The 1153433-nt window shown below is 40.0% G+C and overlaps 9 protein-coding genes and 2 non-coding genes across 27 annotated transcripts in view; 5 read left to right on the top strand and 6 right to left on the bottom strand.

The window, feature by feature from the left end:
• Positions 1–47562: 47562 nt before the first annotated feature.
• SCHIP1 (schwannomin interacting protein 1) lies at positions 47563–716582 on the bottom strand. 9 transcript variants are annotated; one of them, XM_033133854.1, is made up of 11 exons: positions 716391–716582; positions 565312–565376; positions 560064–560144; positions 547645–547780; positions 158544–159239; positions 75197–75315; positions 57238–57355; positions 56093–56290; positions 55053–55176; positions 52644–52737; positions 47563–48204 (listed from the first exon to the last, which is right to left on the bottom strand). In XM_033133854.1, the coding sequence occupies exons 1-11, from the start codon at positions 716454–716456 to the stop codon at positions 48153–48155; spliced, it is 1749 nt and encodes a 582-aa protein (XP_032989745.1). In that variant the 5' UTR covers positions 716457–716582; the 3' UTR covers positions 47563–48152. The 9 variants fall into 9 exon arrangements, with proteins under 9 accessions (XP_032989745.1, XP_032989761.1, XP_032989752.1 ...); XM_033133870.1 differs by lacking the exons at positions 547645–547780; positions 560064–560144; positions 565312–565376; positions 716391–716582 and adding an exon at positions 537815–538455 and having other exon boundaries at positions 158583–159239; XM_033133861.1 differs by lacking the exons at positions 547645–547780; positions 560064–560144; positions 565312–565376; positions 716391–716582 and adding an exon at positions 537815–538397.
• A 98703-nt stretch (positions 716583–815285) lies between these two features.
• LOC117014734 (U2 spliceosomal RNA) lies at positions 815286–815469 on the top strand. The gene has a single exon (XR_004421602.1). It is a non-coding gene; the product is annotated as a U2 spliceosomal RNA (small nuclear RNA).
• A 3679-nt stretch (positions 815470–819148) lies between these two features.
• LOC117032896 (N-alpha-acetyltransferase 50-like) lies at positions 819149–824224 on the bottom strand. Its single transcript, XM_033124598.1, is given in 4 exon segments — positions 819149–819240; positions 823314–823562; positions 823916–824116; positions 824119–824224. Coding segments are annotated over 4 exon segments (648 nt in total).
• An 87030-nt stretch (positions 824225–911254) lies between these two features.
• On the top strand, positions 911255–912386 carry LOC117032900 (P2Y purinoceptor 3-like). Its single transcript, XM_033124614.1, is given in 4 exon segments — positions 911255–911926; positions 911929–912236; positions 912238–912304; positions 912306–912386. Coding segments are annotated over 4 exon segments (1128 nt in total).
• An 8598-nt stretch (positions 912387–920984) lies between these two features.
• Positions 920985–944360, bottom strand: MFSD1 (major facilitator superfamily domain containing 1). 6 transcript variants are annotated; one of them, XM_033135312.1, is made up of 17 exons: positions 944088–944360; positions 942229–942281; positions 940521–940633; positions 939063–939105; positions 938610–938677; positions 936892–937000; positions 933136–933235; positions 931266–931364; positions 930691–930802; positions 929475–929531; positions 928980–929136; positions 927605–927702; positions 926908–927020; positions 925444–925491; positions 924511–924568; positions 923196–923244; positions 920985–923080 (listed from the first exon to the last, which is right to left on the bottom strand). In XM_033135312.1, exons 1-16 carry the CDS (start codon positions 944257–944259, stop codon positions 923241–923243), a joined length of 1404 nt encoding a protein of 467 aa, XP_032991203.1. In that variant the 5' UTR covers positions 944260–944360; the 3' UTR covers positions 920985–923080; positions 923196–923240. The 6 variants fall into 6 exon arrangements, with proteins under 6 accessions (XP_032991203.1, XP_032991195.1, XP_032991221.1 ...); XM_033135304.1 differs by having other exon boundaries at positions 920985–923244; XM_033135330.1 differs by lacking the exon at positions 940521–940633 and having other exon boundaries at positions 920985–923244; positions 944088–944357.
• A 45954-nt stretch (positions 944361–990314) lies between these two features.
• RARRES1 (retinoic acid receptor responder 1) lies at positions 990315–1021514 on the top strand. The gene is made up of 6 exons (XM_033129296.1): positions 990315–990727; positions 1007306–1007368; positions 1009694–1009877; positions 1012656–1012792; positions 1019268–1019330; positions 1019413–1021514. The coding sequence occupies exons 1-6, from the start codon at positions 990440–990442 to the stop codon at positions 1019560–1019562; spliced, it is 885 nt and encodes a 294-aa protein (XP_032985187.1). The 5' UTR covers positions 990315–990439; the 3' UTR covers positions 1019563–1021514.
• A 6377-nt stretch (positions 1021515–1027891) lies between these two features.
• GFM1 (G elongation factor mitochondrial 1) lies at positions 1027892–1067159 on the bottom strand. Its single transcript, XM_033133449.1, has 18 exons — positions 1066956–1067159; positions 1065611–1065763; positions 1064182–1064314; positions 1063534–1063738; positions 1061477–1061593; positions 1058924–1059074; positions 1057853–1058010; positions 1057183–1057267; positions 1054511–1054648; positions 1052731–1052832; positions 1050545–1050601; positions 1047930–1048067; positions 1046967–1047049; positions 1036618–1036780; positions 1034864–1035008; positions 1029412–1029572; positions 1028448–1028501; positions 1027892–1028242 (listed from the first exon to the last, which is right to left on the bottom strand). The coding sequence occupies exons 1-18, from the start codon at positions 1067043–1067045 to the stop codon at positions 1028111–1028113; spliced, it is 2265 nt and encodes a 754-aa protein (XP_032989340.1). The 5' UTR covers positions 1067046–1067159; the 3' UTR covers positions 1027892–1028110.
• LXN (latexin) lies at positions 1040843–1046930 on the top strand. The gene is made up of 6 exons (XM_033133462.1): positions 1040843–1041172; positions 1042423–1042485; positions 1043577–1043754; positions 1044043–1044179; positions 1046313–1046375; positions 1046643–1046930. The coding sequence occupies exons 1-6, from the start codon at positions 1041044–1041046 to the stop codon at positions 1046739–1046741; spliced, it is 669 nt and encodes a 222-aa protein (XP_032989353.1). The 5' UTR covers positions 1040843–1041043; the 3' UTR covers positions 1046742–1046930.
• A 2487-nt stretch (positions 1067160–1069646) lies between the features above and the next one.
• Positions 1069647–1114416, bottom strand: MLF1 (myeloid leukemia factor 1). 2 transcript variants are annotated; one of them, XM_033090356.1, is made up of 8 exons: positions 1114255–1114416; positions 1088259–1088406; positions 1083999–1084040; positions 1080312–1080395; positions 1079138–1079266; positions 1077166–1077325; positions 1075030–1075168; positions 1069647–1073483 (listed from the first exon to the last, which is right to left on the bottom strand). In XM_033090356.1, exons 1-8 carry the CDS (start codon positions 1114299–1114301, stop codon positions 1073378–1073380), a joined length of 855 nt encoding a protein of 284 aa, XP_032946247.1. In that variant the 5' UTR covers positions 1114302–1114416; the 3' UTR covers positions 1069647–1073377. The 2 variants fall into 2 exon arrangements, with proteins under 2 accessions (XP_032946247.1, XP_032946256.1); XM_033090365.1 differs by lacking the exon at positions 1083999–1084040 and having other exon boundaries at positions 1073188–1073483.
• An 18939-nt stretch (positions 1114417–1133355) lies between these two features.
• The window catches only part of RSRC1 (arginine and serine rich coiled-coil 1), a 378160-nt gene continuing 358082 nt past the window's right edge, over positions 1133356–1153433 (bottom strand). For all 3 annotated transcript variants that reach the window (XM_033090506.1, XM_033090486.1, XM_033090496.1), the window contains exons 8-10: positions 1141978–1142084; positions 1134599–1134748; positions 1133356–1133947 (exon numbers count right to left, since the gene is read on the bottom strand). In XM_033090506.1, the coding sequence (XP_032946397.1) occupies positions 1133855–1133947; positions 1134599–1134748; positions 1141978–1142084 (350 nt within the window). In that variant the 3' untranslated portion in view covers positions 1133356–1133854. The remainder of the gene's footprint in view (positions 1133948–1134598; positions 1134749–1141977; positions 1142085–1153433) is intronic.
• LOC117014822 (U6 spliceosomal RNA) lies at positions 1140057–1140163 on the top strand. The gene has a single exon (XR_004421618.1). It is a non-coding gene; the product is annotated as a U6 spliceosomal RNA (small nuclear RNA).

A 1153433-nucleotide genomic window follows, 5' to 3' on the forward strand; every position in this document is an offset into this window, starting at 1 on the left:
TGCTCTTTGGGGTGAATTTGCAGGTAGGTTCCTAACTCTTTGAATGCAGGGTGCGGGTTTGTGTCCCTTTATTTCTACTGGGCTCCTGTCTTGGACTTTTTAGCATAGCGTTTGTCCTGTGGCTAGTGTGTTGAACTGCAGACCCAACTCCAGAGGCTTTTTCTCTAATTTTGTTTATTTTTAAATGATTGTCTGCTTCTAGCAGGGATGGGGCCCCAGGACAGGCTAGCCCTAATTTTGCCCACAGTCAGTGGCAATGGGCAGGGCAGCGTTCAAAGGGGTCTCTTTCCAGGATGCCCAAAATGTGCAGGGTGCTTCCCCCTTTTCCTTGTAGTTGAGACCATCCAGGGAAGTCATTCTGAGCCAGGAATGGGTTGTAAAAAGGCAAGAACTAGATTCCTTTACATCCCATAATAGCTTTCCACAAAAGGAGGAGATCCTCCCAACTGAGATAAAGCCTGGCGTTAGCTGATGCTACTGTGTCACCCATGACAGTCCCCCTCCATGCCAGCAACCCATTGGCATCTCTTTACCAGATAAATGATGATACATGAGCAAGACTCCGGACATCTCCTGAAAAGGAGTTTGACTTTTGGGAGAAATCATGTCTTTAGTGGAAAGATGATAAAAAAAAAAATCTTACTTTTCTTAAGAGCCGATAAACATTCCCTTCTCCAAAGAGAAACCTGTTACTATAAGGTGATTCTTTTGATGAGACATTTAGCATGAGGGTGGGACAGTCTTGGGGCGTGGCACTGTTTTCTAAGGAGTCAGGTGATTGAAAAGTGCAAGGACTTTCCTGCCCCCAAATCTCTCTCACTGGTAAGAAGATTTAATTCCTTTTTTTTCTTGAAAGTCTTTCTGGCTTTCAGAAATGTTATTAAAACATAACTCTCCCCAATAGGGATAAACTTCTGGCCATTCATCAGGTGGTACGTTACAGTATCGACCCTCATGTACACTCCATGGATTCCTATAATAATATGACAATCCTGGCAATAGTATAGAATTAACCACATTGCTTTTTTTCCCATGGTTGTCACCCCACCAGGTGGACAGGGACCCTAGAGAGCAAATTTATCTTATCCAACTTTTCTCTCCCAGGGCCTAGTAAATCCTTGATAAATATTTCCAAATAGTAGATGGAAATATTAGATTTATTATTTAATATTTAATATTATTATTTGTTAATATTATTCCAAATAGTAGATCCTTAATAAATATTTCCAAATGAATGACCAACATTGCTAGATGCTTCCAAGTATGCAAGCCAACTGAGCTGAGGAGTAGAACACAGATGCTGGCATAAGAATAGTTGTGGGGAGAGGGTCTCCATAAAGAAAGGGAAGAAGATCCCCAGACTTTTGAATCTTTTACTCTTGGCCACACAGAACACAGACAGTGACAAGGAGAGTTACTTCAGTGGGGACAAAGTGAATGTTCTTGGAGGAGGCCATGAACGTTTTTTAAGCACTTAATTCCTCTGTCCTCTGTGACTGTGACAACTGAGCGAAGCCATTTCATCTCCTCACTAGTCAGTAAAATTCTCTCCTTGCTAAAGCATTTGGACTGTGAATTCTGAAGATAACCCTGGAAACCACTCCTTCAATAAACTCAGAGAATGAGTGCAGGCTTCAGGGTCGGCTGTGCCCGAGATCATGGCAATTTGATTTTCTCAGATCACGTCTCTCCCTGAAAGAAGAAAGCAGTGTTTTCTTGCAGACCCCATGTAGGAAACTAAGGCTTGCAGTGGCTGCATGGCTGTGAGATGATCCCCACAGTGCATGCTGTGATAGAACACGGGCTCCAATCCTGGACGGTCCCCCATGGCTTCCCAATAGATTGTGGGGCACGATTGCAGCTGGCAGGATCCTGGAGCCATGGCCAGAATGTACCATCCCCTAAAACACAGGACAATCAGCTCAGCAGAGTGCATTCCGAGAGACTTGCTAGCGTGCTGTTAAGCTGCATATTTGTCACCAAGTGGTATGTGGGTTCTTCTGGCAACTTTCTTTTTAGGAGCTGTTGCTGCCTTCTGTCCAGGATTAGAAACCACAGCAACAACAACGAATCCTTATTAAGCACTTACTTTGTGCTGAGCATGGTTCTAAGTGATTATACACATATGAATTCACCTAATTCTCATAACAACCTATGAGGCAAATACTACTGTCACACCCATTTTGTAAGAACTATGTAAAGAGAGGCACAGTTTAAGGGCTGCCCCTTAGCAGTCCTCTTCCCATTTGACAGTGATGCTTTATGAAAAGATCTCAGGTTTTGGCTTTCCCACATCAGAGAGTCTCTATCTTGCCAGTTCTGTCTCCTGATTTGCCTCTCTTTTCGTGGCCCTTCAACTTGACCCTTCATTTCCACTCTATGTCTGGCAGTTGATTCCGACCTCTGTCTGTCTGGGTTCCCTGGGTTCTGTACTCACAGCACACAAACCTGCCCTGCCTCACTGCAGCACCCAGCTGGCCTCTGGTACCCCTACCTGAGGTCAGATGGTGGTTCCACAGGCTGCCCTGGTCTGGGAGTAGAGCATGTGGTTGGTGGAAACTCCACTTCCTCCTGTGAAAGCAAATTCTTATCACCAGGCGGGTCTCCATAGGAAGAATATTAATGTTCCATTTTCATCATTGAGAGACGTTTCCATTTCCTGAGTCTTTAGGGAGTAAAATCAAATCTACAGATAGTAGAATTATTTCTTTGAAAATCCACGTTCCATACCCTTCCAAAACAGCTCTCAGAATTCAGTCTCTAAGATAACTTCATTTGAATCCCCACCAAGATAGTCACTCCGCCCACCAATTCTGCACCTTTCATCTTTTATTTTCTGCACCTTGCATCATTAAACCACCACTTCAGCCACTTCTCATACTCCTTGCTTACTAGTCAGTCCACACCCAACCTCGCTGCCACACATTTTAGCGATCCATATCCTTATCATCCTGGTTTGTATTCGTTGCTGTTGCTTATTCTCCTTTTTGTGTTTCATGTTGTTTCCTTAAGTAGATTGTAGATCTGGGAAGTCATCTATAACTTGTGTACTCTCGGTATCTAGCCTAAGACTGGGCAGAAAACAAACAGCTCAGAAGCAGACCTTGCTGTTGACGAGGTGCCATTTTGACTCCTCATTGCGTGGGCAGTGTATCCTGGTTGGACCGAGGCCCTCCTTCAAATTGTGGACCCCCGCCACTGCTCTCGGCTTCTCTTCCATAAACCTATGAGTGTAGACTAACCTCCTACATTTTTTTTTAAGACTTTATATTTTAGGTTTTAATAGACTTTTTTGAAAGAGTAGTTTTAGATCAACAGCAAAACTGAGTATGGAGTACTCCCATATACTCCTGTCCCTACCTACACATGCCCTGTTTGTTCCACTGTCAACATCCCGTACCAGACAGGTACTTTTGTTGCAGTGGATGAACCTACATCGACACGTCATTATCACTCAGAGTCCACAGTTTACATTAGGGGCCACTCTTGGTGGTGTACATTCTGTGGGTTTGGACAAATTCATAACAACATGTATCCATCATTACAGTATCATACAGAATAGTTTCACTGCCCTAAAAATCTTCTGTGCTCTGCCTAGTCATCCCTCCCTTGCTCCTAACCACTGATCTTTTTATTGTTCTGTAGTTCTGTGGTTTTGCCTTTTTCAGAATGTCATAAAGTTGGAACCATACCATATTTTTCAGATTCAACCTCCTACCTTTTGTCGTTCCATTACTTCCTTTGTTGGATCCTTTTCAAATCCAGAGTTTGGGTCCCTGGGAATCTTAGGTGTTCAGGGAATACTATGAGTGCAGTTCTAGGGATCTCCAAGGTCCAGAAATTCCCCTCCCACTTGACATTGAGATTGCCCTTTAGGTTAAGATGTTGAAGTTCCCCATTAAAATGCAAACATAGTATCTAGAAGGGATGACACACGTCATTAAACGTTAACATGCTGACACAAGTTAGATGAGCAGATAGGGCTTCTAGGAGCCGAGGGACAGAACGAAGGATTCTCAGGGTTGTATGTACTTGCACAGTCCAGCCTCCTGAAAAAGAGGAGAAAGATAGAAAAATGTGTGGTGTAGTGGAAAGAATACACAGGATGAAGGGTCCCCTAGTATATTAGTTATCTGTTTCTGTGTGTCAAATTACCTCCCACATTTAGTGTTTTGAAACAATAAATATTTGTAATCTCACAGTTCCTCTGTGTCAGAAATCTGAGAGTGACTTAGCTGGGTGGTTTCTGGCTCAGAGCCTCTGATGAAAGTCGCAGTCAAGATGTTAGCAGAGGCTGTAGTCGGCTGGACACCGGACTCGGGCTACATCTCCTTCCAAGACGGCTCAGTCACAAGGCTGTTGACAGGAGCCCTCAGTTCTTTCCTGGCTGTTGGGGGGCCTTAGTTCTCTCCAAGGGGCTGCTTGAATGCGTTCACAGCATGGCCGCTGGCTTCCCCAGAGGGAATGTTCCGAGAGAGAGCAGGGAGAAGTCCACAGGTTTATGACTTGGTTGCTACATGGTCATTTCTATCATATTCTAAGTCCAGTCATGCTGAAAGGAAGAGGAGTTAGTAGGCTGTATTTTTTTTTTAAAGAAGGAGTTTTGAAGAATTTATGGGCATATTTTAATACCACTGGGCCTTTGCTGTATGTACTTACACAGTCTGGACTCCAAGAAGAGTGTAAAGAGAGAAAAAGATGGTGCAGAGGAAAGAATAATCTATTTGACATCAAAGACCTGGCTTGAGTGCCAGCTCTTCCACTCACCAGCTTGCGGCTCCTAGAAAATCACAAGTGCTCTGAACCTTAGTTCCCATTGCCAGAAATATGTGGATACTGCAGAGAGCCTTACAGAGGGTTACGGGTGCCGTTTGTGAACAACTATTTGTTTATCATAAAACGCTACGCAGACTTATGCTGCATTTATATTTGGTCTGGCTTTATGTGTGGTTGAGGGAAACATCCACGGCAAAATTTCTCTTCACACAAACATTCCCTCTTCCCCTGTGGGCAGAATCCAAACCGCTGCCCCTTTCTCCTCCTAAAGTGCAGGCCATAGAGTTCCTACCCAGTCCTATTTCAGGATCAGGATCAGGGAGGAATTCACAGCATGAGTTAGGGCTTCTCGTTACTTGCCCTTTCCCGAGCTCCTGTAGAGGTCTGCGTGAAACATTTCACACAGGCTGTGTCCCGTTTCTTGTAGAAACAAGTTGAAGACTTCTATAATTAAGGTCAGATAGACTCCGATTCAGAAAGCAGATTTGCATTTTGTGCCCTTTCTCTCTATTGCTAAGACATACTTGATTTTCTGTTTTATTTACTTACACGGCAGCAAATTTTCATCAAAATGATGTAAAGACAGGTTTGTGTATTGGGGATGCTATGTTTTTCCTTCTTTTCAACTCCCTTCCATTAGTTATTGCATTTCAGGTCCCTTTAAAGAATTCTTTGTGATTGAGTCATCAAGTGCTGAAAAATATATATCTTAGAGGCTTATCATGAGAAATTCAAGTCATGTGCTTGTTCCAAGGGACTCCATGATTTCCACCTCTACCCACCTAAATATTTTCCATGTTGGGAAGGATCTTGGAAATGTAAAAGAGAGTAGACATTCAAGTTTCAGGAAGCAGTCCGTGAGATCAGCCACCTGAGCAGGCATCATGTGAAATATTCTATAGATGTACACTTAAGAGGGAAGAAAATATAGCTTGCAAACTGGAAATGGGCTCCTGCAAAATTCAATGTACTCTTTTTCTCAAACAGGCCAGAAACACCAGTGGATTCTATGTGACTCTCTGTGGTGTAATGCCTGAACTTGACAATATTTTTTTAGGTTCTTGGTCTACCCAGCATTCCCGCCCTTCTGCAGTAGGATGGGTTATAGTAGATTGAGCTCGGATTATCTTCAGGGCAAATGTCCCCTTGCAACACAGCCAGGGGACACTTCTGTTTTCTTAGGGTATTCAAAACTCTTACAGTAAAGTTAGTTTAAATCTTCTAGAAAATATTTAATAATAGATGATAAATTATTTAAAAACAAAAACATAAGGTTGAGGAAAGTAGAGGTAGTGAGGGATTAGCATGGCTCTAAATTGGAAATCACTTATTTCCTACCCATTCCCCTTTCTTTTCTGTGGCAGAGATTGCCAGTTGTTCTGATATCAGATCTTCTCTTCTTTTACACTCCAGAATCTATAGAAATATGCCTCTAGTTTTTAGATGGCAACAAAGTCACCCAACATCTCTTGCAGCTAGTTATACCATCTGGCTACATTCTGGCTGGTGGTATGTTAAACAGAAGTAATGTCTGCATTTTCTAGAAAGTTTTCTTGACAGGAGGGGTACATGCTCTTTTCTTCTTCCCAATGACTAGAATGCAGATGTGATGGCTAGAATTGGAGCGGCCTTCTTGGATCAGGAGATGACGTTAAGACATGGAAACCATACGCAGCAGACACAGGATAAAAGGAGCCTGGGTTAACACTAGGGAGAATGATGCCAGCCCTGGCCCATCCATCAACTGCATACATGCAACTGAACGGTAGTCCAGCTGGCATCCTCCCCTGCCACGTTGCCTTTTGGTGGTGTAGCCACAAGAGCAGTGTCACTTGGAGTTAAGAATGCTACCTTTGTCAGACAGACAAATACCATATGGTTTCACTTATATGTGGAACCTAAACAACAAAATAAATGAATAAACAAAACAGAAACAAACTCATAGATTCAGAGAACATTTTGATGGTTGCCAGATGGGGATTTGGGGGGAGTGGGTGCAAAAGGGGAAGGGATTAAGAAGTACAACTTGGTAGTTACAAAATAGTCATTGGGATGTAAAGTACAGCATAGGAAATGTAGCCAGTAATATTGTAATAAATATGTATGGTGTCAGATAGGTACTAGATTTATTGAGGTGATCACTTCATAAGTTTTAGAGATGTCTAATCACTGCATTGTACACCTGAAACTAATATAATATTGTATGTCAACTGTAATTGAAAAATAAAAAAATATTTAAAAAAATGAATGCTAGCTTTCAAACTCATGTGATTTGGGGTTGAAATCCTGGCTTCACCACTTACGAGCTGTATGACCTTGGGCAAACTGTTTACCTGTCTCTTATGATCATGTATTTGCCATGTAACACATTTCCCCCCATTTTGCATACTCATAAATTTTAGGGTCAGAAATTTAGATGCAGCATAGCAGTTTTCTCTCTGTTCCCTGATGTCTGGGGCCTTACCTGGAAGACTCAAAGGCTGAGGGGTAACAGCTGGGGGCTGAAGTCATCTGAATGGCTCATTCACTCACATGTCTGGCTATCAGCTGGGACCTCAGCTGGGACTTCCGGCCAGAGTAACTATACATGGCCTCTTTGTGTGGCTGGCGTTTCCTCTACATGGGGGTTGTATTCCAACAGTGAGGGTGCCAAGAGATAGCCAAATGGAAACTGGATCGCCTTTGCTGACGTACACGCAGCAGTCACACAGCGTTGCTTCTGCCATTTTCTGTTGATCAAAACAGGCACACAGCCCCACCCAGTTTCTCAGGGAGGTGAGATAGACATCAAGTTTTGATGGAGAAGCAACAAAGTTCTTGAAGAGTACGCATGGCTGGAAATATTGTTGTGGCCAGTTTTGGAAAAGAGAGTCTGCCATGCTCTCTAAAAGCTTTTGATTCTTCACCTGCAATTGAGGATAGCCATGTCTACCTCATAAGCGAAAGGGTGACATTAGAAATATTTACCCGAGTCGCTCCTGGACAACGACTAATCACAACAGTCACAGGGAGTAATGCTTTGGTCCTGGATCGTGGAACAGTTGTGGAAGTCCCCAGAAGAGAGGAAAGGGTACAGGGGGAGGGAGGGGCTGTCACTCAGTGGTCTCAGGGCAGTGAATACAGACCACCAGGAAAGAAGCCTTTCCATAGCTTAGTCTACTGTTGCATATTGGCTGGATGTCAGCTCTGCCCATATTGTTTTGAGGACAAAGTAAACAACAATGGTTGTTATAGCTCTTTCTGGTCCTTTTCCATTTTAACATGCAGCATAGAAATCAAAATCTGTAAAACACGAGACCCCTACTGTTTTCTGTCTCCTTTAACATGAGGACACACTGTCTCCAGGTCCCCAAGAGCTTATAGACCATTTGAGTATTGAAGGTCATTAACAAAACAAGTGGATGACCTTTCAATGGATAGATTATTCTTAAGAAATAAGGAGTCTGGTGTTTTTCCCCCCTCTTATTGGAAACCATGAGTCAATGGCAGTATTGCTCTGTATACACCTCTTTAGCCGTTTTACAAAACTTGAAAATTTCCTAGATGTTTTGGTACACACTGTCAGTGAATTGAAGTGATAATGGAATAGAAACAAAAGAGTATTACCCGGCTGTAATTTCAGAAGGGATTTCTGTGGCTTCATAGAGAAGTGTGCTTTGCACCATGGAGCGCCATATCCTAAAATTAGAATAGACCTAAAGGAACAGAGGCCAGAGCTATACTTCCTCATAGAGTAGGAACCTTCTTTAATAATGAAATTATGCTCACAGGGCCTGACTCACCCGCACATTTCCTGGACATGAATAAGCCCCCCAGGGTTGGGCTGGCAGATATCTGAATTCTCTAGAAAAAGACTGATTGATGCTGAAGAATTTTCCACAATGCTGAGTAGCCCTATTTTCTGCCAAGCCACATCAGCTGGGAAAGGTCAAATGACGGGTTGGCTAATAATGGTGCCAGGAATGAAAGCTAACTTTAGCTTTGAGCCGCTCTCCGACAATCTGGGCCAGAACACCCCTCAGGAGTCTCCTTTCCTCTGTCTCTGAGTAACTCCATAGTTCTCCAAGGTGCCTTTTAGTGTGTAGGCTACACACGCTACTCATGTCAGGGGCCCTGAACAGGAGCTGCTGCAGCCATGGCTTCCTTCACGTTGGGGATTAACTTCAGGCTTTCTCTGTGATGCCATTACCATCAAAAGGTCCACCCAGACTGGACAGTCACTCCCCTTAGGGTTACATCTCCTGACTTAGCACCTAGAGGGTGTTGCATGGTGTGGCCCTAGACTTTTCCTTGGGGAAAAGTGAGGGAATGGCTGAGAAGTGTCATCTGGGTGGCACCCAGAAATATGTCTTGTCACCAGCCTTCACTTGGTTTTCAGTGTGGCACCCCAGCATCTTCTTTGGCTTCTGGGTGAGTTCTTGATCCCCGCCACCCAGGGGTTCTCTCAGAGAGGCCAAGCCTCCCTTCCTTCTTGTTGAGCAGTCTCCATCCCAAACACAGAATTCTTTACCCTCTCCCAGGTATTCTTCGCCTTTTCAGGCAAATACCTGGCCTCCTGACCACAGTCTCCGGGAGACACCTTTTATGAGACGGGAATGCACATATCCTAGATCCTTGACTGTAATTTGGAGACCTTCACTTAACTTTGGTAATCAGAGGAAGATGAATTTTAATTGGGTTCAAGGCCAGACATTTGCTATGCAAGCAAATCTCATGAACCCCTTGGTTAATGAAAGGCCTTAACAAAGTCAATTGTGGTACTTCCCCTAGCTGATCTTAACTGACAGTAGATAATTCACTCACTTTTTATGTGCCAAACATTTACCAAGTGTCTACTGCATACAAGGCATTGAGTTGTGGGGACACAGCAATAGTAAATAGTTCCAAGTGCAAGATGCTCACAATTTGGTGAGAGAGAAGTGAAGAGGTTGTGAGAACTCCTGCGGTCAGGTTGCAAGGGGAGCAGTGTGGGCTCACCAAGAAAGAGTCTGCGTCCCAAACACGGTGCCCCACCCAAGAAATGATCAGAAATTTAAGACAGTTTGAAGCTTTCTTAGGTGGTGAGGAAAAAGTGTTCAGGAAATGGTCTCTCATGTGTTTTCTGTGCCTCTGAGGGTGGAGGATAAGGAGGGAATTTTGGAGACACAGTAAGCAAACCTGAAAGGTTCTTGAACTTCTCCAGTGAGCTAAGCTAGGCTAGTAGGAAGCCAAACTTTGGAAGTGTCTCCATTTAGCCCAGTAAATGTGGAAATCCAATTGTCTATATTTTGAAGATACATTTTACTTCAAGAATCAAGGCCAGTATTTCTCAAGTGTTTTTTAGACTGTGATTTTTACATCATATTCCAGTAAACATATATATTAAAAATGATTTACAACTAAAAATGTTTCACAAAACAATACTCAGTCATACATGGTGGAATGCACTCTATTTTCTCTTTTTCTTTTCCTTTCCCCCTCTCTCCTTCCCTGCTGTCTTCCCTCCCTCCCTCCGTCCCTCCCTCCTTTCCTTCCTTCCTTCCTTTCTTCCTTCCTTCCTCCCTTGCTGGTTACCACTCACTGAATTGATTTAACAGATCATTAATGCATTTGAGAAGCACAGCTCTAGAACACTGAACCGAAAGCCTTAAAATGACAATCATCCCCTCACAGCAGCTGAGTGACTCATAATCAGATGTTATCTTCATATCTCAAGCCCTGCCCATTGTGTCTACAATAAAGGCAATTACAGCCCAGAGGTCAAGGTGGGATCACTGGCTGGGTCAGGCTGGCTCTCCTGGAGCGCCATGTTGTTCTGCACAACTGGGTGAAGTAATTTTTCTGCCTGTGGTTGGTGAAGTTTTCAAGATTGGCCAGAGCAGGAAGTTGGTCTTGCTGCATCATATAACAACTTTATTCTATAAACCTTGGAGCTTTTTTAATACAATAAAACTGAATACTTGGAAATTACTTCAAATTGTATTTGGAGCCATTTTAGAAAAATGAACTTCAAAATCAGTTCACACTCATAAGGAATACTCAGCTCACGTGTAACACATTTTTCTTTCTTGGACTTGAGCCTCAGTAGCTGTTAGAGAAATCCATTTAGTGTGGTGTAGTGGTTGGGTGTATGCTTGGACGTCAGTCATGCCATTCAACAGCCTGAGTCTCAGTTTGCTCATCTGTTAAATGGGGGTAATATCATTCCTGCTTTCATGAGAGTGTTCCGAGGATTAAATGATAATGTGATTGTAATGTACTTTGCAGCATGCCTGGCTTATGGCAGATACACAATGGCAGTGGACATTCATTGGTGTTACCATCCTGCCCTGCTCCACATTCATTGCCTTGCTCACCTTGCTCAGGTCATCAGTCCCTTCCCGTGGCTCTGGGAGACAGTTCTGCTGACTGTAGATACTCGATATAGTGAGACTTCCTTGTTTGGATTCTACTTGGTTCCTCCCCAGACGACCTCCTTCATTTGTTGAAAGACAGGAGAGAACTTTACAATAACATGGAAGTGAAAATCCACTGCTCTTCAGGAGGATGCATACATAAGAGTGTCAGGTTCAAACTTCCCATAAATATCTTTATTTGAATTTTTGTGGTGATATCCTCCACGCAGGACACTTGCCCCTAAGTGAGAGGTAATGAGAGAAGACTCTTAAATCTGCCTGAATTTGGACTAAAGAGTGACGGTAATGACCTGTGATTTGGGGAGGGGGAGAATGGGGAGAGGTAAGGTCCCAGGAATAACTGAAGTCTGGAGTGCATGTAATACAAAACATTTGTTGTGTAGCTCTTATACACATTACACTGTACTAAAAAACACAGACTCAGACCTCCAAGAAGTTGCCTTCTAATTGAGGGATGAGTCAGAAAGTTGCAGGTTATATGTGGTACCTAATGGAAGAAGATGAAGATACTTACAAGAAACAATTCTCTCAATACAAAAAGAACAGCGTGACTCCAGGCATAATGGGGGAGATGTATAGTATAAGAAAGCTCATGCTGCTATACAAGAGTCTATGAGAAGAAGCCTAAGAAAGCAGTTTAAAAGAAGAGGTGGAATTGTCCCCAAATGTCTCTTGCCCAAAAGAAAGATCAGGTAGCTCAGAAGAAGGCAAGCCAAGCTTCCTCAGAGCTCAGGCACGGGTTACTGAGAGCTACTGTGTTTCCCGGAAAATAAGACCTAACCGGAAAATAAGCCCTAGAATGATTTTTTTTCAGGATGACATCCCCTGAACATCCATCCTAATACGTCTTTTGGAGCAAACCTTAATATAAGACCCGGTCTTATTTTCGGGGAAACACAGTAATAAAGTAAACCACAATTGTCTATGAAGATTTTTCAGACAAAGACAATAATAAACTTATTGACCAAGCATAAAAATAACCAAAGAGAACTCATGGGCCACTGGATAATGGCACTCCATGGCTATTACTTGGCACAATGTGTTGAAAGTTCTAGACATTTTGCAAACAGGCTCTGTGGAGGAGACCAGACAGAAGCTGAGTTTTCCCAGGGGTAAACTCTAAATAAGTGAGTAGGATGGTGAGGAAGTCTATACTGTGGAGGGGAGTGCTTTGGGGAGAAAGTGAGGGTCACAGTGGAAGTGGAATGGAGCAGAGGGATGGGTGCATGTAAGGAAAAAGACTGAGCCCAACAGACCAGGGCCAAATCATACTTGATAACCAAGAGGCTTCTTTTTATCCAGATGTTTCATGTTCCTGCAACAAATCTTTCACCAGAGTTACTAACAAGTAATGAAAGGACCAGAGCTCAATTAAGGCCAACTGCTGCCCTACACATAGTCCAACAATGGTCCCCCGCTACCCTCCCGTCCCCCACCACCACCCGGCCAGGCCCCGAAATGAAGTGGCTGTGAAGTGAAACTCTCACCCCATGAGTTGGAAACAAATGAGATATCTGATGACACCTTCGAATCAAACTTAAATTTCGTCACTTACCATGCTGAAGAAACTGTTTTTTAAAGATGCTGATTAAAGTCGATCATAAGCAGGTAAAGACAATTACAAAATAATTCCACACTAGAGTGGCAGTGAAAGAGTTAAAGGCATGAGCGCTGGGGGAAAACTCCAACGTGCCCTGTTCCCTTGGGCAATTGAACTGATTCTGCTTAAAGTTTAATCCAGGGCTGGAAAGAAAAATGAAAAGAAGGGCTTGAATACTTCCCAGGTGTACTGTGTTTTCCTGAAAATAAGACCTAACTGGACCATCATCTCTAGTGAGTCTTTTGGATCAAAAATTAATATAAGACATGGTATTGTATTATATTATGTTATATTTATTATATTATATTATATTATATTATATTATATTATATTATATTATATTATTTTAAAGATCCAGTATTATATTGTATTGTATTGTATTGTGTTGTATTGTATTGTATTATACCCGGTCTTATATTATGTTATATAAGACTGGGTATTATATTATATTGTGTTATAAACACCCGGTCTTATATTATATTAAAATAAGACCGGGTCTTATATTAATTTTTGCTCCAAAAGATGCATTAGAGTTGATGGTCCAGCTAGGTCTTATTTTTGGGGAAACACGGTATGTAGTGATAACTGGCAGGGGATAGCTGTGAGCTCCTTGAAGCAAGGCCCTTGTCTTACTCATCTTTTTATTCCTGTATCTGACCCAGGATCTGTCACACAGAATTCAAATTAATAAGCATTTGATGACTGTCTACTATACACTGGTATTTGGAAATAGAACTAAAAAAAAAAAAGATCAAGACTGGATCCTGCCTTGAAGGTACTCATAGCCTAATAAGGGGGGCAGGCATGTGAATAGGTAAAACACAGTGTGATAAGTGCAACGAGCAATTATTCACAGGTAAGGGAGCCCCCATGGAGGTGATACGTGTGCTGGCTCTGGAGGACAGGACGGGGCAAAGGGTTTTTGTTATTAGAAAAAAAAGCATTTTAGGCAAATCTGACTCATTGAAGGAGATCAATGCATATTTGGTGAATGAATAAAGGAGTGATTAAAGATCACATGTACACAGGTATTGAAGACTGTACTAACAACTCAGGGAGAACAGACATACAGTCTAGGGAGTGTTAGTTTATCTCTTGCAGTAAGTTTTCTGTACAGGGAAACACTGAGAAAGCTAGTCTTGACGTAAGCTGCATTGTTGCTACATGTAGACTATTTCCATGTACATTGGTCTGGTAGAGAACTAGTTGGATAGATACTATGATTGGCCCATCAACAGAGACATCAAAGTTGCTATGGAAGTACAAGGTGACCATGATTCCAGTGAAAGGACTCACGTGACACCAATACAAAATGCCTGATTTTATAGATCTGTATCTATGTATCTATATCTTCTATCTGTATTTTATATCTATATCTATATCTATCTATGTATCTATCATCTATCCGTCTACATATATAAACACAGAGGGTGTCAAAAAATGTATACACATTTTAAGGTAACACTCTTTAATGTATACACTCTTAAAATGTGTACACATTTTTTTGCACCCCTAGTATATATCTATCTATATCTATATCTATATCTATATATCTATATCTGTATCTATATCTATATCTATATATCTCTATGTCTATATCTATCTATATCTCTGTCTCCATCTCTATCTCTGTCTCTATTTCTATCTCATCTCTATATACCTTATGTATAAGTACTTTTTTTAGGAGCAATATATGGAGCAACATAAAAGCTCCTTGTCCTGCCCATCCTTCCCAAGTTGGATTGTTTCCAGAGCTGAGAGAGATCATCCAGACTGATAGGTAGAAAGTGGATGTCCCGGGAAAGGATCGGTGTTAACATGGCCAGGCTCGTAAGAATGAGCACACATGGCATCCTTCCATTGCCATTTAGTTACTTTACTTTCTCTCCTCAGGAGGTGGTTGGTGGGCACAGAGTTCTAGGACCACAGGAAGCAGAAAAGGACAGGTTGAGTCTCTCTCCCATCCTGCCAGGGTCAGGGGGCCTTTCTGCCTTTGTAGACGAGGCAGGCCTGACCTTCAGTGGCTTCCTAGGGGTCTTTCCCCCTGATCTCCTGACCACATTTGCTGTAGCACTTAGCTGGAATCCCCACCCCGTGGGTAATAACAGAACTCTTATTTGTATAGCCCCTCTCAAAACCCTAGCACGCATATTCTGTCATTTGAAACTGACAGTAGCCCTCGTTTTGTGCAAACGCAGCCCAGATCTCCAGACTCTAAAGGCCTCTGTGCTGAACCAGCCTGTTTGACTTGGCCAGGAACCCACTGGTCCTCTCCCCACAGGGAGACATATATGCCTACACACACAGAAATGGGCTACTTTTTCCTTTCATAAAGAAAACATGTTTCGTTTTTTTCCCTAGTGCCATAGAAACTAAATGCTTGAGCATGTTTTTATATGCAAAAATATCCCCATAGCAGAGAGAAATAGTTAATTCAAGAAGCAAATATGTCTACCTGTAAGTATATAGAACAAAGGTGGCCATATAACCCAGATTTTAAAGGAAAATTCTAATTTATAGTGTTTAAAAATTGTATAGCTGAATATATATATATGTGTGTGTGTATATATATGTATATATATGTATATATATACACACACACACATATATATGTATATATCTTTTTTTTAATATATTTTCTCCTATTCTGTGGGTTGCCTTTCCACTATGTTGACTGTATCCTTTGATGCACAGAAGTTTTTTTTTTTTTTTAATTGGGGAAGGGGAACAGGACTTTAGTGGGGAACAGTGTGTACTTTCAGAGCTTCCTTCCAAGTCAAGTTGTTGTCCTTTCAGTCTTAGTTGTGGAGGGTGCAGCTCAGCTCCAGGTCCAGTTGCCGTTGTTAGTTGCAGGGGGCACAGCCCACCATACCTTGGCGGGATTCGAACCAGCAACCTTGTGGTTGAGAGGATGAGCTCCAACCAACTGAGCCATCTGGGAGGCAGCTCAGCTCAAGGTGCCGTGTTCAATTTTAGTTGCAGGAGGCGCTGCCCGCCATCCCTTGCGGGACTCAAGGAGTTGAACCGGCAACCTTGTGGTTGAGAGCCCACTGGTCCATGTGGGAATCGAACCGGCAGCCTTCGGAGTTAGGAGCATGGAGCTCTAACCACCTGAGCCACCAGGCTGGCCCATATATACATATCTTCAATAAATATAATTTATTAAATGTGCCACTAAATATAATACAGAAATCAGAAAATTATTTATCATTAGACTTTGTCCTAATTTTTGTGTTTTAAAAAGAGTCATTATACTTAAAAGAAAAAAATATCAGCTTTCAAATTAGAGTGTCTTAAGGTACGCTGGCCCCAAACTGACTTTACAGGAGACCAGACTGGGTGTGAGGCAGGGCTATATCTCCAGAACATTGTGAAACTCATATGATGGATAACTGGGGCACTACTGTCAGAGCAGGACTCTAAAACCAGCATGATGCTGACCCACCAAGGTACTGGCCTGAGCTCCTTCCCTTGCCGATCATCGCTGCCCACGGAGGACTGCTGTCAGAGTTAAGACATCGACTGGACTTACGGGAGTAAAGAGAGAAAGCGCACAGCTATCGAAACAAAACAGAGGCCAGGACAAGGAGTTAAGTGGATCGTTTCAGTAGGCCCATGCACCCATCATAATCGAAGCACAGCTATGTTAAATGCTGTTCTGGCATTCAAACTTCTAGGAAAAATGGCCCTTAATGTAAAGCTGCTGCATGAAAACCATAGTGATATTAAAAACTGTGGGCACCTTATTTTATTTGAATCAAGTATTTTTGACCAAAATCTAACAACAAATCACCAAATAGCTTCTATCGTTTGAGATCCAACTAAGCAGCAAAGATCTTTAATGCATATGACTCCTCTAAAGGACCAATAATTCTTTCCTGAGATGCTCTTTTGGGGGGACCACATGAAGAACTGATTACACAGGGAGGAAACTGTCTTTCACAGTTTAAAGAAAAATATGCATTATAAGACATAGTTATTTATTTTTAAGTAGCTTTGACTCAAAAAATATGACTGGCTAAAACATAGTGGATAAATCACATTGGAGGGAAACAAAAGGAACTAGGTCGGTATTTTCCAGACCGAGCTCCCTAGTATAAGAGTGTTTCATGAGATGTTAACTGGGGATCATTGAAAAATAAGAGAGGGATTTCTTGAGGAAGTGTTGAGCAAATTGTCACTCTCTTAGAGACTTATAACGCACACTAGCACTTTAAATGTAGTGAGAAGTGCTGCAGATATGTATTTAATTTGTGTGTTCAATCAACAAGACTTGTACATTCATTGTGTGTCAGGCACTGTTCGAGGCACTGGGATAGAGTGATAAACTTAAACCCAGCATTTCCCCCTCTTCTCTGACCATGGAATCCTCATGTTAGTGTAATCTACTAAGATGACGTGTTCCAAAGAGTGCCATTTGTGACATGTTGGCAGGGGTGTCCTGATTTTATGTTAGCGTTCCGGCCATGGTCCTTGTAAGCTTTTCTTCCTAGAAAATAGGAGCCTTCTTCTGGAAGCTGAATTGTAGTATTGGAGTTGATTGCTAATGTTGGATGGCATTTGCCCGTAAGCTGTAAAATATGAAACCGAAGATAAGACAGTAAATGAACTAGGGCTGAAACAAGAAACAAAACCCAAGTTTCAGGGCAACTGAGTCATTTATCCAGAGGCTCTGTGGAGACTCCTGGTTTGGGGCAACAGAATGGCGTTTTAGGAAACCAGACTAGAGCGAGAGGGCTTGAATCTAAATGTGATGTGAGGGAAGCACAGAGAGTTCTTGAAATCTTTGAATATAATTCAAAGATTTATAATTTTTTGTAAGGCACCAGTGACCTTGGCCATGAGTAGTGAGGGGACTTTTAAGGACAGATAGCTGAGATAATGAGTTTACTCCTGTGAAATCGTGTATTTTACTAATGATCTCATATTCTGTTAAACAGTGGTCAATAGCTGATTGGCAGCCATTTTGAAAAAGGATAGCTACAGAGATAAAGCCAGTATATGTGGTCTTGAAACAAAAACAAACTTCAAGTTTCTCTAAATAGCTTTTGGAGCAGAGGATAGTAGTTGTGGGGAGGGCGTGTGCAAAATGGTTTGGAGGACTGAGTGGCTAGTTAAGTGCATTTTCTCATTTTTCCCTGAGGATTTAAAAAGACCTTGCTTACCATCTTTCACATAACTTTTTGTGTATCCGATGAACGTTGTCAAGTGCTCTCCTCCCCAAAGTCTCGTCAGCTTCTCCAGGCTTTTCTTCTTCAACCTATTTCTCCAGAACAACAACAAACGATAACTCAATTTCTGTAGCCTTCCCACATAAAGATCAATTTCCCAGCTCAGTTATCATTTTCATCGATCACCAAAAGAGTCCCTTGGTTTATGAACTTATTTTAGAAGCCAGACTTAGTCAAGGCTGGTCTATGCTGACTCATGTGAATCTTACCTGCATCAAGAAATACTCTCTTCTCAGAACCCAGAGCCTGGGTGGACCACTAACCTGGGCACTTGTGTTGAGGAGTTAGAGATGGGAAGCTATGCTTCCGTGGACGATTTTTATTTTACCGACATCTGTAAATAACTGCTAGTTTCTTGCTTGAGAAGGGCTCATTATTCAACCCATGGTTAATGTTTACATTTGTCAAGGTTTCATCAGTCTTTTCAAAATGGTCTTTCAGGGTGAAAGACTAAGGGGGACTTTTGAGCCTTTGGGCCTCATTTCTTCCTTCAGGGCCTCTGGGGATGGAGCCAAGCACAGTACTATGAGGATGAATCATTGCTTTCTGTCTTGTCTGGAGACCTGCCTCATGAAACTCTCATTCCTGAACAGCAAGAGGAAATTCCACTCACCCTGGCTCTACTCACAGAGCCACAATTCGTATTTGTGGGATTCGCAGTTTCCCTCTTTGTGAGGTGACCAGCTTTCTTCTTTCTGTGTTGATACTGCTTCTTTATTTTGGTTTCTAAAATGAGTGCCAATCCCTGCTCTTCCAGAAGGCCGTGATGGACTTCCTGCAGCACCATCCCTACTCGGGGTGAGCTCACAGGTCTTCCTTTCACTTCTCTCATGGTTCTGTTAAGCCCGGTGGGGTTTTTAAACCATTTGCTTGAGTAATGAGACTCTATCAGGGCGGTTTGTGAAAATAACCCTGCTTCTGGTGAAAAGGCTCAGTGTGTTGGTGTTGCTGTTCATACTTGCCCCAAGGCCAAGAGAAAATGAAAGTACATGCTATCCTTTTATGCGAAATGCCCACACTCTCCTCAGACTTCTTCCTCAAAGGCCTGGCTTTGGTTCCCTCTGCTGTTCGCTACTGCATGGGGCCCACACCGTCTCTGACCTTGTGGAACTGGTTTGAGTGAAGAGCTTCAACCCACTGATTATAAGTTGGAAGGCTTCAGTTTTCCAAAAGCTGTGACTAACTGAGACCTGTTGAATCCCTCTTTAGCACCGAGGAAAGGAAAGGACTCTTTCTTAAATGTACAGAAATTCAGTTTTCTTTTTGTGGACAGGATTCAGCCCAGGCAGATTCCATAATTGATCAATTATGGTCTAGGCCAATCAAAATTTCCAATCTTCACTGACATCAGAGCTCTGTCTCTCCTCCCCCTGTAAGCTAAGGTGGTCAGAGGGGGTGACATATTAGCTGAAGGACCAGGTCACTCACAGACCTGAATCATGGCCTGTGATATGGTGAGGGGAAGCCAAACACACTCTTGCTTCCATAAAACCCAATGATGGCTTCTATTGTCTTCATAAATCCAAACTTGTCCCTTGGTCTACAAGCCCTTTGTAATCTCTCCAGCCTTTCTCCACATTCCATTGCCATCCTGCCCCTCATGCTTTTCACAAACACTCATTCTTTGAAAGGCAAGCATTTCTTCTCATAATGGCCTCTGCGTGTGCCCCTGTCTCTACCTCAAATACTTTACTCAATTCTTCTTCCTTTAATTTCTGCTTGGTTACACCCCATTAATCCTTCAGACTGTAGATTAGATAAATCTTCCTTCAGGAAGCCTTCCCTGACCACACAGATGAGGCTAGGTTCCCTATCCCTGTAATTGTTTGCCTTATTGTGATTGCCCATGTAATCGTACTGGATCGTAAGTTCCTTGCAGGGACCGTATTCATCTTATTTGCCTCTTGATTGTTGGCATTGAGCACAATGCCTGGCACACAGTAGATGCTCAATAAATAGAGGGCAAATGGTAGCATGAAAGCAACTGTGAGGTCCCAAAAGCAGCAGCAGAGTCAGGGGTCTTTTCAGACCAGGGCCCTTGCATTGCAGGGGTATGAAAGGGGCTGATGCTGACACAGCTGGGACCTGGAAACATCAGCGCAGAGGAAACTGGAGTTCGTTCTTCTCTGGCAGCAGGAAAGAGCTGCAGAAATGTACTGATCGGGAGAAGAGAGTGTCTCTGTAGCAAAGGCTCAGGGCTGGCAGGTAGGAGGCCTCTGTCCAGATTATACGGGCCTGCCTTGCTCAGGGCCCGCTGCAGTGCTTTGCCTGAGAGCCCCCTGGAGGGGGCTTTTGACACCGTATTTCATGAGCCCCCCAGATCCAATCAGCAGATCTGCCTGAACCCATCTGTTAAAGTTCCTCCACTCAAATGTCAGCCTAATTGGAGCCTGATGATTTGTTCCCTCAAAGTCAGATCAAGGGCAAAGGTGACTACAGGATTTGAGAGAGAAGAGTGGAGAGGACTCGGCTGGGAGGATGGGGAAGGGGCTGTTTGCTTGGTCCCCGTTGTGTCTCAGGGGCTTTTCTGTGTAGTTTGGGAGATGCTGGGAAACCACACTCTCAGGCTGACTAAAGGCCAGAAAAAACAGCAGAGAACAAACTCCTCTCATTTGTTCCCTGGGTCATCCCTGAGAGCATCTCTGCTCTCTGGCTCAAGACTGGGCCTTGTCTGGCCTGCTGGGTGATGGGTGGGATGCGGGGCATCCTGACAGGTGTGTGGGAGAAAGGCTGCAACCTGGCAGAGGGACCAGAGGCCTGCAGCTCCCAGTGGGCCTACATCCTACTCCTCATTCTGTAAGAGAGGTTGAGGGCGTGAGTGCTGAAGCAGGAAAGCCTGGGTTTTAATCCCAGCTCTGCCACGTATGCCTGGCTGTGTGGTATTAGGCAAGTTCCTTAAAAGTACTTTGCCTCCATTTTTTCCTTTGTACCTATCTCACATTTTTAAAGTCCTTAGAATACTGCCTGGCACCTAGCAAACACTGAAGCAGCATTTTCATCTGTAAAATGGGAGGATTGGGCCCAGTGAACTCTGAGAATCCTTTCAATATAAAATTCATGATCTGTCTGGTTTCAACTCCTAACTCCATCACTGACCAGCTGGAAGTTCCCAAGGTCAGGGTCGGACTGTACCTGGGTCAACTCTGTACCCCCAAAGGGCCTGACACAGTGTAGTAGGTACTCAGGAAATTTTCCAGATATGCATGGATTGCGTGGTGAGGATCCTGTGGAGAGGCATAAAGAATTACGAAGCAATGAGTGCTGGTTTCCCTCTGCCGCTAACAGCTGGCCTCAGCCCAGGGGCCAGGGCCTTCAGGAAGAAGGAGAGGCCCCCTCTGTCTTAACAGATGGATTTGTAGTCTCGAGGAAGATGTGAGAAAACCCACCATACACTATAGCCTGGTCCCTGAGCAGGGAGTCTGCTCCCTGCTGACCTGGAACCCAGCTGCCCAGCAGAATGGAAAAATTGGGGACTCGGAACCCAGAGCCCTGAGTTTGAATCCAGCCCTGCTTTGCTCTATTATGTGCCTTGGAAAATCAATTTTAATAAAGTAGGCAATGAATTTTAAATACCTCTCACAATATTGGGAGAATGAATGACTAGAAGCATCACTAAATTCAGTCTTTTCCTTTCTCAGGATGCCAAATTATATGACTTTTTCATGGAAAATTTTAAGTTTCAGGGTGTTTTTAAACAGACCTTCCCCCACACAGAACGCAGGAACTTTTGTTATGTCCATTTTGGAGATTTGATTCAGAGTGGCTGCTAAGCTCACATAACTAGTTGAACCCAGATTTGCAGATGGCAGATCTTGCTCTTTTTTTGCCCCTCTGCTTCCCAGTAGCCTGTGCAAATCTCCAGACTGACATGAACTCTGATTATGCTTGGATGGTTAAATAAGGAAGAACTCTGGAGAACATATATGTGGGGCCCATGTGATTATGGTTCAAACTCTCAGGCTGGTGACAATTATTCTTAGTTAAGTCTTTGTCCTAGACCTTGAGGAACTCCCAGCTCTGGATGCTGTAGTCAGGCTTGGAATTCTGGCAGTCTGACTCCATGTTAGAAAATATACCCAACTCGGCCTGCAATCAAGGAAGTCTTCTGAGCAGTGGTATCACTTCTGAGCTGAGTTGAGTTCAGCAAGTGAATGAAGAGGAAAGGATGTTCTAAGGGAAGGAAACATATTCAAATGCTAAAAAGTATGAGGAGAGAAAAGCATATTCAAGGAACTACATATCATGTGGAATGACAAAAGTAACAATAATAACGATGAAAGAAGGTCGAATGTGTACAGGAAGTGGATGGAGATAAGGCTGGAGAATAAAGTGGGGCCCAAGCCGTAGAGCACTTTAGACTCCACGCTGAGCTGTATTTGTCTCAGTAGTGCTGAGAAGTGATTGATGTGTTTCAGGCAGGGTAGTGGCACTACCAGCAGTGACGTGGGACATTGTATTCAGGGGGTTCAGTGTTTTCCAAGCCCAATCATTGATTTACTAATGCAACAATTTTTGAACCCACTCCTTCTCCAGCCTTCCCCACTGAGGTAAATGGTACCCACAAATGTCTGTGTCTCAGGTCCAATATCTTGAGGTCATCGTTGATACCTCCCTTTCCTGCACCTCCCACAGCATGCTCTCCGTCTTCTACCCCTGAGTCCATTCACGGCCCTCCATGTCCATCATCTCTGGCCTGGATGATTGTGTTCACCTCCTAATTAGGTTCCTCTTGCCTCCCTGCCATCTAATCTCCGTGCCACAGCCAGAGAGATCTTTGAAAAAAATCAAATCATGTCACCCTCCCCCGCCAGTACTTAAATTCTCTTAAAAACTGTTCCCCATGAAATAAAATCTAAATTCCTTGGGATGGCCCTCTCCAGCTATCTCCAACTCCATTTACTTCTCCCTTTGTAAACAGGCTCTGGCCACCTGGCCCTCTGAGTTTCTAGGACTTGCCAAACTCTTTCTGACTTAACACTTTGGACTTGCTGCTTCCTTTTCCTAAAACACCCTTTCCCGAGCAGTTCCTATGACCTGCTTCTCCTCCACCTTCCAGCTTTCATATCATTTTCAGGGAGGCATCTGCACATCTCCTGAAGTTATTCTTTTCACAGCACATGATGCCCTTCTTTCACAGCTCATTAAATATATATATATATATATATGTATATATACACACACACACACACACACACACACACACACACACACACACACACACACACACACATATATATATGGAATCTTTCTAGTATAAATTTAGTTGATTAGGCTTTCTTATTTGATGTGTGTTCTGTCCTGGGAGAACATGAGTGTCTCGAGGGCAGAAGCGCACCTCTCCCTCACTGTGCTGCCCCCACACCTTGCACAGGAGCTGGAGCCCGCGGACACGCGATAAAAATTTGAGTGAATGGTCGAATGAATAAATATACGCCATTTACCCCTCTAGAGCAAGACTTTTTTCTCTCTCATTTTAATAAGGGAAGGGATGCTGGAAAAACGGAAAACAAGAAAATCCAAACAGATATTTATTCCCTTTAGTCTTGCCATTCTTCTTTGCCGCACTTCGCTTATAGGTTATGAAGATGAATTTCTGCCACTGTTGTTGTTATTGTTTCCCAAGGTGCTCACTGTGAGTGCAGACAGCTTCAGGCCTGCGGCCACAGCTTTTCATCAAGTCACAGAGGTGTTCCTCGCTCCTGCTGGTCAGAAAACAACACTGTGTCACAGCACGAGAGAAAAATTAATTCAGACCACCACACAGTGCAAACCGCACAGTGGAAGGGGCTGGAGTGAGGTCTCAGGCTCAGCCCCTTTGTTGTGAAATGAGGAAGCTGAAGACTTGAGAGGTCAAGGAAACAGAATCCAGTCCTGTTTCTCCTAAGTCTCTACCCACCTGACCTTGCTCCGAATGAGAGCCTGGATCTGAGTTGATAAGTGACATCATCATCACCCTATGGTCCATTCCTCACTAAGGTTTGTTCTGATGGAGACACGAAGGGCTGTGTTGTCAGCAGTCTGCTTGTCCTTCTCCAGCACATAGGAAGGTGACTGACATCCTTGAGTGTGCCTTCTGCACAAAAGCAGACCTCTAATTTTGGTTGTTTTCCACGAATTTAATGAGACTTTAGGGAAAGCTTATTTTTATTGTCAACCTAAATCATGCCCTAGGGGTTAATGAGTTTCCCGTCTTTATGACTTGGTATGTAGTAGTAAAATATTTCTTCATTTGTCTTAATTTGCTTCTTGCAAGATTGAAGGCAGGGACCACCACAGGTACCTTGAGCGTCTCGTGTGGCTGGAGCGTCTCAGGGCCCTGCAGCTGTGCTTTGTTGAACCTGCACAACAAATTTTGAATGAGTTGCCAACGTTAAAAATGGGCGCATTTTAAACCTAATAATCTGAGATTATGACTTCTTTTGGTGTGGAGACAGAGTCCCAGAGGGCAGTTTCCAGGCTCTTGGCCTCATGTGGAAAGGTGTTGGCTCGGTTATTAGATGGCCATCCACTGTAATCCAATGGCCATCCGCTGTGGCTAGTTGGCCATCAACTGTAACCAGTTAGCCATTAGCCACTAATATAACTGCCCTGACTACGCTAGGGGTTTGGTTGGTTGGCAGAGAAGTGGACGGCGGATTACCGCTAGCAAGTGTGGTTAGCAAATGGATTGTGGATTGCGGATCGTGTTGATCCTACTTCCTATGTCTCACCTGTTTGCCAGCGAGACTGGGGTGCAGGAGGACCCCTTGTTGGGGTACTGGTGGATGTTTCCTTTTGTGTCTTGACCAGCTGCCATCGAGAATATAGTGGTATGACTCCCCTATCTATGGCTCCCTGGGTGTTCCTTTTTGGCCTCACCATATCCTGCGTTCTTGTGCAAGGAGTGGGAACTGAGACCCTGCATTACAGAGCATAAACAAATAATAATTCTGTCTTTACCTGCATTGAAAAGACTTTTATTCTTCTTCCTTTTCATTCTCTCTCCCTCTTCCTGTGCACCTCTTTCTTTGCATCCTTTTTTTGCTTCTCTTCTTCCTTCATGATCCTGATTTTAAAGGGAAAATTTTTAGACCTTCACCTTTTTGTGGTGCTGCTACCGTGTTTCCCCGAAAATAAGACCTAGCCCGACCATCAGCTCTAATACGTCTTTTGGAGCAAAAATTAATATAAGACCTGATATTATATTATATTATATCATTTTATAGCTGGTCTTATATTAAATAAGACTGGGTCTTATATTAATTTTTGCTCCAAAAGACTCATTAGCACTGATGGTCTGGCTAGGTCTTATTTTTGGGGAAACACGGTATTAGTTTCTGATTAGATAGCCTTTCTTAATAAAAGGGCATTTCTTTGTATTCCTAGTTTGTTAAGAGGTTTTTGTAATTTGTGAATGAAATTCAAATGCTTTCTCTGCATCTATGGCAATGATAATATTTTGGTTTTAGTCTTTAATCTGTTAGTGTGTTAAGTCATTCTGATGGATGTTACTAATGATGAATTCTTTCATTCCTCATTTAAACCCTTCTTGGACTTGCTTACGCTTTATTTAGGATTTCTGTATCTATGTATATAAGTGAGACTGGCCCATAGATTCCTTTCCTTATATGGTTTTGGTGGCAAAAACCGAAATCTGCTTTGGGGTTTTGTATTGGACATTTCTTGAGTCTGATTTAAGACTCTCTCCAGCCTCACCTCCTACTCCCTTCAGAGGCTGGCTTTGTCTCTGGCTTTGGACAAGTACAGCCTAACCGTACCTGTTTCTCTCACATTCTTCCTAGGGTTTCCCCAGCGCACAGGCATGAGCTGCCCCTGCATCTTGCTCTGCACTCACACACATGCACCTGCGGGTGCTGGGGAGCGAGGCGTGAACACTGGTGGGACTGGCCCTGACCAGTGGGGGCCTTGACCACGGCACTCAGGATGGCTGTGTACCCTCCTTTCTTTCCCCAGGCCGACAGTCCTGAGAAGCAATTAAGAAGGTCCCAGTCTTTCCCCTTGGGGGCCAGCCGAAGGATGCATCCCTATATTACTTTTCCTCTTTCCCTCTTTCAACCATCTGTCCCTCACTTCTGCTTCTGGGGATCACAGTCCAAATAAACTACTTACATACAAGCCTGCGTCTCAGGCTCTATTTTCAGGGAAACCCAGGCTAAGACAGTTTTGTCTCAGAAAATAGCTTGGTTGCTTTCTTTCTTTAAAAAAAAAAAATCTTTCAGGGCGGCCGGTTGGCTCAGTTGGGCAGAGCGCAGTGCTCATAACACCCAAGTCGCCGCTTCGATTCCCACATGGGCCAGTGAGCTGTGCCCTCCTCAACTAGATTGAAAACAACAACTTGGCTTGGAGCTGATGGGGCCTGGAAAAACACACTGTTCGCCAATTAAAAAATTATAAAAAAAATTTTTTTCTTAGAAAAAAATAATAAATAAAAAGTTAAAAAGAGTCTTTTTTCTGTGATGGATGTATTTGATAAAAATAATTTATTGAAATTTGTTAAAACCTGCCTATGAAATCATACTGTGCCATTTGTGAGAGGAGATGGGGGAACATTTTCCCACGGCCACTTATTCAAGTTTTTAAATAGTTGTCGGTTTATTCAAGTCTTCTATTTCTCTTTAAATTTATTTCTGTAATTTATATTTTTCAAGTTTATAATGTTGTTCTCTTATAGTTTTAAATTGTTCTACTGCATCTGTAGTTATGTCTTCATCTCCATTCCTAAAGCTGTGACTAATTTGTGGCTTCTGTCTTTTTTCTTAGTCAGAATTTATTTATTGGTCAAAGTTTATTTATTGTCTTTTCAAAAAACTGGCTTTTAGTTTTATTGATGATCATTAATTTCTGCTTTTGCATTTAGTTATTTTTTCCTTCTTTCTTTGAGTTTACTTTGACTAAATGCTTCCTAAATTAACTTATTTATTTTTCTTAAAAAGTTTCAATAACTTTGTAGTGCATACAAATTTCAAAATATAACGGTATACACCTGAAACTTATATGTGTATACACACACACGATATATATAGATATATATATACATATATACTATACATATATACATATATACATATATATGTATACACTATATATATACACACATATACACATATATATGTATATATATGTGCACACATACATATATATACACATATATGTATGTGTATATATATATGTATGTGTGTGTGTATACATAAAATTTTAGTATATGGGATATCCCAAACACCCAGGAAAGTAGAAACAAAAACATATATATGTAATAAACACCCATGTAGCTATCACCCAGATTTTAAAAATCAGATTAATTATTTTCAATGTTTTTTATGTACTAAAGATTTCTTATTTACTAATAAACACATTTAAGACTACAAATTTCCATATAAATAAGACATTCATTTCATCATACATTTCTTGATTTGTAGAGCTTTGGTATCTTTTACTTCCCAACATTTTTGAAATTTTCATTTTGATTTCTTTTTGACCTCATGCATTATTAGAATAATGTCTCTAAAATTCCACAAGTAGTTTTCCCTACCTTCTCCCATTGATTTCTAATTATTACTCTGTGAACAGAGAATATTAAATCTGTTCTTTTAGATCAGTTGATATTTCTTTTATTGATTAGGAGAGATGCTCATGACATATTGAGACAAAATATTATGTTCAAAATTATTGCATTGGGGAGGAAAAAACACATGCGCATGTTTACAGGGAGAAAAGAAGAAGGGGATACAAGCTGAAATGCTTATCTGCCAAATAGTTATCTCCCAAGTGAAAGGAGATTATGGAAGGGTTTTTTGTTTTTTTTAAATTCTTTTTGCTTCTTGGGTTTTCAATAATTTCCTCAATGACCATATTCTCTTAAAAAATCAAAAATGAAGGAGCAGGCACAGCAAGGCTAATTTGCTGGTCTGCACTCACACTGTTACTGGGGGAAGAGCAAGCCTTTGAACCAGGCAGTCTGTGCTCACTGGCTGCACTCCAAACCACACGCGCACTGCCTTTTTAATGCTCTGTTTTGTTTTATTTTGTTTGGTTTGGTTGTCTTAATCTTGATTTTGTCCCTTAAACCTATATAGTATAAATCTGTTTATGTTTTATAGCATAAAAATGGGAATTCAACAGGATAAGGACTCTTAGGGTGTTTAATACTGAGTTCTCCAAATGAGATTGGCTTATATTTCTAAGAGACATAAAGAATAATTTTAAAACACTCTGTTGTGGCTCATGAACTGAAGTCAAATTTTGGAACAATTGTACTTTTGACCTGTAGCAAGAATATGGTATATATATATTTTTTTCACTGAGTTTTTCTTTATCAAGCTGGTGGTGGCTGGTTGTTTCAGATTGGCAAGGTTATGGGGCTCCCACGTGTCACCTTAGGGAATGTTGGCCATTGCTTAGAGCCAGGTTGAGCTGGCAGGCTGATCTGGACAGGGTCCTGGCTACAAAAGCTGAAGGGAGGAGGTAGGAGGATCCAGGTGAAGCGACCTCTCACTGTTGGACACCCATGTGGGGGACAGTGGGGCTCAGTCAGTGGACAGGTGGTCCAGGCACAGTGAGGACATGATGGCTGAGGTGGGGGGAAGTGGGATGGCCCCAAGGAGCTCCCAAACACACCTCCCAGGCTCATGGTGGTCAATGGGTCGTTCTGAGTGGATTTGGTACCATTTTGTTGGGCATAATTCTGCATCTGAAAGAGCACTATTCCTAGGCTGCTACTCTCACCCCCTGCTCTACTCCAGAGCTGGTAAGGAGATCTCACAGCCAGTAGCTTCTCATGAGGGATACGCTGGGGAGCCCTAGAAACAATGATGTTTAAAATATAAGAACTAACATCTATTGAGCTCAAATGATGAGTCAGGCATGATTCTAAGAACTTCCACATGTACCAACCCTCTGAAGCAGGTATTGCTTATATCATTTTCTTTCCCATTTTGCAGATGTGGCAGCTGAGGCAAAGGGAGATTATGAAAATTGCCTGAGGTCACACAGCATGTAAAAGGGGTAGGTGGGAAGGTGGGGTGCGTGGGTTTCAAGCGGAGGGAGTTTGGCTCCAGACCCTGCTCATCAAGCTGTTATGCTGTACTTACTTATTGGTATGTTAGTAACAGGATTCCACTTATTGGATGTAAGAAGAGCACAAATTTGTGGCATTGCTTAGAATAAAATATGTCAGTCTTAACCAATAATTTTTCTCAGCCCCACAGTTCTGTCTCAGAATTCTAATTGTGCACAGTTTGATTCCAGTTTGTCATGTGTTGGAAGGCCTTCACCCCCGGATTTTCCTGGGGTGGGGAAGTGTTCAGTTCTCAGCTTTTAAGCCACAAGAGGAAGTTTTATTTACTCTGTGAATATTTAATGCATATATTTTTACTGTTGCTTCTCTTGTCCTATTGGGCTCATTTTGTCCATCAAGTTGCCCTAGAAGAACCAAGACAAACTATATATGCTGAGTGATGTTTGGCCACCTCCTGATTGATAGGTCTAGCATGGTGACACGGCTCTGATTCTTCCTCCAAGGGCATCTTCACTTATAGGAGAATGTCCAGCAAAGGCCAAGGATCAAAGCTGCTGGAACACTGAGGAGCTGAACAAAAGAGAGCTGCTCATTTTAAAACCCAAGTTCTAGATTTCTAATGGGGTGGAATGAGCAAGTCAGCAAATCTACCCCCACAAATAACGATAAAACTAGACGACATTGTCACCAACCGCCATTTCAGGTTTCTGGAAATTGACCAAAGGCAAATGGCAAACTGAGAAACAATGTTCTTCATGAAGAACTGCTCTATTTCGTAAGAATAGTGAGAGTCTATAGCATTCTTGCCCGAGACTGCTCTCAGTCCTGTCCCTGCTAAGTCAGCGCAAAGGTTCTAGCAGGATGGGGCAGGCTGGAAAAACCCGCAGCTTCACTGCTGGAGGGAGCACAACTGAGTTTTAGCAGAAGATGGAAAACCCACTCCCAGTTGTGTTGTCAGTTAGAGGAACGATCTCGGTGGCAAGTGAATAGGGAAGGCCAGTGCTTTATTAAGCTGAGGTGTGTCCAGGTGGGTGGAAGTAACAGAATGATGGATGAGCCAGAAAGGTAATAGGGAGATCCAAGGAATGAGACAACTACACAGGGGCCTAAAGAATCCCTCACACACGCCTGGCTGCCTTCTGAGCACAGCAGGGAGGGACCAGAGACCATCCAAGCTATGCTCACCTCCCTGGCAGGCGGAGGCTGTGGCCTTGTGCAGGCGACGCCGACCATGCGGGAATCTTCCCGGACTGATGGAATTGTTCTAAACTGGATTGTGGTGAGGTTTGCACAACTCTGTAACTTTACCCCAAATCACTGATTTCTTACTCAAAACAGGTGAATTTTCGAGTATGTGATTTTATACATCATTACAAATGTTAAAAACATTCAAGTTCTGATAAATGGCTCTAAGAAATGTTGTTATGAAAAATGTCCTTTCGTATGTTGTGACACGCCAAAGCCCATTTCAGTCAGAACAATAATGAACTATTTTTGGTCATAGGTAGTGCTCCTCTACAATGACTGGTTTTTTCAGTCCTTTATGCCTTAGAGCTTAGAAGCCTTTACATTTCTAAGTCCTTCAATAAGCAAGACTAACTTGAAAACTGTATGATATATTTAAAGGAAAAGATGTGTGCTCTGGGGCATCGTGTGCCAACATTTATTGAGCAAAGCGTTTGCCCCAGAGGCTAGGAGGTGTCCTATTTAAATTTGATTGCCTTCAAGAGGCTTACACTATTACAATTGTAAATTAACTTACAATCATTAAAGTTAAATATCATATTAATATTACTGGGATGGGACTTGTGAAAAATGAAATGCAGCCAACCACACATAATAAATTATAAAATACTGCATTCGTTACTGCCTTTAATCCTCCTAACAATGTTGGGGGTCTTGCCAAAAGACAAGGAAGCTGAGGCTGACAGTAGTGCTGCAACTTGTTCAAGGTTACGTACCGTGTTTCCCCAAAAATAAGACCTAGCCAGACCATCAGCTCTAACGCGTGGTTTGGAGCAAAAATTAATATAATATAATATAATAATATAATATAATATAATATAATATAATATAATATAATATAATAATATACCGAGTCTTATATTAAGTTTTGCTCTAAAACACGCATTAGAGCTGATGGTCCGGCTAGGTCTTATTTTCGGGGAAACACGGTACCTCCTGCCAAAGCTGAGATTTGAATCCCTGTGGCTGATTCTCAAGCAAATGTCCGAAACTGATACATGGTGAATAGGTGTGTCAATTGGTAAAATTTCCATGCAGGATAGCTTGGCAATATGTATCAAATAAAAACTGTGTGTATTCTTTGTCTTTGGAATTTCATTTCTAGGATGTTTACAGTAAAGTAGAAATGGTCTTCAGTAAGGCATTAGTTAAATACAGCTCTGTTTGTAAAATGGAATACTATGCAGCCACAAAGAAGGGGTATATCTGAATATGCTGACATAGAATGATCTACAAGATATATAAGTAGAAAGAAGCTGTTACCAACACTTTTTTGTGCATTGTTTTAAAAGTGACTGGCTGCCTAAAGAAACGGGGACTTGTGGATACTATCATGAAGCCAATCACATAATTTTTAACTGGTATTTGTGGTCCATATTTGCAAGTAGCAAAGTAGTGAGCTGTTGACTAGGATATAGGACTGCCTTATGATATAGAAGCGTTTTTATGGTCTTAGTTAAAAGGCATTCTTTCCAGCTTCTTTTGCTATATTCTGGGAGCTCTTCTTTTTTCTGTCTTGGCCTGTCTAAATCTTCAGAGTTAGAAGGATACTTAAAAATCATGGAGTTCAGTATTTATCAACACCAGTGAGTCCTGAAATCAGTTTTGCATTTTATTCATTAAAAAATTTTAAATAATACAGACTAAAACAGAAAGTATCAGAGTCCATTATACATAGAAAGGCTGTCTATTATATTGGGAAACTTTGTGTTTTATAATATGATTAGTGTATATGTATGTGTGTAGTATGTGTTTGTGTGTGCCTGTACACGTGTGTGGTTTGTATATGCATGTGCTTTTTGTGTGTGCATTTTTTAAAGTGTTGTGTGCTTATACACGTGTGTGTGTGTGTGTGTGTGTTGTGGTTTAAATGTATTTCTTACTGTTGGCCCTGGACTAAAAAGTTTTAAATGCTTGTCCTAGTTCAAAATACCTTACTTTATGGATAAGGAAATGGAGGCTCAGAAGGCAAAGTGACTTGCCCAAGATGAGTAGCAGAGCCAGAATTCCCACTCAGATGTCTGGACTCACAGATTCATCCTATTTCATAGATGCCTCTGTTGCCAGAGACACTGAAGGACTTTAAGGAATGGAAAGGTAGATAATTGGGTTTTCTTTTTTGAAAGAGCATGAGGAACAATGTGGAGGATGGACTAAAGGGTCCCTGAGTGGAGGCTGAGACTCGGGTCGGAGATCTTTGCATTGGTCTTGGTGAGAATTGATGTCACCCCAAAGGCATTGGCCCTAGGCCTGCTGAGAAGGAGAAAGGTGTGAAATTTATTTGAAGGCAGCAATGACCGCACCTGGTGATGAATGAAGTGGCATAGTAGAAGGAATCAAGAATAAGTTCCAAGTTTCAGCCTCGGTACCTGGTTAAATGGTAGGGCTGTTTGCCGAGCAAGAGAACACAGGAGAAGAAGCCATTTCAAGGACAAAGATAATGAGCACAGATTTGAGATGTTCCAATCATATTGGAACTTTCCAATAGAGATTTTCAGAAGGGAGTGAGAAATCCATCTGAGAATGCAGACGAGAGCTCAGAGATAGAACTGATTATCTGAGTCACCAGAGGAGGTTAAAAGACAGCTCTGAAATGATGGCTTTTTTCTGGGATCCTTTGGTCCCCAACCCTGAGTGTGGTTTCCAGCATTTCTTATTCAAAGGCCGTGAGCAGAAGCTTCTCATGGCACGTCACCCCAACCAAACGCCACAGAAATGCAAAGAGAAAGCATTGGGAACTGATTCAGAAACCAAACCAACAAATTCTCCTCTCAGAAGCTCTTTAATTACTTGTTTGGTTTCCAATTGTGCCAGTGTAATTAAACAATGTTTTCTTTTACTTGGAACCTCATTATTTGGCCACCAGGGACTTCCCTCTGGTAGGGGCAGCAGGCACTCCAAGGACTTACCCCAGAGACCTCAGAACAGAAACAGCTGCATTTCCACTTGAACTGTTACTTCTCTGCCTAAGGAATCTTCCTGACCAATAATCCTGCTAACGCTTTATGGGAAATTTGGCCTCTGGGCTTTACAGATATTAAATTCACAGTGAAACTGTGGAAGACTCCCATTCATTTAAAAATTCCATTCATACTTGCCAAGCTGAAGATAAGAAACCACATTTTGGGTTGTGGGGGTAGCCGCTCTAAATGACCAAACTAACCAAACTGTTTCCTGTATGATATGTTTCCTGTGAATTTCAAGGGAATTCATGAAATGGAGAAATATTTTTCTTATTTCACTTTTAATATAGATGGCTGAGTCTTTGTTGGAAGGTTACATGGGTATGAGGCAGGGACATTTCATAGTGGCAGCTAACAAACCGAGGCTATGTTAAAGGACTCTAGAGGCAGCATTTGCCTGGATTGAAGGTATCTAGAAATTTTCCACTGGCCACAAATACAGGATTAGTCACCGACTAGATTCGTGATTTTGACAAGTTATTTCACCTTTCCAGGCTTCACTTCTTTTTCTTCAAGGAAAGGGGAAATGGGATCAGGTGGTCACTAAGTTTCCTTCTGGATCTAAAAATGCTATGATTTTCTGAATGACTTTACAGTAGTCCTCATTTAAAGAACAGTTACATCAGATACTTTAGAAACATAAATACAATGTTCTTTGACTTCTAACTTCATTCAGTTAATTGGGCAAACGTGTATGGAGAACCTATTACGTGCCTGGAATTCTGCTTGGTGCAGGGAAACTGAGGACAGAGGCCATGATACCCTGTCCTTGCAGCTACAGGGTTGACAAGACAGCATGTTCCAGGGTCAGCAATGGCCTGAGCTTTCTATTTCTGACTCTGTCATGTCCTAGTGCTCAGTGTAAAATGGAGTCAAATTCTGATAATTTATTGTCTCTCTCTCTCCTCCACTAGTGTGAAAGGCAGGAATTTAGTCTTTTTTATTAATTGTTGTATATCCAATACTTAAAAGAATGCCCAACACATTGTTGGTGATTGATATACGATGTAATGAAGGGCCACAAGTTTGAAGGATATATTTAAAGGTGGTGAAAAATGAGCTAATACAATCATCTTGAAACTGAAGTACGCTTACCTCAAAAGAATTTACAAAGATTTTCCAAGGGGAGGATGGGCATGGATAGCTTTAGGGAATTAATTTTCAGATCCTCAACTTCCGTATGAACTATTTCACAAAGTTGATCTGCCTGAGAGCCACTGAGAGAAAGTTGTCCTGCTGGCTTCTTTCCCATCTTCCCTTTTACATTGTTCTTCTCTACTTAGCAACGAATGGCTTTTCTCTCCAGTCTCACTGAGCTGCATCCCAGCAGGTGGTTATAAGCACCTGAGACGAAGCCCTTGAAGGTATACGAACAGGTTTGAGGCAAAAAAAAAGAAAAGAAAAGAAAAAGAAAGAAAGAAAAAAAATGGCTCTAATGGCTGGCTAATAAATATTTGCAAGTCAAGTGGTTTCCAATTCTTTGCTGCCAAGAAAATTCAAGTAGAACCTAATGGAGTTGTCATCTGTCATCTGACCAATCGATCCTAGAAATAATTTTTGGTCATAGATCACAATGTGACTTTTCAAAGGGAACCCAAAGAATTAATTGACGTTACTGTAACAAGAGTCCTTCCATTTTCACCTACTTATTTATGAACAAATTTTCTCAAGGTTTACGTCTATAAATACAAATAATAGGACTAGAATGATGGAGAACGCTGTCTCATTCTGTCAATAGTGGTACTCATTGACAGATACATGAATGAATTTGAAAAGAGAACAACCTGCCCTCAATAAAAGATACATTTTTAATACAATTTCCGTTTTATTTTATAGCTGTTCATCAAAGTTTATAATATATTTATGTTGTTTTAATCAACTGATTAATAATAGTATTTGTAATAGGAACTCAGTATAGAATTTTATTTTATTACTTAGAACTTTATGGTTACAGGAAACTTAAAAAAATTTAAATTGATATTTATATACATATTTTTGTGTAAAGACGTTTGATAGAGTGATCAATAAAATATTTCTAAAAATGAAATATGATTATATAAGGACTAAATTCTGAGGGGGAAGTGGAATGATGTATAAGTTCATAAATAAATAAATGATATGAAATTTCTAACAATTAAAATGCTTGCTCATTAATTTTTTAAAAAATGGATATGATAGTCAAATTGCTTTGGTATTTAAATTCCACTGGATACATGGAAAAGATACATTTAATTGAATATATCAGCGACATTTTAAAATGCTTATATTTAGAAAGTTCTGGAAATAACATTTTTTTTGCAATTCTTTAAAAGTATAATGGACAAATTTTGAAGTTAACTTAGAAATCTATGAGGACTACACACTTTTAAACATTTTTCTGGGTGCTACATAGGCAGCAAAGGTTGAAGACCACTTGGCTAATAACACAAGTGTGGCCTTCTAGTCCTGGCTGCATGATTACTAACAATCCTTGGGAAATGCCCTTCTTAATCCCTCTGTCTCCATTTCTCTTTCTGCAACATAAAAAGCACACCTGCTTGCTTTCCCTTATACTCAGGAAAATTCTGAATTCATATGAGAAATGAAAAGTTCTAGATTATTTCCGGGGGGTAAGTTGGACACCTCTGGGGAGTTTCAATAACTTTTTCAGGCTAACAGGATACTGATTAGTTCCCCAGAAAGTATAAATGAAAGGTATTCTTATTACTACCTCTACTTTACTGTGCCCTCCCATTTCCCCCAGCTTTGATTCCGCTGTTGGAACATCATGAAAGCGATCTAACATTGTAGGGTTAGTTTTCGCATCTCTGCATCATAGGGTTAGCGGGAAAGACCTAACTCTGTTTCAGGGCTCTGTCCAAAGTTCTCCTCTGATAGTAAGAGAAACCACAGATTATACAACAGGAAAGCCAACAAGCCTACACTCCCTTCCCAAATGGCTTTGGGAGCACATGTGTCTTAGCTCAGAGAAGATTGACTGAGGTTCTGAGTGTTGTCATGTTAACACCTATTCAGGTAACTGAGAACGGTCATTGTACCCCACGTGGGCCTCTTCAGTTTGGTAGATCGTCTGACATAGCTTTATTCAATTCCTTTCCTTGTCAAGATGCTTATAATTTTGTAAACAATTAATGGAAAGTTAGACCTTGAGCCTCTCCTCCCAGTTCATAAAGCACATTAGGTTGTGATGTCTAGCAGACTACCTCTACTTCACTGTGCCCTCCCATTTCCCCCAGCTTTGATTCCGCTGTTGGAACATCATGAATTGACTTCTGCCTCACAGGCCTTATTCGTACATTGAATCTCAAATTGGGACTTTTAAGACACCTGCAGTCCTGAAAAAGACAGGGAGTTTTAAGTTGTTGCATAAGCCTAAGAACTTGTGGGGAAACGGGGTGGTGAGGAACTGCATATAAAAAGGGAAATTAGGAGTAGGATTTTTCTACGAGATGGTGTTGAACATTCATTTATTCATTCACTCATTCCACATATATTTACTTAGCTCCTCTTGAGTGCCATTTGCTAAGCTGGACATGAAGAAACTCAGAGAAATGCCCTTCCCTGTTCCCAAGGAGCTATACTCTGGTTTTAGAAAGGCTAAAACAATGACAATACTGGACAATTACCCAAATGAGAACAGTGTGGGAGCAGACGAGAGCAGTAAATTCTATCTAAGGAAGCAAAAGAAGACTTTCTAGAGGAGATGACATTTGAGCTCAAAGCATGGGGAGGGCACTTCAGGAATAAAGAATGTCATGTACAAAGGCTTGGAAGTCAGGGAGAACTTGGGGTCAACAAGGAGCTCACACGTCACCTGCTCAAAGTCTGAGAGGGGGAGTGGCTAGAGTTAGGCAGGATGGGAAGACAAGAAACAGATCATTACGGGCCTTCAATGTGAAGCAGAGAGTTTCTGTTTTATCCTGCGGATGACAGGCTTTTAAGACACTGAGTAGGGACATGTCAAGATCAGAGGTTTGTTAGAAACATTACAAGATCACTTAGCTATGTGGAAAGTGGATTGAGGTGATAGAGAGAGGGCCACAGGATTCGAGATAAGAGTATAGCTAAGACTCTTTCAGTCCTGACAGAAATCCCACTGAAACTGGAATAAGCAAAATGGGGTGTCATTGTCTTCTGTAACAAAATGTTAGAAGGAGGACCTGACTCCACAGTAAGTCCAGGAACTTGTAAGATGTCATCAGGGCTTTCTCCTTCCCTCTCACTCAGCTCTGCTGCTCTCATTAGCTTCTGATGCAAACTTTCTCTCTGCATAGTCTAGCAATTCTAGTATTTATATACCAATTTCAGGGCAGCATCTGATTAACTCTGCTGGGGCCACATGCACATTAATGAACCAATTATTGATGGAGGGTGAGAGGTGGGTATTTCATTGTGGGTGACTGCCTAGGTCACTCCTGTGGCACCAAATCTGACAGCCTCAACAAAACCACATGGAGAAAGAGATCCCCAAAGAAACCAGAAGAATGGGAATATGCAGTGGGAATATAAAGACTATAGCTGTCACTGACCACAAGAGCAGAATACGTATGAGAGTGAAAATATGGAAAAGAGGACAGACAAAAGTGTTTTTTTTTTGGGGGGGAGGGGGTTATAATTGATATCAGAAGTTTTATTCACTCGATATTCTACAACAAAATAGGTTTCTGTCTTTGGCGGGTACCTGGATGCTGCCACTGGGAGAAGATTCCAGCTGTTGGTAGCCAGAGAGTGTTAAGTAAATACATAAAGATAAATATACACATAAAAATAGATAGATAAATATATAGATAAATAAATACAGAGAGATATTTATTTGCTTATGATACTTCTTTTGGTGCCCCAAAAGAATTTGAGGCAACTTAAAGGAATAATACAGTAAACTAGGAATCACGTTACCCTAAGCTCTTATCCAATTTGTCACAGGTGGGCTGCAAATTTAGTTCTTTGCTTCCTGGAAGCCAATGAAAGAAGCAACATTATGCATTATGTATCAAAAAAGTTACAATGATCCTCAAAGAAACCTGGCTATTATTGGTACTGACACTCGAAAGGAATATCTTCCCAGGCACTCATAAAGTTGTCACTGTGTAATGCCGTAAACATAATTTGTGGGGCTCTTCCTTAGAATGACGTTCGTGGTGGCTAATGTCATATAACTAAAACATTAGTGAATAGAAGTAATGAACTCTGTAACAAATGCAGACTATTTTGAAATCTTAGAAAGGTCTTGCGGAACCCAGCTCTGCCCAGCAGTTAGATGAGTAGTTCTCATTTACTTAGCTGTGAATCTTTTTAGTCAGGGCATGTGCTCCTCATTGTCTTACACCCAACTTGTTTGTGTTACTTGTTGTGTCGGTAAACGCATTTGCATATGTGACCTCTGGAAGAGATGTACATCGCCAGTGGTCCAACTCCTTCCTCCTCTACACATCTTAATCTACCTACTGGCATCCTTCGGTGTCTTCTTTTCCCCTCCGCAGCTGCCTCTAAAAATACTAGCTTTATCAATAGCTCTTCCCTTCTCTTCGAGTCTCCTTTGGACAAGTCCTCTCATCCACCCCTCTCCTGCTTTGGACTTCAGAACCTGGAAGGTAAAGCTACCACCTTCCTGAAGACCCAGCGCCCCCACCTGCAGAGTGGTGGGACTGGTCCATGCTTTTGGATGGTTTCTGTGACTGGTCTGGAAACTGAAGACAAAGAAATTCCGATGAAAATGCTTTCATCTTGAGCCAAGAAGCTTGGGTAACTTTGAGATGAGAATGACCATAAGTACTAGTCTCAGAAATCTGAAGTAGCCCTACAATTTGGCTTTCATTTTCTGGTGTGATGTGAAAGCAGTGGTGCTGGCCCAATTAATTGGTGGTAGAGGAAAATCCATGCAAACCCCTGAAATGAGTGTCATTTGTATGCGAACTTCCTGCTTTCTTTAAAATTCAAAATTCTGAGGATTAGTGAGTGTATTTGGCCTTCCCTAGTAAGTACAGAGTCTCCTAAGGTACGAAATCAAGGCAACTGTGATGTTTTAAAGGATCAGTTAACTGCCTCAGATAAAACCAACTCTTGGATGATTTTATAGCCCAAAATTCTTGACAATGAGTGTAATTTAGGAAGTGATACACATATGTGTACTTTTAAAAAGAGGAAGTGGGCATTTGACTTTTTATTTTAGTAGATTGGGAGGGCATTGTTAGCGCGACATTGGCACACCAAATATGCAAATCAGGGGGTTGGGCTGATTATAAAAGAAAGGGGAGAGAGAGAGAGAGAGACTTGAAATACAATTTAGATTTCAAAAACATGATGATTTATCTAGGACTCTTTCTTGTAAGAAGCAAATGGACAATACATTTCAAGTGTGGCCAAAAGGGAATCATTCAGGGCTTTTATGTTTTATTTTTTTATTTTTGGATTTGCCCCTTCCCTCTAAATCTCATTAATTTATATTTCTTGAGTGAGTCTTGCCTAAGTGTGTGGGGGAGGTATTCCCAAGAACAGCTTGAGAAGTAGAGGAAACTCAAAAGCAGTTTTTAATTGCTCGCAGATTGCCTGCAAAATTAATAACACCTGTTATTCAGCCCCTTCAAGGCTGCTTTTGAACAGCACTTCCATTCTCCTCAGTCCTCACGTTTTCCTCGCCTGCTCTTGGCCTCAAGTACAGGAAATGAAAGCTGCTGTCTCCCTAAAGACCTGGCACCCCCACTCACTCCCACTCACAGAGTGGTGAGACTGGCTTGGGAACTCCGAAAAGGCCGCATTTTGTTTTACGCCCACTCTTGATTTAGCAGAACTGCAGGGAGATGGATTTCTTATTCCCATAGAAAACATCCCCACACCTAATTATTCTTCCCGAGGCATTTATGACTTCCTTTAAAAAATTACTTAGCCCCACAGAGTTGCCTGGTACTTGATTCTCAATCTGATTTGCCTCTGAACAATGACACATATTTGTTTTGTTTGTTTGAGATCACCAAACTTATGTATTTATTTATTAAATTTATTGGGGTGACGCATCTTAAAACCAGCCTTCTTACGCAGCAAGGACAGAGTACTTCACATCCCTGGGAAGAGGAAAGGGATGCTTTGTGACCAATTAGTCAAGTCCTTTCTCCCCTTTGCCTAGAAAAGTCAAAGCCTTTTGCCCTTTTAACCCTCACATCTGAATTGCTCCTGGGGTGAAGTATGGACTCCCGCTATTTTTCAAATGCCATTTCTAATACATGGGGATGCTCTGTGACCTAAAAAGCCCCTCACAAGGTGAGATGACCATCATTATAGACTGTAATTTCTACTGAGAACTAACAGACATCTGGAAGGAAGTAACTTTATGAGGCAGAAAATTAAAGAACTCACTTCCAGCCTTGTTTATGCTTTATCAGAGTCAGGATCCATGCCACTATTTTCTGCAAAGCCAAAAGCAAATAAGGTATTGATTGAATATAAGGGAAAAGGGACTCTGGTAGTAAATAATCACCAAGAAAGTTTGAATGCTTAGTCTGGACGGTGACAATAAAATTGCTTTTCCCATAAGTATTGCTTTTCTACCTTGTGCTTTTGTTTAGTGGTGCAGGGAAGTGCATTCAATAGTTTTTAAAACAAGGGTAGTGTTACAACCATACACAGAAGAGTGTTCTAGAACGGAGAAATGTATGAAGAGATGTATGTTATAGGAAAGAATTTCTTGCAACCAATTAATTTGTCCTGGTGAATTGTTTCCTGCCAAAGCTACTAAATGAAAGACCTTTTGGATTCTCAGAAATTAAAAAGACACATTTTACATAGCCAGAGCATTAATCCATAAATTATTTAATAAAATATTAATTTATGCAGACATCAGACTATAAGCCTCAATTAAAATATCCTGAAAAACTCATTACCCATCAACCTATCTCATAATGAATGTGTCATATCTTATTTAGAAAAAATAAATGAACATCAGTACAAAAGGTAATTGCTTTTTGTAAGCACCAGAATTCAGCTGGTGTAGTAATAATCAAAGAGTGGGCTTGAGGATTGTAGAAACCCAAGGCTGTTTGGGGTGGACACCAAAGAAGTCTCCTTAGTTACTTGATAAATATTTGTGTTTCTGGCATTATAATAAAATCCATACTCTTGTTTCTGTCATGAATTAATTGTTTGTTCTTGACAAATCTCATTTTGAGCCCCTCTGGTTTCTGATTCACTCGTTAAAGGAAAAGATAGTATGGGGGACAGGATTTAATAAACTGAAGCGGTCTATGAACTGAAAAAGGGTAAGTCATTGACCTAGAAAAGATGATTTAGAGGCAAGTGATTGGACCTCTAGAAGCAGTGTGGCATGGTGGTTCAGAACACAAGATTTGTTTTCAGAGAACTGGGTTCGTGTTTTAGCTCTTCCTTAAAGGACTATGGCTTTCTCTGTTAAGGACTTGCATTAGTTATGGTAATGCTAGCTGTTGTAACAAAGAGATTCAATATAGTATAATGGCTCAAACATAATCATAGTTCATTTCTCCTGTAACTGTCTGAGGCAAATCCTGCTGGATAGCAGGCAGCTCTCCTCCTGACGTGAACTCAGGGGTCCAGACTCCTTCTACATTGTGGCTCTGTCATCCTCTGGGTTCTTGTGATTGCAGCTGATGTAAGAAAAAAAAAGCATGGAGAAGGCAAACCCCTTCTTCAAAGCCTTGGCTGGAATTAAGGCATATCCCATTCATTCACATTCTGTTGAAAATCGGTCATGGGTCACATCTAAATGCAAGGGGGTGGTGGGTAACAGTTCCTGGTGAGCCAGTTCTCAGGGACAGCTCTATCACGACGATCATGGTGGGGGGCATGAGTTTTAGCAGATGGCTAGCTATAGCTGCCATAGGGCTCTTTAGTCATTGACAGCAGAAATGATAATGATCTGTGGAAGGAAAGTCTCCAGATGGTAGATCAAAACTTTGGAGAGGTGAGGAAGCGTTAACTAGTCATGAGGAATGGTGCTTGAGAACAGTGAGATTAAACCTGAGTGAAAGTCAAGCTGAGAGGCTCATTCCTCAGCTGAAAGGAGGCGCAAAGTCCCACCAGTCGATGGAAGTGTCAAAAGGGCAGGACCCAATGATCCTAGTTTCTCTTCAGGAGAAGACTCTGCTTGGTTCTGTGCTGAGGGCTCTAGTTACAAACCTGGCTGAGGTTTGCCTCTCCCTTCAAACAGGAAATAGAGAAAAATCTATATTCAGGAGGCAGATGACAGTCCTAGGAGTCTTCTCCTTCTCCTTCTCCTTCTTCTTCTCTCACGTCTCTCTCTCACACACACACACACAGAAAAGCAGCTGTGTCAAGGAAGTGACACTCATACTTTTTTTTTAGTTTCAGGTGTACAAAACAATGTAATAGTTAAACATTCATCATTTGTATCCCTCACACAGTGATAACCCCCTCCCCCACCTACTACCCCTCTGACATCGCACACAGCCATTGCATTTCCACTGTCTCTATTCCTAATGCTGTGCTCCGCTTCTTGTAAATATATATATATACAACTTTATATATATATACAACTTTATATATATATATATATACATATATATATATATATATATGTATATATATATATATATATATATAAAGTTGTAGTTGATACTCATTATTGTTCAGCTTCAGCTTCAGGTGTACAGTGCAGTGATCAGGCATCTACATCATCCCTGAGGTGGTCTCCCTAATGGGACAAATGTCCATCGGATACCCTACAAAATCTTTACATTATTGATCACATTCCCCAAATTGACTTTCGTATCCCCATGGCAATCTTGTGGTTACCAATTGTGCTTTCTAATCACCTCGCCCCTAATACCCACCCACCCTCCTATCTAGCAACCCTGTTTTTCCTCTATGTCTCTGAGACTGTTTCTGATTAGGTCATTCATTTATTCTTTTCTTTAGATTCCACATATAAGTGAGATCATATGGTATTTGTCTTTCTCTGTCTGACTTATTTCACTTAGCATAATTTTCTCTAGGTCCATCCATATTGTTGCAAATGGTAAGATTTCTTTCTTCCTTATGGCTGCGTAATACTCTATTGTATAAATGTACCACAGTTTCTTAATCCAGTCATCTACCGATGGGCATTTCGGTTGTTTCCGTGTCTTGGCTATTGTGCATAGTGCTGCAATAAACATAGGGATGTATAAATTTTTTTGAATTAGAGTTTTGGATTTCTCCGGGTAGATACCCAGGAGTGGAATTGCTGGATCATAAAATAGTTCCACTTTCAGTTTTTTGAGATACCTCCATACTGTTTTCCATAGTGGCTGCACCAATCTGCAATCCCACCAATAGTGCACGAGGGTTCCCTTTTCTCCACATCCTCGCCAGCACTTGTTGTTTGTTGATTTATTGATGATAGCCATTTTGACTGGGGTGAGGTGGTATCTCATTGTGAGTTTTATTTGCATTTCTCTAATGATTAGTGAGGTTGAGCATTTTTTCATATGTCTGTTTGCTATCTGTATGTCTTCTTTAGAAAGTGTCTCTTCATGTCCTCTGCCCATTTTTTAATTGGGTTTTTGTTTTTTTGGAGTTAAGTGAGTTTTTTAATAAATTTTGGATATTAACCCCTTATTGAATATATCACTGGCAAATATGTTCTCCCATTCAGTAGGATCCCTTTTTGTTTTATTGATGGTTTCCTTTGCTGTGAAAAAACTTCTTACTCTGATGTAATCCCACGTTTATTTTTTCTCTGACTTCCCTTGTCCGAGGGAATATATCAGTAAAAGTCTAACTCTAACACCCATATTCTTTAAGATGAAAATGAATTTGTGTTTGTCAGACAAGGGGGATTGGTCCAATTTTGTTGCAAGGAATAGAACTTCTCTGCAACGGCTTCATCTGGTCTTCCATACCTTAATTACTCTCAAGTATCTAAACCTAACAACAAGTAATGGTTAAAGAAAAAATGAGGTTATCACACAATAAAAGTACAAGTAGATGTAAGTACAAACATATTTATTACATTACTCCTTTTAGTGGCAGAAATCTGGAAAGAGTCTAATGTCCATCATTAAAGGGAATGACTGAATAACGTATGGGGATGATACTGGGGATGACTAAACAGCTGTTAAAAAGAATGACTTAGATCTGTATGTACTGACCTGCAAGGATGTCCATGGATAAATCAGGTTGCAAAGCACTGTGTTTTATGTGATCCCACCTTTGTATAAACACATCGAAACACAAAACCTGTATGTATGTGTATCTGTATTAGCATGGAGAAAGGTGTGTAAGAATACACTCCTAATTTTAACATCGATATTTAAAGGAGGGAAGGGACTTGAAGATTGAAGTTATTAACTTTCCCTTAAGCATGCTTTGTAAATTAATGATTAATAAACAAGAAAAGGCTTACAAGGATGGGTTAAATATCAGAAACTGGTAAAATACGGAATTCTTCTTCCACCTAAATCCTGATCATTTAACTTCTTTTTTCAACAATTATCAATTGAGGATCTAATTGGTGCCAGGAGCTTTCATGGACATTATTTTATTCAATCTTTAAAATAAGCCCAAGAGGACTTATTTACAGGTGATAAAATAAGACAATAGACCTTTAGTAACTTGCTCAAGGTCAAATCATTAGGAAGATGGTAGAGTCAGCCTTTGTGTCCAGCCCCTTTCGGCCCGAGCCCATGTGCTCTTGCTTACTCCTCACTCTCTTAAAATCCAGAAGAGAGGTGGCCCTATTTTTCAGTTCAGGTAGTTTAGCATTCTAACTCAGCCTGGTTAAGTGTCCCAGTTTAAGTATGGAAGGGTGATCTAGTGCAGATGAGAATCCTATTATGAATAATCCCACTCATTGACGAACAACATAAGCAATAGGAGTTGAAAGAATCCCCTTGGAGGTGAGTCAGTGGTGACATCTCTACCAGGGGCAGAGAGTGTGAAAGGGACATCAGATGCCGAGTGTAATCTCCTTTGAGAATCTCTAGATGGTGAGTAGACCTACTCTGCTTTTATTTGGCTTTCACCCTGGAGGTGTTTCAAGAGGCCCTTGTCATGTAATCTCAGTTTCTTCAGTTTCTTCTTGATTATGGGCTTCAAACAACTGAAGAATTTAGAGGCCATGGATTTCTTCAGAACGTATTTCTAGCCAGAGAGACTGCATTGCTTAAGACAAAGAGAAAAACTCACTTCTAAATTTATATTGAAATTGGTAATTCTGGCAAGGATTTAACAAATAAGATAGTCTTTCTTGGTCGGCTGAGTTTTACCCTCAGGACTCCAGGGTCTAGATGTCACTGATGGAGGTTTAGGTCATACTAACGCTCTTACTTGGGCACAGGCATTTTTTTTGTAGCACTCTTCCTAAGTCGGCTCTCCCCAAAAGTTCTAAATCAATAGGAATATATTTCAATTAGAAAAAAACTAGATACTAAAGAAATGGTTAAAGAAAAGCTAAAAAGGAAGAAAGTTTAAGGCAGTGGTTCCCAACATTACCGTGTTTCCCCGAAAATAAGACCTAGTTGGACCATCAGCTGTAATGCGCCTTTTGGAGCAAAAATTTATGTTAAGACCCGATCTTATTTTACTATAACATAAGACCGGGTCTTATAACATGTAAGACCCGATCTTATATTAATTTTTGCTCCAAAAGACGCATTAGAGTTCATGGCCCGACTAGGCCTTATTTTCGGGGAAACAGGGTAGTATTACCTAGGGACCTTTAAAAAATTGTAATGCTCAGGCCACACCCTGGACCAATTAAATCAATATCTATGGGGATGGGACCCAGGACCCAGTGGTTGTCAGTTCCCTAGGTGAGTCCATTGTGCGGCTAAAGATGAGACCCACAGCTTACTGACCAGTCCTCTTACCCAGCTCAAGTAGCACAGGGCCAGCAGCTGTGCCTGGATTCTTAGGACTGGGATCAATCCCGAGGTGACTGACAGCTGGTGCAGGGCTTCAGGGCTCAGTCAGAGACCTCAGGGCAGAGAATACTTTGGGTCCCACCTGTTAGCTCAGCGGTGAGCAACATGTCCTGCTCAATTGCCACGTCACAAACGTGGAAATACATTTACGAGCTGCTTTATTTTGCTATCCTAAATGAAAATAACTTGATTGAGGCATAAAAAATTAGTGTTACAATGTAAGATTATAGAAAGCTATGAAAAATGGCAACTGTTAATTACTTAAAATATCTAGTTGGGTATTTTTTAAGAAAGGAAAATGTAGACGGTTGTCTAAACTCCTATCTTCAGATTACATCATGGACCTTGCCTTGAAACCAGGTGGTCTATGGGTGGTTCTGGAATGTTGAATGCTCATCTGTGTTTTAGCTTATGGTTCTCTAATACCTGCATAGGCATTAGCTACTTAATTTTCTGAAGCTCTCTACTTATTGGGAAATAACCTGTAATCTACTCCTTTAGACGTGGCATTTTTCTTCATGGAGTGGTTAATGGAGTGGTTAAAATTAGAAAAAGGCAACAACTGGCCTTCAGAAAAGCGTAAATGCAAGGATGATGTGTTCATGTGGCAAATTTGGTTAATGGAGTTTGATGCAGTAATAAGCTCTAACAAGACCAGCAGCTATGAAGTGGCACAGTGCTAAAATTCCAGGCTGATAACTCTGAACAACAACAGAAGTGCTAGTTCTGATGTTGTGGGTGTTGTCTTCTTTGGATTACTTACACACCACACACACACACACACACACCCTCATTGACATACACATTCACTCACATACCCTCACTCATTCACACACTCATACACGTACACACACACGCTCTGGGGACAGAGTCCCAGAGAGCAGTTTCCAGGCTCTCGGCCTCACGTGGAAAGGTGCTGGCTCAGGTAGTAGATGGCCGTCAGCTGTGACTAGTTGGCCGTCAGCTGTGACTAGTTGGCCATCAGCTGTAACCAGTTAGCCATTAGCCACTGATATAACTGCGGTGGCTGAGCTAGCAAGCGCAGACTGCAGTTAGCAAGGCGGATTGCAGTTAGCAAGTCAGGTTGGTTGGCAGAGAAGTGGACAGCGGATTGTGGATAGTGTGGCTCCTATTTCCTGTGTCTCCAACCCAGCCCCAGCGAGAATATAGTGGTATGACTCCCCTACCTATGGCTCCGTGGGTGTTCCTTTTTGGCCTCACCATGTCCTGCATTCCTATGCGGGGAGTGGGAGCTGAGATCCAGCATGACACGCTGCGTGACACACACACACACACACACACTTCCTGGCAATTTGCTGCATTGTTTATCCTCAGGAGCACTTGGTTTTTTCACTGATAAAAGCTTCCTGGTGGGGAATTTAATTGAGGAAGAGTGAAAAAGGAAGAAATATAGCCAGTGTAGGGCTTGCTAGTGAGCAAAAAGACAGATCATATGAAACAAAGTTTTAATTTTTATTTTACATATTTATACATAAAACTTTCAAGGAACCCTCTGAATCCAACAGAATGTTAATAGCACATCTAAAAATGAACTTCAGGTAGTCAACATTCACAAAATGTTGAAAACTGATTCAAATATACATATTACGGAGATCTACAATTTCACTACGAGGCAGGCATGTATTTTCTGACTTGAATAGCACCGTCATTTACAATTCTTCTTTAAAACTACAGTGAAGAATGAAAGGAGTCAATGGTAAAATACTGCTCCAACTTAACATCTCTAAATGAATAAAAACAAAGTCAAAACTACCCTCTTTTATTAACCATGATTTGTGATGGTGTAAGTACTGTACATTTTTTGTAACAATATTTTATTAAAATGCCTGATATTTAGTGGCACAGTACAAAAATTAAAATAAATTAAGAAGCAAAGGCCAATCACTGGACGTTAAGCTTCAGACATTACCAATGACTAACACTGATGTTTGTTTGTGCGCCACCTTTAGCAACAGCATTTTTACAACCACAGAAGCAAAAAAAAGTCTAGGTTGTCCTCTGGTTGGATGGCTTCTTTTCACTTTGCAGGCATTTTCTCTGCCATGTGCTTCTGTTGACTTTCGGCATGTCTGTCAAATTAATAATACAATTGTTTAGTGCTAAGCAGAAAGATCCAAGCTTCTTTCCAATCAACAGCTAAAACATCCTCCAAATGGAAGTTCCGAATTACTCATAGCGAAATCCAGAGAACCAAGAAAACAGTTCTTCATTCAAATGGATTTGTCCTCTTCAATTTTAATATTTTATGCATGATTCCTTTTATTTAAGAAATCACTGGATTAACCTAAGACTGGTAGATGTCACCACCTTTGAGAAAAGTGCTGTGTTTAAAAATGAAAAGAGGTAAGTCTCTGGGATCATTTATTCCACAAATGTGCCTTCTAAGTGTGCCTTTACTATGTACCTTCTAAGTGGCAGGCACTGCTCCTGGCTTGAGGGGTTTGGTGGTGAGCAGACAATGAGGTCTTTGTTCTCATGGAGCATATATTTCAAAGGAGAGAGATGAGAAAGGAACAAATAGCAAACAAGGAGAGAGAGCCAATAGAAAGGAAGTGCTAAGCAAGACCAGGTGGTATGACAGAAAGTAACGTTGTGACTGCTTTATCTAAACACGCGCGCACACACGCAGATGCAAATTTAAGTGTTAGCAATACTCCTGACAAATCTGAATCCAGTTCCATTCTCACAAAAGCTAATGTGGGAGGTAGAAAGGCTAAAGGGTGTCAAATATGTGATGGAAGGAGATTTAACTTTGGGTGGTGAACACACAAAGCAATAGACAGATGATGTATTACAGACTTGTATACTTGAAACCTATATAATTTTATTAACCAATGTCACCCCAATAAATTTAATAATAATAATAAAAGCTAATGTCTTCCTGGCAAATGGTAGCCCTTTGTGGATGTAAAGATTTTCCATGCTTGCATACTTTTTCCCCTTCAATTAGTCCAAAGGGCGTGATCACGGCAGTGAGGTAGGGGGTCGGGTGGGATGAGTCTTATTCATCGAGCCCTACTGTGGCCTGTGAGCCCCAAGTGGCCAACCCAGCACCTGGCTGGTGGGAGAAATGGCCAAGCTGCTTACGTCACTTGAATAGGCACTAATTAAATGTCTTCTCAGGGAATGGTAGGATCTGAAGGTTGCAAAAGACAAACGTTTTGGAGGATTTTAGGAAATTATAAATTTGGGAGGAGAAAAGTATCTAAGGGTGTGGTTACCAGCTGTACTCAAAGGATCGGGGCAGTTTTTGGTGCTGCCCTGATCTTGGTCATCAACGACGTCAAGTTTAATTCATTGGTTGTGTGCAGAATGTCTCCTATCTTTGGAACAGGGAAGGCAAATCACAAATATTTTCAGAAATAGGGAAGTAACAGCAGTGTCATTGCCACAGTCAGCGGCCCACAATTAATTGATGATATTCGTTTAACAATAAAGGAACTCAAGAAAAAGGTATCAGCCCTCTATTCCTACAAAACAAAACAAAACAAAAACAAACCAAAACATGCCCTTTAGCAGACCCCCTTATGTCTGTTTATGTGTATAAAAGAACCTTGGTCATATTCATAAAGTAACTCATAGGACTCACTAACAGATTCAGCTCAAGAAATATTTTGATCTCCAGTGAAGGTTCCACTGTAGCTAATTAAGTTACAAATCTTACGGCAGCTTTAAAATATGTATCTGTGTGTGCATGTGTGTGTACACATGCACGGGTCTGCACACATCCAGCATGGGTTTTTTTCTGAGAGAGAAGGAAAGAACAGACAGGAAATAGGTTTGGAAAACATTGAAAATTGGGTATTATTTTCAGACGTACATACCGTATTTCTCCCAAAATAAGACCTACCCGGACAATCAGCTCTAATGTGTCTTTTGGAGCAAAAATTAATATAAGACCTGGTCTTATGTTTAGTATAGTATAGTATAGTATAGTATAGTATAGTATAGTATACTATAGTATAGTATAAAGACCCGGTCTTATAGTAAAATAAACCAAATATAAGACCAATAGTAAGACTTATAGTAAAATAAGACCGGGTCTTATAGTAATTTTTGCTCCAAAAGATGCATTAGAGCTGATTATCCAGTTAGGTCTTATTTTCGGAGAAACAAGGTACAAGAATTTTCAGTAAAATTTTGAAAGGAGAGAAAAGAGTTTAAGTCCATAAAAAGTAAAAGGTTCTCACATCAACTATTTATATGAAAGTCCTGATCAGGATTTGTTTCACTCAAGGCCCACTAAGCAACAATCATTATTGAGGACCTACTACGTACCTGGAAGGCCCTGTCTTAGGCTCTGGGGACATAGCAATAAATGAAAATGGCGTTGTCTCTGCTCTCGGGGGTTTACTGTAAGGAAGGGACAGAGAGCAGACCAACAAATATAACACAATATGACTGGACTCCATATGGGAGGGATGCCATGTTGCCAGGAACAAAAGAAAAGGGTCCTTCCTACCTGAGTCTTGGGGTCGGGGGAGGCAGGGAGCACTTCTCCAAAGAGGTGTCACCCAAACCAGTGGTCCTCCCTTGGCTACACATTGAAATCATCTGGGGGGCTTTAAAACCTCCTAATACCCACGACACTCCACAGAATAATTAAATAGAATCTTTGGGGGTGAGACCCAGGTATCAACAGTTTATAAAGCTCCCCGGGTGGTTCCACTGTGCAGCCAAATCTGAGAACCACTGATCTGAATTGCCCTCTGGAATGGTAGGAGCTAGACAGGGAAAGGAAAGAGGTGAACAGGATTCCAGCAGTTTCTCCAGTCATGCTCTCAGCCCTCTAACAGCTGGCTGGAAAACTGTGGGACCGCTACCTTGAGGAACTTTACGTATCCTCAGTTTCCCCCAGGAGCAAAGTAGTATTTCTGCAGCCAGGAATGGACATAGCAACTTCTCTCCACCTGCTCCAATTTAAAGGGTTCTTCCAACACTTCTAAATTAGTGACTCCTCTATTAACCCGTGGATCTGCCTGCCCTGCATCTCATGATCACACCACCTGAAAGGTATAAAAAAAAATACACTACAAATCTAAGTATGTAATAGCTTAATCCTTTGAGAGAAGGGAGGAGCCTCCCAAAATCCTCCCTTCTGAGGAAGGCCAGTGCTGCTTTGAGGGGCCGAGAAAAGGTCTCTGCTGTCACAGGAAAGTCACAGAATTTACCCAAGTTTAAATACGTTTCAGAAGACATAGGTCCTGGTTGTATAGTCCACTACTGATTCCCCATAATCTTAATACCTGGACGCACATTTTTTAAATTGACAAAAAGGGATATGTCTTATAGCGGTTGGTGCAGTGCATGAATGCATCTGTAGATGGCAATAATATTATTTGAGTGTTACTGTGATATTTCAGATGCAGGCAAATATGCTAAGAAGGTATGAGAAGGCCCTCTGGTGTTTTTTTTTTTTTTTTTTTTGTTAGGGGTGAGGCAATATAATATTCAAAGCATACAAAACAGAGTGCTGCTCTTAGGCCTTTAAAAAAAAAAAGCCTGAACACAGTTTCTGTGGCATTTATTCTGCTACTAAAACTAATCTTTATAACATTGCATTTAGTAAAGTATTTTACACTGACAAGAGGTCCTGGGAGCATTTTCACTACATGTTTTTAAGCTTCTCTTGGATAGTTCTGGGTCATGTGGTTAATTCCTTATGTTATTGTAACATGCAGGGTTCTTTCTTTCCTTGGGGAGCCTTCTACCCTCTGAATACCATTTCTAGGATTAATAATAATTGTTGCCTCCTGGTTTAAAGGCTTTGCATGAATTGTCTCAGAAAAGGCGTCAGAGTAAATATGAGATACAGGAATGCTTACAGTACTGCATGTCTTTATAGGCTTACGGTGACAGGCTTTGCAACAAGGAGAACTACTAAGAAATGCAACGTTCTGACCAGCATTAGCCTAGTTTTCTTATCCCCTCGGGAAGGAAACATTCTTTACCTCTTTACAGAGAGGCACTTGGAGCCAGGCCCAGCTAGGAACTCAAGTCCTGGAGTGTCCCTCTGGTGAGAACAATCTGGTGGCACTGATGCTGTGGAAAGATGCCAGTGTCCTGCCTTCTGGGCCTGGCAGATGCGATCAGAGTCAGGTCACATAACAGTAAGTGCCATTTCGTGGCAGTTACCATGGGACTGCTCCTGTGCAGCAAACATGTCAGCGTGGAATGGCTGAGGGCCAACGCCCTGGGGGCCCGTCCTTCAGGATCACGGCCTTGTAAGTGGCCAGAACTACTGACCTGACCTGTGTGGGCCGTAAGACATGCTAATGCCCTGACGCTCCATCGCAAGGAGAGGAAAAGCTCCTTGTGGAAAAGCAATGCATTTAGAAGGCAGTTTGGGCCACTTCCCCTCCACTTAAACAGCTGACACCAGCAGAGATTAGGTGAATTACTCATGGAAGTTCTCTAGAGCTTGCTCAATTCTTAAATGCCCGAATTCTTAAACTTCAGACCATCCCAAGCTTCTTTCTTTCTTTGGAAAAGGCAAAGCATCACTGACCTGGTCAAGTCTTCGATGTCCACTAGCATGGCGTCCTGTTCCGTGTGCAGCTCATCTCGGATGAGGAGCAGCTGGACCAGCTCTTCATTCAAGCCTGGGGTGAAGAGAGCGTTTAAAAATAGTTAAGACTAAATCCAAGTCAGAAGGAGTAACTATGGACCATTATACATGTACCACAGACACCTACCTACATATATATATATATATAGTTAAACATAATCGGAAAGCTATTTTTGTTGAAATTTAGAATTCTTATACTAGCTTCTCAGAAGCTCAGGAGAAGCCGTCAATTTGAGAACATGACTCGTTTGTGCCATTATAGGAGTGTTGGAAGAAAAGGAGTACAAAGCATTTCTAAATACATTCACATCTAAGTGGGGAAAGACATTGTTAACTATTAGGAAAATAGCCTGTTAGAAAACGCGGGGTTTTGTTTCAAAGAAACGTGAGCAAAAAGTCTGGGGATCGTTAGGTGTCCCACGGCTCGTCTTCAGGCTGCTCCGGCCACGCTGACAGACAGCTACGCCAGGTGCCCCGCTGGAAAGCATGGTGCCTCAGGGATGCAGCCTAGGCTAGGGAAGGAGCGGTGTCACGCGCAGGTTTTTCTAGGAAAAAGTATTCGCTAAACATATTGGAAAGCCAGGTGTGTAAGATCTGACACAACCCCTGCAATCTCTGGACAATGGTTGCCAAGGCAAACATCCTTAAGATTTATACTGGGAATAAAATAGGTGGAAACATTTTTAATCCTCCTGAAAACTATGAACAAGCAAGCGGCTCCCTCTTGCTTTTTACCCCTCAGTTTAGCTAAGAATGAAAGCTTCTAGGTCTGGACCCATGGACCCGTGGAAGAGAGCATTCATTTAGCAAGAGCTCTGGGCCTGGAAACCAAAGGAAGGAAGTGGGTATTCTGCAAGGTCCTCCTTGGAAATGCTTTTAGAGAGCCTGACTTCAAATGATAAATCTGCCTGCCTTTAGTTCAGACTAGTTTCCAATTTAAGAAAGAGAGAAGAAAAAAAAAAATCACACAAAGAGGTCTAAAAAACTTCATCTACTCCTGAAAAGGACGAGATACCAGTTTTATTTTTTAAAAGTCAAGAAAGGTGTTTCAGTGGTAAAATATCACTTGAAAGAATAACACTCCTAGGAATTTATTCTCAACTAAAATTACAACGTAGGAGAATTAAGACAAAAATCCTGTGACTCTATGGTTTCTTAATTAAAATGTTAAACTCTGTCTCTTTGTTTTAAAACAATGCTGACTGTATTAACTTGACACTGAATATGTCCAATTTTATTTTTTCCAATGTGTTCTTTGGCTAGCTTTTTATACTAGTATCCAATAGAATGCCTGCCTAGTGCATGACGTTTTTAACTTTTTATTATGGAAAATTTCAAACTGATACAAAACCAAAGAGAACAGTTTGAGAACTGCCATGCCCCGTGCATCCAACTACCTTCAACAATTATCAACTCGTGGCCAAACTTGATTCATCCATCTCCCCTTCCCCTACTGGATTATTTTAAAGCAAACTCTAGACATCATAGTATTTCATCTGTCAGTGCTTTAGTACGTATCTCTAAAGACAGGGCTCTTAAAAAAAAATAACGCCACAACGACTTTATCGTACCGAAATAAATAAATAAATACTTAATAAAACGTTTAGTTGGTGTTCAAATTTCTCCACTTGGCTCTTAAATGCTTTTGGTAGTTGGTTTGTTTGAATGCATTTGGTTTGCATGAGTCTGAGGTGGTTTCACCTGTAAGTCCATAAGATTTTATCAAATCATACATGGCAGAGGGCTTGAGGGTCCATCTGGCCTAACCACACTGCCCACGCGAGTATGTTCTCTCTTTCATTCAGCCAATCAGCTCACATGATTGCCACTAACTCACCACCGCTCTGCACACTTCAGTTATTCTGGGGGAAGAGGCCCGTATTTTGTCATTCTGTAATTTTCATGTATTGATCACATATATTTTCACTACCTGGTGTACCACAAGATAAGTCGACTTTGATTTGATGACCTAAAATTGAATGTATATACAAGTAAAGTTGAGGGTATAATTGTAGAACAAATGACTTGTAACTACTAAATTGTACTAGAAACAGATGTCGCAGGGCAAATACATGCTAGGCACTCGCTAGGAGCTGGCGATTTAAGATGAATAAAAAGGACCTATAACCTCTGTACACCTTGAACACCTCTTAAAGTTCTGAATATTTCAAAGTAATAAAAAAATATAAATAAAGAGAGACAGGGGACCTTGAGATTCTCTTCCTTTCCTTGCAAGCACACAGGAGGAACCCAATAAAATGTGTACAAAGAAACTGAATCACAGGAAGTGGTACTATCCCGTTCTGTTTTACATTTAACATCCCATGTTCAAGCACCACCCACACTTACTCTCTATCTGGGAATGGAGGTCGTTGACTATCACTTGTAGCTGCCCAATAGTCATGTCTCTCAGGTCTGTGGGCTTTAAACTTCTTTTCATCAAGCATTCGCTTATATGAGGCATGTGTGGCAGCTGCAGGTCCAGAGGAGGAGAAATGGAGGTAAGAAGCGCGCAGCACGTACACTGAACATAAGACCCAGTTTTTCATTCCTAAAAGACCCACCTTCACTCACCCACTTCCATTCAAGTCTGGGCTTAAAAGCTTTCCCAGTCTGACTTTCCCAATGCGAGGCATTCCACACCACATTGTCTAAAACACCGCTGGCCTCAGAAGCTACACTTCTCAAATCAAAAGCTTTTGGACTGGTTCTTAACACATGCTGTGACAACCGGGAGTCAATTATTATTTCCACAAATGAATTACTGGGGAACTCAAATAATATTAATGACCTGGATAAAATTAATAGCAGCTATTTATTAATTTATACCATGCTACAAGCATTGTGCTATGTGCGTTGAATACTCTGTTCACTGAATTCTCACTATTGTGCTCTGACATAGGTATCCTTATTATTCCCATTTCATAGATGAGAAAACTGAGACTTATGTAACTTGCTCAGAGCCCCACAGCAGGTCAGTGGCAGAGCTGTGCAAATCCAAAGTGCAAGGTTCTTATCCACTATGCTATACTGTCTTTGTTGAAACAGGGCTATAGTAATAGTGAGTTTGACACAACCAATAGGTTCTTAAACTGAGGTTGCTTTAAAGGACTTTAAATATTCCCATGACAGCTAATATTGCCCCTAAGAAATATAGTAGACATGAATCAAGAGCAAAGGTTACTTTTGTGAAATCTGTTGCTTATGTATCTTTCAGTGATACAATGGAAAGGAAAAAGAAACAAACTTAAATATTTCTCAATGACAGTACTTTTTATAAACTGCCTTGGAGAAACCCAAGTTTGCATAATTCTGGTAAAGGACTTAGGACAGCGTCAACCTTTTGCAGCCACCAAACACTCGCTTGCATTTCAGCATTTGCTGCTTACGAGATCAGCGACGGGAGACTTTTTCCTGTTCTGTTTTTCCACTTCTACTTGCATTTTGGCCATTGGTTTGGCCATGGCGAGGGCCATTTTGGCTTCGGCTTGTAATTTCTTTTGCCTTGTGAGGAAATCCATATCATCGATGGATTCAGATTCCTCTTCAGTAGTGTCTCTGTCAGAATAGGAAGAACTCTGTTTGCTCTGCGAAGGGAAAAAGAGGAGCCTTGAGCTTTCCATGTCAGGTACCCTCTGGGGAGACGGGCTATCGCATTCCCCGAGCCCTCTTTGAGAGTTCCCTCCATCGACTCAGCTTGTCTCTGTACCAACCTCAAGTCACATTAATACAGGGAGCCTATTTCCTCAGTGTCAATAATAGACTCTGATTGTAGCATAAAGAATAGCACAATAAATAACAGGGAGAATATATTTATGACAAACTGGAGACTTTTTTTTTTTCTTTTCATTTTTAGTCTCAAAACTTTGCTGAAGTGACCAGACACAGCAGAATATTTAACTCAGAGTTAAGGTGTTGTGTTGCTTTCTAGAGTGGACAGGATCTCTGGTATCCAATGACCAACACAGTTTCCTTGGTAAGAAAACATGAATGGTTAGGGAGAAAGCTGATAGACAGACCACACAGAGCGGAAAGAATTTTGGAAACAAGCACCCATGATCAGTAAGCCACCTTTTCGAATGTGTGTGTAAGGAATGAGTAAGGAATGCAACACACTGTCTTGCTGGTTTCTCTGAGCAACAGCTCTAGGCACTAGCCTTCCCACCTGCCCTGCCCCCCACCCCCGGCCTTTTATAATGTGTCCTACTGCTATTCTGTGTTCATATTTCTATACCCAGTGGGGAAGAATTGGTATTTAGCATATTTTCCTTCAGAATTCTTTAGGGCACAGGTGATTTCTCTTGTGGTTTAATATAAAAGTAGTTGCTAACTTGAACAGAGCTTATGTACCCTTGTTGTATCATGGTTTTGATGTTTCAGTCACTGCCAAATTTTAGGAGCATGCCATGTTAAAAAATGCAGAGACATTTCTCTTTTCAAATCGCTGCAATGTTTGCTCACCAAACAACAGAGAAGAAGCTCCATGAGCAGGAAAGCACGCACACGGGGCTTCAGTGGCAGCTTTGGGACTCACCATGGGCGACAAGGGGGTGTCCAGGCTGGTTTCGGTCTTACTGTCATCGGCGTCGCTGTCTTTGTCACTGCCGCTGTCATTGACAAAGCATATCTGCAGGTTCATCCCACTCTGCAGGCTGGGCAGAAGCAAACAGGTCACCGATTCCACTCAGCTATTGGTTATGTGGCTGCACCCAATACTGCTACTAAAACGTAGGTGTATGGGTTCTTTACATGGAGAAGTGCATGACCAACGCTACTCTTAACTCCTAAATGATAACTTCCGCCAGAGAAAAATAATGGTAACTTGGTAAATGATAAAATAATAACTTTTACTAATACTGCATTAGTTTTTTTCCGCACTGATTTCACGTTAAGTGAAAAATAATTTAAGGCCACATATTACAGCACCCAGCACAATACCAAATACACAGTTGGTACCCAATAAAAATGTGTCGAGTCATTGGGTTTACATTCCTGTCGATGATGATGAATGGGGTCCTCAGCCAAATAACGCTGCATGGTGTCATCTAGTGTCCTTTCCCATGGGGACAACACTAGAGCCAGCATCCCGGGGTCACAGCTCTCTGAAGACTCTTTCTCCCCGTCCCCCCACCCCCGCCGCCAATAGACAGAATAGGGTCATCTGAAGGAAAATTTTATTTAAGGCAGTTGCCAAAAGCCAACCGAGGGAGCTCATTTATGTCATTAAGGAAAAAACATACACCACAGGTCCACCCTAGAGAAACTTAGGGAAACCCCAAAGCCCGTCAGAAAGGCACACCCTTCGAATACAGCGAGGTTCTACAGGCTGCCTCATGCACACAGAGCCTCAGAGGTGGAGATTTCTTGGGAGCTCATCATGTTTGTGGCAAATCCTAAGGCTTCAGGAGTCACGTTGCTGGAAGTGTGGTCGCAAAGGGTCACCCGGCTGTGTACTTGTTACACCCCTAGGCCAGACGGCGGATCCAATTCTTTGTCCTAACCTTCTTTTGAGGTTGAACACATTTCATGAATGTTTGGTGACGGAGAGTTTTTAAACAAGTAATTTTCTTAAGCACCCCTAGTAGCGCCAGTAAGATTAGAGAAAGAAAAGGCAAAAGGAGGCTTCTCAGCAGTAAGGGATCATGAGGAAGCTTATGCTCCTAAGTCAGGTTTAGGACAGCAGATGCTGACTTGCTCACGCCTTAGTACTGTCACAGGGAGAATGCAAAGAGCTCCTCTGATAGTTGACATTTATATTTGAGTTTTTTTTTATTTGAATAGCTAGGGATGCTCTGTACAAATTGCTCAGATGACACATACAAAATGCTTCTTTGAAAATGATACAGAACCCAGAAAATCTATTGATTCAACACAGGCACCATCTTTGTTACGTGTATGTACTGCCACCTGTTGCTCACTTCTAGAATTACTTCAAGTCCCAGCTTATTTGCCCAGTAAGGAAACGCAGCCTTTCCCTCAGTAGGCCCATTTCTGTTCCTTTCCAGTCATCCTGTGCAGGCAGGAGAGCAGGGCCCAGGGCTGGGCGCATAAGGCAACAGGTTCTGCTGCAATCAGCTCAGGGTGCTTGGAGTCTGTCGGACTCATTTCTTTGCCTAGGCATATTACTCTATAACCCTCAGTTTCCTCATCTGTAAAATGGGGTGAATAATTCAGTATTTTGTACAAGGATAAAAAGGGTTAGTTCAGAGCTGGGCATAGAGCAGGTGCTCTGTACAGGTTCATTACCCTCCTTTCTCTACTTCCTGAAAGCCTAGACAAAGGGACACAGGATTTGTAAAAGGGACCTCTAAAGTCACCTACTTGAATAGCTCACCTGGTCACAGCAATTCCCTGAGGCACGCTCAGGTTTCTGAGAAAGCGTCCTGGAGCTGTCTTTAACTGTTAGACAGCTTGGACTTTTATTGAGCTGGAATTTGTCTCCTTTTAACTTTCTTTCACTGGAATTGTTCTCCTGGAAAAATCTAGTAAGTTCAGGTTGCCCTTTGATCCCACACAAATTAAGTTTTAAAATTTATTATCTGTAGTTGTTAAAAAACAACAACAACAAAAAAACACCCAACATGAACCCAATATTAATAAAACTCAAGATCTATGGGTTGGAAGACAATGGGAAATAAAACTACAAATTAAAAAACAGACATATCTTAAAGGCATATTTTAAAATAAAAAGACATTTTAAACTAAACCTAATTTGAATCTAAGATTATGTAGCATTTTCTATTTATTGAAAAGAAGTATCTGGCCAATGGATACGCAGATGTAAAAATATAAAATAACCCATGATACCAATACAAAATAAGGTTTAAAACGTCCAAAGATAATATATTCTGAACAAAGTTTAGTCATACGTTTTGTTGGTCTGCCCCAAAGCCGACTTTGTGCCCAGACTCAGCTCAGACCTAAATCAACCATCCCGCAGAGCGTTTCTAATTCAGGAAAGGCAAAGGGAAAAAGGGTGTGTGGGAGGATTTAGTAGTCAGAGTGAGATGAAAAAAACACCTCAGGTAGAAATTCAGAAAATCGCCTTAGTACCACATTATCACCGTGGGAAACGGAACAGAGCTTCGTACAGGGTGAGACTTACAATTCCTTATAGCGGTAATCACCAAGAATGTTACTCTTAGGAAAAGGACATTATATGACATAACAGCTAATGGTTCAGAGGGGATTTTTGTAAAGATATCTTAAAACAGACTCAGGTTTCAAAAAGGATTTGTTCGCCTTGAGCCTTTAAGCGGGTTTTAAGATGAAGGCAGCTTTGGGGAGACACAACCACAGCTCTCAAACAGCGGCCTGGCTGTGGGGTGAACAGGGCCACCGGGTGCTGCCTGAGGCCTCTGTGACACAGGGTCAAGTTAGAGAAGGCCTGTTCCGGCCCCTCCCTGCCCTGCAGCGGCCTTGCTATCCTGAGGCTTACTCCTGCAAACTGGAAGTCCCTGGCCTCTGACGCTCACACCGCTGTGCACACACAGTCTGGAAATCCAGGCTGCCGGGGTCTAATGTGTCTGGATCTCTCAAGCGTAGTCTGAGGTGAAAACACAACATGATTCCTCATCATGTTAATTAGCAATATAATTTAAAGTCTCCAAGTCAAGGTTACTTGGTGTTTCAAATGGCATTTAGTAGAGAGTTGCCTCCAAAAGGCTGCTTAACATTAATCTGTCATGCCCGTGGATTTTAGTTCTGGTTCTCCCAGAAACCTCTTCTCCTTAGGCAGCAATGAAAAACCACACTGCTGGACTGAAACAACTACTTGACTTGGAGCTGATGGGTCCTGGAAAAACACACTTAAAATAAATAAAAGTTAAAAAAAAAAAAAAGAAGAAGAAGAAAAGAAACCCCATACCTTAAAAAAAAAAAAAAAAGAAAAAGAAAAACCACACTGCTGCCCAGAGATACTGACAGGAAATCCCGAGGGTCTAGAAAAAGAGTGTTCTGGATGGAGACTGCTCAGAAAAATGAAGAGACAAAGACTGCCTTCCGGACATCCCAGTGTGAACGGAAGTGGCTTTCTGAGTGACAATGCCTGTTGGCCAGAAGTGGGAAGGCAAGAGTCGGGTGTTTGTTCAGCACCCACATCTGCTTGGCATTTATGCTGCGGAAGATTGTTAGAAACGCTTTGTGTTGACCTCCAACTACTGTTAACCAGGGGTATGACTAAAACATGCACAGAACTGAGAGGATGGCAGGGATGAAAAGTTCTTAACTATTAAGAGGATATCTCAAAAACTTAGCCAAGAGGTAATGTGATGTGGTAGAAAGATAAGACTTTTTACAAAATACAAGGACAGGACCAGTTGATTTCCTGAGACAAACAATGTGATGGTCCCAAGGGTCGCTGTGACTTCTGGGGGTGCAGGAGCCACCGTGACTCGGCCTCTGCCCTTGGCCTTGGTGTGGTCACTGTGATTGCAATAATGTGAGGCCAGATCTGAACTCCAGAACTCTTTGGTGTTTTCTGATTTTAGAAATGGAAATCTCCCAGTACCAGCGTGGACCGGACCACCAGCATCTTCATATAAATGTTTCAAATGGTTTGGTTTTACCCCCTGCATTACCCCTTAGTTAACGTCACTTGAAGTAGTGCACTGAATTTGAGTTTAAAAGTATGTTCACTTACATTCTCTCCTTGGGCTGAACAACCACCTGTGGATCACAGGCAAGGTAATAGTTACCCAGAGAAGTCAAATGAATTGGACCAGAGCGGTGACAGCCTGATTCTAAAAATAGGCCCCATTCTTCCCCTCCGGGTATCTGCCCCCTCGGTAATAGGACTTTGCAGCTTCTTCCATCAAGATGTGGAGTCTATTTCCTTACCCCTGGGCGGGACCCCTCACTTGTCTTGCCAACAGAATGCAGAAGTGTCTTTGTTCCAGTTCCAAGTCTCCTGTCAGGCAATCCTGCCACTCCGTAGGCTAGCCTGCTGGCAGATGAGTGACTTCATAGCACAGAGCTCAATCAGCAGTTGTCCCAACTGAAGCTGGGGACACATGACAGAGCTTAGCCAAGAGCGATACCGGGACCTCACCAACCTGCAGCTGACCTCAGACACACGAGCAAGCCCATGTGAGCCAAGCTCTGATCAGCAGAACGGCTCATCTGCCCTATAAGGGCTTCTAAGCAGAACTCAGAGCTTACCGTTGTCTGCCATTGATGTGGGTGGGTTTTGATTACACATCAGCGCTGTGGCAACAGATAATTGGTACAGAGTCCCAAAGCAAGAGACGACAGGCTGGACCTCTGGGTTTGGAATCCAGGGGCTTTCCCCCATATTACACTGAACCTTAAGGTTGGATTTATTAGATCCTGCCTATGATGGCAATATAATTTTAAAGGGCAGATACCTCCTGTAGTTACTGATAATTTCAAGACAATTGTGTGGTTTCCTTAAGAAACACAGTGAGAAGGAGCGTCCCATAGGCGTCGGCGTTTCAGACATGCCTTACGCATTGTCTACAACCAGCGTGACTGTGAGAACCACGGGCCCTGCTGTGCCATTTGTTACTCAATATCCCCAACTAGTTTCTGAAAGGGCTGTTAAAATATATTCTTCCCATTTATTTTAATGGATCTTTGATGCATTATTCAAAGCCTTTCTTTATAATGAATAATCAACCATATTTTTATACCATATCTTTTTCTGTTCCGTGAGAATTTCAAAGGGGAAGGAACATAAAATGTGGGTTGTATTTACCCAAGGGTAGCTGTAAACACATTTCATTTTTCTAAGGATTTGTCGTGAAGAAAGAATGGGAGAACAACTGAGGTTTGGATAAGTTCGGGTAAGTTCTAGTATGTGATCACATGTGTGTCGGTGTCTCTATGGAATGTGCTGAGGTAGGTTGAAAGATTGTAAAATAGTTTTTTTCCATCCCCTAAACACGGCCCCTTCCTCTTTTTATCCCTGCTGACTGTTTCATATTGACATTTACCATGAGAGTTATAGAAATACCTATTACTATTACAAAAAAAAAAAAAAAAGGGAAAGGCAAAGTAGTTGCTTCTCAATATTTGTTAAGAAAATACACTATTTCTTATTTTACTTTAGTGGGACTGTGTTAACTTTCTTTGCTATGGGCTGTGTGATACATGGGATAATAATCTGACATTTTAAAAGGAGTGGTATTCATAGAACAGGTCAGAATATCACTGTTCCAACATTTATCATCACACACACAGAAGACCTATCAAGGATACTCGAGAGAAAAGGGACGTTTAACTGTCCATCCACTCATTCATTTGATGACCAGGCAATAACATCTCTGCAAACTCCAGGCAGGAACACGCTGGTACTGCGCAGCTGTCCCCTCTGGCCAGGGCACAGATTTTCTAGTTTGCTACAGCCCTACTTTACTCACCTATGTTTCTTGCTGGTCCCTATTTTATTTATAGTTCATGACCCTTTTATTAAGTGGATGCATAGTAGTAGTTGAACCAAGAATAACAGAAATCAGGTCTTCTAACAGGTACCAATGCTTGGATCATCAAATCACAATGTATAAACAGCAACGTATAGGAGTATGTAGGGCAAATGGGACTAGATAGGGCATTGGAAGAAAACAAAAACAAAAACAAACACAAAAACCACCACTTAGCAGATACTCCCTATCTTACAGGTGAGAAAAGAAACACTTTTACTACCTGGACATGAATTAGTAAGTAAGGTGTACTCCACGAAGAGTGAATGAGCAGGGAAGGGAAGAAGAAAGAAGGTCCTGGTGAATTTGGGGCAATGGAAATAAATGCAGGGGAGGGATGGGAAGCCAGACCTCCGGCAGTTATGTGCCCCGAGAAGTTAAGGGTAGTTCTAAACTATGTGCCACAGAGAGGAGGTGGGGAAAGGGGCGTGTTATGTCTCTTTATGGCCTGTCCTGACCCCACATCTTACAGGACTCAGGCATTTGGCTTCCTCAGTTGAAGTTGAGGACGGCAGCTCCCAAGGTGCCTTCGCTAGGTTTTCTCCTCTCACCCTTGCACATACTCTCTTTTCCTGCTCCCTTTCCTGAGGCTAGTTCTGGACCCTGCCATCTATACATGTTCACATGATGATGACTGGTAGGCATCCCACACCACATGGCCAAAGAATCTTCTTACTACATAAAAAACGGATGGAAAAGGGGAATTCGGATTCACCAGCTTTTCTCTGGTGAAGCATCAGCCCCTGTATCCTAATCTGATTCTCCAGAGAACTATAAATACTTGCATTCCTCAGACAGCTGCTGGATCTGATTCCGCCATCAGTGTCCAGTTCCTTCACTAATGACCACTTACATGTAATTAAATTTGTAATTATAGGATCTTAACATTGGAAAAAACGCATTTTCACCAGAACTATTTTCTAGCATGAACTGAAGACCAGAATGAGGCTTCTTCTGATACTGGAATAATGACGGAATAGAACAGCCATCTCTCCTAGGCGACAAATGTGGTTTACTTTGATCTTAATTAAAGCCTAATGATTTGTAAGCAATCTACATTCTGAAATAAAAAGTGACCATTTTTGAGCATCTGCGATGTGCTAGGCACTTTATATATTTACCTATCCTCAGATGTACATAAAGTATTATGACCTCCATTTTACATATGAGAAAACTAAGGCTAAGGAGGTTAAATTATACAAGGTCACAAAACTGGTATTTTCCTCTAGGACTAGAGAGTCTTTCTGGAGAGGCCAGGGCACTTTCAGAGATTCATTAAGTATATTTTGGTGACATATATGATGGGCCATTATGCAGTTAGTACAAATATATATGACAGAAGAATAATTATAAATATGGGAAAATGTTCCTGATATATTAAGTGGAAAAAAAGGCTATAAAACAGTAGGTATAGTAATGATTTCAACTTTGTAAACAAAAATGTGGAGAGAGATACACAGAAAAAGTGGCAGGAAATAATACCAAAATATTTTTTGGTGGAAGAAATTGACTTTGAATTTTTCTCTTTTGAGTGCCTCTGAGTTGCCATGTGTGGGCATTTAGCAGGAATTAAAAAAGGCAAAGGAGAGAAAATAGGAGAGCTGATCAGCACTTATGTGTTGGAGAAAAGGTGAGTAGGATTAAATGTGTGACAGGTGGGACAGGATGGTTGTGTGTCTGACTCAGATGGTGTGTATGCAGGAACCATGACTCACGTATGAGTCAGGCTGGGCTTCTGTTTTTGGCAGGGTTCTGGGGGTGGGGTGGGGGGGGCCCTTGGAGGGCAGCAAGAAGTGAACATTTCTGTGGATGGACTTTTTGATTCAACTGTTGACATCTCAGTTTCAACCCCATTTTCCTCCTGGGACCTGCAATAGATTATAGATTCTAAAGTAGCTGATACACATTTAATTGCATTTTTCAAGCCAGCCTATTTATTCTGCTCAGCCCAGAAGGAGTTTAAATTTGTATCTGCCTGAACTGCTCATGAGTTTCAGCTGTTGGAGCTGAAGGAACACTCGTCCCCTTCCAGACCTGTGACAATGTTCACAGGGCTGGGGTAAAATTATAGCAGTTGGAGAGTCAGTGTCCGTATGTATTTTTGAGGGGTATGGCTGGATTGTGTGAAAATGGCAAATTCTTTGAATCTCTTGATCACTGAATTACTACTGCTTTCCATCACTTTTTGCGTTCATGTTTAAAAAAAAGTGTTGGGGTTGTCATTTAAGCTTGGTTCCATTGTAAGCTTTATCTCAAAGACATTCTCTTTCATGGTTTAATTTGTGGTCATCGGTAGTCTATGCAATCATTAAAAAGAACACAGTAGATGTACTGAATTGCACTGATTCTATGAAGCGTGGTTATGCATACTTTGCCGTCTTTAAAATCGGGATGTGTGCCACGAACTCCGCCACCCAGGCAGCTAGTGGAAGGACTGCTCCACTGAACTGTAACCCTGCTGGCCAACAAGCCAGTTAAGGACCACTGAGGAAGGGGCTGGCTCTGGTAGTTGACTGTTCATGCCATCTGGTAAGATGGCTCCAGCACCAAAACTTGCAGACGGGGACAGTGGCTTAGAAGGTGATACAAGGAAGCATCTTCTGAAGACACACAGGGTGACACTGTGTGGAAAAGCAAAGACTGACAACTCTGAGGGCAAGTGGTTAAAACGGAGAATTGGACTCCAATGCTGAAAAGGGTTTCGGACTACCTTAACCAACAAATTTCACTTTTTCTTTTTTTGAATGCACAAAATACACACGTGATAAAAGTGCATATCCAAATAAGCCTAAAAGGACTCTTTCAATAACTAAAATAACAATTCTAAGTGTTAAGAGGCATGTGTCACCATTTAATTGGCAGTGGATTTTTTTTGGGAAATATCTTCCATGGGTTTTTAATGCATGGGATCATGTAAATGAGAATAATCTGAGGGGCATAGAACATTTTATAAAGTTGAACAAAAGGGTTGTGTTAAACCTCCAGATGACACAGCTCACCTGAAGTCAGGGAGGGCGTTTTCTAGCAGCAGTGAATGCTTTTGTAAACTCTCAAGGAACTCAGTTTTCATATGAGCTGTGTATGTCCAGACACGTGTGTGGGCGCACTGTTCAAAGGGAGTGCAAATTGCAGTAATAAAGTCACGATAACTTCTCAAAGATGCTGCACCAATGAAAAATCATTCCTAGAAGCTCTTTTAATTAAACATTCAGCTGTCCACTGGAGCCATTTTTAAACATAATATGCAGCCCCCTGGCCGTTTGCTTCCCACCCTTTTGCAATAGCTCTGACAATGAATTCTCATTGGTGATTAAAAAAAAAAAATTCGTAAGACAGGGTACAGCTGGTTATGCCTCTAGCAAGATGTCAAATTTCGCTTGCACAAAATTAATTGCACCTAATTAAACTGGGGTCATTGGCATTATTGTAAAGCGAGGCTATTTATTAGACAAAGAAAATTTCTCAAATACCAATTTGCTTTTCTTTCAGGTTTGTGAAAGAGAAGAATTGCTTACATAATTAAATTTGTTTTGCTATTTTAATCTTATCGCTCCTCAAAAGAGCCACTTCAAATCTTGCTTCAGTTTTAAAATTGTGTAATATTGTAGAATATTAGTGGTAACCCTTGGAGGACATAAAAGAAATGATAGGTTTTCTGTAGGACTTTTCAAATAGTTTTTTGAAAAAAATGTGTAAACCATCATTTGCAATGACATGTACTTTGGAATTACTAATATGAAGGATTTCTAAGTAAATTATTAGTATATATATATATGAGACTAATATGAAATATAAAAGATACATCGCATGTTACAAATAGGTTGCGACAGTATGCACCTATTACTTCAAAACAATGCCGCAGAAAGCAAGTTTCATTGTGATGAAGCAGAACCACCTCCTTCCTCACCCGTGCTGGGTATAAATGACTATTCTGCTTACTTCTGCCAGGAAATTATATAAAAATTATTACCAACATGATGCTGGTTCGACCTGTAATTTTATGGCAGATTATACATACAGATTCTCGGTTCCTCATATTCAAAGCTCCTATGAATCCAATTTCTTTAAAGACTCTCTAGGTCAATATTATCTGTCCAGTTGATGTGACTCCCTGGGCTATGGTGCGCCCCTCTGCCCCAACCCACACACAACAGGAGGTGGTGGGCATCTATTATTGGTCTTGTCTCCGCCATTCACCAAGAATCAACCTATAAGAAAGAAATGAATGTTGATTTGGGGATGTTGGAATGGTTGAGATAAATAAACAGTAATTGTTATGCAAACCAGCTGCTCAAAAGCTCTCTGGGGAATTTCTGTTTTTTCTAATATTCACAATATTTGGAGAGAAGAGTATAGCCTATTTTAGGTTACACCATCCCATTGCATGCTTTATGAAAAAGACTATTAGATTGCATTTATATGTATGTAAATAAAATCTACCTTGGGTAAAGAAGAGAGGTGAAAGTCAGGTTTATTTTGTCATTACTCTGAGAAAAGAAGAACGGAGAAGCCAGAGAAAGTTTTCTCTACAATATCAGATCAGGTTGGAATGTTGGAAAAAGGAAAGATTTCCTGGATGTCTGATCACTCTGTCTCGTGTTCTCATAGTGGCCAAACCAGTTTCCATCACTTTAACAAAACTAAGTTATATCAACTCAGAATCCAAAATATAATCAATGCTGATTCAAGATTAATTTGGTCAATAAAAGTATTTTATAAAAAAGTATTATAATACTAAGTAGTAAGAGAAATGGATTTTCCCCCCAAGAATATGAGTATACCTAATATTTCTTAGAAACCTATATCAAAAGTCAGTAATTCATTTTTCTCCTTTCCTTTTAAGCTTTTACAAACTTTGTGCTGAAACGTCTTTAAACAGAAAAAACATGACAAAGGTCACACAGTCTCAGTTCGAAAAGGCTGATTATGTGTAGATTAGCAAACTTTGAAGGAAAAAATGGCACTTCCTATATTTGTCACATTTCAGGATAAGTCAAATTTAATTAGTTGAATTATGAAGCGGTATTAAAAATATTTTTGCTGCAGTTGTGGGCATGAAATCTCTTTATGGGATTATTGTAAGCCTAGCTTACATTTAACAGCTTGTCACTGTTTCAAAAAGTGCTTTGGGAGATAGCACCAATTAGGAAAATTCAGTGGGGCTGAAACCCAAAGGACGACCGAGAAGGATGTAGCTCACAGGAGCAGCTTCAACCCATCTTCCCAGAAGACCCTCCTGATACTTCAGAGTGTCTCATATAATGTGTATGAAGTTCATTTTTACAGGTAAATGCACATCCTCTAAAATACATACACAGAACTCCATTAGTTTGCCGAAGATCCCACTTACCTGCGTAGGCCCTGCCTTAAAAGTAAGCTCAGCACTTCAGAATCCATTGCTGGGCCAAGTAAGTCCCCAGCCTCCTTTAAAATTAAGTACCGAGCTTGTCAGAGTAGTACATTCATGTAAGATTAACCTGGTTCTGATGATTTAACTAATTCAACACATGTGCGCTGGTACACTTTGGAGCACGATATTGCTGACCTCAAAGTTCTAGCACCTCTCAAGTACTTTTTTAAGTAAGAGGTAATCGAAGAACGTCAGGATTATAGTACATTAGAAAAAAATTAATTCTAATAGGGATGGGGAATATGGGTTACACAACTATAACTGAATAGCTCCTAGGGCTTTTCTCCTACATTATTACTCACGAGGGGGAATGGCAGTCTTTGCAGCCTTTCAATTTACAGGGACAAAGTGGTATTTCTTAGAAACATTAAGTGTCATTATTAATCATCATCCTAAGGGGTATCCAAAAAGCCATCGTGTTCTCACAGAGGGTGATCGCACCCCAGCCTGTGCAGATAAAAACATCTGAAAGAACAGGGTATAAATAATCTTCCTTATGGTGAGTCAACAAGTGTAGCTTGTTTTGAACTACTGTGAAATACATATGTGTTTAGAGATTTGTGTCTCCAAAGGGGAAAAACGACTCAGTGATTTTCCAAGTTTTGCTCTGCCAGAAGAATTTCAGGGGGGCCCCGGGGGTCTGTAGGGGAAGGATGGAGAGGGGCACCAAAGTGGCGGCATGGTGGTGAGGGGCACTTAAGGTGGAGCGTGTGGAGTGGCATTAAAGGGAAATGATGGGGAAGCATTTCTGGGCAGGGGTACCCCTGTTCTTCTCCTTCCACCCTCCCGAACCAGAGGGTCAGAGAGTTTCTGCACAGGATTTTATTTGAGAAGATATTTCTATTATTAAAAATAGTAAAAAACTTCCTGAGACTTCTATTTAAACACAACATATTGAACATAGGTATTTATCTACTCTTTCTTCTGAAATCCTATTAAAATAATATTAAAGTTAGAAAGAAGGCATAAACCAACATGGACAAACAAAATGGAAAAGAAGACAATAATAGCACAGAAGAGCATTTGGAAAGAATTTGGAAGATAAAATGCAGATGGATGAGAGGTATTTGACCAAACTACCTCAATTTGCTAGATGCCTGCAGAGCTGGCTGGTGGAGGAAGCACATGCATTTATACTGCAGAATCCTGGACACGCTCAGGTACATCTGAAGGCAGGAATGGAGTAGGATTGCCAAAGATAGATTGTCTGAACACCTGATAGAACTATCTAGACCTTCTATTGGCCCTGTCCACCTGTGGCCAGAAGAATGAGGAAGTTTGAATCAGAGAAGCTCTGGACTGGGGCACGCTCAGGCACAGCTGAGGGGACAACGAAGGGCCTTACCGAAAGGAGAATTAACAGGTGCAATTCTACATGTTGAACCTTCAATCATCCCCTTGCCAGAGTCTTAAAACACTGGAGGCCAGGCTTAAAACTCCTCAGGATTACACTGGGGAGTTCTCTGTGGCAACTTACAGCCCAAGAGAAAAGATCTTTAGATACTCTTAATTGGATACACCCTAACGAAAGAGTTGTGTTTTTATCTGACCATTCTAGAGGAAAGTTCACCATTCGTTAATTCAATAAAAACGTAGTGACTGACTTATGTATTAGGCATTATTTTAGGCAATAGCTGTGGTGGTAAACAAAACAGTCCTGTTCTCTTGGAACTTATCTTTTAGTGCTAGAGAAAGACAAAGAACGGGTTAAATATATTTATATAATATGATGTCAGGTAGTGATAAGACCCCAAAGAATAACAAATCAGGGTAAGAGAAGGAAGGAGCAGGGTTAAAAGAAGAGAAAGTGGTAGGTAGGTTCGGTGTTTATCATTTAATTGGATAGTCAGGGAAGGTCTCTTGAAGAGACAATATATGTCACTAAGCCCAAACCAAAGAGTTTACGAACAGCTTTCCGTGTTTCCCATTTAATTATTAATGGACAGAAATATATATAAAAAAAATAAACTCAGAAAAAATCATGGACAATGTAGAGATCAGAAGAAAACATTTTAAACAACTTAACTAAAACGAATACATTCAAGGAAATGAGAAAGTATTGCACCAAAAATTTTCAAAATGTAAACAAAATGGACAGATTTTCCCCACACCATATTTCAAAGATCTATAAATGTAATTCGTTAATTCATTAGTAGATCAACAGAGTACATCATATAATCATCTCCACAAATGCAGAAGCATGTAATAAAGTTAAATACCTATTCATGATACAAATTATTTGTAAATTATGAGTAGAAGGGAAAATCATAAATCTCAATGTGGGGACAGAGCCAGGAGTGCAGTTTCCAGGCTCTTGGCCTCACATAGAAAGGTGCTGGCTCAGGTAGTAAATGGCCATCAACTGTGATTGGATGGCCATCAGCTGTGGCTAGTTGGTCGTCACCTGTAACCAGTGAGCCATTGGCCACTAATATAACTGCTGTGGCTACGTTAGCAAAAAAATGGGGGCTAGCAAGAAGATGGTGGCCAAGCCTGCAAGCGGCAGAATGAGGGTTGCGGATCGTGTGTCTCCAACCCAGGGTTGCTGCTTCCTGTGTCTCCAACCCAGCCGCCAGCGAGACTATAGTGGTATGACTCCCCTATCTATGGCTCTGTGGGTGTTCCTTTTTGGCCTCACCATATCCTGCATTTTTATGTGGGGAGAGGGAGCTGAGACCACCCCACATGCCACCCTGCATGACACTCAAAAAGAGAAAGATGAAAGAAAACATAAAACTAACATCATCCTAAATGGGGAAACATTAGAAGCCTTCCCATCAATATGAGAAATAAGTCAAGGATTTCAACTACTACCATTTTTAATCCTCTATGTATCAGTGTACCTTACCTACCAGTGCAATAAAACAAAGCAAGAAACCAGAGGTATGAGGCTCGGGAAGAAGTAAATCAAGTTGCTATTTCTGAGTAGATGGTATTATTTAAAAATCCCAAAGAATGTACAACTTTATTAGAAATAACAGGAGAGTGGAGAAATAATAGGAGCGATAATAACAAAGTGACTGGAAATAAGACTAATATACAAAGTTAGCTGCATTTCTGTTCACCAGGAGCACACAAAGAGAAAGCATTATCAGAGAAAATTTAAGCTAAAACCAGAATTTCAAGTATTTAGAAGTAAACGTAAGAAAAGATGCACATTATCTCTAAATGGAAAATTACAAAACCTTAAGAAATATTCAGTAAGAGCTAAATAAAGGAGAGACAGGCCATATTCATGGATAGAAAGATTTAATGTTGTGAAAATGTAATTCTCCCCTAAATCGATCCGTAGATTCAACGCAATTCCAGGCAAAATCCTAAGAAAGTATTTTGCTGAACTTGAATAGATGATTTAAAATGTATATGGAAGAATAAAAAAGCAAGAGCAGGCAGCGTACTTCCAAAGAAAAAGAGTAAGAAGAGTGACTTGCCTATCCAGATATCAGGACTTATTTTGAAGCTATAGTAATTAGACGGTATGGTATTGGTGCAATGATAGAACTAGTAATCAGTGACATAGAATGTATTCCCATTAATGTCTACTGCATACAAAAGTGGTTTGTAAGATTAGTGAGTAAAAAGGAATTGTTTAATAAATATGATGGAAAATGATTATGTATATGGAAAAAGATGAAATTAGATTTCTCTTCATTCCACATCAAGAAACCAACTCCTGATTTATTACAAACTTTTTAAAACAAATCAACACTCTCAACTATTGGTAAGAGATCGAGGTTGATGTCTTTTGGACCTTGGGGCAGAAGATAAGACACAGTAAAGCCCTGACTTTAAAAGTAAAGTTTGATAAAAATTATATTAAAATTAAGAATTTCTGATCATAAAAGACACATTGAAGAGGTGAAAAGACAAGTTACAAGCTGGAAGAAGTTATCTGCAATATATACAACTTACTAAGGATTAGTATCATGACTACAGAACTTTGATAAATTAAAAAAAGAATCCAATAAGACCCAAACAGACATTTCACAGAAGAGGAAACAAGGATGGCTAATGATACCATATTATACCCATTCAATTAACAAAAACGTAAAAGATAATTGGCAATATCAAGTGTTAGAAAGGTTATGGATCCAGAGAATCTCTGATTCATTGCTGGTTGGCATGTAACTTGTTGCAACCATTTTGGAAAACAAGATAGGCATTATCTTTTAAACGTGAGCATTCATATATTTTCCTAACAATTCCACTCCTACATGTCCACCAAAGGGAAACTCTTGCACACGGACAGCAAAAGACATGTACAAGAATGTTTATAAGCAGCACTGTTTACAAGAGCAAAACCTTTGAAACAAACCAATGTCCATCATCAGAAGAGTACCAGAAGAAACTGTGATATATTCACACTGTGGAATATAACATAGCAGTCAAAATCATGGACCGGCAAATCGGAAAATGAAGCAATTTTAATTTCAGGACAAACAAAACAGTTACTCAAGTAACCATACAATTTTATGACATGGTTTAGTCTGAATAGTATATGATCTTAATAATGTGAACATTGAATAGTTATTTGACCACAAACTGGGAAATAACTAAAGGAGAACAGGATTTGGAATATACAGATATATCTGTGGGAGGGCTGTAAAACAGAGTTAAATCCCAGATTTCTATAGTAGGTAGTTAAAGGATGGTTATTTAAAAGTAAACGCTAAGAAGACACACAGTTTAAATCAAATTTTAAATCATACTTAGAGGTACATTATGTAAATACTAGAAGAAACAGTCAAGGAGTTAAAAGTTACCTTTCTGGAAGAGTGGGAGAGGAATAGAGAGGGATGGGACAGGGGACTGCTACTCTTATTTTGTGTCATTATATACCTTGCAGTTATTATTAATTTCACTTTCACAGCCATATATATGTACGTATGAGTGAGTATGTGTGCGTGTATATGTGTATATATCTATGCTTATCTACCCAACTTTGTTTTAAAAGACAAAACTCTCCCATTTGGACTGGATAGATAAGACATTGCTAAGCAAAGAAATGGAGTTTCTAGAAAAAAACTTTTTGGCGCTTTGGAGAATATTAGAGGTAGTAGTCGTAGAAATCTGTAAGACTATAAGGTCCAATCCCCCCCTCATGTTACAAAAATGAAGAAACTGAAGCATGATAAAAGTAAATAACCTGTTAAAGTTTCCAAATTAGAAGCTGACTAAAACTAATCCTCATGTCTCCAGGTCCCCAGGCCAGAGCTCTTCCTGCCACATCCCAGTGGGAGGAGAAACAGGTGCTTCTACAGCAAAGGGGAAAGCTGACTTTCCAGCTCTGGAATGACGCGAAAAGAGCGAGAGAATTCTATGCGACTGGGTGGGCTCCCAGCTGAGGAAGAGATGTCTTAACTCTGCATGGCCAAACTGCAGCTCCTGTCTTGACGGACTAACCCACCTACAGGGATTCCTAAACATGCATATACGTGAGCGTGTGTGTGCACGCGTGCCTTCTGATATTTGCTGATTTAGAAGAATCTCTAATGGTCAGACTGAAGTACAAGGCTTACTGAAAGTCAGATAGAGTTAAATAGATACTAAAGTGTCGAATTCCAGTCCTCACATGAAGGAGAGTGGAAATCTGTTGTCTGAAGGAATGCATGAATACTCTGTGTCTCCCACATCTGTCCTAACATGGTCACTATACCCAGTCCTTACACAGGGAGTATTGGCCTTAGGAAGACACAGCCATTCTGACCAGAAACAAACATTTGGGGAGGCAGTAAGAGAATACTGATGGGTCTTCCGTTACCACCATCTTTATTAAAACAAAGTTCTATGTGCTTTCATCACTTGGAATACCTATATTCATAATAGCTAATTTTTCAGATTGTCCATACCCTTACTAAGCAAAGGGTGACCTATAAACAGGCAGCGTGGACATCAGCTGGGAGCTTGTTAGAAATACAGAATCTCGAGCCCCACCTAGACCCACTGAATCAGAATCAGCATTTTAACAAAATCCCCAAGTGATTCATATGTACATTAAAGTTTGAGACACCCTCGTCTACAGCCCTCTTTTCTAGGTAAGATTATAATTTTAATATATTTTAATTGGGATTGGAAGCTATGCCAATAGCCAATGATATCCTGAAATAAATATCGATAACGAGCAATGATATCTTGAAATAAATTAAGATAAAGAAAAACCACCCGGAGGACAGGTTAAACTCTGTAATAAACATTAAATGATCAAAGTGGGAACTGTATTTCTCAGTTACCAGTATTCATTGCAATCAGATGTATCAGGGGGTGATGCTGGATGCTTTGGGACTGCTTAATGGGGAACCTGGTGGTCTGCCACACTTCTCTAAGCATCAGCCAGCTTGTTTGAGAGTGTGCCCTGACTCCCCCATCACAATGCAAAATCACTACTGTGTCTAGAAAAAAAATAAAATATAGAAATCTGACCTCAAGAGGTTGGGCAAATGGGCCAAAAGAACCCAAAAACTAAAACCCTAAAAACAAACCCAACAAACAAGTCAGAAGAGGTCTGTCCAGAATCCAAATAAACGTGATAGTATTATGAAAAAAATAATACTCAAGGAATTAAAAGATACCTTTTATGAAACATGTAGTCAGATGACAAAATCCATTAGGTACATATCAGAAAATCAATTCAAAAGAACACTCACCGAGAGGAAAGGCTTGGCTTCCCGCTTTTGCTACAGCTGGTATAAATTCCTGGGCCATCATCAAAGAAGCTCCCGAGTGCCAACTTCTGTCGGATTGATTCTCTCTCATTTTTCTGTGCCTAAAATTTCAGGAAAATAAAAAATGCCGATAAGTGGACCGGGACATCACAACCATAGGCAGTCTAACTGCAAAGTTTCTTAGAGCTGTAACATTAGACGACAAATAAATAAGCAAGCCACAGCACAAAAGCATTTGAATTATTAAGAGCTGAAATTCAGCCCGTCTCTCCTGGTTCCACCTCTGCAAGCAATTTCAATTCTGCAGAGCCCTTTACGATCGTCAGTCTAGGAAATCACCACTGTGGTAAAAAATGATCTTCACCGGGATGGGAGCAGATTACTTGGCGCTGTAATCCTTCTTCTTCTTACCTGCTAGATATGACAGAGTAAAGCTGTGGAGGGTAAGCACTTCTAAATCGAAGTGCTTTTATCCCAAACGTGGCCTTTCCTGGATCCTCTTTTCTCTCATCCTTGTATCATCCCTTCAGCCCCCTTTCTCTATAGCAAGAACATGAATTCATTCAACCGACATGCACCGCACCTCTAAGAGATGGCAGGTGCCACACTATGATGCCGGAACAGAGTCCTGGACAGACAGACACAACGCCTGCTGCCACCCAGCATAGAGTCTGGATGGGAACTATTGTTTCTGTTCAAGAGTTACACTGATCTCACCAGGTTTAGAATATGAGAAACCCTAACGTATGGCCTGAAATTGCTGGAGAATTCTAATTGAACCCATCTGTTTCACATCTTGAAGGGAAGTCAGGTCAGGGTGCATCGGAAAAGATTGGGTACACTACACCGCTGAGATAATTTGGATATGTTTACAACACTTGGCTTCCCATAAAAGTCCCATAAAAACTCACCAAGCTGAACTTTTAAACCTTTAAACAACAGGAGAGAAGATTAGAAATGATTTCGTTAGTTAAAAATACAACAACTACGAAAACAAACAGAAGTTAGAAATCCTGGGGTGAGGATGAGATTTTGGCCTTTTGTTTTGTGGGGTGGTAAAAGCTTGTGGAAACACCGTTTTATGTTCTGAGCAGGGCATTAAAGACGATGCTGAGCAAATGATGTTACAAAACCCAGCTCAGGTGACTGGGAGCAACTATGGAAGGCATGATGGCCCCTCGATCTGTCAGTAGTAGGTTCTGGAGCCACGTGTGCTGCCACCAATACCCAGAAGTCATAGTGAAAGCTCTGAGCCATGATCTGAGCATCACTGTGTCAGAGTGACAAAAGGCACAACCTGTCAGAAGGGCGGGCTGAAAAATGGCTTCATTTCATCCCCAAGTGAAGGGCAGTATACTATTGGTGAAGGGTGCTCTAACATGGTAGTTACTAGTTATATGTAGCTATTGACATTCAAATTAAAAATTAATAAAAATAAAATTTCATCATACTAGCTGCATTTCATGAGCGCCACTGCCACAGGTGGCTAGTGGATACCGTATTGGACAGCACAGAATAAAATACATGACAGAGCAGCACACATTTCCATCACTTCGCAGCCTTTGGCTAAGACCAAGTGTAAAATACACATTCCCAGGCTCTAGCACCAGATATTGAATTTTAATAGATTGAGAACTTCTAGTTCAAGGAGAGTTCATCTCTAGTCTCCTTTTCTCTGACATTTTAAAATCTTTGGACACTATAAACATTCTTTCAACTTTCACACTTAGCAATTATATCTATATCTATCTGTATCTATCATTTATGTTCTGTCTATCTATCATCTAGATATCCCCCCATTTTGGCATATACTAATAGAACTGTCATACTAGGAGCTAGTGTATGTGTGTGTGTGTGTGTGTGAGAGAGAGAGAGAGAGAGAGAGAGAGAGAGAGAGAGAGAGAGAGAGAGAAAGAGAGAGAGATTGTGATTTATAAGAAATATATATTTGGTCATTCAGATGACCAAAATGTATTTCTCACATATATGTGGCCTCTGTTCACAGTTCCCAACTCACAGCTCCTAAAACCCTTGGAATTTCCTAAGTTAGGAGAGCAATACAGATGTCTATTGTTGTGTGAATGCAGTGATTGAAAGCACCTAAGGATGGGTGTGGTTGTCAGGAGAACCAATCCTGTGATTAGAGGGTTGGAATTTTCAGTTCTGCCCCCCACCTCCGGGGAAGGGACAGGGGCGGGAGGTTGAATCAACCACCAATGGCCAATGAGTTAATCCATCATGGCTACGTACTGAAGCCTCCATCAAAACCCAAGAGGGCAGGATTGGGAGTTTCCGGGTTTGTGAACATGTGGAAATGTGGGGAGAATGGCACACCTGGAGGGGGCACTGAAGCTCTGTGTCCCATCCCACATACTTTGCCCTATGCCTCCCTTCATCTGGCTGTTCCTGAGTCATATCCTTTCACGACAAACCAGTGATCTAGTAAGTTACACATTTCTCTGAGTTCTGTGCGCCATTTTAGTAAGTTAACTGAACCCAACCCCTCTCTCTCTCTCTCTCTCTCTCTCTCTCTCTCTCTCTCTCACACACACACACACACACACACACATACACACACACACTCTTTGATTTATAGCCTGTCGGTCAACAACCTGGACTTGAGTTGAAGGGTTCACTGGAACCTTCACTCTACAGCCGGCTGGTGAGAGGAGCCTGGGCTTGCCACTGACATCTGAAGTGTACGTGTGGTGGGGTGCAGGGGCAGTCTTGTAGGACAGAACCCTTAACCTGTGGAATCTGATGCTATCTCTGGGCAGACAGCATCAGAATTGAGTTGAATTCTTGGACATGCTGCTGGTGTCTGAGAATTGTTTGTTGGTGTGGGGGGAACTCCCCCACTCATACTGGAATTGGGTCTGGGAACCCTAATTTAGTTTGTGATACAGCCACAAAGTGAAAGACTGCTTTCATACAGTTATAGATGTAATGCTGATTTCCTATTGTTTACTGGACTAGGCCAGCACTGAGCCTTGAGAAAGTAACCATGAAGCAAGAATGCTTTTAACCAAGTGTAACTGTACTGCTGGGATCCTTAATTTCCAAACATTAAGGAAATTAATGTTTCCAAACCCACCTTTCCGACCCACCTTTCCAAACATGCAGGGCTGGTACTTGTGATGGTCGCCAAAACAGAACCACATCACTTGACATATTTGCTTAAAATAAATTCATTTCAAAATCCCCATGCTGGTTGCATGTGGTCAGTGACCCTATTTCTCCATCCATATAAAAGAGGATCTCACTGAATGTCCTCTACTGTCAACAAACTGTGGAGTGGAATTGAATACCAAATATAAAATCAGTAGATAACAACACAAGTGTCGATGACGAATGTCCAACAACACATTGGTGTCCAACATCAGCCTGGTGTCTGGAGGCGGTTTTATTTAAAGAAAACACCTATGCTTGGTGTGTATGTGCGAACACAACCTTGATCCCATGTCTGCCTTTCCTGATTTACTTGTTATGCTAGAGCTATAGATATTGGAGGTCTTAAAACATTCCTGTTTACTGATAATTCTTTATACATGAATACTTCATTAACAGTTTAAAGAGGACTATTTTACAATATACAATCTTTCCCCCCTCTGGATACTATTGACCGAATTGAGAAAAGTATAAAGAATGTAAATATCACCCATAATGCCACCACTGAGACACAGATGATTGCTAACATTTTGGTATATTTCTTTTAGTTTTTTTTTTTAACCTTCTATGTGTTTATCTTTATTTTTTTTTAAATAAAATTAAGATCATAGTATTCATTATTATTTTGATAATTTCCCTCATACCATTTAAACTTCTTTAAAGACAATTTTTAATGGCTGTATATCACACTATCTTATGGAGTTACCTTCTATTGTTAGTCACTGGGCTGTATCCAATTAAGAATAACATAGAAGTTAGCATTTTTACATAAATCCCTGTCCACATGTCTGATTATTTCCTCAGGATAAATTCCTGGAAGTGGAATTACCAGATCAGCTGGGTGTGAACATTTGTTGAGGCTCTTGACACATTCTGTCACACTGCTCTAGAGAAAGCTGTTCCAATTTACATGCCCACCAGCAACGTAAAGTAAAAGGGTGCAACTTTCCCAGTATCCGGCTAACACTGAGGATCTTCACTTTCAAAAAACGCTGTCATTTTTAATTTGATAGGCAAAATGTGGTCTTTTTATTTTAATTTCTGATTAGCAGTGAGAATAAATATTTAAATTTTGTTTTGTTTTGTTTTGTTACTGTACTTGCTTTTCTCTGAATTATTTACTCCTAGCTTTACTTATTTTTCTGTAAAGGTCTGAGAATTTTGAAAATTTTATATTAAGGCTATTGGGTCTGTTGAGTTTTAAGCCTCAGCGTTACGTAGTTAAGTCAATAGCTTGCTTCCTCTGTCCTGTCTTAGATGGCTTGGTGCTTGGACAGCCCCTTCCAGGCCAGAGGGAAAGAAGGTGAGGAAATGGAGGGTGATAGAAGGTTACTCTATTGATAGGGAAGGGCCAGGATTCAAGCCCATCTTTCTGGGGCTAGATCTTTCTGCTCCTCCATGCCACTCTTCCACACTGACCAGTAAGGTGTCCAGACGCTGGACACCACGCTGAGGGGATAATGTGAGACTTAAAGAGTTTGGGATCTATTCATACTTCTACTGAGATGCATGTGCTGCTTTCTCAGAACAGGAGAAAACACTGGACTGCAAAGCATACACCGAGGCCTAATCATAACCACAAATATTTACAATGCAAGTATCTACTCATCAAAGCCGCTTTCCTTGACACCACTGCTCAATCTTCCCTTTGGAACAAATGCGATTCCTAACATTTCAAGTAATTAGGATTCAACTGATTAGTAAAATAGTTTTTCTCGAAGAATTCAACAACTGGAACCTAATTTCCTTTTGGTTGAAATGTGTGTATATGTTTGTGCAGTTTCAAAGCTCTTTTGTTCTCTAAGGAATTATACGTGCAGGGCAATTAGGTCCTCCAATCCCCCAAAGCCCAAAGATGCCCCAGGGTGAGGAAGAGGGAAGTGTACAGGAAAAGGGAGAGGCTGACTCAAAACTACACTGTTTGGCTGCCTTTATGACAAGCGGAGCGCTGTCCACTCCTAAAATGGCCTTGGGAAACACCCTCATAAAACATGTAAAATTGTTCTTGTTAGTAAAAAGCAAAAGGGTCACTGAGGCACAGTGGCTCTTCACTATGAGAGAAAAAAGCTATTCAAGACCAAGATGAGAGCAAAATGTGCGTAGAAACTTACTATTGTCTAGCCACAGGCAGTTTTTGTCCTCGCCTGTCACTGAATTCCCTACTGCCACCCCCTGTGCCCGGGTAGATAAGGCCCACAATGGCTTCTGAGGGCCCCATACAAGCCACGATCTCAGAGCATAGACCGCCGAGCACTTTTAGGCTCCAACCCCGATCTCAGCCTTTCCCAACGTGTCACTCTTCAGCTGCAATTCCCCAAATTTGGCAAGAACAAGAGGGTGTTTGGTAAAGAAATTAAAGGCAAAAGGTTCTGCTTGGGTAGGTATCATCCATCTCCAAATCTAGTATGTCCTCAAGTCCTTTGCATAATTTCTTCAGGATGCAGCGATCGTACCTGTCCCTTACACACTGATACTGCGCCCACGTCCCCTCCCCTAGTCCTGTCCTCGTCCCTCTGGCCAGTTCACCTTCCTTAGCATATCATGGTCTCTTAGGTCTCTGAAGCAGGGGCCACCTAGTCTTTCACATGCGAACCTGCATATACATTTGTAAGTGGAACACTATATGTTCTGGGTTCAGAATGAGTCACCCCAAGATGTGCATCCGTGGTATGTAGATTACTTTGAGCGAAAGGCAATGTTAGCTTCAGGCTCAAGAGAAACTTCTGCCCCTTCCTTTAGCTAGCTAGAAGAACTTGCATAAGGAGCATGGCTCTTAATAAGAGATGCTCAGAGATGACTCAAAACTACACTTCTTTTGACCTGCCTATAGGGCAGGGCAAAGTTCTATTTACTAACTGTCTGCTCTTAATCATCCTGCCATGACCCTTTGAAGCCAACAAGGTGTATCACCATCCCTAGCTCAGGATGTCTTACATACCTCAATCCCCCTTCCTATCCCTGAACCTCCTGTGCATGTAAGGTCTCCGACTCTCTCATGTATGCAGGGTTCCCATACCTACGTATGTATTAAATTTGGTTATTTTCTCTTGTTAATCTGTCTCATGTCTATTTGATTATTAGACAAGCCCGAAGAACCCTGAGCATAGAGGGACATTTGTTCCTCCCCCACATCTGCATTTCTAAAATTTATTTAATTGACAAACTATTTTTGTGGGGACACCTGGGGGGCCCTTAGGGTTCTCAGGAATACACTTCGGGAAATAACATCCTACTACACCTAAACCTAAAGGCAGCTGGTGCTCAGGACACTGCCAACAAGCTGCTTCCTTCTGTCTCCTGCACAGATGATGAAAGCCATGGAGCCGGAAAGGGCCTGTCTGACCAAGAGGAAGGGGTTCCTTAAACTTCCCAAAGGAGGAAGATATTGAAAGAAGCTCAGCCTAGAGAATCAGGGGACGCAATTCATGCAAATGGCCCAGTGGTGCTGCGGGAATAAAGGCAGGAGTAAGTCTGGGGCAGCAGTGATGTGGGCCCGGGCAGGATACGGCTAGGCTGTGAAAAAGGGGAGTAGGAGAAAGGAAACTCTTTCCCCCAATTTCCTGTCTTCCATCTCTTCCCTGGGTTGATCTTCCCTGCCCTCCCAGCTCCACTTGTTGCTTGCTTTTACTGGCTATTGGATGTGCTTGTTTTATAATGTTAACTGTCTCAGTACTCAATTCACTACTAATCTTGGAAGATACCACTTCTAGCATGCTGCTTTCTGCATTGCTGAACTGTTACCTGGTCAGTGCTTCTCACACTTCAGGGTGCATATAAGTCACCTGGGGCAACACTTTCCACCAATGGGAAAAAGAAAAGCAATGCTCCAGGGAGGGAAAACTTCCAAAGGACTGGGGCTGCATTATTCCAGACGCTGATGAATACCCTGGTCCCCCACAGCCCATAAGGGAAGTCAGGAAGCCAGGAAGTTGCTGTGATGCAGGTGTGCCCCGTGGAGAATTGCACAGGTGGGCACACACACAAAACGGCCCTCTTTCTGTCACAAATATTAGGCTGGGGCAAAAGTAAGTGCGGTTTTTGCAATTATTTTTAACCTTTTAAACCGCAATTACTTTTGCACCAACCTAATAGCTTTAAACCAGTAGTTCTCAAACTTGCTTATGCATGAGAATCACCGGCGGGCTTGTAAAACCCCTAGACTTTTTCTGATTCAGAAGATGTAGGGTGGGGCTGAGAGTGCATGCGGAACAAGTTTCCAGATGCTGCTGGTTCAGACACTTTGAGAACCATCGAACAATTGAACAGATCAAGCAGCCAGAGGAAACAGAGTTGGTTCTTCTTTAATTGTGCACAAATCTGTTCCATGTGGAATGTTCAGACTCCGCATCCAGGTGGATTTCATTTGTAGCCATCTGGCTTCTGCCAGGCCCTTGCCAGGAGGCCTGTTTTGAAGCAATGAATGATCCCCTTGCTTCAGTGCAATCTACTGCCTGGTGATAGCTGGCATTACCGTGAGCCGCATCCACCAGGCAATGCAGCTGGGATTCTGGAGCTCCCTGTGGAAAAGTACTCTTCCTTTATGGAAACGATAGTCACTTTTATTTCTCTTCTCCACTTGTAAGAAAGGCAGCTTTACACGAATACTCAGAGGCGGCGGCATTCTGGGGGTGGAGGAGTCTAAGGCTTTTAAACATTAGGAACCAGAAGTACAGAGCTTATTGATATTTTTTCCTTAGGGACATTGTCTTCATTTTTCTCTAAAATAAAAATAAAAATAAAACCCAAACATACGGACAGTACTTTCTAATTTTCTCACTGAAACAACCATGGGCTTGTTACAAGATCAAAATATAAAAACAGCATTTTATAAGAAAATGAATCATACGCTCTTGAATGTCAAATACATAAATACTTGCACTGTGCTGGTTATTTCAAGTTTTTTTTGCATCTTATTTTATATCCTGGGAAGAGCTTTTCCAATTATTCGTGGAACTATTAGTTAAATAACCTAGACTCTCTTCCCGTTGTATCACTAAATGAATATTATGTCTGGACACTTTCTTTTCAGTTTGTATTTCTGACGTTTTCCATTTCAGACACTTACACTAAACAGTCCAGAACGGTTTACTGAAATGCTGTTGAAATCTCTTTGCATCCTTGCACTGATCTGCTCAAACAAGTCCTCTGGATTAGATGTCAGGCCGAAGTGCTGGGCACGGTTGAGACCTGGGTTTGGCTTGCTCAGCTCAGTGTAAGTGCTCATGGGAGGACTGGCGTTGGACCAGTGTCCAGGACAGGCACCCAAGGGGAAGGATTCTAGGACCTGTGTTACTTGAGAATTGGCCGTTATCAAAAGTATTGGGATGCCAGTCCGGAGCACAGACATTTGTTTATAATTACTATTTAATCCTGAGGGTGGTTTTGACGTGACTGCATTCCTTCTCATGCTACGGGGAGGAGATATAAACAGAAGCAGGCAGATAGAAGTGCTACTGTGCAGAGTCCTTCACACTTGAATACTCTTAATTGTTAAAGACCTGAGCAAAGGTATTGAACAAACACCAAAGGTTGAAGTTCAGCAGCCACTTACGGGCTGAATGGCAACTTTGGTGACGATAAAGGAGCCCAAGCCGCTAATCACAAAGATGCCTACTGTTGTGGAAGTGTTTCAACATTAAATCCTAAAGGAATGCAGCTGAAAACTAAAGTTTTCCTCCTTTACGAGCGGCATGTCCAAAACGAACTGCTGGGAGCCTCTTGAGCTCTTTCTGGTTCTCAAATGATTGCCTACAGAGACTACTTTTTAACACAAGACATGGTTATCTGGGGACTCTATTTTTAACAGGTGCCATTTTAGAGGTTGGTAAAACCATCGCCGTCATTCAGTATCACTGTCAGAACACAACAGTCTAAAATACCTACTGCGTGGTTATGAAACAGCCCAATCTCAATCAACTGCCAGGGAGCTAGTGTCCTCAACCTCCCACGTCAGGGTGGACTCGGGATCTGGGAGAGCTGGACACAAGTGTGCAATAAGAAGGAAGAGCAGGAGGCTGGGGCAGGGATATCGGGGTCAAGAAGACCCAAGTCAACATCTTGACTCTGTCACTTACTCTGGTGCAAGTTACAGAAACACTTTAAGCCCCAGTTGCTGTTTTTGTTTTCCCCCTGAAAAAAAGGATAATAATATCTCTTTTAGGCTGTTCTAAGGATTAAATGAAATACTATATAGAAAGTACTTGGCACAGTGCCCAGCCCAGAGAGAGACTTATTAAATAGTAGCTGTTAACATTAAAGGAAGGGGTGTGGGGTAAGCTGGTGAGAAGAGTGCAGAAAGGGACTAAAGAGAGCCACACATGTCCAGAGCAGCAAAATCCATAAAGATAGAAAGTAGATTCACGGTTGGGAGGGGAGGGGAGAATTAGGAATAAGTGTTAATGGACACATGGTTTCTTTTTGGGGGTGATGAAAATGTTCTGGAATTAGTAGTGGTTTGCACAACTTTATAAATGTACTAAAAACCATCTAAGTGTACAATCTGAAATGGTGAATTTTATGGTATGTGAATTATGTATATAGTATCTTATATGATGGTATATGAATTATACGTCAGTTAAAACACACACACACACACACACACACACACACACAGTATGTGTATGGTTTATTTTTATACTGAGATATAATTCACGTACCATATATCCAGAAAATCTATTTACTTCACACAATCCATTCCCTGGCCACGCTGGCTAACTGAGGTGTGCCAACAGGGTGATACGATGGACAGAACCCTGAAGTAGAAGCCTCGAGGCTTCATATTCATCATTTCTAAGACCAACCATGCCAACTGCTCCCTTGAAAGAAAAGGAGACCCTGGCTCAGAAAGGAGGAGGTTGTCCCCAGGTGGCCGAGGTGGGGCTAGGCTCCAGGGTTCAGTAACTTAACAGAGTTCTTCCAGCGCATTCAGCCCTTATAGACAGGAAGACATGAGGGTTAATGGAGGTCGACGGCTGCTTTTCCTCAGTAATTGAGTGGGGAGGGCAGAGCTCTTGTCTGGAATGGCAGCTGGCATTCTGTGTTCCTGTTTATTGCAGTTTATCTCAAGCAGTCATTTCCATTCACCTTTTAAAAAAAACATGAGGCGCAGCTGTGGCTTCACTTTAAATATTGTTCCTTCCAGCCTTTTAATTTTTTCACGGGCTCCTCCCTAATCTTTCACCATAATTGGATGCACACTAGAGACAGCACCTCAGAGGAACAAAGCAAGGCAAGCCATTTCCCATCCCGGACCACACACGGCCTGTCCACAGCTCCCTACTCTGAGAGGAGCAGCCGCGGAACAGACGGCCGGACCGGCTTCCCTGTGTTTGCTCTGCTGTGGGACAAAGTGAGAGCCGGGGTTCTGCTGCTTTCTATGTTCCATTTTCTTAATTTCCTTTCTGTCTCTCCATCAGTGTATTTGGGTCTTTCCAGGCTCTCGGAGGCACAGGCTGCACGTTTCTAGGTCCATACCTTCTGAACATCCTTCCAGACAGCAATAAGTTCACGTTAGCTTACTTGTTTGCGTGCTTCCCCATTAGGGCTGTAAGCTCCTGGACGGGACTCCCCGTCTCCCTTCTGTGATCCTGGCCCTGCACACAATTCCAGGGACACAGGAGGGCTCTTGGTGAGTGATGGCTGAAGGAATCAGGACGCTGTGTGCTCTCGGTCCTGAAGACAATCAGCTGTGTGGGTGTTTACCAGGGAGTTAGAGGTTGCTCAGAGCCAGGCAGAACAATGATGCAATGAACATACACACCTTGGATTCTGCCAAGCTGCAGGCTTTTTTCCTTCCTAAATACCGAGACCTGTTTTCTGTCCTGGCTGTACTAGGACTGCATAAACCGCGGTCCTTAGTGAGACATCCTTCTTACCATCAGGACCTTCCCCAAGGAAAAGGAACAGAAACACACTCCTTTCCTTCCTTTGCCTGCGTGGAATCTAATTCTAGACATTGGAAAGGGACCTTTCCTCTGAAGGATGTTAGCCTGACTTTAAAACAACCTTGTAAAATAAGCCCTATACCCATGTGGTATTTATTAGTGCAACTAGTATAGGAAGTTCTGTTGTACCTAGGCAGGGCTATACCAACTTTCCAATTGTTTTTCACAGTTGACCTCAAAGTGACTGGAGATGAAAGAAGAAATTATTAAAACTTTTCTTATCATTTTAAACATTTAAGAATATCTATTTGTGTATATGTTTTATACATACATATTTTTACAGTACTATATAATTTATGAATAAAATATATGTATGTTAGAGGTATGGGCTCATAAACATTATAGTAATGGGTACAAGGTAAAAAAGCCTGCATACCACTGCTTTATGACATGTAATGTAATTTTCTACTTAGTCAACCAAATAGCAAAAACAAAACATTAGAGGAGAAAACTTAGAAAAGGAAGATTCTAATTGGGAAAAGCGATTTTTCATACTAGGCAATTCTTTTCCTGTTCTTTGTATTTTAAAGAAAGCATATTTGCCCTGTTTCACCAGAAGTTCTTAATGAAACTAGGAGTAGAGTTTTTTCTTTTTTAGCATAATGAAGCCTTTATAGTACCCATGATATGCATGAATTTGAAAGCACTTTGCCTGAGAAAGCTATTTAAAAAGCTGAAATGACAAGAGAACAACTCTCTCACTCATGTTTAGGGTCAGAACAATATATACTGACTTCTGGACATTCTACACGTTTCATCTTGTGGTCTTTTGTACTAACCTAGCAGATACTTTGTCTCCTGAAATCACATATGGTATTCTACTGCCTTAGTTAGATAACGGGTTACACAATGCAACTCAGTGTTGCTGTTGTTGATGTTTGAAAGCTACTCAAGCCTTGCCTTTCCTGTTTCTGGCTTTGGTCAGTGCTGTATCAAGTTGCCACATATCATCGCTCACTCATTCCAGGCATTTGGGCTCTCTCTCAGTTTCTAAGTAGTATAAAACTACAGTGGCCATTACTTTATTGTGATGGCATTACAAATTCTAAGTCCAAACTGACCTACACTTTTCTATCTGAGAAATGGTTTGACAGAGAAAACCGTGACCAGTCTTTCGGCCCCAAACACAGAGGCAGGATGAGAACTCTACACTTGTTCAATTAGGTTAGGTAAGTGGCTGACTGATGGCTGAGTGTCCCAAGCATCATTTTATTTACTCCGTTAGCTTTTCTTTATTAATAATGAGACTGCTAAAATAAGTTATTATAATCACCTACTGCTATTGAATCTAACACTTTCATTATAAAGGTTTTTTTTTATTTTATTTTATTTTTCAATTGCAGTTGACATTCAGTATTATTTTATAGTAGTTTCAGACATACAGCAAAGGAAGATAGTCAATAATATTGTAATAACTATGTATAGTGCCAGATGGGTACTAGATTAATGGGGGGAGCTCACTTTGTAAATTACATCAATGTCTAACCAACTACTGCACACCTACTTTGCATACCTACTGCCTACAGGAGAGGACAGCTGACACGTGTTAGGGTTTCAGGATTCTGTGCACTTATCACCTTGGGCACTCTTTCCCTCCTAGGGGATCACAAGGGACAAAAAACACACAGGGTAACATGGCAGGTCATTTAAATCTCTTCTACATATTTAGTTTCAGCTTCTGGAGAAAGACCATAAATTATTGTGGACTGCTCCAAGAAATAAAGCATATACTTAAAACAGCCCCCATACTACACACAAATATGCATATAAGATATAAACTGCCATATTTTACATTATTATGTGCAAGGATCTATCAAGATAGAAGCTTCTTTCTGTATCTCACTCTGGGAAAAATAAACATTAGTGACGTATTTGATCCAATTAAAAATTTAGCAGCAGGTTTTACTGTATTAACTGATATTTGCCTCTGATGGAAAAGAAGTTTTACTTTCCAGGTCCATGACAGAAGGGACCTTATTTTATTACATCCTGTGCTATGTTGTGAACTACATTTGACTTATGGAAAATAGTAAGAGAGAAGGACATAGTATGTGTTTAGCCTTCTGTGGAGACACGAGCATGTACTTATAGTTTAATTTCATGACCTCACCCATATAACTAAAGCTATTTTTACTTGGGCCTGTTATTACCAGACAATTACCACATAAAACATTCCAAAAATATATTTACCAACTTTCAAAAGGCAAGCAAAGAATTAGCTGATACTTCATCAATGTTTTAAAATCCCACACTTCTCTTAATAAAACTTATTTTTCATGTTAAAAAAGTCAAACTTAGAAAGGTTAAACATTCTAGTGATTTGTTTTTATTGCAGGCGAACTGTCAACATGTCAATAATTTAAAATATTCTTCCTTTACACAAAAAGCTTGACTAGCAACTAATATATAATAGAATTTTTTTCAACTTCATAATAATAATAACATGTGTATTAATGACTACAAGCGGAGAAAATCAGAAAGAACTCTCCCAGATTTTAATGTGTTCAATTCTGTGCATTTAGCTTTCCTGAATATATTATGGCAATGGCCACTGAATATGGAATCTGGCCACTTCTCAAGGGTGATCTTTCTCCCAGTTAGAAAAATGGTCCAATTGTTTACAAACAAAAGAACTCTCCCCCCTTACCTCTTTATAATTCCCCTCCATATCCAATGGGGATTCTTGACTGATGATGTCATCCATTCCATCACTGTCCAAATTCATCCTTCAACTCTTTAGAATTTCACTTAAGAAATAACCTGCCATGGATTCTGTGAGGCTGCTGTGCCAATGGCTCAGTACCCTGGTTACTGCGCATGCTGATGTGGAAAGCCAGCTCAGAGTCTGCCCGACTGTGCGTGTGCTTGTCCTGTCCGTCCCAGAGACACCGCCCTGCCCAGCCTCCCTGGTCTGTCCTGTGCTCTGGCACAGGGGCAGCTGCTGGTTGTTTGAGGCTTACTCTGCACTGACCTCGGCTTGTTGAAAGTCCAGCCTGCCCACCACCTGCTGTCACCTTCCCCTGAATGATCCCGCCTGGATTCTTCTCCACAGCACCTTTCCTATTCACAATCAAGGAAAAGCTGATTTAACGCCCCAGTTCAGGGCTGAGTGTGGATAGGAACTAGGAGTTATGAGAGGAAACCAGCAACCTTGCTCTGAACCCGGGATAGAGTGTATGGGATAAAAATAGATATGCAGAAACCCAGCCTTGTAGACTTCACCAGGGAGTTAAAAGCCGGGTATCCCATGACAAAATGAAAACAGTATAATTTAAAGGCTAACCTGTAAGACAGATGTTTTTACTTTTTCTTTTTCTTTTTTCCTTAACCAATTATTTCTTACAATCAGATGTAAAAGTCTCATCTTCCGGTAGAAGCCCCGGCACAAGGATGAAATTTGTTTATAACACAGAGAAGGACCCTTCTTTGCCCCAGGTTCAGTGCTTTGTTCTATAAATATAGTCAAGAGAAAAAGATCCATCAACTTTTCTTTAAAATTCAGCCAGTGGCGGGCTTTTTCCACAAAAGAGAACGTTCCTTTCGACTGCTCTCTTTACCCGTTTCCCATGGCTTTTGGTTTCGTTTATTGGCTTTATATACAGAAAAGGAAAAGACCCACAGCTGGAGGATGTTTTGGTGCAAGAAGCAGAGTAACAGAAGTACACACACAAACACACTCGTCATTATCGAATTACTATAGCTAAAAAATAGACCCACTGTTTATTTAAAAAAAAATAAAGTTACTGAGTGCAGGAGAGGTGGGCCAAAGAAGAATTCAAAGGGCAAGGCTCCATTTGACACCACCATCTCATACTGACAAGCCTAGACAGAAAGCAGCAGATGGACTAGTCAATACATTTTGCAATATGAATTCTTGACCAAGTTCAACACTGAAGAACAGAGTTTAAAGCAAAAATGCCATTCGAGATAGGCTTTTGCCTACTGACCGACCCTCTGCTGACATTCTCACATGCTCTTGTCTACTATTTCTCTCCACAAATTTTTTTTTTAAATTCAATTTGTTGAAGACTTGGGGCATAATTGTGTCTCACTGTAGTTCATGGTAGCCCCCTACTTTTGTAAAGCAAATACTTTCCTCTACAGCCCTGGAACCCAACTCCAAATCCTCCCTCAACTCCACCCTCAGCTCCCCACCTCAGTTCCCAAGAGAATGACTTGCACATTTTCTAGAGAGTATGATGAGAATGATGAGAAATTGTATTTCCTGAGCCACGCTTGCATTTGGGCATGGCTTCTCCCTAGCAGACATGTGCATTGTCTTACTCTCCTCCAGACTCCAGGACCCTCCAGGGGCGCGCCCACTATCTGCATGCAAGAAGCCAGAACACCTCCCACGGGTGGGAGGCTATGCTGCCCCCGGTGTGGGTGTTTTCAACACTGGAGAATTCTCCAAGGTTAAGGCTTTGGGGTTAAAATGAAGTCTCTCTACTGTGAAGGATCCTGTGTATATTAAATCCTTCCAAAGGAGTTTACTTCAAGTGAAGAAAGCATGCATCTTACTACATGACATATTAGCATAATGACAATAGCTACCCCTTACTGAGGGTTTCCTATGTGCCAGCCACTTTACCTGGGCCACTTACTCAGGTCTTCAATCCTCACAGTAACCCTTTGGAGTAGTTACTATTGTGAATTGCATTTTATAGCTGAGCGAGCGCTCAGTGAGGTTAAGCAACTTGCCGGCAGCGTGGCGGCTTGCCAATGGTCAGGCTAGAATTTGAACCTGGGCCCTCTGCTTCTGGGGCCCACACTCTAAACGGGTGTGAGAGACTGTCTCCCACTGGCTGCCTCAGTAAGAAACAACTGCACACACTAATCAAGCACAGCTTTTAAAGGTTAGGATTTAATACAGATAGAATTCCGGCAGCGCTCATAACAATATCACATACTCAAGATAAATTGCACATCTGGAATACCCAGCATGTATTGCCACCATCCCCTGCCAAGACCTCAAGAAATAAAATAAGAAAAATCTCCTTCACTGACGCTCAGGACCTAACCCGCTGGCCAGTGAATTTTCCTTTCCAGTGCACCATGGTGTTCTCAGCACCACTGAGGGTTCTTTTCAATAGCTGTTATGCTTTCAAGACTTCTTCTAACGGGGCGAGGATGTGTGTTTATTCATCTTGTTTTCCCTTCAGCATCTAGACACTGCTTTGCACACATTAAGTGGACAGTGAAGGGCTGCTGAATAAACACATAAACAAAGGAGAAATGTATGTGTGGCTTAAAGTGTTTCTCTAAATGCTGTCCAAAGTAGGAAATATTAATATTAATGGTTCATATTACTGCTTTTCAACCACAATCTTCTGTGGAAATCACATATGTTCAAAGTTAAAAATGGGTCTGCTCTGGTTGGAAGGAGGGGGTGCTACCATGAATTTTATGACTTTCAGTCTTTTACCGAAGTGATCACAGCAGTCCACTTAACGATCTATAATCAAGCCTACCATGAATGAAACTACAAACATTTAGAGATTATAAGACTTAGTAAAATACATAAAACTGTAAGCCTAATTACTAATATTTTACTTTAATTTTAGTAGGGTGGGCTTAAATATACAGTTAAAATGACTAAACTCTCATTATTAACTATACAAATGTATATACATATTCAAATTTATAGCAATAATATATTGACTGTACATATACATGTATGCATCTACACACATACATTAAGCACTATATAGAGACAAGTGATGGACCATCTCCTGAAACACGGATGTAAGAGCTTGCAGGGCGGTTCCCAGTGGTGGTGAATTTTCTTTGCACCCTCCCTAAAGTGCTCAGCACACAAACAAACTCAGCTCAGACCCTTCCCAGAAGGAGCTATCCCACCGCCATCTGGATGGCTTGTACCAGCTCAGAATAGCTGATACTTTCCTATCATGATCTCTGATGTTTTCTAGAGCTTCGCTACTCAAAGTGACTCAAAATCCTTCTGACAACAGCACCTACATTACCTGGGAGCTTACCGGGAAAGAAAACTCTCTGATCCTACCCCAGACCTACTGAGTCAGAAAATGCCGTTTTAAAAGAGCTCTCGAATTTCTGAATGCACCTTCCGTGTCAGAAGCAGAGCTCTAAACCTTGAAAGAATTCATTATAAGCCATTGTCCTTATATTTTAGATCGTATTTCTAGGCCCGGTGGCAAGATCCTGACTTTAGATGTTTGGGATCAACACTGTGATTAATTTCACTTCCAAAAGGTCCAGATGAGTACCGGAAAGGACAAAACAGAACAAAACGCCACTTTGGAAGATGAGCTCAAGGTAATGAATGCTTGGTGGTTTTGCAGTAGCTATGCAAACGAGGCGGTAACAGTCAGTCATGTGCTTCCTACAGAGAATTTTCTCTGGTTCCTTCCTCTACCACCGCTCTCTCTAAAATGAACTGTGCTAGCCTAATGTGGGCCCAGATACTAATGCTTTCCCTTAGCAAATGTACCCACAGCCACTCACACTCCCCGAGGTTGAAAGGGCCTCTGCTTGCCCCACCCCACCCCTCTGCCCTGAAATTCAAGGACTGGAATGGAGAGCTTCAGCTTCCTGTCAAGCCATGACCTAAACGGCGAGGCGCATGGGCCATGGGAGCTAATGCTTTTAAATGATCATTATCGGGCACTGGTGGAAATTATTGACTCTGAGAACACTGACCACATTACTGGGAAATCACTTACGCAGCGTCAAAAGATTTTCAAAGATAGAAACTCTCGTTCATCCAGATTAACCCTTTGGCGCCCCCCTGCCTTCCCTGCAGCCTTCACATCCAAATTCCACGTGCTGTACAGACCCATCCTTCAGTTATCATCTCTTCTCAAATAAATTATTTTTTTTCTTCTGTGCAAAATTTATCTAAATGTGCCTTACTTTTCAATTAAGGTATTCTGACAGCTAGATATGCCATGAAATTTTGCAGTCAATTTTTCAATTGACTTTTCAGTGTATGCTACGGAAAAAGGAAATAATGGCATTGGGAGTGTGGGGTAGAGGAGGTAGAAGTGTGGGGAGTAGACAGCGTGCCAAACATTTACCCAGATCAAAAAGATTGAGGGCCACAGACATAAATCTCTCCGCCCAACTGAAAACCTGAGTATGAGAAACTCAGCTGTGGTCACTTTGGTGGCTTCCGACCAGCATTAATCACCTCATTACATTTCTCAGTGTGACCATTCTTTCCCCATTAATGGCTCTCCAACCCTGTCAGTCGGCTTTCTGATGGTCTTCTTCTGAATTCACGCACTTCTGTCAAAGAACGTTTTATTTCATAAAGCTTGGTAATTTCTGATGCTTCTAGATAGTGCAGAGGGGAATGCTACGTACACCAAGATTTCAAATTTGCCCTTGGCATGTAGGACAGAAATAAATAATAGGATAGGGCTCTATTACTGAGCTGCTGAATGTGAAAGTGATGAGTTACACAAGGTTTTCTGTGTGGGTGTGTGTGAATGGGGCGTCTCTACTCTCCAAAACTCATGGATGCACTGATATGTACCAAAGAGATGTTCTCATTCTCTTATCCCCATCACCACCCCTTTTCCAAGAGAAAACACTAGATGTTTGGCTTAAAATACGTGTTGCATTTTTATTTCTTAAAATCACTTCATGTCTGAATCATGATGTTTGAGGCCCCCAGTGCTACTTTAAATAGGAATGCTTGTGTTTGTACCAAATTTCTATTTCAGATCAAGCCTATAACAGAGTTCAGTTGAGATGATTTTTTTGTTTGTTTTCATTTGGGGACTTACCGCTCTGCTCCCTTTGTCTTAAAACATATAAATTAGATTTTCGATATCTTTTTTGGCTAAAAACAAGTGCAGATAAATTTACATCCAGAATTATTTTCTTTTTAAGGTGACAGTTATGTTACTGCCTCCTCAGAAAAACATACCATATCTCAACAAGGCAAAACACAAATATAACCAGGCAAAACAATGAAGACAAAGTATTCTTCAACACTACTAATAGGGGGAAAATGTTTCTCATTAAGAAAATCTATACAATAAGACAGAAAACTGTTTCAGTGAACTTATATTTAAAAGCCTAAATCAAACAGTTCACTGAAATGCTTTGAAATTCCCTTTTCCATTAGGTTAATACATTTTTCCCTGCTGTGGACAAAACCAGGCCTTAAATTGGGTGGAATCTTAAATGAACTCAAATTTGATACCTTGTTTTCTCCTTCACAGGAAGAAGGGGCTGGGACATGAGTCCTCATTTGGCCTGGTGTCAACAGGGTAGAATATATTTCCTTTCCTTTGTTAACTATTAAGTCACACACTACAATCTGAGCATGAAGGCTGTTTACTCCTTTCTCCAGCAATTTTCAAAACATCTTGATGCACTACTTAAATCAACATACTCCCTAGTTTTATCATTTGAGGCCAATACAGGGTATCTTTTATTTTATGTCTGATACTTCAATTGGGCTGAAACATTTTGCCTAAGAAAAATCTGGTGTTTCAGGAGGCAGTAAAATGATCCCTCCATAGGGTAAAAAGATTTATTGAAACTTTGCAAAATTCAATGTATTAAGAAAGGTGGATTGGGTATGAGTATTTGCCCCAAAGGACCATAGGTATCTTGGAAAAGCGCATGGGCATAGACCATGAGGTTCATCTTGGGAAAATGCATGGGTGAAGGAGAAGTAGGTACGGAGGTATGTTCTTAATGCATTGTCTTGGGGAAGGCTGGGATGTGTCTCATTCAGTTTGTTCCTTGTACTTTGTCCCCCATTTTGGCACATGGGATGTTGGAAATGCTGGCACCTGGCCAAGAGGCTCACAAGCCAGGTTCACGGAGTGCTGGGGTCAGCTCCATTAAGTCCCTGCTGCAATGCACAGATCTGGGCTTCTCTCTGGTTACTATGATGGGAAATCCTGACCCTGGGAACACAGACCACCACCAACTGCAGAAAATGCAATTCAATCCAACAAACGTTTATCGAACACACACTCTGTGTGTAGGGCAGGAAATGAAAACAAGGCCCTTGTCTTCAAGAAGCCTGTTGTCTAACGGGGGCAGAAGACAGACTTACGCGTCACTAGCTGCAAACAGGTTCTAACAGCGAAAAACAAAGTGCACTGGCAAAGAGCACTTTTGACGGAGGGATGAGAGAGGAAAGTTTCCTGAAGGAGGTCAAGCCTTGAAAACTGCATCAGCCTGCAACAGGTAAGGAGCAGGTGGTAAAAGAGGGAGACATTCCAGACTGAGGCAGCGAAGAAAAAGAAGTGGTGGCGATGTGAGGGCAGGAGTGCAGGATTTAGGGGGAGGAGTGTTTCTGCTCAGCGATGCAGATAGGTCTTGGTTAGGCTTTAAAGGCCATGCAGAGGGGTGTGGAGTTTAGTCTACGGAAATGGGGAAGCATCGCAGATTGCGACCTTGCTTCCTCAAGACCAGGTATGTGTCTGAAGAAGAGTCTCTTTAGGCTCCCGAGGGAGAAAAGAGATGAGAGTCATTCATGTATCATTTTACTTTTTTTCTTTCAAGTCTCCATTTCCACAGTTGGCAAAGAATGTGAGGGTGTGATCTGTATCTGAGGTGGTCGTAAGGGAATGTGAGCGACGGAAAGAAAGAGATGAAAGCATGTCATTGTTTTTATATACACACTAGTCCCCCCCAAAAACAAGCGCTGGGAAAGAGGAGAAAATATTTGGGAACTTTTAAGCAAAATGGACCCTCTGACCTAAACTTGTGCTTTCAAGTTAACAGTATCTCAAAGCTTTCCATCAGAGGCTGTTTAGAAGAATTTGGCCCCTTGTAGGCTGCCAGGCCTGAAGCTGTGGGCAAGATTCTTTCCTGAAGAGGCTGGCTTCCTCCCAAGACTGGAAAATGGCGGTCGATAGCTCTATCTTTTAACAGGGCTACAAATAAAAATGACAACACATGCCTCAGTAACCTCTTCCCTAATGTAAATCCTGGGTGGGAGTCAAGTACACAAAGAGGATGACAACGTGAGAACCTTTAAAAACACACAAAATTCGTCCTGAGGATTTCTCTTGGATCATCCCTCCTTGGATTAAATTGTTCAAAGCACAGTGCATGCAAACATCTCCAACAGAGGTTTTCAGGCTCTTGGTAGCGGTGAAACTCTCTTTTTTCAAAACAGTCATCCATTTGGGAAAGCAGTATACAAGAATCAATTATAGTTCCCTATATTAGCAACAAATAATTGGGATATGAAATGGTACATGGCTTTCCTGGGCTGCCTCACCATTCTCACTGATAACAGCCTTGTTTATGCAGAAAGGTAACCTTGGGCAGGGGATCTGCCAATTTTCAACCCAGGATGTTAACTAGGAAAAAACCCATTTCACAGATGAGAAAAGTAACAAAGAAATAAAAGGATAATCTGACCCACAGACAATGAAACTGGTGCAGGTTAATGGTAGGGGTGGGGAGACAGAGTACAACTGAAAATCACCCCACTGGCTATCAAAACATAAGAAATCATGATGCTGTAGTATGTTTACGATGCCTTTTTTTTAGTCAGTTTTATATACAGTAGGCATAGCCATCTATATTACTTGAGGGATTCTTCTAAGCACAAAGCACTGGGAAAGCAGATGGATACAAATTTGAAAGTCCCCGCCCTCATGTTGTTTACATGGAATGAAGGAGACAGAAAACAGACAAATAAGTAAAATATGTACTCTGATGGATGATAATGAATGCCAAGTATAAAAATAAATGAGAGAAGTGTAACAAATACTGGAGTAGAACCGGGGAGCTGGAAGTTGTCATAGTAAGTCCAGAGAAGGCCTCCCCGAGAAAGTGACATTTGAGCAAAGACCCAAAGAAATTGACAGGAAGCCATGGGGTTACTGACAGAAAAGACAAGGATGCCCAAGTGAATTTGAATTTCAGATAAACGGTGAATAATTTTTTAGTATAAGCCTGTCTCAGACACTGTAGATTATTTGCTAAATCTGGCAACCCTGTGCGGGGGAAGCACATGCCATGTAGAAGGGACAGGATGGCAAAGGCAGAGCCAGGCCAGGTGGTGGGAGGGGAGTTACGGAAAAGGGGATTGTGGGAGAGGACTCCACGAGAAAACAGGGGTCCACTTTTATTCTGAGGAGAATTTTGAGATGGGTGACAAGCTCTGACTTGGGTTTTAAAAGATCATCTAAAGGCAGGAGCACCAAGACCAGTTAAGAGGCCGTTATTGCTATAATGACGATTACGACAATGATAAGAACCGTAATGATAATATACATCGAGACATACGCACCACAATGAGCACGTCATTTTGGGGGAAATGGCCCCTGAAGCCCCATTCCTGGACTGTCCATTAAGAAACGTTGATATACATTTATGGGAGCAATCAGTCCTAAAAATACATTCTATCTACTCATTAAAAATGCTAACCTAGGGAAGTTGCTTTAACCCACTCCATTATCACCCTTAACAATAAATAAAAAAATATGCTCTCATCCAAAAAAGGGAAAGTTTATGAAAAACATCAAACTGTTGGTAAACACTAGTGACCATGATAACATCAAGCCAAACCACCATTTCTGAATCCAGTGTCTGGTGCCAGCTGGGTTCTAAAACGAAGGTTTCTTAGTGGGATTGAGACTTGGCTTCAAGGTTAATGTTTCTGCTTTTTGCTGAGTTATGTATAAAGGAAGAGCTTTTCAAAGAATATACAGAGGAAGGTAGTTCTACTACAAAACCCCATGGAGATGCAGAAGCTATGGACTATTATGTGCCTAATACACTTTTTATTGTGGAAATAAGCCACAAATACTTTAAAACTATTAAACACACAATGACAGTGCTATATGTTGTAGTTCATATAAAATCAATTTGTCTTCCATTGGAAAAAGCAATAGGCTAACAAAAATCCCTCCTCTCAAGATGAAATTGCTGATATTTGACCAATTTTTGACCTATAAAAACAATGATTTCATGTTCAAGCTAATGAAAAGACATAGGGAATAATCTTATAGTAGCTTGCCTTTCACAAATTAAAGTACCTCGTTTCTCTGAAGAGAGAGAAGAAAAATTATTTTAATTATTATAGTCATTTAATGATCTGGAGCCACACCAGAAGTAGGTTAGGCTCTCCGTAGATATTTGACATTCTCCACTTCCAAGTTCTGTACTACATGTTAAGTGAGGTTTTAGTTGTTTCCTCGGCATCTTGACCCCTTTCTCTTGGGAAGAATTTCTGTGAAGCACAAATTTCAATATTTAGGATCTATGGACCTAAAGGTACTATAAAATGAAATATTATAAAACAAGCCCACAATTACAAAATTCCAATTATTAAGCGGAGAAAAGAGCGTATGAATATATTACATAGGCACACTATACTTAGCTGAGAAACCATTGCCTTTAAGTCTTCTGAAATGTACTATTCTGCCTGCACACACTTACCAGGGTGAAACCTGACCTTATGAGAAACACCTGCTGGTCTCGGGTAACCTACCTCACACAAGGAAGAGGCATTGTGAAGTTAGAGAATTGGTCTCTCAGAGCTTCTCAACTCGGTCAGTTGAGTAATACCCCAACGTCAACTATCCAGGACTTGGACCAGCTATGCCTGCTGCTGCAGAGAGCAATTTCTCGGAGAACATTCTCGCTGTCTGTTTACAATAAGGATATTTTCAATGCTGCCTCAACAGTGACAGCTGAAGTCGCAGGAAGGAGTTATTAACATTCTAGAACCGGTCTTTTGAAATCGTCTAAGTGTTTAATTCAAAACTCCAGATAGCAAATTAGCATATAGATGAATATGTATTATTAAAAATTTTCTATTTCAAGTGTTTTTGATGCACTTGGTATCTTAATTCTTATTTACCAACCATTTAAAACAATATACTAGTAAAAATAACTTTGGAAAGATATACAAGTGCAACTTTAAATGTCAAGTGAATGCTGGCTGATTTTTGAAAAATTCTAAGATCATCAATTACTTCCCATTTCCATAATTTCCTTAAAGACAATCCTAAAAACTGGATGTGAAGCAACTCACATCCCATGGGATAAGCACATATCATACTCTTCAATGCTATCTATGTGAAATTTCCACCCGATTTTCCTCCTCAGAAGCCCCCTAAATTCAATTACAGTTCTAAACAGATATACGGAATATGCAAAGCACAGATCACCTCAGTGGATTTCACATATGCTTTAAAGGCCAAGGAAGCAGTGTTTTCTGCCCCATTAGTCCCCAGAAAACCTAATTACAATTCAGATACTGTATGCAATGAAGGCCAGGAGTGGAGGATGGCAAAATCCCCTGAAAATCCGGAAAGAAGCAACCTGCTGCTTTGGAAGAGGAAGGGCCTCCTCTCCCAAAGGATGCCGGCCTCACAATCAGCCTTTAAATCTTACCTGATACGAACAGTTCTCCTGATGTACCATCTCAGTGCATCCTAGGGCGCAGACCCCAAAGCAGGACTGCTCAGCACGGCTGCGGAGGGAAGGCGCGGAGCATCCACTGGCGGAGAGAACGCCCTGGGAAGGCAGGGGCTCCCCGCAGATTAAAATGGATGCTGTTTCGCTGATCAACCTGCGCAGCGGCACTGCTGGTGCCGGGAAGCGCGCCGCGAGCTGCTCTCCTCGGAAACCAGCAGTGAGGCTAACAAACATGGAGCTAGGACCGCGCTGGGGGAGGGGGCGCGCTCATCACTGGCACAATCAGCCAATTATATTATAAGCACAAAGAAAAGGATCAGTCTGGGGCTGGTGTGACCTTCTGGTGCTTTATGAAGGCAGTTAACTGATGTGGAAACATTCTAGTCCTCAGAAACGGGAAAAAGGCCAGCGAGGCAGAGGGAGAGAGACAGGCACAAATCAATGTTGCAGTTGAACATTTCTAACCTCCGGCATCACCCTTCCCGCCCCTAGATGCTGCTTGGATGCTGCTTATAGAAAAAGGCCTTAAGGATCAGTTTAGAACTTTTTAACATGCGAAAGGGAGAACGACCCATTCAGAATATTGACCCTGAAAGGATGTTTTCTGTGCTGAGTTTTTGAAGTGTTTGCCAACTTTATAACTAAAAGGAGGGTCTTCGTTCTTTAAAAAAATATTATTTTATAATACTTTTGATTCCCCGCTGATTTTTGGCTTTAATCTGATTTTTTTAGGTCAAACAGAAATAAGGTGAAATAATTATTCCTATAATTTTTTTTTTTTTAGGGGGAGAGTTCATTAAAGTCAGTATAAATCATTCATTTCATGGAAATGAAACTAAATAAAAAAAACCTGCAAGTTTTTTTGAAAGTAAGGCTGTGTGTGTCTGTGTATTTATGCATCTGTATACCGGTGCTATGACTTGAATATATAGACACCCCCAATACAGCACATATGATCCTAGAAACCAACCATTGTACTTACGAGTAATAGAAAGAATTCTGGACTTGCAGATTGTAATCAAAGGAAATACAAGTTGGACCATATGTGTTTTGGGGGAAAAAAGCCAATTTCTGAAATATCTCAGGGCCTTTCAAGTATTATAGGATATATAAAAAAGAAACAACTAGGCCTGTAAATTTTTAAAGTGAATTTAATGCCGGAAAAATTAAGAAAATAAACAATAAAATAAAATTTCCTTATCTATATCCTTCAATTGCTATAGGTAATTTGTTTTGTTGTTTCTTAATAAAATGGCTCTGAGTACATAATGGTCTTCAATAAAAACATGACTGAATTTAAACCAGCAATTAAAAGAAATTCAATAGGGATATTATTTTTAAGCTATCGTAATATATCTAACTATCTTCTCAAAAACCCTTATTGATAACCACACAATCTTCATTATACTACTGATAGAGAAAAAGAAGTACTTTTTGCCTGAGGAATGAAATCAAAATGTTTGACAAGTTTCCATATGAAACTCTATCTTAAGTAATGGTGCGAGTTTGTGTTAAGAGTATTTTATTTGGTGATATATTTTTAATGTTATAACAATGTCTCTGTTGCTTGGGAAGAGAAAAACCTACTTTTATAAGTATTCTTAATTTTTGCTATTTGAGATTCAAACAGGAGGACAGCTTGCTACCTCAGTTCAAGTCCACGAACACACTCACATGTGTGGCTTCAGCCTTCCCAGTTAGGGGAAGGAAAAGGTGGCAGGGAAGGCCCCACTGATGATCTCTCAGGCTCACATTTCAGCACCAAGTTCGAGGGGTGCAAATGAAAAGTATTCTGGAGATGCACCCTGCAGCTCACAGCCCTGGTCCCTGGAATACAGGAGAGAGAGAGGCCATATAACCTGTGCAGGACTTTGGAGGCCTGCTCATTGGGAGGTAGCCCCATGAAAGCTTGATGAATGAAGCAGAAGCCTGAACTAGATCATGAGTTTCTTAAATACAGGATGAAGAAAAGAGGAAAGAAACTTCAGAGAGAGAAAACAATATGCAGCATATCCCCAACCCAAACTCTACCCTTCCCTATTGAATAATCCACACAGCGCAGAGAGACAGAAGTCTGTGTGGAGTGCCTTGTTACACAACCACCTAGATGAAGGTTCTGGAATCCTAAGTATGTGCAAGGAAACACAGCCCAAAGTAAAAGTTCCTTTTGCAAGGTAGCAAATAAAATGAAATGGAAATCTTATGCCGAATGTAAAAGGCATAATCCCAACTTTCCAAGACAGAACAGCTTTAACTTCAAAGGCTGTTAAAGCTTTACTCAAATTACTACTTTGACAATCTATGACCTTAAGACTCAAGAACATGCTTTCAAAAGCTGTACAAAGCCCAAAAAGCCACTTCCTGGACTGTGTTCTCATCTGAAAACCGAAGGCTCTGGGATACATTACATAAGCTCCTAAAGACATTTATCATGTGTTGTTAAAAAAAAAAAAAAAAAAAGCCTAAACATGATCCCACTCTTCACAGTTGCTGTTCCATAAATAGTGGAAATGACTCAGACGTGGCTCTGGGGAGAACAGATTTCTGACAATTGTATCCCAAATCCTGTTAAAAAACCTTCTCAAGCAGTGTAAACAAGATTAAAAAAAAAAAAAAAAAGGAATCTATCAAGCAAGCTTTCCTTCATTGGAAGGGCTTTGTGTCACCATTTAACTTATGATTTGCTAGTACAAAAAACTTTAAACAGAAACCAGTTCCAAGAACATTTAAGCTAGAATAATTTACAGAACTGCAGTAATATTTGTTATTTTTTAGACTAAGAAATATTGACTTGTTTAAACATGGTCTATGTAGCATTCTTTTTTTTGTCTCAGGTCCTTACAAATTCCCTTCCCATAAAAAGTTTTGGGTTTCAGATTTAGCACGAACCTTAAGAGATACACTATTATTTTCCAAATATGGAAACTGAGGCCTAAGAAAGTGTGACATGTTCAAGAACATCACTCCTCCAACAACAACGAAAAGGCATCAAAGCAAGAAAAAAAAGCCCAGATTTTCTGGTTCAGACCTGGTAAGTGTGTTCATATAAAACAATGCTAAATGAGGACCCACCAGACTTGGCAAAATGAACCCCCTTGGACCTAGTCAGTATAGTCTGGCCTTGAAATCAAAGATCTACCACCAAGTAAGAGTGAGAGTGCGGTGTGGTTCTATCTAAATCCGAATCCAAGGAATGTTTTAAGAGAAGAAAAATTTAAGTACTACCCAATTAAGCTATTGTTCCTATTTCTGCCACCAAGCAAACTACTGTATTTAAATCCAGAAAATTACTTTTTCAATTGTGGCAATTAATAGCAACAGATGATGGGTGTATTTGGACAGTAAACATATTAGTCAAAAGGCACATCTGCAGGTGTGTAGGTGTGACTGAGCCTACAACGTCGAAAGTCAACTACTGGGGTCAAAGGCTGACCTGAAGGAGCATAGGAAACTTTCTGGCACAAGCTGTGTGACTTGATAGGGGTTTGGCTTACACAGGTGTAGACATTTGTCAACACTCACTGAATAGTATATTTATGATTTGTGCATTTCATTGTACGTAAAATTTACCTTGAAAGAATAAAAAAGGACTGGCTAACAAATTTTGAATTCTAGTTAATGATATGTAGGCTGAAGTATTCAGAGGGAGACTTACCGATGTCTGCTACTTGGAAACATCAAATAAATGAGATGAATTAATGGATGGCTAGAGGGATGGGTTGATGGAAAGCTGTGCCAAACTAAGTTTAGTAAAACACTAATTGTTGAATCTGGATAGTACATAAATGGGGATACACCTAAAAAAAGTTTTCAGTTTGAAGACAGCCTCAATGAAATATTGGGAAAACATTAATTTTCTGGTGGTTGGGAAGATCAACACGTAAGTCACTCTCCTTAGCGATACCTTTTAAACTTTCCCTTAGGAATTTGTGGGGAAGCAGACCAACCTTTTACATAGCTTTAAGTTTTGCTTCTTTACAGGGCAAAGGAAGAAAATGGTGAGGATTACATCAGGGAGAACTAGGTCCTTGAATGACCCACCCAAAGAAGATCGTAACTGGCATCACCTGTGACAACACGTCTGAGAAAATGGCTTTGCAGTTTACAGTGTACTTTCCCCAACATTTCCCTTGATTCTTACAACCCTGTAGTTGAAATAAATTCCTAGTATGTGCCATGCAAGAAGTGTTTCTGTCCTCAAGGAGTTTGGTAAAAGAAATAAGGCAATACATAAATACTGTATAAAATGATGAATGAGTTAAGTGCCTCCAAAGAGATTTTGTTGTTGCTCATTAGGAATTCAGAAGAGGAAGAAAACTCTTAGTTAGGGTAAACAAGGAGACTGCAGTAATCTTGTTCCTTTGGTTGTTCACTTCTAGAATGTCTGTCTTTCCTATTTCTAGATTAATATGAGTTTCCTCAGCACTTGGAACTTGGTTGGTTTATTCAGGGCTATTATCCCCAGCATCTAACATGTACCTGGCATATACCTAATAGGCTCTCAATAAGTATTTTAAATGAACGAATAAATGATTAGGACCCTCATAAAATTACCTCATTGCTCTTACCCTCAGTTTCCTCATCTATAAACTAAAGATGTTAATTCTTTGTTTATTGGATTGATGACAGGATGAAATGAGAATATCATGCAACACAGCTCTTAGGTGCTCAGGAAAGCATCAGAAATGGATTTCCCCCCCTCTCCTACGTAATTAAAGGCAATAACAACAATCCAAGAAACAGACAGAGGCCTGCAGGATGGAGGTGATAGTGGGAATGGAAAAGGAAAGACAGAGGGATGCATTCCACGAGAAATGAACTGAAGGCCTTAGGCATTGATCCAACACGGGGGAGCGAACAAGACAAGAAACGTGGAGGTTCTGAGACCACTGCTAGAGGAACCCTGGTGCTGTGAAAAGAAATAAGGAAGTTAGAAGAAGGAACTAATTTTGAGGGATTGGGTTGTAGTAATGAGGTCTTTTATTTTCACTATCGCGTTAAGAGTTGAGTATAGGAGGCGACGGGGGCTCACTAGGGAAGTTAGGCCAACAGATAGAATTGGGGGTCTTTTGCAAGGAGACAGTAGTAGTTCAAGCTGTGCGAGTGGATTAGATCAAGGAAGAGATTGCAGAGAAAGAACTAACGAGGAACAAAGACATTACTGTGGTAAGCAAAATAATGATACCCCAAAATATTCTACATCCTAATCCCCACCTGGCAGAGGGGAATTACGGTTGCTAATCAGCTGACCCTGGCGGGGGGGTGCTATTCCGGGTTATTCTGGTGGGCCCATATAATCAATCACAAGAGTCCTTGAGTGGTGGTAAAAGTGGGGAGGCAGAACCGGAGACACGGCAGTGTGAGAAGGACTCGGCCCAGCAGCACTGGCTGTGAGGACAGAGGGAGGGACCACAAGCCAAGTAATTTGGGAGGCCTCCAGAAGATGGGGGTCAAGGAGACAGAGAGAGGAGGCTGACAGAGCTCAATGGCTTCAAATCCTGCAGGGAAGCTGAAAAGACTAATAGGTTGAAAGGGAAACACAACCAAAAGCCATTACTTTTGACTATTAGGAAGTCTTCGATTTCCTTTCAAAGCATAATTTCAGTAGCAGCATGTGAGGAGTAGAAGCCAGGTTACAAGCGGTTAAGAAGTTGAGGAAAGGAGTGTATTGAGAGCAGTTTGTAAAGAAGTTTGTGGATGAATGACAGCATTAGGGTGGTAGCTTGAGTGTATCCTGGAATTAGAGAGTTTGTGGTTGTGGCTGATTTTTAAGATGGGAGATCCAAACGTGTATGTGGGCAGCAGGGAAGGAGCCAGCAAGAAGGGAGAAGCTGACAGTGGTGAGTGAAAAATAACTGAAAGGGCCAGGTCCTGGGAGAGGAGCACATACGGAGGTTCACTCAGCCTTGGCACTGAAGATAGAGTGAGTAAAGGTACAGAGCCACGTTGAGTAAGGAGCAGGTGGGGGTGCAGATGGGGGAGATGCAGGAGCACAGATGGGTGAGGATCCTTGATTGGGTCCTTGAAGGAGCAGGGGTGGTCTAGGGCTCAAGGGCAGGGAGGCTGGCCAGGCTGGAATCAGAGAGGCTAGGCCAGTGTGGGGCAAGCTTTTCCAAGAGATTTCATAGGGAGTGTTGCTGTATTACTTGAGAATATTCAATTACTGCTATAGAAGAACAAGAGAAATAAATGGGGTGGATGAAACTTGTAGGGTATGTTTAGTTACTGAATATGTTGTCTGACGTTGGTGAAATGCATATGGTGTGTTAGATTTAGACAATGAGTAAGCAAGAAAACAGAGGCACAATTCATGAGCTGTGTTAAGTATTGAAAAGTTAGTAACCTGGATGTGTTAGACTTAGATCAAGCATATGTGCTGCGCATAAGAGCATAGAAAATGATGGAAAGACTAAAGTAGTCCCCTAATCACGGCACGCTAAGTCACGTGAGGCACACGAAGCACTCGGTATGCATTAGATGGTGACACCCATTCTGGCCCTGTGTCCTCTGCCTATGAAATACAATCCATAGCTGCCCCTGAGGGGGCAAGCCACAGAGGAAGCCAGAGGGACTTACCCCTGGATCTCGGAGAAGGCAGACACCTTCTGTCTAATCGGGCCTCCTTTCTCAGACCTCAACTCTGGTTTGTAACCGTATCGCCAGCAGAGGAAGGTGGTTGTAGCAGAAAGGCTGGACATTTAAAGACTGCGTAACCCAAGATTCAGGTAGTGCGGTCCTTCTACATTCCTGTACCATATTCTAAATATGATTCTGGGACCAATGCCTATTCGTGTGGGGGAGGGGTTTCTCTACATCACAAGGCAGTTCTTGAACACCAGGTGGGTGTCCTATAATTCAGCTGCGTTCTGACACTGTCTACCTGGAGAAAGCGTCCGGTCCCACAGCTTAAGGGCACAGTCCACAAGACTGTCCCCCGCCCACTGCAGATGCCAAGTGCAACTCCAGGTTGTCCACCTGTGCTTTTAACCAACAGCCTACAGATGGGAGGTTCCAATAACCCCCTCCCTAGGTTCAATTAATTTGCTAGAGCAGCTCACAGAACTCACAGAAACATTTCACCTACTACATTACCAGTTTATTATAAAAGGATATAACTCAGAAAAAGTCAGATGGAAGAGATGTGTAGGGCAAGGTGTGGGGAAAGGGCACGGAGCTTCCATGCTTTCTCTCCCAGCATGCCACACTCCCCGCATCTCCTTGTGTTCACCAACCCAGAAGCTCTCCAAACCCCAACCTTAGGGTTTTTATGACGACTTCATTTCATAGGAATGACTGATTAAATCTCTGGCCACTGGTGATAGATGCAACCTCCAAGCTCCCCCATGCCCCGAAGTCAGAGGGACTCGTCTGACCATGTGGTTGGTCCCCCTGGCAGCCAGCCCCCAAACTGAGGTGCTTCCAAAAGTCATCTCAGTAACATCAGAGACACCTTTATCCATCTCATTTAGGAAACCCCAAGGATGTTAGGAGCTCTGGGCCAGAAATGGGGACAAAGACCAAATCAGAATATCACACTAAGTATGCCCGCCCATTCCACCTCTTATCCTTGCTTCTTGACATGTATTTTAAGTTGATTTAATAAGCTATGACTTAAGCATCTTAATTTCGTCTGAGACTTCTAGAATACAGTGCCTGGTCATGGATTTGGAGGCTACCATTGCATCAAGGTCATTCCCCACAGAAAAGGATGGTTGGTATCAGGACAGTCCCATAACTTCTTTCCACACATGCTGAGCTCCAGAAATAGGAAGCGAGAGGTGGATAAAAATGAGATTAAGCTGTAACTTTTTTATTCGTATATAAATAAGAAATTTAGCTGAGAATCTTACAAACGATATACCAGTAAACTCATTTACTGGGTTTTTTTTTTTGTTTTTTTTTTCTTAAAGAGGGCACAGCTCAAAGTGGCCCATGCTGGGATCGAACCGGCAACCTTGGTGTTAGGAGCATCGTGCTCCAACCAACTGAGCTAACCAGCCGCCGCTTCTCAGAGTTTTGACTATTCTGACCCTGGCTATACTTGTGTTTATTATTTCAAATATTAAAAAATAGTTTTCTGAGACAATTGTGAGTGTGAATCAATGGTTGTCATTTTTTCTTTTAAGTGTTGGAATCTGCTTTTAAAATGAAAAACAATCAAACAGGTTTTTAATCAAGATAAAATTATTTTTTATCTCAAATTTATATTATTTATCATATCCTTCAATGAGAACATGAGGCTGTTTTGTTTAACACAAACATTTGAAAATAGAACTTATAGAAGTCAGTTATAGCCTTATTCCAACTGTATTTTTATTTATTTCTTTAGTTTGTTTGTGCCATATGAAGAGAATCCTGTTTCACACAGATAAGTAGTTGGAAATGGTAACAGTACTTTTGAACAGCTTATGCTGCAATCTGGCTATTCTTCATTGAACATATCCAGAAGCTTGAAAACAAAGTAATAAGACTTTTATTTCAAAATTGAGTTGCTAACATTATATAGCAATGACTCGCATTTTTTATTATAAACAAGATAAGACAGAGTACCCAAACCTACGATAGGTCACCAATCTAGAACTAGACCTTCTCATTTGATGTGCTGGACATTCACTTGTCATTGCATGACCCACCTATCAGGCTTGATGAGAGAATGTGCCAAACAGATGTGCCCTACCCTCACCTGGCACTGCACCAAGCGGGCTTACTTGGCCCACTCAGATGACTTGTCCTGCTTGCGCATGCACGGCATGACCAGTACTGAGCTACCACCCTCGTGGTCAGTGTGACACATTTACTAGTTCAATTTTGAGGACTAGAAAAGACTACTTACCCTGGTAGGATACATTAATATGCTGATGTCAAAGAGGGGTAGAGAGAAATAGTTTGCCTAGATATGAGGGAATAAATCACTGCAAATTGGACTAAAATGTTATACTCTTCTTACCACAACTTTACAGGACAACATTTCTCCAAAAGTCCAAAGTCTTACAGGCAATCTCATTTGCATCTATGTTCTGAATTATTTTCACATCTCAGAACTCTTTAATTTCCAATTTGAGGGGACAGGGATTGGGGCTGAGGTGTTTAGCAGCTCATATAATAGGTGCAAATGAGCCTCTAAAAATATGTCCTGCAACCCTGGGTTTCTACAGACACAGTTTGAAACCTGAAGCGTCACACAGTGCTATAGCGGGCAACTTCCCTCTCCCTCTAGAATAATGTGATCGTTTGTATTTCAGTAGAATCTGCCAAAGTGCTTGTTTATTGGACACCATCCTAGTCCTCTCCCCATAGTATTTTCTGGTCAATGATGACTGAAATTCGCATCACTGTGGAAAAACAGTAAACTGACTCAAAGATAAATTTGGTTTCCTTCCAAATTTATGTCAATGTTTAAGGACCATTTCTTTTAGTCTCCATTTAGTCTCCGACTTTGGAGTCAGAGAGAGCAGTGACAGAAGAAGTGAAGGTATTATAACCTGCCAGGGTTAACACAAAACTTTCCAAATAAAAATAAGTTGATCCGTCAAGAGGGGCCAGGCCAGAACTAGCACAAAGTGTGTGTGTATGTGCTAGAAGAGGGTGTCAGGCCTCCCCTTGATTTGTCCAGGTGTTTTACTAGCTCAGATAGCCTTACCTACAATATAAGTGCATTTAGCTAAAGCAACACTTGGAATCCCCGACAACAAAAAGGTCTCTTCATTTCTCCGAGGTGGTGGTGGTTCATTTAAAACCAGATTAATAGTTTATCAGGGAAGGGGAGTGACCCTCATCTTGAAGAAAGGTGACCTCTAGTGGATGACTGTGTTTTCAACCAGTTCAAACTATGAATAGGATTAGGAAACAAAAATAATGTTACAAGTATGCTCCCTTGTTTTATTGCCATGGCAATGATTTTTTAAATACTAATTATAAATATAAATATATGTCTTCAGTTACACTGCTAAAAGGTTACACTAATGATAATACATCCAAAGTTACAATCTAGGCCATCTTTGATGGTTCTGGAACTGACAGGGATTTAGACCAGGAGTCACAGACCTGGGTTCTGGGCTCCACTGTACCTCTTACTAGGTATATTCTGTTGGGCAACTTCCTATCTAAGAGCCTCTATTTCCTAATGTATAAAATGGGTTGACTCATAAACTGTCATCTCCCTGTGGTCCCCTCTGCCCTTTTCCAGGCTATTGATATAAAAACATTTTAAATCAAGTTTATTTTATATGATGAGGTTTCCAAATAAGCAACAACAAAGACAAAACAAAAACAAAAATTAATATCACATTATATACTAGCATTGAGTCAGCAAAAATTTCAGTTCAAGGTCTTCCTTAGATAAATGTAATAAATGTAATGGCATTGATTTTTTTTCTTTTTACATTAACTGTGGCAAAAACAATTTCAAAAACTCAATACACTACATCACTAGTTTATTATAAAACTTTAGTTTATTATGAAACTTAGAGCTACTATTTTCAAAAGATTTATTTCACAGAATAAAGTAAAATAATGATGAAAAGAAGGGAAACATAATAATTTATTAGTATATTTCTTCCGAAAACTATCTGCTTACCAACTGACATATTTTCCTAGTTCATCAATGAACACAGGACAGAGGCATAATAATTTATGATTAAACTCAACATAATCTCTGAGGAACTATTCAAATTCTGTAGTGGTCCTTAAATCTCCCACTCTCCCTTATGCAAGAGTAGTGTTGTAATGCTATTAGTTATAATGGGATTTTGTACTTAAGAGCTTTCTCAGGTATGCCCTCTACCCAGCTTTTCCAGAGACAGTTAAGCAGCAATCTGCAATGGTTTTACAATCATTCTCATCCCTCAAAAGACGGGTTCAAATGGTTTTAGTTGCTAAAGGGTAGGAGAGCAAACACTAGTCTAAAATATTTTCTGAAATACAATAAAAATGCCAGAATGTAATTTAATAATTTCAGTAACTTGCTTGATCTTAAAAAGCTATTGAATTAAGCAAGTTTCTCATCTTTTAGAAATAAATTCTTTCAGAATATGAAGGTACTGGTTAGGAAATTATGCTACTCCCAACAGTGGACCAGAGGTGAGCTCATTCTCAGAGAAAAGGGTGAAAATTAGTTATGAATTATTCCTAAGTAGTAAAAGTAATCCGCAGATTAACCCCAACTCTTCTAAAACTCGAACTTAAACCAGTTTTCCTTTGGAAAGAGCAAAGAGAGCCTCTTTCAGACACATAAAAGCTGGGCCGACAAGATGCTCACTTATTACAAGTGCTCAAGCTTTTTCATTATTTCCTAAGAAAGCCAAATTAGAAATTAGCAGTCCTTTCGAGGTCCAGTGCCTTGCGGAACACCTACCTCTCCCCTCCCCTCATTTGAGAGGAGGCTACGAGGCAGTAAAGCTGTCTTTTCACCATTGACATTCAAAGTAAAAGAGAAAACTATGAAAATAAACATGATCCATCGTGCCCAAACACCAGTGCTTTTTCTCTCTTCTTCTCATTGCCTCCGACTCGCAGCGGAACTGTAAGCAATAGTAGCCAGCAGAAAAGGCACACATCTGCTTTGTAGACAGCAGTGCCAACTTACACTGATGGTTTAAACTACTTGTGTTTTGTTTTGTTTGCAGGTTTTAAAAGTCAAATTCACTTTCCAAAGAACAGAAGTGATTTCTCAGAAGAGCTGTCACTACACCTGAGGCAATCAGGCCGCTGGCCCTAATTGTAGATGGCATTAATTTATAAAACATCATTTCAAAGGAAATTCAGCCTCCTTCACTCACCTCACTGCCCCTGATTTGATGTTTTCGATAGTTGCACGCTTCTTGACTTGGTTCCCAAACTGTTCTAAGAAATTAAGTGCTTGCAGCCTTACCCTTTGTGAATGAAAAATACTTCTGAAAACATAAATCAGATGGTCACATCTTGGCTTAAAACTTGACTTAATGTTGTGATGGTTCCCACAATATTTAGGATAAAATCCTAAATCCCTACAGGCTCTGATCTAGCCTCCAGACTTCCTCTGCAACCTCTCACCAAGTCTTGTTACTTGCTCTGGGCATACCGGCTGTCTTTCAGATTCCTATTGCCCTGTTTCCCGGTAAATAAGACCTAGCTGAACAATCAGCTCTAACGTGTCTTTTGGAGCAAAAATTAATAGAAGACCCGGTCTTATATAAGACCCAGTATTTTATATCATGTCATGTCATGTCATGTCATGTCATGTCATGTCATATCATACCCGGTCTTATAGTAAAATAAGACCGGGTCTTCTATTAATTTTTGCTCCAAAAGATGCATTAGAGCTGATGGTCCGGCTAGGTCTTATTTTCGGGGAAACATGTTATTAGTTCAGTTCACCGCTGTGGCTGAGCTGGTCACATGGCGACTTCCTCATCTCAAGACAGTGGGTGAAGCCTCACCTGGACAGCTAAGCGGCTGACTGCCAGCTTCTGAGCTAAGCAGTGAGGCCTTCTGGCTATATGTCCCTCCTCACTGTGAACCGTGGTGTTGGAGGCTCAAAGGGGACCCTCGCCTTGCAGGTTGCCTCAGGGGCAGGACTAATTGTGCCAGCTGGACCTTAGGGCAAATAATCATTTCCAGCTCCCCATGTAAGGTTAACACTTACTAAACTGCATCCACTAGATTTTTGCCCCCAACCTGAATTCAAAATCAATTGAAAAGGGGAAAAAAAAAAAAAAAAGGCAGCGTAGTGTTTTTCCCCCTCTTCTTAATTTGCTACCTTGTGGGATAGATTTTTGGTTCCAAGGGATAGCCTAGCAAAACGGCAAATAATTTGACACTGTCAACTTGTGTAACCCCAAAAAGGATAACGATAAGTGTAAAAAGCCAGAATTCTTATATTTAAGGGATGATAAAGTGTTCTAACTTGTTTTTGCATCAGAAGAATAGGACGCAAAATGACCAGCAGAAGGTAAATTGGGTTTGTGAAACACTGAGGCCTTAAAATTTTTTCCTGCTTACCATGGAGGTTTAGGCTAGAGGAAACAAAAAAAGAAGAAATATTTAGTATGTTTGCTTTTTTAGACAGAGGAAAATAAGCAAACAAAAATGACAACTGAAAACAAGCACTGACCTACACTTTAGGCTGTGGCTTTCCGAAACATATTCTAATGTTTGAAGAAGAATTGCTGGATGTAGCTTGAGTCTCTCTAATCCAAATGCTCTCTCTGTGGGAACTATTTACAATGCCATATTATGGCGTCATCACCAATTGTGACTTCCACAGTAAAGAACTACTGGAGTTTCAGTGTTCCACGTACTCACTGGTTCTGTCTTGGTGATAAACTGATCCTGAATCCGTGTCAAGAGCACAGGGTGTGGGTCTGGCACTGCCGAATCCAGAAGGCCCAGCAGACTCCTCATTTAGCACATAATCCGGGTTTGACGGCTAAATCTGTGCGAGGACTTTGCTTTTCCTAGATGGTGAATGGAATGAGGTAGGTGTGTCCCTTATCCCCAGCTAAATGACATTCAATCTGGTCACATTCCTGCCCTGCCCTGCCCATGTGACCTCTTTTCTGAACCCACAGCTACTGCGCTTGTTACATCCAAAGAAATGGATGCCTGCTTTAAAGACAACAAGAGAGTTCCTACAAGCATGTAGGAAATACTCTCAGGGAAGGATTCAATGCTCTGTTTGGCACAAGTGATAATAATCCAGTCACACTTCACTTGCAGTTAAGAATAACTTTCAGGTTTTCAGTATATTAATACACGGGGGTAATGACAATAAATGAAGAATCCCTCTGAAAGTCATGCTCATTCTTCAGGTTGAAAAAATATGATTAAAAATTGGGGTTTCCTAAAGTTTTAGATGCACTCCATTATTTTCTTATTTACAAGTGATATGCTTACGTGTTTTCATTAGTGTCAAATCACCCTTCTTCACTGAAATGTTGACATGTGGATGCGGTGATAAATCAAATGACCTGATTCCTCCACGGTCATGTTTCACCTGTTACTTGTGTTTTTAGGGATTGGAATAAGCACAGGGCCAGCTACATACTTTGCAGAGCCCTGTGCAAATGAAAATGGGGATCTTGTGTTCAAAACGTATTAAGACTTTCAGGATGGCAACAGCAGAGTATGAAGTCAAGAGTTGGGGGCCCTGTGTGACTGCAGAGATGACACACACTGAAGGCGGCCCTGGATGGCAGATGGGGGCAGTGGAGCCAGACACACAGTCATTCTGTTGGAGAAGTACGTGGCTTCTCAGTTTGGGAACTGGTTCTGCTTTTACTCTGAGAAAATCACTTTAAACTATAGAATTAACCTTAGGGTGACCCTCTTAGAGCCACAGAGGTCTTCTTATAGAATGTCCACCTGGAGTCTGGTCAGCGAGCTGGGAATGGCCAACTGCAGAGTTTTCCAGGTTGTCAGGTGTGTGACCCTGGTACTAGGGTAACCTTCATTCAAACCTGGAAATAACTGACCAATCCCAACTAAGATCAACTGGGCCAGGGAGAGTCGGCTCCCAGGACCTGATTACCTGAGCCATCTGTCCTGAGGTTAGGGGGCCCGGGATGGAGGCTAAGATTCCCCTGAGGCCCAGGCCTTACCTAGGAGACAGGAAGAGAAAAGCGTGTGGGAAGGAACCTGGGGAGTGACCAAGGTTCCATCTCAGCCTCTTGGAAGCCTCTCTTATGCCACTAGCCTACAGGATCAAGAAAGGGAGGCAGAGTCTAAGATGGACTGCCTGGTCCAAAGTTAGGGCTGAATCAAGAGAACAAATTGTATTATCTCTACATTTCCTAGAGATAAATTCCTTGGAACAGTAAATATGTCTCTGTAATGCAAAGCACCATTTCCTTAGGAAGCTGTTCAGGGACAAATGTTTTCTTAACTGGAGCCACTGGGTGGCCAGAATATGCATGTGGCAGTCAGAGAAAGCAATGTACTTTCAGTGATGGTGGGTTTTTTCTGTTTTATTTTCCTCAGAAGATGTATGGATATGGGTTAGAGAGTGGGTGGTTTTAAAATATGTCCACAAATTCTTTGATCTTCTTTCCTTGGAGAACTGAAGCCTAATTTTCTTCCCCCTGTGTGTGGGCTGAACTTAGTGACTTTGTTCTACAGAATAGAGAGAGAAAAAAGCAGAAGCGGCACACCGGCTATTTTGGAGACTTGGTAAAAACGAATGACCAATCTCTCTCTCTCTCTCTCTCTCTCTCTCTCTCTCTCTCTCTCTCTCTCTCTCTCTCTCTCTCTCTCTCTCCACTTGCACCGGAAAGTTGTGAGAACACTCAGGCAGCCTACGGAGAGGGCTGTGCAGTGAGGCACCGAGGCCTCCAAACCACGTGAGCGAGTCATCTCAGAATAGGACTCTCCAGCCCCCTCAAGCCTTTGGATGACCGCAGCCCCCGTGGACATTCTGACTGAACCTCAGGAGGGACCCTGAGCCAGAACCACCCAGCTAAGCAGCTCCCAGGTTCCTGACCATCAGAAACTGTGAGATTAAAAAAAAAAGATTGTTGTTTTAAGTTGTTAAATTTTATAGTAAACTGTTACAAAGCAATAGGTAAGTAAGGCAGATGGTAAGGGCCACACAGTTAAACTCTTTTTCATGTTTAAAGAAAGAACTTGGAATACATAATTTTGCTAGTGTAAAACAGTCCTGAGTTGCCAGAAAATAAAAGGATCTATGATGCTTCCCCAGCCTAGGGCAGCGCCTCAGGCGGGCACACCTACCCTGCTCTGTGATCTGGGGCAGGTCACTTGGCTTCTGAAGCCACAGTGCCTCCTCGCAGTGTGGTGATGAGGGCAGCATCGGGCACAGCTCCTGGCACTGGGGAGGCTGATGGCAGTGGCAATGATTCTCCGACCCCAGGCTGCTGTGTAGACCCACAAAGGGCCTGCAGACTCCCAGCGCTCTCTGCCCGTGGTGCCACACTTCCGGGGGAAGTGGGTATGAAGCTGAGGTGATCAGGAAATGAGAGAAGCTGATGACTTCTGTTCAGGGGGTTTGTAAGTAATCAGACTTGCTACACCTTTTTCATGCTCTTTTCCACTTTGGTTTTGAATCTGAGTGTTATCCTCCCTCCTGTAAAGTATACTCAGCTATTGTTTACAGCTTCTCAACTGCTTCGTATCCCTAGAACTTCAGCATTAGACACAGCACTTTGACTGGGGGCTGCCATGTAAGAGCATTAAAGGCACTGCCTTGGTGTAGGATGCTTTCTTCATGGGAGAATGAATGAAATTTCCACACAACTACAGCTTACTCCTTTGTGCACTCCTGTCCTACTTCAGTGTAATGTGCATGTATTTTATAAACACTCTTTTGTTGGTTACCATTAAGGTGTATGTCTAGGTTTCCTTCAGTTACAGTTGCTGAAGGTCTCACCATCAGAGGAGTGAAAGGGGGCTGCGCATTCATTTTATATTCGGGTTCTTAGACTGTAGCACAATGTGGGTGTGGAAAAGCAATACGATGAGGGCCCTAGAGAGAGGCTGGAAGACTATTTCTGAGACGATTCCTCAAAGCCAAGGCGTAGAGGCTATGACTGGCTGAAGTCCTGCACATAGTAAAAATACAGTGACAAAAGGACAATGGAGAATTTAGCCAGAAAGCAACAGGTTACACTCAGTTCCTTCTCTGTTGTCATTAAAAAAAGCTTCAGTTGAAAAGATGTATTAATCCACTTGGTACTGCACCCTCGGGTCACGTGGGTTAACTTAAATCTGATCTAATCGGTAGTAAGAAGGTGTTCTTTTTATAGTAATCCATGAGGAAAAGAAGCCAAATTATAGGCATTTTTTAGAAGTCAGCCACAGAGGTACACATATGGGCAAACACCCAGAATGGCCACACAAAGGTGGAAAAATTACTTTAAACCCAGCTAAGCGCTTCTTGGAGTGACTTTCTTTCCCTGGAAACCAGACTCAATTCAGTGTCCACGGTGCTTTACGTGACACTTAGGTTATTAGCAGAAGCTGCTCAGAGCTGCTCTCGCTGATGAGAGCGCCCAATGCTTGCTTTTCCCTTTCAGACCTCACCAGCCATGCGTGGCAATCATTCTGAATCCACAAAGAAAATCCTTTAGCTGAGCATGGGTTATATTCTTGATGTTCATGGGCTACTGTTAGCTTAGTTTTTATTCATCATGGATATTTAATTCCTTGAACCACACATATCTGTTGAATGCTTAAGGTAAAGCAGGCATGTTCATAGGTGCAAGGAATAGGGATGGAATCACACACGGCCCCACTCTCGAGGTGAGACAGGCACAGAAACAGACAACTGTTGTCTGTTAACAGACAACACGTTACAGATTTATACTGTTTATACAAACATAATACATATCATGGCTTAGAGCATCTCCCCAAGTCTGGAGGAGGGAGGGGTCAGGAAAGATTTTCTGGAGTAGGGAACGGCTGAGCTGAGCTTCAGAGCTGAGTAGGAATTAACTGAGCGGGGAAAGCACAGAGTGGGCAGGATGGAGAACACATTTTAGGCAAAGGGCACGGCGAAAGCAAAGGCATGGAAGCTAGAAACAGTATGAGGCAGGCAGTTCAACAGCCCGGTTTTGCTAGAAAATAAGGGAATAGCAAGAAACAAGACCAGGGTTAAGTAGGACACAGAAACGGGAGCCTCCGATGCTAATTTAGAAGCTTTACCTGTGGAAGGAGACCCTCCTGAACAGGTAGACAGGTATATCAACTGGGGGAGAGATTTAAAGGGTGCAGGACTGAAAGCGGGAAGACCAGGTGGGAGAAGCTGTAGCAGTTGGGGGAAGAGTTAATAGCATTTGTAGAATTGGGGGTGGGTGAGGGTGGAGGTAGCTGCGATGGGGAGAGAAAAGATTTGAGACACATTTAGAAGGTAAAATGGCAAGACTTGGTGACTGACTGATTACAGGAAATGAAGACCAGCAAGGAATCACAGGTATATCGGTGCAGGCCACTGCCACTACCTGAGACAAAGCTGGTGGCATCTACATACTCGGACTTGTCTGCATTCTGCAGATGTCAATAGAACTTAGTGTTGGGACCGCGGGCTCTATTATACTAACTTCACTTATAGCATATTTCATGGTTTTAATTTCCCTACCTAGATTGCAAAGACCCCTTCCCCTCCCCCAAATAAAGCTTTATATTTCTCTTGTATCCATAACAGGCTTTAAGAAAGTGATCAATGATACATGTAATGAAAAAAAGTAAGGCATTTTGAGCCTGAAATTTTAATTTTCAATCCCAGAATTACCACTTTTAGATGTGTAGATTCTATACATCACTTAATTTCTGTGACTCTTACTTTCATCATTCATAAGGTGGGAATAATAAAAATCCTTATTTTACCCCAGCTCCAGGGTTGCTACGAGAACATGAAGATGGTGAACTCAAAATGATTTGTAAACTAATAAACCAAAACCAATGCTTTCCAATATTGAGTACCAGACATCCATTAAAGGGGAAAAAATATTGGGCCAGTAAATGTAAAACTAGGTATAAATGCTTTATGCTGATAACACCTATGAAATACAAATAAACATAAACAAAAATGATATCCAATCAATGTTGATGAACAAATACTGAGTTATTATGGCAGACGACGTTGCTTTATTGGTTTTAACACATGTGGTACCAACTGTAAGGCAAAGACTCATTTGGGCTGGATATGCCTATCTGCTGTGTGCCATGCGATAATTCTGTTTTCTCCACTGTGAAACCGCTCGTTTACATAATGCACCGTGACGTCATTTGGCCTTCACATAAAAGTATCATTTATGTGTGTTAAGTCAACTCCCATTCCTTTAATTTTCTATTTCAATTGCCAATTAGGATATATATAAGGATTTCAATTTAGCAGAAGAAAATCCATACAACAGACACCTTAAGCATTAAGGAACAAAAGACATATAAGACCAAAACACTGAAAACTATAAAATATTGCTGAGAGAAATTAAAGACCTAAATAAATGGAGAGACATTCTGTGTTCATGGATTGGAAGATTCAATATTATTAAAACGGCATTTCTCCTTAAATTTACCTATAGGTTCAACACAATTCCTATCAAAATTCCAATAGGCTTCTGACAGAAACTGACAAGCTGATCCTAAAATTTATATGTAAATGCAAAGGACCCAGAAAAGCCACAACAATCTGGCAAAAGAACAAGGCTGAAGAACTTACACTTCCCAATTTCAAACCTTCCTACAAAGTACACTAATCAAGATAGTATGGTACCGGCATAAGAATGGACATACATTAATAGATGAATGGAACAGAATCGAGAACCCAGAAATAAACCCTTACACTTATAATCCATTGAGTTTTGACAAAGGTGTCAAGGTAAATTCAATGGGAGAAAGAACACAACAAATGGTGCTGGGACAACTGGATATCTGCATGCAAAATGATGAATTAGTATACTTACCTCATATCATATACAAAAATGGACTTAAATCATAAACTAACATAAGGGCTAAAATGATCAAACTTCTAGAGGAAAATAGAGATCTTTTGTGGCCTTGGGTTAGACAGAGTTCTCAAACACAGCACCAAAAACATGATCCATAACAGAAAACAAAAGAAACCAAAAAAAAACCAAAACCAGACTTCATAAAAATTAAACCTTTTGCGCTTCAAAATTACCAATAATAAAACGAAAAGATAAATCGCAGTCTGGGAGGAAATAGATACACATATTTTTTCTGATAAAGGATTTTATCCAGAATATATAAAGATCTCTTACAAGTCAATAAGAAGACAAACCAATTTAAACATGGGCCAATAAGCACATGACAAGATGTTCAGCATCATTAGCCATTAGGGAAATGCAAATTAAAAGAGCAATGAGATACCGTTTCATGCCCACTTGAATGGGTATACTCAAAATAATTATTGGTGACAATATAAAACAATTGAACCCTCATACATTGCTGGCGGAAATGTAAGATGGTGAAGCCCTTTTGAAAAACAGTTTGGCAGGTTCCTAAAAAAAGAAATTAAACATAAATGTATCACATGACCCTGCTATTCCACTCTAAAGATCTACCCAAGAGAAATCAAAACACATCTAACAAAGATGTGCATGTGTTCATAGCAGCATTATTTATAATATCAAAAGCGTGGAGACGATCCATATGTTCATCAACTGGTGAATAGAGAAACAAAACGTGAGACAGCCATACAATGGGATATTATTCAGCAACAAGAAGGAGTGAACTACTGATACAAGCTACCACGTGGAAGAACCACAAACCATAAGCTAAGTGAAAAAGTCAACTACAAAAAGATCACACAATATGATCCTATTTATATGAAATGTCCAGAAAGGCAAACTCGTAGCGGCAGAAACCAGATCAGAAGTTGCCTCGCGTTGAGAGCGGGACTGGGAATTGACTGTTTATGGACAGGAAGGATCTTTGGAAGATGATAGAAATTTTCTAAATTTGGATTGCGGTGATGTTTGCACAACTCTGAAAATTACTAAAAATCATGAAATCGTACACTCAAAACAGGTGAATTTGATGGGATGTAAATTATATCTCAATAAAGCTATTTTAACAATCAAGGAGCTTATGGTTCCCATAGAAGGTAGATAGACAGCCACAGTCAGGGTTGTCATGCTATTTTTTTGTCATCATTAGAGACCCAGACGCCTTCCATCATCTTCAGCCATCCCTAGCATGTGTTCTCAACCTCATGCTCAGAACTCAACCTCCTTCCAGGCTAGAAAAGGAGAAAGGACAGAGAGTGCAAAAGGCATTAGCTCATTAAGTCTGACACCTTTAAGGACCTTCCTGGGAAGCACCACCCAATAACTCTTATATATCATAGGCTAGAACAGTGTCACATTGTCATTCTTAACTTCAAGGGAGGCTGGGAAATGTAGGAATATTGCCACCTGCAGTCAATTCAGTGTCCTGTTATTGAGGAACAAAGGAAGAGCGGACACTGGGTAGAGCAGCGAGCAATCTGTGGGGTGTGTATACGTACGTCTCGGTGCCAGTGCAAACACCAACAGAACCAGCATTACTTCCGTCATAGAGTATACTCTGTGACAATAATCCAGACGACCCAGACTACGCTTATTAGTAATGGTTTCTTAGCAAGATGAAAACTAAAACGATCCCATTCTCAACAAAAATATAAGGGCTCCAGAGAAACGGTCTGTTACTCTGTTGAGAAACACTAAGCTGAACAAGTGTTCCTTGTTGTTCGTATTTTTACTTCTAAAACAAAACCATGAGAGCTGAGCCATTTAGTGTAGTAGAAAGGGTCGCGGAGCTTAGAAGTGTCTAGATTCAAAACTTGGCCCCACCCTTGAGTAACGATGCCTCAGACAAAATCCATAACTTATGTGAGCCTCAATTTCCTCACCTGTACAAGAAGAATAATACCTATTTCAAAAGGTTATCAGGAGGACTTAATAAGACACCACGTGATGGCACAAGCCCGTGCATTAGCTTCCCTCCTTCACAAATCACCGCAGAGTGCCACAATGGTACCTCACACAGCCGACACAGAAGAGTTAGTCCTATTATTTTTTTCTTGCCAACATTAAACAGCTGTCTCAGAGTTCTTCAGCCATGGTTTTCCCACATTTTCCAGGCTGTGACTTTTTCTCAAGAGAATTCCTAATTCGATATCATCTAACACACACACACACACACACACACACACACACACACAAAGAATGTGGGGTGGGAGTGGGAGGAGGGGAGCAAACAAAACAAAACAAAAGAATACACACTGACGATAAAAGTTAACCTGTGGAGAACAAAATTCTAAAACTACTTCTATTTTTGTACTCAGTGTTGTAACCTTCCTAATAGTTAATTCTTCTTTTACAGAATCAGAGAGAGCACTTAGAAAAATACAGCAACCAAATGTATGTACTTGGCACATTTACAAAATGTGGGGGCTGTATCAAGTGCTTGTGAAGGCAGGTGTGCAGGTGGGTCTGCTGGCACGAACGCCAGGTCATCCATCACTTGTCCATTATTCACAAATCAGATCGACGAAGCCACCATGGGACCGCTTCCATCACTTTCTCCCTGAAGCACAAATAACAGCTTCAGATAGGAGACTCTTCAAACTGGCTGATTGGGATTGGTTTGCAACTTTAGTATCTTTTTAAGTCTCAGTTAAACACTGACTGAATAAAATCTGCATTTCTATAAAAATACTATGTATCTCAAAGGAAAAGAAGGAATCCAAAGCAGAACTGTGATATTTGTCAACTGAAAGTTAGAATACTACATATTTAGTGCCTCTATCTTCATTCTCTATAAAATACCAAAATTGTACTAATGATGACAGTAATCAGCCTTTTACAATAAATGGACAATTTACACAAAATAAACAGCATTTCCTTTACTAAACTAAGAGAGGAGAGCAAGCTGGCAAAACTGATACAATACTTTAGGATAAAAGGCCACAGTTGGTTTTTTTCCAGACACTTTGTATCAGTGATTTATGTCTTTTCCCCATCCCGTGACCCATCCGGCTGCTACATCCTCCCTGTGCAAAGGGGATGAAGAGAAAGATGGTGCGGGACTCCTCTCCTGGAGATCCCGCAGGCGTGTCGGAGAGGGCCCTGGATGGAAGCAGCACAGCTCTTCCGCGAGCAGCAAGCAGCTCTCAGCCTGCCAAACTGAACATCTGTGGGGACTTCTACAGCTGGTGCTGCCGCCCGTTCCCACAACTCTCCCCCACATTGTGGACTGGGAAATCCTACCTTCCCTTCGGTTCCCTCCAGAGCTAACGGCAGTTCATGTCTACTCATGGGTTTGTGCCAAAGTTCTCTTTTTCTGCCAGCGGCCACATTTACACCTAAATTAGAGTTAATTTAAAGCAAAATAAAACAAAAACCTTATTCCCTATTTTCTTGCCTTTTCATCCTAATAATAAGACCTAACCGGAAAATAAACCCTAGCATGATTTTTCCAGGATGACATCCCCTGAACATACGCCCTACTGCGTCTTTTGGAGCAAAAATTAATATAAGACCCGGTCTTATTTTCGGGGAACACGGTATAATTCCCATGTTCTTGCCTTTCCTCCACACTCCTACCCCAAAGCATGGAACATAGAAATGCCCTGTCACCCCCAATGCACAGACCAAAGAAGGGTCCTGTGCAACCACTTCATCTACAGCTCAAAGCAGTGGTCGCAGTACAGTGCTGGCTGATTTGGTCATAATAAAAAGCCCTGCCAATGAGTGCCTCCTCTGCTACCCTACCACGTAGGGGCTATTCCACATCACAGAACATGTGTATTTTGGGTTGTTGGAATAATTTCATATTTACATGCACATATTCCAAGCACAACTGATGAGTTTTTTTATTGTGAGTACAATTACACTGATATATTTGATATTTGTAAGTGACAGGAGTGGCGAGGGAAGGGGACACGAGAGCTGAGCCATGTCTGGGGGCTTCACTTACTCACAGAAGTTTTCACTAAGCATGGAGGAGCTCGGGTGCCAGGGGCTGGGACTTTGCACCAGGCCCCATCCTCAGAGAGCACACCCTCCATCCAGGAAGAAAGACACACTTTGGGTGACTATTTACAGGTGTGAAAAGGGTTACAGAGAATGCTCTGAGGGTGCTGGGCTGCAAGGTGAGGGAAGGCCTGCCTACTGGGTCTGGAAGAACCTTTGGAAGGTTTCTAATCAAACTGATGTTTTCATTAGAGCACTTCTAAAAGACTCATTTTGCTCACACTCTCACTGTGTGAAGGGATGGCACAGCTATTGTGAGTGATTCTCATTTCAAAGCATAACCCATATCTCTGGATTCTCCATCCAACGCTCCACTCCAAACACTAGGGGTCAGAGCAGCCTTCCAAAAGTCTTGAGTCCAACTGGTTAGAGCCCCAGCTCTGGGTGGTGCTAGGAGTGGGCAGGGCTGATTCTCACCAAGGGAGAGTCTAATGGACATGTGATGCTTTTCCAAAGGCTACTCCCAGTCTTGTTGTAACAACCTTACCTTTTATTTGAGTACCCTCAGCTGCTCTTGCAAACTCCAGCTCCTGGGGTTTGTGGCTCAGTCTAAATTAATTTGCATTATCCCATCCCCTGGCTCCACATATCGCTTCAGAGATAAACATATGACACTATTTGGGCCAATGAGATTGAGGAGAAATGTGCTGAGGATCACTGGGAAAGTGGTTTCTTTGCTCTTCTCAGAGAGCTCTTGTAAGTGACAATCTCCCTCCCTCTCCTTCTCCTTCTCCTTCTCTCTCCACCCCCCCTTCCCTCTCTTCCTCTCATCCCTTCCTTCCTCCCCCATGAGGATGAAAAAACCCAAAGTCTTAGAGGTACAGACAGTCATCTGACAACCCCCAGGTGTGGAGAAACAGCTATAAGATGAAGGTGACTATAAAAACAAAAACAAACAAACAAACAAAAAACCAGCAGAGTGGTGAAAGCAGACCTTGGAAAAGCAACAAAGTGGGGAGAGAACAGGGCTCCAGCGCTTTGCTGCTGCTTTGCTACTCACCGCCCTCACCTGCTTAGCCCTGAGCAGGTTACAACCTCTCACAGCTCTAAACCCAGGGCATTTCCTTCAGTTCACGGTGTGAGGTTTCCCCTACAGTCCTTGGCTCAGTGAGGAACCAATGCCAGGGCGGAGGGAGCCCTCACACAACTCCAGGGACAAGAAAAGCTGACTCCACCTCTCTCCTTTCCTTAGGCTATTATACAAAAAGAAACATGGAAGGGGTCCTTGTACCTTCTTGAACTGTTTAAAGATGAGAGGCTATGGTGATAAAGGGTAAAAATTTTAGAGTCCATCAGACCCAAGTTCAAATCTTAGCAACTTCCCTTACTAGTTATGAGACTTTGTCTCTGAGCTTCTATGTCTGTAAAATGAGAATGAAGAAAGCCTGCCTTTCACAGTTGCTCTGAAGTTTAAGTGTAATAACATATGTAATGGATTTGGTATTCAAAAACTCATTGCTAGGATTATTATTTTGATGATAATAATAATAATAATAATAATAATAATAATAATAATAATAATAATAATGATGGCACTATTATTATTCCTTGGGAGAACAGAGTAGTATGACAGAAAAGAAGCCAGCTCCCTAAATGTTCTTCCCAATGCAAACATTTCCTTCCCACCCATGACAAGATTGCCTGGGTCCTGGGTGTACGTGTGCTGAGGAGAGCAGGTGACAAGAACTTCAAAATCCACGTCCCTCGTGCAGAATCTTTATCTTTGTCAGGTTGCTCAGACCTTCAGAGGGAAGTTGCAAGCTTCTGAAAGTAATTGCAGGTTTGGAGCTAGTGATTCATTAGTGATATAATTCCTTAGGTAGATCTTATTTGTAGTGAAGCAAAGGAGCTACTAAAGAAATTAAGGTTTTTGTCATCTTTGCGTTTTTGAAATTTATTTAAAAAATTTTTACAACGTGGGATCCTAAAGATTTCCATCATTCACTCAAAGGCAGGTACTCAGAACACAAGTTTAGGACTCACATCTGCACATCTGCTCCAGGATTCCTGTTCTCGGCAAAGGACATAATAAGTATCCTAGAAGAGAGGCTGGACAGGAGGCAACCTATATCTGTTACACGGTCCTCTCTTTTCCCTCCTTCCTGTGGCAGACTTTACTAGCTCCCTAATATCTGTTCTCCTCCTCTTCCATTCTGATTCTTAGTCCTCATCCCAGAATAAAATACATATTCCAGCCTCCCTTGCAACCAGGTGTGTGCTCTCATAAACACGTGACTAGATTCTGGTTAGCTGGATCTAAGCAAAGGTGTCATGTGTGATTTCTGGAAAGTGTCCGTAAAGGAAGGGAGATGTGTGTGTCCTTCCTCCTTCCTACTGGCTGGATTACAATGTGATAGAAGGTGTTTAAGCAGACAGCCTGGACCACGAGGCAGAGAGCCATATATCCAGGATGATGGAGCTGCAAAACAAAAAAACACTCAGTCATCTTGAAACTGCCGAATACTCCTGGCCTGCACACTTCTTTTATCTGCGGGAGAAATAAAATTCTATCTGGCTTGAGGGACTGGTATTTTGGTGGGGTTTTTTTTGTTTGTTTTGTTGTTGTTTCTGCCACTCACAGCTAAACCTAATCTGAACTGATCCTTTCCTATCTCCATCATTTATGTTTTCATCTGTGATATCAGAACTGCACTGCTTTTAATGTGACAAGCTACGTTTGAATGAGGTACGGATTCATCAGTATTCCCATCATAGTCCCCAAATCCCACTCACATCCTACAGAATGAATTCTACCCACCATGTAACACCGGAAAGGTCACCTCCCAGACACGCAAAGAAATTGAAAGTTTTTTCTTTTTAACCAAGAACAAAACCTTGTTGTTTACCTTACAGAAAGCCTATCTATTCAAGATGACTGCTTTCTCCTACTTTAGCTGGCAATTTTATGAAACAAAGTCTATTTTCTTAGTGACACAAATTCTCAAATGCTTACTATCAGTTAAAAAATAAAACACCTGTTCCTTGCGAGCATCAATAAGGTATAATGTAATAACAGACAACACACTCTGGAAAACGGAGTGGGGTCCTTGGCTTCAGACCTGGGAGCACTTTTTGACTTTGCCACTTACTTGCAATTTGACCTTGGTAGTGATTTAACTCCTTACTAGTTCCAGTTTCTTTAGATATAAAAGGAAACCTCACACAGTACTGGCAAAAAAACAACTGTGCAAGGTCCCCAGTACACAAATTGGTGCTCAAATAACAAAAGGCTCTTTTTGTTTGTTCTTTTGCTGTTGATGGCCTCTAAAATGCACTAGTTTTAAACCATAATGGACTTAAGTTGCTCAAAACTCTATTTCTTCAACTGTCAGTGAGGCTTCTAACAACAGCCGTGACATCAGGAATCGTAGCAATGACAATTATTGTCACGTTGCATGATGATTAAGTGTCAGGCACTGCACCAAGTTCTTCATTTTCATTATTTCATTAAAACCTGTTTTTTTGTTTTTTATTTCCCTGCCGCCTGGAGATGTTTTTAAGCATGTAAAAAGAAATGAGAACGTGATTATAAGGCTACTGTGTGTAAAAACAACTTACAAAACTGTACGGTACAGACAAATACAGCAGTATTACTGATCAAATAGAGTACTTCTTTTAGAAGAAAATACCCTGATTTTTAGAAAGCAAAAGATTTCAATCATAGAAGAAGGTACACAACTTTGTTCCCAAGACGTATGTTCAATGTATAAGTAATCGAAAGCTATATGATGTCAAAGTATAGAGGCGCACCTGCTTACGTTAATTGATTACCATAAAAGTGGTAACAAATGTCCATGCAGAATATAATGATTTTCTTTCTTTTCTTGTTTTAAATACCGTGTTTCCCCGAAAATAAGAGCGAGTCTTATATTCATTTTTGCTCTCAAAGACACATTAGGGTTTATGTTTAGGGGATGTCATCCTGAAAAATCCTTCTAGGGCTTATTTTCCGGTTCGGTCTTGTTTTCGGGGAAATACGGTAGTCCTTATCATTTGATGTAGGTAAAAGTATCTGATAATTTCTAAGAAAAACATGTGCTCATATGTACTGTGTGTAATATACATGTAAAACATCTGCATGTACTTTCTTTCTTTTACTTATAATAACATAAATGTGTGTGTTCTATAACATGCTTGCACGTTGACTGGAATTCAGATATTTCTCCCCTTAGAGAAACAGCATTCACAACCACATCTCACTTACAGTGATACTGCCCCCAACCGAAAAATTTTCCTTATATGAAATCCTTGTCTATATAAACTTACTTTTGCATATCACGTTTCCATAAATGTAGGAATGTTTTGGCCAATTTTGAGGTAGTCCTATTGGACATAATAAGGGACTAAAGAACTCAGCGGGGAGTGAAAAGGAAAGAAAAGTAGATGCCAGACGTAGACGTTTTGCAGGACAGCCTTGGAAAAGATGAGGAACCCAGCCCAACAGATGATTACAACAGCTTGTTTAAAAAAAAAAAGACTCAGTTGCCAACATTGAAAAGTGGGGACTTCCACACAAAAATCCCATGACCTGCATTTCAGTCCAGTCACAATCAGCTAGCCACACACAGTGCCATGTGAGTCCCCTTAGATTAAATCTCTCTCCACTGTGGGAGGCTTCTCTTATTTAGAGATCTGCTGGCCTGTATTGAAGGCATGTACATTTATTTGCACATACAAATTGAAGGTGTCTGAGTTTGCACACACACCTCTGCCCTGTGTAAAAACAAAAGACCATGCAACTGCAGAGCTGGGCCTACAGAAACAAAAGGAAGACCTGGCATGGTTCAATTCTCCTTCTGTCACTGTACCCTCATGGCCCCACCAGTCGTGGAGAAGCACCTCCACACAGCCCCACAGCAGCAATGACGACGGACGCTGGTGTTCCTCAGACCCCGCGGTTTCTTTGCGAAGTTCACCTTTCAGCACCAGAAAACCATCCATGTGATAATAAAGCTGAGAATGATATTCTGCCCCTGCAGGTGTCTGAGTTTGCGTCCCTGGCTTTGAGTAGCTTTGACTTGGTCCCTTTCTTGTGTCTGTCAGTAGGGGAAGGGGCAGGTACGAGAAGGGGTCCTGGAGGAGATTGGGAAACTCTGGCTCAGGCACACCATCACTGCGGTCAGAGATACGCATTGACCACACACATTGGGGAGGTTGGCCTCGGAAACACCTGCTCCACTCTGCTTGACCTGTCCTAAAAGGAGAATCAGCGAGATAAGCATCAACTTGGTCATAAAGTCTGTGTTGTACGTGTTTCATTGCATTCACTTGTGTTATAGGCTGAATGTAGCGCCACGAGGTAGAGCCTTTGCTCACTACTGTACCCTTGGCGTGAGAACACTGCATGGCACACAATAGATCCTCAATTAATATGCATGGAAAAAGTGAATGACATAAAGCACCACTTTTTTCCTCCTGGAAGCCTCCTCTTTCCCAGACCAGGCCTTCGTCATCTCTCACCTGGAAAACTTCAACTGCCTCCCAACAGACTCGGACCCCGGGCCTCCGGGTTACTCCCCCTCAAATCCAATCACCTATCCACTCAAAACCCTGCAACAGGTTTCTCACTACATTTAGGATAAAATCTAAATCTTTTAATGAGGCGCTAACCCATCTCCCTGACTCTGGCCAGCCTTACTGGAATTCTCGGCACACTCCAAGATGCTCCTACACACCCTCCTTCCCGTCGCCCTCCAGACAGGGTGGCACAATCCTAACTCATCCACCTGATCTCAGCTTCGGTGTCCAGTGCGTGCACCACTGCCCTTTATTCCTCAGTGTGCTTACTGGGCAACAACCTGTGTCTCTGCAACAACCTGTATCTGCCGGCCAGTCAATACCATCAGGTTTGTCTGTCTGGTCACCTTGGTGGTGTCTGTCTGGTCACCTCAGGTGGCCCTGGCACCTGACTCAAGGAGGACTTGGCACAAAGGAGGCGATGAGGAATCTTTTCCTGGACAGATATGTTTGATTTTGTGCCGGTTGAGTGCCATGCTCTTTCTCATCTTCCATTTCATGATCTCATAGATGAGAAAGCTGAGACTCAGAGAGGTTAAGTGATCTGCCTGGGGTTACGGTTTAAATTCGAATCAGTGCATTCCAGAGCCTGTTTTCTTTCCACAATGCCATATGGTGGCTCTCGGCCTTCCTTTTCCACAAGAGCAGCCCAGGCAGCATACCTGTGTCTGAGGACTCGTGATGGTACTTGTGTCGATTACCTCAGGAAGAAACAATGCCTGAGGAGATGGGATTTTTGGTGGTTATTCAAGACTGCACACATATGTACAAATAAAGCCTCTTGAACACCAGAGGAAAGGAATGTAGGTCAAATAAATTGCCCGGCCTAGCATCTCCCTCCATTACTCAACTTTTCTTGTTGCACGTGTGAGGCTCCAAGTGGAAGATAACTAAATGGGAAATTCCAGGAGCTTTTTAACTACCACTAAAAACAAAGGCTCAAGAGACCAAGGAAAGGCTTTTAAAATCACTTTCTGTTTTAGCTCATGATCATTCTAATTCAAAAGTTCAGTGTCGTTAATTTGCTAAGAGCCAACCAGGTGTGGAAAACTGCCGTCAGCCTCTTCAAAAATAAGCCTTATTTGGCTGTCATGAAAATGGAGTACATGATGATAACGATGATTAAAAACACATTAATTATGGGTCAGCTATAGACATCACCATTCAATCCTCTAACAAGCCTGTGAAGTTAGGTATTATTTATAGATGTAGAAGTCAAGGCACAGAAGTCAAGTGATTTGTTCAAGGTCACCCAGGTAGAAGAGACAGAAAGGATGAGAACCTAGACCAGTTGGCTCCAAAACCTGCTCTTACCCACCACGTAAACGCCAACATTCTAGTTTGTGTAATACTAATATAAATGATACTTTCCAATAGTTAGATTTACATTTTTAGAAAAACGTAGTGCAGAATTAATCTGACAACATTTTAATAGTAATTCGTATCTTACAAATATGCTGCCTATAAGAAGGAACTTCACAAAGTTGATATAATGCTTAATTCCTTTTAAGGTAATTCAATGGAAGGGAAGAAAGAGAAAATCCCTCTGAGGAAGAATCTGAAGGAAAGACATAGGAAACAGATGATGCACAAATTCCACATTTTAACTCAAGAGAAATTTAAGGACATCTAATAAAATCAAGTTCTGCAGTGACCTGCTGGATAACTTATCAATTCCATCCTGCAGAAAACAGTGGTACCATCGCCTCTCACTAATTTAGAGGAATAAGAAAAACAGTCCCTCAGGTTAATAATTTTGAAGAGCTTGAGATTAAACAAGTACATGTGGGTCTCCTGAGCGACCAAGAGCAGCAGAAAGCCAAAGACCAAACCTAACAGGAAAAGCCAGTTAGTCATGGAAAAATGGGTAACTCCACAGCTGGTCATTTAAGCCCTTGTTCTAACAAAATGACATCATCTGGATAAAAAACACAGCGGTGGTTGTCCAGAGAGCTCCACTCATTTCCCTCCCTGACATACAGAGTGTGTGGTTTGAGTCTTTATCTCCTTTTCATGATTCTATGGTCTTGGTACACTCTCAGAGTAATTATTACTTCATTTCTCATGTAAGGCTTCTGTGTCACCAAAGCATGCTCCTAGAGCAGTACTTTGCTTTAGTACAATGACTCTTACAACGTTAGTCCTGAATCAAAACTGCAAATCTCCTTTTACCATTGTTATTACCCAACAAGTGTCACAGAAGAGGGGGCACCGTAGCTATGCAAATGGCTTTTTCTCTGTTTCTCCTTCAGATGTCATCACCCAGTCACGCCATGTTTACATCTCGGCGTTTCTCTGGGGAACCTGGGAAGGATGGGTGCACGACCACACCACCTTGGCTGGTCTCTGTTGCAAGAAGTAGTACATCAAAGATTTTCTGGATTCCAACAGTCACTTTGTGCCAACCCCACAAATCCAGACTCCTCTCTGATGCCCCCACTCCCTCCCCAGCCCACCCACGCACACAGCAAATCTCCCACTAGGTTCTGATGATTCGACATGCTTTATATGGCTTGTGTTTCTGCCTTTCTCTCTTCCACTGCCACCCCATGTGTCAGTTCAGGAGTGTTTTCACTTAGATGATCTCCTTGTGAGAATGTACTCTGATCTCACCAGACACCACCTTTCCTTCTGTCTTATACACTGTGTCCACAATAATCTTTCTGAAAATCCAAGTCTGACATCAGTGGCTCTGCTCAAGTCCAAACACCTCAGCCGACACAGGCTCTAGCCTCAGTGATTGTGATTCATTATGCATGAAGAGAGCCACAAAATCTGCACATCCACTGCTTCTAATATATACCGTGTTTCCCCGAAAACACGACCTACCCCGAAAATAAGCCCCAGTTAAGATCGTCAGCCAGACGGACATATTTAATACGTTATGACGATGTTCCAGAAGAAGATGACACGACTGTATTTGAATAAATGTAGATTGTTGTACAAGAAAAAGTAAGACATCCCCTGAAAATACTCCCTAACGTGTCTTTTGGAGCAAAAATTAATATAAGACCCGGTCTTATTTTCGGTGAAACACGGTACCTGAAGCAGTGCGGTCCTGGAGAAACACCGCTCCGCAGCCTCCTTCTTACTGCTGGTGTCCCTCCACACACTCGACCCCCTGGCCACACAGTTCCCCAGGGCAGCCTCTCTCCCATGCCTCCACTATTTCCCATGTTCCCTCTGCCTGGGATGCCTTCTTCTACATCCTCCTGGCAAATCCAGGAGGATTAATTAGTTTTTAAGACCGAGCTCAAGATTCTCTTCCTCTGAGCTACTCAAACGAAGGGGATCCTTCCTCTGGACCACGCCAGTGTCTAGTGCATCTTCTCATCACATATCAGTACTGAGACAGTGTGCACGCCAGGCATCCCTGTTTAGGAATCAAAGAGCTGGTTTCCAGTCCCAGCTCTGCCCCCTTCCCAGCTGCCTTAGTCCCTTTGGGCTACTACAACAAACCACCAGAGAATGGGTGCCATTTATTTCTCACAATTTGGAGGCTGGGAAGGCCAAGATCAAGGTGCCAGCAGGTTTAATGAGGACCTTCCTCCTGTTTGCAGACAACCATCTTCTCGCTATATCCTCACATGGTAGAGAGAGGAGCTCTGGTCTCCCTCTTCTCCTAAGGACACTAATCCCATCACGAGGGCTCTATCTTCGTGACCTCATCTAAACCTAACTACCTCCCAAAGGCCCCACTTCCTAACACATTCACACTGGGGGTTAGGGCTTCAACATGGGCATTTTGGGGAGACACAAACATTCAGTCCATAACAATAGCTGTGAAATCTTGCACAAGTTAGTTAATATCTCTAAGTGTCCTCTATAAATGGAGCCCATAAAAGTACCTACTCCATTCAGCTGTTGGTACTATCCTAGTAAGTACTATTATTAGTGAGGAAACTGAATCAACAAGATTAAGTAAACTTCTAAAGATTGATAGCCAGGAAGCAGAGGAGTGGGGATACCCCCCAGGCAGTCTGGCTCATGCCCACATTCGTAACTCCTGGAAATCTGTCTTCCCGACTAGAAAATGAGCTGGCTAAAGAAGGAATAGAAGTTGGTTGAATTGCCAAGTGTCTAAGTTTGGTTCTGTCCTGTTCTAAGGTCACAGGGTCTCAGCAGACAGTGTCTGGCAGAAGAATTGGGGTGGAGGCAGGATGAGCTAATGGATTTCTTGCCCATGCTTGCATCCCAGCTCTATAGAACTATTCATAGCTTCTTTACTGAGCCCTTGGCCTCTGCCATATGCCCCTAGGTCTTCCCATTCTACTTCACCTCTACATGACCGAACTCAGCATCTCTTCTTCTGTGACAGCTGTTAGAAGCCTCCCTGGACATTTCAAATCAGAATCTCTGTTGGTGGGTCCCAGACACTGGTATTTTTCAGGGGTACCAGCCACCTTCTGCTCATCATCCCAAGAAGCATCTAGAGTTGGAAACTATTGTTAGGACTTTTCGCTTCCCTGAGGCACTTTTCTGCATCTCGTGATCATCTTTCTGGTGAGACCTACTATTCTATTAGAATCCTGTTTGTTAGCCCCTTATGGGAGTTAATCATTTTTATGCCATGCAGGCCCCTTTGGCACTCTGGTGAAGCCTGTGGATCCCTTCTCAGAACGATGTTTTCACATGCATATAGTTAAAAACATAGAATTATAAGGAACTCAATTATATTGAAATACATCAACCACAAGGGTTGAGTTCTTTGACCCTGACCTTGAGGTCAGAAATCCAGCCTTCTCGTGGCTAGGGGCCAAACACACACCTGGTGTTCAATAAATGCTTGCTGGAAGAACAAATTCAAGATTAAGTCACACTCAAGAATAAGTGGAGAACCACTGTTTTAGTAGCAGAAAAGTACCCCACCTGAGGGAAACTTTTGCAATGGACCATTTCAGTGCTGATGAGATTCAAATGTTATGCAATCTATTTCTGGAACAAGTTCCTAAGGCAACTGAAAATTGAAAAATTGGTTATTGATTTTGAAAAATCAATAAAATCAAGTTTCTGAACATCGTATCATCACTTCCAGCCTTTACAAAATGTTCCTCTTATCACAAATGGTAAAAAAAGAGGAGCCATGGCTAGTTTAGGGGTACCTGTATTCAAATGAGACAAATGGGGGGATTTGAATTTTTTTCCTGCTGTGGTAGGTAGAAGGATGGCCTCTCCCAAATATCCCCCATGTCCTAATCCCTAGAATCTATGACTATATTTCCTTACACTCCAAAGGGATTTTGTAGATGTGATTAAGGATTTTGGGATGGGGAGATTATCCTGGATTATCCACGTCGGCTCAATGTAACCACAAGGTCCTTATAAGAAGGAAGCAGGTAGAGTCAGAGAAGATGTGATGACAGAAGCAGAGGTAGAAATGTGGGGATGCGTCTCAAGACGTGCAGATGGCCTCTAGAAGCTGGAAAAGGCAAGGAAACAGATTCTCCTCTAAAGCCTTCAGAAGGAATGAGCCCTGCCAGCACTTGACTCTAGCCCTGTAAGATGATTTCAGACTTCTGGCCCTCAGAACTGTAACATAATAAATATGTGTTGTTTTAAGCCACCAAGTTTGTGGTCATTTGTTATAGCAGCAGTAGGAAACTACTATATCTGCCCATACCCAATCAGCAACAAAATGGCCAATAAACACATAAGAGAAAAAGAACCAAGTACACAGGTTGGCTTTATCCTTTATGCCAGTGTTTTTCAACTCTGATTGCATGTTAGAGCCACCTGGGGGGATAGATAGATAGGTAGGTAGGTAGATAGATAGACAGAAAGAAATGTACAGAGACACCACACACACACACACACACACACACACACACACACACACACACCCTGGGGTCCCAACTGAATCTGAATTTTAAGATGGGAGAATGTTGCCTTGGATCTAAGTATGTTAAAAACTCTCAAGGATTATGATACACAGGGAGGGTTAAGAACCCCGTCCATACCAACAAAAGGAGGATGAGATATTGTTTGTAAATAGCCCTTTTCTTCCAAGGTAAATATATGCTATTTATAAATATTCTCATTAATTCTTATAAGACTATTGTGAATCAAGGAGATGATAAACCCAAAGTGAAAATGAGAGAATCAAATAATTTGCCTATAGTTATGGGCAAATGTCTGACACAGTTAAAAATAGAATCCAAGTTCTTTCTAAAATTTCAATTCAGTACTCTAGTCACTAGAACAGAACACGTCTCCCGACCGAATCCCACGTCAAATCTCCTTTCTGATTAACAGTCAACTTGTAAGTATGAAAACCAAAGCCCTGAAAAATGGTTAAAGCACAGGAGTTATTTAACACTCTTATTAAAACCTTATAAATGACAAGCCAGCCACCTCAAATCCTGTCTGGAGGTAAGGAGGGGAGTTGGGTAAATCTTCAACAAACTAATAATTTTAAAGGAAAAATTCCCCTCTAGGCCCACGACGACCAAAATGATGATTAATTGCAGAAATAAAACACAAATATCTAAACAATGAAAACTTTACCGTTAAATTTAATAATGTCTAAAAAACCCACCCAAACTAAGAGTGATTATCAAAATAATCATAATCTCATAATAATAATAATAACTGCATGTTACATGTATGGAACACTAACTATAGCCCAGATACGGTGTCAAGTGCTTTCCCACATATAATCCTGCAACACTCCTGAGACACACTCACATCGCAGATGAAGACACTGAGCTCAGCGAGGTGAGAAACCTCAGTGGTAGAGCTCGAGAGAACGCAAAGCCACGTCCGTGCTAGGCCCAAAGCCATGGCATCGGACAGGCCCTTAAGAAAGGCTTGTTGACTTGAGCTGCCTACTACACGAGGAAGGCACTGTCATTACCACCTGCGTCATCCCTAGAAATGAACAGAGAAAGGAATTGTTGCCAAAAGAGATGCCCGTGGAATTCTAATCGTTGGCAGAAAATGAGTCATTTCTTTTCTAGACACAAGATAGATACACACAGATAAGAATGGTTATTATGAGGATGCACGTTTTCACTCCAGTGTGAACACGACTTCAAATAAAATCTCAACAGTTAAGTGAGAATAGGACACAGCATTCTAGTCTCTGGGAATCTTAAATGTGATATTAAAAATAAGCTGAGATTTTTGTTTCCTTCATTAATATAAAAATATTTCCGAATGACGACTGATGAACAATCTGTAAGATAATCTGAATAGATGACTGGATTCCCTTCCTTGTTCTTTACAAGTAAGAGATCCCTTTAGCACTAAGTTTGTTATAGAAACAAATGAGTAAAACTGATAGTAAAGACCAACACAGGAAGAAAGAGGAGCAAAGAAAGCCACGAGCCTTTGCTGTATGATGCTGAGACGGAGACTCTGCAAACCCTATTTCTCAGGATCCTTTGCCACCTGGCTCCCATGGGTGGCACCAGCGGGAGTCTGGTCAGTGGGAGGAATGGAGGGTTGTGCTTTCTGAGGTCCAGCTCCCACGGGGCATTCCTCCAGCAGGGGCAGAGAGCACCATTCCTAGGCCAACCCATCTGTCATCTGACTGTGGCTGCCAGCTGCCCCCAGCTGAGCTCCCAAGCACAGCTATGTTCCCCACCTCCCTGGCATATGCCTCAGCCACTGTGAGGCACCTCCCAGGAAGATTCTGGTAACACCGTCTCTTCTCTTTTGTTACCTCCAACCCAGGGGTGGTGCTTCTTGCAGTCACTAGTTTCTGTGTTACCTTGGTGTCCATTTTTTGCTCTTTCAGCCTTCCTTCTCTGTGTAACCAATTCCCTGTACCAAGCTGCTCCCTGTAATCTGTAGAATGGTTTGCTGACTGGACACTGAATATGACAATGAAAATGAAAAGTTAAAATGCGAGAATGCACCTGCCTTGTGCCATGTCGCTGACAGGTGTGGATTTCCTTCTTATCTGCACTGAGGTCCCCGTATGACAACCCAGAGGCAGTTCCAGGGCCACCCATCCCCAGATGCAAAGGCTATTTTTTCAGTGATCTTTCACAAGAAGTTCAAGGCAGGCAAGGTGTGAGCGGTTATGTACATTGAGCCCATATTCTGATTTCTCAGAACCAGTTTTAAGGGTGTCCCTTTTTCAAAAGGCCCAACTTTTTATGTCAAGGAAGGCAATTGTAAGATACTGAAAAAAAAAAAGAACACGCCAACAATATAAACATAACATTTTTGCAACACAATTTGGATCAAAGGTCTTTATTAAGAAGGGAATCCCATTCTTAATATAAAATCTAAAAATAGCATGACGGAGGCAGAAAGCCAAAGCTCAGGGAAAAACAGCTTCTAAGTGAACATGGAACAGTCTGAAAAAATAAAATGTATAAATGTTTTTTTTCAGCCAAGTCTCCTTAATGTGCAAAGAAAGATGGAAATAGTCTTTTAAGGGGAAATTGTAACTTCACTCAAATGGCCACCAAGAGAGGAAACGGAACATATTATAAAGGGCACACATTAACAAATGGTAACACTGCCCAAGTTCCTCTTTCAGAAAAACAGTATATGTTACACCTAATGAAAAATTACTATAAAAACTAAATTTTTAATGATTCACTAAAAGTATTTCCAATCTCTGTGGACTTTGAGCCCCACTGCTGAGTAGAGTTTGCAGGGCAGACAGAAGCACTCTCTTAGGTCTGTAAAAACATGAAGCTTTCCACTTAAAGCATCCATTCCCCAAACAGTGGCCCTGTCTTAATACACATACAAACCCCAGGGAGAGAGGGCCCTGGATCCAGAGAACACGACCATCCTATGTGGTGGGTGCAGCCAACACTCATTCCTTGGCTCCGGTTCCCCTTCTTCTTACTGTCCAGTATTCCACACAGCTGCCCAGGAGGGACTGCCCTGCCCCTCACAAGCTGACATGGTTGTTCTGCTCATGATGATGGTTTAGTTCATACTACAAATCAATAAATGAGCATTGTTATTTTACACATCAGCTTGGTAATCTCGGTTTATTTGGATCCAGCCCTGAGAAATAAAATTACCTTTCTGATGATCACAAAATCAGTTTCTGAGCCAGGACGCTACAGGGCAGACCCTGGGTTACACAGACCAGTGGTTCTCAAAGTGGGGTCCCTGGATCAGGGGCAGAAGCATCACCTGGGACTTAGACCTGTAAATTCTTGGCCCCAACCCCAGACCTCCTGAATTAAGGGGATGAAAGCCTATTTTAACATAAGTGTCCTGTTTTAACATGCACTCCAGGGGTTTCTGATGCTTGCTCAATTGTGAAAGCGATTAAATTGAAGTGACAGTTATTTGTGTGGGTGGTGGGTAGGGAATGGGTGGTCAATTTTATGTGTCAATTTGGCTTAGGACGGTGCCCAGGTGTTTGGTCAAATGCCAGTCTAAATATTGATGTGAAGGTATTTTTTTTTAGATGTGATTAACCTTTAAATCCATAGACTTTGTGTAAAGCAGACTACCCTCCACAATATGGGTCAGCCTCATCCAATCAGTTGAAAGCCTTGAGAGAAAATAACAGAGGTTCCAGAGGTTCGCTGAAAAGGAAGGAACTCAGACTCTAGACTGCTTTTGAATTGAAGACTGCAGCATCAACTCTTTCTGGAATTTCCAGCCTGCCAGCCTGTCCTGTAGATTTCAGACTTGCTAGCCCCGGTAAGAGCCTATTCCTTAAAATCTCTCTCTCTCTCTCTGCAGATGGATAGATGGATAGATAGATACACAGATAGCTAGCTAGCTAGCTATAGATACACACACACACACACACACACACACACACACACACACACACACACCCTATTGGTTTTGTTTCTCTGGAGAACCCTAATACAGGGGGTGCCTAGGTCTAATGTATGTGTCCATATTAGGACTAGGAGTCTACCTTTTTTTCCCAATTCTATGCACTCAGTGGCTAGCACATAGTAGCCTCTCTCTATATTTTTAATGATGTATGAAGCTCGCTGAGAAAGGGAAGTGGATAATTTGGCCCTGAGAGGGGCTCCTGGAAAACAGTCAACTCTGAGGACACCTCCACTAAATGCCTGTGAGCGATAAACCTCTCCTCAGGAATCTTCTAAAGTGTCTCGATGAACCAACAGGAAATCATATCTAGGAATTGTGTTCAGTGATTCCGAGTTTAATTTCTTACAAGGGAAAGAACGCTCAGCACTCAGCAGGCCATTCTTAAGATTTTGTTCTATCCACGGGACCCACTGTTTGAAATGCCACGAATGCAGTGATTGCATCTTATCATTTCTGTTATGCTTTGTATCTAGAGCACGCTTTGAGAGTCGATTCTTATCAGTACATTGTTTTTCTGGAAAGCGTGAAACTGAAAACTGTCTCAAATATTGTCTATTTTAGTGTCTGTCCCAATACATTAATCTAAAGAATGCGCTTTCCTGAGTGATGGGAACAGAACTGATAGCCAAGGCCACGCCCCCTCACTTCCACAACAGACACCAGTGGGGGCAGCTGAGGAAGAACAAAGGCAGGGCTTAGTCTCCAGGCTGAGGAGCTTGTCCTCAACACAGGTCACAAGTCATCTTGATTACACAATTTGAAACCTCTAGGATGGTAATTCTATCTGCCACATGAAATCAGAAAAAGTAAACATTCCTCAGCTAACCTTCTCCATTCCCCCTACTGAAGCGCAAGTCAAGTATCATTGAAACCAGGCCAGATTTTCAGCACTGGCTGACGATTCCGGCTGGGCTGAGGGGAGCGAATGCAGCAGGTAGGCAAGGCAAGGGCGGGCAGAAAGTGGGACTTAGGCAGACAGACGTCCCTTTCACACAGTAGTCAGTCCTTAGGTGGAATCTTTGAAAGCCTAGTTAAACCACAGAGGTGTGCTCTTGGAGGAGAATACTAAGAATTAGTATGTTGGATTTGCTCTCCATTCACCTAAAAAAAAAAGAAAAAAAAAAAAAACTAATCCCCCCATCAAAAAAAAAAAAAGAAAGAAAAACAGAAAAAAAAAACCCCGAGGAAAGGGATTCATTTTACTCTGAATCCCTTCTGAAGCACTCAGCAAAGGACAGACTCTGGGGCAGGGCCACTCGGGCTGACAGTCATTTAGCTTCTAGAGTCTGAACATGTAGGCCTGAGTCAAGCGTGTATGAATGTGAGGGAAGTAAATAGGGGAGGAATTGGAAAGTTATGGGAGGGTGCCTCAGCAACTCCTACCATTTACAAAAGAAGCTAAACACAACCCAACCCAAACCAAACCAAAAGGGTTAGAGGCTAGGTAGAGGCTCATATCCATTCAACCCAGAAAGGAGCTACTTTGAAACAAAGTCCAAGTATTCACTGCAGAGTTTCAAAGTCTTAGAACAAAAACAATTAGATCTATAATGAACCTTATTAATAGGAAAAAAATGGAATGAAAACTATTTTCTCTGGGAAGCTAAGCAAACACATCTCTCATTCCCCCCTTCCCCGGCCCCATCTAGAGAGAGAAGCAACTAATTAGGTATTTTAAATAGTCAGACTGTTTAAAACAACAAAAAAGAAAATACACATACAACAAAACTACAGAAGACAGACTGAAATTAACCAATCAAATGAGTATCACAGAAATAAATCTGATGATTTCAACCAGTTTGTTTCATATAAAGCAAGTCATCATTGTCTATGAAAGAATAAGCGGTCCCAGTGACAGACAGCTCTTTTGTTTCTGCAAGCAGCAGCGTTCAGTATCTTGGATGTTTTGTTAAAACTTCTAACATCCTCTTTATTATTCAGATTGATTGGGAAAATATACTTTTCTTTGGACAGACTTGGGTTGCTTTTTAAGGAATTACTTGTTTCAAATTACATCCTTCTATTGTAGAACTCAAATGTGACACCTCATGTACAACTCACAACTTGCCTGCTTCCCACTTCTCATCAAAAAACCGTGGCCCTGTGGGGATGGCTCTGTATTTACTTTCTACCTCACACCTCAGCATTTACCAGGGTAAGGTGGCTGGCTGTCTGCTCCTGGCTCTTAGTCAATATTTAATCTCTGTGCAGTTATGTAGGGAGAAGGAAACATACCATCTCCCAATAACATGGCTTTAATATGAAAAAAAAGCTTTCATTATATTTCTGGAAGCATTGCTATGCTTTTTAGAAAAGCTATCATACTGAGAAGTTACACAACTGTTGTGACACAGCATTTTAAGTAGTATGGCCAGTGTTACAGTGTTAGGTGTATAAAATCCATAATTGTAATATTTTTAAGTATTATGAACCTTTGGATTCACTCTAAAACGTTTTTTTTTTTGGTTGTTTTTTTGTTGTTTGTTTTTTTGTTTTAATGGAGAAGGGTGGTTAGAGAAAAAGCACGTAATACTTGTCTAGTTCATAACCTCTAGCCCTAGTTGTTTCTAGGTTACACAGCAAAGTAGCTATAGTAAGGAGAAAATTCAGAGGTTTTTTTTTTTTTTTTTGGTTCAGTTATGTTTTTGATAGAGATTTGCAAATAATTTTCTCAGAGCTAGCATAATACTACAGCCATTTACTTTTCCGTTTATTCTATTGGATAACTAAAGGGACAGAAACCATTAGTTGAAAGAAAATAGCAATGGAAACTGATGCGAGATACACACGTTACAGGGAGTCCTCAGGCACCAACCTGACAAAAACATTCCGTGCTGCTTGTGTAGCAAATGGCTCTTCTAACGAGCTGATCACCTGAGCTGGAGCCGCTCTCACCATTAAACGTGATCTGCGATGCTCCATAGGGAAGGCTCAGGCATTACTTACAGTGTCAACGTGAAAGGAGCACCGCAGTGCAGCTGAGTGCTGGGAAGTGAATCCAGTAATAAGTACTGAAAATACCTTAGCTCTAAGGCATGTGATTCTTCTCTTTCATTCCTTCTCCCAACCAACTAGATGAACAGGTGTGGACTTGCTCAACTGGATGTTGTGTGGCAGGAAACATTTTTCACTTTAAAGTTGCTAAACATGTCTGACAGACAACAGCTTTTCATGGAGGGTGGGTGGCAGAAAGAATTAAGCTTTACCTCAGCTCGTATAATTCATTGGTCCTGCAATGACAGTAATTACCCTTCAGCTCCTAACCAAGACTCCTGGTCCAATCATAAATGGTATGGGTGGGGGAAGGGATGGATTTCTCTAACCTCCCTGGACCTTTCTGCAAAGTGTGGGGGTTTCTGAAAGCACATCCTCGGACAGGGTGCTCAAGTGGCTGGCCTTAGAATACCCGATTTTCTGCCCCCGATCCTGTCAGCATCTGGCATTTCAACACCTCTGCCCCATCCTGGGCTAGCTTGCCTAAAGCTTCAGGTAAATCGCAAATAGCTCATGAGGATAAAGGTTGGGACCTCTGTTTTAACATATTCCCAGTCCACAGAATCCAGTAGACATGGTGAGAAAAACTCACAAATATGCCAACTCCTTTAAACCAAAATACTCAAGAAGTTCCTGGAGTCTGAGAAATTTTATATTAATTTACTACTAACTTCAAATAGCTTTTTTCCACTAAATTCCCTAAAAGGTGCCATTCCCCACAGCACCCCACTTCTCTGGGTACAAGAAACAGCATTGCAAACATTGTGCCTATTATTAAATTCCTTGCAACATAAGAAAGTATTTTAAATTTACTACAGGAAAATCGCAAGGGTATTGTATTGTGTAAAAGATGGCTTTCAGGAGTACTGGTCTAAGTTCCGTCAGTGAGGTGCAGACTCGGATGCCTGGGGTGTGTTTGCCAGGAGAGTGGCTTTGGTCAGGCTCTTCCTGGCTCGACTTCCACCAGCCTTTCCGAACTCCATCCTGCGCCACGGCCTCCCCCCCCACCCCTTCCGCTTGGGCAGCTAGTGCCATTCCACGTCGCATCAGGGTCCCTCCTCCACAGGTGTCCACACAGCTCTCCTCCTTCAGCTGCCTCTGCAGGTGGCCAGGTCAGAGGCACTACGCCTCACGGAGCTCTCCTTCACAGTCCTTACCTTGGGTATTAAATAACTGAGGAGACGTTGTTCCATGTTCATCTGCCTCACCAAAAGAAAGATGCCATTTGGCCAGAGGTCATAGCTATCTCATCTCCCTAGTGTCAAGCACCTCATTTCTATTGAGTAAATGACTGTTAAGTAAGTATATGAATCGGGAAAAAAAATCACAAGGTAGTGCATTCAGCTATAGCTTGAGCTCCCTCTGCTTCACCCTACCCTTGTTCCTCTCCTGGTCCTTCAGGTGACAGTCTCTTTTGCTAGACATATGGTGCCACAGATGAAGCTACTGTTGATTGTGGTACCAGGACTTCTGGAGGGAAAGCTCTCCAGGTGCACTGAGCACCTGATAGCAAGAAGTGAGGCATGCCCCATCCGTTCAGGGATGCTTGTAACCTCAGGCACTCACAGTCCCATTCTGTATACAGGTGACCTTTGAATAACGTGAGGGTTAGGAGCGCCAACTCTCACGCAGTCGAAGATCCACGTGTAACTTTTTAATCCCCAAAAACTTAACTACTGACAACCTATCGTTGACTAGAAGCCTTACTGAGCATAGAGTCAATTAACACATATTTTATATGTTATATGTATTATACACTGTATTCTTACAATAAAGTAGGTTAGAGAAAATGTTATTAAGAAAATCGTAAGGGAGAGAAAATACATTTACAGTACTGTACTGTATTTATTGACACTGTAAGTTTATGCCGACTGTTTACAAGATGAAAAAAATTTGCATATGTGTGCACCCAAGCAGTTCAAACCCATGTTGTTCAAGGGTCAACTGTATAAAACAATTTATGAGGAGCAGCCAGCTCAGGAAAGGGGGTCAAGTGGGAATGTGCGGTTTTCTCTCTGAGTCTGCATTCAATCAGAGAGGATCATAGGACCCCTTCAAGCCAATAGGTAGGGCAAGTTTGTTTCTTTTCTTCCTTTTTTTTTTTTTGCAGGTTCTCAATAAGTATGTATTGAATAAATGAATGTAGAAATGATAAATATGCATTTTTGATAAAACCAATGGAAATTAACATAACTGATAAAAGTTAGCATCACCATTTTATTGTTTTAATCAAAAAAAAATTTTTTTTTGCAGCGCGAGTTTCTGACTGAGCCTTCATGGACTGGCAGAGTTGATTATCAGAAGTAAACACAGACGTGGTGGTGGGGACCTTCAAAGCCGAGAGAAGAAACAAAGCCTCACATTTATCGAATGAACTTCTAATTAAGTAAAGCTTCCATTTAAGAAAAATCCTCCGACAGATGCACGTGGGCATGAGTGGGTTATTATCTATCAAGAGATTATAGATATTCAGACATGGCCATAGCTTTTGGCAAAGATCAGCGGTTACTGTGAGTCAGAGAGGCTAAATTCCACATATTTGGTATAGTAGTTTCTAACTGCAAGTGGCAAGCGCACAGCCCGTGGATCCAGAGAGACCTGCACCATCTCAGTGATCCCACCACCAGCTTCAGTGTCCTCGGCTGTAAACCGGGAGTAATCGCCTCCAGCATGCCCCACTGTAAGCTCTGGGCACGGGAAGTGCAAAGCAGCAGCTCCCTGCCAGCCCGCAGCAGGCCCTCAGCACGAAATTAGACATGGTTTGGACCTGTCGCTCTAGGGCTCACAGCTTCACGGCCCTGTTTGGTAGCACCTGTCGCGTGGTCTCCTCCACTTCTGTCAGCTCCTCCACTCGACGGCAAGCTCCACGAGGGCAAGAAGCTTTAGGGCATGACAGCGCCACATGAGCCTCTGCTCATACCTCACACGTGACAGGCATTCCAGAGACGGTCACTGACTGAATCGGGTTCTGAAGAAAAATGATGACATATACTGAGGACACTCCTGGCAGACATCACTTTGTGGACTTCCACGACTTTGCTGAAAAGCTTCACACAAGCAATTTTAAAATACAGCTCTGGCTCGAAAGTCAATTCAGGAAGTTTCCCCTTTCAAAAATCAGAGACTACTCAGTACACTTAGACTACATAAAAACACAGTTTCTATAAAATAAGGAATGGTTAGAATTTCAATTTACATTAAAAACACAAGATTTATACCATAATACTAGTTGTTTCTATCCCAATTTAAAAAAAGGAGGTCACTACTACTGATCTGGGCCAGGTCCACCTGATTCCAGAGGCTTCTGATAACCACTTCCTTAGAGCGAGTTTTGGCTGAAACAAAAGAACACGTCTGGACGGGCATCAGAGGGCACTGGGGTAACAGTGCCTGAGACTGCAGCGAACAGCTGACGCTTCTGCTCAGGGTTTGAATCTTGGTATTAACACCAACAACCATAAGTTGAATTCCTATGTGTTCCAATTAGCTTTGATTCTTCCCAAGGCCACTGATGTCACCCTTCATTCTGCCTAGTGACCCCAACGTGGGTACCAGGGGTCACAGGGACAGGGCAGCAGTGAGGGTGTGTGGACAAGATGCCCGGGGCAGCTGGGCCATGAGGTCTCTGTGCAGGATATCAGTGTGGCATGTCCCATTTATGACACCTTGAGAGTCTCTTCCACTTTGTGTGCTTATTTCCTCACCTGTAAAATGAAGGGGATTGGGCCAGATGAGCTCTAAGGTCCATTCCACCTTTAGTATTCAACGATTCTGTCAAAGACTCACAAACCTTTAAAGACTTCTCTGTAGTGATACTGGTCCTACAACAGACATGTTTGAACTTGAGTCTTAAGTCAAAAGACTGCCTGCTATTAACAGTTAGGGTTCCTGATTTGAAAGCAATAAAACCAACATGGTTTTCAACTCACAGAATCCACAGGAGATGGACCCTGCAGCAGCAACTGGAAACATGGGGAGACCCAGGGAGGTGGGGAAGGTCGGGAAGCAGAAGCCCCGAAGGGGTGAGCTGCAGCCCCCACTGCGAGGGCCTCTGAGTGCTCCTGAGGGCCTTGCAGCCACAGCTCTACACAGACTCCAAGTTCTGGGGGAGCTCGTCCACCTGCGGCAGAGCCAGGGGAGGGAGAATCTGGGGCTGAGGTTCTGAGAACACGAGTCAGGGAACCTCACCCACAGCAGGGAAAGGGGTCACATGCCCTGAAAGGAACCTGGAAGCTGTTAGGAAGGATAACTCATGCTGGGTGCAAAACCCATGCACACCCACCATTGGAGGGAGAAGCTAAGAACGCAGAGGTCGGTGGTACCCGTATGTCCTGTCCTCGAACACAGCCTCTAATAAACATCAAGAGACCATACAAATTGAAGCAATCATTCAAAGCATTTCGGTCTAGAAAGCACGTACACGGTTTTCAATGTGATTACGTGGGTTTTGTTGGGGAAAAAAAAGAAGTTTAGTTAGTAGTATCATAATCCACAATACATTAAACATGTAATTAGTAAAAGAATTCTGGGAAATTTTTACAAGCCCTAAGTGGAAATCACTGATCCCGTCAGCCAAACCAGGCCATCCAAAGGCAGAGAACGAGTAACCAGGAAACCCTCTTTATGAGAATTCCCGTGAGTCATGAGCCATCCTTCTGTTGCTGACAAAACTATGCCTGGTGTCTACTAAGAGTTTAGTTTTTTTAAATTCAGATCACTCATTCAGTCAATAAATATCGAACATTCTGATATGCCAGTTTCCTTTCCCTTTCCACTCCTGCAAGAGTCTCAAAGCTATGAAATCTCCCAAACGTGTTCCTCATGACAGCACACATCTTCCATCTCGAGTGGCGTTTGTCCCCCAGGTCACTTACAGCTCTGTGTAGTCAACTGTAACGTACCTCCTTCTGTCGCAATTTTCATACCACACACTCACAGAGCTTTTGCCATCCCACCAACAACCTGACTTGAAAGAAGCAAGCTCCTAAGCTGAAAAGTTGCTCCCTAGGTAAAAAACAAACAACAAAAGATTTTGATGTTGGCGAACCAAACAGCATTCCAAAGGACGATGACAACTTGCGGCTGGCTGTCCACTGCCCCCAGGAAACCCGAGTGTGGGCAAGCATATAGTTTATTTCTACACTTGGCAGCTCACAACACAGCCCTCTCACTCCTGACTTCCTGATTGGAGGAGTTGCACCCTTTACAGGCACGTGTGCCTGTGTTTCTCTCTTCACCTGCCACTCTCTTCTGCCCCTTCTCTACAGACACTTTCCCCACAGAGGTAGCTGCAGTTTCCACACAGGAGGGAGTGAGGCAAGGCAACTGGACTTGGAGAGGGGCTACGAGGCTTGTCTTCAAAATGCATTGACAAAGCAAACTCACTAGCGGAAATTTTGCTTAGATTTTATGTTTGTTTGGATGATTTTGTGGGGATGTAATGGAGAATATGGAGAAAGCTAACTCTTCTCTCTCCTCAAGCCACAGTCTACAAGGATATATAACTTACTATCTTTGTTCAATAGTATTCATACAACCTTTTTAATTTTAAAAGCTAATATAAATCCAAATAAAGCATGCAGTTTGGGTAATAATGTTGTGCCACTGTTCATGTCTTACTTTTGACAAATGTACAACATGAGGGGAAGCTGGTGAAGGATGTTTGGGAAATTTCTGTAACAGCTTTGTAACTTCTCAGTAAATCTAAAGTTATTCCAAAATAAAAAGCTTTTTTTTTTTTAAAAAAAAAAAGTGAAGTGAACAATGTTTCCTATTTTTCTAAAGGAAAATGAATATACACACCGAACTTGGTTGTATAAAATCTATGCTAACTTTGTATTTACAGCCAGAAATTCTAAAGAAGAAAAAAATAACTTCCCAACCTCTATACTTTCAACGGGTCGTCCTCAGTATTATGTAGTAACAGCTACAATTAAATAAAATCTCAATATAAGTCAGCAATCTTAAAGTTTCATTAGATTCTACATAACAAGACATTTTTATCAAAACTCCCCCTACTACCACTCCTTGGAATTAAATGTTCCCAGATGAATTTCTGCAGATAAAAGAACTGAGGCTAGATATCAATGCAATGCGTGTGTGTGCATGTGTTGTAGATAACCTGTTCTTAAAAATACCTTCCTTTTCATTATTCATAAATAATGAAAAATAAATCATGATACATTTACTTGATTCCAAATTACAAACCAATTTTTAAACTGCTTTGAAGATGAAAGAGAAAAGTAAATTCTAAGTAATGGCATATATATAAAAATGAAGTGAAATAGAGTAAGGTGTATAAGGTATCTCGTATTTTTTTCCCTGGATATTATTGTTTCAAATTATTTTAAGCCCTGAAAAGAAGGAAAAGAGTCTTCATCTGGTGTCAACAAGTAAGAACACCCCGGCATGAGTTCTCTTCCCTGAGAACTCTCATTTCTAGAGTCTCACCAGACCTTGCAGCAAGCCACCCCCACCTCGCCCCACCTCGGCCCCACTTCAAGCAAGTCATTTAACCTCTTTGGGTCTCCGTTTTCCTCTCTGTAAAATGAGGAGGTTGGGGTAGGTGTGGGGTGGAAAACTGGCGGCCCAGAGGCCTTATTTTTAACCACAGACCTGTTTGTTTTGCCCCATCAAATTATGTGTTTATTTCAAGTTACTTGCCAACATTTCATATTCAAGATATTCCTCATAAAATACCTGGCCTGGGTCTTGGGCTTCTCCTCACATGGCAACAAGTCCGCCAGTACAGAAGAACAGCTGTGCTTTATCCAGGGACACATCCTCCAGGTCACCCGAGTCCTGCTCCCACCTGACCCACTGCTCTCATTATTTACCTACGTGGCCTCGGGAAGCATTTGGGATTGCCATCCTACCACCTCTTATATTCTGATTCCCAGCGTGATTGTTTACTACTAAAAGAGAGTTTTACTTCGGCTTCCAGGGCACTGGACTCTTTGTAGGGTCTCACTCATGTGTTAGTACAAGCACAACAATCATCCATTTGCTTTGTTGAGCATTTCCGAAAGAAACACAAGAAGAATAAATCTCACATGGAAACCACCATCCTACAGTAGAGTAGGCATTCAAAAAATTTTTAAATTTCTGCTGCCTAACGTTGTCCTTCTAGAATGAGGTCTTACTTTAAGGGCTATGTGTGTCCGACTGTGGGGCCGCTGTAGTCTGGGTAACCACTCTAACTGGAGATCACTGGTTACGTAATGTAAGTATTCAAACATAAAATCCCAGTGGTCTTCTCTCTTACTCCTTACAGAACCAATTTTCTGTAATGAAAAGGACAGAGAACTTAAGAATCAGTGGCTCCTACTAAAACATCAGACCAGGCCAAAATGGACCAAAAATTATGTAACATTGCATAAAGAAAAAAAGTTGTAATGTTCCTAAGTGGCATAATTTTTAGCTACTGGTGCCATGAGGAGAAAAACAGAAGGCTAACTTGGTTTTGAAACTATTTGAAAACATGTTCTTTTTATAGAAGAGTAGAAATTAGCCTTTAAGCTCTTTTCTAAGAAGACACTGTGCTAGGTTCCCAGGGCCAGGTCCTTCTTAGTTGGGAAATAAGTTTAACACTACTCTTTCTTTGGGCAGGGAGCAAGGGATACAAGCTATTATGCTGTTGGACTGGACATTGAACATGCCCCAGCATTTCATAACACGACAGCTTTTTTGGTTTTGTTTTTATTTTTTAACATTCTAACCTCAAATCTAAATTTACAACACTGCTGGAGATCTTAGGAATTATGAGGAAATTACCTCATTCCCTTTAAATTCTTTTAGACAGCGAGTTCTTTCCATATATGGCAAACCAAGAAGGAAGCAGACTCAAGTTATATTAGTTTAGTAGCTGCCACAACTTACCTGTTGTTTTGTCCTGGGCATGTCTACCACCTGTTTGTGAGCAAGTAGACCCTGGTCACTGCTAGCTGGCCAGGAAGAGTACCTGTCCTCATCTCTCCATCACCAGGCGGTCAATCGTGGACCCCGGTCAGGGGCCCTGGCCACTAGAGGTGCCCAGTACCAGATGAGCCACTTTTTTACGGACTTTGAATTGGTCCTCTACACACACAGGTAAACCGGCACAGGAGTGGAAGAGGAAACAGAGGCAGGCTGTGGACCACAGTGAGGGGATGCTAGAGGAAGAAACAACGGTGTGTGCTTCTGAGGGGTAACAGCATGACCCATCAGCTGGCGTGTGGCAACACAAGTGCGGACAGACCATCTGCTGCCTGGAGGCCAGGCTGAGAGGCTGCAGAGATGCTACTGTGTTCTCTGCCCTTCCTCAAGAAGCCTGAAAACAAGCCCCGTCTGCCGGGCAAATGGAGCAACCCGTGGAAAAGCCCAACACACAAACTTTCTTCTTAGAAGCTTTTTGTAGCACTTTGTAAAAAAAGAACTCTATGAATAAGACATTTCTACAAGGAAGAGTTTTGAAGGGTCAATCATCTCTATTAGGATATAGGCAATAAAATCCTCTGGAATTGATGAATTTGAAGAAATCAGTTGCTGACTAATGCATTGCTTCTTGTAATCTATAAAAAAATGAAGTTTCTTTTTTTTTTTTTTTTTTGGCATCCTATGCTAACATCCCGAGGAAGAAAGATTCACCATCACTTTCGTGGACCATAAATACTAAGAAGAGACTGAGAAATGGAAGGGATTAAAAGATGAACATGACATTGCTGACGGTGGATATACCAAAAAAGGTCACTTAACTACAAATAAATATAAAATATTTGGGTGATGTTGGGTAATAGTAAAATATACAGATACAAGTAGCAATTATTAGAAAAATCAGATATACAAACCATACTGAAGAAAACTGATAACTCTTTTCGCTTCCAATAAACTTTGCTTTAATACAGCCTCACATCAGTTAGACGTAACTGAAAAATACTTTACATGTACTTTTGGAAAACCATCAACCCGGTGTTGAACAAACCCTGACTGAGTTCATTTCTATTTCTACCTGGGTATTTTCTAGCCTAAACTACCACCTTTTGAGTTATATACACTTTATGAAGGGGAAAATATCACAAGAGTTGGGGGAAAAAATGGGAATAACCTAAAATGACACAGGTGTTGAAAAACATGTCCAGTGTAGAGAATAAAATTGAGTATATGCATGAATGAAAACAGAGACAGACAAGTAATGAAGATTAGTAGAACATGCTTGAGGTAATTATTTAACAAATATATAAGGAAAAAACAAAATTAGTCACAAAAATGAAACAGTAGCCAAAAAAAGAAAAGAAAGAAAGAAAGAACAAAGCAAACAAACCAAGAGGATTTGAAAAAATGAAGGCTCTTGCCGATTGGATGAGACTTGGTAAATGAAGGGGAGTGATAACTACAACTATCCCGAACCTGACAAGAAACATTAGTGATGAGCCCTATCAACCCAGGGAGAGCACTGTTCTGTTGGTAGAAATACACACAGTGATGAGTTGACGTCTGAATGGAAGAAAGCAATTTATAATTGCCCGAGACAACATGGGTTTTTAAAAAAAGAAAAAAGAACAATAAATTGAAAACTTTTCAATCAAGTGAATCCGCTTCCAGTCTTGAAGATGAGAATGGATCTGTCCTCCAAATTGACTTTTGAAAATACTTTTGTAAAAAGAAGGAGGCATTAGCTGAAGGAGGGCAGAGCTCATTGAAAGTGGGAATTGAGAGTCAGGTGACTTAGGCTGAATCAGGCCTGGGCTGAGGAAGTGGGTAAAGATGTTTCATCTCCATAAGACCGTTTCCTCCTTTGAAAACAGTGAGGGTTTGATGAGATGACCTCTCAGATCCTTTCTATCTTTAAAATCCTATTCCTTTTCTACTCATGCTCAATTTTGTAATTGACACTTGAAGTTTTACACAAGTTGTATGCAAAATAATCTCCCAGTCACTGACAGTATAAAGCTGTCCTAACAGCTCAAGGAGCATAAAGGAGCTAAAGAAAAACATTTGCAAAAGCCCTTTTGGTTAAAATATTTAGGAAGGAATTTTAAACATAAGAAAACAAAACCATTCATGTCTTCAAAGGCAAAGGTCCAGGGGTAAAAACAAATTTCTATTTGAAAATGAAAATGTAACGTTACAAAGTTTAGATAAGCTTTTAAGAAAGGACCTGGAATTACTATTTATAAGTACATATAAGAAAGCTCATATTATAGCAGCTCTGAGTAAATTTAAAACTAAGGGTGACAAAATACATTAACAAACCAAATAAGCATTCATCGAATGTCTAATCCTCAGGAAATTCCTGAGTCTGTATTATGTATGTGTTTGGGGAAGAAGGTAGATAAGAAACATACCCACGAAAAGGTAACCTAGAATATAAGACAACGCCACAGAAAAAGCCTGGAACCAGAGCCAGAAATTGACAGGTCTGATCTGAGTTTTGTCAGGCATGAGACTTTCAGCAAATCCCTGAACCTTGCTGGGCCTCAGTTTTCTCATCTCTAAAATGGGAATAATAACTGCCTTGTCCAATTCATAGGTGTCATGAGGATCAAATGTGGTAATGAACATGAAAACACTCAAAACTAGAAAGACTTTTAAAACCGAGTTATGAGGAAGTGGTACACAAGTGGAACAGAAGTTCAGAAGAGAGGTTGTTCAGAGCTGAGATAGTATAGTTTCCCCAAAGAGGTGGGGGCCCTGAATCAGAGCAGACCTTGGAGAAGCAAGTGCTGGGCGGTTTAGTGGATGACAGCAGCAGCATCTGGAACTGCTACTAAGCAACGGGCTCATGTTAGGCCTTCCCAAGAGTGAAGTAATAAGGAATGCCAGGTTAAAGGGCCTGGAGTTGAAAATGCAGGCAGAGCCAGAAAAAAATGGAGGAAAGTGACATGATGTCGGTTGTGAGACAGTTAAGGAGCTCAACAAATGTGTGATGACAATACCTGCACCTGCTTTTCAGATACGCACCCTGAAATTTTTCCTTAGGATGTTTTAAACAACCACTATGTGCAAACCAACTGGTCGGCCAAGGTTTCCTTTAATCCAACTATACCATTTTCGAAAGGTAAGGGTTCCACAATAGGATGAACCATCAGACGGGAGCTTAAGTACACACACAGCCCCAGAACTTGTAGTTTACCTGTGACCTATTTTGTTTTTAAACCCAACCTTTTTTCTTTAAAATCCTGACTATGTGCTAATGGATGGAGCAGCCTTTGCAGCTCTTGAACAAAAATCAACATAACTTAGAAAAGCAGGCCAAGATGGCTAAACATTTCAAGGTAAAATATCAAAGCACAGAAACAGTTAGTCGTGGTAAGGTCTGCTTATGGTGAAAAAACAAAATGATTTTCTCACGATCATGCAGGGCTCGCTAACAGGAAAAAGAGATAACTACATACCACACAGAACATTTGCACGGCTGTGTCCCAGGCTGCTGAATCACATAACTTATTAAACTTATAAACGTTACTATTTTTTGTAAGAGTAATAAAGACCTTTTAATTCAGTCTATTAAAAAAATGGGAATTCATGTCATTTAAACATAGCCCAAGTAACGAAGGAAACAAACTACTCAGCCATTCAAGCTACTGTAATAGTGTCATTGACGTGGAAGGAATAACTGGGCTGTAATTCTTACAGAATAATACACTGAAAATAACCTGCAATTAGCACCATTCTAGGACGAAATGTAGGTAATTTAAAGTTTGTTACTAGTTAATAGTGCAAACAAATAAAAAGACAAATTATTTTCAAGTACTTTGGAAGTAACTTCATCAAGAGACTGTGCCTTCAATTAACATGTCAATTAAATTTTTTCTTATCTTCTCATTAAAGGGGGGAAAATGCACCTGTCAGAGTCACTAAAAATAATAAAACTGCAATGAAAATGTTTTGGGTCTACAACTAGAACTCTTCTCTAATTAAAACATGAGTCCTTTCATTTCTGAACAATGGGTGTAATGACTTTGATTGAATGTAAAACGTAATCCTGGTGCTTTCTCATTGTTTTAAGAGAAAGGGGAACAGTCATCTCAGTTACCTGAAGAGAGATGACCAACAAGTCCCCCAAAACACAGATGGAATAGAGCAATTGGTGGGAGAGAAAGCCAAGGTTACAGTGACTCCATTAAGAATCATGGCAATAGTAAAACGGTACAATTTCTTTGGAAAACAGGCAACTTCTTAAAAGTTAAATACACACCTACCACATGACCCAGCCATTCCACTCCTAGGTATTTACCCAAGAGAAATGAAAGACTATGCCTCTACAAAGACTTATACGTGAATAGCACTTTTATTTGTAATAGACAAAAACTAGAAACAACCCAAATGTCCATCAACAGGGGAACAGGGTATGTCTATAAAACGGAATGCTAGCAATAGAAAGGAGTGAGCTATTAAGACACATGGCAACACAGATGAATCACAAAATAATTACATGAATGAAAGAAGCCAAACAAAAACTGAGTATGTATTATACGATTCCACTTACATTCGCTTCAGAAAACACAAGCTAACTTATAGTGATAGAAATAAGACCAGCAGCTGCCAAGGGACAGCACTGGGGGAATTACAAAGGGGCACAAGAATACTTTTGGGGATGAGAGATAATGTTCATTATCTTGATTTTGGCGGTGGTTTCACAGGTATACACATATGTCAAAACTCATCGGATTGTACACTTTAAATACGTGCAGTTGCTTATATCTCAATTCTACCTCAATAGAGCTATTAAAAAAAAAAAAGAATCAAAAGGAGGGAGAAGTGAGAGAAAAAATGGGAATGTGTTTCCGAGACAGAATAAGCTAAACATGGAGGATCACAGACACCGAAGGAGAGAAAACCTCATGGATAGACCACTGAGAAAAAGAAGTGAAATTACACTCCATTTAGGAAGAGCTGTGCATTGAGGCAGTGGGCACCCCCACCCCACTTGGTGACGTGTGGGGGAGTCCCTTGAGCAGGCAGAAACAGTGATGCTGTGACAGCAGTCCTGGAGAAGCAGGGGAAAAGAGGGAAACCTGAAAAGAAGGTCCAGGTTTCCCTCAGGATTGTCCAAGCCAGTCCACAGTCAGAGGAGGCAGGGAGAGGAGACTTTGGGATGAATACAAACGCAGGGGAATAGGACTCCCTTAAACTTGCCACCTTGGTTCTAAATCTGACATCAAAAGCACCCAATACCCTGGACTGTCCTTTCCTCTTTAACTGTGTGTGGCCCTTGAGCCTTCACACACCTGAGGTGACGCAGCACATACCAGGGCAGGACAGTGAGAAACACATGGGTACCAGATGAGCAGGGGCTGGCCAACTGGAAGGGGCACTTCTGGGAGTTCCGGTTGTTGGGTCTGCCTCCCCACCTGTGCCAGGCATTGGTGCCAGGTACAGGGGAGCTACCGGGGACTAGGCAGTACAGTAAGTAACCTTGCTGCCCTCAGGCTCTGAGATGAAGATGAGGGGTTGGGACATAGAGGAGGGGTCTGGGCTGCCTGAGATGACGCAGATTTGCCTCGGAGCAATCGGAGCAGCCAGCCGTGAGAAGACAGCAGGAAGTTAGGTCACCAAAGTGTTCCCTTTAGAACTTCTCAGGCAGCTCTGTGCTCTGACACTGACGGTTCCTGGCAGCATCCAAGCTCACCCTGTCTCTGGCGCCTGGCACCAAGGGAGACATTGGCTGCTCACACCCTTCAAGAAAGTTCAGCTCTAGGTTTTACATCCCCCCAAAACATTGTGGGTTTTTGTGTTTTTTAAATTGCCTCTAAATCTTCCCTGGATTAGGGACAACTGATTGTCCATGTATTTTTGAGACCTCACTGCTTCCTTTTGAGCGTATTGCTGCAGCTGAGAGAAGAAAGGAGACCGGGACATGGAATGAGAAGACCTGAATTCTATCATAGTTTTGCTTTGCAGAACTCAATGTTATTCCATTAAAACAAACCAAAACCAAACACTGTCAAAGACAAGAGACTTGGACGTAATGGAATTTTGATTACTTTCTAGTTTACTTCTGACCTTAATACTAAGGACGTGCAAAAAAAGGACTAATGATTGGGAAACCCTTTAAGCTATTTCAGGGAGGTGGGGGCTCTTTCCTTTGATTTCAAATTATTTTGAGCATTAAAATAGGAGAAAGAAAATCTAGTCTGGTGTCAGCAGAAAGAATAAAACCCTTCCTAAGTGTCTCTCTGGGACCTTAGGTCAATCACTGCACTCTGGGCCTCAGTTTCCTCAATTGTAAAATGAGAGGGTTGGCTTAGCTCTGTGGTGTGTGGGTCGTTCATTGATCATTCCTTGGATATTTGAGAACCTACTACATCCCAGGGACTGTTGCTGATACTAGGTTACAGCAATTAAATGACAGGCAAGCCTCCTGCACTCTAATTAGATTCTAGAGAGGCTAAACATGAAGGAGAAGGAAACAAGATAATGTCAGGGAGCGATAGGCACTAAGAAAACACCCGGGGAGTCCTGAGTAGGGGGAGAGTGTCTTCCTGTACTGTAAGGAGTGTGGTGGGGACAGCCTCTCTGTGGAGGTGAGAGCTGAGCAGAGTCTGGGATGATGAGAAGTAGCCAGACACCTGATTTGGAAAGAGAATGGTCAAAAGCCCTGAGGAGGGAATAAGCTTATGTGGTTCTTTTCACAGGTGAAAGAAAAACCTACCCCTCTTTTTCATTTTATACCCCTCCTCCCAACAGTACGTAGTAATCCCATTTAAATGTATTTATACACAATTTTTTTAAAGAGTAGCAAAAATATTATTTGATTTGAACAACTCCAAGAAAGTCTGTTTCTTTTACACAACTCCTTCGTTATTCCCAAATTTCTGTGCTCATGATTAAAATACTCCCACTTATTCCGGGCAGAAGTAAACAGGATTTAAGTCAGTGTTTTCCGAACTTTTATGACAGTGATCCACAGTGAGAAATAAATCTTACATTGTGACCTAAAAATGAAACAATAGTTTTAAAAAGCTAAGCTGACCTGGACTACCTGCAATGTGCTATGTAGTACATTCTACTTTATTAACTACTAAAGTGATTTCATGGGTAACTTATAGTTTGAAAAACACTATTTTAAACTAACATTGGCTAATAATTTTGTTCTAAGACAAACCAAAACATGGAAAAATTCAATATTAAACAACTTCAAAGGCCACTTGTCCCCTCTTCCTTTTTTTTTTACACACACTTGCATTAAAGCAATGGAACCCAAATTTCTCTGTGTGACTTACAGAGGAAATGCCCAGACAGAACATTTTTAGGAGCCTTGTGTGAGTATGGGGGAGGAAAGGAACCCAAATATACAAAATGTTCACTAGGTGAGGAGATACCTTTGGTTTCCAAGATTGCCCAAGAAGGAAAGATTCAGTCTTCACAAAAACAAGAAGAGAAAGGGTGTGTGTGTGTGTGTGTGTGTGTGTGTGTGTGTATTGGGGAAGGGGAAGCTGCTAGTTAGCCATTACATTCTAAGTGTCCAGAGGGGTATTTTGCATTTCTACCTCCCCTCACCACAATTCCAGTTCCACATAGACAGGTGAGTAACTGCAGCACTGAGAATCTTACCTCAAATTTAACACATAACACAGGGATGCTCGATCATATCTTGTTTAATAACTTTTGAATAAGGGGTGTCACCATCAAATCCTAACTTTGCATGTATACCTAATTATCACATTTTCCTGAAATGTATAAATGTTGTGCAAAAGTAAAGGAAACGTTTATTTTCAGGTCACTGTTGAAGTCCAAGGTGCTGAATGAGGTATTTTTTCCACAAACACTAAGTGGGAAAAGGATGTTTTCTGTTGCAAGGAAAAAGATATATATTGGCTGGAATAGAAAGATTCCACGTCTGCTAGGGGCCCTGTAAAGCTAGGATTAAAACGAGTGTGTTAATTTAATAGGTAGTTTCTCAAGGAACACTAGCGGTGGGCTCAGTCAGCCAAGGGCTCTCACAGATGGAAACCTGCCAATTTCTCTGTGAAACGCAGTTACCATCCTCACCCCTGAAGTCAGAAGTGCATGCACCCAATTTCCAGTAGCCCCAGGGCCCTGGAGCCAAAAAATGACACCTGCAAGCCAGCACTTCCCCACACTGCCACACAGCTGCCACACACAGAAAGCAGCACATGGAAACCGTGCCCTTCAGCCCCATTTAGGAAATCATTAATGATTTCAAATTACAACTGTTGCTTTATCTCAAAACAGTGATAAACAGGAGAGCTACATTCATGATGCTTTCTTTTGAGTCATTTATCTGCTCTCCTCTCAGAGGCGAAAAAAAGATATTGAGACAAGTATGAACCTGTCAGGGCTCCTCATTAAAGATGCAGCCCTCTTTCCTTCCCTCTTTCCCGCTCCAGCACTCCTTCCTCTCTGGATTTCCTGCGTGAAGGCAGTGACCTCCGGTGAGGAAGTGCAAGGGGCTCCTTATCACAACAAGGGGGATCCATCGTAGGGGGAGTGAGTCGGGAGACGGAGGCTGGATCCCCTCCCTCATCCTAGCAGGTTAATTCATAATTCACTCCGTTCCCCCAGGTCAACAATAGGCCCGGTTTCCGAAAGGAAGAAAGTCTTAGAGGAAGGCGGTTACCCATTCAAACACAGGAGCATCCCTGCTGCCAAACCAGAGGTGTGGGCAGGCGAGTGTGTGCGTGTGCGCAGGGACAGCCTATATATGGACGAGACAGCAGTGGCAACGAAGGGAGACCCGCCACGGTTGACAAAGCCACAACTATTACGACTTGAAATACCACCCGCAGGCACTGGCTTCGGTGCCAAAATCTCCCCGGATTTATTTTCAGGCAAGTGACTCACAACCTCGTCTCCCTAAGTAATTCCATTAAAATGAGTCGCCGGTTCCACTAACCCGACTTTCCGCTGCCCTCTGGCTGCCCCTCCCTCCACTCCGCCCAACCAGCAAACCCAGACAGCTAGAGCAACCGTACCCCTGGGGAGCAGCAGGCAGGCTCCCCCCCTCGCCCGGCCCCCAGGCTGGGGATGGATGAATGGGGCCGCAGGCGGCAGGGAGCGCCGGGAAGGCGTGTGCGGAGTGTGCGCGGGCTATGTACGCGTGTGTGCGCGCGTGGGCACGCACCCAGGCCAACTTACGGAGGTGGAGTTGGTCCTCGTCTGGCCTTGGTTCCGTACCTCCTGCTCCCGGAACTGCAACCCAGCCAGATGCTTCTCCAGCGCCTCCCAGTCCATTGGGGGCATTGGGGGCTCCTCCGGGACGCACGTCCCGCCGTCCGTGGGCTGAAGGCAGAGGCCCCCAGCCGCCGGGCCCCGGCTGCCGCGCCGAACCCCCGCTGGCTGGGGCTTCTGGGCCGCCCGGCAAGGGCCCCGAGAACTGCTCGGCCATCCGGCCACCACCACGTTGCCATTGTGCCTGAGGTCCTGGGGGTCGTGCGGGTGGATGTTGCCGTTGGGCACTGGGGGCGGCATGGCGGTGGTGGCCCCTCTACCCCCGCCGCCGCCGCTGCGGGTCCTGGCGCTCACGTCCCCCGGCTCCCGGGCCGGACAGCGGTCATCCCGGTACCCTCGCTCGTCGCGCTCGTTCTCCTCTTCCTCCTCCGCGCCGTCCTCCTCCGGCGCCCACTCATCAATCACCTTCTTCTGGTAGACCGGGAAGGGCTCCTCATAGTCCTCCAGGGCAGACACCAAGTCCAGGCTGCCCCCCGGCGACGACGAGGATTTGCACTCGGAGCAAGGGGTCACTTTGGTGGAGTTGGACTGCGAACTGGCGCGGCTGCTGCTGCTGCTGCTGCCGGCGTCACTGCCTAGATCCATCCCATCCTCTCGGTAATCCTGGGGGGAGGAGGCAGAGAGAGTGAGCCGCCGGGCCGAGCCTGCTCCGGCCGCCTGCTGCGAACGCCCGGGCCCAGCGCCCCGCGCCCGCCTCGCGGGAGGTGCGTCCCCCAAGGAGGCCTGCGGGCCGGAGCCGGCACAAGCCTGAGGCATCCCTATCCTAGCCCCCTCCTCTGCCACAACCAGACTTCCTCCGGGCAACGAACCCTCAAATCAGCAAAGGGGGTGCCCAGCCACCGGCGCGCACACTTTCCTTAAAAGGGGGCCTGGGGCGCGCATGGACTTTGTTTTAACCATTTTGCGCCAGGCGCGCCCCTGCGCCCCGCCCCAAGAATTCTCCGAGAACCACTTTCCCAGAGAATTATAATTACCTGGGGGCGGGGACTGAGAAGAAGGTGGGCGGCAACTAAATTTGCACCTCGCTCAATGCTGGAGACCACCCCCGACCCCGGCCGGATCCGCCCCTGCCAGCCGCCGGGAGCCCGGCTGCGCTCGCTCGCTGAGCTTTACTTTCTAAGGAGCGAGCGGTCCGCAGCTCCGAGGTCTCGCTCCCGCCTCCGCGCCTCCCGGGCCGGCCCCTCCTCTGCTCGCCGGAAAGCTCGGGGTGGGGGGCGTTCTGGGCTCCCGCCCGGCAGGGCGGCCCCCACCTCCCCTAAGGTGTGACGGGCCGGGGCGCGGCGACTGTCGCTGCAGGCGCCGCCGCCGCCCTGGGGAGGAAGGACGCGCCCTCTCGGCGGCGGAGCCGGTCCCGCCACGGAGCATGCCCAGAGGCTGCCGGGCGCGGTGCAGTCCGCTCTCCCGGTTTTCGCGGCAGCAGGCTGGGGCGGGAGGCCGGGCAGCGACGGGGCTGGAGGAGCTGGGGAAAAGCCCGAAGGAAGGGAGTGCGGGGTGTTAGGGGCGCAGAACCTTACGATTAGCAGAGGCTGCGCCCTGGGGAGGGTGATGAATTTTAAGCCCCAGACACACTCGTATTTTCTGGGCGCGCCTCAAGCCCTGTCTGGGGGTCTCGTTACCCCGCCTGAGCCTCCCGACATCCCAAAGTGCGGACCCCGCGCCTTCTAACCCACGGGAAAGTCCCCAAGTGATTCCCTGAGGACCTCCCTCTCCCACACGCGCACATACACAAGCCCATGTGGGAGCCCGAATGACGTGTGCTCGGTGGTCATGCCCCATCATTTCCCTCCCACCTTCCTCCTCGCAGCTTCCTCTCCTCCGTCGCCCAACTCCAGTCGTCTGGCTGCCTCCCCTTCCAAGTTCAGGCTGTGGGTGGAACCTGTTGCTCTAGCTCACGTTTCCTTCCCTCCCGGCTGCACGCTGAGGATGACCTCAGAGAGGTGTGTGTATGGAGAATGAAGGGGTGAGTATGAGATGGGAATGATACCTGACATGGTGGGGAAGGTTCTGGCGAGCCTCCAACGTCCCCTTGGACCACCTCCACACACGGAGACATTAAAGGAAAAGATCAGGTGACATGCTCCTGGCACATTCGCTGGCTTCCTTCAATTTTTCAGGAAACTGAGTCAAAGAGCCCTATGCTGGGTTTTTCAACTAGATGGGGTGAGGGGTGTGGAATCTTTTCACAGTGTATACGTGTATTGAATCACCATGGTGTACACTTTAAATACCTTACAATTTCATGTCAGTTATACCTCAAGAAAGCTGTGGATGGGGGGTGTACAAAGAAAAATAGCACTTAATTTTACAATGGATTGAAGAAAACCAGTTTCCCTGAACTCCAGATTTGGGCCTGTTACTAATTATTATCAGGGAATTCTAGCCTGGACTGGGCCACTAGCCTGACTTCGCACTGTCCAGATGCCAGACAGAGGATGGCGGAATGCTTGGGATTCTTTAGGGGGGAGTGGCTGCCACCCTGACATTTCTCCTAGGTCTAATGGGGACTGGGTGCAGAGACCCTTTGTTGAAGTGATTTCAGTAAAGTGAGACTCCTTCCTCTGCTAGGTAGGCCTGAGCCAGAGATAAGCTAGTCTTCTGACTTGTCTGCAAGCAGCAATCTTATGAATAACAGGAAAAGGGACCTTCTGTTCTGGCCCCTTTACAGCTCTTTACAGGACTGATTATAACTTAGAATGTCTTTTAGGGTAACATCTGTCAACAGCCTGCCTTATGCTCCAAATATGGTTTGATTTTGAGGTTGCTGCAGAGCCCGGGGTCAGCTTGGCTGCCCCCTGTGGGAAGGAGGTGGCCCTATGAGTGTGCAGAGATGTGGGTAGGAAGCATTATGTGCTGGGAACCAGATAGCTCCTTTTCAAGTAGTCACCATATGACTTGGCAAGTCTTAGGTCAGAGAAAGCTCCCTGCTCTGTGGTAGGACACAGGTAAATAGATCAACTGGGGTGATAAGGGAGGGTTGTGGTCTCAGTCCAATTTTTAAACATTAGGACCTCCTCAACCACCCACCCACCCAGAATCCTTCCTTGGCTTCGGCTCATTCCCCTGGTGACCAGATGGTCTGTGTTCAGGGAATGCAAAAAAAGGCCTTAGAAAAAACATTTGGAAAGGTACATGCACTGCCAAAAATGCATGGCATTTCAAAGCCAAATAGAAATATCTTTGAATTATCTGTCCTTTTAAATTATTCTCTGACCAGATATTCTGGATCAGATAGGAAACTACCAGGTTTCCTTTTTTTTTTTTTTTCTTTTCTTTTCATGCAAGGTGTCTGGCTAGTCCAGCATCCATTCTGTTTCCAGCTTTCCATCGTCTGCCAAGAACCCTCCCACTTTGGAACAGGAAGCCCTGCCAATTACTAGGCCGGCAACAGTCTACAGCTATGTCCAACAGGATGGAGAGATGATTTGCAAAGTGATTGAAAGATCCTGTTTTCCTGGTTACAGAAAGTCTCCTCAAGTTAGGGGCTTAGGGTTGACAGACTTCGATTTGTCCCCTGCAACCTCTGTAAATTAAACAGCAGAGATGTAAGTCAAGTGGGAGTCATCTCAGATCAGCACCTTCCCCCATCAGTTACCAAGTCCTGTCCCTCTCAAAGACCCACGGCCCCCACCGTGGTCTAGACTCTGTGTCCTGAAATTACTGAACAGTCTCCCAACTATCTCTGCCCATTCTCCTCATTGCCCTAAAGGAACCGCTTCCTGCCCAACCTTCCCCAACTTCTTTTAGCAAATTTCTATTCATCCTTTAAGTCTTAGGTTAAATGTCACCTCCTCCTAGAAGACTTCCCTGATTCTTTATACCTTGTCAATGGCGTCAGGTGACCTTTCCGAGCTTCTATGACACTCACTGAACTTACCACACACAGTGTATTGAGGTTGCTATTTAATTGCTTATCTTCTCTACTACTCAAGAAATCCATTTTATATGAAGACCCAGGCCACATATACATATAAAAACATGTAACTGAAAAAAAGTTTCATAAAACTCATATTTTGTAAAATCCTGTCCTATTCATTTAAAACAAAATGCAGTCACACCTTATTACATTGATTTCACAACCCTTAAATGGGTCAGGGTTCCTAGTACAAAATGTACTCTAAATTCCATGAAGGGTGGGGCCATTTCTATGGTTTTCATGGTAACTGGAATGGAGTAGGAGCTTCATCAATATTTGTTGGGAGTTATTCATTATAATAACATTTAATTCATTAAGTCCTCAAAACCCTACGAAGAAACTATTATCCCTATTTATGAGGATGCTGAAGACAGTGAGGTTAAGTAACTTGCCTAAGGTCAAAAAGCTGGAAAGCTAGGTGGCAAAGCCAGGATTTGAACCTGGGAAGTTTGGCTTCAGAACCCTGGCTCTTAGTCACTCTGCTAAAGTATCCCTTGGTCTGGAGGCATATGGAGGAATTTACCAAGCAAAAATGTCACAAGGGTCTCCTTTCAGCAACCTCAAGCTAGATCCCAGGTTACCTGCTCTGCAGAGGCTCCTTGGGCAGTAGTTATGTCTATGCAGAGAAGAAGGCAGCTGGTAGGAGCAGCTGCTCGCCTCTGCTCACATGTGCTCGCCCTCCTCAACTGTCAACCAGTTCAGCAGTACTCAGCAAGTTGGGAGATTTCATTGTGGAAAGGCACAGTACAGACACCTCAGAAAAGAAAATTTCACATTGTTCTATGAACTACATGCCGGAAGTTACCCCCAACACAAATCCTTTAACACGGAAGCCACCATGAGATTGGGCTATTCATTTTTGTCATGGATAGGGAACTGTCTGGAATAACACTCAAAGGGTAGGGATGATAGCATGTTCCTCAGAGGTCAGTGCTATTTATAGGACTATAATCCGTAAAGGCAACATTTGACAAAAGACGTGATTGAAATATTTAAATCATAAGGCGTCTGAATAGGCGGGGAAAAGATTTACAAAATCCCAGACAAATTCTGAAGTTAGCAGCCCTAACGTTGAACCTTGTGTAAGTTGTAGCATTTAGAGTAACAAAGAAATCACTGGCAGTGGGGTTTGTATTTCATCTTTATTACATGAATTACAAGCAAGTCACATGATGCTCTTCTGTTTCATCACCTGAATGTAACTACCTGGGAATATTTAACAGCACTGTGGGCGAACTGTCCTGGGTGTATAACATCTGAGCTTAGTTTCCAGCCCTGTCTCTAACGAGCTGTGTGACCTCAGTTTCCTTAGGGAAGGGGCTAGACTACATGACTGTGGTAAGCAAACAGTAAGAATTAACTGCATGAATGAAAAAGTAAATGAACTAAAGGCTTCTTCCAGCTAAAAGACCCCTTGGATTTCATCCTAGGCACTATAGGAAACATAGTATAAAAATGTCTCTGAATGGTTTCATCACCTTCCTTGTTGGGAGATACAAAGTTGATTCTGCTACTATTGTAATTCAAAACCAAGGTCTCTCTCTGTTAGTAATTTGAATGCATGGTATTTCTCTTTTATTTCTGTAGAGCCAATGGGTTGATCTTAACTTAGTCTGTATGCATAGATACTTTGTAAATGAAATACAGAAAAAAAAATTATTTTAGGTGTATATAGGATCCCTCTCGACCTATACTTTAAAAAAAAAAAGAAACAAAAAACCTTTTAAATACATTAGCATCTTAAAGGTTTTGATTCTCTAGCACACCAAGAGATTGTATTTATTTCCTATGTTTTCCTCAATAAAAATGAAATGGCAAAATCTAGGCAACCTTAGCCTATACAAGATAGCTCCAATGACCTCTTTTCTAAACCTGAAACCAGGACACTTGGCTTGACAAATACTACAGTGCTTACAGACACCAGGTGAATGTATGTTGGAAACCTGAAGATTACCCTGGAAAATCTGCGGCTCTGGTGAATAAGGGAACTCTAACTGCAGCAAAGGGACAGTGTCTTGATCAGAGAAAAATCACATAGAGAGTGTCAGTCAGGACCTCAGCATATGGCTGCACAGAATGTGCCCTGTATAGTGCCAGGAGGATTGTGAACTGCACCACAGGTCCCTTCCAGGAGGGACAATTTGGCACCATTCTCATAGATGAAATTTAATGTAAAGAGCATTTGCTGGAGTTGTACAGTACACAACAGTCCACAGAGGCCCTATTGGGAATTTCATTGGTAGGAAATTTGTTCCCTGTTGATAAGATATGAAGAGGAAGGCTGCTGATTTTTTTCCTAATAAAGTCATAACTCATTGGATGGCATTGAGAAAAATTCAACTTATCTAAACTCCCCCCGTCTTTCTTTTTCCAGTTTTCTGTCATCCTATACTACTTTCCTTAAGTTCCTAGCGATTCTTGAAAATGCAAGTCTGTAAGCAACTCTGAATGTATTTTTTGAGTTTCACTGAAGGGTACAGAGTACTTAAAAGATACTTAGGATAAGCTGGGAAAGTTTGCAGATGCACTGCACGAGCTCAGGGAAGCATTACAAATGCTAGGCACTGAAGCCCGTGTGCACATAACCCCAGGACAAGACGAACTGCCTCAGGTGCAGGCCTTGTACTTTCATTGTTATGCTTGTCAAAGAGGAACATCCTCTCAGGATGCTCTAGGAAAGTGAAAACTCTCTTCTGGCCACTTGTTGACATAACTTTGGAAGCACTGTAAAATCAAAAAATAGCTCTGGCATTCTCAGTGCAATGCAGGCAGGAGGAATGCATCTGAGAGTGAAGATGGGGGCAGCGTGGTGGAATAGGGGTGAACTCTGCCAAGGCTCTGCTTATCAGAAGCTCTCCATTTATGGGCAAGACAGTCCCTGCAGCTCGTTGGGCCACTGGCCTCATCACGAAAGCAGAATTGTATGAAATTGTCAGATGCCTCCAAGGGTCAGTCAGGTGAGGTAAATGAGGGAGGCAGCCCAGGTGACAGGGAGTCTCAGGGTGAGTCAGTGTATCACTGAACAGCACAGCACATCCATATTAAAATTCAGAACAGCAAGGAGATTTATCCTCAGATTACCCCCAGATCCCCACTTGGACCTCTGCTCTCCCTTCTTGTACGGTCCCCCGAGTTGTACGTCTGCATGAAAATTAGAGACACCATACATCTTGGCGTATGCAGGACAATCCTGCTTTTTACCTGTTGTCCTGGCATAGTTATTCATGGTGCCCTCCCTCCTTCACTCTCAAAAGTGTCCCAGTTTACGTGATGAATTCTATGATCATCCAAGGTCGGGGTGAAGCATCAATGACTAAACATAAATCATGGGGAGCAGTATTTGTCCAATCTGCCCACACCTTCGGATGAAGTTAAGTAGGTTTGGTGGTGGTGTTTTATAGGTAGAAAAATAATTAACGGAAATGAACTTCCACAATATCCCAACAAAAATGTTTAATAAAAGCCGTATGTCATGAATTTAAAAACCACAGAAAATATATGAGAGCCTATCAACTTGTGAAAAATGTTCAGCTTCATAGTAATCAAAGAAATGCAATTTAAATCATGATGAGGTAACATTTTGCCTGTAAAAATACTTAAAAATTATTTAAAACGATATTACTGTGTCCAGAAGGGGGCGATCAAAGGAACATTCATAGACTACTGGTGGGTTTATAAGTTGATTGATACAAACTTTCTGGGATACTGTTTTAAATGTCTTTACAAAGTTTATACCCCATGACCTGTCACTATTTCAACAAATTTATTGAGCGCCTATTACATGCTAGGCACTGGGAGATACTGTGGTGAAAGAGACAAATACTATTTTCCCGAAATGAAATTTTAGTGAAAAAAACAGACATTTCAGGGAAAAAAACACACCACAATTTAGACGACAATTTGTAGTAAGTACTCAAAGAGTAGACTCATAGGATACTGAGAGAGCATGTAGGTAGTGTGTGTGTTGGGGGACGGATCAGGAAAAGGGTTGGTCAGCTGAAAAGGGAGGTTAAGGGTATTTATTATAGGTATAGGGAAGATATTTAATAAAGGCTGGAAGAAGCTTAGCACCGTTGAGTAGCTGAGAGGAAACCCCTAGGTTGGAGCAAGACAGTACGGGGAAAAGTAGCAAGAAGAGGGGTTGACATTAAGAGCTTTCTCCTACCAGGCACTTAAGGGTTGTAAAAGCAGATTGACATTTTTAGAAACTTTCTCCATGGTGGAGAATTGCGAAGGGAATAAAAGGACAGGACAGGACAGGAGTGGGTACAGAAGAGACCAGTTAGGAAGCAAATATAGTATGTCATGCAGGAAAGAGATGTATGTGGCTTAGGAGGGGTTGGGGAGAGGAGAGAAATGGAAATATTAAAGATATACTTAGCTCGTAGAATCAACAGGCCCTGGTGACTGAATAGATGGGGCTGGTGAGAGAGTGAGAGATGGCACAGATGATTTCCTAGGGGTGTATCATAAGCAGAGGTGACGACATCTCTTTACATCTCTTTTTGAAATGGGCAATAAGAAGAGAGTTTTTGGTGGGGGAGTAGCAGGAGGGTAGATACTGAATCCCTTTTTGGGCATTTTCCATTTGAGATGGTATATGACATGCAAGTGGAGATGACAACTAGGTACTCAGATATGTAGTCTGGAGCTTAGCAGACAGACCTGGGGCTGGAGACGTAAATATGGGAGTCATCGCATACAGATGGCATTTGAAATCTTAGATATAAGAGGCTCTTCTGGAGACAAATACAGAGAGTGAGAAGAATAGGCCAAGTTTCTAGTCCCGAGGAACTCCATCATTTATGAGTCTTGAAGAGAATGGGTTTATAAGAAAGATAAGGAACAGAATAGGGGGAGGAGACAATAGTTACTCTTTTAAAAATCTAACCTAAGGAAATGAAGATCTAGATTTATGCATAAAGATGCTCACTGTGGCATTTACAATTGTGAAAAATTAGCTTCAACCTAAATGTCAAAAAATGGGAAGATGTTTAAATAAATTGTGACATATTCATTCTGCAGAATAAATGCAGTCAAATGGGATGTTTTTGAAAATTATAACATTAAATGAATGAGGATATACTATTACACGTACTATGTGATCCACATTTTAAAAATGAAATGAATATGCTGAGAAAAAGATGTAGCCAAATGTGAACAGTGCTTAACTATGGATGGTAAGATTGCAGGTTGTTTTTTTCTTTTTACTTTTGTATCTATTTGTGTTTTTCAATTTATTTACAAGAATCACAAAATAGGTGGTAATATTTTTTTATGAAACGGGACAAATTATGTGTATTTTACTTAAAATGAATGATTCTGATTTGCTGAAGAATTCCATTAAAATAATTGTTCAGAAGAGTTAGAATTTATTTATATAAATTCTGTGATGTAGTCTTTCCAAAAAAAAATAATTTTATGGTTCTATAAATCATTTACTAATTTTAAGTTTTTGAATAGCAGATTTCCTTTCAAAATATAGACTGAGCCAGCACACTTCTGAAAAAGTTCTGGGAGCAGGGGCTGGGAAACTTTTTCTGTAAAGGGCTAAATCATAAATATTTTGAGCTTTGTGGGTCAGTCTCTTGAATATTCTTTTTTTATTTTTATTTTTAAGCAACCCTTTAAAAATGTAAAAATTCTTGGCTCTCAGGCCATACAAATACAGATTGCTGTCTGGATTTGGCCCACAGGCCAATTTGGACTGAAGAATCAGTACAGAAGAACAATGCCTAACTACTTTTTCATTAAAAGCTAACATAATATTGGGATTGTAGCTAGGTGAATCTTGAATTATTAGGGTACTAGAAACAGTTTGGATCTATTTTCAACGGGAAGCAGTTCTAAAAAGCAAACTTTGGAAAGAAAAAGTGTATATATTTTGAAGGGAAAATTGATCCTGTGCAAGTATGTCAAGAAGTTGGTATTTTTCACCCAGAAAGTAAAAGTAAAGGAAAATGTATTTATTTGTAAAATAAAGAATCTTTTCATGTTTCTTCTATGTTAACCTTACATTTTTTGGGATTATGAAGGGAGCGTTGTTGTTGTATACAAGAATCTGTTCACTCGTTCAGGCCACAAACCTGGGAGCCCTCCTGGTCCCCCTCTTCTCACGTCCCCTCCCCCCATCACCAAATGTACTTAGTGCTGTTAGGGCTCCAAGCAGATTCCTGTTGGTGCCACTACACCCACCCCCTGCTGCTCTGAATATTGGCTACAAAGGCTCACAGCTATCCTCTATGTTACAATTTATCCCTTGGCCTTCATCCGGCTAAGGATAGACCATCTGATCCACATCCTACTTGGCATTTCCTCCTTCCTATCCTGTTTCTCTCACTTCCTTACAGGTTTATCCCTCAATAAAACTCCCACACCCAAATCTCTTGTGTCAGGTTCTGCTTCTAGGGAACCTGACCTATGACCCCAAGTCCCAGTGATTCTACTTCCTAAAAATATTTGGCTTTCTGTCCACTACGTCTCCTTGGAGAAAGGGGGCCGAACCAGGTTACGCTTATAATTTTACTCTGTGAGTACATTTCAAACTTTAGTGTATGATGTCAATAACTTTTATGAATACCAGGAAATAGTTCTTATAAAATATGCAACACCCTGTTTCCCCGAAAATAAGACCTAGCCGGACAATCAGATCTAATGTGTCTTTTGGAGCAAAAATTAATATAAGTCTTTATTATATTATAGTAAAATAAGATCGGGTATAATATAATATAATATAATAAAGACTGGGTCTTATATTAATTTTTGCTCCAAAAGACGCATTAGAGCTGATTGTCCAGCTAGGTCTTATTTTTGGGGAAACGGTAGTTATCTGATAAACAAAAACATCCATATGGATAAACAAAAACTTGGAAGAGGTTTAGCTTTCAATTAACATTACTGTATAGAATTATTGCTAATATTATTAGTATTCGTGAGTGGAAACAGCTGCATCTCCAATATTATCAATTTTGCCAATTGTCACTGATAATATTTTTTAAATTATACTAATAACTAATAGCCTATAAATAATCTTCTATTATAAGACCTTTCCTTTTTATTACACTGTAATAGGTTTATTGATGCTTAATATGATATGAATATTTGCTGACTCTGAAGAATACCTTTATTAAGATATGCATATGTGTTCAGTTTATCTTCTCGGTTACACCTACATTAAAACCTTCAAAATTACGTTTCCAAAAACAGGCTGTGTGCAAGTAGTGGAGCCTGTATGACTTGTGACCTCCTGCTCTACTGCATTTTGGTTAATGATTCATAGCAACCTTCAAGAATGAGCACCGAGTAAATCAGAGGGTTCTGGAGGGCTCGCGGGGAAATGCTGCACACGGTGCCTGGCAGCCCAAGACTAGACGTAGCACAGGGTGGGAGTTGAAAGCATGATGAGCACAAATGCACTGCAACATCCAGGGAAATGGTGTACAAAAGCACAGCGTTTTCCCAATGGAAACGCAACACATTTTCCTAGCTCCATCTGAAATAATTCTCTTTTCACTTTTCCTGTCTCGGAAGTCGGATATTAGCTACTTCTGTACTTTCTCAGTGAAATACATTTTGCTTCAGGTTATTCATAATTATTTTGAACTGCTAACTCTGTTATGAAAAACAAAGTCGACCATTCTTTGGTTTGATAATCACTGAAACTGAGTGTTTAGTGTTTAGTTTGCCATTATTAGTAAATTACGCAGCAACAGAGGCTGAAATGCTCTTTTTCTCTCTTGACTTCTTGGAGAAAGGGTTAAAACCAAAACAAAACAGAAACCTCTGAATATGCTGTTATTTTAATAGAGGCAAATCCAGATCATTCCAATCCCCACGAGTCTATTCCCTAGGAATTTCTTTTCACCGTCATCAAATGACTTCAGGGAGTTCAGCCACATTCCTCAACCTGAGCACAGGTGTAACTGCCCAAACTCCTGTCCCTGGCTCGGTGGAGGAGCTGGGGTCTGCCTCAGGTGGGATCTGGGCACTGTGCCGAGGGCGGTGGGATTGACCTGAGCCGGCAGGTGGGGCCGAGGGGTGGTGTCTGGGCCTAAGCAGTGAGGCTAAGTCACAATATTTGGCTACCGCCTCCAGGATCTGCCATACTATATTCCATCTCTACTCCTACTTAATATTGTTCTTTAAATCAACTCATTTTAAAATTCATTCAAAAGAGAAACTTTATATCATTATGATAAATGGAATATAAGTATTATCTGCTAAAATAGAAGTGAAGTGTATGAGTACGTACACTGCATTTCATCAATTTTAAGATACACTTTAAAAAATAATTTTAACACCTCTGAAATTGGGATCTGTTTTAGAATCAATGGCATCTTACAATTATAATTGGCACCATCTCTGTTACTCTTAGCAGCACATAAAATAATGAGGTGTTTTACATACCAATGGTATATTAGGTTTACTAAAATATAGTAAATTCTATAAAAGCAATTTGATAAAATATAGTAAATTCTATAATTATCAAACATTTAAAAAATATAAAGTAAAAATGCCAAACAAAAAAATAGAATAAACAAGTTGACATAAAGTGCATGGCTGAAAATAAATTTCTTATTGTGAAGAATGGAACTTTTTGATCAAAATAGCTGGATTCTAATTGATGGTTTCAGACACAAATCAGGATCCACCTCAGTGAAACAAATCTGTCAGTTTTTAGATAATCCACACTAACTCTGAACTCACATGAGGATGTGGTTAAACAGCTTAAAAGATACTTAATTATTTCATCTGTTACGTTTAAGTGTATACATACATTTAAAGCAACTTCCAGAAGTGACACTTCAACATATCACTGAATAAAACAGAGATGCGTGTGGGATTCAGCATGGGAGCCTTTCCCTTCCTGTGTGTGTGTGTTTCCCGGCTGTCTGCCAGGCTGTTTCCCCGGTGAGGGTTCAGTTATAGAGGGCTTGGAACATTTATGGTTATGCCTGAGCACCTCTCCCCTGATTTATGAGGTCCAGGTAAGGTTGATTACCATGGCACTGCCTAGCGTTGTCTCATCCTACGCAATCTTCTCTGTGAAATCACAGGTTTTGTGTGCTCATTCCCCTCCCCTTGTTGAACAGATAGGAATGTAAATCCAAGACTGTCAAAAGACGTTTGTCTATCACCTAAAAATTATTGTGTACCACACTCTGGGAAACACTTGTCTGGATGAAGAACCAAGGAGGAAGGACTCAGGCGGGACAGGGAAAATGGTTACGACTAGAGCCAGATGGGTCAGGTGGGTTGAGGAGGGCAGTTAGGAGGCAAACACTGGAGGGGCTTCCAGGCCTGACCCAGCCATCTGGAGAACAGCCCAGGTAGGGAGGTGCAACCTTAAGGAGATAGCAGCATTCATTTATCCATTCCTCTGTTCATTCAGTTTCTCATTCATTCAAATACCTACTATGTGCCAGCTACTAGGTTGGGTTCTGGGGAGAAAGAGTTATGGTGTAGAAAGGACCCAAAGAATGTCACTGATTCCAGTTGGCTTCCAAAGGATTAGGATGGACACAAAGAGCTCTATGAGAAAAAGTATCGGAGGGGGCATTTAACTCAATGTGGACGGCTCAGGGAGGCCTTCCAAAAGGAGTGATACTTGTATTGAGTCTTGAGATACAAGCAAAACTTGCTGAAGTCCCCCAGAGGCAGAATGATGGACATTCCAATCTCGGGGAACAGAAGTATGGTCAGAAGTTTGGAGGTGTGAGAAAGCACGGTCTATTACCTACAAATGAAGGAAGCTTCGTATAGCTGAAAAAGAGTGAATATGACAGGATGACAGGGAAAGAGGCTAGAAATAGTAGGAAAGCAAGAGCTGGATGTGAAGGATACTGAACTTGAATTTGAACTTGAAGGATTTTAAGCCAGAAATGTCTGGATTACATATATGTTTTGTGTGTTGAGTGATGCTGAGAAAAAGGAAACTCTGTAACGAAACATAACCTGAAAGTCTTAGCCGCAGTGCTAGACAGTCACCATACAGAGATTGGCATCATTTTAAAAAATGGTTTAAAGGGCCAGTGGGCTGCTGAAAGAGAGTGGAAGTGCAAGACGATTAGCATTGCAGATGGGAGGCGTTGGACAAACCACACATCAGCTCAATAAAATCTCCCAGGTGAGAACAAGAGTTTGGAAATGAAGGAAGAGGAGGAGCAAGTGCCGAACTTTGTAGTGAACCTAGAGGAAGGGCTGAACCACCTGTAAATGACAATGACACGGACAGCTAGAGGACAGTGGAGGAATTCCCCTTCTCTAAGTCCTAAGATAATTCACAGGACCAACCGTATATCTGCGTATATATTGTTTGGTTTCTTAAAAAATAACTTTATGTTATGGAAGTACTCCAAACATTTACTTCATTGAATAGCACAATAACTCCCGTATTTCCATCACCCAGCTCTGGCAATCTTATTTCACCTATAACCCTCCTTTTCCCTCCACGCCTACTAGATTATTTTGAAGCAAACCCCAGACCTCATATCATTTTAAGACAATGGTCTTTATCCTCAACCCAAACCTTTGTCAGGATGTGATGAAACTACGGATACTTAGAAAAACACTGAAAATTAACAACGATCGAAGCAAAGTCTACTCTTAAATAAAGAGAAATTAAAAATAAGACAATATAAACATGATTATCAGTTATTTGGAAAAAAGGGCACCATAGAACAATGTATAAATAGCACCAATCTGGTAAACAAGGTTCCTAGCAAAATCCTATGACATGAATTAAACTAATGAGGTTAAATATATGATCAGAAAACAAGAAAATTTAATTTAAAATTGTGTACACTAAAGCATCAAAGAAGTAAGCTATGAAATAACTATGAGGCTGGAAAGAAAAATCTGAAAGCAGAAAGAGAGCCGGGCTGAGGGTAGGATGGGGAAGCAAATTAAAATGGACGTTAGAATATAGTCCAACCGATTTAAAAGAGGTTCCAATTAACTCCTTCATATGACCATTACTTACTGAGCACTTGCCAAGTGCAGGGCACGGTTCTTGTGTCTGGAATGTCACATGCCTTCGGTCAAACACCTTGGCTGCTTAAAGAAGTGGCAACCAAGACCTGGGGGCAAGCAGCTGCCTCTACCTGGTTCTGCCTGAACTTCATCCAGATTCTTTATTAAACACCTGGCTCCTTGAGAAATGGAGGCAACTGGAAGGGGTTCAAAGAAGTGGAACAGAAAATAATTAGAGGACAAGATTGATTTTAACAGAACGATCAAAGGAACCAAACACATGGAACTTGGCTAAGCCAGGGCTCAGGGAAAACAATGAGCTATTTGAGGCATGTGAAGAGTGAAGTAAAATAGGAAACACTGAGCTGGTGCACAGAGCATAATGGAGAGCCCGGGGCAGAGACCTGCACGGGCTGAGGGCAGGACAAGGTGCTCGCCCGCCCGGCATAGCACAGCACAGCACGGCAGCCCACCTGGACACAGCGGATGTTAAACTGGCTTCTGTTCAATGGCTTCCTTGGGGTAAAACAGTGGCTTCCAGAGAGTAGGCATTACTTTTAACTTTTCAACTTTGGGAAAGAAAGTGTGCTGAACCAGTCCTGCCCAATCCTGCCCTGACAAGCAGGATGGGGTATGTGTGTGTGTGGTGGGGAGAGGGAATCATTCGCTCTCAAATGTAACTCACAGATAAATTCTAACGCACCTCACTCCCACAAAATTTTTTCCAGTCAGCAAAAATTTTACCACTGGAGGCGGAGATAAAGAGAGGGAGGGAGATGGGAAGGAGGGGAGAGACAGAGAAAGAGAGAGAGAGATCTGTACTGGTTGTAAGGTCCATGTTTTAAATTTTCACGGAAAGCATTATTTTGGCACCATTTTTAGTTCTTGATCAGTTTCTTCCAGACCTTGGGTTTTTATTTTTTGGAAGGAGTAACATGGATCTTTTTATTTTGAAATATACATACAAAAGCAGGGTCTGAAAACATGCACAGTTTAAAGAATAATGATAAAATGAACAACCGCATTTCCTACCTCGCCACTGTAAGTCGGATCACTTGGAACCTTGGGAGCCTTCTGGGCATCCCACCCCATCACACTTCTCTCTCTGCCTCTCCTCCCCCCCGCCAACATTATCCTCAAATTGAGCTGAACCCCTTGCCTTTCCTAATAGTTTTACTTACTATAAGATACTGTCCAAAGCTACTCCGGGATATTGCTGCCTCCCTATCCACTTGGTTTTCCAAGAGGCCTGTGGGGACCTTAAACTGCCACTAGCCCCCCTTGCAAGCTCATGCTCTAGAGACCAGTCTGCAAAGTCACAAGCAAATGTAAGCTCCTGATGCACCTCCCCCAGCACCTTTGTGAGCCCCTCCCCCACCTCCAGCACCTTCCCTTGTGTGTCACTTAGATAAGACCCTGTGGAGCTTAACAAAGCCCAGCTCTTTTGGGTTTGAATAAGATTTATTATTGTCATTAAACCTATGGTTTTATGATGGTCTCAGGATTGTCTTTTCCCCTGTCCCCACTGCCAGGACACCATTAATAAGGGCCAAAGGGGCTTCCTTCTTTTCACAGTGGACAGAAAAAGAAAAAATAATTGAGTTCAGGACATTGGCGACTCAAGGGGCAAACAGCGCTTGGACAAATGACATATGATCCATAGGAGTACATAGCTCATCACCACGTGGAAGCTAGAGAAGTTTGTTACTCTTTGCCTTGTGGACAATATTTTGGAAGAAATGCTCCTTCAGTATCCCTCAGGGACAGCAGTGGTGACTGCACACTTTTGCGGGCAGTGTCTGTCTGCCTCAAGCCGGTGGTAGCTCTGGCTGCAATGGCAGCATCCTCTCAGCGGAAGACCTGGTGCCAGGAAGAGGCACAATCAACTGTGTTTCCCTTTTCCTTTTGACCCCTTTCCTGAGACTGGAATCACTCATGCGTGATCTCCATGATTAGGCGAAAGCTCATCAAACATTTGGCCATGGCCCAAAAGCTTTGACGCTGCATCCTATCTCCGTCCCCACAAATCCAAACTCCTGGAACTGGACCAGGATGGCATTTGTCCTACTCCAGGCCACCTCTGCTGTCAGCTCCAGCTCCCTCCCATCTTCCCAGCACCACACCAGCAAGGCTTTATTATTTTTGGTTAGGTCTCTAGACCTCTAGGCTAGGGGTTTCATCCCACGTGGTCATCCCTAGGCTTTTAGCAATTCTAATTTAACTCTGAGGCCCTGGAGGTTACAAATTTTCAGTGAAAGGATCAGGGCTTAGAAGACAAGATGTGGTCACTTTTAAACTTTCTGATTTGAGTTTTTGTGTTTTTTTTCCTCCTGTGAACAGCTTAAAGAGGTATGAAGTCATGGAGTTAGGGATCTGGAAATTTCTACTCAGCAATTTTATACTAACACTTTCCAAATATAAGACATTCCATAAAAGCTAGGTAAAAACTAGTATTTCTAAAATCCTGTGAAACTGGTGTATCTCAGTGGAGACATAGTGTAGTAGAAACTGTGATATCTGAAAATTATTGCTATAATATCTAAAATTCCCTCCTCTCTCTCTCTCTCTCTCTCTCTCTCTCTCTCTCTCTCTCTCTTTTAATTCTAAGAAGTCCAGGAAATTATGGGTAGACTATATGGCTTTTCGCCAAAGCTGGCTCTTGAGCTTTGAATTGCTCGGGCTCATTCTTCTCTGTTTTTATATCATCCCTATACATTCATTCAACCACAAGCATTTATTGAACATCTAATAAGTGAGAGGTATCGCGCTAAGCACTGGAGAGTCAAAGAAAAAAAAACCTGACACTGGTACCTCCTTTCAGAGGACCTTAAGCGCTAGAAGAGGAAGAGAGATGCAAAGAAAGAAAGAAAAGAGTAGTGTTCTAGGGTGCTCATGGGAGCATTTTCAGGAGCCAATGGGGACTGCATGAAGCATGTTATTAATTCAGAGTGAGAGACAGAAATAGGAGTTGGCTGAGGTAGATGGTTTGGTTTACAAGAGGCTTTTGGGGAGCAGTGAGGATCGTGAGCTGAATTATGAATTACAGATTCAGAGCATATCAGAGTCTGAAGGACCGTCTGATCGACTCTGTTTCTGAAGCCCAAGAAGGGGTTCTTGTCCAAATTTTCATGGCTAGTTGGAAGCCAGGACAGGATTTCTTAATACAAAACATTTGCTCTTTCTTTCTAATACACGATCCTGGTTCCCCCCTTTTGCGCTGGGCAGTGAAGTGATCTGCCTCTTCTAGGACCACACCTGTGCCCAGACGTGAAGGCACAGCTTCCTCTTCCTTGGTTTTTACAGCTGAGACCACCTGCTTGTTTAATTCCCAGGAGTTTGGCTTATGTAGATTGGGTGATGGGTTTAAATAATTCAATTTGGTTTTTTTGGGCTGGTCCTGTCCACTTTGTTTCTCTTCTTCAATTTCATCCCGAATGGAAGGCGGGATTAGGTTGGTGAGTACCTGGCTCCATCAGCTCTAGTTGGAAACAGTGGTGTGTTGTTCTGCCCGAGCTGCATACTGCCCCCAGTATTCCTTCGGTGTCTAACCCCCTCTGCTCTCAGGACACAAGATTCTGGTGGGAAGACCCACCTCCTGAGTTCCACCCTCCGTGGAACATTCACCAGTGTGCAGATGGCCTGAAGACGGCTGCCTCCTATCCTTCTTCTGCCTCCCACTTCAACTCAGCCTGGGGTTCCTCATCCCTCCCAGTATGTGAGAAGTGGCTTCTTCTGCAGGTGAACTATGAGGGCGGTCTGGGGTCCACTTGCAGTGGGGTGCAGTAAAAAGAGACGGCTATACAGAGCGAGAAGATAACAGCAGTGAGGGGTATTTTCTATAACTTTGGAAACTGAATTGCCTTTGTCGGGGAAGAGCTGAGACACCTGAAAACTATTTGTAAGGCTCAGGTAAAATTAGTCCTGAAATGCCTGCAATCCCTTCAAGAGACTTTGATGTTCACGTAATGCTCCTCTTTCAGCAGAATAAATGTAGACTTGGTCCCTGTTATTCATGGGAGTAGGCACCAGTTTTGTAAAACGATACATGTAGGCTAATTCCTATTGACCCTTCAGAGAGAGAAATCACATATTATTATTCAGGAAGCACACGTAATTTTATCTCTTTTTACAAGCCCAAATCAAATAGATTACCTTCCTGAGCTATGAACAACTTGAAATGCACACAGATCTGCAAGGTGAAAGAGCAAGAGGATAAGAACTTGCATTTGAAAGAGTAAGGTTTTTCATAATTTGCTGCTGCAAAGATCCTCTTAAATGAATATAGGGTAAACCAGTTGTCATGCGGGGACTCTGGTCCCGCTTCCCACACAAGAACGCAGGATATAGTGAGGCCAAAAAGGAACGACAACGGAGCCACAGATAGGGGAGTCGTACCACTATATTCTCGATGGCGGCTGGTCGAGACACAAAAGCAAACATCCGCCAGTACCCCAACGAGGGGTCTTCCTGCACCTCAGTCTCGCTGGCGGCGGGGCGAGACAGAGGAAGTAGGATCCACAGGATCTGTAACCACCCCGTGCGCTTCTCTGCCAACCAACCTCCTAGTGTAGCCACAGCAGTTATATTAGTGGCTCACGGCTCACTGGTTACAGCTGACGGCCAACTAGTCACAGCTGATGGCCATTTACTACCCGAGCCAGCACCTTTCCACGTGAGACCGAGAGCCTGGAAACTGCTCTCCTGGCTCTGTCCCCACACAGTGGATTCTGAAACTGAAATACATCTTGAGAAAAAAAATAAGATAACATAGAGGTGTCATGGCAAATAGTATTTTATATTTATCTAGCACTTTTCTTGAAGGTAGAAATACTTCTCAAAACCTTCACATTCCTCCCCCTGCCCAGACCACTGTCATCTCTACTCTGGACTACTGAAATAGGTGCCTGTTTGATTTCCCTGTTCTGCCTTTTGTCCCTTTATCATTCGTTCTCCACTCAGTAGCCAAAGTAATATTTTAAAGATCATTCTTTAAAGCCTACAACTTTCCATCAGCTTCCCACTCTACTTAGGATAAAATTCAACTTCTTACCCTGGACTGAGAGGCTCTTAGGATTTCTCAGTAGAGACAGTATCTGCAGGACGGTATGAGTAGGACAAGTCTTGGGTGCAGCCATTCAAAGTAATGCAAGGTTAGCGTCCTGGTCCCTACCCACTCAAAGCCAATAATACTCTCCTCAAATGCAGCATTTTGTATCCAAATCACCTTCTGCATGTCTTCAAACACCCTCTAGGCGGTGGCAGGGGTCTGCATCACACCCCCCCGCTGAAAACTCTCACAGCCCATTTGACCTGGCCCCTTTCTACCTTCAACTTCAGGATCTTTGCACAGGCTGCTTTCTCTGCCTGGACTACTTCAATTCCAGATTATCAATGTTTGGCTGTTTTTCCACATTCAAGTTTTAGCTTAAATGTCCCCTGCTCAGAAAGGCCTTCCCTGACCACCCCATCTAAAACACACACACACACACACACACACACACACACACACGCACACACACACACACACACACAGAGTCACGCTCTGTGCATACTTATCACTATACACAGTTTTCCTCTATTTGTTCACTTGTTTATTGTCTGTCTCCTTAGAGTATAAGTTCCACGAGAGCAGTCCGTTTTGTTTGCTACTATATCCACACTGCCTGAGGATACATTTTAAAAATATTTGTTGATTGAATAATAGATGCCATAAAGATATATGTCATTTACTCAGATACATAAAAAATGTTTGGAAGCAGAAAAGCATGAAAAAACTCATTTTTCAGATAAAGAACAGAGACATTCAAAATAACAAATCCCATACTAAATATTAATGATAGAGGAAGGAAGAAAACTAGAAATGTCATTACCTCCTTATTAAGTCACAATGGATTACTTCAGTATAATGCAAGCCACTAGCTAGGTCACACGGAAAGACCTATAACACACCAAGACTATAATTAATATAATTGTCTCATCCCCACCATTTTCAGGCTAAATGTCCCTGGTGGTTACTACTATTTATATACCAGTTGCATTTTATTTTACTTTATAGGTTGTTGTACTTTCTCAAATCTAAGCTCAAAACTTAGATTCGCGAATTTGAGTACCTATTTCTCACCTTACTCAAGGAGCTAACAAAATCGATCCACAAACAAGGCGTGGTGTGGGGGCAGCAAATGTGGGCCCCCATGCTGAGGGGCTCCACTCCTGCACTCATTCTAGAACTGCCTCCTGCTGAGCGGCTGCTCAACGCCGTGGGACTCCATCCACCTGGGGCTCCTCAACCCCGCGCTCAGGCCGCTGCCACCAAGAACCGGAGGTGACATACAAGTTAAACATCTATTGGCCAAGCCTGGAATCGTGGAACGAGCGAATCCTTCCGGGTAAATCTGAGTTGGAATACCATATCTGCTCTTCGTCACTTGTAAGATCTTAGTTACGTATCCTTTTATTGTTTGTTCCACACCAACATTGCAGGGTTGTTGGGAAAAATGATCAATAATGGACATACAGTCTTTAGCAAATGTGTGTTAGCATTAGAATTCAATAAATACATTGAACATATAACTGTGGTGAGGAGAGGGCTCGGAAGGTGGGGGAAGGTCAAGTTATTAGAAATACTAGAGTGAGGTTGCGTGTTGGACTAGAAGAGTGGTTCCTGAAGTGAGGGTCCCAGACCACTTGTGAACTTGTTACCAATTGCAAATATTCAGGACCCGGCCCAGATCTACACATCAGACACTGCGGGGGTGGGTCCCAGCATTATGGTTCACAAACCTTCCAGGTGATTCTGATGCTAGCTCTCTGTGGTTTGGGAATGACTGCAATGGGGGGCGGGGAAAAGAATGTCTGCTCATCTGGTGATTCATCAGAGGGCAGGCAAGGACCGCTGCCCTTCGCAGAGGCCGTGGCCACACCAGCACGCCCCACCCCAGGGGCCCCTTCCTGTAGGTAGGACAGCAATGTGTCACGACATAAAGGACAGACCCAGAGCATACTAAGAGGAAATGGGCTTGTGTTATGAGGTCGGGGGAGAGGGCACTTCTCCAGTACAGCCCCAGTGCAGGCAGACAACAGACTGAACTGGAAAGGCTCTTTCACTGAGCAGAGGTAGTGGCCGTTGTTCTTGTTGTTTCAAGGATGCTTTGACTGAAGGCAAGAAGCTGGTCTAGACACTTCCTCAAGCTTCCTCGGCTTGGTGATTTCATGAATGAATCACAACTGACAAGCTCAAGGTGAATAGTAGGGGGTAGGGAGGAAGAAGGAGTCAAAACTGTGTCATGAACTGCCACCCCCCAGGATTTCTCTACTCCACCTATTCAGTCTAGACCACTTGCTTTCCCCCACTCCGACTCCTTCTGCCCTTGAACCAGACACAGAGGTACTTCCTGTGGGATCAAAAGTTTAAAAATATTTTCAAAAAATGTAATCATTCTGAAGCCCTGTGTGACCCAGCAGATTTTACACCTGTTTCCAAAGTTAACCCCTGCAGTGAGGTCTCTGATTGCCTTAGCACCTACTTCTCTCTGGTTCCATTTAATTAGAAACTTAAATTTTTATTAAAAATTTAATTTCTACATCCTTAGACACATACTCATACTTGCAGACTGTTCTAAAGGATGTGGACGAGATCTAAGAGCAGGATCTTATTATTCAAGTACAAGGATCGAACAGCATTATTGAGCATGTACGCTGCCCACTTTCCTGCCTTTCCCACACCAGGTGCGTAGCTAGTGTCATCATACCTATAATGCAGGCCATACAACTGAGGCTCAGACACAGAAAGGAGCTGGCCCAGAGCCCACAGCCACGGGAAGTAGCCACGTGTGGATTCTAAACACCGGTCTCCTGACAGAGGTAGTGCTAACCCACCCCTAGGAGACTGGCTATGGGGGTGACTACACTTGCTTTAGTTAAAAATGACAGTTCTCAATCCCCAGCTGATCTATGTGCTGTGATGTGTGCTTCCGATGAAATGTTTCTGCTGCTGAAACTTATTACTCCCTTTCTAAGCTGGTGGAGGGAATGTGTTCAGTTTAAAAGTGTGGCGTGCACAGCCCTGTTGTAAGTGTGGCAAACCCGCCCTTATAACAACCTGAAGTGACCAATGACAACTCTGCAAGTGACACGAATCGTGTGTTAAACACAGCTGTGTGAAGGAATGTGTTTGTTAGGAGATTTTACAGAAAAGGAGCAATTGGTTAATATTGAGACACTTGTAAAAGGTGCCTTGTGATTAACAAAAAAGTTCCTTTGAAAATGCTTTTTAAACTTACTTTTGGATAGACCACATTTATTGAGATTCTAAGATGGTTTACTATTGTTCTTCAAGCATATGGAATATTTTTATACCAAAGGAAAACAACCAACTATTCTTCATGTCTCCGAACACAAAATAAGTGGAAGTGGGTTTGGTTTAAGAACTTCCAAACAATGAGCCTTGTTCATAATTAGGAGTGGGTTCGTTTCCTAGGGAGTTGGGCATCCTTTTTTGGAGGAGGGTGAGGAGAGAGGGCGAACCATCTGTGGTTCTCCAGTTGTGCCACAGAGCTGGTTTTGTTCTCAAAACTCATTTCCTCTCCCAAGGAATGATACCGTTTCCTAGGTCATAGAAAAAGAAAGAAATGAAAAAATAACATGGAGGCTCAACTGAGCTCTAGGTTCCTCTAATTCTAATGACATTGTTAAGTACTTTCTTTACAAAGAAGGAAACCAAGGTTCAACCTGGCGTGTAACTTGCCTAAGGTTATGGAATACACGAAGAGACTGGAAATTGAATCCAGATCTTCTCAATGCCAGGTCCAATTGATCTTTCCACCTCACTGAAAAGTCCCTGCCGACAATGCACAATTCTGATGGTGAGGAAACTGAGGCACAGATATAATAAGTAGCTTGCATCAAGTTGTACAGGCAAATGCGACTGAGGGTCACAGGGAGCCACATCTTTTTTCTTTATAAATGCCTTGATTTAGCTTATAAAAGATCACAGTATGTTCCTTTTTGAGATTTTCCAGCTTCGGGGATGGGACTTTGTTTTTCTTGGCAGCATTCTTTTTTGAAAGCAGTATATTTGACACTGCTTTTCTGGATCTGGCTTGGTACAAAACGAAGCAAAGTTATACCCACGCACTCGACTCTCTTCCAGGTTGTGAACGCGTGAGTTAACTTTTTGCTCAGGACATCTGCGTTTCTGAATGGGTAAGGCTCAAGTAGAAGCCTCTGTGATTTTGAGAGTCAAGAACAGGTCCTTCTATTCAGCAAGCAAACATCAGCACTTTGCCCACCCATCCGAAGTGAGAAGAGAGGGACCCGCGCTAACAAATCCCTGTTGATAAAACAAAACCCTTTTTCATGAACAGTCTGTCTTTACAAAACAAGTGGACAGAGCACTTGTTAGTTAATAATAAAAAGAATTCTTCAGTGACTACTCAGATGAATGAATTTTTTAAAGGCATGGAGTATGTAAGGAATTTTAATCCCGCCTGCGTTCACTCCCCCACACAACTGGAGAGAAACCACTGGCCTCCGAATGATGAATAGCCCCAGACTCAACCAGGAGGAAGACGGCCCCAAGCCGTCTCTCTTTTTAAATTCCCGGGTGGACTTCTGTGTTTTTTTTTTTGGCCGTAGCTGATGAATGGGTTCAGTTAAAGGGCTTCGGATGTATTGTAAAATGACTATCCAGTGTTTCTCCTCCGAGCCCTGCCCATCTCTTTTCATCCTATCAATAAAATCCCAACCCTAACTCTAGACATCTCAGCCTTTCCTAGACACACGTTTCTGCTGCTAGTACACTTTTAACTGTTCAAAAGTTCTATTAGTTAATTTCAAATTAATATCTTAGGACGCTCCAGGCCATGGGAGAAAAGAAATCAGAAAACTGAATTTGTAAATGACAGAGCAATAATCAGCTTAAATGAGATTTCTTCCAGGCCTTTCTTGTGGATGACACAGAATCTCCCTGGAGCTTAGAAGGCTCTCTTCTCTGCAGGTGGTACTGTGGGAATACCAGAGATGCCTTTCCACCATCATAATCTTATTTATTTCGTCTCCTACTGCAATACTCCACATAGGCACCCCACCCCCACCCAAGCTCTGTACAAACCCGACCTGCAAACCAACCAGGCTGCACAAAGGGTTAAGGCTGCAGCATTCCATACCAGCACACATTCGCATACACTTTCCTGGCTGCAGTCAGCCCTGTAGCTCCCGCTCCTGCAAAGCCTTCAGCACTTGCAGAAGCCTTATTTCCTCCCAGCTAGGTTTGGTTTAAACTTGCAACTGATCAGGTTCGATAGCTCAGGAGTCTGAACTAACAACTGCAAGGTCTTACCTGGAATCGGTTCCTCTCCCCTTGCTGAATTTGTTTCCCCTGCCCGGTCCTGGAATGCTTCAGGCCCTTCTGTCACCTTGATGCCTCCTCCCCACGGGAAGTTCGAAGCATCCGTACTGGTTGCATGACTGCACATTTCCCTAGTAACCTTGCTTTTTCGTTCATCTCAAACTTCTCCCAACAACACCGTCTCTCCTGACCCTGACATTCTCTAGTCCTCTCTAACAGCGTTGCTAATCCAGCACGCCACAAGAGGGTTTGCACAAGGCAAACTGGGGAGAGGTTTGTGAACTCACCTGCACAGCTGCAAGGATCAGACACAGGATGGGGCTGCCTGCAAACTAACTTCCCAGGGACCTTCTGGAACCAAGTCTCTTGGCCTTAAAGCGACAGGACACTTTTCACCATATAAGGAAAACAGTTTCACGTGTCTGCTTTGAAACCTGTTTGGGCAAAACAGCTCCTTCTTTTGACAATGGTGGTGTAAGACTTCTGGGGGAATCTGGAGCCTATCTGTTCCAGAGGATCTATAGGTGGTAGGCAGTTTAATAACTGCTGCATAAAGCACAAGAACAGTTGTGCAGGCCATTTGCAAAGGCCAGAGAACCCTTTATATGGGGCTTGTTCCCCTACAGAAAGAGTTTGCGGTGACCAGGAAGTCTTCCTCAGTTACATGAAAGGGCTTCTGCTTCTATTTCAGGTTTGGCTTCCTGGAAACCAAGGATCCTGCTCATCTCATAAAGGAAAGGCAGTTTGACCTCCTTCCTCTCGCCATTGAGACAAAAGAATGGACTGGAGAGTGTAAAGATTGTAGTATGAGATTTGGATTGTTTAAGACACATTAGCAGTACACCGTGAAAGTGACTGAAGTGGAGATGATTTTGTTATTTCAGCTGGCAGATGCCTTTCCTGAAAAAACAAACACAGTTCTAGACCAAGGCCATTTCCACCCCTAAGTGCCCCTTTTGGGTTCCCTTGGCTGAAGCCCAGCCAAGTTGGAGGGCTGCTTTTATCTTCCAACAGGCAGGGATGAGCATGTGTTTTAGTAAGAGCAAACATTTTCTGCTAATGATATTCAACTGCAAGTCTGGTGTTGGTTTGGGGTGGAGTAAAAGCAATTATACAATGTTAGCCTCTAAGAAAAAAGTAGAGCATAATTTAGTTACCACGTGGGCAGTCACACACTTTTTTCTGCACTGCCAACTGGATATTGTCTCTCCATTGCCTAGCTAACGAGGCAGAATACTTAGTATCTACACCGCAGATTTGCCATCCTTTTAAAACTCTAATTTGGCACCTGATTATATGGTCCCATACCACTTTTACATCTTGCCTTCTTACATAGATTTTTGTCTTTAAGGACCAAAACCCCTTCATATTCTCCCACGACCTGCTGAACACCTAGCATGATAAAAGCATATATAGTAGACTGGAAAATACTTGTTGGATTAAATCAGTTGAATCAAACCCAGAGTTTCTGTGTAATGTCTACATAATTTTATGAATAAAATGGGTTTTTACTAAATTATTGTTGTTATCAAATAACAACATGGTTTTTCTGCTTTATCAATCTCTTTATATCAACTGGCATTTATTTTCCATACCATCACATTTCCTTCAAGGGCAGAGGGTAAAGGAAGTTGTTTAAAAGGTGGTTATTGTGATAAGCTCTGTGACCCAGCAATGTGATTCCTAGGAATTTAATCTTAAGAAATAATTAAATAGAAGCAGAGTATGATATACATAGAGACGTTCCTTGCACTGCTATCTGTAATAGCAACAACAAGAAATGACTTAAAGATTCCACAGTCATTTATACATCATTATGAGTAGCTCACATTGATTGAATGCTCACCATGTACCAGGCACTGTTCTACGAACTTCATACAAATTCACTTATTTAATCATGACAAACCTGTGTGGTGGGAATCGTCATCACCCTCATTTCATAGACCAGAAAACTAAGCACAGAGGTTAAGAAACTTGCATTTGAATTGAAATATTTTGGCACCGGCACTGAAAGTCTTTCTGTGCTCATGGTTCTGTGCTCTCTTTGGGACTTACTGAGCATTATAATAAGCACGGAGGATAGACAAATTAAAAAAATTAATAAAATGGCCTTCGTGCAGCCATTAAAAATAACAATTATTAAAGCTATGTACAAACAAGGAATAGCGAGGCAGAAGAGAAGTGGAAGACCAAATAGGAGATGACTGACTCCATGAAAGGAGCCATAGGCAGGAGTCTACAGGAGCTGAGCAGGGCTGCTGAGGACAGGATACTATGGACATCTCTCATTGTTAGGGTCACCAGCAGTCAGAGTTGACTCGGTGGTACGTAATACACACACAGACATGGAAACATGCTTATGGCATAAAGTTAAGGGAGGCTGAATATAAAATATCTATGATTGCAACTAGCTAAATATCTATAGGAAATGGAAGGCAACATGCAAAACTAAAAATAATTGTGCAATAGTGTTGTACTATGACATGATTTCTCTAAAATTATCTTAAACATCATTTCCTGTCTTGTATTTAAAAATTAATCCTTGCAACAGAAACTTCAGCCTTGCTGTTCTCATTGCTCTTAGCTTTTCCATCCTGTTGCAGTCTCCTAAACATTGCTATAGGCCTCAGATAGTGTCCAGAGGTTCTCTTGATGGTACCATTACTTCCGGGAAGCTCTCTGCCAGCGGAGTGACTCGCTGGAATCGGGGGTGGGGATTGCGTTTGCTACACACTGCACACCTGCACCACCATTTATTCGTCCTTGAATTGTCTATACATCAAAGCGAGACCTTCCAGTCTGGCCTTCGGGTCTCTGGTGGCGCTAGTTACTTGCCTCCATCTCCAGCTGCCTCCAGATGTCACGAGAACCTCTACCTTTTGGAGTTTGGACAACACTGACCATCCAGCCAGAAAGAGAAATCATCTCTGAGGTACGTATAAGGCTCACTTCCCGAGTCCTTATTCTCTGCTCAGGATTGATAACTTCTAGAACCATAGTGGAAAGATCCATTCCCTTCTAGAAAGTGTTCATCCGCCCACCCACAGGCGTAGGGTATGTCCCTTAGGCACCAGCAAGACAAGCCCAGCGTTACCTGACGTCACGGAGATTACACATTTCAAACATGCCCTGGGAGCTAACACCAGGTGGAGGCCTCTTTAAATTACTCTTAGATTACAGGTTGCCTTCTTTTTAAAGACTGTATTTTATTTTATTAAATTTGGTGATGCCATGGGTGTGACCTGGACCAAGGCGGCAGAGGTGGGAATTATCTCGGAGGAGGGACTGACGAGCACACGATGCAGGGTACAGGAGATGTGCTGAACAAAAGCTCATTAATTGGTTGACTATCCTGAAGGCTTTGCTAGCAGCTCTCCATTTCATATAACGTTCCAGGCATGGAACCAGTGTTCCTTACGTGTATTCCACAGTTTGCCTGGTCCCCCAGCCCCACACTAACCCAGGCAATTGAAACCCAACCTAGTTACTTCCTCTAGGAAACTCAATTCTGTCTGTAAAATAAGATCCTTCAATTTTTCAAGCCCCTTACTGCTTCGTTTGAGCTCTTTTTCACTGAATAAAGACATGGATATTATTGCTACCTGGGGGTTTCTTTCCTGCCCCTTCTGAGAGTGGGGATTGACTCATTCTTTGACATGGGTTGAACGTCCACCACAGGCTGGGCTCTGTTCCAAAGCCTGGGGATACAGCAGTCGACAAAATGGGCCACGTCTCAACATTCACGGAGCTTACATTCTTGTGGGGAGACAGAGCAGTAAAGAAACATAGGAGAAAATGTCAGGTAGCGGTACATTTCGTGATGCAGGTTAAATAGGCTATGCAATGGGGGTGACTGGGTGTTGGCCAGGAAAGTACTTTCTGACTTCTGGACTTTGAAGCTGATCACACCTTTCTTCCTAGTAGTTCCTGCTGCACTTCAGCTTGCAAAGAGTTGGTGCTCAGTAAGTATTACAGCCTTGCCGATTTAGTTACTTTTTGAAACCTGACAAAAGTTTCTTTTTCATAGCTTTTAACGTCATTGGTTCAGAGAGGAGAACTTGTTTTCTAATCTCCAAATCAGATGGCATGCTCAGTGGCCTTTTCATGTCAGCTCCTTCTCCTATGTTTCTAGCATATTGCCCGTTGTCGCTTATACCAGTTAGAAAAGAGCAAATGCAAAAATAAAAGTGATCTCAAATTCCGGTCAAGACACATCTGCTAAACAGTTGGCGTTACCCTCAGACAATCTTTTCTTTTAGCAATTTTGGTGACCCCCTGGTTGTACTTCTGTAAAGGTTTGCACCTGGGAAATGGCATGGAGGCTTTTATGAGGAGTGCTATTACAGGTCTCTCGCCGGAGCTGAGAGAGAGGCTGTAAGGAGCTCTATTTTACGGTACAGTAATGTTAGCCATTTACTGTTCCCATAAGCTATTTCACTCGCAATAAAGGTCAATGGGCCTTTTTAGGAAGGAGAGCTAGACCCGTGTCTAAAACTGCCATATTCAGCAGTCAAAAAGACAGGCTGCTTTCGATGATTCTGGAAAGTGGTAGGATGTTTATTTAGCCAGGAGAATGGTTCAATATGACCAGCTGATGAGCAAGGCAGTAAGAATTCATCCTCTTCAGGGCAAAAGGCTGAAATTCTAAGGTAGCCTGACCACATAGCTAGGCAGGGTGTGGCCACCGTGGGTCTGGTTGTGACCTTGATGTATGAACTCTGCCAAGAAATACAGTTCTGTACCCGGAAGTCTCTCTTCCTGGGCTTCTTGGGAAGGTGGTGTCATAAGCGACTGGGGTTTGCAGCCCATGGCAGCTGCAAATCCAGTACAGCAGAAGTAGTTTTATTTTTCTTCCTTGTGAGTTTTTTTTTAATAATGAAACCAAATTGGGTGGGTGTTTCCCTAAAGAGATTGTAGGACCCTGGACTTCAACATTTTTGTTCACTATCTCCTAAAGGAATTTTGAAATGCAACCTCCTTTAGTTCCATGTTGTAATGTAAAAAATATTTTGCCCGAAGCTGGAACAGTAGCAAAGGATATAATGTATAGTCTGTTATAAATATTGTCTTTTTGAAGTGATACTGTTACCCACCTCGTTGGAATACATCCGATGGAACGTGCCAAGGCAATCTGATGCCCCCATCATCCACGAGGTAAGAGTTGCAAATTTCACATCTTTTTATTTTCCCATTGAATTCTTATTTCTATTTCTATATAGAATTTTATCCTAATGAAATATCTTTTTGTGCTGAAGAATATTTGATGATCTACCTTATTATACTTCTCTATAAAAATAAAGTGAAATTATTCTTATTTTCTTACCTGTAGCTATAAGACTCTAATGGTTAAAAAAAAAAATCCATCTGCACTGAGTCATCATTACAATTATTATTGGGAATACCTGCGGCAGAGACAATGCTGTGTTCACGTCACCCTTTTCTCTTCCTGCAGGTACATGAAGTTTATATTTCTCAGTTTCCCAGTGGGACTGTGAGCAGAGCTGATGTATTGTTTCCTATCCTGGCCAGTTAAGAGTGGGCTGAGTTCTAGTCCACCCCCCCCAATACCCCCACCTGCCCCACCACCTCTCTCTTCTCTCCCTTGTCTTCCCACTTGGAATCTAGGAAGTCTGAGATGACAGAGATGCAAGACAGAAGCAGTTATCCAGGTCCCCCTTGGCCAGAGTTCCCAAGGAGGGCCTTGTCATCTGCACCGGACTGTGATGTGAAGGAACAATACACTTGTGTTGTGTTGAACCATGGAAGTTTTAGGTTTATCGTTACTGTCAGGTAGCTTCCACGATCCTGATTGAGATATGGCAAACCTAAACAAACTAACGTGGCTATATTACAACTTTCTATAGGTCATTATTAAGAAAAAGAATTTTTACTTCTTGAAAATTCATCTCTTAATAGAAACCCTGAGAATTCTTATCCATGTAGATGGAATGGAGGTAGCGATAGTAACGTCACTCAATTTCCATTGAGCTAGAAACTCCCCCCCCCAGTGCAAATCACCACGGTGAGGTTTTATAAGATGCAAGGAACACTATCAGAAAACGGGAGTAGGAAAGGGTTTCTCTGGCAGTCAATTGTGGGAACACCTTACATGAAATTTGAGGATCTGGAAATGGATTCCCTTAAAAAGATCTATGTCTACATACCCCTTTGACAGTCTCTGTAAATGCCCAGTGACACTGTGACCCCGCATTAAAGGCACGGTTCGGGAAGAGGAAGGAGAATCAGGAGATGGAGTGTCCCTGACTTGTCCCTCTCTTGGCTGCAGACCTTTGCACAACCCTAGGTCCAGCTTTTCCTGCTCTTTGTTCTAACTCCCACTAGCTCACAAAGAAAAAGATTAAAGTCTATAACATATAAAGAATTACTTTAAGTCAATTAGAAAAATATAATTATTTCAACAGAAATAAATGGGCAGGCAATTCACAAAAAAAGAAATATAAATAGGTAATACCCATAGAAAATGTTGAAGCACACTGGGAAATCATAGATATACAACTTAAAACAGTGAGATGTCATTTTGGAAATCAAATTGGAAAAATAAATTAATGGTGGTTTAGTGGTGGTTGGGAAGAGAATAAACTGGTTTAACATTGCTAGAGAGAAATCTGGCAAAAGGTATCAAAAATATTTTAAAAACATCTAAAGTGGAGCTAGCAATCCCATGTCTAAGAATTATTCTTATGAATAATCACAAATATGTAAAAAAAAAAAAATAAGAGGTTCAGCCTCAAATTTTACTGCAGTTTTTTTGGTCAAGGTTCTTTTGGTTGCAAGTGTTAGATTGCAAGGTATCTTTCATTTGAAGTGCCTCCTCTTGCTGCATTTCCTGCATCTCTTAGTTAAAATTCTTGAATGATCTAAACTGATTGCTTGCTGAATGCCAATAGATGGACAGTCCTCATCCAATCAACTATTGTTTGTCTGAGAAGAGAAGTGTCCTGGGATGCATAGGGCTTTCAGGGGCTACATATGGGGTTAGAGTTAGATGCTCCATGCTCCATAAGAGACAGGAAGTGCAATAAGCATAGCATATCTGGATTGGTGAAGAACAGAAATAACTTAAAAGCGCCATCAAGGATATAATGTAAACTCTGACACCATGCAGTACCTTTAAAAATGTTCTCCTGGAAGACTATTTCATGACATGAAAATATATTTGTAATGTTTCTATTTATAGAGGGAAAAAAAACATGTTGCAAAAGGGAATAAACAGTACAGTTTCCTTTACAAAATATTTACATTTATAAAGAAAGAAAGTGCTATGGACTGAATTCAGGTTACAGGGACTGAATCCTTGTGTCCCTTCCCACTCCCTCCAATTTATATGTTGAAGCTCTAACCTCTGATATGATGGTATTTGGAGGTGGGGTATTGGGGAGGTAATTAGGTTTAGATGAGGTCATGAGGGTGGAGCCGCCAGGATGGGATTAGTGCCCTTGCAAGAAGAGGAAGAAACCAGAGCTCTCTCTCCCGCCACCATGTGAGGTTACAGCAAGAAGGGCAGTATTTGCAAACCAGAAATCTACACAATGAATCTACTGGAACCTTAACCTTGGACCTCCCAGCCTCCAGAACTATGAGAAAAAATTTTTTGTTGTTTAAGCCACCTAGTCGATGGTATTATAGTAGCCCAAACTGATTAACACAGAAAAATATCCATCAAAGTTTTAATGATAGAAATATTTGGATAGTGAAATGATTGATTATTTCTAATTTCTAATCTGTATGAAACCACTTTTTTCCCCCAAATTAATTAGTAAACATACAAAAGTATTTTAAAAAGAAAAACAGTCTTAAGTGTCAAGGGTAGTTCTCCAATCTCTAAGAGGACTGAAAAGAAACAAATTAGAACCTAAATTCTGGATGAACTAAGGACAAAGACTCAGACAAGAGGCTGCAAAATATTTACCCAGTTCCTGGAGCACTGGACATACACGGGCTTTGGCCACGAGCAGCACAGGTTCTGATCGCTAGAACGAGCAGAGGAAGAGATGCTATGAAGGGGTTATCTCCTCTACTCTTTCTGCTCCCCACTTTCCTCGAGGAGTATAAACGTGAGCTCGAAGTCTTCAGTTACATTTCTCTATTTCTATAGGAAGGCATGCAAGTTTAGGAAAAAGAGAACTGGACTCAGAAATAGAGGACCCCAAAGTGGTCCGATGGTTCACTAGTTAATGAAGCTATTAAACTTCCTCCAGCCTCTTTGGAGATAATTATAGGTAACCTACTTTCCTCATATGGTTGTTGTGACAATTAAATGAGATAATATGTGAAGGTGCTTGAAAAAATGATATTCATACAAACATGCATGTGCACACATGTGTGCACACACGAATGCTCTCTTTCTCTATACATACGTGCACACGTTATGTATACACACTCACAAAAGTATCTATGTTACAAATATCTCAAATGGATACATCAGACAGTTGTGGAAATAAAAATTAGAAGTTTAAATTCCTGATGTGACCATGGCTAAATGTAAATGAAATTACAGGTCACCGTGGATTTGATGAGCTGCCTTGAGAAGGAAATGTCTTGTTGACCCAACTGCTTTGAAAAGTGCTGATTATTACTCCTTCCCATGGGATCAGAAAGAGAAGGTTAGAGAATATTTACTTTCGGGTGGAAACAGGAGCACAATAAACAAGGAACATTGTTGAAAGACAAACTAGGGGAACAACGGTCTTACTTAAATTTAAATATTTGCCTACACTGTTTTAGAATATAATAAATTACAGCCTTTCTCTTTTAATGTTTACTGGGAAGAGAAAAGACACACACCAAGATGTTCAAATGTGAGCAATAAATATGACCATTCACAATAAAGGTTTGAGATTACCACAAAGCTTGTAAAATGTGTGATATAAGAAATTATACTTGTTCACTTGGCTATAAACTATGTTATAGGAAATTATATTTGTTCCCAGGCTGAATATAAACTCTCTGCTTTGGATGGTTAGCCTACTCCTCAGTCAATAGATTCACTAGCCCAATTAAACCCCTGTGACATATATCGGATAAGTTCTCAAACAAGTCCAAACACTTCAAACACTTGGGCTCTAGCTTTCTCTCCATAGACCAGCTGAAACACAGGGTGCTTCTAGAAGGTTCAACTTCAAACAAAGTGAAGTCTGATTTATTTCACAATGTTATTGGAGGTTATATCTGGCGAATGTCAGTGGGAAGTGAAAGGAGAAAAACTTTGACAATATGAACATGTGTGTTGTTGGAATATGATTTTATCAAGCATTTACTGGCTCTGTAATAGTTAGTACAATTTTAAGTGCATTGGATATATATAGCACAGCACTATACAAATTGTTATCCCTATATAGGGTGCGGGAGGGGGCAGGGCTTGACCTCTCTTCCTCCATGTGCTGAAATGGATAGAAACTACCTCCCCCTCCCCCGTTACTTGCCATGAAGCGGAATCTGTTCACAAATGTATTTTTTTTGACTTGGCCCACATGATTGGCCTCCCATGAAAATTTAAAAAATCGATCTAATTACGAGGATTACAAAGCTCAGATGATTGTTTTGCATAAAAATACACTACAGTGAATAAAATAGATTATTGCTCTGCATCCATTCCACATGCCCCCTTTTCCCCACCCCCTAGAGATTGAGCAGCTTTTGCTTTGATCCATCAGATTCATCAAACGAGATTTCAAAGGCACAGGTCCCACTGCCCTGGTGGCAGGTGTGAGGGATGCCGTGGGGTTTTCTGTAGCAGCTTTCCTGTGGCCAGCTCTGTGGCTGTGGCCAACAGATGAGGTCAGCAGTGTCTTTTAAGCTGTTGTTATTCTTGTTACCAGTGAAGACCTAACAGGTGAGTTATGGCTCCGGAGCCAACAGTAACAGAATGCGTAGCTTCCTAAGCTCTAGATTGTTCCTAGAGCTAAGAGTTCAGGGGAAACTTCCTGGTGGAGGCAGAGCTGACAGCTTCCTTTGGGGCGGGTTCTTCATTGTTCTTCTGGGCTTTTTGTAAGTACCTAAGTCCCTGTTTGAAGCCCTTTGTGATTAAAATAGCTAGAGTGGTTTCTGTCTTCATAACAGAACTCTGACTAATACACAGGAAAAATTAGAGATCTGGTGACAGCTGGCCCCGATTTTGGTTATGGTAACAACAGCTGGTAATGAGCAGTAGGTGCAGGTGGCACAGATCCCCCCCGTCCCTCAGTGTACCCCTCAGCTGGAGGTCTTTTGTCAAACGCCATTTTTCATTGTATTTGTAGTGTGTATTTTCTTAGTTATTTTACCTTCCTGCACCCTGGAGGGGCTTGAACTTGCCATCCCACTAATACTGCTTGGTTGAAAACATTTTTTGATTTCTTGAAAGATGCAATTCTTCCAATTTGAATATACTCCAAAATGCCCCCAAATCAAAACCAGAAAGCTTTATACCCAAACTGCATTATTTAGGTCCCTGATAGAACTGTTTATACTGAACTATGAAACTAGTTGTTTTATTACCCCTAAGGACTCTGTTGAGCAAAACTGTAATGTCACTTCTATCAGGACACAGCAAAGAGGTTTCTTTCAAGTCAAGTTTTAGCTTATAGTCGTGCAATAGATGGCGTTTTGCTTTTTGCATTGCTGTTAGGAAGGCAGGGCCAAAGGCCAGCTGAGGGGCTGACTTTGCGCCGTGTACATGGCTTCATGCGTGTATGTGTGTACTAACCCTACTCCTGGCTGGGTCTCTCTGTTACTAGCCTGGTTTTCTCTTCACCCAGATTTTTTCATATATTAAAAAAATCCTATTGTATATGTTTGAAACCCATTTTTAAATCCTTCTTGTAATATGATGGAGAATGAATAAATACAGAGGGTGTCAAAAATGTATACACATTTTAAGAAAGGAAAACTGTATTAAATTTGTAATATTCAATATATACCAATAACAAAAGATGAATACAAGTCAAGTTTGACTTCTGCAATTACTAGAGGTGCTCAAAATGGTTACCATCAGCGTCCAGACACTTCTGATTAAGGCGAACTACTGCTTGAGCAATGTTGACCAAAGTGTCCACTTGTATACATGTTTTTGGCACCCTTAGTATTTAAATAAACTGCCTTCACTTCCTCTGCTCTATTCCTATCATTAGGTCTAACAGATACCTGTTCCTCAGTCCTCTTTGACTTCACATGCTTGGACATGAATTTCTACAAATGTCTTAACAGATGAAGACTATTCTTGGGTGTGCTTCCGATTTTGCAATCTAACAAACGTTCTAAAGATGTGGTCAAGGTGAACAATGACGAACTTTTAGCAAAAGCTGAGTAATAATCCCTGGAGATACAGATTTCTGTGTAAACCAAATGGAAGACTCAGTCTTTGGGGGAAGGAAATAATTACTTGTCTTTGGATGACATAAGGCCAGGAAATACCAGCATCTGATCATAAGCTAACCTGTTTTTTTAAATTAAACATTTTATTTTGAGATAATTATAATTTACATGCTGTGGTATGAGCAAGCCTGTGTACCTTGTACCTTTTACCCAATGGTAATATCTTGCAAAACTATAGTAACTATCACATCTAGGATACTGACATCAATACAGTCAAGATACAGAACATTTCCATCACTACAAGAATCCCTCCTTTTGCCCTTTTATGGCCACACTCCTTTTCCTCCCAACTCCACCCTCTCCTTAACCCCAGGCAACCACTAATCTTTTCTTCACTCCTACACTTTTTTCATTCCAAGAATAAATGTTCATCACAGGTGATGACACTACATTTACCATCACCCTGCCCCACTTTGATTCATTATCTGCCCTTCTCTCACCTACTCTGTGCTTGAGAAGGCCGACCTTTGAGGAACACATCCCCAGGCTCCCTAGTTCTCTGGCTTCCAACTGGGTCAGCCATTGGAGGTTCTAGCAGAATATGAAGGGAGTGGGAGAAGAGAGATGTTACCGTCTTGTGCATCCTCCCTCCCCTTCATGCCTCACAGGTGTTGGAGGAGGAGAAGAAGAGCTACTACTACCTTCAGAGAGGAAAGAGTGCCACAGATGAGGAAATGGATGGAGACTTTGACCAGTTGAGTTGCCTCCCTTCAAAGGTGAGACTACCTTGGACGATGACTTGATCACTAATGACCATGACAGACTGAAGATTAGGGAGGGCAAGGAACCCAGGAATGATTGAGATTGAATTTCTTGATCTGGCACAATGGTTTGACCTAGCAAACACATTCTTCTGAATGTGTGCTCCTCACGTTCAGTACACAGCATCATGATCTGAACTGTAGATATGTTCTGACTAGATGTTTTAGATTCTAAACTAAGAAATGCTAGCTTAATGTTCACCTCTGCTTTATATAGAGTTTCAAGAAAACCCCAACTTCCATTTAAAATAAGTATAATGGAGATAATTATTTGATCACTATCTAGTGTTTCCCAAGTACCTGTGCTGGGCCTCTCTCTTCCATGCCACTCTGTCCCCCTTGCCTTACTGGCAGCCAAGGATTCTCATTCACCCTGTTTGAGGGAGGAAACTTACGGGCGTCCTGGATAATCAAAAATAGGGGCTCTTTATATAGAGCACTATAGATGAAATTCATTAAAGTCTTGCGATAAAAGTGAAAGTTCTTAGGCTGAACAAACCACAAATGTCAGGAGGATACCTGTTGATTGAAGGGACAGCAAAGGAACTTGTCCACCTATACCTCATGTAGTGCTATTTCAGATGGTGATCAGTGATCTCAGCTTCCCTTGGTACTGAACTCCAATAGTGCTGGGTAGTCTGATTTGACCATCTTCACCCCCACCAATTCTCTTCTGTTTGGTACCCCACAGGTACCCCAGTTCAGGTCCTTCTCTCTTCCATTCCCTGACCTCAAGTGCTCTTCCATCTCTACATCTGCTGGTCCTCTTGGGGAGGGACGGGGGGCTGGTGGCTTGGCTCTTCATCTCATCTCTTTCTATGTCATGATCTCTGGGCTCCCTCAAAATGTCGCTTTGACTCTCAAAAGCCTGTTTCCAAGTTGCAAAGCTGAACATGTACTATTCTATTTTAGTCTCAATCTACTTATCCTACTCTCCTTGAGATGAGGTGGTCATATAAAAAAAGGTGGAAAAAGTAAAGCACAGAATTAATTTTTAAAGATATTATCTTGCTGCTAATCCCTGTCTGTCTTTGTGCCACTTACTCTTTTGGCCTGCAGAATGGGATTCAAATACTCTCGAATGGATGTCTTTTTGGTACTGAAGACATTTCATAATGGCAAAGGGGACTATACAACAAGAAGACATAACAGTCATCAATATTTATGCCCCCAACCAGGGAGCACCGAAATATACTAAGCGATTACTAACAGAACTAAAGGGAGTAATTGACCAAAACACAATTATAGTAGGGAACCTAAATATATCAGTGACAGCTATGGATAGATCATCCAAAAAGAAAATAAATCATGAAATATATGCATTAGATGAAATGGACATAATTGACATTTATAGAGAACTTCATCCCAGAACATCAGACTATACATTCTTTTCTAGCATATATAGAACAGTCTCAAGGATCGATCACATGCTGGCACATATGACTAGCCCCCACAAATTTAAGAAGATTAAAAGCACACGTGGCATATTCTCTGATCACAAGGCTCTGAAATTGGATATCAATTGCAAAAAGAAAGCAGGAAAAACCACAAATATGTGGAGATTAAACAACATACTTTTAAAGAACAACTGGGTCAAAGAAGAAATAAGAAGAGAGATCAAAAGATACACAGAAACAAATGAGAATGAAAATACATCCTACCAAAATTTTTGGGATGCAGTGAAAGCAGTTTTAAGAGGGAAATCGATATCATCACAGGCCTATTTCAAAACAGAAGAAAAATCCCAGATACATCTTAAAGAACTAGAAAAAGTAGAACAAATGAAACCCAAAGTCAGCAGAAGGAAGGAAATAATAAAAATCAGAGCAGAACTAAATGAAATAGAGAACAAAAAGATAATAGAAAAAATTAATGTGACAAAGAGCTGGTTCTTTGAAAAGATTAACAAAATTGACAAACCCATGGCTAGGCTCACTAAGATAAAAAGAGAGAAGACACTAATAAACAAAACCATAAATGAAAGAGGGGAGGTTATCACGGATGCCACAGAAACACAAAGGATCATCCAAGAATACTATGAAGGACTATATGCCATCAAATTCAATAACCTACAAGAAATGGACTAATTCTTAGAAACATATAGCCTTCCTAGGCTGAATCATGAAGAACTGGAAAATCTAAATAGACCGATCACCAGTAAAGAAACTGAATAAGTCATCTGAAACCTTCCCAAAGGCAAAAGTCTGGGACCAGATGGCTTCACTAGTGAATTCTAGCAGACATTCAAAGAGGATCTAATACCTGTCTTACTCAAACTCTTCCAAATAATTGAAGAAGAGACAATACTCCCTGACTCATTTTATGAGGCCAACATTACCCTGATAGCAAAACCCGGTAAGGATAAAACAAAAAAAAGAAAATTACAGACCAATATCTCCGATGAATACAGATGCAAAAATCCTAAACAAAATTCTATCAAATTGAATGCAACAATGCATTAAAAAAATTATATATCATGACCAAGTGGGGTTCATCCCTTGGGAACAAGGATGGTTCAACATATGCAAACTGATCAATGTGAAACATCACATAAACAAAATAAAGGACAAAAAATCAAATGCTTACATCAATAGATGCAGAAAAAGCATTTGACAAGATACAACATCCATATATATGAAAACATTTAACAAAATGGGCACAGAAAGAGAATACCTTAACATTATATAGGAAATACATGACAAACCCTCAGCTAATATAATTAACGGTGAAAAACTGAAGCTCTTTGCTCTATGTTCAGGAACACGACAGGGCTGTCCCCTATTACCTTTGTTTTTCAACATAGTATTGGAAGCCCTAACAAGAGCAATCAGGCAAGAGAAAGAAATAAAAGGCATCCAAATTGGGAATGAAGAAGTTAAACTGTCGCTTTTTGCAGATGACATGATGCTATATATAGAAAACCCTAAAGACTCCACCAAAAAGTTATTAGAAACAATAAATGAATACAGTAAAGTTGCTGGCTACAAAACCAATGTACAAAAGTTGCATTCCTTTATACTAACAATGAAATCTCAGAAAAAGAAAAAAAAAATTCCTTTTGTAATTGCAACGAAAAGAACAAAATACCTAGGAATAAACTTAACCAAGGATGTGAAAAACTTATATACTGAAAACTATAAGACATTTTTAAAAGAAATTGAAAAAGACACAAAGAAACGGAAAGATATTCCATGTTCATAGATTGGAAGAATCAACATAGTTAAAATGGCCATATTGCCCAAAGCAACATATAGATTTAATGCAATCCCCATCAAAATCCCAACGGCATTTTGAAAAGAAATAGAACAAAAAAATCATCAGATTTGTATGGAAATACAAAAGACCCCAAATAGCCAAAGCAATCCTAAGAAAAAAGAACAATGTTGGAGGTATCACACTACCTGACTTCAGTGTGTAGTACAGGGCAACAGTAAACAAAACAGTACGGTACTGGCAGAAAAACGGACACACAGACCAAAGGAATAGAATTGAGAATCCAGAAATAAACCCACATAAATATGGACAGATAATTTTCAAGAAAAAAGCCAAAAACATACAATGGAGAAAAGACAGCCTCTTCAATAAATGGTGCTGGGAGAACTGGAAAGCCATGTGCAAAAGAATGAAACTTGACTGCTATCTGTCACCGTGTACCAAAATTAACTCAAAATGGATCAAAGCCCTAAACATAAAGCCTGAAACAATAAAATGAGAAGAAAACATAGGTACTAAACTTATGGACCTTGGTTTCAAAGAACATTTTATGAATTTGATCTCAAAGGCGAGGGAAGTAAAAGCTAAAACAATAAGTGGAACTATATCAAACTAAATAGCTTCTGCACAGCAAAAGAAACCATTGAAAAAATAAAGAGGCAACCAACAGAATGGGAGAAGATTTTTGCAAACACGCCTCCGATAAGGGGCTAATATTCAAAATATATAAGGAGCTCATACAACTCAACAACAAAAAAACAAACAATCCAATTTAAAAATGGGCAGAGGACCTGAAGAGATATTTCTCCAAAGGAGACATACAAATGGTCAATAGACATAAGAAAAACTGTTCAACATCACTAAACATCAGAGAAATGCAAATAAAAACCACAATGAGATATCACCTCACACCACTTAAAATGGCTATTATCAACAAGACAAACAGTAATAAGTGTTGGAGAGGCTGTGGAGAAAAAGGAACCCTCATACACTGTTGGTAGAAATGCAGATTGGAGCAGCCGCTGTGGAAGGCAGTGTGGAGGTTCCTCAAAACATTAAGAAGAGAGTTACCATATGACTCACCCAGCAATCCCTCTCCTGGGTATCTACCTGAAAAATCTGAAAACATTTATCCATAAAGATATATGTGCTCCAATGTTCATTGCAGCTTTATTTACGGTGGCCAAGACATGGAAGCAACCAAAGTATCCTTCGATAGATGAATAGTTATAGAAGTTGTGGTATGTATACACAATGGAATATTATTCTGCCATAAGAAAAGATGAAATAGTACCACTTGCAACAACATGGATGGATCTTGAGATTATTATGCTGAGCGAAATAAGTCACACAGAAAAAGTCGGGAACCATATGATTTCACTGATATGTGGGACATAAAACTGAAAACAAGAAAAGAACAAGACAAACAGATGAAGAAACAAAAACTCATAGACACAGACAATAGTTTAGTGGTTACCAGAGGGTAAGGGGGGTGGGGGGTGGGAGATGAGGGTAAAGGGGATCCAATATATGGTGATGGAAGGAGAACTGACCCTGGGTGATGAACACACAATGGGATTTATAGATGATGTAATACAGAATTCTACACCTGAAATCTATGTAACTTTACTAACAATTGTCACCCCAATAAACTAAAAAAAAAAGTACATTCATTTAAGAAACATTGATTAAGTTACTGCTTGGTGCCAGGAAGTTTGCTTTTCCTTTTTCCTTATTGAAAGAGAAGGTGCCTGAGAATCATAGGAATTAACATACTGGTTGGTAATAAACAAGACAGTCTGTTCTAACGAGTAAACATTTTAGTGGGATTTTAGTATGGATATATTCATTCATTCGGTGACTCCTTTGATGTTTTCTGAGCCCCAGCTTAACCTTTGGCACTAAACATGGAAAAGACATGGCACACACTAACTAACTGTGACAGAGAGTCAGGTAAAATGATTAATGACTTTTAAGTGTATTTAAGGTTATTCCATACAGACGAAGGGGGCCTTGGTGGGGGGCGTCACGGAGGATTTCCCAGAAGACGTGAGGTTTCGGCTTTCCTTGTGGGGATGAGTGGGAATGTATGAGGTGAGAAAACTTGAAATGGATGCTCTAGAACGTGCCAAACACAGAGGCAAGACCAGCAAGAGCATGTTTGGAGAATGACCCTTTGCGTGAATTTAGACCAAGCAGAAAGGCTTTTGTCCAAACATAGTTCAACACACAAGAAAGAACTCAAATTCGCTGCATTTCCATGTTGCTTCTTAAAAATAAAAGCTGGACTGTGTAAGTAGATGCCATTCAAACGTCTGCTGCTATGGATGAAGTGCATTATGCCGAGAGACAGAGCCCCAGAAATGTTTCAGGGCACTGGAAAGCAGGGAAGTGTCAGGGGGTGGCGCCAGTAGTGAGATTGCTTGGGAATCCAATTTTTAAAAAGTATTGTGGTAGGTCCTGCTCTGGGAACTTTAGTTCAACCCTGCAGTTGTTTGCGACATAATTTACCCCATCTCTGCAGTAGGTCACTACACATCTTTGGTGAAATCCACCCCAGGCTATTGGCAAATATGACTGTCAAGCTTGAACTCAACTTTTTCTCTACTATGTGTTCTTAGGTGAATAAAGGGGAAATGATTTTGGCAAGAGAACTCTTATGAAAGAAATTTTGAAAAATGATTTTCTTCAGTGCAAATGGTTAATGGAATAGTTTTTATTCATTCAATCAGTAAGCACCCTAGAACTCTATCCTGCAATTCAAGTTCTTGATTCATTTGATTCTTTATAAACGGCCCCTCCTTCCCTGCTTCATTCCAAGTAGAAAGGTACTACACTGGATTCTAATCACTGGCTGAATTAAGATCAGAGTTATGAATTCAGCAAAAGATCCCAAACAATAGCCTCCTCCCTCATGCCTCAGTACTCAGAGAATGGCAAACAGATACAGAATAAATGCACATAGTTTGTCAATTATACTGGTAATTGTTTAAGAAAGAATTGCCATTTCTATAAATGGAAATGAAAGAAAAATGATATCATTGACTGTTTTTAACCTATAAAACTACTTGTTTCAAAAGGTTATCACAATCTCTTGCTTTACTTTCGTTTTGAAAATAATCCTTTCATTGAACTGGAAAAACTATTTTTAAAGTTTTGAAATGTATAAACCATGTGCAATAAAGTTTGTGTGGTTGAACCTTGGAAAATTAAGTGCAGGAATGCAATTGCACTTTCAGTGTCAAATGCTGTACTCATTTTCTGAAAATTTCAATCAGAAACTAATATCAGGTTCTCAATTCATCTGCTATGAGAAATCTGGGGAATTTATTTTCAGAGTGCATTTCCTGAATTCAGCTGAGCTTTTTGCTCTTGGTGGCTGACTTTTTCAAATAGAGAGCTCTGCACCACACATTTGAAGTTAGGGTATGATTGCACAGGTAATTACTTTATAGATGTTCTCTGCTTAACAGCAAATGTATATATATATAAACCATGTTCAACACTTACAGGTTATTTGCTAAAAAGATCTCAAAAACATTATAAATGTGTAAGTTGCTGTTGTGAACAAACATCAGTTCAGGAACTGCTCTTTTATAGAGTAATCTGGTCCAACTCACTGTAGATAGCTTTATATATATTAGTACCTTTCCATTTTAATCAAAGAAACCATAAGATCCTTCCTTGCTGCCCTAGGGTCTCCTGCAGCCTTATTCACAATGCTGCAGGGGGTTTTTGTATTTATTAAAATAATTGTACTCAGAATCTTCTCTTTTAGATACAAAGAAGTATCAAGACACAGCTTGTCAGAGCTGTGAAGGTGATCATTTGTTATTCCGAAAACCACCTTGCTTGTGATTATTTGGTACAGGACGATGGTAACAAGCTTCTGTTCCTATAGCAGCCAGCAGATAACCCCGGTATGTGAAGCAGGTTGGGTGCAGACTAAGGCCACCTGAGGAGTACAGGTCCCTTCTAGAGAGAGCAGGGCTTCTTAATTCTGGTTGACTGCAGCCATCACTTTCTGTATTTGCTGACTCATCAAAAGAACCCCCAAACTCATGTTTCTATCTGAATGAAGTCTCTGGATTAAAAATAAAATTGCTATGTGGCCCAAATGTCTACAGGCTGCCTGTTTTCACTCTCTGATATAAGCATGTATTAAAGCATTGCTTTCCTCATTTATTAAACAGACTAGGATTCCCTTCACCGTGGACTATATCTTACCAATTTTCATTTCCCCAAGGCCTGGAACTGTGCCTGGCACATAGTACAGGCACAAATATTTGTTCCTAAACTGAACTGAGCTCTGAATAAATGAGAGCCAGAGAAGGGTGTTTGTTTTAAAGAGCTGGACGAATCTATTAAATTTGGACACTTTGGAAAATTAAACATTCACAACTCTTATAAACTGTGTCCATTACGGGCAAAGCATTCCTTTTAACCACCTGTAGACTTTGAAGCTTACATCTTTTCCTGTATTTTGTGAGGAGAATATTAGGTATTGGCTTTAGGTACTTACATGGAAAAAGAGATGACAGAGGGTCTTAAATAATTTATATAAAATGAAATGAACAGGTATTACGTGAAATCCCATTATTGTTTTGACTCTTATTAATTTCTTGGGATATTAGAAGTATTATGACTGAATTAAAAATTACTTTGGTTTAGAGAGAATTTATTCACAGTGAGAACTGAGAAAAGCTTTCTTTTTGCCTTGGAATATGTAACAAAGTGAAGAACTTGGGGTGGGGGCGAGGGGGGTTCTCTTTCATCCCAAGCTCCCCCAGTGCCTCTCCAAACTGAGATGGTGACCAGATTCAGGAACACTGTAAATGACAATGAAAGTCTATGTAAAATTAAAAAAAGGGAAAATCCATAATTTCCTCTCTAGATAGCCATGACCACCTGAGAAAGTCCAGTATATATTATAGATGGAAACATCAAATGTTTATTCTGCCAGGTCTTGTGCCTAACATTACTATATTTAATTCTCATAACATCTCAAGAGACAGAAATTATAATCATCACTATTGCAAGATGAGAAAACCAACTCTCAGAGAGGTTGCTTCCCCCCACCCCCTTTTAATTTACTTTTCTGTATCAATACTGCATCTGTTTTCAATGGATGCATAGTATTTCCACCATTACAAACAATAGAGCAATGGATACTCACATACACACATTTAAACTCTTGTCCAATTATTTACTTGAAATACCTAGAAGTTGTATTATTACATCAATTAATTAAAAAAATTAATATCTATTAATTGTCATTTTTCCTATAATCCATCTGCCCTAATTTCATGCCATTAATTTATTGGATAATTCGTCTTTTCTGGTTGGACAAACTGGATCACGTGTCTCATAAAATACTTTCTATTCAGGATTTGGCTGTTACCATGTCTTGTGATATTATTTAACTTGTTTCTCTATCCTCTCTATTTACTGAAGCTGGTAATTAATATAGAGTTTGTATTAGATTCAGATTCATTTTTTTAACCAAGAATATTTTATAAGAGCCATCTGTGTCTTTCTGATGAAAGCAATCCACTTACTTCTGATGTTTCACCTTTGTGAAGACTGAAAACTTTCTAAACAGTTTACCCTGTGAAATGAGATGGCCTGGCTTTCTAGAACACTAGCACCCATGGGATGCGTTGTATCTCCTAGTTGTAAGTATCACCCATGAGACCTCTGCCTGGTACATCTTCTCCAGCTCTCCTTTCATTCTTTGCCCAATTCGGAAAGCCTCTCTCAGGTGCCTCTCACGGGCTACTGAAAGAAGCTTTAGCACAAACTGCTTGCACTTGTGCCTTGAGATCCGTTTCCATTGTCTTACAGCTATTTTCACTCTATTTTTTTATACCACCATGAGGTACCATTTGAAGGAGAATTTCCACATAATCCTTTTGCCCCTGGCTTTAGTGATGAAGACTTGGAATTTTAAGATTCTACAGGCTACCAATGTCACCATTCACTTTCCCAGGCCCATCCTTGCCTGTCCCCTTGAACGGGATACCTCATGCAGCCTCATAACCACAATCTGAGAAGCCCTCCAGCACAGTTTTGATTCTCCCTTCCTCGCTTATCTCTCTAGTCTGCATTTTTGTGGATAAACATCCCTGATGGCTCCATTCAAGTCTCTTCCCTGAGTGCTACCTGCTTCTGCTGGGTTCGCTGCAACCCTCAGAGTAGGACCCAGCCAGAAATCCAGATGTAACATAGTAGTTAAGAGCACAGGCTTTGGAAACCAGCAGACCTGGAGTTGAAATCAAGCTATGTGGCTCTTTCTAGCTATCAGTTATCAACACATACAAGTGTAAGTTTAATCTTCTATAAAATGGAGATACTAATATTTACTACATAGGGTTATTGTGGAGGTTAAATGAGACAAAGTGAATGTGTAGGCCAATGCCTGGCCCATGGTGAATGCCCAAAGAACGGAAGCATTGTTTTTGGCGTTATCATATTCCCATACTCAAGCCTTCCCATACTCTAGATCTTCAGTTTCTACTGGTGCAGTGACATATATTTAACAGTGAATAGATATAATACAATAATGAAGCAAAGTGAAGTTTAATAAAGCCTACATCGTTTAAAGTAATAAAATGTTCCTGAGAGTAAGATAATAAAATTATAGACTGGAAGGAGTCTTAGGAGTTACCAAATCCAATCCCACAATTTACAGATGAAACGCCTGAGGCTCAGACAGGTTGGCTGACCGCTAAGCTCTTCCACCTTCCAAGCAGGTACGTTGCAACATGAACCCACGTCTGACTTTGGCCAGGATGTTTTCCTCCACGATGCACTCATTTGATAATGACCCACTGGAGATTTATCTTTTGGCCTTGTACTAATGACTGACATTATGATGCAAAAATTGGGAGAAATAAATCTTTGAGTTGTATCTCCTAGGTTTTCTGATGAGATGGAAGAATCAAGAGGAAAAAAGAGATGTTTAAAAAGTAGTGGGACATATTCTTTGAGTAGTTGAGCCAATATCCATTACCATTGCTGGTAGACACTGTTTGGTTCCAGAGAATCTATTCCTACATTTAAATGTTATGTTCAATAAAAGAACAAAAGGACTCAAAGAGTTCCCTTTGAAAATAATTACAAAATTACCATGATAATACACAAGAGGAGTTTCGTTGTATCCCCACATTGAAGCCCCGTGAGGGGAACAAGTGGAAAATGGAAAGCAAGCCACCATGACAGGCCATCACGGAAAGCAGGCTCCTGGGGTGCCAAATGTGCTGTGTAAAGGTTGCTCATTTTTCATTTCTCTTTAACCATCCCTTTAATCACTTTGTCTCTTGCTAATTATTATGCATAGAAAAATATGATTATCAAATTTTAATTGCACCGTCCCAGATGCTGTACAAATGATGATAATAGAATTTGCAATTTGCTTTGGTAATTTTTGGACTGAAACTGTGCCTTAATTTGTACAAATGAAATGCACTTCATTCGTCTTCTAAGTAGTTGTTATCCTACCCAACACTTTTTTTTTTAGATTATCCATTCCAATACTGCTTTTTAAAAAACTTGGTCGATGCATACCAGTACCATGACAATTTTTATATTTTAATATTTTATGTATACACAGTTTAAAAAATTAGACTTGGTTTTATTTCACACTGTTCATTCATTCAATAATATTACCAAAGCACTTATTCTGTTCTAGGCACAGTATTAGACTCTGGAGGTAAATAATGTAAGCCCCTTGACTTACTAGATCTACAGTGTGTGGAATCTACCCTCTTCACCTTAATTACAGTCTATAAGCTAAACACTTTTCAAGTCTCTGTTTCCACATCTATCTCCCTCTTCTCCTCCGATCCCTAGAGCCATGCATATTCAAATACCTACTGGATAACTACACGTGTTTGTTTTAAAGATGCCTGAAAATTAACATGTCCTAATCTGAGCTTATCATCTTTCTGTTAAAACTGCCTCCCCTTGAAATATTCCCAATCACAAGACTGGCACCCCTAGTCTAAATCCAGAAATTTGAGATTATGCTTGACTCCTTCTCCCTCATGTCTTTTTCCTGTCAGTTCTACTTCCTAAGCAGCTTTAAAATGTGGCCACATTTCTTCACTCCGACTGGTACTGTCTAGTCTAGTGCACTCTCACCTCTCACTTGGAGAGGTAACAGGGTCCTAATTAGTGTCTCTGAATCTAGCCTCTCTCTGCCCCCAAACCCTCAATTCTCATGGTCTGCTACAGTGATCCTTCTAAAGTGCAAGTCTGATCATGTCATTTCCTCCTTATAATCTTTCCATTGCCTTTCCATAGTTTGGGGCATAAAACTCTAAGTTCCCACAGCTCTTCACGAGCTCTTCACTACTACCTCTCCATCTTGGTGTCTTGCCAGCCCCCTGCCTGTCTCCATTAGTGATGAACTTTCCTTACCTGAAGAGAGGCCCCAAGCAGGTGCGCTCTCAGATCTAGTCCTTAATGGACTGCTCTCTTTTCTTGGGAATGCCTCCGCCTCACCTGAGGGCTGCTCCCCAGGGCAGCCTTTCTTGACCCCCCGGGTGGTGTTAAGAGCCCCTTAACTAGCAGGGTGGTGTTAAGAGCCCCTTAACTAGCAGAGCCTCCTACTCCCCTCTCTGATGTTTCCCCACGTTGTTTTTTCTTCATTGTCTTTCTCCCTGCTAGACTGTAAGAACTGAAGAGTAGAAAACTTGTCTAAATTGCCCACTATTGTATGACACAAAAATAAATATTGGTTGAGTTAATAAATGAGACTTACAAAATAAACAGTGGTACCTCGGTTTTTGAATGTCTCCGTTGACGAACATTTCCGTTTACGAACGCCGTAAAATTTTATGGATCTATGGTATCATTAGATAGCAAAATTCATGCTAAATTTGCAGTTTTAGGGGTTGATTTTAAAGATCTGGAATGGATTAATCCATTTTACGTTACTATCTATGGGGAAACCGCACCTTGGTTTTCGAACGTTTCAGAACTTGAAAGGTCTCCCAGAACGGATTACATTAGAAAACCAAGGTACCGCTCGCTGTATGTTATATATGATAGATGTTCTAACAGAGGCATTCACTGAATGCTGTGGAACCCAAATGAGGGACATCTAAATTGGAGTTGGGGTTCAAGGAACACATACTGTTAGTATAGTGCACAACACATAGTAAATTGAGTGTGAAGCACCAATAAATTAATGAGTTAATCTGTCTCTTCATGGTGAATGGTGGCAAAATATGACACCCCAAAATGTGCCTCTTTGGCATAAGAGCTGATTATTCTGAGCTGATGATTTTGAAAAACAACAGATAGAGAAACAGAATAGAGAACAGATTTTGAAAACAGAATAGAAGTTATCTTTTTGTAAGGAAAATTTATATTTATAAAGGAAATCTCCATTTGTGAGGATAGCTCTCTCTTTCTCCCTCTCTTTCTCTCTTTCTCCCCTTTCCCCCCTAAAAAGGATGAGTTGAAATTACCAGAAACACTTACCAATGGTAATTTAAGAGAACTTAATTCTACATAATAAACCCTACTTTTCACTGTCATCTCCCCATAACTGGCCTCCCCCACACATTTATTTTTATTTTATTTTATTTTTATATTTTCTTAAAATGGTATTTGGGCCCGAATTCTCAGCTACCTCTTTGAGAGTTACTCATTTTTTCCTGGGTATTTCCCAAGTATTCATATTAATAAACTTCTGTTTGTTTTTCTCTTGTTAATTTGCCTTTTGTTACAGGGGTCCCATCCAGAGAACTTAGAAGGATGGAGGGAACGTTATTTTTTTCCTTCCCTAGAGTGGTAAGAAAGACAATCCAGGAGCAGAAACAGTCAGCAGTCAGCGCATGTGGAATCATGGAGGTGTGAATCAGTAGAGAAGTTACAGGAGCTACACACTGTTCTACACGGGTGGAGTAAAGAGTGCATGGTTGGCTGCTGGAAAAGGAAACTACAAATGTAGGCAGGACCTGATCATAAACCATAGGTCACAAACCAAGGAGTTTGGATTTTATTCTGAAAGTTCTAAAGCTTGGTGATGGAGGGGATAAAGAAGGGTTAGTAAGCAGGGAGGGCTTGGGATCATCCCTAGGATCCTGGTTCAGGTGAATGAATGTGTGGATGGTGATCTCTTCACGGAGAGTCCAGGTTGGTTTAGGGGAAAGATGAAGAAGGTAATGGGTTGTACCCATCATGGAGACATTTACCAATAGAAGCAATGGGACAAATATTAGCTAGAGCCTCACACAATGCCACAAAGCTTATTTAACCAGATGGAGCCAAAGAGGCTCAACTCTAATTTTCAAACGAATCCCCAAAACCCCATAAAGCCCTGAATTATTCAGAGACAAAGGCCATGGTGCCTTGGGTCTCCCCTGTCTCTTGAACACTTCAGAACCCTTAGTGAGAAGAGGGATGGAGGCAGAAAAACATGAAAGTGGGTGGGAGGTGGAGCAGCTGGGTGGTTCTAGCAATGAGAAGCTGGGATGCAAGGTTGAGGTGAGAGTGGGGATCAAATGGCAATTTATTGGGTAACAGAAATGGACAGAGAACAGGGAGGAAAGAAGATTCTGGAGGAAGGCTCAATAGGGCAGGAACATGGAATGCAAGATGAAAGCCTGTAATGAAAGGAAAACATGGCAGTGGCCATTTTACAACCATTTTAAGTGTGTGGTAACTGAGAAAGGACTCTGAGTGGAAATCTTTTTCTAACACTGTTCATCACGCTATGGGTCCTTATCAGAGCCCATTGAGTTACAGGGTCAGCACAGGGCCTCCAGTGCCCAGCCTGGCCCCTTGCATACGTCAGGCACTCTATAAATATTTGTTGGATATATTGAAAAGTGAACACCAAAGGTATAAACAGTGGTTTTATTTAGGAGGAAATCTTGCCATGGAAAACAGTAGAGCAAACCTTCCCTTAGCTTTGGAGTAGTCCTGATGGAGCTTGTCTTTCATGGGGTGGGGTGAGGAACAAGTCTCCCAAATAACTTTCTGGCCTATTAATGGCACTGCACAGCAATCAGTCAAGGACCGGGACCTGGTGTGACAGATACATTGAGCCCAATCAACCAATCTATCAAGAATCACAAAGCAATTGAGAAACTCAGTTGGAAGGGATGGAAGTGCTGATGTGAGAACCCCAGATACGTAGTTTCAAGGCAAATTGAACTGAAGTATCCCCTTAGTCTATCAGCCTAGTTTCTAGAATTAGCAGTGGGCTCAAGGGATGACATGTCTCTCTTGAATCAAGGAGAGAGAAAGGGCTGTTGCTCAGGTGTAAACAGGGAATTCAGGTTATTCCAACATGTGATCATTTCATTTTTCAAAAAATATGCAGTTGGTCGTAATTTTCATTACAAAAATATTTTAGTATAATGCCTGGGCATTGAAAACCCTGCAAAAGGCTCTGTTGATTCCAAGCTTAAAGGTTATGTATATCACAACATGCTAAAAAGGAAAACCTAGTTCTTACGGGAAATACCCTATGCACACGCAGGTGTGCGTGTGCACCCAGATTAACCTACTTGTACTCACCACGGACCTGAATTTACTAGCACAGGCTGAAGAAAGCACAGTGTGAGGATTCAAGCAAGGCAGAGCTGTCGTTGCTGTGGAAACCGTAGTACTGGTCCATAACTGACTGAATAACGGATGGATTGACTTCTTGGAAACAATTTCTAAAACTTATTTACTGAAATCTTTAAAAATGAGAAGGTTCTATAGTTTTGTTTTGTAACTCTAGGTTTTTGTAGCTCTAGGTTAATTTTTCTGCAGACCCAAATCTCTGCCCATTGAAGGATTTTTGTTGTTGTTTACTTTAAATGCCGATGATTCCATAGGACTGATGTAGGCTCTAACTACAGTGATTGTGAAGAATTTTTAAAAAAATCATGGATATCTCTGTATTCTTCATGCTTTTTCCAGCTGGTCTTTGGGGACATTTCACTTCTAGCTGGAAGAGGCACTGTACTCTCCAGTCTAAAACATTAATAGCCAGCATACCAAAAGTGGCAGCTCAATTTCATATGGATTTGGACCCTATTAATCCTTTCTTATAACTTTATCTACGTGGTCTATACCAAAGACCGCTGGCAGGAAAATCTCTCTGAATTTCTTTCCAAATATAAAGTTGGCAGATAACATCTATTCTCTCTCTCTCTCTCTAGATATATGGCCTCAAAGGAAAGAAAGATCTTAGATTTGCATTTTTTTTTTTAATGTGTGAAACCGGTTTTGCTTCAGTGAAACCCAAACTTTTAAATAATGTTAAATATTGTCATGTGTTTAAGTTCTGAGTAGAGTCATTTTTGAACTGTCAATTTATGGCATCAATTCTCATTAAAAAAAAAAACCTCCCTATTGACATTTAGGGGTAACATAATCATAGTGACAGCAGAGCACTCTTATTTGAGATTAAAAGAAAATTGATTTACCAGAGAGTAAGGGGGTGGGGGATTTTAGAAGAGGGTAAACGGGGTCGAATATATGGTGATGGAAGGAGAACTGACTCTGGGTGGTGAACACATAATGTGATACATAGATGATGTGATACAGAATTGTATGCCTGAAATCTATGTAACTTTACTAACAACTGTCACCCCAATAAACTTTAATGAAAAAAAAAAAGAAAATTGATTCTTTCTTCACAGCTACCAACCAAAGTAAATGTAAATCTTTGTTTCAAATCTACAGTCATTTTATTAACACTATTTTTGATTTCTGTCATGGGTACTATATGGTAAAAATTAATACAATTTGCCAGTGGCCTGCTTTTGAAACCTATGGCCTGACTAAATCCTTGTATAACAAAACCCTAAGGCCTCCACATTTTTGCCACAGGATAATTCTGTCATACCAAGTTCCTTGTTAAATATGTTTTCTTTTTGTAGAGACTAGATAAGAAAGATTGTCAATGCAGCAGAATAATATTTTGAAATATTACTGGATGCATTTTTCCATCTTTATCCTCAGCCTGAGAGAAATGCACATGTTAGAGAAGAGAGAACACAACGCTGCTGAGAAGAGTCATACTCTTGGATTCGAGTTTTCAAAGACAGTCTTCAAACTCTGAGCTTTAAAGTATGAGAACGTTCTTGATAGGAAAACGCTTTTTGTTGTTGCTATTTTTTTTTTTTTTTTAATTCTAAAATCCTAAATATTGAGACAAAATATAGAGATCTCGGAAGCATAGAGTTGATACAATAGACATAGAACAGGAAGTGTTCTTCAGGAAACACAGAGCATTTTCTACAATGCAGAGAGGATACAGAAGCAATCAGGGGAGGGATGAGGAGCTTGGCAGAGAGGGACAGGAGAAATTTTGCTTGAGTCTTGATAGAGAGGGCAGTGGGATCACGAAAGACAAAACACTCAGTTAAGTTTGCGGATCTGATGGTAGAGGGGATTTTTGCCCCATTACTATCTGGTAAAATATAGCTTCCCAGATGAGGTTTTGGGCAGAGAGGACCCGAGGACATTGGACATTGTATGGCCCCAGAGGGTACCCTAGAGCCGAGAGTTTCCTGTTTTCTTGAAGACACAGGCTAGTGCTGGTGCAAGCCCATGGACCTAAAGAAACTTCATAATTGGGAAGAACAAGAGTTAGAAGAAGTGCAGAAGTGAGTTTGGGTGTTTTTATAGTGGGTACAGTGAGGAGAGATACCAACGGATGCCTAAGAAGGGGAGAAAGTAGAGTTAACATCCAGAAGAGGACAGCAGATCTCGTGGACCACACCACTCCGCAAAGGTGTGCAAAGCCCTGGAACTTGCTCGTGTATTAGTTCTGAGTTATGGAGTACTGACTTACGGAGCAGTTCCCCGAAAGCAACTGAGTATAACCTGGAGGTGACTGAATTCCCTTTAATCAATACATTTGAAATTCCCGCCATCAGCAGAAATAAGGGCCCAGGAGCTAAGTTCAATAACAGGAATAAAGATGTGTTATCTTTTTATACTGATTATTGTCTTTTTTAAATTCTAGAGATTCTATCGGACTCTTTTTAAACATTGCTTTGACAATTTTTATAGATCACTCCTTTCCGATATTTTCAAGTTTTGAAAATTTCTTGAGATAGAAGCATGTTCTTTTAATCATGTGAGTGTTAGAGTTCTCTCGTATCTGAAGTCTCTGAGTGGTTCTGCTGTCCTTCCTGCTTCTGGGTCACGGTGCCTCGTTTCTTTATGTGCGTCGTGACCTTGGACTCTGTACCACGCACACCACTTGAGAAAGTGGAGTGAGGCCTCTCAAAGGCCAAAAGCAATGAAAAGACCTGCCTCTGGAGAAGGTCTGCATTTGCGTCTTTTTGGGGGTTGGGTCCATTACCAGCTTGGTGCCACTCTAAGCTAGATTTTCAGCAGTGGTACAAATGTGGGGCTGCACATTTGGACTTCAAATGTTCCTATGGTTACAGTCTCTTGGGGCTGGGTTCCTTTTGCTCTTTCTCGTGCCCTGCTCCGTCCTGGGCAAAGCAAGTCTTTCTGTGGCTCTCTGAGGGGGATTGGAGGGGAGGGGCTGACTTGCAGTGCCGCCCTTTGTGTTCCACTTTAACATGGGGTTCTCCTATTATATGCACCACATTTGGTGGGCCTGGGGATCCGATTTCCATCCCTCTCACCCCAGGAATCCATTGAAGCCACAGCTCAGTTTCATAGTCCAAATAGGCAAATGGCCTTGGAACAAAAACAGCTTCTAATGCTTGGCCTACTTTTCTGTGTTCTCATTTATTCTAGGTTTTGGCCTGGTAATGCCTACTATGGTTTGGTTTATTGATGTTTCTAATAAAGATGAAAGCTTATTTGATTCAGTGTTTTTAGTAATTTTCAGTGGGAGGCTTGGTTTGAATAAATTAGCTTAGCATTGCTGAGCATCATGTCATACCTGAGTTATGTGAGGGCGAATTCCTGCTCACTACCTCTATGCTGAGATAAGAAAAAAAACGTGTTTTCAAATCCAGAAAGGATAAAGAGAACTGATAGAGTAATGTTTTCCCCTTTAAAGTGCCTTGTAGTTTTTGCAGGTGAAGCGAATTGGTTAGGTTGGGGGATTTAAACAAGTTTTTCTCATAAGAATAGTAGAGCTATTTAAGAAGAAAGTGTGAAAAAAGTCAATTGGCATCTGTTGATAACAGAATCAAAGCATTGTAAATAATTGTCCTTTATTTCCCCCTCCCCCAAATTTTTTATCTTTAATTTTAACCAGAATCTGAAACATAGGTAAGAAGCAGACAAAGAAACTATTATTCATAATTATATTTTAAGTAACTGGGAAAATCAAAACCCTTTACTTTAGGTTTTGACATTAAGACATGAAATAGCTTTGCACATGAAATAGCTTTGCACTGAATTTTGTGCTGTTTCCTATAATGCATTTAATTACCTTATTAATTAAAATTTAGTAAATTTTCATCATGCGGAAGGATGCAAAACTACTGAGGCCAAGTTCCTATTGTGAAACTTCACAATCTCTTTGAAGAGCACATGTACATAAAAATGTCAGCTCCACCAGAGGCAGGGACTTTTGTCTGTTTTGCTTAATACTGCATTTCCAGGCCGAGGTCCTGCTACATAGTAGTGGCTCAATACACGTTTGCTGAATGAAAAAAAAATAACTGAGATGGATATAATTTTACAAGTTGGGAAGGAAACTGACCCGCTTACATCCCTGAGGTTGGCAGGTTAAGTAGGACCCAGCCACGTCTTGAGGAAGGTTTTGAAGTTTGATGGATGGACCATAGAATGTTGACAAAGAAGCCTTGAAGAGGGTGAGAGTGGGAGAGGTTTCATGCAAAGGAAATAATGTTTTTACAGGCAGGGAAGAGATAGAGCAGATTTAATCTAGGACAGTGTTTTTTTAAGAAATTTATTCTAGGGCGGCTGGATGGCTTAGTGGATTAGAGCACGAGCTCTTAACAGCAAGAACAATGACTTGACTTGGAGCTGTTCCCCAATATTCCCCAATAAAATCTTTTAAAAAAAGAAATATTAAAAAAAAAAAGAAAATTTATTCTATCCACCAGACTCTTATCTTTAAATGAATTTTATGGGGAAGCACAAGTGGAGGTCTGACTGGAATGGAGATGGACAGCCCTCAAGCAAATCGGCCACCTGCCTCCCCCAGTGGCAGCCCCCATGGGCTTCTACATAACTCTAGGCTTCTGCCAAGCGGAGTTTGAAGGCAGTTTATGTTGGCCCAAGGGACAATTGGGTGGGGGAGGAGTTGGGGAAAAGGCCAGTGAGAAGGCATTGGGGGGCAGAGGAAAGGTCTTTCACCATCAAGGGATAGATCTAAATATAATGAGGGGATCCAAAGGAGCCATGCTAGATTCTCAGAGAATGGATGACTGACAAATTTAGAATCTTGATGGGGAGTATTCAAAAAATGATTAAAGGAAAACACCAGGGCAGGAAACCAGCTAAGAGACAGTTGCAGTGACCCAGGCACGAGCTGTGAGGGTCTGAAGTTTAATGAGGTTTTCAATTATCTAGGTAGCTTGTGTAAAACGCAGATTTCTAAATCCCACTTTGAGAAATTCGGAATCAACAGGTTTAAGATGGAGCTCAGGAATCTGAATTTTAACAAGCATCCCTGATAATTCTGATACAAGATCTAACTTAGAGAAATACAGTTATAACTGAAGATTCCTCACTTCTACTTTCCTCATTTTTGTCATTTCTATAGTTAAAAGTATAACAGGAGTAAGGAGGAAAGAACCACTTAAGTCAACACCGTCTTAAATTGAAGGCTTCAGTGAGATATACAAAAGAAACATTGGTTTGAACGTGAGTTGTGAAATTTGAGCCCAAAGGACATGTTATGAGACATGTGTTGGTAGAAATAACCCTAGTTGCCAAGGGACCCAGAGCAAGTAAGGTCACGTTCAGATGCCATGTTTTGTCTGGTGTTGCTTAGGCCACCAGACGGTCAGTCCATTCCAGTCATTTTTCTATGATAATATCCTTGGGGGATGTCTAGAAGAAGTACATTATTTTCCCTCTAGATTTTCAAAGATTTAGCACATAGTTCAATCATCCCGTTTTGAATTTATCATCCAGACATTCTTTTAAACTCTTCTTGATTTATTATTTTTTTTGTAGTTCATTTCATTGACATCACTATAACACACATGTACTATAAGTGGACGTGAAATAATTAAACAACTGAACTTCGATGAGATGCACCAGCAATTTTCTTATGTTTCTTAGCTGGAGCTGAGGTCTTTCCTAAAGAGTCATTTCATGCTCAACTGGCTTTTCTGAAAGCAATTACTAAACTTTAGCAGCTGTCTTCTTTAGACACTTGGTATTTATGAAACATGAGAAAGGAGAAGAGAAGGAGAGAAAACTAGTATTTACTGAGTACTTACTCTGTACTAGGCCTTTCAAATATGCCATGTTGTGTAGAGGTTGGATTGTTTTTATTTTAAAGATGAGGAAGTTGGGGCTCAGAAAAGATAACTAACTGAGGTTGGGAGAACTGAAGTGCGTTGCTTCAGGACCCTCACAGCAAGACAACAGAGGAAATTAAATAGGAAAGGAGATAGAAAAGAAAAAGTTTTGACCACTTGTGGCCTTGGAGAATGTGCCTGGTTATTGAGAATAATGTGTACATCCTGCTGGAAGGTTTGGGTTTGGGTAGGAGCTTCTCTGCAGTTTCAGCATCCCCTGCTCGGATAGTCCAGGGACTGGGCTCCACGTGACACTCAGTAGAGAGCGCCTCAGGCTACTCCCTGTCTTCCCATTATCTCCCCAGGCACTTGTGCCAGGGTAGGGGCTGGATTCCGCTTCAGCCTTCCAGAAACGATCTAGTCTGGACTCTTTCTAAATGGAGTGAACAGAGGGCAGAGGTGGTGGCGATTTGCCCAAAGTCATATGGAAAGTTAGTATGACTGGGAACAGAAAATGGACCTCTTAGCCGCTGAGTGCCTACCCCGTTATCTACCTTTAGACAAAACCCAGAACCCAAAACCACACAGGCTTTCATTCACCCCCTTGAAAGTCTAGTTATGAAATCAGTGTGGAGTGTAGAGATACTTTTGAGCAAGAAAGGAAGATGAGGAAAGGGTCCCTGGGCCAGCAGGGCTCTGGTTAGATAGAGAGAGTCATTAAAGCCAGGCTTCTCCACCAGGTTCCCGTGAACCCGAATGCTCCCTCAGATGTTCCCAGCATGCTCCAGGAAGAGTTCTGAGATGATCAACGTTTGGGAACGATGAGTTGAAGTTAAGTAAGTACCTCCTCCGAAAGACCTCTCAGAGCCTTCAATCTATTATTGTAATGCTCAGACGTGTATATCAAGTATAGAGCTTCCCAAATACATTAGCAGACAGGCTCCCCCTCTCACAGGGCCTCTCTTCCTGGTCCCCCCCCCACTCACACCCCAACACAGAACACCTACGTGTGTTAGTAACGAGGAAGGTCTGTGAAACCTCGTTTGAATAACATCAAGTATGCCAAGTCAACTAATTAAATTGGAAGATTTTTTTCTAAGTTCAATTGATAACGGGTTCAATGAGAAGAGATGAGGCAAGTAGCCCAGAAAGAAGAGAAACTTGACTTGAACAAGTAAACCTTGAACAAGTGCCTCAGGGACTCAATAGAATATTAATTTTTCAGGCACAAAAATATGATTATTTCGAAATCGCTAAGATAATGAGGGTAATATTTCTAGACTATTACTAAGTAGGAAAAAAAATCCCTAAAAACACAAAATTTTGTCTATGCTGTTATATGATTGCAGGTATATGAACAATTACATGTGCATGTGAGCAGGAACTAGAAGGAAATAGGAAACAATGAAATCAAATCTTTATTAGGGCTGAAGACTCACTAACGTCTTATAAAGATTCAATTATTTGGGATAATGTTAGTTTTACGATATAAAGTAAAATAAAGAAATGCCACTTGAGAGTTTAATTTCCCTTTCCCTTTCTTTTTATTAAAAAAATTTTTTTTTTTTTTTTTTTTTTTTAAATTTTCCTCCTCTGCTCTGGGAACCCAAACTTTCTACAGGATAATAATAAGTTCGGGAAAATGCTACTATGCTTGCTTGCCCCACCAAAAAAAAACAAAAGCAATTTCTGATGGAAGTGTGCAAACTTCACTTGCTGCAGAGAAGAGATTAACAGCCTTGTGTCCAGGCTGCGTGTGGCACATGATTAAAACGTGGTTCCTGCAGCTCGGGAGACACTGAGGGTTCAGTGACTATTTTTTGATGTACACAGCACTTTACTGCTTTCTTTCAGAAAAATTGGACAAGTGTATTACAAGGCCTAAATTCTGAAAGTTGATGTTTGGAACATATGTAGCTATATACTGGCTTTAGGATCTTTGGTCACAATGATATAAAATAAAAATAAAGTTTACCAATGCATATTTGTTGACAGAGCATTCAGAAGAGAACCAGGAACACTATTCTTACCAGGTCATGCTCTTTATATTATTCTGCACACATCCCCACAGACTATTAGTAATTATAAGTAACTTTAATTATATGTGGTGAGACAAAGCATACATGAAGTATTTTAACGTATTTATTCAAAACTATTGGACGCCTAGTATGTGCCAGGTGCTGGGGATACTGTGGTGAAAAATCCCTCTCCTCATGGCGTTTATCCCAACGGGAAGGCACCTTAAAGCAGGTAAATAAGTATGCAGTGTGTTCCAGAGTGGTCACTGCTAAAGAGAAGAATAAAGCAAAGAAGGGAGACGGCTACGAGGGAGGGGAGACCTCACAGGAAGGGGACATTTGAGTGAAATAGTTGAAGGAGGGTGGGGTCGTGGATCGCTGCTGTGGAGCACTCCAGGCAGAGTGCCAGCAAATGCTAAGGCCCTGGAGTCAGCGTGTGCCTGGGGTGCTGGAGACAGAGAGCAGGGCTGGTGAGGTGTGGGGGTGAGAGCAGCGTGGCTCTCAGGGAGCAGGAAGACGAGACAGACAGCAGCGCAGTATAAAAATGCACACTTCCACAAACTGGTGAAGACTGTCGGCTTCCCCGGAGTCCTGGACTCCCGGAAAACACTAACAGTTAAGAAATCCTCCTCCCGCTTTAGTTCGGGGTAGTGGTTCACTGCAAAGAACCTCCGTTCGCTCTCTGACTTGGAGAAGGCATATGGGTGACCTCCTTGTGTCCCTAGGACAGTGACAGAGGCAGACCCTCCAAATTCCCATTCTTTGTCTCATAAATGATTGACACATAATCAACTGTCCCCTCAAAACTGACGAGTCACAGAGGTAAACATGCCCTATTCCTGACTGCCCAAGACTCCCCTGATGATGGAAGCCTCCCAGCTGGAAAATCACTTCCCTATAACTTGACTACTCCTCTCTGTGCAAGTTCAAGGCAAAACCACGTTGCCAAGATGCTCTGATTTTAAGATCTGGGGTACTCTCCTGATTGCAGCTAGGACAATAAAATCAATTTCCTACCTCGTTCCATTTTTGTCTTTGACAGGGCATTAGATATATTATAAACCCATTTGAGGGATGCTCCCCCAGCCCCCCATAACACATGTTTGCCAACAAGCTCTCTCTAAATTTAAAAGTAACTCTCTTGGGTTGAAATCACCTTCATGCAGGCTTGAAGAGCAGAGCCAGTCATGATTCATGATTCAAATTTAATTACTAAATTCTAAAGTTATATTCTGTGAGAATTAAATTGGGAGTTAGAGGAAATAGTTTATCAATAGCGCCCTTTGGGCAATGTTCACTGGTGAGAACACAAGTTTCTCCTCTGCTTTTCCAGCCAATGTCATTGATTTAATAAATGACCAATTACATTGAATTAGTTTATTTTCTTTTATTGGGATATTTATTATATGGGATATTTTACTATATTGGTCTTCATTATAAATAGATAAATTATAAAATTAAAAATATATTTTATCAATGTCAATAAATTTTTGCTGATAAAAAATTTTACCATATAAAAAAGTAAAAATTCTTACCTTGTTCCTAAAATATATCTACAATAGCTGGAAGCTAAAATTACTCCCTTTGTTTAACCAGAGTTTGTGGTGGTTGTTTTTATTTTTATTTTTAACAACTTTATATACATTGCCTCTTTTTTTAAAAAATTTTATTGGGGAACAGTGTGTTTCTCCAGGGCCCATCAGCTCCAAATCCTTCAATCTAGTTGTGGAGGGCGCAGCTCACTGGCCCATATGGGAATAAAACTGGCAACCCCGTTGTTCAGAGCTCGCACTCTAACCAACTGAGCCACCCAGCCGCCCCCTAACCAGACTTTTTTGAAATAGTCAATTGTACTTAAAATGGTAAGAAGGAGACTATCAAGGAGACTATCAGTCATACTATAGTATGAACTAGTACCTGAAGATTGTTTGCCTTTCACTTGGATAAAATCATCTTCAATGAGGAAATGGGACTTTTTAACAAAGTTACAAGAAGAGAGTAGGGCAAGATATGGAAATGCAGGCTTGGGTGAGAATGCTATTGTGTAGCAGAGATGTTGGGAAGCTCCAGAAAGCACAAAAGCTGTGAGTTCGAAAAAGGAGATGAGATGGACACAAAAGATAGGTAAGATTTATTTGGTAATTTTCCTGCTGCATTTCCTAGAGCTTTCCCAGGTTTGTGAAATAACTAGAGTAATAGAAACATATCTGATAAAGGTCGTTTTTTCAAAGATGGACTTTGAGCAATTACAGACGAATACCTTTGAGAATTCTCTGCGATCAGTATAACGGATGGACTGAGGTGTGATCAGGAAGCAGAGCAGCAGGTCCTGCAGACCCAGGGGATGTCCTGGAAAGAGGATCCCCACCGGAAGTGAAGATTTGCCTCGCCACTGCCACTCTCTAACATTGGTGGGCCCCAGGAAACAAGTACAGATGGAAGGCCCACATACCAGATGCCAAAATATGTAGACGTTGTCAGTTAGGTTGGTAAACTGCTAGATAAATATATTCTATTTTCCTATCTTAGTAAATATACCTTCATCACTACCTGGGAGATTAGGTTCAAATTTAGGATTTAGCAGTGCAGGGAGAGCTGGCTCCCTGGTCCCACTCACTTATCTTCCCACCCCCACACCATGGGACCCTGTGTGTATGTGTGTGGACTAGCTCTCCCCTCCCATTACTATGTGTCCAAATTCCATTCACAGCCATGTCACCCCTGTCTCCAACCCTCCATACACCAGTCACTCTGTGGGCCTCTGAGCACGCACACTGGAGCCACAGTCTGCCCTAGGGAGAGGAGTTGTGGGGTACAGGCCTGCACAGGTCGTGGATGCAGTTTTGGGATCATTTGAGCAAGGACTTCCAGGGTCTTGGACACACTTGATCGGTGCCTGGAAGGGAAGGCTTGGGTTCTGGGTGGACAAGACTCGTCAGTGCCTCGAACTTCTTGCTCTGGGAGGTGGGAAATGATGTATCTGGAAACGTGGCTAGACGATGGCCAGAGAGAGATCTTCTAAAGCATGTGGCTCTTCTTGCCAGGGTCGAAGGGCAGAGTTGTTGGTAGGCCTAAGCCACTGCAGTCATGCCTCTATTGTGTATATAGTGTGTTTGCTTCATGTGTAGTAATTGTTTAATAAATGACTTTCATTCCATAGTATGGATTTAGATCTTCTCAAGGAATCCTTATTATCCACTCTTTAAAATGTTGAGCTGAAAGACTTCCTCTGGTTGCAGGGAAGCCAGGTAGCAGAACGACTGCAGAGCCTGCAGCTCACAGCCCAGCTAGCGCTCTTCTGGCCGGTGCTGCCTAGTCCTGTTCTGCTCCGTCTGGCCAGCCACGCTTTTCCACGAGGATCCATGGCTCCACTTCTAACCTCTCGGTCTGTCCACAGCTAGAGATACGGGCAAGGTCTTTCTCTCTTACCCAGGAAACTCCATGTGCTAAAGGAATGTCTACTTGAAGACCTGAAGTTTCGAAAATGATTTGTATTGCTTGCCTTAAGGGATCTGAAACAAAATTCTTTGTCGTGGATTTGGGCCAACTAAATAATATGTAATGAAAAAAGAAAGCTCTTTGCAATAGGGGCTACTGAAAGCGTCCATTCTAATAGCAAAATAGACATTTCTGAAGTACTCAATGAGTTTAATTTGCTAAACAGCAATGAGCTATGACTTAAATAGAAGATTATTTGAAGACTTGAACAGAATAACACTGTTTATCTTCAGCATAATGGGAGTAACTGACTACTTTCGAGCTTTGATGTAGATAGAGGGAGCTACCGTCTGTTCCCTTAGGAAGATTATTTTTGAGTGGAAGAACTATAAAGGGTAAACTCTTCCAGAGCCTGGGACTCCCTCCATATCCACAGCAGCCCTTAGATTCCATATGTAAATATTAACACACACTTCTGAGCCCAGACCGAACTCTAAATTTTCTGCCGTGGGCAAGAGAGGCAGGCATCACTTCTCTCTGCATGGGTTTTAATTTCCAAGTAGGAGGGATTTCTGCTTTCCCTCAGGTGTGCTAGGGAGGATTTTGTGAAAGTAAAACTGGCACTAACTACTAAGTGGAGCTGTTTGGGGCTGCCAGTGTTCCTGAACTGCTCTCAGCAGAACTTCCCAAACACATAGTCCTGTCCCAACGCATGGTGTAGACCAAGTTCCTGCAGGCCCAAGAGCAACTGGCCTTTTGGGGGACAGTCCCCAAAGACTTGATAGCGATGCATATTGTGTCCCTGCTGCTTAGGGTAACTGTTTTTAGAGTGTGAGAAAAAAGACCATGATTCGACGTAAACTCCAGCTGGTATGGATGGCATGGTGTCATCCTTCACTACATTCATATACATGAGTGTTTCAGAGAACCGCTGGATTATATCTGTAGCTGTGCTTTTCCTTAACCTACAGGGACTGTGTAATTGAACATATGCCATTCTCCTCCTCACCATCATCCCCAGCCATGACAAACACGGGATTTTGCAGAGCATAGAAAAGCTGTGCCCTATTGTCTTAACAGTCTTTCAGTCGTGGACAGGACACATACGTACAAACATGTCAAACTAACAAATTCAACATTTCTGTCTCTCCTCATCTAAAGACATACAAACCAGCTGCATCTCCACTGCTTTCTCCACCTCGCCCTCTCCCTTGCTAAGTCCTGAAGCCAGGCCCTCGACTGCACAGATCCCCTAAGGCACGAACCCACGCCCACGGCTGGGGCCCTATTCCGATCCCATCTGGTCTAATACAGGGGGTGCATTCAGTGTCTGCTTCTCATTGCAGTTGGAACAAGCTGCTCCCAAACGTGAGCTATGCAGACCCTGCTACCTCTGTGGGGCTCTTTCTTGTTTCTCCCTGATCCCTGCCCCTACACTATGCGTGATCATTGCCAAAGAGGCCTGGGTGTGCCCCGCTGGTCCAGGCACCCCAAAGTCATATCCTAATGGGAACCTGCCTGGCCTTTGGGGTTGGGTTTTTTTCTACGTTCTTATTTACTGATCAGTGACTTTGCTTAAATATATCATTCCTCCCTCCTTATCCTGTTCTCAATTCAAATCTATTTTTCTAGAGAGAGCTTTTCCCAACCTTTTCTGGAGGTTTGAATCCTTACCCCATATTTAAGGACAGTGCGTCAGGTTCTTGCTCTGCATGGATAAGTCTCCTCCAAAGACACTGCTATGAGTCTGGCCTTCACTTTCAAAAGACAGCCTGGATTCCCATTATTGGATACGTCAAGAATAGACACAGGAAATAAGCCCCCTACCCTTCCCCTCCTCCCCCGCCCAGGGGCACCTCTATAACTGGGCCAGACCTCTCTAGGTCCTTACCAACGAGTGAGTGGCTTAGCTCAGTCCCCATCCCCAGCTCTTCCAGTTCCAGGTTATTAGGGGTCTGTGGTTATGCCTTACACCTAATTCATGACACAAAGAGGCCCAGTTTTACATGAATTTGTAGGTTCAATTTTTGTATATAGAAGAAGGGGATTGCAGGGGGCTGAGCATGGGAGGACAGTCTGTGAAAGCTTGGAGCACACTCATGACCGGGGCAGGCTTTGCAGAGTTAGGCTGGGAACAGACTGAAGGACAAAGGAAGTGTTTTGATCATCAAACTATGTAAAGAGGATATTCAAGTTAGTTTGGATCAGCTCCTTGGAAAGGACTTGAAATTAATTTCACAGTCCCAGGCAACAGGGTAGGAGGGACTTCAGGAGGGCTGAGCAGCATGGCAGGGGCGTGGCTCGTGTATTGCCGTGTCCCTTTGCCCAGCACAGTGTCCTGGCCACGTCTGGCATTGACTGGGTGACACTTCTCCACTGAATAAATGCTAAATGAGGCCTGGGCATGGTGTCTTATATATTAAGCTGCTTCCTGTTGGGAAACAGCATATTAGACAGTAGGTAAATTTCTCCCTCAGGTCTCCTTTCCAATAAAGGGCAAGCTGACTTATGCACTTCTGAAGATAAGCCTTGTTCTCTTCAGGGGTTCTAGAAGGATTTGCAGTAAGGTTCATTTGCCTCCCAGAGGAAAACCTCATCGACATGACCTGTATAGTCGCCCACACGAGAACTTTCTGAAGTTCTTCCCTATAGGAACCCACCAGTTTCTTGATGTCACTAATAAGTGATACAGACAGAATATGGTGAATAATTGCCAAATCAGCCTCACTGATAAATTTCATCAGTAAAATATACAGCAATTAGGATATCTGCATTCTCAAATTAGGGAATGGTCTATAGCAGTGTCAAGAAGTCAGAGGCAGGTCTGTGAGTGCGGAGGGTGGAGGAATACAGTGCGTTCAGTTTTGGAGTCCTGGGCAGGCCTATGCCGAGCTCCCGCAGGGCTCAGCTGTCCGTGGCCTGTGCAGACCCTGAGCCTTATTAATGCCAGAACACACACTCTGCAACAGACCGTTTTCTCTGGGAAGGTATTACTTGAACGAAGGCAGAGAGACAAGGGTGTCCATGAGAAGCGAGTAAACAACAGAAGGGACAAATTGTTTCAAGTTTACATCACTGGACAACTTGGATTTTGTGCGTTTTAAAAGGGACGGAAACGATGAGCAAAGATGAGCTATTGTAGACATCTCTAAACACCTCAGATGAGAAACAAAAGAAGAGCAGATTATTGTTACTTTTTTCTTATTCTGGTAACAAAAAAGCCTAAATGGTTTCCAAGAATCAATCTCTCTCTCTCTCTCTCTCTCTCTCTCTCTCCCCCCCCCCCCCCCAGGGCTTAATGGAGAACGAACTCTCCACAAGTTGTCTAAGAAACAACAGTGCTCACCAAAAACACCTCTTCTGTTACCACCAGTGCCACCGCCAAGATGACTATGTGTCAGGGATTCTACTGTGCACTTTTCATTTCTATTTATTTCTACTACTTGTAACAACGTTGCAAGTATTGTTATTTCTTTTCCTTTCTAGAGATGAGGAAGCTGAGGCCCGGTGAGGTTAAATATCCCACCAAAGTCTCGCATAGAGCAGTCTCTCAGCCTCGGCACTCATGGCATTGGGGACCAGATAACTTTTGGCTGTGAGGTGAGGGGCTGCCCTATGTACCATATGTTGTTTGGCAGAATCCACAGCCTCTCCGAAATGCCAGTGGCACCTCCCTGGGTTGTGATGACTGAAAATGTCTCCAGACATTGCCAAGTGTCCCCTCAGGGGTAAAATTGCTCCTAGTAATGAATCACGGATCATAGAGTAAGTAACTAACCTGGGCTTTGAATCCAAATCTGCCTGTTGTCAAAGCCAACTCTTTCCTTAGATAGACACTGAATTGACGTGTAAACAGCAGCACTTAGGTAAAGAGACTGCCTTGCAGGGCAGCAGAATGATTCAATGTACTTTGGTTGTTACAGCAATTAATGTCATTTTAAAATAAAGGAGCATGTAATAATAATAGCTAACATTTACGGAGTGCTTGCGATGTTCCATGAAGTATGCCAAGTACTTCATACACATTTGCTCATTTGATCATCTCCACAACCCTGTGAGGAATGATACGCCGTAGACTCAGCATAGAATAAAATAGATTCAGAAAACGAAATTTTTTTACCATTGCAGCAACATGGGAGCATTCTGCAATTGCTAATGATTTTCCAAAGTTCAACTCTGGAGTTCCTGTGAGATACTAGAGTTTAATGACATCTGTAGTTCCAATTATCCCCAATTATGGAATGTACCTGGCTAAACTGGAGCTGTCAAAAAAGGATTGTTTTGAACAATTTTCATGGAGTCAACCAATTAGTTGATTGGATCACAGATCCTTTATGGTATCAGGTACTCCCCCGGAGTGCATGGAGCCTGCTGGGAAAATGGAATCAGTGCGGCTCCTTGCATTTCTCAGACTCTTGGTTCCTTCCCCCTGTCTCTCCTAAAAAGCCATGGGTTTTGCAAGTGTTTTCTAAATCAAAATTATAGTCTCAGAAAAAGAAAATGTGATTATGAACTCATTAGTTTGAGTTAAGCCAATGACTTAATAGTTATCATTTCAGGGGGAGAAATTAAAGCTCAGCAGAAGAAAGCTTAGGCATCAGCACCATACTCCAAATAAATGAAAGCTGGCTCGGAAGTTGGCCAAATAACTTGGTAAGATATCGAACTACATTATGGTTCACATAGAGAAGAATTCTGACTTACAGATCAATCACTCACGCTGAAAATTTTTGAGTGTACTGTGGAGAGTTGGTTTATGGAATAAAATGATTTGAACATGGGATGGGGAGAAAGAAGAGCCTGGGAGAGTGGAGCAGGGATGCTAAGTCTAAAGCAGAAAGACACCTGGACACGTGAGAAAGAAAAAGGGGAACGGAAAGAGGGATCAACGAGGAGAAAACTGGCCTGGCTTCAGAGCGGGGGCGATGCTACCCAGATCTGTGCTAGGAGGTCTCCTACAGCTTCACGATGCCCGCGGCCCTCACCACCCTTCCTCAAGACAGAATGAGTTAATTGGGCATGTGCAGAATTAAGAGGCTGTGCAAAAATGTACCTGTGGGGATGAGATTGGGGAAAGCTCGAAGTGCCAGTGAGGGAGGGCTTCTGGGAGCGCGAGGACACTTGTAACGTGACGCTCAGCACAACTGCTCCCTTGGCCAGGTGCGGGCCAGCTGTGCACATGTGGAATCTGGGAAGATGCACCGGGCCACATGCTCAGGAGGGCCCACACTTGGTTTAATGCTCTGCTGTCACTCTGTTGAAATTCTTAATAATGTTTGAACAAAGGTCCCCATTTTTTCATTTTACACCTGGATCCGCAAATTATATAGCTGGTCCTGGGCAGCAGTGACCATGCTGTCTCCATACCCCTTTGGGAGGTTGCTCACTCTGCTCTACGTAACTCGGGGACCTCAGGGAGGATGGGGCTGTTGGGGGAGGGGCCTCAGGAGTAACACAAGGTTTGTGCACAAGGCGCTGTGCTGCCAGTTCTTAGAGGAAAACAGTGACGTATCTTATTTCGTTAATTTTAAGATAACGTCAAGTGTCTTAGGTATTACTCCATTGGTTTAGTGACAGTTTCTCTTTTTCTGAGAAAAATAAATATGTAAGTCATACATATAAAAGATCCAACTTATACTGATTTAAGAAATACCAAATTGTGAAACAAACAAACAAACAAAAAAGGGCATCTTGGGACAGTAGAAATATAGTTCATGACGAGTTTTCATCAATCCTCTGATTGAATTCTGGACCACAAAAGGAAGCCTTCGCCTTGCCCTGGCTGGTCTCTCTTCAGTTCAGAGAATTTTCTGGGCTGTTCAAATCCAAGTAAACATCGGTATGTTTTGTAAAAGAGCAATGAAAGTGCTCTTTTACCTGTGATTAGCTGAAAGACGAAAACAACTGACAGGCTCTGAAATCTAACTTTGATGATGTTGAAAATTAGTGAGAAGAAACCTTGTCATGGGCTTGTGTATTCTGCTTAGCTTAAACAGACCTAATCATTTTAATACCTTGAATGTTCTAAACTGGCTGTAAAAAAGACAGATGCATCTAAGAGGTCTCACACTTAAATTCACAAACTTGTTGCAATGATGTTGCTAATCTTTTTTCATTCATTATAAATTTGTACCAACTGGACAAACAGTTAACCAACTTTACTATTTGGAAGTGCTGAAAAGGCTGCGTGAAAAAGTTAGATGACGTGAAAAAGTTAGACGATCTGAATGTTTCCCCAACAATTCCTGGCTCTTGCATCACGACAATACACCAGCTCACACAGCACTGTCTGTGAGGGAGTTTTTAGCCAGTAAACAAATAACTGTATTGGAACACCCTCCCTACTCACCTGATCTGGCCCCCAATGACTCCTTTCTTTACTCCAAAGATAAAGGAAATATTGAAAGGAAGACAACAATGAAATACTGATAAAGGAAAGGTACTATTGAAAGGGTAATACAACGACAGCTTTGATGGCCATTCCAGAAAGAGTTCCAAAATTGCTTTGAAGGGTGGACTAGGCACTGGCGTCAGTGCATAGCTTCCCAAGGGGAGGAGTATTTCATAGGAGACCATAGAGATATTCAGCGACGAGATATGTAGCACTTTTTCTAGGAGGAGTGTGCGAACTTAATTGTCTGACCTTGTATAATGTGCCAAGATTTTGCTCGCAAATGGGGCATAAAGTCTCTTTTGCAGACAGAAACTGTCCCTACACCACATCATTTTCTTAAGAGTTGTGGGTGACATCCTTTTTCAAAGTGAATGCCTCTTTAGCTGTTCAAAATTTGTGGACTGATAAATCTCTCTTCCCTACAGGGCCCCTAACCAAGGAGCGAGTTGCCCACAATAGATGCTGACTCACAGCTTTACTTACGACAAGCTCAGGCACCACCTCCTCCCATATGCCTCTTACCAAATCTGACTTGAAAAGATTCACCCACTGCTTCTTCCCAGGGGTCGAGGACAGAACACTGAGTTACCACTGAAAAGGGCCTCAGCATTTGCTCTTTATCCTCAGTCACCAAGAATGCACTAAAACATAACCTGGGTTTGATGCAGTGTTGTAGGATTGTTTAATACTTGTGTTTCCCCACCCGAGACTGCTTTGTGCGTGGAGCAGTAAGAATGTTTTGTACCTGGAGCCCCTGCTACGTGCATGGAGCAGTCAGTTGAGCGGGTGGGGAGAGTCTGAAGACAAATGAAACCGAGCCTCTGACCTGGGGTAGAGTGAGAGGATTCTAGTAGAACAGAAAGGATTTTGTGCATAAAATCTATACCAAGGAAGCCAGTTGTCTGGTTCCTACTTCCTGTGATCTACTCACTTCGTATCGGTACACAGAACGCTGTCACTTCCCATGCATGTTATCCATCTTACAGACCTTCCTATTGGATAGACACTGGCTGGGTCTAACACGGTACTCTATAAACGATGTGAGCAGAAGGCTGAGTCATAAATATTTAACAACGGAGGCGATAGTAATGATCCATGTCCTATTTGGCTGCAGTCAAAATGAGTCCAGCTTTCTCAGAGTCCATCTGAGAACAAACTTCCTGTAACTATGACGACGACAACAACACCGCTACTACTACCACCGCTTTTCAGTATCAGCATGTGGCTTGCACGCTCCTTCATTTTACATACATTGTTTCTTACCTTTATAACAACACTGCAAGATATGTATTATTACCCTAGTTTTCCTGAAGGAGACATGAAATGTCAGGAAGTTAATTCTCTTGCCCCAGGGGATGGAGCTGGAGTTCAGGCACAACACCTCCCCCTGCAGCCCTTCCTCCAGTGAGAATGGGGTCTTCTGCAGCCCCTCCCAGTGGGAGCAGCCAGGATGACAGCTCAGGTCCTCTGGGAGCATTAACGAAAAGGGCTGAGGGAAGAACCAAGGCCACATTGCTTGAAAGGCAATCGCAAATGCTGGGGTAGAACCTACTGTCTCATAAACACGTTTTTTTTTTTTCCTCAGGTAAGCATTAGCATTCCGGAGCTGCCAGAGCACCCGCTTGCGTATAAAACAGCACTGTAACATTTTCATTGGAAACGTCTAATGGCGCAAAGGGAGAAAGAGGAAGGGAGAAGTTCTCTACTGCAAAAAAGAGGAAAGAGAGGAGTCGAAGGGAAAGCATTTCTAGGAAATTAATTGAGGAGCCTGAACTATTTTAAATAGCGACTCAGCTCTTTCCCACTGATGGAAACTGCTGGGCTGTGAATGCCCTGAGGAGACTATGTTCAGAGGAGCCCAGCACTCCCGGCCCTAGCAGAGCACGCAAACTTGACATCTCTATCATCAAGGCCCCGGGGCAAGCCCAGTTGAGAAAAGACATGTTTAAGGAAGATAATGGGACATGCCATCCATCCACTCCTCCAAATGTTCCAAGTCCCACAAGCTATCAAGGCAGGTTATTAGAGGGCTGCCTTCATGAGGAAACTAATTTCAGTTTAATTAAGACAGGTCAAGCTCGCTTAATATAACTTTTTTGAATGCCTACTGTGTGCTAGGCAGGAGGAATTCCAATAAGATCCAGTCTAGTGGGGTCTCATTGATGGCACCCCCGAGAGCCCAATCTTTGTGGCCACACTGCAGCGTGACGCCCTTTGCTACTAAGGGTCTGTTCCGATGACCATCCTCTCACTATCTTGGACCCGAGGTCCTCCTAACGGGTCCTTTGCCATCTTTTCCTTAAAGCAGTGTTTTTGAAACTGAAATAAAACAGCATTTTTTAAAGAAGAAACAACAATGAAAATGATATTGGAGTGCAGCATACATTAAGAGTAAGACGTTTCGTGAAACTTCGTTTACTTATATGCATATGTGTGTAGTGGGATGTGAGGTAAATTTCATTTCTCACTATGGGTTCTGATCCAAAAAGCTGGAAAAGCGTTGCCTTACAGGAGCCCTCCTACCCCTACTTTCTAAATCTGCTCTTCTAGGTAGACCCCATTACAGAGCCTTCCTTTTGCAGGTCATTGTGGCTTTGTGCCTACCTCCGAGATGCAGCATTTCATACACTTCTTCCTTCCAGAAGCCAATGACTCATGACTAGGACTTTGGTTCCTGTGCCTCACGCCCACTACCTGTGCCAGTGAGTCCCTCCCCCTGCCACCCATCACACACGGGTCTGTGGCTGGAGGCTGCAGCCAGGCCAGAACACTGGAAGCCCTGATCATACACGTAGGTGCGATTCGAGAACCCACTATATATACGGTCCCTTCTGCATTTGCAGTGAAGCTGTTGTTGACCTAATATATTAATATATTACTTTACAGTGTCTCCACTGGTTGCAGAGAGTGCTGTTCTAAAGACAAGCAAACGCTTGCCTGAGGGAGTTAACCTGGGTCTCGTGAAGGGTCCAGGACACAAAGGTTGGACATCTCTCAGGAGTTCTCCAGAAGGCTCCTCACCCTGGCTTCCCAGACTCGTCTCTTCGTGTATCCTTCTTTGGGCATCTCAGTGGATAACTAGGTGTTTGATCCCGGCCACAAGCTACAGCTTCCTTCCTGGGCTTCAGGAATAATAACTGATTTTTTACTGAGACCTTGCTGTGCGAAGCACACCATGCCATTACTCCACATACTCGCACAGCCAGATAATGGGGCGGGGGGTAACATTTTCACCCCATTATACAGACAAGGAAATGAGCCATGCTAAGTGGCTGGCCCAAAGTCAGGTGATTGGAACTTGGCCCTCTGGCATCCATGCCTGCAAACTTGACCACGACATCATGCAGACTCGGCTGTATGTAGCTAGCTACCATGTTTCCCTGAAAATAACACTGGGTCTTATATTCAGTTTCACTTCAAAAGACGCATTAGGGCTTATGTTCAGGGGATGTCATCCTGAAAAATCATGCTAGGGCTTATTTTCTGGTTCGGTCTTATTTTCGGGGCAACACGGTAAGTTCTGCCCTCCCCCCTCAGGCTCACCATAGCTGCCTGGCCAAGACAGGAAAGCGCAGGAGCTTCATCGCAATACATTTCTTTAAGGACTGAGTTTGGCCAATATGAAAGGGGAACACAGGCTCTTCTGAGAGCTGCTACTATCGGGAAAGGGTGGGAGGGAAGGGACCAAGTTCTGCCTTGATCCTCTAGCACTGGGTTCAACACTCTTCCTGGGATCATAATTAATTGCTAAGAAAAGGTTTGTTGTTACTGAAAATGATATAAAGGTAAAACTCAAGACAAATGATTTTCAGATGCGCTCCGGTTTAGAGAAGCAGTGGCTCTGAGTTCTGCGGTCGCACACTGTCTCCTAATCTGGACTCCAATACACGACACTGGGCAATTTACTTAACTTCTCTAAATCTCAGTTTATCTGTAAAATAGGGATGATAATAATATCTGCATTATGGGATTGTGATGGAGATTATGTATGTAAAACACAAAGCACAGGGGGACCCTCGAAATAAGCATCTAGTCCGTGGGTGACAGGGAGACGTGCCATCCTACTCTATGAGCTCTGGGGAGTGAGAGATTGGGGATGTGATCAGCTGAGCTCATGGCAACTTGTTTCCTACGAGCCTCTTGGATCTCAGCCATTAAGGGATGTTTGAGGGTAATTTTGACTATTTGATTTTCAACTTACATACTGTCTTCAGGGCCTAAACTGCCTCCTCCAAAATGTGATCCCACCTTAAATATTCAATACAGAGTGGTTATCATTATTAAAGATTGCCCAATTAACAACTGTTCAAGGATTTGTGATGAGTGAAGATGATTTATGAAATTTAAGACACAGCTGCCGGTTAGACCAAAGGGGCCGTGGCTACCTTATTTCTTGAATTCACAAGGCAAAGTATGAAAGTTTTATTTTTCTTCATAGATAATTCCTTGTGTCCCTCCCTCCTCAACCACCCCCGTTCTTCCCCTTATTCAACCCAACTTACTTCCCAAATAATTGCTTTGTAAATTCAATTTTAAAAGTCTTGTTACTACAGTATGGGGAATATAATCAACAATGTTGTAAAGATGACGAGAGGTGCCAGATGGACACCGGACTTATCAAGGGGATCACGTGATAGATTTTGTAGATGCCTGACCAATGCACGTACAACTGAAGCTGCAGTACAATAATATTGTAGTTCAACTGTATATATATACTATATATATGTAGATATATGTATAGTCATGGGAGGTGGAGTAGAGCATAAGGAAGATAATCAATGGAATTGTAACAATTATATAAGATGTCAGAGGGGTAGTAGCTTGGGGAAGGGAGGCTATCACCTTGTGAGGGGTGTAAATGTCTAACTAGTATGTTGCTTTGTACACCTGAAACTAATAATTAAAAACAAAATCTTGGTTACTTTGGATCCAGTTCTGTGTTCAGCACTAAAGGGAAGTTTACCTCATGCTATCTATGTAAAAAGGACTTTCTGTTACTAAGAGTCATGGAAACATGGTGCGAAGGGCATAGGCAATTTAGGATTGGCCATTAAAAACATGGGGGATGTTAATTACAGGTCATTGCTACCAAGGCTTAGACCAGAAGAGATTGGTCATCAACGGATTTCCCGAGAGTAAAACTTTCCCTATTATTAGCATGTTACAAAATCTTAGTCTAAACCAGCGCTTCTCAACCCTGGCCCGATGTTAGAACTACCTGGTAAGCTTTCAGAAAATACCAGTGCCAGAGCCTGACCCCGACATTTAATTGGCTTGGGGTAGGGATCAGACATCTGTATTGAAAGCTTCCCAGCTGATGCCAACGTGCAGGCAAAACCTTTCAGCCTGGTCTACACTCCTGGTTCTCCAATCGTTAGAATCAAAGCACTGGAATCACCCACAGAGTTTGTTACACACAGATCGCTGACTCTCACCGCCAGAGGTTTGGATTCAGTATACCTAAAATGGGTCAGAGAATGTGATTTTTAACAAGTTCCCAGGTGATATTGACGATGCTGGTTCCAGGCCACACTTTGAGGACCATTTGTACACACAGTTGCTGAGTCCACATTCAAGGTGCCCTCCACAGCCTTCTATTAGTCAGGGTTCTCCAGGGAAACAGAACCAATAGGAGACATCTCTCTCTCTCTCTCTCTCTCTCTCTCTCTCTCTCTCTCTCTCTCTCTCTCTCTCTCTCCCCTTCTCTCTCACTATCTATCTATCTATCTATCAATCAACCAATCTATCCATCTATCATCTATCTATAAATTGGCTCATGTAGTTATGGAGGTGGAGAAGTCCCACAACCTGCTGTCTGCAAGCTGGAGAACCCGGAAAGCTGGTGGGTGTAATTCAGAATGGGACTGGGGAGTGGGAGTGGGTGGGTGGAGAGGTGGCTGGTGTTAAGTGTCAGATCTGAAGGCTCTAGAAGCAGGATTTCCGTTTCCAAAGGCAGGAGATGAACGTCCTAGCTCAAAAAGAGAGAGAGGGACTTTGTCTATCCTTCCTTTGCCTTTTTGTTCTCTGTGGAGCCTCAATGGACTGGATGATGCCCATCCACATTGGGGAGGGCAATCTTTTTATTCGGTCTTCTGAATCAAGTGCTAGTCTCTTCCAGAAATACCCTTACAGACACACCCAGAAGTCATGTTTTGTCAGCTATCTGGGCATCTCCTAGGCCAGTGAAGTTGACAAGTAATATTAACCATCATAAATAAGCCTTATTCTTGTCTATCACCATTTTTATACTCTCTTCCACCCATGCAGAACTCCTTATGCTCCTCAATAAATATATTGTGCTCCTTCTACCTGAACACACCCTTCCTTTTGCCTGCGATACCTTCCCATGTCACAAAACACACTGCCTTACGAAGAGGCTGTAATTCAGTTTCACTCATTGGCGTTAGGTTTCCTCCAGCAAGCATAAAGGAGGGAACTTATACTAAATTTGCTAATGTTAATATACATACTTTTACAACGTGTGGTTTTTCATGAAATAAAGTTTTTATTTCTTCCATTGAAATGAACACAAAAATAAACTATAGCTGTACTTGGTTTTTTTCACACTTAAGATGTACTACATTTTACATGAAATCATTATAAGCCTTTTTTAAAACCATAATTAGTAAGGAACAAATAAGGACATATAGAACTGCTATACTATTGATAATGGGATCACACATGTGACTCTGGGTGAGTATATGTAAGTATAAAATAGATTCCGGGTCTTTCCGCCCTCCACCCACACCAGCCACTAATTTCTCTTGCGACGATTTTGCCTTTGGGGAAAAGGCACTGAGCTGAGCGGGGAAGAGATGAATAAAATGCCCTTTTCTCCTGAAGTTTTCTGTGTAAGTTTTCCTGGTCACTTAGTGCCTTATGACCTTTTCTGGCTCCCATTTTTTTTTTCATTAAATTCCTTCAGAAGGGCCAAATAAAGAGAAACAAATAAACCTCAAATAATGGACTGGGGGATACTGCCCAATTTAAACTTCGTTTTTTTTCTACATAGCGTTAGTAATTTTAAAAGTAAGGAAATCTCTTATAAGGTCTGTCAAACCTGAGGTCTAAAGCAATTATTTTTGCATCTTATATTCTACCACAGTTTGTTGAAATGAATAATTTTTATCATATCCCTCTCTCTGTCTCTCTCTTTCATCTATCTGTTGCAATGAAACTGGCTTTAATTTTCCTGTCCCAAGGTTTGTCTATCCAGAGAGAAACAATCTGCAGTGGAGAATTAATATTTGAAAGACTTTGTCCAAACAATGAAAACAGCTGCAGCATATGGAAGTAATTAATGTGTCATCATTGTTCTAAGTGATATATAGTATATGCATGTGTACCATCCATATATTACTGGATTTAAGCTTCACAAAACACCGTGACATATCTACTGTTTTGTAGTATTATTAACCCCATTTTACACATGATGAAATTGAGGTACATAAAAGTTAAGCAACACACCCAAGGTCAAGTGGTTAATACATAGTCGAGCTGAGATATGAATCAGACAGTCCATCGTTAGAATCTACGCACCATACTACCATTCTAAACTGCTTCTTTGGTTATCTTCATCTGTTTCACCAAAAGATCATTTAGATGAAAAGAAAAATACATAGTGGAATGACCTAGACAATAGAATTTTCACTTTTCATTGAATTGTGTTGCTTTTATCTAGATTTAGCATCAGCTGGTCTCCATTCCACTTTTAGCTAAAACAACATTGGAGCAATGTTGTGGGGAATGTGTGCCTTGGATAGAATTGTTACACTAACCTCGGGTGAGACCTCTCAGATCTACTGGAAGATGAGGACCGCTAGTGGGATTGTCTTGTCATTTTAATGCTCTTGGTCAGAAAGACCCCATCTGACCTCTAAGAATTCTCGGTCTCTGGGGACATGTGCAGCTCGGGACCTAATCCAGAGAAATGGCCTCTCTTGGTGTGAGTGTATATCAATGCCCTTGAGGTCATTCACTTAAATTTAACCCCATCAGACCTGAGGTAGTATTTTCTTTTTATTAGTTGCAGGTGTACAAAACAATGCACTAGTTAGACATTTCACCCCTCACAAAGCGATAACCCCCCTCCCCCCAATCTATTGCCCTTCTGACATCGTCTATATCTATTGCAATTCCATTGACTCTATTCCCTATACTGTGCTCCATCCACATCCCATCACTATATATATTAAATTACAGTTGACATACACTATTATTCAACTTCAGCTTCAGGTGTCCAGTGCAGCAGTCAAGCATCTACACAGTCCATGAAATGGCCTCCCTAATGAGACATGTACCCATCTGACACCCTACAAAATCTTTACAACATTATTGATTAGATTCCCCAAACTGTCTTTCATATCCCCGTGGCAATATTGTAGTCACCAATTTATGCTGTCTAATCCCTTCTCCTTCTTCCTCATCCCCACCCCCTCCCTTCTAGCAATGAGGTAGCAGTATTTTGAAGGTAGGAAGGGGGGAAAAGCTTGACTTATCCTTGGCCTGTATATGTGAGTGTGCTTATTGGTAGGATGGGTGGGGAGAGAGCTTCAGGGGGAAGTTCTGAGGTGAGCTCTGACAGGAAGTAGAAGACACACAGATGTGAGGACAGCTGAGTGAGATGAGTCCCCACTCTTTGACCTCAGCTTCCCAGGAGTCTGTTTTTCATATAGTTGAGGAAAACACCTCCGACACCTGGATCATGCTTTTCAGTATCAGCAAGTGGTTTGCGGGCTCCTTCATTTTACATACATTGTTTCTTACCTTTACGACAACACTGCAAGATATGTATTATTACGACAACACTGCAAGATATGTATTATTACCCTAGTTTTCCTGAAGGAGACATGAAATGTCAGGAAGTTAATTCTCTTGCCCCAGGGGATGGAGCTGGAGTTCAGGCACAACACCTCCCCCTGCAGCCCTTCCTCCAGTGAGAATGGGGTCTTCTGCAGCCCCTCCCAGTGGGAGCAGCCAGGATGACAGCTCAGGTCCTCTGGGAGCACTAACGAAAAGGGCTGAGGGAAGAACCAAGACCACATTGCTTGAATGGCAATTGCAAATGCTGGGGTAGAACCTACTGTCTCATAAACACTTTTTTCCCTTAGGTAAGCATTAGCATTCTGGAGCTGCCAGAGCACCCGCTTGCTTATAAAACAGCACTGTAACCGTTTTATTGGAAAAGTCTAATGGCGCAAAGGGAGAAAGAGGAAGAGAGAAGTTCTCTACTGCAAAAAAGAGGAAAGAGAGAAGGACTTGAAGGGAAAGCTTTTCTAGAAAATTAATTGAAGAGCCTGCACTATTTTATAAATAGCTACTCAGCTCTTTCCCACTGATGAATACTGCTGGGCTGTGAATGCCCTGAGGATCCATCGAGTATCTAATTCCTGAATAATCTTCAAGTTCCAATTTAGTATCTTCTTCAAAAACCTCCTTCGGACTATCCTCATCTCCACCTTCTCTGGACAACGCTGAGGTTCCAGTCAGGCTCCGCTGAACTCCCATGACAGGCGCTCTGCAAGGCTAGCTTCTCTGTTCCCATCCCCAGATTCTGTAGGCCTGGAGTGGGCTCCATACTTTAAAAACCTCCCCAAATGAGTGTTAGTTATCTTTATATGTAATTGTGTGCTGGTAAACCGGTTTGCTATAAGCAAATAAATAGCCCAGATTTTCATGGCATAAATATTCCCACCACAGCTGATTTCAAGTTATCAGCAGTTCAACAACTGGCTCACAAGATTCTTGAATATTTAACAATGGGCTTCTGTGAGCTGGTTCAGACTGCTTACAGCACACCAACATCAGGCAATTTAGAAATCTCTGCCAAAATTTTTTCTAAAATTCGTATTTCCTTTGACTCAGAAATTCTAAGATATTTTCCTACGGTTCTATTTACATATATAGGCAAAGATATAGTACAGAAGTGTTTGTGATAATAAAATACTGGAAATAACCTGGATGTCTATCAATAGGGGATTGGTTAAATATATAATGAAACTTCCAATCAATGAAGTAATATGCAGCCGTTAGGAGAGTATACCCATATGTACGGCCATAGAACCTTAAAACTATTCATAAGATACAGTTAAGCGAAAGAAGAAAATCATTGGGAGTATTGTTTGTGTTTAAAGAAGTGGTGGAGACCGATACACATATTTACTTCTCTATGTGTGGAAAATTTTCAGAGGGACGCAAAGCAATTATTAACAGCTTTGGCCTAGAGGGCGTAATAGGATTTTAATTATATACCCCTTTGAATGGTTTGATTATTTTAAAACAAGTGTAGATATTGCTGTTTTTCCCAATGAAAAGCAATCAGAGTGTCCTCTTATGATTATTTTTTTCCATCGAAAAACAACTAAGAGCTGCTTAGCTGATTCTGATGGTCCTGGGTGCAGAGCCGCACAGGGCTGCCTGGTCATGCTGTTTGCTTTTGTTCACATAAGTTAGGTTATCTCCACATCTAGATGTCAAAGTCTTCAAGCAAGGGCCATTGAGCCACTGAACGCTGTGACTTTGGGAAGTGAACTAACTTCCTTGGGCATCCTTTACGCCACTCATAAAAGGAAGGGCCTATCGCAGGATTTGGGGGATTAACTCAAAGTCTTCAGGACTGAGCTGTGAGTGGGGGCCCTGGAAAACTGTAGACATGTTGCCTCAATACCCATACGACTCCCTTACCACACACACCTGAGAGAAACATTCAAATTAAAATGAAACGGAACAGAACACTATGCCGGCCAAAAAGACATTTCACTAGCAGGCCACCCTGTATATCAGGCAATCTTTAATGTCTTTCTAGACTAACAATACTTGTCATATGTATTAGTATTAGGTTGGTGCAAAAGTAATTGCAGTTGAAAAGGTTAAAAATTGCAAAAGTGCAATTACTTTTGCACCAACCTAATATGTTGCAAGCTATTAGTGACGAAAACATGTATCTGTAATATATGTTGTATACACGATGATGGGAAGACATAATACGGCAATGACGGTGGTAACAATCACTTGGAATGAGAAGCTCTGAGCTCAGGCCTTCATCTTCTAACTGTGAGGCATTCTGGGTTTTATGTCCGATCCACAGCACCTCACACAGAGCCTGCCATTAGTGTACCCTCAGTGTATGAATGGGTGGATGGGTGGATGGATGGATGCTTGGCTAGATGGCCCTTTCCCCAGCTGCAGGCTGCTGCCTGATCATGTGGGCTGATTTCTTTACTTTTCCCTTTGTTTGAATTCCCGTGGGCCAACTTTTAAAAGACAATCTGCAGCAGATAATTTATGGATTGACTCAAGTACTTATTGATTTATCTTCTCTACTGAACCTCTGAAAGAAAACTTTCAATTCATGGTCTTCCTGAGGTTTAGTCTTGACCTAATCACTTAAATCCTCATTCTTTATTAATTTGAGCCTTGACCATCCTCACAGCTGTTTCCTTTTAAAACATCTTTTTTCCTGCTCTGTGAAAACATATTCATTATATTTGTGTGTATTTATGTTATGCGTATGTATATGTTCTATGTATGTATGTGTGTGTGTATATACATACACACACACACGGAATATATATTATATAGATCTAAAAGAGATTTAATCTTACTTATACATAGTAAATCATGACTATGCACAGCTGAAATAGACTTTGCTCTTCTTCTGCATACTATAGCTATGTTTTCAAAGGTAGTTTAAGGAAAAAAGACAATGGAGAAAAGGTATTAAAGCAAGAAGGAGGCTGCGTTGGCTTTCATTCCTGACTTACAATCACCATCTGTACTGTGAGCTTCCTTTCAGGACATTTCATATCCGATCCCCATCATCGTTTGTGTGGTGGAGATAAGGAGAGAGTGCACTAAACCAACTGCCCCCAGTACTGTTTCCTGCTTTCCCTTCTTCTCGGTGACCATTCCTTTAGGATTTGGAGATTTGAATTCAAAAATAGACTTTAATTCACTGAGCATCAAACATTTAGTCTTAACTCTCCCCAGCAGCTGCCTGAGTCAGAGGGAACTAAATGTGGTGTCAAGAGATTTCAATATAATCCCCTCAAAATGACTAGATGGTGTCCTGTGTTACTTGAACTTGTGTTAACCCTCCACATGCAAGGAGATCACTGCACCACACAATATATGATTCTGTCTTTCCAGAAGGACCCCTCCCCCACTTTTCATGCTTCAACCTTTGCAAGAAGGGAAAAAAAAAAATTGGTGTCTTATTTAAATTATTCATGCCACTTTCTGTTCTGCCAATTCCAGCGCACATTTGAAGTCATTAATATGTCATGACTTGCCTTCATCTAGCCTTCTCAGATTTTTTTAAAATTGTGAAGCACCACAAAAAAAGTATTAAGATTCATTAACAAGGATATTATATTTATATTTTTAGTTCACTATTTTCAGTCTTCTTAGTACAATTTTAGAAGTACTGAATGCTTGATGAGGTAGACACCGAAAATTGTACCCATTTGGGTGGCTGTTGTGAACGGCCCTACTGGCACAGGATGGCACTTTAAGGTGAAGCTGCACGGTCTGACGTGCCCCATGGGTAAGGATCACAGCCCCGCGGGGCAGTCTTGTAACCATCAAAAAAAGGATGCTCCATTCGGACATGCTGAGGGCAGTCTCATCCCAATGACCTTTTCACTCATTCACCAGCAACCTCTCTTCTCTGATGAGCTTGTTATGAGCTTGTTCTGTGCCAGGCCTTGCGCTGGCACACAACAAAGAGCAGGGCCAGCATGGTCTCTGTTCTCATCACCCTCTTTGCTGTGATCCATTGGATCACCACAGAAGAAGGGGTTGTAACTGAGCCCAAAGGCATGAGCTAGCAGGAGGTGCCATCCAGGAACGACAAGGCATCTTGCTCATGCAGCTAAGATGGGATTCTTTTGTGAGACAGAGAAGATTATAGGAAGAACAAGTTTGTAAGGGAGAGATTAGAAATTCGGCACTGGGCTTGCTTAATATGCCAGGTAAACATCCAAGGGGAGGTGCTGAGTAAGCAGCTGGGTATGTGAATGTGGGATTGGATGGGATATCTGGGGGGGAGGGTGGTCCCCGCTAAAGATGCCTGTTTGAAAGTGGTCATCATGCGGATGGGTTTAAGGCCAGGAGACTGGAATAGCTCTCCAAAGGAGTGAGAGTGGACCGCTAAGAACAGGGGCTCAAGGACTTAACTGGGGGCGTCCAACTTATAAAGGTTAGGGAGATGAGAAGAAGCCAGGAGGGCCATTAGGAGTAGGAGGTCCTGGAAGCAGGTAAAGACAGGACATCATTCCTCCCTTTAATCTATCTCAGGCATTCTCAAACTTTCATGTACTTAAGAATATCTGAATACAACATGTATAACTGCGTGCACTGTACGTGATTTGCAATTTAAGGGATTTTCAGACATTATTTGGAATGTCTGCCGTTTTTCACCTTTCTCACTGACTTGAGAATGTCACATTACTCCTCGGCCTCTGATTTGGGAGTGAGTTCATGCTATTGTCACCTGGATACAGTCACAGAAGGGGGATTGTGAAAAAGCCAAATACCATGTTTTCTTCTCTGAATCAGGAAGAATGTCAGTACTACGAGCTGCAGAGTTTTAGGACACAATCCACACACCTTCCAGTAGGATGTCTGGACTCCTGTTTACCTCCTCTCCACACTGATAGGCAATTTGCTGCTCTTTCTAGGCAAGTAACTGTGGGAGGAAACGGGCCAGTCACCACTCTCGGAACATCTGCCAGACTTCGATGGCCTTAGTCCACAAGCCGCTGGTTCTGCCAGGACAATGCTGGAAGCAAAACAGCCTTTAATGAGACCCTGGAAGCTACAGAGCTGTAGGTCAGGGTGAAGGGCTTCGTGCGGACAATGACATCTGATTCCTCGTGTCTGTCCTGGGTTCCACCTCTGTCTCCTGGAGAACAAACCCATCACCATAGTAACTGCATCCACACAACGCAGCTCCCAGGGCCCTCAAATCCTTTCAGTCGCTTCTCTCCCCCACTGACGGCACTTATTAATTTAGAATCAGATCTCACAATTAGCTTATCTTCAGGAGGCTAATATGCCTTTAATCCCCACTGTTACAATCACGACTAGAAGGTTCAAGACCTTCAGCACGGTTTCAGGAAGAGTTAAACGACATTCAGGCAGCAGGAAACTTCTGCCAATAAAATAAAAATCTAAACCGGTTGCCTTTTATTATCACTTAAATTATTCTCTCCACTTGACATGGATTTATTGGTCAGTTTAGACTCTGTGACAGATCTGGTTGTAGTCCCACGGAGCGTGACTAACAGCCTTAACTACAAGCCTGTAAACGAAGCGTGATGTACGTGTACATTATCACCATCTAATAATATCTCTGGGCTAATTATATAAAGGCGAAAGCAAATGAAAAGCACAGCGACGGCCATGCACAAGTGCAGAGAGAGCCCCAAATGTGCTTCAGCAGCTGACCTGGGCTTTCGGGGGGGGGGCTGGGGTAATTGTGCAGGTCACTGGGCAGTGTCTCACCCCGTTTATTAGTGTCTTCTCTGAGGAGGGTCACTTCTTGCATCTCTGTCTTGATGATGCCTAATCGCCCCAAAGTTTATCTTAGCCAAAATAATCGAGGTAAGGTTTCTGGTCCTTTTTAATACGTGCAGGCTTATAATAGCACATGTGGTAATACAAGGAGAACCCATGATGTTTCTAGTTGTATATTTGGTGTACATTCGAGAGTGGCTGGGTGCTCAAGGAAGACCCCGCTCCACTCACACACTGTGAGCACAGCAGGGTAGGCCATGGGGATCAAAGGTCCCCAGATGTCACTGGAAGAAAGGAGGTGCACACTTGGGAACACATTGCCACGTGGGCTGTGTGGAAGGGAGGCAGCTCTGGAAGCAGAAATCCTGGCGTGGAATCCTGCCCTTGACACTCTGAAGCTGTGTAACCGCGCAGCTTACACACTTCTCTGAGCTTCACTCTCTCCATCTGTAAAATGGAGACAATACCTTATGTGCGAGACTTGAACGAGCTAGTGAAAATAAATTTATGCCAGCTGTTTTATATTCAGTTTTCACAAAACCTTTGAAGTAGGGATAAGTCTTTTTCTCCCCTTATAGATGAGGCGGTTGAGGTTCAGAGAATTGAAAGGACCTGCTCAAGGTCACACAGCAAATAAATGGCAGAGGCAGAATTCAAACCCAGAACCCACCCTCTTAACTACTATCTTGCACTGCCCTGAATAGCAACAATAAGCGACTGGCAGGACAGCCTTCCTGTTTTATGAAAGGAGGTAATTAGTGTTCAGCAGGCACTGAGGTGACCTACAGGGCCGGGGGCACGGCGGGGTCCACCATTTCTGGGCAGCACTGCTGTCACTGACTGGCAACGAATCAATGTGTCACTCTGAACGTGTGCAGACTGTCTTGCGTGCTTTATGAGGAATTTTGTTACTTAAAGTCATGGGCCATTTGTAAAGTAGCTTCCTTTTTTAAGGAGGTAGGACTTGAACTTGAAGTGTCTTGTAACTCCATCCACACCCCTACCCCAAGTCCACACCGGCCCTTACTTTCCCCTCTTACCTCCTTGGAACTCACAGACACTCAGCCCCTCCTCTCACTGTTTCCATATCCCGCCTTCGCACATACCCACATCCTCAGAGTACCGGCGCCCAGACACGTACAGGTCTATGTACTCCGAGAGACAGGAGGTGGAGGCACGACTAGCCGGCTCAACAGTTTATTGTAAAACATAAACTGTTAGAATTGAAAGAGACTTTAGAGATCATCTGGGCCAACCGCCTAATTTTATGAGACAACTCAGGCCAAGGTCACCGAGAAAGTTCAGTGGGTCTGCAGAGTCAAATGGAAAATGAGAAGTGGGGGCCGTCTCTAGGAGCAGGAAAAGTGAACTGGCCAAGGTGAGAGGGGGTGAGGGAGGCTGTCACCGGATGAAAGTGTGGCGTCAGGTAGTAAAAGGTGGTTAAGATTCCCTAACTCAGAAGGTATCTTGGCATCTGGAGTGGGGTGTTTCTCTGATATCTTGATGTAGTTTGTATGTGACTATCATCCTAATTATTTGTTAGTTATATATAAAGAACAAAATCCTATAAAATAATAAAATTGAAAGCAGGAAATAGTGACTGACACGAAGTATTAAAAAAACAATTTCCAAAGAACATAAGATGGTATATTTTAGACTTTGTTAGCAAAATCTGAGATTAGACTCTTAGATTGATCACTGTTATAGAGGTAAGAGTTAACGATCGTTAGAAGCTAACCCTAAACAGTTAATTTTAGAGATCACCTTACCCTTGTTTTCACCGTGTCTTTTACAGTGTCTCATTGTTTTATGTGGCTACCTCATTCTTGCCTTCAGTTCTCAGTTCAGAGGTCATTTCCTCTGAAAGGTCTCCTGGCATTGGTCACTGCACACCCCTCCACTCACTCAACCCCCACGGTCACTTTCCTTCATAGCACCCTTAGTGGGTCTTTCGTGACACTGATCACAGGCTGCAATGATCATGCTGACTTATCTGCTTCCTTATTCCCCCCATTAGGAGGTAAGCGCCACTGGGCCAGGACCACCCTGGCTTTCCACCTGGCAGAGCAGACCCCCAATGAAAACACAGTGCAGGTTTACCACTGGCTTAGCTAAAGCTCTTCTTCAAAACCTGAAAATTAGTAGTAATTTTGCTGGTTTTATTTCCTTTTATGTTTATGTACCTCTTAATGCACTATCGCTACATCAAATATATTAGAGACCACCAAGAATTGCCTTAGCAAAAAAATAATAAATACAAATACAATTTTTCCTCCAATAATGCTGAATTGATATCTTGAGGATTCCAAGAGATCCTAATAAAGATGGTAGCCTGAGTAAGGAATTAATTGCTTCTGTTAAGTAAATATGAGCCAACTATATTTATATCTTGTACAAGAGAGAAGCAAAAGCACATTTTACCTAGTCTCTTAAATTGTAACGTGCATTTTTGCTATACTTATGGTAATATTTTGAGTAGTTTAACAATAAAATGCTTTAGGCTTTACTTTATGGTAGACTTTTAGTAAAATAAAAGTTTGCTTATTAAAAAGTAATAGAAAATGATAAGAAAAGTTGGTTCTAATACTTCCATAATTATACAATTTGCCTTTTATGTAGCAACTGCTCTTTACAGAGGTACTAATGGAAATCATTAAGCCTTTAGTGCACTTACAGAAACAAAAATGCATTTTAATGTGCTTGAAGCAATAACCAAACAACTATATTATTAGTAATAATGGTAGTGAAACTGTGTAGGACTTTGTGCTCTTATAAGTGGGATAAGTGATGGCATCTGTTTTAATTATAAAAGAACTTCAGGAGTTTGGCTATCTATATTGTTCACCTATGGGAGGTTCAAATGCTTGCTGACATTTCTAGATTTAACTGACACGCTATACTAAAAAATTCTCCCTATTGTTTCTTTTGAAAAGTTCCACTCCTCTGAACTGCAAAAATAACACATATTTGTTACAACAGTTCAAATAAAAGTAAAGTATCTATATAAAATTCACAGTCTTTGCTTCCCCCTCTAATTCTACTCTTTTCATATAATCCATGCTAGTTTTTTAGGTTACATATTACATATTTTCTCATTTGCTTGTATAAGTGTAAACATTACATATAATAATAAAAATCATAGCGACTAGAACTCTTGTGCTTAGGATAAGTTAGGTATTTTTTTAAGGACTGGGCATGTGTCATGCTGTACATATAACCCTATGAGATAAGTGCAAGTATTAGCCCCATTTTATAGATTAGGAAGCTGAGGCACAGAGAGGTCGAATAATTTGCTAACGGTCATATAGCTAGTATGTGGCAGACATGACATTCAAATACAGATAGACTTAATTACTAAGCTATAGTGTTTCTTACACTTAGCTTTTCTGGTTGGTATGTAAAGGGGGATTGTACCATGTTTCTTTTAACTTTGTGTATCCCTAACAAAATATTATTGACCCCTTCCCACTGAAATGAAGATAGATCTAAGATATTCTTGTGGATGGTGGCACACTTTCCATCATGTGGATGTATCATGTTTTGTTTAACTACTCCCTTGTGATAAGCATGCATATTGTTTCCATTTTCTTGCTATTACAAACAACGAACAATAAACAGCCTTGTACATAAATCTCTATGCACTAGCACTTTTATTTTTCTCAGAATTAGGCTTTTGGGGGTCAAAGACTATGCACATTTTAAATCCTAATAAAAGCTATGTGTTTATCTTCCCCAAAGGTTGTGAAAATTTATAGCTGTACCAAGAGTGAATCAGGGTACTTGTTCTCTAAACCCATCCTACGACTTTTCTCATTACCTAATATTTTGAAAAGTAATTTTGTGAATATGTATCTTTTATAACAAATCTTTTATTTTACAGTTTTTGATATTATATCCTATTCCTGAGAAAACATTTATGGACTAGTCATAAACTGATTATCTAAACACAAGTAAAATAGTTAATTGGTAGAATTATAAATGGCAGTTTGGAATTTTCCCCCTTTTCCTCATTTCAAATGTGCAGTTTTTGTTTTTCCCTGCCAAAAGTGTTTATTTCTTATTATTCATTCTCTTCCATCTCTATCATGCTTCAGGGAGGACCAAAAGGGGATAGACCACCATCTGTCCTGGATAGTTTACACCAGATGATTTCTCAAAGTCCCTTCCAGCTCAATGATTCTCTGAAAATATGAATTAAAAAAAGATCGAGTTATAAACACCAGGATGCTAGCATGTGATTTTATAGGGCTTGTGCGTGGTTCTATAAAAAAAAAAAAATGTAGCCATGCTACTAAAACAAGTGGAGTGTGCCTGCGTCTTGGGAAAATAAAATTTCTGGAAATATGGCAGCAACCAAAACTATCTGGAGGTTGTATATTCACGGTTGTTTTAGGTGACAAAGGATGCTTGGGCCCTTTCCACTTTGTCAAATAACACTTTAAACATAAATATTTTAATCAAAACTATAACAACATTGATGAATTTTCATTGAGGAACCTTCCTAAATGGACTTCACTAAAGCCAATGTAAATCTCTTAATCAATTTTCTACATTGTGTAGTTACCTCATATCTATTTTGTTTAATATTAATTTTGATTTAACTGAAAAAACTGAAATTGTTTGCATTGGTTTCAATCTTTTCCATTTAAATTGAACAGATCTGATTCATCAGTTAGCTTTCTGTCTCTATAAAATTGTACTGATTCTAGCTTCTGTCATTTTTTTGATGGCCATTATTTCTGCAAAGTTCATTTTTCGAGTCAATGTTTACAGGTCTAAATTTTGTAACGAATATTGATTCTTTTGTCATTTTTATTCAATATTAATTTCACAATATACAGTTTTAGCCATTGTTAGCTTTGTATTCATGTTTTTCAACCTTCAACCTTCTTGTTTAATATTAATTTGAATAAAAGATTGGTTTTCATTTATCTCCTAGCTAATCCATGGTAAAACTGTGAACACTTCTGTGATAGAGAGAGAGAGAGAGCAACAGAGAATGGAGACTGAGAGAGAGGGGCAAGACCGTCGTCAGTCCTCAGGAATCATTGCTGAGCTCTTGAATGCACAGAGGGGCCAAAATATCCACAGGTACAAAAGGTGGAGGCAAACGGCCTTGGGCTCAAAATGGCAGAATCAGACCATCCTGTTTTATTGTTGCTGAAGTGAACGCACGTCTCTAAATCTCTAACTTCTCTCTTTGGAATCCTCTTCCCAGAGTTCTTTACCAGGATAATCAACTCCCATGATGTCTGTCTTCCATCTCCAAGAAGTCAGGAAGGTGGTAGACCTGAGGTATGTTAATTAGGATTAGCTTCAGGTCTTAGTGACAGACAATTCAAAGCACCTACTAGGTAGAACTTTTTTTCCCTCTCCTCAAGAAATCCAGAGGAAGGCGGTGAAGAGAGTGTTATGTGGGACCCTGGGAGCTGGTGCTGTGGAAGAGGTGCTGCCTGAAAGAGGGACCCTGCCACATCTAGAACCAGCCTGCCAAGACTGGTTGTCAGGAGAAATACTGATTTTGCTCTCTTCCCATTCCCTGGTCTGCTGGTGTGTTCTATTGGTGGGACTCTTGGTGTAAGTAAGCCAGACAGCAAGGGACCTGGCAGAAACTGTCCACAGGGGTCAGCTTCTAGGGTGCAGAGAAGGGCAGGGAATGGGTTTGGGGGTGTGTGTACAAACAGAGACTATCCAGGAAACAGGGCATAAACTGACTTATTAACAAGACGAGACAATACTCAATGAGTACCATAAGAAAAGTACCCATTTCTGTAATAATATTATGAGCTGCCATTGATCAAACTGTTATTATGTGCCTAGCACTCTGCTAAACATATTCCAGGCAGTATGCCATTCAGTCCTCATGGCCATCGTGTGAGGTAGGCACAATTGTCCTTATTTTAAGAAATGGGAAACCAAAGCAGAGAGAGGTAAAGGACTTGCTGGAGTTTCCACAGCAAGTGGTACTGACAGGCTCGAAACAAGTGGGTCTGGCCCCCCCAGTCACGCCCTCAACCACTCTGCGATTTCCTGCCTGTGTGTTAGCAGGACTACGTGACTTCAGGGTGGAGGTGTGCTGATGCCTCACTCTAACTTCCTGTCAGGGGCCAGGCCAACACGCTCTCCTCCCATTTTCTCAAAGAAGGGAAGTTGGGGGCTGGGAGTGGAAAGCTCTGTGCTTGGATCATGTAACAATTCCAGTTTTCCACCTTCCATTGCTGTTAGCTTCAAGAAGCTCTTACAGCTTCCTCCCTCAGCGCTGCTTAGCTGCTACTTTCTGAGAAACCTGAGCCATGGGCAGGTTCATCTCATTGTTCTGGCTGGAGTTAGGGAAAGAAGTGGTTTGCCTCTTACCTGCCTCATAAGCTTACTTTTGCACAGAGATCCCTGGATAAATCTGTTTCTCCATGACCCTACTGGAGGAAAGAGAGCTTATTTGTTGGGGTTGGTGGTGGCGGCGGGGATCTTCTTGAGGATAGGGAATGTATTATATTTAAAATTGTAAAATCTTTCCTGTTTCCCAAAGAAACCAAATTGGAAGAAATACTGATTTAGCTCTGGTGGCTTTCCATTTTTGTTTCTGTCAGCAACTACATGCAATTGAGCTTCTAGACAAGACAGGAAAACGAACAGTGCTGAACAATTGTATTATCTCAGACCAGTCCAGTGGGTAAAAGTGGTAAAAAGCATCAGAACATTAGCTCTAATGGCTTTCCAGGGCAAAGTGCAATGGCTATGAAGACACACAATTAGCAAACTCATTTGTTCTGACAGACACTGTTGGCCAGCACGTCATACGGAGCTGTCATAGAGTTGCTTTTCCATATGAAGTTTACTGTTATCACTGGAAACTCTCATGAGCACATGTCCCTCTATTCACAAAGAACCTACAGAAGGATCTACTTTCCTTTCCCCCATTGCCCCGTCTCTCGCCTTCTAGTCTACGACAAGCTTTCTGAAACAGCACTGAGCACTTCGGACCTCCACCTTATTTCCCATTCAACTCTCAACTCGTTAGTAGGCCGCCCCCTCCTCTTCCAGTCTTCCCATCTCACCACTGAACTCACTTTATTTGTGACCTTTCTTGACCTTGGGAGCATTTGTTATTGTCCAATACTCCTTTATTTCTGGATTCCATTTTCCTCATGGCTTTCTCTGACAGCACCCTCTTCTGATTTTTCCTCTGCCGTTCTCCCTTTCACTAACTTCTCCTGTGTCTGCCTCTTAAATGCTGGTTTACTTTCTGGTTCTTTCCTTGGCTGTTGTCTCTCCTCCCTTAACACTCTCTTCAGTCTCAGTTACCATATCTTCTAGGCATTACTCAACAACCACACACTGATAGCTTTCAATCTCTAGCCCAGATTTCTCTCCTGTGTTCCAGACCATATAGGTACCCAGCTTCCTTACTGGATGTAGCAGACAATGCTGGCGCGCTGCCCAGACTCCCTTGGGTCCCTTTTAGTATTTCTGTGTGCCACAGCTCCCCAGAGACCTCCCCATGCCTGACCTTGTGGCTCTTTTTCAGAGGGCTGTGCTCAGATTACCAGAGCAGCTATGCCTACCTACATGCATGGAGAGTTGTAACTTCCTGGGGGGTTTATGTGCCTGCCCCTTACCCCCCAACCTCTAGGTTTGTGCCACTGTCAACTCTTAACCCGGGACTGTGGGGCACAGAGGATGAAAGCCCAGCTCCCTTGTATTGAGTGGTGTGTTGAGTCTGCCAGGAAGTGGATGCCAAGATGAAGTTAGAAGTCCAAATAATTATTTGAGGGTAATGCCTGTGAAAGGAAAAGGACAGAGAAACGAAGAGTAGACAAAGTTTAGATCATGACACAGGTCTGACACCTGTGAAAGGAGAGAAAGGAAGACAGATGGGGGTAGAATGAACCTCAGACTGCTGTGCAGTACTGAGAAAGCCTTGGCTAGTCCAGTGGGGTGGCTGCTCCAGTGCAAAGATTGTCAAGGAGTCCTAGAAATGACAAGTCATTATAATTATACATCTGTGTTTAGTTGTTTACTAGAGGCTGCCTTGGAGACACATGGTCTCAGCTGGAAAGCTGAGGCAAGAAGCACCGACAGCCAACTGCTAACAGTAATTGTATTCCTTGTGGGAGGCTCTCTCTTGAAGAGAGATCTGAGCTGCTTGCTTGGTTCCTGGCTACCACAGGTGAGGAAGCTGTGAGATGTATCTTACCCATCAGAGTTCAGGCTAAAGCCTGTGTGTCCTATGGAACATTTGTCAGAGATCACATCCTTATTTAGCTCCTCCCCCTTCCCTGTCCTGTTTCCCCCACTCTCTTACTACTTTCCCCTGGTAGCACTTCCTTTATAAATCACTTGCACATGATTCTTAACTTATAATCTGTTTGGGAAAAGCCAACCTAAAACATAGATACATCTATTTAAATATTCTACAGAACCTGTAAATGCAACTCAAAACGGACTCATCATATTCTCACTTAGACTTTCCCTTCTCCACAGCACGTGGCACTTCACCCCCCCATTCACTCAAGTCTGCAATCTGGGCATCACTTTTTGATCCCTATCCATATTCTGTACACCCAACACACAATCCTATTTCTTTTTACTCATTAGTATTTCTCAGGTCCATAATCTCTTCTCCAATCCCACTGAAATGGACACTATATCATCTTTTTGCTGGATTATGGCAACAGTTTCCTCACTGGTCTTGACTTCCAGGATACCTCCCCCTAATCCATCCTCCACACTGGAGACAGAATGAGCTACCTAAATATACAGGGGGTACCTGATGGAGGTAGAATCTGTAAATTGTTGGAAGAGTAGAACGGTCATTCTGGAGGTTGCAAGCAGTCTCTCCATTCTCCAGTGTGAAATGGAATTTACTTTGAGAATAGCCAATCACTTTGTTCTGGAAAGAACCTTCCGAGTTGTTTCTTCTGTTGATGCAGATATAAGGCAAGCGTCAAACGACCATTTTTGTAGAAGTCTATGTGATGGGCACTTTTTGACTCACCAAGGTCCCAGGGCTTAGATACTGTTGGTACATATAATAAGCAGCATTCCTTGTTTCAGCTAAGTCTAATTAAAGGGCCAAGTTGGGGGGGGGAATATTAAGTGGAAGGAAGGATCTTTCTCAAGTTCATGCTTGAGTCACGGCTCCTCCAACTCTGGCCTATGTGGATTGTCTTGTAATCTTAGCAATTTCTAAAAGTGAAAACTATCTTGGCCTTTTCCCCTCCACAAGAATGGTTGTGGAGTTACCATAAAACAGATGATTAGATAAAACAGAAAATAAGATCAAGGTAATGTTTAGTTAAGGTGGATATTCTCTACCTCAAACTTTTGGGGGCTGTTAGCCTAGCTATGCTTTGGGGACCAGGTAGTCAGAGCGGTATCAAGTTCAATAGTCTCATTAGTCTTGTTGCCAAAGAGAGAATTAGCTCCTTGGGGGCAGGATCTTTGTCTGCTTCAGTTTTTATTCCTCAAAGTTTCTAGTATATAGTAGCTGTTCTTGTATTTTTGTCTGATTGATAATCTTTTTCTACCCCACGTTGCAGAATGCTTATATTTCAACTGTTATGAGATAAGTACCAAACTTGAAAAAGTAAGGAAAACAGGAATAATTTTACAATTTTATAAAATAATGAAGCTAGTTTTTAATTTGTATTTAGTGGGCATTATTCGACCTGCAGAATTGCGTCCTACCTGTTTACTTTTGAAGCAATAAGTACCCTTATGGACCTGTTTAATGAGCAGTGTGAGATGAGTGTTTTAGCTAATTTTGTATCAATCCTTTTGTGGTCATCAGTGCAAAAGAAAACTGGTTCATAAAACTCTCCAAATAGGTAAAGAGAAAAAGATCAAGAAGGAATGTGGTTGATGCATTTATTCACACTAGCAATACAGATAGTCTGAACTAAGTAGAGAAAACAATCACTTGTTGTACAAATTCAGTCTATAATATATGCCCAGGTATTTACATAATTCCTAATCAGTGACAAACTAGTTTTAACCTGTTTGGTAGACTGCAATGATGGGCTAAAGTACGTAAAAGGAAATTCAATGGGGACAGATAAAAAATACCACTCAGGGAGATATAGCTTAACTGAAATAGACAATTTAAGAGATTTGTCTTAAATTTTAAGAGATTTGTCTTAAAGTTCATTTGAAGCTCAAGATAAATCAACAATGCAATTTTGCTGCTGAGAAAACAGATTCTATCTTAGAGTCCATTACTAGAAGTACAGTGTCTCAGAAAATGTGTGGACTGGTTATAGTTTCTGTGAGCACATCAAACCATACCTGGAATGCCGTGTTTAATTACAGGTGTGGCCTTTAAAGATGGACACTGACAACCTAGAAATGTCCCTATGTTGAATGGAGAAAGTGAAGAGTGTGTTCAAATTCACTGTAACTGTTATCAGTGGTGACGTATGCTCTGCCCTGTTCACCCACCTCTAACCCTAGATAAAGCAGAGAAATAAGATAGGTCACTTAGAGTCAAACCATAAAAGTCAACACATATTGGATGAGAAGAGAGAGGTCCTACGGTTGCATTTATATGTATTAACATATCTTAAACAAGTCTAAAAAAGAAAGCATCAATTAGAGAGGTGGAACATGGAAAAAAAACATGAATCTGAGAGACCATGATCAGTCATGCCTAGAGAAGCCCAGTCCAGGGCAGAAGGGTTCCAAAGCTGTGGGGGTTGACAGACAGTCAAGGACATATCCATTATGACTGAAGTATACAACCAATTTTTGTAGTCTGATGCCATTAAACAGATAATCATTTATTTCCTTGTGTTCTGATTCTGTGCTCACCAAGCTACCTTCTGTTTACAAACGGACTTCCCATGTAGGCTTGCCTGTAGCAAGGGAATGTGCTGGTGTGGCATCTGAGTATTCTAGGATGTGTGACAGTAATAGGTGTCATAGGTGCCATTGTAACTGAGCCTGTTGGCACTCTGTCCGTCATGGGCGTGGCTAATGCGATTCTGCCTCCGAGGGTCAGAGATACTGTTGACATGCTTATAGCATTTGGTTTTAGAAACCGCAAAGCTGAACCACGGACTCGGGATCACAGCAAATTTGCCAAGGTAACAAATTCTACTTTTTTGAGTGTTCTTGGGAAATAAGAAGTTCTTCTGGAAATCAGAATGATCACTTTCTTGTGAACCCCTGAAGAGCAGGTGTTGTCATTTGGTTCTTAGGTATTGTTACATTAAGCCTTGACTTCTCTTCCTTGAAGGGGCTGTTTTCCTTTTGTGTCATTCACAATATCCAGCACATAGAAATTTCACCAATCAACTAATAGTCTATCCCTGACACTCTACACCTGACTACCACTATTCTTTAAGGTCAGTGCTTTACCTCCCTCCACCCCATGGAAACAAGCAGGACTAGCCCCTTTCTCGGCACTTTACTCACCCCACCCAAGAATAGTTACCCTACTGAGTGCTCCAGCCATCTCTCCACGCTTCTCATACTCTACGTTGCAGACCTCATACTCCCATTCTGTTCCTGAGTCCCGCACTCATAGTCCCTCTCATCTGCTAAGTACCCTGGGCTTGCTGATTTCCAGAAGATGGTCCACCATACCGTCTCCTCCATTGGTTCCACAATCTACAACCCAGGGGTAAGAGGTGCCCTCTCCCTGTGTCCACCCCAAGGTTATATATCCTCACATATTCCATTTGTTTTTTACTTCCATCCACACCTTAGAGCTTCTGAACCTCTACGTGTCTGGAATAAGTGATTGGGTAATGCATCCCACAGAGCCCTGCACGGGGTAACCCTTCATCTAATATTCATTGACTGAATAAATTAACCATATCATTTGAATAATCTATACATATTTTGGAGGAAATTAAAGAAGTGAGAAGGCTTAGGAAGATGTCATAGAAGCCTTCAGATGCAGTGAGTGAGTGTTATGTTGTGTGAATAAGGAATTATGCTTGTTACACATTGAACCTGAGGGAGGAGTGGATACAAGTGTCATGGAGGCAGAGGTGGGTGTATATGTGGGTGCAGGGATTTTGGACTAGATACCATCGTCCTTCCTTAGAACATAGCAAAGACCTTCGTACCAAAGACCTTCGTAGCAAAGACCTTAATAGTGATTGCTGTTATCACTATTCACAGTAATATTACTACACTGACATTAAAGTTTGTTTAGCACTTTAAAGTATATGAAGGGCTATTTATGTGTGTTATATCATTTAATCCTCCCAATACACCATGAAGTAATTTTTACTGTGCTTTGCAAGTTTACATTCAAGGAAACAGAAGCTCCAAAAAGTTAAAAATCACTGATCACAGAGTCAGTAAATGGCAGAGATGGGATTCAAAACCAGGTCCTCTGGCTCCAAATCTCCTCCCCTCCATTTCCCTTCAGCTGTACTGCTTACACAATGAAACTACAAAATGAACTCTGTTCGGAGGCCCAGTTCAAGCTGAGATCATAAGTGTTAAAAATCATTCAATGTAAACATGTAGCAACATCATTTCCTTCTTCTGCGTTAATGTGGACTTCCTTTGTGCTACAACAAAATGGCCAGAAAGAATTCAGCACCAATATTTTCACTTCTCAGAGACTGCCATTGGGTTCTCTTCCTTGGCAGGCTATCCACTGTGGAGAGGGAGCCCTTGCGTATTTCCCAGTGTGCTGCAAACCGCACACGTACCACCACCCATGCGGGTCAAATACACTCACGTAGGACCTAAGGCAAATGTCAGACACTGGTCCTATAATGGACACTTGCAATGTTTCTGAATTTCTTTTGAAACACTACACTATTTGGGTGTCATTTCTGAGACAGATTATGGGACATGGTTGCTATTTTCAAATGAAGGTTTGAAAATAAAAAGCCTTATTTGAATCCAGCCACAGAAAACCATTTAAACTCATCTCCATGAAATTGATGTTAAAATTTAAGAGTATAACTGTACTAACTCTTGAACAAATGAGAAAACAGACAGGAAAGACTTTTACAGAGCATAGTTCTATGCAAATGTGGGGGGATGTTATAAATGTTAGAATTATTAAAATTCACACAGAGGCGAATCTTCAAAATCTATCTTTGCTGCCGCTAAACTCATTAATGCTGAATAATTAATCATCCGAAAGAATCCAAATCCAAATCAATGATAAATAGTTCTAAAAACAGAGCTTAAAATTTCTGTCAAAGTTCCAATTTGGAAAGATGAGCTAGATATAGGAATATAAACCAAAGCAGGAAATTTCATTTCACAATTTGACGCAGATTCAACACCACCTATTAAATGGCTACTATATGCCAAGCTCTCTCTAGGCATTTTTTACATTTGTTCTCTCAAGTAATTCTCCCAATAAATCTGTGAGGTAGGTTTACTTCCCTCATTTGACATATAAGAAAGCTAGAGCTCATATTTTAGGTATTGTTTTCAAGGTCACATAAATAGTAAATGAAAAACACCAAAATGTCCACTACACATGCCATTTTCCATACAGATTATGAAAATTTAACTATTGTCTTTCTAATGTTGGCAAGAACTGCTTCAGAGCAGATTAACCTGATATGTATTTCTGTTCAGAGGGAGCGATCAGTTGGAGAGGGGTTTCAAAGTATTTCTCAGTCCCCATCAAGGCAAGAAGTATGGGTCTTCCCAGCCATTCAGTGGCGATGAAACCAATAGCCGGGTAGTATCAGTGAGCCTCTCTGCATTTCAGATGGCAAGGCTGTACCTTCTCTCTGACATTTTTGAAGAATCTGCTTCCTTGTGTCCCAACACAAGAAAGATTAAAACTCAGGGGCAGGTTCCTTATAAATTAAGGCAGAGAGTTGCAGAAGAGTCAACTGACTATTCCTGCTTTTCTTTCATGTACACAGACACTGTCACACAGAATCTAATCTGGCCATATATGGATAGAAAACTAATGTTCCCTGCTTCCCTCTCAGGAATTAGATAAGGTTTATCCCCAAAGATGAAGGCCAGAGGATTACCCAAATCACCAAATGGAGAAGATTAGCCTTGACCCCCCAGACACAGAGACTTGCATGGTGGAATTGACCCTGAGGAAGGATTTGTGGATCTATCATACACAGTTGCTGGTAGAATCAGGATTAGAGGACCTCAATCTCTCATTTGTACCTCAGAGCTCAGATAGCTTCAGACCCTGGGAATCGATGTTCCATATGCCGGAAAGTGAACAGGACTGCACAGACAGACTTTTTGTTGTTATTGTTATATAGTTGTCAAACTATTTTGTCTTTAATCTCCAAAATATAAGAAGCATCAGAGCACCATTTACTTCTGTGAAATTAAATAAAACTAAAGTGTAGGCGATTACTAGTATTAGTCAATGGAAAATACTGAACATGAACTCCGGAAAAGGGACTATGCTAGGGACTAAATGGGTAAAAAGGAGATACAAATCATAAACTTCAAGGATTTCAAAGAGTAGCAAAATATTTGCCGTTTAATGGGTATCTGCTATGTTCTGGGCACTGCACTAAGAGCTTTATAGACTTTCCATCTTCACAACAAGGTTAAGAGGTTAATAGCGGCCTATTTTGCAGAATAGGAAACTGAGACTCAAAGGTTAAGCAAGTCAATTGTTTGGGGTCACACAGCCAGTTAATGATGGGGTGGAGACTAGAACTCTGGTTTAAAGTCCTCCAAAGGCTCTGTGCACCACATCACATTGACTTTCAATCTGTGTGGAATGACTAATGCCTACGAGAAAGGTCTATAATGAAATAAAATCAATTTCTAAAATCCATAGACTCATGTGGTTCTCTTTAATATATAAATTGTTTATATACTAATTATAAAGATGCTGTCAATCCCCTTTGGATTTACTGCAAGGATGCTAGGACACATTGCTTTAAATAGTCTCAGGAATGGTAAATCTTTGCTCTTTTATCTTGAGACCAAAATCTCATCTTTTATATGGGTCTGATCTTAGGAAATAGTCAAAAATTATTAATGGTTCAATCCAATGACTGAATTGGCTGATGAAGCTGGGTAATAGAATTAAAAAGGAAAGAAAATAAAGTGTGATCATAAAGTAATGATAATATAATTATATACTTCCTAGAGTGTTTATAGCTGAACCAGCATCACTACGTATCTTATTGTCTTACCTCACATGCATGTAAAACAAGGATTTTTTCCAATAAGAAGGAAAGCATATTCAGGATCCAATGAATGAATGGTAGAGAAAAATGAGTGATGAGGGCAAGATTTTGGAGGGCTATAGTATATCAAGGAGTTTATGGATAACGACTTGATCTGATATTACTTGCCTGGTAAAACTGACCCTCAGTTACCTCTTTTGTTCACTGAAAACGGTGAAACTGACCGCCTGTCACAAAAATATCAAAACTTAAGATTTAAAAATATTCAAATATTTTAAGAGTTTGAATCAGAAATTATTAAGATTTACACAAAATTTTACAGGGATAATTTAAGATGTAAATGTCTGGGTCATTCAGAGGAGTCAGCCTTGAAATCAATGATCTCAAAGTAGGGCACTGAAGATAATCCACAGGGGTTCAGGAGGAATATCTTAACTTCTGTTTCTATCTATTAATTCTTAAAAATCTCTTCTTTTTAAAATTTATATTTTTGTATATATTTGATAATCTGTATAACCTATTAAATCAATATCACATGAACATAATTCATAAATAAATAAGCACACACAATATATAAATGTAAGAATATATTTGTATATTAATTGATGAAGTGGTTTGTGATAAAAAAACTTGGAGGACCACTGCTCTAGACCCAGTCAGGAGAGACTGGGTGGGACAGGCTCAATATACACAATATATTGCTACCAAGTGGCAGACGCAGCACTCCCTAGAAGTGACTGTTGTTTTCTGTAATAGACCAGAAGGGGTTGTTGGGAGAAAGCTTTTTCATACTTGGTTGTTTACCACTTTGGAGTCTTTCACAGACTTTCTGCATTATGACTTGGACTTAGGCTAATGAGCTGCCTTTGCTGGGGGAAAGTCTAGAAAAGAAAGTCTTAGTTTAATGTACTCTACTTGGGGGTGGAGAAACAGTATTATGACCTAAGTGAGATGGACGAGGCAGCCTATGTTTAATAAGATCCTTGATCTCCATGGCTGAGACTTGTGCTGAAGAAGGGGTTTCACTGACTGGTGCTGGGAAAGGCATTAGGATGCCATATTTGGGATACCAAGCTTGAAATAAAAAAGTTGCAGAATGACTGTTAGAGCTGAAAGACCTCAGAGGTCATCTGGTCTACCCTCTCATTTTACAGTTAGGAAACTGAGATATACAGAATTAGGGTTAGAATGTTATATAATGTTATGTTATATAAGACTTTGTCTCATTAATTCAGGAAGCAAGGATAGTCCAATGTCTCTTGGGCCAGCCCAACTCTTAGCTGGGCTCAGAAGGAGGACTTTGGTATTTGAGAACAGGAAAACATTTTACTTAATAAGGAAGGCAAATTCAACATTACTTATGTTAGCATATTTTTTTCCTCCATTTGTATAGGAAAACTATGTTATAAGGAGATAATTTTGAAGAGTGCATATTATGATACACATATAGACTACATGTAACTCTTCAACAAATATTCAAACATGGCAAATCTTGGTCTTATTTTATGGGTATAAGCCATTTAGCATTTTATTTACCCTCTAGGGGATAGAAATATTAAATATCGTAGAAATGTCTTATAATGGCCAACGTTGGAATTTCCCCGAGTATTTTTATGGCTAATTCTTGGGAAGTTTTCCATGTATTTTTTATTGAAAGCAACTGAGAACATAATGCAATGATAACCCTCAAAAGGAAAATGTGAATTATTTTACTCTGTATGACTTTTCTGAAAGGAGTTTTTTAGCCTCTGTGTGTCCCATTAATTTCAATATTGGATTTCCTCTAAGGGTTTCCAGCCTGAGTTTGTGCTTCTGTAATTCCACATGCATTTCCTGCATTTTCTTTCTCCCTGTCTGGAATGTGCTTCCTGGCTGGCTAATGTCTCCATTTCTTTGCAGACTTAGCTCAGAGTTTGCTTAAGTGACCTTTTCCTGGGGGTCACTCCTGCCTCTCCCTTTGGCAAAGAGGAGGAGTCTTTTTCTTTTGGGGTACTTCTATTATGAAACTTTTCAGACTTTGCTAAAATTATCTGAGGAACTGTCTATTCCAGGATGATAGAAAATATCTTCTTTATTTATTTTTACATTTTCAGTGACTAGCAATAGTCTACAACAGGGGATTTCCTAAAACATGTTTTTAGAGAAACACGAATTATTTTCAGAATCTTATTAAAGAATAACTAAAAATATCCCAAAGTCTAAATGTGGACTAGTTATAGTATTTACTATTTACTTCAAATGATCAATAGCTGTTGCATTAAATAAACCATTCACTTGCTTCGAAAGAAACATCCTGCATTTGATTCATTATCAACAGCATGATATCAGTAAGTCAACTCTGCTAAGAGATTCACATTAGCTGAGAGGATTCTAGGTAATTATCTTTTGAGAACACAAGCAGCTAAAACTACAACTAAGAAAATATTAGAGAGGCAAGAGGATAATGTGGCCTCCATTTCTTCTTTGAAAATTGTTTATTTTGGTCTGTTTCTATCGTCTTACATTAATATCTATAGTTCAAAAGGAATTATTACTTTAATATACTAGAATTTTATTTTTGTTCCGGGCAGCCATGCAACGCACACTTTAAAAATGTAGTCCCTTGATAAATTTCTTTCATGCCAGTTTCTCTCTAGATAAAAAATAAATGTTTTAACCTGTGATGCCATGTTTCTGATCTTGCTTGGTTTGCACATTATAGACGGCTAGGACTTCTACATCTAAATTAAGGGAGAAAAACCATTGTAAATTTTATGACCTAGATAAAAATCATATTTCTTTACATATCCCTTATCCTTATAGCTAGATAACTTCTTGGGTTCTGAGAAGTGATCTAAAAAAAAAAAAAAAACCCGATAAAACAATAAAAACTCACTTAATTTCCTCCTTACTACTTACGGATTTCTCTCCTTTTCTATTTCTCAATTAGCTTTGGCAAGGAAAACAAAGACTTGCCAATGTGATGCTTAAGGTTCGATTCTCTCGTATTAATTTAAACTAAACCATTGTAAAATTAAGACATTGCCAATGTAGCATCCATTAAAACAAAAAGAAAAACTTTTAGCATGAAGTAGTTCCCACTGCACTCCACATCCATCTACAAAACTAACAGACTCTAAACAAAGAATAATATACTTTCATCTTTTTCTCAAACATCCATTATGGCCACTATAACTTGTTTCAAGAAAAAGGTTTTATATCTGCATGGTTATTTCAAAGTCCCATCATCCTCCGAAAGGACTAGATTTATGATTATAAAAAGTCCCTCCCTCCCTAAGTTTTCGCATGGTTCATTTCAATAGAGAACACATTTTAAGTCAAGAATAAGGAAGCCAGACCTTGAAAGAAAAAATAATTTATGTATTTCATTTATTCTTCCATCCATTCATCTAGGGAAAGCACTCTTGTCATACACAGAGAAGAATCTGATTCCCAATCTCCTCTTCAGGATCTTATAAGATAGCAGGGAAAGAGAGACATGTATAAAAGTAACTATATTACAGACAGGAAGTGATTTGTGCAGGGTTGATATTTCATTGTGCACAGATACAGCCCAGCAAACATATAAATACTCCCATACCATTTAGTTGTAGCTGCTTCCCAGGTCTCCCAACTGTCTTGTCCCTCAGCTCCTGGACAGACACCTTTCCTGTGATCTCTCCTATGGACCAGCAGCTACAGGCTAAAAGCTTGTGCCAACCAGGAGCTCCAGCTCTTCTCCTGCTCTGATGGGCCAATGCCTGGGCAGTTCCCCTTGTGATGTATTTGGCTTATCACCCTTGCATAAATGATCCATAGAAGGGAACAGATTCATGGGAAACAAAGAGTCTCCGACTGAATCGCAACTACCTGCAAAGTTAGAATTATAAAACATGGAGTAAGAGGAAATAGTTAAGACTCCATTTTGGAGCCTAGGTTGGGAGAATGTCTTCAGAAAATCCTGGCTCTGCTTATGATATAAAAGCCAAGGTTGTATGCTGGGCTTACTACTAGAACATGCCTGCTTTTACAGATCAGGTGGAGCCCATCAAAATAGTCATGGCAGTTTAGTTCCTTTGTTTGCCAGCCATAATGTTTAGCTTGTGTTGTCAAATTTGCATTTGAAGCCGCTATTAAACCACAGCCTCAAAATAACGATGACAGTGGCTGCAAAATATAAGAAACCAAAAGAAAAGAAAAGAAAAAAACCCAACCTTTGAAGAGAAGAATTGTTCCAAATGCGGTAATTATGCAGAGCTATGAAGAGCCTTATTCACATATAATGCATACTTCCCGCGGGAGGAAGTGCTGTATAAACAAATCTGAGCAGAACCTACCAATCCCATCCGCCAAACGCTGAGCAGGGGCCACTTTCCCAGTCCAGACAACAGTGACTCAGAAACATAAGTAATTTGTAGTGGAGCATAGACACTCAGGGACATTTGTCAAAATCAGCGTGGAAATTATAACAAAAGAAAGATAAATTTGGTTTGTCTTTGTTACAGTGACTAAACAGTGGGACTGTTTCTAACTGTTCAGCATTTCCTGTTTGTTTATTCTGGCTGAAAAACTTTGATTCTTACAGATTTTGTTGGAATCTGATATACTAGTTAAAAACATTTTGTAAACCAAAGTAATATACATTTACATAGTTTTTCTTTTCTCTCTTTCTGATTTTTGCTGTACCAAACAGTATGAGAAGGAAACCAATCCTCTTTCCATTCCTCATTTCCACCTCCCAGAGGCAACCCATTTCAACTCTTTTCACTACTTTTTTCTTTGGGAATATACAATCTCTCCACATTTCTTACTAGCATGTTAATAATGCTGTTGCTTGCTTGGCCAATTTTAAACATTATTTCTGTTATGAAGCAATCAAACATACCCCCAAACCTTTGAAAAACAAATCCTCCAACTTTTCCCATATCTGACAGATGTGGTTAAACCAATAGTCAGTGTTTACATTATTTGTGACTAAATATTACTATTGAGCTACGGAGTGTTCTAAGGTTACATATTTATTTTTTTCCGGAGTTACGAGTTGCCTTCCCCTGCCTCTCCCCACTTATGCATAGGTCCATGTATGTATTACTATGCTCCCTACTCCAAAATTTTCAAAAGATTTGTCAATTTAAGATTTGCCATCACTAATATTTTCCAAACAGTTAATCACATCAGCTAATCTAATTGTTCTAATCCTCTCTGTCTCTCTCTCTTTAACGGGAACTTTTCTCCCAGAACCCTCTGTCTTATTTCCAACCTTGAATGTTTCTCTATAAGCCTGTTACAATGTCTAGGCCTCCCTACATCTTTCTTTGGACTTGGATCCCCTATTTCTTGTGGCCCACGTCCCCTTCTTTTTTTGGTTTACTCCCGTGTATCACCAAAAAGGAATTCTCAATACAATATGTTTCCGAATCAGGAATGCATGGGAAGTAGTGTTGTTTTTTTTTTTGCCCATAAATATGGAAAAAAAATACCTTCTTCTCGCCCTCACACTTGAGATTTGGTATGCCTGGCTTGAAATTTCATCTTAAAAGTAATTCCCTCAGGATTCGGAAGGCATTACTCCATTCTCCTTTAGCTTCCAGAATGACATCTTCTTATTTTCGATCCTTCATATCTGATCTATTTTTTCTCTCTGAAAACGATGAGGACTTTCTTTTCACTCCTAGTGTCCTGGAATTTCATGGCTGTGTGCCTTATCGACAGGGCTCTTTTTCTCTCTCTCTCTTCCATTTATTGTGCTGAGCATCAGGGGGCACCTTTCAGTCTGAAGACTGTTCAGGTTTGGGATGAGTTTAGATGTTAGAGCTTTGCTACATTTCCTTCCTGTTTCTCTCTTTTGGGACCTTCTATTTGTCAGATGTAGGGACTCCTGAACTGGTCTTCTAACTTTGTTTTTTTAATCCTTTTCTCCTATTTAAAATTTCTTTTTGTTGATGTTTTTATTCTCTTTTCTGAGAGATTTCTTCAACATTACCTTCCAACTCTCCTAGGTAATGCTCTTAATTTTGGCTTTAAAGTTTTAGGCTCTTTCTTGTTCTCGGATCCTTTTCCATGGCACTTGTGGCAGACATAGCCTAAGGTGACCCAATGACTCACCCTCTAATATAATCTCCTACCCTTGAATTGGAGCAGATCCTGTGACTTGCTTCTAGCCCCCAGAATATGACAAAGTCAGTAAGATAGTTACTCCCTAAATTGCATCATACTGCAAAGGTAAAAGTCAAACTCCTAGAACTACGTTATGTTATATAAGACTGTCTTAGCAGAGTGGAGTGAGAGATTCTCCCAGTGGCTCAAAGAAGGAAGCTGCCATTTGTGGGAAGGCCTATAAGACTGCCTCCTGGCAAGGAGGAGGAGCTGAGAGCGGCTCCCTGCTGACAGCCAGCAATCAAACAGGGACTTACGACTTCTTAAAACCACGAGAAACTGAATCCAGCCAACGACCATGTGAGCTTGTAAGAGAACCTCGAGCTTTATAAAGGATCAGAGCTCAGCTGACACCTTGACTGCAGCCTGTTGAGACCCCAGCAGAACACCCAGCTAAGCCATACCTGGAGTTTTGACCCATGGAAACCGAAATAATAGATGTTGTTTTAAGCTGTGAAATTTGTGGTGATGTATCATGCAGTAAAAGATAACTAATACGGCAACCTACTATTCTATTCTATGGTTGTAAGAGCATCTATTTTTGTGAGTATTTCTTTGTTTTCCTAATTATGTGTTTTCTCTATCTTTTTAAATGTTTTTATTCCTTTCATGTTGGGGGTTTTCCACAAATCTCTAATAAAAGTTGGATGAAAATTCATAATTAAAACAAGGAATTAAAAAGACCTACTTGAAAGTCTTGTGGGACTTACTGATCATGAGTGATATATCAGCTGTTTTGTTTGTTAAGGGACCTCAAATGATAGTAACTATAGGTCTTTATTTCTGGGATCATTTTGCTTTCCAGAGATAAACTAATCGCCTGCCTGGTAGTGAAAGTCTGGTTGCTGTATTCTGGGGCTGGGAAAGGGAACAAGGTTGGTTTGAGGTTTCTACCATCAATAAGCTGATTTAAACTTAATCTTTCTATTTTTAGTTTGAGCTTTACACTTGTTCTCCAAAAAACAAAAACTCACCCAGATTTCTAGTTTTTGCTAATTTCTTTGTGTAAATACCCTCCCTTGGCTGATTTCAAGCTACCAAACGTGATGTGAATGTGTGAACAGAGTTGGGAAGAGACGTGTACACTTGGCTCTTGTTAGCCCTTATCGCTCTCTAGCACACCACTGGGTCTCAGAACCCCAAAAGTTCACATTTCAGATTCGCTAGAGAATAAACTTCTACATACATTGTATATGTATAGGTCACAGCAGTAGGGAGTTGGATATTGCAAAGGAGAAAAACACATGGAAAATTAGAGTTTAGTGTTAACATTTTCTGTGTCCCAACTCGTAGTTCAATTCTGAAATCCCAGAACCTCAGAGGTTGAAAACAAAAGAATGAAATTCCAGGGTGTGGTCATGAGTTTTCTCAGATATAGGAGAAGTTTTTCACCTTGGTGCATGTTCTCTGGGGCCATACTGGATGACTGAACTACATCCAGATTTAACCTTCTGGACACAATCCCAAAAGACATGGCAACTTTTATCCTCAGCACCTTATTTAGAAGACACACATATGTGCCCCTTAACAGTTAAGAGAATTTCAAATTACGGATGCACATCTCTCTGACTTACGGTTTCCACCTGTCTTCCTGAAACATGCGCGCTCCATCAGCATACGTGACAGATTTGATGGGAGCTCATCACACCATCCCCCGCCCCTAGTGGTTCAGTTGGTTCCTCAGTCAAACCAGATTGGGGCAAAACCCTGGGCAAACTCGCAGTGACCCAGGTACTTGCCTGATGATCTAATTCCAAGGCAGGGGCCGTTTCCACAACTTTGGCTCCAAGTTTGAGAGACATGGCTACAATACTGTTTGTGCCTTCTCTCTCACAAACAAAGGGAAGGGCAGCAGAGACTGGTTTACCAAGACAAGCTTCTCTGCTTTCCCTGATTTAACTTACTCTTTCTAAAAGATCAAGGGCAGAAAGTAAAAGGGGAGAAGACTTGCCATGAGGTGTTGGCAGTGCTATGAGAGAGGAAATCCTGGGAAGAAACTCGCTGGTGTTTCCATCCCTCCTGCTCGCTACTAGAGGGTTTCTGTCTGACTCTTCTCATCTCTGCAGAGTCCGCCAGGCCAGCTGGGCAGCTGCATTCCAAGGGAGAAGTGCCTCTTTGAAGCTGGAGGCTGTGGATGTCTTGCCCTGTGTGGGGCTGCAGCACTGATCTAAAGTTCCGCAGAACGATCAGAACCATCGCGCCCCTTCCAGGAGAGGTTTCCTAGGGCAAGATGATACACGGCCACATTTTATAAGCCCTCTAAACAAGACAGTTGAGAGGTTGTTGCCAGGCCTAGTAAAATCCAGACAATGTCCTCTGCATCCCCAAGGTCCTCTGTACAATAGATAAAGCATAGGTTTTTAAAATTTTACTAATCGGAAATAAGACCTAACTGGAAAATAAGCCCTAGCATGATTTTTCAGGATGACATCCCCTGAACATAAGTCCTAATGCGACTTTTGGAGCAAAATTTAATATAAGAAGACACGGTCTTATTTTCGGGGAAACATGGTATATTGGTTTTGTGCCTTCCTTTCTTTTGAAAAGTAAAATTTAGAGTTTTTTTTTTTAAATATGGAATACATATGCAATAAAGAAAATTAGAGAACACCAATAAGTGGGGCTGGAGGAGGGGAGAGAGAGAGAGAGAGAGAGAGAGAGAGAGAGAGAGAGAGAGAGAGAGAGAGAGAGACCACCCAGAGAAGACCCCTATTAAGATTTTGAGATATTTTTAAAATCACTTTTCTTTCTGTTTAATCTTTAAAAAAGGCTCTTTTACTGCAGCAAAATACACACGAAACAAAATTCACTATTTTAACTATGTTTAAGTATAACCATTCAGTGGCATTAAGTATATTCACAATGTTGTGTTACTATTACCATCATCTATTTCCAGAATTTTTTCATCATTCCCCACCTCTGTAATCATTGATCAATAACTCTTTTTATCTCTTCCTCTCTCCAGCCCCTGATAACCTACTTTCTGTCTCAAAGAATTTGCCTATCCTAAGTAGTTCATACAAGTGGAATCATATTAATATTTGTCCTTTTGTTACTTCACTTAGCATCATGTTTTCAAAGTTTATCCATGCTGTGGCATGTACTGGAAATTTATTCCTTTCTTATAGCTGAATAATATTTCATTGACTGTGCCTACCACATTTGGTTTATCCTTTCACCTGTTGATGGATACTGGAGTTGTTTTCACCTTTTTGCTATTGTAAACAACGCTACTGTGAACACTGGTCTACAAGTATCTGTTTGAGTTCCTGGTTTCCAGTCATTTGGGTATACACCTAGGAGTGGAATTTTATCCAGCTCAGGTCCGGTTGTTCTTTCCATGAGTTTTGTTCTGCTACAAGGTCCCCACAATAGCGGGAGCAGACGTCCTGGTTCACATAGATTTTGACTCCCCGCTAAGGCCAGCTTTTTCTCCATTTTAGGCTCTACCTGGCCAGGCCCTCTTACTAGGTGATGAACTCTCACACAGGCAGCATAGCACACCTTCGTGGGAAGAGCATGGGCTCTATGTCAGATGGCCTGAGGTGAAAATCCTGGCTTACCCACTAACCAACCAGTTGTGAGCTCATGGGCAATTATTTCATGTCTCTGAGCCTTGGTTTGTTCATGTGTAAAATGGGGATTGCAATAGTTGTGATACTGTGACTTACAACAAGAAGCACATATTTGGTTTTCGTTCCCAGTTCTGGTACAGAGCTTCCAAAACCTTTTTTTCCCCTATGGTTTCCTCAGGAATTTCCTCAGTGACAAGAGCAATAAAAGTGGAAAGAGCATCTGTCTTTTGTTATTCATAAGAAGCCCCTTTCAAGCACACCAGAGTTTATGTTAATGAGGTGATTTTTGGAAAGCCCTTAAGGAGGGGGCTGGTTCCCAGGGGAGTCAACCAAGTGACAAGAGGGTTGGAACTTTCACCTGCTCCCCAACTGCTGGGGAGCGGACTGGGGCTGGAGGCTGAATTCAATCACTGATGGCCAGCTGTTTAACCAATCACACCTATGTAACGAAACCTCCATAAAAACCCGAAAGGGCAGCTTAGGAGAGCTCCTGGGTTGGGGAACATGCGGAGGTGCTGGGAGAATATTGTGCTAAAGAGAACACAGGAGTAGAAGTTCCGCGTCCCTTTCCCCACACCTTGCTGTAGGCATCTCCTCCATCTGGCTGCTCCTGAGTTGTATCCTTTTATAACAAACAGATAATCTAGTAAATAAGCTGTTTTCCTGAGTTACGTGTGCTACTCTAACAAATTAATTGAACCCAAGGTGGGGATGTTGGGAACCTCCGATTTACAGACAATGCACAGGTAAGAACCTGGACTTACGGCAGGTGTTTAAGCGGAGTAGGGGCAGTCTTGTGGGACTGAGCCCTTCTTCACCTGTGAGATCTGACTGAGGCTAACTCCAGGAAGATAGTATCAGAATTGAATTAAATTGTAGGACACCCAGCTAGAACTGCAAAATCGTCTGATGAGTAGAAAACCCACACGTCAGGTGTCAGAAGTGAAGTAGTGTTGTAGAGTAGTGTGAGAGTAAAGGAGAGACACACAGGAGTGTGTTTTTCTTCTAGAATAGTATTTTCCTTGTCAGTTTTGTCTTGGCGTAGAATTAACCCCTGGTTGTTCGCAGAATGTAAAAAGAATTTGTGAGACTCTACAAGAGTAAGCAAAGATTTATTGAAAGTCAAAGAGAGACAGTTCTAAGAAAGAGAAGTTTTGTCAGGACAGAGCCCAACAGGGACAGCTGCAGAGACAGAGGGGTAAGAGAGAGATACTGGCAAATGGAGTTGTGCCAGGGTAGAGTCTGACGGGGGACAGCTGCACTGATAAGACGGGGTGCTGGGGTTTGATATTTTTCCATGCAGGATGTAGGGTGCTTGTCGGCTTGCAGGGCGCTGTCGTTACAACTGTCTTCTCCTGGGAACTGTCCTGTTCCCATCTATGATGGATGTCAGCTTGCAGGGGGTTACTGTTGTGATTGAGAACTGCTCTGTTCCCACCTGTGATGGGTGTTGTTAGTGTGCAGGGGTTGCCGTTGCGATTGGGAACTGTTCTGTTCTCACCTAGGATGGAGGTCAGGTGCTTGTCAGCTTGTAGGTGCAGTGCTGGCCAGGGGAGTTAGAGCCAAGCGGTTAATGTTTAAGCTCATTCCTGCTAACTCTTTGCCTGTCCCATCCTGCTAGCTCACAGGCCCACTCCCCTTAACTCTTCACTTGTCTCATCACGTTTGCTGTGAGGATGAAATGAGGTACTGTGCCTAAAACAGTGCTTGTCATACAGTGAGTGCCAAGTAACTGCTGCTTTCCTGCCCTTCCTCTGCCTGAGGCCATCCCTGTGGATTAAATATATTTGCCTCACTATATAGTTTGAGGGAAAAAACAAATCTTTTAGAAGGACTTAGGAGATTCTTTGCTCCCACGATGCTCTGAGAAGCTCATGGTCTGGATTTTTACTAATAATTACAAAAATCTCAATGCCAAATGATAGCTGTCAGTGCTATCGTGCTCGGGGACACTTGCCAATTGCAAGGTATATACAAAAGGGAGGACAGAAATAAAATCTAGGAGACCAGCTTTCTCAGGGACTTCCTCAGGAGAGAAACACATGGCAGACACCCCTTGCAATTGGATGGTCTTGTTGGTTTGGCCTGACTGTGAAAAAGCAAACTACTACTGACATCCCCAGGCAAACTATTTGTTAGTTAACCTCTGTTTGGTGTTCCTCCTCCTCGTGGCTTTTAACCTCTTGAGTTTATTATTATATAGTGTAACGGGTCATTCATGCCACAGAGGAGCCCTGCTGGAGCAGTGGTGGGAGTTGGTAAAATCATGTCTGGTTAGGCCTTCCAAGAAACATAGGCAGGAACCACCGAGGCCAGGTACCATCTGAGGCAGTGGCCAAGGAGACACGGCCCCTGAGGTGAATGGAAAGGTGGACTCAACAAGCCTCATTCCCAAAATAAATAAGTTGCTTCCTTGGATTTTTTTTTTTTTTTTTTTTTAAGGCAGAAAACTCTGGGCTGGGCTCCAGAGTGGAGTGCCCTTTAGCCCTAGTTTGGGAAAGTGGGACAAGTTTGTGCAGAGTAACAATGATTAGTGTCCTTGTCAAACTTTTCTGGGGGGATAAGTATATTACCCCGGGAGTTAGTAGCAGTCTGACAGCAAATCTCTCCTATTCCACCAAAGACAGTCCTGCCTCTGTCCTGGTTCTCTTCTGTCCGCTATGTTGGGAGAGAAGCACAATAGGTCTACATGTTCAAATCTGAGGCAGAAGGAGGGGAGTGGAGCAGGAAAGAAGCTGTGGAGCTTGTGAGTAGAGGAGTTTCTTCGCGGGGTAGGTGAGTGGGAGAGCTAAGAGTTAAGGAGAATGGCTTTGGAGTAGCTGTGAGGTTGGGTTGTGGTGTGCTGATAACCCAGCTCTCTGGAAACGAAAAAGAGCCCTGATCTGTAGCGTTTGCCAAGTTCCATGGTGTAAATACTCCCATCATGGGTGAATGCAGCTATCAATGTGACGTCAACTGGCTGGGGAAATTCAGCACACCACTAGGTGGGAGGGAAGTAAAGAGGATAAAAAAAGAACATTTAGTATTTTAATCTCCTTCAATGTTCTCTGAGAAACAGAATTGGAGAATCCTGTTATCTCGGGCTTTTGAACACTATAGTTGAAACGTAATGCTATTCTGACTGGTCCAATGAGTCTCCTGCTTACTACGGGCGACTCTCAGAAGGAAAGAGGGGAAGAGACCTAAATTTGTTGAGTAGTTATATTTTGGGTATTTCGTGTACTTTATGCCGTTCACACCTCACAACAACTCTTGGAGGCAAGTATGGCTGATTTCATTCTACGGATGAGGAAATGCAGGTTCAGAGACTCAGAGTGACTTTGCTGAGGTCACACTACTAGGAAGTGGGAGATTTAGGACCTGAACTCAGTCTCTCGTGGCTCCAGGGCCCATGATTTGTTCACCACACCACCCTGCACAAACCTGGTCCACAGGGACCCAGGGCAAAAGTCCAGCATCCAGGGCGGTCACTGCATCATTTTCATTTTCCCGTTCATTGTTTCCACTCAAAGGACAACCTTCTCTCTCAAAACTGCTGTTCCCATGTTCCTGCTTTCTCTGTCTCTTCCTCTTTTACAGTCCTCCTTTTATTCCAAAGTCCAAAATAACAGTGTTGGCTCAAGTACAGGGCCAGCTCTAACCCTGGTTGTGAAGGTTTTAGAAGTACAAACCTTGCACCTGGCAGAAGCTGCAAGTGTAGACTCAAGCTACTGAGGGAGCTTTGCCAAAGCTTCAAATCCTGACCAAGTCCCTCATGGCTTGTGGCCCACAAACTTTTTGTTGGAAGGCGCTTCTAGCCCTTTCTTAAGGCCCTAAGCCTCCAGATGGTGGTTCTTATTGGTGATTCTTAGCTCAAGGTGGCTCCCTTGGTCCAAATTGAGTTATTATTTGTAGCTGTCTTTTCGATCTCGGGGTAAGTAGGTGCCTATCCATCTTCCACCTCCAATCCCCATGGCCTTGGGCATCACTTTGTATGTGGGTGAGTCCATGGCCTATGTATTTTGGGTGACACACATACCCCTGCATCACGCTATTTTTCTGCTTTCTGCCAGCTTGTTGTTCTCTGCGTGGTTTCTCTCTATTTATCCTGCAGGAGTTGTCTATCCTGGATACAGATCACCACCATGCTGAAAGGATCTGGGTCCCCAGTTCACGGTTCACATTACACATCTGCAAGCTAAAGGAAATCACTGGCTTATTCAGGGAAAGCCTCATGGGCTTTGATGTAAAAAGTGAAAAACTACCTGGATGAGTACTCAGAAAGGAAGAGAGCTTAGGTCTCTTAGAGTGTGGCCTGGGAGCCACAGGCTACTTAATTCTCATTCCATTTAACAGCTGATTCATCTTCAAATCTCACATCCTTAATCTGTAATATGGGGCTATGCATGGAACATGTCTTAGGGGATTGCTGTACGGATTGAATGTGATAATGCATAGCTAATGCTTGTTTCTTAGGGGGCAGCACCATACATATTTCACAAGGTGCCTGTGACATCTCAGATGCTCAGTAACCACTGTCCTTTGATTGCTTAGTTACACATTAACTTGGAAACATCAAATTTACGCCCTCAGAGGAGCATCCTGACTGTCCTACAACCAAGAGGTTCAGACTCAGGGGGGGAAGGCAGTGGGGGTAGGGGAAGACTGCGTATGGGCCTAGCATCCCACAGGGGTCTTGTCATTTTGGGGAAGAAGGTTGGGGTATGGGCAGAATCAATTCTTTTTAAATCGAGGCAGAGCTCAGATGTGTCTCCAGTAGAGTTTACGGGACACATATTCTCTCTGCAGCATCCTTTTACCCAAAACCTTCCACATTTTATACCTTTGAAAAAGTCAGACTGTCACAGCACCCTGGAGTGTGCACCTGACATTTCCCACTAAAGACAATGTACGAAGCAGTTGCCATGAAAAGTGGGAAACTATTCTTTTCAAGTTGCTCTTTTGTTACTCAAACAACATCATAATAACATTAAATAAACACTTAAGAAAAAGAGGTATATATACTTCTCAAGTTTCTCACTCTTGTAAGTAAAGATTTTGCCTCCACTTTTTTGCTATTTCCTTTCAGGTCTTGTCCTTATGCACTTATTATTTTTACACGAGTCTATCCATAGTATAAGTATTTCTAAAATTTTGCATTTTTCTTTTTAAAAACTTACCACATCATGAACATTTTCAAGTCTACTACAGCTTCAAATGTATTATTTGTCATGCCTAAACAGTATTCAATTGAGAGACTTTACTGTGGTTCAGTGAATGTTTTTCTACTAGAGGGCATTCAGGCTGTTTCTAATCTTAAGATGACACTACAAGGAACACCTCTGAATATTTATATATTTCTAAATATAAAATATTTTGTATAAATTTATGTATATGTGTGTGTGTGTGTATATATATATATATACACACACACACACACACACACACAAACACACACACACACATATATACCCAGGCGCCAAAAAAAAAATGTATACACGTTGTAAGATATGTTATCTATCACTTTTCAAAGTTGAATTGAATTACAGTAGCAATTATAGTATGATGTTTGCTCAAAGATGGTGTCAATCAAATCATTGCCAGTGTCACCATGTGACAGGCAGGACAGTCAAAGAAAATGGCAGAAGCGCGGTTGTTGTTCAAGGAGCGCAAGATCATTTTGAAGTGGTATTTGAAATTCGAGATCGTTGTTCAAGTTTGATGACAATGGAGGCCTAAGTCTGCAAGAGAACCTCCAACACGCCTAACAACTGCACGCATTCTTGTAAGTTTGAGACGCATGGTACTGTGTGTGATGTGCACACGGGAAGACCTGGAAGGCCTCGCTCAGCAACAAGTCCTGCTGCTTCTGCTGTGGCGTTAGAACAGTGTACACGCTCACCACAGAAGTCTACCAAGCAATGTTCACTGTAATCAAAAGTGTCTGGACGCTGATGGTAACCACTTTGAGCACCTCTTGTAATTGCAGAAGTCAAACGTGATTTGTATTCATCTTTTGCTGTCAATATATATTGAGGATTACAATTTTAATACAGTTTTTTTCTTTCTTAAAATGTGTACACATTTGTTTGGTACTCTCTGTATATATACATATTTACACACACATTTCCTCCATTTGCATTATTCCCTCACAAAAAATTCTTATATTTGGGATTGTTGAGTCAAAGGGTGAGAACACTTGTACAGAAGTCAATGTCTCAGAGCATTCACTCATGAGGATTAATGAAATTACAAAGGTCTTTAAGATCTTGGAAGAAGGAAAATTCCGGCTATACTCTAAGCCTAATACATCACTCTGTGAAATAAACCTATGTCCAGCTTCCAGGATAATCATCAGAAATAAACAGCATTCTCTTTCAGATCCAGCACCCTTTCTCTGCCTAGAGAAGCTATTGTTTATATAATCATGCGAGTATGGAATTGGCAGAGCCTGTAACCTGGAGTGGGACTCCTGCAGGTGGACAGATGTGTTGCCGGTGCAGGCTTGGACTCGTGCCTCCCGTGGCCCCCCCAGTGCCTGGTCAGCTATGCCCTGCCCGTGTGTTCTCGTGGCTCCCTGCCTGCGTCCGGATCACAATGTCAGCTTGCAAGGCCCAAGCCTGAGGCAAAGAGGGGGTCTGAGGAGGCTAACAGAAAACAGAGCTGCTTTGGGGTCTTTATCCAAATGCCTGGATCTGGTTACTTTTTCACCTCTGTGATGCAATGAGAAGCCGCTGGATGAAGGGAAGGGGCAGAGGCTGGGTTGGGGGCTCTGCAGCCGGGACATGGATGTCCTTAGTAAAAGACACACGCACACTCTTTCTGCTTCAGTGGTCGCTTTAAAAAGAAGCAAATAGAGCTGTTATCTTATTAGAAAATGAAAGGATTTGCAACCTCGCTGGGGAACACAATGGTTGCACTCCAAGCTGACTTGATGCTAGGTTCCAGAGATGCCAGAGAATAACATGAAAGGAAGAAAGAGCTGGAGATATTTGAGTTACACTGAAATGGGGAATTCCAAAGATTAAGAATTCTCAGTGTGTGAATAACTTTTCTGCCCCTCAGGAGCCCAGGATCCTTCCTGCCAAGTACTCAGAAAGGAAGCAGTCTTGCATTTCTGTTGGAAATTCTCGAATTCTCTCTCATTGTAGTATTTGTAGTGCACTTGAGGTTGACCCAGTTGTTGCTTCTTTGGACGAGGCACACCACCTCTTGCTCATTCCTGCCCTCTCATTACCTTTCTATCTGCTGTGGAAAATTCCTCCCATGAACCTCCACGATTTTAGGTGACCATGTGGGAACATCTGCCAGTGATAGGATGCGACCCCATCAACTAGTGTTCCTCGTCACTGTGCATGACGGTGCTTTTTTTCTGATCCTAGCGAGGAACAGAGGACTCAGTGAAGGAAGTCAGCAAAGTGTCAAGTATTTGCTGACTTAAGAAATGTGATCCGCTCTCTATGCCTAACATATGTGCGCAAGTAGCAGAGAATACAATACAGTACAATACAATACAATACAATACAATACAATACAATACACTACACTACAATACAATACCATACAATCGGATTGCCAGGCTAATTCCATGCTTAGGCAGTTTAAAGGATGCCATGATAAGAAGGATTCAAAAAAACAAAACAAAACAAAAACAAGGAAGCCTGAAGCTCCATTCAAGGAAAGAAAAGGCTTTGCTCATGCGCCTCCCTGGTTCTGTTACTTTCTGGCCATGACCGGTGCTCTCTCCACACAGCGAGGACCCCCACAGGCACCACACACCCATGATCACACAGACTGTGCCAGGAGTGACGACGGAGCTCGGCACGAGACCGTCCACAGCATCCTCCTCTGCCTCCACTGGCCCGACCTCCCAACATCCCACAAAGTGTATTATCCCCCAAGAATGACAGGGTCAGGTTATTTGAAAGAGTTTGGGCATGAAAGGAGAGAAGGGACATGGTTGCTATGTTACTTTTATTGTGTATCTTTTGAGCCACCACAAGAGTCCGACACATGCAATTCTCTATTCCCTTCCCCAGTTGAAATAGCACGAACTCATGCCATAGTTTCCAGATGAATTAAATCTTCAAAAGAACATGTTATATGACAGAAATAAGCATGGCCTGTCATTGTAGTTTTAAGTGTCATCTTTTTTTATCCTCTTCCTCTGTTATTCAATTCCTCTTCTGGATGAAAACAAAAGCTCTGGTAAATATGGACCACTCAGTGGTATCAGGGATGCATTTTAATAGTTGTAAAATGAATAGGGCATGGTCACAGATTTTGCCTATAGTGGCTTTCACATGAAGTATTATGCTTCAAAATTAAATTGATCTCCAACAGCCTAGAAGGCAGGGAGAGAGCACCAATGGTGAGGACTCGGGCAGCGATGGATACTGATGTGCCACAGGCTGAGTTTGTGACCCTACAGCGTGTGACCTTAGATGGATGGGTCCTGGACCCAGAAAGTATACCCATCTAGAAAACGGGACAAGCATATCTTCTGTTTACCTAGATATAGTGTTGTTACAAAAATAAATTTGATTGTATTAATGCTTTTGCTACTTGGCAAAGAACTGCTTTATACGTCATGGAATTAATGTTTTAGTATTGCCTCTTTTTAAGATTTTATTTTGAAGATGATAAGGCAAATACCAAACACCAGCAACCTCTAATGTACAATGTTATACTAAGCACTGCCATTTGTTTGCTTTTTCCAGGCCAAATAAAACTAGAAAGCAGAGCATAACAGTTCACTCATGCTACAAATTTTTGGACTGCAGCCTAGATTAGAAACAACAATACCAACAAACAAAAAGGGTACAGTTTCCCAGCCACAGAAATTTATTTTATGGGCTCCAATAAATTCTTGGCAAATAAAAAGTACAAAGCAATCTGCAGTCCTTGTTTGGCAGAGCCCAAAGGTTACCCATTTATGGGGATGGAGAACAGTGTTCCTTGAAAGAGATGGATACCCAGGTTTCGAAAGAAAGAGAAGAAAGCGTTCGAAGTGCCCTGATGCCAGAGGCTCAGTGGGGTTTCTGTCTCAGGCTCTGCTAATCCCTCAGTTCTCATAAATGAGGGGTGGGGAGCACCAATGGCAGTGCTTCCAATTGCACCCGAGAGGTGAAGGCTGTCAGGCATGCATGTTGGCAGCCCAAAGCACGGAAGGGGTCCATCTGAAGCCATGGTTTGCAACACGGAGGATTTCTCTTTATTTCCAGGCTATTGAAATGCTCCAGTCGATTGCTCTTCATGGGCACTGTTTTTCCTTTTGCATTAAAAAAGAGGAGAGGAATACTTTCCATTAAAAAAAAAAAGGAAAACAAAACAAAACAAAAAACAAAACAAAGAAAAATGAAAAAAGCCCAAATGACTTTTTCATCCAAAGATAAATGCTGCTGGAAAGTTGACTTTCTGTATTTTCTTTCTTTTTTAATCGAAGGCCTTTCCATGGTTGACCTGGTATAAATTTATAGCTCAGCCTCCCAGCCCTGAAGTAAATCTGCATACATATTTTATTGGAAGTCACCTTTAAAATTGCTGAAATGGTGCTGTTTACCCTGCTAAGGAATGCTGCAAAGGGAGAGGAGGAGGAGTAGGAGAGAGGATGTGATTTACTTGGCCAATCAGAGGGATGAATGGTCTCAGTGGTGTAGCTTCTGGGATGCTCTCAGGAGGCCACCAGCAGCTGCCCACTGTGTTCTCAACTCAACAGGACTCAGGAAACAAGGGTCAAAGGTTGGAGAGGTCACGGCCAGCACTTGGAGGACTGGAGTCCTGTCAGGGTCACACTTCCCCAACAAAGTTTCTGCTCCAGTGCTAAATAAATATTCAGGAACCCAGGACTGCCATTTTGTCATCTAAAGAGGGGAAGCTGGCACAAGGACAACTTTCAAAAAACAAAAGTAGAATAACAATGTAGCATATTAATAGTCATATCATCATAGGTGAACACTTTGTACAAATTTGCTCTCAGATTTTCAAAGTTTCCAAGGAGCTTAATCACACACAGATCGATTTCATATATATATGTATGTGTATATATATATATATATATATACATACATATATATATGTATATACACACACATATATATATATACACACACATACGTGTATATATATATATGTGTGTGTGTGTGTGTGTGTGTGTAGAGATCTACCTTTTTCAAGCAGTTGAAAATGTGAAATAGAAAGTCATTTTATATCTCTGTGTTCATGCAGTTCACACCCACAAGTGTTTTGAATTGAATAGATTTGTAAGTCAGCCAAACATATCTACCCAGCTTCGTTCAGGCCTTTCTGTAGAATTAGAATTTAGAATTTGAGTGGTATTATAGAACTGAAGGGTAAAAATTAAAAGACCTGAGAAACAGTATATTCCATCTCCATATACAGCATCTCTGGTGCTTTGAGTTCAGGTAGACCTGCTGGTCAAGTTATTAATCTCTCTGAGCTTCAGTTTCTTCAGTTTTAAAGTGGGGGTTATAATATACGCACATAGGATCATTTTGAAGTTAAAATAAGGTGCATCACTTTAGAGGAAGAGCTCTGTGAAATGTCATTGCTATAATTGTTATTCTTTTAATTTAAGACTGAACTCACAACTTACTCATGACATCCTGTTCTGCTTTTCACATCTCTAAGTTGTGAGTGCTTCTTTTCCTGTTCATATCCCAGATGATAAGGGGGAAATGGTGAGCTCTTCTGAAGTGGGTAGTTGTTCCTGTTAATGCTGCTCACCAAATATTTCACGCTGTTTTCTGTACATATGGAGGAATTGTACTTTTTGGACGCTAGTGGTTGGATGGGACCACATAATATTTATTTGTTGATGTAAGATGCCCAAAGCTCCAGTGCTCTAACTCAGCATATACAGTAGAACTTTCCAGGGACATGTAGCACAAGTGAGAAAAAGTCTTTTGGGATTTCTCCATGTTTGTTTCTTCCATTTTTTTTTTAACTTGTGAATGTTCTAAGCCACTGATGTTTTGGGGTCATCTGTTACCACTGCATAACCTAGCCTATACTGATATGCTGTCCAAAGGAAGACACTGTTCCTTTCACTGTTGTCTTATATTAACCAATAATGAATGATTCCTGAGCCACTATAACCCTTTATGGCACTATGTCTAGTCTTAGAGCTCCTGAAAGGAAGCTTTCATGAGCTCAGCCTTCATGTCTCATCATCTCCTTCATAATTTCTGGTGTGGTTATTATGATCAATCAGAAGATGAATAGGCCTCCTGCTCCATTCCAGTTGAATACAAGAGAAAGGGCCAGAAATGCTACCTTGTCCCAAGCCTTAGGAGCCCCAGACTCTGTTCAGAATATTCTAGGTCAGCTCTCAGAAAGGGGGAAAAGTGCAGTTGGCCCTATGAGAAGACTTGTCCTCTGCTTTTCCACATTCTCACCACTTAATGGGTAAGAAAGATCTCCAGGTTTGATGCAGTGGGGGATGGGATGCAGATCTCAGATGAAGACTTTCTGGAGCTGTGGGGGCAGCTACAGGCACTGCTGATCAACAAGAGGCCCCTCTTGATGGACAATTATGTGTGTATCGAAAGCATTCATCTTGACATGGTTTCCTGTTCTTTTACATTTATTTTTATTACTAAATTTTCTTTCTTGGTAGATGCTACCATCACTCACATATTCCCCTAAATTAAAAATCTGGGAGAGTGACGTCATAAAAATGGCGGTGTGAGGTGAGCCTTTTGAACTCTCCCCTGGAATTTACAACTAACTGAACAACTATAACTCCACGAAGGACCCCCTGAGCAGCAGACAGGCAAGACTAAGAGGCACACTACAGAAATCACCTAAAGGTGGGCAAATTGTATGAAGGCAGAGGAGGGAAAGGAGAAGTGCAGAAACAGGGCTGCACCAGCGCAGGACGCAGACCTATCTCAGTGCTCTGAGCTCGCTGCATCCCGGAACTACCGCAGCTGCGGGAGAGGGAAGAACTCGGACTGCTAGGGCTCCGTTTATGGCCCACAGGGGCCATAAAGGGGCAGCATATAACACGGCTGAACCCAACACTCATGGCAGAGACCTCGGAGCAAAGACTGAGGGAAGGAGGCTGAAAACGGTGGTTTAAGCCCTCACTGTGGAGCAGAGAATGGAAGCCTTAGGCACTGAGACGAGCCGCCACCTCCCTACCCTCCCAGAGCTCGCCCCGCCCCCACCTGCCCGGTGCTAGAAGCGGAACAGTAGCAGTGTCAGATCAAAAGAACAGAACATTTGCCATTCTGAGAATTGTGGTCCATAGACACAGATTCGCAGCACAACTAGTTCCGGCAAAGGGGAGGGATCTGTGGAAGCAGGACTGGCTGTGGTGGTGGTCGCCTCCATTGCTCTGGGCCAACTCACAACTCACCCTGCTCCTGGCCCCACCTATGTGGGTGGATCCCTGCAGGAGTAAACAGAGCTGCTGAAACACAGGGGCTCTGAATCTGGTGCAGGAAGAGCTCTGGAACTTCAGAAGCTCTCCACATCCCCCCACAGAGGCAGCGCTGTATGACCAAGGCCAACTTTTCACAGAGGAGAAGCCAGCCTTCCAGGGAGTTCCCCCATTGTGTAAGAAGCCAGAGTAGTGCCGAGAAAACATAACACTACAGTGTGAGAGAGAATAAAAGGCTGCAGTCGGAGAGAAAATCAAACATTCTACCAACACCTACTGGGAAACAAAAGAAAGACCTCTTTCTATCAACCTGTTGCAGAAGCCACTCCTATAGATGTCTAGGAAGAGAAATAATAAATCATTAAATGCCATGAATAAGGCAACAAGACAGCGCAGGAAGAAAATGAAAAGTCTCCAGAAAATGAACTTAAAGATATGGAAATATGCAACTTAAATGACAGAGAATTCAAGATTGCAGTTCTTAAAAAACTCAATGAGATGCAAGAAAACACAGACAGGCAGTTTAATGAACTCAGAAACACAATCAAAGAACAACATGAACATTTTACCAAAGAGATTGAAATTTTAAAAAAAGAACCAAATAGAATTTCTGGAGATTAAGAACTCAATAAAAGAAATGAAGAATGAGATAGCCAGCTTAGCTAGTAGAGTTGAGCAGATGGAGGAAAGAATCAGTGACATCGAAGATAGAAATCTGGAAATGACACGGATGGAAGAAGAGAGAAACTTGAGACTTAAAATAAATGAAAGAACTCTACAAGAACTTTCTGACTCCTTCAGAAAGAGCAATATAAGAATAATGGGCATACCAGAAGGAGAGGAGAGAGAAGGGAACAGAGAGTATATTCAAACAAAGAATCGATGAGAACTTCCCAAACTTGTGGAAAGAACTGGATCCTCCAATCCAAGAAGCAAATAGAACACCTGATTACCTCAACCCCAACAGGCCTTCCCCAAGGCACATTGCATTGAAGCTGTCAAAAATCAACGACAAAGAAAGAATCCTCAAGGCAGCCAGGGAAAAGAAGACGGTAACCTACAAAGGAAAGCCCATTAGATTATCATCAGATTTCTCAGCAGAAACTCTACAAGCCAGGAGGAAGGGGAACCAAATATTCAAACTATTGAAAGAGAGAAATTATGAGCCAAGAATAACATATCCAGCAAAGATATCCTTTAGATATGAAGGAAGAATAAAGACCTTTCCAGACGTACAGAAGCTGAGGGAATTTTCTAACACATGACCTGCACTACCAGAAATACTGAAGGAGGCTATTTGACCAGCATCAATAAGGATAATTTGTGGCAACCAAAACATAAAAGGGGGGAGAACAAAGGCTTGAACCGGAATATAGGAATGGAGAAAGTAAGCATGCTGAAGAAAATGGAATACTCTAAATATAAAACTTGCTTTTACATAAACTTAATGGTAACCCCTCAAAAAAAAAATCCAGAACTGAAATATATAATGTAATAAAAGAAGAAACAGACAGAAAAATCATAGAAAACCACCACACAGAAATAATAGACAACAACAAAATGGCAAAGAAACAATGGAGACACAGACTTACCAGAAAACTAATGGCAGAATGACAGGAAATCCTCACATATCAATAATCACCCTAAATGTAAATGGACTGAACTCATCAATAAAAAGGCACAGAGTAGCAGACTGGATCAAAAAACTAAACCCAACCATATGCTGCCTCCAAGAGACACATCTCAGCTACAAGGAAAAACAGACTGAAAGTGAAAGGGTGGACACTGACACTCCAAGCAAACGGTATCCAGAGAAAATCAAGTGTAGCCATACCGATATCAGATGAAACAGACTTCAGGATAAAAAAAGTAACAAGGGACAAAGATGGACATTTCATAATGGTAAAGGGGACTATACAACAAGAAGACATAACAGTCATCATTATTTATGCCCCCAATCAGGGAGCATCTAAATATACCAAGCAACTACTAACAGAACTAAAGGGAGAAATTGACCGAAACACAATTATAGTAGGGGTCCTAATAACATTATTGACAGCTATGGATAGATCATTCAAACAGAAAATAAATAAATAGCAGCCCTAAATGACACATTAGATGAAATGGACATAACTGACATTTATAGAGCACTTCATCCTAAAATACCAGACTATACATTTTTTTTCTAGTGCACATGGAACATTCTCAAGGATAGACCATATATTGTGACATAAAACTAACCTCAGCAAATTTAAGAAGATTGAAATCATACCAAATCATACCAAACATATTCTCTGATGACAAGGCTTTGAAATTGGATATCAACGGCAAAAAGAAAACAAAAAAAACCACAAACATGTGGAGATTAAACAACATACTTTTAAAGAACGACTGCTTCAAAGAAAAAATTAGAGAGATCAAAAGATACATAGAAACAAATGAGAATGAAAAGACCTCCTACCAAAATTTTTGAGATGCACCGAAAGTAGTTTTAAGAGGGAAATTTATATCATTGCAGGCCTATCTCAAGAAACAAGAAAAATCCCAAATAAATAACCTCACGTTGCACGTTAAAGAACTAGAAAAAGAAGAACAAGTGAAACCCAAGGTCAGCAGAAGAAAGGAAATAATAAAAATCAGAGCAGAACTAAATGAAATAGAGACCAAAAAGATAATAGAAAAATTAATGTGACAAAGAGCTGGTTCTTTGAAAAGATTAATAAAATTGACAAACCCTTGGCTAGGCTAGAGTAAGATAAAAAGAGAAAAGACACTAATTAACAAAATCAGAAATGAAAGAGGGGAAGTTATCACGGATGCCACAGAAATACAAAGGATCATCCAAGAATACTATGAGGACTAGATGCCACCAAATGCAGTAACCTAGAAGAAATGCACGAGTTCTTAGAAATATATAGCCTTCCTAGGCTGAATCATGAAAAACTGGAAAATCTAAATAGATCCATCACCAGTAAGGCAATTGAATCAGTCATCGAAAACATTCCCAAAAGCAAAAGTCCAGGACCAGATGGCTTCACTAGTGAATTCTACCAAACCTTCATAGAGGATTTAATACCTGCCCTACTCAAACTCTTCCAAAAAAATTGAAGAAGAGACAATACTCCCTAACTCATTTTATGAGGCCCACACCCTGATACCAAAACCTGGTAAGGATAACACAAAAAAAGAAAGCTACAGACCAATATCTCTGATAAATACCAATGCAAAAATCCTAAACAAAATTCTAGCAAATTGAATGCAACAATACATTAAAATGATTATTCATCACGATCAAGTGGGGTTCATTCCAGGGGCACAAGGATGGTTCAACATATGCAAATCCGTCAATTGATACATCACATAAACAAAATAAAGGACAAAATCATATGATTATATCAATTGATGTAAAAGCGTTTGACAAGATACAACATCCATTTATGATTAAAACACTTAATAAAATAGGTATAGAAGGAAAATACCTTAACATAATAAAGGCCATATATGACAAGCCCTCAGCTAATCTCATAATTAATGGTGAAAACCTGAAGCCCTTTGCTCTACATTCAGGAACACGACAGGGCTGTCCCCTATCACCTCTGCTTTTCAACATAGTATTATAAATCCTCACTAGAGCCATCAGGCAAGACAAAGAAACAAAAGGCATTCAAATTGAGAATGAAGAAGTTAAACTGTCACTCTTTGCAGATGACATGATGCTATCTATAGAAAACCCTAAAGACTCCACCAAAAAGCTATTAGAAACAATAAATGAATAAGTAAAGTTGCTGGCTACAAAATCAATGTAGAAAAGTCCATTGCATTCCTATATACTAACAATGAAATCTCAGAAAAAGAAATAAAAACAATTTCTTTTGCACTTGCAACAAAAAGAATAAAATACCTAGGAATAAACTTAATCAAGGATGTGAAAGACTTATATGCTGAAAACTATAAGATATTTTTAAAAGAAATTGAAGAAGACACAAAGAAATGGAAAGACATTCTGTGCTCATGGATTGGAAGAATCAACATAGTTAAAATGGCCGTATTACCCAAAGCAATATACAGATTTAATGCAATCCCCATCAAAATCCCAATGGCATTTTTTAATGAAACAGAACAAAGAAATCGTCAAATTTTTATGGAACCACAAAAGACCCTGAATAGCCAAAGTAATCTTAAGTAAAAAGAACAATGCTGGAGGTATCACACTCCCTGACATTAGCTTGTACTACAGGGCAACAATAATCAAAACAGCATAGTATTGGCAGGAAAACAGACACATAGACCAATGGAATAAAACTGAGAACCCAGAAATAAAACCACATAAACATGGACAGATTACTTTTGACAAAGAAGCAAAAAACATACAATGGAGAAAAGACAGCCTCTTCAATAAATGGTCTTGAGAGAATTGGAAAGCCACATGCGAAAGAATGAAACTGGACTGCTATCTATCACCATGTACCAAAATTAATTCAAAATGGATCAAAGACTTAAGCATAAAACCTGAAACAATAAACTGCATAGTAGAAAACATGGGTACTAAACTTATGGACCTTGGGTTCAAAGAACATTTTATGAATTTGACTCCAAAAGCAAGAGAAGTAAAAGCTAAAATAAATGAATGGGACTATATCAAACTTAAAAGCTTCTGCACATCAAGAGAAACCATCGACAAAATAAAGAGACAACCAACTGAATGGGAGAAGATTTTTACCTACTGTGCCTCCGATAAGGGGCTAATATCCAAAATATACAAGGAACTCATACGGCAACAAAAAAACAAACAACCCAATTGAAAAATGGGCAGAAGACCTGAAGAGACATTTCTCCAAAGAGGACATACAAATGGCAAATAGACATATGAAAAAATGCGCAACATCACTAATCATCAGAGAAATGCAAATAAAACCCACAATGAGATATCACCTCACCCCAGTTAGAGTGGCTATCATCAACAAGACAAATAGTAACAAGTGTTGGTGAGGCTGTGGAGATAAAGGAACCCTCATACACTGTTGGTGGGAATGCAGACTGGTGCAGCCGCTATGGAAGGCAGTGTGGAGGTTCCTCAAAAAATTACGAATAGAATTACCATATGACCCAGCAATCCCTCTCCTGGGTATTTATCCAAAAAATCTGAAAACATTTATCCATAAAGACAGGTGTGCGCCAATGTTGATTGCAGCTTTATTTACGGTGGCCAAGACATGGAAACAACCAAAGTATCCTTCGATAGATGAATGGTTATAGAAGTTGTGGTATATATACACAATGGAATACTATTTGGTGGTAAGAAAAGATGAAATAGGACCATTTGTGACAACATGGATGGATCTTGAGATTATAATGCTAAGTGAAATAAGTCAGACAGAAAAAGCAGAGAACCATATGATTTCACTGATATGTGGTATATAAACCAAAAACAACAGAAGAACAAGACAAACAAATGAGAAAAAGAAACTCATAGACACAGACAATGGTTTAGTGGTTACCAGAGGGTAAGGGGGTACGGGGGTGGGAGATGAGGGTAAGGGGGATCAAATATATGGTGATGGAAGGAGAACTGACTCTGGGTGGTGAACACACAATGGGATTTATAGATGATGTAATACAGAATTGTACACCTGAAATCTATGTAACTTTACTAACAATTGTCACCCCAATAAACTTTAATAAAAAATGATGATAATCATAAAAATCTGGCAGTTGTCCCAGACTCATCCTTTCCTCACCTCCCACATTCCATTTAATTCTACCATGTTCACCTCCTTCCTCTTCATCCTACACCATTGTCAAGGCCACCACACTGAACAAAGGGCCTGGCTGAGGGAGGTGAGTCGTCTGCACCCAGCGAGTGGGGCTTCAAGCCCAGAGAGTGCACCTTTTCTCATAGTGTCCAGAGGGGGCACCTTTTTCTAAATTCTATAAAGATGGCAGATTGACAACTGTAGCTGTCTCAATTGCCTTAGTGTAGCCTCAACATCTTTCATTCTGACTAATGATACAGCCTCTAAATCCGCCTTCCTGCCATTAGTCTCGTTCTCTTGTTCATGCTGTAGCCAGAGTGACCATTCACAAATATTAATTTGATATCGGCACTCTCTTGTTTAAAACCCAAATGGCTTTCCACTGCCCTCGGAAAGCACACACTTGTTAATGTGACTGAGAGGGCCTGCTGTGATGTGGGCTTGGTTACCCCTCCAGACTCTCCTCCATCCTTCCCGCACCCTCCTCCCGACTTGCCCAACACTCTCTGAACTCCTTGTGGAACCGGGGACAGGCCCTGTGGTTTTAAGCCTGGACACCTTTGTCCTCTGTACCTACTGCCTAGAACGTGCCGCCATCCACCCTATTCCTGGGCTTTCCTTGGAAACTTTCTTTCGAGACTCAAAGTATCACACCCTTGACGAAACTTTTCCTGACCACCAATAAGGGGAATTGAGCTTCCTCTTTCAAACCCTTATTGAACTATCATGGCACCTGCATGTTTTCAGTTCTCACATTTGTCTGTCCTCAACTGCTTGAGGGCAGAGCCTGTCACGTCACGCCTTATTTCACTTTGTGTCCCTTGCACCCAATGCAACAGACATTAAATAGCAGGCTCTTCTTAATATCTGTTAAGTAAATGAATACATGAATAAAATGCTGTTCCATTTTATTATTAGAGGTTGACTGAATAGTTCTTCAGCAAAACTTAACAGAAATTGAACTGATTTTAATTTTAAGCTTCCACCTCACTTTTTCATTTAAACACAGTGGTTTAAACTACAGAATTGCCTTTCTAAACTCGGTCACTTTCAAAGACTTGCCCAAATTGTAAAAGGTTGAGCTGGGAGGAGCTGGGGAGGCATAATTGAGTATGCTGGTATTATTCCGTCAGTCCTCTCACTTGATCCTCTCAAAATGCAAATCTATATAACAACACTGTGCTTAGGTTTAAAGAGATAAGGCATCCATGACCCATAAATGGAATGAAGAAAAGATAAGGACATTCACCTAGAATTCTTAAGGGAACTGAACTTCAAACAGCAATTAAATTGTAATCAAACAGGAAAAGGAAAGTTTAAGATGAGAAAATAAAACTGCATGTAGGGAAGCACATATTATAATTTGACCCAAGAAATGATGGTCTTCAGATTTATAGTTGCAAAAGAGCTGCCTTCCATGTTAAATAGAAAATTATGCCTAAAGTTCTCAATCAGTTGCTGGAGAAAAAGAATTTAAGTTTCTACATGCAATTATCTTCCCCACCCAAATTCACACTGTGCTGGAAGGTTGTACTGCACAGGCTTTGGAGCTGTACTAATTGTCTTCAAAACCTGGGTCTGACATTTGCTAGCTGTGTGGCCTTGGACAAGTTAGGTGACTTCTCTGAGGCCCAGTTTTCTCATCTGTAAAGTAAAGTGGGTATAATAATGACACCAACCTCATGGGGTTTTAGTAAAGATTAAATACGTGCAAGCTTAGAATAGTGAATACCTCAGTGTCAGCTGAGATTATTGTTATTATTATTTTTATTGCCAGTTGAAGGCAAAAATGATTAAAATAAGCACAGCAATACAGCTCCAGTGGTCTCTGAAGGTTCTTTTTAAATAAATTATTCTGTATGATATTCAAGTTTTTGTTTGACTAGTTTTGTATAATCAAGTATATTCTATATACAGAAAAATGAATAAAAATGGCCACATTTGCTTTTTTATATTTTTAATGGCTGAAAGCTCCATCTAGCCCAGAAATGGCAGGATTGGGCAGTAATTATCTGAACCAGGACTGTAATTCTTCAGTAGTGGATAGTTGTAACTTTAGCTGGGCCGTTTGTTCCTCGGTAGCGACTTTGAATGTGTGCCCCTCATACTCTGTCAAGTTCAACCCGTGGGTCACATCAGTCGCCTTAACAGAAAATGGAATTAATGAAATGGCTTTCAAATAGGACTGCCTTTAAAAATGTGTAATGTTTTAAGCACAATTGGAAATGCATGCCAATACTAGAGGAAAAAAAATTACAGAAAATGAATTCATAAACCTATTGATTATTTAATTAACTCAAGTTTACACTGATGGCCTGAATAGAAATTTTGTTTGTAAATGGCCTGAATGTGCGTTATTATCTTATAATTGCTCTGGATGAAGTGTCTAGTTCAATATTAAGTGTAACTTAAAATACTCTCTTTGGCTGGCAGATAAAATACAGAAAAATCAGATTTTGAGGACTTTACCTCAAATTTGCTATTCTTATACATCCAATAGTGTGTTATAATCTATCTTGCAGAAGTTCAGAAATGAATTGAAAGCTGGAGATTTTTTTTCTCAGTTTAGAAAATAAATCATTTTTTTGTTGTTATTTACAAAAGTGAAAAGGAATTTTGCCTGGGTTAATTTCTGACTTACTTTCATGATCTCTTTATTTATATTCACTTGGAACTTAGTTTTTAAAAATTTAAAGAATTGAATATTTATCTGGCTAATCATAGATAATTATAGAACTTTAGAAACAAGGGGGAAATAATCTATTCTAACATCTTCATCTGAAAGAGAAGATATCATGTCCAAGAGATTTTCCTGGCTAAGGAGATAATTTGTAGGCTTTCAGGTATCTGATGTCACTGGTAGAAGATTTTAGTGGTTGTTGTTTTGATGCAATTGATTGACCCCAAGGACATTTTAAATATAAATATTTCAGTCAGAACTAAACCAATATTGAATAATTTGGTTCAAGAAAGCATTTTTTATTGTAGTGAAAACCATTAGGACAACTTAATCCCTTAATTTTTTATAGAGTGCATTTAATGGTTTTTCATATTTTTCCATTTTCATTTTTATTTTACTGAAATTGTCTGCACTAGGATTAATTCTTTCCATTTAAATTTTATGTCAAGTATTCATTTTTGTCATTGATAGGTTATTTTTTAAAGGATTATAGTTTTGGCCATAATGCGTTTTTTCTTATGGCCATTTTCTACAAAGTGCAATTTTCATACATCAGTTTTTTTCATTACTGAATTTTCTCAGGAATATTTTATTTTTTCACTAACTTCTAGTTAAGAAATTTTATGGAGCACAATTTTAGTTCCTTGTAAAATTTTGATTCTCACAGTAGTATTAATCATTCCTACCAGGAATAACTCCTAATTAATTTTATAAATGACTTATAATTTGTGTTTATTTCTTAGTTAATCCATGACGAGAAACATAGGAAGGACTTTTGTGGGGAGGAGGCAGGGTGGGGGGGAGAGAGAGAGAGAGAGAGAGAGAGAGAGAATAAGAGAAAGGCAGAGAGGAGTGGGCAGAACGACAGAGTGGGACCCAAAGATATAGGCAGAGGTGGAAGCAGAGGCTCCTCTGCTATACCAATGGGCATTCTCTTTAATGAACTCTTGGGGTCAAAATATTCATATGCAAAAAAATGAAGTGTGCTCATCTACGCGACTTTGGTAAATACTGGCAGAGCCTCATGTTTTTCATTTGGATGACTTACAATCCCACATACATTTAATGAGCACCTAGTGTCTCAGGCACTGGAAACCCAAAGAAGAAAAAGTGTCTGGGCTCTGGAGAGACTTCGCTGTGTAGAACTGTGCACCGGATGTGTCGTGCAACTTCTCAGAAGTCTCACCTCTGACATACAGAAGAACTGGGGCTGTTAGCCCAGCTCCCAGAGCTTGACTGTGCTGAAGGAGTTGAAACATTTTTCTAGAAGTTTATGAGATGGTCTATCCAGAGGTTGAAATGAGAAAAGGCACTTTGTTTTTATATTACATTTCTGCCCTGTTTATGTAGACTTTCTACCAACTAGTCCACGGTCAGTCACTGATGCTTTTTTCCCTATAAACCAGCTTCTGGGAAGAGAAACTCCAACCCTGGGAACACATTACAACCTTTGTTATTATCTGAAAGGTGCTTTTAGTTCCCATAAGCGCATTTTTCTTATATTATAGGTGCTTTTATTTCTTTGGGAATAATGGCATTTGTTTGCAAAATGACCTGGGTTGCTTGAAAGAGAGAAAATGTATGAGTGCAGAGTCCATCATGAAATATAAGATTCGATCTTTTTGCTTTCTGACATTACCACATATTGTTCCATAGTTATGGAAGGAAAGATCAGACTGAGGAGATAAGTGACCTTCTTTGGGTTCTAAGAGTACACTAACCAAGAGAGCTTGGGCAAGTCAGCTAACCACTTAAGCATACTTTTTTGGAAATGGACATAGTAATTCTTACCATGCAAACTTATTAGGGTTCTTAAGAGGGTAAAGAATCATAAGAAATATGGAATTGACTTGAAACCTGTGAAGTGCCAGATATATCATATATGGAGGTTAATGTTCAAAAACATAAATACACCGGCCATGAAGGACTAAGCTGGTTTCCAAACTCTTCCTCTGGGCATTTCTCTGTGCTCTTTGCTAAACAATGACCAGCATTTTATACATCAATGTTAGTGCATTATTTAGAATACCAATTTTTAATTAAACCGCTTTCTGTACAAAGAAGAAACGGCAATAGAGATTTTCAAATGCCATTCCAGACCAGACACTGGTCCAAGCGAAGGATGAAATGCCTTGTTAATGATGGCTCAGAGTCAAATAAGCCATAGTCCAGCTTTCCAAACATCTGCTAAAAACTAAAATAGATTTAGTTTCAAGCTGCACATGGTATATGTTTGATGTAGAAAAGAACATAGGAATAACCTAATGGAAACAGAGGGAGGAGAAGCCTTTGGAGACACACATTACAAGTGTCTCTGAACAACAAGTAACCAGCCTCCTAGACAGAGAAAGAAAAATAAACTCAGTGAGCTTTGAAAAGAACAAGGAAAAAACCCACAAACCCTAAATCTAATTTAGAAAAACAAAAACAAAAACAGGCTACAAATCTACAAAATCTTGGATTCATGCCTTGCTAATGAACAAGTGAATGGATAATTCTTGTTTTCTGAGGCTCTAAGTCAGTTATCAATACCTATCAGTTCTATCCATGAAATGTATTCCATATCATCCGCTGCTCTCTGTTTAGCACTGCACTGTACCGTCCCAGTCTGGACATCTCCACTCCATGCCCACCCGTGTTATCTCTTACCTAGGGGACAGGCGGGTGCCGAGGGGCAGAGTACCAGCCTGGACACAGACAAACCTGGATGCGAATGCCAACTTTGTTGCTTACTAGCTGTGAGACTGGGTATGCCTAATCTATCTAAGTTTGGGATTCCTCAACTGTACAATGGAAATAATAACAACATCCCTGAAAGTTATTGTGAGGATTTACTGAGAAACACTCAGTCCAGTACCCGGCACAGAGTAGCCTCTCACAGCATGGGTCGCTCCACCCGTTGTCTCTGTTCAAGTGTCTCTCTCCTATTTTAATTCTCCCTCTACATACACATGCCTGATCAATTCACTCCTCTCCCTGCCTTCTATGTTTTCCTCCACCATGTATTGGATACATTCTAAATTCCAGAATGTGGTTGTATTAGTTAGGGTACGGGGTAAGCTGCTGTGACAAAAAGACTAAAAAGTACAGTGGCTTAAACAGGACAAGGGTTTCTCTCTCATATAATGTTCAGAGGTGAGTCTCCAAGGCTAAGTAGGGCAACTCTGCCGCCTTTAGGTTTGAAATGGCTGCTTCTGTTGTTTCCACTTTCTAGACAGTGGGAAGGGGACTTGGCCAGGGGAACGCATACCTCGGCTTTTTAGTGGAAACTTCTGGAGGTGGCACTTACCACTTCTGACAATCTCATTGGCTAGAACTAAAGTCACGTGGCCACATCAAGCTGTCAGAAAGGCCAAGCTGTCAGAAATGTGGTCTTTAGCTAGTTGGCTACATGCTTAGCTACAACATTGGAGTTCTCTTGTGAAGGAAATGGATATTTATGAACGGTTAATAGCCTTGTCACAATGACGTAAAGGAGTATCCTTCTGTCTACCATCTTTATTTTCACTTTCCTCCCCTTCTACACACGTCACAGTCTGTTAACACCATGCTTCTTACTGTTACCCAGAGCTGCGTGCTTATATCAGGACCTTTTTGCATGTGCATATTCTTGTTCTGCTCACCTACTATTGTGGAAGGACCAGTTTAAAGAGCCCTCGTTTCACAGAACTTTTTCCGATGCCTCCACTCCGTGGGGAAATTTAATCACTACAATTATCTTCCCTTGGGCTTTATATATAACTTTATTATAGAATTTTAATAATTTATGGCCCCATCTTCTCCCTAGGCTGGAAGCTTCTCATGATCAAGACTTTATTTTATTCTTATTTTGAATCCCTGAAATCTAGTATTTGTTTGGCTCAGGTTTAGTCTAGATATGATGAATGGACAAAGTTTAAATAAAAGTAGAGCTGTCAAGCTGGTGTTTCCATAGTAACTGCTACAAAGGTTAAGATGGCGAAACACTGGGTTCTCCCATCATTGCTGGTAAATTGATAGAGCAAGTACATGGAAGAAGAAGTAAAAGAGAAAGAAAATTGGAGTCATGCATGGATTTATTTAGAATGCCAGCGACTGTTTGATCACAGAGCCTTAGATGATCACTATTTAATCTGTTCATTTGTTGATGGGGAACTTGAGGTCTAGAAAAGCAAGGAACTAATCCATGCTCATCCGTCAAAGCAGAGCTAGGCTCTTGTTGAGGTCTCTAGACTTCCTTTGTAGAACTATTTACATCATATCTCATTGGCTCTAAAAAGAATTTCATGTGCTATTGTAAATACTGAACAGGTTGATAGTGAGGTTAGATGGGTTTATTTCAAAGCATTTAAAAAATCTCGAGGAAATTAGTAACATTCTAAAACTAAACCATAATCTGACAGACTACTGCTTGAAAAGGAGATTAAAAGGGAATGAACAGTGTTGTATATAGCAAAACAGTAGCTTAGTCCAAATATTGTAGTAGTGTATTGTAATATAGTATATTACTACAATATAAGACTGGGTCTTATATAATGTAAGACTGGGTATAATATAATATAATAATAATAATATAACATAATATACTGGGTCTTATATTAATTTTTGCTCCAAAAGACGTATCAGAACTGATGGTCCAGCTAGGTCTTACTTTCGGGGAAACACAGTATCTGAGTAAAATCCTTGACCAAAGCATGGTGCTTCTCAAAGGCCTGTGTTCATTGTTTCTTAGCCTACCCTCCTTCTATTTCTCTACCCTTTTAAATCTTGCCTCTGACTATAGAAGTGAAAGTTTTAGCCTCATCTAAATTTGGACTCCACGAGCCTGGGTCTCCCTGCTTGTCATTTTAGATCAGTCCTGTTTGACGCATGCTTTGCTAACCTTGTGTCCCTTGATTGTTTTTCTCTGGTAGAAGACAAAGATGTTTTAAATTAAATCAGTGGCTTTGTCAACAAATGGCATTGGAAATTTCTTGGGTCACATAGTAGCTTGTTCTTATTTGACAATCTGATCATTTTAACAGTTTGATGTTATTGTTCCTCATCTATGGGAAATTAGTTTCCTTGGGTTGTGTCAATACCATGTTCAAATCACCTCATGGAACATTTCAGGATAAAAACTCTCATGACCTGGGACGAGATTCACGTCACGCCAAGCATTCTGATGATGAGCAACATCTGGACTGTCAATTACATGTAGACAAAACATGATGACAAGGTCTGAAATTTTTACCTTTAAATTATGTTTTGGTGCTGAAACAACTTCAAATGTAGATCTGATTCATATGTCTGTTTTTACCCGTCATGGAAAGATCACAGTGGACCTCAATTGCTGGTTCACTTGAACAACATTCTCCTGGGCTATGAGTGAGCTTCTTGGGCAGGGCACTGTCATCTGCCGTCACTTATCTTGGTATCCCCAGCCCCTGGTATAGTGCCCCTGGCATGGAGAAGGCACTGTGCGATGCTGGTTAAATGAGCCACCTCACTGTTGGTGCCTGCGTCCTTCTGTCGCTTACTTACAACTAAGTTCTCTATATGAGGGGATAGCAGGGAGAAGGAGGTGTGATCCCAGCTCATCTAAATGATTTTCTTCAGTCCCCAGACTATACCTACTCAAAAGAAGATGCTACAAATCACCACCAAGGGATGTGCCTCAAATTCTCAGACCCGGTATATTACGTATTGTATTGTATTGTATTACATTACATTATAAGACCCGGTCTTATATTTTAGTAAAATAAGACCGGGTCTTATATTAATTTTTGCTCCAAAAGATGCATTAGAGCTGATTGTCTGGCTAGGTCTTATTTTCGGGGATACACGGTAGTACTTCCTTAGGAATGTGGGGATAGGAAAGGCACAAGGCAGAGGAAAGACAGAAGACAGATGTTAGTTTATTATTACATTTCACTCAGATGTGTCAGGAAAATTGCCAAGAAATGAGTCACAGTTACATTTACATTTCAGGTAAATTTTTCTATTTCAATCCTGTGCTAGATTGTGGAGCTATATGTAGCAGGTGGGGCTGGAAATGGGGCAATAATCATAACATTTCCTAAAATAGGATAGACTTCTCCCAACCCAACTCCTGGTTTTTGTTTGGGGACTGATTTTTATTTTTTTTAATTTAGTTTGTACTTTACATGTTGTATAGTTTACAAATACCCCTATTCCATTTGATTTCCACAATAAATCCCTATGAAAACACTGGTAATGTTTCCCCATTTTATAGAGTAAGAAACAACTGATAGTGGGAGGAAGCTGAGGTAGGTTAGGAAATGACTTACCAAGATTTCAACTCAGATTCTTGAATTCAAGCCAAGGGTTCATTTGCACTTTGCCAGAAGCCAACTGGGTTCCTGGATTCTGTGTTGTCTCGTGTTTCGTTTCTCCCAAGGACAACTGAGTGCCAGCATTTTCACGGCAGATACTGACCTTACTACAAAGATACTCATTAATGTTCCTTTTGAGGTTAGGACCAAAGCAGTTTAGCATTTTACTTCTAACTTCTGGTATTTTTGCTCAAATAGTAGTAATTTTGGGGAATAATATGTAAGCTTAAAAATCATCTTAAGGGACTAATAGGTCCCTTTCATCTTAAGGGACCCATTGGCCATGTGTCTGATGGTGGAACTCTGACCATTGTCTAGTGCCTTGGAGCCAGGTTTGCACGACTCTTGACGAGAAGGGGACCTCTTCAGGGTTGGGCATGCGTACGTAGTCTGCCTTCCTGTGCCCCTGGTCTCCCCTTTTATGTCCTCCCCCACACTCTGTAGCTCCCACTCCCCACATCCTGTCAGTTTTCAGGACCTGCTTATCTTTTCTTTCCCTCCCATCATCAGGCATTTAGAACTTTAGTGTAAATTTATGTCTGTTCTTCATCTCACTCAGAACTCGGGGTACAGAGAGACTGCAGGAGTCTTGCAGTTGTGAGATTGAATCCTAGTTGGTTGACTGTGAACTTCGCCCTCTCTGACCCTCAGATCCTTCCTCTGAGAAATGGGGATAACTACGGCATATACCTCCGTGCAGAGTGTCATCCATGTGCTTTTCCAGACCCACTTCTTACTTTTCCCTTGCCTGCTCAGAGAGATGCATCAATAAGCCTCCATGCCCTCTGGTTTCTGGTTGGGTTTGGCCAGCGGAAAGCACCAGCACGAGTTTGGAGGGTGGGAGGAGAGAGGTGGGGTAGTTAATCTTCTGGCGGTCACTCTGGATCGCTCCTGGTTGGCTGCATCCCTCTGCACCAGGTCATATTTCCTGGCAGGAGCCGTCTCAGCACATCTGCTCTCTGTGGGGTTCTGGTAACCATTCTGAACTCTTGCCTGGCAGGCCGAGGATGGAGGCGACTTCTCACTTTTGTTAGCCGCAGCATATTGTACTTTTCAGTTTTCCTAAACCTTGCTATGTAAATAATGTCTTTATTAGTCTTTCCATTACTAGTTTTAGTGGATCATCTCCTCCTATCAGGAAGTACAACTGTGACAATTCAATGAGAATATAGTTGTAAGATACATAACAGAATGCCGAGTATATATTCAACAGATACCGCTTCCTTTCCTATCCCACCCTCCTTTCACTCTTTCACCCTTTTAAGTCATGTCTCTGATCATGGAACTGAAGGCTTTGGTGGTCTCATGTACATTTCAGGTATTATGGGAGCAAGTTGGCGAATCCCTTTAAACAATCCCCTGAAGTCACTCACGTGGGGCTCTCAGCTTAGCCTATGGTTGGCTTTGCCATCAAGAAGGAATAACACTCACTGAATAATGAAATAACACATCTAGACAGTTAATATGGACTCACTAAATTCCTCGATTTGAGAGCCATGGACACCTGTCACTCCATTTTGAGGACAGTTGGCAGAGCAGGAGGTCAGCTGGCCCGAGAATTGCTCTGTCTGCCAGCAGCGCCAGTCTGGGTAAGCCGCACAGGACCTGCTGTCCATGGCCGGCCTTATACATGCTCCTGTATGCGTGCAGTTCTCACCACCAGCAGACGATGCCCCAGCCAGTGACTAATTGAATCTCATTCGCTTCATTGCTGTCTGGGTGATTGTAGTAGTTTGCCTTGAATTTATGACAAATGCTGGCCAAAGAGCCCTTCAGAAATTGGAATGTTTTTGGCATTTTAAAGCCATTAGGCTCTGAGGCTTCTTAGTACACACGGGGTTGGAGACCTGATAGCCTCCCCATTTTTCATCTCTACAGATCCAATAACACAAGAGCCAATTAAGTGAACAATCAGGCTTCGTGACTTATCAGGCACTGCTTCCATCAGTGAAGGACTGAGCAGACTGAGCAAGTTGTGTATTTGGGGTAAACATATTTCAGACATGAATGCACTCAGCCATCTGAGTTTATATTCAGAAATAAAATTATGGTTAAATATAGAAACAATTGGCTTCCCTCTGTGCTGAAGACATTGGTGATGGATTTTCTAGAGATGAGCACCATAGCTTTCTGTACGCCAATGATACTCAGGATTCATGGTTTATAGATTCCCGTGTCGTTCGTTTGTGATAGACACAAAACTTGGGTGACTGATGGCTGGTTTCTTGGAAGCCAGGCACTTAGAAACATGATGTGTGAGTGTAGGAGTCACGTTGGCTATAATTTTAAGTGTCATATTCTACCAAAATGGACTGAGTCCAATATTTTCATTACTAACTTCCTTCAATTAACTTTGCTTTATCTTTGCAGGCGAACATGTCTTATTGTCAGTCAGTGTCACAAGGCAATTAACCCACTGACATACATGAGAAAAAAAAAATGTTCAAAGACAAAGCAAGCATGCCCAGGGAAAAATTACTTGGTGATTTTCTCTTTCTCATTTATTTTACAGCCATCAAAGCCTGCCTCCAGCTTCTGTTTGGCCACTTTCCTTTTTGACAAAGTTGCCATTTCTTCAGCCCTATAAACACAGGAATCTGATGAATTAATCTAACCCATGCTTTGACAAAGAGATGCAGGCAGACATCCTGGACTTCTATTGCTTTCTGGAAACGTGTCAGGGTTCCTTTCCCCACACAGGGAGCAGCCAGGGGTCATAGAGGGCATTCCTTGAGCAGCTCCAGAGTGAATTTTGAGTAACTTTGGCATTTTCTATGTTCTGCATGTGAGGGATGGGGCCAGAGGGAGAGATGGTCACAGAAACAATCAGGAGAGAATCACACCTGCCAAGTCAAACCAGGAGCTCCGGATGCAGTCCGCTGGTGTTTACCCTTCATTACTTCAGAGAGAAATCTGGACATCCAGGAAAGAAAGAAACATGGCGTCCAGAAATACTATCTCCCATGATACAACCTCCTGCTTTTTCCATTCTGGTTCTTGCTGAGAAGGGCACAGCGTTTCCAAATGTGGTCCCCTCCTTCCCTTTCAGATCTGCATCCAGGTGGGGAGGTAATGTCCATCTGTCTGGGAGAGCCCCCATTTATCTATACTTTGCATTGGGTGACCTGATCTGCTGAGGGAGGCCTCATAGAGACTTATGCTCCACGATCTCACTGAAAGGAGCAGCACAGGTGAGACTCTGGAAGCTCTGAAAGGTTGAACTGCTTTCCCAGGTGCTCAGGAACATTATGTGCAAGTTAGTTGGTCATGGAAGGAGCTTCCTCCAGATTCCCTACTTTTGCCCAGGTTCTGGGATATTCTGGATTGAGGCAGTGGACCTTTAGCAAGTGGGGGCCTAAATCAGAGTAGTCCTCCAGACATGCTGGGCTGGGGGAGGAAAGTAACCCCTAAAGAGGGCAGCCTGCTTGTCCAGGAGAGGTGCTTCCTCGCCAACGCTTCTTTCAAATGTCATCTCCTTTGGCGTGTCCTTCCTCAACGCCAAAGTGAGGCTAAGTGCTTCTCTGTGATTCCACGTAGATATGCACCTTGGGGTATTCAATTTGTCTATGCTTTCCAACTGATCAATATTAATGGGTAATTTTTTTACTAAACATTTACTAGGAGCCAGGAACTCTTCTAAGTGGTCTAAAATACTGTTTCCTTTCATTTTAACAACAACCCTATTAGGAGATTTCTATTATTATCCTCCTTCTAGAGATGAAACTGGGTAAGAATCTTGCTTGAGGGCACACAGCTAAAAAGTGACAGAGTTTCTCATCCCCTCCAGGGCAAGCCTTTCAGCATCATAAATACTCAATGACTGTTAGTTTCCCTTATAAAAAAAGAAGGGTCAGGCAAGATCCTGGAAGAGCAGGGGATCTAGTAGAGACTATTGCTGCTTTATAATTGAGCACATTACCAGCCTTCCATTATTTTTTTTTCTGTTCATTCAGTCCAGTATATATCAAACATCACATAGGGACAACTGCCCATGACTTGTATTATGAGGGAGGGTTTGTACAACGTGTTGAGTAAACAAAGTAAAGGGAGCCACACCCTGCCCAGGGTTCCTGAAGGATGTGTAGGAGTCCTCCAAGTACAGGAAGGCATAGGACACGCACAGAGGAACAGTGTGTGTGAAGACACGGTGTAGGAAAGGGCCTGATGTGGTCACAGAAAGAAAAGGTTTGGTGTTGCTATCAGGTAGGGGATGAATGGTAGGGCGCTTGAGGAAACGGAGGGGAAGAAAGGGACAAATCCAGTCATGAAAGGGCCTTAAACTGTGTTTTAAAAAGTTGGGAAGACTTCTCCAAACTATATTTTATAGAAAGGATAGAATTATTCATTATTTGAGAAGTTTTAAAAAAGCTTCTAACTTGAGGGCATTTGGATCCAGCATAAAACAATTGAAGCCAAGATATTTCAACAATGGTAACTGCATTCCGTACCCTGAGGTCTCCTCGTTGTCTTTTCCTATTACACTCTGGGGTTTCTATTACAATGCATTAGGGTAGGATTAAAGATTTTACTGCTGTCCATCAGAACGTAGCCAAGCACCTGTGTCTCTATTATCTTCTCTGACTTATATCTACCTCCCAAGGCATGGTGTGCTTTTGTTGTTCCTGGCAATGGTCAAATTAAGGCTACCTCATCAGTGAAATCTCTTTATATGAAGTTGGCTACATTAAAATGAAAACGAGCTAAAAATATTCTCGGGTTCTGCTTTCAAATGGAACCAGGTTAGCGTCCTCTGATCTAAAATGCCCACGAAGACAGGAAACTCATCAAAAGATGGAAACTCATGCCATTACCAAAAGCCAGGATTAATTAGACAACAAGAATCAACCACAAGGCCCAGAGAACCTGACTGAGAAATTCACCTGGGGTCTCACTCCTAACTTGCTCAACTGAAAGCGGATGGAAGGCCCTTCAACTCTTTTTATTTGGGGGTCTTCGGGTTTAGAAATGAGAGTTCTAACGCAATCTCTATAACAATAACTGGGGTCTTTCTATACCTGGCTTCCCCGACCTCTTGACTTAGAATCTCCACGGCAGCACACAGGGCAGAGAAAAGGGGGTGAGGAAAAGATTGTGGCAAGAGCATGTTGGGAGATCCCTTCTGCACAGGTAAAGCAGAGGGACGAAGGGTTCTGGCAGCACAGCACACTGGAGATTATAGATTTTCATGGATTGCTTCTGCTCAGCAAGTCAAAGAAACAGGAAATAGGACCTTCTGAATAGTCCCCTTTCAGTCCTGCAGAACCCATCCAAGATGAAAGTTTTGTTATAGTGGGTAAGGGGACAGCAGCTAGGCACATCAATCTGCTTTTGCTGTTGATGTGAAAAGGGAATTTGACCAGTCTGCGAGCAGACTGAAAGCTGGTCTAAGGGTAATCCACATGCAACTCCTATTGGTGACTACTCAGTCAGAATCTAGGAACCAGAAGGAAGTTTTAGAATACCAGTGGAGGTCTTCAGGAGGGTACAAAAAGATAGGGCCTCTGAGAAGACTGAACTATAAAGAGAGGTAAAGAGAAAACGGGATGAGATGAATAGGGGAAGATAAGTCAAGATTGCAAGGATGATAAGAATGCAATGGTAAAATGAAATCCATATTGGAGGAAACAAAATTAGAACTGAAGTTATAAAATCACGTTCTGGGCAAATTTGGGAAGCTTTTCCAGGATGCAAATGAAAGGAAAAAAGAGATAAAAATTGATGAGAGAGACAATGATAAATGTGGAGGACAATAAATAGAGCTCCCACCTAAAATGTATGTTTTCTTAAGAAAGAAACCAAACAAATCAGTATTAACGGAATAATCAACGTCATCATTAAAGGAAACTTTGCTGAAGTGAACAATTATTTAGCGTGAGAAGGTACTCTTTTTAGCCAAACACTAAAAAGAGATGGAATAAGCATCGGTACGGACACTGACTGCATTAGAAGAATGGTGTTGGTGGTTTGGCTCTAAGAACCAGAAGAAAGTTGTTACATGCAGTGAGCTGGGGGCATGAGGTTTGTGGGTGGATTGGGTTGGATGTCTCAATGTGGCAGAGCTGAGCCGGACTCTGAGACATGTCAGAGCTAGTGAACTTCACTATGACCATGTATTTGGACCTGGAGTCTAGCCGTGTATCTGCTCACCTTCTACCTTCACCCTGGGCGAAGTCTGCCCTTATAAAGTTTGGGGCCCCTTCTTCTAGGGTTGTTAGATTTAGCAAATAAAAATACAGGATGCCTAGTTAGACTTGAATTTCCGAAAACAAGTTGGAACATGTTTACACTAAAAAAACATTTATCTGGATTTCAAATTTGAAACCCTATATTTTATCTGGCAACAATACTTCCTTCACCTACCCTACCTTTTCCCTTATACTTGTCTTCTTTTCCCTCTGCCCTAAGACTCCTAAACACGTATTTGAAGGTTTGGGGTTCACTAGCAGATACTTTGGCTAGTACTTATTTGAAAAGTTCTAGCATGGAATAAAGGAGAGTAGCACTCAGTAAATATTTACCATATAACAGTTTTTCACAGTGTACTCCTTTTGTCGGAGGTCCTATGCAGGCTCCTACATTATTTCTAATTCTGCTATTAAAGTTTTCTAAAGGCTGTCGTTAGAATACATACTTTTATTTAATAAAATGATTAGTACACATGTGTAAAGTGTATCTAAGAAGACTGACATTTATTTAAAATTATATATATTTGCATGTCAAGTTGTTTGCAAAAACATGTTCTCCAAAATCTTTACAGTAATTAATCCTGGGTAAAAAAATTTCTTGAGTGACATTTAGTTTCTTATTTATGTTTTTCTAGATTTTTGAAGTGTTAACATGAGAATGTAACATTTCATAATAAAAGTAAAGATACTTTCATTCTAAAAAAGCCAATTCTATTGTTAAGATGACATATGTCTCAAAAGTCTTGCTAGTCGTTCCTAAACTTGGTTTGTGTGTCAGAATCACCAAAAGAGCTCTTAGAAAAATGCAGATGTCTTCCTGGGTTTCACCTCTGACCCAATGAATCCGATCTCCATTGCTGGGCCTAGGAGTCGATATTTTTGAGAAGCTTCCTAAGTGGCTCGGCTGGAGATGAGAAACATTTGCCTCGGACTGGCATTTGGGAGCCAGTGACTTAGATAATGATAATATAACCGGCATGGTCTTCATGTCATGCAGGCTTAGATTCCCAGGTGTGGAGAGCCGCTCCCTCCCTCCGCTGACATGCAGGCCATAACTCTAATGAGGATAAATAACCTCCTTTCTGAAGTTAGCTGCCGCCCAGTAAATTTCCCCAATTTTCCCCAAGCTGATACCTATAGCTGTGCTACTGCTTATTTTGAGAAGTCTTTTAGAAAGGATATTTGGAATCTGTGATGGAAAGGCTCCAAGCCTCCTCATCCCAGCTGAGGGCAGCCCCTGTCATCAGCAGATGAAAGCCCTGGACCAGCCTGAGGCCCAGCGGGGCAATGGGACCAGTCCACGTTCCCGCCAACCCAGGAGCAGAGGCAGAAGATGAGACCAGCAAGCTGGAGTCCTTCCGGATGAGAACAAGGCTGAGTCCTACAGCATCCTCAGGGGCTCTGCTGAGAGTCCATCCATTTGTAAGAACTTAGGTTTAAATGTTAACAAACATCTTCTTGAAACAGCATTTGATAAATTGAGACACAGGCAGGCAGGAAGAATAGGGTTAAAGCACTCACTGGGGTGGTCAGGCAACGATTTGCATTTCTTTTGCTTTCTTTCAATTCTAGGCATATATATATATTTTTTAAATTTACTTTTATCATTGGGTTTTGATTACATATGGAAATTAGGCTCCAATGTTGAGGCTAAGCTGGCTCATCCTTCCAAGCTCACACAGAGTCAAGAGGCACAGCCCAGCAACCTTTTGTTCCCTCTGTTGTTGCTGCTTTTTATCTTCTGGGGAAGGAAGCAGGATGGTTGGGGGAACAGACATTCCTGTGGACAAAAGCACCTGGAGAAAATGTCCCTATCATTTAGTTTCTCTTATCTGATCACCTACACATTTTTTTTCAATTACGAAACCTCAGGCTATTTGACAGATTTAAGCTGAGGAAAAACTAAAGCTAATGAATTCATTTCTGGAGTTTCAAGAAACTGTTTATCTTAGAGCTGAATGGCGCAGCTAGCCTGAAACTTAAATCCTAGTCCATTGGTTGGTCCATCCATCCATCCATCCAATAACATTATACTAAGCACTGGAAAAGTAGAGACGATGAATAAGAAATGGTAACCCTTTTAACATTTTTTTTAGCCTAGCAGGAAAGATAGAACTACAAAAAATTAAAGTAAAACATTTAAAATGCTAACACAAAGGTATAACATTAACTTTGGAAGGTTAAGTTGCTACAGTATAGCTACGAGTCATGCTATTGAGCTAGACTGCTGGGTTCAAATCCCATCTCTTCCACATATCTTTCATGTAAATTTGGGCAAAATATTAACCTTTCTGTGCCCCAATTTCTAATCTATAAAAGGAGAATAAGTGAGGAATCTACCTTCTAAGCTTCTCAGGAGGATTAAATGAGTCAATATATGTTTATTTCAAAAACTCAAATCCTAACCTGAAAGGCAAAAATATAATCAAACAAGGAGTTTGAACAAATATTTCTAACTTCTGTCTAACGTCATTCTTGAACATCTTCTACATCTTTGACTTCCAGCCTCCCGAGTAGAACACACTTAGATTCATGTAGCAGCACAAAGATAGTGGAAAGTACACCGGTTATAACAAAGGATTCCTCTGTCAAAGAAGATTACCAAATTGCCTCTGGAACAGTGTTTTCCCCCTTTTGAGAGTCATGGATTCTTTGAGTGGTCATTCATTGATTTAATAATTACTGGGTGAGTACCTACTATGTGCTAAACTTTCTAGGCACTCAGAGGAGAAAGCAAAGATTGCTGTCCTTGTGGATCTTATACTCTGGGGGAAGAGGGATAGAGAATAAGCCAGAAGCAGATTACACAGTGAATTATGTAATATGCAAGAAGTGAAACTTTTTTCTAGAAAAACAAAAAAGAGCAGGAGAAAGTGAGTTCGGGGTGTTGGTGGGGAGGAACAAGGTATAATTAAAAATGGGGTGACTGGAGTAGCCTGAGTTAATAAAACTTGAGCTATGATGGGAAAAAGGTAATGGAGTTGGTTGCACAGATAGATGAGGGAAGAGTGTTCGAAGCAGAGGGAATGACCGATGCCAAGGTCCCAAGGCATAGCACGACCACGGTGTTACACAGAGCTCAGTGTGGCTGGAGCTGAATGAGGCAGGGAGTGGTGGGATGTGAGTAAGACCACCACCTGAGGAAAACTGTCTACCCTTTCTCTGGAGGAGACGTTCCCAAACTTTAGCATGAATCAGGGCTCGTGAAAACACAGGTCGTGGTGGCCACACCCCCAGGTTTCTACCATTTCTACCAAATTCTCCAGTGATGTTGATGAGGCTGGTCTGGGTCCAAACTCTGAGAACCTCGCATCTAGAACGTCACCTTATTTTACACATTTTACGCGTTCCTGGACTCCTACCGTCTGTCCAGAACTACAGTTTAGGAATCCTGGCCCTAGGGAACTTTGGACTAAATCACTCATCCATAGACAGCCGCAGGGGCCTGCATCAACCTCAGCTTTCTAACCAGGTGAAGCGCACGGTATGTGACCTTTAGGCTAGAACGGCTGATAATGTGTCTGATTTAATTCTCAGTCATAATAGTGTTTCTTTAGGCCTGCTATAATCATATTTTATTCTGTTCACTTAGTAAGAATTTGCAGGGTACTTTGTTACGAACACAGATTTGGACCTCTTAAAAAATAATGTTAGAAAGTCCTAAAAGCTTTTCCATAGGATACAAAATCAGCTCAACTTATTACCTGCTAAAACCAAACGTGGCTCTTTGTATCTCAAGAGGGGAAGAGTAAAGATCTGGCATGCCACAGTGTGGCCTCAATCAGGATGTGGTACTCAGAAGTTAAGGAAAAGGTCGCAACAAATTCTCTAGACTTCTAAGTAATACAACGTTTTTGTGACTGTTTTTAAAGAGAAGCTGAAGTAGCAGTCGGAAAACCAAACTGGCCTGGCAAGTATTTGTTGTGAAGAGATAATGGGGAGAATATTAAGTGGAACACAGGAAAATGTAAAAGCCAGAATCAGATAACTTAATCATTGCAAGATTAGGTCTGAATCATGTGCAACCTCCTTAGTATTTTCTTGGGTTTGCAAATTAGATTGGGGTTTGATCTATAGGCTGGGCCTGGGCAATTATGCATTGCCAGCACATCTTAGAGAAGAGGTACTCAGTGAGAGAATAAAGAAACAATTGACATGTTAAGAATGCAAATAATGAGGACACAGACATGCTCCAGTGGGGGAGAGAGGACAACTGGGAATGATGAAAAACATGCACAAAATTAATGTAATCATTTCCTTATGACAAACACTGTTCTTACCGTGGAGAAGCCTTAGCAGCCCAAAGCATTCATTGACTCAGAGATACTGATTTTTGAGTATGACTGATTAAAGAATACCAGGCCTTAGGGAGATGTAAATTATAAAGCAGTGGCTCATATTTTGGAGCAATTACCAAATTATTTTCAGACACAAGTTTCTCTTCATTTTTCTCTGCGTTGTTATGCTTTGGGTTCAGAGATAGGTCCCCGTTTCCAGCTGAAGTCAAAGTGACAATGTCCTACCCATTTTAGCTAAGCCCATGTCTCAAATAAATGTCCATGATGTTTAGCTGATATTGCACTCATGAGAAGAACTAGTGAAGCCTGCTTTCAAAATACAGTTATTCATCTTTTGTAAAGGTATTGCCATAGGGGTATCAATTCCTAATGAAAGCATTATTCAATCAATTGCATTACTTTGTGTATTTGAAACTATTCGCCTATAGTTAGTCAGTTTGGTGACAGGGAAAAGTTGCTCGACTTGGGGCTACGGCACATGAGTTAAAGTCTTTGGTGGGTTTCAATGCTGTGTAAGCTTGGGAAAGTCACTTACTCTCCCTGGAAAATCTGTACAATGATTCCAAGTAAGGGGTTATTGGAATGTAAATGTTGACTGGCATAAATGTGTTTTTAAATTTTAAAATGCTGCATAAATTTTTGACATTAGTATTTCCCATATAGGAGGATCAAATTTACACAGTTTTGCAGAAATGTTGGTGAAAAATGTACACCTTTTAAATAGACTGTTTAAATATCAATGAAATATTGAAGTAAGAGTAAAAACTGAATTAACCAGTTAGATGGTACGCTTACTGATTAAAGGCCCTGAATATAGGCCCCTGTATCAGAAAAGAACCATTACCAACCATATTAATTAACACTAATTTGCATTTGTTGAGCTATCCTGAAATAAAATTAGTTCCCATTAGTGAAGAATAATGGCTGTCAGTATGGAAAACAATATGAAGATTCCTCAAAAAATTAAAAATAGAACTACCTTATGACCCAGCAATTCCACTCCTGGGTATTTAGCCAAAGAAACCTAAAACACTAATTTGAAAAGATATATGCACTCCTATGTTCACTGAAGCACTATTCACCATAGCCAAGATATGGAAACAACTGAAATGCCCATCAATAGATGATTGGATAAAGAAATTGTGGTACATACATGCAATGGAATATTACCCAGCTATAAAAAAGAATGAAATCCGATCATTTGGGACAACATGGATGGACGTAGAGAGTATTACGCTAAGTGAAATCAGTCAGACTGAAAAAGACAAATGCCATTGTTAGGTCAGCTATGGACATGGTCAAAGCGGCCAAGAGCCAAAAATACCCCTCTGTCAAGTCAGACCCGTCCCCAGGAGCCAAGTCATGCCCCTCTGCCAAGTCAGACCCCTCCCCGCATGACAGAGACTGAGGCCCCTGGTGTTTCCCAGAAAAGGCAGCAGACCACTGGTGCGATAAGCAACGCCGGACAGAGCCGCTGGAGCCCAATCTGCGCTAGGGGGGCCTGCTCATCTGCCACCTCACTCAGCCAACCCCCACCCCAAAAACCGCATATATGCCTCCCTCCCTCTACCCTGGGCTCAACTTCGCCAGCCCCGGTCTGCGGGACCAGTGAACCTCGCCCGGGAGCGCAGAATAAAGCACTCACTTTCCTCAACCTGCCTGACTAGCCTAATTATCTCGCCGCAAGCCTTACAGCCATATGATCTCACTTTTGTGTGGAATCTAAAGAACAGAGTAAATAAACAAACAAAACAGAAACAGACTCATAGATACAGAGAGCACACTGATGATTACTAGATGGGAGGGTGGCTGGGAGGCTGGGTGAGAAAGGTGAAAGGATTAAGAAGTACAAATTGCTAGTTACAATTAATCATGGGGATGTAAAGTACAGTATGGGGAATACAGTCAATAATATTGTAAAAACTATGTATAGTGTCAGATGGGTACTAGGCTTATTGGGGGATCACTTCATAAATTATATACATGTCCAAACATTATGCTGTACACCTGAAACTAATATAAAATAAAACTGAATGTCAGCTCTAACTAAAAATAATTGTCACAGAGATATATACTACAGCATAGGGAATATAGTCAATAATATTGTAATAACCATGTACGATATCAGATGGGTAATAGACTTATTGGGGTTATCACTTTGTGAGGTATATAAATGTCTAATCACTATGTGGTTTTGTACACCTGAAACTAACTTAACAAAACGCAATAATGGCTGTGAATTTTGAGAGTATGCTTTTTTCTTTCAAATAAAAGTATGCCATATATAATATAATATATGTATATTTTACAATGTAGACCTGACCATCTCAATCTTATTATTTGTTGACAGAGGTAATTCAGACTCAGGGTGTCACTTACACTCCCATATGGTTAATTTTCAGAGTACAACTATAAATAGAACCCTCATTTCTGAATATACAAATTGTGCTTATTTGGTCATACTGCAAAGTTATCTAGATAATCTAGTTTAGTTAAAACTATCTAGATAGTTGACTGAAATTTGGCTTTGCATCTGCATTTGGATTTCACAAAGTATACTCGAAATTAAAAATTAAGGCTGTGTTATGTAAATATGACCCACAATTACGTTTTAATTTATATACTAAAATAATAAATCCTCCAATTTGTGAAGATTTTGTATATGGAGCAACCCCCTCAATTCCTCAGAAACATTTTCCATATAAACACAAGTTCACAAAAAGAAAATTACAGATGAGCCCTATATGAATAAGTTGGTTGTAGCACAAATAATTTTTTAAAAGTTAAACCTTTCATGTTGAGGTCATTGTTGATTCACACTCATTGATCTATATGTGCATGTCGACCCCTCTGCTGACATCACCAAGTCGTGATTACTGTAGCTAGATGTTAGGTGTTGAAGTTGTGTCGACTCCCATTTGTTTTCTCTTTCGAAGTTGTCTTAGATAATTGAGTTCCTTTCATTTCCCATATAAGTTTTAGAACCTTCTCCCTGGAGGCAGGAGTGGAAGTCCCGGTTCCTGCCATGATGTCCTCTGCTGTCAGGGGGTAGGGAGGGTGGCGCTACCTACTGTGCAGTGGAGACGAAAGTCCAGTACCTACTTGACCTCCTCTAACAACCTGGGGTGAAGGTATTGAGCTCCTCTTACAGCCTCAAGAAGGTGGAAGTGGGCGGGCAAGGGGTCACAGTGTTTTCAGTAATGTCAGGCGGAGTAGAGTGGTTATCATCTAAAAGTTTCTGTCTTACTAGGTTGCCCCTTGCTGTTCCTTTGGCTAGAGAGAACAGGCCTTTGTTGAGGCCCTTTTTCTTTTCTTTTCTTTTTTTTTTTTTTTTTTTTTACCTGCACCCATTGATGTTCTGAATTACTGGTTTCTTCAGGTCCAAGTCTAGGACATATGAGTCTGAGGTAAAAAGGAAACCCAGGAAACTCAGCACTGTGTTGTTCGATGGGTCCCAAGGTCCTCAACTATTCTTTGTTCGTTTTTCCTCCTCTTAGTGTCTTCTTATGTTTGTTTTATGTTAAATGTCCAGGATTTTTGTTTGTATTTATAGGGAGGAATGGGGATAAGTACATCTTACTCCCAGAAGAAGTCCTCCCCAAATAATTTTTAATAAATCTACAAGAAAATGTCTCAATATTGCTTAGCTTTTAACGTGAATTGTAAAATGAAGGTAGTAAAAGAGGTGTGACATATTCCAAGGCAGGCTTCTCAGGGCAGCAGGTTAAAGTTCTAAAAAGAAACAGGTTTTCAGAATGCCCTGCCACTCTAACCGTGAGATGTGGCATGAATGCTAAATTGGTTCACATTTCTGAGAAGAAGTTCCATGAATCATGGAAAAGTGCCGAGGAAGGAGTTCTGTCTTTTTGATTCTCTTTCTACCACTAATTTTGATTCTGGAAAAAAAAGCCACCTCTTAAGGACACTCAGACTAACCCCGAGCCATTGATAAAGCCACTGGAGATCACTGGGCACTTGCAACTTCCATCTCAGTTCCTGACAAGATGGCCGAATTTTGCTGCTCTCAGAAGAACAGCAAAGGGTACCAGTGGCTAAGGCTCTGTCCTGATCAAATTAAATTTCCACGGAAGTGAGCATCTTTTCTCTGGCCTTATTTTATTTTATTATTTTTGTTGTTGTTGAAAATATTTGATAACTTTTGTGCGCCATTCTATATTTCATCCAATAAATATTTTATGAGACATCTCAATAGTCTTGTAAAGAGACAGTAGTTGTTATTCTATTCTGGAGTGTCTGAAGCAGCTCCATCTCTCTGGGTCAGCCCTCGCCATCACAACTCAGCACAGGTACTGTGCTCATTCGCTCCTTCCTCCACTTGGGACAAATCGCTGTCTAGTCATGTGCACTCCAGTTCAAGCGAAAGAGAGAGGCCCTGTGTCTGTGCAAGTTCTGGAAATGCCTGGCATTGCAGATGGTTAATTTGTAACCATGACAAAATAGGGCTTTGGCTTTTCAGGGTGTTCCCCACAGGTTCCTCAGATTGGAATCCTGGTAGAGCCCCCAGGATAAAGTTGCTACTTAATAGATGGATGGATGAATACATAGATAGGATGACAATGTGGATCTATGTATAATTTATGAATATGGAAATTTGCTGCAAGAGTGGTATATTTAGACCATAGCAGAATTTTCAATGTTTTGAAACGTATAGTAAGTTAGACTATGTGTCTCTAATATCCTGAAAATTGGCCAGTGTCTGTTATTTTGACAAGCTAGGTTATGGTTGTATTCCTCAAATCTAAGCACAGGTTATTTTGTATTATAGACAGAAAAAGTATGTAGGGAAAAATATTGCAATAATTTCCATTTATTTTTTTCCCCCCTTGCCCTCATTTTCTGTGGCCTTCACCTTCTCCATTGATCTAACCTCCAAGGTTAATGTTTAAGAAATGGAAAAAAATAAATAAATGAAAAAGAGGGAAACTCAACGCTATCAATCTCAGTAGTTAAAAATGTGCCTCTTCAACAAAATAGGAGTCATGGAATTGCTTAGAATCACTGCTTAAGGTATCCAGATTCCTTTCTGTTCTTAAAGACCCAGGCTGTAGTCTGCATCTTTCAAGGAATTCTCCCTGATCATTTTGAGTTAAGAAGACCTTACCAGAGTGCAGGTGTTCTTTCCTCTCAAATCCTTATTATCACCACCACATGTGATATTTGTCATTTCCTATTTGGTCTGCCACTGGTGTTCATGTCTTATATCTGTGTTAAATTGTGAGCTTCTAGAGTCCAGACACATTCGTGTCCTCCCATAATGCCTTGCATATAGCCGCCCCCCCCCAAATATTTGTTGAGGGCATTTATGAATAATTTATAAGGCAAATCAGCCCCCAAAGATACTCTAAGTCTTTGAGACATATTATGCTATAACTGGATTATAATTCATCGATCCAGACATTGGTGTTTATAATCACTAATTCTTCATATTCACTACTCCTTATGTGCCAGTTAATGGGGGGAATTAACTGAAGGCCATGAAAATCTCTTGAGTTAAAAAGGGAATCCAGGAATCTGGAATTTTTTTGCCAGTATTTATAACCACAGCACCTATTTACATGACATTGAATCTATGCTGAAATCAGAAATACTCCATTTAAAAATAAATTCAGGTGTTTTAACTCAATGTTTGGCCTAAGGATACTGAAATAATAAATTATTTATTTTATATTCCTGACTCCATTTGTGCAGTGATTAAAGCACACAACTGGTTATCGGTGAATGCAAAACTAATGGTTTATGTACACCAGTGCTGTCCAGTGGAAATGTGGTAGACAAATGATGTCCCATCCACCACGGTATGTTCCATGCCTCCATCCCTGTGAAAATGTTCTTTTATGTGGCAAAAGGGACTTTACAGTTGTGATGAAGGATCTTGAGAGGGGAGATGATCCTGGATCATTAAGGTGGACCCGATGTCATCAGGAAAGTCCTTATAAGAAGGAGGTATGAGAATCAGAACGAGAGCTGTGAAGAGAGAAGCAGAGACGTGTGTGTGTGTGTGTGTGTGTGTGTGTGTGTGTGTGTGTGTTTGTGTGTGTGAGAGAGAGAGAGAGCGAGAGAGCGAGAGCGAGAGCGAGAGCGAGAGCGAGAGAGAGAGAGAGAGAGAGAGAGAGAGAGAGAGAGCTATTTGAAGATACTGTGCTGCTGGCTTTGAAGCAGGGGCATTTAGCCAAGGAATTCAAGTGGCCTCTAGAAGCTGGAAAAGGCAAGAAAACCAAGTCTCCCTTAGATCTCTGCTGACATTTTGATTTTTAGGACTTCTGACCTCCAGAATTGTAAGATGGTAATTTTTTTTGTTCTGTTTTAAGACACTAAGCTTGTGATAATTTGTTGTAGCAGCAATAGGAAATGAATACAGAAACAATGTGAGCCACACATATGAGCCACATACGTAATTTTAAATTTTCTAGTAGTCATATTAAATAAACTAAAAAAATAAAAAGAGAGGTTGATTTTAATAATATATTTCAGTTAGTCCCATATGTCCAAAATATTATTTCAACACACAATCAAAATTTAAGAATGACATTTTATATACTTTTTTCTTACTGAGTCATAAAAATTCAGCGTGTATTTTATCATTACAGCACCATATAGCACCTTTCACTTTGGATTAGGCACATTTCAAACACTCAAACTCCGGATGTGGTTGGTGACTATTGTATTGGATAGCCCAGATCTAGATTATTTAAGTATAACCCATTTTGCCTCAGTCATTTGGGTCCTTGTCTCTCAAAGTGAGGTTCACTGACAATTGTTAGGGAGAATCTCAGCATTCCCCCTTCCTTCCCCAACCCATCTGTGGAAGCAGAACGTTCATTTTAACAAGAACCATGGGCGATTCATATACTCATTAAATTTTGAGGAGCACAGATCTAGGTATTGGACAAAACTTTTGTTGTTGTTTGAATTACCCATGTGAAAAGTTGCTTAAATATTTTGTTTCAATCACCTCTTTCTCAAATGATCAGTACTTCCTGGTGATTTTTTTTCTTTTTTGCAAAAATTTAATTGTTTTTGGTAAAATCCAGGATTTTCTGTGGAGAATTCTGCTGTTCATCTGGTGCTTCCCAGTAAAGGACCACTGTATCACCCAGAAAGGGATGAGATTTGGTCTCCCTTCTAGCTGCCTTCAAGGTAGAATAGTGAATGAGTCTATTCAAAAAGCGGTACCACACACTGAGCCAACCTACAGCTACGAGTGAGGCTGCTTGAGAACAAATCTCCTAACTGTTTTCCATAAGAGTGTGGATAGGTAGTTCATGACACATCTGTGGTAGAATTTCATCATTCCAACCCTGCTGTTCATTCATCCACATAAAAAGGACTTGTCAATAATGTGAAAACTCAAACAGTTGTACTTTCTCTAAGTTCCTTAGGCTAACCAGCATCTTTACTCGGGAACTTTTATGATTTTTCACACTTCGAGATGTGTGATATGTCGGCAAATTGAGCACAGTAAATCTGGGTGCTCAAAAATGTTACTGGAATTATTGGACAAAATGAATGCTGTTTAAAACTTCAGCAACGGGGCAAGAGAAGGAGCAGAGTGTGACCCCACCGGGTTCACACTTCATCCTTTGCATGGTAAATTATCTTTTTTTTCTTGGTTCTTTGGTTGAGGGGAGGACTTGGGAAATAAATCCTTAGCTGACAGTAAGGAAGAACAAGTTCTATAACATTCTGTGAAAATGTGCAATTTTATTATTTAATAAAATAATAAGCACTTTAAAATAATGATAATTTTATTATTTAATATGTGACCACAACAATGGGAAGAACTGAGGAATTAAAAATTTATTTAAAAAACCCCAAAAAACCCAAAAAATACCCCACCACTACCAACAAAAAACTAGAGTTCTGTTTTTGGAGATATCGTAGTGTAGATTTTACATGTATACTGTTCAACTACAAAACACTTAAATATGCTGAATAAAATGCAAGAAATACCTTCTCAAATGTGAACATGAGGTCACAGGAACTTAAGGGAAACCCCAGGAGCAAGCCCAGAAAGTGGTTAGAGGAAGCTACAGCTGCTCTCAGGGTATGTTCCTATGTTAGCCAATGACAGGATGTGTTTCAACAGATGTATGCAGAAGGTCAGGGTAGGTGGGGAAAAAGAGGCAAAACCTTGGGCCTCTTGAAATTAGGAGATGAAACTGAGAACTTTTCATAAAGCCAGGATCACAGAAGGGTCACATTCCAAATGAAAGGGGACATTAAAAAAAAAAATCAGTTTACAGGCAAAAGGAGGTAACAAAGTTTCTAACTGGAGTAACAGATGGAGAAAATAAACATTCAAAAAGATATTGTACTGACAATTTTGCAGAACTGATGAACAAACGGGACCCCCCCACCCCCCCGAATCAGGAACCACAACGAATCACAAGCAGATAAATAATAACGAATCCACTAGACACGTTGAAGTGCAACTGCAGAACATAAAAGACAACAGAAAAGATTTTTGAAAAAGCAGCAGGGGGAAAAGATGGATTATTTCAAAGGAATAGCAATGACATTGAGAGCAGAATTTTTTAGAGGAAACAAGAGCCAGAACACAGTGCTCAAAGTGCTAAGAGAAATATCTGTCCACCTATCATTCAAGAAAAATAGTATAATATGTTATGGTAAAAAAAAAAAAACCAACTGTGAGGCAATCACTAAATGAACTCCCCAAAAATGCATTCCTTGAAAAATTAAATTGACCTTAGAAGAACAAATGGAGGTATAGAAAGCACTAATGAACACAGCAGTATGGAAAACATGAGGGTAACTATAAGCAAATTCTGATAGTACAAAACAATTGATATTACAAAACAAAATGATATTAATGACTAATTCGTGGTAGAGAAAATATGGTGGCAAAATACTGAAAATCAGTAACATGTGAGAGGGAGGATGATGATCAAAGTTGATCATTGTTAGGAAGAGCGTAGAATTATTGATTAGTTTGGACTTTCCAAGTGAACATTCCAAGTAAGGGGAGGAAAGAAGGCAACATAGAATAAAAATAATTCAGTCTAAATAGGGAGGAAAGGAGTAGGGGGAGCACAGAAAATTTTAGGGAAACTAGCACAAAATAACCCAGTAGAACCAATTTTATGAAAAGTACAATGAATCTACATAGTCTAAACTTGCTAGTGAAGAGACAGGTTGTCAGATTAGATTATAAAACACCCACCTGTAGTCTGCTTTTGAGGGTTACATCTAAAACATAGGGACACAGGAAGGTTGAAAGCGAAAAGATACAAAAGAATACACTGCGTAAATTCTAACCCAAAACGTGCTAAATTAACATTAGGTAAAATAGTTTTTTAGGCAAAAAGCTTTATCAGAGCTAAAAAAAATGACAACTTAATGATAAAAGACTTACTTCACTAGAAAGATATAACATTTCTAACTGTATATGCCTAATAACAATATTCAAAGATAAAATTTATGTACTTATAAGGAGAAATTGATAAATCCACAACTGTTGAGAGAGAGCTGAATACATTAGTCTCAGTAATTGATAGATGAAGCAGACAAAAATTTGGCAACGATATAGAAAATAACAACATAATTAACAGCTTTGATCTATCGGACACACACACACACACACACACACACCCCCCACAGACTTGCACCTCCCGATTAAGAAACAATTTCTTCCCTTAAACAACAGGGAGTATTAAAAAGAAAACTGACCACAAAAATATTAACAAATCAATTCCAGCAATCCATTAGAAAGAGCATCATGATAATTAAAAACTTCACCAATAAAATTTACCTTATCAAAGTTAGGAAGTAAAACCATATGATCATCTCAATAAAAGCAGAAGAATCATTTGATAAAATTGAGTATCCAATCATGATAAACATTCTTAGTGAACTAAGACTAGAAAGGAATTTCATTAAGCTTATGAAAGATATCAATAAAAAGCCTCCATAATAAGTACATAATGGTAAAATGTTAGACTCATTTCTTTTAAAATTAGCAATGAAATAAAAATACTCCCATCTCCTCTTCAAGATTGTACTGAGAGACTAGTCACTGAATTAGTATGAGATAGAGAAATAAAATGTATATGAGTCACAAAGGAAGAAATAAAATTGCTCTTATTCTCAGGTGATACAATTTTCTACATAGAAAACCCAAGAGCGTCTATAGTAAAATTATTAGAATTAATAAGAGAGTTCAGCAGGCTTACTGGATATTAGATCAACGTAACAAATTGCATTCCTATTCACCAGGAACAAACAGTGACAAAACACAAAAATATAAAAAGAAGCACCATTTACAATCAACAGCAAAAATGGCTCATAAGAATTAATTTAACAAAAGATGTACACGACGTATATGGTGAAAATTACAAAACTTTAATGAATGAAATTAAAATATACCGAAACAAACAAAATATGCCACATTTGTAATAAGTGGATTTAATACCATAAAGGCATTAATACTCCTAAGTTCAATGCAATTCCTATAAAAATCCCAAGAGATTTTCCTACGGAACTTGATAAAATGACTTTAAAATTTTCATAGGAGAGCAAAGGGTCAAGAATAGCAAGAAAATTTTGAAGAAAAAGGTGGGGGAAATTGCCCACTTGTCCAAAGGTATATTTCAAGGTTTATGTAAAGCTGTAGGAACTAGGATAATGTGATACTATTATAAAGAAAGAAAATTTGACCATTGGGAGAGCTTAAAGAATCCAGAAAGGCACCCACATATATGGAAATTTACTAAGTTATAAAGCTGCCATTTCTCTAAAGAGGAAAGTGGGACTGGGACTTGGTTAGCCATGTGGTAAAAGAAAAAAAAAAAAACATGTACCTCACATTATTCCAGGGAGACACAATTCTTAAATGTAAGAACTAAAATTTTAGATCATTAGGAGAAACTATGGAGGTAGTAAATATCTTGTGTATAGCAAAGAATTTCCTAACGAAGACAACAATCATAAAGGAAAAGATCATCTAATTTGAATACATTAAAATGTAAAACTTCTATGCATCAATAAACACCATAAGAACAAAGTAGAAAAGGCACAGGCATGGAGAATGCAGTAGCAGCATATTTAACTGACAAGAATTAATACTCAGAACATATAAAGAAGTCCATGTCAGCAGGAAAAAAACAAACAACACATTAAAAACTTAAATTATGAACAAAATTTACTAAAGGAGAAATCTGGTATGACCAATAAGCAGGTGAAAAGATCTTCAACTCATTAGGAGTTAAGGAAATATCCATTGAAACTACAATAGATGGCACTTCACATCTATCAAACAACCAAATATTTCAAAGACTGAAAATAACCAAGAATCGGAAGGATATAGAACAACAGGAACTCAAATAAAAGCTCATGAAAGTGTAAAATTGTACACTGAGGAGCAATTTGGCAATATCTAGTAAAATTGCAGATGCTCGTATCTTATGACCCAGCAATAGCACTCCTGTGTTAGATACCCTGAAGAAACTCTCACACATATACTCATGGAGACACGGTCTTCTGTGGTCTGCTCCTGATTACCTGTCTGATGTTATTTCCTACAATTCTTCCTCTCACTCAATCTGCTTCAATTGTTCTGGCCTCCTTATTCCTGGAACACACCAGGCACATTCCTACCTCAGGGCCTTCGCACTTGCTGTTTCCTCTGCCTGGAATGCTTTTCCTCAAGGTATGTCCATGGTTTCTTCTTCGTTTCCTTCAAGTTTTTACTGGAATGTCAATTTCTCATTAAGGTCTTCCTAGCTCCTCTATTCTCCATTCTCTTCCCCAACTTATGTTTTTCACCTGAGCACTTATTAACATAATGTATAAGCATACCTTGTTTTAGTGCACTCCTCTTTATTGCACTTCACAGATATTGTGTTTTTTTTTTTTTTTTTTTTTTTAACAAATTGAAGGTTTGTGACAGTCCTGCATCGAGCAAGTATATTGGCACTATTTCCCCAACAGCATTTGCTTAGTTTGAATCTCTGAGTCACAAATACTGTAATTCTCACAATATTTCAAAATTTTCATTTTTATTATATTTATTATAGCAATCTGTGATTAGTGACCTTTGGTGTTACTATTCTACTTGTTTTGTAGCACGACAAACTGTGCCCATATAAGACAGTGAACTTAATTGATAAATGTTGTGTGTTCTGACTGCTCCCCCAAACAGCCATTCCCGTATCTCTCTCTCCTCAGGCCTCCCTATTCCCTGAGAAACAACCATATTGAAATTAGGCCAATTAATAACCTTACAATGGCCTCTTAGTGTTCAAGTGAAAGAAAGAATTGCACATCTCTCACTTTAAATCAAAAGCTAGAAAAGATATAGCTTGGTGAGGAAGGCATGTTGAAAGCTGAGGTAGGCAGAAAACTATGCCTCTTGTGCAAAACAGTCAACCAAGTTGTGAATGCAAAGGAAAAGCTCTTGATGGAAATTAAAAGTACTACTCCAGTGAACACATAAATGATAAAAAGTGAAACAGCCTTATTGCTGATATGGAGAAAGTTTTTGTAGTTCTGATAGAACAAACCAGCCACAACATCCTCTTAAGCCAAAGCCTAATGCAGAGCAAGTCCTTAAGTTTCTTTTTTTTTTTTTTCCTTAACTTTCTTTAATGCTATGAAGGCTGAGAGATGAGGAAGCTGCAGAAGAACAGTGTGAAGGGAGCAGAGGTTGGTTCCTGAGGTTTAAGGAACCATAATACAAAAACGCAAGGTGAAGCAGCAAGTGCTGATGCGTAAGCTGCAGCAAGTTATCTAAAAGATCTAGTTCAGATAATTAATAAAGGTTGTGATACTAAACAACAGATTTTCAATGTAGACAAAACAGCCTTATATTGGAAGAATATGCCATCCAAGACTTTCATGGCTAGAGAAAAGAAGCCAACGCTTGGCTTTAAAGCTTCAAAGGACAGGCTGACTCTCTCGCTAGGGGCTAACGCAGCTGATGACTTTAAGTGGAAGCCAATTCTCATTCAGCATTCCGCAAATCCTAGGACCGTTAAGAATCATGCTAAATCTACTCTGCCTAGGGCCGTTGTTAAGAATCATGCTAAATCTACTCTGCTTGTGCCCTAGAAATGGAACAACCAAGCCTCTATGACAGAATAGCTGTTTACAACATAGTTTACTGAATATTTTAAGCCCACTGTTGAGAACTAGTGCTCAGAAAAATGATTCCTTTCAAATATTACTGTTCATTGAAAATGCACCTGTGCACACCTGAAATCTATGTAATTTTACTAACAATTGTCACCCCAATAAATTAAAAATAAATTAATAAAAAAAAAAAGAGATATGATAAAAAAAAAAAAAGAAAATGCACCTGGTCACCCAAGAGCTCTGATGGAGATGTACCATGAGATTAATGTTGTTTCCATGCCTGCTAACACAACATCCATTCTGTAGCCTGTGTATCAAGGACTAATTTTGACTGTCAAGTCTTATTATTTAATAAATACACTTTGCAAGGCTATAGGTGCTATAGACAGTGATTCCTCCAATCATCTAGGCAAAGTAAACTGAAAACCTTCTGGAAAGAATTCACCATTCTGATGCCATTAAGAATACTTGTGGTTCATGGGGAGAGGTCAAACTATCAACATTAACAGGAGTATGGAAGATGTTGATTCCAATCCTCATGGATAACTTTGAGGGGTGCAAGACTTCAGTGCAGGAAGTAACTGCAGATGCAGAGGAAAGAGCAAGAGAACTGGTATTAGAAGTGGAGCCTAAAGATGTGACTGAATTGCTATAATCTCAGGATAAATCTTTAACGGATGAGGAATTGCTTCTTATGGATGAGTAAAGAAAGTGGTTTCTTGAGATAGAATCTACTCTTGATGAAGATGCTGTGAAGATTGTTGAAATGACAACACAGGATTTAAAATATTATATAAACTTAGTTGATAAAGCAGTGGCAGGGTTTAAGAGGATTGATTCTAATTTTGAAAGAAGTTCCACTGTGGGTAAAATGCTATCAAACAGCCCTGCATGCTACAGAGAACTCCTTCAGGAAAGGAAGAAACAACTGATGTAGCAACCTTCATTGTTCCCTTATTTTAAGAAATTGCCACAGCCACCCCAACCTTCAGCAACCCACACTGATGAGTCAGTTTCCATCAACATTGAGGCAAGACCCTTCCCCAGTAAAAAGATTATGACTTGCTGAAGTCTCAGACGACGGTTAGCATTTAAAAAAAATAAAGTATTTTTAAATTAAGGTATGTAAATTATTTTAGACATAATGCTATTGTACACTTAATAGACTATAGTATAGTATAAACGTAACTTTTATATACACTGGCAAACCGAAAATTTAAGTCATTTACTTTACTGTGATATGCGCATTTTTGCAGTGTTCTGGAACTAAACGTGTAATGTCGCTAAGATATGCCTGTACATTTTACTTATTTATGTAATGTAAATTCATAAAGGCAGGTTTTCAGTTTGTTTTTGTTCACTGTAATGTCCCTAGCACCTAGAACAATACCTGTTTAATTGGTGCTCAATAAATATTTATTATATGAATAAATGTGCATAAAAATATTTATTACAGCACTGCTTATAATCCTTCCAACACTTTGTGAAATAGAGTAGGATAAATAACACTCCCATTTGTGCAATGAGAGGAAACTGAGCTACAGAGAGGTTAAGGGGCTTGCCCAAAGTCAGAGGACAAGTACTCAGCACAGTCTCAAGTAGATAAGGCCGCCCTAAATCCGACTTAACTAAATTCCACATCCCAATATATTCTAGTAAGAAAAATACTAGAATGACAAATCGGTTTATTCCCTTAAATATTATGTAATCTCTAGAAAATGTATTACTTTGGAGAGAATTTTTCTATTTATTTCATAAATAGGAATTACTTCAAGCAAAATAGAATGCAAAAGCCTCTCAGTCACACTTGTCCTGCTGTATATATGGGAAGTGGTTACCCTACTGTGAATTTTACTGGTGAGAATTCTAATAGCAAGATGCTCATTACATGAGGCGTGTGAAGAATGTTGTGAATATAAATGTTGTACATAACATGTACTTACTGTAACCATATAATATGGTATCATTTCATTAAATGGGGCTTTCTATTCTACTATGTCTAAAGCCTAACATGAAGGAAAGAAAAAGTATATTTTAAGGAGAAAATGACTTAGCTTTTTCTTTTAAAATATAGAAGACTACATATTCCATAAAAACACCTAATGGCTATTAGTGTCAATAGAACTTATGAGCCCATGTAAAGATGAAGAAGCCCTCTTAGTATAAAGACATTTAACTAGTCCAGTTTATCTGTATCCATAATTGTTGTCTCTCCTTGTGCAGAAACAGAGAAAGGAGGAGAGAAACACAGAATTGACGTGTTGTTACGGTGCAGAAAACAGGAAAATGGGCTGCTAGAATGGTAAGGGACATACCAAGGCCTCAGGCAGAAGTTCATAGTCAGGTGTTACTATCATATTATAAATTTCTAAAGCTGTGTTCTTCAACACAAGTGGAAAGTGGGGTGGATGAGTTGAGAAATTCTAAAAACTTAAATAATGTAAAATTCTTGCTCTCAAGGGGTTTATGTTTGATTATGAATACATCACATGGCCAAAACTGACTTGCCTTTTCACTAGCTAGGATTGATGAAATGAAGTAAGCTAGGCTAGCCCTTTAGACATGGGAGTTATATACCCTGAAGAAACTCTCTCACGTGCACTCAGAGAGACATGAGTGGGTGGCTACCTACCCCCAGGCTGAGCACTGGGAGTTGGGTGTGACGTGGGTGTCCACCAGGCTGAGAGCCAATACCGACGGCCCAATCATAGACTGACCAGCTTGGGACTCTAGCTTGAGAGAATTTAAAGAGCAACATAGCATGCTGGGAAAATTATTTGGAATTATACATTAAAGCTAAACATATGCACATATATGATCCAGTAAGTCAACTCCTAGATATACTTAAGAGAAAAAATGTTTTTATGTTCTCCATAAGTCACATATAGGAGTGTTCACGTCAGGACTATCCATAACAGCCCCAAACTAAAAATAAACTAACTGTCCATCAAAATTCAAATGGATAGGAATGAAATGTAATACTACACAGCAATGAAAATGAACAAAGTACTGCCATATGAATAAAACATGGGTTAATCTTAAAATTATAATGTTGGGTGAAAGAAGCCAGGCATAAAAGAGTACCCTGTTTCCCTGAAAATAAGACCTAGCCGGACAATCAGCTCTAATGTATCTTTTGGAGCAAAAATTAATATAAAACCTGGTATTATATTACATTATATATTATATATTACATTACATTATATTATATTATATTACATTACATTATATTATAGACCCAGTCTTATATTATAATAAAATAAGACCGGGTCTTATATTAATTTTTGTTCCAAAAGATGCATTAGAGCTGATTGTCCAGCTAGGTCTTATTTTCGGGGAAACATGGTATACACTGCACAGGTGAAAATGGTGGTTTCTTTTGGTGGAGTGGGAAGAAAGTAACTTACTAGAGCATGACGAGAGATTCTGGATTGCTTATGGTGCTCTGTTTCTCAATCTGGATTTCATTTTGTGAAGATTCAACTAGTTGTACACTTAGGATGTATGTACTTGACTGCTTGTGTATTATACTTTAATAAAAATTTTATACATAAAAGCAACATATGGGTAAATATATGTGAGAGCACAGTACAGAATTTTGGCAAAGTGAATTTTGGGATGGGGCTGATAAAGGAAGATTGGTTGAAGAAGGTGAATTTGGAGATTCAGCAGAGAACGGGGGTAGCTTAAAGGAGATAGAAATAAGTGTGTTATACTTTGTTGCCCCGAAAACAAGACCTAGCTGGACCATCAGCTCTAATGCGTCTTTTGGAGCAAAAATTATAGTAAAATAAGACTGGGTCTTATATAATGTAATGTAATATAATATAATATAATATAATATAATACCGAGTCTTATATTAAGTTTTGCTCCAAAAGACACATTAGAGATGATTGTCCGGCTAGGTCTTATTTTTGGGGAAACATGGTATATGAAGGAGGGGGGAAAATGGGACAGGCAGAGGACATTAAGTGTTTTCTTGAGGCAGAAATCCAATAAGAGGTATATATGATGAGATACAATGAGGAGAAAATTTTGATTTTGATATGTAATAGGGAACTACTGTTTTTCCTTTCACGATTTTTAATTTTTAAAAAATAATTACATAGGTAGCATATGCTACCTCTATTTTTGTATAAATATAAGTATAATAAATATTTATACACAAATATAGGTAAATGTAGGTATAATTATATATGTAAGTATACAGGTAGCATATGCTGCCTACTTGTGGAAAATTTAAAAAATAGAGAAGTATAAAGACAAAAAAAAAATGCTTTTAACTCCATTCTCCTGATACAACATTGAAACTTGGCAACCTCCAAGTTTCTATATTGAAAATTGTGGAGCTATAATTTGAAGATTAATATTAATCATATGGAAGTGTAATATTAAGTATATTTGAGCAATAAACTCAGGTGGGTCAGAAGACCATTTAGTTTTGCATACTCCCCAACTTCAACTTGCTGCCCAGGAGCTGACATTGTCCTTAGCGCCTGCATGACGCAGTCCTTTTTTCCATTTCCCTCTCAACTACTGTATTTTGCCGTGTATAATGAGCGCTGTTTTGCTCATGTTTGTGAGGGAAAAATAAGGATGCACATTATACATAGGTAGTACTAATTCCGTATCTATATAAATGTTTTTAATTCTTTTAGTTACGCTTAATGATTTAAAAGTAGAACTCTAGAAATCAATAACGATATCTGTATGCAAAATAATACCCTGGAATACGATCATCGGTTTTGTTGTACTTACGACAAACTTGCAGTGATGAAGAGTTCTTGGCCTTCTAGGATGCTTAAATATCATAAATTTGTTACCGGTATATAAAATTTCTTGTACCTTGTATCTGTTCTTGTGTTTTGTAATTATTTGTTACATAAAATTTCTTGTACCATAATATGTTAAAAAATAAATGCTAAATTTCCTTTAGAATACAAAAGCAAGTACCCAAATGTAAACAAAGAAAAATTTGAATTAAAAAATTAAAACAAAAGATTTTTTTCCCCTGAAAGTTTGGGCCAACAACATGGGTGCACATTATACATGGGGGCACATTATACATGGCAAAATATGGTAATTGAGTTATAATTTTTCTATTAAAACTATCGTGTCTAAGATCTCTAACCCAGTTACAAACCACATCCCTCCCAAATAAAAGTACCCATAGAAAAAGTGAAAAATGTCTTTTCCTATACATTTTATCAAATCTAGAATTTAGGATTTTAGAGGTGTGGCTTGAGGCGCAAAAGATTTTGGCCATGGTCTATCTACAATACCAAGGGATGGGTTTAAGTCATAGAACACGACAGGATGAAAGATCTCCTAGGAAAAAAGGTAAAAACCGAGTTCATTAAATTTTCTCTCTCTTAGTATTATTTCCATATTGTGTTTGGTGGGGGAGAAATTGGGAGCAAACTTGTAAAGTTACTGCAAGTTGGGAATTTCGAAAATCTTCATGGAAGTCCCTCCTGGGCATGGACTAAGGCAATGACACTTAATTGTTATGGCTTGGGTTACAACTTGATGTTGTCAACAAAATCCCTACAATCTGGACACCCAAGGTCTCTGAGTTGACATATTTTTCCATAGGAACCAGACAGTGTAGTTCCAAAGGATCCTGGTAGCTAAGGCAAATTTATTCCATCCTCAACTGTTTCTGTACACAACTATGTATAATCAGTGGGTTCCTCCCGTCCTCAAGAACAATAGCTCTAAAGTTCTTGAAGATGGCTTCTTGGGAAAGACACTTGCCTACACTGGAGATGGGACAACCCCTATAACACAATTTGGCCATACCTTACACTTTCCCTATCAGTGAGCATTTTAGAAACACTTTTCTCAGTAAGGCTGATGATGGCTTATTATTTAGATAGCAAATCCTTTAATGAAAATGGAATATGGCATAAGTTGATGAAAGCAGAGAGGAAGTAAATAATCCAAGGGCATGGCAGTTGTTTGTCTATGAACTTTAAGTGGTTGCCACAAATTGTCCCTGTTGATGGTGGTCGAATAGTCTCCTTTAGTATTTCTTGTAGTGCAGGTCGTGTATTAGAAAATTCCCTCAGCTTCTGTATGTCTGGAAAGGTCTTTATTCCTCCTTCATATCTAAAGGATATCTTTGCTGGATATATTATTCTTGGCTCATAATTTCTCTCTTTCAATAGTTTGAATATTTGGTTCCACTTCCTCCTGGCTTGTACAGTTTCTGCTGAAAACTCTGATGATCTAATGGGCTTTCCTTTGTAGGTTACCGTCTTCTTTTCCCTGGCTGCCTTGAGGATTCTTTCTTTGTCGTTGATTTTTGACAGCTTCAATACAATGTGCCTTGGAGAAGGCCTGTTGAGGTTGAGGTAATTAGGTGGTCTATTTGCTTCTTGGATTCGAGGATCCAGTTCTTTCCATAAGTTTGGAAAGTTCGCGTCCACTATTTGTTTGAATATACTCTCTGTTCCCTTCTCTCTTTTTTCTCCTTCTGGTATGCCCATTATTCTTATATTGCTCTTTCTGATGGAGTCAGAAAGTTCTTGTAGAGTTCTTTTATTTCTTTTAAGTCTCAAGTCTCTTTTTTCTTCCATCTGTGTAATTTTCAGATTTCTATCTTCAATGTCACTGATTCTTTCCTCCATCTGGTCAACTCTACTTCCTAAGCTGGATATTTCATTCTTAATTTCTTCTATTGAGTTCTTAATCTCCAGAAATTCTATTTGGTTCTTTTTTAAAACTTCAATCTCTTTGGTAAAATGCTCATGTTGTTCTTTGATTGTGTTTCTGAGTTCATTAAACTGACTTTCTGTATTTTCTTGCATCTCATTGAGTTTTATAAGAACTGCAACCTTGAATTCTCTGTCATTTAAGTCACATATTTCCATATTTTTAACTTCATTTTTTGGAGACTTTTCAGTCTTTTTGAGCTGTCTTGTTGCCTTTGTTATTCATGGTAATTAATGATTTATTATTTCTTTTCCAAGATATCTGCAGGAGTGGGTTCTGCAACAGGTTGATAGGAAGAAGTCTTTCTTTTGTTTTCTAGTACATGTTGGTAGAATGTTTTATTTTCTCTCCGACTGCAGCCCTTTTTCCTTTCTCACACTGTAGTGTTATGTTTTCTCTGCACTATTCCAGCTTCTCACACAATGGGTGGATTCCCTGGAAGATGGGCTTCTCCTCTGTTAACAGTTCGCCTGGGTCATAGGGTGCCGCGTCCCTTTAGGTGAATTCAGTGGTGAGACTCTTCGTCTTGCCTGTCTGCTGTGCAGGGAGTCCTTTGTGGAGTTATAGTTGTTCAATTTGTTGTAAATTCCAGGGGATATTTCCAGAGGCTCACCTCACACAACCATTTTGATGACCGGTCTCTTTAAATGGGAATTTAATTCCAAGGTTGTAAATTAGGAAGTACAAAGCCTGTTTAAGGACTATTCAGAGACTAGAGGTAACATTTTGAACCTCATCTCAGAAAATGCAGGGAAAGTACTTGTGTACCCTTGTATACTTAGTTCAAGGGTGTCTGATGCTCATGTGGTGTGTTAGAAAAGAATTCCTTGTGCTTTTCACAAATATAAGCTCAAGTTTACTCCGAGGAAACAATTACTGGGAAAGGGAAAACCACTATGAGAGAGTGGAAAGGACCTCCTATTCTCATGTCAATTCATGTTAAGAATAATGGCAGAGTTCTGTTGTTCCAGAGAGACTAATTTGTCCCTTTGTTTCACTGAACAGTTTCTGGAATCCCTGGGGTGGTTCAGAAAAGTATACCTAAGACCACTATCTACTTAAGTCCATTAAAATTGATGCGTCCTTCATCTCACACAAACTCATGCCTAAAGTCCTAAACTTACAAATAACCTGTGGATTGTTTGCATCATGAAATAATTCTTTAAAAAAGATAAACTTCAGCATTTCTTTAAATAGCAAATTGCCATGGTGTGTTTTACAATGTGATTTCATGTTCAGTAATTTGATCTACATACAATTTTTCTTCTTTAAGGTCAAGAATGGCGTGCCTGTATACTCATGATGGTTGTTATGTGGCTAAATATCCCAGGATATATTGTATTGATTTCTGATTAATTACTGCAGTAGCAACTTCCTGACCACTGCAGGGTGTTTAAGAGATATCAGCTTCATAGAAAGCTTTGTATTCTATGTGCTGATCTGGGGAAGGAAAAGCCAGCAGGGAAGGAGCAGGGGAAATATTGTATTAGCCTTATTTAATGAGATACTCTTCTGGTTAGCTTCTATACTAACTAAGTCGAGTTATTCTGAAGCACTCCCTCACTGGAATTCCTGCAGACATTTTTGACTTAAAGTGAGAATTATGAAAATAATGGCTACGGTTGATGTTAGACTCAAATGGGGCAATGCATGAAGGTGCATTTATAAAGCATAATGCCATACAAATATCAGTCATGGTTATTATTCCACCCTCCCAGTGTTAATCATAACAAAATATTTGATTCTGGTGTGCAAAGTGAATAAACATTGGGTTTGTGTCTGCATCCAAAAGATGGCACTGAAAATAAGTCTCCAACAAAGATACACTTTCCAAAGTATCAAATTTGAACCTAAAAAACAAAAAAAAGGAAACAAAAGTGGGAAGCATATAGGTCATTAACCAAAAAGAAGCTGATGAAACGTTACAAGATTTACATATCATGACAGAGCTGTCCTGCGATGAGCATGACTGGAGTCCTACTTGCATCTGTTCTGGAACACTCGATGAGCAATGAGCTCAATGAACTGTCTTGTAAGTGCTTCAGGCCTCTCAGTATTTTGCGCACAACTTAACAGCAGGAAAAATCATTTAGCAGCAGGAAAGAGAAACAAAAGGCATAATAAGTGAAGGGGGTGGTGAGTGGAGAGCTATGGGAAAAAGGGGAGGGGTGGGAATTTACATGAAGAAGCAGAAAGTTCAATGACAGGAATAAAATATGCAACGATGTGAGGGAAGGGAAACATGGGGTGGGGGTGTGTGCGAAAGGACATAATAAAGAGAAACTAGAAGGAATAGTGATTCACTAGGATAAAAAGGAAGAATTGTATTAGCTATCAGAAAACAAACCTAACAAAAACCGGTGAAAATACCCTGCCGTGGATATAAAGATACCACAGAGGTCAGAAACTTTCCATTTAATTTGCAAAACAATGGGCCAGAAAGCTACTTCCTACAAGTCAGTTGACATTTTAGGAGTATAACTCACTCTCATAAGCAATTAGGGTACCATTACTGAGCACAATGCAACAGTAACTTCCTACCCAGCCTGGAAGAAGAAATGTGCCTTTCATGGTTCTTCCACCCAGGAGTAGTTAATCATTTGCCAAGATGTAGTTCTTGTGTTTACAGTTTTCTCTAAGGCAACATAATATTATTAATAAGTGAGTATGAGTGACTGGGCCAAAAAGAGCTCATGGATACTATCGAAATCTGTTTTCTTTTGTTCTGCATTCTGAGACCCGTGATCCCAGGGGGACCATATTCAGAAGTTAAAGCATTTCTTATTTGACCCTCCATTATGAGACAAATTAAATCACTGATTTATCAACCGGGGACAATGTGTACTTGATTTCTTATCCAGGCTATTAGATATGAATGGGCAGGAGGTGAAGATGATTTATGCAATAGAATGATTCCCCTTTTACTCACTTATCTACAATAATCAATCTTTTAGAAATGTTAAATTTTCTTGTGTTGAAGCCAAATGTCCCTAAAGTTTGACTGGCTGCAAAGTTTCATCACCAGACCATTTTTGCATGACTCTTTGGCGAGCATGAAAAATTTTCTCATCTAAGGAAACAAAAAATCAAAAGACTTGATGACTCAGGGGGAGACTGGAGGGTGGGGATTGGCTGAGAAGGGCATGTGAAAACTCCCTGGAATGATGGTGGGCCGGAGAGAATTTAATATAACACAGAGTATTATATCTTCATAGGGGTTAAGGTCACACAGATACATACAGTGTGAAAATTCAGCAGATCAAAAAAACTCAGTAGACATACATGTAACATTTGCACATTTTTACCATACGTAAATTTAACATTAAAATCTGTAAACGGATATTGAATTTTAGCTAATGATATACATGCTGAAGTATTTAGGGAGACATGTTGTGGAGGCTGCATTTTGAAATGCATGAAGCAGTGGGTTTACTGATGGCTAAGAAGGATGCACAGATGCATAGGTATATGACAAAGAAAGCACAGTGATATATTAATAGTATAATCCAGGTGGTGAGTATATGAATGTTCACTCTAAAATTTTCTGTTTGTGTATTTGAAAATTTTCATAATAAATGTTGGGACCAAGAAAACCCCCTCCCTCCTTGAAAATGACTCTGTACTAAAGAAAAATTTGTACTCCAAGATGAAAAAATTTTGAGCTGAGACCTTGGTCTTGAATGCAAATTAGAGACTCAAGCAGGAGTTTTCCTTCTGAGCAGAGTTAGGTGTCCAACTCTTGGGAAGTTACTTTCAGTTCTGAGAGAGAAATTCCTTTTTAAAAAATGTACCAAGCACTTACTATCCCGATCCATCTTGCCCACATCCCATTCTTTTGTCTCTTGGGGCCATTCTTTTGTTCATTACTTTTGGGAATGGCTTTCAGTTGAAAAGGCAGCATGAAAAATATTGCTACTGTATTTATGAAAAGTGTGTGGGTTCCAGAGTCATAGATGATAGATATAGAGTTGTACAGGAAAGAAATGGGGCCGTTTCTGCTCTTAATGGGATAGTAACAGGGCAGGGGAAGTGGATTAGAAAATAAGATTGAAGGACCAGATAACCAAATTACTAATAGAAAATGTTTTCTCCCACAGGCCATGTTGGCACTGTTGCATTTATGAAGTCAGGAAGCTTGGAAAGTGAGCTCTAAGGGCCTACTGATGAGACCCCTATGTGAGAAAAGTGGCTCCCTTCTGGATGTTTAACTCCTGGGCTCCTTCTCTTTCCCATGTCCTCAGCCTATAAATTTCTTCTGTTCCTCAAACTTCAAGGATTTACTATCTTTTTTCCCTCTCCAATCTTCAGAATTCTTTACCCCTAAGCTGGGATACCAAGTGAGATGCAGTCTCCCCAAATTCTCTTTCCTATTGTCCTACAAACAAGAAGCAGCAGGATTTCCTTGTAAGGGGTTTACTCTTATTTACTACCGGAAAAGCAGATTCCTAAGTAATAGACATGGAGAAGCTACAAAACTTTAAAAAGTCCCACAGCTTCTTAAGGTTCAAGTTCCTGTTTAGCTTTCTAGCTGGTATTAATGAACCAGGGAGAACTGCCTTCAACTTTTATTCCTGAAGTTATTCCTCAAACCTCCTTCTGGTGTTCGATACTGGTCTTTTCCTGATATCTGGTTTCTTACAGGAACATCCCAGATGTAGGTGCAGAGGGAGTTTACAAGGAGCATGCCATTTCGGCTCACACTGTTCTCAAATGGGTGGTAACATCTTGAGGATCCCTGGCCAGCGACTCCCTTCTCAGCAGCCTTCATGGCCTACCCAGGAATTGCCTCCTTAAGCCCTTTCTCACTTGGAAAACTTGTTTGCACAAAAGATGTGGATTGGATTTGCCTTATTTTTACTAGACTAATTTTAATCTGGTTTGGAGAAAGGCTAATTTATATCTCTCCCATAGGGGAAAGACTCTGTACTGTGCTTATTTTTCTTCTTAATTCTTGGGAGCATCTTACAGCAGTTCAGAACAAGAGGAATGTTTTAAGGGATCCAAACGCCAGCTTCAACTGCCTGTGAATTTAGATTCTTAAATGCGTACTATCCCATATTATAAGCAAAGAACTTTGTTTTCTGGATGAACCAGTGACCATTCTATTCTTGGCCTCGTCTTTCCATGTATTAAACAAGGCCAATGAACAGAATCATTCCTTAGAGGAACGAGGAGAGGACATAGCATGAGTCAATGTGTGGGCTTTCTAGAGTAATTAGTACTGACAAAAAAATTGTATTCTCTTTAAAAATTATGAAATGTGCATAAAGCATGATTGAATGTTTATACCCTTATAAGAATGCTTATATAACTAAGAGTTGAAGAACATTTTTAAAGGAAATTCTTTGCCATAGCAAATGTCCTAGATCTTGGTTTGGGAAAGACAGTCACCACAGAGATAGAAACATGTGGCCCAGATTACAACATGTTCTTGGTTTTCTAATTAAAATTAAAATAATTATGCTTACTTCATATCATGATGATGGTTATGAATTTTAGATCATATTCCTTCAGTTGAGAATGAAAGAACTCATTCTTTCATTTCAGAGCAGACCCGACTCTTGCTCCAACACATACATACACATACTAAACACACACGTGTGCGCACACACACACACACACACACACACACACACACAGAGTTTTCTCATCAAGAAAGAGCAATTAGATTGGTTATAAATTACCCCATATAATTTGTGCAAATGATATTTAGCTTTACAGAGAGCCCGGTTCCCACATACTGTGACACGAGAGAGCCACTCAATAGTTTTAAGGAGTAGATGCTTTCAGCTCTGAATCCTGTATAACAAAAGCCAAAGTAAAAAGAAAATGCATCAAGTGTCAAACAGCAGTAAGCCAAATGACCACAAAGACCATTAGGAAATGGGCAAACAAAATTACCGCTCCGTGGGAGTTTGAGGCTCTCCAAGCACACATCCTTGACTTCATTAACCTCCTGCTACAACAAGGGCCAGAGTCAATATCAATATGGGATCTTCCTCGCATCTTTGGTAGCCAGAGAGGGCAATTCACTCTACCCACAGACATAGGGACCTAGACGGAAAAATGATGCTACAGTACTATTCTGAATGCATCTGTCTGAACTTTTGACTGAAAAGAAATCAGAGATCAGGAAGGACCAGTTATGCAGCCTAGATGAAGTGCTTATTTTTTCAACTAATGCTTGTATATGTATGTAGATATATGTGCACGTGTGTGTGTGTGTGTGTGTGTGTGTGTGTAGGGCTGGTAAGTATCAGTTTTACTTTTATTTTCCCTTTTCCTTAAAACTTTCCTTTATCCATATCAATTTATCCTCTCCCTTTCCTAGGACTGCAAACCCCTTTTGATTCAATAAAGAAACCGGAGAAGGGAGCATATACAGGGACGTGGGCCTAATATTTGTAACAGCAACTTTGGAAGTAAGTGGAGCTGCCCCTCATTCTGAAGATGTTAGAAGAACTGAAAGCGCAAACAGGGAAAGGTGAGGCAGTGCTGGGATGAGCAGCTGTAGGATGCCACCGCCTCTCCTAGGGCTGGAGAGAAAAAGGAAAGAAATGGAACTTCAAAGCCTGGAGTCGAGCCAGGTAAAGCTAGAACCACAGTGGATTTGCCCAGAGGAAGCTGGAGGCACGGAACAGGCACCGCTGCTGCTAGCGTAGCCACCAAAGCACGGTGAGAGGAAGACACACCCTGGCTTCTCAGTGTCTTTTGCATCCTATCTCCTTCTAGCATCTTTCATTGGCTAAAGCTACCTGGCATAGGAGCCTCTTTAACATGATTTCCCAGCCAGTATTCCTGCAATACAGGGCAAAGCAGGGGAAGGCGGGAAATGTATTTAAGGACAAAAAAGACGAAGAAGGGCTCAAAAGCTCACCTGAGTTGCCTTTCCCTTTGCACTGACCTCACTTGAAGTCCCTGGTTATGTAAAAGCTCCCCCAGGCGTGTATACAGGTCAGACAATTAATTTCACGAACTTTTGGTCACATAAGCACACAGGGAGGCAGACACGTGAAATGCCACGGCTACCGTGTTTTCACCAGAACAGCACAATTAGGATCCAGGAGACATTATGAATTCTAAGGAAGCAAAGAGCTTTAAAAAGATAACTGCTGTTACGTAAGGTTGAAAGCAAGAGGAGAGTTTAAATGAAACGTTATAAAGTTAAATATTTCATTAATCAAAATAAAGTTCTATTTATCAAAATTTCTATTTTCTTTGCCCAGGAAGAGTAACTTAATAATCACCACACATTCAAAATATCAATGAAAATCATGCACTGAACATGTAGACAATCATTAGTTCTTGTCAAGAACAAACTCAGGAGTTTGTTCAAATCCTTTCCTCTCATCCCTCATAAAATAATAGGGTTAATTTCCTTTTCTTTCCACGTCTTTTTTTTTTTTTGTAACCTCCTCCATTTGAATGAGTACTTATTCATAAACATTAGTTTTCTTTGCTTACATCAACCTGGTTGTGTTTTCAAAATTTGGCTAAACACATATCCAAATAATTTCTATGTGTCTAAAAATATTTGAAATTAGAAATGTTGGTTTATGAGAAAGGAAAATTATTCCCTTGTCCACACATAATAGGTATTGTCAGCCACGCACTCTTTCAGCTTTCTAATTTGTAATGTGATATGATGGCACTTTTTGACAGTAACTAAAATGATCTATGGCCATAAAGATATAGTCTCCTGGTTATAAGAAAGATTTATGATTCTGGTTATGGAAGATATTTTACTCCTCACAACATTACAGGCATGGCTGAAAGCCCAACAAAATCGAAATAAATGTAGAGAATGAGCAAGCTTGTCAGGTAATAAAGGAAGTTCTTCAAATCAATGGTAAGGTTACATGAGGGGCTGGGGTTCGATTACAGAGATAATTTTAGTGTTATTTTACAATTTTATCTCAAATATTTCTAGACCTGCATCTGCTTCTATTCAGGCAAGTAATTTTCCTTTAAAAAATAACTAAAAGGCAAAAAGGAGGGATTGAGCACTTTATAAATGCAGACTTCTGTTTATTGAATGAAGCATATCTCTATTTATCTATCCGGTTCTGAAACATTTCATACATGTCCAAATACTTGGCGGGATTTAAAAAAAAAAATAGTGAATTTCGTGTGAAGTTGCTATTTTATGGAAATGTCTCTAATTTTACATTTTCATTCCATCTGTAGATTTTTCTATCTTTATAAAATATTGGAGTTATTTTTTAAAGAAAAATAGAGACACAGCTTACAGATCACATGTGAAAAAGCAAAAAAGTGATTTGTGTCTATTTCTATTGCTTCCTTCTTTGTAGCCTTTGTACAGGGTGACTGCAAGGGCCCAGCAGGAGAGGTGTAGTCCTTGTATAAAATGGGAGCCAGTGACACTCTTGTATTTACCTGTTCTCTTTTTAGTCAATCACTTCAAAAAAAACAAACACAAAAACTGTACATTTTAACATAAAATAAATCATGATGAGCCATTTTTACCTCTTTGTTGTTATGTTATGACTGATAGAGAATGACCAATTGAATCATGTGGCACATCTCATAACACATACACATTTTGGGAAAATAAATTTTGAGGTTGGCAATAAATAAGAGTAATATCTAATAAAATCTTCACATATACCAAATACCTATTTAATAAATTAGTTTATAATGGATCCTAATGTTGTTCATGAAAGTTTATTTTATGCTAGTGCATATATTCTGTACACCAATCATTGTCTTTAAAGTGATTTTTTAAAAATAAAAACTAAAAATACTAATCACATAATCCTATGCCCTAGCATTTGTTTTCAGAGATATGTTGACTATCTGTAAAAAATGTTTCCAGAAATTGCCTCTGTTCAGCCCTAGCTATTCTGCAGAATGGTCTTTTAAAACTGAATGGACTACAATTAAAAATGGAACTAATGCCACATTTACATTCAGGTTTGAAACTAAAACTACTCCCTTTTGTTGATTCATTCATAACCAGGGAGTGGTGATTACGAAACTCGAGGTCGGCTGAGTTATTCCACAGTCATTGTCCCAAAATGAAGGATTCTAATTAAAATGCAATGTGGTAGCCTAAAGGAATATCTGTACACGTGAAATTACTATACCAGAAGCAAGTGCAAATTATGTTATTTCATGTTTTTCCTTTTGTAAGTATCACAAAATGTTTTGCCAATAGCTAATTCTGTAAATAATTTAATGCCATATTATAGTAACATCAACTGGGGATAACTTGCCTTCAATCTGAATCCTGGCATGGTTTCATGAAACCGAATATAGTTTCACGTACCAACATATGCACATCAATTTGACTTCATGATTAGTTTTTAGTCAATTTTATTCAAACTTGGTAAATATTTTTTTTTAATGGAAAAGAATTAGAAAACTACAAACAACTTTTTAATAGCAGTATAATGATAAAATCTCAATGGTGGTAAAATTTAACAAATGTCATATTTAAAAAATATATGAGCTTTAAATACTTCTATTGAGCAATCTATAGGTTTTAAAATGAAACTATTATATAGTTCATTATTATTTTAAAAATTAGTTTTTTAAAAAATTAATTTTTATGGATATTGATTCTACTGGAAGAAATCTGTTTTTCCTTCATAATAACAGTTTCCCAGTCTTAATTTTTTTTTTTCCAGTAAACTAAAGCTGGTGACGTAAAGCACGAAAAGAACCGAAGTTTATATAAAACCAACCAACCAACCAACTAACCTACCAACCAATCAACCAAACCTGCTACAATAGCAGGCTATTTGGGATGATTGGATTGAAGTAATAGTTCAAATAAGATTTAGTATGATACATACTATCATATTCCATCGCAAAGTTTGCCATACTCTTTTAAAGATAAACCTTGTCAAAGCAGGATTCTGTAAGGGAATTACTCTCCCTGTTTCATTCACTATGGGCATCTGAGTTCAGATACTGACGGAATAGCAGTGGTCCTTAACATTTTGGGGTTATGAACTCTTTCAAGAAACAGATTAAAAGCTTTAAATCCTTTCCCTAGAAAAATGTTTAGTCACATATCCACATAAAATTTCAACTCACCCATTGCGACTAAAAGTGTTCTGTGGACTTAATGTTAACAACCCTTGATGTATTAGATAACTTGTAGTGGTTCTTTAACTTGAGACTTTATGAATATAATAAAAAGAGCTTATTGAGGGTAAAATAATTTATGGAATAAAAGAACATAAAGTTAATTCCCAACACAATAATTATTTATAATAAGTAAGAATATTATATAGTGCAGGGGATATTATTTCTAATGATTTATTGCTCTGGTCCAGATTTCCCTTCTTTAATTACTAAGTTTTGGCTTAACTCTTGATGTGGGTCAGTCTTGTTACAGGTTGATGTCTGTCAGGGTGTCATTTCCTTGTACCATAGTTTTTCTCGTAATAGTTAACTAAGTCTCCCTTTACAGTTGTGATTATATACAGTTCACCCTAAGTACAGAATTGAAATCAACTGATTTTGCTAAAATTTTGCTGCCTATAATATGGTCAACAAAATCCTTCTGTTTCTTGTCTTTTTTTTTTTTTCCTTATCATCATGGCTTTTCACTTGGTATGGGATCTCCCTCCCTGCCTTGGGCCTGTATGTTACCCACCAGGCACCTCCGTGCTTTGCCTGATATGCAAAGAGGAGAGGGTGGTTTCATGGTTAGGTCTATTGGTAGCTGGTCCCAAGCAGAAACTGACTCACACAATGAATAGAAGATGTATTCCATTATAGTTCTCTCCTTGTAACAGCTATTTCACTGCGAAAATCATATGGAATTTTCAGTTTAATACATTTAGAAAATCTGAAGCTGTGTGAGAACAGGAGCCCTTGTGTACTACCATATCCATGATTCCCAGAGAAATGCTTGTCAGGAATTAATGACCAAACCAGTATTCACTAAAATTATAAAAAATAAAGTAAAAATCATTGTTTTAACTTTTTACTGGTTGTATTTAAACAAAACTGGGTCAAAATTCAGGGAAAGATTAATATTTGGTTCTTTATCAGTCATCAAAATATGACTTAGTTTGTGGTTTAGTTAAGCTTGATAAAATCTTAAGGTTTAAAAAACATTGCCTCATTAAAATATATTGGAGACCTCTGGCTATGGTAGACTAATTTTCATTAGTTGACTGATTTTCATTTCATTAAGCCCTACCACTGCGATAAAGCAGAAAATCTGAAAGAAAAATAAAGATGAAAATAATAATTTGAAAAGAAGAATTTGAGGGACTAAAATCCCAGAGAGAAGGAAAGCCTAGAGAGATGAGTCTGATATTGGCAATGTATTTGGCAAATTTAATGTGACAGCTGAGAAGCTGAGAAGGCAATCAGAATTTTGTCAGTCTCATGAGACTGAATGGACAAAAAATTGGACTTCAGGGCTCACCAAGTGCAAAGAGCCTTGCTAACCACTCCAGACATTCAGTTGCACCTCTGAAGGTCTATACCCCATGATTATGGTAAAAACAGAAATTGACCTACCCTCACAAAGGCTAGAGGTCAGCTTTAAATAGGCTTAATACTTGAGTGAAAAGTAAGTGACTTCTCTTCAAATACCTGCCAGATGAGAAAAGTAAATCCTCATGGAAGGATAGTATTATCATCCAGAGCCTTAATTATGAATAAAATTTTTCATATACAACACTCTGCCATTGATCAAAATTAACCAAGCAGATAGAAAAAAAAAGAATTAAAAAACAAAAAGAGAAAGGAAAAACAGACAACAAAAAATACATTTAGAGGATCTGCTTATCTTGCAGTTATCAGAAAAGACTTAGAAATTAAATGCTATTTACAGATGATATGGTTGTACACGTAAAAAATACAAATGACTCAAATTAACCACTAGAATCAAAAAGTGATTTTATTGTGTTCCCCCCAAAATAAGACCAGGTCTTATGTTAATTTTTGCTCCAAAAGACGCATTAGGGCTTATGTTCAGGGGATGTCATCTGGAAATATCATGCTAGAGCTTATTTTCCGTTTAGGTCTTATTTTCAGGGAAATTTTAAAAATGTATGAGACTTCTATTCAAAAAATTACAAAATATTTTTCAAAAAAATTAAAAAGACATAAGGAAATAGTGGGGCATATTCAGTTCATGGATTGGAAGTTTCAATATTGTAAAAGATGTTAATAATTCCCAAACTGATATATACATTTAAAGCAATCCCAGTACCTCAACAGATCTACACATGTATGGACATTTATGACCCAAAAGACCTACACAGCAGTCTATAGAAGAGAGTCCTTTCAATACCGAGAACTGGACCAACTGAATATTCACGTGGGAAAATGCTTCTTGATCATCCACAAATATCAATTGTAGGTAGATTATAGGTTAAATGTGAAAGAACAATAAAGCTTCTAGAATATGACATAGGAGAATATCATTATGATCTCCAGGAGGCAAAAATTTCTTAGAAGGACACAAAAGACACTATATGTGAAAGAAACATTGACACCATTAAAATTAACTCTTTTTCATCAAAGACACATTTCAGTAGAGAACAGAATCTACATAATAGGAGAAGGTGTTGCAATACATATAACTAACACAGGACACATGCAAAATATATAACAAATTCCCACATGTAAGAAAAAAGCAATGTAATTTTTTAAATTGGCAAGTAAGCTAAATAGGGACTAAATAAGAGAATCCTTAAATTTCTATTAAACATATGAAATGATGCTCAACTTCATTGACCACCAGGGAAAATTAATCAATGGGATACACTATATATCTACCAAAATGGCTAAAACTTAAGCAAACTGACCATACAATGATGTTGAATAACAGGAATTTATATAAGTTGGTACAACCCACGTTGAAAAACTGTTTGTCATTATCTACTGAAGTTGAACATATGTATATCCTATTACTCAGCAATTCGACTCCTAGGTATGTGTAAGAATGTTCTTGAAGCATTGTGCATAATACACTAACACTGGTAAGAGCTCAAATATCTTTCAACATTAGAATAAATAAATTGTAGTATATTCAATCAATGGAACCTATAAGTCAGTGAAAACAAAAAAACATTGCATGGAAGAATCTCATGAACGTAATGCAAAATGAAAGAGTTCAGATACACACACACAAACTACAATGCATGATGGTAGTTATATAAAGCCCCAAACAAAATTACTCTATTGTGATGGAAATCAGACTAGTAGTTACCTTTAGGGATGAGGGTGGGGTAGTGATTGAGAGGTGACCCTGTAGTGTTTCTTGAACGCTGCTAGTGTTCTGTTTCTAGATCTAATTGGTGGTTGTGTTCATTTTATTTATATTATTTTATATATAAAAACATACAGAAATCATAAATCAGAAGTGAACAACTTTATACACACACACACAGAGGGTACCAAAAAATGTATACACATTTTAAGAAAGGAAAAAACTGTATTAAAATTACGCTGATGGCAACCACTTTGAGCACAGCTTGTAATTGCAGAAGTCAAACGTGACTTGTATTCGTCTTTTGTTATCAGTATATATTATTACAATTTTAATACAGTTTTCCTTTCTTAAAATGTGTATACATCTTTTTGGCACCCTGTGTATATCACTCAGAACTCATTTTTGTTTAATGCCATTCTTTTAGTATCCTAGTTCCTAGTGCTCAAAAAATAACCCTTTAAATACATCCAAACCAACAGAATGTGGAAATGGATTAAAAATGCCTGGGTCCCTTGCTTTTATTAATTTTGTTGCAGGAACAACTATTACACTTGTAATCTGCACCATTTATGTTAATTTATTTTCATCTCAGTACTGAAAGACCCAACAGATCACTCATGGAAGGCAAAGCTTCATTTTCTTAATTACAGGAGTCATAGCTCAATGGTGTAGACCTCAAATGGCAGGTTCGGAAATTCTTTTGTGGGAGGATACAACTTATTCTTAAGTATCCCATCATGCCTCATGCTCAATGGACCTGTGGGTGGCACAATTTCTGCTATCACCAACCTGGTTCCTGGATTTCTTTCAATAGAGGGCCCAACGTAACCTGGAACAAATTAAATAGCACTTTGAAAGGCTGGATAAAGGATCTTTGGATATTGTCCAACAGAGGATTTCTGCATTTCATTGCTGAGCTTACAGCTTCAATTTACTATTATAACACTATCTTCATGGGGCATTGATACACTTTGTTTTCACTTATAAGGGAAAATAGGAGGAAAGAAAAATTAAAGAAGAGAAATGAAACCCCAAATATCCCACCGTCCGTACCAAAGGTTCCTGGAGGCCACTTTCATGCTGTAGCATCATAAAACTCTGAACTTAATCCATAAATTGTACTGGGCAAAGCTTCAGCCTTGAAAATGTGTGCTCTATATACTTCAAAGCAATTTTGTAGTTTCTTTTAACTTTATTATTTCTGATTGTTTTTCCTCTCTGAATAAACTCCTAGTTTATCAGATTTGGTAAAAGAGAATGTTTTCCCTCATAGAAGTCAAGCTGCGTGGAACATTTTAACATTTGAAGAGGTTTCGATTCTACTTTACTTCGAAGACATTTGCGATCCAAAATTCATTAAAACTGCCTGCAAAACAGGAAGCTGACTTGTCTCAATTAATTTGGTTCAATTAAAGAATAGCACAAGTTTCACTTGTACATTTATTCCAACCCACTTCCCCTATTCACCTCCCCCTAAAACCACTTTTCCAGGCTGAAATTTGATCTGGAGAAATATCCATAAATCTATCAGCCGCAGGGGAAATGTGTCATCTTTTCATAGGATTTGCTACAGTGGATCTATGAAAGCCCATTTAAGTAACTTCTCTCAGGGAGGTAATCAGACAAGAAAAGTGAAGAATGAGTTATAACTCCCCCACTTTTAATGCATTCCAAGATCCAACTGCACATCTTCCATAAAAAGCTCCTTTAAAAAAAAAAAACACAAAACAACAACAACAAAAAAACCTTTCAGATTGTTTATGTCCCTGTAGCCATCTGCTCCAACTTTCTTTGTATCACTTGGGTTTATGATCTCCAAAACACATATTACCCGTTTTCTGAATGGGCTTGCTGATACTCCCAAGTCCTCTGTATTTGTGATTCACAAGGGCAGCCAATGTGCCCATCATTTGGAACTGCATCAGCAGTTCAATCCTTAGGCTTAACGTTTTGCTGAGTGTCTTTATTACTCAGCTTCTCAAGAATATGGCTGAGGAGTGGTGACGCTGGCTCATCCGCAGCCTGTTACACTAATGAGTTTCCAGGCAGTATTTTATCAAAGCAATGTGTCAGAGCCTTTCTGTTATTGCTTCTTGTTTTGATGGGTTAGTGTTCATTATTAAAGGAGAACACACATTTTTTCTGTCTCCTTGACAGGCCAAGTTGAGGGCTCTTTGATACAAGGTACAAGAAAAGAAACATCTGGTATACGTTTAACGATGCATTGTTGCATTGTTAACTTAAAGCTGTTGCATGCCTTGATAAACACATAATGGGCCTCAAGAAATTAAGAAAAAATTAAAATGTAAATGTTTACCCAGACCATATTTCTCTTTTCTTTCCATCATCTACACCTGCATTTTTTATGTAAATAAAAGAAAAGATTAGTGCAAAAATTCTCTTCTAAAGCTCTATGGCTCATGTTGCTAGAAAGTATAAGAAAAATTTCCCCCTTTTCAGACAGAGAATATAGCTGAGGCCAAAATGACAACATGGTGATCTTGCTAAATTAAGTGCTGTCTGTGTTTTCTGAAAATAAGGCCATTTAGAAACTCTGCTTCCCCTTAGAACAAAAGATCCATATTGGGTTAAGTATACTGTAAATATGTTCAAAATATTTTTATCAGATCATTAAATTTTTGGCTCCAAATTTTGCTCATTTATATAGGTGATGGTTAAAATGCATTGGCCTCCTTTTAGTGACTGTACTGGAAAAGTGCACCTTGTAACAGCTGTTCCTACAGTGAAAAGTCACAGACCCGAGGAAAGCCCAATCATTACATCACCGATGACTGAGCTTTTTCCCCTTAAAACATCATGCCTGCTCACTGTGTAAGGTGGACCTCTTCCCTTCTTTAAAGAAGGATCAGATGAAACCTGCAAATGTATTGGGACAGTCAGAGAGGTAAAGGGAGGGAAGGTTGGAGGGATGTAGGGAAAGAGGGAGGAAGGGAGATGTAAAGAAGGAGAGGAAGAAAAGGAAAAGCAAGGACAAAAAGAATCTTTAAAAAGCTATGATTCATTAACAGTTTTTACAAAATGAAAACCTATTATAGTTGTCTTAAAACTTATAACAAGAAGGTTTCAGCAGTTTTTGAATGAAAACTGTATCCTCTCTGAAAGGATTACAATTTGACGTATGGACCGAGCTTTGATTCACAGCTATTTAATTTGATGTAAACTGCCTTATATGGTTATTTGCATATTTCCTTTTTTTTTTTTTTTAGATATTTCAGGTCTACAGAAATAGACAGGGTGAGTTCTGCCCCCACACACACATTCTAATTCCCTGCTTAAAGTTATTTATTCATTTTTTTAAAAATCTAAGAATACATTATGAGGAATCCAGTAGTTGAAGGTATGAGTGTCTCCTCAGAAAAATGTAGAAAGGATTTTAAGAGTTTTTTGTTTTATTTGGTTTTGTTTTTTAAGTCACCAGACTGTCTGAGATAAAACAGTAAAACCAGTCTGCACATGTAGACACAGCTGGAGTCACTTGCAGGACTGTGGAAAGCTTTTTTTAGGAACTAAGAGCAAATAAAATGGTTTTTCTAGTTTGAGCTTAGAGAATCTATTGCACTGACACCAGAAAATGGCTAAGATGGCTTAATGAGTTTCTTCATTCTGCTTCCATCAATTCTAAAAGATGCTCATGCATCTTCTGGCCACTTTCTATATTTAAAACAAACAAAACTGAATGTTCAAGCTATTTACATTCAGGTAATGCAGCAAAGACGATTTTATATTCCTGGTCTCCCTTTCCCATTATTTCATTGAAAAAGCAACTCTTTCACTTACAGTTAAAGCTTTCCTTGGTAAATATAATGCAGACGTTTCTCCTGTAAAAGTTTCTGAACATGGGATGCTGGCCACTTCCCCTAGATGTAATTTTGAGAGTGTCTCAGGATTTCGGGGAGTTCATTGAAATGAACTGAAGATAGCCTCCTTGTGGGGGCGAAACTGAAGAGGAACTAAATTTGGTAACTGAGTGTGAAATCAATTTTGGGGGAGTTTAAAAATTCTTCAGTGTGCCTCCTAGGAGAGTCTAACCCTTAATTACCTTATTTCAGGTAGCAGGTAGGGAAATCCCTGTGGGTAGGAAGACTTCTCATGCATTCCTAAGATGATGCGAAGGGAAAATGGCCAAGGCATTGGCGAGTCTTGGAGAAAAATGTATTATTCTGTGCTTTTTTTTTTTGAAAACTACCTGTTTTATAACATAGACACCATTAAAATTCAAGAAATGTAAAAGCTAGAGGTGACATTGCGAAAGGCAGTGAATATGCTGCTATTAAGAATTCCTTTATTGAAATAGTATTTGATTTCTATACTTCAGAAATCCTGATGGGGAAAAGAGAGAAGAGAAAGGAGAAAAAAAAATGTGTGTATGTGCTTTTGAACTTAATGGAGAGTGAGTAGAGATCTACATGTCTTTCTTAATTTTAAAGAAACACTCATCTCTTTAGAGTAACATGAAATGGCAGTGTCTCCTGGAAGGTACTAGTTCTTCAGTTTCTATAGTTCTCACTGGACGATTTACAGAAAAAATATTTTATTGTTTCCTATCTGGTGTAGTGTATGTGCTTTGATAGTAGTAGACGTTTTTTCCCTTTTATTATCTAGTACACATAGTAACGATTAAGTAAAACTTGGGGGAAAATATCCAGAGGAGAAAAGAATGTGCAAAAGAAGACAGAAACAGCCAGAATGGAAAGGAATTTTGTTGTATCATTACTAAGTCATTCTTACCTGGTCCCAGGACATCATATAGACATTCCATAGATACTCAAGGATTATTTATCTAGCTTTAAGGATCTTTCATCATAGAGAAGATTAATGAAGGAGGCAGGGCCAGAAAAATGTGCACCCAAATCGCCCACCACACGTTGCACAAACATCCAGAAACTCATTACCCTTCCTTTTCCTTACTCCTCCTTCCTTAACTCCATCTCCAGTCCATTCCAGGTTATTAAACGCTGATGTATTACACTAAATTAATTACATTTGTTTTCTCTTACTTTTGTTTTTTCTTATTTGTTAACTTACTTTACTTTTGTTCTATTTTGTTCTAATATTATTATTGCCTTGTTTGCATTTTAAATCCCATCTGAAACAAGGAATGTTATCATTAAAAAATAACTTTAATTGTTGATCTTTGAAAATTGATTAGTGTTATTGACTACCAAGAAAAGGTAGAAAAAAAGTTTCCTTTAGAGTGTAAGTATACTCATAAATTTTCATTTCCAATAGGCATTGCATTTTCTTATATACCATTTTTATGGATCAATACTGCATTATAGGGCAGTGATTTTTATCCTGAAGCTTAAACTCAAGGCTATTCTTAGTATCAGGTATTTCCAGGGACATAAACTGTTTAGAGGGAGTGTACATGCACTTGTACAATGACCCATGGAAAAGGGGGAAAGCTGCTACTGAACATACCGGATTGATGGCAGATGGAGACCTTGTCCATGAGCTTACCTTGTTTGGATAAAGTACATTCTGATAGAGGCATGGACAGCATACACCGTGTTTCCTCGAAAATAAAACCTAGCCGGACCATCAGCTCTTATGCGTCTTTTGGAGCAAAATTAATATAAGACCCTGCCTTATTTTAATATAAGACTTGGTATAATATAATATAGTATGATTAATATAATATAACACCCGGTCTTATTTTAATACAAGACCTGGTCTTATATTAATTTTTGCTTCAAAAAACGCATTAGAGCTGATGGTCCAGCTAGGTCTTATTTTCGGGGAAACAGTATTCGAGTGGGATTGTTTTAAAATAAGGACAAATATAGTATGAAGCATCAAATATCTATTCATAGAAAGCCATTCCAAGTTAGGTAAAGGGAGCCCAATGAAAATAAAAATAATATTGACTTTTCAGTTAATAATCTGACCAATGAATAAAATTGCAGATGGTTATACATAATAGTTGCTTTCAATGTTATGGCCAAAACCAATATTTAAAGACAGCAGCCTTGCCTGGTAGGTACAGACATACAAAACCAACACTTTCTAAAACTTAAATACCTCAGGCTACTGCAATGCTCCTTTTATCTTCTTATGGATGTGCTTTCACCATGTCAAGGTTGAAGCTATGAAATATTTCTTTAGCTTCTTGGCTAATGCAAGGTATTATGTACAGTAAATTATTGCTACTGTCACACAAGAGAAAGTGTTAGGTGTTTAGAAACAAAAAAAATGTGCCTTGAAAGTTCTCAAGTCCCAGTTCTAGACAAAGAATTTTAAAGAGGGCACAAAAACATCTTTTTATTTAGCTAATTATTATTTTATAAACAATTTATAAGTAAGGAAAATAACAAGGTGGATAAAAGTCAATTATTTAAATCACCAGTGGGAAAAAATAATAAAACTTTTAGTCCAATATTACCTTTTCATCAACAAACTGCTATCGCAGTTGTTTTTGAATTATTTGTGGTACTTGAGTTATTTATGGCTATATCCTAAAATTTCCCTCCCTTTTACCAACAATCTTGGCTAATGCTTGGATTACAGTGTTTAAACTAGGGACTTTTATATTACATCGTTTTTCTGTTGTAAGTCCAAGGGTGTCTCATTGTCATCATTATAGTTACAGTACGTGATGTGCTCTGCTTTCATGCTTTCCTTCAGAATGAGAACATCTACTTCCTCACTTCAGCAACATGGCTAATCTCCTTTGATCCACGACAGTGTACAGATCAGATCACACAAAAAGAAGGATGTTTAATAATTTGTGTCAAGAGTTAAACGAGTTTATGCCTGTTCGCTTCTGTATTATGTATCACTTTAATTTAATCTTCTGTGAATTGCCTTTAATACAATACATATATTCATTTCCGCTGTTTATATGGATACTGAGACTAGGTTGTTTAAAGTGTGTAACTGTTAATTTCTTCTAAGCCCCTTGAAAAAGCCATTCTATTTTTATAAATACACTTTTTTGCAAACTTCAATTTAGCCATAAAAGTGAATCTTGTGCTAAGATGCCATTCAGGATTTTACAGTGAGGCCAGCCTTCGCTTGCCTTCCCTATCAGCCATGTTTATCTATTCCCATTGATGGACAGGACCTCAGCAGCACTGTCCAGACTGGGGGAGGTTAGGGTCAGATGACCAGGCTGTCAGGTTGGGCAAAGGCCAGTGTGAGCAGCATGGTAAGGGGTCCCTTAGTCTAGAAATAGCAAGAATTTATGATAAAAAAGAAATCGGAAAGGATGAGATTAATCTAGAGGAGAAAAGACTGGAGGGACAGAAATATCATTAGCTGTGACTAGAACCGGCTCCATAACCTGTGATGTCTAAGTCACGATGGGGCAGGGAATCAAGCTAAGTCAAAATCAAGCAAGTAATTAGCAAAGGCCCTGAAAGGCAGGTGTTAGGCGTGAAGGAGACCTGGTGACAGGTATCCTGGTTGAAGAGCACTGAGGAAAGCTGGTTGACGATGTAGGGGAAGTTCTAGTTGGGGGGACACTTATTCAGAATTGAGTGAATGCTGATCAACACTCAGTGTCAGGATGAGAGGTCTAAAGAGGTATAGAAACTGCATACCTCTTTAGGGGTATTTCCTTTCCCCTGCCCTTTCTCAGTCGTGCCTTACAGTTCCCTAATATCCTGCATTATCTTCAACTATTTTTTGGCTTGCATAGAAGCCTGGTTTTCTTTGAAATGTTTAACAACTGGCTCTCTGGGTTAAAACCCTGATTTCAGTATTTGCCTTTTTCTATGGTATAAATACTCTCACCATGGCCAATTGCAACATGATATCATTGGACATGGAGTTGGGCAAAGATGTGCAGCAATAAACTATTATATAGCATTTCTATCACATATATACAACAGGCATAAATAACTTCAGGAGCGTAGGCGATAGTAAAATAATGAGGAAGAGATCAGTTTATGCAATTACTACTTTTGTTTTAAATACAATTTACTTAATTGTAAGTTAGTATAATTTATTTTTAACTAATGGCTGCGTTTAACAACAGGCTTCCAGAATTCCTGAATATTTAACAATTGGCTCTCCGAGCCAGTAGGAGCTGCCTTCAGCTCCCCTCAAACTGCCCTATCTAGTTTGCCTGCTTTCCCCTCCCCCTTTGTACCCTAGGTGTAGCCTCTGGAAGGCACGCTGTCTTCTCTAATACTCTGCTTTCCCTTCTCCCTAGAACGTTCACATTCTCTTATGTGCTTGGGGTGCAGGTAGATAGTTGGAGTTGTGATTCCTCAGTTTCCCTCTATTTGCTGTGGGAGATACAAGGCATCTTGGTGTTTGTTTCCCTTATTGATTCCTACTAGAAGTTGGGAACAGCACAGACAGCGCCAAGAAGTCTGAAGCTCTGATCTGGAGAGGAAGTTTCACAGGCTGGTTGTCAAGAACCCAAATCATTATAAAACAAATAACTTGAGGTAAAAGACAAGTTTGCAAGCTTGCCGTTTCAGTTCTAATTACAGCCGCCCTACTTATTAGGGAATCATGGAGATTGTTATGGTGATGGGGGGTGAATTAGCTGGGAGGAGAATGGAATAGATGTGCAGAGGGGATGAGTCTAACAAAACCTTGTGAAAAGCTTACCAGTTTGAGTCGGGCTCCCGACCAGTACCGTCCAGTTGAATTTTTTGTGATGATGGAAGTGTTGTGTATCTTGGTGGTCCCACGTGGTAGCCAATGTGGACTTTGAGAACTTGAAATATGACTACTGGGCTAGTACGTCTAGAATTTTACACAATTTAATATCATTTCATTTTAAATTGAAACAGTCACATATGGCTAGAGGCCAACATATTGGACACTGCAGCTCTAGACCAGAGGTCAGCAAACTGGCCCACAGGCCAAATCCAGCCTGCAACCTGTTTTTGTATGGCTCATGAGCCAAGAATGGTTTTTACATTTTTCAATGGTTGAAGAAATATAAACAAACACACAAAGAATAGGAGATAAGGCCTGTATGTGACCTGTACAACCTAAGATGCTCACTATGGGGCCCTTTATAGGAAATGTTTGCGGACCCTTCTAGATGTTGCCATTAACTACTTTTGTAACGACAGTGCGTGTGAGAAGGTCAGCAAATTCTCCTAAGAGTCGACAGCCCAGAGTAGCCTATTTCTTGAGGTCTTGCAGGGGAGTAATAGTGCTGATAAGGCAAGTCAGGAACCACGCAGGAGGAAGCCAAGTACAAGACAGGAGCCGAGGGACTGGGGACCAGAGACCCAGGTTTGTGCAGAAGGAAGAGCAAGAGGGGCTGAGGACAAGCCTTCATGACGACCTGCTCAGGGTCAGTTTGGGCCACAATTGCAGCAATGCTGGGCCCCAGTTAGGAGTTCAGCTGGCCCAGCTTCCAGGGTTAGAATAGTGGCCTCCGAGGTGTTTCTAAAAGTAACAGACCCTCCTCCACAGCGATATATATATACACATGTACATGCCATTCAGGATTTTACATATATACATGTATATATGCCTTTGGAAGAATGATGAGCTGGTGAATAAGTTGAGACCATGAGAGACACAAGTGGGGAAATTACCAAGAATTATTGGATGTCTTAAGGTGTGCTAAGTACCATCATGTGTGTTTACAGATATATCGTGCAAGTTTGTTTGCCTCTATCATAACACTGTTGTTGTCTTCCTCACAGATGGTGCCTGCTTTAGCTGTGAATCGTAGTCCATAAAAGGTGCTCAATAAATGTTAAATTAAATGTTATATTCATGTTATAGTGGAGGAAACTGGGAACAAAAGACTGGAGAACAGTTGTGTTTCCTTCTGTCCATATCCGAGAGGGTGTGTTGTTAAGCTTCTTGCTGGAAAAGGGAGACTTGGGAGAAATGCGGAATGTTTGTCAGGTTTGGGAGATGGGTAAATAGAGAAGAATTCACAGATATATAAAACTGATTTTAATGTCAAGGTAGATTATGTTTTCTTCTTATACCAGATTATCAGACTGAATGTAATTGTAGAAAAGAAATTCTCCTAAATCCTTCTGTGACGGAGACTGACTCCTTGTTTCCCTTTCCTTGATGACACACAGAGAGACCACCATCCCAGTCTCCCTCGCACACTTAGCTGTGTGTGTGTGACCGAGTTCTGGTCCACGGAATGTGGCAGCGTGGCGTGTCCAGCACTCCCAGGCCTGGCCCCCAGACCTTCCCACCCAGTCCCCCACTCGCTCGCTCTCTCCTCATCTGCTAGTCGGACATTGACACCCAGCACAACCTGGGCAAGCTCGCACTGAGATGGCAGAACCTCCACGGGCCCGAGTCTCTGAGGGATGCACATCACACAGCCCATCCCCTGCCACTGTTGGGATTCTGAGAGCAAGAAATTAACTTCTATTGAGTCAAACCCTGAGATTTCAGATTCTATCTGTCACAGCAGTCAATACATTTTAGCAAATCCATTTCTCCATCATGGCTTCCCTCTACTTTGCTTCAGCAGCAACACCACAAACATATCAACATACTAAGTTCATCTATCGGCATGACTAAATGTGGGTCTTTCGTTTTGAAAACAGTTTAGAAGTTGGAGCAGATCATTTTGCCTTGGAAAGAAACTGATCTTTGACTAAATCCTGTGAGAATCCAGAGGCCTTTGCAAAGGTAAACTATTAAAAGGACAGTGCTTTTGAATGAAATAAGCAGAAGGGGCATTATTTTGAAAACAAATTATTTTAGATTGTTGTCCGGTTTTCTTTTACCATATGAACCTTGAAATTGGCTGTGGTCTCCAAAGAATGAAGATGACCAAAGCATTTGCAGTCAATAGAGAGGATCAGGGTTGACTTCTGTACGTGAAGTTAAATTTGAACTTTCCAAATATAGGTTTAACACTATTGATAACTGCAGGGTTTTGTTACAAATTGTTCCAATCTATTTTCTCTGGCCAATTCTTTTCCCCTCCCAGCTTTACTGAGGTATAACTGACAAATTATAAGATATTTAAAGTATACATTGTGGTGATTTGATGTACGTATCTTTGGCCAATTCTTGACTTACATGAGATACTAAACACTAAAAGTTGCCTCCTTTCTTCTCTGCTTAGCTGAAAAACTCCAGAATAAGGGGTACATTTTATTGGCCTCAAGTATGCCCACTGAAAACGATTACAGATTAAAACTACAGTGTGAACTGCCCATTGCTGATCTGAAGGGATACTCTTTGTTTCCTTGGAATTGTGACCAAATAGTTCTGCGTGCTATTTGAGTATTCAGGGCAGAGAACAAATGCGGGCAGACAGGTCAATACAAAGGCTCTGGAATCAGGCCAGCTAAGGTGTGAATTATTCCTCTGCCACATATTACTGGGAACCTCAGGGCAGGTTACGAAGGCTGTTTCCTCAATACCCAGATTGTAAAAATGCCTGCCTTGTAGGGTGCTGTGAAAACAAAATCACGTATTAAAGTACCTAATGTAGTGTCCAGTCTTTGATGATTCAATATTTAATCGTTTAAATATTAATTCATTAAATGTTTAAGTCATCATCCTGTATTTCATTATTTACATATTAGTAACCTTTAATTCTTAAAAAAAATAAAGGTAATAAAATATGGTAAATATGGAATGACACACCTGAATCCTACAAAATCAATGTTATTGCTTTTAATGGCAATTGTTCCCATTAACGCTCAGGAGTGAAACCTCCTTGGGACACTGTCAACCTTACAAGGCTCGGAGTCTGCGCCCGTCTCCCCCGACATCTCCCCTTCTCCTCTGCTCTCCAGTGCCCCAGCCTTCCTCTGTCTCCTTCAACGCACTGCTCTCCCTCACCAGGGAGCCTTTCCACCTGCTGTCCCTGTTCTCTTCTTCAATCCCCTGCCCTGGCTCACATCCCTCACGTTTCAGTCTCAACTTAAGCATCGTCCGACCCTCCATCCCCAGTCAGCTTCCTTGGCTGTGCTCTCACCGAACCCTGCTCTTTTCCTTTGCATCACTTCTCAGTGTGTAGTTGATACATTCATATGTGCCATTATTTGGATATGTCCACCTTGTTCACCAGATTTAGAGCCCATGAAAAGGGCATGAAAGTTATTACTAATTAGCTACTAAACTAACTAGTAATCTGTGGCTTGTTTTTTTACACGATATAGCACTTAGCATTTTTTTCCCAAATGACTTCATAATTGTGGGTCATGAAATAAATAATTAAAAGTACATTGTATGACACGGAGTTTGTTTTGAGACTCAGAACTCACTCACTACGCAGCCCTTCTTCATCTTCTCTTGAAATGTAACCACATGGCAGCTACTTAGCAGACCACATACCCAATAGTTCGAATGATGTGATAAAGAGTCCAGGGACCAGCTCAGAACACAGGAGGCATTTTTTGTAGGCAGTATGGACTGAAGTAATTCCCTAGCTGGAATTTGGTCATGACATTGGAACAATACATCTCACCCTAAGAAAGCCTAGAGTATTATTTTTCTATTGCATCCATTGGCTTGAGTTTTAGATATCTTTCCTTTATGAAACCCCATTACATTTACTTTGTTTCTGTATTTCTTCCTATGATTGATTAAAGAACAATTAAGGGCAGCAATAAAAATAAATTTTCAAATATTCAATATGTCTATAGCATAGAAAATCACGAGAAAGCTCAGATAATTCACTGTTTTGCATTTGCAATGTGCACATGAGCGAGCCAAATGATGTTCAGATTTTTCTTGGTTCTTTCTCAATAATGGGTCAGATAAATCACTGTCTGATTGTCTATTAAGTTCTTGAGATTGCACTGAGAATGACTGGCAGTAAAAGTCCCCAATTCAGACTCACTTGTGTGCAAACAATAAACATTGTTTACCATTTTTATATTTATGCCAATGATTATAGAATAGTCAACAGCTAAAAGATACTTAGGGGAAAAAAAGCAGCATCTTGCTTACAGAAAAAAATCTTTGACAAAATATTTTCTCCACTTCTACTTGATTATGCTGCTCTACAGCAAGGCAATAATGTGAAATATGGAACAATTCCCAAAGCCATTTATAGCTGTGCGATCAGTTACAAAATAATAAGCTAGAGAATACAAACATGCTGAATATTAAGGAAAAACAATAGTTTTGTTTGGTTCAAATATTGTATTTCTAAGTGCAAATGTAATACTTGATTCAAATATTACATTTCAGAATCTCTGGACTGACCCAGCTTACTGCACAGATATTTCCTGTGCCTAATTTCCTCCTCCTTCATTTAAATAATACTGGTGATTACTAACATTTACATTACTTATGAGGGCTTTGCTCATTCATTCTCTCATTTGATTTAGTATTGTGCTTTCAAAAAAGGATAAGGAAAACGATTTCTAAGACATGTAAAATAACTTGTCTCATATTTGGTTAAATGTCCAAACACAGCTTAAACTCCTATCTCATCACGCCAAACCTAAATCTCTACTTTTAGGCAAGGATAATACGGCTTGGCAAAGTGAAGCGTCAGTGTATGACTTTCTTGATCAGGCTTCCAAATTCATCTATTTATGCACTGTTCGATTAATTGATGAATTATTTCTTTGGTCATTTACCCATGAGCCCATCAGTTTTTGTAAGTATGATATCCTGTATTCTGTGAGGCATTTGGTCTTTTGTACGCATGTTGTTTTATTAAGCTCCACAAAGAAAACAAAGAAGAAAAGAGATAGTGTTAACCCAAAAAGAACTTACACAATTACAAAGTAACCTCTATGCAGGTGTGTGCTAGTGGGGTTGAAAGAGAAGACTTCTTGTAAAAGGTGACACTTAAGTTGTGTCTTGAAAGAAATGATGGACTTTCATTATCAGGAAGAAAGCAGAAGACCACCCCAGGTGGTGAAGACTGCATGAAGCATCTCTAGGAAACATTTTAATGGCTGCAGTGAGTAACTAATGTGGTTATTCCCTAGTATGTCTGCACACTTTGCCTTTTAAATGATAACTTATCATTATAAGTGGTGTCTGATTCTCATGAGGGTCAGTTAAAAATTATTCCATAAAGGTTTTGTTAATTAAAAATTATCCAACGTTCATTATAATATAATCTTGAAATCTTTTAGCGTCTCTTGCGAGGGTGGGTGGTAAATCCAAGTATTATGTACCACAAATCAGTAGATAGGTTCAATTTCAGTAAGGATGAGGACAGTGAATTGTCAGAAGAGGATTTTATTTCTGGGGATTTTTATAGGCAGAAATGTGGTTGTTGTTACCCTGTTAAAAATCGCTGCAGTCTGGGTGACACAGAAGAGTACTCACGGCCCTTTGCATGTGGATTCCAAGCTCCTGGTTTCTGGTGAGCAGAATCGAATCCTATCCTGGGCAGCGTGGAGCCCATATGGAACAGGGACAGAGGCAGTAAGGGCTCCCCTTTCAGGGTGCACACGTGGAGGGGCAGTGTCAGGTTCTGTCCCCTGTGTGGGCTGGTTGTGTCTGAGAAAGCAGCAAATGGGTTTCTTTTAATCCCTCACTAACTCCTCCTCTCATTTCCATGGTGGGCCTCTATGCAGCACTCCAAGGACACATGGTAGAGAAGTTCAAAGTGAAATGCAAGGGTAAGTCTGCTCAGTGCACTCCATGCGGAAGTGGCAGCCTGAACGGGGAGAGGAGGTGACTATTTCCAGGAAGCAGTAAGGCTGGTGGTGCGAGAGACTGTAGGAGCAGGGAAAGGGAAGCCATCTGCAGGGGATGGGGAAGGGAGAAGAGGGCCTGACACTCAAAACTTGCATGAGGGTGGGGTGCCAGGCCGAAGATGGCGGTCAAGCCAGCATGAGCTCCTTCAGCAGCTCCTTCTCAGGCCTGGGCGTGAGGCTACTGGTCCAAGTGCTGTAGACAGAGAATGGAGAGGGTGGCAAGGCTGCTGTAACCTAAATGACTTGGGAGTGCTGTCAGCCTGGAAAACCAAGAGAGAAGGTGGCAGCCAGCAAAAGTGGGTGATGTTTTTCAACCCCTCAGATATCACATCCTTACTTCCAGTGTAGTTTTTAATTTGCACCTAGAGCTCTACCCTGATGAGTGATTTGATCTTCCTCCAACCTACTACTTAGTCAGTATTTGTTCAAAATGTATTTAGTTAAGGAGAGGAGGAAAAATGATTTTCTGTTAATAAAAGCTGTATATATGTAATGAAGGATTGCTGTGCCCTGAAGTAACCACCATTTTTACTCATTTGGATTTCCCTTTGCTTCCATAGGTTTTCCATTATACACACCTGAGTAGTGTTTGCCATTCACAGTCTGTAACAATGGCTGAAATGTACATGGACGTGGGTATTAAGACTTATTACTGGTAAACATAATATTCCATTTCTGAATTTTAATTGACTCTGATTATCAGGGGCTCTTGGGCAGTTAGTCTCAAGCTGGTGATGTACTTCAAATATAGAAATTACTGTATACATATTAAAAAATTGTTTAACAGAGGTTGGAGTGTTCTGGTGAAGACTTTTATTTTGGTTCCCACCTTTCATTTGAGGATTCTCTCTTCTGTCCTAGGAGCAGGGCCAAATCCCATTCTTTTCCTGGTTAAGGAGTCCCATGAGGAAACGTCAGATTTATTCCCATGGTGGTCCATCACATTCCCACAGTGGGCTGGTGGTGTTTTAGGCAGCTGACCAGTTCCCCTGCCCTTGATTCCGCGCAGGGTATGGGGCATTCTGAGGCAGGTGTGGTCCCTGAGACCACCTGTCCCAAGAAATGTGGGAGGAGCCCTTTGGGAGGAGATTTCAACAGAAATAAGCTTGTGTGTGTGTGTGTGTGTGTTACACATAGGCAAACATGCGTGCTAGAGGGAGGGGTGCAGGAAGGGACACATTTAATCCAGGAGTGGGTAAAAGGAAGGTGACAGAGTAGAAGTAGAGTCCCCGCTGCCAGCAGGTCTTCTGTCTCTGCCGTCACTAACCGGGAGATCAGCATCTGGCCCATTTTCTTTCCACGAAGGAGATGAGATCACTACTGGCATCTTGATGATCTTACTGCTCTCCCTTCTCCCCGCTCCTTGAAGGCCACTGGGAGTTAGAGCACCACTGATGTACATTTCTATTTCTTCAGCAAGGCTATTTCACCACTGCTGATCTGCCTAAGAATGCAAATGAGTACCTTTAAATATCACGTTCTGAACAATTTTATGTTTTGTTCTAAGCTCAAAATAAAGACACCCAGGTGTTCTTTTATAAATAGGACCGCATGAATATAAACAAATATTTGCATTATTCATTGCAACAAAGGAATCGGAGTTCCTTCTCTAGATACAACTAATTTTAACACTTTTATATAAAAGTAATAAACTACTGAAGGCAATTAGCACATCACTAAGCATTTTCTTTAACAGATGTATCAAATTTGACTGGGAAAAAATTTGTTGGATGAATGATTATTTTGAAAAGTTATCTGTCATGGCGTTTTGGCCAAGATGATTTTATATTACCATAAATTGTTTCTAACTCAAGCCTTTGGCAAACAATTTAAATGAGGTTTGCAACAGAACAGTGCTAATCTCATGGTTGAAATATTAAAACTTCATGCATGAAAGATTTATCCTTTTAATAAGATCGATCACACTGGACATCACTCATCCTCCCCAATTAAGACCCACTTAATTCACAAACAATTTATGAAAAAAAAATCTGCCTATTCCAAATGCACATTATTATAATAGATTTTCTGCCCCAGTTAAGACGGGCAACAACTGGCGATACCTAAACTCAAGCTCTTCTTGCCCTGTCAGAAATTCTTGATTGATAGATTGTTGACACCTTTGTCAAAAACAAAGCTCCTAATAGTTTTAAATAATAGTTATATCAAAGAACATGCAGTAATAAACAGTTTAATTCAGTGGGTATGTTAAATCCATAAGAGAGTTTGTTTGGTCATTCATTTGTTTATTAACCTCACTTTGGGGCAGAGATCTCCCTTTAATACTGGCCCTTCTAGTTCTGGTCATGGAAGGCAAATGATGGAAGGCAAGTGATACTGTTTTGGGGAGAGTGTAAGTAGACATTTGTGGGCCTGGCAGAGGCTCTGCTTTCCCATACTCCTTGGTTGTGAAAATCCAACACTGGTGAGGAGTGGGCAGGGGAAATTCGCATGGGGTCAAGGGATCTCCTTGGAGGAGAGGAATTAAGATTTTGATCCCTTCTGTTCTGAGGTTCCCTGTTTCTTTTGCAAGGAAGTGGCACTGATGGAGATCAATTTTCAAGAGAAGATCAAGAAAGTTGTGAAAGGAAATTCACCCCAAGGATAAGGGTATCTGAACAAAAGAGTTGGTTTTAGGCACATTTTCTAGGTAAAACTGGAAATGTAGCCATGGGAAAACATAGCTGTGTGTGTGTGTGTGTGTGTGTGTGTGTGTGTGTGTGTGTGTGTGTGTGCAAGCGTGCGCACGGTGGGTGGGGGCAGGGGTGTGTATTAATTGAGGAGCTATAATACTGGGACTCAGGAACATGGTGACATAGGCAACCAAGGCAGAGCTTAAGACTGGTCAAGAGACCTCCTTTTGCTCCTCCTTCTATTCTGAAAAACTACAGACAGGGACAGCATCAGACTGCCCCAGACCGCCAGTCTACACTGCATGGTAGTGTACACAGCAGTGGCAGTGGGGACAGAGCCTGCGACTGTTCAGGACCTCCAGGAGGTGACTGCACAGAGCCAGCGAACTCAGGTTTCCACATGCCATCCATACCTTATAAAACTGGCAAGATGTGCACTGATCCAATACCAGTTGGAAAACTGTCCTCTTCCAAAACAGAATAAAACACTTCGTGTCCATACAACCTAGGCCTGCTGTGGATGTTGGAATCGCAGACCTACATCTACTATTGTATAACCTACCAGTTGACAGTCCCCTACTCAGAAGCTGCAGTCACCTGAAACAGAAACTGAACAAAGCTCACATTGGTCATGTTCCCTACGAACAAATTATTTCATTCTCTCAACTTTAAATCTTTTAATACATCTCTCAAGAAGTTGTCTCATTTAAAAAAATACATATTAAAGTCAGAGACAAAAGTGGGAACTATTTTGCCAACATGAAGTCCAGAAATAAAGAAAATTTAAGTATATTTTGAGCATTCCCCTGAAAGTGAAGTTTATTTTCAGGGAGTTTGATGACTAACACTCTCTAGTTATGAGTGGTGGGAAAACTGTGATGTGAAGCAATTCTAAATATGCTAAAATATGGTCGTATGTCAAGGAATGAAATAAATACCTCACACTGAATTTGAACAAAATGGTTTGCAATTTTTATTAATAGAAACTATTTTTTCCACATGCTCATTAAATGAGTGTTAAACAAATATGGAAAAAATAACTATTTAAGGGGTGTCAACTCATCGGTCCACCCAGGCTGCCCACATGTCCTGGTTCAAACTGGGTCTGCCCATAAGGAGATCCGGGCTGTCCTCCAAGTGATGCCACCCTGAGGTCCTGGCACTGTTTTCGTCTAGAGAAAGTACCATGTTTATTTTAAACCAAAGAAAACTGCAAATGCCATACGACCACGCCTCCTTCCTCTCCAGTATCTTCTACTCATGAACTCATGTTTGAACGTCCTGAGAAGACTAAGAAGTTTAGCTGCTTCTTCAATTCACCAAAGACCTTCCCACACACCTACTCTTCCCAACCAGTTCATAACTGGATTAGACATATCTTTGCTATCACCATTAAAGTATCATTGTGTGTTTTCCGCATCTAAAAGGCAAGCGTTAGGCCTAACTTGGTGTCACACAGAGGGCTCCCTAATTCTTTGAAAGAGGAAGTCATCCATCCATCCATCCATCCATCCATCCATCCATCCATCCATCCATCCAATGTTTACCAAGCTCCTACTATGTGCCAGATACTGTTTTACACATTAGGAAACAACAGTGAACACAAAGAAAATCCTCATCCTTGCAGAGCTTATCTTCTATTGAGGAGACGGCAGACAGACAGTAAATAAACAAATGAAAATACAGTGTATTAGAAAGTGAAGAAAAATTACCTAGAAAAATTGCATAGGGAGAATTGGACGTGAATGTACCCGTGTTACAATTTTCAGTGAGTTGATGACTAACTCCTGGCAGGGAGTGGAAGGCTTCACTAACAAAGTGACATTTGAACAAGCACCTGAAGGAGGTGGAGAGTGTGCATCACCTACACCCAAGGGAAGAACTTCCAGGCAGAGGGAACCATATATGCAGAGATCTGGAGGTCAGAATGTGCCTGGTGTGGAAGCAGGGAGAGCAGTCAGGAGGCCACAGCGCTGATACAGGTGAGAGACGGTGGTGGCCGGAGTGAGGTGTACTGTGGGGTGAGAGGAGTGGTCAGATTCTGGAAGTCCTCTGAAGGAGGAGTCCAGAGGATTTGTACTTAATCGGATGTGGAGTGTGAGAGAAAGACTGGCTTTGTGCAGGACACTAACTCACTAGCGCCCTGTGCTTTCCTGGTCTCTGACTGCTGCCTCTGCCTGAGACTCAGGCCTTCTCTTGGGCTTAGCCTTCTCTTATTTATATAATTCTCCAAATCACATATTTCAAAGAGGCCTACTCCAGACTCCCACCATCTCTTATAAAGAATAGCTTGGATAGCAATGGAGTAGGATGCTTAAGGAAGGACTCCTGAGGAGTATGCTGCAGGTCCTTGAGTGCACTGAGCAGGTTTGGGTGTCTAAGTGGAAGCTGACTGCAGACTCCCTACAGAGCAGCAACACAGAAATCTGGGCAAAATAAAGTCTTACCAAGTTTGAGAAGGGGAACTGGCTGCAATGCTTTACTGACCTGACAAGGATGCATCAAAATTTGGGGTAGGCTGTTGAAAAGGAATACACGAAGCTCTTAGACAGAGCAAGGAAGGGGAGGAGGCTGTTCCCTTTTTAGTGAAGTCAACACTGTGAAACCAGCCTTTGGTTCTAAGAGTGTGGAGGGATATCTGCTGTGGAGGGGCACGGAGAGGTACTGTCCACATGTATACCAGCCCACGCCCACCTGGTGCAACAGTTGAACATTTCTACATGGCGCATAGTCACCCGGATCTCAAGGGACAAACACTGAGTTAATGGATGAGAGACATAACATAAGCAGGTGCGTGCTAGAGCCTGGAATTAGAGCATTTTAAGAAATAGAAGTTGTGTAATAAGAAAATGCTGATGTTCCTGCATCAGGAAATGCTGAGCAGGAAATAATCCCCAAGGCACAGAATGCCCATGTTGACCCACATTATTGGGGGATTCAGAAATCAAGAATAGATTCAGAAATTGAGCATAAGGAGGCAGGTTATTTTTTTTCTTCCTTGTGTAATCGGGCTATAGGAACAAAGTTGGTGCATCTATCACACTGTATTTGTTTATAGTTCTGACTCTGAAGTGAGCAAGCAACCTGAGGGCAGGGAACACTGTCTTATTTTACTTGGTAGGACACACTGGCTAGAGGAATGCTGGTTTGTAGAGTGCTCAGACGGTGCTGTTGGATGGATGGATGGATGGATGGATGGATGGGTAGATGGGTGGATGGATGGCTTGGTGGATGGCTGGCTGGAAGGATGGTTGGCTGGATGGAACAGTAAATAAATAAATACATGCAAGAGTAAATGAGTGATCACAGTGTTGCTAAATGTTCCTAAAAAGGATAGAGAATAAACACACACACACATTTATACACATATACTACCATATATTGATTCTCTTTTTCCCCATTTTAATTAGATACTAATTTCTTGAAAGATAAAAACAAAGTTTGAATTTTATTTCCCATAGTTTTTTTTTTAATTTTAAAAACAAATTTACTTTTTGAAATAAATTTCAGAAAAAAAGAGATGGAGGAGGAACCTACCGATAAAAAGCAACAACTACAATATAAGTACCTTATTTGAAACCTGATTTAAAAAAATAAGCTATAAAAATTATGACATTTGTGAGACAATTGGAAATTTGAACACTAATAGGACATTTGACAATATTGAGGATATATTTATTTTTTCAGCTGTCATAATGGTAGTGTGGTTATATTTAAGAAATAAGAATCCTAATCTGTTAGAGATACATACTAAAATATTTATAGATGAAATGGTATGCTATCTGGGATTTGCTACAAATGAATACAGAAGTGGCGAGGTGGTTGGGGAAGGGGATATGGCAGGATTGGCCATTTGATGATCATTGAGGCTGGGTGATGGGTACCTAGAGATTCCTATGCTACTCTATTTTTGTATATGTTTGAAATTCTCCTTGATAGATAACTAAGAAATAAAAAACTAAAGTGATATTAAGATCTGGAAAAAGGTATAGCAGGCACTATGGTATTTTCAGTTAACCACATTCGACACACTTCTAAATTCCTCACTCATCTAATCTATTGCCACTGTATGTGCATATTCACAGGGCAATAGATGCCTTGTGAAGAAGGCATTTATTTTTATCTTGAAAGTCACTGACATAAAACAAACCCTTAAAACATTCTCTTTTTCACTTGTATAAGTCACTTTACATAGAACATCTCAAGACTCATGCCTTGTGTTTTAAAACAATTCTATGTTACTAGCAAACCTTAGCATAAGTCCTCTTACTATGTTTAACTAAGATTTACTAAAATAAAAACTCAGGCCCATTTCTTCTGACAAAAGTATGTGCTTACATTCCTATCATTTGTTCAGCTTTCTCCTGAGGGTTTTGCCATCTTTACTCTGATTGTATTTATGTTGCCATTGAAAAGACTTCAGAACATCTATTTCACAGGCTTTAATTCCCACGTGGTCTTGCATAACTAACTGCCTACAGAATTCTGACACCATGCATAGATATATGTCTAATTACACTTTTGAACTTAATGAAATGAATATAATTCTGTCCTCAGATCACGGGCTAGATATTTAAAATTTTTAATTGGCTATTATTTTTCCAAGTAAGCTTACTGCAGTTTGAGTTTGAATTAAATTGCAAAGCATGTGTGAACAAAATTCTTGTATTTCTTGTTTGAAGACTATTGTTGTGGATATTTCTAATACTAGATTAGCAGTTATATTTGTAGCCATGAGCAGTTATATTTGTTTCATACATGAATTATGTACATATTTACATAAACATATTATGGGAAAATCTATAATGTAGAACTGGGTAGGATACACTAATTCAGAAGCCAACCCTATGCTGCTGCTGATGTATTTCAGAGGTCATGGTTTGATCTTCAGTTAGGGTTTCCGGGTGGGAATTCCCGCCCGTTCTTGGGAATTTTTTTGCTTCCCTGTTCCTGAATCCTGAGACAAGTTGGTCGGGAAATTGGGAAAATCGGCTCCTTGAACCCAGGTGGTTGGTAGTATTGGCTGTCACTTTGTGGAAACGATTCATTGTGGAGAAAACAGTTTTTGTCTCGGGATTCGGGAATGGGAAAGTGAAAAAAATTCCTGAGAACAGGCAGGAATTCCCACCCAGAAACACTATCTTCAATATATCCAAATCTGTATTAGAATTCTGTTCCAACAGAATTTTAGTGTTATTCCGGTGAAGAAGCAGTACTTGGGGTGGGGCTTCAAATTCAAATGGTGACAGGGGCCAGGCAGATAACATAAGTGAGTGAGTGAAGCCAGGTAAGTGGACTATGTGTGTGGTCCCCTGCAGGTAACTGCCCTGTCTGTGGGGGGCAGTACTTCTAGCACCTTCTAGTACAACCTAGCTGGTTGTACCTTGTGGGCACAGTGTTTCCAGATCTTTCCCCTTTTTTTTTCTTCTAGAGAAGCAATAAATCTAGGTTTTTGTGTTAAATCTCCTGATTTTAAAAATGCGCATCAAAGAAGTCACGCCTGCTGTTTGCATAGAGCAACACTGATCCAGAATAAACAGCACTGGAAGGAGCTTGCCTCTGATTGCTATTCTAGAATTTCCACAATTTGCTTAACGTCTCAATATGTGTGTATATTTCTTCTAATCAGGATACGACTATCTGTCCTCGGATTATCTCACAGGGTCGTCTGTATGCTGACTGTACATGCCCAAGGAACCCATGGGGCCACTTTGTGAATTCAGCCTAGCAGTCTTGATTCAAAATAACTAGGAAGGGGGAGAAATACACACTTTCCTCACATGGGAGTGGGAGGGTAAATTGGAACAACTTTTATGGAGAGCAATTTGACAATATGTTAAAAAAAATTGTTAGCGTACAATTTTTCACTCAATAATTGTATTTCTATAAATATATTCTCAGGAAAAAAAATCACCGATGTTAAATGACATAGGTTTAAAACACAGAGGTGCATATAATGTTCATCTCATGTTATTTGTGGTAGTAAATACTGAAAAAACAAAATGTCTAACAATATCAAATTGGTTAAGTAAATGAATACATACTCCATCACCTCTGTAATTAGCTAAACACAATTATATATTATTACAACTGAAAGGAAATGAGTTGTATGCTGACGATATGTTTTAAAACATCATATGGAAGTTCTAGGTCTCACTCATTGGGATGGAGAGTTAGTTGAAAACTGTCAATGGTACATGATGGTAGAAAGTACTAGTAAACCAAGAAACAGAAGGAAGAGTAGGATTAGTAAGTCTAATTAATGCGAGGCACACTGGAAGACAAAAATGGTCCTCAGCAGAACATCAAGCTTTAGGTAAATCTAATCTAATCTAGGCTAGACACGGCACATATGGAAGACAGGACTTTTTTGATGTGGGCTTTTCCAAAGCTGTGGTCACATCTCCGACTGTAATCTAGGCCACGTCACACAAGTCAGATGGGGCTTTTGGAGCAGTGAGATCTTTACTGCCCAATGCCTCACCCTGCAGAGTCCTGTAACACCAAACCGCTTGCAGCTCCATGGAGGTAGAAGATCCATGTCTCTCTACCCCCTTTCCTGTGGGCCTGGAAACGCCTGTCCGACCTTCTCTCCACTAACGGCTACTCCTGCTTTCAGGCTCAGGTCAGGCACAGTGTCACCAGGAGCCTGCAGCTGGGTGATTCCCTCTTCTTCTGTGCTTATCTCTTCCGTGGCGCTCCCACCTTCTTTCGTAAGGATCTGTTTATATGTCTGTTGTACTGTCTTCCCCACTGAGCTGGGAGTGTTTTTGAAGGGACAGATGTGTTGTCCTCATATTTGTATCCGGCAATAGCACGGTATCCAATATCCAATACAAGCCAATAGTTCCCTACTTCTCCCGTCATGGTCTGTGTGAGACTATATAGCACCCGGGGCTGTGCTGTGCCCCAACCACACAACTGTATGTGGTACCCTGGACACCAGTGTGTTTTAATTTCATGTATATATTTGTCTTTCTTATATGACTGACAATGCTTCAAGAGCCTGTTCTCTGCCTTCACAGAGAGTAACCCTTACAGAGAGTAAAACTCAGTGCCCAAGATACTGCTTTTCCAACCTCAAGATTGTAGCTTTTTCTTGATGACCATAAATTTTTATCAGATAAACTCATTTTTTCAAAAAGCTGAGGGCACAAGACCTTCATAATTTTACTTTAAAAACAGAAAGAAAAAAGGAGCCACTAACGGAAATGTACCTGTTGTTTCCCAACAAAAACCATTAATTTTTTTTTTTAGGATTTATTTATAGAAAATAAGTCTTTTGTAATATTTTTTTCTAAATAATTTGGAGAGGAGCATAGCAATTCAAAAGATGACAATGAATTCCTGTTGGGAATCTCTTAAACTTTTTATGTTGGGATCTTTTGGAGAGTTAGGGAAAACTGGCATTTTAAAAAGTCAAGTACTGGCAGATAATAATGAAGCCACCTTTTTTTTTTTTTTACTTGATACTCAAAATAATCCTACCTTTGTCATTTTACAAGTGAGGAGGTGAAGCTAAGCAAAGTTATAACGACTTGTCCAAGTCATGTATTTAATTGGACACTTCTGACCACAAATCCTCTCCTCTTTACACCATACCTGAAAGCTTTCTTTAATTGTTTCTCCTCTTTTATTTAAAAGGGGTTCCCATGGCTCTTTCAATGGACTTTGAATCCACCGTTTCTTCATTTTTTTCACCTAATCTTTAGGTTGGATAGTCAATCACAAGCCTTTAAACTTGGCCTACCTCTGTTCAACTGGTAATGTTTTGTTTTACTAAATATTGCTTTTTGAATTCTAAGAGATAGGTGAACGATGTTAATATTATACAGTTTAGTTTCTTAAGTGGAATTCATCTATTAAGTAAATTGAAAAGAAATGTTTTCCAAAGTTAAATAAATAGAAAGCTTTCATAATCTTGGCTTAGATATGTAGATTTTTCTACCAAAGTTTTACTTGGGTCTCTTGGAAAATCTAATCTGAAATCGACCTTGATACAATTTAATGGGAATGGATTGTTTTGTCATTACTAATGCATTTTTGTTTGATTTTTCTTATGGATATGGAAGACACTGTGGTACTAGAAATTGTTGGAGGAATACAGAAAGATGCTTCAAGTTCAAAGTACAAAATACAGAGCTGCTCCCACCCCCACTGCCACCCCCTACATTTCTATCTGTTTTTAGATCCTGAGAGATTATATCCCTCTAGGTTATTAGCTATGTGGTATTTCATATTTCACACTCGGAGGGAGTTTCTTCAATGGTTAGAAAAACCTGCTAACCCACACTTTCAGAAATCCAGAGCAGTTTCATGCCGGCTTTCTGAAATTAATAGAACATCTCAGAATGTTTTTGTCATGGATGTAAGTCTACAAATTTGTCATTGTTGTAATTTCCTCAGAGGGATTTTAAAAAGAAAACCATCTTTAATAGCAAAAACCATTTTTCATTATGAAATATTTCAGGTGTACATAAAAGTACAGAAAATAATAAAAGGAAAACCTTTGTATTCACCACCCTGCATGAGTAATCAAACATGAAAATAACCACGGAAGCTCTTTCAGTAACCCCCCGCCCCCAACCCAGGTCCCCTTCATCCTCCAGAAGCAACTATTATCTGAATTTGGTGTATCTCACTTCCATGCATGTGTTTTTACTTTTATTACACATGGATGTATCTAAAACAATAAACTCGACATTCGCTATTATTTTATATGTTCTTAACATAAAAATGGTCTCAGCATTTATATATACTTCTGCAACTTGCTTTGCGTTTTTGCTCAAAAAATGTTTTTGAAAATGATCCAATTATTGCATACAGCTCTATTTTCCTCATTTTTGTAGTTATATAGAATTACATTGTACAAATAGAGCACAATTTATTTGTCCATTTCCATAGTGATGTACATTTAGGTTAATTCATCTTTTTCGCAATGACTAACAATGCCCCACTGAACATTTATGTTTCAAGATGTGTAGATGGGAAAGCGCACTGATAGCTGCACTTACTAAGTCTTTTTTCAATTCCTCTTCCAGTTAGGCTAAAGTTTTCTTTTTTTTTTTTTAAATTGTCTACCTTCACTGAGTATGTACCTTCACTGAATGTTAATCAGTTGTTTTGGCAAACTGAAGGTTTTGGTGTGAGATGCGCGTGCGAGTGCACACACACACACACACACACACACATATATATACAAATGGATTAAAAAAATCTATTGAAACTCTAGAAAAATTTAGAGCAGTTAGATAACTAAATTACATGTTTTTAAAGTGTCAGATGAGGCATTTTAATAGGTTACACACATTACATCAGCAATAACACCTTATAACAATGAAAACATTTCTAAACTTCCACTCTTAAATGCTATCTCCATAGCAAAATTCATATGAACAAATAATTTTTTTTACTCACGATCCAAGTACCACCTTTGCTGAAGGTGTGTATTTACTTTTATTTATTTTAAAGTATCTGAAGGGGAACAGGGTCCTGACAGCTATTTTTCCTCACAGAAAAGGCCAGAGATTTAAGGAAAAAAACACGTATCTCTTTTGAAAGAAAAAAATGCCATCTCAGCTCTGAATTTGCCAACTCTTTTTACCAAACTTCTGTGTGACAAAAAGACTTTGTGATCATTGCTCATCTCAGTATCAAGTACAATACAATTCTCCTTTTTCTGATACTATGCTCCATAAAACCACTCCGTTGGGCACACATTTAGACTAAAATTTCCCACAGTATGCTGAAACTGTGAAAGAGTGAGAGCACCCCAACACTCCTTGTTTCGGGGAACATCCTCTTACCCTCAGAATACCTCCTCTCTAATATATACCTACGTGAGGCCATCAGCGTCAGTTTGCACGTTTCATATCAGTAAAGCTCAGTATAAAAAAACAGAAATGGGATTTTCTATCGAAACTCTGCCCCAAACGGATTAGCTTGTGCAACCCCAGCAGTGCCCCCGGTCACTGAGGACCACTGGCTAACAGGATGAGCAGGGTTTTGATTGAATGGAGGGAGAGGGAAGGCTTTTCTGATTGTGGCCATTGTGAGTGGAGACTTAGGCTGGAGTGAGTGGTACATTGGGAGAGTTGTGGGAGAGAAAGAAAAACACCAAACCAACAGAGGTCTGAGCAGTGGGGAGGATGTGGGCTGCAGAGATGCAGATGGAAAGGAAGCCTGGGTTCAGATTGGGGAGGATGTTTATTGCCAGGATTAAGGATGACATGAAAAGCAAAAGGAGAACGAACATCTTGGAACAAATGAGGGAAACGATCAAAACTCCATTTTTAAGACACTCATCTGGCAGCAGAGTGAACAAGGAGTTGAGAGGAGGAGACAGAAACAAGTTTTTAGAAGGCGATTTCACCTGAGAGGCAATGTTGAGTTAGTGGACATGAAGACGATGAACAGGAGGAGGAGGAGAGCTGAGAGACTTTCTGGGAGTAGGTCGGACAGGCTGCAGGTCTGATTCGCTAAAGTGGGTGAAGCAGAGGGAGGAGTTGAGGTCCCCTGGTGTCAAGCTTCGGAGGCAGTGTCAGAAGGAGGCCTGGGCAAAGGCAATGAATGGGGGCGTGAGTTCACTGCAGACGCATGGACTTTGGTTGTGTGTCCACATGGAGATGCCCAGGAGTAAAGGCAGAGGGAGTCTGCCCTGAGCAGTGAACCTTTGGAAAGCAGTCACTGGGAGGAAATAAAAGACACTGTCAAAGTGTGTCCTGAAATTACCCACTGAGAGTTCAGGGAGCTGGAGAAGGGGCTGCAGGCAGAGCCTCCAGGGCAGCTAATGTTTAAGATTCTGGAAGACGGAGACGCTCAGGGTGGGTGGGGATCCAGGAATGGCCTGAGTGTTAGAAGATGTAGCCATCCTTCACTCTCCTATCCAAGATTTCACCCCAACTCTTCATATCTTCCCTGCCTGCTCTATGGTTTTCACTTGGCATTTACCTCCAAATACTATATATACGTATTTTTCTCATTTATCTTAATTATTTTCTGTTGGTTTGCACTAACAGCCTTGAGCTTTGTGAGCAGGAATTTTGTCTGTTTTGTTCACTACCATATCTCCTGGCACAAAGTAGGTGTTCAATAAATGCTTGCTGAATAAATGAACTAGCAAAGTGTACTATATCACAGATACCAAGAGGCTTTGTGAGAGGTGACATGTTCAACAGTGTTCACGGCTGCTATTTAAAGTTTTTCAAATAGGGGTTTTTTCTACATAAACCATAAAACTATACTATGATAAACAAGTATCTCCATTAAAGACAAGGAAATTATGCTAAAAGCTGCTCCCATGTAATGATCACAAAATATATGGCAGGTGGTTTATATAATGTATTTTATTTCATAATCACTGCATGTGTTATCTCTATTTTACAGATGAGAAAATCAAGAAATTAATTAATTTGGCTAAGTAAACTATTAAGTGATAGGGCTGGATTTTAAACCTGGACCTGTGCCTTTTCCACAGGACTATGCTAACCTTCAGACCTAAAAACATAATATATTTTTCATTTTTTCATGGATTTATTCAAGAAGGCTAGTGAGGGGGAGAACAGAAATAGATGAGGTGGGTTTGGTATGGGGGACCCCAATCTGGCTTGCGTACTGAGATGAAAAATTAGTAAAGGCTTTTGAGCAGAGTTCTATGATCCGCCTTAGCTGTTAAAAGAAACACTAACTGCTGTGTTGAGAATAAACTAAAGGGGGATACAAGGCAGAAGGAAGGACAGGAGTTTTGAGAATACTGAAATAATCCAGGCAAGAGACGATGGTGGGTTAAAACAGGGTCACAGTGTAGGGGGTGCTGGGATGTATTCAAATTCTTGACATGTTTTGAAGATAGATAATAAGAGGATTTCCTGAAATATTGGATATAGGGATATGCAGATGTGATGTGAGGGAAAGAAAGGAGTCCAGGAGGATAAGCGATGACGTTTTTGGCCTGAGCGATGAGAAGGACAGAGTTGCTATTAACCAGCTGGAGAAGACTACTAAAGAAGTGGTCTGGAGTGAGAGTGAGAAGATCTCTTTTGGGCATGGTAAGACTGAGGGAGGCATCACTTACACATCCTAATGGAGATACCGAGTAGGCCGTTGGGTACCCAAGCCTGGCGTTCAGCGGAAAGGTACAACAAATGAGTTGTATGTGAAGCCAGGAAGCAGGTTGAAATTCTAGTTGTATTTAGAAGCAATGAACAAATAGTCTTCAATTAGAATAGTGTTTAGTGCTAAATATTCTAGCTACCCTTATGCTTTTCATAACAGAAGGTCAGCAACTATAGAAGCTCAGAGAAATCAATAAGAAAAGCGAGCCACAGCTTCACTAGATTTCTTCCTCAGCAATGAAGCCGTGGCTAATCCGTTCATTCAAAATAGCGGAACTGTGCGGGGTAGCCGCGCTAACTCTGCTCAGTGCAGGACGGCCTCAAGTTGCTCATAACGTGTGCATGCACTGAACTGAAGTCTTGTTAATAATTCGCTATACATTACTTTATGAACAAATATGTCATTCCTTTCAGGAGTTCATCTGAACTAGCTGAATGCATCATAGTGACTAATTCCACAAGCCTAATAGCTATGAAAATGTGTCAGCAAACAAGAATTTCAGTGCATCATCAATTGATGTATTTTTGCATTCCTCTTTGCTAAACAAAAATGGAGAAGCCTTTCTGAGGCACATTTGTAGTTTTCCATGGTGGTGGTGGTTTTCTGATCCTTTATGATCAGGGCCTGCCTGCAGGGGAAGCCTGTTTGCCTGTGAAAGGTGCTTGAGCTATTAAGAAGGGCTGCTTCCCAGATGTCCATAAGTTAATTTCACTTTGAGACCATTATGGTGTCTTTCTGCCTAATGCCGGGTTCATTTTACATCTTGCACCTGAATTACTACTGAGCTCACCTAATTTGTTTTTATAGGATGCTGTTGTCAAACAGACACAATATTTTATACCTAAAGACACCAATCTTTAATCATGCTCAGAGTGGGGATAGGGAACATTGCAAAGCTGGTGACAAGAATTGTTAGAATTAGTGCCTTGAAATATGAGGAGAGGGAGGGCACAGGCTCCCCGATCTGGTCGATGCATTTCTGCAGTCGCCCCGAGTGGGCGGCACACAGTCTCACCCCACTGACCATCAGCGTCTGCAATGGAAACATGCGATCTGTTCTGTTCTGTCTGGAGAGCACTACTTAGAGCGATGTGAAGCCCCCTTCTCCCTTCAATCAAGCCATTTCAGACTGTCTCCATGGCACCGGTTCTTTCCCTGACACTGAGTGGCAGCTGGGCTGCTGGAAGCCATGGTGAGGGTGAAACAGCTGGTTGCAGTCCTGGTTCTGTCATTCAATTAGTTGGCCCAGGAAAGTCACTTAATCTGTCTCTCTTTGTCCTCCAACTGGAATAACGCTGCTAGGAAGGTAAAATGGAATCAGAAATGTGAAAATCCTTCTTGTGTGAAACGTTAACAAACATGTTTACGAACCCTGGGATTCAAACAAAAATATCTGAAGAGAGCTTATTAGGCTTAACAAAAATAATGACATAGTTCAGGCACTTAAAAAGGCATTAAGGATGATATAGCAAACATCTGTGTACCACTCATCCCCCAGCTTGAAAATAAACAATATGCTGTCCGCGCACTCCTCCCAGATCAAATCCCCCTCTTGCTCTCTGCCTAAGAGTAACTACAATTGAAAATTTGCAGTTTACCCATTAAACATATTTTTAAAAAATATAATTACACATATAAGTGCCTCTAAATAATATGTAGCATTATTGCATATTTTAAATTTAAAGAAATCATATTTTATTGTATGATTCTACACCTTACTTTTTTGGGCAATATTATATTTCTTGAGAATTATCTACTTTGACACATGCAAATGTTTCGTCCATTTATGACCGAATCCACTGTAGGACGCAGTCACAATTGATATATTCCATTTTTTTTCCATCACAAACAACACGTCAATAACCGTCACGTACACAAGGCTCTGTGGGCAACTGTGAGAGGCGCTCTCAGGCGCTTAGGTAGTGGCCTAATTGCCATGGGCTGGGCTGTGGGATATGACATTTAAACTTCCCTTTTTATGGCCAAAATGTTCTCCAAAGTAGTTACAATACCACTTTGCTAGTACCTGTAGCAATGTTTAGATGCCCCCACGTTTTCATTAACACTTAGTATTGTCAGAATTTTGAATTGTTGTCAGTTTAGTGCAGGGGTGTCCAAACTTTTTTCAACGGTTTTCACCAAGGGCCACCGGCGGTAAAATACACAAACAGCCGGGCCACTCACTCGAGGTGAAGTACGTATTGCCTCACCTGGTTTATTTAAGTAAACTAAATATAGTTTTGGAATTTGCTGCGGGCCAATTAACAATGGATTGCGGACCGCAGTTGGCCCGCGGGCCGCAGTTTGGGCACCCCTGCTCTAGTGGGTATAAAGTGCTATCTCACCATGGTTTTCATTGGCATTTCCCTGATTAGTGAGGTTCACACCATCTTTTCCTGTTCAGAGCTCCTTTTCCGGTCATTTCTTTTCTCTTCCACCCTCCTCCCCTCCCTCTTTGCTTCCTCCCTTCTCCCTCTGTCTCTAATAATTTTTACACATAACATTAGTTTCAGATGTACAACATAGTGACTAGACATTTATATACCTCATGAAGTGATCACCCTGGTAAGTCTAAATGGTGCCTTTTGATGCATAGAAGTAAAAAAATTAGCATACTCAAATTTATCTATTTTCCTTTGTAGTCTGAATTTTTTGTGTGTATTGTGTTTGGGAAATTCTTCTCTAGCTCTAGTTCATAAATATATTCGACAACATTTTCTTGATAAAAGATTTAAATGTTTTTTGCTCCTCATGCTTTGCTTTTTAATTCTTCTGTAACTGATTTTATGTGTATAATAAGAGATAAGGATCCATTTTCTGTTCCTTATAGAAAATCAATAGCCTCAGTACCAGTCATTAAAGAGTCCTCCCTTTGTCGTGATTTGCAACGCAGACTTTATCAAAGGCCCTGTCCACATACATATATCTCTGCTTTTGTTTAGTGGCTCTATTATCTGTCTTTGTATCAAAACCATACTGTTTAAGTGGCTTAATAATAAGTTTTGATTTCAGATATGGCATGTTCTCCAACATGGTTCTTCATAATTGTCTTGACTGATGTGTTTTCTTTTCTGTATAAATTTTCAAGCCATCTGGCCAAATTGTTTGGAAAATCATATTGAGATTTCAATTGGATTGCAATGAATCCATAGATTGATTTGGGTAGACAGAATGTTAAAGCAAGCGGACTTTCAGTGATTCACTTGTTCAATCAGTTCGAGTGCTTACTTTGTGCTGAAGTTATACAGGGAACTACATGATCTGGGCCTGGCTTATCCTGCCCTCACCCTCTACACCCCCGTCTGGTTCTCTGCACCCAAACCCTCAGGAACCTCTTTCCTGGAGGCAAATGCACGACACTCTCCTCTGTCCTCCTCGTTTTGCAGATGTGCTTCCCTCCGTGGGCTTTACTTCCTTGCCCCCTAAAGTGTAGTTTAGATGCTGTTCTCTGGACGAGCTTAGCTTCGCCCATACCTCCCCTGACATAAGCTTCCTCACATGGTATGGACATTTCCTATGCCTCCAATGGACTGTCAGCTCAGGAAGGACAGGGATTATTATATGTTGTTATGGAAGTCTCTCCAGCACTGATGGATTACCAGTATATGGAACCTGGTTGGTACTCAATAAAAAATATGGCCAAGTGTATTAATATTGAATCTCTACCACCAGTAAGTCCCTATGGCAGGCAGTTGTGGGGGCAGAGGGGGACAAAAAATTGAACAAGTCCTCAGGGAGGGATCTTACAACCTTGTGGGCTGATCAGACTTGTAAACATAAATTATAATATGAATGTACATTACAAAATGTAAGCATTGTTGGATTAAAGTAAACAGATAAAGTGCTAGTGTGTTAAACTGGTTTCGCAGACGTAGAATCAGTTTTCTATTGAGTGTATGTAGTCTTCTTACAATTCCTGGTATTTTAAGTTATTTTAAATATAAATATTTAAAATTCCATGATATTTTTAGCAACCACCAGGATTATTTCTTCATAACACTTCTAATCTTTAGTTCCAGAACTTCATGTTTTCTAAACATGATTTAAAAACAATGAAAGGGCCATCTCATCTTTTCCTTGCCTGAATCTGGGCTCCTATCACTTTTCCCCCAGATCACCGCTGTGCTTCTCCTCTCTCTCCTCTATCCATGGTTCTCCATAACTCTAAATGTAAGAGTCCTGAAACACACACCTGAACAGCTGCTCCTTTTCTTAGCAGCCTGTGATGAACGGCTAGTGGCTAAAGTCCAAACTTCTAGCTTAGTGCTGAAGGCTCTTCACTTCTTGCACCAACTTATCTCTCCTTCCCCATATTTCACTTTGTACCGTAATTATTCGCTTTTACAATTCTCTCCCTATCTAGATTGCAAGTTTCTTAAAGATGGGAACCCTGTGTTATTCCTTCTTTATCTATGGTGCTTGGCACCTAGGGTTTCCTCAGTCAATATTAGGTGGATTACTTTAGTGGGACTCCGGGAGTGTTCTCTGAATTCTGAATGACAGCTGGTGGCAGAAAATTGAGAATGTTGTATTTCTTAATTGAATGTTGAAAAGGTATAATTGATGTTATTTGGTCAAAAGGAAGTTCATTTAGTAAAATTCTCAATTATCATTTTGACTCGAGAGCCATGCTATTAGCAGCCCCTCAGGTGACTAACCACTCTGAATATCACAGGCGAGGGTTGAGCTGGGACTGAGCCAGAAGGACTGAGTCCAGGAAGCCAGGGAGAGCTCCTCGTGGCTTCCAGTCAGGTTCTTGATGTGACAACAGTGGTGCCTGAAATTTTATGGTATTGCCAGAGGAATATGTACATGCATTGGAAAAATGGCATCTGTAAATGTCAAAGCAGAATGTCCTTCTGCTTTGAAATCTACATAATTATGTCACCAAGTCCTTCACCACACCAAATAATTCACCACACACAGTAAGACTGATGAAAGGAAGACAAAAACAATTCCATAGATGCAAACTGGGGAGAAGTGAGAGTTTCACAGCACCTCACCTACCTGGGACTTGGCCAAGCAAATAAAAAGTGTATGAGCTGTCGAAAACGACATGTCACCATGCCTCGCTAAGGAAAGGAGGCACCCCCAACAGCACTGAGCCTAGGAGAGCTGCCTGTCTGTAAGGGATACTAGTCACTTGCTCCCAAATCTTAATTAATGGCAGGGGGAAACCCTTTACCTCCAACACTTCTCCATGTTTCCACGGAGCAAGGAATAGTGCATTCCTCAGCAAGGAAGAGTATGGGGGGAACACTTCCAGTGTCTTCCCAGGGGAGAGGGCAGAGCTTATCTGACTGGGGAGTCTAGAGAAGGAACTGACCATGCTCTAATTAGCCCCTTCCAGAATTTCTTTTCTTTTTTTCTTTTATGTGAAATAAGCCAGGAGGAAAAGGACAAGAACCATATGATTTCACTCATATGTGGGATGTGAAACAAAAAGCAACAAATGAACAAAAAATAGAGTTTCTTTCCTTACGGTCAGTTTATCTTCTTGTGTTTTCTGCCCTTCCATGCGCATGCCTGTGGGGTGCTGGTCTGCCTGTGTGGGAAGCTTGTGGTTGTCCAAATACACCTGTACCCTGGGCAAGTCAACCTGTCTAATTAAGAGGTAAACGTGAGAAAGGCCATCGTGGCCACATATTTGATGCAAGTGCACTTACCCACATCTTGTCAGTAAGAAAGCTGATTTTGATCACTGTATGTCTGATCTCTATAACTCGGTTAGAAATTTGGGGGGAGAATAAGAAATATCCTCTATGGTCCTTCACCCCGCGCTCATTTCCCACACGATAATCACCCATTCGGCCCACCTCTACGCAAACACCATGACAGCCATTTAGTAGTCTCCCCTCCACGTCGGCCGCCTTCGCGCGATGTATTACAGACAAACCTAAATTCTGCATTTCACCCGGTTCCCCTCTCCCCAGAAGCCACCAGTATCACGAGGTTGGTACATCTTCATCCCGTGCAAATTTGAGACCAGATTAGTGGTTGGCTAGAAGATTTTTTTCCCCTTTTGTAATTTCATGTGAACTCCATTATTAAGTCTGTTTTTCTCAAATTCGCATTTATTGGCTTTCCACAAACTGAAACTTTTCTTTATGCGATTTGTTAGTGGAAATAATCAGTGGAAGGGACAGTGACTTGACGGACGGCTAAAGTTTGAAAAGGATGATTATCAGGAGACCTGAGCCAAAACTTGCTCTGTGACTATGAATAGGTCAGACTCTCCTTCGGTTTCCTCATCTGTACAGTGAGCAGCCCTGCATCCACGACACTAGCTCATCGCGTCCGTGTCAGAACCAAATAATCACGTATGTGAAATGCGTTAGGAAACATGAAGTGCCACTGATGTGACTAGTTTTTCAAATGAATTGATATAATAATTAGGAAAAGCAGAAAGCAGGCAGTATACTACTCTTATAACATGTGGTCACTAAATTTTAGAATTGCTTTTCTAAATAGCACAATTCAAAAAGAACAATGTCTCTGTTATAGCACATGGTTTACTGGTAGAAACTTCTAAGAAGCATATGGTATTTGTATATACTGTGAGAATATACAGAAGTAATCAATACATCAATGGCAGCCCATAGTCTTGTGCCATACTTTAAATGCCGGCACCATTTATTTGATTATCCTGGTAATTAGATGTCTCCACTGTGTTCTTTATCAGCAGCAAAAAGTGAATGTGCTTTTTGGGAAAATGATAAAGTTTGGGATGGGAGGAGTTTATAAAGTAAGTGCATCTGCCCTAAATTAATGAAGCTACGGAATTCTTTTCATTTCCAAACTTTAAAATCGGGCAATTATTTACCATCGTTTTTAATAGATGAAGAAATAAGTGTCCCCAACTGGGGGCCAATAAGCTGTGAGAAGTCACAGCAATAGGTGGGAACGAGTCAGAACTCGATGTCACAGTCCATGAGTTTCTGGTTTGAAAACTGATCAAACAGCACAGCTTCCTTCTCAAAGTGCAAAACATCACTTTGTCCCGGCCCCAGGTCGCTGAGGTTTTCCAGGAAAACACCAAATGTACAGACTCTGTTTTTCTGTAAAATCCTAAACTATATAATCACATAAATGCTTGTGTATCTCTCTATCAAGAGCAGCACTAATAATTTACTGATTAAAACACTTATTGGAAAAATTAAAGATCTAATTATGACTGGGACCGGGGATAGCCTACACAAGTAGCCCGTCCTTTAATTTGTAAATAAAAAATTCAATACATTGAATATATGATAAAATTATGAAAAATGGGATTGGGGGGATCCCCAAATCATATTTTGCTTTTTAGGTGAATAGTCTACCACTAAAAAGCTGTTAACACTTTGTAACTTATTAGCAGATTCTGGGGTCAATAACATCAAAAGACCAAAGTGTTTTTCTCTTTAGGGCATGAAATAATGATACCTGGTTTCAAGGAGGCAAGGATGTCAGATGTAGTCAGTAAGCTAAATAGGTAAGGAAGGTCAACAATATAAATCCTAACACAAGTGAGTCCTGGAGAGAACAGTCTGAAATGTCCTGGCATGTATCTGAGGTCCTGAGTATTCTAGGGGAAAAGAAAATGCTTTCCCCTGGAACAAAACACATATTCTGCGAGTGACACTTCATGTATATCCATTTGTTACTTTGCAATCAGAACGTCCAAACTGAATACAGGGGCAGTGTGGTGTGATGGCAAGCATGGACGAGACGCTTCAGGATTTCAGTTCTACTTCAGGTCCTTCCATGAACTATTTGACTCTTGGCAAATCACTTTCCTTCTCTGGGAATCACTTTTTCAAATCTCTAAAATGAGGCGAGAAACAAAACAAGACTGATAAGCATGGGATTGACAAAATGATTGAATGTGTGTCTTATTATGCCGATGTCTCAACACGAGAAACCTGCGTACAGAACAAGTGTAAGCTCCTTAGCTTCCCTGAGACTCAGTTTCCTCATGTATAAAATGAATGCAGCGATACTCACCGGATTACTGTGATAGTTAAGTAACATGAGGCATGTGAAACACCTAACACTTGTCACATGCTACATATTTAGAAACTGGTAGCTATGATCATTACCCTGTGCTAGATGATTTGAATACTGTACCCCAGTGGTTCACAAACTTTAGCATGCATCAAAGTCACTTGGAGGTGGGGCTAGAGAATTTGCACTTCTAACAAATTCCCAGGGGATGCTGACGCTGCTGGTCCAGGGACCACCACACTTTGAGAACCTCTGCTTCGTTTCATCTAATCTTCATCAGAGCCCTCTGTTATATATATTATTATTTCCACAGAGAGGTTAAGTAACAAATCCCAGGTCCAACAGCTGGTGAGCACTTTCAGTTGTGATAGAAAATTCTTTAAATATAACTTTTTAACATGAATGATACCCTGTTAGTGATATATATATATTTTTATTTGCTAAGAATCTTTCCTTAAATATTTGAATGCTTTTGAAATTAGCATAAGCAAAATGATCAATGTCAAAGGAGCACACAGGTGGCCAGGCAGAGGAGTAGACTGTAAAACAGTTGTCATTCCCTGAGACTGTATGATCTTACCTACGAGTAGAAAGTATCTGTCTATTTCAGTATCATCTCAGTTGACTTGGCAACACCAAGCATATTTGCATTTTAACTTAAATGAGGATTCCTAAGGAGTTCCTAATGACTTAAAAAATATCACAATCTGATGGGCCTTTGAAAGGAAAAGTTATCGTTTATGCAGAAGGAAGCCTGCCATACCCTAAGTAACGGAATTAAAGGCAGTAGAAATTGCCAAATTCTTTAGAAGAGAGCATAGTATTTTCAAAGCTGGGCCTGATTTATGCTCTGTGATGGTCTATCACTCAGGCACCGAGCATCTCTGTCAAAAACGTCCAGACTGCTTTGAAGAAAAGCTATTTAATACATGGTGTGAGTAAATCAGGAGAAGAAGAACTACACATTTAACCAAAGAGGAAATGCAGACAGTATTTCGACACTTTCTCGGATGCCTAGAAATTAAATGGCCAATCACAAGGATATTAAAAGTGGGCCTGAGATTAGGGCCTGAGTTTGCTAAGCCATGCGTGAACCACACAAGGTACCCAGAGCACAGGACTCAGACGTACCTTGATTATGGAACAGCAGACTAAGAAGACGACAATCTCAATTATGAGGGTGTGAAATGGTACACGTAAATTGTAATGTGGCTTATTTGGTGACTACGTTAATACACTCTGTCTTTTTCCCCCAAAGAAGCCTGTAAAATAAGGTTGCGCCTTGCAACCGATGGCATTAAAGAAATATGGCATATATGTGCACCATAACTTATTGAGTCATTCTCCTGTTATAATTTAGTAATTTGGAATTATTGCTACCCTGTCTCCCTGAAAATAAGACCTACCCGGACCATCAGTTCTAATGTGTCTTTTGGAGCAAAAATTAATATAAGACCCGGTATTATATTATATAAGACCCGGTCTTATTTTACAATAATATAAGATCGGGTCTTATATTATTGTAATATAGACCGGGTCTTATATAATATAATACCGGGTCTTATATTATTGTAATATAGACCGGGTCTTATATTAATTTTTGCTCCAAAAGATGCATTAGAGCTGATGGTCCAGCTAGGTCTTATTTTCAGGGAAACACGGTATTACAAATAGGCCTAGATGTGAGCATACTGGTGCCTAAATATTTTTCTGTAACTGATTATTTCTTTAGGCAAAATGTGACTTAGACTTGAGGAAAGGGGGTTTTGAAGACATGTAGGTGGGAACACAACATCGTTCCTTTTCCCCAATGTTAAATGATGGACATTCTTGAATTTACACATAAAGAATCTATCACACTGCTGACTCTTCCTCCACCCAGCTCTGTGGGTTATTGCTTTAGGAAGGAGAAACCAGAGGCCAATTCTATTTCCTTTTCCTCTGACATTTATCTGAGTAAAATGATTAGATTATTTTTAGTTAATCTTCCTAACCTTTTCTTTCTTTTGCAACCTGAAGCAATTTTCTCTCATAGTACAAGGAATTAATGGTTATTCTTCTTTTGCATCTTTTTCATATTCATGGATAGAATTGCTGCCCTTTGAACAAGACAATTATTCCCTAAAAGACAGAAATGAGTTTACTTCCCCTATGATGTTGAAGTAATTGTATAAACAAAATTTTAGAATGCAAGTGAGAACAGCAAAACACAAAGAGTTGTTGGCAGAGTTAATTGGCTGATCTTATGTAGATCTAATTTGGGATGTCAATTGAATTTTTGAAAATCATTGCTTATTTCCTTTGAGAACTATTTATTGCTCTGTGTAATTTGAATATATAATACATAGTTTGTTCACTTTTGCACTATAGCTTGATTGAGAAAAACTATTTCTATTAGAGAGAGATAAAAAAATTATTTTGCATCAGTTTTCTATCCATCCAGTATTGGTTTAGAGAAAATAAACAGATGTAAAATGAGTACATAATGAATTGTCAGGTTTATCATGGTTTCATTATTTCCTGACATGAGAGAGCCAGCAGTGGCGATGTGGGAAGAGTACTTTTAGGAAGTGAGCTTTGTTCTGGGTTTTACCACTTGCTAGTTGAGACCTTTGCAAACTCAACTAACTTCTCCAGGCCTCAATTTTAAATGTGTAAAGCAATGTAATCGATAATAGTTTCTCCTCTACTTTACCCTCCCCTCTCCTCCCCTCCTCTTCTCTCTCTCTCTCCCCCTCCCTCGCTCCCTCCCTTCCCATCTTCTTGGTCTTCATCTTGCTTTTCTTTATCTTCTTTTAGAAGATAGTACGCTGGCTTCAAAAAGAGACAAACATTGTTTAGCATCTTAATTCTGCTATATGATGTCACTGGCAGTTTGTCTAACCCCTCTGGGCTCATTTCCTCCATTGTAACATGGTAATTATACATATTTGTAGGACGATTTTGAAGATAAGTGAGATAGTCTATGTACGCAGCTGGTATGGCATAGGCACATGGTAGGTCCTCAATATAAGCTAGCTGTTCATTCATAATGTGGTGTGAAAAGCATTTACTAGAACATTTCTATAAGCCCTTTCTCCATATAAAGAGTGGTATAAACTTGAAATGTGGTAGGAGTTAAGCCCCAGCTCATCTTGGTACGTCTGACTCTCTTGAACGTGTAGTGCCTGGGGCTCAGCCCTGACACTGCTTTCCTCCTGCCTGCCAGAACTTGCAAAATGTCTACTGCCAAATTACTACTAATTTTAGTAAGTTTATAAACTTATAAGTTAAATGGGACTTACTATGGAATAACTCCCTTGAAATTGAAATTCAAGCCAGAATCCTACTTGGTAAAGTTGAGAAGTAACTTAAAAATCAGATTCTACACTTCTTCTTGGTGTAGGGTCACACCAACCTACTGAATCAACTCTCCTTCCCTTCTTGGCATCTCTCTGTATAACTGGTCATTCTGCAGTTATCTTACAGATTAAAACCTAAAGGCTGAGTTCTTTCACTCCCCCTGCAACACCCAAACCTTCCTCCTTTGGAGACTGCAGTATAAATCTTAGACAGAATTCATTTCCTCCCTATACATGAAGACTCCCCTCGTATACCCACAACTTTGGTAGATTTTAGTAGAACATCAATTCAATCTTAGGTTCATTATTTCCCCAGTGTTTATATTTTTGTGTGTATACACTTGGCATATTTACTTTAGCACTGACAAGTTGTAAGCACATCATAAATGTCAGTTGGGTAAATGACTGAATGAAGTTGAACAAAGTGCGTAAGTGTGTGTGTGTGTGTGTGTGTGTGCGCGCGCGTGCGCGTGTGTGTGCGCGCATGCATGCACGCGTGCTGTCTGGTAACACATCTAGCTATAACAACTCATTTAATTACCATTACTTCTGTTTTATCTTCTTGATATTTCTTCTTTGTATATCAACTCATGGTACTCACAGATGTTGGTTATTATTTGAAAGTAAAAATTGTTTTATTTTTAAACCTGAAGAAGGTAAGATCCAAGATGTTTTTAAAAATTACCCTGAAATACATGAAAGCATTCTCATTGGAAGAGATTCAAATAATAAAGATTATCTTAGCAAAATGCTGAAGGTCCTCTTCATACTCAACCGTTCTAGTTCCCAGAAGTAACCAGAGTTGACATCTGGTATGCATCCTTCCAATCTCCTTTCTACAAAATTACAAATGTACATAAACATATAGAAATATATAGATTTTTCATATAAAGGAGACCACACCACGTGCATTCTTCTACTACCACTTTGTTCATCAACATGTCTTGGCAGTCTTTCTACTACCCTTGTACACACCGATCACGTTTTTCAGGGGGTATAGAATAATCTACAGTGTGGCTGTCTTGTAGTTTACTTGCTCACTTCACTCATGATAAACTTTTATTTTTTTCCACTAACTTTTGGCTGCTATAAGCCATACGGCAGTGCTGAGCATTCATTGTACATGTGTGCACGTAGGACAGATTCCTGGGCACGGATGCCGGTCATTGAGCATATACACTTAAAATGCCAAGATGTGCCGCCACATTGTTTTCCCCCAAAGCTTAGCCAATTATTTGTGCTCTTGTCAATAATTTTTTCAGAGAGCCCAGAACAGGCATTTCCATGCTAAAGAGGAAGATGGTTAATTATCTTCTCATCACAAGTTCTGACTGGATAAATTCAGTAATTGTATATATATACACATATATATATGTACATATATATATATGTGTATATATATATATGAGTGTGTGTGTGTGTGCACGTGCAATGAAATGAATTAGCACAAGGTGTTGGCCCTTTATATCAAATTTATATTAAAAATCTCCTTAAATAAATGTCTCTGATTCAGAGGTCTAGTTTCATAGGAATACTAGTTCATAGAGATAGAGGGAGTGGACATGGGAAGAAGGAAATGGTAAGGCAAACATTTTATTATTCCTGAGTATCAACACTTCATTATTAGACAAAATTTAAAAAGAAACTACTCTAAAAGTATTGCATGATTAAAATAAAAGATGGAAAAGACTTTGTATCATTTATACAACATGTAAAATTAATCAGTGTTATGGCTTGCATTTTATCACTGCATACAGAGGAGCAAGAGCAATTAAAACATTACATTAACTCAACACTTATGAATTTGGGCAAGAAGCATGTACTAAAAAAGGGCCCTAGAGAAACATGGAGGCTTAGAATTATCTTTTTATTCAACATGTGCTCTATTACCTTGGGAACTCCAGAATCTGTGACAAAACTCTCATAGCTAGGCTAATTACCTTAATAAGACCTACTTTATTTAAAAATAAATCCAAAGCAGATGCCAGGACTGGACCTGGTGACAAACATTTATCCTCCTCATGGTGTTTTTATTTTCCTGTGGCATTGCACAGTCGGTTCCTGTTCTCCACTTTGATGGTATCAAAGGGTAGCTTAACGCTTGCCAAAATGCATGCGGTAGGATGCCTATTTTCTATGGGGCTGCTCCAGGCTTCTTTCTGTTCCCTTTCTCCCCAGATAGCTCATTTCCTCAGAGCTGCCAGTGCTTGCCCCTAGAGAGCCATCTGCCGTGTCATCTCTGCCCTGCTCAGGCCCTCCCCTCCTTCATTCCCACATCCAATCCTCTCCATTCACTTGAGCCAACATTCATTGACGCCTGCTCTGTGCTCAGCTTCCCACATCACGCCACGTCCTCGGATACAGGACAAAAGCCCAACTCCCACTGCCAGGAAAATTTCAACTTAGTGGAATTTGCTAAAGTTAATTTGATAAATTTATTTAAGGTCAAGTATTATGGAAGATAAAGTCTAACCGATAGGTCACTGACTCTATATAACACCCATAATATAGCAGGGACCTTAAAAGACTAAGTAATGTAAAAACTTAAGCCACTGGGTCAAGGCCAGTAGAGCACACTTTTTATTTTCCCTCGTGTTGAGGGCCACTTTCGTATCGAAGGTGACTCCATCTCCATTTTGAGATTCCCTCAAGCAAACAACAATAGACACTTTTCTTACATGGGCTTATATCACTCAGACCTGTTATGGATGGTAACATTTATTTTCTGTATTTACGGCGCCAGTCTTGGTTTTATGTATTTGATTTATCTTTCCTTCTCAGGCTGAGAATTCATAGCAACACCTATGGCCTGTGTCAAGTTAGGCCAAACTTATTTGAATAGAATTTGTACTTTAGTCAAACGCTCCCCTCTTCACATTGAAGAAAGCAGCTCCAACCCCGAAATGCAGGGCGGCTGCTTGTTGCACTGCCTGCTGTACTCTGCCCAGCAGGATGTCCATAAACTGTGATATAGAGCCCTAGAACAGGTCCAGGCTGGTATGGGGAATGTCTCTGGGGAGACCTCTGGCCATGGACCCGAGGAAAGAGCTGCTGAGAGAAGCGTGTCAGCCTGGACACCTGAGGCAGCCGCACACCTCAGAAAAACAAAACTGATTATACCAAACCAACCAAACCACACCAGTAACCATAGTTATGAACTGTTTCTCTCAACTATAGGCTCACATTCCCCTTTCCTGTAAGGAAAGCAAGGAAAGCAAACAGTACCTTACTCCACATGTAACAATACTGTACTGTACACTTAAAAATTTAAGAGGGTAGATCTCATGTTTTCAGTTCTTACTGTACACACACACACACAAATAAATAAATAAAAAGGAAGATAGTCTGCATCTCAGAATTACTTGAATTTTCAATGCAAAGTCATCTTCTGAAGCAACCTGCACAGACCTCTGCTTTGCTCGAGATACCACCAGCTCATTCTCCCGGGCACACCATTCAGGAGTCCAGACCACCATGGCAGACAGTGTCAGCTCCCCTTCTTCCTTACTACTAGAATCCCAATTTCATTTGGAACAATAATATGTTCAATTAAATAGTCCCTTCAGACTCCCTTGCAGCTAGGGGTGGCTAAGTGACCGATCTCTGGCCTCTGAGACACAAGTGGAAATTGCTGTCCCACCACCCTCCTCTTCTTTCCTGGACTGTGTCTGCACAGGAGCCATGAATAAAGCTACACACTGAGGAAGAAGTACTAGGTAGACAGAAGGAGCCCATGTCTCTGATGGTGCTTTTGAGTGGCTGAGCCAGCTCTGGACTGCCTCCCCTGAGTCTTCTCCTGTGTGAGTTCATTCCTCATATGTTCAGTGGATTGCTGATACTCACTGCAGAAAGCAGATCCCTGATGCGGCCATTTTCCTTAAAGCAATGCCTTCTTTTGACATTGTGTGTCTGAGACTTTAAAATAATGAGAACTTGAAGTTCCAAACTTCATGGTACACACCCCTGTCATTCCTGGGAAGTAGTAACTGTTAAAGGTTTCTGCAGGCTGCAGATGGGGCTTGTAGCAAGAGCTTACTGGCCCATCTTCCAGAAAATAGTAATGCCGAGGTTGGCAGCTCATAGTGCTACATAGATTACAGAATATTTCACAAAACAATTCATCTGCCATTTGTCAAGTCCCTGCTAGGCATTGGAAACTTAATAGATGTTAACTCTAAATCCACATGGTAAGTCTGTACTGGTGGTGTTACGGTACCTGTTTAGCAAATAAAGAGACAGAAAGAGAGTAACTTTCTCAAGATCACAGAGCTAGTAAGTGGAAGAGCTGAGATTCAAATCCTCTATTGGATGCCAAAATCCATGCTCTCTCAGCAATGCAGCCCATAGTACATTACTTTATTTTCTCCTCATAACAAGTCCATAAGGTAATTATATTTCCCATTTTACCTAGAAGAAAGTGAGTGCCCAGAGAGATGTTTAGTTATAGGCCCAAAATGTCACAATCAATCACTTTATGTTCCAAAAGCACCCCTCTTTCTACTCCACCAAAATGTAGCTCCTCAGAGATTTTTGGAATGTTCCCTTCCACACACACTAATATTTATTAAGTGCTTACGAGGTGCCTGGTACTATGTCTGTTATTCTTACTTTACAGATGAGGAACCTGACCCTCAGTGATGAAGTCATTACTCAAAGTCACGCAGAGGAGTAAGTGGGTGACTGGGGGTCTGCACCCAGATGGCTGGCTCCTCAGACTTTCTCATCACCTCCACGCCTCTCAGACTCTACAATGCCATTCTGAGATAATGGGGAGAAAGGTGAGTTACCCATAAAGTGTGAGGGAGTAGGGGAGAAAGGATTTCTTAAAATTTCCTGGGAACCAAAGGTTGATTTTGAGAACTTGTCTCTGTTTGCCTGAGAGGGAATGCCGGAGCTTGTACTTCAAGGTCAAATATATAAAGTACTGAAGACAGACAGAGCTGTGAAATTACAAGCCACGACCTAGATGTAAAACGTACACTTACTCTTTAGAAACCAAAAGGGAGAGGAGAACCCAACACACTGAAAAACTAAATGTTATCATCCTTAATAACCCAGCTTGGAAATTAATGAGCTGTAGGAATCAAAAGAGTCATTTTGCTTTGGCTCAGGCAGAAAACACTGATGCAATTCTGTTCCAATACATTGTAAAGCTTTGTAATTGTTTCCCTAAATGGTCAATAGTTTTAATTTGTTTATAATATGTGATTTTAATCACCCTAGCAACTGTTTATGTAGGGTATTTTTTTCCCCCACAGAACTTGCAACATGAGCAATATTTAAGTAGAGCGTCTCATCTGATTTTTCAAAGAAGATAAATGCCTGTATTTAAAACAGAACTATTGTTTGGGTATATCAACAAAAAACAGAGAGTCTATCAAACAAAAAAACTTCATACCATACATGTATGATGACGTCCCCACTCAGTTCTGATTCTGAGTTAGAAAAACTTCCTGGCATCACTTGGTCGTTGCCATTTATGCTACTGGGGTTTTTGTCTGCATTTGGAAGACTCCAGCTAGCATGAGAAACTTAACCCTGGCCGTCACCGTCTATGCCACAGTAGCTCTAACACCACCAACTGCCTCTTTCACTGAATTTTCACTTTGCATCCAGTTTTAATGAGGCCATGTTGATATAGCCTGAGGGTAAAAATTAGAATATACTTTTAATAAAATCATAATAAATCTTTCATTTGTATTAAATGTTTAAGAAATGAGGCAGCCAGTTATTTGAATGCTCTGGTTTACCAGCTGGCATATAATATGCATGAATCATAATCTTCAGCTTATCAGAGTACAATATAAAATAAACCCCTATGATTAAGCCTGCTAACATTTAATGTGGTTAGCGATTGGCTCTGGGGCCTCCACCACCCCATTTTTTAAATGCAGGAGGAAGCGATGCTGTTTTGGAACTATCTTACTTTACAGGATGCTCTGTAGGTACAATAGAAGTTAAATTCTTTTTATTTAATTGTGTGGGCTTTTGGGGAACATTATAGACCAGCTGAAAAACCTGTTTGTTTTTTTAAACTCACTGCATAACAAAGTGACCCCGCATTTGTATTTTTTGACTCCACTTACCAAATAATGACGGGGTTTTGCTGTACCCAGTAACCATAATGTTTACTGTTTATTGAGCAACTAACTACAATGTGCAAGAACATTACAAACATATATGTATGTATGTATGTGCTTACATGCATATATAACATATAAACATTTAGGGTTGTGTATATATTTACTGGAATTTACTTACATATATAAATCCATATACAGCCATGCACACACAGTACATCAAGACTGTCATTGATATGGAAGAGAAGTATATGTATTTTAAAAATATTATCAACTTTATCATATATTTTACCTCTAATTAACTCTAAAGACCAATGTATCTATTTAGTAAAAGTAGCATTCAACAAGTTAAAAAATAGTTTATATTTTATAAGCTTCTTGGAAACTTTCGATTGTTCTTACTTCTCCCTGTTTTTTCCAGATTAAATTGAATTCTATCTAGACCCAGTTAAAATCATTATGTTAAGCAATCTTTTGTCTTTCAGTTAGAAATAATGATAATAATAATAATAATAGTAATAAATGAAGCATCTTTGATAGGGAAGGGGAAATAACAAGAACAATCTGAGTGCCCACAAAAGTGATTACTACATTTGAATCACTTTAGGAAAAAGAAAATCCCCCTACACAGCTGGTTGGTTAATGGCTAGTGAAAAACTGTGGGAGCTGTGTCAGCGATCACCAAATTGCAGCTAAACTAATTGCTTGGGAGGCTGCTTTGAAGACAGATAACAATATATTGGTTAAATTTTATGGAAAGTTACAAATGGTGGAAGAGTCCTGACCTGCGCTTCCTTAAATCAACAAAGCAGTCCTGACCAGCGAGGTCCCCTGTCCCTCTCTCCCCTTTCTGTTCAGCCACTGCCCCTGAGACCACCACATGGCCATTTGTTCACTTGTCATTCCATAAAAATGTATTACTCACTGTTGGGCACTGCCAGAAATCTGACTGCAAGCCCGTTCCCATGTTGCTAACTCCTGCCCTGAGATGGGGGCTGGAGGGTGGAAGAGGCCATTTGGTCTTGGTGTTGACCCATAAATGAATCACTCTCACGTCGTAAATTCCCGTGCATTTCAGAGGTAGGGGATGGGATTGGCACTTGGCTGTTTATGTCTTTCTCCTTAATCCTCAACATCCCTTCAAAATATAAACTATTTCTATGACTGACAAAGAAACACATATTTATGTAAACTAGTTAATAAGAAATACGGTGGCCATTATTTCCCGGGGACTTAAAATTAGTGTCTGTAGGTCAGGGTACTCAACAGGATGATTAAATTCACGAGCCACATTCAGCTGAGTCTCTCTTGACTCCTATTGCATTTCACAGACTCCTTCAAGGCTTCGGTAGCTGGTTGTTAGAAGATTCTGGCTCAGGGCAACCTCAGAATTTAATTCTAAACTCTTTACAGTTGAGGACGGATTTTCTCTTTTTAAAAGCTATTCATGTTGTCTTTTGAAGGAAGGGCATGGGCAATAAATACAGGCAGGTGCATTATTTTATCTAAGTGGGCAAGACAGACACAACGGCTTCATGAAGAAGCACCAGGAGCACGGCGAGAGGGAACACTGACATCCAGCTGACTCTCTTGTCGCCAACATGCCTTTCTCAAAGAATGTTTCTGCAATAACATCAAGATGAAATGTAATTGATGTAAAGGCTCATGCACAATGCCTGACACCAGCGGGAACTTAGTAAGTATTAGTGTTCTACTCTTTCATGGATCACCCCAAGCATGCACCAATGTGCACACGCACGCGTGTGCGCGCGCACACACACACACACACACACACACACACACACACACTACTGGAGCCAAAACTTAGCCCTCTGTCATTCAAGACATGCTGGCTGCCATTCTGCTCTTTTACAAATCATCCTTCCCAACCTCCATCTTATTTTGTCTCACTTTGCCCAATTTTCCAGAATTCCCTGGAGGGACTAATGGGGAGGACACCTCCTGCTTTCCTAATAGGCTATTAGGTTAAAAGGGGGGAAAAGGCATTATCTTTTTCTGTGATACAAAATAAACAAGTGATGTTAAGTGTAGTAATTACTGTTTTCTCAAATCACAGCATGCAGCCAAGTGCTTATAAAAGCCAGAGGCATGAATTACATAGTGCTTTCTTCCCAGCTTCGCCTGCTACAGAATCAAAATAAGAGGCTACCCGGTCCCACCAAACTGACAGCTACTCCTACCTCTCAGAGTCCACCTGTAGAAGAACAGGCTGCTGATAGTGTTGCTATATTTAGCAAATAAAAGTACAGGACTCCCAGTTAAATTGGAATTTCAGATAAATAACATATATATGTATACGTATATGTACATATGTATATACACACACACGAGTATATATACACATATAATGTCCCAAGTATTATATGGAATATACTTATAGTAAAAGAAAATCGTTCTTTAACTGAAGTTCCAGTTAAACTGGACATTTTGTATTTTATAGAACTAGACTACTAGGTTCACTCTGTCTTAATGATCTTTTAAGAGCTCTGGCCTATGTCACCGAAAAACATTTCTTAAAGGAAATAATTAATACGGAGGGAGCTCTCACACTTAGGGTACATAAGAATCAGCCGCAGGGCTTCTTCCAAGACACTGTGCTGGACCCGCATCTCTAGAATTGCCAATGCAGTAGGTCTGGGTGGGACCTGGGGGTTTGCTTTTCTAATAAGATCCCAGGTCATTACGCTGCTCGTCATGGACATCAAGGTGAACTTTGTTTGCCCAGGTCATCGTGAACCAATATTACACAATAAAAGACCTTGGACCACAAAACCCAATCTACCGGGGGCAGTTTGAGTCTGAATCATGGATGCTGGGGATGATTTTTATCTCCTACACAAAAGCTGAGTCTTTTACTCCCCAGCTTTTCCTCTGAGCAGAAATACATGCCTTGTTTTGTAGACATTTGTTTTAATTACCAGAAAATGGTGAGTTATTTCAAGCTGTCTTTATTGAATAGACAAATGAACTTTTAAATTATGTTAATCACTTTTTTATCTGTCATCTTTTGCTCTATAGATCCTGTCAGCTGACAAATCAGGATTGCTGGAGTCTAGTCCTTCTTCTTTTACTAATTAGATTTCCATCCTAGAGACAAATGACGAACTTTCTTGGGCCTCAATTTTCTCATCTGTAAAATGCAGGTGGGGAGTTCAAGTGACATTCAGGGAAATCCTACTTTTAAGTTATGGCTTATGTGTCTAAATATCCAGCGTAAAATGTAATCGAATCAAATAAAAACAAACTAGCCAATAGTTGCCTACTCATGAAAAATAAATTACTTGATTATTTAAGAGCTAAGCAACTTGTTTAACCATATACATACATGTTCAATCTGACCATATGTGAGGGGAAAAAAGTGAGAGTCTTCTTGCAATACTGCAACATTTATGACATATACAATACCATAAAGGCTGTTCTAAATCCTGAACAGAGAACCTGCTGTCTTTAGCTTTTTTGGAGATGCTCTACAACTCTGCCTATGGAATCTGAGAAATTCAGCATTCCCTGACCCAGACTTTAGATTTTTTTTGAACTTTAGTTTATCAAATGTTTTGGGTTTTTTTTTCTGAGTTAACAAAGTAATACATGAGAAAACTTGGAAAATTTAGAAAAATATAAAAGGGAACATACTATTTATTAGTCATCCCACTCTCTAGAGTTAATCACTGTTAAAACTTTAACATTAAATTCTAGTCTTTATTTTCAAGTTTTTCTTATGTAAGTTTAGCACCGCACATAAAATTTGGCATTCTATTTTTCTGGCTGAATAGAATAATAATATGTGTAGATTTCCTTATGCTTTTAAAGCCTTTGTAAACATCACTTGAAAACTTACTGCATAATAACCCATTATACACATTTATCATAATTCATGACAATTACGCTACTACTTTATGTTGGAACTTTAGGAAAGGTCAATTGTTTCATAAATACGTCTAGTTTTTGTTCTGTTTTTGGTGGCACAGTCTATGCATCATAGTGCATATGTGTAGCTTAAATAAAAATTAAAACCACTGAACCTACTCTTGTAAAACCTTGTTGTACCCAGCTATTCAGAACCTCTGTCAACTAAAGGCAGATCCCTCCCCAACCAAACATGAAAAGCCCTCCATAAGAAAATCTTCAGTTGAGGAATTTTAGACCTTGCAGAAAAAATAGGAATGGGGGATGGAGATTAAAGGCGTTATAAATATTGAAGACAATAAATTTAAGCGTTATGATTTCAAGATCATATCAATGGCATGCTACAGATTGTAAATTAATGCTAGTGAGTACAATATAACCAAGTTTGATTTATCAACTCTTGACTGCTTTGACACATCTTGGATTCTTCCTTGAAGTCTCATTAAAATGCCTGTAAAGTTATTTTGAGTTGTCACAAGTGGGCTTCCCACTGAGACGCATAGTTGGTCTCTGACTGTCCCTTCAACCCAAGATGCTTTTGAGTTTTTCTACCTCTGAGCCATTAACTTGCAGAGGTTCTTACATCCTACCCAGGCCCCAGGTGGCAGCTTCAAGGCACAGTCTCTGGCTTACACAGCTCAGCACCTGCCTTCCTACAGATGCAGAAGTGTGGATCCTGCCTAGGTTTACTTGCCCACAGCGGCCTTTATTTTTTCCAAGACGTTACTATATAAAAGTTTCAACTCCTGCCATAACTTTTGTCTTACTTCTTATTTCTATTCCCAGCTCTCAAATTCTTCTTTTCCTAATCACCTCCAACTGGAGTGACTCCCAGATAATGGAACAGCATTTTGAAGTTGCCAAAAAGAGATGCACAAGGGGCCACATATATGAAAAGTTTAAGAACAAGACACTCAGAGAGGAGTACTAGGTATTAGGAGAGAGATTCTATATTTGTCAGCATGAAGCTTTTAAGAGAAAATAAAACCAGTAATAAGCTCATATCAAGGCTTATTTTTATTGAAATGTAATTTAAATACCATAAAATTCACTCTTTTAAAGTATACAATTCCTCAGTGTTTAGTATAGTCATAGAGTTGTGCAACCGTCGCCACTAATTCTGGAATATTTTCTTACCTCCCCCCAAAAGCCTGTACTCATTAGCAATAATTTCCCACTCCTCCCTTTCCCCAGCCCCTGACAACCACTAATCTACTTTGTATCTCTACGGATTTGCCTATCGTGGACATTTCATACAAATGGAATCATACAATGCATGGCTTATCTGTATTAGTACAATGTTTTCCAGGTTTATCCATGTTGTAACATGTACCTGCACTTCATTCCTCTTTTGTGACTGAATAATGTTTCATTGTCTGAAATATCACATTTTGTTTATCCATTCATCATTTGGTGGACATTTGGGTGGTTCTTACATTTTATCTACAAATCATGCTGCCATGAACATTAGTGTACAAGACTTTGTATGGCTATACGAGTAAGTTTTCTAATCTGTTGGTTATAAACTTAGGAGTGAAATTGCTGGGTTGTATGTTTAACTTCTTGAGGAACTGCCAAACTCCAAACTGTTTTCCAAAGCAGCTGCATCGTTTTACATTCCTACGAGCAATGTATGAAGGTTCCAATTTTTCTACCGTCCCATGATTTTTTTTTATTATAGCCAGCCTAGTGGTATGAAATGGTATCTCACGGCGTTCAAGGTTTCATTTGAAAAGTAATGGTCCAAAGACATCTCACAATGGGCACAGGACACATTCAATTGGATTAGCTCCACTGGAGGTACCTCAGGAGCCATATTTAGTCAGTGGACGGGTTTCTTTGGGCCATTAGGTGGGACATGAATTCTCCAGTGCTTCACAGGCATTAGAGCCTCCTTCCCCGACTCATCTAACATCTGGCTGGATTCACTCCTTTGTATTACCTGCCTGGCTACTGTGGGCCTGAGTTTGGGACCTATCTATACTTTTAATTTCTGTATCTTGACATCTTTATTCTATTATCATTATACCACTGAAACTGGATATAGTTTAGAAAGATTTTGAAATGAGTTATGGAGATTAAGCTTTCTGAAATTCAAAACTTAACCAATATTCTTCATTCATAGGATAATCTATTGAATCAGAGCCTTAAAACACCTCCTCAAATTATAGTGTGTTGGCACATCACTTTGGGGATTTCCAAGGCATACTGACCAAAGACCACCAGGAACACACTTACAGAAACAATCTATTTTATTTTTCAGGAATCTTGAGGTTTTCTATGAAATGGTCAGAAAAAAATGCAAAGCTGAAATCTCATTTATAAAATCAAATTACTGAGGCATTAGAGGTTCTTTATGAACTTGGACATTTTGGTTTTGTATCTATGATAACAGGACTCTAGGATATCAAACAGATAGTGCAGACTAATGATTACCGAAAAAATGCTTCAAAGGAGATCAATACACTTAATAAGAGAAAAGAAATAGCCCATTTTCAGAGTGAATCAGTGTGCATCAGAAACCAGACACTTTTTATTTAGAGACAATTTTAGCCTGCGTTTTGGAATAAGAGGCTAAACTCTAAAGACAATTGGGGTGGGACAGAAGGAGGGAATTATTCACAAAGAAAATAATCTTTTCAATGTAGGTTATATAAACTACTTAGCATTCGAAATATCTAGCCATACCAGTTTCTTCTTGATTTCAGCAAGTCTCTATTTGAAATTCAGTAAGTGGCTATTTCCAAAGTGAAATGTCTGCAAACCCAAATGCTTTATCCACTCAATGTTTATGAATTTTCAGATTTTTGATGTTTTGGTGGGGTTTGTTTTAGTTTTGTCTAAATGTTTAGAATCTTGTAGTCATATTTCCTGTAGGGCAGATTTCAGGGCATTAGCAACTTCTGTTCCCAAATTCAATAAAAATAGATTTTCAGCACCAGACACACTGCAAAAATTGTACAGGGAAATTGTATAGCAAAATTTACTTTTAAGAATTAATAGGATTTCCCAAAGGATATATTTTTCCTGTCAAACCTAATCTTCATGATCAAAAACTATCACTCCAAGTAATTCTTTATGATTTCTTCTATTCACGTTTTTCTAAACTTATTCTTACATATCCTCCAGGGTATCTTTTATTACAGGAATCGCTGGCTTTCCTGACAAAAAAAAAACCAACAACAACAACAAAAAAAAACGTGCTTTACATTTAGATGACAAGAGTCACTGTTTTTTTCTTTTTCTAGTGGTACTTTAAAATATATATGTAATTTTTATAATTTTGATTTCCCTCCCGATTGCAGCCTAAAGCACTGATAGCAAATTGCCTCATCTTTTTCAATAACTGGCAATAAATCACACAATTTTAGTCAATATTGTTTTTTCTTTCTTCAAATTCCTGGTTTAACAAAGCCATGTTTATTTTGAGAACAAAGGTCCCAAACATCAGGCTGTTCACAAAAACCACCCACAAAAATAACTTTAGAAAACAAACCTTAAAACTATTATACTAATTATTTTCCTAGAGGATGCATGTGACATGCCAACTACCATTCACAAAAATACACTGTGACATACACCCCACATTCTGTGTGGGGTATAACACACATACCTCTAACTCAAAGCTGCTCTCAGGTGCTACTCAACTAATGGATTACCTTTGCAGTTAGGGAAGCAACTAACTATTGAGCTCATGTATGAATGGAAAGAACTGCACTCCCTGCACAGCAACAGATTATTCTGGAGACAGTTGATTAAAAATGGTACATCCTTTTTATTGGTAAGTCATAAAGTGGTATCAAAATTGAAAGCAAAAATTACGGGGTAAGACTTGACATAACTACTAGGAGTGTCAAAGGAAGTGAAAATGGAACTACCGTGTTTCCCCGAAAATAAGACCTAGCTGGACAATCAGTTCTAATGCATCTTTTGGAGCAAAAATTAATATACAACCTGGTATTATATTATATTACATTATATTATATTATAGACCCGGTCTTATAGTAAAATAAGACCGGGTTTTATATTGATTTTTCCTCCAAAAGATGCATTACAGCTGATTGTCCGGCTAGGTCCTATTTTTGGGGAAACACAGGAGGTGCAGGGCCATATGAATGAATGAACACGGGAAGGACAGGATGGGGAGAGCAGTGAGCATGTGCTGAAGATACTACGGGAGAGGATCTGGTGAAAAGTTTGATCTTAGACTAGCACCCAGGTAAAGAAATAATGAGACAAGATTTCGAAACCCCACTACGTGCTTAAGGGTCACCCTCGCCACTGGCTCTGTTTCTGTCATCCTCTCCTTCCTCAGCCTCTTTTTCATCGTCGTTGGTCACCTCCAGCTGGTTGTCCCCTCATCTTCATTATCATCATCACCAGTAGGTCCCCCTCCTCAGCGGAGTCAGCTGCACCCCAGTCAGATTCCACCTTCACACCAGTTTCATCTTTCTTCAGGGAGCTGCTGCTCTGCTCCTCTTCTGAGTTATTCTTCATCTTTACTTGTTTGCTCTGTTCCTTTCCAATTTTTTTCCAGGCTTCTGAGTAGAGAATCTACTTTGCATGTTATCTGGGCCAATTCCTTCTTGAGGGTCTGAAGGTCCTCTCCTTTCAACTTTCCAGACTTGGAAGAACATCCTCGCTGTCCACTCTTAGAATTGAAGCCACTTTGGCGCCTTCCTCAGGTGTTTCCCGAAATGCGCTGGGTTTGGAGGGCACGACAGCCCGAGCAGTCGGGGGAGGAGGACACGTGCAGGGTACCTGCACTGTCAGAACAATCCCGTTGCTAGTCATAGTCCAAGTCAAAAGAGGATGGGTACAACTCCACTGCAGATCAGTTCACACCTGCTTTTCCTCCGTTCACTTTTGGCTCTGCAGCCAGATTAATACCTGAAACCTGGCCAGCAATCCTTCTGCCATCCTCGCCTGCCACAGCAGCTCGGGAATTCTCTCCTTCACATACTAAATGAAGGCAAAGCCATTATGGACAGAGCAACCCACAATTTTGCCATAGTTTGAGAAGACTGCCTCCACATCAGAGATCTCTTGACTACAAGAGTATTGAGATTCCCACTGAATACGCAGGAGTTCATGGAGCGAGGGTCTGTCTTGTTGGCCATTGTCTTTGATGATAAGGTTCCTCACAAAACCAAAAAACCGCAGGGGGAAGGGAAATGAGATTTGATTCTGAACCTCCTACTCGTCCTGGTTTGATGTGGAGAAGCGACTACTCCTGGAGGTTGGGAACATGGCAGCAACTGTTCTGCTTTCGTCTCTTCACAAAACGGCCTAGGCAATACTGTTCCGATGGACTTGAATATGTAATTCAGCCTATAGCTACACATAAAACTGGTATATCTGTTGCAAATGGACCTCGGGCAATATGTGTTTTATTGAGCTCATTGAAAAAAAAAGAACCACTTCAGATAGTCTTTCTATTTTTCTACTTGATACAAAATAATGACCATGCACTGGGACATGTAAATCAGGGTTCTTGCAACCTGTTGTGTCACGATGTAGGTGAATCAGAGAGGACCAAACATTTAACTCAGCTGCATCACAACTCACAGGATATACGTGGCATTGAGTCTAACCGATTTCAGAGGGAGACCTAATCAAAAACCAGGATAGCCCTTCCTGTCCCCCGCCGCCCCCTGCCCCCTCCCAGCCCCCAAAAACTCAGGCAGAGCACACAGTGGCTTTCCTGCAGGTTAGGCTAGAAGCACTGGTGGATCCTTCAGCCTTGTGGCCTGTGGGCAGTTCCTTCATTCTCCTTCACACTGTCCATTCCTTCCCCTGAAGACTTTAAGTACCTCCAATGAAAACATTTATAAAGTGCATGTTTAATTAAGAATCTTACAGAAAGATTGCAAATAAAAGTCACTGGTACTATTAATACAATTACAACCTAACACAACTATATCCACTTGTGTCTTTCAGGGAGTACAGCACACTGAGGCAATAGAGGATAACAGTTAAAAGACTGCCTGTGTTCAAACACTGGCAATTGCACTTAATGGCTGTGTGTCTTTGGGCAAATTACTTAACCTCTCTGTAGCACAGATTCCTAATTGACAAAGTGGAAGTCATGGAGTTGTGAGTATTCAATGAGCTAATACACATAAAGATTTTATAATACTGCCCACCACAGTGTGAGCTGTATAAGCACTTGCTGTTATCCTTAAGCAGTGTTTTCTGTCTTTTTTCTCGACTACATAACTCTTTGAAAATGTAGTTGAGTAGATAATATGCATACAATGCCGTATTATGCTTGTTTCACTTAAGATCATAACAATTACTTCCCATGCTGTTTTATAGTTTGCATAATTAAAATTGCAATGACTGCATACTATTCTATCTAGTACAAGAGTTAACATTCAAATTGATTTCATTTCTCATCGTTATAAATAATGCTATAATAAAGAGCTTTATGTTTTCCTTTATTTGAAATATTAATAAGGTAAAAACAATGACCAGAAGAGGGAACACTTATATTTCAGAAGTGTCTTTCTGAATGAGATGTACAATTTTCTACTACCAGCAGCAAGAAGAGTTCGTAGATGTTACTGTTACTGTACACATAACAGAATAGCATGCTATGATCAAAATAATGTGCATTTTAATATTGACCATATTAAAATACTTCCATAAAATTGTTTTGATAGTTATATTTATATTTTTATGGATGATATAATTAAGCATTTTGCACAATTATATCTTGTAGGATAGCACACATATAACTTTTGGCTGAATTTCCTGGGAATAACTTCGATATACACATTGTTTTTCTTTTTAAAATTTTATTCATATGGGGATATATGTCCTAGATAGTGGATCTATTTTTGTCATTTATTTATAATAATTCTAAATTTTTAAAATCTTGGCAAATGATTTTATTTTTTTTTTTTAGATTTGATGCTGATTATGTAAAAATCTGTATGAAACTTATCCGATTGTCTGTGAGGTATAAATCTAAATTTCAAAAATATTCACCAGTTAGTATTCTACAACAATTTACTGAAGACTCTTTCTTATTTTGGAGAAAGCTCTTCTTACCATATATTTAATTATCACGTACAATGGGGTTGACGTTGTGGTTCTATCTTCTCTACTAGTGGTCTGTCTATCCTATAAACAAGCCACTGCTTTAATTTTTTTGCTTTCAAATACATTTTAATATCTTGTAGCACTAGAGGCAAACAATTCCTTTCCAGGAGAGACTTTCAATGGTTCACTATTTTTAAAAAGTATGTGTATGTGTTTTGTTGTTTATTTAGGTATAACTCACATACAGTAAAATTCACCCTTTCTAGGTATACAAGTACTATAAATTTGGATAAACTTACATAGTCAAATAACCAGCACCACGCCAAAAAGTTCTTTTGTGCCTTTGTAGGCAATTTCCTCCCTCCACCCCTAGCTCCAGGCAACCATTGGGTTGAAATCTTCCACTATAGTGTTGCCTTTTCCAGAATATCATATAAATGAAATAATATATCATGTAAGGCTTTTTAACTTGAGCATAATATTATTGAGCTTCATCCATTTTGTTGTACGAATCAGTACTTTGTCCCTTTTTAATTGATGAGTAGTATTTGTATTATACAGATGTACCACAATTTATTTATCCATTCAGCAGCTGGTGGACATTTGGGTTGTTTATAGCCTTTGGCAATTGGGAATAATGTTGTTACAAACATTTGCATCTTAGGTTTTGTGTAGACAACCGTTCCTTCTCCAGCTGAATTTTCAAAATACATTGTAGAGGTCTAACAAGAATCTTATCAGGAATTTGATTGGTAGTAAATTCTTTCTCTTTCTTCCCCCTACATATCCTCCATGTATATGTAGATATAGATATAGATATATAGATATAGATATATCTTTACATATATATCATAGATATATATCTCTATATGTAGAGATATATCTATATCTCTCTCTATATAGGTATAGATATATAGAGATATCTATATATAGAGAGAGACAAGAGAAAGAAAGGATACACACACACACACACACACACACACACACACACACACACACAGAGGGTACCAAAAATGTATACACATTTTAAGAAAGGGAAAAACTGTGTTAAAATTGTAATACTCGATATATACTGACAACAAAAGATGAATACAAGTCATGTGTATACATTTTTTTGGCACCCCTGGTGTGTGTGTGTGTGTGTGTGTGTGTGTGTGTGTGTGTATAATTCTTTTGGCATTTAGTCTTCTCAACCAGGAAAATAATTCATGGGTCTTCTATTTCTCAAATTCTTATTTTACTGTGTGTGTGTACACGTGCACACGTGCAGTTTTCTTCACATCAAATATACATTTTAAACCTAAGATTGTTATTAGTTACATTATAATTTTGTTGCTAATGTGAACAAGATATGACACTTGCAAATAGTGATTGACAGAAAATACAAATATCATTGATTTTTGTATGTTTATCTTGTATTCAGCTACTTGTCTGAATTATTTATCATGTCAGACGGTTATTTGCTTACATATTTGAGTTATCTATGTATATAGATAGTCGTGCCACCTTTCTCTTCTTTTCTAGAATATAACACTGCTATTTCTGTTACATGTTTTTGATTTGATAGCATTTTGGAAATCTTGTTCAATGTAATAATAGCAACCATAATCATTTTTGTTTTGTTTCTGATTTTGATGAAAATAATGCTGGTAGTTAGTTCATGATTCAATATAATGTTAACTAAGTTTATAATTTTGAGTATCTTTTTTTTACTATTTTTCAATGTCTTCAGGAAGGACGGTGTTAAATTTTATCAATTCATTTGTTGTATCTATTGATGATCATGTGGGTTTTCATATTTAACAAGTGGATGTAGTATTATATATAAGTATTTCATTATATTGAACTATCCTTTCATTACTAGAATAAAACCTACTTGGTCATGTTACATTACTATTTGACTGTGTGTTGAACTCTTTTGACTAGTATTTAATTTAACAATTTAACATTTATGTTAATAAGATGAATTGGCTTGAATTTTTTGTGATACATTTTTGAGTTATCCAACTATATTTGCTTCATGGTTTGTACTGGGTAGTTTTTTTTTTTCATGCTATTTGTTCTGGAACAGTTTATGATAATACAGCAATCACCTATTTCTTGAATAAATGAAAGAATGAATGAGGGACTCCGTCAGAAGTGTTTTCGGGATTGCTTTGAGGGTGAGATATTTGCTTGCTAAAACCCTAAGCCGCTACACTTGGAACAACTGAGATCATGTTGAAGGGAAGCTTCTTATGTAAATATGACCACTGATCACTAAATTCTTTTTACTAAAAGAATAAGTTATTTAATACAGTCTTAGGAGAACTGAGAGGAGGGAACTGCATAGAGTGGATTAAACTATTACTAGCTCACAGGTTCTCTATACAAGAGATTTAAAATGATTAGTCTGTTGAACATTCCACAATAACTCATCAAAATATCAGGTAACTGTGCTAGAAAGTCCATTAATTTCATTATATAGTCAGGCATTTAAATGAAAAAGTTTGGTTAGCTTAATTGGCAAGACTTCCTAAGTCAAAACACTTTTCTCCTCTCCACAATTTTTTCTATTGTTAAGACATTGCTTTATACAGAATTACACATAACTATTTCTAATTATGAATTCCTATTTTTAAATTTTTGTTTCAAACAAATTTAAAAGGGTGTTGTTTTATTTATTCAGGAAAATTAAGATCAGCAACAGTTATTTTTTAAAAAAAAGTCTTCTAAGACAAAAATGTGGTGACTTTGTGTCATTTCTGGTTCTAAATATCAAAACTGCCAATGTGCGTGTATTGCTTGATCTCTCTATTTGACTTCCATGAATTTTACTTAAAAGGATAATCATATAAGTAGGCCAACATGGAAGTACAAGTGTCATCACTGCAGCACTGTAGCACTTTTTCCTGTTTGTTTAAAACTGGAAACAACTAAAATTTCCATTAAAGAGTTTATTAAATTGTATTAACATTTACACAATCAAATGTGATAAACCAATTTAAATATAAAGAAGTTGTTCTTTGACATGTGAAGATATGTATGGTGTACTGTGTATTTTTCCATAAAAAAATGAGATTACAAAAAGCACGTAAGATTATGATCTTGTTTAGATCATATTAGATAAATGTGTGTATGGATGTATGTGTGTGTGTGTGTGTGTGTGTGTGTGTGTGTGTGTAGAGAAAAAGAGACAAAAAGACAGCTATAGAAAGGTTTAGAAGGACTTTCGCCAAAATATTAACAGAAGGCTATATATTAACTGGAAGGTGATTTTTTTAGTGTGTTTTAGTTTTCTTATTTTATTTTGTTTATTAATTTTTATTTGAAGGAAATAAAAGAAAAGAGGCAGAAGAGATGCCAACAAAGGACCCAGAAGAAATGGTTGAAAAAAATATTTTAGAAACCTGGAGGAAATGTTAATATGGTAATTAATTAAGGAGAAAAAATGAAGGAGGGTTTGCTAGAACCATGTTGGAGTAGATGGCTGCTATGTTACTGGCAGTTGTAATCCTCATTACCTCTAGTTTTATCTACCAACTAATAAAACCTTACTCCTCCAGTTCAAATCCTATCTCCTTTGAATAGTCGACTGATCATGCAACTCACCTGTAAAAGCATTCTTCTCTGAAATTAAGGCAAAAATAATCTGTTTCATTCCAATTCCAGTAATGGGTACCTCCTTGAATTGCCTCCATAGAGTGTTTTCATCTGTCACTTAAGCGATATGTCATTAAATAGCTACCACTTCTGGAAGGTTCTCCCTTTGCCAGGCACCTTTTCAGTGTTTTACAGACTTTTAATTCTTACAATGATCCTATGAGGTCAATTTTATTATCCCATTTTTATAGATTAGGAAACTAAGGCTCCGAAAGTCTTGTTGGAGGTCATAGTGTCAGAGCTGGAATCCAAACTCATTAATATTCTAAATCTCATGTTTTTAACAACTGCAAAACATTGTCTTTGTATGTCTCTTCTGTTCTCCCTAGTTAGATTGTGACTTTCTTGAGGATATATCTTTATATTGTTCTTAGTCCCTAATCAAGTGACAGTCAACTATTTTTTACTTATTATGATGTAGTTACTTTTTAAATGAAAATACTTTTTCTAAAAAATTATTTTATAAATAATCTCTCAAAAGTTGTATAACACTGCACATGATATGGAAATGCATGAGGGAAAATAATTAGCTCAATTATTAATTACTGTCATATTTAAACTTTGGTTAAAGTTAATTGTTCATTTTATTTTAATCAATAATGCCTGCTCATTGATATATTTAAGAAACTTGAGCTATTCATAATGAATTTCATTCATCTTCTTTTTCACAATGAGCATTCAGGCTTAGCCAATCTTTACACTAACATCGACCATGAGATCTTACTAAACCAATAGCTATTATCCTTTGTAGCATTAAGCAATACAAATTATTAAATACTTTCTATCTCAAACATCCTATGGGTCAAAATGAACAGTCAGGGTCTCTCTCTCTCTCTCTCTCTCTCTCTCTCTCTCTCTCTCTCTCTCTCTCTCACACACACACACACACACACACACACACACAAATACATCAATCCAGGAGTGTGGAAAAAAAGACATTAAATGTACATTTAAAGTATGTTTCTCTATTACACACGTCCTTTGTCCAGATTTCCTTTTGATCTTTCGCCAAAGAAACATGAGTGTTTCCTTGCAGAGCAGCAGAATACTCAGTCAGCTTACTAAGTGAGCAAAACTTTACACTTCGAAGAATCACTGTCTTGACAATATTCCTTTCCTTGTTTTGGGGGTAGGAGGGCAGGACCCCTGGACTGAGTTCTCTAGGAGCTGGGAGGGTGGAGGGTGACTTCCTTCATGCAGGGAGAGGGGCTGTAGGATCTTGCTTCAGGCAACGTTCTTTCTGACGTGAGAGAGATCCAGGCTTTTACCATATTTCCCCGAAAATAAGACTGGGTCTTAATATTAAGGTTTGCTCCAAAAGATGTATTAGGGCTTATGTTCAGGGGATGTCATCCAGAAACATCATGCTAGGGCTTATTTTCCGGTTAGGTCTTATTTTCGGGGAAACATGGTATGTCACCCATAGAAAACTGTATTTCCAGTGAAGTTTCTGCAATTCTTATACCAGCGTTTGTCATATGTATATTCTAGTATTAAATAAATACCTAAGGGGGATAAAGCAACACCATCAGGAAATTTAGCTGTGCCCTGTTCTCATGTATGAGCATGCAGCAAAGCAAACAGATAAGTTTGGATAAATGAAAATCAATATACTCGAAAAGGCCTCTTCCATTCAATTGATTCAAGCTCAGTGGGTAATAGCACAGCAGAATGTGAAATGGTGTTAATGTGGCCCTGGCATAAATCCCATTTAAAGAAAATACAGTAACTAAAGTGGATAAAAGCATGAAGGGATTTAATGAACCATAATGAACTCCTTACCATGGACCTTTATAAATGCTTTTAATATGATCTTATCACCATATCATTAGAACTTTTAATGGGGCAAAATAACCCTTTATGGTATGTATATTATTTTTCAAAATCTAGGAAGTCAGAATAACAAAACATTATTCTCTTCTTTAGAGTTAAGAAACACTGAATGTGAGAGCTGGAAGAATTTCATTTATAGACAAAGAAATGCAAGTCAGAAGCATCATTTATTGCTCAGGGTTGCAGAGCAACTTGGTGGCCAAGAATTCACCAGAACTCAGGCAATTCGAAACCCAGTGTGCTTCTCTACGAGTGAATTTGGAGTTGTAGAATGACAAATGTGCAAACAGGTACCAATGCCTGGGGAAGTTGTAAGTGGGAAACAAGGCTGCAAAAGAGCCCATTAGCTGCTTCCTAGAAGAGATTCTTCTACTACAGCTAAAATGTTTTGAAATTCTGAAACCAGAAAAGGAAAAGACCCATATTTTTTTTGAATTAGCAAGTCCATTCCTGGGAATCCATTTGCAAAAACAGTCTCACGCGTGTACAGACATAGATTTAGATGAGGATGTTCATTCTAGTATTGTTTACAATAGCAAAATTTATAAACAACATACTTGACCATTCATGGGGGGGCAGTTAAATGATCACAGCACATCCATACAATGGATTACTATGAAACTGTTAACAAATAAGTTGAGGATGATTGTACAGACATGGAAAGATGTCTAGGACGCACTTTTAGGTTTTTAAACAACCAGATATATTCAGAAAATAATATAACATATAGAATGATGCAATTTATATAAAAATAGAAATATTTATATGTGTTTCTGATCTCTCTCTCTCTATTCTCATCTTCCTATCATGTCATACTTCTGAATATGAGAACAGGAGAAATTTTTGAGGAGTAGAGCAACTGTGACCTTGTAAGACTGGGAGAACATATTTTAATAGCTTTATTCTTTTCTGTAAAATTAATATGTCATTACTATTAATGTAATGCCTATGAGAAAGACAGAAGTTGGCATCCCATCTTCGCATCTCATTAGTGATGTGACTCTGGGAGCACCTCTTTACCCCCTGACTCTCAGGTTACTCTTCTGTAATATGAGGGTGATGGTAACCATCCTCAAAGTTTTGATGTAAAACCTAAATGAACTATTATATGTAAAACAACAGCACAGTACTTGGCAAATAGCCCTCAATAAATGGCTAACTTCCATAATTGTGGTTGTGTTTATAAAAATTCAAATTAAATAGAAAGTACCAAGAAAAAAGTAAAAAAATCAACTAAATTTAACCACCTAGAGTTTACCTGTTATTATTTGATGATTTCTTTCCAAAAAGCTTTACAAATATCTGCATTTTCTAAAATCATGATATAAACTTTAGCAACCTATTCTTTTAATTGGCAATATTCTGTAGAATTTTCCTTAGGTCTATAATAAGCTGTCAGTTTAACAGCTGAACTATACTCTGTATTCTTGACATCTGCATGGACCGTAATTTACTTAGTCCCTTACTGGTGTACATTAGAGTTGGCTTTAATTTTTCCCTTATAGACTTGACTACAATGACCATCCTTGTGCAAACATTTTCTCACACTTGTGCAAGTATCTAGAGGAGGGGAATGCCTGGATGAGATGGTATTCCCATTAGAAAAAACAATATGAACTAGAGCTAAGGGGAAGAAAAGTTCCTAAGGGAATGAGGAAGAATTTAGTTTCAATCCAGATCACAAAATTTGGCATTTCTTTTACAGGTGATGGGGAGTCACTGAAGATTTTTGAACAAGGCCTGTAACGTGATCAGAGCTAGGGTTTAGGATGATTAATCTGGAACTGTGGGAAGACTGGACACAAGGAAGGAGAGAAGAATGACGTGAGAGCAATTTAGGAGGCTATTCCTGCATGCAGAGCAGGGGTGAGTTATGAGAGCCTCAACAAGGGTGAAGGCCGCGGAAATGGAGACTGATAGGTTCCAGGGATCCTGAATATGCAGAAGTGATAGGAAAGCTTTGCAACTTACTGTGTTTTGGGCATGGGGAGGGTAGTGAGGGAGGCTGGGATGAGCCCCTAGTGCGGTCTCTATATCTGCATCAGCACAAGGGCTCAGGGGGAGGTCTGGTAGGCTGTTTCCCAGACTGCTAACTGTGGTGTCTCTGGTAGTGATATTTCAGATGGTTTTCATATTGCTCTTTATCATCAATTGACATTTCCTACAATGAACATGTATTATCTTTAGTTGGAAAATAGCTAAATGCTTACTCTATAAACATTTCGACAATAGAGATGTATATAAAGTAAAAAGTAAAAGGATCCCCTCTGTTATTTCCAGTTAGACAACGTTAAGACAATAACATTTAAGAGTTTGGTATACATATTTCTAAACACTTTACATACATATTTTTATGTATGTGGAAATACATATAGCATTTTTATAAATATGGGATTATTCTAAATAGTTACTACTTGCAACTTTGTCTCAGTCCCCCCCTTTTTTTTCAATGGCCACAATGTATTCCACAACATGGGTTTGGGTGACTGGGAGAAAGGTAGCATTCTCAACAAGATGTAAGGCGGTAGGCAAAAGAGGTAATATTGGAGGAAAGGAGAGCAGTTAGTGGTAGTTACAGTGAGTTTGAAGCCCAGGTGGGCTGTTGAAACTGAAGACATGAAGAAGTTAAAATAAGAGATAGTTTTAAGAGACAGGTACCTAGAGAGAAAGAAGCAGAAAGAGAAGAGGGAATTCCAGTTGCTAAGGGAACCGGTTAACCAAGAATCACGTAATATTTATGGAGCCTCATGATGTGCCAATCCGAGTGCTGACCTTTGACCCCAGGCATCAATGCCTCTGAGTCAGAAGTGTTGGCCTGGAACTTTCTGCTGCTCCCGAATGCTATATAGCCCTCAAATTTCATGAACTTCCTGAAATGGGTCAAATTGCAAAATGTCCACGGAATTCATGGTATTAACACAGAGTCCCTTTACCCTCCAGGGAATACTGTGTTACAACTTACTTTTCCAACATGGCGGAGGAACACGACAGAGTTTCTCTCTAGTCCAAACTAGGGTGCAGGGAAAACCTGGTTAGTCTCAACCAACCTTTCCAATCTTACCTCTAGCCATTTGGCCCCATAAACTTTGCTCATAAATCCCCAAACATAGAGTGATGATCCCAATTTGTCCAGGACTGAGGGGTTCCTGGAATGTGACCACTTCCTGTATTTGTTTGCCCGGGACTAAGGGGGTTCCTAGAATGTGAGACTTTCAGGGTTAAAAGTTGAAAGTCTAGGGCCAACTCAGACAAGCTGAGCACCTGCCAAAGACAACAGGCCCTTTTGTGCCTTTTGTGCTCTCACGTGTTGTTTCTTTTGTCTGGACTGTCCTTTGAGTCCTTCTCTACCAGCTGAACAGCTATTCATTCTCCAAGACACACCCCAATCCCCCTCGGGTTACTTTTGCTCAGCTTTCCAAGGTGGACTTACTTGTTCCTTTTCTTTGGATCTCTCTGGTTTTCTCCATAGCTACATCTCACCAACATACCTTGACTCTCCTTGGGGACTTCACCTCATGTGGTTTGGCGAGAATTGATCCCACCCACCAATGGTATAAGCCAATCCATGGATCTCAGTCCCCAAGCACAGCAACTGTTTGGGCAAAGGCGTAGGAGCGAGGGAGAATCCTAAAGCATTTGGAGATCTACCAGAAGCTTGCTCTTATGGCACTTGGATGATAATAGTGAGAATCTGTGAAGTCTGAAGCTGCTGATAATTTGTAGCCCCAAAGGTGGTGCTGAGAGTTGACGGGGAGCAACCATGGAGCCTGAGATGGTACCTGGTGTTAGTTTGCTAAGGTTGCCATAACAAAGTACCACAGACAGGGTGGCACAGGCAACAGAAATTGACTTTCTCACAATGTGGAGGTCAGAAGTCTGAGATCAAGGTGTCGGCGGGGTTGGTTTCGCCTGACGCTTCTCTCCTTGGCCCACAGACGGCCACCTGCGCCCTGTGTCTTCACAAGGCCCTCTTTCTGTGTGTCTGTGTCCTCATCTCCTCTTATAAGGACACCACTGAGACTGTGTTACATCATAGACCTCATTTTAACTTAATCACCTCTTTAAAGTCGCTATCTCTGAATACATTTGCATTTTAGGTTTTGGGGGTTCGGACTTCATACGAATTACTTTTTGGAGGGGGTTTGACACAATTAAGCCCATAACATACACATATTGTGGAAGGCAGAGAAGAAAGGTAAAGAGAAATTAGGACATTTGTCATACTTTGGGTTGTTGGATCCATTCTCACCTTGGATCAGAAAAATCTGTTTGAGTTACATAAGCTGATAAATTAGCTTTGCTGTTCGGGCCACCTGAGTTTTAGTTTTACTTTGTGTCATTTGCATTGGAATATTCCTATTTCATGCAGCTCTTCACATTTTTTTGTTACATAGCACTTTTCACATAGGACTGTAATAACTTATTCAGATGTCGACCTATTGTACTTGGTTGTGTTAGACTTCTTCGAGCAAGGACTATGTTATTCATATCTCTGTATCTCCAGCCCTTTAAACAGACTCTGCATGTAGTAGGTACTTGATGATGTTTTTCAAGTGAATAAATGGTGAATAGCATTTTGATCAAGAAGGATGAAAGCGCAGGAATAAGAAGTGCTCCTCTCAACCTTCATTTTATCCATTTTACTAACTTTTTTGATTAGTATTTTCTGGGCCATATCCCTACAATGGCTGCAATGAAATTATTGAGCTTTGAGCCCAGCATTTTAAAGCCACCATTGGGCCCTGGAGACAAAGTACCTGGGAAGTGGCAACCAGAAGCACGGGACTTTTAACGTAGTAAAATGTGCAGGAACAGCAAACATGATGGACATGTTTGCAAAAACAGTAAATCTGTCTTCACTACATTTTGATTAATAAAAAAGGAGAGGAGGAAACTTACAATTATCCTCCTTGAATTGTCAAATATATGTGTAATTTTTGGTGCTAAAGTTTAGAACCATGACAAATAATATGCTTATAGAAATAGCCTAAGGGTATTCAGTAGAAATGCAGAAGTACACATGAAGATACATGTTAAAGTGCATTTTCAAAAAAGCTCTTTTTTCATCAGAGCACAATCTTGGGGAAGCGCCTGTACTTTCCAGGGAACCTAGAGCTGCGCCAGGATTTTGTTTTTTCATCTCAAAGCCAGATAAAGGAATAGTTTTACTTCTCTCTCAACTTTCTAGCTCAGATGGATTAAAGATTAATTCCCGAATGGCATTTCACCATCATTTATTGTGTTAAAATGTCGTGAACTCGTTTTCAGTGTAAAAATTCTCCGAGCAATTACCATCATGTGCTTTTCCACTGAAGGTTAAGTTTGGCTTCAATCCCCAAAACTCTTTTACTACCTATTACAAGGAGCTATTACAATCATCCCAAACCATTAAGTTTTTTTTTTTTTTTTTTTTTTAAGTCAGTTCATCTGTTAGGAGGCTGAACTAAATGTATAACTTTTGACAATCACTCATGCTGAGTTCAGTCACTCCTTTATTGTTTCCAGGAGCCAGAGAAGAAAAGGAGCCCAGAGACCACTCTTGTGCCTTGAATATCTTCTGATATGGTCATGCCTCATGGGATTGCACTCCTGGGCCACAGTTTGCTTTCGGTTTTGGGAGGATATAACTAAACACGTCCTCGTGGGAGTGCACTTGGGTCCAGAAAGAGGCCTGGGAAAACGGTGGATCTTTCCAGCAGAGGAATGTATGTGGCAGGCAGGGTCATCTGTTCCTGAGAAGGGACAACGATTGGAAAGGACAGGAGGGGTGTCCCTGGATCAGTGCCACAGCCACAGAGACACATTAGCATGACATAACTCGTGATAATTTTATATTCTTTTTTCTTTTAAGTTTCTTCTGGATTATTTCTTCAGAACTCTCCTCCATCACTTTGCAAATATATACATGATAAAGTGTTTTAAATTCCCTATATAGGAGACATCTTTAAGAATTTTATTAATTGCTAAGCCAATTTTGAGGTTTAATATATTTTTATTAGCATTCTTTAAAAATATTTACATTTGACATTTTATCTTTTTTGGTAGTGATATAATTGTGCTAAAGCAACACCTGATTCATTACATTTTAAATCAGATATTAATAAAACTAAACATTCTCTTTATAGTCTCTCCCCTTCCCTTCATCAAAGGATCTTCCATCAAGATCTTCCTTTGCTTATCCAATCAACTCATATTTGCTTACTAGATTAATTTTCCTGAAGCACAGCACCAGTTTTACAACTTTCCTATTCCCCAAATTACATATACACATAAAAAAATGGAAATAACATATATATAAAAGAAAAGAACAATTACTAAGAATGTGAAAGACATTCACCATATTTCTACATCAGGATATCACTTCATATATTTAACATGCATCATTAGCACAACTCACAAATACATTCTAATTTGTTTATAATGATCTTCAATTAGATAAGCTATTATTCTTGGTAATCTTCTACTTTCTAAAAGCAGCATTCCCTAACGAGAATGTTGAGCTAATTACAGATATGGTTGTTAGCGTTCATGTTCAGAATTTCTCGTCTCTTATTCTAAAAATATCATGTACCACTGAATGTATGTATGTATGTGTGTGTGTGTGTGTATATATATATATAAATTTTAATACTAGAGCCCAAGGAAATAGTGTCTACAAGCTTATTTAATATTTGGCAGAAATTCTTATTTTGAAAACAGCCCAAATCATAATTATATTGAGGGTTTTATTTTGCCATTTTAATTGTATAAATCCAGGTCAGTAAATACATATTATGTGAAGACAATGTTATTTTGTTTTTAACAACCCTTCCTGGTATTGTTGTGTGCTTCTATAAAACCTTTCATTAAAAATTATGATCTTTAAAGTTTTATACTTATTTCTATCAGTAGATATACTTACACAAAATGACTACATGTGACTTTTTCACTGTTTGATATTTCCAAGGCCGGGTCAAGATGACTGACATGTTTGGAGTAGAAAATGTCCATTAAGTTCTTAATGAATTATTGTATGAAACCTGTACCCTGTTAAACGCTAATCTTATTCTAAATACCTATTAATAACCTCACTAAAATTCCATGTGTTTTTCTGTTCTCTCGGCCCCTCCCTCCCAGTGATTTAGACTTTTACGCAAACATACGCATGTTATTTCAGGTACCTATTATAAGTGAAAAATATAACACTTTCTTTTGTAACAGGACCTTCTCAATGTGAATTCCTGGACAGGGAAATTATGTATGCTGCTCATTTGAAAGATTATGTTAGTAACCAGATATGGAATGGCTGGATAAGCAAGGAACTGGAAAAATGGAGACTAAACAGAAATGAAAGAGAAGAAACCACTAAAATAATACAGGATAAGAGAATTCTATGTAACCATAGTAATAAAGATAGCTTTTGTTGAGTATTTACCATATCCTAGGGCCTCTAACACTTGACATAATAAATTAATATTTTCAATGACCCTATGAGGATATTCTCATTTTATAGATGAGGAAGCTGAGGCAAAGGAAGGTCAAGTAACTTACTTGCCCACAGACACAGAGATGGTAAGTGGTACAGTTGAATTTGAACCCAGACAGTTGGGCACCAGAGTCTGCACTAAATAACTGTCCTGTTTTCACAAACACAGGGTTTAGTTTTCTATGTTTTCTATGTAGTTTTCTTTGTACTAACTGGTGTGTAAACATACCTGTATCACTTTAAATGTGAGGAAAGATCACAATATTCACAGGATGGGGAGAGTGGGGTTCAGATTTCTTATAAGATCACCTTTCCACAGAGGACAATTCTCTGGGACATAAGGCATTCAGTTGGTTATGAGTTTTGCTCATCTTTCCAAAGTATGAAAGCTCCCAGTATCCATATAAATGAAAAGATCCATTTATCTGATTTTCTCTAAAATGAAGTCCATTATTCTAACTTACCATTCACTCAACACAGAGAAAAGGTACAGAAATACTTTCATTCTTTATGTTAAACAATTTATGCAAGTCCTGCACTATTCATACGAGTTAAACACAGATGTACACCGAATGGCAGCGTCATTCACACACTGCCAGTAGCCAATCCAACAAGCTCTAGGGAAGGGAGGAGGGGGACCAGCGGGGCAGTGTGCTTAGTCCTCCTAAACAGGGCCGGAAACCATGTGATCAGAGTGAAAAATTCCAGTCAGTTATTTTATTAGGTCGAGGCTATATCTGAGTGGTCATTTCATGCACAGACTCAGCTCAGCTGGCTGAGCTGCTCCGCTGACTAGATGCCCCTCAGTGCAGGTACAGCCTGGGCACACAGACAGCCAGAAACACTCATTAATAAGGGCAACTGCCTTCATCAGGGCCAAGGGCGGCCCCTGGCATCTACCCTACCACCACTCACCCAGGACCCCTGGATGTCTCAGACCTAGCCCTGCAGCAGGGGTTTACCAAACCATCTTCTCAGTGCTGTTATCGCCAACTCTGGCATCCTGGACTCTCAGCCCTGCTCCCCTTTCTTTGCTTGAGGCATCTGTGGTATGATAGCAAAATAGACTCTAGACATGAGATGAGAATCTCGGTCATTATCGTTATCATTGCTCTTGTGTCACCCTGACAAATCACATGATCTTGCTGAACTTAGTTTTGACACCTAAAAAATGGGTATCTCCAAAATCACAGGGCGTTCATAAAGTGTCTTTTTCCCCCTCTTAAAATAGCTTGAGTTGTTTCTACCTATTTTGTGATTCTTGTTTGACTTATATACTTTTCTAAGATGTGGCTATACCAATGCCTTAAACTGTTTTATAAACCATAAAGGGCAATGCTATGTATTGTTGTGATTGCTTTGTCTGTCTTCCTGTTTAGCCAAAGTCCTCCAGAGAGAAGGGTCTTCTGGTGGCTCAGCTCTGGTCTGACAATCACCTACATGGAAATATTTTACATCGGTTGCTCAGCATCAAACTACAGTGTGAATCCTTAGATCAATACCCTGGCTCTAGGTGAAAAATGCATCCCAGCCTGCTAACTGCACTCCCCCAGAAACCACAGAGGAAAGATATTAGAAACTATGAATTCCTCTCCAGCTAAATGGGGGGAAAAAAAATCCAAGGAAAAACTCAGGTTCATTTTTTCTTTTTTTCCCTTTAAAATAAATGGCAAGCATCTGGCTTTCCCCTGCTGGACCCCCACTCTTAATAAAATATCTTGCTCCACAGTCTCAAAATGGAGGAAGAGTTTAAAATATATCTGCATCAGTCAGAAATTTTGTGAACTACATAATCTATTTTAAGAGAATTTTTTACATAGTTCTTAACTTCACAGTTTAAATACGTGATACTCAAGGCAGTCCTGTACCCACTGCTGGATGGTGAGAGGAGATCTGCGCTCTACGCTTAACTCTGCGTCCAACTTGCTGTCTGACCTGGGACACACCATTGTCCTCTATGAGCGCCAGTTTTCTCGCGTGTAAAATGAAAATGTTGGCCTTTGAGGCTCTTACCACTTTCATGCCTGATTCTTTATCAAAGACTTTGAATATAGAAAGATCAAGACTTCTTGGGCCCAAAGTGGGTCCAGACTTACAGTGTGCACATATAAGAATAAGCTAAAAGCTGACTTTTGGGTCCATAAAAATTCTATTCTTGTCTACTCTACGGAATATCAAGTCTGTTATCTTTAGCTATGAGGACCTTGCCCTTTTCCTCAACCCATGATGGAATATAAACAATGTTAACTGGAGGCCCAGATTTCGTCTTGCCACTGCATTCCTCTTTCCTAAGCTACCCCAGACCTGGTGATCCAGGTGGACTAGGCTGCCATTTTGAATCAGTCTCCCTAGGGTTTGGATTCAGGACTAGTATTGTGAGTGTTGAACATGTGGCTTCTTAGGACTCACCTTTGTTGTAGATTTTGGCCTCTACACCCAATGCAGGTGAAAGGTGGATTGTCAACGGCTTTCACTCCGATCCCAGGTTATAACTTTGCTGGGAACAACCCCCTAACTCAGTGGTTCTTAAATTTAGCTACATATTAGAATCACACGGGTAGCTGTGAAAAACCCGAACACTCAAGCTACACTCCAGACCCATTACATCAGAATCTTTGCAGGTAGGGCGCATGCAGTGTTATTTTTCCAAATTGCCCACACGGTTCCAATGTACAGCCACTGTTGAGAATCACTGCCCTCTGTGAACATTCCAAGCATGAAGCCAAATGAAAACAGCCAGGAAAGTTTGAAAGTTTAAGCAACAGAGAGATACAGGCCTAGGGCAAAGAGGCCCGGAATTGTCAAGACCTGACAGTATTGTGACCCGAGCTCAGGGTCAGAGCGAAGTCTCAATAGCTTGATTCTGAAGCAGGATTCCTGAAACGATTTGCAGGGTAGAGCGGGGCACTGCAGAGTAGGGGCATGTGCTATACAGCCCTCAGTGGGCTAGAACGAGCGGCAAGAAAGGCTTGAAGAGTGAGCAGAAGCTTGAAGGTCAAAGCAGGGGACAAACTAGGTGGCCTGAGGAGCAAGGACCAGGAACTCAATCAGGAATCTGGACCAGGAATGTAGGCTTGGAGCCTCTGTACGGGCATAACAATGAATATTTATGAGATGATTTACGTGTGCAATTCGCTTTCATATCCCTTTACCTTAGTTAATTGTTATAGTGAACCTGTAAGACAGGCAGGGCAGGCCTCAGTACAATGCCCACTTTGTAGGTGAGAAAAATGAGGTTCTGTAATAAAAGGTCTAATGGCTTCTCTGAGGTCACCCAGCTAAGAAGCAGCAGCAAGAGAATAACCTTGGGGACAAAATAAAAGAGCTTTGCCTCAGTAAGGGCAGTTTCCTGTTTAGGGCAAAAACCAACTGAGAATGGTGATGGTGCTGACACTGATATTTAGGTAGAACTTTACAGTTTACAGAGTACTATCACATGGCTTACCTCAGAAACTCACAACTACCCTGTGATATAGGCATAACATCGTGCAGGTGAGAAAACCGAGGCTCAGAGATGAGATGCTGCTTGTCCAGAGTCACAGCTGCTTGACAAGCAGAGCCCTGACTCCAGGTCCAGGTGAGTGATCCCTTCTTGGTCCCATGCTATCTCCACTTATGGTTGCCCTGGGTTCTGCAAGCCGAATTGGCTGGGAGTTCCTAACTGCAATGCACAGCAAAAGATGAAGAAAAAGCAGCTACCTGCCGAGATTGCACTCCCAGATCTTAGCTGCCCTTAGCCTGCAGAACCCTGCCCTACGGGAAGCATTTGTGTAGGACCAGTGTAATTTTTGTTACTAATTTGAGTCAGAAGCAAGCTCCATGTGGCAAGGTTTACGAAGCTAAACAGAGGAAAGTTTGGTTTTCTAAGAACCCCAAGCCAAATTCTAGCAAATTAACATGTCATCTAATATTTCACTAACTTCATGTTTTTGTTTTTTGTTTTTTTTTGCATTTTTGTATTCTCTCTTGCACTGGCAGTGGAGCAAATCTGTTTATAAGACATGTTTCAATATTGATTTTTTGGGCTTTATTGTCATGGCTAAATGAAGTTAGGGCATTTGGGTGAAATAACTGCACACAACATACACCACTTGGGCCATGTGATTCACTTTCTTGAGCATTTTTTGTGTAATCATCTTCACAGGGGGAAGCTGGGATTCCCTTTCTGGAAAGAGAAAAAAGTAAATTTATTTGATTTAACTTTGCAATTGGTCAAAATTGCAGGGTTGGAGGTCAGAATCCAACCCTCTTTCAGTATCCACCCTAATCCTACCTGTTCGTCAAGCCTTCTCTGATTTCCAGCTCCAATCCAACCCTCTTCTCAGCTCTCACAGCACTTTGCTTTTGTCGCCGTTATACACCATAGGTCTCTATATGCATCTTATTTTCCCTTCTAGAATATAAACTCCCGAAGGGTAGACAGTCTTTTTTTTAATTTTTGCATCTCCCAGCGTACCAGACACATTATTCAGTCCATAAACATGTTGGCTAAGTGCTTGAACAGTTGTGAATGGATTCAGAGATCAACTCAAAATTCTGGGATGTGAATTTTAAAGGATGAATCTTTTAGATGAACATGACAGAAGTGATAGAATCTAATTTCTACTTACGGTCAGTTAACGCGTAGTTCATGCCTTTGCAACTGACTGCTTGTTTAGTTAAACCTAAAAGGATAACGTGAGTATCGTTATCATAGGTTCACAGTGGAATGTGTGCTCTGAAAGAGGACGTGGATGAATGGCTGTGGTTTTCCTGTGGTCCATCCATCTGCTCTCCCTGTGATTCTGACCACACTGGCTTTGCCTAACGCTCTCTTGCCCTTTAATGTAATCAGACCAGTGTCATCCAGGTTAAGAGGGGTGTGGACGCATTAACTTACGAACGACCACCCTGGGCACTGTAACATTTGCCCTCCAGATAGAGAATCGTGTTCCTATTTGTGTGTTTACATCAAAATCTCAGCTTATTACAATGAATTAATGGAAGTAGTTCAAAAATCTCACAGACATTAGAAATATACTAATTGTGCAAAATTAGGAATTGTGCACATTTTCAAATGTAATTATTTTGTTCCAGTAAAGGCTCCAAAATTTTGATACAGGATGGGCTTAGGAAAGGTCATTGGATTGAAGGGATGAAAAGCACTTGGCTTGAAGCTACATTTGTATAGCAAGCACCATGCTTCTGCTTTGATTTTATGTCTACTTGAGGAGGCTTTGGGGACAGAGGCTGAAGGAGAGGGCATTTTACTACCATAGAAACACAACACTCCTGCTTTGGAACAGATGTGGTAACAAAACATGCTCCTTTTCCCAAACTCGACTTGACTTCCAAAAGCCCTAGTTACTATGAGTAACTTAAAACTACTAGTTACGAGTGGTGCATTTACAAGTATGTAACTCAAGTTTCCTATCGACATAAGCGATTCTGAAGGCATTCTGGAGTTAGAAGCACTTTGTTGATCATGCTTAGATGCGGGCAATAGAATTCACTAATGAAATGCTGTTCATTTCATACGCCTCATAGAGTTATTTAATGGTGAATTTATGGTATGAATCCCTTACTGTGAGTTTACTGTCAATCAAAAGCATGGTCAAGTAGAACATTACCAAATGTGGGACAATATTTTTGCATAAGGACGGTGGAAGCACTTTTAAATTAAGTAGACCAATTCATTCAACTTGAAACCTTGAAATCTGTTAATTGAAAATGAGTCTGATCTTGTCAATAAGAAAGATGTAAAAGCTTAATTCAAGAGACTTGGATTCCTTTAGGTCACTAGAGGTATCTCTACTCTTCCCTCTTCACTTTCCCCCTCTCCTGCCTTCTTCCCTTCTCTTCTCTTCCCTTCCCTTCCCTTCTGTTCTCTTTTTTTTCCCTTCCCTCTTTCATCCTTTCATTCTTCCTTCATGCTTCAAAGCTCACCTACTTCACCATCTCCATTCCACAGACAACAATTTATTTCCCAGTCCAGGAAACTGAAGTCCAAGTTTCAGAAAGAATGGGCTGAGAATTCCATGTCGAGTTTGAAATTAACCATCTAGATGGCATTGGAAAAATCATTTGAATCACTCTGAAAGGCACTCATCGATTTCAGGTTCTACATAATAAATAAAATATTTGGGTTTAAGTTTTATTTAATTTCCATGTGTTTATTTCTTGTTTTATGATATGGAAAAAGGACATACCTTGGGCCTTTTCTCCTCCAAATAATGAAAATATTGTGTGAAGTATTATGATGTATGACTGAAAAGAATTCCTACTCATGCTGTTACGGTATTTTTCTTCATTATGGTGAATGTCTTTGGGCCTGTTGGAATCCTGAGCTTCATTTGCAACAGGGCACAGTTAAATCACTATTGACTCCCTTTTCCATATCTCTGACAAAAAGGGGGGGGCGGTAAGGAAATACACTGGTCCTTGCCCAGGAAACCTCTCCTTTTCTGTATATATCCCTATGTTTCCTTTTTGAGTTTATTGTCTCACTAATGACTTAGATTCAGCTCACAGGCTGTGTTCTTAACCAAGATCCACACACCATTTTACAAATGAAGCCGGGAGAGGTACATTAGGTGAAACACTGATTTAAGTGTAAATCCATCCTTTCTAGCATTTGGGCAGACCAGAAGGGCATCGGGCCAGCTGTAGGTAAGGCCACCTCTACACAAATCACAAATGCTTACTGCAGGGCAGGCTCTGAGAGGCTAAGGGTAGCTAAGATCTGGGAGTGCAATCTCAGACCCTCAGCTGAAGACACAGGGAGGAATGGCCATGTTCTGATTTCTTTTTCTTTCCCATCATCCTTTTGGAACCTGGACGAACAGTGTTTTTAGACAGGGATAGACAGGGAAATTGACAAGGTTATACAGGGAGTCAGAAAACCCAGATTTAATTCCTGGGTCTATTACTGACCAAGTATGAGTAACTTCCCTTCTCTGAATCTCGGTTTCCTCAGCTCTCAATGTGGGTACTCATACCTCCTCGGCAATCTCACAATGCTACCGTGAGGACCACACGAGTTCGTGAAAGGATTTGTTAGGATGGTTGAGGCTGGAAGGGAGAAAGTTTCACTGTCTGTTGCACAGGATGACACACTCAATCTGCAAAGTGGTCTTATTTCTTTGTTTTACATCTGTTCTTTGTGCTTATCATCACCAAACATGGTTCCCTGTGAAGAAATCTTTCCTAGTTTCCCGGACAGCCTTTCAAACAGCATGTTCTGTGATAAATCTTAAAATATACAACTTCATCAGCACACAGCAGTCTCATCAGACATGTGTGCCCACCTTGCCCAGCCACCCCCGCACTCCCATGCGATCGAAGTGTAAAAGGAAAAGACAGAAAAATAATGTTAAAGGCTTAGTTGGCCGGACGCTTACACCGCTCATGAACTCATCTGAGCCTCATAATAACGTTGTCAGGTGGTCAAGGAAGAGATGGCTACCTTCACTGGGTCTGAGGAAACTGAAACTCAGAGGTTAAGTTACTCACGCCACAGTCACCGATGGAGCCAGGACCGGTTTCTCAATTCCCTGGATAACCCTATTTCCCTGTCTACCCCTGCCTGGATGCCTGCACAGCCTGACCCACAGGATACCGTGAAACACTGATTTCTTTAACGGAAGCAGATGAGTAGGTAACCCTATAGCACCAAGGCCCTCGTACTGCAGAATTAATGTGTCTATGCGAATAAATGCAAGAGAAGAAAGTCTAAACATGTGCAGTTGTGGGTGAGAGGAAGGGGAAACCAAGAAACTGTAAATTGATACAATAAATATAGACCCCTCACTCAGAAGTTAATGGATTTTTGCAAATATGTTTAATGCAAACTTGTGGTAATGGTCATGTTGAGACAAGAGAGAGAGGGGAGAAGAATCAACACAGAACTCACGCTCATGACTTAATCATATTAAGAAGGATTCTGAGGGCTCATCTAGGCTTAGCAAGAAATAGTGATTTGTTTGCTTGGTAACGTTTGCCAATCATACGTCACGGCAATGGGTAGCCCAGATAATGGTACAGTGGGTGAAAACCAGGGTCTGGTTAACAGAATTTGGCCTGTAGACATGTTTTGTTTGGAGAAAACAATGTTTTAAATATTTTTAAATTTGAAGGCCTATATACTTTCCAGATCTCCCCCAGTCTCCACCACCCCCTATTTCTTACTCTTTACCACCAACTTTTACTGGCTCCTGAAGGCATTTTGGTTTATGATCTTCATCTGTAGGCCAGACTACTTGGTCTGGCACTGAAATCCTTCTGCAGCCTTAATCCTGCGACTTTAGAGTCTTATTTTCCATTATCCCTAACAATCTTCCCTATTTTGACTTCCTCACTGTCCTGTTTCATACTGGTAGCCAGGCTCCTGTTCCTCCCTGAATGATGATATCTCAGCCATTCTTCAAGGTCAAGTTAAGCCCTAGGTCCTCCATGAAACGCTCTTAACCATTTCAACCCAGACTGATCATTTCCACTTCTAAACAAGTACAATATTTCTCGTCACACAGTTCACTTTTGTTCCTAATCCATACTGTCTGTAGCATTACTTAACCGTTTGGCATAATTTACATGTGTATTTTATCAGTAATGTTATGTATGAGTAATATTTTGTATGTACATCCATGCGCACGTATATAGTTTGTCTTTACATGTAGACTGTAAGTCACTTAAAGAAATTTTACACTTCTATGTGTCTCTGTCATCTCTCCCCTGGCAGGACAATTCTGAAGTGTGACCCATGTAGTCTCGCTGAGGGCTCTTGGGACAGAGCTCCCCTGTCCACAGCTGGACGGAACATGAATGCACCCTTCCTTCATTGTCTTTCCTTTCTCCCTACTCTCATTTCACCACCCTCTCTCAGTGCTTCCTAAATAAACGGTTCCCAAATTCTTGTCGTTAGGGCCTGCAGTTGGGGGACCCAAACGAAGACAATTTCTACCCTCTTCCTACAGTCTTCTGGTAATCAGCTCTGGAATTAGAATATGGAACACAGTGAACCTGACTGACTGACACAGAAACTCGCCTCCTTACCTCCAGCAGATCCTACAAGGTAAGACTTATCCAGAGGCTACAAGAGACGCAGCAGGGCTGGTAGAATAAGTGCACTGGAACCATCAGAGCCAGCTGGGCCTGGGGCCAGAGAGATTTCACCTTGAAATTACTGCTGTTTTCAGTGTTGGGAAAAGTAATTGGCTGCACTGAATAACTTGAAAAAAATATACCTATTACTGTTTGGGTAATAAAATAAAACCAGTTATCATATATTTAGGAGTTCTCAAACATACCTGCTTATAACGCTGAGTATTACAGAACCAGAATCTCAAAATCTAATACCTGATAAGAAAGATTAATGTTCTTCCCAGTAATGACATTTTTACCATTACAAAAAGAGCAATTTACTTTTCCAACTTCCCCTTCTTACTATCCTAGCCTGTCAGAGAAAATCACAGTCTCACACATGAAATATTTTCAAACTGGAGGTGGCAGGTTTACAGAAAATTACTCTGAATGTATTTGGGTTCAGACCAACTCTCCCAGCTCTGCATTATATTCATGATAAGCATGATTTCCAAGCCTTGGCTTTGTCAGATTTTCCTATTAATTGTTAACGTAACAGCTAAGTCTCCCTGGAGTGTGTGTTATTTTCTCATTTATAAAATCACAAGCCTTGGGATACTACCTCATTAGATCAATACTATTCTCATCAGAAGAATGTAACGCTGCCCCAGTGAGGGATGTAACAGGAAACAATGGCAGTGGAGCGCTGCTCCTATTAGCCTGAGTTTGTCTTCTCACCTCCACCCCCACATTCACTCGGAAGGCTTACCAGGGCTCCCTGGACTAATGCAGCGGCCACTTAGTCAGACCACTGGCCCTTCCCCAGACTTCTCTAAAACACCCTCCATGTTGTCACGCGGCACCCAGCTCACAGGTCTGACCATGTGATTACCCTGCTCAGAAACCACTGAGGGTTTCTCTAGAGGATTCTTTTCTTTTCCTTTTCTAAAATCTACCCCACATCTACTTTCCCCTCCGAGCAGAGCCCTCTTTTTCCTTTTTGGGCAATTCTTCTTCTCTTCCCTTTTGTGTGAAAATCTGAAAGGGCTTCTGGATGCTCTTCCCACAGCCCTTTCCATTCAGGCCCGGGAAGGACAGGGGAGCTCAGCTGGCCAGTTGGGTTTATCCTTCTAGACTCTGGATCATTGACATGCGATGGGAGTATAGAAACATGGCTGAAAGTCTCGTATCCTGACCAGACTCTTCCTGCTGGGACACCACTGCTGATAATTCTTTCTTGGCCCACTGGAGCTGTTGGTCTCCAAGGAACCCTGTCAGTCTCCAAGGCTGGGTCTCCAGCCTCCCTGTAAACTTTGTAAGCCTCCAGTCTATTTCCCGCGAGTGTACTTTAGCTTAACATAGAGTCTGTTTCCGTAGCTTATAAGCAGGGAACCCTGGCTGCTCACCACTGCCTTCAGGATAAAGACCCATAATCTCAGCTCTTGCCAAGTTTCCCATTTTCACACTGCTCTGTGGCCACACCAGCTCAATCACTACTCTCTGGTCGTAGCACAGCCGCGCAGTTGTTCATGCTATTTCTTGGTGGACCATCCTTCTCTCCCTTGAGAATCCTTGCCTGCAGTTCAAGGCCAGCATCAACGGCTCTCCCCGATCTCTGCCTCTGCTCCTTTCCCTCCAGGCAGACTCCATTCTTCCACAGCCAGAGGCCCTATAGTTCATTGCTCCACATGGCACCCAACACTCTTCACCAGATACATGTATTGGTGTGTGTGAGGTTCCTGAAGGCGTGGTCTGTCACTTAGTGTGTTTAATCTTCATCACCCTGGTTCAGTCCTGTCGGGGTAGGCATGCCATGTGGTGGTGTAGCACGCAGGCTTGGCGTCTCACACACCTGGACTCAAATACCAGTTCTGGCCGTGACTAGGTGCTGGGCTTTGTGCAAGTGACTTGAGCTTTCCAAGTTGATTCACACACGAAATGGGGATAACAGTGCGGACTTTAGAGGATGGTTGTGAAGGTAGAATACAGCCTGAAGACAGAAGTCATCACCACTAGGTACTCAATAAATGTGTATTGAAAGAACAACTGAACAGATTTAAGTTTGCTCTAGGACCTGGATAAAAGCACACAATCCACAAAGGAAACATGTAGAGTCATTTAAAGGAATGAGAAGCACATATTGCAAGGAATGTGTGTGTGTGTGTGTGTGTGAGAGAGAGAGAGAGAGAGAGAGAGAGAGAGAGAGAGAGAGAGAGAGAGAGAGAGAACTGTTTCAAGGCCTCTCTTTTAGTCAGAGTCTAGCAAAACAAACTAATGGGAAAGACTGGTTTTCTGTGACCACGCCACGTGATCTCGAACGTAACAAGAAAGCTGGGCGTGCCTACCCTACAACCAGAGCGATCATGGTTCTCTAGTCCCAGCCATACAAAGATAATTAGTTGTCTTGTCTCTTGAGAAAATAGCCTATGTAGGTCCACAATGTGCTGTCCAATCAGAGGGCTCGAGGAAGCGAAGACAGATTGTTTTCTCCATCACAGTGGCCTGTAGTGAGGGGCGGTTAAGTTGGGTGAGGAGGCTGACCTGCCCCGGAATCTGTGCTGAGTCAACCACGTGAGCAACCATGACTATAGGGAAGGCGGGGTTGGTTTGCACATGTGCCTATTTATATAAGACAAAATTTCTGATTTAATTACACGGTATAGCTGTGTACAGTAAGACCATAGCCTGTCTGTTTGGGGACAACATAGTGCTGAAATGATAGCAAATTAGGAGTGAAAAAATATGCTTGGTGATGAGTTAAGAGAAATTCTTAAGATATTGGTGGTGGGGGGGGAGAGACAGACTGAATTCCAGTTCTAATTTTACCAAGAAGTGCAGGGCAAATTGCAAAGTAAAATCATATCTTCATTTGTTGCCCTCCTTTCTTCAGACTCCACTCTTTCACTGGGCAGATGACAAAGCAGGGCAATACTATCATTGAACAAAATTTTGAGGGGCCACTCGGAAATGACTGCAGGATGGGAAGTGGAGCCCAGCTCCTGCTGCCCTATTCTGAGCCCTCTGTGGGCACCGAGATGGAGGGACAGTCCCTCTGAGTTGAGAACCCAGTGACCTGGGTGCCAAGAGGCTCCCTGTTGCGTAGCAGAGTGAGTGCTGCTGGCAGGCCGTGGGCATTTCAGGCCAAGGCGAGGTTTCAATCCTTCCTCTTGACAATGAGGAGTTTGGGGATGTAATGCGAGTTTCTCAACTAGGCTCCTATGGCCCTAGAGTTCCAAAGAACCCCTCCAGGAGTAGGCAGGGAGGAGCTTCACCTCAAACCCCATGCCCATCTCTATAAACAGTTGCACATTTGTGTTTTGTATATGGTTTTCCATGTAAGATTGTGTGAAACAAAGGACTGCAGCTAAATGTTTAGGAAGATTATAGTCTAGACAATTGTGAATGAGAACACTTACATAGTACTCACCAAATGCCAGGCTCTTTTCTAACCACTTTACACATATCAAACCATTTGATCGTCACAATTCCTATGAAGTACTAGTATCATCCCCATTTTAGAGCTGGAGAAACAAAGCTATGAAGCAACTTTCCCAAGTTCCTAAATCTTGCAAGTGGCAGAGCTGGGATCTGAACCAAGCCAGTCTGGCTCTATGATTGGTGTTCTTAACGCTTGTGCTATATGACTTCTCACTTGTACTTTTCTTTCTCAAAGATTCCATGATTCCAACATCAGATACTTGGTCTGATCTTTAAACATAAACCTTGTCTCATAAAACCAACTTTGATATCCAAAATGTTCTCTACTAGAGGGCTTTTCTTGAGCACGAATTCAGGCTCATTGCCCTTGAGCTAAAGGTGGGCCAGAAAATGACTTTGGATCCCCTTAGCAGAATGTAGACTTTTCCCAGACAAATGAGGATTGATGTTCCTTCTCTACTCTTTCCTTTCACATTTACTGACAATCTGCCATAGGCCAGGAACCAAACTAAGCAGTGGAGACAGGGAACTGAAGTCACAGTCCCTACAATAAAGACCTCAGCGTCTAGAGTGAAATGAAAATCTATAATTCACAGAGCAAGTCCTGAGGCAGTCACAGGCCAGGGTGACAGGTCAATAAAGAAGACAGGAAAGAATCCTAGAGCCGAACCTTTACATATTTGAGGATAACCACAGAAAGATTTAGCCAAGTAAACAAAGCAGGAAAGGCCAACCAGGGCTAGAGTAAGGTAGAACATACTCAAAAGCATGCAGGTGAGAGGTAATGCAGCATCCTTGGGGCCCTTCAAATAGTCGCTATCTGGGGTATCAATGAAGGTGGTTTCATGAGAAGAGCAAAGACCTGGTAAGGGAAGACCTCATACACGAGGGAGCCTGAATTTTGTTCATAAGGCAATAGGAGGTCTCATAAATTATAGTATGAATTTAGCAAAGGGCTGCTAGAGATAGGAACAGAAAGGATAAACTGTAAAAGTATTTCTATTACCAATCAATCAACAGTAATTGGGCATCTATAACTCAAGGTTAAGAACTAACAGGATGTTGGTCATGCTCACCATGGCTCATTTTACATGATAGCTCCTTGGAATGGACTGGAAGACAGATAAAGCACCCTGAAATGGATGGTCCAATGAAAGACCAACTCCAGCCACATGTCATATGCACTGACCAGGAGGCAAACTGACATCCAGGCTGAGAAAACCTCATTCCACTGTACCTGGCACATAAGCCCTTAGTGCTTACATAATGAATGTGTCACTTGCCGTCTCAGCATTTAATTTCCTTTGCAAATAGCTTCCAGGTAACCTTCGGTCCCAACCATTCTTTATCTTCCATAATGTTGGTTGAAACAGACTCTATCCTCCAAGTGTAAGGCCCAATAAAATAACTGGAGTGTTCATTAGCTTTTCCCGAAATTAATTCTTTTCACCATTAATATTTGGGAAAAGCAAAGTGAGCACAGCCAAGGAAAGGTACAAAGCTCCTCCACTCCGGGTGAAAGGAAGGGAACAATTACGGATCACTTATTACAAAGGCAGAGTCTCTGCTAGGCTCACGCAAGGGATTCTTTCCCTTAATCCTCAAGGTACACTGGGGAGGCAGGTATTCTTCTTATCCTACAGACGAGAAAACTGCAGCACAAGGAAGTAAATATCTAAAGGGATCCAAGCCCAGGTCTGCTTGACTGCAAAGCCTAGGCTGGCAATCTCTGTGCACAGCTTATCTTAAAAGTTTGAAAAGGTTAAAGGAATTATGTACGAGAATGTGCATGCATGTGTGGAAAATTCCAGCACTACTATTTGGATACCAGTGCTGATTAAATCACTTAGAATACTGAGGGGTTACTTTAGGTGAGCACACCTGTAGAGCATTTTTAGCAGCTTCTGGTTCACTATCATTTTCCAGCTGAAGCTTTCGGGCTGGGCTGTCCGACCCCATCAGTTAAGACACACACTTGGGAGGTTCTTATCATGCAAACAGAACTGATCTGCTCTTCGTCCCTTTGGCCTGTCTGGCTGTATCTCCTGCTGGGTGATAAGATTCAATAAGCGTGGCTCTCAGGAAATTGAGTTAGGTGATTTTAGGAAACTATTACACCCCCTCTTCTACTCCAATATCTCCAAGGATTTCAGCCTTGTGTGAGAGAAATTCACCTGTTTTAGTGTGAGGTGCATTCTGGGGAGATGACATCATGCAAAGTGTGGCATTTCCATGAGCATAACTGAACACGAACATGGCCTTCTTATTAGCATGTTTTAAATATTTAGCAAGATCAAGACTACATTTACATGCATAATTTCTGAAATAATGTACCTTCCGTGATGAATGAAACTTGCAATTGTGAGGTGCCTAAGGCACCGTTCTTCACCTGCCTTTCTCAGGTCGACTTTAATCATCTTGAAGATCCCGGAAGTACAAGGGGACAGCAAAACAAGAGCTCACGTGCTACTATCGCACCTACAGTCAGAAAATGGACAACTACAATGGCAACGATCTCTAGAGGGCTAGCATTTGTCACTGTAGGTGCAGGGGGAAGTATTTGGGGCTTGTTTTGAATCTTCTGTTCCTTTGATATGATTGCTTTGACAGCAGAGTTGTGTAAAGAGGTAATAATATCCACTCATAGATAGACACTGGGTTATTTCCATATCTTGGCTATTGTGAATAGTGCTGCAATGAACATGGGAGTACAGATATTTCTTCAAGATTCTGATTTCAATTCTTTTGGGTATATACTTAGAAGTGGGATTGCTGGGTCATCTGGTAATTGTTTTTAATTTTTTGAGGAATCTTCATATTGTTTTCCATGGTGGCTGAACCAATCTGCAGTCTCACCAACAGTGCACACGGGTTCCCTTTTCTCCACAACCTTGCCAATACTTACGTTTTGTTTTTTTAATAGTAGCCATCCTGATAGGTATGAGGTGATATCATGTAGTTTTGATTTCCATTTCCTGATGAGCACCTTTTCATAGAGCTATTGACCATTTGTATGCCTTCTTTAGAGAAATGCAGGTTCAGATTCTTTGCCCAGTTTTTAATCAGATTGTTTGTGTTTTTGCTATTGAGTTTTAGCAGTCCCATTGTAAGATGAATGAATAAAGAAAATGTGGTATATGCGTACAATAGAATATTATTCAGACTTAAAAAAGAATTAAATCTTACCATTTGCGACAAAATGGATGAACTCAGAGGACATGGATAAATGAAGTAAGCTAATCACAGAAAGACAAATACTGCATGATTCCACTTCCATGAGGTATCTAAAACGGTCAAAGTCAGAGAAACAGACAGTAGACTGGCAATTATCAAGGGCAGGGGGAAATGGGGAGTTGTTACTCAACAGATATGAAGTTTTAGTTATGCTGGATGAGTAAGTTCTAGAAAGCTCCTGTACAGCATAAGGAAACTGGAAGGTATTGGATTTGTGTATTATCTTGATTGTGGTGATGGTGTCAAACTGTACACACTAAATGTGTACAGTTCTTTGTATATCAATTATACCTTAATAAAGCTGTTTTGTTTTTAAGGAGGTAACAATAACAACAGCTTACAAAGAACATTCATCTCAAACCCTCCCTGAAACTTAGCAAACAGTAAATAAGCAAAATGCAAATTACACTGAACATCTCATTTAATCCTCAAAGCAACTTACTAGGGGTACTTATCTCTATTTAAATGATGAGAACACTGAAGCTTGGAGAAAACATGTTAACTTGTCAAAAATCTAAGACTATGAGTAGAACCCAGACTTTTTGATTCCAAATATTCTGTTCTAATGCACCAAAATGCACATGGTACCTGGCACCTCATAATAACATAGAGAAATGCAAGCTGATTGTGAACAGGCCTTGCCATCTATGGTCGCAGATTAAGTGACAAGCAAAGCTGGATGAACCCTTAAGGACCATGTACTCTACCTTCTTATTTTACAGCCACAGGACAGGATGGGGTGGGGCACAGAGTATCAAACAATACTTGCTCAAACTTTGTTGTGCTCTAGGTCAAGAGGGAAAAAAGCAGGGACAGTCACAGAGCAGCAGATACAGTTGGTTGACCACTGAGAAGCCGTTTCCAACTTCCTTTTCCTTTGCTACCTTTCCTTACAGAAGTTACGCAAACCAGAAACTCAATGCTCCAGCCTCCCTTGAAGGTAGGGACCCCACGTGACCCCCATCTTGGATGACGGTATGTAAGGGAAGATCTACTGGAGATACTCTCTCCCTGTAAAAGAAGAGAGGCACATGGAAACCCCTCCTGCTTCCTGACCTCGGAGATGATGACGTGAGGATATGGTGCCTGGAGCTTTGGCAGTCATCTTGCCTATAGAATTGTTGATAAAATAAGCGATCACCCTGGCCTTCGTAACTAATGAACCATCTTCAGAACCATCTAACTCCAGACTTTGTTGTTTGAACAGTGAGTGTCCTTAAGGTTTAAGCCACTGTTAGCTGGGTTTCCTGAGAGCTGCAGTCCAATGCATGCTAACTAGTGTGGAGCAGGAGTCAGAAAACAGTATGCCCTGCTTTCTCTTCCTCTCTCGCAGCGTCTTGGAGGGATCGAGGAGGAAATCTACAAATAGCTCCACGAGATCATGAACTCCATTCAAACAAGGACAGTGGCTGTCTTCATCACTGCTGTATTCTAGTATGCAGTTAAGTGCCTGGCACACAGTAGGTGCTCAATAAATATTTACAGATGCATTTTAATTAATCAATCGTTTTTTTTCACAAATATTTATTTGGCATCCCTATTATGTGCCAGGCACTAAGATAGATACTGGTGATAAGGAGATAAATAAGACATGCATTCTACCCTTAATATGCTGGCAATTCAAGTGGGGGAGGCAGATATGGCGCACAGTTATGACGCAGTCTGAGAAGTACTGTAAGTATTAGTTATTCTACCACCCCTGCTCCGGGAATAGAGGAGCACTACTGAAACGGGGAGCAGGGTAGGGATGAAGGAATAATCTCTCCTCACAGACTGTGCTCTTATTTTCAGGGTTGGTGCTCAGTTCAAATAGTAAGTATTTATTCAGCACCTACTCTGTGCACAATGCTATTCCTGGTAATAATTAATAATCATCATAAAAACACCTTTACCATGCTGATGGTGCATCAGTACCTATTTTTGGTGACTTATTTATATTTATTTATTTCTTCTTCACAACAGCCCAATGAAGTAGGTACTACTATCTTCCCCATTTTAAGATTGGGAAACTGAGACAGAAATATGAAGGTAGTTTACACAGACAATAAGCGGCAAAGCCAGAACTGAATCCAGGCCGTCCGACTCCAGAGGCCAGGTATTAGCCAGTATATTGAAGATGTGCTTACTGTTTTCTAGGGTATTTCCAGACATTTGAAAAGAATGGAAATGGATGATTTCATTATCACCCTGGCTCCTGCATTTGATCTGGACACATATTTTGCTACATTTTAATTCTAGCCAAGAACATGGCTTCAGCCATGTTCTTCCTCCAGCAGTCACTTCTTGCAGAGCATACAAATAACCTCAATCATGACTTCAGTAATTTCTACCTTTATTTTATTTATTTTTCCCACCTTCATTTTAAATGTGGTTGGCCATTTTAAAGCCTGGATTGGCCAAGAGAGTTTTCTCTGTCTGTGGAATATGAGTCTAAAGACACTTTTCTACTAAAGACATTTTTTCTCTACAAAATTTGAGACATGTGAAGTCCAATTACTTAGCTGTGCCAGATATGCTTTTTCAGCTTCTGTTAGACTTAGCTCAACACAAACTGTGCTTACCCTTGCATACACAATGAGCCTCATTAATTCCTTCTTCCTTCCAAGCTCACTGAAGGAAACGGGAAACAAAATGGGGCAAATTCTTCTCTTTTTAATGTGTCTGTGTTAGAAGCATCACCTCACACTCTCTCTTTCCATTCATACAGGGCTGCCCTGCTCTGACCAGCTAGACAAGCGAGGTCAGAACTTACAGAAACTCTATGATTCACAGTGTTGTTTCTCCTGTGAACTACAAAAGAAAAAAAGAAGAAGGAAAAAAAAATCACTCACTGAGATCTGCAAGGAAATGAAGTAACAAATGGAGCCATGAATGCATCAACCCCTCTCCCCTGTCATCCATTCTGTTGTCAGTGTAAGCACTGTACTATCTCAGATGGCGTAGCAGATATACTTTAGTGATAATATGCTCAGAATTACACAGGCCTTCTCAAGCATGCATAGCAGAATAACATGATGTGGTATGTATACACTTCATTATTTCACACCTAATGAATCTCAGATCATTTAAGCATATCAATCATCTCCAATGTGAGATTCCCTGAACTTCTTGCCTGGATCCACGCTGCCAGTGGTAGTTTAAAAAGATGTCCAGAAATTTTTTGATACTCCTCTCCTCAAAGGGAGAGTGCCATGCCTTTCCTTTTACGTGGGCTCCATTTAGGGACTCAATTCTAATGAACAGAATATGGTAAATGTGAAAGTGTGTGACTTCCAAGTCTTGGTCATTAAAAGGTGTGACTTTCTCCTTTTTCAAGTGCTCTCTCTCTCTCTCTCTCTCTCTCTCTCTCTCTCTCTCTTCCTCCCTCCCGCCCCCCTCCTGCCTCCTGGATCACCTGCTCTGGGGGAGCCAGCTGCCATGTTGTGAGGGCACTCAAGTAGCCCTCTGAAGAGGTCCACGTGGGGTTCCTAAGCCTCTTGCCAACAACCAGCATGAACTTATCAGGTGTGGGAGTGAACCGTCTTGGAGGGGGTCCTCCAGCCCCAGGCAAGCTTTCAGTTCCAGCCAACACCCTGCCTGCTACCTCATGGAGACCGTGCAGCAGGACCACTCAGCTAAGCTACTCCTAGCTTCCTGATCCATAGAAGTGGTGAGATAGCAAATGTTTATTGTTTTAAGCTACTACCTTTTAGAATAATTTTATAGTAAAAAACAAATAATTAGGGTACTTCCAGAAAAAAAAGGAGGTGGCCTACAAAGGGAAGACATCAGACTGATAGCAGACTTCTCATCAGCAATCAGTAATGCCCAAAGATAATAAACTATCTTGAAGTGCTAAAGAGAAAGTCATTGCTTTGACCTACTCTTCCCCAGTGTCAACTCCTCCACCTACTTTTGCGGGCAATCTTTCTTCCCTCCTCCTGGTTTTTGTTTCACCTATTACCGCCATTTGTATTTCAACACCTCTTTTTCTCGCTTCTGACTTCTTGCCTACAAACATATAAAGATCTCTTTTCTCCTAAAACAACAAAACAGCCACCAACAAAGACACCTCTTCGTGGGTCTGGCTTCCCCTTCGTTTTTCTGCCTGTTTCCCCACCTGCTCCCCCGCTACACCTCACCTGCCTCTGCTGCCTCAGGCCACACCACACACTGAGACCACTCTCCCAAGCGTCACCCAAGACTTCCCAGTCATCCAACGCCTCAGGCTTCAGCACCTTCGTGACCTTCGGCGGCTTCCAAAGTTGGACAACAGCTCCTTGTGCCACGGCCGCTTTGCCCCTGCGTGTGCCACGCGCACGGCTGAGCCTTGTCTGCGCTGTCCATTGCACTACCAACCCTCTCATGTCTCCTGTAGTGGTACCTCAACTTAGTCTGACAGGTGCTGGCCCTAAGACAGATGTCCCTCGTTGGGACTTTGGCTTCAACTCTCCCGTATCATTCCATCTCTGAGTTCCCTCTTCAGTCATTTCTGAAACCTTAAGATATCCTTTGGTTGCGTGGAGCACTGCTCTGCACGTCTGTTAAACGTGTTATTATTCGGGGCTATTTCTGCATCTTGTAGGGGGATGGTGTGGGGCCTTCCTGAGCAATTCCGTCCACTCTATTGCAGCAGTCTATTCACTTGGCCTAGCTCTTGATTTAGACATATGCTTACTTGATTTATCCCTGCCATTGTATAGGAATTCCCCGAGGGCAATGCGGTTTTATTCTTTTCTGGTAGCTTCTGATATGGGGCTTTCACCCTAGCAGTACTTAGATGGATAGAAAAAAAAAAAAAATCAAATTTTAAGCATCATACTTTCTCTTTTGAACAAAACTAATCATGCCTAATAACCATTTATTTCCCCTCCTTATTATTATTTTTTTCTATTTTATGCCCTAAGGAGTCCACCGTGTCCTCAATAAGCATAAAATTCTTGGAAACCAGAGCAAACTGCATGCATAGAACCAGAGCAGAATGTAGCCTCAGGAAGAATTCTTTTTTCTGGCATAATCAGTAGTTCTGATTACTTTCTTGGCTCCTGTTTTTACATATGTAGGTTGTATCTAAAATTAACGTAGATTTCTCCATATTTATACATCACAAATATAAAATGACAGAAAATTCTCACAAGCCTAGGCTTTTTCCCCATAGAAAATAATAACAAACCGTTAGTGGTTAATATCTGGATGTAGACAACTAGAACTTACATGGAATATTGTTATTTTTTTAAAAGGCAGAAAAAAATCACAATAAAATGCACATTTCTCACCACAAACATGAGAGGAATAGACAACACTTTGTTTTCTCTGTATTTACAAATTTGTTATTTAACCCACGTTCTCTTTTTTAACCAATTAAAAAAGTTTTCTCTTTGGATTGGGAGGGAAAAAAAAATCCATAGTAAACACCTTAATAGTCTTCCTAGGTCCCATGTTTGAAAACATTTAGTGATTTTTCCTACTTAGGGTTCTCACACAGTTTTCCCAGGAGCTATCATATCATTGATATTCATGAGCCACTACTGTGACAGTTTAGTAAACAAACACGATGATAAATCCATCTTTCCTGTCATATGTGACAAAAATTCTTCAGAGGCTTTATTAATGCAATTTAAATCTCCAGGCTTAAAGTATGTGGTAATTTTATTTCACAAATGCCCCAGGCAGCGAAGTATTTATTTTACACTCCTGGACCTCATCAAGGAAATGGCATAACCTGTTCTTATATTTATCTTTTTTGCAAATGAGTGACATGATATGGAGGTGCCACCTGCTTCCTGGTGGGGAGGACGGGTGGGAGAGCAGGAGGAGAGAGGTGGAGGATTAATTAGTTCATATCTATGAAGTACTTTGCAGATGGAGGGTGATATGCAAGTGTGAATTTTAATTATGGTTCCCTGCTCGCCTTGGCAGATACAAATAGGATAATTTCTTGGAATGAGAAACAGCGGTCTAACTTATCACTTAGATGCTTTGATTTTGGAGAGTGAAATTCTCTGTGGATTTTTGTGGTGATGGGAACATTTATACCGCACACCACCCCTCTGTGGGATAGATATGGCAGGAAAGGTGTTGAGGACATGTAATTGCCTTCTTCATGGCACCAAAGGGGAGGGAAGCTGTTTTGCAGTCCTCTTATTAAATCATCAAGAGTTTATGGCGCTCACTGGATTCTACTGCCATCACATGTTCTTTTCTCCTTGATGCATCTGTATGTTTTCTTTTCTGGAGAGCAAACAGTTCACTTACAGAAGAGTATTAGAACCTGAAATTCTACTCTTAGGTATACAACTAACAGAAATGCCTACATGTCTATTTCCACCATAAGTCCATGCACTTGAAGGTTCATGGCAGCATTACCTGCAATATAGCCTTTCACGGGAAACTTCAAATTCCCATCAAGAGTTGATATGATCAATAAATTGTGGTAATAGTCACACAGTGGCCTACTATCCAGCAATGAGAATGAATGATCTATAACTAAATCCAGAGAAAAAATATATATTACCAACATAAAAAAATTGAAAGAAGCCAACACCAAAGAACACATACTGTACGATTCTTTTTAAAATAAAGAACACTAAGCAAGGAGAACTAATCCATGCTGTCACTAGTCAGGAGAGTGATGACCCTTGAGGGATGGATCGTGATTGGGAGGGATGACAAGGGAACGCTTCTGAGTTTCTGACAATGTTCTGGATCTGGAGTTGGGTGTTGTCACACAGGTGTGTTCAGGTTGTGAAAACTCATTGAGCTGTAAGCTCTTTAAAGAACAATTTTTGAGATGAGATTTTAAAAAGAATAATACAAACTAACTCACTCGTATTAGGTTAGTTGGATTTTAAGGAGCCAGGGGCCCCTTAGGTCTGGCCTACAACTTGCTTAACACATCAAAGCATTTGCTACATGTATCTGGCGAAAATGGTGTAAACTGGAATACTTTTTGTGAAATTGGAGTTTTCCCAAACTTTCAGTCAGAGGTTAAGTATGAGAGATGCTCCCGCTCTTTCAATTCCCTACCTAGCAATCCGACAATGAACCAGAACGAGGGTCCTCAGATTTCTGCGTGACATATAGTACTGTCCACACGTGCTAGACTGACAGCCACACCAGATAAGAGGTCTACAGAATGTTTGTCTCACATGTTGCAGACGCTGAAAACGACCGTTAGCATTTAAATTCAGCAACTAAAAAAATATACTGCAACTCTCACCTACATATAGGGCATTCATGCTCAGAAGACAACTAACATTGGAAAATTTTTTCTTCATTGAACTTATTTTTCATCATAAGCCTCTCTGTGACGTGTCGTCATGCTGATCAAGTTGCAACACGATTTACTAGGACCCTTGAAGGTCTTGAGAGGAACATGCAGTGGGCTTAATGTGAATTTAATTAGTGGTGGTGGGTTAGGAATTCCATGTAAAAGCAGAAGTCCTGTAAATGAACTAGTGTATCAAATTTGATTATTTTGCCAGTACAGTTATCCTTCAGTAGCCACGGTATCCCTCAGATACCAAAATCTGCAGATGCTCAAATCCCCTATATATATAAAATGGCATAATATTTGCATATAACCGACACAATCCTCTCATATATTTTAAAGCATCTCTAGATTACTTATACTACCTAAGACAATGCACATGCTATGTAAATAGTTGTTATACTGTATTGTTTAGGGAATAAGGACAAGAAAAGAAATCTGTATATCTCAGTACAGATACAACCATTGTAGGTCTAGCTACATAGTACATGCCAGCAACAAAGTATTAATAACATTTTTCCCCCCAAATATTTCCAATCTGCAGTACGCTGACCCCATGGATATGAAGAGCTGACTATATATACAATCTTTATCTCAAATTCCAGTGGTTAAGAGCAAAGACAGAGTCAGTTTTCATAAATAAGAGGTATAAGAATATACTTAGGTCCTTCACTGTTGGCTTTTATAAATCAAAACTCCACTGTGGATGTTTAGCAAGTGAAAAGACCTGCCCTGGTAGCATCAGACACATCTGATGATGACACATTGCTATGTGTGTGTCACATCTCAACCAACACTGAAATTTTTTTTTAACTTTAATGGTCCTGCTTTCTGTAGCATAAAGTCACAGACACCAAGAATAAAAAAACAACAATGAAGCCACAGAATCAGATGTGGAACTCATCCCCGGAGTGCGTGACAGGCTTCTCTACACACCCCAGGCTTGCTGTTGCTGAGATCATTCGTCCAAGTAACAGTTCTTCAAATACTTGACGGTTTCAGACTTCAGGCACTGTTCTAGACTCTGTAACAAACAAGGCAGACTAAAATCCCTACCCTTCTGAATCATACATTCCAGCCAGGTAAAGCATACAATGAACAATAAATTTAGTAAGCATGTTAGAAGGTGACAAATTCTATAAGAAGAAGGATACCAGAGGTCACGGTGGGAAGGGGGGGCAGGTTGCAATTTTCAATAGAGTGGTCCAGATCTCAGGTCTCACTGAAAAGGTGAGGTTCCTTGTTGATGGACACTGTGGGACCTTAAATGAGGTGAGACTCTTGCTTGGATTGATGGGCCCCCCCCTTTTTCAGCATCAGACAGGCTTATCTTAAGAAATGACCTGGATCTACTGCACAAACAGATAATAGCTTACATCTGAAAAGTTATACCCCAGGTGGCCAGGAGGACACAGGCTCGTGTGATCTTCAAAGCAGGTGTGGCCAACTGCCCACCACGTCCACAGAAATATCTCAACAAAGCTTCTCGTCACCAAGTGAAGTGTCTTACTTCCTGGGGTTATCAAATTGAACCAATTACATTTAAAGGACATCTGCCAAGAATAATGATCTCCATTTCTGAGTGGTTGATAATTATGCCATTGTTTCCAGTAATAGTCAGATAGCAGGACAAATTGTCTTCTGAGACTTCTTCTAGTTCTGAACAATCAGATCAAATCATCCATGAAGAAGACATTTCCCTCCTATTCTCAATGGCCTAAATGGCAATCATCCAAGAGCATCCACATCATTAACTTATGAATTAAAATAAGGAGGGACACTCAATGAGACTTTAAGGTCACAATCTAGCCTGCATCTAACTCTCTCACCTTACTTATTTACCACCCTACTTCCTCCTGCCTTTCATCTGACACTTTAATCTAATGACACAACTTACGTTTTTTTTCTCAGACCCTTTGGGGTTTTCCCACTGCTCATTGCTCCAGTCATTTGCAACGCAGGAGAGACCCACCCGCTTCTTCCCTAACCCCTATTCTCGTTTTAAAGCTTCACGATTTTCTTCTTTGTGAGGCTGTCTCTGAATCCTCACCCTCCCAGTCATCTCTCTTTTCTTCGCCCCCTGAAGCATTTCTATAGAGCCTGCACTGTTTCCTGGCACCAGCCACAGACTGCTTTGTATAGTTAATTATGTTTTATGTCTGTGCCCTATTTCCCTCGTGATATTGTAAGACCCTCAAGGGGTTTGCATTTCTGGGTCTTAGCCCAGATTCCTTCATCTGCTGGGTGCTTAATAAATGCTTGGTGTCACTGATGGTGATAATCATGGCACTTGTGGAAATAACCAGTTTTCAGACAATAAGTGGGACTCCTAGTCCTTCAAATGGTTCTTAAATGGTCTCTGAAATGAGACACTGAGAGGTTGTAGTTGTTCATTCATGTCACCACGTTCCTCCATGCACAGGCAAGTCAATTACACTATGACCACAGCCTGGCTGACAGCTCTTACAAAATGGCATTGATATAAAGCCACAGAGCATTTTCAGAGAGGTGAAAATGTGGAGCATGTGCTCCCTAAAGTTAGATAAAATACTGTTCTGTAGGAGAAAACAGTGAGGGAAAGGAACAACCACTCATTTATGGTCATGAAAGTCACACAAATAAAAGTGCTCAGTACCACTACTGCGTGCCTACTGTGTGCCAGGCCCTGTGCTAGGTGCTTCCTGTACAGTGTCTCTAATCCTTACGCCTGCCCTGCAAGGTCGAACCCATGTTTCCATTTATAACAGAAGAAAAAAGTGCAGAGAGTTTCACTGACCACACTCAGGGTCACTGGGCCAGTGCGAGGCACGTGGAGCTTTTCAGTTCAGGTGTGTGGTGTGCTCTCCACTTCACTTTGCTTCCTCATCCCTGTCGTGTGAGTTGCCCCAGTGGCTGCCTCATGTTTTCGCTTTTTCCCAGGCTACAATATGCTATGTGAGAAGTGGACTAGATATCACAAAATAATGACTCTAGTCCTTCAAATGGTCCTTAAATGGTCTCTGAAATGAGACACTGAGCGGCTGTAGTTGTTCATTCATGTCACCACGTTTCACCAGCTTCTATGTATCACCAGCTTCTTGTTGGTGAGGAAACTGAGGCCCATGGATTTGTAGAAAATGCCCAAAGGCACATAGTACATAAGGGTGAAACCTTGAGTCAAACCAAATTTGGGTAAGCTCCAAAGGCCTCCTTGTTTACATTGCCTAACACCAAACAGATGCGACGCTCATGGAGAGTGACACAGTGTTGTGGCCACTGAATTCCACCATCAACTTCCCCTGGGTCTCCATGCTGTCGTCATCTTGGAACTGCAGCCTTGGGCCCCCCGACTTTTATGGGAATTTGCTCGGCCAGACACACTGAGCAAATGAAGTCTGACCCTGAGGATATAAATTCTTGTAAGTAAAAAAAAAAAAAAAAAAAAAAAGGAAAGCAAAAATGAAAGAGAAGAGAAAGGTCTATATATCAAAACATAATTAATGGTAATAATGGTAATAATGGTAATAGTCAATATTTTGTATAATTTGAAAGTACAACTTATAAGCTAAAGTTAATGAAATTTAGAAGTTAATAAATATCCAAGTACTATAACATTCTTTCAAAAAGATTCATTACTCTAGAAGAGGCTAGAGGCTTTCTCATGATTAAAATAAAATCAAGACCTGGCACAGACACCTTTAGAAAAAAGTCTTTGTGACAATAGCTAGCAAAACTTAAAATGCACTTGTCTTTTGACCTAGCAATTGTATCTCTAGGAATGTATCCTTTGGATGAGTGTGCCAAGTACAGAGAGACATGTGTGTCTGCATTAAGCTATGCAGTGTTGTCTGGCTAACAAAAACCTAGGAACAACATAAATGCCTGTTGATAGAAGGTGCATTAAATAGGATACTTACATACAATGGAATATTTTGCAGAAGTTAAAACAAAGGCGGTAGATCTTTATGTGTCAATATGGAAAGAGCTACAAGACATATGTATCAATTACCAACTGTCACAATAAAATTGCTTAGCAAATAATGACCAACCTTAGTGGCCATATAACAAAAGTTCATTCCCCAAGCATCTGGGGTCACACGGGGGTTTGGGAGAGGTAACTAGAGGCCTTCGCTGATTTGGGTGGAGTGCCCTTGAGGGAGCAGTGGCACTAACTACAGGTGAACAGATCATCCATCTGATGCACCTTCAGGCGTGTTACTGGTATTCTGTGACTGTTACATAATGTAATGCACTACACAGGAGCCCACGGAACCACACGATATGTGTCACATGCCAAGAAGTTGCCCAATCAATGGTTTCCTCTTTTCATTGGCTTCTCCTACACTAAAAATACTAACTCAAGGTTTTAAATGTGGAAATCAACCCAAATGTAAAGTTTATTCAGGTATGTTGATGAATTATTCAATGTTTGGGAAGACCAGAAATTGAAAAAAGTCCCATTAAATGAAAAAATACTATTTATAGATTTGCTTCTATTAGCATAAAACAATTTGAGAAATTATGAACAAAATGGAAGTTCACTTATTCATTCATTCGACAACTATTGAAAAGTCTGTTGTGTGCCAGACACTGTTGCAGACCCTCGAAATACTACGGTCAGAATAAAAAGGTGCCTGCCTCATAGAGCTGATATTTTCCTGGGTGAAAATAGACCATAAACAAGAAACTAAATCAATAAATAGCTAAAATAATTCCAGATAGTAATAAATGCTGTGAATAAAATTAGTCAGGGGACTAGGAATAGGATGGACAGGCATAGGCAGGGGTGAGGCCATGACCTGAGATGGGATGGTCAGAGGAGGCCTCTCTGGACAGATCCCATTTGCTCTGAGACCCAAATGATGAGAAAGCACCAGCCATGTGAAAATTTAGGAAAAGGCGGATTAGGTAATGCAAAGGTCCTGGGGTTGGAGAATTGGGGAAGATGGTAAGAGGCCCGAGAATAGTACATGAAGGGGCAGTGGTGTGAAATAAGCTCAGAGAGATAGGAGGGGCAAGATCATGTGAAATCTGGAAGGCCATCAGCTAGTGTTTCCCGTCAGAAAGATTTTGGGCCGATAACCCCATCAGCACCTTTTACTAACGAGAATATACCTGAGAATTAAAGCAGAGCAAAACAAAACAAAACAAAAAGTAAACCTTTTGGCATGTGCATTGAAAATATCACTGTTTGTCTTTATTTTTAATAGCTTTATTACTGAAGTATTTTTTTTAATTAACAAAAATATTTATTGAGTACTTACTATGTGCCAGGTACTACACTAGGATTTTATATATTTTAATTTCAATATTCAATTTGTGTACTTTTATTTAATCCTTGAAAATATCCTGCAATATATTATTTATCTTGTTTTACAATGAAACAGAAACTTAGTTGGAGTAACTCACCCAAAGTATGTTGCTATTAATTAATGTACCCAAACTGGTATCCAAATTTCGCCTGTGAATCCATAGACTGTTCATTCGTCTTTACCGTGCTGGTGCTAAACCAATGGTTTCCTCATTCATTTGGCCTAATTCCTAGTCTGATCTCAAAACCAGTCAGTCCTCAGTCACACGACTTGGCCCAGTTAGGTAGACATAGGCTATGCCCATTTAAGAACAGCTGGCGATATCGGAGCACTTTTGTGCATTGCACTGTCGTATGCATCTACAAGTGTCTTCACAACTGGCTAGTGCACATGTGGGTGGGCTGGGAAAAACAGAACTGACACTGAAACCGTAACACACAGAAGGCTGGTAGGAACTTGTGGCCTGAACCAGCTGGGACAGTTCCCTGCTAAGGTGAAAATACCAACATTCTCCACAGGATTTAAACAAGACCCAGAGTCCTAAAACATAACCGTCAAAATATCCAGAACATGATCCAAAATTACTCAACACACACACACACACACCAGGAAAATCGTAACTCACATGGGAAAAGACAATCAGTAGATACCAAGGACAACATAACACAGATGTAGGAATTATCTGACACAGACTAAAGAAACTCTCTTATCAGGAGTACTTCTATACAATTAAATTTGGAGTCTTTAAATTGGATTAAACATTTTGGGGTGGCCCAGAAAAGGGAGTACCTGGAAAGAGTATGGTTCTCGACTCATATCAACTCCAAGCATCTCATCTCTGCTACCTCCCAGCTACTGAGTCATTAACAGTTCACTTCGCCTCTCTCATCCCTAGTTTCCTCATCTTAAAATGGAAGATACCAGTGCTTAGCAGAAAGACTTCTTGTGAGGCTTAGATGTCATATAAATATGTCACTGCGCAGTAGTGACACGGAGAATGGGAGTGCTGATGTTCTTTTGCTCTCACCCCTCCCTATATTAGCTTGCCAATGACTCCCAGTCCTGACCTTGAAATGGGAAAATGTTCTTATTCTGGAAAAGGGCATAGGAGGGTCATCTTTGGAGTCTGTTTCTCCATTTCTGATCCAAGAATAATAAAAAGGAAAATAAAATTTCTCCTTTAACCATGGTGCCATGCCACGGCATGGTTTCTTTGGGCTGCTGGTTTACATAAGGCCTGAAAAGAACAGAGGAAGTCTTTTCTGGCGTAGCTTCCAGAGGAGGTGAGCGGAAAGGTTTGTTATATGTTGGGTGCATAACCATACTTCCTGATTAGCTCCTCAGTTGATTTATGTGTTTAACTTTTTGATTCATATTCAGCGTATGGAAAAATATCAAATGTGTTGCTTTGAGATGGAATTAGATTTTTAATATTAAGAATAGAAAAGTTTAATAAAGAAAGGTATTGCCTTTTACACCAACCTGATGAAAGTGACAGCGGGGTCACAGGATTTTAGAACTAGAAGAGGCCTGGGGAGGTACCCAGATCAATGGCCTCGTTTTGCACTTAAGGAAACAGAGGGCTAGAGAGGGAATATGATTTTCATGACTTGGGAAAAGATTGTTTATATAAAAACCTTTTTTCAAAGTTCCATTTTCCATAAAATTATTTAGACATACTCAAGAATGAGATCAGGCAATGTGTCGTATTCAGCACTACATACGTTTTGTTTTAGGTAGGGCTAAAACAGTACCCATCACCTAGGGATTGGTGTGTGTGAGGATTACATGAAATTAGACATGTGCCAGGCATATAACAAGAGGGTAAAAAACTGTACCTATTTTTATTAGTATTATCTAAAATTACTTAATTCAACAAATAGATGTCTTTCAACATTATTTATGTGGAATTACATTGCACTTATTCTAGATCATTCAAAAGATAGGCTCACATTTTCCCCACAACCTCTCACCGTCAAATGCAGAGCTCAGCATATACCAGTATTCTGGATGTTTATTGAATTGAGTGGAATTGCGTTCAGTTCACTTATTTATGTGGTGTTATTAAGTATGGAGATACAAGAATGAACATCTAATAAGCCAAGCCTTCAAGTTGCTTGCTGTCAGTGGGGGCGCAGACAAAGGGTACATAAAATGCTGTAGGACAAGGGCTGTGGTCACTAGCATTTACTGAGCCCTCCTCTGTGCAGGCACAGAGTTAGGTTTGCATGCATGACCGCTTCTGACCCCCCTAACAGCTCTATCAGGCAAGTACTACTCTTACTCTTACGTTCATTTAATCAGTGAGGCTTCCAAGCTTTGGAAAAATTAAGCAACTGGCCCAGAATCACAGAGATAACAGGATGGGCAAAACCTGGAAGTCTAAAGTCTGCTCTCATCCATTCCCAAGAGATGGGTACTATCTGCTACGTTTCCTCCCAGATCCTTTCACTTTTCTGCATTTCTGCTACCTCGGAGCTTGTGTCACCTATGGACACCACCAGGATCACAGCAGCTGCCTCCCGATTGTTCTCCCTGCATCCATGCGTCAAACAAACAAATAAATAAATAAATGGAGCCCCTTTACAATGCAGCCAGAGCTGCCATGCCAGAGGAACTGCCTGGCATGTCCTATGCCTCAAACTGTTGGAATGTTAACACAGGGCCAAATAACCTTTGGAGCGGGCCTTAAGCAACATTGTGCTCCAAAGAACTGTTTGCAAAGATAACAAGAAAGCATTTCTTATGACCACTGGACTGATGACTAGTGGACTGAAAATTAAAAAGAAAAAATTGTTTAGAATTAGTGCCACTATGTTATGCTATCTGAACCAATAGAATTCCCTTCCTTCTATGATGCAATCGTTCCCCTTCCCTTTCTCATAAATACCCATCGCCTTTGTTTCCTAACCAGAATACTATTTGAGCTTCTGCTTGAATCAGTGCATCCCACATTGCTACTATTCTTTGATCTCAAATAAATGCTTGCTGACGTTCATTTGAAAGGCCTTTTTGTTTTTAGGTTAACACATGCTACCACTCTACCACCAGAGCTACTCTTCCATAGTTACTGTTTTCCAAAGAGCCAATCAGTCGTTTCATTCTCCAACTTACCTTTGCACCATGACTACCCCGACCTACCAGAACCTTCATCACGGCTCTTGAAGCCTTTGCTAACTGGTAACCACAGAACATTCCTTGAGAAGAGTTCTGGCAAAGACATTTTCTTACATTTCATTCATGCTTACCTGTCTTTATTAGAATAGTACTGATTCTGTTCTGATTAATAGATGCTGATTCAACTATGTTGCCACCAATTCTGATTTGTTGAGGAGTCACGCTGCCTGCTATGAACCAAAATAGGTAAGAGCTCATGACAGGCAGCCAAGGAGACGTGCGCCAGCTCTGAGGTGCTGCCACAGGTATGGACACTTAAAGAAAATACCGAAAGGTCTTCGGGGACCTCTCTCTTCTTGCCCCAGAAGAGAAGCCAAAAGTCCTGGCCAGGTTACCAGCCTCAGTTTACCCTTTACCAGTATTATGGAAACACACCGGAAAGGCAAGCTGGCACAATAAAAGGCCACGGGCTTTACAGCTGGAAGGGCTGGATTTGCCACCTGGCTGTAAGCTATGAACTTGCTGTGCGGCTATGGGCAAGCCACTTCAAAACTTTAAGCCTCAGTTGCTCTATGTATAAAACGTAGAAATTGGCTTTAACATTTCTCAAGGTCCAGCTGTGTTATTTTATAAATCCATGATTTGGGGGTAAGTAAAAAATAGGACAAAGAGAAAGAAAAAGACAATTTACCTTTGTTCTCTCATTGATGGAATAGAGTAATGTATGATGCTTTCTATGTGCTCATTTGTTCGATAAATATTTATCATGTATCTACTATGATCAACCTCTGAGGCTAGGAACTTGACTTAGAACTGGACTTAAACAAAACTACATCGAGTTGCAGAAATGGCTTTTATACCGATTTGCATTGCACAACTTAATTGCTTTCAGACAAATGCCCCACTGAGCCCAGCTATCTAAAGGTTGTCCTTAGATAATGTATTACATTTTTAAACTCTAAATGTCTTCCATATTATATATTAAAGTCCTGCAATAAAAGAAAAAGTGGCCCCGAACTGCCACCTTGAAATCTAACATTTAGATGAAATAATTTTAATTCATGAATTCATCAGGATTGCTATCAAAATGATTGAAAGCAGCAAAAAATATTCTAGGAGAACTGGACCTTTAAGAACTGATTTTTTGTTAGCAGAGGAAACATGTCCACTATAATGGGACAATTTAAATGCATAACTGTTAAAACAAACTCTTTAAACTATTCCCCACATGTCCCAACATTCATCATGTTGACTCGCAAGACATCAATTTTTCATAAAATACTCTATAACTGAAAAGGAGACATTTAGAGGAGAGAGAAAAATTGAATTCGCTGTTTCAGCTCAGGCTCTGATGATTTCGGCATTTTATAAGGTGATTAACTGATTGTATGAAGGGAAGAAGCGAGTGGTACTTCACAGAGCTCTCCAGATTGAGTTCTCTCTTCTGTTTTATTTTTTTCCTTTCTTAAGCACCCTGATGTTCCCCCTCCTTGAGGCACAGCATACCTGGCAAAAAGAATGAGTTGCTGCATGACAAAGTCTGTGCTATTGTGCTGTCACTTCTACCTCCACAGATACCAGCGCTGGCAGCCCACGTGTGGCAAAATGGAGGAGAATAGGGCACAACTCTACTTTGTTGACATTTAACACGCATGATGCATTTTACCTTGCCAAAGGGCAAAAGGATTAAGGATGAAAAAAGGTATTTTTAAATCTTATATATATATTTGTCCATATACTGGGGGTTCCAAAAAATGTATACAAGTAGACACACTTTAGTCAACAACATTGCTCAAGCACTAGTTTGCTGTAATCAGAAGTGTCTGGACGCTGATGGTAACCACTTTGAGCACCTCTTGTAATTGCAGAAGTCAAATGTGACTTGTATTCATCTTTTGTTATCTGTATACATATATATTGAGTATTACAATTTTAATAGTTTTTTCCTTTCTTAAAATGTGTATACGTTTTTGGCATATTGTGTGTGTGTGTGTGTGTGTGTGTGTGTATACACACACACAATAGGAATGGTAAAATAAATGTGCCAATAGATGCAAAACTGGTTAATATTCCTTGGGGAAATTAAATGTAATGTTTGAGGTTATCTTTTCCTATAGGGTGGAAATCAATTGTATTTCTATGGAACATAATTCATTTGCATTCTTATGGACAAGAATCATTTGTATTAATATCCATTTTCTACAACTTCAACACTTTCAGTTATAAAATAGCCTAGTCAATAGAAATATAAAATTGAATCATATAATCCACGGAGAGTCCACTAGACAATATCTACACTCCACTGAAAGAAGACCTAGTAATCTCTTTTGTCCATTTCCAATACTTGAACAATGTTTGCAGACAATTTAAGGTAAGAGATCACATTTCCCTGTCTTACTTATGGTTTGTCAGAGTAATGCACCATCACATTTAGATTGTTCCAACTTTTTTTTTTCTGTTAGAAACAATACTTCACTGATCATCCGTATTATATATTTTATTTTAATACTTATATTTACTTATATAAATAAATTTACTTATATAAATAAAGTATATAAATTTACTTATAATACTTATAAATACTTTATATTTAATACTATATTTTAATACATATTCGCTAGTATTTGTGCAGGAGAGTTACCTATAAGTAGAATTACTATGTCAAAAGCCATGACTGTTTTAAAGAGTGACCAAACAAGCAAAATTGCCCTCCAAAAATGGTGAGCCAATTTTATTCCCAATAAAATGTATAGGATGTGACCACATCAAACCTTGCTAACACTTAACATTACACATCTTTGAAAAAATTTTCAGTTTGATAGAGGAAAATTTTTGTTTCAACACGCCTTTCCATGATGATTAGTAATGTTGGGAAAAATATATATCATAAAATTGTGAGATTTAAATAAATAAAGCACTCAAACCAGTCCCTGACATTTAATGAAAGACTCGATATATGTAGGCTTTGCTCATTTTCTTTGAAAAGACTGTAATTTTAACTTATTTTAGGTGTTCGGTCTACAATGGAGATATTAAACCTTTGTCCAATATACTCATATATACTGAGATATTTGACAAATATCCTGAGACACACTCACATATTCTTTTAAGTCAGACATCTCAGTATTTTCCTTTTTGGGTCCAGGATCTTATGATTTCCTATAAAAGTTCTTTTCCAACCAAAACTTATCAAAGCATTTTCCTAATGCTTTTATAAATTTTTATATACTTGTATTTTTAGTCTATCTGGAATTTATTTCAAACATGGTAAGAAAGAATGTAAATTTATGTTTGTTTTTAGACGGATAAACTAGTTGTCTCAAGACAATTTATCTAATAGTTTATATGTTGCCTACCAATTTGAACTACCAATTTGAACCTTTATCACAAATTTCTTTTGGTATAAGTTTACGTTTGAAATCTATATTCTGTATCACTGATCTATTGTTTATTTTTTGAAACTATACAACATTGTTTTAATTATTGTAACTTTTATAGGAGTTGATATTTGGAGAGGCAATTCCCCCATGTTCTTTTTTTCACATTTTGCTTAGTTCTTCTTCCACTTTCATATTTAAACTTCTCACTGAATTTTAAAATCACCTTGTCCAGTTCCACAAAAGGCCTATAGGGATTCTGAGGGGTTTACATCGAATTTACAAACATACATGGGGAAAATTGAAAAATTTAAGTTACTGAGTCTTTTATCCAGAAGCTCAACCACTACTTCATTTATCTGGGTATTATTTTATGTCTTTTTATAAAGTGTTATAGTCCCATTATTTAGGCTTTACACATTTGTTGTTAAGTTTACTCCTGGAAATTTTTTGTTTCTAACATATTAAGATTGAAATATAATACTATTACATTTTTGAATTGCTATTGCTGGTATATAGCAAAGCAACTGATATATATATATGTGTATATATATATATGTATATGTATATATCTCATATATATAAGATATCATATACAGTTATGGTTCGTTTTCTAATTCTACAAGTTTTTTAGTTGATTATCTTAAATATTTCAGGTAAAAGATCATACCACTTAGAAATCCTGATAGTTTGGTCTCCTTCTTTCCAGTATCTGTACCACACTTCTTTTGCTTCCTTATTCCATTGGCTAGGCTTCTCAAAACACCACTGAATATGGGAGGTGATGTTAGGCATTCTTATCATGTTCTTTACTTCAGTGGCTCGTGGAAATGATTCAAAACTTTGCCATTCACTCAATTATTTCTTACATATTTTTAATAGCTCTTCTTTTTCAGGAGTGCATCTATTGGGGTGGGGAATGTCAACTACTGAGATAACTGACTTTCCTGTCAACTCCCTTTAATAGTTATACCTGTATCACTTGGTATTATTTAGCATAAGCACTAATTGTAATGAAGGTGTGTTGCAGGGGTCAGCAAACCATAGCTCAGCCCAGGGGCCAGTTCTTGTTTTGTAAATATAATTGTACGAGAACACGCACGTGGTTATTTATATATTGTGTTTGTTTGGCACCACTGGCAGAGCTGAATAGTCATAACCAAGACCATATGGCCCGCAAAGCTGAAAATATTTATTATCTGGCCTTTCCAGAAAAGTTTGCCAACCCTGATGTAGTGAATCATTCGATAGTACCCTTAAGAAACATCTGAGTTTGTTGATCAAGAATGCTCTAAAGATACCCTTCATTAAAAAAGCTAAAATCAGATTTTTTCATTCTTGGCAAATGTTTGTTGGTCAGATAGATAATGCTCAATATATCTACTTTAACTTTTTTATTATTATTTTTAGTATGTGGAGTTATATTTTACAACTGATTTATCTTGGTGGAAGCAGTCCTGCTCAAAATGCATTGTTTTATGGATTTTTATGATAGAGGTAGATGATGATTTACTCTTACACTCAAAAATCTTTTGTTGTCAGTCAATTTTTTGATCCTCCATGATACTGGATGCTGGAGTTTTAGATAGTCTTAAATAGAGCCTAGCATATTCAAACTGCTTTTGTACTTTGGTATTTTGTCTTCAGGCCTTTTCTGATCAGTGAACAGATAGATGGATGTACAAAGATATAAAACAAACTCTTTAACTTTCAAAACAAAGCTACATGCATCTAGAATTACAGGGATTTTCTACAAATTTGGAAGACTCCCTTCTTGATCATTAAATACTGCTTGCTGACTTTAATTTGAATGGCCTGAAATAATTTCTTACCAACATTCTAGGTAAATACTTAACATTTTAGAGAGTCCGAAGGATATGCCAAATATTAGTTATTCTAAATTTTCTCTGCTTGATTACTCTTTGGAACAGAATACCAAGGTTCTCTACATCTGGATTATCTGTCTCCTCAATAAAATGGTCTTTACAAAACTACAAATTATCCCAACCACTTGGCACATTGCCAGAGATTGGCATAAGAGATGCTCATAAATAAAACATAAGAGCATTTTTTTGGTATAAAACCCAAAGTCCAACACAGTAAGAAGTGATGTGAGTAAAAGTTTTTTTTTTTTTTCCACTTAACGAACTGGTATTATCTTTTCTTAGGGAAATAGAGCTATTTAAACACTTTTGTTTTTTGCCTTCAGTGCCAAATAGCTTACATCTAAGTTGTGATGTGATATTATTATTAATGTTCACCTATATCCAGTTCTCTGTCTCTATACACAGAAGATTACAGTGCCCTGTTGCTGTGGAGGTAGCATGGCCACGAAACTTATTCTGGTAAAAAAAATAAAAATAAATAAAAGTGATTAGATGTAACGTGAGTCACTTCTAGGCCAAAGCATTTAATGGCTAGATGTCAACTCTCCAGCTCTCTTTTCCCCTGGTTGTAGCAACCAAGAAAGCTACGATAAGGTCCAAAAGATGGTGGAGCTTATCAGCCTGGGCCTAAATCTGATCAATTAGAGGCAGAAGCAATACTCAAACCATATTGAATGCATAACATGAGCAAGAAAAAAAATTATATTTTATTATGCCATGGAGACTTTGAGATTATTTATTACTGAAACATAATGTATAATAGTTTCTTTATTTTTCTAATTGATATCTAGATGTTATGTAAAATTGCTTGAAGTACTGTTTTAAGAAGTATATTCCTACATCTACCCTCTGTTACTTAATTTTCATTATTTTAAAAGTTCAATTAGTTATAGTTAATTTTTTCTTAATTATAGACCTCCAGCCTCTGTTATTTCTTGGTTTTTGCTTTTTTCCTTTGGTTATCATTTTATTTATTTATTTATTTATTTATTGAACCAGGACTTTTGAAAGTAATTTTTTTTTTTTTTTTTTTTTTTTTTTTTTGCTTTTGGAAGCAGGTAGAGTATAAGCAATGTGGGCATAGAATTCTGAATATTGGATTAATTTGGTCAAACTGATTGGCTCAATGATACTATGGAAAGATAAAAACAATTCTGACTGTCGACATATACTATAAAGTCTGTACTAGGATTTGCTGCTGTTGCTGCTTGTTTTTATCTTTTATAACTATAGATGGTGACCGTCTTATTATGTTTTTATTGATGGCCTCTTAGTATATATCTGTGACTAATTTTTTTGTTGTTGTTGAGTTTCTTTACCTCTTTTGTTTGCCCCATATGACTATTTATTTATTAAGGAGTATTTATACTATCTGCTGATATTGGTATTGGTCATTTCATGCCACAGTTGCTTTGAAGAGCTGCTGCTTCCACAGGCAATGAAAAGTAGAAGTGGGAGCAAATATAAGAGTCACTGTTTCTCTTGAACATCATTTAGCCTTCAGAGAGCAGGAAGCCCGCCAGGTGCAAAGCCAGGTAAGTCCTCTACATCCTAGAAAGAGCCAAAGGTCTATTATATTTCTTGAGTGGCCACTTGTGTCAGAGACCAGGCATTGATTCTAGTGCCACTTTAGAAATTATCCACTTGCATAAATATACATTATGCTTACAAAATATCTGCCAAATGCTGAAACATAAGGTAGAACTATTATTTTTTTCTTCCCTTTGCTGGCACCCCACCTTCATTTATTCAAGACTGCAGACATTTACTGAATGCCTACTATGTGCCAGGCACTTTACTAGACCCTTGAGATAGGTCAGTGAGTAAAGCAAAGGTTGAAGCTCTCATGTGGCCTGAATTCTAACAAGCAGAGTCAGACAATGGGCATAATAAATAAGTCGGTAAGTGCTAGGTAAAAAGTAGTAACAGGATAAAGGGGCAGTTTGCAATATTAAATAAGATGGGAGGTTAGCATCATCTGAGCAAAAACTTGAAAAAGGTGAGGTCATTAGCCAGACGGATATTTGGGGAAGTCTTTCAGGCAGATGGAACAACCAAACGAAGCCCTGAAGGTAAAAAACACTAGGGCACTCAAAGAACACCAATTGGTCCAAGTGACTAAAAGTGGGGGAGTAGGAAATATTATAGAAAAGAGGTCAGAGAGGCAATGAGAAGGAAGATCCTCTATGGTGCATAGGCTTTCGCCTTGAGAGAGATGGAGAGCCAACGGAGGTTATGAGGAGAGGAGGTTTTAAAAAGAACTAACTAAGGTTCTAAAAAGATCATTTTGGCTGTTGTGTTGAGAACAAACCATGGGCACAGGAGTGAGGCAAGGAGACCAGTTAGGAAGTTATTACAGAAATCCAGGCAAGAAAAGAGGGTGGCTCAGATCAGGGTGTAACTGTGGAGGTGCTAAGTCTTCATATTCTCTGTATATCTTTAAGGTGAGCCATCAGGGTTTCTGAATGGGTTGGATGTGAGATGTAAGACAAAGGTGTCAAGGATGATTCCAAGTTTTTCGGCCCAAACTAGTATAGAAAAAAAAAATAGGAAGAAAACAAACCTATAGTAAATAATGTTCAATTCAGATTTTCTAAAAGAAAAATCTTTATTATTTACTCACATGTTGGGCTTGTGAAATACAAGTCAGCGATATCTACATTAGGGTACAAACAGGAATTGGGGCTCTTTAAGCTCAAAGGTCAGCTCTCCTATCGCTCATAATTTATGTCCATCTAGTGCCAGCTGAGTTTGCTTGAAATTCTGTTTGCATTTTATTAACCCACCCCTGTGTAACTGTGAAAATAAACTGCCCTAAATGATTCACCTTGCTCCAGAGCACTCATAAACAACCTGTAGTAAATTAAGCATCTCCTTGTAATGTGGTTCATGAGGTAGTTAAAATTTGCCCACATGAAGAGTGACACTTATTTGGCACTTTTACAGCATTAACAGAGACTAAAACAGCAACAGCTAAAGAGCTCTGTTATGAACTGCTATAGACTGTTATCCCATATATAACAGTTGTTACTGTAGGCAGAAAGAATAGTGCTGCGGGGAGAGAGGGGAAGGAAAGGAAGAAGGAGGTGAGGGGAGACAAAGGAAGGAGGAGATGAGGTTGTTCTGAAGAAGAAGTATAGCTACTGGACCAGCCAGAATGAGACTTCGGTGGCCACGAGCAGAACCAGGACGCCGTCTTGCACCTCAAGGTGAACTTTAGCTCTCTGTAATGGATGACGATATTATTAGCATTACAGTCAGGAAAAATCTCCACCCCCTGTACCCCCATGACAGTTCCAATGAGGGCCTAATAAGGATAAGAGAAGCCCACCTCCCAGTGGGAAGGAGTGGTCAGTGAGAGCCTGGCTGGGAATGCCTATCACACGATCCCCTAAATTTCAAATATTTCATACCCTAATTTTGAGGGTAATAAATTCCTAAGCCCCTTTGTTCTTCAGAGGGTAATAAATTCCTAAGGCTCTTTGTTCACTCTTCTCCTGGCCTGCCCACTCCCTCCACCTTGGAAGTGCAATATCCTATTTCTTTTAATAAATCCACTACTTGCTTGGCTTATTCGGTGCGTCATTGAATTCTTTCCTGTAATGATACCAAGAACCTGTTTTCTGGCAACAACATCTTTTACTAGAGTGTGGTCCACTTTCCAAAAAAGAGATGCAGCAGGATACGGTGACAAGTGCTTTGGTTTTGGTGTCTGACCAGACTGTATTTAAATCCTCGCTTTGATAATTCCTAACTGTGTGGCACTTAAAAACTTGCTAAACTTCTCAGCCACACTCACTTTATCTGTAAACTCGGCACAACAATGCCCATCTTGATTGGATATTGTGAGGATTTAAAACAATGTACATAAGGTCTGGCACCTGGCAGGGGATAAGCAGATACAGACATCATAAAATACAAGTATTAGTGACTACTATTATATACTGTTATATAAAGTTTTTATATTTTAATATTGGTATTAATATAGTAATAAGTCCTATTAATATAATAATAGTAATAACATGACAGTGGCATCTGAGGCAGATTCAAAACAGAATTAATCCTAAAACATTTTATTAGAAGAACTAAAAAAATTCTATCTGACCATGCATGTCATGTCTAGAGGCTTATATACGTGGCCTGACAATTAAGTTCGTGAACTCATCCTAGAAAAAGTGCTTCATACCTCACTGCTGAATATCACTGTGGTCACCTTTGAAGTGCTCCTCTTGGGAAGCTATGAACCAATGCGAGCACCTAGTCCATCCATCAAAGCAATTTTGGAACTCTTTTTTCTGGAATAGTCATCAGAGCTGTCGTCGTACTACGCTTGATGTCCTGAATGTCATCAAAATGTCTTCCTTTCAGTATCTCCTTTATCTTCTGGTAAAGAAAGAAGTCTTTGGGAGCCAGATCAGGTGAGTAGGGAGAGTGTTCCAATACAGTTATTTGTTTACTGGCTAAAAACTCCTTCACAGACAGTGCCATGTGAGCTGGTGCATTGTCATGATGCAAGAGCCATGAATTGTTGGTGAAAAGTTCAGGTCGTCTAACTTTTTCACGCAGCCTTTTCAACACTTCCAAATAGTAAACTTGGTGAACTGTTTGTTCAGCTGGTACAAATCCATAATTAATAATCCCTCTGATATCAAAAAGGGTTAGCAACATTGTTGCAATGAAGTTCGGGAACTTAATTGTCAGACCTCCTAGTGCTAGTTGCTTGGATCAAAAGGAAAAATACAAATTGAAAATGTCAACTTTAAATACATCAACAACTGATGGCAAAGAAGACACCAATAGCTGTTTCCTGAGGTGATGGTGAGACTGCAAGAGCTGGAAGAGAGGGAAATTGTACTATCCTAGGCCAGCTTGCAAATGGGATTTGTGCTGTCAATCACCCCTTGGGATTTTAGGTTTGCCTATCTCTAACAGTCACAATGAAACAACTTTGCAAATATTTCCAGAACCCTTCTGAAACTCAAGGAAACTTCACTCAGCATTTCAAACATGATATGCCTGTTTCTAAAATTTCTGCCGTATTTTCTCTTACATTAACTGGTTAGATTGGGATTTGAGTTCAAATTATAAAATCCACATCCTAGGCATCAAAACTAGGGTTCTGAAGGCAAAATTCATTTGTGATTCCCTGCTAGAAAACAAAAAAGATGGTATCTGGGGACTTCAGATGGGCCACAGCATTCTTGACTTTTCATGCAGGTCTCTTGGAATAGATGAGAAAATATCAGACCGTCCTCTGCCACAAGCTGCAGCTGACTGAACAAATGAAGGACTCCAGATTTACTGAGCTTCTTTTACTGAACCAGCAACTATGCACAGCACTGTGACAGACATCGTGTCATCGGTCCTCTGAACAAGGCAGATGTTACAACTTCCATTTTCCAGATGAGGAAACTGTGGTTGAAAAGATCAAGTAACAAGGCTAAATCCACATACCTGGTACGTGGTACAGCTTGGATAAGAACATAGGTCTCTCCCACTTTCCCAGAGAGTTCTCTCTCCACATTTCATTTTTGCTTCTCATCTTTTCCCCAGGAGACCAGATGACTTTTCTTTTTGTCATCGGTTTGGGATCAACACCACCACCACCATGGTGGGCATACTCTGAATCACTGGAATAATGTTAACCCCCACAAGGGCTGAGGAAGACGCCTACAGATATTCCCAGCATGCACCGTGGTTTGTGCCAACTAATAGGAGACTGTCACTGCACTATTTCAAAGCCAACTTGAATCTTCCAAATCACAGGCAAGCCCTAAATATCCATTGGGGGAATTAAAACTACTGATTTCCAGTAATTACAAATTATATCACTGGATAGTTAAAAAGCCACCACAGGCTATAATATCATTAGTTAACGAAAAGAACAACCTAAGGTTTTGATTTATTGCCCCTGCTATCAGAGATGGCCACAGCCACCATTATAAATGTGTAAACAACCTCAATGAAGGTTTAATGTGCTTTTATCCCGAACCTCCATTGTCTGCTAGCCAGGAGATGAAGCTTTGTGCTCCTGAGCATTGTGTAATTAAAATCCTTTCACTCAAAAGAGAAGCAGAGACAGTTATCAACTAATGTATGAAAGAAACAGGAAGGAACTTATATTACCAGCAAGAGCAGCAGTAAGAATTTAGATTTAAGTGTGGCATTATTAATTGCCACTGAGACTTTAGAGGCAGACTTCTCAGATACTAAGCCTTCACAGGAGGCTGTGTCTAGGTGATAATAACTGATGATGGTGACCAGCTCCAGCTTCCAGAGCTGCTTTCACTGACCTGCTTTCCTGCCTGGGAGAGATCAGAGGCTTCCAGGGAGCGCTGTAGCAGGAGTTCAAAGAGTGCAGTGTAAGCGCCACATAAAAACAAGGGTGTGCTCACAAGCCCCGTGACCTGACACCAATCAGGGCAATCACACAACAGAAAGATGCAAATTCACTCCCTCTTCTTAGAGAGCATTTGTGTATGTAGGGGAGGGTGTGGGGGAGAAGAGGTCAGGGGTTTGTTTTGTAACAACTCGCAAGTATTTTGAAAATTAAAAGCAAACAATAAAAACAACCACCCCAGGAGTCAGTGATCTGTTTGATACTATACCTCCAGGAAGGGTTTTCTGATAATCTACAATATCACTATATCACCCAGGAGAAGCATTGTTTTTTGTCCAGATATCTCTACTTGCCACCTATTGTAGAGGGAACAGATGGCTGGTATAGCAAACCTCAGCAAACCCCGGCTCTGCAGAGTAAATTACTGATGACACACAAATACCGAGATTAATTTTCAGTTCTGCCTGGGCTGCTCCCCTCCACACGACAAATTCGGCAATAAGAATGCAGACCTGTGGGGCTGCTGCAGGCAGTGTTTTCAGTTCAAAGTCACCTAAGACAATACTTTTGCCTTTGAAGTGTTTTCATTGTTAAGGATGGATCCTGTCTCAAAGGGAGAACGTCAGTCATTGATTCTGTCTTCTTAAACTCTTATTAATCATTCTTAAAATCTATCCCTACTCTCTGGCTCCACACGCCACCCCACCCGACAGAGCCTTGCAGCGAACTGACCGAAGGCACTGCCCATTCAGAGGACAGAAGATGCAAACATGTTTATCTTCCTTGAGTGTGGATGGCACAATTACTCCTATCATTCCTTTCTACTGTCTTTGTTGTTCATATAGCCCTTCTTTGGGTTTATAAATTCGAAATCAGTAAGATTCATCCTAGGAAGCAGAGTTGTTAATAACACACTTTTATATGTTTAAATACCACAGGATGATGAGAGGCTAAAAATCCAAAATTAATTTTGCATTACACAGCTCCAGATAAAAAAATAAAAATTTCTCCAATGTAAATGACGCATTATCCCCAGGAGAGCCTCAACTGCTTAAAAACTAGTCAATTCCTCGAGTTCCTCAGCATCTCAAATGACTACCAAAACTCAGATGACTGCGACAGCAGCTGACAGCCCGTCTAAACGAAGTACTAGATTTGTGATTGCCTGTTCTTTCTACTTAACTTTTTTCCCCCATGCTTATAGGATGTGGGTCTGTAGGCTCCAGCAAATCACCTGCACAAGGTCAGCAGATCCAGTCTTTGATTGAGGTAAACCTGAAAACCCAAGGTGTAACCATGAGAAAGCACTGGAAGTAAGTACTTTGGCCATGCTGTTCTGTAGGAAATAAGGACGGGATCAGACCGGACACTGGGCCCTTTGGTGACAGGGCAAAGTCATCCAGCTAGTCTTGGATGGAAACCCAGCAAATTAACAGGAGTGGAAAGAAAATGAGCTATTTGTGTCAGTGGGAGTGCTTGGCTTTCAGAAAGCAGAATGCACTTGCCACCATTCAGCGGAACAGTTCATTTAACTCCATCCCCTAGCAATCAAAACTACTTTGCTTCAAAAGAATTAAAGAATTGAAAAAGAATAAAGTGAAAATGGAAGAGTTCAGCCACCTTTTGAAGATGCCGCTTCGCTATTACAAGGAGTGGTTGGCCTGTGGAGTGCAAGTCCAAGGTCGTACAAATACCACATCTGAAAACTACAACAGTGAAAGGTCAAGCACAGGCTTTTCAATGGAAGGCCCATGCTTTCCTGACTCCTGAAGTGCTGTGCTGTCCCAGCAAGCATTTTCAACGTGGAGTCCAATTGGGGCTACTGATGCAGAGACAAGTGTCCAGGTCCATCAGCTGCACTGGCCCAGAGGTGGAAGAAGACCCAGAATCACGACACACGCACGGGGTAGGAAGGCGCGCCGAGAGGGAGGAGGTCCAGCCAGGAATATAAGCACAGCACTTGAAGTAAGAGCAAAGCGAATGGCAGGTGCCCGTCTGGGAGTTGCTGAGGTTCAAATGTTGTTTTAAAACCTAGTTACTAGATCTGGGATCCAAGATCAGAACACATATGAACTGATATTTAGTCAAATAATGTGCTAAGTTAGACATCCCTAATGTGCTTTTTACTTAGGAATCAGCTGGTTCCAGGATGAGGGGTTAGAGCTGCAGCTTTTGTTGGGCAGTCAGGTGGCTCCAGGTGTTGGCAGAAGAGTACTCTTCTGGCAGGGGCCACTCAATGCTGATGCCAGGATGACCGGTTCCCCCTGCAGAACGGGCCCTGAAACATGACTTTTTTTACAAAGTCCTTTATTTACAGTCATTTGTCTCTTCCTCATGAAGACTGCATAAAGCATGTAAAGTGTCAACATCTCCCACACAGTGGGATTTATTGCTTGGTTTTTGCATAATTAGTAAATAAGTGAATTGCACAAGTAATTAGTGAAGGAAAATAGCCTCTGTCTAAATACAGTAATTTTTGCATCCTCCAGAAAACCATTTTATTTGTTACCTACCAGGACCTTCTGGACTTTCAGGACCTTTCTCAGCACAATTTGTATTTTGTACAGCATACAACAGTACTATGGGCATGCTGCTTCTGGTTGACTAGCTGTAGGTTAGTTGATTCATGGATCAATGGAAAGGAACAGTGTCATTTCTAGAATCCACAGTAGGCAGTTTTCAAGAAGCTTGACTCTAAAGAATATAGGTGTTTTTTCAACATTATTGGAAGATGGCAATTTTTAGACATAAGACCAGGTCCAAAATTTCTTCCAAACTTTTCCTTAATGCCTGACTTTCAAAACCCTTCACCTTGGTCCCTGACTACCATTCTAGCCTTGCTTCCCCTATTCCCACAAACCCACCCTAGTTTAAATATACGAACTATTAATAGTTTCCCAAACATGATAAGCTATTTCAAAAGGCTATGCCTATGCCTTTGCCCATGCTGTATTCTCTACCTGGAATGTTTTCCCCTGACTGAAGGTTGTCTCCTGCTCATCCTGAAGATTCATCCGAGGCATAGCCTCCTGCTGCAGGCTCTTCTGACCCTACACGACTGGGCATCTTGCTTTGATGCTGCCAAAGCAGTCCATTTACATCTGTCATCTGCCACCCATTGCTAGGCCTACCTCCTTCTCAACTGCTTCTTCCCTCCCTCCTGCCTAAAGAGTGACTTCCCTCAGCCACTCATTCTGCTGTCTTTCTTCTATGCCAGTGCTGTCGAATGGAACTATAATAGGCGCCCTGTATATCATTTAAAATTGTCTAGAGTAGTCACATTATAAAAGTAAAAAGAAATGGGTAAAAATTAATTTTAATAATTAATATAGCCCAATGTATTGAAACACTATTTTTCACACATAACCAATATCAAAAGCTATGAATGAAAACTTGTACTTTTGTTTCTCTTCTATAGTAAGTTTTTAAAATCCCTGTAGTTCATACTTTGAGCACACATCGTTTGGACCACAGCCACACTGAAATGCTCAATGGCCAATATGTGACTAGACTATAATCACTATGTAATTCTATACCACTGCTCCTTGTGCAGCGTCTGGAACCAAAAGGTTCAATGTCGCTGACAAATGAGTCCCACGCACAAGCGGCATTAAGTATGGCAATCTGAAACTCCATAAGATTAAAAGTTCCTTGTAATATCATTATGGTAATTTTGAAATTAAATGTTTCTATTACTTTTGGAATCTTAATAATTCCACGTGCATGGATTGTTCCATTAGTCAGAGGTTCATCAATCATCAGTACGGTAGACTAATAATCTTATTGTGCTTCAGTTGGTTCCTTTGCGATGTGTAGAGTTCCTAGAGCTAATTATATTTCTTATGACCCACAGATTCTCACAGGGATGGAGATATGCCTGCCTTTGACTCTAGTTGCTCATTGTTTTTTGGAGTGTCTTCTGTCAAATCAGTTGCTAGGCTATCCCTCTGCTCACCTTCTCCACCTTTCTGTTTCTCTGTGTTTGCTCTGTTTCTCAGTTCCTCCAACTTTGCAGAGTTGGGGACAAGAGTTCAAATGGAGCCCCACCTATTGTATGTCTAAAAACTTAAAGTTATAAATCAAGTCAACAAACTGTTGAATAAAATATTGTTCATTCCTTCCTCATTGACAAACACATATTGAAAATACCAAAATTCAACAGATATGTGCAAAGCTATGGTTTTGTATGTTCTTTTAATGGCCATAAATATTTAGAAGAGTAATAAAACAAATATGTATGATTGAAAAATTATTTGTTTTAAATATAAATAAGCTATTTTTCTTGCAGATATATTGTTATAAGCAAAGTTTTCACATACTTTGTGTCTTATTGACAATAATGATTAAAAGCAGGAGTCAGCAAACTTTTTTCATAAAAGACAAATAGTAATATTGTTGTGGGTTATAGCATCTCTGTAGCTACTACTTAATTTTGCTGTTGTAATAAAAGCAGCTATAAGTAACACATAAACAAATGAGGGGGGCTGTGTTCCAATAAAGCTTTATTTGTGGACATTAAAATAAAAATTTCATAAAATTTTATGTGCCACAAATATTATTGTTATTTCAATTTTTTCCAATTATTTAAAAATGTAAAAAACATCTTAGCAGATGGACTGTACAGAAACAGGTACAGATTTGGTCTGTAGTGTATAATCTGCTGACCCTTGATCTAAATGACTGAAAAACAAAATGCAAATTAATTTCAAAGTGGACAAAGTTTGAGTATATTATAAAAATGTAAATTAAAGTAAATGGAAAAATTAAAAAATAAATCATTTCTGATACATCTTTAAAAGTTATTTTATTCTAAAATATTCAAAATTGCCTACTAACATAAAAAGGCAAAATACACATTTCAATTAATCAATAAAAAATTGTAAATAAAAATTATTTAAATATCTCAAAAATTTCCAATTTCCATTTCAGCTCCCATAATTCTTAGCTCTTTTTTAATGCCAGTGTCAATCATGGTCCATTTTCAGTTTTAATTTGAAATTGAAGGTCTTTATTTTAAGCCCCTTGTGTTCACTTCCCGATTCTAATTAACAATTTGTACACCTGAGAAATATAGCATGGCTTATTCTAAGACTAATTTTTTTCAGGCTGTCCTATTTAATTTGCACTCAGCTTGGGTAGTTGGAGATAACAGCTTTTAATTACTAAAAAACAAGTTTAAAAAGTGCTTAGGCATGCTAAATATTTCATGTATTCTTTGACATATTTTCTTTGACCAATATGACTATCTCAATTTAATGATCTATTCCAGTAAAATTCAAATATGCATGATTGTCTTTCGCCATAAAGTTATATCATGGAATAATATGTGAGATAATGCCAACGGGAAAAGGACAAATAACACAGGTAAATAATGATTATAATACATGTACTCTGTTATTGCATTAGTTTGCAAAACACTTCCATATACAGTTTCTTTTAACTTTCAAATTCTGTGGTGTAAACTCAACCCTTATATTCAACCCTTATACTCAACCTCTTTCTCCCTTTAATGCTTCTGGCTTTATCCAACTGATAGAATGCTACACATCTCCGCTTGAATATCCTTTCTGCCATGAAACCTTCCTGTGTCTATAAGAGTCTGATGTTCTCACCTCCATGTAACCAATATTCCTTGTAGTTACTTATCTCATTAAAGCTACCCAGCTATTTGGCAAGAGGTGGCTCACATCTGCAGACTGTAACTTCCCTAAGGGTTAAAACTGCAATTCTATTCGCCTTTGGATCCTTAGCAACCCACATGATATAAGGTAAGCTACATGTGCTAGGGAAATATAGGATCAATTTATTGATTTATTCAACAGATATTTGTGAAGTGCTTCTTATGTTCCAGGTATGGGTCTAGGTGCTGGAGATGCAACACTGTACAAAGTAGACAAAAATCCCTGCTCTTGTGGAGCGTTCATTCTATGAGAAAGACAATAAACCAGACAAGCCATACAGTATATTTGATAATGACAAGTGCAATTGAGAAAAATCAAGCAGAGAAGGGCATAAGTAGTGTTTAGACACGATTGCTTCATTGAGAATGTGACATGTGAGGAAAGATTTAAGGAAGAAAGGAAGCGAACCACAGGGATAACTAAGGAAAAGAAGGAGAGAGTGTGCTTGGTCTCCTGGAGATCAGTGTAGCTGGAATGGAGTGAGCAAGTGAGACTCAGTAAGAGTGAAGGTCAGAGGAAAGATGGAAGCCAGATCTACAGCCTCAAAGGCTACTGAAAAGCTGTGGTCTTTACTCTAGTTGAAATCCACTGGGGGTTCTGAGCAGAGCAGTGATACAGCATTTGATTTAGGTTTTAGCACAAGCATATTCATGAAAAGTATGTACACATGAAGAAACTGATGCATAAAGAAGAAAGTTATACATTTTGCCTAAAGTTATACAGTTAATACTTGGAAAATATGGGACCAGAACTAAGGCTTCCAAGCCTCAATCTGAATCTTTTTCCAACATTGTTCATCCAGAGATAGTTCTCAGGAGTGTGAATATGGTTGAAAAGAATTATCTTGTTTACCTGTAAATTGCTCATTGATTATGTTTAGGGTCAGTTGATTACTTGTAAGAAACATAAAATGAAATAAATCAATCCTGATATTTTAACTGGATAATTCCAACTCCACATATGTTGAATATTTAAAATGTGCATTTGTTTGTCATTGTCCAGACAACACATTTGGACATAAGAATCACTTTTCATTTGGATGCCCGTGGGTTATTTATATACCAAATTTGTCTCTTCAATTTTATTTATATTCATGAGAAATATCACTTGGGGGCAGTTATTCATGAATTGGAAAGCTATACGGCATTCCTTTCTTTAAAAAAATCTACATATATTTGTACATAAACACTATAAAAAAATTTGTTTTTCCCTCAACATTTGGATCCTTAGCTATAGATGATCAACCTGATTTATAGGTTATTTATACATAACACTGATTACGTATACTCATCTCCCCGAAATTTCAAATCGCTATTCTTGAAATGAGAAAGAATATCCACTTTCTAGCTGACAAATGATACAAACACAAAATATTATTACCAGGGTTACAATATTGCTAAATTGCCATTATTGAATAAAATTCCCGAATAATACATTTATATTATTTATCATTTCATTGGCAAAAGGGTATTATGGACGATGGTTAAATAAATTATTGAAATAAATAAAAGTGATGTCAGCCTAGGGATTTTAACAGAGGAAGAGGTGCAAATATTTAATAGATTGTCACTGAAGACAATGGACTAAAACACCAGAAAATGAACTGTCATTGATATCCTTAAGTTTTTTAAAAATTTCAGCTTTATTGAGGTATAATTGCCATAAAATAGTAAGATCTTTAAAGTATACATCATTGTGCTATATATATATATATATATATATATATATATATATATATATATATATCACACACACACACAATCACACACATTGTGAAAGGATTCTCCCCATTTAGTTAATTAACACGTCTATCACTTCACAGAATTATCTTTTTTGTGTGTGAGAACATTTAAATTCTATCCTCTTAGCCAATTTCAATTATACAAAATCGTATTATCAACTATAGTCACCGTCTTTTATCCTAGAGCCTCAGACCTATTCATCTTAGAGCTGAAAGCCTGCATCCTATTACCAGCCTCTCCCGATTGCCCCCAGCCCCCAGCCTCTGGCAACCACTTTTCTACTGTTTCTTTTCTTTAATTTTTTTTCAGATTACACATAAAAGTGATACTATGCAGTATTTTCCTTTCTCTTTGTGGCTGATTTCACTTAGCATAAAGCCCTCAAGGGATAGCAGGAATCCCTTCTCTCTCATGGCTGAATAATTTCATATATATATAACATTTTCTTTATCCATTCATCCATTAATGGATACTGAGGTTGTTATCATATCTTGGCTATTGTGAATACTGCTGCAGTGAACAAGGGAGTACTGATACCTCTTCAATATCCTATTTTCACTTCCTTTGGATATACACCCTGAAGTGGAATTGCTGCATCATATGGTAGGTCTAATTTTAATTTTTGGAGGAAATTCCATACTGCTTTCCATAGTGACTGTATCAACTTACAATTTTCAATTCCCATCAACAGTGCACAAGGGTTCCCTTTTCTCCACTCTTTCACCAACACTTATCTCGTCTTTTTGATGATAGCCATTCTGACAGGCGTGATGCAATAGCTCATTTTGATTCTGATTTGCATTTCCCTGATGATTGATGATGTTGATCACCTTCTCATGTACCTGTTGGCCATTTGTATGCCTTCTTTGGGAAAATGGCTATTCAGTTCTTCTGCAAGTTTTTTAACTGGATTCTTTGTCTTTCTGCTATTGAGTTACAATGAGTTCTTTATGTATCTTGGACATTAACCCCTTATCAGATATATGATTTGCAAATATTTTCTCTATTCCATAGATTACTTTTTCCTTGTGTTCACAGCTTCCTTTGCTGTGTACAAGCTTTTTAGTTTGATGTAGTCCCACTGGTTTATTTTTGCTGTTGTTGCCTTTGCTTTGGTGTCAAGTTAAAAAAAATCACCCCCAAGACCCATGTCAAAGAATTTAACCCCTACATTTTCCTCTAGGAGTTTTATGGTTTCAGTTCTTACATTCAAGCTTTTAATCCATTTTGAGTTGATTTTCATGTACAGTGTAAGATAGTGATCCAGTTTCATTCTTTGTAAGTGGCTGTCCAGTTTTCCCAGCACCATTTATTAAGGACTATCCTTTCCATCCTTTCCCCATCCTGTGTTCTGGCACCTTGTCATAAATTAATCAACCATATATGCATGAGTTTACTTCTTGGCTTTCTATTCTTTTCCACTGATGTATGTGTTGTTTTTAACCAATGTGATACTATTTTGATTACTAGAGCTTTGTAATGCACTTTGAAAACGAGAAGCCTGATGCCTCCAGCTTTGTTCTTTCTCAAGATTGCTTTGGCTATTGGGAATCTTTTGTGGTTCCACACAAATTTTAGTTTTTTCTAGTTCTGTGAAAAGTGCCACTGGAATTTTGATAGGGATTGTACTGAATCTGTAGATTACTTTAGGTAGCACGGACATCTTAAAATATTAATTCTTCCAATGCATGAGCGTGGAATATCTTTTCATTTATTTGTATCTTTTTCAATTTCTTTCAATGTCTTATAATTTTCAGTCTACAGATCTTTCACCTCTTTGGTTAGATTTATTCCTAGGTACTATCATTTTGATGCAATTTTAAATGGAACTGTTCTCTTAATTTCTCTATCTGATAGTTCATTGTTAATATATAGAAACATAACAGAGTTTTGTATATTGATTTTGTATCCTGCAACTTTACTGAATTTTCTTACCAGTTCTAACAGGTTTTTGGTGGAGTCTGCAGGGTTTTCTATACATAATACTATGTGCTCTGCAAGAGTTTTACTTCCTTTCTGATTTGGATTCCTTTTATTTCTTTTTCTTGCCTAATTTCTCTGGCTGGGATTTGCAGTACTATGTTGAATAAAGGTGCCAAGAGTGAGCATCCTTGTCTTGCTCCTGATTTTAGAAGGAAAGTTTTCCACTTTTCACCATTGAGTATGATGTTTGTTTTGGGCTTGTCATATGTGGTCTTTATAATGTTGAGGTACATTCACTCTATACTGTTTGTTGCGACTTTTTTATCATGAATGAATGTTGAATTCTGTCAGATTTTTTTTTCTGCATCTATTGAAATGATCATGTGATTTTTATCCTTTATTTTGTTAATGTGATTTACCACATTTGGTTGATTTGCACCTGTTGAACCATCCTGGCATCCCTGGAATAAATCCCACTTGGTTATGGTGTATGACCCTTTTAATGCATTATTGAATTTGGCTTGCTAATATTTTTTTGAGGATTTTTGCATCTATGTTCATCAGGGATATTGGTCTGTAATTTTCTTTTTTTGTAGTGTCTTTGTTTAGTTTGGTATCGGGGTAATGCTGGCCTCATAAAATGGGTTTGGAAATGTTCCTTCCTCTTTTACTTTTTGGAAGAGTTTGAAAAGAATTGGTATTAATTCTTCTTTAAATGTCTGGTGGAGCTCACCAGTGAAGCCATCTGGTCCTGGATTTTTGTTGGTTGGGAAGTTTTAGATAACTGATTCACTCTTCTTATTAGTCATTGAATCTGTTCAGATTTTCTATTTTTTTCATGATTCAGTTTTGGTACACTGTATATTTCTAGGAATTTATCCATTTCTTCTAGGTTGTCCAATTTTTTGTCACATTGTTTTTTTTTCTTTTAATAATAAATCTCATTACATTTTTGAAACCAGAAAAAAGGGCCCCGAGTTTTTCAGATAAAATACAATATCCCAGAAAGAATCCCTCCAGTGGGTTAGGGTCAGACAATGACCCTAGATGCTGACTCAGGGTCATAGACCCAGATGCTGTTATTCCTTTTCAATTGCTTATCCAAAAGCACCAGGCACTCAATTGAAATATTAGTGTGATATAATCAGTTGCAGAATAGTAGTAGAACTGACTTATTGATATAAAGTTCAGAGGTTACAAAGTGCAGTGACCTCATCATCTCATTTGTTGATGTATCAATGTGGTTATACTCAATAACTTACCTATTATCATCAGTAGTTTGTGTGTAAATGTACCTCCCAAGTCTCCATCACTTTGCTGACTCTCAAGACCATCCCTCTTGCAAGCCCACCAGATTTAAAGTTAAGCATTATCTGATAAGAACTGAGCTACATCACTTCCCACCCACATCTCCCACCATGCCTGCTAACTTAAAGGTTTGCATGGATCAGCAGCATTTCAGAAGACAGGTTTTGTTGTTGTCATTGTTGTTGTTAGGGGAAAAGCCTACTTCATAGGGTTGCCAATTTTTTATTTGACCAGTAATGAAACTTAAAAGCACCAATTTCTAGAATCACCATTGTACTCTGAGGTTTTCACTGGGTCAGTGACTTGTTCAAAGTCAGCTATTATAGTATGAGGCCCTTCAGGACGTACGCCTTGGTCTTTTGACTCCTAAGCTAGTGTTAAGAATGAAGCCAGTGTTAAGTTTAGTTCTAAAAAAACCATAGACTGATAACCAAAAATCACCATGTTTAGATATCTGAAATAAGAGAATAAATGTGAAGGATGAGAGGTGTTAGTCAAAAAAGAAGAGAGAGGTGACATCCTTACATTAGCCCAAAACCAGCTGGAAAGGGGCCATTTGGTAAGTCAATAATTGGGAGTCTGTGAAAAAGTTAGAGGATATGAAAAACATAAGGTGGTGCTTGATGAAAACCATTGTATCGGATGCACTTAAGAAGTACAGAGGCTGATCAAAGGAGTTGGAAGGACTCAAGATAGGAAAAATGGAAAGATATTGAAGACAGTGGTTAGAAAGACTCCTGCTAAGATCGGAAATTAGACAAGAATCAGGAAGTTGGAATAGAAACAAAGAGAGATATCTTAAAAATGTAGTGAAGGCAGTTATATACTATCTTATAAACAAGTTCACACAGACATTCGAAGAGCCAGTACATACTCACTAATTCTGGGCTACTAAAGCACAGATTTTCAGTGCCATTAATTTAGCAATCAATCATATGCGGTCTTGTGAGAGTCTTTATATTGTTGTTTGAACAATTACTACCTCTTGTATTATTTAACTTTTTATCTGATTATGTCTTATCTCTTCAGGATGCGCTGCGGTAAGGGCATTGTGGGTGCAGCCAGCTGGTAGGAGGAAAGTCTCACAATTCTGTGTGAAAGAAAAAAAAATTGTCTGGTTTGTGAACAAATTTTATCTGGAATATCTAAGATAGTCTGTATGTCCCAATTTCATGCAGATTATACAGACAAAACGTCTAGCATGTAGATAATGCACTTATTATTTGACCTGCAGTGAGGAGATATTAAAGTGAATTAAAACAAGTCACAAGCTAAAACATATGGGTCATAAGTTTTCATATGAGATTAATATTTCTGGCAGAGAGTAGGACTGACCATTAGAAGAATGTTCAAAGGAGGCTATAGAATCTTCCCTGTAAGATTTTAAAGGGATAGCTTGAGATAGTTTTGACGTGGTAGAGAAGGGTTTTCAAATGCCAGACTGTGGACCAGTGCTTGTTCATGCAAAATTTTCACAGGTCTCCAGTGAAATGGGAAAAACAAAGGCAGTGTAATAGATAAAGATATGGATTCATAGATGGCACAGTACAGCTACAGTTAGTAGATATTCTTTTTGAAAAGGACTTTTCATTCTGTATTCCAAGATTTTTCCATTCTAGATTTTGGGGGAGTTAAAATATTTGTTTAATGAGTCCTGATAATAGAAGTTGGTATTTTTAATGTCATTTACTTGTTTAATAAAAATTAACATTCCTATGACATAAACTTTTTCCCTGTAAAAAAAAAAAAAGTCTTTTAAATGTTGCTGTCCCATGCAATCTACAGCCAGGCAATGCCTAGGTTAGGGGACATGGTGGGAGATGTGGGCAGGGAGACAGGTGCTTAGCTTTTACTCAATGATTCTTAACTTTAAATCCAGTGGGCCTATGAGAGACGGGTCTACAGAGTCAGCAAATATGTAAACCTGAAGGCGCATGTCTAGACACAAATTATTAGTAATAATCACAGGCAATGGCTATTGAATGCTTACTCTACGCCACTATGTGAGGTGGATATTATTATTAACTCATTTTTACAGATGAGGGACCTGAGTGGTAGGAAGATTAAGTAACTTGCCCAAGGGCACAAACTGGCAAATGCTGACACTAGGATTTGAACAAATGTTTGCATGAACTCAAGGTCTGCGTTTTTACTCGCTCAGTGTGCTATTCTGGTTTTCATGAATGTTTAAGTGGTTGTTAAAAACTCTGAGTACAGAAAAGCCTGCCAAGAGGACCAATGTGGAGGGATAAGTTAAAAACCAAGGAAGGGGGTCCTTTATCAAGAGTGGAGTGATAGCAAGTCACAATGATAATTCACTGTCTCTGACGTGAGAGGCAGCTATAGCACAAGAGCTGTTGCTTCTGGCCAAGCTGAGGTCACTAGAGGTGAGCGGGGATGAACTCTTCATGGAGTTGTTTGGCCGGAAGCCATCCTGGAACGAAGAAAGGGCTACTGATTCAACCAAACTGGATTCCAATGGATGGTGACAGATCTGAGAAACCCGTTACATGATCTGAAGCAGTGCATAGAGAAGAAATTAAAGCAAAGGGGCCTATGCTCAGACTTAGGACCATCACAGAATATACTGTTTATCAATTCAACACAGGTTTTAAGGGCTTGTTATATGCCAGGCAGTGTTTTAGACACCAAGGTACGACGGGGACCAGGCAGACAAACTCCCTCCCCACGTGGACCTTACTTTCTAGTGCGAGGGAGGGACAATATATATATATATAATATGGGAAAGTAATCAAGACAAAGGGATAGAGTACTAGAGTGGGTACTGTTTTAGACACTTAGCGGTGACACACACTTTACACTGCAGCACTTAACTCCACGCTCAAGAAATTTAATATGACTCAACATACCACCCCCTAATAGAGAAACATCATGTGATAACCTGTGACATACAGTTTCTGTTACAGAATATTCTAAAAGTAGAATATCTGTCTACAGAGCAGTATCAGTAGAGACAGACCAATATGAGGGTGCTTTATATCAGAAGACAGTCCTGTCAAGCCTGCCATCTCTCCAGTACCCGCCCCAATCCTTCTCTCTTTCGGGCGTAAAGATGATAATGAATTCAGCCGATACAGGCATCACTCCTCTCAGCATCACTGTCAGCTCCATTCTTGTCATGAGACTAAATACCAGATTTAAGAGTCAGTGTGGAGAGGATGCTTTAACTCCAAGCCTGTGAGGTGCTTTATTTTGCACTGAAACAGTTTTGAAACAATATCAACAAACCAGAAACATCTAAGGGAATGAATGGATCCCCCCACCCAATCCCGTGTATACATGTATGAGCTCTAAAAGTATCTGATGACCATGAATTTGATAAACACTATCTCAATTCTATTCCACCTTGGAAGGAAAGGGCCCCATAAACTCCTGCATGATGTAGGGATTAATTAGTCAAGTGGAGAATTTATGGTAAACTTTGAATTCATCAGTCACTCCCACATCCCTCTGCATTAGCTATACCCCTCATTTCTGCTGCCCATATTGCAGAGGTGACATTCAGTTTCTTTCCATCCCTAACCACAAAGCACTTTAAACTCTCTGACAGCAGAATGGAGGAAATATTGCCTCTAGGAAAGCCACAGGGAGAATATGATGAACAATTTCTGCTATAGGTTCATTCAAGAAATGTTCATGGAACACCTACTACTTGCTAGACACAAAGTCCCAAAGACACAACCTGCTCCTTTGCAGCGCAAGGAACAGAAGCAAAGGTTCCTTTCTCTGGGAGTGCTGTTTTTATTGACACTGGTTATTTACATGATTTAACGCCTATACCAACAGTTCTAGGAAATTCATATCTTTAAGGCCAAAGAGTCCTTTGGAGCAAATCAAGAAGTATTTTTATTGAGTGTCTACTACGTGTTCAACTTCTAGAAGTAACATAGATTGTGTTTTGTTGGTCATTTAGCAGGCTGCCTCAAACTCTGAATCCGTTTCCCAGCTTTGCTAATACGTAGTTTTTATCTTGAGATCAATGGACAGTAGTCAGAGTGACGACAGCAAGCAAACAAACAAACAAACAGCCAAAAGTATTCTTCCTTTTGAAAATCCCCAAATTCTGTATTAACCTATTTTTGGAATCAGCAACATTCAAAATAGGAAGGCAGAGTTGTGAGAAAAATAAAGAGGCAACGCTGGCTATTTTAGAATTAGCTTGTCCAAAGAAATTCATAGTTTTCATCAAATAAAACTTGAAAGGTTTCTATTTATTTTCTTATTTTGATGTAGGTATGCTCTGATTTCCCTTTTTTTATTCTCCCCCAGGCACCTAATAAAAATAGAACTCATTATCAATATCAAGAAGGATACTTCTATTTTTCTGGCGGAATAGGGCTAAATAATTCCAAACAAACGACCTTCAACAAGACAACGTCAATTTGCAATCCCAAACACCACCCTCAGAATGAGTTGGTATCGCCTGACCAAATGTTAGGGTGTATGGAGCAGAGATGCCAGGTAATCATCCTGGATTTGGATAAAATAGTTATTTGGGGGAAGATTGGGCTGGTGGGTGTTTTGCTGGGGGTCTCCCAGATACCCAGCTAATGAGGCATGACAATTTTATCTACCAAAGCCTGCCAGGAGGCTACTTGCACAGATGTGTATCTGTCTGGCAGAGAGGAGCAATTGCTGTTGTATTTATTCAATATTTCATTGTTGGACAACCCGTGAGGTCCCATCATCCTTTGGGTTCATTGCTATCACATTACTAGCTTTCAAACCAATGTAGCAGCTGCTGTGCTCATTTATCATCTTTCTACCCATATTTCATTCGGCTCTTTATGAAAGAGGAGATTTTGCTTACTATTTAAATAAGAGGTACTGCATTATTTTTAATTTTCTTACATACAACATTAAAAACAACTATTATTTATTAAAGTGATTTATTTATTAGGCCAATTTTTTTAAATCTCTTTTTGCTACTCCTTTCACTTTTTAATGAGCATAATTCTATTGTGGCTACTTATTTTTCTTTGTTAACTTTTCCTAAACCAGGCCTTGGTTATCATCAACTATCAACACTCAAGGGAGGGTAAGGAGAGCAAATATAAGTTTATTTTCAAAAGGAACGTAACTGGAAATCTTCGGAAGTTGGACATTGAGATGAGGGAGAGGGAAAGGAGGTAAGTAGTGAGTGTTACTGAGGCTCTTTGAACTATGCTTCTGTTGGTACAATTTTCTCTGGAAGGGACAAGTCACCCTGATACAGGAGAAGGTGATCAACATCATGGATGGTGGGGATGCAGAAAAAGCATGGGGGAGAGTTCTGTTAGAGGGCTCAGCTCAGGGCCCAGCAGTATAGAGAGAACAGTCTGGAGACAGGCAATGGACAGGGCAAAAGCAGAAGGGCCAAAATCCCCCTGACTGAGGAGCATGGTCAGTGTTAGGAATGACAGGTTCATGGTCAGATGTACGTATCATGGGCTTCCGTCTACGAGAGGAACCTTTCCTGGGCTTGCTCAGTGTTCCTGTGGGCGGCTGAGAGTTACTTCAGAATGGTGAACACAGGGACACTTTCCACATAATTCGCAGCCCATCTGTGTGGCTGGTTTTAGTTTCAGGGAGAGAAAGAGCTATTCTTGGTAAAACGTAACTAATCATATACCACTTTATGAAAGATCTGTGTTATTCCTGAATCTTGGCCGTATTGGGCAACTTTAATAATCCAAACACTCGAGAGTTGAGAAGTGCAGTGAAAATAAATGTTTCCTCATGCTGTACAAAAGTTCTTCAGGAAAACTCACGGGCTGCATTCTCTTTTACAGCAAAGACTAGAAAATTCTTCACCATCCTCTTCAACAAAATTTGGAAGTGGGGAAACACACTTAAGAATGAACAAAATGGTCCATTTTATTTCCTTGGCTCTTTAGACATGTGAATAATTAAAAATTATCTTCATTATTAACTAATTCTCATATATATTTAATGACTGACAAATATTTCATTATATAAATATGAGAGATTTTCAGTGGAAGGAAGGACGAAAAGGAGGAGGGAGAGAAGGAAGGAAGGAGGGAGGGAGACCGTTATCCAGAAAACTCTGGCCGAACTGCAAAAGGCCTTTAATATCTGAGAGAATGAGACTTACTCATCTCGTTTCAGATTTCTAGTTCACTTTAGCTAAGAAACCTGAGACATGAAGATGACCTGGTACCTTCTGCATCTGACATTAAATGCCACATATATGCCAAGAATTCTCAAATGTATTATCTCTGTCCTATACTTCTCTACCAAACTCCAGATATAACCCAATTTCCATGGATATCTAATATTTATCTCACATTCAACATGTGCTGATCATCTCTCTCCAAATCTGTTATATCCATGCCCTCTATTAGGAATTCTATTTTGTCTGCTGTTTTACTCCAAGTGTCAAGAACGGAGCCTGGCACATAGAACACGCTCAAATATTGAATAAAGGTGAGGATAAGCCAGATGTTGTCTGAGGAGAACTGAGAATTTCCCAGCAGACATCTGGCACCAGGGAGCAGATAGATGATGGAGAACTTCTTGCTTCTTGATCTAAACAGAGACCAAGGCCACTCGCCTCCAAATCACCAGCATTGGACACCACATCCTGATTTAAAAACAAGCCACCGACACCAAGAAATGCTCATAGTAAACATCTGCCCAGGATCTCAGCCCCAGGCTGGTGGTTTTGCAAATCTCTCTCAAGTGTATTATTTTGGTGACAAAAATGAAGGCGCTTTGTAAAATTTTTAAAAAATTATTAATCATATACAATAGTTGTTTACATTTCTTAATAACATATTACCATGTTTCCCTGAAAATAAGACCTAGCCAGACCATCAGCTCTAATGCATCTTTTGGAGCAAAAATTAATATAAGAGCCGGTCTTATACTAAAATAAGACCAGGTATAATATAAGACCGGATCTTATATTAATTTTTGCTCCAAAAGATGCATTAGAGCTGATGGTCTGGCTAGGTCTTATTTTTGGGAAACACGGTAACAGGAATTATGGCAGCAGATTCAAATTGGCAAAATCCTTAGATTAAATAGGCAATAATTAGGTCTGCTGTTTTGGCCTTCTGTAGTCAGAGAAGTGGCTATAGTGTTTAGATATATGCTTGGTCTTGCTCCTTGTACTGCATTTTTCAATAAACTTAAAAAACAAAACAAAAACAAGTAGTCAGTAAATGACTGTGGAAGGAAGTCTGGCTCTGTCGGTGACAGCAAGCTACTGAGAAGAAAGGCCCAATGCACCCAGCATTTATGAGAGCATAATCCTGTCAACCTCATGTAACAAAGAATGAAGAGACAGCACATGCTTCACTGAAACTAACCCTATCTCCCACTGAATCTGAGCTTTGCTTTCCTTTGAGGGCCTGGTCTAGACGTACTTTTAAATAACTTGTTCAAAACCTAAACCAGCAAAACACTGCATACTGAAAATTTCCATGTATATGACATCCTGAAAAAGGCAATACTATAGGAATAAGAACAGGGGTTAGAGGTAAAGGAAGAATCTGACTACAAAGGATCTTAGAATTGCTCTGAATTGCTCTGTTTTCTGTTTGTGTGGTGGTCACAGAATCTCTGCATTTGTTAAATCTGACAGTATTATACACCAAAAAAGTGAATATCAGTGTATGTAAATTCTTTTAAATGACAGTCCCCATTTCCAAGAAACTGCTGATGCTCTGCTAAAGTCTAAGTTGTAAGGCTACATGATCGTAAATTAGAAAGAAAGTGGAAGCGTAATGGTCCCTGGGCTCCTTAGGATGTTTGCACGGAGCATCTTCAGACAACCAGAGAGGGCTCCTCTGGGTCCAGATCTTTACATTTGTCCAGTCATGCACTATTTGGCAGTGAAAAGTTCTGGGTACGTGTTTGCTCTAAGGTGCCATTTATTAAACTCATCCTGGCCTGTCACCTCGGCTTTTGTGCTGTCAGCTCCCAAGCAAGAAAGGGACACAAAAGTCACACCTATGGGTCTGTTTTCACAACAGGCCTGCTCTTCACAGTAACTGCAGGAGACTAGAGCTGCTTTCCTTGTCTAAGATTTACCTACTCATGAATTGGATGACTCATGGTTCTTTTACAGGAGGACATATTTTCTTAGAGTAACATTCAATCCTTTGATTACGGATTTAAAGACTAGGTTTCTTTACTATCCCTACCCTAGCATTTTTTTTGTTCTACTCCAATTCCCAGTTTACAGCATATCATTCATTTTCAAGTCAACTCCATCTTGCAAATTTTAAAGTTATATTAATTATTTTGATACTACCTTATCTTTAATATGTATATCACAGTTTACTATACATTTTTATCTATGTGGCATCTTTTAATTGTTATAGTAATCAATTAACTTGACAAGCAGGTAGCATCATTAAAAATCAAGACACAGATTCAAAGTGGTTAAGTTCCTGTCTCAAGGTCACATGACCCATCAGAGGCCGGCAAAGACTTGATTCCTGTTACACATAAGGGATCAGTAATCCTCATTTCTTTTATGAAAAATGAATTCTCACGCCATTTTATGTAACTCTGAAACCTATCACCATATAGTCATGATTTTTTTCTCCCTGTCCTTTAAAAGATTGCTGAGGACTAAGTTATATAGACATTTGACTCAAATATCATATGAAATTCCACATGCACTTCAACTCACAATACTCTGCTTGCATTTTTATTTCCTCCACCAAGAGAGCCTCTCGTAAGTGCACTTTATTATCTCCCAGTCATCCATCTCTCACCTATTTTCTAGGCTGCCTTGTGGATTTTTCACTGATTGCATAATTTTAAGCCTACATGACATACCAACGGTAGCTGCCTCCATGACAGCCATTGCTGGATTCTGGTTTTGTATTCAACCAAGCCCCTTCTAATGCTGTCTTTTTGCTGCTATTCATGCACCAACATTCCCCAGGTACAAAGTCTCATCCTTCAAAGTTTGGCTCAGATATCATCACTCCCACCCCCCCACTCCAGCAGAAGCGTTCCCCTCTGCCTATTCGTGGGGGGAGAGTCAGTTATTCTTACCCTGATTTCCCATGACCGATTGACTGCATGTCAGCGCTCATGGCACGGTCACATTATCCCTCTCATTATATTTGGTAGCCCTTCTGGAAGGTGAGATTGCGGGGTAGTGCCTGTGTTATATTTACCGTGTTCTCATTACACATCCGGGAGAGTACCTGGTGCTTAGTAAATTCTCAGTAACTGTTTCTTGCTTCAGCAAATGAATAAATAAATACTATTTACTCCTTCTTATGAGGATTTTATGCATATTGATATAATGGGGGGGGACCCCTCCAATAAAGTAAACCTGTTAACTCCAAAAACAGGATGAATGAAACACTTTCTGAAATGCCCTATGAGAATTCATTCCTAACCTTTGGTTAGTATTTGAGTCATCCTAGTCTACACAGCAAGTCTTTTCCCTGAAACAATCTGCTCCATATGCCAGGAACTCCTGTCCTTTACTCGATAACACTCACCTGGGTCTGTCTTGACTGGTCGTCCAGTGTGTGTGTGTGTGTGTGTGTGTGTGTGTGTGTGTGTGGTGTGCAGATTTTGTACCAAATCCATTATATGAAAAATATACATCTCCCTAGAATTTTAGTTATTATCGATAATTTTGAAATATACACGAGAAGAGAGTTTTATCCTTAGTCTCCTCTGCATTTTTACATGTGAGGATCTTCGTTGGTTCTGTGGGGTCTCTCTCCGTAGGTTTTTCTTAGCTTTATTTTAATAACAAAAGCCACCATTGCTAGACAGTGCAACATTATGAATACAAGTGATATTCAATTATAGGAAAGCTATCTCTCCATAACTGAAACAAGTCTCTCTCTCTCTTTCTAAAGCTCATTCTACAAATTTCTGTAAAGGTGTTTTATCTTAAATTTGATCTAATCCAATTCAAATAAAGCAGTGAAATTATGGGAAAGGAACACATAAAACTAAGTTGGTTGTTCGGGTTTATTTTCCTTTAGATATTCAATTTGGTTTAAAAGAATTGAATTCATTTGCCATGTGCTCTTTGGGAAGCACTGTGAAAAGTATCATTTACAACTGCTCTCTCTTCTGCGTGGCCTCTGCAAGACATAAAGGGGACTCACAATGCATGTTTCCACCATAATGAAGGCTCTGTTCTGTCTGCCTCCATGTGAATTGCTCCTTCAGACAGAAAGTTAAAAACCGTAATGAGTCAAAATTCTCCCAGGGCTTAAACTACTCTTAGGGAGTAAATTAGGCATCTTTGGATGCTTAACTCTTTCAGATCTTAGACACATTAAAAAAAAAAAAAAAAGCCAAGAAACTTGATTCTACTGACAAAGTTGTCTAATTAGCTAATGAATAGCAGTTAAGCTCAGGATTGCCTCAGACTTTTTTTTTTTCCTCCATAAAATGCCTCATTTAAACTCAGCACCAAAATCAAAATTTTTATCAGGTTGTTCTGTCTACTACGCTTAAGACAGAAATAGCAACAGGGACTTGCTAAATGGTAGACCACCTCCAAAACAAAACAAAAAATTCCACCAAAGCCTGAACGTGGACCTGCCATTCTGAGAGAATTAACTATGGTTTGATTATAGAGAGAAGGCAGTCTGGTATGGCCAAGCACACATGCCATCGTAGGTGTGTTGAGATTCTTTATTGCCCACAAGAACATTCCAGGTGCAAAATAAAACTGAAAATAACAAGTCAATCCTAAGAGGAATTTTGTTGATGAACAGAACTGGTCTTCCCCCCAAAATTTTGAATTAAACAACTCCTCTTAATTTCTAAAATAAAGCAGTGGGGGGAAAAATGATTTCATGAAGCTGTAGGAAAAAGGGTAGTATCCTATCTCCCCAGGGTTTGTCATCTCCCCAAAGAAATTCAACTTGAAATTGTTCAGGTCAAATTCATCCTCACCAGGAATAATACAGTGAGGTGGGAAATGGCAGAGACTTGGTGACGGGGTGGGTGGGGGTGGGGAGTGATGAGAATGCTGATAGGTGGGTTAGAGGGTTGCAGAGAGGAGGGGACCAGGAGAATCAGGGTTATTAAGAGGAAGGAATGGAGAAACTCTTTCTTCAAGGAATTGAATAGCATTTTTAGTCCAGGATAAATAGTGAGCACCAGAAATGTAATAATAGATGCTTATCAAGTTTCTATTTCATGCATCTGAGGAAACTGATTTTCAGATTTTATCTGATCTTATATAATGTCACCTTCCTGCGCACTAATGACTAAAATAAATGTCCTCAGCCCCAGCTGTTTTGATCTACTCATTTCCTTGTTTTTACTCTGACGGGGGAATGGTGTTGGGGGGGAGGGGGGTTCAGCACAAGGGATACTCTGCGTTGGGATGAGCATCATTGATTTATGCCCTCTGATGGACTTCCAGGGACTAAATGATTAGGTGCCTTTTCCTCCTTTTAGAGGACTTTAAACTCTTCCCCAGTAAATGTGGGCATGCATGTGTGTGTGCATGTGTTTCTGTGTGTGTTTATAAAAGCATCTAGTCCACACTCTCCAGCCTGGATTGTTGTAATGTCTGCAGGTGGGACAACTCCAGAGAGCTACCGATGTGACCCAAAGACTCCTTTTTTCTGTAAGCTTGGCACAACTGTGGCACAACTAGTGGACTTGGCAAATGCTCTGTCAATAAACAGCCAAAAGCTCCATCCATCCTTGCAACGCAATGGATTTAGCCTTGCCAATCCATTTACATTTAGCATATTAACAGGACAGAAAACACAAGAAGAATCCATTTCTTTCTGTAGTTTCTTTCTTTTAATATTGCCATGAAGAATAAAAATAGAGTCTTATTTGCAATTTTCTTCCTAACACAATTCTAGTACTAGATGTGGAATAAATGCTACAAGTTTGCTTCTTATAAATAGCTATCATATTTACATGCATAAAGTTTAAAAAAAATGCTAACCCTACTAGTTCTCTTAGCATCGTTTGCCCCTCTAACTCCACCAAATTTGAAAGTAAGAGTAACCCTGGCATCAATAGTCCTTTTTATCAATTTAATTTTAAATAAGCATTAAGCCATTTTAACCTATCCTCTTTCTTCACTTTACATTCTTCAAAATTCCAATAAGAAGAATGTTATAGGAGTCTGGTTTATACAATTTAGAGCATGAAATGAAGCTTTCTTCTATCTGAAACAGCCATTGAGAAACTCCAGACGCATTTTTTTCTGAAAGAGAATATTCACTGCTTGCCTCTCTTCATAATCCAGGGGAAAATTCCTATGAATTAATGCAGTGATAAATATTACAGATATAGCCTCTAGATATATAGTAACATGATATTTCTAATTAAGATGTGGCAAGATTCTCCAACACAAAATTATTTTATATTAAGAGCCAGAATTAGAATAACTTGTGTTAAAGATTACACTAACTGTAGCACCAACCCATTTCCATTGTATATTTTCAGTAAAAGCTGACTAAATTTATTTTTTTTTAGAAAGTAATGAAATTATGGAGTGAATCTAGTTGAAATAACAGATTTTGCTTTGTTTTTAGAATTGTAAGTCAGTGAGTAACAGAATTTTTCATTCAATTTTGTTGTTGTTTAGAAGTTCATGGGAAATGAAAGCAAATAAAAATTTAAAATAACTCTAGTGCTAACAGTTTTCATAAAGTGCAATTCACTAGGAAATGACACAATTTGTAACTTTTCGATTCATTGTTAAACTAGTCAAAGTTATCCTAAATTAAATCAATGAAGCAGCCAACAAATATTTATTCAATGCCTACTTTGTGTACAGCAGGATGGAAGACGGTGTTTAATGGAAGCGATGTTGCATTTCTTCTGAATCAGAATTTATTTTGGATTCCCCATATGGTTCTAGATTACCAGGGAGAAGATACATAAATACATTTAGGGTGGAGAATCTATTCTTATTACTACAAAGGGTGACTTGATGAAGAAAAAGTTAATACCGGGGGTGCGAAAAATGTATATACATTTTAAGAGATGTTATCTTAAAATATGTATACATTTTTTGGCACTCTCTATATATTGGTACTTAGGCTCTCTCTTTTAAAAATGTTTTTTTTTTTTTTTTATCACACCTGCAGGAAGAATGAAGCAAGTAACAATATCTTAGATCTAAAGAGTGATATATTTTTATCCCTGCTTCTTCATCCTCTATTTTTGAACATGAAAATATAAGCAGTCTTTATGGAATCTGCCCAGGTATTCCAATCCCTATCTTATTTTTTCCCTTTGATGCATTAAGAACTAAGTAATTAAGAATTACTTGTGGAAAAACAAAACTATGTCTAATGAAAACTTTAAAAGTTTAGAGTCTGCCTGTCACACGGTAATTTCTATTCTATTAGCAGAGAGTCAGCCAGGGTGTATTTACTCATGCTGGCTCAAATGTATGGAGATAACCAGCTAAATTTGTTATTGAGTCCTGAAAACTGGACTAGGAGTATTGGCTTGGAATGCCCAGCTCACATTTAAAAACAACTATTACTTTAATTTTTGTCAGGATTTCAGGTCATTTAATAACCTCAAAGAATTTCATTTTTAATCTGCCCCATTTTTTCTTTTCCTTTTTTCAGTTAATTTTTTTATTATTAGTTTCAGGTGTACAAAACAATGTAATAGACATTTATCATTTATACACCTCACAAAGTGATAACCCTCTCCCCCAATCTACTACCCCTCTGACATCGCATGCAGCCATTACATTTCCACTGACTTTATTCCCTGTGCTGTACTCCACATCCTGTGACTATATATATATATTAAATTATAGTTGACATTCAGTGTTATTCAGCTTCAGCTTCAGGTGTACACTGCAGTGGTCAGGAACCTACACCATGAAGGTCCATGAAGTGGTCTCCCGAATAAGAAAAGTGCCCATCAGATACCCTACATACTCTTTACAACATTGATTATATTCCTTTCAGAATTAAAAAGGAGTGAATAGATGTGTCCCCTTAAACACACTTCTGCCCTGCTCAAATTTGCTGTTTCCCAAACACACCATCTACGACCTCCACAATTTTTATCATAGCTGTGTGCTTCCTGAATAATAAGTGTTTACTCATTATGTTTCTTTAAATTGACTCCTTTACAAAACTCAAATACCCAAGTTACTTTTATCCTAAGCAATATCTCTAAAATCATGGTTTTGATGTGTTCCTTTTTTCCCAATACATGTTAAAGTAAGAACACAGCTATTAGAAATGTTCATCTCTTAACAAAATTATAAAGAGAGGGAACAGGTTAGTGGTTGCCAGGGCTTAGGGAGGAAAAGAGGGAGGAAGGTAGCTATGGCTATAAAGGGTCACAAGAGGGAGCCTCATGATAGAACTGCTGTGTGTGTTGATCGTTGTGGTTGCAGAAATCTACATGCAAAACTGCACAGACCACACACACAGACACACACACACCCCATTTATAAAATTGGTGAAATCTGAATGAAGTCAGTAGATTGTATTATTGTCAGTTTCCTGGTTGTGACACTGCAGTATAGTTATGCAAGATACCACTATGGGGGAAACTGGATGAAGGGTATACAAGAACTCTCTGCATGATTTCTTACAGCGCATGTAAGTTTCTCACAATTGCATGTAAACCTTAAAATTTTAATTGTATGTAAATCTGGCATGTCTAAATAAAAAAAATACAGGGTACCAAGTTAAATTTGAGTTTCAGATAAGCAATGGGTAGTTTTTTAGTATAAGTATGTCCCATGCAATATCTGGGAAATATTTACACTGAAGAATTCAATTTAACTGTTGTTTAACTGAGATTCAGGTTTGCTTTGACTGAGAATCCTATACCTGATCTGGCAACTCTACATTTAACCTAAGACCTAAAGTGGGGGAAGAATCTAGCTGTGTAGACAGAAGGCAAAAGACGATCATAGGTCAAAGGAATCACACGTGCAAAGGACCTGAGGCAAGAGAACACTTGGTATACTTACGCAACTGAATGGCACCTTGTGGACACAGTACGAAACAGAGCAAGATGAGAAGTTGTAGGAATCCGGGGCTCCTGTGGTGTGCCCCAAAACAGACAAGAGATGTGATCACTGTCATGTCTACTGCAGCTCCAAAGTCCCTTATGATCCCATACAACAAAGGAGCGACTGAGACCCAGAAGAAGCAAGGCTTGGCCAGCCAGTGGGAAAATATCGTTTATTATTCCATGTCTTTTTCAACAGTGAGAATAAAAAACAAATAAATATATCAGTGAATTAAAAAAAAAAAATCTCATCTCAGTAGCTCCCAAACTTATCCAGTATTGGTAATGGTCTGCATCCTCCATGCTATTGGAGACAATGGATGATTTCTTCCCTCACTCTGCCCCAGAAAAGTTATATAATAGGTGGCCCCTCTCTTCATGTCAGTCTCCCCTTTTTGTATAGCAAGGGGTCTTACAAACTCTAAGGTTCCTACCAGATGCTATGATCTGTGATTTCTCTACCCATCTTGCTGTGTCTCAAATGTACCATAAACTAGTAGGAGATATTAGAACACAATTGATGCAAGAAATTATCTTTCAATTTCATCTCTTACTCAGTAATGTATATCATGAAATGCATCCATTCCTACAGCAATAGCATTAAAAATAATTTAAGTCTTATAGTTACTCTGTGGTAATTATGCTATCAAGGACACCGAATGTTGACCATTTTCCCCCAACTCTTTGAAAACACAACAACATCAGCAATTATGTGTTGGGTTATTACAAGAATAAGTGATCTGTGTCAGGGAAAGACTGGAGTTGGATTCAGAAATCTGGGTTTGATTCCTGGCTCTGTCATGCACCAGCGCCGAGGATTTGGGTTAAGTCCCTTTACCTCTCCAAACACTGGCTTCTTCATCTATAAAATGGGCATATTCCACCTGAACAGCTGACTCAGTGGGAAACTGCAATGCTGCCTGGGAAACCATACACAAATGGGAGGCATGCTTATCACAAACCTGTATATCCTTAGCTTTACAGAGCCATAGGGGCAGGAAGGTCTCAGGAATTTTCCAAGGCAAAAAATGATGCATCAATTCCTTCAAAGGTTTTCTGAGAATCCTTGGTGGGTCTCTAAGAGCTGACGGACACTTTTCTTACCTTGAGATCTAGTTTTGAAATACGGTACAGATATATTTAAAAAATTTTTATATTGTTATGTTAGGTACTTTCTCTTAATCTATATTAAGAGTAGTACAATTTATGGGTTTTTTTTTTTAAATGAAAATAACCTTGAAGGTATGCATCAATTTTTTTCAAACAAACTTCAGATAAAAGTATCAGGCAGTCCTACTATTACTCTTTGAAAATAATCCTTAAAAATATCAAGTTAATTATAAGGAAAACATCAATTTCCCCCAATTCTTTTTTTACCAACACCAGTTTTAATTAAAAGTGAGAAAAAAATCAAAAACAGACTGTCACATTTAATAACTCCAAGTTTGCATTTTAGGATAATTACAACACAATCAAATCCTTTTTACTATCCAATCTCTGATTTTTACACACACAAAAATTTCACCAAATGCTGCATGAATTCATTTAAAGAAAAATGAATTTAGCTTATACCATCTAAGATGCTGTAATGACAGACGGATGTGGGTTTTGAGGTCAAAAGGAGCTGGGATTTAATCTCAACTTTTCCACTCTCTTGTTTACTAACTTTGCAGTTCTTGTGAGATTAAAATGGGATACGGTTAAATGCAATGATATATGTAAAGCATCTAGGGGCCCAGCACAAAGTGTTTAATAAATGGCAGTTATTAAGTAGTCACGAGGTGTAACTGAGAGTCTGGACTTTAGAATCCAACGGAGCTTTATTTGGATGCAATACTTACTAGGTGAACACTTTTAGATCAGCCAGTTTAGCTTTCAGAACTCCCACTTGCTTTGTTGTAAAATGGAATAACAGTACTTGCAGAGTTTTAAAGATTATGAATATAGCACATAAAGCACATCTCCTATAAGCTTTACGTACAGTGTGACTATACTACAATTCATCCAACCTACTGTTGATGGGCATTAGGGATATTAACATTTTGAGATTATTATAAAAATTGCTGCTACAAACCTTCTCACATATGTCTTTTGCTGCATACATGTATGCATTTCTGTCACGTATATACCTAGGAGTAGAACTGCTGGGTCACAGGGTATGTATAGCACAGTGATGGGCGCCTAGTAGGTGATAACTAAACAATAGCTAGGAATATAATTTGATAATGGTGTTCAGCTCTCCATGGTTGACAAAATGGCAAAACTGCTTGACAAAAACACTGATAACAATTAGTGGCGGAAGAGGATGACAATGTCATACATAGTGCATGTGACATTACAGTCCTAAAGTTTACTCTGTGGCCAATCTAAAATAACAAACAAACTAGTAAGTAAGCAAGTAAGTAAATACGTAACTACATATTATAGGGCTCTAGTTCACTACTTAAGTGTCCTTTTGGGAGAACATGCGAGATTTAGACTCCATTGGGCCCCTCGCAAACAGTGACGAGTATTACATCCAGGTACATGTTTCCAATACATAAAGTTGGGTGTCAAAAGCATTCTCCAGGAAATAGTTCTCTCTTGGTGTCTATGTGATGTCAAAATCATACGTATGAAAAAAGAAATATTCAAGCAAACTGGCTCTACCTACAGATTCTATTGTTTTGCTAATTTACATTAAAAAACAAAGACAGTTTAGTAAAACTTGTGCTGTATGTAGAGACAGCCTCACCCAGCATGCTTATTTATTTATTTACTCGACAGTCTGAAAACCTCCTTACTTTGACAAGGGCTAAGCACGATTCCATGGACGCATGTCCATTCTGACAGGCATAGGACCAGGCTCACAGAGGCAAAGAGGAAGGCGGCTGGGATGTTTGGGTAAAGCGTAACAAGTCAAGCGGCCAACACGACTGCTTAGTTCTATAAGCATTAGTCTTTTAGAAGCCAGAATTAGAAGGGATCTCGCCTATCATCTTCAAACCTAACACTGTTTAAACAGGTGAAATGAGGGTCAGAGATGTAAATTACTGAGCCGAAGACCCCTGCAGGTAATAGAGCTGGGACTAGAGCCCAGGTGCCCTGACGACCAGGCTTCTTTTGCTAGTAAATCACACATATAACTATATGCGATAGAAGTCATTTAGTCAAGTTTGGGCAGATGGATAATAGTAACAATGATAATAAAAGCAGGAACAGTTTTAATAGTAACAACCTCACATTTTTTCCACTTTCTCATGCCAGGCACTGGAGTGAGCACTTACATACTTTATCTCCCTTAATTCATGGAACAATCCCACTGATCACATTACCATTACTGCTGTTTTCAAGATGAGCAAAAGAATAAAAAGGTTTTAAGGAACTTGCCCAAGGTCGCAGACTCAATAAGAGGCAGAGCCAAATTAATATCCAGCTCTACCTGACTCCACTGAGGGACTCTTAGCCACCTCTTAATATTTACAGAGTTAGATTATTAAATAAAGTAGCATATGAAGTGGCACCTCTCCTACCTCTGTCATCACTTACACTTGAAAATATGAACATTCCCTGCACAACATGGGTGAAAACAGAGGTGCTATCTGTTATCACTGGTGAAAAATAAATGAGGTTCTGGAAACTTGGTTAGCACATCAATCATCACCAATCTTGGAAAATGTAGCTCCGAGGATGAATGTTATCTTTGCACTAAAAAAGATGACATTCATTTAAATAAAATAGAAGGTTCTTGGTCTATAATATCCCAATTCTACAACAGTCACCTGTCATTAACTCAGCACGTAACTCTTTCATTCAGGCTGAATAATGTTCTGGAAAAGGCAGCTAGACTACTTAAACATTCATACCTATGTTGGGTAGGAATTCATTTTTTCAACCACTGAACAGTTATTCCTTATGGACAGAAAAAGTAAGATATGAGTGAAATATGTGTTGAGGAAGGAACTATTTCCCCAGGACAGTTCAAAATAGGTGGAAAGCACTATAGTAATTTCCTTGCAATTGCATAGTTCCTTTGCTTATTAAATTTTGAAGAGGTTATCAATTTGGAATATAACCTAAAGAGTTTATGTTTCATAACTTTACTTTATTGCTGAAATATTTATGCAAAATTTCAGTGTAGGAAGATGCTGCCAGATGGAAATGCAATAGTTGTGGAATTCTTCCTGGCATTTCCGACAGAATATATAATACTGAACCGCTTTATGCTAATGTTTTGCAATGGAATACATATTTTATAGCTACTTTGAAATGCAAATTTAAAAGATCTGAACACTTTAGAAATCATGCCAATGCAAAGTAAACTAATATAAAAAGTAGGAGTTAGATAGATAAATTACAGCAGTGTCATATCAACGGCATTTTGGTAAAAGTAATGAGCCATGTCTTTATAGCCTTTGTGTAAACACACTTTAATATTTAGAAGTAAAACTGTGTTTTGGCAAGATTAATGTTAACTAACCTCAAGATATATGTGACATCTGTCAAAATATCTGACTTCTAAGAGTTACACTCAAGGATACTTAACTTTCTTACTCCCTTTTCTCACACTAATTTTCATTATTGATGAATTCTATGATGTGGTACCTTTGCTGTGCCCAAAACTGAATGGAAAATCTGAGGCATGTACCACAAGTGACTTTGAGTTACAAGAGGACTCAGATTTTATTACTATTGAAGATCATCAAGTCTAAAATTGAAGTTTCTACAACTTGATGAATTTTATCTCGTTATATCGTAACTTGTAAGAATCAATATAATATCCTAATTCTGTCATTTCTTAAAATTGTGGTTAGAAACTCAGTGTTTAAATGCTAAAACATTCTTTTAAAGATACTAGAAAGCACAATTTTCTCACTGAGTCCACTGAACAGTTTCTTCTTTTCAAATTTGAATATATTTCATCCCAGGAGTTTGAATAAAATGGCACCTTGTTTTGACATGGTTGTTTTTGACAATGCCTTCAACTGATATTCTCATTTTTAGAGCTATTTTAATACCAATCATGATTCAGGGATTAAGTTTGGGCAAGAAAAAAGGAAACTGTGAGCTTCTCACGAATGATTAAAATTATAAACTCAAAGCTTGATTAAAAATAATGATTTTTGATTCATTTAAAGTTCAAAAATACCTAGAAAAAATTTTTTTACTTTATTTCTCCTTAGTCTCAGAGAAGATATTAAAAAAACAAACAAAAAAACCCCACAAACAACATCAATGCCACTGGACTTTTTTGCAGACAACAGAATATTCAAATCTAAGAAAAACAATATTTCTGAACTCAGTATTAATAAAGTATATTTACACTATTTGACTATTACAAAATGTTTTAACAGTCATTATTATATTCATTTGTTGCAAGTACTATAATAGGCAGGTTTTACTTATTTTCATGGTGGGGAAATAGACTCAGATGGTCATTGGCATGCCCAAGTCACACATCCTCACCAGTAGAGAATGTCGCTACTGGTTTCTTCTATGATAGTTAGACAATTTGGTGTAGCTTAACCACATGCTGTAATTGTGGCTTAGAGTTGCTTCAGTGTTAGTTTCACTCTGCTCCCTCTAACTGGGAAGGAATTCTTCAGAGCAACGACTACCTTCTGGTCCACCTGTTTTCTCTCCCTATCGTCTACAGACATAGAACTACATTTACTGTAGTCTAGTACACAGTGTGCTTTATGCGGTATGACTGTATAGTACTATACATCTTTCCTACAGTCTATAGACATGGAATGTGAGAGGTGCGTATGTTTGTGGAGGACAGGGCTTGTGAAGAAATCCAATTTGGTCATGAATCCAGTGAAACACGAAGCTATGGAAAAAAGCAAGGGAGGGACAATATTATCCCTCCCTTCCTGCTTCCTTGGGGGTCCTGGCCACCACTATGAGTGGGCCCCCGCCCATCAGTATTTCTTGGCTCTCAGGCCTGGCACTCAAATGTGATCCGGATTCGCAAACCTGAATCTGATATTGTAGGGGTTTTATCTACTAGTGCACACATTCAAGTTTTACCCAAAAATCTTATTGATGCCATTAGAATTTCTGGGTGAATATCGGTAAGATACATTCCCTAATGCCAATGACCACACACCTAATTACCTCACTTAGAAGGGATGCTGTGGCTGGTTATTTGTCATAGTAAAATCACTATTCTCTACAATGCACAAACACAAGCTAATCAAAAATGAGTCATGTGGCTCCCAACACATTTGAGGTAAATTAGGAATCACCATCTGGCAGAGAGCTTCTCTTCTTAAAATTGCTCTCCTTTTTTAATTAAAATGTGTTTTAATTAAAAATAGACATGTCAAGAAGCACTGTATATTACATGACTGACAATATGCTTTCTTTTTTTTTTCTAAAACATATGAACCAGAAATGGGATGTCATGGTTCCTTTCAAGAGAAACAGTAAAATGCAGAACACACACACACAGAGCACTGATACCTGAAGCCATTTCAGCTTTAGCAAAATCCAATCAAGTCTTTCCATGAATGTTTTATTGACTCAAAAAAACACTGACAGGGTGTTTACTCCTCCTTTTTTGATAACGACTAATGGAGTTTTTCAATCATTCTATACTATCAGTGGTTTTTGAAAAGTTCTGAAATGTTCTCAGCCAGCCTCCTCTTACTGATGCTGCAATGTTTCCAGACCCATCCCTCACTGCCCAGGTCCTCCTTCTAGCGCTTTCCTGTCCATGCTCCTTTTCTGAGAAACAGAGTAGTAAGAGTGGATTGGTTTTGTGTGGCCACAAGTGCCAAGGATGACGGTGACGGGTGGGGGTGGTGGGTCCAGAAACAAAAGGAGAACAAGAAACCACAGTGAGGACGGATGGTACTTCACACACAATCTGTGTGTGTGTGTGTGTGTGTGTGTGTGTGTGTGAGAGAGAGAGACAGAGAGACAGAGAGAGAGAGAGAGAGAGAGAGAGAGACAGAGAGAGAGAGAGAGAGAGAGAGAGAGAGAGACAGAGAGAGAGAGAGAGAGATGCTATCAAATAAGTGGACTTTGGTTCCATAAGACTGGCATTTGAACCTCCCTAGCGCTGTCATAGGAAGTTACAAGACAATTCCTTCAGGACACCCAACTCAAAACGTTTAAAGGTCAAATATTAATAATTACAATGAGACATATTTAGCAATAGTCAAATTGTTTTTAGCTTTGGTTTTCCCAACTGCCACAATTATTTAGTATCACTGTGGTTTTCTTTCTTTAAATTTTTTTTTCCAGTATTTGCTTTTGTTTTTTAATTTGGTTTTATTATTTCTTTTTATTTTACATCACTACAATTTAATACTTTTAAAGTAAACTTTCTAAAATTTTAGAATAGTTTTATATTGATAGAAAAATTATAGACAGTACGGAGTTTCGACATATGCCACGCAATTTCCCCTCCTATTATCTTCCATGAGTATGGTTCATTTGTCACAATTAATAACCAATATGGATACTTCATCATTAGCTAAAGTCTATACTTTATTCAGATTTTCTTAGCTTTTACCTAATGTACTTGGCTGTCCCAGGACACCACTTGACATTTAATTGTCATGTCTCTTTAGGGGCCTCTTAGTTGTGATAGTTTCTCAGATGTTCCTTGTTTTCAATGACCTTGACAATTTTGAGAAGTTTTCGTCAGATATTTTGTCATGTGTCCCTCAACTGGAACTTTTTCTGATGTTCATCTTGGGTTGTGTTTTGGGTGGAAGGTGACAGACCTGTGCCATCTCACCACCTCATGGCAGGAGTACATACTCTCAACACGACATTGCTGCTGATATTAATCTGAAGACCTGGTGAAGTAGTGTTTGTTTTCTCTACTGTCAAGTTACTCTTTTTTCCCCCTTTTTCATACTTTTCCCCTTTTTTGGGAGAATGGCGTTAGAAACCAAGGTGTAATTTAATTTTTATTAATGTATATATGTATTTTAAAATAACCTACCTTGTTTTAAAATAGCTTTAAGCCTATTAGAGTTATTTTTTCAAATAGCAGATCTTTAACTTTAAAAAATTCAAGAATTAGTATAAACATTTAAACTTGATTCATAAGAAGAGAAACACCACTTAATCATTTATAATGCGCTTCTGTTTCTATTCTATGTAGGATCTGCAATACACAACATCCTCATTGCATAGATTTACCACACACAACGTTTATAACAAAGGAAAGCATGCTATCCATAGCATTGCATAAGCAATATGTGATCGACTGAATTAGTATTAGAAATAGTCTCTGCTTTGGGAAAGACAGATATATATATATATTCCCATGGAGTAGAGTCTATGTTCTTGCCTCACTGACTTTGGACTTGGCCCTGTGATTTCCTTTGGCCAATGGGTGAAGAGCAGATGTGAGACAAGGAGAAGTTCAAACATGCTTGCATGGTTTAAATTATACCCTTACACTCCTGTGATTTGCCGTAAGACAAACTGGCTTTCGGGAGCTGCCGGTCCAAGAAGAACATGGTAACACGTGGAGCATACGTGGACCCAGCTGTAAGCCTGAAGCCATGCCCAGCTGACCAACAGCTTTAAACAGGGTCTTCCTGTCTGCCCCACATGCTTAGGATCAGGAAAAACAGATGTTAATTGTTGGAAGCATTGTTTCTGGAGTATTTTGTTACATGGCATTATTGTAGAAATAGCTAAATAAAACAAAATGTGTGTATGTCAAGAGCAACATTTGATACTTGGTGTCTTAGAATATGACTACTCAACATATGAAATCCACTGGGGAAATAGTGTGGTTAGTATATTGGAATTAGACAGACCTGGGTTCAAATCCTTGCTACGCCACTTTCTGGTTATGTCGTAGACAAGTTGTCTGACTTCACTAAGCTTAGCCTCCTCATTTCCAGAATGGAGATAATAATAATGCCTATTTCATAGGATCTTATAAGGATCAAATGAGATCACTCTTGTAAAGGGCTTTGCATACAATAACTGCTCACTAAATGCTGGTTGTTTTTATTAGTTGCCAAGTGAAAGTTGTAAACTAAGTAAGATTTACCATATTCAGAACTTTATGAACTACATAAAATACTTTTAATTATGGAGGAAGGACAGCCTAACTTAGCAAGAAGTGTGAAGTTTTGGGCTGTTTTTATACTCATAAAGTAATCAGGAAAACTAGGGTCCTTCGGCTTCTCGGGAACTTGCTTTAGTGAAAACACAAGACTGACTTATAGTAAGCATTTTAATTGTCAGGTTACCTCTGAAGTGTTTGAGGATTTAAAACTTTCATTTAAATTAGTTTTCAGTCCTCTGATAATTATGATTACATAGTTAACTTACATTAGAAGGAACTGATGTTAAACAAAGACAAATTTCATTCGCCTTTCTGTCCAAACAATTATGTCTTGAATTGATAGAAACTAACAACAAAAAAAAATCATTTGTAAGTGGACTATCTAGTTACTTGACACCATAAGAAACATCCCAAAAAAGAAATAATGTAGCCAATTTTCCATCCAAATAATTCTGCTAAATTGCTCTTAGTTATCAATTGGTGAAGTCAGCAACATATCCAAAATGGATTGCCTTTTTTTTTTTTTTAATTTGAGTAATAAAAAGCACTTTTATAATCTTTTAACTCTGGTTGGACGCAATGCCAAAGTGACTGTTACATAATGAAAACTTAGGTTTAAAAGAAGGGAAATTGAATAGATAATTTATTATAAGTGATATACTAAAAAAGTAAATGTATTTCCTACACTATACATTGAACAGCATTTATTTCGGAATAGATTATTTTAAATTGCTGACTTGGTAAAGTAAAATTTGCTGTAACAATTCTTTTTATCCAGGAACAATTCTGAATTCTAAAATGCATTACATTTGGGTTGGGAATTGAAACTTAGCTTTATATAAATCAGAGATATTTAAAAATTATATATCTGAGATGACAATTACAAAATAAATAAGTGGTAGCTTTTAAGATGTATTTTTACAGAAGAGTTCTAGGTTGTTCCAAATGTCTTCAATTCCCAGCTAGAGAAAAGTTGACAGGCTTTCACCCCATTCCAGGACAGCCTGCAGAAAGAGGATTGAAACCAAGTTGAGAGCCCCCGCAGCCTGAAGCAAAGCTAGGCCAGTCAACCTAACTCCCATGATCAAGAAAAAATAAAAAGACCACTTTTATTATTATGGCTGAGATCAGTCATGTATTTAAAACTACATATTCCCTTAAATTTTTTAAGTTGACATCTAAAATTTTTCATCATAAGTTTAAATAGTTCTAAAGGACGTGATTCTTGGCATATTGTATATATTAATCTCTTGAAATCAAGTTGAAACACCACATTTAAGTGGAATTAATGGAATCTGAAAAACAAATGATTTGATATTGACGATCAGTTTTAATATATATTTAAACAGGACTTCTGGTTTGGATGTAGGAAGTCACAACAAACCCTTGTTCCCACCCTGACAAGCAAACATTTTAAAATAAATAAGTAATAAAATAAGCTACAAAGAAAGCCTGACAGGCTATAAAGATGCCTAAATAAAGTAAATTCCAGAAAGATACAAACCCTTTGTTAGAAAGATCTTCTTACCCCATAGACAGGGGTAAGAAGCAGCCAGCTAAACATTAAACAAACATTGAGCAGCTGTGTGTGAGACGACAGAATGGACTATAATCCTAGGAACCCCATCTAACACTGTGAATATGCACCTACCTACCCATTTTTACCCACGGGTAAATGAATATGGAGGGTAAAATGCCCAAAGCTAGGGACCAGAGAAGGAAAGCTGAGAGAGATTTTCCTCTGATGTACACAGAGACTCTCCCAAGGGCTAAACTCTTTCAAAAGATGGCGAATGATGAGGACACAGATGGAGAGCTGAGAAAAAGGAATCAGGCACTCCAAACTTTTAACTACAAAGATTAATAGCAGCGCAGAAGAGCTAAGAGAAACTCTTTCAAGATATAGAGCAGCAGCACTCCAAAAGCCAGGGAAGGGACAACCTGGCTGAAAGATATTTCCCCAGGTGCAGGAAGCATGAGCAGAACTAGATACCAAAGAAAACTCCTCAGTGACTCAAAACCATGCCACCTGGGCTGTAACTATGATCACTCATAGTTCCAAAATTTGGGAGATGAACTCCACAGCACAGGAAGGTTCATGGAATCCACAATACTCTGATACCAGGTCCTGTTGGAAGGAAAGTCTGCATAATGACCTCTAAATATCTGAAGTCAGTGATGGTGAACCAGATCGAACCACAGGTGAAAAAAAATCTCCAAGTCTGATCAAGTGCAATTCAGACTGACTGAGTTCCCACTCCAGCAGCCTGATAGAAAAGGGGTGTTTCCCTTTTGAGAGATACATGTTTTCTTCAATCTCTATTAATATCTTACACAAAATGTTCTTCCTAGCAAAAATTATACTGTACACAAAAAAGCAAGAAAAAGTAACTCATGGTCAAGAGAAGAAACAATCAACAAAAACAGATTCAGAGACAGCCCAGAGGTTCAGAGTTTCAGAGACAGAGCAGAAAATAACTATGATAAAATGCTAAGAGATCTAGTGAAAAAGTTGGACATATTAGTGAACAGATGAGGAATTTGACATTTTTTTCCACCTACAGGCTTTTATCTGAATTTAATGTAAATTTTTTGCTTGAAAATCTTTTTATTGATTACTCAATCTTATTTCTCTGCATAAAATGTGAATGCATTTTAAAAATGTATTTCCTATGGCAAGGCTTCAAGTATTGAAAATTAATTTTAGTTTTAACTATCATTATAATTATTAGCAGTACATAACTTATTAAGACAACATAAATATATTAAAAATTTTGGTCATAATTATTAAAGGTAAAAATTATTCTTATTGGAATTACATCGCTTAATGAGATGAATAAAGCCATTATTCTATTAGTTCATCTATCTCTGAATGAGTATTACCACTTAGTAGAATGAAAGACTATTCTGCATCAATTCTATTCCTACCTATTATTTTTATAGATGTAAGCATGAGAAATCTTATTTACATAAATAGGTGAGAATAGGTAAGAATTCAGTTCTAGCAATATTGCCCAAATCCCTAAAAATCCCTTTCTTACTATATTCTTAAAATCAGTGTCTGTCATCCAATATTGTATTTAATGATCTATCTCTTGACAACTAGATTAGGTCCTTCTTCAATTTCATTGAAAACAAAGAATTGGAAATTATCTGATTTACAAAATGATTTATAACCTAGTCAGTAGAATGAGTCCCTTTCTCAAAATCAGTATCAATATTTTTTTTGATTTTTCTTTTTTGTTTATTTATTGGGGTGACAATTGTTAGTAAAATTACATAGATTTCAGGTGTACAATTTTGTATTACATCATCTATAAATCCCATTGTGTGTTCACCACCCAGAGTCAGTTCTCCTTCCATCACCATATATTTGATCCCCCTTACCCTCATCTCCCACCCCCCAAATATTTTTTATTTTGGAGAATTTTACACCCTGGACAATGCGGCATATTAAATTTTGGGTGGATGAAAGATATACTTTTTCTTTTTAAGTGGAAGAAGGGCAGTTACGGGGACAAAAAAAAAAAGTGGGAAAGGAGAATAACCTAAGGTATGATCTCAGGCAGATCAGTCACAGAGAAAAATTTAATAGGGAGTTGAAATTCTGGAACGTTTTGTCTATGACGATCCATCCATGCCCTCATACCCAGTCCATTAAATAAGTTCACATCTGAATGTAGGCCTGTCTATCAAACTGTTACCAAAGGGGACTTTGTTCTTACTTCAAATAAATGAAACTGCTTTCTGAAATGTAGTTTCATGTTTCAAGATGTTCAGTAGAAAGCTAGAGAACTTCTATGTATGGAGAAAAACTTCATATTTGGTTTCTACTTCTTGATGAAACTTCTTGAAAAAGTGGCTCTGAAGAAGGAAGTGATGCTTGTGATCTTGGATAAGATTTCTTTCAAGCCTGATGGCAGAGACTAACACCAGCGCTTGCTGATATAGGAAAAAAAGGAGTTCCTTTCTTTACCAAAATATCAAAACACAATGTATAATCTACCTCACAGTGCTGCCATCTGAGTCAAGCACACCAAGATTTTTTTCTAATCACGTTTTGCTTGGTAAAGACAATGTCTATCATTTTGAATATGTCAGAAGCCTTTTTAGTTTCTAAAAGGCGCTCATAATACAATAATTCTTCACTGTACTGGGCATGCACAGAAGAGGTGAAAACCTCCAGCGATCTTCCTTTGATTGTTTCATCTGGGTGCCTGTGAAATGGCCATGGAACCTACCGATACTTCCATAATTGGCTACAAAATGTTAGAAATAGCCTCAGTACTGGTGATAATGATAATTGTGTCATCCGATTGAAGCCCTACACTTCAGCTATAACCCACGCCCTACACTTCAGCTATAACCCATAAGTGTAACATTTCCCAAAGTACACGGATTCAAGGTTCTATGATTAGTGTAGCTTCATGTGCTTGGAATTGCAATATGCACTATGTAGATTCTTCAAGCACACCCTTCCATATTTGATGAAATACAAACGTTGGTAATGTGTGAGCATGTTAAAAATGGGTCTTCTTCACCTTAAAAATAGCAATAGCATTCAATATATTATCAGGATGTTCAGCGAAAAGACGTTCCTTCAGCTTGGCTAGATTCATGTGGCCATTGGTGCCATCCTGGTGCAAAGCATCATCATCTCTTGCCTAGATTATTGTAAAAGCCTCTAACCTGGTCTTCCTGCTTCCATCCTTGATCCCAAATTTCCATTGTATATGGAAGTGTTTAATCACATCACATCTCTGCTCAAAACCTTCTAATGGTTTCCCATCTTGAGAAAAAGCCAAAATTACTATAGTGGCTTATAAGGTCCTACACAATATGATCCACAGTTACCTCTCTGATCTCATCTCGTGCCGTCTTCTTGCTCACACTCCCCACCAGCCACCCTGGCTTTTAGCTGCTCTTTGACCATGCCTTATGTGCTCCTGTCTCATAGCCTATGCCACGTAACATGGTTACGGAGGCATCTGCAGAGTCTACCCTCACCTCACTCAAGTTTGTACGCAAACATTACCTGCTCACTGAAGCTTTTCTTATCCTAAGATTCCAAACTCTCTGCCTGCTTTCTTTGTTATGGCACTTTTGCTTTTAAAAATTACCTATTTAAATTATTTAATCTCTATTACTTGACCCACTCTAAAAATTGTAGCATTGTGAGGGCAAGCATTTGGGTCTGCTTTGTTCACTGCTGTATCCCCTGCACCTAAAAATGTTCCTGACACAAAGAGGGAGCTCAACAAACAATTTGTTGAAAGCAAGCTGCTAGAGAGAAAGCAGTGGGGCTTCATCACAAATGATAATGAAGATAAGACCAAAAGACATGTAAAGTTTTACTGAGTGGTCTTTGACATTTTCCAATTTAAGCACTGAAGGTAGGCCCAAAGGAAACAAAAAGGACTGCTCATGATGACAGGGCATGTTTAATTACTAACAATGAGAAAGCATTCTCATGTCAGAGGATGGAGATGGTGACTTTACAACGCATGCCGGTATTTAGAAGTATATTGTGCCACCATATGCTTGTTGTATTGAAATGAGGTCAATGTTTTAAATGAAGAAGGTGCCCCAAGAGTCCTTGACAGACAATTCAGGATGCCACTAGTGGTCACTGATGGCACAGGAAATAGAGACGTGAATATTGGAAGTCAGAGAAGATTTAGAATGGGTGAAATGAAAAAGACTAACCATACCGAGTACTGACAAGGACACAGAGAAGTGGATCTCTCATACAGTGGATCTCTCATACTGGTGGAATGCAAAATGGTATAGCCACTCTGAAAAATGGTTTGGCACATACCTATAAACCTGAACAAATAACATTTGGCTCAGGAATCCCACCCTTTATTTACCCAAGGGAAATAAAAACTTACATTCATTAATAAAAAACACCCGCACATGAATGTTCATAGCAGCATTATACCTAGTAGTGAAAAACTGGAAACAACCCAAATGTCCTTCAATGGGAGAACGTATAAACAAATAGAGGTACAGCAGCAATATAAGGGGCCAAACTATTGGTACATGTAACGACATGACTGGCCCTCAAAAGCGTTATACTAAATAAACCAGTCTCATAAGGTTACATATTGAATAATTCCATGTGTAGAACATTCCAGAGACCGCAACAGGATAGAGAACAGATCAGCGGTTACCAGGGGTTAGGGGTTGTGAAAAAGCACAAAGAGGCGGCATGAGGGAATTTTGCAGGGGGAGGTGAGATGGGACTGTTCTGTATCCTCCTCACTGTGGTAGTGGTTAGCTGAATCCATGCATGTGTTAAAACTCATAGAAGTGTATACAAAAAAAGAAAAAAAAATACTACACCCAATTGGAAAAAAAAAAACAAAAAACAACGACGCTCAGGTATAAAGTGTTGTTTAAAAATTTAAAAAGACAGGGTAGGATTTGCCAGCCCTCGTCCTGGGGCAAAGCGGAAGTACTAGGGGTGCTGTGTCAAACCCAATATATAGTTGTCTCTCTCAGATCAATGATCTTTCTAGATCACCTTCATGTGCCCTCCCCTGCACCACATACAGAGTCAACTACAACTGTCACAGACAGTCTCACCCACAACTTCTTCACATGCTTTCAGATGAGCTGGAAGGCCAATTTAGAATGCGCAGATATTATCAAGCAATATTTCCACATGATAAAGTGGATTCTTGAATGATACAATCTCACACGGCTTTACAAGTTTAGGGGTATGTAATACTGTTTTCTTTTTCTCCACAGAATGGGATCTTGGGCAATATGTTTGAGTAAGCTATTGAGTGAAAGTTTCAAAACTGGTAGGTATGTTTTTACTGCTTGCTTTCTTTTCTATTAATTTTTTGGCTCAACTATCATTCATTCATTGGGAGTTCAGAATTAAGCATTTGGGCCATAGGTCCAGCCTATCAGGACTCAAGACCCATTAATCACCTTCTAAATTTTCAATGTTTACTTGAAAATCCCATGAATATTAGTACTTTCTCTTTCTAATTTAATGTAAAATAGTTTTTAAGACAGTGTTGATGGAAAAGGGATTCTATTGCATTTTGGTGATATCAGAGTCACACAAAAATTCAACCCAAAGGTTTAATTTGAGTAAACACCTCTAAAGCAGGTATTGTTAAGAAGGCCCATATGTATATTCTTATGAATAGTCTTTGATATCTTCAATTTGTCTTTCACGTCTGCTGTATTCTTTGAGGGTGGAATTGTGAGCACTTGCTAAATCATGAATTTAGTTTCAATCTGACAGAAGGAGTCAGTGTGTGCACGTGCATGTGTGTGTGTACTCATATGTGGTATAAGTGTGAATAGCTGGATGTTAACTAATACCAGTAACACAGAAGAACAAGATCTCCTTCAGTAATTGTTTTTTCTTATAATAATATTGATGATAATTAATGATAAACAATCCTTTATTGATTGTTTAGTATGTTCTATATACTGGATGAGTGTTTTACATTCATTTTCTCATTTACTTCCTCCCCTAAATGTTACAAATCTTATATTTTCCAAGTCCTTATATCAGGGATCCAAGTGACCCAGAATTTAAATGGATGTTAAGAAAACATACTTTTGTAACTTTGGATTTATAGATAATTTAATAACTTTTGTAAATAAGTTTGTATTTTAAATTCCACAACATAAAAATACTCCTGTGAGGCTGACCTAATTTAATCTTGGGAAATTTTTTCCTTGGAATTTTATCATTTCCAAGGTACATGCTTTATTTCAAAAGAACAGTCTTTCAGTGCCACCCCTTCTTTTTTGCTGTTTATTTCTAAATCCAGCGACCACTCTATTTCCCACATACACTGAAACAGGCGCTGACTGTCAAGCCTGGACGTATGGCACGTAAGTCACTCTTGCAGGAGATTAGGATACATAAATACTGCAGTAAAAACCCAGAAACATATCCATTTAACTGCCTCGTAATTGATGGATAATCATTTCACTTCCACAATCAGTGATGTATGAAAATTTACTGCTTATATTTCCAAATCTCCTCATCCTGCCCAACCCCCAGGCCCGCCCATAAATCCTCTTGACTATCAAACTGACTGATGCTTATTTAAATTCCACAGGCTTAGAGGCCTCACAATCTCACCATGGATATTCATTTCCATGGTCTAACCCCCACTCATAAAAGTTCCACTAGAAAGTCACAGGCTACTCTCAGCAAGCTCTACCTAAAACACTATTTCCTTTCTAAAAGAAAGCTACCTGTGAACACATTCATTTGTAGACAAATTTAAAAACTCAGGTTATTTCCTTCATATTCATAAAAGGAGAAATAGAGCAAATGTTTAGTGCTTTCCAATGACAAAATTAATGTGATTTAATGGAAAGAATATGGACTTTGGGAGACAGATTTGAGTTCAAATCCTGACTTGATCATTTATTAGCTCTGATCTTGAGAACAGTGTTTAGCTGACCTGGCATCAACATTTTTATCTGTAAAGATAATAATACAATCTTATAGGACTGCTTTGAGGATTAAAGAAGATAATTTTGGCAAATTAATTCAATACCTATTTATTGAGCACCTACTATGAGCAGGTACTGCGCTAGATGCTAGAGACTGAGACTCAGAGAGAGCCTCTGCCTTCAGGGTACTCAGAGTTGAGGAGATGGACAAGTAAGCTGTTAAGTGATCTGAGCAAGCACAGCGGCAGCCAGGTCAGGAGTCAGGACGAGGCACCACCAGGAGGGGATACCTCATGGATGAGCTGGACTGAGTAGGGTCTGTGCAAACACCCTAAGGCTTCAGCCATGCAGTGTGTCCAGGGTACACAAAGATGGGGATATGACATGGAATGAGAAGAGTGACACCATAAAGGGTCTCACATGTACCACCGGGGAATTTAAACTTTACCCTGGCAGTCACTAATGACTTAAGCAGAGAAGGGATATCATCAGATCAACGTTGGAACTCTCAGCTCCGGAAGGAGAAATGCTAGTAGACAGGCATGACTGACAGCAAACCAGACAGGAGGCAGGAAAGTATGGAGAGAATAATGAGGGACCAAGGCAATGTAGCACCAGGTTCGAGAGAAAAAAGTGGACAGAGCAGGATCTATTGAGGAGGTAAGATTTGGTCCTAGAGGAAGTGGGTGATTGGGGGTGAGGTGTGGTGTCTGCCTGGATCAAGTAGTCAATTGTAGCACATTCCTCAAGGTGTGGTGGAAAAACAAGTGTGGATCCACAAAGTATGATGAACCTGAGCAACACTTCTGTGGAAATGGCAGCCCCAGACACTATGGTTCACTGCCCACACCCTCTTGGGCACGCACCTGTGACTTTCCATCTGAGAGCTTCCTCTCCCCCATATTCAGGGGCATCCAAATAACGCAAAAGGAGCTACTCTCTGAAGCAGCTCGCAGGCAATGACAGAGGGAGTTCATAGCCCCAGCTCCCTGACCTCCGTGGGGGAAAACACATCTAAAGCGTCTTTTATATTGTCTCCCCGAGTTTCCCATCAGGACTGGACTCCCGATGTACGCAGTGGTATTCTGCTTCACGCCAAACCCTTGACTCCTGTATCACTTCTTCACTTCCCTGCTGGAGCTTTCTGGGATACCTTCCCAAGTTAACTACTCAAACCATTGTCTTGGGGTCTGCTGCGGAGGGGAAATCCCATCCAAGCCATGCTCAGTGGGCATTGGGGCTCATGGATCTGTGCAGTGACAGAGATGTCTGGGAGGAGATACCAAGTTAGAGACCATCAGCATACATAAATAAGGTAGTTGAAGCGAGAGGAGGAAATGAACTCACCGTGAGGAAGGGAGAAGAGGGGAGATGTTTGGGACATAAAAGAAAAAAGAAAAAACTCAAGCACGGGGTGTGACACTGGATAGACTTAATAAGCACCGGTACCTTTTCCAATACTGATCTGTGACAGAGAAGTTCTCAAAGTTGTCTGAGAATACAGAACTAATTATTTTATAGTTATGTAATCAATTTAATTTATAGTTCTTCTGCTGTACCCTAAAAATTGAGTATTTACTGGTTCTTCACGAGCTGTAACATTTTATGCCTTGTCAGGTCACTGATTGATACAGTGCACTGAAAAATAATCATATCAGATTACCTTAAAATACGTATCGGCATCTGTCATTTTGACAGTAGAACTGCAATACGATAAATCTACAAAGATTAAAACTTTTAAGTGGAATGTTCTAAGTTGAATATTTATTAAAATGCCTCACTGCACCAAAAGAAGAAACAGAAACAAATTACTAACTTGACGTGAAGAAAATCTAGCTTGGAATTCTAGGACTACACAGTTCTCATATGTTTATGGATCTTAGAGTTATCTGTCCTTCTCATTACATTTCTCATGACAAATGATTTCCGGGCTAGTATGCGATCTTAGGAGATGCCATCTCTCCAATTGTATTTCTAAACAAAACATAGAAATAAAAAGGCATTCCTGATCCATGCATACTTTGGTAATGGTCTACACCAAAAATCAGGAGAAAATGTAAAAAAAATGGGATTATCTTTCAACAGTTTAAAGAAAAGACGATGTACCTGGTTTTGTCCTCCCCTATATCAGAACAGTGCTGCTACAGGCCAGTGACTCACAGTCTGCTCACCTCCTAATGTCCCTTCTGACACCCCCGGTCCTATCTCCATGGGCCATGTATTTTGGAGGATTTTTGTACATCAAACTCACATGTTGACAATTAAGTTCCCAATGTTTTATTAATCAAAGATAATTAAATCTACTCAGAGCTCCAATCAATAGGACATAACCATTGCCATCACACCTGATTTGACAGAACTCCAACCAAAGGTGGGTTTTCCAAATTTATATCTATATCTATATTTATATTGAATTACCTATATATAAATTAATCTATATATAAATTACGGTGTTTGTGCCCTCACTGTTATTTTCACTCGCAGTGGGAGTGGGGGGTCTTCCACTAGGAAACACGGCTATAGATTCACAGCCAGAACTAGGGTTCTAATGCACTATCTGAATGCAATTTTCAACTACTAAGAGAAAACAAGAAATGTTGGGGGGGGAACTAGAAATGAGATGATGGCCAGAGAAAGGTAGGATTTGGTGTAAAATCAAAGTACAGAGGTTTTCATATAAACAAACAGGAAACCCCACTGAGGGCACAGCCAGTGCTCCGTATCCCACCCTTGCAATCCTCATGAAGGACCCACCAGGCCCTTTCTTCACGCTCCCTCCCAGCCTAGGAGCGCCCAGGACAGGCTCTGGGAGAGGAGGAAGGTTGACAGGTGTTTTGCTGTAGGCTTCACCTCTTCCACTGCACTGGGGACCACCTTTATTTTCTCTCTTTATACCGTAGCGACATGACCTTCTCCTGGGTTCAATCAAGTCTCTGCTTTTAAGCACACCCATTCCCTCATTGCAAAATAATTCCCGGCAAACTCTCCCTAACACACACCTGATGCCAGTACCCCCTTTTGTTTAGACTATTTCCTCGTGCAGGAGATTGTGTGTGTGTGTGTGTGTGTGTGTGTGCACGCGCACACGCATGCACGTGCACGATAGTTACTTGTGCCCTCGTCCGACTCCTCCACACATTCTCACTCCCACTCAACATGAAGGCACCTCAGTGAATTAGTTAATGAAGACATCCCTGTGTCTCTGAGGGCCCAGGCAGGCCTCACTCACTTTGTTTCCTTTGTAACAATGAAGCCAAAAGAAAAGGACCTAAGATTGGACACTTACTGTGTACCGGGGCCATGCGGGCTGCTTCACCTACACTACATTATTTCATCCTCTTCTCGTCCCTGAAGTGGAGCTAAGTCAGTTCACACATGAGAAAACTGAGACTCAGAAGAAGTAAATAAGGACCAAATACGGTGCAATGTGCAACATTCAAGACACAGACCCTTTACAACAAACTCCAAGCTTTTCTCATTCCCGTCACATAAACCTGATCAGATAACTTACTCTGCTGTTCCACACCCTTCACTATTTCCCACAAGATGAAGTCCTGCCCCCTTGGTATGGTGCCCCAGCCCTCCCAGCCCTGGCCCCACTCACCTCCCTGGGCTCAGTACTCCAGGCCATACTAACCCGGGATGACATGCGAGGTCTCAGCTCCCGCTCCCCACATAAGAACGCAGGACATGGTGAGGCCAAAAAGGAACACCCACGGAGCCACAGGTAGGGAAGTCGTACCACTATAGTCTTACTGGAGGCTGGATTCACACGACATGCGACCTGCTGTCCGCTTTGCTGCCAACCACCCGACTCCCCACTAACTGCACTCCGCCGTGCTAACTGCAATTCGCGCTTCCTAGCTCCGCCACCATCTCCTTGCTAGCCCCTATTCTTCTGCTGGCGTAGCCACGGCAGTTATGTTAGTGGCCAATGGCTCACAGGTTACAGCTGATGGCCATCCAATCACAGGTGATGGCCATTTACCACCTGAGCCAGCACCTTTCCACGTGAGGCCGAGAGCCTGGAAACTGCACTCCTGGCTCTGTCCCCACACGGGGTCACTTTCCTGAACACGCCGCACTGCTTCAGCTTGCCTTCGCTTGCTCTTCTCCTCTTTCCACTCCTGATGCTCTCCTCACCCGTGTCCACCTGGGGAAGCTGACCCTTCAGAATCTCGTCATTTCTGCCGCCTCTATGAAGCCTCTTCGGAACAGCTGCTCTTCCTTCATCGTCCGACATTTCCTATCACCCATCTCTTCTAAGCCTCCTCGCCTGAGCCCCAACCGCCGCGACGTCACAGCCTCAGAAGTTAACGTACTTCTTGACATGTTCATCTGCCTTTCGAGATTATAAATTTTTCCAGGGCAGGAGTCATGTCTTGGCCAATACCTGATGTTATTATACCTCTACGTCCCACTGCCCGATAGAACTTTCCGTAATGAATGAACTGTTCTTCTCTGCTGTCCACTACAGGAACCACTCGCCACATGTTTTGTGGCTCGAGGATTTGAGATGTGGTTAGTGCAAATGAGAAACCAAACTTTTAAATTTTATTTAAAGTATTTAAAAACCAAATAGGCCCATGTGACTAATGGATATCATATTGGATAGTGCAGTTAAGAGCTTATAAAGAGTCTGGAACACAGCAGGTGTCAGTAAGTACTTGCTGCATTGTACGGCTATTCAGTTCAGGTCACCCAAGATTTCCACCTAACCAAGCACACAAGCCTTTGGTATATTTTTCATCCTACTCAACCACTTCATTGATGGAAACTTTCTAAACGATCCCTCATCTTCCCCACACACTTTCCAGGCCCGACTGGAGCAGCGCTCCTCTCTTTCTTGGAACTCTTCTGACCACTAATTTGCCTCCTTTACTGTTTGTTTGGGCTTTTTTCCTTCTCTGCCTTTCATTTCTACAGAGGCTATAAAATAGGATTGTATTTCCATGAGAGTCTCATTTCACAAGTAACCGTAAAACATAGAAGTAGAGCTATTAAAGCCTCAAGGGAAAATGTATGAACAAAATATCAGCCTGATTCATTATGAACAGTTATTATAAACAGTGCGTTTGCTAGCAAATGACATGAAAACTAATTTGCATTTGCAACAAAATTATCCCCTGCACATCCGCCCCTGCTCCCACCCCCCCAACAATATTACTAGGATTCTTTAATTAAAGAAATCCTGCCAACTTAGAAAGCCTTAAGGTCTGTTACTTGTGTTCATGGGGCTTGACTTGAAATCTTGCTAATAATCTCAGGATTGCTTAGATTTCCAGGAGGGTAGAAAGTCTTCTAGAAGCCCAACAGGACAACCTGAGCCCACAATTACCTAGCACTTAGAACATTCCCTGCACTGTGCTAAAAATCCTCCCCTCAGAACTTCTGAATAGATATGAATAATTCCATTGAACCAATGAGGAAGAGTAGGATGAGAAAGGTTACTACTTTCCCAAGGTCATGAGTGGCTGAGCTGGGAACATAGCATTGGTTGCCCAACTCCAAAACCCATGTACTTGGACACAACCTAAGTGTCTGTTGATGGATGAATGGACTAAAAAAAAAAAAAAAAAAAAGAGGAGTTTATTAGATAGATAGACCAGATATTTCTCAAAGTATTTCTCAAAGGTCAGTATTTCTCAAGGTCAGATAGATAGATAGATAGATATCCAATATACACAATGGAATATTTTTCAGCCATAAAAAAAAAATCTACCATTTGCGACAATATGGATGAAACTTGAGGGCATTGTGCTAAGTAAGTCAAATAGAAAAAGACAAATACTATATAATCTCACTCATACATGGAATTTTAAAAAGTCAAACTCATATTGTGACCACCAATTTGTGTTCTCTAATCCCTTCACCTTCACCCCCATCCCCACCCCCATCCCATCTAGCAACGCTCAGTTTTTTCTCTATGTTTCTGAGTCTATTTCTGTTTTGTTTGCTTGTTTATTCTGTTCTTTAGATTCCACATATAAGTGAGATCATGGTACTTATCTTTCTCAGTCTGACTTATTTCACTTAGCATAATATTCTCTAGGTCCATCCATGTTGTTGCAAGTGGTAAGATTTCATTCTTTTTTTTATAGCCAAGTAATACTCCATTGTATAAATGTACCACACAATTTCTTTATCCAATCACCTATTGATGGGCATTTCAGTTGTTTCCATATCTTATCTATTGTGAATAGCACTGCAATAAACATAGGGGTCACCGGGATATGAAATACACTATGGGGAATATAGTCAATAATGCTGTAAAGATTATGTGGGGTGCCAGATGGGTACTGGACTTATCAGAGGGATCACTTCATAGAAGGTATAGATGCCTGACCACTGCACCGCACAACTGAAGCTGAAGTAGAATAATACTGAATGTCAACTATAAATATATATGTGTCTGTATGTATATATGTGTTGTGTGTGTGTGTGTGTGTATGTATATAGTCACGGGAGGTAAAGTACAGCATAGGGAACATAGGCAATGGAATTGTAACAGCTATGGAAGATGTCAGTGGGATAGTAGACTTCGGGGATTATCACTTTGTGAGGTGTGTAAATATCTAACTATTATATTGTTTTGTACACCTGAAACTAATACAAAATATATATTTTAAAAATAAAGTAACACAGGGCACTGAAGAATGTTTCTATATCTAACATTTAAAATGATTTATAAATACTAATCTTCACAAGTAAAAAAAAAAAAAAAAGTCAAGCTCATAGAAACAGACAGTAGATTGATGGTTGCCAGGGGCTAGGGATGGGGGAAGTAGGAAGATGTCGATCCAATGGTAGAAACTTTCAGTTCTACGATGAATTAGGTCTGGGGATCTAATGTACAGCATAGTGACGATGGTTAACGATACTGTATTATGTAGCTGACATTTGCTAAAACAGTAGGTGTCTTGTTGTGTCCTAGGTTGAATTTTCAAGTTGATAATTCCAAATTCCAAAGACTTACTCTCTTATCAATACCTTCCCCAGCTTGGGAGCACTTAAAAATGTGCAAACACCGCGGATATGAACAGACAATTCACAGAAAAGGAAAAAACATGATTTTATACATGATAAAAGCCCTTAACCTCAGGTACAAATTAAGCTATGCTGAGAAACTATTTTTTACCTATCAGACTGGCAAAGATGAAAAGTTTGGTAATCTATACACCCTGTTATATCCATTCCATAAGGGTGTGAAAACTACAAATTAACCAAAATTTATGGAAAGCAATCTAACAAAATTGATATAAATTAAATGGCATATACCTTTGACTCGGTAACTTTATTTTCAGGAATTTGTCTTATAGATATAATTGTGTATGTGTTGAGAGACTAAATATACAAACGAACAATCGTTGAACCATGTGTAAAATTAGAACTTTGACCCACAAGCTGTACCAACCTGTCCAGGAAATCAATTCCTTACCCATAATAAACTGCCCGGAAGCCAGCCTGCTGTAAGTCAGACTTGCAGGAAGCCAGACACCTAGCTCTAGTAACAATCCAGGAAGTTAAACAATGACTTCTGTTAACAATCAGCTCAAAATATTCAGGACTTGATTAATAACTGACAGCTTCCCTAAGTTTTGTCCCCACCTCCGACTTAGGCTCAATCAGAAAAAGCCAAATACATTCCCCTAAGCAATCACATGAGATGTCCGACCCCAGCTTCCTCATGCTGAAAGTATCTGCAGTCAGGGCATACCTGAAGCCTTCCTTTGTTTTTTTTTTTCACTGTAAGGCTTTCGCTCTCCTTTGCCTGCGTTTGAGTCTGCCAAAATACCCTTTGAATAGCCCTGAATAAATAGCCTTTGTTTTTCTCATGTGGTTAGTCTTTGTTTATTTCCACAGTGTGCAAAGATGTGTGTAAAGGGGTATTCATTCTAGCATTGCTTTAAGTAGCAAAGACTGAAGACACTTAAATGTCCACCAAAAGGAGACTGATAAAACAAATTATGGTCCATCCATAGATGGAATACTGCAGCTATTAACAAGAGAGAAGTAGATATATATGTTTGTACATGGACCAACCACCAAGGTACATCCTTAAGGAAAAAAATCAAACAAATGAAAACACAAAATACAAACAATGTATCGTATATAATCGTATATATATGCTTCCATATATCCAAATCTATGCACAAGAAACTGCTATGGGGAGATGAATTAAAAGACTGAGAAATAAGGATGAGGAGCAAAATTACTATGCAAGTATATCCTTTTGTTCCTTTTAAATTTTTCATTAGTTTTATGAATTATTTATTCAATTAGATTGATTTTTTTAAAAAAATTCTAACTTTTGCCAGACCTGGAGTAACAGGAGAGTGGCCAGTTTCTTGCAGACTGTAGAATTGACATATAATTTCCAGCTTTAAAAACATGGCAATGTATTACAAAAATAATTTTAATGCTGATCCTTTGAGTGGGGACCCAAGCTAATCACATACAGAATGCTTCCCAGGCCTTCCCTGGGAATGCTGCCCTTTCCACATAGTTACACGGCTGGAGCAGTTTGGTGACAGAGGGGACGCCTGCCAAATGAACTGTGGTGACCACTGAGGTGCCAGAAGTCACAGAGAAGTTCCTGGTGTTCCTAAATTTTACATTCGCAACAGAGTTCCATAGCCTCATATCTGTTCACGAATAACTACTGAGAACTTCAGTAGCCGCTCTGCTAGGCTCTTTTTTTCCCACCTCAGGAAAAAGCAGAGCCCAAAGTCTTTCTCAAAGGTCAGTTAAACACCCTATATCACAATTACAGGGGTAGGGGGGGCACTGAGGGAAGATGTTGTTAACAGTACAGAATCCTACTCTGACTCAGCATGTTTAATAAGCACCCCTGATAATTACTATGCTTTGCAAAGAGGACAGACTCCCATCCACCAGGACTGAATTAGCTAGTGGGGCCCCTACTGAGAAATGAGCTCAGCTGGGACCTGGCCTGACCTCATGCTGAATGTTTTTCTCACTTGGACACAGGCTCAGTCTCACCCCTGGCGAACTTGGGGCTGTCAGTGACATTCAGCACTCTGGGTGGGAGGTAGGGTGGGCGACTGCTCCCCTGGACTTGGATAATAGCATTAGGTTATAATAAGACAGAGGCAGCAAAATGGACTTGGGATCCCACAGCTTCCAATAAAGTACGAGAAGTCAGAGACAGAGACACCATGGTAAGGTTTTAGCGCCTACTCCTACCCAATAATTTTGAGTTTTTGCAACAAGTATAAAAGACCGCCCCCCACACCAGAATACAGGCTTGCAGGTTTTTGTCTAGTTTGTTGACTGATATTTCTGAAGCACTTGGATGGTGTCTGCCACATATAGGTATTCAGTATAAATTAGACAATTCAGGAGCCCTAGTGTCTCACACTCCAGGTGAAGAGGCAGACTTACGCACCATTCATTGATCACTCAGATCTCGTCCTCTCACTCTGCCCTAAATGGTATACAACGTTGGTGTCTTCTTCCTGAGCAAAGCGATAGGAACTATCGGCAAAGACGTAGCCCTGAATAAGGCTTTCCACACAGGTAAAATGGATTTACAGCAAACACTTCTGACTAAAACACTACTTAGAAAAAGCAGCTCACTAAATAATATATTTCCCTGGTGTCAAAAAGAATTAGTAAGAATAATGTCAATATCACGTCACTGTAAGTCAAAAGAATAATTAAAAGAAATTCCAAAATCTTTATTATTAGATAACAATGTTTAGGATGTGTGACATGGTCTAGAAACCTTAAAGACGTCCTTTTTCTTTTATCGGAGTAGACGATAACTTTACCTTCCTGTCACTAAAGATAGGTGTCTGGCTTCCTGCAAGACTGACTTATAGCAGGCTGGCTTCAGGGCTGTTTATTGTGGGTAAGGGATCGGTTTCCTGGACAGGTTGGTACAGCCTGTGGGTCAAAGTTCTAAGTTTACATATGATTCAACCATTGTTCGTATATTCAGTCTCTCAACACATACGCAAAAAAAAAGTACAGCTTTTTTTTTCTTTAAGAAGGAAATTAAGAGTTAATAAAAGTATAATTTTTAAAAATACAAATCCACTTTTTTATACTTAAATTCTTGACTAAAAAATTGGCATAATTTCTTTATATTTAAGAGCTATATTTATCTTAACAGAATCTGCTTCATAAAAGAAGTAAAACATATCTTTATGTTCAGCCATCTCTGGAATGTCATTAGTCCTTATTTCTCAGATTCCCAGTTACTTATAGAAGTGAAATGATCTTCGTGTCACTACAGAAAAATGGAGGATCACGTCACTAAGGACACAATGCATGCATGAGGAAAAGGGGTGTCTCTTATAATTAAAATAACCACCGAGAGTGGGTGCTCACTTTGTGCCAAATACTTTGAATTTGTTATATTTAAATCTGCAAAAACCCTCCCCAGTAGATGTCATACTCTTTATTTTTCAGATGGCAGACAGAGAGGTGAAATGAATTCCCAAAGGCTGCCTGGTTGGTGAATAAGGAAGCTGGTATTGGAAGCACACCCATAATACTCCATGGTGTATAATCATTCAATGCTGCCCTCTGCACATTTTTGAAAATTATAGAACTTAATGAAGTACCGTATCAACAAAAGTACATTTCACAAATAGGAATGGCCATGACTCAACATGCCAAGACCATACTATTTTTAAAGATAAACCAGGACTCATCACCTTATGTCCGAAATAAATGGCCCTTTAGTACAAAATGCCAAGAGGCTCTGAGCCTGCGTTAGACTGATGGTGCGAGGTGAACCACCAGAACCAAGTTGCCAGGCAAACCCATGTCTCATTATCGGTGCCACAGAGGATGCTCTTAGAGGATCAATGGAGTAAACCTGTGACGTGTGTTTGAACACTTCATTGGTCCACATTAAGTGTTGCCTCACAGATTGGATGAAGGGTACACCATGACTATAAAGGAGGAGGAAAGGCTCTGATCATTAATTACACTTGAAAACTAGAAACCAACACATGAATGGCTATTAAAAAAAAAAAAGGAGCAACAGATTTCAAAGTAAATGGAAAACGAGGCACTGCTTAGACAAGACTTTAAATATTAACATCACTGCCCAAGAAAAAAGTGTCTCCATTGACACTTTAATAGAACTTTAACATATTCCCTGGACAAGTGATCTGGCTCCGTTCTCAACCACAATCCATGACCTTAAAAGCATATCCCCCAGAAAACCACACAGACTGGCTTGCATAGACATTCAGACCAAGTATTGAGGTTACCTACATGCATATATGCATTTGTCAGGGGGTTTTGAGACCTAAATAGCTATTTGTCTGTTTTACAATTAACTTTTCCCCCCTACAACTAGGATTTTTAATACTCTCACTTTTGGAACATTGACCTTTACTACTGCTCACCAATATGAGTTTCAGCATAGAGAAAAAATGAAACTTTTTCTCCACAGAAGTGTCCATATCACCAGTGTCCATATTCAGATGAGAACCAAAGAGATCCTTCCTTCAAGGTACCTGTTCTCTGAGAGTCATGGGCAATGATTTGAACCTTAGGGTGCCCTCCTGACCCCACACTTGATCTCAGGGTTTTGTGTGGATGACAACCAATATTTGGATTAAGATGATATAAAGAAAATTCTTGAGAAAAATATAAATAATCATAGAACATAATAAATGGGAGACTATTGAACTCATCTAATTCTGTTCTTCATATTACAGATGAGTCCAAAAAGAGTAAATGATGCGATAAAGACCCTTTTTTCCATTGTGTTTTTTATGTCTCTCCCATTGGTGAGTATGTCTCATCTCTCATGTTCTCAGCTGAAGCAGTTTCTGCCTTTTGCATTATCTTGCTATTCTACCTCATAAAACAACTCTACCCTTAAAAATGGACTAGAGCTTATTCATTGGACAACATACACTTAAGCTTACTATCTCTCCCTTTTCACCACTTTACTTTCAAATACAGCATACAGGCCTTTAGTTTGCATGAATATGAATTGTCTTTTGGTGGTTTCCCAACAATTTACACTCAGGCTATGATTCTAAAATGATGAAATATATAGAAGTTGATAAAGAATGGATATGGATACAAATATTAACACATATGTAAAGACCATATATAAATATCACAATGCAATACTACTACACATACACATACATCAGAATACCTAAATGAAAAGACTGATATTACCAAGTGTTAGCAAGAACATGGAGCAACTGTAACTCATACCTTTCTGGTGAAAGGGTTAATTGACATAAACCCTTCAGAAAAGTATTTGGTAGTATCTGTTAAAGTTGAACATGCAGATAACTGAGCAATTTAATTCTTTGGTTTACACACAAGAGCAATGTGGACATATTCACCAAAAGATATGTACTAGACTATTCATAGTAGCACTGTGAAAAACTCATACAAACCAAAACTGTGACACAGTCTACAAAATATATGAAATTATTTTTCAATAGAGTTAAGGTGATGAAAGAGAAGGAAATCATGAGTAATAGACACAGATTGGAGGAGACTAGGGAGACATGACAACAAAAGGCAACATGGGCTCCTGAATCAGATGCTGGTACAATAAACGGACACTGGTAGAAAAAAAAATAATGAGATCCAAAAAGTCTGTGGATTGCTTGATAACATACCAAATTAATTTCTTATTTTTGAAAATTGAACCGTGGTTATGTTAGATGTTAACATTATAAGAAACTGGGTGAAGGGTATACAGGAATTCTCTATACTATAGTTGCAATTCTTCTGCTAAGTCTACATATATTTTGAAATAAAAAATTGTTTAAAACTGCTTATTTGCTATTTTTCTATATTTAAATCAGGATTTAAAATCTTCAATAAATATTATCAGACTTTCACACATTTTCCCAGTTCTCTACAGCAATGGAGTTTGTGTCAACAAAATGAAATTATATCATTATGGTTCCTAGGCACTAAACATAAAACAAACAAATAGAAAGTACGCAAGTTTAGAAAGACATAGAAAGATATAAGCCAGTTAACAATAATCTGAATGTCAGAAAACCAAATAACTTTGCTTATACTATTTTTTCTTTCCCTCCCGTATATCTTGGTTCAGAAGTAATTTTCACAACTCTTTTAGAGCTCATAAATCTCCTTCCATAAGCCTTATAATCACTGATAAAGAAGCTCTATTTCGTGTTAACTCCATTGTATGCTTTAAATAATGAATGTCGAGAGTCATAGTAAGTAGCTACATAGTTGCTAATCTGAGCTACAAGAGAGCAAACAAATATGTCTTCTTAATATAACACAAGTACTTTGGCGATTTCTCAAGAGGAATAACAGCAAAAAGGAAAGGAGATAACATTTGTGATTGAAGCTAAAGAATAATGAAAGTTTCTGCAAAAACAAAGGTAAGAAAGATGCTTTCTAGCTGACTACTGATTATTTTCCCAACAGAAAATGACAACCAGTGTCTATCCCTGCTCTACTCTGTTTTACTGAATGTACAAAAAGAAGGGTGGGAAGTTGATAATTTGCCTCTCTAATTCACAGGTCAGCAGATCACAAGGAGTCCCATCTTGAAGCTGATAAAGAAGACTGGGCCCCTCCCAGAGATTCTAGAGTTTGAGCTCCATGCACAAACTATATGAGATTTCCTTACTCTATGTATAGGAGAAAGAATGAAATGACTACTTGGCAACCAAAATTGAGGAGAGTAACAGAGAATGCTATGTGTCCACCAAACTTCATCTCTACTTTCTCTTGATAGACACGCGAGACCATGTTTCCCAGATTCTCTGGAAGTTACATGGGGTCATGCGATGGAGTTTCGGCCATGGAATGCGGGAGAAAGTGATGCATGTTGCTTTCAGAATTCTCTTCTGACAAAAGTTCCATGCGATTCTCCACACCCTCTTTCTTTCTTCTCCCACCTTTTGTCTGGATGTTTACACCCAAGGCTACTTTGCTTGTCCCAAGTTCAAGAGAAAGGACCTGCTCTCTGCCTAGGTTCCTTAGCCATGGCTCACCAATCACCACTTTCTCATCAATCTACACTGAATTGTGATGTGAGTGAAAAGTAAACATTTATTGTTTTATGCCACTGAAATTTTGGATTTCTTTTTATTACAGCAGTTGTCCTACCCTGACTAATAGAGTATTACTAATGTAGGAAATGGTGATATAGGAGAGTCCCAACTGATAGCCTGCCAAATGATATATGTTGTGTCTAGATGGGCATTCATGAATGGTTTTTCACTCTCTCTCCTTACTCTTTCTATTTTCCTTTTATGTTGCCTAGGCTATGGTTTTATTGTATTTTTTGGTAAGTGTGGTGACTATAAGCTCCAGCTTTCCTGGGATAGTACTAGTTTATGCCTGTTGCTCAGAATGATGATTAATATTAACCCTCTCATTCTCTCAAATGTTTGGATGATTAATTATATGGCAGCCCTAATGATAAGCTACCTTATCTCTTTCTTGAGATATAAATAAAAGAGTCAACAAAACAGATTTATCACGAAGAGAATTATACCTTATGAGTGTGTGCAGTTGCATTTTTCCCCTATTGTTTTTTAGATAGCCAAAAATATGGTACTTTCTCTCAGTGTGTTGTACAATATCATTTCTTTACAAGTTTTTTAATCACAATGATTAGAAAAAGATAAAATGGGAAAACTGTAGAATATAATGCTGAAATTCTTTCAATGATTTAAAACAAACTGTTTTGGTGTATGCTATATAACATTATAATTTATTGAGTGATGAATCTGGTTATTAAATATTAATCATTATAAAAGTGTGACCATAATAGTTTTGGATAAAGAGATTCTATGTACAAACTTAGGACTCTCAGAAGAATTATAACTACCGTAGAAAAGAGATCTGGATCACATGTCACACCTGGGTAGCTAGGAATTTAAGTTCGCATTAAAGGTTACGCATAAAAATTAATTCCATGTGAATTTTTTCCATTAAAAGGAATTTCATTTTCCATTAAAAAGAATTTGAAACTGATAAACAATATTCTACATTGGCAAACTGGGGGTAATACTTGATTTTCTGGATCATTAACTACAAATAGACATTTCTTCACACTCCTTAGAGACAATTTTAAGAAATCTCTTTAGATCATTTTTCCACAACAGGTATAAAAAAGAAACAACAAAATGGAAGCTCAAATGACTATGAGTAAGTTAGGGTTAATTACAAATTAACCTTAAAATAGCTACTTTTTAAACCATTACAGTGAAGCAACTTCCCTTTCAGGAAAGGAGAGTGTGGAAATGAACTTTAGTGAATATGGTACCTCATTATAAAATTGTGAAAACTATCATGTGATATGAAAGGAACTATGAATAGGCAAGTAGAAGATTCACCTTTGCTATACCTTCCACAATAACCCAAACCCTTGCCATTTTGAAGATGGATTACATCTCTATTTTAATTCTGGCATGCAAATCTTATCAATTTTATTCAGGTGGCCACCCGAACCTACATTACAGAAATTTCCTTCACCTTAGCTCTAATTTATTGTAAAAAATGTCATTAACCTTTCATGAAAATTAATCACAAAAGATGCTAAAATTTTGGGTTATCGCCTGTACCTCCAAACCTATTTGAAACGTATTCTACCCATTGAGTTCCTGTCTGAAATAGCTGATTTAGGCCCTTGATATAGTAGAGCTGGTACCCCATTCATTGTGCTATCATTTTATACAGTCTGTCCATAAAAACCCCAAGAGAAGAATGCACTGTCTATCCATGAAAAATAACCCACTGTCTGTAGCTTATGGAAACAACGACAGAATTTTAAATACCTTGGAAAAGCCAGGCATAGCCATTTACATGATTTTGCCAGCTTTCCTCTGTGAATGGCAACATTCAAATACAATGAACAGAGGAACACAATTAAATATGCACTCTAATGAGGAATGGAGAAAACTGAGATTTCCGTCTTTTTTTGAAAACAAAAGCATCCAAAATTTAAAATAATGAAGTAACGTGGCTGCTGGAAAGAAGTAAGAGATGCATTATTAGACACAGCAGTAAATGTCAAATATAATATACTGTGGCAATATTCTTCAGTTTGACTATGGCTCTTTTATTTCTTGTTCCCATGTATCTCCCGCTGTTACCTGTTCATCTCCTATCAATTTTATTCTCATCAGTAGTTGCCCTGGTCAGGCCGAAAGACTGCCTTGGTTTAATTAAATGCCTCTTCTAATAAGAGGAAGCTACGCAGACTTGGGCATGCCTGAAGCACCACTCTCACATTTGAGCAGGTGGTAACAAGCCTGGAGCTTACATTGAACTGGATTTTATTTCTGCTTGAGTTGAAGACTCAGAAGACTTTTCTTTCTAAAAATTTCTCTGAGTCTTGAGGCTTTGAAGAATGAAAATAATTTATACCGAGATAATTATTATTGATTCTTGCTACATAGAACTCTGTCACAATGACTTCAGACATATTATGCACCCAACAATTTTGCTTTGGGTAAATTGTTTGGGATATTTGCTGTGATCCAAATATCACACTGTGGCTCCAGCAAGATGTTCACCTAAATGAGATTTATTAGAACAAAGGTTTAGGTGTTGAAACATTTCAAGCTGTACGCAGGTCAAGGAGGAATGCACATTTGATTCGTCTTTATCAATTTCAGTCTGCTAAGAGGAAGATGAACGCTAAGAGGAAGATGAACACTGATGGAAGAAGAGAAACAGTACTGTGTGATCTGATAACCTGCAAGGATACAGATACCTTTCACACGTGAGGGGAAATCCAAAGGACGAGGCAATTGCATCATCATGATCAGATGAGCATGACTCTCCGTGTATCCTTGCATCATGAAAATGAGTCTAATCCCACATTTGCTTGGTGCAAATTGGGTGACCCAGTGAATGGTGGCTGAGTCTCAATAGTTTGTGTGCAGCAGGAAGCACAGAAGCATCATGAGTGCTGCTCATGAGGTCCCTGAGAGGAATCATAGTTCACTAACTCGTGAGCTCACTTGTTTGAACAGAAGGGAGTTTAAATTAGAGGTAAAGCTAATTCACAGGATATTTTAAAAGTGATTTTCTTTGATCAGTAGTTGTTATTTATGGCATGCATGTCATAAAATTTTTTTAAAACTTAAATTAGTCTACAATCTCCCCACCCCAAAGCATCAATTATTTTCCCTTGTCCATATGCCCTATCCACCCTTATCCATATGCATATGTAATAGAGCAGTGTGCCAGGTGCTATCCTGGGCATTGTGCAAATAGCTCATTTAATACCCACAAGGCCTCTAAGAGGATCGTCCTCATTGCATAGGGGACACTGAGGATTAGGAAAGTTAAACAACTTGCCCACGTTTTGTGGCAAATTAAAAGACCCTGGAATTGAGTTCTGGTGGGTCTAAATCTGAAGCCTGTGCTTAGCCACTCGGTGAGATGGCCCCTGTAACGCGATCAGGTTATGGGTAGACTTTTGCATCCTGCTTTATTTTTCTCTAACTTGCTAAATGAATTTCTTATCTTTTTTGCTGGCTGCACAACATTCATTTGAAGAAATGTGTTATAATTTAACTGGTTCGTTATGCTTTGATATTAACGTATGTCTCATTTCTCTGCTTATGTAGCTAGCCCTACAATGAACATTTTTTTGCCTAATGCTGTTTTCTTCCTCCTTTTGAATTAGTTCTTAAGGATAAATTCCCAGGACTGGTATTATTTTTCAAGGGATAAATACATAACATATTTATTTGAAATACATTTACACAACTTTACAGAGACTTTAGAAAACTTTTAATGAAGGGATGACAATATATTACGTATATTACATTCTTTCAACGTTCCTTATGAGTTTGCTACTTGTTGGGTATTGAGCTAAACATTAGGTATACAAAACCACCAGAAGATCAAACTCTTGCCTTCCTGGTACTTCATTCTACTAAGGTAGAAAATTACATATTTATTTTCAGTATATATTTTCTTCATAAATTATATGATAAAATTCAAATCAGATCCTTCTAAATTATTAGAAATAAAGAAAACTAAAATAGTTAAGATATTTCTATATTTTTTCACAAAGGAAGATAGCATTTTTAGGTGCCCCATACAATCTTAGCTCCCACATTTACAGCATGTTCTTGGGCAATGTACTTAAATTTGCAGTTTCCGCACATGTAGAATGGACATAATGGGTTATAGAAAAAACTGAGATAACACCTCTGAGCACTTAAATGGCACCTAGCACTCAGTAAGCGCTCCGTAACTGATAGCCATTTCAGCGGTGTGCTGGAGTCAGCTAGGATAGGCTTGTAATTGCTAAATGTTCAGGAATTTTGCAAGATGACGTTAACCACAGCCATTATTAAATATTCCTCATGGTGGGAATATTTACACCATAGAAATTGGCAAACACTACTAATCAAGAACTGTTACTTAAAGAGAAGTTGTTAAACACTGACCAGCATACTACTGACTATTATTATTCATACATGTACCACCCTTCCTCTGAAAAAGGTTATTGCAGGTGGTGATTAATACCCATAAATTGACCAGGTAGTTAAAGAAACGGGATTTCTTTCTGTATTGCTAACTAGAGTGTGCTCTAGGTTGGTTAAGAAGGTACTGATCACATATTCAGTGCATAGATACATTTTAAATCATGCCCACAGACAACTCACTGGTAAGCCATGTTGGAATAAGCGATTTGTTATTTGATTAGTACATATGGTTATGAAGGAAAAGAGAAGGAATGTTGGAGTGGGCTTAACGGAGGTAGCATTGATGGTTTTGCCATTAGACCAAGCCAGTCTACTAACTCAAAATATTAGTTAACTTCTCTGAGTCTTGGTTTTCTTATCTGAAAAATGGGGATAATATAATTCATAAAATTGTTATGAGGAATAAATGAGATAATAGGTTCTCAAGTGACCAAAATATGGTACGCACTTAATACAAATATGTTTTCCTTTCACCCTTAAGATGGAGAAGTTGTAAGAGCATCCCCCTGTTGTAAGAAGGAGCCAGTGGACACGAAAGAGAACTTACTACTGATGGCATACGATCTGAGAGAAGTCTGGAATGGATGGTATCAGTGGAAGGTGGAAGCATTAGCTTTGGACAGACAAAGGACGAATAAAGAATTTTTGCCTCTGATAAAAGAAAGAAGGAAGGAAGGCAGGATTTAAATAAACACACATTTGCAGGTGTTGGGTGGGAAGGTCAAGGAGTTCACACTTGACAGCCTCTGTTTTCTCTGTGATGTTAAACAAAAAGCTTTTGTTCAAGAGCCAGGAGCTGAAGGAGGGAAGGACTGAGGAGGACTGGGAGGGCAGGATTACTGAACAACCCTGAGAACACAGCTCAGTGGGGGACCACGTTTGTAAGGTGTCCCTTTACTACCCAACCCCAGCCGGGCCCTGGGCCAGATGTGGGAGTGGTGGAGGCACCCAGCTGGATAGAACCAGGAATCAGAGCTAGTAGGGCAGGGGCAGTAGAACGATGACGCAGGAGTGGACGGTGCTGCAAGAGAGGATGAAGTGATGGGTATGAGAGGGAAATGCTGAAGTCAAGAGCTGGTTTAAAGGTGTGTAATAAAAGGGTAAGTCAAGGAACCAGAGATCTCAATGAGCTCAAAAATCAAAGTCCATGGAGGGATAAGGGTAGGAAAACTACACAGAGGGACGGGCTGTTGTCAGAAAAGGCGAGGATTTCGGAGGTGAATTGTTCTGGGTACTAACAAGGGTTTGGGTCAAGTGCAGTGTTATTCAAAGCCATGTCCTCTAAAGCAGAAGAATAAGATTTGAGGATACACACAAGATACAAGACTAATTTTTCTAGGGGACTCAAGCTATATCTGAAGGAGTTACAAAAAAGGAAACAAATCCAAAAATTTCAAAGGAATTGGAAATGCCAGTGAAGGAAGTAAATACTTCTCCAAGGCAATATTTTTTACTCCTTTAAGAGATAACATGTACTTGGATACCTTAGCACATGTATGTTTGTGTGAAAAATGAACCTTGTCGCTTCACTACCACATGGCAGCTAAAGAAAGACAAGATATAAAACTCACATGAGAACTAGACTGTGGGGAAAGAAGTGCAAGCATGAAGACGTCATCTAGTTTCATTTATGAAAAGAAAACATTGGAAACTTGATAACCAACAAAACATAATGGCTAAAAGAATTGTGAAATATAACCATGATAGAATATTATCTGGTTGTTAAAATAACGGCGATAAAGACTATACAATAATATAGGAAATACTTACGGAAATAAATTGAGTAAAAATCAAATGCAGGATTCTGATACGTAGGTACACCATGATTCTAAGTGTGTAAGAAACAAACAGAAGATGAAGACCTAAAATTGTAGTGGATTTTATGAAGGATTTCTCTTCATTTTTCTATTTTCCAGAATGTTTTATAATATGGCCATGTTAAAATTCAAATTGATACTATCCACTTTCAATGCCTTCCTACTGCTCAAAAATCCTCTTGTTGGACACCTGTGAATTTCCTAAAACAGCTCAAGAAAAGAGATTGCAAACCTTCCCTCCCTTTCTCCAGCTTCAATCCCACCTCCTCGCCTAGGAGGTGACCTTGTTTTTGACCAGAGAGGCTAAATGTCTCCAAGGAGAACTACTTTTCTCTGTCACCCTGTCTTCTCTCTTTGCCTTTGTATTCAATTGTCCACAATATTGGAGAAAGGGCTCTGTCCTCTTCCCTTCTCTGGAGAGAAAAGGTTCAGCTTGTTCTTCACTCCAGATTATTGTTTGCGGGATTTCCTCTTTTTTGTGACATTGTCCTCTCTTCTTCCTAACTCTCTTAATCCTGCTCAACTTTTAGGGCCAAGGTGTAGTCATCCAGTTCCTTTGCAATGCTTTCCCCAACACTCCTGCTTCTACCAACACACCCCCAACCCCTCCCCACCGCCCTGGAGAACTTTCCCATATCGTGTTTATTAGAGTTTGTGCGTTAAAGCCAAACTCCTGTGTATGAATTCTGGCTCTTCCACTAACTAGGTTATTTACCCTTGCTGTGTCTCAATGTACTCATCTTTAAAATAGAGATAAATAATAGAACTTACTGATAATAGAATACTCAATAAATGCAAGCTTCAATTATTCAGTTCCTTGATTCTTTGGGTGTTCAACTTGTTTTTTTAGCCAGATGAAAGTTTTTGGAGACTGTTTTAGTCTTATTTTTGTTTTCCCCTTGAATGGTGACCAACTGTCTCTGTTTTCCCAGGACTTAGGGGTTTCCCAAGACGTGAGATTTTCAGTGCTAAAACTGGGAAAGTCCCAGGAAAATTGGGATGGTTGGTCACCCTGCCTTCTTGCCTAACACATTGTTTTAAATGTAGTAGATGCTTAAGGAATTCTTATTAAATGTATGTAAAATATAGATAAGATCATGACGTGCACACACACATATTTTCTGTATACACATAAATCTACAAATCTGCATTCACAGTGGAACAATTTTTAAAACAGTGAGGTCTCTTTTCCTGTGTTGATATGGCAACTGATATATTTTAAAAATCCCTTTTTTGGACAGATAACATATCCTGGTATTAAAGGGAGCATTTCCTTTTCTCACATTACAACACTGATGCTAGGCTTCTATAATGGTTTATGTCATTGCTTGGGAAGATGTAAGCTTTTAAAAATGCTCGTCCAAATTCTGAATCTGTATAAGCTGCCAGATTTCCTCCCACCCCTAGAAAACAACTAAATTATAATTAATTATCTCTGCAGTTTCAGTTATTTCCGCAAGTTGAAACCAAATACCTTTCTAATTGCTTGGGGTTGAGGATTCCTCGTCCCAGAAAAGTCCTAGCCAACACAACGTGGGGTTGAAGCAGTTTGACATCACATCGCTACCCCTAAGAACCAACATGCAGGCATAGCAACAGCAGCTGGTGCCCTGGAACAGCACTGTTTAAAATAAATACTCTTCCCAGTTGGCATTTGCAAGGGAGCTTTTTCTTGCCATCATTTAAAATATAACTGTGAGCATATCTTAAGAAAATGTAACACAAATGAAAGTGAAAACTGCTTGGAAAGGTATGCAGGAGAAGAAAAATCATGAGCAAATGCTAACTGCGAAAAGGGATTTACGCTTCGCCCTTTGTCACTCCTGGAAATTCCACTCTCAGATACATGGGAAGCTGTTTTTCCTAAGGGTTCCCAAAACTTAGAATTCAAGGACCTCCTAAAAAAGTCATCCCCATATAATGCTACTTTTCAAGTGTTTGGGGATTGTCTCCCACGTGCTAGGAGACACAGAAAGACAAAGATGGCAGAAAAAGTGTCATAAGACGAGTACACATATAACTACAAAAATACATAAAGTATACAGAGGCTACATTGAGTAATGGTTTGGAGCATGATGGTCTCTGAGCCAGACTGACTGGTTTGAACTATGGCTTAGCCACTTAGTAGTGGTGTGGCTTCATAAGTCACTTAGTCCCGGTGCGCTGCATTCCATCTATAAAATGAGGGGTAATTTTAGCACTTACTCCGAAGGCTGATGTGAGGCTTCAGTGAGTTAAGCTCCACCAAGTGCTTAGCCTCGGGCCCGACACAGCAAGTGCTATACACACGTGCACTAGCATCAATTTCAAGATACAATGTGGCAGGTGACGTAAGATAGGTTAATAAGATACACAATGGACATTTAAGAAGAGAGCATGTCTCAGGAGAGCAGGACAAACTCCAAGGAGAACGTGAGTTGGCTTTTCAGCAGTGTGACAAGCACAATAAGAGAAGTAAAGCCCAGAAGACACCTAGCAGAGAGAAAGGTGAGGCATTTCGACTTGGGGAAGAAGGCAGAGGGACACAGGGGGCAGGGAGGGTGCTGCGGGGCCACTGCCTGACACGATGGCTGCTCACTGCTCTCCCAGGTGAGTACGACTTTGTGAGGGCGCAAGGTGAGAACAGGCCATTGCAGTCCAACGCTTTGAATTCTGATGTTAACTTTATGTGTTCAGAAAATGTTAAGAGTTTCGTTTGGGCCAAATGGTAATTGCACTTAGTTGAGGGTGAGGTGAAGGGATGCAGGAGCAGAACAGAAGAGGAAGATGAAGAGGGGAATAGTGGAGGCCAGGAAAGGCCGGAAGCCCGCCGACACCCGCTGAGGAACGGGACTTCGTCACGTACGACGTAGGACAATTAAGTTCGCGAGCTCAGCCTAGAAAAAGTGCTACCGTGTTTCCCCGAAAATAAGACCTAGCTGGACCATCAGCTCTAATGCATCTTTTGGAGCAAAAATTAATATAAGACCTGATTATTTTACTATAAGACCGGATCTTTAATATAGTATAGTGTAATATATAATATAATATAATATAATATAATATAATATAATATAATATAATATAATATAATAATAATATAATATAATATAATATAATATAATATAATAATAATATAATATAATACAATATAATATAATACTGGGTCTTATATTAACTTTTGCTCCAAAAGATGCTTTAGAGCTGATGGTCCAGCTAGGTCTTATTTTTAGGGAAACACGGTACTACCTCTTTGCTGAATATCACTACAGTCACCTTCGGAGTACTCCCCTTCGGAAGCTATGCACCGACGACAGCACCTAGTCCACCCTTCAAAGCAATTTTGGAACTCCTTTTCTGGAATGGCCATCAGAGCTGTCCTTGTATTACCCTTGATGTCTTGAATGTCATCAAATGTCTTCCTTTCAATATTTCCTGTATCTTTGGATAAAGAAAGAAGCCCTTGGGGGCAAGGTCAGGTGAGTAGGTGGGGTGTTCCAATACAGTTATTTGTTTACTGGCTAAAAACTCCCTCACAGACAGTGCCCTGTGAGCTGGTGCATTGTCGCGATGCAAGAGCCATGAATTGTTGGCAAAAAGTTCAGGTCATCTAACTTTTTCATGCAGCCTTTTCAGCACTTCCAAATACTAAACTTGGTTAACTGTTTGTCCAGTTGATACAAATTCCCGTGACATCGTAAAAAGTTAGAAACAGCATTTCAATGAGTTTGCGAACTTAAACTCGTAAGCCTGCATTTCTCAGTGTATGTGATCTCATCAGAGTCTTTCCCTTAGAATCCATTATGATGCTGGTTAAAAATGCAGATTTCTTAGGAGGAGCAAAGGATATTGAGATTAAGTTGCAGAAAAAGGAGGCAGGAAAGTGGGGAAGGAGAGAATAGCCCCAGAGTCATCTTCTGATCTTCCCAAGATCTTCCTTCACGGTAGGGTACCAGCAGACGAGGTAGCTAGATCAGGCAATTTAGAGCTCGCCTACCCCATGGGCTTGAAATTATCACCTGAACCACTGAATGTATGTTAAATCTTCTTTGAGGCCCAAGGCAGGGGAGCTCATTGCTGCAAATAGTAGCTGAGGCCATATCTGAGAAGACACCATCCTCTGGTCATTGGTGGGCATCAGAACACACTGTGGGAGGTCAGGAGTGGCCCGCAGACAACCAGGGATCCTTGTGAGGGGCCCTCACCCCACAGTGGATGTGACCACTCAGAGAGCCAGAAGGGGCCTGTGGCACAGGCCACACCAGGTGGTATGAGAAACAGGGCCGTGGCAACAGGAACCCTGACACAGTCATCAGGGTTCGAAGCTACAGAGCTAGGAAAATGAGCTACCAGTTCTAAAAACGGAAACATTTCTAAAGCTAACATTTTTCTTTTCTTAAGCTCTGGTAATCAATCTAACAACCCATCTTCTCGGTGCAGTAAATGACTATGCAAGGCCATTGCCATGGTGTGATGGGTGTCTCTTCAAATCCTACTCTTTTGCTTTCATTTTGTTGGTGGTATATTCAGAGCCATCTGCATCCTTTTCTTAATTTGATAGACAGAGGCTGGGTCTGTTGCAAAGTCCGTTACTCAAAAGCACCCCTGGTACAGTCTCCCTATTCATGTTCATGTGGGTGAAAGGGAAAAAAAACGAAACAGTTCTAGTTGAAGCTCAGACTATCAGAGGACAAGGAGCTCCAAACGACTCTAACATAGGGGTGTGTCTTCCTGTGCAAATCAATTTGAGAGTTTTGAGAGAGCCAAGTACACATACACACACACACACACACACACACACACACACGCACACATGTGCACAGGCAGCCAAAGAATCTTGTTTGTAAAATCAGTGAAGAATTTACCAAACCATGAGTTTCAAAATTAAACAATGATTTAATGCTCTATCAGAAGGCTTGAAAAGTTTCTGAGTCATTATAAATCTCTTAGAATTTGTATCATGAGAAGGTAGATCCAACAAGACCTTTCAACAAAGTGTTAGGTGGCAATGACACTGAAGATTAAATGAGAGAGAGAGAGAGAGAGAGAGAGAGAGAGAGAGAGACAGAGACAGAGAGAGAGAGAGAGAGAGAGAGAGAGAGAGAGAAGAAGAAATTTAGATTTCACAAATACCCATGGGCCATGTTCCTGGCCACCATTCTGAGGTCTTTGCACATGCATCACCTCATTTAATCCTTATAACATTCCCACAAACGCAATAAAAATCCTACCATATAGTGGTTTGTATTCCCAAGATTCTACAAAACAACATTTCTGATATCTAGTACCTGGAAACAGTGTGAAGGTAATAATAATTATAACAAAAGTTGTGTCTACAAACCATTTTTATATTTCATTAATTCCTCACAGAAATCTTGTGACAAGGAAGGACAAGAACTATTATTTCTGCTTTCCTAAATAAAATTTTTAAAAAGCTCAGAGAAGTTAATGGACTAAACCACTGAAACCCACTTGAATGTGAATGCCAAATACTGAGATTTCCAGGCCCACGTATTTCTTCCCCAAGTCTTTTCTTAACATTAACTGATGGTGAATGAACCCGCAGCTACCCAAGCTGGGTCTGGAGCCACCTCCCACCATGTCCTCATCCTCCATCCTGTGATACTGGGATTTATAAGACATATATATTTGGTCAAATACCAAAATATATTTCTGGTATATATTTGGTATTTCTCCACAATTTCTGACTCACAGCTCCCAAAACCCTTAGAATTTCCTTTGTGTTGAGAGCCATAAAGTTGTCTTTTGTTATGTTTATGAGGCGACTTTTAGAAAGCACTGCAGTTTGGGTGCAGATTGCCAATGGAGCCAATCATGTAATTAGAGGGTTAAAACGTCCCTCCCTGCCCCACCCCCACCACCCCCAACCCCCTGACCTCCAGGGTGGGGAGAGGGGCTGGAGGTTGGATCAAATGCCAGTGACCAATGATTTCATCAATCGTGATTAGGTAATGAAGCCTCCATAAAACCCCAAAAGGGCAGGGCTCAGAGAGCTTCCGGGTTGGTGAACACAGGGAGGGGCTGGGAGAGTGGCACACCCAGAGAAGGCGCGGAAGCTCCCCTTCCCACATACCCTACCCTCTGCCTCTCTTCCACCTGGCTATTATGGAGTTATATCTTTTTACAGTAAAACAGTAATCTAGAAAAGAACATGTTTTTCTAGGTTCTGTGAGCGGCTGTAGCAAATTAATTGAACCCAAGGAGGGAGGTGTGGGAACTCCTGATTTATACCCCGTTGGTCAAAAGTACAGGTAACAACCTGGACTTGCGGTTGGTTTCTGTTGGAGGGAGTTGTGGGAACCTCCAAGCCTTTGCTTTTGCCTGTGTCTGAAGTGTGTACGTGTGTGTGACAGAGGAAGGTGGGGCAGTCTTGCAGGACTGAACCCTTAACCTGTGCAATCTGATGCTATTTCCAGGTAGATCTGTCAGAATTGAGTTTGCTGGTGTCAGGGGAATTCCCCCACATTGGAATTGGGTCTGGGGAACACCCAATTTAATCCCCCGAACCCCCACATCACAGACATGAATGCGTGTCTTCCTACCCCATCCACTGTTTGGAAGGTACTCCAAGGACATGGAAAGCTGTTACCCCCAAACTTAAACACACAAATTTAAACACTCAGAATATAAAACAACATACTTCATACAGTGGACTACTAAGCAGAAAGTTAAAATGGGTAAATGTTTAAGATAAATTAAGTGAAAAAAAAAGCAAGATATGTGTGATCCTTTCAGGGATTTTTAAGACTGCGTACTTTTTATACAGACACAGATACCGTGTTTCCCCGAAAATAAGATCTAGCCAGACCATTGGCTCTAATGCGTCTTTGGGAGAAAAAAATTAATATAAGACCTGGTGTCATGTCATGTCATGTCATGTCATATTACATTATATTATACCCGGTCTTATATTATATTATGTTATATAAGACTGGGTATTGTATTATATTGTATTATAAACACCCAGTCTTATATTAAAATAAGACCGGGTCTTATATTAATTTCTGCTCCAAAAGGCTCATTAGAGCTGATGGCCCAGCTAGGTCTTCTTTTCGGGGAAACACGGTTCATATTCACGTGCACATCCATACATGTGAATGCAGCACCTTACGCACGAAAGCTAACAGCAGTTCCTTCCTGGGGCTTGGGGTGAGCACCTCGCTTGGGGGAGGTAAGCAAAGGGGCTGTGCCGTGGTGTTTGAGTACACTGGGTGTGGCTGTGAATAATACCAGCTCACATCACAGCCAGGTGACCCCAGGCGAGTGACTCAGCCTCCTGTGCCTTAGTTTCCTCATCTGTGAAATGAAGATGATAACAGGGCTGACATAAGGACTAAATAAAATAATCACATGTATAGCACGAAGTGTCACTATTTCTGACGCTTGCCTTTTAATGTTCTAAGTCCTTTACAGACACTTCTATGCTGTGGCTGTGGACAAAAAAGGGGCTACATACTAAACCTGACAATCTCAGGGGAGGCCAGCATGCCAGGCCTTACAAACTCCACATAAGATGGTCTAAACATAAAAATTCCTAACTGAAAGAGAATCATGGCAGGTAGTCATGTCCCAGGCCTGCAGCTTCCTTGACAAAGGTCAGGCTTTACCTTAAGCGAGCCTGTCTGTTGTCTTTTTGTATCTAAGATAACATACCTTCCAAATGTCAGAGTACTCTTCTGTCCCAGAGCACTCAGGGCAGAACCACCACACCGGAGCACAGAACCCCTCACTGTTACCTTGTTTCCTGCACAGCATCTCTACGTGCCGTGAATGTTCATTGTTAACTATCCTGCACCCACCAATGTAAAACAAGTACGTGTCTCTCCATTTTACTTTTTATCCAATCCCAGAGATTTCGCCACTTTGCTTTCTCCCTGCCCCTTAATCTACCACCAGTGGATTGCATGTAACCTTCCTTATGTCTCCTCTTTTGGTTCTAATGTATAAAATAAGCTGCAAAACTGCCATTCTCCGGGGCATTTCTTAATCCATTGAGATTTTGCTTCCCTGTAATTGTCATCAGTTTGGCTCAAATAAACTCATAAAAATTCTCTACAGGTTTGGACGTTTCTTATGTCAACATTCTCCACGAAGACGTCTACACTCTTGGCTTTGAGTGTCAAGTGTGGCTTCAGGTGCAGACCGGTCCCCAGCCTAGCACTGGGAGCTCTGCAAACAATGAAGGAGCACCTGTTTTGTTTATTATTCTATCTGCATCTAACGTAAAGGGCCCTTAATAAATGCTCCCAGCATAAGCTATTGGAGGAGTAAAGTTATGCAATAAGGAGAAATCTTGACATTTAACATTTTTTAATCTCTAACTTGTGTGTTAAGTTGTATGCAGTAGTATCGTTAAGATACTGGGGACCCCGTCTATGACAATTTCGTGCAATAAATTTTGTAACAAGTATTAACACCTCTAGGTCTTCGTGGTTGATTTATGGTATAAGTCGACTGCGGCTAAAACAAGGGTAAAGGAGTTGTAGGAAGTAGTTTGGGGAGTAGGAGGGTGATCAGCGGCAGGAACCTTCTGGATGATAGGAAAGTAAATGGGAGAAAAAAATGACCCCAAATTTTCTAGTCATTGAAGAACTGTCAGCAGCACTAGTTCTGAACCAGTTAAGTGCGCTGCAGAATTGTCTTCTGCTTCTTCATCCGTTCAGGAAATAAATACTAAGAGTCTGCCACATGCATGTGCCAGGCCCTCTTCTGGAAGCTGGGAACACATCAGTGAAGACATCAGAAAAAAAGTCCCTGTCCTCATGCAGCTTACACTCCAGTGAGCACAAGACACTAAATAAGGCACTAAATAAGAAAACAAATGTACCATAATGTGTCAGCTCGGGATGAATGCTCTGAGGGAAAAGATACCGCACTGTGCAAGATAAAATGTGGTTGGGTTTGGTGATTCACAAAGAGCAGTCAGAAAGGTCTTTCTGACAAGCTGAAGGACGTTAGAGTGAGAATAAGTGGATTGGAAATGACAAGCCCTACCCTATTTGAATTTATAGTGAATTTGTGGTCTCTCGAATATGGAAGCAAACTTATAAATGAAAGATGGACTTTCTTTGATGGTATTGTACCCACACATTTTTTTTTCTCTTTTTTTTTTTGACATTTTAAAGTCATCACTGTGTAGGAAGAGAGCACAGTATGATGGGAGAGCCAGGCCTTTGACTTCTGATAGCCCTGAGTTCACACTCTGGTTCCAGCCCTTACTGACTAGATGGCAGAGCCAGCGACGTAACCTCCCTTAAACACGAGAATGGTAATCCTGTCTTATAGCGCCAAGCACCGTCCCTGCCCCCTCTCCCTCCTGTCTCAGGAATGACAGTATTTATTATTGGAAACTGAGATTTGGAGCAATGAAACATAACTACAACCTGGTACAAAAAACAAACATCGATAACCCCTGAAGTTTCTACTCTTGTCACACTGAACCCTCATTTTACTGTTTTTCCCCCCATCATGGACATGCACAGGGACAATATGAATTATCTAAGAAAGACTAAATTGTAGTAAATTCAACTCAAAAATTTTATGGGATACCTTTATGTATAAATATCTTGAGAGAAACACACAGGTCAAAACCAACCCCATCTGCCATCCAGAAAGAAAAACATAAGGGGTATAGTTCTAACACAGGACAGTGGCAACATGGCGTAGAGGTCAACAAGGTCAATGCCACGTGTGGGGGTGGGGGGAGTGCTATTTCTCAGAGGCTGAGAGATGAGAACTGGAAGTAGGCGTTGCCTGATGCGAGGAAGGAATCTCCAAGTGGCCACGTCAGCAGGACCTGGAGACATCCCTGCTGGAGGCAGAAGGAACCAAAAGGGGATGAGAAGGGGGCAGGAGAGCAGAGGGGTGCTGAGGACATTTTCAAATGTGCAAATCTTCTTAGTTATTTTGAAATGAGGAATTAAATTGAATGAGAAGAACAATTTGGGGGCAGCTGTAAACTTCCTGATTGGACACATCTTTTATGTGGGGCTGTGACTTCTACGTTGAATCATTTAGGGTAACAGAAGTATGCTGTAGTATACAAGCCATTTCTATCTCCAAAGCCGGAATCCAGGTGAGCTGGCAAAAGGACACTCTGATAAGGTAGGATAAGGAAGAGAAAACTACCTTTCTTCCTCAAACTACCAGAATCGTCTGGTTCTGATCCATTCTAAGAAGCTTAGGAATAGTATTTTTAGGGACCAGCAGGACACAGGCAGGAACTATAGAGACTGGGCAGTTAAAGTTACTAAACAGATTTAGTGCCACCCTAGACTTTTGGTTATAATTTAAGGCTCTAAAATCTACTTCAGGCTTCTCTGAGTAAAGACAAAAACTTGGTCTCCCTCTTCTTTCCTTTTTCTCTGAAACATGCAACCTTGTTCCTATATGAAGACTTTAAAATGTATTGAAGGTGGAAATCTCAGCAGCAGAAAAGTACCTGTAAATAGATTTTTGGCAGGAGTTGAATAATTTTTCAACTTTCTGCAACATATGCAGACAATAACCAAATAAAATTATAAATCATGGTGTGCCACTTGAGAGTTTTGTTGAAAGAAATGTCATCTCAAATCTCGGCCAAAAGGTAGGCTATAAATAAATACCTATGTATTCCCAAACTACAATTTCCAAAGTTGGTTCACCATACAAAGGCAGATATTTTAAAGCATCTCAGCAATTCCAGCTCATGAGAGCTCCTTGAAAACCCCAAATTAAATTGATGATACCAGTATTTGTCATTAACTGTTGCCGCAGAGATGGAACCAAATAGACATTCTGCTACTTAGTAGTAAGATAAACAAATCCACATTTATCAGATGCTACTAAAACAACTGTTTGTGGGTTTGGGAAGCATGCTCCTTTCCCTAGTAGATGAAGCCATCAGAGTAGCACTTCCCTAAGGTTCTAACGAGCAACTAATCCAACCTGCTCATTGTATAAACGAGCAACTAATCCAACCTGCTCATTGTATAAATGTGGAAACAGAGTCCTAGAGCGGTGAAGAACTTTTCCATGTTGTCCAACACCAGGTGACCCATTCCGGAAGGACGATCACACAGGTCCAAAGACATAGCACCTGCAGAGTACTCTTTGGAGTCAGCATGGACCCAAGGTCATCTTGCTGGGATTCTGACTGTGATTTCTACACATGTATCTAACTCTAATCTTTGTGCCCCTTGATTTTTGGCAGTCCCCTGTGTTACTTTAATTTCCCTCTAAAAAAATAATTTTCTGAAAGAAGATTCTATTTTCCTCCCTCCGAAAGAGAGAGAGAAAAAATTATTTTTCATTCAGTAACTATTGAGTCAAATTGTTTGAATGACATCCTGAGAATAACGGGCTTTCAAGAAAGCTCAGAAGCTAATTTGATATCCAGGACAACAAACAGAGGAAAGGAGGAATGGAGGGAGAAAAGACACATGCCTCCTATTTATCTGAGCTCCTTTTGCATTAACCACCTGCTCTTTGCCTCATTTATAATTCTTCCAGACAGACTGTTACTTGGCTGGCCCATGTGGGAATCGAACTAGCAAACATGTTGTTCAGAGCTCACGCTCTAACCAACTGAGCCATCCGGCCGCCCCAACAAATAAAAATTTTAAGTTTATATTGTCATTTCCAATTTATATTTAATAATGGAGGATTTTACTTAATTTATTTGGCTTTTTACTGAATTTCTTTTTTCATATCTGAAAATCTTGATTCCTTCCAATAGTTAAATAATGACTTACTTGCATTACGTTAATAACTATAAGTTTAACAACAATAAATAATTCTGATATAATAATACCGACATCACTAATGAGTGACGTTTAAGATTTCTTTGCAGGTCTACATGTCCTCAGATAATAGTCCTTTAAGACAGTCAAAATACTATGTCCCGAAGCCATTCGAAATAATGAAATGAAATTAAACATGGTCCCTGCCATCATAGAACTTTAATGGGGAAACAGAAAATAAACAAGTGAAATAAATTAATTAAATAATAACAAATAGTGATAAAGCAGATGCAGGAAAAAGAATAGGATGTAGTACGAGAGACTGTTGGTAGCTGAGGAGGACTTCTGTGCAGAGCTGCCATTTAAGCAATGGCAAATGACTCAAATGACGAGGGGGAACCTGCCAAGGCGAAGAGGAGAAAGAAAAACACTGTAGACAGAGGGATAGGCTGCCTGAAGGCCCGAAGGCAAAAACAAACACAGAGAAAAGCTTTGTGTGTTCAGGGAATGGACAGAAGGCTCTATGGCTAAAGCAATATGAAGAGACAATGACCAGGTCATGTAGGACTTTATAGCTCACAGTGAAGAGTTTGGACTTCACTTCAGGTGCAGTTGGGTACGACGGCACTGATGGGATGGTGTGATGCAACTTAGGTTTCAGCAAGTTTGTACTGGCTGTTTTGTGAGGAGTTCGGGTACTAGCAGGCAGGAAGCTCAACGCAGGAGGTTATGGTAGTGATCCAGTGAGAGATGACTGCCAGGGTATTGGCAATGATGACAAAAAAAATTTATATATTTAAGACAATTTTGAAGGTAGACTTACAAAGACTTAGGGATGAATGAGATGCGGATGGGAAAGATGGAGTGGTGGTAAGGAAAGGAATCAAAACTTGAGAAAAACATCACAAACTACAGAAGAATTTTATTTTATAAGCAGAGGTGTAAAAACGTAAAATGCCATAAAATAGAAATAAAAAGCAACTCATCAAGAAGTTATCCATTAAAACCAAACAGTGATGACATCATAATGCAAGAATATTGAATTTCCAGAATGTAACTCATCACATCAAGTAAGGGTAATAAGACAAAACTCTAGTCAATAAGACTATTGGAAATGAGGAGGCACATTTATTAATACGAGTGTTTGCTGATGAGAAAATTACATATTTAGAAACTCTAAAAGAATCAACTGAAAATCTCTGAAATACTAATAAGACATGTCCAGAAGATGAAGAGATACAAATCAACCTACAAAGTCAATGCCTTCTACAGTTCAGTGATAATCACTTAGAAGTGACAAAAGGAAGAGACCAATTTGTAATAGAAATAATCTTAAAAGTAGGAAACGTAAATAATGAAATTCCAACTCTTTCCTGATATCTATATGTATAACTATAACCATACCTATCTGAGCACCCTATATTCCTAGATAGAAAAAACAAATTTGTAAAGATGTCAATTCTTACCATATCAGCTTTTTGGGTGCAGTTCTAATTAAAGTCACCAAAGGATTCTATTGGAATTTAACTACACAATTTTAAAGTCTATCTGGAATGAGTATGACTAATCAAAAACATGAAAAGAAATGCAGAATTTCTCTACCAGATATTAAAATCTATAATAAAAATGTAAGATTTAAAACAGTCTAATACAGGTGCTAGAAATGACAGATGTAACAGAAAAGTAGTTCAAAAAGAGATTCTAATAGATAGGTTTTTAATATGTGATCAACATCATGTCACAAACTAGTAGAGAAAAAAGAATTAGTAGGTGAATGGTGCTCAGGGTTAACTGCTTGGAACAAGAATATTGCTTCTCTTCCTACCATATGCCAAAATTTGAAATGAACTTAACACAAATATTAAAAACTAAACCATAAAAACAGAAAATTATATAGGTAAAAAGAGATACTAAATAGATTTTATTTTATAAAAATAGTTGTTTAAAATTCTATAAACTGAAATATCATAAATCTAACAAAACATACAATTGAGAGACTATTTCTAACACATATGAAGGCAAAATATTAATACAGAGGGTGCCAAAAAATGTATACATATTTTAAGAAAGAAAAAAACTGTATTAAAATTGTAATACTCAATATATACTGATACCAAAAGATGAATACAAGTCACGTGTATATATTTTTTTGGCACGCCTGGTATACAAAAATTTTAAGGAGCTTATCCAAATAATTGAGAAAAAGCAATGAAACCTCAAACAATAGGCAAATGCATAGCTGGACAATTCACAAAATAAATTAAACTGGCCACAAAACATGTGAAAAGGTTAAACCACAGTCATTAAAAATTTTGTGATTTAGAACACATGCTGCTTTCAGTCTATCAAATTATGGTATTGGCAGAACAGTTCCAGAAATGTGATGATTTGTATCGAGATTCTTAAAAAATTTTATAAAATTTTTATTCTACTTACGGTAATGTCTTGTAAGGAGAGAGAAATGTGAAAATACAGAAGCCCCTCAATGCTGATGCTGCTGCTATCAATAGTGGCATGCTCAGTGGATTAAGCTCGTGTATCGGTCAGACTGTGGGGACTTTAACGACAAAAATTAAAACACTGAGCTTAAAAAGCAAAATTCAAACTATTTCTTAAGGGATAAATACATATATATATATATATATATACTTATGATACATGATATATATCTATATGTGTGTGTGTATATATATATGTGTATATATATACACACACACATATATATATACACCAGGGGTGCCAAAAAGGTGTATACAAGTGGACACTTTGGACAACGTTGCTTAAGCAGTAGTTCGCCGTAATCAGAAGTGTCTGGACGCTGATGGTAACCACTCTGAGCACCTCTTGTAATTGCAGAAGTCAAATGTGACTTGTGTTCATCTTTTCTTATTAGTATACATTGCATATTGCAATTTTAATACAGTTTTCCTTTCTTAAAATGTGTATACATTTTTTGGCACTCTATGTATATATCATCTCTAGTGTTTGTGCATAATTCCAGGGAAATTCACCAAAAGATTAACAACGGTGGTCTCTGCCTATTAGGTTAACGGTGAGAAATACTTTTTAAACTTTGTCTACATTTTCTAAAATGAGCATAGATACATATTATAATTAGAAATAAATAAGCTTTACTATAAAATGAGAATTTTACAATGTAATTTAGAAACACTGTCTTTCAAAATATGTTGATTAAAAACAACGGTAACCTGCTAATATTGGCAGATTTCATTTATGTAGAAGCCTCATTTCCTAAGTTTTAGATAAATTTGTTTTAAAGTGCACGTAGCTCCTTTCTTCCACTGACAAAGCTCAGATTTATTGGTCTTTATAAAGATGCAAAACATATTTACTAAGAGTAAGCACATTCAAAGTTGTACTTTTTAGCTCCTATTAACCCCTTTTATTCAGATATAGGAATGGTATATTATTATTTTTAAATATACATATATATGTATTTAGGCACACATGTAGAAGCCTATGCATTTGAAAATGATTCTGTTCCAAATAAAGGAAACCACTTAGAACCGTTTCCTGTAATTAGGATCACACGATTTAAACTTCAATTACATGAATAAATGCCTCCCTGGACCCCAACATGTTTTCCTGCCTTTCTCGTCCTTCCAAAATCATTAAAATGAAGTTCCAAAGTATATACTTGTCCTTCCTACTTCTAATTAGCCCACACTTTGTTTAGTTGGCAAATGTGACATTTGCATAATAGCTCTCTTTCAAAGAGGGCTGTGATTGTGGATGACTTTGAAAGGTCTAAAAAAGATTCTGTGACCTTCAATAAGATCCATACAACCACTCAAATAGAAGCTTCAGCCCCAATGCCCACGTGGCAGGGAGTTTCCTTCACACGTGCATACATGGATCACTCCTCTCCCACCCCTTTTCTGCTGGTCTAGTCAAAGGTGCTGCTCCAAGTGTGAAATGTGGGTACAGGCAGCAATTTACAGAGTGTGCATTGTGTTTTTTGTGTCTTGTTGGTGGGACACTGGAAAATGGGCCTGGCACAGTTCATCCTTCACAAATGCTTAATGCCATCCCTGGGGACAGAAATATCACGAGCCCAGAAAAACACAGCTCTTCGCTGCTTGGTACTGAAAATTTTCAGGCAAATTTCCAACAGCCCTCGAAGCTAAGGTCGAATTGACAAAGTGCCAAAAACCTCTCTGGCATTAAATTTCCACTCTTTATTTTCTCCCTTCAGGTGAACAGCTTGTTAAAATAATAATGTGATAATGCCACCCTGTGTTCCAAATATCTCGAAGCACCATCTTGTTAAGCCTCTTGGTATCCCTTAAGACTAAGCAAAATTGAACTGACTTACACATTTTATAGATGAGAAAACCCCACAGGAGATGGGCCAACTGTCTGGGCAATGGCCGTGCAGACTTATCACATCAGATCCCAGGTCTGAATTTTGTGCTCAAAACAATGCCAAGTGTTGTAGGAAAGCACCTGTAAAGCTCCAAAAAGGAGCTTTCAAAAAGGGTCACAGCAAGTCTCGCACAGGATGCTGGGTGCGTTGCAGGAATAAACTGGTGTAAGTGATCAAAACATATCCCAGGAAGGACAACAAGGCACAGTTTGAGCACAGCGATAAGGCACAGTCTAGGAGTGTGGCCAGTTGGAATCTGAGAACTGGCATGGTGGCATGGGTCACCGGTAGGTCTAATGTGGCAAAAGGGGCATCTTACAACAGCAGGCACAGTGGATCTTTCTTTCCTTTCTTTCTCCCTCCCTCCCTTCCTCTCTCCCTCCCTTCCTTCCTTTCTAAATTACATCTAAGCCCCTGTTCCATACTTACAGATTCCACTGTTACAGGAGTTACAGCGAGATACAGTATTCTACCCCCATTACAGAAGTAACTTCCCATCCCTGAACCCCAGCCATCTGGCTACGAACACATGATCCAAACCAGTCAATGGGACGGCCCTGGCTCAAGGCTCTGAATCTGGAGGGAAGTGTCTGAGAGCTACATGGCACATTTCAGAACTCCTTCTCACCATTGCATCCAATGTCCCATGAGGTCAGCAGCACTCCAACAATGTCCCTTAGACGTGCCTTTGCCCAGAGTTCAGGCCAACCAGTTTCCCTTAGCGCCTCCTTGCTTTCTGAGCCTGATTCTCCAGCCTTCCTGTCATTTCAATGAGAGAGTTCATATCTTTCTAATAAATGCGTTTTTAGCTGAAATGAACTAGGGTCAGGTTCTGTACTTTGCAACCTGGAGGACTGAAACAGGCAATGGCCAAGGCTGTAGAGAAGTTCACATCAAGCAGATGTGGCAGTGTATGTCATGTTTGTAACAGCAGGAACTGTAGGCTTGGTGGAAGAATTCCTCCCAGGTGGAACAGAAGTCCACGTACGGCAGAATGTACTAAGTGATCCAAAATTCATTTTCTTGTCTTATTTGTATGTATCCTATAGGATTCTATTTCCCAGTCCCCCTTGCAGTTCAGTGTGGCATGTGACTGTGTTTAGTAAAAAGAATGTGAACTAAGTGATGTGCGTCCCTACAGCCCTGGCCCATCAAAACCTATGTGTGCTGCTACGTTTCTTTTTCCCTTTCTGGTTTCCTTTAGGTTTTCACTCTAGGGTGGCTTTGGAACGCACACGTGGAAGATGGCAAAGCCCACACCATCCTGGATTCTCCAAATGCCTGTATGAAGGAGGGCCACCCCCCGCCCCCGATCTGCTCATTGGTCCAGTACTGACACCTAACCAAGAAATAAATTCCTGTTTTGTTTGAGCTATTCTACTTTTGGGGATCTATTTGTTATAGCAAAGCCTACATGTAACCGTGTAATACAAACCTAGTTAATCGAGGAAAGATTCAAAGTCAGAGCAGGACCAGAAGAAGTAAGGCTGACTGGATGTTGAACATTTGAATTAATGTTCTACAGCTTCAGAATTTTTCCCAGTTACAAAAAGGACAGATGAGAGTTGGAATAGAATCTCTGAGGGTAGATTATGCAGCTACAGCTACACAGGTTGAAAGGATGCAGGCAAAAAATCTCTTTAGCTATCTGACAATCCTGATCAGAACTGAGAATTTATTAGAGAGCAACAATTTTCGTTTCTGTTTCATGCGTTAAGACACCTCTATGCTAGAGATAATGAAAAGATAAATTATAACTGTGGTTCTGCTTTTCCCCCCTTTAACCTAGTTTTCCTTCTCAAATAGATCCAAGAGATGCATTTTACTCTCCCTCCTGGATTCCACCCCCTCCAATCTCCCCTTTTCTTGTTCCTTCTCAAACGGGTGGTTTCTCAGAGGGCTTAGTCAGACTTGGTAATCATATCAGTTCTTAGAATCACACAGTGCCTTGAGTATGTACCTAATAAATGTTTGTTGGATAAAGAAATTATTCTTGTTTTTTTTTTCTTTTTAATGAGAAAACATTGTACTAATGTTTCCTTTCATATTCAAGTTGCAAGAGACCTTAGAGATCATCTGGTCCAACCAGTAAACACACACACACACACACACACACACACACACTCACACAATATACATTCCCCTTCTATAGCATCTCTGACATCACCTGTTCAGTCTGTGCATGCATACCCCTGGTGATGAGAAGCTCACTGCTTTATGAAAAAGCCTATACCATTGAATGACAGCTCCAAAGTATAAAAAGTTGTTCTTATTTTAAATTTGAAAAGTTCTCCATAAAACTTCCACTCATTGCTCAGCGTTGAGATCCCTTGGTGATCACATATCCCAATAGAAATTCCCTTGTCCAAGAGTCAGAAAAATCTGGTTTCCAACTCCACCTTTGCAGCTGACCAGCTAGCTAGCTGACCTTAGGCAAGTTGTTTCTCCTCTTCTGAATGAAATTTCCTCAACTATTACATGAGAGGTAGGAAAAAGATTATAGTTAAGATCACTGATAAAAAATAATGCTTATACCAGACACCTATGACACACCACAGAGTCCTACCTAGCTCTGATTCATTAGTTAACACTAATTTGGTAAGGCTAGTTTACCAGTAAAAATGTACCAATCTGTATGATGATTCCATCCACAGTTGTTTATCTTTCCCACAGAGATATCAGAAAAACTCTTCCGAGTCATCAAGTCCAGATACAATGCCTGCATTTCATTCCTAATGATCCCAACAAAAGTTCAATATGGGTAAATTTGTATGGCTTGCTCTAAGGCATTGAAGATTGACATTCTTTTCTATCTATTCTCACATCATTAGGCTAAGTCTGCTTTTGACCGGTTCTTAAAAGATAGTGACACCTACTAATTCATGGACAGTCAGAGGACCTGCTTTCTATGCCAACACCATGACCTGCCCCACACAGATTTGCCCATCGGTTCCAATGCACCCCAAACGGAACCCCAGGTGGAGAGCTGCTTCTTTCCTACCATTGTGGTGCACAGAGTCAGAGAGCAAGCACGAGAACAGTATCCTGGAGAAACATGCTACCGAGATCACTGCAGAATGTTAAATTCAAAATGTGTTTTCATCAAAATGGGTCTTATTAATGGAGTCTGGTGCTGTATAATGTAGTGTGTCAAGTGCAGAAGTGCAGATGAGATGGTGTCAAAGAGCCAAGTAAGATGAGGATGAGGAGCACAGGATAACTGAGGCAAAATGGAAACGGCTTGAATCCATCCCTATGACTGCTTGCCTGGGTGTGTTGCTTGTATTTTATGTGCTCCAGCTTGAGTTGACTTATGGGAGGGAGCCAGACCCATTTAGAGGAACTGGCATTTGAAAGACTAGTTAAAATGAGAAAAGCATGGTATCCAGACTTATTTCTCTTTGGAGAGTATTTCTGCTCTTTCAGCTATCTGGAGATCTTCCTTGGGAAGTCTCTAAGCTCTTTGCAGTTCTCTGAAACAATCTGGATTACTCCAAAGATGCTAGTAATATTTAACATAAATCTCAAATCAATTAGGTCCTATTCACTTACGCCCAACATGTACTATGAAGTAGGAATGTCCTTTGTAAGTATAACTTGGGATAGGGAAGAAACACTAACAATAAAACATATGATAACTGAAGACAAAAAGCACTTGATGGAAATCTTTATGTAGATGTATAGATGCAGGGGGATTCTCTAAGAAACTACAGAACTGCCCTCAGGCACCTGATGTCATCTGAGCCCTACTCATAATGCTAGAAACACACTGAAACAAGCCTAGAATCCACATCAATCAGGGCCCTGCTTCATTGAAATAATCTCAAGAATCCCCACTTCCCTGTAAGAAGCTACCCTTTGGGACCTTCCTGCAGCACATTCCACTTTCAGTCTCTCCTCTACTGAAACTGGTCCAGTTGGGACTGTAGCTACAAGAGCTGCTTCTGGTAGGAAGCTGTGATGGAGACCAATGCAACAGAAATGAGTCTGTGAGTACCTTAGAAAACCTACTCCCAAAACAAATGTATCTTTCTTAGTGCCCAGAAAGGTTGAAATCAGCAAGAATCACACTTGTCAATCAGCAACCTCTATGTTCAGCTACCATGCAAAGTAGGGTGGTTTCCATTGAGAAAATATGCCCTTAAATCCATTTCAACCAAAGGTTATAAAGCCTTTGCTACGGTGTGTGGACTACAAAAAAAAAAAAAAAGAGAGAGAGAGAGAAAGAGAGAGAGATAGAAAGAGATCCGTGAGCATATTTTTACATTGGCAAGAAAAGCAAAATGTCACTCAACTAAATTTAAGATTGTTCACAAACATCTGCTACCAACAGAATGTTATAGAAAAAAAAGACAGAAAGGAAAAAAGAAAAAAAATGTGAAAAGCTCACAGTCTAAATAGCTCTGGACATTTTTCTATTGTTCAGATGACTTACGCTATTTCAACAATGATTAAAAGGCTATCAAAGCAGAAGCCAAAACATGTTTGTGGTTTGTCATAAGCAATAATGTTTGGTTAAATAAATACATAGACAATCATATCTCCACTACAAAATGTTATGTTAGATTGCTGTTATAAATACATCACTAAAATGTGTGCAAAACAGCAAGAAATATAAAATGTTACACTTCTGACAATATCATAAGTGAATCATGTCTTTGAGAGATAGTGACAGAGACAGAGATTGCTAGAGAATAAATTTCTGAATCAGGTATATTTGCCCCTATTTCAGAACATAAAGCAGATGCATCTCACGACATGAGCCTCACATCCTCTAAATTAGAATGTTACAGTCTACCCAACGAGAATGATTTATCCAAAGACCACCACCAGCAGGGAAGGGATACAGTTTATCATAAAGAAACAAAGTTTTAAAATCACAGAAGTGCATTCAACACTATGTGAAAAGCATTATTTATCTGTAAAAATATAAGCATAATTATAAAATTTTGGGAAATGAAAGTAAAAGAACTGGTATCACGAATCTACCTTTCACTCTTTTTTTAAAAAAACAACACTTGAGTTCTTTTAAATACTGACATCAATTAAGGAAATCTTAGTGGATCTACTCAACAAAGCTGACAAAAATGTATGTCAAGATCTCCTTAACATAAAATTAAGTCACATTCTCCAAAATTTTGCACTCCACACACTGTCAAAATTTACCCCCAAATCAAATGCCAAGTTACTGAAGAGTTAAAAGGCAACATTAAATTTGCTTGGAAATCATCTATAATAGAAAGAATTATATGTGCATTATGGGTTTAGCTGAGTAAATTGCATTTTCTACTGATTTTAACATATGAGGAGAGCTATTGAGGGAAATCAATTCCATATTGCAATAATATAAAAAGATAGTTGTATTAGACTTTAAAATAAATGGTTCAACATAAATAAACGTTCCAAACCTCACAACTGGCCCGAGAAAACGTAATTATTTGTTAAATTACTTTTTTATGACACTATATTCTCTTAGACAAATTTGAATAGTTAATCAAAATATTTATTAGGGTCATTCTTGATAGCAATTGAAAGTATTGTCTATCATAGTATTACAGAATTACACCTTTTTCAGTTTTAAGGAGAGCGTTAGGCTTCTGAATAAACCATTTTTTAAATTCCGGTTTGAACAGTTAAATTGGACTACTTTGAAATTATTTAATTAATAATTTTTATATATTTTATATCAGTAAATTTAAATGTTAGTAAGTCATTAAGTATTCCCTATGTGTTCCTACATTAGAATACCTAGACATTTGCTCCTTTGGTAACTGAAAGTATGATCTGCAACTAAAAAGTTTAAAACTATCCTACCAAATGAGCACAAATCAGAAACTACTTTTCAAAGCGAGCCTTCTGTTTACAAAAGGCAACAAATAACCTGTACATTTGGAACTATATAATGTGTATATAAAAAATGCTATTTCCAAAGTAATTGTTTTGTCCAACTACAATGCAATTACTTTGTGGTGAATTAAAACAAATAGTCACATTCTCAAAATTCAAAGCACCAAACATTCACATACCAAGTATGCAATGAGAAAGTGATTTTTCAAATTAATATATTAACACTTCCTAATATTTTTTAAATAGCTAATCCTGAATTTAAAATGTAATGAAGGCCATCACTTTTTATAACTTAAATTTAGCCTAGCTCACTTAGAGAGACTTTGGAGTTTCCTTTCTCCATATGTGAAAACATGATACACCTAAAATAGACAACGGTAGTTTGTAAAACTTACACTGTCAGATTGCTTGCTCTGGTCACACGCCCATGTCCTCTCAAGCTGTCCAGACCTCTCCATGGTGCTGAAGAGTTACTTTTGCCCATTTGAGCGAAAAGAGTTGTTTATTTGAACTGGCTTTGAAAGAAATCCATAAAAGGCTGCCTGCATTAGCAAGTAAAGTTATCTGAAGAATTTCTGTAACAGGTATTACAAAGGAGATGCTTTGACGTTCAGTTTCCAACCACGATGCCCAGGCAGCTCAAATAAGATTTGGGAGCAGAAATCATCAAGTATTGACAAAAAAGAGAGAGAGCCCTTTTGGAGGTGAAGTTTGCGGATTTTTGTCACTGTTCTTCAAACTGAAAACACATACACAGAATACAAGTCTACTTAGAAGACAGAGGATTCCAGAAAAGTTCTTGATCTTATGGCAGAAAACAAGCTCCCATTAGTCCAAAACAGCCAATTCACTTCATTCTATCATTATATCTACTTTTTGATAAAAACTAAAAAATGAAATGAAATAAAGCTTGGAATTCTACAAGGCACCACACACACTAGGTAACCAGGGATGCCTCACGCCAGCCCCGGCTTCCGTCTGCTGAAGATTGTCGCAGCACAAATCAGGCTCGTGTGGCTTTCACAGATTATCTCTTTCTGAGGCTGAAACGTAGAAAGAGCCACATGGCATCCAATGATGTCATCTCTAAAGCAGGTCACAGGTGCTGCTGTATGTAGACAAAGTCCTTCGAGTGAATGTTTGGCATAATGATTTTCTTGAAAATCTACTTGCATTAAATAGTGTGGTCGTCTATCATATACTTAACCCTATCGATACAATGAAGAGAAAATCAATGTACTGCTCACATGTGAAGCAGAGTCTCTGTCTCAAACTTAAGATCAGCTTCTGGTGCTGCTTTAGAAAAGGAGTAATTCTAATTAACTCATGGTGAACATAATGAAGACGAGCTTTCCCCTCACGGAGCTCTTACAGGAACTAGAGGGAATGTAGAGACATAGAACCTACTTCTAAAACATCTGTCAGAATTTTTAGTAAGTTAAAAATTTATTCTTTGAAAAATCAATCAATCCATGAAGATTGCAAAACAAAATAAAGGCAACTGTCTTTAACTCCTAACAACATTTTGTTTAATGGAATTTTTAAAGTGTTTTATAGACATAAAAGAATCTTACTAACACGATCTCTGAAAAAATTTGAGTATGTTTTCAAATGTTTGTAGGAAACTTTCTTTAACTCATTATTTTTAGATGTTTCCAGCTCTGAATAAAGTAACAATTAAAATTTTAGCTATGTTGTAACTAATCTGTACAAATAACCGGTAACAAATAGCATTTTAAAGAATGCACTAAGGAGAAATGCCCATTTTCATTCTATATAACATATTTCTTTTATCCTTCTCAACTATGTATCATACATCATAATTTAGGATTTTCAGTCATAGCTGACACTCTTGTCAGCTAATAGTTAAATCATTTAATCCCCTTTCATGCCAATTAAATAATCCTCACAAAGTAAAGAATAACTTGAAACTAATCTAATCAGTGCTCATTGAATGTAGCCCTTTTTTAATAAAAACTGAAATGGATCAAACAACAGAAACCTTCCTTGAAGAGCATAGTACTCTAACATTTTTGAAAAAGAATCATAAATCGAAAGAAGAGAAAACAGAATTTCAACACAACCAGTGCCACTGGGCAAATTCTGTTAAAACAATGGTGATTGTTTTGGTATTAGATCATGAAAAATTGGCTTCATTCCCTCCTAAATGTATATGAATGCAACGCTAAAACATCAAAATGAAAATTGGAAAAAATATTGATCACCCGGATGTTCTGGTCATGGAAGTTTCCTAAATAAAACTGATCTTGTTTTTTCCCCCCAATTTCTATAACTCAGTTTTTCTACACTTTAATGATAATAAGGATTACCTAGGGCATTTTTAAAATGCAGAACCCCAGGCCTCTTCCCAGATAATTCTGATTCAATAGATCCACTGTGGTTCTGGAATCAGTAATTTTTTTTAAGTTCCAAAAATAATTCTTAATTGGAAAACACTGTGAAAATTAACATATTACAATGTATACAATCATATAAAATTGAAATAAGTAAAAAGTGTTTATATTTGTCACAATAAAAGGCCAGTTGTTGCTACATGAAGCACGCAATAGAGGGACTCCCTTCTTCCCATCTCCTTCAGTTTTCATGAGAAAACACTTTCCTAAATACTCCTGGTTTCTGATTTCCATCCTTTAATCCTCCCCATGAAGGTGGAAGAAGTTACCCTGATTGGAGGATTAGGCAAAGAACCTGGGTAGCCCAGGATCATTCTCCCTCTATTTTTCTATGGGATCCACCTCCCTGCACAAGGTTTGCGAGTAAGGACGGCAGTTTCCCGTGCTTCCTGTGGTTGGTACGTTTCTTTCAGTAGCAGGAAGCCAAGTGGTGTCACCAGTCAGAGTTATACCCTCAAATCCAGCTTTGACAGGAAACATCCCTCTGCCTAAACTTCTTGCCTTTGAAAATAAGTTCCTAAATCAAAGGGGGAAAAGGAGTTATTGACTCCCTGAAACCCCATCTTCCAACACTGTTACATTGTGGACTAGAGTTGGTCTTTTTATTTAAACCCTCTAACCAGTTAATGGAACAAGTTTTATATGTGAACCAACTTAATAAAATGTGCATTTGTATAATACAGCTCTCTGATAGAGACCTATAAAATGGAAATGTTACGTGTAAAATTTCACTGGAAGTTTTCAAAATGCACTGTTCAACTCAAACTAATTTTATTATTGAACCACTTAGAAACACAAGTTCTTGGAATTTTTCTTCAACAGCTACTAACTCTAGAATATTTCTCAAAGTGTTCCACGGATCAATGGTTCAACAAAATGTGACTCTTAATGGGTTTCATGGCCAAAGAAATTTGAAAAACATGAAAAAGTAACACCCCTCCTGCAAACTGAAATGTGTATTAGCTTAAAAGGCTCTCAGAAGTCCTGAAGTAAATAAGTTGGTTGATGTCCCCCTTCCCCCAATTACCACCTATCAATATCCTGTGAGACTAATATTTCAACTACCACATTCTGGGAAATTCTGCTCTAGAAGATGTTTCAGCAGTGAGATTTTTGTGAATACCTAACCTTCTATAAAACTAATTAGTGAAATGTGATTGTGTATCTTTTGTAAGTTATTAGTGCATTTGTTACAAGAATTTCCAACCATAACTGAGGAATTGTGTAAATTCTGCAAGGGCAGAAGTTGTGTGTATTTGGATGGTCATTGTATCCTAGAGCTTGGCAAAGGCCCGGCACACAGCAGGCACTCGGACACTTGTTGAATGAGTGAACAAATGATATAGACCTAATCCAGGGTTGTGAATAAATACCTCCCACCTAAGACGTCTTATTTAAAAAAGAAAGTCCAAAACAACCTTAGGCCAATGAGTTTCCCAGAAAAAGGGAATATGACAGTAGACTTCCCTTCAGTTCTACAACATCCAATTTCTCCCTTAAAGCATCTTTCATATTCATCTAATGAGTGAAATGCTGATTTGTAATAATGAAACTGGATTTTGCAACAGAGGGTGCACTCTGGATCTAAATGAAGGATACGATACTTTATCTCCTCTAAGCTGTAGAATAAACACAGGAGTTATGTGAGGACAAATGCTGAGATTGGACTTGAGATAAACTGCAAAGAGAACAAGTTCTGTCTCAGTTCTCTTGATCAAAAGTGAGGCACTTAATGCCTAGGTTTTTGCATCTAAATTCATAGGTTAATAATGTTGAGTCTGCTAAGGAGGATTTATTATATTACTGTGGATGAATGAGTCAGTTATCAAATAGCAAATTGTCAATTTTGTGTATTATTCTGAACCCAGGAAATGTTCAATGTTAGCAATCCTTAATTTTTTTTTTTAATCCTCAAACCGAAACAACATGTTCATTTTTAAACCTATCAAGAAAAATGTCCTCCAATCATTAAGTTAAAAGGATAACTTGGGAAAAGGAATCTGTACTATCAACCATATTCAAAGACATGAAAAGGAGAATGTTTGTGACATAAAGACATTTTTATACGAAAATATATTCATTCAAATTGTAATATATGATTATACGTTATGTAACATAATTTCTAAAACTTTTTGAAAAGAAAACATTTGTTCTGTAAAACCCAGGTTTGAAGAAAACAGAAATATATCTACTTCTATGTAAATATCAAGAAGTCTTCTCTTTTTACATATGATTCTGTACTACTTCTCTGAACCAAAATTTAAGACAGACAAAGAATTTGTGCTATTTGGGGGTCTGAGAGTTTGGATGCTGAACCATTAGAACGCATGAGACCTACATTTATAACAACAGCTGAGCATCACACTACATCTTGTCTCTGACCTGGAGAACCTAGGCTATTAAATTATTAAGCAGCACGAGGCTTGCATTCTCTATAATTTTATGGCTCTCAAGATTGTATTGGAAGGGGTTCCAGGAAATCCTGTTTTAGAGTCTGAGTTCCCCATCTCCAAAAAAAAAAAAAAAAAACACGTGCAACTTTGTAAGAAGGCTTTCTCCCTTTAGTCACTAGATTTTTTCCTGATGTATTCAAAGCCTGGAGGTTGGAAATCTCACAAAGGGCAATCAAACTTGAAGGTAATGCAGTTTGAATGTAGGTGCACAAGCCACGTTTGGCAGACAGGAGCAGTACTGGTTTTTGGTAGTACACGCGCGAAGGTTTGGTCTGGACCCCCTTGCCGAGTACCCATCTACTCTTGCTAAAAGCCAGAACCACTCAAGCAGCCACATGAATATGAAAGCTCTGCGGCTTTCTCTCCAGGACAACCAAGGTAACGGGGTCTTCAGCTGGCCCCAGACCACTGTTCTCGAACCTGCTCAGAACTGTAATTCTTCCAGACCAGGAGTGAAACCGGCCTAGAATGGCTGTGCTGCTCCTGGAATGGTGCTTTCTGCACTGACTTGCCTGAGAGGTGAGGCCAAGTAACTCTGTTCTCCTCAGTGTGCTACAGATCCTCCCATTTCTTTTTCCTCAGGTCTGAAGGGAGGAGAATGACCTAGGCTCACTTTTACTGTGTATGTGGGTGTGGTCTCTCAGAAGAGGCCCGCTCATTTAGAGGAAAAAGGACCTAGCTTTACCTTTGGATCTTGAAAATTAGTCTTTAAAAGGAGCAACACTAAAATAAATGCTGAATGTATTATTTCTGTGATGTACAGTTTCAATCTGACTACACACACACACACACACACATTCTGAATACACATTACATGAGTAGATGCTATAATAGGACACAATTTGATTCTCATGAATTCATTTGGTGAATCAGAAATAGGCCCTGCGCACCCCCACCCCCGGTCCCCAATGGGAATAAAATTAAAAGTTCCACCTCTGCTCTTCACTACTTTTCCACAATATTTTGAACATGTGGAGTGTTTTCAAGAGCAGATTCAGAATGGACTAACATATTGAGAAGCTTCAGGGTTGCAGGCTCGGTGCTGTGTTTTACATATGTCCTGCCATTTAATCTTCACAGTGATACTAATCCATCTCTGAGGTGGGTGGTATTTCCAGTTTGCAGAGGGAGAGTGACTTCTCAAGTGTTATGTCTTAGACTCAGAAAACTAGTAGCAGAGATCTATTTTAAGTCAGATAATCTTACCAAGCCAGGGTCTTATTCTGTGAGCCACACTGCTCTCTACAGACCAAACCATTACAATATGGGGAACCAAATGGGACTGAGAATGTCTCCAAAAGATTTAAAGATTTTTCTGGATTTATCCACAGGAGTATGCTAGTGATTTGTGAAAAGTTTATCAATCTTGTTTAGAATATATCATTCTATAATTTCTTTCTATGATATCCTATGAGACAAATTACAGATTTCTCAGAACTAGGGACTGAAATAATAAATATTTAGTCGTATGCAATTGATTAATAAAAAATATGCAAAGCATTTTTCACTGTTGTCCTCCATGCAATAACTAATATTTTTACGGTTAAAAAAGTTATTCCTTTTTCTCACTTTGATACCCATAAGCTCCATTTCCTAATAACAGTTGCTATTCAAAATTGCTACTTCTAAAACAAATTTTTCTGTTACCATATGACACATGGTGGTATAAGGGTATTTAATATGCAAATCGCTAACATAACTTAATAATATCTTCCCTCCTGTTGCTCTTTAATTTGGCATTAAGCAGCTGAGGTTTGAGGTTTTAATCAGAGAGCAGTGAATTAGGCAATTTATAAAATCAAGTGAGGATTCCCTTTTCAATTATTTCATTCACTGTTTATAACTATTAAATTGTGAAACAGTCTTAGAAACCCATGCCCTGACTGTCTCTGGCACTGCTTGGCCATGTCTAAATGCAGCCTTATTTTTAAGTGGCAGAGTGCGATAGAATAGTGAAGCCTGAGGGCTCCAGCTGGATGTGTAACCCAGGGCAAGCTAGTTCTGGGAGTCTCATTTTCATCATCTGTAAAAGGAAGATAATAATGGGACCTCCTTCACATGGTCATGGAGAGGATTAAACACAATAATCCATGGGAAGCATTAGCAAAGTAGTTAGATGGCATTTAGCAAGTGCTCGGCTCTTACCAAGATGATAAATTTGAGAGCTCATACTGAAACATGACTGTTGTTATATATGTTAGAGCAGAAATATTCTGAAAACAACCTTAATCTTTCTGCTTAGCCCAGACAATCAGAGCAGAAGCTTGCAAAAGCATCCCTCTCGGTTCAGCCCAGGGACTCACGCAAAGCAGCTTGCTGGCTTCCCGTTCGGCGTGTGCTCGGGGCAGATGACTAGTATGGGCAGTAGCTGCCGTTACTATAGGCATGGGGGTGGGCAGAGCAGCTGGCATGGCCCAGGGGTTAGGCAAGGCCTGACTGGCTGTGTAGTAGAGGGAAGGCCGGGACCTGAGATAAGGCAGGCAAATGATGAGATTCCAGAAGACAGACAATGGTTTAGGCAGCTACTGCAACAGATCAAGCCCAGAGAGATGGGGTTGAGATTCAAAAGGCTGGAAGGGATCTACCGTGTTTCCCCGAAAATAAGACCTAGCCAGACAATCAGCTCTCATGTGTCTTTTGGAGCAAAAATTAATATAAGACCCAGTCTTATTTTACTATAATATAAGACCGGGTATAATGTAATATAATAGGTCTTATATTAATTTTTGCTCCAAAAAACGCATTAGAGCTGATTGTCCGGCTAGGTCTTATTTTCAGGGAAACACAGTAGTAGGAGTCAGGGGTCCAGAGAATCCCCCAGGGAGACACCTCATTGAGAGCATCTGAAGGCTTTTAACCCTGAAGTTCCAAATGGAATTGCTGGCTGTTAAATCTCTTTATCAGAGATTTTTAATTGCTGGCTCATCTCTTTATCACAGGCATCGCCGAGGTGGACCAGAGGTCATCCTTTCCCTCCATAAACTTGAGGTCTACTCATCAGAGGGAGCCCTGTGAGTCTGGCAGACTGGTCAAAGAGGAGCAGAGTCACTTTCCTTTCCTGGGGCTACAACCACTAAACGGGGTAAGAATGAGCCTTCCTGAGGGAGGCCCCAGCCAAGTGATGATCGTGGGAGATAAAACCATTTTAGCCAGTTATATCTGCCCCAGACAACTAAGCATACAGTTCCTAAAAAATTATGACTTGCATATTTTACCTGCCTGACCAGCTAGAGACTTGGAAATGTCTCAACATCATACATTTTCATACTTTAGTTTGTACATTTAGTGTCACACCACTGCCATCAATACCAAAGTTGTTATAATATAATCAATAGCCTCTGTTAGAATTCTGGGCAGGGTCTGCTTGCTTTCTGAAGCTAATTCCAATAGTGATTTTTGAAAATCTGCTTGATTGCCACTATTTACAGGCAAGCAGGAGTCGGCCAGACTTCCACACACTGAAGAGAGTCATCCTTGCGGCCTGAGCTCAGAGCTAAGGCAGGAGGATACGATGGGGGTGCAGGACGGCCCACCCCATCAGTCTGACACACCTACGTGAACCCAAATCACTGGCGGTTTTTGAGGAAGGAAATTCTCTACTAAGAAACATCAGGAGGCTAGGCTAAATCAAATAAGGTAAGACTGTTAGTGAAACTGCAAAGATACAAATAAACGTGACCCATGAGGGGGAAGAACGTACACGTACGCACAAAATACCTGAGGTGCTAGAATCAAAGTGGTGTGGCAGCATAAATATAAAGCAAGGATAGATTATTCCAGAATTTCAATAAAACCAAAAGATTAACCACCCTACAGCAACACTACCACCGTTAAATATCACTGGACTCAGGAACAGTTTACATTGTTCCAAGATGGGGCTGTGAGAAAGTACAAAGGCGGCGAATCCAAACCTTTAACTCAAAGGCAGAGTGATTTCTGATAGTCAGAGTCCGTCACTCAACTAGAACCTTCAAAGTTTTTCAGTTTGAATTGACATTCATAGACAAGGCACCCCAAACACTCAATTGTCATACTATTATTCACTTGCAAATCTTGAGTTAAATACAAACTTGACACAACTCAGCCATTTTCCAATGTGGTTCATGAGCGCCCCCCAGTGGTAGTAAGGCCCGTTAAGAAAACACATTCCGACCAAAACTGTGGAAGTGCATATTCACTAAGTATTCAATTTCTGCTGTCAGCTAAAAATAGATCTTCTGCCATTGTTATTTGCACAGCTGTAAACTCAGCTTATTGCTCTCTCTTTAGAATCCATGACTAGCGAAAACCACTTATTAAAGAATATACAGTTCAATCATTTGAAAACATTTCAAAGTAACCTTTGCTTGATCCCAATGTGAATACATTATTTTGGCTGTTGGGAAGCCTTTTTACAAATAAACAAACAGGATTACCAAATACTCAAGGAAGTTTTTTTTAAAAAAATAATATCCTCATATAGTTACTCCATTTCTCTTGCTAACTTCTTTCCGTACTCCAGTGACTATCATAAATGATCACAATGGCTAAATCCACAAAACTTGGCATTACAATTGCCTGAGCATTTATTTCCTGCCACACTTGGCATTTGTTTTTTTTAAATAAAGACGTTCAGCAATCCTTTCATTCTTTACCCTTGTACCAGTGTTCTTAAACAGGTATCCCCTGGGACAACTGTTTCCTGTAGTCAGGGTCTAGTTCTGTTTTAAGTTTTCTTACTGGTTGCCCACATTGAAAAATCCAGATTTCTGGCATCTCCAGAAGAAAGAAAATAACTTTTGACAACATCCGTCCTGCATCCCCACACGGCCGCCACACACTTCCAGGGGCCTCCCGGGGCTGCCGTCCCTCGTCCCTCGGTTAGCCAGCCACAAGTCGGCCCACATCCATCACATGGATTACTTCACTGGCCCCTGTAGGCATTCGAGTCGCACCCCGATCCTTTCAATACTTCCTGTAAATATTCTCTTTATAATCTTTGTAACCAAGTAAATCTTGTATCCTATTAGCACCACAAAATGCTACCCGAGGCGCAGACTAAAAAGAACGTGCTGTTATAAAAAAAAAAAAAGAAGATATTCTCAGTAACAGAGGAATGCAAACACACAAATGAGAGTTTAGGCTGATGTCAAATGCAGCTGATTCCCTCAGATTTGATAAAGTTCACTTTCTGTTTACGAACCCTGTCTTTGTTTAGAGACAACAAGCCCTCACCATGGGTTCACACACAGCAAAGAAGCGATGTAGACACTCTTCTCACAACCCACCCGCTCACATCCCAAGATTGCCCTGCCGGAGCCAATGCCCGGTGACCAGGTGACCGCCCGTCACACCATGAGAAGGAAACATGGCACTTACCGGTGTGCTGCTGTCTGAGAAGGTGTTCATGCTGACGGAGCTGCTCAGCTTGTCGGAGGACACCGAGGGCGGGGACGGGCTCCTCTTCTCCAGCGGGTCCTGCCGCTGCAGGTACTCACGCCACGCTCGCTGAATGCTACAAAAATAAATGAATAAATCAAAATAAAAAATCAGCACATGCACTGTCACTCCCGTCACAGCCCACAGACTCAGAAAAGCACTCTGAAGAAACTGGCTTTGGAGTCAGGGACACTGGAACACACAGAATGTGACACGAGAAATCAGAAGACCTGGACTTGTCTCTGTTTTACTGGTTTGACTTTCACAGACTAAGCTCAATTAGTCTACAAGTGTCAACTTCGTCAGAAAAAGTCATCAGTCAAAGTGAAATTAGTTTGCACATGTAAATGTACTTTGATTTATGGGACACAAACTTTCAATTTCTCATCCTGTATTTCAAATGAGAACAATAAATACATATATATATGTGTATATATATATGTATACACACATATATATACATATACATATATATATAATAAAGTGACAGACATATCATTTACTCATTCAATACAGCATGGCTGAGGGATTATTCTGTGCCAGGGTCAGCAGCGTCTGGAGAGACAGTGCAGTGAGGCTCTAGGGGGCGCCATTCGCATAGGCCTCAAGGTGAAGGGCACCCACAATGTTATCCAGTATAGTCTGCATGGCCCAACACAGGCAAGAGACCTGTGGGCATGCATTTTACATACTGTGGAAGGAAACAGGGAACGTTCAGTAAACAAAGAAATGGACAGAGAAGACAAAATATCTGAAAGTGTTCTGCAGTGTGCAGAAAATGAAACCCACACACGACTGTTTGAGATTTTACCCAAGGAAACTTTCTATTTCTTGTGATTCGTATCTAAAAAAAAAACCTCATCTTCTGCACTGGTAACAGAAACGTCTTCTTTGCAGAAGCTAAGTGACTTTTTTGGACTTGCTTCTAATGTTTGAGATTAACATCAAGGTTTTCACAAGCGATCAGTGAACGCAATCTATCCTATCCTGGGATTTAGGCAGACATGAAGACCAATTGTCAGGAGTCAGCCTTTTAAAATAATCGCACTAATTCTTCACTATCTTTTCCAGACTCCTGGAAGCATTTTAGCTAAAATTCTTCCACATTCAACTAAAGTTACTAAAGTTGTTTTTGTGTAAATAAACTGATTTATTTTCATTTGGCTAGAATGGTTCGAAGACCATCAATTTTCAACAGTCGGGGGATATAAAAACACAAAAAATGCTACCACATTATTTAATGTATACGTGGTCCCTAATTTATGAAGTCTCTGTGGAATTATAATACTCAAGGAAAGCTCCAGAAGCTGCAGTAAAACAGTATCTTGGGATCAGAGGCCAATTTCCTTGAAACTATGAAACTTAAGCTTTGGTGGCCTTGACTCAGAGATCAGAAGCTTCTTCCAAGACCCGGAGAGGGGCTCTTCACGGTTTGTATAAAATTGCAAAAGTAGATATGCTTTAGGTGTGTTTTTTTTTAAGGGCCCTCCAAATTGTATATACACTTCAGGTTGTATGAAAGCAAGATCTGACCCTGACTTTGGGTTATATGTGGTCATTCTTTTGTTATGCAATGTTTGCTCAAAATGCATCCTTATTTATTTTTCTTTGGTTTAAAGATTTTTTTGCATGGCAGAAACGCATTTTTATTTTTATTTGAAAACAACTTAAATTTTTGGATAAATGATTTTAGATATAAATTTGATTTTGTTTTTATATAGAATGTAAAGATTCCCCTCATTGATCTTCCATGTGAAGGGTATTGCATGCCTGAAGGGAGATTCTTTCTGCACGCAGGTGTGTATCTTACATGTCAGAACCAACGGTGTAGGTTCCTACACTGAAATTCGGTCAAGGGACAGCACATAGTAAAAAGGAGATAAGAGAAATATTCTAGTGAATCAGATTCAAGAAGCAAACATGACACAAAACTGTGCAGATAAGACCGAGTCAGTAACTTTAGTTAGGACACTGCAATCTCAAAGAAGGTCCCGTAAGATGACATGCCTGAGTCTGGGAGGCCCACTGTTTCTTCTGGGACCCATTTTGCTAAGAAGTATAGACCTGTTGGAAGCTGTGAGTGATGTTTCACATCATCTGAAGCAGTTGAAGTGCTGGGTATCTCCCGGGACCCTGCTGACAAGCTCTGCCGCTTGAGGGCACCTCAAGTCTGTAAAACTGCCCATCAAGGGCTTAGAAACATGTGACATTTTAAAAATGATTTTAAAAGATTTCTCTCTCACCTTGATTATTCATAAATTATAGAAAGAAAATGTAGTGGCCGCTTAAGATATTATATTTTAGCTTATTGAACACCAGGGGGCAGTGTGACACCTTTAAAGGACCAAATAAACAATGCTGGTCAAAACTGGTGACGTCTGCAAAGGTGAATTTGCACTTAAGCACCCTCTTTTCCCCTCCTAGTTCTGTGGAATCTGCAAAGTGACATATTAGTTTTCCCTAAGTCAGAGATTAAGAAGTCAATATTTTTTCTTCAAGTGGATGGATATCCTTGTGACAATATTAATTACCTTTAAAATGTGTATTAAAATCACCCATAAGCCCACTCACTTCCTTAATACAAAAACTATTACGATTTTTGAGTATGGACCTTACTAACCTTGTTCACATGTGTAGAAACAATTTTACTTAGTTGAAAACATACTACACTATATTTTATTCTTTTTTAAAAAACAACATGATATACATATTTCCACTGTTTTGCTTGTCCTGCATAATTACAGTTTTAACAACTGTGTGACAGATTGGACAATGTCTTCAAACTTGCATCAGAGGTTAAACATGACAAGCTAGTCATGTCATATAAGACTATTACCATAAATTGCTACGTTTCTTAACTGGTGGAGCTATTATCCTTTGCATCATAGAAAAATGTTTACATCACACACTATTTCTCTCCTCTGAACACACTGACATTACCTTCATAGATTAAATTGTTCTAATATTAGCTCTCTGAATACCATCTCCAAATGGTATTTCACTATAAGAAGGAATTAAAACAAAATGTAGAAGCACCTCATCCCTGGGCTTGGGGAATCACTTTCCAGCTTTCTCATCCTAGTTTCACTGCAATTCCTACTCGCAAGTCTCCTTTACGCCTGCAGAGTAAAACCCGGAACACCAACTATCTTGACATTTTTTCTTCTGAAACTAAGCAATATTATCAATATAAGTTTTTAAAGGCTCGCTGCAGTACGGGAGCACACTTTGTGTGTTCCTATATTTTGAATTATAGATAAGAGTATAGAGGTTTACTTCAAAACAGATAAATACTTGATCAGTAATGTTTTTGCTAAGTCAATTCCTATTTATCTTTTCCCATCTCAGGGATGCCATACTCACCTGCTTCTGCCCTCTCTATATATATGCCTGTTTTACGGCACAGGTGGCTCCCTCCTGCACTTACAGCCAGTTGGAGACTCACAGCCTGTGAAGTCCTGGTTGTCCTTACATAGAAAAGGAGAAGAGAGAGCTGAGAGCTGGGATGCTCAGAAAAGGTTTGAGGGAGTCCTGGTACTTTAATTAGCCTTGAAGGAATGATGGGACTTAGATTGATAGGGAGGAAGAGGAAAGAGCTCTGGGCAAAGGCATGGAAGTGAGGGAACCAAGCAGGCGGCAGGCGCCATCTCAGAAAAGAGGGGTAGGACAGGAGGCTGTGGAGACAGGGAGAGAATCCAAGATGTCAACTGGGGCCAGGCTGAGGGCAGACTGGGCAGAACCTGCTTCTCGTAAGGGAGAACCTCATACCAGCACAATTGATTGTTGCCAGACCTTTCAACTTTTCAGGCACAGTCAGAAATCTGGATTCTTATATGAAAATTACTAGTTCTTAAACGTCACTAATTTTTTTTTTTTAATTTCAAAATACTTTATTACCCAGGTAGGCTGAATCTGGGGATGGGAAAGAGAATGCCATCAAAGAAGACACAAATCTGAGTGTCTTAAGAGATAATAGCTAATTACACGTAGCTCTTTCTGTGTGTTTTCTCCCACTCAATCGTAACCACAAGTGGGCTGTGAGGAAGGCAGAATTATATCATAGTGGTAGGTTTTGCCTGCTCAACACTAATTTCTCCTTCTTTTTGTGCCAGCACTCATTTTCCTTTGGGGACCCACCAATCCTCAAGCCACGAGCTTTGGATGGGACAGATCTTTCCCCTCCACTGTAGACAGCAGCCCATGTGCTGGGGTTGCCCAACCCGAAACAGTGACGGATTCAGGAACGTACACATGGCTCAAGCCGGGCCAGTGAAAGACTACTGAGAAAAAAGCCCTTTTTTGGCTCGTAGGATGTAAGCCTAGAGCTGTCCATGGCCACTTTATCACCATGTTGGCAGAACCCCTGTGAGACTGAAGCAATGATGCGAAGAGCAGAGCTCACAGAAGAAGAAAGACCGAGATGCCTGATGACCTTGCTTGACCTGGGACTAGCTCTGCTTGAAGCACATTAGCCCCTGGGTGTTTCTGTTTGATGTTCCAATGTAATCTCTTTTTATACATAGGTAAGTCTGAGTTGAGTTTCTGTTACTTGCAACCAAGAGCCCCGGCCAAGTTTCAGGGAACGAGATGGGAACTAACTGACAGACCCAACACTTGGACTAGGTCCCCTAGCTCCCCATTGCATTGTGCCCGTTCCTCATGGTTCAGCAAGACAGAAAGAGAGAAGGGAGCAAGATGGTGGACCTGGTTTGGTACATACTGACTTTTAGTGGGTAAGTAGAACCCTGTTTGTTTAACCCTCTGTTAGCTAAATCTTCTACGTGCAATTAAAAGTTACCCTAACGGCTATGTCATGTTTCTATTATTTGGTGTCTGCTCCTACCCTGTGTCCCGGTACAAACCTGCCCAAATGCCAGTAAAGGGACACTGCATGCAAAAGGCAGGTTTTCCACAGCATTTGTCCACCGTGTCTCTAGCCGGCTTCCCCTCCACTCATTTCTGCCCAGTTTGTAACTCCTGATTTCAGCTCCTTACTTTGATTATCGGTACTTCCTAAAACATCATGGACTTACGCTCTTCTGGATTTTTCTGCAAGTTTCTTCACCAACATTTATGACTAGTTTTACTGTCAAAAGCCCCCAACTCCCTCACAGATGGGAATTTCGGCAAATGGGGTCCAGGCTCTATAACACTCTGTTCTTTATGAAGACTAAGAAGGCACTTCAGAAACACGGCACACAGAGGCTACTGAGTCTGTGAAAGAGAATAGTAGCTCTGGGAGAGATTAACCCCTCAAAGAGAAGAGTTTCACATTAGGCCAGGTCAACACATCTTTCCCAAGGAATCCTCTTCCTCCAGTAGATTCTGAAGCCCTTGAGGGCCGTGACTACTTGTATCCATCCCATCTCCATAGTACTACAAATATGGTACGCAGTTGATCAACAAATGTATTCTCCGAAGACTATGTCCAAGAAATAGCTCAATAAATGCTCAAAGGGAAAAGGGGATGTGTGTTTAGAAACTAAGTGTGTTTCTTGTACTCTTCAACTCTGTGCCTTCAAGTCCGGCACTTCCTTCTGTTTTCTGTCTCTTTGTTGAAGTTCTCACTGTATTCATACTTTCTTCACCTGAATTTGGTGAGCATCTTGATAACCATTACTTTGAACACTTTCAGGTAAATTACTTATCTCCATTCCATGGAGGTTTTTTCCTGAGGTTTTATCTTATTCTTATATTTGGAACATATGCCTTTGTTTCTTCATTATGCTGGACTGATTCTCTGTGGTGGTTTTTCTGCATGAGATGAAACAGACACCTCTCCCAGGCTCGAAGGGTTGGCCTGTGTAGGAGATGAACTTTATCATTCAACCCTACCCTAGCTCTTAGTTATCTCTCAAACCTTTGTGATTGTCCAAGCAGCCTATTTTACTTTTAATAGCTCCTAATAGTTAAAGAGGTGCCAAGACCAGACGTGTCTCAAAGAGGAGGATCTCAGTCAGTACCTAGATTCCAGCCGATAGGAAGTCAGACACTCAGGCAGCAGCTTTTAAAGAATATATATCTACAGAGGGTGCCAAAAAAATGTATACACATTTTAAGAAAGGAAAACTGTATTAAAATTGTAATACTCATTATATACCGATAACAAAGATGAATACAAGTCAGATTTGACTTTCGCAATTACAAGAGGTGCTCAAAGTGTTTACCATCAGTGTCCAGATACTTCTGATTATGGCGAACTACTGCTTAAGCAACGCTGACCAAAGTGTCCACTTGTATACATTTTTTGGCACCCCCAGTATGTTCTGTGGGACCACAAGCATAAGCCCTGCTGTTTACCAGAGCCAGGCGATTTGGAGATGTGCCCTGGGTGGCAGCTGCAAAAACTGGGGCTCTAGACAAGTGTGTAAGCTCCTTTCTGGGAGATACCGGTGAGCTGTAGCAAATGGAAAGCACAAAGATGCGGCCCCCAGCCTATGTTCCCTGAGAGCAACTTCCCAGCCTCTAGCTCTGTGCCAAACCTGAAGCCTGCCCTAGCCCCAAAGGCCAACGCTCCAGGACAAGCAAGTAGATGTCCTTCTACTGCCCAGGAAGACTGGGCAGTGCCTCAGTTCAGTCTGTGCAGGGCCCTGGGTGGTAGCCTATCAAGAGCTATCTCTGGTGGGTCCAGAGAACTTAACCCTCCCTCGCCACCATAGCCAGGAAATCTAGAGGTATCCCCTGGGTGGCTGCCACAAAACAACCAGGGTACTGGATGTATAAACTGGGGTACCAGACACATAACAGCTCCCCTCTGAGATGCTGGTGCTCCTCAGAGGGAGAACACGAAGACAGTGCCAGCCCTCTGAGGAAGTCTCGGGAAAGGTTCATGGTCAGCCTGTAGTTGAGAGTTTAATTAGAAGCCTGACCCTCAGGCTACAGCTGGGATGATAAGCTAATAGGCCTCCTTCACAGGAGGACTGAGCTCCTGGGTCTGCCTCCTGCTGTGCCCTGAGCGAGGCAGCTGGTGAAGAACTCTTTCTCCATTGGTTACGGTGTGATTCTGTCCCACCGGCAAGCACACAGCACACTGGCCACCAGAGCCAGTGGTGTAGAGGTGTCCGCTGGTGGCAGCCACAAAAACCAGGGCTCCAGACAAGAGTATAGCTGTTTTCTGGAAGGTACTGGTGAACTGAAGTGAGGCAAAGGGAGAACACAAAGATTGCGTGCACCGGCCTTCATTCCCTGAGAGCACCCGTCAGTGTGCCAAACAAGAAGCATGCCCTTCAGGCCAAAGCTCCTGAACAAGCAACTAGGCCTTTTTCTCAGAAACACCGGGCATGTGTTTCAGTCTGCTGTGTGTACAGAGCCCTGGAGTCTGACAAGCACTGTCTCTGATTGTTACTGTCCTGTGGAACCCAAGAAGGCAAGCTCCCCTGGCCTCCAGGGCCAGACAATCAAGGGGAGTCCCCTGGGTGGCAGCCACAAAACTTGGGTCACCAGGTGTAAAAACCAGGGCACCAGACATGTGTAGAAGCTCCCCTGTGGGAGATTCTGGTGCTCGGGAGTGTGGCAGGAAAAGAGCGTGAAGATGGTGCCCCCCGGCTGGAGTGGGGCAGAGAAGTGCAAGGATGGCACTTGCTGAGAAAGGGGGGGGGGGGGGACGGAAACCAAGAACAAACAGATGACGCCTACCTGCTTTAGCAAGGCGGAGGAAGGCAGCACCCACCAGCCTCCATCCCCGGGAGTATCCCAGCAGGCCCCTGCTCGTCAGATGAATACTTTAAAATTAGCAAATGGTCTCTTTCACTTAAAAGTCTAGGTGCTTTTCAAAGGGCTGCTTCTGTGCTGGGTCCTGGGGCGGGTGAGTCTGTGCACAGGCCTTTTTAAGAGCAGTTTCTCAGTTTGCCACAGCCCCCCGGATCTGGGGTCTCCTGGGCACAAACCCAGCTGGTCTTCAAAGCCAGATGTGCTGGGGGCTTGTCTCTCCAGTGCCGGTTTTAAAAGTTACAGTGCCCAAGGTGGGGTATGAATCTTTTTCTCTTCAGGAAGAAGCTCTGGGTTTTGAGTTTCCTTCCAATTGTGAATCACTGCGCTGGGGGTGGGGTTTATGGCGAGGCGGGGTCTCAGCCTGTCCTGGCCACCTCCAGGTGATTCCCCTTTTGTTTGATCAAGGTGAAGGGGCTGCTCTGCCAGTTTTCAGGGGAAAGAGTTCCCTATGTGTCTGCAGATTCCACTGTGCTCACTGGAGGAAAACAGTCCATGGTTCCCCCCCACACACACACCAGAAACTAAGTGTGTTTACAAGATATACCAGTAGGTTCTTGCTCAGTTTTATGTCTCATTAGCTGTGGCCTTGGGCAAACTACTACACTCACTGGCCTACATTTTGCTTACCCACAAAATGGGAATAACAATAACTTCTTTGTAATTCTTGCAAGGAGTCAAGGATAAGGTATCTAGGTCACTTAGCCCCAAATTTGACAAATAGAGGTCCTCGATAAATAATTATAATTACTTAAAAAAAAATCAACCACTTTCAAATGGTTTTAAGTAACATGTGCAAATCATATTCATGGATGTGATGTGTTGTATTCCTGACGATCTTTACTGGCGTTATTTTATTAGCCCAATTTGACATTAAAATATGTTTGGAAAAGGTACAATTGCACGGAAAAGATACATTAGGCTAAATGCTTCTCTTGGAGTTTCTCATTGAAAGGTCACTACAATCCTTTAAGACATGGTTAGTGTTCTCATTTTAGAGAGGAGTACAACTGAGGCCCAGAGAGGTAAGCAGTGTCCCCAAGGTCACACAGTGGGTAGGAGAGGAGCTGAGATTTGAACCTAGGTTGCTCTAACTCCACAGTCTGTCCTCTCGATAACTGTTCTCTCGTAGTTTCTCTCCCTCTCCCTCTGACTATGAGGTTGGAATCCTGCCTGTTATTTTTTCCTCATATCTTCTTTTAATTAAACATTTGACTAAAGTTGATAGGTATTATAATTTTAAACAAATACAATAAGGCTTTATTGAGAATTACCTTTGAAATCTTTTTTTTTTTGGGGGGGGGTTCTTTCTCCAGAGTATACGTGTGTGTATCTGTGTCTCTTCCCCTCCTTTATAGACTCTAAGTGTTTCATCACTGAATCAAACATATGGATAAAAAATAAGGAGAGGACTTGAACATATTTAATAAGCAGACTTTTAAAAGATGATTTATATTCAATAGATCTCTATGTTGTTCCATCACAAAATAAATGTATTGTTAAAGCATAAGGAGAAGGATTGCACACAGTTCATGAACAACTTTTAAATGATGGCTTGTACTCGGAAGATGTGTTTTAGATCTTACTACCACATGCAAGGTGTGATCCCGACGTGAAGGGCAGCGGTTTGATGGGATCTGGTGAGTCCATTTCCTCCCTCGGCGGTCAGGCCTCCATGCTAAAACCCATGCTCCTTTGATGTACGCCTCATACCGTCACACTTGTTCCAGCCGAGGCTCTTGAGGGTACATTAATCTTTAGTCCCAGAGTTGCGCTGAGAGCCTTCATTGTGTGTGCTTTCAGTATTTCTTTTGCTTTCACTAAATTTTCTGACTTGAGAGGCTTGCATTTGCTTGATCTTCAGAAACCTGCCTTTTACTTCCCCCAAATTACTTTTTATTAATAGCTGTGCAATCTTGATTGCTTTTGCCCTTTTGATGCAGTCCTTTGATCCTCCAAGTCTAAAACTCAAAGTGACTCTTAACATTCATGAACCAGGTAATGTGCCCTTCCTGACTTTTCTTCTAAATGCCACCTCCCACCCCCCCACACATGTTCTTTCCCCACAGTCCTCTGCTTCCTTCCAGTTACTTTATTCTTCTACATACAGGTTTAGACTTTCTTATCAAATTCTTTCCTTTTTATGTTGTCCTGAGTGTGAAGAAAACACCGAGACCCTTTCCTGACCCATCCAACTCCACCGTGGGGTTCCCACTAGTGTAGGTATACAGTAAGGGTAGCCACACCTGAGAACGGTTCTCATCTTACTTTATCTTTCACGTTCAGAGATTGACCTGACAAGGTACATCCTACCTCAGGGCTTGCAGGGTCTGGACCTACTACTGCGTCCTCCTCATCAGATGGGAGAGAGGAGAGTTTCCCAAAAAGCAGATTTTATGGTCTAGTAACCTCACTTCTCTCTAACCCCTGGAGGAAGGTAGATGTTCAGCTGGTTCCCACCAACAGAAGTCAGAAGACCCTAAGAGAAAGCCTTTGACAATGACTCAGGAACGTGGATTCATCTTTCATACCCCATGCTCTGCAGGTCTAAAGAACGTCTCTCGGGAAGCAGGGATGGGGTGTGCCAGGTTCTCCCTGTGAGGATGCCCAAACTCATCCCGGGCAGCAGAGCAAGAGACCCAATGAGGAGGGCAGCCGATACCATTGGTGGGGAAACTAAGGGAGACCCAATGACCCTTCCTACAAGGAATAAAATAGCCCCATTCAGGGTAGTTTACAGGAAACAACTGTCTGGGAGCTTGAGTGTTCACTGTTAATGAGAAAACTGGGGCAACCTTGGTGTTTAGCACATGAATGTTGGGAGAAGTGACAACAAGAGAGGAGGAAGGAAGCGGGAGATGGAGAGAGTAGAAATAAATATAGGAGGAGGACGAGAAGGGAGTAGGCTGCAGAGCTGTAGGAAAGGTCTAATGTGGGTGGAGGGGAGGTGTTTCACCCGTCACGAGAGTGAAGAATTCAATAACCAGATTACATGAGAGTCACTGAACTGGACGGAATTTTCCAATGGGACTCAAATTCCATTATTGGACAAAATTAAGTTTTCTCTCCCTCATGCCCCTCCAGTGAGCGGAAATGGGGCCCAGAGTTATTAGAAGAAATAAAACCATTCAGTTTGCACCTCACTGAGCTGAGACTCCTCCCTCAAACCAGTTACACATAAAATCCCAGACTCTGAGCTGGCCAGAATCTCGGGCACAGAGATGTTTTTCTTTCCCTGTTCCTTCTCATGGCTCCTGCCCCACTGCCTCCACATATTGGAGTTGATGAAAACTAACAACAGGGAGGTTTCCTAACTTCATTTCAGCATTCAAACTAAACACTCTAATTTTTCACACTTTCCTTTTCAGCACTTTTTCATTTAAGAGGACATTATCGTTCTGAGAAAAATTCCTAAGGATAAAGCACCTTATGGTTGGAAACATCTTGTGTAGCGAGGCTGATACACTGCTTACATAAAACTATTTGGTAGCCTGATTCACTATTCATTTAGGAAGTGTGACGCAGAGCTTCCTGGTGGGGGCGAGGCGGGGACCCAACTGGTTCAGAAGCCATATTTGAACTTTACCTTGAGATGTAGCCCTATGTGCTCACTCCGAGGCAAGCTTTTTACTGATTACTAAGGTTAAGATAGATTTACAGTGGTGTGTATTAATATTTGTTTTTATCCAGCAGGGTATGGTATATCTGCATGCTATTTCTGCTTCACTTCTTAAATCCAGCAATGGCTTCTTGTTCTTCAAAGGTGTACACCTGAAGGCTCCCTTCTTCAGGGTGGATTCTCTAAAGATTCCTGTTTGGCCTTTTTGAAAATTATCAGTGATATTGGCCAAGCTCAGACATATTTAAATTATCAGATACATTTAATTCTCAGAGTGTTAAGCTGAGTGTGTGTGTGTGTGTGTGTATTATATACACCCTTAATGGCAATTTTTATATGCACCCCTAAAGGAAAATCAGAAAGGGAAAAGATGACAGAGAGCAGGCATGGATAGTTTAAAATTGCTTCTAAAGTAATTATGATAGCCCCTTCTCTACTTAAAAATGGTTTTAAAAGATTGCCATTTTATTCTATAATATGCCTGTCTCACTTTGTATTTTATTAGTTTCATTTTTGTTAATATTGGGGTGGTTTTAGCAGATTTTTATGCAATAGTCATTGATAGTGAGGGAAAGGGACCCACATTTGGCCTTAGGAAGACAGAATAAAAAATAAAAGAATAGGAAGTGGGAACGAAAGACAACATATATTTTTCCACAATATTTGGGTGTGTAATGAAGAAATGGCCTGAGGTGGAACCACATTGTTCCAAGACGAAATTAACCAAGCCACTAAGATAAGAGACAGTGGGAAATGCTAGTGGAAGTTGAAGGACAGTATTCAGCCCAAAAGGGGAGAGCCAAGAAATGAAGTGATGACAATCAAATAATTCCCTACACTATCTAGCAATGGTGCTGTGTGCCCAAAACAACTTTGTTGCTGCTCAGACAGAGAGGAAATAACGTGTAACACATAAATGTGAAATAAATAAATGTGTAATTTTTATACCCCCCCAAATTCCAAAATAGTTCAGAGGTTAATAAAACAAGAACTTGAAAACTAATGCTTTAATGTAAACTTTGAAATAACTTACATTTTCACCTTTGACTCCAAGGGCTGTAGATTGAGGTGATATTTTTCAATATTATTCTCCACATCCGTGGCCAGCTGGTGACTGCAAACAGAAGTAATGCCTCAATATAGCTTAATCCAGAAAGTTAATGGACTTTATAGCAATAATACTACCAATTTATATTTATTTGAAAAAGCAGATATATATATATATATATATATATATATATATATATATATATATATTCAATTTTGTTCATTTTAATTTATCAACGGAGTCCTAATTCCTATTGATGGATGACGGATAAATAACCATACCATAGAAAGAAAATGTTGTTTTGCCTTTACCTTCCTGTTCTTTTGATTTCTACCACTCAGTTCAGCATTTATATCTAAGACATGAACGTCTTTTTTTAAAAAAATGGAAAGGAAAGCAGAATATTGAACCATTTCAGGGGGAGAAAAAACATAAGGAGAGTGTTATACATCCTATGGCAATGTCCAACTAGTAAGTTGTAGAGAGGATCTAATTCGTCCCCAATGGTGCCAGTGCCATTGAATCCTTCTTTCATTCTGTAAGCTTATGAGAAGTTCACTGGGTGCGACAATAGTCAAGAAAGGCTTCATGGAGACAGTGGCACCTGAGTTGGATTTTGAAGAACAGACAGGAATTAAGTAAGTTAGGATATGAAAGATAATACATATGAGGAAGCTACTAAAGGAGTAGAGGTGGAAATCTTCAGACAATTTTAAGACAATAAAGAGAGAAATTTGGTGGAAGTGGGTGACAAAAGCAGGAGTATAAAAGGAAATAAGTTTGCATAAGCAGAAAAGTAAGTCACTGGCCACGTAATGTATACAAATCACTGTCATAGACATTTTACAAGTAATGTCTTATTTAATTCTCACAGTAGCCGCTATCACTTAAGTATTATTTTCCTTAATACACAGTTGAGAAATTTGAAGCTCAGAGAGATTATGTGAAACTAAGAGGAAACCACACTGAAACTCAAGTCTCACCACCACAAAGTACTGCGTGGAGGAATTTAATATCAGACTTATTAAACTTAGTTCTACTGCCTGTGGTTTTCAAAAATAAAATATTTGACATCCCAATCCCTTACATATGCATGTGGTAAAGGTGTGTGTGTGTGTGTGTGTGTGTGTGTGTTTAAAATGGAAACAAAAGTTTCAAGAAACATTATTTCCCCCACTACATGTAATGTTTTCTGACGTTTTTTATTATATTGCAATTTTTTAAAAAGGTCAGAGGTTACCCATAAAATTGATTTAGCAATTCATCAATGGATTGTGATGTACAGTGTGAAAAACGTTGCCTCAGGGAAACAAAGCATTTGAAACAGGAAAATGTGATGGATGGGATATTTAAGGATGGTCTGCAGTGGGAGTGAAAATACGGAAAATATTTAGGAGCATGTTCAAATTGGCCACCTAATGAGGACCAGGATTATGGTGAGAGTAAAGAAAAGAAAAAGACAAGAAACAACATTGTGCTAGAGGCATTATTAGGATAATGAACTTATCTTCTCTTTCGAAAGGAATAAACAAGGTGGGGAAAACATTGTAGATCAGATAAATTCGTACATGGCCGCTAGGTGGTGCCATCAGCCCAAGATAGCTTTGTGATTGTTCCTCTGGGTTGTTGAGGGGTAGGGGAAAAAACACTGCTCTCTGCGGTTGGTATTCAGAGTCCATTGTTAATTTATCCTTATCCACTCACTTACAGATATATTGAATATCTTCTATGTGCCAGGAATGATGCAAAGTATGGGGGATACAACGGTGAAAGCACTAGACGTGGTCCCTGTTCTTACGGTCTTACAATCTAGAGGAAGATGGATGTTAACTAATTACAAATGTGATGGATATTATTAAAGGGGAAACACAGAAGGACCTAATCCAGGGACGGTGGGCATGTAAAGTCTCATTCTTATAACACTATGTTCTTGTAGGGACAACAGCCTTATAACAAAGATACTTCAACATGTTGTCAATTAAACCTCTAAATAACAAATTAGCAAACTCAGCAATAGATACACAGGTGAGATGTTTTGAGACCAGCAGATATGCAGCAACCAAAGACAAAAGCTCAAGTTTTCATAAAGAAACTTCTTTTTGCATTAACAAATTTTCTAATTTGGGTTCACAATTTATATATCCTCAACAAACTATACACTACAAATACCTACCACACATTTCCTACCAAAGACCCAGCCTGATCCAATATTTACAGAAAATAGCTGTCAGCCTAAGGTCTTCCAAAGTTAATGCTATTATCAAACACAACAGAGTCATAAATAGTCTCCTAATTAATGGCCTTACTAACTGTTCTTCTCTGTTTACTGGCTTCAGTTGACTGTGGTGTGTGTGTGTGTGTGTACACAGATGTACTCAACTGGCCCTGCATGTGGTCTCAAGTAGAACAACGGAGTTTCAGCTTCCCCTCCCTTCACATTGACCGCCCACCACAAAACCCTGTTGAGCATTCAGCATAAACGTAATGTTCCAAGGGGAATCACTGATCAACTGCCATGACTCCACCATCATTTAACTTATGGTCACCTCAAGTAGCTGAGATGATTTACATCAGTACCTAAGTCAGCTACAGCTATAATGAAATGCTTCATCTGCTCACTTAAAGTACACCAATTTTTCAATCAAATTTGACAGCTTCCAAGGACACAGCCCTGCCCGGTAGCAGACCAGGAAAATCTCCAGAATTCCAGGCAAATGGGTATAGTTGTTAGGGCTGGCAGCCATTGTTTTCTCTGTCGTAGACAAGTATGAAAGGGAAGCTTACCCCTTAGGACTGCGAGCTTTGAAGGGAACTTGAATTCCCATCCCTGGAATTCCTCAATCCTGATTGGGAAAAATACGCATACAAAGGCGACTGGCCATTTCCAGAAGCTTTTAGCTGTCAAGGGCCTCTAGATAATGAGAGGAAAAGAACACGGGGAGAAGCCCACACACACACCATTAATCTTCACACATCTTCCTGAGAGCAGAGAGCTGGGAAAGATCCATGCTGGTGTTAGCGAGAGGTTTCACATAGAGCTGTGGTCAATTGGAAGGCAAAAACTTTTGGGGTTCACTTCTTCCATTAAAATCAATGATGAAAAACCAGCATCGCCAGATTTAACAGATAAATGGGCTAAACACCACAGAGAAAGTGTGTCTGCAGAGAAGTAAGCTACAGGAGATTACTGAATGACCAAAAGGACTCAAAAATGAATCTAGACCAGTGGTTCTCAGCCCCAGTTCCTTAGTATAATAGAATCACATGAAGGAAGCTTTTAAAACATACTGATCCTGGGACCTCACCCCCAACCCTGAGATTCAGATTCAATTTGTCTGGGGTGGAGGTTACGCTGGGGCATTTTTATCAAACTCCCTGGGTGATTCTAAGTGCCGCCAGGGTGAAGAACCACCGATCTAGTGTCATTACAACACTAATCTCCATAGAAGGAAAACTTTCCAATTCAGCCCAAAACTCTCGTTACTATTGTTTAGATGTCCTTAATGACGGTAGTAGTGAGAGGGGGTAGGGAAATGGAACCATTTTATTCTTATTTATTCATATTAATGAATATAGACATAACAAGGGTAAAGTAAATCCGTAGATAACCCAGAAACTTGGTTTGATCAAAGGGCTGAAGCCGTCCTTTAAGTGGTAACACAGAAAATTCTTAGAATTGTGGAGCTGGGAGAACCTGAAAAGGTATCTGGTCCAAGCACCCACTTAGATGGAAAAGGAAGGAGCTGACACTATGTTACCATAGGTGTCTCATTTAACGCTCTCAATAAGATTGTCAAGCCAGTATTATTGTCTTTATTTTTAAGGATGGGGAAACTGAGGCTCAGGATGGTTAAGTACTTTTTCCAGACTCACAAAGCTAGGAAAAAGCAGAAAGAGGAATGAAGTCCAAGGTTTTCCATTTTCAGGAATGTTTTCAATAGCATCTCAGAAGGACGGTCATTTACACTCTTCCTGGGCACTTCCAGTATTTATCAGCTCACTCCTTAACAAGTCCGTTCTGTCGGACGGGTTGAATTTTTATAAAAGTTATCCTTTTTCAGAGTCACAAACTTGTTTCTCCATAAATCCTGCTCGCTGATCCTTATTCTGCTTTCTAGAGCAAGAACAGCAATTTAACCCCTCTTTTACAGGAACACTCCTTCAAATGTTTAAGGATAGCCATTATGCTCCCTCTGAGATTTCTTTTCTGCAAGGAATACACCCTCAGCTCTTTGTGGTAGTTTCACATGGTTCCAGAACCCTCACAATTTTAACTGATCTCCTCTGGTGTCTTGGGGATGTCACCAGAGCGTGACATCCCATGGGCTTTACATTTGAATTCAGTGAGTGGTTGAGAGCAGGGGCTCTGGTGGCATTGGAACCTGGGTTTGATTCTCATCCTTCCTTATCACTCATGGCTGAGTTTACTTGCACAAGTGCTGAAAGCTCTCTGAACCTTTCCTTGTCTGTAAAATGGAAATAACAATGCCTGTATCAAACGGCTCTAATCAGAGTTCCATGAGGAAACATCTGGAAGCATTCACTAATACAAAGTACACTGTAAATGCTCAATAAAGGATAGTTAATTTTTTCTCCTTTTATCTTTACAATGCATGACTACTAATCAGTCTAATTTGTGGTAATAGTTTCAGCCATATAAAATCATGGTCTCATGTCAACATCAGATAAAACTTCTAAGCATTTACCCACAAATTGAAATCAGAATATATCTCACATGCTCTAATTGTACAAATTTTTTTAAAACCTAAATGGAAGACTTTACTTTTATCTCTGTTCAATCTCATCTCTTTCTTGCTTGCCTTTTTATTTTCAACTCAGTTTTGTTCCATATTGCAGTATTATTTTGCATGTTCTGTCTATTAGTTTTAGTGTAACCCTGTGCTTTTTGTAAATTTCTGATTGCTTTCTGTAATCACTGATTAAAAACCAAAGACAGGACAGGGTTAAGTTTCCAGATTTCAAACACACCACCAAAGACATGTCCAGGCAACGTATTACTCTGTGAATCAGTATAGCTTGTGTATCGTAGCTCAACTAGTCGTGAATCTAACTACATCTCAAATGAGACACCTCTCTGGGTCCTGACCACAATGATACCATATGAAACTCAAATTTACTTATGCATTTTTGTCTTGCCAGGTAGTTTTTTATTTTTCATTCAATCTTTTCAACCTCACAAATAATTTAATTTCCTTTAGTATTTTTTACTTACTTTCCAAGTAAATATTTTCCATCATTAACTTCTTCTAAAGGATTCTGCAATGTTTTCATTTCTTCCTGTGGGGGGAAAAAAGAAGTATGTTACGAATCAACCCCATGTACTTATGGGCAATAACATGTATTTGAATATAATTATTAGCGAAATTGAGATAACACACCATTAAATGTTCTGGACTTTGCCATGGATAAGCACTTAAACATACAAAACAATTTCATCCTTGATCAAATTAGAATACAATACTGCTAGTCAAATTATGAGATTTTTTTTCATCAGTAAAGATAATGCTTCCTGTTATTTTTCTAGAATGGGGATGTGTTTATATCAATCCACCCACTCTCCCAAGTTTACTCTGTCAACTGTATTACGTTTGCTGTTGCTGGGTGAGGAGGCCTAATGAATGGATAGCCATTCGGTAACCATCCTCTCTTCTCATGGTAACTCTCAGGAACCTCTTTCTTTAGCCCTAGAGCTCAGACTCACACATACCCACAAACACATGCACACATCTTTCCCTGAATTCCAAGCATCCATAGTCTCTGTAACCCCATTCCCCCGGCCAGAGTGATTGGTTCAGGGGTATGAGGGAAGACGGCCCAGGTTCCTAGAGAGACCGCCTGTCCCCCGTCTCGTTGTCAGTCCCGGGGGATTTCAGGAAGGCCCACAGGACTCTGGCCCTGGGCAGACCACCGTTCTTTGAGGTCACACTACTTGCTTCATTACCACAAACTGCTGAAGTCCCAAGAGCAAGCCCCAGTTAGAACTAACAACTCCTCTGTTCCCCTAGAAGACCATCAAAACTAGTCTCGACCTGCTTCTAAGCCACCAGACAGCCGAGTCTCCTAGGGCAACCCCCATTACTCAATCTCTTTAACTTCATACTGTACATCTCAGAATTCAGGCCAATCACCCACTTCTTCCCAATCCCTCCGACCTTTCCACTGAGCCCTTTGGAATGCACAGTCTGTGATCAGCAAAATCCTCTATCTCGTCAATTTATTTCAACAGTCCCTTAATTATTGTTTTACTGAACCCTGCCTCGATGTTCTAAGGACAGCTAGGTTTTTGTTAGAACAAGGAGATCAAAGCACTGTTTAGAAAAGAGTTTTAGGATATAGAGGATTGTGCTAATGACAGACTTGGCTGAGTCCCTGACCACCCTTCTCCCCGGCAGTCCTCTTACGAGGCGGCCATTTCTTCCCACGTGTGATCCACTACATGGTCTGAAGGAGTGGGGGTACCTCTCCTGCTCCTCATGGCTGCTTCTAGTTCCTCCTCATTTCTACAAACCCTTAGCTCCTCTGGAAGCAGGATAGCAGTCTGTCCTCCTCTCCTCCCAATCTGTCCTCACTCCTCAGGAGGTCTTCTCCAGTCCCGTATCTCTACATTTATATCTGCACCTGACCTCTCCTTACACTCCATCTTATACACCTACTTGACAGCTCATGTGCATGTCTGACAGACATTGCAAGTTCAACCCCAAAGTCTTGATTTCCCTGTCCATATCCTCTCACCCAAACTTCCCTCTTCTGCCTCATTTTAGTAAATGGTATCACTCTTCACCTACATGCACAGAGTCAAAACCCAGGAGTCAGCCTTTTTTCCCTTCTTTCTCTCATGATACACAGCCAATCCATCAGCTAACCTTGGCCCCAGCTTAGAAATACATCCGGAACTTGACCACCACTTCTCAGTCTGGTCTAAGCCAACAGTGGGAGACTCCTGTGTCCCCATTTCCTGTTATCCCACTTCAGTCACTTGTCCCTATATCAGCCAGCACGTACTTTTAGTACCTGGGCTTGTTTAAGTGTGTGAAATGCATGTATCATAAGTGTGCAGTAAAGTAAGTTGTGATAAATGAATACTGTGGTAGAACCACCACCCGAAACAACATATAGAACATTTCTCTCGCTCTAGAAAGTTCCTTTCTACCCTTGTAGGTCAACTGCACTCTCCTACAGGCACCCCAGTTCCGATTTCTGTCACCGTAGATTCATTCTGCCTGTTTAAGAATTTCACATAAAATATTTTCTGTGCTTCTGGATCTGGCTTAATTTACTTGACATGATATTTTGACTTACTTGGTCAATGTTCATTGTTTAAACTTCACTTCAGTCATTGGAGACAAATTTTGTTTTCTTCCTCTGAATTTTAGAGCGTAGATTCTTAACATGTGAGGGACCCTGGAACTGTAATAGAAGTGTGTGCTGTTGGGAGAAATGCTAGGAAATGCTGGAGGAAAACGAGAACAACAGCCAAGAGGATGGAGGCCAAGGGAAACAGCCGAGGACCCGGAGCCCGAGTGATGCTGTGGACTTCCGGGTTAGACAGGAGCTGGAAATCCAGCTCTTAAGAGACTTTTCAGTTTCAGGAGCCAAGAGACTCTCTCATTTGCTTAAGGCACTTTTGGTTGAGATTTCTGTTTTGTTTCTTTTCTATTTTTTATTTTTTTATTTTTTTTTTTTACAACAGAAAGAATCCTAACTCAGAAATGACAGTGTGAGCCATAGCCTAGGGCAACTAAATTCAAAATCCTAACTAGATGAGCCATAGAACTATAAAAGTGCAGAACGGAATAGGTGTTGATCTGGTCTTTTTGTTTTATTTTGTTTTTAGTTTACTTTGGCAGTGTCTTAAAAAAATTCATATTCAGAAGACTCATGGATGAAACAGGTTATATGCTTCAGTTCCATTTTATGGAAGGCTGCTGCTTTTATATCCAACATTGGTATAACAAAGTTCATATGAAGCACATTTCTGCATCTTCTGCAAAATTGCTGTATAAGACACTGTACGTCTTGCTACAGGTTTTCTCTTATAAAAAGAATAAAATTTTAGGATTTCGTACTAGGGGATATTTTTTCCTTTGGATATAATAGTGCACTTCTTTTTATCAACAATAACAACTTACAAGTTTTACAGATGTTGTGTATTTTGTCTTGGCTGCCAAAAGTTTAAGCTAAATTAAATATTCAATTGCCAGAACTATTCTTTCCAGAAAGTTATTGCAATTATCCCCCCCTTCACTACTTGATGTGTGAACTTCATTTTTATTTTAACTCTCTTACATGTGTGCTTTTCACAGTAAGTATAAGCAAGTGCTATATAGGCAGAATGTATGATAAATGGGTAAGAATATAGGGATGATAGGTAGGTAGATAGATAGATAGATAGATAGATAGATAGATAGATAGATAGATAGATAGATAGATAGATAGATGATAGATAGATGATAGATAGAGCATCCTTCCAATTGTATACATGGCATTCTATTTTCAAGGTAAAACTTTTCAGCACCACAGACACTGGATCCTTTTTCTAAGAATAAGTCTCCATATCCATCTATTTTTCCCCAACCCTCCATCCCTCTTACCTTATTGTTCATCATATCCTATCCCACCTCCAGTGACATAAGCAATAAATCCAGGTCATACAAAAGGTCAAGTTTGAAGCCACTATCCAAAATGAAATAAGTTGGATAAGAATCCTTAGTTATTCTTGAAAACCAGGGGATGATATTTAGGTCATAAATGTTTTCTCTTTTACCCCCTGCGTTATGATTAGGAAAGAGACCGAGTTGTTGGTAGTCCCAGCACTTTGTTCTCTAAGATGTGTCTGTGGCATGCTTTCTTCTTTTCTTTTTCCCTGGGGATTTTGGGGGCAGGAAGGAAAGGGCTTTTGCACTCTGTCCACCACTCTCTTCCTTGGTTCTTTCATCGCAGAGAGCTTGCTGAGTGGGGAGGGCTTTGAAGCGGTACTTTATTCAATCTGACTATCCACGTTCTAGGAAATCATATTAAACATAAGGTCAATGACTAACTAGAGCTTTCTGAACAGCTGCTCTGCTGACAATTTGGAGGATTTATTTCATCATTTGGTTATTTAAGCTAACTATACAAAAAAACACTTCTATTCAATTGGCCTGGAAGTTCCAAACCATGTCCTCATTTCTCAGAGATGGATAAGGAAGATGTCTTGCTCAATATATCTTAACTCGGAGTTTTACTCTTTGAAAGTTTTGTTTTAATTTACCATTAAAAACATGCAAATTGGTCTATCCCATCACTGGTTTCTCCCACAAGTCCTCTTTGCCTCTGGTTTCACATCTAGCAATGCCATTTCCCTACTAGAAACCAACACAGCCCCGGTGCTTTCAGATGGATTCCAGGGTCTCAGATCTGGTGCACCAGGCCAGGTGGTCTCTCCCGGCTCTACCTGCCATGCCCTGCCACACACACTTCCTCTTCACATCTGGTCATGTGAAACTTCACACAATCCCGGGACCCACATGTTCTTTCCATAGACATTTGAGGACAGAGTGTCTCCATCTCTTCTATTGGCCAACTCCCATTCTTCCTTCAGGAAGCTTCCAGTTTTTCCCTCCTCCACACAGGCTTTCCAAACTCAACAGGAGGGTGGGGTATCCAACCCTGCTTCCTCAACAACCTGTGGTGATCCCTATTTTAGCGTTACCTCTTTACCTGACGCCTTCCCCTACCCCCACAAAGCTCCTCAAGGTCAGGGAGGCCGACTTATTCACCTTGAGGTGTCTATTTCCCAAATGAAACTATTAAGAGGTACTTGATAAATACCTGTTGAATAAATGAATTGAATGCATTGATCAGACTGAGATGAAAAAAAATCTTAGTAGCTTAATGTCCCCCAAATCCCAAGAAATCGTATGTCCTCTGCTGATTCTTCTCTGCTCCCTAGATATACTTTTTTAAATCATTCTATAGCTTTCTTTTTTATTTAACGTATTTCTAGCTTTACTGAGGTATAATTGACAATTAAAAATTGTATATATTTAAGGTGTACATTTAATATATGTATACATTCTGAAATAATCACAAACTAATTAACATATCCATCACCTCACATAGTTACCATTTTCTCTTGTGTGTGTGTATGTGTGTGTGTGTGTGTGTGTGTGTGTGTATGGTGAGAACACTCAAGATCTACCCTCTCAGCAAATTTCAAGTACACACTACAGTACTGTTAACTGTAATACATTGCTATACGTTAGATCTCTAGAATTTATTCATCTTGTATAACTGAAACTTTGTACCCCTTGACCAACATCTCCCCATTTATAGTCTTCACTTTTCTCCACTCTCCTCTGTGCTCTCTTTGTACTTTATCAACCCGGCCCCTTTGTTCTAGGGCAGGGGTGTCAAACTTTTTTCAACGTTTTTTACCAAGGGCCATATGCGGTAAAATACACAAACAGCCGGGCCACTCACTCGAGGTGAAGTACGTATTGCCTCACCTGGTTTATTTAAGTAAACTAAATATAGTTTTGGAATTTGCTCTCGGCCAATTAATAATGGATCGCGGGCCGCAGTTTGCACACCCCTGTTCTGGGGCTTTGGATACAGTTTGAGCAATGGGAGGAACTGGCAGGAAATCTGAGGGTAGCAGAAGAGAGAAGATGGACTATTTATTCTCTCTGCTCCCCCTCCCTGACTGGAGCACAGATTGGCATAACTGAAGGACATAGCTTCCAGGGGTGGCCTCTCCTACATGGTAGCTCTTGCCATATTCCCATAACCGGTCCTCCTTCTCACCTCTCCGAGGCCTTTCTTCCCCACCCTTCCCTCTTCTTTCCCCTTCCAGCTATTGATAGCCCCAGATGTTTCACCATCACTTGTGATTTTCCCAAATTCTGCCCATATCTATGTAGTCACTTCATTAACTCTTTCAATCACTCTTCTAAGTAAGTCATCTGTCTTCTCTCCCTGGACTCTGGTTGACATGCCTCAAAAATCCTAAATTTGCTTTTGTTTGCCCTACCCTTGCAATTCCTTTTCTATAGTCCAACAAATTCAATTAATAATATTAATCAATCACATTAATGGACAGAAGAACGTGTCTGTTTGATCCCTACAGGAGGAGTTGTCAACTCAAGGGCCTAACCCCAAGTTTCCGGCTCAGTTTGACTTTACCAGATGAGGGGACAACTTCTACCATGCTCTGTTTAACTTCCCTCTTTTTTGACATTTGGGCTAAATCCTTCTGCAAAGTACAAGTGGAATTATTCAAGCACAACCTAGACATGTAGCATTCCATGTTCTGTAATCCCATTTCTCCACATGAAATCTGTGTTATGAGTGACTGTGAAATGTAGGCTTTACCGTGAGGGGCGAATCACTGATTAACTACTTGCCAAAGCCATGCTTCCCACATCATGAGTGTCGATTTGGAGGCGACGTGGGTGTGAACTGTCAGACCGGATGGTGGATGCTGGGTTTGTTACCTTGCGTCTGGCTTCCCCTCCACACCTTAATCCTGCAGGTTTCGCTTCTGTCACAAACAGGAGAATACAGCTGAAAGGTACAACACGCTTGTCACTGTGGCCACTCCATCAGCCCCTTAACCTACCCAATTATAAACACTCTTCTGATTTTTTTCTGTCCTCTGCCACTTCTACCGTTGAAATAAGCAGGCTATGTTCTCTGGACGAGTTTAAAATCAGACATCTACACAAAACTGCTTTTTCTCTAAACTGTACTCCTGTCTAAATGTCAGCCTTTTAACTTTTCTGACTTATGCCCTGGCCATTTTATTCTCAGGATATTCCAGAGCATTTGAGTAACTAAAAATGTGGCAATAATCTACAATTTACCTCGTTGAGTAGCTATGGGTGACAAAGCCTGCGCCACTTACATACATCATGTTTTGTATTGGGAATAATTTCACATTAACCTAAGGGTAGCTATTGAACAAAAGTTAAATGCCAACATTACTTTTGACACTTTGGACTATTCAATCACTCAATTAAATATCACCAGGCTCCCTCACTGTCCCCCCCCAGCCCCCATCACCCTTGTTTTTTAATGAAAGTGTAGTAACGACACTAAAAAAGGGGTTACTAATGTTTGCATAATTTGGAAAAGTAGAAGACATAAAATCTATACTAATTTTAGCTCTGCATCATTACACATGAAATATTGATTATGGCTCTTTGCAACAGACTTTATGAAGCTAGCTAGGCTGCTGTGTCCACCTAAAGCGATTCTGATGCTCTGCCCTCGGACCTCAGTGACTGTGAATGATGCTCCTTGGTGACAGCTGGGAGGCTGGCATTCTCATCCACAGCCTTAAGAGATACATTTCCCAGATTAGACCAGGAATGACCCAGCTGCACAGCCTAACTTCAGAAAATTACATTGGAGGGAGTCCAGACCTCTGTTGAAATAACTGTGTGAATTACGATGCGTCCACAGGCCTTGTCACAATGTAAATGAGCTTTACAATTTACTGCCATTTCTCTCTGCCCCTGCTGCGAACGTGGGCATTAATAGTCATATGAATATTTAAAGGCAAAGAGGCATCAAAAGTAAAAATGCAAGATTCATGTTTTCTCCCTTTGGAAAGCAGAAACTAAATTCTTTTTCCTTTTGCCATGTCTTGCAAAAAGAGTGCACGTTGTGTTTATGTGTTATGCATTAATGTTTTTTTTTATGGTTGACAGACCTGTAAATTTCACACAGGGAAGTTACCTTGCAGCTAAACGTGAATTTCTTTGGGAGGAAAAAAAGTGACGAACAGGACATCAACAGCTCATTTAAAGAATTCATTCAGGTAAGTTATAGGCACATGAGGCATACACTCGTATGAGGTAGACTTAAAAAGAGATTTGCCTGTTTCTAGCACTTTCAGGACATTTTGAATGTTTGACAAGATCCAGAGGGGCTGTGATTTTTATGGTGACAATCACGGAGTGAGGTAATCCTGGCCTCACTAGGGGAATTCTCCATGGCATTATTATTTGCTGTCTCATACATAGTGAAACTTATAAACTTATAAACATAAGATGTGATCATGAACATCGCTGTGATAGCTCATTCTTTATTCTTGTTTGACCAACCAGGTTATGTTCACAGACGTTAGGACAAAAAGCCTTTGACTGCCAACTCTGACAATGCCAAACATCTGAGCTCATTTTAACAGATGCCAAATAGAAACATATTAAGTAAAAACCCAGTTAGGACTGTTTAAGTCATTGGGCACCTTGGATCTGAGCTGATTTCAGTCGCTGAGATTCTCCTGGAGTAGATGGGTGCAGTGGTACCCATCTGGAAGGGCACACCTACAACCAGATCACCCAAGCCAACCCCTTGTCCTCATCTGCATAACACCTGCACACTCCATCCAGCTGTGCTGGACGACCGATCGATCGTAGTGGACCCAGGATTGTCAGACAGGATGAGCCAGCTCAGTGTTACATTGAAAAATACCCTTTAGGCTTAAATGTCCCTCCTTTCCTTTCCCTAAAATTGTGTATGTTCTCAAGATCTTTTGCTAGTTCAAGATCACAGACATTCTAAAGTTATTATAGAACGAAGATCCAGCTCATTACAAAAAGTCTAACCATTTCCATTGAATCTAGGATATGAGAAATTAAAATCCTATTAATAATAATTTTAAAGTGCTCGCTCTACTCAAAGTTAATTCAGCTTGACAGCAGAATAACTATGAAAACTCAGCTGAGACTGAAATACTAGATACAACCACTAGGGTGTAGATATTTTTGCATCTTATATATTTCTGCCTTCTGGGGAAAAAAAAAAAAATCCTAGAGCTTCAAGCTGAGAAGTCAAGTGCAAATAAGCACACAAGCCAACAAATATACACCACTCAGAATGCAAACAGAACAGCAAAGGTGGACTGAGAGTCCACACACTCAGTGCCTGTTCCTGTGCCAAAGAATAAGGACAAACGCAGGCAATCAGAACAACATGTAGTTCCCAAACGGTTCATGCCTAATTCTGGAATGCACTTCATTGTAGTGTGACAGTGCTGTCCAAATAAGAGTTTTTTGCTTAGTCAAATTGGAAAATGAGTTTGCATTTCTTTTTTTTTTCTTTTTTTTTCAAATTAAATTTATTGGGGTGACAATGGTTGGTAAAATTACGTTAAGTTTCAAGTGTGCAATTCTGTAAATACATCATCTATATATCACATTGTGTGCTCACCACCCAGAGTCAGTTCTCTTTCCATCACCATATATTGGATCCCTTTTTCCCTCTTCTACCATCGCCCCTCCTCCCTTACCCACTGGTAACCACTAAACTGTTGTCTGTGTCTGAGTTTTTGTTTGTTTGTTTGTTTGTCCTGTTCCTTTTTTCCTTTCAGTTTTATATCCCCATATGAGTGATGTCATATGTGCTCGACTGCTTCTGTCTGACATATTTCACTTAGCATAATAATCGCAAGATCCATCCATGTTGTTGGAAATGGCAGTATTTCATCTTTCGTAATGGCAGAGTAACATTTCTTACTCGTACGTCGTCATTCAGTGATACTGTGGGGAAGCAGCCCAATGCATGCTGGGAAGAAGTCTCCTAAGATGCTCTGTAGCACCTCAGACCTGTCCATCTCTTCCTTTACGTTCCCTCCACTGCCAACTGTGTTCAGGACCTTGTTGACTTTCACCAAGACTATTACACTGGGTTGCCTCATTGCTTTTCTTTAAGCACATCTCCAGCAATTTAACTCTCCTACTCACAAAACTTACTGCCAGCCTAAATAAAAACAATCATCAGAACTAAAAATACTCTTAATCCCCTGATCCCAGTATTGCACCTTCTATGCCTTCTGAAATCCTTTAAAGTGCATCTCAAATGTGATTTTATGTATTTTAATATTTCCCTCCATAGCTAATTGGATGTCATTTCTTTGAACTACTGTTATTACTACTAACGCTTATTGAATTTTACTAGGTGCCAGGCACTTTGCATAAATTGTCTCTTTAAAATTATGACTGTAGCCCCATAAAAATAGCAAAATATGCAATTATTATTCCAATTACCTGGATAAGAAAACAGACTCAGAGAGATTAAGTATCTCGACCAAGGTCTTATAGGAGAAATGGGATGCCAACCTAAGAAGTCTGATGCCAGAATATGAACTTTGTCTTCTCCACTCTTTCGCCATGAATGGCATGGACATGCAACAGCATGAACAGGGCTGGTGTCTCACCAGTGGTGCATGTAAAGAAGAAATCGTCGTGGTCTGCAGAATACTCAAGTTTACTATCTGAACCAGACATGTCACCTATCCGCTGTGTGATCTTAGACAACTACTCACTCCCTCTAGTGTCATCTCAGTGTCATCATTTGGTACGACCTATTACATGGTGTTATTGAAGATCAACATATTTAAAAGTGTTTTGTGTATTCTAAAGTGCTGGCCACCCACAAGGAGACTCCTTAAGTGCCTGTCATCCTGAGGAGAGCAATTATTTCTCACTCGTCTTGTCATTCCTGTGGTGCCCAGCTCTGTTCCATTCTAAGCTGTGTGATCCTGGGCTAGGGAACCCCTCTGAGCCTCAGTTTCATCATCTGTAAGATGGGGACACTATTTGTACTAAATTCCAAGGATTGCCAAGAGGCTTGATGATTAAACATTTATGTAAATTATTCAGTCTTGCACCAGGCACTTAGTAGGTGTTCAGTAATGGTATTTTCATTATTATTACATTTTTATTATTCTCTCTCTCTAGATGCTCCAACACATGGACACGCACCTAAACACCTTCTCCTGGTTCACTCTAAACCGTTTCCCATTAGTCACCTAGTTCTATCATTTCTATTTCTTAATTGTCTCCACAGCATGCCCTATTTCTATTGTCCTTAGTAGAGGATTTATCACCTGCCAGAATGAGCAACGTAATAGTCCAACCTCATCATTAGGCGTGAAACCCTTCTTGATTCTCCTTGCCTTGTAATTAGAGCCTAAGCTCCCAGGCCTGACAGAACCTCATAGGAGGGTCTGTGCGATTGGCTGCATATGTCCTTCCAGACCCCCATTCCACTTAATCCTCATGCAACATCATGTCATTAAAACGCTGAGTTAAGACAAGAATAAGGCACTTAAAAACTTGGAATGAGTCAGTTCCTGCATGAGTTGAAATAAAACAGTGATAAAGAATCTTTTAAATAAGAAACAGTGTGTATATTATCATCAAACAGTACAGCATCACCTCAATTATCTGGAAGGCAGTCTCAGAGAACTTTATACATTGGAACATGTCTCTTGGATATTAAGTCTCAAAATACCTGTCACACAACCCTGAGCCTAAACCCACTCATTTTACCTCGAAAGTCTTTATGTAGAGCCTTCTTTAGAAAACAACTCTTACACATACTTAATTTTATTGTTTCCTAACTTCCAGAAAATAAAAGAATTCATAAGGATGATATTGTCGGAAGACGTGAGGTGAGGTGATCACAGACTAGATGTGGGAGGAAGAAACAGTGAAACTAAAAAGTAAACCCTAATCTATATATTTTCACTGACCACGTAAAGGAAGATTCTTTCTACCTAGAATGCTGCCTCCTCCAGAAGCCTTCCTGGAAGATTCCTCCCCCAGCTGTAGTAAATTTTGCCTCTCTGAAATCTTTCAGCTGTGTGTGTCTATGCCGAGTACAGACCTTATGTTGTTTCTATAAGTTGTACTTTAGTTTCCTTAACATAGCAGAAGGGTTCAGGGCCAGAATATTTTTCATGAAGCCTAAGTATCCTTCAAACTTGCAAACCCTACTTCTGGACTTCACAAACTGGGGTGTGCCAGCAACAGGCCAGGGGGACATGGAGCCTGAGATCAGGGCACATCTTTCCAAGATGTCATCATTACCCCATGGATCGTAAAAGCATGATTTTAAAATGTACTCCAAGGTTTGCATTAGTTTTAAAGCAAAAACAGGAGGCCGCAAATAAAGTTCAGGTTTGTGTACGGCTATTTATTCATGCCCTCCCACCCCACAGTAGTCCACATGCCCACTATTTTCTGCCTTCACGATTTCTAGGTGGAGGATTTGTTAAGCACTACCCTGGTCAGGATGGGAAGTGAATATCATGTAATTTTTAATTGCGCTTGTTGGGAAGTGTGCAATAGTATGATTTCTATCCACACTGGATAAAGTAGAAAATATTTTGTACTTGTCAGGGTGTAACATTCTTCTTTTTGACGCCCCAGGCCTTTATTTACATCTCTCTCATTGGTTGTGGAGGGGGACACAGGATCCATGTATGTCTGATCCCTGTACGACATCGAAGAAATAGGCATCACTGTACGTAGGGACGGGGACACTCATTTCTACACCTAATGACCCGCCGGGCTCAGTGGATGCTGAGCTTTCCGGGATTGAATTATGATCTCACGGGTACATCGCGTAAGATAAATTTCAGCATCCAGCATAATCCTGGGCACACAGAAATAACTTCGGTGTCAAGGGGAATAGTCAATAAATATTCATCAAAAGAAGAAGGAGACACTTACGGGGTCAATGGAGGCCTCAGCACAGAAACCATGACATTGAAAACAGAACTTGAGAAAAAAGGGTGTCGCTATTCAGCAAACTTCCCTTTCACTGTTAATCAATTATTCTGTTTATTATTTAACAAAAATATACCCATAGGTGTTAGGTACTGTGCTAGGCATGCGGATGGCCTAGCGGGAAAGGGGAAGGAAACAAGTAGACCCCAAAAAGCCCAATGTAGCCAGAGGAAGAAAAGATGTTCTAAGTAGTCAAGAAGTTGTTCAAGACTGTTCTTTATCAAAAACTCTCTCAAACATTTTGACATATAGGACCAGAAGGCAGATCAGTCGTATAGGCCTGACTCGTGTGTGCATGACAATAGAGCTTGAAAGACGATATTCGTGAGAGGGCTCAGAAAAGGAGGTGAGGGGGTCCCCGTGCTCCTGGTGGGGCACCTGCTCCTCCTGTGACTAGAATGGTGTGCCTGAGTGCAGAATGGGGACAGGGTGATAGACACGTCATCAAAGCTGACATGTAAAATGCCACGGTATGGATTAGAGGCTTATTCAATAAACGTGACATTCACTGAGGGAGACAGAGCCAGGCAGGCAGACAGACTGGAGGACAGAAGACAGTCTGTCCACATCTGCTGTGTCATGTGATGGGCATGACACCATTACACATAAAAATGCATACTGACCCCCTTCATATTATAATCGATTAACATGTGAGTACCATATGCGTCTAGAATAAATCTGTCTTCTATAGATTTAACTGTTCAAAACCAAGTGTTAATTTTCTTGAAGAGAGAAACCCACAGGGAAGGGAAAATATTAGGTTTATATAAATAGAGCATCACTTTTCAAAACCAACGAGAAATTGCCGAGGAGATGACTTTATTCTGTTTACATATGAAATTCCCATTAGTGTACCGTTACATTTCATGATTTTAGTAATTGCTCAGGTTGCTTCATAACAAGTAGATGAACAACCTTGAAAAGAAGTACTTTATTCTAAACTGAGGTATGCTGGAATTGACATTTTTCCTTCAAATAGCTACAGCAGAATGTTCAGAAAAGAATGCTGACATCCCAAAGAGGAAATTCAACCTCAGTAAAGCTCTCTGTTATTCAAATTACATCTTTTAGATATGTAATCTGTAAGTACTCAAGATATAATGACAGCTGTTATTTAAACCAAGTGGAAATATGCAGGGGAGAAATGGGTGATCTTCTAACCATGGAGGATGAGGAAGGAGAGAGGAGAGAGAATAAGACATTATTGGAACAAAACATGGAATGGCACCTCTACTATTCAGAATTGCCAATTCATGAGCCGTACTAACTCCCCAGCCCAGCTCACAGAAGCTCCCAGCTCCAGGCTGGTAACAAGGCTACTCTTCTCTCTTCTCCCTCTTCACGGTAAATTACCTCACTGATTATCCCTTACCCCTCTCCATTCACTATGAAATTGTCACTTTCAGTATCTGTAAAATCTTCCAATTGAGGCTTTCACCCTGAATTCTCCAATGACTATGTTCTTAGACTTCTTACACACATGTTTTGTAACATTTATGTCCTGACCTGTATAGAAAAGTTCCGAACATGCATTTCTTCTTTGATAACACATTTATACCACACTTTTTGGGTAAATGTTTCTCCTTCGCCATGTGGAAATCTGGCAGAATCCTCTTTGAGGAATGCTTTCAACCAGAATCTTCTAGAGACACTTGATACACACAAGAGGTTCCATCCAGTTAGCACGTGTTTAGAGACCACTCCGGGCCTAGCCATTTTCTGCCATCAGCAGCTTTGAAGTGCTAAGGTGAAGAGACAGCCATAGCATCCACAACACCACTTGTAAAGGCCATTATAACATATTCCAGCATTTACCCACATGCAAGGTGAGCGAGGCCAAATGCATTCTGGGACATCCCCGTTAAGAAAAGAGTCCTGATATTTCATCCCCCACCCCGCACACAAAGGAATGAAGATGCTCACTCTCGGTGAGAGGGTCTCGACAATATCAATATAAGTGGTTATAAGTTTTAATAGCCCTTGGAATCTAATTAGCTACAATTTTGTGGTGGCTTAATAATTTATGATAATTGCAAATTCATTAGATTATAATTCACCACAGCCAAGCCTATGGATTTTCCGATATCTTTAAAAACAGGCATTCTCAAGGTGACGCATTGCATTGTCTGTGCTCATTGCTACCAAAATAGTCTCATTTTAACAATTTAGGATGCATCGCATTACTTAAACCAGGATCGTTTGGAGGTTTTCCCTGTTAATGCAAAGACATAAACCTAAGAGCGTTGCACCAGCTCATTAAGCCTCCCGATTTCAGCAGCTGTCTAGTATTAGCTGAAAGCAATCTACTGTGGATGCTTAAATGGCCCCTGCTCACCTTGTCCTCTGCTCCACAAACAAAAGCAAATCCAGAGAATGTACACATACATGTACGTGCGTGCCACACACACAACACTTGCAAAAAAATGCATGGTTTGGTGAATTATTATAAGGTAAACGTCTATAACCACCTCCTTCCAAGTCAAGAAATAGAACTTCACCAAACATGTCAGAAGCCCCTTCACCTTCATCGGCCCCTTCATCCTGATTACCATTCCCTCTCTCCCTCCCTCCCTCCATAACTACTAACCTCTATTGCTACAACTCATATAGTAACCACTTCCTTACATTTTGCTATAGTTTTCTCACCCAATTGTGCATCCTTAATTATTATTGTTTAGCCTTTCCCAATTTTAGGACTTTTTTTTTGGAAATAATTATGGATTCACAGACAGTTGCAAAAAATGGTGGTTCCAAGCACCCTTTATTCTTTCTCCCCCAATATTTACATCTTGCTTAACTATTGTACACTATTAGCACCATGAAACTGACATTGATACAATTTGCTGTTTATTAGAATTTCATCAGTTATATAATCACTCATCTGTGTGGGTGTTTATAGTGCTATGTGACTTTTATCACAGCTTTGGTTAGTTTTGTGTAACCATTGTGACCATCACCACCACCATCGGGACACAGAACTGTTCCATCACCACGAGGCTGCCTTATACTCCCCCTGTGTAGGCACCATCACGTCCTTGTCTCTCAAATCCTCACTCCTGGAAACTATCATCTGTTTCTTATGCTATGATTTCTTCCAAGAATATTACGGAATAGATTGACACATCACATAGCCTTTTGAGAGTATCTATTTTCTGTATAATATAATTTCCTTGTGGCCCATTCACATTATTGTGTGTATTAATAGTATCATTCCTTTTTATTGTTGAGTAATATTCTACAGTAGGGATGTGTCAGTTTGTTTTACCAGTCACCCACTGAAGCATATTCAGGTTTTTCACAATTTCTGGCTATTATGAATAAAGCTGCTATGAACATTTACATACAGATGTTTTTGTAAATGTAACGTTTTATTTTTCTGGAATAGATGACAAAGAATGCGATTTCTGGATCATATGGTGTCATGCAGGGGAACCTGCTCGCTGCCCCATGTGTCACGCAGGGTGGCACGCGGGCTCTCTAGTCCCGCTCCCCACCTAAGAACGCAGGACATGGTGAGGACAAAAAGGAACACCCACGGAGCCATAGATAGGGGAGTCATACCACTATGGTCTCGCTGGCGGCTGGGTTGGAGACAGGAAGCAGGAGCCACACAATCTGCAACCTGCTGTCCACTTCTCTGCAATCCACAACCTACACTCCGCCGTGCTAACTGCAATCACACTTGCCAGCCACCATCTTCTTGCTAGCCCCCATTTGTTGCTAGCATAGCCACAGCAGTTATATTAGTAGCCAACGGCTCACTGGTTACAGCTGACGGCCAACTAGCCACAGCTGATGGCCATCCAGTCACAGTTGATGGCCATTTACTACCTGAGCCAGCACCTTTCCACGTGAGGCCGAGAGCCTGGAAACCGCTCTCCTGGCTCTGTCCCCACATATGGTTAGTACATTTTTAATTTTAGAAGCTATCGTTACACTGTTTTCCAGAGTGACTATACCATTTTCCATCCCCACCAACAGTACTTAAGCGAGCCCATTTTTCTGCATCCTTGGCAGGATTTTTGTTTTCCGTTTTAAAAAAATTTGATATGTACTTAAATTTCCTTTCATTTACACATTCCCCCTCCATCTCTCTCTTTTCCTTAAAATATCTTTATTGAAAAACCCAGGCATGTTGAACCTTAGAGTTTTTCAGTCTGAATTTTACTGATTTATTTGCTCATGTTGAAGTTCACGCACACAGCTGGATCCAGAGGCTTAACCCGAGTTCAGTTTGGTCCCTTTAGCAAGGCTTTAGGTAGTGGTGTGTTCTCTCATCAGGAGGCTCATCAGGATCTGGCGATCTGTGTCTGTCTGATGAAAGCAACCACTGACGCTCTGGGCCTATACCCATTAATTTAGACGGGGGTTGCAAAATGGTTATGTGCTAATTATAGACTTTTATTGTATTTATTATATGAAATAATTTTATAAAGAAACTTTCCTTTACCATTTGTTTACCTATTAGTACAGTCAGATAGAAAAGGCAAGATAAATTTTGATTATTTTTTTTCCCAGCAGTTTTCAAGATGAAGTGGTTTTCTGTCATCTTGAAAAGGTTATTCAATTATTTTTTTAACATCATTAGGAATTCATGGATGTCAACAAATTTGATGGATTTTTTTCCTTATTATTAAATATTAGGTATTTTTATTTTGTTATTGTTTTTCTTCTTAGTAAAACTCAAATTGTTCCATTGTAGGGCAGTGGGAGCCTCTTCAAGCTGACTCCTGAGTCCTTCTGATATAACCCTTGTAGTCTCTGATAACTTCCTGGTTATTTGCTCTGACAAAATGATCCAGACTTAAGACCTGTACATTTCCTGCCAGAAACCAGGAATCAGCCATTTCTTCAAAAAGCCCTGTTTTTTTCTTTTTTTCTTTTTTATTTTAAATATGGGAAATGGTACTTTAATATCATAATCTGGGCATAATCTGCTCATTATCACTGGTCATTATTTCTATGACTTTTCAGTAGACAGAGCTAGGATATATCATAAAATACCTCATGGGCTAAAACTAAGATTTCCAATTCAATTTCAGAGCTTCAGAGTTTTAACTTAACCACTTTCAACATACAATATCTCCGTATCTCCATCTTCCACACTAACGTCCTAGTTCTCAAGAACACAGGAGGTAATAGAATTAGAATAGTGCATAATTATTCATTCCATAATTATATTATACATACATATAAGAACTTACACACAAAACATTACTAATACTACTACCACCCATTAAGATTACTAAAAACAGTTAAATTTTTTACACAGGCCGCCCTCATTTTTTATCCCTCACTTCTGTTAATAGTTTTATTATAGCTACATGGTAGCATATGGCCATTGGTTCTCTCTTCTTTGATCTTCATTTAATCTTACTTTTTTACGACGTATGTATTTAATGCATACCACCAGTACATCAGCTCATGTCTCTCCGCTCAGTTTGTCTGAAGCTTATTCGCCAGTAAATTCACTCTTGTGTGTCTTTTAGTTTAGTGTTCAATTCTAAAGTTCTTCCTTTCTTTTATGTTGAATTTTTTCTTGGTTTCTGTCACCTGTCTAGAAGAAAGACTGGCTCTAGGCTAAGCCCACCAGATTGGAAAAGTGAATGGAGTTGAAACTTCTTTTAAAAACTAGTTTGGTCTGGCTTAAGGGACTGAGACAACAGGAGCTTTCGCGACTTGGAAGAATGTGGACCAAGTAGAAAGCTGACAGTGTTCTATATTCAAATCTCCGTGAAGTCTTTAAGATGTAGGACAGGGCTCTATGCGCCTTTTAAAGGGCCTATACTTGCCTCTAGTTCGAAAAAAGTGTTGTAATTTATAATGACTTCATTCTCTGTAGGAAAACATTCAGGGACAATCACCTTCAGGCTCTTTCCTTCAGAATTCTAGGACTGCAAGAGAGGCGATTTTAAGAACAACTTTTCAGAAAAGCATCACTTAACTCTTGAAGACATCTTGTTAAGCATCTGTGGTGTTGGGGAAAGGGGCCTGGATATTATGTAGCGATTTTTCCACCATCAGGCACCTTACATTTACTATCCAACTAAATTTCCCCCCACAATCTCATAAGACCATTTTAATTATCACCATTTTAAAGAGGAAGAAATTAAAACTCTGAGAGTTCCAATACTTGTCTAGGACAGAACAGTGGGCATTTGAATCCAGGGCTGTTCTAACTCCAAGAACATAAACAATGTTTCCTTCTGTTTGAAATTTGAAAAAACAAACAAACAGGTGTTTTGTGCTTTTTGTTTGTCTGTTTGTTTTTTCTGATCTCTTAATTTACCTGGTTTCTTTTCAAATGCTGGCAATCTGGCTGTTATTCTCTCCATCACAGATTTTTCCTTTGTATAATTAGGTCTCTAAAATTCTGAAAAAACTTGAAGGGTAGTAGAATATGCCATACCAAAATATGCCACTTTGGCATATTGATCATTTTGAGCTGGAGGCAGTTGAAATGAAGCAGATATAAGAAAAGCTCTCTGCCCTTCCCCTACTTTCCTAAAAGCAAGATATAAAATTGTAACGGTCCTTCCCTTCCCTCTCTACCAGTAAGGACAGGAGTTAATATCCAGAGACAATTTTAGACCCTTATCAGCCCAGAGACCACCAGAGAAATCTACATAACACGTCTTGCTAAAACCAGCCCTTATCTACCATCATGTTGTTCCTTCATACATTTGTCTTCCCACAATTTGCTGCCCTAGAAACTCCAAGTTCTTTTCCTTTATCTTGTCACTTCTCTAAAAATGTATTGTTCTTTTATTAAGCTGCTATATAAGCCCAAGTTCTAAACACCCCATTTGAGTTACTCATAACTGAGTATTCCCCTGTATGTATGCAATGCACATATTAATCAACTTCTGTTTGTCTTTCTCATTACTCTTTCTCTTGTCAGTCTTATACACCGGGCCCCAGCTTGAGAACCTAAGATGAGTAGAGGGAAAATATTTTTTCCCTCCCCTGCAAAGCAAACATGTAAATGACCACTGTTGTGGTATAGTAACGGAAGGTTTAGTTCAGGGCACAGAAGACTTTATGCAAGTCACCTGAAGTATTAGCTTTGTTTCTTAATATTTAAGGTGAAAATAACAACAATAACCATAGTCAGCAGCCAAAATATGCAGCCCCCGAATCTTAGTGTTCTAAAGCCACAAAGTGAATGTTCGCTCTTGTGCCATGTTCATCGCAGAACCACTGCTGGGGTGCTGGATCTTAGTTGTGCTGACATCGGGACCCAGGTCAGCGGAGTGTTTCCAGTCCCCAGAACTAGAAAGAAGAGATTATATTAGTTTTCTAGGGCTGCTATAACAAAATACCCCTATTGGGTGGCTTAACCAAGAAAAAAATGATTTTCTCACAGCTCTGGAGGCTGTTGCCAGCAGGTTGGTTTCTCCTGAGGCTTCTCCCCTTGGCTTAAAGATGGTCGCTTCCTTGCTGTGATCTCACCTGGCCTTTTCTCTGTGGGCACACTTCCCTCGTGGCTCCTTCTCTTCTTATAAGGACACCAGTTCTATTGGACTAGGGTCCCACCCTAATAACCTCATTTAACTAAATCACCTCTTTAAATGTCCCATCTCCAAATATAGTCATATTGAGGGGTTGGGGCTTCAACATACGAATTTTTTGTTGTTGTTGTGGGGGGGGGGGGGGAGCAAAATTCAGCCCCTAAACAGTGTGTGCATTTGCTTCAATCCCATAACCTTACTCCCATTTTTAACCTGCTGCAGACGCTGCCTTTTAAAGTCTGACAATGTGAGAATGAAAAAAGTATCCAAAAGCACACGTCACAGACACCTGAGATACAGAAAAAAATGGAAACACACCCATGGTAAACTCACCCCTTTTCCATTAAGTTTTGTTCATGCCTCAACGGAGAAAAATTTCAAAAACATAAAGGGCAAAGAGGAACTTGTTAAACTTCTCCAGAGACACAGCTGAGTGCAGTGAAAAACATCCCCTTTAACTAGGCTTTCTCCTTCACTCACTCAGGGCCTTGTCTGGTGGGATCCATAAAAGGAGGATATTGCAGAGCTGAACGTGATGTGAAAGTTATGAAGATGTCTTTTTAGACTAGACCAGATGTCATTTCTCAAACATAGAAATATGAACCAGCTTACATATATCTCCTCATGAAACTAGCTTCTCCATATTATTAAGACAGGGATACAAGTCGATACAGTTCGAAGGAAAACATTAAATCTCTAGCAAAGGAGAGATCTTTCATGTTTTATTGGAAAAACACTGTGATACTTGAAAGATCTGAAATTGGCTCTCTTTTCAAATAACCTTTTGGAAGCTTGCTCATTTATGACTACAAAATTTACCTTCACTGTCTCTGCAGAACATCAAATGGTCTTGTCTCTCCTGAGTGTCAAGAGGTTGTTCTCCTTTCTGACCACAGGTCATTGCTCTGGGTGGGGGTGGGGAGGGGTCCTATGCTAGTCTCACATAGGAAGAAGGCCAGCAATTATGATGTGTATGGAATAGAGAGGTGGTAGTCCCAAGCTCCCGGCTGAGGAAGACGTCCCTCCAGCCTTCCTGCAAACACAATTCCGATAAAAGAGCAGTTTCCTTTAACATTTTTAGTTTGAGAAAAAATTCTGAGTCTTTGATTTTATTTTCTATAGTATGTTCAACCAGACACAACATATGAGGGTGTCCTTTGGCTGGACATGTTTTTCTTAGAGATTAGTAATGGTTATAGCAGACAGAATAATGTCACCCACCCCCAATGATGTCCCTGGAACCTGTGAATACGTTCCCTTACGTGGCAAAGGGGACACTGCAGAGGTAAACAAGTTAAGGATCTTGAGATGGGGAGATTATTTTAGATTATCCCCGGTAGGCCTAATGTAATCACAAGGGTCCTTATAAGAGGGAGGCAGGAGAGTCAGAGTACGAGAGAGACTTGCTGATGCCATGCTGTTGGCTTTGAAGATGGAGGAAGGGTCCAGGAGCCAAAGAACGCGGGCGGCCTCTCCTTCATTGTCCCCAAAAGCAATACACGCTCCCATACTCCTGATTTTAGGCCAGTGAAACACATTGCAGACTTCTGATTATCAGCTTTGTAAGATCAATTGGTGGTGTTTTAAGCCACTAAGTTTATAATAATTTGTTACGGTAGCAATAGAAAACTAATAAAAATGTTAAATCCATGTAGCCCCCAAATGGGGACTGAAATAGAAAATTCCGTCTGCTTTGTATTTACTCCACTTACAATACAAATGATTCTGCGATGTATTAATTCGCAAATCCTTTTTCCCATCCTAGGTCATGCAGGGCGCTTCAAATGGTCCAAATAAGCCACAGGTAGATTCTGACACTGCTTCTTGCCCTCTCTTCTTTTATAAAAGACAAAGACAACGTGGTTCAATCAGCTATGACACCGTATCGCATTTTCATGTTGCTGACTTGACCTTTGGGCTCATCCCAAATATGTATTGACTGGCTTGTTATACTGGCTTGCATCTTTCTTGTGTGTTTGAACTTTTGACAATCTGTTGTTCATTGTCTCTCTCTCTCTCTCTCTCTCTCTCTCTCTCTCTCTCTCTCTCTCTCTCTCTCTTTTTTACACACACACATCTTTTGGGAAAATGTGTTAATCACTGTCCCAATATTTCAGCATAATCACTTAGGGCACAACTAAGTAGAGGCCACACTCACTGTGACCCAAGCATTTGTGACTCTGTACTGACCCACAATAGACTTGTTCATTCAGCATATTTATTAAGAACTCAGATTCTGGAGCCAGACTGTCTGGGTTCAAATCCCAGCAATTTCTCTTGCTAGCTGTGTGACCTTGAATAGTCATACTAATTATTATTTATTATGATTATTTTGTCTCATCTCATCATGTTTAAAATGGGAACAACAGGAATAGCCACCAGACAGGGTTGTTTATGAGACTTACATGGACAGATTATAAAACATACTAAGAACAGCAACTGCCAACAATCCTGCAAAAGTGAAGAGAACATGGCCCATGCTGTCAAGGATTATTTACTAGAAGGAGATTCAGATAAGAAAAACACGCCAGTGTGACTCAATGGACAGGCTCTGGGAGCACACAAGAGGGTGCAGAACCTGGGTGGGGTGGGGGAGGTACGGTTAATAAGGCTACTTACTAAGGTAATCAATCCCTCCGCAGAGACTTGGAAGATGAGAGGAGTGGGCCAGGTACCTGGAGGAACTGAGGAAAGAGGCTATGATGTGGAGCAGGCATAAAACAGAAACAGTGCTCTGGGCTGTAGAAATTAAGTCGAGGGATGTTCCCTGCAGGATGGATAGGACACGCACAGGAAGGGCTGCATCTTGGATTAGAAGCAACTCTCTCATGATTTCCTGGAACCCAGTTTTCAGTACAGTATTCAAATTCAAGATCATCATTCCTAAGCAATAGAGACTCAGTGGGAATCCACGCTCCTGATTCTTCCATGACAGAAATTAAGTATCTCACAAACACTTAGGCCGCCATGATTAAATACAGCCAAGCATGTCAGAAATGCTCAACAAACACAAAACATATCACTTCATTTTTTGAAAGAAAAATGTCTTCAAGGACCACCTTGAAATCTAGATGAACACTCAGTCATGTAATAATAAGAAAATCACAATTTAATTTATAAATGAGTTCTACAGAGCAAAATTTCTAGAAGTTTTCAACCCTGGTTGGATATTAGAATTACTTAGGGAGCTTTTGACAATTACCTATTTTCAGGCATCATCTCAAACCAATTAAAACAGAATATCTATAGAGGGGTTCAGTTCATTGGCATGCTTTAAAACTTTACAAGGTGACAGTAACGGGCAGCCAGGGACGAAAATTACTGATTTAGCACTATCTGCAAGATTTTAAAGCATTTTGAAATACTCCCAACTTTTCTATTAAGTGATCTATTCCAATTCAGATTACTGTGTGAACCCAAATTTGTTGGCAAAAAGTGCAGAAATAATCGAGCTCTTAAACTGGTAAAATGGGAGCTACCATTTCAATGATTACATTGATTTTGAGGTTTGGATTGTCTTTTTCCCCTCCTGTATACTCACAGTCAAGTTATTGAATTGTATTTTTTTAAGTCACTTTATTTTGTTTTTAAAGATAACTTTCGGGGTTGTTTTGATAATACCACTCTGACATTTTATTGTATTGTCAACCTGAACGCACAATTAATGGGAGATGGACTGTATGCATTTATGCACTCGCTTATTTTGAAGACAAAAAAAAAAATGCATGTATGTCAGTCAAGAAACAAGTCACAGGCTGCAGAAAAATGTCCTGCTGAACAGAAAATTAGGCAATGGGCAAGAAACAAAGGGCACCATAATGGAAATCTTTCAAGCTTGAATTAGGTTACTGACTAATGAGAATCCTGCAGGGAACAGTGATAAGGGGGCTGGATGTTTATTAAAGAACTACTCATGCAAATTACCTGACTGACTGTGTTGCTGGCAAGACCACTAAGATCCCCCTGATAAGGCAGGACCTAAAGGGCAGCAGCCATTAGGCAATTCAGATGCAGAAGCAGCTGAAAAGAAAGTAATTACGAATTTTCTTTACATGAATTCCAGGAGGAGAACTAGCCATTATTTATTTTTATAAAAAAAGATACCTTGGCAAATATGCCTTAAGAAATTAGACCTGGTTGACAGACAATTTAAAAAGGATCTTTTATTTAGTGTTCACCTACAACAGTGTGACGCACAGTGACGCAGGGACACCTGTAATCAGTAGTAAGCCCGCTGACTGCTGGGAGCTAGCGACAGCGCATTGGAGGACAGAAGCTCCTCAGTTCCTTTTCTGAGTCATATACCGGCGGGCCAAATAAATGTATACACGTTTTGAGAGATGTTGTCTCTGCTCAAGCAGTAGATCGCCGTAATCAGAAGTGTCTGGACGCTGATGGTACCCACTTTGAGCACCTCTTGTAACTACAGAAGTCAAACGTGACTTGATCTTTTGTTATTTGTATATATTGAGTGTTACAATTAATAGCTTTTCCCTTTCTTAAAATGTATATATGTTTTTGGCATGCTCTTTATATATATATATATGGCGTGTATATATGGCACATATATATATATATATATATATTTTTTTTTTTTTTTTTTCATTTTTCTCTCTCAAAATTTCTCCCTCATTAAGAGAGGGGAGAAAATGTTCCAGTTCCTATAAGGAACACTTAACATTCATTTATTCCATCTGTAGTTAGTGAGTTGTTTCCTGGTAACTCAAGTCTTTCTAGGCCCTGGGTGTGTATCGGTGATTTGAACACATCTGTGTTCCTGAGAGAAACTTAAAACAAACATGAAGCAAATAATGACCACACAGTGTAGGGAAAATTGAGCTTCAGTGGAAACCTACACATTGTCTAAATCCAGCACAACTTCTGGGTTACCTGGTCTAGCTGTTCCTTGCCTTTGAGCTATTTTACAACTTTATAAATGGTAGATAACTGATAACAATACAAAACAATCCTACAGACAAGCAAACTCTGTCCTTCCCAGTAGAGGTTTAATTGACTTCTTGCTCCACTATGGGAGAAGTTATTTTTACCTCCATTTTCACATTCATTTCAATATTCCTATAAATATGTGTTTTCCAACTTTCTTGAGTGGGAATAACATCTTTGCTGGCTTTCTCAATAATGAGTCAAGTAGAATCTTTAACGTGTTTATTTGTAGATTGATATGAGAATTATTTTATCCTATTTTGAAATTAACTTTTAAAAGTAGACTCCCCTTCAATGTGGCAGATGGAGAAGGGGTAGCAATATCCCCTCTGGCTCCAAACACATTAGACTTGTAGGGTAAACTTAAAAAAAAAAATGTGGAAACATAGTCAAACTCAAAACTAAGAAAGGAAAACTTCTAGTTTCCAGAAACAAAGAAGGAACACAAAGCCATAGCTGTAAGCCAGAATTGAAATCCTGCAGCTTACAGAGAAACTGGGTGAGTACAAACTTCACAGGTGGGTTTTTGTGTTTGTGCACGCCCAGTACGTGGTGGGAAGGTGGAAAGGGTCTGATCCGTAGGGCTGGGAGCCAGAAAGAAGTCATAATGCTTGTGAAAGAGTGGGAGGAAAGTATTGCCAGCAGCCTGCGTGTGGCCACATGGAGAAACTGAGTCATCATTGACAGACAGGGATCTAAAGCTGTGCAATGTGGGTAAGAGGCCTGACTTTGAAACACTCACTTGATGAGAAACTTCAAGCCAAGAAACAGCTTAAAAACCCTGCAGAACCAGGAAGTCCTGTGATGACCCTAATAGAATGATTTTAGAATAGTTCAAGCAAGATATGCTGAGGGTTGAACTAGGACAATGGCAGTAAGGGTCTAGAGAAGGGGGAATGAAGTTGAGAGATCTTTAGCAGGTTACACAACTAAGACTAACCTCAGATCAAATCAGGGAAAGAGAGAGAGAGTTGTGTATAATAATTCCCAAATTTTTGACTCCATGAACAAGTGTGATTAATAAGAATGAATAGAGAGAAAGAGTGAAAAAAACCTTGGGGTAGGGATAGAGGTGATGATGGGTCCAGTTTTGTGTTTCGGTCATGTTGAGTTTAAGGCTTAGGTGGATAAGTCCAGAAAGCAGGTCTGCGACTCAAGGGATGATCCAGGATAGAGACAGAAATTTGGAAATCAGCAGGTAATAATAGGAAGGATGAGATTTCCCAGGGAAAAGTGTCAAGTGAGAATTAAAGAGGAACAAAGATAGCTCTGAGGAACATAAACACTGAAGGGATAAGTTGAGGTAGGAAAGCTCACAGAGCAAATTGAGAGACCACAGCCAGTGAAGTTGGATTTGAAAATGGAGTCATAGAAGCCAAGTTAGGAGTTTTCAATGAAAGACTAAAAATGATCAAGAAGATTAGACTTGAAAACCATCTACTAGTATTGAAAAGTGGGAGGTAGTGGTGACAGCATGGTTCACTCTTCTGGTCTATTCATGTACTGAGGGCCAATGCCAGATTTCAGTGGGTGAGGAGCAAATTCCTCTTTCTAGAGCCCTCTGCCACTACACTTGACTTATTTCCCCCTAAGAAACTAAGACTCCCTAAAAAATCACTCCCTAAGAAGTTTCTAACTCTCTAAGAAATCCCTCTCAAAGACTGCAATTTGGAGAGGTGAATTGTCAGCATTCCTTCTTTCATCCATTCAATAAATATTTATCAAGCACCTGCTATTATGAAGAAGTATGCTAGGCAGTGGGATGTAAGAACCTGTAAGACCTAATACTTAGTGGAAGGAGTTTAAACTAAGTGGGAACATAAAATCAAGTAGTTATGGCACAGGGCAGTCTGTGCACAGGGCCTTATGGGAGGATGCCCTGTGACAGCCTGGAAGAGGGGTCAGAAAATGCTCCTAAGAGAAACTGATTTCATGCAGTGAGTTTTAAATAAAAATAGCGAACATTTATGTAGTGCTTTATGTAGTGCTCTATTCTAACTACTAAACATGTACCTCATTTCATCTTCACAACAACCCCGCAGGGTGAGCGTTATCATGACCCACACTTCACAGGCGAGAAGGTGGTACAGGGGTTGACTTGCTTAAGAGCCCACAGCTCGACAGCGATAATACTGGGATTTAAACCCAGGTACTCTGCTTCCAAATCCAGGGTCTTTTAAAAGACAGTTCAAAATTCATTTGGTGGATGAGATGGGAAGGGTTGTTCCTTATCCAAAAAAAGGAACACATTAAGAAAAAGAAACATGGAGGAATATGCACAGTTTTGCTTGGTTTCGCTCACAATGACCCATAGGGAAAATTCTCTCACGGCTTATCTTCTTCGATCTAATTTCATGCTTTTTATTTTAAATTCAGTTTACAGATTTATTCTCTCAACAGTCAGGCCCTCTTCTACGGAACTCCAGCCACCTTTACGCACCCAACCCACCACAAGGACTTCTTTGCCTCTGCCAACACCTTCTGTTGTCTTCCATTCTGCCTAATTTGACTCCAGCTCTGACAATTTCCAAATTTTATTCTAAAACCTCTCTTCCATCTGGATGGTGTGTCATCACTCTGGCAATCCTTCCAAAACTGTTAAACAAAGAAACAGAAACTTGATGGTTCACACCAGTGCTTTTTCCTTCTAAACTACTCATCTGTAAGTTCGACCAAAGAAGAGTTGCAATTTGTTACTGTCTAAATGGACTCATCATCTCCCTTTATTGTTCAATGGCTATTCAATATTTATAACTCACAATTGACAGTAAAGTTGGCAGTTGCCATTTTTCTTACTACGTAATCCTTAAAGTCCACTTATTTAGGACTATAAGCAATATTTTAGATTCCAAACTTTATTGTTCTGTGTGGGCACAACTTGCCCCTCATCTAAAGGATAACACATGGGGACACTTTGGAGAGTAGAAGGGAGTTCCATTAACCATGACGCTCCAACTGGAAGTGTCCTAGGCAAACCAGGACCTATGGTCATCCTGGTAACTTCCTAATCATCCACATAACCTCCCTCTGTCTTGTAAAACTTCTAATAAAACAATCTTCAAAATGGCCAGGATAATTGTAAGCAATGGATTTAAACTTGGAGAAATGAACTGAAAACTCACCATTCTTCCAATTCTACGTCTGTCCTTCCTAACCCACACAATGGCAGACCTCACCTAGCTGAAACCCAGAGGGGATCATTTTTTAAATACCTCACCCACTACAAAAGCATTTTACCGTATTAAAATATAACGAACATTTTATTACTGACCAACAAATAACCATTTGTTAATCAGAAACAAATGGTTATTTGTTGATCAGTAATCTTTTCTCGATCTGTTATTTAGCTTTTAAACAATAATTTAAAAATGATTTGCTTCCATTTTAGTGATAATCAAATTCAGTAAAATATTTCATGTATGAAATAAAATTTGTACTTGCTAGACAAAAATAGTACACCTCACAATTCACACTCTATGTAACTGTATTAAAACCCAGTCACAAATAAAAACTCAAAGGGGTTTCACAGAGTGACAGAATTAAAGTAACAGAAGTTGTTTCTTTGCCTTTAGAATCCATGTGCTATTATTGTTTCTTATGAATCTACTACTTAACACACAGGAACATAGAGTGCCAGGTTTTGGACACATGCACTGTGCTAAACATAATATAAAACAATTCTTAACTTTACACACTGACTCTCAAAACAAGCACGTGTAGTTGAGTCTGCACATCAGGGGTCAACTACGTAACTTGAATTAACTAATATGTAGAATACAATGCTTATGAATGGTTAAGTAACAAAAGGTGCTCATGCGAAACTTACGTATATAGTATTAAGACCTCCTCAGTATTCCGCAATTGTTTAAAGCTTATACCAATGAAAGATTGGAGGGGAGGAGTATTTATCACTGACATCATTTCTAATTGCTGGCCCGTGGTGACAATAAAAAGTAGACTGACTTCTGGTTAGTTTTATTACTTTTTAATATTCCGCACACACTACGTACCCCCCACTGTCGCCCACAGGGCAGACTGCACCCTTTGCCGACTCCTGCAAGCTCTGCTTCCACAAGGCCCTGGCAGCCCCTCCAGCCCCACCAACTGTTCCTTCCTCCGAGCTCTGGCCTCACTTTTCCTTAGCTTTGTCTGTTTATTTTGGTGTGTTCTGTGCCTGTCTTTACAGTTAAAATGACTCATGACATGAAATCAGGATATTTTTTTTAAATGTGTGTAGGCCTTGTGCTGACAACTAAAATATCAACTCCCCAAGAGGGAGGCAGATTCATCCCTCTCAGCCTCAGAGTAGGCATTCACTGGTCTTCACTTATGTGATGTTTTATGGTCACCACCAAGCCCCCTGCCGGCCACCAGCCCCAGCCATTATGGTACAAAGCCAGGTTAGTACTGAGCAGTTTAACCCAGGCCCATCACCGGCTAAAGAAAAGACAGTTGGTGTTTCCTAGGGCTGCCATAATGAATTACCACCAACTTGGAGGCTTAAAATAACAGAAATTTATTTTCTTATAGTTCTGGAGACCAGAAGGTCGAAATCAAGGTGTCAGAAGGGTCACAGCCCCTCCGAAGGCTCTGGGGAAGAGCTTCCGGCTTCTGATGGCCCTCGGTATTCTGTGGCTTGTGTCTGTGTAACCCCAGCTCTTCCTCTGTCTGCGCATGGCCCTCTCTCTGTGATTCTCCTGCTCATGTCTGTGTCTTGTAAGGACCCCCGTCACTGCATTTAGGGCCCTCCCTAATCCAAGATGGTCTCATCTCCGGAGATCCCCAAATCCTTAATTACATCTGTAAAGATTCTTTCCAAAGACAATTGCATTCACAGGTTTCCAGGGTTAGGGCACGGACGGACCTATGCAACCCACTACAGGCAGGGACAGGGTTGGGTTAGTCCAAGAACGCCCCATAAATAAGAAGTTGGAGAAAAGAGAATTTTCCTTTCGAAAACGAGACTTGTTAGGATTGAGTAGATTCCAGACCACTGGCCAAGAATTCTGTCCTGGGAAAAAGGGTCTTGGAAGGAGGCTGAAAAACGTCAGGCACCCAAGAGGCCAAGAAAAAGAGGCTTAGGTTTCTGCCTCGCCTCCTCCCCACAGAGGAGAGCAATGGGAGCCAAAAGTATTACGGAGAATGCTGTGGGTGGGCAGAGAGTGGACAGGACAATTTGTGTACCCTGAAGACTCGTGAACTGTGGCAGGTGACAGTCCCTCTTGTGACAGAGGGAAGAGGATAGAGCAGCTTGGAAACTGCAAGGCATTCAGTAGAACTAGGTGGGCGGGGAGGTTGGAAGCAAAGCCTGAGCATGGCATGGTTGTCGTGGGGATGGCTTTACCCTGAGGAATAATCTGGGCCCTTTTCTGTCATCTGTCAGGAGTTCCCCAGAAGCACTACCAAAGGGCCCTTTCACGCTGAAAGGTCTCTGGACTTGATGGTCCATGAAGACTCAGTGAGCTCATTTTTCCTCCCTTCTAAGCTGTTCCACGCCCACAGAAGCAAATGCACATTCATTATCTTGTCACAACTGTGCTAACGGGTCAATTTTAAAATAATGGTGCTCTGCACCACAGCCCTAATTGCCTCCACACTAGTGTATGTTTGCTTTCTTAGCATGTGTACAAATGAAGTCAGAGGATCTGGCTGCATTTGTTTTTCCAGCTTGTTCAGCCGGCGATGCACATTGGAAAAATCGGGGCAATTTCCAAGTGCCGCAAAGGTTCAGGACGATGTTAGTTATTACCCCTCCCGACACCAACCAGATGGAGCTGGATTTCTAATAACTACCACAAATTTCCCCAAAAAGATAGATCTTTTCAAAAACAACTTCCTCGCCTTGTTTGTTCTATTCCCCAAGCGCTGAACTTCCCTGCTTATCAGCTTTTGATGAATGATCAGAAATCTTATTTACAACTGTGAGAATACGACTCCTTTAGGCCTCCTTACCCCCATGACACCAGAGCAGTGATAGTCTGAAACCCATCAATGCAATAGTCAAGTAATTTCCAAAGTTATCTCTTTATTTTTTTGGTTCAAAATAGTACACTGGACATTCATTTTTCTCTTTGATCATTTTACGGTATCTTGAATTTCCCCATAGCTCTTCATTTTGAAATGCTATAGCTTTTAACTTTCATATTTTATTAATAAGAAGCTGACGGAAAATAAAATAATGAAGCCTTTATCTCCAGTTTTTCATGACTACACAGTTGAATGTTGTAACCACTTGGGTTTTTAAGCAAAGTTCTGAAAAATGAAGAAAATCATAGAATATTAACTATAAAATTAACTGTTTAGGTCTATGGCATGAAAGCAGAAAGGAGTTTCAAAACAGAGCGTGTAAAGACTCTAAATATGCTTTGTTTCTAGTACTGGGCTGTTGGAACACAGGCTGCTGGGTTCAGCGGCCTTATACAGTAATTCTGGAATTTAGTAGATGTCTACTATGATGTTGGACATTGAATAATGGTATCTTGGGATCATAAAGGACAGCAAGATAGAGAAACCAAATTATTAGGGTTCAAGAATTGAGAGGGGAGTAGGTAATGGAAATCAGCAAATACAGATGTCTCAAGAAATCTTCAAATGATAAAACTATATGGGACTTTTGACAAGGTGCGTAACATTTGTGAATTTAAATTTACTTAAACTAACTAAACTAGAAAATTTATTCAGTAAATATTAGTTTCCCTCCTCCCTGTACTTTACAAGACTAATAGTCAAATAAAAGCTGTCACTGGGGTTCTTTGGTTGCTAGCAGTAGAAGCTGACAGGCTAACTTGGGGACCAGGAAGAATTAATAAAAGGACATGGGGTAGCTCATTGAATTAAAAGAAAAGCTGAAGAACTAGGTATCGGGAAAGGCCATGAACCGGGGCAGAGTTAGAGGATTCGGCAGCAGAATCTAGTGATCTGCCTGTTCCATTGATCACAAGGATGAATGTATGCTAACCACGTTCAATCTTAGGCTACTCAGCGAAGATTCTCAGTCCAGGGAGGAAGCATGTCACTGGCCAGGATCGCACCACGACCCCTTGGCAAGGACAGGGTGGGCATCTTGATAGACAATCCCAGGATGATTGTCAGCCTCAAATGGGGAAGACATTGTTCTGCAAAATTAGGGAGTTTTTCCCTAAAAACAACAAAACAAAACAAAACAAAAAACCAGAAAGAACTACTAGGTACACAAAAACAAGGGATCTCACCATGGTATGCAATAGTGTTTGGTAAACTAAACAGCACCACATAAATGCCCACTGCAATCATTATGACTATCAGTGGAGAGATTGGGAAAAAAGGAGAAGTAGGAAATGGCTTAGTTTAAAAATGGAAGGTACCAAAATACAGACAATGGTGACTAGAAGGAGAGTTAGTGGGTTTTAGCATTTTCCACTGAAGTGGGGGACATTGAAACTGAAAACAGGAAATTAAGGATCGAGGATCCAGCAAAAGGGGTGGGGGATGGCATTTCAAAGGTGGAGGGACTGGCCCAGGCCAAGTCTCCCATCTCAGAGTCAGGAAGGAGGGAATAGAGAAGATAAAGGGAAAAGGGGAAATCTCGTGGCAGACAGACATTAAGGCACTTCCTTAATGTTTCTTGATGTTTCTACCAAATGAAAGATAGCGCCCAGGGTTGGGGATGGAGACCTACAGAGAACACTGAAAAAGAAGAAGAAAACCTGAAAAATGTTACAATTTGGAAGCAGAAACATTAAAGTTGCCAGAATTTGCATACTGCAAAGAAATATGTCATCCCCATTCTTGGATGCCACTCAGAGTACTCCCGCGAGGGAAACCCATCTACACTACTGGCTGCCTCTTCTACAGGAGGTTGTGTAGTAAAGAATTTAACCTTACGGAAAACACGTCTGCTTCTGCTCTCGGCTCCTGCACAGTAAAACCTTTGTTTGGTTGTGGTCTCTGAGGTAGCCAAATTATTAACAACATGAATAAAGGTAGGGGCTGGCCACCCCAGAAAGATCATCAATGTGATTTAAGGTGGGGCGTTGGGTCACACAGTAATAGTTGACCTGGAGACCGAGATCAACCACATGGAAAATTAAGCATTCCAATGTAATGGAGCCCCAATGAAAACGCAATAAATACCAAGGCTTGGATGAGCTTTCCCGGTTGCCAAATCTCTGCATGGGTGCCAGGAAAGTAACATGGCCTGACTCCACAGGGAGAGAACAGCAGAGGCTCTTTATTTGGTACTTCTCTGTGCTTCCTCCCTGGGATGATTTTAACCCATATGCTCTGGCTGTAATAAACCATAACCAGGAGTATAACAGCTTTCAATGAGTTCTGTGAGTTGTCCTAGCAAATTAATGAAACAGGGTGGTGTGGGGAAACTCGCAAGCTTGCAGTTGATGTCAGAAGAAAGTGCAGTCTTCAGGACTGTTCCCTTTAACTTTACAGTTGGCCAAACCCCTCACGGAGACACATTGCATGGTACAGAAACGTTTGCTGCTTGTCAACCTAGAAAGGAACATGTGAGCCCAGGGATGTTGGCCCAGAGTGGAAGCTAAAGAAGACCTGCCACCTGGCAAGTCTCAGTCTGAGATTTATAGCACCACCTACCTGGCTTGCCGCACTTCAGAGCATCAGTTTGCCATCCAAGAACACCAGAGGTGGCAGGGACAGCCAGTAATGTGCGGAAAGCAGAGGCATGGCATTCATTCAGTCCCCCTCAGGAACCTCTTCTCCTGTCAGATTCTCCTACCTCCAGCATACACCCACTTTAGTCACCTATCTCTGGAGTTAACCCACAGAAACCCCTCCTCTACACACACACACACACACACACACACACACACACACACACACACACACGCCGATCCTGCCTTCTCACATACCTGAGGACCCAGCCCTTTATGCACACAGAGACTCATCTTTCATTATAGCAGATTGAAGATGGCCACAAATTTTCTGGCATTCCTCCCATTGAAAGATGGATATTCCCTCCCCTGAATCTGGGCAAGCTCTGTAACTGGTTTAGCCAACAGAATATGGCAGAAATGATGCTGTGTCATTTTCTGGGCTCAGGCCTTGGGAAATACAGCTTTTCTTCCTGTTCTTGGAACACTAGCTCTGTGGGAAGCCTGCTACCCCATAAGAAGTTCAAGCTAGCCACTTGGAGAGATGACTGGCCAGCCTCAACTGTTCCAGCCATCTGAGCCTAGGTGCCAAACGTGAGAGTGAAAAAGCCCTCTTAAATATCCCAGCCTCGGAAAATGTGATCTGGAGAAACAAGGTAGCCAGAACTGAGAAAGTTCAGTTGAGCCATTCAATAATCTATAGTCATTTGAACCATCCCAGCTGAGGTTGCAGTCATGGGTGAATAGAGATGAACCATCCAGCTATGTCCTGTGCAGATTTCTGACCCCCAAAGCTGTGAGATATAATAAGAGGGTCATCGTTTAATGACACTAAATTTTAAAAAGTTTGTTATGTAACATTAGGTAACTATAATACTCTCTCATCAACGGGGCCCAATCTTTCATACATGCGTCTCTGCCTTCTCATGTCTATTGGTGCCTAGTTCTCTCTCTCACACAGAGTCATGACCCTAAGACAGCCACAGAGATACAACCCTGTTATACACACAAGAATTCAATTCTGTCCCTCCTGGTGAACCTGTACTCTCACCAAATGGACACAAAGCCCTTTCACATACAGGGACACAGCCTTCTTCCACCCATGGAAAACTACCCTTAACATACACGCAAGAACTGAATCTTCCCCCTTCTGGGCACTGAGCGCTCACACACCTGGAATGCCATCGTCTTATGCCCACTTGGAGAGTGGCGCTCATTTTGATGGCCTTCCTTCCTATGCTCACAGATGCCCCCCTCTCTCTCAAACAGGATTTAGCCTCTCTCTCCTCTCTCTTTCTCTCTCAACTGTGGCCTTTTTGAGTCTGCGTATAAGTTACTTCTGATGACAGACATTTCAGACCTCTTAGGAGGGGAGGGGAGTGATGGGGTAGGCGGCTGGGCAAATGAGTGAAAGCTGACAGTGATGTTTGAGTGACGTTTTAATAAAAAGAGCACACACTAGGGCAGAAAACTCACGACCCAGAATTTCCAATCGTCAGTACCACTGTGAACAAGTGGGCTTACCTCACAGAGACACAGTTCCCTTGTCACGAAAGTGAGCACATTCCAAAGACTCCGTAGACCACACCCGCCATTACCATTGCTGATCTGCTTCAAACCAGAACCCTGAGTTCCTTCAGGAAACAAACCTACACTACATGACCAGTGAAAAAAGAGCAGCATCTCCTCAACTTACTCAGTGATGCTGGGAGTTTATATCTTGAACAAACAAAGAAGTCTTCCTAAACTATCAGAACTTATTTAATTTCTGGGTAAAAATCAACAGCCAAAAGAAAAGGATTTAGTTAATGACACATTTCCCAGAATGCTAGATCCACTAACAGCTAGCTATCAGGTACGGGTCAAAAAGCAGTTAGAAACGTAAGCGTCAATTAAAAACCCATTGTACCTTATCAAAAAGAATCTGTATTACTTGTCTGTGGGCTCAGCTGTGATCATCGAACTAAAAAGAAAGCTGACTGAGGCGGCGCCTTCTTTTTCCAAATGGCTCACACAGTAATCTGCACGATTATGCTACACTGCCGCTCACACAGCCGCGGAACAAGAGTGGTGATTGAGCATTTACAGATTGCTTAGCTCGCCATCACAGAGCATCCCTGTGCCTTGGTCGTTGGGCTGCGTACCAGGGAGCGCCAACAGGATCTAGAGGAACCATGAAGGCACGGCCGCCATTTTATTCTTACCTATTTCAAGAGAGAACCAAGTTGGACTCTGTCAGAAAGATTGTGAGGGGATCGCTAGGAAGCATCTGGGAAACAGAGACAAATGGATAGAAACTCCCTCAGGGAACAGAAATGGAGAAGCTTGCTATTAAATCACGTCTTCATATTTCGATTTGCTTCTGTTGTGATACACCATCTGGCTCTTAGTTTTCATGTTTAGAAAATGATGTTGATACATCAAATGATTTTACCTTATAGCGGGCAGACTGGCAACTATTCTTGTTTTGGAACATTCCAAAAGGAAAACTAGGGTTTACAGATAAGTTTTAACCACTGGAAACTTAAATAGTGTTTCAAGTTGCAAAGGAATCTTTGAGACACTAATGAAGCTACGGACGTTCTTTTCTAGAAAATATAAACATGAACTTAAACACAAATTTTACATATATTTTCAGGTAACCTGTAAGTCAATAGGATCTTGGAAGTCAAGTGACTTGCCCAAAATCACACACAAATTAGAAGGAACTGGATAGAACCCACACCTCCCAGCTTCCAGTGTTGTGTATTCCACGCTCTCACATTCTATGCATTGGAAAAACGGACTTCCCAAGATAAGTCAACCAAATTGTAAGCCCCATGAGAGCAGGAACCACAGTGGTTTTGCATTCCAGCCTAGACCATAATTCCATAATTGTCTCATTCACTCACTAATGGAGAAAAGGAAAAAAAAAAAACAGATTAACAACCATTGTCAATGGGTTTGCTTTTAGTAATGACATTTTATACTTGCAACTCTCAGCAGACTTGGTCTTCTGTTTAACTTGTTCCAAAACAAATGTTTTTGCTGCACACACATACATCCATAAAGAATCACCCAGGCATGCTTACATAAAGGCAACTGGCATTAAGTATATCATAGAATCATATACCAATGATGACTTTTTTCTAAATCCCATTTTTCCGCACTAGCATGTTTAATTATTTACAAAATATCTTTGATTAGATTTTTCTAAATACTACTGTATAAAACCCAAATCTTCACTTTTCAAAAGAATTGCAGAGTGGTCTCTGTTGGATATAGAAGAACTAAATCAGGTTACTATTAATTTTAACTTGTGTGTGTATATACACATAATAAGCACAGGTCCTCATATAATTATTAAGTATAATCAGCCTATTACTCTTCAGTTTCTACACTAGTGCCTTTTCTTCTTGCAAAAATGTATGTTCCCTGCCTCTCTCATTTCATATCACAACTAGGTCAGTTTCAACATCTCCTTGTGATTCCTGATGAATTTCTCTTAGCTTTTACTCCATTTCCTTCTTCACCTCTTTCTTATACTTATCTTTCTCTCCACTCTCAGATTCTACAATTTTCATTAAAACATGGCAGCTCTTCATCAGAACACAGAACTCCCTGAACTTCCTTCTCTAACCTCCTCCCTCACTAGCACACTGCTGTCTCAGTCCAATCAGCCTAGGTAGGATCCCCACCTCTGTTTCCTCCCTTCCTCTGTCCATGAGGCTTTTGAGAAGTCTGTAAAGACATGGTGGAGTCTTGAATATAGTTTTGATATGATGAGGAGATCACAGCCAGATCCTTTTCCTCTCTGCCCCAGTAGAGCCAGGGAAAGGACATGTGGCTAGAGTGCAATGAATTACTAGATGTTCTTTGCCAGGACTTTGAATCTTGAGCAAGGGACACAAGTACGAAGAATCAGATTTGCTTAGAGGTCACACCCATAACCTGGCCCTTCCTGCAGGAGAACCAAGGCTGGGGTTCCTGCTTCCCAGATCTCCAGCCTGAAAGTCCCTGTCAATCAGCTCCCTTTCACTTAACTCAGCCCACGGAGTTTCTGTGATTGCAACTAAAGAACCCCAACTGATTCATGGAGAAATTCAGGGAACAGGCTGAACCAGACCATTTCACTTCCTAATGCCATCACCCCCTCACACCACTGGACAGTGGTTAACTGCTTCTCCTCTCCCAGCTTATTTCAGGAGGTCACTCTTTTCACTGGGAAAAAGAAAATCCCTGAACCAGGAGACAAGACATCTGGATACTGGGCCTGGCTGTGCCAATAACCATTTATGAGTCTCAGTGCTATTCATTCACCCTCTAAGTTGTAAGTGGTAATGCCAGCTACCACTTGTTGAACACTAACTATGTGCCAGGCACTGTTCTAAGTACTTTACATATATAGTGATTCATGTCTCACAACAATCTTATGAAGATACATAGTTATTCCCCTTTTTCAGATGGAAAATTGAGGCATGGAAAGGTTAAGCATTCTGCTCAAAGTCACATGGTTAGGAAGTAGCTTGAACCCAGAAAATCTGAAGGATGTATGCTCTTACCCACTATATTATGCTTCCCTTCTGGGTCTTAGTGTTCTTTTCTCTCAATTGTATAGTTGTCCCTCTGTATCCACAGGGGATTGATTGCAGAACCTCCCCTACCCCCAAACCCCCTCGGATACCAAAATCTGCAGATGCTCAAGTCCCTTATACAAAATGGTGCAGTATCTGCATATAACCTATGCACATACTCCTGTATACTTTAAATTACCTCTAGATTACTTACAATACCTAATACAATGCAAATGCTATGTAAATAGTTGTTATACTGTATTGTTTAGGGAATCATGACAAGAAAAAATGTCTGTACGTGTTCAATATAGACATAACCATCCTAGGCCTAACTACATAGTGAGCACACAGCAATGTAATTGTTTTTTGAATATTTTCAACCTATGGTTGATCAAATCCCTGGATGTGGAACCCACGGATATGAAAAGCTGACTGTAATTGGACTACTTTGAGGATACTCGTACTAAGTGTCTGTCTGGAAGAGATTTATACTCTGATTGTACTCCATTGTGAGCCAGTGTGATGGGTCCAGGACAGCTCCACAGTGATTGTGTGACGCTTTAGCCCTCTCTGAAAGACCCTGGTGCCTCTCTTAAGCTCCCACGGATGTCTTGAGTAATGCCCTTTCAGCTTATTCAATCAAGGCAGAGAAAAGCTCTCTTCTTGCCACACCAATAATCTTCACCTTAACTGTCTGCTCCTATGGCTGCCATAGCTAATTACTTCAAATGTAGTGGCTAGAAAACACACATACTTATTATTTTACAGTTATAAAGATCAGAAGTCTGAAATGGGTCTCCCTAGGCTAATGCCCAAGTGTTGCAGAACTGCGCTCCTTCTGGCAGCTCTAGGGGAGAACCCGTTTGCTTGCATTTTCTAGTGTGTAGAGGCTGCCTGCATTCCTTGGCTCATGGCTCCTTCTTCCAACATCAAAGCCCACGGTATAGCATTTTCAAGTCTGTCTCTGACTCTGATTCTGTTTTGGTCATCGTATCTTCGATGACCCTTTACTGGACCCTTATTATTATGTTTAAGGCCCACCTAGATAGTCTCCTGATTCCAAGGTCCTTCATTTAATCACATGTGCAAAGTCCTTCTTGCCATGCAAGATAACATACTCACAGGCTCTAGGGATTCGGATGTGGAAACCTTGGGAGCCATTCATCTGCCTGCCACACTTTGTAAATACACAACAGGTAAACCTTCTACAACAATGGAAAGTACTTTGGACATCTAAATCCAGAAATAATGATAGGAATTCCATACTTCTTGGACTATTCTAAATGAATACTTCTTATAAGGTGTAATCCCTTCGCCTGACACTGCCAGAGAAATGGCCGCAGACACTAAGAAGGGAAAATCACAAGTCGGGATTCCCTCTCATTAATTGTAAAAATTATGTGAGATTTTATTGTTCAATGCTTTCTTTAGTCTATCTTTTATTGTTTAAATTCAGAGGCAGTTGGCTTTTCAAGCTCAGTGAAGCCCCAAATTTCTGGATTCTCTGTATTCCCTTTCATCTTTAATCTCAAATTATCAATTTTTGCTTGAATACCTTATCTAATGAAGCAAGAAAAACTATTACCAAATGTTCTGCCACTGAGTTTCCCACTTCCCAGCATGAAATACCTGTTTCCTACTGCTCGAATACAAATTGAGAACCACTTATTTTAGGTTTTTACATGGCAATACTCACTCCATGGTACCAATTCCTATATTAAAGTAACAGTAATTGTTATAACAAATAGATCTCAAAGGGAATGAGGTGCCCTACACAACCGAAGTTTGTTTCTTGCTTACATAGGCCAAGGTGAGAGTGTTCCAAGTTGGTGAATGGCTTTCTTTCATAAGGCCATTCTGTGGCCTGGGTTCTTTCTATCTTGTGGCTCTGCCATCAGTTCCCAGGTCCTAGTTGTCACATTTACATCTAGCTCATATGAAAAGGAAAAATAACAGGTAGGGACCACAGCCACACCTTTAGGTTTTTTTGTTTGTTTGTTTGTTTGTTTTTGGTCCAGAAATGGTCCAATTCCATTGGTTGATACCCAGTCATATTGCCACACCAATCTGCAAGGAAAACCAGGGAATGTAGTCCCAGCAAGAAAAGGAGAATGTACATTTTGGGTGGCTTATCTGCTCACCAAAGTGACAGTTCTGGGGTGACTGCCCCATTTGCTGTACTCTGTATTAGAAGGTAATAGAAGGTACTTGGGAGTTATATCTCTAAGATCCCATGACTTTCCATTTATAACAGTCTTCAGATCACTGGTTTCAGATGAGCATCACCTAACTTTCAAGCTCCTTTCATTAAAAGTGAAGAAATGGTGGAGTGCATTGCAAAGGACACAAATGTTAGCATTAACTAGAGTTGTGTTTGAATCCTGAGTTTATCCCTTTATTAGCTATTTAATCTCTGATGAGTTACTTTATTTCTTTAAAGTCCAATTATTCCAAGAAAAAATCATTTTATCCATGATTACCTGTTCCATGTATCTCAGTCTAACCACTGATATCTTTCTTAATGGCAAAGCTAATAGCTTTTCATCATTGTCTTAACATCACCTTGTCAGCCTATTACTTTTATGGAGAATGTGCGCAGGGGAAGTAGGTGCTTACCCAGCTACATTTCTAAGGTTGTAGGGAGAATTAATACCGTATTTATTACACTTAGCAGCATGCTTTCTATATACTACATGCTCCATCATATTAGATCCCATTATTTTCTCCTTTCCCTTTCCAGTTGTTTAGAACCAGAGAAACTTGCCTCTGTGAGGTAATGTTGGAGCAGTGAAGTACACATGTTTTCTACCTGATTAAAATTTCACAGTCCATCAAGTTAACCTACAACCACTGAGGAAATGTCTCCATTTCTGCCACACGTTCTTTGTTTAATAGGATAAAGCTCATTTCAGAGATTGCTGGAGAGCACTTTTCATTAGGATTTGCAGGACCTACTTTCAAAATTAGGGTATTTACAATTCAATCAGAGACTTGGAGTACGCGGAGGAGAAAATAACCTTCCCTAGACCACTGGCTGCAGACTAGAGGCTGCAGAACACATCAGCCCTTGGGCATGGTCTACACTGAGCTGGTGAAAAATTTGATTTGGTTTCCAGCACTTAAAAGCCAGGAGATATCATGCCAAATTTAAATTTCTGGCTTCTGGAGCAATGGGAAAAGCTGGCCACAACAGGTCCACAGTACCACAAGGTAATGCTATACTTACTTGAGAGTAGCTACTTCCTTTGCACAGGGCAAAAACCCCTCCAGTTTGCCTCAGCTCCCTGCCTCCTGTACCCATCCTTACCTACGAGTATATTAATCTGGCTGGCCTCTGCGGGCAACTGACTTGGTGCCTATTGTTCCGGATCCTATGGCCTATGAATTATAACTAGATTTTTTCTTTCTCTCTTTTGTTTTTTTACTTGCTTAGTTCCCATTCCTTTAGGAGAAAATCTGTTGGATCAAGCACCTTATTTTCTAAGTTTTCTAATAGTCTATGAAAATCATTCTCACATTTGAGAATGTACCTCTCACCAGCTGATACAGTGTGGGCTCAGAAGCCATGACCACACCTGTGTTTCATCCAGCTTTATCTGGATGAAAGGTAGATTATAGGGGGGAGAGAACAGTTAGAAAACAAGGGCAATAGTTTAGCACAGAGGAAATGGTGGTTTGAACCAGGGCAATGGTAGCGGCGGTGGAGAAATGCCAGATGTGGGAGATTTTGAGAAGGCAGAATCAACAGGAGCTAACAACTGACTGGATTTTAATATTTACCGACCTTCACCAACTCCACGGATCTCACTGGACTTTCCACACCCACACTCCCCACTTCAGTCAGACTCTACTTCTCATCTTCTAATTTCTGCTCCACATTCTAATATGGTCGCTTACGTACAAGTGCCAAAGGACATGGAGCCATTCAAAATGAATTATAAATTTTAGGTACTTTTAATGAAGATGAAGGATGCAGGAGAGTGGGCAGCATTTATTTTCTTTTTCAGAGGGTGGGGCCTGGAGAAGGCTAAAGGTGGAGGAAGTTATAAGGTTTAGTTTGGCACCTAAGAATCAAGCAATGAATGGAGATGTCTAGTAAGTAGTGGTACAGTATAATGATCAATCACATGGACTCTAGAACCAGAATAATGCATCAAGTATGTCAGGCCAAACTGGGAGGCTTAAGCTGGTTTGGCTCTACTACTTCCTAGCTGTGCGACATTGGGTACGTTACATAACCTCTCAGAGCCTTGATTTCCTCTGAAAAATTGGGATCAATAATTTTGCTTACTTCATAAAGGTAGTTTAGGGATGAAACTGAGACCTTAGAAAGAAACATGAGCCATCTCACATATGGACAATGAATGTGCTCCCTTGGGAAGACACTGGAGAGGGAAGAAAGCCAAGTGCAGAGCCCTGAGGCAGAGGCAGATGGAGTCCCACAGAAGTTGGCAAATGTCGTTGCATATTGTAATCCCTGGAGATCTTCCAAAAGTATTGATGTCTGGTCTCACCTCCAGAGATGCTGACTGAATTATTCTGGCACGTGGCCTGAGTATTGGGAGTTTTAAGAGTTACCCAGGTGATTACAATATACAGCCAATTTTGAGAAGCACATCCCTAAAGACACAAAATATCTAGGATTTCTCATTTTAAAACGGGCTCCATCCATCAAAATGTACACCTAAATGTAAACTCCAACAAAGTGCTTCTTATAACATTACTGTATGTCAAGGACTTGTTAGAAGGTGTAATAAAAACAACAGCTACCATTTACTAGCAATTAGAGTGAAATAAAGTACCGACTATGAGCATGGTTCTGAAGTGAGGCTTAGGTTCAAATCATAGCTCTACCATGTACTTAGCTGTGGGAATTTGAGAAAGTTATCTTTCTGTGCTTTAGGATTATATTACTTCTATTACACAGGATTGTTTTGTGAGGTAATTACTTCAATACATGAAAAGAACTAGGAACAGTGCCTGGCACAGAGAAAGCACTTAATAAAGGTTTGCTGTTATTATCCTTATTGTCATTATTGACTGTTTGTTCTCTGCCAGGTATTTTACTGTGCACTTTATAAACCATGGAGTGAATTACTGAGATAATTGTTCACGTCTTGTCTTTCTGCTACTGAGGACCCATCAGCAAAAATAAACATTAAATTTATCTTTTTCTCTCGAGAGATGATCCGATAGACCTTTGAGCTCTGAGACTTGTGCTCCCGTGGCAGTGTCTCTGTGGCAGTGTCTCAGGGCCGACGAGGAGGCCTAAGCTGGTCTACAACAAGTGTGGTGGCTGCTGCAGTACATTCCTTCCCAGGATGCGCTTTCAGGACCAAGGCACCCATTCCCCTGATGCCAGGGGTGTTGGCTGATGATGGCTCACAGGTGGGAGTTGACCTTGGGCAAAAGGAACTGCTTTCCCCAAGATCACACACCTTCTCTGGGGCCATACACATTCCGTGACTGGTCAGCATAGTGGTACAAAGGCCTGATTCCTTTGCATCAATTTAAGACATCTCTGATGGGACATCAGCACTCCGGAGTTCTCAGGGGGATCGGCTGAAGCCATTGTTCCAACTATTTCACTGCTCCCCCTCTTCCTTCTGCCCAATCCTGCTGCCATAATTCCTTCAGGAACATTGCTCTGGAAAGATACCCAGATAAGTTTTCTGCCAAAGGACCTTCATGTTAAGAGTTTCCCAGGGCATCTGAGCGAAGACAGTTGGTGCAGGAGTGACCCACCAACAGGCTCTAAGACGGGACACTGGAAACACGTCTGCTAGCCAGCTGCAATGATAATTCCATCACTGAGAGTAGGGAAAGAATGGATGGTCCCTTGCAAGTTTTAGCAGTACAAGTTTTAAAATTTTACCAGTGGTGAACTAGGAAGAGATACCAGAGGAAGGGTACGTACTGGCAGATGCAATGTATCAGGTGTTTGAGAGATTCTGAGAAAATAAGCATTAATTAATATGAATAATTGAATTGAATGGCTCTTCTTGCGTGTGATCAATTAGAAAAGTACAATGAAAGGCTGAGGGCGACTGACTATTGATTTAAGAAGTAAGTATGACATTCAGAGGGCCTCCTCGACAGAATACAAAAAAGGCTCTCCTCTCTGAGGGGTGGGGGTGGGGGAGGCGGGAGGCAGTGGTGGGGATGGGGTTGGAATGGGGGAAGTCAGAACAATCTGAGGACCAAGCAGCGGATTTAATCACAGGGGCGGTGGGGCTCGGGGGAAGGCTGAATTCACCACCCGAGCGGGTCTGCTACGGAAGACCAAGGCCCCGTGTGGGAAGAAAGTCCCTGAGACTTGGGATCGGGACATCTTATTTGACATCTTTGAAAACCTTGAAATCCCTGATCCCACTGAACCATCTGGGCTTACAGAAGAGGCCCACTCCTCCCTGTTGAAAGCTACCAGTCCCTCTTTGCTTGACGAAAACACGACAGAGAACTTTGACTTGAAAGGCAACATGCGCTTCCCCAGGGGCCACTCCTATCTCCCCTGTTGGCCACCAGACCAATAACCTGCATCAATAACCTAACAAGCTGATGCAGTGCTAGGCCTCCTAAGCTTTGAAAGGCATGATATGCTGGAGGAGATGCAGGACCTAGCAATGTGTACCAGCAGGAGTCAGGGGAGGATACGCAGGACTGGGTCTTGAGATGCTGGCTCAAGAAGCAGAAAACCACTGGATAAGGGAGAATTTATAGATAGGGGAACACATTCCAGTGGTACAGGATTTGGTGGGAGATAATGCTAACATGCTGGTAAGGACTGTTTTTGGAAGCTTGCAGGGCTCATGCTAAGTCATGCCCTAAGTGTCACGGCAGAAGATGGAAGGAAAGATCAAAGGGCTGAGGGAAGTGGCATGCTAAATGACTGCACTATATAAGGCTGGAAAACCCATTATTTAACTATGCTCAGCAGGGCTCAGAGGATACTTTGAATGTCCAAAATGATAAGGAATGTGCTGCTGGTAAGGATACCAATATCACTGAGAAGCTCTTTTGTAGTCTAGGGCTAATGGTAGGAGTAGTTTTTATAGAACTGGGCTCCAAGCAAAAGACCTGGCAGGATCCTGAAATAATAGAGGCCAAGTGGTGACACTTGAACAAGGTGGGTACAGTTATCATAGTAAATGAAAAGTCCGTTACCAGGGGCACTTAGCCTATAGAGAGCTATAGAAATGAGAACACAACGTCTCCAGGGGCAAGGTAGATAGGCAGCCCACCAGGGTATTGCATAATTTACACAATCAAAATACTTTAAGGATGGATTATTAGGAGGTCCAGGGAAATTCTTCAATAAAAAATGGAAATAAAATGAATACTTTGCACAGTTTTCACATCTGAGCAAGGTTTCTGACCTACAGCCCATTGAGAGGCTGATTTACCAGGAGAAGAGATCCTGAAACACCACAGCAAATGTGTGTGATAATGTTAACTCACTCTTTCCCTAAAGGGATATGACTATTTACTGAGGAAACCATCCACTGAGGACAAATATCGAAACCTTTTGAGGATTCTGGACACTGATACCCCTTGACAACCAAGTAGAATGACTCAGGCACTTGATGAAAGCCAGCCTCTGTCATTGGTCATACCAGTTTGGGCACAATGGCCATATGAACAAAGTAGCCATGGTGGCAGGAATGGAGGGTACACACAGGCTCAACAGTATGGGGTTCCTAGCACCAAGCCTTATCTAGCTCTTGTTGCTGATAAATGTCCCATTAGCCAGTAAAGAAGACCAATGGCACCATCTGTTGAAAAGACCAAGCATCCACTTAGTGGCAATCTGATTACCACTTAACAGCGATAGTGATTGATCTTGACTAGAATTGACATGTATTCTGGGTACAGATTTGCTTTCTCTACCCCTAAAGTCTCAGCCTGCACTATAATCCAAAAGCTTACAGAATGTTTGGTCCACCGATATGGTATCACACATAGCATCATATTGAACCAAAGAACACAGTTTAGAGCAAAAAAGTGTATCGCAGTGGGCACATGAGCATGGGATCTAGTATTCCTATGACTTACTGCACAACCCGGAAGCTGCTGACCTTTGGAAGGCTTACTGAGGTGTCAGCTTGGAGATGACACCCTTCAAGGACTGTCTGCCACTGATAAAATACATGGGTCTGGAACCAAGGGGTGGAAGTGGGAGTGGCCCCACTATCATTACTCTTGTGACGTACTTGAGGACATTATGTCTCCCATCTTTACAACTCTAGGCTTATCAGGTCTACAGGTCCTGGTTTGCAGACAGAAAATATTTTCCTCTGACCAGATGTCTACTAGGGTGTCTCTTAGTACTCTCCTATCCAATTTTCAAGGTCAAATGTAGCCATCACAGACCAAGACAGACATGGTGACCAAGGTGGTCAAGGATGAGGATCTGGGTTGCCTCACAAGATAAGCCACTTTGACCTGCAAAAGTGCTGAGTGAGGGTGAGGAGGGATGGGTAGTAGAAAGGGATGGGTGGTCCTGAGGCAGTCTGCAATACAAGGGCTGAGATTCATCTTCTAACCTTCCTCTTAGTTTCTCCTGCCAAAAGGCTAATCACAAGTCTTGAGGACCTGTTTCCAAATGGGGTGAACTCAATACTTGAAGACAGCGGACCAGAGAATGCAAGGGGTGTTCACTGTGGATGCTGTGACACCCAGCTTGCTCTTCAGGACCAAGACACCCAGATGCCAGGAGTGTTGGCCACTGGTGGTACACAGCAGACTCCCTCCCGGGAATTGCTCTTGACTGAAAAGGGCTTCCCTGCTCAAAGCCACACCACCTCCCATAGGCAGTCCACATCCAATGGCTGGTAATGCAGGGATACAAAAACGAGGCCCTCTTATCTCAACTCCCGTCATCTCTACTGGGCCATTCTAGTTCCAGAGTTCTCAGCTGAGGCCTTTATTGCAATTGCTTCACAGTTCAACTTCTCCTTCTGCCCAATCCTACTTCCCTTGCTCCTCCATACAGGTGAGCCATGAGAACACTCTCCCATAAATGTCCTCTATGCAAACAGTCATCTCAGAGTCTGAAGGAGTAGACCTACAGCACCAGAATAAAGGTTTTGTGCCTAATGGATAAAACAGAAACTCCCCCCTGCACGCACACACTCCCAATTTGTCCTTGATGAGAGTGGTGATGCCTGGATTCTACAGGAGGTTTGTCTGTCTCCAAAGAATGTAATTATTAATAATAAAGAGAGAGAGAGAGAGAGAGAGAGACACCTAACGGAGCCCAAATTCTGATTTTCCCAAACAAGACCATTTACCAAGATATGGCGGACAGCAAACTCCCCCCAATACTTTTCAGTGTAAATTCATGTGTGAGCTTAGTTAAGAGGAAAGAGTTTGCTCTCAGCCCTCTGGACTTACAGGACAATGTCACTCCCCTGGGGAAATAATTCTCAGCTAAAATGTCTGAAAGGGTTTCAATGGCTCCACTTGTCTCCTGTACAGAGAAATGTACCCAAGATACTGACAAGAAAATCACCATAATGATAAAATATAGACCTTTATATAGTCCCTAATGGGGAGATCACAAAACAGAGCTTGTATTCAACCACCTCAGTTTCCTGAATAGAATTTTTTAACCTTGGCCAGGGTGTTTTCAGAAGGGCTGTATACTAACTTGTAACAGATAAAAATCTCTCTGTTAAAATTGCTATAATATCAGTCACCTCGGGGGGACGCTGTCAGGCATTGTAAAATGCTTGGTAGCTCTTCAGATAAAAACAGAGATAAAGCTGCAGTGTTATTATTTTTCAACTTGGAGGGCTATTTGGCTAACCCTCTGCACGAACTCCCTCTAATAAACCAACTCAAAAGCCTTATATGAGCTATAAATGCCACTGCCCACTTCATTTCAGCAATGACAGGGAAAACAAGATGACCACTTGTTCCTCGGGCCTCCGAAAGTGTCAGACTCCCAACCTGGGAACAAGAGAAACTGAGCAATGATTTCATATATGCCTAATTGGTGTTGTGTGTGTGTGTGTGTATGGGCGGGGGGGGGGGGGTTACCATTGCTCCCCTCCCCCAACCATTATATCTTTGGGCAAAATCTAGATCCTCAGTCTAGAACCAAGATGCTCGAGATCAGACCCAGCCAATGCTGCCTCCTCCTCCTCCTCCTCCTCCTCCTCCTCCTCCTCCTCCTCCTCCTCCGTTTCCTCCCCCTCCCCCCTCCCCCTTCCTTCCCCTCTTCCTCTTCCTCTTCTTCCTCCTACCCCCCTCCTCCTCCTCTTCCTCTTCCTTCTCCTCCTCCTCCTCCTCCTCCCCCTCCTTCTCCTCCTCCTCCTCTTCCTCTCCTTCCTCACCCTCTTCCTAACTAACAGAGGCAGGGCAGCTGACAGAACCAAAACCCACACTCCTCATCTTGAGCACAGAGTTGTTCTGGGTAGCGACTGCCAGCCAGGTACGGCCATGGGACCTGTTCTCACCAAATCATATATGTCGCTTTCAAGCCTGGGTAAAGGTTAAAAGCAGTCACATTTTTCCCACCTCCACCTGCTGACAAAATGCCAAGGACTCTGACATCCCAGGGGATGGTGAAGTCACAGAATAGAAGAACCCCTGAGAACAGCAACAACCCCATAGAACTGTGAGATGAGGGATAAAATAGATCTTTACAGTGTTGAGCACTGACATTTGGGTTTATTTGGTACAATGTCTAGTGGTTCCTTAACTGTACAAGAACATTTTTGAGCCATTGCCGTGTCTCACAACTTTTTCAAGTATGTGTCCTAGATAACTCTTTTGATCCTGACATCAATCCTACAGGTTAGCTATCATTATCCCCATTTACAGATGAGAAAATGAGGCACAGGAAAGTAAAGCAACACGTCCAAGGTCACACTGCTGGTAAACAGTACTGAGTGCAGTGCTGAATCCTTACCAGCCCCAAGATGCCACCTCCAATTAGCTGTGCTCCTCAGGCTACAGCCTCAGCAGGTCATGCACCTTATGACTAGTCTTACGGTTCGAATAACTTTCCTTTCCTCCATCTTTTCCTGTCAAATCCAAAAAGGCATTGCTGTACTTCCAGGTGCTTCTAAAACAGCCCTTCCCAGGCAGGATTCACCCTTCCTCTCTCCAGCCTCACTCTGCCCTTCTGACACCAGAGAAGAATGAACTCCCTAATGGCTTCCTGGCAGAATGACTTTTCTGTGTGTAGGAGTCCCACATGAGACTTCCAGCCTGGGTAGTCAGAGCTAACTTACGTGGCCTGAAGCTTCACACATCACCTGGTAGAAGTAGGTGCTCAAGAAATCTTTACTGAATTGAACACATGCACATGAAGTACAGAGAAGGAGACAAGTGGTAGCTTTCCTCGACAATACGCCAAGAGAACGGCAAGACCCCTGTGTATCAAACCCAGAAGAGTCTGGCTTGGGAAAGGAGAGGCTTCCTCCAATTCATGGCAGCTGAGCAGGGTGCTAATCCTGACGCCATTTCCAAACTCTGGTCACACACAGCATGGGAGCTGGGTACCTACAGCCACATCTCAGGGGCACTGGATTGGAAGGGATCCTCCGTAAAACTGTATCTACCCTCTAAGTACTAGCCACAGATGTCTGATGCCTGAAATTCTACTATTAAAGGTTCATTCCTTGACAAGGATTGAACATTTTCAGATACTCACATCCTGATGCAAATGGGTTTGCTAAGCCCTTTCCTAAGAGTGGGCTATGAAAGGAAAATAACGAGATTCTGAGACCGCAACATAAGGGCCCTACAGCCTGAGGAGTGAGGGATGACAATCAGCAATGACAGGAGAGACAGGAAAAGAACAACTGGGACGTGGGACACCAGGTTTGCCTGTTCCGTAGGTGTGCTCAAGGTCGGTCTGAGCCCAAGATTGGCCCCTCACAGGATCAGATGCTGATCTGTAGAAGAAGGAAGTCACGGACAGTCTCCCTGTCTTATTCCAACCTGAGTCTCCTGGGAAGAGGACTCAGAAAATGCCTCCCATTGGCCAAGACTAACCATTGACTGCTCTAGAGCAGCAAACTTCTCACAGTTTCTAGAGCTTCACTCACTACTGTGCTTCCTCGAAAACAAGCCCCAGTTAAGATCGTCAGCCAGACGGACGCATTTAGTGCGTTATGACGATGTTCTAGAAGAAGATGACATGACTGTATTGAATAAATGTAGATTGTTGTACATAAAAAAATTAAGACATCCCCTGAAAATAAGCCCTAATGGAACAAAAATTAATATAAGACCGGGTCTTATTTTCGGGGAAACACCGTAGCTCTGTCAGTCTCAGGAACTGCCTGTTACTATTTCCCTCTAGTACCAGTATGAAGTATGAGCAGCATGAAACAATAAAGAGCCAGAAGTTGCTAGAACACTCCTGGTCCTAGATGTTCCAGGGCTAACGGTTACAGCTGGCTGTTAGCAAACTGTGAAGGGCTAAACATTGATTTGTTAATTATAGATAGCTAAACCAAGCTAAAAAATATATATATATATATATATCAACTCTTCTCCGCAGTCTAGAGGCTATGAAGAATGTAAAAGAAGAATGAAATAAAAAGCACCTCCTGTCATCTGTTGTAGCCCTAGACTCCTTTTCCAAATTTCCTTTGATAGAATGAAGCAAGTAACATGTAGTAGTTGTTATTTCTTTGACTAGTAATTTCCCCAAAAAAACATTCCACCACCATTGCTATCTTCTGAATCCTACCCTCTTTTATATCAAAGTTCTCCTCATGACACGGGAGTTTACATAAACCTGACTCTATAATATGAATTCAGATGTGCCATGAGTCCCCCATGGCGAAATTCCTTTTCCCACAATTCCATCACCACCACATTCTCCAACTGAACTTATAATTTCATGCTTAGAACATCATCCCCTCTGGCTTAAATAAAATTCCAGTTTAAGGTGTAAATCCCCCTAAAGGGAGAATTCCTAAAACCATTAAATGAACTGAGAGTATAAAAGTCAGCTTTTATTAATTGAACCATGCAACAAGTAATTTCTTCCCCTCCTACTATGAGCTGGACACACTGATTTGATAAAAGCAACACCGGGTTTTAAGTGGCACGGCGGAGGATGCGGATACTAATTAAGGAAAGTGAGAAACTGCCACAGCCAAGAAGAGCCTAAGAAGACGTGACAACTAATTGTCATGTAATATCTTGAATAGGATCCAGGAACAGAAGAAGGATATTAGGTAAAAATTAAAAATCTGAATAAAGTATGAACCTTACTTAATAATAATGCATCGATATTAATTCATTAATTATAACAAATGTACCATATACTGTAAGCTATTAATAATAGGGAAAACTGGGTGTGGAGTATATGGGAACCCTGTGTGCTATCCCCTACCAATTTTTCTGAAAATCTAAAGTTGTTCTAAAAAATAACTATTTTAAAAAAGAAAAGGAAGGCTGAGAACATCGCAAAAAGTGGTAGAGGCATGCATAACCTCTCTTTTTCCTAACTGTGCCCAAATGTCCTTTAAATCATCGTTCCCTTAACTTCAGTCAGCAGCTTGGATGGGACCGATTCCATTCCAAGCCGAGTGATTCCAGTTTGCTTGGTTTAAGCCAATCAGCATATCCCACCCACCCTGGCCACCATGATTGGTTCAAAAATGGGCCTGTAACCAACCAATCAGAGCAGTCGGAATCTAGGAGCTGTTAGCTGAGGCCTTATGAAAGAAAAGCTTTTCCTTTTCCTCTGGACCAGGGTGTGAGACTATGAGGCTTCTGAGGCTGTAGGTATCTTGTCACCAAGAAGAAGAAGAATCACACGGACAGTATGAGGCAGCTCACACCCCAAAGGAAGAAAAGCTGAAAAAGAGAACCTGGTGCCGCGGTTTCAGCTTCCCAGACTATGACGGCTCCTGAGGCCAGCACTGCGTTTCGGTTTCTGCCACTTGCAACATGAAAAAGGCTCACTCATCTTCTGGATGTACACAGTTCCGAGTTGCCCACTGTGGCCAGCTGACTGAGTGGGGATGGCATGCCCCAAGAGATACTCCTGCCATGCGGAAGTCACTGGGCCTTGTGGCAGCCAAGTTCATTGAAAGGGGCACACTTATCACAACTACAGTGCTTGTTACAAATTTAAAGACAGAGCAACAAGAAGAGTGGGGTCATGTTAGACAACAGGCCCCTCTGTTTTCTTTCCCAAAGGTCAATCACACCCAAGTGACCTTCCAGTTTCAGGCAAAACTAAGTAGAGGTCAAAAGGCAGGCTCTATTGAATTTGATATCAAGGCAGGCATAAAAAGCTGAACCTCTACAGCCATGGAGGCAGGGGCCATTTCTCTCTCGTTTGCCCTGTATCCCCAGGGACTAGCACACCAAGTAAGAGCTCAGTAAATGTGTGCTGAATAAATGGCTGCAAATTGCCTTTATTTAACAGTAGACTAAGTTTTCTAGATGAAAAAAATATTACGTTATAACAGCATGTCTGATCCAGTGTCTTCAAAACAGAAACGTTGAGGCAAGTCACAGGACTGGACACTTAAAACCAACATTTTAAAGGGAAGCTCAATGGGCCTCTCAGAACTCTTTGCCTGAACAACGGGATGCTGTGGCCCTGAGGCTTGTTTTTCAGAAAACTCTTCAGAAAACTAGTCACGTGATTCAAGAAACCCTTTCAAAGGTGACCAGTCTGACATTCCATTTTTTTTTCACCAATAGCACGTTCAAAAGTGCTGTGCTAGTTTAGAGCTGCTAGTTCAGATTGATGAGTGAGAAATTTGCTGCTATGTCATTAGCTGCATCTTGCTAGACAGGAAGCAACTTTTCAAAAATAGCAAGCGATTCAGGCTGGTGAAAAAAAAAAAAAAAAGTAAGGTAGAACAGTAACAGTCACCTTTTCTCCCCTCTGAATTTGCTGAGCCGAGCGAGTGAGCACATTTTCTGCTGCTCGAAAGCAATGGCTGTCTCCGTAACATCTAGAGCATGTGGGGCTATTGACCTGAACTTGACTAGCTTCTATTTGCTGATTACGAATCCTGAACAGCAGACACAGGAGGGCTTCATCATGGCTTTCCACGATGTTTTGGTTTTGTGCACTGTTTTCAAATGAGCTGTCTTACTTTTAAAGAAGAAACTCAGAGCCAAATGCAACCAGATTGGCTACTGAATCACAGAATTTGAAGGATTTGTTTAATTGTGGTTTGGGACCCTAAGAGGTGGGATTCATTCGTCCAGCCATTATCTACTTATTCAGTCCATCCCTCCTTCCTTCCCTCCCTTCCTTCTTTTCTTCCTTCCTTCCTTCCTTCCTTTATTCATTGAACACCCAGTGTCTACGTGTATCGCAGTTTTCACATGGTGCTAGGTGCTGGGGATACACAATTGCTTAGGCTGACCTAGATCCATCAGATCAATCCCAGACCCCGAAAGTTCAGCCCTCACAGAATCAACCTTCACTGGAGCATTATTTCTATCCCGACTATACCCTTGCCTTGTCAACTCTTGATGGCTAAAGGTAACTGTGGTCATTTTTAAATATGTCCACAAATTCTATGATATTCTCTTCAAAGAGTGGAGCCTAATTCCCTTTCCCTTGAGAATGGACTGGACGTAATGACTTGCTTCTAACAAACAGAATATGACAGAAGTGACAGTGTTGCCTTCTAAGGCTAGGTCTGAAAATGTTTGGGCCTCCTCCTGATTCTCTCTTGGAACACTTGTTCTGGGGGAAGCTAGCTACCATGTTGTCAGGACAACCAAGCAGCTTGAGGGAGAAGCCCACACAGTGAGGAACAGAGGCCTCCTGCTAAAAGTCAACAAGAAACTGGGGCTCCTGCAAACTGCCATGTGAATGAGCCATCTCTGAAGTGTATTCTCCAGACCAAGTCAAGCCTTCGGATGATAGCAGCCGCAACTCACATCTTGACCTCCACCGTGTCAGATGCTGAACCAGGAACCATCCAGCTAAGCCCCTGCTGAATTCCTAACCCTGAACCTATGAGAGAATAAGTATTTGTTGTTTTAAGCTGCTAAGTTTTGGGACAATTTGTTATGTAACAATAGATAACCAATTATGGTAACTGTCCAACAGTTATGTGAATTAGTAAACTGACACACAAGATCCTTTCCAACCTTCTTCTAGAGTACCCCCCTGTACACAGACAATGGAAAGCTGAAAAGTGTATTTCTGAAACTTCCCTGCAGCTAGGGTTCCAAATGTGATTTCGATTCCACCAGTCAGAATGCACTTCTGTGAGATACGAAAGGGCAGGTAAGAAAAAGCTTATTTCTATTGCTTCCACTAGCAAGCACAGTTGTGGAAAGGTTTGTGTGATTTTTTTTGTAGCAGCTGTAGCAGAGGTCCCAGTACCCCGTAACTACTCTTGTGAGTACCAAGTCATCTTTCCGAATATGCATTTTTCTCTTGTGGATTGTAATGGGCCTGGTGTGACTCTGTAGCTGACAGTAATAGGGGTAGACAGTTTGACATCATGAAAGTTTACTGATCTTGGCTGCCTCCTACGATGGGCCCATGATTTTGAAACCAGCAGCGGAAGTGGAAGCTTCAAAATTTGACAAGGAACTTCTTGTCACAGAAAAAGTAGTGTTTCTTTTGGGGGCAAAATTCCACAGTAGGACTTTTGGAGATGTTCTTGCAAACGCAACGCAGTCTGTTTTTTCAGTCCTCTTGAATTCAGTGAACTTTTATTGCCCGTTAACAAGTTCCATTCTATTTGTATTAGCTAGAGTAGATTCTGTTCTTTGCATCAGAACTTGGATCAATAGACCAGATCAGTCTTAAAATTTATTCAAAATATGTATACCTGAATTTAAAAGTAAATAAAAGGACAGGCTAAGACCCCAAGAACCATGGGATGTAATAAAAGTAGACATGTAAATAAAAGTGTGCAAAAATAATTACAGGTGTTATCAATTCACTCATGGATATTTACCGAGTCTCCTATGTGTCTGAAACTATTTAAGGTTTTGGGAACATAGCAGTTAAAAAGTAAATAAAGACACAAACAAATAAAAAAATCACTGTTCTTCTACACCTCACATTCTAATGGAGAAAGGGAGAGACAATAAACAAAAAGCAAATAAATACCCAACGAGAAAACTTCAGACATTGACAAGATCTGTAATAAGGTATCAGGGTAAGAAAATGACCTGGGGGCTACTTTAGAATGAGTAATCAGGAAGGCTTCTGCAAGGAGGTGACATTTAAGCTGAAATTCAAGTAATATGAAGGAACCAACCACAGGAAGATCTGGAGACAGAGTGTTTCAGGTGCAGTGAAGAGTAGGTTGAAAAGACCCAAGGTAGGAACAAGTGTGTCTTGTTTGAGTAACATGAAGAAGGAAAGAGTAACGTGAGTAGAGTGGGGTAGGGGCAGAACGATGTGAGATGCACTTGGAGAAGTAGGCAGAAGTGAATCACATGAAGTTTTGTAGAGCATGGTGAAGAGTTCCTATTTTACTCAAAGTCTGATGGAAAACCACTGAAACATTTTAAGCAAGGGTGGGACATATCTGTTTTTCATTTATAAAGGTCCTTCTGGCGGTTAGATGTGCAACAGGATGGTAGAAAAGCAAGAGAGAAAGCAGGAAACTACTGAGATCATCTGGCAGGAAATGGTAGAGGCTTGAATTGTACAGGAGCAGGGCTGGGCACAAGTAAATGGATTCGCGAAATATGTGGGAGGTAGGACTAACGGCATGTGATAGCAAATTTGGAGATGAGGAGAAATCAAGGATTACTGTTAGATATTTTGATCAAGCAACTGGATGAACAGTGGTGTCATTCACAAAGATGGGTAACTAGGGGAGGTACAGATTGAGAGGATCAGAATAAAAATTTCTGGTTTTGCATGTCAAGGTTAAGAAGCCAATTAGACACTGAAGTGGAGATTGAAAATAAACAGTCAGAATAGCAAGAGAAATCATGTGTCTACTAACCCCAACGTTAGCTCTAAAAATCTGGAGCTCAGGAGTGAGGCCTGATCTGGAGAGACAAATATGGAAGTCACTGGGAAATATTTGGTGTTTAACACTTGGGCCTGAATGAGAGTATCCAGGGAGAGAGTGCCATGGCAGACCTCTGTACAAGGTTTGGACGAGGCACCACCTAGGGAGCCATCGCTGAGTATAGTGGTAAGAGGAAGGGAAGTCAATCAAGAAAGGATTCTTAATGAAATAAAAAGCTATATAATGTATGAAAAGCTATATAAAAGAACACTTTCAGGAATCTTAAGAGGAGAGTAACATGGTAACTCTAGTGGTTGCCTTAAGGATGGATGAGACAGGAATAAGAACGAGAGTTCAGTTTGGAAATCGTACAAGAATCCAGGGCAGAGCTGATGAGGGCCTGAACCAGGGCAGTGACCATGAACAACGGACATATTCAAGAGGTAGAAGCGAAAATTAATAGCACTTGGTTTTCATCAGATATGGGAGGATTCTAGAAGGACTCTATGCTTCTAGCTCAGAAAGCTGGGGAGAAGATGGTATCCTTCCCTGTGAAAGACAACTTAGGGGAGCAAACGCCTCTCGGTGGGGTGGGGAAGCTGAGAAGCCGATGACGACGGTGAGTTCAGTCTAGGCATGCTGCATTTGAGATGACTATGGAAATCCCAGGTGGGCCATGCGATACTGAGACTGAAACTCAAGCGAGAGTTAAGAGTTAAATGGGTAGATTCAGAAGTCAGCGGAATATAGGTGGAAGTGAAAACCAGCTGAGCCAATGAGACCTCCTGCCCGGGGAGAATGTTACGGAAAGGCTCCTCGGGAACACCAGCATTTAGGAAACAGGGAGGAAGAGAGGCCTGTGCAATTGCCAAGCAGGATCCAACTAAAGCAGGAAAGGCAGCAGGAGAGAGTGGTGGTATGAAAGCCAAGGAACCAGGAAATCTCAAGAAGGAAAGATGAGAAGACAGTAAGACGAGGACCAACACATGTTCTCTGGGCTTAATGGGGCTTCCATTGCCCCAGCAGGTTCCATGGGGAGGTGGGGATGATGCTGGATTTTAAGTGGGTGGAAAAGTAAATGGAGGTTGAGGAAATGGAGACTACTCTTGAAGAAGCTTAGCTATGAAAGGAACAGGAGAGGATAGTACTGACAGTTAAGTAGGTCCTAATCCTGGAGAACTTTTTTTTTCCTTCCAGGGATTCTATTGGTGAGAAAATGCTTGGGACTCAGTGCTAAGTGAAAAGCAGAAGGTTAAGAGCTGTATATACAACTCGATGACAAAATGGTGTGAATAAAATACATATCTAGAAAAAAGACTGGAAGGAAAGGTATACAAATGTTATAGTGTGTTAATGTGCCTATATCAGGCTGGGGTTTGTGGGTGGTTTTGATTGACTTCTTTTGCCATTTCTTTATCTTCCATGTTTTCTACCAACTTTTGGTGGAAAATTTTAAACAAAGAAAAGTTTAATGTATAGCATAATGGACACTCACATACTCTTCACTTAGAAGCTATATTTACTAATTATCAACATGCTTCACATTCTTTTTTCTCTGTCTCTCTCTCTCTCTCTTTGTCTCTGTCTATCCCTCCACCCATTTATCTACATATCTACTATCTGTCTATCTACCTATTCATCCATCTAGTCTACTCTTCTTTAAGAATGGTCTATTAATACATATAATGTGACATACATGTGCGTGCGCTTTTATGCATACAAGGTCCGACAATTAAATTCGCGAACTATTCCTAGAAAAAGTGCTACATACCTCCTTGCCGAATATCACCACAGTCACTGAATATCAGTGCATAGCTTCCCAAGGGGAGTCTTTGAAGTACTCCCCTTGGGAAGCTATGCACTGATGCCAGGGCCTAGTCCACCCTTCAAAGCAATTTTGGAACTCTTTCTGGAATGGCCATCAGAGCTGTCGCCATATTACCCCTGATGTCCTGAATGTCATCAAAATGTCTTCCTTTCAATATTTCCTTTATCTTCAGGTAAAGAAAGAAGTCATTGGGGGCCATGTCAGGCAAGTAAGGAGGGTGTTCCAATACAGTTATTTGTTTACTGGCTAAAAACTCCCTCACAGACAGTGCCATGTGAGCTGGTGCATTGTCGTGATGCAAAAGCTCCTTCGGGACCATTTTTGCACACACTTTTCTCATGCCAAGATTTTCAGTTAAGGTTTTCCTGTTTCTTTATCGATGTTTACTTGGTCTGCTATGCTTCTCACAGTAAGCCGACAATTTTGACGCACAATTCAACGAATTTTTGTTCAGTGTAAGCGCACGGTGGCAAGTTCGCGAACTTAACTGTCATACGTCATATATATACTCTTTTCTGTTGAATCATTTTTATGTGGCAGACATCATGTCACTTTGTCTTTAAGTACTTCTCCTAAGAACAAAGACTTTCTGAGGAGAATAATTTTTAAAATCATACTAATTATGCTGTGTGTATATGTGTCCACACAATCACTAGGGTTATTTGTGTGTGTTTATTATTAGAGAGAGAGAGCGAGAGCTCTGAGTTTTGACCGATAGATCAAGAAAGGATTTCAAATAAAACTTCAAGAGCCAGAATTTGCATGTGTTGTTCTCTGCTGATAATGCGCAATCAACATTTAAATTTAAGCACCTTTACAGGCTACAGATAAACACCCCTGTCTGCACAATAGCCCTACCTTCCCTTCAGGCCCACCTCGGATGCCATGTCCTCCATGAAGCCTCTTCTGCCGTTAGCCCTTTCAACCAGGTGAGAGTTTTGCTTCTCAAACCTCAAAGCACATGTGCTCATCCTCCTCTTACAGTTCCATCACATCTTTCATGAACTGTTATTTTCCCACATGCTTAGTCCTTTCTCAGGGTCCCTTGTACACTCTAATTTACTTGAGTAAAAGAGCTGTGTCTTGCTCACACAGTCATGGCTAAAGGCAGATCCAGACTGGAATCCCGGCTCTTCTACTTTTTAGTTGAACATGTTATTGAACCTCTAAGTTTCAGTCCCTCTTTCAAACCTTTCTCAGTAGGTTGTTCTGGGAGTAAAGGAAATAATGGGTAAGAGATTGATCTTTACTAAACACTTCACACATGGCAGCTACATATTTTTATGGCTATTATCACAGTCTCTCTTCATAGATGTGTATAATAAATACTTGCTTAATTAACACTAATCATTAGTAGCTGATGCTGGCCAAATATGTCACATCTTTTCCCCCCACACCTATAGTAGATATTTTAATCCAAGAAGAAAACACATATTTTAAGAACAGATTTTAAGAATAGATTCCAGTGAGATGATAGTTCAAGCTTGTAAGGGCTTTTTCATTTTCCCTCAAATAACTGCCTCATGGTAAGTATTACATCAGGAAGATCAGTATTGCTATATACAAGCAGTTAACCAGTTTGTTTAAAAACCTTGAAAGGTTTTCAAAATAGGAAGAAACATGGTGGATGTAAAACTTCCAGGCAAGTCACTGCTGTTGGAAGTCACTGCTGTTGGAAGTTACCAGTCACTGCTGTTGGAAGTAGATGCCTCTGTGGGAACCTCCGACTATGTGGAAACAGTTCAAAACCAAGGCTCCAGAAGAGCGTCTGAAGTGAAGAAGACCAGGCAGCTGCACCTTGTTGCTCGATTCCATGTCTCATTCCATCTCAACTGTGTAGTAACAAATCAAGGGACACGAAGGCAATTGTTTTATAGTATTTACATCAAAGAAGGAAAGTGACATAATTCCTCCATTTAACACCAAATTTTGCATTATTCATATTCATGGTTATTGTGCTAGTGACACTGTGGACATGGTGGGATCTGTCTCATCTCCTCCAGAATACTACTTAAAACAAAACAAAACAAAACAAAACAAATCTATTTCACCACTCATCGCCTCTTAACCCAAAAGCCAACAAAAACAGTGACGAGGCATCGTGTAAGAGAGAAAAGGACGCTGGCCTAGGGATCAAAAGACTCCAACTTGGGAGCCGATTCCATCCCTTTCTTGTTGGGCAACTTAGATAACTTATAACCCGTCTGGACTCTTGTTTCACTGTACAACAGATAATAACGCCGCCCTTCGCTACTGCACAGAGCTGTTTTGAGGACTAAAGTTTGACAGCTATTAAGTGCTATGCAAAGGTACGGACTATTATCTCCCTGGATGTTCCCTTCCAGCAGAAGAGAATACAGTGAAAAGGTAAGACAACATACCACGCAGGGGTAAAACATGAGAAGCAGATAAGGAAAAATGGTATTGGTATCAAGCACATATGGGTCTGACCTTAACCCACACAGAAGGTGTTCTGGGACAATAAAGGTTTTGTCGCTCTCTGAATATTCCCTTGTGCCAGGACTCCTGCTGCATTTCCAACAGGAATGATGTTTCTGGGCTGATTACAGGACTGCAATGGCTACATTCACGAGCGTGAGTGGTTTCATTAGTAGGTAACAAGTCATCCACCCAAGATTAAGTGGTTTTCAGTCAAATGGAAGCTTGCATGGAACCATCAGCCCCGGAGATGTGTGATATGTCTTAGCATGCCCTTGCCGCACGATAGGTCCTTTGCTGACTACCACCAGCTGTAGCAAGAAACTCACTTCACACCACCCACCTCCCAATGAATTCCCTCTGAGGGCACGGACGTCCCAAACATGAAAGGGATAGAAATGAAGAAATGCTTCAAACACTGCTACTGCCTGGTGTCCCTTCCAAACAGCTTCTTTGGATTTGCTTCAAAGTAACAAGCATGCTTAGAACACAATGTGCTGTACTTTGGAGGAGAGCAAACTATAAAAATGTTCATCATATGCCTGCATGTGTCTCACAAAAAAGAACATTGCGTCCTGAAGTCAGCAGCTAGGTCTTACTCACTATCTATCCCTGAAGCAGGCCCAGGCCCCAGACAGGAATGCATTCAGTGGATTGAATTAAGTTGAAGCAATAATGGTTTCCAGGTCAAATCCCAGCACCCGTAAAACCGGGTGTTGAATCATCTTTACATTTTCTTACTTTTGCCCCATTTTAGGTCCTAGCATTTAATATTAATAAGTTACACAAAACATTTTTTCTTAGTAACATCTGTAACAAGTCACTCTTTTTTCTGTGTTAGGCTCTCTGAGTTTGGCAAATGCCTACAATTGTGTAACCACCAATGTAATCAAGATAAAGAAGAGTTTTGCTACCTTAAAAAGTTCTCCTGTGCTTCTTCAATCACTGCCTCCCACACCTCTACTTCCTGGCAATCCCTGATCTGTGCAAAGGAGAGTTGTCATTCACTTCAGTAAATACCTAGCAGTGGAATTGCTGTATGTCTATTGGTGAACATGGGTGGGGGCGGGGAAGAGGACACACTGAGATTCTTGTATAGGTAGGAATTTTGTGATAATTAAAACCAATGAAGACCATTCAGAAAGAACCCCAATGATATGGGTCACTGAACAATAATATTACTAAACTATTAATTCCCTTGCCTGGAAGAAGAAACTCGAGTGTACATTTTCTAATCAAAGGTGTTCCCCTCTTCCCCCACCCCGCCAACTGCTTTCTGTTTAATGGTAAAAGAATTCCTGTCACTAGCAGGATTTTTGAGACCTACATTCCCTTTCTAACATGTAACAAGTAGAGCTTAATGAACTACCCACTAGTATTTCTAGGAAACCTTCAAAGATGACATTGCTCTTTGATATTCTCCTGGCTACACAGCTGAATCTCATATTTTATCAACACCTTGGACAGTATTATGCACACTGTAGGAGATTATTCAATTGAAATAAATTTTGCCTTTCCTCTGGAACTGCTCTGACCAATATGATACACCCCTAGCCACATGTGGATATTCAGCACTTTAAACTGAAACAGTCTATGAAAGAAAGAATGTAAAATATTACATCAATTTTTATATTGATTATATATTAAAATGATATCATTTTGGATATATTTAGGTTAAATAAAATATATTACTAAAATTAATTTCACCTGTTTATCTTAATTTTTAATGTAGTTACGAGAATATTTTAAATTACATATGTAATTACGTATGTGGCTTGCATTACATTTCTATTAGGCAACAATGCTCCAGAATATATAGGACTATTGCTAAAGATGTAACTATTTTAGTTACATCTCCTAGATCTATGGGGCATTTCATAATCCACTCTTACTTTTAAATAAATATACACCACCATTAAGTGTAGTAAGTTACATATTTACTAATTAAATACTGGATTTTTAAAAACTCATTAATTTTACATCAGTAGTCTTCTAAAATGGATATATCAATTTTAAAGGAAAAATATTTTAAAAATAAAGCAGACAAAAATCAAAGCAGTAAAAATAATAAAAAATTAAATATAGAAAAATAAAAAAATTAAAGACAACTGTAGCTTTTTAAAAAGCATTCAAGGAGAGATAAAAAGCTTTCCAGAAACAAATAAGCTAAAGGAATTTATTACCACCAAGCCAGCATTGCAAGAAATACTAAAAGGACTTGTGTAAATAGAAGAAAGATCAAAACAACCTAACTACAAATTTAAAAATGGCAATAACTATGTACCTATCAATAATCACTTTAAATGTAAATGGATTAAATCAAGAGACATAGGGTGGCTGACCTGGATAAGAAAGCAAGACCCTTGTATATGCTGTATACAAGAGACTCACCTCAGAAAAAAAGACACACACAGGCTGAAAGTGAAGGGTTGGAGTAAGATATTTCATGCAAACGGAAACGAGAAAAAAGCTGGAGTTGCAATACTTATATCTGACAAAATAGACTTTAAAATAAAGAACATACTAAAAGATAAAGATGGGCACTATATAATAATAAAGGGATCGATCCGACAAGAGGACATAACCCTAGTAAACATCTATGCACCCAACATAGGAGCACCTAAATATATAAAACAGGTACTGACTGACATAAAGGCAGAGATCAACAGTAACACTATTATGGTAGGGGACTTCAACACACCTCTGACAACAAGGGACAGGTCTTCCAGACAGAAAATCAATATGGAAACAACAGCCTTAAATGATACATTGGACCACTTGGATTTAATCGATATTTTCAGAACATTTCACCCCAATGCTGCAAAATACACGTTTTTCTCAAGCGCACATGGGACATTTTCCAAGATAGATCATATGTTAGGCCACAAAACAAGTCTTGATAAATTTAAGAAAATTGAAATCATACCAATTGTCTTCTCTGATCACAATGCTATGAAATTAGAAATGAACTACAGGAAAAAAACTGGAAGACACACCAATTCATGGAGGCTGAATAACTTATTACTAAATAACGAATGGGTCAAGCAGGAGATCAAGGAAGAAATCAAAAGATATCTCGAGACAAACGAAAATGAAAACACGACAACCCAAAATCTATGGGATGCCGCGAAAGCAGTCCTAAGAGGGAAATTCATAGCTTTGCAGGCCTACCTAAAGAAACAAGAAACATCACTAATCAACAGTTTATCTTCACATTTAAGGGATTTGGAAAAAGAACAGCAAAATAAGCCCAAAGGGAACACAAGGAAGGAGATAATAAAGATCAGAGCAGAAATAAATGAAATAGAAACCAGAAAAACAATACAAAAGATCAATGAATCCAAGAGTTGGTTCTTAGAGAAGATAAACAAAATCGACAAACCTTTAGCCAGACTCATTAAAAAAAAGAGAGAGAGGACCCAAATTAATAAAATCAGAAACGAAAGAGGAGAAGTGACAACGGACACTGCAGAAATACAAAGAGTTTTAAGAAGTTACTATGAGCAACTATATGCCAACAAATTTGACAATTTGGAAGAAATGGACAATTTTCTAGAGGCGTACAACCTTCCAAGGCTAACTCAAGAAGAAACAGAAAACCTGAATAGACTGATTACCACCATGGAAATTGAATCAGTAATCAACAGTCTCCCAACAAACAAAAGCCCTGGACCAGATGGCTTTACAGGTGAATTTTACAAAACGTTCAAAAAAGAATTATCACCTATCCTCCTCAAGCTCTTCCAAAAAATCCAGAAGGAAGGAAGACTCCCAAACACTTTTTACGAAGCCACTATCACCCTGATCCCAAAATCAGACAAAGACACCACAAAAAAAGAAAACTACAGGCCGATATCTCTAATGAACATGGATGCAAAAATCCTCAACAAAATATTAGCGAACAGAATTCAGCAATATATTAAAAAGATCATTCACCATGATCAAGTGGGATTCATCCCTGGTATGCAAGGGTGGTTCAACATCCGCAAATCAATTAATGTGATACACCACATTAACAAAGTGAAAAATAAAAATCACATGATCATATCAATAGATGCAGAAAAAGCATTTGATAAAATCCAACAGCCATTTATGATAAAAACCCTTAAGAAAGTGGGAATAGAGGGATCATATCTCAACATAATAAAGGCCATATATAACAAACCCACAGCTAACATCATACTCAATGGGGAAAAGCTAAAACCATTCCCCCTAAGATCAGGAACAAGGCAAGGTTGCCCACTATCTCCGCTTCTATTCAACATAGTGCTGGAAGTTCTTGCCACAGCAATCAGACAAGAAAAAGAAATAAAAGGCATCCAAATTGGTAAGGAGGAAGTAAAGTTATCATTGTATGCAGATGATATGATACTATATATAGAGAACCCTAAAGACTCCACCAAGAAGCTATTAGAGCTGATAGATGAATTTAGTAAAGTAGCAGGATACAAAATTAATATTCAGAAATCAGTTGCATTTGTATATACCAATAATAAAACATCAGAAGGAGAAATTAAAAAAACAATCCCATTTACAATTGCTCCAAAGACTATAAAATACCTGGGAATAAATTTAACCAAAGAAGTAAAAGATCTGAACTCAGAAAATTATAAGACACTGAAGAAAGGAATGAAGGAAGATATAAATAGATGGAAACACATATCATGTTCATGGATAGGAAGAATCAATGTAGTCAAAATGTCCATACTGCCTAAGGCAATATACATATTCAACGTAATTCCTATCAAACTACCAACGACGTTTTTCACAGAAATAGAACATATAATCCTAAAATTTATATGAGACCATAAAAGACCCCGAATAGCCAAGGCAATCTTGAGAAATAAGAACAAAGTGGGAGGTATAACAATACCTGACTTCAAATTATACTACAAGGCTACAGTAATCAAAACAGCATGGTACTGGCATAAAAACAGACACATAGATCAATGGAACAGAATAGAGAGTCCAGAAATAAATCCATGCCTATATGGCCATTTAACCTACGACAATGGAAGCAAGAATGTACGCTGGGGTAAAGACAGTCTATTCAATAAATGGTGCTGGGAAACCTGGACAGACACATGCAAAAAAATGAAGATGGACCACCTCCTGACACCATATACAAAAATAAATTCAAAATGGCTTAAAGACTTAAATGTAAGATCTGAAACCATAAAATACCTGGAAGAAAATATAGGAAGAAACTTCTCAGACATTACCCGGAGTAAGATTTTGACTGATATATCCCCTCGAGCGAGGGAAGTAAGAGAAAAAATAAACATGTGGGATTACATCAAACTAAAAAGTTTTTTCACAGCAAAGGAAACCATCAATAAAACAAAAAGGGATCCTACTGAATGGGAAAAGACATTTGCCAATGATATATCTGATAAGGGATTAATATCACAAATATATAAAAAACTCACTCAACTCAACTCCAAAAAAACAAACGACCCAATTAAAAAATGGGCAGAGAACTTGAAGAGACATTTTTCTAAAAAGGACATACAGATGGCAAACAGACATATGAAGAAATGCTCAACCTCACTAACCATCAGAGAAATGCAAATAAAAACCACAATGAGATACCACCTCACCCCAGTCAAAATGGCTATCATCAATAAATCAACAAACAGCAAGTGCTGGCGCGGATGTGGAGAAAAGGGAACGCTTGTGCACTGTTGGTGCGATTGCAGATTGGTGCAGCCACTATGGAAAACAGTATGGAGGTATCTCAAAAATCTGAAAATGGAACTACCCTATGTTCCAGTAATTCCAGTCCTAGGTATCTATCCGGAGAAATCCAAAACTCCAATTCAAAAATCTTTATGCACTCCTATGTTTATTGCAGCACTATACACAATAGCTAAGACATGGAAACAACCAGAATGCCCATCAGTAGATGACTGGATTAAGAAACTGTGGTACATTTATACAATGGAGTATTACGCAGCCATAAAGAAGAAAAAAATCTTACCATTTGCAACAACATGGATGGACCTAGAGAACATTATGTTAAGTGAAATAAGTCAGACAGAGAAAGATAAGTACCATATGATCTCACTTATATGCGGAATCTAAAGAAAAGAATAAGTGAATGAACTAATTAGAAACAGTTTTGGAGACAAAGAGGAAAAACTGAGGGTTGCTAGATGGGTGGGGGGTGGGGGTAAGGGGGAAGGTGAGGGGATTAGAAAACAATCAGTAACCACAAGATGGCCACGGGGTTTGAAAATTAATCTGGGGAATGTAATTTAGTGGTTACCAGAGGGTAAGGGGGTTGGGGGTGGGAGATGAGGGTAAGGGGGATCAAATATATGGTGATGGAAGGAGAACTGACTCTGGGTGGTGAACACATAATGTAATTTATAGATGATGTGATACAGAATTGTACACCTGAAATCTATGTAATTTTACTAACAATTGTCACCCCAATAAATTTAAAAATAATTTTAAAAAAAAGCATTCAAAAAAATAAAAAAGGCAATCCAAAAACTGGGAGAAAATATTTGCAAAATATATATCTTATTGAAGACTTCTATTCAGACTACATAAGAATTTCTACAATGGAATATTAAGATGTCAAGCAATTTGGTTAAAAATGGGCAAAATATTTGAACAGAAACTTCACCATAGAGCTTAAATGAATGGAAATGAACATATGAAGAAATTCTCAACATCATTCATCATTAGAGAAATGCACGCACCCACTTAAATGGCTAAAATTAGAAAGACTGACAATTTCTGTTGTTGATGAAGATGTAGGCAACTGGAACTCTACACATTGATGGTGGGAATGGAAAATGGTGCAGCCACTTCAGAAAAACAGTTTGGCAGTTCCTTATACAATTAAATATATACTTACCATAGAACTCAGAAATTCTAATCCTGGGTATTTATCAAGTCCACACAAAGACTTGTAGGTGAGTAATAATAGCTCTATTCATTATAGCCCCAAACTGGAACCAACCCAAATTTCCATCATGTGCTATCAACATATAGACTATCTATATGGAATAAAAAGAAACAAAGTACTAATACATGGATATGGTGGATGGATGTCAAAAACACTATGCTAAGCAAAATTCTAGGAAAAGGAAAACTAATGAAAGTAGACTATTGGTTGTTAGGGGCCAGGAGTGAAAAGAGAATTGACCAAAAAGGGCAAGAAAGAACTTTTTGGGATGATGGAAATTCTATCCTAATCGTGGTGGATTGTATACATTTGTTAAAACTCACTGAATTGTACATTAAAATTAGTAAATTTTTATGTATATAAATTATATTTCAATAGAGCTGATTAAAAAAGTAAAATCAGCAATAAAATATCAATGGCAATGTGAAGAAATGTGAATTCTCATCCACTGCTGGTGGAAGGGAGTATGCGTTGGTACAGTGACAGGGATCGCAACTTGGCACGACCTCACAAAGCTGATGTGGATCCAGCTGAGGATTCAGCTATTCTACTTTGGGTATATTTTCTTGAGAGATTCCAAAATATGTATGTGGTGAAATATGTACAGGAATGTGTGCCCTCTATCCATCAACATAGATCTCAAACACATGATTAAGATAAAAAAGGGACATGGCAAAATAGCACAATATACTATTTTTGTAAATTTTCAGAAATATCAAAAATATTAAATATTATGATGGATACATTATGGTGTAATATAAGTGCACAAATCTGGATAAGTATGGATAAGTATAACCCATAACTGTAGGAGAGAGGTCAGCCTTTATAAGGCATAAGGAAATTGAGGATAAATAAAACATGTATTTTAAGCATATATTAATCACAAATTTTAATAATAATAATGATTATTTTCTCTTTAATAATAATGATTAGAGTAATAATGATGCTTATTACTCTAATCTGAAATACTTATGATAAAATTTTACCTTTTTTTTTTCTGGGATGGAAATGTGGGTGTTTGTACTGTTTCTGTGCTTTTGTGTACATTAGAAATATTTCCTTTTTTAAGCGAAAAATAATTTGAAACTATCTTTAACCCTAAACATAGGTAAAAATTATAAGCAAAGAAGATTTTATACTCAAGGAAAGAGAAATAGTAGAACAATCGGAAAATTATTTTGTTGTTTAAAATGCTCAAAAAAATCAGAGAAGATAGCAGCCATCAAACAAGAATAGGAGATTATGATACCAAAACAAAAAAATAAATAAAATTAGAACTGGAAGATTAAAAAAAGAAGCAATTAAAAATTTTATAAATGAAAAATATGGTCATGAAATAACAGAAACTCAGATGAGTAGATTTAAAAAGAAATGCAGTGAAAGAATTAGTGAATTAGAAGTTAGAATTGAGGAAATTTCAGAAAATACAACAGAACAGTATAAAGGGATGAAAATTATGAAAAAGAATTAAGATATATGGAGGATTTATTGAGAAGTTTCAAGAATATCTAATAGAACTTTCAGGAGATAATTGCTAAGAAGTTTCAGAATGGGAGAAAAACAGGAGTTGTCAGATTGAAAAGGACACATAAAACACAAGCAGAATAAATAAAACTAAATTTACATCCATTTATACTGTAATAAAATTGCATAATATCAAAGAAAGAGAGCTAAGGAAGGAAAACAAAAATTACCCAGAAGGAATGACAATCAATTGTCAGCAAACTCATCAGCAATGAGATGCAAAATAATGGAGAATATATCCAAAGTATGGTGGGAAGATCTAAATTCTTTATCCTAATTAATTAGAGAGAGTGGGAATAACAATATTTTCAGGTGTATAAGAGAGAGTTATTACCCATGTATCTCTGAAAGAAGAGATAGATGTACTTCAGCAAGGAGAGAAATTTTCCTAGAAGAGTGGAATAAAAGGAACAGCAATCAATAAAGACTTTGGTGAAATTTTTTTATAAATCTAAATATGTTTCCATTACAAATAGTAATAATAATAGAAAATACACTCTCCAAAAATATAGAAAATACTTCAGTTGAAGATATAAAAATCATCCCGGTTCCAAGGACATCTCATTTCCTAACACTGTGCTAACGTCAGTGGCTTAGAAATGTCTCATACAATTAACAACCGTAATAATAACATTAGGAATGCTTAAAAAACTAATAAAGAATACACTCATTTTTGACAATTTAAGTTCTGTGTGCCATCCTAAGAGCTGACCACAGTCTGGTCCTAAGGGTGGTACAGGTATTTATGGCAGCTAATTTGGTCGTAATAAAGTCTGCAAAGTAAGATTACCCCAAGCCATCTACGTCTTAGGTCTATTTTATTATAATGAGCAATCTCCTGATTGCTCATGGGATTTGATCTGTTATATAGATATTTTACATGGTGACTTAGAAAAATAACTCCCAACTCCTCTGGTGAACCAGCACAGAACGAAACAGTATAACTGGGGGCGGGGGGCGGGGGGAGGGCCGGAGTTCTTACAAATCCTTTAGATATTCTAGGCACAGTGAATAGCGATGACTTTCATTTGAATGCCTTATTCATCATAAAAAGGTAACATCAACATGTGCTCGCCTCTCTCTTCGGCTGCTCTCTGCCTAATAGGAACCTTTAAGCACTTTCCGTGTCACCTCTGAGGTAATTAACATCACTCAGAAAATACGTGAACAGGAGCTGTAGGAGAGAGGGCATGTGCTGTCACTCATTCGGGAAAGTTGCAATTAGGATCTACAGGCAAATACGGAATTCTTAGAAATTTCACTTCAAACCAAGAGAAAACCACATTCTCATGAAGAGAAGTGGTAATGAGTAATTTGATGCCATATAGATATGTGTGTGTGTGTGTGTGTGTGTGTAATATATAAAATATATAAATATAGCTATTATATAGTTATAGTTATAAAATTGATAAACACAGTCATAGAAATTTGGAAATGAAAGAATGAAAAAAATCCCATCATCTTGAGATGACATTTATTGTTTTGGTGTATTTCCTCCTGGTATTTTCTTCCTATGTGTACTTTTTCATAGTTGTAATCATAGCAATTATACATGTTTTTATGAGGATTTAAATCACAACACTTATCCATGTTGCCAACTTTCACAGCTATCATTTTTAATGACCGTTCCATTATGGGGACGTACCATGATTTATTAAACCAGTCACCTACTCTTAGATATTTTAGCTAGATAATATTTGACCATTATAAAACTCAGTTCTGTGAACATCAAGCTTATAGCTATTTTCCATATCTAGTCTATTTCCTTAGGATAGATTTCCCCAAAGTGGAATTACCAGATCAACAAGCATGAAAGTGTTTATGATTTTTAATACATATATTGCTACAATATTTTCCAAAAATGTTGCAATTTGTAGTGACACCAGTGGAAGTATTACGATTCAGTCTGCTGGCCCAGATCATGAAAGTCTAAACTTTAAAGCAATGTCTCACAACGGACTAGCAGTATTAACATCACTTGGGAACTTGTGAGAAATGCAAGTTTTCCGGCCGGCCACACACCAACTGAATCAGAAACTCTGAAGGAGGGGTCCAACAGTCTGTTTGAACAAGCCGTCAGACAACTGTGAGGCACACACCCAAGTCTGAGAACCACTGGTCCAAAAGCAATGGCTGAACGTAAGAACCACCTGGTGAGCTTTTAAAACCTGAGGCCTGGGACACAGTCCCAGAAGTTCTGATTTAATTGTCTGGAGTGGCTGGAACAAAAGCATCAGTATTTTTTAAAAGTTCCCCTCAAATGATCGAATGTGCAGCCAGGGTTGAGAACCACTAGCCTCAGGCAGTGCTGACTGACCAGTGATTCTTGAATCTGCAGCATTGCCATCACCCGGGAGCTTTTAGATGGACCTATCCTCACGAGCCATCCCAGAATCCCTGGGATGGGGTCCCAGAGTCCATGTTTAACAAGCCACTGAGAAGGTGCCGACAGAAGCTGAAGTTTGAGAACCACTTGTCTAATGGTTTGTTTGCTTAGGACAGTGCCCAGTGTCTGTGGGGCACCAATGCCTATGTATTATATGTAATATACATACATATATTTATATACAGCCTATAATATATATTCCATATATTCATGGCTGGAATCAAAGCATTTATACATTTTCTATTTGGATTTAAATCATCCACTTTCCAATGATGCCAATTTTCACAGCTATCATTTTTAATGACTATTCCATGATGAGGATATACTATGATATGTAAAACTTACCACCTACTCTTAGGTATGTGTATAGTGGGGGTGCCAAAAAATGTATACATATTTTAAGAGATGGTAACACTTTGGTCAACGCTGCTTAAGCAGTAGTTCTCTGTAATCAGAAGTGTCTGGACGCTGATGGTAACCACTTTGAGCACCTCTTGTAATTGCAGAAGTCACAAGTGACTTGTAGTCATCTTTTGTTATCAGTCCATATTTTTTTACCTATTGATTTCCTAGAAACTTTAAACATAAAGTCTGGATGTTTTGATCTGTATAATCTTTTTTAAAAAAGAACTGACTGATCACTAAATGACTAACTTATAAAGAAAAAGGAGGCAAAACTTTTGTCTAAGTATAAGGAGAGACCAGAAGCATAAGGAGAGACCAGAAAAGTTATTTAAATACAATCATGCCTAGGAGAATGACTAACGGAGAATGGAAAGCTAATATAAGATGATACTAAAATGACAGATGACTTCACTTCCACTGCTCTTTTTTTCAACTTGGGCTTTGAGAGAAAGCTAGAGAGGAATCCACAGCTGAGGCTTTGGGGCCAGGCTGCCACGGACAAAGGACCTCTTGGGAGCTGAGGTTTACTGCTTCCCTCACCCATGGTGACAAGGACAGTCACAGCATCTTACCCTCGCTGGGGCAGTCTCTGATTCAAAACCATCACAGCACCTTACCCCATCTGACTTGGACCATCACAGCCAAACTGAAAAAGGAAAGGAAAGAGCAAGGATTGGGGAAAGTGAAAGAACATAAGACTGAGAGTCAGGAGGATGCCTGCTTTTCATCTTCTAAAGATCTTGTTACTTACTAAATTTTTGTTTAATCCATTAAAAAGCATAAAATAAATGCTCATTAGGGGCTCATTGGCTGTACTCTCATTTCAAAATCGCAAACTGGCCAAAATTGAATGTTTGTCCCTCCTAGCTGTTAGAACTGTCCTAATTAGACAAGTCCTCAAAAGTTATTTACATTTACATTATGTGACCATTTTAGCTGCGAAAAAAGGAGAGCAACCATATTGTTTGATTTCTCATTACTTTTCTTCCTTCCTTCTTTCCTTCCTCACTCCCTCCCTTCCTTTTTCCTTTCTAATTTACTTTGTAATCTTGAAAAAAATACTGAAGAAAGAAAAGAAACATTCATTTATGACACTGAACATACCTGAAGCTTTCTTCCTAACTTGTGTTCCTTGATCCCTCAGTAGAAGCATGAAGGAGCTGTAAGATATCTCTGAATGTGGCAACATTGTAAACATTGAGCTGTGTGCAGGTGTGTTGTGCATCCTTTTCTGAGGATGGAGATTACAGTGTGTATCAGTATATCAGATGATCAAAGACATCTGGGTATCAAGAAAAGTTACGAACCCCTCGTCAAGAGAACATAACTTTCTTTCTAGGGTTGAGTCTTCAGAGTACATTCAGGAGGTCGGTTTTAGAAATAGGTGGGAAACAATCTACTTGTAAGTATTGAACTGGAATGGTGAGTTGCTGAGGTGTGTGGCCTGACATTGGATGGCCACACACAGGTTGGGGTTTTCACACCTCCTCCCTCCTTAACCACCTAGGAAGGACATTTGAAGATGACTAAACTCTTTGGGGCTATTCCTTCCCTCTCTCAGTACTGCCTCTGTCAATTCCCAGAATCTGACCCCCAAATAACCCTCAAGTTCAAGGAGCACGATTGGACCCGAGTGATCTAAGCTGGAGTCATGAACACTGAGGGGGGAAGGGGCAACAAGCCAAAGCTCCCAAATGCCCCTCTTTATTCCTTGTATTTATTCTGGCAACTAAGTAGAGCTGTGGTACGATAAAGAACAGGGGCTCTAGAAATCATAAATGAAGGAGGAGAAGTTGTAACCAACACCAAAGAAATACAAAGAATCATTAAAGGATACTATAAACAATTGCATGCCAACAAATTCCACAATCTAGACAAAATGGATGGATTTCTAGAAGCATATAACCTTCCATTAGGGCTCACCTCCAACATTTATCTCCAAATTACATGTCTTTGACTAGTTGTTCAGCCATTTGAGCCTTGGTTTCCTCAAGTATAAGAAAAGGACACCAAAGTATCTCCCTTACAGAGTCAAAAAACGAGGATTCAATGAAGTAATACAATGAAAAGAGGTCAGTACACTGCCACTTTGTCCTTGAGATATGTGACAGGAGTATGTCCTAAAATAAATGGCAGACATTATACTGTTATCACCATTATCATCATGGCGATTGTTGCAAGAGCTTGGTGGGCCTGGCACGAGAACAATTCCTGTGCAAGAGTAACTTCAGCTATTTGGATCCATTGGCTGTGAAACTGTTGGTGGTGTTTGTTTGTTTGTTTGTTTTTCACATATGGCTTAAAAATATTTTGTTTAAAGAGTAGAAACCAATGGGAATAAATATTATGGAGTGTTCCATGAAAACAAACAATTAGTTAGACCAGTAACCCTTTTCAGTGTGAGAAATAAACTGTTCCATGTAACAAGGAGAGGTAGATATACAGAGTATTCTATTACTAATCTCATGGATGAAATAACACATATACTGAGAGGCAGGGAAAAGGCAGTTACTTACACTCTGGCTCAAAATATGGTGATTTTCTAAAGCCAGTGGCTAATCAGTTATGACCAATGAAACTACTTCTAAGATCACTTCACGGTGGTGGCGATGATAGAGAGGGAACCACAATTACATTTCACCGAGCTTTTAATATAAAAATTTACATTACAAGTATAAATGAAAAAAGGTTTCAAAACCATTGATCACTAGTAATTTTGCAAATCACTTGCAAGATTTACATAGTATGTATACTATAGGAGAACTACACTCTAGGAATCTCTGCTCTTTGAGGATTCCTGTTTCAGAAGGACTTCCTTCAAGAAGCTTCTTCAAGTTCGCTCTCATTCTAGTCCTTCTCTCTGTGGCCTCCCCACTCAAGCTCATAATGAAAGGAGATAATGAAACATAATGAAGGGAGATAGGTAAAGCAGGGATTCAAAACAGGAGATCACTGTTTTGGGGACCCCAACTTTCCAGATGGGCTGCACAGTAGGACCTTTCCAGATGGGCTGTATAGTAGGACCTTTCTAGATGGGCTGCATAGTAGGACTGGTTGCACAGCCAGTCCTCTCAACAGCATTGACACCCTCTAGCTGTGCACGGCATCCAGAATGAAAAAAATAAATGGAAGGCCTGTTCTCTCCCTCTGCACAAGGATTTAACTGCCAGTATCCACTAGTCTTACTTATGCTTCCTGCCCTCTCTAGCCCATCCAGGTGATACAAAATTTCTCTGAAAAGAATAACCCCAAAATAGTTTGGAACACTGGCAGTAAAGTTTCATCTCTTGTCTTTTCCCCTCTTCTTCCTCTGTCATGGCCAGGATCCAATAAGCTTGTCCGCCCGGGGCCTTCACATCACAGGTAGCTTTAGATACACACAAACTACATCTATTATATTTTTGTGAACACCAAGGAGCTGCCTGGGATGTAAGACCCGTGAGAGTACAGATGATGTCTGTTTTGCTTCCTGTGGTAACGCGAGGGCCTGTTACATGGTAGAAACTCAATTAATATTAACTTATTCATTAATTAATTCAAGAATTCTTCAATTAATTCAAGAATATCTTCCATTTTCTAAACAATTCATGACACCTGAAATTCTGACATTATTGGCTTTTTTTTAAAGTATGCATTATATTCCAGGATTGAGATTCAAATGCTATCTGTAAAGGATAACACTTTAAGCTAAGATGACCCAATGAGAACTTAATTCAATTTATTTTAATGTATGAATGAAGCAAGCACTTAGCAGAGATGATTGAAAGAGACACAGACAGACAAATTGTGAATTCCAAGTTTGTGGCAAGAGCCCGAAACTGAAAGTAGGAAGTTCTGGGTTCCAATTTCAGATCCACAAGTAGGTAACCTGTTTACCTTGCTGGAAAATGTAAATTAAGTATTCTGCCTTGCCTTGTTGATATGGTTGCTGTGGGAAGAAAATAAGACTGGAAGTGTGAAAACTCACTTTATAAAGAGCTATAGAAAGACCCAAAATTAGTCACTAGCTGAATCTAGTGGATTCCTATGTTTAGATGGCAAGAAATACCTGTGCTAGTGTTGTAGGCAAATAGAACATCACGTGCAGACACTTGAGAAGACACAGCAGAGAAAATAAATACGGGTCAAAGACAAACTCTGCCACTTCCCGGGTTGGCCAAAGGCAGGCTTAAGACCACTATTCAGACTAGGAAATACTGGGGTTTCATATGGAATTGAATTACATGGTATGGTTAAGAATACGTTGCCATTATCCCTAGCATTTCCACATGTACTAGACACATACCCTTTAGCACCAGGATCGCCACCAGCTTGCCAAGGGTCACTCCCAATGACCTTGGAGAAGCCATGCCAGGGAAACACACCTTGAATATCAAAATATTGTTCCATCTTTCCTCCAGGAAGATTTCTGAGCCTCTGTGTTTCTTAAAATTCACTATAGACTGGTTAGCTGGGTCATTTAACTCTTCCTTTGCATAAAGTACCCCTAGGACCCTAGGAAACCATCCTCCAGCCTTTACACAGCAGCAGTTTTGATAAATATGAGGTCTGACATTTAAGTTTGTGAACTTGTTGCAACAATATTGCTAACCTTTTGTGATATCAGAGCGATTATTCATTATGAATTTGTACCAACTGGACAAACAGTTAACCAAGTTTACTATTTGGAAGAGCTGAAAAGGCTGTGTGAAAAAGTCAGACGACCTGAACTTTTCACCAATAATTCATGGCATCACGACAATGCACCAGCTCACATGGCACTGTCTGTGAGGGAGTTTTTTAGCCAACAAACAAATAACTGTATTGGAACACCCTCTGTATTCACCTGATCTGGCCCCCAATAACTTTTTTCTTTACCTGGAGGTAAAGCAAATACTGAAAGGAAGACATTTTTATGACATTCAGGACATCAAGGGTAATATGACAGCAGCTCTGATGGTCATTCCAGAAAGAGTTCCAAAATTGCTTTGAAGGGTGGACGAGGCGCTGGCATCGGTGCATAGCTTCCCAAGGGGAGGACTTCGAAGGTGACCGTAGTGATATTCAGCAGTGAGGTATGTAGCACTGTTTCTAGGATGAGTTCACAAACTTAATTGTCAGACTTCATATATATGAATGCTCCCAATTATGCTATTGTACATAGTGTTGGGAAGGGTAGTATTTCCAAATTCCTGAACTAATTCTCTCACAGTGGATCACTTGACTTATTTGGGGAAGTGAGGGAGTTAGTGTTCAAGTTTAATTATAATCCAGTGCCTACAAAGATCCCACTTTTTCAAAACACCCAAGACTTGGGCCAACATAATTTTAACTCAAAGGACATCAAAAACAGATGACAAGAAGCCTTACGTAGATGATGTCAGATTGGCAAAGCCATAGTTGAGAGTGGAGCAGGAATTCTAACTATATTTGCCATGTTCCATGGTTAGCTTGACCCAGGTCTAAAACTGCAACTTTGAAGATTGTGATATTGCTGATGAAAGTAACAAGAGCAGGAATCAGAGAAAAAAAAATAGATGATGTAATTTTTGTAAGCAGTGTGAGTTTGTTTAAAGTTGTATGAAGAATTTATCTAATTTTTCACATACTGCAGACATTTAAAAAGAAGTTTTGTTTAGATTTTTTTAACACTGAAACTGGTTGCTTAGCAACTGCTTCCTGCACTGCATGATGCTGTTATGATTTCCACCTGCTGGAGAAAAACATCAATAAAATTACTTCTTTGCAAATCAGAAAAGTGGGAAAATGAGTCAGTGTCTCAAATGAATGCATGATACACTTGTAAGATTCCAAAGACTTCCAAAGACACTTATGCACTTACTTTTTAAAAAAAAAATAATTGTATTTTACAAAATGTACTTTAATAAAATTTAGCAATAGCCCAGGATTCCCAAAACGAGGCTTGTTTCAGTACAGTATACTGTATGTTCCAGTATACTTTCTGTTGTAACTGACACAGAAACAGCTTTCTGTTCGGACAGAATATGCAGTTGCGTGTGTGATATAATCTGAGGGATAACCCACAAAGTCCTGTCATTCCCCCAAGCCTCCCACTGACACACAGTACCTGAAGCTACCACTCTTAGAGGCAGTCTCTGAGTTGACAGCTTGTATTCAGAAGACGCTGTTAACCCGATGTGCCATCTAGGAGAGCTAACACTTTAACACCTTGTGATATATGCCATCATCACGCTACATATTTGGGCTTGCAGATATAATGTCCAAGAGATTCATTTGCCTCATAATGCAATTGAGCAGAGCGTATGCTGCCCTAGTGGTGCTTCACTCGTAATTAAGGTGTCGAAATAGTATGTGTGACAAAGGCTGCTAACTGCATGCCTACATCCATTTTCCTCTTCTTCCACAGCTCTAGAACCCCTAGTTTTTATTTTGCTAGATTTCTTTTGGTAGGGTAGTTTGCCCCTACCTACATGTGACATTGTGCCTCATTTTGCCAAATAAGATGTAAGCACAAGTGTAGTAGCAGGCTTCCTTTAAAACACTGCTGGCAGATGCTCTTTGCTCTTTTCTTTTTCTTCCTCCATCCAGCTCCTTGGAATAAAGATATTATTGCTGGAGCTCTAGCAGCCATGTTAGACCACGAGGTCAAGTACCAAATGTAAGGAGAGTAGAAACAAGATCGGGAAGTTTTACCTAATCATGGTATAACTTCCAAAACCTCTCTGGAATGACTACAGAAAAAATAAGCCTCTCTTGTATTTAATGCACTGTTATTTTGGGTTTTCTGTCTCATTCACCTGAACTTAAGCCTAATTATAGCAGGCTCATACAATAAGGAAAAGCTTGACTGTGAGGGTCTAAGCATATATTTCCCTTATATTTGCTAAAACAATCCAAAGCAATATAACTGAACTTCAGTAGCAAAGAAGGTACGGCTACTCCCTACTTTATGAATTTATACATCTCTAGTACTGTAAAAGTCAGGTCAGTGGGGAAACAAGACATCTAACCTGAGACCTAGGTTTCTTTCTCGTGGTAGGAAAAACACCAGCAGTGATCACGGCTCTGGCAGAGCAACCAGGGATAAGCTTTGGATATGAATCAGTTACTTTGGGGTTTCACGGCCCCTTGTAAGTTATATAAAAACGAGGCTACCCCTGGTTAATTTAACTGGCCAATTAATTCATTAACAAAATAGCTTAACCACATCTTGAATTCATTTTCAGAGTTTGTTTTTTTTTTTTAAATCATCTTGAATATTTATCATAGGCCTAGACTTTTCTGAACCCAAGGATTAAGTACTCCCCGATTTGCACTCAGATTTGCTTCCAAGCTTTTGTAAGTTCAGACAGCTAATCACTATGAAGTTTTGGGTAGCGAGAATGACCTGTTCCTGGTACACATGCTCAGAGCAGGGATCCCAATCACGCTTGCATGGCAAGCATAGTGTCTGCAGTGTCCACGCTGTGGGGATTGAAGCCATTCTGCCCGACTTCACTATGGCTCTACCACCAGCGTGTGACCTTGGGCAGGTTATAAGCCCTCCATGCCTCAGTGTCCTCACCCGTAAAATAAAGGTGGTAACCGCATGTACTTCATAGAATTGTTACGAGGATCAAATGAGATCATACATAGAAAATGTATAAAAAATGTGGTAAGCGCTTAATAAATCACAGCCATAATGAATATATCCTCCATTTAGCACAAGGTAGGTGTGGGAGGCTTAAGAACTGGTGAAGATGTGGGCACTAGTGGGGGGGCAGGGGAGTATCTCTCACAGTAACTTGTTCTGATGCTAAGTTTGGCTAAACTTAAGCCCGCAAGAAAGAAAAACAGAAACTACAGGAGGGTTAGTGAGGCAAGAAGCTGAATCTCTCTTCAGAGCTTAACACCTGTGAGCCATGGACCACCACATGGACCCCCGTCTGGTGAAGACCATGGTCTCCTTCTCAGAAGTGTTCATGAATACAGGAAATAAAGTACACAGGGTTACAAAGGAAGCTGATGAGATTGAAATATAGTTATTAAAATATTTTTAAAGCACAACTATGACTATATAGTACCTGTGCTTCATTATTAATATATTAAATAATAACTATCTAGCTTTACATTTATTTTCCGTATTTTTTTTAAGATTTTTTTTATTATTGGGGAAGGAGTACAGGACTTTATTGGGGAACAGTATGCACCTCCAGAACTGTTTTTTCCAAGTCAAGTTGTTGTCCCTTCAATCCCAGTTGTGGAGGGTGCCACTCAGCTTCAAGCTGCCTTCCTTCCAGTCCTAGTTGTGAAGGGCACAGCTCAGCTCCAGGTCCGGCAGCCTCTGCCAGCTGCAGGGGGCGCAGCCCACCATCCCCCATGGGAGTCGAACCGGCAACCTTGTGGTTGAGAGGACGCGCTCCAACCAACTGAGGCATCTGGGAGCTCAGCAGCAGCTCTGCTCTAGGTGCCGTGTTCAATCCCAGTTGCAGGGGGCGGAGCCCACCATCCCTTGCGGGACTCGAGGAACCGAACTGGCAACCCTGTGATTGAGAGCCCACTGGTCCATGTGGAAACCAAACCGGCAGCCCTCGGAGTCAGGAGCACGGAGCTCCAACCGCCTGAGGCACCGGGCCAGCCCCCTACTTTCCGTATTTTTGATGCTCTAGCATTTGGGGCCTTCATCCTGAAGGGGCTTGTCCCTACCAGGGTTAGCTAGTTCCTGGAGATAAGTGACTCCCCTGCAAGCAGACCTGTGATTTACAAACCCACCAGTCCAGAGCCCCACACCCCAACCATCTGCTTTATAAAATTCTCACACACCAAGCCAATATTCTCCTTCCTCAAAATCACCCCAAGACCAGGTACGGAACAACTAGGGACCACCTCCACAGCTCAGAGCTTGGTGGAATTATTCAAACTATCCAATCCTAAATTCGCTCTGCATACTTACCCTGTCTCACCCATTCCTCCCCTTGAGAACCCCAGTAACGGCTCTGAGCCACGCTCTCCCCTCTCTCCCTCTGCCTCCTAACTGACCTGGTGTTTCCCCATGTGGTCCTGTTATGATGTGGCATGCTTTCCATTTCTACAGACCTGTGAGTATAAACTTCCTTTAAGACAACCATCTCTGTGTTTGTGTGTCCTACCATACATAAGTAAGTTTTTTAAAATCTCGGGTACAAATTTTAGAACACTAGCTGTGGGTCTAATAACATCATCATTTCAACATAATGAGTATAAATGACGTTTTGGAATATTTGCAATGGCTATAATGTGATACGGGTACAACTGTGAGCTCTTTAGTGACATAGTCACAGGTTCTGCCAATTCTACTATAATTTTGCCTACATTCATAATTGAAGAAAATGTCTAATTTCAGACAGAGGCTAGTAAAACTAAAAATGTATTTCTTCTCATCTAAGTTCACAGATCCCTCAATTCCATGATTTATGGATCTTAAGGTAAGAACCCCTATAAACACATGTAACTTTTGTCCTGACTATGAAGCCAGCGGCTCTCCAAAACTCAGGTCAGATTTGGGTTCTGAGAGTTCCTGAAACTTCTTTCTAGACAACCACCAAGGAAGGAAAGCTAATGACATCACTGAGAAACTTCACTACCCCGAACACACAAGACTTCTTTGTTTATACTCCGGATACACAAAAATAATTGTTTATACTCCAGATACACAAGACCCTAATAATAGTGGTTATTTGTATGTAGGGTCATATGAATTGTGTAGATGGTAGGCAACGGTAAGAAGGAAATTGTTCCTTTTTACCTTTATACACACTTATCTCTATATCTATATCTGTATCTATATTTGTATCTATTTATCTATGCCTATAGTCATATCTATATCTATATACCTATAGACATATATTTGAACTAAGACCATATAAACATAACACCTATTCAAAAGGATCTTTCAGAGAACGCCTCCATGGTTTTACCTCACACGTACTAACAGGCTAGAATGAGTTCATTACTCACACTATATAAAGATAAATGTTTGCTTACATAGCAACATTGCTTAAAGCTTCTTCTGACCAGAGACATCATTAGATGTTTGTTTTTACTGAAGAAGATAAAGACAATCACCAGAAATAAGCACATGCAGGACAGAGGCAAAAGATAGGAACCTTATACTCATGAATTTTAAAGGGAGCTACTCACAAACACATTTATTTTGAGCAGACTACCACCACTTGTAAAACGACTCTGCTCAGTTGACCATACCGCCGTTGATTGTAATTACATGTGAGGGATCGTCCAGTGCAAATGATGTGTGACAAATTCCAAATTCTGAGCCAGCTTCCCTGGACAACAGCCCTGCTTCTTCATTTCTTATCCTCAGTTTCCACCCCTTCTCTCCAACTTTCCAACCACTGCGTGCTCAGGGAATGCAAATTAAGTTCAACATTAGACTAAGCAAAACACAATTAGGAAGGAAAATCTGCCACTGAAAAGATTAAGCAATACAGTACAAAACCAAATATAACTGACTTTTGGATTATCTGCTGCTTTGAAACACTGAGTCCATTGGTAAAAATAGTCAAGTGTAGGTTGTAGAGACTTAAGAGAATGGAAAAGCAGCCATTTGGCTGGCCTCCGGGTAGCCAAGCTGGGAGGTAAGTCTTTGTATGTTACTAATTCCTGGACGGACTCAAAAACCTTTCGTGTTTCTTTTGTTGACTGTGACACTGGTGTTTGTCCTTTGATTTTATGAATAGTACTAACCCCCTTCCCTGCCTTCTAAGCCCAGCTCAGGGCCCCCACCAATGCCCACTTCCTTCAGGAAATCTTGCTGCTTCACACCTCTGCAGCATTCACTTGAACTGACCATTTTATTCATCGCTTAGAAACACATGCAATCTTCTCAATAAAATCAGAAGCTCCTCCAAAACAGAGTCCAGTTTTGTCTTAGCTTTCTCTCATTGCCAAGATCTAACACATAGCAGGATTTAAGAAATATTTGATGAAAACATGGGGGGAATTAGATAAAACCAGGAGGCTGGTCAAATGCATAAAGAGTGCTAAATATGTGTGTACATTTAGAAATGAGATGGCATGTGTTTCGTGTCTCTGGCATTCCTTTCAGGTATATGTTACGGATACACTTCAATTTTCAAAATAGATTGGGTAATTTTATCACTAGCCAGAAAAGCCAAATGTCACTACATCACAGACGATCTCCAGTCACTTAGCAAATGTTCAGTCTGGTGCCTGGACTGTTGTGAATTTGGTGAAATGAGTCATAAATATTATTTTAAACAGCTATGAGTTAATGATCATTTTATTTTGCCTATAATATTAGCTATTTTCTAGAATTTCAAATTATTTTATATTTTTGAAGACTTATGACATTGTTTCTACAATAGTCCTTTAAAAAGGCAAATTATAGCTGGCATATTAAAATTAACCTGAGTGACTAAACATTCATCATCCGTAGTTATTTCTCGTGTCACAAGTTGAGATAAAAATCTTCTATAATACCATAAAAAGACTACATGAAGACAGTGTTAATATTTTTAAAATAGTACATGTAGCCTTCTGTAAAGTTCTTGGGTTATACAGGTGGGATCTACATGAACTGTTTGGCAAAAAGAAATGACAGATTGGTCCTGCCCTTCATTGAAGACCAGCCAGAAAATACAGCCTTGTGCTCAACGAAGGGAATTTCTGCTTCATTTCTTACCAAGATCTCAGTCTCACTGGTCCAGAAGAGGGAAGTGTGGAAATGGAGAGAAGAAAGGGATGGGGTGCCAGAGAGGGTGAAAGGGGGTGGAGGAGACAATTAGGAAGGAGAAAATAAAATGCAAGAGAGGGAGAAAGGGGGAAAGGAGAAAAGGGAGAGAGAGGAGGGGAAAGAAAAACAGCAGGAAAAGATGTGAGGAAATAAGAAACCTGTGTACGTATCAGAGGACAGTGAGTGTTGAACATGGCCACTGGCTAGTTATGACCCCACACCGCTGTGACTACAATGCTAAATGACACCCTGAGTAGATATGGCCTGAATTCACAATAACTTCAGAGAGAGATTTTCAACCAGAGGCTTTGCCTGGAGCTACCGGAGACATCAGACCTGAAAGGGCATTCCACGTTTTAAAAGGCCTTGCTCACAGAGATGGGTGAACCGAGCCCCTAGACCTGCCTGAGAGAAGGAGGCCCCGACAAGCCGATGGTAGGGCATGAGGAGCAGGCTCCTCCTGGGATATGCCAGGCGCCTTGAACAGTACAGCAGTCTCTGCACCTGACAAAAGGCAGGGGTCAGACAAGGTTGGTTAACGAAAGTGTTGAAAGTTGAAAATCACAAAAAATGATTCATGAATAATTTAAATATTTCATTTTAAATAAAAACATATCCATGTGTATTCATCTTCCATTTCTTGATGATGAGACAAGGCCTTTCTCTGAGCAGGAGTCCCCTGACGGGAGTCTCTCCATGCTACGTACAGCACACCCACAATGCCACAGCGTGTTGTTCCCGTGTAAGTTTCTTTACAGTGAAGCCAACACAATTAAGAAAAAATTGTGAAGCTATCTGAATATGAAATCTTTCTAATCATTTATATTGTCCCTTCAATGTTGCACAATTGTTTTGCCCATAACCAGCTTGACAATTTTTGCGTGCTTTTTTTTTTTTTTTCTTGTGGTGGTTGAGGTTCTTAGTTGCAAACAATCGAGGTCCTTAGGGCTGGTTCATAAAGAAAAAAAATTGATCAATAAATATTTGAAGACTTACAAAACTTGGGGAGGGAGGAGGAGTAGAAGTACGCTCAGACCCAACTTTCAGGAATTACATCACGGAACGGATCTCCTGACGTAACTGCCACCACAGCCAACCCTAGAACCACACCACAGGACAGATACTCCATATCCAGTCCCATGTCCACCAATTACAGGTGCATCTGCCTAGTAGATGCTACGTCACAGGGAAATGGAAATGTTCGATGCAGAGAAGAAATTTTAAAGATCTTATATAGTCATCAAAGGCAGATCCCCACTATAAGTTTTAATTTAATTTTATAAAAGTCAGCAATTCTTTCACACTTGATGGAATTTAACTAAATTACATAATTATAAAAGTAAATACAACAAGAATACGATGAACATTGGTCACCACCGTATCTCCAGTACCTAAACCAATATCGAGCACCGAGTAAATGAGCAACAAATATTGGTTGAATAAAACAATGAACTGGAATAAAGAGATAGAGTAATCAGCACTCTTGACAAGCAACAATTCAACTGGTTGTAGCAGACACGCATATCTACAGTAACCGTACATCTTCCCTGTGCTGTGGGCATCCGTCAGAATATTTTAGAGAGGGAATGGAGAGTTTCAGTCATTTGGGGAGTTAATTGAGAGAAAGTTGGTAGAGATCCTCCACAGAAAATTTTCTTAATCTGCTATTCAGGGATTTGTGATAAGATTTTTGATAAGGAATGCAGGTGAGGATGCACTGTAAGATTTTGATTTTAATTCTACTTACAGATTATATCTAATGCTATTAATGTCCATAATTCCATTATTGTATCTGACCTACACAATAGTCTGTGAAAAAGCAAGAATCCTATTTTACATGATTAACCACGTGGATCACTGCAAGGAAATGAGTTGCAATATTTATACAGCTGAAAATTGGCAGAACCAAAACTACCTCCCAGACCTGTGCACTCCTGGTTAGGTAGTCTCACTGTCTCATTATCTAGGTTACCCAAATTTACCTTTTCAATTCTACCCTGAAGTCTTCTTTCACTCTTTGCTTCAGTCACTCATTCAACTAGTATTTCTTAAGCACCTGGCTTGTGCCTGGAACTGTGCCAGGCTCTGGGGATACAGAACTAAAAAAAGCAATTCACATTCTGAAATTTGGGGGCTGGAGCAAGGAAGATATGCCAAAATATTCTCTTTAACAAAAGTAAAACTTTTAAAAATATTTTTTTTGATGTTTTGAGATAGAAAACTTTCTTAACTATACTCTGTACTTCCCTGATTCTTAATATTATTTAACCTTTTCATAGTGACTCAAGGTCATTAATATGACTTACTATTAAAGGATTTCAAATAAGTCCTTCAGGTTTGAGGTATGAGTTCCACTTGCCTTTGTACAAAATGGCCCTGACAGCTCTCTAGAGGTGGGCAATATTCAGCATACTGCGAGAAAAAGAAATCTTACTGAATATTCCACCTATTGTTTGCAAGCAAATTATTCCTTCATTTAATCTATCGTTGCATTTTTCAGACTATGGTCTCATTACTTGTTTCTATGTCTACGTTCCTTACAAGAATGTGAATTGTGGGAAGGGGCAAAGATTATGCCTCATTTTTCTTTGTGCTTCTCCCTGCCAGCTTTAACACAATAACCTGGGCCTTCGTAAGGACTCAATAATTGTTTCTGGTTATTCCTCATATAATGCTGAGAAGCATGTTACAGGTGAGGAAATCAAGGTTCAGAGAGGTGAAAATCTCACAGTTAGTGGCTGGCTGAGCCAGTCTTTAACCCCAGGTCTTTAGTCTGGCTTGCCTTTAACAACCTGTGGTGTCCACTAGTCCACACACATGGTAACCCCTATTAGAAGGTCCTGAAGGGCGGCCTGTGACCTCCTTCCCACCACAGCAGGACCCTGAGAGGACCTGATTGTGGAGATCGGGATCCTCAGGGAAGAGAGACCGTGGACTCAAATAGTCAAAATTAGCAGCCTCTTTCAGCTTCGCAATCACTTCCCAGAACAACAAAACCCCCCACAAAAGCCAACATGGTCGGATTTTACAGACATTGTGACTGAACAGCCTCCAGGAAGAGTTCTTCACCCTCTTCTGTCGGCAGGACCAGGGGGATCACTTCCCTAATCAGATGGTGGGCCTTGGAGGCAGGAATCATTCCTGTAGCCACCCATCCGAGTTCTCTCAGAGCTCGTTCCCCCACGGTGATGTCCAGCCTGTGTTTGGCTCCCCACTTTCCATCTGCTGTGCTGGCTGCTCTCCCACCTGCCTTCTCCCTCCCCAGGCCGTCCTGTATGAAGCAGCCTCTCCTGTGGCCGTGGCCCAGAGCGAACTTGGTTAAGTCACTTACAAAAAATAAAAAATGAAAAACAGGGCGAGGCGGACTCGATGATTTTTAAGACTACTTTCATATCGGATTAAAATCCAGTGACCCGAGGTTGCTCCCACCACCCCTCTTAGCCCAGGTGCATCGTTTCTGGGTTTGTGATCCCTTTGGTTACCTCTGACGGGTGCAAAGCCGTCGGGTACATAGGGGAATGGGCCCATGGGAGAGCAGGGGCTGGAACCGGCTGCCGTATTCCTTTACAAATGGAAATATAAAAGCACCAGGGTAGTCATTGGGACAATGTGTGTGATTCTCTCTGAAGCATAAAAGCTGACTAGGAAGGAAGGAGGGGAAGGTACCTTAATGACAGAATGTGCTTATGAGAAGGTATCAGAAATCAAAACTCAGGGTGGGTCTGCCTAATAGTCAATCATTCCACACTTGGCGCTACAATAAATGTTCACTGCATGCGAGTTAGTTACTGTGTACAAGGCACTACACTAGGATACGGAGGGCACAGAGGTGAATACTCGTAAGAAGCAGATTCTTACCCTAAACATACAGAAGCACAGCACTGGAGGGGGGCGGCAAGGACAATGCAAAATATGCTGTGGTGCCCAACGCGTGACCCTTGGCTCTCACGGCTCCAGTGCCTGCCTGTGTGTCCTACTGAACGCACCTGCAATTCTCCATCAGTCTTCTTGTCACAGCTGTGCGCAGGCCAGAACCCACGGGGCTGCAGTGCCTCCAGGAGCATTCCTCGGTAGGTGGCGGGTGGGAACTGGAAGGAATCCTTGCCTTTCCCCACGTGGCCTAACTGCCCTGGCTCAGTGTCCCCAGCAGGTTCCAGCCTCCGGTGCTCACAGTGAACTGTTTGGAATACACCTTGCCTTCCAACCTAAGTGTAAAGGCTGAGGAAGTAGGGAATAGCAGGGAGAATGGGGTGTCAGGGGGTGGGACATGCTGTCATTCTAAGCAAATGTGACAAGTGCAAAGAAAAGAGACAGAGACTCTTTCTGGTGGATAAAGAACTTACAGGACATTGGAATGTCTGGGACTAAAGGGAGTGGAGGGATAGCAGGGGAGAGATGACTTAGTAGAAGTACAGAAAGGCACATCTCCCTGACCCGTGAGGCCTCCCTCAAGAGCCATGTTTTTCTCCCGGAAGTTGCAAACAAAGACTCAAAGCTTGGTGTCCAGTGGGGCATGAGAACAATAGGATCAGCAGAGTCAATCCCATCGATCCAAGTTAAGATTGCAGTGAACGAAAATAAATGTTAACTCTAGTCTCCTGAACAATGCTTCCACCAAGAGACTACGCTGAGATTTTCAAAAGCAGAGCCAAAAGGAAGAACGCTTTCTCAAGAATATTACAGTCCCATTACAGTTCTCCATTTTCTCTTTTACCTGGAGAAGTCTTAGAATTAGCCCCTAAACAGCCTCTTAGTGCTTAATGTTTTGCAAATACAACCCCACCCAGTAGCACCCAAGGGCAATCAGGAATAGGAAAAAAAAAAGAAAAAAGAAGAAAAGCTCTATTTTTAAAAAGCCAGCAAAAAATAAAAAATAAAAAAAAATTGCTGCCTGTGAAACTGTATGATAGAAGCTGCTCACATCCAATATCTGAAAGAACTACCGTTGGTATGAATAATTCAAAAACAGCTCCAGACAAATGATCCTGGGATTATACGGAAATAGAAAAAAAAACCTCCGGAGTCTGCCGCTCCTTTTATTAAAGCCTGGTTCACACTGAACAGTGTTTTCTCTGGGGTTATTTCTACTACAAATGAGCAGTCAATAAGGCAGAATCTCTCCACCATCGTGCTGATGTGGGAGCCAGAAGAGAAGTAATTTTGATCGTCTATTCATTTTTATCTTGTAAATTATTAACTAATGTGGATTGGGTAAAAATGAAAACTAAGCACATTAGTCTTCATTTGCTTATTTTAATTATTTAGTGGGCTTACAAGCTTCATTATAAACCATACAGCAGGATGAACCTTCCTTCCCCTAAATATTTGTGTTTGCTGCACAGATCTGACGCAATTAACTGCTAGAGATGTCATCCACATATTAAATCAAACAGGGCTTTGGTGGCCCCAATTATATAGCTGACTTTTTTCATCACGGCATTGCTGACAAAATGTGTCAGAGCCACCTGAAGAAGTGGGTGCTGTGCGTGTGAATTTCCCTGAAAGCTGAGATTTTACGTTAATTAACCTTTGAAATGATCTGCCTTAAATAAAAGCACTTGTAAGAAAAACCCCTCTCTTATAATCACATCTGGTTCTCCATGTGCTAGTAAAGCCATTAGGTAGAGGTGATTTTGCAATGTCAAAAAGAATGGCTTGGATGGCAAGGGAGCCCTTGACGAAAAATTTCACCACCATTAGGAAAAAACAGTGCATGTGAGAGGTAAACAGGACTTCTCAGTTTCAAAGCATTTAAGTTAATGGATCACTGTACTAGACAGACGTCAGTATGTGGGAGCTGTCTGATAAAATGAGCCTGGCTATTTAGGCATACATCTTACAGATTTTCTCGAGAATATCCCAAATGAAGTTTTCACATTGTGCATAAAGTAAACAAATTGAGAACTGACACCAAGAAATTGTATCAGGAATACCTGTTTATTACTCATGCCAGTGAACAAGTTTGTTATTTAATACCTGATCTTTCAAAATATTCAACATGATAACATAATTGTGTGGGGAGTTTGGGGCAAAGGGAAAATATAAAGAGATCATAAGACCTTGTCCAAGACCTCAAACTTGACTGTGAGCTTCCTAGCAGCCAAACACAAATAGGAAAACAGTTTGAAGATTAGTTAGTCGTAAGATGCACCAGAACCCATAGAAAATAAGAATAGCAAGTGAAGAATAAAGTAAGTATAACAATATAGCCAGGGAATCTAACTTTCCTAAAGTCAAATGCCATTCAATTTTAATTCAACAAATGAGCGCACCAGAATGTACCGGATGCTGTTAATTGGTGGTTCTCACGCTGTACCATGTATGTATCTGAATCACCTGGAAGGTTTGGATAAGTTGAGCTCATGGGGTCCCACCCCCAGAGTTCTGACTCTGTAGGTTTGGAGTGGGGCCCAACAATTTGCATTTTGAGCAAGTTCCCAGGTGCTGCTAAAGCTGCTGGCGGGGGCCATACTTTGAAGGCCACTGATACACGAGTTAACAGATTTCACAATTTTACAGTTCTTTCACTATGGTTGCCATCCTTAGAAACTTTGTCATTCCCTTTTTAGTAAGTTTCAAAGGGAGATTCAGATATGAAAATTACGTATAAAAGACACACACAGAATTCATATATTGGCTATCTTGGAATAAACCAAGAGGGTTTATAAAAAAATTCAATAACTAATTATTTTGTAACATTATTATGTTACTTCCCTCTCCTTAACACGCCCTCCACCCTTCAATCTAACTTTCACCAAAAAGAAAGAAAAGTTGCTGAAGGTTTGACGGAGATTTGTCTGAAGTCACCAACTCAGTTTGCAGGCTGTTTCAGGACCTAGGTCCAGGTCAGCCCCCTAAGAAGAGTATAACGTTCTGAGAAAGAGGACGAATATATCAGCACAATTAATATCTGCTCTTTGGAGGTCTTGTATTTTATGTCCTAATGTGAAGCCATAACCTATTACTATGTTTCAAGATACCATGGGGAAGGGAAAGAACAAAGGTGGTGATTGAAAAGTAAAGGGCTTGGCTTCAGCTGGTCACATGCTTTACAACCTTCTACAAATGGTAGTCTTTTTGCCTTCACAAATATTTTAACTCAGTCCACATTCCAGGAGCAAATAAATAAATCACACCCCCTTCCACTAAACAAGCGCTTCTCTAATTCTCCCATCCCTGAATTAAAGGAGCTCAAAGGGAACCTCATTTTGCTATGAATGCTTGACGCCAGTAAACGTTAGCATAAATTCTACATTGACATATTAAAGGAAAATTACAAACTGAAAAAATGAATAGAATTTTCTCAAGGCTAAATCCTAGCATTGAATGAGGAGTATTTCTTAATTCATAAATGCTGAAAAACTGTGTGAAAAACAGGGATACAGACTTTGTTCATTTATTTTAATAATTGACATTGATTTTAATTATTTATGATAATTCTTCAAAGTGTATTTTTAATAGTAATGAAGCCTTAGGAAGCTGAGCCCACCTGACGGCCCTTGACTTTAATCTTGGCTGAAAAATGTGATGGAATCAAAAAATTCTTAGAGAGAATTATACAGCTTAGGAATTAATGAAGTGAAAATTAACATATTTCCTTTATGTCTGAGGCTTTTATTTACACATCTGAAAATATATTTTAAACCATCACGTCCTTTGCAATTCTAATATCATGCTCTCCTAACATGTTTTGGCTTAGAGGTGGTTTTGTCCTGACAGATCAGAAATCTCAAGTCCTGAGAAGTTGAATGACTTGTCCAAGGTTAAACACAGAGTAAGCATCAGAGCCAGGCTCAAAACATGACTGTACTATTGATTCTTGCCCCTCACTGTCTACGACCCCAATCCCCTGTGGGGGCAGGGTTAAGCATAGGCGGTATTATGAATTATAAATTCTTTCATATGTATTATAAATTCTTTCATATGGCTGAAATCTAAAGTCTCAAGGGCCACAACTGGGAATGAAGACACAGAAAATAGTGCCTGGGGATGGAAAAGGAGAGATTGTACCCCCATTTGGTATTCTATTCTATTTCAAGCACACTGCCTCTTTTTTTTATATCAAACTTTGATTCTGAGCAGCTCCAAATGTTTACTTGCAAAGCCTTCCAAACCTCACCTCTACCCAAACCAATGGCATCAATTTGTCGGTATCTTCAACCTAGAGCTCATACGTACCACGTCAAGTGGAGCTCCTGCCTTTCAAAGGCCAGTAAGTAAGAGAAGAGTGAAGAGGGTTTCTATAAACATCAACCATCGCCAAGGCCAATGTAATCGACCCTTTCAAATCACTATTGTGCGCATTTCCCTCATGTGCTTCTTCCCTCCATCCAACCTCCACACACCTATCAGGATCCTACTCGCCCTTAATTCTCTCCCAATGGCTCCTTCATGGAACCTTCCTTGAGATAGAAATAGCGACTCAATGGCTCTGAGGATTAATATTCTTCTGCATTATGGTGATGTGGGTCTAAGCTCTCCACCCTATCCCCAAAGTCATAATCACTTTGAGGACAGGCTCTACTCAGCTGCGCATCTTGCATTGACCTCTATGTTGTCTTGCAGGTAATTAATGCCCAAAAAATGTCTCTTAAACTTATTAATACCTACTGAATACATATGTATTGTATATACATATATGTGGAATCTGGTATAAAGGATAAATAAATATTTGTTGAATGAAAGAATAGACGGAAACTTGGAGAAATGAATAAATAAATGAACAAACATAAAAATGGATTTATTCATCCACTTTTTCCCCAGATAAGTCTTTCTCCTATGGTTTTGAAAAACATATTCAATAAAGCATAACCTTGAGAACTATTTCAGGAATCAAAATGTTTCCTGTCACAAAAATTTCTTTTACAATTCATATTTACTATTCTTGTTGCTAGAGAAAAAAATCTTTGGAAACTTTTAAGGCTACGTATGATACATTTTGCTACCCATGTAACAAAAACCCTTCATTGCTGCTTCTCAAATGTAAATGGATTATTTTGACCACTACAGATGAATTAATAGTAAATTGAGAAGAAGACACGACTACCCTATGAGTATAGATGACCTATAAATGTCCCCGATAGCCCTGTATGCCTTTTCCTCAGTCTGACCAGCTTCTCCACCATTCTCTTCAACACACTCCTTTCCCTTTTTTATTTCTGTCTATATCGGTAGAAAATCACCATAGCAACAATCTGAAATAAAATCAATTCAGCTACCATTTTCTGGATGTTAGAGCCTTGTTCAGAGGTCAGATTTCAAAGACAGCAAAAGACTAAAGCTCCTGACACATGAAGGAGGCAGAATTTTCTGCTAACCTGAATAACACCAATGAAAGGAACCAAAAGGTGATCTCATCACTTCAAGTTCAGAGTGAGACAGCTACCAAAAAAAAAGGAAAGAAGAATATGATCACTCAGATTTCCTTTTGCAGAGACTTTTAATGATCTATGAGCAGTGCCAGGAGAAAAAAGGTGGAAACAACTTAAGCAAATTAAAAGAGGATGAACATTTTCCTTATTTGAAATGAGGCCATTCATTTCTTCATATCCAATTCTTTAAGGATAAAGAGATTTCCTTTAATGATAAGTCATTGATTTATCTCCTCCTGTAGGTAGTGCTTTTTCTACCCAAAGATACCAAGATCTTGAAAAGTTTTACCCATTGTACACTGTGATTCTAGATATAACAGGAAGTGTGTGTGTGTGTATGTGTGTGTGTGTGTGTGTGTCTGTGTGTGTAGAATATGGCAGAAAGGGTGAAAAATAGATCAGAAGTCAAGAGATCAGGGAATTATTTGTGACTCAATCCTTTATTCAGCAATGTGACCAGAAACAGGTCATGTAGCATCTCCGATCCTCATCAGCGAAATAAGCTTTTCATCAGCTTATTCATCAGCGAAATAAGGCTAATGATGTCTGTAAGTTTACCTCACAGGGTTATTGTGAGGATTCATGAGGTAAAGTTCATGAAAGGATTTGTCCAGCATGACCCTGCTCCATCTGTGGTCTATAGCAGAGACGCTTATGATCCCTAAATCATGCCCAAAGTTTGCTCGCTATTCTATACTTGCATACACAAAACTTTCAAGTCTAGCATGATTGCATATAACTGAAAACTCTTCAGATAACTGTTTTCTTATCTGATCATATACTATAGGACCCTCTCAGGCTGTATGTATATAACTTAAAAATATCTGTTGTGATGATCAAACTATTAAGACTATAAAAAGACTCAGTGGGATACGTGAAAGTCGATATTACAGATTTTTGGCCATCACTTGGCAATGCAGTCCAAAAGTAAAACAAAAGTGCTGTCCCCTCACTGCATGGCCTCTAGGTGACAACCTGCTCCTCTAGCATTTATCATCATCAATATCTAAATAATACCGCCTTCTCACTGATAGCCCTTGGGGCCGTGGATGCCTGCTGTGAAAAACACAAGATCTCATGTTCTCTTGCAAGTACCAACAAGAGGTTTTCACTGCTGAACAATCCTTGGGAACCTTCAAGAAACAGATTGAGGGGCGTCCCGATGGCTCAGTTGGTTAGCGCGCGAGCTCTGAACAACAGGGTTGCCAGTTCGATTCCCACATGGGCCAGTGAGCTGCAACCTCCACAACTAGATTGAAGACAACGAGCTGCCGATGAGCTCCTGGAGGGGTGGCTGGATGGGTCAGTTGGTTAGAGCAGGAGCTCTCAACAACAAGGTTGCTGGTTCAATTCCCACACGGGATGGTGGGCTGTGCCCCCTGCAACTAAGATTGAAAACAGGGCCTGGACTTGGAGCTGAGCTGCACCCTCCACAACTAGATTGAAGGACGGTGACTTGGAGCTGATGAGCCTTGGAGAAACACACTGTTCCCCGATATTCCCCCAAAAAAAATTTAAAAAGGGAAACTTAAAAAAAAAAAAAAAAGAAATAGATTGAACCATGATCAGTCAATTGACAGTCAAAGGTTTTTGACTAAGATTGCAAATTAAAAAAACTGAGTTAAATATTTATCCTCCATTTCAAAGAACTGTGCCACCCAGCTGCTGAAATGGAGGAAACAGAATAATAACATAGTTAGACTCTACAGAGGCATGGCTGGTGAGGGCTCTGCAAATTGCAAGGTAACTGATTACTCCATGCCTCGAATTACTCAAACCAACTGAAAAATAGACAGACTAAAGGAGGACATGAATCCTTTATTTTTATTTCATTGAGCAACAACAAAGAGATACAACTGGAACTGATTAAATTATATGCACTCCAAGTAATCAAAGGGCAATGGGACTCATTCTAATATGTCATCATAAATAATTTGCTCCATAAGAGCAAATAAATTCATAACTTAATATATAATTAAAACCTGAGTGTATAGAATGTCTCAGTAACCTTACCATGATCTATCACAGTGCTTTACATATAGAAAGGGGCTCAGCTGATTTGGAAGAAAAATATGGCTTTGCTGAGTAATTTATTTATCAAAATCACATGCCTAACTTGTAAAGGGAATTGATTTGAATACTAATTTTCTATTTTAATTACCTGAAAAGATTTACTGTGTTTTAACAATACGTGAAGAGGGTGTCTTCTACTCTCTTGGCTAATCAGAAATGTCTGAACGCAAATATGGGCTCTATTGCAAATGATGTAAGCAACAGCATTGCTTTATTTGGGGTGATAATTACAGATGGAAAATTCTTCTTGATTGTCAAAATTCTAAAGAGTAATTTTATTATTCTAATCGGCAGTTCCATCTTTACTGCTTAAAGCCCTCCAATGATTCCCCATCGATCTTAGGCTACAGGTCAACATCCTTAATATGGCCCACCTGGTTCCGTGGTGTCTGTCCCTGCCCACCTCTCTCTCCAATATCAGTGCCCCCCCAGCTCCTCATTTGATACCCCTCAGCCTCTCCGGACTTCCAGGTAACTGAACCTGACATTGCTCATCCTCTCCTGTCTGCACGGGATCTTCTCTCTTACATTCCCTTTTGTCTGGTTTATCCCTGGTATGTTTACTTTTTTGGATCCTGTCTTAAATACAATTTCCTTACAGAAGCCTTCCTAGAACCCCCAGATGAGATGTGGTCCCTGTAGGAGGCAGTTCTTCCTGGACGTCTTATGCTCCTATGCGCCTTGCTGAATGGGTCAAGATTGCACAGTGCTGACCACCGCTCTTTCATCCATACCACTTCTCAGGATTGGTCATGCAGCCGGCAGTCTTTAAAGGTAAAGACAGTATGTCCCTCCAGACAAAAAGCAAGCTTGTTTACTGCTTGCTATAAAAAGTGCTGTGTCTTTGACCTTGGGTGTCTCAGCTGCAGAAGAAATCCATTGGGTACATAGCATACATCTGGGCCCACCCGGTGACCTCCTGGGACTTGGGGGCAATGGAACTCTGCTGATGCGCGTGCTGCTTAATGCACCATGAGTAGTAAGCTGTTTTGCTCTGATCCTTTAAGTCTCAGGGTCTACTCTGGGCAGCTCTGGTGTGATAACAGGTTTACTTCTTGCCATTGTCTATAAGGTGGGTTATTCCTAGAGGAATAATTCCTCTATTATTCCCTCCCACGGCACGAGGTGTCTCTTCTTCATAAGTACTAAAATGGTTATTTGATTGATATCGGCATTCTTAAGCAGACTGTAAGATGAGGTCAGGGACTCTGTTTTAATTAGCATTTTATCTTCAACCTCTGGTACAGTATCTGGCACTTCCTGGGCATGCAATATATATTTGCTAATTGCATGGATGGATCTGATGAGGATGATGGAAAACACTTACTGAATGTCTGTGTGGGGCATGTGTTTCATGCATATTATTTAATCACAGCAAATCTATGAGTAGTGTTATGGGTTGAATTATGTACTTCCCCAAAATATGTTGAAGTCCTAACTCTTGGACCCTTAAATGTAACCTTATTTGGAAATGGGGTCTTTGAAGATGTAATCAAGTTTAAGTGAAGTTATACTGAATTAAGGTGGGCCCTAACCCAGTATTGACTTGTGTTTTTATAGAAAGAGAAGACAAAGACACATAACTACATAAAGGTAGAACATCATGTGATGATAAAGTCAAAGTTTGAAGTGCCATAATGGCAAACCAAAAAAAATGCCAAAGATTTTAAGCAAACCACCAGAAGCTAAGAAGAGGAAAGGAAGGATGGTTCCCTACAGGTTTCAGAGGAAACATGGCCATGCCGACATTTTGATTTCACATGTCTAGCCTCCAGAAGTGTGACATAATCAATTGCCATTGTTTTAAGCCACCCAGTGTGTGGTACTTTGTTATGGCAGCCCTAGGAAACTGATACAGGTAGGTACCATCATTCTCATTTTCCAGATAAGAAACTGAGGCACAGGGCTGTAAAACATGCCTGATGTTTCACAGTTAGTGTGTGGCAGAGTCAAGAGAGAAACTCAAGCACTGTCATTCGACAGCCTGCACTCGAAACCCCTAGAAAATCCTGTCGCTCTGATGAAGTCTTTCTTTCACATCCCATGCTTTGCTGTTAGGTGTCTCTATGGAAACTATCTAATGATTTAGAAACTATCTAATGGACATGTGACAAAATTTAAAAAGGGTGATCATATCTTACATACAGTACTATTCAAAAACTGAAGATGCTAGAGGTTTGTAACAAGCCCAGTGTCTGACCCACAGACCTTTGCGCACAGCCTCTCAATTGTCATCCATCCACAACTGTTCAACACTGGGCCTTCTCTTCCTACTTCTGAGGTTGCTAGGCAATGGAAGAGTCACTAGACTTGGAGTCAGAAGACCTTTGTTGTTTCTCTTAAAAAAATTTATAATGAAACTATTCTGTGTGATACTATAACTGGTGGATACTACTCATTATACATTTGTCAAAACCCACAGAATGTACAACAAACACCAAGCATGAATTCTAATGTAATCTACGGACGCCGGGTGATAATGATATGTCAATATAGGTTCATCAAGTGTAACAAATGTACCATCCTGGTGAGCTGTTGAAACTGAGGGAGGTGATGTGTGTGCCAGCCGGTCCAGGGGAAAATGTACCTTCCATTCAGTTTTGCTGTGAACCTAAAACTGCTCTAAAAGATAAAGTATACAAAGAGGCTCAATGTCACTAATCATCAGAGAAATGCAACTAAAAACCACAATGAGCTATCACCTCACACCTGTCAGAATGGCTATCATCAATAAATCAAAAAACAAGTGTTGGTGAGCCTGTGGAGAAAAGGGAACCCTCGTTCTCTTTGGTACAGCCACTATGGAAAACAGTTTGGAGGTTCCTCAAAAAATTAAAAATAGAAGTATCTTATGACCCAGCAATGCCACTTCTGGGTATTTATACAAAGAAATCCAAAACACTAATTTGAAAAGATATATGCACCCCTGTGTTCACTGCAGCACTATTTACAACAGCCAAGTTATGGAAGCAACCGCAATGCCTATCAATAGATGATTGGATAAAGAAGAAGTGGTACATATATACAATGGAATATTACTTGGCCATAAAAAAGAATGAAATCTTACCATTTGCGACAACATGGATAGACCTAGAGGGTATTATGCTAAGTGAAAGAAGTCAGAAAGAAAAATGCCGTATGATCTCACTTATATGTGGAATCTAAAGAACAAAGTAAACAGAAATCAAAACAGAAACAGACTCATAGATACAGAGGACAAACTGATGGTTGCCAGAGGGGAGGGGAGTTAGGGAGCTGGGTGCAGGGATTAAGAAATACAAATTGGTAGTTACAAAATAGTCACACGCCTGTAAAGCACAGCATAGAAAATACAGTCAATAATGTTGCAACAACCATGTATAGTGCCATGTGGATACTAATCGGGGGGAAATCACTGCATAAATCATGTAAATGTCTAGCCACTATGCTGTACACTTGAAACAAATATAAAATAATATTGAATGTCAACTGTGACTGAAAAAAATAGATAAGCAATTTTTTTTAAAAGATGAAGTCTATTTTTAAAAAATGTTTAATTTATATCCTACCATTTTTTTAAAAAGTGACTTCAGGGTGCTCAGTCAGAAGACCTGGGTTTTGATCCTAGCCGTGGTCATCACTGGACGTGGAACTTTAGAGAACCTGTATGATATATGATATGGTAGAAGAGGACAGGATAGGATAGGCTATATATGATATATGATATGATATATGATATGATACAATATGATACAACGTACGATAATTTTTTATTTGAAAATGAGCATAATACCACCTTCTATACTTAATATTCACATGATCTGTGACACAGAGAGAGGGGACACCATTGAGAGCAGGGCCTATTAGAGACTATTAAGTTCTCAGTAAATATTGGAGGCCTGCCTCATTGCCAGTTGCTTCAAGTGGAGATAAGTGTATGAAGTGGATCTTTCTGTTGAGCTGTCCCACAATGGGTGTCCCTGGCCACTGCGGCTGGATTCCTGGGCTCCTTTGCAAGCCCACAGGACATTTCTCCTGCTGGCCTTTACAGCAGTGGCCCCAACAGTTGGCAACCTGTTATCCCGGGGCTGCTGAGCAGGGTCAGCCAGCCCAGCAGGGCTTGGGCAAGCAGACTTCAGCCTGAGGGGAAGAGCAGTGAGGCAGACCTTATGAAAGGGGATCGTTTAGCAGCTTGACAATAAATATATGTGTAAATAATACCAGAAAAAAGAAATTGTCCATGACACAGAAGTGAGAAGTTGGGACCCATCCAAGTCACACAGTCTCACAGTAAAAGAGCTGATACTATGCCATCACACAAAATACATTTTCCCAAGTAAAGCTGTTTCAACTATAGTTCTAGTAAAAAGGAAACAAACACAAAAATTCGTTTGTGTTTTTTTTTTTAATTTTGTTACTTCGGGGCCAAAGTGTTGACAGAACTAACTTAGAACTCACTTTTTCATCCATACGTCTGTTAAATAAAAATCCAACATCTTTACTAAGCAGAACCCCAGAAAGAAAAGTGTCCCTTAATGTCATATCTTTTCCTTACTCAGGAAAATTCATTTTACAAAGATTTGAATGCAAATGTATAGATTTACTTAAATGTTAGTTTGGCTTCTTGAGGAAATAAGGCATTGTTTCAAGGCACCAGAGAAAAGATCATTCATTGTTCAATTCTAGGCTGAGTGACAGACAAGTCCCAGGTCGTGTTTCCAGGATCTCACTGTTAGAAGCAAATAACGGCTTTTCATATAAAAATCAATCACTATTTTATAAAGAAATCCCCAAATCACTTCTCATGAAAGAGCACTGCAAATAAATATGTATACAAAATCAAATAGAAACTATCAGGTCAAAAGTATCAATCAAAAACATAAAGGGGATGGTCTCATCTGAAAGCCCTGGAACACACCCACCGGGTAAGCTCAGAGGCTCGCTGGGAAGGGACACACATGAACATAAACGCCCGCTCAGTTAAAGAACGCACATGTACAGCTTCGACACAGCGCCCTGCTAATGGCCAATTTCTCCTCATTCAAATATTGGTTAAGCCCCCAGCCAGTCCCAGAGCCTAATTACCTAAGATTTGCCATTTCACTCAATACAGGTAGGTACCCTGTTTCCCTGAAAATAAGACCTAGCCGGCCCATCAGCTCTAATGCATCTTGTGGAGCAAAAATTAATATAAGACCTGGTCTTATTTTACTACAATATAAGACCAGGTCTTATCTAACATAATATAATATAAAGCCAGGTCTTATATTAATTTATGCTCCAAAAGACGCATTAGAGCTGATTGTCCGGCTAGGTCTTATTTTTGGGGAAACACAATAGGTGGAAGCACACACAGAGCATTTAGAACAACGGTTTTATTTTGGAAGAAATACAGGAAAAGCACAGAATGTTTATAGATTGAACAGGGACTTGAAATCTGATTTTACTGTTAATAACCATGAACCCTGGGTAAGTCATGTAATCTTTTTACATTTCGGGGTTTTCACCTATAAAAAGAATAAGTAGCCATGACTCCAAAGTGTTATGAGGATGAAGCTTCTCACGAGGAACATGGTGGTGAAAGTCAGGATGCCTGGGTTTCAATTCTCACTCCTGCCACTTACTGGTGCTGTTCCCTTGAGCAGTCTACTAAACTACTCTGTGCCTTAGTTTTCCCATCTGTAAATAAGGGTAATAATAACAGAACCTCCATAGGGGTGTATAAGAATTAAGTGAGTTATTATTTGAAAAGCACCTAGAGCAGTACATGAAACATTAAGTTCTGCATAAATTTTCAATAAACAAAAAAATTGGTTACTGTCCTTTGCCTCAAAGGTGCTGCCTACTAAGTTTCCCCAGCATGCATGTGGACACAAGTTCATAGCTGCCAAAACGTTCCATTTGGCAGAAACTGCTAGCTAAATTTCCCCCTTCTTCCTAGCCACGTCAATCACATTTCCCAGACTCCCTAGTATCTGAGCATGGCCACTTGAAATGAGAATAGTGCACTACTCCAAGCTTAGCCCATAAAACCTTCTATACAATCTGCCATAATCTTTCCATGACTTTATGCAGATAAACATAGTGATGGAGAAAGCTGTGTGTTAAAGATGTCAGAGCCACAAGATGGAAGAGGTCTGGGTTCCAGTATCACCGCATCTATGGGACCACTGTCTGACCAGAATTGTCTGTGTTGTCCTGTTGGGTCAATAAGAAATAAATTCTTAGTGTGCTAAGTTCATGAGATTTTGTTTCGGTAGCTAGCAATCCTGTCTCAACCACACAATCCAATATTTCCTGCGTGGGGCTGCATATTAAGGTAAGTCATCGTATCCATCAATGCTTAAAGGGAATGGCTGGGTCAAAATTGGGGTGGGGCTAAGATCAGATGCCAGGAAAGCATGAGTGGCACAGAAAAACCTTATCCAGAAAGGAAGGCAGAGTTATGGGAAGACCAGAGACAGGTACCAAGTAAACCTCACAAGAAATGTCAAATCCGAAGAATAAGCAGAAAAATCTAGGAGAAAGCATGACTTGAAAGATGGCTGCAGTTAGCAAAGCTGCCAAAGGCATAAGAACAAGCACGGATCCAATTGGCTTCAGATAATTCCTAGAACACAGGGTTTTTGTATGTGTGTGTGTGTGTGGGGGGGGTTGTTTTTCTGTTTTCTTGTTTTTTTGGTTTGTTTGTTTTGGCCAGAGTTCCAGTACTCACAAAAACAAGCCAACTGTCCTAGAAGTGGCATAATGTACCCAAACATCCCAAGTGCTCTTGCCTCAGTGACTAAAATCCTTATAATTCTTACAACCCTGGGCTGACACAGCGCTGCCCCCTATTACTATGGAAATAGAATCTGTGTTAGGTAACAAATAAGGTCTTTAAGATCATTACCAACTTCCAATTCCTGAGTTTTGCTGCTTTATAAAAACAGCTTCCGAATGGCCTGTAGTAAGGTGAGGGAATGGAAGAGGTGGGACAATTTTTGCTGATGGGAGGGGGGCAGTCCTCTGCATGGACTGCTACTAAGACATGTTTGGGTGTGCCAGTTTTTAGGAAATGCTAATTATTTGGGTGCTAGCAAGCTTTTACTGAGGGTCCCAAGAAGGCCAGAAAAGGGCACTGAAAGGAGGATATATAAACTTTTTGCAGAAGTGTGGTTCTGGTCATTCTCAGATTTGTTCCATGACTCTCTCCACAAATAGAACTGTTCTAATCAAAAAACAGCTGAATCAATTAAGCAAATGAATAGATTTTTAGAATAGATTCTCTATGTGTTGGATGGACTCTAAGTTGGTTCCCCCCTGATCCCCAACTCCTAGTGTTCACATTTTTTGTGTAATCATCTCCCTTTGAGTGCGGAAGGGACTTAAGACTTGCTTGGAATGTATACAATGTGGCAAAAGTCATAAAATTTCCTTCTCATAACTGCATTACGATATGCAAGACTGTCTTGCCATCAGGCTTACTCTAGAGATTCTCCTTCCTGGCTTGATAAAGTAGCAGATGTACTGGGCCGGCCAGGATGGCAAGAAGCTGCAGGCAACCTCTAGGAATAGCGGAAGGAAAACCTCTAACAGCCAAGGGCCACCTCCAGCTGACAGCTGGCAGGAAGGCCTGCCTTGTCCCACACCCACAAGAAGAAGAATTCTGCCCACAACCTGCAGGAGCTCAGAAGCAGACTTTTCCTATGTAAAGGATCCCGATAAAAATACAGCCTGGTAGACACTTTGCAGCCTGAGAGACCCTAAGCAGAGACCCCATTTCAATGATGCCTTGAATCTTGAGTCATAAAAATCATAAGATAAGAAATATATTGTTTTAAGCTGCTAAGTGTGTGGTACTTTGTTATACAGCACTAGACAACTGACGAACTGTATTAACAGAAATAGTGACTGCAACTCCTACTAGAGAACCCTATTCTAGCAAACTACAAATTGTTCCTCCTACTTCGTCTGTCACTCCTGGACACGCTTTAAGTCCCTCAAAGGTCCCATGTATTTTGATACTTCAGGAGGCCTCAGCCCACATCACATAAATAATATCATAATGTACCCTAGTTACACATTCAATATAATTTTCTCTGCAGGAAAATAAAAATGAACATAAAACTTTTCATTTACAATTTTACCTTGAAAATTGTTTGGCTCAAAAACTCATTTAATTTAGAATATCAATGACTTCTTGACAATTATTACGCCTCCTTGGGAACTTGTGAAAGGAGAACATCTCACTTTCAAATGTTTTACAACATAATGAAATTCTCTTACATACTAAATTGAACACTTAATGAAGTTGACATAATGTTATTTTTAGGTGTTGTTTAATTAAGTATTTATTAATTTGACATCAAAAAGTTCTCTAAGCATTTTGGAGCCAATTATTTCTTTTTCAGGTCTCAGTCTGCTTTGTTTCCCCCTGAGAACCTCATGTGACCTGGACCTTGTACCAGTAACACCTGATAAATAAAAGGCTCTGCTTTTCTCAAATGTCTCTTCTTTTTTTAACGAATTCATAATTTTTCACACAAGTATCTGCCATGAATAAGTCAAAGATAATGCTATTAAAGAAAAAGAAAAGAATAAAGGAATGCTGATATACAAATGTTCAGAAAACTGAAACCAAAGATTATAGTTCTCAAAGATTGTTTGCAAAAACAAAGCAAGCCATCAGAGGCACACAAACACACACACACACACACACACACACACACACACACACTGGGATTGTTATTTTAATTTTAAATCAAGAGTCATGTGGATCAGCGTTCTCAAGCTTCTGTTTTTCTTTCCAAAAGTCAGTGAAAATGGGAACCCTTCTCTATACTCAAGGTCCTGAGGTCAGAAGCAATACTTAGATTATGCTTTTGAATTCACTGTCCCTAAAAACTAGAAACAACATCTTTCCAACGAGCAAGTCAGTTCCTGACTTTGAGCCTCAGTCGCCTTTCTGTAAGTAGGAATCGATTGGTGGTCAGTAAGGCGCCTTCCATCTCTAAAATCCCAGGAGTCTAAGCGTTCAAAGGCAGGAAACAGACTTGAATTAGACCCTGAATACTGGCAATCACATTATTTATCTCTGGTCACCCAACTTTATTTACCAATCGTTCCCTCTTGGAAATTCTATAATAAAAAATAATTTCTAATTACCAAAAGATATTTGTAAAATTAATTGCATTAACTCAATCCTTTGGGGAAGAAGAAACATCTAACCAGAAAGGTTTTCAAATGGCAGCATCTTACTCTATGCCTGGATACCATGGAGAAGGAGATAGGTTTCTTTTCATTTTTCTCCAAATAATACTTCTTAATTACCTAGAGCTTGAAAGGACTAGCAACAGGTACCCATGTGCTATGAGTGATGTTGAGATTATATGTAAAAGGGAAGCTGAAGGAGATGACCTCCCTAGGCAGCTTCCAGCTCTAAACCTGAATCCTAAAAACAACAACAAAATTTTCTCAACCTCAACGCAGACTGTGAAAACTCCAGGAGAAGCTAGCCTAACTAGCATGTGATCTGTAGCACTTAATACAAAAAAATTGCAGTTTACAAACCAGGGAGGGGGTGAGGGTCTAATGTTGGCTGGAAGGGCTGGCAGAGGAGAATCCGTGAAAGCATAATGTCTGCGCGAGGAATCAGGCTCACTCTATTTTTTCCATTTAGTGTAAAAAAGTGGATTTGATGTAAGCCATGAGGAATAAAAAGCAGGTACTCTCTGTACAAAAATGAAGCAAAACAATGTAGACGAATGAGAGCCTAAGAACACTTTGTTTATTATTATGTTATGTTCCGGATCCAAGGTTAAATAGTGTCCATTTATGTTTAAATTTAATCCCTTACCACCTGTACCAGTTGGGATCTCAGCAGAAATAATGATCAGTGCAGTGGGTTCAAAGGAACACACCTTAGTGAAGAGTACAGAGGTACAGATAGGATTAAGGGAACAAATAAAGGCTGGCGAGGCACCCAGAGACTAGCAGCAGTAGGAAGCTGTCACCAGTCCCCAGGAAAGGATAGTGTTCCCAGAGTCCAGCGAGAACTGGAACTTGGGAGGCGGAGGAGGGCAGGCGGGTGGGCGATCCAGGACACGGAGTTCAAGGAGAGACACATTCCTTGCCAGAGACTAGGTACTGAAGCTGGAGCGAGCAAAGAAATGGCCTGCCTCTCTTTCCTATCACTGTCTCATCTGCCAGTACGTCCCACGGGCGGACTCAAAGCCGGCTGGCAAGGGAGCCTGGATGATGCATTCTTAGGGATCAGATACCCCGAGCACGGAGAAAAGCAGAGAAGGGACTAGAGCAGGGATGAAGGAGGCATGGAGAGGAACCAAAACACACCCTAAGAGGCACAGACACATGTATGCGATGACATTAATGTTTGACGTGTCAGGAAACCGAGTAAAGTTCTTGTTCCTGGTCACACAACCAGCACAAGGTAGGTGGCTAAGCTGGGATTTGAACCCGGCACTGGCTCCAAGGATGTGCTCATTCCTCTATGCTACTCTCAAGATACCTCATATTTGCAAGTTACCAGTTTTACCAGTTCTTTCAGTACTGTTCCCTAGAATAACCCTGAGGAGTAAGTTAGACTTTAGTTCTATTTTACAAACGAAGGAGCTCAAGATCAAAGAAGCACCTAACACTTTTCTTCTAAAAGGTAGGCGATAATTAATGGTTTTGATCAAAGAGGAGAAGGAAACAGGCAACAGAGGTGGGGGCTGCTGGGTACATAAATTAGCAAACTAGAAAAGATTATAAGCATGCATTGATAATATTCGAAATTTAAGCTTAGAAGGGAACTAACAGGTATTTATTATAATAATCTTTGTTAAGTTTGCATATGTCTTGCATCGTTGTCTAAATTTCATTTTTCGCTAAGAATTTATAGACAAAGATAAGAATTAACATCTAGCTGAGTACTGCTATTTGAATGCCCAGCTTTCTAAGAAAAGACCACCAGTAAAGCTGTAGACTACATGACTCTTAAGGTGTGATGCAAAACTCTTTCCTACTCTCTAGGAGTTTAGCAGCAAGGAATTGCAATCTTTGTGAATTAACAACATGGAGAGGATTACTAAATGGTAACAAAGGAGGGATACTATTAATTTAATTTTTAAAAAAGACCTCAAGCAGAAGAAGTATGATTTTACTAAAAATCTCTACTTCTGTAGAAAAGTGATCAGACTCCATTATGCTCTAGTCCTGCTTTTGTGTGTTATCTGAAAACACTTAACTGAAAATGTCACCTCATAGAGGTCCGGTAGCCTTGCTCACCATTGATCTGACCTTGGCCCTTCCTGGCATAAAGGAGATGCTCTCTCTATACATGTTTGTTAAATAAATCTACACCTGAAGAGATACTATGTTCCAAATTCTATGTGTCAGAAAAGGTACACAAAGTATATCTTTATTTCATCCTCACCTCAACCCTATGAGGTTCACATTGCCATTATCTCCACTTTACAGATGAGAAAACTGAGCTTACACAGCTAGCAAGTGGTGCAGCCATGCCAGTACCGTCTAATGCAAAGTCACTTGCGCCCCTATTGCCCCTCGGAGCTCCAGGTCTGATGGGCTCCAATCTGTATTTTTGAAAGTTAAACCTCTCCCTCATATGTCTGCTAATTCCAAGGAACTTGCATTCCATCACACTGCAGAGCCTCAGTTGTAAAGGCGACAGTACCCAGCACAGCCTGTCTTGAAGATGACATAAGGAAGATGGAGGAGGTGCTTACATCCCAGTGCTTCCCAGCAAATAACTGAAAATTCCTATCCAAGATTTTTGTTTACTGTACGATTCCATTTATATAACATTCTTGAAACGAGAAAATTACAGAGCTGGAAAACAGATTAGCAGTTCCCAGGGCTTTGGGAGGCACGGGAGGGAGGCGGCCCTGGCTACAGAAAGGCAACACTAGGAATCGTTGTGTTGTAACTGTTCTGAGTACTGCCTGGGGCAGCAATTGTGCCAGTCTACACATGTAATACCATTGCATTGAACTAAATGCACATGTGCACATACATGCACACACACGAATACACACATACGAATGTGTGCGTGTCAGACTGCTGAAATGCAAATAAGGTCAGAGGATTGTAGCAACATCCATTTCCTGGTTGTGATATTAAACTATAGTTATGCAAGATGTTACCATTGGGGGAAACTGGGTGAAGAGTACATGGCATTATTACGTGTGTTATTTCTTAGAACCACATAAGAATCCACAATTATCTTAAAATTTAAAATGGGAATAATAATAATTACACCAGACTCTGCCATAATTTTTTTTTCTCTAGTTTCCAAATTATCGGTAAGGTTGGTATAGAGGCTTTCTAATTAAAGTAAAAAAAAAAAAATTGTCGTTATTGTTGAAGCGGTGATGGGTTGGTATCTGCAGTTGTTTTTACCAAAGGATAGGATGTTGGCAGATGGAGATGGAGTTAATAAAGAAGGTGTCCCCTGCTGAAGGAGCAGGAGGAATGAAGGCACAGAGGCAGGAGAGCAAAGGGCATGTGTGTTCAGGAAACAAGGGGAACCCCGATTGGATAGAACATGGAGGAGTATACGTGAGGCAGGAATTAGAAAAAGGGGAGCTGCGCTGCTCCAACAAGAGGGAGTCTGTTCTGAAGGCATTGTGGGAAGAATAGTGTTCTGTGTGTGTTTCCAGAGAGGAAGGGGAGCGATACTTTTGGAGCAGAGCTTTGGGGAGCTGATCTGGCTACATGGGGGGCAAGAAGGACTGGAATTTTATGGACTGGAACATAAGAATGGCAGTGAAAGGCCTCTCTCACCAGAGCCCAGGAAGACATTACACGGATGGAGGTAAATCTAAAAATGAGGGACCAATGTGCCAACACTGCAAAGAGTGTGGAATGTGCGGATGACACTCGTAACTTGAGAAGGACAACTCCACCAGGCATTACTAGAAAAATATTTGTGAACTCTACTTGTATATTCCCAGATAACAAGAGGAAAACACATATTTGTATCTTTCATTTCATTATCAGACGGATAAGAATATTTTTGTCTGCACTAGATGAAATGACATAAACAGTCTGAAATTAATTCTTGATGCCTAGATTTCTATCCATTCCTCTGGCTCATATACAGACATATCCGCCACCAATTCTAATCTCAGTTATTATTAATTTTCAGTCCTAGAATGTACTTCAGATTTTCAGCGTCCACAATTTCTCTTCTGAATGCATTCTCTGGTAATCTCAGTTTATTGTCCCATGAATTTTAACAGGTACCTTTGACTGAAAATAAAACAGAACCTTCTCACTAGACTATGCTTTATTCGGCCAAAATGAAATTTTAAAAATTTCTGAATTGCTCTACAGGTTTATGAAAATGGTAAACAGGAAGCAATGATTTTCAATATTACCCGCTACAGCCTTTCACACGCATTATAATCAAAGTGACCAAGGTCTCTTTTTTAAATAAACAGAAGTAATTACTTAAAAGAGATCAGCGATAACCATTCATCACGTAAATATGCACTGTGGAATTACAGAACACCCAGATTAAATGAGAAGCATTTATTACACTTCTGCATTGCAGCAAAATCTTTGGTACACGTTACACAGAAAACCCAAAGGCAGCCCCACCCCCGCCACTGGTTTTTAATTAAGTGTCATGCCCACCGAGTTAATAAGCATACTATCAATAACGTGACTTTCCTTTAAAGTTTCAATAATAATAGTTCAGGCTATATTTTGTAATTACTGATAATAGATTCGATAAAATTCTCTAATCGCCACCCTCTCCTCGACGAACACAACTAGATGTTTTATGCCTTTGGTGTCCAAGAACAATCGGTCTCTCCATTGCTAGAGCTTTAATAAAAACAAATCATGTGAAATTGATGTTCACCCTGAGAATAACACACAACTAGGAAATTCAATCTTGAAACATGAATAGATTGCTTTATGGCTAAAGGAGTAAGTACTGCCAAGATTTAAAATGGGTTTCCTATTTCATCCCAGGCCCCGTGCTAGGAGCCTGTATGTTCATTGTTCTGGGTGCTCACTGCAGCTAAGAGTCAGGACATTATACAGAGGTGTAACCTGGGAAAGAGAGGTTAGCTCCCTGGTCCAGTGTCCCACAGCTTGTTAGTGGAGCCAGAATCTCAAAACGTGTGCCTGTCCCCCAGCCCACCACTTCCCTCTGCAGGGTGGAAACTTTGTTCACTCACTGGACCAATGAAGAAGGCAGTACTTCGCTCCAGAGGAGCCGTGGCTTGGATAACATCACGTCCACTTGTCTATGATGCTGCTTTGCCAAAACAGGCATTCAAAACGTGGTTGTTAACTTCATGGAATTCCTTGTTAGCAAATTAACAGAGGATGTCAGCTTTGTGCCCATTAGCCTCCCCTCTGTGCCCTCTAATCTGTGGCACACAGGGACTGAAAACGCAGCACCCGTGCCCAGTGTGCTCAGCGGCCAAGGGAATCTGCCCAGGTCTTCCCGCTATGGGTCATCAACCACTGGCTGCCTCACCTGTGTTAATCACCAGTATTTGGCTTGCCCTAGGTTTCTGCCCTCCAAGTAGGATCCGTCCAGGCTGAAACAAATGCGTTAGGGTAGTGGTGAGCTGATTTCTGTTAACTTGGAAGCATTTTATTAACAGTTGATGATTAAAGTCCTTTGTCAACTAATGAAAACAAATGTCACCGTGTCAGTCAAGAAAATCTCTACCTAGGTTGAAAGAAAGCCTGAAAAGTAGCCCCCAGGGGTCATTAGGTGGGCTTATCTCCTTTTATCTTATTCCCTAAGAGTAAGCATCACTTGAAAAACATCCATCCTTTGCAATTCAGTACAATCCAGTTCAGTTAAACTGATCATTTGTTCAGAACTTACCCTGTTGTTTCAGGCACTGGAAATACAAAGATGAATTAAACATGATTCTCCCCTTTAAAGAGTGTATGGTCTTGTGGGGACACATTAATGTTTATAACTGATAAGAGAGATTGAAACCAGTGCTTAGTAATAATGTGCGAGAACCCCATACAGAGGAAAATGGGAAGGAGACAAAGGAACTCTCTTAGCATTTATTACATGAAAGGCACTGAGCTAGGTGCTTCCTTATACACCTTTGTCTTTCATTTTTCACAGCAACCCTAAGAGGTAAGAATTTCTATCCCTATTTTTTTAGAGGAGTAAATTGAGCCTCTAAGAGGTTGAAAACTTGACTGAGGGTCACATGACCACGACGGGCAGAAGCCAGGATAGCCACCCATCCATCCTAGAGCCCATGCTCTTCCACTGCTGACTTCACACCACCAGGGTGAAGTTTTTCTAGGCGGATCAGAATAGCTTCATGGATGACAGGGCTGTTAGAGTTCATAGGTGGGATTTCAACAGAAAGAAACTGAGGAAAGATATCAGCAAGGAGCCCACCCCTTCTCTCAGCATAAGTTGCTGTGGAAGTTGCTGTACTTGCAGCCTCAGACCAGCACAGGTCTGAGTGTAAGGAGTATCCCCACTTTCCATTAGTCACTGCATGTTTCAAGCTCATTAGAATATTGTTCCTACAGCACACTGGTGGTTCTGCTACTGGAGGTTCCCCGAATTGGTCCTCTGTGGGTGTCAAGACTGCCATGAATCAGGTCCAGATTTGTACGCTGGAATTTGGAATGTTGTCATGTCTTCCAAGAACAGCCTTAAAGAACACTTCACCTGGTAGTGCAGAGGTTAAGTGCAGGGAATATGGTCAGGTAATAGAAGACTGAGTCTTGGCTATATCCATTACCAGCTCTGCGACCTTGCTTTTTTTAAAAAAAATAAACTAGTTTTTAGAACAGTTTGATGTCTACCAAAAAAAATTAAAAAATGAAAAAAAAAAAACCAAAGAACAGAGAGTTCCCATACACCCCACACTCAGTTTCCCCTGTTTTTAACACCTTATATCATTAGTATTGCTCATTTATTGCAATTAATAAACTGATATTGATTCATTGTTATTAATGAAAGCCCATACTTTATTAAAATTGCCTTAGTTTTTACCTAATGTCTGTTTATGTTCCAGAATCCCATCCAGGATGCCATACTACATTTAGTCTTTATGCCTCCTTAAGCTCCTCTTAGCTGTGACAGTTCCTCAGACTCTCCTTGTTTTTAGTGACCGTGGCAGTTATGAGGAAGAAAAATCAGGTATTTTGTAGACTGTCCCACAGTTGGGATTTGGCTGACGTTTTCCTTATGATTATTCTTGTATTTTAGAGAGAAAGATCACAGAGGGAAAACACCGTTTTCGTCACATCATATCATGGGAACATACTATCAATATAACTTATTGATGCTGATGACCGTTGATGTTGACCTTGATCACCGAGCTGAGGTAGTATTTGTCAGGTTTCTCCACTGTACAAGTACTCTTTTTTCCCCTCTCTTTATACTGTACTCTTTGGAAGCCAGCCTACACTAAAAAAGTAGGTGCTTTGCCTTTTTGTGCCTCAGTTTCCTCATTTGTAAAACTGGGGATAATAATATAACGTACTTTGTAGATATGTTGTGCATATTGAGTTAATACATGTAAAGCATTTAGAACAGAGTCTGGCACAGAATCAACAATAAGTGTTAATAACTTATTGTTCTTTTCCTTTTATAACAACTTCCTTGTGGAAAAGCACATTGAGATTGTCATTCATACATGTATTGATTCATCCATTCAACAAACATGTTTTGAGTATCTACCCTTTGCTAGGTGCAGTGTTAGACCCTGGGGTTACAATGGTGAGCAAAAACAAATACAGTCCTGAACCTACAGAATATAGTACAGTCTAGCAAAAGAGAGAGAGATTAATGAAGCAATCACACAAATGAACATATACTTCCAAATAGAAAGAAGTGCAATGATTAGAAGTTCTGTGGTGCTATGAGGGTATGTTACAGAGGAATCTACTTATTTCTTCTCTAAAGAAGTGACTTGAACAGACAGCTGAAGGAAGGAGCTCTGGGGGACCCATGACGAAGGAAGAAACTGAGAGAAGAGCAGCATGACTAGGGTGTAGAGAGTGAGGAAGAGAGTTGTATGAAGGGAGGCTGGACAGGTAGGTAGGACCAGACCAGATGGAACTTGTGGGCCATGCGTTGGTATTTAACCATAGTAGCCACTACAGACTTTCAAGCAAGGAGTGACCTGATTAAATATCAGTTTCAAAGAGATCATTCTGGCCACAGACTAGAATTGGGATTGGATAGGATCAGAGTAGATGTGGGGAAGCCAAGCTACTGCAGTGATCCATGTGGACATGATGGTAACTTGCACCAGACAGGTGGCCATGAAAAAATGAGAAGAGGAATGACTCCAGAGCACCTACTCACAGACTGGATATGAGAGGTGAGGGCGCCAGAACGATGAAGCATGGCATTTGTCTTGGGGAATGAGATGGCAGGCAATGGTATTTAGGGAAAGTGGGACACTGAAAGTAGACAGGTGTGAGACACAGAGTGCATGAAAGAATGATGCAAGAGCATCAAAGAGATTGGGAGGCTGGTAGTGTAGGGCCCTGAAGACTATCTGGAGGAGTTTGGACTTTATACAGTAGAACCTAGGAAGGAAAGGAACATTTTAGGCAGTCCTACATTCTCATGGCCCAGGGGAAAAAGCCTAGATGGAGTTCCTAATTCCACATGTCTTAAAGCTTCTTCTCACTCCCCCAACTCAAAAACAGGCAACATCTACCCACAAGAGGTCTCCAGCTCCTTACCAATCAGCATCGCCCTTTAGATTCCTTAAAAAAAAAAAAAAAAAAAAAAAAAAAAAAAAAAAAAAAAAATCTAAAGCTGCAGTTTAAAATTCAGGCTTCTCAGACTCCCTGAAGTCTTGAGTACTTAAATAGTAGAGAGGTGGGGAGAGTCAGACCCTAGCTCCTGGTCCCCAGCCCCTGGCCTACCTGCCCCTTCTGTTCCTACCTCCACACCTACGCATACCATGAAGGACCTCAAGTGCAAATCTATGGACGACCCAGTCCACTCATTCAAGCTCCAAACCCCACCACCCCCCTTTAGTACCCCCAGGAAAAGCAGCTGTCTCTTGGCTACCCCACACAGATCCTAGAAGCCAAATGGGCAGGACTGCCCAGGGTCCTGGGTGTCTGCAGTGAGGTCTGTAAAAGGGATACCTGTTTCAGGTGAGTGGTGTGAATGCCTCCCCTACTGGTGCTTATTTTGTTTCAATTACATTCCCCATTAACACTGCTGTTGTATTACTTTGAGCATAACTTACTACCTGTCACATTTAAAATTTACTATTTTGAAAGAAGGGGAAAATTTAATGGCCCTACCTTTCCAAAGGTGATGACTGACCTGAGATAAATGCTTCTTCCCTCTGAAAGTTCAAATAAAAAATAAATTAAAAAACAAACAAACACCATCTTAATAAACATCACTGTTCATCTTGGTGATAATTACTCATTCACGCCAACCCCCCTCAAAATGTAAACTCTAGTTAAAATGCATAAAGATGAATAGATTGAAAATGTAGCTAATTTATTTATTTGCAAAGTAAAAGCGCCATTCTAGAATCCAAAGATTTCAAGATAAATCTGACAGCCTAAATTGTTCCCTACCAAAGGATATGTTTTAGATAGAATAAGACATTAATAAACAATATAAATTTTCCTCATTTATTTTTACTTTTTTGTCATTTCTATTCTATCTATATTTCAAAAGGCAGTTTATGATAAAAATCCATATACAACAGCAGATAGTTAAAAGTGAAAAGAAAATGATATTAGGATTTCCAGTCAAGATGGCAGAGTAGGTAAACTCTGTGCTCAAGTTCTCTCACGACCACATAAAAATTACAACTAAACTACAGAAAAACCATCATTGAGAATCGCCTGAAGTCTAACTGAACAGAAGTCCTATAACTAATGATATGCAGAAGAATCCACCGCGAGATTGGTAGGAGGGGCAGAGATGCGGAACATGCTGGTCCCACACCCACGTGGCAGTTAAAAGTTGGGAGGAATATCCCAGCTGTGGAGATTCCCCTGGAGAAGCAAGGAGTCCTAGCCCCACACCAGGCTCCCCAGTGCAGGGTTCCAGTATCAGGGAGAGAAGTCCCCATTACTTCTGGCTGGGAAAACCAGAGGAAATTGTGGCTGAGTGAGACAGAGGGTGGCTGGGGTCCCAGACATTCCTTTTAAAGGGCCCATGCATGAACTTACTCACTGACAGACTCACTTGCTCTGAGCTTCAGCGCTGGGGCAGCATCTCAAAAGGCACCAGGGACATACTGGGAAGAACTGAGTTGTCTGGCTTCAAGGCAAGGGCTGGAGGGGCAGCTTCCTTCCAGACAGAAGTGCTGGCAGAAGGCCACTGTTCCTTTGTTGAGCCCTCCCCACTCCCAGTGTGCAGACTCAGGTGGCCAAGATATCTGAATCTCCATCAATCTGGCTCACACCATTCATCCGGCACTGGTAATTCCCTGAGGCCCCCACCCCCACCCCCGTACCCAATTGTGGGCCCATCCAAGCCACTTCCAGTGGCTTTTCCATACAAATAGCCTGTGTTGGCTGCTGCTGCGGACTTTCCTAAAATCTCTCACAGGTTCACAAACCCCAAACAAGCAGCATATGGACTTGGTGTGTTCCCCACCTCTTGCTGAGCGAGAGGTAGTACATGTAGAAAATGGAATATTACTCAACCATAAAAAAGAATGAACTTTTGCCATCTGCAAATGCAACAACATGTAATGACCTAGAAGATAGCATGCTGAGTGAAACAAATCAGACAAAGACAAATGCCAAATGATTTCACTTATATGTGGAATCTAAAAAATAAGATAAATGAACAAACAAACAAATTCACAGATTCAGAGAACATTTTGAGGGTCACTAGATGGCAGGGGGGTTGGGGGGATGGGTGATAAAGGGGGAGGGGTTAAGAAGCACAAATTGGTAGTTACAAAATAGTCATGGGGTTATAAAGTATAGCATAAAGAATATAGCCAATACTGTAATAACTATGTATGTTGTCAGATAGGTGCTAGATTTCTCAGGGTGATCACTTCATAAATTATATAAATGTCTAATCACTATGTTATACACCTGAAACTAACATAATATTGTATGTCAAATGTAATTGAAAAATAAAAAATAATTTAAAAAAATATCAGAAGCTATTTAGAGAAAAAAGAAATAATTGTATTAGGAATCTGAAATATGACATTATTCATACGAGGACTAAATTGGCTCTGAGTTTCCTAGCAGCCAAAGCAAAGAAAACAAAAAAAAAAGAAACTGAGAGGAGGGTAATATATCTTTCAAAGCCTACTTATGAAGGGTTGCAAGAATTTTATATGTATATATATATATATATATATATATATATATATATAATATAATAATTACATAATAATGTATTATATATTGTTATATATTATATATAATATATATTATATATTTATATATATGTGTATATATATATATAAAATGATAGATAGATAGCTAAACATAAACATGTAACAAGAAGACATGTTTGTGGAGAATAAGCTAATGCCATGCACTTGCGTTTTGAAGAACTGGATTGCTACAGAGATCAATATTAGGGAATGTGGAATATGGATAGCTGGTGTGTCCCTAATGCTCTCTGTCACGTGTCAGTTGTCCCAGGAGCATCTGGTAACCAATACAAGACTGAGCTTTAAAAGCTTATGCTCCTGTTTACCTAGAAAATGTGTATCAAAAGATCTATATTACAGCTAACTAAGAGGAAATGCACATGTAAAGAATTTCACCCTCAAAGAAACCAGGGCTTAATTTATAATGCCAGCTATAAGAGATCTTAGCAGTCTACGTAATCTCAGATAAAAAATTGGAAAAGCATAACTTATGCCTTGGTATATACTCAGCTTGGTAGCATACCATCCTCCTTTCACCAGTTTGGATTTTTGAGTTACAAAATGGCTGCAGATCATTTCTCTCTTCTTTCTACGTAATGGAGCCCCTAATTTATTCAGGTTGGCAATATGCCCAGCTTAAAATAATCATTTCCCAGACTCCCTTGCAGCAATGCTTGGGTATGCTGGTCTTGAGACACAGTTACAGCCAAGAAGATATGAGTGAAGTCTACCAGAAGGGGTCTCTGAGAGACTTGCTAAATGGGACAGACTCAACTGTCACTGGCATTTTGTTTTTTGTTATCCATCCTTCACCTTTTTAAAAAACAAACGAGATGTCTAGACAATGACCAGCCATCTGGAGACAAAGAGTATAAACAACAGAGATAAGAACACTGAAAAGGGAGCTGTAAAGAGACTGGGTGCTTGCCCACTGTCTCAAACAACTAGCTCCACCAGCTCTGGGCTGCCTACCGCCATGCTTCTCATGACATGAGAAAAATAAAACCCGTTTTCGTTAGCTATTCTAGATGAGTTTTTGTTACAATCAGCAGAACATACACGCTAACTGAAAAACATGTTCATACCCGCCTCTCTAAATGCCTCATTCAATGAACTAAAAGTGAGACTTAACATCCAGGGAGATGGGCAGAAGAAAATCTCCCCTTCAGGGTTGCATTCATTCTGGTGACAGAAATGCTGTGGACGTTCGCCAAACCCTTTTTTCCTCCTGGTCTGAGTATTTTTTGCTGCTTCCCTAGATGTGGCCATGTGTCTGAGTCTGGCCAATGAAATGGGGAAGGAAATGATGTATATCATTTGCAGATTCAGTGCATAAAACCCTCCCTCTCTATTTACAGAGCTTTCTTCCCAGCCTCCGGTGGAATGTGAAGGACACGCTCCTGGAAAATGCAAGAGTCACATAAAGGAAGAGGCACAGGTCGCTGTCCCAGGGGGAAGCTCCGTACCTGCTGAAGCGGGACAAGGGCACGCACCAGAAGAAATGTTTATTATGTTAAGTCACCGAGATTTTGAGGTTGCTGTTCTAGCAGTCAGCCTACTATGCATATGACTCTAGGAGTGGTCTCCAGAGTGGAGGGCAAGCACTGTTGGGGCGTGGGGGGGTACACAAGGGGATCCACTGGTATGAAAATAGTACAGTATGAAATAGTACGGTATGAAAATAGTACAGTTTCTACTTAACCCCATTTTTGATTAATTCAAACCATTTTGAAATACGTATAATACATTGGTAAAGTGCTCCATGTATAAAACAATTACATATACTTACACTGAAAGTACGCTCAAAAGCACATTTTACTAATGGGATGCACAATTCAAAAAAAAATCATTGTTTTAGCGTGTTTTTAAAATATTTTAAAGCTATAGAACTTGTTCTTTAAATGCAAACTTGCATAGGACGCCAATACAGACACCACTGCTGTGGTGAATGAGTGGGGGCCCGAAACCAAACCTCTGTCTGCCCCACCCCCCAAAACTGAGGCTAGGGAGGGAAGGTAGGAGGAGGCTCAGTATTCAGGTTTTGCATAAAACTTGAATTAGAAAGAGGATCATATTGCTTAATTTGTTGTTTTTTAAATCAAATGCTCTACAGAATCTATGGAGCAAAGAGCGATGTTGAAACATTCTACAGATCCTTACAGTTCACATATCTCCAGCCTCCTTTTTCTTGGTTTGAATTGGTCACTTATACGCTGGCTCTTTCTCCAGGGTGAAGGGGGCTGGGAGACCGGACCACTTAGCTTTGCCTGATTCTACTGCCAAATTTCTTCATCTTCATCTTTATCTTCACCTAAGTTTCAGGAATAAGAGGAGGGGGGAAAAAGAAAAAATGGCAAAGCCAAGAAAAAAATTATTGTGTTTTGCGCAGTTTGAGAACCAGGGGCAGCTTTAAGGACTCAGGCTGCCACTGTGGTTTCCTTACCAATATCCCAGCTCCTCCTTCATTTCATTAGATGGAGGGTGCAAAGGAGCTCAGAATTTAGCCCAAAGAAACTGCTTAAAACCATTTAGAAACAAGAAGTCTTGCGTGAAATTAAACCTATGTTACTGATCAGTGTAAAATACAAAAGAATCACTCACACACCAAAGAACCCCAGAAAATACAGGGTACTGTTTCTAATGAAAGACTACCCGAAACCCTGTGCATTCAGGGAACGCGGGCCCTGCTTCAATCATTCTTCAGCTCATAAAAATGAGGTCAGCAAGTTCACAATTTTAAGTACCCAAACTACTGATGAATTTCTTATTTTTCTTCTGGGTGGAGAGAAGGAGAGGGAAATAATAACAAAATTACCCCTGGCAGCCAAGTACCGAGCTGAAAGGAATAATCACCTAGAACTGTTATTTGACTTTCTATTGTTCCTAGCAAGCTCACGCTGTCAAATATTTATATCTATCCTTAAACTATCACTGCCTGTTAATTTTTCAGTGTATAAAAATAAATGTTTTTCCACTGTTACCCCTATTATGGCACCATCCATCTTACACACTACTTCAGGCTCAATCGAGTCAGTACGATTTATCTCATCAGAGATCATCGAGTAAGCAGTAGTTAATTAGAGTTGTGAGTCTTCCGTCTCTAAGTGCTTTCCCACCCAGCCCCTCCACTGGCTGCCCCAGCTTCTGACAGGTACTGGTGATGTAATTACTTTCTCAGCCCACTGCATCGTGGTGCCAAGAATATCACTTTGTACTGTGAGTGTTGCAAGGGCCGAGCTATCTTTGAACTCAGTGTTGCTTATTAAATGAACATAAAGCAACTCAAAGGACAATGAAAAGCAATCCTTTAAACGGAATGTCTCTATAAGAATATTCATTTGCTTCTCTGTGACAGATGCTGTCACGAGGCTTATACGTAACTTCTCTTTCTTTTCCTCCCCTTGAATATGTTTGCTGTCCTGATGATAAATCTGCAGTCTATGCTGAGCAGAAAAAAAATAGCTGGGGCTTTTCTGTATGCCAAGGATGTGGGCCATAGCTATCATCCTCTTGCTTCTGTTTTCCTTTAATTATCTCACTTCAGTCAGAAATTTGACTTCAAATCATAAGCCTAAGGAGAAACTAGATTTTAATTTACACAAATGCAGCTAAATATTTTTGTTCTAAGACTATATTTCATAATATAGACGGGAGCCCCAGGGCTCTTTAAACCAAATGGCAACTATAAACATTTTTCTTCATGGCATGGTTTTTTTGCTTCAAATCAAACCTGAGTTCACCTACACCCCATCAACCAAAAAGTTAGTAGAAGATTACATTCACTTTTTCCATTCTGCCACCCAGCATACAATAGCTGGGATTAATCACACATTAGAGAGGAATTTTCTTAAATGGGCCATTTATTTGGAAACTTCTGACGATTGATTTTAGGTCTTTTGTTGGGGCTAGTTGACCCCTTTAGAGGCAAGCCCACTCTAGTCCATCAGGAAAGCACTCCCTCTTTCTTTCTTATTTTCCCTCCACCTCTATAGCTCCCACCCCAGAGAAACCAAAGAAGATGATAATCGGGGAGTGCGTTACGATAGCTCAAACAAGCTCTCCTGCTCATTAAGCACAAGATGTGCCCCGAGGCGCCCAAACTGTGTTGCCCACAGCTGAGTTCTTCCAGCTCCCCCGGAGCCCCTGGCAAGGATATGCAAGGCGCGTGGATCACGCACGACCCAGGTCTGTCATGGTGCTGGCGAGATTTTACACCAATGAAGAGAACTAATGGCCCCAGGATCAGAGGGAAGGAGAGGACAGTGAACATGGCCCAGCCTTCTGTCCAGCAGCCTTTGTTGGAGATCTTAATGTCCTTTCAAAGGGGATATATTAGATCTATATGCCCAAAGGTCTGGGTTAAGTGCTTTCCTTTTATATTTCTTTTCTTTCAAGGAAAAAAAAAAATAAAAGACTTTACAATTTCCAATAAGAAAGGTGAGTTTATGTTTCAAGAAAACTGATTGAATGAACTCAAACATGGCAGTGTCATCAGTGATGTCTAAGAAGCTGGAAAAAAATAAATCCAATTGTATGTGTCAGGTGGGGTGACGGAGTGGAAAAATAAACAAATGGCAGGAATCTGAAGGGTTTGTAGGCTCAAATCTTAGAGCCAGAAGGAGCTAAAGAGATCCATAACTCCAAACACCAAGTAGGTTAGACAAGGAAACTTATCTACAACTTGCTCACATTTGGCCAACAAGCAGGTGGCAGAATGAGGTGGGGAACGCAGGGCTACCGTCAGGCTAGTAAGGTCTGTGGTGCACCTATGGCACACAGTAGGCATACAACAAGGGGCTTTGGGTCTCTGACAAACCCTGCCCCCAACATACAGCCGCGTGACCAGAACCCATTATGGCGTTTCTCAAAATCAACTAGTTATATGGTTTGCTTTCAAAGAATGAGAAGGGAAAAAACAAAAAAACTCAAGACATAATATTGCATTACATTAAAACTTGTCATTTAAATATGTATAAATGTACAACTAAACCTCTTATGTTTATTGCTCTTTTAAGCAACTATCAAACCAGAACAAATTTTCAAATTAAATGCAAATAAAACTACAAAACCGATACCATCCAATTAATAGCATTACGTTCATGTGACAAACGTATGTGTTGTTGCTAAAAACAAATCCCTCTGGGGAGTGTCCGTGCGCTGACTGCTAAGGCGCAGGTGCCCTGAGCTGAGCATGCTCACTCCAGCATGCACAGGGAGTGTCATTTTACCAGCTTCTGGTCATCCTCCTTAGCCCAAACTAGGAAGTTGGGGTCACTTGGTAACAACACAAACAGGAACGCAAGTCCAGTGTTCAGTTACAGAATGGTTCAGAAGATGCTTAGGTTAATTTTTAGACTATCATCAAAACAAAAGCCCTAATTTTAGAGATTCTGATAGAACATGCATTGTAGCCTCAAGAATATAGCCGAGACCTCTTTAAGAGATTCTGGTTAATTTATTATGTTCTTTTTTGTCATTGGTTTCTATTTAAAATCATATCATCAGAGTAGAAAGCCGGCTCAAATAGAAATATTTTCAGTGTAATATGATTAAGACAAAAGAGTTTTACTGGACAGTTTTATATCATTTCAAGTTACAGCATCATTTTACTACATGAACTCTTACCATGAATGTACTCCATCCTTTCGCTGCTAAGAGATTAGAGGACACTCTCTGTATTCGTAAGGGCTTGCCCTACAGCTTAGTGGGAATGGGAAAATCATAAATGGAAATCAAAACTGTGTGGCAGTCACATAAAGTCCCCAGTGAGGGCTAACCCCTGAGGCGGGAAGAACGGCGGCATGGAGGCCTGCAGCGAGAGCTGTGAGGCCCACGACAAATGTTTGAAACTCTTTTGCAAAACCACACCAGCAAGGTTTGCTGTAAACTTCTTCTATGATCGCAACAGATCTAGTCATCTTCTTAGGCAGGTCATTTTTCTTTTAAGCTCCACTGTGTACAATGGCTCCCTGAAATCCCTTTAACTACAATTTCAGATTGTATCCTTTATTTATTTATTTATTTATTTATTTATTTATTTATTTATTTATTTATTTATTGAGTATGGAAATAGATCTCAACTTGATGCAGCAGGTGGGAAAAAGAATGTTTATTGTTCGATGCCCCCAATTCTCAGATTCACAGGCCTTACATTCTTTTACACGAGATTCAGCACAGCCTGTGTCTGTTAGAAATTCAACTGAGTAATCCTCCCTGGAGTGCCCATTGCCTGACAGGTACTGCGCTGGGTGCTGGGGATCTGACCATGAACATGAGAGAACAGGTCCTCATAATGGTCGCAGTCCGGACAAGGAGAGGACATGGACTCAGGAAAGCACCATGATGGCAGGGCTGCTAATGTAACAGCAGCATCGAGCACTGTAAGTAAGGCAGAAGCCCCAAGAGGAACAAATCATTGTGCCTGGGCTGGAGGTAAGAAAAGCCTTCCTAGAGGAACTGACATTCTCGCCAGGCTTTGCAAAAAATGAAAAGGAGTTCACTAGAAAGAAGCCCAAGTAGGAGAAGATGCAAAGGAAACACAGATCGCTGCAAAGGTACACAGGGACAAAACAGTATAATGGGGTGACAATGCTGATAATCCTGATAGCTAACCTTCACTGACTGCTTCTGTTTGCCAGGCACTGTGCTAAACAGTTTAAGTGCATTGGTGCATTTAATATGCATGACAGATTTATCTCCATTTTATTGATGAGAAATTTGAGCCAGAGAGATTCATCTGCTCAGGTCCACGTCAAACCAGGAACCAGGTATTTGCAGCCTACATTTTCCACCTCTGCTCTACTATTCAGAAAGCTATAAAAAGTCTGATACTGCTAAAGCATGAAACACAAGGCAGGCAGAAAAAATGTATCTGATTGCTAGAATACTACAATTCTATCAACATTTATATGGATGACTATGAAATACAATAAAACCCTCTTGAACGTTGTTGCAAAAGAGTGATGCTTCACACGCAAACCACGTTATTAATGTTTACCTGTATTAGAGATCTTTGTTAAACCAATCTCTGAATCCGTTCTCCTCAGAAAAGGTGGGATTTTTGTTTAGTATTTTAAATACTGAAATGGATATAATGAACATGTTCATAAGATGTTCATAGGTAAATAAATCACCAATTAGACAAAACCTTTATTAGTCCATGTGTCCCAATTCCATGTTCAGAAATTTCCATGTTCAGAAATACACACACACACACACACACACGTGCGCACGCACGTTTTCTTGCTAGAAAGATAGAGCTTTTAACTGGCAACCAACACAAAATGACAAGAACTGCCATGTTTTTTGGTTAATACAATTAAAAATAGTCTATGGCATTATGCGCTGTCTTAGCCTTTGAGAAATTTTATTTGCTGTTGTTTAAATTTGGCTGTTTGAGAGTTAAAGTGCAGTTGTCTACCTAGTTGAGAATGAGGTAAACATCATTAAAGTAAGTCTCCTTAGTAAACCAAGAGTTAACTCTTGTGGGTTGTATGATCATTTCCTTGTAAATGTCCTGCTCTCCAGTGAGCTTGACAGAAAGGATGGATTTACATATTCAAATTACCACAGTTGGAGAAAGGCCCTGTAGGGAAGCTAATCCCTTCTATCCTACAAAAGGGGGGAAAATCATAACAAAAACAGCAGGCATGGAAACAACTTTCCATCAACTTACTCAGTAAGTGCCAGGTGCAAGATTCATCCTACCTGGGTTCCACTCAGCTCAAGGCTGCTGCTGTAAGATTGGAGACCCTCAGAAATGCCCATGTCTAAAGCTTTCTGGTTGAGCTCAGTGCTGCCATTGGGAAATCGTGAGTGATTATACCCACCTCCCAGGATTGTTGGGAGGATTCATGTAGATAAGGAAGCATCTAAGGAAGCATCTAGCACGGTCCTGGTAGCCTGGAGACATCCAACACCGGTCTCCCTCTCCCACACACACCCCACTGCCGCCCCACCACCCGGTGGAGACTGCCAAACAACAACAGTTTTCATTACAGTAGTTTCTTAGAAATCTGAAGACAAAAAAACAAACAAAAAAAAGAGTTTACAGCATAATCGAATCGTTCGGCATCTCTGTAAGTTCAAATAGTTGCTTCTGTGACTAAGTGGTAGATGTGTGAGGGTATAAAGACGACGGGGATTTACTGCTGAGCTCCATCTTGGGGCATGAAGCTCACCAACAAGTTATTGCAGTGGAGGTTCACAGATAATACAGCTATGTAAATTACTGTTTCAGAGTCTTCTTCCTTTTTTAAAAAGATAAGACTCAATGTAAATAACCAAATACAATATAAGGTATTTTTACACACAAACCAAAAAACAAAACAACGCTCTTTTTTGTTTTCTTTCCATATCACCCTTTTATGTAGGTTTGAAGACACTCCTCTTCAACCCAAAAAATTAAACACCTAACAGGCAAAGAACTGCTTTTCCTTTTGAATAAGCAAACATTAATATAAATTTAAGTCTTTATCTCTTCTAGTCTTATTGCCATCTTTAAAGAAACGTTTCCTCTATTCTGCAAGATGAGAAAATATTCAGGTTTGTAGGGAATGAGTGATTAAAATGCATGCAAATGAAGTAATTAATTTTAACCAGATCTTCCATGTCCTTATTGCTGCCAGAAAAGAGGAGCTGGGAAATTCAATCTCAATTTGTCAATATTTACAACCTTTAAATAAAACGGCAATTACAATGGCAGCTTCTCAGGGCGGCTGACAGGCACTGACGCTGTGTAAGCTCGCATTTCACTCACGTGAACTAGTGCCATCTTTGCCGTCCCACTACTGAAGTTCTTTTTCGTGCCCTTCAAGTTGTTTTCTAGAATTTTTTTTGGAAAATCACAGATGCAACATGTACCTTCTCAGTTCACACAGCTATTCAGGAAAACCCTGGTAAGCGGGGAATGAGAGTAAATTCTTAGGGTGCAGAAGCCTGTTATCCCGACTTGTCACCACAGCCCAACACCTTGAGAGCACCCGACGAAAGAAGGAACAAATGAAGACCACCTATCTTGGTGGTTAGAATGCTCAGCCACCACTTAGCAGGTCCTCCACTTAACTATGCCTGACCTTGACAATGTGCTTACCCTTTCGGTGACTCAGTTTCCTCATCCATGAAACGGAGTAATGACAGCACTTAGCTCATAGGTTGTTATGAGGATTAAATGAGTACGTAAATGTAAAGCATTCAGAACAATGTCTGGCACATGGTAAGTGCTTAACAAATTATCATTATTACTATCAGACTTATTGATATTACTGATCAGCTTATTAATATTGCTGTCAGACTCAAGAGCACCGTCCTTAAACAAATTGGACAGAAGTAGCATTAGCTGGTAGATAGCCATTTTTCCAAAAAATAAATGTAAAGACTTTAGGCATCCCAAGCAGTTAGGTAGGTCAGGTAAAGGAATGAGAGTTTTACTTCAGAAAGAAAAAAGAAAAAGAAAGAATACCTGCTAGCATTACAACTCTTAGAAAAATTAGGGGCCTTAATTTGCAATAAAACAGAGTGTTAGACTTCACAAAAGGATTCCCTTCTGGAAAGTTACTTTAAGTAATAAGGTCCTCCAGTGTCTAGAAAGCAGAACTTGATTTATAAAAATACTAACAACAAACCAAAAGCATGTACATTAGGTTTTCAGCCACAGTGTGCGGAGTGGGTCTCGGGGAAAGTCACTGATGAGCACAGCTTTTGCCAAATCCAGTGAATGCTGCCCTCATTTAATGAAACCTTTCAGCAGCACATGGCCCTGCTGACTCCTCTTCTTCCAGAACATTTGCATTATCTCTCTCCCTCTCTCCCTCCCTCCCTTTCTCACTCTCTTGTCCCTCGCTGGCTACTCCTGCTCAGTCTCCTGCTGGCTGCTTCTCTTCATCCTAACTGTGAAGTGTTGAGATGCTCTAGAGTCTAGACCTGCATCCGTCACCCCCTTCTCTTTCTTCTCTAGCTCCTCTCACTCCAGGGCCCTCGCTTTACAACTATCTATATGCTGAAAGCTCTCACGTTTATATCTCAAGGCTTAACCTTTCCTCCATGCCCTGGGTTGTGTCCCTCCATGACAAGACCCCTGGATGTCTAGCATGTCCCAGACAGTTCTCATTTTCTGGCTCTCTACTTGAATTCTGCTCCATCCTCAGCCTTTCCCATCTCAATATATGGCTCTGTCATTCCCTTTAGTCAACTCAATGTGGTCCCTTTCTTTCTCTCACCTCCCCCACCCCAATTTCTTCCTCCAAACACAAATTCGATGAATTTGCAACTCTTTACTTGCTCTACTTTGAAATATATTTCAGATCGGACCACTTCTCACCATTCCCACAGCTACCATTTTGAGTTACAGCAATAGTCTCCTAACTGGTCTCGCTCCTTCCACTCTTTTTGTCCGTATAATCAGCCAAAGCGATCTTATTAAGACATAAGTCAGGTCAGATAACTCTCTGGTTTAAAACCTCTCAATGGCTTCCTGACACAGTGTCCTCGCCAGGACCTATAAGGCCCTATGTGATGTCACCTAAGTATTCGTCTGCTGTAGTTTGTTTGTGCTTCCCCCTCTCCAAATTCATATGTTGAAATCCCAACCCCAAACTGATGTTATAAGAAAGTGAGGTCTCTGGGAGGTGATTCGGTCATGCGGCCTATGCCCTCATGAATGGTTTTAGTGCCCTATAAAAGAGGCCTACAAACACTCGCACCCCTTCTGTCACGTGAGGATACAATGAGAAGGCGGCAGTTGGCAACCTGGAAGAGATCCTCACCACAACCTGACCATGCTGGCACCCTGACCTTGGACTTCCCAGCCTCCAAAGCTGTGAGCAATAAATTTCTGCTGTTTATAAGCCACCTGGTTTATGGTATATTGTTATTAGCGACCCGAATGGACGAAGATACCATCTACCTCATCTCCACCCCCCCCCAGTTGCTCACCAATCTTCAATACCTCAGGGGCCTCCTACTTGTTCTTAAACCACCACACTTGTTCTCCTCTCCCAGCCTCCACACTTACTCTTCCTTCTGCCTGGAACATTCTTGTTCTGGGTTTTTCCATGACTGGCTCCTTCTCATTCTTGTCTATCCAAATGTCCTGACCAACCAATTTAAATTATCCACTACCACCACCAGGTCTCTCTCAAGTCTCTTAACATCACCGGAAATGACATGTTTACTTGGTCGTTGTATCTCCGTGAGAATCTGAGCTCCACTGCAATAGCTTTTATTTGTCACCACCACTGTACACAAAGAGATGTGTGTGTGAATCCCACCTCCACGACTCATCTATGTATGACTCATCTACAATTTATTTCATCTTTCTGAGCTTCAGTTTCCAATAAAACGGGGGTGTCACTGGCAGCACTAAGAGCTTCTTGGATTCAGAAGTCATGCCTTGATTTCATTTACACATTTATTCATGCGGTCGACAACATTTTTATAGACTACCTATCATGTTCTAGACATTGGGCTAGTTGCTGAGAGGTTAACCGTTCAATAGTGAGCAAATCAGAAATGATCTAGGCCCTGGGAGCTCTTGGGCTAGTAGAGCATTATAATAAAGTACTTCCCTTGGTTAAGGGAAGTACTGAGTATAACAAGCACAGAGTGGGAGGCTAAGCACACTCCAAAGAGGAGATCAGAAATGGCTTCTTGAATTAAATTACATTTAAGGAGAAATATAAAAGATGTATAATCATAGGTGCTATCTAAGCAGTGAGCATGGGGCCAAACAGGAGATGAGAAGACTTCTGCTACTTTAGAGGAATGTAAAGCAGTCAATGTGACTAGAATTCAGGGTGTGGAGAAATGGTGGGAGGCCACTGAATTGAGCAGGACTCTAGGAGAATGGATAAGTAAAATAGGGTGGCTTTGTTCCATAAAAAAACTATGCAGAATTAGAAGAAATGAACTAGCTTCTAGTACACACACATAGATAGACATTTAAAATGTATTGAGAGGAAAATGTAAGAAAGACACTTTCTATAACATATAACATATATAATATAACAACACTTACACAAATTGAAACACACACACAAAGACTGCATATTTTATAAGGAATCACACATCATCATACTCACATCAAACACATTTGAGTGGATGTGTTGGGAAGGGAGAATGAGTATGGTGATCAGGCATTAAAAGGAAAATAAATTTATAAAACAAAAAGAGGACCTTGCATGGACCCTTGATGAGAGTGTCCAATGAACTGAGGAGTGGAATTCATTCCATTCTGATTCCAAGTCCACAGAGAAGAACAAAAGGAGGGATGGGCTGAGAGAAGGCGAGACCAGATGGCCAGGAGGCCAAGGAGAGCATACATAAGGTATCCTTACGGAAGAGCACATGGTCCTGTGTGGCTTGATATCCTCCTGAGGTCACAGGCCCCGTTTGTTTTGCTGACTGATTGCTGAACCATCACCTCCTCACCAACCACTCCTACGGAGGCTTCTCGGCCAAGAAGCACAGAGATTAGATAGAGGCTCTCTCTGTCTCACCAGCTTGGTCTTCAAATGAAACAAAACCACATGATGTGTGCAATACTAATATACATTAAACTAAATCACTGCAGGGTTTCCACTTGAAAATGAGAAAGTAAAACTACCCAGCATTATTACTTCTCAAAAAAAAAAAAAAAAAAAAAAATATATATATATATATATATATATATATATGCCACATTTAAGCCTCAGCAGTTGCTAGGAATTTATAGTATTCTTGTCTGATATAAAGAGAAATGAGGGATGCATCTGTCCCTGCATACCAACAACTTAGATGTAAAACACTGCAGACAAGTGAGTGATTAAATGTCAGCTCTGGGGAGATTCCTCACCAACTTCTACAAGAAATATCAACATTATGGAATTTTAGACTTAGCCCAGAAAAGGAAACTATAACACTTGTTTCATAAATATTTTATTTCAAAATAGTGAGCTTTAGTTTGGATTTTTGGCCCTAAATTGCCCTATGAAACATATTTGCGCTTTAGTCAAGGAGAATGTAGATCCTAAAATACACTTAAATCAAGCCACAAGCTATTAAACTCCATTTTGTGTTTAATTTAGTCACCAAATACCTCGAGAGTAGAATACGACACATTTTAGGAAACTTTCATAAATGTCTATCAAATCATTTGCAATGCCTAAGAGTGGAAAGCATAAGTCAAGTCAATTTATCTACAAAAAAAGTTCTCCAGGTTTGAAAAATTTAAATGGACACTATATAGAGTTTCTGCAAATATATAATTATGTACACATTTTGCAATTGTGAGGACATTTAAGCATTAAGTTACTGCTATCTTGTAAGTAACTTTCAGATGGAATCTTTGAGACCAAAGTGGATATTTTCTCAGTAAGATGAACCACAGACATACCTGAAATAAACGATTAATAAAGGATAGCCTAAACCCTGGCATGAAAATAAATGGACAGCTTAGTACTAGAAGATAGACGTCTGAAAATGCACTTTGACTTGAAACAAAAAGTTAGAGGAAAGCTTGTGGAAATGGCAAATCATTTCATCTAGCTTTTACATAAATGAAGTTGGATCAACACAGGAATACAGGACGAACATATCAGGAATAGAGAACTTTACTACTACTGGTGGAGGGAGAAGAGCGAGAGTGAGAGCGAGAGCGAGAGAGCGAGAGAGCGAGAGAGCGAGAGAGCGAGAGAGCGAGAGAGAGAGAGAGAGAGAGATGCACTCACTCCTAGCTAAAATATCAGAAGTCACCAGGAATTTTCATTGCTCCCATACAAAATGAAGAGAAGAAAGCCCAATATCTGTACTCAATAACAGACTGCGCACAAGCAAATGTTCTCACCAGAATCAATTCATTAATTATAGCTCTGTTCACACATCTGTCAAAGCTAATTATTTGTTTATTTTTAAAATGGTGTTAACTTCAAAGCCATTAGTGCCAATAAACGGGGATGTATTAGAAACGCACAGGTGAGAATCGGTTACTAACTAGTTCAGTGCTCCGGAAATTCAGTTAAGCCAACATTTGCCTATGTGGACACATGTTATCAGTATAGGACATTTCAGTTGGAAAATTACCATTCAGAGGCTAAATAGAAGCCTAATTCATGAATTACTGATTGTTGTTTTCTGCTATGGATATTAGTTGCTATTCATTTCTAAGCTTTTGATATAGTTCCTCTCTCCCTCTCTGCAATATTTTTTTCCCAAATTTTTGAATAGATTTGTCTTTTATCACTCTTCTCTCTAGGTGCTTAGAGGATAAATATTACTATCAAAGTGTACTGCAAAAGTGAATACATTTTAATAGGATTACGATAACAGAATCTTTATCCAGTGCCTGTTGTAAAAAAAAAAAGTGAGAGAGAGAGAAAAGGAGACTTCTGTTTTAAGATTAGAGTTTAGACTTTGAAACGAAAAGAGGATTATCTTATTAGCTTGGCAACTGATGTACAGCACTCAAAGTCATGTTTCTTGTTTGTAAAAAGCACCATTTCAGGTGAACATGCTTTTGACGGGCTACTAGTATGACATTCATCATGGTGAAGGAGCAAGAGAAAATACAGTCAAAGACAGCCATTCTGCACAGGCCAGCCGTGATTACTTTTTTCTGAATCCAAAAGACAGTCTAACACCCCAGTAGCTAAAAATGTGTCGCTGCTGTGTGTAAATAGTAAATAAATGAAATTGTATACAGAAACATACTCTCATGAAGACTTGGATAGAAATAGTTTCACTTGAATTATAAAATAATGAGTTTAGCCTTTCACATAAGAAACAACATGTTTAACCTGAACATGAGGCAGGGACAAGGGGTATAGGCATTACAAAAATGTTGATCCCAGGAAGACTTAGGGCTGCACCTAGTGACGCCAGAAGACAAAGAGAGTCTAAGTCGGGAAGACATTAAATGGGTTTGAGGCCACAGTCCAAGGTTGAGCATCAGAGAAAATAGCTAAAGATAACACCTGGGAGGTCGCTACAAGGAGCTTTGTGGACCAAGAGAAGTCAATAACTGGGGAGGCTGCCATTATAAAAATACGCATTGGCATAATAGCTGACGCCTGCTGATCAGCTCTTAACTCCACGTGGAAATGCCTCCTTCCCTACAGGATGACCTGACAACATGCAAGAAGCACCTCCAGTACGCAAGGCTGCATTGTGCTTGATTCCATCCGCATTTTCCTCTTGACTGACAGTCTACATACTCCAAAAAGAGGCAGCTTCTCTATTAGGCGTTCAGGAACATGAACACTATACACATCTATTAATACGTTTATTATTTTAACTAGAAAACTACTAAGACTGAGTTTTCACTTGATGTCATGATATTAAATAGTTTTAATAGTCAGTTCGCCTAGTTCTAAGGTACGAGAATATTTTAGAGGAAGAATCGTGTAATTGATGGCATGAAATTAGGAACTATAATAATAACTAGGAAGAGGAAGATATTCAAAAGATGTAACAACCAGTTTTCTTGCTGTGCCAAGCATTCATTCTTTGGTTGCTAGATTTTGAAGGTGGGAATGGTGAAGCCAGTCCTGGAGAAGATGCTAAGAGAGTGGAGGTGTGGGTTTTCACGGAGCAATGGGTATTACCCCGTGACATGGCAGCATTTCGATGCTATAATATCTGGTCGTGCTGTGCAGACTACATAAATATCAACCCAGTTGTAATGAAAATGAATTTACGTCAACCAACAGTTGATAATAAAGAAGATGTCTTTAAAGTGTCATTCATGATGTGCACTATCCAAGATCAAATTCTAGCTCCCAAAACACAATTCCCTGCACTTAAAACCTGATAATGATCAGACATCTTTTAGCAGCTTTAATCTCTTCCTCCTATTCTAAGGGTTCACAAGAGGCTCTTCTGTCACTCTGCTCCTCAGTGAACCCATCCACTGGTGACACATTTGGCTCTCTTTATATTGTAGATGTTCAAAAAAAGACAACAGAGGAAATAGTGTGAGGTTTGGTATTTCTGTTCTTCCCACACTTCTAAAGACCTGTGCTGAATTCTAGAATCACAGAAATCATCAGGGATGCAAGTTTATCCACAATTTCCAATAGTAAGTAGAACTCCCCTTCCCCCATTTACAGAAACAGTAGATTCTCTCCAGAAAAGTCCAGAGAATTACAAAAATAAGTTCCTGAAGATGACAGATACCTCTGAACAACTTCTCTATCCTCCTTTTCTAGATCTAATCTCCTACATCTAATATAATACATGATTTCCATAATGTTGTATCTAATGTCTAGTTCTTCTTGCCGCACAATAGCACTCTGAGGCCAGAGACCATGAAGTGCTTGTCTTTGTCTTTAATGACCTGGACATATGGCAGATGCTCAGTCAACCACTGTAATTAAAGGAAATGTCACTGTAGGAATGGCTAGGAGCACAGGGTTGGGACATTGCCAGGAAGAAGAATGTAAAGGTTAAAAAACCCCAAAGAACCAGGAGGCCCAGACCCTAATCCCATCACTCACTCACTAAATGCTGTGTGACACCGGTCCTCTCCAGCCTCCATCTCCCCAGCATGACAGAAAGGAGGGTGGCCCGTCCTGCCAGCCTTACCAGGTTTGGGTACATTTGGAAGGCAGTACTCAATGCCACTGACTTTGGCTGCCATATAAAGGCGAGGTGTTTTATGGAAAACGGAGGAGCCAAATCTTGATTAAAAAAAAAAATATATATATATATATATATATATATATGTATATATATATATACATATATATATATATATATATGCAAAACCTTCATAATATATCTCCTATTATCAAAGAATTAGTTAGCAAAAAGGGTTGGAAGTGGTGATATAAAAGTCCCTGACTTTTCTCTTTTCTAAATGATTATTCTCTAGGAAGCTAAAGAGCTAAATTCATTTTCAAACAAAAGGTAGCTGGAAACAAGGAAAAAACCTAAATGCCTCTTGCAAAATTGTTGCAAGAATCTAATAAAATGGGAAGGATCATGCAGGCTCATATGCTAATCTCCATCTGATGACCTAGATGTGGGTAGTGGATTTTGAAGGACACAGGAGATTAATACAAATCCAGGCATTTGCTTCATCATTGCTGAGAAAGTATGAAGGCAAAAAGCAACCAAAAGGCTGATGAAATGGGAGACAGAGTTCAAACTATCACAGAAGAATTTTAAACGAACTGTCGTAACTTTGAGAAATGAGAAAAATCCAAAATAATAACCAATAAATTAAAGTTCTAAACCATTGTATCAGATCATAAATCCATAAAAAATTTAGTTACCTGAAAGTACATTGTAGGTATCATGACATTTCACCCCTAAATACGTCAGCTTTCATCTCCTAAGAATAAGGGTATTCTCTAACATGACCACAGCACAATATCCCAGTTAAGAAAAATCACATGAATTCAGTAGTATTTTCTTATATACAGATCATATTTAAATTTTCCATTTTCTCTAAAATGTCTTCTACAGCCTTTGCCCAGGGTGCGGTTGGGTGGGGAGCAGAATCCAGGACCCAATCAATGTTCACATGTATTTGGATGCTGTGTTTCTCTTCAGTTTTTTTATACCTAGAACAGTCCCATTGCCTTTTGTTTGTTTTTCATGACATTGACTTTTATAAAGATACAAGCCCCTTGTCTAATAAAGTGGATTCTGGACTTACAGGATTACTTCCTTATGATTATACGCTGATTTAACATTTTTGCCAAGTGTACTATGTAGGTAATATTGTATTCTGGCTCCCTCCACTATAGAGGCACATTTTCCCCCTTTGTATTAATTTAAGTCATCTGAGGGGTGATACGTTAAGATTGTTGGAATGCCCTGAATCCCCAAAATTATTTTAGCTTCCACTGATAATCTTTACCTAATTTATTAGAAATTTCAAAACAGTGATTGTCCAATTCCATTTCTTCTTCATTAGCTGGCATTCTTCTACGAGGAACAGCTTTCCTCACTCCTCTTTCCTCCTTTCTCTCTCTTTCTAATATCATTATGAACACATGGACTTTTGAAAATTTTATTTAATGAGTTATAATACTTGAGTATTATTATTTTGATGTTTACATTTCCCCAAATTTTTCCAAAGCAAACCTGACCTTCAAGGTGTTGTATGTGTGTGTGCCTGTGTGTATGTGTGTGAGACATCTTTAGATTTTGAAAACTGCCTTGATTTCTTTTTTCCAGCATTACTGAGATATAACTGACAAAACTGTAATATATTTAAAGTGTACAATGTGATTTTATATATATGTATACACACACACACACACACACACACACACACACACACACATTGTGAAAGGAGTCCCACAATCAAGTTAATTAACACATCCATCACCTCACATAGTTCTTTGTGTGTGTGTGTGTGAAAAACTATTCTTTTATATGCCTGGGCTTATTTCTGGGCTCTCGGTTATGTTTGGTTGATGTGTCTGTTTTTATACCAGTACCATACTGTTTTGATTACTATAACTTTGCAATACAGTTTGAAATCAGTAAGAGAACTGTCTTGATTTCTGATGCTACACTCATTTTGTATTTTCCCTACTGTACACCTGTAGTGATCCATTTATCCCAGCAACATTCTTTTAAATCAGTTAGTTGGAGCACGAACTGATGAATTGATGAACTATAAAGATGAAGAGTGCTGAAGTACTCAGAAATACGCTAAGAAAATTCAAATTAGGGTTGTTGTGTGTCAACATTAATTATTAACCTAATTTTGGAAGTTCCTCTATTGGTGTTTTTCACTATATTTCAGGAATTTAGTTTAACTTTTAAGCTACATTTGTAGGAATTATGATACAAATTAACTGAGGAAATAAGAGCACTCAAGAAACTAAAAAGCACATTTATTCCTTTTTTCTAAAAGTTGGTGAGCCTTTTAATTTATGCCCATATGAACCCAGACAACTAATCGATTTGATCAATTCCTTCCAGTTGGCCAATTTAATGAAAATAAAAGGTGGGAAGTCTGAGACTAAGTCAGGCAAATGGGCTATGTAGGACCTAGCTCTGTCTTCAATGGAGGGGCCCTGGCTGTCCCAGGCCTCATGGAAAGGAAGGTCACTGCAGGCTCCCTGCTGCCCTAGATTCAGCTCCAGAATCATCTCTTTTCACCCACTCACACCTTGTGTTCCTCACAGCTGACCCTCGTTACCCTCCTCCCAGTTCCTCCATTATGACACGTCCCCAGTGTACTTCCCAATTTTTAGCCTGGGCCAAGTTTCCTGATCTCTGGCCTTACTTCCCTCACTTGGTTCTTGGACCACTGACTCCACGAAGACACCTGGTACTAACCCCATATACCAGTTCTGTCACCACATGCTTCTAAGAACCAACCCACGCATTCACCAACTTTGTGCACACAGTCTATCTATTTCTCCCTTGGTAAGACATTCCTGGATGCATCTGAAAGCTAAGGAACAGGACTAGAACAAAATCTCATTAAAGCTCAAAATACAGAAACTCGGGCAAAATAGAGTTACCATTTCTGTCACGTTCATGAGCTTCTCTTTTCCTGTCAAGACTTGCAATGATCATGCTCCTTGTGTTTTCACCCTGGGCTCTTCCCTATTGCCAGAGGCAGGGCAATCTCTGGAGTCACAGAGACTAGTTCCTCTGGTTACCAGCTAGCTGTACGACCCTGGTAGTTACTTAACCCTTCTAGGACTTAGTTTCCTCATTTGTATAATGAATATAGTAACAATAGCTACATCATAGGATTTTTGTGAAGATTGCATAAGCAACAGGTCTAGAGGAGTTACACAAAGTCTGGCACTTAGCTTTTGGTTAACTCTCTGAATGGTATTATTATGGCTTTATTTTCAGTTCCGGGGCAATCTCACGAAACACTTCCCTAACCACTTTCATGCAAACAACCCTCATGCTTATTAACTCCCCTCACCTGACATTGTCCTATGAACATCTTACCAGGCTTCTTCGGCTTCCCGAACTCAGTATTTCCAAATCTTTTCTAGTACACCCACTTTTCTCCTTCACAGTTCTCTTTTACTTTTTATTTTTAGGTAATTGTAGATCCACATGTAGTTGTAAGAGATAAGAGAGAGCTGGTATACCCTTTACCTAGTTTCTTTCAACGGTAGCATTTTGCATAACTACCGTGTTTCCCCAAAAATAAGACCGGGTCTTATATGAAGTTTTGCTCCAAAAGATTCATTAGGGCTTATGTTCAGGGGATGTCCTCCTGAAAAATCATGCTGGGGCTTATTTTCCGGCTAGGTCTTATTTGGGGGGAAACACGGTATAGTATATCACAACCAGGAAACTGACATTAGTACAACTCACCTTCCTCAAGTATATTTCACCAGCTTTAAGTATATTTCACTGTGTATATGTGTGTATGTTTAGTTCTACGTAATTTTATCGCATGTGTAGGTTTGAGTAATTGTCATCACAGTCAAAATACAGTACAGTTCAATCCTAAAGATCACTCATGTTACCTTTTTGGAGCCACACCTCCTTTTTCTTTCCCTCTCCCTAACTCCTGGCAATCACTAATCAGTTCTCCATCTCTATAATTTCATCATTTCAAGAATATTACATAAGTAGAGTCATGCAGTATGTGACCTTTTGATGCTAGCTTTTTTCACTCGATATAATTCTTTAGAGATCACCCAAGTTGTTGTGTATGTCAATAGTTCTTTTCTTTTTACTACTGAAGAGTATTCCATGGTATGGTAAACCAGTTTGGTGGTGACACATTGAAGCACATTGGATTGTTTCTAGTTTTTAGTTATTATTAATAAAGCTGCTATGAACATTTGTGTACAGTTTTTTGTTTGTGTATGTGAACACAGTTTTCATTTTTAGGGATAAATGCCCAACCATGCAATTGCTGGGGTGCACAGTAAGCACATGTTTAGTTTTGTGAGAAGTTGCCATATTTTACCCTAGAATGGTTGTACCATTTTTTACCGTAGAATGGTTGTACCATTTTACATTCTCACCAGAAATGTATGAGTGATCCAGTTTCTCAGAATCTTCATCAACATTTGCTGTTTTCACAGCTTTTTATTTTAACCATTCTGATAGCTATACTGATATCTCATTGTCCTTTTTTCAGTTTTTTTTTTTTTTTTTTAGGAGGGCACAGCTCACAGTGACCCATGCAGGGACTGAAACGCCAACCCTGGCACCATCAGCACCATGCTCTAACCAATTGAGCTAACCAGCCACCCCTCTCATTGTCATTTTAATGTACATTTCACTAATGGCTAATGATGTTGAATATCTTTTCATGTGCTTATTTACCATCTTTATATCCTCTTCAATAAAATGGCTGTTTATTTATTTTGCCCATTTTCCAATTGCATCATTTGATTTATTTGTTGTTAAATTTAGTTTTTAAGAGTCTTTTATTTATTCTAGACACAAATCCTTTGTCAGATAGGTGGTCTGCTAATATTTTCTCCCAGGCAGTAGCTTGTCTTTTCATTGTCTTGATAAAAAAGACTTTTTTTCTTTCATTAAAAAAAGATTGTTTGATGTTAATTAGATCCAACTTGTTCATTTTTTTCTTTTAAGAATCATGTTTCTGGTGTCAAGTTTACAGGTGTTCACCTAGCCTGGGGTCTCAAAGATTTTTCTCCTATGTTTTTTTCCTAACATTTTTAGTTTTACATTTTACATTCAATTTTTTGATCCACTATGAGGTAAATCTTGAATAAGGTATGGGTTCTGGTCGAGGTTCACGTTTTTGCTTAGAAATAATCCTATTTTTTTCTTTCAATCAATGGCATCACTATTCACCGAGAAGTTACCAAGCCCTAGGAGTATCCCTCCTTCTTGTTCTCTCCTCCCCTACTCCCCGAGTCCAGGGCTCACTGTCTCTGTCCTGGATCATTGCAATAATCTTCTATGTTTCCTTTCTCTCCAGCGTCTCTTACCTCAATCTGTTTTTGTCCATTCTGTCCCAGAATCATCTTCTTATGGTGAAGATGTCACTATCCTCCCAAAACATCTTAAATAGTTTTGACCAGTGATAGAGCCCTGGCTCCTTAGCTTGACACACATGGCCCCGACAGCCCAGCCAGCGTTCTTTTTCACCTGCACTTATTCTCTACCTCACAGTGCTTCAGCCACACCAGACATGCAAAGGTCTTTCAGAAATGCTTTTGCAGGTGCCATTTTCCCCCCATTGCTAAGCCTTCTATTCTGGGTTTCTTCCCTCAACCCTAGTTGGAAAGTCACCTTTTCTCTAAATCTTTTCTCCCAAACATGTGCTCCCCAGGAAGAGTTAGTTAATTGCATCCCCATGAGACTCTCTCTATTACCTCTGTTTTTGTGTCTGTAAAATAGGGCTAATCAAAAAAAATCTTGTAAGATTGTTGTGAGAATTAAATGAGTTCCTACATGTAAAGCATAATAAAAGCATACTCTAGACCATAATAAGTACTCAATGCATTATTTTTATTGTTATAATTATTATGTACCTTTGATGTATCTCACGTAATAGTTTATCACAGATGTTTTTTATATATTGATTATTTACTCATCCACCAGGTTGTAAGACTTTCTATAGCATATATATATATATATTTTTTTTTTAAACTTTTATTTATTTTAAGTGTGTTTTTCCAGGATCCATCAGCTCTAAGTCAAGCAGTTGTTTCAATCTAGTGTGGAGGGTGCAGCTCACACTGGCCCATGCGGGTATCGAACTGGCAAACCTGGTGTTACAAGCATCGCGTTCTAACCAACTGAGCTAACCGGCTGCATATATTATTTATTCTGTGTTAGTAATTGTAGGTTCTTGATAAACAATTGTTGAACTGAACTGTTTCAGTTCAATTAATAAGCCAATTCAATTTAAAAAGTATTAACTGATTTCCCCCCCTTGAATCAACAAATTATTTTACTGATCTAATTATTTTGGCAATTGATAGATGTATCTCTATTTCAATGTTTGTTTTGTTGTACTAATACAAGTATGAGGGCTAAATGACTTACTGAAAAAAAAAGATGATCAGTATTTATTCATGATAGAAAATATAGGTTTCTTCTATTTAATGTTCTCCAATAAGACAGCACTCTTTTTAAAAAGCAAAAAATTGTGCTAGCCCTAGTAGGCAGGTACTATTGGAGTCATCTTCACATTCCATTAAAAATCTTACTTTCCCCTCATTCTTAAAAGAAGTTGCATCAAAAAGGACTAGTGCAGAAGAGTTAAAATAATTGAACACTCTGGTAAAAAAAAAAAAAAGAAAGAAAAGAAAATACAGAATACTATTGGAGAAAAGTGACGGAAATAGGAAGGATTTGGTGGAGCACACTGAAAAAAATGACATACATTTGTAGATGCTGGTTACACAAAAGTAAAACTTTCTAGAAAAGCAACAGTACACTTTTCTCTCACTGAAGAATCTCAGAGTATATATTCAATTGCTTAGGAAAAGAAATCTCAAACTCTCAAAAGCAGTGTTGGTAGCATTTTAGGTTGTTTCTTCCTGCCACTGATACTGGCTCTAGTTTCAGGGTTCACCCTCCCCAGTCCTGGGAGTGAATCTTGATTGGCCTAAGCCATTCTCCATGCCAGTGCTTGGGTTAGGAGAAGGTCTATGACATAGTTCTGGGCTGTGAGGCATGAGAGAGAATCTACTGGGCAGTTTGTCTTGTTCTAAAAAAAAAAGAAAAAAAAAAATGTGGGAGAAGGAGCCATTCTATTTTCCTGTCTCTGGATATTGTTTTATTAAGATGTCTCAGAGCTCCTAAAGTCACCACACAACCATAAAAGCCAGCACTGAATATAGCAGAGTAGCAAGACAGAAAGAACCTGGGTCCCTGATGAAATCACTGAGCCTCTGAAAAAACCCAGAACCCCTCTGTCTCAGGATAGCTTGTTAAGCAAGATAGTGGATTTTCTGTTTCTGGCTTACAAATGTATCCTGACTGGCATAGCATTTATAAGTGGATCAAGTCTCTACGTCTGCCTAATACACTGATTTTGAAGAGAAAACCTACAGTTCAGTTGACTAAAAGTGTACTCATACTTACAACGAGTATCTAGAAGAGAAACAGTCAGGCTTGCTGTATAACTCGTGAGAAGACGCGGTATAAAGAGCACAGGCTCCAGAAAAAGGGCATCTCGGTACAAATCCCACCTTTGCAGCTCACCAGCTGTGTGACCATAGGGAAGACACTTTCTCCGAATGAACTTCAGTTCCTTTATTGTAAAATGCCCACAGTAATACCTACCTCACAGGTTTATAGAGAGTATTAAATTCAATAATGTAATAATAAATGGCTTGTCAAATAAAAATCCAAATAAATGTTAATTTCTCTTCCCCTAATTAATCCTTTGCCAAGATGAAACACTAACTCAGTTTATTAGACCATTAATTCAGACACTTTCTTTCCAGCAGGAATTACTCTGACAACAGAGCTGGTGTCATCACGAGTAATCTCTACTGAAAAGGTTCCAATCTTAACCTTTCTGCTGTGAAGCCTAGCATGATGCAGAAGGGATCAGGCAGGGTTACTGTCAACCCTAGAGAAAATTGATGTGATGATAACCACAGTGGAAAGGTTTATACTCCCTTGATTGTTTTATTCTCACATCTTAAAACGGGTATGTGGGTGGAATTAATGGGCTCCAGTGGAAGTGTGCTTATAGTAACTTTTCCTCATGTTCTGTTACATTCCACCAAAAGTTACTCATATTACACTGATATCATTACCAACCTCCCAAATACAATTAACACACCATCTAATGGATGTGTGGTGCTTGGAGCATAAAAAAAAAAATAGAACTGGACATTAAGAAGAAGTACTCTTTACTTTTGGCATAAGGGCTTTTATAAAGGCATTCACCTTTCATAATAAATGAATAGAAGTCATGGTTACTCAAATAGTCATTGATCTAGTTGTGCCCTCTACTCCTGTACTAATAGTACAAATAAAATTGGTAAAATTTAACTGGAAGACACTTTGACACCAAAAGCCTAAAAAATGTATTTACAGTTTGACCTAGAAATTCCACTTCTAAGAATTTATTTTAAAGAATGAATTAAGGATTTCTACAATGATTTTTCAAGAATTTTTCTTACAGAGGAAAAAAAAAAAAAACCTAAGCATTCAACATTAGAAGATTGGTAAAATTATGAAATGTCTACCTCAAGCTGGCCTTGGTTCAGTGCTTGGCTTTTCAAGGCTCCAAGCCAGGTATGGGTGGTGGCCATCTACAAATTGCTTTGAGGCTCCTGCTGGGCCACTCCAGAGGTCACAGGCTGAAACTGATCTTGACCTGCAGCGGGTCCCCTCCCAGGTGGCCCTGAGAATCATGCCCAGTGGCCAGCTCGGAAAGGAGCTGGAGCATCACCCAGCCACCTCCAAGGACAAAAACCCAAAGGGCAGCCTGGGCAGGCACTAGAGCCCTGCTGAGGCAGATCCTGCTCTGCAGCGTCAGCCCCTGCACCACAATTCCTTCACTGTAGTCCTGGCCAGTCCTCATAACCAATGGGCCTGAAGGTCAACCTTCCCATTGACATGCAAATAACAACCAAGGCTCAACTACAAGAGACACACAACCCACACACCTGGAATGAAGAGCTCAGGGGACCAAGAAGACTGTGCCACTGTAAAAAATGAATCAAATCTTGCCATCTGTGACAACATGGATGCACCTGAGTGTAGTAAGTTAGACAACAAAAGACAAATGCCATACGATTTCACTTGTAAGTGGAATCTAAAGAACAAGAATAAACAAACAAAATAGAAACAAACTCCTAGATACAGAAAATATTTTGATGGCTGCCAGATGGGAGGAAGTTGGGGGTCGGTGAAAAGGGGAAGGGATTATGAAGTACAAATTGGTTGTTATGCAGTAGTCATGATAACTTACCATATAGCATAAGGAATATAATCAATAATACTGTAATAATTATGTATGGTGTCAGATGGGTACTAGATTTCTCAGGGTGATAGATGGGAGGGGGGTTGGGGACAGGGTGAAAAAGGTGAAGGGATTAAGAAATACAAGTTGGTAGTTACAAAATAGTCATGGGATGTAAAGTATAGGGAATATAATCAATAATATGGTAAGAACTATGTATAGTGCTAGTATGCTATGTAATAACTATGTATACTAGTACCCTATGTATAGAGTATTCATCAGGGATATTACTTTGTAAATTATATAAATGTCTAACCACTATGCTATACACCTGTAACTAATATAAAATAATACTGAATGTCAACTCGAATTGAAAAATTTAAAGGGGAGAAACAATAAAGAAGAATAAAAGGTTCAAAGTTCCAGGTCTTGGGGATGTAATGTACAGCATAGGAAATACAGTCAACAATATTGTGATAGCATGGTACAGTGTCAGATGGTTGCTGGACTTACCACAGTGATCACTTCTTTAGCATGGGGAATATAATCAATAATATGGTAATTCCTACGTATAGTGCCAGGTGGGTAATGTTGAATAACTATGGTGTACACCTGAAACTAGTATAATATTGTATGTCAGCTATATCTTAATAAAATCTTAAGAAGTTTACCCCAAAGAATAATATGCAACCACTGAAAATGGTGTTATAGAAAAACATTTATTGACATGGGAAGATGTGTGTGATATATTGTTAGTATTTGATAGGTCAAAAAACTGTACGTACAGTGCTTTGCAGTTTTCATAAAAATAAATATATTTCTTTATAAAAGTCTTAATAACTATGCACCAAAATAAATATGAACAAAGCTTCCTTCTAAGGACTTTTATTTCTTCTGTTTTGATTTCTGTATTTTCTGCAGTAAGCATAAATTAATCATGTAGTAAAGAAAAGCAAGTTTTAAAAACTCAAAAAAAGCAGCAGCAAAGTACTTTTAAGCTATATAGCAAATAGATCACTTCGTCATTAATTATGTGAATTATGAGTTCTGGCTTTGCAGATTTCCCCCAAAATCTGATTTAAGAAGTTGAAATTTAAGAGACTAAAGACAAAGTCCCATAGCATGAAGATCTTAGGACTGCTCTCTTAGGGGGATGACTGTCCTTGCCCTTAAAGCCCTGGGTGACTGGGCCCGTTTTCCCTACCTCATCTTACTGTTGACCATAAACTGGAAAACTGGTTTCAACCTGGGGGTGGGTTCTTAAGTCAAAGATGCTCCAGCCTCTGCACTGAGGCTCAGGGAAGTTTTAGGCAACTTTGCTCCCTGCTCTTAGTTCTTTGTGGTTCCAAGGAAGTTTCCTTCAAAAGGAAAGAAACTGATTGGTGCCCACGCTGGGATGCAGCTCCTGCTGTCACTTCCAAGTAGACAAAAGCTCTGGTGGCTATCAGAGCCACACCTACTACACTGACCTGAACTCTGACTTATTTTTAATATTATTAATTATTATTATTGTAAGCGGGTGTGTATGAACTCTTTGCTATACTTCACGCACTCTGTCCAGCACTTTTCATACATTATTTTATTTAAACTCTTGGAAGATTAATACTACCATTACCCCCATTTTACAGATGAAACAATTTGCCCAAGATTAATCACATAGCCAGTAATGGCTACCCATTACTGAAATGGGAACCCAGATCTATCTAATAAACCCAGAGTTTATTAGCTGTCCCTTAACCATTTAAATGAGCGTGTTTAAAATTCACACTGGGAAGAAAGTTCAATTGGTCATTCCTGGGTCTTTCTAAACCAGAATAAAAGTGATTCCAAGAAAATAATAAACCAACATCACAACCACAGGAATGATTCTGCTACACAGCTACGCCCTTGGCTGCTGGTGGCAAGGTCAGCCAAGACATAACCAAGGGTCCTTGTGTTTCAGCTACGCACTGACTGGCTTAAACTTATCACTTAACCTCTGCAAACCTCAGGTGCTTATGTAGAAAATGAGCTTTATAATACTTGTCTTAAATACCTCATTTATGAGTACCAAAGGAGACAATGTATGTGTAAGCACTTTTAAAAGTACAAAGGGCAAGGAATCTTGATTAACCCTGCATACAAATTACTTTTGCCCTCAAAACCCAAAAGCAATGTAACTCTTATATAGCATTTTGCAAAAGACTGAGAGGAACTTTTAAACTACAGAGAAACCTTAATGTGAAAAAATCCCATGTGGAATGTTTCCCCATGTTTAGCATTCAATTTATTAAGTCCTGAGGAAAAGTCATTTACTCAATGTTCCCTTCTCCCATCTAATGCTCTTTGATTTAATGTCTCTTCTCTAAGTGCATGAACTTTTGAACAACAGAAATTTTTGCCACAGGACTTAAGACTCTCCTGTGACTTGATGTTAAGAAATTTCCTTAGTCATTTGGTTTCTGTTCTCTGGGAACCAAACTGGAGTTTGGCAGTGAGCTCATACACATCCTAAGTTAAAACTTAGGATGATACTTGGCTCACTAATTTAAAAATATTATACCAAGGTTTAGGATTATCCTTGCATAAAGGACTAATTATTTCAAAAACTAATGTCTAGGGATAGGGAAAAGAAAGTGATGTTTACTATTTTTTTTTAATTGTAAAAGTAATGCATGCCCATGTAAAACAAGTCAAATGGCATACATACAGTGAAAGGTAAAAGTACCCACTCAATGCACATTTCCACTTCCTGTTGGTAAACACTGTCGATGATTTCTTGTATATGTTTTGAGAATTTTTCTATGATTAAACAAGTAAACAGATGTAAGTATATATCTGTTTATTTTTTAACACAAACAGTGTCATTCATACTATAGTGATTGCTCTGAAAAATGTTTGTCTTCTCCTAAAAGTGTGCTTGTACAGTTTTTCATAGCCATTTGTGTAATTCTCAGTTTTTAAACCTCTTCTGCAGTATTCCATTGCATGGATATATCGTAAGTTATTTATGTATTTTTCTCTAGATGTATATTTAGTTGACTATAGATTTTTAATATCACAAACAATGCTGCAACCAACTCTACCACATTTGTTTGCTCAATGATGTAGGTATATCTCTAGGGAAATTCTTAGAAGTAAAATTGATCAGTCAAAAGAGATGTGCATTTAAAATGTTGACAGATGTTGCAAACTGCCATCTAAATGTGGTTGTAGTGATTTACTCTTCCCCCACAACTGGTGTGCGAGACCCTGACTGTATAAGAAACTATTAGACTGAAGTACATAATACCAATGATTCAGTGGACACTGAATTAAAATAAGTATTTTCAGGTCTTAGCTACGAAGGACTGGAAATGCTGCCTTTAGGTGTCCTGTGCATTGCCAGGCTCCTTACTCTGAAAAGAATAAGGTTGAAGTGAACTGAATCTCATAAATGGCTTAACACGCATGGTGTGCTTACTGTGTGTCAGGTACTGTTCTAAGTGTTTTACTTATATTAAGTCACGTTATTTATGCCTTCTACCAATCCTATGAGGAAGATACTTTTATCATTTCCATTTTACAGACAAAAAAGCTAAGGCACAGAAAAGCTAAGTACATTTCCCAAGGTCATTCAGCTGATAAGTGATAGAGCTCAGATTTGAACCTAGGAAGCTTGAATCCAGAATCAGGTGCTTTTAGTCACTTATGCATCTGCCTCTGTGCTCCTATTATTGTGCTAAACACATTTATTAAACTCTTATTCTATGCCAGGAATGATACATGCACCATCTTTAGCCTCACAGCAATACAAAGCATTATCCCTATTCCTTAGAGATATTAAAGTGGCTTGCCAAAGTGACAGAAGGAGGATTTGTACCCAGGAATGTCTGATGCTGAAGCTTGTATTTATTCTACTACACCATTTCTTCATGTGTAAAGTAGCTAAATGGGAGTTATCCCTGTCAATAAAGAGAGTTTTTCCAGGGGCTGTATCACCCCTAATTCTTCCTTTACCACAGTTCTGTGCAGTTAGAATGTTCACGTATTTGTAGTCACATGCATGTGGGCAATCTGCTCTCTCTCACAAAGTCTGAGCTCAAATTGTTCAGTGTGGACCACAACTGAAGACAGAATTAAGGTCTCTAAATTCCAAATCGTAACAAAGCCCTTTTTAAGAAAAGTGACAAAGTTGAGTACAAAGGAGTTGGACATAGTTGGGTACAAAAGAGCAGGCACAAATGACGTATGTCCCCCACTCAGGGACATACATCACTAGAATACAGTAGCAACATATTTCTAATTTCAGTAAGCAGTCCATCAAAAAACAACAACAACAAAAAACCCAAAACAGCTGTGGTGCTGGTTCCTGAGTTTACAACTGTATTTCTTTACTGTAGATAGAAAGGACCCAGGGATATAAGAGCAGCAAGAGGAAGGAGAGCTTCAGAGAAGTTTCTGGGTAGGAAAGCCCACCCATCACTGCTCGGCTCACACCCACCATGCCCAGCACGGTGTATCAGGTCTGCTACTTACCTGCTGTGTGACCGTGGACAAGTTACTGAAACTCTCTAGCCAGAGTTTCTCATCTGTAAAATGAGTAATCACCAATAGCACTTTCCTCATTACTCATTAGTCTGTCATGAAGATTAAATACTGTCCAGTACAGATCACTGCCCTGAAGGTTAAGAGTAAAGCACAGAATCACAAAAGTCCACATGGACAGACCCCTTCCCTTTCAAGTGGCAGTGTCTTACTGCTTTTTGTTTTAATGCAATAAGGAAAACATGCTGTCCCATATCTAAGTCTGTGGCTGGGAAGACGATTGCCACTCATCTTCTTATAATAGCTTCACACTCTGGAGGTCAGAGTGTGCAAATCCTGTATTTCTGTGTCAGCAGCCCTAGTTATGAATGGGCCGTCAGATCTGTTATCACTGTCATAAAACCACATGTTACCAGAGCTTATCTTTTGGTTGCCACAGCTTGTTAGGCACAAGTCTGTGTATGATTGCTTAGTAGGCTTTGGAGGTTAATTTGATCATCTCTTAAAAGTTCACTTTTTGTATAGCAGGAAGCTAATGTGATATTACTACAAGTGTTTTCCTGAACTACAATAAAACACGTCAGCCTGGAAGAATATGCAAATTTTGCCATTATGCTGTTCAGTTTTAAGGGCAATTAAATATTTGCTTTGAGCTTCTCACATTGCATTGCAAATCCATAAAAAACTTACTATTCATGACTGTACCTAAAGCTTATTTAGCATTAAGTCTTTGCCATTATTTCCCTTTCACTGAAAATTGGGTTTTCAGTTATACATCACAATCCTAAACTATGTGAATCTTTATTTGCAAAGAAATTTAATCTTTTTTCTGTTTATGTTAGATCAATAACTTCTGTCACTTTATTAGCTGGGCAGTGGGAAACAGCTGTTTAAGGTTTTCTCTATGAGAAGATGTCTGCATCTCAGGAGAGCAGTGTTGACTCTTCAATCTATCCCATAAACAAAGAGCAGATCCAGTCCTGCTGCTCTGGCGGCCAGGATCAGGTCTGTATGAAGCCAAGACATCATCTTGAAAAATAAAGTGTGATAATAATAATAATAATAATAATAATAATAATAATACCTCAAAGTGGCTTTTAAAAATTGCATGGATACAAAAATAAAAATTAAAAAAATATATTTTTACTGTTGAATCTGAAAAAAGGGAACCTAAATTTTGTCAGAATTGTTGTTGTCTATAAATATAACTTTTGTCTTCCATGCCTTAACCTTTTGTCCAAAGGATTGGGTCCGTGAAGTAAAACTCAGGCAAAATTTGAGGAATTGAGTAAGTAGTGCCTAAGATGAGAGAAAAATGAAAGTTCTGTATGTCACTCATTTGGAAGAATAAAGGAGAAGGTTCATCTGCAGACAGTTCTTGAACTCTTAATATCTTCCCTTAATGAGAGTCTCTTCCTGTCCATTTCTGGTTCCAATATACCAGCCCCTGTCACCCAATTCCAACGTATAAGTCCCCTTTGAGTATTCTCTTCCCTTTACCTTCTTCCTTTAATCAATCTTGAAATCCTGTTCAGCTTTACTTCATATTTTCTCATATCTTTCCCATTCTTTACACACCTGGTTCAAGCTCTCATCTCCTCTCGCCTCTAACAGCAAAAACACCTTCTAACTGATCTCCCCGACCCCACCTGCTCTCCCTTTATTGCATCCTCTACATCATGACCACGATTCACCTTCTCAAAAGACCATTTGATCATGTCACTTCTCTGCTCCGAAACCTTCAAGGGAAAACTTAAACTCCCTGCCTACATTTCTTTGATGGATTCAGATTTACTTTTCCAGGCATGTTTCCCATGAACCTCCTATATATTTTCCAAATTGTAAAATTAAGGAGACACTTCCTCTCACATCCCCAAGCCACCCTGCATTTACATCATCTTGAGAGTGAGAGCCTCCTTAAATTCTGCACCCTGGGTGCCTTGCTCGCCCCACCCTGAATTCCCATGGGATATTTTGTAGAGATATCACCTTGGCAACCCAGGAGGTCTACCACTCCAATCTCCCTTCAAAAAACAACTTGTTATTCAGCTGCAAAAAGCGAAGTTAGCTGATAGCCTCCAGGTACAGAACACGAGGATTTGCTTTCACTTTTGAGTCATAGCCCTGTCCTTCCTGGGAACCCCCGCCCCCCGCCAGTGACTCAGCCTGTCAGGAGTACTAGGCCTAGCCCTTTCTGCTCAACATGGGGCTCCTTCAAGGTATGGCCATCTTCCCTCTGGAGGCCACTGACTTGGATGAGACTTTCAGATCCACCTTGTGGTCTGAAGTTTCTCCCTACCCAGTTCTGTTTCCTCTTCCTTTTATCTTTACCCTCCAATACACTACTTGTTCAGTAATCCTGTCTTAGTATCTGTTCCCAAAGGACATAAATGACACATCTAGTCCGCAAGTGGTCATACCCATCTGGACCTGGAGCTAGAGATGAAGTGATAGGCTGAAGTGGTCTTGTCATGTAGTGGTTAGAAGGCGGGGTTCCAGAGTTTGGGTTCAAATCCCAGCTCCACGACTGCTGACCTTGTATAACCCTAGACTAGCTATGCAACTTCTCAGTACCCCAGTTTCTTCATCTGCAAAATGAGGATTTTAATAGCAAGTGAGGACTATGTGAGATAATGCATTTAAATTATTTAGCGCAGTACCTGATCCATTGTAAATGCTCAAGAAATATCCATTATTATTGTATTGACTTTGAAATGCCATTTACAGAAGTTGTTGGGTATAAATAACATAGAAGACATGTTCACTTTCTCAAAAAACTGTCCAAAGGATGTAATAAGGCTAACGAGGCTTAATTAAAAATACTTCAAACCCAACCATGTAATTTTTTTTTCAATTTCACTTCCTGTTATTCCCAATATGGCTCCTCTTCTTCACACACTGTCATCACCTTGTCGTCTCCTGCCCTGATTTGCTTCTTCCCATATTTCTTTTCCATCCACCTAAAGTGCCTATTCCTCTTCTTTCCATCAGTTCCTGCTAAGGACTGCCTTCAAAACTTGGTTCAGAACTTACTTTCTCCAGAGATTCCTTGACCAGCCTTCCCTCCCCACCCCAACTGTGATCATTCCTCTCTATTGGCAAACCTTAAGAACTGTACCAGTTTGAAACAAAGTAGAACAAAATATAATCTAATTCTCACACCACGTTGAAGGTGTCTATGCCTCCATAAACAATTGTTAGTAATGAACTAGCTGGAACAGCATCTCCCTTTTCTTTCACCAAGACCTCCCCTCCCCCACTTGCCCTTTTGCCTAAGGCTAGGAGATGGCTTAGCAAAGTGACGCTCAATAAATGCTTACTTAAAGGATGAATGTTTTGGCTGTGGATTCATGGTCAGTCTGCAAATTATATTTTTTATATCCTCTATCTACACGTGAGCCTTGAAAAATGAAATGTTTCATAAGACCATCTCAGCCACAGAATGGGGAAACTATTGTATGAGGGAAGTGTTTTACAATCTAAAATGATTGTATAAGTTTTATAGTTAATATAATTCTGTTTTATAAAATAAAGTCCTGGTTTATAATATATACATCTAAAAGCCAGTAGGAAATCATAATTAGAGACAGATGGCAAACACGGCATTCTCTCCTCTCTTTATTTCATACATAAGATATTCCCCACAAAGTGGCACCGAATGTTTTCCTGTTACCACACAGCGCCATATAAGCTCAGAAAAATAAAACCTCTTTTTACACCTATGAAACTGACTTCAAACAAAATAACCAACTTCAAAAGTACGATGAAAGTGTTTTCTTTGCGGTTGAATGAATGTTTTTACATAGCTTAATACTTGTATATATGTATTAAAGCATATTGCAAAACATACCAAAACAGTACTACAAAGCTTCAGCCATCCTATGTATTCAATTTGAAACCCTCATCAAGATAGTCACATTCAAAGCCAAGATTCCTACATCGAAGAGGTCACAATCTTAGGTGTATTTAAATATTGCAAATGAATAGTACCTTTTAAAAAATCCGTTACCCACAGAGCAATACATGAGTATAGCATTAATAGTCTACATAGGTTTTTATGGCTCCTAATATAATATGTCCTCTCAAGGAATCATTCATACATATTGAAATGCATTTTTACTGTACTACTTTGAGCAATTATGAATTGAACATGGTTGATAAAATAAGCATTAAAAGTTACGTAATTTTTCTGAAATATACATAATCCTCCATAAGTATGCTGCTCTTTAAGTGATAAAACATTAGATCTCGAACATTAAAAAGTAAAAGTAGTTTTCACACTGATTTTCAAGAGTATACATTTTTATTGTTGCAATTCAGTAAACTATTTTACAAAAGTTTACAGTCTCCTCCAATCCAAAGCAAATCAAAATCAATTGTTTTATAATCAATATTATGATGCAAAAATAATTAATAGCTAATATAAAACAATTAACCTATTTACTACTTCATTTTAAATATAGTGAGGAACTACAACAAGATGGCATTAATACTATTTTAATCTGCTCCACTTAACAAGTTTACATTTAAGATGTTTCCATTTTTAAATATCAATACTCACTCTGCATTTAGAAAACCCAGTTGTAAAAATCTATTTTATTTAATTTTTCAGAAAACTGCTAGTTCAAACTACTTTTCTTTGTGAATTCTGAGTTGCTACATTATTTTCTAATCTTCACAATAATTAGTAATTATTGATCTCTCAAAAAGCGAGAATGTAATGCAAAGTGAAAGAATTGTTACATAAAGACAAGAAAGTAGATTTCTATTAAACAAATGAGCAATACTCTAGACAAGTTATCTTAAACATACAGCACATTATAGTCATAATCAGCTCATCACCACAGTTAGAAATATACATACACATATTTCAAAATAAGTCTTCTAAATAAAGTACTGCAAGCATCTTTCTAGCTTAAGGATTTGAAATAACAATTAAATCTGAACCTTGAATCATTTGTCTCTAACTAGAAGAGCAAGTCCTAAGGATGTAAATCTCACCCAATGAGACAAGAGACACCGAATGGATTATTAATTGCTAAGTAATTTCTTAATTTTAGAACGTAGCACCCAACACTGGCAAATAAATAGTACGATTTCTGAGCCCACACTCTCATGCTGTGTTACTAGAGTTCAATAAGCACAAGCACATCCTAAATGTACAGAGTGGATGTGATTTCCACAAGGCAAGAAACAGAGCAGGCCTCGGCAATAGCAAGTCTACCCCACCTACTTATTATTCAAACACTAGTACTTAGAATACCTAAGATGCCTGCTGAACACTGCGGCTCAACGTCCCCCTGGGGTTACTCCGAAGCACAACCACATCTCTTCCCCTCAGTGACCGCGGAGTTTTAAGAAGGCAGGTAACATGGGATAGAAATTCTCTCCTGCAGAAGCAAGATAACTCTTCTCTCCAAATTTTCAAAAACCAACACCCCATCCCCGTAGACACAGACACACACAATCACCTTCTTTTTAAGGAAGAAAGGAGGGTTTTTCAAATAGGTGCCTAAAACATGACGCTTATATGAGGATGAAAAATGTAATTTTCCTCTACTTGCTGCTGTGTAAGATGTTTACAGATCTGATTAGAAAACCTGGATGTACGTAAAAAGTAGTGCTTTCAATGAGATTCCTTTAGTGATCTGCCTGCATAGACATAAGTGTACATAAATAATACATATTTATGCAAATCTGACTACATTAACGAGGACACACACACACATGCACACCTAGACCAATAATTAAGCTTACTCTGTTCTACGAGCCCCCTTTGACATTTTTTAGCATGCATATTATTCAGAACACCGATTTTTAAAAAAAATAATAAGCAGCTGCATATAACGCATGCCAGAGTGGCATGTTTAGAGGAGCAAATACATTACCAGACGCATTTTGAAGTTTCTGGAACACCTGCAGGTAAAAGGAGACTGTGAATCGGATGCTGGCATGCGGTATTCCTCAGAATCGCAGAGCTCGGTGTGACTGTGGGGGAACGTGAGGCGAGTGTGAGGCTGGAAACCTCTGAGTTGAGCTCACTCTAGGCATCAGAAAGCCTCAACGAGGGGAAAGAAAAAGGCAGCCCACAGACAGCTAGATGAGAAACTTCTGGCACCTCTCCAGCTCAGGAATGAATTCTCGGTAATTTGGAGATGTATAGTGATGGAAATGAAGAGAAACTTGGATTTGCGGGTGTATTTGCTCAGTCATGCAGAAATGGGCAGGTAACAGTCTCTCGGATCATTTTAAAACAGTCATTCAGGCACAAGACTGAATCAAAAAATTAACAGGCATCGTTTTTTGAAAAAATAAAAAGGCTACTCCAGCCAGCTTCCCCAGATGCCTTTACAAACTTCAAATGGATCATTCCATCAGCTATTTGTTGCACATTTTATTAATCCCAGTGCAGAGGTAAACTGGAAAATCTAATTCCTTTTATGCAGAAAACTGGATTTACTGCTTCTTTTATAATGCACTTTAGTCATATAAATACATAGATTTACTTACAGAGTTCTCGTGTCTTGTGTAAAACCACTACTGTTTTGTCCAGATAAAATGCTAAAAGGCTTGTTCACAGCTTTTCAAGGAAGTGGAGAAAAAAATGTTTTAATACTCAGAAGCTGAGCCGAGTACAGATATTTAAATGTAGAGTTCGAAGCAAAGAGAGTATAAAGGAAGAGCCCTGAGCCATTAAGTGGCACATAAGAGATACGGTTATACATGAGCACTGAACAGGCAGGTGGCTCAAGTCCATAAATATATACATAATTAAGAAAAGAGCTTTGGCAAATTAAGTTCTTACTGACAATAGCTGTGACTCTGTTTAGGCTTACAAATAGGCTAATCATTTCTGGGGAGCACATGTGGACTTCACCTTGACTGAAGAACTCCTAAGCTCACGAATGGGAAGCGAGGTTGGAAGCTTAGCACACTGGTAATAGATATTCAAATGTAATGAGAAGGACAATATTACCATGAAGAATGCTGTCATATTCCACTGTGCCCGGGTGGCTTAACTACTCATGCAACCTCGCAAATGGCCCTTTGCCTGGACTCAATAGCAAGTGTGCTATCGACGTGAGGGTGGAGATGGGAGGCCGGTTTTATTTGTTTCACTACACACACCCCATTGGGAGGCTCAGGATAAAATGCCTGGGCTGAGTGGGGGGTGATTCTTTTCAATGCCACATTAATCTATTATAAATCCAAAGTAGAATTAATAATGACCAATTAAGCTATTTATTATTTTAAATCTTGAGGCCAAGGGCAGAACAGTGTTTATGTTTATTGATGGAGGGTCGATGGCAAACCTGCTGAAAATGGCCGGGCTCATCTTTTAGTGGGTTCAATAAACACATATTGACTGGGCGGCCTCCAGACCTCTCACATTCCAGGGCCCAGTGCTTCTTTGCTAGGAGATTTTTCTTATCTCTCCACTGCCATCTGCTTCATCCATTCATTCAACAAATACCTAGTGAATTAGACACTCCACCCCACGCTGTGGAGAACACAAGGACACTTAAGACGAGACCCTCCCTCAAGGTGTTTGCCATTGTCAGAGAGACCACAATGGGTCTCAGAAAGGTATGGGCACAGCAGAATTACTTACCAATACCTATGCCCACCACCGTCTCTTCTTCCGGGAATTCATGTTATAATCATCAGAAGTATCCAAACGCCTTCAATACCACCGTTAGCCTGTGCGGACAGAGCTGTGTCGTAGTCATTTTCACACCCCTCGTACCCAGCATGCCACGGACCTCCACATCCACTCCTAAGTGGTTATGGAGCACCTACCACTCCCACATTCCCCGCTACGTACCAGGGGCACAGCAACGGGCAAAACAGAAATGGCTCCTGTCGTTATGTGGCTCGCAGTTCAGTGAGCGACACGTATGTTAAGTAAGTGCCATGAATAACTAAATATACAAAGTCTGACAAGTTCATGAACTCATCCTAGAAAAAGTGCTCCATACCTCACTGCTGAATATCACTACGGTCACCTGTGAAGTCCTCCCCTTGGGAAGCTGTGCACTGATGCCAGCGCCTAGTCCATCCTTCGAAGCAGTTTTGGAACTCTTTTTCTGGAATGGCCATCAGAGCTGTCGTCCTATTACCCTTGATGTCCTGAATGTCATCAAAATGTCTTCCTTTCAATATTTCCTTTATGTTCGGGTAAAGAAGTCATGGGGTGAGCTGGTGCATTGTCGTGATGCAAGAACCATGAATTGTTGGCGAAAAGTTCAGGTCGTTTTCGTCTTTTTCATGCAGCCTTTTCAGCACTTACAAATAGTAAACTTGGTTAACTGTTTGTCCAGTTGGGACAAATTCACAATGAATAATCCCTCTGATATCACAAAAGTTTAGAACATTGTTGCAACAAGTTCGTGAACTTAATTGTTAGACCTCATATGTCTTAGTTATCTCAGGTTGCCATAACAAAATACTGTAGACTGGGTGGCTTAAACAGATATTTATTTCTCAGTTCTGGAGGCTGGGAAATCTGAGATCAAGGTGCCAGCAGATTTGGTTCCTGGGGAGAGACCTCCTCCTGGCTTGTATACAGCCACCTTCTCACTGTGTCCTCATAGGATACCACAGGGACCTCTGGTGTCTCTCCCTCTTCTTACAAGGACACGAATCCCATCATGGGGACTCCATCCTCATGACTTCATCTGAACCTCATCACTTCCCAAAGGTCTCACCTCCAAATACCATCATATTGAGGGTTAGGGTTTCAATATACGAATTTTGAAGGAACACATTTACTCCATAACAAAATACAAATGAATTAACTAATTAATGATAATCTTTTTAGTTTTGTGTTTATAACATCTCAGACAATGTCAAGGGCACAAATGGACTAAAATTTTTGAGAGTTTCTGATAATTACCTTCAGACCTAGAGACTTGGGGCTAACGGGTTGGCCCTCATTAAGAGGCAGGTTTGACCCCAGGAGCTGTCCCCTGAGCCCCATCAGACCAGCTAGCCCAGGCAGCCCTTTGATCTGTCCTCACGGTCCCTTCCATCCCACTGGCAAAATGTTCTGGTCCCTGGCCTCACTGCTTTACATCCAAGCTGTCTGAAATGCAATAAGGTTTTTTTAAAGAGCACCCAGGATTTTAATTAAAGTTCCAGGGATCCAGCCAAGGATATTTTTCTAAAAGAGAAGCAATATCTGTTTTTGAAGACAGAACATTTCATACCAGAGATCTCATATTGTGATGAATGATAAATAGCGACATGGCTGTACCCTCAAAGGAACCAGACTGTGGGATGCATGTGTGTGCATTCGTGTGCACGTGTGCATGTGTGCACATATATGTGCATGCTGAATGCTCACTCTGCCTAATGAGGACAGTCAGGGAGACAAATGCACTCCAGTTACTTAAACCATTCACATATTTAAGGCAGACAGTTAATGGAACAACAAAAGAATCTGTCTCTTAAGGGCAGGGGATTACCTTTTGTTCTCCCTGATGATTCCCTTTGATTTAAAAGGCTTTGGCTACAAGACTTCTGCAAACAGCATTAGATAAGAATTCAGCTCCTGCCGATGCTGGTCAGATGTCTACCACACACCTAATCCGGAAAGGGACCAGGTGGGATCCTACAGTTCCATGCCACTCACACTCAGTGGTAAAGAAATTTAAATATATGACGCCCCAATATCATAGCTGGCAGTTTGGCAAGATTATTCTACCCATGAATTTTGGTTTTTTATAAATGCATGTTTGCTACTTGGAAAATCCCTGATAATCCTCACTCATCACACCAGTCAGAGGCTATAGAATGTGAGCTCCAAAGCCACCCAGCTTCTTCAACCAACCTGGGAAGCCCACAGCCACACTGGTGTGGGCAGGGGTGCACTTGTATCCATTTCAGGCCCACATAGGGGTCCTCAGATACTGTGAAATGGAGGCACTAATGGCAGATCTCTTAGGAGCTGTCCGGCCACCTCAGGCAGAAGGGCCAGAGGCTTGGAAATTCCTGCTGTCCTCCCCTCCCCAGAGGCTATGGCACTGCCGCAGTGCCAGCAACTGCAGGTGGTTTCCTGCAAGGACAGCTGAGGGACAGGCCACTGTGTGTCTGTGTGAAGCCTTAGCCAAAGTGCTGGCTGGGCACCTTTACTGGGCCTGTGGATGTGAAACAGGAAGCTGGGGTGGTGGTAGCCCATTTCCCTGACATTATGAATGTTATTTCTCTGGATCTGAAGTGCAGAGATAAGTGCAGAGGATAAGGAGGTGATTTTATGAGAGGTGACAGCTAGACAGACATCTCAACCCTGACCATTTATTCACCTAATGAAAAATTGATATGATTCTCCCTGCCTTGGTAAACCATCAAACAATTAGGCCACATCACCCCCAACCTAGCATTTCATATCGATTCCAGCTCGTGATAGTACATATAAAATCAGGAGATATTATAACACACACAATTCTATATGTATTGTTATATATTTTGCTATAATATAAACATACTGTATTCTCAAAGTGACAATATTACCGAGCCCTGAAAGGCCGGCCAGTGGAAGAAAATGAGAACAATGTACAACCACAACCCACAGAAATCCACGGCATGGAAAGCAAGTGACTAGGAGGCAATTACCAACTCAGAATCAAGAAGTGACACCTACAATTTTCAAAGTGTACAGAGCATGAGGCGTTTTCACAGCAGGCACAAGCCATCCTCATACCAAAGGAAACGGGTCCACGTGTCATCTGCGTGGGAGCAGGAGTTAGAAGACCCAGCGTCTCAGTTGCCACTGTATCTCCTAGCACTGTCACATCTCCCATCAGTGCAGTGGGGATTCCGTCCGCCCTGCCTACCTCCTAGCACTGATGTACAGAAAACAATGCCATGTATATGAATTTGCATACCAGTCAAAAAGCAGTTTACAAATGTATACTTGTGGCCCTAGGCCTTACCTCAGCTCTCGGTGTCAGTGTCACTAGTGAATCATTACTGCTTCATCAACACAGCAAAAGGGGAAAGGGCCTATCAGAACCCTAGAAGGGAGTCAGTGTGTGAAGGATTAGGCCATGTGAAAGAGAGAGCCAAGAAAACCAAACTTCCCCCACACCTAACAATGCGACCCAGTCGGGGGTAGTGCAGTTCAATTAAGTGCCAGGCTTCCAGAGAGCTGTGTAGATTGACTGTCAAAGTTCTTGCTCAACTGAACTGAAACCTTGCAAAGTGGCCACCACTTTGCAAGACTCACCAAGGAATTCCTCATATAAACAGTAGTCAATGTCAATTAACCTTTGTGAACATGAAAAGTAAATGTAAAGGTTGAGGAATTAACAAGGAGACAAACACAGATGCCAGACACAAGCATGACGTTACTGTAAATGCTACACTCACACGGTGGTTAATTTTAGTACAGCAGGAATGCCTCTCATGACAAAAGATCTTTTCTGAAAACGCAAGTGCATTAAAAATAAAAGCTGAGTCTCATCTATATCTTCCCCTATAGCACTCTGATTAATCCCACATCTGCATGGGAGTGCAAATATTTATCGAAGACACCGTATCAGTGCCTCCTGAATCTTTGAAGAATCAGTAAATATACTGCATTCAGCTGTGTATCATTCAATTCCTTAATTGAAGAGTCAAATAAAATTAATTGAATTCATAAGTTATGAAGACATCTTTTCCCCTAAGGGGAAAAATATTTGTGCGAATAGAACTGAATGACGTCATCACGAGTCCACTATCAGCCTCAAGGCAGTGATGCAGTTGGGACCTGCCACCCCTACCTCTAGACTTAGCCCCCTCTCTTCACATCCCAACCTCCATCCAGCAATGTGGGGGCCCCATAGGCATTTGTGTGGACTCTGTTCAGACCACCCCAACCCCACGGCCAAAAACACCCCTACTGTATACCCCTTGGGCTTAGATATGTACACACTAGTCATTCCGTGCTGCCATCAAGATTTTGGACCAGAGGAAGAGGTCTTCACGGGCCCTGGAAAGGCCTTTGAGGTCATTTAGGGAGGGAATTCTGGTGTCTAGGTTGTGGGACCATGCTAAACAAGGGGTGAGAGACTCCGGGTGGGTATGCCTCCTTTGTTCCTTCATCTTTCCCCCAGTGGGGAAGGGCATGACCAGAGAAGGACACAAAGCAGGCCCTGTAAAATGTACCGCTCAGGGCAGGGACCCTGGTTCCCCAGGTCTAAGGAGGTAATTCTTGGACCTGTCATCCTTCCAGCTAAACTCTCTTCTTCCTGTGATTCCTTTAATTGTAAACTTGAGTAAGTGATTTATATCCATGGTTCACTTCTTCATCAGCTTCTTCTTTGTGATAGCCTTTAACATTGCAACTTCTCACATTACAACCTGTGTCCTCACTACCTAGTATAATTATTTTCTCTAAGAATACTCATAATTTCCTTCTTCCCAAGTTCAATTGCCCTGGTAGGTTTTCTTCTCCCCTGCTTTTATCTGCTAACATCACTTTTTACCTAGACCCAGCCTAGCCTTGTTCTACCCATGTGACCCTTTCATGCTACTTTCATCCATTGCCTCTGCCACTACTTTCATTTCCCTTCCTCCTACATCCATTCAGTCAAGATAAGTACTGCTGTGGACATAGGATCCTTCCAACTCTACACACAGATGTCCATCTATTTCCATGGTTGGCTGATACCAAATGTACTTACTCAATTTTCTTTGACCCAATACTCTTCTCTCTACCTTTTCAGCAACCAAAATCCCTTTTTTGTTTTTAAACACTTGAAGCTCATCTTTTCTATGAAACATTTCCCCATTGACTGTGCTCAGACCTCATCACTCTAGATAACATATAACAATGCCACAGCTGGGGCTCTGGCCCTGTATGAGTACGATGGAGAAGCACACAGAGCTGATAAAGAGGGTTCCTCTTATTCACTAAGCCTAACTGATTTGTATTAGTATCGACATTGCTAGAGTCATGTTTCTCAAACTTTGCTAAAGCACAGGAATCATCTGGGGATGCAGATTCGTATACAGCACGTCTGCGTGGGGCCTGAGGACTTGCATGTCTGAAAAGCTCTCGGATGACGTTGATGCGATGGGTCACTGGGTCACACTTTGAGGACCAAGTGCCTAGAAGGCTGTAGTGTAAATTTCTGAGTATGAGTTTGGATTTAGCAAGCGGAAATGACTTGATTGATGATTAGTAATGTCTGCCATGAGCACTGCAATAAAGAATGGCAACATTGATCTAATTATTAATGATTCATTGGTTTATTGATTTCTTCAACAAATATTTATTGAGCACTATGTGTCAGGTACTGTGGACAGAGTGGGCACAGAGAAAGTCATGATGTTCATGGAACTCACATTCTAGTAGGATAGAAAGAGAATTAAAAAGCAAACAACTAAACAAGATAGTTTTATATAGTGGTAGGTGCTATGAAGGCAAAAAACAGGTGATGCATAGAGTTAACAAGAGAGGGGCTGCCTCCTACCAAGTGGTCAAGCAAAGCCTCTCCACTAAAGTGATGGCTGGGCTGAAAAGGGGAAACTCAGACATGTCATTTCTAAGAGAACAGCCTTTCATCAGAGGGAATAGCAAAATCAACAGCCCAGAGTCAGGAAGGGAATCAGAGTACGATACATTTGCCATCCTCAGATAATGAAGATAGTACATACTTTGTATTCAGGCAAGTGTGTATTCTAATCTCAACTGTCCCACCATGGACAAGTTATTTAAACCATTTTTTGAAACATACTTCTTTCTATCAGAAGGTGTACTAAATGCCAGAGAAACAATGGTAAATATGACACAAGTGATCCTACTCTCATGAAGCTTTTATTCCATCCGTTTTAACCTGTTTCCTCACCTATAAAATAGGTAAAATAATACTGACTTTGCAAAATCATGAAATAAAACAATGTTTTGAAATTTTTATTATATAATACTTAGTAAGTTCTCAATAATTACTAGAATCCCTATCTTACTTTCATACTTGGCAATATATTGTTGACAAAGTATATACACCTTTTGGGAATTTAAGATTTTTAATCTACTTTATTTTCCCCCTGAGACTGTAAATTCTCAAATTTAGTTGAACGGGATCTGTTATCACTTTTGGCACCTTTAGAAAGCACTTCATTCACACAAGTTTTCAACAAATATCTTACTGAATGCCAAATTTAAAAAAAATACTGTGTTTCCCTGAAAATAAGACCTACCCCAAAAATAAGCTCCAGTTAAAATCGTCAGCCAGACGGACACATTTAGTACGTTATGACGATGTTCCAGAAGAAGATGACATGACTGTATTTGAATAAATGTAGATTGTCGTACATGGAAAAATAAGGCATCCCCTGAAAATACATCCTAATGCATCTTTTGGAGCAAAACTTAATATAAGACACGGTCTTATTTTCAGGGAAACACAGTAAACAGATCAATTGTTTGGTGATTTTGTTATAAGAAAAACGAGAGCAAAATGAGAGGAGAAAAGAGTGATGGGGAAGTGAAAATGTTATTATACTTAGAGTAGCCAGGGAGGACTCACTGATAAGGTCACATTTAGGCTAAACTGGGGATTTAGGGTGTCAGCCATGTGCGTTTCTGAGAAAAGAACTTTCAAACAAAGGAAACAGAAAGTGCAGAAGTCCCAAGTGTTCCGTATATTTGGGAAGAGCAAGGAGGCCAGTATGGCAAATTCCTTCCATTTATAAAAGAGGAAACTGAGACCTAGAGACATAACCTTGGCAGACCCAAGTGTATCAATTAATTTTAACTGCTGTAACAAAATGAACAAATACTCCAATGCAAAAAAAGTGTATGTCTCACTTACATAAATTACACCACCAGTGTTCCAGAGCTGCCGGGGGATTCTCATACAAGCAGTGATTCAGGACACGGGATTCTTCCATGTTGCGTCTCTGCCCTCTGCAACCCAAGGCTTCCAGGCTCACTTCGGGGGTCGATCTCCTGTGTCTGATACGAAGAGATTACGGAGGATCACTGAGAAGAGGTTTATAATAGGCCAAGTCTGGAAGTGGCACATCAATTCCATTCCCACTCATTGGTTATTGTTTAGTCATCTGGCCACCATTTATCACAAAAGAGACCAGGAAATGTAGTCCAGCAGGAAGATAAAGAAAAGGGATTTGATGAGCAGTTAACCAGTCTCTTATCTTGTCAAGTCACCTTCCTCCTAGCCCTGTGCTTTCTTCCTTTGCAATACATATTTGTACGTATTTGCAATACATATATGTATATATGAAAATAATGCTTTCTATAAAGTGGTCTCTATCTTAGTGATAGTTGGAGCTAATAATAGCATGAGACAGGAGCTAGAAGAATTGCTAGTTATCTGCTGCCAGTCAAAATACATTCTATTGGTCAAGCAGTTTAATCTCACTGAGATGGGAATAATGAAGAAAGAGAGCAACGTATAATGGAGTGAAGGATCAAACAGAAATATGTTGTGCTGAGGAAGGAAGATAATATAGACAGAAAATTGTATCATAACCTCACTTCATCTGCCTCCACTGTTTCACAAGATCTAGCTGCAAGTAGACAACCAGTTGCTCTCTGAATTTTCTCACTCCAGAATTTCAGCAAGATTGTTGTGAGGATCATGTGGAGATTACATATGCAAAAATAAAACTGAGGTATCACTGTTGCTATAAAATACAATTATAAATAGTGGAAAGAAAATATCTGTGTTAGGGAGGCAAGAAAATAGAGCCCCATATAATGAGATTGGATTACCTCTATAGAAAGTCTCTTTCATTATCAAAAACAGTCCAATTAAAACTTTCAAAAGCAATATACATCTAAGAAAAACATCATTATCAGAGAATAGGTCTGGATGTAAATAATCACTAATGAACAAAGTCTATGGTTTGCAAACTCTACTCTTTCATCTTGACCTAACAAGGCAAAAATAAAAAAGCCTTTTCAAAAAATAGTCTTCTATAGCTTTAAATTTCTTAGGATGGTACTAAAATTATATGTAGTCAAATGAACCCATCTCATACAGTAATAGTAATATCAACATCATGGATAAATATAAGTCAAGGTCTGGAATGAATGAAAATAGTGCAAGCACTCCTTTGACAGAAAATATTATTAAAATGATATCAGGCTGTATTTTATTTAATAGTCATTAATCACCAGAAAACACTGTGTAAATTAAACCCACGACTGATTTTAAATTTAGTTACATATATAACAACTTGAAAATCCCCCCAAAATAAATAAATGGAAGTCATGAAAAAAACTGAAATAATATATAGCTAAAAATTAGGAAAGTGTCTCTCAACTTGGAAAAAATAAGAGCTGCATTAATATAATTTCATTTTAATAAATAATTGCTGAGCACTCACCATGACTACTGTATGCTGAGCATCTCCTACAAATGGTCCTATTAATCCCCGATATCTGAAAATAGTTCTAATCCCTCCTAATCTGGGCATGAGCTTTATAACGGTACTTGCATCTGTACCAAGACATTTCATTTTCCAAGGACAGGTTAATGATGAGGTGGAGAATTGCCATGGCTTTGGGAGCTTGATGGGGTTAATTAAGTGGTAATGGGTAATATACAGGGTACACAAAACACAAAGAGCACTCTCCTTTCTCAGAACTCATTACACTTATTTCCTATTCCCGGGATTTGTCAATTAATCATTGATCATGTGCTGCCTGTGACATTTCCTGTCTTGTCAATCTGTATTAACACATTATTCTTATGCTGATTTAATTTCTTCATCTTGCCTCTCTAATACTGAGAACAGAAACCATACATAACATGTTTTGATTTATTTGAAAGCACTTTTGCATACAATAGGTGCCAAATTATAATATCCGTTGATGTAATGAATGAATTCAGAATTTGGGAATCTTTTTAGATTAAACCAACCAGACTAAAAATAATCCCAAAGTAGAATATAGTCTTCTCTCTATAACTGAGGATGTGAGGCCTCTATTTGAAGTGCTGGTGTTGATTTGTATCAATAATTACAAGAAAAGCTTTAAGTAGAAGGAACTACAGGGATTATGTGGAAAGAATGGACTGGGGAAGAGAAGAAAAGACCAATTGACTAAAAAGCACATCATAACGAAACTTCATAAATCCACCTACCAAAGGGTTGACTAATATCTCTAAAACTTCACATCCAAATACCAAGAACATATAAAAGATTAAGAGTGAATGGTCACTCAGAAAAGACTTTTAATGACACCATCTGAATTGTGAAAAACCAGATTTCATAATGAATCAAATCTTTAAAATGCAAACGTACTGTATACCGAAAATGTTAATTTATTTAATACAGTATGTTTTGATTGTCAAATGAACTGATGGATAATCACCTTACAATCAACATTTGGTTCAAGATATATTTTTAAAAGTATAAAGAGACAGCTTTGAAAAAAAGACTGCGGTATGCAGAATAACGACCCCTCCTTGAGCCTTAACATTAGATGGTGAGGGGAGAATTAAGGTTACAGACACAATTAAATTTGCTAATCAACTGTCCTTAAGATAAAAAGACTGTCCTGGATCTTAAGATAGAGAGATTGTCCTGCATGATCCAGGTGAACCCAGTGTAATCACAAAGGTCCTTAAAAGGGAAAGAGTGAGGATGAAGAATTATATTAGTGTCAGATGATGCGATGTGAAAAAGACTCGACTAGCCATTAGCGGCTTTGAAGATGGACGAGGAGGGCCACAAGCCAAGGCATGCGGGCAATCGTCGGAAGCAGTAAAAAGGACGCAGTGGATACAGCCTCAAAAAGAAACACAGCTCTGCTGACATCTTGTTTCTTTTCTTCTGCTAACATCTCAATTTTAGTGTCAGCATCTCAACTTTAGCAACCAGTGTCAGATTCTGACCTCCAGAAATGTAAAATAATAAATCTGTGTTGTTTTAACACACAAAGTTTATAGGAATGTTTCATAGCAGCAATATAAAACTAACGCAAAGACCAAACACTTTTAAAAGCCTTCGGACCACTATTCATTTGACATTAGTCTCAAATTCATTAAAAATATTGTAAGGAAATAAAATGTATGCTTTTAAAAATTAGTTTATAACACAATAAAACAAGTAAACCAAAAACAAGAATAATGAAAGTAACAATAACAAGAAAGCCCAAATAAGATAATATTTATTTCCAGGGGGGAAAAAAGACCTAAAACTCTAAAGCATTTATGTGATCTTAAATTTGCCCTCTTTGGGCTGCTGTGTAGCTCCTTTTCTCACAGTGAGGTGCAAGGTGTAAAATACCTTATGAAAAATGTGACGAACTGTGTCTCAGAGAAAATGGTAATGTGCCTTAGCTCGTCTCCCCCAGTGGATTGCTTTGGTGTCATCCTAAGCCCTACTTTAGCTTTAATTTCAAAGAGCATAATATAACATTTGCTTCAAGTTCTCTGATGAGAAGAGGTACTGTACTAGGAATAGCAAGCAGGTACACTGTGACAAGGTCGAAATAAACTGTTCCCAGGGTAATAGCAAAACTCCAGCTGTTCATCACTTCATCACAGTGTAGGGGGGTAGCAGGGAGGAGGGATTATACTTATCCTTGTTGCTGACTTGCTGATGCTGAATTGAATTCAGTCTCTTTAATTTCAAGAACCTCCAAAATTCAACTTCCACATATTCTATGCTTAAATACAAATAAGTATGCACAAATAAGCAAGCAGATATGTAAAGCGTAAATGTATTCAAAGAAGGCGGGAAAGCAACGACGGATCATTCCATTATCAAAGGCACTGTCCTTAACTACAAGGAGTTACAAGAGAGCTCAGATGGGCCATGCCCTAAGTTAACAGGTTATCTCTAAAAAGCATCCACTCTTGTGTTTTTTTTTTTATTACAGGGAGAGGGTACAGAAAAGAGATCGGCGATCAGGAGACCCAGGTCCGGTGTTGACTTGCCCAGTAAGTGAATTTAGGCTTTTTACTCTGAAAACTAAGAACATTAAACTACATTAATGTGTCCCACAGTTTGAGATCTACATAAGTAGAAAAACAAATAATATTGACTCTCAATGTAAGAAAATTATTTCCTTGTCAATGCTCTTTTTAATTTTTCTAAGGTCAAGAAAAAGTCTCAGCTTAGTGCTGCTATAGCTCTGACATCTCCCTAATACCAGCAAATGTCCTTTTGTTACCAAGAGAAGGCAGGCCTTAAGTTTAGAGCCTTCCAAAAGCAGTCTTTAGCTAGAACTAAAATATTGTTTCATCTTCATTGTATTTAATTTTATGGTTATTTTTTTATTTATGACATGTAAAACTGATTTCATTTATGGTATAATGTAATTAAATGAAAACAGGAAGTTAATATAAAGGAAAATATTAATTAAATAATATACAGGTGCTAATTACACAGATACTTTTAAAAATCTTGAAGAGGAGGTACCCAATTGACTTGAAATTTGAGAAACGGTGAATTAAATTATTTCTAGGATCCTTTCCCATTCTAACATTCTATAAGCCAATGATCAGAAACTTTGCCTCCCCTATCAAGGCAACCTTTTGAAACACTATTTAATTTAGTTGCTGAGGTAACTCTTCAAATTGTTCCATTATTGAATTAATATATACATGTCTTATTTCTCTACAATAAATGGTAAATTGCCCAAGGCTAGGAATATCAACAAGTGTGTCTCATTAATGTATATTGAATGACTAAATGGATCCCTGTTTCTCTCATACGTGTATAAGGATATTTCTAGACCTAAGAAGAATCTTAGATTTAAAGCCATATCTAAGACAGCATAACTATATTGTCTCCCTGTTTATAGTTATATACCCTTGGGAATGTTAGAAAGATCAATCTCTTCAATCATTGTCTCAGATCTCAAGTTCTTCCAAAACCCTGTACTCTAAATACTATTTGAAAGCTCAAACCCGTAGCTCAAAGTGATATTTTATCACTAGCATGCATTTATCTGTCTTTGCCCAACAGGGAAGGCGTAAGAAGGTGGCTGAATGTCCAGCCTTGATCTTGTGGTACAAAATCAGGAGAAAGGAAAAAGGAATAAGCTTGCCAAAAACCCGGCCAAGAAAAGTTATGGAATTACAAGAACTACTCACCCCTGGGAGCCTTGTAGTGTAATAGCTTATTGCATATATGTTGGGGTGGGGAGTAGGGAAAGAATTGAAGCACAGGAAATTATGGGGTTCAAAATGAAGGCATTATCCTCTTGAACAGAAAGTAATTCATAAGCCAGGCTGCCTGGGTCCGCTGCTTGTGGGTTGTGTGACACTGGATAAGTTGCTTAACCTCTTTTGCTTGCGTTTCTTCAGCTGTAAAATGGGGCTAGTAATAATACCTATCTCAGTGGGTTTCTCTGGGGATTATATTAACATTAATACATGTGAGTACTACAGTAGTCTCTTCAGCATAGTACATGTCTATATTGCCTGTCATTGTAGCACTAGTATATCACATGGTCTTTATATATCTGCAGGTCTTCCCCTGCCATACTGTTCCCTTAAAAGGCAGAAACTGTGCTTTATTCACTCTTATCTCCAGAACCTTGAACAATCCATAGCACATAGCTGAACATTAATAAATTCTTCTTGAAGGAATTTATTAACAGACCAACGCTACTACAATGATTCTCATCAATATATAACCCAATTTAAGAGGATATACTAACATCTGTAGTCATTAAAATTGGAAGAAAAAGGAAAAACTTAACTTATCCCAAAAGGATTTGAGTGTCATTTTTATGGAATTGAAAGAAACCTAATTTTAAAATATATACTGTACATCAAGAAAAAAATGGTAAAGAAGAAAGAGTAAGGGACTGCATAGAGCGTTATCACTTTGTGACAAGAATTTTTAAGCCCCACCTAGTCTTTCGTACACCCGATGCAGAAAATAAATAATTTCTTCACTAGCCCTTTATTTTTCCATACAGTGCTAATTAACCTGAGGAGAGGGATTTAGCCAAGCTGGTTAGGATGGTCCAGAATTTGGAGAAGGCCTTGATGAGGGACATTGTTCTCCAGCAGCCTATAGAGAGGCTCTCGTCAATATGTTTAATAGTCTCTTCAGCCTTTATAATGTCATGTCTCGGACTCACGGAGCTTGTTTCCCAAAATGTGGCATCACTTGGACTGATTCTCAATGTAAAGTATTTAGAAAGGGCATGCCACAATTTTTTTTAAAGAGAATATATTATTTAACTGTGACTCTAAAACAGAGATGATAACACTAAGGAGATGATATAATAAATATACTATTTCTAAAATATATTTTGTAAACCAAAGTTTAATCTCCTGTATAACATAGTCTCTCTTCTTTTGAGGGGGGTGGTGTTTTAAACAATACTTTGAATGCTCATGGGTGGCTAACTGCTGGTTTACTTTTTTCAAGCTGAACTCAGAAGAACGACAACTCTCATTGACCTCCTGGGAGCTAATTAGTAGAGAACTTGCATGCTAAAAAAGTCGTCTCCAAACACCACAGGTACTTAATTTAAAAACGTAATTTACCTCTCATGTTTGAATTTACCACACAGTTCTAAAAATGTGCAAATTTGAGGCTGCTGGAAACTGGTATGGCTTAGTATTTTCTGAACTTGGGTTCCAAATTTAGTTTGCAGACATTTCAGCCACTTGCTAATGTGATGGCAAAAGAAAATGGCTGTTTCCTTTTTGCTTGCTACTATTTCCTTCTAGAGAAGAAGGATGCAAAGACTCCAAACCATCAAACAAGTCTACTGTAATTTGGAACATGTAATGTCCCTTTACATTGTTTCTGCCTTATCAGTTAATCAGTCTCTATATTAAACAATACTAGGTAATAAAGGAGTAATCAAGTCCATGAACCTCAACTTTGATCCATTAAAACAGACTTGAAATGGATTCAACGGTAACCTTGTTGATAGTCATTTTATTGAACTTGACCTGATCCTTAAAATGTGGTAGTATTGAAGGCCGCAGTCTTAAGAAAATTGCGAGTAGCCTTGTGTGTATTAATATAAAGTACATGTGGCATATATTATGTAATTTGCTAATAAGATTAACAATTGAGTTGGTTGGTTCCCCAGAAATTCCTAACTGGCTCACTTCTGAAGTGTGAAGTTTCAGACATATAAATAGCCCTTATGAGAAAAAACATTTGATCATTGCGATTAATTCAGCTTAGGGCACCTAGTTGTCAAAAAATAAAAAAACACTTGATGATTCTCGAAGTTTACTGAATTGTTGTATTAGTCTGCACAATGGGAAAAAAAAATCTCAAAACATTTTTTCAATAAAATCTGCATATTTCTAAAACGCATTCCTGTAAAATGAATATCATGGAAAAGTAATTACAAGTATAACTGGAAGGGAAAAGCACTTTTATTTTATTAATTAACTTCATAACCAAGACTGATGTTTGGATATTTGACTTCCTTTGTTTTGCTTCTGATATCTATTGCCACAAACATGTAACTCCTTCCCCTAGCAGGGAATGATTTCAATTGCATTTCAAAATAGGAATTTCCCTCTTCCATATTCTAAACCCTAGAGCATTTCCTATTTCTGCATTTTTCAAAGGGCAATGCCAAATGTCTCCCTCCATGTTGAAATCTCACAGTCTCATATATTTGCTAGGAAGATAGCTGGAAATAATTAAGCTCCATTTTTGCTGGGTACTCAGAGTTCTGCCATTCAAACTTTTAATTATAAACTGACATCTAATAAAGCAGAATGTCAGAGAGCAACTACACGCGCCTTGCAGTTTCACTGTGGACCTTGTTATATCAAAGCCGGCCTTGATGATCATTTTTAATTAAATAAAGGCAAGCGCTCTCAGAGCAAGAATTACAATGAAAGTCAGCTTTTCAGTGGAGCAGCTGTGTAAACGGGTTCTAAAATTAGTCATTTCCAAGCTGTGTCTTACAGCTTCAACGTGTCTTCTACCGCCCATGTCAAAAAGAGAAAATGAATTTTCTCAAGAGCATCTCCGTCATTTTGGGTTCAGTCCATTTTAATGGTGCCATAGCTAACTCAAACAAACCTCTCAGTCCTAAGCAGGCTGAGCGCTAGGACACCTGATCCCAAAGTGCCATTCCAGAGAGTGTTTGCTTTAATTTCGATGGTGTTGACTGAGTGATGGGTACTGTAATAAAACCACCCGGCCTCTTGCCCAGGGGATGCATAATCTAAACAAGACCAACAAGAATATAATGAACCACTTGGGCTGACAGGCAGTCACTAGTTTCAGATTTTAGTCTTCTTGCCCTTTATTAGGACAGTGAGGAAGAACTTTTTCAACTCCTATTTCTAATAGTTATTTTTGAAGGACAGCCAGTGGGGACGAACATAGAAAGAAAAACAAATAAAGAAAAGCAACTTGAAATGGATTTTAACTCTTTCCTAACCCCACTTCTGCACCAGCTGTCTTAGAAGACCAAGGGGCTTTGGGGAGAGGACAGGTGTGGGAGAACTGAAGCAAAGGAGAAATGGAAGGAAATGAGAATGAAGCTGGAATTGCACAGGGGAACATTCACAGAATTTAGAGTAGTAGGTTGGTGCAAAAGTAATTGCGGTTTTTGCAATTATTTTTAACCTTTTAAACCGTGATTACTTTTGCACCAACCTAATATATCTCTGAGAGCATTCAGATCCATACATAACCACAAATAAATGAAAACTTTGCAGTGAGCACTTGTCTTTCTTATCATTTATTAGTGATAATCTAATGTAGCTAATGCATATGGCACCATGAGATTCCTAGATATGAGGGGCACCAGACCCTGCCGAATCACAAATGTTTTCTTTACAGAAACAGGTATTCTCAGGCTGGGAACCAAAGATGACAAAGCCGTCTCTGACCTGGGAGAGAGGACAAAGAGATCAATAAGAAGAGTGAGAGAGAGGGTTATGTCAAAATAACACACTGGCCAGTGCTGAACTCATACAGTACGTCAACCCATTCACCTGCCTGGGCAGGACCTGCTCTTTAGGATCTAAATGGTGCCTTACTGGGAGAAGGGACTTGTAAAGTGGCCATTCTGGCATTTCTGTGGTGATCCTTTGATGTATATTTTAAAATGCTATTTTATCTTATCAAGTGGGGAGCACCACAAACATTCTAAGCATTATTCTAAGCACTCCACTTGTTTTCTAAGTGACTTGAAAATGGTGATCAGAGGTACAGCTACCATGAACCTAATGAAGCTGAAGCTTCAAGGCCCCTGATTTGCACCACACCTGTGAAATCTGGAAGTTATAGAATGTTCCGGGGGGGAGGGAAGCCAAGTCACAAACAAGGGTTTCTGGTAAATTACCCAAATAGCTCTCAGATGAAAGGGACCTGAATTCCCCCACTGATTTGTTATGACTTTTTTCTCATTCAAAAAAAATCACTTTGATATCTAATGTATTCATAACTTTGTATTCTTTCCCTGAACGAGGGTACTCAAAACTGCACAACATTCAGGCCCCAGAAAACTTGGATCTGCCCCTCATGGTCATATTGAGAACTTTCAATATGTTCTTTTATCAGTCTGTCATTTCAGAAGCAGTATAGATGAGGTGTTGTCCAGAACTAGTTATTATTAGCACCCCCTTTCACTCTCAAAAGTGTCTTGGTTTGAATGACAAATTTGAATGACATGAGCACTCCAAGTATAGCATAATAAATAAGAACACAAACTGGATCAAAGTGTTGGATTTAAAATCAATCACTGTTATTTAATAGCTATGTAGAAACAACTTGGGAATGGTATTTCACTTCTTTGAGCCTCACTTTCCTCATATGTAAAATGGAGATAATACATACCTCAGGTGGTAAGGATTATAGGAGTCCATGTGTGCAAAGCACTTAGGGCAGTGCCTGGCACGGGAGAAACACTATGTGCTAGATGTTTCCTTGTTGTTGTCATAATTATTAACTCTTAACTTGTTCTTTTAAGAAAATAAACCAATTCAGTATTTATTTACGAGAAAGTGCTGTGCCCATAAATAACCAACAAAATATGGTGGCTATTTTTATGTTCTGATCACTGATTTAAAGATGTCTATATTGACTTCTGATCATTTTTTTCCAGTTTGAGATATAATTGACATATAACATTGTATTAGTTTAAGGTGTAAAACACAATTATTTGATATATGTTTACAAGTGAAATGATTATCATAAGTTAACATCTATCATTTCACATAGTTAAAATTTTTTCTTGTGATGAGAACATTGAAGACCTATGCTTAACAACTTTTAATTTTACAATATATTATTGTTAGCTATAATCACCATATTGTACATTATAGCCCCAGAACTTATTTATCTTATAACTAGAAGTTTGTACATTTTGACGATCTTGCTTCAATTCCTCCTCCCCACAACCCCTGCCTCTGGCAACCACCAATTTGTTTTCTTTTTCTATGAGTTCAGTTTTTTTTTTAGATTCCACATATAGTGAGATCATAAATTATTTGTCTGTCACTGACTTATTTCATTTAGCATAATGCCCTCAATGTCCACCCATGCTGTTGCAAATGGTAGGATTTCCTTCTGATTTATGCTTGAATAGTATCTCATATTCATTTATATATATATATCACATTTTCTTTATCCATTCATATATCAATGGACACTTAAATTGTTTCCATGTCTTGTCTATTGTAAATAAATAATGCTGCAATGAGCATGGGGTTACCAATCGCTCTTTGAGATAATGATTTCATTTCCTTTGGGTACATACCCAGAAGTGGAATTGCTGGATCATATGATATTTCTAGTTTTAGTTTTTTGAGGAACTTCCATACTGTTACCCATAATAGCTGCATGAATTTATATTTCCAATAACAGTGCACAAGGGTTCCCTTCTCACCAACACTTTTTATCTCTTATCTTTTCGATGACAGGTATGAAATAATATCTCATTGCAGTTCTGATTTACATTTTCCTGATTGGTGATGTTGAGCATTTTTTCATGTATGTGTTGGCCATCTGCATGTCTTCTTTGGAAAAATGTCTATTCTATTTTTCTGCCCATTTTTAAATCAGATTGCTTGATTTTTTTGCTATTGAGTTGTATGGGTTCTTTATATATTTTGGATATTAACCTCTTATCAGATACATGATTTGAAAATATTTTCTACCATTCTGTATGTTGCCTTCTCATTTTGTTAATGGTTTTCTTTGCTAAGCAGAAGCTTGTTGATTTGATGTAGTTCCATTTGTTTATTTTTGCTTTTGTCATCTTTGTTTTTGATGTCAAATCCCAAAAAATCATCTAACTTGTTCTTGATTTCAATTCCCTCAATGCACACTTGGAAAATCATTCTTTGTAGTGGAATTTATTTTTAATCATTATTAAGTACAGCAAACATACCTATAGAATATTATTTTATACAAAATCCCTTTGAGAATTACCTATTCCCATGTAACTGTTCCAGAAAAATAAAGTAAAATTAGTGGCTCACATTTAGAAGTAGAATTGAACTCAAGTTAGTAAGAACTTACCCAAAACAAACACTGTCTAATTATGACATAAACAGGATTGGCTTGTTAGGTGGCAAGTTGCCAAACACTGAAAACATTCAAGAAGTGATTGGCTGATCAACTACCTGAAGATATGATACCTGGATTCTGCATTAGATAGATGATTCAACTTGATGACTTCCAAGGTCACGTCCAACACTAAGAATCTATGTTTCTATAACTCTTAGGCAGGACATCTTATGTCGGACAACGTCCTTCCCCTTACCACATATTCATCTCTCCTCACTGCTGTACTTAGTATGATGGGTTTCACACTCTCTATCCTGGACAATTCTTGGCCTTTTAATTCACAGTTCTTCCTGTGGAAGAAAAGCTTTACAAGTAGAGGTTCAAAATTCACAACAAATGCATTAAAAAAATACCAAGATTTTTGAAAATTACAAATAATATAGAAAAGTAGAAATGTTTAAGGGGTTCAAGAACTTTTTAATGAGGAAAAGTTTTAAATATTTAATGTGCCTGGCAAAGTCTTCTGGGGAGAGATTAATATTCAAATGCAGTTTGTTTGTATTAAAGTATTTAAATGCTATGCATTTAATATAAAATACATATTCTCACTTCTTTCCTGATGCAAAATCACATTGGGAATTATGTGATCATGTGCAATTTGTTAAATGCAAATCACATTTTAAATATTCATATACCATATTTGCATTCTTTTTTTATCAGAATTTTCAAAAGAGAGAGAGGGAGCAGAGGAGGAACAAAATCTAAAATACATTCTACTGAGGACACCAAACAAAAGACAAAAATATGCAAGGTGGACAGATAAATTCCTACAACTACTGACAAGTCGATCAGAGAAACCTGCACAGATTTGAAATGTGAGACTCACACCAAGGGACAGTTCAGAACCTTGAGCCAAATGGGATCTTGAGGGCAGTTGGCCTCACCCTCACAAATGAGGAAATAAAGGTTGAAAGAAGAGTACAGACCTGCACGTTGATAGAGCCAGTGGAAAGAGATGCTGGTTAGAATCTATGATGGATGTCTAAACAACTAGGATGCTCTCTGCCCTGCATCTCTTCACTGTCCACTCAGCCCTGCCCTTTCTGAAGACTCATTAAGTGAACTCAGTAAAATCCAACTGCTGAAAACTAAAAATCAGTAAGAACACAAATTACATAATAGACAAATGATAATGCCCAAGGCTGGCCGGGGTGCCCTGAATTATATTCTCACATTGCTGGCAGCAGTTTGAATTGGTATCACCTTTTGGAAAGCAATCTGGCAATCCTCATCAAGAGTCTTAAGTGTGTTAATGACTTTCCTTCCAGTAATTCCAAATCTAAGTATCTAAGTGCAAAGAAATAATGCTAAGACTGAAACAGAAAAAAAGAAAAGGAAAAGTCTATGAACACCAACATTTATTACAGATTTATTATTATATCCAAAAGTTGGGAATGACTTAAATGTATAACAATGAAGAAATGGCTAAGGAAATTAAGATTTACTCCCCTCATTAGAATATCATATTGTAATTAAAAATGACAGTTATATGCAGATTCCACGGAACTTATAACACTTAATAATATATCAAGCAATGTTTTTAAGGATGACTGATCTCACAACCTGAAATGAAAACTATATAACATCTACCCCATATTAACTTGAATGTAGATAATTAGAACAAACAAAAGCTCTCAGGAGTCTGATATCAGTATCTAGTTTCTTCTCCTTGCTAAGAAATTGGTGGGAACCCTTAGGCTGGTAGTCCTAAAACTTTACAGAGAGCAACTCATCACTCAGACAGTTTGTCAAAAATTCAGATCCTGATTGGCAGGTCTGGGGCAGGGTTTAGGAAAGAACATTCTTAAACAGACATTGTTGGTCCTCGTGGGTTAAGGAAAATGTTTTTCTCTGTTTCTTGCTGGATTTTTCTTCTGCCAAGCATCATGGATTCTCTCACGCCTTTGCCCCAGCTGACTGGTCTGTGACCTGGGGAATCCTTGCATTAGGGCTTGTATCTCATCTCTACCTGCGCTCTATGGGTACTTCAGTGTTTAAGGAGGCAGAGTTACAAGTCGTTTTTCCCAAATTTTCCATCATGTTTTTATTGCTTTGGTGAATTTTAAAATGCATTTTAAAAATGAAATCAGAAAGTAGATGCTTTTATAGAACGATGCCCAGATATAATCGCAAAAAAAAAATGTACTTAATAAACTACACTGAATCTGTAATTTAAATAAACTCTCTGGAGGAATACTAGAAAAGAGGAACAAATAAAAGAATATTATGAGCTGGATTTTATGGTGTATTTTTTTAAAGACCTAACATTAAGGTCTTTGTCTACTAACAGAAAAGATTATATCTTTGCCCTCTGAATTCTCCATGTTTCAAGTACTATGTACTGGACAAATTATTTTCTTTGGGGAAAAGTGAGTGATCCTGACATCCACTTCCCAGCAGCACGACAGACCAGAACTATGTACTCAGAGGAAATGTAACAAAATTCTAGATTAACTTAAACATACTTTATACAGCATTTTGAGGCTTAGGAGACAGTCTCAAGAACCAAGAAGGAAAAAAAGAAAAATGATGAGTTGAGTCTTGTATAGTGCCAATCAGCAAACACTGATGAAGAAACAAAGTCAGGGAACTTTTCTGGAGCCAACGCTGATGAGATATCTGGAATTTTGTCTTTGGCAAGGTGGAGCTTAACCTGATACTGCCACTGTAAGCAGGGACTCTTCGAAAGGCTAAAGCATCTCAAGTTTGGCATCATCTCTTGGATCTCAGCGGATGGAAACCAAATCTTCTTCACAGAAACACAACTGAAAATGGAGGCCTTCGAATTTCCACAGGATAATTTCAGTCATATAAGAGCTTACATACAACTCAAAACCCACCGGACACGCAAAGAAACAAGATTGCATGACTGAAGTCAACAGACTGAAAAAAACAGACCTCCAAGAACTTCTGAAGTAGGAATTATCAGATACCAAATATAAAGTAAACATGAGTATAAAAATCCTTTGAAAGTTAGAATAAAAAATGAGCAGGAACAAGAGACTACCAAAAATGACCAAGGAAATTTGAAAAACAAACAAAATTTTGAGTAATAAATACTTTTGAAATTAAAAACTTAATAGACGAGTTATGCAGTAGATAAGATACAACTGAAGAGAGAATTATAATTGATAACTAGATGTTACAGAACACCGCTTGGACATTCAATGATCAAAAATATAGAGCAGACATAATAAATAGATCAAGATTATACAAGACATGTTTAGAGGATAGAGAGAATGCAGCAGTAATTTTTAAGGAAATAATGGTTGAGAAGTTTCCATAACTGATCAAAAATACAATATAAGTTATCTATTGCTGCAGAACAAAAATGATCTGAGAAGGAAGTTCTAAGTTGCAAAAAGGAATAGTAAATGAAGAAAGTCGGAACACGGAACATAAATGTAAATCCAAACAGATATGATAATAACAAAAACAAATTAAGTCCAATTTGAACATCAAATAATAAAAGAATAATATAATGGGCAAAGTTAGCATATGAATCAGTCAGAAGAGTGACCACATTGAGCGTGTTCTTAGGTGCTTTGTGTGTGCATGTGTGCTTTTTTTATTTTTGGAGGGGGGCAGACATACTAAGAATTTTAGACTTTGTTGGATTGTTAAATATGCATGGTAAGATTTTAAGAAAAAAACACTAAAAGAATAGAATATAGTACTCAGGAGCCATACATGTTCTAACCTCTGAAAGGGGAAAATTGTAAAATGAAAATAAGGAAATAAAACACAATAAGAGGCAGGAGGGGGAAAACGGCATAAAGTGCAAACTGTATACATATAAACTCTAAGTAAGATGTTTGAAACAGTTCCAGATATTATCAATAATAAAATAATGTAAATAAAATTAACTTGCCAGTTACAAAAACAGAAATTTTCTGATTGTAAAAGAAAATTTTAAACGATGTCCTGTTTACAAGATACATACCTAAAAGTGAAGGCTACAGAAAGGTTAAAATAAAAGTATGAAATAAGATATATCATGGAAGTACTAAGCAAGAGAAAGCTGGGGTACTATATTAATAACAGTGTTCTTTTAAAAAAGGAGAGAGACTTCAAGATAAAAGGTATTGTATAGCAAATTCTCTTCTAGAAGACAGAGCCTCATCCAAGGAAAACTTGCTAGAAGTAAAAAGAAAAACAAGGTGAGCAAGGCAGGGCCCTGGGGTCATGGAGAAAAAAAGTTTCAAATACTGTATAGTGAGGAAGAGTCCAGAGCAAGCAGAGCCCAAGAAGTAGTGAACACACAAATCCTACATCTAAAGGTAAGAGCAGTTCTCTTGAAGAAAAGGTCTTTACAGGACTAAGGAAATCAGGGCTAGAGGAGGAAAACCTTCCTGAAACAGATTTTGCTCTGAGAGACAGAGAAATAGCTGTACAGAAAGGGCACATATTAACTATGTTATGGTAACAATAAAAGAGAGCACCTTTCAGCTATGAAGCTGTGAAAGCTACTTTGGACAATCTACACAGTCCTCTGAAGCTTTCTCCTCACAGCCCAGGAAAACCCATCTACCTTAAATATGAAAGGAAAATACTCTCTACTTCCATACTAAATGATTGCCAGAAAAAAAGATTAAAATAAACTGTAAAAGACCCCAACAGACAATGAGAACAAACCAGAAAAATATAGACTCAAAAAATAGATAAAGACTGTAATACTTCTAAGTGAGCTAAAAGAAATCAAGAACACTTAGCTTTAAAAAATACAGCATACATCAGAAATAAATGAGGTCATAAATAAAATGGCTAGACTATAAGAGAATAAAATGTGAGATTGTCAGAGATCAGACAGAATTAGAAAAAAAATAATCAAAAGGAACACAAGAGAAACTAAACCCCATGGAAACTCAGGGAGCTAAATAAACAATAAAAAGGGAAATATAAAGAAAATCATATGGAAATAGGCAATAAAAAAGATCGAAGAAAAAGAAAAGATAGGCCAAAAATGCTTAAACATGCATATAACCTAAGTCCCCTAAAAGAAAACTAAAGCAAATAAAACAGAAATAAATTAACAATAATTCAAGAAAACATACCTGAAATTAAAAAAAAAAAAGACTAAATTTTCATACAAAAGGGAGCACCAAGTACCCAAGAAAATTATCTCACAACAGTTAACACCAAGATATATTCTATTAAAACTATCAGACTTTAAAGAAAAGGGAAAATTTTATTAGGGAATTCAAACAAAAAGACCAGGTCACATATGAGGGGCAGAAAATAAAGCAGTCTTCTCAACAACACTTTATGATGAAAACAATGGAACAACATTTTAAAACATATTCCAAGAAAAAAATATAAGCCAAAGATTTTATATCTATCTTTCCAGAATAAATGTGTCAACCAAACAATTATGCATATGCAAGAATTCAGGGATATCGATTCCATGAGATTTTCCTGAGTAGTCTACTGGAAAATGAGCTTCAGACAAGTAAGAAATTATTGGGAAAGCTTCAGTATAAAGAATGGTCTGAGCCTTGAATATATTTAACTGTAGGACTAAGGTTAAAAGATAAGGAGAGGAGAATAGTATAAAAGTGTTATATGCTCCAACAATATAAAAATGGGATAGCTAACAAAAGTAGGAGGAAAGGAAGAAGAATGAATGGAAACTTCAGGAAATTTCAATAGCATTGCTAAAGTTCTTAAAAACGGAATGGGTTCATAAATGTTCACTTTTTAATTATGCATTATAATGTTCAGATGTAATACATATTTTTAAACATTTTTAAAGAATTTTGAAGCATTAAGATATCATCTCCTCACCCCAGCTATCTGTAAATAAATAATACAATAACCATCAAAATATGTAAAATAGAATAACCCTTATAAAAATGATCAGCCTTCACAAATGTATCACTAATGTAAATTTGGGGGGCTTCTTTTACCAATGTAAAGATTCCAAAAGAAAATCTGCCCAGATTTAAAACAATGCCTCAGCAAGTAGCCACTGCTTGGGGATATATATTGGGGGTGGATGGCAGGTAAATCAAGGAAGAGGGAATTGAGTTCTTAGAGAAATTGAAGTACTTTAATCTCTTGAGGAATAAGAAAGATTCATTTTTTTTTTTTAGAATTAAAATGGACCTGATATTTGGAAAGCCAAGCCAATTGCTAAAGCATTAGATTTTAAACCATGACTCAAACATTGTGGAAATGGAAGGAAGCCTGAAGCAATGGAAGTTCTCACTTGTGGGTTAAGACAAGTACCAGTGCTCTCCAAATACGTCTTAGTAATTAGTGACTGGCATGGCTCCCTTCGAGTCTGTTGCTTCCCATCTGCGATGCCGTTTGTTAGCCAATCGTTAACTCCTTATTAAACAAGAGGACTAGCAACTAAATGATACTTTGAGCTATTGATTACTGGGTCAAGCACCAGTGCTACAAACAGAGACCCTATTTCTTGGCTTCTGGGAACAAAAGGGCTAGAGAGGTGTATGAAAGAAAGTTGGTCAGCCTGGGGATGAGTAAATCCAAGTGGGTCTTGTCTTTCAAATATTTGACTTCTGGGGAAAAATGCATTTGTAGATATACATAGTCCCCTGCAAAATTGCCTTCATATGCATATTTTCATACCTCAGCTGAGTAATAAACATTTAAATCTATCACACTATGGCACTGCCTGCTTGTAACCAGTTCCATTTTGGCAGTCACCATCTTTGTAAAGCAATTTGTGCAATTACGTGAATACTTTATTGTATTTTGTCTTTATTGGTTTATAAAATGAGTAGAAAATGTAAAAATGAAAGTGCTGATACTAGTGATAGGAAATACAATTCTCATAAAGTTAATATAATTGGTACAAACTTGGAAATCACTAGGTATGCTGAAAACAGCAAATCTTTAGGCTCAATTGGAAGTTCATTGGACTTAAGCCAGTTGCTTGTGACTTCAACTGTGAAGGCAAATAAGAAAATTAAAGAACATGCATGAAATGCTGGCACTGTATAATCAAAGAAAATATCTACAAGAAAAAGTGAAATTACAGATTTTATACATTTTAGCTCTTTTATAAAATAGTGGCAGTCGTACTGGCTGTAACTGTACCTACCCTACTACATGTCACGCTCTAGGTGAAGTACATTTTTACTGCTGTGAGTCCTCTAAGTTTTCTTCTCTCCTGCTTGACCTCTAAATGCTGGAACTCAAATCTCAGCCCTCTTTTCTTCTCCCTCTATACCCTCTCCCTACAAGATCGCATCCCTGAGGCTTTAAATAACGTCTACAGGTGTATATTTAATTTTATGCAATTTTATTACATGTGTAGGTTCATGCGTGGACCCCCCCAGTCAAGACACTGAGCAGCTGCAACACAACAATGATCCTCCTGTTGCTCTTTTATAACCTCATCCACTTCCCACCTGCCCTCCCACCCTCCCTACCCACCTCCTGCCCTAGCCCCTGGCAATGTGTTCTCCATTTCTTTAATGTCTCCTTTTAAGAATATTATGTAAAAATGTGTAAATATATAGTATATAACCCTTTGAAATGGTCTTTTTTCACTCTGCATAATTCCCTGGAGAGTCACCCAAACTGTTGCACGTATCGATAATTTGTTTCTTTTTATTGCTGAGTAGTATGCCATGGTTTAGATGTACCATAGTTTGACTTAACATTTCACTGTTGGGGGACATCTGGGCTGATGCCAGTTTTTGGCTATTATGAGTAAAGCTACTATGAACATTCGTGTACAAGCTTTTGTGGGAATGTAAGTTTTCATTTCTCTGGGATAAATGTCCAAATGTGTATGTTCAGTGACTGAGGTGGTCCACACATGAACCTATACACGTAATAAAACTGTATAAAACTAAATACACACACACTCACATGAAAAAGTGTGGAAATCTGAAGAAAACAAAACAAAACAAAACACAAGCAAAACAAAACATATCAATTTTATCATATACTGACTATGCTATTGTACTAAAGATTTGCAAAGTGCTGTCATTGGGGGAAACAGTAAAGGATACATGGGGTCTCGCCGTGTTATTTCTTACAACTATATGGGACTGTGCAATTACCTCAATAAAATTTTTAATTAAAAAAAGGCTAAATAAATAACATTTACATACCAATGACTCCCAAATGTCTATCATCAGTTTCTATATCTTCTGTGAGCTCCATATCCTATACCCAACTGCCTACACGACATTTCCATTTAGATACTTAACGTCTAAAGTTTAATATCACACATTTACGGCTAAAACAGAACTCTTGATATCCATACACTGCACCTATAGTCCCCTGCCCCCCAAAAAGTCTGTCTTCTCCATCTAAACTAGCACGCCCCCCCAGTTGTTGCTGAAATCAGAATGTTAGCATTACCATTGATTGTTCCCTTTTCATCTCCTCCCACACACATACATGAGCAACCCTGCAGACCCCACATCAAAACAGAGCCAAATGTACCCCCTTCACTTCATCTCCACCACTAGCACTTTGGTCCAATCCACCATCTTCTCTTCTCTTAGACTATTACAATGGGCTTTGAACTGTGTCCCCGCTTCCATGCTTATTCTTCCCCAATCCATTTACCATACAATAGCCAGTGATCTTTTAAAAACCCAAATCAAATCATGCCTGCTTCCTGCTCCAGTGACTCTTTATTGCGTTTGGAGTAAGATCCAATTCTCTACTGTAGTGCACATGACCAAACACAAGCTGTCTCCACCTACCTCTATGGCTCCTCTCTCCCCGTTCCCAGTGGTCCAGTTCCACACTTTGTTCTTTCTCAGACACTACATGCTCATTCACAACCCTTGCACTTGCTGTATCCTTCCACTTAGGATGCTCTTCTCCATATCCATGCATCACGGCCCCTTTTCTCATTCAGATCTTAGCTTTCTGAGGAGCTCCTCCCCTACATGCCCAGGTGAATCCAGAGACTTTGATTCTATAGCCCATATTCTAACCCCTGCATTGCTGCCTTTCTAGAATAGGACTACACTATAACTGCTATTCAAATTGTCATATGCAACTCTCATAAGTTTTCAGGAAAAAGAAAAATATATACATGTATGCATAATTTGACTAAAAACAGCAAGACCTAAGCTGGTTGTGCCCACACAACAAAGGCAAGGTCAGTTGTGGGGAGACCAAGTAGCCCCTTCCCTCTCCTCTCGTATGCAGTTTCAGGCTGGCTGACACCTTTTTGAAGCATACCGCTTTTTCGTCCAGGTTACCTTTGTTTTTAATTTTAACAGGATTTCACCGAAATAAAAACGCCAAAAGAAATGAGCAAAAGGCAGTTATTAGTAATCAGAGGTGTATTCTGAGTTTTCCTGAGCCCTCTACCCAGCCAAGGAATACCATAACCTCCGCTGCACTGTACTCAAAATGCCCAGTGATACACGCCAGAAGAATTACATCTCCCCAAGCTTTGTAAAGCAAAACGGGTCAGAAAGCACTAAGGCATCCTCTCTAAACAGGATAGATCCCTTAAGCTGAAGACCAAGAAAGTCATCTCAAGTCACCTCACACTGTGGCAGAAACATCCCAACCATCTCCCGTCCCCAGTGACTTTAACAGACGTTGTGGCTAAAAGGATCACGAGTCAACAGCCACAAGCCTTGTGATCCTCGTCAGTTGCTCCATGAGTAGCTGAGCGCAGGGCCATCTGCGCTGGAGAGCTCGCAGCAGGGGCATCCGAAACAAAGAAGAGGAGGAGCCTGCTGCCTCAGGAGAGACGGGAAGACCAGACCGCGAGAAGGGTGGCTGTGGCAGCATGTCAGAGATGAGAGCCAAGGAGGCCTCGCCCAGTGGCCCAGGAAGGGTGGCCCAGGGGTAGCTATTGTCTAACTCCACTCCCAGTTTCTCTCCTCTTTCGGACGCAGTTTCCTTCCAGCCCACCTCTGCCAATCACCCAGCTTTCCTCACCATTTCCCTATCAAGGCCTCTGTCTGGCTGCTCTATAACAGAGTCGGAAGAGTCTCACTGATAACCTGAGACTGCAGACAACGCATTGAACTGAAAGAAGGACACGCCATTGCAGTGATGTCAGGCATCAAAGCATTAATGCTGGGCAAATTCCACTGCTGAAGCAGCCCCCTGACCTCTCTGAACACACCCCTCCCGCCTTTGCGCCCCAGCTTGAGGTGATTAGGCCGGGGAGTAGGGATGGAATCAGCGAGCTACCCTACAGACAACTTAAAGAAGCGAAACAATGAAAGGAGTCAAACAAGAAGTACATGGAAAGCTGGTATTTTGGGTGGTATTTATTTGATATCCTTAAATTTAGTAATTTGTATCCTCTCTCTTTTTCCTTAGTTCCCCTGGCTAGAGGTGTGCTGATTTTATTGATCTTTTCAAAGAAGCAGCTTTTGGTTTCTTCGGTTTTCTGTATTGACTTCCTATTTTCAATTTGATTGATTTTTGCTCTTGTTCTTCTTGTTTCTTTTCTTCTGCTTACTTTGGATTTAATTTACTCCTTTTTCTCATTTCCTGAGGTAGAAACTTAGATGATTGATTTTAGATTTTCTTCTTTTTCTAACATATGCATTCAATGCCATAAATTTCCTGCTAAGCACTGCTTTTGCTACGTCCCACAAATTGTGATAAGTTGTCTTTTCATTTTCATGTAGTTCAAAATGTTTTTAGTTGCTCTTGAGATTTCTTCTTTGAAATGTGTTCTTTAGAAGTGTGTTGCTTAATTTCCACCTATTTGGGGAATTTCGAGATATCTTTCTGTTGTTGATTCCTAGTTTAATTCCATCGTGGTCTCAGAGCACACATTGTATAGTTTCGATTCTTTTAAATGTGTTCAAAATCTTGGTGAATGTTCCCTGTGAGCTTCAGAAGAATGTGTATTCTGCTGTTGTTGGCTATAGTCTATTGGTGTCGGTTATATCCACTTGATTGATGGTATTGTTGAGCCAACTACCGTATTTCCCTGAAAATAAGACCTAGCTGGACAATCAGCTCTAACGCATCTTTCGGAGCAAAAAATTAATATAAGACCCAGTATTATATTATATTATACTATATTATATAAGACCTGGTCTTATATTACAGTAAAATAAGACCGGGTCTTATATTAATCTTTGCTGCAAAAGACGCATTAGAGCTGATTGTCCGGCTAGGTCTTATTTTCAGGGAAACACAGTATTATTTCAAAAAAACTGTCATCTTGTTATCTATTAGATCAATTAAGAAGAAAAATAATTTTTTATTTTACATTCAGTTATTCCTTCTTCAATGCTCTTTTTTTTCCTTATGTAGATTCTGACATTTCTTTTAACATTTCTTGCAAGGCAGGTCTAGTGGCAACAAATTCCCTCAATTTTTGTTTGTCAGAAAAAGTCTTTATTTCTCCTTCACTTTTGAAGGGTAATGCAAGGTACAGAATTCCAGATTGGTGATTTTTTTTCTCTTAATATTTTAAATATTTCACTCATTTCTTGCTTGCATGGTTTCTGAGGGGAAGTTTGATGTAACTCTGATTTTTTTCCTCTATAGGGAAGGTATTTTTTTTCTTCTGGTTACTTTATTATTTTTTTTTATCTTTGATTTTCTGTAGTTTAAAATGACATAACTAGTTAGACGTCATAGGAATGGCGGCAGCAGGGCGCACTATCTGAGTTCTCCTCCAGATCTTGTTGCAAACGGGAACTATAACCCATCGAGGAAATTTTCGCTCACCACACAATATTGTGGAGAGATTCGTGGATTGCTTGAAGCTAAGAAATTCTTGGGGGTAAGCTAACTGGACGGAGCAAGGAGAGGAGGAGGAGAAGCGGCGTGGGAGCGCCCGGCCGGCAGCGGCGGGAGAGCCCAGCCCCCAGCGGAGCCTCAGCTGGCGGGGGCGAAAACCGAAAACCACGGAGCCGGGCAGGCGCGGGATCCCAGGCGGAGTGGAGAGCGCAGAGACCGGGGGTAGGCCCTTTCCCTGCTCCCACGGCTGATTTCTCCCGCCGGGAAGGCGGCGCGCCCTGCGGCGGTCGGGGGCGCAGTCTCCATACCTGGGCCCCTCCCCCCCTGCCCTGCCCTCCCAATCCTACCCCGCCCTTCCAGAGGCTGGGACTGGAAACCGTGGTGCAGCCCCGCTGTGCCGGGCGCGCAGAGCGCAGAGACCGGGAGGCGGGCGCTTTCCCTGCGTCCCGCGGCTGATTTCTCCCGCCGGGAAGGCGGCGCGCCCTGCGGCGGACGGGGGGCGCAGTCTCCATACCTGGGCCCCTCCCCCCCGCCCTGCCCTCCCAATCTTACCCCGCCCTTCCAGAGACTTAAACCGGCCCCTGAACTGAGAAGTGGTATCTAACGCTCACGCTTTGGGAAGCCTGACGGGCAGCCCTGACCCAGGCAGACTGGGCAGTGTGCGTGATTTTGGCTGCGCTAGGAGAGAAGAGACGCCTCCACCCCCAGCCACCACCTTTTCTGGCCTGCGGGAAGAGGGCGACGCACGGCTGGGCTGGGAGAGTGAAGACCCCTCCATCTCCAGCCCCCACCCTTCCTGGCTTGCCTAGGGTGGGGTGGGTGCAGCGGCCGAGACACACCCGGAGATCAGCAGTGAGGCAGGCGCAGCTCTGGGCTTTCAGCAGATCAGAAATCTTCTGCCCGCACTCACACACACACACTGAAGAGGTGCCTTAAGACTCAAGAGTTTTGGTCACATATCTGGTGGTGCCACTCTCAGTGTGCATTTGTGCAGGCAAGGGCAGAAACTGCACTGATATTGTAAAAACTATCATCCAGACCCCTCAGGCCCACGCTTTTAAGTCTGCAGTCCCAAAGTCTCTCTGGGCACCAGGTGACCGGCTCTGCCTGCGCAATAAGCAGGGGGCTCCTTGGTACAGCAGAGAACAACCTGGACATTGCTTGGTGGGCTTAGGCCGAGACTGTCGCTGCTTTTTGTATTGCTTTGTTTTGTCTTGTTTTGCTTTGTCTTTATATCTTTGATATCTTTGCCTCTGTCGAGTGGGGTTATCAGGTGGTTTTTGCATGTGAACGTATTTGATATTTTTCTTTGTTGTTGTTGTTGTTGTTGTGCTTGGTGATTTGCTTTGTTCTGAAACTGCCCTGCCAGGGCCCAGCTTGTGAGGCACGGTCAGCAGATCAGAAATCTCCCGCCCGCACCCATACACACACACTGAAGGAGTGCCCTAGGACTCACGAGCTCTGGACAAAGGACTGGTGGTGCTCCTCTCGGTGTGCATACGTGCGGACAAGGGCAGAAGCTGCACTGACTTTGTGGAGACTATCATCCAGACCCCTCAGGCCCACGCTTTTAAGTCTGCAGTCCCAAAGTCTCTCTGAGCACCAGGTGACCGGCTCTGCCTGCGCAATAAGCAGGGGGCTCTTTGGTACAGCAGAGGACAACCTGGTCATTGCTTGATGGGCTCAGGCCGAGACGGTCGCTGCTTTTTGTTTTGCTTTGTTTTGCTTTGCTTGGTTTTGTTTTGCTTTATCTTGTATCTTTGATATCTTTGCCTGTGTTGAGCGGGGGTTATCGGCTGTTTTTTTTTTGTTTTTTTTTGTTTTTTTTTTTTTTTTTTTTTTTTTTTTTCTTTTCTTCTTCTTTGCTGTTGTCGTTGCTGCTGTGCTTGGTGATTTGCCTTGTTCTGGGACTTCCCTGCCGGGGCCCAGCTTGGGTGGCACGGGACTCGGCATATCTGGGGGCCAACTCCAGACCAAATCGGAGTGCAGCCGGGGTTGACCTACAGGTCACATACCTAGAGGGGGTTCTCGGCAGGCTCTGGAGCCCATAGAGGCCAAATCACATTGGGGTGGTCAACCCTCACGCAGCAGAGTGCCCTGCGGGGGGCAGAGCCAAGTCTCACGGCAGGTCAGCCCAGGAGTTGACCCCACCTGCTCATTAGCGGGAAGCAATTAAAGATCTTCTTGAACGGGACAGTGTACACAACACAAGACTCACCTTTGGAGCACACGCAGAGGAGGACGACGTGGTGCGAGTCAAATATAAAGGACACATACTACACAAGATAACCTAGCAAGAACTAAGAACTCTAGGGGATCTACCTAATATATCAAAATAAACACAGTCAGCCAGAATGGGGAAACAAAGATACACGTCCCAAATAAAAGAACAGAAGAAGCTTCCACAACTGGAACCAAATGAAGCAGACGTAACCAACCTCTCAGAGACAGAGTTCAGAACACTGGTGATAAGAATGTTTAAGGAGCTTAGAGAAGACATAAAGAAGGATGTAGAAATCATAACAAACGAGCTTAGAGAAAACATAAAGAAGGATGTAGAAATCATAACGAAAAACCAGTTGGAACTAAAGAACACAATTACCGAAATTAAGAACTCACTTGAAGGAATTACCAGCAGGCTAGATGAAGCAGAGGATCGAATCAGCGACTTAGAAGACAAGGTAGCAGAGATCACCCAAACGGAACAACAAAAAGAAAAAAGAATAAAAAACAATGAAGATGGCCTAAGAGACCTCTGGGATAACATCAAGCGCAACAACATGCGCATCATAGGAATACCAGAAGGTGAAGAGAGCAAGCAAGGGATTGAGAACATATTTGAAGTAATAATGTCTGAAAACTTCCCCAACCTGATGAAGGAAACCAACATACAAGTCCAGGAAGTGCAGAGAGTTCCAACCAGGATTAACCCAAACAGGTCCACACCAAGACACATTATAGTTAAAATGGCAAAGCTTAAAGACAAAGAGAGAATCCTAAAAGCAGCAAGAGAAAGACGGAGGGTTACATACAAGGGAACTCCCATAAGACTATCAAATGATTTTTCTACAGAAACATTGAAGGCCAGGAGGGAGTGGCAGGAGATACTTAAAGTGATGGAAAACAAAGGCCTACAACCTAGATTGCTTTATCCAGCAAGGCTATCATTTAAAGTTGATGGAGAGATAAAGAGCTTTCCAGAAAAAAATAAGCTAAAGGAATTTATTACCACCAAGCCAGCATTGCAAGAAATACTAAAAGGTCTTCTGTAAATAGGAGAAAGATCAAAACAACCTAACTACAAATTTAAAAATGGCAATATCTATGTACCTATCAATAATCACTTTAAATGTAAATGGATTAAATGCTCCAATCAAAAGACATAGGGTGGCTGACTGGATAAGACAGCAAGACCCTTGTATATGCTGTATACAAGAGACTCACCTCAGAACAAAAGACACACACAGGCTGAAAGTGAAGGGTTGGAGTAAGATATTTCATGCAAATGGAAACGAGAAAAAAGCTGGAGTTGCAATACTTATTTCTGACAAAATAGACTTTAAAATGAAGAACATACTAAAAGACAAAGATGGGCACTATATAATAATAAAGGGATCGATCCGACAAGAGGACATAACCCTAGTAAACATCTATGCACCCAACATAGGAGCACCTAAATATATAAAACAGGTACTGACTGACATAAAGGCAGAGATCAACAGTAACACTATTATAGTCGGGGACTTCAACACACCTCTGACCACAAGGGACAGGTCTTCCAGACAGAAAATCAATATGGAAACAACAGCCTTAAATGATACATTGGACCACTTGGATTTAATCGATATTTTCAGAACATTTCACCCCAATGCTGCAAAATACACCTTCTTCTCAAGCGCACATGGAACATTTTCCAAGATAGATCATATGTTAGGCCACAAAACAAGTCTTGATAAATTTAAGAAAATTGAAATCATACCAATTGTCTTCTCTGATCACAATGCTATGAAATTAGAAATGAACTACAGGAAAAAAACGGGAAGACACACCAATTCATGGAGGCTGAATAACTTATTACTAAATAATGAATGGGTCAAGCAGGAGATCAAGGAAGAAATCAAAAGATATTTCGAGATAAATGAAAATGAAAACACGACGACCCAAAATCTTTGGGATGCCGCGAAAGCAGTCCTAAGAGGGAAATTCATAGCTTTGCAGGCCTACCTAAAGAAACAAGAAACATCACTAATCAACAGTTTATCTTCACATTTAAGGGATCTGGAAAAAGAACAGCAAAATAAGCCCAAAGGGAACACAAGGAAGGAGATAATAAAGATCAGAGCAGAATTAAATGAAATAGAAACCAGAAAAACAATACAAAAGATCAATGAATCCAAGAGTTGGTTCTTAGAGAAGATAAACAAAATCGACAAACCATTAGCCAGACTCATTAAAAAAAAGAGAGAGAGGACCCAAATTAATAAAATCAGAAACGAAAGAGGAGAAGTGACAACGGACACTGCAGAAATACAAAGAGTTTTAAGAAGTTACTATGAGCAACTATATGCCAACAAATTTGACAATTTGGAAGAAATGGACAATTTTCTAGAGGCGTACAACCTTCCAAGGCTAACTCAAGAAGAAACAGAAAACCTGAATAGACTGATTACCACCACGGAAATTGAATCAGTAATCAACAGTCTCCCAACAAACAAAAGCCCTGGACCAGATGGCTTTACAGGTGAATTTTACAAAGCGTTCAAAAAAGAATTATCACCAATTCTCCTCAAGCTCTTCCAAAAAATCCAGAAGGAGGGAAGACTCCCAAACACTTTTTACGAAGCCACTATCACCCTGATCCCAAAATTAGACAAAGACACCACAAAAAAAGAAAACTACAGGCCGATATCTTTAATGAACATAGATGCAAAAATCCTCAACAAAATATTAGCAAACAGAATTCAGCAATACATTAAAAAGATCATTCACCACGATCAAGTGGGATTCATTCCTGGTATGCAGGGGTGGTTCAACATCCGCAAATCTATTAATGTGATACACCACATTAACAAAATGAAAAATAAAAATCACATGATCATATCAATAGATGCAGAAAAAGCATTTGATAAAATTCAACAGCCATTTATGATAAAAACCCTTAAGAAAGTGGGAATAGAGGGATCTTATCTCAACATAATAAAGGCCATATATGACAAACCCACAGCTAACATCATACTCAATGGGGAAAAGCTAAAACCATTCCCCCTAAGATCAGGAACAAGGCAAGGATGCCCATTATCTCCGCTTCTATTCAACATAGTTCTGGAAGTTCTTGCCACAGCAATCAGACAAGAAAAAGAAATAAAAGGCATCCAGATTGGTAAGGAGGAAGTAAAGTTATCATTGTATGCAGATGATATGATACTATATATAGAGAACCCTAAAGACTCCACCAAGAAGCTATTAGAGCTGATAGATGAATTTAGTAAAGTGGCAGGATACAAAATTAATATTCAGAAATCAGTTGCATTTGTATATACCAATAATAAAACATCAGAAGGAGAAATTAAAAAAACAATCCCATTTACAATCGCTCCAAAGACTATAAAATACCTGGGAATAAATTTAACCAAAGAAGTAAAAGATCTATACTCAGAAAATTATAAGACACTGATGAAAGGAATGAAGGAAGATATAAATAGATGGAAACACATATCATGTTCATGGATAGGAAGAATTAATATAATTAAAATGTCCATACTGCCTAAGGCAATATACATATTCAATGCAATTCCTATCAAACTGCCAACGTCGTTTTTCACAGAAATAGAACATATAATCCTAAAATTTATATGGGACCATAAAAGACCCCGAATAGCAAAGGCAATCTTGAGAAATAAGAACAAAGTGGGAGGTATAACAATACCTGACTTCAAATTATACTACAAGGCTACAGTAATCAAAACAGCATGGTACTGGCATAAAAACAGACACATAGATCAATGGAACAGAATAGAGAGTCCAGAAATAAATCCACGCCTATATGGCCATTTAATCTACGACAATGGAAGCAAGAATGTACGATGGAGTAATGACAGTCTATTCAATAAATGGTGCTGGGAAACCTGGACAGACACATGCAAAAAAATGAAGTTGGACCACCTCCTTACACCATATACAAAAATAAATTCAAAATGGCTTAAAGACTTAAATGTAAGGTCTGAAACCATAAAATACCTAGAAGAAAATATAGGAAGAAACTTCTCAGACATTACCCGGAGTAAGATTTTTACTGATATACACCCTCGCGCGAGGGAACTAAGAGAAAGAATAAACATGTGGGATTATATCAAACTAAAAAGTTTTTTCACAGCAAAGGAAACCATCAATAAAACAAGAAGGGATCCTACTGAATGGGAAAAGATATTTGCCAGTGATATATCTGATAAGGGATTAATATCACAAATCTATGGAAAACTTACTCAACCCAACTCCAAAAAAACAAACGATCCAATTAAAAAATGGGCAGAGGACTTGAAGAGACATTTTTCTGAAAAGGACATTCAGATGGCAAACAGACATATGAAGAAATGCTCAACCTCACTAACCATCAGAGAAATGCAAATAAAAACCACAATGAGATACCACCTCACCCCAGTCAGAATGGCTATCATCAATAAATCAACAAACAACAAGTGCTGGCGCGGATGTGGAGAAAAGGGAACGCTTGTGCACTGTTGGTGGGATTGCAGACTGGTGCAGCCGCTATGGAAAACAGTATGGAGGTATCTCAAAATTCTGAAAATGGAACTACCTTATGATCCAGTAATTCCACTCCTAGGTATCTATCCGGAGAAATCCAGAACTTCAATTCAAAAATCTCTATGCACTCCTATGTTTATTGCAGCACTATACACAATAGCTAAGACATGGAAACAACCAAAATGCCCATCGGTAGATGATTGGATTAAGAAACTGTGGTACATTTATACAATGGAGTATTATGCAGCCATAAGGAAGAAAGAAATCTTACCATTTGCAACAACATGGATGGATCTAGAGAACATTATGTTAAGTGAAATAAGTCAGACAGAGAAAGATAAGTTCCATATGATCTCACTTATTTGCGGATTCTAAAGAAAAGAATAAGTGAATGAACTAATCAGAAACTGGGAGACAATGAGGAAAAACTGAGGGTTGCTAGATGGGCGGGGGGAGGGGGGGGTGGGGGGGAGGGTGAGGGGATTGGAGGGCAGTCGGTGACCACAGGATGGCCACGGGGTTTGAAAATTAATCTGGGGAACGTAATTTGGTGGTTACCAGAGCGTAAGGGGGTTGGGGGGGGGGGGAGGAGGGTGAGGGGGATCAAATGTACGGTGATGGAAGGGGAGCTGTCTCTGGGTGGTGAACACACAGTGTGATTTATGGATGATGTGATTCAGAATTGCACAACTGAAATCTATGTAATTCTACTAACAATTGTCACCCCAATAAATTAAAAAAATAAAAAAATATTAAAAAAAAAAAAAAAAAAAAATGACATAACTAGACATATTTTGGGGGTATGTATTCTGCTCAGTATTCTGTGAGCTTCCTGAATCTGTGTTTTGTGTCCAACATTAATATGGGGGGAATTTTCAGTCACTGTTATTCAAATATTTCTTCTGTTCCTTTTTCTCTTTCTTCTCCTCCTGGTGTGCCACCACCATCCTTGGACATTCCATTCTGTGTTGTTTGTTGGTTGGTTTTTTGTCTTGATTCTCTCTGCTTTTCAGTTTTGGAGGTCTCTAGTGAAATATCCTCAAGCTCAGAGATTCTTTGCTCAGCTGTATCCGGTCTGCTAATAAGTCCATCAAAGACATTCTACATTTCGATTAAGTGTTTTTTATCTCTAGCATTTCTTCTTGGTTTTTCCTTCGGATTTCTATTTCTCTGCTTACATTGCCCATCTGTTCAAGCATGCTATCTGCTTTATCCATTACAGCCCTCAGCATTTTCATCATAGTTGTTGTAAATTCCGGTCTGATCATTCCAACATCACTGACATCTCCGGTTCTGATACTTGCCCTAACTCTTGAATTGTGCTTTTGCCTTGTGGTATACCTTGTAATTTTTTTAAAAAAACTACATCCAGACATGATGAACTAGGCAAAAGGAACTGCTATCAATAGCCTGTAGTAATGTGGTGATGAGGTCATTCCTGACATTTCTGGTTCCGATGCTTGCTCTGTCCCTTTACATGGTGTTGTTTTGGGGTTGTTTTTTTATTGCCTTTTGGTACACCTTGTAGTTTGTTTGTTTGTTTGTTTAATATATCCATACATGATGTACTGGCCAAAAGGAACTGCTATCAGTAGCCTTAGTAATGTGGTGTGAGGTACGAGGGGAGGGGAAGTTGCTAGACTCCTAGGATTAGATCTCAGGCTTTTCGTGAGCCTGTGCCTCTGGACTGTGAACTTCATAAGAGGTTCTTCAGATTCTTTTCTCCCCCCTCCCCTTAGGTGGGACAGGATGGCTAGAGTGGGCTGGAGTTGGATACATCCCTTCTCCCAGGTCAGTTAGGCTCTGATAATACCCCAGTAGGTTAGTGTCTGGTAAAATAGTTTCTTTTGAGGACAGATCTTGTTAAGAACAAAATGTCCTGGCATATTTCAATATAGTTCCTATCCCCGACCCCTTGAGGGGATTTTTCTCTGATATTTACTGTCAGAGACTGGTGGAGGTCCTAGAGGTAAAACTCACAATATTGTGAAGGCCCCCTGTATATGGGGCCCCCGTGATTCCCTTTATTCATCTGCCCATCTCTCCAATATTGGGGGGCAGCAGTTTACCCTCTGACCTCACTTCTCTTAGAAATCCTATAACAGTTGTTGATTTTTCAGTCTGTTCAGCACTTTACTTATTGTTAGGATGGAGTGGCGACTCCCAAGCTCCTTACATGCAGAACTGGAAACCATTGTATCCTTACATTTATATAGCCACAATTAATCTGTGGTGGTAAAAATCAGAGTAAGTTACTTTGTGGGGAGCCTCCTGGGGTGCTGGGAATGTTCTATACCTTGATCTGGTGGTGGCTACACAGATGCATGATGTGTATAAATTGTCAGTTTCACATATAAGATTCGTGTCCTTTACCATAGGAAAGTTATACTTAAATTAAAAAGTAAATTGTAAAAATCTTAAACAAATATTAGTTCATCATTATAAAGATTACTGCATAAAAAATTATAATGCTAAACCTTAGATGTGATAAAAAAGTCAAACTCTTGGTCTTAGCTTTCAAAAATCAGCCTGTCCTCTGAGATTAAATGTAACTACTAGAAAATGGTTAAAAGTAATTCAGAATCCCTAGATGTGAAGACTTAGGTTCAAAATAAGATATTTAATAAGGTACATTATTTTCATTTCATTTTTGAAAATATATTTAATGTAGTGCTAAGCAGCTTCCCTCAAAAGTCAGCCAGAGAGATATTCAGGGCAAGAATCATCCCTCCGGCCCCTTCTAGCTTCGAAAATCCTGCACCGAGAAGTGAGGTTTTGGTCATTTCCACAGCCTTCAAGATCACTGCCTGGCTCTATGTGAGCGACCTCTGGCATCTAACAATGCTTGAATTCAATTCTGCATCACAGTATCACCCTTTTAGAAGACATTTTAATCCACAACTAAAGATAGGAATTTAAGTCAAAATTCAATGGTGTGGTGCTATCAGACCCCAGAGCTCAGGTGAGGTGATAATGAGATAAAACAGCTTCTTCCCAAGCTCTGTCCACCCACATGCCCAAAGCCTTGACAGGTCAGTCCCAGCCCACTCTTTCACCCGGCTGCTGACAGGTACCCTTGAGAGCCATTGTAAAATATCTCCTGAAAAACCATTGGAAAGGAACAAGAAACAGTGGGTCTTAAAATGGAAGAAAAGAATGCAGATGACCATGCCAGCTGTCTCCATTTCTTTACTTGCTTTCATTCTCAACACACCCCAGTCAGTCTTCTGCCCTTCGTACCTCTGAACTGCACTCACAAGATCACCAGCGACCTCCATGGAATGCGGGCATTCCTAAGACCACAAGGCTTGACTGCTCAGCAGCCCCTGACCCTTTGTTGACCCCTCCCCAGTCCTCTCCCTGGTTTCCACAACCCCACACTCTCCTAGTTACTTCCCACCTCCTTGGTCTCCTTTGGTGGCTTCTTCCACTCTATTTATCTTACTTGTCAGTGCTCTTTGGGAGTATATAGCCTAGCATGCTCTCTGTTCTTCTCAATCGCACTCTTGTCCTGGGTGATCTCACCTTGTTCCTATGTGTATGTAAGTCCAGGAGAATCTATTTGTCACATAATAAAAGGAGAAACCAGGTATTTTTATTTTTTGGACTCTGTCACAATAGGCCCTTTGTTTAAAAAAAAAAACAAAATGAAGTAGCTCTTAATCACCCAGCCCCTCTACTTTTCACCTCCCGCACCAGCCTCCACCCCCAATCACTTTGACCTACTGAAAGGATAAGGACTGACCTTTCTCTTCCTTTAGAAGTTGAACTACTAACTTAGACATTAGGTACATGAATTTCAGCACAAAAGATGACTAGGTGGATAGGAGGTGATATGAAAAGGAAAGGAAGAGGAGAAGAAAGGCAGATGAGGAAAGAAGTCTGGGCTGAGCAGGAAGGATTCGATATGAGTGATGAGTACAAGTGGTGAATTCCAGAAAAGACCTACTTGCCTACTCAAAACCCATGGCTGAGCCACACCACATCTCAAATCTTTTCCAAGGAACTAGTCCAGGGCTATTACTAAAGTGAACAGTGCATGAAGTAACGCCCAATAGATACTTTTTGATATACTAGAATATGCTCATAAGTAAAGACTACTGAATATTCCAAACAGTACCTTAATGACATAAAGAATGAATTAACCTCCATATGGTGACCACTTTCCTTCTTGTTCAGGAATAGGATTAGGTCCACTGCCTTTAATATAAACAAATGATATTTGTCTATCAGTAGTTTAGCAAGGTCATACAAATTAAATTCTTCCATCTCATTGGGGGTGGGGGTGAAGATAGAGATTCTTAGGAATTCTTAGAGGAGAGAGGATTAAGACTACAATGGTCAAAATTCAGTTTATGCTTTTGTTTAAAGAATCAATGTGTATTTCAACACAGAATGATGAATTATTAATTCCTTACTATTGTCTTTGCTTGAGTTCTAATGTCCCAAAGAAGAAACACAAGGTAAAGATTAGGAAGATTACCGAATGCAACGTCAATAACACAATTGGGTAACAGCTGTCAAAGCCAGAATACCTTAACCTTCTAGAAAGAAGATTAGGAAAGAATAGTTTGAAAAGGTAAGAGATTATAGTTTGAAACCATGTCCTGAGGCATACTCCTGAATTAAAGGGTGTAGAAGCCATAAAATAAAATAGATAACGTGAACGTTAATCTTTTAAATCCAAACCTTGTTCCAATACTCTGCCCATTCATGACACAGCAGGACCACCGACAGACCCCACCCACTACGAGGCCAACACGGACCACTCATCTCAAGAGCACATGCTTCCTTCAGTTCCACTTTCTCACTTTCTCCCTTATTTAATCTTCAGTGAATATTCATTCAAAAAAAAAAAATTGGCAAGACCTGGAAACAGCAGAGCTCATAACCACCAAAGCCTTCACACTGGTGAGTATGTTTAAAACACAATTTTTGGTGCTACCGGTAGACAATCAATGGCAGGAGTAAGTCAGTCCTCTTACAAAAGTATCCACCACACTTAGCCTGAATCTGAGTTTCAGAAGAACACCTGGGTCACATTTCACTACGTTACATGCAGAGCCTAAGATGGACTCTGTGTGTTCACTCACATCTGAGACCCACTCTAGCTCAAAAGCCCACCAGTGCAAACTCAAATTTTAACATTTCCAATTATTTAAAAAATAGCCCAAACAAGCAAATTTTTAGCCATTCAGAGCCTGTCTGCTTTGCATACTCCACAAAAACCTCCCCCAAAAGCTAGCGATAAGACTAAGTTACCTAGTGATAAAACAAAGCCTTGTAGCCAGCCTCTGCACCTTTCAGAGATCTCTGACCCAGGGATTCTGGGCTGGTGAGGGACATCATGCAGTTACATATATAACCCCTCTTTCTGATTTCCTTCTCTCCCCCCCCCCGGAAGTCACTTGCCCTTCGCCCCTTTTGGATAGTGACACCCTCACCATAAGCTTCTGGGTAGTCGCAGGCTCTGAGGATTTCTCCTCTCACACAACCCTGTCCAAGCACCACACCATAAAGCTTGTTTTGTGTCATTATCTCTTGTGGTCCTATCTTTTGCCTAGATCAGCCCCTAAATCCCTCAAGCTCCGACACACTGTTATATCATCTCATGATTTAATTCAGTCAAGTAGCCAGCTGGCCACTGAGATCGTCCTATTTGAGCAGCAACATGTTGGGCAAGTTACAGGGTGAGTTTCCTATCTTCAAACTTCATACTCTACTGGAGGGAGTTAAGAAACTCACCTACAAGAATAACAAATAGGCACAAAGACTTTGAAAAACCGTCAAATTTCAGTTTCACTGTTCATTAGCAAGATGAAGTTCCTTTACTTTGGCAAGCCTCTTGCTCCTTTTCTGAAATATGGGAGTAATATTACCTCATGCATGAGGCTGTTGGCAGGATGAAATGAGATAATATATGCCTAGTGCCTAGTAGTACATTTCGTACATTTTATAAATAATCTCTCCCACCCTGAAGATAGTATCAAACAAGTGCCAAATGAGACAGACCCTCTTAGCGTCCGTTTTCACTCCTTTTCAGAACTTATGATAATAATAATTAATGATTCATTCTATATTTGATTTTTTTAGGCTCCGTCTTCCCCATTAGAAAATAACTCCAGAATAGAAACAGAACTAGCATCTGTCTTGTTCCCTGGATACAATACACAAAATATTTGTAGAATAAATGAATAAGTGAATGAAGTATAAAAGAGAACAGGTGCTTTGGGATCTTAGCGGAGGGGGTGTTCACTGAGGAATGGCATGAATAGAGAGGTTTATGAAAGATCAGGACTTGACTGGGCTTAGGAATTATTTCTATGAAGGAAGGGAAGGAGAAGGTGTGGGCGAAGGTGTGTCGCTGGGCCACCGCGTGTTGCCAGATAGTAAATAGCCTAGCTGAGCAATTCCTTCCCATGGGAACAATTAACAATAAGGCTGGGAAAGAAAATCAGGACAGGAGCTTATGGCCGTTTTTAACGATCCCCTGGCCAATGAGGCAAGCAGAATCCAGTCAAGCTCATGGATATCCCCAGACCTGAAATCACACCCCACAAACCCCAAACACACATCATCCCCAAATTCGCACTGTGAGATAAGAAACACCACAGTTCTCATCCTCAGACTTGAACAGCTGAGTTGTAAAACTTACTGTGGCTGGTAACAAAAGTGCAAACATCAAATACCTTCCCATGCCTCTCAGGCTAATGATAAAGGTGTTTATTCTCCAAATGACATGTCATCTAAAGTCATAAAAGGAGCAGTTAGCCTAAAATGTAAAATACCTGGGTCTCCTCTGAGACTGGATCTCGTATCCTGCTAAGTAGTAACCTAAACACTAATTCTTCCCAACCAAGGCCTGAAGTAACCTCTTAAATTCTGCAGGAGGCCCAGGTTCCAATACACAGCACATTCATTTTTAATAGGGAAAGAACTTGCCCAGTTTTGTTTGCACTGATGTTTAGGTAAACTGTCCTTCAAAACTGATAACTGTTTTGAAAAGCAGCAAACGAATTTTAACAATATATTTTTGAGGGAAAACTCTATGAGGGTAGGAAAAATTCTACTAGGAGGGAACATGTGTGTGAAGATACACAAAGAAAGGGACTGAGGCCTAAGTTTCATGAGACACCCATTATGTAGAAACTGAAAAAGGTGCCTAATTTTGATGGGTGACATCCAGCTGGACTTATCTGTGTCACCTCCCGAGACCTGAGGTACAAGGGAAATGGATATGAACATGAAGCTCATGCTTCTTGCTGTGCTGTGAGTAACAAAGTCTTCTGATCCAGACATCTCATGTCTTCTGGCAGCATCCATGAAACGCAGCAGGCTAACTTACTAGCTTACAAGTAGAAACAAATCTCAGACCGTTTCCAGTTCTTGATACGTGGTAAGTAAATGGGTAAGAGTTGTGGAACCGGCAAACACCCATCCTCCTCACCCCACTTTCCTCCAAGTCCAAACATTTTGTGTATCAGTCTTCACGTAAATGCCCTAATCCTTCTCTGTGACTCCTGAACACGTATAATCAGGATTTTTTGGTTTTGTTTCAATTAAAGGCTTCACTAAGGCAGCTTTTGCATGATATTACTCTCTCCTGAAGACTCTCAGAGGCTTCCATGTGCTCTTCCAATTTATCTCAGACCAGTCACTTGGGGAGCTGGTGATCTGGGATGGTTGGCCATGTTCTTCTTCTCTTTGTAAACACTATTTGTATGATGTAATAAAACACTATTTGTATGATGTAATAAAACACTATTTGTATGATGTAATATTTGTGTGATGTAATATTTGTATGATGTAAAATTATAATTATATAATTTATTATTATATTATTTATAATAATATATTATGTATATTATTATAAATAATAATATTGCTTATTATTTATTAAGCAATAGATAAAGGATATATACTTTAAATTGAGCACCCTTTGCTAACTAATCAGAGGATCCCATTTTTATGTTAAAAAAAGATAAACATAAACATTTAAATAAGCATAAAAGGTTACATGCAAAATTTTAACAGTAGTTATCTCTAGATAGTAAGATTATGACTGATCTTTTTTCTTATTTTTGTTAATTTTTATTAACTGTTTTTCTAATATTAATATATTAATATAATATAAACATGAATTATATTATGGAATGTTTTAAAATCAATAACTTTTCATCTGGCAGGATAATACCCCACTCATGGCCTCCCACAGCCTTTATGCCCTAAAGCCAACATGTAAATAACCCTGCCAGTAATCTCACCTCTTCCCTGCCTCTATTCCCTCCCTTCCTCTCTTTACTGGTGGTGGGGGAAAAACAACCTGCAAATAACCAGGTATTAAAGTAATATTTGGATATTCAAATTAGCTTAGCCAACATATCCTTTACATGACTCTTGTTAAAATGTGCATGAAGGGTTTTATCAATCCTAAACACAAATACAACATCCAATTTAAAACATCTGATGTTTCACCTGAAGCCAAAGTAATCACGACCGCTGTAAATTCCCTAAGGTAAGACCAGAAAGGCACTGAGTGATATATAACAGTTATCTCCCAAGAAAAGAATCAGGAGCCATTTACGAAATCTTACCATGGAGGAAGACTAATGTGTCTATTAAAAGCAAAAATGTGAACTCCAGGTCCTCCCATCGGGGACTGATTTAAATGCAGTTTTGCTAAATTAACTATGGAAGAAATCTGAAGGAGAAGGTTAACAATAAAGTCATATAAAACAGCACATCCTCAGTAGGAATAATTTATATCAGACCGTTCCAATACAGAGCAAGTAAGTAAATAGGTTAAACAATAGTTTTGTTTTGTTTTGTTTTTTCTGTATTATTTACAGAAACAAACCCACAGCATATTAGTGAGAAATTGTTTTCAATATTCATTTTATTATTAAGAAGAATAACCCATTTTAAGAAAGTCAAGCATTCATTGAAATTAACTGTACTTTATAAGTGGAATTTTTTTTTTTAACTAAAGCTGGTTTTAGTCAGTACTAAAGGCCAACATAATATGAAGAACAGTTAGTGTGTGTCTACTAATTCTATCAAACTTACCATGGTAAACAGTTTACAACATAAGCATTTTCTTATCCCTAATCTATTCCCTCTTATTTTCCCATGTTTAGGACTTTTTATCATGCTTTTAGAGAGCAGTATATGTCAATCACTTACTTTGGGTTAAGTTCAAGTTCATTTGTGCCTGCTACATAAACACGAGAGTTTATTAGCAGCAGAAAGAAATGTGTTTATGATACCTTTGGAAGTCTCTCTCTTAGAAATGACCTTAAATGTTCCACTGCCCCTGCCCCATCCCCAAGACACCCACCCCCATTTTTACTTTAAAACATAACTAAGCAAGGAAGACATTTAACAGTATGAAAATGTTCTATATTGAACAAGGAAAACATTAATTCTCCTCTATACAGCAAAGCAAAAACATCTGTTAATCCAGTTCTTCTCTTTGGCTTTTACAATAAGAAAGCTCAGAGGTTCTGTAGATAACAACAAAAAACATACCCAAAGGCCCAACAGAATGAGGAAAGCAGCCACCAAATAGGCAGCAGTAACAGCAGGCAGGGAAGGTACCCTGGGTGCTGTGCTCAAGGCAGCGAGGGACCTTGAGAATATTGCAAGACATCAGGCTTAGTTAGAGCAGATGTTTCTCATTCTCCAGAGAGGCCTGGGTACCACGCATGCCTGCCTGCCCAGTGAAGGAAACATTATTAGATTGAAGAGTTTCTACACTCTGTTCAAGTCTCTTGTTCTCTTTCTTTTCCGAGTTCTGGAAATTTTAAAATAAAAGCAAAGAGTAAAGCAAGTGAAGGAGAAGATGATCTACCCAAAACTGGCTGTCATTCAAGAACACAGTTTCTGCTCCAGGCCACGTAGGAGAAATGGCAAAAGTATGACAAGCCAATATGCTCCTGGGAGCAGGGAGAAGAGTGGTACCTGGTAACGGCCTGGGACACTGCAAGAAGAGGATTCGAACTGATGTCAAACCAGAGAGTCCACATCACTTGAATAAGCTACAAACAATATGTGATTTTTCATTCACTCAGCCAACAAATACTTATTAAGAGCCTACTATGTGCTGGTGCTGTTGTAGGTGCTGAGGATATAGCCTTAAGTAAAGTAAAGAAGGTCCTTGCCCTCACAAAGCTTACATTCTAGTAAAACAGACAGATAATAAAGCTAGGAATAAATAAATTCCAATAGTGTAAAGTGCTAGGAGATGAAATAAGATGGGATAAAAGAACAGAAAAAGTCCAAGAGTGAATGGGTAGGGGTGGGTGAGAGGAAGGGAGGCACGTGGCTATTTCAGATTTGGGGATCAGGGTGAACCTACATAAGCCAACAAGAATTCCAACAAGGTCCACTGTAAGTTGCCCTCTAAATGTGATCTAAGGTGTGCTGCCTGGAAAAGACTCATTCATTCATTCAAACAAATGTGTACTGGTCCCCTACTGTTACCGGACATGCCCGGGTACCAGGGAAGCAGGGCAAGCCAAAAACGTGCGGTGTCTGCCTGCATGAGTCTTACTGTGTATCAGGGAGGTAGGCATTAACCAAGGACACAGCCACAGAAATAGAGGGTTACAGTTGGTGATGTTTGCAGAAAGGGCAACAAAGGAAACTGAAATAAGGAAGCACTAAAGCTGTCAGGAGTCATCCACACTCAGATACTTGCTAGCTTCCTCAGCCAACTGAGATCAGGTGGGAAGGGGGAATGGGGAGCAAAAAACTGTGGAAGTGGGGAGGGCAGGGGTTTGGACAGAGAAACCAAACCTACGGTTACTGAACGCCTGGGAAGGTAAGAAGGCACCTCCGAGGGTGGAGGTGGTCACAGAAGGGCAGGTGGGGCATGTGCATGGCCCCAGAGGCTCTTGCGGCTGAAAGACATCTTGGGAGTAAATTCATCAAAACACATACCCATTTCTCAGGTGAGGCCACTGAAGCCCACAGAGGTTAAATGGCTTGCCCAAGTCACAGAACTAGATAATGGGAAATCCACAAACAGAATCTCAGTCTATTTGTCAATGAAGTATTTACTTTAAAACTTATATTTTAATTCAGGGTGGAAGAAGAGATATGTGCTTTTCCTCTATTTCCAGGATTTGATTAAAAAGAAGGAATTAGGAGTCAGAATTTGCCACTAGCCTCTGCAATAACCACACATATAAGAAATATCCCTATGCCCTCCTTAAAATGAATCAGAATTTTGTTTAAAAACAAAATCAACCTCTAGACACAGAAGACATGAAACTCTCGTCTTAGGAAAGGGATTTGCTGGGGCTCATTAATTCTGAGCCAGTGTTGCATTCTGCCCAACTTTCTTTGGTGGGTATGTTCATTTCTTGTGCTTGTACTTTTTTGGGCACGGAGCCCAGCTCTCAGAGACTCCTGGGTACAGGCATTTGGAGAGCAGCTGCTGTCAGGCCTGCGTGCCAGTGCCATCCCACAGCAGAAAAAAAAATGAAGATAAACCACTGTTTATTTCTAAGTGTAAACCTTTTAGTTACTTAGAATGGTGATGCTCTAAGTAGCTGGACTATTCTAAGTGGTGACTTATCTTCATTCCCCTGACATGGTATGGATCGATGTCACTGCATCCTGTGGGGTGGGGACCAGTTCCTGCTAAGGGCGGGAGTCCTCAGGACAAACTGAGGGTGGGAGGAAGGACCCAACAGTCGGAATGTTTTGGAATCACTACTTGCATGCCTACCGCCAATGGTAAAGGGAAACACTGTATCCATTTCTCTTTGATAATCCCTTTTAATTATAGGTAAAGAGCTCTGGCAGTCACTAATAAAGACTGGGTGGGTGGTTTGCTATTTTTTTCTGGAATTTCACATCAATGGTCAGTTGCCCAAGCTCAGCTTCACTGGCCACAGGGCACAAAGCTTTTATTTTTTTATTTTTTAAAATATTTTTAAAATTAAAATATACTTAACATATAATATTATATTAGTTTCAGGGGTACACCATAGTTATTCAACATTTATATACCTAAAGAAGTGATCACCATGGTAAGTCCAGCAACCATCTGACACCGTACCATGCTACCACAGTATCACTGCCTATATTTCCTATGCTGTATATTATATCCCTATGACTTATTTGTTTTATATCTGGAAATTTGAACGTTTTATTCCCCTTCACCTTCCCCCCCCTTTTTAATTTTCCAATTACAGTTAACATTCAATATTATATTAGTTTCAGCTGAAGAGCACAGTGGTTAGACATGTATATAATTTAAGAAGTGATCCCCCTGACTAGTCGAGTACCCACCCAGCACTATACATAGTTATTACCATATCATTGACTATATTCCTTATGCTTTATTTTACATCCCCATAACTCCTTTGTAACTAGCAATAAGTACTTCTTAATCCCTTCCCCCTTTTCACCCAGTGTTCCAACCCCCATCCCATCTGGCAACCAACAAAATGTTCTCTGTATCTATGAGTTTGTTTCTGTTTTGTTTGTAGGTTCATTTTGTTCATCAGATTCCATATATAAGCAAAACCACACTGCATCTGTCTTTCTCTGTCTGACATACGAGTATTCTACTCAACACAATCCCCTCCAGGTCCATCCATGCTGCCACCGATGGCGAGAACCCATTTCCTTCCCTGGCTGAACAATATTCCATTGTCTATATGTACCACCTCCTCTTTTTCCATTCATCCATCGACAAACACCCAGGCTGCTTCCACATCATGGCCATTATAAACAATCTGCAATGAACATATGAATGCCCCTCGAAGAAGCATTTTAGGTTTCTTTGGATAAGTATCCAGAAATGGGATTACTGGGTCCTTCCTTGTCTCTTGCTACAGCTTTTGTTTTAAAGTCTATTTTGTCTGGTATAAGTATTACTACCCCAGCTTTTTGTTTTGTTTTGTTTTCATTTTCATGAAATATCTTTTTCCATCCCTTTACTTTCAGTCTGCATGTGTCTCTCGATCTGAAGTGAGTCTCTTGTAGGCAGCATATGTAAGGGTCTTGCTTTCTTATCTATTAGCCATCCTATCTTTTGATTAGAGCATTTAACCCACTTACAGTTAAACTTGTTGATAGATATGCAGTTACTGCCATTTTATTAGTCGTATTTCTTATCTTTTTTTTTTTTCCCATCTAAAAGAAGTCGCTCTAAGATTCCTTGTATAATACTGGTTTGGGGGTGATGAACTCCTTTAGATTTTTGTCTTTAACCTTTGGCATTTTAACTATGATTATCTCCATGTGGGCTTCTTTGAGTTCATCTTTTTTGACTGTACTTCCTGGGCTTATATGTCTATTTCCTTTGCCAGCTTAGGGAAGTTTTCTGTCATTATTTCTTCAAATTGGTTTTCAAATCCTTGCTTTCTCTCTTCTCCTGATACCCCTCTGATGCAAATGTTGTTATGCTTGATGTTGTCCCGGAGACCCCTTAAATTCTTATTTTTTTGGATTCCTTTTTCTTTTTTGCTGTTTTGATTGGGTGTTTTCTGCTATCTTATCTACTAAATTGCTGATTCGATCCTCTGCTACATGTAATCTACTCTTGATGCCCTCTAATGTATTCTTCATTTTGGTTAATGTGTTCTTTATTTCTGACTGGTCTTTTTTATGCTTTCTATTACTTATTATTTCCATTTTTATGCTTCCTAGCTCTTAGTTGAAGTTCTCCCTGAGATTACTGAGCATCCTTATAACCCGTTTTGAACTCTGCATCTGGTAGATTGCTTATCTCCATTTTGTTTAGTTCTTTTTCTAGAGCTTTGTTCTGTTTTATTTGGGACATGTTTCTTTATCTCTTCATTATGGCTGCCTCTCTGTGTTTCTATGTATTAGGTCTATATCTTCCAGTCTTAGTAGAGTGGCTTTCTGTAGTAGGTGTGCTGTAGGGCCCAGTGGTGCAGTCTCCTTGGTCACCTAAGCCAGGTGCTGCAGGTGTATTCCATTGTGTGGGTTTTTCCTTCCTGTTATTAAGCCTTGGTTGCTGTTTGCACGTCAATGGGAAGGATTGACCCTCAGGCTGACTGGTTATGAGGACTGGTCATGACTACAGTGGAGGAGCTGTTGTGCAGGGCCTGACCTTACAGAGCCAAATTTGCTTTAGCAGGCCTCTGTTGCCTGCCCAGTCTGCCTTTCGGTTGTGTCAGCCTTGGAGGCAGCCAGAGGGTGCTCCACCTCAGTCCAAAGCTGGCCACAGGGTATGCAAGCCCTGGGGCCTCCTGGGAGGGGCCTTGACACAGGTCAAGTTCAGCCACAGCCTGTGCCCTGCCTGGGGCCACCTGGCATAAGCCCCAAAGCAATCCAAAGATGGCTACCACCCACAGTAGGCTTGGAAGTACCTCAAGAGACCAAGCCAGAAACTGAGACTGGCTTTCCCTAGGGCCAGGCTTGGGGCTTCTCAGCAAGAGGTGAAGGACACATCAAAACCAGACGCTGCTAATTTTGTTTTTATGAACCTTTGAGAGATTTTAGGGAAGTATTCAGCATGAGCCAAGACAGGCCATTTGTATGGAAAAGCCTCTGGAAGAGGCTTGGGAGTATCTGAAAAGCTGGATAGAATGGGGTATCAGGGAATCACCAGGGCAGGGCAGACGAATGGTGTTAGCTAGGATGATGGAGATTCAGATATGCACCAGGAGAGATGAGGGCTCAACAAAGATACAATGGATTCTACCAGCACTTCCGTCTGGGAGAAAGCTGCCCCTCCAGCCCTTGCCCTGTAGCCAAACAACTTAGTTCTTCACTGTATGTCCCTGGCACCTTTTGAGCTGCTGCCCCAGCACTGGAGCTCAGAGCAAATGAGTCTATCAGCAAGTACATCTGTGTGCGGGCCCTTTAACAGGAATGCCTGGGACGCTAGCCACCTTCCGTCTCACCCAGTCACAAACTCTGCTGGTTTTCACAGCCAGAAGTTGTGGGGACTTCTCTTCCTGGCAGTAGAACCCTGGACTAGGGGCTTTGGTGTGGGGCTGGGACCCCTCACTTCTCACGGGGGGAGGGGGTAACCTCCACAGCTGAGATATCCCTCCTGATTTTTAATGGTCACACATGGGTGTGGGACCAACTCGTTCTGCATCTCTACCCCCTCTTATCATGTCTTTAGTTGTAGGGCTGCAGTTCAGCTAGATTTCAGGCGATTCTCAAGGATGGTTGTTCTGTGGTTTAGTTGTAAGTTTGACGTGATCATGAGAGGAGGTGAGCACAGTGTTTACCTACTCTGCCATCTCGACCAGAAAATCCACAGGGCACAATGCTTTTAGATAAGAATGATAGCATAGAACTCTGCTTTCACTAAAGGATTCTTAAATGGGGGCAGGGGGCCTCTAGTTCTTCTTTCCCTATTTGCTGGAACCATGTAGATTTTGAAGAAGTGCTATCAAAGTGATGTGGTCTCACTCAGGCATGTGAGGGTGCAGCCCCACAGGAGATGGCCCTCCAGATCGTACTGGGGGAGGGGAAGCAGAGTACCCTCTCTCCTCCATGTTATACTCTCTTGCCTAATGTTCTGCTCCCCATTTGCAAAAATCAGGAAAGGGAAACACTGGAACACGTGTCTTTTACTCCACTGACTTCCTTCCTTTCTCTCTTCTTCCCCAAATCTCCCAGGGTAGCAAAAGGTCAGGCTTTTGTCAGATTTCCCCTGCTTTAGAAGCTCCTTCTACCATGAATGACATGGAAGAAAGCCCTATGGCTTTGCTGTCATAGGCAGGAGGATCAATTCTGGTTCCGTCCTATGTTGAAGGAGGGAAATAGTGATATTTTGCAAAATCCTCTCTTCACACAATAGCCTGGCTTTAGAGGCTATCACCTCACTGTGTGATCCTACTTTGGATGTCAGAAACTGATTATGATTCTTTCCCAGGCAGATGGGCTTCTCAGACTAACTGGAGATGCTCATGGGCTCAGAAAGGAAAAAGAGAAAAGTACAATAATACTTTTCTAAATATTGCCCCCTTTACTTGTAGGTGCTACCAGATTTTGGACATTTACATGTTTCTTTTTGCTATTACAAATAATGCTGCAAAGACAGACATACATATTTGGCTACTTGTGTGAGGTTGTTGATAAAACCTTAGAAGAGGAATTGCTAAAAAAAACTTTACATTTATGGATAACATTTGCAAAACTTAAAAGGTTAAAATGGAAGAGTAGCTGAGGAGTGAGAAGTAAACTCTGCAATTGTGTAGGGCAACAGGACTCAGTAACACTACCAAAACAATGTATCCAAATTTTTCATGCCGAATGTGAAACTTTTGAGAAAAATCATACGAGGTACCTGCTTTTTCCTTTCAACCAGTCCGATTTCTCATTCAATTTCCCATTCGCTTCATAGTTGCAGACTATTCTGGACTGTGTTCATTTGCCTTTCAGAGTTTCTTTCTTTAAGATGATTTTTAAAAATTGTGAATGGGATACAGTGGCTTTAAACTCTATGTCACTAGTTTTCATATCAATCAGGCCCATAGCAGTGTTTCCAATGGAAAATAAATAAATAACTAGAATATCACTATGGTGACTTACTCTCCTCTAGCTGATTTCCTTCCGAATCTCATTTCTTTTTCTTTCCTTTTGGTAAATTAAAATGTTTTTAATTACAAACATTGAACTGAAGTATTCATTATATTGTTAATTGTTGTATGGTGTTTTGCCTTATGTTTTAGACTCAGACTTCTTTTATTTACTGCTCCTTATTTTCACTCTCACTCCCTAAATATCTTTTCCTTATTCACCTCCCCCACCCCCTTTACTTCTCTTTTATCACGTCCACCATGATTCATTCTGTCACCCCAGCACACATTCATATGTCTCTCTTTGTTTTAGTCACAATTCATTAAATAACTTAATTGCAACTCCCCCCCAATTCTGTTCCTCATTGCTACGCCATCTATGACTTTTTTTAAATGATCATTTTACCTACTGTCATTATTTACCATTTTGCATTGCTGCTATGTCCTAGTAAAATTTTCCACAGGATTACAATTGGAGAAGGGAAGGCACAACAAAAGCAAAAGAAATCCACCTTAGCTCTACTTAGGAAATTAAGCCAGAAAAATACTATACTCAATATTCTCTGAACATCCTGTGATAGGGTTGCATTGCTCTAGTTCTTTAATCAAAAATAAAGATCAGATCAAAATATTTTCAGAAACTGTGAGGTGACTCAGTTAATTAAGGAGAATATCACTGCTGATGTATAGATAATATAATTAACTCAAAACAAGGACATAAACCCTTGAGCCAGATGGCCTCACAATTGAATCTCTCAAGAAATTCGGAAACTTATTACAGGAACCACCCTGTACTCCCAGATAGAGACTATACTTTTTTCTTTTCTTTTCTTTTCTTTTTTTTTTTTTTTACCAGAGCATAATAGCATAATATCACAGAAATGTCTGAGTGATTGAGTTTTATGTAAATCAAATCCCAATAGACTAAGGCCTCTGCATCCCCATTTCCTAAGATAACAATGTAAAACCGCCTAAAAGGAGAGAAGAAATAAGTATGATTTTTATAAGGCATGGTCTACCATATGTTTTTGAGTGTCCTGAGAGGGTCTGTGCAGAGGGTCAGAACTTCCTGGGAGTATTCAGGAAGAAAGGAAAAGAAATAACGAAAAAAAGTCCTAAGCAGCACTACCTCCCCCCAGCACGGACCCCTATTCCAATCCCATCCCTAAGTCTTATGAGGTGGTGTGTGCATTTACATGCTTGGTTATAACAGAAATCTGTCCTCTCTGGCTCTCTGGCTTGGCCACCCATATGCTGAAGGTTAATGTTAACAGAGGCAGAGGAGCCATATGTTGATCTCCATGGTACTGGCAGCCACAAAATGAGGCTAAAATGGTTAATCACTGCAGCGTGTAAATAACCCCACACTCACATTTGGCCTTGGAGCATCATTCACAGCAGCAGAAAGAGAATGCACTCAACCCAGAAGTGCATGGATTTCAAGTTTGGAGCTTAGTATCTATACAGCTTGAGTGTGGTGAAGAATTTTGATCCACAATATGCCTTTTTAGATTCCTCGCTGATTCTTGGACTATTTTCTTTCACTTAAGCCAGGACTGAGTCGCTCCAGGAATAGTTGGCTTCCTTACCTGGCAGTGGCAGTGGTTCTGATACAGACTGACTCACCGGGGCTCTGCAGAACCTGCAGTGACGGCATCTCCTCTTAACCTACACTCCCCAACGCTGTTCTGGCTCCTCCCTCACCTCCGGAAGTGCAGTTTGAGGCAGGCCATTTGACTTCTCTCAGACAAACCACACGACCCCACCTACACTGAAGCCCTGAATAACAGAGGCTGTTGAAAGCTGAGATTGCATTTGTTTTTCGGCTATTGTGCAATTAATATAAAGTCCTCAATGTCTGTTTAAAAGCAAATAAATTACATAAATAAGCAAAAACATTTCAGATTCTCACAGGAAAACTGTGTCAACCTCCCATCAGCACCTACCTAGTATGAGGACAAAACAGATAAGGCAGGATACTATTTTAATAAAATTAACAGTAACCGTATTCATTATTATTACTATGCATTATTACATAAATAATGCAACTTTGTGTAAATTAAATGATGCACACAAAACAATATGCATTTTTAAGGACATATATAAACAAAAATTTACACACTAAACAAGATGAAATGGTTAGAAGGAGGAGAAAAAAGGAGTACGGCATGCGGATAAAAGAAAATTGTCCATGAAGTAATTTAGTAAATAAGTAACTAATAATTAATACTTAAGTAACAATTAAATTAAACATTCAAGAGAATCATGTACTAAAAAAGAAACCCATGGACTGGAGAATAGGACAGAGAGTCTTGGGGAAGCAAGATAGACGACCAATGGTGAGTGTTTCTGAGAAGGACCCCTGCACACTGTCCACCACCACGAAGAGCCCACAGGAGGGAGAGGGAAGAAAGTAACAGCAAGGCAACCCCCTTTCCAGGTGAAGCTCAGGGAGGGGCAAGCCTTGTAGAAACGCTCCCCTGCCTTGCAGGGCTGGCGAACAGTTGCACAGCAATGTCTACAGAGAGCCTACCCCAGAGTCACAGCCTCCGAGCAAGACCTAAGGAGCAGGGGACCTTTGCCCCTTGTGGCCAAGAGCCAGGAAGACTTGGCACCAAAGGTAAGCAGACCCCAGCGGCCTTGTTGTAAGAACAAGACAGACACTGAAGCTGATGCCAGAGAAGGCTGATTACCAGAGAAGGCTGGGAGCTCAGACATCTCAGCAGATGCTGGCAGGGAGAGATGCTGTTTGGGGACCATATGGGACAATGCACTGTTCAGCAGATGCCAGCCTGGACAGATGAAGTCATAGACCTAAGGCTTCCCCCACCTGCCCTAGATGCCCTCACTCTGCAAAGTCTTTAGGAACTTAGAATAGCCTTTGCGAGAAGGATGGTGGTGGAAGAAAATCTTGAATTGACTGAGAAAACAAAAGGATGTAGGTATCCTGAAGTAATTGAGTTTTTCTCATTAGGAAACATTAGGCAACATGGGACAATGAACTAGAAATTAAATAATTCAGTTGGTACATTGAGAATTCATTGCTTCCACAATAATAACCAAATGATTCCTGTGAATGATATGTGACTTCTTCACATAAGACACCTTTGAAAGCTATCACAAGTGATTTTTCAGGTCAGTGATGGCTCCTGAAAACTTAAAGAAAAGCAAACTCATGTACCAAGAGAGATGACAGGAGGTGTGGTAATTGATGGAAAGGGCACACGATTTGTAGTCAGCAGGCTCGAGGTGGATCCAAGCCCTTGCCCAGTGACCTTGGGTAAGTCGCTGAAGCCCTCCGACTTTATGTCCTCACATAAAGTGGAAATGATGCCTACTTCACAAAGCTTCTAGGAAGGTAAATGAGAGAATATATGCGAAAGTGCTTTGTAAACTATAAAAAAACACATAGCACTTAGTCATCATCATTTTTATCATCATCTATGAATAATAAGCAGCCTTATAGAAAGCATTTGTATAGATTCTGAACATCTAATGTAATCACAGAAAAGCACTTATGCACTGGAAGAATCTGACTTATCTGTTCTGTTTTGGTCTCCTTGGAAGAGTAATGCTACCCCAAATCAATAATTAAATGGATGAGCAAAATGTTCAATGACTAATTAAGGAAAAGATTAAAAATTTAAGTCTTACTTTAGAATCATGAAGTTACATATGTTGTTTTCTGAATGATAAATAGCTCTTGCCAGCTTTTAAAATAGTGAAATATTTACTCTATCAAGATCTTTCTAGATTATTAAAAGCAATTGCTTGAAGTTGTAGGAAATTTATACTAACCTTCTTACTGAAATTCTAATATCATGTATGAATAATGTTTCACATTCAATCAAACTTTAAAAATATGGTAATGACCAAGTAAGCTGAGAATTACTTCTTATTTATTCTGTATTATCTATATACCATAAAGGTACAAAACTGAACTTAAAAATGAAAGTGCAGTGATTTTTTTTAAGGAAGTAAATTTATTCAGAATTTGATGAAATGAATCATTATACTTTTTGATAGAATAAAATTCATACATTGTATTTTTAAATATATGAATGGACCAGAGCAAGATTGTGACACATTTGCAAAACAAGACATTCAGAAAGAGATGAGCAGTCTAGAAATGGAAATTGGGTTCTCATTCTCCTAATTGGTGTTGGGAGTCATCATATATGGGTATTTGTTGATACCCTCAGATGGATGAGAAATCCAGTGGAGATCTTTGGGGGAACTTCTTTAATGAATAGATATAAACACTTCAAACCTAATGCAGCAGTGTTCTTTTCTCTGTGCTCTTCTAGTCGTCCGGTGTTCCCTATTACATTGTTTTCTAGTTATCTGTCTATTTGTCTCCTCCCCCATCTCAATTATGAGAAAGTGCAGGGCAAAGCCCCCTCTCTCCTGACTCTGTGCCTCAGGGAATGTTGGATACTTCCATGTAAATACACGCTTCTAGTCTGTATTAAAGATACTTGAAAGATGTGCAAATGAAAAGGCAACCCACAGAATGGAAGAAAATATTTTCCAATCATATATTTGACAATGGACTAATATCTAGAATAGATGAAAGAACTTCTACAACCCAACAACAAAAAAACAAACCTGATTTAAAAATGAAGACGGGACTTGAATAGATGTTTCTCCAAAGAAAATACACAAATGGCCAATAAGCCAATGAAAAGATGCTCAATATCACTAATCATTAGGGAAATGCAAATCAAAACCACAATGAGTTACTACTTCACACCTATTAGGATGGCTATTATAAAAAATAAAAATAACAAATGTTAACAAGGATGTGGAGAAAGTAGAACCTTTGTGCATTGCTGGTAGGAATGTAAAATGGTGTAGCCACTGTGAAAAATGGCATGATCGTTCCTCAAAAAATTAAACATAGGTATCTTACTCAGTTGGGCTACATAAACAACAAACATTTCTCACAGGTCTGGAGGCTGGGAAGTCCAAGATCAAGGTTCTGGCAGATTTGCCATCTGGTGAGATACCACTTCCTGGTTCACAGACAGCCATCTTTTCACTGTCCTCACAGGGCTCCTTCTCCGGGGTCTCTTTTATAAGGACACCAATGGAGCCCTCATGATCTAATCACCTCCCAAAGGCCGCATCTCCAAATACCATTACATTGGGGATTAGGTTTTAACATATGAATCTGGGGGAAGGGGACACAAACTTCAGTCTATGGCACTAGGATAGTCAAATCCAAGGAGACAGAGTAGAGTGATGGTTACCAGGGGCTGGGGGAGGGAGACATGGAGAGTTTTTGTTTAATGGGTATGGAGTTTGGAAAGATGAAAAAGTGCTGGAGATGAATGATCATGATGGTTGCACACAATGTGAAGTACTTAATACTACTGATCTGTACTCTTAAAAATGGTTAAAATGATATTTTTAATGTTATGTATATATCCCCAAAGTTAAAAAAAAAAAAATGAGCAAAGATGCTTGAAAATGTGTCTCAATAGTTTTAAATGTTGCCTCACAATCTCATACACAGGTTAATTTTTTCTTACTTAACCCTTTCTTCATAGTTTAAGCAAAGGTAAGTCTGCAAAGCATTCTTAAGGGAATTCTTTTGGCCTTCTTATAGACTGAAGTGTTTAGAGATCAGAAGGAAACTCCTCCACCAGAAAAGTCTCCCTCCTGCAAGAAGACTTGCTTAATATTCACTTTACTCCCAATACTTCACCCTTAAAAATTGCAAATTATCTTAAAAGTTGTAAGTGAGAGGGCTATGCACATATCAAGCACACAGTAAATATTTAGAAAGAACCAACCAATTATAGAACTGTTACTCCTCTTCTAGTCCCCTCTACTACTTCAGTGCTTGGCACATAATTGGCTCTCAACACTTAAATGTAGATTTAATTTTAGCAATTAATAAATTCAGTGCTTAATAACTATGTGTTAAATAAATGGCATTTAAAAGCTGACACCACCCATATCATTATTGTTACCCAGGCTTTGAGATCTGGACCATATTTCCAACTGCCCCTGGACATTTCAACTCAGATGTTCTTTCAGGAAGACAGAAAGAAGAGGGGAATGGTAAATTAGGAAGGGGTGAAAACAGGTAATAGATAGAAAAAAGCTGCCTGTGTTGGCTCTGGAGGCTCACAATTTCAAGTTGCTATGAATAAGTCTGTACTTTTTTGTCCTTCAGAAATCCATATGGAAAGCATTCAAGATTTTTCTCTTAAAAAAAGAAAAAAAGGCTGTAAATGAATAGATTAAAAATGCCAACAGTGGTTATTTGTTAGAACAGTAGGATTAATGAGTGTATTTTTATTTTTTATAAGTATTTATTACACTTAGTTTTTTTTTAATTGGTCTTCAGGAGCGTATACAGTATCAGCATTTATTCTTACACGGCCTCTCTTGTTTGCTTGGTTTTTTCCTCTTTTACTCCCATTCCTTTCCCATGGGAAGCCATGGTACTGTGTAGTAAAATGTGTAGTATAGTAGTATTGCTTTGATAGATGTATTTTTAACTACATAAATAGTATTGTGTTAATTCTTTCATTTTTACTTTTTTTCATTCCGAATTATATTAAGATCTATTTATGATGTTGTATGCAAATATTGTCTGTTTAACATCTCCATAGTGTTCCACATTTACGACTTTTATAATTTAAAAAAACTTTAAAATGGCTTTTAAGAGCTTTCTTTTTAAAGCCAATAAGTGGAAATCGGGGTAAAATAAGCAAGAATAGATAATAATTGAAGCCCATTACATTAGACAGTTCTTTAAATTTTGCCCTACATAATGAACTACTTTTCCACATAAGAAATTAGAGGCCCAATGTTTTATTTTAACAAATTCCTTGGGTTGTACTATGCTTTTACACAGATCTTGTAGCAACTTGGTCACTGATGCCAAGATAGCAAATGTTCCTTCTGGGGAAATTCCACAACCTTTAAGCGTAAAACCTTGCAGGAGAAAAAAAATAAGAGCAAATATCACACGAGCCAATTCAGTTAAATACTCAGTCCAATTGATGTTTTTGCTAAACTAACCAACTGAAGGATGGCCCTATTATTTGTGATACTATGCTGCTATCAGATGAATTCTTAAACTGCAACATTTTCACTGGTCTATTGGTCACATAAGATTATGTCCTAATGGAAAAAACGGCCTACCATTCTCTTAGATTGAAAGCTCCATTTAGTCATACATCTAGAGAAGGAATTTTTCCCTCTTCTCTGAATTGATCAAATGGGTTTGTTCTTTGTTTCAGCAGGGCTGGGTCCTGGTTTGAAACACTCACATTGGAGTGCAGACCCAAGGTATGTCAGAGTCATTCAGACTCAGAGGCAGTTAGGCATCATGAAGCTAGAAAAGGAAGACAAGAAGGAATCAAATCAGGTCACCAAACTGGGATCAGAAACACCAGAGAGCAGAATCTGGCATGAAGAAAATGCAGCAGAGTAAATTTAACCAGGCCCCAAACTGGTATCCTAGTCTGTTTCCTCCTCTTCTTCCTTCCCATCTCTCCCCCTTGAGAGTGTATAATTATATATATGAGTTTACAACATGTGTATTTTTGAATGTTTTATATGTTAAAAATGTTTGCTAGTTTCTCCAATTGCTCATATGTATAAATGCTTAGGCTTTTATTTTGGTCAAAAATGAAGAACTGTTTGTTTTTTCTTTCACAATTTTTATAGTTACTTTATTTTTCTTTTTTTCATAACTATAACCACTTAGAAATTAGAATTTGCTTCACGTAAAATTTCATCTCAGTGCAGAACTTTTTATAAATAATGGGATAAGAAATACTTTGGTTGCAAATCGCAAACCACCAGCTCCTACCTTCAACCTGCATACAAAATTATCCAAGAATTTGTCTGAAAGGAACAAATAATTCAGGTCATTCACATCTAAAAAGTTAGAAGATTTAACATTTATTGAATCCTAATAATGTGTCAGATACTGTTCTACAGTCTTTACATGCATTCAGTTATTTAATTTATACACACCACTGAGAGAGTTTTTGTTATCCCATTTTACAGATGAGGCTAACTAAGTACCATGTCTAAGGTCACCGAGCTCATTCACTGGGGGACTGGGGTTTAACCAGAGCCTACCTTCTTAATACTACACTTGAGAAAATAAGGATTCTGTCACAGACAAACTCTGTGGAGTTTTTATTTCCAGTGAAATTTCCTCAATATCAAGGTGAACTTTGCTTCATATCTTTAAGAACAACTAGTAGCTTTCATTATAGAAAGAGGTAAAGAGTATGTCACCAAATATAAAATAATGAAATACATGATAAACTGTGTATGTGACAATATACCTCATGGAAAAAAAGGGCAAATTTGAATATTAGAATAAAATGGAAGTTTATAATAGAATTCCTGAAGAGCTATGGACTATGTGGCTCTAATGAGGAGCAAGCAATATTAATCCTATTATGCAAATTTTCTCATGATTCCTACAACAGGTCAAATAAAGGATATTACTCCTGAGAACTGGATTTATTCATTTCATATCCTGACGAATAGGGAATGAGAATAAAGCAAATCCAATTCTCACCCTCTCTTGGCTGTTTATTAGAACTTAAAAACTCCAAATTTCACTGTTAACAAGAAGACATCAATATATAGCTTCTGCTGTGGACAGTTTTGAGTTTTGGCTTCCAGCAGCTATTTTTCCCCTTTCTAGTAAGACTATTCTGATATTCCTTTGAAGAACCATTCTCTCTCGTCTCCTTTCATATGACTCAGGTGGGATTCACCCTATCGGCAACATCCAGCATGGGAACGTCGCCAAAGCCTAGCCAAGCAGCCTGGCGCACAGGAACATTCACAGTAACTGGTTCAAGGAGAGGCTATGAGTCAGGCCAAGGGAGTCAGAGCCAGCAGACATCAGCCCTAGAACTTCTGCTGGAATTCCAGAGAAACAGACATTCTCCTTCCAAGGATTTTGCTAACGAGACTACCTGCCTTCTCTTAAGGAAAATCTGATTGAGAATAAAAACAACACAAAAGAAAGCAGGACTGAGGAAAGCACAGATTCCTGGACCGTCATTTGAGGACGCAGGTCCAGTCATACCTGAACTTAGATACCCCAGGACTCTTCAGGTACACAATAAATAGACTCACGTGTACACACAACATATGTGTGCACTCTCACATTTTTTTTTCTGCATAAGCTAGTTCAATTTCACTTTCCCTTTCAACAAAAGTTTTCCTTCTAAATTACATGAGTTAAAAGTCATTAAAATTATGGCAAGAGAAATAGGACGTAGGGTTGTAGGGGAGGAAAAGAAATATTTCTTCTGCCATCTTAGGTTCTCTGGCTTGTAAATTAGACTGACAAAGACAGATTAACATGAGAAAAAGGCCCAGAAGTGTATTAACATCATGAGTACACATGGGAGTACTCAATGATGAAGTAATTCAAAGGGTGGTCAGAACTGGGGCTTATATAGCATCTTAGCAAAGAATAATAATTTTTTAGAGAAGTGACAAAAGAAAGAAAAAGGACTTTGAACCTCTAGGGATGGAAAATTATGGGAAGGCAAATATATGGGGGAAATTGATGGAAGACAAGGGCTAGTTAGTAAGGTCTGTTCTTGTAGAGTTTTTTGGTGTCATCTCATCTCCAGTGATAAGGCTGTTATCCCTTTCCTGGTATGGGGAATGGAGCTGGGGAGCAGATACCTTCACAAAAGCAACTGATGTTCTGCTTTCAGGCAGATGGGGGAGGGCAGACAACTCATCTGTGTCTGCTTTTCCTCACTTTTCTTCAGCACAAAATCATCCTATGCCAGAGTGGCATAGTTTGGTGTGGCATACTCTGAACCCCTTCAGGGTAGAGGTGGGGGGTGCAGCGTGAAAAACTTAGGTCAACACTCAGTATGGAACCCAAGCAAATCACGCTGCCCACTGCTTCTACTCCCTTTTCTCAGATGTCCGTAGAAATACAATTTGTTTACAAGAAACAGCAAAGGTAGCCCTGCTGGGGGAAAGAAATCACTCGAGGATAGACTGAGCTGCATATCAGTAATGGTAGGGACAGGGGGAGCCCCACGTGATTTGCCTCCAAGATAGCAGGGGGCGGGAGAAATGAGCTATTCAATGTTTAAGACCATGATATCAGGACACTTCAAATTTTGGCTGGCAGAACCAAGTCCATTTTTCCTAGGCTGTCTCCTTGATTTAATGTCCCAGATGGGTACTGCCCCCTGCTTCCTGGTACCCTAACACTGCTAAGCCCCTCTCCATTTCTCATGGATGGTTCTGCTATGGGCGGTTAGTTCTCTAGACACACATTTCTGAAGCAAGTAAACCCCACAGGTTCAAAAGGACCACAATACCCGGAAACACCATGCTGCCACCAATTCTGCCCCCACTGCTGCTTTTAGCAGTTGCAAGGAGTCAGCCATGATAAACTGCAAGAGGAAGGAACCCGGCACGATTCTACCCCACCAAAAGGAGAACTGGCGGAATTGGTGCAATGCTATTAACTCCACACGTCTACAAACAAGCTTTCTAGCAGCTATGAGACACGATAAGTAACTGAGGGTGGATGGAAGGAAAAAAATCATTATCTTTACAAAAAGCCTTTTATTTCAAAATTTAGAGGAGGGAATTCTTTCTGTGAACTCAGTAAAACCCACCCCCAGAGGGCCAAAAATCACTTCCTTTCGATCCATAAAAAAACATAATCTTTGTCAATGGCAGTACTATATAAAATGTTGAGTCACCCCAGAGTTCTAGATATAAAACAAAGCCCACAAAGTGGAATTAAACACAGCTTCCTTCTCCTGTTCCTTCAGAGGCTACTAAGGTCCCCATGGCGCCTGCCCTCCTTCTACCTCCCTCCCAAATCAACTGTGAGGGAAATGTCCACATTTTCTATTTTCACCTCTTCCAAAACATTTCTTAGTTGATATTTCTTAATTTTGACTTGTTTTCCAGGTCATCAGTTCAATTTCCAAATGATTGACAATCTTTAGAATTCTCAATTAGAAAGTGGTCGAGTCTATTAATCACCACTTCTATGGCTTTACTTTACCTCTGCTTCACGAAGCCTTGAAACAGAGCCGGTGAACTTTATGTTTATGACACTAACTTCTGCCCTAAATGCCTCTAACCTTTTACTAATACCTGAGCATGTCTGACTAGGAGAACTTGAGAAATAATAGCCAGAGTCTTTATAGCACGATCCAAATTTACAACATTTCTTGAAGTGAGGTCCTCCCTCCTGAATTAGAATCAGATAAAAAAAACTATGTTTAAAAACAAACAGACAAAAAAATCAGATTCCTGGAGCTCACACCAGACATACTGAGGTCTGACCCTTTGGAAGTGAGATCCAGACTCGCAGGATATGATTCCAATTCACCGTAAAGCCTGAGAACCAGAGGCCTGTGTGTTCAAAAGGGATTCAAAACCAATGAACTAAGCCTCTAGGTGAAGAATCAAGCAATGGGCATGTAGCAGTAAGAATAAACTAAATTACGCTGCAGTGACAACGGGCCTTCATATCCTAGAGACCTGAAGCAAAACCTTACACTTTGCTCACATTATACGTCCAGCATGCAATGATGGTGGGACAGGTGAAGGTTGGGAGGGAGCTCTGCTCCATATCTTCTCACTGCTACCCACCATCTGGAACATTCCTGGTGGCAGAAGCAAGGGCAAGAGAATGCTAGAGGTCTCCCACTAGCAATGAAATGCTCTGGCTGGGAAATGACAGACGTTACTACTCACTGGCCCAGAGTGGTCACAGTGCCACCAAACTGCAACAACGGGACGGAACTGTAAACTTCTCACACACCCAAAAGGTAAAAAGAACAGGATACAGGTGCGCGAAGCATTAGAAACATCCTGCATCTCATTTTTGAAAGATGAAAAAGTGAGGGACAGAGAAGTTAAGCTACTTTCACAAATCCATACTGAAGTAAATTTTGGGAACCCTCCTCTCTAAATTCTCTCCACCAGTTTCAAGGAAGCGGATACCCTTACAATTCTTCCTGTTTCAGCAGAGTTTTGCTAAAAGGCCACTTATCACAAAGGACAGACAGTACTGGAATTTAAATGTCATCATTTTCTTTCTGAAGTAGATTGCCTAATATATAAACAGAGATAAGACATCAGTTTTCAGCCTTTTCTTGGAATTAATCATCAGAGGGACATATTACATGGATGTGTCCTGCTTAGTTGTACTGTCAGAGGACTTCAATAAAACTTACTTGAGCACCTACTATATGCCCAGAAGGATGCTACCCACCTTCTAATTGCAACAGAAGTCTGTCTGCCCCACAGGTCAACTCACCAATCCTTCAGAGAGAAAAGTCGTTTTCTCTTCTCTCGCTCTTCATTCTCCCCTGCCATTTTGATGGGCCCTTGTCTAAATGCTTGATCCCAGACATAGCCACCTGGGCACCCACCTGCCATAGCACCATGTAACCACAGAACCACTGCCCAGCTCTCGGAAAGCATCAGCTAGAGTTGTAACATCTCCAGTTCAGGAGAGCTGTCTGGGGCCAGAATCAGGAATATAATTGCTCAGCACAAAAAGGAGGACCCACGAGTGTACTTGTGACCCTCTGCCATGTTAGGACTTTTTCATATGTTTTCTGAGATAGATGAGAGCCTTGGGAAGATAACAGCTCTGATGATAAAACAAATTGCAAGTGGGTGACTTCTAGTTCCATATGGAATTAGGTCAAGAGATAATTAGTATGGGTTGCAAATGGCAACAAACCAGATTCGGCTCCTTCATATCTACATATTTTTGAAAAAGAGGAACAATGGTATTCCTGTGTCCCGTGATTACCACAAGAAGAAGTGTCCTTAATTTATCTGGTTATAGCTATTATCCTTTCCCTTTGAGCACAAGCACAACTCTTTGTCAGAAGCATTTTGCTGGTTCAGTTTGAGCTTGTTTTCTACCCTGCAAGACCCCACGCTTTTCATTATTGTACCAAATGGCTTTTGATGGCAAAATCGACATTAAGTATCACTCTTGTAACGTCAGTGGTATCAAAATTACCAATATAATCTCCTATTAGGTAAACAATCCTATCTATAAACTCCAAAGCTGCTGTCCTGTCCGTCACCTCTAAGTGTAAATGTGTAGCATTATTCCATTATGTTTGTCCATAATATTGTGCTATTATTTCTTGCTATCAACACAAGTTTCTGAGATTTGGATTCTAGCACATTTTCAACCACAGTCAAGTTTTGCTATTGTACTGTCCTTGAGAGCCCACGGCAAGCAGTAGTGCGTTAGCTGTGGTATCCGCAAGATTTCCTCTACGAATCCCCCCTCCGCTGAAGTCCTTTACAGGAAAATCCTCATGCCACCCCCAGGGCTCTGCAGCAAGGCTCCAGTAAATTTAAACTAAGTAGCATGTAACACACGCTGTACTTCCTATTACTTCTGAGACCATTTGTCTTATATCCTTTCTGATATGTTTTTCATTATATTAGAGACTAGTACTTCAGTGAAAATGGAAAAATAAATAAATAAATAAATAAATAAACCAAAGCATTTGTATTGACTTTTTTGTGTGTGTGATCTTTGTCCTCAATCAAACTGCAGGTCTGACATTTGCCTTTTCAATATACTTTTTCTCCCCCGTTTTTTCTGCTCTACTCGTGTTCCATCAATCCAGGCTCCTTACTTTCCTCTTCCATTAAAAGGCTATTACCTACTCTGTGTATTTCTATAAACTGAGGAGTCAGCAAAATCTCTCAACATAGTTTCATTTACCTTCAATTAAATTTAGACATGAGATAAACCTTATTATAACTTTGACCTGAAACCACCAAGGAACCTGGAAACAAATTTTCAAATTTCTGTTTGCTCTGATATCTATGTTGCTTCCAATTGAAAGAACTAAATTTAATTTTTTCCCAAGGAAACAGCCAACTTTTTCCACCAAGTTTTATTCTGAAAGCCCTTGAAAGGTTTTAATAGATTTATAAGCAGAGAAGGGGAAAGGGAGGTGGTTAGTGATCAAAAACAACACAAAAATAAACGTCTTACTATTAGAATTGTATATACCTCCCCGCTACTTTTCATCTCGAATGCGGGAAAGACAGGCTTCGGAGCAAAACCACAGGTTAAAGGTGGCCGAGAACTTCAGAACTAAGAACTTCAGAACCGTCCAGACCAGTCTCATTTGGTAGATGAGAAAACTGAGGTTCATAATAGATGAGAGCCTTCATAGTAACAAAAACCAAAGAATAAAGCTAATATTGAGCATTCACTATTAGCTGAATACTTTGCCTACAATATCTCACTAAGTCTCACAACAGCCATTACAGGCAGGTCCTATTATGAACTCCATTTTAAAGATAGAAAAACTGAGACAGAAGGTTAAATAACTTCGCCAAGGTCACACAGCTAGTAAGTGGCAAAATCAGGGCTCTGATTCCAGAGCCACAGCTCTACTTCCCACCCCTGACATTGCTGGCTAGCTTCCCGACAGTCCCCAAATTAAGAAGTGATAACTCCACTTCTTCATTCCTTTGAAATTAGCTAAAGGAGTGTTTCCAGCCTTCATCACAGAGGGGCTATGAGATCAAAACTCTTTCCATATTAATACTGAGATGTTATTTGCCTTTTGCACTCACATTCTCTCATGAGGGTACAGTGGAGCTTTCCAAAGCCAACTTAAGGTGTGAGGTGACAATGGACTGAGTTCAGAAGCTGATCTGAGAGTCTAGCTGTCTTCTATTAAGCCAGAAATTAAAGAGATTTGGGGGGGAAAGTAAAACAATGCCACTCTTCTAATTTTGCTTTGAAAAATGTAACTATTTTTTGTTTAAAAATTTTATTTATGTTAATAGGTAATGAGTTTACTAATGTTATTTTAAGTGAATTAATAATTTTTAAAATTTCTAACATGATAAATCTCAACAGATACAACACGTAGACAAAAGCTCTTTGGGGTCCTCAATAATTTTTAAGAGCGTAAATGAGTCTTGAGGATAAAGAGTTTGAAAACCACTGTTTTAGAGGATTTGCTATTAATCTTAGCTCCACTAAAGTCTGCAGTCTCTCTCCCTCCAGCACCAGCCTGGACAAACAACCAGGTGCCAAAGGACATAAAAGGGACAAGGAACACGGAGAAATCCAGAGGGGTATTAGTGTCATGACCTTCCCCATAGCATACGTAGGAAGGTGATCCATCTCTGTGTGTGTGTGTGTGTGTGTGTGTGTGTGTGTGTGTGTGTGAGATTCCTCACTTCTGGATCCCCTCAGAACCTCCCAGTTGTTAGGTGGTAAGAAGATCTTCGAGAACAAGGGATCCATGATATTTTCCTATCTTTGTGTTTCTCCTGTGTTGGTAATTAATACAGTAAATACTCCTCATAGAGTTGGCTCTTGAAGATGCTTAATGAATTTGCCATCCTAATATTTGCAAAGAGTACCTAACCTAATTTGTCTCTTCTCTCCTCTCACCCCTACACCCCAATACACATTCATATATCACCTTCCTCAACAGAGATGTACTGCCTGGCTCCCTGACTTGTGATTTCCAGAAAAGAGAGTGATTGCAACTGAAGAGCACGCTCCTGTCCACTGTAAACTGAGCTCTGTGCAATCAAGGGCAGGAACTGAGTTCCCTGACACAGACCAGAGTATATAAAAAATGCCTCTGGAGCTCCTTTCCATACCTCAGAAGGAAGAACTGGAATTAGCCAACCAGGTCCCACATACATTAGGTTTGGGCCTCTTCTATCCTTATGCCTATCTGGAGAGTTCCCTTTGCATACAATGGCGATATAGGGATAAAGTCAACCATTCTGTAGTCCCAACCTAATTCTTTCCCTCATCCCTTTTATAAGGCATTCTTTCACTCTCTGTCACAATAATTGTATCTGCAAGCAATTCCCCAGGTATCTGCACTGGGCAAATAGTGAGAGCGGTGATACCGAGTGATTACTGCATGCCAGGTCACGTGCTAGGTGCTAGACATGAACTGTCTCCTTCACTCATACTAATCCTATGAGGCAGATGTGGCTACTATGGAAACAGAAGCTTAGAGAGTAAAGCAACTTGTCCAAATTCACCCAGCTGGCTAGTGGTAGAGCCAGGAGAACTCTAGCTCATTAACAAATAAGTACCCACAAAAAGCAGCAATTCAAACGCATGTTATCAGAGGGGTACGAACGAACGCAAAACAGAGAATTAAAAATGGCATCAACCTTGGAAAAGCGACTCTTTTGAGTGATGACCGTGATTCTTAGAAACTTGGCAAAAAGCATCACTGATAAAGCTCTCACTGTGTCTTCTTAGTGTATTTTTTGTGTTTCTGCCCATTTTTCACTAGCACCGCTACATAGTTTTTGCTTAGAACAGCACCAGATATTGTGATATCCCTTGAAGTTCCTCTCAGTGCTCCCTCCTTGGCCTTAATTCAGCGAAGAATGATTTATTAGTACACAAAGCATGTGTTCCTGTACATCAATGCCATTCTCACCTGCTCCCAGAAAGATTTAGTAGACACTATATATTAGAAGAGCAATTATCACATAATGTCAGAATGTTAAGCATTTTACATGTTCTAAATGATACACGAATAATTTGAGCCCTGTGTGTACACAGCCTTTATAAATCAAACAGTTAATTTTTAAATACTTCTGAAAGCTATAAAGGCATCTCTTCTTAACTTTAAAACAGCCCATGGCCTTTCCTCCCATGTTTTGATTTATCCCTCCATGGATACACTACTAATTCCTAACAAACCATTGTGCAAACACCCAAACTTTTAATAAGTTAGATTTCTTTTAAATCCACACCATAAAATAAGAAAAGTACCAAACATTATTAAAGTACTGAAATTATTTATGAACACACGCGCAAAAAAGAATCCATTTTCCAGGCAAAAAAAAGACTTGGTGCTGGGATGGCTGTGTAGTCAACTGTATAAAATTGTATAATGAAGTCTGGTAATCGGTTTTATTTCATGGATGTAGTTCCTCAAGTTAAAATATAATTAAAGCAAAATGAAACAAACAAAACATGATTTTTAATAGTGCCAAATTTAAGAAATGGATGATTAAATTTGTACTTTTTAATAAAAAGGAAGCCATGTGGGTTAGAGTTCTTAATTTTACCTGCTTATTCTAATACTCAGCAGAGAAACAGCTCATCAGGTGAATGGGTTTGCAATTAGTGTTGATGCTACGTGGTCACTAACCCTTCTCCAAACGACACATACGTCTGGACATGAATCATTAACACATAAGAAATAAAAATGGTTAATTCTAATGGCTTCTATCTTGTGACCAAGTATCATAAACAGATTAATCAACACATTTGTTGACAAAAAAAGAAAGTGAAGACATCGCAAAAATTTCTATTACCCAAATTTTGACACCTGATTAAATACTTTATTACACCAAAACTCACATCCAGGTGAACAAAGCAAAGCCAAGAATCTGGTTGGTCTTACCTGTTCAATCAGCTCCATTAAACATGTGAGAACCTAAGAGAAACTGAAAAAAAACAAATAAACATGTTTTGGAAGTTCTACACAGGAAATTAATATTATGGAAAAATTAAACTCTGACAAAATAGGAAATATGAGTTGCTTGGGGGAAAGAAATGAAAACCAGTTATATAGTTTAATGAAGTAAACTTCCACTTTACTAAAAAATGCTGAAGCACAAACAACCACAGATATTGTCTTCAAAGACCATTAAATACAACTGTAAACAGTTTTCACCCTAAATCTTAAGTTCATATAAGAAAAATGTCACAAACATCAAAACAAAAAAATCATCCCACATCCATTTCAGTAGTCCAAATGGCAATAATTTATTTAAATAAGTTGAATTTTCACAACCGAGGTAAGGTGTGTGCTCAAGACAAGCTACTTTCAAAACAAACGTGAATAAAACATGGGACATCAGCAACCTAGGAGTTCCTCAACCAGAGTCGTCTCAACTTGAGGGGAAAATTACCCCAAGGAACCCAGTGTTTTTTCAAATATTGGTTTAAAGGGTTTCAGCTGACACAGAATGTGACCTCCCAAACTAACAAAGCTGGGATAACCATCCTGTACCTGTGTCCCGTTCACCATCAGCTCACAATGAATGACAGCTTGGGAGGAAAACGTCTCCATCCCTATGAGCAATCAATCCCTTTGGCCTGACCATTCAGGACAGACTTGGAACTCTACATATGCTACCCAAGATTGCCACATCCACTTAAAAATTTGATAAACATTTTTTACACATTTATTATGAACCGGGAACACTAAGTACAAGACACCATGTAAAATGTTAAGTAAAACACACAAAAAACATGAGAGTTGCTCTGTTGTCTCAAGGAGCTTAAAATATAAAGTGGAGAAGAACCATATGGGAAAACAGTTATTGGAAATGTAAATAACAGCTCTGGGCAGCTACAGCACATGTCACTAAGCAGCACACAATTATCAAATCAGGAGTATGGATGGTGTACCAGTCAGGGTATAGTCAGAAACACAGAGACTACTCTAGGTCTTTCAGCAGAGAGAATTTAATATAATTGATTGGTATCGGAGGGTGGTGAAAACAAAAAGGGAATGCTGATGTTGCACAGAGATAGTAACTTCAGGAAACAGCTACCATCTCTAGGGCTGAGGGAATAAAAGGAGGCAGTAAGGATATCAGCTATTAGACCTAGAAAATTATAGGAGAGGACTCGGAGCTGAGACCCAGACCCCTGGAAGTGGTGGCACTACCCACGGTGCTGGAAAGTAGTAGCCTGGTGGAGCTAGGATATAAATTCCCAGGGAGGGGACACTGTCTAACTGGAACTGGTGCCTCTGAGGGGCCACACAGTGGATAGTTGAGCTGGAAACTAGAACTAGCTACTACTGACACGGTGAGCAACCATTGCTGAAGATCTGGCAGGAAGAGCAAGCAAACAGGATGAAGCAAGTCCATTCCCTCCCACTCTTATTTTGCAGTCTCCTTTACTGTGCCCTATTGGTGAAACCTAATAGGAAGACAGCTACAAAAGAGAAATCTAGTTTGCATGATGCCAACCTCAGTATCACAAAGCAGGGTATAGAAGGGTGGGTTTGCAGCTGGGAGAAAATATCTTCATAATCAGCACAAATGGCTAGCATAGTGATAATGGATAGATCACAGCAGGCTGAGTTAACCGGAGACCTCATGGAGGAGATGGCTGTAATATGAGTCTTGAAGGATGATTTAGAAAGGAAGAAAAGAATGAGAAGGGCAAGCATAGTAAGGGGAAAACACAAAACACATTTCAGCAACTAGGGAAACCATTTGGCTAAAACTAGTTTTCATATAAGGCACAAATAAGTATTTGTATTTTTTCCTAAAATTTCAACTATTAACTTATCTTTGGATGCTATGTCAGCAAATCAATAGTAAATAATTAGTGTTTATTATGGGGTTCTTGGCCTCTATACAAAACAAACAAAAAAAGAAGGTATAAGAAGATGCTTACAATCTCAATGGCAGGAAAAATATGAAACAAATAGACACCATCCAAGATGGCATATAACTAACAGGTTGTATGTTCCAAAAATGGCTGAAACTGTACTTCCCACTTGCTTTTATGCATTATGGCATCAACACATCCTCATCAAGAAGTAGACTCTATTTCTCTACCCCACTGCATCTGGTTCGGCCTGGTGATTGCTTTGACCAATAGAATATAGCAGAAGTGATACTGTGCCAACTCCAAGGACAGCCCTTAACTAGCCTAGCGGCTTCTGCTTCCTACCGCTCAGAAGCTAGTCACCATGTAAGAACAGCAATCATCATGAAACCACCCTTCTGTGAAGCCCAAGCTATGTTGCAAAGATCCTGGAGGATGAGATGTCACGTGGCAAGAAAGAGAAGCTAAGAAGTACTGACGCACCAGACATGTGGGTGAAGACACTATCCTGGAAGTTTACCTTTCCCCAGCCATGTGATGCACCACCCAGAAGAACTCTTCCAAAACTTCTGACCTACAATACCACAAACTAAATTCTCTAAATTTGGGGGTTGTTGTTTTACAGCAATAGAAAGCTGAATAATGACCAATGGTAAATGGTAGTAGTAATGAATTTTTATTTCTGCAAAATATAAGCACTAATTTGTAACAGAAAACAACAAACAAATATGATTCCCCCTTTTCAAAAGCAGTCTTTGTCCAAACTAAAATATGGTATCCAGGGTTGTAATAGTTTACAAAGAAGTATTCAGTTTAAATATGGAAATGATAGAACTCTAAATTCAAAGTGATAGGCAAAGACTTCTTTCTGGTGGAAAAGCCCTCACAGGACAATTGTGTATTAACAGTTTTCTTCCCTTTCCAATTTCATCATAATGGACAGGAAAGAGCTGGGAAGCCACGGAGAACCCAGGAGAGATCTAGGGGGCAGGACCAGGCATGACTGGGCAAAAAGAAGGCCATACTTTCCTTTCCTTCCAACAGTCCAGGGAAAGTGAACAGACTGTACCATTTGTACTTATCACAGAGAGAAGGCATGCCTCAGGCATCCCTTTGGAAGGGCTTAAACATCAAACTGGCATGAAGTACTGGATCAGGCAGCAAGCCCCAGAGGAGGCCGACTCCAAGAAAGGTTCAGCAGAAACTGGAAATATCTTCTAGTCATGCCTCAGAGAACAGGGTTATATTTGACTGAAACTTGATCATGATTAAGAATTAATAAGTTGCCTAATAATATCCAGGTGTTTCTTAAGTCTGCTCTAAAGGGTAGCTCCTTAGAAGGCAGCAAGCATGTGATTAAGACCACAGTTTCGGAGTCAAGTGGCCTAGATTTAAATTCCAGGTCTGCCACTTGCTAACCCAGAACTTTGGGCACATTGACCACCCTGCATTCCAGAGCTCTGCGGACCAATACAGTACCCAGTAGCGTCATGTGGCTATTGAGCAATAGAAGTGTGGTTACTCTAAGTGGAAATGCACCAAACTGAGAAATACACACTGGGTTTCCAAGACTTAGTACCAAAAAAAGTAAAATATCTTAATATTTTTTATATTGATTACATGTTAACATAATATTTTAGGTATTACAATACATAGAATATACCATACAATTAATTTTATCTGGTGTTTTTACTTTTCTTTAGATGTAGCTACCATAAAATTTAAAGTTCCATGCATGGCGCACATTATATTCCTGCTTAGAGGGATAACAAACTTAGCTCCTAGGGTTGCTATAAGGATTGTGTGAAGTTATCCAAGTAAAGCACCTAGAACTGTGCTTGACATGTAGAAAGCTTTTCATTCATTAACTCATTCATTCACCTATTCAGTCATTCAGTCATCCAACAAACATTTAATGAGTAACTATTATGTACCACGTACATTTTCTAGGTATTCACATTACAGTATTGAGAACAGGCCAAAAAAAAAAAAAGCCTCTATCTCAATGGTAGTTGTAATTATCTATTTAAATTTAATGATAATTCACATAAGATAACACATATGTTCAGTGATTCTAACAAAATTAAGTCTAATGCCTAGTGTTCTTGGGTATCATTTAGTACAAATGAATGCTACTATCCCTTGCTGTTATCTTTCCCTGTGGAGAACCCAGCTGTTGGAAACATGAGGTCATAAGAAGGTATATTCACCAGGGGCAGCAGGAGGTCCAGCTGCAGTAGACTCTAAACCCTGACCTCGCAAAGCCCAAACGAGAAATAGACTGCAAAATCCAACAGGAGTTCAGAGAAGGGGAGATCAAAGGGGGCAGAGTGCTAGGAAAAGAAATCGAGGAAGAGGCAGACTTCAAGTTAGGACCTGCAAAATGCCCAGAGCTCAAAGGGCCCTGAGAGAGGAGCTGTGTCTCAGACATTCTAAGATTCATCACAGAAGAGCACTGAGGCTGTGCTCAGTATTTCCATGTGCTGTGTCAGGATCATAGGCATATGTAGCTGGGAAATTGATTTTTCTCTCCAGATGCTGGCCGACTCCTGGGAGACAACCCACAGCATGACTGGGAAAAGAAATACCCAAGCCTTCCAAAGGCACAGCGTCATCCACCTTACTACCTTGGACCTCTCCAACCTGTTCACCAAGTCTTGGTCTATAGTGGTCTCCCCAGTCCCATAAGCCCCCTTTCCTCTTGTTTCCAACACTACAGCCACAGTAACAGAAATCGCACCGTGTTATACCCTTAATTACAATCTTTTGATCACTTTTTGTTGCCCTCAGAATAAAGTCCAAAATCCTTCCTGAGGCTGCCGGGGCCCTTGCCTACCCCACTGCACTCTCCCTCTGCTCTCTGTACTCCAGCCACCCTGACTTTCAGTTTTTCAAACTCACCTTGCTTCTTCCAACAACAGGACATTGGCTTCTGCTCTTCCCTCTGGAGTCTCAATACTCGATGCAGACCAAGGCATTCCTTCATCTCTCAGCTCAGTTACAGAGAAGCAATCGCCCTCCAGCACACCTACGCATGGCACTATGTCCACTGCCCCATGGCTTTTATCTCAGTGTAATTTACATTCATTGGCCAGATTATTTAAGCAATGTCATCTCCCCCTCTACGTTGTAAGCCCTGAAGGTAGAAACTTCGTCGTTTTGGCTCACCATTTGGCTCACCAGCATGTAGCATAGGCCTAGTATATGGTAGGTACACAGTATTTGTTCATTTCATTTATTCTAGAAACATTTTGTGTTAAGATGAAATATATATATATATAAAATCTATAAGTATACATATATACATATATAATTGATATGCATATATGTGTATGTATGTGTGTATATATATATAGAGAGAGAGATAAATTATAAGAGGGCATAGTAAGTGTTATACAAGTGATTGTTCTTATCATTACAAGAGTTAGCTGTGCTAGGCAGTGCTCTTCATCCATAACCACAGCTATGAATTTTGTGCTACTTAACCCTTGAGGTTTCTTAGTATGACATTCTAGGTACAGGAGTTTCACCCCATCCTTATACCGTATGGACGCTGAGGTTCACACACTGGGCCTCCAATGAATTCACAAGAGGTCCTCCGTCTCACTCTCATCAATGTTGCAGATAGGGGAGGGTCAGTATTAGATATCAAGATCCCATTTGTCAGGAATCAAATAATTCTATTCATTAGAATTTAGCACAGAACATGATTTAACATTAAATACCAGTGATTACTTATATAATTGTAGTATAGTAGGGGGAAAAAATCACCGAATTTCAGGACGAGGGAGACGAAGAAACAGAGGTTCAGCGATGTGAGTGATGACAGTAATTTGCATCATTAATTGAGAGCTGGGCACAAGCTAAATATTGATATGTACCACTTCATTTACTCCTATGAACAACGAGGCATTACAACTTCATTTTACAGGTGAAGCTTAAGAAGAACTGAATATGAAAAATAAAGAAACATAGACATTTCTATAAAGATATACAAATGGCCAATGAGGACACAAAAAGATACTCGACCTCATTAGGGAAATGCAAATCAAAACCACAATGAAGAGGCCAAGTCACATCTGCGTGGATGGCTATAATAAATTTTTTTTAATGGAAAATAAGTTTTGGCAAAAATGTGGAGAAATCAGAAATGTAAAATGGTGCAGCCATTCTGGAAAACAGACTGGTATTTCCTCAAATGATTAAACGTAGAGTTATCATATGACCCAGCAATTCCACTCATAGGTATATACTCAACTGCAATAACAACATATGTCCACACAAAAACTTGTACAAGAATGTTTTTAGCAACATTATTCATAATAGCCAAAAGATGGAAACAACTCAAATATCCATCAACTGATGATGAATAGGAAAACAAAATGTGTTATACAAATGTGTTATAATGGAATAGTATGCAGCCATAAAAATGAATGACATATTGATACATTCTACAACACAGATAAACCTTGAAAACATTACGCTAAGTGAAAGCCAGACACACAAAAAAACACGTATTATATGATTCCAGTCACATGAAATGTCCAAAGTAAGGAAATCTACAGAGACAGAAAGCTGATTAGTAGTTGCTTAGAGCTGGGGAAGGGATAAGATAAAAGGACGATAACTAAGAACTACAGGGTTTCTGTTTGAGGTGATGAAAATATTCCAAAATTGATTGTAGTGACGGTTGCACGTATCTGTAAATACAACAATAAAACAATGAATTGAATACTTTAAATGGGTGAATTGTGTGATACGAATTATTTCTCATAAAGCTGTTTTTTTAAAAATTACTTTAAGTAAAAGGACCAATAAGGCTAGAATGACCCATCACTTGATAGGTTTTTTAAAAAATTAAAAATAAATAAATAATAATTGTTATTTTAAGTTAATTAAGTTGATAAACTAAGTTTTATTAATCACTTTATTATGTTAAGTTTTATTATTCTCTCCTTTCATTCTTCACATCAGCCCTTCAATTGGCTGTTATTTCAGTGGTACTTTAGCACCTTGAGAACAAATTAGAACTACTGTTTCCCAATCTTTTGTGTTGTGAAAGATTTCCTGTTCTGTTGTAATTTTGTCCATTTGGTTTTTTCTACTTAGTCTGGATTATTTCAGTAACTAACAAAATGGGCTTTGTAAAAAGTCTTTTCCAAACTAATGCTAACCTGGACACAGCAGGTATTTACACAGAAACCATAACCTTCAGGGTTCCTTTGGAAGTCTTGCAGGCAATGCCTGCTGTTTGCCAATCCCTGGGCTGGGCACTAGGGATACTGACAGGTGAAACAAGGTTTCTGCTGGTCCATCATCAAAGGATCCATCATGAAAGCTCCCTCCTCTAACCAAACGCAGATGTTTAGGATCAGCTTTCCCTTCTGGGTGCCAGAATGCTATCACCCTAGCAGGCAGTGGAGTATTTGCAGTGGCCTATGGTTAAGGCACATTTTACAGCTATCTCTGATAGAGTGACAAGATACAGATTCTCCTGAGAGTTTCTGCGATTGGGAGAAGTTGCTGTGTGCCGGAAATGATTAAGTGAAGTTCTAGCAGGCAAGCGAAAGAGTTAAGTGACCTTGAATTCTTCATTTCAGTTGTAAAATCTACAGCACAACATTTCTGAAGGTTCGGGAAGGAAACTAAGATTCCACAAAGTCCATTTATTTTATAATCCCTCAACTCAAACCTAATCACTTCTTATCATGTAGTTGCTTTTCATCACTTTTGCTAACATCAAGCATGGCATTGGTTTTCTTTGGTTTATTATCTCGTAGGCCCTCTGAGAAAAATAAACTTATTAAATAGAATTTGCAACGTTCACCCAATGTTTACACACACCACTTGTCCAATGTGCTAACAGAATGGGGATGCAGAGTAAAGCAAATCTCTCCTCTCACAGGGCTCATCTTCCCCCCACATCTGTTGGCTGACTATAGGCCCAAGAATGGTGTCTCACCCCGAGAAGGGATGAACTGACTCCCTGAGATACACCAAGAGGAATTAGGTGAGCAGGTTATGGCTTTTCCTCTTGCTACAATGGCAGGTGTATAGAAAATTTAAATTTTACAAAATTTAACCACGCTCAAAAAGAGGTTAAAAGAGGTCTGGCCTTTGCCCTTGGCTTCTGGGATGTTGTCTGTAAGACCTTGAATGTCACGTCTCATAGGACTATCTCTGTTGGACTTGGCCTTGGGTCGTGCAGGATAGCCTAACAATGTGATTCTGAGTAGTGCTGGCCACACCACGTAGCCATAAGGTGAGGCTGGTCACATCAGGTATAACAATACACCTTAGGGTGGGGGCTCTGGTATCACGGATGGCAGTCGCCCTCCAGAAGGGCTGAAGATGAGAGAATGAGACCAGCCTGTGAGCAATCATCACGCCTACAGGATGGAGTCCCATGGAAACTGAATACTGAGACTCACGAGAGCTTTCCTCCTCCATCTGGGTTGTCACAAGCTGATGCTAGAACAGTAACACTACCCTGACAGCACGGGGAGAGGACGACTAGAACTTCCATGTTTGATTCTTTTCCTGAACTCTGCCGTACACATCTTTCCTCTTGACTGATTTGAATCTGTAACCTGCCTGTAGAAAACCGTCAGTATGGATTCAGTGAGTTCTGTGAGTCCCTCTAGAAAGTATCAAACATGAAGGAGGTTTGGGAACGGCCACCAAATTCACAGTTAAATCCAGAAAGGGAGTGGTATTGTGTGAACTTTTTCACTCTAACTTTGCAGTTGGCTAACTTAAACAGCAGGTCAGGGCATGGCTAGAGCTATCAACTGATTTGAATTAGGCGGACCTGACTTATGTCCTACCTTTGTCAGGACTGAGTGTCCCCCTTTTCCTCCCGCTCTCCTACCGTCTCTCTCAATTCTATTTCCAACTTCACCACCATCTTTCTCCTCCCCATTTATGAAAACCTACTCTGGAAAAGACAAAGTTGTATAATTTGTATACACAACTTATACAAATGTGTATAAGTTGATACCAACTTGGGGAAAATACATGGGCCTAGTCAGGCCAGGTGGTATAAACGATGGTTACTTTCATCCCCAAAACTTTTGCATTTTAATTGATAGGCAGTAAATAGTACTAAACTGCCTGGGTTTGCATCCTGCTTTGCCAGCTACTTGCTGTGTGGGCAAGTTAGTTAACATCTCTAAGGCTCAGTTTCCTCATTTTTAAATGGTGAACTAATAATAATAGTATCTGTCCCCTATGGTTGTTCTTAGAATTAAGTAATATATTTAATTACTTAAAATAGTGCCTGACACATAATAAGCACTCAATAAACAGTGGCTATTGCCACCATTTTTAACCAGAATCTTATTTTAGGGCAGGTTCTCATAGAAGAGCTGAATCAGAATCACCTAGAATATAACCCATTGATCAATCTTAGCATCACTAAAAATGGAATAATATGACATTATGTGCCTTGCTGTATGATCATATATATGATCCAATAAGTAGGTAACTCTAATTGTAAAAAATTTTTGCCAAAGTTTTTAAAAATTGAAACTGAATCGAATCAAGCTGCTATATCTAACGCTTGTTTATTGGCAACACAAGGGTTAGAATAAATTATATAAACACCAAGGGATGGACTCAGCCAAATCCAGGCTGTGGGACACTCTGACAGCCTTGACCCTCAGCAGCTGCAGCAGCCCCTGAAGGATTGTTAGACATGTCAATCTCAGGCCGACCTCAGGTCTACTGAGTCAGCACCTGCATGCAAACAAAATCCAGAGATGAATCATGTGCACACTGAAGTGGAGACGGTCTGTTTTCTTTACAAACCAACGTCTTAAGGAAAACAGGGACTTGTGTAGAATAAAGACATGTGTGACACAGAGCATCCAAATGCAACGTATAACCCTTATTTGGATAGATTTAAACCAACCAATCACCGAAAGACATTTTCGAGATAATCAGAGAAATTTGAAACTAGACTGAGTTTTAATTGATATTATATAATTACTAATTTTGTTGGGTATAACATGCCATAGTGGTATGTGGAAACAAAGAAAAAAATTATTGGAGATGCATACTTAAATATTTACTCATGAAATAACCTGATGTCTGGATTCACTTTAAAATATATAGGGGGAAAATTTAATGGGGGCATAGATGTAATGAAAAATATTGATAACTGATGGAACTGGGTGATGGGTGCATGCAGATTCATTACTCAATTTTATTTATTTTTGTGGCTACTTGAAAATTTCTAGAAAAAAAATTCTAATAAGTAAACATCCCGTCAAAAAAACAATCAGCTGTCACGTCTGTTTAAAAATCAGATTTCTGCGCTTCTCCCCCCCCCAATATTACTGAATTCAAATCTCAAGTGTGAGCCCAAGCATGTGAGAGTCTAAGATGCTAGGCTTCTAAACGAGGGCAGTGCCGGGAATGATGCCCCGTGGGCAATTTCCTACCCTGTTCAGGAAGAAAACTTAGTGCAGTCCAGGAACCTTGGCTTTCCAGGCTCACAAAACCATCACTAATTTACACGAATTATGAATCAGGTCTCTGTAACTCAGTTTGATAAATATTGTTCCTGAAAGGGAGAATAGAAAAAAAAAAGAAAGAAGATAAAAAAAGAAGAAATGAAATGGAAGGGAAAGGAAAGAAAGAAAAAAAAAAAGGCAATCCAGTACGTCTTTCTTTACCCCTCAGCTTCACACCTACCCCCCAGTCTGTCTTCACACTGACACTGACAGCACCAGCTCCCCTGCCTCCGAGGGGAGAAATCAGCAGGAAAGGGAAAGTTTAGGAGTTACTACAATGCGAGTGGATGGCTTTCTGCCCTTAAAAATACAGAGTCCAGAGGCATCTCTTACCTCACCCAGATCCAAATGTCCAGGCAATGTCAAGCAGAGTGCTAAGTGAAATTCCAAGCGCATAATTCACAACTTTAATGTGATGTCTACTGCTTTTAATTAGATGAGATGTCCTTTTTGAAACTCAGTTACAGACACTTGCCATTTTCAAAATGCCTTTGGGTAACTCCCAACATTTGTGCCCTTCAAGTGAGCAGTTCATTTTCACTCACATACGTAATAATTCACCCAGGCCATTCCTGGCTGTACCCATCAGTGGAAGAGATTTACAGAAGCTTCACAATAGTAAATACACCAGGTCAGCCTTGTGAGGCTCCGAGATAGCTTCAAGATGAAAATTGTACAGATAAAGTGAGACCTGAAAGGATAAATATCCCCCCAGGTGATATCCGAAAAGGGTAAAACTTGAATGTTTATGTCCTTCCTGGTAAAATTTCACCTTTTTGGCTTTACTTCTAAATGGATTACTTAAATCTTACAACTATTTTTGGATTTAAACTTACTCTTTTGACCAACATAGCATAACAAGTGACAACTCTTTAATCCATTTTTAAATGACTTTTTCTAGGTGACAGCAAGAGGAAAACAAAGGGAAAAGTGAAGCCAACTCCTTGTTCTCCAGGAAAGTGAGTGGCTCGCGAGGCAACAGTTCATCACTCTGGGAGCATCAGGCCTTGTCACCTGTGTCCATCAATCCATTTTCATTTATCACATGAGCCCAAGCCAAGAGGATAAGAAATGCCAATTAGACCTTGCTTTTCCCTCTAAGGCCTCCATGAATCTGAAGGCTCCATCTTACTCAACAACTGTAATTTATCTTCCTTTTTTTTTCTTTCTTTTTTTCCCAGCTCTCTGTTGATATACAAGTATTGATTAACGAGACAGGCTGGAAGGAACGAGAGGAAGCAGCACCTTTCCTGCCAAACGTGTGGGTCATTTATTAAACGACAGCTGCGCACTAGCTTCTAGGGGTTAGCCCGAGTAGGCAGGACTACCCCATATTTATTGTAAGGCAGAGGAACGCTATTAACATCTAGACTGATTTAGGGGAAGGGGAAGAAGAGGTGCCTCTGAGAGTTTTAGGTAATAGTTTCCCATTGCCTGGAAGGTCAAGACCCTGCTGGTTAACTGATCAAAGTCTGGCTCTTCCCCAGCTGCCCTGCCTCAGTGCCCACCATTCCACCACCAAATCCACCCCAGGCTGCCAGAAACGCTCACATCTGCGGCTCCCTGCACTCCTTTTTCCCACCTGGAATTATCTGTGATATCCCACACATCTTCCAAGGCCCCGCTCCAGCATCGTTTCCTCAGGGAAGGCTGCGCTCACCTTTGGCTCCCTCCTCTTTGCTCTCATGGACTTTTCTATATGCCTCTATTAAAGCTCACGTAGCTTCCTGCCATAATTATCTGTTTATACACGTGTGCGAATATCGATATGTGAACCTGTTTTAACATGGAAATGGAAATGTTCTGTTTTCTTCCCCTCTGTGCTGCAGACAAAGAATGAAAGGAAATATACAATAATACCCTCTTACTACCTGGTGACATTTAAAGAAACTTTAGGAAAAAATGGGGTGGGTGATGACTTGCCAATAGGTTCTGTTATGAAAGACAATAGAGGAGAATTTATGTGGAAAAATACAGAGGGGAGTGTGAGACTGAAGACGACCAGGGGAAAGGGGAGTAAGTGGAGGGACAGAGATGGAAAGAGATGGGGGTCCCTGAGGCCTGAGAACTGACAGAAGTTGTTGGAACTGCATCCGCGACCTGAGGAAAACTCAGAACAACTCAGCTTTCATCTTCAAGGAGAGCCTTCTACCTCCTGCACTCAGGGGTCTAGGCCATCTGATCCCTCTTCTGCACCGGAGAGGACAACCCTCTCCCCTCCTCTCCTTCCCTTCACTCCACATCTGTGAGTGCATTCACGCTCGACTGCGCAATACCCTCATCACCAGACATTACTTGGTTCTCACCCCGTCAAACCTCCCACCCCGGAAATCCATACGGCCATATGGGCAAGGAGTACTGAGCATTTAGTGGGGGAGGGGAGGAGTCCACACTCATCCTAGGGAGTAGAAAGCAATCACTGAGTGAGCAAACTAGAGACCAATTAAGGAGGACCAGAGATGGTGATAGCTCTGCACTTACAACCACCTCCCTACTTTGACTGTGAGCTCAAGGGCCAGGTCCCATTCGTCACTGGTTCCCTAGGAAAATATATGGACTATAATAAAGTTCATAGCAAATGTTAGTTTATCACTTGCTCTTCTCGTAAAAATATGCCCTTCATAGTAGGTGAAAGCTTGGAAAACTTTTCTTTGCAACCACTTTCTTTTCCTAAACATTTGTTTACTGAGCACCTACCACGTGTAAGGTACTGTGACAGGGAGAGAGGAGAGGAGAGGTGCTATAGGACTGGATAAAGAGAAAAATAACATTTCATGTGAGGTGACCCAAAACATGAAAGTAATCATTTTTACAGATGCCAACATTTATAGCCAAAATGCTAAAATGTTAACATAATTCAATTCCAATCATAAAGCAGTACACATCAGCACTTTGTAATGGACACAAAAAAGGGAAGTTTTTAACAGCCATCCCTCTAAGTCTTTCCCAGGAGTATCCTAAGCTGTGTAATGCAGAAAGAGACTTTGACACCAGCAACTCTGGGCTCACGGACACTGAGGGGGGACGGCCCAACACATGCTGTGTGTGAGTGAAACTGTCTGCTGCGTGTAATCTGTGCTGGGACGCAGAATTCATGGTTAGAATTTAAGTACCAGGAGCGGAATCATGAAGCCTTCTGCTGGATTTCTTTAAACAGAGGATTTAACTTTGTTACCTGAAAATTTAAAACAACTAACATGTCAAGCTGAGATATTAGGCGTGATCGAATAGATCAAATGTACAGGTAAATAATGAACCTATGGCTGAAATTTAAGAGAAAGGTTCAAAGATTTATAGAGTTTCAGGTCCCGAGTTTATCTCACAGTAAGACTACTCCGCTCAACTCAGGAGGACTCATTTCTTCCCTGCTTTCTTTCACTCTAATTCCCTCCCTCTGTTCTTCTCTCTACCAGACCACCTTTCATCTTTACTATTCTAACCTCATGTCTTCTCCCCACTTGCAAATCTCTAGCTGTGAATTAAGCTCATGCTCCAAGAAGAAAATGTATCCACACATCCCTACACAGGCAAAACTGTTTTATTCTTTCCTTTTACTTTATCCCTTGAGGTGGTACTGGAAGCTTGTGAATATTTGTATACTTTCTCTGGTCAATTTGGCTCCCACATCAGTCCATGCAGATGCAGAGGCTCCTCCCCCTTGGTGGGTGCTCCAGGATTCAGGAAGGGCTTCCCTGAGTGACCATGAGCACACCTCTTGTGCTACCTGTTCTTCTGGACAAGGCCTTCTTCATGCAGCTGTAAAGGGGGCAATGGACTTCCCTAGAGTGAGTTAAAGCTTAGCTTGGAGACACCAGAACAACCAGCCAATTGACACAAAGAAATTCAGTGATTCAAATGAAAACATCAGGTGATCTATTATTATGATGTTGAGTCCACAAAACAGCTAGTTGAGTCAAACTCTTTCACTTTCCAACTAGCAATTTAGCAGAGGTAGTTATCTCAATAATTAGTAATCAGCTTTTTGAAAGAACAGACCAGCTGCAATGTAAAGCATTTAAACTATTACCAAAAAAATGGTCATTTTGGAACTAAAGTAAAATTACACTTCTCTCTATAATGCCTGAAACGCTACGTCAGAACCAACCAATCAATGGTCGCAACGTAAAACAGAGTAAACACAAGTCATTGTACACGAGATCATGGAGCAGATTCCAGCACTGCTAAAATAATGAAAGCTTATAATGGAGTTCGACTCAAATATGTTGCAGCATTGAAGTGGTAATCTTAGAACACCTTTTAGAATCCAAGGCCTCTTAGAACACCTCTTAGAACACCTCTTAGAATGCAGTGAGGATGTCATCTAGTTTCATCTGTAAAAGCCGTATACTAAATTGTGAACTATAATTTTCCTGTAACCAATGCTGGACGAGAAATTACACTTATTTTATGCTGTAATTCTTTTTTTGTAAAGGAGAATGATAATTTCTGATTCGAAATAAAAATTATCTGGACTGCATATTAATATTTGCCCATCATCTCCCCCTTGAGATTTGGATTCATTAAAGTCGGGTTCAATGACCTTTATTTTTTAATTTTTATTTTGAAATCATTTTACACTTACTGAAAACTTGTGAAAATAATACACCCAGTTTTCCAAGTATTAGAATCTTAGACAATCATAACATAACTATTGAAACCAGAAAATTAACATTTATACAACGCTATTAATTAATTGCAGTGGGTTGAATTGTGGCCCCAAAAAGATAGCTCCAAGTCTGAACTCCAAGTACCTGTGAATGTGACCTTATTTGGAAAAATATGGTCTTTATAGTTGTGATAAGTGAAGGATCTCAAGATGAGAACACCTTGTATTAACCAGGTGGACCCTGAATTCCATAACAGGTATCTAGAAGACAAGGAGACACACAGAGAGGAGAAACACAGGGGGAAAGCCATGTAGAGATGGAGGCAGAGGTATGAGTTTTGTTGTAACAAGCCAAAGAACTCCTGGGACCACCAAAAGCTGGAAGGGGCAAGAAGGAACCCTCCCCTAGAGTGTTCAGGAAGGAACCAACCCTGCCAACTCCTTGATTTAGGACTTCTGGCCTCCAGAACTGTCAGAGAATAAACTGATGTTGTTTTAAGCTACTCAGTTTATGGTACTTTGTTATGGCAGCCCTAGGAAAATAATACATCCAAGTAGCAATAAATAAAATTAATATTGTCTATTATTTCCAAGTACAATCTTGTTCTCGATAATGGACTGGTTAATTGAAGTTTTTACTTTGGCCTATGTCTTACAACCACATTCTACCTCTGTCCTAACCTTACTATTTATCAAATGGCCTTTAAGAAATCTGAAATTCCTAAATTCCATGAAGGAGAGATACTTGATTGATCAAGAAGGATTTAGTATTCTTCGTAAGTAAATTTATTGACTATATGTACCATATCTTGTGATTATTAAGCTTTGAAATGGAAATGAAGCATAATTGCTACTGCAGAAGAACCAAGAAAAGCTTTTTTACATAAACAGTAACACAGATGGATTTTCATATGTTAAAGAATTTAAGAGATTTTAAATGTGCATGGCATTCTCAATATCTTCTTACTGGATATTAAGTTAATGTAACATTTTTTACAATGATTTAACTTTTGCATTGCGTAAATAATAGGTGAAGAGTAGATCTAAGCTTGATATTTTTGAACTATGTGTTTTGGCATATAATCCATAAATAGGCAACTTGGAATATGCTTGCTAAATGATCCGAAATACGTTGATACTAGAATTGCCGGTAATTGTATTTATTTTTGACATTTCAGTGTATGACTGAATGTATTTCAATGTCATCTGATACAGATTATCAATTGAAACAAATAAATGAAGCTAAATGATTCTCTTTAAGATATCTTTTGAATCTATCCCTTTACCCTCAATTATAAATAAATGTTTTGTTCAAAAAAAATATTTTAAAATTTTCTGTGAAACATAAGAATATATATTTTATCCTTACCAAGTAAATAAGCACTGATCCATAGGCCAAAGAATTAAAATAAATAATTCTTTGTCAAAGTGCACATGTCAGTGGGAACCAAAAGTGGCTCATTGCCCCTTTCAAGGCTAAGCAGTAAATACCATATTCCTTATATGAATGGAACTCATTGGTGTTTGCCTAATGTGCCAAGTATGGAAAGAGTCTGGTGAAATCTCAACAAAGACTTGAAAAAAAACATTGGCAGGTCTGAATATTTAATCTAACTTCAACTTTTCCTCCCACTGTGAAAAATCTTCCAATATCATTGATTCTTAATGATTTTGCTCTCCCTCTGGGGTAGACAGAAATTTCCACTGTAATTGCTCTTTAGAGCCTACAATTTGAGAAATCCAACCAACATTTCTGCATATGATGCCAAGAAGACTTGCTTTCATTATGAAGTACAACTGAATTCCCCACACTTCTCTTGACACAGCTCAAAAGAATGAATGTGCCGTTGTTAATATATTACTGTCTGGCTCAAGATTTGCATTATAGCTACTAAGAAACACAACACAACCAATGACAAGTTTGTTTTTAAAAATCAAAACATAAGGATTACGAATGTAAATTTCATTTCCCTTCTCAATAAATATATTCCACAGCTGCTTGGAAAATATGGAAAGCTGAATCTGAAAAACAATCTAGATATGTTTCTAAATATTAAAGAGAGGAAACACTTCCATATTCATGGATAGGAAGATTCAATATTATCAATATGTCAGTTCTTCCCAACTTGATCTATAGATTCAATGCAATTCCAATAAATTTGGAATTATTATTATTATTATTATTATTATTATTATTATCCACTATGTTATTTTGTGGATGCTGACAAACTGATTCTACAGTTTATATGGAAAGGCAAAAGACCTAGAATAACCAACACGATATTGAAGGAGAAGAACAAAGTTGGAAGACTGACATTATCCAACCCCAAAATTTGCTATAAATCTAGAATAATCAAGACAGTGTGGTATTGACAAAGGAACAGGCAAACAGATCAATGAACAGAATAGAGAGCCCAGAAATAGACCCCCATAAATATAGTCAGATGATCTTTGACAAATGGAGCAAAGACAAGCTTTTCAACAAATGGTGCTAGAACAACTGGGCATCCACATGCATCCCTCACAAAAATTAACTCAAAATGGATCATAGACCTAAATGTAAAATGTGAAACTATAAAATTCCTAGATAAGAACACAGGAGAAAACCTATATGATTTGGGGTATGGCGATGACTTTTTAGCTATAACACCAAAGGCATGAGCCATACGAAATAATTAGTAAGATGAACTTCATTACAATTAGAAACTTCTGCTCTGCGAAAGACGATGTCAAGAGAAGGAGAATGCAAGTCACAGACTTGAAGAAAATATTTACAACACACATCTGATGAAGGACTGTTATGCAAAATATACAAAGAACTCTTAAACGCAACAATAAGAAAACAAACCACCTGATTAAAAATGGGCCAAAGACCTTAACAGACACCACACCACAGAAGATATACAGATGGCGAATAAGCATGTGAAAAGATGTTCCGTATCATACATCACTAGGGAAATGCAAATTAAAACCATGAGTTACCACTACACACCCATGCGAATGGTCAAAACCCAGAACACTGACAACACCTAATACTGGCATGGATGTAGAACAGGAACTCTCATTCATTGCTGCTGGGAATGCAAAATGGAAGTCACTTGGAGAGACAGTTTGGCTGTTTCTTAAAAAACTAACAAAGTCAAACCATACAATCCAGCAATCACACTCCGTGGTATTTACCCAAAGGAGTTGAAAACATATGCCCATACAAAAACCTGCACGTGGAGGTTTGTAACACCTTTATTCATAACTGCCAAAACTTGGAAGCAATCAAGATGTCCCTTAGTAGGAGAACTGATAAATAAACTGTGGTCCATCCAGACAGTGGACTATTATTTAGCACTAAAAAGAAATAGCTATCGAGTCGTGAAAAGACATAGAAGAATCTTAAGTGTATGTTACTAAATGAAAGAAGTCAATCTGAAAAAGCTACATACTGCATGATTCCAACTATACGACACTCTGGAAAAGGCAAAACTGTGGGTTCAATAAAAAGATCAGTGGTTGCCAGGGGTTGGCAGAGGACTAGAGAATGAATAGGCAGAACACAGAGGATGTACAGGGCAGTGAAAATACTCTGTATGAAATGATGGACATATGTCATAATACATTTGTCCAAACCCATACGATGTGTCAATGTAGGTCCATCAGTTGCAACAAAACACTCTGGTGAGATGTTGATAATGGGGAAAGCTATCCATGTGCGGGAGCAGAAGGTACACGGGAAATCTCTGTACCTTTCTTTCTTTCAATTTTGCTGTGAAACTACAACTGCTCTAAAAACTACAGTCTTAATTTAAAAAAAAAAAAGAAGAAGAAAAGAAAAGAAAGGATATCCTGAGTTCACATTTCCAAATCTTCCCATCACACTGCCTCTTGTCCAGTGGTCTCCATTTCAGTAAATAGCTCCTCCACCCATCCAATTGCTCAAGCCCAAAATCTGGAGTCCCCTATGATCCATCATCTCCTCCAATCCCCAAATACCCATTTTCTCAACCAGTGTTAGAGATACTTCCCCACAAATGTATTACTAATTCCTCCACTTTTCTCCACCTTCACCTCTCTCATCCCAACACCATCATCCCTTGTCTGATTTATAGCAATAGCCTCTTAATTGGTTACTCTTACGTGACCCAATTTATTTTCCACACATCCATTAATACAGTCTTTGAAAAAATGTAAATTTTACTCCCTGTTGAAAACCTTTTAATAGCTTCTCAGTGCACTAAAGATAAAACCACAACGAGATATCACTTTACACCAGTTAGAATGGCTATTATCAAAAAGAGGTGGGAGTGGGGGTTCTAGAAGAGTAAACAGGGTCTAATATATGGTGATGGAAAGTGAACTGACTCGGGTGGTGAACATGCAATGTGATATATAGATGATGTGTTACAGAATTATACACCTGAAATCTATGTAACTTTACTAACAATTGTCACCCCAATAAACATTAATTTAAAAAAAAAAAAGACAAGAGGTGAGTTTTGACTACAATGTGGAGAAAAGGGGACCCATATACACAGTTATTGGGAATGGAAACTGGTGCAGCCACTATGGAAAACAGTATGGAGGTTCTGCAAAAAATAAAAATAGAACTACCATATGATCTAGCAATCTTACTGCTGGGTATATATCCAAAGGAAATGAATCAGTATTTCGAAGAGATATCTGTACAACCCTGTTCACTGCAGCATTATTCACAATAGCCAAGACATGGAAACAAACCTAAATGTCCACTGACAGACGAATGGATAAGGAAAATGTGGTACACATACTCGTATACATACAATGGAATATTACCTGGCCATAAAAAAGAAAGAAATCCTGCCATTTGCCACAACATGGATGGATATGGATGCATTATGCTAAGTGAAATAACTCAGACAGAGAAAGGCTAATACTGTGCGATCTCTCGTCTGTGGAATTGAAAAAAGCCAAACTCATAGAAACAGACAGTAGAATGGGATTACCAGGGGCTGTGGGATGGAGGAAATGGGGAGATATTACTCAAAGGGTAAAACTTCCAGTTATAAGACTAGTAAGTTCTGGGGCTCTAACGTACAGCATGGTGACTATAGTTAACAACACTGTAATATATACTTGAAAGCTGCTAAGAGAGTAGATCTTAAATGTTTTTACCATAAAAAAAAAAAAGGTAATTATGTGAAGTGATGAATGTGTTAACCAACCTTATTGTGGTAATCATTTCACAACATATTGCGCATCAAATCATCACATTACACCTTAAACTTATACAATATTATAAGTCAATTATATCTCAATAAAATGGGATGAAAATAACTCAAAACCTTCATTTTGACAACAAAGTTCTCTACCTCCAGGTCCTGCTTACCTCACCAGACTTCCCTCTACCAGCCACCACCTGCTCTCTGTGCTACAGGCCTCTGGCCACCTCAGGGCCTTTGGAGTTCCCCCTGCCTGGAACGCTCTCGTCCTTCCTCTTCACCTGCCTACAAATACTCATCCTTTAGGTCTGTCTGCGTTTATTACACTCTCATAGCAATCCTCTCTGTCCCCTAATCTAAAGCAATCCTTCCGTTATCGTTTTTCATTGCACTGTTTAAACTTCCTTCCTAGACTTATTTCTGCAAATACGTGTTTAGTATTATCCTCCCATTAGACTCTGTGAAGGTCAGAGTATCTTTGTTGCTCTCCATCTCCCCACAGCACCTAGCCGAGTGCTTGGCATAGAAGGTACTCAGCATGCATACCGTGTTTCTCCGAAAATAAGACCTAGCCAGACCATCAACTCTAATGCATCTTTTGGAGCAAACATTAATATAAAGACCTGGTTTTATTTTCCTATAATATAAGACCCGGTCTTATACAACATAAGACCGGGGTTTATATTAATGTTTGCTCCAAAGGACGCATTAGAGCTGATGGTCCAGCTAGGTCTTATTTTCAGGGAAACATGGTAACGTTGGGGGAAATTTTTATACACACTTTCACATACTTAGCAGCAAACACAAAACAGAGAGTGTGATCGGAGAGGAAAAAAAGGCATGAACTGGTCTTCTGGGTCTATATTATGATAAACATCTGACTAAAATATGAGAGGGGGAATACAGAATCTTTTAATTTCTATTTTAATTATCTAGATTCTAGATAATTTTTGTTAAAAGAAAAAATAATGTATCTGTATGCCATTTTATAGCTAAGCAAATGTTAAATCAAAACATTAAACAAGTAATTTCACAAACCAAACAAGTCTTACATCTCCAATTGCAAACTTCTGTACATGCTAAGAATAAGATTTAGAAGGTGCAGTGAGAAACAGCACTCATTCTTTCAGTCCTTCATTCAACATTCATTTATTGACTATTTCCTACATGCCAGGGAACAAGCTCAAAGCTGAAGAAACAAGAATAAGGAAAACAAGTCACACAGACTTCTCAATGGAATCCTCAAAACAATATTGTGGGGGGCTCAGGGCAGCTATTATCATCCCCTCTCTACAAATGAGGACACAGACGTTTAGAAAAATCAAGTCACTTCCTAAAAACATCACATTCGTAAGAGGCCCAAACATTGGTGCTTCGTTGGTCTAATTCCAAATCCAGAGTCACTATCTGTTACTCAGGGTAGCCTCACTGTGCTAAGCATGCGAACTTAATTCTGCAGTGACTGAGAGATTCGGCTCTATGAAGGTACCCTCTTCTCCAGGAACTAAGCTCACAGGTGCAAATTCTAATCTCGGTAGGCTGAAGGGAAGAAGAGGTAAAATTTCCTCTCTGTGATGGGCGGTAGCAAAGAGAACTCCCCATAAAGAGCAGATGAAAATAACTTCATACACATGGAATGTAAAACAAATAGACAGCAGCACAAGGGGTTTCACACTCCACCTTGCCAGACCAGGAATGACAAAAATTAAGATAGGAAATTATGATTTTGGGGGGCACAAGTCACTTAAGTCCCCTGGAAGCTGCAAGTGGTTTTCACCAAAGCTGCTTCTTTGCAGCTGTTTTCGCTGATGCTAATGAAACTCCTTTCTGGCTAATGGGCCATCTGCTCCCTTCCGTCTCCTGGAGAAGGAGCACATACATCTCCCAAACTTGGTCTTTGCTAGCTCCAGGGAGACGATGGCTCTTCTGGAGCTGACAGTTTAAGCACAGCCTCTGGCTCCAACATTTTTCAACTTGTCTCTGAGAGAAGCACAGAGAGGTGACAGAGGAGGCAGGGAGCGGTCCCCGCTTCATCTCGGGAGATCACTTGTGAGCATGAGGAGCCCCTGAGTGAAGTCAGCCATCTTCCCAACATTAGGGGACAGCATGTTCAGCCCTGGCCCTCCAGGCACAGTGGGGTGGGAAGTAGTGAGGCGCCTGTTTTTGGAAGAGGGATGGGCTGGAGGGAGTAACTTACAGAGGCCGTGCGGGTGGCACTGAAAAGTCAGACACTTGGCTTCAGCAAAGAACTTGAGCACACCTGATACCATTCTTTCAGTATTTTCCAAAATGAGTTCCATCGAGATTTTATAATAAAAAAGACAATGGTTACATCAATAGACGTCATAGGAGAGAGAGACAGACAGACAGACAGACACAAAAAGAGAGGCAGAGAGAGAGAGGAAGGAGGGGGAGGAAAGACTAGAGAGATATGCCTTCACGGTAAAAATATTTGGGAAACACTGGGGTTAACAGAACTTCTTAAAGCTTTTGAGCTGCTTTCATGCATTCTAAAGCTTTCAAAGAAATGATAATAGTCAACATTTCTCTAATCTATTTAACCACTTTTTGCCAGACATCTACAGAAGCTGCTATTGGCTGTGAGTGGCAAAACCTACCCAACAGTGTCTTCAATAACATAGAAACTGAAATTCGTCACCTACAGTAACACACACTGTGCAGAGGAAGGCTTTTCTTATTTGGCGCAGGCACGCAGGGAGGTCGCGGTGCTGGCTGTGAAGCTCTGTGAGTCTGTGGGCCTTTCCACCAGGGCGGCAGAAAACTGGGGCAGCATCAAGCACCACAGTCTCACACCGCAACATTCCAGGAGCAGAAAAAAAATCTCTCCCCCCTGGGAAGAAACCCTTTCCCAGAGACCACCAGCTGATGTCCCTTTACATCTCATTAGCCAGAACTAGGTCACACAACCATACCTCATGACAAAGGAAGCTGGGAAACTGGGTAAAATCTGTTTTCCTAGCCTCTGCAGTGGGAAGTGGGCAAGGAAAGGGGAATTGGAAGGGACTGTTGAACACATAACCAACAGTCACAGCACATGTACACAGGGAGGACGTCATATGAAGATGAAGGCAGAGACGAGAGGGATGCAGCAGAAGCCAAGGGACGCCCGTGATTGTGCAAAAACCTCCAGAAGACACACGAGAGACGTGGAACAGATTTTTCCTCACAGCTCCCAGAAGGAGCCAACCCTGCCAGCACTAGAAGCCCAACATGTTGGGCTTTCAGTTTCCAAAACGATAAGGCAATAAATTTCTGTTGTTCAATCCACCCAGCCTATGGTATCTTGTTACAGCCACCCTAGCAAACTAATATAAGTCCTACCCTTTTAACACAGGCACCACTCTTGGGTGACCAGGGAACCCCCTGCATCTCAGGACTCACTAGCATCTAAGAACATTGATGTTTCTATGAAAGGAGCACCAAGTCACTCGTGGGCATCTCTCCTGCTACATGGCCAACGGGGACACACTGGCTGCTGCACAAGGGAGGTCCCCACCCGATACTGACCGGAACAGCAACTCCCACAGCTCAGCCCTACATGCAAAGCACGGTGCTCACCCAAGTAGATACCGGATCCCAGAGCACTGACTCAGGCTCTACCCAAGGGGAGCCTGGGAGAGATCAGAAGACTGAAATGAACTCTGATCCACCCATCGCTCCGTGCTCAGACCCTTCGTCCCCTCCTCTCTCATTTCACATCCTCTCCTTTCACTCCTGCACATGCTTCAAAGAGCTCTGGCATTCCCATTGTCTTGGGGAAGCTCTGGTTTCTTTCAAGGGATAACACAAGACTGGCCCATGAAGTGCTGGCAGAGTGATTTAGGTTGACTCTCACTAATATTGGCCACATAATTTACAATGGGTCACGGCCGTCCTGTGAGCCTGAGCTGCCTGTGTGGGCCCCTTCCACAGTTCTCACCTGTCAGTGATCTGACCAGGACACTATTTCCAGTCTATAGCACACCTACCTCCACAGAGGTGGTGGTAGAGGTCCTCCGTCCTGAATGAGCCCTGCTGCTGGCTAGCAAGGTGGCCATCACGCCCCACCCCCATTTCCACCACCTGCACCACCGGCCCAGCAGTCCTTCAGGTATGGCTGTGTCCATCTCCAAGGGTGATCAAGGCAATTACTCTGCAGGGTTAACAGGCCCTCTTCATCTGTGTCCTCACTTGATCTCCCTGACGTAGTGACTCGGGGCCCCCTTTATAGTCAGGGGCCCCGCAAAATACATTTGCCCAGGTCTCTGCAGAACAGTTATCTAAGTGGTGGGTCTGATGCCTCTGGCTTTGGAGCTCTGGAGGCCCAACCATTACAAAACAGTCCACCCATGAAGACCCTGAGACGCCCTAAAATGTTCATCCAAAGCTCCAACTTTGAAGTCCTACTGTCCTTGGCAGCTCTGAAGTGGGGAAAGTTTCCATTATCACCTCATTACCTATACCTTGAGCCATCCTGCTATGCAGATCTTTCCAAAAAATCCTATGCTAACACCAAAATTATGGTCACATCACAAAAGATTCAAAAATACTAAACCCATTCTAAGGAGAAGCCTGCCTTATATGTGCTGGATGCTGAAGCAGACCAAGTTATATCACTTAAACTGTACTTTTATATCAACTCATACATGGTTTTTTCAATACACAAAAAATAACTCTCATTTTATTTTGTCAAAATGTCTCTTCATTAGCTTATGGTTAATGGTTTAAGAAATAATTGGCAGTGAAGCACGTCAGTGCATTTATAGCTATCAAAGAGAAGCACCGAGACACTATTTTCAGGGTGTCAATGTCGTTATCCCAGGGCCTGCCTTCCTTGTGGAACTGGTAGTTGCAAGAAAGAAATTAAGCATCCTTTTTTTCCTTTTGGTACTGTTGTCAAGTTCTCAACTTCCCAGGTGTCAGATCCGAGCTTCTGGCCTTTAAAAAAGAGGAGTTGTTCCAAGGAACCAGGCACAAAGGAAGATGACTCTAGTTAGTAATGAAGCTACCCTTGTCCTTTCGTAAGTCTCAGAAGTAAAAATCTCCCTGCTTCAGGAAAGGTGGCCCAATTGATCTCACGTTTATTAATTGGCTCATTATATTTGTTGCAGAAAATACGCTTGTTAAGGAAAAGATTTAGTCCTTTTATAGCCCAGAATTAACCTTTCTTGAAGTCAATTTTATGGAGATTAGGCAAACAGTATTTCTATCAGACCACCAGAATTATGAAGTGGTTTTGTAAATCCAATTGTGAAGATTTTGAAGAATTTGAAGATTGAGAATACAAACGATGTGCAGCATTCATCTCTATTTCTAAGCTGCTTGTCGCATTTGCATGGAATCTGAGATGATTCAAGACCAAGTTCAGAGATCATTTGCATAGCTGCACAAACCACAACAGAATTAGAGCACTGCCTCCAATGTACACCATGTGGTTGTTTTTGTGTTTTGTTTGCCTGGAGCCACTAGAGTTCATATCACAGAAATTCTTACAGCTTTGCTTCAGGGTCCAGTTTTCCAAGTTCTTCCCCAGTCGGACACATTTGACAAACTTTCAAATAAACAGAAGAACTTGAAAGGTTGGACTCCGCCAGCCACGTTGTCTGTGGTATGATCCCTTGCACATTTAAAGTACATATTCTCATCGCTTCTCTGCCTTTTGACTAAGATCAAGTATAGTATCTGTTCTTATCAGTTTAAAGTACATATTCTCTGAGAGCCCACCTGAGTTTGGGACAAAAGGGAACATGGCTAATTGGAATCAGAAAGTCTCAAGTTCAAGTCCTCACTATTTATGAAGCCAGGTGGCTTGGGCAGGTTACAAAGTTCCCAATGAAATGGGAATAAAAAGATTTACCTTAAAGGACAGTCATGAGGATTGAATGACATCTGTATGCGAAATGCGAGAATACTTAATGCATAGAAAGAGTTCTTAAGATGCAAACGCTTTTGTCTTTCTGACTGTCGATCATCAGAAAACTAGAGGAATGGAGTTGTCTCTTGCAGCCTTGAATTTGGCTGCCCTGAGATTTACATCACCTGTGGAAGCAATAAGCCAGCAGCTTTAAGGTAGGCCAGGTTATAAGAATACCTGTTCCTCCTGCCTCCCTCCCTCCCTTCTCAGTAACACTGTATGAAGCATTTTTATGTGCCAAGTACCAGGAGGTACATAATTTAATAAGAAAGTTATCATCTTTCTTTATCATTATCATTAAAATAACACTTTTGTTTAGTGCTTACTGTGTGCCAGGCAAAGCTTTATTTTTATTATCGCACGTATGATGATGAGATAATAATGGTATAAGAGTAACTCTATGAGAAGGTGACTATTTTCATTCCAGATATTACAGGTAAGAAGGCTGATTGCTCAGAGAGACCAGGTAATTAATGAAAATTTTATAAAAGGCAAAACAGCAGGCTCCAGGCTTTTCAACTCTGTTAGTTGGCCTTCCCAAGAAGTTTCTATACCATAACGAACAGATGGCTAACTCTTTAATAATTAGAGAAATGTAAATTAAAATAAAATGAATCTCATTTTATACACATTAGATGGCAAACAGTTTAAAGCAGGGTGATCCGAGTACTGGCAGGAATGGGGGCGTTGAAGGCTTGTGAACTGCGGTGGGAGTGCCGAGTGGTCCAGCCGAGCAGGAGAGCAGCAGGCAGGCGGCTACTATTTGCTCAAACCAAGAATCCACTGTGTCCCAGCCAGCCTGCTCCTAGGAAGCTGTCCCAGTGAGTCCTCCCACATGTCCATACGGCAGGTTCTCAACCTCGGCACTATTTCCACTTGGGACCGAATCATTCTTTGCTGTGGGGCTGTCCTGTGCATTGGAGGAGGTTGAACAGCACCCCTGCCCACCTGGGCCTCTACCCACTCGATGTAACGTCCTTCCCCAGCTGTGACAACCCAACATGTCTCCAGACATTGCCAAATGTCCCTGGAGGTGCAAAATCATCCTCAGTTGAGAACCACCATCATGAGGAGACAAGCTTGAGGATGTTCATTGCAGCATCGTTTGTGAAGAAAGGAGTTGGAGCCACATTAGTTAGTGTCTGTCATTAGAAAAGTGAGCAGGTGAAACGTGAGGGATGCCCGGTGTGATACAGTCTGCAGCTGCCAAACGCAATCAATTAGATGTACACCATGGCAACATGAACGGTGCTTTAAACTTCAGTCCTGAGGGAAAGGGAAGAAACAGAGGAGACAGAGAACATTCTCATTTATGCAGTTTAAAAATATATGTTCACAGAAAAACAACAGACATTTTGCAAGAATACACATGAACACACTGGAATGGTTGCTGGAAGGGTAGGGACAGGGTATGAGGAGGTAAAGGAATAAAAAGTGATAAAGCAAGAGAGTGGTCTCGCTTAGAGTAATTACACAGAGTGTGAGGAGTATGATAAACTCTGCTCTTGAAGACAAAACAAAACACAAAAGCCAGGCACCATGTGCCGGGTACAGGTAATAATGCTCCCGGCACAGAGGTAGGAAACACTCAGGGTGGTAGTGGTCAGGCGAGAGGTAGCAATTTTGGCTGACCCAGGAAGGATGAGTAGATCTTTAATAGACGCAAACAAGCCTGTGTGCAGGTAGTGACATTTCAGAACGTTGAACAGTGTTTACCACCCGTTGATCACATTTACGTACCTATCTCATTCAATTTTGAAGAAAGTTTGAATTTCCTCATTGTGCATTCTGAAATTCAGAGAGGTTAAGTAACTTGTTTCCTCAATGACTCCAAAAGCCACTCTTCTTGCATTATACATGTGAGTTGTTCTCTTTAGGTCACAGATTTCTGGACTGGGCTTATTTTTACATAGAATCCAAAATGTCTCCCTAACCCAAAGTCCTAGTGAGTGCGTAGTATTATCTGTAGCATCTATGTGTCTTCTTCTTTCCCACCACACCATGGTCTACGCCACCAGGATTTCTTAACAGACAAAAGCTTCTCATCAATATCCCTCACTCACCTTTGCTCTTCCACTTAGATCTATTTAGAACATTCATGGGATCATGGGACTCCCTCAAATTGAGTCTTAAATTTCTGAGTATTACCTTCTAGGACTTTCATGATCTGGCCTAAGGCCCTGCTTCTTACCAAAAACTAACGGGATTTGGTTAGCTGAACTTTATTCCGCATCCAGCACTAAACATTCTATTCTTTGTCTAGGAGATTTCACAAGTTATTTAAATATTGCTAGTCGGCCCCATTAGCTCTAAAAAAATTATCCAGGTTTTGTTTTAATAATTAGGAAAAACAAAGCCAGATTATGCAAAGTAAATAAAACAATAGGATAAAAGCACTAGAGCAGGTGTCACTCACAGATAAATGGTAGCATTTGTGGCTTCTGAGGAAAGCATTAATTAGTCGCTCAGTGAACACACACTTGGTGCCGATTATATCCTCTATGTGGTGATGCCTGATGGTGAAGGGGAGGCATGACTTAGCTCCTGCCTTCAGCGAGCTCACAGTTCTGTAAGGAGAAGGTGACGGTACTGCAACTATCATGCAGTGGGCTATTTGCCACAAACGGGAGAAGTACAGGCTATGATGGGAAAAGATGGAAAGAGCCTAAGTCAAGGAAGGCTTCTCAAAGGAGTGCAAGTCTCAACTAAGGTCAGGAAGTTGAAGCAAGGGTTCATGGGAATCAATTTCAAGTTTGTCCAGAACAGAGCAACGTAAGAAATCATTATGCTCCTTCCTCCCACATCAATGATTCTACCACAAGTTAGTGAATCCTGTGCGCTGTTAAATGCCTCATGTCTGCCTACTTTTCTGTAAGTCCCACCTCACATTCAAATATCCACTGAAAAGGATATCAAAGGATAGGAGGGTGGAGACCGGAAAAGACGTACATATATGGAGTGCCCATCGAACATTTTAGAAATGGGATTGTCAGAGCTGGCAAGAAATTCAAAGATTACTCAGTCTAGATCTCTGAGTTTATGGATGAGGATACAAAGGCTGAGAAAGTGGATGTCCCATGGCCCAGAGCACATGAAGAGAGTTAGTGGCAGATATTCAGACACCGGGTCAATGTTCTTTCTGCTTTCTCTGCTCCTTCTCAAGGGCTTCCCAGCAGTCTTCCAGGGCGGCTCAAGCATGAGGATCGCAGGGGACTCTTGTGAGAAACCCACATTTCTGGAGCCTTCCCAAAATTTGCTAAATCAGAATAGCCAGGATAGAGGAGCACAAGAATTTGTATTTCAACCAGGCTTCTGCAAGTGATTCTGATTGAGCAAGTTTAGAAACCCCTGCTCTCACTTCCTCCATTTAACACGTATTTATTGAGCATCTCCTCTGTGCCAAGTTCTGGACCGGATGCTGGGGATACAGCAGTAATGGAAACAATCTAAACTCTCACGAAGGCTGCCACCTGGAAAGGAAGAAAGACACTGACCAGGAATTCTAAGTGTGAAGAGTGCTAAGTACAAAATACCATGAGGCATCCGGAAAGGCAGCTAACCTGACTGAGCTGGAGGACCTGAGGAAATTACATCAAGCTGCATCCTGCAAAAAGGGCATGGAAGTAGGGGACAGGGAGCACAGGATAAAAGCATTCTGGGGAGGACACAGCAGGTTCGAAGGACCTAAGGCAAGAACATAGAGTAAGATGCTACCAGGAGGTGGGTAGTAAGTTGAACCAAGACAAGAGGCCCCAAAACCAATCATATTCTTCCATACAGGCCTCAGGGACAGTGCTAGCAATCTATAAAGAGTGCCACTAGGAAAAGAAGTCTGCAGCCCAGTAAGTGGGCAGCCCCTGATGAGTGTCAGCCATGGTCTGCAAACCTCTCCAACGCACTGATTTACAGCCAGCACCAACACCGCGACGGATGCTGTTTTTATTTCAGATGTTTCTGGTGCTCCATTTGACATGGCCTTGGGGAGCTTAGCAAAGAAAAGCATTTGCTAAGATGTTTTGACTGAGAGGAGACTGTCACACAAAAAAGAAGAAATAAAGAACATTCACAAGAGCAGCCACAGCTTAACCAAGTGACTGGCAGTGAGAAAAGGCAATTTCTGTGTGGTCAGGAGAGGGCAACAAAGACTTAAGGGATTTCCTTATGTGATGCTCTGAATTCACACCTCCGAACTTTGAAGCTACACAGATGGTTTCCTGCAAGGGAAATACAAGTGGTCTCTGGAGTGTGACAGAAGAAGCAATTACATTTCTGGTCAAACTGGGTGAAGAAATTCTATGTCTGTCATTATTCAGACTTCATATTCCTCAAGGAGAGATGTTTTTCCTTCTCCAAACTCTGTGGAGCTTTGTCCATAGAAAGACAAACACTGCACAGAGAGGTCCGACTAGCAAATCCAAATTATTAGCAGAGGTTACCTGGGGATAGGAAAAAGAGAGGGGAGCGGAAAGGAAGGGGAAGCTTTACTATTATTTATTTTACATACTTTGTCACTGTTTAAATTTCATACTGTGTTCTATAATTAAAATTTTTTAATTTCAAAAAAAATTTTATTTAAAAAAAAGTAAACATATTTACTAAAACCCAACCTAACAATTTGCGTAATTGTTAAAAATTTACTCTGCTCTTAAAAGAAATATGTAATTAACTTAAATCTTCCTGACTACTATGTTTCCCCAAAAATAAGACCTAGCCGGATCATCAGCTCTAATGCAGCTTTTGGAGCAAAAATTAATATAAGACCGGGTCTTATTTTAATAGAAGACCCAGTCAATATAATGTAATATAATATAATATAATATAATATAATATAATATAATATAATATAATATAATACCAGGTCTTATATTAATTTGTGCTGCAAAGGACGCATTAGAGCTGATGGTCCGGCTAGGTCTTATTTTCAGAGAAACACGGTATTTATTTATTTATTTATTTATTTATTTATTTATTTATTTCCAGAATATCTCCTAAGTTTAGTTCAGATGTAACAGTAAAGTTAAAATCAACAAGTTTAATTCTTAACTGCACCAAGTAAACTTAGTCATTTAAGTACCTTTAAAGTTATTCCCTCCATAAAACTGAGGGAGCTTTCCTTTTCTACCCCACACACCAGTTTCCCAATAGTTCAACTTTTTCAGTTGATGAGTAAACTGCTTTTCAGAACTTCTGAAACTTTTTTCAGAACGTCTTTCCCCAAATAAAAATTAATCTTAACAAATTACATATTGTCTAGATTCCTCTGCAGATTATTTTCTTTAGAACCGAATTGCAATTACCACACAGCATAATTTTTACCTATTCACTCCACAGTAAAAAACTATCTGTCCTGAAAAATATGACGGATATATACTGTGATCTTCCAGTTAATAGAAATGTTTTATGTCAATGATAATTTTTATCGTATTTCAAAATAACCAACTCAACATGGGACATTATTTCAGTCTTTACTGACTCATAGGCAGATGAACTAGTTCCCAGCTTGTATCTCTTCTATCTCTTCCTCCTTAAGTGGATGGAATTATTTAATACAAGTTTGATGTAGGACAATTAACCCTGTACAAATGTTTACAATTTAGGTTAAAGTCATTGACGAGTGTGGGAAAAGAAACACTACAGTGGTATAGAGCCTACATACCTAATTCAAAATTTAATATCATTCCCTACTGAAATAACATGCACTTAACTGTCAGGAGGCAGCTATTCGGTTTCAATAACTACATTTAGGGATACATTCATAGGACTGATCAGACAGCCCAGGTGAGACAGTTATAGAAATAAAGGCAGTGTCATCTCAGAAAACTCAATTATATATCAAAATCTACTTAGATGTCTGGAAGTTTACAAAAAGGCCAAATTCTTCAAACTAATTATGCCTCTGTACTCAGCACTCTTCTCCCAGCAAGAGCAAGCTGAAGCTTATTCATGAAGCTCATTAATGCGAAACTTTTCTTCTAAGCTTAGATTTAGACTGAAGAAACTGATACCCAAGAAACGAGCATGGTCTTTCTACATTTTTACTATCTTAAGATTAGAACCCTATAAACTCATTCATCAACTATCTTCCTTTATTGTACTATTTTTGGCACTCAATTAAGACTTTTGAAACCTATTGTACTTTGTACTTTCACATTCTTAAATAAGAATTAAAGACCACAAAATGTGCATAAACATGGTGTAAAATAGTTTTGTCATTGAATGTATTTGGAGAGACGAGACTTTTATACCATAATTTACGTAAGGGGATAAACTTTATGAGTCAACCTTCCTCTTAAAGTCAAATGACAGAATCTTCGAGCTCTGTGCATCATTTTAAAGTCTAATGAGAACATTTGTTGGGCCACCAGTATTAGCAATGTAGAAAATTGTAAATATTGGAGATGGGACTATGGAGGAAAACAAGAAAATGTTCAGATGCCTCCTATCTTACAAAAAGTGACCAACCTGTCAAAGCCACTCTTTATGTGCCAGAAGAGGATCTGGCATACACTAGTCCCGCCAGTGAGCAGGTCACAGTGACCTGTGCATTGTTAACATTCCTAGACTTTGGCTTTTCCAAGAACAGAAGCACTGTGTTTAACCATTCTCCCTCCCCCAAATCCTTAAATTCAATGTCACAGGCACAGACAGAATGTAAGCAAATCTGACTGTTCTCCAACAGATAAGCTATAGCACAGCTACGTTATTCTCCAAAATACTGTCTAGACATTCTTTCCTATATAATCAAATGCTCAGGGGCCACACTTCTAACAGCCAGCATCAGCTGACATTAAACGCATGTATTGTGCCACAAGTGCATCTTAGCCTCCCTTTAGGTATGTTTTTTAACATGTCCGAGAGACAACACCTGCTTCAGGTTTCTTTAGGGATACTGACCTATAAGGACATCAACTGCATGTTTAAGGTTAGACTAACGAGTGAAAAGGTCAGAAGAAAAAACGTTAAGTCACAACAAACCTCTTTAGGCCAGTTAAAGGCCACATCTTTGGCTGGGATATTTTTAAAAAATTAATCTCACCAGCCCACACTCTAGAAGTTAATGCCACGAATAACAAGCAACAGCAGTAAAAATAAACCTGCTAACAACCAGCCCAATCGTTAGCGAAAAGCAGTTTAACTCAAATACCGCGGCGGAGGTCTAACACTACCTACCCCAGATGTGCCACCCATCCTCAGCCACCAGCGAGGAAGGAGGAAATAATTGCTTAAAAACGCAAAATAGGCTTAGAATTTCTTACAAGGACAACAACAGTCCAACTCCTGAGACTGTGCTCAGAAGGACAAAAGGTGGAGCGAAGGAATGTCCAGGGATTGGTATCCCACAAAGTCCTGAAAAACCCCAACTACCACAAACACATTAAATGTGTCTATGATGAGTGGACAAGGTACAAGTATGACTACTGCTTTGTCTTTTGAAATATACAATATTTTCTGGGCTCTGCCCTTCAGTGTGAAAGCAGGACATTTTTGAAAAAGCTGAAGAAGTGAAACTGACACCCAAATTGGGGGTTGGGGGAACTATATATCTTAACTGTGAAACTAAACTGGTCTATACGTTCTTCCTACAATCAAACCACCTCACAAAAGTCAGAGAACTAAAACAATCCAAACACAATTAGTTTCAAGAGTCCTTGAAAGTATTAAAACTTTTAGAGGAAAAGGAAGGAAAGGAAGAAAAACAAGAACTAGGAGGAGGAAAGGCTTTAGAAGAAAGGGTGAGGGGGAGGGAATCAACAGGCCTCTCTTGTATTTGTGAAGTGCAACGACGTTCCTCTGTAATCTGTTCAGCTGTCTGTCGTTTGCACATTGCACACCTGCTTTCTGGCCAGAAGGGACTTCGAGGTTTCTCTGCAGCACATGAGCACCTGCGGGTTCTGTCCTCTTACAGCAGTTCTTTGTCTCAATAATCTCAATACCAAACTTCCTGTAGAAGTCAACTGCCGACTCATTGCTGATCTGGACATGCAGATAGATGCTGTCAAGTGCCCTTTTGGGGCAGTCGCATGACTCGGTTGGTTAGCTCTGGGAACAGGGTTGCCGGTTTGATTCCTACATGGGCCAGAGAGCTGCGCCCTCTGCAACTAGAATGAAAACAACGAGCTGCCGTTGAACTGCCATCTGAGCTCCTGGGTGGCTGGATGGCTTAACTGGTTGGAGTGTGTGCTCTCACCCACGAGGTTGCTGGTTCAACTCCCGCAAGAGATGGTGGGTTGTGCCCCCTGCAACTAAGATTGAAAGGACAACAACTTGACTTGGAGCTGATGGATCCTGGGAAAAACACACTGCTCCCCAATAAAGTCCTGTTCCCCGTCCCCAATAAAATCTTTTTTTAAAAAAAGTGCCCTTTTTTCGCAGATGTTTGAGACATGATTTAACATTTTAGTTCCTGTTCCTAGCCTTCGGTATGGTGCCAGACAGCCTAGTGTCACGATATAAAGTCTCTTCAGAGTCTGTGAATGATCCACCCTACAGCACGCCACAGCGACTGCAATATCAGTGAAGGAGGCAAGTTTTGCTAGTTCACCAACCAACAACACGTCCTGTAGAACTTGTCATTGTAGCTGACTGGAAAGATGACTTGGTGTAATCTCTTCAGCTGCTTAATATTGTGCAGAGTCACACTTCCCAGCACGATTCGGGTACCTTTCATCTTCCCTACCTGCTGAGGCCATTGTTAACACCTATATCAATACCTTAGCTGTCGTCACCCTGAGCTCTCAGCGCGCTGAGCTCAGGCCACTCAACCCCAAAGCCGGCCTCCCCGCCTAGGTCAGGGAGCTGAGCAGGTGAGAGGGGAGCGCGGCCCTGCATCTCCCCTCTCAGGGGGGTGGGAATGTCTATTGCAGCCCTGGCTACACACTCAAGTGTAAGGGGAAACCTAGTCCCAGAAGCCTGGAAGATCACTGGAATTCTGGAAGTTGGATAGAAGCGTGGGGGTGGGAGTAGGGAAGGAAGAATAATCGTCCACTACCCTCTCGGCCATATGTCTCCCAAAGCACCCTTGTCAAAATGGCCCCCGTCTCCTCACTCTCCTTTCAAATCTCCATCCTGCACTGACTCACTGCCTCATTTCGCCAACCACCCTTCCTTCCAGACCCCTGGCTGTTTCCTCTTTGCCATGCATAATTGGAGTTGACTTGCTACCCCACCATCGCTACTCGGCACCTCCCCCCACATCCACACGCAAAGGCCAGGAGCCATAGCAACAAGCGGATGCCTCCACAGAACACAGGATGTGGACAGAAAGACTGCCATGAATCTGATACTTAAGTGTGTCTGTCCCTCTCACCCGTGATCCTGGGCATCTGGGGAATCCCAAGATAAAAAGTAAAATGAAAAACAAAATTAAAAAAAAAAAAACACAAAAAGCACTGCCCCTGCTTTCAGAAGCCTTGCAATTGGAATGGGGAGATGAGGCATGAACATAATCCTTTTAAGGCAACATGGTGTGTGGAAAAAATGCCACGAGACAGAAAGCAATGAAGAGCAATAGAAAATCAGATGGATTTTTCAGTAGTCTTGTACATTTGAATGGATGCCCAGTGCCACATTGGTCCAGATCTGGGACCCCTTAGAAACTCACAGAGTAAAGTTGTTCTGAGACTCATCATGAGTTTCATCCTGCAGACAGTGGATTTTACCCCAGCCTCGGACTTCTTGAGAGGATGTGTTAGGCAGAGAGAAACCCTGTTTCCAGAGTTGCCGCGTGTTGTAAAATAGTTTCCTATAGACAGCAATGCTTAATTAACACCTAATATAGCTAACTGCAACGGCTGATATGTGGTTAGGGGTAAGAAGGATTCTGAAGGTCACTTAGGAAGGATTTTGGTGTGGTTCTGGGGTGTATAACACTAGAAGGGATCAACAAGCTCCTTGGATGTTTGTTGAAAGCCATGGGTCCTCTGCCCGGAAAAATGAATACACAGGCCAACAAAATTTGGCCTATAATTTTAGAAATAGTGAACCTCTGTATCCCGTCTATTGACTTCCCAGGAGTCCATGAGCTCCCAGACAAAACAATGTTTGGAATCAGACATTATATCTAAATCCTCGCTCTCCCACCTTCAGGATAGGGCCTTGAAGTTCACCTCTCTGATTCTGGGAAGTCTCTTGTACAAATTCAGAGTAGTGAGGGAACCCGGAGTTGTTGTAAGGATTACATTAAAACAGAACTATGTAAAGCATTGACACATATACTCATACACGTATAGTAAGTAATCAACAAATGCGCGTTTCTATGCAATCACTATTTCTTTGAAATTCAAGAAATCTATTCTTGAATTTCAAGCAACTGACTTAATCTCATTTATAAACCATAAAAATTAAAAAAGAAATTCAATTCCACTAGGACTAAGACGTTTCAAACTCCCATTTTAAATGTACACACCACTTGAATCATGGTGAAAGTACAAAGTAAATCCAGTATAGAAGGGATGCATTTTATGTAAGGGATAAATTACTGAAGACCTTGCATAAATCAAAACTTGCATAATTCACAGCTAATTTTCCTACTGGAATAAATATAAAGTATGAAGATGCTGGTACATAAATCTACAACCATTGTAGCATATTTTGCTTTAATGCAGTCTGATTTCCTCAGCATTATCTATAGTATTTCATAAAGTGCTCTCTCTGAAATTAACAGCACAGTGTATCATAGCATGTATTTGTCTCAATAGTGTTTTATCATATACACCTTCCTTTTCAGTTACTGGTTTTCAGGCATATTTTTAGAACCAGCACCAGTACCACCCATTAATGAATATATGTATGACATTAGTTTATGATTACAAAAAAGGACCCAATTATATTAACAGTGCATATTCAGATAAAGGCATAACGGTAACCAACATCATTTGCAGAAGTTCCTGTTCTGACAAAGCCTGAAGGGACTATCCTTTTACAGTGCTGAAGTCGGGCCACCGTGAAGCAAAAGGTAAACACAGCTACAATTTCACCCAAACTGCCTTTTCAGCTTTGAAAGTACACAATTCTTGAATTTTTTATTTGAAATATTTGCATTATTTCATTTATACGTAAGGTGAAACTTTATTAATATTTCATAGACATGCTTTCACATGTACATAAAATGTGACTACACAGGACCTGAAATAAGAACAAAAGAAATGTAACCTTACAGCCTGGCACACAGCTTTAATTAGTGAATCTGATCAGCAGCAGATTGTATGTATGGTGTCTGCCGGCTCTGATACCCCGGGCACTATCTGCATTGGCATTAAAGAATGAAAACCAACAGATGGCTAGTTTCGTAGCAGAAGAAACAGTCTCTGACTTTATTTCACAGGGGCTCTGGAGAACATTAGTGCTTAGAATTCTGAGAATCTAGAACTCACTTCCCTGTACAAAGACAGCTGGGATACTGCCATCAGAGCAGGCGTACTCGCAGCCAAGCCCAGCTGAGGAAGGGGGAAGCAGGAGGAAGGCAGTTGACAAGAGAAAGAAACATGTTTAAAAGTGCAAAACTGGAGCTTCCCAAGAGTGTATCTACAACATCTGTCTGGTCAAGGCAAACTGAAAAGCTTAAAATAAGTATTGAAGGGCTATACCCATGTCGATTTCATGATTATGACACGGATGGAAGGTATACAATGTGTTACCTACCATTGGGGGTATTTGGTAATGGGTGTGAGGTGGGACTCTGAAATGTTTCTGACAACTGCAAGTGAACCTACAATTATTTTTTAAAAAAAAGAATTGGTACTGAAGTGGAGAAGCGAATCAGTTATTTAGTCACAGGTGTAGTTACAAGGGTATCTCAGTGCTGTTTATATTAGCAAAATATTGCACAAACTACCTAAATCTCTGATGACAAGGAATTTGTTCATTACAAAAACTATGCGGTCATTAAAATAATTTTATAGGAAAGCATATACAATTTGGGAAAATGTCCACAATATATTTTCACAAAATCAGATTATAAAACAGTATCACCTCAGTTTTGTAAATTATGAGTGTAAATTAGAAGAAAGGACTGAAAGGATAAAAATGCTAGCAATGGGTGATGAGGTTAGGGATGATTTTTCTTTTTTCTGATGTGTACTCACTAGATATTTTTCCATGAATACTACTAACTCACTCACGTCCAGATAGTTTCTAAGCCCTTGTGGCACGTGAGGCACTGTAGGATACCATGGCAGGTAAGAGAAATGTTGCCCCCTCCCTTCCTGGAGCTTCCTGGCAAAGACAGACAGACTCAAGCGAGCCAGCACCACCGAGCCAGGCGGTGGGAAATGCCGAGCTTCCCTGAAGCAGTGTCCTCAGCTCTGAGAAGCGTTGCCCTGGATCTCGTCTGTTGCAAAAACAACCTCTCAGTCCACATAGCCCAGCCTCTTAGCGACAAACCATGATCCTCAACTTCCATCTCTCAGGCTCCCATCTCCATTTTACAGTTTCTGATGGCTAGTGGCCCTGCTCTTAGAAGAAGAAAGACATGGAGACTGTGCATTTTCAAGTATCTGCCAACGGCCAGGCACTGTCGTGGGCTTTGCTTTCACAGGGTCATGGAGCCTTATCACAATCACAGGAAGGAGGGTTTTTGGTCAGCATTTTACAGAGCAGTGAAGCAGAAACACAAAGTGATGAAATGATTTGCCCATGGACACACAGCTGATATGAAAACCAACATTCAGACTCAGGCCTGACTCCAAAGTTCATGCACTTCCCGCACATACCAGGCTGCTCTCCTCATTGACCTGTCAGAACGTCTCCCAACAGAGCTGCTCTGTAGATTTCCATCTGCTGCCTTCACCCCTTGTGTTTGGCCACATTTGGGATGTCAGACTCTAGTCCTAAAGATTCAAACCTCTGGAAACAACTCTCTGAGGTTGGAGATGGAACCCAGGGGAAAGGGCTTTAAACTGATTGGTTTACAAGCTGGAGCTAGTAAGGAGGGGGCTTCAGACCCAAGGTCAGGAAGCAGCCCCCGCCCCTCTCTCCAGCTACTCCCAAGGGTACAGGTACCATGTGGCTTCATAAACACTCTGTGAATCCATTCTCTGCTCAGAAAAACAGCTTCAAATACTTTTGTTTCCCTGAAACTGCTCACCGAAAGGTTCTTTTACCTCTTAGGATTCAAGAGGTCTTTCCAGGGTGTCCCTTACAAACCTGTCTGGGAAGAATTGTGCTTGTCTGTCCTTGACCTTTCGATCTCCTATACTCACTACCAGTCTTGATAAATAAACACCCTCAGCAAAGCCCTATGTGAAGGTAAGTCGAGCAATACGGAACCCACACAAAACAATTCAGTGGCTAAAAGTAAAATGCAGACCAATATGTAGAGTGTGATCCTAGTTATAGTTAAAAATACTCTTGTATATGCATAAACATGCTTGTCTTTTTAAAAACGTATTAGGAAAAGTTTCAAACATCACAAACATAGATTAAGATGCTGAGCCCCTCCACACCTATCATCTGACCTCGTGACGCTGGGAATGACTGATCAGTGGACTCAGGCTGTCCGCCGGTTCCACTCATCGTGAAGTTCTCCGCCTGCCTTTCCCGCATCGCTTTCACCAGCCCTTGGTGAATATGGCCTAGACCACTTACTTACCGTTTTAGAATCCCTTCTGCATTTCAGCTGAAATCCTTCTACAAGAAACTTTTCCTCCTTAACAATGTGCACACAAGGAAGGCAGAATAAATGCTGGATTCTTTTCTCTGCATCATTTTACTATTTCAGATAAGTGAGTGGGGGGGGTGCCCTCGCAACCTTCAATGGTGATCCTACGGAACCCTTACGCTGGAATTCTCATCACTGGGGGTCGCACGAGTGCACCTGTTTCTTCCATCTTAGGAAGCTGCGAACGACCACTCCCTCAAAGCAATGGCTTAGGTAAGAGAGAAATTACTCCAGTTCCTTGGAAGCAGCAACTTTGAAAGGGAAGATGAATTATTTAATTGGAAACAAAGAGCCAAATTAGGAGTTAAGAAATCAATCATACAAAGTTTAGAGAAAACATTTTTTTCTAAAAAAAAAAAAAGAGTTTTCCTTTTAAGGAATAAGAGCAAATCTGGAAATAAAATTTTGAAGAATCTTAATTTTTTTTTCCCACAAGAAGAGGACCAACCAAGGCTGTTGTTTGACCCGAGAAACATCAAGACTTTAGAATTAGCAACTCTGTGCGGTAGCAACCTCAGTGCTGCACAGACCACACCTTGCGTCTCTAAACAGATCTAAATCACATCCCTCCACTTCCACGCGTTGCCCCTGCCCTGCCTCCCGTAATCGTCCCCATCCCGGTTAACTGCCACTCCCATCTCTGCAGTTGCTCAGGTCAGAAACCTGCCTTATCCTATTTTCTCTCTCTCAGACATCTGGTACTCAGCAAATCCTATCTGCTCTATCTCTAAACTGTACTGAGAATCGGACCCCTTCTCACCACCTCTGCTTCTGCCACCTGGTCTAAGTCACCTCTGTCACCCACCTGGGATATTGCAACAACTTCCTAAAGGGTCTTCCTGCTTCACCTTTGCTCCTGTAGAGTGTAGTTTCCATCCACCACCAGGATGATCCTTTTGAAATTAAGTCGTTTCTCCGATACCTCACCTCAAAAGACAGCAATGGCTTCTTGTCTCTCTCAGAGTAAAGCAGAACTCTTTGCTATGGCCTCCCAGCACCTCCCCTCCGCCGCCCCCCGCCTAGGCCCCTGATCTCCTAACATACTTTCCCTCTTCCCTCCATGCTATCCTCACTGATTGATGATTCCGCAAATACTCCAAATATGCCTCTGCCTGCCTCAGGGCCTTTGCACTTACTGTTCCATACGGAACCCTTTACTCCCAGAAACCTGCATGACTCACCCCCTTTTCTCCTTCAGGTCTGTGCCACCACCCCGTACCCATCGCCACTCCACACACAATAATGCCTGTCCTCCTTTCAGTCTTTATTTTTCTCCATAGCAATTACCACATCTATAATACTATATAGTTAATTTAATTCTTTACTTTGCTTATTTTTATCTCTTCCATTAAAATGTAACCTCCATAGAGAAGGGGTTTGGATCTTTTATTTGTGCCACTGCTTGAAACAGGACCTGGTACATCATGGGCCTCAATAAGTACCTACTGAATGAATATAAAATACTGTGACAGCCAACACTGTGTGTCTCCCCAACCCCTGCCCACAAATACACAGGTACCACTTTTATCCTCAGCTCTACAGCCCCATGGCCGATGGAGATGGAATATCAGATTTTACTATATTGACTGGCTTCAACAGCACTGGAATGCGGTTTGAGAACAATTTTTAATAAACTATTTCATTTCTTAATAGATAATGGTGAACAATAAATGCAAAGTGTCATAACATATTAGACTTTTATTTACATTGTAAAACCGAATTGGCAGCTGTGCAATAATAAAAAGTGAAGATTACGAGCTGCACAAAGAACAGACAAACGCTGATCAGTCAGGTTTGGAATCCTCTCGCCTTTCATACTGGCTGCCCCATTTCCTCCCTGGCTAATAGTTCTTCCACGTTATGCTCTTGGAGTAGGAAATGTCACTGCCCTTTGTCACACTGCAGTGCCTCATTAAAGAAGCCATCTGTCATAACCTGTAATGGCTTTGGTGTTAGACTATCTTGCCTTTCTCTCACCCTAGGTCAGGGATTCTTAACCTGAGATGAAATCTCAGAGTTGGCTGAGGTGCCTGTTCCCAATATGCATTCCTGGGCCCCATCCTGAGAGATTCTGATCATGGGTCTAGAGGGAAATTGGGGGAGGACGGAAATCGGACAGCTGGACCTAAGGAAAACTCCTCAAGATTCTGAGATACTCCTCTCTTGTTCAGAACCCCCATTGAGTTGATAATACACTAAACATAAGTACTAGGTGAGACTTTAGTTAAGAGAGGGAGGACCTGTGAGGAATCCTCAACACGTGAGGGGAGCTGAATCACTTGTTTCTCAATAATCAACATTTTCCAGATGAGGGAAAGACACAGTGGCTGGCTGATCCCAACCAGAATAATCCCTGGTCCTTGCAGTGATGGGAGGGCAGGGGTGGCCAAACACTGCCATGAGAACTGGGATTTCTGCAATTTATTTTATTTAGCCTTACTCATAATGAGTCCTTTTAAATCAGGTAGGAAGTGTCTGATTCTTTTTTCTCAAGCCTTTTGGCCACACTTTGTGATAACGATAATATCTCCCAGGCTTCTACGATCCAAATCAGTCTTCCTCCCTAAGTTATCCCAGGTCTCAAAGCGTAGGGGGCACAGCTCCTGAAAAAGGCAGCTGTGGTGCGAGAGATGAGAGTGAGGAATATTCCACTAGGGCAGTGAACAGCAGAGGAATCAGAGCGTCAAACAGTGCAGGGGGATCAGGGAGGTCTTCCTGGAAGAAGTGACACTTGAACCTCTTAACTAATGTCTCTTAACTAAAGTACCTGATGGATATGTAGGAGTTATCCAGGGAATGAGGAGAGGAAGGAGAGTGGAAGGACTGTCACAGGCATAGGAAGTGGCACGTGCAAAGACACAAAGGTGAAGGCGCCTGTCAGGGGGAAAGATAGAAACAAGCCTGGTGTGGCTGTGGCAGAAAGTTCAAGGACCATGCAGAGAATACACTGGAGAGAAAGGCGAGGGCCTTGTAATCCATGCTAAGGAACTTGGACTTTAATGCTGAAGAGGACCCACTGGAAGGTTTTGAGCAAGGGAGGAACTCAATAAGCTCTGCATTGTAGGAAAGAGCACGGGGCTGTCCCAGGAGCACAGCTGGAGCCACGATGGATGCAGGGAGGCCAGGTAGGAGGACGCCACAGTCACTCAGGTGAGAGGCGAGCAGCTGAGAGCCCCTTCTTCTGCTTCCTCTCCCTGTAAGATGAGAGGGAGCTGCAGCATTTCTGAAAACGGTATCCTGAGGGTCTGGAAGCTTCCTCATTCATCCAGCAACAGTCTTTTAAAAACACATGTTTATTGAGAATCTATTATCTTCTATACCTGCACTGTCCAATTCAGCAGCTACACGTGACTGCTGAGCATCTAAAATGTAGCTAAGTCTGAACTGAGATGTGCTGCAAGTATAAAATGCACATCAGATCCTAAAGACTTAGCATAAAAAGAACAACAAAATCTCACATTCATAATTTTATATTGATTACATGTTGAAAATGATATTAATAATATTTTGAATATATTGGGCTAAATAAAACGTATTATTAAAGTTAATTTCACCTGCTCCTTTTTACTTTTTTTAAAATGTGGCCACTAGAAAACATTACATTACGTACGTGGCTCATATTCACGGGTTGCGTTCTATTTCCATTGGACAGAGCTGTTCTTGGCACTGTTCTCAGCACTAAGCGTATGGCTGAGCGCAAAGCAAAGGCCCTGCTCTCAATGGAATGCAACCTAAATCAATCTGAAAATAATTAAAAGAAGCACAGTCTTTATCACCTGGATAGCCAGTCCCTTTATCAGGAAGAAGTGCCGAGTTTGGTGCTGTGGTCACGTCAGTACCAAGGAGCCGTGCAGAGGCCAGCCTCACTCACAGATAACGTCTTCGCACCCAGGAAGGCCACAGGCTGCCACGGGCCCTGTACAAACAATGGCCTCATGGGTGTCCCTCTAGATATGTGTCAGGATTACTAATAGCCGAGCCATCCCATGACACACAAATCGGAGGCCACACTGTCCAAAGAACCTGCAGTGTCAATGCCACATACATGTAGTAAGTTGTGGCTATTTCAGGAAAAAAAAAACAAAAACAGTATGCATCACATTAAATCAGTGCCACTAACTGGAATATTACCTTCTGTTATAATTTTGTTTCTACTTGGTTTTGCTAAATTGTGTCAGTTTTAGAATTGTCCAACAACCAAAAGTATGAGGAATTTGTAATTAGTTTTCTGTTTGAACATATTTAAGTAATACTATAATAAGGCTAATTTCAGTAAACACTAGAGATATGCTGTTCTAATATTTTTCCCTGAAAAAGAATCCTTATATTACTCAAGTCTGAGAAATCCTTCCCGAGACCGTGGCCCCTATTCACTGCCCCTCCCTGCTCCCCATCCATTCCCTCCCCAAACCTCAGGGGCTTCCCAGTGGCCTACAGTTTGCTACTTGTCAGCAGCACCTGAACAGCCCCCGTGAACAACTGGCCGTTCCTTTGCCTGCCCAGAAAACAGCCATGATACTTCAGGGGCCTATCACCTCGCCAGCCATGGCTCCCAGGGAGCGAAACACACACCCAGGGGCAATATTCAAAACATTCAGCAACACGTACGTCGCGGGACCGCCCCATCAGAATGGAGGCCCCCTGTAAAGAGCGAGTTCAGCCTTGCCACTGAATGCCACCCTGCACGCCCCCTCCACCCCACCCACCCAGCCCTGGTTCCTCAGGTGAGGGAGGGCTCCCAGAGCTCCCAGTTGTCTTGCCTGCTACCAGACTCAATTCTCCACAGAGCTGCCCTGGGCACGTCCACGTCTGCAACGTCCTCGTTTATAATTCCTAGGCCAGCGGAATGGCAGGGGGGAGCATAAACACTGCTAGATTGGGGAGGGCGAAGCATAATGGTTAACCTGATAAACTCGGGAGCCAGACAGCCTGGGTTTGAATCTTGGCTCCCACAACGAGCCACGGTGGACACAGCCAAGTTCTCTTTACCTCCATTTCCTTTTCTGTAAACTAGAGATAATAATAAATTCTCCGTGGGATTTATGTTATACATAAAGCACTTGGAACTGTGCTTAACACGCATTTTAACGGTTACTACCAAGATACTAAGAGTATCTTTCTCTCCCACAGTAGAAGTATGATGTGGACCTAAAAGGCCCAAATTGGGCAGAAAGCCCGTCCTCCCTGACTGTAGATTCGCGTCCCCAGGTGCCTCTGATTCGGGAAGACTCCCTCCCGAGTGAGCGGGTCCACACAGTCTCCTCCCCTTCACAGTCACCATACGGTGCTTGGCACAAAAATAGACGTGGGAGCTGCCACAGCAGGACATGCATCTGGCAGGGAAATTAGACCATGGCTCTGGCCCAAGCCAATATATCACCTGCAAAGCTACACATCTGCAGAGTCGTCAACAGAACTCCAACATTCCACAGCTCAATTTCAAAGGAAAAGGTGCATGAGGTGTTTCCAGACATGAAGTTGTTGGGGCCCCTGCCAATTCCAGACACTTTGAAAATAATATATTCACATTCTTGGAATGCAAGAAGCAAAATATCACACCTAAAGCACCCAAGTGGCCTTGGGTAGCACCCAACAGGTTTGCCTCCATGTCCAAAATCATTGACCCGAAACACTAAAGCAGCTCGATCCTCCAATGCATTTCACACACAGGTGGTTCTCAGAATCACGTGGGAAACTTAATAAAAATGGAACAGGCGCAGGTTCTGCTCCAGTGAGCCTCAGGCTCTGTGTTCTTCATTAGCTCTTCGGATGTTTCCCTATAGCCACCAGATGTGAGAACCACTGGCCCTAAAGCAAAGATAGCTACAGATGAGTCACCAGGCCACCGCCATGCTCCAACCCAACACTTCAAGATGCTTTAACTGAATACCGCGACTCACAAGCTCATCCTTTCCACACTTTAATTAATAAAATTAATAAAGACAAAGTATCAATCATGTTGAAGTGATGCTGGCTACACATACCATGGCATTTTGAAAAGGCATTTGCATAAGTTTATATTAGACTTGGGGATTCTTACAGCTCTCACACTGTCTCACTATTACTGAAAGAATGCTTTAAAATTATGACGTGAAGACATTTAATTAACTTTTAATTGAAATGGCTCCAGGAGGAAAATTATAAATAGCTCATTTGTTTTCACTGTGTTTTCAACGATAAGACACAGAAAGTAATCAATGAACAAGAAAGTACAGTGAAACTCAGGGCACAGAGAGTATAGGCCCCAAAAGCAGAAATGCAAGACTCTCCAGAATAATGGTCTAGTGTAGTCATTCCCAAACAAACAGTCCAGAGTTCTAGGAATGAATTATCTGGGCTCTAGTAAGCATATTTTCAATACCAGAAATTATCAACATAACATGCTTTCAGACACTGCAACTAATTTTGGCTAGAAAGTTGCTAAAAATAGACCTAAAACTGTAGGCCATTAGGCAAAATCAAGACTATGATACGGGTACTTAGACACAAGAAAGAAGAAAAATTTCTAAAAATATTTTACTGATGAAATTCAAAATATATTAATCATAACAGAGCTCATTTTTTGTTGGAATACAGGTACACTAATGAGAAGACTGAAATTCTTTTTAGTGGGATAACACTGCTTAATTGGGGCTCAAAGCTAGTCTTTCATATTGGGGCAGAAATGTAGCCTAAAATGAATGATCGTGACAAAGCATCCCCTAAACTACAGATGGATGGAGCTGGCGGGGACCTCATAGTGCAATTGTTTCAGTTCTTGCAGATAAAGGGAAGCCCAGATTCCTGAGAACCCCTGCTCCGGTCTCACAGCCACGTAGCAAAGAGAACCCCAGTCCCAGGAGTTTCAGGGCCACTGTGCCTCTTCGAATGCTAGCGTTTCCACGAGAAGAGGTGACCCAGGGGCATAATCTTCATCTGCCATGTAGTAGGTACCTTCTAGCATTAAAAACGCACATCCAGAAAAGCCTTTTCGAAGAGCCCATCGTCTGTTTGTTAAGAACATGGTGAAGCGACCGCACGGACCTTGCCCACTGAGGCGCGGCTGCTCATTATTGCCATGTCGCTCCTGTTCGTGCACACACCTGTCTGTCACCACTAGATCCTCAGCCTCATGAGGACAAGGAGGGTCTTAATTCATCTTTCTGTCAATAGCATTTGGCACATAGCGAACGTTCAATACATGTTTGTTTAACTATTCAATTGTTGAGTAATTCATGTCTCTTCTTTTGCAAAACTCTTTTCCATTCCTTCCCTTTCAATGAAATGTTGTTCAGATCATCGCTCCCTGCTTAAAACTCGTCAACGGTCTACACTGTACTTAGAATAAAATCCACACTCCTCACCCGGCCTACAGGCCCTTCTTGGTCTGGCCGCTGCCTTACCTCTCTGATCTTATCTGTCTCCATTCTTTTCCATTCTAGCCACAATCGATTCCTTTTTCCATTCACTAGAGAAGCCAGGTTTATTCCTGCTCTAATGCATTTGCAATGGCTGCTCCCTTCACTTAGAATGCTCTGCTGCCTGCTCTTCACATGCCTCTTGTTGTGTCCCCGTGTCCCTCCCCGCCGGCCACTGTCATTGATCACTCCCCATATTTCCTCATTTATTTATATGTGTTCTCATGAATACATATGTGAGCTCCATGAGAGAAGAGGCCTTCGCTGCCTTGTTCGCCACCACCATGCCTAGCCCCTCTGCCGATGCCTGGCCCAGAGCAGACACTCCGTAGTGTTTGTTGAATAAATAAATAAATTCCCCCAGAATTCTTCAGCCTTCTTTTCAACTCTGCTCATCTAATACAGTATTTGTTGAATAAATGAATGAAGACTGAACGTCTTCCTTCTGGCTCCAGGGTGGTATTTTGGCTTGGATGAAATGCAGTAATTGATTAGAAACATGAGTGCAAGGATGTGCTGGGAAAACCAGGAAGAACTGAAGATAAAACCGATGGTTCCATTGTGCATATGTATAGTTGCTTAGCTTTCCAATTTGTTTTCATTTTAGTTTATGGCCCTTTAAACCAATGCCCCCAAAATTACAGCCTCTGACTGGCTGGCACATAAATTTCTGACTTTAAAACCACTTTATTTCAAGCTTGATGAATAGCTTTTGTCACTAGGTAAAGTAATTAAGGTACAGTATTGGCCGTCGCTAGGCTAGGCTGACATTACTTTCTTTTCAGTGTTTTGTTACCTGCCTGTCGGATTTGGCAGAGCTCATAGAAAGGCTCAGAGCTGAGTTATGTACATTCTCTCCTGGCAGGAGCTTTGTCAGGAAGATATATCACCCCCCCTCGACCAAGCCGACTCTGTTTTCCAAAACCCACGGCAGATATGCCCAGCACATGCCACCAAGCCTCTCTCTTCATCTCTAGTGGCCACTGTCACCGGCAGAGTTTGTTGCCTAAGTGAAAAGGATGGGATAGTCCGTAGCTGAGATCCTCGTACTCGTTGGCTTTCCTACTGTGTCCTAGCCTTACTTTCCACAAATGGTATTTTATTAATCATTCAATATAAATTTTAAAACAAATCCTTCAGAGTGCTACAACTGTCATCTTGTAGAGTAGCAAAGCAAAGGAATTCAACACACCTTGCAAAGCACAAATCTCCATGGCACATCCAAGAAACAGAGATAGAGAACCAATGGGAATCATAGGCGGTTACAACTCGAGGCTACCTTAAATATTCAACCACATCATTTTACGGGTGATGAAGGTGAGTCCCAGAGAGAAGTGACTGTGTTATAGTCACACAGCTAACCAGGGGTAGAAGACTATGTATATACTTACTTGCTCATTGGATTGTTAAGAAGATCAAGGTTTGAAAACTTGTATCCAGCCAGACAGAGTTCCACCTACGATTATTTCACTTCTCTGTCGGTCCCATAGATTCAAATACTTCCTTAGGTTCTAACTAACTGCCTCATGGTTCAGGACAGGAATAAGGGCATAAGAATGGACAAGAATAAACTGCATTGACAATTATGCTTTAAGTGTCAGGTCTGTCTTTATACATTGAGTTTTACATCCAACATCTCTTTCAAGATATCTTGAAAGGATCCTGCCGAAGAGGGCTTTATCCAGCATGAGAATATCTCAGCAGAAAGGTGCTAAGTGGGTTGTCCTGCTAGAAATGAGTTGATACGTCACCTACATCAGAGTTCTGTGCATCTCAGAAGCCCCTCGATGGGGACTAGTTGTGGGGGAATCATCTGACATGCATGAGAGCATCTGCCTCAGAGAGGGAACCAAGAGCCAGACTACAGTCTCAACTGATAACAGTCTCCACCCTTCCTCTTTCATTGTTTACTGGACTCTGGAGAGAACAGGAGACGTAGAGGGAGGAGAAGGATAGAGAATGAAAGCAAATCACACCCCCCCTCCACTACAGGTCCCTGAGTTTATGTCCTTAGCAGGGGAAGGAGAAGCTTGACAGTGGATCATAAAGGTTAGGTATATATTGGTTTGGACTTGTTCACATCTGAATACGAAATTTTTCTAATGTCTGAAAGTGACTACAAAGCAATGGGTGCGGCCTGAGATGTTAGCGAGTAATGTGAGAGAGCCAGCTTGGGTCAGATTTCATCATTAAATTGGGGGACCAATATTGAGAACATGACATTTCACCAAAGACTCAAAGGAGGTGAAAGAGCTGTTCAAAAATAAAATTCAATCAAGTAAATTTGAAGGTCTAACTGGCTTTATTAAGCGATTCATGAATTCAGCAGCATTCTGTCTAGCAACTAGAAGCCTGCTCCAAAGGGTTATACACAATGGAAGGTGTTTATATGAAGAAGGGTTGTGCAAGGGAGCTGTTAACAAAAGAAAAGAAAGGATTATTTTTGGACCACAGAACCTTTTCTTTGGAGGAAGAGAATGGGACGGGTTTTGATCATGCAGGTTGTCTTTTCTTTCAATGTGGGGGATGAAGAGGGTCCACGTAACAGATTACCTTACTGATGCTTGACCAATCCAGATTGGTTGATTTAAGATTATGTTTCTGGAAGAGGCTGAAACAGCAATTAAATCAGGTATTAAATCTAGGTTTAGTATCACGGGCTTTTAGCCTGAGGGACACCATTTTGGATCAGTAGTTTTCTGTTTAACAGCGTTAAACATGAGGAAATCTGAAGTAAGAGCATTCAAGACAAAGGAGATGGTCAGTTCAAAGCTCCTAAAGCAGGACCCTGCCTGATGTGTTTAAATCATAGCATGGAAGCCAGAGTGGCTAGAACAGAATGAGAAGAGTAAAAGGAGAAACAGTCAGAAGGGACCAGATCAGGTAGGGTCTCAAAGGCTCTTGAAGGACTTGACTTTTATTCTGAATGACCTAAAGAGACACTGACATATGCCCAAAGGAAACAGAGGGGAATGTCTTGATCTGAATTATGTTTTAAAAGGATCACTCACTGTGGCTGTGGGATTGAAAATAGACTGTGGTGGGGAATGGGGACAAGATAGAAATGGAAACAGTTAGTAGGTGTTTGCAATTATCCAGGAGATTACATATTTTAAAAATCACTTTGAAGACAATGAGGAAACAGAAATAGAAGACAGTGAGACTGAAAAAGATCTGGATCTTTTAGGAGACCCTTTTACAAATCCGTTACCAATTTGTGCTTTCTAATCCCCTCCCCTTCTTCCTCCTCCCTATCCCCCCTCCCATCTAGCAACCATTAGTTGTTCCTCTATAACTCTGAGACTATTTCTGGGCATGGATTCTAGAGTTTTTCCTGTTTGAGGTTCTCTTGAACCTGTAAATTAATTAGGAATCTACTGCAGTACTCCAGCCATGAAATAGCTAACACCCTCAATAGTTCTGAAATGCACCTATTGTCATTTATACTAAAACACAATCAATTTTGCAGAAAGAATAAACGAATTGAAAGTACCAAAAATTGAGGCCCAAGGAAAGGAAATTAACAGATAACTCATCAAAGGGTATGTCTGAACTTTGCACGCATTCAAAACAATTATGAATACGTATATTTAACCTGGGACCCTCACCCAGTGCCCTGTATACAAAAGAGACTCAGAAGTCTACTTTTGGACTTTCACTTATGCATGAAGGATTAATTGCTAAGGGATTGCCCTCCCATAAAGAATTAGAAAACTGAGAAAAATATGTAAAACTTTTCAGTAGGAAGTAGATCAGGACTGTGATCTCCGAAAGAAGGGAAGCAATGAGAAAAGTGCTAAGATTGCCCCAGATTACTGCCTGGAGACATTTTCAAGGCTGCAGCTTAAAGAGCAGAAACTCAAACATAACCTGACAGTCTTATTTATTTGAAAAGACAAAGATCAGAGCTTAAATCATCCGTGGTGAATAGAATTTGTAGGTCAGAACCAATGGAGAGGAGGGAACTAAACCTAAAGAGCTCTCCAGAGGTCTTTAAAAGGGTCTCCTAAAGTCTGTGGCTAAGTACGTACCTGCACGTTCCTGAGGTAAATCACCTGAAGGCAATATGCTGAAACGTTCCTGGAAATCACATAGTAATGGTAATAGTTCATATTCCCATCACTCAGAGTAGATAAACTTCAGAATCTACAGAGCATTAGGTAGAATCTTCAAGAGTCATGCCTTAGTATTAGGCAGTAAATTAGGCCTACAGTAAAGACTGCTCTGGAATTGCCACAAGAAAAATTAAACCAAGCTTTGAAGGGATCAAACAGATCTGCTAGTGCAAGAACAAAGTCCAACATTCTTTGAAGGGATACAACGAAATCTGTCATTAAACAATGTAAAATCAGCATCTGGAATCCAATCAAAAATTACCAGGCATGTGTCAAAGTAGAAAAATATGACCTATAACATAAGATTCTATCTATTAATTGAAACAGAACCAGAAATGACAGAGATGATAAAATTTGCAGAAAAAGACATAAAGTATAAATCTTATGAATATTCTCAATGATGTAAAGAAAAATATAAGAACAATTAGCAGAAAAACATGATATAAAACCACTCAAATGGAAATTTTGGATAAAAAAATAGAATATATGACATGAAAATGCATTGTATAGGGCTAGCATCCAATGAGACACTTAAGAAGAAAATGTTAGTGACATATCAGTGAAAATATCAGTGACAGCAATAGAAGTTATTCAAAATAAAGCACGCATGGGCACGTGCACACACACACACACACACACACACACACACACACAGGACTGAAAAACAAAAATAAACAGACTTCCAGTTTGGGTAAAAGAAATTAATTTACAGGTTCAAGAGAACCTCAAACAGGATAAACTCAAGAATCCATGCCCAGAAATAGTCTCCGAGTTATAGAGGAACAACTAATGGTTGCTAGATGGGAGGGGAGATAGGGAGGAGGAAGAAGGGGAGGGGATTAGAAAGCACAAATTGGTAACTGCAACACTGCCACAGGAAAATGAAAGACAGTTTGGGGAATATAATCAATAATGTTGTAAAGATTTTGTAGGGTATCAGATGAGCACATGTTCTATTAGGGAGACTTCATTGACAGAATAGATGCCTGACCACGGCACTGTACACCTGAAGCTGAAGCTGAATAATATTGTATGTCAACTGTAATTTAATATAGATATAGTCATGGCATATGGAGTACAGCATAGGGAAGAGAGTCAATGGAATTGTAATAGCTATATACTATGTCAGAGGGGCAATCGAGTGGTGGAGGGTGGTTATCAGTTTGCGAGGGGTGAAATGTCTATCTATTGCATTGTTTTGTACACCTGAAACTAATTTTTAAAAATATAGAAAGAAAGAAAAAGAAAGAATTCATGCCCAGACACCTCATAATCAAACTGCAGCCAGACAAAAACGAGACACTACATATAGAAGAACTGTCAGTTGGATGACTACAGATTTTTCATCAGAAACCGTAAAAGCTAGAAGAGAATGAAACAACATCTTGAAATAGCTGAAAGTATAACTGTTAACCCAAAATTCTGTCAGAACTATCCTTCAGGAATAAAGGCAAAATAAAATCATTCTCAGACAAAGGACAACTAATAAAATTTATTGCCAGAAGGACAACTAAGAGAATTTGTTGCCAGAACATCTGTTAAAAATAAAAAATTTTTTAAAAAATGCCTAAGAAAGTTCTTCAAGATGAAGAAAAACAGCACCAGTGGAAAACATGGACCTTCAAGAATGAAAGAAGAGGGAAAAAAAAAACAAAACAGTAATTATATGGGCAAATATAACAAACTAATTTTATCTTCTTAAGGTCTTAAAAATAGTATGTGACTGTTAAAGTAAAAATTATGTGGAAAAATCCTTTAGAATCTACAAAAAAGCTACTAGAGCTAATAAGTTTAGTGATGTCATGGGATTCAGGATCAGTATACAAAAGTCAAGTGTTTTTCTATATACAGTCAGCCCTCTATATTCATGGGTTCCACATCTACAAAGGGGACTTTGCATCTGCCTATTTTGGTATCCTAAGGGGGTCCTGGATCCAATCCCATGGATATAAAGGGACCACTGTACTACCAACAAGCAACTGAAAATTTTAATTTTAAATGAGTACCATTTACAATAGCATCAAGAAACATGAACTACTTAGAAATATATTCAACAAAATATATGAATGATCTATATATTGAAAACTACAAAACATTGCTAAGAGAATCTATTAGGACTTAAAAAGAGGGATATGCCATGTTTGTGGATCAGAAGACTCGATATTGTTAAGATATCAAATCTCTCCAAGTTAATCTATAGATTCAACATAATCCATACTGAAATACCAGCAGCATTTTTTAAATTGACAAGCTGGTTCGAAAATGTATGTGAAACAAAGGAAAAAGAATATCCAAAATAATTTTTCAAAAGAAACAAAGTTGAAGGCTGCACATAGCCTGATTGTGAAGTTTTCTATAAGGCTACAGTTATTTTGGACAATGTGATATTGGTATAAGGATTGACATATAGATCAATGAAATGGAGCAGAAAGTCCAGGAATAGATTCACACATTTTTGGTCAATTCAATTTCAACAAAACTACCAAGGTAATTCAAAGGAAAAAGGATAGTATTCAACAAGTGGCACTTGAACAATTGGATATCCACATGGAAAGATACAAATCTCAAACTTCATCTTACACCATAAACAAAAACCAACTCAAAATGGACCAAAATCAAAATGTTAAGAATTAAACTATACTCGGCCATAAGAAAAGATGAAATACTGCCATTTGCGACAACATGGATCGATCTTGCAAGTATCATGCTAAGCCAGACGGAAAAGGACAAAAAGCACATGATTTCACTAATGTGGGATATACAACAGAGAGCAAGAAATGAACAAAAAACAAACTCATAGATGCAGACAACAGTATGGTGGCTACCAGAATAAAAAGGGGGTGGGGAGAGGATGAAGAGGGTAAAGGAGGTCAAATATGTGGTGACAAAAGAAGACTAGACTCGGGGTGGTGAGCACACAATGCGATAAACATATATAATATAGTTATATAATAACATTATATAAGTTTCAAGTTACACTTTGATAGCATATGTTATCATTGCTTGATAACACGTTATTAACCAATGTCATCCCAGTAAATTTAATTTTTTTTAATTTTTAAAAGGAATTAAACTGTAGAACATACAGAAGAAAATACTTGTTACCTTTGGTTAGGCAAAGATGTCTTATATGAGGCACAAAGAGGAAAAGCCATAAAAGAAAAAAAATGTGTAAACTGGACTTCATCAAAATTAAAAATTTTTTATAATACACTGCTAAGGAAATTAAGAGACACGTCACAGACTGGGAGAAAATATTTGCAAAACACATATCTGATAAAGCACTTGTAGCCAGAATATATAAAGAATTCACAAAACTCAATAATAAAAAAGATCCAATAAAATCAATGGGCCAAAGATTTGAAGAAACATTTCACCAAGGAAGATACACAGACGGTGCCAAAAAAAAATGTATACACATTTTAAGAAAGGAAAAAGCTGTATTAAAATTGTAATACTCAATATATACTGATAACATAAGATGAATACAAGTCATGTGTATACTTTTTTTGGCACCTCAGTATGAACGGCAAAGAAGTATACACAAAGGTTCTCAAAATAATTATTCCATTTTGAAAATGCAAATTAAAACTACAATGAGATGCTACTGTATATCCAGTACCTTAATACTTACTGGATTAAAACAATAACCATTTAATTCTATGTCATCATTTTTGTGAGTCATGAATTCAGGCAAAGCTCAGAGAGATGACACTTCTGCTCTATGAAACTGACTGTGGTTACTCGATGGTATTCCGCTGGCAACTAAGCTAGTCTCGATATTTGAAAATAGCTCCACTCACTCACAAATTGTTTCAGAGAATACAAAGAGAATAGGAAAGAGGTTACCATAACCTCTATATAAAAACACAACAAAGACATTTCAAAAGGAGAAAACTATAGGCCACTCTCTCTCATGAAAATACACACCAGAAAAATGGCAATATAGATACAGATACGTATTAAAGAATAATACGCAATTATCGGATGTAGTTTATCCTAGGAATGTAAGGTTAGTTTAACATGTGAAACTAAACATTTGACACCACAATATAATTTGAAAATTAAAATTTACCGTATTAACAAATAAAGAAGAAAAATCATATCATCTTAACAGATGTAGAAAAGCATTTAATAAAATTCAATGCTCATTAAATTTAAAAATAATTCTTAGCAAACTATTAATAGAAGGGACCTTGTTTAATCTGGTAAAAGGTTTCTACAAAAATCCTATAGTTAATATCATACTTAACTAAAACATTTAAATGCATTCTTGAAAAGACAAAGATATTCACAATCACTTACATTCATCCTTTTAATGGCAGACCTAGCCAGTAAGATAAGAAAATAAATAAATGCTACAAAGTTTGGAAAGCAAAATAAAGCACTCTATGGTTAGCGCATGACATTATTTATATGCAGAAACTCCAAAAGTATCTGAGATAAACTATTATGATTAATAAGTAAGTTTAGTAAGATCACTAGGCAAATAGTATATATATTTAAAAAATCAATTTTAATTCTATACACAAGCAAAACAATTGGAAAAATAAATAGTCTTAATAACAGTATCACAACAAATCACCAAATAGCTGAGACTAAATGTAATGAAAGACACGTAAGGACTCTACACAGAAAACTACAGAGCATTATTAAGATATATTAAAGAAAATCTAAACAAATACAGCAAGGATTGGCAAACTGCAGCCTGTAACAGGTTTGTATACTGCCCATGAACTAAGAAGGGTTTCACATGTTTAAAAGGTTGTGAAACATAAAGGAAGAATACATGACAGAGACTGTGTGTAGCCCAGAAAGCCTAAAATATTTACTATCTAACGTATATCTTTTACATCGATTACATGATTCAATATTATAAACACACCAATTCTCTCCAAGTTAATCTGTATACTCAATAACTCCAAATCAAACTCCTAATAGGTATTTTCTTTGGAAATCCGTAAGCTGATTCAAAATTTTTTTATGAAAATGTAAAAGCCAAGAATAGTCAAGACAATCTTTTAAAAAAGTAGCAAACTTGGAGGTCTCACAAGTATACTACTAGATATCAAGACATATTATAAAGCTATAGTAATGAAAACAATATAGTATTGACACAAAGCTAAACAAATAGAACAGACTAGAAAGTCCACAAACTGACCCACACATGTGCAATCACTTTATTTTCAATAAAAGTGGGAAAGCATAATCTTTTCAATAAATGATGCTGGATCAATTAGATATCCATATGGGAAAAACACAACCTTGACCTCTATTTCAGACATACAATCAATTCTAAATGAATCATAGGCCTAAATGTAAAAGGTAAAAATAAATCTTCTGAAAAATAATATAGGATAACATCTTCACGACCTTGGGCAAGCAAAGGTTTCTTTAACAAGATATAAAAAGCTCTTACCACAAAAGAAAAGATAAATTTATTTGATTAAAATTAAGAATTTACACTCATTAAAAGACATCATTAAGAGACAGAAAACAAATCACAGCCTGGGATATTTTTAAACTACATGTATCTGACAAGATTTCATATCCAAATGTGTAAAATACAGTTATAAATTAATCACAGAAAGATAGCTAAATTCAATTAAATGAAGGATACAAGTTTTAAAACACTCAAAAGATGACATCTGAATGACAAATCAACATATAAAAAGGTACTCAACATTATCAGTCAGTAGGGAAATGCAAATTAAAACCACATGAAATCTCACAATATATTCACCAAAAAGGCTAAAATTTAAAAAAACATTCAAGTATTGGCAAAGATGTGGGGCAACTGAAACTCTTATACCCTACTGGTGTGAGTGTAAACTGGTGCAACCCCTTTGGAAAACTGAGAGGATCTGCTAATACTAAACAAACACATACTCTATGACCTAACAATTCTCCTCTTAAACATGTCCCTAACACACCCACATATGTATGTGCACCCAAAGATGTGCACAGAAATATTCACAAAGTATTATTTATAACTGCAAAAAACTGGGAGTAATTCAGTAATTTAGCAATAGCGTGGAAAAAATAGTTGCAGCACATTTATAGGATGGAACATTATGGAGCAATACTACATTATATTGCTACAATTAACTACAACTGTACACCATAACATAGATGAAACTCACAGTCATAAAGTTGAGCAAAAAAAAGAAAGAAAGAAGAAAAAAATCCTAATATATACCTATCAAATTCAAAAACAAGCAAAACTGATCGACGGTGGTGGAAATCATAATAGTGGTCATTCAGGGGGATAATGACTGGGAAAGCCATGATGGGACTTTCTGGTTTGCTGGTAATGTTTTATCTCTTGATCTAAGTAGTAGTTATATGGCTGTGTTCACTCTAAAAATTCATTCACTTCTAGTTATAGACCTTTTTGTATGTATGTTAAATCTCAATAAAAAATTTACAGAAGAAAATTATACAGTGTATTTGGAACATTTACCAAAAGAAAAGCCTCAGGCTAAAATTGATTATATTTGGCCATGTATAAGCTGTGGCAAGAATAGTTCTGGGCATGTGCACTGGGTAGTGTCCCCCAAAGTCACGTCCATCCAGAAACTCAGCATAGGACCTCATCTGGAAACAGGGTCTTTGTAGATGTAATTAAGTTGAGACAGGTCATACTGGATTAAGGTCGGTCCTAACGACTGGTGTCCTCATAAGAAGAGGAAAACTTGGGCAGAGATAACAGAGAAAAGAACATCGAGTGAAAACACAGACACACAGGGAGAATGCCGTATGATGACAACGGCAGACTACAGACAGAGGATGTATCTAAAACACGAGGAACCCAAGGATTGCTGGCAAACACGAGAAGCTAGACGAGGCAACGAAAGATTCTTTCCCAGAGCCTTGTCAAAGAGCCTGGTCCTGCTGACACCTTGATTTCAGACTTCTAACTTCCAGGGCAAAGAAATTGAGAGAATAAATTTCTGCTGTTTTAAGCCACCCCGTTTATGGTAATCTGTTACAGCAGCCCTAGGAAACTAACACAGCAGGTATTAGTCAGGAGTGCATGAAGAAACCCTATTTTTAAAAACAAGCATCCAGAGGTGAAGGGGAATAAGAAGTTCAGATTTCCACGTATAAAACAAGTAAGTCATGGGGCTGTAATGCACAGCATGGGGGATATAGTCCGTAATATTGTGACAGCGTGGTACAGTATCAGATGGTTGCTGGACTTATCATGGTGATCACTTCTTTAGGTATATAAATGTTGAATAACTATGGTGTACCCCCGAAACTAATATAATATTGTATGTTAGCTATATTTTTAATAAAAATATTTAAAAAAAAAAACAAGCAGCCAGAGGTTGAAACTGGGGGAAGATGGATGGCTGGATGGATGGATGGATGGATAGATTATAGATAGATGATAGGTAGGTAGGTGGATAGACAGATAGAGATATGCAGGTAGCTTGCTTGCTTGGCTGGAACCAGGAAGAAAGCTGACACCTTAGTCTCAGCCAGTTGGATCGTGTGGTGTCTAAAGAGGATCCATTGATTTTATAATACTGCCAAACCCTATTTCAAGGCCAAGATGTGAATAAATTGACTCTTTAGGAGACAACACACAGAGAAAATAGAAAACAGATTTCTTAGAAAAGAGAAATAAACCAAGTTTGGACATTTTTTAAGACAAAAAGTGTGGTGCAGTGCACCTGTAAATTAAAGTGTTTTGCTTATAAAATACCATTCTGCCATGAAGAGACAAATGTTTTTACATATTAAAAGTAACAGCTGTGTTATTTAACTCAACAGAAAATACATGCAAAAATACCACCTCGGGTAACCCTATGAAAGATGGCTAAAATGGTAAACTTGTGACAGCAAGAGTGTAATAATCTGGATAATTCACTGAGTGTTCTTCTGTGGTCGGAGAGGGAGGGAAAGGACTGGTCACTCAAGCACTGCTGCAAAAATGTCCAATCCTGACACATAAACGCTACAACAACGGACCTGATTCCACTTGAGCATCTGACATGTACGGTACCTACTGAAAGGGGAAAAAGGGAAGGCTGCAGGGAGCGAGCGATGAGGAATCATCTTTCTTACACTGACTGCTCATCCTCACACTGGTTTTGCTGTTCTACAAATTAACAATCACTGTACTGTTCTAAAACAGCAATGGCAGTCAAAGCTCACGTTCCCTCAAGTTTGAACTGCAACCACCAGATCATATGATTTGTATTATAAAGTCAAAGTTTATATGTAAGTGTTACTTTAAAACGGGGTAATGACAAGTTTGGTAACTCACTGTATTGTTAACAGTTTTTGCTTTTTTTCCCCCAAAACAATCACTAAATCCAGGAAAGGTGAACCTAAAGGATAGAGCACAGTCTTGTAGGTTTAAACACGTTTATTTGGAAATTGTGATAATCTGCCTCAGGCCTGAGTCGTCTGCTTCGTTTTGAAACGTGTATATTTCCAGCACATCCTCAAGGTACATAAAAATACAAAGAGGAAGCTAACCCTACGACAGAACTCATTTTTAAGGGCTGTTGGATATTTTGAAAGCATTTATGTGATTTGCATATGCTAATAATAAAGCATTCTGATTAATTCAAAGAGGTAATGTAAGAGAGCCTCAACCATGAAACAGCGTTGATTTATTATAAATAGCTTAAAAGAATATATCTTTTCTAAAATATCTACATCCAAGACTTGTCACTCATTCAAACTGTTCTTGTCCATCATTCATCTACAGCATCTTATCCTAAACATGTATAACCTGCTTTCAGTGAATTCAAAATGTGGAAACTTATCCTCACAATGCAGGTACTTTTAAGGCATAACCGTTCAGTTTACCAATGGGATCTTCATGTTAGAGAAAGATTCATTAAGGAAAAAAAAGTTGTAAGAAGTTTCCCTAATATGCTTCAAATAGAACTCACTTTACATACCACTTCTTAGGAATATATCTGAGTAAAATGAGACAGAAATCCAACTCCCCACTCTTTCAACAGACGCTGGCATAGCCATTCACTCAGGACTTTCAAACGCCCACCATCAGTGTGAACTGCCCTGACCACCCTGTGTAAAATAGTATCCCGTACCCGTAATTCTCTCTCTCCCCCCTTACTCTGCTTTATTGCTTTCAGAGTATTTATCACCATCTGACACATTACATAGTCGTTTGTGTTGTTGGCACTTAATTTCTGTCTTCTCCCATTAGAATGTAACCACCTTGAGGGCAGAGTCTGTGGAGCTCCCGCTTCAAAAACAGTCCCTGGCAAAGAGTAGGCAATCAATAGATGACTGCTGAACAAATGAATACATACCATAAAGTAAATGACATAGTCTTACAATCTGGGGTGAAAAGAAGATGAACATTTTCTTTGATGTACTAGGTTAGGAACAAATTGTTCTACTTGGGGTGCTAATAACTGTAGCAATATAGTATCCCAGAATCATTTTCCATTGAGTAAAATGTTTCATGGCAGATCTGTTATGAGCTGGCCATCAGCATTCCCCATCTGAAGTCAGTAGGAATAATTAACTTAGTATAGATATTTTTTAAACATTAAATTTATTAAAAGTTGAAACTGCTTAATGGAGGCATGAGTTGAGAATCTGGGTTATGGAATAAATCAAATCTCTCCAAAACCAGAACAGCTCTTTGATTCCAGGTGCAGCCCCTTCTGGCTTAAGTATGAGGTTTTGCAGTGTTTCCCTTGTGTGGGTTCTGACCTCTAGCTGTCAAACACGAGGTGATGAAGCACTTGTCATTATTATGCACTTTGTGTGGGTAATGGATGGCTTCTTTATTTTCTGGAACCTAGTACTTTGTTTATGAGTCACCTCTGAAATCTGTTTTCTTTCTTGGGTGGCCTTTCATTGTGCTCTATTGTAGTAGCACCTATTCTTCATCCTTGTCATGCCGGAGGAAGGGAGCGTTTTAGAAAATGAACCTGTACTATACTTTGCACCACAAATGATATGTACCTTATAATTTTTCATTATGTTCACACTTACTGTGTTAGGTAGCTTGTGTTATGCTTCAGAGAGCCATTCCTGCCCTCAGACTCTCCTCGTATCAGTAATTCTTTCCTAGTCACATGAACTGTGGGGCAGATGGAAGAAACAGGCCCAAACTGGCTCCCTTCTGCCAGAGACGATTCTGACCCAATAAAATGGGCTCTCTGACCTTTAACACACTAACCCCCCAGGACCGAGGTCATATTTCTGACTCCCATGGGGAAACCTTGAAGGATCACACAGAATCCAAAGGAAGAATGTGCACTTCTAAATGCCCCAAACCACAGGAAGTTCATCACAGTCGAGTCTTCCAGTGGCCCCTGTTGGATTCTGAATGTAATTCCAACTGCCACCTGCAGGATCGGTCAGCTCAGGATGTCATGCTGCCAGCAACAAAGAATCCCCAAATCTCAGTAAATTGCAACATATTTCTCACTCATGTAACATGTTCAAAAGCCCAATTCAGTTCTGGCATCTTCCTTTCCAGCCCAGGCAGTAGACACAGCCCTTCTCTGGGACACATCAGAGGTAAAAGACTAATGGTGGAACCACGCAATGGCTCCTAAAGCTTTTTCTCAGCAGTGGCACCTGTCACCTCCACTTACATTTCATTGGCCAAAGCAAATCCACAGCCAAATCCAACATCAGTGGGAGGGACTCTAAACCTCCTGCAAGAAGGGGACAATAGGAAAGTACAGTGAATAGTTTTGAATAATAATACAATCTACCATGTCTGGGTTCCAAAATTCTAAATGGTTTAGGACATGGTTCCTTGACCAGGTTTGGGGTGTTCCCACACCCCTTCAAGAATCTGATAAAAAGTACAAAACCTATCCTCAGAAAAATGTACACACATACAAACCTAACCCCAGAAAAATACCTATGAAAGTACACATATAATTTGAAGAGCCAGAGCCCCTGAGTTCCAGACATGAAATCCAAACCCAGAATAACTCCTATTTTAGAAAGAAAATTTCTCCATATATCACTAAACAAACTGCCATTTGGCAACATGAAGTCAGCTTCCTTATTCCACCTAAAATTAGAGGGGAAGGACCGCATCCAGGAAAAACATCTGGGTTCTCTATAAATTGTCTGCTATGCTTGCCCTGAGGGGCTGGGCCCTAGATCACTACCCGCCACACCACTTGGCAAAGGCCACTGAGAGGGGACCACATTACCTTTACAATGTATTTTCTTCCTATTTAAACTGTCTACTATTTTGTCATAATATTTTTTCTTTTACTATTTTATAAATCATATATATATATGATATATGGATATACACATCCATATATAATCCTAAGTAATACTGAAACAATACAGAGTAATATTACTAAGTAATAATACCTAGTAACATTGAATAAATCATATTGTCTATTCTAAGGCAACCACACACTGAGGGTTTACACACACACACACACACATCCCTGTGCATTTGGGGCTCTCTGACCTCCACAGAGCTGAGGATCACACCAAACAATCAGCTTTTTTTCTTATTTCTAGCCAAGTCCTGGAATGTGGCCACAATGCAGACTGGGTAAGGGAGCTCGTGAAGGGGCAAGGCCAACCTACCCAGAAAGCAACACTAGCAACAGAGCCTGACATGAGGGCACGTGGCTTCAAATTTCAACTTGGAGCAGCTGTGATCAGAAGCACTGCTCCTGGACAGAGAGCGACAGCCCAGTGAGTCATCGGCCCGTGTCCAGACTGGGCTCTGTGAGTCCCCATGGTACCGGCAGCACAGCTCTGCATGCCAAGGAACCCACTGCCAAGGCCTAGAGGGCTAGAGGGGCCACAGAGTTCTCACGAAAAATCACCTCCCATGTTCTCATTTAAACAGGCTCTCACCTGCAGATTTATTTTCTACTAAGGGAAAAAAAAAAATTTTTAAAGCCAAAAAAATCACTCTGAATGCGCTGTAAAAATCTCACTGCGAATTAAAGTTAAAATAACTTCACCTTGGCTTGGAATTGATCCACAGTCCAGAAATGCTTTCTGTTGGATTCTAAAACTCTATTTGAATTTTACATACAACTGCATGCATTGCTTTAAGCAAACACAATACATACACATCCTGATTAGAGGGTGAAAATTTGCTTTACAAAAACCTTCATTAAGGATTCCTTTAAATAGCAACCCTCTCTGAATGCATTTAAAAATGAATTAGGAATATATAATATGCATTTTGGTACATAGCTAAGATATTAGGGAAGTACATCATCCACCCATTATTTAGTTATATCTTTGTTCCTTAAGACTTTGCTAAAACAGATATCAAAACAACAACAAAAACTCTCCAAGTATAAAGAATAGGCACCCTATATAATCTACGAAATAAATAGCTATTTAAGATAATAATAAAAAGAGTAATATTTGTGCAAAATATACAAAAGCATAAATGTTATTGGTTTCTGGGAAATACGGATTAACTATTATTAATTTCATTTTAATAGATTTAAGTATCAAAACCACACAGCACATTGCAATTTTTATTTTTTATAATAATAATTGTGAAATAATCAAGAGTGAAAATACGTAACATTTTACCGTATGATTCCACTCTAAGTCCCATTTTGGCCGCCCCCCCCCATATTTCTCAGTGCCCAGGAAATACCCCATACCAGTTAGAAATGCCATGTCAGCCCCAACCACAGTGCCATATCAACCACCTCTACCTTGCTGTCCTGTGTCAGGGCTCCAGGAATGGATGGCCATGGAACAGGGCACCATTCAAGTTTTCATAGACCAGTGAGAAAACGGGGACCCAGATAATGGGCCACTTTAATACTCCAATGCCTCAGATTCAGACATTCCCATTACAGAGATGTCACAATAGAAAATCAAAGCAAAGGAAAATCATTTCACATGACTTACAACTGTTCCCTAATATTTAAAAATATCACATAACCCTCCCTAGTGTTTTATTACTCATGGCAAGACATGCTACATGCTGACATCAGCTGGAAATGGGGATAAACTACAGAGATTCAGAGGACTGGGACAACTTATGAGGAAGAGAACGGAGCCCAGAAATCCTGATTAGCCATCATCTCCACCTTGGAATGAGTTTCTGGACCAGCAGGGGTGAAATTGCATGCCAAAAATCACAATAAATTATTTTCCATTTGAACACAGACTAGCCATACCATCATCCAGTTCCAATGAGACTTGAACTTATGAAATGCACTGCTGAACAAAAGTGGCCCTCATTCCCTAACGTAGCTGACTGTGCTGGATGATTGAGTGTAGATGAAGGTTCATTATTACGGAACAATGATCAAAGACTGTTTATCACCCACTGGGCATGCAGTGCTGTTATCATAGTGTCAACCAATCAACATAGTAGTATTTTAAGAGACTCTCTTAGCAGCACACTAACCCAAGGGGTGTGCCAGTCTATAGAATAACTCCTCCACAGAGAAATTTACAACAAGGTACCACACTTGCTTCCTTCAGTAACAGCACTTGGTACAGGAGTAAGCTATCTATGCCTTCTGGGTGTTTTAAAATAAACAAATAAATTTTAAAAACCGCTTAACCTTTTCATCAAAATGGTTTAGAACAGCCTTGAAAGCAAATTTTAAAGAAACCATTTCAATGTTCCCACCTACATTTGCCAGTATCTTCACTCCCCTCTTAGTCTACATCTTTCAGTAGCATCACAATAAGAGGACACATGTATGCTTAACAGTCCCCAACAAACACCAATTTCAAAGAAAATCAAGCCAACAGAAAAATGAAATGAAAAAAGATAGATTTATCTAAGGTTCTCTGCTTCGGATTCTTGATAAATATGAGCAAGGATGTAAGTTTGTGTTTATATATTGCTTAATAAAAACAAACAATCTTCCTGAGATATTTTCTGAGTCAACAATGTCATGCTTATCTGTGTATAAATAGCTGTTAAATTTCAATCATTCACTCATTCATTCAAGATTAATTCAACATGTTGACTGAGTTAAAACATGTGCTAAGCTCAGTTCAGCACAGAAAATACAAAATGAAAATATTTATCACTGCCTTTAAGCCCAGTGTAGGGGAAGAAAAGTAGACTAAGTACAATGACAGTGATAGGGGCTGAGTATTCTGCATCTCCTATGAAGTCTACCTAAACAGAAAGAGGAACCTTCAGTGAGGGAGACTTCCCCAGGGGTGATATCTGAGCTGTGCCTAAGGGAGAGTAAACATCACTGCATGCAAAGTTTGAAGGGGACAGACTAAGGGTACAGCCTGAACAAAGGAACAGAGACCACAGGAGAACAATAGTTGTTCTGCATTGTGGAATGTGAAAGAAGTGCCAGGTAAGGAGTAGCAAGAGACAGGTGGAGAGGTAGACAAGGCAGCTCAAAGAGTCCTATGATAAAGTCCAAAGATTGGCTTTATCCCATAAGCAACAGGAAGCCACAGAAGAGTGGCCTAATAAGATACATATTTTTAAGAGATCTCTCTAGGAACTGTATGAAAAATGGGTCTGTGTAGAACCAAAGTGCCCAGTGAAAAACAGTCCAAATGAGAGTGTCTGCAGACCTGAACTATGGCAGAGGGGAAAGCAGATTCAAGACATGGGAGGTAAAATTGCCAGAAGCTGGTGCTTCACTGGATGTAAGAGTAAGCGAAAGAAAAGAAGCAATAAGGCCCCTGATTCAGGGTCCTTCTTGGGAGCTGAGTGAAGGGTGATGCTGTTGAAACAGATGGAGAATGGAGAAGGAGGAGCCAATGTAGAATGTAGCAGATGAGTCATTATCGGTGTTTGAGGATCTGTGGGACCACCACCAGTGGCCGGATTTTCTAATCTAGAACTAGGGTGAAGGTCTGCTGGGATACAAAGATAAAGAAGCTGTGTCCAATTATAGTCCATATGTGTTCTGTGTCTGCTCATTCCTTTCTTCCAACAGGAAGCATGCAGGCTAACCCAATTCACTCTGGGGGTAAGACGTCCTCAGAGGAATATCCAGGAATTAGCTAGAACAACAAAAATAAGAGCAGCCTGGGTATACACGGAAGAAATTGGAGAGAGAAACAGCCCAGGTGAAGGAAAGTGTCAGAATTCATCACTTGGATCCTCCAGAGTGCCTTTCAACATGATCTCACTGCTATAAAAACTTCTCATACTGTACTAAAACCATCTTAGAAAGTACTGCATTGTGAGACCACTGGCTAACCAGCTAGTGGGAAAAATAAGAACACAGGGTCATTACCTACGCCTTCTAATAAAATTAATTCTAAATGAAGCAAAGACATAAATCTGAAATATCAAACCATAAAAGCATAAGAAGAAAACCCAGGAGAATTTTTTTTTTAATCTCAGAGTGAGAATGGCCTTTCCATGTATAACACAGAATGCAGAAGCAATAAAAAAGAGCAGTAAATTTGATCAATATTTAAATTTTCTGAGTTGTTTAAAAAAATGAAGTTTTAAAAAAATGACAAATTGGAGAAATATATTTGCAACTCATATTCCAGACAATTGATTTCTCTAATAAAGAGGTCCTGCAAACCATAAAAAGTCCACAAACCAATAGAAAAAACAAAGAATATGAACAGATACCTCACTAAAAAAAACAAAAATTGATCTTAAACATATGAAAAGATATTCAACCTCATTTGTAAGACAAGAAATGCAAATTAAAACTATAATGAAATGCCATTTAACCTACCAGACAGGCAAAGATCAAAATATTTGAAAACAGAGTTGACAGTGTGGGAAGAAGGGAATTACATGCATTGCTAGTGAGACTGTAAGTTGACACAATATATATGGAGGACAATTTGGCAACACCTTTCAAAATTTAAAGTGTACCTACCCCTTGATTCTATAGTTCCACTTCTCGGTATTTATACGTAGGCTATTTGTACAGGGATCTTTACTGAAACACTTTCTGTAGAAGTAAAAGGTTAAAAACAACCTAAATGTCCCCTAACAATAGGTAACTAGTAAATAAATTCTAGTTTACCCTTACAATGAAATACTATGAAACCATTTTGTGTGTGTGAATGTGTGTGTGTGTGTTCTAATAAAACTTTATTTACAGAAACAAGTATCAGAAGGGAGTTGGCCCTCAGGCCATAATCTGCCAATCCCTTTATGACAGGATGCTCTTCATCTAACCAAGGGATAACTGGGGGGCACTTTGGTAAACAGGCTGATGGTGAACATTTTAATGTTTAGTTATAGAGATGAAAGTAAAGCAAAGGCAGATACAGAAATATTCAACAATGAAGATGTAATAGCTATGAATATTTGTGCCCCAGTTACCCTAGAAATAGTTGTAAATCCTAAACCACAGGAGATACAAGGAGATATTTAAAAAAACTGTATACACATTTTAAGAGATGTTAACACTTTGGTTGACATTGCTCAAGCAGTAGTTCGCCGTAATCAGAAGTGTCTGGACGCTGGTGGTGACCACTTTGAGCACCTCTTGTAATTGCAGAAGTCAAACGTGACTTGCGTTCCTCTTTTGTGAAACCATTTTTTTTCCTAATGGGATAGCATTAGATGTACAGATGAGGAATGTCCTCCAAGATATGTTAGAAAAGCAAACAAAGAAAACAAGAGAGTAAGGAGCAACACAATGTGTAGTGTGCTGTCATTATGTAGAGATTAATGCACACATGTACCTATGTTTTTAAATCACATAAATTAGCTCAGGAAGAATAGACCCCAAAAAAGGAGACTGCCTTTGAGCAAGCATAGAGAGGTAACTGGGAGAAAGGGGAAGGTGGGAAACTCGCTTTTTATTGTATGCCATTTTTATACCTAGAATTGTGTGGCATGCACCTGCATTACCTGTTCAAAAGTAAATGCAAAAATATATATCACAATTATATAGACTCTTTTTGCTATAGGCATATGATATCACCTGTTACAAGGAGATATATTGAGATATAGTGTCAGAACAAAGACCTTTTTTTCTTCTGTGAATTTTAAAGATCCTGTATCTTATTTCCATTATTCATCACCACTGGATGACAAGCATACTCATATGTGCCTGGAAGTTTACAACAGCAATTGACACCACTTCTGATGAATGGGGCTTATATAAATAAAATACAATCCACATCTGATGCTAATTAAAATAATTTTGAGCCTTCTTAAATCCCCTTTGGAACAGTGTAGGATCTGAATAAATTTAAGTAAACTCCTTATCCATAAATTAATTTATAGTTTTTGTATTCAAATTAGACCAAAAGACCTAAGAAGATAGAACCGGTATAATTCTAGGATCTATAGAGTGTCTAGAAAAGAAGTATGGGTTTAATAAAAACTTGTTGAATGAATGCATGATCAAAAAAATTAATTAAACTATAAAATGTCATTTTAGCTGGAATAGTCATAAAAAGAGTATAAGATCTAGGTGAAATCCTTCCAATTTCAATGAATTGTCTATGTTGTTTTTTGTGCTTTTGTCTTCACAAAATGCTAAATATAAAGCCTAACTGCAATTCTTACCTGGTCCCAGTCATTGTCAAGCACCCTGCCCTCTTCCTAGGTTGTGCACCTTTACTCTGAAATTTATAACAGTAGTTGTTCATATTGGCCCCAAAACACTATTTGGCAATTAGCAACTTTAATGTAAATACACTTCTAGCTTAATTGCCACCCAGCTGGAAAACCTTCACTTCCTTGCCTGCTCTGGGAAGGCCTCAAGGATACAACTGGGATTTGGGTGGATTACCAATGAGTAGGAGACATTATTTCACAATTTGGATGCTGCATACTCTTCTCTACTCCTCTAGTCTTTCTTAGTAGATATTAACCATAGGGATAGCAATGCCCTTCCTAACTAATCCCAAAATTCCTCCCCAGTACTACTAAGCGGCTTGTATCTACAAGGATAAGCTGGGCTATGCTGTAACAACAAAAATTCTCCAAACCTCCAAAGTCCTCAAACAACCATGTGGTTCCCCTCCATCCACATTCCATGTCCATGCAGGTCAGCAGGGGCCTCTGCTCCATATAACCATCCTTGTTCTGAGATCCAGGTTGACAGTGCCCCTAGCTTCAGAAATGTCTCTCGTCAAATGGAGGGACATAGCAGTCACACACAGCTCTCACTTGCTTAGCTCAGAAGTAAACATGTCACTTCCATTTGTATTTCATTGGCCAAAGCAAGTCACATGGCCACACCTCATTTCACAGGGACAGCGAGTGTCCAGCAGTGGGAGACACGGACTGTCTGTAGGCAGCAGTAGTGATTACCACAAGGGCTCATGCCAAGGGTGCATGGGTAAGGAAACACCTTCGTTATTCAGAAACACCACTAAACGGCGCGCCAGGAGAAAAGCTAGAATACAGTTACACTCGTTTACATTCACCTCAAGACCTAGACATTTTATTTTCATCTTGTTTATTCCTGAGTTATTGGGGATAATATAAATAACCAAAAATAACTTAATTATACTTTCATTTATATTAGCTATCTTCAATATTAAAGAAAAATAAGGAGAAAATTAAGATTTTTTAAGTTACAGTAAAAAAATCATACATATTTAATTTCTAGAATTATTTCTTTAAGGACTGGTTTTAATCCATTACATGGGTGATATGTAAATGTGTGGGACAGCAGTCCATTAAATCAATTACTACAGTTGTGTAAATAATAATCTCAAGTCAATTTACCTTCTTAAATGAGAAGCTCAAGAATAGTCCATTAAATAAGATTTCTGCTATTTAAAAACCTTTACTAAGTGTATAAAATCTCATGATTTTTGGTAATATTTATATCTAGAAAAGTTGCCAATACACATTCATTTACTTGAACCACCATAGATATATATCATAAAATAGCATTAAATGAAAAGCAAATTGATTATATACAATATAGCTGATGAACCTGAATAAAGGCTAAATTAAAGAAACACATAAACAATAAGTATACACTAATGCCCTTAAGGTGTTTAGATGATTGACTTTGTTGTTTACAATTAATAGTGTCAACAAAAGTTTATGATTAAAACACTCCATGGGCTACAATACCCAACAATGTCCAGTAGTAAGAAAAATACCTTTCCTAGACCAGCTACAACTCAGAAATTACACAATTAACAACTAGTGAATAAGGTTCATTAGTGAACAATGTGCATTATAAGAATTTCAAGGACAATTAGTAAAAGAAGGTGCTGATGTCATATTGGGAGGGTGTGCCTGGGTGCACACATGAACATTATTTAAAAAACGTATCTCATTTACCATTAAATTGCATTAGTAAACTGGATGGATAAAGTATACATTTGGGGGTTTGTGTTGTAAGTGTCTCTTCTAGTATGCATGAGCACTTGAGACAGAATAAGGTAGTTTGTAAATTTAAATGGCAAATGGTGATTTTTTTATAGATGTGCTGGCACAATTGGTTATGCATATGGAAAAAAAGGTGGACTTTTATCTCACACCACTTAAAAAATAAATTCCAAATGAATTAAATGTTTACATATAAAATTATCTGGTTAATCTAAAATCTGAAAAATATAGAGGAAAATATTTTTATAAACTGGGGGTGGAGGAGACCTTTCTAAGCTAGACAAGAAATCTAAAAGCCATAAAGGAAAATATTTTATGACATAAAAGTTAAGCAGTTGGTTTAGCAAAAGATACCACTAAAAAACCCAAACAATTCAATGTAATCCCTATCAAATTTCCAAAGATATTTTCAACAGAACTAGAAAATATAATCCTAAAATTTATATAGAACCATAAAAGACCCCGAATAGCCACAGTAATCTTGACAAATAAGAACAAAGTGGGAGGTATCACACTACCTGACATCAAATCATACTACAAGGCTATAGTAATCAAAGCAGCATGGTATTGACATAAAAACAAAAACATAGATCAATGGAACAGAATAGAGCCCAGAAATAAATTCTGGCCTATACGGTCATTTAATCTATGAAAATGGAAGCAAGAATTTACACTGGGGTAAAGACAGTCTATTTAATAAATGGTGCTGGGAAAATTGGACAGACACATGCAGAAAAACGAAGCTGGACCACTGTCTTACACCATACACAAGAATAAATTCAAATTGGATCAAAGATTTAAATGTAAGACCCGAAACCATAAAACTCCTAGAAGAAAATATAGGAAGCAAATTTGCAGACATTACCCTTCGTAATATTTTTACTTATATATCCCCTCGGGCAAGGGAAGCAAAAGAAAAAATAAACACATGGGACTACATCAAACCAAAAAGGTTTTGCACAGCAAAGGAAACCATCAACAAAACAAAAAGGCACCATACTGAATGGGAGAGGATATTTGCCAACAATACATCTGATAAGTGGTTAATATCCAAAATTTATTAAAAAACTCATACAACTCAACCCCAGAAAAACAAACAACCCAATTAAAAAATGGGCAGAGTACATACAGATGGCCAACAAACACATCAAAAAATGCTCAACCTCATTAATCATTAGGAAAATACAAAAAAAAAAAAAAACCACAATGAGATACCACCTCACCCCAGTCAGAATGGCTATCACCAGTAAATTAACAAACAACAAGTGCTGGCGAGGATGTGGAGAAAAGGGATCCCTTGTACTCTGCTGGTGGGATTGCAGACTGGTGCAGCCACTATGGAAAACAGTATGAAGGTATCTCAAAAAACTAGAAATGGAACTACCTTATGATCCAGCAATTCCACTCCTGGGGAATCTATCCAAAGAAATCCAAAACACTAATTCAAAAAATTATATGCACCCCTATGTTTACTGCAGCGCTATTCACAGTAGCCAAGACATGGAAACAACTAAAATGCCCATCGATAGATGACTGGATAAAGAAACTGTGGTACATTTATACAATGGAGTATTACTTGGCCATAAAGAAAAATGAAATATTACCATTTGCAACGACATGGACGGACCTAGAGAACATTATGCTAAGTGAAATAAGTCAGACAGAGAAAGACAAATACCATATGATCTCACTTACATGTGGAATAGAATAAACGAACAAAACAGAAATAGACTCTGAGATATAGGGGAAAAAAACTGAGGGCTGCTAGGTGGGAGGTGGGTAGTGAAGGGGGAGAAGGTAAAGGGATTAGAAAGTACAAATTAGTAGTCACAATATAGCCACGGGGATATAAAAGAGGTTTTACTTTGTTTTGTTTGCAAAAAAAGAAAAAGTTGGGATCAATCTTTTTTAAAGTGAAGTATTTGTAACTTGCTTTATTCTTTGTTTTGGGGTTTTTCTGTGCTTTGTTTTGTTTTGTTTTTTGCAAAATTGGGATCATTATGGTTTTGTGTTTACTGTTTTGTAAACAATTGTACTGACTAATCAGAAATAGAAGTAGTTGGAAAAGATAAGTAAGAATACCAGAGTTGCTAAAAAAGATTTCTTTCACCCATCACTGTTGACCATTAGCAAAAACTTTGAAGGAACTTGAATTTACCTTCAGCAAAACTGTTTCTATATAGTACTTTTTTCTTCATTTTAGAATCCTAAAGAAAAAAAAAACAAGACAATATGTGTTCCCATAACACAGAATAAATACAATTAGGAGAAACTGCTTCCTGGTAAGGTTTACAGTTTTAAAAAAGGATTAGCCAAAGAAGACAATGCTTAACCCAAAACAGTAAGTATAAAATGAAATGTCAGGTACCATAGTTATGGGAGAGTTTTCTGAGCAGGCCTCTCCTACTGCCCTCATATCTGCAAGAGACCATCCACAATGTCTATACATAAATCAAATTCTGCCAACCAGGACCTTACCTAAACTGAGTGAAATTCTAAGAAGTATGCATTAATCTCTCTGGCCACACTGTAATGACAAGCAATATTAATACATTCTGGAAAGCAAGCCTTCCTTCTAAAAGACGCACAGGCACCCAAATTAGGCAAAAACCATCAGATTGACACAAATGAATACAAGTTACTGAGCAGGAAGAATGCTAAGGAATATTGACTAAATTTTCATTGGTTAGCACAATTTAGTAGATCACTGAAGCCTCAAATGTGATGGCATTAGTTATAGCTTGTTTGAGAAAGGTGGGTATATGAATGATTCAAAAACTAAACTATGGTCCAAAAGAATGTTTTGCATTTACTAAAATTCTTCATGATGCATCTGATATTCAGAATAACAATAAAAATCCTTAGAGAGACTAGTTTTAAAAAAATGTTCAAGCTTACAAAATGTTCCATTTGCACATACAGCTTAAAACCCAAGCTAGAGAAAGTATTTGAATACCCAAGTGGTTATTGCAGAGATTCTGAAGGCATTAAGCTACGATTTCCTCAAGTGGAAAGAGTCGTTTGATAGCACTCACAAAATGCTACAAGCAGAAAAGTGGAAGGTTTGACCAAGCAATCTGCTCACTCTCTTAGACAGGCCTCTCTCCTCCTCACGGTAAGGTTATTTGTCAAACCAATAGGAAGTCACTAGTAGTCATGCCTTTTAATGTGTTCAATTCTTTTGGCCGTAGCAGTTTGATGTTCTTCAGGTAATTAGATGTTTTAAATAGAAGCTGAGAGACTTAGACCTGGTAAGTAGATTTTTCCATCTAGCAGCAAAATACAGTATCTGCAAGCAGCTATCACATGTACATTCTTCACCACAAATGGCATCTGGCATAATAGGTGAAATAACAGTCACATCTGTAACCATCACGTAAATACAGAATATAAATAAACCAGCGCTCATAAAATTCCGCAGTACCACGTTATCCTCGTTTTCATTCCCTCCCACAATTATTTGATCTCAATTCTGAGAAGCTGACAAAGGAAGACAAGATTTAACAAAAGATAAATATATACACAAGTAAAATGATATTTAATATCTGTTCATTCTGAATACTAGAGTTATATTTGTCAATGTAGTCTGTTGATTCTCAGACACTCTAATACCAGGTCTGCCTATAAAATAATAACATACCTGTTTTCAATTGAAGTTTCCTTTTCTTTTTTAATAATCATATGTCTTATACACAGTATCTCTCAAGAGATAATGCTATCATAATGGCATGGGAAGAACACAGTTAAAAAACTGAAGAGTGATCTGGTAGGATAAAGGCACTGCAAATACACTTAATTTCCACCAAATATGAGTATATGTCAGTTTCTGTTAAATTAGAGTAGGAGGTGAAAAAAGAATCCACATAGATTGCGGTTCCACTGTATCACTGCAAGGCCTTTTCAAATGTAAAATGGAAAGATTCTCAGAGGAAAAAGAATCATTTCCTTTCACTGTTAGAAAACATAGCCCCATACACACTGTATCAGGATATTTCCCATCAAATTCTTGCCAGTCCAAATCACTGAAACAAACCAGTGTTTGAGAAAAGTCAGCTCCCCGTGGACTGAAAAAGAAGAGCCTACTTGTAAACTTCCCTTCATTTGCTTTTCAGTTCATTTTCAATACCATTTTCTAGTATCCATGTGGTACAATTCTACTGGGGAGAACAGCCAGTGCCACCCTTGGGGGCAGGTCTTGGTTATGGAGGAAATAAAAATTGGATGAAAGAATATAAAAAAAAATTAATCATCCCTTAACTCTGCTCCAGGGATAGAAGTCAAAAGCCCCCAATGGAAAGATAAATTTGTCCGTGAAAATTATTCCTATTGCAGGAAATACTCATTCAATTTTAATCTTTTAATTGCATGAAAAAACCTGAAAGTCTAGCTTTCTATGGTGACTAGGATGAATTCAGAATTCCTATTTACCAGTTACATTTATGTACATGAAAATTATCTGGAAGCAATATATCAAACTCTGAACTCATTCAAATCATTTGCTGCACAGTTTTCAAAGAAGATGCTACAATTTAGTCATTTCAGCACCTTTGCATATTAAGAGTCACTCTAGTTAGAACAAAAGAATAAACATGTGTTGACTAAAACGATGCACGTAGTACTACTTGTAGTCTCTGTGGGGCACACAAAGGAAAGGTGAGAGGGCCTTCCCTGTTCCCTTAATGAGCCTACAGAATAGAGAGATAAAAATGGAAGCAGGTATTGTTGAGTCCCAGGCCTAGGCAGTCCCGCCCCATGGCCTAATCCATCAGAGTGCTCCACCCTCCCCAGTGCCAGCGATTGGTTTCAGGCCAAGCCCAGGAACAAGCTGGGCTGAAATGGAGTCCATCGGGGACATCAGCCATGGGGACTTCACCTGGGTTTGCCAAGCTGGAGGGCTCATTCATGGATGCATTCAGCAAATCTTTGTTAGCTAGCTCTCCTGCCAACAACCCTTCCAGATGGCAGATGGAAGCCACACAGAGGAAAACAAAGGGGAGAGAAGGAAGGAGACAGATGGCTGGAGCATCTGGATGCAACCAGGCCAGATCGACCCCTGGACTTTTTAGTTTCATGAACCAGTAACTCTCTTTTCAATTTAAGGCACTTTCGGTTGAGGTTTCTGTTCTTTGCAACCAAGAGTCCTAACTAGCACCCCACACCACCGCCAGCGTCTAAGAATGGTACTGAGGTACAGCCCATCTCCGTGTCTGCCCGTTAAGGTCCTAGCCCTAAGTCACTTTGGAGCAGCCTTATGGCCCATTCTTTACCCCTTCCCAGCATTTCTACTCCTAATTTGGAGTGGCTCTCCAACTCGAACTTAGACCGGTCCCAAAAAATTTGGAGGTAACCTACCCTCCAACTACAACTTAGACTCGTCTATTTTCCTTTGAGGAAACTGGAAACCTACACAGGACTCACATCCCACATCAACGTATGCGCGCGGAATTAGACAAACACCATCAGGGTACGCTCTCCTCTCTCGTATCCAATGCAGGAATGCTCTTATTTCCCTGGCCAACAACCCATCAGCCTCTGGTTAAATACTTCCAGAAATGGGACGCTCCTTACCTCAAGCACCACGTGTTCCATTGATGGACAGCTTCAGTACTTGAGAAGTGTCACTATTATACCAAAGCAAAAATTTCTGTCCCTAAAATTGCCATTGCTTTACGCTATTGCTGCTAAGCAGAGCAAAAGAGAGTGAGCTTCCTTTTCTACGTGTCAACACTTCAAATATTTGAAGACAATTAGCATGGCTCCCTTGGGTGTGTATTTTTCTACAGTTCCTTCAGCTATTTCTCAAAAATACATGACTTCTAGATCCTTTGAAATCCTGATTCCCCTTGTCTAGGTACACCCTACTGTGTCAACATCCCTTTTAAAACGTGTTATCCCCCCTATCAATCCCACCACTGAACAAACCTTGTGGTGGTCTGAAAGGCCCAGAAAACTGTGGGCAGGTCACTTCCAAAGGGCAGCGGAACATTGTTATCGCAACAAATCCTAAGATTTCATTGGCATTTTTACTTATAGCAAACATACCATCTGCTTGACAATTTTACTACAATTCCTGCCACATCCAGAAAGTTTGTGGCATTGAAACTCCCGATGATCAAAAACCTCCAGCATTTTTTTTTATAAGAACCTACTGCATTGAGCATCTTTCCTTCGCACTTTGCGTAAGGGGTAGTTTGGTGTTTATCTATTTTTTATCCTAAGCTCCAAAACAGGACCCTTGCAGGTTTGCACATCACTGCACGGCCAGGACCTGGAATACTGTGTAACACATGGTAGGGACTCGATGAAGGCTGACGAACCAAGCAAATCCAAATGCAGGACCCTCCATCCATTGCGGTGTACTTAATTTCTGATTCAGCCTTGATATTCAGTTAGTTGGGGTCACTTTCAGTCTAAACTCAGCATTAGTATACTTCTTAATTCATGTTCCCTCTAAATTTAATAAGTCTGCCTTATTCAGCTTTCCCTAAGACATTGATGAAAACTCTGGACAGGCTGGAGCCAAGGTTGGAGCCCTTGAATGTAGCCCTCAGCAAGAGACTGCTCAAGGTAACACTGAGCCATTACCCATACATCAGCGCTGGAGCAGCTGACCCAGGTTCAATTTCATCACTTCACTCTTGAAGGGCTTTTAAAAAGGCTTTGTTACAAATCAAAACACAGTATTTAGGTTGAATCTTATGCAACTGCCATTTTGTAGGCCAAAAATCTTCCATAATCAGCAATGTCATGTGGTTCAACCTAATTCAAAGCATTCCTTTAATAGCTAGCCACTGTTTGTTTTGTTTTGTTTGTTTTGTTTATTAAGTTACCAGGAACTTCCTTAGAGAATCTATGCTGGATCTATTCTGCCATGTCCAGAATCTACTATCTTCCACCTCAGAAATCATGATATCGCCCAAGTCTTCGCCAACTAACAACTCACCTGAGCAAGTTCCTTCTTCATTTAGGATGCCATTTGCTTGAACCTAGAGACCAAGACCTAATCAATGGAACAGAGGGGTTGTCTCCCACCAACACCTAAGTGTGTCTTGGGCTCTTCTTCTCACACTAAACTGTGTTTTACCATTTAAGGCCTGAAGACTAGTCTCCATATGGAGACCCGTATAGCACGCACATCAGAGTTTCTCACACTAAATCCCTCCTCCTCCTGCAGCTAAGTGGCATCTTACAGCGCCTCGATAACTGCGAATACCGAGGCATTTCTACAAGTAAGCAGCAAGGTGACAATGCATGCTCTTGTGAAATGCCTCCCCCATTCCAAGAGTGTCAGATGACCACACTACTCCTCAGCCTAAAAGAAGAAATTCCAAAAGACAGGATGGTATGTGACCTTTAAACAATAAATGTGAATTTTAAAGAGTCAATGAAAAATATTACTGAGACAAGTTCAGAGCTGTTAAATAGATGAATTCGAAATGAATAAAGCAGCATATGAAACAATTTGAAAGTTACACTATACATTATGGGCAGAGATTATGTATACACATAGGTAAATGCAAGATAAGGAAAAGGTACAGATTAGGAGAAAAAAATTAAGTATAAAAAATTGTCTCTGTATGGTGATCCTTTTTAAAAACGATAGAAGCTGCTAACTAAAGCTAGATGCTGTAACATTCTAATGTGATCCCGATTCTTAAATATAAATGGGTTTCTAAAGTATGACATCCTATACATAGTACACCAAAGAATTCATTTTCCTAGTTTTGTGTTTTGTTCATTTCTTATTTCGCAATTAGTGATACTGGTCACGAGAGTGAAGGAAAAAAGAATTCCAGTAATGCAGCATACGTTTGCCATTTTCAAATACATGCAAGGAGTCTTAAAAAGAAAACCAGACCTAAGCTTTAATCAGATGAAATATCTAATAAGTATTAATATATTCTTAGAAAAACAGGAGGGGGAAACTTATGGTTCTGAAATCATCTGAATCTAGAAATGAGATTATTCTTAAAAGAGGCGTTGGACAAATGAACTTTGACAACAAAGATTTCAAATGAGCCGTTTTAAATGAGTTGTTTTCTCCAATGGGCAGCCCAGTACGCACTGTGAAAGCTTCTAGGGCATAATTCAAAGGTTGCTTTTTCTCCCAGGAAAGTAATGCTGTGCCCTCTGTACTTGCCAAAGGAGGCTTTTGGATATCGCTCGCGTGGGCTGCTAAACTGTCAATTATTCCTTAGGTTTCCTAGTTTGTGGTTTCTCCAAAGCTCTCTGCTTTCCGCCTACTTGGAGACATGCCCCTCTCCACTGCTCATTAGCCGTAACAGGGTACATTCAGAAACGGAAGGATGACCCTCAAGCCAAGCTATCTAGCTGTTATTTGCAGGACTAGGAAAATAGGCAATGGGGTAAACAATTAAATCTGTAGTTTTCAACTGGACTTAGAGATCAAGCGTGGATGTGAGTTTTTCCCTAACTAGGTTACATTTTGGAGCATCTTGCTCTCCTTAAATTGGTCAGCTTTTATGTTTAAAATGTCTAGGCTTACTACTGCTTTGTCTTTTCCAGTAGTCAGGAAGCACATGCTTGGTCTATTGCCCTCAGTTACTTTTCAAAGGCAACTTGTTGAAAAGGATTTGCAGCTAGAACAAAGGTGACAAGTGACCTTTGCTGGCTGCAAAGACCTTTGTCATAATAACCAGCTGCTTTCTGGTCTGTAAGAGAACGATTCTTTCAGCTTTCATTTATTGTTTCTAATATCAGCTCTGGGTCATTATAAATATTATTCCACAAGTCTTCAAAGGACCAAGGTTTGAGTAATGAGGCCCTTGAAGTGGCCCAGACCTTTAATTTCAGCTAGAAAGTCAGGCAAATGTTTTCTCCTGTGCCAAATCTTTTGGAGGAAATGTCCAACATGCTATTGGATAAATTAACCAATAAAACTCACTTTCAGATAAAGACAAGTTAATTCTGGTATATTTCCTAGCTGTTTTAATTTGTGATGGAATTTGCCTCAAAAGAGAACACATTGTAAATATTCCTCCAAGTCCTCCCCAAAGGACTTGTGCCCATTTATTAGAGTGTCTGTGCATTGGGGAAAAAAAGGAAATATCAAAATCTTTCAGCCACTAAACACTGGCTCTGAATTGACACTAATTTCTAGAAAGCAAAAATATCAGTGGGAGCTATGTGGAGCTCACACTGGTCAGGTGATAGATGGAGTTTTCCATCAAGTTCAAATTACAGTGGGCCCAGTTGGTCTACAGACCTACCTTGCAGTGATTCCCCAGTTTCTAAACGTACAATTGGAATAGACACACGTGGCAACTGGAAGCATCTCTGTGGGGTGAAAGCTACTGGAATTTCCTCTCCCTACCAAGAGAGTAAACCCAGGGAAATTTCAGAGATTAAAGCTATCATCAAAGAAGCAGCAAGGACAATCCCATGTGACACCTACCACATGGCCGTCTTACTCACCAGTTTGGCTTGTGCAGAAATTAAGTGGATTTTGGAGAATGACCGTGGATTATCATAATTTTAACGAAGTGGTGACTGCAGCTGCTGACCCAGATAAGTAGTACCCTCACTAGAGAAAATAAACATGGCTCTGGCACATGCTGTATAACTAATGCCTTTCTCTCCACAGTAATTTTCAAGGATCACCAGAAGTAGCTTGTTTTCACCTCACAGGGAAAATAGTCTATCTTCACAGTGTTGCCCTCAGGACTGGATCAATTCTCCTGCTCTCTGTCATAATGTCATTTGCAGAGGCCTTGATTGTCTTCACCTTCCCCTAACTTCACAGTGACGAGATCATGCTGATGGGATCTAATAAGCAGGAACAAGCAAGCATTGAATGTCTTAGAAAGACAAACGGAAGCTAAACCCCACGCAATTCAGCCCTCCTTCCTCCCCCAACTTCAGTGAAGTTTCTAGGGGTTTAATGATATGGAGCAAGTCCAGGTATTGCCTCCAACGCTAAAAATAAGTTCCTGCACTTCAGACCACCTACCAGAAATAAAAGGCGCAATGCTTGGGGGGCCTTCTGGAATTTTGGAAGCAACTTATATCACACTTCAGTGTGTTACTTTAGCTCTTCCAGAGTCATGAGTCTACCAACTTCAAGTGGGGGCCAGAGCAAGAGAAGGCTTTGCAGTAAGTTCAGGCTGGAGTACAAGCCTCTCTAGCACTTGATCTTTATTATTCAGCAGATTCAACGACACTTAACATTTCTGTGGCAAATAGGGATCTTGTTTAGAACTTCTGGTAGGTACGAATAGGAGATTCACTATGCAGACCACTAGCATCATGGAGAAAATTTGTTACCTCTTCTGTAGCTATTTTCCTTTTGAGAAATAGCTTTTAGTTTGCTACTGGGCCTTGACAGAGATTGAACTCCTAACCACGGGACACCGGGTGACCATGAAGTCTGAGCTTCCTTCCCATCATGAATTGGAATGGTGTGTAGCCATAGGCTAGGTGAGTGCAATACCAGTGTATTATAAAATGGAAATGAAAGACCAAGACCAGTCAGGTTTGAAAGGTATGAGAAAGTTGTGTTGGGAAAGGCAGATTTATGCACCAGTCTTTCCACTTCCACTCAGCTGTAAGAACAGGCCTGGGGTCTGGAACACATCCTTACCAACAGATGAAGAGCCCACACAGCCTGTGCTGGGCTTCCGGCCTGGAGTGAGAATATCTTTTCCCGATTCAGGCTCAATGAGTGCTCCTTTGTTCTACTTACGCAAAGGCCCCCAGGCACGGCCCCAGTTTGTTTTTCAGACTCTGTGGGGCAGGGGGAGAGGTCCTTCTGCCGCAGCAGGACAGAGGTGCATAGAGGCCAGCTGCCCTATGCTGGCTGCAGAGGCATCCACTCGCCATGAGGGACCAATGCACACTGCTGAAGGTGATCTTGCTCTGTGTCTTCTCTGTGTAAGAAAAGCATTATTCCATCTAGCGCTTCCTGGGTGACTCCTATACCAAGATGCAGTGGGCAGAAGTGTTTCACTTCTGTTCCTGGTGGCTGGCATTGGGATGATTTTCATTATCATCCGTGTGGTTGGAGTTCTTCCCTGCACTGGTTAATGGTGCAGTCCTACTGGACAAGTTGCATGAACAGGTCACTCAGACTTCAACACAACTCCAGCTGCACTGCCTACTCTCTCTCAATCCGTGCCAATGGCTTCCTTACGACAGTGCCTGAAGAAGATATGTGTGTTCCACATGAATCCCCACATTTATCCACTGCAGAGGAAGCTCTTAGTGATCAGATGGGCAAAATGACACATTCTGTGATGCCAGTCAGTCTCTTTCCTTTCTCACTGGGCCCATGAACAAAGTGGCTGCAGAGGCTATGCATGGACTCCACCACACGGACCCTCCCTCCCTCCCTGGAAATGAACTGGCTAAGTGTGACTAATCTGTCAATAGTGGAGACCAGCACTGATCCCCTGATATGGCACCATTTCCTGGAAGTACAGAACCCCACCAGGTGGCAGGCTGATTACACTGAACTCCATCCAACGTGGATGCCGCACAGATTTATCCTCATTGCAAGACACATATTCTGGATATGGATTTGTCTTCCTGTCGAAAGGGAAAGTGGTAGTTGAGCATCACCGTCCATAGACCACAGAAGGCTCTGTCCATCATCACAGCATTCTCCACAGTGTTGTTTCTGATCAACGAATGAATTTCACAGAGAAGGAAACGTAGCAATGGGATTATGCGCATAGAACAGTCTGGCGAGTTGAAAGATGGAACGACTTACTGAAGACTCAGTTATAACACCAGTTAGGACCCTGCACCCTGAAAGACGGTTCTGATGCAGTATATGCTTTGAATCAAAGACAATATATAATGCTGTCTCCCCAAAAGCCAAAGTTAACAGATTCGGGAGTCAAGAAGTAGATGTGAAAGTGACTCCTCTTATTATTATACCTCATAAATCACGCCCCAAATTGTTCCTTTCTATCCTGACAAACTTGAGCTCTGCTGGTTTGGAGGTCTTAGTTTCCAAGGGGGCAATGTTTCAATCAGGGCACAACAATGCCCTGTTTGTATGTTTAATTTACATACAAGTTGTTGGAGGCTAATTTTACAATTTAGTTTTGTAAATAACAAAATATTCTGTGGGTCTTTGACAGAATTTGATGCGTAATTAATATAGCCAGTGATGGATTCCAGTTCCACTGAACTGGAAGATGAGATTGCAACTTTTCAGTGGTTCCACTGAATTGGAAGATGAGATTGGCCATTTTTGGCCTATGTCACTGAACTGACAAGCAGGGGGGGAAGAAAAAAAAGATTACTTTTCTGGCTGGAGTAACTGATTCCAATTACCAAGGGTAAATTAGACTTTTGGTACAAATGTGGGCAAGGAGAACTATTTCTGGAATATAGGAGATTCTTCAGGTCGTTTCTCAGTACTTCCAAGCAAAAGAGTAAAGGTTAATGGAAAACTACAGCAACGAAAAACATGTAGGACAATTAAGGACTCAGACACTTCAGGAAGGCTTGGGTTACTCTACCAGATAAAGAAACACAACCAGCTGAGGTTCTAGCAGGAAGGTAGTAGAAATACGAGAAGGGTAGTAAAAAAGGGAAGCCACTGATATCAATCACAGCCTTACGTGCCCAAGTAGAGAAACTAGATCTGTAGTAGCTTTGCATATTTTCTCTTTGCTTGCTATATGTGTGTTTATTTATTTGTATGCGCCAATAATTTTAAAATGCTAAATGTTTTCTTCTACCTCCTTCTCATCTTTAATTTACATACAAGTTGTTGGAGGCTAATTTTACAATTTAGTTTTGTAAATAACAAAATATTCTGTGGGTCTTTGACAGAATTTGATGCGTAATTAATATAGCCAGTGATGGATACAATGACTGTTGGGACTTCCTCCTCATTTTGGGAGAACTTCGCTTATAAGGATAGCTGCCATGTTTCCCCGAAAATAAGACCTAGCTGGACCATCAGCTCTAATGCATCTTTTGGAGCAAAAATTAATATAAGACTCAGTATTATATCATATATAATATATATATTACATTATGTTATGTTATGTTATGTTACATTATTAGACCCAGTCTTATAGTAAAATAAGACTGGGTATTATATATCATATCATATCATATCATATTTGGTCTTATAGTAAAATAAGACCAGGTCTTATATTAATTTTTGCTCCAAAAGACGTATTAGAGCTGATTGTCCAGCTAGGTCTTATTTTCAGGGAAACACGGTATATCTTGTCAGGGAGAAATACAAAGTTGTTTCATTGCTGAGTGCAAATTCAAATGTGCTGGAAGAGTGTGTATGAAAGCTGAGGAGCCAAAGGGCTGGACTGTAGCATTACCAACGCACTGCCCCTGCGCTCCAGATCCTCTGCGGCATTGAGATCTGTATATATTTCTCCTTTGCTAGGTGGCAAGGCTTCGGCACTTGATGGTGCTACAAGAGCTCTGGAGGAGGAAGGGGTTCTTGTGCTTCTAGCTGCTCCTCCCAGGAGAGTCCTGCAGTGTACACAGCCTCACCAGCACCAGCTCCTGCAGCAGCAGCGGCTTCTCCAGCACCCAGCAGTCCCCCGTGGCCAGCAGCTTCCCCCAGCATCTCTTCAGGCAGCTTCACAGCGGGTGCCACCAGCAAAGCATCTCACCGTGAATGGCTTCTGCCAGTCTCCCGCTGTCGAGCCTTGAGGCAAGTTCCAAGGTACAGCACCTCCTATGGAAGCTTTCCCCATATCCCAGAGGGCAGATTTCTAGCAAATTTTGCCAGCACAGCACCTCAGGGACTTTTCCAGCATCCAGTTAGCTACGGCCATGCCCTTTCCACTGAGGTCTGTATCTCAGCCCTGGGGCAAGAGAAGGCCTTCCTTGGGTGTTCTATCTCAGCCCTAGATGTTGTGATGGTTCCTTAGATCTGCTATTTGCATATTGTTCAGAGTTCTATTTACTTCTTCCTAACCAATTCCTCATTCCTCCAGTCCTGTTATACCTAATAATTCTTTATATTAAACTTGCCCTGCTCAAATTACCGTGCTGCTTCTGACTCCTGACTGACCCTGCCTGATCCAGCCAGACACAAACATGTGCCCTATCTTTTGAAGGAAATGTTCATCATCCTTTTTAGTATATTAAAGAATAAAACCTATTTTCAGATAAAAATGTGCTAATTTTTATATATGTTTCCAAACTATCTTATTCTGTTCATAGGAATTCAGTATTTATAACATTTAATTCATACTTTTAAACTATCTTTTAAAGAATACTCTACTTTTAAGTGATTAGGAAAGCTATAGATTGAGAGCTAATGGGCTGTAGTTGATGTTCCTTTTCTCATCTCTCGTCTTTTCTTTATTAAGGGTAAAAATACCATACATGCTCTTTAAACCCTAACTACAAAGCCCTTTTTTTCCTTAAAAGGTTTTGTCCCTTGTCTGTACAGTGAGTTTATAAAGCTTAATTAGGGAAAGAAAAAAAAAATGTTCCACCTAAGCTAGAGTGTAGTATAGGAATTGCCAGGAAAGAATATTTGCAATATTATACAACATTACTTACTAAAAATATTGCAATATTTTACTTATTCTTTATGCATTTTAGTATATTTGTAGGACTTTCTCAATTAATCCTCAAGTTACCAGTTAATAGGCTTGTGATTTCTAATCTCCAAAACACTGAGTGTCCACTATTAAAAAATGAGATCCTTCAGAAGTCAGAGTTACCACTTCCTTTGTTGTTAATGTATTACCACCAGTTTTATAATTTTTAATTATAATTCATTAGAGTCTTATAAAGATGGCCTCACAGACCAAAGGATGGGATTCTGATTAGCTCCTCATACAATTTTGCTTCTCATCACTTCCAGAAATTCAATTGCCCTCTGAAAGAAATCAGTGTACAGTAAACTGATATGTTTATCAGTAGGTTAAGTTTTCTAATTATTTAATTCTTTCAGAGTTATTAGTCAAATAACTGAATAACATGTGGTTTTGATCCCTGTCTATTGTGAATTTTCATATTAGAATAACATTTAAATGATGAGAAGCAGATATTTTAAAATGTGACTCTGCAAGCATTTTTATTGCCCTTATCATACTACCAGCCATCATATCTTCATCAGCTCTGTACACTTCTAGAAAAGGGAACAATCATTCCCTGAGCTCCTAGCAAGAGACAGGCACTTAATTTCTAGAGAAAACTTTTATTGCTGCTATTTTATAGATGATAATGCTAGATTTGGGAGCTGTCATTTGACAACATTAAGTAGCTAATCAGCAGCAGAATTAGAATTTGAATCCTGGACTTCATGGTTCTAAAGTCCAAGGAACTCTAGCACCATGAAAACCAAACCTAACAATTGTCACCCCAATAAATTTAAAAAAATAATAATTAAAAAAAACCAAACCAGAACAGAAAAAAAGGAAAACAATCCAGAAACAACACCCTGACTCTAAAAATGAGATGTGCTTCAATTCAACTGTTCAACATTTATCTGTCTGTACCCAAGTAACTTTTTAAGATGGCATCATACATTTTGTCCCAGAAATTCAACTTTAAGGAATCCACCTAAGGGAAATCAATTAAGATTGCAGTCAAATGTTTGTACCAAAGATGTGGGCAAAGCCCAGATATCTATCTGTAGGTTGGATAAGTTATGGCCCAGACACAAAATCAAAGATTATGCAGTCATTAAAAATAAACTTTTCTAGAAGTTTCAATGAAATGGAAAGTGAGGGAAATCATGACACAAAACACAGAATTATGTAAACTAATTATGTAAACTAGTCATGCACACACAGACACACATTACACATTATTTAAAAAAAAACAGGATTTACAGCTCAGCTTAATGGGAATGCAAAGGAAGTTTTTTCTTTACAGTTGTGTCTGTTTTCTAAAATATATGTGATAAGCATTGTCATATTTATAGAAAGTATAAGTTATCTGTAAAAAAGTATTTTTCCCACTTTCCAAATTGGCAAATATTTGATTCCCCAAAAGTTTTGTGTGTGGAAAATAGCTTTCCAATACTTAAACTCTTTTTTAAAAAATAAGATAGGTGGTGATATTAATGAATGTGATTCTTTCGATGCTGTGTAGTAACATGCTACTTGATATTATGTAATGAAATTTCCAATGTCAACATTTGGAAGATTTGCATAACTCAGTGAAGTAACATTTTCCAAATGATCAATGCCTAAGGTTATAAAATCATACATGGGTAAAATACCCAAAGGAAGAGTAAGATAGACCAATGCATTGTTAACATACCAGAGTACAAAAGTTCACCAATATGATTTCAGATGCCACACTGTGACTAACCTTCGAGCAACTACAACTTGCTAAGTTTTGATATAGTATCAAACAATGTATACAGTTATCTGAAAAGGCAATTAAAACATTCTCTGTGCTAACTGTAAAAAAAAATGATTTCAGAGATGTATAACTTATATTTATACGGACTATTTACAAAATCAACATTCCAATGTTATTTTATTCCAATAAGAGGCAAAACTTACCCTGTCATATGCAAACGACTTATAAAATCATTTATAGCCCTCCTGATCAGTTTAAATACTTTAGATATATAGATATAGATACAGATATAGATACAGATTTAGATAGATAACACCCTAGAAAATTTGATCATATGACACAGAATTCTTATTTTAAGTTCTAAGAAACAACTATCAAGTTAAGCTCCAAGTCTCTCTTCTTCAGTCCATTTCTCTGACTTGAATTTTTGTCGTAAAAGACAAACCCAGAAACCATTTGTCCTCCACGCCCAAATGTAGCCCTTTTCACAGTTTCCCCTCATAATGGCATTCTGCTCAGAGCAATAGATTATGATCATTGAAACCACACACTTATTTTAATTACTTTCCACATTTTCCATTTTGCCACATTGTCAGAACAATGAATCACAGTGAACAATGGAAAAAAGATGTGCAAGACTGAATGGAAAGCCTAGTTTGTTTCGCTGCTCAAGCCAGTGCTGTGATGATTGCAACAGGGCCATTCTCTTAAGACCAAAGCCACTAAATTATATTGACTGGTTCTTCTTGCAGACAGGTCTACTGATATGACTCCCAAGACTGTCCCAGGGTCTGGAGGAACCACACAAAGCAAAGCCACATACGAAGAAATCTCATTCAGGACTAACGTGGGTTCTCACCTTCACATCCTCACATTGCCTCGTACAGCCCTTGCACAAAGCTGGTACTCATAAATGCTGGGCAGATTCACCTACATGGCAGGCTCATTTAATGAGGCAGAAAAGCTGTTTTCAGCAGTCTGGAGTTTCTCCCTTGTTCTGAACAATAAAAAATAAATGTGTTTATTTCTAGAATATGCTATCACCAGATCAACTGGCAGTTTAGTTCTAAGAAAAGAAAGGTTTTATTCCTTATGTTTTCTCGACTGACATACTTCTATTTTTGCAGAACCACAGGCCCACTGGGGGTTTTCTCATTGCTTTCCCTTATTTGATTCAGGACTCATGGGCAACAGGATTTTTAATTTTTAACATCTGGGGTTTGAAATAAGACGTGAATATAGGTAAACAACAACCCCAAAGTAGCATTTGAAGGACAACAAAACGCTCCCCACTAAAACCTTCTCTTTTATAATCCTTCTAGTTTCCAGAAATTCTCCCCACTGTTTTTTACTTTGGGCTCAATCCCTGAGGACTCCTTATAAAAAGACAAGAATATGATCTGGGAGAAATAACAACATATTGGGGTGAAAGTTCTTTATAGTTTTGGTCTTATAACCTTTTAAATTCCTTTTGAATGTGTTTTAGATATATACATGCTGGTTAAGCTTGGATTTGTTACTGGGAAGAGATACGACCCCTGTAACAGAGACTTGTTTGAGCTGTGAACCAAGTTTATGAGTTTAAGCTTCAGTGAAGTGGTTAATGAGTACATTTAACCATTGTACTTAAATTACCTGCAAATTTCAAGTAATACCTGATAAGGTGGAAGAGAGAAGGAGATGTTCTCTCAGTTGCTAAAAGAAAATTAGAAAATTGTCCTTCTGACTGGGAAAAACAGTACCTAGGAAAGACAGCGACCAGGGAGTCACCACTGCTATGTCACCTTTCCTTCTGGCATCTTTTGGAAGCACAAAGAAAACGCTAAAGGGAACTAAGTTAGAATTATGAGATAATGACTTCAGTAGCAGGCCATATAATAATACAATTAATTAAACCGTTGACTAAGTTCAAGTAGCTGTAGGTTCTACAACATGTAAGCTCAAGAAATTCTGATGCCGTGCTGCTCCCAAAAAAACCATGGCCAAGAAGAACATATGCATCAAGAGTGGATCCAAGGCTAGGGTTTTTAAACCAGAGTTATATTAAACAGAGATTTATAAGCATTAAACAAAAGTGAGGAAAAGAAACTACTAACAGTTCTAAATTGGGTCAACGTGTTTGATTCTTTAAACCCTGCACGACTTGTCAAGTCTGCTGCTTACTGACAGAGCCAAATTACAGAAGGGTTGAAAAGTCCCTGTATGTCCCCGTCTACCCTCCCTCCTTACCTGGTTGAGTGTCATCATGTGACTACCTAACCCATACTGATTCCTTTGTGGAGCTGACCATCCAATCTGTGCATCCCCTGTTGTCAGGAATATCTGTCCCTCTCCCCACATTAATTGGTCCAAATTCTTCCGAAGCAAAGAGAATGTCAAAACCATTTCCATGAGACAAATATTGGCAATATTTGAAAAAACCTGTCATCTTGCCCCTGAGCCTTATGTTTCACATCCTAAATATACAAAGTTCCTGCATATAAAATGGTTTCTGGTTCCTGCATATAAAATCGTTCCACATATAAAATGGTTTCTGGACTTTTCATCCTTTTGGTTATTCACTCTTGAGTGAGTTCCACTCTATTTCTTTCATAGTGTGGCACCAGAATGCTGGTTACAGGTGTCCTGTCTACAGCACGTTGTATAAGAAAACACTCATCTTCGTTTTTCTGAGTATTATTCTCCTAAAAACACAGGTCAAAGTTTAGGACAGACACACTTACACTTTCCTAACTCGGGCTGTAGGAGGTCGTCTCTCCCTTATTCTGTGCCGTGAACTTGGTTTTCCAAACACCAGAATGGGAGCGTCCATTTATCCTTGTTAAATCCAGACCTTCCTTCTAGCCTCCCAAGATTTCCTGTATTCATATTCTGTCATCCAGAGTTCTCGCGTGTCTTCCACCATGTGAGGACACAGCAAGAAGACAGCTTTCTGTGAACCAGGAAGAGAGCTCTCACTAGACATCAAATCCGCCAGTGCCTTGATCTTGGACTTCCCAGCCTCCAAACTGTGAGAAATACATTTCTGTTGTTTACAAACCACCTAGTCTATAGCAGGCCAAACGGACTAAAACAGTAAGAGATCAACAGATGTTTACAAAATATATAAATTGACAAAGTATCAGGCGTGTTTTCTCCTGCCTTGCTTAAAAGTCCAGGTGTACTATGACTACCAGACTTCTCTCCTCTACAGTCCAGGAGCCTTTCCAAAAGAAAACAAGATTCATCTCACATGAACGCCTGCTCGATCCTAATGATCCCCAGCTCAACTTCTGGACTAACTCCATAGTCCTGCTTGAAATAACATCGAGATTGCTGGCAAGTGTTTTGTGAGCTCTACCTTCTGATACTCCAGGTTGAAAATTAGAAAATGTATATATTTGCCCACCTCTAGTCTTCTGAGACTTCTTTCTTCGTAATTCCTCAGCAATTTTGAGCATTGGTTAAGGAAACTCATAGGGAATTTCTTCCATGGCCCAGAGTGTAACACAGCCACTTTAAAAAAGCCAGAAGTCCTCTTACCACCACTTCTCATCTTCAGCCTCCCCCCAAACCTTTTACCTCTGTTTTCTGATGTTCAAAGAACATTCTTCGTGACACAAAAAAGAAAATAACAAAATATGGACGAGAAAGAACAGATGTTTGCTTAACAATCAACATCATGCTAACCATCTTTTTATTTACTCTGAACATGACTTTTAAAAAAATCTTCTCATTGTCCTTGTCATTTTTCCAAGTTTCAACTCCTTTGGGACATTAGCGTCCATGACGCCATTCTTACAGATACGTACTACCTCGTTATCGGTACCTTTGAATATGCCTTTGTTTCCATCTCTTTTATTACATAAGATGTTTTAAGAATTTGAACTTTGTTTCTTTAAGTCCCTCCATTGCTCTTTCAGCTGATTAGCAATTGGACTATCAGTGGTGGCTCCAAATGATAGAAAGGGCTTAGGGATGACAGCAATATGACTGAAGTAAGTGTTGGGTCTTGCTTTGAGGTGACCATAATAAGCAAATATATTTTTACCTGTATTTATGTAACAGACCACCAAAAATAGTGAGTCTAATATATATGCTTTCACACCGTGAGATTAATAACGTACCTATTATCTATATCAAGGAATAGCATTTTATTATTTCCATTATTAGGCCTTTGTAGAGGACTAATGGAGATTAATGAGGGGTGTCTCCAAGGCACCCCTTTGCGGAGTTAGAATTGCATTTTCCTGAGCTTCCCGTTCCTTGGGCCATCCTCCCTCCGAGGTGTCGTTCCACTGAGATGCCCATGCCTTTCATTTCCCTGAACTTGTTGACATTGACACAGTCCGATTGTGCGTCCCTCCCTGGAAACATGAACTCGGCCGAGGGAGGCCTCGTCTTCCTGACTTTCTCCATCCCTTCCATGGCATTAACCAGTACTTCCCTATTAGTCGTAATTTAGAACCAGCTTGGAAGGTTCCTTTTGACTTCCTCTCTTTTTCAGTGGAGAAAAAACATCAGGTTAAAAATGTTGGGGATGCTATCCTTTTGGCCAAAAGCGGCTTCAGCAGACACCCTGAGAATCATAGGTCCCCTTACTACTTTGTCTTGGGCTATGACAAGGCCCAAGTTTTTCATAACCTTAAAGCAACATCCACTTCCCAAATCCCAGAAGTAGGTAAGCATGTTTCAGGGGAAAAAAATCCATTGCAAGCTCCAGAATAACTTATTTCCCAACTGAACCTGTCAACTACCATGCTAGGTACCAGGGCGCCAGCTCTGAGCTTCTGTAAAAGTGCGTTCTCCATGCTCCATCACATGATGGTCCCATATGATTCCTCTAGTTCTTCTCTTACTGTTACACTTCTTTCATTTATTCTCATCCACTTACTTTCTCAAAAAAACAAAAAAAAAAATCTATCTCCAAATATATTGCATCTATGTAGGTATAAAACTTCTTTATATTATTCAAACTCCCCTTTTTATAGTGTAAATATGATTCACTTTTCCATCACTATGTCCTAAAATTGAGTCCTATTCCAGTAAATCTTGGGGATACCTCTGAGAAAAACAGATTCCTTTTCATTTTAGTGTTGACCTTACGCTTTTGCAAGAGCCTATCATTTAGGAAGCTTAAATCCTATTGTATAAATCCAAGGCCAATGATGTACCCAAAGATCTTCTCTTTCTTCCAGTGTCAACACAGATACCAAGTAGAAGAAAACACCATGCTGTGGTAGCATATTCTTTATGTGCACATGTGTGCATATGTACATACATGATACGTGCGCACACACATACACACAAATGCCTCTGGGTATTCACAGTCTTGTATAGTTCATTCCCAAAGTGAATTCAGGCTGGTCCTACGTACCCAGAGGAATGTTGTAGAAGTAATGCTGTGTGCTTGCTGAGGCTAGGTCATAAGAAGTCTCATAGCTTCCTCCTTGCACTCAAGGAACACTTTCTTTGGGAAAAACCAGCCACTATGTAAGAAGTCAACTCTACTGAGACCTCATCTGTGAGGAAGCACAAGATAACCGTGCAGAGAGGCCACGTGGACCAAGATAGATGCCTGGCCAGTCTCAAGTAGTTCCAGGCACCCCAGCCCATATGCCAGATGTGAAAGTACATCTTCCAGTCCAGTTGAACCATCAGATAGCTATCGCACCAACCACACTCTGACTGCAAGCAAGAACCAAGTTGAGTCCATAATTGTAATAGACAATAAAACATTGCTATTTTAAACTACTACGTTTCAGAGTTGCTTGTTATGCAGGAATAAATAACCAGGACAATGTTCCATGTACTTAAATTGAATGTCCAAGTTTCCATAAAGCTTAAAGGCATTTCCAGGTTCTCTCCTATAAGTGTCATTTGTTCCCCCAAAAAAACCATTAGTTGTGGGTTGACTATGTTTCGGAAAACAATCTGGTATACCTGTTTCCCAACTGAACCTCTCAGGTGTTTGTTTGGCCTACTTTGTTTCCATTAATAGGAAATCACCAAACACCATGACTCTTCTCTTCATTCCAGACCAGTGACAGGTGGCCAACAAATGCTTGGGACTCTTCCTTGCTGACATGTGCTCTTCCCCCAAATATCCAGCTCCACTCTGGGGGGACCAGCACACCCATCAGGAGTCCCCTGTCTCCCCTGTCATATCCTCTGCTTTCCAGACTCATGGTGCTACTTTTGACCCTCTCACCTTAGCAAAACCACCTTCTCCCTATTTTCCCTCCTCTCTGATAAGCTCAAGTACAGCACCACTCTCTCAAATTCTTCACTTTGACCTCAAGTATAGACATCACTTCACTAGGGTTCGTCTGGGGCAGTAAGACAAACACTCCTTCTGATCCCCTCAGCCCCTATTGCTCTCAATGGAGTCTGATCTCTTTTCTGGCTTTTCACCCTTTGTGGGGTCCCCTTGATTCATGGTGGCAGGTGCTCATCCCCTGCACCAGTTCTGGCAGGTTCTGAGGACAGCTATCCTGCTCTGTCTCACACAATTCATCCTATGATGCTTCTTTCCCTTTCCAACGTGGACTCCCCTTCCCTACCACACATCAGCTTGTATCCTTGCTCCAGGCCACCTGCCCAATTCCCAGCCTAGCTTTCTCGATTCAATCTTAATACCTGTCTTTTACCTACCTGAGCTTAGGCAGAGCCCCAAAAGGAATAATTTCTCCCCCTCAAGACTATAGCCCTTGCTCAGCTCCTGCCACTTCTATATCTAACCCAAGTCCCCATTTCTCCAGCTCTCTGCTTCCAGCAAACACTCATCCTCACTCAGCTGGAGAGTCCTTCTGCCTTGGCTCAGACCCCAACTGAAATCCCTTTGAGAGCTATGCAGAAATATGTTGGAGCAAGGTACAAGAGAGTGACAGAGCTCCAATCTAGGTCATTCCAGGTCATCCCCCACCCCCAAACAGGCTTATCTGATTCAAGGAACTTAAACAAGAACTAATTAAGGAAAATATCTTGTATATGCATAGCACTTATCACTATAACATGTCATATATTAATATATAAAATAAACACACTTTATTAACTTATTTACATTGCTTATTGTCTCTCCCTTCATTAGAATGCAAATTTCATGAGAGCACAGATTTTTGTTTGTTTTATTCACCGTTATCTCCCACGTGTTGAAAAGAATGCCTAATACATATTTGGTGAATAAATGAATGAATGAATGAATGAATGAATGAATGAATATTCACAATCCCAATCAGAAATCCTGTTTCCTGTGGGTTTCAGATGGCCAATTTATATATTAAGGGTTTTTCTTTTGTCTCATGCAAGAGAAACCACTTCTGGCTTAGTTAAACAAAGGGGGATTTCGGGGAATGCTATCATGGCGCTGCCAGAATTGTCAAAGGAAAGAGAGACAATTGTCACTCAGATGGCCAGAAAATGGGAGTGACCAGAACATTTTCATCAAACTGCAAATAAGGGACTCCAAACTTTGTCATTGTTTGTCCCTCTACTCAAGAGTCAAATTCCAGAGAGGGGCTATGTCAGATCAGGTGCTAGCCCCTTGGACAGTCAAGGATGGCATCAGACTGTAGACAATGAGAAAGGGGTCCGATCCCCCAAGGAATTTGTTAGGAAGGAGAAATTAATTCTGAACAACCAAATACAAAACTCTACAATCAAAAGGTCAATTAACTTGAATTTAGCAACTCCGACACCTTTACCAACTTTTAAATTATTTTCCCTCTAAGAAGAAAATTTTCACATATTTTCTTCCCCTACCGTATGCTTAGATAAGCAAAACCAAATTGTATTACAAACTTATTAAGAACACTGTAGAGTGATATTTTAAATATAGTTTCAATAAACATTAGGAGTCGATACTCTAAAGACTTGAAATATATTGACTCATTAAAAAAATGCTCTCACTTAGAACCTTCTCTAGTGGCCAATCACAACTTTGGGCTGCTTTGATTTACGACCTTGGCCACGGGGGCCCAGCCATTTAATCTTATAATCAACATCAATCGCCAATTTTTATTACAACATTTTGCAGGCTGAGCAAAAAATATTTCTCCTGAGGACAAATTAGGAACCCCAAAGTGACTATTGCAAATAAATACTGTTGGCCATAACTCGCTGTGCTACAGTTCACTCACAATTCATTCTATTAATGCCACAGAAGCTAAAAGCAATTGTATAATTTAAAAAATAAAAGAAGTATCCAAAGAGATTCATATAATATAATGGCTATCTGGTGACTGGATAAAGATCTTTAGTGGTTCAATGACAACATGTACTTTCATTTATGCCTCCAATGGTTGCCATCCAGAAGATATTAACTGTGTCCAAATATCCTTCAAGACAGATCATAACTCACCATTAAGATGATACAAGGCCCTATTAGATTGACAGGCATACTTCCCACTGGTTCAAGGTGTTCATCCCTGAACTTGCACTCAATAGCGAAAAAGTAATGGCCAAACAGAGGACACTATGCAGAATGGCTAATTGCCAGGTATACCACGGATAAATCATCTGGACCCAATTAATAACCAATGGTGCTCAATTTACTGTTAATTCAGATACGTCCTGCAAACCCAGGGAGCTCTTTAAAAGTAACTACAGTAATAATTCCCCTTTATGTAAGTCAAATAAAATTAGCATTTAATCCTGGAGTTGTAACCTGTAGAAATAATCATTACGATAAATTATTTAAATACTTCTCAGCACAAAGTCCAGGATTCCAGAGTCCTGGGTTCACTATTCCATGTTGGCTAGCAACATACCACGCAGCTTATTGTATCTGAGCTCCCATGTTGCTGCTGGTAAAACAGGAAAGCCCAAAATATTCCATAAATAACACATAAGTCCAGATTTAATCACTATTAACTAGAATAACAAAATAGTCTGTTTCCTCTACACGCTTACTTGATTCTCCACATTGTACCACAAATGGCACAAGAGGGATATAGAAAAGTGTTTTGAAGTCAGAGGGATATAGAGAAGTGTTCAGTAGGGAATCCAAGGGTTCACTGCTGCTAATTGCTGTGAAGTAGAAGGTACTTTTCTCCCTTAATCTTGCATTTTTTCCTCCAAGAAAGTACTTACATGTTTTCTTTTCTTACCCTCCTTCCCGGCAGAAGAAATGATATAGGGTCTCTCCCTGGGGACTGAGAGGTCCGAAACCAACATGAACACTTGCTATGACACTGGTCAAAACTACAGTAAAAAGAATGCTTGTGTTTCTATAGCATCTTTTTCTTCCCCCCGCATGACCAGGACTTTATCTCCAGCAAAGGACTTCAGTGTCAACACTTTCCTCCCAGGTTTGTTAGGAGGAGCAAATGAGATGAGGTTGTACACAACAGTACTCTTTTTACAACAGTAAAGTGCCACAGGCATGCTGGACATGTGTGGGCTATTATTATTATTACAATTTAGGAATAACAATAATCCGCACTTACACTCTCCATAAAAATACCCCTCTGCGGTCTATTCATCCAAGCCCTGTCTGCAGCCTGGTATTTACATGTGTAGCATATCCTCTGAGAGCCATTCTGGACTGAGTGCACACATTTCCAAATGACAAATTATGAGTTATTTTTCAGAAGACCACAGTGGCTATTATAGTGAGTAAATATATTTAACTAAAAATATAAGCTTTTTAAAAACTATTAAGAAATGTTATACGGTGATTGTTTTGTTAGTCTTCAAACAGCTGAGCTAATGTATACAACAAATGGCTATCTGAGTCGTCTTCAAGTAGCCCAGAGAGCATCTCCCAAGGTCTTATTCTCCTGGATCCTATAGGATGGCTTCCCCTTCCCTTACCAATATGAACCAGATAGATAACTCAATCAGTAAAGTCAGTGCCTGGGAAGATGTTGGGATCCACACAATGTGAATTTCCAGCATTCAGTATTCAGATATTTCCAAACAAATAGATAAAGATTTTCTCACTTTTTCTCAGTACTTGAAATCTATTTTTAAAAAATCAGGAACTTTTGTTCAAAATAACTAGTTTCTGATGTGCATCAATTTGTTTGAGTTCAAAAGGCTCAAAGTCTAAGTATACAAAATAAAATAAATGAGTTAGTGCTACAATTCTAAAATACATTTAAACTCAATATTCAAGACATGAAGAATATTTTCCTACTGTCTCTTAAACTAATCAAGTTAGTATCTTAGATTAGACAAAATAATTATTCATATGACAGTTCCTATTGTGAGATCTTAGAAATGGAGGTTACCAACCAGGGACACACTTAGATTTCTCCACAAAGGAAGGTGATGAACGCAGCTCCTCAGCTTTGGGGCAGGATCACTATTAGGACATGAGTCGTTATATGTGCCCAGCACATCTCACATCTGCCAAAGCACCAGTTTTGCCCACTGCCATTGGACATGTGTAGGATATTAATACAATTTAGGAATAACAATAATATGCACTTAAACTCTCCATAAAAATACCGCTCCATGGTCGATTAATCCAAGCGCTGTCTGTAGCCTGGGAGACCCAACAGATTGTGACAACTGCATAGATATTACCAACTCCTCCAAAGATTTTGTTCTATGCCTGTTGCATGTTCTGTGCACATATAATGGAAACATTATACGTTTCCAACACTAAGCCAGGAAAGTTTGCTGGTGACACAAATACAAAGAGCTGCAATTTGCATGGTGTTACCATTAGAAGCAGAGTTTCCCAAAGGGTGGGGTGGCAAATGTGCCATAATTTTAGGTAATATACAAACTTTAAAATTAAATTAGTAGTTATATATTTATTTTCATGGACATTTTAAAAATATAACTAGTATATCAACCTCATATTTTTATTACTATGATTATATTCTTAAAATTTTAATTCAAATTTAAATTGACACATAATGTCAATGTATTATATTCTTTAAAAAATTTTAATTGAATTTAAATTGTCAATTTAAATTTTAATTAAACATTTTTAAGAATACAGTAGTATGTAGATACGGTAAAAAAGGATGATAGTGATTTGCAAAGTTCTGAATATTTAGAAATGTTAAGGCCTTTTTTTGAACTAAAAATGTTTTTATTTTTAATATTTAATAGTTCATAATTCAGAAAATTTTCATTGACAACTTTACAGATGTAAGTAGGACTGAGGATTTGTCCTCCTTGGGTTCCCTGCATGGCCTGTTCAGTGAGTATGAGTCGTAATCCTGATGTTTCTGTACACTAACCTCTGACTATAAGCATTTATATATAGAGAGAAACATTCAAGCTTAAAACTGTGGCCCCGCACTGTGCAGATTCAACAACAAACAAACACCCTGCTGGGGTGAGTGACTGAAGATCTGGGCTCATCTGCAAAATGGGCAACAGTCATCCCCACTTCAGGAGGTTATGGTCAAGTGTAAACGAATGATTTACAAGAAGGCTTTTTAAAAATACATACATATAACTGTTATTATTATAACTTGTCATGGGGAAGGTCCACAGTTCTCCAAGAGGAAGAAAAAAACCCGTATTTCTCTGCCCTGATTTTATACTGCTGTTGAGCTCCCCTCCAAGGAGTTCAGGAGCACAGCAAACAAATACAGGGCAGGACCCATGTGCCACAGCCCTCAGAATCAGCACCTTGCCCCCAACAGGCTGGGATCTGCCGACAGATCCTCAGTAACAACCTGGGCTCAGCACTAGGCTTCCCATGTCCTTCACCTGTGATGACGCACAGAGCTCTTGCCCAGGAAGAAAACAGAGGCTGCTACACAGGATCTGTTACAGTGGGACAGGTCGGCCAGTCCCACTCATTGCGGGAGCTCCTCAGAGAGCAGGGGTAGCAAAGAGGACACTGAAAAGTGTGGGAGCTGGGGGGAAGGCGGTGTCAAGGGTCTCAAATTCAAATGCCTTTTAGAAGGAAGCAGATAAATGAACAAAACTGAACACATGTGGGCCGTGGTGAACTAAGACAGGCAGCTATTACCCAGAGGCTAACTGTCACCAAAGAGAAACTGACTTCAGGAGAAGTTGGAAGTTGTTTTTATTTGAAATCTCCCACTTATTAATTAGGAACTAATCCCCCCACACGCTCAAAAAAAAAAAAAAAATGTTACATCCTCTGCAAGCCAAATACAATAAGCCTGTGGGCCTCATGGCAGTCTATAGCTGCCATTTTGCAAGCTCTGTTGGACCAACCCAGGAGGTGAGTGGAGAAAAAACAAATCATAATGAGAAGGCCATTTTTTTTAGCCATTTTCTAATGTCATACCAAAAAAAACGAGGCGGGGGTCGGGGGGGAAGAGCTGGCCTATAAACTAAAGCTAACGACCCCCTTGCAGGGGTGTGGAGAAGCCTGACCAAAATGACATGTTCATAATCCTCTGAGAAAGCAGTTTACCAGTGTCTGTCTTTAGTTCAAATCAATGTAGTACTGTTACCTCCTGCCTTCTGAAGCAAGATGACAAACTGATGACAGCTGCACACATAACCCTCAGCCACCTAGCTTCCTCATAAAGAACTAACAGCTATTCTCACATTTCCCAGCCTTCCGCTCAACCTTTGGGATTCAGGTCTCATTAAAGAACAGGCCCAAAACATGGTGCGCAGGCGGCTCAAACGCCATCATTACACCAGTTATTTCCAGTCAGGAAAGGCTAACCTGGGCAGCCTCGAGTCTTGCTCTCCAAATTTCACCACAATTTGCAGGACTTCGGAATGCAACAAAGAACGGTTCTGAGGAAACCACGTTTAGTCCACACCTGACCCCAACACCACATCTGTTCTGAGGGGACCCCACATTTCTGAACAGAAACTCAATCACCTACTTGGAGTATGCCTTCCAGAGAAAGAAGACGACGGGAAGTGCTACAGCCATGAACTCCTTCCAAGGCAGCTGAAGGCACCGGATTCTGAGGCGCTCTGGCCTGCTCCACACTGAGGAGCAGGCGCTCCAAGGGCTGCTCTCTGCGTCGCTCCCACAATGCTTTGCGCTAATGAGTGGTCTGCAAAGACTGCTGAGGTGACTGGTTCTAGGCCCATGCGGAGGGATATTGGCGTGGCAAACGGCAGTGATTAATTCCTCTGTTTTCCGTATTTCGATAAATAAAAAAGAGAGGGAGAAAGATTCTGTGCACTCTGTCCTGATGAAACAGTAGAGCTGTTTGAAAAAACGTGGAATTTCTGCTGTGCGAGGCAGTAAAAGCTAAGCAATGAAACTCAAAAGCATTTTCCCAAGTCTTTGGAGGCCAGATTTACCCCCAGATCTGTAAATCTTACTTAATCCAGGTTTTTCTAAAAACATCTAAGAAGACATAAGATACCCTTCATTTACATTTTAGCTATTAGGTGGTTCCTTACTCACGGTATGTTGAGGATTTCTTTAAGGATATATTCTAGTTTAACAATTCCAGAAATACTTTCGATTCTACTTTTCAGTTGGTATTTTTCACTAAATGCAAGTTACGCTATTTTTCATAGTGGAGGCCTGGACTAACTGTATTTAAAATTATGCCCTTAACTCTCAAAATAGACTCAAAAACCAACAGCACTGAAAGAAATATTAGAGCTCAATCTTCTCAATCGCTTTATTTAAAAAAAAGAAAAAGAAAAAAGAACAGCCAATATTCACCTGGGTAACCTTGGGAATCATGGGTGGCTAGGCTTAAATGAAAGAACATATTGTAGTCAACCCATTATCAGGAGAAAGCTTTTGAATAAGGAAGTAAGAATTTGCCCTGCTGGGTAAAGTAGGTAAGATTAAAAGGGCCTCAATGAAATAGGTAATTACAATGAAATATGCTCCCCCATATATGCTGGCCTCAGGAACTGGAGACATGCCACAGTGCAATGTGCTACAAAAATCCAGCCAGCATAGGTATGTCAGCACCAACCGGAAAAAGTTGTACAGACGAGGTTACTCCGTCCTCCAAACAGAGACAAGGCCAAGAAATGCGGGAGGCACTGTGGAAATAATCCTCAAAATCAGTCCTTCTTTTGTAATGACTAAAAGCCTCAACTCTGATAGCAACGGTTTCTTTTTCCAAAGACCACCATCTGGAGTCAAATCTGCCTCATCCCATCAATGTCAAGGCTTTCATTATTCTCAATAGAGGATTTTTTTTTAGTGTGTGCAAACTCCCAAAGACCAACCAAGAAGTCTCTGTACAAGCCCAACCAAGACACCTGAGTAGTGCCTGCTGTGCCACCCACGTCAGCTGCACAGACTCCTGTGTGACTTCCCTCACTCAGAAGCATGACACATTGGGGGGAGGAAAGTGCAAGGAGGACACCTGAGCAGAGCCGACAGTGGCCAGTCTGAGAGTGAGCCCCACACATGACACACATTTCATGCTGACATAGCAATCCCATCTGAACAGCAAAGCCTGGAAGCAAAGAGCAACGCAACATCTTCATAAAGTTGGTGTTACAATGCCAGTCCTGTACTTATCAAATGAGGAGGTGGGGTAATTTTCCAAACACAGCTTGCCTGCCCCCAGTCCTACACTCTGATCTGTCTGTCCCTGACGCCCAAAAAGCAAAGGTAAGAATTCATGTTGGCAAAGCTCAGGATGTAGGAGGCAAAGCTAAAGCAGGACTGAAGCTGTTGCTATGGCCTTCCTTCTCAGAAGTGGCCATAGAAACAGCAGCCTAGGGATAGGGAAGGGACACAATGGCAAAGAAGCAGCCAGAAGGCAAAGAAGAAGGAGTGTTAGAGGGCCACATTCCTCCTTCCCCTCCATTCCTCCTTCCCTTCCATTCCTCCTAAGCAGTAGTTACACAAATACCTAGCCAGTCACTTTGCCCAAACAGTTCAATTCCCTGAGTGCAGCTCAGTGCCAGGTATTAGGATACCAAGGGAACAGTTTTTCTGAGAGAAGGGAGAGAGTGTTCAAGAGGTTTCATAACAGAGGCAAAATTCAAGCTGGCCAGTTATAATGATGAGGCTAACAGCTGAGTACAGAGTGTTTACACAGTTTAATTAACTGTGTTAAGTGCTTATGTGGATTATATAATTTAATATAACCATAAAATTAACTAGACAGGCAGGAAGATACATAGAGAAAGCATTGCAGAAGGAACAACATGGGACGGCCCAGTGGCTCAGGTGGTTAGAGTGCTGTGCTCCTAACACCGCCGAGGTCGCTGGTTCGATTCCCACATAGGCCAGTGAGCTGTGCCCTCTACAGCTAAGATTGTGAACAACAGCTCTCCCTGGAGCTGGGCTGCCGTGAGCTGCTGTGTGTTGCCTTGGGCTGCTGTGAGCGGCCAACCGACGCCTGGCGACCGACTGCCTCAGCCGGTGGGAATGCAAGGCTCATAATACCATCATGGACCGTGGAGCTGTGTCCTACACAACTAGACTGAGAAACAATGGCTTGAACTGGAGAAGGGGGAGGCAGAAGAAAGGGGGAAAAAATAAGGAACATGAGGGAAGGTAGGGAAGAGAAAGTGTTGTCATATTCAGTAAATGGTGACATGGAAGAAATAAAGAGGAAGTAAGAGAAGAGTCAGGCTAGCATAGCATACTCTTCCAGGAATCCTTCCCTCTTGATAATTCCCCATTCTGATGACCACTCTGAATATTGTCCCCTTCGCACTTAAAATGCACACTCTGTAGGATGTGCCTGTCATTATATTTGGCTAAAAGTATCAGACACTCAAAATAACAGACAGATGGCAGTTTATTGCTCTCTCACGTAGAAGCCCCGGGGTAAGCTGCCCAGGGAAGTATGGCAGTTCCACAAATGCAGAGCCCCAGGCTCCTTCCAGACGCCCCCATCTGTGAGGCCCTCATCTGTGTGGTCTAACATGGACATAGGAGCTCCCACAGTTACAGTTACATCCACATCCAGTGAGCAAGAAGAAGACATGATAAAGAAGGGCCAAAAGGGGTATAGCTGACATATAATGGAGGTTCTCAGAAGCTGCCACAGAATAGTTCCTCCTACACAGCATTGTCCAGACTTGGCACTGGCCACACCTAGCTGCAAGGCAGGCTGAGAGATGTATCTTTACTCTGGGCAGCCATGTGCCCAGCTAAAAACTGGGAATTCTGTTACTGAGGAAGAAAGGGAGAATAGAGGCTGGGGGACAACTACCAGCTTCTATCCATAATAACTTATTTAATCTCTTGTTTCTAGAACATTTTCTTTGATTCAACTACATAGATCACAACTTCCTTAAAAGTAAGGACTGTATTCTACTCTTTAATGCGTTTCATGACATTTAGTATGCACCAAGTGTCCAATAAATGAGTTGGGAAAAGAATTGATGAATAACAAATAAAACAAGCAAATTCTTAAAACCTTAGTAGTGTATATAGAGACTATTTTCATGGCTGAGCTACACACAAATAGCGTGACCATAAGATAACAAAACTGATTTCTTTTTTCCAGTGTATATCATAAGAAGATAAATACTTTTTAAAAGCCATGATCATAACATTAGAAACAGATTTTTCTAAACCAACAAATCAGACTTCATTTACCCAAAGGAGAATCTTCACCTTCAATGCAATCTTCACAGCCCACTGCATGTTCTTTTTCAATAACCACTATTGAATCTTCCATCGTTTGACGGTGTGTTTGGAATTTGGAAGCATAGAAAAGTGATCCAGAACAAAGTCTGATGAATAATAATCTAGATGATCCAGCTGTATTGTGCCATTTCAGTTTTTTTATAAGTATAATAATAAAGTAACTGGTCTAGATTCCTCATGTGCTTTTTAAATGCCTGTGGGACGTACTTTCAGAAGTGCAATTCCTAAAATCTTTTCAAGAATAGTGAACCAGCTAAATGTCATAACTAGTAGTTACTAATCTTGTTTTATTATTTAAGTAGTGTAATAATGTCATACGTAAATATATTAGCATGATATATACAAGGTCTGACAATTAAGTTTGCAAACTCATCCTAGAAAAAGTACTACATACCTCATTGCTGAATGTCACTAAGGTCACCTTCAAAGTGAAGGCAGGTTCACTTGAATAGTTCCCTTGGGAAGCTATGCACTGACAACAATGCCTAGTCCACTCTTCAAAGCAATTTTGGAACTCTTTCTGGAATGGCCATCAGAGCTGTCGTCATATTACCCTTGATGTCCTGAATGTCACCAAAATATCTTCCTTTCAATATTTCCATTATGTTCAAGTAAAGAGTGAAGTCACTGGGTACCAGATCAGGTAAGTAGGGAGGGTGTTCCAATACAGTTTTTTGTTTACTGGCTAAAAACTCCATCACAGACAGTGCCATGTGAGCTGGTGCATTGTCATGATGCAAGAGTCGTGAATTGTTTGCGAAAAGTTCAGGTCGTCTCACTTTTTTATGCAGACTTTTCAGCACTTCCAAATAGTAAACTTGATTAACTGTTTGTCCAGTTGGTACAAATTCATAATGAATAATCCCTCTGATATCAAAAAAGGTTAGCAACATCATTGCAACAAGTTCGCAAACTTAATTGCCAGGCTTTATATGAATTATACATGTGTATAAATGTGTGTATATAAATGTATATATATTATAGATTACATATCTATACATACTCATTTATATACATGTTTGAAAACATATATACATGCATGTGTGTGTGTGTCCCCCTATTTCATGAACAAGGTTATCCAAAATGGATGGCAAAATTTTTACCAATCCAGACTTTTCATAATGTGAAGCTTTACTGGGCTCAACATTAAAACAGATAAATACTGAAAAGCAAACCAAAACATACAAATAAAAAGAAAATACTTTGATAGGCAAATAAAAATCCAATAACAACATAATCAGTTTCAATCATGTAATAATGTTTTTTCAGAGAAACTGAAGGCATTTTATAGACATCAATTTTCCTCAGGGAAAACACAGGCCACATCTCTTCTGCCAGCAATTCTTGGCTGTTTATGCAATGCTGAGCCATTATCTGATATGGGAAGAATTTTATAATAACCACAAGGAAAAAAATAAATCAATAATGGTGCTCAGAATGGACACAGCACTTCTCAACTTCCTAGCACTTTACCAACATTGATGAAATAAGCCTCCCCGGGTCCCAGTGAGACTAAAACAAGAGTCATACTCTTTCACTCCGAGAAAGAGACAGAGATAGTTTGAGTCAACTGCCCTTAGTTCTGTGGGGAGTTAGGGTCAGGGCCAGCACTGAGGTGAGAACTCCACTCAGCGTGTGGAGCAATAAGCACTGACCCCGCACACTCAAGCCTTCCACTCACGCCCTCATGTCATCTTCAGAGAACAGTGGTCTTGAAGGCTGGGCGCCCCATTGTCTGAGGCAGCATGGAGAATGTGTTTTCAAGTCAAATATCTATCAATCAACATGCATTGATTTTCTTTAATTATCTCCACAGAGCAGACTTGATTCTGAAGAGCTTATGTGATTTGAAAAACGTATCACCTATTTGTCAGATATGTATAATTTATGAAGGCCCTTTCACTCAAGGTCTGTGGTCCAAAGCCAGCCGTTTGTGAGTTATTAACATGTTATTAGACATACCCTATTAAGATTCACAGACTTGCAGCCCCTTACACAAAAACAAGAGTGACACTACGTAAATTTTCACTTGCACCATTAAGCTCAGAGGAGTGTAATTCTAACACTACCCCATGAATCCTTTCCAAGGAAATGCCTAATACAATGGAACTATCAAAAAATTATCCTTACTTTACTAATTAAACTCTTTGGTTTAAAACAAGCTTGCTTTCGATGGTAGACTTTTACTTTCCTGGAATGTGTTTCAGTGACTTCCTTCCCATGCAGTTTGCCAATACTAATGTTAAACTCAACAGAAATTCTTAGGAATTTTTATGACCAATATATGCTCTTGAACTGGGGACAGATAATCTATTGTACAAGTAACTGAGTTATAAATAACTACTAATACTTAATTCACGATTCCCTTTACATTAGGTGTCACTAAATAATGTTAAATTTAGACATAGCCAAAGAACATGGTAGGAATTTCTATTAATCTGGTAAGATAATTAACTTTATAGCTATTATTGTCTTACACATAGCAAAAATGAAGCAAGAACAAATAGACATATCACCATTCATAAAGAGGGATACGTGGGTGATAGAGGATGACCTGACTCATTTAATCTCTATAATTCTAATTTCAGGTTAGTTAGTGAGAGTTAATAAATATGTATTGATCATGTGTCCCAGGAACCACACCCTGCACTGGGGATCCAGAAGAGAATGAGACCAACACAGACCCCAGGCAAGAGGATCAGGGGGATTGTCCTTGAAGAAGGACCTACAGCTTAGAGCTGAAGGGAAATGAGGGGTAACAGTGAGCCAGGTAGAGCTACCAACTACTGAACACTCTGGTGAGAGAGAACAGGGAATGTGGTAGGACAACAGAGAACAGGCAGGGGAGAAGCCTGGGCCAGAAGCTGTAGGGCTGCAGGCCATCTGAGGCTGATTCATCCTGAGGACAACAGGAACCCATGGAGGGTTGTAAGCATGGGGTAGCATAAGCAGAAGGGCCTCAGGGATGCATGAAACAGATTATTATGAATGAAAAGTCCATGAGAGTCTAGCTCTTTTTCAAAACATATCTCAAATCTGAGTTCAAAGGGGTGTTTTTTAAATTAAAAAGAAAAAAAGAGGTCACCTTCTCAAAACTACATGAAGTAAACCCAGTCTTACAGAGGTTGTTTTTCCCATTCAGTGCTCCTACATCTCTCCGAGGTTGATGTGAGGAAAAGAGGAATAATGGAGAAGGAGAATGACTGTTTTGTTATTAAATATTTCCCATATACAAAAAGCATAAGGAAACCATAACAAATACCCTCGTGTCCACTAGAAAAATTTAGCCAAGGTTAACATCTTACAATACTTGGTTTGAGTTTGGGGTTTTTGTTATTGTTGTTGTTGTTGTTGTTTTTGGTTTTTTGGGTTTTTTTTTTAGAAACAAAACATACAGACATAAACTAATCCCCCTGTGTATTTCTTCCCCTCCTTCCCCAGAGGTAACCATTATTCCAAAATTCTTGTGTACCTTTCTTCTACATTTATTTTCAGTTTTATTATAAATGTGTGTATCTATATATAATATAAAATGTTGTATTGTATGTTCTGAAACTTAAGTAAATGGTTTCATACTGTACATATAATTCTGTAACTTGCTTTTTTTCACCCAACATGTTTTTGAGATGTATTTATATTGATATATATAATTCTAGTTAATTTATTTTACTGCTGCATCAAGTATGATTATAGAACAATAGATTGATCAATTTCCTAGTGGCGAATATTTAGGCATTCTTTTTCTTCTGATCACAAACAATACCGCAGTGAACATCTTTGCATTTATCTATCTCCTGATACACATGTGTGAGAGCTGCCCTGGGAGACAACATTTATGTAAAATGTTTTAACACATTAGGGGAAAGGAGTCCACCAAATTGAACTAATATTCTAATTGCCAGTTGTGATGACAATGACAGTGATATGCTCGGTTACAGGAATCACTCAAAGCCACCATTTACGGGACCTACATTCAAAAATATATGACATCACTTACACTGAGATGAAGAACGAGCATTTGAAGGTCAAGCAGTGGCTGAAGCTCTGCAGGGTCTGATCTAAGTTGAAAATCTGGTTGAAAGAGCTGAGCATTTCTAATTTAAGATGTATGCCAAGTAGACCTAAATAGCAAGGGAAAACGGGAATGGATGTACTGAGAGGGAAAAATAAAATCTTGACAGGTACAGGTTTGCTAAGCTCACTGAACAAGTTTTTCAAACCTCTGAGGTTCATCCAACATGAAGAATTGTACAGAATTAGCTACAGACCGATGAGACTTTCAAAGTCTGATTTTTTTCCTTAAATTTTTCTTTCCAAAAACTAACAATTTAGGGTCAGGCTGGAGTCAGTATTTCCATTCACATCCTACTGCTGCTTTTTTCATCACTCATCGACAATACTCAAACAGCCACCTTGTCAGAACTTGCCCTTTAGCTAAGTGAACTGAGAATGAAAAATCCTTCTAAACTGAACAGCAGTCCCATGTGTGTGAGTGGCAAGGCTTCAGTGAGAAGAAAATAAGTACAGGCTCCAACCCCTCTAATGTTGGCTAAGGATGAAAGTCTTAGATCTCCGTTCCTGCCTTCAAAATGCAGAGCAACACTTTCTAACAGCCCAGAGAGGTCCTGCAAATTGAACTCTCAATACTGCCACCACTGTCACTAGCACACACCACCCAGCATGTACTTGGAATCAAAGAAACACAGACATTTTTAATTTACGATGAACTGGATGATCGTCTAATTTAAACCCCTTATTTTGCAGAACTGGAAGCCCAGTGATTGCGATGTGTTGTCCAAGCTCATACAGTAAACTATTGGCAAACAGACTCCAAATTCTCCATTTTATGCTCTTTGTCCTGCATTGTGTAGCTTGTACATAAGATTACTACATCATGATAATTACAAATACTCATTCTTTTTAAAATTTTTATTCATTAAAAGTTGCCAAAATTTTCGGCAGCAGTACTTTTAGATCATCGTTATACAGTTCCTGTGGATGATTATATTAATATTCTCAATCATTTACTCTGCCTCCCTGGATTAAACTGTCCCATTGATGTCATGTTTTTCTGTGTACCTTGCTTTGGCAAGTCATGTGAATAAAAGTGAATCATGCCATCTGTAAGCAAAAGCTTTAAAAGGTATTGCATGTTTTCTGTCTCTCTTTCTTTTTCCCTTTGCTATAAGACAGGTATGTCCCAGACAGGGACCATTCCTTCAGCCTGGATCCCAGGATAAAGAAGAGACATGGAAAAGAGCCAAATCTTACTCATATTGACACACAGTGAAACAAACCTTTGCTGTTTTAAGCCATTACGATTTTTAGGTTTTTTTGTTATTGCAGAATAACCTAGTAAAAGCTGACTGATACAGTTACCAACAAATAGCAAAGACAACAAAAATGCTTCATCAGTCATCACAAAACAACTCATATAAATTTGTAAGTAGAGACCAACCCAATATATTATTTCTGAAGAGCCATAATTTACTTTTTTTACTCACATCTTCATGAGCCATAATTTACTTTTTTCCTTTATTCATTCACTTCCACATTGCACAGAACTTCCTTTCCAAGAGCAGTGTGAAAAGTTGACTGTGGCATCACTAATAGGTGCTTTTCACTCATCCTCCTCAAGAACACACATTTCGTATCAAAGGAATTGAGACTGTGAGCATGAAAATGAGATGTTTTATCTCATCACCCATGACTACTAGAAAGGAAGCTGAAGAGTAGAGGCCATAGAGAAGCCCAACACACCAAGAGCCAAGATTCTGGGGTCTGGAGGCTCAAGCTGTCATACTTGTTTCTATGCCCATGAATGATCTGTTACCCGACATCCACTGTGTCAGAAACCAGCCTGTTATCGTCTGTATGAATCCAGCAATGAAGTCATCCTGCTGGGGTAGGACAGGCAGTGTGACCCTCAGCAGAGCAAGACACTTGTCTTCAATCCCTCATTCAGCTAAGATCTGTTGAGTGCCTACTGTGTGCAAGGCACTGTCAGGCCTAAAGATATAAAAAAAAAAAAAAGAATAAGACAGACAAGGTCCCTCACCTCAATTAGTTTCTATTTTAGTGGGAGGCAGAAAAAAAAAATTAATGAAAGAAAAACACAGATTTTGTGAAAAACATGGAAAGTAAATAAGGTACTAAAAAATTACAGCACAAATTGTTTTAGATAGTAAAAATTCCTCTCAGAACGTGACATTTTAGCTAAGATCTGAAGGATAAAATGAATTTGGCAATGCAGAGAAAGAGCTAGGGAAAGTCTCCAAGCAGGGGGTTGCGGGAATTGCAAAGACTCTGGGGCATGAATGAACATTACGTGTCAAGGGAACAAACAAACTTTCAGGAAAATGGACTTGTGATTTGGACTCAGCATCAGATAACCCAGACTAAATGATAGTCCAGGAATGGACTGAGGAGAGACAGGCCTTCTAGAATGCTTAAAAGCTAAAAGCAAACATATTTTTCAGGTTTAACTGAATACAATATCTCCCCCCTTATCCACAGTTTCGCTTTCCGTAGTTTCAGTTACCCATGGTCAACCAAGGTCCAAAAGTAGTACATGGAAAATTCCAGAAATAAACAACTCATAAGTTTAAATTGCACGCCACTCTGAGTAGCATGATAAAATCTTGCGCCATCCCACTCCATTCCATCCAGGATGTGAATCAACCTTGTGTCCAGCATATTCACACTGTAGACACTACACACCTGCTCATCACTTAGTAGCCACATCAGTTATCAGATCAACTGTCACGATATTGCAGTGCTTGTGTTCACGTCACCCTATCATCAGAAGGGCAACAATAGCCTCATGCTACGTCACAGTGCCTACGCTATTCACCTCACTTTATCTCGTCACATAGGCATCGTATCATCTCATATTATCACAAGAAGAAGGGCAAATACAGTACAAGATACTTAGAGAGAGAGACCATATTCACGATACTTTTATTATGATATGTTGTTATAATTGTTCTATTGTATTATTAGTTGTTAGTGTTAATCTTTTACTGTACCAAATTTATAAATTTACCTTTTCATAGGTATGTATACACAGGAAAAATATATAGTACATATAGGGTTCGGTACTAGCCATAGTTTCAGACATTCATTGGGAGTTTCAGAAAATATCCCCCTCACGTAAGGGGAGGGACTATTGTATAGGATAAGGCTTCATTGATGGTGAATTTGGTTCCAGTCTGGGAAATCTAAGTGCATAGTACACAGAATATTAAGCTAAGTCTTGGTGCAAGACCTATGTATAAAAGACTTGTCATACAGCGAAAATCTGCCTGTTTTCTTAGAACCACAGAAGCCTATTCTGTTCTACGTGAACATCACATTGGGGAACTAGCAACGGGGAAAAAGCCCTACCAGAATACACTGCTGCTCTCACCTTCTGTGGCACCCTTTTTCTGAAAAGTTTCTGGGCCTTGACTATACCAATCAGGATGTGTGTGTGTGTGTGTGTGTGTGTGTGTGTGTGTGTGTGTGTGTGTTTTCTCAGGTTGCCAGCTCATAACCCACCTGATACCACAGGTAGCCAGTGTGGCTGCAGCCCCATGATTAAGGGCATAGAATGGAGATGAAAAGAGATTGAACTCTGAGCCATGGACAGACGATGCAGGACCTTGTAGTCACAGGAAGACATTTGGGGTTTATTCTTAATAACAGTAGAAAAGCAATGGAAAGTCTTTAGAAGTTAATACCTGATTTATGCTTCATACACATCACCCTGACTGCTGTGCATGGATTAGGATAGAAGGAGGTATGGACAAGAGATTACAGTGGCAAAGACCGGGGTGGTGGCAGTGAGTAGGCAGAAGTGGATGGTTTGACATCTATTTGATGGGATTTGGTGATGGACTACAGGGGAGACGGGAAAAGAGATAACCGGAGAATGATTTCCAGGATTTTTGCTTGAATGATCGGATACATAACAGTGCCGTTTACTGACATGATGAAGAATGCTGAGCAGAGAGACAGATTTTGTGGGAGAAAAAAGAGGAAATTAGGAACTCACTCTTGGCCACGTTAGGTTGGTGAAACCTGTAAAATATCCAGGTAGTCCTAAGTGGGCAGTTGGATATACAAGTCTGGAACTCACGGCATGGAACACAGCTGTGGATATGGAGTAGGAAGTTACCAAGACCTGAATGGTATAAAGAAAACAAGCTTCACATACTGTTAGAAATTATTCTTCTAGAATCATAAATTTATTTATTTATTCAAATAAATCAATAACAAGAAAGCCAAGACAAAGGACCTTTTGGTTTCTCACTAGAAATTGGGTTTATGAATTTATGTAGAAATGGAATTATGGAATAAAGTTAGTCAGGTCATTAATAGTACTGGTGGGCACATGACAGCTTAGGTATATAAATCCAACCTCCTACCCAGACGGTCTTATATACACAATTTCTTAGACATATAATGAATGAGGGCAATTCCCCACAATAAACATGGAAAACAAGTTTTGCAGTAACACAGCCTTGCAGTGAAAGATTGTTTTCCATAGATGATGACAACAAACCTCGTAATAAAGGAGGGAAATATCCCAAGAGATGTCTTTACCTTCCCAGCAAACAAATCCACACATAATTAAAGAGTAGAGTTTATGGCAGCCATTTTGTCACTATGAGGGGAGAGTATGTATGAGAATGAAGCCAATTTGCAGAAAGTGGAGCCAAGTAATATGTAGAGAGAAAGTAGTCTTCGTATCATTATCTGAGCTCCTGCATCAGACTGTACCTAAAGCGAGCCTCACCAAGACAGTGATTATATGAGCCAGTTATCATTTGGCTTGGTCACCTTTGGCATGGGTTTCTCTCACCAGCAACAAAGTTCTAACTAATGGAGATAGCAAGAGAAGAGACTGTTTCAAGGAGTGCTCCACTGCTGCATATCATGATTAGAAGTCTAAATCGAGTCAGAAAGTTTCCATAGAATTTGGCAACATTGAGGTCATCGGGAGCCTTGACAAGGTCATTTTCAGTGCAGTGGTGAGTTGGAAACCAGATTCCAGTGGTCCTGTGGAATATCCTCCAAGCACGCGTATTATCAGTCATGGCTCCTAAATTAGTAAAATGGAACAGAAAGAGTCAGAGAACCAGGAGATCTGGACTCCAGATATAGCTCAACCACTAACCAGATGGCTGTGACCCTGGACAGATGGCTTATTTAAGCTCTTGAAGTTTAACAGTTGCCTCATCTATCAAGTGATTACCCCTGCCTTGTACCCAGGGGTCCTTTAGCTCTACAATTCTCAGCAAACTTGTTCTGTTCTGAAACTTGGTGGAAGAAGAAGTCATTCAAATCTACCCAGGTCTCGTTAGCATTCTCTCCTATGCTGCTAAATTAAAGTCTCCTGGTCTTGATTTTCATTTCATGGAATCATTTTACCGAAGGCCATGCTATGGTTATAGTTGGCTTGTGCAGAGCACTGGGGTGTACCCTGTGCCTCTGGCATTTCAGACTGAGTCTCTTCTCTGTGATCACCCATGATGAAACCGTGCTCACTTCTCCTGTCTGTTTGGGGGCGTCCATTCTGCTTCTACTCTCATTGTTGCTCTCATCGTTTACCAAAGACACACAGGTATGGGCTCCAAAGTATCTTTCCAGACTTTCACAGGACATTTTTTTTTTTTTTTTAGTTTCGGGTGTACAAAACAATGCAATAGTTAGACATTTACACCCCTCACAAAGTGATAACCCCCTCCCCCAATCTATTGCCCCCCTGACATCGTAGATATCTATTACGATTCCAGTGACTCCTTTCCCTAAGCTATACTCCATATCCCGTGACTTTATATATATTAAATTATAGCCAACATACAATATTATTCAGCTTCAGGTGTACAGTGCAGTGGTCAAGCATCTACACCATCCATGAAGTGTTCTCCCTAACGAGACATGTGTCCATCTGACACCCTACAACATATTTAAAACATTATTGATTATATACCTAAAACTGTCTTTCATATCCCCGTGGCAATATTTGTAATTACCAATTTATGCTGTCTAATCCCTTCCCCTTCTTCCTCATCCCCACCCCCCTCCCTTCTAGCAACCATCAGTTTTTCCTCTATATCTCTCACAGGACTTTTGATCTTCTAAGGCAAAGATGTTTGCTGATTAGCACTCATTCTTGGCAGCGTCTTTTCTGGAATGTTAACTATGTACTGCTTTTTACTTCACACCACCGGCTAGTCCAATTGCAAACTGAACATTGCCCATGAAGCAAAACACATGCCCAAAAGGTCAGCAGCTGTTAAAATGCATCCCTCTTATTTAGCTCAATCAGGAACAGGACAGGAGAGGTTAATTTTTCAACAGGGTAACATACCGTATATATCAGCATTAACAATGAGGTTTTATTGCCCTGAGTCAGCTTTAAAAATAATGTTGACTTCTATGGTCGATACATTATAGATCACTATATTTATGTCAGAACATATTGGCATGAAAATAAATCAATGAAAATATTAGTATATGAGCCTTGTGTTTAAATGAAACCCCTTGCAATTCCACACCTTCCCCTCGTATTTCACGGTAACGCTTTCTGAGATCTCACTTCTGACATGTTTGACTGAACATGACATCAAGGCCTGTTTTCATTCTCTGTAACTACTGTTTTTAATCTGTCTTGCATGTAATGAGGTTCAAAAATATCCACTTGGTTCTTTTGCCATAAACACACATAACTGCATTCCATCATTAATAGGACTGTCAATTCAAATTTATGGTTTATACATGAACAAAATATCTCAGAGTCAAAGCTCCGACTGATGTACTATTAATAAATGAGACTCTCTGTTGGAGACCAGCTTCAAACATTACATTTGTTACCCACAATTATTTTAGAGTCATGATAAGTTTCTATTATAAGTATGTGTTTTGAAAAGCAAGTTCATAATTTAGACATTAAAGAAAAATGAGTTTCGATGAAAAAGAAAATTCATTTTCTTAAGTGTGTCTTCTCTTTCTAATGCTCTTCTGTACTCATAGAATACACCAGGCGCCAGCTGATCACAGCCCGCTCCTGACAGGAACTGTCTTTCTCAAAGCTCCTGCAGAAAGAGCAACTCTAAATGTTCACCCATGGAGCGCGGTCCTGCTCCTAACTCTGTGATCCCATCACAGCAGTCCCAGGCCATAATGAAGGGGCCACCCAGGCAGCCAATATGTGTACACACCAGCAGCATGTGTCATTCCTAAAACAGGAATAACGGTGACTACCTGAGTCAATTAGAGTCTCTTGGGAAAATTTCTGTAACTCTGCAGAGTTAGCCATCTGCAACTGCAGGGGAAGCCAAAGGATGCCCAAAAGGAAAGCCGCGTCAGGAGATGCAAGGAAGAAGCAGAAACTTTAACAGAGAAGCAAGGAAACAGAGAAATAAAAGACAGAGGCTGAAGGCATTGGTTGAAAGCAGCAGAAAAAAGAGTCACTTGGGTTAGTCCTTAACCCTTCCTCCACCCCCACTCCCCTATCTAACTCATTACCAAGTCACATTCATTTACTTCCCGCATATCCGCTGACTCCACCCATTTCTCTGTTGCCATCCTCAGCACTCAGGTCAAGGCTACCATGGTGTCCCTCCCAGACTAGAGCAAACACCTCCTAACTTGTCAGTACTCCCTTCTTGCCACTCGCCAAACAGCATCTAATCCAATCACATTTCTGTTTCTTACAGAGAGAGAGAGAGAAACAATTAAACCCTTTAGTAGGACAAAATCAATTAGATTTAAATGGGAAAGGTTTTCATATACTAATATGAAAAAAGATCTTTGTGACCTCAAGGTAGAGAAAGATTCTTAAACCAGATACAAAAGCACAAACCATAAAAGGGAAATTGATCATTTTGACTATGTTAAAATTAAGAACTTCCATTTCTTAAAAATAAATTATATATGTCATCAAGCCAGGGAAAGCCACAGCGTAGGAAAAATTATTTGTAACATAACTTAAAAGACTTTCATCCAAAATATGTAAAAAAAAAAAAAAAAAAAAAACTCCTAAAAATCAATAACAAAAAGACAAATAACTCGATTTAAAAAAAAAAGAAAAGAGCAAGAAGAAACTAGAAGAATCACTTCACACAAAAGTATTTGGGTCCAGATGCAGCAGGAGCCCCTCATCTCCCACGCAGAAGCAACACAGAAGTTGGGGGGAACACCTCAAAGGGCAAAAGAAAAATGCGGTTCGGTGAGAAAAATGCCTTCTTTTCAGTGTGTCTCCTCTTTCTGATGCTCACCTGTACTCACAGGCTATCCATGCGCCCAGTGGTGTGGCCTGGCCAGGGCCAGACAGCAGCTGGTGGACAAATGCCTCCTTCTTTTTGGCTCTGAAAGGACTTTCCTGAGACATGTTGATTCAAGTTCTCAAAGGACAATCCTTTGGGATTGACCACTCAGTTGCCTTTTGTGGGACAGTTGAGTACCATGCCTCCAAGTCTTAAATCAGTCCCTCGTCATTCACCTCACTGCCCTTGTCTCTCACTCCTGCTCCCTGGGAGTGCACTCCCAAATAAACAGTAAGGCAGTGAGCCTCAGCTCTACTTTCTGGGGGACTGAGGCTAAGACAACACCATCGTCTCTCCTCCTCACTGTGCTGAGAGTCCAGAGCCATTGTGGATTCTTCCCACCACCACCACCCCCTAGCAACCCTCTAGCAACACCCTAGCAACAGGAAAGGCTGCATGGTGGACAGCACATCCATCAGTGGGTTACTACTGTAAACGGCATTTTAGAGGCAGGCTGTGAAGGGAAGTTGCTGCCTGCAGGTAAGAGTGGATCGAAGGAGGGGTCCCAGGATGCAAGCCCTCTACTCTGAAAATGCCTTGGGCAACTTACCACTAGGCCCAGAGCCCTAGGCTTTGCTACTGATCTCCTATCTTGCCCCAAATCAAACCAGCTTTCTTCGCACAGCACGCAGAGAAAGACTCAGTCAGGATGCATTTAAAGGTCTTTGATGCTAAATGAAAAGAAAAGGAAAAAGTGTAATAAAGATCTCTTTTCAGGGTTTTGAGCCCAGAGGCAACGATGGACTTCTACAACCACAGGACAATATGTCTGGTGATTGCGTCATCAATTGATGTTAATAATTCTGATTTCAAAGTCAGTTTGGTGAGCTCTCACATTTATACAGATGGAGTAAAAGATTATTTTTTTAGCAATGATTTTTTCAGACACAGTAACATCAGTTGCAGAGCAGCCACCTTCTCTGTTGTGACAATATAATGTCAGAGCAATGTTTCCCAATCACTCTCTGTGTTTACACTAATTTGAAGCTGCCAATTATGTCAGATCCTTGTCAATAGAAAACAAAAATGTGCAAGCTGTTATTTAAATTAATTATTGAAATTAAGTACTCACTGTCTCTAGAAACAGTCTTCTAAATTATTTAAAGGGTCCAATTTGCTTTCCTTGTGGAAAAAATAAAAAATAAAAGCCCTTGGATGCTTACGTTTTGGGACAATTCAAACATGGAAGAGGGATCCAGGTACACAGCAGGCATAAGCCTACACTGTAAAAATAGAACAAATTCATTAAAAAGCTAATGTCAGTGCCTTTTAACTTAAGACTCAAGGTATAGTTTAAAACTGGGTAGAGGGTTGCTATATAGGTCTCATTCTTCACAGTTTTGTTTTGTTTTTTATTCCATTTATCCTGTTACCTCTCTCTTCACCATTCTCTCCAGATCACACTTTTTGATCTTGGGTTCTGTCATCTATAGCAAAGTCTGCTAATGATTTCAGGGGTTACCTGTTCTTTTATTTCCATGTCTTCTTTCTTTGTTGTATGATTAGGGAGGAGCTGGTAGATAGGTAAGAAAAAAATCTTTGGGAATTTGCTGAGTCTCTGCTTTATAAAAGAAGTCCAGATCGTCACAGATAGGACTTCCACAGAACCTCTCTGACCCTTAGTTTGCTCAGCTGTAAAATGGGGGAATGCCTGCCATCCTGACTGCACAAGTTCTTTTTTAAAATCAATCACAGTAACAGGCTGTTTTCGGCTGACTGTAATGCCATTTCATTGTATGAACTGAGCTGTAACAGTAGACAAAAAAACCAATAGGACGTGGTTTGGTCAGTGGAATTTTTCTATACGTTCTCAATGAATTATATTTCATCCATAGCTGCTATTCCCGAACCTGAGCCCAACCCCAATTCCTGCTTCCATTTGTGGGAGAAACTGGCAACCAGTCTGTCGGTCTTCATCGCCACCCAGTGGTCTGTTGATCAAACAACACCAAGTTACCTAGTGGACTTGAAAGATTTAGGAAAGGTAATTCAAAGTAAAGCAAAGACTATTGTAATTCACCACCTACTTAAATGTACCTGAGGGTCCCGTAAAAAAAAAAGTTGAAATATCAAATAATTAAGTTGTGATATCCCTAATCCCTAATTCATCTTTGGAAATTAAATGTACATATTAATCAATAATTTTTCAGAATAATTTCTAAAAACAAATTTTATTGTCTGAAGGCATTTATAAGACTCCATTAAATAGCTTAATTGCTTAATAAAGGTTTCCAGATACAGGTAAAATATTTAATATTAAAATTAATTTATAGATTTAAACACATTTATAATATACAATAGTGGCATTTTACACTGAAAATGACTGGTGCCTACTCCTCTGGCCCAAAGTTTTTCTTAAAGGGGATCCTATTTTCTCATTCAACAATCAGTCCTCTACAACTCGAAGGCAGTAACATTTTGTTGTTACTCAAGTTAATAATTCCCCTTTTCTGAACTCTAAAAACACGATAAATACCTGTTAAAGGCGAGAGAACAGCTCTTTCCTCTTAGCTGTCTCATTTCTCTGAGTAGTGAAAACCACCAGCGGTGCCAAACAAATGTATACACATGACTTGTATTCATCTTTTGTTATCAGTATATATCGAGTACAATTTTAACAGTATTTTCCTTTTCTTAAAATGTGTATACATTTTGGGGGCACCCTCTGTATTTCAGACCGTTAAGATGACAAAGACCTCCCTGTGCCTTTGGAAGATGTCCGCCTTGGTACTCAGAGATCACTGCTGCTCCCAGAATGACTTGCAGAGGGCCAGAAACAAGCCCAGGCTCTTAGAGACCCACAGCGGGAAGAGCACTGGGATCAAGGTCACAGGCCCAGCGGTCCATTTAAACCACACATTTGGGATTCTCCATTCATTCTTTTCTGAAGTCCCATCTCCCCCACTGAGCCCATTTAAAGGAAACAGATTCTAACTCTAAATTATGTCTGCCTTTTTTAAAGCTCTTGAAGAAATGGTGACAGAGGGAAACCTGCATTATGCGATACACACTCACTTTCTAGGAGTGTAGACATCTCTTCTCCTTAGAATCCCATTCATCACGCCAACTGTCCCGCAAATTCTCTTCTCTCTAAACCCCCAGCCACCCTCTCTTCCACTCTAGGTCTTTTCCTTTATTCTATGAATAGCTGCATAGCCCCACAATTCTGCATCCCTGTTAATGGAAGGAACTAGGGGTTCTAGGGAGGCAGGAGAAAAGTCAGGGGATGACAGAGGCTACAGAAAAAAGGCTTCAAAGAGGATGAGGTGGTCAGTCTTGTCACAGCTTTGGGCAAGTGAATTAATCCTTTATGACCTGAGTTTTTCTCCCTCTTCCTTTCCTCATAATAGCAGCCTCAGTGATGCATTAGTCTGAACATTGTGTAGTTTACCCTTATGCCTTGACAAAGGATGGTGATCCTCTCCCCTAAACAGTTGTCCCTCCAGGCTCGCTAGGCCTGGAAGTGTGTGGAAGGTATCTTAGTCTTCTCGAGCTCGGTCACAAAATACCACCGATTGGGTGGCTTCAACAACAGAAATATACTTCTCACAGTCCTAGAGACTGGAAAATCCAAGATCAAGAACTGCAGGGTTTAAGTTCCTGGTGAGAGCTCTTCCTGGTTTGCAGGCCACCTTCTTGCTGTGTCCTCACATGAGGGGGAGAGAGAGAGAGAGAGAACAAGCTCTCTGCTGTCCTTTATTATATAGATACTGATTCTACTGGATTGGGGCCCCACTCTTATGCCCTCATTTAACCTTAATTACTTCCTTACTCCAAGTGCAGTCACACTGGGGGCTAGGGGTTCGACACCTGACTTTGTAGGGGATACAATCAGACCACAGCAGAAGGTAACAGCCAGGAAGAAAGTGACCTTGACCAGCTTTCAGGTAGCAAAGGACACTTGCCCTCCCATCTTCCTACACAACCCAAAGATCTCGGGTTTCCAGGGCACCATAGTGTCTAGGAGAAGAGGGGGAAGAAGGGGTAGGAAGAGAACTGAAATGTGTTAGGCCTGTGACTCTCTCCTCGCTGATTCTCAGAGCAGCCTCACCGGAGACACCATCGCTTTCTACAGCTGAGGAGACCATGGATGAGAGACAAGGTGACTTGACTCAGACTGTCCTAATTAGCAGCCAGCCACTGGCAAAGCCAGCTTGGAGGGCTTCTTACCACACCACAGCACACCATGTGGAGGCAGACACCCACTATGCCCCCTAGAGTAGAGAGTGTAGTGAGCCCTACCGGGGTGTCTTCTCTGACCTTCATCAGTGAAACAAGGTAATAACGCTTCATCCGCAAGGTTGTTCTGAGGATTAAATAAGATCGTGGTGTGACCCTCTGGACCCAGCTAGCACTGAACGCTGAGCCAGGCTGCTTCCCTCCTTGGCTTCTCTCTGAGAGCCCACACTGAGCTGGGAAGGCAGCTTCACTAGCAACAGCTAAGCATTTGCCAGCCTCCCACATGACAGATTACAGGGAACAAAATGAATGAAAACTGCACTCCTTTTACTCACCCAGTCAAAAAGCTTTGCTCTCCCAGTCAGGTGGATTTTAAAGCCAGTCGCCTAAGTGTCAAGCCCCTTGTCAGGATGCAGCACAGAGACCCACGGTCCCCTCAACCTCTGAACAGCAGTCCCCGGCTTCAAGCTTCATGTTTCAGCTTAGGCGCTGGCCTCACCACCCACCCAGTCTCAGCGACACCCTCCTGTCACTCGTGTCTCTATAGCATCTCTGGGGTCAGGTCTCCTCCCTCCCCTCCGACCACCCTGCATGGCCTCGCTTGGGGTACTGAGCATCTCTCACCTGCAGGCTCTGCCACAGCCCCTTTACAGTTGGGCTGCTCCAGGCCCGATTCCTTGCTGCTGCCAGGTGTCTTCCTGAAACACAGCCTTAGCCCATGCCCCTTGAGGTGGCATCCTTGATGTTCATCCCCTAGGCTGGTCCTTCTGCCATCCCAGGACACCCTTCACCTCCAGCTCCTTGCGTACACTGCCCTGCCAGGATGCCCTCACTTCTCTGTCTCGCAAGCTCCAATTTGTTCTCCCACCAAGCAGCTCAAATGGCGCTACTCTCCTCTCTCAGGGGAGAACCAATGCATCCTGCTGGTTTTCACAGCATTTGGTTGACCATTTATCAGACTGTATTACAATTAGCTGTATCCTCTTCTTTCTTCCCCACTAGACTGTGAGATCCTGGAGAACAAGGGCTGTGTTTTACTCGTCTTTGTGTTGCTAGTCATTGAGCCTGACTTAATAGGTGCTCAGTAAATGTGGACTGAGTGAACGAGGTGCCTGCTCCTTTTGTTGTAAATAAACCTCCGTATGTTATAGTCTACAGTCAACACTCAATTTATATGAAAATCTCCTATCTCAAATTTTTCTCTTGCTCTACATTGCCTCATCTTTGTGAACATTAAGCCCTAGAAATAAACTGCTTTCCATCCCTGTAGATTCCATGCTGATTGGCTGACCGACCCACTGACTTCCCAGTGCGGAAAAAAAAAACCCTGCAAGCTCCACACACAGATTCTTCAGCTATGGGGACCTGCTAACTGGATCTGCTTTGTCAGCAGGGACAGAAATAAGGAAGAAACTGCAGCTGGCTTCGTGGCTTAGATTTGTTTTCTTGGCTGCTCGGGATGCTGAGATTGTTAATACGCAAATCAGCCTCAGCATTCAAATACGCAGTTAATAAATCCTGAAAGAGACACAAATCAAAACCTTCCAGCAGAGCCTGTAGGCAAAACCTGTGCTTTGCCTAATCCTCCCTAAGCCCAAGGATCATTTTCTTTTCCACCGTGGGGTTTGGAGTGAGGACGAGATTGCGAGCAGTATCACCCCCTGGGAACACAACAGCTTCTCAGGCGGGAGATTTCCTGGCTCTATGCAAAGGACTCTCGCCAGAGGCGGCGTCACAGCACTGGAGGCTGTGTGCGCCGTTTAAATGGCAGCAGCACCTACCTGCCACCATGTGTACTTGAGTTTCCTATCACAGTCTGGAGCAGAGAGCATCCAAGTCAGGGTAGGGCCAGCCCTTTGGACCTGGTAAGTCTAGAAGCCCTCGTGTTGAAGACTGCTTTGCCCTCGGGTTTAATTCTTTTTGTCCTGGAGCTGGTCTCCCACCAACATGGACTCTGACCAGACTTGGGGTGAGAGTTGCATCATACATACCATACAGTTGAGTGCCAGAGCAAGGCAGGAGCTAACACCCAGCTGAGGGCATCATGCTCTGCTGTCCATTTTGTTTCTTCCCAGGGGAAGCAGAAGCAGGAGCAGCTGGGCTCCCAGAGGGAGCACCCCAAGAGATGGCCACGCTGGACACTAATGCCTCAGAGGAACAAGGCCTCTGCCACTTCTCAGAGGACTACAAGCAGATCTACCTCTCTCTGACCTACAGTATCATCTTCGTGCTAGGACTGCCCCTGAATGCCACTGTCTTGTGGCTCTCCTGGCACCAAACCAAGCGCTGGAACTGTGCCACCATCTATCTGGTGAACCTGATGGTGGCCGACCTGCTTTATGTGCTGACGCTGCCCTTCCTCATCATCACCTACTCCATGGGTGACTGGTGGCCCTTCGGGGAACTACTGTGCAAGCTGGTGCGCTTCCTGTTCTACACTAACCTCTACGGCAGCATCCTGCTGCTGACCTGCATCTCGGTGCATCGCTTCCTGAGCGTGTGCCACCCTTTGCGTTCCCTGCCCTACCGGACCCGCCGGCACGCGCTGCTGGGTGCAGCCACCACCTGGGCCCTGGTGGTCCTCCAGCTGCTGCCCACACTGGGCTTCTCCCACACGGACTACATCAACGGCCACGTGGTATGCTACGACACGACCGGCCCGAAGAATTTTGATCGGTATTTTGCCTACGGTATGGTTCTGACATTGTCCGGCTTTGCCTTTCCCTTCGTGGTCGTCTTGGTGTGCTACACGCTGATGGTCAGGAGTCTGACCAAGCCAGAGGAGACCTTCATGAAGGCGGGCAATGCAGTCCGCGCCAAGTCCATCCGGACCATCCTGCTGGTGTGCATTCTCTTCACCCTCTGCTTCGTGCCCTTCCACGTCACACGCTCCTTCTACCTCACACTCCGCTTCCTGACTTCTCAGGACTGCCAGCTTTTGTGGGTGGCCAGCTTGGCCTACAAGATATGGAGGCCGCTGGTGAGCATGAACAGCTGCTTCAACCCAGTCCTGTACTTTCTGTCAGTCGGGAACAACAGAGTCAGGCTCCTCCAAAAACTGAGGCATAACAAGGTGGGTGAGCACCCAGCTGGAGCCCAGGGCGAGAGGCCCAGGGGTGGGCAGGTCTGGGTGCTGTCAAGATGCAGTGTGGGCAAAACGAGCTCCAAGACGTTGACAATGACTTGTTTGAACACAGTCGTGCGCTAGCGGTAGATGGACTCAAGATCTCCTAGGGGTGTCCTATGGGAAAGGAGTTTATGTTGATGTTAAGAGACTTTAAAATAAGAATATGGAGAGTGCCACCAACACAAAGGAAAACTTTATTTTAGTGAGAGATGACATGTATCTCTTGTCGTTCAGGTCTCAGCTCAAACATCACCTCCTCGGAAGCCGCTGCAGCCCATCAGAGCTAAGGCTGCTCTCTCCCCACAACCCCGTCACTCACTGTTATATTTCCCTATTGTCCGCCTATCACTGATTAGTACCTGGACTCATTAGTTTACTTATGATCTGTCTTTGCCCCCTAGAATATAGGCCAGGGACCTAGAGGACAGGGACCTCGTCTGTCTGACTGCTGTACCCCTAATACCAGCTCCCACAGCAGGGCCAAGAATATAGTGAGTGCACAACACATAGGGGTTGAATAAATAAGTGAATGAATACATGGATGGATGAGTGAATGAAGCCCTTACTATGTAAGAGCACTGTACCTGGAGTAACTCATTTAATCTTCACAACAGCCCTGGGAGGTAGGAGCTATTGTTAGCGCCATTTACAAATAAATGAGGGACCTGAAGCATGGAGCTTTAAGTAACTTGTCCAAGGTCACCCAGCTGGAGAATGCCCAGGTCACAGGGTTGGATGGAAGCTTTGAGCCCAGGAACTGGCCTTAGAAGCTGAAATACACACTCCTAAGACTGAAGCACCCGGCCCCATCCAAAGGCTGGGCAAGAGCCAGCCAAGTTCTCGCGGACATCACCAGCTCTTCGTTTTAGGTCAGCTCACTGTTTACATAATTGTTATCTGCAGACCAGTGGGTATATACAGTATAAGTTCTCTCACTACCCTTCTTAACCAGTGTACTGGTTAAGGTTAGAAAAAGTTCTGCATGATAAAGTGGCAGATACAGGGTAAAGTGACTGCATGAACCATGGTTTTTCTTTGAACATGATGTCTCAGTTTATGACAGAAAAGTTTTACCAGTCTTCAATTGTATGTTCATTCTCTATCAAAGGTGGGGGAGGGAGCTACATGTAAGATTCAAGGTAATCCAAAAAGACAACTTTAAAAAGACCTCTCACATTTAAACAATAATGATCTCCAAGGAGTTCTCAGATCTAAGCATACATTATTTAATAATTCATCATAATGTCTCTAGGAAAAGGTGGATAAGCCTTTTTCATAAAAACGAAAGTGTAACCCCTCATTATTACCCTACTCTAATTTCAGGAAGTGTCTGAGTAAACCATGTATATGTCTCAATTATAAAATTTTATTCTAAAAGTGCAGTTTATTGCTTTCAAGGGCATGCAATAATTAGCGCTAGACTAAGTGTTGCCTAGCAGAATTCCTTAATGAACAGGCAAGGATGTTTTCTAGTTAGCAGGTCAGCTCTTTCCATATAAGTAAATGCTTCTACACTAGCTGAGAGAGCTTAAAACTGATTGCTCTCTTGAACATTCTATCAGCTCTCTTGCTTCTTATTAATTCTTGTCCCTGTCTTTGCATACACAACACACTGGGAAGATTCAACCAACCTACAGTCCATTATCTATCATCACCCCTTAGAAATTAATCAAGTTTAACATTACTGGCGAACTGGTGCACTAGGCTCCCCCAAAAAAGCTTAAAGCCATTCCACATCCCAATGCCCACCAGCCTGCCAACCCTGCAGGTGGGAAGAAAACCTAGAATCCTCAGGATGCATTACCTTTATTGAAAAAGCAAATGCTTTATACACCTGCCGAAGTTTTCCAGCCTTCAGTCTCTGTGAACCTATGCTTGCAATTACTTCTCTGGTCCACATAATGTTAATTTAGCTTCAGCAGTGTTTTCTGACCTTCTTAGCAGCAAAGAACCTATTTTTAACTTATTTCTGGATAGTTGGGATCAAAAAGTTTAACTTAGTTGACATTGTATCCTGGTTTTCAGGGACAGTTATTCAAGATACAAAAATGAAATCTGACTATCCCCTTGGAAAAAGGGGCCCTTTGTTAAGGGGAGCTGGAAACCCACTGCCCAATTAAGTCAAGGAAACACATTTGCCTCCCCTGTGGTTATCGAAAACCCACCCACAGAAGGGGACAAGGAGACCAGAAGAAACAAAAGTTCTTCCTGAATCTACCGGGGCAACGTCCACCACCCTGGTGAAAGCTGGGATCCCCAAATGTGTTATCCCTCCGGGCCCCCAACGTCACATTATCTGCCTGGTTGTTTGGGCAGGTTAAAACAAAATTGAAGGTGGGTGAATATTATCATGTTCCAAACCCATGGATGCAAACGTAAGGGCTGTAGCCACCGACAACAGCACAAGCACAGCGTCAGCCCTTAAGGAGGTTACAGACTGTTGGAGAAACAAACACATATACACAAACAACGTGTACTACTTAGTAATTTCAGCAGCTGCAGAAGAAATCATGTCAGCTATTGATTAATCCAAATGAACAACACAGGCAGTAGGTATTAGGGAAGTTCTTTTTTTGGGGGGGAGGGGAGAAGAAGTGAGAGCACTTTCAGCTGAGAGATCCATGAATTATGAGTCTGCTAAAGGCTGGGTGAAATTTCAGTTCCCAGAATTCCCCCAAGCAGTGGAGAAAATGGAAAATGTGTGTGAGAGCCAACGGTTGGTTCCCGAAGGGGAGGAGGTGGGGACCACGCTGGAAGGTTGGGCGCCCCAAAGCCAGGGAAAGAGCAACAACTCAAGGCAAGGGGACCACCACAGGCATTTGAATGGGACAGTGATGTAATAAGTAAAGCTGTGACTTAGAAACGTAATCTGTAGGCCCCCATGTTTGAATGAACTAGAAAAAAGAAACAAAATGGCACAGCAAACTTCTCAAGGTCTCCTCATTGGTTTCTCTTCTCATCAAACACATCCTGCACAATACCTTCAGATTTTCTTTCAAACCGCATTTTTCATACATCAAACCCTCCCCGATTTTGTTAGTTTCCTCCCTATATCATCATGTCTATACAATAAAGCTCAGATTTCTCACCCATCAGTCTAGACCCAACTGAACTTTTCAACTCACAGGTCTCCTACCCCACTACGTGGACTTCCACCCCTCATGTTTACCATGGGGCCACCATGATAACAACCCTCACCTCCCCCAAACGCCAACTGCTCACCCCCCAAAAACAAAACCTTCCCCAAATGCCTAAGTAGTCGTCTTCCCAGACCAGGAGTTCTACTTCCTGCAGCTACCTCCGATCTCACTCTGCACTACTGACTCACCCACTGGGCGTATGACCTTGGAGTTTTATCTCCCCCACTAGTTGATTTTTCAATCTATAGAACATGGCATCCTAACAACATTCTGAATATGACACTCAGTAAGCAATGGTGATGCTGATAATGGAGGAAGAAGGTGGTGATCAACATTTAGAAGACCACTGCAGGGCTCCAAGTGTACAGATAATGGGCATGAGAAAACGTTTTAAAACATACTGGAAAGCATGAAGAGAAATAAAATGATTAGACATGAGTGGTAAAGGAAACAACAAAAATGACTCTGAGACTCCATGCATGAGGAACCAAAAGAAAATTAACACTTAGCACATAGGTGTTCAACAGTATTGGTGAAAAGGGAGGGAAAGGGAGGGGAGGGAAGGGGCTGTGTACCGTGGGGGAGATTTCAGATTCAGACAAGTCCAATGTGAGCTGCTAGTGAGATAAGTTGGAAATAAAGAATAGAGAATCAGAGACAGCTTTGGCACAAGCTCTGGGTTTAGTTATCTGTCCAAGCAAATATTCAAAGCTACAGACCTAAATAACATCTCTGAGGGAGAAGAGAAAGAACAGAGGAGATACAGGAATCGTAAAAAATTCTGAGAGGGAACATAGAGATGAAAGGTAGTGCTGGATCATAGAGCACTGGGATTGCGGAACAGTGTCATAGAGGAACTAGTGACAGTGAACATAGAGGACATAGAACAGTGTCAAGGGAGGAATCAAGGGGGTCACATGAAACAGAATAGTCAAAGAGAACGAACAGTTGTCTCTCAGCAAACAACTCAAAGGCCACCTCTTCTGAGAAGCCTCCCCTGATGACTCATCAGAAGGCCCTCCCCCTTCTCTGACCCACATCCACACCTCTTAAGGGACCTCTCCCCTCTACTCCCCAAGTATGAGCAGCAGTATTTCAGTCCTCTTAGCCCTCCTCCTCCAGCATCTAGCAGAGGCTGGAACATCTGGGTACTCACTAAATCTTTGTGGAATAAATGAATATACAGCAAACGATTCTCCTGTGTATGCTTTTCTGGAATTACTGCCTAAATCCAATTTATGAATGTGTGCCTATAAAACTAAATCACAAGTTGTCTGGGATTTATTTGTTCTAACACTCACCAACTCCAATTCAATGCAATTCCAGGACACAAAATACCTGCAAGCATTCTCATTTTTTAGCCCACATTTCAAAGACAACAAGGAAGGGAAATTTTTCACAAAGTCATGTGCAATTAAACATAACCTCAGCTTATCAAGTTATGTATTCTCATTATCTTTTACTTTCTTGTAAACATGCCAAATCTCTTCAGTATTTCAATTTCTCAACTTTTTGTTGAGGTTTTTTTCTTTAGTGTATCAAACAACTTCGAAGGTAATGGTCTGAAGAAGAATTTCATGATGAAGAGCAGAACGTATGTTCCTGCAGCAGGCTATAACTGGACATTTTTATAGTGGTTAAATCATGAACAAAAAGCAGAAAGTGCCATTCCAAGAAAATTAAAGAATCGCAGAGTCTGAGAATGCTCCATCCTGCAAGTAGAAAAACACATGAATGAGACCCTTATAAAGCATTAACCCAACAATCCAAGAAAGAGCCACTGAAGACTCCTTCTGTTCTTTTATAGCCTAGTTTCTTGCAAGGATAGGCTACACTTTTTATTGCATTTCTACCTCGAATTTATACTCCAAATCATTACAAGCAGCTGCTGCCCATCCCACTGAAATTGCTCTCAACTTGTACCAATGACTTGCCGTTACAAACTGAATGGACACGGTCAGAGCCTATCCTGCTTGAGGTTTCAGGGCATTTTCCACTGCCACCCACTCCCTTCTTACACTTCCCCTTGCTTCCACAGAAGGCACCCTCTCTTGCTTCTCTTCACACCTTGCCCTGCTCCCTCCCTGTAAGTGTGGGTGGGTGTGCCCTAGGACTCTGTCCTTGGCACTCTTCCTGGGCAATCTCACTGATTCCTGATGGCCCCACCTACAGTCTGGAAATCCTTTCACATTTCAAACCTATGCTTCTGTCCATACAACAGTCTCTCAGGCACTGCAAGCTCCATCCACAAAGGCAAAACTGAAATCATTTTCCTCCCTAACCTGCTCTTTCTGGTTAAATGGCACCACCATCCAACCAAGCCGGAAATCTAAGAGTCATCCTTAATTCAAGCTTCTCCCAACGCATCATGCTGTCAGATCACATTGTCAGTTCAACCTCCCTAGTATTACTAGAATTTGTCCACTCATTTCCATCTTCACTGCCACTGCCTTAGTTCAAACTTCCATCATCTCTTAGGCTTCACTGCTCCAACCTATTAACCATTCTCCTGACTCCAGATTCGTTCCCCTCAACCTCCAATTCATTCCCTTCCTTCTGCTTCTAGGGTCCTCTTCGTAAATGTAAATCCTACCTTAATCCTCAGCATAAAAATCGTCCAAATGCTCCCATTTGCCTTCAGGATTAAGATCAAAATGTTGAACATGGAATGAAAGGCCCTCAGCAATCTGCCTTATATCAAAAGCTTAAAACCTCAACTCTCCAGGTGACCCCTTCACTCCACTGTAATTAACCAGCAGGCTCTCTCAGGATGAGCTCTGGGGCCTCTCGTCCACCCCCTCACCCCACTCCCACCCCTCTCCTTCTGTTAGGTGAATCACCCTATTCATCCTTTACAATGCAGCTCAAAGACGATCTCCTCTGGGAATCTCAGGATTGCAGGTGTTCTGACCCCAATTAGCCACTGACCTGTGATAATGCTTATCACACTGTATCACAATCCCAGGGTCACTGGTTCTTCATGCGCTTCCCCCACTTGAAGAAGGCGGTCCACATTTTCCACATCTCCAAATCATCTCCTCTACTGAAGAGCCTTAGATCCAATGATGCCAGAAACAAATGACACAGAAATGTGCGTATATCTTACTTCATCAAGCATAATTATAGCACTATGTTTGGTTTTCCCCACTACTGTTATTTTTTTGAACCGTAAGACGATATCAAAGATATACCCCAATGTCAGAGATCTCTGTTAAAAGGTGAAATTTGTAGTCTATGAAATAAACATATTAATAAGTATCATCATCATAAAACCTTTATGTACTTTGTTATCAGATTAGAAAAGCACTTCAAAAACCCAAGTGCTAGAAAATAAACCAAAACTTTCTAACTCTTAAATGAAGAGAACACATATATATGTTATCTTAAAATATTACTATATTTCCCTTTGAAAGTGTTCATTAAAGAACTGTTTGTTCTATATCCTGGTTGTGGTGGCCGGAATACAAATCTATTAGCTACTAAAATTCATAGAACTATGAAGTAAGTCATGGAAATCATTTTAAAATGTCCATTAAATATGTCTGATCTCTTAGGCTCATTCCCCCAGCTCTCCCGTCCTCCAAGCCTGGACCTGCACGGACTGCACTGGAACCCAAAGACGACATGTGTTTCTCCTCTGACCTTCTCCATTTCATGAGCGATGCCTCTAATATCCGAGGTGATCTGTCTCCAGGACCGTCTCTTCACTACTTCATGTCCCAGCCCAGGCTTCCTTTCGTTAACACAAGGTCCTGTTCTTCTTCCAGCTGTTTCTCATCCCAGCTCTCCCAAGTCCATTGCTGCCAGCTCAAACCCAGTCTCTTTTCTCTCCTCCTCTTCCTACCTCACTCCATTGACTGTTTTGCCATTTCCTGTCCACAGCACCCTCTGAAATCAGGGCTCTTTTCGGGTTAGGGGGTTGGGTGGAGGGATTCACCTTTTGTCCTAACACTTATTTACATCTTCCACAGGGCAGACAGGGTGTGCTTTGAAAGGTTAAAAACTACCTGAACGTGCTAAGACATAGAACCCCCAAATAATCAGATTCTCCTTGGAAAACTGAGTAAGCCTCAATATTTGGGGGAGGAGGGGGCAGTGGGATAAGCCTTGCAAGATTGAAAGTGTCACCAGCCCATACTTTTAGCTGTTTGTGAACCCACTGTTATCCTAGAAATTTCTGAGCATGCTTCATTTACTTGCCAGAGTGCCCAAAGGAATCTGAACACAATCCCAGGAAGGCCCATATTTGTCAACCCATCACTAATCCACTAAATGCAGGGAATGGATAGATATTTCTCTAGACAATATATTAGGTCATCCATCAATGAATACACATCTAACATATGGTAATTAACCATATCTGTATGTTTCATAAAGGATGAATATGAGTGCTAAAAAGAACTTTAGTGGTATTCCACTTTGCAATTAGGAAATGGAAGTCCAGAAAGCTACTACCTACCGTGTTTCCCCAAAAATAAGACCTAGCCGGACAATGAGACCTAGCTGGACAGTCGGCTCTAATGCGTCTTTTGGAGCAAAAATTATTGTAAGACCGGTCTTCTAGTAAAATAAGGCCGGGTCTTGTATTAATTTTTGCTCCAAAAGACGCATTAGAGCTGATGGTCCGGCTAGGTCGTATTTTCGGGGAAACACGGTAGTAAAACTTAGTAGATAAGCACGGGGGGTGATTCTCTTCAAAAACACGAACTCCTACAAAGTCCACGCTAATCCCTAATGGAATGGCTCATAGGCCCACTGATTTTCATTACACAATGGACTTGCAGTCAAACCTCTGGGGGAAACGTCAGTTTAGGGAGTAGAGTAAGTTAGGCGGGGCAGCTGCCACGATGTGGGACTGATAAAGAGCCACCAAGAAGACACGTCATTTGAGTACATGACCATACACACGACATCTGGGGGGAATAGTGGTAAAAGTGGGGCTGCCTGGCCTGCCTGCATGATGTCAAGGACTTTTCAGTTATTTCCTACAAAACATTAAAGTTTTCTCCCAACCTCCAGGCAGCAATTCCATGTTCAAGGCCTAAATTCAACAACTCCCACCCCCTACCCCGGGGGCACTCCAAGAACTGTCGAGGGAAGAAGCCAAGGTCTATGACGCGGAGGTGGAGGCATTCCACAAACGGACAGCTTGCAAACAACTTGAAGCTGCTTTTTGCTACAACTGGGACCAAAAAATAAGTGCATCATTTCATTTAGCCCATATCCCATTCTCTACTGTCTCCCACAGTTCCCTTCACATGCACTTTTCTTCCTGTAAATGCAAATTCTAACTCCTGGCGATGTTTAAGTCCCACCTACATCCCCAAAGTTCTTTGGAAAACACTACCTATTACCTCCCTCCCTTCTGAACACTAATACCACTTTTTTCAAACAGTAACACTCAAACTTGTATTGAATTTCATTCTTTATAGGGGGTTTTAAACTTTCATTACATAATAAGTATTTATTGTTGAAAAACTAGAAAATATAAATAAGCCAAAAGAAAGTCATCACCCAGAAACATTCATGGACACATCCTTCAAACATGTTTGTTTTACAACAGCAGCACTCTGAATCTTCCACATGATAATGCCATCATTCCATGTCAGTACGCTCTCTAATGAAACCATTTCATGACTGCTTAGTATTTCACTTTGTACATATGATACGATGTGCTTAACAAATCCCCTATTCTGATAAACATGGGTGGTTTCCTATTTTAGGCTATTATAAGCAGTCTTGCAATGAACATACCCCCTTAATATATATTTACAAGTATGTGTGCCTGATGGGTCCCTTACAATAAATTATCAGAAATGGAACTTCTAAGTCAAAAGACATGCAAGCCCACCACTATACCCCTTTTAGGTCTTTTTTTTGTATTACCAATTTATCCTTCAAAAAGTTATTCCAATTTACTTTCCTTTTTATTTAAGCATCATTCAAAAAATATTTTGTGCCTACTTTGTGCTGGTCACTACCAGCAGAGTCACTATTAATATAACAGACACAGTCCTTGCCCTCGAGGAGCTCACAATCTAAAGGAAGAGATGGAAACCCACAACGTCACAAATTATTCATTACAAGCTGAGGTAAGCTAAGAAGGAAAAGTACAGGGTTTTTCAAAAGTCACAGGAATTTAGGAAGAACCTGATACAGCCTGAAGGGTCTGGAAGAGTTTCCATAGGAATAACGCTTCTGAGCTGGGGCTAAGGTTTCCTGACAGAAATTAGGTGAAACCAGGTTTTAGAGAATCCCGGAAAAATATTCTAAGCAAAGGGAGCAGCATGGACAAAGCGCCCAAGAAAGGAAGAAACATGACCCATTTGAAAAAATGGAAGCAGCTCCCTGTGGCTGGGGCAGAGGAGTAGAAAGATGGAGGCAGGGGCCAGACCACACAAGTCCTCCAGCAGCAGCAGCTGTCACCTTCCTGCACTCTCCCCAACTGGTGAGTCCAACAATCAATAATATGGGCTAGAACAGTCACAAGGCAGCCAAAGCCTAAAGAACTAACAACTGAATAATGACACAATAAACTGTAAATCAGAAAAAAGGATGTAAATAAATTTACCCCGAATAAGGAATGCACTTTCAATCTGTTCCAGAACTTTTAAGCACACGTTATGTCACGTACTTTAAACAATGTAATCAGCTAAATTCTTTAGTTTAATAGTTGTTGTCTAAAATATCTGCATGCCTACAGAGAGCAAAACACATGAAAAATTCCTTTACTTTAATATGGTACGATCGAGTCAATTGAAAAGTGTTTAAGTCTGTTGGAGAAATTTCATATGCATTATTTTATTTAAGGTGAGAAACATAAATGTTTCATTAAGGACCTACTCTGGAGAAAAAGCTAATCCCACAATCTTTCAATGACTCTAATTAGGCAAATTTTCTTTATGCCAAAACAGATTTTCTTATAAACTTCCATATAAATAAGAGTTAAAAATCAGTGTTTTAAGACATTTTAAAAATCAAAACTTAGAAGATGTCAAGTATTCCTTTGAGTCTTTATTTATCCAGGTAGATAAGCAATTATCATAATGTAACGGACATTTTTTTAGTAATTAACTATAAAAAAATCTGCACAGAAAGTTTGTACCACAAAAGTGATAAGTGATTAAGTGAAAAGTGATAAGTCCATAAGTGATTAAGATGCTCAGTCACTGAGAGAGAAAGAAGCTCCAAAGGGTCCCTGCCCAGCAACCTCTCATAACTAAAGAGAGCAGAACACAAGCTGCTGCTTGTGAAAATGCAGGGACTTCATAAAAATATCTCTCAAATATTCCCTATTATAATACAAAAGGGAATGCCTATTAAAATGCCAGTTTATTCTGTATAAAACACCCCTTCTACCCCCTTCAAAAGCTTTTTTCATTTTTTTGCTTTAAGGTAAAGAAAAGGCCACATCCCTAAGGTCTTTGTGAAAATGATCTCAATACGAGATACAATGATTTCCATTATTTCCTGTCCTCACTGAAGTTCACCCGCACGTTCCCAAGGAATCTGCTGAACGTCACTGTTGATTAGCCTATTCCAAAGTAGACTTCTTCAGCAACACACAGAAGACAGAGAATGAAACAGTCCTCACAAATATACTCTGAAATAGGAGTATTTGAAATATAAATATAACTTTCCAGAACATTATTTTTCCTAATGACTAAACTCTAAATTTAAAAAAAAAAAAAAATCGAAAAAAATGGAGGTTTTCATACAATGATGTGTGCAGCCCATTCTCATGACACAGTCATTTAAACTTCTCATCTGCAAAACATAATGCAATAAATTATCAAAAAGTAGAGGAAAAAACACAAAGCTCCATCTGGTTTACAAAATGTAAACTGTAAGCATTACAAAACTCATAGTGCCAAGTATCAAAAGTTACACATTTTGCTGGATAATCTTTTATCTCCTCTTGATTGGAAAAGCAATACAGGATCAATACAGAAAATTGGGAAATATAGAAAACCAAAGAAAAACATAAACTCTTGTAACCCTACCATTCAACTGGCGTTATATTGGGGGTTTTCTTTCAGTATTTTTTCCATTATACACAAGTAATAGGTTTAAGAAATACAAATGCCTGCATACTTTTTAAAAGTAAAATTAGGATATTGTATTTGCATTTTTGTCATTTACTCACGTAACATACAGCATGTTACATATCTCTGACTTTAAAAATCCTTCTAAAAATCGTTTAAACATATGTGGATGTTTCGTAACGTATTTATTTTGTGACATTTATGCTGTTTCCAATTTTTGAGATGATAAAGACTGTCATAAAAATATTTAAAACTCATAACACTTCAGATTATTTTCTTAAAATATTATTTCTAGAAGTAGAATTACTACATTAAAAGGAAATTTCTGATGGCCAAGAATCACCCCTTGAAACACAGCCTTGTTCTACCAGATTTTAATCTATTCAAAATTCACAAAACTTACAGTTACATGGTATATAATTTAAAATAAATTTTTTAAATAAAAAAAGTTCAACGACAAAAATTAGAAATAACGGGAAATAGAATCAGTATTATGTTTTAGCATATACTCATGGAAAAAAATTAATTTAACTTAAACCCCACACTATATACTTTAATCTGTTCCAAATGAGTCAAGAGAACACAGAATAGCCATGCTAGTAGTACTAGGAGAAGAAGAAAAATTATCTCAACTAGTTAAGGAAAAAATAATATCAGAGAGAATGGAAGGGTGAGTCCAGGTCAGGAATTTAAGACAAAGAACTCTCCTCCAATAAACCACAAATACTACAGATTTTTTTCTCTCAAAAAGCAATTTTACAGCCTAATTCTCCCCTGACCCTTCATTTTTAAACCGATATCCACCTCTTTAAATTTTCTGACACAAACAGAATTTTGTTATAGCAGTTCCAGAGGTAACTGTCAGCTCTCCAAACTCAAGAAAAAGATTAATTTCTTAAAAGTCCAGTCCCAATACCTTGAAATAAAATGCTAATGTTTAATAATATTTTCAAAATAAAGACAACTTTTCTCTTTTTTCAATACTTACTCAGAATGGGAAACTTTTATTTCTTCCCTTTGTCTTGCAGAATAATTTAGGTTCCCACCTAAAATACAAATAAGCACAGAATCTTTTCAATATAACTATTAAAAGTAAAATCCAAACATGCATGTGTACACACATACACACATTTGCATTGATATACCATAAAGTAACAGAAAAGGCTGTGGAAGAAATGGTTTCTCTCCTGGAACCTTCTTAACGGAAAAAAATGTTTTTTTAAAAATCCTTATATGATACAAATAATTACTGCTTAATTTTAGCATTTTTTTAAGTTTGGATTTATGTATCGCTTCAGGTTTTGTTAACGGGGACACTGTATTAATATTCAGTAATAGTGAAAATTAAGAGAAATGAAAGGAAATGACCTAAATGATTTAAAGAGCATGTGTATATATTCTTCTAAATACATAGTAACCTTTAAGGGCAAGCCAGTTAGAAAAACTGATAAGGGTAACATCAACATTTTAAGAACAAAGAAAAAAAGAACAAATGTATACAGTATATATTAGCAAAAGAAAAAAATCTGCAATTTCTCATTCTGCACCGAATGCTTTTAACCTTAAAATGTGAATTTCAGCTGTAAATTTGTTTACTTATTTTTTTTAATATAAGACAATAACACAGGAAAGGCTTTATTTTTAAAAATGTTTATTTATACTAATATAGAGAGAACATCTAAGATTTTATATTACAAAACTCATATTGAATTGGCCAGAGCATAACAATAATTTTAAGAAATGTGAAGGCCCAGAATACATAACTATATGTTACATAATGAAATGTTTCCATCACTATGTATGAACAGAAGGTTGTTATTACATGAACTAAAGCACTGTCCTCTAAAGAGGCATGGAGACAATCCAGTTACCCCACAAGATGATCCATCACAGTTTAAGAAATACCTGAACTTTTACTTACCTTGGGCACGATTCACCAAATAGAGGAAGACCACAGCTAAAAGTGACACTGGAAGTGAAAAGACACAGGACCCTTAAAAAAACATGTACTCCTTCCCAATGATTCCTACGTAATCATAACTAGTACTCAAAATAAGTAAAACATCATTTTCTCCATAGGCTACCTGAGCCCAGGCATGGTGAGGTCAGAAACGGAGAAGCTGAGACACTCACAGGAGAGGGGGCCAACCCACCCACGGTCATCCTTGCTACTCGTTCCTCTCTCTTTGTAAGTGCTGGTCCTTCCCAGCACTTCCCCAAAACTCCTGCCAATCCCTACACTATTTATCTTTTTACAGAGGGTAAACAGAATTAATCCTTTGGAGGTTTTAGGTGTGACAACACCACATCCATTTAACAAACATCTGAACGTTGTCATTAGATCCCAGAGCCAGTAAAAACCTCAGAAAGTCAGGTGCTTAACTTTTTACCTTGACAAGTGAGGCACACTTACTTTACTTTAAATGAATATGGCAACAAAAACACTTTTAAATGGCACATTGTTTGATTTGGGAACCAAGTATATATGGAACTTACGGCTTGAAGTTAAACCACATGTTGCAGCATCAGAAATAGACAAAAACATTTTCATGACCCAGTATTTTAAATTCTTATATGACCCGCTTTTTAAAAACAAATAATGTGGTGTGTTTTTTTTTTTAATTTGATGTGCTTATTTTAAAATTATTAGACAATAAAATGTATTCAGGCTATTCATAATCAATTATCTACAAGTACAATTATACTTCAACTATAGGTAGTCACTGAAATATAATGAAAATAAAGTCTGGTAATACCACTGGGGTTTGCCATTTTAGATACATATTATCAAAGTATAAAAGGCATCTTAATATGTTATATGAGAATTCTTTTCAGATGAACACAATTTATGTGTATGGTGAAGACTCAATGGAAAAATGCTGATTCTTGTAATTTTCAACAGTTTCCTAATGCTTCCTATGTTTAATCAACAAATCTTTACAGGTAAAAATTAAGTAACAGGACTAACAAAAGAAATTTCAAACTGCCTACTGAAATCAGCCATGAGCACTCACACCCACGTCACACCAGCAGTGTCCACACATTCACAACCACGGACACACTCAGGACTCTTGAAATGCTTCCACTTTAAAGGGGAAAATGTTTTTTTTTTAAAAAAAAACACAAATATTTAAAACAGAATATGAAGCAGATTCCACTACTGCCTTTAAGGATAGGAAAAATGCGTGTGAATCTTCAGAGAACTAGAAAGTCACCAGCTGGGAAACTGACACACAGGGTAAGAACTAGGCAAACCTGAGAGATACAGCTTACAGATTTGGTTTAAAAAGGGGGAAACAGAACAATAACAAAAACCTGAAAATATAAAAATATTCTGCTACATATTAAAAGAAACTAAATAAGTGTTGCCACATGGCACACTTACAAGAAACACAGGCAATGAAGAAAACTTCCAAAAACAAATATCCCCGAGTATCCAGTATCATGCCAGCAATGATGGAACTGATTGCCAACCCAAGGTTCTGAATGGACTGCATGCTGCAATTTAAGAAATGAAAAAACACATTTCAATCAAAAGTCTTTACACACAGTAACAATTTATTGCAAATATTAGTATCTGTAAACCACATACTATTTGTGCTAACACATGTTTTCAACCAGGGATGACCCGATTAGATTTGTTTTTACCCCTTGTTTCCTGTACTAGACTTCATGCTCAAATGTAAGGGAGCTTGCCTTATTAAGTGAAGTGCAAACACAATACCTTCCTGATGAAAGAAAGAAAGGGTTAAGTGAATACCAACCCCTTCTGCCTTTTGGACCAGAGACCAGAACTCAACTGCTCACTGAGAAGCCCTTACATAAATGGGCCATGGGATGATAAGGTTAGCAATTACCTCTTATGGGTTAGCTTAACTCCAGCTCTCCTGCTGGAGGCTTGGAGCATTTTTTGTTGCCACAATAACATCATAAACACGTTAACTGATTTCTCTAGTTCTTTCCAGGTTCAGAGCGTCCCAGAAGCCTAAAGATGACTAGATCAGGAGACCCGGGGTTTCGTATGATTATTAAATTGATCCAGTTGAGAGGCACATTATATGATCCATGGTGCAAGTACTTACAAGCCATATGCAGTTCCCAGTTGATGTTCAGGAACTACAAATGCCACCATCGGCCACAATGCACAGGCAAGCAACGAATAGGAGAGTCCCAGGAGACACTACAGAAAGCAATAAGGAAAAGGGAAAAAGTCTTTTATTAACCAAAAGGTGACGTTCCTTTGATGCAGATTAGAAAGAGTGATGTAAATAGCTAATACACATATATGAACAGCCATGCACGATTTATGGTGATCTGACTAAAACTCATATTCAATACAAACGAGTCCTGGCCCTCTCTAACAGTATCCTTCTAGTGACAAAATACACACACTGTCTTAACCATTTTCTATTTTATACACCTATAACTGGCTAGGCACAGGGTGCAGTTAAGAACCAAGCAGGAAAACAAAGCTAATTTGCAAAGTCATTGCCAATGTTTTAAGTAAGCTAATTTTCCAACATTTATTAGGAATTACAAATTAAGCAACCAAGGCAACATCACACCAGTAAGTCCATTATCTCACCTCTGGGTTATCAACACACAACAGGAGAGCAAGGCAGACAACCAACCACCAATGCTTGTTAAACATCACCTAATGCTGATTGTTTCCTTCAATTAAAAAAGGAACCTTATGAATTAAGTTAAAATAAGATCATTTATAGCTATCAGACTGGCAAAGATTAAAATAATGCCAATGTCCAATAATGGCAAGGATCCTAAAAAACAGACACATTCTTCTATTATTGATAATGCTATAAATGGATAGAAAGTTATTGGAGAAGTTTCACAATATCTATCAAGATGTTACATGTGCGAAGCCTCTACTATAGCATTTCTATTTTTAGGAATCTGTCCTATAGAATTCTCACCAAGTGCACAAATACATATGTTCAAGATATTCTTTTATGAACAGGTAAGAAATGTGGCACTTCAGCCTGTGATCTTAAAATGACATTCTGAAGAACAATAACAAACACTTGATGAATTCGTTATCACTTTTGACCTACTAAAAGTCAAAGACAAAAAAATGGGAAATCATGGATATCAGGCTAAGTTTTTTTCGCCACCTATGATGGAATGATTTCATTTAATGAAGTACAGAAAAACAAATGGAACTACTAAGCATTCTAGCTTTTATAAGACTATTTTATTTCATATTCTACTTCAGCATTGACACTACTCCATTAAATAAGCCAAATGAAATTTAAAAATATTTACACATTAACAATTAATATTTATATACACTAAAAATAGTTACTTAAATTTAAATCAAGGCCTTGCTTTCCAACAGCCACGAAGCACTGCTTTCGGAGGAACTGAGTGTGGCTCCTGCCACGCAGGCACTTTACAGGGTCCTCCCGACCTCTGAGCCCCACGTGCTAACAGTGACGTTACCATAGCAATCCAAGGATTCCACAGTGTAAAGGCCAGCAGCATATGCGAAGCAAGAGTGGTCACCACTGCACACAGGACCCATATGATGTTCTTCCCTGTTTTATCCACCAGGAGACCAAATATTGGAGACATGGGAGCTGATATGACATATACAACACTGCCCAGAGAATATAAAAGATATTTAATGAAATATATCACAGCTAGAGAAAAAAACCCAAGAGGTCACCAAAACTATCAGGCAATGCAAACCCTAGCTCATTTAGTTTAACAATCTTCTAAAATGGTCACTAATAAATAGAAATATAAAGATATAAAAAGTGGTCCGAGACTTCTTTGGTTTTGCATTAATGCAAAGATGGCCACTCAGGATCAAGTGCCAATACAGTCTTGGTTTCACACTGTGGATGTTACGCCACATACGTTTTCTAAAATTTGGTTATAATTAAAGACCCACACTAGGCACACAATAAGCACTTGCAAAAATTAATGAAATACCTGTTGATAGCACCTGCTGCCTGAGAAGAAAATCCAAATTTCTCTGTAAAGAAAACTCTAAAATAAAAAAAAAGAGAGAGAGAATTAAGCACTTTAAAGAGAACTACTATTCTTAAAAAAAAAGGCAAAATATTAGGTTGGTGTAAAAGTAATTGCGGTTTTTGCAATTTTTTTTTTAAATTTATTGGGGTGACAATTGTTAGTAAAATTACATAGATTTCAGGTGTACAATTCTGTATTACATCATCTATAAATCCCATTGTGTGTTCACCACCCAGAGTCAGTTCTCCTTCCATCACCATATATTTGATCCGTTTTTGCAATTATTTTTAACCTTTTAAACCACAATTACTTTTGCACCAACCTAATAAAACTGAATACAAGTAATTCTAAGATTAGTCAACTTTTCCTTCTTCGTACTGTTTTCTCACCTTATTTGAGATTTATCTTCAAGTAACTGGCTAAAGTTCTAGTATTTATATAATTCACTTAACTAAATAAAATATACTGATGCCTACTTTTTTCCCTTTTTACATATACAGCAAATGGTACACACAGATTTTCAGAAAACGAAATGTATTACTACAGGGAATTAAGACTGTTTCTCTTCCTTAAAAGCAATTCTGGACAGGTTCTTGGCTATATAATGCATAGGGTTCTTGTCTCAAACTACTTAAAATGAGAGCCTGAATTTAAAGGTTATAATTACAGACATAGCCCACAAACACAACACTCTCACTCACACACTGCTCTGTGTAAGCAGCTGCCAACGAAAAAAGAGAAAGAGCTAGAAGATAAAGAAAAGAAGAATGGGATTTAAACCCTGAATTGGAGTCCGGCAGAACTGCAATCCCAGCAAATAAAAATGTGCCCAGTCACTAGGAGCCAATCCACTGTCTCCATTCTCAGCAAGAGGCTTCCTAACCAAGGAATAAAGGGGGAAAATAAAAAAGAACACTAATCTAAAGTCAAGCATTAAAAATAATCAATTATTTTGAATCAACAACTGTTATTAGGTATTTCTTCAAAAAAATCATCAAAGTATTAAATCAATTAAACCTTAAGCTAAAACACCAGTTAAATCTCAGGATATAAAACAACTCCTGTGTAAATATAAACTATCACCAGGAAGCATGGTTTACAGCTAAAAATATTTCTGTGACTGAATTCTCATTATAATTTAGCCAACACAAGAGGAATGCTAGCGAATACTCACTTCCCAAGCCCAATAAAGGGGAACACAGCCACATAATAGCAGACACAGATGATAAATATGAGCCACAGGGGTAAGGAGAAGTCCTTCACGTCAGTTAACTTAATAACTTCACCTTAGAGAAGAAAGGGAAGAGGTTATCAGCATAATTTTGCATACTGAAGTCAAGATTATTTTTCCTTTATCATGTTATCAACCTCTGCAATACAGTTAAAAAAATACTTTTTTCCATAAATTACTGGAACATAGTTTCTGGGATAACTTAAAAAGATATTAGAAAAAGCAATGTCTAAAATTAGCATCTACCTTCCTACTCTCTTCCAGGAACACTCACCATTTTGCAAATATACAAAGTACAATCAAGAATGTAAATTAGGCCCAAAAACATAAAAGAGGAAAAAACAGTACTTAAAAATATAGACAGTGGAAATACATTTGGAAATAAAAGAAAGAAAAAAAAACATGTATTAAGCCTTACTGGGTTTCAACCCTGCGTCAGGAACTTGCATCGTAAATTATCTCAAAAAGGCCATAATTATAATTATCCAAAGTCCCACTACCCTTGCATGTAGACTTACCTGTTTTTCCTTGTTCTTTATGAAGAATTCTTTCTGCTCTCTGATCCAAGTAAGCAAGGGCCAAGGCACAAATTAGTGAAAGAATACATGTTATAGCCCCTATAATAAAAAAAGAGAAATTTTTAATAGAGAACCACACTGAAGGTTCCTTAAAAGGCAGCGCATCACATTAACAGCAGAAAATTTAGCAACTGAAAGGGATGGTATTTAGACTCATACAAGAAAAGCCTATACTTACTAAATCGGGACAGAAGGAAAGGAAGAGCATATGGTGAGCACTCAACAAACAGTAGTCACTAGTCCAACAAAGGGGACTATATTATTTTCCAGTAGAAAGTTGGAGATTGGATGGAAAAGGCTAGAACAAACTAGTCCAGTCTTGTAATGCAAAATACAGACTGAAGAAAGCTGATGACCAGCTGGCAAATTAGTCTTTTCTTAATTCAGTCTAAGAACCAATTATTGACGGATGCCAGGGGGAAAAAAATGTAAAAGCAAAGTCTGATTCTGTGATGACCTCATCTTTCTCCTGATTCTTTCCCAAAGTCGATAATTCTTGCTCCTATTTTCTGTCAGCCGCAGGGTTCCACAGCACAGCTCGCTTGGACTCTCTTTCCTTTGTGTATCCAGCATTACTCACTAAAGTTGATCTCTTATCATTAAAGCAAATTGGATAAAAAGTGAAATAAAGTTTATACTTGTGAAGAATTTTAAGAAGGTTAGTAAAATAAATGAATATTTAATTGGCTGATATAATATGGTTGAGTTGAAAAACTGCAGAAATGAGAGTCAGTAGACTTCAGTTCTACATCTGCCACTAACAAGCTGAACTTAACCCTCTTTGGGCTTCCCCACCTGTAAAATAAGAGACTCTGACTTATGATGGCACAGGTTTTTTTCTGGCTCTAAAATTCTTTAAAATTCTCCAGTTCTCCAGTGTGGAGGGAACTAGAACGAATACAGAAGAGCATTTGAGAGTAAGAAAGAGGTTCTAAGTAAGGCAAAGGATCTGAGAGGGCGGGAGAAAGGAGGAGGAGTCTCTAGGTACAAGTCACCTGTTGAGGATTACGGCTCCACTGTCCTATTTTCACCAGGCTGTACCGAAGACTTATGAGCAATAAAGGATGGCACAGAACATTCACCCCATCCCGCAGGTGTCTCTAGGGCTCGCAAGCGGCCGCCTACACACCACGGGACTCAGACAAATTCACTGCTCAGAGAAAAGGCCCAGGTCGTGAATCCAGAGGGCCTCATACGATTCCCAGTGACCCACCCAGCAACCATGGAGCCTTAGCTCAGAGAACTCAGGGCCAGAAGGGACCTAAACAGTTTTGGTCAAATACCTGCAATTTTACGGAAAAGAAAACAGAGACACAGAAGTGAACTCCTTTGTCCAAGATGACAGAACTGCTAGAGCCAGGACTGGAATCCAGGTTCCTAACTCCCAACTTACTGGATTTCCCACCATATCATACTATGTCTGACTTCTATAAAATCCAAGCTCCAGAGTCACACTAACTGAATCTGATCAAAAGGAAACAATTCTGCCTTCTGCTACGGACTAATAAGTAACACCTCACACGTATAAAGTCCTGATTATTTTCGGAGTTTTCACAGACTTTCTCATTTGATCATGAGGAGGACACTGAAGTAGTCAAGAGTAAAACAAGATCCTCCATTTTAAGAAAGTGGAAATAAAAACATAAATGGGGTGAATGATTCGATATTTCTAATTAGGTCAAAGAACTAGTGAACTGTGCAGGCAAAATTATAACCAATGAGGTCTACCCCTGATTTCCTCTCTGCCATGATACTTGCTATGACATGCTTTCCGAAGAGACAAAATGTGGCAGTATGAGGATTCACTAACCAATCATAAGTGTGATTCCAAGGGTTGTGTGACCAGCAGAACCCAAAGCTTCAACCTTAGAATACAGCCATCCCATGAGGTTCATGTTCACTGTACTTCCCTGGAAAAGAAGAGGGGAAAGAAATCAACATAATTTTCATTTATATCTCTGCCTTCTTCAAAAAATAGGATGTGGGGTAACTTATAGAATAGGCATAGAGGATCCATATTAAACAACAGATAAATTTAAAAAGAAAAAAACTAACAAAGATAAAGCCACAGATAAGATTACGAAACAAAAAATGCCAATTTATAGAAAATGCTAGTAGTATTCAAACAGCACAGTGCATTTAGAACTTCCTAGTAGCCAAAGCAAAAATGAAACAGTGAGTTACCAAATTCACAGGGTACTTACAACAAAATAAACCTTAGCTCAGAAAAAGCACAGCTTTTCCTGGTGTTAACATCTGAAAAAAAATGTGTCTTCTAACCCCGTAAGAAGACAATAAAAGTTATATAGTAGATAATATCCTCATTCATTTAGTCATACATTTAGCAATTACTGAGCCCTGATTACATACCAGTCACTGTTCTAGGTAATGGAAATATAATAAAGAACAACACAGAAAATTTTCCAGCTGTCACAGAGCTTACTTTTAGTGGAGTAGAAGTGATAAAATCTGTAGTATATTAAATAGTGCTTAAAAGTGCTTTCAAAATAAGGGGAAAAAATAAAGCAGGGAAGGAGAATACAAAGGGGTGGAGGCCTCACTGAGAATGTGACTTTGAAGTGAAAACCAAGGAAGCTACTGTGTTTCCCCGAAAATAATACCTAACCAGAAAAGAAGCCCTAATGCTTCTTTTGGAACAAAAATATAAGATCCCATCTTATTTTCAGGGAAATACGTTAAGAACAGGAGACATAGCAGCCCTACCTAATACCGTAATTCCCCGAAAATAACACCACCTCTTATATTAATTTTTGCTCCAAAAGACACATTAGGGCTTCTTTTCCGGTTAGGTCTTATTTTCGGGGAAACATGGGAGGAATGAGGACATCTGGGGGAAGAACATTCCAGGCAGAAGGTACAGCCAATGCACAGACCCCAAAAGCAAGGCTGTCTGCTGTGCTCAGCTCATGAATGGCAAGGAGGGCAGAGGCTGGACCAGCGTGAATGAAGAGGAAACAGGACGAGATGAGGTCCCCAGAAAGGAAATGGTGGAGAAGCGGGGGACTATACGTCATAATAAAGAATTTGGCTTTTACTCTGTGCGAGAAGGAATGTCATTAGGGTGTGGGCAGAGAAGAGGCATGATCCATGTATGTTTTAACAGACCTGCTTTGCCTACCATATCCGAAACAGACTACAAGTGGGATGAAGACATCCATGAAGGGGCGACTGCAATAATCTAGGACAGAGATGATGGGTCTTGGACTAGCTAGGGTGGCTAGAATGGGCGAGTGAGAAGTGGCTGGAGTATGTACATATTTTGATGGTAAAAACTAACAGGATTTGCTAAAGACAAAAACGTGGAATGTGGAGAAAAAACAACAAAAAAAAAGAGTTAAGGATGACACCACTTTTTGCCTGAGCAACTGGAAGAAAAGAGTTGCCCACAATTGAGGATGAGGAAACTACCGCATGACCTGGTTTGAAGGGTGGCAGGTAGAATATCAGAGCTGGGTTTTGGCCATGTCAGGTTTCATATGCCTGCCAGACAACCAAGTGGAAATGTCACACAGAAGTTGCATGTATAGGTGTGGAATTCAGGGAAAGCCCTGGACCGGTGCTTCACAAAGACATGCTATTGAAAACTTTAAAACTAGATTAGGTCACCAACAAAATGACCATCCAAAGAGAACATGTCCAATGACCAAGCTCTGGGGTACCCCCACACTTACAGAAGTGTGGGGATACCCCCACACTTGAGAAGACTGAGAGGGAAACAGCAAAAGAGAAGCAGCAGACAGAAAGGCAGGAGGAAAACTATGAAGCTGGAGTGTCCTGGAACCCAAGAGAAGAAATCAAGGAAGGGGGAATGTCAACTGTGCTGCATGTGCTATTGACTGAAACTGCTAGTGACAGGTCAGACCCTGAAGACAGAAACGAGGTGGCTGCCTGTGAGCTGGCTCACCCCACATCCTCCTCAGGTCTTCCCACCACTCCAAGAACCCCACCCTACTCTGCAGCATAGAAGGCCCGAGATCCCTTTCCAAAAACCTAGGGCTCCTCGGAAAGCAGCTGAATGGATTACAACTAGTTTGTGACCACACAGAAAGGAACCTGATGAACACTAGGAACCAAAATGACGTCACTGAGAATGAGCGTTTGGACTACACTCAACTGATCCTATATCCTTCTTTGAGAAGTTATTAAACGAGATCCACAAATTGCCACAGACGTATCTTAAGTTCCACAAGATACACAATGAAATACTCAAAATATCCTGGTAGATAACATTTAGAAAACATGGGGAACCACACTAGTTATCAAAGAATTATGAATTAAAGTAATACTTAGGTATTTCCAATCAAATTGAAAAAAGACTTTTAAAGTAATAATAACCTGTACTATCAAAGCTGTAATAAAAAGGATCCTCTCATATTCCACAGACGGAGATGTAAACATCGCTGAGAGGACAATGTGAAAATATGTTTCAACAGTCCTCAGAAGCCCTAAAATAATTCCATCCCTAGCAACACAGCCTATGGAAACAGAGAGGCAGACAAGTCCAATAGTGTCCCATATCAGCACTATTTATAATAGTGAAACATTAGAAAGAAGCTGCATGTATAAAAACATGTCATACAGTCACATGACGAAATATTACATTAAAAACTTTTTATACTGGATTTCTTCTTCCCTGACAATAGGTTACAAGCATTTTCGTGCCGTTTATTAGTCTGAAACCTTGATTTTTAACAGCAAAATTTTTGTATCTAGTGTTTTTTTTTTTTGTTTTTTTATAAACTCTATTCATGGGAGTTAATGCAGAAAAAATACTAAGGGGGTACAGGACTGCCAAAACACCTTATAGGTTTCATTAATAAAAGCATAATGTTTTTCCCCCGAGTACCCTCCATCGGACCAAGCCTGAAAAGCCTGATCATCTGCAGATTTCATATGCCAGGAGGCATACTGGTCGCCTGCAGTAAGTCCAGAAAGGCGTGAGCGCCATGGTCAGGGAGCTGAAATCCATGTCATGGGGCTGAGACAACCACAGGAAAGGGGCACATCTGACCAAGAACTTAAGAGCTGTCTCCATAAGCCCAGTGCTGGTGCACAGCGAGGTAAACTACAGAGGGCAAAGGTCGGAGCGATCAGTAGAGTTGCCTGTGCAGGCAGATTTCATGTCTATGTGAGGATGAGCTTCATAAATTCACTGAAGTAGATGGGCTGCCCCATTACACTGTGAGCCTCCATCACTGGACATGTGCAGGCTAAGCCAGGATGACCACGTGTGAAGGCCATACTAAACAGAAGGATGCCGAAATGGGTAAGGAATTAGACGATAAAACCTGTAAGATCTATTCCAACGCTCAGCTTCTCTCAAGTAATGAATGTTCATCTAGCCATTTTAGACTGTTTCCTAAATGAAATAAGGCTAGAAATGCCTTAATTAAAGTAAGTGCTATACTACAGTCTAGAAAAATACATTAAAAAGTCAATACCTAATTTATCATACACAAACATTTCATCCTATAATGTTTAAGAGAGAACTATAAGAGTCAATCTTTTGCTTCCTACGTAGCTTCATTAGGTTTGTCATACTTACAACTCTAGCCATGCTAAGTTGTAGTCCAAACACCAGGTTTAATTCTTTGCCTTTAAACCAACTCACAGCATATGTATTCTGAGCAACTGCCAAGGACTCCCCACCAATCCTAAAAATGAGGAAAGGAAGAAAAGTCAAGCTTTTAAAGAAAGACCATGGTTACCAACACAGCAGGTTTAAAAGTTTGACATCCCTGTTATCAAAACCTGGAGTGGCTGTCTCCTCCCCTGAATCTAGGTGGGCTTGTGATGCTTCAACCAATAGAAGTGATGCTGCATAATCCCAGGGTTGGGTCATAAAAGGTGACATCTGCCTTTTTACTCAAACACTGGCACTTGGAGCCCTGGGCAACCTTGTGAGAAGCCCTACTCCCCTGAGTTCACCAGGCTATGAGAAAGCCAAGCTACACAGAGAGGCGACCCTTAGGCGCTCCAGCCAGCAGTGCTGGTTTTCAAGTTATCCCCGCCCAGGCGCCAGACATGTCAATCAACTAGCTTTCAGATGATTCCAGGCCCCAGCCTTCCATGATCCTTTCCAGCAAGGGCTCCAGACAGCAGGTGCACAGACAAGCCATCCATGCTGTACCATGTCCAAATTCCTGACCCCCAAAGTCCACAAGCACGATTAAATGTTTGTTTTATACTGCTGAGTTTGGGGGAATTTGATATGCTTCAATAATAATCATGACAGGTAATAAAAGGCCTCTGGGTTACCACATCACCTTCTATGCTATATAAAATGTTCATATGGAAAGAGTGGGCCACACTTTGTGAAAACACAAAAATTCACTTTTCAGGCCAATACCTTCCTTATTTGACATTGACATTCTCCTACTTCCTGGGTTTTAATTTTCCTTCTGTAAATTCTACATGTTGACCATTCCTCACTCCAGGCCTTCAGGTTGGAGCTGCTTCTCCATATCCTAACACTGAGCCCTCTTCACCACTCCGTCCTACACCAAAAATAGTTCCCATCTCTTCAAATCCAAGTCTTATACAGTGCCAAGGCCCACATCGTCTGTGAAGCCCCTTCTGACCACACTTCACCTCTGAATCCCTTTCTATTTTTATAGACATTTTGTTTCCTTCTCTCTCACTTGGAACACTGTCTGGAATATGTCACCTATGTCTACATGTCCCTGGTAACCATGAAAAGATTGAGTAAGTTATACTTTTAAGTTAAAGATTGAATAAGTTATATCATCTCAAGTGTCCCCTCAGGTCAGGAAGGCCAAGGCTGGACTCGGAATGGGCTTAATGGACAGACAATGAAATTCATGAATTTCATGAATTTCAGTCTATTGGTATTCTGCTCATTCAAGCGTCTTCAACAGGGTTCAAAAGGACTAGCACATTACCCACTAAAGAACAGCAAATGTCCATGAATCTCCAACCTAAAACTGATGATCTATACTATAATACTATAAATGAGGTTTAAGTCATAGTGTGCAATACTACAGAAAAGCAAAACACCTAGGAAAAATATCCTTTCTGGAGAACTATTCAATATTCAAACCCCACACAGGGTTGACCCCTCAAAATTGCTGCTTACTTTAAAGGAAAATTAAGAAACTAATAAAGAGTCTTATGTATATATGGCTAGATTTCAAGGACTTGAATTTTCCAGAAGAGACAATAAATGTTTTGTAAATCCTTAATAAATTGATAGCTAAACACTAAAACAATGTATTAAGATAAATGAAATTATGCATAACTTACCCAAACACAAACCTTCCAAATTCCATCAGCCAATAAGCATTAAATATTCCACCCAGAGCAAAAACAACCTATAATGTACAATCAATGAAAAAGTAAATTCAAGATATTCAAGAGAAATAACTTACGATAAATCACAACTTATACAGTGATTTTAATACTCCTTCTTAGCAAAGCTGTGAAATTTAATATGTTAATGCCTTTGAAATACCAGAAATAATATCCTTCAAAGGTGGAACTAACCCTCAAAAGAGCACATAATAAAATAAATAGAATAATAGTAAAATATTAAGGTTCATCTGTCCCAAGGGTTCAAATGGTATATGCATTATACTACATGGGCATTTGTGGACCCTGCCTAATTAAGTTAAGCATTCATCAAACACATCTTTGCTGAAATTAGACAAGAATTCAAGTCACTGTCACATAACCAATGAATGTTTTGGCCTTCCTTACCTGTCCAATGCAAATAAAGCAGCTAAAAATAATGGTGCCCCATCTGTTAGAAAGAGAGAGTGGGAGTGAATTAAGAGCATGTCACCAAGTCCTTCAGTAATGATTCCCTTTGGTTTTCTTTGACCCCTCTGCATTCCCTCCAAGGAAAGAAAACTGAAGTGCTGGTCTGCCTCTGAAGTCAGCAGCTTTCCTAGGCTGAATGCTAACCTACAGAAGTCTTGACTTCTGAGGGAATTCCAGAAGCTTTAGTAATGGCATATGTTAGTTTAAGTCACTGTCATCTCTGAAACAAAACATTATAGAATCTTCAAGAAGTACCCAGGGTTCCCATGTAAAGTGGACATTCTTTATGAAATTTCTACTAAGACGTTAATTGCTTCTAAGGAATGTCAGATTAAGTCATTTTAAGTGGGTATAATTCATGACAACTAAAAACTGTGTCTAAAAGGACAACTATCGACCATGTTAATACAATCCTGACAAGTCTGCTTATTCTAACACTCTACATTTTGATTACCTGGTCAACGTTTCCCCTGAGTAATGAAATGCCGGTATTAGAAGTCCAAAGACGACAGACGTAAACAATCCCTGTGGAATGGCCACACCACATTCTACTGAGTGTGTCTAGCCCTGGAAAACACACTATGGTCCTGCAATTCATGCTCCCTCCTGTCAAGCAAAGTCATCAACATACTAAGTAGAATCTGTCCCCCTGAAGTTTCCAGCTAATTAGGTCTCTTTAGACCAAGCAAAATAAGTTTAATTCCTTCTTAATACTCTAACTTCCAATTTTTAAAAAGTTAGTCCCCAAGTCTAAATACTTAATTTCATCAATTCTTTCCTACAAGACATGGTTAGAAGATCATTATTTTGCTCTCTGCTTTCTGAAAATATTCCCTCTTCGTCACCACTAACAACACACACACAAACATAAGGATGAAAACTGACAAAATGTATAGTGTTATTCCCTCCTCAGTATCTAACAGAAATGGTCACAAAAAGTTCAATATCCAAAGAAAGGCAGAAAGAGAAATTCTCACTGGGGAGGGGCAAATACTATGTAGGTGCCAAAGACTGTACATCCACCTGTCAATCCTCATAACCACCTTGCAGGGCAGAAATTATTGCCCATGTTTTACCAGTGAGGAAACTGAAGCTCAGAAGAACTGGGAAGTTTAGCAAGTGGCAGCATTGGGATTCAGACGCTGGCCTGCCTGATCCCAAGTGAGGGCATAATTTACCTTCGGATAACTGAGTTACCTTAGCCACGGGCAGCATTTAATATCCCAACCTTAACTGAAATACCAACCAAATTTCAAAAACCAATTCCAAAGATATGGAAATCTTTTTAAAAATAGAGAAATGTATTCAGTTCTGTTTCTAGAAATACCTTAATTTAGTTCTGTGTTTTCCTAATAATCAGATTTTACCCATACGTGAAATTTTTTTTAAGCTTACCGTATTCCAAACACTCGGTCTATCAAAAAGCCACCAAAGAAACACAAAACTACATTGGGCCAAGAATACCAGGCATACAGCAGCATGAATTTCGTGGTATTCACCTGCATATCCTACATGGAAAGAAAATAAAACTATTTTTTTCCAAACAGTAACTTCAGCAACTAACAAATCAAAACATTCTGTGTAGAGCAAGAATTTCTTAATCATTAGTAGTCACTTAACTGCTTTGGGAACCTCAGGATACCTATGGCCCCTGCCCCAGCAAAATGGTCACACCTGGGAACTTCTTGCGTCCGCATGCCATTTCAGAGGCCCCACGAAGTCCAGCATCAGTCAGATCCCCCACTATGGACTACCCCCATTTGCGTCTGCCACTATTCTCTATACTCCTATTCCTCCTATACTACCTGCATTGGGGCTTCCCACCACATGGAAAAGAATAATCTTAGCTTATCCCCACCCCGACCCTGACTAACGCCTACCTTCTTTCCCTTTCCTTCTAGAATATTAAGAGCTAATCTATGCATTTCTCTCTGTCCAAAGGTAAAAAACTATCTACAGAAAAGAGACTATCTAAATGAACAAGAAACTATAAATGTCAAATACATTTTTATAAAACCAGATTAAAAATACTGACATGGACAATCCTCTGCCATCAGTAGTCACACTTAAAAAATAACAACAAAAACATATTTAAGAAGGCAAAAAAAGGGCCGGCCCCGTGGCTCAGGCGTTTGGAGCTCCATGCTCCTAACTCCAAAGGCTGCTGGTTCGATTCCCACTTCGGCCAGTGGGCTCTCATCCACAAGATTGCCAGTTCAACTCCTTGAGTCCTGCAAGGGATGGTGGGCAGCGCCCCCTGCAACTAAGATTGAACACGGCACCTTGAGCTGAGCTGCACCCCGGATGGCTCAATTGGTTGGAGCGCGGGCTCTCAACCACAAGGTTGCCAGTTCAATTCCTCGAGTCCCGCAAGGGATGGTGGGCAGTGCCCCCTGCAACTAAAGATTGAACATGGCACCTTGAGCTGAGCTGCCACTGAGCTCCCAGATGGCTCAGTTGGTTGGAGCATGTCCTTTCAACCACAAGGTTGCCAGTTCGACTCCAGCAAGGGATGGTGGGTTGCGCCTCCTGCAACTAGTAACGGCAACTGGACCTGGAGCTGAGCTGCGCCCTCCACAACTAAGACTGAAAGGACAACTTGAAGCTGAACAGCACCCTCCACAACTAAGATTGAAAGGACAACAACTTGACTTGGAAAAGTCCTGGAAGTACACAGTGTTCCCCAATAAAGTCCTGTTCCGCTTCCCCAATAAAATCTTTAAAAAATTAAAAAAATTAAAAAAGGGAAAAAAGAAAAAAAACTATCCTACCAAATCATCTGTCAAATGATTACTCAATGGGAGAGTGAAATGCGAACAAAAATCTGCTAATACTTTTTGGCAATACTGTGAAAATAGTACATAATTATTTATCTAAGTTGTGAAACAAGATCAAGTTACACACAAGTGCTATAAATGAATTTTGTGGCCACTCATTCCAACTCAAGAACACTCCTTGCCACATACAGATTTGGTGACTATAGATGTCAAAATGAATTCATTGGACAACGTTGCAGACTAGGCAACCTGAGAGCTGATGAAGCGTCACCAGGTACACCCACTCTAAAGCCAACAACAGAAACAAAGGTGAAAACTCCACTTACCCGTTTAACCTGAGTCTGAAGGGCGGCAGGATTATCATAGCAAAAATAGCTGCCTAGAAAAAGGAAGAGCAAGTATTTTCTCATAAATAATACTGTCCATATAAAAGTTTCAAGTTGCAAATACTACTCAAATGGTGATTTAAATGTTTATACTAGGGGCTCGAGGACTAACACTGTAGGAACTTTTAAACCATTTCCTTGTCCATCGTTATTTTCTAAGTTGTAGCCAAATAACCCAGAGGACACATAGCAAATCATTTACAAATTATTAGTGTGCATATACAGCAAATATTGAGAAGCTGAATTAAGAAGTTAATCAACTACTTGTTCTTCCATTTTACTATCATCATGCCTCATATGTCCATTATTTTATTAGCACCTTCATAAAGCAGTTTTATTTTCCTTAAAGTTACAAAAACACACACAAACATCAAAAATTTCACAAACATCCTCAGCAGTTTCCCAGTAATGTTACCCGAGGTCACCATTTTATCTTGAGAACAGAGGAATGGAGTTTAACTATTCTGACTAAACCTATATTTGAATATAGAATTCTAATTCCACAAAAAGAATGCCCAAATCAAATAATTTAGCAAATACAGTGGCAGGAATGAAGAATTCTAAAGGATTAAGTTAAAACATAATTATAGTGTCTCTTGGCAGGTAAGAAAGAGAGAAATGGAGAGAAATCTGCCATTCATTCACTCAGATTTATTTTCAAAGTAATATAATTGATCGATGTGTGGTAGGCTTGAAGATAATACTGTCTCCATTTCTCCACTCTCTCTGTTGGTACATATTAGAAGCTAGGATTCAAAAGAAAAAATTGTCATTAGAAAGGTATGAATCTGGCTTCTGAAACCCAGGCAGGTAATCGTAATTTACCAAACATAATCTGTGTTAGTAGGGGCAATTTCAGGTGTTTTGTTTTGTTCTTTTTTGATCCTAACCCAGCAACTTATGTTCCTGCTTTATCGCTGTTTTAAGGGGTACCAGTGTCATGATTTAAAACTAATGGATGGGCATCATCTTTCCAAAAAGGGGTTGTGGGGAAGGGGGTCAAAAAAACTTGCCAAGAAACTAAATCCCAAAGCATCTTTCAGGCCTACCTATGCATTCCAACAGTAGCATAAAGTTCCCCACCATAATGTTCCCAAACTTGTTGATTACACCAATTCCTGTGAGCCCCCTGAAAAATACATCCTTACTTTCATAACAAATACTGACATTAGAACATTCCTGAATAAATCAGTTGCTGGAACAATAGAAAGATGTTTTAAAAATCATCTCAAGAAACTGCGTTCGGAGTCATCAGATTTCGTGAGTGAAATCAACCACTGCCACACCTACCGCAAGTCCAATCCGGTGTGATTGCTTCACAGTGTCAGAGCAGAAGAGTAAGAAAGCACATCTACTCACTGAAGCTATCAGCAAGACCTACTCAGGACATTTTTCCAAAAGAGGATGAGAAACTTATAAAAGACTACCAACGAAATTACTGATTCAACAAAAGTCTTTGTTATGCGGAGCGGTGGGGAGGAGACGTAGTTAAAGCTTTCTGAAATCCTTCAAAACGAAATGCCACGACAGTCACCTTGACGACCTAGAGACTCCTTCATGTCTATGGCCCCAGGGACTGAGTTGCTAGCCTCTGGGACTTCTTGGAGCAAAGGAGTGGGAACAAAACTCGCCCAGCTCAGTCCCCTGACTCCCACCTTCCGGACGCCACTGGCTTGGATGGGGACGCGAAGCAAAAAGGTGGCGGCCCAGGAGCTGCAGGGAGAGGTGGGAGGACCGGAAGGGGGAGGAGGAGAGAAATCGGGGATTCCGTGACTATCCGCCCCACCCACGCGGCTCACCAAAGCCAAGGAAGCACATCAGCAACAGCACCAAAAGCCGGTGCGCCAGACGACTCGGGTCGCAGAGGGCCGGCAGCGTCTCGGGGGCAGCGAGGGCGGCGGGGGTATCTCTACCAGTCTCGTCTGGGCCGTTTGCCAGAAGCCCCCGCGCTTCCTCATCCTCCTCCTCCATCGGGTGGGCCGTAGACGGAGAAGCGAGAGCCGCCGCAACTCCGGGGCCGGACAGGATTCACGGAGGCCAGAGCCCAGCCGAGACTGCGGTCACGTGACGCTGCGGCAAGTCACGCTGGGCCACGGTCACGTGACCGCGTGGTGGGCAGGGCTGCGGGGAGGACTAGGAGGAGGCGTGGTTTGGTCTGTTCTCGAGGGGGTAAAGTGTGTCTGTGGGCTGAGGTCCTCAGCGCCCACCTTCGGCCTTCCGCCGTTCACCGCGCTTTTTGTTTCCTGACCTGCTTCCAAATACACGCACTGCAGACCCGGAGCAGCTCCTCCAAGTCCCGTCCGGCCCGACGCCGGCCTCCTGCGTGATCCGACCCGCGCCGCCCTTCTCGCCGCATTGCTCTCGCCAGCCTCGTTGGCTGCTGTTAAGACAGACTTGATTGAGCACTTTTTCACAAGCTCTCTGACCTCAGAGTTCACAGTTTCGTTGGAGAGAGCGACAGAAACTGATACGTTAAAAAAAAAAAAAAAAAGATGAATAGACGAGAACAGAAATAAGCACTGAATTCTATAGAAATGAAAGGGAGAACAGGTGAATAGTTGAACCCGCCTTGGAGGAAAGTGGCAGCAGAGAATGTGGGGAGCGCTGAAGCTCCCTGAAGTTGATACCTAAGCTAGGATTAGTAAGAATGAGCCAGTTACTGTGCCTGAGAGGGTTATCTGGGGAGACGGTTAGGAAGGATAATAAACACGCAGGCACAAAACAGAACTGAATGTGGGTGTGTGTTTGTCTTGATCTGGGAATGAGAGCTAAAGAACCGAAGAGTACAAAACACTAAGCCTGTTTCATGAGAAGCCATGCAAGGATTTTGAGCAGAGCAGCAAGAATGAAAGATGTGTTTTTAAAAATTCAATCTGGCAACACAATCCTACCCTCACTTTCTGGGTGTCCCCAGGCTTTTCCAACAGAATGTTGAGGGTTGACAGGGCTAGAAGTTGAATAACCATGAGGATTCTTCGGTATTAGGAAGACTGGAGGTGGCAAGGGCCTACACTGGAGAAATAGGTATGAAGCGAAGCAGACAGAGTTAAGTATTTAGGAGGTGAAATGGGGATGACTTTGTAAATAATAGCATATGAGGTCTGAAAGAAAGGAAGGATTTGAGAACATCTCCCAGATTTCTATCTTGGGCCCCCAACAGAGATCAGATTATAGGAAGAGAAGAGTAGGGGAGAGTGTCAGAGGAGATAGATCAGTTTGGAACATGTTGCCTTTGAGATGTCTATACATGACTTCTCCACTTTCCACTTCCATTCTCTGTTCAGCCCCAAAGGAGGCACGCCCATTCTAGTGAAACTGTCTTGACAAGATGACTAACAACTCCATCTTCCAATTACAGTGATCACTTCCCTGTCCTCAACTTCCCTTCCCTTACTCGACTTTTCAGCATCAGTTGTTTAGTTGGCAACTCCCTCCTCCTTGGCCCCCTTGACATTAAGCTTATCTTGTTTTCCTCCTAGTTTACTGGACTCTGATTTGCTGTCTCATTTGTCAGCTCCTCCTCTTCTATGTGAACTCTAAATATTCAAGAGCTCCAAGACCCTGGCCTGGGCTCCCTTCCACTCATCAGGTTCCATAACTTTAAATATCATTGCTGTCTATCTCTGTTGTCCGATAGGTAACCACTACTATGTGCGTGGCTGTTGAGCACTTGAAACATGGCTAGTCCTAATTAAGATGTGCTGTAAATGTAAAATACCAGATTTCAAAGATTTACTTAGTATGAAAAAAAAAGAATGTAAAATAAACTCACCATATTTTTCCTCCCTCCTTACAGGTGAAGGGGGCAGGAAAGAAGAGGCAATGTTACATTTTCTAATTGGAACAATTTAAAGGAACCCTTTAACTTGGTGAAAGAAAAAATATATGTGTATATACATATACGTGTGTGTGTATATATATATATATATATGTGTGTGTGTGTGTGTGTGTATGAGATCTGACAATTACGTTCACAAACTTGTTGCAACGATGTTGCTAACCGTTTTTTGATATCAGAGGGATTATTCATTATGAATTTGTACCAAATGGACAAACAGGTAGCCAAGTTTACTATTTGGAAGAGCTGAAAAAGATGCCTGAAAAAGTTAGACGACCTGAACTTTTCGCCAACAATTCATGGCTCTTGCATCACGACAATGCACCAGCTCACACGGCACTGTCTGTGAGGGAGTTTTTAGCCAGTAAACAAATAACTGTATTGGAACCCGCTCCCTACTCACCTGATCTGGCCCCCAATGACTTCTTTCTTTACCCGAAAATAAAGGACATATTGAAAGGAAGACATTTTGATGACATTCAGGACATCAAGGTAATACAATGACAGCTTTGATGGCCATTCCAGAAAAAGAGTTCCAAAATTGTTTTGAAGTTTGGACTAGGCGCTGGTGTCGGTGCATAGCTTCCCAAGGGGAGCACTTCGAAGGTGACCATAGTGATATTCAGCAATGAATATGTAGCACTTTCTCTAGGATGAGTTCACGAACTTGTCAGACCTCATACATAGTAAGCAATGAAAATGTGCACATACTTATGAATTACATATTGAGGGGAAAAAAGATGAGAAAATGTTTTTTAAAAATCAGCTGTTGGAGGAACAGCTATGGGAAGTATACATAGACACTTCGTATTCAGGTTATGCATTTATTGTCTCAGCTCCAAGTTCATCCTTTTCACCTAGTCTACGAAATTTTTTAAATGTTTTTTTGCCAACTGGTATGATGTAAGCTTTGTCAGTAGATGGCGCAGGAGAAACATCTCAGGCGTCTGGAAACTTAAGATTCCCACCCATTCACTGATAAATGTGACTCACTGGACCAAACTGTTTGTACAAATGATGTGGTTTATACTGAATATCTGCTTTCCTTTGGGGAGCCTGGAATTTGTATATGTGCCAGATAAAGTGCTGCGTGATCAGCCCCCAAGGAAAACTCTGGGTACTGAGGCTCTACTGGACTTCCCGGGTTGGCAACATTTCACATATATTGTCACAACTTGATGCTGGTGTTATTTGAGGGTCCTGTGTGACTCTACTGGGAGAGGACTCTTAGAAGCTTATACCTTGTTTACTCCAGACTTCACCCAATGCACCTTTTCCATTTGCTGAATTTGCTTTGTATGCTTTCTCTGTAATAAATTATAACCAAGACTACAACTTATGCGGAGTCCTGTGAGTACTGCTAGAGAATCATTGAACCTGGGGATGGCCTTGGGGACCCCTTGATATGGCCTGTTAATACTCCCAGAAATAAACTTACCCCAGATTTCAGACCTTCCTTTGTGAAGATATTTGAAAAGAAAGAGCCTTTGTCAAACTTTCAATTTACTTATAAAAACAAAAATAAGCCAATATACAATCTCTTAAGAATAATAGCAAGGAACAAGGAACGCACTGGCTGGTCAAGGAAAGGCAACACAAATCTGTGCCTTTGGCCCATGCAAACTTTGTTTTTCCGTGACTTTTGGACTTACTGTGTAAACACAGAATGAACTCAATAAATGCTTGCGTATTTAAAGATATACCTTATGCAAATACAAAATGAAAATGGAATCTTTTCCAAATTTTTCATAATTTTCCAAATGTTTAACTAAAACATCTCTTAAATTAGCATTAGGGAGGTTTGGTGTTTTCTTAATTATGCTGCCAACTACCTTTTTGATGAACTCGATTCATTTTTGTCCCAAATTGCTCTAACACTATCTAAAAATAAACATTTCTCATTCATTAACATAGACTCAGTTATAAATAACGTTCCTGTTATGAAATTATTTTTAATTTAGACTCTCTTTGGTTTGTATTGAAGTAGTCCTTAAATTAATTGAATTACGTCACCCTAGCTGTAACCACGGTGGCGAAATAAGCATGAGACAATCCACATAAAACTAAACAGACCTCAAAGGAATTCTGTTGAATGAAAATAAGCCAATCTCAAAAGGTTACCAACTATATGATTCCATTTATATAGGATTCTTGAAATGATTAAATTATAGAGATGAAGAAAAGATTAGTGGTTGCCAGAATTGAGGACTAGGAAAAGGAGGTAGGTGTAAATAATAAGATAAACAAAATAAGATTATTAATCGGGAATATAGAAAGATGAAATCCTATATATCATTTATTTGAAAAATATTTATCATTACACATTTGATCTTTTTCATTTCCAACCGTATACAGTTTTCACCTTGGTGATGACCTTGCTGAGTGGGAAACATAATATCTTTAATACATGAGGTAAATCTAAGATGATGTTCAAATGGACTGCAGGTAACTGCTTATGTCAATAATAAATACAGTAGATTACTTTTAAAACCCATACTTTGGACTTTTTACTACAGATGCAATTGCTGACTTACCATAAATCAATGTACTTAAAGTGCCATATGATATCAAATGTTTAGCTTAACAGCATAAAATTGAACAGAAACTGTAAAACATGTTTTATGGGTATTATAAAACCCGGAGCTGGAGGTCTCGCTTTTTTGCATTACTCTGATTCATCAAGCCCACTGAAAATTCCGGATAGCCAGTACACTTGGAAATTGAAAAGTAGCTTTCAGAGTTTTACTCACCTCAATTATTATAACCTCCAGGGACAGCATCCTGTGTTTCCTAATATGAGGAGAGAAGCACAGACTAATTAGTGTAGGACCCAGAGAGCTAAAACATTCTTTTTCTTTTTATTTTTTTTTTTCTGGCTTAAACATCAGACATTTATTTTCTTACAGTCCTGAAGCCTGAAGTCTGACATCAGGGTGCCAGTATGGTTGGCTTCTGAGAGAACTCTCTTCTTGGCTTACGGACAGCTACCTTCTCATTGCTCACATGGCATTTCCTCAGTGTGGGTGCGTGTTTTTTTTAATTACTGTATTTTGCCATGTATAATGCTCTCCCATATATAATGTGCACCCACATTTTTTGGCTCAAACTTTCAGGGGAAAAAATCTTTAATTTTAACTTTTTAATTCAAATTTTCATTTGTTTACATTTAGGTATTTGCTTTTTGTATTATAAGGGAATTTTCCATTTATTTTAACATATTAGGGTACAAGAAATTTTATGTAACAAATAATTACAAAACACCAGAACAGATACAAGTTACAAGAAATTTAAGTACCGGTAATAAATTTATGATATTTATGCATCATAAAAGGCCAAGATCTCTTTGTCATTGAAAGTTCATTGTAAGTTCAACAAAACCGATTATCGTATTCCAGAGTATTATTTTGCATGTAGATATTGTTGTTGATTTCTAGAGTTATACTTTTATCTCATAAGCGTAAATAAAAGAATTAAAAACATTTATGTAGATATGGCATAGTATTATCCATGTGTAATGTGCATTCTTGTTTTTCCTTCACAAATTTGGGCAAAAAAGTATACATTATACACGGCAAAATATTGTACGTTGTTTTTATTTTATTTTTTTTTCAATTACAGTTTACATTCAATGTTATTTCAGATTAGTTTCAGGTGTAGAGCATAGTGGCTAGACATTTATATAATTTAAGAAGTAATTCCCCCCATAAGTCTAGTACTGACCTGGCACCATATTAGCCTCTTTTCAGATACTAAATGGTCCCACAAGGGGTTGGGGTGGGGGAGGCTAGACTGAGCAGGATGGGTTAGTAACAAAAGAGCATACTCCTCAGTCATCCTTTGGAAATTTCCAATAGCAATTGGTTATAGGATCAAGACCAGAAGGCAAATCAAAAGGAATTAACTGTAGTAAACACCATTAATGATGTTTCCTGTTGTTGCAAATGCAGTCTCTTCTATTATAAAACCATGTGCCTCATGGATCATTTCAAAGAATTACTTGATTCAGCCCTCCATCTTTATTTATTCACCCAGTCATTAGTTTCTAAGCTTACACTACCTGCTGCTCACCTCTTAGCACTCCAAAAGTCTGCTACTTTTCTTCTTCAACCTCTGGAACCAGGAACTGAGGATAACGCCTAAGTATGTAGCCAGAGATCAATACTGAAGAAATGAAAACAGGTACTAAAGAAGTCTATGACAAGTTAATGAAGGGGTAAAATGGAATAATAAAAAATTTATTAACCCAACAAGAGGAAAGGAAAATTTTTAAATAGAACACAAAGCAGGTGGATTGATTAGAAAACAGATAGTTAAGATAGCTGCTATAAACCCAACTATATCAATATTAATATAAATTGAGTAAATAGCCCAAGTAAAAAGCGAAAATTGTAATAGTGGATAAGAAAATAGATGCATTTAAAATATAAAAACACAGAAAGATTGGAAGTGAAAAGAGGGAAGAGCCACCAAGCAGATGTTCACCACAAGGAGCTAGTCTAACGTCAGACAAAGTAAATTGGGAGGCAAGAGGCATCATCAAACAGAGAGAGGGAAACTTTATAACGATCAGGGAGTCAATCCAACAGAAAAATAGCACAATCTCAAATCCTTACACACCTACTAACGTAGCTGCAGAATACAAAGAGTGAAAAATATGAAATCCACTGAGGAAAGTAGTCAATCAAGTTCAAACTTATCTGAAAAGTAAGTTACTACTAATTTTGAACTCATTATCACAAAGCATCTGACTTGAAGATGCACTGGTTGGCCCTGAAGTTGCCTCAGGGGCAGGTGGCAAGGGGCAGTAGCTGGACAGTGAGCTGCATCCATCCCACAGGGTCTCTTACTCAGTGAGACCCCCTAGAAAGCATCTCCAGGCAGTTCACTTAGAACGCTTATGTGAGACTCTTGCATTCAATCTGCATTTTTCTAAATGAATTCGAGTTGCCATCAGCAGATCACCCAGCGCACTGATCCCATAGTTGGGATCCTGCAGCTCCTGGTCTCATTGTCAAAGGTAAATGTCACTGCAGCTGCATCTTGGTACCTGGCCACTCGGGAGTTTTGGTCAAATACTTAGTACAGTGAAATGGCCCAGGATTGTGCTCCAAGGGATCGTAAATATATAGAGGATTTTTAAATGCTGGTTTCCTCCCCAGCAAGGAGTACATCACTTGCTTTCCCTGTGTCACTACTAATTTCTGCCCCAAGAGTTATTGTCTTATGAGGATCATTTCACTCTCTCCATCCTGCTTGCAGAGTCACCCGGCTCCTGCCACCATAACATGCACTGTCCACTCTGGGCAAAATCTCAGGTCATACGTCATAATCTCTGCGTGAGGATCCCTTTCTCTAGGAACAGGAAATTTCTATATTCACCCAAATTTAACTTTGAATTTCAAGTTTGTTTCAGAACCCACAACCTAGCAATATGCAGTGGTTGTCTTTTCTTCTTGCATTGTAACCCTCGTAGCCAAAATCGCACAGGAAGAAAATACACAAGGCAAGTTTGGTCAGTCTACAATTTCTTACTTATTGTTAAGAGTGCTATTGGGAATCGAAGGACTCTGGCATGTTATGGGACTTCCAGTTACTATAATTTGCCAGTTGTGAAATATATATTCTTTTGTGTTTTTTCCCCCTTAAAACTTCTTTCTTATTAAAAAGGAAAAAAAAAAAAGAAGCATTCAACTGATTTCACATTTGATGGGTTTGTGACTAGTCACATACCTTCAGATGAGAGTCTAAAAGTAAAATGAAACTAATCAAATAACAATTGGTTTCTCTAATGGTGCGGGCCAAATTGGGAAGGACAGTCAACCTAGAAATGTTATATCCTAAAGTACTTGATTATCAGAAATTAAAGAAATTTATCTATCACTTAATCCAGCTCCTTTATCTCACAAATTGAAGCCTTAGAAGGATTGAGTAGCAATCCACCTTGTCAATCTGAAGGTGAAGAGCAAGCACATAGTTGGGAAAAAGGGCAGATGAGAACTGGGAGGTTGTGACAACACAGCTAACTATTCAAGTTACACATGTCATAAGTGGAACAATTCTAGGTGTTGACATAGTTCATGGTGAGGCCAAGGGAGTTGGATGCTGGAGGAGAATGCCTTCAGCCTCCAAAATGTCAAGGGTTTCTTCCCTGGGAAGCTGAGTGACGAGGGGGCCAGCATGGCCACTGCAGGCCTTTGCTGGGGGAGATTGTTAGACATGCCCCAGGGCCTAATGCGTGCTGGACAATTCATTCATTCACTCAACAGACATTATTGAAGCTTCTCACTTTCTTAGATGCTTGAGGTACAGAGATCAAAATTGTAGGTCCTACTGTCAGGAAGCCCACAGCCCAGTGCTAAAGATGGTACAGCACAGAATGATAAACACAATGAGAAAGGTGCAGGACATTTGGGGAACCCGAAGGGAGCATCTTTACAAAAGGTAGAGGGGTGAGAATAAATGAGCAGCAGCAGATGACAAAAATGAACACACAAGAGAGAATCATGAATCTCAAAGCAGAGATTTTACAAGAGGGTATGAGACTCACTGTCCAGAAATGGAGAGTGGGACATGCTGATCATGAGGGACGAGCGGTATTCATATCGAGACACTACAACCATCTCTTCCTCTTTAATCCTTCCTGCATCCCAGACTCTAAGCCTTAAACTGAGGTGTCTCCACCCTGGCCCAAAGTACTCTCAATCCAGCATCTTCTAACCTAATAAAAAATCACCTCTGCCCCTTAGCTATCCATTCAAACTGAAACTAATTCACAGTGCCATCTGGAAGTCTGATTGTCTTACTGTTCTGATGACACCAGCCTTTTAAAGGACGTTTGCTGTGATAGATGTATTTTCCAAAAATGGCCACAAAAGATTCCTGATTCTACGTGCACATCCAGGACCTTGCTGCTCCCCCATTAAGATGTAGAAGCTATTTCCCTTCCCTTGAGATTGGGCCGGACTTTATTACTTCTTCAATAAAAGGACCTACTTAGAACCACCCACCTATACCCCTCTCCTCCCCCCATCCATGTGCACCATCTTTTTGGTCCCCACTCCCATTGTCTCCTTGACATGGGGCTTTGGCCCCGGAGTTCATCCAATCCCTTCCCCCAGGAATAGCCCCTTGCTCTTCTTTAGTCCCTGGGGAGCTCCCTTGGGTTCCAGCTACTGCCCTTTCCCCAGAAAGCCCTGTATTTCTGGCATCCCTGCAGGATCCCTCATAATCTGCCTCTAGCAGTTCAGGGAACAAACCCTGCCTGTCTTGCTAAGGATAGGGCTGGGGGAGGAGGCAGTAACACGCAGCTTGTTACTAACAAACACGGCAAGATATCGTATTGAGATGTTAATCTGTGAGGGGTTTCTTTCCCTCCCTCACTGTACATTGACCATGTGGCCTCACGGAAGGGTAAAGTTGATAGAGAGGGATTGATAGAGAGGGATTGAAAACAGCCTTGAATAGTCAATACTGAGCTGTGTGACTCCCAAGCAGCTTTTGAGAATCAAAAAGTGAAGCTTGGGGCATGAAGCACATGAAGAAACATGGAACAAGGACAGAGACTAGAGAACTGCCAGATGGCCGCACCCCAGTGCCTCCCAGGGAGAGTAGAGGAGGTCTGCTGGGCTGGGTCGGGGGAGAAGCAAGGAGGCACAGGTGGGCACTGGAAGCCTGGGAGCACCTGAGAGCTTTCCCATCTCCATTCCTCCCCCCAGGAGGCCCTCAGCCAACTGCATATCCCTGCAGGTGTTTGCTGCGCCCTGTCCACACTCCCCTGAACGGACATGCCCTCCATACACACACCGAGTCAGTGTTTCAGGACTCTCTGGGCCCCGCACATCTGTTAGGAATACTTTCAGCTACAAGCAACAAAAAAATATGATGAGCAGTGCCTTAAACACTAGAGGTTTATTTTTCACATATCATAAGAAGGCCAGAGGTGGGCAGTTGCTTCACAAAAAATGCAGATTCCCCAGGACCCAGTTCCTGAGATGAGAATTCAGTTAGTTCTGTAATGATCTCTGGGGACCTGTAATTCTAGAAACTTTCCAGGTGATCCTGATTTGCAACCAGATGTGGGAGCTACTGTCCTGAACTTGGGTCCTGAGCCTTCTGTGCTGTCCTGTCTTCTGAATTTCCAGAGTCCTTTAGCTTTCAGAGGAGTCAACCGCACTACCAGTGAACAACTGATTCATTCATTCATTCATTCAAATGGTCAACAAACGGTAATTGCTCACCTTTTATCTGGCAGACACCAGCTTAGGGAGATTTTTGAACTGGGCCTAGAGACATGAGGATTCAGCAACATTCTCAAACTGGGCGGAGTACTTGTTTTCCCACTGAAGAAAGATGGGGTAATTATGGTGGATTGAACTCCTTCGTTTTGTTTCCGTTCCCTCTTGAAACCTCATTACAACAAAAAGATTTTCTTAAAGGCAACAAAATCCTCAAGGACAAAAATAAAAGAAAATGCAACAAGAATGAAGAGAGAGACATGAACAAAATTGTGGAAACTGGAAACAGATGGCAAGTGATGAGCGACTTAGAGACCGGGTGTGGGTTGCAGAGAGGAGGAAGAAAGCTAACGGACTGGCCCATAGAGCCCCTGAAATGCATAGGATTGGATGCACCGGGAACCTCTCTGGAGGTGGAGTGTTGCCTAAAAGGCTGTACTAAATGCAGGGCATCCCTAGATTGCTTCTCTACCCCACCAGCCAGGCATCTCCCCCATCTGACAAAAACATGCTGGAGAACGGGATTAAGGGCAGGTTGGCATGCTGAATGAATGCTGAGCTCCACCAGCAACTTTTCACCACTGCATCTGAGAGTCCTGGTGGCCCAACTGAGATACCTGAAACAGTAGACTGGAAGTTTCCTCTCTAGGGAAAATGAGATCATCAAAGAAAAGACTTACCGACAATGATTATTGGCCATCCTGATCAAATTCAGAGGAAACCAAGAACACAAACAACAGAATAAACTTTCAGGAAAACCATAAATAATATCTTCCAAGAGGTAATAGAAGATAATTGCACCGATGAAAAAAGAACAGACTATTCACAGAACAAAAATGAGTTCTCAGCTTTAAAACACAGAGGAAAAAATTCAATAGACTCTAAGCATGCTTTGGTAAGAAGCCATTAGAGGTTGTACTCCATCAAAATGAGGGAGTAAACCAGGAGTAAAAAAAGACAGAATTCAAGAAACAGGTGTCCAACAAGGGGGGGTGGACAACACATCAGAGCAGGAGGCCAGTGGGCTCCAGAGGGGGTGTGTTAAAAGTAAAAAATCAATAGATTATCTGACACCTTTGAACTATTAAGGGTAAATTAACTGTTCTGGCAAAGAGTTGGAAGAACATTAAGGATAAGTATAACCCAAAATATAACATAGTTTTGAACTCCAGGGAAGGAAAATAGTTGTATAACAAAGGAAACATTATCAGTGTGTACTGCATGCCTGAGCTGGGAAAAAATATTTATCCATTCACAGTGATCACAGAAGTGTTAACTTTTGATTTAACCAAAAATTATGATACAATTGCTTTGGAAGAATGGGGAGAACAAGAGTACTAAATCCTCATCTTTCATGGGAGGAAGTCAAGAGTTTATATCTAAATCTGAAAAATCAATACAGAAGCAAATTATTTAGACACGCGAAGGAAATATCCAGAAGAAACAGCTGAGCCAATTGAAAGTAGGGCTTTCATTTCTCTGATGAGGAAGGTTGTGTGGGAAATGGATATCTGTCAGACCACAGGGAATTTTTCTGGTCAAATGACCTCAGACCTCTGTGATTCTTTCCCCTAGTTCACTGGGTTCAACCAAAGTCCTCCCTAGAGGACTGCCAAGTGTGAGCTCTAAAGTAACACATAGTGAACTTCACTTGAACTTTGTTTTGTCCTAAACCCAAAGTATCATAACAAATAGGGAAGGAGCCAGAGCCCACACGGGTGAGTATGTGGGTATTAGGGCAGAGAGTCTATTTCCTGAGCCGCTCGCATCTACATTTCTTACCAACGTGAAGTCTGAGTGCCTTCACTAGTCACCCAACATACCAGGCACTCAGCACATGTTTGAATCAATGAATGAACACCAATGAACCCATTAGTTTGCATACATGATGAATGTCTAACAAATGTGAGGACAGACAGACGTGGTTTTCCTCTAGTGCTTCTTTCTGATTCCCTTAGCTATTTAATGACCTATGATGTGTTCTGTGATACATGAAGTGGGCACCTCTCATGTGCAAGGGACACTCCTGTCGTCAAAGAACCATGATCTGTTTAGGATGGCAAAACTCACGGCCCAGACAGTCGAGGATGGGTGCAAAGGAAGAAGTCGGCTGCAAAGTCCCTAGAGGCTCCTCCAAGTGTTTTGTTCAGACTGAGGATGGGAAAATGGGAAGAGAGTGTCACACCAAGCAACACTCTTATTGACAAGTCAACAAAGAGCAAATTTGGTTGGCTTCCCACAAGCATTCTGATGTTTATCTTACTGCTTTCACTCTAAGGCAGAGACATAACAGTTCCCCTGGTGATGAAATCTCTCTAGCCTTTCCTCCCAGGAGGGCAACGCGAGGGACATTTGCCAGCCTGCTCTGCTCACTCCGTGACTGCAGGTGTCAATTGATTCCCCTTTGGGTATTTCTTCCCACTAGGACAATGATCAAACCATTATCTAGGTGGTAAGAGACCCTGGTCTAGGCTCCTTCTTTTGGTGTTTTCTAATTCTGGAATTCTGTGTCTATACTCATGTGTCCTCAGGAATCCACCAGGTCTAAGGAGGGCTGGCCCCACCAATTCGTATCATAGCAGCCCCTTCCTCATTCGTTCTAGGAGGAATATCCTAATGGAAGAGAATGCTTGGTCTCCCTCAGCACTTGTTCAGACTTTGAAGTATAGAGTCTTCACCAAATGCATTTCTTTAGCACTGGCTAGTTCGCGTTGATTTATTTACTCTTGTAAAAATAACGGGAGGTGCAATGCTCTTCCAGTTTTGTAAATATTCCTTTTTAGCAAAATGCATGCCCTTGGAATTTCAATGTCACTGACTTCGGAAAATAACATAACTAAAAGAGGGGTACAATCTTTAAAAGGCTCTTGAACTCTTATGGGATGGCTCCTTCTAGGGATCTGGTTGCTTTTGTGTGTGTGTTAAGAGTGCTCAGTTCTAACTCTGTGTGTCCAGAACAGAGCCTGACATAGAATAGTCTCTCCATAAATGTTTTTAAATCAATGAAAAATCAAAACTTTGCATCTGATGGTCATATGTACATACCACATTTTGCTTACCATTCATTTGTTGATGGACGTTTCAGTTGCTTCTGCGTTTTAGCTATTATGAATAGTGCTGCTCTGAGCATGGGTGTACAAATATCATTTTGAGACCCAGCTTTCAATTCTTTTGGATAAATCCCCAGAAGTGGAGTTGCAAGGTCATATGGTAATTTTAGTTTTAATTTTTTTGAGGAAACTCCATACTGTTTCCCATCGTAGCTGCTCTTTTCTATTTTTTGATAGTAGCCCATCCTGATGGGTGTGGGGGGTTCTACAGGCACTTCTCTGAATACTCTAGTTCAAATATGTCCACCCCAAACCGCCCACTGAGCTGACCAGGCCAGGGTCTGTTACCTCAGCTCAAGCTGTCAGCAAGGTTTGCTGCAGCAGCCCATCACACTAAAGGGGCCTATTACACTTGTGGGCGGCCAAACCATCTCTCTCTCTCTCTCTCCTCGGTCTCCAGCTTGAAGGTGGCAGTTCTTTTAACAATTCTTCATAAAATTCATGACCTGCTCTCACTGTCCTGACCTTAAGCTGCTTAACATTTTCATCAGATTAGTTTTCTTTCCAAGAACGGCTCTTACCTCTGCCAAGATCATCACCCTAGAAGGGACACCCCTGAGCCCCCAGAAAAGTCCCCTCGGGGAAGGAAGAGCAGCTCGTCAGTGACCCGCTGGGGAAGTGGAGCAGGTGGCAAGTGGAAGGACCCTCCAGACAGGCTGCCAAAGTGACGCGAAGGGCCGGTCGGGAGGAGGAATCTTCATGTGTTGCCCTCACCTCCGAGCTCCATACTCCATTGTTCAGCCCTTCCAACACATCAGAATTTGATTTCTTTTGTTTTTTTCAAGAGAACATATCCACAATTTTGTTTACTTACTTTTCAATGAGTTTAAATCCTTGAGGGGTACAGCATCACATGGATTCTGTGTCCAATAGCCGTGGCGGGCAGGCTGCCTTGGAGTTTGGCAGGAACCATGCCACTGTTTCCACGGGCACCAGTTACCTTTCTCCAGATGTCCCTGGTTTTGTTTGGTTTGCCACCAGGAGTCACTGCCTTGTGCTTTATGCTCAGAAGCACATCTCTTGCCAAAAATGTAATTCAGTTTCATGTCTGCATAAACACCTTCGATTTTAAGAGCGGTGTGCTCACTCTCATTCTGGAGACCTCCCTGATAGCCAGCGAAAATGGCCTCGGACCTCAGCTCCCCGACGGTTACCACTTTAGAAGTCCTGTTCCTGGCAGGCTTCCGCAGGCTCCAAAATGGCAAACAGAGTGGATTTGATCTCTTTTGATATGATAAGCATCTCTCTCTAATTAGAGAAGAACAAAATACTTTTTAAATACAATTTGTCCAAAAAATAAACTGTTTTGATTACTGGATCTAAGATGTGTGATACCTGTACTTCTAATTCTTACTCAGCTTCCTTAAAACTAGCTTTAATTTCCAACAGGTTGTTATCATATTATTTTGTTGGTACCATTTACTATTTTTTATGAAAAATTAACACTACAAAAAAGTAGTAGTTCCACGAACAATTTCACCAGAGAAAAATAACTTTGTTTCTCCTTATTAATGATTGAAAGACAGCATATCAGTTTACATGGACATTGTCTCAAAATTTGTAATTAATCCCCAAATGATGTAAGTAAAAGTTCTGCAAGTCAGTAAAGAGGAAAATAGAAACGAATTTCATAAAGTATTAAGATTGCTCAAGATATGGCCCAAAACCATACCCCCGTCGGGCTTTGTGGGATCATGTTCTCAGGCAAACTGGAGTTAGGGTTGGAGAGAACCCAAACAAAACACCACCCAAAAGCATGTGGGGTACAGCAGGACGTGGTCGTTATGATGTAGGAGGCCTCATGCCCCTTGAGTTAATAATAATAACAACATTTAGCACTCCTGGGGTGCTTTTGAAACCTTGGAAGCCCCTCAAAGCCCTACCATAGGCCCAGGCCACAGAGTTGCTGAGAAAGGTCACTGCTACAAATATCATGTAACCTGACGTCTTCCATGCCAGTGGACAGCATGGGGAGTGGGGGAGAAACCAATGCTGCGTGCCAGGTGTTACGGTAACACCCTCATCACTGAGCTTCCAGCATCCACTAGTGCTTGTTCCCATATGTTCGCAGCAGGGCAGCCAGCGTGACCCTTTCCAGACACAGTCTGATCACGTCACACCGCAGGTCAATCTTAGAACAGAGACCAAATCATGACAGCGTCTTCAGGACTTGGTACCAACTCCCGCCCAATTCTCCACCATAAGCTTCCACTTCCTGCTCCTGAACACTGGCCTTCTTTAAGCTCCTCAAGCATTCCATGAGGGCACTTCCCCACCACACAGCGTACAGGCCATTCCTCTGATGGGAACTCTGTACAGACTGTTCCCTCGCCAGGAACTCTCTGCCCTTCCTACCCTTTTGCCTTGTCTCACAGTCATACTTGAGATGTCAGCTTAGAGGTCTGGTCCTCAATAACATTCCTGTGCCAACACGAGTATCTTTCCCTCAATTAATTAGCGCAATATGCAATTATGCAGTCATGTGGATGATTGTTTGATTAACCTCTTCCTCTCCCACTTAAGCTGGGATCCCCACAAGGGCAAAGCCCATTTCTGTTTTGCACACAGTGTTATTTCCTAATGCCTGGCACAGGTCCCTCATAGGCTCTCAATAAATGCTTGATGCATGAATAAATGGTAGTGTGCTGTCCCATCCTTTATAAATGTAAGATTTGGGTTCACTCCCACCCACACTCGAGCACAGGGTATTATCAGCATGCAAATTTCTATCCCAAAGACAGTAAAAATTTACTCCTATATCATTCTCTAGAATTTAATAGTATTTTGATTACTTGAATCCGTGCATCTCCATCCTTCAAAAAGAAAGAAAATCATCAGAGACTCATAGTGCTACAGGGGACTCAGCGCTATGGGGACTTACTTTAACAGAACAGTTTAAACACTAGGCAAATATTAAGCAGTCTAGTCAATACAACTGAGCTTCCTAAATTTTTCTACTGTTAGAGATCCTCTCCCTGCCCCAGAAGTCTGGTCAAAAGCCACTTAACTCTTTATTCCTCCTAATAGACAAAGAACATGTCTCCTTGTTCTTCATGTACTGTCCTCTGGGAAATGGATTGTCTGGGAAATGGAGATCAACAAAGTGTGGAGGCAGTGCATTCCTCATCTTTCACAGAACTCTCTGTGTAGTAGACACATCCTCTACTTCTTTTTTTCTGAAATAAACACCCCCATTTCTGGCTTAATTCCTTTATTTAAGGTAGTTTTTCTTCTTAGCTTCTCTGGAGCTGTCATAGAATAAGCAAGTTTGTTTGAAAAGAAAATAGCAAGGATAAACTTGCTCTGCCAAATACGAAATACATTAGAAAGCTATGATAACTGCTGTGACCAGTTTCAAGACTTCCATTGCAGTAGCCATGGTCAGGGTAACTGAAAGAAGAATGTGAAATCCCCATAATGTAAATCCTGGACAGTGCCAGTTCCAGGCTGCAATCCCTCATGGCTCCTGGGATGTGCTTGACCGACTTGAGGTGGCCTCCAGGCCAAGGCCCCCATTCAAGGATTATTCTACCAGCTCCAGGGTGCCTGGTTTCTCCTGGCTTTCCTGGCCTCTCTTGTCTTGTGGCTATTACCCTTTTATCTGCTGAGCCAAAGACTTGGTCTCCTGTCTTTCCTCACAATATCTGTGGTTGACCTACTGGGAAGGTTTTCAATCACCCTGTCAATGGTGAGTCCCAGTTGTTAGCAAGTGACATCACCGTGTCAGTCATCAAGGGCAAGCAGTGCTCACCCGCCATCGAACCCAACAGTCTAATCTTCACTTCAAGGATAGAAGAGAGATGTTGTCTCTCAGCCCTCGAGAAAGTTGTCCTCACACCCAGAGAGAACCAAACAGCTCTTTGCCAACCAGAAAGAAACAGACAATAAAAGTTGAATATTTTTGTTTAAAGAGAAAGTTTAGATCCTTCTTTTCAGACCATAATTCTTTTAATACTCATAAATATCTCTAACACATGCACATTAAAAGGTGATTACATTCTCTATATTTAAGGAACTTCCCACAGAAAGGACACTCATTGTTATTTGTATTTTTGTTTAATGCTCAACTTATTAAACCTATAAACAAAACTTTGAAAATCAAATTTTCTTATCCATTCAAGCAATGATCATATATTTAAATTACCTTAAATTATTTATGCTACAATTAAAATTTTAGTATAACTAATTTTTCAATACTTCAAACACAAACACAATGACTACAAAATCCTTAAAACTGCTCAAAATATCAACACAATTCATTTCCTAATTATTTTTGTACTTCTTATGCCTTCTCAAGGTTATACAAAATTCAGTACTACCTATTTCAACACTTTCCAAGTACTATACAAATATCCCAGACCAAAAGAAAAGTCAGGCAGTATCACTCAGTGTCCAGTTGGGAAAACCAAACCCACTTGGGGTATTTCAGACATAGGGAATTAACACAGAGATTTGATCACCAAGATGCTGGAGGAACAAAAAGAGGGAGGTAAGTTTGACCAGAGATTGGAAGCAGCAGGAGGCCACCGCCATCCTTTGGCCGGAAGAGCAAAGGGGAAGGTGGTGTTACCAGAGGACACAACCACTCTGTGTCCCAGGCTCCCAAGCACCCACTGCCACCACTGCCTTGCAAGAATCCAAGCGCTCACCCTTTCACTGACACAGAGCCCAACCGCTCAGTACCAGAGCCAAACCCAGTAGTGTTCTACACCTCCTCTCCTCACACGGTCAGAAACAAGCGTGCGTCCATACCCCGTGTTTTTAAGCAGACATAGCCCAAGAGAAGAAATAAAAAGCCCACATGTACCTGTTCTCCTACTTCATACAATCAACACCAAATTAAACATGCATCATGGCATTCACTCTTCTATTATTATATTAACTTTATATTAACTTTTCTCTTTTACATATCAGTAGGTTTTTATAAATTGAACTCTTTCAATGAACAAGAAGAACCATTTTCTTTGTGATATTCATACTACCAAAGTCAGGTAGGACCTCTCTAGGTCAACTGCTGTGTCCTTTCAGCATGGCTCCTGAAGTCCTGGAAATCATTCTTGTTTTGCTTCAGATCAATCCTGAGGTTTCCTCAGGCCAAGACATAGAATCAGCTACCCTCCAAGGGTCCTGGCTCCTTCTAGAGACCAATTCTGGGCAGAGGGGGTACACAAGAATGCCAGGGAAAGTGCCCCCATTACTAGTCTCCATCATTTGCGGTACTCGAGTGAAGTATATTTAAGGACTTGTAGTCACAATAATGGTCTGATGTAACACATACTATTGTAACCTACTTAGCTTATGTATGAGATTTTATTCACAACCAAAACTTTTTTCTCTTCTACGTTTTCTTTCCTCAGGGCAATTGAGGCTATGAGAGCTTATGTAATGTGTCCAGGATGACATCATCAGTGAGAAGCAGATGCTGTTTCAAACTTGATCTAGTCCCAAAGCTCATATTCTCTCCACTACACAGCACCTTGTGAAACAGAAGCTATAGTTCTGGTCATTTGATCATTTATCCCATGAATCAGTCCTCCTTTATAGCTTAGGACTTGTCTTTCTTTCTCTGTGTTCTGTCATGTGATTATAAAGTGATGTAACTACATCCTGTCCATTCTGGACACCTGCCAATGATGAAGAGAAGAAAAATTCCTGTGACTGCATCAAAGTGAAAAAGAGTTCTTTTTAAAATTATTTTCATAACTTCAAGAACTATTCTCTCAATTTTTGGTCAAGATGGCAGAATACATAAACACTGTGCTTACATCCTCTTACGACCACATCCAAATTACAACTAAACTGAGAACAATCATCACTAAGAATCCCCTGAAGTCTAGCTGAACCGAGGCCCTACAACTAAAGACATACAGAGGAAGCCAGCTCAAGACTGGTAGGAGGGGCAGAGGCACAGAACAGGCTGGTCTCACACGTGTGTGACCATTAAAAATTGGGAGGGATATCTTGGCTACAGAGGTCCCCACTGAGGAACAATGGGTCCAAGCTCACCTGGTTCCCCAGCCCAGAATTTCACTGACAGGAAAAGAAGTCCCCATAATTTCTGGCTGTGAAAACCAGTGGAGATTGTGGCTGAGTAAGACGAGGGCAGCTGTAGTCCCAGGTGCTCCTCTTAAAGGACCAGCACACAGACTTACTTGCTGATGGACTCACTTGCTCTGAGCTCCAGCCCTGGGGCAACAGCTTGAAAGGTGCCAGAGACATATGGGGAGGAATTGAGTTGTCTGGCCTGAGGGCAAGGACTGTAGGGGCAGCTTTCTCCATGATGGAAGAACTGGAGAAAGCCATTGTTTCTTTGTTGAGCCCTCCCACTCTTGGCATACAGACACAGGCAGCCACCATATTTGAGTCTCCATCAATCTTGCTAATACCTCTTATTTGTCTCACCCTGATGATTCCCTGAGACCCTGTCCAAACCAACCTTCAGTCACACCCAAGCTGTTTCCAGTGGCTTTTCCATACACAAGGCCTGTCTTGGCTCATGCTGCAGACTTTACTAAAATGTCTCAAAGATTCACAAAACCCAAAAAGTCAGCATCTAGCTTTGGCATGTCCCATACATCTTGATGAGCAGCCCCAAACCCAGCACTAGTGACAGCCAGCCTCAGATCATAACTTGGCCTCTTGAAGAACCTCCAAGCCCAGCACGGGTGGAGGTCATCTGCAGATTGCTTTGTTGCTCATGCCAGGGGGCCATGGGGCTGACACGTTCATGGCCAGCTTCATACCAAACTGGAGCATCACCCGCCCATCTCTAAGGATGGTACACCCAAAAGGCAGACTGGGCAAGCAACAGAACCCTGATAAAGTGAATTCTGCGCTGTAGGGTCAGCCACTGCACCACAGCTCCTCCACTGTAGTCACAGCCAGTCCTCAAAATTAATCTGCTTGAGGGTCATTCCCTCCTACTGATATGCAAACAGCACCGAAGGCTCAACTGCAACAGGAGGGCACATACAACCTATACAAAGGACACACCTGGAGCACCCAGGGAGACTGTGCCACTGGGCCCCACTGGACACTTACTACATAAGGCCACTCTACTAAGACCAGGAGGCACAGAGCCCTACCTAATACACAGAAACAAACACAGGGAGGCAACAAAAATTGGGAAACAAAGAAATATGTCCCAAATGAAAGAACTGAACAAAACTCCAGAAAAAAATAACTAAATAATATGGAGATAAGCAATCTACCGGATGCAAAGTTCAAAACACTGCTCAGTGATCTCAGGGAGAACTTCCACAAAGAGATGGGAGACATAAAAATTGAGACAGAAAACATAAAAAGAACCAGTCAGAAAAAAAGATTACAATAACTGAAATGAAGAATACATTAGAGGGAATCAATATGAGGATTCAAATCTTGTTGAGCTCTAAATTTCAAGATTCTTCCTTACAGAATTGGCCAGAGGATCAAATAAGAGCCTGTTTAAAGCTCTTAGCCCAGCATCTGCCACAGAGAAAATGCTCAAAAAATGCTCATGACCATTATTAGTATTACCTCTTTCTGAACCAGCCAGTTTATGGAGCACCTGCGATATGATGTGTACAGGATTATGATTCACGCTGGGGATCTGTATAAACAAACAATCCTATCCATCAAACAATTAAAAATAATTATTGCAAAGGCTAAAGGCTAATTGTATTGCTAGAAATGTTGATAAAGGTTACAAGGTGCTATCCTGAGTTAGAGGAAGATGGACTGGAAGAGGACGGGTCATGCAGCTCGGAGGGATGGGATACACTTGGCGTGCTTCATTGGAGAGCTTCTGCCCATCTTCTTTCATGGCCTGAGAAAAATAAATGAGTCAGAAAGTAACTGAGTTCGAAACTATGATGGATTAAAGTAAATTAAATGTACATAATTATTAAGTATTAAGTCAAATGGCCTAAGTTTAAATTTAAGATGTCTTGCCTTCATCAAAAAGTCAAAGGGCAATCTTGTTTTTAGCACATAAAAAAAGACTCTACCTCACCCCAATCCTACTTCCTCCCAATACAGTACATTTTTTTTGTAGTTGTTTTCTTCATTCACAGTGATTACATTCCCAAATTAGGGTCTACTAAAGTCTTCAATGGCCTTCCACCTGACCAAATAAACTGCAATCAGCTCAGTAGGATGTGGAAATGCCGTAGTAGAGAAAATTGGAGAGTCCCATATAATATAAAATCTATTTTTTTTGAAAAAGCAGAAGGAAATCCTTAAACTGCTGGTACATAGCCAATCTGTCTTAGTCAAAGCTATCTCAATTTCTGTGGACAGTTGCACAAATTGACAATAAATAATTCCTTTCAGTTCCTAATTTCTCAAGTACAGAAGAAGTTAGCTAAGATAGCTCTGAGTGACTTAATTAGTAACTGCGGCCAATTGGATAGAAGTTTTTAAAAGATAATTTAAAAATACTATACATATATGATTGAAGTCTTTCTATCAAACTCAAAAGCAATGTTGGAAATAGGTGCTAGGATAAATACTGCAATGAAAACCTAAGCTTATACTGTTATAAGTATTAGGTATAAAATATGTCACCCAGGCTTATATACCTTATAACTGGCACATCTGTATTATCCAACCAAGTGTTCATTAACAAATTAGCCCCTCCAATATCTAATACATGCAGCAGAAGTTCTGGAACTCCCTGTGAAACCCCTCCATGAAAACAATGCTAGAAAAACTAGACACGTAAATATACTTTTCCCCTAACACTAGGGGTATTCAGGGAGTTGGCCATCTGCAAATATAGATAAAAAGAGTAAGTTTTCTCATGTGAAATCAAACCCTCAAGCCTACTCTACTCATAGAAATGGGATTGACATTTACATTAAAGTGAGAGCTAATCTGGGCGGTCCAAAGCCCTGCGATCTAAGCAAACTATCCTGTAGGAACACCAAAAAGGAATCAGGATTTCAAAAGTTTCAGCTAAACAATGTACCCAGCATTAAGGACACATTTTTCCTGTCATACTTGAAACATTCATAAAAGTTGAACATTTATAAAAATTCACCTCTGACCAACAGCAAAAGGAATTTTTTTCAGTAACTAACAAAACTCAGTACCATGGAAATGAAGTGCTCTAACCTCAAGAAAATACAATAAAAAAAACAAAACAAAATTTTTAAAAATGAGCCAACATATTTAGAAAATAAGAAACATTCTAAATATTTCATGAGTTAAAAATCATTTTATAAATTGCAAAATATTTAGAAATGGATGCCAAAAAAAATCCTATATATCATATGGAATGCAACTAATGCAGGACTTTAAAAAATTAGATATATCAGAAACGAAAAAACTTAAAAACTAACAATCTAAGCATTCAGTTCAAGAAATTATAAAAATAATAATAAACAAAATAAAGTAGGAAACAACTAATAAATGTAAGAACAAAAATGAATGAAATGATAAAACAAAGATAACTAAATAGGTTTGATAAAATCAAATGCTGAGTTTACAGAGACTTGTAAAATGGATAAAACTCTCACAAAACTGGTCAATAATAAATGAGAAAGGCAGAGATCAACATACTATATGAAAATTAAATATAAATACTAGTATAGAAATTTTTTAGTTTCATGAAAAAAATGTGATAAAAATACAACGTGACAATAATTAGATGCAGTAGACAATTTCCTAGAAAAGTATTAATAAACAAACTTGAATCAAGAAGAGTAAAATACCTGAAAAAAAACTGTAAGCATTTAAAAACAAGTTGAATCAGTAATTAAAAAAAAAAAATCAACCACTAAAAAAGCAACAGTCCTTCAAAATGGCATAGCTACTTTGGATGACAGTTTGGTGGTTTCTCATGAAGCTATAAACATACTCTTAACATATGATCCAGCAATCATGCTCCTTTGTATTTACCCAAAGGAGAAGAAAGCTTATAGCCAAACAAAAATATGTATACAAATGTTTATAGCAGCTTTATTCATGGATTACCAAAACTTGGAAGCAACCAAGATGTCCTTCAGCAGGTCAATGGACAAATAAACTAGTGGTACATCCAGACAATGGAATATTATTGATCACTATCAAGCCATGAAAAGACATGGCAGAAACTTAAATGCATATTACTAAGTAAAAAAAAGTCAATCTGACAAGGCTACATACTGTATGATTACAACTCTTTGACATTCTGGAAAAGGCCAAATTATGGATGCCGTGAAAAGATCAGTCATTGCCAGGGGCAGGGGGAGAAAGAGAGGGATGAATGGGTAGAACACAGAGGATTTTTAGGGCAATGAAACTACTCTGCCTGACACTGTTATGGTTGATGCATGTCATTATACATTTGTTAAAACCCATAGAATGTACAACACCAAGAGTGAACGCTAATGTAAACTATGGACTTTGGATGATGATGATGTGTCAGTGTAGGTTCATCATTTGTAACAAATGTGCCACTGCTGGTGTGTGTTGTTGACAGTGGGGGAAGCTGGAGGAAGGCAGGGGGAAGAGACAGGGATATATGGGAACTCTCTGTACTTTCAATTTTGTTATGAACCTAAAACTGCTCTTAAAGAAAACAAAAAACAAACAAAAAACCCAACTCTAGTTAAGAAAGAAAGAAACAATCCTTGATGGTTTTACAATTGCTTTACCAAATATATGTAGATAACAAAAATCTTAAATAAAACATTAGCAAGCTAACTCTACCAGTAGCACTGTATTGAAACTTCAAAAAATAAACATGTAACGCTTAGTCTCAGAATGAAATAATGTTTTAACCTCATAAAATCTGTTAATGTGGGAGCTTATGTTAATAAAGAAAAAAATACAATAATCATTTCAATAGATTGAGAAACCTCATTTAACAACTTTAAAATCCATTGATAATTAGAAATACTCTTATTCTCTTAGCAAAGTAGTAATGAAAGGGCAAGCTCATGACCTCAAGAAAGATGTCCTCCAAAAAACTTACAGCAAACATCATACTTAATGACGAAACACTAGAAGAATTTCCTCATAATCAAGAAAAATTCAAGGATTTTCAATATCATCTCTTCTATTTAACCAAGGTTATAGCCAACAAAATAAGACCAAAGGCGAATATAAAATACATGAGGGTTGGAAAGGAAGAAACAATCTTGCCATTAATTGCAGACAATATGATTGTTTACATATGTATTTGTTTTCTGTTACTGGGTAACAAATTACCCCAAACTTAGCAGCTTCAAACAGCACACATTTAATATCTCACAGTTCTATAGGTCAGAATTCTGTTCTCTACTCAGGGTCTCACAAGGCAGAAATCAAGGTGGGGCCCTGCTTCTGAGCTCAGCCAGAGCTCAGGGTCTTCTTCTAAGCTTGTGTGGTTATTAGCAGAATTCAATTCCTTGTGGTTGTAGGACTGAGGTTTCCATTTCCTTGATGGCTGTCATCTGGGGGCTGCTCTCAGCTCCCGGAAGCTACTGGAAGTCACTTGCCACCTGGCTAACACTGTGACAGAGTACTTATTCAAAGCCACCAGGAGAATCTCTGCCTTCCATGTGCAAAGACTTAGTCTTATATAACATAGCATAGTAATGGAAGTGTGTATTCCTTCACCTTTGCCATATAAAATAACGTAATCAAGGGGTGACTATAATATCATATTCACAGGTCCTGCCCACACTCAGGGGAGGGGATTATATGAGCTGTGTACCACGAGTCCTCACTTAACATAGTCAATAAGTTCTTGGAACTTGCAACTTTATCCAAAATGACATATAACGAAACCAATTTTACCCTAGGCTAATTGATATAAACAGGAGTTAAATTCCTATGGCATAATTTTGACCGAAAAACATCACCAAACTTCTCAATAAAGACCCAAAACACTTCTAATAGTAAACATTGAAATAAACGTAAGCTATACATACACTTAAGGAAGATGAATTAAAACAAGTCAGACCATTATTTTCCAACCTGCTTATTGCAGTTCAGGGTCACAGGTGGCCAGAGCCTTTCCCGGCAGCTCAGGGCACAAGGTGGAAACCACCTGGACAGGAGCCCTTCTGTGCCAGGGCACACGCACACCCACACCCACACCCACTCAGACTGGGACGATTTAGACACACTAATTAACCCGTCAGGCACATCTTTGGGACGTGGGAGGAAACCCAAGTCCCCAGAGAAAGCGCACACAGACTCGGGGAGAATGTGCATACTCCGCACAGATGATGCCCAGGTCGGGCATCAATGTAGTTCTTTTTCTTATCAGTGTGACAATAAAACGGTGCTGAATGAAATGACGTCGAGGACCTACTGCACACCAGAAGGTGAAAGTCTCAGGGCCTGTCTGAGATATCGCCTGCCCCGACACAGGAAACCCAAGAGAGTCGTAAAAACGACTACAAGTAACGTAACAGTTTAATAGGTTGGTAAATACAAGACCAACACATGAAAAACAAAAGTATTTGAACCAGAATCAAGTCAACAAATGCATCGGACAAGAAGATTCCAATCTCAATACAGAAGGAAAGCACCGCATACCTCACTAGGGAAAAAAAAAATCTATGAAAAGCAGTACAACATCCAGAGAAAATGATCAAATTGTAATGAAGGACATGAAAGGACACCTAAATAAGTGGACATAGTTACCGCAGTCACAAGCTGTAAAACTTAACATTTTAAATAAGCCAATTCTCTCCAAATTAATCAGTAAATGCAATGCAATTCCAATCAAAACCCCAACAGATTTTTTAATTGGAACTTGTCAAGTTCATCCTCAAGTTAATAGCAAGGAACAAAAGGAAAAGTACAGCCAAGAAAAAAATTGAAGGAGGAGGAAGAAAAGGAGGAGAACGGGACTCCAGCTTCTGGGTAACGTGCCTTATTATGAAACGAGAGACACTAAAATAACAAGTGCCAGGTATTTATAAAATAACAAGCCCAGATAGACAAATAGACCAAGGGACACATCTAGATTCAGGTCCTCACACTTATGAAAACTCCATTTATGGCAAAGGTGGCCTTATAATTCAGGCCAATAAATGAGGCTATTGATTTGGGGGCTTTTTCATGCACATATATAAAATTATGGATGATAGAGACCCCATTGGAACACAATATCTTAACACCTTTTGAAGAAAATAGAGGCTACTTTTAGAGGGAACTTCCTAAATAAGATATGAAAGCACAAACCTTGAAAGAAAAGATAGATTGGATTACATTAAACTGTAAAACAAATGTAGAAAAATGTTAGTATACACGAAGTGAAAAACACAAGCCAAAGACTGAGAGAGGAAACGTTCAACACGTGCTTGATGACATCAACAGGGCTCCACTGGGTTTATCAACGGAGATTCCAGTGGATGGGAGGCGGGCAAGTGTTGTGAGGTCAGAGCATCTATTCTGCAGGTATCTGTGGATGTCGCCATGACTGGCTGTGACTATCAACCAGAGACCAGAACTCCTGGAAGAGGCCTTCTCCATCGTCCCCAGGTTCCTCCGCTGTCCCATTCGCCTAGGGACACAATGGCCCCCCCACTGTTAGTAGCCCTTATGCTTTCCCTAAGCTGTGCCCACACCTTTATTACACTCACCTCCAACTGCCCAATTTAAGTTTGCCATCAATTCTCTCCTGGGACACTGGTACGCCTGGTACAAATTCTGCTTTCAACGTGATATAACCCTCTTAGGCAAGTTCCTTAGCCTGTCTGACTCTAATTACTTCATCTATAAGTGAGGCTGCCGTGGGGATTAATTAAGATGATCTCCAGCAGCTCCTCGGCACAGCACCCGGCATGGTGAGCAGTCAGTAAACGGTTGCTATGGTTATTATAGGTGGGGGTTACTACTCAGTAGTAACTGTTGTTACGACTCCTATCTTCATTGCTACCCAGGGATCTGAGCAGCACCTAACCATAGCTAGGAAAAACACCAATGCTGAACCTAAGACAGGATAGTTAAAACAGAATTTACTATCAGACTTTAAAAACTTCCAGAGTTTTCTTCAGGTCACTAGTATAATAAATGTTGAACACTCTTTACCACGTAGAATTACACAGAGTCGTCTACTGTCCACTTACAATGAATGGGCCAGTCCAGTTCATCTCTTGCAACAAGAGAAGCCTTCATTAATTGTAAGGCCAGGTGGCACTAATCACTCACATTTCACAGACACCTGCAAGGATGTCAGCCACGGCAGCCAGTGGTATGCTTGCAAAGGTAGGTCTCCTTAAACAGCAGCCAACACAAACCAGCCGTGAGGCCCACTCCTGCACCTGTGTGCTTCTCTGCTGGCTGCAAGCCTCACAGGTGACTTCTGCCAACCAGGGAGCATGACGTTGGTCCTTGCATACCTAACAATATGCATGTCCAGGCACATTATCCCCATTTAAGTTAGATTTTATACACATATTTTTAAAATACTATAAGTACAGGTTACAATGCAGAATAAATGCTTTAATTAGTATGACAGGCTGAACTATTTAAAGAAAATTATGCAACAGGAATTGTGGGAAAACAATGTAGTAAACACTTGGTTACCTGTCCCATGGAGAGGGATGGAAAATTTTAAACTGTTAGGCATTTTCAAATCATGTATATCTGCCTTATTTTATTCATATAGGATATTTATTCTACCCAATTATATTTGCATCACGTCTAAGACCTGGTAGAGAGCTAGAGCCTTAGACCCTGTGAAGGGTAAGGTAGAGGACCTTTCTGGGGGAATGGGACCTGATCTGGGGTGCTGGTTACAAGGATCTATGCATTTGTCAGAACTCATGGAACTATACATTTAAGACCTGGGCATTTTTCTGTAGGTAGAAACTCAATTTTAATTGCAGTCTAGGAACATGTAGAGGAACAAAAAAGTTAAAACACAAGTTCTAGGGTCGGCCCAGTGGCTCTGGTGGTTGGAGCGCCAGGCTCCTAATGCCAACGTCGCAGGTTTGATTCCCACATGGCCCAGTGAGCGCCCTCTACAGCTAAGATTGTGAACAACAGCTCTCCCTGGAGCTGGGTTGCCCTGTGAGCAGCCGGAGGTTGGCATGAGCTGCCATGGACTGCCGCAGGCTGCTGTGCTGCCGTGAGAGGCCAGCAGTCACTGTGTGCTGCCATAAGCTACCGTGGGCTGCCATGAGCAGCCAGTGGCCAGCGTGAGTGGCCAGCAGCCAGTGTGAGCAGCCTGTGAGAGCTGCTGTGAACTGCTGTGAGTGGCCTACCGACCGACTGCCTCAGCCGGCGGAGCGCAAGGCTCATGATACCAGCATGGGCCAGGGAGCTGTGTCCTACAACTAGACTGAGAAACAATGGCTTGAACCGGCGGGGAGGGGAGGGAGGTGGGAGAAGGGGGGGAAAAGTTCTAAAATGTTATAGTCGACGGTAACTGTACCCACTGTACCAATTTCTTTATGTGACAGAATAAAATCTTCAAATACTAAGCAAATCAACCTGAACTCCCCAGGAGATGGCTAAATAATTGCTGGTGAGAGGAGTTGACTCAGAGGTCTGTGATGACAAAAAGGAGTCAGAGAAAGTTTAGGCCTTTGCTGGGAACAGACCGCCCACATAATTACAAGGTCAACGCCTCAGCTATCTCTGCTTGTTCAGAATAGGGTTGACTCCAAGACACTAGCCTTTCTTAGGAAAAGGCTTCAGCCCCTGAGGGATCTCAAGTTTTCATAAGCAAGCTCTCAAAGCCTCTGGGGTGGCTGCTGGGGTTCAAAACACAATTAGGTCTATTCTTACCTGGCTGAACAAGAAAATGACAGAGTATTGACTGACCGACAGCTTGATGTTAATCTAAATGGGAATTCCCAGTGGCACGCCTCAGAGCCCCTTTTCAAACATTTTAATCAAACAATCTGGATGAGGGCATAGAGACATGCTTACCAAATATTCAGAAGCCATACAGGGGTGAGACCGCCAATAAGATGGACCACAGGCTCACAATTCACAGGATCTGAGCAGGAACGACGACTGGGCCCAAGCCGAAAAGTTAAACTAGAATAAATTTTTTTTACCTGCCATTAGGTCAAAAAGGTCAATTGCCAAATCCATGGTGGGAGTGGGAAAACCTGACTTAGAAAAAAGCCCTGTGGTCTTAATTGATCACACGTGCAATTATGAGTCAATGGTATGTGATACAGTTGGTTAAAAATTGATGCATTGAAAGGTCCACTAAGCTCAACATTGACTCTCCTTTGGTTTCAGGTGCAGCATTTTAAGAGTGACATTAAAAAACTGGAGTGTAAGCCAGAAAGGAGGATCGGGACGGTAGGAGATGCAGACACCTCACTCTACTACAAACACTTTAGGAAACTTGTTGCTTAACCTGAAAAAGAATAGACAGGTACAGGTTAGGTGACCAACCTTCCTGGTGTGCCCAAGACTTGGGGGGCAGGCAGGGTAGTTCCAGACACAGAGATTTCAATTTTAAAACTGGGATAGTCCCAGACAAATCAGGACAAGCTGTCACCCTAGGTGGAGGTGACAGTGGGGTAACAGCTGCCAGGACACATGGCTGCTGATTTCCAAATGTTGAAGGGGCTCATTCTCAGGTGCACTAAAGTGGAGCAGGGTTGTGGTAGAAATTACCCAGAGGCAGAGCTGAACTCAAGATAAGGAAGCACTGAGGTTCCCGAGGAGCTTTCTCAGAATGAGCAGCACATGGCAGGACTTCATGAGGAGGAGCTCATGACTCCTGGGATATGAAAACCATCTACACACACACACACACACACACACACACACACAGAACATTCATCATGGTCAAAACCTCCAATTTCAGTCATGCTTTTAAAAGACTCCATGATATATTAATCACAACAATATCACGATTCACTTGGAAAGTGGGAGACATATGATTTTTTCTTTCTATAGAGAATGGGAGGCTCCCAGCATCCTTGCAAGTCCTCCGACCTCCCTCCCCACCCCAGCCCACTTCCCAAGTTTGCCATCCTCAGGGGAAAGGGTGAGGCTGGATGAGGCCCAAGATTCTTTTCAAATCCAAGGTTTTACAATTTATAAATATTGCACAGATTTTTCCTTATACTGTATATGTAACTTGATATTGTTTCCCTCTGGTACTTAGGTTTACATAAGCGAATCTTAGGTGTTCGAGAAACTGGCATCAAACAAAAGGAGGATACAATGTGAAGAACAGATGTGTTTGCAACTTTGATGAATGAAACTCTAAGAAGAGAAGGCCTGTGCGTACTCTTAGCCTGATGAGGAAGGCGATGGAGAACACCGGGAAGGGAGCTCATGAGCTGCTGTTCTCTGCAAGACTAACCACTGCAACTGCAGGATCCCCGGGAGAAGAGGGCGGGAGGGGGGAACGGAGGAGGGACTCACAGGTGGGACCACTTCCATCGGTGCCCTGGGGCATAACTGCATCTGCCAGACAAGGGGTGATGGAGGTTGGTGGACAGAGGACCAGCCTCTGGATGGAGGGTGTCTTAGTCAGCTCGGGCTGCTATAGCAAAATAGCATAGAATGGGTGGCTTGAACAACAGACATTTATTTCTCACAGTTCTGGAGGCTGGAAGGCCAAGCTCAGGGTGTCAGCAGGGTCTGTTGCTGGTGAGAATTCTCTCCCTGCCTTGCAGATGGCCACCTTCTCACTGTGTCCTCACATGGTGGAGAGAGAGAGAGAACAGGCTCAAGTCTCATCCTCCTCTTATAAGGACACTATTCCATCATGGAGCCCCACCCTCATGACCTCATCTCAACCCAATGACCTCCCAAAGGTCCCATGTCCAAATACCATCACATTGAGGGTTAGCGCTTCAACAAATGTGGGGGAGACATAAACATTCAGTCCCTAACAGAAGGTCATGGCCTTGGAAGCCAGAGCCATGAACTTGGAGACCTGACTCCAGACACAGAAAGCAGAGGCCTTGGGACCAGAGGTGGAGGGGCCAAGAGTCAGGATGAGCGGTGGGGAGGTTAGACAGACCCACGCTAGGATGCCCGCTGCACCACCCAGACTCCTCAGGTACACAGTGACCCGCTGAGGGCTTGCCATCGTGCCTGACCTAAAGGAAGTGCTCAGGAAATGTTACCTAGCGCTTGCTATCATATCATCATCGACATCGGTGGCCAGGAGCACTCCCATGTCATCCCCAACCACTTCTGTTCCTTCTCAGACTCCATGCTTCCTGAGGCCGAGCTCTCACGAGTAACCCAAAACCAGAGGCTTTGCTGAGTAAGGCATTTGTTGTCTCACGGAAGAGGAAGTCTGGAGGTCAGCAGCTGCTCAGGAAGTCATAAAAGAAGCAGGCTCCTTCTTTCTTCCCCTCCAACTCCCTCAATATGTAGCTTTCATTGTAGCAAAGCAGCTGCTGCACCTCCAAGCCTAGCATCTGCATTCCAGGAAGATGAAAAGGAAAAGATGAAGGGCAAAGGGTGATAAGAGCACCCCAGCTGAGCCAGACCCCTTTTAAAAGCCATTCCCAGACGCCCCATGCAGAAACTCCGTGGATGACATTGGCCAGCATCAGGTCACACAGCCACCCCCAGCTGCAAGGGCGTTGGCACAGTGTTTAGTGGACACATCACCACCCTGAATGACACTGGGGTCCAGTTAGTAAGGAAGAAAAGGAGGATGGATATTAGGTAGGCAGAGAGCAGTGTCTGCCTAAGCTACCTCCTCTGGGCACATACACTCATCATCTCCTCAGCCGTCACTGCTCCTTGGGGAACTGAAAAACCACTAGTCTGAGAGTGGTACAGGGGGTACAGGGTACATGGGGACCAAATATATGGTGATGGAAGGAGAACTGACTCTGGGTGGTGACCACACAATGGGATATATAGATGACGTAATACAGAACTGTACACCTGAAACCTATGTACTTTGCTAACCATTGTCATACCAATAAACTTTAAAAAAAAAAAAACTGAAAAAAAACCACCACCATTCCTAATGGCAGGGCCTGAGTGTGCCGCCCCAAACAGGAGGGCAAGGATGTCAAGAAGAGAGTGAGGAGGGGTAGAGCGCTGCGTCTTGACGAGGAGCTCCGTGACTCCCAAAGCAGAAGTGGTCACAGATAACACAGGACCCAGGACATTTTTGTTTATGAAATGGAAATGAAAAAAGGATTGGGTAAGTCTTTTCTCCTGAAGATTTTGGAGGCATTGGCATTACTGTTAAAAAAAAAAAAAAAAGTTCCCCCAGTACTGTTTGTTCTAAAAACAAAAAACAGAATGAAGGAAGAGCGGGCCACGAGGAAGCAGGCCTTGTGGCTAATATTATGTGGTCTATGTGGCAATTAAGAAATCCTGATTTGCAACAAATGGATGGACCTAGAGAATATTATGCTAAGTGAACTAAGTCAGACTGAGAAAGACAAATACCATAGGATCTCACTTGTATGTGGAATCTAAAGAACAGAATAAACGAGCAAACAAAACAGAAATAGACTCAGAGACAGAGAACAAACTGATGGGTGCTAGATGGGAGGGGGCTTGGGGAATGGGGGAGAAGGTGAAGGGATTAGCGAGCACAAATCGGTGGTCACAAAACAGTCAGGGGGATGTGAAATACGGTCTGTGGGGTATAAGCAATAATGTTGTAAAGATCACGTAGGGTGCCAGGTGGGTACTGAAGTTATCAGGGGGTCACTTCATAGACTGTGTAGATGCCTGACCACTGCACTGTACACCTGAAGCTGAAGTAGAATAACATTGAATGTCAACTATAATTAAATATATATATAGTCTCGGGATACAAAGTACAGCATAAGGGATAGACTCAATGGTATTGTAACAGCTATATACGATGTCAGAGGGGTAGTAGATGGGGGTGTCGTTTTGTGAGGGGTGTCAATGTCTAATCATTATGTCTAATCACCTGAAACTAATAATAATAATAATAATAGAAATCCTGCTTAGATGATTCACAATTCTGACTCTTGCTGAGGACCGTGCCTTGGAGGTGACATTGAGTGTACCTAAGTTAGCCTGGCTGCCTTTCGGTAGCCCCCACACAGGCACCCAGACGAGGAAGCCTATGGAGATGGGTTTCCATCATCCCTCTTGCAACTTCCTAAACTAGAGTCGCTTGAAATCTGGTCCCTGGACCTAGATGAGAAGCTCCAGCTGCACCTGGGAACTTTGTGAGCAATGCAAAGCCTCAGGCCCACCCCAGACCTGCTGGGATTCTGATTCACGTGCAAGTTTGAGAACCGCCAGCCTAGATCAATGTCTACCAGCAGGAAAATAGTCAATAAAAGTAACCCATCTATGGTTTTCTAACACATATCACAAGAGAATTATTAAAAACCAGTAAAAAGGTCAATTGGTCTTCTGGACTCTGTACTACCTAATATGTTCAGAGAAAGTTTAGGGTGTGAGATGAATTAGGAAAACCCTCCACAGGCCTGCTATTAAATTTAAATTTCTTAAATCTGTTTTTATTATTCTAATCATAGCATCTCTTTATATCTGTCTTGAAGGTTATAGCAAGAAATAATTTTCTTGCAGAAATTGATCTCATTAGAGTTTTGGCACCATGTATAGGGATAAGATGTATCAAAAAATTCTACCATTAGTAGAGCCCCAATTAGTGAGATAGGCCCCAATTTACAGAATAAAATGTTATGGGCTGAATTGCATCCCCCAAAATTCATATGCTGAAATCTTAACCCCCAATACTTCTGACTGTATTTAGAGATAGGAGCTTTAGTGAGATGATAAGTAAAATGAAGTCATTAAGATGGGCCACCCTAATCCAAGGTGCCCTTACAAGAAGAGAAGATGAGGACACACACACACAGAGGGAAGACCATTTGAAGTCACAGGGAGAAGGTGGCCATCTGCAAGCCAAGGAGAGAGGTCTTAGAAGACACCAACCCTGCTGACACCTTAATCTCAGATTTCTAACCTCCAAAATTGTGAGAAAATAAATTTCTGCTGTTTAACCCACCCAGTCTGTGGCACTTTGTTATGACAGCCCTAGCAGACTAATACAATATATACAAAAGACACATGACAAGGTTGGGCCTTGCCTGGCAATCACTGCTGCAGTAGGTATTTGTGCTGTTCCAAATATTTCTAGCTCTCCACCTCTAAGGGAACATCCCAATATTGCACCTCCCACCTCCTGAAGAAGTTAGGCATGACCACGTAACATGCTTTAGCCAATACAAGATAAACAGAAGTGACATGTCACTTCTGGAAGGTACTTCAAGAGCCTGAGCACAGGGCCAGCCCGGTGGCTCAGGCGGTTGGAGCTCCGTGCTCCTAACTCCGAAGGCTGCCGGTTCAATTCCCACATGGGCCAGTGGGCTATCAACCACAAGGTTGCCAGTTCGATTCCTCGACTCCTACAAGGGATGGTGGGCTACAGCTCCTGCAACTAGCAACGGCAACTGGACCTGGAGCTGAGCTGAGCCCGCCACAACTAAGACTGAAAGGACAACAACTTGAAGCTGAACGGCACCCTCCACAACTAAGATTGAAAGGACGACAACTTGACTTGGAAAAAAAATCCTGGAAGTACACACTGTTCCCCAATAAAAAGTCCTGTTCCCCTTCCCCAATAAAATCTTAAAAAAAAAAAAAAAAAAAAAAAAGAGCCTGAGCACAATTCCTCCTGACCTCGTGTCTCCTCAGCCATAGCAAGGAGCAGTGCTCCCAAAGAGGCGAACTGTTCCATCATCCTGCTCCCTGGAACAAGTGACACCAACGGAGCGTCCAGCCAACCCACGATGGACTTGCAGTGAGAGCGACAAGTAAACCACTGTGGTTTTCAGCCTTGAGATTTAGGCATTGTCATGACGGCAGCATATCCCAGCTTATCCTGACATCAGTTTACTCACCGTTTAAAATATGAGTCGTCTCATTTACCAAATTTCAAACATTCACTTGTTTCATTTAATTCAAATAATAGGCATATCAATCAAGCTATTTATTTATTTTTTTTGTTTAGATTTTTTAAAACCTAAAAATATCTGGTAACAAGGCCGTGTATGGTAACTGCATGCTGGTAAGAGGGCATGTGGCTTCTTGTAGAATGTGGGAAGATGTCACTGAGATTAGTCCAAAAAAAAACAGAAGAAAAGACACTGTAGCTAGTCGCTGTGCACTAGGTAGGCACAGCTGAAGGAAAAAATAACCAGTGTCCCAACTGGCAGTTCCTGCTGGTAATCATCTCATTCATCCCACACCCAGAATTTTACACAGAAGAGGCTGAAGCCAGTTTGGGTGGTTGAGCGGGGCCTGGACCTCATTCCTCCTGACTCTCAGGCCAGAGCCCTTTGCACTGTAGCGTACTTATTAGACCTTTAAGAATCAAGATAGAATTTCATTTGGGCCAACAATAGTACCTCCTTATCCTCAAGCATGGTCATAATTCTGTTCTTTACCAGTGAGAACCACTTTTGCACTGTTTCCAAAAATCAATGTTCATATAATCCACCTCATCTTGTGCACGCAAACCCTCCTCAGCCTCGGTGTGCAGGAATGTCTGAGGAGCCTCTAAGAACAAATGCCCATTGCTGGGCTTCGAGGTCTTTTACCGTTTTGCTTTGCCTCAGGTAGCCGTGGATGTCATTCCAGCCAGTCTCACTGCTGTCCCGTGTTTGATCCTCCCTATAATTTGCCCACTCAGGCCACCCCTCCTGTCTGGAACGTCTGTCCGTTGATTTTTCACAACTTGCCAACTCTTCTAAGCCCACCACAAATACAGCTTTTCTTGAATAACTTCCCAACATGAAGGTCCATCCATTGCATGATTTACACTCCAAGGAACTCACCCAACCTCTGTACATATATAAGTTATCTCGGAGACGGTGTCATCTCTCTCTCAATCAGGTGATCTACTTGTCAGTACTTTGTTCTCACTATTAGACACGTGCGCACCCTGCACCCTGAGGAAACAATGAGGAGGAGGGGAAAAAAATAAAATGTGGGTTTTCTAACACTGTCCTGTTATCTAGGCTGCCATATGTGGGCCTTACTTTGTGGTAAGTGGAATTGGTTGTGGTTTGCCCTGATAACATACTCTATGCATTTGATTGGTGAACACTAGTGTCATAAACAGTGATTCATAAATCAATCACTCCAGGGACTTCATGGTATATAACTACTAACAACTATTAGGGACTTTTCTTTGAAGAACATAAAATTCTAAGTATTGTTGCCGGGGAAAAAAACAACTTTCAAATCCTTTATTTCACTCTTTAATTATTATGGCACCTAGTTAAACAGGAAAGAATAAACTTTACAATGTCATCCTTTACTTAAATACCATTTATTGGGAAAATTAAAACAGTTCCAATTTGTCATTTACTTCTCAGTTTATAGATCACCAAGTAGAATGTTAATTCATTCTTGAAATGGCAAATATACTATCTTAAGTGATCGATGGAAAAACAAAATGCCATGCCGAATTCACCAGAAAATGTGCAATTGATCCATAAGGATGTTGTGTTCTTAACGAGCATGACATGCCAACAACTGAGGGCTTACTTTGGAAATCTGCAAAATCCAGTACATGTAGTACTGACCATGTTCATTTCATTACATTTAGAAAACCATCTGTTGGCAATTATGTGTCAAAATGGGTTTGCCCAATCTTTGCAGGAGAAGAAATTTTCCTCAAAGCCATGCCAACGAAATTACTTGCAGTTTTAAATGTGAGCACATGGCGGATTTTAAAAGCACCGTTTCATGCCCACAGGTGTGTGGAGCAGAGAACGGCGCCACAGTTCCATACATCTACTCGGGCTCAGCAGGAACTCCGCATCCAGAGGAGGCGAGCAGATAGGCAGTTCACACTGTGTACTCTTGCTGAAACCAGTGTTGAGATCACCAAATAATCCCAATAGAGGCTTTTTCCTTAGAAACCACCAGTTTCTGGCTCGCCCAAATGCTCCTCGTACAGTGTTCCAACAGCCAGGTGGCCAAGTTTCTTCTGGCCCAGAGTCGGTGTCACGCAGCCTGAGGTCTAACCCGGCTCATTGGGATGTGGACGCATATGTTCCCACTTCAGAGCTAAGGCTTTCTTACATCCTTCCCTGGCCCCCACGTTAACCAGAATAAAATGAAGCACTCGCCAGTGGTCATGACAGAGGTCGCCTGACTCTACTGTAGAAAATGATCTCTTATTTTAGTACTCAAGATTGAGTGGCTCTTTCAGCATTCTTCTCCTGAAATAAAATAATCCCAACTCTCCTAAACCACAAAGTCAGATTCTTCTGACCCCTGATTAGCTTTGTTGCTGTAATCTAATCCCTCCAGTCCATCTGGAGTCTCTGGTTGAGAAACACAGAAGATGGTGCTTGGAGAAAGGGTGGGCCACACCTGAGTGTGGATCCCCTCCCTGTCCCTTGCTAGTGATGCCACCTCAGTCGCTTAGCCTCTCTCTGTGCCGCCCCCCGCTCAGTTTACACCTCTAAATTGCAGAGATTAAATGAGACAATTCTGTTACAGAAAGCATTTAGCATCCTGTCTGAAACATAGCCCCCCCAAATATTTTCTTTCCACAAATCATTGCTATAGTAAAAAATCAATTGTCTGTACTGTGCTAATACAGTCATCACCAACCACAAGTGACTGTGTATATGTAAATCCATTAAAATTTAGTAAGATGGGAAGTTTAGTTGTTCAGCAGCCCTAACCACATTTCGAGCAGTGGTAGCCACATGTAGCTGGTGGCTACCATATTAGACTGTGCACATATGGAACATTTTCATCAGAAATTTCTATCAGATAGTGCTGGTTACCTTATTCACTTGATTTCTGAGGCTTCCAAACACATCCCTCTCAGTCTCTACCTGAACTACGTCATGTGAAATCTTTCCTTGGTGACAGGAATAAACGCAGCCACTGTTTCCTATCGCATCTCTTTTGGAAAGACCCTTTTCTCCAGTTCTGCATCACAAAGAATTCAGTCTCACTGGACTCTAGCTGGAAATGCTCTCTCCTTAACCTCACAATCCAGAGAACTATCATTAGTGGTGTCCCCCACCACCACCACCACCGCCGCCCAGACCTGCATTCTAGGGCCCTTGTACTACAGGCTTTCCCTGGCAGTTGAGAGTCTGGTGGGTGTGTAGGCATGGTGCTGAAAGTCCTAAGGCCTAGGTCCCAAAGCAAATTACCATCTTTGAGGACTTGCTGCAGCCAGCGTGAGCCTCAGGAAGCTCATGGGCCAAGTATTTAGGACACTGTGAATACCCCCAAGAGTCCCAAGCACCTTCCAGGAAGAGATCAGGAAGCCCAACATTCTAGGAAAGCGGCTTGCTCCATTGAGCGGCTTGCTTTCCATCCAGCAGAATGCCTTTCCCCAGGGGTTCAGGACAAACATTACAGGCCAGGGACACAGCATGGAAACTTTGTAGGTTTTACAGGGCTTGTTTAACCAAAACAAAAACTGAGGTCACCTTAGAGCATGCAAGATTCAGACCCAAAGAACTAGGTGAGATGCATTTTCTCCCTCAGTGTTCCTAGTTCCAAGGCTTGGAAATAAGGATCGTCTGTCACACCTGAGCTTGGTTAATCAGCTTTCAAAACTCAAGGATTGGTTATTCATAGTCTCCCAATCCGACCTACCTTCACCTTTGCCAAAAAAAAGACTAAAAAAGGAATACAGATTCACATTTTCTGATTTGCTAATAGCTCCAATAAAAGATTAGGTCAAGAATGCTAAAAGTAATAGCTAAGATTTTATGTAATGGCATGGCAGTTTTTAGATCGTACCATCCCTTGTCATTATTTGTGAAAAGAAATCCACAGCTGAGTGCATTCTCTTCAAGATTATACCTAACTTTTTAAAGTTAATAGCCATACTAACGCAATAATGCTCCTAGCCATTACTGTGTGCCAGGCACTGTCCGAAGTGTTTTACACATGCACAGATATCAGTGCACATGCACCTCACCAACAGCTCTACGAGGGAGGAGGTACCCCAAAGGCACATGAGTACGTGCGCGAGTGTGTGTGTGAGTGTGTGTGTAACTCGCCTCAGCTCACACTGGTGGAGCTGCACTTCACACCAGACAGCCTGGCTCCAAGTCCATGCTTTGAGCCATGGTGTGACCTGCAAATGGTAACAGAAAAGAACCACAGACCTACAGTGAGCTCCTCCCAGCTCCTGCTCCCTCCGCAGAGGCAACCACTGGTAGCAGCTTCTGTCCTTCCAGAGTCAGTCAGCAAATATCAGTATCTAAAAAGAAGTTGGGGTATTACATCGCATGGTCTCACGTATAAATAGCGGATGATTTCATCTTTTCTAATAACTGACATCTACTTCATTTTCCAAGCTCCCATGGGGGTGCTTGTACTACTGAGAGCAGGGGGAAGGGTGGGGGAGAAAACTTAAGTTGTCAATACAGGGTACTCAGACCATTGCAAGATATCCCACCCACCCAGTGATGCTGTTGTCTCCCCTGCGTCTGACTCTGAGCCATGGCCCAGGTTCCAGTCTCTATTTTAGGGATTCATTCTCCTCCCACAGGGTCTTTTTTCCCCTCCCACTCCCCTTGACCCTGGTCTTTTTAGAGAAGAGCCCAAGAGAGTGGAGCTGACAGCTGTCCAGCCTGGTTGCAGTCCTTTTACGTGGGGACTCACGGCCTGGCCTGGACCCTGTGGCTTGGGAGTTTCGATAGCCACGGCTGTGAGTTGTTGGGGCAGGGGGCCTTCCACCAGCTGGTTCAGCCCAAAGTTGGTGGAATCTGCCCATATGACCTTCTCAAGGTGGAGGCAGCTGACATGTTCCCAGACTGTGTCCCCCAGTGTGGGCACAGGCAGAACCCCAGGGGACAGCCTCATATCTCTTTGGTTCCTACCAGTAGTACCTGCCTCAACGATGTATTAGAGATTTTTCAACTGGTGTAACAAAATCATGCTTAAGATGGCTCATTGACTTATTGATTCTTAGAACTGAAAAGTCTCCGTAGAGCGGGCTTCAGGTAGGTCGTGAGCCATCAGGTCAGTAATATCCCCAAGGACCTGGTTTCTTCCCGTGCCTCATCTCCACCTTCATCCTGACGCCCACTCACTGGAGGGGGGCAAGATGGCACCAGCAGCTTCTGGGATAGTAGGCTTCCTCTCAAAGGCGCAGTAACTGGAATCTCACCTGTTCCTGGTATGGCCTCGGGGCTTGGCTAAGGAACATGTGGCCTGGGGCTCATGGCACTGGCTCCGGAATTCTTGTCCACACTCTCTGTGAGTCAGCAGAGCTGGGATAGCCATGACAGCAGTGTCACCATGCCTGTCTTTATCGGCACACCGTGGCCCGGTCCCCTCATGCTCAGTCCTCTCAGGGCTCCAGCAAGGGTACTTCAGCAAGCCTCTGTGTTTAGCCACCTGCAGGGAAGACACATCCCAGCTCCTCCCTCCTGGAGGAGGGAAATGCACAGTTAACGCCTCTCAAAACCCTCCCACTCAGCTCTCTGGCCTCTTATTACTCAAAGGGGTAGGAAGGGGCAGGTGTGGACGCTTGGGGGCCGCTGAACACCTCTACGTAGCACACTGACCCTGACCAGCTGCCAGTGCCTGCCATTGGTTCCATCGGAACTCAGGTCTCCAGGCTCAAGACTTTGTCCCTGTTAACAAGAGAATACTTCTGAGAGGAGCAGTGCAGTCTTCCATGGCAGCCATTGACACCACAGTATGAATTAGCTCCTCAACCTTTTCCAGGTGTGCTCTGAAGTGGGAAACCCTGACTGGGCCTGCGGCAAAGGAAGAGTATGGACAGGTGAGGCTCAGAGAGAGGAAGACAAGCCTGAGCTACACGGCAACTAAGTCTGAGGGCAGGCTTGCCCTGGCTGTGCTGCATGATGCAATCGTAGAGGCCCTGTGGAAAGGCTGGGCCTTCCTACCACAGGAGGAACTGCTATCAAGTGTATTCACACCCCTGTGTGAAGCCCACGAGTGTGAACATTTCACTTAGTTGTTTAGAATGGGTAATACATTCCCCCCAAAACATAAAAAACCAACCACCACAAAAGAGCATGTGGTGAAAAGTTTCTCACACCTGTCTTCCATCCCATAATTACTAATTTCTTATAAACCTTTTCAGAGACATCGTTGCATATTTCCACATTTAGGTATGCAGACTTATGTATATGTTATTTGTTTCTTTTTAAACAAACTGTAGCACACAATTTGCCCTACACTACACCTTGCCATCCGTTAACAACATTATACCTTAGAGAAAGTTCAGTGTCCACCAGCCTGGAGCTCCCTCCTTCTTCATGGCTGCATAATATTTCACAAGAGGGAGGGATCATAATCATTCAACCGTGGAACTTAGAGGGTTTTTTTCAGCCTTTTACTCTTCCTTCTTTCCCCCACAATATGTAGCGGTGCCGATGGTTGCCCAGCCTTGTTCTAGGGACCGAGAGCGGAAAATGAGCTAATCGAGGGCTATACAATCCACATTCAGGGATGAAACATTCTCAGGAATACGTCTTCATGTCCAAGTGTGAATTTATCGTTACCATAAACTCTAGAGGTAGAATTGCTGGGTCACAAGGTATGTGCATTGCTAGTATTGATAGACATTGCAAATAGCCCTCTAAAAAGTTGTATCAATTTATTCTCTCACCCTCTGTACTGAATATCTTTTCATATGATTAAAAGTCATTATAGTTTTTTTTATATCATTGTGCTTCTTAAACACAAACCAAGTTCTCTGTATAAAATTGCTCACAACAACCTGTGCAAAGACTAAGGAACTAGAAAACGTGACACCTGGGACACACTGTATATGAGCTGAGAAAAAAATATTATCGATTTCCATGACAGACCAAGGCCTGATTTCCCTAGTATTTAAAGAGCTCCTGCAGATCAATTAGAAATCCAACCATCCCACAGATAAACGGACAAAGGACATGCATAGACAATTCTCAGCGAAGTAAATATTCTCCTGTGTTCCAGAAAATCTGTTTATAAAATGAACGTTATAATTACACATTTTAAAAATGTGTGTTCCCAATCAATATCAATCTATCCCATTGTAGTTGTTATCACTATTAAAAATGATGGAACTTGGAAGAGTCCCCGTGTTCACATAGCAGCACCTGTACCCCTGGTCTTTTCTGTGTCTCTTCCCTCCTGTTTATGACGTCTGGGATTCTCACACCGTCATAGGCACTAACGCTGCTGTCAGCCACTCCCACTCGTCCCCTTCTTGGCTACAGTGACAGACACTGCTACTTGCCTGCCACTACCCACTCTCCCCACAGTGACGCTGCTGGGCTCGGCCTGGATCCCTGGGATCCCTTTCCTGAATTCTGGCCCTGCCACTTGGCATGCTTTTGCTTCCAACCTGAGGGACATGTGACTCTTTTCAGGAGGGCTGTCCTTGTGCTACTGCGCCTTTGTCTCCACATAAAGAGAGAGACTGCAGTGCCTGGGCTTTGTCACCCAGGGTAGCCCTTAGCAAATAACTGACAGACATAGAAGTATGGAAGCCCAGATCCCCTGCCTGGGGTGGGGACAACTCTGAGGTGCAACTGACATTCCAAAGCTCTCCTTCGGATCAGGTGGTTACCCTTCTTATAACTTTGTCTGAGATTCATGCTCGTTCCCCTCCTTCTATACTGGTTTCTCCTGGGAGTGTTTCTTTTTTTAAATCACTTGCACACAATCTTTGTCTCCGGGCAAAGAGATATGCTTCTGGGATATCTAACATAAGACACAATCTTCTTTCATAGTAACAAAATCCTGACTTCTATTCTGGCACATGTCTTTCCTGAATAAAGGCTACATTTCCCAGCCTCCTTTGCAGCTAAGAATATGACTAAGTTCTTGCCAATGAGATATAAGCAGAAGTGCACTGTGGGACTTCTAGAAAGTTCACAGCTAATAGCAAGAGGTCATCTTGGACTCCAAGGACAGGGCACACCCTCGGGATGTGGGAGCAAAAATCTGGAAAAAGCCTGGAATCCTAACAACTTCATGGACCTGCCAATTGTGGGGAGCCATGATTTCTTGATGCTTTGGAGCTTTGAAAACTGGCTCAGTTTATGATTAACTTGTTTCTGCTCCTGAGGCATTGTCTTGCCTGCACCTGGAGGGCGCTTGCAAACTGCTGAAGTATGCAGTGGGAACAGCCAGTTTCTCGGACACAGATCACTGATGGCTATCAGGATAATTGATAGACTCTGTCATGGGATAATTGCTTTTGGGGAGTTCTTTAGTGATTTTGTAAGTTTCTGTGTAGAAGTTAAAAATTTACTTTCTGTGAGGTAATGCACACTCGTGATTGTTAGACTGCACGTACTCAAAGGGTATATAAACGGTGGAAGTGAATAAAGCCGATGTTTCAGCATCACTGGAGACCGACCGATCGCATCATCATTTGTGAGTGTCTTTTTTCATTCCCACTCCCCTTTTCAGGAACTGTTCGATTTGTGGCGGCTGGCACGTCACAGCCAATACAAAACACAGATTACCTACCACCCTTATCCCAACTTTTCTTATGTGACAAATAACTTTCTCTCTTGTGTAAGCCAATGTCATTTGATTTTTTTTGTTCTATGTGTATGTAACCAAATTTAATCCTAACTTATAGACCAGACCACCACTACAGAGGCTGACAAAAGACAGACACTTGCTTTTCCAGCCTCCTCTGCAGCTAAGTTTTGCCAGTGTGACCCAGTACTAGCCAATGAGATGTAAGGAGAGGTCTGGTGGAGTAAGAGAAGGGTTTGGGGGAAGAGGTTCTGGGAAGGATTTTTTTCCCAGATGAAAAAAACAAAGTTGTATGACATAGAGCTCTTTTGCCACCCTGGCTACCTACTCCCTGCTACCTGCCTTTGGTTGCAGCATGTGAAGATGTGATGTCTGGAGCTGTGGCAGCCACTCTATAATCCTGAAGTGACAAGTCTATAGACAAAAAGACAACGCACTGAGGATAGCTGTGCAGAAAGATGGAGAGAGCCTGAAACCAAAAATCACTGAATTCCCAAACCATCCCCGTGATCTCCCCCTCCACACTACTGGATAGGCTACAGTATAAACCAATTTCCCTGTTACTTGCAGCTGAAAGCAGCCTAACACCTACTGGGGCAGGGTGGGGGGGTGGGGGGGAGAGGCCAAAGCATTGAAACAAAATAAGGAAAACTTCATCTTTATAAGACCTGGAGGTGATAAATTCTCAAGAAGCCTACTACTGTAACCCCTTGGAGGGGAAGACAGCTGGGTTCTGGGGAGATAATTATCTGTGTTAGGCTGCCTCCGAAGGCAAGAAACTCCAAGGAACTTAAACAATGAGAAATGAGCTCCAGGATCAGTTGATTTGAGAGCTCAACAATGTCATCAGGAACCCAGGCTCCTCCCCTCTCTCTGCTCAGCAATTCTTCAAATGGGCTTCCTTCTCAGGCTGCTCGCAAGATAGAAGCACACTTTGAGGTGGCATGTCCAGCTATGACAAGGCCTGTGGAGTCCCATCCCCCATTACCCCTCTGACTTCTCCTGCTGATACTCTCCCCTTTGTCTTGTTCCTTCAGCTGCACTTACTTGCTTGCTCTTCTTCAAACATGCTGAGTGGACCCCTGCCTTGGGGCCTCTCTACTTGCTGTTCTCTCTCCCTACAGTGCTCTTCCCATACAAGTCTACCTGGCTTTCCATCTCCTTCAGGCCCCTACTCAACTGTCACTTGCCCGGTGACCAACAGTGGTCAAGCCTGCCTTGACAACGCTATTTAAAATGATAACCACTTCGCAACTCCCTATGCCCTTTAATTTTTCTCTACTGCACGTAGCCCCATCCAACACAGGGCACGTTCCCTCGCCTGTTTGATTGTCTGGGGCCCACCTGCCTAGAAGGTGTGCTCCAGGAACACAGGGATGCTTTTCTGATTGTCCCCCCTCATTGTCCCCAGGGCCTAGCAGAGTAGGTATCCCATAAATATCTGCAGAATCAAGGAAGGAAAGACAAGAAATGGACAACATCCAAGGAAGAAGTGGAGGAAGGATGATGTTTTCAGAGACTCCCCTCCCCTTCAATAAGACCCTCCCCCCAGCGTCTCATCCAGAATCAGGCATGCCGGGCCTCAACCAGTCACTGGCAAAGAGAAGGGATTTCCTTTAGCTCCAGTGGGGCTGGGGTCAGTGGGTGTTGGGGGTGGGGGTGTGAATCCCTGAACAAAATGAAGAGAGATGGAGAAAGGGACGCTGGCCGTACCTAGCAGTACCAGTTCTACCCTCCAACCTCTGGTTCTCCTGGGCTTTCTCTCTCGTGTGTGGATGAAAAACAATGACCATCTCATTCCTTCACTGTGTCTAAAAAGAGTTGTCAGTACTCACTGCCTCCACTGCCCTAAAGCCCCATCCGTGCCTCACCCAGCTGGAATCCAGCTGCCACCTCTGGCCTTTCAATCTGCCTCTCACCAGGGTTATCACTGACCTACGTGTTTCTAAGTCCAATGGGGCCTCTTGGTCCTTATGTGACTCTGCCCTGATGACCACTTCAGCCTCCTCTCCAGCCCCAGCTCTCCAGCGACCTGTCCCACTTCCAAGGTCATTGTGCTACAGTGACCCTCATCAGTGTCGGCTGCGTCTAGCCCCCTTCTCCACCCGTCCCCAATTTCATCTTCTGGGGGAAATCACAGCTCTAAGCCTTGGAAGACTGAAGCAAGTTCGTTGGAAACACAGTTTCGAAATCTCAGCAACTGCAGGGGAGAGAAACTGGGTCCTGGAGTTGGGCTGGGGGCGCGACCAGGGGTGGCGCCGGGTGGGCCGCGCTCCCTCAGGGGAAGAGTCTCCACTGCCCCCCTCGATCCCCTGCCCGCGCGGCCCTAACCTGACACCCCCCGCCCCGCGCCGCGGCGGCGCCGCCGAGTCCGGGCTCTGAGCCGGGGCAGCGGGAGCCCTGGCGGGGCGGGGCGGAGGGGCTCAAAGGCTGCGGGAAGTGCCGAGAGGGCGCGGCCGAGTGGGGACCCGGGCTCCCTGCAGCCTACCGTCCCGGGGGCGGAGGGGAGGGGCCCGCTGAGACTTTATTTCCTCGAGCGCCGGTGTGGCCGCTCCGAGCCCGTCCTGCGCTGCGCTAGCCCTCCGGTGTTCATGCAGCCCCGCCGGCAACTGCTGCTGGCGCCCGGGCCCGGAGGCCCACGCCCCACCGCCCCGATGTTTGCACTGCTGCTGTTGCTCGCCCTCCAGGGGGCGGCGGCGGCGCCCGCGGGTTTCGCGGGGTCCGCAGGGTCCGAGGACTCCGGGTGGCGCCAAGACCCAGAGCTCCAGAGCGGGCTCCTGCAGCAGGCGGCGCGCGCGGCGCTGCACTTCTTCAACTTCCGCGCGGGTTCGCCCAGCGCCCTGCGAGTGGTGTCCGCGGTGCAGCAGGGCCGCGCGTGGGTGAGTGCGGGAGCTACACCGAGGGGGCGTGCGGGGCACGGCCACGCACCGCGTAGGCGGTGACGCCTGTGAGCGCGTGCCTGTCCGCCCTGCGGCGGGTTGGTGACCGAGACAGAGCTAAGTGCGCCCGCGCCCGCGAAGTGTCCAAGGCGTGGACAGGGCTCATCGGTGCGCAGAGTCCTCGGAAAACTGGCGGGTTCTTTCTGGCATTTATGAGGCCATAGATTTTTCATAGGTCAGCTCCCATACCCGGGAAAGAGGTGCATGGCCAAATTGAGGAACAGGCCCAAAAGTCAAGGAGTTACCCTTGTCTGGGGTTACCCAGGGTTGGTTGCTATTGGGGTGGTCACGGCGGGCGCGACCCACCAGTGGCTCCAGCAAAATCCCTGGGCGGGATTTCTAAATTGTAAGCCAATTCCCACGCGAGGCCAGGGACAGACGGGCTTGCCAATTGCGGGCCACCATGCAAGGGCTTCAGGATGTGGTTGGAACTTACCTGTGGGCCTGGGTAGGAACCCCGGTAATCCTGGCGTCTGCTTTAACGGGAGTGAGTGGACCAGGTCTCAGTTTTCTATGTGAAGGGAATAAATGAGAACGTTGCAGGTCGTTGTTTGGTGCTGATTTCAAAGGACTGGCTGTAGGTTTTGTTCTGTGTCTATGGAGCTGCATTGCTTTCTTCATCATATAGAAGATTACAAAACGGACAGAACTACACTCAGTTGGCCCCCCAAAATTTTCTTTCCAGCAATTCCCAAATATTCCACAGAGCCTGCAGACTCAGCCTCAAAGAATCTAGTATTGAGTATAGAGTGTAAACAGAGTTTTCGAATGGCAGTAGGATTTTCGTTGAAGATTGTTCCAGACCTGGAACAAGACTGTCCGACACGGGTGGGGAAGGCCTTGGTTCCTCAACGACGTAATCCTGCATGAGGGTGGCTGAATTTATTGAAGATGAAATCAAATTGTTCCTTGGAAAAGGCAGCCTATTCCTGTCACCTGTTTTAATAATCCTTGCTGTCTGGGGGGGGGAGGGGGGGCAAAAAAACGTTCAGTTTTACTAGCCCAACAAGAGTAGTGAGGGGAACAGAGCTTGAGAATGTTTATCAAAATCAGAGAGAGCAGCCACCTCCCAAAGCCCAAAGAGGGTGTTTCTGAAGATCTGCTCCCTGGTTACCAGCCAGTGACATTCCCTACAGAAAACCATGTTCAGATTTCTAAGGTACACCAGTTTTCAAATGCTAGGAATTTTTATCGTCCTTCTAGGACCGTGAAAAAAAAAATGAAATGAAATTCTTTACATTTTTTACACATTTAGTCATCCCCTTGGAAAAAAATAATATACTTGGCATCTTTAATGGAATAAACCAGCTCTCAAAACCCAAGTGAGTTAAAAAAAATGCCTTTCCTCTTCCAAAAAGAGGTCAGTTACTGCTTTGCATCTGTAATAGTGTAATGTTCCTGAATTTTAGAGGGATGGATCCTCCTGTGGGGCCCAAAATGGGGGTGGTGGGAATAAGTAAATAAGTTAGAGGCAGACCTGCATGAGCGGGAGGAGGAGTTATGGAGAAGAGTCCACGGCATTGACTTTAAGAAAGAATAACTTCCTATGGTCATCTGGTTTACCTTTACATTGCCTCCAAAAATGGTTTTAAATGTTTTCACATTGAGCAGCCAAAGAAGAGAGGGCTTAATAACGTTCAGGGCCAAGACTCTGTGAAGCCTAAAGTGGTTTCAGTTTCTCCCCGGAATTCAGTGAAATTATTTTCCTCTATTTTTGGGGCCTCCAAATATCACCACTAAAGAAGAGCCACCTCAAGGGTGATCCAGGCAGCCTGGGGCAGGATGTGTCTTAAACTTCTGACCAAGGTTTGCCAGGGTTCTGGGTAGCAGAAGCAGAGGAGGAAGTGGCTGAGAGTGAGTGCTGGTTCCCACGAGGGAACTGCCATGGACTGCCTTCCCAGAAGGTGCAGGACCAGCTGCTGGGGTGTTGGGGGGAGCCCCGACACCAGCCCCTGCTTTGCCTCCAGTGAGCCATACTACTTAGAGAAGGTCATCAAAGTCTTCTCAGGCTATTTCCTCACTCGGAATGGAAATAATCCATGTTCTGCCAACCATGACAGGTACTCTTACGAGTCATGTAAGGTGTTATAAATATCGATTGTAAAGTATAAAAATGTTAGCTACCACTATTGCCTGAGGGGCAGTCCTTTCATCCATTAGTTATTTTTTGAGCACTTACTATGTGCCGGGCACTGGGCTAAATATTGTGGCCCTAATTCAGATGGGGTGGGATCATCAGGAAAGCCTCTGAGATTCATTCAGTTTAGCAGTCACTCAGCTGCCTGCATGAGGAGCCGAGGTACCACCCGCATGGAGCTTTCAATGTCGTGACTTTAAGGAATTTCTGCTTCAATTACAAGAGCAGTCATAGCATTGACAAGAAGTGAAAAATGGTAGATCCCCCCAAACTCTTGCACTCTTTATCCAATCAGTGCATTTTCAGAGCGAGCACTCACTTGCTGCACAATGTCTGTCATGCATCCAGGACTGACCCCAGGGTGAGCAGGTGGCTGGGTGGGTGAGAGGAACGTAGCTAGTAGGGATCCCTCTCCATCCTTGGGGGTCAGCGCGTCCCTTTGTAAGATGAGAGACTGTGACCAAGTCAGGGTTTTACAAATTAATGGCCCACTAGTGGGTTATGAAATCAGTTTAGTAGGTTGCAGTTGTTTTGTGTGTGTGTGTGGCGGGGGTTGTTTGTTTTTATTGAGATAGTTTGGAAATACAAACTATTAGAGTACATCACAGAAGTAAGGGTAAGTAATGCCTCAAAAAGTTTCAAATATATGTATATGAACTAGGTCATTATGAAAAATGCAGTTCTTGCTGTGAGTTTCAGCAAAAAAAAAAAAATTGAAAATCATTGAATCAAGAGATTTTTAAAGACCTCTTCTGGGTGGGCAATTTCCTTCATTGTGTTTTCTTGGTTCTGCAAGTACCTCTCATTTTAGAAACACTGTTGCCCTCTAGTGGTGAAATGCAGTAATGGCTGTGATAGTAAATGCAACCGAGCATTGAGAAGATGTCGGTGCTAACTGGTGAAAAGAGCCAGTGAGCATTCTGTTTACCTATTGTAAGAAGTGGTCACAGACACAGGCTTTTCTGTTCCCTCACTAACCCCCGCCTGATGCCATCTCCTTCCTGGTCTTATTCTTCCATGACCAAGGAGGCTTCAACTTTTCTGATATCACATGGCACAGCTCAGGACCAGTAGCAGGCGATTTTGAGTGGTCTTGTGAGTTCTCATGCTACCCAGGGTATCCTAGGTCAGCCCCACTCCCCTCTACTCAAGACTGCCCCTTACACTAAGACAAGTCTCCTCTGGCCACTCAGGAAGCCCTGGGACCACTGACCCCTGCCCCGAGCAGCCGGTGAGAGACCAGCCCTTTCCTGACATACTTGCATGGAGAGACTGGCTGAGATCTTTGAGTGCACACACTTCGTGATAAGTTCAACCCATTTGGGAATCAGCTGTTGTTTGGAGATTGGTCACTTAAGCTGAATGCCCTGTGCCCTGGACTGGACCATTAGTTAGGAACATAACTGAAACAATTGACCATAGTGGGGGGGGTGGGGGAGCGGGGAGTTATGCTCATACCTTAATTGCTTCAATTTAAATTAAAATCAATGTAAATGTAAATGTATCACCTATCTTTTGGTAAAGGGCCAAGGCCATTTAATTGGCGCTCCTTGAGGTCTGTTTAGCAAGAAGACATCTAGGTGGATCATCTGTGATTTGCATTTTGGTTTACTTACAGTGGAGGGAGCATTTGCAAAGAATACAGTGCATACTCCTCTATTTTTCCTTTTCCTTCTTTTTTCATGCCCAGTCTTGACTCTCCCACTCCCAATTCAACAGCAAGAGTTTTAGAGACTTAACTTTATCAATAACTTCTGCAGCATTTAACTTGGATTTTGTGGAAATGACATCTTTTTTGGGTACCCACTCTTTACCACTTCACATAACATTTAATTATGCAATTAGGTAATAAGTACACCCACCTTAAGCAAGTTTGGGAGCAAAACAACTGACTTTTGGTAAGTGTCAAACTGCGCCAGTGCAGGTGGGCTAGGCCCCTGTGGGCACCTGTTTGTGTGGCTGACGGCAGGCCACACCGAGCCTGTCTGCTGAGCCACAAGGCAACTAGGTGACCACCTACTGTACTGAGAAACACTTTCCTTTATCTCCTTTCAGTCTATAAAGCACTATAATAAAATACAATTCATGTAATTACTGTTCTTGAAGGCTTCCCTCCATTAACGTTGATAATTCAGAGGTGATTGTTCACAAAAAGAGGAAAGCGATACATTAAGCAGGCTATAGAAACAAAACTGGAGAATGAAAGGGCCACAATGAATATGGAGGGGAAAAGATAAGTAATAAAATACTAAAATGAAATGATCTTTACTTTCATACAAGGAAGGCTCCTAAGTGCTTTTACAGACACTGTGAAAGAACGGGGTGGGGTTGGGGGTTGCAGGATGAACCAGGCACTCACCGTTCAGTGCTCTCACACTGCCCTGGGGATGAACCATCACAATCCTGAGAGCACAGAACAGAGAGGCACCTGCCTTCCTTCCTCCCTCCGCAGGCACTGCTCCTGCTGGCATGGCACAGGTGCACCCAAGGTCTCCTCCCCACTTCCTGCCAGAGCCTACACCTGGTCTGCGGGCTCTGACTGCACAATCTGGGTGTAGCATGGAGTGAGAAAGGCCACCTGGCCCTGGGGGAACGCTTTGGCCTTGACCTCCTTGGCACTGTCCCACTCACCCAAGCCAACAGCACCCAGGTGAGTTAGCAAGTACGGAGGCTTTTAACCAGCTTCTAATAAATTGATTTTTGAACCACAAACCTCATGTACCAGGCCACAATATTTTCGACTGGTCTTCCCACATGTGGTGTCATAGCCATGGATGTGTGTGATCCCAGAGCGTTACTAGTAGCCCCAAATAAAGACCATGAGTGGTGGGTTGCGAATTTAACCATCAGAAATCAAGCTTAGCTGCACATGCTTCCTCGAAGGACCTAGGTTGTTCTGCTGGAGAGTGAATGAAATGACTGACATTAACAAGATTGGAAAGTTAAATACTCTCTCTCTCTCTCTCTCTCTCTCTCTCTCTCTCTCTCTCTCTCTCTCTCTCTCTCTCCCAAATCCAACCTGACCCTTGATCTCAATGTGCTGACACCCTAGAGATTTATGCGGCCTTGGCATTTATTTGCCTTTGCAGTGGTGCCTGGATTGAAGAGGTTTTTATAGAGCTGGTCCCACAGTGTCTGGGTATAGTAGCCACAGCCAGTCTACACTCTGGATTACTTCTTACGGTTGTCCTGGATGCCAGTGAAGTCCATTTATGAAAGCGGGTCTTGTACCATTGCTACGCATGAGATGTATGTGATTCCATGAGGCCCCAAGGAGAGGTGCCCACACAGAACAAGACATTTAGGATCACAAGTAATTTTGTATCTGTAGTGTTTCATTGCTGTAACAAATTACCACAAACTTGGTACGTGAAAAAAAAACCCATAAATTTATTCTCTTATAATTCTGGAGGTCAGAATTCCAACATGGGTCTCACTGGGCTAAGCTCAAGGTGTTGGAAGGGCTGTATTCCCTCCGGGGGCTCTAGTGGAGCGTCCATTTCCTTGCCTTTTCCAGCTTCTAAAGGCCACCTGCATGCCTTGGCTCATGGCTCCATCTTCCGTCTTCAAAGTGAGCAGCAAAGCACCTCCTGAGTGTAACACTACTGTCTCCTTCCTACGAGGTGGCTTGTGATGGCAGTGGGCCCACCCGGGTAATCCAGGATACTCTGCCCATTTCCGGATCCTTAGCTTAATCACATTGGCTGAGTCCCCTTTGCCAGGTAAAGCAACATTTACAGGTTCCAGAGATTAGGACATGGGTACTCTTGGGGGTGATTACTCAGCCGCCCGTACCCAGCTCCCTCCCGGGTGGCTGCTGGACAAGGAACTGTCCCCAAGAATCAGCAGCGAATCAGCAGCTCTCGATCCACCTCTTGCTTGGCTGCTCTCTGCAGCCCTGTTACTCTCACCTCCGAAAGCGCCTGCCCTCCACACCCCACCCTGGTACTAGACTGCCCGCTGCTTTGTGCCTGCCTTTCAACAGCCAACTGTGTTTCCACTCTGCACGTGTGTCTGCTTCTACAGGGCAGGAGGCCCGCAGAAGGTCCCTTTATCTCTCTCCTCTACGGTACTAGCATAGGGCCCTGCAAGACACAAAGATTGAATAGTTTAAAAATGAAAACCAAAGTAGCTGCAAGGGTGCTGGGACCACTGAACCCCTGGCACAGGAGGCCAGGCCAGGCTCTGACCATTCCCAGCCCTTCCAGAGGAGGGAGGGTGATAACGCCTGCATCCCTCTTACTACCAGCCTTTCTAAGGAGCCGCATGCTGAGCTAGAGACAAAGCAGAGGACACTGCCCCGGGCCATTTCTACTCTGTCTCCTTCCAAGGGTCAGAGACTCCTACCCAGAGTTGTCTGTACAGAAATGAATGCACAGTGTTCCAGCTCTATCTCTCTACTGCTTAATCCGCTTAAGCCAAGTGTCCACGTGCAAAGATATCCTTGGACCCCATGGGACAGGCCCTGAGCTGAAAGTCACTGACTTTTGTTCCATAAACTATATTCGCTTTATCTGGCATTGCCCAAGAGAAGGAAAATGCAATAAGATAATTTTGGGGTATAATGTAATACACTGATGCTCTCTGTCCAAAACATAAGAACAACACAGCAATTTTTATCCACAAATGAGTTGTTTACGTATCTCCAGCTAAGCCTGACTCATAAAACTAACCTTATAAAATGAAGAAGTTTGCTTTTACTGGAATGGCATGACATTTACATTTTCTTACCAAATGTGAAGGCTGGAGGGGACATTTAGAAGCCGAGTCTGTTAGGTCAGGGTGGCCCAGTGTGTGAGGGAGGAGAGATTAACATCACCTAAGAACTCCTGCAACCAGAGTTGTGCCCACCCCCTACCCCCACAACCTGAAAACATGAAGTTTAAAGTTGTCACCACCGGCTCTCAGGCAACATGAAGGGACCCTGCTTAGCAACCAATGGCAGAGACAGGAAAAACAAGGGACAGCATCTCTCCAGAGCACAGGGTTTGCTTTCTGTAGATTAGCTTTCAGCAGAATTGTGTCTTTGGAGACCCAGAGTCCCAGTGTCTTGTGGCAGTAGCACACACCGAGGTTTCTCTGGGCACCGTCCCTGCTCTGCCATTTGCTCTAAGGTTTTGAGTGAGTGTAAAGGGGGGTGTTACATTTCTAATGGGCTCTTGGAATAAGTACCTATGCTCCATCCCTCATCAAGTTCCTCAGGTTTATTTCCAATACTCACACCCTATTTCAATGATTCTACTTTAAACAAACAAACAACAAACAACTATTATATCATATCTCATATAAAGATAGTCCAGACACATGGAGCTGAGGTCAAGATGGTGGCTGGGGGCCCGGATACAGAAGTTCTTACAGGGACATTATTCCAGAGCCATGGGTCTCAGACTTGAGCTACAACAGAATCCCCTGGAGCGCTTGCTAAAGCCCAGGGTGCTGGCTCCCAACCCACATTCAGATTCAGTAAATCTGGGGTGGAGCCTGGGAAGGCGCCGTCTAAGGACTTCCAGGGGCTGCTGGGATGCTGCTGGTCAAACAACTACACTTCGAGAACATCTCTCGAGATGTTGAGGAAAACCACTGACTTCTGAGGGAGGGGTAGGAAATGACAAGTAGCTCCAGTGACGGTCATTAGAACGCAGCTCAACAGGAAGGAGATCTGGTCGTGACAGTTAGGTCTCTCCAAACGCCTGAGGGTATCCAGAGGACTAAATGAAACGGAGGAATGTTATCTCAAAGTTTAGTGACCCCAGAGTCTGGCAAATCAGGTCACACTGCCTTAGAAACTGAAGGAGGCCGGTCTCGGTGACAGGATGTGCTCTTTTTCAAGTAGGACATTTGAAGAAGGCAGTCTGGACCAAAATAGTTTTTGAAGAAAATTCACTCTTTGCTTCTGGTTATGTGGATGGCTATCTTGCCATGCTAAAGCATTTATATATGCACCGAGAAGTCAAAACTGAACATTCTAATAGCAACTCTGCAAAGTCATGTCATATTTTCAGTCAAAAGCATCAAGCTTTGTAAAGCGTCAAGGTTTGCTTTCGTGTCAGTGGATCAAAGCATTTTCCTCTGGTACCCCTCCATTAACTTGCTCGTCTCCCCAACTGGCTGCAACCTCCAGGCCCAGACTCACACTCTCTTCCTTGTGCTGGACGCCCCTTTCTTTCTCTCCCTGGTCTCAGTCCTAACCTTCCTTCGAGATTTCCCCACCTGTACTGGCTCGTGCTCCCGGGAATACCTTGCCAAGAAGAGTGCATCCAGGGGCTCCTTCCAAAGTCTCAGGTCATCTTCACTTCCATGCTGCTGTGGGTTGAGCTGCATCCTCCAAAAAGATGTATTGAAGTCCTAAACCCCCAGCCCCTGTACCCGTAAATATGACCTTACTTGGAAACAGAGTCTTTGCAGGTGTAATCAAGTTATGATAAGGCCAAAGAAGATTAGCATGGGCCCTATATCCTATGACTGGTGTCCTTATAAGAAGGCCATGAGAACATACAGAGAGAAGAACGCCATCTGAAAACAGAGGCTGAGCTTGGAGCAATGCAGCTGCAAGCCAAGGAGTGCCAAGGGCTGATAGTACTGCCAGAAGCTAGGAACAGGCCGGGAAGGATTCCGCCCAGAGTCTCAGAGGGAGCACGACCCTGCTGACACCATGATTTTGGACTTCTAGCCTCCAGATCTGTGAGAGAATCCATTTCTGTTGTGTTAAGCCTCCCCGTTTGTGGTCCTTTGTTACACAGCCCTTGAAAACTCATGCACAATACACATGCCCCTGCCTGGCTGTCTCCTTTCCAGAAGGTTTGGGGTGGCCTTGTCTACAGGCGCCGTGGTTGTAAGCACCGTCCCCCACCGACCCCACCCCCACCCCCCACACACACCCCTGGCAGCTTTCTTCCCACTGTCTCTTAGAGAGAGGTTGCTGGCTCTGTTCGTCTACACCATATGCAGGCAGACTGGCAGCTCTGGGGGCTGGCTTCATTACTCACTAGCTCTGTGACTTTGGGCAATTCCTTCTCTTTGGGCAAATGTCTCAGGATCTTCATCTTTAAAATGGAGCTGGCAATAGTCTTTATCTCAAGAGGCCCTTGTGATATAATGAGTGATGCACGGCCTCTGTGTAGAACCACGAGAAGCATGTGTGAGAGCTCACTGTACGTAGTGTAGCTTTTACCCTGTTTCCCGCCCAGTGGCTACAGGATGCTTCACACACAGGCAGTGAATAAATGCTTGATGTTGATTTGATAAGGATTTGAGAAGCATTTTTTTCTACCAAAGTACACACACACACACACACACACACACACATACTGTGATGAGTTCAGTCCTTTGTAGATTTTCCATTATACTCGTTTCTCAAACAGGACGTTAAAAGTGGCCTGTCTCATTTCTCCAAAGAGGACATACGGATGGACACCAGACATATGAAAAGATGCTCAACATCACTAAATATCAGAAAAATGCAAATACAAACCACAGTGAGATATTACCTCACCCCAGTCAGAATGGCTATCATCAATAAATCAACAAGCAACAAGTATTGGCGAGGATGTGGAGAAAAGGGAACCCTCGTGCACTGTTGGTGGGATTGCAAATTGGTGCAGCCACTATGGGAAACAGTATGGAGGTATATCAAAAATCTGAAAATGGAACTACCTTATGATCCAGCAATTCCACTTCTGGGTATTTTTCCAAAGAAATCCAAAACACTAATTCAAAAAGATATATGCACTCCTATCTTTACTGCAGTGCTATTCACAATAGCCAAGATATGGAAACAACAAAAATGCCCATCAGTAGACAACTGGATAAAGAAATTGTGGTACATTTATACAATGCAGTATTACTCTGTCATAAAAAAGATTGAAATCTTACCTTTTGCAACAACATGGATGGACTTAGAGGGTGTTATGCTAAGTGAAATAAGTCATACTGAAAAAGACAAATACCATATAATCTCACTTATATGTGGAATCTAAAGAACAGAATAAACAAGCAAACAAACAAAAAAAGCAAACAGAAATAGACTCATAGATACAGAGAGCAAACTGATCGTTGCTACTGTGTTTCCCCGAAAATAAGACCTAGCCGGACAATCAGCTCTAATGCGTCTTTTGGAGCAAAAATTAATAAAAGACCCGGTCTTACATTACTATAATATAAGACCGGGTCTTATATAATATAATATAAACCATATAATATCATATAATATCAATACCGGGTCTTATATTAATTTTTGCTCTAAAAGACGCATTAGAGCTGATTGTCCGGCTAGGTCTTATTTTCGGGGAAACACGGTAGATGACAGGAGCGTTGGGGGAATGGGTAAGAAAGGTGAAGGGATTAGGAAGTACAAATTGGTAGTCACAAAATAGTCACGGGGATGTGAAATACAGTATGGGGAATATTATCAATAACGTACAGATTGTAGGGTGTCAGATAGGTACTGGACCTAATAGGGGGATCACTGCATACATTATATAAATGCCTAACCAGTGTGCTGTACACCTGAAACTGATACAAAATAATACTGAATGTCAACTATAATTAAATCTATTATCTATATCTGTACCTATGGTCACGGGATGTCAAGTACAGCATAGGGAATGTAGCCAATGGTATTGTTTTGTAACAGCTATGTACAACGTCAGAGGGTAGTAGACTTCAGGGTTATCACTTTGTGAGGGGTGTGAATGTCTAATCATTATATGATTTTGTAGATTGAAACTAAAAGAGAAAGGGAGCAGGTCCCATCTCCCTCCCACGGCCTGCAAGGGGAGCTCCAAATAGAAGTGTCGACCATTGCCCTAAGGAGCCCACCCTGAGGCATGGCCTGTGGGAGATGTACGTGGGGAAGGTTGGGTGGGGGTGAGTGGGGGGATTCGGCCCTTCTCATGGCCAGTGGCAGCGAAAAACAAGAAACCCATAAAATAAATAAAACACACAAAAAAACAGATGAGATCATAAACCACATCATGAGTGGTCCGTGACTGTCCGCCCTGAGTTCTAGGCTGTAGTACATAAGTCCTCTGTTACCCATACAGCAGTGCTGCTTTCTGCAGTCTTCAGTTACCCGTGGTCAACTGTGGTCCAAAAATACTAAATGGAAAATTCCAGAAATAATTCATACATTTTAAATTGAATGCTGTTCTGAGTAGCGTGATGGACTCTCTGGGCGGGGGCGGGGAGGGCATGAATCACCCCTGCTAGCTGTATAGCTACCCTCCTGTTAGTCACTTAGTAGCCATCTCGGTTATCAGATGTTTTAAGAGGAAGGAAGGCAGAGGCCACACGCCCCGTAACTTTTATTACAGTTGATTGTTATGCTTATTCTCTTTTATTATTAGTTGTTGTTAATCTCTTGCTGAGCCTATTTTGTAAATTGAACTTTCTCATACGTGTGCATGTGTAGAAATAGCATAGTCTACACAAGGTTCAGTCCTATCCACAGTTTCAGGCATCCACGGGAGTGTTGGAATGCATCTCCCTTTCTCCCTCAGATAAGGAGACCGACAATAATTAAACAGAAATCTGTAGCAAAAAACTACTAATTCATTCCCTCAGGTTATACAGTCACGTGGTCATTTGCTTTGTTGACTTTTTCTTTATAGCAAGAGCCTTACGCTGGAAAATATTAGAACAATGTGCTGTGCCTCTGGCTGCCTTTTAAGGATATGAAACTTCCTAATGTTTCGCAGAGGGACGGTTTGGGCAGTGTGGGGATGAAAAGAACTAAATGCTGTCATCTGCTGTTGCAGGAACACTCCTTCCCTCAGGAAAACCAGAAATGCACATCTCTTTTCCCCAGCACCAGGTTCGGCTCTTTCAAAAATGTCTCTTTAGCTACTTATTATTACTGTTTAAATAATAGCTTTGCACCGTGTGGCTGCAGCAACCTGTGTGCGAGACACGGAGAGAGGGCAGCCTGACCTTGAGTTTCTAGATTCTCAGCCACATATAGTGAGGCACGTATACTGCACTCCTTAAATCTAATCTCACGGACAGTGTGAAAAACAAAGACACAAGTTTAAGAGATGAGGTGGGGACATCCGGCCGAGTTACTTTGGACTTAACTTTTTTTAATGACTTCCTTTGTGAAAGCCCGTGCCTGTGCTGGTTGGTCCAGGCAGGAAGCTGAGGGAAGGACTCCTGGATTCAGGTCCATTATCATTGTTGGAGGCTCCCTCTGTGGCGTTTGTGTGTTTATCTTCTTGTTTCCCTCTTCTCAGTCACCCCACCCTCCCAGGGGTGACCACTGGAAAAGGTCTCATGTGTATTCTTCTGTCTATAAGTATTCTTATAAAAGATATTGTTGGTTTGTGTGCAAATTTTTATAGTGTGGTGCAGAAGTGATTGCCGTTTAAAAGGTTAAAAATAATTGCAAACACCGCAATGACTTTTTTTTGCACCAACCTAATATTAAAAAAATGTTTATAAATGGTATTTAGGCCATACGTTTTGTTGTTTCTGTTTTTATGCACAGAGTTTTGGGTCTATCTGTGTTGCCGTATGTGCGGCTAATTTGCATAAGACTCCATAGCAGGCACCCCCCATTGACCTGCCCATCCCCCAGGGGTGTACGTACACCAGATTGCCTCCAACTTTCCAGCACACAAACATGGCCTCTGGGAACGTCGTCCTGTGAGTCTCCTACACCTGCATCGCTGTGTCTCTGGATACACACCCAGAAGTGGGGTTGGTAGACGTGGAGCATATGTAAGCTTGATTTGACCCAGTGGGCCAGACTGCCCAGCCACCCTCACACCAGCCGTGCAGGAGCAGTTTTAAACTCCCAAACCCGGCCAACAATGGGCCTTATCCACTTTCTGATTTATTGCCAGTCTAATAGTTGTACAAGGACACCCCATTGCTTCTTTAATTTGTATTTCTCCAATTACTCAGGAGTAGGAGCACGTCTTCAGAGCTCTGTTAGCATAAAGATACGTGAAATGCTTAGCATAGTCTAGCATAGTCTAGCTCGGGCCCAAAAGGCTAGCTGTCGTTGTTCTGCAAATACAAGCACCATTTAAATGTGGTTGATGTGATAATATTATCTTAACACAAAACTTGTATTCTAGTGATAATTTCTGATTTTGAATTATTGTTCATCGTTTGCCTTCTAGTAGGACTCATTCATATCTGTCCACCATATTTCTCTCCATTCTCACTGTCCCCACGTTGATTCATCCACCCTGTCATCGAGCCTCCTACAATCTCAACATTCGCTCTGGAAACCTCCTCACTCCAGCGAGAGGGATCTTTTCAAAATCCTTCCTTCCTGCCCACGACTTGCCATTTCTCTTAGGATGAAGCCCTCACCTTAGCCTTCAGGGGCCGCACCGGCCCACCGGGTCTGCTTCTTCCTGATCCCGGCTCCTGTCTTTCTGCCCTCTGGCCCCCTGGCTGCCTCTCTGGGGCCTCCAGTCCTGCCGCCCCACTCTCCACAACTCCCAAAGTCAATTCCTTCTTAATCGTCAAAGTTTAGCTCAAATATCACCTTCCCCATCCCGAGACTGAGCCAGGTCTCCAGTTCTTGTCACAGCCCTTACGTCATCCATAATCAAAGAGTCAATTCCAAAAGGATCTCTTTCAAGTCCCTCTCCCCATCTCACTGCCCTGAGGGCAGGGCTGTGACTGCTTTGTCCCCTGCTCTCCTGCTTCTAGCACAGGGCTCGGAAGAGGTGGATGCTCAACAAATCCTAGCGTGGATGCGGAACAACAGAGATCTCTTTATTGCAGAATAATTTTAACCAAAGTGAAACACAATCCTACAACAGCCGGAGACACTGTCCCAGATGAAGGCCCTGGCTGGTGCTGCTGGTTATCTCCGGAGACCCAGCAAAGCCGCCTCAGGGGACCTTGTGACTCAGAGGAAGGCAGAAAGGAGAGGCCTTTGTGGGAGATAAAAGGGCTGCATCTTGATAAATGATAAAGTACAAACCAAAAATATAAAAATCTTACTTTGAACAAAATGTAGATGCTTTTAAGAGTGCCTAATTAAAACAAAATGAGGAAATCAAATCAGTGAGAAAAACAACTCTTCAAAAGGACAGGCTCCATTCTGACCCAGCTCACAGGCTTTGTTACCGAGTTCTCTTTCCCTACAAAGAATGGGTGTTGGCACCTTACCTTGCCTCCATGTGTTTCCAAAAAAACTGTTGTGTCAGATAATATCTTAAGTACTCTATTTAAAATAAGCAGGACTGTATCAACAATTTTAAAAAGTCTGTTTTTGTTGTTGACATAAGAAATGCCCAAACCTGTAGACTTTTTATAAGAGTTTGTTTGAGCCAAACTGAAGACAATTACCTGGAAGCAAGATCTCAGATGCTCCAGAGAGTGACAGTTTTGCAGTTCCTTTTATGCATTTGGAATTAAGAAAGGAAAGTAAGGAAGGTTACCTGGAGGTGGGAAAAAGCAAGGCAGGGATTGGATTACAGGACTGTTAGCAAGATTATGTGCTCCCTTGAGGGTGGTGATTTCAAAGGTGTGTTAACCTAGGTGTGGAGAAACAATGGACAGGGCTTGCTAATGGCAAAGATAAGCCTTTTAGTAAAAAGTTACATGACTACCCACCATGACCTGCCCAGCTAGAAATTTATGATCAGATCACCCTGTGAGGTTACTTTCCATAGCACCCCTTTTAGCATCTCCATTTTGAATCCTCGTGGATAGCAAATAAGCATGCCCCACTTTCATATTGGTGTGAAGAGTGGTGGTCCTGGGGTACACACCTTCCCTGGGAGACTGCATCCAATTCCATGGTTCCAACCACTACTTCTACTGAATCTCCTTCTGTACATCCAGCTGCCTCTTGGACGTCTCCGATGTCCCCCAGCACCAAAGATTGTACCTGCCAACTCTGCTTCCTCCTCGTCTCATGAATGGCCTCCCCACTAACCCCAGTCACCTGCACTCAGGGGCCCCGAATGGACATGAAGGGCAGACTTCTAGGTCCTGCATGCAGTAGGCAGGAGGGCCCTGGGGCTCGTGAGGCCAGCGAGTCCAGGCTTAGAACCTGCTGGCAAGAGGAAGTGCTGCCTCCTGTGAGTATTAGTTGTCTGTGGGAGGCCAAGCCCACGGTGCTGTGTATTCCTCTAACTTGGGCGTGGGTGGTGAAGGCACCAAACTTCAGGAGACAGACGCGGAGGGGGAGCCTTGTCCTGCCTGTCATACAGGTCGCACTTTATACCCTTCAACTGCTCATTGGGAGCTTCAGGAGTAAATCAAACTGGGTTAGGTTAGGGTCAGGGTCAAGGTGAGGGTGAGGATCAGGGCTAGGACTACGGTTAGGGTTAGGGTCAGGGTCAGGGATAGGATCAGGGTTACGGTCAGAGTCAGGTTTAGGGTCAAAGTCAAGGTTAGGGTCAGGGTCAGGGTCAGGGTCAGGGTCAGGGTTAGGGTTATGGTCAAGATATCTTCATTGACCACCTGCTGGTAGATGCGGACCCAGGGAAAATCCTGAGACTGAAAAGTCTATCTCCATTAGAAGAGAGCAGGGAAAGACTGGAGAAAGAGGCAGGCTAAACTGTCTGGCAATTAACAGAGTTTTTTAAGGGAAATTTACATACAAGACAAATTTTGGGCGATAGCAAGACAAAGTGGATATCCTCCAGCTACTTGGCAGGTGATAAAAGAATTGTATAGAACAGAGCAGGATGGAAATGGATTCGGTGAGTGGCTCATCCCAGATAAGGGAAATTGCCTTACAGGCTTGTCTGGGGGAGGGCAACAGCCTGTTCCAGGAACCAGCAGAGGGGAGAGGTCAGTCAGCCTTCTCTAAGGGGATTTACTGGAAGCAATTTCTGTCCTGGCCCAGACCTCGCTCTCGAGTCCGGCAGCGGTCACGTCGTGGAACACTCCCGCCTCCTCCTCACCTTCGTGACAGTAGCCACTTCTGTGCTATCACTCCTTCTTCACTCATCACCATCTGCAAACCCATTATTTATTACTGGGTACACCCTTGTTGCCAGGTCCCCTGTCCCACCGTGAGCGGCAAGAGGGAGAGCCCTGGTCGTCTCCTCACTGATGCACCCCAGTGCCCAGGACAGGATATGGAGGAGCACTGACGCACTGGGGAGTACAGGAACCGCACAGCCCTGCATACGCATGTCTATTTCTCATCCAGCTGCTCTCAAGGGTCAACGTCCAGCCTCAATAGCACCATTTCTCTTTCTCCACCTCCCTCTTTGTCAACTAGCAGGCAAAATGACACGATCAGACCAAAATATGAGACCCTTTCTCCTTCTATAAAAGCACTGATTTTATCCAGATATAAATGCTACAGCTGCCCTTTGCATGTCATGTTATTGCAAGAATGTGTTTCTTGGATATGGAGATGTTAGCAGAGCTTCCCTGGCTAAGAGTCAGTTTCTGTGTTTCAGGTTAATTCAAAGAACGAACGTAAAGTTGACCTGGTGTTCACCACAGAGCGTTATAACCCAGAGGTAAGCCGTCATAATTCACGAAGTCGCTTATAAGTAACCCACGTGAATTTACTTTTTAAAAAGTGAAACTATTAATCTACAGAGACATGCAGGGTTTTTGTTTTTCCTGTTTTTGTTTTCTATTTGCCTTCAAGAACTGAAGAAGAGAGCTGGGCAGGAGCTCAAGATTTCAGTCCTTCAGCGTCGCGGCCTTACGCAGGGTTGCGTTTCAAACAGTCCACACAGCCATCAGTCCCTCCCTCCTTTGCCCGGGGAGGGAATTTCACAGCTCCCTTTGGTATCCCTCCTTAGCACCTCAGAGTTCTTAGAGTGACTCACTTTCAAATGCCAGCCTGTTTCTCTTCCGTCGGCTGGTGACATTTCTCGTTAGCAGGCTGGCATAGCATGAAGCCAATTCCACAGGCTTCTGTACATAGAAGCATTCTGAAAAATAGAGCAGGACCAACGCATGCCATAGGCTTTATTGGTCTCTACAATTCTTACTAAGCAGGCCATGGTGTGCGTTTCCTTTTCCCTGTTCTCAAGAAGAGAGTAAACAGAAAACTCATGCAGAAATTAGAACCAGATGAGCTTCCGTGTGCTGGGTGAAGCTGGGAGGCAGCAACGGGTGGAGTGGAGACCAGCCCAAATTCCCTGAGTGGTGTGGAGTCGACATGGCCGGAAGAGCAGGCAGCGTCCAGCATTAAAGTGTGTCAGGGTGGCAGAGCTTCGGAGGGGAAACCATGACCCCTGAGTATGATGCTTCCAGAAGAGTGCTCCCCAGTATTCAGAATCAAGTCTGAACGAGACAACACTGTACTCTGACTTTGCTAATTAACCTAAGAATTGAAATTTTTCTTAAAGCATGATTTCTAGTGTTGCCAACTGAAAGTGTTAAAGCTAAAAGGAAAACAATTACTAGATTATTTTGACCAACAATATGTCTCTCTGAAGAGCACAGCTAGCTAATTGCAACATTCCATTTCAGGGCACGAGGAGAGTTCTTTCATCTCCCGACAACAGCTTTGATTCCGCAGAGCTGTTTTGGTGGGGGAGAAGGAAAGGAAAACAAAACGGAGCGATACCGGTTCTTTTTCTTTTCTCTGGAAATGGCTGACATCAAAGGAGAACGTGTACCAGCCCTGTCTTCTGCCTTTGATAAGCCTCTTCTTGATGCTCCTTGCATCTCTTTTTCTGTGTGGCGCTATTCATTAGGATTTTAGTGCACCACTGGAATTGCCCCTTATTCAAAAGCAGCACTCACAGGAGGAAAAGTTGCCTATTGGAAAGGCCTGTTCCAGTTTTTTGAGTTAATTCTAGAATTTGGTGTATTATGCAGATCTAATTTTGATTACAGTTGTTTTCTTGCGGGCTATTTCTTTCTTTTTTTTGGGGGGGTTGTTGTTTTAATTGGGACTCCCCCCAGTTTAAGAGATTGATGATACGTGCATTTTCCTGGGCATATGTTCCCTGGCTTTTATTGTCAGGTAAAGGAATATGTGACCTTCAGGAGAAGCACTGTCCTAGCAATGAGTTACACATCTGATACCTACTTGAAGCATCCACTACCCAGCTCCAGATGTCTCTGCATTGGAAAATGAGGAGAAGTGACCCCACAATGCTCAGTCTATGCACACTTAGGTGTTAATGCAAACAAACATCCCTTGGTCACTCAGGTAGTTGAATCAGTCCTGTTCGGGTGAGCTCTGCCTCCATGTCTCTGGATTGGGTCTCAGCGTACAGTGACGGAGTTAGCACAGGGCCAGGGCTTTGGCTTCAGACACACATGAGCTCAAGTCCTGGCTTACCACTTACTAGTGTGAAACATGGAGTAGGCTCCTCTTTAAACTTCAGCGTCTTAATCTGCAGAATTGTACTAAGGAGACCAGACTCATAAGGCAGCAGCGGACGTTGTCATTTCGGTTAATAGGAACCAATGTCATCTTTTGGTTCAAGTTGGCAAGCTTGAGGTCCAACTAAGCATTATGTTGGTCCACAATAGAGAGTAAAGTGCTAGAGGTCTGAGCCAAGCAGTACTCAAGAGACATCAATAGTGGTTCTTTGGAATAGGCCCAGCATTGTTTTATAATGACATCATCAGAAAGCAGGAGTTTAAATGACAGAAAAATGTGAAGGACTATTGTGTTCAGCTACGAGCACAAAAATCACTTTTTACAAAGCAAAGACCCCTACATCTGTTGGTGCCAGTGCCTATGTGCTATGTGCAAGGAAATTCTCAACCGTGTGTGTGTGTGTGTGTGTGTGTGTGTGTGTGTGTGTGTGTGTACTGGGGTGGGTGGGAGTAATAAGGCACCAATCCATTTAATTTCAAAATCTTTATTTCAGGAAGGTGAGGAACGTTTGGGGAAATGTTCTGCTCGAGTGTTTTTCAGGAATGAGAAACCCAGACCGGCCATTAACATCACTTGTACGCGGTTTGTTGAGAAGAGCAAAAGACAACAAGAGGATTACCTGCTTTACAAGCACATGAAGCAACTGAAAACCCCCTTGGATGTAGTCAGCATACCTGGTAAGAACCAGTACCTGGAATTTCTATATTCAGGAACGTATGTAATCACTAAATCTTAAAAAGAAGGATCATTTACATTTTTATCCCCCCAAATGGCCCTTTAATCCTAGTGTAGAACGTGGTTACACCTCATTGTTTAAACCAAACTCTGAAGTATCATTTCCCTGTCCTTCGCCTCCAGTATACGGTAGTGTCTGCACCCTTGTAACCTCCCCACTCGCCATCCCAGATGAGGGCAAGGCCAGCGGTGAATCTCCGAGGCATCGGTACAGGTCTTTGCAACAGGACATGCACACAGGGCTGCAGTTTTCTGGGCTGAGTCCAGAACCTGAGGTGACATTTCTGGTGGTGGCTTTGGACACTTGCGGTGACGAGACACCATGCAGGGCCTCCACTGTGCCCATATGGCTTTCTGCCTGAGGATTGAGCGAGTTGACTGCCTCCGGGCTTTGCTGGGAGGCTGCAGTGGAGTCAAATTTATCTTGTTTTAGGTCAAGAGCTAATGGGCAGCGGTGCCACCTCTCATAAGAAACAAGCTCTGCCCTCTGAAGTGACCCAGCTGACGAGCAGCAGAGCTCATTTGTTCTGGCACTCAACAGAGTGTGTGGGCAGCAGTGGAGCGCGGCACTTACTGGCAAATCTGATTTGCAAAACCACACAAGTAGTCTCTGGACTTGCACTTGGGTATTAAGGTTGACATCTGACTGCCACAGCACCTCCCATCCCACACTCTCACAGTTCACTGATTTGCCCAGAGGTTGTGACAGGTCCCTGTGAACAGGGGAGGACCTACCTCTCCATTCTGTGCATCTGGGCCCCAGCAATTTATTAAGACTGAGTGTTCTTAAAAACCTGGGGGTGGACCATGGCTCCTTGCGTTTCTAACATTCAGAAGCTTGGATAAGTCTCATTATAGTTCTCTGACAATTCCTATTAAATCCTGTTTCAAATAATTATGAGGAACAATTCAAAATCTTATGTGATAGAATTTGTTTATATTGAGCACTGCCTGAAATAAATGGGCTAATGATGAATATTTAAAATCTACTGTTATTTAGGGATTTTTTTTTGCTCCCCTTAAGCATTATTTTGGTAAATAGGGTTTTATATATTCTCCTTAAAACACAAATTTTGGAAATTGTATGGGACCTCTTTGACTATTTGTTACAGCATCACTAGGTTTTGGACACTTTTTGATAGCACAAGTTAACTGGATCATATTCGGTTAATAAATCCTAGGTGCCCACAAGGATCATTCTACAACAAATCTAAGTTAATGTGGCTCCGATAAAGCTGAAAAACCATTTTTGATTAGAGGGCACCTTTTCATCAACAGAAGTTCTCACGCCACTATTTAAATTCAGTGAAGACATGTAATGGTGCTATTCATAGCCTGTCTGTGAACATACAATTATCTCCTTAAAACTGAAGAGGTTTGGTTTACGATAAAGTGCATCGAAACTGTGGCGCTATCCCTGGAGCACCCAGTTCAAATCTCAGCAGAGTGTACTCAGTGTGTCATCAGTCATACACTTTCTCTACAATGGTTAAGTGAGAAGATCTAATCCCTTTCAGGATATCTTTGCTCCACACGTTTTTCCCCCTAAAAAAGTAGTTGTCTGGTTTTTATTATGAGTAAAACTTTTACTCCTTCTAATGAATTCATAAACTTCTGACAGATGAGCCCAAGTATACTACATACGAAGGAAAAGACTGAGGACCTGGGAATAACCAGCTCAAGTCCCGTCGCCTGATTCTAGAGCAGTGCCACTAGCTTTGACACTTTCAAACGTCCTCACTATTCGCCGTGTTTAGTGTGACTAATTTATCTTCTCAGAAGTCCATGAACAGTTACATCATAAATTAATTACGTGCTAAGAATTGAGTTCTTCAGGTCACAAGAGGTCATCTATGAATCACTGTATCCTTACCTCTAGCAGTAGTTAATATTAAGTAGGTTTTTAAATTTTTTTTTTACAAGTGTTTGCTGAATTAAAAAGATTGCAGGTCCAAAAACAATACCACACAAAAAGCCCACTTGATTTCTTCATGTGCTCAAAAAAAAAAAAAGAGAGAGATGCTACAAATATATTGCTTAGCTTTAAAGACAAAGATCACAGAAGGACAAAGCCATCTGGCAGACTGGCAAAGACCATTACCTTGGCTGTGAACCCAAACCAGAGGTAATGTGGGGAAGATAACTGATGCATGTTTCAATCAATCTAGTTACAAAGTGCTTCTCAACTAGGGTTTCCAGGCGGGAATTCCCACCCGTTCTCAGGAATTTTTTTGCTTTCCCGTTCCCGAATCCCGAGATATAAACTGTTTTCTGTTCTCCACGATGAATCGTTACCACAAAGTGATGGCCGATACTACCAACCTGGGTTCAAGGAGCCAATTTTCCTGATTTCCCAGCCAACTTTTCTCAGGATTCGGGAACGGGAAAGCGGAAAAAAAAATCCTGAGAATGGGTGGGAATTCCCGCCTGGAAACCCTATTCTCAACCATCAAGATTTCAGATTAACTTTGAGTATCATTATAACTCTTACTTCACATTTATATAGTACAGTAAGAAGCCCTGAAATTGTTTTATAGCTTTACTTAGCAGGGCAAGTTGAAGTCTGTGAATTTCCATATAATGTAGAAACATACAAATCATGCTGAAGGTCTTGCTGTGAAAGAGCTGACTGATGTGACTAAGCTTAAGCCCGTATTTCATTACTGAAACTTCTGAAATGTTGTCCCCAACATGCCTTAATATTATCGTTTTGCTCACAGACAGTCACGGGCATATTGATCCCTCTCTGAGACCCATCTGGGAGTTAGCTTTTCTTGGAGGCTCTTATGTGATGTGGGAAAAGACAACGCAGTTCTCGCACTACTACCTGGCACAGCTCAGCAGCCTGAAGCAGTGGGTAAGAAAAACTGAAGATTAATGTGTGCCACAAGAGATACAACCAAGGCAGTATGCTTAGACTAAATTAATGTGAATTTCTAATCTCATGGCAACAGTTTTAATTGCATTTCATTTTCCAATAAATATGTGAATGCCTGCAGTGGGCCAGGCATTATATTAGGGACTGAGGACATAGCAGCGAACAAAAAACACAAGGTAGCTATCCTGATGGAGATTTAGTCTAGTGAGAGAAGAAAGACAGTGAACTAATAAACAAGTAAATAGGTATCGAATGGTGGTAAGTGCTATGTAGAAAAATTAAGTAGGGAAAAGGGAATGCAGGATATTTTCAGAATTACTACTTACATAGTCTAAATAGGCCTCTCTAATTTGATCAGAGATGACACTGCAACAGAGGCCTAAGGGCAGTGAGAGGGAGCCATGCTTCCACCAGGGAGGAGAATTTTAAGCAGAGGGAACTGAAGTAGCACAGTAGCTGCTGGGTTGGAGAAACAGCAGTGAGCTAGTGTGGCTGGAACAGTGACAAAGGGACTGTGCCAGGAGGTGAGATCAAATGGAGGGGGCCAGTTATGTAAGGCCTGGAGGCCATTCAAAGGACCTCTCTCTTACTCATCAGAGGGTTTTTAGCAGAGGAGGGACATGGTCTGACTTACAATTGGATCACTCTGGCTGCTTTGCTGAGAACAGACTGTAGAGATGGGTGGAAGCAGGAAGACCAGTAAAGTATTGCAAGAACCTGGACCGTGGTAGTGGGGGAAGTGATGAGAATTGTTTGGACTCAGGATATAGTTTGAAGATAGACCGATAGCATTAGCTGATGGGTTGGATATGCAGAGAATGAGAAAAGTCAAGGACGAGTCACAGGATTTTTTGGCACAGTCACAGTAACTGGAAAGGGAGATTTTATTTACTGATTCAGAGGAACTGATTTCGGGGGGAAATTAGCTTGATTTGGGGCATACTGAATTCCATAACTAAGTAGAGAATTTATATAGTCTTCTGGATATGAGTCTCAAGTTCAGGGGAGAGGTCTGGGCTGACGTCATCACCATGTAGATGGTATTTAAAGCCACAAGACTGGATGAGATCACAGAGAATGAGTGAGTTATGTAAGGACTGAGTCCTGGAACATTTCTAACTTTAGAGGTTGGCGGTATGAGAAAAGAGTGTTTCAAAGATAAGGATGCATAGACGTGTCAAATGCTGCTGGAAAGTCAAGGGCCATGAGGACTGAAAACCGGCCATTCGATTGAGGCAGTTGCAAGTCAATGGAGAGCTTATCAACTGCTCTCTCTCCGGCACAATGTGGGCAAAGCCTGACTGGAGGAGGTTCAGGAGAGAATGGGAGGAGAGGAAGTGGACCCTCCATCTCTTTAAAAAAAAAAATTGGCTATAAAGGGGAGCAGAAGAAAGGGAGTGGGCAATAGCTGGAGGATGGGTAAGCATTGGGTTGAAAGGCTTGTTTACTGCTGTCTTCCGAGGTTGGGAGATTTAATAGCATATTTATATGTTGATGAGGAAAAATCCAGTAGAGAGGGTCAGAGTACGACTTGTAGGAAAGAGAAGGAAGAATTGTTGGAGTGAGTGTGCCCGAGTCGGCCAGAGAGGATAAGAGCAATCGCGGAGATGAGCTTAGACAGGAGCGTTGACCTGGAAGGCAGGCAGAGGAGAGGGGCCCAGACGCTGGTAGGAGGGTGGACACGGCGGTCGCTTGTGGAAGTTCTATTCTAACTGCCTGTCTTCTCAGTGAAAAACGAGGCCAAGTCATCAGCTGAGAGTAAGGCTGTGTTGGGAGTGTGCAGACATGAGCATCACGCAGCACTGCAGGCCCCTCACAGTCTGTGGTCCTGATTTAGAGGACCAGTCACTCTGTGTGGTGTGGGTACGTAGCAGGCAAGTGTGATGGAGAGAGAGGGGCCATTTCCAGAGCAAACAAAACCCACTGCTCTGAGAGGCCAACCGTAGGCACAAATTCCTAAAACCCATCTTCTTCACGGACGTGAGAAGCAGTGGCTCGCCCCTGGATGGATCTTAGTGAGCACCTTCTGAGTGCAAGGACTCACCCAGCATCGTCAGCATTACCGTGTTTCCCCGAAAATAAGCCCCAGTTAAGATCGTCAGCCGGACGGACGCATTTAGTGCGTTATGACGGTGCTCCAGAAGAAGATGACATGACTGTATTTGAATACATGTAGATTGTTGTACATGAAAATATAAGACATCCCCTGAAAATACGCCCTAATGCATCTTTTGGAGCAAAAATTAATATCAGACCCGGTCTTATTTTGGGGGAAATAAGGTAGTCATGCCCAAAATAGTTTGGTGTGCTTTCTAGAGGCCACTTGGAAACTGGACAAGACGTAGTTTTTCTCTTTACTCCTCAAAATGAACACATTTCTTCCCCTTTATAGTGTGCTTCTTAATATAATTTTAATAGAAATTACCATTTAGTTGATAGTTGCTATTTAACTAGATCAAACTTCCATCTTCTCTCCCATCTACCAAGATGATCATATCCTCAATAAGAGGCTTTACCTTAACTGAGAAGTCGGGAAATTTTTCTTGTTTATGGTATAGAAAATGGTGTCACGGTCATTTAGAACTAATTGTAATGAATCTGAGGCGAACACTCAATGGGAACAGATCACGAGACACAGCAGAGAAAAAATTAGGATCTTTTAACATCAGTGTTTTCCTCTCCTTTGCAGTTGTAGATGACACATTACCAAACTAACCACCAGGACATACAGTTCAGCAACAGAAGCCCCGTTTCTCTCTCATTCTAGCCAGTGCATCATCTGCCCCTTAATCTCTCTCAACCAACTGCAAGTGGGAACCGTAGGAACAAATGTAACCGTGGACTTAAGAAAACAAAAACGCTGACTGATCAGAAACAATGTCCCTGATTAGGAGTTTTAGATTTTTTTTTTTTTTTAACCTTCTGGGGTTTGGGTTTTAGATAAATAAATGAATGTGCAGCTGACTTGCTGGGTCACCCATAGCAAATCACTCATTAATCTCTTAGGGTCTATTAAATGGGGCTTAACAAATTTATGGAAGTCCTTGAAACTAACTGAAATCTAAATCACGGCGGCAACTGGGAAACTTGGTTTCAAGGTTGGTACGCATTTCAGTTTAGAGTCTCTTAAAGAAAAGCATGCACATATCCACATAGATTTTCGAATTCGGCTATTGGGTGGCCACTAAAGATTCCCATAATCTTTCAGCAAAAGAAGCAACACAGCAACAAGCAAAACAAGCAACACTTTTTAAAAGGTCACTAAAATCCAGGTAGCGTCCTGGGACACTAGAAGCAGGACGGGAGGGCTGACAACGCCAGACTGCCCAGCTCAGAAGCAGAAGCTACTGGAGGTGTGCCGTGGCGCAAGGCAGCTCAGGAAAGCACAGGGCTTAGAGTTTTTGCAGAGGCTTTCCGGGTGTGCGTTACTATCTTTACACTCAGGGTTAAACCCACCTTTTAAGGCAACTATGTAAGGAAGTGCAGGCGTATAAACTCACAGCCCCAAAAGAACAAAGCTTGAGAGAAGAGTGGGCTAAGAAAGAAAGCACTGAATACAAACAAGACCCATCTTACCGGCACAATTACGGCTTTAGAACCAAAGAACAGATGTCATTCCCAAACCATAAGGACCATGCCAAGGGCAGGGGAGACACTTGCTGGCTAGAGAAAAAGAAATGGTTAAGGGCTTTCCCTACACCCTCAGCCTTTCATAGGAATTGAGAAAAGTAAAACTGAGTGTTGTTCCAGCTCTTATCAGTCGATAGCAGCTACGGTCAGCACCCCAGCTGTCTAAACTGCAGCAGCAAATTATCAATCACCACAAGTCCTACTCTAACTAGAGGCCCCCACTGGCCAAGGTACATAACAGAAACCACCTCTCTGTCTCACTTTTTCAGCGAAATCTATTTTCATAGCATGTGTCAATAACCTAGGCTTACTCTCTACTAAAACCACACAGGTTCTGCTAAGGATCACTCTCTCTCTTTTTTGGGGAAGGGGAGTAGGGGAGGGGTTACAAGTAAGTAAAAGGGGACAAACAAAACACTTCCAGTATGTCTCTCCGAAGATTACAGTGCTGAGTTACCAGAAAATGTAACAGTGAATTGTCATCAATTTGGACTATAAGGATTTGACATTTGTGATGATTTGAATAGAAGCCAAGGAGATTATTTCTGAATAATACTCAAAATAATGATTTCTTGGCAGACCTCAACTTGGTGAGGTCTGCCTGGAATACCTTGGCAGGCTGGGATGTGCAATGTCCCCTCTGCAGTTCTTTAATAAGCCCTGCTTTTTCATTGGGTTTAAGGGTGCTTTCTCCTGGAGGAGGAAGAATCCATAAAAACAGAAATGTGAGAGTCTGCTTCAATCACTTTACTGAAGAAGGTCTTCATTAAATGGAACAGGGGTTTATAATAATCCAAATTTTTGTATTAAAAAATGGGTAACACTCTGTGTATTTAGCAGAATAGTTTGTCAAATGGAGTTGGAATCCCATCATTTGTTTCAAGCCTTGCCTCCTTTTCTGCCCAAAATCTGGAGACTGCCATGATCTCCTTCAGAAATGCTACTTTCAACAACAGTAAGAAGGCATTAACCTGAAAAAGCACTGTAAGTTTATAAGTAAAACTAGTTTTTAAATTGTAACAATACATGGTTAAGTCAGGCCTTGAAAAACAGTGCAGATAACACGGAAGTCTGAGATAAAAATCACACAACTCAGCAGCCTGCTGAGAACCATTTCCTTCCAAGGTCAAGATAGTCACCAAATGAGGGTCAAGCAAGACTAAAAACACTCCCAAAGCCAGCAATGCCCGGTTGATCATCGGGGCCTCTGGAAATTGTTCATTTATGAAAGAGACACTGAATTTTCTCTCATGAATTCTCTGACTTTGCAGGCAGCTTGTGCCACAGATATTTGCTTTGAACATTTCACATGTACACTGCCAGACAGGAGGGAAACCTACCCAATGATGCAAAGTCACCATAGAAAAGCAGTCAATTTCTGATCTACCCAGGTCCTCTCTTATATCTACTCCCTCCAGCACCCTCCCCACCTGCTGGAAATTTCATGGCTGGTAAAAATCTCCATCAATGGAAGCAAATGGGAGACAAGTTCTTTTGCTTGTCTTTGCTTTTTTAATATTCTTTAATAGTCTCAATAAAAACCTGGTAGAGTAAAATTATAATCTAAGTTGAGTTTATTTTTTTTATTTCTTCTCTTCCATTTTTACTAGAAAGGGATAAGCACCCTTGCCCACCATGCCACCCCTGCCCCCCACCAAATAAAAGAAATAACCCAGGAAGTGTCGAAAACAAAATAGGAAATTGGTTTAGATACTAGTAAAACTTAGAGGAATCAAGTGAATGAGAGGTGAGGAAGACTGCTGGCCTCCCTATACATATCCAGGCACTGGTGTTAGAGGCAGTGTGGGAAGGAAGGAAGAATGTGGGCGGTGGAGTCAGTGGATCCAGGTTTGAATCCCCACTTGTCACTTACTTGCTGTATACTTGTTACGTCCCCTATAGAACCAGGCTCATAATACACACTCTTGCGAGGCAGTCAGGAGCATTACATGAAGACATGTATAAAGTACCTAGCACAGAACCTGGCTCACGGTGGCATTCTAGAAGTCCTGGTTGCCCTGCCCCTTGTCTTACTGCCTGGAATACCAGGGCTACCATATCAACTTGAGGTGCATATATAGTATTGAGTTCCTAAGCCTGTCAAAAGATTCTCCCTGTCCCCACTGACCTTAGCCTCGATCAAAAACCACAAACATGGGTCTGCCATGTGGCTCAGGTGGTTGGAACACCGTGCTCCTGTCACCGAGGTCGCTGGTTCAATTCCCACATGGCCCAGTGAGCTGCGCCCTCTACAGCTAAGATTGTGAACAACAGCTCTCCCTGGAGCTGGGCAGCCATGAGCAGCCAGAGGTTGGTGTGAGCTGCCGTGGGCTACCGTGTGCCACCATGTGCCGCCATGAATGGCCGGGAGCTATTGCGGCTGGCAGCCGGTGAGAGCTGCCTTGAGCTTCTGTGAGCACAGACTGCCTCAGTCCGGGGAAGCGCAAGGCTTATAATACCAGCATGGGCCAGGGAGCTGCGCCCTGCACAACTAGACTGAGAAACATCGGGCTTGAACCGGAGTGGGGGGTGGGGAGTTAGGCGGAAGAAAGGGGAAAACAAAAAACAACCCACAAACATTAGAGAGAAAAAATGATAGACATTAAGGAGATTTTCATATACCTCAGTGATAAAACAACAGTAAGTGACTTCCATATCTTGATGCAGGATACTACCAAAGGGAAATGAGGCTAAAATCAAAGAGGCAGCAGGAGATTCAAAGCATCCATTCAACACAAAAATTTATCTAAGATAAGCCTTCCAAATTCTGAGCTAATATAAACCTACCCTGTTTATTACACTCACTCTTTTTTTCTTTCTCTAGAAAACAAATGACAATGCAATTGATTTTGATTATACTGTTCTACTCCATGAATTCCCAACACAGGTAAAACACAAAATTATATATAGAATTGTTTTCACCAGAAGTTTTTGCATATCATAATGTTTTTGAACTCTTTATTTCCTAGGAAATCATTCCCTGTCGTATTCACTTGGTGTGGTACCCTGGCAAACCACTTAAAGTGAAGTACCACTGTCATGGGCTGCAGACACCCGAAGAAGCCTCTGGAATTGAAGAAGGATCAGCTGTGGCACCGACAGAGCTTAGTAATTTCTGAACAGAAAAAAAGTCTGCTTATCCCAAATTCTAAACAAAATGACTGTACTAAGTAGCCTAAATCAGTATTCTACTAAAATAGCTAAGGTATAAGGCATTTTAATAATTCGGGAAAGCCTATGATACTCAAAATTAAAAGATGTCAAGATTTTTAAAAGATAATATATTTCAATGAAAGCAAATTGTAGGAAAAATATTATCTGTTTAAAAGGAATTTTACTATTTTTTATGATTTCAAGCAAGTATTCTTTTTTAACTGATAGCTACTTTTAAATAAATGTTTATATTTCTAAATAAAATGTTTAAATGTGCTTGTAGAGATTTATCTATGTAGGTAAAATTTGTGCTAACCTGGAATTAAATGAATTCTGAATATTGCTTAATTCATATTTCACAAATAAAAATATAGAGCGTCTCACAGGTAAAACTGAGTGTCTTCAAACATGTGTTAAATGTAACAGTGATATAACTGAAAGTAAGTATAACAAGTGTTTACAATTTTCATTTATAAGGACAACTTGCACCCAGTGTTGGCCTAAGTAGTCTATAAAAGCAAACACAGTATGTATTGTAATCGGATTCAGTGCGGTACCTCCCCAAGGCAGGAATAATTGATCCAGGAAGTATGGCCGTCACTTGCTCTGAAAATTAGTATCGTTTAACAGAACACTTATATCCATGTCTAAAAACTTTTAGCCAGGTTCCTTGGCCAATAATTGGTTAGGAAGCATCAGCCTTAAAATATACCAAAATATTACTTTTAGGTCTGCACTATTAGAAAATTGGGAAAGTTTACACCAAAGAGAAAAAATTTAAAGATGTGGATTCTTACAAAATAAAAATAAGATGGATGATACTTTTACTTTTTAGATCTAGTTTATATATTTTTTCTATTAAAACCCCAACCCTTTGCATTCATCTTTACAACATCCACTTGATTTAAAGAACTGTAAGGATACTGAAGCACTGAAAACAATCATTTAAAGAAAACATCAGATCTCCCACCTATGTCATAACACAGAAAAAATACTTTTTCTAAAAGATCAATCTACAATGATTCAATCATGACAAAACCAAATGATAAACTCTAACTGAAGTTCCCTAAATAATCTTCAAAGAAGGTCCCAAGAGCATTATAATAACATATTCAATGTCCTGTGATCTTTAATCACTCTTTTAGTATCCCATTAAGTGCTAGAAAGGGGTTGCAGCTTGCGAGTCTTACTTAGCCTCATAAAAGCATTTTTATTAGTGAGATTAGACTCACAAATAGAGGTCTCTAAGGTAATCTTCTAACAGATTTATTTCAGTATAAGAGATTATGAAGGGGGAATTCTACACATACAGCAACATACAAACACAATTACCTAATTTATGAATTTACAAAACCCACAAAAGCTAAACCAATTACAAATTTCTCAGTATCACCATTAGAACATCTTTTCTAGCACAAACTCTAAAATTGCTGATTTGATTTTACTACTACTGATTTTGCTAGCTAACAGCAGAGAAAATTACTTCACGTTCCTTGACATTAAATGAGAAACTCTAAATTCCCTCTTTTCATTAAGAGTCTGTATCTTCTGAATCACTCTGAGCCAAGAAGCTATATACAGCATCACTCCTGGTCTCTTTAGAACTTTCAGAATTTTAAGACATACAAAATAGTACCAGGATTTTGTCTACATTCCTTTTGATTCTACTTAGTTTCATTTTTCCTGCCTGAAGTATGAGCTGTTAGAAGTTACATTCTTCTGAAAGTCATCTGGAAGTTTCTGTATTTGCCCTTGAATGATAGTCCTTCATAACATATGAGTTTATTACATCAATTTTTCTCGGAACCTGTTCTGTGATTTTTCCTAGCTTTCAAAGTGATACAATTACCTAACATGCTGCCTGGTACTTATTTGAATGGATAAATGAATGAAAGCTCACAATAAATTGCCTTAAATACAATTAACTATTTCGATAATGCACTCCAGTGTTATTTATTTGAAGTCACTTTAAGCAGCAATTAAAGCTCTAATCCAATCATTTATAGTTACTTAGCAGTGCAAATAGCTGTCTTCTACAAAGGAACATGCTCCTACATGTCACAATTTACTACTGCCTGGTGGCTGCCTAGTTTTATTGCCATCAATTTTAAGGCTCATCCAGATGTCAAAAAAATTAAAATAAAAAAAATCCTAAAACTTTAGAGTTTACCACATTTTAGTGATTTCACAATTAAAAATCTGAGAGTGAGCAAGGAGGAAAGTGGTAACAAAAAATTGACTGTATGGGGCCAGTCCAGTGGCTCAGGTGGTTGGAGCACCCTGCTCCTAACGCGGAAGTCACTGGTTCGATTCCCACATGGGCCAGCAAGCTGCACCCTCTACAGCTAAGATTGTGAACAACAGCTCTCCGTGGAGCTTAGCTGCGTTGAGCAGCCGGAGGTTGTGGGCTGCTGTGTGCTGCCATGAACAGCTGGGGAGCTGTCCTACGCAACTAGACTAAGAAACGAGGGCTTGAACTGGGGCAGGTGCGGAAAAAGGGGGGAAAAATTGACTGTATTTCTTCAAAGGTAGTTATCAAACTAAGAACCATTAGCCCAAACTCCACACAAAAGAATATTAATAATAGCACACACCTGAATAAACCTTCCATTTCACGTGTTGGAGGTGCAGGCAGTACTGCCATGGTCTTGAACCTGTACATTATAATCACGTGGAAAACTTTTGATCTTGATCCAGAGAATCAGAATATCTAGGGGTTGGCCTGGGTGTTTCTGTTTAAAGCTCCCCAGGTGATTAATTTAACAGTGTGGCCACCGCTGGTAATCAGGGCAACACTGCCTAGGGCTGCTGCCATTTTCCAACACAAGTCATACTGTCTTTCTTTAAATTAGCCAACAATTATCCCTCATAATAGAGTATAAAAAAAAATCCTCATTTATGAATAGTCTCATTAATTTCTTTCTTGTTACAGACTTTGGCGGTACATACTCTCTACCACCTATAAGCAAACTGATGACTTAGCAAGAGGTGCGTCTGGTCCCGGGTCTGCCCGATGTTATCCTACTATAGTTACTCCCACCAACTGGGCCTGTGTCGTTGCCTAGAAAATGTTGGTGTTGGGTTAGCTATCTAGGCACTTTTCTGACACTATATCCTTATAAACACAATTTTAACAAGTTAAAGCATCAAAATTTATCTTACTTCTAATATTTCTGTCTGCTGGTAATAGCCAGAAGAACTATACTAAATTCTAAATTCCATTTCCTCATCAGGAACAATATTCTAAATCATTGCAAATAGCATGATACTGATGAAATGCCAACACAGTATTTTTCAGGCTTGATGCTATTGTAGCACCAGACATATTTATGGGGAAAATGCACTTGGGATGATGAATAGTTATAACTAAATTATCAATTGAAAACCTAGTAAATTATGTGGTCTTGGTCAAGTTATTCACCTTCTCTGTGCTTTAGCTTCTTTATTACAGAATGGACATTACCTACTTTCATAGGGTTGAGAAAACTAAACTAGATAGTGCATTTAAAGCACTTAGCAAATGCCTTGAAAATGTACTCAATACTTCTAAAAAAATATTTTTTTTCTTGAAACCTTATGTTATAAAGCCAATCTATAAATCAAGAAAAGCAAAGGAATTTAAAATAGCTTTTTGTTTCTATTATTTACTAAAGAAAAGAATTAGGCTATCTATCACATCAGATGATTTTTGAATGAAGCAATTCTGAACAATATGGTAGAATTGCCAAGGAGTCCAGTTCATTCTAAAAACAAAAACTTAACATTTGTTCTTTCACAATCTCAATGAATACAATACATGATAAATTCCAACAGACTCAAGTTCAACCAGCATTAGTAGTTGCAGGAAACTGACTAGGCAGGAACTCTAAAAATTATGTTGTATTATTTAGAGCTGCAGAAACATAGATGAACGTAGACAAGAATAGCATATGCAAGGATCTATTTCTCAACTCACAGGTCCACAAGAAAGTAACATTTAAACTCCTGAAAACAGGCAGCTACAAATTTGCGGAAGCAAACTGAAGCAATCAACTCTATATAAAACAGCTCGAAATTTAGCTGGCATTTTAAATTTCTAAGCTGTTTTATATAGAGCTGATTGCAATGAAGAACCTGAAAAATGGTCTCTATTAAGATTGTATGCAATCCTCACTTTAAAAAAAGTCCTGCCTGTTAAAAGGTGACTCCTGAGAGATCCAAGACGGCGGAGTAGATCAACACTGTGCCTGCGTCCTTCTGTGAACACATTAATATTACAACTAAATTATAGAACAATCTGAAGTCTACCTGAACAGAAGTCCTATTACTAAAAATATAAAGAAGCCATGTCGAGACTGGTAGGAGGGGCAGAGACATGGAACAGGACCCAAACCTCCGTGTGGTGGTTGAGAATCAGGACAGATATCTCAGGTGCTGAGGTTCCCCTCGCCAGGAGCAAGGGACCCAGGCCCCCATAACAGGCTCCCCAGCCCAGAATGCTGGTGCTGGGAAGAGCAGCCCCCACATCTGGCTGTGAAAAACAGTGGGGATTCCAACCATCCGGGTGGGACAGAGGCTGTGGGAAACCCAGATGTCCTCTTAGAGGGCCTGCACTCAGACTCACTCGCTCACAGGCACTCACCTTGAGCTCCGGTGGAGGGACATGACTCGAGAGGCATCAGACACACATGACGGGGGTGGAGGGATGGGAGGGGGGCCGACTGAGGTGTGTGGCTTTGAGGCAACTACTGGAGGGCAGTTGACATTTTTCCTGTGAGTGGTCTTCCGCCCGCCCGTGCAGCTGGCAGGTGGTGTCATCTTTGTGTTGATCCCGCCTCCTACGCTTACAGCCAAATCTGAATCTGATTGGCCTGGTGAGCTCTGTTGCTCCACCCTGCTGAGTAATGGGACCCCACCCTACCCAACTCCCCCAGCTGGAGACACTTTCTCCTTGATCAGCCAGCCCCACCTGCACTGCACTCTTTCTTGGCAAACTACTGGAGAAGACTGGCAGGACCCCGGTGAGCAGGAACTGGCCTCCGTGTGCTCTGAGACTATTGCTGAGTAGATCCAGGTTCAGCACTGGCACCAAACCAGAATTTACATTAACCTGGTAACCATACCTCTTACCACTATAGTGACTCTGAGACCCTGCCTCACCCAACCCACATACCGCATGAGGCTCTATCAGTGGCTGAACCTTAAGGGATCTGGCACGTGGCAGCAGGTCTCAGGGTGTCCTGGCTTTTTGTGGAGCTACCCCAGGCCTGACATTGGTGGCAAACGTCCTTGGTTTGCAGTGTGGCCTCTCCCACATGCCTCCAGGTTTAGCACTGGCAGTAAACAACTGCAGATTGCTTTGTAGCTCCTACTAGGAATTCCCTGAACAGTCATAAGCATTGGGTAACCTGGGCCTGCACTGGAGGCCCGGCCAGGAGGCCCCAGAACCAACATACTTGGAGGTTGGCTTCAGATCACAGCAGAGCACTGCCCAATTAGCCTCACAAGCGGCACCTACAACAGGCACCAGAGCCCGCTGCTGTGAATCCCACTCAGTGGGGTAAGGCCCCTGCACAGCAGCCCATAAGCTGCGGACATGGCCAAACCCCACAGCCAGTCAGCCTGAGGGGCAGTCCCACTCACTGATATGTCAACAGTAATCAAGGCTCGACTATAACAGGAGGACACACACAATCCACCCAAGTGACACTCCTGGAGCACCCGGAGCAGGTAACCAAGGAGACCCTGCCATGGGGACCTGGGCTCCTACTACATTAGGCCACCTGGCCAAGACTGGGAGACAGAGCAGATCTACCTACTACATAGAAACAAACGCAGAAAGGCAGCCAAAATGAGGAAACAAAGAAATGTGTCCCAAATGAAAGAACAGGAGAAAAATCCAGAAAAAGAACCAAACGAAATGGAGGTAAGCAACCTACCAGAGACAGAGTTCAAAACAATGACTATAAGGATGTTCAAGGAACTTAGTAACAACTGCATCAAAGAGACAGCAAGCATAAAAAAGGATGTAGAAACCATAAAAAAGAACAAGCCAGAGTGAAGAACAATAACTCAAAAGAAGAATGCACTAGAAGGAAGCCCCAGCAGACTACATGCATGAAGCAGAGGACTGAATCAGCGATTTGGAAGACAAGGAAGCAGAAAACACCCAATTGGAACAGCAAAAAGATAAAAGAATCCCCCCAAATGAGCACAGCTTAACAGACCTCTGAGACAACACCAAGAGTAACAACATTCTCATCATAGGGAGTACCAGAAGGAGAAGAGAGAGAGCAAGGGGTTGAGAATCTACTTGAAGAAATGACTGAAAACTTTCTTAACCTGGCGAAAGAAACAGACAAACAAGTCCAGGAAGTGCACAGAGTCCCAAACAGGAGACTGTTTGGGAGAGTCCAGGAAGTGTACAAGAGAACCCAAAACAGGCCCACGCCAAGACATATGACAATGAAAATGGCAAAGGTTAAAGACAAAGAGAGAATCCTAAAAGCAGCAAGAGAAAGGCACCTAGTAACTTATAAGGGAGCTTCCCTAAGACTGTCAGTTGATTTCTCAACAGAAACTTTGCAGGCCAAGAGGGATTGGCACAAAATATTCAATGTGATGAAAAGCCAGGAACAATAGCCAAGACTACTCTACCCAGTAAGGCTATCAATTGAAATCAAAGGTCAGATAAAGAGCTTCCCAGAGGAAAAAAAGCTAAAACAGTTCATCACCACCAAACCAGTATTACAAGGAATCTTAGAGGGACTTCTTTCAGATGGAAAAAAAAAATCAAAATTATGAATAATAAAATGGCAATATCTATGTATTTGTCAACAATTACTTTCATGCTTCAATCAAAAGACACAGAGTGTTTGAATGGATAAGAAAACAAAACCCTTACATATGCTGCCCACAAGAGAATCACTTCAGATTGAAAGACACACAGACAGAAAGTAAAGGGATGGAGAAATATTTCATGAAAATGGAAATGAAAAAAAAACACCACACACAAAAAAATCAGGAGTAATAATACCTATACCAGACAAAATAGACTTTAAAACAAAGACTCTAACAGGAGACAATGAAGGACCCAGTATTCCTACTTCAGGGTATTTATCTGAAGAAACCCAAAATGCTTGAGGGCACATGTGCATCCATATGCTCATTGCAGCATTTTTTTCAATGGCCAAGATGTGGAGGCAGCTTGGGTTTCTGTCAATGGTAGAATGGATAAAGAGGTGGTACATATATACAGTGGAGTATTCCTTAGACATGAAAAGAAATGGGTTCTTGCCATCTGAGGTGGCATGCATAGATCTGGGGGAATTGTGCTGAGTGGAGTGTCAGACAGAGAAAGACGGATGCAATGTGATTTTGCTTATATGTGGAATCTAAGAACAAAATTAACAATCAAAACAGACACAAGCCCATAGATACCAAGAACATTTTGATGGTTGCCAGATGGATGGGGGTGGTTCAAGATGTGGGTGAAAAAAGGGGAAGGGATTAAGAAGTACAAATTGGTAGTTACAAAGGAGTTATAGGAGTGCAAAGTAAAGCATAGGGAATATAGTCAATGATATGGTAATAACTATGTATAGTGCCAGGTGGGTACTAGACTAGTGAGAGGAATCACATCTTAAATTATATGAATGTCTAACTACTATGTACACCTGAAATGTCATGGGGATGTGATGTACAGCATAGGGAATACAGTCAATAATATTGTGATAGCATAGTATGGTGTCAAATGGTTGCTGGACTTACCACGGTGATCACTTCTTTAGGCATATAAATATTCAATAACTATGGTGTACCCCTGAAACTAATATAATATTGTATGTTAGCTATATTTTAATAAAAATCTTAAAAAAGATGACACTCTAAGAAGTGTCATGATATTTGCAAGTCACATTCAAGTGTTTAGCAAAACAATAATTTTTTAAAAATTAAAAATATAAAAGTTTGAGACATACGTAGATGGATGACAGAGAAACAAATAAAGCAAATATGACAAAACAAATTATTATCTGATTAATGAACTGTTAACAAAATTGTTAGTTGTTGAGTTTAGACGGAAGGTTTATGGCTGTTCTTTGTATTGTTTTTCAGCTTTTCTATGTTATTAGGTTGGTGCAAAAGTAATTGCGGTTTAAAAGAGTAAAAAAAAAAATGCAAAAACCGCAATTACTTCTGCACCTACCTAATAAAATACTTATGACAAAAAATTTGAAAAGGAAGTTTGCACACATTCTAAACTTAGAAGTACAATTGATAGAAGTCTCTTCCTCCATTAAAATAAATATTGAATATATTTCAGTAATATTTTATTTGAGCTTTAATGAACTATAAAATCAGTCAATATAGTTGAGATATACACAGAATTAACTTTGATATAATAGACCTTCCTAAGTTTAACAGAAAGGGCTTCTGAAATTTCTTGTTTCTGCCTGAATTCATTCCACTAGAATCCATTCAAGTATCTAAACCTTGCAGATTCAGTTAAAGTTCATCAACGTAAAGTGACTAAAGTTAGTTCTTGGCTTTTCCTTTTTTTGCAGCAAGTTGACCTGTAGCTTCCAAATACTTATTAATGAGGTCCTCTTGTGTGGATGGTGAACATGGCTGATATCTGCAGTACTCCATTGTGTATTCTCCCTTGCCCTGGGAGTTAAAAAACAAACAAAAAACCCCAGATTTTTAAAAATATAAATACAAATATATACATACATATATATATACATATATATGTGTATATATATATATAACTATCAAGTAAAGTCATGCAAACACAAGAGTTCACAAATTTGATCATTTTGTAGGGCAGTCTCTTATAGAGCACTAAAGTAAAACTGCAACACTTGCTTACCTCTGTGCATGACCTAAGTTCAGTGGAATAACCAAACATATCATTTAGAGGGACCTGGAAATAAACACAGTAGATATTTTAGCATTGTTTACTGAAAAATATTTGAGGAAAATACAGGGAAGCCTTAGCCATTTAATTGCTTCAGACTTAGGTTTCTACTAACAATTCTTAGTTTAAAAGAATTGAAAGCCAAAGAGAAACATTTTTGTTTCACTGCAAGTAGAAACCCTATTTGAAAATAAATTTGACAGTCACAACTAGAAAGAAACTAAATCTTTCGTTTCACAGAGTAGACATCACTGACACGCTTCCCTCCTCATCCCCACTCCACTCTCTGGCCAAAGCTCAAGCATTTCGAAGTGTTTCTGCTGTGAAAATGTTAATACAACTTTCCTTTGGACACTGCGATGATAATGCTGATGGCGGTATTTTCTAGGAAGCCTTACAGAATGTGATAAACACTTTCTCTCACGAGTTTTAAGTCAAGCAAGGTACAGGAAAAGGAATAAAATATTATCCCCCAAAATTAGAGATAACGTAATAAAGGAGCTATGCAAATAACGCTATAATGAGAAAGAAAAGGTAACTACACATCTAAGAAAATAACATTCACAAAAGCCTACATGAAATGAATCTTATTTTTGCCTTTGCACTTCACAGTTGCTCTAACAGCAAATTTTGTAGAAATTGCCACATATACAGAGGGTGCCAAAAAAAATGTATATACATTTTAAGAAAGGAAAAAAAAACTGCATTGAAATTGTAATATCAATATGTACTGATAACAAAAGATGAATACAAGTCATGTGTATACATATTTTTGGCACCCTCGGTATGTAATCCAATACTCAAATAGCCAGGGAAATGTGTCAATTTTCTCTACAATCTCCAAAAACAAAAGCTAACTCTAATTTCCTCTTGTGGTTAATAAAAGCAAGATTGTCAAGTGACCAATAGTACTTACATCTGCATACACTGTAAAATAGCCCTCGATTCCATCTTGTCCTGTGATTACCCCATGGCGCCGGTTAATTCCTGCAATTACTGGTCCCTGAAATTCATTTGGGGCTATAACTTCCACAGACATGACAGGTTCAAGAATACATAATGTCGCATTTGCCAAGGCTGGATTTAAAAAAAAAAATAATTAATTTGTTAACCTTTAAACGAACTGTAATTCTTTTCTATCCAAGTATACAAAAGGGAGACACAGTGTGTGTTCTCCCAAGCATACACACTCAAATGATGAGGTTAAAATCGGGACTCATTTTTCTGGTAGCAGTAACAGTCACTCTTCTAAATGGAATTTCCACTAAGACAAAACTTAGCTTTAGTATTTCCATTACCACATTTTTATCCTTAAAAATGATTAAGCTGCAGAGGATAATATAAAAGGAATCTTAAAACTACATTCAATGAAGTCCTTTACCATCTAAATCATGTACCGGTAGTTGAGAGTTACTTATTCTCTCTTTCTGAAAACGTTCAAGAGTAATGACACTAACTGGTAGGTCTCTGACCAAGGTACACCAATTCTTTCTTGTTGGTCCCTGGCAGACAATTGTTTTTAACTATATGAAAACGACCTGTATCACCAGCAGGAGTGAAGAGGAGGGTGCCCTTCATCTATGTGGAGACAATAATCGAGTCATGCCTGAGGTCTGTCTTTCTTTCCTAGGGTGAACAATTTTAATACCTGAAAATTAGAAAGACAAAGTTTCTAGCTCTGCTCTGCCTCTACTAAGTTATATACCTTTTGGAAAAGCACACTCTGTCCAGGTCTCAAGTTTCTTCGCCTGAAAAATAAAGACATTGGACTAGATACTAATCCAATGCGTATGTCCATGTTTATTTTTTCATCCCACTTAACACATAACCAGAACACTTCTTACTGTGACAAATGCTGACTGAGTTTTAAATGTAACAATGTGGAGAGATTAAACAAGTATAATAAAACTTCAAACATTCATATTAAATTTGGATGTTATGAAAGTACGGTATAATACTTCACCCTCAGACTGGAAGAATTATCTTTACATAAAGACATTAAGGAAAACACAGAAAAAATGATGAAGAAAAATATTTGTTTTAAAATAACCATAATTTCCCAAGCATCAATTTGTTTATAATAAACTAATTAGCAATTATTCTTGTATGCTCATTAAAGTTCTTTTTTGTAAGGTACTATTAACTTAGGTGCAATAATTATAACAGCAATTTAATATTCTTGCATTTCTTTGAAATATTTTCTAACTCAAATCATATCCTAGCTCAGACCTACCTTTGACTAATTAGTCCCAATGAGTAAATCTGTTCCGAAAAGAGGAAAAACTGAACTTTGCAGACTCCTAAGCTTCATTGGCTAAGCCCTGCAGAACCCTACACAGACATCTAAAGCAGAAGACTAACAATTCTGGACTGTAGAAATATTAACAGTTCTATTTCGTGTTACTTCTTGGGTTACCACAACAGCAAAGCCTCCTTGGCTCTAAATAAATGCATTTAATACAGAAGAAGGCACCCAGAAAGACAGAAGTGAGCAGAGCAGACACATTAGTATTTAGTTACATGTTATCTAGTGTTTTCAAGGACAGTAATATAAAAGCAACATTGTGAAAGGGTCATATTGTAAAGGAAGGGACCAAATATACAGTACCCATCACTTGACTGCTGAGAATGGCCTGTCTAGTTCTCAACTCCATATTCCCTCACCCTGCTCCTTTCCTTTTAACCTCCTCCTTCTCCTTAAATCCACTTCTTGATTCACTTCTGAAGTACCTTGCCTTTATTCATGCCTTCCTCTAACCCCAATCTATGCGACAAGACTCCACAGCGAATGTACCCGGCCATTTTTCAACAGTCAGATGACAGCCAAGCCCTGAAAACAATTTTTCCTCAAGCAGATTTATATGGTGTATAGCTTTTTAAGGCCAGAAGTACAAATACCATTATCATCATAGGACCTTTTAAGCCAAAAGCGGTGGGTAGAGGTGGTAGTGTTTCTATTTCAGCCCACAAGATATAACGTAGTAACACCAGGCAGGGTGCTGAAGAGGCTGTGTGAGGAGGTGTCAAGGGCTAGGACTCTGGTCTGGATTTAGCTCTCAGCCCCACCACTAAATAGCATGGAACCTTGGGCCATTGGGCCACTCTGAGTCCCAATTTTCTCAACTATAAGGTCACTGTGAGGATATGATAATCCATGTACTCAGCATAATATACAGCACATAAATAATCCATGTTGTTAGCATGGCCACTCTGAGACAAAAAGCTAAGGCTTGGGGCCGGTCTGGTGGCTCAGGCGGTTAGAGCTCCGTGCTCTTAACGTCGAAGACTGCCGGTTCAATTCCCACATGGGCCAGTGCCAGATGGCTCAGTTGGTTGGAGCGCGGGCTCTCAACCACAAGGTTGCCGGTTCGACTTCTCAATTCCCACAAGGGATGGTGGGCTGCGCCCCCTGCAACTAACAACGGCAACTGGACCTGGAGCTGAGCTGCGCCCTCCACGACTAAGATTGAAAGGACAACAACTTGACCTGGAAAAAGTCCTGGAAGTACACACTGTTCCCCAATAAAAGTCCTGTTCCCCTCCTAAAAAAAAAAAAAAAAAAAAAAAATATCTGAGGCTTGGGTGGCATGGCACAGTGCTAGGTCAAAGGTAACAGGAAGGGAAGCAAGATTAGCATTCACTATGCTCAAATATGTATTTTCAAGTCCATTCTCATTTAATATTGTAGAATTACTATCTCCAAGTATCATCCTTGACATCAACACTTTTCCAGGCAGCAGAGAAGCTTTCTAAGGAAATCCTGGGTCTTCTGATAGAGGAACTCGGTGGAATTAATAGAATTGAGGCTTGGCAACTTCATGAGAACAGTCAGGTTGTTCCGACTGCCTCAAACATTATCGAGACCCACTTTCTGAGAAAGAAGAAAACGGGGTATTACCAGCCCAGCATCAAGCTCATGAATTCTTAAAGTGATTAACAAAAAACCACCAACATTCCACAACTTCTAAACCAAGGACCAAAGCCTAAAGGGTAACTTCCTATGTCTTGGTGCACCACAGGTGTAAAGCTTTGTAAACTGAATCTTAATAAAATTTTCAACACTTGTAAAAACAAAAAAAATGTCCTAATGACTTGCCCATTTCCATGTAGTTAAGTAGGAAGCAACAGAACCAGGATTCAAACTCAAAGCGCGTCATGTAATTGGCAGGAGATCAAAACAGGGGCCCTGTCAAATTAAATGAGTTCACTACGACCCTGGTAGGCTTTTGTTTTTCTCGCAGAGTGGCCACAAGCTCAGTGTTTCTGGGGAGACCAAGCAGAGAGCTATTCCTAAACTTTGGCCATAGGAAATGAAGGCAACGGTCACATCCACAGGGTGAAACATGCCCAGAATGAACGTTCAATTTCACATTTCAGTTTTGGTTACCTCACTGAATAATCTCAGGGACAAAGTTTAAATTGTGACTGAAAATAGTTCCTTTTTTTTTAAATGAAAAATATATAGAATTTTGAACTATTTTTCTTCCGATTTTGATAAGAATGTAATAGCTCATAAGTATAAATTTTCTACTACTAACTTCATTTATCGACATTTCACTCTAACATTCAATGGAGATGGCATTCAATGGAGATGCACGCTTAAAAGCTGATTTTCTTACTTGTCAAAAACTTCCTTGTACCCTCTATATTTTTGTCTTCTATTCAAGGAGAAATGAGAATTAGACGAAGGAACAGCAAAGTAGTTCATTTTTCATGCTAGCACCCTACTTATTTGCACGTTTATCTGTCTGGCCAAAAAAACCCCCAAAAATAAAACTTCTCGTCTTTTCCTTTGCACACGCAACAGGCAGTTAGTCATACTTAATAATATCTGTACATTTAAATAATTAAAAATTAAATGGAATTAAATGATACATATTCAACTGTTTAGTTAACAGTAGATTCGTAGACTTTTTCATGTATATATGTGTATATTATGGGCATATACATCTATATCTATATATATATATATATTTATATTTCATATAGGAACAATAGAAAAGGAAGAGGTGGGGCAGGCCTGGTGGCTCAGGTGGTTGGAGTGCCTTGCTCCTAATGCCAAGGTACACTGTTGCCAACCACCGACCCCCTCAGTGGGGGGGGCGAGGGGCAGAGGAGGGCGGGAGGGCGGGAGGTGGAAGAAGGGGAAAAAAAAAGGATGAGGCTCTTTGTTAATTGATAACCATACCAATTATCTTACTTTATGTAATCTCTGTCTCCAGAAAAGCTACCAATTTCTAGTCAAGAACCAGCATAGAACTATTGGTGCTTTCTATTTGTTTTAACTGTATTTTTAAAAAGTATCACAATGTATATATTTGCCAAATCACCACATTGTACACTTTAAAAATCTTACAAAATGACTAATGGTTCCCATTAGTTTCATTAAAATAAAGAATTAGGAACCTAGTCAAGGTATGAGCAACCTTTTCCAACCATCGCCTCAGAGCCAATCACAGACACAAACAAACGAAAAACAACATAAAGTCCAAAATTCATACAGAATCAATAAAATCCTGATTTACAGAATGCTTACATGTGTCATGATCAATCTAATTTCCTACTGTCCATTTTGAAATGAAACGTTGAAAACATTTCTGAAATGTTTTAGGAATCATGATGTAATTCTCCTAAAAAGACTTATAGACATTACTAAAGACACTTATGAATTACCACATAATAGATACGGAGGAGATGACAGGGGATGAATGTTTTGGCTTCAGGACACAGCTTTGAAGTTCTTTCGATTGAATAACCCTGCTGTCAAACTGCTGCGTGGTCATTTGCTTTTCTCTCTTAAAACCAAGGAATCAGATATATTTGCAATTGCTTTGGGCACTGTATCATAAGGGTTTTAATATGCATTATCACCTTGTGTGAGAAAGGCTGACAATTTTAGCAGGTTAGCAAGAAGTCTCCACTGTGAATAAGGTTTACTGAATTCTTTCAAAATACTTGGACATTCTCAAAATGCCTAACAGCCTACAATGGCATACATGAAAAAATTATTTACGAATTTATGGATTTCCTGATATCTGAATACGTCACGAAAAATAGCATGACTGTAATGTTTCTTTAAAATATTTCTTAGGATTCTGAGTATTTTTCTTCTCTATTAAAAACAGAACTTACAGGTTATTTATGATTTTAAACATATAAAAATTACCAGACAACAGGAGAACAGGTAGGCTTTCAGTTTGGCAAGACAGAGAACATAGTAATTCAGCCTCACTTTGGTTCTGTGAGGAGTATCTGCCCAGGGCCCGCCCTGTTCCCTGGTGTGACAACCAGTGCTGCCTTCTCAGGCTCTAACGGTCCACGAGGGAAAACAGTCACAGCGATGTGGCGAGTGCCAGCACATGGCATACCTTGTTTCAGAGCACCTTCTCCTGCGCGGATGAAAGAGATTTCGTTGGAATCAACCATGTGATGTGCTCCATCTTGCAGGACAAACCGGAGCCCAGAGAGCTTGTGACCTGACAGAGGGCCCTTCTCGCAGGCATCCAAAAACCCCTGTGAATGAATGTACACAACTTATGGGGTGAGTGGCTTCCACTTGCAGATGCATTACCAAGAACCCCCAAACATTTTAGTATTCAGAAGTTTAACATTTTTATGTAGGCAATATTTCACTCCTCAAAAAAAAAAAAAAAGCTTTAAGAAGTGGAACAGCCTTACTATTTAAGTTTTATTATTGTGGCATCTAGATGAGTAATCTCTTGGAAAAGCATATTACTTAAAGGTGTGAGCTGGTTTGAAAGTGGTCTGAAAGCTAACAATCTTTCCAAAAACTCCATCTTTAGGAGTTACTTCGCTCTCATAAACCATTATAGAGACAGCATGATCTAAAAGAAAACCTCCACCAAAAGTGGCATTTTATTCCACAGCTGTATCTTGACCTCCTACCATTTATCTATCACTCCTTTGCCTCATTGGCAGACCACTACATTATAGCTTTAGTGTTATACAATATCAGTAAGAATTAAAGTTAAACGGTAATTTTTCCAAATGCAATTATTTAAAAAAAATAATTTCACTGAGGTATAACTGATATACAATAAACTATACATACGTAAAGAGTACGATTTGATAAAGTTCAGAATTCTTTTTCACTCAGTCACTGAACAAATATATGTAGAGCTCCTACAACTCAAGTTAGTTTTTCTTGTCAAGACAATCACATGACTGTACATATACTACAATGTATTTCTGACATGTCAAAACTGTAAACTCTGTATGCTAAAAACGTACCTAAGCTCTCATTCAGCTTGGATAAGAGAAGATAATTTAAAAGTGTGAATGACAAAATATTGTCTTGAAATAAATAAAGGATAATGAAGGAAATACACTAGCCATGAAAAAATGCTACCACCACTGAAACCAAAATTATAATCTGTTAACAAAGATTTCTAAGTTAAAAGATTAAAAAAAACCCAAAAACTACGAAGCTCAATCTATAAGAATAGACAGTTGCTAAAAGTTTACAATAGTCTTAAAGCCAGTGACCTGGAAAGCAAATAAAACACTAATCACTTACATGTGCAAAGCACTTCACAATTCCCAAAGAAATGGCAGTCTTATCTGATCCTCAATTTTGTGAGCGGTTCAAGTTTAAGCATTTTACTCTCAGCTTACAGATGAATAAATTGGCTCTGAGCACTGTGATTTACCAAGGAGCACAGTAACCAGCAGTGAAGATGACAGCAGCACCCTAGGCGGGGAATCTTGATCATTCTACAACAGTCTCCTAAAACTTTCATAAATCCCTAATGACTAATACAAATTTCAATTGCTGATTATAATCAATGAAGTAGTTTCAACTTATCAAGAGGAACATGTAACTTTTACAAAATCAATTTATCAAGAGAAATAACCATGATTAAGAAACAAAATGGTTTCCTTTCATTATCATACCATAGATATGTAACTCTTGAACTTAGATGAATTGAAGATTCTAAATCAGATGGAAAACTAACAATTAGATAAAGAAGCGGGACTGTAACTAAAATGAACCCTGGAAGACAATGTGATAAAAATACGATTTGATACCCAATAAACTGTTTTTGATTTTTTTTAATGCAAGAAAGTTTTTTTTTTGTTTGTTTGTTTTTTGTTTTTTTACCTTTTCTACAGCAGGCACAAATTGCTTTGGAATATTTGCCCCGAAGGTTTCATCCGAAAACTCCAACTTAGTGTAGTTCTCTGGGTCCAGAGGCTCCAGTACACCTATCACTTTTCCAAACTGGCCTGCACCACCTGATTGTTTTTTATGTGTAAACTCAAACCTGAAAGTGATTTAGGAGGTAAAAAAAAAAAATCAACATGGCATTATGTAATTACCAAAACGAAATAACTCCTACTAATTTCAGTGAAAACCCACATTTCATCACTTTTGCTTTTTCCTTTGAATATGATAGCCTTGCTATAAAATTTTACTCTATAATTTATTTAAAAAGAAAACCTCTCCTTTCTGTTCTTACTTAGAGGTGAGGGTGGAGTACGGCACCAAAACAATTCACTGCCTTATTTCTGCCAGTTCTGAATTTCACAAGTAGAAAAGTAAAAGACAACTAATAAAAAGGCAGTATAAGATTCTTGTTCTAGTAACCTAGAACATCCCACAGAGCTTACCAATTTCTTTTGGAATTCTTCCCTCTCCTAGGACACAGTGTTCTCTCCTGAAATCTCTACAACTGAGGATAGTTACTTGAAAGTAGGAGCTCTGCAGTTAATTTATTCAGATAGTTCCTATTTGACTTCACTACTTGGATATTTTGGACTGACAAAATAAAAGAGAAGGGAGTTTCAGGTGGAGTCATTAACACCTGAAAAATGATTAATGGCAAAATGATAATAACTAAACATAAGTAAATCATGCAAATGGACACAGGTCAGTGTTTACTTCAAACCACATATTAAACATATGTAAACATAGGCTACTATTTCATTGAAGAAACATTGCATGAGTATCTACTGTTTGCAAGTCATTTCTTCCTTTAAAGTGAAACCTTCCAAGACCATAATAAGATGGAAGAGACCAGCTCCTCTCAAAATTGTCTGCAGATAACTGCCGGTAAATGGACATTAATGAGTATTTTCCTACATACAGATCTGTGAGTGCTTTGGAAGAAGTAAACATTAATTTTGGTAGGAGACGCTAGCTTGGAAGAAGCAGATTTCATAAACAGCTTAAGTGTGAATGTGCCTGATGAACTGCCTATAAATGATCTTCCAGGGCTCAAGAGCTTCAGGATGGGCTGGGAAAAACAAAATGCTGGAAGGTTAATTCTTCAGGGAGGAAGGAAAAAAACCAGCCACCAGAACTGAAAGAAGGAAAACAGAAGAGAGACAACTGCCAAATCACCACAGAATTACTGAAGGGATTCCAAAACTGTGTTCCGGACATATTCTTGGGTATGCATGAGTTCTCTGAGGCATTTTTAATTTTGTTTTTAATCTGACAATATAACATCTATACAACATACTCTAGATCTGTGCTGTCTATATGGTGATCACTAACCACTGACATATTTAAATTAAATTAAAATAAAATAAAAATTCAGCTCCTCAGATGCAGTCACATTTCCAGTGGTCAACAGCCAAATGTGGAGAATGGCTACTGTACAGGATAGCAAATACAGAACACTCCATCACTGCCCGAAGTCCTACCAGACAGCACTGCTCTGGAGGATCAATTCACAAACAAGTAACCCATGCAGTTTCAGAGATCATGTCTGAATTTATAATCAAGTGGATTCCAAAATCAAACCAAACCAAACCTACTTATGTGCTGAGCTTGTGCCAAGCATGTTTTATAGATTGTCTTACTTATTCTTCACCACAAACTGATGAAGTAGGTACTGTTTTTAATCACCATTTTACAGAAGAGAAACCTGAGGGTCACAGAAGTGAAGTAACCTGCCCGACATGATACAGTTATTACATGGCAGAGCCAGGATATGCACCAAAACGAATGTTCTTAATCAAACATTTCTCTAGAAGGTTACTAAAATATAAACTGATTTAATCTGCAAATGCGGCATTCACTTCAAAAGCCTTTAGAGGGAGCTGCACATATAGATTTTTACAATTATTTAACTGGAGAAGAGGTGGAAGGAAGACTATCATGCTGAAGGTAAAAGAACCCATGTCCCTGTGGGTCAGACCACTGACATGTTGTGAAAGGCAATTCAGTTTTGGCAAAACATGGTCTCTCACATTAAAATTAATGTGAATTAGAATTGTGCTGGTTTTATTGTTTATCTCTATTTTGTAGATTTATTTTGAGTTTTTGGTTGTACCAAAGTTGCAAGCCATAGGCGTTTTTACTGAGTTTTATGTTCATAGTTTTATAAAATTATGATTTAATTTACCTGATCCCAGAAACCAATAATAATTCTGTTACTTTCAAGGTAGCCCATACATTATTTAAGGATAATGATCTCTTGACTAACCATTCAATAAGCTTTAGTAAGTAATATTTCAAGGACTCAGATATAGGAATGAGATTCTCTTAATGCAGTTTATTTAACATCTAAAGAGGCAGTTAAAATTTTTAATGAAATGATAATCGTTTTAAAAGAACTTCAGGTATGTGCCTGTAATGTCACAATCTATGCTACTAGCCTTGACCTACAAGAGGTGGCAGCTGTATTCATAAAAGCTTCTATTAAATGGTGGCTTTATCTGGGAAGCTCACATATTGTACTTCTCACAATTCTGGTAATAACAGACCTTAACTAGCTATTTGTGAAACTTTAACATTTCATTATCAGCAAAAAGCTCTTTCTGTTCCATCAGAAGGTGATACCCTGCCAGTCTTTCCTGGACACTATCAAAGGAGCACATAATTCAAACACTCATGCACACACGACAACCTAAGAGGATGGCTGATATACCGTTTCCCCCAAAATAAGACAATCAGTTCCGCTCTAATGCGTCTTTTGGAGCAAAAATTAATATAAGACCGGGTATTATATTATATATTACATTATTATATTACATTAGACCCAGTTTTATAGTAAAATAAGACCGGGTCTTATATTAATTTTTGCTCCAAAAGATGCATTAGAGATGATTGTCCGGCTAGGTCTTATTTTCGGGAAAACACGATAGCTGAAATACTCATACCCCCTCGCCCTCCAAAAGAAAAAAGCTTTCAATTTTTTAGAAAAAGTCTTGAAACTAACTCCTTCATCCTCTAGTTACTTGACAGTTGTTGTCTTATGTAACTAGCAAGGATGGGAAATGCCTTTCTGCTTACTATTTTTTAAAAATCTACTTACTCCAAAGAAAGACTTTATTTATAAATAAATTGAAAAGGGCATTTGAGGAAGACTTTACAAGTACACTTTTGTTAACTTTTTTTTAAAGCACTACCACATATATGTCTACCAAAAAAACCTTCAAAAGTCCATTTTGAGAAAAAGCAAAAAATCTTTATTTCCAAGTCAACAAGCTAAAGTGAAGGTTGACTATACATCTGATGAAATCTTAGCTTCTCGATCTAGAGAAAATCCAAAGAATATCCTAAATTATAGTTCTTTTAAAGGTCACCCAAGAAATTAAGAAATCTAGAGTGACAAAGCACTGCCTACTAAGTTTGTGTTTGCTTAAGTTAAAGTTTGCTTAAGCTTTAAAAACTGCTTTTGTTAGAAGCTACATCAATGTAGTGCTTTGTATAAGTTCAATTTTTAAATGTTTTAATCCTTAGTTAAATTTTCAAAGTGACTGAGAAAGCTGGAAGCATTCCAGCTTTGGTGTTATATCAAAACCTCATCTTCTAAGTGAAAAGAGAGAAGGGTGCAGGGGCAATTTAAAATTTCTCTTTACCCAAATCACATAATCCTCCAAGCTAATGCTATAGTTTGCAGTCTCTCATACCCTGATTTGGGCAGAACAAGTCCAACCCCATAGAAAGCTGGGCTTGAACTAGCCTGTTCCCAGACTCCCACTATGGGATGGGGAAAGCAGGAAGCAGAACTGCTTCACTACCTGGAGCTCCTTTGCACTTTGCCCTGTGCCTGACACTGGGCGGTGTACAAGGAAGCTGCGCTCCAGGAGCGAAGTGAAGCACCCGGACTCTCCATGGAGAGCGGGAGGCCCCCGAGGAGATGCTGCATAAGGCGAAGGCCCCAAATCTCTCCCCTCACTTCTGTAACGTCTGATAAAAAGGATGAAGCAACCCGGGCCAACCTAGCCCACCAACTCCCTCCCCACACACCCACTCCTCCCTCCAGACTGCAGGAAGAGCGCCCCACCCCGAGGAACCTGAGGAACAGTAACGCGAAACAGGGCGGGGCCCCAGGGACAGCCCAGCGAGGGAGCCAGCGCCCAGGCGCAGCTTCCTGAAACGGAAGGAGGGAAGAAAAAAGGGAGGAGGGAAAAGAGGGAGGGAAGGAGCTGGTGATCCCGCCCACGCCCAGCCTAGCCGAGCTTGCAGACTTTTCCGCCTCTGCGACCTGGCAGCAGGCTGGACGGCGGGGCACTGGTACGCGTCCCGTTAAGCTTGAGCCGACCGGTGCTCGCCCAGCCTTCGACCACCAAGAATGGAAATCCCGCCGACACACTACCCAGCCTCCAGAGCGGCCTCAGTGGCAGAGAACTGCATCAACTACCAGCAGGGGACCCCCCACAAGGTGTTTTTGGTACAGACAGTCACGCAAGCCAGCATGGAGGTGAGTCCGGCAGACGGCGACGGGCCGAAAGGCACCCGCTTCCTCCACTCCCAAGGGTCTCAGCCAGGCTCCGCTGCATCTTGCCCCTCCCCTCCCCCCCTCTTCCACCCAAACCGCTGGCGTCAGGTCTTAATAGATTAACATTTCTGGGGATAGGCTATACTGCAGTCTCTGGGGACAGCTCTGGGCTGTTTGTTGTTTTCATAGGAAGGCAGAGACATGACAGTTTTTATGGATACTATTACAAGGAAATGGGAACATGTTACCAGTGAAGGGCGGCATTTCCCCTTCCCCAAGTGAAACCTGTAGGAACCATTCGAAAGAATCTTAAAATTGCCACGACATTTCTCATCTCCTATTCCAGAGTCTGGATCAATGTTAAGTTCCTGTCTTGCAAAGGATCCTTCAGTTTAAGACCAATCCTTATTAGATCCTTTGACCCAAATGAAGGGAGAAACAAACAGCAAGAGAAACTGACAACCATTCAGGCAGTGTGAGCTGAAGCTTCGCTTTAACCACCCAAACATTACTGCCATTGACTCCCTCTGGCTAAAGGGTTAAACTAAATGCTTAAGACCTCAGCAATCACTAAGCTTGTTTCCATTTTACTAAAATCTAATGGATCTGAGATTGTTCCTTATTTATTTGACATAAGTTTAACTGCTAACAGCCTTTAAGTGGTGACAGTAGATGTTATTCCATTCAAAAATGAAATACTTAAATGTTTGTCTTACTGTTACAAAATTTGTTAGAGTATCATTCTGCAGGTCCACTAAGATACAAGTAAAAACCGTATTTAATATGTCTAATCACTTTGCAGTAATCTGCCTCAAAATGGAATTCACCTTCCTTGAACACTGGAGGGTACACAGGGCTTTATGAAAACCTTTTCAATGGTGTGTCCTATTTGTCATCTTTAGAATTATAAGCTATTTCAAAATTTCTTATGTAGAGAATTTAGGATCACAGATCCAGAGGTTGAAGTCCTCTGATGATTGAAAGTGAATTGGAACCCATTTTATTTATATACGCTTTTATCTTACCCGTCTGTTCTCATCCAAAATAAACCTCACAAAAGACCTGCTAAATTGGATTTTCACATACATGGAAATATGCTTTTCAAGGTCTAAGGCTTTAATTATTTACCCAGTCAGCACCCCCAACCCCCAACCAAATGGGAATGGACTCTTTTAACAATGCAGAGAATTGAGTTATTTTTATAACAACTAACCACATTTTCCTAATTTTAGGATATTCAAGGAAGAGGACATAAGTATCATCTTAAATTTTCTGTGGAAGAAATTATCCAAAAAGTAAGTGAAATATACTTTATTATTAAATAAAATTTGATTCTAAATATTCAAGATCACCTTTGCTGATCAAATCATAGGATTAATTTTTTTTTTTTAAGTTGTTGTAAAACCCTGCCTTGAATAAAAGAGTGACCACACAATGGTCAGTTTTTACTCTTTTTGTGTATTCTGAGATACAGGAAGCATTGCTATTGAGCTATTTAAAAAACAGACTCTATATGCTTCCCTTTAAATTCCCTTTAAAAATGTTATGTTCTCATAGGGCAGTCTGAACTTATGCCTAATATTAACAAGTGAAATAAATTACTCTCCAATCATCACTACTTTATGTCTGCCTTTCTCATTCTGTTTTTGATTTATTTAAAGAAACCAAGTGCTTTTTAGATATTTATGAGCAATAGAATAGATGGCTGATATCATCATGTTCAGACAATAATCTTTCAGTAATGGGGCAAGGAAATTTTTATATAGCTGTCAAATTATTAATGAGGGAAACTTAAAAGGAAGCAATTGCAATTTGTACCATAACCATCTTGAAATTAAAAAAAGCTTGCCCTTTTGTTGAGCATAACTCAGAAGAGATACAGGCAAACATAAGGAGATTCATTGAAAGGCATCTGAGCTGCTAGACAACCATCTTTACAAAGCAGAACCAATGCTACAATCTTTTCATTTTACAAGTAGATACAGATTGCTCTGAGTTTGAGAAAATTGTTGTTTCAGGAGCAGAGAGTAAGAGTAATGGAAAGATTTAAAAAAGTAACCAGAGTCTAGAGTGGTATACAAAATTGGATTAAAATCTGGCCTTGCAAATGGATGCCCCATTAATACTGAAATATAGTCCAAGTTTAAGATGAGTTTATAAGATTATGAGACCTAATAAGTTGTAAAATAAGTTGTCTATTTTAGATACCTCTAAGAAATTTTTACAAGGCCACTCCCAATTAGAGTAGGCACTCTGAAGTCAAGTCTGAAACACCACCATTATGGGATCAACGCTTTAAATGTTATAGCTCAACAATATTTAGCAATGGATGGGCATCTGCATGTAAAGATCTTTTTAACGATCTTTTGCAAAATGTTTCAAACAGCAAGTGACAGTGAACTGCACAGCTGAAGTACTTTACCCTCCAATGGGAGAAGATGCTGCACCAGAAGTCAACTTCACATTTGAAGGAGAAATTGGAAAGAACCCAGATGAAGAAGATAACACATTTTATCAAAGACTCAAGTCCATGAAGGAACCACTAGAAGCACAAAATATTCCAGGTATATAAATATGGCATGGGAAAGGATCTTCAACTTTAAGATCAATATCAATTATCTGTGCTCAAAATTGTCAGATATTAACATTATGTTGGAAATATACTAGTTTTTGCAAAAATATACATTACCAATCTAATTTAACAAAAAAGCCCTTGAAACTTTATAGATCCATGGCTTAATTATTTTCTGCACACATTTGAAGGAAACTAAGACATGACTTAGAATTTAGATTTTTTTTAAAAAAAGTTAATATTGTATATGTAATTTCATTTATCATGTTTCCCTCACCAGACAGTTTTGGAAATATAGCTCCAGAAATGAAGCCAGTTCGACATTTAGCCTGGGTTGCCTGTGGTTATATAATATGGCAGAATTCTACTGAAAACACATGGTATAAAATGGTAAAAATTCAAACTGTCAAGCAAGTGGTAAGTAATTTCCAAAAAATATACTATTAACAGGGTTAATGTTTACTGAAAGTTTTATAATTCATTATTAGATAAGTGGTGCCCCTTCGGTAATTCTGTATTTAAAATAGTGTAGCCGGTATTCTGAAGGAGAGGTCAGTGACAATCAAGGCCAGAGAAGGTGAAGCTGCAGTTTCAAGAAAGCAAAGTCTTGAGTTATAAACAATTTGGCATTCAGTTCTGTGCTCAGCTTAATGCAGAGTATTTCCTTTGGCAACCTAAGTTTTATGTTCAAGTTACTATAGTCATGAAATATTGAAACTATCTCTGCTTTTTTTCCTCTTCTGAAATGGTAGTGCCAGAGCTACTTAAGAGTCGTGGTTGCCATTTTCCCCCAGGGATCAGCTGGGACAAAGATATTAGCATCTCAGTCTTTGTGAAGCTTGCTATATATAATTTTCTTTTATAACCCAGTTAGTCATAATTTACAATCTCATATCTTACTTGTTAGCCTCGTGTTTTCTTAAGTGTGATATGACTATTCTGAACTGCCTCTTTCTAGACCTTAAAGACATAAATTGTTTGATTTTAGCTTTATTAAGGGGTTAAAAAGAAATATATGTCAACTGGTAGTATCTAAAGGAAAAAAAGAAAAATAGTGTGCAAAGATGCCACAACAAAATGTAACGGCTGTGTGCGATGTCAGAGGGGTAGTGGATGGGGGGAGGAAGGTTGTCCTATGTGAGGGATATAAATGATAAATGTCTAACTGTTACATTGTTTTGTGCACCTGAAACTAATAAAAAAATGTTATTAAAGAAAAAAAAGGAAGCCACAATAAACAGTTTTAGTCAGCTCCATAAAAGACAAAGACTTTCCAGTCGACTTGTTACAGCTTGTTGGTAATGGCACGACAGCTGGAGCACCTTAGCGCCCTACTCCACAGGCTTTGGTAACCAGTTATTACATACCTACAGGCACCAGAGGGCAGGATACCCACTTACAGTCCTCAGAGTGTGATGTCAAATACATAACAAATACTACAACAACATTTTAAGAAACAGCCTTTTTCGAATGCATTTTTGTAGACATCAACACTGGTTACAGCATTCCTATGGGGGTCCTGAGGCCTCAAATAATTGAGTAACTGGTCCAGGTTACAGAGGCTGTATAATCATAATTAGGATTTTCAAGCCAGGTTTTCATAGCAAAATATGCACAAAGATAGGGCTAGTAGTTTTATGAAAGAAAATTCCTTCACCAAATTGTAGTTTTAAAGCATTAAATGAAAATCTCAACAGAAGAGTTTAACTACTGCTTCAGGTTATATGTATTATATATCTTTACGTATTAAAATCCAACATGTAAGAAACCTTACTACTGATTTTCACATTAAAAGACATTCTTTGTTGATATAGTCAAAGAAAAGATTCCTTCAAGATACTATAAAAATAGTATACTTTCACTTGACCTGAGGGCCACATTTATAATCATTGTTAACCAAAGGAGCCACAGGAGCTTGTGTGCCCCTTGAAGTCTAGGGCTTCTTTCAATCCATCGATTATAAGCCTTAAAAAGTCTTGTCTCTGATGACTGTGGTTTTCAACTATATAAATGCAATATTTCTGTGCAGTTGATGGTATAAATACTGTATATGTGCAAAGCGATAAGCAGCACAGATCAAAGTTTTAGTAACAAAATCATAACTATATTCATTACATTTTACTATTTTTCAGTTTTTAAAAAGAATTTCTATTATAAAATTGAAAATTGGTTTCCTTCAATGTAAGCACTCATTTCAGGACTGTATCCCTTAAATGATGCTTTTCTGAATATTGTAAACATTAAGAAATCTTAAATGACAAGCTATAGACTATAATGCTTTAAGTAGCTACCACAACTCAGAAACTAAAATCAGAAAGGAAAATGATTTTTAGACTAACAAATGAAAAATCATTAATTTTTAATTGTAGTTTGAAAGCAAACTTATTTATAACAGAAAGTTTTTCTGTCAGTCTAAATAAATTGTGACATTCAATTTTTATTTTTACTTAAGTGGGAGTATTATAATCATCTAATGAAAGCTGACTTTTAAAATTAAAATATTGTTTTTGCCATGATACATTTTATACACCAGGTTTTTATTTATTATAGCAAAGAAATGATGACTTCATTGAATTAGACTACACGATTCTACTTCATGACATTGCATCTCAGGTAAAGTATCATTCACCTTTATTTGATGCCACTTTGAAAATTGAGACTTGTGTTATAGCCACAGTATTCCTTATTAATTTTGACTCTAAATCAGAATTCGTGTAAATGCATATAAATCGAATAGGGTTGAAGTATACTATACTTGTAGCAATTTAATTGTTTTGTGCTATTCGAGGACGGTTTTGTTTCTAACAAAATATAAACCCAACTCTGTTTTCTTAAATGTTTTCTGGATTTTATCACAGCATTAGTTTCCTTTACTTGCAGGAGATTATTCCTTGGCAAATGCAAGTTCTGTGGCATCCACAATATGGTACTAAAGTAAAACATAACAGTCGTCTGCCAAAGGAGGCACAACTGGAATGAACGAAGACCCTAACATTGGATGAAGTATCAGTATGCTTATTGAGGATGTATATGTCAGTCCATTGATATCTAGCTTAAGGGGCCAAATAAATCCCGAAGTGTCACTTTCTATAAATGTCTTGATTACAGCACAGAACTGTATAGCTTCCATAATAAAGAGTGTCACGATGTGAAAGTGTCCTAATAACAGTAAAAGCGCTATGTTCAACTGTGTTGCATACTTACGGGACAGGGGCAGTAATGGTCTCTCTGAAAGCAACTTTTGGCTTCCCTGTGATACAAGGACAGCCATATTCTCTTTCCATCCTCTAAAAAGAACAGGGGAAATAATTTTTTGGTGCATTTAAATTTAAAAAACTGAAAGAAGAAAAATCCTAAGAATCTTAACTATTAGCATTTATTTAAATATAATACATAAGCATATAATGAATCTTAAATCATTTATGTATCTTACAAGGATTGGATACATGGTATTAAATAATACAAACTTCTATACATTTTATATAACTGAATTCTAATTTAGACTGACTTACTTACCTTCAGTTAATATATCCACTAACACTTCATCTTTGTTCCATTTTATTATATATTCAGTAGAATAGTATACAAGTACGAATCTGTTGTCAGAATCTTCTGCTGTCTCAACTTCAAAGATATGATCACAGCCAGAATTTTTAACCTTAAGTCAGTATATCTGGTTTTCATTGAGATATACATATGACTTTTTCCAGGAAAGTACAGGCCCCATCTGCCCATTCTTTTATCTATGTTATAATGATCTTCAAGTACTGACTTGAGAAGAAAACAAGCAAGAAATGACCTGAACAGTGGGTACTGGTGGGCCGACTTTCTCAGTAGTTTTCTCTCAGCAGGTTGTCTCCCTAAGGTTGAGACCAGGATATACTTCACCCAACTAACCATGACCTGGGGATGGATGGATGGTCTTATTGCAAATCCCCTGAGCCTTGATTCTAAAAGTTCACAATGTTTTACAATAAAAATGTTTAGAGCTCAAAAATAATTAATTTGTAACACACAGTAGAAGAAGCAGTATACCACGTCTGGATACAAAGTGAAGCTTGAAGAACCACTATTAGTTTATGGACATTAGACTGAGAATTACTGACTTTTGCTCTTAACAAAACACAGACATAAATAAGGTGAATTAACTTCTTCGTTATTCATTACCTGAGCATAGATTTCCAGGTGTAATTCTCCCATTCCAGATACAATTGTCTCTTTGCTCTCAGTGTCAAAGTGGACTTTAAATGTGGGATCTTCTCTTGTAAACCTGCCAATACCTTTTGAAAATTTTTCCAGATCATTCTTCAAAAAAAGAAAGTGATTACACATTTTACTAATCATGATAAGCAATGGTATTGTTGAAAGCACACACTGAATTAAATCAAATACATAAGCAGGGAATAAATAAAAACGATCCACCACCCAGTTCCGAGGCCGTACCCTTGTAATAGGTAAGCTTGGATACCACGCAGCCAAGAGAGCAGGACTAGCTAGCTGTTGACATTTTCTTTCCACATCAAGATACAAAACAAGTCCAAGACTTAACTCTATTCCCTTTCCTATTTGTGGAAAACTGCCCATAAAGCAGAAAGTGGAATCTTGTTACTGTGTTGTATTTTAAAAACCCTCTAATAGAATCAAAGGAATCAGCATGTTTACCAAGACTATTGTAGATTCAAGAGAGTGAAGATCAACACTGAGACTTTCAAAACAATCTGCTTGGATGTAGTTTGATGCATCTTTATTCTCCTTACTTATAATTCCCTATATGGTAAGCAGAATAATGGCCCTCTTAAGAATATGCCCTAATCCCTCCAAACCTGTGATTATTATTTTACACTATAAAGGGGACTTGGCAAAGGTGATTAAGGTTACAGACATGAATATTCTGGTGGGCCCAATGTAATCACACAGGCTTTTAAAACTGGAAGAGGAATGCAGAAGGGTAGGTCGGAGAGATGTGAAGAGGGAAGAGGCAGGAAATATTTGAAACACGAGAGGGACTCATTTTGCTGTTGCTGGCATTGAAAACAGGAAGAAGGGCCACAAACCTAGGAAGGTGGGCAGCCTCTTGAAGCTAGGAACAGCCCTCAGGTGACAGCAAGGAATGGGGACCCCAGTCCTACAACTACAAGGAGATGAATTCTGCCAACAATCTGAGTAAGCAAGGAAATAAATTGCCCCCTAGAGCCTCCAGAAAGGAACACAGCCCTGCCAGTATCTTGATTTTAGCCCATTAAGAACCAATTTCCAACCTATGCAACTATAAAATAATACACTTGTGATGTTTTAAGCCACTAAGTTTGTGGTAATTTCTTACAGCAGCAATAAAACAAACAAGCCCTGAATCACCAGTACTTCCAGGTATTATATGTGTCTGGGGCTGTGCTATGTGTTTTGTATATGTTATCTCAAGTTCTAATCACAATGCTGCAAGACAGAATTATCCACATTTTACAGGTGGAGGCAAGCAGGTACAGAGAAGTTAAATGACCTGCTCAGGGACATACAGATAGTGCAGGGCAAAGCCGAGACTGAATCCTGTGTTAGTCTAGCTCCGAAGTCTCTCCCTTTTTCCCTGCAAGAGCCAGGGCCTCCCAACTTACTAGATCATCCCTGCCTCCACTGTGGAGACTCAGAGCTTTATGCACTGACTTCATTATTTGATTTAAATTAATGTACTCCAGCAAGTAGATAATCCTGAGACACCAAAAATACCTTTTGGATATTGATGCATTTGATTTCCTCCATTGTTGTGAACCATCAAAAGTCTTACATAAATCCTCAACTTAGGAATGAAGAAGCATAATATCTTTAACTTCTAGCCCTGCATATTCTGAAGGGAAAAGTAAACCCTTTAGCAAAGACCTTGGGAGAAACTGTCACATCTGTGGTAAGATGTAAGGTTTGCCTTTCCTCAAATTTCTGAGATGGAGTGATTTAATGTTTCTTGCCACCTCAACATTATCCTTTCTATAATGAGAAGGGTCTGGAAAATCTCAAGTTCCTCAAAAGTAGCAGCTGTTAATGCATCCACAAGACAAATCACAATACGTTCTATAAATGATAGTTCCCAGATGACAAGAGGTCATAAATGCAATGCATAAATGAGTTAATTTCAATATGCCAAATTAACGTGATTGTTAAGAATGTCAAGGCAATTTAAGAAATAATTATAGTTCAAGAACAGGACTAATTGCAATGGCAAGCCAATGTGAATGCAGAACTTATTCAAGCAGTCGGCTTTGTAAAAAGTTAAAATGACATCAAATAACATCATAAATCTGTCATGTTTGAAAGTGAGAAAAACAGTATTGTTTGCAGGCTTTCCATGTTCTAATCAGATGTTTCTTTTATAACTACCACAAATCTAGAGATGTATCATAATGCATGAGGCAATTAATCTATGCAATATTCTAATATCCTCAGAGTGAGGTTTTCCTACAACTTAGGACAAATGCCTGTTTCCCCTTTTCCATCCCATTATGATCTGAATCTAGGAAGTCACACTTACCACTGTGGAACCAATGATATACCTTTACTTAGTAAAGAGTTATTAAGCAGTCTCATGAATAGTTTAATATCACCAATTTCTTCAATATACTGAGGAGTAATTACTACTAACAGACTAGCAAATTTTAAAAGGTAATTTCAATACCAAAAGAGGATACAAAGACGGTAAGCCTGCTGGTAATCACATGACACCATGTGCATTGTGGAGACCATGAAAAAGAGCTCGTCTTTATTGTGATAATCTGAGCATTAAGTCAAATGCCTACCTTGTTAGAAGGCTTCATTGCTATTGAAATGACAGGATCAGGAACATGAATTGACTCCTGAAATATTTTTTTAAAAAACAGAGAAGAATTCATATACAGTACTGTATGGGTCAAGGTCAGGGATGGATTAATTTTAATATTCTGTTTTACAATAGAACAAAGGACAGACATTAAAAATCTTCAGGCTAGACAATACATATCTTGGTCTGTTTGCATTAAATAAACGAATATATCAATATATTAATAAGTAAATAAAGGTGTCCACTTATATGATCTCTTCCCTCCCAAAACAACAAAAATATCTATTTATTTAACAGTTTAAGACCCTTAAGCTTATTGACATGTTCAATTTAACATAATCATATTAATGAATCCAAATGCTGAGATGTGGCCTTCTTATTGGTTGGTGGCTACATTTACTGTTGCTATCTTCTGACAAGTTCTTTATTTAATCAATGATCACCAATAAGAGAAACAGAGAAAGGGCACTAGATTCTTTATGCATATGATACCTCATTTAATCAATCAGAACTCTGAGAGGCAGATACTATTATCCTTATTTTACAAATAAAATCTTACAGGTATGGAAAGAAGATAAAATAGCGTGGCCAAGGGCCAGTAGGTAGTATAGGGCAGATGTGAGACTCTAACCAAGGTCTGTTTGCTTCAAAGCCTGAGCACCTCCCATAACCTCCAGTCCCTTCACGCTGCTAATGACAAGCATGTATAGAAAGCCTTGTCAATTCTACTTACAAAGCATTCCCCTTATCTAGAGCCCCCTAAAGCCTATACAGATTTAGTTATGATTTTTGTACCGTCTTAAATCAACATTAAAACCAGATATTGGAGAATATTTTATACAAAGACACTAAATATAAAATTATGAATTCATCATATGATCTAGGAACTATTATAGTGCTTATCTGTTAGGGTCGGACCAGTTCTTACATAAATGACCCATTGTAAATTTGTTCACTGCAAATTACCTATTCCCTATGTACTTATTCATATTTTTCTTTACTGAATTCAGGGGAGGGACCACCCTCAAGAACAAACAGTCATACGGTAGGACAGCCTGCTATCCTACAGGGGCAAATAGGAAGTGAGTGAAAGGAATTCAAAGGCAGGAACTGCCTGAGCATGTGTGGAGGACAGACTATTCCATGTCTTGACCGCTGTCTGGCCCATGAGCTGGACCCGGACCAGAATGGGGATTGCTTACCACAAAACCCCCTTAGAGACTATCTGATCGTACTTGATGTTCGTTCTGACATAAATCAGAATCCCTCCCTTGCCTCCTGCTGGGTGCTGGTTCTTGAAACAGGCTGTTGTCCTGTCCTGACCTGGTCAAGCACATAAAGCAATTTTCATACCTGGTAGCATTCATGTAGTACACTATGTAATTCTCTGGTGCCTGTCAGGCAAGTCGAGAATATCCACTTCATCTTGCAGCTGCCCAAGAAGGGGCTATAATGTAAGTTTCCTTTAATGAACTCTGTTAATTGCCAGACTGGAGTCACCAGCCTCTTTCTTCGGTCTTTCCCTGCCCTCCACTTACAGAGGCAGAATTTCGGTGTTGGGGGTCTTCCCTTGGTCTGAGTGTACTAACTGAACGCTCGTCCCTTCAGGGTCCATCAGCGACAAAAAGGAACCTAGTTCTACAGTGGAGGCTGTATGCAGTAAATCAGACTCACTGCATCTTGCCTTCAGAGTATGATTCCGTTCTGTTATATTATTCCCATGTCTAATCTAAATGTTAGCAGTCTGGTCTTACAGTTCTTGAGGGAAGGTTCTCCTTTCTAGTGGCTGAGTTATTGAGGAAGGAGCACTCCTTTGGGACCAGCCTGATGTTAGCTACAGCAATTAGAGAAGCACCCACCATGGGGAGGCAGATCTCAGGGCACACAAGTCAGAGCTCCACCGTCCAGATGTGTCTAGTGGAGATTCTCCCTCCATGCTAAACCTTAGAGGATTGTGGAATGATTTTACTAAGAAAAACCAGATAAGTTAGCTGACACAGAGCATTTGTCTAACTGACATTTAGAGAGCCACAACCAGTCTACAATTGATGCCTGTGGCACTCATTGAAAATTTCTGTGGTTGTTTTTTCTGAAGTACTACATGTACTACATAAAAACATACTTTTGAACTCAAGTGACCAACGGCTTTGAAATTAAACGACTTACCATAGAAAGCCCATTATTATCTTTGTTTGTGAATGTGTCTCCACTAGCACAGTCAATGCCAAACAATGCACAGATGTCTCCGGCAAATACTTCCTCAACATCCTAGATAAAGAAATAACACAAATTTGTACTTGCAAGTAATACAAATCAGAACAGGTGACTAAGAGAGTACCTGAACAATAAACATTGTACATAAACAAACATGGCAGGATCTCACCATGAATTCTATAAAGAATGAACTAGCCAGAACCAATGCAACACCAACAATCAACCATGGCAAGACGTCTTTTAATCAAGGTCCTTATTTAAACCACATCTCAATCGACAAGATTATATTTAAATAGAAACTCGGATTATATGTAAATAGAGCTATGGCATCAGTACTTGAAGGATCTACAGACTGACAGAATAGAGAGCCTCACAGCTCTTGAAGTTATTTCTATGGAATTAAAAAGCATGTTCTTTGTGTGTTGCCATAAGTACAACAGTGAGATGTGTATGACGAATATGTACAAGAAAAACTAACAAAGGAAGGATTGAAAACAAAGGCAGGAGAATGGAGTCCATTGTACTCAAAATAACCTTAATTTCTCACAGATGCACGCAGTTAAGAAAACACAGGAAATCTAAGAACAAAGCCTTGGTGCCTCTAAACTTCCTAGTTTTTGTTTTTATATACTGACAGTTCATTCATAACAGGTGTGGCTGTGAATGAGCAAGTATGTGTGAGTCTTCCTTTAATGGCTACATAGCTGTACAATTCTAGCTGCTGGCCCATAAAACAGCTGTGACAACCACTAATCCCTCTAGCCTGCCCCCTGCTGCCTATTTTACAAAACAGCAATGCTGTTAAAATTTGTTTTTAAATTTTTTATTAAAGTTTATTGGAGTGACAATTGTTAGTGAAGTTACATAGATTTCAGGTGTACAATTCTGTAATTCATCATCTATATATCACATTGTGTGTTCAATGCTGTTAAATTTTGAAAGACTGCCTATTCATCTTCCAGGAGATATAAGAAGTTATGGCCACCAAAAATTACTAAATGTTTGAAGATTTTGCTTAGACTAATAAATTTCTCCAGGAATACAGAGCTGAACTGGGAAAGGGCGAGAGTAGGAAACAAACTCATACACCCAGTATTCTTGCCAAGGCCTAACCCTATGGACTGCAGAATGTTAGGACAGATTCAGAGCCAATTCAAGAATTCAAGTCAAAATTTATCTCCCAGATCAGACCTTGAGAGGTTTTAAATCTTCAGATGGATTCTAACACCATTATGGCCCTTCTAGGGGTTGGTTCAACAAATACAAAGCTCTAACGTCAAATAGAGCTTTCACAACTGCCATATTTCAGAAAGTAAATCCGCTGAACAATGTGGGAAATTATGTGTGAATTTATTACTCTCACTTACCTCTGAGAACCACAGTTACACTGTCCTAAAAACTATTACACTCTGTAATGATAGTTCTTGAGAAAAGTACTAAATTTGTGTTCTGTGTCTTTAGGAACTAACTGTCCCTTCTCCTTAACCTTGGCCATAGAGGAAATATACAGCTAACTCACTACCAGTGTACAAACTGTGTTCTTAACAACTGCTAATTTAGCCCATACCAAAGAGCTGTATCAGAATTGTAGCACAACCAACCAAAAAGGAAGAAGCGAGGAAAACACATTCAGTTAGAAGTGATTTTCTTGTGGGGCTCAGGATACCAAGAAGGTAGGTCTATTTCACCTGCATTAGAGAAATTTCTGATCTCACAATGACCAGGTACTTGCCTCCATCATGTCAGCATGCATGCGAACCAGCCGTTGCACCCGCACTTTCTTTCCTGTTCTTGTGTTGTAGATGGTGTCACCCTTCTTCAACTCTCCTTGATAATTGCGAACGTAAGTTAACTGTCCAAATCGACCTGCCTAGAAGTCAAGATTGGGTAAGGGCAGAAAGAATTAAAAAAAAAAACTCCACAAAACATGAATCAAAATTAGGAGGAAATCTTCAAAACTACCTCCAAATACTCCATATCAATTTTAGTAGCTTTGAGTGTAGGCAAGTTAAATGGTTGTGTTGTTATTTTTGGTATTATAATTCAAGATACTAATGCTGCTTCCTCTGAAATAAAAGTTATTAGAAATAAATTTTTTAAATTATTTATATAATAAGGAAGTATCCTTTTGACTTCTAATAGTATTTCATAAATTAATTTTAATACAATAAGACAAAAACAAGGTATAATTATTGGAAAGACAACAAAAATATCATTAGAAATGGTAAAATTGTGTCATACATCTACAAGGTCTGATCAAACAATACAGTGAATGTTTAAATAAAAAAAAAATTATTACAGTAAAAGACACACTGCCATTAATTCCCCTCAAGATACTCCCCCTTGCTTCGAATACACTTATCCCATCGTTCTTGCCACTTTCTGAAGCAGTTCTGGAAGTTCTTTTCCGAGTGTCTTTAGTTGAGCTGTGATGGCTGCCTCGATGTCTTGAATCATTTTGACTTTTGGGAAGAGGCAGAAATCACACAGTGCCAGATAAGGTGAATAAGGTGGATGAGGACACACCATAATGTTTGTATGTGACTGAAATTGCCATATACCAGAAGCGATGTGTGACATGGAGCATTGTCATGATGGAGGATGATTTATGGCATACTGTAAAACACACCTTCTCTCAACTGTAGCTCACACCCAAATGACTGCACCGAACAAGTTGAAACTTGTCACGTATTGCTACTGAGGTTCAACACACCACTTCCCATGTTGAAGATCCCTGCCTTTCCGTCAGATGGCACTCGGAAACAGCATTCACTGTAACTTTTGATCACAATGAAAAGGTTTCCTGTCTCACATCGCTTCTGGTACAGCAATTTTTGTCAAATAAAAACATTATGGTGTGTCCTCTGGCTCCTCTCCAAAGTCAAAATGACCACGAAAGGTAAATGTTTTGAATCCATTCAGGACATTGAGGCAGCCACGACAGCGCAACTAAAGACACTCACGAAAGAGGACTTCCAGAACTGCTTTAGAAAGTGGCAAGAACAATGAAATAAGTGTGCTCGAAGTGAGGGGGAGTGTTTTGCGGGGGATTCATGGCAATGTGTCTTTTACTGTAATAATTTTTTTAAATTTAAACATTTACCATATTTTTTAATCACACCTTGTATTTGACTATATAAATTTTAAAGTGCTAATTGTTTTTTTAAAAAAATCAACATTAGAAAAAGTGTGTACAAATAAGTAAAACTTTGACCTTAATTTTAAAAAATGAAAGACAAAAGAAATAAGAGACAATTACAAATAGGAAATACAACAATATACTAGATTTTCCAAATCTTGTATATGGAAAAATGTTCTCTATCATTAGGAATTAAGGCAAGATGAAACATCAAAATATCATTTTTCATTTATGAAATCAGTAATGATTTAATAAATAATATTCAAGGCTGATAAAGATTCACTGACATAATCTACTACATTAATTCTAAAAGTATGAAAGCAATTTGGCAATATAAATCACTTGATATTAAAATATTCCATACCTTTAACTCAATAATCACTATTCTGGGGATCCTAAGAAAATATTCCTAAACATATTTTTTAAAGCTTTACGCATAAAAATTGCCACCGCAATGTTACTTCTATTTTTCAATTTAAAATTACTTTTTTTCTCATTATAGAGTATAAGTATATTGTAAAAATTTAAAAATAAAATCTAGGAAAAGCCCCCCAAATATAATTCCATCCCAGAAATAACCACTGTTAACATTTCTAACTTATCCACCTTTTGTCCCATTTAAAAATTTATAAACAGAAGCAACAACACAGCAAAAAGCACACCTAGTGCCCAAATCTGGGTTTCTGGGATACCATTCTCAAATAAAAGGAACCACAGCTTCTAAAGAAATGGCTGATTCCAAGGCTGGGGCAGGGACTATAGACAAAAAGCCTAGATTATCCTGTACTGGCAGAAAGTAAGGAAGCAGCCAAAAAAGCAAAACATTGGAGAATGTTTAAAAAGACACAGAAGCCAACTGAAAGAGCTCCAATGGTCAAACCTGGCCAATCTGGCCAACAAAACAAGTAACGAACTACTAGATTATAACTCAAAGTACAAAATAAATACCCATTTAAGTCCATACTGATATAAATGATTGAATAAATAAATGAGGGAGAAAAGACAACTCGCCCAACAGAAGAATCCTAAATAACTTAAGTAGATACTGCTCCCTGAAGGAGATGGAGTACAATGCCCCACATCTTAAGTGTGTGCTGTGCATACTAATTTCCTTCTAAACAGTATGAAAAGGGTGAAAAAAAAAAGTGACAGTGGAGAAAGCTATAACCAAATCTGTCATAAGAGTAATTTTGTAATAGGAATAAAATCCTAAAAGACAATTTCTACCTACCTATCGCAGTTAAATACATTAGAAAGCAACTTACCTCCAATTTAAAAGCCAGGCCTACAAATGGGTGGGAATTATCTCTTTTGGAGTTCATTAAGATTTTGGTTTTCTCTTTTGAGTCACTTAAAATAAAGGAAATATAACTCTGTGAGATGCAATATTTGATATTTCTTTTATATCAACTTATTTCATCAAAGAATATTATCTGAGAAAAAGCACATATGTGCTAAACACTTCGGACCTCACATATCAGTGAAATTTCACTGAAAGAAATCAGTAAGAATAACTTCTTGGGCTTAATGACTACATTGTGATAGGACCAGAGTAAATTAAAAAACAAAACAAAACAGGAATGGAGTGATAGAGAAAGAAAAGAAAAATAATCAATGAGAGCTTTTAAAAAAAGTTTGTTTCTTAAATCTATTTTTTTTTTATATGACTGAGAACAACTGGTCCCAAATAAGAAAATTTTCTACAATGTAAACCTTGATGAATAATAAAACAAATCATACTTCTAACTCACAGATAGCATATGGGAACCGATATAATAAATATTTTTCTATGTGCTAAAATTGCTACCCAAATAGAAATGGTGATTTTTGTAAATTATGAAAAATAACACAAACATAACAGCAATAATCAGTCTTGTATTTTTTCATAGTGCAAAGTATTTCTGCATAAACTAAGAATCAGTTTCCAAGACTTACTTCTCCTGATTGAGAATAGCATAGTTCTGGACCTCAGAGGGATTTGGGAGGTATTCTAAAACAGCATCTAAAAGAGGCTGCACTCCTTTGTTCTTCAAGGCACTTCCCAAAAAAACAGGAGTAAATGACCTATTTAGAGTAGCTCTTCGGATTGCAAGCTACAAAAGAAAAAAAAAAAAAGATTAGTAATTCCTAAAAATCACACTTTATTTCAGATCAATTTTAAACCAAGAAATGAATGAAATGAATATCCTTTGAGTACTGGCTCTAATGGAGACTAGAATCAGGTCCTCTATAACTTAAGGTCAATTAAAAAAAAAACAAAACAGTGCCTTTTTCAGGGCTAGGAAACTGCTTTCAACACTCTTAGAATGTCACTAATTTTCAACTGGGAGAAAAAAATCCACACATAGAAAATAGACACACACATAAAGCAGTATAAATGGTGTGCTAACTGTGTGAGACAGTCTGCTAATGGTGTCAGATAGAGGGAAAAGTAATAGCCACAAACAAACAAACAAACAAACAAAAAAACCCAAACCCTCTATTTAGCTAATAGGTAAATAGTTACCTATTTACCTATTTAGGGAGAGGGCACAGAACTGGGCAGCTGGGAGATGGGTGAGAGATTTTTTTTTCCTGTGTACCTTTGTATACATACTTTTTAAATGTTTAAACCACATGCAAGTATCATCTATTAAAAAATATTTAATTAACTGATGTTTTCTTTTTTAAAGAACATATATACTCACTGCTGTAGCATTTCTGTATTTATCTTCTTTCTTCTTAATAAGGATATATACCCAAGTGGTTTGTTGTTTAAGTGTGTTTTTCTCTAGAACAAACTAGGACTCGTTTCCAATTTTAAGACACTATATAACTCACTACTTAAAAAAAAATATGCCATGCCAAATGTTTTGAAGAAACCAGTTATGTTAAATAAATCTACTGATCTCATTAATAAAACCCACGCATAATAAAGCCCATGCCATGTCCCCTCCCCACAAAAAAAAAAGCAAAAAAAAAGAGCCCTCTTTTTTTTAATATAAAACTTATTTTGAGAGCACTTGCCTTTAAATCTGAAATTGAGGGGATTTTTTCTTCCAGGAACATCTCACCAAGCTGCTCGTCTGAATTAGCAACACATTCAATCAGCTCCTGCCGGTGGTCAGCTGCCGCTGCCCGGAATTCTGCTGGAATTTCTCCATATCGAACAATCTGACTAGGAAAAGAAATGTTTTATTTTGGTATTTGAAAGATATTCAATGAAACATATAAACCATCAATGAAAAAGTTAAACTAATAGCTAAAAAAATCTTTTTCGATGAGAAAGCATTCTGATATATTTGTGTTAATTTGGCCAATAAGACTAATGGCTATCTTTAAATTTCAGACAGACAGTGGGCAAAACAGGAAAAGCACTGTGGGGACAGAGCCCCAGAAAGCAGTTTCCAGGCTCTCGGCCTCATGTGGAAAGGTGCTGGCTCAGGTAGTAAATGGCCATCAGCTGTGGCTGGTTGGCCGTCAGCTGTAGCCATTGAGCCATTGGCCACTAATATAACTGCTGCGGCTACGGAGGGAAGTTGAGGAGAGAGGAGGAGAGAGAAGGAGACTGAAGGAGAGTGGAGGAGAGTGGAGGAGAGTCGGTCGGTTGGCAGCAAAGCGGACAGCAGGTCGCACGTTGTGTAAACCCAGCGAGACCATAGTGGTATGACTTCCCTACCTATGGCTCCGTGGGTGTTCCTTTTTGGCCTCACCATGTCCTGCATTCTTGTGTGGGGGGCGGGACCGGAGACCCCGCCAGACGCCCCGCACGACACATGGCGCAGCGAGCAGGGTCTCCCGCACTACAAGCACATTGCTCCAGGTTGTACCGCTAGTGAGTGGAAGAGCCAAGATTCAAACTGACCTGACTCCAAAGCCCCTGTGAGCCTTGAAAATTCTAGTAACCAAATTAATCAGAACATCAATCTCTTAAAGCAGGATCAGAGAGCTGACTCTATTCCTTTTCATTAGTAACACAACTGCTAACACAGAATACCCCATTTTGTAGTAAAAAGGTTACTAAATATGACAGACTCTTCAACGTTGGCCCCAGTTCTCCATTCCTCTAGGGGTCAAATAGGTAAGAGTTACAGATAAAATATATACAACTGAGAAGTGGATATACTTGATATTTAGAAATAGTGGTATGAAAGGTTTCAAAGTATTTTTTTAGATGGAAACCAATGTCAAAAATAACAATCTTTTCAGAAAACACATTCCTAAATAAAAAAGTAAAAGCCAACTGCAAATTGTTCTAAAAAATATTCTTCATGGCCTTTGCAGCTTAATTTCTTCCTTCCTGGTAAGCTCTCTGGTTCTTAGACTTATGTTAGAATCACCTGTGGAGTCCTTTCAAAATACACATACCCAGTGGACTAGGGTGGGGAAAGGGGGCAGGTGTATTAAGAAGTCCCATCTGTGGTTCTGATGTACAACAAAGTTTAAAAGCCTCTACTGTAGAACACAGAAACTTGTGCCCTGGTAATTCTGGGGAAGCAGACTTATTCATCTATTTACAAATATTTTTTGAGCAGCTATTATATACCAGATAGCTCCAGGGCCTTACATTCTAAGGAATGATAGACAAACTTTGTTGTCATTACTCAGCTGTCACACAAAAAGTGTGAAAAACACTTCATCCACTGAGCAGCCTCCAGCTTTTCTCTGCCTACAAGATGGGTGACAAATTCTACAGTTAACTGATCACAACTCCCTTTACCCACCTGCCAGACCAGCAACCCCAGTTGCACAGCAGAGGAAGGAAACCCCTCAAGAAGTACTTTTGGAGAAACTGCCAGGCTATTGGGGCCACTCCTCAGAACAAAGGCTCATTCATGGCTCCCCTCACTGTCCAGATCATTGTCACCCAAAGTCTAGTCTGCAGACCAGAAACGTCAGCATCACTTGGCAGCTTTCCAGAATGCAAATTCCTGGCCCCACCCTAGATCTACTGGATCAGAATCTCTGGAGGTAGATAAAATAGTGTGTTTTAACAAGCTCCCCAGGTGATTTTCCCGAATGCCACTGAGCCAATTATAGTGCTTCGTATGCAAAGGTCACCAAAAAGTTGATCGAGGGACCAAATACCATGTCAAACACTTACCAGTTTACTTCTGGTATTGCCCAACTACTTTTGCACCATTTTTAACTGCTTTTTACATATTAATCTTTTTATCTTTGTAATCCCATGAAATAGCTTGAGGAAATATTTATGATCCCTATTTTCTTCCCAGTTTTTATCACAATGCATAGGACATAACAGCTGCTTTCTAAAAGTCTGTAGAATGAATGAATGCGTGAATGAATGAGGTATTACTGGCCCAAGCTGAAGGCCTCCATGCGTGTCATAATGTGATATAAACATATTAGCCACAAAAAGTAGCATTCTCCATTGGAATAAATACTAAGCAAAATGGGAAGAAACCAGGATTAAAAGCATTAAAACAAAATCATCTTAGAGGATATTCTTCCAGCCACATTTCAAAAGGTGTTTACTCTATGTTTAAAGAACACATCCTTTTCCTTCTCTCTGATACCTTTTAAAAGTTAACATTTTAACAGTGTATTTGTAATACTTACCCAAAGTCTCCATCAAAATAGATGGCTCGTTCCTCAATAAGATCTATAATACCTTTAAAATCACCCTCCAAACCAATGGGAATCTGCACAAACGCTGCATTATGATTTAGTTTAGACCTGAAAAATAAAAATACACATAGTTACCTCTTTTTTCTCCCCAAATCCCTTTGAAATGACAAAATAAATATAAAAGAAATCAATGGCAGATGTTGGAGAACTGGGAGGGGTGTCATCAGCAGTTCAGAACATAAGATATAAAGCAGCTGGGAACAGACTGACAGTCAAACTCATCATGTTCAGGAAGCTACAACACTATTTAGACGACAAAAAGAACTCTAAAATAAGTGTTTCTCCCATCTGATCCCCAAAATACCCTGGATCAGAAACAGAAGGGGAAAGAATAGGTCAATGGTTGGTGAGCCAGGATATTAAAGGATGGTGGAATAACTATGCCCACATCTCATTCTTGAATCAGCTGACTCTAGAGAAACAGTACAGCTATCAGAAAAGAAAGTTCTTAGGGGAAAACTCTCAGACCAGGTATTTGAACCAGACACTCATCATCAGCCTGTACCCCTATCAGGCACAACCACTGAATGGAAGTTATATTCACAGGCAGGGATTTTTTCTCGAGAAGAAATATGCTCTAGGTACCACTGTTTAATCTAGACTCTAGGTGCCCATCTATAATAATGGACAGATAGGTAACTAGGAATCACCAAATATTTGAAGGAAACCAATAGCTTGAAAGAGAGGTATATGCTCAAGAAATAGTACTAGCCTCCAAGGAGAGAGTTACCAGACGAAAATAAAATGTAAAGGTCTGAGAAGCAATGATCTCTATTAATAAAGATGTTGTAGTAAAAGAAAAAGTTTATGAAAATTAACTACGTAGTTGTTGAAATTAAAAAGAAAAAAACAGGCTAAATAACAGAAGGGATGTAGATGAATATCAGATTAGTGAGCTGGAGGACTGACCTCCAGAATTCTGTGACAACCCAGTGCAAAATGCGAAGGAGACAGAAAGGATGAGAAAGCATGGTAGAAAAGACAGAGGCCAGATCCTGAAAATCTGTTTAATGGAAGTTACAAAATGAGAAAACAGGTAAAAGGGAGCGGAGCAAACCAAAGTAGTCAAATAAATGCTAAAAGAGAATTTTCCTGGAATTCTGAAAGACTTAGTAGAAAGAGTCCCTCTGTTGCCAACCGTAAGTAAAATGTAAGTAATAAAGATAAAAAGTGAAAATGTTTCATCCTACCAAGAAAATATTACAAACACCCAATAAAGAAAAAATTCACTCTCATCTTCTCAAATACATCACTTTCGTCTAAGCGCACACAGCAATACGGTCACTTAAAGTTCCTCAATACCGGATGGACACATCACTCCTGGTCTTTCCACTACCACAGACTGTGCTGCCTATATCCACCAGCTCTATCATGTGAAACTTGAGTAGGAACTCTTCAGCTCCATTTACATATTACAAAAAGTCAAAAGTGAAACTCTCTTTTCATTTATGTGAAATATATAGAAATATGCAAAATGTAACATGCTATAAACACCACTGAGTTATACCTGGTACAGAAAGGAAGTGTTGCTGTTGTCTTAGCACCTACCATATGAAAGCAAGGGAAGACAGCATACTACTTCAGGGCATTAATTAAAATTCAAGTAAAGGTTGAAATTGAAGATGATCCTCTAGATCTGTCTAAATAAACACAAAGTAGCTTTAGAATCTACTCTAGATTATAACTTCTATAATTAGAGCAAAACAGCATAAATTGCCAGATTATTTTCTGAATTCACCTTCACCCTCCCTACAATTTAAGTCGTATTTCCCCCATTCTACAGAGAAGGTAGTTGATATCACACCACAAACCCAACTACTGACTGCAGTGTTCCATTTACTGTAATAAGTCACTCACATAAATACATTTTAGAAAGAAAAAAACAAGTAAGGATAAAGCTTAATGATACTGAATTAATTGTCCTTCTGGATATAAGGTTTGTTGTCCAGATCATCACACCCCTCTCTGTCCCTTCCAAGGTTCAGTACCTCATCTGCTGCAGGGCCCGGGCTGGGTTGGAGCCCACTCGGTCCAGTTTGTTAATGAAAGTTAGAAAAGGAACACCGTAGCGCTTCATCTGCCGGTTAACAGTCATCGTCTGGCACTGCACCCCGCCAACCGCGCAGAGAACAAGGATCGCGCCATCCAACACTCTTAGGGCCCTTTCAACTTCTATTGTGAAGTCCACATGCCCTAAATGAGACAAAGGAACATGTGAGGGTCTTCAACAGCAGTCTGAATTTTTATATCACACACAATGAAAAGTTTTTGTATCTCAGCTCATTACGTAAGTCTTCTAATTAGAATATGGATTCTTTAACCACCAATACCATTCACTCACCATAAGGTCCAGGGACCAAACAAAATCACTTCAAAAAGAAACAAGGGCACAGATACCTTCGGAATCATCTGCAGAGTGTAAAAGGCAAGAACCGTCCTACTCACAATTTATTGGCACTGTTTTTCAGGGAAACCACAAAAGGATGAGATGCTCTAGGTCCCAAGTCAGATTTCTCTAATAAGAATTCAGGCACACTTTTGAGTAGTATTTGGTAATCCAAAATGAGCTGTGCCAGAGTAAAGAACTAAATGCTTTTGCCAAAACAAGCTGCAATAAAACCAAGAACTCAACTCACCGGGAGTATCTATAATGTTGATATTGACATCTTTCCACATGGTATAGGTGGCCGCTGACTGAATAGTGATTCCTCTTTGTCTCTCTAGTTCCATGGAATCCATGACAGCACCCACTCCATCTTTACCTTTCACCTAAACACAAGCACAGCAATTCAGATTTCTCTGTCCCTGCATTACAAGCACAGAAACCTTTACCGAGACGGAACCAGAACACAGGTAGTTAACTGATGTAATTTTCAGAGAAACCTAATTTGTCAAACCATCTCCTGAAGTAGCAAACCGATTACAGGTTTTGCCCTCTATTCACTGCCTAATCCCTTTTCACTGCCATTCTCAGCAACTGCTACCACAGCGCAGTCACAAAGCCCTCTCTCCCCTTCTGCACTGTTCCAGCCTGCCAGCCTCGTGCTGTTAGTCTGTGAGTAGATGTACAGAGAACAGCTTTTCCCCTGCTCTGCCACACGTGGATTTTGAGGCCTGAGTGGGAAGGATTCAGCTTTTATAGTACGTGATTTAAGATGATCTTCATCTGAATTTTTTTTCCTCCTCTTTCGCCTTCCCCCTCCCCCCACTCTGGTTCAAACTCTGGTTTCTCAGTCTAGTTGTGTAGGACGCAGCTCCCTGGCCCATGCTGGTATTATGACACTTTCGTTCCCCCTGGCTGTGGCAGTCAGTCGCAGGTCATTGGTCGGTGGCTCACAGCAGCTCACGGCAGCTCTCACCGGCTGCCGGCCGCTCACGCTGGCCAGTGGCCGCTCATGGTGGTACACGGTAGCCCACGGCAGCACACAGCAGCCCAGGGCAGCTCACGCCACCCTCCAGCTGCTCAGGGCAGCCCAGCTCCAGGGAGAGCTGTTGTTCACAATCTTAGCTGTAGAGGGCGCAGCTCACTGGGCCATGTGGGAATGGAATCAGCCACCTGGGCGTTAGGAGCAGGGCACTGCAACCACCACCCAGCCGGCCCCTGAAGAAATATTTTTAAATGCAGAGTTAAGTTATTCATTGATATGTAATTTCTTCAGGAGAGTTTCAAGCTTTTCTCAAATAATTTTTTCTGATATATGTATTTTTTAACTACTAAGTGCATACTATATATAATTTTAAACACTTTTTCCACTTAACATTATAAATATCTCTTCATAACATTGAAAATTATGTAGCTACTATTTTAACAGCTGCTTAAGGGGACATCATATTGACTTAACATTCTCAAAAGACAATCTCCTCAGGATACCCACAGAGATGGTCTCCAGACAGATTCCTCAGAGCAACATTTTAAGCCTGCTTGACCTATCCACTTTGTGATAAGATTTTGGTTAAAGATCACTGTTACTCTTCTTTAAATCTTTCAGGTTTTGTGAAGTTTATTAAACAATAACTACAAAATAAATAGCTCTCACTAATCTGGAGTCAACATGAACCACAAACCTCATGCATCTTTGCAATTCTGCCAGTGTAGTAAAGCACTCGTTCTGTTAATGTCGTTTTCCCAGAATCAATGTGAGCTGAGATTCCAATATTTCGTATCTTTTCATTAGGGATCACCCCTGACGAACACCATCGGCAAACCTTCCAATTAACCTGAAAAAACAAGAAAGCTCAAGTCAATGCACTTTTTACGAGGTAACATCAAGCAATCAGAATGGGTCTGGTGGACATCTTCCCTCCAAGGAATCTCAACACACAGAACACATCACATGAGATAGCGTGGAAAAACCAACGGAGTATATGTCTCAACCTGCAACTCCTGTAACCGAAGGAGAGACCGCAAGACAGGACAGAAAAATATACACTCTAAAAATAAATACCCAACAACTAATAGGAAATACAGTTTTTGGTTTAAATTTTACTTTGATTTTTTTTTTTCTCTTCTCCCTTATTGTAGTTCACAGCTATGTAGCAAGGATGTTTGAGGATTTATATGCTCTATGCAGCAGTGCCAATAGCTCCAAGGCAGCCCACACAAGGCTTCCAATTTCTTCAACACAAAAACAATTAATGATATTTTTCTAAAAACTTCATTTTAGTACGGGAAGGGGAGGAATCCTGCATTTCAAGGGAATCAAGGCCCAATGTAAACCCTTCCTATAGGACAACACATCAAAAGGGCACTGCAGCCACTTCTGAAAAAAGGGAAGTAGAAGACCTTGGGAAAGGGGGGTAAAGTATTAAGTGGAACCTGGGTGACAGGCACTCAGTTGATTAAATCCCGGGGATACCAGTGAGCAAAGCAAATGAGGTTTGCATGATAGCAAAGGCTCAACTCCTACCTAATCCTACATCATTCATCGTCCCCCGCAAAAGGCTGACACAAGACCATAGAAAAGTACCGGGAGGTTCGCGCGCCAAATCAAATAACCCAGGGTCGGCTAAAAGAGGGGGCAGTCAGCCTAATGACATTATAGTGGAAAGAGCACTTGACAATGAGTCGGAAGCCCTGGGTTCGAGCCCTGGACGCACTAAGTTTTCAACTGTCTTGACGTTCACTCCAGTCACTTCTTTTGCAGGTATACCAAAACCAAGAGGTTTAACCATATATAGGAGACCTGTCCAACCTCCCAGGGCACCGCGATGCTGCTCGTGAGTTGTGAAGGTACCGAGCGACTTTTCAGCGCTGAGGCAGGACGACTTGTATTCGGAGCTGTCAGTAGGGAAGTGCCAGGGAAGGAAGGGGTGTTACTGTATCTGTATCCCTGGCCCCGGAGGGCCGCAAAGTCCCGGGAGGTCCCAGGTTCAGTCTCGCCTCGCTTTCTAATACCTGCTTAACTAATACCTGCTTTCTCTGCCAGCCCAGGACGGCGAGGACCCGCGGGAGCGGCCCGCGCCCCAGAGCCGCGGTGGCGGCTGCTTCCAGCAGCCTCATGGCAAGCGCAGAACAGGCGAGAAAGTCCCGCGGCTCCGGGTCAGTTTAGCAACCCGTACCAAAACGTTAGCGTTCAAAGTCACGCCGGCAGGCAGTGCCGGAAGAGCACTTCCGGGGCGAAGGACACGGGGAAGGGAAGAGGGAGGAGCTTCCGGACTGCAGTGCAGAGCGGCGCCCTCTGTTCCCCGGGCGCCCTCTCCTGACTTGGAAGAGAAAGTGCGGTCGCTTTGTGGCGCTAATCAAGCTTTGCAAGTTCCAGAAAGATGCAGCCTTTAAACGTGGATGTTTTGTCGATGTATTAATAGCAAAGTGGAGAAATGTTTATAAAGAATTTAAGTGGAAAAAAAAGCAAACTTATTATCTGTGCTATTAGAAATATAAAAAATAATTGTCTGTAGGACATGACCTGAAAAGAACGTGGAAAAACAATGAACTATCAATTATTAGTGCTTTTTCTCATTTCAATATATTCCGTCATTGTTCGATGTTAAACGTTTTACGTAGAGTCCACATGGAAGACAGCATCCTTGATGATTCTGAGATCTCTTGGAGGCATCTCAAACTTAATGTCCAAAACGGAGCTTCTGACCTTCCTCCCAAACCCTTCCACAGAAATGGAAACTGTTCTTTGAGTTGCCCATACCAAAAAATGTCACTTTCACAGCCCTCTTTGACACCTCTGTCAGCATATGCCATAGGTACTACCTTCAAAAATAGATCCAGAACCTGCTGCTTCTGCCCACCTCTCAAGCAACTGCCACATGGACAGAATTAGTTAACAGTCCCTGCTGCTGTTCATATTCCCAACGCAGTATCTAGAGGGTCCTTTTAAGCCAGATCATGTCATTTCTCTGCTGAAAACACTCCATCCTGTGACTTCAGTGTTGCTGTTCTCTCTACTTTTTGGTAGGTTTGAAATTTTTCATAACTAATTTTTTAAAAAATCTGAAACGGCCTCTTCGCTCTCTGAGTAAGCGCGGACAAGGCCCTGATTTGAACAGCTAAGCTATTGTAGTCCTACTTCCCGTGCCCTTTGCTCCAACCACATTGGCCTCTTTGCTGATATGTGACCAGACTTTTGCTCTTTCGTGATACCAACGTGGTTCTTTTCCCTCACTTTCTTCTCTCTGTTCAAAGAGCCTCTATCAGTGAGGTGTTCCCAGGTCAACTCTTTTAAAACAGCAAGCTCCTCCCTTTCTTCTCATGCTGCTTCATTTTTCTTCAGAGCACTTCTTAGATATATTGGTATTTTACATATACCCAATGAAAATGTCAGTTCCATGAGGACAATGATTTTATTTTAATTGCTGTATCCCTTTGCATGTGCTAGGTGCTCAATAAATATTTGTTAAATGAATGAATCAGATCAAATAGAAATCAAAGCAAATTACAAGGGACAAGAAAAAGAAAAATCAGAGACTTAATAATGAATTTCAAATTTACATTTTGCATATCATCCATGTGTTAATTTGCAATAAAGGATTTGTAAGCTGTTTTGATGAATAAATTCACTAATGTTGAATATACCTTTAAATAATTTTTTTCATTTGTGGACTTTAAAAATTGTCTTTATAAGCCTTTACATGTATTTGTCTAACATATAAATTCAATACATAATTATGTAAATGGTAATAAAATTAAGGTTTTTACTTTAATTAAGATATAATTGTGTTAAATAAAAGTGTATCTATTATACTGAAATTACCATTTTAATAGTTTCCTTAAGTAAAAATTCATACTCATTATCTTGTGTGTGTGTATATATATATATATATTCATAGTTTTCTGTAATTATTATTCTGAATATATTCTTAATTATTTTTATTAATACCACTTTTAACCAAAGTAATCAAATTGTGTTTTTGCCACAGAGAAAACTGGAAGACAAAATCAAGCACTGTCCAGCTCAATTTTTATGAGTACACATTATACATTATCTGTTAAGTTCTAAAGTGGCAAAATACACACATTGACATCATCCAAACCATTTGCACATCCTGTTAATTCACAGTCATTTTATAATGTGTGAAAATAAAAATAAATATTTAGTAACCAAAGCTTTGTTTAGCTTTCATTTTTACTTAGAAATTGTCCAAGTATCCAAGGACTAATTTAACATTTTCTAAGGTTTTTTGAAAGTTCACTGAGGATTTGAAAAACTAAAATTTTAGCTAATACATTCAGTCCGTATAATAGTATTTTAATATTTTTGTAAGATCAAACCCCTATAAAAGACAGCTGTATCACAATTTTATTTAGATAAACACCATTTTATAGTTTGTAACCTTACACAATTGATGAGAGTCAATAACTTATTTGACCTATAAGATCAATATGGGAAATTCAGAAAGTTTAAATCATGAGAAGTTCAACTTCAGTTTTGTATAAACTACTACTATTTATTAGCATTGATTTTATATTATGAAACGTGGAAGAAGACATAGCGGACTTTAAATATTCATTCATTACTTTGCCCAACTCCATCACATATCAGAAATACTTAACAAATCTTTTTTAAAAATATACTTTATTAACCTTACATTCATAATTATATCATACTTAAAAGATCTTTTTAGCTTTAAACCTTTATTCTTATAACCATAACAAAGGCTATTATTTTCATTTTCACTTGTCCACATTTTATCCAAAAGCAGCACAAATAGTTTGCCTTTTTCTCTTAGACACTTTGGACTGTTTATTTGGACTAGATAGTCCTAGACTGCACATTCAACAGAATGATTTTTTTTTCTGAACTTATCTTTAAAATTTTTGAAGTGGGAAGAAAAGATAGGAACAGGAATAAGGGTTAACTAGAGCTAGTTTTATACTGTTAAAAGATAAACTGAGGTATATTAAAAAGTGTGAGTTAGAGCAAAATCGATTCAAATAGGGCAGCACTAGCCCAGAAGTGGTTAAGAGCGCTCCGGCTAGGGGAGCTAGGAAATAGACTTTTACAGAGAAGCAGCAGAAGCAAAGCAAGGAAATTCTTTGGCTATGATGTTAAGCAGTTGCCTTGCTTGGGAAAGTCTGATTGGCTGTTTGTGATTAGGTGTCTTTTAGTTTCAATTTCTTAACCTTGAAGCATCACAGGCTTAGTTAGGTTTTGCTTTGCTCACAGGGGCTCCTAAAAGCTTTAAAGCCACCTGTCTAATGGCCTCCTTGTTTAATTAATTTAATAATGCAAAAATTAAAGTGCTCATGTAAAAGGCTAATTACCTTCCCTCTTTAAGGAGAGAGGAGTTTAAATATAAGCCATACAGTTAAAAAGCCCTGAAAGGTGAGCAGTCTTCTACATAAACCAAGCGGTCTTTTTAGACGACACGAAGACTCTCTTCTCCTGAGATTTTGTTGTTTTTTTGGTGCTGTCTTCTAAGGTGCCTCTCAAGCGAAAGTCTTCTTCAACATGTCCAAGTTCCCCAAAGTGGTCAGGACATACAATTCCTTGCTCAACTTTTGCCAGAAAGTAGTGCAAATCTGTTAGCTGACAAACCCGTGAAAAACAGCCTGATGTTCTAACAAATGTAAAACATTGCTATGTCTGTCTCAGGCTGACAACTGACGTGAGAAACATGGTTAAAAGGCAATATGGGTGGATAGAGGTCTTCTTTCCCAAAGCAAACTTCTCATACACAGACAAGACTGAGGAAAGTTTTCATGTACAAGTAATAGATGGTGGGCAAGCAGACAGAAGATGGATGGTGTTTAAAGCCAAATTCACCAGAGGACAACAAAGCCTGATCAGAGCCTCCAAACCCCAGGAGACAGTAACAAGAATTACATTGGTGCCAAAGAGATCATCAGAATGCAGACTTACTGCAAAACTCATGTAATCAGGGACAGAGGGGCCTCAAGAGGTCTCAGATACGAACATTACAACCAAATTGAAGGTCCCATTCACTACAGTAAGGGTCTAGGTTGAGCCTCAGTAGAATTTCCAGTGTCCTAGCCTGATCAGCCTAAGATGATTGTCTTCATTCATTCAGGTTGCTGTAACAAAAGTACCATAGACTGGGTGGCTTATAAACAATAGAAATTTATTTCACGTAGTTCTGGGGGCTAGCAAGTCTGAAAGCAAATTGCCAGGAGATTCCATGTCTGGTGAGATCCCACTTGTAGGTTCAAAGGCAGCCAGCTTCACTCTGTCTTCCCATGGAAGAAAGGTAAGGGAGCTCTCTGGGGTCTCTTTTATAAAGGGCACTAATTCCATTCATGAGGTTTCCACCCTCGTGACACAATCATCTCCCAAAGGCCCCACCTCCAAACACCATCACACTGCTACACGCAGGGCACCATCTGATTCCAACGTGCTCCTGCCACTGCCCTGCAACAGAAAAAGGACAATGTAGTCACAAAAATAGAGTAATGAAAACCTGTCGCTGAGACTGCCAGAACCAGGAAATTCTCTGAAGTGTCAAAGAGCTTAACTACAAAACTTGGCCTTATTGTCAAGGCCACATTCACCAAATTGTTAATATCCTTGCATTCCCCAAAGACCCACAACTCCAGAAAGATCAATGGTTGTCCATAAAGAAAAAATAATATATGAACTATAAGCACAGAGAGCTTTTTTTTTATACTGGTTGACTTCAGCATTATGGTAAAAATAAATTCTGAAAACAGTCAATTTCAGCACCATATCAACAGAAAAAATGGCCATTTAATCTCTATATGTCAAGTGGCCCCCTCCTTAGGAAGCACTGTGGGATAAGATGTGTGTGTGTGTTTGTGTGTGTGTGTATTATCTAGTTTAGTTTTTATTTGATTTCTATGGTAGGCAAATTGGAAGGGAAAAAGTATCTACAAATTCTCTAATTGCTATATGATGCACAGAAGTTATACAATTTTAAGTATATGATGCACAGAAGTTATACAATTTTAAGTACAATTATTAAAGTGTTCTCATATTTGAATATAATGACTCAAGATACCAGTGTAATGATTTAGGCAAAAGGAAAATAATTACAGTGTTTACTCTTGGTTTTGCTCTATCAAGTGAATTTATACAAAAGTGTTCTTTAAAATTCACACGTTATGACAATTTCCCACTATGTTACTAAAACACGAAAGTATACATAAAGGAAAAAATTTAACGTCTTTAATACATGCTCAATTTCCATTATAAAAATTAATTAACACATATGCATCTTATTTTAGTGACTAATTAAAAGCATGAAACACCAACTAAAATTAACAGTATATGATATAGAATATTAGATGAGTATAAGCACAACCACATAATTCTACTTCCGAAGTTAAAAAAGGAAGATATAAGGATTATAGAGTGATAGTGGGTTTTCTGTTCTTTTTTTCCCCTTGAAACAACAAACTTAAGAGGTCAGATTTTTATATTCTAATAAACTTCAAACCTAACTTTTATAAAAACAGATTAATGCTTGAATTCTAGTAGAAAATGCTAGAGCTGAATTTTTAAATGGTATAATTAGAAAGGGAACAATTGAATTATTAAGTATCTTGCTCAAGCACACATATCACCTGTCTAAGAAATTTTGAGATAATCAATCACTCAGGTTTGCAGAATACCAAATGTATTTTTCTAAATGTCACAAAAAGGCTGAGCCGAGTTTCTCCAAGGACACTCCAACTTTAGAATGTTAACTGTGGAAATAGATTAAGCTGTTTGTGGAAAAGAAGAGCAGAAATATGCTACCTTAAGAAGTTAAAGAAAAAGGTCAACGTAAAGTCTGATAAATGTTAAGAATGTAAGCGAGAACAAAAAAGAACATAGTGTATAAAGAAACTATAAGAAAACTTATGTATATTAGCAATTTAAAATTTTTCTTTGCTAATGAACTATTTGATTCTTTATTTTCTTTATCAAAGTGATAACTAATTTCTCATACGATAGTACTAGTATAGTTTTGCTTTGTTTTTAAAAAAATCTTTAAGCTACCTGGCTACATAACACATAAGATTTGAGCTAAATGATTATGACCTTCATTAACATAACTCTAGTGTAGTGTTAGTGGAAAGTGATACTATTTTTTAACATTTCACTTTCTTGTAACTAATTATATAGGATGAACTAGCTCCACATTCAATCTTGAGTGTACAGAAGAATACGTGGCCAATAGGAGGATGACTGGGAGTTTGATAGAATGTTTAACAATTTTGTCACATTGCCGAAAATCAATGTTTTATTGCTAACGTAGGGACAATATAAAGCTAGCACATCCAAGAACACTGAGATATCAGATTAAAGTCTCTAAGTACAGTACTGATTTAACAATGAGATTGGTCTTATGTGTATTACCCAGCACCATTACTTTCTCTGTTAAAACAACTGAAACTAAACAAAACAAATGCAAGCCTATTTATTTTTTGTTGATTTTCACAGGGGATCCTTTGACGTTGAGTTTGTCCACAAAAACATTTGATCTTCTCCCACGTTCAGTGGCTGGATTTTGATGAGGTTTCTCCCTGAGAAATATACATATGAACATTAATACCATTTTTTAAATGGTCAATGGCTTAGAAATCAATGCAAACATATTAAAAGCCACTGTCATTTGAGGGAAGTTTTATCTTAACAGTTCCTTAATAGCTTGGAAAAACATATGGCAGACTATTTCATTTAACATTTAAGAGAGTAATAGCTGCTTTCCTGAGATAGATTGAACTGTTCACAGTTTAACCATGCTGGCCAACATGGTATCATTTAATGTTCAATTTAGCTAAAATAAACAATTTTAATTAATTGTTTAATTAAAACAATTTTAATTCAATTTTAAGTTACATCGGTCACATTTTAAATGTGATTCAATAGCTACATGTAGCTAGTGGCTACATTTTTCGACAGTACAGATACATAACACTTGCATCACTGCCAAAAATCACTGCAGAAAATTCTATCGTGCAGCGCTAGTTTACCGAAGGTGCCGATAGGACTGTAGATTTACAGATTATCTATAAAGAACTTGCTTTCTTTAACTGGTACCTAGATTTCATAGTCAAACTTACCACTGTTCACTTTTTATCAATAAACTTTTCAAAATGAGATAAATATCATCTAAAATGAATATGAAAGCACATTTTCTATAGGAAGTATTAGTGCTCTAAATAAGTAAGCAAGTATTTTAAAATAAAAAAATATTGGCACATGAAATTCTGCACAAGACTTCTGATTAACTTAATAGCCACTTGTCTACTGCTGGTTCTGTGAAGACTTCCACCTTCAGCAGCAATCCTCCATTCTCACAGCCTAGAACACATGGATTTGTTTTGAGGCCGGGTAAGGTGTCTCTCTCTCTCCCTCTCTCTCTCTCTTTCTCTCTCTCTCATAATTTCAATAGGAATTAGGTATTGTTCTCAACTTTTTCCCCAGAGAACCAGATCAAATTGTAACTCCAGAATATATACTAAACGCATAGAAATCTCTCTAATCTTTAACACATGGTTTCAGCACATTTATATTTCACAGCTATTCCCAAAGGTAATTCCCAAAGGAGGCTAAAGTTTTTATAAAATTCTTCCAAAATATCTAATATTAATAAGTGTATAAAAATGCATTTACCATTAAAAGTTGATTTTTGACTTATTAGGGAAGTTTTGTTAACCCTTTCAAATAGAGCCTCTCTCCCCTTATCATATCTCTAGACACCAATATCTTTACCTGGTATGAAACGTATGACTCCTACTAAATCTAGATTCAAATCTGTTTCACAAAACAATTACATTATAGCATATCATTTTCCCTTAGGAGTATTTTAGGCCCTATCTTCTGAAGCATAATTTGCTTCTGAGTTACTAATCACATAATCCCTAAAATATTATTGGTTCTCAGATACAAAATTAAATTTGTGTGGAATATTCAGACATAATGTAGAATTACATCTTTTACAAAAGATATTGTTGATACAAACAACTTGGATATTAATCAGAACTTCTTGATAATAGAGGTAAAATTACATAACATTCTTCTAATTCTTCTTGAAACAACACAATTTATTTTAGAAATAACTTTTACCTTCGTTTAAGTTCTCGGGATCCTGAATTCTCATGACCAACACTTCTCATCCTAGTGTTTTCTAGATTGCGCCATGGTCCCCCTGGTTTGTACTTCAAAACCTCATTTTGCCACTCGTCATCAAAAGCATGAACATCGCCTACATTAAATATCAAAATAAAGGGGTATTAATGTATCAACTGTCAGTAAGTGCCTTGCTCCCCACACACTTCATTCTAGCCTGATGTATCCATCAGCCTAACCTCAAGATAAAGGTAGAACGATATCCAAATATAATTTCTCAGACTGGGAAGTGTGTAGACCTGCCCCATCCAATATGGTATACACTAGCCATAGGTGGCAATTGAGCACTTGAAACGTGAGTTGTCTAAATGCAGTTGTGAAAAAGAAAGGGTACAGTAGCTCATCAATAATGTTTACATATGATTACATGTTGACATGATAATATTTTGGATGTATTAAGTTAAATAAAACATAGTATTAAAATTTAAGAAAAGAGTAAGGAAACTACTTCAAATATAAAGGTCTCTGTCTGATTCAGGGTAATATTACCTTTTTCGTTTGTTCCTCTTATATTCCTATTGATAATTTGGTTATTGATGATCTGGTTTTTCATACACCTGCCTGGAGATCGTATTATTCTACCCAATGTGCCCGCTGACCCATTGCACTGACTTACAGTCTTTCTTCCTGGGTCCTCTCATCGTGATCATCCTTTTCCTCTGTATTTGGATACTCCTCCTAGGAGTATCCTATTAGTACTTCCTATTAACCTCACCATTTTCCTTTGTAACTTGGCCTCAACAAGCTGCTGTTGTCAACTTCCTAAAACAGATTACTCATCTTGACTGAGAATGTATGTTGTTATGAAGCGGATCATCTAACTTCCATAGTAATGACAATAGGTAAATGATAATACGTGTTCTTTCAGATTGCCTTCATAATAATGTATTACTTCACTAAATTTTTCTTTAATAGATTAATTATTCTGAAGTATTCCATATATATTTAAATATGACAAGATTACAAAGGTTAAAATTAAAGAAAGATTAAGATGTTGTGACTTCCATCTCATTGAATAAGGATAATTTTATCAAACTCCAACCTTAAAAGAATTTTTTTTCTAAAATGATACAATAATTTCAACCCTCTACTATGATAAGACATTTTTACTAAAAATGCTTCTGAAAACAGTAGATGAATATAACTTAAAAACTACAATGAGAAGAGTTAGGATACTGGAAGAACTTAAATGTATTGAAGAATGAATATAAAATTGAGAAAACAAAAAGATTTACTTGATACATATACCATGTTTTCCCGAAAATAAGACCGGGTCTCATATTAATTTTTGTTCCAAAAGTCATATTAGGGCATGTGTTCAGGGGATGTCATCCTGAAAAACCATGCTAGGGCTTATTTTCCGATTAGGTCTTACTTTCGGGGAAATACAATATGATATATTATATATAATACATATTTCTAACAATACCAGAAATTAAAATCTTGTCTATATAAAAGTCTAAGTGCCCAACAATATAGAGCCATTTAAATTAATTATTGTCTATTCATGATAAAACTTTCAGGTAACCATTTAGAAGGTCTTTGAAAAATAACATCATAGGTGACTGTTCACAATTCTAATGGTGAATTAAAATAAGCATAATATAAATTATGTAGATAGTAAAATAGTGATATTGCAAAATGTGTTTATATATACATAAAAGTACTAGGAATACACTAAGACATTAATAGTAGTTACTTTGAGTTGAGATGGGTAATTTTCATTTTCTTTATATGCTTCAAATATATTTCTTTGATAATCAGAAATATTTAAAACATTTTGCCTACTGAGTCTTACTAAATTTCAATCCCAAATATTCCATTTTCCAAGTAGAAAACAAAAAATAAATGATACTCTGCATTACCAAAAATTACTCTAAAGACAGATCTACTATGAAACAATGAAACTACACTTTTATTACTTTTATAAAGTATTCCCTACACATTTATTCATAAACTACCTCAAAACGACATCTTATGAAATGTTTCGACAAAAAATATTCACCAAGTTCTACCAGTACAGCTGGTACTTTAACTTTAAGAGAAAGAATACTATTTATTGCGATAACTTACTTTCATTCATATTGATGAATTCTTGATTGACCTCTTCATCTCCAGTCTTCTTGTTCTTTGACTTTTGAATGACATGAGCGCGATCATGAAGATGATGACCAATAGCCATTTTTTCTAGTCCACTGTCAGAATCTCTCAATGCTCTCCTAGTTTCCTTTATCTGTAAAAGTAAAGAAAATAAAAATTAGCTATTATTTATTTTTTAAGAGTTTATTTGAGTAAAAACTGAAGACAATTGCTGGGGAACAAGATCTCAAAGGCTCCCCAAATTAGCTATTACTTAAATATAGAATGGATAGAATTCTAAACTCCCCTTGGCCTGTTTACCTATAGAGATAAGACCACAAATCTGCTGCTCTAAAAATAATGGGTACTCAATTCCACTACCAATTTGCAGTAAAATTATAGTAATAGTTCTCTGATATTCCTTGAATTGCTTGAAATTAAAATGTCTAGGACAAATAGAACCAATACAATTTAACCTTTTATATACCAAATTGCAATCAAATATTAAAACAAACAATAACTTAATTATATAACTTAGTGCCTTCAACACTACCCTTCACAATGGAATAGATGGGAGTATATGTTAGCATTCCTACAAGTAAGGACAACTAATTATTCAGCAGTCATGTTGATGGGCTTGAACCTCATGGCTCTCACCTATGAATTCTATGGGTTATTATAATATTTATGATAGCCAAAAGCTATTAACATGGTTTGCTGTGGGACATCCACATTTATATTGTTTACAGTTAGGATGTATGTCACTCATAGCAAGTTAATATTAAAATGTCTGAGATGAACAAGCTGCAGTATTGCAAAAGCATCATTAAAAGGTATGTCTTATATGTAAGAACTGAAAAATGAACTACTAACACCCATTAGACAGCCAAACCTAAATTATTTTTTACCCTAAGTACTAACAAGGAAGTGGAGAAATGGGAACTCTCATGCTGGAGTCTGTGGAAGCTGACTCTTTCAATCTCCATGTGATAGAGAACTTCGTAAGTTCTAGTAAAAACTACTCACACCTCCTACAACCCAAAAATACAATTCCTAGACCCTTTGCACAAGGAGACATGTATAAAAATGAGTAAGTGAAAAATCAGAAATACCTTAATATTTATCAGTAGAAAAACAGATTTAAAAATTGTGGTATATTCATATTTTGGATACTATTAAGAAGTTAAAATAAAGAAACCAGAATTATACATATCAACTCGAATAAATCTCAGAAGCATACTATTGAGCAAAGTCAAGTTGCAGAGAACATATGCAATATGAAACCATTTATATAAAGTTTAGAAACCTGTAAAATAATTCATTATATTTATGAAACATATATTAGTCAAGAAATTGTAAAAGCATGCATCAGAATGATAAATTCCAGATATAGGAAAATGGTTCTCTGAGGGGGAGGGAAAAAGGAAAAGGAACCAAGGAGGGAAGAGCGAATTGGAAGCTTTAACTGCAGCTGCAAAGTCTTTTGCTTAAAAAGGAAACAAAACAAGAGACAACTTAAAGTAGATAGAGAAAAATGTTATGATTTGACTAAACTGGGTGAAAGGATGGGTATTATATTATTCTCTATATCCTTTCTGTACACTTGAAATGTTTCATGAATTAAGAAATTCATTTACTTCAAATACAAATTAAAGGTAGACATTTGTTTCATGAAACAAAGACTTCTTTTAGTGTCTATTTACCTTGTAAACATGTAAAAGTAATAAACACCAATAGATATTTACATGAATAAAGGTATCTGGGACAGGGGTAGGGGGTGAGGGAGACAAAAAACATTGTCTTTAAATAAATACAGTTAGCTTTATTGTTTTTCACAGTGCCATGGTGCTCCTCACCACCACCCCACACACACACCCACAATACCAGATCAAATTTTAATAATTGTAAAGGTGATCTATCATTCCACAAGTATATAAAGCTCCAAGAAGGCTTAGAAAATACTTACTCCTCCTGGAGCCCGACGGGTTTGAGTGGAGGCCTGGAAAACCTTTGGTGGTTCATCTCCTACTTTGGAATAAGTCATAACTGAGGAAGAACTAAATGAATGTGCATTTGGATCCACTGAAAGATGACTCTGGAGGTAAATATAAATTGTAAATACTGAGAGTTTAGTCAAATATGAAGAATTAATGTCACAGGATTCACAACATTAGCCAGAAGTCTTACTAAGGATACTACACTATCAGTGTGGTGTATCCAAATGGCACCCTCATGAAGGTCTAATGTTCCTTCCATTTTAGGCACCAATTCCAACTATCCTTGTGAGGAATAACACTCAAGGATCCTTAAGTTTTGGGGATCAAAGACTTATGGCTTCAATTTAAATACAGATGCCGTGGTCCTATTATAGTCAGTGGCTGACACTTGTATGCAATTTTGCCAGTGTTGAGCCAATTAGCCATACGCCAGGAAGTTTTATACCTCCTATGGGTACCAGATTGCTACACTACCAAAATCATTACGAAATGATCCTTACATTCCAAACTGGATGACTAAAATAATACGGTCTTCTTCATCTCAAATCAAGTTATTGTTTTGATGTTAATATTATGAGTAGAAAAATAACTGAATTAGTACTAGTATTTGGACAGTATGGATCTACGCAATCCAGTGTCTAAACATCATTCCTGAAATTTCTATTTTCAGAGTTTTTTTTAAAACACAAAAACTTAATTTCTTAGATGATACAATTCCTTTTAAGTGGCAAGTTATAAAATAATAAAAATATATAAATTTATATAAAATGTTCATTTACAATAGTGACCTTCAGCAGAACAAATGTTTCAGAGGTTCAATTTTTGTAATTTTGAAAGTTAATTAATGCTATTTTTTCAAACTTAAAGCTTGTGAAATCAATTTGGTGGGTTGTGACCAGCATTTTTAAAATGTGAAATAAAACTGAAAATATCAGCACACTAAATATAGTATGATCATTTTCTCATGAAACTTTGTTTCAGGTGTATTTATACAATATGCAAGTATTGTGTACTGGATCATGATGTAAGATATATTTTTCAATCACTGTGGACTGTGGCTAAAAAAAAAAAAGTTTGAAAGCCACTATAGCATAGGATACCAATAACTGAAAACAACGTTCTCATCAAATATTTAGTACTTACAAAGTTTCTTTGTAATTCTTGCATACTGTTTCTCATATTTAACATCATTCGGTCCATTGCCTGAAAAGGGGTGACATCTGCACGCTACAAGATATTAGAAAGTAGGTTATTAACTATAAGTACAACACAAAAGAAGCCTTTTCCAAAACAGCTGAAAATTTTTTTCTCGATTTCTACAGTAGAAATTCTACAGATTTCTACAGGGATCTCATGCAGTAATGGACCAGGTGAAGATAATTTAAGGACTATACAGTGAAAGAGATTTGTTAAAGAAAAAATTGAAGTATACACCAATCCCAAACAGCCAACACATAAATGATTAAGGAGCTGTAACACTATAAATACATGCATACATTCATGTGTGTGTATATGCACACACATATATATACACACACATATATACATATATACATGCAAGAACATAAAGACACATATCATTAGTCAATTTTCTCAAAACATAATTTGGTTAATATTTAAATACTGTGTGGTGTATTCTGGGCTGGGACAACACTAGCATAGTCTAGTCTTCAAATCTTTCTTTTTTCCCTCTCTTAGTCCCCCACCACACAAATAAATAAAACTTGGGCGCAAGATACCAGCATGATACCTCCACAAGCACCACTTGACTGACTGAGCCAGCCCTCCTTTTCACGGTAAGGTCCAAGAGATAAAGGTTAATTCACTCTACTAATAGGCCTTGAATTTGTTGCCTACCATTGAAGGCTCAGTCGGGCGTACCTTTGAAACATGAGGTATGCTCCTTTGGGAGAACAGTTAAGAATTCCTCTAGAACAGTGGTTTCTCAACCAAGAGCGATTGTGACTCCCGGAGGGGTGGATATCCAGGGGGGACAGTCATTCTTGTTTGTCACAAGTGAGGAAGGTGTACAACTAGCATGTAATGTATAGAAGCCAGGGATACTGCTAAACGCCCTGCAGAGCGTTTAGGGCAGACCCCAAGAACAACTGGCCCCACATGTCAGTAGTGTTGAGGCTGAGAAACTCTGCTCTAGAAAAATCTGCTATTGATTTTAGGTTTCATCATTGGAACACTCACCAGAAATTACAAAGCGAAGCACTCAATGCATTGTCTACTATTATAAAACAGAGAGAATGTTTGGTTCCAGGAATGCAGGCAAGAGGAGTCTTTTGAGTCCTGTAAGGCACTGTGGTTCACTGCTGATATTTCAGCCCTTCTGGAGATTGTTTTGCTGTGTGCCAGAGCAGGGACTCAATAAAGAATTATCGAAGATTTGTTTATGTTTCTGCCTTCTGTTGGGTTTTATTGCTAATAACAATGGGAAATAGATGGGAAAACCAAATTCCCGTAATTTGGTTAATGGTTGGAACGCACACTTAACACAGTAGGAAACACAAAGTTACATTTAGGAGACACTGACATATCTTTGGGTACACAAAGGACTGCTATAGAATTATCTGCATTTCAGAGATTCAAGAACTATTCTGAATATTTTGTTTCAACACTATGTTGAAAATCAGGGCTGTATAAGACACACAGTTCATGAGAGGTGGAAGGGGGCTAGCCCAAGGAAGATGAGGAAGAGGAGGAAAAGATCAGATGTTTGGGTATATTCTGCCCTATTCTCAATTCACTGTCAAATCAGCCATTAAACTGTGTACCTGTACTTGCCGTGGGGTGGCCCAACACCCTGGACTGGCAGAAAGTGGGGATACAAATGACAGCTAATCCCAGTGGGCTCTTAAGGCCTTCAGGACCTTGGCACAACGCTGCTCTCTCTGCCTCGAATGTTTCCCCCTAACTCTTAGCATAAGTACTTTCTTTTCATCATTCACGTATCACCTCCTTAGTAAGGCCACCTATCTAAACCAGTCTCTGCTTTGCCCTCCACCTGCCATTACCTTCCACTATATCACTACCCTGCGTCATCTCCTTCAGCGAACTTTCAAGTACTCGGACTATCTGATTGTTCTGTTGTTTACTGTCTCCCACTCTAAAAAAAGAATCTCTGTGAAGGTAGGGCTATCTTCTGTGTCTTTTTCACTACTATTCTCCCAATACTTTAAAAAAATAATTCCTGGCACATAGGAGGGCTCAATAAATATTTGCTGAGTGAATGAACAAATTTTCTCTAGCTCAGCTCAAACCCGTATGTCTAGTTATTTACCAGATAAACTACTTACCACCTGGGCAACACGGAAACACCTCAAATACAAAACACCCCAAACTGAAATGATCCTCTTGACCATCCCTGCCCTCGTATCTACACTGCATCTCTGCTCTGTTCCTTAGCCCAGTGGCATTCCCATCTACCTAATTCCTCATGCCAGAAAAATGGGTGTAATACTTTCCTCCTCTTTCTCTATCGCTCCTTCAACGCAGTCAATCACCTAGTTCTATCTATTCACCTCTATAACTGTCTCTCAAATGAGATGACTTCTCTTTCCCACCAAAGCCATCACCGAGCAGGAGCATCCATGAAACTCCTCCCAACAGCCTCTTGGCCTCCCTGCCTCCACTATGGTCCCTTCTAATCTCTCCCCCTGCTGCGGGCACACGAGCTCCCAAAAGGGAGAACCTGACTCTATTACTATTTTAATGAAAATTCATCCACTTCTTCCCCTGCTCTTATGATAAAGGCCCACCGCCCTCAGAAGGGCTGAAAGAAGTCCTTGCTTCCCTCTCCATCCTCATCTGTATCTGCTCTCCAACTCATACTTGGGGACAAGTGACCTTAAGCGCCTTTTGCTCCCTAGCTTCCAGGTCTCGGTACTTGCCGCTTCCTCGGTGTTGAACGCTCTTCTTCTCCCCTTCCTGCTTCTGCTGGCTAACTCCTATTATCCTCAAGGTTGGGGAAGTCTTGTCCGATGGACCTCTACCCCATTACCCCAAAAGGTCTGGGTTACAGGCCGTTTTCTGCTTGTGCTCCCACAACATGCCCAACTTCCTAGCCTTTTAACCGATAACTCCATGCTGCAACTGCTTTGTTTCTTCGTCATCTGTCCCACTAAAAACTCTGGCCAGGAAGGACAAATGTTATAGGTCAAACTTTAAGGAGACAAATGATTGAATCCTGGCACAAGAGAATAAAAAGAAACTTTTTCATGAGAGTGTCGATGCATCCACGGGAAATGTTCCAAAGCCATGATATTCTCTGCTACTCCTCAGACTACCTTTAAGTGTATTAGAAACTAGCATCACAGAAAAGAGGATCCAAGCCCAAAGAAACAGGGGTGCAGAGTAGGTATACTTGGATGTAGGAAAGGAAAAGCAGCCATGAACAAACTGGCAATAGAGACCTCGAGAAAGCAGCCAACCTGAGCTTTTCCAAATGTTGCTTGTCTATTTACAGTTTGGTGCTTTTTAACCTTTTGGAAAGTCATCATAAGCATGTGGAAGTTTCCAACTCTCAGTCACAACTACGGGGATCCCTTTTGCAAATCAAGTGAATATTCATCTATTAAAATGTAGTTTATCTTTTTGAAGACTGATTTTACATATGTTGATATGACTTACTTCAGAAAACACATGCCTAAACAGTCTAAGATAAATTGAACAAATGAAACAGGCTTTTTAAAAAAAATTCAGTACAAATACTAAAAAGTCATTATAAAAGTGAGACTGCATGCCAACTCAGTTTGCATGAGTTAATGAAAAATAAATATTTGTCACAAAATATTGCTAAAATGATTTGTGTCTCATACGAACCATAGCACCAAAACTGCCAAAAGGCACAAGGGAACTCATTGCCTAGAAAAAAAAATCCAATTAACTTTGGTTATGATATTTATTACATGATAATCCCTGAAAGAGAAACAATGCACTATATATTCCTATGGTTCAGAGCTAACAAAATTACAGAACCTTTTAATAAAAAAGAACTCAACATATATTTTTTAAATTATCTGCTTAATATTCACTGTAGAGTCTGACAGGAGCCTGGCCGGCAAATAGGAGGCCATATATCACTTTTAAATATGACTAGTCTAGTATTTACTAAAGGTAGTTGAAATAATAAGTATTTGCTATGGCTTAAGACAAACATTTCTCAAAGGAAATGCAAATTCACACCAAAATTAATTAAAACATAATGTACAATGATTAAGATTATATCATCTTTCCTTTGCTCAGCTATTCCGTATTTTTAAAAGATCAGTTAATCTTGCCTGTAACTGATTAAAAAATAAAAATTTATCTACATTAATAAAATTTCAAAAGATTATAGAGATAGTGGACAAAAAACTAATAAATACCTCCTAAGAACTAACTTATTGGAATAAAAAAATATAGACTTCAGAAAGGATCACACCCAGATTTAAAAATATTTAGAGTCTTTGATAGGCAAACCAATGTTAAGTATAATAGTCATGATTAATAGTTCATAAATTATACTCTTCAATGGATACAGATGAATAAAAGTAAATTTTTTGACACACAAATTAAAAACTTCCATTACTTAGAGGTTTCAAATGTTGAAAATAAATTTTGAATTTCTAGGTAAAAAGTATATATGTTTTTATCATTCAGTGATTGTCTGCCTATGTAAATTATGTTGAAAAATAGATTAAAACTGTGTGCTTACATTAAAAATTATATATGAGATGTGATATATACTCATACTGTATATCTAGAACAGTAATCTCCAAAGTGTATTGGACGCACAAATAAAATTCTTCTTTTTCTTTTTAGTGACTCTGGCACCATCATTCAATCTAAATGTCAGATGCTCATGTCACATATTGAATTATACATTGCCTAATTCAATAAATTTAAAGATTAAATTATGTAGTTTTAAATAAAACAGTTTTTCCAAATGGACAAATTATTTGAAAATAGCCCCATAAAGACAACATGAACTGAAGAAAATGCTAATAATCAAACACAAGAAAAGGGCATAGCTGATGCTTCTACTTTTGTAGTAGTCTCTGATTTCCCTCATAATATGGCTGATAAAGATAACAAATGTCAAGAATGGGCCAAAAATGAAGAAAAAAAGGATGAAGGTGTTCATTTGAAATAATAGATTTTCATCCACTATGCTTAGAAGCATCAGCATAATAGCTCACTGTTTAATCAAAACACTCATTTTAAAACATAACTTCACGAAAAGATAAAGAAGCTTTGTATAAATTATTATTAAAAGTTCAAAAGGACTAAGACAGCTAGCATGCTCAAAAAGCCTATCATTTTCTTGGCAGTGCTCTTTCGAACTTTGCAGCACTCTTCACATCTTCTGAATTTTTGTTCCTACCTTCACTTCCAGTTATAAAATACTGACTTAGAAAAGTCAGGTTGGGATCGAGATCTTTTGTTGCTAGTATTGTGGTTTATTTGTTTTATTTTAATTAATTAATTAATTTTTGCTATTACATAAGTTTTTCATACTTAGACATAAATGTGTCAAATGTTATCACACCATAGGGGAAAAAGGAGAGCCAGATCTCACCAGTATAAATTATAAAAGTACAGAAAAACAGAGTTTTGACTAAGAGACTTATGCTGAATGCTCTTTGGAAAGGTGCTGCAACTGGATGAAATTCCTACATTTAAAAAGCCACTACTGCTCTTCAACTGCCCTAGGACAATGCTTAAAACTCTTGGTTGGCAAAGGGTTTTCACAGTTTGAGAAAACAAAACAAAACAAAACAAAACAAAAACATCAGCATTACCTTTCTAAGATAGTTGATACAATAGAATAATTAAAGAAAAATATATACTATTTGATTTTAGATGTGAGAGGCAAGTAAATATTACCTAGCATATTTACTATCTAAAAAGCTATGAAACTCAAGGTTTTATGAAATGGGTTGGTCTAAATCTGATAATTACCATTTACTGTTATTTAATAGGTAGATGAGTACTACTGTTTTTCTTGAGAAAAATGCTTAAAGAGATTATTATTAAATGAGAAATAAGATGACAGGTTCAGATATAGGTGATTAGTGCTCTTTACTCAGCATTGGTTAAAAAAAAGTTAAACGCTTTGGAGTCTATTTGAATGTCTATCGTGTCCCCCCTGAGGTAGCCACTAGCCACATGTGGCTATTTGAAATTAAATGTAAAATCATTACAATTAAAAATTCAGTTCCTCAACAGCACCAGGTACACGTCAAGTGCTCGAGAGCCATATGTGGCTAGTGGTTACCACACTGGACAAGGCAGATTTAGAACATTTCTATGATCTAGAAAGTTCTATTGGTTAATGCTGGCTACAGACTTTAGCAGACACTAATAAGTGATTCATAATCTTAGTCAAAAGTTAGTTTACGCCACCACAAATTGGATAAGGTAGCAACTATTTTAATTTCTCATTCAAATGTTGGTCTTGGCCTTCCTTTATACTCAGAATTGTTTTCCTATTTGACTTGCCTTATTCAATCACCACATTTATGCAAACATATTACTTCATCTGTGTTTTTCTTGTTGTTCTCAAAAACTTGATTAAAAGCCACAATGGCAAGGTAAATATGCAACAAGCTAAAATGAAAATAGTTCTAAATTATGAATGTTACAAACTGTAGTTTCACAGAAATTTACCTTTATTTGGTTATATATTTCTCATTCCAGCTCATTAAACATTCAGATATTTTCAGCACAAGTGCCCAGGAAAGAAATACTTGGTTCTACTTCCAGTGAATGACCAGTAGTTATAGCTGATGTGGATGGGCCTCCTGAATAACAACTTCACAACTGAATTATCAACAGGCTCCTTTCTATACTTGTAAGTGAATTAAACTGTCACTTCTTGCTTCTTTCGCAAAAGCTACAAGTAGCTCATTTATGCACATGAATACAAAGCATTATATATAGCCCAACTCTTTCCATGCTGTGATTATAGCAGATACATGAAATATTTCAATGCTGATGTGAAAGACAAAATTTCAGATGCCATATTTGATTTTTCTGCCCTCTTTGATAATTCTTCCTTTGATCTTAATTTTAGACTTTAATGGAAACTGATAGCCCTAAAAGTAATATATGTCCATATATATGAATAAATGAGACCACTATTCACTAATTCAAATAAAGCTAATTGGAATGTGAATAATATATATTGGAATAATATCTATATGAAAAATAATATGAAGATTACTTTCATTTAAATGGCAAATGCAATTCTACACATCAAAATTCTTTGGAGTATTTAAAATATTTTACTCTATTTAAGATGATTGGAAACAGAAAATATGAGAATGTTTTTCTGCAGTTTCCCAATTGACCAATTCAATGTTTACTGAGTTCCAAATATATACATTTCAATTGCAGAGATTCATCTTTATAGAAACTCCTGTGGATTTGTTATTCTAGAACTGCCATTCCTGAGGCTGAAAAAAGCAACAGAAATAAAATAAACAGAAAATAGTTAAGATATATAAATATCCTGAGGGTTGTTTTTTTTGAATTGAGTATGTAACCTTCTAGCTTTGCTCTCAGACAAGAGTTATGGAAATATATTGCAGTTATGCAAGGCTTTTGAATACAGTTAAAAGTTAATCTGAGTTTTGAAGATACAGAAGATTATTTTGTTCTTGTCCAATAAAGTATTGTCCTATAGCATTGGCTGCTATTTTAAAATGGAAAAAAAAGTGTTGTATGGCAGAGGAAGCATATTTCTTTGCCTGTTCTAATTTAAGACATGGGAGGCAATTCAAGAAACCACATATATATATATATATATATATATATATATATATATATATATATATATATATATATATAAAACAACGCTTTAAGTGTGGCATATAATATATAACCCTATGGCCCTCAAAGTTTTGGTATCATAGTGGAATTCTATACAGCTAACAATTCAGTGTTAAAGGATTTGGGTTTCCAACAGGCCCTTCCCTTACAGAATAGTTATTTCTATAAGAATTAGTCATATCATATCATGATAGACATAGTCTTCTGTAATACTTTTCTTCACGTTTCCACAGGACCTTCTCACTAACTTTAAAATAAAGAACTTACAGTCAAGGAATTTTCGCCATCATCATGTCCTGTATGATTATGAGCTCTTCCTCTACTATCAGAGATGCTGAGCAAGTCTCTTCCAAAAGGTTCAGAAAAACTTCTCATCATCTGTCGCATACTTTCTCGGTGTGCAACAAAAGAATCACTGTTGAAATACATATAATCATGTAAGAGTAAGTGTTGGAATTTAAATAATAAGCAGCTAAATACTACAAAGAATTATTGAGCTAATATGCTTGTTAAAGAGATAAAAGAAGATTTTAGAAGAATAGAATTATCTCATAAAGACCCAGTTTTCATGAATACAATTTATAGTCAACAGAACTATCTCACAAAGACCCACTATTCATGAATAAAAAAACTGTTCTATTTGTTATCCACTATAATTCACTTGTGTATTTGTGTATAATAATGATACACCTTTATCTCTTACTGAATAAAAATGATAAAAACACAAAGTAACACAACTCAGGTAGCAAGCATAAACTAGCACTAAGGGAAATGGCAAAAAAAACAAAAACAAAAACAAAAATAATGCTACCAGGGCCACCTCGAGCAGTCAACAATATAAATTCCAGTGAAGACTAATAAAGAATGTTGCCTTATTTTTTTAACTCTTCTTTATAAAATATGCATTGAGAACTATAGCTATGTTATGAACACTGAAGATAAGTTATTTTAATAGACAAAGCTACAGATCATCTCTATGAGTCTAACTTTTATTTCTAACTCTGAATACTAAAAATCACCACAAAGTAAAAATATTTTCCAAGTCTTAAGACAGAGGTTCTCAAACTTTTTTGAAATTACCACCCAACTAGTGAGGTTAGAAATGCAGAATTCTGTCCCCTCAACCTCCCGATGGAATTCACTAGTTCGGAATGGTTTGTGGACATGCACCACTGATGCACGACTACTTGGTCTTAACTCAAGTAATCACTTCACCAACCTTTGAGGCACCTTCTGTGTTTGCTATACCTGAATTAATTAGAACCCAAGCCTCTCTTTCTGAGTCTAAGTTTCTACAGCTGTAAAGTGAGGATAATATCGCATATCACTGTTGAGATTAAATCATTTAATCTGAAAGCATAAAGCACAGTATCTGGCCCATAAAATATTTAAATTTCAATTTCCCTTACCTTCTCTTCTTAACTCGTGTATGAATGCCACTCCCTATTATTTTATTAGTAAATGTCTCTCTTAGGAAAAAAACATGTATTTTACATAAAAAAGACATACAACAGTAATTATGTTCCAAGCCCTATTCTATGTGCTGTATGAATATCAGTGCTCATAATCTTACATTATCCCATTCACACCATTTCATTTCCTATTCAAGACATTAAAATTGTATTGCCTTATCACAGTGATTTCTCAAGTTCACTTCAGTTGGAAAGTCGCTGACTCACTCATTGGTCAATCGCTTATTCCAAAACTTAAGACGCATCACTACTGGAGCTCACATTACCAAGGCAACCTCATTCTTCCCTGAGGTCCCTCGGAGCCCTCCAGTGGTCTGCCCTCCTTTCAGACTTCTCCATCTCAGTTTCCTCCTCCTTCGGTCACCCTTCCAGCTTCTAATTCTACATTCCAATCTTCTGATGTCATCATGAGGAAGCTCAAAAATTGTCTTCCTTTAGCAGTCCCAGGCAGAAAGAGTTTTCTTTTGAATTCTGCAGTGGTTGTGTAAATAAACCTACCCCAAGGGAGCTCAGATTTATTCATATGTTACCTTGGAGGTTAAAAAAAAACAAACTTCAAGTGTAATTGATTAGCAAACCACTCAACTGGGTTTGTGTGTATGAAGAAGTTTTTTTTTTTGCTTTGTTTTAATTCAGCTGTGTTGAGGTATAATTTACATACAATGAAAGTTATCCATTTTAATTGTACTTTGAATACTGAAAAACATATATAATCATAACCACAATAATTAAGATGCATAACATTTCCATCACCCCAAAAAGTTCCTTTTTGCCCCTTTGCTTACCTCCTTCTAATGCTAGTTACCGCTGATAGGCTTTCTTTCATTACAGTTTTGCCTTTTTCAGAATTTCACACAATGGAACCATATATTATGCTGTCTACAGGGGCCTCTGTGATTCATCTATGTTGTTTCTATCTATCAGTGGTTCATTCATTTTTATTGCTAGGTCCATTGTATGTATATGATAATAACAAAATTGTTTCTAGTTTTTGGCTATCAAGAATAACGCTTCTATTAATGCATTGGTCTTTGTTTATACATAGTTGCATTTCTCTTTAGTAAAATACCTAGGAGTGCGGTTGCTAGGCTGTATGCTAAGAGAGTGTTTAAATTTATTAAAAAATGTGAACTGAGAACTCGTTGTGCTACATTCTTGCTGACACTTGGTAGTGTCAGTCTAATTTTAGCCATTTGAGTGGTGGTGTAATATCTCACTGGGGTTTTATTTTGTATTATTTGGCATTAATATGTCTTCTTTGATAAAACACTTGTTCAAAATTTTAAAAACCAGGTTGCTTGTCTCATTATTATGGAGTTACAAGAGTTCTTTCTATATTCTAGACTTTAATCAGATATATGTCTCTTAAGTATTTTTTCCCTGTCTTGGACTCACCTTTTCATTTTCATAATATCTACTTATTCAGCCACATAGCCATGAATCTTTGTTAGGTCTTCAGTTTTCACCAGGCTATGATCTTTGTGTAGTAGTTTTACTTCTTAGTTTTTTGTCTTTCCTTTCATTTTAAATTCCAATTCTTATAACATTTTACATCCCTATAAGCTGCTTTTGATTATTTTTGATTATTAGAATAAGTAGAATTTGAAAAGTGAAGGGAAGAATTGGAATAGGAAGTGAGAAGTGGACAATCTGAAGGGAGTATGAGAAAACAGTAAATTGTGTTGATTATTCTAATATGCCTTCTGAATTTCCTGTCTGAAAGTTAAAAGTCTTCCATTTTTATTTTATATCTTCTAATATGGGAAATTTATTTGTAGTGGGTTTTTCTTGTTTGTTTTTTTTTACAAAATTTCTGATATTATTGAACCTAATTTCAGTGAGGAATATTATAAACTTATCTAGTCTCTGGTAGACTAATGAGCTCACTAATTTCTATGTGTGGTAGGTGGCTTCTAAGGTGGCCCCCAATGATCTCCACTACCTGGTAATGCCTTCATGTAATCCCCTCCCCCTGAGTATGAGCTGGACTTACTGGCTCGTTTCTAATAGTGATGGGACACCAATTCCAAAATTAGGTTTTTAAAAAGTTTGTGCCTTTTCCTTGGGAGTTATCTCAGCATAATGGCTTGCTCTGCGCAAAGCAGCTGCCACATTGTGAGACAGACCTTGTGGAAAGGCCCACACGAGTGAGCTTAGCAGCAGATTTTTGAGACCAGCCAACAGCCATGTGAAAGAACTTAGAAGTATATTCTCCATCAGTCAAGCCTTGAGATGATCACAGCCTTCACTCACAACTTGATTGCAGGCTCCTAAGAGGCCCTGAGTCAGAACCACCCAGCTAAGCTCAGTCTGGATTCCTAACCAACCAAAATTATGACATAATAAATGTTTGTTATTGTGTTTTTTTTTTTGTTTTGTTTTTAAGATTTTATTGGGGAAGGGGAACAGGACTTTATTGGGGGAACAGTGTGTACTTCCAGGACTTTTTTCCAAGTCAAGTTGTTGTCCTTTCACTCTTAGTTGTGGAGGGCGCAGCTCAGCTCCAGGTCCAGTTGCCGTTTCTAGTTGCAGGGGGCGCAGCCCACCATCCATTGCGGGAGTTGAACCGGCAACCTTGTGGTTGAGAGGATGCACTCCAACCAACTGAACCATCCAGGCAGCGGCAGCTCAACTCAAGGTGCCGTGTTCAATCTTAGTTGCAGGGGGCGGAGCCCACCATCCATTGCGGGAGTCCAACTGGCAACCTTGTGGTTGAGAGCCCACTGGCCCAAGTGGGAATCGAACCGGCAGCCTTCGGAGTTAGGAGCATGGAGCTCTAACCGCCTGAGCCACCGGGCCGGCCCTAAATGTTTGTTGTTTTAAGCTGCTAAATTAAGCTGCAATCGATAACTAATAGAGGCTACATCCCAAGCAGCAGTGCTTAACACATTTAAAACTCTTCTCATTCTAAGTCTTTAATTTTGTTGGCTTCATTTAAAGACTGGGAGGGAAATGAATACAAATCTATAAAAACAAGTAGTTTGTCTATAGGTCTGTTTTCTGCATCATAAGAAAATGTTTTTTTTTTTTTTTTAAATAGATTTTCACCAAATTTTGAGACTATGTTTGGGATGGTATGAATTAAAGAGTCTATTTCATAAAACAAACCTCGATTGAGGGTGGGGTTTCTCAAATAGTCTTACACCAGAGCAGCAGAAACCGAGGCACAAGAAATCCATGGAACTCTTGATCAGAAGACACAAGTCTCATGCATTAAAACACTTGGGCCAGAAAAAAAATCAACTTTGGTTTAAATGAGCACATCACACCCACCCAATCAAGAGTCACTAAGAAGTTCACAACTCCAGCTATTGATTGCAATGCTTCTCTATGTATGTAGCATACACCCAGGTGAGTGGAGACTTACTTAAGAATGATAAATGACTCTCCCAAGAAAGGGTGGAGACAATTTAACATACAGGAAGGTTTAATTCCAACAAACATTTATTATGTATACTGTGTGTCAAGCACAAAGGTTGATTACTGGTCTGGAGGAATTTACAGTCTAACAGAGAAGTGAGACTCATATGTTTTAAAGTAAAGATTAGAAAACTTGGACACTGTATTAGTTTACTATTGCTTCATAACAAATGACTACAAATTTAGTGACTTAACACAAAGTAATTTTCTTACAATTCTGGAGGTCAGAAACCCAGAATGGGTATCTCTGTGCTAGAATCAAGGTGTCGGCAGGGATGTGTTCTTCTGGAGGCTCTAGTGCAGGGATGTCCAAACTGAGGCCCGCGGGCCAACTGCGGCTCGCAATCCATTGTTAATTGGCCCGCAGCAAATTCCAAAAATATATTTAGTTTACTTAAATAAACCAGGTGAGGCAATACGTACTTCACCTCGAGTGAGTGGCCCAGCTTTTTGTGTATTTTATCGCATATGGCCCTTGGTGAAAAACGTTGAAAAAAGTTTGGACACCCCTGCTAGGGGAGAACGTTTCCTTCCCTTTTCCAGCTTCTAGAGGCTTCCTGTGTTCCTCGGCTTGTGGTACCTGCCACCATTTTCAAAGCCAGCAGCACAGTATCTTCAAATCTCTCTCTGACTCACATTTAAAGGAGCGTTGCGATTAAACTGAATCCACCTAAATAATCCAGGTTACTCTATCTTAAGGTTAGCTTATTAAAACCCTTAATTCCCTCATGTCGTGTAAAACAACCTGTTAACAGATTCTAAGAATTAGGACTTGGCCATCTTTAGCAGGGCCATTATTTTACCACAGATATCTTCCTAAAATCACATTGTTTAAAGCAATTTCCAACTGTTCCCACCAGTCTACATATAACAGTCTTAGAAGAAATTGTTATAAAATACAGCCTGTGGTTAACCTGGCACTAGTATGCTGACTATTTCTAAGGCTGATGACTAAGACAATAATAAAGAATATAAACCTGAAATACCATGTTTCCCCGAAAATAAGACCTAGCCGGACCATCAGCTCTAATGCGTCTTTTGGAGCAAAAACTAATATGAGACCCGGTATTATTATATATTATATTATATATTACATTATATTATATACCCAGTCTTATATTATAGGAAAATAAGACTGGGTCTTATATTAATTTTTGCTCCAAAAGACGCATTAGAGCTGATGGTCTGGCGAGGTCTTATTTTCGGGAAAACACAGCAGGACAAGCCAAAAGAGATCCTGAAAGCATCAGCTCCTGATGAAGTATCCGTCCCAGTGACAGCACTGTCTCTGCACTAATGGCCTGATTTGTAACTATTATTTCCTGTTATAATTCAAGGGTATTTTGAGGTCTTTCTTAGACTACTAAGTAATTGAAAAAGTAAAAAAAAAATAAGAATTTATGAAATCCATGACAATGAAAACAACTATCTGTTCCTAAAGTAAAGGCTTCTAATACACTTCCCTACCCTTCTCCCAAAACTCTTTCCTGATACTCTACGAGCTATTGTCTCCTTTCTTTTAGCACTTAAAATAGTCCAAGAATCATTTATACTTCTGTCCTTTATCCTTGTAGCTCATTCACTCTACTTCTTTACAAATCTTTGTTTTCCTTCCCTTCACCTCTGCATTAAAACTCCAAGGATTCCCTTAACTTTTCAATTATTGAAACCCTAAGGGCATTCCTATTCCTTGAATTCTCAGCAGCATTTCTAACTTTGGGTGCAATACACTGTTTTGGGCCTTGTCTGATAAATTTCTCCTTTAAATTCTCCTCTGATAGTTCATTTTCCTTCTCGCACTTGATAGAGCATCTCTATACTAGAGTTCTGGTGAGTCAAAATGCTGCTCAACTGTGGGGCAACCAGGTGGGGCCTGAACCTGCCAAAGCTCCTGGTGCTGGTTCCTTCCCACTTCCATCAGTCTGTCCTTCTTGTACCCAAGGTGCTTTGCAAATATTTTCTAATTGTGAATGACATGAAAATGTTGAAAAGCACTGCCCCCTCATTTTCTCTGGGCTTGATCATTTATCTGGTCTTCTTTCCCCTGCCTTCAATGGACTATTTCTTTTAACTTGAACATGCTTAAAAATCACTTGAGGTACAAATTAAGATACAGATTCCTGAGACATACACCCAGGGATTTTTGATCCAGTACATCTGGAGATGGCCCAGTAATCAGCCTTTCAGCAAGCATTTTAAGTAACCCTAATGCGGCAGTTTTAAGGACTTCATATAAATAAACACTAACCCATTATTCTCTTCAACCATTTTATCGGGAACCTCTAGTTCAATTTCTGCTTGCTTTGATGGTGTCCATTTGTTTCACAAATACTTACTGAGCACCATGTAAAGGGCACTATGCCAGGCAGTCGGGATAGAGTCCTGACTTGAGAAGGGCTATCGCCAATTTTCAACTTCCTGTTGGCCAGGAAGTCGCAATACTTCCTGAAATATTCAGAGCATAAATTACAAATAATGATGAAGTGATTATTGAATATTTGCCTGTTTCTATGCTAGTCAGTCTTTAAACCTATCATTTCCAACACTGTTTTCTTCCTTAGCCAGCTTTTCTTCATGTCTCTATTTCTATTAAAGGGACAGCTATTATTCTCCAAGTCATCCAAGTTCAAAACTTCTGGAATGGGCTGGATGTTAGTGGGGTTTTTAATCTGTCCTGTGCTAGTTCCAAGAGAGGAAAAAGATGAAGTCTTTTTCCATGGGAAAACTAAAGGACATGGCAAGTGCTTTAGTTCAATCTCCCGCCATCAAGAAAAGTTATGGTTGGTTTACTTCTCAATTCCCATTGCTTCTTGTATCTTACTGTTTCCTTCCTGGATTCTAACAGCTAGTAATTTGAGTACAGTAAACTGAGTAGTCATATGTCTAAATATCTTTATGTATTTCACATCAAACTGAAACAATGGCTGATCTGGGCATAGAAATCCACAATATTTCCCCTCAGTATTTTGAGGATATTGCTTCATTATCTTCCTTATTTAGTGTTGTTTAAAGAGAAGACTGATGACAATCTGGTTCTCATTCTTAGAAATTTATACACTTTGGAAGCTTTATGATTCTTTTCTTTATATATTTTTTAATGTATTGAAATTATGTTATCATGGATCCAAGTGTAGAACTGGAAAAAAATCCTGTCAATCCTCAAATTTCCCTTCCCAATCGTGAAAGATTTCAGCCTTTCGTTAGTTCTAGAAATTATTCTTCAGTTATTTCTTTTGGTATTTATTATTCCTTTCTTTTTAGCTGTTCCTTCTTTGTAGAACTTTTAACCCTCTGAGATTTTGTGCTGCATATTGGAAGAAATTCTTTGACTCAGTTTCCCAGGTTACCTTTGGTTGTGAACATTCTGCTTAATTCAGTTTTTTGTTTTAAGATGAAAATTTTAATTTCTGGCATCATTGGGGTTTTTTTTTTAAAATGACTTCACTATCCTATGTCATTCCTTAAGCTATTTCACATTTATCCACATATTTAACATTTGGCACTCTTCTTTCCTTAATATCCAAGTTGCCATCTGATATCATCTCTTCACTAAAGAACATTAACATTTCTTGCTCTGCAGGTATGCTTGCAACAAATTGTTAGTTTTCTTTTATCTGAAAATATTTTATTTTACCCTTTATTAATAAAGAATATTTTCTTGCAGCACTTTAAAGATGTTTCATTGTCTATTGGCCTTCATTGTTTTCTGCTGAGAAGCCTAAGATAATTCAAATTTTTTATTCTCTAATATTCAATCAACGTGTCATTTTTCTCTAACTGTTTTCAAGATTTTTCTCTTTATCTCTGGCTTTCAGAAGTTTCACTATGATGGAGTGGTACGGATTTCTTCATCTTTATCCTTAGGAGTTCACATATAGCTTCTCGACTCTAAAAATTTATCTTTCACCAAATTTCGTAATTTCCATTATTATTTCAACTAGTTTCAATGCCTCCTTCTCTCTCACCTCCAAGTTTCTTTTTTTGTTTCGTTTTGTTTTCAGATTGATTTTTATTAATCTATGTTCAGATTCACTCCTTCCTGCGTCATCTCTATTCTACTGTTTAAGCCCATCCAGTGAACATTTTCCTTAAAAATATTAATATTGTATTTTTCAGTTCTAGAATTTCTATTTGGTTGTTTGTTTTATAATTTTTCTTCCTCCACTGATAGTTCATATTTTCATTTATTGCAAGCATATTTTCCTTTATATCATTGAGCAAAATTATAGTAACTGCTTTAAAATTCTTGTCTGTTAATTCCAACATGTGGATCACTTGGGGATCCATCTGTATCTTTTCACTGGAGAATGGGTCACAATTTCCTGTTTGTCAAGTAATTTTGGATTATATCCGTATATTGTGGCTGTTATATTATGGAAGCTATCTTTTACATTCAGGAATATTGATTATTTTTTAAGCAGTCAATTATTTTGGCTGGTCTTAAAATTCAAATTCTGTTTTGTGAGTGACAGCTCAAATCTTAGTTTAGTTCTTTTTTCCTTAGCTGGAATGCTTTATGTGTGTCTGTGCCACACATGTGTGGTTTAAGCCTCAGATGCAGAATTTATTCACAATATTTGGTGCTCACCGATTCTCTCCTTTTTGAGACTTTCCCCCTCACCTTCCAGTGGGTTTGGTTGCACTAAACTCTGTCCCTGGTCCTTTTTCAATTTTGAGTCACCTCCAGTTCATGTCTGATTTTGGTCATTCTCTCGTACCTTCTCCAGAAAATTGTTTTTGTATTTTATTATGGCACACAGTGTTATCTGCAGGAGAGTTGGTACAACTGAGCTTTCTTGGCCACACTAGAAATTAGTCTCCTAAAGATATTAATTGCACTTTCTATGGTCTTCTTTGTTTCATTAGCTTTGATTCCTTAAATGTTGAGTTTTCTGTTTTGTTAGTGTAGCTTCTGTTTTTCATGTTAGTTTTCCTCAAATGTTTGCAGTTATTTACATACTTAGAACAAGTTAAGAAAATTAATGAATGTTGGAAAAGGAATGATTAAAAGTATTTTAAGTGACTTTTACAGGTCTGAATTAGGAGGGAGAAGCTGGAATGTGTGTTTAGTCCTACAGTTTGGTTCAGTGTTTGAGAGTCCATTTTCTGTCTGTCTCTCAGACCTTGGCAGTTGTGCTTTTATTAAAAAAAAGAAAAGAAAAAAGAAAGAAAAGCTCTCCTGCTTTAACATCCTCCCAAAACTCTTTTAATCTGAGGCCCCATAGACTTATCTTTCTTTGTCTTATCAAATTAGCTTTTCTAGCTTCTTAAAATTTTCTTTTACTTCTTATTGTGATTAAGAACACTTAACATGAAATCTACTCTCCTAAGAAAAATTTAATATACAATACAGTATTGTTGATTATAGGCACAGTGTTATACAGCAGATTTGTAGAGCTTATGCTTTTTTTGTTCTTCCATTTCTGAGATTAAGTACAGCAGAGGAGTACCACCGGAGCAATAATCTATCCTCCTAAAAAGTAAGTGGGGGTGGGGAGCATAGTGACTGCAAACTTTAATTTTTCCCTTGTCACATAGTTATTTTCACTTATTTGCTTTAAAATAGCAACACAAAGGCTAAAGCCATTTTGCTGCCAGAAATTACTGAGCAGGCTTGGGGTTGAAAGGGAGATACAGATTGGGAGAAGGAAAGGAAGAGGCTATACAAGGTAGATTGGCATTAAATCCATTTCACCTCCTTTCAGTGTGCCTTTCTATCCTATAGAGGCTACAAAGCTAAAAATTTAATTTCCTGGATTCCACTGCAGCAAAGGTTCTGCCAATTGTAGGAAATTATTGGAGAATTGAGAGGTACAGATGCAACACAGTCTGTACGTAACTATTACTGCTCTTTGTCGGTAAGCATGATCACAGAGATACACAGCTTTCCTGTAGCAGTGTTAGCAGAACTCAGTGTGTATGATCACTAGAGCTTTATGGGAATCGGGGGACAGGCATGAGAAATCCATTTTGCTGGTATGAGTACTAGCAGGTATACCATGGCTTTGGAGCCAGCAGCAGTAGCAGCAGCTTCCCAATTCAGCAATTCCTAAATGCTAGAAGTGGCAAATGGCCCCTCAGTCATCTGGATCTGTGATGTGGCTTAGGGAGTCATTCCTGAGGGTTCAGTCTAGTCTATTTCCTTCAGCTATCACAATAATTCTCTAAACCCTTTCTTTCGTTTCCTTTCCTTCTGTCTCTTTCTTATTTATTTTTAAAACATTTTATTTATTTGTGTTTTTCCAGGACCCATCAGCTTCAAGTCAAGTAGTTGTTTCTATCTAGTTGTGGATGGCACAGCTCACAGTGGCCCATGTGGGGATCAAACCGGCAACCTTTTAAGAGCACCGCGTTCTAACCAACTGACCTAACCGGCTGCCGTCTCTACGCCATTTAATACCGTGTGGTAAGTTTCTTTCTGCCTAAATTTGCTAGAGTAAAACTGTTTTCTGCAACTGAACCAATGTAGGTGGGAAGGTATACTTGTTTTATTTTTGTCAGCTTTAATCTCATTCCAGTACTTCTGAGTAGTACTGACTATTCCAACTATTTTTATCATTTTTCTTTTACGTACTCTTCACTATTTTTTTCTAATTTATATTCTTTCTCTTAAAGGGAAGAAATCGGTTAAACATTATTGGTAATTAAAGAGGAAATTTTTAAAAATTAATTAAGTTAAAAATAATTAAAATGTTGCTATTTGTGTTAGCTCTCTTTATAAAGCAAAGACTACTGGAAATTAAAATAACATGAAAAATATTGTCTGTCTTTTCTGCTAGGTTAGAAGCTTCTTGAGGAAAGGGAACACATATCTCTTACTCCTCTATCCAAAATTATCTGGCCCACAGATGTTTCTTGACTGATAGAATAACAAAACAAAACAAACAAAAAAACAATAACAAAAAAGGATAGGAAGGGCCAAATAAACACTTTTCAGCACTTTAAAAGAATTTAAATGGAATATTATGCCACCTTTAAAAGGGCAAGGCTGATATTTATGTACTGATATGGAAGGATTAGCAAGATATATAGTATACCTCCATTTGTATTAAAAAAATTCTCATATATATATATACATATGTGTATATATATGTATATGTGTATATATATATACACATATTTTTTTTTTACAAATGTATAGAAAAATTTCCAGGAGGCTATGCAGCAAACTGATCACAGTGGTTGTATTCCGGGAGGGTCACTAGATAGTTGAGGACCAAAGGTGGGAGTCTTATTTATTTTTTTATTAAATATATTGGGGTGACACTGGTTAATAAGATTATATAGATTTCAAATGTACAATTCCATAATACGTCATCTGTATATTGCATTATGCGTTCACCATCCAAAGTCAAATCTCCTTCCGTCATCATATATTTGACGCCTTTACCCTCTTCTACCTTCCTTCCCCCACCTCCCTTCCCCCACCTCCCTTTTCCTCCGGTAACAACCATACTGTTGTCTGCGTCTATGCGCTTTTTCTTTGTTTGTCTTGTTTGTTCCTTTTTCTGTTTTATATCTCACATGAGTGAACTCATACGGTTCTTGACTTTTTCCATGTGACTTAGCATGATATTCCCAAGATCCATCCATGTCATTGCCAATAGCAGTATTTCATCTTTTCTTATGGCTGAGTAATATTCCATTGTATACATATGTACCACGTCTTAAGCTATTTTTTGAAGTATAGCACATACAGAAAAGTGCACAGATAATGTGTACAGTCAATAAGCCTTTCCCTATCTTAACCATTTTTTTGTGAACATTTTTGCATCTCATTAAACAACTATAATAGCTAAACTTCACTGTTGCTTTTTACTTCCCCCGAGCTCTGTGTACTTCATATGTATCATCTCAATTCTCACAACAGTAACAGTCAGGTAGGATCCATTATTATTCTACTTTTACAGATAAGGAAACCAAGGAACAGAGGGATCAAGTATTTTGCCTAAGGTCACACAGCTAGTTTAGAAGTAGATCTAAGACTATAATAAATCTATCTGAGCCCAAACCCATGTCCTTTTTGCCATGATGCTATTGTACAATGTTTTGCAAACTGTTTTAGCTCTGGAATGTATTCTTTAAGGGAGTTTTCCTATAAGCCTAATATGTAAAACAGAAGTGGAGCTGGACTGGTTGCAATGAGGGTGGAAGCCCCCAGTCTCAACTGCACTTGTCCCCTGTTCCCCTCTCCCTCCTATATGTCTCCTGTACCTCCATCACAGGCAACCATTGCAGCAGCTCCAGGAACCCCTGGTACTTGGGAAAGGCCAGTTTGGAAAACACTGCCTACACATCCTTTTAACAAACTGCATCATTAATGCAACCAACTGCTCCTTGCTGTGATAAACAATCTTTTTCTTTTAAATTTATTACTTTTCAGTTATAGTCGGCATTCAATATTATTTTATATTAGTTTCAGGTGTACAGGATAGTGGTTAGACATTCATATAATTTATGCAGTGATCCCCCCGATTAGTCTAGTATCCACCTGGCACTGTGCAGTTATTGCAACATTATTGACTATATTCTCTATGCTGTACTTTACATCTTCATGACTATTTTGTAACTACCAATTTGTATTTCTTAATCCCTTCACCTTTTTACCCAGTTGCCAACCCCCACTCCCCTCTGGCAAACATCAGTTTGTTCTCTGTATCTACGAATCTTTTTCTCTTTTGTTTGTTCATTTATTTAGATTCCACATGTAAGTGAGATCATATGGCATTTGTCTTTCTCAGTCTCACTTATTTAACTTAGCATAATGCTCTCTAAATACAGCCATGTCACAAATGTTCTTTTTTATGGCCGAGTAATATTCCATTGTGTATATATACACCACTTTTTCTTTATTCATTCATCTGTTCATGGGCACTTAGGTTGCTTCCATATCTTGGCTATTGTAAATAGTGCTGCAATCAACATAGGGGTGCATATATCTTTTCAAATTAAAGTTTTAGATTTCTTCAGATAAATACCCTGGACTGGAATTGCTGGGTCATAAGGTAGATCTATTTTTAATTTTTTGAGGAACCTCCAAACCATTTTCCATAGTGGCTGCACCAATTTGCAATCCCACCAACAGTGGATGGGGATTCCCTTTCCTCCACATCCTTGCCAACACTTGTTGTTTGTTGATTTATCAGTGATAGCCATTTTGACAGGTATGAGGTGATATCTCATTGTAGATTTAATTTGCATTTCTCTAATGATTGGGGACATTGAACATCTTGTCATATATCTATTGGCCATGTTTATATCCTCTTTGAAAAAACTGCCTATTTAGGTTCTCTGCCCATTTTTCAGTTTGTGTGTGTGTGTGTGTGTGTGTTGAGTTGTATGAGGTTTTTTTTATTTTTACAAATTTTGGCTATTCACCCCTTATCAGATGTATCATTGGCAAGTATCTTCTGCAATTCAGTAGGCTATCATTTCGTTTTACTGATGTTTTCCTTTGCTGTTAAAAACTTTTTAGTCTGATGTAGTATCATTTGTTTAGTTTTTCTTTTGTTTCCCTTGCCCAAAGAGATAGATCAGAAAAAATATCACTAAGAGCAATGTCTCACAGTTTGTTTACTGCCTGTTTTCTACTATGAGTTTTACGGTTTCACGTCTTACATTTAAGTCTTTAATCCATTTTGAGTTTATTTTTGTATATGGCATATATCTATCCAGTTTTCCCAATACCATTTATTGAATACTTGTAAACTGTCTTTACCCCACTGTATGTCCTTGTCTCCTCTGTCATAAATTGACCATATATAGACATGGGTTTAATTCTGGGCTCTCTATTCTGTTCAATTGATCTATGTATCTGTTTTTATGCGAGTACTATGTTGTAGGATAGTTTGATATCAGGAAGCATGATACCTCCAATTTTGTTCTTCTTTCTCAAGACTGCTGTGGATATTCAGGGCCTTTTCTGGTTCCATATAAATTTTAAGATTATTTGTTCCAGTTCTGTGAAAAATGCCATTGGTATTTTAATAGGGATTGCATCGAATCTATGGATTGCTTTGAGTAGTACGGTCTTTTTAACGATGTCAATTCTTCCTATCCATGAGCACAGTATATTCTTCCATTTATTTGCATCTTCTTCAATTTCTTTCTTCAGTGTCTTAAACTTTTCCAAGTATAGGTCTTTTACCTCCCTGGTTAAATATATTCATAGGTTTTTGTTTTTGATGCAATTGTAAATGGGACTGTTTTCTTAATTTCTCTGACAGTTCATTATTGGTGTATAAAAATGCAACTGAATTCTGAATATTAATTTTGTATCCTGCTACTTTACTGAATTCATTTATTAGTTCTAATAGTTTTTGGTGGAATCCGTAGGGTCCTCTATATATAGTATGATGTCATCTGTGAATAATGACAGGTTTACTTCTTCCTTTCCAATTTGGATGACTTTCATATCCTTTTCTTGTCTGATTGTTGTGGCTAGAACTTCCAATGCTATGTTGAATAAAAATGGTGAAAGTGGGCATCCTTGTCTTGTTCCTGATCTTAATGAGAATGTGTTTAGCTTTTTCCCATTGAGTATGATGTTAGCAGTGGGTGTGTAGTGTATAGCCCTTATTATATAGCCATTCCTACTTTTCTGAGAGTTTTTATCATAAATGGATGCTGGATTTTGTCAAAAGCTTTTTCTGCATCTATTGATATGATCAAATGATTTTTATCTTTCATTTTGTTTATCTGGTGTATCACATTGATTGATCTCCAGGTATTGAACCAACTTTCCATCCCAGGAATAAATCCCACTTGATCATGGTGTGTGATCTTTTTATGGTATTACTTAATTCAGTTTGCTAATATTTTGTAAATATTATATTGGCCTACACTTTTCTTTTTTTGTAATGTCTTTGTTTGGTTTTGGAATCAGAGTAATAGTGGCTTCATAAAATGAGGCTGAGAGCTCTCCCTCCTCTTGAATTTTTTTGGAATAGTTTGAGGAGGACAGGTGTTAATTCTTCTTTGAATGTTTGGTAAAATTCATCTTTGAACCCATCAGTCCAGGGCTTTTGTTTGTTGGGAGTTTTTTGATTACTGATTTAATTTTGTTAGTAGTAGTTGGTCGGTTCAGATTTTCTGTTTCTTCTTGACTCAGTCTTGGAAGATTGTATGTTTCTAGGAATTTATCCATTTCTTCCAGATTGTCCTTCGTTGGCATATAATTGTTTGTAATATTTTCTTGTAATCCTTTTTAAAATTTTTGTGGTGTCACTTGTCACTTCTTTTCCATTTCTGATTTTATTTGGATCCTCTTTCTTTTTTTTCTTGATGAAGCTGGTTAAAGGTTTATCAATTGTGTTTACCTTTTCAGAGAACCAGCTCTTGGTTTCACTGATCTTTTGTACTTTTTTTTTTTAAGACTATTGCATTTATTTCTGCTCTGATCTTTATTATTTCCTTTCTTCTACTCACTTTGGACTTTGCTTGTTCTTTTTCTAGTTCCTTTAAGTATAAGGTTAGATTGCTTGAGATTTTTTTTTTTTTTTTTGCTTCTTGAGGTTGGTAGGCCTGTATTGCTATGAATTTGCCTCTTAGGACTGCTTTCTATCTTAATCATTTTTAAATGTACAGTTCAATAAAGTATATTCAATACATTGTTGTGAGGAGGGAGTCTTTAACCATGTGCTCTTTTATACCTTTTGAGTTTTTGCCATAAGCATGTATTATACATGCTGAAAACACACTTTTGAAAAAGTAAAGCACCTTGGTACTTCATAAAATACAGTATTAATTGACAGATGTTAGAGGTTACTGAATTTTAAAAGTCTTTTTCATTTTTTATAGTGTTATAGTGCATGTGTAAATATGGAAAATTGAAATGGGAAAAAAGTTCTGTAATTCCAAATCAAATGCAAATGTTCATTCAGTCCAGGCTGCATAAATGTGCTCTTCTTTCATAATATTGATAAAGTTTACCTTGTGGCAACTCTTACTAAAATGCTGTAAAAAAATAACGACAATTTATTTCATCACTGTAAACCCTAAACTATATTAGCTTGTCAAATTTTGGTTCATGGTAAGATGCTACTAAGTTTTATGTTTTTAAAAAATTAATATTTCCCAGCTGTTATTAATTAGGCCTTCATTTTAAATGTATGCTAAGACAGATACAGTACTCTAAAACATTGTGTTCTGAGATCTTATTGCCTTATTAAACTTGAATGTTTCTGAAAATTGGATATAGAAAGTTGAATGTTTCAAATGATTAAGTTGATTCTACCATAAATCATAGAAAGGTGCTTTTAACTTATCTAAAGGATTAAAAAAAAAAACTACCGTGGTTAACCAAATTAGATAACCATGTTGCATTAAGAAACAATAATATCTTAGCAGTGAAGTTTTACTAAAAATTAAGAATTAGGTAGGCCTCAATAGTTCCAGCAATCATAATCTCGTCTTCTACTCAGAAAGCAGTGTCATTTCCCAAGTACATCTGAAGATATTACAAAGCACCAAAACAAAAAATTTAAAAGATGAATATTCTCTAAATAAATCTAATAAGGAGACTTTATATAAGAGTGTCTCCAGATCTGTTTACTCTTGTGTAATGTCACCTGTTTTAAAGGACACTGTTAAGTAGAAAAATATAGTTATGAATGACTTAAATAAATAGCAATTCCTCTGCATACTTGTTTGACATGATAATTTCCAATCACCTCTGCATTAAAGCCACTGCTGGTCTGGATGATTGAAACCCACTTTACAAAGCAGATCATTGACTAACTATATTCTAAAAAATTCTAACGTGTACTCTTAGCACTCTTACTTCTCTATTTGCTCTCCTGCCATAACCCTGTTGTCCTTTTTTATATGAATCCACGTGAGGACACTGCTTTCCAGCCTCCTTCCTGACTACTGACAAATTTTATGCAGACTCATAAAAGTGCACTCCAGTGTGTGTAGGTTTAGGATGCTTCTCAATGTAAGAGAACACAAAAATTTCAACAGAAGCCCAGAAATTATTCTTAACCAAATTAGTAACAGAGTCTCTCAGAATGAAGAGACTCTTTAGCTGAATGTTGGGTATGAACTGGAGAAATGTAGTTGAAATAAATACATAGGAAATATAATAAACTAAAGACACACAAGCAGAAGGTTTATTTAGATATTACATGTATTTCATATACTTTCCAATTAAAAACAGACTAACATATTAAGGAAAAAAACAAGTATAGATATTATATATACAATGCGGAAAAATATACATAAAGTCTTTTTCCATGAATTTTTGTGAGATTTTTAGTTTTGGATTTTTGTCTTATGAGGTCTGGCAATTAAATTTGAGAACTTGCCACTGTGCGCTTCATTGGCACTGCACAAACAGCTCAGTAAGGTTTCATAACCTTGATAAATCAGTGTCTCACAGCTGTTTTCATTTCAATGTGTGGCGGTGTCTTGCTAAGTGGCGTTCATTATTGTTATTGCGTATTTTTGTGTGCTGTCGTGAAAATGTTTGAGCTTGAATTACAGCAACGAACAAACATTAAATTTCTTGTTAAACTTGGCAAGAGTGGAAGTGATCAGGGACATGTTAGTCCAAGTTTATGGGAATAATGCCATGAAGAAAATGGCAGTGTACAAATGGATTAAATGTTTTTCTAAGGGGAGAGAATGCGTCACTGATGAAGAGATATCAGGGCGGCCAGGAACGAGCAGAACTGATGAAAACATTGCAAAAATTCGTTGAATTATGCATCAAAATTGTCGGCTGTGAGAAACATAACAGACCAAGTATACATTGATAGAGAAACATTTAGGAAAATCTTAACTGAAAATCTTGGCATGAGAAAGGTGTGTGCAAAAATGGTCATGAAAAAGTTCACCGATGAACAAAAGCAAAGGAGGGTGAATGTTTGCCAAGACCTTTTGGAGAGGCAAGACGATGTTTTGGGTCATATTATCACTGGTGATGAAACATGGGTGTACCAATATGACCCTGAAACAAAGTGTCACAGTGCACAGTGGAAGTCAGCCAATTCTCCATGACCAAAAAAGTTTCGTCAGTCCACATCAAGAGTCAAAACGATGTTGCTAACCTTTTTTGATGTCAGAAGCATTATTCATTATGAATTTGTACCAACTGGACAAACAGTTAAGTAAGTTTACTATTTAGAAGTGCTGAAAAAAACTGAGTGAAAAAGTTAGATGAAAACAACCTGAACTTTTTGCCAACAATTCATGGCTCTTGCATCATGACAATGTGTGAGCCAACACGGCACACTGTCTGCGAGGGAGTTTTTAGCCAGTAAACAAATAACTATATTGGAACACCCTCCCTACTCACCTGATCTGGCACCCAATAACTTCTTTCTTTACCTGAAGATAAAGGAAATATTGGAAGGAAGACATTTTGATGACATTCAGGACATCAAGGATAATACGATGACAGCTCTGATGGCCATTCTAGAAAAAGAGTTCCAAAATTGCTTTGAAGGGTGGATCAGGCACTGGCATCAGTGAATAGCTTCCCAAGGGGAGTACTTCGAAGGTGATCATAGTGATATTCAGCAATGAGGGATGTAGCACTTTTTCTAGGATGAATTCGCGAACTTAATTGTCATACCTATTAATTGACATTGATAGGAGTGACAGGCACAGAAGATTTAACAGACTACTATTCCTGGATTTTCCACCTGTTAAAAGTCTGGGAATCACTCTTCTAAAGGAATTACGGGTAACTAACACTATGGGGAAGTTGCAACAATTTAAAAATTAAATTGTCAATGGCACACAATGAGCAGCTTATGTTATAGTGCACTAGAGGGAAGAAACAGAATTGTTTTATGCTTTTCCAAATCAAGATCTGAAGATCAAGAGTTACTTTAAAATTAAGGAAATCAGAATTTGATGTATTTGTCTCTGTACTTTTTACTTAAAGAAGCGAGTTTCAAGTAGTTCTAAGATCCTAAGTGAGTTGTCTAAGAAACAATGTCTTTCTAATTTTTACCTCTAAAACGATATTATAAAGTATTTCATATCTCAATGATATTCAGTGCCAGATGATGCCAATTAAAATTATGGCTAATTTTGTTAGATGTGAATATGGTATTGTGGTTATGTAATGATATAACCATATTTTTCAGCGATATATACACAGGGATGAAATGACAAGAATTCTGGAATTTGCTTTTAAAACACTTTGGAGACTGTAGCAGCAATAGAGATGGATATAGCAGGTGTAAATTTTGAAATTCTGAGTATTGGGTACACAATACTGTTATACTTTTATAGTATATATTTAAAATATTTAATAATAAAATATCTTTAAAGAACAAAAAGAAATAGTACTATGGGAATTAAAGGATTTCATACCACCTGAAGTTATAAAGTGAATGATTCAAAAGAGAGTCCTTTTGCTTAGAGTTCTATACTCACTGGATATTTAGAGCTTAGAATATGGGTACAAATATGGAGATTAAAATGTTCATTCTTATTAATGTATAGTTACTTAAGAAAACCGTTAATCTTTAGTTTAGATATGTGTTTGAGATTCAATTACAATGAAGAAAGACACTTCAGGGAATACTAGATTTTGTACTGTGGATAAGTATTAAACAAGTATTATTTTCCAATAGAAACATAAAATTCAGTGAGATTCATTTTTCTGGTTGCATCACAATTGGGTTAAAATTTCAGCAACTAAATATGGCTCATTTAAAGTGTTGCTCAGATTTCTCTTTATTTAAAAAGAGTAGGTATATTTATATGTAGAGAAAATACTAAAAACATCTTTATTTTTTTAGTGACATGAACAAAAGGTGGCCTGTTGGGAAAAGCATTAAGACAAAAGTGGGCTCACAGTCTGGCTTTGCACCTGTCTGAACCATTCAGGAAGAAATCTAGCTGGACCATGAAGTGAGTTCAACTCATGTGTCTACTCACAATAGCAACTGCTTGGAGATAAGACTAAGATTTCTCTTGTCCAAGCCTGAATTCTTTTTTATCAAAGCCAAAAATCTCTTGTGGTAGCAAACAGTGGTTTTAATATTTTTTAAATTAACCTCATATAAGAGTTTGTTTTCTCAGTTAAGAATTAATAGTTTTTATATATTTCTATGTATTCATATTGTTCTCTTTTGAAAATAAATGTTTCATTCTTATAAGAAAATAAACTGGAAATATGATGAGGCCTCATAAAGTTCATACCCTATGAACTGAACATTTCATATACATAAATTAGCCTGAAGTAATAATTGAAAATGTATTTAAAGATTTATATGAAATATATTCTTTGTATATCCACAGGACGCAGTATTTTGCAGACACTAAATTCACACTTTAAAGAAAATCTAAAAACTGAGAAAATGCTTATGATAAATGTTGAGCAAAAAAAGTATATTTATAACCATAATGTTTGGTTCCAATTTTGGGAAAAAAATTTCATACATGCAAAATAGGAAATAAATACACCAAATAATTGATAGAGCTAAAAATCTTGGGAGGCATGATTTCCTTTACCAAGCTTTCTATAATTTTCAGGTTTTTCCATGAGGATGCATTTTCATTTAAATCAGGAAAAATTTATTTATACTATTATGACGGCTATACTATCTCTTTTGGGATCGCGGACACAAACCACACCAAGCATGACATATGGTACCAAATGTACCTTTTCTACTCCATATTATTGACCTATCACAAGCTATGAAAAACAAATTGTTGCCCCCTCCCCTCACAAAAAAATTGTTAAGTCTTAAATTGATTCCGGTCTCTTGGGAATAATTTCAACATAAAAAAAATTTTTTAATAGCTGGTAAAGTTTCACTTCAGGATAAGTTCCTATTTTTAAGACTCTCTCAAATGTAAAATATATGTGTGTATATATACATATAACATATATATTTTTGGGAGGGCAGGTTACAATTTTATTTGGCCTGTATGAGAATATAGATATTTTTGCTTCTAAGTAAAAACCGTTAGTTATTACATAAGGGTCTCAGATAAGTGACATGGCAGTCCCATTCATCAAGGAAAATTCCTTCCTTCCACCATACATAGAGGTAGCAAAAGCTTAGCCAGCAGATTGTTATGGTTCTCTTTATCATAAAGAAACGATCCCTAGTTTCAATGAGGTGTATGTCCATAAAGAAAACACAGCAGGTGATCCAAGGTTTTAACACTAGATATAATGCATATAACATCCGTCAGAGAATCTTGAGGGCATGGGCTGTAACTTTTACAAATTTATAATAGAGTTCACATGGCTGGGCATATAGTAGAAACCTAAGAAATATTAATACTTGAGGACTGAATTACATTTCCACAGGCAATTCTATTTTCCCATTGTTTAGAAGTAGTTTATAATGGTGGTGTGGCAAAAACCATCGATATTAAGAGTTACAGGAATGACTATGGTCCCCTCCCCCTACTTTTATGTGGATATTTATAATGTTTGATAGAACTAAGCATTATGATATGAGTAGATGTGACTGAATGGTATTCCTTGACACAGCAACTATGTCATAAACATGTTGTTCTCCTAGCTCTTAGCTCAATGGTTTGTAGCTAATGAACAAAAAAATGCTCCAAATCAACAGTCTACCTTAGAAATTCTCTCAGTTCGAGGCTTATCTGTTAAATATGATATCAAAATGTGCAAAGTTCATTTATAAGAAATAGCTATGTTAAAATATTTCTGAGAACAGAAATTTTTAGATGCTAAAAATCACTGTAGCTGTTAAGGGGTCTTAACATGAAATGGGATCCTGAAAATCCAAACTTGACATTTTAGCTGAGTATTCTCAAGCTACCTTTATTAAAAGATTAGAATTAGAATACTAATGAGCACAAAACTATGTCGTCTTGATGAAGAACCCATCTCACATTATGTCTGAAAACAAATATGTAAGTAACCTTGAACATTGTCCACAAAAGCTAACCTAGTAATTTTGTTTAATTTCCTGCTATGATAATATTCTCAATTAAAAAAATATCAGTCAGTGCCTGTCTTTTACACGGAATACATTCACTTCCAACTCAGTCAGTGAATATGTCAAAGCAGTGTTCTCCAACTACCTCCAAAATACAAAATAAATAAAATTAAAAATAAAATTAAAACAGAGATTATAGCTATGTAAGTTCTAGCTCCAGCAGAAAGCAAAGAGATGGAAAAAGCAACATCCTATGAATACATACGCAGTGCTTTGACCAAAGACTGGTCATCACTTATATGGTGCCCATATGTTAGGTAGCTTAAGGAAATGCTAACAGTTTATGATACAAAATAAGGCTGATAGAATGCCAACCTGCTTCTGAGTCTTTAACATCTAATAGCTGATAAGAGGTAACATAGCTATTTTTTGTAGACTTGCACGATCAGAATTTCATTTCTGTAGCTCAGAAGATTCAAAGTTCATGTTTCTGTACAAAGTAGAAATTTACAGATTATACTAGAAATATGAGTATGTAAACTTTGATACCAAACAATCAATTCTTTTAGGGTATAGGATAGATGCCAAAATCATTTTAACTTCAAATTAATTTTCCTGCTTATATATACATATTCCTATTTGTTCTTTAGCAAAAATGCAAATGAGACTGGAAAGTAGTATTCTTGAGAGAAAACTGCATGCCAGGAATTGCCAGCTTTTAGCCTTTGTGTTTTTAAGCAAATTACAAGTATTATTTATTTAAGAAGGTATATATATGAAGGTATACTGTAAGGAAATTTTCACTGAAATAACTTCAGCTCTGAAGTATTCGTAAGATACCAATATAAAAAATGTCCCAAATACATAGTAAAATAACAAACTTTGAAATATTGCTTTTAAAGTTTCCCTTTAATTTTCTGATGAAACATTTAACATGTGCTTTTATGGTAAACATTGAAGGTAAACATTGAAAACGAATACATTTGTATTTCAAAACTACAGATTTTAGTTGTTGTTTTCACTCAAATCTTTTAAGCATTTTGACAATTTGACCCCAGTACCTTTCCAGTCTCAAATCATTTAATAATTCTAATTTTCTATCCAAGAAGTGGATTTTTTCTCCACTTTTGAATAATTAGTAAAGTAGTAAAGTAGGTTTATGGTGATATCCTTGATTCTGAACTAATAGATTATTTAGATAATGGTAGTGTTCAAATGAGAAAGTGCCAGAATCAACAATGGCATTTATTGAATGCAAATAATTACTTTCAGCAATGAATACCAGATTAATTATGAGACACCAGATTATCACTACACAATAGTTACTGAATACTTTCTACATGTCAGATATTAAACTAGCCACTAAGGAACCCAATGATCAGACATACAGTGTTAGAAATAGATACAACATTTATATAAAAGATGGTGGGCATGGAACTCTTCTGTGTTCCTTAAGATCAGTAGTAGATTTAATAAGTCTGTCTCCTTTATGAAGTCTATATTTGACTTATATTAAGTAAGGAATACTCATTTTGTTTGGTATTGGGATAAAAGGCCAGATTACTTGAAATAAGTATGAACTCACAGTCTTTTTCTCCTGAACCTCCCCCCCAAAGTATGTTTACTCTCTATATAGTTAATTGTGGAGCAAAGAATCAGTTTCATAAAGTTAATTACATTAACTACATTTGAAGAAGGACCCACTGACGTGTAACTGCTGGTGCTTTCCATCCTAAGCACCAGGGAAGAGTGTTCTTTGATGTATGCCTCCTATTTGTCATGTTACTATTTCTGACCCTGACTCTCTGTTCATTGCCTTTGCTCAGAAAGAGCCACCCAAGAGTTTAAATTACACTTTTGCTAGACATTTTAAATGAAGTACGAATTATACATTCATGGTTAAGCCCATTCCTCTTTTTGATATAATCAAAGACATAATACACCCCCAAAACTGTCTATCATAATCTTCTTAACCCATTGTACTGATGTCACAATTACATAAGAACCACTTGGACAGCTCAACTAATCTATGGATATATTTAGTCCCTACTCTCAGAGGCTTTTAAAAGAACAATCATAATACAAAATTTGAAATTTATTAAAATGACACGGATCATAAATGTCCGACAGCTCCTAAACAAGTGAACAAAACAGCATAATCAATTTACCTGAGTCCATCTACACCTTCACTATAATGAATAACTTTTACAATAAAATGTAATAATTTTAATTTTTCTATATTAATCATTTCATCTATTCTAGTGTTAATTATCCTTCCAATCATTACTTTTATATTATTTGGTTTTAAAATAGTACTGATACATTTAAATCAATATATTATTTTCCTTTTAAAAAAATCTATGTCATAAACTGTGAACATTTTAACCTTGTTAAAAAAATGGTCCCTAATAAATTAGGACACTAAGGCAAAAAAAATATCACAAATCTTCCTGTCTTAGGGATCCAACTAGATTACTTTTATATAATAGCCAAAGGAAGAACTTTTTTTAAAAACAAAACAAAACAAAACAAAACAAAACAGAATACTAGATCATAATGGAACAATTAATCAATTTCTGGATGTCTTCCTCCTAAGGCGTCATATTATTTCACCTGGAACCCTTCACAGGGTTAGTACTTGTTTACCTGAGGTGTTAAATGCACCCTCTCCCCGCTTCCCTGCCCCATCTGGATTTCTGACAGAAAGAAGAATCCCTTCCCAAACAAGGCTAGCTTTATAACAAAGCAAGCAAAGAAAACAAACAGTGCACATGGCAACTTCCAAGCCCTTGGAGGTGAGAGCACAATTCTACAACTTTGTTGTGCTCTCATAAACACTAGGGAAAATGCTGTTTTAAAACCGCATCCCTTTTCAAAGAATTGTCATCCTATAAGATACTCCTCACCCCTCATTTGTAATTGAAACAGGGTGGAAAGGGTCCTGCGAGCATAACTCACACCAGAAGTTCCGCCGAGACGGTAGTTACCGAGACAGCAGTTAATCGTCACCTGCAAAGCCCCTGCAGCTGCGAAGGCGTCATTCCCAAGGCGGAAAGCAAAGGGGGCACCGCAAGTCCGGCCAGGTTAAGAGCAATTCTCACCCCGGAGGTGCGTGTGGGCGGGGGGAAGCGGGGGTTGTTCGGACTTCTCCGCATCTCATGCCCCCAAATCCTTCTCTTTCTTTCCACCTCGTCCCCAACTGCTTTCCCATCCCACGCCCCCCCGAATGCTTCTCACTTCACCTTACACCCCAAACACTCCTGTTCCACGCTACACCCCCAAACCCTCCTCCCCCCAACACACCCCTAAGTCGTCTTCTCCCTTTCTTCTCATGCTCTCAAGTCTTCCTCTCCCTCAAACCGCCTCCTGGAACCCGAATTCCCTCTCGCCGTCTAAAACTCGCTCTCTCCGCTTAAAATATAAATAGCTCCTCTCCCGATCCCTGAATTCCCGCGCCTTCGCGGGCTCCCGGCCGCCGACACTCACGAGAAGAAGGGATCATCCTCAAAACCGTTGCTCAGCATCCCGAACATCCCAACTCGCTCTCGAGCCGCGGCGGACGCAGACAGATTGGAAAACGATGTAACTCGCCGCGGCCTCGACTCGAGCTTGCCTTGCCCGCACGGTCGACGGTTCTCTCTCGACCGCGAAGGCGGGGCCCGCCAGGAAAGGCGGTGCGTGACGCCTACCTCCTTTCCCATTGGACGCTCGCTCCCTGACGTCACGAAACGAGGCGGAGACAATGCGCCGCTGCCATGGCAACTGCGATCAACACAGCGGAGGCTATAGGTTTGGCCTCGCGCCAGCCAGGCAACCCTCCTGAAGCCTCTTGAGGGCCAAGATTGCTTGTTCTCTGGCCTGAAAGAACACAAAAATTAGAGCACGTTTTGTGTGACCTTGGGAAAGTGACGATTGGCCTCGAACCCGAAGTCCCTTCAGGAAAATGGGGATGGGTCAAGGTGTAGGTTACATGGTATCCAAAGACCACATTTTGTGACCACAGTAAAGAGTCCTGTATCATAAATACTCTGCGATAGTTGGTCAAAAGCTGTACACAAATAATGAGAAAAAAATGTGCAAAAAGTTTTTGAGTAAGTTAGCAAATAGTGTGCTCAGTGATTTCACCAAATTTATTTGCTGTGAGTCTAAAACTCAAAGCAGTATATCCCAAAGTGGGAAATGCTTGAGTTATATGTACACATGGTATTTTAAAATAAGATGAGAAAATTACTCTCTCTTCAGTCCTCTTTCCAGTCTCTGTTTCAAGAAGCAAGTCTCACTCTGATGCTGGTATGTCTTTAACACACTTCTCCAGCATTCCTTAACCTAAGGGGTGCAAGGCTTGCAGCAAGCAGCCCTATCCAACTAAAATTCCATTACTACACATTTTTGTTTTAATTATATTTATACGCGAGTCTTCTGTTTATTGCTAGTAAAACTGGTCTTAAAGTAATGCTATACACTAATAGCTAGTCTTTAAAAATTTAAGTGAAAAAGGGAGCTAATTTAAAGAAACAATGCAGGTGGGATTTGGACATAGAGGAAGGGCTATCATATTACTGAATTTGGAAAACACCGTCCTTGAAGCCTTCCAGGAACCTAAAGACAGTTGGAAGAGTGGAGAGAAGAGAGGACATTAAAGAGAGAATAATAAGACGAAGGAGAAAATACATCTTCCATGTCCACCTTTATTTCATTGGGCTCCCAGCCTCTCTGGGAGGCTTTCCTATAGAGAAAGGCCATCCATGGCTCCACAGGGCCTCCTGGGATAGAGTTAGAGAGCTGGCACTCTGCCAGCGTGAAGAAGCGTGCAGGGCCTGATTTGGAGGTGGCAGGAGTACTAGGGTTATTTTGGGAGCTGCAAATTTAATCCTTTGGACCTTTTACCTCCCCACCTTTAGCCAAGTTCTCTGGCAGCCTCCTTTTCCTGAGACTGGTGGCACGAGGTAGGGCAGACTTCACAGCCCAAGGCAAGATAGTATTGCCCTTCCAGGGAAGAGGATATTTTCTTCTCCTCTGTCCTGAGAATGAAGCTCAGGGAGCATACACATATTAGGAAATTTCTAAATTAGTTTCAAAGCAAAAAAAAAAAAATGTTTTAGAAGACCTGAAATTATTCTCTCTTTAAAACAGTACAACCCAACATATTAAGGAGGCCACATTTGAAAAACAAAACAAAAACTTCAATTTTTGGGGTAAATTATTGGCAGTAAGTGACAGTACTAAAATAGTTCTGGATTAAAGTCAAGTAAAGCAACTTGTGAGAAAATTTTCCCTCTTGTTCCTATGGGGATTTTGCTTAGATTCTATTGTTAAAATATGAAAGATTTAGTGGCACATGTTAGTCAGGGAGTTACCTGGAGCTTTTAAAAGCAGCTTGGGCATAATGGCAAATGCTTAAAAAAAGAAAAATGTGGAGAAAAGAGGAGAGTTGAAGCTGAAGAGACCTCACCCATTTCAGATCTGATGGGTAAAAGTGGGAGATAAAAGAAATCAGCAGGAAAGGATCAATACCTGAGCAGGAGGGGAATACAGATCCTGAGCGTGACTAAAGGGGTGATGGTCCTGAACTTGTCTGTAAATACAATCAAAATAGCTAGTATGTATTGAATGTCTGCCAGGCACTGTTGTAGGCACTTCAGGTGCATTAACTCATATATTCTCACAAGATTTTTATGGAATAAAGATGGTTTTTACCCCCATTTATAGATGATGCAACCAAGACACAGAGAGGGTAAGTAAACTGCCAAGACTCACAGAGCTAGTAATTGAACTGGGCTGGGTGCCTGGATTTTCCCTGGTGGGGTTGATTGCATGGAATGTGGATGATCGGCCATACTTAAAGATGGAGGATGAACGATAGTAATTTCTCAGAAACATGCTGACAAACTAAATAATGGGCCCAAACTAAAAAAGTATAAAGTTCAGTGGGAATTTATTTAAATCAATTCAATTTTACACAAACTGAGTTTGGCATTAATCTAGACATTGAGGTGTTGGTGAAAAACAAACAAACAAACAAAAATCCCTGTCTTCCTGGAGTTTATATCCTTGTGTGGGCAGAATGAAAATAAATGACATAGAAAGTAGTATGTTAAAAGGTGATAGGTGTTAGGGGAAAAAAATCTGAGCAGGGTAAGGGAGATGGAGGTGTGCAATTATAAGAAGGGAGTTCTGTGTAGGCCTCATTGAGAAGGTGAACTTGAGCAGACTCACTGGAAGGAATTGGACATCTATCAGAAGAGCATTCCAGGCGAGTGCAAAGGTCCTGTTGTAGTATGTGCTTGCTGTATATAATGTACAGTCTATTCGTATGTCTTGAAACTTGCCTTCAGAGGGATGAGATAAGCCAAGTAAAGTGAAAATTCCCTATTAGGATAATACCTTCCACTTATACTTCCTTGTTTCAGGCATTACAATAAGTGCTTTACATACCTTATCTCAGTTAATCCTTACAACACCCTGTATACTAAGATGTTTATCTCAATATTTTATATATATATATATAAAAACTAAGACCCAGAGAGTGATTGTCCATTCAAATTCAAAAGCCAATTCAAATCCAGATTAGTCCTACTCCAAAGTTTATATTCTTTCCACCACCCTACTTTTCCTCCCTATAAAAAAAATAACCTTTTACTGAACACCTTTTGTGCACTAGGTACTTTTACATATATAATCTATAACCACACTACAACTTATGGTTTATTTGGAAGGTCACTGATCAGGTTAAGAAAACAGAGAAAAGCATGAAACCAAGCCAACCCTACAACTCTATTAAAAACACCAAGAGTTCAAAATGGCAGTGAGTCCTCTTTTCTTTCGTTCATTAATTCACCAAATGCTTATTAAGATCTAATTATATCCCAGGCACTATTATAGACTTTGAGGATACAAAACTCTCTGGCCTCTTGGAGCTAACATTCTAGTGGACAGCTCTTTCACCAGCTAATTCTGCAATTACCATTGTTACAGCACCTGAGACTTTACCAATGATTTTGAAGATGTTATCTGAAATGCCCAAGAAGAAATAAACAGGCTCTGAATGCTAGACTTTCAGACTTAATTATAACTGTGCAAAGCCATGGGTGTTAGGCCATTATAAACACCTTTACTGCAGTTAATTTCAGCGTGTCTAGGGTTTCATTGTCCTAATTAATCCCTTTGTCTTGAACTGTGCACAGAAGTGGTCTGGAAGTGAGAGGTCACAGCAAACTCACAGGGGGCACCATGGGACATTTAACATTTTTGAGGGAAAAAGAGAAACTTGACATCTGTTGGACGTTGTGCAAACTACTAGCTTGAAATAGTTCAAGTATTTCAATATTAGATTGTGCTATATTCCTTTAGATGATGTCACATCTTTGGCAAGCTAGGTTTTTCAAAGTTGCTATGATGAAAAGGAAGTACTTTGCAAAAATCAATGTGGAACAGGAAACAGTAAGTGCAGAGTTCCATCTGTTTCCAGAGTTTGAGAAGTTGAGCCATGCTAGACCAGCTCACATCCGTTAGCAAGTGTGATTATGTAAGAATGATATAAAATTTTTCCTCTTGATTTATGTGCATTATTTTCTAAAAGACTACTGAGTTCTTAAGCCATAAATACTTAAGTTAAAAAATAAATGAATACTTAAGTTGTTTGGACTTTACTACATAACATACAGAACTATTCAGTATTTATTTGGCCCTAGGTGGCAGAGTGAAATTATTACTGAGGCACTTAGTTTGGGGACCCTTGTCCTAACCCCATGGTGTTTTTTCAAATTTAAAGTTGTATCATGAATCCATTTTTTGTAAAAGGTGCAATTCCATTTCTTTTTAGTGTTTTCTTCTTTTCAGCTAGCTGTCTTACCAGTTCTCTAACAAGTTTGCATTATACCTTTAGGAAAGACAGGGAAATGGTGCAGGGCTCTTATTTATCTAGTAAGAGCATGCGTCCCCAGGTCTTCAAACTCCCTGTCAGGGCCGCCTCTAGTCCACTTATGGCATCTTTGTTCAAATTAGGAACAGGTGTTTTTGAAGATACTTTCATGAAGGGGAAAATTGTTTAATAAATTGACAAATCGACAATGTATATGATACGACTTGTGCCCTCTTACACGTCGCACACTTGTCCATGGCAGCCCCACTCCCAAGCCTGAATTCTTTCCACTAGACAGGAGTATATGAGTACCAAGCTCCAGCCACAAAATCATGTGCAAAAGATGTAATTTTATTGTCCTGCAACTGAACTTTATATTTTGGCTCCCATTCCACTGGAAGTAACACTCCCTTTTCCTCAGGAGACAATGTCAAGGTGTAGTTGGTTGTCAACCACACTCATCCCTGGAGACATCTTTATTCCACAGGGTGGAGCCAAGGATGCTAACTAAGCATCTCACAGTGTGGGCTACAGTCTGGAACAATGAAGAATTGTCTTGTCCTAAAGGCTCATGGCACTCCTCTTCTTTGAGAAAACATTCTAGAGTAGGTTTTTCCTCCAGTGAAGTAAACATTCAAAGCAAATTTTGAATTCACACAAGGAATTTTCCAGTGTTAAATTCTCCTTTTTGGGGCCTGCTACCGAGGTGAGGGACAAGAGTTTTGTTCACACCAAACTATGAACAAGAAGCAGAATTTTTCAGTTGTGTTGACTTTTGCAATTCATTTTCTCTGTGGATGTGTATATCCATGGCTGGGAGTTTATTTTGCACAAATTGTAATTGAGGTATAATTTAAATACGGTAAAGTCCAGTAATCTTAAGTGTACAGCTCAATGCATTTTTACATAAGAATCAAGTTATGTAAACACCACCCAGTTGAAGCTAGGAAGCATTCCAAAATACCCCAGAATAGTCCCTCAGACTCTCTTCCAGTTGATCTCGCAAAGGTGACCAGTATTCTGAGATTTGCTCCTTCTGCTTAATATTATGTCTACAAAATTCATTCAAATTGTTGCATGTAGTAGTTTGTTCTTTTTCATTCCTGTCATATTTTATTATATGAATTTACCAGAAGTAATTTACCCATCTACTGTTTTTTTTTTGCTTTTAAGACTAAAGCTGCTATGACCATTCTTGTGTATGTCTTGATTAGTTTTTAAAATTAATTTAACATTCAGCTATTTTTAAATCTTTATTTTCAGTGAGCTCCAGAAAACGTTTTCTGCAGACAATTTTATAAGGATTTTCTTACTGAGGCAACACTTTGATGTTTGTGACTGTCTATATTTCTTTTGTGTATTGAAGGAAAACTTGGTTGGTTCTTTTTAAATAATGAAAAATTTTAGAATCATTGAGCCTAAAACAAGTTGAAGAGTACAAAGCATTCTTTAAGAAATACTGTTGAGGTCATCTGTCGCGGGAACTGTGTAATGTGACTGTCTAAAGCATTATTTTAAAAGTTATTTTTAAGCCTTTGATAAGATTTGGAGAGAATTCAAGCTGTGGGTGGATGTCCCACAACAAAGGCAATCATTTGAGAAGTCTGTCCAGGGAAGGAGAAAATTATTTTAGAAAACATTAAGAACTTGTAATGCCTGCATTCTTTGTCATATGCTTAGATACCTTTATTATTTGAATTGGTAGAGGAAATCTGCTTCCATTTTAGAAGAGTTGTGTTTCATTTCAAGGGCATGCAAGTTTTAACACTATCTGGGGCATATATTTTGGGGTAACAATATGAAGGGGTAACAGAGAGTTAATAATGACTGGTTCCAAGCTACACCTGGGTTCCTTCTAATTCATTTCTCCCTCAGACCTAGAATCCCCCTTGGGAAAGAGCCGCCAGCAAGGCTCATAGTACTGAACAGCCCTGGCAGCCTACTGGGAGAAACTGAGGCAGCCCATGCCTGGGGTTGCTGATTGGTAGGAGAATGCTGTGGTCTGCTGAGTGTTCTTAATAATAAAAGGTAAAACATACTATGTGTTTGGCACATTGATTCACAACGGTTATGATTTTACAGAAATAAACACGGGCTTTAGAGAGTAAAGTAATTCGTTTACAGACATATTGCTAGGAAGTAGAAGAGTTGGGATTGGAAACCAGGCTGTCTGGCAGTAGAATCTGGACTCTTAATCAAAACTCTAGGTATAACCCCTGCTGCCCTACTGTGCACAGGTGACCAGCTGTCTCCTCTACCTCTCATTGAGGGTGGGGCTTTACCTAGAGCTGGAGTCAAAAACACAAACACCAATAAGGGCCACATAAGAAATAAAGGTGAGAGAAGTGGGATAGGTAAGATGATAAGACTTAATAATAATCAAAATAACAACAAGCATTTACTGAATTTCCACTGTGTGCCAGACACTCCTCTAAATGTTTTACATGTTTTAACACCCTTAATTCCCCCAGATAATCTAATGAGGTAGACACAATTATGGTGCCCATTTTACAGGAGAGGAAGCTAAGGGTCAGAGAAACCATTTGCTCCAGGTCACACATCCTGGAGTGAAGCCCAGGAGTGTGGCCTGAGAACTTGCACTCTGACCCTTGTGCTGTATGTATGGACATGAACACCTGGAGGTGTGGGCACAGGAGGAGGCCTGGCTCCAGCCAAGGGGGCAACTGCTATTCAGCTCCACATGCCTCCCCTGCAGAAATTCATGCCCACTGGTGAAATGGTATTTCACATATCTCCAATTTTTTAAAGTTAGCAATGAATTAAAAACAAAATACTTGAGCAGGCCAGAAACAGGCCACTGGGCTGCATCTGGCCTCAGGCTTTGTCTGTGATCTAGTTACTGATAGTTCAGTTTTCATGGCATGAAAGGCTATCCGAGCCCAGGAACAGCCACATGTTGGCTTCTGAATGCAACTCAGAACCGTGTTGACAGTGAATCCTGGGCTGTGAGAGCCGAGAAGTGCCCTGACTCCTAACAGGCCTTTGTGAGTGGACACCAGTCACCACCTCATCACTGGCTGTCTGTATCCTAAAATATCAGGACCACGAGGCCGTGGTTCCATTTGTGAAGGACACTTAGATTACCAACTAATGTTTTCATCTGGTTTGCAAAAGTTCAGCACACGTTTATCAGGTTCTAGGTATTATATTACCTTTCTAATTCTGTTCAGTCTTAAAGTGGATCTGAAATCATCTTGCTTGTGCTCTAAAATGCTTGCATTCATATTTTTTATTTATTGAAGACTGTCCACTCTGTATAGCTTTGGAATTATTAGACTCTAATAATGTATGTAATAAAATACCAAGTCTATTTATCCTTATAGAAACAATCTGTTAAACTAAACGTGATTAGATGCTTCCAAGACTGTTTTCCCCTTAACATTTTTCACTTGTTTACTTCTTGTTTTGTCACCAGCCAGCATGTATAGGAGAGCCATAGGTTTTAAACAAAATGCTTACTAGGCAACATTTTTAGAATTTCATTTCTTTTACTTCATTTAAGTTTCTCCTTCAAAACTTATATTCATACTGGGCATGTATTCTAGGTTCTTGAGAAAAAAATGTTTAAGTGTTGTATTAGTTTCTTAAGACTGTCATCATAACAGAACCACAAACTGGGTGGCTTCAGCAACAGAAATTTACTCTCTCACATTTCTGGAGGTTAGAAGTCAGGCTGTTGGCAGGGTCATGCTCCCTCTGAAGGCTCTAGGGAAGAATTCTTTCTTGCCTCGTCCTAGCTGACAATCCTCGGTGTCCTTGGCTTGTCCCTATATCCCCAATCTCTGCCTCCATCATCAGTCATTATGGCCCTCTCCCCTGTCTCTGAATCCAAATCTCCCTCTCTTATAAGGACAGTAGTCACCGGATTTAGGGCCCTAATTCAGTATGACCTCATTTTAACTTGATTACATCAGCAAGGATCCTATTTTCAAATAAGGGCACATTTCTAGGTTCCAGGTGGACATGAATTCTGGGGGGTACACTATCCTACCCAATGCATGCATCTATCAGTCACTTATACAAAAATAATCAGAATAAGTACAGAACAAAATTCTCAAAACAAATCATGATACAAGACTTGAAATATAAGCCAACAATCAGCTGTCAAGTATAGAACTTTACAGTATGCACTTCAGATATTAACCTCATTTCTTGCAACTTCTTCCTACCTTTTCTACTCTCCTTCTCTCCTTTGCCCTATTTTCTTTGTTGACTTGTTGAACTTTTTATCTGGTCATATTCTATGAATATGTTTATGAAACCCTCGATACTTTTCTGGAACAAAGAATGGTAGAAATAAATAAAATAATAACCACTGTTAATTTGATGGTAGTGTTGAGATACTGGCCTCCATTTGAGAACAAACTCATTATCAGAGATACTTTCTAACATGATAAAATGCCAGTGTAGATCTCAGAGTGATGTCTCTAATTGCCTAGACCTTTTTACATTAGGTATCTGCATGAGTTATAACTCTTTTGTGAAGATAAAAAGGCTGCTGCAAGAAATCGCCCAGCTCTCTGAGGGCTGTCAGACTGGAGGGCATCTCAAATAAGATTAATGCTGTCTGCCTTAATGTAAGAAAAGATTTAGCATAACCAAGATTATGGATTCTACAGAAACCTGCCAGCACTCATTTATTTGGAATAAATATTATTTTTAATTAAAGTCCTAAGGTGGGTTATTCCTGAACTAATGAGATCCACAGTGATTTCCTTTAGGAATTAATTTTCTTTCTTAATTCTCAGTCATTTTGATGATTACAGTTCATTCAATCTTACTCATGGCAGTCAGCTTTGGAAGAGAAGCTGATTTCTAGCTAAAGGTGCTAAATGACCCTGTATTTATTTTTACATGGCACTCTCATTGTCTAATTATATTTATCATTTATCTCTTAATACTTTTATAGGTTTGTCTGTCGAATTTAGCTGTATTTGGTGAGTTGGCTTTATAAAAGAAGATCACTCACAAGAGAAGAAAGCTTCATGCTAAGTGAAATGACAGGGAACATAAAATCAGACAATTACAGATAGCATTACTATTTTTAACTGTTTAAAAATTGATTCTTGTCCATTGCTAGGCACTGTGCTGAGTGTTTTCTACACATCAACTCTAATCCACATAGGAATTCTTCAAGATAAGGATTACTATTTCTGTTTACAAGATCATAGAACAGAGGCTCAGGAGCTAGAGGTTTAACTCTGTAGCTCATATTCATAGCATAATGCCATTCAGCCTCTCTACTAGCGGTGGTGATCACCCAGCTTTCTGCAGAACTCTAATAAACATCAGTGTTTATCAGTATGTGGCTCAGCCAGTTTTTCAGTGACTCAAGAGGGCTGGTCACTATTGCTGTGTAACAAACCACCAAAACTGTGTGATATAAGTGAGCCATTCTATTATGCTCAGGGAGTCTGTGGGTAAGACTTTTTGACAGGGAAATGAAGATGGCTAATCTCTAGGGCCTCAGCTAGTGCGCGTCTGTGGACGGACGTGTCTTCACTCAATGCTGGGTGATGACTAGACCCTCTGTTAGGGCTGTCGGCCAGATCACCAATACGCACTTTCCATATTGCCTGGGTTTTGTAGCTACATGGTAGGTCCTCAGTAGTTGGTCTTCTTATATGGCAGCGTAGGGTCCCGGGGGTTTCCCAAGAGAATTAGGCATAAGCCTTTCGGGAACAAGCCTTGGAAGTTATGATGTACTGCTCCTGATGCATTCTTTTTTTCTTAAGATTTTATTGGGGAAGGGGAACAGGACTTTACTGGGGAACAGTGTGTACTTCCAGGACTTTTTCCCAAGTCAAGTTGTTGTCCTTTCAATCTTAGTTGTGGAGGGTGCCATTCAGCTTCAAGTTGTTGTCCTTTCAGTGTTAGTTGTGGAGGGCGCAGCTCAGCTCCAGGTCCAGTTGCCATTGCTAGTTGCAGTGGGTGCAGCCCACCCTCCCTTGCGGGACTTGAGGAATTGAACTGGCAACCTTGTGGTTGAGAGCCCACTGGCCCATGTGGGAATCGAACCGGCAGCCTTCGGAGTTAGGAGCACGGAGCTCCAACCACTTGAGCCACCGGACCAGCCCTCTGATGCTTTCTTGTGGTTACAATCAAGTCACTCAAACTGACCCAGATTCAAGGAAAGGGACATAGACCCCACCTCTCAATGGGAGAAGTATCACATAATTTTCAGACATGTTTTAAAGCCATCAGAGTGGGTCACAAATACTCTACTACATATTGTTACTCATTGCTCACATGTTGGAGTTGGGGTTCTTATCTGTGTCACTTGTTGAAGCCTGCCCCTTCCTGTCAGCTCACTTGGTCCCCAGAAATATAAGTACACTACAAACAAATGCACGTCTATTAATAGTTGGGGCTTCTGCCCCTAATTTCTAGCTGATGTTGCTAAATTGGCAGACTCCCTTTCAACCTTTTCTCCTACAGATGGAGAGAGCCAGAATATGCCTCATTTACCTTACCACTTGGCTTTTCAGGAGCAAGAGCAGGCTGAAAATATTCAAATTTATTGCTTCACTCACATGAGATCATGCACTTGGTTAAATCAATCTTTAGTAAATTAAAATACTTGTTGACAGGAAGTCCTTGCTGGTGGAGACAGAAATCATTGATCAAAGGTTGGCTGACACATGTAGAATTAGAATTGAATGCAGCATTTTCCATGTACTACAATGTAAGATCAATGAATGGCTTTTTAAAATTACCTTTAAAGGAAGAAAAGGTTGAAAAAAGACGTGGAAACTACTTAAATGGAAGAGGAGGTGATTAGGCACCAGAGTTAAACTGATTATTTGGTGCCTTCTTCCCCCTGGGCCCTCACCTCAAGAGAGCATACCGTTATGACGTCAGACAAGCTGAAACAGTCACGCCAGCTCTAAATGAGATACATTCGGGGTCAGAGAACCACTCTTAACTGACTAGCATTGGCCTGGAATAGAGGAGCAACGGTGATCAGGAATTCTCAGGGTCTAAGTGCCACTCACTCCGGCTGAAATGTTTGCACACACAGCTGCTGCTGTTACTGCTTAATCTACTGCTTAATCTAACTTCATGAAAAGGAAGCTTGTTTAATAGCCTTTGGAGAGGTGGGAAAGGGAATGTGCTCCTCAGCGGTATCCCATGAAATCGTTTTCTGAATTAATGGAAATTTGAGTGAGTAGATGGGCCGCGTAGCTAGGTTTCTTTAGGATTTCACTATATTTTTAAAGGAAATATTATCTTATGATTCATAATTATCAGGATAGTTTCTGCCATGATGTGCTGAAATACTACACTTTCTCATCTCGCTTGCCACAGGGGAACCGTCATTTGACTAAGTTCTAGTGGATGAAGGCTACACTTCCAGGTATCCTTTAACTTCTGAGTCATCTTAAAAGGGAGGGAGCACAGCCTTCATGCCGCCTGGAACGTGGGCATGTGGAATGTGAGCACGATGGCTACAGCTTCAGCAGCCATCCTGAACCACGCGGTGGAAGCCACCTACTGAAGGTGGTGCAACAAGAGGCTGGGTTCTTGACGCAGGAATCCACCATACAGGCCTTTAAATGTCTTTCCCTTTAGAGAGAAAGAAACATTTTCCTTATTCAGGTCACTGTTCATTGTTGCTGCTGTTGTCATTGTTTGTGAAACCAAAACTGACTGGTATATGTAATCAATCCTAATTGACACACCTCTTGAAGATAATTTTATCAGCTTTCGTCCTAGCGATACACAGAGGACTTACTCAGAAGTGTTAATGAAGGTATTCTGTACATAGATGTGGGCAGGATGAAGAGAGCCAGTCAATGGCTAACAGTCAATGGCTAACAGTCAATGGCTAACAGCTACAGGAAACCGTTCTAGCCTTCAGGTCTGAAGGGGCAGGAGGGAGCTGTTACTGTAAAATGGTGAGAGCTGTGTCCTTGGGTGAGGGTTGGCCTACAAGAGTTGTGGCCTTAGGAAAGCAGCCAAAATGGAAACGGCCCAGCAGAGGTAGAGATACACGATTCTCTCTCCTTCCTTTCATTTCCTGCCAGTGCCTATCAGCTGGACCTAAGCAGAAGCAGAGGGCAAAGGAAACTGGGTTATGCAGTCTGTAAAGGTCAGCCTTCTGGGACAGCAGAAGGGAAAAAAAAAGCCAATAATGATTCTGAAGAAACAATGAAAAAAAACTAGATGCATACAATATACCCTCATTAAGTGACTTTTTAGTTTTTAAGTGATTTGAAGAGATCGCTACAATTTGCATGAAATCATGTACATTGAAAGTTCACTTATTGTTGCTTATTGTTTACTTATTGTTGCTTATCTTTACTTATTGTTATTCACTAGTTCAAAGGCAAAACGTACATACCCAATAGCCCAGAAATTCCACCTTTAGGAATCTACGCAGCCATGAAAAAGAATGAGATGCCATTTACTGAGGCGCCTTTTAAAAGAATGATGCACATAGATGTACTGCTTTGCAAAGTTATCCAAGGTATAGAACCAGGGAAAAAAGTTAAGTGCAGCCCAATCTGTTTTCATGGTCTGAAAAGAGAGCCCGTGTGTCAGTATCTGCAGAGGGATATCTGTTTCAGCACAGGCCAAGGCTCGGAGGGCTGTTAACAAGGTCACTGGGTGGGGGACACAAGGCAGCAGCACAACAGGAGGGGCAGACATTGTTTTACATTCAAAAGTTGGCTGCATATGGATGACTTTCCTTTTTAATAGTTCTCTTTTTCTTTTTTTTCTTCAATTAAAGTTTATTGGGGTGACAATTGTTAGTAAAGTTACATAGATTTCAGGTGTACAATTCTGTAATACAGCATCTATAGATTACATTTTGTGTTCACCACCCAAAGTCAGTTCTCCTTCCATCATCCTTTTTAATAGTTTTCAATGAAAAAAACAAAACACAAATCACAAAGAAGGGGACGCTATCACTTAAAAAACTTAATTCTTGGTTACCTTTTGTGTATTCTTTTATGAGGCTGTTGCCTGTATTTATACAATGTTAACAAATAAGCAGATTTAATAAATTACGTGACATTTGCTAGCTGTCATATTTAAATTACATAATTTCTAGAAAATATATAAATAAATACTGAAAAAAATGAAGTACTTAACAGAAAGAGAATTAATTGAGTAAAATGGTGGCCACTCATATTTCATTTAAAAATTCCACATAGGAACTGGAACCCAGTATTGAAATCCCCTACTGACATTTAAATTATATTGATTTTTTTTTTAACTCCAAAAGTAAAATTATCTCAGATCTATGCTGCCATTGTTAGTAAAAGGACAGAGATTTTTGTCATAGACTGTAAGAATTCTAAAATGTGCTTTTCAAAAAAATAAGAGAAAAAGCATATTTTTATAACTCTTTCAAAGCTCACCAAAGTCTGTGTAAATGACTTTCAAAGGGATTTAGAAATCAATTGAACAATGTCTCTTGGGAATTGTATTTCAGAATTACAACAAGATAAAACTACTTAGAAAGTGGAACGTTGAGTTAAGGACCCCAAATAGAAACTGAGTCTCTGGTATTGTCTAGGCTGTGGCGAATGCTAACCTATTTACTAATCACTTGTTACCTTCTCTTATTAGTTATATAAAGTAGGTGAGTTAAAAGTCTGAGTACCATGTTACAAGATGCTAGTAAGAGAGGGTCAGTTCAGTTCATCATTCTGAGAACTGCAACAGGATCATTTGGCCATTCCTTTTCGAGACCTAAAAATAAAAGGGTACACTGTTGAGTTTAAAATGTTGTCTTACTATATTGGTAGCCTTTATTTCTTGAAAATTGACCTATACCTTTCAAAGAGAGCAATCACAAGCGACAGCAAGTGGATCCTGAATGACCACATCCACATAATTTGAAATTTTATACAATGGAAAAATTAGACCAGAAAGAAAGTTGGGCAAGTGCAGGACTAGTAAGAGTCTCGCTTAAACTCTAGCCGCACTGTTGTTAGTCCTTAATGCAAGAGAGAAGGCACTGTGTATTCTGTACTTCCCCATGATATCCACAGGCCTCCATCAGCTCAGAGATATTTGGAGATATAAATCAGAGAAACAAAACTAATTTGGTTATAAAACTCATCATGTATATGTATATATGGTAAAATACACATAACAATTACCATCTTAACGTGTATAGTTCACTGGTATTAAGTACATCTGCACTGTTGTGCAACCATCGCCATTATCCACCCCCACAAAACACTTTTCATCTTGTAAAACTGAAGCTCTATACCCATTAAACAATGACTCCTCTTTCCCCCTCCCTTCAACCCCCGGCAACCACCATTATACTTTGTCTTTATGATTTTGATGTCTTACTCTAAGTACCTCATATAAGTGGCATCATATAGTGTTCGTTTTTTTGTGATTGGGTAATTCCAGTTAGTATAATGTTCTCAAGGCTCATCCATGTTGTAGCATACTGCAGAATTTCCTTCCTCTGTAAGGCAGAACAGTATTCCATTGCATGTATAGACCACATTTTATTTATCCATTCATCCATCCATGGACACTTGGGTTGCTTCCATGTTTTAGCTATCGTAGATAATGCTGCATTGAACTGGGTGTAGAAATATCCCTTTGAGACCCTGCTTTCAATTATTTTGGTTATATACCCAGACACCTATTTATTTTTGTACTGGCTCCAAATAGCTTTAGTAATTTAAATAACCAGCCTGTTAAACAGACTGCCCATTTGAGATGAACAAATACATTCCTTTTTCTTTGAAAAATATTTCTTAAAAGCGTTCTTTGTGCTATGCATAGGCTAGATTCCAGGGATATAACAATAGCAAAAAATAATTTGGAAATATATTACGACAGAACATTTTGTTTGATTTAGAAAAAAGAAAAAAAAATCACATAGAGCTGAATATATTGATCAATGTCCATCCCGATGATAAAAGATAAAGATGATTTGAGAATTCAGTGTTCTCTCTTACCTCCATTTTTATTTCTGTTCTTCTGTAAAAACTCAGATATTTTCTTATCAAGATGATTTTTCCATTACTTCATAAGGGAGTTCCAAAGAGTAAGGCTTACATTTTAAAGGATGACATTTAAACATTTTCTAAACAATTCAAGCACTGCACCTATTGAGTAATGGCCAAGAGCTGGTATAAAATCTCTAATACTCAGAAGGAATTTTGGGGTTGGGAAAGGGGGGAAGGAAAGAGTAACACGGGTGCAAGAATTCCAGATCAATTCATCCCTAGTTTAGTGACCGAAAATGTCCCATGTCTAGCTTTTGTTCACTATCTTATTTGCTCACTCAAATATTTTCACTTGATGCCCGAACCAAAAGAAATTTGGAGAGGGATCTAATCGTAGGCAATTGAACTGTATCTTTTAGTTCCAAAACGATGATTTCCACAGTACAAGGTGGAAAAAGAGTACCAGGGAACATACAATGGTCCACATGGCTGTGCAAGCCTTATTGGCAGATGTAAGTCTTTCTTTGAGGTATTGAAAGTTTCCTTTCAGCCACCACTGCACGTCTCACCTCGCGTCTTCTTGGCTGACAGCAGTGGGGATACAAGACTATTGACACCAGTGGCCACATGAAAGCCTGGCTCAGCCTATTCTCCATCAAAAGGAAGAAATGGACGGAGAAAGCCAGAGGGTGACCAGGAACCTAAAACATTGCCGGGATTTTTAATAAGATTGAGAGGGCGGGGCCCCTCTTCCCTCGGTTAGAACTGCGACAATTCCCAGCCGTCTAGAGCAGCTCTCAGGAAGATGGATGTGGACGGCTGTGGGTTCCTGTGGCTCCAGGAGCTTGCTTATCCTTTCACAAGTCTTTGTTCAGTTGTGATTTCTTCCATTTAATGGGATTTCATTTCTTCCACTTTAATTTTCTAACTTGGAGTAATTTCTCTCTCCTTTGCAAACATGTCCTCTTCTGTCACTAAATATTGTATCTCTTATATCATACACACGTTGGGGCTTCATAACCAAGCCTCTTGAGGGGAGGATCCCCACTGGATTCACCTCTATATACCCACTGCCCTTATTGTGCCCAGCACAAGCTAGGTATAAAAAAAAAAAAGAGGGTAAATTTGATTGAAGGAGACCTGAGATTCCTCAAGCAAATAAATACATGGCAGGTAACTAACTGTAGAGCAACGATATCTTTTAGTCTTGGCAGGGAGGGAAATCAGGGAAGTTGGGACAGCTGGAATAGGGTCTACTGGACACTGCAGTTTAAATATATACATAATAAGGAGTACACTGAAGTTGGGGTGTAGCTTTAAAAATCATTATCCATGCCACAATTTGTTCCATATTTCATTAAGGTGGCTACCATGCCAAAATATTTCCTTGGTATAAATAGTAAACTTTTTATATTAAGGGCTTTCTCATAGGTTATTTTACTCAAAAATCCAAGTAGGCAAGTCCACTATTAGTATTCTCATTTCACATGCTAGGATGCTGAAGCAAGGTAGGTGAATGACTGAAAGTGTTCTGTCCTTATATCCTAAGGTATCTCCCTCTTCCTAATTAAGGAGTGCCTGAAAAAAGTGTTCTTACTCCATTTTCCCTGAGAATGTACTCACTTCAGAAATGAAAAGCCGACTTGTACTATTAGTATTCATCATTTTGCACAAGATGAATGTTCAAAAAACACTTTGAGGTTTCATGTAGGTCCAAATTGTTATCATTAATCAGTGACATGAAAGGTATTGTTTTGTTTTATAGACTCTTTATATTAGGATATCAAAGTGGGCCGGGATACATCACCTAGCCTGAGTTTGGTGGTGTGTTCGATAGTGTTCTATGAAGTCTTTCTCATTAAATTTGGTTTGGCTTGTGTGGTAATACTGTAGTCTTCAATAGGAATGCAAGTAAACGCAGTTCATAATATATTAAAATGCATCATGTTAGAAATCAGGAAGGAGGGATATAGATAATGAGTTCCTGTAGGGACGAAAGTTTAATTAAAAAAAATAACTGGATTCTCCATCCATGTGAAAAATTTAGCTTTAAAATACAAATCTATTCATATTTTACTGCCTAGCACAAATAGGCAGTTCAAGCTTCTGTATTGGGCTACTTGCCACAGAGGAACACTGGTGGGAAACACAATTAAAGACGATCGTAATGTTTTCACTGCCTTATAGATGAGGAACATCAGTCATACTGAGAAAAAATGCCTAGTCCAGGTTCTCTGGAGAATCACTAGTGGCCCAAATGACAACCCATATTCTCACCTAGACCACTAAAAATTTGAATTAAAAAATTAAAACGAAAGATTTTTTCCAAAAGATGATAGTACTTTACTGTTTACAACTTGGGCAAAGAATGAAATACAAAATATTTCAGAAATGAATCCCTCTTTTAAGTCACTAAAAATCTGTATATCTATATTAAAAACCATACAAACCTGAGTTCATACTGGGCACTTATAGCTAAGGGAAAAAAGAACACTAGCATGTATTTAGAATGTGAAAACATGTTTGTATGAAAACAAGTATTTTATCATCAGTCTACTTTCCACACCTTTTTCAATTAAGAGTAAGCTCTTCGTGTTTATCATTTTTAACAGGGATTAGAATTTTAGTAGTTGCAGAAATACAAAAAGAGATGGCATTAAAATGTCCTGTAGATTGGTAATCCTGTCCCAAGAACTTTTCATATTTCTCTTGTGTTTGGAGGGACAGTCTTCATAGAGACTAAAGCAGAGTGAGAAGAGACAACACAACATAATAGGAAAGGGAAATACTCATGTCAACTGTTCAAAACTAGTTTTGTAAGGCAAGGCCTAAAAGTCCTTATCTCTAGCACGTTCAGTATGGAATGCATAGCTGATTTCCATTCAGCTACTAGAGAAAGGTATTCTACAATGACAGATAGCCTTAGCAAAATTACAATTACCGTATTTTGCCGTGTGTAATGCACTCCCATGTACAATGTACACCCGTTTTGGCCCAAACTTTCAGGGGGAAAAAAAATCTTTCGTTTTAATTTTTTAATTCAAATTTTTATTTGTTTACATTTATGTATTTGTTTCTTGTATTATAAAGGAATTTTAGCATTTATTTTTTAACATATTATGGTACAAGAAATTTTATGTAACAAATAATTACAAAACACAAAAACAGATAGAAGAAGGTACGAGAAATTTTATGTATCGGTAACAAATTTACAATATTTATGCATCACAGAAGGCCAAGAACGCTTTGTAGTCATGGCAAGTTCGTCATAAGTTCAACAAAACCGATTACGTATCGTATTCCAGGGTATTATTTTGCATATGGATATCATTATCGATTTCTAGAGTTATTCTTTTAACTCATAAGCATAAATAAAAGAATTAAAAACATTTGTATAAATATGGAATTAGTACTATCCATGTATAGTGCACACCCTTATTTTTCCCTCACAAATTTGGGCCGAAAAAGTGCCCATTATACACAACAAAATACGGTAGCTGGCTTCCTCGCAGGGAACAGCAGTTGGTTAAGTAAGATTAAAGTGAGAGCTCATCAGTTTTCTCAGAAATGATTTCTCCATCATGGGTATTTTGCCAACTGGTTAGGTCTAGCATGAACATGTGATTTCTAAAAGAATGAGCTGGGATCTGCTAACATGGTTCAAAGGAGCACTTAGTAAAAGCTAATCTCTAAGCAATAAACCATCAATTTATTTAATTTTCAAGAAATCTTTTCAATAAATACATTATTCTTTTTTATTTTTCTTTCTTTTTTTTAATACATTATTCTTTTAATAGTAACACACTCATTCTGCTTAAATTGTTTAGAGTGCTTTTTATTGTCCTATAATTTTGCAGTCAAGTGAGATAAAAGATTCAAAAATGGTTTCATAATACATGGAAGATGAAATTTCAATTTATAGCTTATAGTTTACTTCTTATATATGCAATATTAATCAAAATTGTGTCTTTAAATGACAACTTGATATTTTAAAAATTGTACGCAAAACACTACTGTGTGCCATTTAACACTGATCTTTTCAGGATTAGCTTTATTAACAGTATGACATTTTCATGCATTCTTAAATTTTACACTAGTTTTAATATTCACAATGTTTAAGTACGAATCAACAAATATTCAAGCCTATATGAGAAAAGAATGAAATGAGATTACCTTTTTATATAATCGGGTCAATTCTTTTTAAGAATAAAAAGTTAATTTGGGATTTAAAAACCTAAATTTACAATATTACTGTCAATTCATCCATACGTATTATTTAGGCCACAGGACTGCCCATTAGCCTTTCTTGTCGAAGAGCAATTAATCTCTTGAACCACTTTTCCTCAGCATCACCTTTCTCAATAAATAACTGAAATAAGAAAAAGAAAAAGAAAAAAATGTTAATGTCTGCGAGAAACTTGGACTTGACCGTACATGAAACAAATCACTTTTACAGAATAATCTTTCAGCACAAGATTTGGATACTGTTTAATTTTTCATGACTTCATAATTAAAGATCATCTATTTGGAATTAATAATGCTTAGATAGCCTTGGAGTAAAAGGACTAATATCATCATTTGGTTAACAATTTTATACCTTATTTTGTGAAGTTTATTTCCTCCATGCTTTTTGGGACACACAATGAAATGACACTATTTCACAGAAAAGAGCAAAATATGATGCCAGTTACACGCCCACACTCAGTGAACCAAGCGGAGCTGAGCCTGAATGAGACCTTGAAGTGCCAGATTAAAAACAAAACAAAGCCCTTCTTTTCGTCCATTTTTTTCTTCCCATAGAAAGAATACTTCTAGAAGTCAGGCAACATGAGTTGGACATACCACATTCAAATACATGTAACAGTTCCAAGGGCTGGAGGCCAGCTGCCTATTTTTAGTAAATCAGAACATACGAATCCATTTCCTTCAATGGTCTTGTCGTCAGCACAAAAGGACAACAGTGGGAACTAGTTCAGTTAACTAGACTTCAATTGGCATTCTTAAGGTTTAAGCATCTTACATTGGGATGAGCCAGAGAATTGTCATCTTGGTACTTGATCGCAGTGGGGATGCTGCCAGGGTCAACTTCTTTTTCATCACAGGGGAGATCAGCAACTACTGACGCTGGTCCTGGAGCTGCAGCCGCACTGGGTCCATTAGGTTCCACTGACTGAATAATAATGCACATTTTATTAATTGCATCACAATGTACAACTAGAATGTTGCTTTAATAATATTTCTGATTTTGAATAATGATTTTTCAGTAGTCTCCTGTGAGATGATACTAATCACAAAAAGGCCAGCGTTTATTCAATAAGAAATAATGATTCCTAAATCAAGCAAACAAATACGAAAACATTGGGAAAATGTTTCTCATTTCTTATGATCAGCATCATTTTCTTAAGAAATTGGTACTTAGGAGTCTATACCATTGAAAACAATTTATTTCATATATCTCAATTCTATTTATCAAAACAAGCTTGTAACAAATTTCCAGCATTTAGATGCGTTGGCCTCTTTAGGTATAAAAAGCAAATTCAAAGGTTATTTGTTTTTGTTTTTTTAATAAGTCTTACTGAGATATAATTCACATATTACAATTCATATAGCTTTTAGCATATCCACAGTTTTGTAACCACCACCACAGGCAACTTTAGGACATTTTCATCATCCTCCCTAAACTTCATACCTAGTAGTAGTCACTGCGCTCCGTTTCTCCACAAGCCTCCTATCCCCAGGCAACCACTCATCTACTTTCTGTCTCTATGGACTTGCCTATTCTGGACATTTCGCATACGAGGAATCATATAATATGTGTTTTTTGGTGACTGGCTTCTTTCATTTAGCATAATGTTTTCAAGGTTCTTTTCAGTACTTCATTCCTTTTTATTGCTGAATAATATTTCATTGTGTAGAATATTATGTGCCAGGCACTATGCTAAGTGCTGGGTACAAAAGCACTAATAAATCATCGTTCCTGCCTGGAAGGATCCAGCAGTATCGTGCTAACTTGCGTTAATTGTAGTATTTCCTTCCCTGAGAAAGGAGAAGGCCAGGGAAGTGGCTGATTAGCAGCAAGGTTTCAGGGATACTATGGAATGGATTATTCCATTCCACATGGGAAGTTGAAATTCAAAGTTAAAATAAAAAAAATCAAGACAACTGGGAGATTAATTCAACTTCTCAGACTTTTTTCTACACCTATTGGTTTTACACCTATAGTTTTTCAATTTCTATTTTCTTTTGACTTATGTACTCCTGAACATTTCACTGAGAAAAAACATCTAGAAAATGAAACACGCATGATGAGTTAATTAGAATAACTCATCTTAGAATTAGCGATCCATCTATCAACCAGTATTAGCTGAGCACTACGAATTGCTAAGCACTGGGTTCACAGGGAGAATAAAATAGATAGGTTCCCGTCTCAAGTAGAGATTACATTTTGCTAATGGGGCTGACAGATTACTAACAAACAAATACCAACAATAAATACATAATCACAAATTGTAACAAGTGACAGAAATATTTAAAGAAATGTTTATTAAATTTGATTTGGCAGTTTTCTTAAGTACTTTTCCTCCTCCAGGTCTCAAACATTTCTATGTCTTCAACATACTGGACCTTGAAGGCTCATAGCCCTAAGTGATATTGTACCGACCCTTTATAAAACCGAAGACATATAATACTAGTAAAGCCCAACATTCTGCATAGGGAAAACTGGGAAGTATGCTAATCCATGAGGTCCAGGACATCATTTTTGGTACTCTATGTTGCTCTGCAGAGAATAGAAGAGCATGTCATTCTGCATATCTCAGCCATGCTTTGATAGGCCTTAGCTAGAAGACAGGCTGTCTGTGTTGCACTGCCTTGAAAAACTGTGGATTGCTGTTATTCCAGTTGCCAAAGATATGGCAGAGATAATACTCTATTATAAAAACCAAGTAATCTCATTCAATTTTAACTACATGGTACATTAAAGTTTTCTTTGAGAGGTTCTTATACACACATAAGTGAACTTCTCAGAGGTCAGAATCAGAGCATGGAAGTTATTATTTAATAATGGGTAATTAAAAATGTGTGATAAGAACCATTAATTGCTTCTTTATTTAAGTGAGTTAAATTGTTAGAGAAAATTTGACTTAACAAAACCCTCAACATGGCCACTACTAAATATCCGGCTTTGAGTAGCACTGCCACCTGGTGGTCCAGTTTGGAAAAAAGTGTTTTAAATTGTACTTCCAAGTGAAAGAACAAACGACCTTTTGGAGAAAGGCAGATTATTTGCCACATATAACAATTTTAAAGTTGACTAGTTGGTAATAAGCTTATTAGAGACAACAGTTTAAACAAACTGCATCTTGGTTCCTGAAGTTGATAATATAGCAGGAGCTATTAGACGATCTCCCACAAGAGAAATATGATTGCAGAGGGTTAAACTAGTTAAATCGATATGTATTGCAGGAGACATCGTGTCTAGCACGGTAATAACCACCTTTCTGGTCACAGCACCCTACCTTAATTAGTGGAATTAACATTGATAAAAAAAGACTCCACCAATTGAAGGGGGCTGGCTCGTACAGAAAAGCCATTTTCAGAGATACAAGCTTTATACCAATGCATGTAGGACTTTCCAGGAAAGAAAGATGTTGAAATTTGGGTCATGGGTAATTTAGTCCTCTAGAGAGTTAGCCTTGGCTATGCATCAGGGATAGCCCGTCACGTCTCCCCGTGATGTGGATGAAACAGTCCTCCAGATAATTTACCTCCCTTTGCTAAGTAATCTCCTGATAAATAATTCAGCTTCTTTGGTATCCTGAATCCCTACCCTACACTGCAGACATAAACATTTTAGAAGCTGGAAAGGGATATCATGTTCTAAACCAGGGGAGTCCAAACTGCGGCCTGTGATCCATTTTTTATTGGCCCGCAGCAAATTCCAAAAATATATTTAGTTTACTTAAATAAACCAGGTGAGGCAACACGTACTTCACCTCGAGTGAGTGGCCCGGCTGTTTGTGTATTTTACCGCATATGGCCCTTGGTGAAAACCGTTGAAAAAAGTTTGGACACCCCTATTCTAAACTAATAAATTGGCTTCTGTTTCATATTACAGTCGAGTGTGAATTTATTCATTGTTGGCCCATCACTGCTCTTCTGATCATTTTGAAACATAGTGACTAATAAAAGTCCAGTGTTGGATGGCTAATACTTTAGACTACTGTACATTCACCAAGGTAAATGCCATCTTCTGAGGCTTTTAACATATCCCCCTATTGGTGCCACTTCCTACTTTTCAATGCATGCTTTCTTTATACTACAACAGGGAATGTGCATTGAGCTCACAATTATGAGAGACATTTTATTACTAGGAAAATCATGGTCTCTGAAGTTGGACAAATTTGGTTTAAATGTTGCTTCTTGTTGTTTATCAGCAGTTTGACCAGGAGTTATAAAATTTGCTGAGTCTCAGCTTCCTTAGCTATATAAATAAGGGATACTGCGATATTAGAAAAATTATATATGTTAAATGTTTAGTCTTAATGGTGGCCATTATTATTTTAGTTATTTTAAGTTACTTAAATATAAAAAAGTGGGGCTAGGATACAACATTGTTATACATCATTTGCTTTAACATTTCCAATAGGCTGTGCTGAAACAAACTGGTCCAAAACTGATGTTTGTACAAGATACCAGTAAGTCACTGTGTAAAAGCTGTGACATAACTTTCAATTATTTGCTCAGGAATACAGTAAGTCATCAAGCCTCAGATAAAAAATTTAGGGTCTATAAACCATAAAAAATTACAACAATCTTTGGCCCAATCAAAATGGGAATCTTTATATCTACAATTCCTCTTAAGGAAGCCACAGACAAATACAGCCGTCAGTATTCAGTAAGAGGAGGAGGTGAAGCAGGGGTAGGAGGCAGAGAAGAGGGAAGAGCTTTCATTTCTGGAGTATCTTCTATGTGTCAGGCACTTGGCTAAGTGTTCTATGTAAAGTAACTTGTTCATCTTTTTAAAATTCTCTGCCATCTTTTTAAAATGGTATTATCCCCATTTTAAGATAAGAAAGCCAAGGTTTAATGAGGTTATAGTTTAAGAATGGATAGCCAGAAAATGGCGGAATCAGAATGTGGTTCCAAGTCTGCCTGACTCTACATTTCATGCTTTTGACCACTGCTTCCCAATTGCTAAACCCAAGATTTACTGTAATTTGGTTTTGATTTTAAAGGAAAGAAATAAAAAATGTTGGTAAATATTTTAACTAAATAATTTCTAAGTGGCTCAACTCACAGTGCTGGATTAATAATATTTCTAGGCTGCATTCGCTTCTCTGTCATACTTATCCAACCTAGAACTAGCTAATTCTAGGCTTTCCAGAATTGATATTATTTCTTTCTATGAATTATTGCTAAAGGAAAATTGTTTTTAAAAGACAATTGAAACAGAAGATGGGTTTTTTTCACACAGATTTATGAAGGTTCCTTACAAAATGGAGACGGCTGTTCCATCTCAGCCCTCTCATCCCTAATGCATCTAAATAAGAAGTATTAAAAAAAGTATATTGAAGCTGAGCATAAATTCCAACTCAGCACTAAAAACTAAAGGAAACAGAAACTAGTTATTAAAATAATTATTAATGGTGCTCCCTTTGATCAGAGATTTAGGTGAAATTCCTTTATATTGGTCCCATGGAAAGCCATATAGCTATTTAGGATTTTGTTATAGATTTGGAAAGAAGAATTTTTCCTCCTGGATTTAGTTAGCTATTTTAAGATTAATAATCTATCGGGAAATAATCTTTTAAAACTTTTCTAGGGGATACAATGAGGTAAAAACATTACTAATCCCAAAATTCAAATATACAGACATTATTACATTTATACATTTCAAAAGAGTTTTAAGATGAAACCAGACGTCTAAGAATTTTTGTGTTTCTCAGCAAGAGGTCTGTCTTACTGGCAAGCATGGAGACTTGGGGGGAAAAAATGGACACATTGGAGAAATGTAATAGGGTAAGGTGTTTATACGTAAGACAGATTGAGCATCTAGAGTAATTCAAGCTTTCAAGCATTATGCTTAATTTATAGAATGTACTTAGATATCAAATAAACAGATGCTAGAGTATGTTATTTAAAAATAAACAATTTATTGGATCTAGAACTATGGTCAACATTTGATAATGATTATATTTAATCCTCAACAACTCCAAAAAGTAGGTATGATTAGCTCATTTATGAATCTAGAAACTGAGGCCCAAAGAGGTCGAGAAGCTTGCTCAAGATCCTAAATTATGGCAGGAAGTGTGGGAGTTAAGATTCAAACTCAGATCTCCTTGAATCCAAAGCCCATGCTCTTTCTTCTATATCAAGTAGGTTTTTGATCAATTTCCTTGCTCATTGCCAATTCCACTGTTAATTGGAAGAACTGCTAGTATCTCGGAGGAGAAGAATGGTATTAAAAATAATTTTGTGTGCTCGCTTTGGCAGCACATATACTAAAACAGGACCAATGCAGAGAAGACTAGCATGGCCCCTGCGCTAGGATGACATGCAAATTCGTGAAGCGTTCCATATTTTTGGGTTGTAAAAGAGGGTAAATGAGGTCAAATATATGGTGATGGAAGGAGAACTGACTCTGGGTGGTGAACACACAATGTGAGATATAGATGACGTATTACAGAATTGTACACTTGAAATCTATGTAACTTTACTAACAATTGTCACCCCAATAAACTTTAATAAAAAAAATAATTTTATATTAATAATTAGTACCAAATAGGAAAAAGTTATTTAGAAGAAAACCCAGTGTATTAATTATAGAGGAATAAATATTTCCACAGAAAGAAAATGCTATGTCTTAAGCAAGTCCAGTAAGTCAGGATAAACTTCACAAAACAAAAAGTAGGAAAGCAATTTTTAAAATAAGTTACAATTCAATTAGGACATATGAATCATCTTTCAATATGCTAGAGTAAGATATTAAAAAAATGGGCAACTATATTTATAAATGTCCATTTCACAGCTCTACTTTTTAGGAGTGTGGAGGCAAACCACAAAAAGGTCAAATGAAATCAACAACATGTGAGCCGCCACTGGTGGGCAGCTGGTTTGCTCAGTGGTTAGAGCGTAGTGAGCTGTGTCCCCCACAACTAGATTGAGGGTGGCGACTTGGCATGGAGCTGATGGGTCCTGGAGGGACACGCTGTTCCCCAATATTCCCCAATGAAAAGAGGAAAAAAAAAGTTATCCCCCAAAAAGAAAACAAAACGACAAGGCAGGGACTGTGGATTAACCGCAGCTGCCTAGTTCTGCGCTCCCTGTATACAGCACATACTCCATTCATGTTTCCAGACTGAATTATTTTTACAAGTATATTTTAAGAAGTATATAGTAACAAAAGAAATGCTAATGGAAACACAAAAGGTTAATTTTCACGTCTCAGGTCAGTAAACATGAAAAAATCTGATAGGACTTATTGTTAACCAGGGTTTGAGAGGCAGACTCTTGCACTTCTGGGGGCATTTGAAAGATGGCTTTGGGAACACGTGTGAAAATAAACAATATTAACCTTTAGTGAATAACTCATCTTGAAAAATTTATCTTAAGGTGATAATGGATATTTACAAACATGTAACAGCTCCAAATTTACAACTACTTAACACCTATAAACTTACAACTATTTAAATATCTAATATTAAATATTAGAGAAAAATTTATAATGATACATTCACCAGTAGGATAGTATACAGTCAATGTATTTACAGATATAGAATATTTTGAATAAGTGGTAACTATACCATGTCTTCATTATATGTATATTATTAAAGAGTACATGCATTTCATAGTAGAATGCCTTTTCCTACCAAAGGAACACATATTCCTAACAGCAGCACTAATAATGATTGAAAGAATACATGAAATATTCAACAGAAATAAAATGCCAATTGAAGCTCCTTTTACTAGAGTTGAATGATACCCATCTGGGCAAAAAGTATAGATTTATGTTACTATTAGGGTAATAATTTTATTGTTAAAGCCATTTTCTCACTTTTCTCTAGCAATGTCAATTCAAAAAGTAGGTATATATGTTTGAAAATAAAACCGTGTATGTTCATGATATGCATATTACTGTTCTAGAACTGACATGTTGACATTTTACTTTGTCTTCTCAGTGAATTTTAAAATAAAATGGCATCAGATACATTTGTACAGTACATTTTTTGACAAGTTAAACTGATTCTCACTGATTCATTCTCTCTCAATAACACGCTGACACTCTCACCCTACTTCATCTATTAGAAGAAGCACTTACATTTAAGTGAAATCCATTAATAAAGCATCTCTTCAGTTGGAATCTAAAGGCTTATTCATAATGCCTGAATGAAAACTTACCTTTTTGACTTCTTTACTTGATCTGAATGTCTGCTGAACAAAAGAATCACTTTCAATGGCTTCAATTTCTTTTACTCTTTTTACTTGCTCTATCAGGGTGGCTTGGTCTAAAAAAAGAGGATATAATGTCAGTGTATTTTAGAATATAAGCTTGTTAACAACACTATACCTAAGCAATGTTCTTTCTTTCTTCCTATGAAGTAATTTCATGACTTCAAAATTTAACTGGATGAAAAGAAATTATAGTTAAGCTACAACAAGAAACTCTTTTTCCCCTAAGATCCGCAAATATAACATTCCTACACACTAAAATTCTCACCTAAAACCTAAAACATTGCTGAGAAAGTGCTGCCATAATGATCTAAGCTAATCTGGTGGGAGGGTTTAAAAAAAAAACACACCCCTATTTTATTATGGAAATACATATAAAAGGAATAAGAGCACAATAAATCCACCTGTACCCACCATCCACTTCTATAATCATTAACTTTTTATTATTCTTAATCTATTCTTCCTCACTTCAATTTTTTGGGGTAGACCTCGAGTATTTAAAAGTAAATCCCAGACATTCCTAAATATTTTAGTAGGCATCTCAGATAGGGCTTAAGAAAAAACAAAACAAAACAGTATCATAAGTACAATGCCATCTTCACATCCAACGATATTATCAATAATTCCTTAATATCACCTTATATAGTCCATGTTTAATTTTCTCTGATTGTCCAAAACAATGTCTTTTTACAGCTGGTTTGTTTGAAACAGGATCCAAACAAGGTCTACACATTACACTTGGTTAGTAAGTATCTTAAATCCTTTTTAATCACTTACAGTCCACCGTCCTTCCTTTCATTGCCATTTATTTATTGAAGAAACTGGATCATCTGTCCTTTAAAATTTTCCACATGCTGGATTTGGCTGATTTGACTCTCTTGGTGTCATTTAACATGTTCCTCTATCCCTCACAGTTTGTGTAAACCAGTAGTTAGATCTAGACGCTTGATAAGATTCAGTTTCAATTTCTTTAGACTGAGAACACATTATAGGTGGTGCTGTGTGAGTCACATGACTTCATGTCAGGATGCACTTCTCCCACCTTCAGTGACATTAAGATTGAGCTGTGGGTCCAAGGTGAGGTCAGCCTGACCCTCCTGTTACAAACTACTCCAACAACCTTTCACTTACAGGTTTTAGCAGATATTAATGTTTGTATGTTGCTTAGATCCATCATTTCATTTTTGGTTGCAAAATGGTGATCTTCTAATTCTATTATTCTCCCTGCATTTATTAGGTCTGATTTCCTTTATAATGAAGAACTCCCCTCATTAACTATTTAGTGTCTGTGAAACATAGTCTGTACAGGAAAAGGCAGAAAAAATGTTTAATTCTTTCCCTATATCAATTCTATCCAACTATGACCATTTTTAGTCAATAAATATTTATATATTTAATGTATTTTAGTCCATGGTAAGTCATTTTCATATTTTGATGCTCAAATTAGTCCACCTTTGGGTAGTGGGAGCCTCTTCAAGTTGGCTCCTGCATCTTTTTGCTGCGATCCCTAGTAGGCAAGGCATGACAAGGTGTTCCAGTTTCATTGAGTACACTTCTTCTCCCGGGGCTGAAATGAGCCATTTCTCTAAAGAGCTTGGACTCCTTTTAGCGGGGAATGATATTTAGAGACAACAACTTGGGCAGCAGGGGTGCTCTTTGTTACTGGATTGCACTGCTCCTCAGCCTTTTCAGTGGGTGGTACAGGAAATACAGGTAACCCCCGTTTTTCGAAAGTTCCCATTACACACTTCAATTTTACAAAAGACCTACATTAATTTGGGCTTTCGCCAACTGAAAGAAATTCGAAGAGGATTTTCAATTTTATTTTTAAAAAAGGTGAAAAGTGAAAATAGCATTCAGAGTTTGTTTTGCAGCGATCCATTATAGAGGCGGTGGGTACCAAGGGGTGAGGGTGGCACTGTTTTCAATATAGGTTAATGTTACTTTAGGTTTTATGCTTTATCTGGTATGATTTACTTTTAGGGTCACGGAACGCTCAAAATGTTTTTCATATAAACGAATGGTAATTGCTCCTTTGCAATATGCCATTTCGGCTTAAGAAACTTTTCAAAGGAATGCTCTACTTTTGGGTAGCGGGGCAAACCTGTGCATATTTTTAGGAGAGAAAAAAATAATATGAGTTCATGCTGATGCTACCAACCAAATTAAAGATGATAAAACTTTTAGTTAGTCTTTGGTTTTACGTTTGTATATGTTTTCTCTTACTCTCACATCTTAGGCCTTCATAATAATGATCAATAGTACTTACTTGTTTTTCCTAATATGTCAGCTGAGTATGTATTAGTTTCAAAATAAGAAGGCAAACATTACTATTAACAACAAGATGAATTAATGCAGTTTAAATTTTCTTTATGGTTTTTTTGATCTTAGAATTTAAATGATGAATTGTCAAAACACTATGCACTAAAGTCACTTGAAATAATTCTCCATTTGATTATGCTACCAACTTAATATACAGTTAGGTTAATTTGTTTCAGTTCATTTTTGATTTTTAGGTCTTGCTTTGTTCTATTGCCTTTGTGATTAATATTTGTTTTTTAACAGCATAAAACATTTACATAGATCTAAAGCAAAAAAAACAACATTCAGAAAAGTGTAGGTTTCCTATCCATTTCCATTCCTCTGGTTCGACCCCCAATCCATAGGTAATCATTTTTATTAGGTTTTCATTTTTATCCTTCCATGGTTTATTTTTGAAAATATAAGTATACATATACTTTTCTTTCTTACATAAAATAGCACACTACAAATTCCTATGTGTATTACTTCTTTCACTTAACAATACAAGTATGTCTTCACTCTCTATATTCTCACAGTATGGAGTCTTCCTCATTCTGTTTTATAGCTGTATAGCAATCTATTTTATGGCTTTATGGTATTAGGTTGGTGCAAAAATAATTGTGGTTTAAAAGGTTAAAAATAATTGCAAAAACCGCAATTACTTTTGCACCAACCTAATAGTTTTTTTCCCACCAAAGCCCTATTGGAGATCATTTGAGTTGTTTCCAGTCTTTTGCTTTTACAATTAATGCTTTAATAAACAGCCATGTGCATGTGTCATTTCATATATATTTTTTCACATACGAGCTGGGCAGGAAAAACGCAGTATTATGGTTCGTACCTTTGCTGTTTAAAGTCTTGCTCTAAGCTAATATGAATACATAGGTAAGTGAGGAGCTACTATATACTCAGCTAAGGCATTTAAAACTGTTGGCACTTTAGACTTCATGGATAATAGCTAGATGTACTTTAGAGAGTATGAGAAGATATTTGGTTTCCTAAGTTCCATAAAAAATTAACATTTTATGAAAAATCATTGTGTCGACTTTCGGCTAATCACATATTACAATTACATAGTCTTATGCAAGCTCCGGTTTATTTAAGGGAAAGACAGTGCTTCTGAAGATGTGTCCCTGACAGCCGTAACCAGTCTTTTCTCACGTGAGAAATCATCATGGAATGTTTGGAAGCAACAGCCCGAGAGCCAACATGCCCATCTTTGGAAGAATATATTTTCCTACATAACAGCACTGTTAGAATGTCATGGAAGAGCAAACAGCTCCACGTGCTTTAGAATAAAAGCTCCTGTGTATTTTAATTATGCAATGTACTAATTGAGCATGTGAAATGAGATGAGTCTTTGCCCAGCTAAGTTATTAGTATTAAGACAACCCATACTAGTGGATAATATTTTTGTTAGTTACATGTATAATAGTATTAATATAGCACAGAAAAATTATAATGGATACCATTCCACGTGACCCAACTTTGTCAATATGAAAACACATCTGTTTACATAGGTCTTAACTAGCTCACAATCATTAATTCCTAAGCAAAAGACAGTATTTCTGACTAAGATGACCTCATATGTATCAACTGTTTGACCCTTTGGATTTTTTCTTTAACATATTCTCTCATTTGAATTTACAAAGCACATCATTAGTTTTAAATGTCAGAGGTGAGTGCACAAACAGTACTAAGTCTAAAGTTTGTAGTGTTTGTACTTTTAAATATGGACATACAACCAGCCAGTATGTTTAACAAAACAGCACTGAGAAATTAGAAAGGAAGGAAGGAGAAAGATTAGAGAAAAACAGAACATTATCTTTGCGTCTTTTTAAAGATTATCTAGGACTAACAAAGTGACAGAGCAAATAAGGGAAAGCCAGTTTGCCTGACTTACAACATGAAAACAAACCAACATAGCTTTTACCTTTCAATGTGGGAACCAGTTTACTGGTGATATTTAAATTAAAGAGTGTGATATTTGATTTAAAGAGTAAGAGTGATATTTAAATTAAAATTTGAAAGATTCATGGGAGATTTACATTTTCAGCCTTATAGTAGCCCAGCTGCATTTTGTCTGAAAAAACAGACTTAAAAAACGTTTTAGACGGCTTCATACTCAAAATTCTAATATCAATATCCACAAACGTATGTCTTGATTATAACCCTGTCATTTTGGGAAGCAGAATAAAACACATCAATAATCTATAGTAAATTGTTTTAAATTCAGGTTAAGTTATACAAGCCAATTTTTCATTTAAAAACTCTGTACCAGTTTTAAAGACTGGGAAAAATGTGAATTAAAACTAGTTATAGTTTATATATTTGGTATGAATGCCTCGCATACAAAGCATCTTGTATTCATCAGCCATGAGGTAAAAATAAAGAAAAATGCCAAAGTTACTGGGAGAATCAAAGTTATAGGATGTTTTTAATTATTAACATGGTAAACATGAAGGAAACATATCTATTAGTACTTGATGCTCTTTTATACACATATTATTGGAAATAAAATGAATTCTATAGGTTGTTTATAAGATGTCAGTAGAAGGGAGACATATTTCAAAATAGTAAACTAAAAAATAATGGAGACAGAAAGCCAAGTCACTATGGACTAAAAAAATCAATACTAACTCACCGCATGGAAAATCATTATGTTTCTTTTGTGATGAAAAATTAAAATAAAATATTTTATTAGTTACTATTGATATTATATTATAAAAATTAGGCTCACTTCAAGTTATACTTGACAATCAATTTCACGTGATACAACATTTACAGAATTTTCTTTTAAAATAATATCAAATGGTACACAAATTTAAGAGTAGTAAATAAATATGACAAAGTCCAATATAAACCTTTTATTTGAAAAGATGAAATTTTAATCTGTACACCATTTGTAGATTATAAACTGATCTCTGAAATGGCAGTTATGCTACTCCAAGGACAGCAGATGGCACTATTACCCAAGATGTAACCATGGAATAAAAGACAATGTAAGTTTCATGATCGGCATCTTACACGTGAAAATCTAATCTTCAACTGACTCCTTTGAATATTAATATTTTATGAATTTACCAAAGTTAAAATGCATTTTACATTACAAAGAGTTTGGGTTGGTTGGCTCAAGTTATTGAGTTACTTATGCTACTCTTCCAGGGGAAAAAAATGTATGTAATAGTACTGCTACAAATACATGAATAATATAAAAGGATATCTTATTTTCAGTTTGACTGAAATTGACTCAAATTTTAGTTAAGAATGGAAATATCTGTGAAATTTCTTTTTATAGTACCTATAGATACTGAAACCAAAACATTCAGATACTGAAATGTAAACAATTTTCATGTGTTTTACAAGAAAAAAAGGAAACAGCAGCACACCAGCATTAAATAAGTAAGTAAATAAATAAAGCTACTCAATAAAATTTGTGAATAAAACATCCCATAAAACTTAACTTGAAATTCTAACGTTATTAAAACAATTTCTTATGAACACAGATTTTAACAAAACACAGCCATTGCTCTCCCTTTTAAAACAAAGCATACAAAGCACATATTAGAAATTCATCCAACCCCAACATTTTAAGGTTGTTCGCAAGTCCCCTATCCCTGGGCATAAATTTCCAGAACTGATATCCACAAATAATTTGAAAGATGACAAAACTTCTTAAGTAGAATGTGGCTTATTAGTCTTCTGGAAGCTTATGATACAGTACCACGTTATATATGTCAGTGAGGCTCCTGAAGTGTCTCTGATAACAACCCCCTTTGGATGGGCTCCAAGACAGACTCATCTTTCCATATCAAATTAAGTTACAGGAATAACTTTAATGTGACTGCACCAGTGAAGAATTTCTGATAAACATTTTAATAAGTGCAAGTGCACTGGGTATCAGGCCAGGCTTCATTAAAAACAAAATCCACACTAAATACCTCATTTAGCTCTTCTCACCTAGAATGCTTTCAACTTTTCTGAATTCTCCCTGTCATTTAAGGCCACCCCTAATACCCATCTTTCGGTGATGCCGTCCCTTGCCACCTGTGAGAAAAGGGGGTAATTCATAGTTTGTTTGGCTCTTACCATATAAGGTGATCAAACAATATGGTGAATGTTTAAATTAAAAAAAAATTATTACAGTAAAAGACACATTGCCATTAACCCCCCTCAAAATACTCTCCCTTGTGGCAGCCGGATGGCTCAGTTGGTTAGAGAGCGAGCTCTGAACAACAGGGTTGCTGGTTCAATTCCCACATGGGCCAGTGAGCTGTGCCCTCCACAACTAGATCGAAGACAACGAGCTGCTGCTGAGTTTCCGGAGGGGCGGCCGGATGGCTCAGTTGGTTAGAGCGTGAGCTCTCAACAACAAGATTCAATTCCCACACAGGATGGTGGGCTGCACCCCTGCAACTAAAGATTGAAAATGGCAACTGGACTTGGAGCTGATGGGCCCTGGAGAAACATGCTGTTCCCCAACATTAAAAAAAAATAAAAATCTTCAATAAAGGTAATAGCTCTGCCTTCTTAAACAAAACAAACAAACAAAAAAACTCCCCCTCACTTCGAACACACTTATCCCATCATTCTTGCCACTTTCTGAGGCAGTTCTGGAAGTCGTCTTTTGTGAGTATCTTTAGTTGTGCTGTCATGGCTGCCTCGATGTCCTGAATAATTTTGACTTTGGGGAAGAGCCAGAAGTTGCACGGTGACAGTCTGGTGAATAAGGTGGATGAGGATACACCGTAATGATTTATTTGACAGAAATTGCCGTGTACCAGAAGCAATGTGTGACATGGAGTGTTGTCATGATGGAGGATGATTTACGCCACACTTTAAAACACACCTTCTCTCAACCGTAGTTCACACCTGACTGACTGCACTGAACAAGTTGAAACTTGTCACACACTGTTACTAAGGTTCGATGCGCCACTTCCCGTATTGAAGATCCCTGCCTTTCTGTTGGATGGCACTTGGCAGCAGCATTCACCATATTTTGTGGTCACAACGGAAAGGCTCCATGTCACACATCACTTCTGGTATGGTAATTTCTGTCAAATAAAAACATTATGGTGTGTCCTCATCCACCTTATTCACTGGATCTGGCACTGTGTGACTTCTGGCTCGTCAAAATGACCATGAAAGGTAAATGTTTTGAACCGATTCAGTATGTTGCCTTGTGCTGATATTAATCTCTTCATGAGTGAAAGCTTCATTTCCCCAGCTAGAGGGAACATACCTTTTTGTGTCAACTCCAGGACTGAGTGTACTGTGCTTTATTATTTAGTAAGCAGTCAAAAAACATTTAGTTGACAAACTAAAGATCGGAGGACATTCAAGTAACCATTTAAAAAATGAAACTTCATGGAGGGAATATCAAATTATCAGAAGTTTTTGTAACTTGAAACACTAAATGTCTTTAAATGGTTAGTTTTAATAGTTCACATTATCTGGTTAAACTCTGTTTCTGCTACTTACTAGCTGTGTGACTCTGGGCAAGTGATTCAAGCTGTGATGGTCTCAGTTCTGTGGCATGGGGATAACATATTAAACATCATAGGATGGCGGAGAGGTTAATTCCCCTCAACCTCCCATTCAAATATTTGAGCACATTCAATGTACCAGGCATTGTTTTACATGCTAGGTTTTAGAAATAGATAAGTTTCTTCTCTCATGGGATTCATAATTTAATGGTACAAATAATAAGCATACACATAAACAATATGATATCAAAGAAAACAGAGCAGGGGTAGAGGGTCAGAAAGGAGAAAGGGGTTATTTCAGATGGGGTCACCTGGGAAGAATTCTCTGACATGGCGCTATTATAGCAGAGAGAAGAACCACGTGGAAAGCAAGCCATGAAATCTGGGAGATGAAACCATGCTCTTAAAGAAGGATTTAAAGCACCTGATAAATGATAGCTGTTACTAGTAATAGTACTAGGGTGCCCATTTAGTAAGATTACTGAAGACATGGAAATTGGCTAAAAAGTTTGTATATAAATCTCTCAATTTCTGGCTGTATGGTTTAAAGCTGGCTGCCTTTTCTGAGTTCAGCTGGGTACTAAGCCGCTTTAGCTCACACCTCTTGTGGCATCACCTGTGGTGTGGCAGCGCTGTGTGAATGACTGCAGGAGGGGATAGGCCTGTGCACATCACTGAGAAGGCACAAAAGGCCCTGCTGAATTTTATCGCCCACAAAGATCCTGGAGTCCCCCCGACTCACTGAATGCTGCAGGCTGAGTGGGGAAGCAGTGCTTTGCTGATCCACGGCCTCCCGGGCTCCAGTGACTCAAGAGATGGGAGGTCCTGTCACTTCCTAATAAATGTCTAGGAACACAAACTTCCCAAAATGGTAGTTGTGTGGTAGAAATCATGATATAAAGCAAACGTGTTTTAGTTTAGTGTCTGTAGGTCTACAGACACTTTGTTTTGATCATCAATATTTGGAATGCCTTTCTAGTGGGGAAGGTCATAGAAGCTAATTTTTCATTTAAATGGTTGTTAAAAAGGCCAGATGAGCTGTTCTGGTAGCAGAAGTAGTAAGCACAGTGGTAACAAAAGCTTAACATTTGTGGCACTCTGATGCACTAAGCACTTCACAGGGATTACCTCACTGAACTATCACAACCATAAGAAATAGTACTATCATTATTCTCACTCTATAGGTGAGAAACTGAGGCTAAGTAACGTGGCCAGTTAGCCTGAGGTCACGTGGCTACTTAGCCAGAGACATGGGATCTGATCCTTGAATTATGATCTAGTCATTATTTCCTGGTCAAATAAATTCTATACCCACACCTGCCAAGCAACAAATAATTTTTTCCCTCCTTCCCACCCATTTACTAGAAATAATAACTGTTTTTGGTATTGTTCGTACTCTGTATTTTAATGCTTGTTCATTCAGTAAAAGACAACGCAGCTTTATTTGTACAGGAGATGCCATATATATTATCTTGGTGTTCTGGCATTATCTTGAGCTAGATTACAGATGTATATTTTCAGAATCTTTCTTTCACATTTGAAAAAATTGTTAAGGAATTATATATGTCACATTCCAAAAACTTTCATTAATAAATAAGAAAAATAAAGTTTTTAGAAAACCTAGCATTCTTTCATTTAAGCCTGAAAACAACCTGAGTATTAGGTTACCACTTTAGAGCTGTTCTTTATCTATTGTGTAAAAACTGTTACAAAAATCTAGAATGGTGCCTGTGAATTTGGCTAAACCAATAACCATTATGAAGTCTAACTACAGAGACTATTGCCTTATGCTTGTTTCAAATGTAATAAACATGGGTAGTCAAATCCACTTCAATAGAGTGGTAAGAAATAATCATTCCAATAAAGATAAAGCTACTGGAAATTTTCTTATTTTAACAGGATAGGAATATATATATATATAATTTGAGGTATAACAGACAAATAGGGTAGAATACAGACTCTGAAGTTGCTGTTTGCTGTCAATTTTAATTCTAGAATTCTTATTGACTCTAATTAAAATTCTGTAGATGGAAGAGTTATATGTTTCTAAGGATCCTGCAGTGAATGCTGTCTGCCAGCCATCTACAAACACCCCATAACCACACACAACTCGCCTGTCAGGAGAGCTAATGCAGACATCTCAGGGCACACCACATTTGTCACTGTGGCTAATATCAGAGATATGCAGCTCTTTTTTCTTAGCACACAAAAGCAAGATATGTAATTCAATGCTCAATTTACCCTTGTCTCACAGGAGATTTTTCCCCGCTAATTGATAGAAATTAAGCCATTAATCAAGCCACTAGCCATCATTCAAACCAGAGAAGATGAATACAAACTTTCATCATAACCACCTTCCCCATTTTAGTGTTCATTAGCATTAATTTTTAATGCAATTATGCTATTCTTTTACGCTGAGCTCATAAATTACTGCTCTTTTGTTGCTGGCTGGCCTTGTAAAATCCAAACTAATGCTTTGTGCTCTGATCTTAAAGGCAATTACTAGGTTCTTCTATCTTTTATATCTTTGCATACCCAATAACCTTTATATATAACGAACACCCATGACTGACTATGCCTGTTTGTTATTTTAATGCCTCTATGTAAATCTCTGTGAACATATAAATGCAGTCAAATGTATATACAACATATATATACACACATATACCACATACATTACAAAATATAGGTGTAACTATAAAAATAACATCTCACAAGTTCACATTGTAGTTAGGTTCAAATATTATGATTAAAGTGTAATACATTTTTAAAGTTATAATTTTTATAACAACTTTGAGAGAGAAAATAGGAATAGTGGCTGGCTTTATAAACATTTATAAGGGTCAAACAACTATTAAAAATAGAATAACTATAAAATATCAAGATCTCTTAGTTCTTTATTTAGGGTTACTGTTTAATGTTTAAGTCCTTACTTTCAAAAATAACTTGTGTTGAAACCTGAAAATTAATGTGATGAAAATGAAGAGTACTGGACGATCAAAAGAACCACTTATCCAAGAGTGTGTTTACCAGTGCATGTACTAACGCCACAGTCTTATGTTTTGCAGAGTGGATGCATTGGTTTATTAGAGGATAATAGTAAAATGAAAAGACAGAATTCCAGAAACAAATACTGAACCAAGAGGCAACACATCCAATCAGTCCTCCATCCTAGAGAAGGTAGAAAAGATGGACTCTCCTTACAGTCACCCAAAAGCATTGGTTATGCTCACTTTTCGTGCAGAGGAGAGTAAAAAAAAAACCCTACAACTCTCTTCCTGTATCATCCCAGCAATGCCTTTTCCTTTACCTGAAAGTTGTGACGTTCGGGCTGCCCACTAGCTGGCGAAAGGGTGTATATGTGGCATTAAGATCAACGACATAAAACCTGATGATGGGGCAACGTCAGTAGCACTGGTGTTGGTGCCAGCCCAGTCACCTTCTGGAGTTGCACAGCTGTTGTCTAACCCTAACACTACAGGATAGCGGTAGGGAGAAGAGAGTGTATTCAGGAGTTTTCTACCAAAAAGAGGTTGTGAACCATTAACTTTTTAAGATATAAAGAAGCTGATGATCAGCTTGACTTCACCTTATGTTTCCGGTCATGGCTAGTTCTTT

Source organism: Rhinolophus ferrumequinum, chromosome 2 (assembly GCF_004115265.2).
Source record: "Rhinolophus ferrumequinum isolate MPI-CBG mRhiFer1 chromosome 2, mRhiFer1_v1.p, whole genome shotgun sequence".
Taxonomy (NCBI): Eukaryota; Metazoa; Chordata; class Mammalia; order Chiroptera; family Rhinolophidae; genus Rhinolophus; species Rhinolophus ferrumequinum.

Bases quoted from the DNA above. Each gene is read 5' to 3' on its own strand.
- GFM1 (XM_033133449.1), bottom strand. From the start codon at position 1,067,045: ATGAGGCTGCTGGAAGCAGCCGCCACCGCGGCTCTGGGGCGCGGGCCG. The intron at 1,059,075-1,061,476 runs GTAAGTATTACA...TTCTTTTCCTAG, and splicing joins TATTTTGATGGAGACTTTGG to TCAGATTGTTCGATATGGAG. The intron at 1,036,781-1,046,966 runs GTAAGTATGCAA...AATCACTTTCAG, and splicing joins ACCATTACTGCCCCTGTCCC to GTTTGAGTTTACACATAAAA.
- LXN (XM_033133462.1), top strand. From the start codon at position 1,041,044: ATGGAAATCCCGCCGACACACTACCCAGCCTCCAGAGCGGCCTCAGTG. The intron at 1,044,180-1,046,312 runs GTAAGTAATTTC...TATTTATTATAG, and splicing joins TTCAAACTGTCAAGCAAGTG to CAAAGAAATGATGACTTCAT. The intron at 1,046,376-1,046,642 runs GTAAAGTATCAT...CTTTACTTGCAG, and splicing joins TTCATGACATTGCATCTCAG to GAGATTATTCCTTGGCAAAT.
- SCHIP1 (XM_033133854.1), bottom strand. From the start codon at position 716,456: ATGCCAGCATCCGATTCACAGTCTCCTTTTACCTGCAGGTGTTCCAGA. The intron at 75,316-158,543 runs GTAAGTTGGCCT...CTGAAATTTTAG, and splicing joins CGAGGACCAACTCCACCTCC to GCACAGAAAAATGAGAGAGA. The intron at 56,291-57,237 runs GTGAGTCCCAAA...TTCCCTTCGCAG, and splicing joins ACACCCCCTTGTCGCCCATG to AGCAAACAGAGTTCTTCCTA.
- MLF1 (XM_033090356.1), bottom strand. From the start codon at position 1,114,301: ATGTTCGGGATGCTGAGCAACGGTTTTGAGGATGATCCCTTCTTCTC. The intron at 1,075,169-1,077,165 runs GTAAGTTATCGC...TATTTAATGTAG, and splicing joins ATTCATCAATATGAATGAAA to GCGATGTTCATGCTTTTGAT. The intron at 1,073,484-1,075,029 runs GTAAAAGTTATT...TATATTTCTCAG, and splicing joins TCCCGAGAACTTAAACGAAG to GGAGAAACCTCATCAAAATC.
- RARRES1 (XM_033129296.1), top strand. From the start codon at position 990,440: ATGCAGCCCCGCCGGCAACTGCTGCTGGCGCCCGGGCCCGGAGGCCCA. The intron at 1,007,369-1,009,693 runs GTAAGCCGTCAT...TCTTTATTTCAG, and splicing joins CAGAGCGTTATAACCCAGAG to GAAGGTGAGGAACGTTTGGG. The intron at 1,009,878-1,012,655 runs GTAAGAACCAGT...TTTTGCTCACAG, and splicing joins GGATGTAGTCAGCATACCTG to ACAGTCACGGGCATATTGAT.
- MFSD1 (XM_033135312.1), bottom strand. From the start codon at position 944,259: ATGGAGGAGGAGGATGAGGAAGCGCGGGGGCTTCTGGCAAACGGCCCA. The intron at 931,365-933,135 runs GTTAGTGAATCC...TTTTTATTATAG, and splicing joins TGGAATCACACTTATGATTG to GGGCTATAACATGTATTCTT. The intron at 927,021-927,604 runs GTAAGTACTTGC...CTTAAATTGCAG, and splicing joins CTGGGAACTGCATATGGCTT to CATGCAGTCCATTCAGAACC.